The sequence below is a fragment of the Equus caballus genome, chromosome 7 (assembly GCF_041296265.1).
Source record: "Equus caballus isolate H_3958 breed thoroughbred chromosome 7, TB-T2T, whole genome shotgun sequence".
Classification (NCBI taxonomy): Eukaryota; Metazoa; Chordata; class Mammalia; order Perissodactyla; family Equidae; genus Equus; species Equus caballus.
The window spans coordinates 72,822,885-73,867,500 of record NC_091690.1 but is presented as its reverse complement, the minus strand read 5'-3'; the positions used below and the strand labels follow the sequence as shown (position 1 = coordinate 73,867,500).

Here is a 1,044,616-nt window from a genome sequence, read left to right as displayed (position 1 = left end):
GCCCGTGTGCAGACCATCGCCCCTCTGTTCCCTGCTGCTTTCAAGACCTATCTGGAGTCCCCCATCCTGGGGTTCCAGACTCTGGGCGTGCCAGACTAGCCCCCTTCACCTCCACTCCCCACCACAACCTAGGGCCAGGCTCCTCTCTGCCCTGTCCTGAGTTAAAATCTTAACCCCACCGTTTACCAGGAGTGCAGCTTACTTAAACTCTGTAAAAATTGGAGTAATGATGTTTTTACTGGATGGTTGGGAAGATAAAGTGCAAAAGCCCCAGGGACTTTGCACTTGCTGTTTTCTATGCCTACAGTGTTCTTTGTCTTCCCCCCACACCTGACTAAAACCATAAGCTCCATGAGGGCTGAGATTTGATCTGTTTTGTTCACTGCATATTCTCAGCACCTAGCACAGTGCCTGATATAAGCACTCAGTTAATATTGGCTGGATGCAAAAGAAGTAATAGGAATAACCCAGATAATGTGAAATAACTTTGTAAACTGTTTAGAGATGTACAAATAATAATTGCTCCCTCAGACAGTGGTTCCCCACCCACATCCTCTGCCTTACTCTCTGTTAAAAGCCAATATGATAATTGCATCTACCCCAAAATGGGAACTCCTCAAGGGACAGGCATAAAGGCACCCTCCCCAGAGAATGTGTCTCCTGATGACCTACCTGGGGCAGAGGAGCCAGAATATGCTAGAGATGGCTGTGGAGGGGGAGGACCTAGTCCTGCGTCTTGCCCTCCCAGTGCAGTCCCTGGAAAAAGAACGCCTGCTGCTCGGTCAACACCAGCCGGGAGCTGCACAAGGACACCTCCCTCCTGTACAACTTTAACTGGGACCACTGCGGCAAGATGGAGCCCGCCTGCAAGCGCCACTTCATCCAGGACACCTGCCTCTATGAGTGCTCCCCCAACCTGGGGCCCTGGATCCAGCAGGTACGTGTGTCTCCCTCACCCCAGCCCAGCAGGCTGCCTTCCAGCTCAGTTAAGGCTGCACATGCCAACATCCCTGGCTGAGAGGAGCCCTCCCTCCCCACCTCCCATCCAGGTGGACCAGAGCTGGCGCAAAGAGCGTTTCCTGGACGTGCCCCTGTGCAAAGAGGACTGTGAGAGCTGGTGGGAGGCCTGCCGCACCTCCTACACTTGCAAGAGCAACTGGCAGAAGGGCTGGGACTGGACCTCAGGTGGGCATTTGGGAGTGGGGAGATGGAGGCGGGGTTTGGAAAACGGGAGGGGGGGGGCGTTTGAGGATTTGGGGTTGGGTGTGGATTTCTGGGAGTGGCCAGAAATGAGCTTTGGGCCCAGGAGCCGAATGTCTGTGCCCACACTCTCTCCCCCTGCAGGGTCTAACAAGTGTCCAGCTGAGGCCACCTGCCGCACATTTGAGTCCTACTTCCCCACGCCTGCTGCCCTGTGTGAGGAACTCTGGAGTCACTCCTACAAGGTCAGCAACTACAGCCGAGGGAGTGGCCGCTGCATCCAGATGTGGTTCGACCCAGCCCAGGGCAACCCCAACGAGGAGGTGGCGAGGTTCTATGCCATGGCTATGACTGCTGGGGCCATGTCCCATGGGATGGGGCCTCTCCTGCTCAGCCTGGCCCTGATCCTGCAACTCTGGCTCCTTGGCTGAGCCGCTCCCACTGCTGACACATGGACATCTTCCTTGCTTGTACCCAACCTGGTTGACTTTAGCTCAGCCCAGCTCACCTCTTGCAGATGAGGGGGCCTCACCATGCCCTGGTCATTCCTGATCCAAGATGGGTCCTATGGGGTTCCTCTGACAGCCTATTCTAATAGACAGATCCACGTGTGTCTTGTGTCTTGTAAATAATTCAGGAATGATTGGACTGGGGGGACATGCCTCATTGCTTCATCATTCCTGTTGAGAGGCCCAGAGGGACTGGGACTAGCTTGAAGTTCACCAGCAAGTAGGGGTTGGAAGTTGGTCCCTTAGTCTGGGGCTCTTACTTCTCCACCAGGCTTCCCCCTCATGCCAATTTCATCACTTCCCCACCACAGGGGACCAGAGGATTGGTGGAAGGAAGGTGTGCAGAGATTGGTGGATGAGTTATTGGGCTCCTGATGGGAAAGAAAGTTTCTTTCCCCTTCCTTCCCTTACTAGATGTGGGCTGGGGTTGAGATATTGGTGGGGGGATCCCAGTGATGAACACTTGCATTGTTTCCCTTTTATAAATGACAAATAATGCTGCAACGAATAATCTTGTACGTAGTACAAGAATGTTATACTTGAATTCCGGAAGACAGATTGCCGAGTCAAGGAGTATATGGATTTATAATTGTGATAGTTTCAGAGGTGGCTTCAATGCGGCCCCACCAGCAATGCGAGAGTGCGTGTTTCTTCACAGCCTGTCCACACAGGATGGCGTCATACTTTTGATTTTCTGCTAAACTGACATGTGGGAAAAAGGGCATCTCAGTGCAGTTTTCATTTGCCACGTGTCTTATCATAAGAACACAGTTTCTGAGATCTTTCCACATTAATCTATTAAGATCTAGTTCATTCTTTTTTTTTTTAAAGATTGGCACCTGAGCTAACATCTGTTGCCAATCTTTGCTTTCCTTCTTCTTCTCCCCAAAGCCCCCCCGACTATGCAGTTGTATATTCTAGTTGTGCTGTGTGGGACGCCACTTCAGCATGGCCTGATGAGCATTGTCACGTCCGTGCCCAGGATCTGAACCTGCAAAAGCTGGGCTGCCAAAGCGGAGTGTAGGAACTTAACCACTTGGCCACGAGGCCAGCCCCTGTTCATTCTTTTTAATTGTTAAGCAATATTCCAATATATGTTTATTGGATGTATATCACATTTAATACAGTCACCTAACTGATGGATACATGAGGGAGGGAGGTTCATTTATGACCTTGACATTTTTTAAAAGCTTGGGCCAGTTATTTTGTGGAATATCCCTCATTATGGGTCTCTGTTTCCTCATCATTAGATTGAGGTTATGCATTTTGATACGAATATCTCAAAGGCAATACTGCGTCCTTCTTGATGCATCATAACGGGAGGCACGTAGTGTCGGGTTTGTCCATTCCTGAGGATGTTAACTGATCTTTTGGTTAAGATTGGGTCCGCCAGGTTTCACCATTACTTTTTTCCCTTTGTAATTGATAAGGATGCTGTAGGCAGATACTTGAGAACTGTAGATATCCCATTCGTCGTCAAACTCTCACCCACGAGTTTCACTCTCTGATGGAGATTTTTATAAAGTAAAAACAAACAGCAAAAATGTCTTGTTATATGACAGCCCCTCACCAACCCTTTCATGCTTTCCCATGGTATGTGTTGGAAAAACCAAACTTCTTCAGTGCAGTGGAAGGCCCTGCCCCGCTCCCCACTTAGGTCTCCTGTCCAATCATCCCCCTCCACACCCTCATATATGAGCTCCAGTCACACTTTCACTCTAGGGCCTTTACTCCAGCAATTCCCTCTCGGTGTTCCTCGAATGTTCTTTTATCCTCTGCAGGCTGGCTCCTTGTAGCTACTGAGATTTCAATCTACAACTCCCCCCCTAAAATGACTTCTGACCACCCAACCAAAAGAAGTCATCCTGGCACTTTCTTCTCACATCCCTCCAGCGCCCTTGAACACAAATCTATCTACTGAGTTTGTTGTCTGGCTTTTCCCTAACAAAACATACACACCTGAAAACAGGGAATATGTCTATGTCATTTTGTCCCAGATCCCCGGGGCCTGGCTCAGTGTGTGACTCAGAGGAGGTGCTCAGGAAGTTAAGGAATCCATGCACTAATTTTCTCAGCCAGCAGATGCTTTCTGAGCACCCAGTCTGCTGAGCTCGGCCTGCCGACAGCAAGGGAGTTGAGCACGGTCTGGCAGGGCAGACAGACCTGAGAACCAATGACTCTTAGAACAATAAGCTGAGGCTTTGCTACAGGGAAGCACAGAGTGGGGCAGAGTTCTGGGGAAGCCCAGAGAGGTTAGGGAAGGCTTCCAGAGGAGTAATGCTTGCCAAGCAGAAAACGGCAGAAGGAATGGCATTCCGTGGAGAGGGTTTGGCAGGCAATAGAAGTGCACGCAGAATTTCTAGGGGGCTAAGATAGCAGTCAAGAGAGGAAGGGCAGAAAGAGAGGCGGGAGCAAAGCAACAATGGCTCTGCCATCCTCAGGCTGATGCCCTGAGGGCCCCTCACAGAGCTCTCCTTTCTTTGGGAAAGAAGCCAGGCTTGAAATCAGACTCTGATCTGAATCCTGGGCCTTCCTTGCTGCTGGGAACTGCAGTTTCCCCGTGAGGATGGGTGACAAGTGAGTGCATGTGGATGGGCTGGCACTCACAAAAGGCTCCAGTTTCTTCCACATCCACTCCCTGCAGCCCAGAGCCCCCGGCTGTGCAGCTCACCTTCCTGTTATCTTTGTTTGACCATGGGGCAGACTTCAGATTGGGGTCTGCAAGGATCCCAATGGCTAACCTTGCTGGTATTAAGCTTCTGGTACAGGTAGATACTCTCTTGATCAGTTCCCAGGTGGCAGCTTGACCCTGTCCCTTTCTGCTGGCCAGATGGCCCTAGCACCCAGACCCCAGATTCAGAGCAGGGCAGGATGCTCAACAAGGGCAGGGACTCCTCAGGGATCAGAACCCCACCTCCAACTCACCTCCCTGTTGCTGGTTACTACTTCTGAAGCCTCAGGGTACAGGGGCCAAACCTCCCTCCTGCAGTGGAGGGGCCATAAAACCCAGTTAATGATCAGCCCCCAGGGCAGGTGTGGAGGATAAGAGGCAGAGGCAAGTCCTATCTAGAGGAGATTCCACTTTGAGGCATTCCTAGACACCTGGTTCTTCTTCTCCAGTCAGAAGGCTGAGCTGGGCTTGGAAAGCCAGAAAGGAGGTTTGAGGGTTCCAGCGGCCCTCTACCTGCTGAGGTCTTTAGCTGGCTTAACCCTCCCAGGTTGTCACAGGAGTCAGGTAAGGCTCACTCTGAGGGAGAGGGAAACAGGGCACGAGCTGGGGGTCTCCTGGGAAATAATTTCTTTGCAGGCCCTTTAGGACCTTTCTTCTTGGCTGATGCTCCTTCGGAGATGCCTCCTCTGGCTCTGGTCCCCCTCCTGCTCCACGGGCCCAGATCTGTGGCCTTCCCCAGCATATTGGGGCCCCATCTTCCCTAAACTTCCACTGTCGTCCACAGGCTGATGGCTCTCACATCTGCATCCAATCTGAACCCTTCCCCTGGGCTTTTGCCTCTACAGCCAGCTCCCCTTGGGTTGCACATGGCACTTTGACAAAAAGGAGCTCAACATTTCCTCCTGCCCAAATCTGCCCCTCTCCCTTCCCTATCCCCACCAGTGGTACCATCATGGCCTTAGAGGGTGAAAAAAGGAAGGCTTCTGTCCTTGGCTGGCGTGGGAATGGTGGGAGGAGTCTAAATTAGACCAGACTCTTAGATGCTATAGAAAGGATACCTGGGTGGGTGGGTGAGTGAGTGGGGGGTTGGGGGGAACTGGGGCCTTGGAGCAACTGAGGCTCAGGTCATTCCAATGACTGTGATTTTGCAGCTGGAGGTGGCTGATGCCTGGGCCTGATGAGGCTGGAGGAGTTGGTGACTCTCTAAGTTGGGGACATGGGAGCTCCTTGCTCTCTACAGCTGGCAGGGAGCTCAGAAGCCTGTGCTCCAGCCTCTGCTCTGCACTTGGCTCTGTCCGGATTCTGAGTCTCATTCTCCTCACTTGTATAACAGGACAGAGGGGTTGGAAGTGGATCCGATTATTTTAAAGGATCCTGGCAACTCAGGCTGCAAGGTTATATCAGACTTGAGTTTTGAGGAGAAAACGGGCTAAGTGGGGTTCGGGGACTGGCGTCAGGCCTGTTACTATAATCCGCACCCTCTGCCCTCTCCCATGGAGGCCTGGCTGGTGCCCGCGTACAATAATTAACTGCTGAGTGGCCTTCGCCCGATCCCAGGCTCCACTCCTGGGCCACATTCCCGCTGCCTGCCTTCCTGCCGTCTCCTAGGCCACTAAACCGCAGCTGTCCCCTGGCGTAAGGGGAGGTGGACTGTAGAGCAGAGGAGAAGCCTGAGCCAGACAGAGAGCCTCCTTGCCCAGGTAGGCCACTCCCTGCTCCCTATCAGAGGCACACACCCTGTGGTACTCCCAGGGTGTGGTACAGGATTGGCTGAACGGGGAACACTGCTTTGCCTCAAGCACAGAGAATCCAGAAGTGGAGACTGAGGCCCAGAGCAGAGCAGGGGCTGCCAAAGGTGAAACTACAAGTTAGTGTCCATCCCTAACCTAGAAGCCGGCGCTCTGGCCTTTCAGCACAGCACTGAGATCTCAGTGCTTCAGGTCTGGGGCCCTGGGGCAGGGGGTGTGTGTTGAGGGTGATGGTTGTTGCTGGCAGGGGGTGTTCATAGCTGGACCAAGCTCCGAAGCTGAGACTAGGAAGGAGGGGAGGGGAGGGGCTTGCATAATGAGTAGGTCACATGGAGAGGAGCGGGCTTTGGTTCTAGAAAGCAGCCACAGCTAGAAAAACTGATCAACCAGGTGGGAGCCAGAGGACCCTGGGGAATGGCCTTCTAGCCCCCCAGTACTCCTCCAGTTGTTCTCTCCCAGCATTCCACATCAGCTGCCCCCACGAGAGCCTCAGCACAGTGAGGTGCAGGGGACAAAAGCTGAAGGAGCTCCGGACTTCAGGGTCTCAAGTCAGACTTGGGTGGTCCCTGCCGTGGGACTTGGGGCACATCCCTCAAACCATACCACCCTGATTCCTCAATCTGTGCCCAGCTGGCTATCATTTGTTGGGGTTTTCCCCCCTACATTTAATCCTCAGACATAGAAACTAAGCCTCAAGATAATATGAGTCATTTTCTCCTGTCGATGAAAATAATCACAGATGAGCGCTGCAATTGGTTCCCAGCCTAAAGAAAGATGCTTAATCTTTAAGGAGGTGCCAACGTTGGGAGGGGGAGAGAAGTTGCACCTTTATCTAAAGTGCCTTTGCTCTTGCCATAGGGAATCTCTAAAGCAGATATACAATGCATGCTCAACGGCCTCCGTCAGGCCCTTTTGGAAAGACAAGGTCAGGCCAAATTAGGTTTGAACAAAATGGCTTCCTCATGTACTCCAATATATCCTATTACTTGCCATTTTTATTTGTCACTCCCAAGGTCAGGCAGGAGGTGAAGTGTGAGGGCTGGGATCCTGGACCGGCTGATCCGGAACCCTGTTCTCTGATCTGCTAGACCGTAGCCCCAGGAGCCTGATCCGAAGAATCACCTGGCATTCCCTGAGGGTACAGATTTGTCCTGTGCTCTCGGAGCTCAGCGAGTGAGTGGGACAATGGAGGGATGACTGAGTCCTGGGATGAATGAATTAGCAGGCGAGAGAATGAATGAACACTGGAATAAACGAAGTAGCAGAATATTGGGTTGTGGAAGGGTTGGGGGCAAGGAGGAGGAGGGGAACTAGTTGGGAATTCACTTCCAGTTTTCCCTGAGCCCTGCTGGGCGGAGTCAGCCCGGAGGCCACCCAGCTCAGGCCCCATCCAGGAGGTCCAGGCAAGATGCCCGAGTTCTGCAGGCCACGGGGGCAATGTGGAGGCAGAGCAACTTTGTGAGCAGGCAGGGTGCATAAGCTTTAGGAGCCGAGCGTTTTAGGAGAGCAGGCACCTGGTGACCCGCGAGTGGGGTGAAGGACCAGCCACCTCCCAAAGCTCAAGGGTCCGAGGTCAGAGAATTGAGGTGCAATGAAGGCCAAGGGGAGGCCAGTTCTGTGGCAGGGGGCTCAGGATCCTCCCAAGGCCCCATGGGTTGTCTGGCCACCCACACCCACCCCCAGCCCCAAGCCTCTGTGCCCTGTGACATCCCCCAGGTCACAGGGTCTCTGGGAAAGGCCAAATGATGAGGCTGGAAAGGGCTGGAACCAAGGTTTTTTGTTTCTGTTTTTAACATAGGCAGCTTATCTGCAGCTCCAAAACTAAGATACTGTTGTAAGCTTTTGCACCAAATCATTTGGTGTCAAAACCCGCCCTGAAAATTAGTGCGAGGTTATTGTAGTTTTTATTCACCAGTGTCACTATTTCACCACAGAACGTGTGCTTGATCGTTGAGTGCATGTAAATTGTATTACCTTATTTTGTATTACTTTTTATAAAATCTTAAAAATTGTAAACTCTGAAACATTCGTCTCCAAGGATTTTGAACACGGGATTATGGACCCGTGGTCCGGGCTAGTTCCACATTTTGCCCAAACCCCATCCCTTAGTTGTATCACTTGATCCTCACGACCTCCTGGAGGTCAGTGTGGCCCCACCCAAGGGTTGTCTCAGAAGGTGGTGTCTGATCCCAGCCCTCCCTGAGGCCCAGACATGGACGCGTCGGGGTGGGGCGACCCTCCCTGGGCTTCCTCGAGGCCCCACCCACCTAGGGCTGTTCTTCACCTTGAGGTCCCACCTCCACATTCCTTGGTGCCACTGACCACAGCTCTTCCTCAGGGACTGCCATGGCCCTGCCCATGACAACACAGCTGCTGCTCCTTCTGGTGTGGGTGGCTGCCTTGCGGGCAGCCCTGCCCAGGACTGACCTTCTCAATGTCTGCATGGACGCCAAGCATCACAAACAAAAGCCAGGCCCGGAGGACACGCTGCACGAGCAGGTAGGCCAAGGGGTCATCTAGGGTGGGGAGGAGCTGACTTAGGAAGAGGAAAGCAGGAGATAAAAGCGTCAAACCCGTTCCATGGTAGAGGCTGCCTGAGGAGACCTTCAGTTTGCACTGATACGGGCGACTGTTAGTTTAACACATTGTGTGTACCCGGTGTTGTCAGAACCACGCCAACAGCTCAGCTTCTTGGCTGTTGGGTTTCCGTGTTACACAAATCAGGAAGCAGGCCCAGAAATCACGCTGGAGAGACCCACCCCAGGGGGTGACTTTGATTTCAGAGTTTAGACTAGAACTGACCCATCCTAGGATCTGATAGGAGAAAGTACATGGTGCCCCAGTGGTTTCTTTTCTGCCTACACCAAACAGCTCAAAAAATGACTGGATCTTACCAGTCGTGAGGCTGGGTGCAAGGCACCTTGATTCACGCATCTAGCAAACACTTCTGCTGGGGCTCTCCACCCTACTGGATGTGAGGTCTCCTGCCTATGACAATTGTCTTACCACAACCCCTTTAACATCCTGAGCCTATCTAAACACTCAAAAAATCAATTTGATACCATAACTGTAAAAAAAACAAGCAAAAGGAAAGTCATTTGTAATACGCAGTCCAATATGTAAATATTCGTTTTGACCTCATGAGCAGATAATGATCACAGTCCGGTTTGTGCTTGTTTTGAATCAGAGCCCCCAGCTGCCAGTGCAGACTGACAAATGGATACACCTTGGATACTTCCAGCAGCCTTGACTTGAACTTCTTCAGTCTACATTTTTAAAAAAGTGCACATTTTAATATTTTGCTTTTATACTCAATTCTAGGCTGTGGGTTTTCATTCCTTCAACAAGAATGTATTGAGTATTTATGGAATTAGAACTATTCTGGGGGTACAATTTATTTAACTTGGCTTCCTCACCTCCAAGTCTTTGTCACCTTCTCAATGAGGCTTAATCTGACCATTCTAGAAATCTGCAATTCTCCATCCCTTTCCCCGGCTTTATTTTTTTCCAAAGCAATTACCCTGTGAGAAGTGTTCATCGCTGTGCCTCCAGTCCCTAGAGAAGTGCCTGCTTAGAGTGAGTAGGAGCTCAATAAAGATTTGAATTATGAATGTATAAACACCATGCCTCCCCCAAAGAGGAAGCCCCAACAGCAAGTATTTCCCTGAAAGACTGACTACACTGGTGGATGAAGGACTAAAAGAGGAGAGGCTGCCTGTGGGAATATTCTGGCTGTGGCGGGCGTGGCAGTCACTCCCCGCATCTTCCCCACTCAGTGCAGTCCCTGGAAAGAGAATTCCTGCTGCTTCCTCAACACCAGCCAGGAAGCCCATAAGGACATCTCCTACCTGTATGGATTCAACTGGGACCACTGCGGCACAATGGAGGCCGTCTGCAAGCGCCACTTCATCCAGGACACCTGTCTCTACGAGTGCTCCCCCAACCTGGGGCCCTGGATCCAGCAGGTACGCGTGTCCTCCTCTGCACCCCCAACTTTACAGAGGAGCTGAGCTTCCCAGACATCTCCTCAGGCTACCTCTCCGACTCTGGGCCTGATCAGGGCTGCTGAGGATCTTGAACCTGAGCCCTGTTTCTCTATTGACATCTCCCAGGTGGACCAGAGCTGGCGCAAAGAGCGGATCCTGGATGTGCCCCTGTGCAAAGAGGACTGTCAGCGCTGGTGGGAAGATTGTCGCACCTCCTATACCTGCAAGACCAACTGGCACAAGGGCTGGAACTGGACCTCAGGTGGGGGCCGGGGCGGGAGCGGTGGGAGGGATTTGGAGGTAAAGAGGTGGGGGTGTGGAACTGGTGTATGGAGATTCGAGGTTATGGGGCTGGCAGAAGCAGAGATAGTTCCAGGCCCAGTAGCTAAAGATCTTCTGTCCTCCCTACAGGGTTTAACCAGTGCCCAGTGGAAGCTGCCTGCCACCCCTTCGATTTCTACTTCCCCACCCCTGAAGCTCTGTGTAATGAAATCTGGAGTCACTCCTACAAGGTCAGCAACTACAGCCGAGGGAGTGGCCGCTGCATCCAGATGTGGTTCGACCCAGCCCAGGGCAACCCCAATGAGGAGGTGGCGAGGTTCTATGCCGAGGCCATGAATAGGGCTGGGCTCAGTGGGGCCTGCTCTCTCCTGCTCTGCCTGGCCCTAACGCTGCTCTGGCTGCTCAGCTGAGCTCCTTTCACCTTCTGATACCTAGACATCCCTGCCTTGTCTAGCCCCACAGCTCCCAGCTATTTGGTTTCTGCTCCATGGTGGGGCCTCTGACCGACAGTTTGAATAAACCAGACACTCCAGACATGTTGTGTGAATTACTTGGGTGAGAACGGGAGTGTTGACTTTTGCTTCCCAGTTCTCTTTGACTGAGCCAGTTATACTTGATCAACACCCAGCACTGATACTTGCTATGGACTTTCCAGATGCTTAACTGTGCTTGTAACCTAGGACATATTCATAGCTCTCAATTTCATTTTTCACTACAGCTCTAATCCAGAGCCAGGCCCAGGATTTTGTCATTTGAATTGGACCCAAGCCTCCCAGGGTTGACTATTCTGCCCTGTGCTCAGCTCTCCAATAGAAGAGAGGGAAACGGGAATGCCCAGTATGTTCTGAACGGATGCCTGGGAAGAGGTGAAGGGGGCCAGCAAGAGCCGTACCCCACTAAAACCCACAAAGCACTATTTGTCAGACACTGTCCTAAATGCTTTACGGTTATCTTATATTTATGTTATGTTTATTCCTATAGGGTGTAGATACTGTTGTCTGCACTTTATATCCGTGGAAACAGGTGCATAAATTAAGCAACATAGCTAAAGCTTTCACTTGCCTAAGAGCTGGGATTCCAGCCTAGGTAGTCTGGGTCTTGAGAACAAGCTCTTTCCCCTTGCGGAGCAGGTAAATATGTGTACCTTGAAGGCATGATGGATCCCATGCCTGACCAGAGAGGCTGGGCCTCAGCTGGTCTGGCAGAGCTGGGACTGGAACCCAAACCTAGATTCCTAGAACAGGTCCCAAACTCACGATTTGACAAGATTTTAGGCAGTGTTCCCACATTGAGTATAGCGAGTTGCAGTTGCAATAAGCCAGGTGATGTTACAGTAACATCCCTAGTATCTCTCTGGCACAACTAACTTTTATTCCTGTTCAAGCTCCAGTGTTTAAACAGTAGGTTATCAGGGGGATTCTGCCTGTCACCCAGGCACCCGAGTTGATGGAGGCCCCATCTCATCACACACTTCCACGAGACAGGAATAGGGAACCTGGTGAACTCCATACAGGCTCTAAAAACTTCCACCCAACATTTATTTCATTGGCCAAATCACGGCATGACCATGACTAACTTCAAGGAGGCCAGGAAAATACAATCCTAACATGTGCCTGGAAGGAGAGGGGAATCAGAATGTTTGTCAACAGATCTGATGACTACTACAAAGACTTTGTTACGTTACGGTCAGTTTATATTTCTAGCATGGTCATGGTTGCAAATTAAATTTTTTAGTTAGATCCTGGTAAGAAGGAAAACCTTGAACCTATGCAAAGAATTCTGTCAACATGTAAGTGGAGCGATCCGCTGGCCACCATCCTAGTAGTCTTGTGAACAAGGCCAGTTGATGTATCATATCTTCTACAGAACCGGTGCCACCATTTACAAACGTGACTTGTTGACAGATATATTAGAATTACAGTGAAATTTATGATTAGTACCATCTCGATCCAACGTACCTTATCAAAGGCCTATTGTGCTGTTTCTGAATGATTTATAAACATACTTGTCTGAATCCCACTTTCTGCGGTTGTCATCCTCAAGTTCTGAGGAGTCGTTAGCTTGTGGAAAGTCCTAATAATTTTCTATATTAAGATGTCCTAGAGCAGTAATACTGGCATAAGGTTAGCCATATAGGTCAATGGAACAGAACTGAGAGTTCAGAAATGAATCCTTATATTGATACTTAGTTGATTTTTGACAAAGGTGTTAAGACAAGTCACTGGGGAAGGGATAGTCTGTTCAACAAATGAGCTGGGACACCTGATTACCCACAGGCAAAAAGATGAACTTAGACCTTCAACTCATACCATATACAAAATTAACTCAAGATGGATCACAGACTTAAATGTAGCAGCTAAAACAATAAAATTTTTAGAAGAAAACAGGCGACCATCTTCCAGACCCTGTGTTAGGCAAAGATTTCTTAGATTAAAGCTTCCATCCATCATTTATGGATGGAACACAGTCCATCACTGAAAATACTAATAAATTGGATATTATTAAAATTCAGAACTTTTGCACTTCAAATGACACCATTAAGAAAATTAAAAGACAAGTTCAGACTGGAGGACATATTTGCAAAACATATACCTGATAATAAGGATTTTATCCATAATGTACAAAGAATGCTTACAACTCAGTAATAAGAAAACATACAGGGGCTGGCCCCTTGGCCGACTGGTTAAGTTCGTGTGCTCCACTGGGTGGCCCAGGGTTTCGCTTGTTCGGATCCTGGGTGTGGACATGGCACTGCTCATCAAGCCATGCTGAGGCGGTATTCCACATAGCAGGGCCAGAAGGACCTACAACTAGAATATACAACTATGTACTGGGGGCTTTGGGGAGAAGAAGAAGAAAAGAAAAGAAAAAAATGATTGTCAACAGATGTTATCTCAGGTGCCAATGTTTAAAAAAAAAAAGAAAACATACAACCCAATCTAATAATGGGCAAAAGAAATGAACAGACATTTCATCAAAGAAGGTACACAAATGACTAATAAGTACATGAAAAGATGTTCAACATCATTAATCATAAGGAAAATGCAAATTAAAACCACAATAAGATACTATTTCATATCCACTAGAATGGCTATAATAAGACAGACAAGAACACACTTTGGCAAGGATGTGGAGAAATTGGAACCCTCATACATTGCTGATGGAAATGTGAAATGGTACTGCCCTTTGGAAAACAGTGCGGCAATTTATCAAATAGTTAATTGTAGGGGCCGCCCCAGTGGCGCAGTGGTTAAGTTTGCACGTTCCGCTTGGGCGGCCCAGGGTTCACCGGTTCAGATCCTGGGTTTGGACCTGTGCACTGCTTGTCAGGGCCATGCTATGGTAGGCATCCCACATAAAATAGAGGAAGATGGGCATGGATGTTAGCTCAGGGCCAGTTTTCCTCAGCAAAAAGAGGAGGGTTGACGGCAGATGTTAGCTCAGGGCTAATCTTCCTCAAAAAAACCCCCCAAAAACGTTAACTGTAAAACTGTCTTACAACACAGCAATTCCACTTCTAAGTATCTACTCAAGAGAAATGAAAATATACATCCATATGAAGACTCCCATGTGAATATTCATAGCAACATTATTCAAAATAGCCCCAAACTGGTAATAACCTAAATGTCCATCAACTGGTGAATGGACAGAGAAAATGTGTTGTATCCATACAATGGAATATTATTCAGCAATAAAAAGTAACACATGCCCTGTCATGGATAAACCTTAAAAACATTATGCTAAGTGAAACATTATACTAAAGTGAAAGCCCACTTGTATGAAGTCCAGAAAAAGTAAATTTATAGAGACAGAAAGTAGATTAGTGGTTGCCTGGGTCTGGATTTAGGAACAGAGATTAACTATAAATGGGCATGAGCGGGGAGGAAAATGTTCTAAGACTCATTTACGGTGAGGTTGCACCACTTGGCAAAATCATTGTAAACTTTAAGTAGGTAAATTTTATGATATGTAAAATGAATGAATGAATGATTGCCTATAGAATACTCTCCTTTGCAATTGGAGCATATAGGTAATCTGATTCTGATTTTTCTGTGTGTGTGTGTGTGTGTGTGTGTGTGTGAGGAAGATTGGCCCTGAGCCAACATCTGTGCCAATCTTCCTCTATTTTATGTGGGATGCCGCCACAGTGTGGCTTGATAAGCGGTGCTAGGTCTGCACCGGGGATCCAAACCTGCAAACCCCAGGCTGCTGAAGTAGAGCACGTGAACTCAACCATTACACCACTGGGCTGGCCCCTGTGATTCTGATTTTGTGGGGTGTGCCCATGAAGGGGCATATTCTAAGGAATTTAGCATCTGGCTCCATCAAAATCTATCATCTGAGCCAAACTTTGAGTTGGAACAACACGGCAATCAAGGAGGGAGTCTGTTTTGGGTGTAGATGTAGACAACACCAATAGAGATATTTAGGAGAGTGGCCCATTGACCAAAGACGTTTTTAGAGAGAGTGTTTGTTCCAGTTGGCACAAGTATGGTCTACTAAATTGAGGGCTAGAGACCAGAGCCAGGGGAGAGGAAAAGGGCTGCAGCATATGACTAATCAAAAAAAGAACATGAAGCACATTACCAAAAATAGCTACACAATAACCACAATCACAGCTCCTTCATCAACTTCACTCATTCCTTTAAAATTAGTTCTTATTACCTGTTCATGGCCTAGCATCTCCCTCCTTAGAAGTCCTATGCTCCAGGGCAGGAATTTTTCTGGAACTCTCAAGCCTCAGGGCTCTGACAGGTTGAATCATCTAAGTGTTAGTTATGGTGGTGATGTCAGGTCCATGAGTCTATTTTCCTGTCAGTCAATTACAGCAGAGTCTTTAGGAAAACAAAGGAGAGAAGAGGAACTCTTTGTTGACGGGACCAAATGATCTAGTAAACCTATGAATGTCCAATAGCAGAATGAAAGAGAGAAGAATTTTCACTGGGGTGTCATGGAGCAGAGGGTGAAGCTACTGGTGACTGCTGTCTTTCACCGCGTCTCAGGTAACGGCTACTTTGAGGAGAACATTCAGAACCTGGGGAAGGAGATTTTGTCTTCTCCACCAAATTATTTTTGATAATTCCCTTTGTCCTGTTTATTTGCCTGAGCTGTGTGAGTGATACGGACAGTGTATGTATTTAGAAGTCTTGAGGGACATACATTCTATTTTGTAAGATGGACACTAAAATTACTATCAATAATAAAAGGTCATTTTAAACAAAGGCATAAAATCATCTTGGAAATAAATTTGTTGACAGTCATCATTCGCACACTTGCATGTGAATGTGAGTATGCCTTTACTCATTTGGGCGCAGCCGCAATCACTGAAAATTCACAGTTACAAGCATTTACCTTGTATAAAAGTCATCTAGAAAGAATGAGCTCCTCTCTTTGCTGTGACTTCTTCCTCTGCAACGTGGGACGCGATGAACAGGGCAGCTCTTATAATGCTGATAAGCTAATTTTAAAAACATGGAGCATACCAATTATACCTAATTATTTTTAGCATCTCTCCTTGTATCCTTCTTTACTTATGAGTGCCATGCTGTGAGTGAGCAAGTTTTTTGTGTATTCTAGCAGCTGTCTGGGAAGTGTCAAGTTGATTTTGGTGTAAAAGTTGCCTTGATAGTTTTATTCTTCTGAATTTATGGCCTGATCTAGGACAAGGGAAACAGAAAAAAAGTGTTGTCAGGAAACAGCCTTAGTCTTGGTTGTGTTATCAATAAGAAAACTATATTTTATAACAATCTCGTCATTAAGAATTTTAGCTTCTCTAGAATTGAGGATTCCTATTATTTTGTGTTACAACATGACCTGAGAGCATGATATGAATCAGTACAAAGTCAAAAAACTTAGCATGCTTTTTGAGAAGTTAAAGTTCACATTTAGGCTGGGTAAGCATCTACACTCTGCTCTAATGGGAATATACACAGGAAACAAACAAACAAAAAACTTTATTTCTTCATGTTAAAGGTAGACTGTATACTCAAAGGCCATTTTTCTTATGAGCGACCAATATTGATTAAAGCTTTATACTTCTTAAAATAGAAGTAATCGAAGAAGCACTTCTGGAATGGCAGAGTAAGGACATCTGAAAACCCACTCCACAAAAGCAGTAACACTGGCAAAAATTGTCAAAATCAACTTTTCCAGAACTCTGGAAATGATAACCAAAGCTTTCAACAAATCTAAGGAGAATTTGTTCAAGGAAAATGGCTGAATCTCAGTAGGAACAGTGAGCTTTGTGGCATTTTGACTTACTTTTTCCCCCGTCCTCCTCTCCTCAGCTCCATGGTGGCCTCCCAAATCAGTAGTCTCACACCTACAGTAGCTAAGAAAACCAGCGGCCGAGCAGCCACTAGAGGGGGCAGAGTGGGTATGGAACTCCCCCCAAAGCCCTCTCCCTAGAGAATTGTCACTATGTTATCTACCTGGAAGCTCCAATTGAGAGCCCCATTCATAAGGCTAGTCTTTATTTCACCTGACACAGCGCTCACACAATGAGAAACCTTATCCCTAGGAGTTTGTCTAAACCATCAACAGCAAATTTTTGACACCCCAGCTGCCTGAGGCAGGAATACCAGTTGAGGCAAACAACAGGCTGGCCAAAAAACTTAAGAGGAATAGCAGTGAATGAGACGTCAATAGACGGCTTTGAAAATCTCTGACACATTCCTGGAGAACTAGAAATCCACTCACATTTGCAGAACTGAGAGTACACCCAGGAAGTCCCTGAGAAGGCTCTGATCGCTCATCTCTGGTGACCTTGAGCCCCTGCTCAAGCAGGAAGTGAAGGATAAGGCAGAATAACCTGCCAGAGCATTGAAAGCTTGCTTGAACCAACATACAGAGTCCCTTGGCAAAGAGTAGGAGGCTTATTGCTTCAAGGCATTTAAGGAAGTTTCTAATCACGAGCTGACCACTAAACTAACTGGGCAGAAACTTCAGTGACTACCATGACAAAGACAAGAGACTTTACAGAATTAGTCCATGAAAGTCGATAAACAAATAAACAGGGATGGCATTAAGCCCTGGTTGGGGAGATCCGATTTCCAGAGTTGCCACATTATATTATGTGAAATATCCAGTTTTCAACAAAAAATATGAGACGTGCAAAGAAACAAGAAAGTGTGGCCCATACACAGGGGAAAAAAAGCAGTCAATAGAAAGTGTCCCTGAGGAAGCCCAGATGTTGGACCTATTAGACAAAGACTTTAAATCAGCTATTATAACGCCAGCCCAGTGGTGTAGTGGTTAAGTTTGCATGCTCCACTTGGGCAGCCCGGGGTTTGCAGGTTCACATCCCGGGCACGGACCTACACATCACTCATCAAGCCACACTGCGGCTGTATCCCACATACAAAATAGAGGAGATTAGCACAGACGTTTGCTCAGGGACAATCTTCCTGACCGAAAATAAGTAAGTAAGTAAATAAATAAATCAGCTATTATAAATAAGAACTAGAGGAAACTATGTCTAAAGAACTCAAGGAAAATATGAAAATGAAACCTCACCAAAGAGAGAATATTAATAAAGAGATAGAAATTATTTTAAAAATGAAATAGAAATTTGGGGTAGAACATTACAATAATTGAAATTAAAAATTTACTAAAACTTCCTCAACTTGATAAAGAATTCTACAAAAAGAAGCAAGAGCTACCACCATACTTAATGGTGAGAAACTTGAAGCTTTCCCACTAAGATCTGGTACAAGGCAAGGATGTCCACTCACCACTCCTTTTCAACTGTATACTAGAAGTTCTAACTAATGCAATAGGACAGGAAAAGGAAACAAAAGGTATACAGATTGGAAAGAAAGAAAGAAAACTGTCTTTGTTCAGAGACAACATGTTTGTCTATAAAGAAAATCCGAAAGAATTGACCAAAAAACTCCTGGAACTAATAAGTGATTATAGCAAGGTTGAAGGATAAAGGTTAATATAAAAAAGTCAATTCCCTCCCCACATACTAGCAATAAACAAATGGAATTTGAAATTTAAAAAAATATATCATTTATAATAGCATCCAGAAAAATGAAATACTGAGGTATAAATCTAACAAACTGTGTGCAAGATCTATATAAGAAAAACAATAACATTATGATGAATGAAATCAAAGAAGAACTAAATAAGTAGAGAGCTATTTCACGTCCATGGATAGGAAAACTCTACATTGTCATGATGTCAGTTATTCCAACATGATCTAAAGATCCAATGCAGTCTCAATCAAAATCCAGCAAGCTACTTTGTAGATACTGACAAACTGATTCTAAAATTTATATGGAGAAGCAAAAGAATCAGAATAGCCAACAAACTATTGAGAAGAACAAAGTTGGAAGACTGACACTGGCTGACTCCAAGACTTAATATAAAGCTACACGAATCAAGACAGTGTGGTACGGGCAAAAGAACCGACAAATAGACCAATGAAGCAGAATAGAGAGCCTGCAAATCGACCCACATAAATATACCTAACTGATCTTTGACAAAGGAGCAAAGGCCATACAATGGAGCAAAGACAGTCTTTTCAACGAATGTTGCTGGAACAAGTAGACAGCAACAAGCAAAAGGATGAATCTAGACATAGACCTTACACCCTTCACAAAAAGTAACTTAAAATGAATCACAGACCCATATGGATTGCAGATGCAAAACTATAAAACTCCTGTAACGTAAGAGAAAATCTAGGTGATCTTGGGTTTGGTGATGATTTTTAAGATACAAAACTAAAGCATGATACATGAAAGAAAAAATTGATACGCTAGCCTTAATTAAAATTAAAAATTTCTGTCTGTGAAAGATATTGTCAAGAGAATGAAAAGACAAGCCACAGACTTGGAGAAAGTATTTGCAAAACACATATCTGATAAAGGACTGCTATCCAAAATATGCAAAGAACTTTTAAAACTCAATAAGAAAACAACCTGATTTAAAAATGGGCCGAAACTTTAATTAACAGACACCTCACTAAAGAAGATAAACAGATGGCAAATAAGCATATGAAAAGATGCTCCACATCATATATCATCAGGGAAATTGCAAGTTAAAACAATAATGAGATAACACTACACACCTATTAGAATGGCCAGAATCTGGAACACAAACGCTGGAGAGGATGTGGAGTAACAGGAACTTTCATTTATTGCTGGTGGGAATGCAAAATGGTACAGCCACTTTGGACGACAGTTTGGCAGTGTCTTGCAAAACTAAACATACTCTTACCATACAATCCAGCAATCATGCTCCTTAGTATTTAGCCAAATATGTTGAAAACTTATGTCCACACAAAAATCTGCACATGGATATTTATAGAAGCTTTATTTATAACTGCCAAACCTTGGAAGCAACCAAGATATCCTTCAGTAGGTGAATGGATAAATAAAATGTAGTACATCCAGACAATGGAATATTATTTAGCATTAAAAGGAAATGAACTACCAAGCCATGAAAAGACATGGAGGAACCTTAAATGCGTACTACTAAGTGAAGAAGCCAACATGAAAAGGCTACCTACTGTATGATTCCAGCTATATGACATTCTGGAAAAGGCAAAAACTATGGAGATCAGTGGTTGCTAGGGGTTGGGAGGAAGGAAGGACGAATAGGCAGAGCACAGAGTATTTTTAGAGTGAAAATAGTCTGGATGATAGGAATACACGCCATTATACATTTGTCCAAACTTAAAGAATGTGCAACACCAAGAATGAACCCTAATGTAAACTACGGACTTTGGGTGATTAAGATGCATCAGTGTAGGATGTTTATAATGGAGCAAGCTATGCATATGGCAGGGTGGGGTAGGGAGCATATGGAAAATCTCTGTACCTCCCCCTCAATTTTATTGTGAACCTTAAGCTTCTCTAAAAAAATAAAGGTGAATTAAAAAATATTTACTAGATGTGCTCAGCAGCAGATCTGAAGTGGCAGAAGAAAGAATCTACAAACTTGAAGACAGAAAATAGAAATCATCCATTTTTAAATACAAAAAGAATGAAGAAAAATGAACAGAGCCTCAGGGACCTGTGGAAATACCATAAAGCACACTGAAATGTGCACAACAGGACTCCTAGAAGGAGCAGAGAGAGTAAAGGCATAAATAATATTTGGAGAAATCATGGTCAATGCCTCTCAAATTTTGTAAAAAACATTAATCTACACATCTAAGCAGGTCAGTGATGTTCAAGTAAGATAAACTCAAAGAAATTCACATTTAAATATACCAGAGTCAAACTACTGAAAGACAAAGAGAGAATCTTGAAAGCAGCAACACAAAAAAGATTCATTTATAAAGGATCCTCAATAAGATTAACTGCTAGTATCTCATTAGAAACGATGAAGGCCAGGAGGCAGTGGGGTGGCTTACATTGGTCTCCTCTGATCCATGGCGGATACATTCCAAGACCTCCAGTGGATGCCTGAAACCATGGATAGTACTGAACCCTACATTTACTACGTTTTTTTCCTGACTAAGGGGCTAACAGGAGGGTAGCGCATACAGTGTGGATACACTGGACAAAGAGATGATTCATGTCCTGGGCAGGGCAGAGCGGGACAGTTCGAGATTTCATCACACTACTCAGAACAGCACACAATTTAAAACTTACAAATTGGGGCCAGCCCCATGGCCAAGTGGTTAAGTTCACTCACTCTGCTTCTGCAGCCCGGAGTTCACTGGTTCAGATCCTGGGCATGGATCAGTATGGCTCATCAAGCCATACTGAGGCAGTGTCCCACATAGAAGAACTAGAAGAGCCTACAACCAGGATATGCAACTATGTACTGGGATCCCTTGGGGAGAAAAAAAAAGAAGAGGAAAACTGGCAACAGATGTTAGCTCAGGGCCAATCTTCCTCACCAAAAAAATTAAAATTAAAAAACCTTGCTAATTGTTTATTTCTGGAATTTTTTCATTTAATACTTTCGGACTACAGTTGACTGCAGGTAACTGAAACCACAGAAAGAGAAACTGTGGATAAAGGAGGACTACTGTATTCAAAATGCTGAAAGGAAAAGACTGTCAACCTAGAATTTTATAACCAGAAAAACTATCCTTCAAAAATGAAGGAGAAATTAAGATTATGCAAGTAAGTCAAAACTGAGAGAATGTGTCACCAGCAGACTTTCCTTATAAGAAATACTAAAGTTTGTCCTTTGGGCTGAAATGAATGGACACTGACAGTAACTTGAATCCACAGGAAGAAATGAAGAGCACCAATAAAAGTTACCACATAGAAAAATATAAAATATGGTATAAACGTATTTATGTTGTAACTCTTTTCTTATCCTATCTAATGGAAAAAGACAGCTGCATAAAGTAATAATTATAAAACTGTGTTGATATGCTTATAATGTATAAAATGTAATTTGTGTGATGATAATAGTACAAAGCAGTGGAGGAGGAAATGAAGTTATATTGGAGCAAAGTTTTGAACACTCTTGAAACTTAGTTGATATTATCTGAACTAGACTGTTATAAATTGTGATATTAATTGTAATCCCAGAGCAACTACTAAGAAAAAAATCAAAGAATATAGCAAAAGAAACAACAGAGGAATTAAAACAATACACTTGAAAATATCTATTAAACACAAAAATAAGGTAGTGATGGAGGAACAAAAAAGACAAAAGACATATATAAAACAAATAATTATATAATGTCATAAACCAATGTTACCTCAACAAAAAATAAATAAATAATAAACCAAACAAAAACCAAATAAAATTGCAGATGTAAAACCCATAGCATTAGTAATTACATTGTATATAAAAAGATTAAATACTCCAATAAAAAGGCAGAGGTTGGCAGATAAAAAAAATCATTATCCAACTATATGCTGCCTACATTGGCCACACTTTAGATTCATAGACACAAAAAGTTGAACTTAAAAGGATGGAAAAAGATATATCACCCAACAAATAACCAAAGGATATCTGGAGCAGCTATGATGATATCAGACAAAAAGAATTTAAAACAAAAATTGCTAAGAAGCAAAGAAAGGGGGCCATCCCAGTGGTGTAGTGATTAACTTTGCATGCTAAGCTTTGGTGGCCTGAGGTTCACAAGTTTGGATCCTGAGTGTGGACATAGCACTGCTTGTCAAGCCACGCTGTGGTGGCGTCTCACATAAAATAGAGGAAGTTTGGCACAGATGTTAGCTCAGGGACAATCCTCCTTACAAAAACCAAAACCAAACCAAATCAAACCAACAAACAAACAAGAAGCAAAGAAAGGCATCTCACAGTGGTAAAGTGTCAATCCATCAGGAACACATAACAATTACAAACACAAATGCACCAAATAACAGAGTCCCAAAATACACAAAGTAAAAACTGACAGGATTGAAGAGAGAACTACACAATTCAACAGTAACAGTTGGAGATTTCAATACCTCCTACCAATAATGAATAGAATAACTAGGCAGAAGATCAACAGGGAAGACCTAGCAGATACCTATAGAATATGCCAACAAACAACATAAGAATATACATTCTTCTCAAGCGCCTGTGGAACATCATATGTTAGCCAATAAAAAAGGCACGAATACATTTAAAGTAATTGAAATAATACAAAGTATGTTCTCTGACTACAGTGGAATGGAATTGGAAATCAATAAGAGAAAGATTTAGGAAATGCACAAATATATGTAAATTAAACAACAAACTCCTAAATAATCAATGAGTCAAAGAATACATCACAAGAGACATTAGAAAATATTTTAAGATAAATGAAATAAAAATGCAAAATATCAAAACTTATGAGATGTAGCTAAAGCAGTGCTTAGAGGGAAATTTAGGGCCGTAAATGCCCATATTAAAAATAGAAGAGGCCAGCCCCATGGCCTAGTGGTTAAGTTCGGTGCACTCTACTTTGGTGGCCCAGGTTCGGTTCCCAGGCATGGACCTACACCACTTGTCAGTGGCCACGTTTTGGCAGTGACCCACATACAAAATAGAGGAAGACTGGCACAGATGTTAGGAACATTCACCCTGAGCAAAAAAAGGAAGAAAGAAAGATTTTTAAATCAATAATCTAACCTACTATCTTAAAAAAAAGAGAAAAAGAGCAAAATAAACCTAAAGATAGCAGAAAGAAGGAAATAATAAAGACTAAAGCAAAAACAAATGGAATAGAGGATGGTAAAACAAGAGAAAAATCAACAAAACCAAGAGTTGATTCTTTGAGAATATTAACAAACTGATAAACCTTTAGCTAGATTGATCAAGATAAAAAGAGAGAATCAAATTACTAAAATCAGGAATAAAGGAGGAGATGTCACTATTGTCCTTATAGAAATATAAAGCATTGTAGGAGAATACTATGAACAATTGTATGCAAATAAATTAGAAAAAATAAATGAAATAGACAACTTCCTAGAAAGATACAAACTACCAAAGATGACATGAGAAGAAGTAAAAAATCTAAATATACCTATAACAAGTAAAGAGACTGAATTAGTAATTTTAAAACTTCCCACAAAGAAAAGCTCAAGCCCAGATGGCCTTAGTGGTGCATTATATCAAATGTTTAAAGACTAATTAAGGGGGCCAGCCCTGTGGCCAAGTGGTTGAAGCTCTGCGTTCTCCACTTCAGTGGCTCAGGTTTGCAGGTTTGGATCCCAGGCATGGACCTACAGCACTCATCAGCCATGCTGTAGATGCATCCCACATGCAAAGTAGAGGAAGATTGGCACAGATGTTAGCTCAGGGCGAATCTTCCTCACGCACAAAAAAGATTAATTAATACCAATCCTTCACAAACTCTTTCAAAGAAGAGGAGGGAACACTTCCAAACTCATTTTATGAGATCAGTATCACCCTGATACAAAATCTGACAAAGACAAAGATATCAGACAAAGAAAAAACTACAGGCCAATATCTCTACGAATAAAGATACAAATATCCTCAACAAAACACTAGCAAACTGAATCCAGCAACATATAGAAAGGATTATACACCATCACCAAGTATGATTAATGCCAAGAATGAAAGTTGATTTGACATCCAAAAATAAATTGATTTAATATGCCATATTACTAGAATAAAGGACAAAACCCACATAATCATCTCACTTGATGCAGAAACACCATTTGACAAAACCCAAAATGTTTTCACTGTAAAAGCAAAACAAAACAAAACACTGAACAAACTAGGTATAGAAGGGAATTTCCCCAACCTGACACAGGGCATCTATGAAAAACTCACAACTAACATCACGTTCAACATCAAAAGGCTTTCCTCCTAATATCAGGAATAAGACAAGTATATCCATGCTCATCATGTCTATTCAACATAGCACCAAGATTGTAGCTAGGGCTATTAATCAAGGGGAAAAAAGGCATCCAGACTGGAAAGCAAGAAGTAAAACTAATTCTATTCACAGATGATATGACATTGTATACAGCAAATCCTAAGGAATCCACAAAAACATTATAACCACTCATAAATGAGTTCAGCAAGTTCGTAGGATACCAGATCAATGTGCAAAAATCACTTGTACTTCTATACACTAGCAATGAACAATACGAAAATGAATTTAAGAATACAATTGCGGGGCCGGCCCGGTGGCGCAGCGGTTAAGTTTGCACGTTCCGCTTCTTGGCAGCCTTCCTCAGCAAAAAGAGGAGGACTGGCAGTATTTAGCTGGGGACTAATCTTCCTCAAAAAAAAAAAAAAAAAAATACAATTGCATTCATAATAGCATAAAAATAATAAAATACATAGGAATAAATTTAAAAAATGAAGTAAAAGACTTGTACACTGAAAACTACAAAACATCCTCAAAAGAAATTTAAAATCTCAATAAATGGAAAGAATTCCCATGGTCATCAATCAGAAGACTTAATATTGTTAAGAGGGCAATACTCCCCAAATTGATCTACAGATTCAACTCAGTCTTTATCAAAATCCCAGCTGGCTCTTTTGGAGAAATTGACAATCTGGTCCTAAAATCCATATGGACATGCAGGAGACCCATAACAGCCAAAACAATCTCAAAAAACAACAAAATTGGAGGACTCACACTTCCCAATTTCAAAATTTACTACAAAGCTACAATAATCCAGACAGTGTGGTAGTAGCACAAGGATAGATGTATAGATCAATGGAATAGAACCTAGAGTCCGGACTGTTGACAAGAGTGCCAAGACAACTCAATAGGGGGAAGAATAATTTTTTCAAAATATGGTGCTGGGACACAAGTGGATGTTCACAATCAAAAATATAAAATTGGACCCTTATTTTATACCATATACAAAAATTAACTCAAAATGGATCAAAGACCTAGATTTAAGAGCTAAAACTATAGAACTCCTTAAGAAATCACAGGGGAAGAGCTTCCTGACATTGTATTAGGCAATGATTTCTTGGATATGACAGCAAAAGCACAGGCAACAAAAGAAGAAATAGATAAATTGGAATACAACAAAATCAAAAACTTCTGTGCATCAAAGGACAGTTAACAGAGTGAAAAGGCAACCTACAGAATGGGAGGAAATATTTGTAAATCGTATATCTGATAACGGGTTAATCCATAATATATAAGGAACTTCTACAACTCAGCAACAAAAAAACATATAACCTGGTTAAAAAGTGGGCAAACTACTTGAATAGACATTTCTCCAAAGAAGATATACAAATGACCAACAAGCCTATGAAAGATGCTCAACATCATGAATCATTAGGAAAATGCAAACCAAACCACAATGAGATATCACCTCACACCCACTAGGATGGCTTCTATTAAAAAAAAGGCCAGCCCTGGTGGCCTAGTGGTTAAGTTCCGTGTGCTCCACATTGGTGGACGAGGTTCGGTTCCCAGGCACAGACCCACACCACTTATCTATCAGTGGCCATGCTATTGGCGGCAGCTCACATACAAAATAGAGGAAGATTGGCAACAGATGGTAGCAGCTCAGGGCGAATCTTCCTCAGCAAAAAGAGGAGGATTGGCAACAGATGTTAGCTCAGGGTGAATCTTCCTCAGCATACACACAAAAAACCCCCCAAAAAAACCCAAAATCCAGAAAATAACAAATGTTGGCAAGGATGTGGAGAAATTGGAACCCTTGTACACTGTTGATGGGAAGGTAAAATTATACAGCTGCTATGGAAAACAGTATGGCAGTTCCTCAAAAATTAAAAACAGAAGTACCACATGATTCAAGTATTCCACTTCTGGGTATATATCCAAAAGAATTGAAAGCAGGGTCCCGAAGAGGTATTTGTTCTCCCATGTTCATAGCAGCATTCTTCACAATAGCCAAGAGGCAGAAGCCACCCAAGTGTCCATCGATGGATGCACAGATAAATAATACGTGGTATACACATACAAGGGAATATTACTCAGTTATAGAAAGGAATGAAATTCTGACACATGGGTGAATCTTGAGGACATTATGCTAAGTGAAATAAGTCACAAAAAGACAAATACTATATGATCCCACTGATATTCGGTACCTAGAGGAGTTAAATTCATAGAGACAGAAAGAGGAATGATGGTTGCCAGGGGCCAAGGGGAGGAGGAAATGGGGTAATGTTACCTAACAGGAATAGAGTTTCAGTTTTACAGGATGAAAAAGTTCTGGAGACTGGTTGCACAACAAAATGAATATACTCAACATTACTGAACTGTACATGTAAAAATAGTTAAGACAGTAAATTTCTATATAGTGTGTATTTTACCACAATTTTTAAAATGACCATCAAAAATCAGTTAACTACGTTTACAGAAATGCTTGATGGTGAGATATCATCATTTATCAGATTTGAGACAATTTTTCTCTGTAACTCTTGACTTCTGTGCCCACCTGGCTGCTCATAAATTAACCTGATAGCTGTCATTTAAACTTATCAGTATGTGCGAGGCTTTTCCATATATAATTCTCAACAATGTTTCTGGTGAGCAAACTAAAGCTCAGCAAGGTTCAGTGACATTTCCCAAGGCTGTATGAGGAATGGAGCTATCATTGGGTTCCTAAAACCTGGGTTCTTCTCCACAAAGCCTCATGTCCCTCAAGCTAGCTTTATCTTAATAACCACTTGGGGTACCTCAAAAATTCAGATCCCCCTTAGAGATGAGCAATTCTCTAGATTTTGATGAATGTTGAATGTGTGGATCCTGGAATGAGTAAATTAACCAAGAGATAAATGAAAACAGGAGTTGAATAAATTGACAGACTAATGGAGCCTCGGAGAGGGTGGGGTCTGGAAAAGAAGGAAGAACAGGAGGAGAGCCAAGGAGGAGAATTACATTCTGTGCTTACCAGAACTCTTACAGTCTACCCTGCACTGAGGTCAGAGACCGCTGGGGACAGTCCAGGGGCCTGGAGCAGTTGCCAGCCTGGAGAGAGGCCAATCCAGACGCAGCTGCGTGCTCCCAGCAGCAAAGGAGGCTCAGGCAAGACGCCCTAAGGAGGGAGGGGTGACAGGGGCACTGGTGGGTTTGTGTGTAGGGGAGGGGCCTATCTTTCTTTAGAAAGATCACTCTGGCTTCTGTGGGGAAGGTGACGTGAAGGGGAAGAAATTGGAGGAGGGAAGACCTGACCCTAAACAGAGCCAAGGGAATTGAATTCCAGAAAGGTTTTCGGAGGGACCCTTGCAAGGTCTTGTGGATTAACTGCACGTGGGGATGGTGAGGGAGAGGAAGGGGTCTCTGTTCTCAACTTGTAGGTACTTCAGTGACAGAGCCCAAAGGAACAGATCTTTAATAAGTAGGGTTGAGGGGTGAGGAGCAGCCATGAACAGAGAAGGGGGCCGTCACTTTTGCCGGTCCCTCCCATGACTCTAAGTGCTTGTCTGGTTGGCTGCTCCAACATGGGGGATTTTTATGTTATCCCTCAGGCCCAAGGGTCCTTGCATTTGTTTTTTGAGGGGTAAGGTAGCGATCTGGTGCATTAGCCTAGAGAGAGCTGAGGAGGCCAGAGTCACGAAGGGAAATGGCTATTAGAGAACAGGAAATGGCTTTCAGAGAACAGGGAAAGAAAAAGCCTGAGCAAGCAAAGCTGTTAAAAATCACCACTCTCCGCTTCTGTATCATTTAACCAAACACCAGCCTGTGTGTTCTGTCACTTGATTCTCACGCTGCTCTGGAGAACTCAGCGGAGCTGGGTCACTGCCTTCCCCAGGTTAACAGGGGTTCTAAGCTGGCATGGGAGCCCAGGGGATCCGGGATGTAATGGCAGAGCACTTGCTGGACAAGGATGAGGGCACTGTGTATCTCTGGCCCTTTTCCGGGGAGCCGGGCATCGACGTGAACTATTTCATTACTTTTCTCAGGTAAAGTCCAGAAACAGGGAGATCTTAAGCCAAGTCCAGAGAAAAGGTGAGAGCACAGGCATCTCCTCCGACTTGGGAAGACTCCCCCAGCGCCCATCTACTAACCCCAGATCCCTTCTGAGCCCTCCAAGCCTGGGGTGAGGGAGCCCCCTTTGCCAACTTTCTCTGCCTCGGCCTCAGGGAGCCTCAGGACCCCAGCAGAGAAGGAAGAGGGTCTGCCCCATCCTTCACTGAGGAGATGGGGAGACTGAGGCAGGGGGTGAAGCAGTTACCCTGCATGGAGCTCTCTTTCCTCAGGCCTTGGTGTCCCTAACCACAGCTCCCTCTGCAGGGACAGAAAGACATGGCCTGGAAATTGATACCACTTCTGCTGCTTCTGGCCTGGACAGCCTCCACATCCAGCGCCCGGGACAGGACAGACCTGCTCAACGTCTGCATGGACGCCAAGCACCACAAGGCAAAGCCGGGCCCTGAGGACAAGCTGCACGACCAGGTGAGGATGGAACGGGGTTCCAGTTGGGGGCCGGTTCTGACAGGGAAGAGGAAGTCAGGGCAGTGAGGGAAGAGTTGAAGGGTCAGACACCCCCAATCCTTATTGCTGTGGGAGAAGATGAAGGTGGGGGGGAGTGGTGGAGGTGATTTTAGACGTGGCCTCCTCAGAAAAGGATACCAGGTCACCAATAACATGGAACAATCATTTCCTGAGCAGCTACTAGGTGTCATGTGTTTTCTGTATGCGATTTCGTATTTCCAGTGGTCCTTTGATGTAGGTAGATGATACTCTCCTCCACATGACACAGTTGAGGAAACTGAGGCCCAGAGAAGCACATGGACACAGAGGAATGGGACATGACCACCCCTTGTGGTGGGGAAGGGGTAGGACTGGGTGGGTCCTCCAGGGGTTTGGAAGGTGAGAGACCGTGGGGGAGGATCGCTCTTCCTGCCTTCACTCTGTGCAGTCCCATGGAGGGCCGAGGGCAGAAGAGGAGAAGGCCCTTCTGACTGTGATACAGGGTGTGGGAGCTGTCCATTCATACATTCTGTAAAAAGGTACGCCAGTTGGTTGCAACCCTCATAGACTGAATGTCTCCTTTTCATGAAAATATTGTTCAGACTCTCTTTTCTATCCTGGAATGAAATTCAAAGCTAATAGAACCTATATGTGCATTTAATTTAAAAACATCAACATAACTCTCTATCTGTAATACAAAGGAGAAGCAAAAAGAAAGTAATTTATAATAAAATCATATACATTTCAACATGTCAGTTCTCTGGTATGACCACATTAGAAATCATTAGGAAATAGCATGTTTGCTTTATTCACAAAATCACTATGAATGGGGCAGCCACAAATGACGATGGATACAGGTGTAATCGACTGACAATTTAAATGCTATAAGATACTCTAAGCAGTGTTGCCATGGAGGATAGAATTTTCTAAAATAGTGAAGAACTCCAATAAAACAAAACAAAAAACTTAGTACTATCCTCCTTTTCATGGTATTTGCAGTCTTGGAAAACCCATTCTATATTAAAAACTTGCTAAAATTTGGTATGTCTATTGGTAAGATGGAGTTTGATTTAGCTTTAGGAAATCATTAAGTAGGTCTTTCATTTACTTTTTTTTCCTTCTTTTTCTCTCCAAAGCCCCCCCAGTACATAGTTGTATATTTTTGTTGTGGGTCCTTCTAATTGTGGCATGTGGGATGCCGCCTCAGCATGACCTGATGAGCGGTGCCATGTCCACGCCCAAGATTGGAACCATGAAACCCTTGGCCCCTGAAGCGGAGTGCACAAACTTAACCACTTGGCCACGGGGCCAGCCCCTCATTTACTTTTCTCAGCAAACATTTTTGTGGGCCTGCTATGTGTCTGGCACTGACCCAGTACTGGGGACACAGATCCTAATAACTGCTGAGAATAAAGCTCTTCAACATGCAGTATTGCATAGCTTGTTTCTTTTCTCTTTTGCTCAAAATGTCACCTTCCAGTGAGGCTTTTCACAACCACCCTATTTAAAATGTCAACCATCATCCCATACTCCACATTCCCATTCCTGGCTGTAATTTTTTCCATATAGCTGATCATGTCCTGACACACCATATTTTTTCTCTTTTAGTTTCTTACTGTCTGTCTCTCCTGATCAGAATGTAAGTCCCATGAACACATATTTCTGTCTGTTTTGTTCTCTGCTGTAATCTCAGCATCTAGGACAGTGATTGACATAGAATTGGTACTCAATAATTATTTTTTTAATGAATAAACAAATTAAAGAAATTTTTATAAAATGCTAAGGGCTGAATAAATGATGGCTACTGTTCCCCCAAGACAGGGTTTCCTCCTAGGCTCCCACAACCCTCTGTTCACACTGTGGTAATTGAGTCTCTCCCCAGACAGGAGTTCCTGGAGGCCAAGGACAGAGGGGTGCTCACAGCAAGTGTTCCTAGGACAACCTACCTTGGGCAGGAGAGCAAGAACCAAATGGGGGGAGGCTAGAGGTGGCAGAAGGCTGTGGTGGGGGAGGACCTAGTCCTGCGTCTTGCCCTCCCAGTGCAGTCCCTGGAAAAAGAACGCCTGCTGCTCGGTCAACACCAGCCGGGAGCTGCACAAGGACACCTCCCTCCTGTACAACTTTAACTGGGACCACTGCGGCAAGATGGAGCCCGCCTGCAAGCGCCACTTCATCCAGGACACCTGCCTCTATGAGTGCTCCCCCAACCTGGGGCCCTGGATCCAGCAGGTACGCGTGTCTCCCTCACCCCAGCCCAGCAGGCTGCCTTCCAGCTCAGTTAAGGCTGCACATGCCAACATCCCTGGCTGAGAGGAGCCCTCCCTCCCCACCTCCCATCCAGGTGGACCAGAGCTGGCGCAAAGAGCGTTTCCTGGACGTGCCCCTGTGCAAAGAGGACTGTGAGAGCTGGTGGGAGGCCTGCCGCACCTCCTACACTTGCAAGAGCAACTGGCACAAGGGCTGGGACTGGACCTCAGGTGGGGGTTTGGCGGTGGGGAGATGGAGGCGGGGTTTGGAAAACAGGGAGGGGGGGCGTTTGAGGATTTGGGGTTGGGTGTGGATTTCTGGGAGTGGCCAGAAATGAGCTTTGGGCCCAGGGGCTGAATGTCTGCACCCACCCTCTGTCCCCCTGCAGGGTCTAACAAGTGTCCAGCTGAGGCCACCTGCCGCACATTTGAGTCCTACTTCCCCACGCCTGCTGCCCTGTGTGAGGAACTCTGGAGTCACTCCTACAAGGTCAGCAACTACCGCCGAGGGAGTGGCCGCTGCATCCAGATGTGGTTCGACCCGGCCCAGGGCAACCCCAACGAGGAGGTGGCGAGGTTCTATGCCTTGGCCATGACTGCTGGGGCCATGTCCCATGGGATGGGGCCTCTCCTGCTCAGCCTGGCCCTGATGCCGCAGCTCTGGCTCCTTGGCTGAGCCCAGCCCTCCACAGACATCCCCTCTGCCTGTCCCCAGCTTTGATGACCAGGCTAGGCTCAGCTCAGCTCCTAAGCATGCCTTCATCCACTACCCATCCCTCTGTCATCCAGTTCCTGCTCCATGGCGGGGTTCGGGGGTTCTCTGACAGCCAGTTCCAATAAAAAGAACAACACAACCACGTCTGATGAATTATTTTGGTTGTGAGTTTGTGGGTGGGTAGAGGACAGATTCCATAGCTTTTGGATTCCTTCACATTAGAGAAATGAGATCTTGATTTCAGTCTCAGCTCTGCTACTGTGTGTGTGAAAGTGAAATAGTTGCTTGACTGCCCAAACCTTAGTTTCCTCCTTAATCAAATGGGGACAATAATCCTTCCTTCCCTCAGGGTTGTGAAATATAAAGGAGCTGTTGCCTAGAAAGTGTGTGAGCCCAGTGCCTGCACATAATAGTGCTCAGGGATTCTGCTGCTCTGGTAGCCCCAGATGAGCCAGGTCCAGGGCTTCATTATTTCTACTGTACCTCCCCTACCCCCAGCCTTGTCTGCCTGGCTCTGGGCTCAGCTCTGCAGTGGAGAACCTGGGGATGGGAGTCCAGGGAAGGCTCTGGATTGCCGGGGCAGGGGGCGGGGAGCGAAAAAAATTCACACACCATGTGGATTGAAGGGGCAGAGTTGGGGCTCCGGACCCTCAGAGGAGGAAGAGAGCCAATTAGGGAGAGCAGTCTGGGAGGTTCCTGGAAAGGAAGTACTCAAGAGCCTTGAACTGGTCCAGCACTGCTGTGTTGGAGATGCAGCTGGAAGAGGGGTGGGAACTTCTATGGGCTTCCCAGGGGCAGGAGCCCAGCCTCTCCTCTGGCACCTTTGTCCCCTCCTGGCACTGGTAGATGTGCCTATCCTGGAGGGTTGTTCCGTCTTCGCACAGCCCCCAGGAGCTGGGCCTGAGTTGACCTCTGGGTCTCCTGCTTCTCCACTTCCCCTGGGTGAGTCTTTGTCTCCACGTTCGGGAAGGAACACCAAGTGCGTGGGTCATCTTTCCAGGACTAGAACCCAGGTGTGAAGACTCCTAGTCCAGGTCTCTCCTCGTGGCACCGCAGTGCCCATTCATGCCACACTCACCTTTCCTCACACCAAGAGGAGACTGATGGGGGAAGTCAGGTGCAGACTGGAGGACGAGTTATGCGGTTTCTGCAGGGACCTGGAGACACTGTTGGGTGTGTGGAAGGGGCTCTTAGTCATTATATTTATCTAGTCTGGAAGGCCCCACAGAGCCCTCTCCACATCCTAGGCTTTGCTTCAGCTGAGTTAAGCCAATGCATGTTTGAAATAGAGGAAGAAGCTCGCCAGGACTGACCCAGACACAGGTTCAATTCAGCGAAGTGAAAGTTCCCTCCCAGATTAAAGGAGATCCTCCAACAGCAGCCCAGCAGTTGGCAGCAGTGGGAGTAGGGCTGGAGGCCTGCGCCTTTAAGGAGCCAGGGGGGCGGAGGGGCGGGGCAGGAAGCGGACTCCCAGGAGACGCCGCCACCGGCTAGGTCTTTTTTTGGGAAGGGGCGGGCTGGACCCCTCTCTGGGCCCCGCCCCCTTCCCGGCGGTCCAGTCCTGCTCCTCGGCGCGCGCCCGATCCAGGGGGCTCCGGGCTCGGCGTCCCGCCCACAAAGGCTCAAGTTTGTTGACCTGGAGGGAGTAGCTGGGGCGGGGGCGGGTGCTAATAATACCGGTTCGTTCCGCCGCCGCGCTTTACAGTTTACACAGCTGTCACCTTCGTTACTCCTTAATTAATAACAAAAATAGCCGCCGTTCAGGAGCGCCTACTGGATGCCAGGCCCTGTGCCGAGAGCTTTACAAGCACAGTCCCATTGTGCTTAAGCACATAACATTATCCCCATTTTCTGGAGCGGGAAGGCGAGGCTCGGAGAGGTGCGGTGACTTGTCCGAGGTCTCTCGGCCGGTCGGCCGGTCCGGGATCGAGGCGGGGGGCCGGGTGAGGCGAGGCGCGGGTGCAACCCCCGGCTCCACGGAGAGCCGCGGGGGCGGAGCGGCGGGCGGGGCGGAAGGCGAGGGGGGTGCGGCGGCAGAGGATGGCCATCTTAAGTGGCCGCTGAGAGTTCAGGGCTGCTTCCCGGGGGAAGGGGGCACCGGAGCAGCCCAGGAGGTGGGGGTCTGCGCGCAGCGGCCGCGGCTCTGGGGAGAGATCGGGGGCCCGAGGGTTTGAGGGAACTTTCTTCTAGATGGGCAAGGGGAGGCTTGGTCTCGGATTGCTGAACCCCTCAAGGCCCTGGCCTACGAGTATGGGGGATGGTGCCAGGGAACTTGGCCGAGAGGGGGAAGGGCTCTGCCCGGGCTCCGAGGGGCTGCCAGGGACAGTGCGTGGGGGTTCGAGGGCACTGGACCTCGTCTGGGGGTTTGTGGGGGAATCCAATCTCTGTGGAGGGGATACCCCCGTGGCATTTGTCGGGGGCTGGACCCAGTGGAGTTTGGGGGTTCAGGTCTAAGAGGCAACTGGATTTCACGGGAGTTGGAGGTCCGGGTCGCTTGGATGATGAGGAGAGGAATTCGCGGGGGGGGGGGGGGGTTCATCATGGGATCCTTCGTGGATTTGAGGAACTCGATCCTTGCCAGGCTTTAGGGGGGCCAAGTGGAAAGGATTTCTGGTGGAATCAGACATTTATGGGAGTTTGGGGGGGGGTTCATCGTTGCGAGTGTTGAAGGGGGTAAATTCTCCCGGGAGGGGGACGGGATCCCGAAGTCCCGGGGCGCAGGATGGAGAGATTTGGCCTTCGATAGGGGGCGGGGGTGGAGGTTGGGGGCTGGATCACCTCGAGGTGGTGATGGCGGGGCAGGATCACTGTGGGGTTTTGGAGGCCGGTTAATCCTGGAGTTTGGAAGGTCCCGGGCCCTTCGGCAATGCGGAGGACATCATCCCCACGGGGAAGGGGTTGGGGCAGAGGCGGTCCCGGCCGTGGGCCGAGCGGAGGGGGAAGGGGCCGGCCGCCTGCTCTGCGCTCTGCTCCTGCCCCTCCCCCGCCGCCTCTGAACAAACTTTTCTTTCTCTTCAAGTTGAGGCCGGCACTGCAGGCGGCGGCGGCTGCGCGGCGAACGAGGCGGCTTGCGCGGCGGAGCGAGGAGCGCCGATCCCCGGCTCCGTCCGGCCCGTGGATCCTCAGGCCCGCAACCCGGGCTCGGGCCCGGCCCCGGCCCCAGCCTCAGCCCCGAGCGTCCCGGGGCGGATGGCGCGGGGCAGTGGGCACGGGCGGCGCTGAGCCCTGCGCGGGCCATGGCTTCGGCGTGCGGGGCACTGGTCCCGGGGGTCGCCGGGCCGGGGGGCGCCCTGGGCAGCCCAGCCCCCGCCTGGTACCACCGCGACCTGAGCCGCGCTGCCGCAGAGGAGCTGCTGGCCCGGGCAGGCCGCGATGGCAGCTTCCTGGTCCGAGACAGCGAGAGCGTGGCGGGAGCCTTCGCGCTCTGCGTCTTGTGAGTGGGGCTGGGGCTCCCGGCGGGCAGGGACACGGCCCGGGGTTCCTTGAGTGTATGGGGAGGGCCTGGAACAGTGGGACGCCAGCGCCCCCCAGAGTGGGGGCCTTGGCCTTATGCTGGAGCTGAGGAAGGATGGTGGGGGTACTTCCTTCTTGCTGTGTGCCTCGGGGCACTTTCTGGGGCTTTGAGGGCAGAGTATGTGGGGTCCTGCCGCCCAGGGTATCTGTGATGGGGAAAAATGCAGGGAGTCTCTGGCAGACCCCCTCAGCCACCCTCCAGGGAGAAGGGGCCAGAGGGATGAGGATGTACATTCCACGGCTGTGTCCAGTTCTGTTTATATAGCGATTGGGTTTCTAAGTGGGCATTGGGGCCAGAGGGCCCGATGGGGGTGTGTGAGGATGCCCAGCAGCTTCCTTAGGGGGCTTTTCTGTGCCTTCAGGACTGAGGTTGGGGCCCGCCTGGCTGTATATGGCCGGGGCTGGGGGGCAGGGTGGTGTTGAGAAGAAGGGAGTGAGGCTGTATGGGGCCATGTTATTATTTCATGAATCAGTGAGTGCACTGTGCACCCTGGTTCTGCGCTGAGCCCTGGGTATCCCGGCTGCCCTTGCCTTGAGCCTTGGGTGCTGAGTATGGGGCTAGACTTGACAGCTCTGAGTGGGCCTAGTCCTGTGCCTGTACCCATCAGCCGTGTGTGGGGTTGGGTGAGTTGCACTTTCAGTTTTGGAGTCTTCTCCCTGAGCTGTCCCCAGAGCCCTAAGGTCCAGCACTGGGTGGGCTCCTGCAGGCCGCCAGAGTGGGAGATAGTGTGTGGGAAGTAGCAGGGGCTGCTTTCTTTAGGTCTAGCTGTGTACCTCTTTAGCGGGGTGAACCCTCACATCTCCATCCCTGTCCCTTTGCCCTCGATTCTCCTCACATCTTTGGGGGTACATTGGCCTCGGCCAGTGTTTCTCAATTGTGGTTGATTTTACCCCTCAGGGGACATTTGGCAACGTCTGGAGACATTTTTGGTTGTCACAACTGGGATGGTGCTACTGGCATCTGGCTTACTGGCTACTGGGTGGAAGCCAGGGATGCTGCTAAACATCTTACAATGCACAGGACAGTCCCTCACGACAAAGAATTATGTGGTCCAAAATGTCAGTGGTGCTGAGGTTGAGAAACCCCGGCCTAGGCAGTGGACCTGGAAAGGAAGGGGCTCTCTAAGTCTCAGCTTATGCCCCACATCTGAGGCCCAGAAAAGGCGACTAGAGAGGGGACAGTCTAGGCAGATGAATATCCTAGAGTCCTGCCTCCCAGCACCCTCTGAGGCATACCCCCTAATGAGGGAGGGGAGGGAGGCAGGTGCTGGGTCAGCTGTTGAGTGGGAGGGGGACAGCTGGGCCTGTGTCTGGGTGAGGACATTATTGTCCTAAGAGGGAAAAATCCTGGCTCCATTGCCAGGGAGGGGCTGGGTGGGGTGAGGGTCTGTCTGTGTGTAGGGGCTTCAGCTTTACCAGCTGACTGTCGCTGCTCCCTGCATCTCAGGGGCCTGGGGGTGGGGGATCAGAAACCTACTTGCTTACCTGAAAACACACCCACATGTGCACAGGAAACATTTAGGACACACCCCTGCCCAACAGGCGCAGGCAATCCAACCAGCAGGTCAGGATACAGGCCCTGGCCTCTGCCCTGGCTTTAAATTCCAGCTCTGCCTCTTGCTCCATGACCTTAGGCAAATCACTTTTCTTCTTTGAGCCTCAGTTTCCTCTTTTGGAGAATGGGCATAATATCTGCCTCAAACTGTGAGGGTTAAATGAGATTACGTCTGTAGGATGCTGAGTACCTGGCCTGTCACAGAGACAGGGATCAGTTAATGGGAGGTTATTATTCTTATAAACACAGACTCACAGTCCACAAACACACCCAGTCACACACACACACCCATATGACTTGTGCCCAGTTGGTAGCCAGGAGAACCCCCAAAGGGGGCCTACATGAGGGGAGGGGATGGCTCTGTGGCCAAGGTATAGGGTCTCTTCAAATAGGCATTTGGTCCTCTGGTGCCAACACCCCGCTCCTGCCCAACACACACACATGGGCCCAGTGACTCCCTTGGGCCTACCCTGAGGTGCGGCTGCAGAGGGCGTCCTCCACCCCTGAGTGTGGCCTTTGCCAGCCAAGCCTGGCTCAGCTGTCACCTGCTCAGCTGTTGCTGCCATCTGTCAACACCCCTCTTGCCCCTCCTCAGCTTGGGGCTCCAAGAGGCGTGGGTGTCCCATAGGAGGCCCCCTCAGGTCATCTCAATTTTCTGGTGTCTGGGGAAGGGAGGAGAGAGCCCTTGGGTGGTACCCCTACCCTCCCCAGCGAAACTGCCCCTCACACACCTGACTCCAGCAGAGCCGGCCACCAACGTGAACACGGACAGCAGGCACACACGTGTGTTAGGACGCAGCCTATGCGCACACACACAGGTTACCCAGGCTTCTGAGGACTCTCACTCTGGCAGGGACCCAAACTGGTACCACAGCCCAGCGAGGCTGTTTAGACAGCTGTGGAGGCCACAAAAGAACGGCCTGTTGCTTCCCGGGCCCTGTGGCGGATGCGGAGGCTATGTAGGACTGGGTGGAGGGTGAGAGGGGTCTGCTCATTCCTGCTCTGGTTGGTGACACCGGCAGGAAAGAAGTAGACTGGCCCTGTCATTAACCCTGTGCAGCCTGGGCAAATGGATTTAGGGAAACCAAAGTGAAGGGGCTGGGGCAGGAGGAGGGGTGCCTTGGGGCTTAGATCGCAGCCTGGGGGTGACAGGTTCTGACCCACTGCCTTGCTGTCAGGTATCAGAAGCACGTGCACACATATCGAATTCTACCTGATGGAGACGACTTCCTGGCTGTGCAGGTAGGAGCTTGGACCCTCACCTCCGACCTTGATTCCAGCCTGTGGCTTGGGACCAGCTGGCTGACCCTCCTCCCACCCCTGCTGGCCCGCAGACCTCACAGGGTGTGCCTGTGCGCCGCTTCCAGACCCTGGGCGAGCTCATTGGCCTGTATGCCCAGCCCAACCAGGGCCTTGTGTGCGCCCTGCTGCTGCCTGTGGAGCGGGAGCGAGAGCCGGACCTGCCGGATGACCGCGATGCCTCAGGTGCGGCCCGGGGTGCAGTGTGCACATGCCTTCTCTGCCCTCATCCCTGGACACTACTTGCTTTTTCCCATCCCGTCTTCTCAACCCGCATCCTCTAGAGCCCCCTGCCCCAAACCACAATGCCAGGGCCCTTTATCCCCTTCCATGGCATGGCGTGCCCCCGTGCTTCACTGAGGGTGGGATGCTCAAACTGCTGTACCACTGACCCCTGTCCACAGATGGGGAGGATGAGAAGCCCCCGCTGCCCCCGCGCTCTGGTTCCACCAGCATTTCTGCCCCCATGGGGCCCAGCAGCCCCCCGCCAGCCCCTGAGACCCCCACAACTCCAGCTGCTGAGAGGTGAGACCTCCCAACCCCCTCCCCTGAGCAGGAAGTCCCTTTCTCCTCTGAGAACTGTGCCCTCACCAAAGGCGGGGAGACCTTCTAAGCCCTGATGCCACCCCCAGGGACCCCCATTCCGTCTCAGCTCCAGCAGCAGATACCCTGATCCACAGCGCTCTGACTGTCACCTGTACCATCTCCTCTAGGGATGGGGTGGGGGTGCTGGGACAGGATCAGCCGGGCCTGTACTGACTTCTTAACCCCTCCCTGAAGTGCTCCGAATGGGCTGAGCACTGTCTCGCACGAGTACCTGAAGGGTAGCTACGGGCTGGACCTGGAGGCTGTGCGGGGTGGAGCCAGCAACCTGCCCCACCTCACCCGCACTCTCGCCACCTCATGCCGGAGGCTGCACAGGTACCTACCTGGGACATCCAACACCATGCACTGCACCCTTACCTCTCACCTGTCCTCACCTGCTCCCTTGTTGCACAAATGTCCTGACCTCTGACCTCTGGCCCCGAACAGGGAACCAGCTGTTGCCTCCTGACTTTTCCTCACCTGAACCCTTGTATCCTCATGATGGAGGCTGAAGCTACACACTCAGCCCCCCTTCCCTGTACTTGGGTCGGGGTGGGGAGTTCTTCTGACCTGATGTCTCCCCTAGTGAGGTGGACAAGGTTCTGTCGGGCCTGGAGATCCTGTCCAAGGTGTTTGACCAGCAGAGCTCACCCATGGTGACTCGCCTTTTGCAGCAGCAGGTGGGATTCTGGGGAGACCTCTGGGGGGTGGGGGAGGCCTCCTGCCTGGTGGCCTCATGTACAAGCCTCATTCTTTCCCCCCAGCAGACCCCACCACAGACTGGGGAGCAGGAACTAGAGAGCCTGGTGCTGAAGCTGTCAGTGCTGAAGGACTTCCTGTCAGGCATCCAGAAGAAGGTGGTCTGACCCCTGACCCACCAGTCCACTGACCCCAACATCAACCGTGCCCCTCCCAGCTCCAGCCCTCAGCATGTCCCCTAACCTTGCCTGCCCTTGCCCCTGCAGGCCCTGAAGGCCTTGCAGGACATGAGCTCCACCACGCCCCCCGCTCCGCTGCAGCCGTCCATCCGTAAGGCCAAGACCATCCCCGTGCAGGCCTTTGAGGTACGTGGCCGGGGGTGCCAGGTGGGGCCTCATGGGGCAAAGGGTGAATGGAGGTGAACGGGGTGCTGCCTGCCCTCAGGTCTTTTCAGCAGCCTCCCCACCTCCTGGCCTGCAGGTGAAGCTGGATGTGACCCTGGGTGACCTGACCAAGATTGGAAAGTCACAGAAATTCACGCTGAGCGTGGATGTGGAGGGCGGGCGGCTGGTGCTGCTGCGGAGACAGCGGGACTCGCAGGAGGACTGGACAACCTTCACGCACGACCGCAGTGAGCCAGGGCCTGACCTGGGGGTGGGGAGGCAGGGCAGCCCTGGGTCTTGGTATGGGCTGGTGTGATCCATCCATCCTCTAGTCCGTCAGCTCATTAAGTCCCAGCGGGTCCAGAACAAGCTGGGTGTCGTGTTTGAGAAGGAGAAGGACCGGACACAGCGCAAGGACTTCATCTTCGTCAGTGCCCGGGTGAGCAGCGGGTTGGCCTAGGCCATTGGGGGCTTCAGAGAAGGGAGGGAACACAGGATGTAGGCATGTCATCCCTCCTGGCAGGAGTGGGTCTGACAGGGCAGAGAGTATGTATATTGAGAGTGGGGGTGCCTAAGGGTAGATTCAGATATTCAGTCAATGAACATTTATTGAGCCCCTGTTATATGCTTAGGTAGTGGGGATATAGTGGTGAACCAGACAGGCATGACCCTCCCCTCACGGTCCCTGCCACCTAGCAGGATATCCCTGTGGAAGGGGGGTTTCCCTGACTGGCCGCTGTCCCCTTAGAAGCGGGAGGCCTTCTGCCAGCTGTTGCAGCTCATGAAGAACAAGCACTCCAAGCAGGACGAGCCCGACATGATCTCTGTCTTCATAGGCACCTGGAACATGGGTCAGGCCTGGGGTGGGCAGGGGCTGGGGTGGGAGAGAGGAATGGCCCCAGGGCAAGGCCCTGACCATGCCCCATCCCCTCCACCTCCAGGAAGTGTGCCGCCTCCGAAAAATGTGACATCTTGGTTCACGTCAAAGGGTCTAGGGAAGACCCTGGACGAGGTCACGGTGACCATACCCCATGACATCTATGTTTTTGGGACCCAGGAGAACTCGGTGGGCGACCGTGAGTGGCTGGACCTGCTACGCGGGGGCCTCAAGGAGCTCACAGATCTGGATTACCGCCCGGTGAGGAGGGGTCATCTTGTCCAGTCCCGTCTCTGCACACACCAACCCAGACTACCCTGCTTGACCTCATGGGCGACCCTGGAGACTACCACTTGACTGGCTCTCCATCTGGTGCCTGGCCATATCCTTTAGGAGAGCTAACCTGAATCCTTCATGCTTTGGGAGGGTCCCTCAGGAAAAAGGGGTAGCGGGCCTTCCTCTCCTGGGAGTGCCAGAACAGTCTACAGTATGGGCTGGGGGGAATGCAGACAGTGGCCCCAGCCCGGAGCAGGGGTGACCCCACACCCTCTACTCAGATTGCCATGCAGTCATTGTGGAACATCAAGGTGGCTGTGCTCGTCAAGCCTGAGCATGAGAACCGCATCAGCCACGTCAGTACGTCCAGTGTGAAGACTGGCATTGCCAACACCCTGGGTGAGCAGGGCAGGCTGGGTCCCTCTTACCACACCTGCTTCCTTTCCAGTCTAGGGTCTCCCTCTTTTGGGTGGTCTCAGCTTTTCCATATATAGAACCCTTTAAACTTTGTAAAGCATGTTCATATTCTAAATCTCTTCCAGCCCCACCAGGAAGGCAGGGCCAGGATAATTACCTACCTTTCATAGATGAGAAAACTCAGGCCCAGAGTGGTTAAGTGATCTGTCTGAGGTCACTTAGCTAGTAAGTGGTGGAGCCTGGCATAGTGCCCTAGGCTCCTGGTCTCTTGGCCAGTGCTCCCCCAGGATAGATTCCGCTCATCCTTTCAGCTTCACTCTTGGGATCCCCTGTGACCTCCAGGGGCTCTGCTCACACTTGCAGACAGACTGAGGCCATCCAGATGGACCACGTGTGCCCCACGTAGCCCCCCAGGGAACTATGGGGGTGTGTTGTTGGGTGGCGGTGTTATGTGGGTGTGTGTTCAGAGGCCTGCCTGCTTCCTGGCATCTGGGGGGTTAGAGGGATCTTCCCACTGCTGCTTTGACGGGCAGAGGGGAGAGTTGGGAGCCCTCTGAGGGTGACTCAGGCCTTCCTCTCTTGCTTGCCCTGACAGGAAACAAGGGGGCCGTGGGCGTCTCCTTCATGTTCAATGGCACCTCATTTGGCTTTGTGAATTGCCACCTCACCTCGGGAAATGAGAAGACCGCCCGGTGAGGGTCTCTTTGCCCTCATCCCACTTCACCTGAGACCTCTTCCCTTTCCCATATCCCAGTCCATGACCCTCCTACATCTCAGTGCTCAGGGATCCCCTCCTCCTTTATTCCAACTCAAGAGCCCTTTGTCTGTCCTTGACCTTGATCTTGTCCCCAGATCCTTCTTCTCTCCCCAGGGACCCTGATCCCTGCCCTATCCCTGACCCCAGAGACTTCTTACCTTTACACCTGTCATTGACTCCTGACCCTGGGGACCTCCCCCTATGCCCACCATAGGCGGAACCAGAACTACCTGGACATCCTGCGGCTGCTCTCGCTGGGCGACCGGCAGCTCAGTGCCTTTGACATCTCTCTGCGTTTCACTCACCTCTTCTGGTTTGGGGACCTCAACTACCGTCTGGACATGGATATCCAGGTGCAAACAGGGCCTGGTGGGTGGCTGGTACAGAGGCTGGGCTGGGGGCCAGATGGGCTTCCACCTCTGGCCCTGGCTCAGAGGGAAAGTCTCCAACCTTTGTGTCCCCACCCCAGGAGATCCTGAACTACATTAGCAGGAAGGAGTTTGAGCCCCTGCTCAGGGTGGACCAGCTCAACTTGGAGCGGGAAAAGCACAAGGTCTTCCTTCGATTCAGTGAGTGTGGGCCCAGTGGGAGGTCTCGGAGGGCTGGGGTCCTTGTGGTATCCCTGGTGTTCAGGGCCCTGACTCCCTGTCCTCTGCCTTCCCTAGGTGAGGAGGAGATCTCCTTCCCACCCACCTACCGCTACGAGCGGGGTTCCCGGGACACGTATGCCTGGCATAAGCAGAAGCCAACTGGGGTGAGTGAAGAGAACAGGTGGGCCTCGGGAGACCCCCAGGGCTTCACTGAATCCAGTGTGTGTAGGGTCAAGGGTCTGGGCCTCTGCAGTTACTGCTCCAGCTTCTCTGGCCACTCTGAGGCCTTGGGGGTGATCCTGGGTGCTGTGAGGAGCCAGGGAGGGAGGTGGGCACTGGAGCCCAGTGTGGTGGGAGCGTAGGGCCTCATCAGCTCTGGGGTAGGGCTCATCTGAGCAACCCCAGCTATTAGCTCTGACCATGCTCCATCCCCGCCCCAGGTCCGGACCAACGTGCCTTCGTGGTGTGACCGGATTCTCTGGAAATCCTACCCTGAGACCCACATCATCTGCAATTCCTATGGTCAGAGCCTCCTGGACAGGGTGACGGGCAGTCCTGGGTGGTGCTGCCCTGACTCTGCCCCAGCTTTGGGAAGTGGGAGCAGGGAGTAAAGAGCTTGCCCCTGAGCCCCCATTCCTGCCCCCCTCCCCAGGTTGCACTGATGACATCGTCACCAGCGACCACTCTCCCGTGTTTGGGACATTTGAGGTGGGAGTTACCTCTCAGTTCATCTCTAAGAAAGGTGACTATTCTGGATGAGCTTATGGGTCTGGCATACGTCTGGGTGGGCACAGGTGGTGGCCTGGGGATGTGCAGGGGTTTGAACATAGCTAACTGTGTGTGTGTTTGGGTATGTACACGTATGTGCAGGAATGTTTCCGAATAAGTGATGTGTGAGAGTGTCTGTGTGCCTGGGTCATCTTGAGAGGTGCATGTCCGTGTGTGTGTGCGTGTAAGTGTCAACATGTATGTGTCTGCCTGGGCCACGTGTGTACCCCTGAGTGGCAGTGTGGTGGATTGTTGGTGGGCACTCTGGTCCCCAGCCCCTCCTTAGATGGTCTCTCATTCTGTCTGCCCCAAGCCAGGTCTGGGCTTTGGGGTCTCCTTATTGTAGCTTGGGACTGGGGAGGCCCCTCCTGGCCTACCTTCCTGCTCTGCCACAGCCCCTGACTTCCTGTCCCAGGGCTCAGTCTTTCTGTCCTGCTCCTCCTGTCACCCTCTCAGCCCTCCTGTCTGCCTTCCTCCCTTTGCCCCCCCAGGGCTTTCAAAGACTTCGGACCAGGCCTACATCGAGTTTGAGAGCATCGAGGCCATTGTGAAGACGGCCAGCCGCACGAAGTTCTTCATTGAGTTCTACTCCACCTGCCTGGAGGGTCAGAGGCGGGGCCCCAGGACTGGGTGTGGGCCAAGGGGGATGGGAGGCCAGAGGTGCCCAGAACAGTCAGCCCCCTAGTTAGGGGGAAGGGAAACCGGGAGGTGGCACTCAGTTGGGTGTCCCCCACCCCCACCCCAACCCCAGAGTACAAGAAGAGCTTCGAGAATGATGCCCAGAGCAGTGACAACATCAACTTCCTCAAGGTGCAGTGGTCCTCGCGCCAGCTGCCCACGGTAAGGCTGCCGGCAGGGCCTGGGCTCGCGGGTGAGGGCGCAGAGAGATGTGGCAGAGGCGTTTGCGAGCCTGCCTGGGAGTGAGTGTATGTGAGTGTATGTGAGGGGGCTGGGCATGAGTGAGGGTGAGGGCATGTGCTTTATTTGGGGGTGTGGGACCAAGTTACAGTTTGTTCATTCATTCATTCATTCAGTAAATACTTCTTGAGCCTTTGCTAAATGTCAGGTCCTGTGTTGGCCACTGAGGATGCATAAAATTAATTAGTTACAATGCTAAGTGCTATGAAGGCCCATGCAGGGCTGTGTCTTCTACATTAAGGATTTGGGATCTTTCCCTAAGAGTTGAGTGGGAGGGGCTGGCCTGGTGGCTTAGTGGTTAAGTTCACATGTTCTGCTTCAGTGGCCAGGGGTTCACAGGTTTGGATCCTTGGCATGGACCTGGCACCACTTATCAAGCCATGCTGTGGCAGGCCTTCCACATATAAAATAGAGGAAGATGGGCACAGATATTAGCCCAGGGCCAATCTTCCTCAGCAAAAAGGGGAGGATTGGTGGCAGATGTTAGCTCAGGGTTAATCTTCCTCAAAAAAAAAAAAACGTTGAGTGAGAGTGAGCATGGACAAGCCTCAGGGTGGGGGTGTGGTGTCAGGGGCAGGAGGGGGTGGATGAGGCTTTGTTCTTGACTGGGCCACTCCGCTCCCCAGCTCAAGCCGATTCTGGCTGACATTGAGTACCTGCAGGACCAGCACCTCCTGCTCACAGTCAAGTCCATGGACGGCTATGAATCCTATGGTGAGGAGTGAGGGGTGCCAGGGACACAGGAAGCCAGACAGCACCCAAGAAAGGTTTGGTAATCTGCTGGTCCGCCTGTCTGCCCTTCAGGGGAGTGTGTGGTGGCGCTCAAGTCCATGATTGGCAGCACAGCTCAGCAGTTCCTGACCTTCCTGTCCCACCGCGGCGAGGAGACAGGCAACATCCGCGGCTCCATGAAGGTGCGGGTGCCCACAGAGCGCCTGGGCACCCGTGAGCGACTCTACGGTGGGGGCTCCACTGGGAGGAGTGTAGGGCATGAGAGGGGGTGGCGTGGGCAGGTCACAAAGGGGAGGACCGGGGGTGCAGGGAGGGCAAGTTAGAATCTCTTGGAATATTTGGAAGTTCTGCAGCCAGGGCTGGGAGGGGGCCTGCCCTGAGGAATATCTGGGAAGGGGCTGGCAGGCCCAGTGGTGTCTGTGGGATCCAGGAGCCCAGGTCCCCTGTGAGACTCCTTTCCCTTCCTCCCCCAGAGTGGATCAGCATTGATAAGGATGAGGCGGGAGCAAAGAGCAAAGCCCCCTCTGTGTCCCGAGGCAGCCAGGAGCCCAGGTGAGCTGGAGCCGTGTTGGGAGTCAGGTGAAGGGGTTCCTGGGGGCTTTTGGTTGACCCCTACTTCATTTCTCCTCCCGTGTGCACCCTGGCAGGTCAGGGAGCCGCAAGCCAGCCCCTGCAGAGGCCTCCTGCCCGCTGTCCAAATTATTTGAAGAAACAGAGAAACCACCACCAACTGGGAGACCCCCAGCCCCACCTCGAGCTGCTCCCCGGGAGGAGCCCTTGACCCCTAGGTAAGAGAAGGAACCTGTCATACCCCCACTTTACCCATCGCTGTGCTTGGCTTTCAGGGCCAGCCTGGGGATCCTCTGCTGCTTGGGTGCTCTGCCCCCGAAGGGCTGGATGTGCCGGGAACCTGTGCCCGTGGCCACTCTGGCCAGCCAGGCCTCCCTTAGGTGTGGTTCCCTGAGTCAAAGGGAGCACAGTCAGCCTTTCCTCTCAATTCTGCCTTAAAAAATAGAAATAGTTTCTGCAGCAGCTCCCTCCATGTAAACAGACTTAGCCAGAGCCTTCCATCTGGAGAAGGCACTCGCCTCAGCACGCGAGTCCCCTGGGTGCGATGGAACACTGTCCTACAAGATGCCCCACTGGAAATGGCTTTGTGGCCAAGGGAGTTTGGGAAATAGTTCTGGCTACATTCTTTTCTTAGATATTCCCAGTGCACTTCAATATTAGCAAAAGCTCTGGGCCTGTGGACAGGAAGGAAACCGTTTTTCAACTCTGTTGAATATAGTTTCCCAAACTTAATGGGCCAGGAAACTTCTCTTCCACACAATAACTATTAATATCCTGGGGAACTAGTGTTCTGTGCCTCATACTTTGGGAAAGAGGGGCTCGCTTTCTAATTATCTCCAGTTGTCGCTGGAACTGAATGAAGACTCCTCAGTGCTGTGTGGGGCATTTCACTCATCTTCAGCTGTGAGCAGTTACCTCGGTTTTATCCCCAGGCTTGAGTAAACCTAACCTGAATCCCTGAGGAAGATTCCGCAGTAGCTGGGCCTCGATGCCTCTGGAGGCTTTCGAGATCGCGCGGATGGTCGTTCTCATTAAAGGCCTTATTGCCCTGCCTCTGGCACTTGTTTTCACCTTTAAACTCAGGCTTCACAGTTACAGAGAGTCATAAGATCGGAGAATCTTAGCAAGTGAGGCAAGGAAGTTGAGGGGCTATCCGTTCAACTCCCCCATTCCCCGGATTCGAGAGATGAGGACACCGAGGGCCAGAGGGGGAAAGTGATGTGCTTACTTTGCGCAAGTCCAGGACCAGGGGCCCACATCTCCTGACTCCCAGTCCAGTTCTCCTTCCAGCGCACCGACTGCCTGTGCTTTGGGTTTCTGGGTCCTGACTTAGTTATCCCGTTCCCAAACCCAGGTTGAAGCCGGAGGGGGCTCCAGAGCCAGAAGGGGTGGCGGCCCCCCCACCCAAGAACAGCTTCAATAACCCTGCCTACTATGTCCTTGAAGGAGTCCCACACCAGCTGCTGCCCCTGGAGCCACCCTCATCTGCCAGGGCCCCTGTCCCACCTGCCACCAAGAACAAAGTGGCCATCACAGTGCCTGCTCCACAGCTTGGGCGCCACCGGCCCCCCCGTGTGGGAGAGGGGAGCTCATCAGATGAGGAGTCTGGGGGCACACTGCCTCCTCCAGACTTTCCACCCCCACCACTGCCGGACTCAGCCATCTTCCTGCCCCCCAGCCTGGATCCTTTGCCAGGGCCAGTGGTCCGGGGCCGCAGTGGGGGTGAGGCCCGTGCTCCACCACCTCCCAAGGCCCATCCGAGACCCCCACTCCCCCCAGGCCCCTCGCCCACCAGCACTTTCCTGGGGGAGGTAGCCAGTGGGGATGATCGCTCCTGCTCAGTGCTGCAGATGGCCAAGACACTGAGTGAGGTGGACTACGCTCCCGCTGGGTCTGGCCGCTCAGTGCTCCTGCCAGGCCCTCTGGAGCTGCAGCCACCCCGGGGACTGCCCTCGGACTATGGCCGGCCTCTCAGTTTCCCACCACCCCGGATCCGAGAGAGCATCCAGGAGGATCTGGCAGAGGAGGTGTGTGGACCAGGGGTGGCTGGCTGTGTGTACTTGAGGTGTGTGCTTGCCCATGGACTGTGATATCCTTTTACTCCGCCATTCAACACTCAGTGGTGTCCCCTCTGCCCTGCGTTGGGCACTGGGGAGTTGGGGGACACATGAATCAGCCCCAGTCCTTGTCTCCCCCCCCCGCAGAGCATGTGGTAAATGTGGCTGTCGGCAGGTGCTTCTGTGTGTGGGGGCACCCTCAGTGCTCCCCGTGACATACCCTATTCCCTCAGGCTCCATGCCCGCAGGGCGGGCGGGCCGGCGGGCTGGGCGAGGCGGGCATGGGCGCCTGGTTGCGGGCCATCGGCTTGGAGCGCTATGAGGAGGGCCTGGTGCACAATGGCTGGGACGACCTGGAGTTTCTCAGGTGGGGGCGGGGCTGGAGGCGGATGGGGTGGGTCTGGCCCCGGGGGGCAGAACTACGGGCCCCCTCCCACCTCGCCCATTCCCAGCCTCTCTTACCCCTACAGCGACATCACTGAGGAGGATCTGGAGGAGGCTGGGGTGCAGGACCCGGCTCACAAGCGCCTCCTTCTGGACACGCTGCAGCTCAGCAAGTGATGGCCGTGGCTCAGCGAAGCTGTGAACTCAGCGCCCCTACGCCCCGCGAAGACCCAGCCATAGCCCCGGAGTTGAAAAGTTATGAGGGGCAGGGCAGTACCTCTCTGACTATTTATTGGGGATCTGCGTTCCCCACTGCCCAATCATTTGGAATGCCCTAGTTAGGACATCTTGCCCCTCGCCTCTTAGACCCAGGGTTCTGGAGGTCAGTTGCCGTGGTTACCAAGGACCTTGGTTATTCTAGTGCTGTCCTCCCTTTCTGGACCCCTCTTCCCAGCGCCAGGGGTGCCCGTGGGGTCCATTTGGGTGCGTCTGGGCCCCCACTTTCACCGCTGTTTCTGCTGCCCTCCACCGGCTTGAACCACAGCGGGAGGGGCTGAGCTAGGACCTTTCCCCGAGGCTCACTCAGGGGTTGTCCGTCCGGAAATGAAGGAATAGCCCGAGGACTGGGCTGGGTTTATTTAAGCTTCTCTGTGGGTTTAGGGAGGGCGGGCACTTTAATATTATCGGGGCCGGTTAGGGGTTGGGGGGGAGGATCTCTGCCGGAAACGGTTTGCTTAGTTCTGTCTCCTGGTCCACCCCGCCCGGCGCTGGGAATGCGCGGCAGCCGCGGTTCCTCGCTGGTTGCAAGGGGGACCCGGCTCTTGCAGGCAGCCTATCCCCATCCTGGTTACTCAGGATTGCCCGCATGATGTCTTCAATAAATTAAGTTTTATTTGGATTGAGCAAAACTCACCTCAATAAATTACAAGTTTTTCAAAGGAAAAGAACAACAACCAAAAATCAGGAAAGAGGAAACCCCTCTGACCCGGTTCCCTGGCAGCTCCTCCACTCCACACGGGCCTACCCTCTGCACCAGACCCACTGGGAATGGGAGGGGATAAGTGAGGGACAAATTGGCCGTGGTACCCTCAGGCTGCTGATTATCTCAGCGACCACTGGCCTTTGCAAGGGTGGGGTCAGTGCGGATGGGCCTGAGGGGTGGGGCAGCCGACTAGTCACCAAGGTGAGGGGTGACCCAGCCAGCTGCAGAGCCAGGGGAGGGGGCCCAGCTGTTCCTCCTTGAGGACTCATGTTCGAGCACTGTGTTACGGACAGGCATTATTTGATCCCGGTTCCAAAGAAAGCCAAGCTAGAAGGGGCTTCGGGCTCTCCTGGAGGGGGTCCCAATGAAGAGCATCCCACTCTGCCGGGTGGGGGTGCGTGAGGACGATTGTGGCCCTGACCTGGTCTCCAAAGCTGGGGAGGGCACACCTAGGGGTCAGACGCTGCGGGAAGTGGGGAGGGACGGGGACTTCTAGGCAGGCGGCCCGGCTGGGGAGGGACTGTCAGGTCCTCGAGAGGCGGGGGTCGTCTCTGGGGACACGCCTGGAGCCTCCAGAGTCCGGCGGCTAGAAGAGATTGGTCTTAAGGGCGGGGCCGGGCTTCCGGTGGAAGGAGGACAGAACCCCCGAGAAGGGCCCAGGCCCGGGTTCCGCCGGCTGCCAGGCTTTAAGCAGCTCGGCCGCGCCCGCGCCGGGCCCGCCGCCCCCTCCGCCCGCCACGCCGGCCCACAACGGGCCCTTGAGCGGCTGTGGCCCCGGCCCGGGCCCGGGCCCGGAGCCCAGGGCGGCGGGCAGCGGGCTGGGGCTTAGGCGCGGGCTGGCCAGGCTGGGCGCGGGCGGCGGCGGCAGCGACGCGGTGCTGTCGGGCGTGGGGCTGCACGTGGACTCCTTGGAGTCGTCGTCCTCCGACGAGCAGCGCGCCTCGCCCTTTTTGGCGCCCGCCGCGCCCGCCGCACCCTTCGCGCTGGCCGCGCGCTCCTGTTTGCGGAACTTGGCCCGGCGGTTCTGGAACCAGACCTGCGGGCACAAGGGCCGGTCAGCCCGGGGCAGCAGGGCGCGAGGGAGACCTCCGTCCGGAAGGGGCCGGATCAGGATTACTTCCAGCCTTCCGAGCGTTGGCCGCTCGGCCCTCCAGCACTCGGCTCGGTGCCCTTCTCGTCTCTCCGCTACTCTCTCCTCCTCTCCTCCACTTGCCCCTTCCTCCGGGATCTGCTCACCCGCGGTCCTCGCTGCCCCCCAGTGCTCCCGGTCTCCTGGAAGGGACTCCGCCTTTGCTCTCATCACCCAAAGCCCTGCCACCCGATTCCCGCGTACAAGCAACCCCGGGAGTTCCTCCTGGAGTGTCCTCCGGCGGTGGAGAGTGGGTTAGAGCACGAGGGAAACCTTTCGTCCAAGGTCTCCGGTAAAGGCAGGCAGCTGAACGTCTGTACTGGGGATTTGCAAGATAGACAACAGGGTCCGCCCTGGCCCGGCTCTCCTCGGCTCTGCGCCTGCCTCGGCCCGGACTTTCCAGGCTCAGGGGTTTCAGGGCTGCAGCACTGGGGAGGGGACCTGGAGGCGCTGACTGGCTTTCTCCGACTCCTCGGCCTGGCTCAGTCCTGAGGCCTGGGGTTCCCCGTCTACCCACTTATTCTCCCTCCTAGCTTCCCAAGCATCACTCTGCATGCCCCAGCCCTACCTGGGAGACTGAGGGGAAATCGTGGGGCTGAACAGCTCAGTTCTCCCGAGGGCCTCAGGTCTGCCAAGTTCTGGCGCCGCCGCCTCTCCAGGCTCCTCGTCCTTTCCTGCCCGTAGACCCGAGTGCGCCCTGGCCCCTGGTCCTAGCTCTCTGCCTCCAGGTTGTGCCTGCCTGCCCGCCGCCCTGAGGCCCCTCTGTCCCGCGGCCCTCCAGGTGTCCGGCACTACTCTCCCTCCCCCTCCCCGCGCGCACACACTCCCGTACACACACGCGCAAACACGCACCTGCACGCGAGCCTCCGTGAGGTCGATCTTGAGCGCCAGCTCCTCGCGCGTGTATATGTCGGGGTAGTGGGTCTCGGCGAAGACGCGCTCTAGCTCCTTGAGCTGCGCGCTCGTGAACGTGGTGCGGATGCGCCGCTGCTTGCGCTTCTCGTGCAGGCCCGACGGCTCCGGGAAGAACTTGTAGGGCACTAGGGGTGTGTGCGGGAGGGAGGAGCAACGAGGGTGGGGGCGTGAGGCGCCGAGCTCAGCCCGCTGTGTCCTGCCCCTGAGGGGATCACTCACTGTCCCCTGCCCCTGGCCTGGCCCCTCGACTTGGTCCTCTCATCCTCAGATGGACCGTCTTCATTATGGCTCCACAGAGCCGGCAGAGGTGAAGGCGGACGGGGCGCAGGGAGACCTGGGGCCCAAGAACAGCAGCGAGGGAACCAGAATCTGATCCTCGGTCAAGATGCTGACCTGTCCTCAGGCCTCCGCTGTGTTCCCTCCACCTCCCGCCAGACCACGCTGCGCCTCCACAGTCCCCTCGGTTTGTCTCTTCAGTCAGTCTGCCGGCTTGACTTCATGTCCTGCTCTGTCCACTGGAGCCTCGGCTGTCTGTCAGGTCTCATGGGCCTTGGGAGTCTCCCCAGTAACCAGTCCTGGACCTCGGCTGGGCGACTGAGACTCCCCTGCCTGAGTCTACCTTCAGCCCTACGAGGATCTCTGCTGTGTATGGATTTGGCCCTCTCTACCCCACCATCTCTGTCCTCCCCAGGCCTCGATTCCTCAGCCCCATCTCACATCCCATTCTCCTCCAGGTGTGCTCCTCTCTTCTTCCTCATCTCTCTCCATCTGCATCTCTCTTCAACTTTTCCCTTCTGGACCATTCTCTTTGTGCCATTGGGAAGGGTTTTTATTTCTCTCCACCCAGTTTCCTCCATCTTCTCTTTGCCCTTCTTCCCCCTCCCAGGCACCTTTCTCTGTGTTCCAGCTCCCCCAAAGCCAGCCCCACCCCTCCCCCTCCCCCTCCCCATCCCTGTCTCCCATCTACCCCATCCCAGTCCCACTGCCCTATAGAAAATGTTTCTGACGCTAACTCCCCATCTCTGTCTCCAACCCCTGTTTAGGTCTCCATATTCTCCAGGGGTCCTCAATATCCTTCATCTTTGTCCTATCTCCCTACTTCTCTATCTCCCCTAAGCCTTGCTTCCAACACCCCTTCCTAACTTCCTCATCTCTGTTTCTAATCTTCCTTGGTCCCCATCGTCCTTAATTCCTGTCCCCATCAGCTGGTTCTTCTCTCCATCTCCCTAACCCTGGGTCCCCATTTCTTCTTGGAAGACCCCCAGTCTTCCCGTCTCTGCTCACATCTCTCTGTACCTGTCCCCATCTCAGAATTCCATCTCTCTGGGGCCCATCTCCCCATTTCCTGTCTCCATCTCCCCAAGCCTCATGCACATCTAGTCCAGAGTACCTGATCTCTCCATCTCTGGTCCAATTTCCGCCTCCATCTCCCTGGTTCTCATTTCTCCAAATTTAGGTCCCTATCTTACCACCCCTCCCCACCCCTCAGGTGCCAATCTTCTACTTGGGTTCCCCTGTGTTCCCAGGAAGGAAGGAGATAAGGAGATTGGGTGGGGCAGCCTGGACTCTAATTGGAGGGATGGGGATGACTGAGAGGCTCCATGAGGTTGAGGGTTCAGATGGGGACTTGGATCAAGGGGCTGGGGAGGGTCATAGGAACTGCTTCTGGGTTCTGCAGAACTCTAGCTGGGAGAGTATCCGGGGGGAACGGGGAAATGAAAGCGGCTTAATAACCTGGGCACCCTTTTTTTCCAGCTACGGAATGGGTTTCAGTGGTGAAAGAGGGTTTGGGCACCGGTGGATGGGTCCACAACCTGGCAGGAGGGGCCTGATGGTGCTGGTGCTCTAGTAAGGTTCCCATCTGGGCAGCTCAGCTGTCACAGGGGTCCTTGTTCGAGTGGGGCATGAAGTGGGATGGGGATGATAAGGACGGGGGTCTGATTGGACTGAGCCGGGAGCGTCTCCCAAGGACACAGGGGATGGGGAGATTTGGTGGTCAGTCTTTGCAGGTGGGGAGGGGAGGGCCTGGTGAGGGGCCTGAGGCTGGACTGGGGATCTCTTTCCTTGACCCGAAGAGCACGGGATAGGGATATGGCAGCGAGAAAGAGGAATGGGAAGGATGAGCGGGTGGGGCTCAACTCTGCCTAGGGGAACCCCGTCTTACAAGGGGCACTGGGGGGTCCCGCGAGGCGTTGGAGGGTCTGGGGGATGGGCAGGGATGGTGGCGGCTGTGGGGGACAGTGTCACTCACTTGCCGAGTAGGGCAGGGGCTGAGGGTTCCGCAGAATTTGGAGGGAGGGTTGGGCCGGGGCTGGGCTCACCTGCTGAGTAGGGCGCAGGCTGGTGGTCGCGGAGAGCGCCAAGCGCGCAGTTGGAGGAGCCGAGCGCGGGGCAGGGTGGCCCGGCCGCGGGGAAGGCGGGCCGCAGGGGGCTGTATTGGAAGCCGCCGGGCTGGCTGCAGGCGCCGAAGTCGCCGTAGGCGGACGCCTCCATGGCCGCCACGCACGAGTCGTACGAATTGAGGTAGGAGTAGTCCATCGGCCCGGGGGGGCGGGAGCAGGGGCCTGGCCGGGCCGGGTGGAGGTCAGGGTCCTGGGCCGGGTCAGGGTCGGGATGGAGGTTCGAGCGCCAGGCGCCGAGGACCCGAGGCCAGCTCTGAGCGCCCGCTAGTCTGCCCGCCCCGTCGCGGCCGCCCTCCGCCCGGGTGCAACGCAAGTGCAGCCCAGCCCGGCCCGCGCGCCTTTTAACGCGCAGGACCCCGCGGAGGGGGCGGGGCGGGGCGAGCTCAGCGGGGCGGGGCCTGGGCTGCCAGGCCCCGCCCCCACCCACCCCCGACCCCCACTCCAAAGGGTCCCCGCTGCCCTCTTAGGGCTGCGAAGGTGCAGGCGGGGGCTGAGCGCCCCATCCCTAGAGTTCCCACCTGGTCCCAGTTCGAGCAGACCTTCCGTCTCTACGCAACGTGCCAGGCCGGAAGGTCCCGACCCCTTTCCCGGGCCTCCCCACCTGCGGCCTCAAAGAAGGGAGGGGAGACAGGCCCGGCGGCGCTCGTGGGAAGAAGTTAATTCAATTCTCCCTGATAACTGAGTTATTCTGATCCAGCCCCTCGGCCCCGCCCCCAGCGAGGTCCCATGCCTGCGGGGACCACGGAGGCGACCCAGGAGGGGGGATGGAGACCAGGACCAGAAAGAGACGGAGCCTAGGATGGATAAAGAGAGGAGACAGAGACGGAGACAGGGAGAGGAAGGGACAGAAACAGTGATGGAGAAAGGGACAAGAGCGTTTCAAGTACACAGATGGAGACAAGGATGAGACATGGACAAGAGAGATGGATGGAGATGAGGGCAAGAGGGAGAGAGGGACAGCAATGGAGACAACGGTGAAACGTGCAAGAGAAACGCAGGGATGGAGATAGGGACAAGGCAGAGACAGAGGAGACAAGGATGAGAAAGACAGACAGGGGACGGAGCAAGAGAGTGAGACAGACATGGGGGTGAGACATGGACAGAAACAAGGATTGTGATGGAGATCAGGAGAGAGATGAGACGAAACAGGGCAGTGATAGTGAGACAGACACACATGGATGGAAAGTCTCAGAAAGACAAGGCCAGGGATAGACACAGCGGAGGAACAGAGGCTGAGAGGCAGAGAGAAAGAACCTTTGGAAAGCTGCGATCCAGGGTCCACAGCCCGAGTGCCCAAAAGGAGTGTGGTGGAGGCACCTGCGAGGCTGCCAAGGGGGCGGTCACAGGAGCCAAGGTCCCTCTATCCTGACTTGTTCTGAAGGCCACACGACCCTGCCCTGTGCCTTCAGGGCCTGGCCTGCCTCTCCCCTCCCCAAGGTTCCCCAGCTCAGTCCCCCTCCCCAGAGCCACTGGGTGTGACCCTCTGGTCCTCAGCACCCTCGGCACAGAGAGTGTGTGTGATGAATGTCAGGACTGAGGAATAATTGAGTGACCCTTCACTCTCCCTCAGCTTCTCACCTCTCTCCTCCAGAGGCCTTTTCTTTTCCAGGAAAACTACCTGGACTCAGTCTGGACCTGGCCACAGATGCAGCACTCCGCAACTCAGCCACCGGCCTCCACACAGTGGGACAACAGGACTCCACATCCTTTCCAGGAGAACAGAACAGAGAACTCTTCTGCCCTTCAGCTCACCTGAGGTGGATCAGGAGCTTCCTCACCCAGCCCCAAGCCTCCTCCACCCAGATCTTGGCAGGTCCTGCAGATGGGGGAGCGGAGACCCAGCAGGAAGCCAGGGGAGGGGCCCGCCCCTATTACCACCTGAAGTCCTGGGGGGCTGAGAGATGGGCTCCCAGAATACCTGCCCCCAATTTACCAGCACAGTGGGGAGCATGCCCACCCTCAGGTCACCCACTTCCCTGGTCACCCATTGTTTGCTTCACACAAGGACCACCTATCCCCAATTTCTGTAACTACTCCATGCCGGGGGGTTTCTTTGAGATGTTTTCACAAATTACTTTTTAGGTCTAAACTTCTAAAACTGACAGCAGAACTTCTTCAAAAAGTTCTCCCCACTGGTGTGTGAAGTGTGCCTCTTCCCGCTGACATATCCTCAGCAAGGAGCCCGTAGGATCTCAGAATTGGGAAATGGGACAGTACCGCCACTCTCCTTAGTCCTCCCATGGCTCCCCATTGCCCTCAGGTCAAATCCAAGCCCTCACTCTGGCCACATTGTCCTCCGTGCCAGTGCTCCAGCCTGCCTCCTCCCCACCTTGGCTTTCTTTGCAGCCCTGACACATGGATCTTTTAGTTCAGAGCTGTTCTGTCTGGCTGAAATGTTCATTCCAACCCCCCCACCCCCCCACTACCACCACCAACAGACCTGGTTGACTCCTGTTTATGCATCAGGTCTCAACTTGGACATCGCTGCTTCCTGGAAGCCTTCCCTGATACCCCTAGACTAGGGTGGGTGTCCTGTAGTAACTCCTCTCATTTGGTTACTCATATCACCTTGCTGAAGCATTTGCAATGAAGTGGAAGGTCTCAGGGCAGAACTCCGTCCTCTCATTGGTCACCTTCTTCCCAGCCCTACCACCGTGTCTAGCACATCACTCTGCACATGATAGGTCTTCCCATATCTGTTTGTTGAATGAATTAGTGAAGGCTAACCTGAAATCTTTGTGTTGGGCAATCCTGCTCTTGTTTCCCAAGGAGGAGTCCTCACCCCCACTCCCACCCTCCACTCTCTGAAACGGGACCATTCTCCTCTCTTCCTCCCCTCACTCCACAGCGACAGGAGCCTTCCTCCCTCTGGGCCAACCTTCTGCCTAGAAGAAAGTCCTTCCCCATCTGAGGAATTTGCAGGTGGCCAGATCCCTTCCCCAGTGACCAAGATGAAGCAACAGAGCAACTGAAGTTTGCGTGCAGGAACAGGCAGAGATGTGAGGGAGGCCAAGAGGCCCTGTTCCAGTTGTCTCAGAGACCAGGATCCGTCCCAGTCATTTCTATGGTTTGTTCTTGAGCCAATAAATCCCTCTTTCTGCCTAAACGACTTCAAGCTGGGCTTCGGACCATTGCAACCAAGGCTTCTGACCAATACAATCTGTGAATGTTTGACACCTTTACGGACAATCAGTGGTAGTGATGATTAAAGTTTTATTGTAACGTGCACGTTACAGGGTTGGCGGGGCAGGAGCTGGCCTTCCCGTGACTCAGGACTGGGGAGTTTGAGCTTGCTCTCCCTCCAGGCAGCCATTGGCATCTGCTGATTGACGTAGAAGCAGAGACACATTCCAAGAAAACGCTCTGAACCTTGTCCGCTATTGGGCTCAGGTCTTTCAGATGGTGGAGATGGGGAGACTTTGGAGGCCAGGCTGGGCATGTGCGTGCATGTGTGAGTGTGTGTGTGTGTGTGTGTGTGAGAGAGAGGGAGAGATGGGAGTAGGCAAAACGGCTCCTTGAGAACTCACCATAAAAGCAGAAAGAGACAGGCAGAGTGGGCTGGACTCTGCAGGGGCCTCCCACCAGAGAGCTCATCCTGACTGAGCGCGCTCCCCCAAATGCGTGCCCTCCTGGGGGAACTAAAAATGCTCTGGCACGAAACACTGTCACAGCAATGTTGCTGGGAGGCCCCCTGGCTGAGCTTGATGTCTTCACTTCCATGAGTGACGACAGATCCCTAGTGTTGGGTTCCAGCCCTGGCACTGCCACAAACGAGCCGTGTGACTTAGGGGAAGTTACTCAGGCACTCTCTGCCTCAGTGTCCTCACCTGTAAATTGGTTTATTTTAAGGATTAGGTGAATCAAAATATATAAAGTGTTTGAATAGTGCCTGGCACATAGTAAACATGAAATAAATTAACTACCACCACCACCCCTTCTCCCTCTCACCAAGCGACTGAGTCCTGTGGGCCTGACAGAGCCAGACCACACTCTGGCCGGGCTCCCCTGGGCTGTTACACCTGATACCTGGACATGTAATCTAGACACTGACCCCTATCTTTGCACCGCAGCATCACCTCCACCCTCAAGATTTCAGAAGACGTCAGGGCCCTGCAGAGTTGCCCAGCCTGACCCCTTGATTTTTGTAGATCAAGAGACTGAGGCCCAAGGAGGGGTCCTGTGGGAAGAATAAAAGTAAAATCAGTGGGTGTGTATTGGGGTGGGAGGATCCCCACAGAGCGAGCAGCATGCAAAAGGGAACCTGGGGAGGGGGTACAGTGGGGACCATCCTTTTTCTCCTGCTCTGGTCCCAGCTCTGACACTGACTTACTCTGTGAGCCGGGACAATGGGAGAACCATGAGAACGGAACAGGAAGCACCGGTGCCCCGGAGAACAGTTGCTGCCTATGGTCTCTTGGAGAATGGTAGCCTGGGAACGCCCAGGTATCAAAACCTTATTCCCACTTCTCCGAGCAGCCACGGATCTTGCCTCCCCTCAGAACCCAGAGCACGGATCTCCTGGGCTCAGAGTGTGGCCACCGTGCTGATTGATTTATTGATCCAGTGCACTCCTTCTCAGTCCTTCTCTCCTGTGGGGGGAGAGCATGGAGCAGTGGCTCCTCCCTACCATTGAAATGCATCTTCTCATCCTCTGAAGCAATGTCCTCATGGTACAACTCTAATTGGAAACCAAGCTTGATCAGACGTTCAAGTCTAACTTCTAATAAGGGATGGAGCTTCTCTGTCAGTGAAAACTCAACACATTGTCAGGTTCTGCTAAGTGCCCTAGAACTCCCCTCACCCCTGTTTATCTACCAACTCCCTAAGCAGACTTCTTCCAAATTCTATTTTGTCCTGCGATGACTCTCTGGTCCAGGGAGGGTTGGAGGTAAACACATTAACTGTATATTCTCCTAACCTGTCTATCAGAACCTATAGTCTCTCGTTCACCTCTCTGATTTGGGGACAACTCTTGTTGACCGTTATCTTCTTCCCACTAGTACCTTAGGCTCCCCAGTCTCCCACTGATTTTTATTTCCGTTTTTAGCTTTCTAGCATTAGGCCTTTCTGGGGCCCAAAATATTCAGCCCTCAGGGGTCTCTGAAAATTGAGGAAAGATCTTAATCCAGTTATACGAATATTTTTTGAGCATCTGAGCTATGACAGAACTTTGTGGGGCACTAGACACATGGGGTACATTAATCCTGGGTGCTTTCTTTAAGGATCTCCCAATCTAGTGGGCACGTGGGCACATATCTATGGGGAAGCTCTCCTTAGAATGCTTTAGTTGTCTGGGCAAGAGAATGGCACATGAAGTGAGTTGACTCTTTTTAAAAAAAGGGAAGAAAAAAAATATTGATCCTACCAACCACGCCATACGTTGACAAGCTTATCCAAGTTTTTGTGCATGGGAAGGGACCTGCTGAAGGGCTGCCATAGTGGACATCTATGGTGTGGTCAGCCCAGCACAACTCTTCTCTTGGGAACTGTCTCCTCCTCCACATGGCCATCCAGGGAACCATCGTTCTTACATAATCCTTCCCTCAGCCATAATTGGTCCAGGTGTGGGTACCTGTCTGAAGATGGGTCAAGAAAACACTTCCTCATCATTTTTTCTTGTTTGAATTGAGAAACGTGTCATTCTCTTTTGAAGGATGAATACTATAAATATAAAGCTCAGGAAACGTTTGCAGCTGTGTTCCCCATCCTGAGAAGGAAGGTGGTCTGCAGTGAAGAACGAATAAATAAGAAGTTGAGGCAAAAGATACAGAGACTCCTGTTAGAAGGTAAGAGCCTAGTCCCAGTTCCTCCTGAGACATCCTTAGTGTTTTTGCAAATTCATTGTTCAGCCCTTTATTGGATTTTGTTATTCAATAAATCCTTCTTTATGTTTAATCTACTTCAAGTTGGATTTCTGTCACTTCCAAACAAAGGGATTTAGATAATAAATTGGACAAAGGTATGTAGTGATGCAAACAGCAGACCTCAAATATAGAAGAGGCCGTGTTGACGTCGGGTGGGGGGCACTGAGAATGTCCCCGTCTGGGCCTGGCCGAGAACCTGCGTGAACTTGGGAGGGGCTTCTTCCTGGAGCCCCCATAGAGCTACACGGCCCGGCTGACACCCTGAGATCCTGAGCAGGTGAGAATCATTCCAGACACTGACTTACGGAATTGGGAGCTAAGAAATGAATATTGTTTTAAGCTGCTAAGTCTGGCGTTATCTGTTACACAGTGATAGAAAACTACTATAATACTGTAGCTTGCTGAGGCATTCTGTGGCTATGGGTTGGACATACGGATTGTTTCTAGTTTTGGACTATTATGAATAGTGCTGCTATGAACATTTATGTACAGGTCTTTTTTGTGAATATATGTTTTTATTTCTCTTTAAATGGAATTGTTTTGGGTCATAGGGTAGACATCTGTTTAGTTTTATAAGAAACTGCCAGAACTTTTCCCGAAGTAGTTGTGCCATTTTACACGCCCACCAATAATGTATGTGAATTCTGGTTGCTCCACATCCTCTTCAACATCAAATGATGCCAGTCTTTTTAGTTTTATCCATCCTGGTGAGTGTATAGTAGATTTAATTGCTTTTTTCAGTTGGTTGACTGAAACCTGGATCCATTGATGAAGTTAAATGAAATCGAGATGCCAAGAATCCTTGGGTAAAATGTAGAAGAAAGAATGGAAACACTTAGGGAGATGGGAATGCTGATTCGGGTTTATAAGTGTGATTCATCCACCCCCAACTCTGTCCCCTGTGAGGGCCCAGATGACACTCTCTACACCAAAGCATTAAGAAATATATTTGTGAGAGAGTGATGTCATCTTTTGAAAGTGCTGCAGTGACTGGGTTTTGTGGGCTGGGGATGTTGGGGGAAGATGCTACAGATGGAATGGGCTCCCTGATTTTCACGAGCATGAGGGGAGCCCAGGGTTGTAAAAGTAGCCCAGCGGCACTTGGCCGCCAGGGCCAAGCTGGGCGTTGTTCCCAGGATTGGCGCCTATTCTGAGTGGTGGGACCCGCAGGGATCTTTGGCGGTTGATCACTGAGATCATTGAGTCCCTGGGACTCAAGAATGTGGATGGTTCACTAAGGTCCTAACTGATTTGTAAAACCAAAAATCCTCTGGAATTGGTAAACAGGGGGGCAACTTAAGACAACAAGACAGAGAGTTATGGTCTCTCACCCAATTTCCAGGCCTGGGTTAGATCACAGACTCAGAGCCCCTTGAGTGAAATGAAGGCAGGTACACTTAAGGAAGATAGATAAACATCTGTCTATATATTCCTTATACGCTGCCCCAATGGGACCTGGAGTCATTTCCCAGGGTAACTGTTATGGGTTGAATTGTGTCCCCCCAAAAGATATGTTGAAGTCCTTGTCCCAGGTAACTGTGAAATAGATGACCTTATTTGGAAATAAATTCTTTGCAGATGTAATCAAGTTAAGATGAGGTCACACTATGGGGCCGGCCTGGTGGCGCAGCGGTTAAGTTCGCACATTCTGTTTCAGTGGCCTGGGGTTTGCCGGTTCGGATCCTGGTTGTGGACATGGCACCGCTTGGCAAGCCACGCTGTAGCAGGCGTCCCACATATAAAGTGGAGGAAGATGAGCATGGATGTTAGCTCAGGGGGTCTTTCTCAGCAAAAAGATGATTGGTGGCAGATGTTAGCTCAGGGCCAATCTTCCTCAAAATAAATAAATAAATAAAAAGAAGAGGGAAATTTGGACATAGAGACACAGAGCGAACACCATGTGGGGATGGAGGCAGAGGTTGGAGTGATGAAGCTGAAGGCCAAGAAACGCCAACGATTGCTGTTAACCACCAGAAGCTAAGAGAGAGGCAGGGAACAGATTGTCCCTCAGAGTCTCCAGGAGGAGCCAAACCTGCCAACACCTTGACTTTGGACTTTGGTTCTCCAGAACCACGAGAGAATACATTTCTGCTGTTTTACCTGTCCAGTCTGTGGTACTTCCTTACGGCAGTCCTAGGAAACTACAGTCATGCGACACACAATGACGTTTTGGTCAATAATGGACCGCGTATATGATAATGGTCCCATAAAATTATAATGAGCTGAAAAGTTCCTACCACCTAGTGACATGGTTACTGTCTTAATGTGGTAGCGCAATGTGTTACTCAGGTGTCTGTGTGATCCTGGTGTAAACAGACCTACTGCGCTGCCAGTCGTATAAAGGTATAGCACATATAATTATGTACAGTACATCAGACTTGATAATGATAATAAACGACTATGTTACTGGCTTATGTATTTACTGTACTTTTTATTGTCATTTTAGAATGTACTCTTTCTATGTATAAAAAAAAGTTCACTGTAAAACAGTATGGCATGTTACACTGGCAGCAGCCTCATACATCTTGTATTTACTGCCTCTCTCAATTGTATCATTTTCTCTTGTGATTGATTTAATCTCAGTTGTTTTGTTCATCATGGCCCCTAAGCATACAAAATCCACTGCTGATGTTACCAGGAAGAGGCCACATTGAGTGCTTGACCTGGAAACGAAATTAAAAGTCATTAAGGACTACAAAGATGGAAAATCAGCGATGGTTGCTGCTTGCCAGCCTGGCATGTCCCATTCCACCATAGCTATGATCTTGAAGAATGAGAACAAAGTGATGGAAGCTGTTAAAGGATCTGCTTCTTTGAAGGCAACAAGACTAACAAACATTCGAGAAGGGCCTGTATCAGGCATGGAGAAACTTCTAATGACCTGGATTGAAGACCAGACACAGAAGCATGTCCCTCTCAGCACCACGATGGTCACGGCCAAAGCAAAAAATTTGTGTGCGATGTTGAAAGAAAAGGCTGGACCGGACTATGATGTTGATTTCAGTGCTAGCTCTGGTGGTTTAAACAACTCAAGAATCATTATTCATCACATAATGTGAAGGTGAGTGGTGAGTCTGTGAGTGCTGATGTGAGGACAGCTGAAGAATTTTTGGAAACTCTAGATAAGCTGATTGTCGAGAAAAATTACTTGCCAGAGCAAATATTCAATATGGATGAGACCTCCCTATTCTGGAAACGGATGCCTGAAAGGATTTTCATTCATAAGGAGGCCAAGTCAATGCCAAGTTTCAAGGCTTTTAAGGACAGGATAACGGTTTTGCTTGGGGACAATGTTGCAGGCTACAAATGGAAACCCTTTGTGATCTGGCACAGTGAGAACCCCAGGGCCTTCAAGCATGTCAGTTAGCACACACTGCTGGGGTACTACAGGAGCAATGAGAAGTCATGGATGACCAAGCTCCTCTTCCAAGATGCCCTCCTGAATTGCTGTGCCAGCAAAAAGGAGAAGTACTGTTTAGAGAATAACATACTTTTTAAGATTTTGCTTATTGTTGGTAATGCTCTTGGACATCCTCCTTTACTGGTGACCTACATCCCAATATAACAGCAGTGTTTCTCCCTCCAACACCACCTTTCTGCTCCAATCGAGTTATAGCAGCTTTTAAGGTCTACTACCTGAGAGGACCTTTGCCCAGGCTATTGCTGCAACTGAGGAAGACACTGATGCAGTTCTGGAAGGCTTACAACATCTATGACTGCATCTTGAACCTTGCCTGGGCTTGGGGTCACGTCACCAAGGAGTGTATGAATGGCATCTGGAAGAAGACCCTCAAGAGGTTCGTCCATGACTTCAAAGGATTTGCTGAGGATGAGGAGGTTGCAAAAATCAACAAGGCTGTGATTGAGGTGACAAACAACTTTAACCTGGGTGTGCATGAGAATGACATTGAGGAGCTCCCAGAGATGGTGCCTGAGGAACGGACTAATGAGTTGTTGGAACTGGAATAGGAACGCACAGCTGAAGAAGAGGCAAGAGAAAAAGAAACTGCCGGAGAAGAAAAAAGAACCTCCAAGAAAACTCACAGTGAAGGGCTTAGCAGAAGCTCACGCAGACCTCAACAAGCTCTTCGATAAGCTTGAAAACACGGCCCCAACACTGAAAGGCTTTCATTAATAGAGAGGAATATTCATGGTGCGTTATCTGCTTACAAGCAAATCTATGACGAGAAAAAGAAACAAACAAGCCGACCAACATGGACATATTTCCGAAAAGAGTGACACCTCCTCAACAAGAGCCTCAGGCAGGTCCTTCAGGAGGTATCCAGAAGAAGGCACTGCTATCACAGGAGATGACAGCTCCGTGTGTGTTATTGCCCCTGAAGACCTTCAGGGACAAGATGTGGAGGTGGAAGACAGTGATACTGATGATCCTGACCCTGTGTGGGCCTAGGCTAATGTGTGTGCTTGTGTCTTGGTTTTTAACAAAAAAGTTTAAAAAGTAAAAACTTAAAAAACTTTAAATAGAAAAAAGCTTATAGAATAAGGATATAAAAGTATTTTTTTGTACAACTGTCCAACGTGTTTGTGTTTTAAGCTGTGTTATTACAAAAGCGTCAAAAAGTTAAAAAATTAGAGTTTATAAAGTAAAAAAGTTACAGTAATACAATGTTAATTTTTTATTAAAGAAAAATAATTTTTATAAAGCTAGTGTAGCCTAAGTGCACAGCGTTCATAAAGCCTACAGCCGTGTACTGGGATGTCCGAGGACTTCACATTCACTCACCGTTCACTCGCTGACTCCCCCAGAGCAACTTCCAGTCCTGCAAGCTCCATTCATGGTAAATGCTTAACATTGTAAGATGCCTACAGCATTCTGTACAGTGACATGCTGTACGGGTTTGTAGCCCAGGAGCAATAGGCTACGCCATAGAGCCTAGGTGTGCAGTAGGCTGTCCCATCTAGGTTTGTGTAAGTACACCCTATGACGTTCGCACAGCAATGAAATCACCTAATGACCCATTTCTCAGAACAGGTCCTCGTCATTAAGAGATGCGGGACTGAATACAGTAACTGTGCCCTTGGGGGCTGTTGACACTGGCTCCAATGCTAATCTCGCAAGCTGTCGTTGGCACAGTGGTCCACTGCTTCGAGTGGAGGCCTGTGGAGTCAAGTGATAAACTGACTTTTGATTCCAGTCTACCTCAGTCCAGTCTTTAAATTCATTTCCCCATGATTTCTCCAGTTCTGGAGTGTATAGTTAGACTAGGTATAGTCAGCAAGTAGCAGAATACGTGTCTTTTTATCCCTGGAATACAGCTATTATGGTTGAAAGAGCTAAGTGGAAGGCCTAGTGCTTCCTATCAAAATTAGAAACATGAAGCAGTAATAATGCATTGCTTGGGCAAATGTAAGACTAGTGCAACCATCAAAGACCTGAAAATTCAGAGGAGCTGATTCCTGTTTCTTACCGTTTCACTCACCTGGCCGCCACATGCAGAAATCAGAAGGGCCTTGGAGAATGACAGTGGGTTATTGAAAGGTTAAGACATGCAATGACTGCTGTTCCAAATATGGTTTCTTTACTAGAGCAAGACAACAGAGCCTCTGCCATCTTTAACAAAGTTATTAACTGTAAAAGCTTTTTCTCTATTTCAATAAGCAAAGAAGGCCAGACATAGTTTTGTTTAACCCGGCAGGGGCAGGAGTATACCTTCAACATCTTGCTTCAGGACCATGTCAGCTCTCTGCTCTGTGCCGCAATTAGTCCACAGGGACTTGATCATCTTAGCATCCCAGGAGACATCACCTCGGTCCACTATGATTATGATCAAATGCAGATAAAACCTAAATAGCAGGAAGTATCAGGTACTCTGGATGTCTTGGTGAGTTGGTGCTGTCAATGTTTTGGATTTTCGTCATTCTAGTAGGTGTATACAGTAGTTGCATACAAATTTTAGTTATGTCAATATTTAGTTGAACTTTATGTCTGAGTCATTTATGTATCATATATGTATCACGATTAATTTCCTTCTATGAGTTTTTGGTTTTCCTAGAATTAATAATTGCCTTTTCCCCCCATTTGCTTAGTTTTCTAAGTCTCTATCACTATCATTCTCCTAAGGAATTGTGAAACTCTCAGAGACACTCTTTCCCACAGTCAAACATGTCAAGTCTTTTATCAGACGCATTCTTTTGTTCCTTGAGACATCTCCCCGAGAGCTTTCTGGGCTACACTGGATTATTGTTCCCAGTTCTTCCCCTCCTGTAATAGAACTGTACACCCATGCTTTTTGCCACATCTTTGCAGAATCTCCCACTAGAGTAGGGGGAGTGAATTTTCCTGCCACATTGATGTTGAGCTTGGCCCTGTGACTTGCTCTGGCCCGAGAATGTTAATAGGCATGAGAGGAACCGAGGATTTCAATGTGCTTGTGTAACTTGGCTTGCTTCTTGAACTTCTGCAATCTGCCATGAAAAAAACATGCCTTGGGTAGCTGTTGCTTCAAGGGGAATGAGAAAACACGGGGAGACCTGAACCCAAACCTCAGACTAGGGCCAAGCCCAGCTGAGCCCAGCTATGTTGACTGAACCCTAGCCAGTACACAGACCCATGAACATGGAAAATCTTTGTTGTTATATTCCCTGAGATTGTGAGGTTTTCTTTTATTACATTGAAAAACTAGACTAATATACCTCTGTCCTGCTGCACAGTTCTGGACTAGTCCTTGCTCTGCAGAGCTGCTGTCGTGGGATATTCCTTTGCCTCTCTATTGGGCTGGATCCCCTATTTTACTCAGTTCTGTGACTTCCTCTTTCTTGCTTTATTTCTTTGTTTTAATGGAGCGCATCCTCAAGCAGCTTCCTGAGAATGAGTGCATGATAGGAATATCTTTTGAGACTCCACATATCTGAACATGTTTATTGGGCCATCACATTTGATTAATAATTTGGCTAGGTATAGATTTATAAATTGAAAATAATTTCCTCTCAGAATTTGGAGGCATTTCACCACTGTCTTTCAGCTTCCTATGCTGTTTTTGACGGATGTCACTATGATTCCCTGTTCTTTGTATGTGATTTATTTATTTTTCCCTTGGAAGCCTTTAGAATCTTCTTGATGTCCTGAGGGTTCTGATATGATGATATGTCTGGGTGGGAATCTGTTCCCAACCACTGGGCACTTGGTGGGCCTTTTTAGCCTGAAAACTCTTCTCCTTTAGTGATAGGAAAATTGCTTGTGCTATTTATTTGATAATATTCTCTCCCTCACTTAATCTTTTCTTTCTTTTTGAAACTCTTATTAGGTGGATGTTGGGCATCCTTAATTGCTTTTTCTAACTTTTTCTCACACTTTTTTTTGTTCTACTTCTTGAGAGATTTTCTTGTTTATCTTCCAATTATTTTGTGTATTACAAAAAATCAGCTAACAAATCTTAAAATTCCAAGTTTTTTCTGTTCTGTTAATTTTTGTAAAAAGGGTCTTGTTTTTGTTTCATGGCTGTATGTTTCTTTTTTTTCTCTCTCTAGACCCTATAGATTTTTGGGGAAATTTTCCTCTATTTTTTTCTATATTGTTTTTGCTTCTTTGTAGTTTTCTTTTTCTTGGCTGTGTTTTGTCTTTCATGCTCAATCTTTCCTCACATGTCTGGTGACTCTCGTTTCCTCTCATATCTAAGAGTGAGCACCGACAAGTTTGTTGGGAGCTCTCTGCGTGTGAAATGTAGTCTCACTGTACGGTGATTAGATGGGGACTCAGGAATTTTTTCTGAGAATGCAAAATGTTTCATATCTAGATCTTTTCTCTAGGGTCCTTTAGTATCTCTAGAGACAAATCTTTCAAGGTTCTGCCCAGGAAAGGAATGCGCCTGGCTGCCATTTTCCTTGGAGCTACATGGCAGAAGGGGCCAGGGTCTGCTGTAGACTTCTTCTCAATTTCTCTGTTTTGGGCACAGCCCTTATTCCTTTTTTTTTTTTCTGCTGTTCCTGGTGGTCCTGAGCCTGGAGGCTCTCTGGTTGGTATCCTCCACAGCTAATGTGGCAGTCTCCTGTCCCTATGGGGAAGGGGTAATTGGCTGACCAGGATGGAAGAGGAGACCTGGAGTTTTATCGCATTATTAAAATAAACTTTCCAATCACCTCCCCTGTTTTCAGCTCCATGTTTCATCCCACATTCTCGCAGCACCTAGGGCTTCACAGCCCTGAAACTTCCTGGGCCTCTGGGCTATGATTTTGTTTCTTCCCTTTTGACATCCACTCTGTAGCCATTGGGTGTTCAGTTTACTTAGTTCTATTTGTTTTTCTCAGTTTTGCTTTCTCTATTCATTTTTTGTTTCCATTTTTAATAGAGTACAGAAATGAATTAGAAAAGTTTATAATTTCACTGACTAAACTCGAAATAAAAATACATACACTAGGCCAGACGATTCAAAAAAGTAAGATATAGAAAGTAAAGGATAAATGAAAAATCTTCCTCCTTTCTTCCCTGAGGCCCTCTCTCTAAAGGTAACCTTGAGTCGGCTTGGTGGTGCAGTGGTTAAGTTCGCACGTTCCACTTCAGCAGCCCAGCATTCGCCGGTTCGGATCCTGGGTGAGGACATGGCACCGCTTGGCAAGCCATGCTGTGGTAGGCGTCCCACATATAAAGTAGAGGAAGATGGGCACGGATGTTAGCTCAGGGCCAGTCTTCCTCAGCAAAAAGAGGAGGATTGGCAGCAAATGTTAGCTCAGGGCTGATCTTCCTCAAAAAAGAAAGGTAACCCTTGAGAACATTTCCTTGATTTCTCTTAGAGATTAAAAGGAAAACCTACGTGTGTGTGAAAGTGCACAGACACGAAGAGGATAAAACTATACAATATACAGACTAGATTTACCCATAATATTCTGGATGCTATTTCACTATTGGCTCATGCAGATTCATCTTGTTCTTCTTGTTAGCCAATATAGTATTCCATTGTATGGATGCATCACAGTTTATTGTGATGGACATACTGGTTTCGAAACAATATTTCTAGAGCACTAGGCAAACTATAAAGATCCCTCTAGTAAATCCTTTTTGTAGAGAAAACAATTATTTCAGGGCAATGAATACTTATCCATTACCTTTTCAGGTTTGTACACTTGTATTTTAATACATCAACCTTTATAATGATCCCACCTGTAAATGACAGATGGCTACATATACACTTACAGGGGTTTCAGGTGAAATACTCAGTGAGGCAGAGAGCAAAATTATAAGAATCTTTTGGTTGCAAGAAACAGAAATTCCACCTGATGGGAAACTCCAGCTAAAGGAAAAGGAGAGTTGGTTTTAGGGATAATCTGTTGTCTTGCAGGACCTGACAGCAGGTGGGCTTCAGGGAAAAGGAAGACCAGGGACCCAGATACCATTGGAACTCTCTCTGACCTTTAGCTCTGCTCCTCTCTGCACTCTGTTCTTTATTCCTGACAGCAGGTCAGTTTCCTCCACTATTCTGGCCCTCAGAATAGATAACTTGGCTATGGACAGCTCCAGAACTGTACATCTTAGTTAGGCACTCTAAAGAGAGACTTAGCGCTCTTTCTCACTTTTGGTTTCAAAATTTCTGGGAGATAGGGGAGTCTGATTGGCTTAGCTTGGGTCAGGTTGTCACATTAGGACAAATAAAGTGCATCCAGAGAGTAGTGTCATAGTGCACTAACACGGCAGCAGCCTTGAGAGGCAGTGGGATGGTGGGAGGGGCTGGGGCAGAGTGTTGCTATTAGAAAGGAGTGCTGGGCAGACTCTCGCCTAGGGGTCTGCCATTACTGAATCTTCTAACCCTTTGATGGAGACTTCCTGGAAGGGGTAAGATTTCAGTGGTGCCATCATTCAAAGAAAATCTGAGCCCTTGGTGAGGTTTAATAAGGGCCATGCCAAAGGTTCCTTGGGTCACAGAGAAGAGACCCTACCCAAACAAAGATGCCCGTAGCAGTTTGGGGCCCATGGTGCACACCCTTCTCTGGGCCTCGAAAGCTGTGTGATCCTTCTCAGCAAAAATGGAAAGGAGTAGGCATTATTGTTAAAACAAGGCCAGGCCTTGCCTACAGGAAGTGGTAGCTCAGAGTCTTCATTTATGGAGCTCTACATGTCTTTACGTAGATCCAAGTTTCTCTCTGATATCATATTCCATCTTCCTGAAGAACTTTCTTTAACTTTTCTTGTAAGGCAGGCCTGATGGTAATGAATTCTCTCAGCTTGTATTTGTCTGAAAATATTTCACTTTTATTTTTGAAACATTTTCACTGGGTATAGAATGCCAAGTTGACAGTTTCTTCCTCCAGCACTTTAAAGATGTCACTCTACTGTCTTCCACTTTCAGAGTTTCTGATGAGAAGTGTGCTTTGTTCCTCTGTATGTGTCTTTTTTCTCTGGCTGTTTTCAATTTTCTCTTTATCTTTGGTTTTTGGAATTTTGACTACAATGTGTCCAGGCATGTGCAGTAATTTAAAAATATGTAAACAAATTCTTTGATGCTTTAAATGGTGGAGCTTAACCCCCCTCCTCTTAAGTTTCAGATGGACTTAGAGACTCACTTCTTTTTTTTCCAGTTTTTATTTAAATTATTTTTTGTATTGAGTTATAATCGACATACAACAACATTAGATCAGTTTCAGGTTTGCAACATAATGATTCAATGTTTGTATATATTGCAAAATGATCACCATAATAAGTCTAGTTAACATCCATCAGCACACATAGTTAGAATTTTTTTCATTACATCCCCATGACTTATTTTATAAGGGGAAATGTGAACTTTTTGGCCCCCTTCATCCGTTTTGCACCTCCCCCAACCCCCACCTCTGGCAACCATTGAACTGTTCTCTGTGTCTACAGGCTTGGTTGTTTTTTTTTTTAGATTTCACATATAAGTGAGATCATAAAGTATTTGTCTTTTTCTGACTTATTTGACTTAGCATAATGCTCTCAAGTTCCATCTATATTGTTGCAAATGGCAAGACTTCCTTCTTTTTTATGGCTGAATAACATTCTGCTATATATATATTTCACATTTTCTTTTTCCATTCATCCGCTGATGGACACTCAGGTTGTTCCATATCTTGGCTGTTGTTAATAATGCTACAATGAACATGGGTGTGCAGACATCTTTTCAAGTTAGTTTTTTCGTTTTCTTGGGATGAATATCCAGAAGGGGAATTGCTGGAATCATATGGTAGTTCTATTCTTAATTTTTCAGCAACCTCTACACTGTTTTCCATAGGTGGCTCATTTCTAATGAAGAGAATATGGTGCGCCACTTCCGAGACCTACATCATACAGGGCAGTGTTGCTTCTGCCTGACCCCCTCCTAGACTGTTCTGGGGACGCTAACTGCCACATTGTGAAGACGTTAAGCTGGTATGTTTTAGTCATCAGGAAATGATAATTATTTTATATATTTAATTGTCAGAAAAATCCACCTGGATGAGGAGTTACTGTAATGGGAAGAAACTATCAAAGATAAAATTCCAAATCATGAAGTTATCCCATAGAAACCTTTTTGAATGATTTGCTCTTCCAGCAAGCACTTCATAAGCATCTATTCTGTCTGACTACGCCCAGATAAGCCACAGAAATCAAGCAGAGGAAGACCCTAAAACAGTTTCATAATTTTAACACGTTAAAATATGAACTTTGGCTTGTTTGACACAGCTCTATTAGGATGTAGTTCATTTAACTTTTTAAAACTAATAGACTTTATTTTTTAGAGCTTTAGGTTCATAGCAGAATTGAGTGGAAAGTATAGAGAGTTCCCATGCACCAGCACCCTTGCCCTGAAAACCCCCATCATCAACATCAGCGTCAGAGTGGCACATTTGTTACAACTGATGAACCAATATTGATACATCATTATCAACCAAAGTCCATAATGTACATCAGGGTTCACTCTTTGTGTTGCACATTCCACGGGTTTTGACAAATGTATAATGGCATGTACCCACCATTATCTATCATAGAATAGCTGCACTGCCCTAAAAATCCCCTGTGCTTTACCTATTTGTCTCTGCACCCCCTCAAGCTCCTGCCAACCACTGATGTTTTTTAGAGTCTCCGTAGATTTGCCTTTTCCAGAATATTATATTGGAATCATACAGTATGTGGCCTTTTCAGATTGACTTCTTTCAACTCGTAATATGAATTTATGGTTTCTCCATGTCTCTTCGTGGCTGGATAGCTCCTGTCTTTTTAGCACTGAATACTCCTCCATTGTCTGGATGTACCTCGGTTTGCTTATCCATTTGCCTATTGAAGAATATCTTGGTTGTTTCTGAGTTTTGGTAACTATGAATAAAGCTGCTATAAACATTTGTGTGCAGGTTTTTGTGTAGACATAAATTTTCAACACATTTGGGTAAATGCCAACGAGCACGATTGCAGGATTGTATGGTAAAAGTATGTTAGGTTTGTGAGAAACAGTCAGACTGTCTTCCAAAGTGCCTGGGCCATTTTGCATTCCTACCAGCAATGAATGAGAGTTCCTATAGGCCACATCCTCCCCAACGTTGTGTCGTCACTGTTTCGGATTTTGGCCTTTCTAATAGGTGTGTAGTGGTGGCTCATTGTTTTAATTTGCAATTCCCTAATGACGTATGATGTTAAGCATCTTTTCATATGCTTATCTGCCATCTATATATTTTCTTTGGAGAGGTGTCTATTCAGATCTTTTGCCCATTTTGTAATCTGGTTGTTCATTTTCTTATTGTTGAGTTTTAAGAGTTCTTTGTGTATTTTGGATACCAGTCCTTTATCAGACGTGTTTTGCAAGTATTTTCTCCCAGTCTGTGGCTTGTCTTCTCATTCTCTTGACATTTAACTTTGATACATTAAAAAAAATCTTATTTTATAAAGGATTTTTCCTTTTCTTTATTTTATTCAGGTCACTTTGGTTTACAACATTATATAAATTTCAGGTGTACATCATAATATTTCAACTTCTGTATAGACTGCATTGTGTTCACCACCAAAAGTCTAGTTGCCATCCATCACCATAAACTTTTACCCCTTTTGCCCTCTCCCTGTGCCCTTCTCCTCTGGTAACCACCAATCTGTTCTCTGTATCGCTGTGTTTATTTGTTTGTTTATCTTCCATATATGAGTGGAGTCATATGGTAATTGTCTTTCTCCATCTGACTTATTTGACTTAGCATAATACCCTCAAGATCCATCCATGTTGTTGCAAATGGCACGATTTCATCTTTTTTTTTTTAATGGCTGAGTAGTATTCCATTGTATATATATATACACACCATATCTTTGTCCATTCATCCGTTGACGGGCACATAGGTTGCTTCCAAGTCTTGGCTGTTGTGAATAATGCAGCAATGAATATAGTGGTGCATGTAACTTTTTGAATTAGTGTCTTCATGTTCTTTGGATAAACTACCCAGAAGTGGAATAGCTGGATCATATGGTATTCTATTTTTAGTTTTTTGAGAAATCTCCATGCTGCATTCCATAGCGGCTGCACCAGTTTACATTCCCACCAGCAGTGTATGAGGGTTCCCTTTTCTCCACACCCTCTCCAACACTTGTTATTTCTTTTTTAATAGCCATTCTTACAGGTGTAAGGTGATATTCCATTGTAGTTTTGATTTGCATTTCCCTAATAATTAGTGATGGTGAGCATCTTTTCATGTGCCTGTTGGCCATCTGTATATCTCCTTTGAAAAAACATCTGTTCACGTCCTCTGCCTGTTTTTCGATTAGGTTGTTTGTTTTTGTTGTTGAGTTGCCTGAGTTCTTTATATATTTGGGATATTAACCCCTATCAGATATGATTTGCAAATATTCTCTCCCAGTTGGTGGGCTGTCTTTTCGTTTGATTGATGATTTCTTTGCTTTGCAGAAGCTTTTTAGTCTGATGTTGTCCCATTTGTTTATTTTTTCCTTTGTTTCCCTTGCCTGAGGAGGCATGATATTAAAAAAGATCCTACTAAGATCCATGTGGCCATCCGGTTTTCCCAACACCATTTATTGAAGAGACTTTCTTTTCTCCATTTTATGTTCTTGGCTCCTTTGTTGAAAATTAGCTCTCCATAGATGTGTGGGTCTATTTCTGGGCTCTCCATTCTGTTCCATTGACCTGTGTGTCTGTTTTTCTGCCAGTACCATGCTGTTTTTATTACTATAGCTTTGTGGTATATTTTGAAATCAGGAAGTGTGATACCTCCAGCTTTGTTCTTTTTTCTCAGAACTGTAAAGGATTTTTTCTTTAAGCTGAGATATAATTTTTTTGATATAAAAAACTGAGATAATTCACGTCATAAAATTCACCCATTAAAAGTGTACAATTCAGTGGTTGCTTAAAGTCGCGCAGTCATCAGCACTACGTAATTCTAGGTATTTTCATCACCCCTAAAAGAACCCCCCTACTCATTATCAGTCATTCCCAGTCCCTCTTCCCCAAGCCCCTGGCAACCGCTAATCTTCTTTCTGTCTCTACGGATTTGCCTATCTGGATATTTTCATATAAATGGAACCATAATATGTGCTCTTTTGTAACTGGCCTCTTTCATTTAGCATGTTTTCAAGGTTTATCCATGTTGTAGAATGAATCAGTACTTCATTCTTTTTATGACTGAATAATAAACCAACTTTGTTTACCCTTTCATCAGTTTGATGGACACTTGGGTTGTTTCTACTTTTTGGCTTTTTTTTTTTTGAACATTCGTGTAACAAGTGTTTGCGAGTGTACACTTTCGTGTCTCTTAGGTATACACTTAGGAGTGGAATTGCTGGGACATATGGTAACTCTATGTTTAATCTTTTGAGGGACTGCTAGACTCTTTTCCAAAATGGTTGCATCATTTTACATTCCCAATTTCTTCACATCCTCACCAACATTTGTTATTGTCTATCTTTTTGATTACAGCCATTCTAGTGGGTGTGTAAGGATATCTCATTATGGTTTTGATTTGCATTTCCCTGATGGCTAACGATGTTGTGCTTGCTGGCCATTTGTATACCTTCTTTGGAGAAATATCTACTCAGACCCCTTTCCCATTTTTAAATTAGGTTGTCTTTTTATCGTTTAGCAGTAAAAGTTCTTTATTTACTCTGGATATTAGACTGGCCAGAGAGGGATGAGGGTTTTGGAGGAAGAGCAGTTACTGGTGATAAAACTTAGGATGTGACCATAACATAGGTGATTGAGGTGGGCAGGGGTGCAAGACCACTAGAGGAGAAAAGCAGGGTGTTGGATGAGTCATTCATGGGGAGTCGAAGCCACCAAGTATGATAGCATGTGTTGGGGCAGAGAGAGAGTGATATGGGGGCTAAATTCTTCCTTGTATGAGACAGTCATTGAGCGATCAGTAGAGAGGGCAATGACAGAAGAGCTGGAATAGTGAAACTGCTGAGTCAAAAGGAGCTGGGAGGCTGGATGAGAACTAATCATGGAGGAACAGTGGGGGCTCACTTCCTGGGTCTGACAATAAAAGCAGCTTCCGTGTAAGAGGGGAAGCAGCATTTCAGGCAAAAGCCAGAGTAAATGATGTCTTTAGGGGACAGTTAAGGTGAAGAGATGAAGCAAACATTCCAACAAGAAGGTGCTCACAGAGAAGAATTTGCTGATTACAGAAGGGCAGCGCCGAAAGGCACAGTGGAAGGGTTGGGAAGGGGAAGAGGATGTGACGTGGTGGTGGACGATCACTGAGGCTCACACTTCTTGGGATTACTGTAACAAACCTCTGCAACATGGAGGGATCAGATTTGAACAATTTTAGAGGATGGTGGGCAAACACTTCCAGGATTGTGGTCAAGGCTACATTCCTTACTTCTGCAACTGATCATGGCCCTGGGGGTGACACACTGGTGACTTCCCTCCTCCCTTACTCCTTCCATATTCCCCTGTCCTAGGTCAGCTCCTTTGATCACTAGGGTTCTTTGCCCAGTGGGCGACCCAAATCTTTGTTCTTTAAGAATTTGAGTCCGGAGATCTGATCGGTGGTTACCAGGGAAAAGGGGGGGGTGGGGGGAGGGTACGAAGGGGGAAGTGGTGTACCCACAACATGACTAACAAAAATGTACAACTGAAGTCTCACAAGCTTGTAATCTATCATAACATTAATAAAAAAAAAAAAAAAAGGAAAAAAAAAAAAGAAAAGAAAAAAAAAAAAAGAATTTGAGTCCTTAGCGGTCCTAGTCTGTACCACCTGAATCAATTAGGACCACAAGAAGAGAGAAAATTGTTGAAATATAAAAAACATGAAAATAAGTCTGAGGAAATCACCTAGAATGAAGGTTCTTTTTCAAATTCACCTATTCTTTTTGGATACTGTCCTTTCTTGCCTTATGATTCCTAGTCTTCTAATTCTCTGAACATTGTAAACATACTTCTTTTAAATTCAGACTCTTTTACTACAATTCTTGGAGCGCAAATTCTCCCATTTGCTGCATCTGCTGCCTCTTTTTTCCTTCATGGTGGTTTGTTTTCATCTTGACATCCCAGTAACATTTGAGTATTGTGAATTTGGACCACACTCTCACAAACATCAAAAGTATTAGTTTCTTCATAGGCAACTCTTTCTTTCATCCCTGAGTGACGGTAGCCTTTTTTTGTATTTCCCTCTTGATTCCCAGGTCAATGTGTAGTGTTTTTCTAGACTTCACTTCACAAGGAAGTGATCCTTTGAGACTCCTATCTCAACGTTGAAGCCCTAGCCTTCAGCCATTAGGCCTATAAATTGGTCCCAAGTCTCTATGAACTCCTTGACCTCCACTCTCACACACCCTCTGACTTTCGGATTCCCATTCATTTCTGGCACTTTGGGATTTCCCATTTTTAGTTTCAAGCCTAGTTGTGTGTCAAACTTTTTTTTGTCGTTGTTACATATTATTCAATATTTCTATGTTTGAGGTGGGAAGGAGTTTGCCTGGAACTACTCTGTCTGTTGTATATTGGTTAGAAGCCACCCCAAACTATCCCGCATAATGCAATCAAAGGGTGTTTTAAAAATAATTTAGTTTATATCATTGTGAAATTTCAGTTGTACATTATGGTCAGTCACCATATAAATGTACCCCCTCATCCCTTATGCCCACCCCCAACCCCCTTCCCCTCTGGTAAGCACCAATCGGTTCTCTTTGTCCATGTGTTACTTTATTTTCCACATCTGAGTGAAATCATACAGTTTTTCTTTCTCTGTCTGGCATATTTCACTTAATATAATAACCTCAAGGTCCATCCATGTGGTTGCAAATAGGACGATTTTGTCTTCTTTATGGCTGAATAGTATCCCATTGTATATATATACTGCATCTTCTTTATCCAATCATCAGTCCATGGGCACTTGGGTTGCTTCCATGTCTTGGCTATTGTGAATAATGCTGCAAGGAACATAGGGGTGCATGGGTCTCTCTGAATTGTTGATTTCACGTTCTTTGGATAAATACCCAGTACTGGGATAGCTGGGTTGTAAGGTATTTCTATTTTTAATCTTTTGAGAAACCTCCATACTGTTTTCCATAGCGGCTACAGCAGTCTGCATTCCCACCAGCACTGTAGGAGGGTTCCCTTTTCTCCACAACCTCTCCACCATTTGTTATTTTTTGTCTTGGTGACTATAGCCATTCTAATGGGTGTAAGATGATCTCTCAGTGTAGTTTTGATTTGCATTTCCTTGATGATTAGTGATGGTGAACATCTCTTCATGTGCCTGTTGGCATCTGTATATCTTCTCTGGAAAAATGTTCAGATCCTCTGCCCATGTTTTGATCGGGTTGTTTGTTTTGTTGTTGTTGTTTGAATTCTTCATATATTTTGGAGATTAACCCCTTGTCGGATATGTGACTGCAAATATTTTCTCCCAGTTGGCAGGCTTTTTGCTTCACTCCTGGTTTCTCAAAGGGTCTTTTTAAATACAAATGTGCACATTTCATTCTCTTAGCATGGCATTCAAGGCACTATGGAATCAGGAAACTTGCCTCTCGAGTTTCATTTTCCATCACTTTCTCCTCTTCTCCACACCCATATGGTCTCTAAACTGCAGTTACAGGCAGTAACCCTTCGCTTTCTTTTGTCTCATAATTGTATTTCGGGTGTGTGTTGATGGTAGTTAACTTACTCATTCTGTAGTTCACACACTATCAGGATGGGATAGCAGGAACTGAGAGTAGTAACTGTATCTCCTGAGAGCCTAGATCCATAAAACAGTAGCTTCACATGGCTTCACCTCTGCACAACGCAGTGTAACACGACTTTAGTTAATTTTATTAAAAACGTTGTTGAGTCTAATTAGGTTTGCACTGAATTATATATTAAGAATCGACATTTTAATGATATTGTCTTTCTTTCCGAGAATCTGGTATGTCTTTTCATTTGTTAGATTTTGTTTTATGCTCTTAAATATGATTTTTTTGTGAAATTTATTAAGTATTTTATAATTTTGAATAGGTAACAAATTAATGATTCAAAATTTAAAAGTATAAAAATGAAGACAGTGAATTTTCCCTTTCATTGCTATCCCCTCTCTACCCTAGTCCCCTCTCTTCCAGAGGCATTTCAGGTGTACATAAGCAAATATATACACCTATTTGTTGCAATTGTGAATGGAATACTTTTTCTTTCTTATTGTTTCTAGTTGGTTATTGCTAGAATAGAAAAAAGCTATTGATTTTTGCACATTTATCTTTTATTCAGACACCAAATTTCCTTATTAAAGCTAATAGGTTATAGCCTCTTGGATTTCCTAAATATACAGTCATATATCAGCAAAACAAGATAATTTGTTATTTTCCAACATTTATATCAATTATTTAGTTTTCTTGCCTAATTGCTTTCACCGGAATTTTCAAAGCAGTGTTGAACCTTGTCTTATTTCAGACTTTAATATTTACCATGAAAAAGGATGTTTGGTACTGGTTTTCGATGAACAGTTTCTTTTCTTTTTACTTAGAGCTTTAATTTTTCAAATCATACTTAAAGCTGTAAAATCTTATCAAATGCTTTTTCAGCATATACTGATAAAATGTTTTATCTCCCTCATTTAAAAAATTTTACTTTGAAATGATTTTAGACTTACAGAAAAGTTGCAAAAACAATACAAAGAGTTTCTGTATACCCTTCACTCAGATTCCCCAAATTTTAACACTTGACTTTTATTTTTATCATTCTGTGGGTGTATATACATATATATGTATGTGCGTGTGTATATATAGAGTTTCCTGAAACATCTGCAAATTCGCTTTATCTTTAACCTCTAAATACTTCAATGCATATTTTATAAAAACAAGGTCATCCTCTTACATAACATATAAAAATACTATCAAAATAAGAAAATTAACATTAATATTAATCTATAGACATTTAAATAGTCAAGTTCTTGATATACTGGATTATATTAATAAAATTCCTGATACTGAGGCTTGTGTTGCTGAAACCAACCTTACATGATCACAGTGTACAATTCAACTTTATTTGGAACTTCCGCATCTACAGTCACAGCTGGGACCAGGCTATGACACTCTTTTTGCACTTCATCAGGTCTGAGTATGAATCTCATGCTGGCATTTAAAAATCAACTGAGCATCTTTCTATCTTTTCCCATGGTCTGAAGCAGTGTATACAATTAAACATCACAACTCATCTGTTACTTGGGCTGGGTGATGGCTACAGTGGTGGTGGTCACTTTGTGACAATTCATTGAACTGTACACTTGTTATTTGTGCACTTTTCCATACAAATTTCAATTAAAAAGTTTAAATAAAAGGATACAATCTTTTAAAGGATAAAATTTTAAAAACTTTGCAGTTTCTTCTTTGGTAATTTATTGGTCTATTCAAACTACGTCTTGGGTCACTGTGTGCCAGGAAATTATCTATTTGCTGTTTTCAAATTTGTCGCCATAGAGTTCTCCTAAAAATACTTTAAATTCTTCCACATATATAGTAATGTCTGATTTCTCATTCCTAATCTTGTGTTTCTTTGCTCTTTTTTCTTTAATTAGGCTGAGGAGGTTTTATCTACGTTATTAGTGTTTTCAAAGAATCATTTTTCTATTCATCCTTTGTCCTCTTTTTTTTTTTTTTTTTGGTTTCCTACTTTGTTTACTTCGGGTTTTATCTTTATTGGTCCATTTTCTATTTTCTTATCATTTGAACATGGATTTTTTCTAAATTTCTAAAACAATCACTACACATCTTTAAGTTTTCTTTTTGAAAAATACAGGTGTTGGGGCTGGCTTAGTGGCACAGCAGTTAAGTTTGCACGTTCTGCTTTGGCGGCCCGGGGTTCGCCGGTTCAGATCCCAGGTGTGGACCTATGCACTGCCTATCAAGTCATGCTGTGGCAGCATCCCACATATAAGATAGAGGAGGATGGGCACAGATGTTAGCTCAGGGCCAATCTTCCTCAGCAAAAAGAGGAGGATTGGCGGTGGATGTTAGCTCGGGGCTAATCTTCCTCAAAAATTAAAAATAAATAAAATAAAACAAATAAATAATAATTAAAAAATAAAAAACAAGAAAAATACAGATGGTACATTTTCATTTCCAAGTCCAGTCTCATGCATTCCAGGGTACTCAATATACTCAATAAGGTGTCTGGGTCTTACTCTGCCCCGTTTGCTCAGGGGTCCAGTCCTGGCAGGTTCTACTGCCTGGCCACAAGCACATGACAAATAAGCATGTGCTCAGTGAACAAATGATACTGTTCTATCCTAGGACCCACTGTGAAGATCTGTGCTTGCCACAGGGCCCACCCATCCCACCAAGTACCAGGAGCATGCGTCAGGTGCTGGCACTGTGCCAGGTTCTAGGAATAGGACAGTGAGCTGAACAATTGGTATCTGCCCTCCTGGAGCCTACATTCTAGTGACAAAGACAGATACAGAACTAGTAATACAAGCAAGCCGAGTATTGCCTAGCGTGCTATGGAAGTATAAGAGGGGTCCAACATCACCTAGGAGGTCTAGCCAAGAATCCTAAGAAGTGATACTTAAGTTCCTCGAAATCTGAGAGTCTAGCCTGTCCCCTTGCCTCCTCTCAGTAAGGTGGCCACTCTGCTTTCTTGTACAAAAGTTATCTGGTTTTGAGTTACATGCCTGCTGCTCCTGCCACAGTTGAATGAACCAAGGGACTGACAGCCAGGCATAAGACCTTAATCCAGTAGGAATGTCCCATATAGGATGGTCACTGACTGACTCAATTGGACATTTATATTGGACTATATATGAAGTGAAGTCTGAACACTAAAAAGAGTGAAAGGAGAAGAAACAGAGACAGCAGGAGACAAAGAAGTAGAAAAAGAATAGTAAAGTCAAAATAATGGCAGTTACAACCTCGTGGTATTGGATTGGAATTGTCGGTATCAATATGAACTCATGGCTTTTAATAAAATACAGATGGATAGATATAACAATAAATGCAGATGTGTGATGCATGTGTTCATATACATACATATATTTCCCAGCTCTGTGTGCTGAAGAGGCCCGGAAGCAATGACACTCCAGTACCAGTATCCACACCTAGTGCCCAGATCTTGGTTTCTAAGTACCATTCTCGAATAAAAGAAACCAGGAGCTGCTTGGAGAAATGGCTGATGTTAGGGCTGGGACAGGAAAAATGTGAGTGAACTTGGAACATCTTGTGGTGTCAGAAAGTAAGGCACTGCTAAAAAAAAAAAAAATGATGGGGGCAATGTTGAAACAACACAGGAGCCAACCTGAAAGTATTCCCAATGGCCAAACTAGGTCAATATGAGCAATGATATTAACTACATTAGTATCAGATTATAACCCATAGAATAAAACAAATTTCCATTAGTTTATACTGTTATAAATAAATTACTGAATAAGTAAATTGGGGAAAAGAGATAGCTGTTCCTTACAGTAGAATACCAATTAATACAGATGGATAATGAAACCGAAAGTCATCACTAGGCAAATACAACACGAAGACTTGTAAGCAAGGACCATTGAGAGATACTAATATCAGTGGGTAAAATTCTAAGGATAAATAAGACATTTGCACAGCTTTGAAGTATCTCACCATAAGGTTCTTATTAATTTCAAAGGAGAAATCAGTAACTTTACAGCGGAGAAACCTGGCACACACCGCTTCAGCCACGTGATCAAAGTTAACATCTCCCCCGCTAGGTCTGAGGCACTGAGAAGGCATGGCATCACTTCTGGGGTAGTCTTACCAAAACGCAGACCCTCAATCTAATCAGGTGAAAACCGCAGCCAAACCCAAATTGAGGGACATTCAACAAAATAACTGGCCTAGACATTTCAAAAGAGTCAAGGTCATGAAAGGGACAGAAAGATGGAGGAACTGTCACAGGCTGAAGGAGACAAAGGGAGCATGACAACAAACTGCAATGCGGGATCCTGGATTGGCGCCTGGACCAGAGACAGGACATCAGTGGGAAAACTGGCAAAACTGGAATGTCTACAGATTAGTTAGTAGTACTGTATCAATGTTAATTTCCTGGTTTTAATAATTATACTATGGTTTTGTAAGATGTTATTATTAGGAGAAGCTAGGTGAAGGGTATCTGGAACTCTACTATTTTTGCAACTTTCTGTTAAGTCTTAAATTATTTCAAAATAAGAAGTAAAAAAAGAAGAAATAATAAAAAAGAAGAGCAGTCACTGAGGTAGGGAGCAGCAGACTCAGCTCCTTGAGGGACCAGACGGTGACTGCTGGAGCATCTGCTGGAGCCCACGTCCTGACTTCTGACTGCTTGATACCCACCGTGTTGTTATGACATTCCTCCATCACTCACGGGACTTTGATTGCTGCCCCTGTTTTCTGCTTCCTGAAAGAGACTACCTAACACCAAAAGAGGGTTCCACAACGGCCCTGCAGGGGGAGGATAACAGGGTGGTGGTCAATTGTGGCTACTGCAGATGGTGCCAAAGGATGCACCACGCCCGCTGTGCCCTGCTAAGCTGAGGGTGAAACATGGTTGGTCTTCGGAAAACCCTCGGGGGATGGCGTGCAGACCCTGTGCGTAGTGACTAAGACGCAGACTGCACACGGTGCTGTTTATTCCAGGCTAACTTAACTGGGACAGTACAGACAGGGCACAGCCTGATCCCACGACCTCTCCCCCTACAGCTCTCCAACATCTATGTTGTCCGTCTCCTGAAGGAGGCCCCCCAGAGCTGAGCTTGCTTGGTCATCTGGTACTGCTGTTTAGTCCCAGAGTAGAGCAGTCAGCCTTCCTCCTGGAGGTGCCCACGCTGGCCTAGTTCCGAGGCTGGAGAAACATGGTCTAGCCTGACCCCAGCACGAAGGGTGAGGAGGAGCAGTAGCTATGATAGGGCGGTGGAAGGGGGAAGGGTTCTATGGGCCCCTTCCCCTTGGAATTTTAGGGCATGGGCAAGGGGTAGCCACGGCCTAAACTGCAGAACCTCTGTGCCTGGGCCTCTGCACTCTTCGTCCACTGTCCGTGGAGACGTTCTGGGGACTCAGCTGCATGAAGGCCAGCAAAGGGTGGCAGGTCACAGCCTGGTCCCCATCTTCTTCCAGCCAGATCTGTTCTTAGCTGCCATAGTTCTGAGCTTCCAGGGAACATGATAAAGTTCCAGAGACTGTGGGGCTTGGGGATCATGCTGAAGGACAGAGATAAGGGACCTCCGTCCCCTCCCTGCCTTGAAGGGGTGGAGGGCAGTTCCTCTCCTGGAGACTTGTTAGTAGGTTTGGGGCCCACGATGAAGGGGCCAGGGGAGGGCAAAATTCCTGCTTTCGACTTGGGGCTGAGGAGGGGTCCTCCAGGGGCTGTGAGGAGGTAAGAGGCCTTAGGCTGGGTGGAGAAGAGCGAGAGGCATGAAGGGAAGCTAGGTCGGTTCCCATGCCACAGCTGAGGGGCCTTTATTGGATGTTGAGGGCATGGAGAGGCAGGTAAAGTAGATGCTAGAGGGTGTGGCACACCTTCTCAGGGTGTAGTGGTGCCCGGATGTCCAGTTTGCGGGTCTTGCTGTCCTTGTCGATGATCTCCAGCCGCAGCTTGGGTGGACGCTTCTCAGCCTTGGGGGAGGGCAGTTCAGGGCTCTTGAGTAGCTGCTTGTCTGAGTCCTCCACAGTGATGCGCAGAGTACAGCCCCCCGGCAGAAGGTCCTGCTCGTAGGCAGCCGCCAGCTGGTTCACCACACGGCGCTCTACCTGCAGGCAGTAGGTGGAGTGGTCGTCACTGCCAAGGCCGGGGCCAGCTTGTGGCCTGAGCCCAGAGGCCACACTCTGTTACTCATGGACAAGTACTTACTCTGGCTTCAGTTCTCTCATCTGCAAAGGGCTAACAACACAGAACCTGTAGGCCTGTGCTAACGACTCAGTGACGTCAGTTTCTGAGGTTCCCAATTCAGTGCCCCATCCTGGTGGGAGGTCATACTCGGTTACCCTCCAGGACAGGGGTTTTATTGATCAGATTGTGTTTTTGTTCTGAAGGTATGAACAATTCCAGCAGCCAGACTCTAGGGAGACAGGCTGGGAGCCCCAGGACTGGGTCTTGGGGCAACAGGGAGGGACGTGTGGAGGTGCCTCACTTCTCCCAGGCACCTGTGCTCACCTCATGCTTGATGGAGCGGGCGCCATAGTGTACATTGTAGCCGTCGACCAACACGTCTGCCACCTCGCGGTCCCAGAGCAGTGTGATGTTGTGCCTTTGCTTGGCCTGAGACAGGTTAGATAGGAGCATGGCTGCATGTGGCCCAGTGCTTTCCATCTCTCACCACTCTGGCCTGAGGCCTGGGCCTGTGAGAGACTATGGGCTCCCATGGCCACTGGCCCCACACCGCTGTGCTCCACCTTTTGGGAGGGGGTGTTTCAAGCCCAGTGTTCCCTGCTTTCCAGTGGGCAGATGTCCCATCCCCACCCATAGCAGGCCCCACTCTTACCCTCTTGGCCCAGAAGTTCAGTTCTTTGTTGACTAGCTGGATGAGCTCCGAGTGGCAGAAGGGGAGGAAGTAGACGATCTCATTGATTCGTCCCAGAAACTCATCCCTGCGGAAATGAGCCTGCAGGGCCAGGTTAGGGGGCGGTGAGCTCAGCGACCCGGAGTGGGTAAAGGAAATTACTGGACTCCAATGGGGAAGAGTGGGGGGCTTCCATATCTTTAGGATGGCAAAGAGGACCCCCACAACCCAAGGCCCAAGCAAGGACAAAGACCTCTTACTTTTAGGATGGGGCGAATCACATTCTCCTTGAAGTTCTTTGAGATAGTGATCTTGTCATTAATCTGGACGTCCCCTGTGGAGACAGAATCATAAATTGCCCATTCCCCACACCCAGGGAGCTTCGGGAACTGTGCCTGCTCCTGGGCCCCATCCACGAAAAGAGCCCTGGTCCTGCTCCTGATGGTCAGTGTGATCCTGTCAAGGTCTCAGGCTCTCCGGGCCTCAGCCTGGTCTCCTCACCCGAACGGTGAGAGGAAGGGACTGGGTAGTTTTTAGGCCCTTCCAGCTCTCCTGTGCTACAAAGCCTGGAGTTCCTGAGGGTGGGAGATGTGTGAGGGAGGGGAGGGGAGAGGAGAAGAGTCAGGACCAAGGCTTGAGTTCTGACTTGGAAGAAGGGGGTTGGAGGTTCAATCCCAAACAAAAAGGTGACAGACATGGCCTCCTGCCTGATGCTCTCCCTTTCCAGCACTCTCCAGGGCCCACCAACACAGGAAGCCTCTCTAGCTGAAAAAGGTTGTGTCCATCTCTGTATAGTTTCTGATCTGCCATTCCCCTTGTTGTACCAAAGTGTCTCTATCTGTTGAGTGTGCATTTCTTCAGTCCCCTAAGACCCCGGCCTCTTCTTGGCCCCTCGCCCTGGGGTGGCTCTGTCCACTTCTTTGTCTGAAGCCCTTCTGTCACCCGAGAGACTTGGAGCTCTCTTGAGGAAGTGGTGGTAGTCTCTCTGTCTGTCTCCCTCCACTATCTGGTATGGTGCTTGGTGTCTGGTCAGCGCCAGCTAAGGACAAAGACACCTACCAGGACCTTCACCTGGGCCCAGGACCCCAGTGCCATCCTTGTCACCAGATGTACCAGAGGCCTGGTCACTTGCCCAGTTGCCCAGAGGGCTCAGGCCCTGTGCCATACCAAGGTTCTCGGCGATACGGTTATGGCTCATCTCCAAAGCTTCCTGCCTCAGCTGCAGTGCGTGCTGTGCGATCTCATCGCTGGCCACATTGGAGGTCATGATGAAGATGGCATCCTTGCAGTCGATGGTCTTCCCTTTTCCATCAGTCAGCCGGCCCTGGGAAGGAACAGTGACTGCATGGTTAGGGAGCTGTAAGGCTGGGTATCTCTTCCAGGAGGTCTTTCTAGAACCCCTGTGCCTCCCCCTCCCCCTGGCAGAGTCAGCTGTTCTCTCCTCTGGGTTCTCTGAGCACTGTTCTCACACCTTGGCTGCAACTGCTCATCCACTGAGGGGCTCCAGGTGAGACGGCACGTCCTGTTGGGCATCTCTCAGGGCACCCAATCACCCTTGGCATCCAGAATTCAGCCTGATTACACAGGCATCCATCTAACACACTTTCCTGGAGGCCCATTCTGGCCAGGCTCCGTGCTGGGGCACTGGGGACTCATTGAGCCTTCGACACGCTCCCCGTGTACAGGAGTGAGGCCCCGGAAACAAGCAAAGACAATTCAGTGGGTTAGGTGTCATGGTAAATGGAAGCCCTGGTTGCTGCAGGAGTTCAGAGGAGGGTATCCCACAGGGCCACGTGAGGACTAGATAAATGAACTGAAACAGGGACAACCTGTGCATCTTTGGAGCTGTCCTCTGGCCCGACAGAAAGGGCTAGAAAATAAGGCTCCTCTTTTGACCAACTTGAGAAGTTTCCTTGGAATCTTCACCTCTTTCTAGACATAGAAGAAAGCACCTATACTGGAGACAGATGCACCATGGAAAGAGAAAAGGAGCAACAGCAGAGGGAAGAGACAGAAGAATGAGTAAAGTACAGCTGTCTGTGGCCATCCAGTTCAAGGGCAGGGAGCTCCGCCCACTCAGCAAATCCCAAGGCCAGCACTGTACGAGAGCACTCCGCAGTCATTCACAGCAAAAGCGACAATCAGGGCCTCAATGAGAGGAGCAGATGGAATAACAACAGGGACTCTGATGGGGCACGTCCACCTCCACCACAGGTGCCCTACCTACTGCTTTCCGTGCACTAAACGTCACTCCACAAGAACAGAGGCTGGGTCCTCTGGGTTCTCACTGGGTCCTAGAATTGTCTCTGGCACACCGTAGGTGTTCAGTACCTGCTTGCTGAATGGCTGAACCCTCACAACCCCTACAAAGAAACTGAGGCTCAGAGAGGTTAAGTAACTTGTTCAAGGTCTCACAGTTAGAAAACAGTAGAGCTGAGGCTAGAACCATCTGACTCCAGAGCCCATGCCCTTCCCTCTGCACCAGGCCCCTGAGGTTATACCTACAGCGCTGGATAAATAAGGCCTCATGCAACTTTTAAAATAAAATTTTCTCAGAATTCTGCCAAATTCAGTTTGCTTCCTTTGATCCTCACTGGAGAGAAGCAACTGGGACAGGTGTGGGGAGAGGGAGCCCTGCATGGGATTTCCTCTGGGTTGCAGACAAAGCACAGCTCCTGCCAAGCTGCAGACCATGGCTCTGGGTTGGGTCAGTGACCTCAGCCTGTCGGCTCCTGCCTGAGCCCGCCTCGCCGGCACCCAGTCCTCCCCAAGCCTCTCCCTTGCCCTGGCGGTGGGGGCTTGCCTCAGGGTCAGTCCTGGCTTCTAACGCCAGTGCAATGGCAGACCAGCTCTGGCCCTCAGCAGCAAGAGAGGAAGGAATGTTCATTAACTGAGCACCTACTGCATGCTGGGCATGGTGTCAGGTGCTTTTCAGCCTCGCTCAGAGGCTGCTGGCACAGGCCTCTAAGAAAGTGTTAGTTCCAAGGCGGTCTACTCCAAAGTGGCTTCGCGATCCAGGTCCTAGTCGCTCTCTTATCCATGCCTTGGGGCAGGAAGAGGGGAAGGTAAGGGTGCAAGTGGATGTTCCTGAGTTTTGCCATTAGCTGTCCTGCTTACGGGTTACAATATGACAGATTCTACTCAGGCCAATTCTAGTTTTGGGGACCAGGTCTGCATATGTGTGTGATGTGCCCAAGTGTGTGCACATGACACTGTGTTCACAGAGTGCAACCCTGAGAACTGAGCGCACACACTGCTGTACTAGCCAGGGCAATAACCAGCGGCAATTTCATTCTGAGAGATCAAAGCTCTGCTCTTAACTGGGCATGAGGATGGGTCCCAGGTGGGTGAGGGGAGCAGGTGCAGGGTATGACTGACCCAAAGGGTGACTTCCACAGTGCTCCTTCTCCTCAGGGTCTTTGGCAATAAAGATGTGCCTCCAAGAGGGAGCTGTCACTGTCCCACCTCCCAGACAACTGGAGTGCGCACGTCCTGGGTAGGGGGCGAATCTTCACCCCAGGGTTATAGGGGTTGCTTTCCCACTATCTCACGTACGAATCCTTGAAAGGAGGAGAAGAGGGTGGGCTCCCTGGGGGCCAGTCTCTTCCTGGGACTTGGGCCCTGTGCTGTAGGCTCTGAGGTCACCAGCAAAGTGACCAGCATTAGCCCTGCTTGGTGTTTTGGTGAGAGCATTGGGCCTCCTGCTTTTCTGGGTCCAAGCTTGGGAGAGCTGGGCTGGGTGGGAATGAGGGGCTTCCCTCATGCCCCCAGACCGGATTAGGTGCCCTTACAACTTCCCGCTACTTATCCTAGAGCAGGACTCACCATAGTGGGCTCAACTGCTTTTTGCTTCCTGTCTCCCGCACTCACCATGAACACCGAGGCAGGGACCGTGCCTGGTCTGTGTCCCCTCTGCCCCACACGGAACCACATTCTCTCGTTTGCCTCCTGCCTCTCTGGCAATTCCCTCTTTGACTCTCTCCTGAGAGGTCACAAGGCTCTGTTTAGCCCTCTCTTCTCCGCACACCATACTCTCCCTGGCTGAGAGATCTCATCCCTTCCTGCGGCTTCCATCCCCGCTGTGCTGAAGCACCCCTGAACCTCTACTTCCAGTCCAGACTCTCCAACTGACGAGCAGCGTCTTGGACACTGCCATCTGGCTGTCCTTCAGGCATCTCCTTCTCAACAGTTTCAACCCTCAGCTCCTCACCTTCCTTGCCAATCTGCTGCTCGTCCTCCTGAGTTCTCTGCCTCAGTGGATGGCAGAAGTAGCCATCTGGTCACCCAGGCTGAAATCCTGTCACTGGTCATCCTCGGCCCCTCCCTCTCCTCACATTCAATCACCGAGCCCTGCACAGCTGACCTTCTGGTAGCTGTCTCCATCCCGCGGCCCTTGCTTTAGAGCAGGCCTCCCCAGCTCTAGCCTGGATTCTTCAATAGTCTCCTTGCAGCTCCCCTTTCTTCCTTCCAGTCCATTCTCTCACCGCTGCCTACAAGATCTTTATAAAGTGAAAACTTGATCATGTTTCTTTCTCGTTTAAAGTCTTTAAAGGCTCCTTATGATCTACCAAATAAATCCACACTCGTTTGCCCGGCATGTTAACTGGCCCGTCTACCTTACCCACTCACCTCCACCACTCTGTTCTCGCCTTCCCTGCAAGTGGAGCCGAATGAACAGCTATGGTTCCCTGGATAGACCAGGCTGTCTCATGTCCCTGTGCTTCCGCACATTAAGTGTCTGCGGCCGGCCCTCCTCCATTCTGTTCACCTAGCAAATAGTTACTCATCCTTGGAAGGTTTGCTGAATTACTGCTGAATTAGTTAGTCAACAGAGCAGTTCCCCTGCCTCTGTGGGCTCTGGGAATGGCTGGAGTAAGCAAGGTCCCTGTCCTCAAGGAGCATACAAGCATAAATCTGGCTGAGCGATCTGAGATGGCAGCTTTCATCCACAGAGCCAAGAGCATAAATATCAGAAACTGCAGTAGGCTGGCAGGGGCTGTAGGAAGGAGTTATTATCAACTCCCAAAAGGTAGTCAGTGGAGTGACAGCAGCTGGGGAGGGGTGGATGGGCTTACCCGTTAGGGTGGTAAGCATCTTCCAGGTGGGGCTGGTTGCATTTCAGTCAGCAGTTGCCTTCCCTCTGCCTGGGCCAAGGAGGCCATCAGAGGTATGTCTCCAGGGGTGTCAGAGGCCAGACAGGCTGCAGTGCTCACCCTCCCCGAGCTGGGCTCTCTCTTCCTGTGAATTCTTCACCGCATATCTACCTCTCTCTTTCGGGCCTAGCTGCATGGAGTTACTATTTAAGCTGGAGGATCTGTAACTGGACTGCCTGGGTTTGAATCCTGGATTCCTTCTTCCTAGCTGTGTGACCATGGGTGTATTACCTCTCTCACTTTACTTCAGTTTCCCCATCTGTTATAGGGAGGCAGTAATAGTAACTATCTTCATAGGGTTGTTGGGAGGATTAAATAAGTTGATACCTGTAAATTTTTTAGAACAGTGCCTCATACATAAAGTGCAAAAATGTCAACTACTATCGGGCCTCTTTTCCACCCGTCTACTAGGCAGGCAGTTCCCGGAGGCCAGGTTTGAGTCTCGTCCATTGCTTGTACCTGAATCCCACTATGAGGGTGGAACAGAGTGGGAGGTCTCAGAGCACAGGTGTGGGAAACTGAGCATGTGACCTTTGAAGGACTGGCCTGCATCCCTCAGAGAGGAGTCCAGGGACAGGGAGCAGCTGAGGGGCTAGAAGACAGCAACAAAACTGCGGCAGGGGCAGGGATGCTGGGCCAGGCGAGGAAGGTGGGGGCAGCTGTGGGGACATTTGGAGCTGGGCCTTCCTGGCTTGGTACCTGGTGTGCTATTTCGTTCGGGGGAGTCCCTGCCTGCACCTCATCTAGTGCACTTATGACAAGGGAAGCAAAACCCCTTCGTGTTTTCCCAGGGCTGGAGGGGGCTCAATGGAAAAGGGGGCTGGACTCCATCAGCCCACATGCTGGCTAATATAGTCCCTGCACGGGAGCAGAAGAGGAGCCTCATGCTTGGGTCTGCAGGACCCCTGGACAAGACGGAGGGCACCTCCTCCCACGATCAGAAGCTCTCCATCCCCTGCTCACGTAAGGTGGGGTACAGATCTTGGCTCCTCCATATGGTAGCTCTGTGGCCTTGGGCAAGTCATTTATAACCTCTCTGAACCTCAGTCCCTCCATCTGTAAAAATGAGACAGTTTCTACCTTGCTGGGCTATTGTGATGATCAGCGATAACATCTGTAAAGTCTTTAGCACAAGCCCAGTACGTGGAATGTGCTGAGTGAAGGGGAGTTCTGCTCCATTTAAGCTCACTCCACCAGTGGGGGGACTGTCTAGCTTGTGATGAGCCTGGAGTTCACAGAAGAAAAGGGCTCCATGAGCCAGAAAGGTTCCTAGAGCTTATCTTGGATGCAGCCTCCTTGTTTGTCACATGAGCTCCCTGAGGCCTAGAGATGGAGCAGAGCTGGAACTTAAAATTCAGGTCTCTCTCTCTCTCCTGGCGCCTCTGCCCCACTCTGTCTCTCTAGAAGGTAGCTTAGGCAGCAACAAAATTTCAGCTCTTGGCAGTGCTGATCTTCCCTCGAGTGCCCAGCCTGGTCCTGGTCGAGAGGGGGAGAAGCCACATCTGCTAAGGGACTGAATGCACACATCGGGAGCAGCAAGTTGAGGAATGATCAGACAGGCCTCTGGGCCCTTGGTCCCTGCTGTTCACAGCTCCCCATACCTCCAGGTGTCCCCTACTCTATCCCGGCCCAAGCTGACTTTCACCTCATCAAACAGCTGCAGCATGATGGTGAGCACATCTGGATGGGCCTTGTCCACCTCATCAAAGAGCACCACAGCGTTGGGGCACTGCTTCAGCTTCTTGGTCAGCTGGCCACCCTCCTCGTGGCCAATGTAGCCTGGTGGGGACCCGATAAACTTGGCCACCTGGTAGAAGGAAGAAAACATGTGAGGAAGGCCTTTCTATGCTTTCAGTTTCCAATATGGGACATGCACGGGAAGATGGCTTTATACGCAAAGACTGCCTGTCTCAGCGAGGACAGCTGGGCTGTCTCCCGGAGTGGCAGGAATCCTGCCATGATGGGAGAGCAGTTAGATCTTCTCTATGTTTATTCCTCAGAGCAAATCCTATGCAAAACAGATCAGTGACCATGCTGCACACGTATGTCCCCAAAGGACAAATCCCAGGGCTACCAAATTATATCAGGCCCAAATGACAAGTCACATCAAAATACCCAGGCAGAGCCATGTTCACAGACCCCCCAAACCAGGCTCCACCGAGGACTCTCACTCACCTCATGCCGCTCCTGGAACTCAGACATGTCCAGCCTGATGAAGCCCTGTGTGGAAACAAGCAGGAGTCCATTCAGAGGCAGGAAGGCAGAAGGAAGGGTTAAGGAGGAGAGCATCTCACAGGTCCCCTAGGCTTTCAGACCCCACTAACCCAAGGTCTTCTATCCCCTTCTCATGATATATTTTTTTCTGGCTCCTTGTCTCCTTTTCTGTGTATTCCTTCCCCACGCGATTCCCTCATTTGCTACCTTAACAAACCCAAGTCACGTCCCTGCCTTTCTAAGTCTGGCTCAGAATGTCTTTTTTCAGGCTGGGTTCTACTGAGGTGATTATCACATCATCCACCCCGACTCCCCATCCACCCACCCACCCCACATTTCCAGAGGGCATCCTGTGTGTGCTGGGCACTGGAGCTACAATGGTGGACCAGTCCTGGTCTCTGTCCTCGAGGACCCACCCATCGAGTGGGGCAGGCAGACGTGGACAAAGTCAGTCACGATCAGCGTGGACAGTGATGAGATGGAGGGGAGTACCAAACACCCTGACAGCTACGTGCTGTCCTCGACTTGGTGAGTCTGTGTGGGCACATGTCCCTTTGTTTTAGTTTACTTCTTTTTTAAACTAACAAATCTACGTATTCACATGTCTTCATCTAAGAGCTATCCATAATGTAGCCTGCAGCCCCTCCCTGTCCACCGTTAAGCCCAGGGGTGTTTTCCAGGGAAGTGGCCCCTGGGGTGAGGTGATTAGGCCCAGGAAGAGGACATCTTGTAGTGTGGGGTTTGTGAGTTAACACAGGCAGAGTGCCCACTCCTTTCATGAAGAATTTAGCGATTTAGGGGGTTATAAGGGCGTTCGCAGGTGCCCTGTCTCTTGAACCAGACCAGCGTTCCCCACAATCCCCCAGGCTCCTGTCCTACCAGCACATGCTTCCATTCAAGAGAATGCACTCACCGAACATGCTTCTCCTGAGAGCTGGGGGGACGGGGCAGTAACGCTGAGAGTCTTATTATATATGTTATTTTTTATATAAATATATATGTTATAAATATTACATATATATTATACGTCTGAAACCCAGGTCACATTCTAGCTCAGCTGCTGGTCAGAAATTCACTCAGTGACGTACTTCTAGTTTCTTCTCTGTCCTGTCACTCTGCACCCAAGGTACAGGGTGGCAGAAAGAACCATGGGCTGGGAGCCGGGGACTCAGCTTCCAGTCCCAGTTCTGCCACTGTCTGTGTGGCCCTGGGTATGCTATCTCCCCTTTTTTGAGTTGTAGTCTCTTCCTATGTAGCAGGCCCTTGGTTCCTCTCTCTGCCTCACTGGGGGCCTGAGGAGAGGACCTAACCCAAGAGGTGGGAAAGGGCTTGGGGAAATTATTAAGGTGACATGGGGGTGATCACTGCTATCAGAGCACACGGGGCAGGAGCCAGCAAGCACTGCTACAGGGCTCCGGCAGCTCAGCCAAGAGAGAGGCTTCAGGAAAGGTGGGGGGATGGACATGGGGAAGGTGGGAGTGCTGCCCAGAGGGAACAAGGGGCTGGGAGCCACGAGATGGGTGTCTGCTGATGATAGCTGACAGTCCCTGGGGGCCTACAATGTGCCTGGCAATGTTCTAAGGAAACTATAAAGGGCTTAGAACATGTACAAGTCTATGAGGTAAGTACTATTATCATCCCCACCTTACAGATGAGAAAACTGAGTCACAGATTAAAGTAACTTGCTCAAGGTCACCCAAGCTGGGCCATCTGGCTCCAAGCCACTATGCCCTACTGCCTCCTATTTCCCACTCTGTTAATCAGCTGGGATCTTGGCAGTCTTCATCTGAAGGGTTCTGAGCCTGGTGCCCAGCTAGCAATCAAGGTCGCAGGATATGGGGAGTACGGACTGTAGCGCTTACTTACGTCAAGTGACCTGGGTTCTAGTTGTTCTACTGATTTGCTGAGTAACTCTGAACAAGTCTCAGGGCTTGATTTTCTTGGCTGGAATAATTTTTGTTTCACATGATCTTAGCTCAGGGTTATCTAGAAGCAGGGCAGCAATGACAGTAATATCCAACATGCACTGATTGCTCACCACGTGCCATGAATGGTGCTTAGCATTTTATATCATTATCTCATTTAACCTTCCTATCAACCCAATGAGACAGGCACATTAACGAAGCCATTTTACAGTGGAGAAAAGAGATGTAAACAGAGATCACAGCCAACTCCACAGGGTCGTTTAGAGTTGGATGTGAACCCAGGCAGGCGGACTTAGATCCCTGCTTTGATCCCTTCATCACACCACCACTACAACCCCAAGTCTTCAGGGCTCCACCACCCTCCTCCAGGATGAGACCACAGAACACCAGTAAGGCTCCTTCTCAAGGATTATTAACCCTAATAATGGAAGTTAACAAAGCTGCTCAATTTGGGAGAAGTAGTAGAAACTAAAGAGAGAAAAAAAATAAGCTCACAGATCTGACAAAAGAAATTATATAAATGTGCAAACAATGCCTTGTGAGGCAGCCTGGTCTGGAAATGTGACTCTTTACAAATGAGAAAACTAAGGATCAGAGAGCCAGAACTCAAATTCAAGTCACCGACTCCCAGGCCAGTGCTCCTTTCATTTAGGGAGATCTACCGTCACTGGGCCCTGTACACGACACCTCCCTTACATCATTCCCTGGGTCCTATGGCATCAGGTAAATCTGTTAGACAGTAGACAGCTTACAGTCCAGGCCTGGCAGCCGTTTTTCTTTTTTTTTTTGAGGAAGATTAGCCCTGAGCTAACATCTGTGCCCATCTTCCTCTATAGGTGGGACGCCTGCCACAGCACGGCTTGACAAGCAGTGCATAGGTCCGTGCCTGGGATCTGAACCAGCAAACCCCAGGACACTGAAGTGGAGCATGCAGACTTAACTGCTATGCCACCAGGCCGGCCCCCAGGACTGCCAGATTTTGAAGGCAGATCTCAAACTTGCCTGTCACAATGTTTATGCTAAACACAGATTCTGTAATGAGTTGGCCCACAAGGCTGGTACAGGTAGAGTTCTAAAGAAGCACTAACTATGATTTAAAAATAAAATATATAGATGGTTATACTGGGCTTCTCAAGCCTCCATCTCCCTATGTGACATGGGGACAAACTGACAACTTCAATATCTAGCCTCCTATTGCAGCTGAGAACAACGGTATTGAGAGAAGAGTTGAGAGACTGGATTCTGATTTTACTTGTTTCTCTAACAAGTGACCTTAAACGAGCCCCTTAATGCTGTAGGGTCTCAGTTTTCTCATTTGCAAAGTGGGTCCAATTTAGCATCTATGCTATCTTCTTCATAGAATCAGAAAAGATGGTCGATGGGGTTCTGCTGTGGAAAGCACAAGGTGACGAAGTATGAGACAAAGGATCGATTGGGCACTTACTGTGTGCTAGAGCCTGAGCTGGCTTGTTCAGATTATCTCACTTGATGCTCACAACAACCTCAGACACAGGGTTGGAGAGCTTCCCTTTGAGGCAAGAGAGCTGAAACTTGGAGGGTGAAAGCCATCTGCCCAGGGCCAGTAGAAAGCAGAACTGGAACCTGCACAAAGGAATGGCTGGCTCCGGAGCCTTGAGCACCCAGTCCCTGCCTCCAAGGGCTGATGGTGGTCCTTCCGTCTCCCAGGTGAGACGTGTTGAAGGGCGCCATCGTCACGCTTTCAGGACATCCTGCACTGGCGTGAATCTGTCTCTCGTCTAGATGCTCCAACTGAGAAATTACTTGCATCATCAGTCTTTTAACAAGCCCTTCTCCTTTCTATACCAGCACGTCAGCAGATCCTTTCCTCCTCCTTCTACTGTGTATGAAGACATATTAAGACAGCTTGGATAAGGAGATTATAATTTGTAATTAAATATTAACCTTTCTGACAGTATTAAAATTAAACCACTCAGAATTCTTCATCCCTAATCAGGTGGTTCCTGCCCGTAACTGCATCTTCCCTAATAGTCTTGCTAGTTTATGGCCCTTTCCAGAGTGCTAATTGTTTCAATTGCTGCCAACCTGATGAATTGTCTTAAAAACGCTATTTCGGTTGGAGCATATTAGCATGCCACGCGCTGCTTCTTGCCTGCCTGGCTGGCTCTGCTCTGGGTTTGGTTGAGGCAGAGCACAGCTACTGGCAGAGCCAAGGAGGCTTAAGAGCCTTCAGCCAGTTATAAGGCAGAAGGGGGCCAGGGATGCAGCTCAGGAGGACAGAGCCTCAGCTACCTGGTTTCTGTGGCCGTCAGGCTCTCAGGGACAGCTAGGCCAGAAACAGGACAGGAGGTGTCCAGGACTCTGCTGCTGGGGTCATTTGGCTGGCAGAGGCTTGGGAAACTCCTAACTGCCTCAGCTGAGGAGGCTTTCCATAACTAGGCAAGGGCATCTGAGATCGTGGGCAGTCTCCCGTGGTGGACAGTGGGACTTCAGCCTCCACATGGAACGCTGGTAGAAAGAAGAATGTTTGGCTTCAGCTGAAATGTTTCTGCAGTCTCCAAGGACTGCTCTCTCTGACATTTCTCTCTGTGTGAAAGCATTTCCTGTCAGCCCAAAGTCAAACGAGCATGCCTTGGAAAGCCAGAGTCTGAACAAATAGGGCACAGGGACAGCACTTCCCCATGCAGAATTCAGGCTCCAGGTCATGGGGGAAAGAGGACTGTGACCACCCTACAGCTTAAGGCATAAGAAACCATGTTGAAAAGCTCCTGTAGGATGGAGAGAGCAACAAGGCTTCCTCTCTTACAACTTGTTTTCTCCCACAGGCCCCAAGATTCCAAGACACCCTCTAGCAAGGCCTTGAAGGCACTGGACAGTAATGGTATGTTTCTAAAGCTGTTTACCCTCTCCAGACTGAGTTCCTCGGGGCAGGGAGAGTGTCTTAATAACCACCGTATCTTCAGCATCTAGTACAATACCTGGCACAGAGTAGATGCTTGAAAATATTGTATGGATGAATCTCACCGGGTTCTCCTAAGTGCCCCAAGAGTGAGGCAAGGCAAGGATTGTCTTCATATTTCACAGATGAAGAAACCAAGGCACAAAGAGGTTGGATAACTTGCCCAAATTCCTGGAGCAATTGGTGGCCCAGCTGGGGCCAGCACTGAGGCCTGCTTCCCAGGCCAGGGCCTACCTTTCCCATTGGCTATTGCTGAATTCAAGGAGCCTAGGACTTTTAGGGCTGGCAGGAGTGGCAAGGTCTCCATGGCCTACAGATCAGGCCTAGGTCCCAGCTCTTACCTTTTTGGCGTCTTTGTGCATATATTTGGCTGTCTGCTTGGCCAGCTCTGTTTTTCCTAGTAAGAAGGAGAGGAGAGGTGTTGGGTTAGGACCAGATGACTATCTCCTGGAATGAAAGAATATTAGAAATGCATGGACACTGGAAATACTATATTTTATGGTTGGGAATGTTGAGGCTCAGATAGGGTCGGTGACTCTCCCAGTCTCTGAGGGAATTAACGGTGAAGCTGGGACCAGAATCAAAGTCTACACTGCATCTTGATTTTTCTGTGGATAGAGATTGAGGCTTTTTGTCTACAGGAGCATCCTAAGAATAGGCGGTTGACTCTTATAATCCAGAGCCAACTTGTTCTTTCAAGTCCAGCACAAACCTTGCCTCTCGGAAGAGCACCCTGACTTCCTGGCTCACTGCCCTACATCTCACTAGACACCCATGGTCTTGTCATCCAGCCTGGCCCAGGAGCCACAGGCCGAAGAGAGGCAGGGAGGGGATGAAGTGCAGCTCTTCTTAGCTTCATAGCCTCTTTCTGTAACATAAAGAAGGAATGACAACACCAAAGTAGTGGCTCTGAAGTGCCATTTGCTATGATGGTCAAGCCCCTGGAAGTCATTGTCTGGTATAGGAAGTCAAGTTCTACAGTATCATAGTGAGATCATGGTAACCTTTTGGGACTCTACATCTGAAGGAGAGCTAGGCCCAAGAAGATGCTGAGAGGGGAAGAGAAGGAAACACACACATGAAGATCCCCCTCAAGACAATGGTGGGAGGTGGCGGTGCAGGTGGGGCGGTCTGCAAGGGCGGAGAATGAGGGGGTGAGAATGATTCAGATAATCGAGCCTGAGTGGTTAGAAAAATACCCAACCCATTTTATTGTAACCAACTTTGCTATGCACCTAGCACTGTGCTGGCCATCAAGGGCTTTCTTTAGCTTCCTGGAGGGTTATATCCCAGGCTGTACTGAATAAGGTTGGTGTGCTGGGCAGTGGAGGCAGTTCAGCTGTTCCCAAAGGGGAGCCTTGAGGGATGCAGAGTGGCTGGACAAGGCTAATAGGCCCCAAAGGGCCTGGCCCTTCAGGTGAATTAGGCCCTGCACCACAGCTTCCAGAGGGAGGGCCATAATTCCAGCTGTTTCTGATATGTCGGATGACCATCCTGCTGGCTCTGTAGTTTGGAGGCAGTTGTTTTGGGAGCTGGAGTTGAACCAGAGGTGGGTCGGCTGACCCTGGCCCACAGCAGCTGGGGCTGTCAGGTTTGGGCAGGCGCTCCCCCGCTCTCCTTCCCCACTGGCTGATGCGCTCCCATTACCTATTCCAGATGATCCCAAGAAGAGGAAGACCAGAGGGTGTTCTTCGTCGTACCAGCCATTCTCCTTCCTCCTGATCGCTATGGCCAAATACACAAGACGGGAGGACAGGGAGGGAGGCAGATAAATCAATGACACAAAAGGCAGGATAATTATCACTAAGTATACAATATGTTTTACTGCTCTGCGCCCACTCAAAGTCCTCACTACCATTAGTGCTGCCTAATCTGATTAGCTGGCAAGGCCCCTAGAGACACCTAATCAGGTTAGCATGGATTTGGAAAGCTGCCCAGAGCAGATTTCGGATAAAGTTTTCCAGGATGAGCACTCAGCGTTGCCAGGGAAACTGAAAGGCGGGTGGATGGTGAATGGAGGTGAAGGGGGTGGGGGCTGGTGAAGGAGAATTCGAAAGGAACTTTAGCTCTCGGCTAGTTACCCAGCCACTCATCACTGGTAGGAGACTGAGCATGTCTCCTATGCAAATAGGAGAGGCAGAGCTCATGGTAGGCCCCTGGGGATCTGGGGTGTAAGCTCTGGATTCTTTCCCATTTGGGGGAAACCAAGATCTGGTGCCACTGTCTGGAAATACAAACAAATGCCCTTCCTTGAAGCCAATTAACAGTAGTGTGGACACAGAGGGCACAGAAGGGTGAGCCCCTTGGTTACCATCTCCACTAACCATGGCCTCCAATGGGGTGCAGGGTTGGGGGAGTGGGACAGATCTGTACCAGGTTCCCTGGGGGCTCAGCTCTGCTAGGGCGAGACCTGACCTCTCCACTTCAGGAGGAAGTATATAACCAAGGGCTGTGCATTCCACGTGAGGAAATCAAGTGCCCAACTACAGAGTGGGAGAATCAGGCTCAGATGCATCACTCAGGCATAAGAGCAGGGGGTGGAACGAGCAGAACCCCAGGCACAACCGGAAAAATTGCCAACATTTTATTACTCAAGACCCACACAAACATCCTGAGAAGAAAGTATTATTCTCAACTCCACTATACTGAACAGGAAACTGAGGCAAGAGAAAAAGAGACCTGCCCAAGTCACAAAACTCGTAGATGGGAGAGGTGCTTCTCTCTTTAAACTTTTCTTTGTCACATATGGCTGCTGAAAAAAGTGAGCATCAGTTTGGGTTGCATTAGGGAAACATGGCAGTCAGAAGCAGGAAGGGGACAGAGCACTGTGCAATGTCAAGGTCAGTCTGCAGATGGAAGAGCATGTCTGGTCTGGTCCCGAGTGTCAGGAGATGATAAGCAAAGAGATACATTTTAGAGGACAAGGCCTGGAAACCAAGTCAACTGAGAAAGAGCTGACAGTCTTAGGGATGTGTCTGCCAGTCCTGAGGTGCTAAGATCCTAACTGCTATACTGTGTGGTACAACCTGTGTGGTTGGGTTTCAAAGAAGTGGCTTCAGAGGTGAGGGAAGGCTTTTTGGAAGAAGTGGGACTGATGACAGGTCATGGAGGCTGTGCAGGATTTGGAGAGGCAAAAGTGGCCATCATGACAGAGGCAGAGAGACAGGAACGAACAGGAGTAGTGGTGGGTGGGATCAGATTACCAAGGTCTCAAATAGCTGTCTTCAGAGTTCAGGTCCGCACTGTGGTTTCTCATCTCAATCTCTAATGCTGCTGCCTAAAGTATTTTCTCTAGTTCTGGCCTCAGCAGAAACAGATGGAAACTGCAACCTCCTGGACATCAGACTAGCCACTCTGCCTGCCCCGAGAAGCTCCCTGAGAATCCCGAAAGGGGCCTGAGAAAACACTCATCCCACCTCTCCCCTGGGCTACGTCCCAGATCTTCTCTAAACTAACTGGCCCAGTCCTCTGGAAGGCCTGGCTCTAAGGGGAACCCATAGGCCTTAGAGGATCCTGGGGATAAAGAGGGAGAATTCCAAGCCTGGCTGAGAGGGCAGCTCCAGTGTCCAGACAGAAACAGGAGCCCAGGGGTGGGGGTATTTGGGGAGGCTACCAATTATAAAGCGGCAAAGGCTAGACTTTGGCGAACATTGTGTGGATGTGTGTTGGGGCTAGGAAGACAGCGGTCATCTGGAAGGAGTCACATGCTTCCAAAAGTTGGCTGAACTGAGAATCTAGGTTGGGAAGAAGCTGAGCATGAACTGGGTTCAGGCTTCATGGGGCATTTTGGGAGGCAGAAGTGCCCAGGCATCACTTAGACAGGCGGCCTGGGGGGAACAGGGTTTCCCACGTACGTGAGGTTCTGATCTTGACTTCTTTTTCAGGGACGCTTTCCAGCCCACTGAGAGCTGCGCACCGCTGGGCTTTGTGGTTCAACAACCCCATGGAGAATGTGGAATTGGATTATGCCTGGGGCCATCTTTTCCCCTTTCTTTTCTAATAATGCACCTGGGAGAGAGCTCTTTATAATGCCAGGCAGACTCCACGGCACAGCTGTCCCTGGTCAATTCTGCCAGACCCAGGGCATGAGTCTGGGGTGGGCTTGATCTGGGGCCCCAGTAAAACAGGCGAAATGCCAACTATTAAACAATTACAACTCTGGATATTTCTAATAATATCTGAAGAGAAAAACGGCCAAGCAGATGGAGTCCGACAGAATGAAAAATGGAAGCAGCTAGGAAGAACTGGGGAAGGCGGGCCCCAGGGTGTGTAGGTTGGCAGGGGGGCTGAGGACTGAGGCTGGGAGCCTGGAGGGTCCTGTCAGGCCAAGGCAGAGACTGGGACAGAGAGACCCTGAGGGGCCCATGTGGGATGTGGCCACAGGGACTGGTGCTCTCACAGTGGACCAGCAAATGCAGTACCTTACCCGCTGGCATCTCAGTCTCTAGGAACTTCGGCAGACAAACTTCGTTTGAGCCTCCTTATAAACCTACGAGGCAGGCAGGGCAGGGAACTGGATTCCCGTTTTATAGATGAAATATGTATGAAGAAGTTAGGTAACCTGCTCAAGGTCACACAGGTAAATAAATGAACACCCTGGGCTTTACCCCTAGCTCTGGCTCACTCTTGAGCCTGAACTGGTGCTCCAGGAGTTTAGAGAAGGGAGTCGCTCCCCACCACCACAGCACCATACCCTTGCCTCACTTGGAACACCATCCGTCTGTAGTCTTCCAGTCTGGCCTGCTCAGCCATTCTACACCTGGCCTCAGGAGGCCCTGTCCCCTGACTCTCTTGACCTCAGCTCTCTGAGCTCAAGATGGTGTCAGGGGCCCCTGAGCAGGCAGCTCAGCCCCTTTCCTGGCCAGTCCCATGCCTGCAGGCTCCAAGCAGGCTCCACCGCCTCTCCACATGCTGGGCCAGTGCCAGCGCCCTCCTGCCGTGTTCCTTCCCTTACCAGAACGCCTTCTCCTGGCCATGTCTACCACCCGGCCCATCTCAAAACTCATCTATGACAACCTTTTTGCTTAACTCCACCACCCCACATCTATCCCGTTAACTCCCAGGCTGGATTCTCTGGTCCTGTTCACCCATGGGGTGGTGCGCTGGAGAGGGGAGGAGTTACCGGATCTACTTTGGAGTCCTGGCTCTGCCACTTACTAGGGGACTGATATTGAATAAAACACTTATTCCTTTAGAGCCTTGGTTTCTTCATCTATAAAATGGGAATAGTCACACATGCTGAGTCAGCCCCACATGAAGACTGAGTTAATGGTGATGAAAGCATTTTGTAAGTTGCAAAAAGTGGAATAACAGTAAGAGTAAAAATAACAGTAGTCACGGCAGCAGCAGTGGCAGCAGCCATTAGCTTTGGTATTTTACCGATATTTCTTTGATCCTTACGATAATTCTGAGAAGTAGGTATTATCTCCATTTTACAGAGGAGGAGACTCAGGCTCAGAGAGGACCAGTGTAAGGGGTTTCACGTGCCTGTGTCCTCAGGTCCAGCGGGGAAGGTGTGCCCAAATCTGACTGTGTATTCCACGGGAGCAGGTGCCAGCAGTTCTATTTCCTGAGGGACCCCTGGGAATAGCTCAACACTGGTTTAATCCTTGCTGACTAAATGAATTATTTCTTGATCTTTCTGGAATCACAAGGGGAAAGAACAGATGCTTCAACTCCCATTTTACAGAGAAGAGTGAGGCCTGGACCGAAGCATCTCTTAGCGCTCCAAGTGGTTACTACTGCCTTTGGGTGAATAAGGCTTCTATTCTCATCTTAACCCCTCTGCAAGGAGCCTTATCCATTTGCTCAGCAAACAAGCTCTGTGCCACGGGCTGCAGCATGTACAAAGAAGCCTAAAATAAGGTTTGTGCCTTTCAGGTAAATGTTGCTATGAAAATGGTGGGTTCCAAATGGGGTGGGAACACTGTGAGAAGTGTGAAAAGAGCCATTTGTGCCTGACTGACTTTTGTGCCTGAAGGATGAGGGGGAGACTGCCAGGCAGTCCAGGTATGATGGGACATTCCAGAAAGACAGACCCAGCATGTGCAAAACCCAAGCAAGAGGAAAGAGCCGCCGCCTCCTCCCGTCCCGGTCTTTGCCTCTGTCCAGCTCAAGGTTCTGGGGCAGTCTGGCTAGGCTGACTCACCCTTCCTGATAAACTCTAGTGAGGAGATCTGTAAAACCTAACCTAACCTGGAACACGTTTATTCCACGCCTGTGGTATCTCCTAGGGGAACCAGTCCTTCAGAGGGACTCTCATGGCTGAGAGTCATCTGAATGTCTATTAGCAATTTTCTGTTTACAGCTTGTAGGTCCAAGGAGCAAAGCAAGTGCCTGCTGACTGAGGGGACCCTGGGGCCTTGGGTTTGGAGGACGATGAGAGAATAGTTCTCTTCTTAGTCTCTACAGCTTAATCTTTCGGAAGGCAAATTTTGCTACTGAGTGGTTAACATATTAAAAATGCAAAGAACAGCTTTTGCTGAGCCCCCCCATCATGTGTGCGTGCATGTGTGCGTGCACATGCTGTGCTGGGGATCACTGGAGGCAAGAGCAATACCCTTCCAGAAAGCGGCTGAGACGAGAATCTGTGTTGAGGAGAGGCAAATATCAAGGCAGGCTCAGACTTCGTTCACTTGAGTTCAACAACTTTTTACACACCTGTGCTCCTAACCCTGGGGAAACAGAGCTGAATGAGGTAGTTCTTGGCCTTTGGAGGGAGAAAGACATATAAACACACACCCTAAGGTAAGTGCAGGGATAAAAGGTGCCCACAGGAAGCCCAGAGAAAAGGCCCTGCATCCAGGCGGAGGGCTAAGGGAGGCTTCCTGGAGGCCTTGGTCTTGAGGGTCTCAGCAGGCCAGGGGAGGGGCAGGGCAGTCCAGGCAACGAGAACAGCAGGGGCACAGGAGGGACCTAGAGGGGTGAGGTGTGGAGGTTGGACTGCGAGCAGGTTTCTAATTAATCACTGCCATGCACAAATCAGGGGGACCTGGATGTATTTCTTGGATCAGAAACAGGACTCCAGGGGAGGGTCCAGAAAGGTTCAGGGCTTGGGAAGGTTACGTTTTTGGATTAGTCTAAGAGGGAAGTGAAGCCCGAGATAGGACTGTGCGCCCACTGTGCGCCACATGGCGGATGCTGAGATCCTGAGTTCGGGCCAGACCCGGTGTGGAGGAGCAGTCGAGGTGGGAGAGCTTCCCCAAGGGAGTTCACGGGCTTCAGAGTCAACTGGGACCAAGTGCAATGGGGGTCGGGGATAGGCTCCTGGTCAGAGGGAGCTCCAGGGAAGCTTCCAGGTGTGCAAGCTGACCTGCTGTCCAGAGGAGGCTTCTCGAGCAGGTCTGAGGAATGGCCTGTCCACCCAGGGGGTCAAAGGTCAAGTAGTATGGGTGCTGTAATCACTAGTTCGCTACAGTCACATTCCTACTACGCTTGTGAGCTACCAGAGGGCAGGCTCACAGCTTCTCTTCGTTCCTCAGAGCACACCACGGAGATGCACAAGGGGCCGTGCCAAATTAATTAATTCAGCACACTGCACTAAGCACCTACTTCCAGCAGAGTGCTGTGCCAGGAAGCGGGAAAACAAAAACGATACAGTCATGGTCTCTGCCCTCAGAAGTCTACGGTCTATGGCTCCTGAACTGAGTTAGGCTAAGTAAAAACCAGCCAGAGTGTGGGAGATGGGCAGGGCAGGGGTGGGGAAAGCGCCAGAAGAAAAGGAATTCGAAGCAGAGAGGGCAGCACCAACAAATGCAGGCAGGAGATCAACACAGCATATGCAGGGATGCAGAGCAGCTGGTGTGTGCGATGCAAAGTGGGCGGCAGCAGGGAAGGCAGGGTGGCAGCATGGGTGGGCCTCGTATGCCAGGCTAGGGCAGCAAGGGCCACTCAAGGACTTCAAACAGGGCAGTTTTTACATTTTACAAAGCTCTCTCCAGCTGAGGAGAAGTGATCATGGGGGAAGGAAAGGAGGCAGGGAGACAGGGAGACCAGTGAGCAGTGAGGAGGCCACCACGTGGTTCAGATGGGAAAGGCTGAGGTCCTAAGTTGGGCAGTCATATGAGGAACAGAGGGGAGAGGCCAGGTGTGAGACCCATTTAAGAGGCAGAATGATAGAACCTGATACTTGATGGGCTGTTAGGAATGAGGCGGAGGGAGGGGCACCAGTGAATGGCAGTGCCTTTACTGAGACAGGAACACAGGAGGAGGGCAGGTTGGAAGAGGGGGGTGGAGTCTAGTTTTGAAGGTGCTGAAGACATGACTGGTTGTCTTTCTGAGGAGGATGGTGGGTGGGGCATAGAGGTTCTTGACTCCCAGGAGGTCTGCCCACAGGGTAGGCATCCTCCCCCTCCCATGACCAAGAGCAGCTCCGGAGTTTGGAAAGAGAGCCTCACTTTCAATGCCAAGGCTCTGGCTCGTGGTATGGAGGTTGGCCTTGCTTTGACTCCAGTGACCCTAGAAGACCAGAGAGGCCATGGGGCCTGGGCTGTGGGGCTGGTGCTTTATCTCCTCCATTTGTAAGGCAGTAACTGTGCGCCAGCCTTGCTAGAAGCCCTGCAGCTGGGGATCACACTGATAAATTCACTGTATTACTTTGCACAAATCAATATCCCAGCACTTACCAGGGGTTGATGTGACCGAAATTGGTTTCAGCCAATTCGTGAGGGTAATAAATGGCCATTTATCAAATCAATTCATTCTGTGGCACTTCTCCGGCTGCCCATCCTCACGGTACCCCTGGGGTGCCAGGCTCCACCTAGCCAGTCCCTAGCACACATCTGACACTAATCTAGAGGACCCCGGGAGGCCTACCCTCTAGATCCACCTCTTTCTCCTGCCCCTGCTTCAGTCTTGAGGTCCTGAGGCACTGGCTGCTGCCTGCCTACCACAAATTCTGACCCAGAGGGTGCCTCATGCTTCACCTGGCTGGTACCTGAATGTTATCTGACCATGATGAGTGTGATCCCCAGCCACAGGGCTTCTCAGCTAGGTGGGTGCACAGTTACTGCCTTACAAATGGAGGAGAAAATGCACCAACCCCCCAGCCAGGCCCCAACAGCCTCTCTGTCTTTTTTGGGGTCACTGGAGCCACAGCAGGGTCAACCTACATACCACAGGACAAGGAGTGTGGCCTTCCTGATCCAAGACAGGGTTCAGGTGACAGAAGGGAGCTTTGGGTAGAAGGAAGCACTCAGGGCAGACATTCTGATAGCCCCCGGGAGGTGTGGAGCTGAATCATCTACCGCTCTGGGCCAACAGCAAGGAGAGACAAGGTGGGTGGTACAGCAGATGTCAGTGTAGGACCAGGGAAAGAGGCCAGCCTGGGGCTAGGACTAAGGATCAGTCCTGGGTTGAAGAAATAACTGTGGGCCTGACCTACAGAACACAGTGCCCAAGCCTAGGTAAACACCTTGAGGACGGGGACTAGGTATTATTCAGTGCTGTCTGGCACACACTGGAAAAAGCATGTCATTTATACTCAGACAGTCCTGGATTTGGCTCCCCAGTACACAGGTGAGGAAAGTGATCCTCAAAGAAACAGTCATGAGCCTGGGCTGCACAGCTGATAAGTGGCAGACCTACTATTTGAGCCTAGGCTGGACGAATTCTTTCCCTTTCAATGTCCTCCTCTTCCTCCCCCCAACTAGAGCTTCGCATCTTGTGGGCTTGAGAAGCTGGTGAGAAGCAGCAGATCAGAGAGAAGTAGGCAGCTTGCTGGGAAAGTGCTGTGTAAGAAGCAGAGGAAACACTATCATGGCAGCTGCGCTTCTGGCCCAAGTGGACATGAGATTCCAATGGCATCTTGGAGATGCTTTCTGAGGTCTCCACCCAGGTAATGTCTCTCCTGTGGGCAACTCCTTCTCTCTTCAACCCCTGAGAGCTCCCAGGGTCTCTGAGACCTGAGAGGGTCCTGAGACACAGCCTTGGCAAAGAAGTTGTTGCCACCTCCAAGGCAGTGGCTGAGAGTGGATGCCTGTATCCAAACCCAGAAAGGCAGCCTCGTGTGGTTTGGGCCGGAGTAGTGGGGCCTCATGTGTTCAAAAAAGCTTTCCTCGGCGCCTGTGTGTGTCTGCAGGCAGCCTCTGACCTTGAGCTGGCGAGGCAGCTCTGGTCTATGGGCTCCCTTTATCTGTTGATGAGGTCAGGCCCCTGAAGAGGGGCTCAGGGCTGCCACATGAGTCCCACTGGTGTGTGAGGATGATGGAGATCTGGCTGGGCTCTGTGTGTCACAGGGGCGGCTGCCTTCATTTTTCAATTACTTCTCTAATTGGTATTCTAGGGCTGACAATGCTGCCCCAGAATGTCCCAGAGGGGCACCACAATTTCAGCCTGATGTCTCCTTTTATCAGTGAGCAGAACCAGGTGCTGTCTTTGGCAGTCAGTGGACCGCATTTGTTGGGACGAGATGCTTGGAGAGAAGAGGTAAGCAACATGAATGGGACTGAGACACCACAGGGCAGAGGTTTTTAAACTTGAGCTAAGCATTAAAATTGCCTGCAGGGCCTGTTAAAACAGTTTGCTGGGCCCCACGCCCAGAGTTTCTGATTCCATAGGTTTGGGGTAAGGCCTGAGACCTGCACTTCTAACAAGGTCCCAGAGGATGCTGATGCTCCTGGTCCAAAGAACATGCTTTGAGAACCACTGCCTTGGGGAATACACCGGTTGTCTAAGAGGCAGGGGTTCCTCTGCCCTTGCCTCATCTGTGTGAGGTCACCCTCTGGGAGTTATGCATCTGAGTCAGAGAACAAAGGTGAGGCCAGCATTTTGAGCAGAACCCTAGTTTTATACTTCTCTCCAGTGGGGTCTGCATGAGCAGCAGGGTTGTCAGATTAGGGGTGACACCAGAGGGCCATCTGGCTCCCAGGGGTCAAAGTACAGGACATAAGAGCTTCTGGGGTAGAGAAGAAAATTCAAGAATTGTTCAGGATGTCTTCCCTAAAATTGAGCCAACTGCTGGGAGATGAGAGACAGAAGTTCTCATTCTGGCTCAGCTGCTCCATTACTAGGGAGGGACAAGCTCCTGCTCCTCTCTGGCTCTCAGTTTGCCCACCTGAAAGGTGAGGGGTGAGGGTAGTAGACCAGATGAAAGCCAGAGTTAAATTCTAAGCATAAGAAAGCAGCCTTGAGCAATTATTTAAGTGCTCTGGGCCTCAGCTTCTGCACCTGTAAAATGGGGATTTAATAGTACCAACCTCATAGGGTTGCTGTCAGGACTAAATGACACAACATATGCAAAGAGCATACCACAATGCCTGGCACATAGAAAGGACTCAATAAATGTTAAGTTGTAGTATTATTAGCCCCCTCTCTACAATTTGGTGACAGCAGGGTGCACACCTCATTGCAGCAGACAGTAAGCTACTCTGCCCTTGTATGGCACTGGCCAGCCTCTCGCATACTCACCAGCACCCACTGTGGCGATGGCACTTTCCTGGCCAATGATGTGCTCCTTCAGCCGCTGCTCCAGGGGAAAGCGACGCCGCTCCTCAGCCTCCCGCTTGCGCTGCTTCTCCTGGTACTGTGGGGAGAGAGGGAAGGTGGCTCAGGAGTGGTGGGCCCAGTAGGATCCTAGTTTCATCCTATCCTCCCACCCAGGGGAAGAAAACACAGGTCTGGGTCTCCAGGGATCCTGATGCACAGCTCTGGCTCATGACCACTGGAGGCTGGCCCAGTCCTTCCCACTGCCCCCCTGTCCTAGCCCTCACCCTATCTCCTCATCTCAGATGGCCACTGCTCAAGGGTCCTGGCTCACCTGCTAGTCAAATAAGTGCTGCTGGTAGATTAACCTTTGACTCTGGAATCTGAGAGAAGACCTGGGTTCAGATCCCAGCTTTATCACTTACAAGATGTGCTTATCACCTGGAGCAAGTTACTGCACCTGTTTTCTCATCTGTAAATTGGAGATTAAACATGATGATATATATAATGTGCCTAGCATCATGGCTGATATGCAGGAAGTGCTTAATGATACAGGTTCTTTTAGCTTTCCACTTATCCTCTTGAAAACCTTTTTGGTGTGCAAACCAGAGTTGAGAACCCCCTCCACTTCAATGACACTGCATTTCAGTTAAATACAATTATTCAGCAAATGCTGTGTGCCTGGCTCCATGCACGCTATGATGGAAAGGTGGGGCAGGGGCAAGGAGGAGGACGGTGTCCGGCCCCCTGGAAGGTTCTAGTTGATGCTGAGTGCCAGGCATGTGTTTGGCCCTGGGCTTGGTCCACTTCAGAAAAGGCAGGAGGAGGCCTGACCTTGGTCACGCTGTGAGGGAGGAGAGGGGTGGCAGGGCCGGTACGCAAACACTTCTCAGGCGGAATTACCATTTTCCTCATGGTTCCAAAGCATGTGTGCCTATTTCTAGCCCTGTACCTATGACTAAGAAGAAACAAAACAAACTACTTGGAAACCAGTTTGTTGCATGTTTGGGAGTCTATCCTCTAAATCAGTTAGGAGCCCCCTGAGGACAGGCACTGTTTTTATTCACTGCTATTCCCAGCACTGATGCTGGCACAGGAGAGGCATCTGGTGTATGTGTGCAAAAATGAATTGATGACAGATACAAAGAGAGAATTAACAGCTAGACTGAGTGGTGGAGTACCAAGAAGGGAAGGAGACATAAAGTGTGGAACATTTTGGAGGAGGCTTTCTAGGAGACTGGAGGCCTGAAGAAGCTGGAGTTCCAGGGTCGGTGGGAGCTATCTGGAAACCAGGCAGGGAGGGGTGAATGCGTGGGTCTGATGAGAAAGCACTGATGGAGGCTGGTGACGGGGGAAGGAGCAGGTCTTGGAGTGGGACGGAGAGACCTGGGTCTTCAGGAGGCTCCTTTCTCCTAAGACCCCTGTAACACCGACAGCTTTCAAGAAAGTGAGCTGCCAAGGCAAGGCCCTGTCACAAAAGTTGCAGCTGCAGATTGCTCTTGTGGGCAGAGTGGATGAAAAATACCTGCTGTTTGGGCAGTGTTTTCCTGTTACAGGAGTGACCTTGACAGAAGTTACAAAAAATAAATAGCAAACAATCCAATTTTGGCTGTTGCTATCAGTCTGTAACTGAAAGCTCCCATCAGCCTTGGGTTTCATATGGAGCAATAATTCGGCGCCGATCCCAGTGGAGCGACGCTTGCCGGTTGGAATCCAGTGTGTCACTGTGCAGCTCCCTCAGGCGCCACATACATCACCGGGCTCTGACGACTCCAGCCATATATCTGCCGCCTCCTTCTCTTCCCTGCCCACCCGGCCCCTCAGCACTCGGGTCCACTGGGCTGGAAGGCTCTCACGGTGAGAGGCGCACATACCGGCTGGTACAGCACTGGCTAGCAGCCTGGCTGGCTTGCAGTCACGCAGGCCATGGAAAGAGCTTGAAGCAATGGAAGCTGGCCTCCGAGGGTTTGTTGGGTCCATTTTCTTACTTCCCCTAAGTGATGGGTCTCAGAGTATTCCTGCTTCTGGGCTTTTGCTCACACTGCTCCCTCTCCACAAAAGTCTTCTCTAGTCCCATCTACCTCTAAGTGCCCTGCTGATCTCAGCTTAAATACACACTACCTAAGGAGCCTGGTGTAAGGCTCACACCTGCCCAGCCTCTATCTAGAGCACTTATTTAACTGCCTGTTTATCACTCTTTACTTGTGAAGTCCTTAGTGACAATGACTATGTTCTACTCATCTCTATAGCTCCAGCACCCAGCACAGGGCCTGGCTCACAGTTGCCAACTGAATGAGGAAACTACTGTGACTCGCCAGCCACTGGACTTAGCACTTTCCATACAGTGTCTCATTTAATTCTTAGAGTTGTCCCATCTGAAGTTTGGCTCCCCTTCTGGCTCATAATGGGGCAGGCTGTGTGGCAGAAAGAAGAGGCTTTGCTCCAAACAGACCTGAATTCAAACCTTGCCTCATCCCCTTACTAGCTAGCTGACCTAGGGGAAGTTAATTCACCTCCTTGAATTTTAGTTCCTTTATCTTTAACACAGGATAGTGCTCATACCTACCTTGAGGATCCCTGTGGGACGCTGGTGAGGATTAAGTCAGACAATGTAAACAAAGTCCTCGGCAGTCTCTGGCACACGGCAAGTGCGTATGGAGAAGTGACAGTGTGAGGGACTCAAGTGGAGAGCATAGTACCTGGCCCTTGGTAGGCCTTTGCTACAAGTTACTTCCCTTCTCCTTCGCTGCATTTCGATAACTGATTGTTTCACTCAGTTCCTTTTCTTTTTGGTACTGGAACTCCTTTAATGAATTTAGTCTATATGGAGCTCCAGAGATAAAGAGAAGAAGTGCTCTTGTTCAAGCAGAAGACAGGAGCCAAGTGCACCTGGATGTCCCTACTGCCCCAGAAGTGGCTCCTGAGGCTCCTTCCTCTAAGAACTGTACGTCCCTAGGACACAGTCTCAACACCAACCCTCGGGCTCGGAGATGCCTCTACTGCCTGGGGCAGCTCGTCTCTGCTTGTCAGTTTTCCTTACGTGGCAGAGAATTCTGCCTCTAGGTACCTTCCATCTATTGATCTGTGGGGCATCACAGAACACGACCTTTCCTGCCCCCATGTTGATTTGGGTATGACCATTGTGGCCCCCCTAAGTCTCTTCCAGGGGAACATTTCTGCTTCCTATAAGTCTTCTTCAGTGTCATGATTTTACGCTATCTGAGTATTCCTGTTGTTTTCTTGGACAAGGGAAAAGGTGAGTGTTGGGGAAAGGTTACACTATGATCTGGCTGGTTTCTTGGGAGCTTTCTAGATGGTCCTGGGAAAGATTCAACCTATGGCTTAAATCTGAGGACATCCTGATTCTCCCCCAGTCTGGAGCCCCAAATACTTATTCAGAAACACTTCTAAAAATGCATCAGACTTTTTGATAAAAATGTACATGGCACTGGGATTAAACCAGGTAGAAGGTTACTGCTTCATGTTCTATTCCCAATGCTAAGCACAGAGTTTGTATTACAAAACGTGTTGAATGAATGAATGGCTTTTTAAGGTGTGAGCTATGAGCCCAGGCTTGTGAAAAGCTAGTCAGTGGAGGAACCTAGAAAAGGAAAATACTTGGTCTGTATATATTCTATTCGAGGGAGAGGAGAGAGAAGGATGGGAGATGGCACTTGGTAAGGGCTCCATAAATGTAGGCTGCTACTGTTCCTGGCTTTTTGAGGAGATGGGGAGGAAGGCTACAGGGACTGAGGTCAAAGCCCTGCTTTGACAGGGTTCCATTAGAGGAGAAGACAGGGCAGGTGACCCAGTCTGAAGAAACGGAGGGCAGTAGGCAGAGAGGCACTAGGAAGAAGCCACCCAGGAGAGTTGGAGTGGGGGAGTGATCATCTTCTTAATAAAAGCCATGTACAATTAGCTTCTGAAGCCCTTACCTGGAGCTGGCAGTGACCAGCTCCCCATGCTGCATCTTGGCTGGATAATCGTGGCCACTGGTTTCCATCATTCTTGATTTAATATGGCACCCTTCCTGGCTGTGAGTGCATTTACAGGAAAGGGCTGGGAGGCCAAGGCAAAGCCTAGCTGGACTCAATCAGAGGTGGGTGGCTGGGCTGAGTGGCTCTGCACGGGAGGGTTACAGGGAAAAGGGGTATAACAGGCACCTCTCCTGTTGGGCATCCCTTAGGGAACAGGCGGTGTATTCACTGAGAGGGTAGGTGAGGCAGGAGTGGTAGGCAGAATGGGACCCTGGGCAAAAGTGGGATAGGTATGGAGGAGGGAAGAGAAGAAAGGCCAAGCTGTAGTTTGCCTCTTGTGGGAGGTCAGGGCCATGGAGCCCTCTGGCTGCTCACAGACTTCAGATTTGCCCCATCCTCCTGACTCCCTGACTCATTTCAGAGTCAGGGCTTCTACCATGCCCTGAAGCTGGGGATGACAGAGAGGACTGGGTGGGGAGGTCAACAAGGGAACCAACAGGCAACCAGACGAGACTCGGGGGTGGGATGACGGAAAGAACCCTGAGTGGAGGAAATGATGGGGAGGCCTAGGGGATGCAGAGCAGATGGGAGAGGAGAGTGGGGAATGAGAGGGGTACCCAAGTGACTTAAAAGTATTTTGAACTAGCTCATAAAGTGCACATCCCTATATAAGAAAGCTGGGCACAGAGTAGGTGTCAGTCCCCTTAGACTTGGTGCCCACTATGTAAGCATCCCGGATTCCATTCTCTTCTCTTCCCATCCATCCTCCTTTTGCTACCAGAGCAATATTTTTAACATGTAAATCGGATCATGTCACTCCTCTGCAAATAGCTGGGTTGATTCAGAGACAAGATGGGTTAGAGAAGGTTAAGAGGAGCAAGGAGTGGCTAAAGTGAGAAAATGAGTTGTGTTCTTCTCAGTGCATCATATCAGGAAGCACATGATGCTGATTATCCTGTAACTGGTGACATTAACTTTGATCACTTGGTTAAGATGATGTGTGCCAGGTTTCTCCATTATCATTTTTCCCCTTTGTTTCCCCCCGCCTTTTTTTTTGAGGAAGATTAGCCCTGAGCTAACATCTGCTGCCAATCCTCCTCTTTTTGCTGAGGAAGACTGGCCCTGAGCTAACATCCATGCCCAGCTTCCTCTGCTTTATATGTGGGACGCCTACCACAGCATGGCTTGCCAAGCGGTGCAATGACCATACCCAGGATCCGAATCGGCGAACCCTGGGCCGCCAAAGCAGAATGTGCGCACTTAACTGCTGCGCCACCAGGCTGGCCCCAATTTTTTCCCCTTTGTAATCAATAAATATCTTATATGGTGAGACTATGAAACTATGTAAACATCCTGTTACTTCTTAAACTTCCACTCACTAGTTTTAGCATCAATTGATAAGTCTTGCCTGATTTGGGACCAGCTGTCCTGATCCTCACAGCCCTGTGAAGTTCAGAGTATCTCCTCTCACCTTGTACAGAGATGAAGTAAATTAAAGTAAGCTTCCACTTGTAGTAAGTAACAGAGACAGAACACTAACCCTTGCAGTCTGACTCCAGAGCCTGCGCTTTCCAGCCAGAGGATAAGAAAAGACCTGTTCCCTGTCTTCAGGGTGTTCAGTCTCTTTAGAGAGATGAGACTAAAAACATAAATTTTATGTGCCTACTTTTAGCACAGGGATAGCTAATGATTTTATCAAAAATAAACACCAGAGAATGTTCTTGCCAGAAATGCATAACCTGAGCTGAATCATAAGGAAACATTAGGTAACCCCAAATTGAGGGACATTCTACAAAATAACCAGTTTGTACTTGTTAAAATGTCATGGTCATGAAAGACACAAAGACTAAGGAACCGTTCCAGATTAAAGGAGACTAAAGACACGAAAGTGAGTGCAATTTTGGATCCAGAATTTTCTTTTCTTGTAAAGAGAATTATTGGAACAATTGGCAAAATCTGAATAACATCTGTAGATTAGTTAATATCAATATTAATGCCCTGTGGGGCTGGCCTGGTGGCGCAGCAGTTAACTTTGCACGTTCCGATTCTCAGCGGCCCGGCGTTCACCGGTTCGGATTCTGGGTGCGGACATGGCACCTCTTGGCAAGCCATGCTGTGGCAGGCGTCCCACATATAAAGCAGAGGAAGATGGGCATGGATGTTAGCTCAGGGCAAGTCTTCCTCAGCAAAAAGAGGAGGATTGGCAGCAGATGTTAGCTCAGGGCTAATCTTCCTCAAAAAAAAAAAAAAAAATTAAAAAAATAAATAAATAAAGCAATGTGATAAAATGTTAACAATTGGTAATCTGGGTGAATAGTTTATAGGAATTCATTGTACTATTTTTGAAATTATGTAAAAATAAAAGTAAAATAAATCAGGATCATGCTTACCCTTAGGGGATGGGAAGTGACTAGAGGCAGTATGAGGTGGGCTTCTGAGTGGCTGTAATAGTCTATTTCTTGATCAGGTGTGTTTAGTTTGTGAAAATACAGTGAACAGTATACTTAGGATATGTGCACCTTATACAAGTGTATTTCAATAAAAAGCTTTTAATAAGTTAAAAATAAAGAAAAGAGAAAGCAAAAGCCTGTTCCCATAAATCCCAGAGCACTGTCTGGCCCCTAGTAAACCTGCAATGAAGGTCAGACAGTGTCGTCATCCCCACAGGGCTAAGCGCAGCACCAGGCGCGTGTCAAGCGGCACCGGAGATGAGATGCCGCAGGAGCAGGTTGGGCAAGGCGGGGAAGGGCTCTCTCTTCACCCTAAGCCAGGAGGAACACAGCCCTCTCACCCTCCTGTGCACCTCAGCCCTCCTCTCCTGGAGGGCTTCCCTCAGCTCTGATGGGAGCACCCGGGCTTGCAGCCCCGAATGCAGGCCCAGGGGAGCATTGCATCCCCAGCTACCCTGAAGCAAATGAAAAAATATAGAGATAGGAAATGTGCTTGTGATTCTGTCACTGGGATATGCAAATAAAATATATATGATGGGCCTATCTGCCTAATATTCCTGCCAATTCATTCTCTGGGTGTGATTAAAATGAGCAATAAATTCCTTGTGAGTCTCGGTGGAGTGAGGATCCAGGAGTGGAGATGCAGGCTGGCACCAGCACGTCCCCCTCAGCTGAATATTCATCACGGAACAGCTCCCCATATTTTTGTTTTATCTGCCATCATGTGCACAGACATATATTTCTACCTCTCCTTCGTCTCTTAGTTAAGACATGAAAATGGTCTAAGCTTTAAGTATTACACTCTCCATCTAGTGAAATCCTTCAAAGTGAGATCACAGGCCACCTCCTCTACGAAGCCTGCCCTGCTCATTCTGCCTGGAGGTGACCTGAGCTTTCCTGGAGCCCCCACAACTGTGTGTGGACCCCTGATGGGGCACAAGTCAGTCCGCGGGTATCAGAGCTAGGAGCACCTGCCTCTCCCCCATGCTCCCCAAGACAGCCAGCTCAGGGGACAGGCCGGGCCTCACCCACCCTGGATCTTCTCGGGGCCCCAAGGAGGCTTCTGCACACAAGAGACTGCTGAGAGAACCAAGCAAGCCAGCAATGAGAACAGCATTTAGGCCACTTAAGGTGACACAGAATCTTAGATAAGTGACACATTTTAAAAGGCAGAATAAAACTTAAAATTAGGCTTATGGATAATTTTAAAATGTGAAAATCATCAAGAAATAATACTAGATTAAAAAAAGCAGATTCCAAATATTGAACTAGGATCATAACTCAAACACCTTCAGGGCCTGATAGGAAATATGAACGTCTGATAGGCAAGCACATAATACAATGGGGGACCTATGGCTGGAGAGCCCATGCTCCAACCCCTAAAGCATTACATTCACTTTTTTTTTTCCTTAAAGATTGGCACTTGAGCTAACATCTGTTGCCAATCTTTTTTCTTCGTCATCTTCTCCCCAAAGCCCCCCAGTACATAGTTGTATATTCTAGTTACAGATCCTTCTAGTTCTGCTATGTGGGACGCCACCTCAGCACGGCCTGATGAGCGGTGCTAGGTCTGCGCCCAGGATCCAAACTGACAAAACCCTGGGCCACCGAAGTGGAGCATGTGAACTTAACCACTTGGCCACGGGGCTGGCCCCTACATTCACATTTTTTAAAAACTCTGGATTGGCAAAATAAAACATGGCTGCCAGTTTGAGACCCCTGGGTATATACAGTAGGATATTAACCAGGTTACAAAAAGATCATTTATATAAAAATATACACATATGGTCCAGAAAAGGCAAATACAGTGTCATAAGAGGAAATCTCTGATTCATATCCCAATAGTTAGTTATAACAACTTGATTTTCTGTAAATAACCTGCTTTCTTTCCTTCACTTTAGTTTTCCCATCTGTAAAATGAGGGTAATAAGAGCTGCTTCATTTAGGAAAAAACACATATCAGAGGACCTGGCATGGTGCCCAGATGCACTCAATAAAAGGTACCTACTATTATTATAATAGTATTACTATACTATTATTTACATACAGGTAGTAGGGCCAGAGTGTTCCTAACTGAGATTCAGCTCAGTTGACATCTTCTTCAGGAAGCCTGTTTTATCTCCCAGGCAGGATGAGAAGCCACTTCTGGGTTTCCACAGTCCCTGGGCTTCCCTGACACTGATGACTCAGTGGTGTCACTTGCCTGTCTCTTCATCAGACCATGAGCTCCTTGTGTGTTTCACCTATCTGTTTCTTCCCATCTAGCCCAGAGCCTGGCACACATGTGTCATTCATAAATATGTACTGAATTATTTAATTCTCTTCATTTTCCTTTCCTTTGCTTTCTAAATCTTCTATAAGGAGACACATACAAATTTTCTATAATGAGCACACACTTCACTAGAGTGGCAAGTGAAGGTGGAGGAAGCTGAGCTGGGTGGCAGGGGTGCTGGAAAGAGAGAAGGGGGGTAAGATAAGATGAGAGTGGCAGTAACCCATGTCTAGACAACAAGCCGGGAGCTGAGGTCTCAGGCTGGAGCCTCAGCACTCTGCAAGCCTGAGTCACTATGTTATAGACGCAGGGCCTGAACTCACAGAGGAGTAGCTGTTGCTTACTTATTGGCAGAGGGGGACAGAACCCAGGTCTAAAGCAGAGTTCTTCCCATGAAAGGGCTGCACAATTTTGAAGAATTTTGTAGTTTTTTTGCAGCTTAGAGGAAAAAAGCAGAGCAGAAAGAATGGGTGATGAAGTAGATGCTAAGCAACTGAGAAAAAGACAATGCTGTTGACATCCAGGGAGAGCTGAGGGGCAGTTCACATGGGCAGAATCTGATGGGACAGCAGAGCAAGCAGGTGGAGATGCTCAGCAGACAGCTGGACATTCTGAATGGAGGAAGTCCAGACCAGATGAAAAGATCAGGTGCAGAGAGGTGACAACTGAGCAACAGTCTTCCAGTTGACAGGCTACAGAACCTGGGCTGGCTCTAAGTGGTCTTCCAGCCTCTAAAGGCAGCCCCTTGCACTGTGCGATAGTTCTGTTAGGGAGTTCTTCTCTGCAGCTGCCACCCACTAAGCGTGGCTCTGTCCTAGCTTTGCTGCTGAATAAATCTCCTCCCTTCTCACTCACAGCCATTCCTGTGCCTACATGCAGCCTCTTCTCTCCGGGCCAGGTGCCCGGACTGCCTTTGGCTTTTTCTCATAGCACAGTTCCTCTTGCCTCCTTACTGCCCTGGTCTGCATAGATTCTAAGAGCTCCCTGTCTATTCAGAAGGTAGTGTCTGCAACGGCCCTCGGTGGTCCAGAAGGGTCTGACTGGCACAGAGGAATGCAACCACCATTTATTCACCGAGGACATTAGCCTTGTGCTAATGTAGTCAATATCAGTGTGGCCATTTCTTGGGCAGCCAAATTTTGTTAAAGGTTACTCAGCAGCCTTAACCCACCACCAGTGCTGGCACTAAGAGGACTGTTCTCTTGCTTTACATGATTAGACCAGTGCCTGCCCTACGTCATATCACCTGATAAACCATGGGTACTCTCAACCAAGTCCAGCGCTTGCTCACAGAGACGGGACTGAAAGAGATGATGATGGGAGTGCAGTCCCTGAGGGTATCTGAAACATGTCTGGGGATTTCTTTAAGGCCCTCGGGGAAGCTGACTCGACTTCCAGGGCTGCTCCTAGGGGTGGAAAATCTGAACAAAGGGAGGGAACCTCTTGCTCTCTTGGAATTTTTGCTCCTCCTGGTCCCAAGTTCCCCTCAGGATGTGCTGTGAAAGCCAGTCCCCCCTCCTAACTCCTCCCCTTCTCCGGAGGAAACTATTATAAGACAGTTACTAAGAATCTCAGGGAGACAAACTGTATGGTCAATGCTGGTTACCCAATATTTCCAGTTCTCCCCCTTCTAGGCACACGGTAGGATTACTCTTCTCAGCCCCCTTGTGATTGGGTAGGAACATGGGATTAGTTCTGTCCAGTGAGTTGTGAGTGGAAGTTCCCACCTATGTGCTGAGCATTTAACTGCAGATGCAAGATCCTCCAGAGTGTTCTTTTTCCTCTAGAAAGCAACCAGCAACATTCTAGAGGGTGGCTGCCATGCCAGTGGGGTCCCTGAGTGCCTATGACGAGCAGACCTGCAGCATGAGGCAAAAATAAATCTTGGCTGTTTTAAACCACTGAAATTTTGGATTGTTACAACAGCATAAACTAGTTTTCCTGACTGATGCAGAGACAATCGTATACTGAATAAAACTTTAGAAACCATTTAGTGCAATGTTTTCATTTCACAGAGATAAACTCAGTTTCAATGAAGGGAAGTGACAGCCCAAGGTCACCCAGTCAGTGAGTGTTGGGGCTGGAGTCACGACCCATGTCTCGTCTGTCTCAGTCCAGGGACCTAAGTGCTCTCACTCAAGACACAGAGAATATTTGCCACTAGGTGGGACCTGCCACACTAAATCATCTCAAGGCACATCAGCCGATTTGCCAACAAGAGACTCCATGATGCTGGAAAGAGCACAAGACTGAGAGTCAGAAACCAAGTCTTCCAGTTCTAGTCCTTCCACCGAACCTCCTTCATGACCTTGTATTCAAGTCTGTTAGTTTCAGTTGATGCTAACTCACTCTGGGACCAAAGGCAAGCCACATCACACTCCTGGGCTCCAGTTTCCCCAGGAGTAAAACGAGTCAGTTGATTTAGGCTTCAGAGATTTAAAACGTGTCCCCCACAGCAGACAGGAAGCTGCCCAGGAAAGAAGGGACAGGCCAGGCAGGCAGGCTCTGGTCCACCTCTCCTCCAACCAGAACAGCTTTGTTTTCCTCTGACTTATTCGTTTAGGCTTTGGTAAGATTTCCTATCACTGGACTTGATTTCTGAGGTCCCTGCCAGCTCTGAGATTGGTGATTCAAGTTCTCAGGTTTTGCCAAGTAGTTCCAGAGTTATAGCTCAGTGGCTGGGAGAAGAAGGCAGCCTGTTTTTAGGGAGTTCAAAAGTTTGGTTGAGGGGCCAGCCCGTGGCCAAGTGGTTAAGTTCATGCACTCCGCTTCGGCAGCTCAGGGTTTCGCCGGTTTGAATCCTGGGTGCGGACATGGCACCGCTCGTCAGGCCATGCTGAGGCAGCATCCCACTTGCCACAGCTAGAAGGACCCACAACTAAAAATACACAAACTATGTACCCAGGGACTTTCGGGAGAAAAAGGAAAAATAAAATCTTAAAAAAAAAAAAAAGTTTGGTTAAGAAGATCAAATTAAGATAGAGATTTTTTTGGCTGAGACTCTATACCAGGCTCTCTGGAATATACGTGAAAGAGAGGCATCAGGGACTGGTTCTAGATGGAGTGATGATGGGAAAGGATTGCTTGATGAAGCTATAGAATACATGAGGCCTGGGGAAAGAGTACTTGGGCTAAAGATTTTGTGTCACTATCTCCCCTCCTATAAAAAGGAGCTGGAAGGCCCATTACTTCAAAAACGGAATTTGAAGGTTAGTTCTCAGAAGTCAGAAGTGGCCCAGGATTCTTCCTGGTCATGACAGGGGCAACTTGCTATTGTGGATGAGATTGGGGGTTGGATTTGTATTTAAACAGACAATAATCACCTAAGGAGAAGTGGCCTTTGGTGTAGAGCCTGACATAATTCAGTGAGTGAAAGACGAAACGCAGCATGGAGTCCACAGGCCATCCATTTCTCTGAGACTTACCTTGGCCTCAGAAGTCCTTAGGAGCTTCATCACCTCCCCTTCTCGGGCGTAATCCAAGGGTGTGTGTCCCATTTCATTCCTCTGCAGGGGGTTGGCTCCTGGCACAAGGAGAGGAGAAGTAGTCAGAGGCTCTATGAGTCATCACTCGGGCCTCAACCTTCCCCTGGAGGTGCCTTGGGCCCTGATTTCAGTGAGAGGAATTCCCACAAAAATATGGAGGAAGGAAAACCTAAGAGTTTGTAGAACGGGAGGCAAAACATGCGAAGCTACTTTGAGAGGAGAGTTCTTAGTCCTCTTTGACACCGACAGGGTATTAGGGCTCCCACACAGACATGCACTCGTGTAGAAACACACTACCCACACGCTACCACACACACGTAGATGTGCTATATGCACAGAAATACACAAAGCTGAACATGCTAACAAATATACCAAACACATAGATTAATATACCCCAACACCAATGCATTAGTCATTAACAGGCCCAGGTTATCAAACTCATTTGTATAAAGATGAATATTCATTCATAAAAATCACATTAAAGAGTTCCTTTCTAAAGCACAGACTATCCCAAATAACAATGAAAAGACCTTCTTTCTGCTCTCTGCCCCTCTCTCTCCTTTAATGCTCTCTTACTTCTGGCATTTCTTGCCTGCCAGAGTCAGCTAAGTCCTCTGGAAGGGCAGGCCTCACCAAGCTGGCTGTGCTAGCCCCAAGGTTCCATGCCCTCCCCAGCACTAGCTGTTGCTGAGAGCGTGCACATGGGCAGGCATTTCCTTGAAGCATTAGTGCCTGTGATTTGAGGACAAAGAACGTTAAGCATGTCAAAAAGAAGGGGCCTTCTGGGGGTCATGCATCTACCTTCTCTCTTAAGTGCCAGCAGCTGATGAGCCTGCAGAAAGTGTCTACTTGGTGCAAAGGCTTGCCAGTTATGGAGGAAAGGCTACTCTGATTCCCAGGCTGTCAGAATCTCTTTCCCAAAGCCCAGGTCTCAGCACCTCACTCTTCTCTTCAAAAACTGTCCATTCCATTCAATTTGGCAAACCCTGACTGAGTGGGGCCTGGGGACACAGAAAAATCAGATCTAGCCCGGCCCCAAAGGCACTCCTCCTAAGGCAGGAAGACAGAAAGAAAGATAAGAAGAAAGCTGTGCCTTGAACACAGCAGATGATCAAGAACTATGTGTTAAATAGAACATTCCTTGATCTTCTCTCTTGCTAGGGAAGTGTTGCCTAGAAGTAAAGAAGGGTTAAGACTCAGTCCCTGCCATACGGATGCAGTGGACTGGCTGGGGTCACTAAATATGCAGGCAAGGCCGTGTCAGCACAGGGCTTGGCTCAGAGTGGGTGTCCAGCCACCATCTGCTGACGGACAGTAAAAAATCAGTGTTTCTCAATCCCAGGCTGTGGAAACATTTTTTTCATGATATAAAACTATTCCTACTGAAGCTCTCTGCTTCTTAAAGGCCTATAAGCTGTTAACAATAGTAAGCATTTATTAAGCATTTACATGTGGCTGTCTTCCTGGGCTGCAGAGGAAGAGGTGTGGGAGGAGGAGGGGGAAGGGGCCGAGGGCAGGAGGTATGATCCAGGCCAAGGAAACTTATTATCAATAAGAAAAAATTAACACTTTTATACATGATCCTATTTTCCAATAGGAATTTAGTATAAAATATTGATATATATAATTTTTTATTGATATAATTCACATACCATAAAAGTCAACCTTCTAAACTATACAATTCAGTGGTTTTAAATATACTTACAAGGTTGTACAATCATTACCACTATCCAATTCTAGACCATTTTCATCATCTTGAAAAGAAACCCCATAATCATTATCACAGACACGCCCAATCCCCCCAACACTGGCAACCGTTAGTCTACTTTCTGTCCCTACAGATTTGCCTATACTTGACATTTCACAGAAATGGAATCATATAATATGTGGCCTTTTGTGTCTGGCCTCTTTCACTTAGCATAATGTTTTTAAGATTCATCCATGTTGTAGCATGTGTCATTCATGCTACAACATGAAACATCCTACAACATGAAAACAGGAATGTAGCATGTACTTCATTCCTTTTCATGGCTGAATAACATGCCATCCTGTGGATATACCACATTTTGTTTATCCATTCATAAATTGATGGACATTTGGGTTGTTTCCTCGCTTTGGCTATTGTGAACAATGCTGCTATGTACATGTATGTACAAGTCTTTGTGTGGACGTGTGTTTTCAAGTCTCTTGGCTATATTATATACCTAGGAGGTAATCACAACTGCTGCTGGTATTTCCTGACTATGTAACGTGCCAGGCACTGTGCTCTGTACTTTATGTACATTCTATCACTTAATCCTTAAAAGCACCAGAGGGGTAGGAATTAGAATCCCCATGCTATAGACATGAAAACTGGGCTCAGAGAAGTGAAATAACTAGTCTAAGGTCACAAAGCTAGTTATTTGCTTGGACCAGGAGTCAAACCCATCCCCAGGCTTTCTCAACTCCAATTCTTCCCACTCCCACTGGGGCAGCCATGACATATTCCTGCTGAAAAATTCTTCAATGGCTTTTCACTGCTCACAAGATAAAGTGCATTGTCCGTAGTAAGGAGGGTGTCTGCTCTTCCTAACTGGCAGGCAAGTCCTCAGAGGCTCAGTTGGAGGCTCAATCTTTCTTTCAAGTCTATTGGCACTTACTGGGCACTTTCTATCTGTGGAGCCCTGTATGTAGGACAGTGGGGGTTTGGCAAAGTAAATGAATAATTTTCTTCTTTACGTTTCTTGACCACTCACTCTGTAGCAACTGATACCTTGGCCACTTTCTCCTTTGAGGCTTTTTTTTGAAATGTTCTTTTTCTTTCTTAAAGTATGCTTTTTGGTGAGGAAGACTGGCCCTGAGCTAACATCTGTTGCCAATCTTCCTCTTTTTTCCCTCCCCAAAGCCCCAGCACATAGTTGTAGATCCTAGTTGTAGGTCAGCCTAGTTCTTCTATGTGGGATGCCACCTCAGCATGGCTTGATGAGCAGTGTGTAGGTCTGCACCCAGGATCTGAACCTGTGAACCCCGGGTCACGTAAGCAGAGTGCATGAACTTAACCACTCAGCCATGCGGTGGCCCCTCCTTTGAGTTCCATAAAAGCACCTTTTCAGGTTTTCCTCACAGCCTTGTGACCATTCCTTCTCTGTCTCTTCTGCAGGCACCTCTTCCTGTCTTGAAGGTTAGGTGCTACCTAGAGTTCAAGTCCAGGCACAATTCCAGCTGTCCAGAAGCCAATGGGGATGAGAGATGACCAAACAACTACAACGCAGGCCGAGTATGATCAGCGTGCTGAAGGAGGGCGAGACAGACAGCACTGTGGGGGTTCAGGACGAATGAAGTGCACAGGGCTTGTTCACCTGGCCAGGTCTTCCCAGCCCTCCCCTGTTCTCTCTGGTGCTCAGCCCTGAAGGGCTCTGCAAGGTCTGAGGGCCAGTGGCAGACAGCATCCTCCCCCTAAAGCTCCCAGGCCACAGCGAGGGCTGAAAGGGAGCTACAGTTAAGCAGTGGAAAGGCTCTCCTTTCTTAGGCAGCCTCCAGGGGAGCTCTGTCACTAGATATGGGCTGGAGTGGAAGGGGGGTCAGGGAGAGACCTATGGAAAGGAAAGAGGAGCAAAAGGAAGAAGAGAAGAGAAACGGATAAGGAAGAGGGAGAGAAAGGGGAGAGAGAGGGGAGGGAGAGAGGAAGAGAAGGGGAGAGAGGAAGACAGTAGAAGAAAGAACAGAGGGGGTGAGATTAGCTGCTTCAAACAAGTGCTGTCAGTGATCTATATTTGCTTACAGAATGAAAAATGTGTGCCATAAACATTGGCCACTGAGTAATTTCTAGTAGGAGTCGGGTCACTTCTCATAAAGGATGGGATGGGGACAGGTAGGACATCTCTGCACCTGTGCCAGTCAGCACAGGGACGCCTTTTAAAGCACTGCTGGGCCAGGAAGCTCCCAGTCAGACCTCACTCCACCCACTCCTTAGGGGGGAAGCTGGCCGGGCTCCCCAAGGTTCTGGAGCCTCAGGGCAGCACGTTTGTGCCCACTTTAGGAAGGCTGAGGTGGGGGCACCATAGATAATGTCCATCTAATATTAGTCCCCTAGTCCCTACACCCTTGCTCTCTTGCTCTGACTTGACTAATTGCTGTAATAATTGATAGAACCTGACTTCTACAACTGATCGATTTCACCTCCACGACCAACGGCCACAAACCATTACACTCCAATAAATAACCACATTGGGCCTCACCCTCCTGCTCTCTCTGGGGGCATCAGGATGGCCCATGCCCTGGCCTGACCTCCCCTTGCCTCCCACCCAGGGCCCCTTCGGGCCGAGCAGCTGGTCTAGAGGGTCAGGCCTCTGGGAGCAAGTGAGAGGGCCGGACGGAGGTGGGAAGTGCTAATCGCAGGCCATCCGTCACCTCCCACTGCCTGTCTGGGGCTGGGGCCAACACCTGGAGCACCTCAGGCAGTATAGTGCAGGACCCTCCCCTCCTCTCTTTGCTTCAGATTAGTGTGTCCCAGCTTATAATATTTGATAAATAGCAGACTGGCTTCCTGGCAGCAATGCTGTGGCTGCGCCTGCCCGCTACAGCTGTGGAAGGTCACTCATTGGGGAAATATGTTTCTGTCAGTGGTATTGAAAAAAGTTTAGTGGAGTGACAGGCCTCAATTTTTCAAATTTTATTAACTCCATCCTCTTAACCATTTGTCTTGAATTCCTTCAGATTCTGGGGGATCTGTCAATAGGGCTCAGGCCAGGAAAATAGGGTGGAGGTGGGGGTTCATAGGCTGGTCCTGGTTGGTGCTGGTGGCTAGCCTGGGTCTCATCACCCAGGCAGGGTAAGGCATTGGAAATGGTGTTGGTGGGAGAGAAGGCCTGGTCCACTGGGCCCAGGGAGCCCACTGCTGTCTCTGGCACAGCGCCTGCCTTTGATCTGACACAGTCATAGACCTTCCGAGTGGAGAAAGACAGTAACAGTGAGCTCTTCCAGTTCCCTAAGAGACTCCCCTCTACTACATCTCAAACAGACGGTCACCCTGGCTCCCCTGAACGTGCTCAGAACCCAGCCCCAAGCTCATGGTCCTCCAAAGGGTTCCCCCCACTAAACTGAGGGCAGATCCTTTTCACATGAGCCCTAACTTCCCTCTCCAGCCCCACTCCCACCTTGGTCTTCCTGCAAACACCTGCTCATCTTTTAAGATTCGGTTCAGGCTTTTCCTCCAGGAAGGCTTCTTTATTTCTCTCCCACCCAGGGGTTGGTACCATCCCTCACACTCCCACAGGCTGTTCTGCTTCTATCTTACTTCACTGATCATTCTGCGTTAAAACAGTCTGTCTCCATCCAAGGCTGAGAGCTTGTAGAGGTCAGGGCCCATGTCTGATCCACTGCTATATCCTGGCTACCCAGCACAGGGCCTGGCACACAACAGGTGTTCAATAAGATTTCCCAAACGAATGGACTTCTTTCCAGGTGCTATCATCTGAGGCCACACACAACATGGCTGTTCTTCCTGCCCCAGAAGCCCTTGTGACCATGTCCTTTGCTCCTATAGGCCAAGGCCCCTAGTCTCTCTGCTGGTCCTAGATACCTCTCTGCCTGGGTGGCAGATCAGGTCAGGTCAGGCCCCAGCACCCTCTATGCTCTGTGGTGGGAAGTGGTTGGAGAGAGAGGCCCCCTTGCCCTTCCTGGGGAGAGCGGTAAAATTGGGGTTGGGGGTAGGATTCAGACCTTCTCCATGCTGGCACGAAGAGCTCAAAAGCCTGGGGTGGGGTGAGGGAGGAGGCTTGATACTCCCTTCTCCCTCAACACTACTCTGTTTTGGCTCTCGGCTACCTCTGTGAATATCAAAGAAGATAACGCATGTAAGAGGGCTTTAGAAAACACAACAGTAACTGCCCTATCAAACGTGTTAGGTTACCTTATCAATAATACCATCATGCTCACCACTCCCCCCCCCCACCCCCACAGTTCTATCAGCCATACTGGCCTTCTAGTGATCCAGATCTACCACCACTGCAGTCTCCATGACTCACTCCTTCCCCTACATACAGCTGCCTCGCAGCCCTCTAAAAGCACTGGGCCTGGGAGCCGGTAGGCATTACCACTCCCTGGCTGTGTGATCGGGGCCCTTGCTTCACTTCTCTGGTGGTAATGATTGCTGCTCTGCCTACCTCTAGGGGTTTTGTTTGGACTGAATAAGATAAAAAGCTTGCAAATGACAAAAAAAAAGATAGTACAGGCTGCTCAATGTTCTTTGTAATAACTTTTACATTCACTCTTCCTTTCCATTTTTACTGCTAGCTCCTTTACCACCTTCATTCTGATTTTCACTATTTCAACAGTCTGTTTACTATCTTCAATTAGAGGTTTTTATTGAAAATAAGGGAAATCTTTCCCATGATCAGAGATGTCAATGTGGAGCGATCTATTCTTTTTGGTTGCAAGCTCCCCATCATGGAAGAGGTCAGAGAGACAATGACCACATCAGAGAAGCTGTGCACGTGTTGTCCACACTCACCTCCACACTGTAGTCTGAGCCACTCCTCTTGCTTGGAACATCACCCCTTGTCTCCCTGACCATCTAGATCCTACCCCTGTTCTTGGCCCCTCCTCTGGGAAGCCTCCCCCACCCCTCCAGCTCTCAGTGCTATCCATCCCTGGGTTCCTGTTTCCTTCCTCCTCCCTCCCCTTCCTGGGACTCCATTCCCATTTAGTCCTCACAGCCAGTCTGTATGCAGCTCCTCAGGTCAGAGACGGACCAATTCACCTCTGTATTCCCAGAGGCTGAAGGGGAGAGAGAAGAGACTGTCTAGAATGCTGAGGAAGCACAGCAGAACCGGGCACAGCTCTTTCCATAAACCACACCACTGAGCGCTCTAGGCACACGTTCACACAGGTGCACGTGCACTGCAGACACGCCGTCCATAACCACGAACCTCTGCTGAGCGTGGACCATGTGCCACACCCTGTGCCAACCACTTCCATGTATTTAGTTCTTAACAAGGATTTGAGAAAGACAGCAGGAGAGGTATTATTTTTTCCATTTTACAGATGATTTAACTGAGTTTGGCGGGAGAGCAAGGTGAAAGGAGACAGACCAACATTCATTGGGTGTAAGACCTTTATACACAGTAAATTACTCATCACACAAAGACTCTGAAAACAGAGGCTCAGAGAGCTGAAATAATTTGCCCATGGTCACACAGCAGATAAACAGTAAAGCCGGGATTTAAAGCACGGATTTATCATACTGTTCTCTCTTTTGTGTATGTGTGAAATTTTACATAACAAAAAGTTTCGTGCTTTTTTTTTAAAAGAAGCCAGGTCTGATTTTCCACCACACAGTGCTACCTTCCAAAGGCCTGATGACTCAAAAAGAGGGAAAAATCATCTTTCCTCCTCCCTTCCAGTGTGCTCAGATGCTCCAAAGCCAAGTTGGGGGTGCTTCTGGAGGTAGGTCTCAGATAGACAGCTTTGTAGAAAGGGTACGAAATGGGGCTCCTTTTCCTCCCATTCAGGGCTCCCCTGTCTGGGGGCCAGGTGAATGGTGACTCACATTAACTGGCCTCCAGAAGGTCATCTGGAAGTCCTAATCCCCAAAGGACACAGTCATGTGGGACCCTTGTCTACAGGGAGGCGGATTTCTAAAGTTCATGGAACAGAGAGCTATTGCCTTACGGCTGGTCCCAGTCATTCCATCAAAACCCACTGAGCACTGACTTTGGGCCAGGGGCTGGGCACACAGTGGAATCAGACTGGATCTTGAGCTCAGACAGAACCCAGATTGGTGGGAGACAGACAGGGAGAGAAACAATGACAATATAGAGTTGTGTCAGGGGGACGAGGAGAGGAGGATGATGACCCCCGTCCCCTCACTACAAGGGAGCCACAGTGTGTAGTCGGGGAGATGAGAAACCACAGCAGTAGCTGGAGAAGAGAAGGTGCTACACTGAATAAGCACTAAGAAAAAAACGACTGGAGAAGCCTGCGGAAGGGAAGATTAGAGCCCAGGGTCACAGAGACTGTGAGTGGTAGTGAGCTACAACCTAGGTCTTCCAGTCCAGGGCTCTTTCCACCTGCCCTGGGCCCCACCCCCTGAGCTTCCAGTTCCAGCACTGACTGGAAGGACTGGACTACACTGGGCTGTCACTGTTTCTTCAGTGGTGTCAAACTCCCCTTTGCCCACCACTCAGCCCCTATATTCTGCAAAGCCCAGCTCCATTTCCCCTGCCTTGAAGCTCTTCCAGACCACTCCAGACTAAGTGGACCCTTACCCCTTTGAATCCTAGAGACTTATTTGATAAGATACTTTTTTACACATATATGTCTTGTCTCCAGACTCAGATGTATTACTAAAGGGATGCTTTGTGAATGCCTAGAAAAGGAAATGGTGATGATTTCTGGGGACCAGCATGTGTCACAGACACCAAGTCACGCCAGACTAACCTCATTTCCGTTCTTCATCAGGATTACCTGTTTGCTCAATCAGGTGCAGTTAGGGCAAATGTGGACTTCATCAGACATTTGATGGGGTGCCTCAGGACAACACTGAGGACACAATGGAGAAATGTGGGCTGGATGCCAGTACAGTGTAGAGAGTTAATAAGTGAATGGTGGACTAAGAGGACTCAAGGGGGTGGAGCGACTGATAGATCAGAGGTGACCTGGAAGGAAGTTTCCGGTGGCAGCAAATAGGCCTGGTCCTGTCCAGCATGTTTATCCCTGACATGGATATCACAGGGATAGCCTGTTCATCAAATCTGCAGACATCAGATTAGGGTGGGAAGAGCACCAAATACACCTGGTAGAAGATGGACATTAAGAGCTGAAACAAATGAGATGAAAATTAATGGAGATAAATGGGAAGTCATGGGTTTTGGAAGAGAGACAAAGTAGAAAACGTTCTGGGAAGAGTGACTGAGATAGAAACGGGTTTATAAGCCACATTATAATAATGGTTTAAGAAACTCGAGGTTTAGGCTGCAGAAAATCCAGCTCAGGAGAACATGCCAGCATTTTCAGGTATTTGAAGGGCCATCAAGTAGAACAGGGATAAGATTTATTCTACATGAACCCAATAGTAAAATTAAGACCCTTGGAAGCATATTTTGGCTGAATATAAGACATTTCTAACCATCAGAACATTCAAGGATAAAATCTGAGCAGCTTCAGAACAAATGAGTTCCCCAGCACTGGAAGCATTCAAGCACTGAGTGGACAAGTGCATGGTGGGTCTTCTATTTACCCATCGGTTTACAAAAGTTTTGTGAAGATTAATTATAAATTCGTGTTTACTCATTCACTTAAGAGACTTTTTGAGGGCCTTCGGTATATCCGGCACTGAGCACGGTGCTAGCGATACAAAGGCAAATAAGAAGACACTGTCCCTGCTCTCAAGGAGCTCCTGAACTTGCTGGGAGGAGATGGACATGTTTATTTCAGTAGTTTCTTGTGCCTTGATTACAAGCCTCAGCACATGGAAGGCTGGCTTCAGCTTAGGTTAAATCAAACAGTTCCTGCGGAAGAGGCCGGCCCCATGGCCGAGTGGTTAAGTTCACATGCTCCGCTTTGGTGGTCCAGGACTTCACCGGTTCGGATCCTGGGCACGGACATGGCACTGCTCATCAAGCTATGCTGAGGTGGCGTCCCACACAGCAGAAGCAGAAGGACCTACAACTAGAATATACAACTATGTACTGGGGGGCTTTGGGGAGAAGAAGGAAAAAAAAAAAGAATGACAACAGATGTTAGCTCAGGTGCCAATCTTTAAAAAAATAAAAGCTCCTGTGGAAATTCAAACGCTTATTTGGTTACTAAAGGCCATAAATAGTCTAATGAAGGCCAAGTCACTTGCTTAAACCAACTACTGGCTGTGGGAACAGAAGTGTACACTGAAATGCAATTTGTGAATTTTTGCGCATGGTATTTTGCTCTTACAGTCTGGATTTGGTCTTTGGCTGGGACTTGTTTATGTGCCTACACATTGTCTTACAAGTGGCTGTGGTGTCAGGGTGAAGTGATTTAGCCAGCAGGGCTACCCAACTCTCCATTTCTTACCCACCCTATGGGGACTGCTTCAGCACAGACATAAACATGTTCCTGCCGTTACCTTATTGCACTCGTCACAGGGGGAGGCTGGAAGGCTTGATTCAGGGATATGATTGGATTTTAAATCCCAGTCTCACAGGATTTTAATTACTGGTCTGGGGCAGCAGGGATAGGCGCTGGCTGCCTTTGGATGGAGGAGGTCGATACGCCACTCCACAACATATTGAGCCACAATGCCTGCAGACTCTATTGCTCTATTTAATCATCTTTTGCAAAATTTACAGTGGAACAGGAGGGATCAATACGGAATTTATCACATTCTCTTGTAAATATGAGCCAGGAAAGAGTTCCAGGCAGTTTGTTACTGAGTGGGAGGGAACATGTCTGTGTACAGCTGGGCATTAGGAGACGAGACAAAATCCATACTTCTTGGCATAAGCTACCGACACTCAGCCAGTCCCCCTTAAGCCTGAAGGCAATTTCAATGGGAAGAACATGAATTCATTCATTCATTCGATCAACCAATCAACATTCCAGAGCACCTATTTTATGGCAGACCCTGTACAGACTCTGGGAACACAGACTGGAATTCTGCTCTTGAGACCATAATCACAGATACCACAATGGCTCTGTCACTTACTAGTGGTAGAACTTGGGTAAATTACTTAACAGCCTAGTGCCTTTTTGTATGCATATGGAAAATGTAGGTAGTAAGAGTATCAAACTCACAGAGCTATTTTAAGTATTAGATAAAAAGCCTTAGTCGAGAGCTTGGCAAATACTAAGAACTCAATAAATGATAGCTATTGTTATTTTTACTACAGTTACCATTATTACGCATTCCTTCCTACAATGCATCTCACCAGTGGTATATGTGGAGAGATGGGGTGTCGAGCAGGGAGCCAGCCACCTCATCTCTTTAGCAGACATAAGGGAAACTGGGTGGCCTTCCACAGGTTAAAGACCTGGTCAGGACTACTGGCATCAGAATCAGGGGAGCAGAGGGAACAGTGTGTGTGAGGAGACATATGTTCAACTTTGTTTCTTGAAGCTTCAATTGCAATCTTTGAAACAATAAAATAACCTCCTAAAATTGCTGTGGGGGAACAGAATGAGAGGTGATTCACTTCATGTGGGCAAACCAGGGAATGTTACACAGAAGAGACATAAATGCGTTGGCTCTTGAAGGCTATGTAGGAGTTTGACAGGTGGAGAAGTGGGGAAAGGGCATCCCAGGCAGAGAAAAGTGAATGAGCAAAGGTTTGGAGGCAGGAGAGACTCTAGGCTAGGGAGTGAGCAGTTGAGTGGGCCTATGGCAGAGATAGTTCCTGTCTCCCCAGGCCCACTGGGCTGCACGCACCCCCCTGCTAGGCCCACCAAGCTCTGTTCCCAATCCTGAGGCAAACCATCATCCCCAGCCCCTCTTGGAGGCAGAGCGGCAGGAGATGCATGGCGGACTGCAGAGAGACCTGCATGCTGGGTTAGTCATCTGGGCATATCTTCCAGGCATGGGGAATTGCTGAAGGTTTTCAAACAGGGTAGTGACAGGGTTTTGCAGAGTAAAGTCTGGTTTGAAGGGGATCCTAGGTTAGGGAGACCAACAAGAAGGCTGTTTGAATAGTCCAGGTGAGAGTGATAAGTCTGAACCAGGGCAGTGGGGACAGAGGAGAGAGGTTGGACTTGAGAGAAAATTCTAAGAAAGATGAGCTTGGTAGTAAGCGAGGGCAAAGTCATCAGACTTACTTATAATACTTTCTTATCTGGGTGACAAGCAGATGATGATGCCGTTCACCAAACGGAATACAGAAGCAAATCTGAGGAGGGCTGGGTTTGGATACACTAAGTATGAGATGCCTACAGAATAGTAAGCATCAGCATAGCTACTGGAGACATGGTAATGCCTGGTTTGTTCTAAGCCAAATATGTAGGCCGGTCTGGTCAGAAAAGAGGTGGTACCAAAGCACAGAAACGAATATTCAGACACACTTCACACACAGAGCGAGGTGAGGAAGAGGGAAGAAGCAAAAACTCTTGCTAAAGGATTTCTGTTCAATGCAAACCCAAGGTAGGGGTTTTCTAGATGACGGATAATGCTCTGAATAGCATGTGACACAGGCATTGGAACTATGGGGATCCTCAGTTCACTTTCATTTTGGGCAAGTTTGTGGGCTTTTAGGAGACCAGCTCCATTCCCCCTCTCCCCACAATCCAGCACAGACTACTCCCAGAGGTGGCTGCAGGCTCTGTGCCCACAAAGCAGCTGGGAACAATTGTCATGGGGAAGGAAAGGCTCTGGATAAAGCAGAGTTCAAAGTGGACATAATAAGAGCCTGGGTCCCTGGGCTTCTGCACCACCCCCTCCCCCTCCTGCAAATGACAGCTGAGACCAAGGCAGCCGAGCCAGGGGTCTGGGCTGAATTTAGCAGTCATAATTATACTGCTGACGTCTGGGGCAGAGCCACAGTCTCTGCAGAAGGCGGCAGCTTTTGTTCATGCACTAAAAACACATCATCTTCAAACATGCTAATCGCATGTCTGCTTCCATCTAACAATATTGAAGGGAGGCTGAGGAAAGGGCATACAATGCCCACACATCTGGCTAATTCAGTTATGAGGCCAATCAATCTTGATGGGTTGTCTATAAAACACCAACCACCCCAAAGGACTGAGCTGACCAGATGTTTAAGCTTCTGTTGAACAAACGCAGCCTAATGTCCATTGCAGGGAAGCGGGGATATCAAGAGATGGCTTATGCTTCCACTCACATGTCTATTCCCAAAGCTAAGTAAAGCCTTCTGCTTGGATGAGAAGCATCAGTACATTAAGGCAGTGGTTGAGCCAGGCTCACTGGAATGAAGTACACTCAAATATACAGACTTTAACTCAGACCTGAAGGAAGGAGGAGGCCTTACTTACAGTCGGCTTTGAGAACACTTGCAGAAACAGAAACCAGCAAAATAGTTTTGCTAATTGCACTTCCCAGTATGGAGAGAATCAACAGTAGAGGGAGAGTATCTCTAACTATGATATTAAATGCCACAGGCTACAGTTCTGGGCACAGGAACTGTTCATCTGCTGATGTCTGCTTTTCAACCCTCTATCAAGGCTGAAGGAATTACTCACATCCCTCATAAAACTGTTGCTTTTTTTAAAAACCAGGAGCCACTGCCAACAAAGACTCTTCCAGTTAATGCGCCTTCCTTTTTAGCCAACCACAGTCACCAGGCAACAGTCACCAAAAATAAAAGTGGAAGGGGAGTGGGAGATTAGGAGGAAGGAGAGGACAGGGAACAGACTGGTAGTCTACACCAAGAGGACCATTTCGGACCCAGAGCTTCTTGCTGGTAGTAATGACTTCATTTTTCTCAAGAGTGATTTTCCCTAATTAGTTCTAGGGACTTGACCGAGTCTGTCTCAGAGATGAGGCTGCGTGACAAACCCGATGGACGCGTGTGGGTAAAGGAAACCTCTGACTTTTTGGAAAGTGGTGAGAGAGAAGCACAAATTAAAAATGAGGTCTTTGTTGTGATATCCTGTGCCCAGAACACGACCTGGCACTCAGTAGGAGTTTAGTAATTATGACTGACTAAATAACGCTGACTGAAGAATTATGCCTCAGTTATGACGCAGTTGGGTTATGTTCCTTCAATTTCTGTCAGGAGAGAAGAGGCTTCCTAGGGTCCCTGGCAACACTGCTGGACAAAATCACTCACAGAGCTCCGCAGTCTTCTCTCAGCCCGAATGAGCGGGGATGGAGTGGTGCTGGGAGGGAAGGATGTGGACCTCAGAACCACATTCAGCAATCTCTTCCTCCTCTTCCCCATGGCTACAGGAATCCATGCTCTGTAATTAATCCTGCCTCCTTTTGATTCTTTTCCACCTTGATTTCCATGACACTATAGCTATAACTTTCTCTCCTTTGCAGGTTCTGTTCATTCTTCTGTCCCAGGTTATGGGTGACACCCAAGGCTGGGTCCTCAGCCCTTGTCTCTTTCCCTCTCCCATTCTCCTTTAAAAAACAGTTTCAATTGGCACAGTCTAAACCACCCCAGTAGTTCTCAATCCTGGTTGTGTTAGGATTATATGGGAAGTGTTAAACCACATCAATCCAAAGTGGGGGAAAATATTTGTAATATATATCACAGATGAAGGGCTAATATCCCTAACACACAAAGAACTTGCAAAAATCAAGAGAAAAACAAAGACCAAAAGCCCCACAGGAAAAATGGGCAAAAGACAGGAATAGACAATTCACAAAAGGAGATATAAAATGGCTCTTAAACATATGAAATGATATTCAACTTCACTCATCATAAGAGAATCAAACTAAAATTAGACTGAGATACTATATCTCATCTATCAGATTTGCAAAAATCCAAAAACTTGAGAATACACTGTTGGAGAGGCTGTGAGAAAACAGCACTTTCAGACATTGCTAGTGGGAATCCAAAATGGTACAACTTCTATGGAGGAGAAATTCGCAATATCTAACCAGAGGATGTATGCATCTACTCGTTGACCCAGCAATACCACTTCTAGGACTTTACTGTAAAGACATCAACAATCACAAAGTATACATATAAGAGGTTATTAATTGTATCATTATTTGTAATCACAAAATATTGAAAACCTCAATGTCCAAGCATAGGACAAATAGCACATACACAATGGAGTACTATGCAGCTGTGAAAAAGAGTGAGGAAGATCTCTGAACTGAGTGGTTTCCAAGAAATATGGTTAAGTGGAAAAAGCAAACTGCTAAAGAACATATATATAGTATGCCACATTTTGTGTAGGAAGAAAGGGGAAAGAAGAAAACATAAAATATACTTTCTTATACAAAGAAACACAGGAAGGATAAACCAGAAAACAATAAAACCAGTTCTCTACAAGGGGTCAGGGCTCACGGAGGGGAGCAGAAAAAGGTCAAACAGGGTACAAGAGGGAGTTTTACTTCTCTGAGTATATCCTTCTACATAGTTTTTAGAAAAAAATTAATGTTCTACATATTCAAACAACAAAATTAAAACAAGGATAGGTAGGGGAGAAAACCCCTAAAACTGAAAGCAAATTGAAAAAATTAAAACAAACTGTATCTCAAATGAATAAAATAAACACACCGAAGGGGAAAATACCCACGCGAGTAACTTATGAGCCTAGTATTTGACTCTACACCCTTAGCCTTGGGTGGAACAGGGTAAGAACTGCGAACAAATCCCGACCCGAACTCTGTTTAGTGGGTCTGTTTTCTGCAGTGTGCAGGTGAAGCGGGTCTGAAGCTTCTCTAGATGCACTGCAGGATTAAGCAAACGAGTCAATGTATCGGCGCTGTCTGGAGCTGGCATTCTCACTAGGGGGAAGGACATACAAATACGAAGAGTGTGAAGACAAGAAAGAACCCTGTATGGACAGGCTGCAATGGGAGGTACTGGTGTTCAGGATTTCTACAAATATGCATGTGCAGATGCATATATATGTGTATATGTATATTCTGATGGATGTGTATGCATATGTGTAAAGGCCTATATATGTTTCTTGGTTCTCAACAGAAGGGGTAATAAGCAAACCTGGTCCTCAGGTTTCAGTCTAATACAACTGCCCACTAAAAAGTCCTAGGGCTCCTCAGGCAGTAGCAAGGTGGATACAAGATAAGCCTAAAACAGCTTTTTATGCCATAAACTATGGAAATGCTGAAAAAACAAAAGATGACAGTATGCCACACTGGCCAAATCTAAGACAATTTTAACACCAACATAACTAAGGACAGTAATGAATTCTAGAACATTAAAGCAAGAGCATCCATGAGCACAGTTTGACAACAGACGGATAAATGTGGGGGAAGGGGTTCTTGCTTACCATACAATGCCAGGTGCTGACTGGTCAATGTGGAGTGAGCACTGAAGTTGGGAAAGATGTAAAATACTCATTTTGCAACCATCATATAAAGGTTGGTTCAGGAAAGAACCATCAATGGATGCCGAATCGAGGGAAACCGTGATATCTGCATGGGCTTAAAAAGTATCTCCCCACAGACTGCTTATTAATTTCAAGGGAAAAAGTAATAACGACACAGTGGAGAAACTGGACAACACTTGGGTCGGAGATGGGGTGGGAGTAAGACTTTTCACTGAAAATCCTTTTGAATCTTGTACTGTGTGCAAGTATTAACTATTCAAAAACAGAAAGGAAAATAAAACATTTATCCAATATCCCTGAAAGAATAATGGGCCTCAATGATGTCCACGTTCAGATCCCTGGAACCTGGGAATGTGTTACATCACTCGGCCAAGGGGAACTAAGGTTGCTCATCAGCTGACTCTGGGATGGGACGATTACCCCGGATTGTCCAGGTGGGCCCAATGCAATCACAAGGGTCCTTAGAAGTGACAGAGGGAGCAGAAGAGTCAGTGTCAGAGTGAAGAAACGTGAGGAAGACGACTGACCATGGCTGCCTTGAAGATGGAAGGGGGCTGGGAGAAGAGGAATGTGGGCAGCCTCTAGAAGCTGGAAATGGAAAGAAAACAGATTCTCTCCCGTCTCCTAAAAGAATGTAACTCTGCCGACGCCTTGGTTCTAGTCCAGTACGACTCATTTCAGACTATCTCCAGAACTGTAAGATAATAAAACTGGGTTGTTTTGAGCCACGAAATCTGTGATAATTTGTTTACAGCAGCAACGGGGAGGAGACACATGGGAAGTTCCAGGGGTTGCCTCTGAGGAGGAGGACCAGGGATGTGGAAGGGAGGCTTCTTTTTCACTATATATCCTCTGGTACAGCTCGGAATTTTTAGCTTGCGCATTTTAAAAAGTAAAAATCACTATAGTCACTAAACAAACAACAGACAATCACTTTGGGAGCTCTCTATTGACTTCAAAGTTAAGCACAAGTCCTCTGACTATCCCCCAGGCCCTCCAAACTTAAGCCTCGAGACCCACAACCCAGCAGGTGGCCAGTTTCTTCCAGGTCTCTAACTTGCGAGGCTCATTTCTGTTGCTGCCTCACCTGAAAAGCTTTCCTCCTCCCTCCTGCCTGACTGAATCCTACCTGTCCTTTGGGGTCTGCCTCCAGTCCCCCTCCTCCATGAAGCCTTCCACAACACCAACACTGATCTTTCCCCTCCTTGTTCATTACATTTGTTTACTCTGCCCTTTGCCTACACTTAATTCAGGGTCTTAATACCTACCATTCCGCGCTGTTCTCAGTGTGCTGTGTGTGGGGACCTTTTCACCCAACTAGCACTCTACGGGGTGCAGTCTGAAGGAGGGGCCTGTATCTTTTTCTTTTTTCTTTTCTATAATCCCTAGTGCCCATTTATAAATTAACTTATTCAACAAATGTTTGCCGAGCACCTATCATGTGCTAAGGACAGCACAAGGTAATAGGGATAGAAGCACTGTGGATCCAGACCTCCTCCTCAGGGAACGCACTGTGTAACGAAGGAGAGATCTATTAACCACAGAACTACATAGCTACATGTTGTGGTAAGTGCAATAAAGAAAGTACACAGGATGCTTTAACAACATATATCAGAGGAACCTAGAAGAAAGATGCTGGTGGTCAGCTGCAGGAAAATAATTAATAGTTGTTGAATAAATATGAATACTTAGATTTGCAATTAGATAAATCAGAGGGCAATTATTCATTCAGAATCAGAAAACACGAAAGTAGAAGGGAGCTTTGAGATCACAGTCCAACTATCTAATTTTACAGATGGGGAAAATGAGTCTCAGTGATGGGGAGGGGACTTGCTCAAGGTCCCACAGTAAGGTCCAGTTAGTGCCAGGTCACCTGACACCCAGTCGGCACTTCCCACCACACAGGTTCATTACTTCAAAGGGAATCTCTGAAGGATTCCTTAAGTGGCAAGCTCCCTTCTGCGACATTTAAAAGAATCCACTTCCAAAGCGATGTTCAGGAGAGAGTCTGTGGTACAAACCTACAGCATCTTTGCTATGTTCTCGCCGGGACACTGCCAGGCCTCTGCGTAGAGGAAAAGAGCACACAATTCTGGAAGCAAACTCCTTCTGGGTAAGGAACCTTAGTTCTGGTCCATCTGACCCTGGGATGAGGCCTTTGCTGCTATTTGCAGGCCCTCCCCACTGCAGAAAGCTGCAGGGTTGCCCTTTCTCTGTGCAGTCTGCCCAAGAACACATGCTCCGGAGGGGCATGAGTGGGCTGGCAAAGGACAGATGGCCCTGCCTTGGGAAATCTGAATCCCACTCAGCTCTGTTTCCAGGCCCAGTACAGGTGGAGGAGAGCACAGGACTCAGAACAGACCTGGCCCAGCTGATGGTGACCTCTCCATCACCCAGGGGAGCCTTGGCCTCCGGCTGCCGCTGTTGGCGGTGATGAGGTCACGCCGGATACCAGCCAGGCTCTGAAGACTGCTTGGAGCCCATTAAAGCCTTGATGAAATGCGGGTGCCTGGCTGGCAGGTGGCTCTGGAGAGCTTGGGCTCTGGTGACCAGGCGGCTCATCTCTAACTCAACAATGCAGTGACCTATGTCCACAGGGTCTGGGATACAGAAATACCTTTCCCTGGGGGTTAGCAAGGACTGGGTAAGGGCCTGACTAGGCCAAGGGCAGAGGATAGGACTCAGGGTCATTGAGGGCCTCTTTTAGCCCTGACCTACCACGTGGACTGCAATTACACCACTACAGAACCCCTCCAATCCCCACAACGTCCCTGACTGGACTGCTGGGTCCCTTTGGATGACTAATGGCCATCCCTCTCCACAGGATTTTCTCAAGTTAAGTGACAGGCTAACAGCTACTCTTCAGATCTCACCGTATATATCATTTGCTCAGGAAAGACTTCCCTCACCCCCTTCAGACTACATTAGGTCCCCATTATACCCTCATACTACCCTCTACTCTGCCTTAATAATACCTGCCTCAATGGTAATTAGCTAATACTTTTGTCATTATTTGCCTACTGTCTATACTCTGCCAGACTTTAAGCTTCACAAGATGGGGAATGTAATAAACACTCGTTAAAGTAATAACAGAAAAAGACCAGTATGAGAAAGAGAAAGTTTTACAGCTAAGTTTATAACAGTATTCTTTAAATGGAAACTTACACACAACAGATGGGCTCTTCTTATCCACCATCTTAGCTGCGGGGCCTCCTGGCTTCCTGGCCTGCAACTAGTCACCCTTAAAGCCAGAAAAGACTGGCCTGGGAGTGGCAGGGAGGATTTTCTTTCTTTCTTTTCTTTAACAGCTTTATTGGGATATAATTTACACACTATAAAGCCTATAAAGCTCACCTATTTAAAGTATACAATTTGATGATTTTTTAGTATATTTACAGAGTTGTACAACCATCACCATAATCTAATTTTAGGATATTTTCATCATTCCCTAAAAAAAACCCTGTACCCACTAGCAGTCATTCCCCGTCATTCCAAAAGACAACTACTGCCATAGAGGGTTTCCAGCTCTGTGTCCGAACAATATGAGGAAACCTTTAGCGTCCAATCATCTGACATGATCTGTTCACCATACAGATGAAAGAACGTGATGCTAGAGAAGGGCCATGCTCTGCCAAAGGTCCTACAGGGGTGAGATGGGGGCAGAGCTAGGGTGGATCATGGTCCCCAGTGCCTGTACCCTAATGGCAGTGCTTTGACCTCCCTGCCATGCAGTATGACTGTGTGTCCTAAACTGTCTACCTCACTGGACTTTAAGCTACCTGAGGGCAGAGCCTATAGTCTGCACATCTGCCTTCCTCCCTACCCCGGGGTACCATCAGAGCAGGGATGCTTAATGTGCGGTCCATGTACTAGTGCTGGTCTGCGAGCTTTGTTACCAGTCCTCGACAAGCTAAGCACAGCAATGGGGAGTAAGTGTCTGCAAACTTCTATAGTGACTTAGAGAAATACTCTGTCTGTTGAACCTAATGACAAATTTGGACCTGTATTTTGTACGCCTTTTTAATATAGAACTTTTCTAATAATTTATTTTTATTGGATTTTACCAAAGTGTTCATGACAGACTGCAAATTCAAACAACATCAAAAACAGACAGATCTTTCAGAGAAGTTTGAGAAGCACCACCTTAAAGCAACCCACTCCTCACTCCCTTCTGCTTCTCCTCTTCCCTCTCTGTTTGGTAGAATCTTTTGTGCTGGCTCCTCTTATGCTCACACCTGAAATGCAGGTTCTCTCAGATGTGTCCTTGGGCTGCTTTAGCTCTACAACTTTCCCTGGACATCTCACAGACTCAGCCAGCTCCCACCACCTGCAAAAGACTGACAACTCTTAAACCTTCACATCCAACTTAGAGCCCTTTCTCTCCTGGGCTTCAGACCCACTTATCTGACTGCCTCCTACACATCTCTACAAGAGTGTCCCACAGGTTCCTTGGCTGGTCAACAGCTATTTATTAATCACCTACCACATGCCAGCTGTGAAGTTTTTCCTAGGAGCTGTGAATACAGCAGTAAAATAAAGAGAGACAGTCTTTGTGATCACAAGGCTTACATCCTAGTCGGGGAGAGACAGATGATACACATGTAAACAAAGAGACATGATCATTTTAGGGATTGATCAGTTCCATGAAGAAGATAAAACAGGATAATATAATAGGAGGGGACAGGGGGAGCTACTCTTACTAGGGTGGCCAGGGAAGGTCTCTCTGAGGATGGGATGTCTGAGTTGAGACCTGAATGATGAGGCAGTCATCCCAAGGTGGAGAGTATTCCCATCACTGGGACAGGCAGGTACAAAGGCCCTGAGATGGGAAGTCACTTGGTGTGTCTGAGGGACAAAAGAAGGCCAGTGTCACTGGAGAACAGTGAACAAGAGTGGCCACAGATGAGGGCGCAGAGGCAGGCAGAGTCTAGGTTACGTAGGCCTTGCAGGCTCTGGTAAGGAGACTGAATTTCATTTTGGTTTCACTGGGAAGCCAATGGAAGGTTTTAAGTAGGAGAATGACATGATTTATGTTGTAAAAAGATGCCCCTGGCTGTTATTTGGAGGATGGATTTAGGGAGACAAGAGTGAAAATGGTGAGACTTGTCAGAAAGCTGTGGTCATCGTCCAGGAGAACTGGAGCATCGTCCTGAACTGGGACTAGAGTTATGGCAATGGAAATGGCAAAAAGCAGGTGGGTTTAAGATGTACCCTAGAGGGACAGCTGACAGGACTTACTGAAGGACTTGGCAGGGAGTGTTAGGGAAAAAGAATTCAAAGATGGCTCTGAGATTCTTGGCCTGAAAACTAGGTAGATGATGGTATCATTTATTGAGATGGGGAAGACTCAGGGGATGACAATTTTGGGAGAAAAACAGATGTATATTCTGGCCATTGGTGACACTGAGATTGAGAAAAGAATAGGAGCTGGGGAAGTGGATTGGGATAGTGATCATTCTTTTTCAGGACTTTTACCATGAAGGGATGCAGAGAAATGAGGTGCAAGTTGGAGGCAGGTACGGGACCCAAACCAAGGCAAGTTTTTAGTTTGCCTTGATGTTTAAGATGGATGATATCAAAGCATGTTTTCACGCTGATGGGAATGAGCCAGCAGAGGGAGGAAGACAGATAATGCAGAAGAGAGAGGCGGTAACTGTAGGGGTGAGAGGAAACGGGAGCCGGAGCCCAAATGCAGGGTTGGCCTCAGGAACTTCTTCCCCCGTGGAGGAAGGCAGGCAGCACACAGGAGCCAAGATGCGGGTAGGCTGGTGGAAGTGGTGGGAAGATGGGGTCCCTTCTGACTGCGATCTATTTTCTCTATGAGGTGTGAGGTGAGGTCAGTAGCTTGGGAGTTGGGGGAAGAGAGTACTGGAGGTTTGAGGAGAGAGAAGGTACACAAGCGCTGCTTGGCTCAGAATAGGGTAGTGATTTTACTCATGAAGTGTAGTGGGGTGGTTGGCAGTGTTGGGTGACTGAGATTCACAGACACAAATGTGAAGTGAAGTGAGCTCACTGGTGAGCATGTTTTGTGATTTTTTTTCCTCCATCAATATTCAGCAACTCAGATATAAATATGAAATAAAAAGAAATTGGGTTTGGGGACCGGCCCAGTGGCATAGTGGTTAAGTTCACGTGCTCCGCTTCGGCAGCCCAGGATTTGCGGGTTCTGATCCTGTGCATGGGCCTACATGCTGCTCATCAAGCCATGCTGTAGTGGTGTCCCACATACAAAGTGGAGGAAGACTGGCACAGATTTTAGCTCAGGGCCACTCTTCCTCAAGCAAAAAGAGGAAGAATGGCAACAGATGTTAACTCAGGGCCAACCTTCCTCGAAGAAGAAGAGGAAGAGGAAGAAGAAATAATTGGGTTTAAGTAGGGTTAGTGTTTCATCAGGTGAGTAAAAAGAAGGGAAAAAGAAGCAAGGGAATACTTAGAACACCAGACCACGGAATCTAAAGGCAGGAGGGAAGAAGGGAGGGAGGGAGGGAGGGAGGAAGGAAATGTTCAAAACAGTACTGGTCATTCCCCTGTACCTCCATTCCATCTAAACCTCCTTCCAGTATTCCTCACCTTAGTTCGGGTACATACCATCTACTCGGCCATCCAGTCCAGAACCTAGACCTCATCTTGACTACTCCTTCTCTCTCACCATCCGATCCTACTGATTCTACTCCTAAATCTTTCTGGGATCAGTCCTCTTCTCTCCTTTCGCACTGTTTTGGTTTAGACCTCACCTAAACAATTATAATAGCTCTCAAATGAAATATTTTCCCTTTCTGCAATCAGGCCCCTTCTAACCCATTTTTTTCCTATTTTCTTTAACCTTCCTTTCAAGGATAACATACTTATACAGAAAAGTAAAAAAATACACAAGGGTACAGCTCAAAGAATTTTCACAAGGTGGATATACCTGCATAACCAGCCTCTAGATAAAGAAACAGAACATTACACATCCTAGAAGTCCCCTTGTGCCCTCTCCTGGTCACTACCTGCCCCTCGGGGGTAACCACTGTCCTGACTTTTACACCATTGGTTACTTTTGTCTATTTGAAACTTCATATATAAATGCAGTCACACAGTAAGTACTCTTCTATGTTTGGCTTGTGCCCAGAATGTGAGGTGTGTGACATTCATCCATGCTGTTTAACAGAGCAAGAATTTGTTCGTTCATTCATTCATTCAATTTATTATTCTACGGTGTCAACAATCTAAATTTATTTATTCATTCAACTACTAATAAACATTTTTGAAACTTCTAAACCATCTTTCACATTAAACATACATCCGATCCTTCTCTCCCCTAAATCTTAAAGGTTGCCCACTGGAGGATAAAGTCCAATTTCCTTAGCAGAGCTTATGTTACAGGACTTCACTGTTGGCTCCTGCTTTCCCTTCTTGCCTTCTGACCCTCCCATCCATACCCTATCAATTCAGCTCTTCTGAACCACCTGCAATGCACTGAATAAAGCATGTTCCTTCATACTCCATGCCTCTCAACATGCTGTTCCCTCTGCCCTTCTCCCTCATCCACCTGGTAAACTTCGTCCTTTACGACTTGGTGCAAACACCATCTCCCACACCATGCTTTCCCCACCCTCCCCAGAGATTTAAAAGGTTTTTTTCTTTGTGACCCCTCAGCACTTTCTATATATCTCCATTAACACATCAGATAGCAATTCTTTGTTAAAATGTCTGATTTCCTCACTGAACTATGAGTTCCTTAAGGGCAAAGACCACGTCTGGATCATCTTTATTTCCCTGGTGCCTAGGGTGGGGCCTATGACAGGAGAGATGCTCAGTAAGTGTTTGAAAAAGGAATGAAAACACTTGCCCAGAGGTTACATAGGATGTTGGAGCTGGAAAGGGTCCTTGGGATCAGCTACCCCAACTTCTCTTGTTTACTGAGGAGGAGAAAGGATTTGTGGGTGACACAGTCAGAACGTCTCATCTGCAGCCCAGTGCTCTCTCCCCTTCCCTGGGTTGCTGGCAAGAATCAGAGGGTAAAGTTTCCACAGAGGACAGCCTGAGGCAAAGCTGATTCCCTCAACATCTGGCAGTGCAGCCACATGGACAATGAAGTGGAACAAAAAACGGAGCTCCAAGTTTCCAGCCTGACAACAGACTCACAGGCTGTTAAAGGGAGGATGTCGGCACTTGAAAGGCTCTTTGCCTCAGGTGGGGATGGTGGGGAATTTAAGGACTCATTTGAAGATGGCTGGTTAACACTGACATTTGAGACGTGTTCTTTGACAGAGGGGCAAAAAAGAGCCATGAAAGTAGGTAGGGAAGAGGCTAAGGGAAGCTCTGGGGAAGGTGCTATGAGGTTTCATAAAGCCCAAGTGTTTCTGAGGTGATGAACACTGGTAGCTGAAAAGGCAGTGGCACTGTGACTTTAAGGAGAGGGAAGGTAGAGGTGGCTCACACGTGAAGCTCTAAAAAGCTAGCTATATTATGACACTAAGAATGGGTGGGCAAAGACACCACACCTCCAAACAGAAAACCCACAGTGGCTTTGGCAACTTGTCGGTGTGTCCAAACACGTACTAAACTACGTGCGGAGCATTGTGGCAAAGGAGGCAGAGAAAAGTAAGACATGGCCCTGGCCCTCGGTCCATCACAGTCTAGTAGAGGGGACTGGACCCAAATCCCAGGGAACAGGGGAGACTTCAGAAGGGAGGTGGCATTAGAGCTGGGGACTGCCTGGCAGAAAGAATTCCACCAGGCTGAGAAAGTCTTAAGGGAAATGAGAGGCAGAAAGGCCCGCATAAGTAAAAGCACTCAGGTGAGACCCCTGAACGACATTACAGCATAGCTGGATGAGGGCAGCAGTGAGAAAAAAGTGAGGTGAGGGTCGGATGAGAACAACTCTAAAACGAGGTTATAAAGTTAGAATGGGAAGGATTCTTTTTTTAACAAGTGAGCACTGAGTGCTTTTGAAGTTAACAATAACAGATATTATATATGAAGTGCCTACTCCGTAGAACCTACACTTGTGCTAACCCTGACCAAACCTTAGAAGGCAGGTGTCATCACTGCCATGTCCAGATGAGCAGGCAGCAGCTCTGAGCGGTCAGTGGCTTGCCTGGGACACAGCTCTTTAGTGGCAGGGCCGGTATTCAAGTCCCGATGCCAGAGTTCATGCTCTTTCCTGATGGCCTTTCTCAACTCGGGTTTCTCCTTTGGACCACATACAGGAAATTATGTGAGTAATGATTTTCTCAATTCTCCCAAGAATGGTACATAACTTGTACCATTTTAGATGCCTGAGAGAGAAGTTAATTCCTTGTGTAAACAGATGCCTTAGAGCATTAGGGCTCAATTCTCTGGAGGAATCCTGACTGAGAAAGGCTGCCATGATTAGAGATGTATTTTAGGAGGAAGGATCTGGCAGTGGAATCACGTCCTCGGGAGGAAACAGCTGCAAAAGCATCTTACCAGCCCTGGAACTACTGGGGTGAGTCAGCTCCGGGGGCATGAGGGAGGAGGCCGCCCACCTTCCCTGACTACTCCTCTTCCTGTAGTCCTGTCTCTCCCTCTCTCCCTCCCACCTTTTCTTGTACTTGGTAGTGAAGTGCCGAAGCAGAGCGTTCCTGCTCATAAGCCAGTAACACAGGCAGAAGTAGTGTCTTCAGAGATGAAAACCACAGGGGTCTGTGTGCCCACTTTTCTATGGATGTCAGGGTAGAAAACCAGCCCTAGTGGATTCCGAACCCTTCACAGGAATCCCCCTGGCAAACTCCCATTACCTTCCTCTAAGGCTTAAGCACTCCTTCCCCTGGGAAGCTTTCTGTAACCGACTCCACCTCCCTGCTCTGGTATCCCCTCCTCTATGTGCCCAGAGCCCCTTGTCCAGCCCCTGCCAGAGCACCCATCCAGCTGTCGCTGCCTGTCTCTGTATCTGTCTCCTCCAGCGGTCAGAGAGTCTCTCAGGGTCAGGGAAGGTTTGCTTGGGCCGTCTTAGGATGCCCTAAGGTCCACGGTCTCAGAGACGGCAACTGGCTTGCCCAGAGTCACATTACAGAGCTGAGATTTAAACCCAGGTCTGTCTGACTCCCAAGCTGTGTTCCTTTCACTGTGGTACAGGGCCTCCTGAAGATGAAGAAGTGACCTTTCTGTGCTAAGCACCTAGTCTAACACTGTAAGAGTTCAGGGGCGGTGCTCTCACAGTGGACCAGACCACCAAGAGAGGCTTCCTGAGAGCGGGGGGCCTTGCAGAGTCCGAGGATCTGGATGAGAAGAGAGGGAACACGACGGTGTTTTAGGCAGGGTGGGGAAGCTGAGGGCAGAAACAGAATTAAGAAGGCTTCAAGCAGGAGTATAGGTTTCACATGGGGAAGAATGGGATTATAGCTGCAGGGTGAGAGTTTGATTTCTTTACACAATATGGAGCACCTACCACATGCCAGGGGCTTTTACAGACGTTGTCACTAATCCTCGCTCTACCCCTGTGATACTTCCTAGATGTTATTTTACAGACCAAAAAAGTGAGGCTTAAAGACTTAAGGTACTCTGTCCAAGGCAATACAGCTAGTAGGTGGGGGAGCTGGAATTCAAACCCAGGTTGGCCTTACTCTGAAGCCTGAGGTGTCTTTTCTATTACTCCACACTGCCTCCTAAGGGGCCAGACAACTTCCCACATTATCAGACTGATGCTGCTGCCTGGACCTGCTCCCAGCTCTCACATGGGGACTGATGGTCAGAGGGCAGGAGCAGCTGCCCCCTCTAGCTCTAACCCTCTAAGATCTGGGGACCCTAAGTCCCTATGTTCTAAGCAATTTCAAGGACAAGAGTTCTGTGTGGACCTTGTGAGCACAGGCTGGCCAGTGTGTCTAGGCCTGCCCTGGAACTCACAGAGAGCACTCCTCTCTAAGTTGCTGCAGCAAACCCGGTGGCAAATAGAGGCTAAGAAAGCTGGATGGTCAGGAAGGCAGGCCCTCCTGCCTTTCCTGAAACCCTCTGGAGAAGGTCAGCTGAGGTCAGAAGACTCTGGAAATGTTACTGGCAACAGGCCCTAGGACAAGGGAGCAAGATCCTGCCTCTCGGTTGGCTGGTCACACACACAGGCAGACCAAGAGAGGTCAAGGGGGGAGGGAGGTCAGAAGTTGGCAGGCCTGCAGGCCTGGAGTGAGGGCTACTTGTTCAGACTGGGAAGGGAGAAATAAGTGGGTTAATGGTTTTGGCCCTTGAGGCTGGGAGGCTAGAGCAGGGGGTGTAAATGGATGCTGGGTAAAAAGGCAGGTGGGCGAACTGTAAAGGTGGGGGCTAAGGGCATCTGTTCCAAGTCAACAGGCAGAAACCATGCCCCTGGAACGGCTCAAAGGGCCAGCCTTGGCCTGGGGGGGTGAGGGTGTGGGGTGCTTCATAAAAGGCTCATGCCCCTTCATTTCAATGGTGTTCGATCTGGAAGGCTGGGGAGAGGGTCTCTTTTTAGAGTGAATTCTCTGTTTGTTTGGGGGCTCAGGGGAAGCACTGGACAATGGCTGGGGGTATTGATTGATTCTAAGGCATGGCAAAGAGAAGCCCCATGGTGAACACTCCAATTCTTAGCTACAAATGTCTTGCTGGAGAGCTTTCCAAAGGACAAAGTGAGTAGCATCCTGCTTGGGGAAGTTTTCCAAGTGGATTTTTGCTCTGAAAGCATCAGGGATCCCAGGTACTGTCACCAAATGCCCCTCAGAGTGTGCATGCCCCAGACCATGGCACACTCTGGCTGCTCTGGGGCAGGTCCCTTTTAGGCTGGAGGTATGGGCCAGGCCTGGATCTTAGCCAGTGTGGCTGTGGCTGATGGAAGGTGGCAGGATTTGGAGGTTACTGGGAAATCCCACCAACCCAATCACAAGACAAGGACTAGAAGATGATCTGGGCATGTTGGGCAGGGAGGCCAAGGCTCTGGGACTGAAACAACCTTCTTTGAACTGGATTTTTGATTGGGCTGCAGAGGACAGCTGGCAGAAGTTAGAGAGAAGAAAGTCACTGTTCATTTAAAAGAAGATATTTCAACCAGTCAGAGAGGAACTAAAATGGAATGGACTCCCGAAGAAGTAAGGTTCCCTTAGTCCCTGAGAGAGTCAGGAAATGCCAGCCAGCCAGCTGCTGGAGACCAGCTTTTTGCTGGGAGGAGAGGGGGCAGGCGATCACGGTGACCCAGAGGACCTCTGAAAACCCTTGCAGCTCCCAGCTTCTACGGAGAATGACCCTTTACAAGGAGGATCAGCCCCAAGAGGGTCCCTAGCCTCTCAGGAAGTGGTAATGAGGGCATAAACAGGCAGTCATGTGCCACACTCAGGGGCCTGGGAACCACACATCCTGGCAAAACACTTTCCTCCTATCCCCCCTCCCAAGGAGAAGAGGGTATGGGAGGGAAAGTGACTTGGGACATATCTGGCAGCGTGGCAGGTAACTGTACACTAGACCTAGACAGGACCAGACCAGCTTGAGTGTGGGGATGGCAACTATCCCTCCAATTAAATGGACGCTCTCCAAAGGGGGAGTACTCATTGAACAAAGACTGACTAAGTGCCTACTGTGTGCTGGATACTAGGCTAGGTGCTAGGGAGGAGTCAGCCATGGTTCTTACCTTCAGGGAGCTGAGTCAAGTTAGGGGGAAGGCTACTAAACATAAAAACAATTTCAGATTGTGACAAATGCCATGATGGAAAAGAATAGGGTGCCATGACCCAGAGTAATGGAAGGGGCCTAATTTAGCCTCGGATGGAGGTGGGATCAAGGAGGATGTCTTTGAGACTTGGGTTAGTAGAGCACTGAAAGGCCTCCCCCTTGTTCCACTAGCCCTGCTCTGGAGGTCACAGGGGCAGAGGGTGGACATTTCTGGGGAGAGCAACAATAAAGAAAACTCCCAGAGCGTGTGCAGAGAGGCAGGATGGCATGGTGCATCACAACACAAAGAACATATTCTAGCCACATGAGGGCAAATCACATGTGCACAATGCCACTCTCGTGAAGCACAGCCACCCTAGAAGCATTCCCAGCTCTGGGAGGTAACAGGGCTCTGGGGAAGCATGGCATATCCGGAGTGGAAAGGTGGCCAAGTACTCTCTCCTACCAGCACCCCACCCCATGCACCCACACACTTGCCTCCATCAAGCAGCTCCTTGACAGTGCGGTAGTCATCGGCAAGGACAGCGTAGTGCAGGGCTGTGCAGCCCTTGAAGCTGGCGCGGTTGTTCAGCCGGTTGTTGAAGTCATCTTCTCTGGTGATCAGGACTGGGGGAACAGCAACACAAACCCTCCCATTAGCAACAAATGCTGTGAGCCACCAATCTCACCTTCTTTCTCACTAAGGGCATTTTAATTCCCTCCCTCCCTCATCTATCTACTTACTAAACATATAATGGCACCTACTATGTGCCTGGCCATCTGTGCTGGGCAAGAGGAGGTAAAACAGAGGCCACTTAGTTCCAGAGATGTATAGTGACATCTACTACGTGTCAGGATTCATTTGGGGACATAGAAATGAATCAGATACGGTCCCTGACCTAATCTGGCGAAGGAGACAGACAATAAACAGATGTTTACAGTATTATTTGAGATAAATGCTATGTGAGAAGTATAACAGGATGACAGAGAAAGCCAGAGGGGAGCCAAGCTCAGTGTAGACATGAAGAGAGGATCCCAGCAGCCGAGTTTCCAAGGGTGAAGAAGAGTCATCCAGGTGAAGAAGGCGGGTTAAGACACGGTGGGGAGTTGGGGGGGGGGGGGTGGCCAGAGGCTGTTCTCAGCATAACGGAAACAGCTCTCTGCTCTACAATCCAGTGAATAGTTAACATTATTTTCTAAACAAGTTTTTAACTTATAAAAGCTACTAAAATTTTGAAACTACAGAAAAGTACAAAGAAGAAAAGGTATCAATATCTCAGCAACTTGAGAAACTATACACAATGTTTTAGTCTATGTCCTTCTAGTCATATATATGCATGTACATATATATGCTACAAAATTGGAATTTACTATAGTGCAACTTTGTACTTCTTTTTTTTTTTTTTACCCTTAATAAATATACTGTGAACATTTTTTTGAAGGTAAGAACAGGAAGCATTTCATGTGGTCAAACAACCAAAAACCCCCAGGTTCACTCTAGTGCTAATATGTGTGACTCTCTTTCCAATTTAGGTTCCAAAAGAACCTAACGCGAGTTCCATCACTTTTACAGGACCCTCTACGTTGGGTGATCACATATGTCCCTGTTCACCCCGGATAGTCCTGGTTTATGCCTGTTGTCCTGGACAGTCCCAGTTTGGACAATAAATTGGAAGGTTACCCCCATCCTGGGGCCCTCCCTTGAGAATGGAGACCCCACAGAATAATAAGTATCCTGCTTAGGTGATGATGTTTCTTTCCGCCTCATGTAGAAATTATCAGAGTAACTGTCTTATGTTTCCTCCTGAGCTGAGTTCGTTGTGGGTGGAATTTGGGTCCTACCTACCTGTACCCCCTCGCCTCTCCCTCTTTATCCAGTGGGAGCACTGGTATAGGGGTAGAATTCAGTCAAGAGGTAACCTTGCCTAGGTAGTCAAAAGTACCAGCAATTCCTAAAACATTCTTTTCCAAATAGGCTTAGAAGGGAGTCTCTGCCTTTTCCCCTCCTGCAAAACTGGACTTCCTGTTTAAAAGTTCCAAAAGCCAGAAGATGGTCATACCTCTTCCTAATACTAATAGATTTCACTTACTGACCTTCTTCTACTCTGTGTCTGGCATGATCATGTCACACAATTTATTTAATTCTCATTAACTCCTTATATAGTAGGTATTATTATTCCCATTTCATAGATGAGGAAACTGCTGCACAGAGGTCGCACAACTAATAAGTGGCTGAGTGAGGATTAGAACCCAGGTCTAATCTGAGTCCTCACTCTTTCTTTCCATCGTATCATGCTGTCATCCTCATTTTGCAAATGAGGGAATCAGAGCCAAAGCCTGGAGGATCTGGTCCCTGCCTTGGCTCCCACTCCCTCTTCTTTCCCTGCTCAGGTGAAAGGGCAAACATACTTCCTGCGGAACTTACCCTAATGGCCTAAGGGTTGTAACTAGACCTGGATAAGCCAGCTTAGGTGGAAGCATTTCAAATGTTTGGCCAAAATAAAGTTGGTGGAGTGCGTACCTGGAGAAAGGACCATACTTTCTTGCAGTCTACGGAATCAATAGTCCATCAGCTCTTCTGTACCAGACAGGGGGTCTCCAGACTAATGACTGCCCCTCTCCAGACTGGAGTGTTATCTGACCTTTTCTGGAGCAGGGAGAACAGGGAGAAGGCCTCTGAGTAGCCAACAAACAGGTCCCATGTGCAACGGCCTCTGCATTTTCCTCATAAGAGAGTCCTTTAGGATCTAACTCAGAGACTACTAACTCTTAGTTTCACAGTCTTATCCAATCACAGTAGGTGATCTTGTTTCCAGCCCATCGCAGATTAGGAGAAGGAAAGGAGGAGGCTGGGGAGGAGGCTTCAGAATCAAGCAGACTGATTACAATCAAGAGCTGGCCAGGCAGGGAGGGAAAAGAATAGTATAATAAAAAGCTAAAGGGGAATTCACAGAATACAGCACCGCAAAAGCACCTGAGGGCATCACTGAATTGCCACATAGGACATTAACTGCTGGATATAATGATGAACTTGAGGAAAAGTGATAGTTGGCTCAAGAAAGCAGGAAGGGTGTAATTCATTTTACAAAGAAAACACATTGTTCATTCAACAAACAACATTTAATGAGCGCCAATGCATGGTGGCAGCTGTTGGAGATATACTAATAAGACGGCTCTTGACTTTAAGAAGTTAACAGTCTAATGCAAGAATCCGATCACTGAACAAATTATAATAATACTGTTTCACAGGTACAACGATAGAGCTATACACAGGGTGCTTACTATCAAAAGCAGATGAACTCAAGGAACACCACTGGGGTTATTTCGTTCAGGGAAGAACATCAGCAGAGTGCCAGCTAATACAGAACGTCCCTGAGGAGGTCCCTGCTCACCTGAGGTCTTCTCTCTCCTGATCCCCACTCCTAATGCTCTTTCTTGCCTTGTGAGGTTTTGCAAATACTATTGCACTGCCTGGAACATTTCCCTCTCTCCCATGCCTTCAGAGGGCTAACTCCAATTCATTTAGTAGGCCTCTGATCAGAAGTCACTTACTCCAATGATTCTTCCTAAGTTTGAGGTAATTACTGCTCCTATGAGCTCCCCAGCACCTTAGGCATCTCCTAATTACAGTACTTATTACAGTCTATTGCAATCGCCTATTTACTTGACTATATTCGCCACTAACCAAAAGCTCAAGGAGGACAGGAAGTGTGATTGCCTTCTCCACAGCTGTATCCTCAGTATGGTGCCTGGCCATAAATATGTGCTTCACAAATACTTGCTGAGTCAGCAAATAAACACATAATACATAAAGAAGGTCCTAATATTACCTTGTTTTTGGAGGAATAATAATAATAATAATAATGCCAGTCAACAAGTATTTAGTGGAGGCAGTAGAGTGTGGCTGTTAAATAAGTGAGCTCTAGAGCCAGATCACTTGTGTTTGGATCCCAGTCCCGCATTTACTGACTATGTAACCTTGGGTAACTTACCTAACCTCTCTGTGCCAAGTTTCTTTATGTATAAATGGAGATAACAGTACCCTCTTATGGGATGCTGTAAGGATTAAATGGGACACTACGAGTGAAGGGGCTTGGAACAGTGCCTGGCATACAGCATCTCTCACTACACATCAGCTACCATCTTTACTGGATAGTCTTGTGCTTCCAAAACTGTATTTTCTCTGCGAAAAGAGGTTCTACTTGGGGAATCCTGCATACACTTTTCCCCTCCGAAAGGCACAGTTCTGAGTAAGAACCATCTGTTTAATTGGGTGTTACTCAGCAGTTTCTTGTTTGACAGCCTCTTTCCACCTAACCCTTGTTAAAATCCCACAGCTACTGGTGTTCCACAGAACACTCTTTGGAACTGAGCAGTGCATTACAATCGTAAAGCATTTTCATTTACTTAGGTATTTCAGAACAACCCTGTGAGGTGTAAGCTGACGCTCCACATTTTGTAGATGAGGAAATCGCAGCTCAGAGGGTGCCACAGTTGGTCAGTGGTGGAGTCAGGCCCCAGTCCAGCTCAGTTAGGCCCATTTCGTGCTCTTAGCAAGAAGCTCTCTTTTCCACATCACCCAGTTTTAGAACCCCTGTCCCAGAAGATCTTGCTGAAGCCCCCAGATCATTAGATCTCATACTCTTGTTTCCAAAAGAAGTGGCTAACGGTGGAAAGGAGGGGTGGGCAGAGGTACAGCGCAGCTCGCATCCTCACACACTGACCCGCTCTCACTGAGGGAAGGTAAGCAAATTCGAGGAAGAGAAAGTGACTCATCCAAGACTGGCCACCAGCTGGCCACCAGGGTGGTCTTTTGAGGCCCTGTGTTTACAGCTGGTTCTCAGCCAGTGAACCGTCCCCTTCCCAACAAAGACATCTACCAGCCTGTCTCCGGTGCAGGGCGAGACAGGCTCAGCCTCCTGCTTCCTCTCCAAACCAGCCATTCCTGTCTCTTTACCTCTCGGACCACGGGAGAGTGAGAGAGTACCACTTTGTTCTCCTGCTCCCACCTCTGCCTTTTGATATTGCTGAGTCTACGCCTGGGTACCGTGGCAGGTATGGGCCTGATGTATTCTCTGCAGGACTCCCTGGACTCAGCCGTGCCATAGTCAGCAGAGGCGATAGTCCCTGAAGCCCTTCACGTGGCCCTGGCCACTCCCTAGCTCTGCTGAAACTGCAAAAAAATACTGCCTCCCACGCTGAGAAACAGTGACTTAAGGTAAGGGAGTCATACTGTCCTGAATCTTAGCTACGCTACCTACTAAGTTCTTCTATCTGTAAAATAGGTCCAATAAACAATTTGAGGAATATGAAATATTTAAATATTATGAGAATCATATCTGATGATAGTTTTTTTTCAAACATTTACTAATGCTGCTTTCCTCCTTGGGTTAGGCACTAGGGACACAGAAATAAATAAGACACGGCTCCTGTCCTCATATTACTAAGTCTCTTGGGGGAGACTTTGAAAAAAGGTAAATGAGGCAAGATGGGTGGTCTCCAGATAACAAAAGCTTTATTACCACTGTGTTGTGCAGGGAAAGGCACCCTAGCTATGAGTGCCTCTCCCTCAGGCCCAGCCCCTACCCACCATCCCGGGAGCTTGTGCCATCTAACGTCATGGAGTGTCTAGTGGTGCCTTTGCCTTTAAAGATGTGAGCATGTCTCCAGGAGAGGGAACTACTATGACTAACCTGACAAACACGAGAATAAGCCCTTACATTTGTGCAGCATTTTATGGTTTAGAGAGCATTTCAATGCAATTGTTTCCTCACCCCATGGCAACCTGAGACAGATAAGTCGACTACTGTTCTCTCTATTGAACAGAGGAGGTGACAGAGGTAAAGAGGTTGGGTGGCTTGCCCAACTCACACTGCTAATCAGTGGTGGACCAGGCCTCGATTCTGAGTCTGCCTGGCTCTGTCCTCCACACTGCACAGCTTCTGCCAGAGCCCACGGCTCAAGCCTCACATAAGCCAGGGTCAGCTGACCTGGCTTGAAGCTCAGGGCCTAAGCTAAATTCCCATCAAGAGTCCCCCCCGACCCAGGAAGAAGCCTCTGGGTTCTCAGCTTCCTCTCCCACAAAGTGTTGTGCATCTACCACCTCATTAAACCCTCACCACAACCTGAGAGACAGCCATCCTACCGCCAGTCGGCAGGCTGCCTCTTCAGCCTCTGCGGGCGCTGTCGGCTCTGCCCCTTGTGTCTGTCTTCAGCCAGGGGAGGGGAAGGAGGGAGATGCCCTATGATGGGTCACTGTGAGACCATCCTGGGGGAGGGCGAGGCCCTTCATTTCCTTCCACAGCCTGGACGACCGTGCTTCCTCTCCAAATCCTACGGTGCTTTAAAGCCCAATTCTAGGCCTTCTCTTCCGGGAAGTCCTTTCCTTCCAGCTCTGCTCTGATGCCTGTCATGTTGCTTACGTGTACACATTTACCAGTTAATTATTTGTTTTACAACACCTCTTGTAATACTTTCTTTTTTTTTACTGTAGTAACATTGGATTATAACATTATAGAGCTTTCAGATGTACATCGTAATATATTTCGAATTCTGTGTAGATTACATCATGTTCTATAATACTTTCTTGTGTAAAAATTTCTCTTCTGGCTCCCCAACTAGATCCTAGGCTCCTCATGGATGAGAGTAACTAGTTCATAACATTTTTGTATACATTTCATACAGTATCACTTCAGTATTTCATGTAGCTTCAGCAATGAACACATAAGATCTTCCATCCAGCCACCTGCCCACGGGCACACCACCACTGAGCACCTCTGTATAGTAAGTGCTATGAGAGGCATACATGGCCAGAGTCTGATGGCAGCAAAGATGGGGCACATCCTTCGGCTTGGGGAGGAATCTCCCAGAACTGTCCTGAGGATGAGAGGGAGCTTGCCAGGTGGAGAGGGGAAGGGCATTGCAGGAAAGGAAGTGGCGTTTGCATAGGCCAGAGGGTGAAGACGGCATCACCTGCCCACTAACAAACTGGGAGTCCTTCCATGAGCCTGGAATGCCAGGTGGAGCAGTGGGCAGAGATGAGGTTGCCCAGGCAGGCAGGGGCCTGATGCTGAGAGGGTTTGGACTCTATCCTGAAAGCTATGGGCATGCAACGGTTTGTGTTAATGAATTAAGCATGGGAAACAGCAAGAACAACAGACCAAGAGACAAGAGAATTGGGTTCAAAAATGGCTCTTTCACTAACTTGATATGTGTCTCAATCCCTCTGTGCCCCAGATTCCCTATTTTTAAAGTAAAAGAGTTTTTCTGTATCAGTGGTTCTTAAACTTTAGTGGGAACAGAATTATCTGGGTAACTCATAAAAAAAGGTGATTCTTGGACCCCCACTTCAGCAATTTAGATTCAGTAGACAGGGTCTGGGAATAAACAGTTTAAAAAGTCCTTTGTGTTGCTCCTCAGAGAAAACTCTGAGAAGCACTGGACTAGATGGTCTCTGAGGGTCCTTCCCACTCTAAGGTTCTGGTGAAGAACATAAGAAGGATGCAAGGCTGGCCAAACCCACCCCACCTCCACCTGCCTAGTCCTGCTCCAGGGAAGCCAAGGATGACTGGGCACTAGAATACTCTTCCCAAGCCCCATGCCTAGAAAGTTAAAGCAAAGCCCCCAAGACCCCAAGCCTTGGGATGAGATCTCCAACATCTTCCTCACACCCCCGAAAATCCCAGCTGGAATTAGGTTCTTCTATACCATATACTCTAGTCTGTCTCCTTGTTCAGCCACCAAATACTTATTAAGTACTTTCCATGGGCTGGGCCATGGCAACAGAGAATGGGCCCTGCCCTCAAGAGCTTGTAAATGCTACAAATCAAACTAATCTATCCTTTAAAAATATCTCTGAAAGGAAAGAGTTCAGAATTTTGAGTCAGAGAGACCTGGATTCTAATCTTGGTGACTCTGAAAATTAATTCATCTCTCTGGGCCTCTAATTTCTCATTGGTAAAATGAGAACATTAATATCTATGAATAGAGTTGCTATGAAAATCAGAAATGACGTGGTATAGCAAAGAGCACAGGAAATGATCGGCACCTGGGAAATGGTGATTTTTCAAATTAAGATGTCCTCCTCTGTCCTGGAACCTGTAATATATCCACATTCTCTGTTTGACTTTCAGAGGCTTCTCCTGCCTCGTCCTAGTTAATGTCTCCAAACAGACTTTCCACTCCTCCCTTCCCACTAGCAAGAGGAGCCTGGGTGATCCTATCAGGAATCCTCAGTAGGCAGTTCTGTGCATTAGGAAGAGCACAGAGATCAGAGTCAGTCAGACTGGCAAGCAAAACTCACAGTATGACTTCGGTCAAAATACTTAACATCTCTGAGAATCTGTTCTCATCTGCAAAATAGATATCATCACCTACTTCACAAGTTCAATGGCAAACCGAATTAAAAAATGGGCAAAGGATCGGAGTGGATATTTTCCAAAGAAGATATACAAATGGCTAAAGCACATGAAAAGATGCTCAACATCATCAGCCATCAGGGAAATGCAAATCAAAACCACAACGAGATCCCATTTCACATCCACTAGGACGACTAAAGTCAAACAGACAGGCAATGACAATGCTGGTGAGGATGTTGAGAAACTGGAACCCTCACACAGTGTTGGTGGGAGTGTAAGATGGTGCAGCCTCTGTGGAAAACAGTCTGGCTGTTCCTCAAAAGGTTAAACATACTGTTACTATATGACTCAGCAATTCTACTCCTAGGTAACCCAAGAAAATTGAAAACATTGTGTTCATGCAAAAGCTTGTACACAAACATTGATAGCAGCATTACTCATAATAGCCAAAAGTAGAAACAACCCAAATGTCCCTCAACTGATGAATAGATAAACTAAATGTGGCATATCCATTAACGGAAAATTATTCAGCTACGAAACAGGAATGAATGGGGCCGGCCTGGTAGCGCAGCGGTTAAGTTCACATGTTCCATTTCAGCAGCCTGGGGTTTGCCGCTTCGGATCCTGGGTGCGGACATGGCACCGATTGGCAAGCCATGTTGTGGTAGACGTCCCACATATAAAGTAGAGGAAGATGGGCTTGGATGTTAGCTCAGGGCCAGTCTTCCTCAGCAAAAAGAGGAGGATTGGCAGCAGATGTTAGCTCAGGGCTAATCTTCCTCAAAAACAAACAAAAAAAAAGAAGTTAACTTTCCCATGGGAGGGAAAAATATATTCATTAAATACAAAATTAAAAGATTAAATTTAAAAAACAAAAAAAAGGAATCAAGTACTGATTCAGGCTACAATGTGGATGAATCTGAAAACATGCTAAGTGAAAGAAGTCAGTCACAAAAGACCACATATTGTATGATATAAAATGTCCAGAATAGGGGCTTGCCCCGTGGCCGAGTGGTTAAGTTCGAGTGCTCCACTTTGGTGGCCCAGGGTTTCACCTGTTCGGATCCTGGGCGTGGACATGGCACCGCTCATCAGGCCATGCTGAGGCGGCATCCCACATGCCACAACTGGAAGGACCCACAACCAAAAATATACGACTATGTACTGTGGGGGCTTTGGGGAGAAAAAGAAAACAAAAAATCTTTTTTTTTTTTAAAAATGTCCAGAATATGGGGGCTGGCCCCGTGGCTGAGTGGTTAAGTTCACGTGCTCCGCTGCAGGCGGCCCAGTGTTTCGTGAGTTTGAATCCTGGGCGCGGACATGGCACTGCTCATCAAACCATGCTGAGGCAGCGTCCCACATGCCACAACTAGAAGAACCCACAACGAAGAATACACAACTATGTACTGGGGGGCTTTGGGGAGAAAAAGGAAAAAATAAAAAAAAAAAAATCTTTAAAAAAAAAAAAAAATGCCCAGAATAGGCAAATCTATGGAAACAGAAAGTAGATTAGTGGTTGTCCAGGGCTAGTGGGAGTTGAGAGGAAATGGGGAATGACTGATAATGGGTATGGAGTTGCTTTACGGGGTGATGAAAATGTTCTAAAATTGACTGGGGTGATGGCTGCACAACTCTTGTGAAAATACTGTAAGCTACTGAAATATACCTTTAAATGACTGAATTGTACAGTATGTGAATTAAATCTCAATAAAGCTATTATATTAAAAAAGGTATGTAAGGTACTGACCACATTGCCCGGCATGTAGTAAGGACTCAATAAATGCTAACACATTTATCATTGTGCCCCTTCCTCTTCCTACCCATGGCCAGAGTCACCGCTCACACCAGCACAGTAGAATGCGTCATGCTCGTTACAGGGAGCCTGTTTCATACTCAGTGGAGGGTCACAGCTGAGTCCTGAAGGCTAATACCCCTAAAAGTCTTTCTCCAATACTCAGATAGATAAACATACAACTCTTGGAGTACTAAGAAAATAATGGCCTTCGTTTATTAAGTGCTAATGTGCCAGGTACTGTGCTAGGAACTTTACAACTCTTTTCCTCACAGGAACCACACTATGCTGTTATTATTATTATTCCTATTTAATAAATAAAGAAGCTGGGACTTACAGAGGTTATGTAGCTTGTTTCAGGTCACATCCATAGTCAATGACTGAGCTGGTCCATTCAACTCCAAGGCTTGTACTCTCTTCTCCATGTGAGCACACGGCTTCACTATTCTTTCCTTTTATTTATCTACATCTGACCCACCCTTTACAACTCAAACATCCTGATTGTCACTGATGTCCCTTCCCTCTATGCATTCTAGTAATGTCTAGTCTACATCAAATTAGTTAACATTTTCTCTTTTATTTTTGGATGGACATAATTTTACTTTATTATTTTATTGAGGTCATATTGGCTTATAGCATTGTGTAAATTTCAGGTGTACATTATTATATTTCAGAACACAATATATTGCATTCTGTTCACCACCAGTAGTTTAGTTTTTACCTGTCACCATACATATGTGCTCCTTTATCTCTTTCACACTCCCTCCACGCCCTTCTCCTCTGGTAATCATTAATCTGTTCTCTATATCTATGTGTTTGTTTATCTTCCACATATGAGTAAAATCATACAGTATTTGTCTTTCTCTGTCTGACTTATTTCGCTTAGCATAATACCCTAAAGAAGATGTGAGATATACATATATATATATAAAATGGAATACTGCTCAGCCATAAAAAAGGACAAAATCATGCCATCTGTGACAACTCGGATGGGCCTTCAGGGTTAACGTTTTCTTTTACATAGTCTTTTGTGTTCTCAGATTGCTTCATGTGTATACTGTTGAATGTGGCAGGTACTTGATACATATTTCTTCAGTGAATGGATGTTAAGCTAGTCTCCCCAAACGTAAAACAGACTCTGGAAGGACAGACACTGTGTCTCACAAATCTCTTTATTCTTCATACAGAGAATGCCTTCATAGTCATCTAAGCTGGCCTATGGCTGGAGGACCAGATCCCACTTGAAAATGGTTCTTACAGACATGTCCTCTGCCCATGGACTGGAAGGTTTCTCCTTAAGAACAGGACCCTGCTCATCTCATTATATCTTATAGTGAGTATGGGAGCTGGCATGTAGTAGGAGCTCAGAAAAGGTTTGATGAATTAGAAGACTGGATCAGCACTTATTCTACTGGAGACACATCAAGGTCAGCCTTCCCATAGGACCCCAAACCTATCTTCTCTCACGCCCAAGAAAGGGAAGCGGGAGAGCAGGAAGGTTGGCCTGGAACTTTAAGAAGACAGGCTGTTGACCCTGCCTGTGGCCCCAGATAGTCAGTGGGGCATCCTCTCTAGCTCATGACTCCTCCTGTGACGATAGACCCAGGTGGAGCTTTTCAGAGCCCATGTTTCACTCTCACACCGTCAAATTCAAAGAGTCGCGCAAACTCTTAAGAATCTGTGACTCTGTTATCTACAGATCCATCAACACTCCATGTGAACCTCCTCTACTTCCCATCTCCCCTAACCTTCAGAGCAGTGACACGCTCACAGGTATCTGGAGTCCCTTTGATCTGTCCTATAATTACTCGGCACACCCTCTCCCAATCCCCCACCCCTGCCCCCATCCTAACCAAAGCAGTATTCTTTCAGCTCCAGGGATCTGCCAGCCAGGGCTGGCAACAAGAGGAAGGAGGCTGCCCTTTTTGCCTCTCAGCCAGCTCTGCTACTTGGTTGGCCAAACTTGGTCCCTCTGTGCTCCCCATCTCTACACCTGCTTGCCTCTCCTCTGCCTTTTCTTCAAGATGTTAAAAACTCGCAATAAAAAACAAATACAAAATGCTGTAATTAATAGCCAATTCCAAGCCAACCCAGCATCTCTACTAATAAACCTCAACACTTGCAAAAAGAACAATAAATTCTGCCCCTCTCTGGTTCTGAGGTGGTCTCTTTTATACACTCTGTGTGTATGTATGTATGTGGGTAAGTGTGTCTACATATATATTTATTTTCCTTTATTTCCCATCCAGGGAGGGGCAGAATAATGAACTGCGTGCGTCAGGGAAGATGAATCTGAGATACTAGGGAGCAGTGCAGTAAAAAGATTAAAGTGTTATTATTGTTGGGTTTTTTTCCCCCATGGTCCATTGTGACAGCTCGACCGTCATCTGTAAAAAATGTCTCAGCGAGAGATAATCATCGGAAACTCAATAAAGCGTCAGGGGGAGCCTCAGCCCCCATCAATCACTGGGTGCCTGGAAAATTTCAGCCCTCTGTCTCCCTTCCTGCTATCCATATAAATGTCTCTAATATATTTTGTGTGGTGTGTGGGACCCATCCCTGATTTGGAACTTTCGATGAAAAAATATTTATACACAAAATATGTAAATCAGTTAAAAATCACAAGACTAGTTCTTTGCCACCCCATCCCATTTTTTCTTATTTTTATAAATGTATCGAATTTATTCTTTTTAATAAAACATGTCAACCAGTCTATCTCCCTCTCCTAGTCAAATATATATATAGGTTTGGAGGGCTAAAAGGATGGAAACAATTAACCTAACTGACTGATACACTTAATCTTGAAGTTGGCCAAAAGGCCTGATGGACTGACAGTGCACTGTCCATCCTGGTGACTCTATAGTGGTTGACACTGCTGAGAAACGACATGTAGAACCACCGGCCCTGCGGGTGAGACAAGGCTCTGACAACGATGAGGAAGAGGCAGGGACATTATGAAAAATAACAGCCTGCCCAAACAGCTTTTGGCCTGGCAAATTCCCAAGGCTTCCAAAACTTTGAACAAGCCAGAGATTCTGAGCTAAGTGTGGGGCACATATAGGCTGATACGCTTGCTGGGTTCTCTAAGTGCGGGGCACATATAGGCAGATATGCTTGCTGGGTTCTCTAAGTGCGGGGCACATATAGGCTGATATGCTTGCTGGGTTCTCTAAGTGCGGGGCACATATAGGCTGATATGCTTGCTGGGTTCTCTAAGTGTGGGGCACATATAGGCTGATATGCTCTCAGGGGACAGTTTGTTTGTTTGTTTAAGATTGGCACCTAAGCGAACAACTGTTGCCAATCTTCGTTTTTTTCCTTCTCCCCAAAGGCCCCCAGTACATAGTTGTATATTCTAGTTGTGGTCCCTCTGGTTGTGCTATGTGGGACGCCGCCTCAGCATGGCCTGATAAGTAGTGCCATGTCCGCATCTGGGATCTGAACGGGCAAAACTCCAGGCCGCCAAAGCAGAGCATATGAACTTAACCACTTGGGCACAGGGCCGGCCCTGGGAACAGTTTTGCTGGCATTTGGCATCATCTCTCTGCCTCAGTTTCCTTCAGTGCCTACATCATAGAGTTGCTGTGAGCACAGAGTAAGTATCAATAAATGCTACCTGCTGCTGTAGCTGTCATGGTCATCATCTTACCACCTCCCCCGCTTCTCCATCCTGGAAGGAATCAGTTTCTGCAGTACCCTGTCCTCTAGGACCTTCAAAGGCTCTTCTCTGTCTAAAGGATCAAGTCCAAGGGTCTTGATCTGGCCCCAGTCTAACTGCATCTTCACTGCTCATTACTCTCTAAAATGAATCTTCTGCTGTGTGGATGCTTCACCCTAACAAGTTCACTTGCCAGCCTGAAACACCTTTTTTTTCTGTTTCCCACCTCTGTTTTAGACATAACACACCCTCCATCTCTGGTCCCACCCAACTGAACTCACCTGCACGCCCTCCATAAAACCTTCTTATACTCTGAGGCTCAAATACCATTTTAATTTCCTGATGCTTCAGTCAGAGATTCCCTTCGTGAGCTCTGATAATCCTTGTTATCCATTCCTCTGCCTGGACCCTTGTCAAATACTGTCTTGGTCATGTCTTCAAACTTTATTACTATTAATTGCTATTCTTCCTAGCACCTTACGTGTGTATGATGCCTTGTATTTCCTCAAGTAATTTCATAAGTTCTTCAATTTGATCTTCATAACAAGTCTATGGTGTAGGAAGTAATATTCTCTACAAATGAGAAAAACTGCCCAAGGTCACACAGTTAGGTGATGGCTAAGTCATTCCTTGGACTCTGAATAATGTTTGGCTCCTTGTGGATAATAGTTAGCTACCACTGAAAACCATCTGGACGGTTGTGTGAGAGACTCTGAATCAAGTTCTCTAAGAGTATGATAAGGATAATGATGATGATGTAAAAACATGAATTCACATTAATGGAATTCCTTCTATGTTCTAGATTTTAGGCTAAGGATAAATCTACTACCTCTAACTCTCCCAATAACCTTTATTTTACCAATAAAAGGACACAGCCTCTGAGAGGTGCAAAAAATCGTTCCAGGTGTCACAGCTCTGAAGTGTTCCGTACACCCATAATACCATAGCTGAAGCACACAGCCTCTCTAGAGTGAAGCTTAAAGTGGCAAAATCATCTCTCTTCCAGGGAGAAGGTCTAGATGAGTTTTTTTTAAAGCAGTTCAAGCACAAGGCCGTGACTAACACCTGTAACCTAGATGATGCTACTCAAAGACTGGGAGCCTGTTAGAAATGCAAAATCTCAGGTCCTACCCCAGACCCACTGAATCAGAATCTCTGAGGGTGGGGCCCAGGAATCTGTGTTTCGACAAGCTCTCTAGGGGATTCTTATGTCCTTGGGAGCCTCATTACTCCCACCTGAGTGTGTGCTCTCCAAGGGCATACTTTCTCTCTGCAATGCCTGGGCAGCGCTGGGCATGCAGTGGATGCTGGGTGCTTAACTTACACTGAATAGACGAGCTAGGATAAGACTACTCTTTAGCATGTCCTAGGGAGGGGGAAACATATTATAGAGAGCAGTTGCATTACCGCCAGTGGGGACTCCTAGCCATCTCCTGAACTCCAGGGCACTTGTCCACTGGTTTGTGATGTGCCAGCTTGCATCGTCTTGTCCCCCATCTGAAGACACAGAGATGGGGAGATCAGCTGGAGCAGGCCAAGACCTGCAGCCCCTGGAGCTGTGGGAAGGGGGCCACCCAGGCTAGTGGGGTTGGTTCTGGCAGGTCCAGCCTGGCAAGCTAGACCCTCTACCCCCAGAAGGGCCCTATGCCAATCCAACTTCTGCACTACTCATCTTTATTCAGCCACCACTTGGAGCTAAGAACAGAAGCTGATTTATAGCCTGCTCTGGCCATGTTTCTGCCGTGTTTTATTGTTTTAATTGTACATATGAGAGGCACTCAGAGTGCTTGCTTGCATTTCTGACAGCCCCAGACACCCAATGTTCATAACAGTTACTTACAAGCAGCCAGCGGCATCCCCGGCTGGGCGACTTGTTTACTGTTACCACTAATTTATTGCCTCCTCCACCTGAGGATTGGGGCCCACCACCCATCAGCCAGCCACAAGTGGAACTCTCCTGGAGCAGGCCTGGGTAGGGCTCAAGGCACTGAATGGAATGTGGTCAAGATGAGGAATGAGTTGGTAGAGAAGCAGCCATGATCGCCACACTCTCTCCACATGTGTCCTCTCAGTGTGCCTTTGCTCAAGCTGTGTCCCCTGCTTAGAACATCTTTTCTTTTTTCCCCTCCTCTTCAACCTCCAAAGCCCAGCTCAAATCCCACTCCTTCTAAGTACATTACTTGGTCTGATGGTGAGCCTAGAATTTCTAGAACCTTAGAAATCACAGGACCGACAGGGTCCTTGGAGGCCATGTAACCCAATGACCCTGCACAGAATCCCTGATAGCTAGCCAGCCTCTGTGAGTGCCCCTTGAGTGGTGAGTTACTCAGGCTGGTTTCCTGCCTTACACTGAGCCAAAACCCAACTCTGTAGAGAAACTCTTTGTCAAATGTCACCGTGCTTTACAAATGATTATCTCATTATCCTAACAACCCTTTAAAATGGGTACTGTTATCCCAACATTACAGATGAGAAAACTGAAATTCAACAAACTTAAGTCACTTGCTCAAGATCACACAGCTGGTAAGTGACAGAGCTTAGATGAACCATGACTTCCTGGCACTGAAGTATGACCTTTCTCCAGGACACCATTGTGCCTCTGAAGATGCCACTCTGAGGGCTGGAGAGAGTAAACAGAACAGTCAGGGCAATAAGGCTTCTGTGCCAAGCATCTCTCTGTCACCTGCACCACCCAGAAACACCAACCTTGACAAGGGTGGAAGATACTGCATGCAATGTGTCCAGCTGAGCAGGCTTCTTACTAAGGAGCAATGGCCATATGTAAAACAAGAGAAGGGTGTCACTAGGAATTGGGCAACTGATGACAAAGTCTTAGCAAGGAGGGCACAGAAGTTTCTTTCCTCTCTAGGCTGTGCCTTTTCTGAGCAGGCAGAACAGACACAGAGCCTCTCTGGGAGAAAACAAGGCACCTTCTCTGATACCTTTAGTTCTCCTTGCCTGGATCCTCTTTCCTTCTCACACCTTAAATGCCGGTACCCTGAGTGAGGGACTTGTCCTCTCACCCCTCACTTGAACTCCCTTCCTTGGGTAGTTTCCGTCACATCCATTGTTTTAACCACTCAGTAAATGCTGGTGACTCCTAATCCCTATCTCCTGCCAGACTTCTCCAGACCCACATCCACATTCACCCAAATCAGAAACCGAGGTGACACCACAGGCGCCTCTCTTTCCATTAATTCCCACATTCCATTGAATACTCAACCTCCTCCTCATATTTTTCTAACATCTATTTTTCCCATTCCAGAAGATCACTTTTAGGAACCCTCAGAAACTTTAAGTGCATTTTGGGAGAGAGGAGCAGAGCTTCTCACCTAGTTCTCAAAGGAGTCCATTACCCCAAAAAGGTTAAGAACCATTGCCAATCTCTCCCCTCCAATTCATGCCCCATCCTGTCAGAATGGTCCATCTAAACTGCAAATGTAACTTAAACATTCCTCTGCTTAAAATCCTTTAATGGCCTCGAGAAAACAGTGCGAGCCCCCCAGAACTGTCTTACAAGGTCCCTCCCACGTGGAATCCTGCTTTCCTCTCCAGTCTTACTTCTTGCTATTCTCCTCAACACTGTGGCAGATGATTCCACCTGCGGGCACCCACCCCATGTCTCTGCAAGTGCTCCTTCTGCCTGGAAAGTCCATCCCTCTTAGCCTGCCTGGCAATCTCTGACTCATCCTTAAGACCCAGTTCAAAGTCACTTACCCTGTGACACTTGCCAGACAGCAGCCTGCCCTCAGGTAGAGCTCATCACTACCTCGATCAGTGCTGCCTACAGCCTTTGGACATCTACCTCTGCACTGTGGTGCCTTGTTCTCAAGCTCTGTCTTCTTACTTTCCTGGGAGCACTGTCGAGGGGCTAGACCATGTTTATTCATTTTTATATTCCTAGCACCTGGCAGAGTGCCTGACACTCAGTAAATGCATGCTGAATTATAAACAAAACAAACAGGCAATCACAACGGTACAGTTCTTTACAATTCACACGTCACATACTTTATCTCTTGATCTTCACAACAATACCGATAAGGGAGACAAGGGATATATTACTGGGGTTCAGGGAGGTCTTGCCAAGGTCCCAAACTACAACTCATCACCTCCCTTCAGTACTAAGCACAGGCTGAGTCCCACAGAAATATCTATCAGAAATTTAGTGAACTTGATGGACTCTGCCACTGACTCTATGCTCCAATACTGAAGGACTGTCTAACTTTCCTGAGCTTGTGACTTTCATGTGCATTTGCCTAGACAGACTCTGGGCAAGGGGCTTGCACCTCTTGTTCTACTTAACCTCCTCACACATGTCCATAAGTCAGGAAACTTCCTGTGAAAAAGCCAGTCCAATCCAAAGGAGACAGAATCACAGAAGTCTTTCGTTTCTGTCTTCTCCATCAATGAGAAAGGCCCAGAGCAGGGTGCAGTGCCTTGCCTATAGTGGGCAATCAATAACTACTGGTTGAATGGATGAAAGAATGAGGTATCTTTAAATGGAAAAAGAAAAGAAAAATCTGTTCGAGAAAGAGCTAAAGGTTTAGGCTGGTAAGAAGAGGAGAGCCCTGATGTGATTCTAAAGGACTGTTAGTCTCCAGGCCCAGAGTGAGAAAGCAGAGTGCGTGAAGTCAGAGAGCAGAGCACACCCAAGCTGATGCACCGGGGCAAATGGGATGAGCTGCCAGAAAACTGTGGCCGGCAAAGGTAGTCTGGAATTTAAAAAAAAGAAAAAGGTGCAGAGAGAGGTAGATCTTACAAGCTACAGAGCAGTGAGTTTACCAACGATTGCTGACAAAATTCTAGAATGTATTTTTTTAATGGTTCTTAAACACTTACGGGATTACTGGGCACCAGCATGGATTCTCCAAGAACAAGACATGGTCATGCCAGAATAACCTAATATCTTTTTGGGAAATAGTTACTGTGCAAGAAAATAAGATTGCTAAACACGTTTTTACTTTAGCAAGAAGTCTGAGAAAATCTCTTAAAATTTTGTGGACAAGATGGAGAAATACTGGCTAGAAAAGAAGGAAGTTTGATGGATTCACAATTGTGAATATTGACTAATGCTTCAAAATTGTCCTGATCATGTGCTCCAGGGTTCTGTACTTATTAATAGAGTCCTTATAAACATTTAAATCAAAGACTAGCACATAAAGTACCTGATGGCAGGGCTCTTGTCTGTCTAACACACCTGTGCCTTGAACAGTGCCTGCGAGATAGGAATGTGATCAATAAGTTTTTTAAAAATTATTTTTAAATAAATAAATGAATCCATAGGAAACCTATTCATTCAATTTGTAGGTCATACAAAATAAGAAGAGATACTTAATATTTTTATCTTTATTTCACGAGGAATATAATAACCTTTTCCAATATTTTTATTGTCTATCTATCTGTCTGTCATACTGCGGCACACTGTGTTGCTGTGATGCTGAAAGCTATGCCACTGGTATTTCAAATACCAGCAGGGTAACCCATATGGACAGGTTTCAGCAGAGTTTCCAAACTAACACAAACTAAGAAGAAGGACCTAGCCACCCACTTCTGAAAAAACTGGCCACGAAAACCCTATGAATGGCAGTGGAGCATTGTCTGATGTAGCGCTGGAAGGTAAGAAGATGGTGCAAAAAGACCAGTCAGGGTTCTGCTCTGCTGTACACAGGGTTGCTAGGACTTGGAACTGACTCGATGGCACTAACAAATCTACCTACCTACCTACTTAGAATGTAAACTGGCTAACACAAGAGTTAAAAAATTCAGAGGAGGTTGACCAAAAAAAGAAAAAAAAGCAAAAGAAAGGAAGGAAGGAAGAGAGAGAGAGAGGGAGAGAGGGAGGGAAAGAGAGAGGGAAGGAGGGAGGGAGAGAAAAGAATATCTAGAACAGGGTTGGCAAACTACGGCCTATAGGCCAAATCCAGCCTGCTGCCTATTTTTGTAAATAAAGTTTTATTGGAACACATCCATGCACATTCATTTGCGTATTGTTTATGGCTGCTTTGCACTATAATGGCCAAGCTGAGTAGTCACAACTGAGACCAACTGGCCCACAAAGCTTAAAATGTTGACTATCTGGCTCTTTCCAAAAGAGTTTGCTGACCACTGATCTATAACGTTGACTACGAGCACCAACCAGGAGAGAACTATTAGAACACAAAGGTATAAAACATGAATGCAGGGGGTGGGGACTGGTATGACGTGACAGCAGAGGTTGGACTAGATGGCTTCACAGCTCTGAGATTCTGTGGAATCAAAATTGCTTACTGAGCTCCGTAGGGATCCTAAGAGCAGATGAGAAGACACTCAAATAATCCCTTCCCTTCTCCCTGGCCCTGCCCTCTCAGCAAATGCTCCTCCCTCCTTTTTGGTGAAAGCACCAGAACAGAAGACAGAGCTGAGGGTGGCAATGCTGTGTCCGAGTGAGGAGAGGACAGCCCATAAGCAGAGTCCCCACATATCAGGCTGCAAATATAGGGCAAGTTTGGAATTCATGAAATTCTCCTGTTTGAAACATAAAGGGAACATAATCCTCCAGCTCAGTGGGGAATCCAAGGAGGCACAGGACATGGCTTGCACATGGAAGTGTCAGCTGAGGAGGAGAGAAAAGACATATGGGCAGGTGAGAGTTCAAATAACCATAAAAAGGCCAAGATTTAGAGAACATTCAAAAGAGCAGCTGAGGGCAGGTTGCAATTATTGTCAAGGACAGGGAAGGTTCTGTGGAGGATCTAGCCGTAGCAAGGGAGCCTGACAGAAGGAGCAGGCGTAGAGAGGTGGAGAGGCAGGCGGAGGGCACCTCCACACTTCACCTGAGCAGCAACGCTCTGATGCGCTTGGCACTCCCCTCAGGTGCTGACTTGAGAAACCCAGCTCTGCGCTACCATACCCATGTCAGTGTGGCAGCCTCACTGACAGCTCTGAGGGCTGAACCTCCCCTCAGCTGAACCTCCTTCAGGTCACTGCCCTGACCCTCAGGCAGTCAGCAGGGCTGTCTGTCCTCCTGGCATCACTGCCAACTCTAAAGCAGCCACTGCTCAGCTGTCCTGTTGCTGGAAACTGAGGGCGATCCCAGCCTCTGCGAGCAATCCAGGATAATGAGCAGGAGGAGGGCCAATCTGGACAAGAAAACCTCAAATATAAAACACTCATTTCTGTCCGCAGTCAGAGCAACCTGCCCTCTTCTCAACCCCACTTTTGAAGAACTACTCACCAGAGCCAACGCAGACTAACTTGACCAAGTAGCCTCCAAAAGACACACGACCGAGCCCCGGTACAGGTACATACCGCCTTCTTCTTCTGGAGAAGTCCAAGCAACCCCACACACAATAGCTCAGGGAGTCACTGATGACCACCCCACTTTACAAGCACAGACATCAAGGCACAGAGATGGTCTGCTATTTGTCCTGGGTCATACAGTAAGTTCTGGGGCCAGTCCCACAGACAGGATTGTATTTTATTAAGAGGAGGGGGAAAAAGCAATATTCAAAGTAGTGTTGAGGGATCTCTGAGGCTGAGCAAACCAGTGAGGCTGCTTTCTAGTTCTAGGGCAGGGATGGGGCAGGGTAAGTCTGCAGGAAGGAGAGGAAGAACAAATCCACATTCCATGCAGTTGCCTTAATTATTTTATGGAAACCTGCTCCACTGTCCGCTCATCTGAGACTCTACAGGCTGAGGCACTTTCAGGAGAACACCAGCTGAAAGGGTCTCCCAGCCCTCCCCCAATCATGAAACCAGGGCTCTATTTTATTCCCCAAGACTTCTGAAGTGACATAAATTACAGAGCCAGAGGGGACTGTGAAGGGCATCTGTTCTAGGCCTTTTGGCTTATCTGTGAATTCCTAGAGGATAAGGGGCTTGCAGGCTCTCACTGAGGAGCTGGCACAGAGCAAGGCTGCCTGGAAGCCACAGGGAGGAGAGCTCTCAGAATGGCAGGGTAGCCCACGCTTACCTTCCAAAGAATGGATTCCCTGCTCCTTGGCAGTCTTGTAAACACTGCTGAAATCATCCCCAAGGTTTGGGTCAGCACCAGCAGCAAGCAGAACCTGCACCACACTGGAAGAAATCAGAAAGATGACAAGTGTCAAAAGCAGGAAGGGTCCAGGAAGTAGAGACCTGGATTCTGAAGCATGTTTGGGGACTAGATCTGCCTCTGCTCATGCGAGTGGTACAGTGGAAAGAACACGAACTCTGCGAATGTCAAAGACAAGCAGGGGTGGGAAAGCTGGCTCTGAAACTTACTGCCTGAGAGGCTCTAAACAAGTTATTTAACACCTCTCTAAGGCTTGGCCACAACTATAAAATACGAAGTGTTTAGCCAACAATTACTTACAGATGTTTACTATGTTCTAGTCATTGTTCTAGGTGCTAGGGTCTGTGCCCTCACAGAGCTTACTGCCTTCTGGGAAGGATAACAAGTTACCATAAAATTACAGAAAAGTGTGATGGAGAACTACCATATGCAGTGGGAAACCACGGGAGGGGAGCAAGAAAGGCGTCCCAGGGGACGTGGTATTTAAAGTATTGAAGACTTGAAGGCTGAGTAGCCAGATCTGGGATGGTAAAGTGGGAGGACTCAATGCATTTACAATTCCTGGAAGCAAAGAGCACAAGGCTTCACCTGAAGAAGGTAGAGTTGGAGTAGAGAGAGTAAGGGGAAGAACAGTGGGAGAAGAGGTAAGCCACTGAGGGCTTGCTTTAGAGGGGAAATGATATGACAACACGCTTTTCCTCCCCACTTCAAAAGATGAACATACTTAAAAAAATGCAAACCACATTGAAATATTAAGTTAAAAAATGAAAGTCTCCCCTTATCTCCATCTCCTTAATCAAAATTTCAAGAGTAACCACTCTTTATAGTTTGATGTGTTTCCTTCCAAACCTTTGCTATTAGAAGAGTCACTTGAGCGGCTGTGTGAGAATGGACTGGAGGGAGCCAGGACCAGAAGCAGGGGCCTCCACAGGGTTGCTGTGAGGTTGAATTAGGTAAACTTATAAAGCACCGAGCACAGTGCTTCACCCAGGAAGTACTCCCTATATGTTAGTTTCCCTTCTATTATGTAATGTTCGTGCTAATGCTTTCTCCTTTTTTCCTAATAAAAAAAGGTTTGTGTTCACTATAAAAAAATTTAGAAAATATACATAATAAAAAAAAGAAAAATATTTTAGAATATACAACATATTTTCAGTTTTTTCAAGTATGAATATTTTTATTTACAAAAATGAGATCCCACATAAACTCTCTTTAACACACACACCTTCCATGTAGTAAATATTTGTTTGCCACATTGTTTTTAACAACTGCACAGTATTCCACGATAATATTATTCTCTACTTTATTTAGCCAAACTTCAATTGGAAAACAATTAGACTATTTTTAATATTTCATAACACATCTCTGATTATTTCCTTTGGATAACTTCCTAGGAGATAGAGTTCTAGGTGAAACGTTTAAGCACTTTTAAGGGTTTTCATAAACATTACTAAATTGCCTTTAAGAAAGACTGTACCAATTTTCATTTTACCAGCAAAGGAAGTAAGATGAGATTAACTGTTGTCCCTTTCTTTTACCAAAATAGAGAGTTTTTTTCCTTTTTCATAATGTGTTAATCTGGTAAAGAGAAAAAGGAGTTACATTGCTGTTTCAACTTGCATTTCTTCGATTACTTGTGAGGTTGGACTTAAAAAACAGGTTAGCTGTGTTTCTTTTTTCATGAATCACAATAGTCAATTGTGTTTTTCTTCTCATGAATAATGTCCTTTACCCATTTTTCTCTGACTATTTTAATCTTTTGCTTACTGGCCTTGAAAACCGTTAACGCTTTTGAAGGCATAAATGGTAAGCATTCAAAAAATTATTCTAATTATCATAACTATTAAAAAGCCAAACTATAGTTTTAGTTTTTCCCTTTTTTATTAGTTTTTCAATATCTGTAACCAGCAGTGTTGACAGTTTTTCCTGTACCAACTGGTTTGGATTTCATTACCTTCAACAGGCATAGGACCTAGCTCAATTATTTGCTGAAGGGATGAATGAATTTCAAGAACTCCCATGCACACAAACACACAGGCCTCACAGGTAAGTCAAAGAACCAGAATCCATCTCCCACATGGCTGAGGTTTTCTATATCTGATCTAACACGGTCAGGTTAGTCTCCTGTGTCTATTCACCTGACCTAAAAGGATCTTAAGAATTACCTTTCACAGGTAATTTACCCAGGATATGGATTAAGATTCCAAAGAGAAAAAAGAAGGGTCTCCAAGCAGCTAAAATCCATGTCTAAAACTCAGATATTTAATTCATAGCAGAGTCTGTCAAGTTCTCACTTGAAGACTATTTGCTCTTAGCTTACACATAATTTGGATAAGACTGGCGTTAGTCTTCTTTCCCAGAAAATTAAAAGTCAAGAGGGTACAAAAACCCTGTTATAGATAGGTGAACTAACTGAAGGTAGTGAGAAAAAAATATCCCATAGAGAGGTAACGTGAGACAGAGGTTAAGAACACTAGCTTTAAAATCGAGGACAATCCGGGCATCAACATGAATAATGACAGCAATGGATTATAACCATTGAGTAAAATAAGACTCCATGAGTTCATATTGAAAATAAATTGGGGCTGGCCCCGTGGCCGAGTGGTTAAGTTCGTGCGCTCCACTGCAGGCGGCCCAGTGTTTCCTTGGTTCGAATCCTGGGCGCGGACATGGCACTGCTCATCAAACCATGCTGAGGCAGCGTCCCACATGCCACAACTAGAAGGACCCACAATGAAGAATATACAACTATGTACCGGGGGGCTTTGGGGAGAAAAAGGAAAAAATAAAATAAAATCTTAAAAAAAAAAAAAAGAAAAGAAATTAATAAGTCAATGGGGGGAAGGGAAAGCTCTTCCTTAGTGTAGAACGACAACCAATAAATGTAGAAGGAACTTAGATGTAGATGAAATTAGAAAGCCATCACTTTACAATCTCATAATTATCAGGGATAAAGTCTCTATCTAGCTCAAATGGTTGTGTTAATGTATGTAAAGTGCTTAGAACAGTGCCTGACATGTAAGTGCTCAACAAAAGTTCGTTATTATTACTATGTACCCCACCCTCCCGCTGGGCTGTGGGGAAGTCAAGAGAAGTACGGTCATGCACTGCATAATGACGTTTTGATCAATGATGGGCACAACGGTGGTCCTATAAGATTAGAACCATATAGCCTAGGTGTGTAGTAGGCTATATCATACACCAGCAGGCTATGATGTTTGAACGACAAAATTACCTAACAACGTGTTTCTCAGAATGTATCTCCGTCATTAAGCAACAGATGACTGTATGAACTAAGACACTTAAATTGGGAAGACAGTATGATATTTTATAACACACACACAGAGACCTAGGTTCAAGTCAAAGCTCTATCATTTACTAACTGTGATCTTGGACAAGTTACTACACTTCTGAGACTCCATTCCCTTACCAGAATAATGGAGATAATGATGCCTCCCCTGTAGGTTATAAGTATGTAAAACTCCATAGTACCTGCCAGATAGAAGGAGCTCCACAAATATGAGCTCTCTTCCCTTTGTCCGGGTAATCTTAGTGATAGAAACATGAATCTGGGCAGAAGTGGGCACCAGATCTATATGTGACCACCTCCAGGAATCATGTTGGTACAGCCCTGTGTTAAGAAGGCAGTTCTTCTATATTCTGCACAACCTGGCTTGTTTGAAAATCCAAGTGAGGAGGGTTTGTCAATCTAAACTCAAAGGGACATAATTTGGTTAATCCTCAGCTGCTATGTCCAATCACCATTCAATCACACTGCCTCCCATGGCAGGCTGTCCCTCTAGGCAGCTAGTGTCACTAACTGTGCTACCTGGGCCTCTCCAGGTTCGTGAGTATTGATCCCATCTGTCCAATTTGCAGGCTGCAAGACGTGTCCAAACAACCAAGTATGCTGCCCGTGGCCCCAGAGGGCAGACAGTGGTCTGGCAGGATGGTGAGAGGGGAGTGACTAGACTCGGCCCTGGGGCGGCTAACCCAATCAAAGGGAATGGGCAATTCACTTCACAAACTTGGAGGCCAGCAAGGGTAAGCATCCAAGCTAGTGACTCATTCTGCAACCTCGGAGAAGATTCCCTTCACTTTTAATAAAACTCAAAAGGCAGCAGCCCCACAGTGGGGTATAGCTAGGACTAAAGGAATTGTGGCTGCTTTGTGGCCAAGAGTGGCACCAAACACCTTCCCAGATGGCTAGTAGGCTTTTTGTCCAATAGCCATCATGTACTTATAAAGCATCTAACCCAGAGCTCCACAGGAATCAGGCCCTTCCTGGAGAAGCTAGCCCAGATCAGGATAGAGGGCTACCTAAGTATAGTTAGCTTTGGTGATCAAAAAGAACTTTGTGGACCTGTGGGCTGCAGCACGGCAGCAGCAGGGTAGGAGGCTGGCCAGGCTGAGAAAGCTAAGGCAAGGCTGGTGAGAACAGGCTTAGCAGCAGGTAGGCCAGGCCCAAGGAGTGCAAAGAAGCTCATAGCCAAAACAGAAGCAAGGGCTGGAGACCCAGCAGCAGAGATGTGAGGCAGAGAGTCAAAAGCCAGGTCAATGTCAAGGACTAGAGGCTGAGGGAGAACAGCAGATCACCAACCAAGTACGCAGCCAGAAACAAGGGACACAATGGTATCAGAGTTCAAGGCAAGGCAAAAGAAGCAGAAACTAGCAGCAGCAGCGAGGAGACTTTGGAAATGAAGTGATTTCTGCCTCTGTGATGTTTTTTGCTGAAGTAGAAATAAATCCCCAAATTTAGAACTCTATTTGGGAGACCGTGACTTACGGGGAGATGGTAAGTTAGCCCACCTGGCTCACAAGTGGAGTACAGGGTCAGCAGTAAAACCAGAATCTGATGGCACAAAGGGAGGCAGGCACTGCTATTCAAGGTGATCCACCAAAGGACGACTGCAGTGCCCCCTCTGTTCTAGGACTGGCATACTGGCTGCCATTTCATAGTTGGGGTTTAGCTATTACTGCCTTAAATTTGAGTAGCTGGTGCCAAATGGGCTGTGGTGTATGGGCTAGGCCTTCATGGTCTTAACAGCTGGATTAAAGGGAGCAGAGTATACCATTCCACTCCCTTATGTTTCTCTATAACAGAAAACATCCCCAGTCAAAGGAACTACACTGACGACTCCACAGGTTCTCACTGGGCAAAGACTTAGGAATATTAGCAATTCTCCGAGCCAGCTCAGGATTTGGCCTCTGGTGGTCTGGGGAAAGATATGCCTACCAATGCCAATAACAACCTCAAAGGCTAGAGATAATCTCTAGACACCCTATTTCCCTAATTTGGGAATCAGGGGATGTCACTAGCCCAAGAGGATCGGGGTCTGTCCTTTAGTGACTTGGCTCTAGTAGCAGTATTTGCCTTCCTGTGTGCCCATCAGAATCTGTTCTGTTCTTATCTCTACCCAAGTGAGCCGACTCACCAACAAGACTGGGTCTTGTGAACAGTCAAGGTGAGGGTTGTAAGGTGAGCTCTGATCCTAGGCTGAGAGCTGTTTTCTCTTTGCCTTGTTTCTACTGCCTGTTAGTACAAGTATCTGTTTTCTCAAGGGTACAAAGTGTGGCTAAGTAGGAGGAACATAGCATCTAATAACAAGAGCTAACATTTGTATATACTTCCTATGTGCCAGGAGCTGTTTTAAACACTTTACATATACTAATACATTTAATCTTTACAACAACCCTATGAGGCAGGTTACACACAAGAAAACTAAGGCACTGAGGGGTTAAGTAACTTGTCCAAGGTCACTCAACCTACTTTTCAGCTCCTTGCACAGGGCCTGGATCACAGTAAGTAGTCAAGAGATGCTTTCTGAATGAGTGCATGAATAAATAAAGGATGAATAAATGAAATCATTATTTTATTTGGTGGGAAATTGGGAAGAAAGGTGGAAGATGACTGGCTCAGCTCTGCCCAGCCTTCTCCCACCTGAGGATCCAAACTAGGCAGTGGGCAGTTTAGCTGTGGAAAACCTCCATCTTCCTTTCCTGAGCACCAGGCTCTTCTTGCCTTCCACCAGGCAGTTCCCAGACAAAGCTGAGGAAATGGACAGGAGGGTGGTCCCTAAGAGGCAGCTCCGGGGACTCATGGAACTCCCTTTGGAGCCACAGCCCGCATGAGGCACGTTTTAATTTGCTGATCAGGTTGTAATTAGATTAGAGGGGGGAGCATGTGTAGGAAGGCTGGCTCGCACTGACCTTGATGAGCTCCTGCTTTCAGGGCAGTGGGGCGTCACAGTGCACGGAAGGACAGTTACATCGATCGATGTTAAGGCTTTCTGCTCTCAGTGGCCGGAGGGGCTTGGGGTCGTCACATTGTTTAGGAAGAGCGAGGAAACCTGTGGTGTGAGCTGAGGCCTATGTGGGGCCAGGCGCGTGTCAAAGACGGCTGGCGAGCAGCTGGAGTTGGTGAAGCAAGAAGGGCAGTGATCCCAGCTCCAGGTCGTCCCCACACAATGTTGAGCTTCAGGAGGAGCTTCTCCAACTCCTCCTCCCCTCTACCCCCGACATCCAAAGCACAGGGTCACTGTGATGAGTGCCACGGGTCCCAAGGAGAAGACAAAGAGTTGACCTATTCTGAACCCAGTGCACACCTCGATGAAGGGAGGAAGCAAGAGGTCATAGTTGAGGAGGTTTGCTGCAAAGTCACATGAGCTGTGGCTTATTCAGTCTACTGGCTGGTCTATGGGCTGGCCAGGAAAGCAGGGTGGCCTGACCAAAGGCACTGGCATGTGTTAAATCTAGAGATCCTGGGGCACGGGGGCACGAGCTGGGGGTAGAGAGGGCAGGGAGAGCAGTTCTCTTTTTAAAGTCAGCTTCCTTAGGAAACAAACCAAAGATTAGGTAGAAAGCAAGGTACTTGTGTAGAAAATGTGCCCCAGTTTCCTCATTATTATCATTATGAGGATAATAATCTTTTGTTTACTTCTCTCAAAAGGTAAAGGTCAAAAAGCAAAATAAAGCAGCTACACTGCGTTAAGCACTTTACACTTACTATTTCAGAACCTTATAACCACTTGCCATGAGGTACTAGTCCCATTTTATAAATGAGTAAACTGAGGCTCAGCAAAATAACATGAGTTGCCCAAGTGTACACATTAAATAAGCACAGGAACCAAGATTCACATCCAGGTCTGTCTGGGGTCAAACCTGGTGCACGTTCCCCTAAACCACACTGGTTTTGCCCATCTGACCATCCGTTCGTCTGTCTTACCATCCCATAGTTCCTGAGCCTACCGTGTACCAGGGACAGTGATGCTTTCAGATGGTGGTTAAAGTAAAGCAGGTCACAGCAGCCTGCTGGGATAAGAGAGCATCTGATTTAGATGGACAAGGGTCAGAATCAGTGGTAGGCCTAGACAAGGTGAGATCATTTGGGGCAAGGCTCAAGGCAGGCATGGCACATTAGGCAGAGGGCCATAGCATCAAGATCGCCCATCACAGTGTTTCCAGGACAATCCCAATTTCACAGCCTCAGCTTAGTTCTAAATAGACTTTCATGTCTTTAGTCTGTGGTTCATAATATGCAGTCACCAAACCTATGGGCCAGTGTGGTCAAACCGATTGTGGGGTTCTTATCACAGTAGTGGCCCAAACTGGGCTCTCTCTAGGCAAATAATCCATAACAGCATGTTAGGGCTGGTATATCTCGTAGACTTTGGATGAAAATAACAATGAGAAACCCAAAAATATGAATAACAGCAGCAGATACCTACTGCGTACTTACTATGTCCAGGCACCACACCAAGCAGTTTTATGCCCATTTTAATAGTCAAAATCACCCAACACTGAGGTAGGTGCTATTATTATTCCCATTTTGCAGAAGAGGAAACAGAGCTAGTCAGCGGCAGAGCTAGGTTTTAAACTCAGGCCGTCTCATTCCAGAGCCCTTGTTCCTCAGCACCACGTCACACACAACCAGGCCGTGGGCTCCCCCAAGCAGGCACTGTGCCTCACCATCTGTTTTCTCGCACACAGGGCCTAGTACAGGCCAGTATCTATTTGCTGAATCAATTCACTTCTGGGGCCTTAACGCTGCACTGTGGATGCACACAGTGAGTTTTCAGTCAGCTCCTGGGCTTTATTTGCTTGTATTGCTAAATTGGGTCTCCCTCACTCTGAATTTTACAGCTGGTTTTGGTTTTAATTGTAGACTGAAACACTCCACCCTGTTAATTTCTATCACCACAGATTTAACCATTGCTCTAGCCCATTGAGTTCTTTTTTCATGTCCCCAATTCATTCACTCAACATATTGGCTACCTCTTTGAGCTTCATTTAGTCTGCCAATTTGGCTGGCATTTATCAGTAGTCTCAATAGAATCCGTGATGTAACTACAGAATAGGACAGAACCTGTGGCTGACCCCTAGAGTCTGTTCTCCAGTCTCCTGTCCATTCATATATAAACAATGAACCAGGTCATTCACCATTAGTCTGCCTAAACTATTCACCACATCATATTTTATTCACGTGGAAGTCATGACAGACAGCCAAATACCTTGCTGAAACCCAGATACACCTACCATATCTACTGTATACCCCTGACCCACGATCCTGTGGCCCTACTTAAATAAGTAGTTCATAGCACAGAGTGGGTCTGATGTCTTTAAAGAAGAGGTGCACGAGTGGACCCTATCACTCCTAGAATGAGGAACACTCCTAGAAATGGAACACCCTTGCCCAAGCAGCTGAACTGGATGAGCACTGGAGGCTCTCCTGGCCCCAAATGATATTCTCCATGAAGACAGCACTGAACACAGAACCTCAGGACGGAATATAGTGGTGGAGAGGGGGGTACCCTGAGACTGTCACGTTAGGCAAATGAGCTGGCATTGCTTTGCAAGCAGCAGCGTCTTGGGTTGCCTGAGGTCAAGGCATGCTTCAAACTAGAAAACGGGTGCATGCTGGAGTTGGAATATCATTACTACGAAACAGGATTATCTTGAGCAATGATTCCAAATGGGATTAGAAATGACTCTCTGCTACTCAGAGATAATCGGCCACAGCAGCAGTGGTGGGAGAAACGTCAAGCTCGGCACACTCTTCTGGGGGCATGGTGCTGGCATTCTGGGCACCTGGCCAGCACCCTCACCCACCCTGCCTTGCTGGGAAATACTGGGCACTGTCCTGCATCAGGCAGGTGGCCACCTGGGACAAGAGCCAGGCCCACATCAAAGCGCCCTGCTCTGGAGTGCCACGTTCTAGGCCCAGCTTCTTCAATGAAAAGGAGTGGAAAAAGAATCTCCAAAGCTCTCCCATTTCTGAGTCACCTGAGATACTGGTGAGAGACAAGCAATCCCCCCACCTGCATTAAAGATAGGCTTGCCTGCAGGCCATTCACCACCTTCCTCTTGGGGTGACCCACAATCAGCAGCAGCAGTATTAGTAATAATAATAATTAAGGCACTACCACTACAACTATACTATTAACTAGAATAACACAGTCCTGAACAGTTTACATATATTTACACATTTAAACCTCAAAACAGCCTTCTGAGGTAGATCTGCTTATTATCTCCATTTTATGGCTGAGGAAATAATCACAGTTAAGCGAAAGAACTTGCCAAAGTACAGAACTAGTGAGAGGAAGAGCTTGGATTTGAACGCAGGTGGTGTGGCTCTAGAGCTCACGGCTGGACCGCACGCTAGACTGTGGCAGCCTGAGAGGATCAGGGCCCATGATGGCTAAGGCCTTTCTTCACACTCCCTGGTCTCCTGCCCGCTCCTCCTCCTAGCTCTGGCACATCCTTCCCTTCTCACCTTTGTGAGCCTATGCTCACAAGGGTCTGTCTCCTAGAAATGCCATCCTTCTACTCTCCAGTTCTACCAATCAAATCCTGTCCATCTTTCAAGGACCATCTCATGTGAAAGGGCCTCCTTTCATGATCTCCCCTCAAGCACTCTGGGTGGTCTTCTCTGGGGCACTGACCACATTCTGCCTCATTATACAGTTAAAGTGGGACCTGTTTTATCCCTTTTCTGATAGTTAGCTTTTTGAGGACAAGGAGAGTGGTTTGCCAGTTTTTAGATTTCTCAGAATCATCTAGCACACAGTGGGGATCATCAAGAAACCCTGCCTGAGCTGACTTGACTCCTGGTCCAGGTAGCCCGTGGTCCATCCCATGGCCTTGCTCCCTGCCCCTTCCCTCCACAGGCAGTGTAGTCCAGTGGAAAGAATACGGGTTTGGGGCTCAGAGAGACCTGGCTTCAAATCCTGGCTCCCTCTTTCACTGACTGGACAACCTTGTGCATCTCTGAGCTTCCTTTTCCCTATCTATAAAATAGGGATAACAATCCCTCCTTTTAGGATTGTGCTGGGGATTAGAGCCAACATAGGAAGTGCTTGACGTGGGCCGGGCACACAGAAGGCACCCAAACAACCATAGCCATTATCATCACTACAGTCAGGAGACCAAATAGCACAAAGCCCAGCCTCCTCAGGCAGAAGGAGCACCACTCAGCAGCCAGTAGCCAGGCTGAGAATAGGATCGGGACCCTGGGAAGAGGCTGTAGGTCTGTACAGGCTGATGGACCTCCACGTGGTCAGGCCCCCTACAGACCCGCACTGAAACACAGGTGCAGGGTGCTCTGCCTGCTCTGCTCTGGCCAGACAGCAAGGAAGGAAAGCCTCCCAAGGATGCTGCCCCTTGTCCAGCTGCAAGAGCAGCACCGGCTCTTTCCTCTAAGGGCAGCTGTGGAGCTGCTGGGGCCATAAAGGCCTGTAAAACCTCTCCTGCAGGATAGCACCCTGGATTGGGCTGCCAGTTTCTTAAAGATAGGGTTTAATCCCGCGCCCCACCCCCCCCATCCCCGCCCTTAGTAAGGTGGAGGGAAAATAAGCAAATGCTAACAATAAATGACTGCTGCGAGAGGGAATTAAATGGTCTTCAGCCAAGGATGGCGGCATTTTAAAATTAACAAAGCCCAGGTACCACATCCAGGAAGGCCTTGGCAAATGCGTGTTATCCACTCATTAGCTCAGCTCCTCAGGGACCCTGGCCAAGCAGGGAAGGCAGTGCCGGGAAGCAGTCCTTCCGATGCTGATGAAATGTGCTCCGGGAGAAAAGGCAGAAGGAGGGAGGGAGACTCTTGTGGGGAATTTCAAACAGTTCTGCTGGAGCTTCATGCCCTGCCTCACGGTTCTCACCTTCTCTGAGGCAGGGGCTTTCAAAGCAACCAGCAAGCCCAAGTGGACTCAAATCTGAATCTCCCCCTGCACCCGACTCTTTTAGGATCTCTGGTTCCTGAAGCACCACAATGGCCACACTATTTAGGTGGTCTCCCCTCATGGCAGTCCAGGGACAAGGAGCCCAAGAATGATGTGGGATGGGAGGCAGCTCCCAGTCCTGTACCCTGAACTGTCTCCTTGTATAAAGAAGAATCATATGACACTTTGTGAATTTAATAAGCCCACTGTATACCACTTGTAAACTGAATGTATCACAATTCATCAGTAATTATACTTCATGATATCACGAATGGTGTGAACTCACCAATCTTTATTCTCTACTAACAATCAGAATATACAGACTCTAATGTGAGATACCATCAACAATAAGAATTCAAAACATTCCAAGTGACCATTAACAATATGAATTCATTTTGACATTACAAACATGAATTCTCAGTATACCACTGGTCACAATTAATAATGAAAATTAGAGAGGGATGATGGCTTTTTAAAAAGTTTTTTTAAGTCAGCTTATTGCAGTATTATTTACACATAGTAAAATTCATCCTTTTAAGATGTACAATTTGATGAGTTCTGATTGTATAACCACCACCATAAGCAAGATTTAAAGTGTTTCCATCACTCTAAAAGTTCCTTTGGGCCCTTCCTCCTACTCCTAAACCCTAGTAGTCACTAATCTCTGATTTCTGTCCCTATAGTACTGCCTTTTCCAGGCTGTCATATAAATGGAATCATACAGTAGGTAGCTTTTTGTGTCTGACTTTAATTTAGCATAAGGCTTTTATGATTCATCCATGTAGTTGCATGTATGAGTATTTTGTTCTTTTTTTATTGCTGAGTAGTTGTCCACTGTATAAATGTACCATAAACTGTTTGCACATTCACCAGTTGATGAACATTTGGGTGATTTCTACTTTTTCGTAATTATGAATAAAGCTACTATAAATATTTGCATACAGGTGTTTTTGCACATGTATGTTTTTATTTCTCATGGACAAATACCTAGAAGTTGGTATTGCTGGGTTATACAGTAAATGTATGTTTTACCTTTATAAGAAACTGCCAAAATGTTTTCCAAGTGGCTATACCATTATGTGTTCCTATCAGCAATGATGACATTGTCCTGCATCCTTGTCAGCACTTGGTATTGTCAGTTTTTCTAAATTTTAGCCATTGTAACGATATCTCATTGTGATTTTAATTTGCATTTCCCTAAATGACTAATGCTGAGTATCTTTTCATGTGCTTATCTGCCATCCATTTCTTCTTTGGCAAATGTCTGCCCAAATCTTTTGCCCATTTTTAAAAAACTGAGTTTGATTTGTAAAAGGAGTTCTTTACATGTTCTAGGGACTAATCCTTTATCAAATGTGTGCTGACAGCTTCTTTTTTCGAGGAATTTGAAATCATAAGAACCTAAATCATACCATTTTTCTTCCAAATCACTATCACCTGCACGTACAAGCTGATGAAGGGAATAGAAAAGACTTAAACTTTCAATTTATAAATACCTTAGTGCCACTGGATGGAGGGTCAAGCAATACTTGCTACCTGCAAAAACTCATAAGATTATTTTTACCTCAACTATAAGCACCAAACCAACATTAGGCCTGAAGGAAAGCTACATCTGGAGAAATGGCTGTCCTTATAAACAGCTTTTGGCCCCCCAGGCTCTGCACCTCCCAAAGCCCTGTTCTGGTCTGCCAGGCTCCTGGAATGGTCAACAGTCGTCACACTCCATTGCCAGCATTGTCCACTGGGAAAGGTAGGAGGCTCCTAATCCATCCCTCAGTGAAAGAGCAAACAGTGGGGCCTGTGGCTGCTTGGACATCAAAGTTGAGCAAACAGGCCTGGCAGGCCCTGCCTCTCCGCCTACACATCCTGCAAATGCCATCTGAAGGAGCTTCCCCGAGGGGGTCATGACTTTCAGCTTGTCACAGCACACATCAAAGTTTGCACCACACACGAACTGGGTGCATGGGTTCGAATCAAGTCACCCAAGAGCGGATACTCAGGCATTGTGTCCAGTTTTAAGCCTGTGTTTTCCCAAGTAATTAAGCCTTCTTGCTTATGAACTTGTGACTAAGTAAAGCATCACTGAGAGGTTGTAACATCAAAGTGCCTTCCACCGTCTGTCCATGTTTGGTAAAATTGGATTTCTTTCCCTTCTTAAAGAAAAACTAATTGAATTTAGCTGAAGGCTGGGTATATTTGCACGAGCTGGTGAGGGCTAGGCTAAGTCACAGTGATCATTCTGGGACCCTGTGGCTTAGCCTTTAGCTGGGTTGGGTCAGAGTTCAACCCAGAAGGAGGTGCCCAGACTTGGGCTGAACAAGTGCCTGTGGCAGGAGGCTTATGGAGGGCTACGTGTGGAGAAGGGGCCAGCCCCAGGGACTGCTCCTTGAGTCAACACGACACCCAAGCTGTTACTAGGGCTGGCAAAAGGATCGTCCTAGTAGAATGTTGGTAAATCTTGGACAGAACGGCCAATGGAGACAATGGCCATCACATTACTCAAGTCCTTGATGTCAGCAGTCTGAGTAAGCTTCTTAAGGCAAAGGCTGTGACTGCTTATTCTCTGAATCCCCCTGTAGCCTAGGACATCAGCACCCACACAGCATAGTTTTAAAAAATGTTTGCTTTATGCATAAAATGATACTATAAAGGGATGTAAGAATGAAGTTCTTCTCTCCTGAAGAACCAAATTCTCTGTATCCCTTTTTGGCTGTGTTTATCAGGAAACTTCAACCTACTCGATTCCACTAATTACCTGATTTATAATAAGTATAGCATGGTCCCATTTATGTAAAATTAGACACACGCATATATATAGAGAGAGAGAGAGAGAGAGAGAGATACACACACACGATCACTCTCTAGATAGAGGGACTTCAGGTGACTGCTGTTTTCTTCTCTATATTATTTTTACAAAAACAATAAACCTATTTTCGGAAAAGAAAATCTCTGGTTCAATCCTGATAAAATTATCTTTCCTTTTACCAATGTGATTTCTGATCTTGATCCAGTTTTAACTCTCCTGTGTACATCTATGGTTGTATTTTAATTTAAGTCACCTTTTTGGAAATAAAAGGAGGGAATAAATTATAAATTAAGTTCCCGTGCATACTTTTAAAATTTTGTTCTATAGCGCTGTAGTTTCTATTCAAAATTAAATAAAATAGTACTGTCTTTACTATTCAAAATTAAATAATACCTACATACATAAATGAAAGCTTATGAGAAGTTAATCTCCTTAAGGAGAGAGACTATTGTGTTCCATATCCCCTAAGGACTTAACACAAGAAGCAGCGCTCGCCAGAGGCAGTTGAGGGTGAAAGGACTGGGCTGCTCTCAGGATCTCCCTCGAGCCTGTGGACTGCCAACACGCCAAAGGAAGTGAAAGTGCTCTGCTCTCCGCCTGAATCAAGGGGTGCTGCCCCTGCCTTCCACTTCATCCAAACCCAGTTCAAAGGTGGCGGCATTTCAGGCCTGGCCAATATGATTCCAGAAGGGTTTGGTGATTGACAAGATGAGAATCAGTACACTTCTAATACGGAGAACATTATTGGCAGATTGTGCTGGTTGGACGTGATAATCCTTCAAGACTCCCAGGGCACCTCACGGACGAGGCTCGCTGACCCTGGACAACGTTCTCCTGGCCTCCCTTTTACCAGATTCTACTTTTCCTTTGTTCCACTGCACTCCTTACCTTCTAATACATTATGTAGTTTACTTATGCATTATAGTTATTGTTCATTGTCTGCTCCTGCCTCTCTCTCCCCAGGGACCACCACCACCATAGAAATAAGCTCTACGAGGGCAGGAATCTTTGTCTGCCTAGAACAAAAAATTGTGATATGAATAAATAAATCCAACCTGAAAGTGTGCTATTTAACACAGAATAAAAATCTGTCCTCCCTGGGTGCTGGAAGGAAGAGGAGGGCACAAAACGGACACTTAAAAAACCAATCATTAGTCCTAAGAACCAAAGCAAGTAAATATAAGCCAACACTCTCACTTTGCTCAGCGAGCATCACTGATTTGCTAATGGCCATGGATGAAGACAGAGCCATCAGTTACACCGACAACTATTAGATTCAGATGGAAGTGTCCCCAAAGCACACCTACTAGCTATTTGCTCACTGACTGACAGTACTCTCTTAAGTATAGTGTTGTTTCCTATTCAGTCTCAACACTGAAAATATTACACATAGAAGGGCACACACCTCCTCCCTTCTCTCCACCACTGGTTATCTCTTGCCGATGGAGATATGTGCAAGCTGGGAAAGAAGACTGGTGGGTGTGATGGAGGTGGTATGGGGTAGAGGCGGTCGTGGGTGGAGTATCAGTAGTACGGAATAAACACGTGTGTTTGTGTGTAGAGCGGTCTAATGACAGCAGCAAAGAATCGCAACTCACCACTTACAACATGTAGCACATACACTACCTTATTGGAGTCTCACAAGAACACAGCAAGAATCTACTCTGCTGCCAGATTCAGTCCCCTGACACCCTCTGCTTTGATAATAACCTGTCCAAACAGCTCTGACATCACTGATTATACTATACTCTGTTGTCTCCACCCGCCTTTCTTTTCCTCATTAGATCATGAGCTCCCAAGGTCTCTGATTCCCCAATGATTAGCACAGACCCTGGCTCAGAGGAGATATTTACCAAACTTTTTATAGAAATAATTGATTTCAGGTGAAGTAACAAGGTGTCCACAGAATTCTGAAATTCAATTAAGAGTCAGAACAAAGACTGGATTCCAGGTCTCTCAACTGCAAAGCCTATTTATATCAATTTTTCTTTTAAAGACTAAGTGCTTGGAGTTAAAGAGGCAAATAAGGAAACAGAGTATGAAACCAAGTTCACGATAGAGGAGCAGAAAAGAGAGACTATCTCTCAGCCAAGTCTTTCAATCAGTCTGAGGCGGAGCCACCCCTGTATTATAAAATCCATGTTTTGTTGGTTTCCACCACATTTATGACCTTTCCAAAGGTGGCCAGTACTGGCAGGGTAAAGCCTTAAAGATCTGTTTGAAGTGAAAATTACAATTGGTACTTCCAACTATCAATTTCAGTGGCTGCTACTAAAGTACCCAGTCTGCTTTCTTTGAAAGTATCTCTTTTTGCTCTTTTTTAATCAATTATTTTGCACAGTCACAGCTAGAGACTGGGATGGAAAGGCAGCATCCAGCACTAGCCTGGGATCTGGCAGAAGGAGGCAGGAGTGAGACAGGGTAAAACAAACAACCTTTGCAGGCAGCCAGACTAGGTTCAAAATCCTGTCTGTGTGACCTTAGACAAATCACTTTTCTCTCTCTGGGCTTCAATTTTTTCTGCTGCAAAATAAGATAATAATACATATTTTGCTGCTGGTTGAGAGAATTAGAGATAACTCAACACAAAGACTATTTTGATCTTTACACAACAGCTACACCGTAAGGGAATGGGGGAGTGGGTAGGAAACAGCAGGGCCTCCAAGGGGAGGGAAGGAACATCCTCGCCTTCTCTAGCTTCCATCAGAACCTCCAAAGAAACAGCCCAGTGGAGCCCTTGTAGGGGACAGTGACTGCAGACTTCTCAACACGAAGAGATGGTGGATAACAAAGACATCATGAAAACCACACATGTATACTTAACCACTTATGACAGGCTTTCAAACATTTCATTGCGTGGATAATGCAAATGACTTGCCTAAGGTCACAAAGCCAACGAATGATGCAGCTGCAACCCAGAGCTACATCTTCCCTCTCCATAGCTCCTATACTTTCCATTGCACCAGATGTAGACCGTACTTTAGACTGAGTCCATCTTCCTGCCTCTGGAGAAGACAGCAGCGGGGAGGGCAAGGGTGGGAGAGGATTCAGGAATGTGGTCTGCAGAGATCTGGCTAAGGGAGCCCTGTGTGGAAGGAGATCTCTTACCTGTCGTTTCGGCTGATGGCTGCCACCATGAGTGCTGTCCAGCCAAGTCTGTGCCTTGCATTGACATCTGCACCTTCTGACAATAGCCTAGAAAGAGACAAAAGACTATTCTCAATGTACGGCTTATCATTACACGTAAGGGGAGAAGAAATGAGACAGTCAATCCACAGGGAGGCTGGATAAGTTTGGAAATAGAGGCCTTTGAGAACTAAATACCCATCCCAGCTCCTCTCGCCACTCTCCCCAGACCCTAAGCTTCCCCTACCTCTCTCCCTTTTCCCTTAAATGAGTCTGCCCCCTGCTGTTATCCTCCCAGACTCTGAGGAAAGAATGTGGTTGCCCTACCTTAATACCCTGACACTCCCACTCCCTTGATCCAGAATGCTTTCTCTCTGCCTCTTTGCTTATTCTAATCCTATTCTCAGGCTATGAGATACAATCCTAGCTTGAGGACTCCCTCGTGAGAAGGCTTCCTTGACTTAGGCAGTCCACAGATCTCTCTCCCTTCCTTAGAATTAGCAGTGAATGCCCAGTCACACTTCTTATCTAGATAGTTCCCAGTTTACAAAAGGCTCATACTCCTCAAGTTTATCTGTATGGTGGCTGTTTGGAATCTGGAAATCTTTGAACCCAAAGATGGAAAGAATGTTAGAAATGCTAGATTATGTTTCTAGGAGAGTCTACATGAGACTATTTGACTCTAAATGCCAGTGCCTAGCATAGTAGGAGCTCATAGTTGTTGGATAAATTAACAAACACAGGGTTTTAAGTATACCACTAAAAGCCTGACTTCTGGGTCCCGGGAACAGGGGGCCTAAATGTGGGTATGGTGAGAGAGAACCCACCCTTACGGAGTGCCTACTACAAGCAGGAAGTGCCCTCGGAACTTCATGTGCATGCTCTCAGTTACTCTTCACACAAACTTAAGGAGCTGACATTAGCCTCCTCTTTTCATGGATGAGGTAACAGGCTCAGTGAGGGGAAATGACTCACTGAAGGTCACAAAGGTAGATAAGGGGCAAAACGGTGACTGGAACCCAGATGGATAACGGCTGTACAGCCTGAATCCTTCTCACCTCACCACCCTTCCTCTAGACTGAACCTGGCTCCACATAACATAGAAGACAAAAGACTCAACTGACTTCAGCAAATCAATATGATATATGCATGCCCTCTGCTACATTCTGGCATGGGGGTGAGGAGAAGACATGGGTCTACCCCAGAGAAGGACACAATTCAGTTGTGGAGGGAGGACTCAAGACAGTAGGAAATCAAAGCCTGTGGTGTGTGGTTTCCCACCAGAAGTGCTGCAGGAGGCCAAGAAAGGGGGAGCCCGAAAGTCGGGGTGATTCACCAACAAGGCGTGACCTGCTTATAAGGAATGCGTGGAGAGTGTCTGGGCAAACTGGGAGCCTGTCTACTCTTCCGTGTATTCTAGCCAGAAAGGATACTGGCAGAGAATCCAGAAGCTTAGGTTTGAGTCTTAACAACATGCTCGTGCCACAATCTGTAGTAAATGCTCCTCTGGACCACGCCAAATAAAACCTCTGCACTATTGAAGTAAGCAGGTGACTAAGGCTGAGTAGGATGAGAAGCCATATCATGGGCTGTGCTGATGCAGTGGACGAGACAAGTACTGTTAAAGTCCGAGAGGGGACAGACCAGCAAACACATAACTACACATCGGACGAGACCTATGAATGGGGACTGCAGGTTGCAGGTGTACCATCAGGGAACCTAACCCAGTTTTAGCCGCCCAGAGGGCTCCCTGAGGAGGTGATGACAAGGAGTTAGCCAGACTGAAGGGGGAGGAGTGTTCCAGGCAGAGGTAAAGCGTTTCATCCAGAGGAGAAGGCAGCATGGGGCACATGAAGCCCTGAAAGGCTTTGGCATAACTGGGGCAAAAATGTGTGGGGAGAGTGTTGAGAGAGGAGGTTGGGAAATCCTCATCTCTCACCTCTAGTTTGGAGGATTTCTTCTGGTGAAAAGTCCTGGGCGTCTTACCACATACACTTTCAGGCACAAACAATTTTCTATGGCCAAGAATGTTAAAGAGGCTAAGAACCCTGGGGATGAATTTTTCTGTGAGATAAAAATCTTTTTGCACAAAACCTCCCTCCAAATTTACAAACCCGCCCTCATTTAGCACACCAAGTGGTGCAGTGGAGAGATCATGATTCTGAGAGTTAAGAGAGCAGAGTTCTGATCCTAACTGTGATTCTGATCGGATGGCTTCGCTTCTCTGGTCCTCAGTCCAGAAGACTAGAAAATCAGGATGGGCCGAAGCAAATCCCAGAGGTTTCTGAGGGAAAAGACTTGAACTGTGCCTTGAAGAACAGCAACAGTTTAGAGATGAGAGAGGAAGTGCCCGCCAGTCAAGCCAAAAGGCACAGGATACTATTCAGAAGTGGGGAAGGAATGGCAAGGTATATTCAGAGACCATGAAGTAGATCCATCTGGGTGACGGCTCACAGCAGAGAAACAGTTGCCAAGGTAGGCAGGGCCTGCAACAGGGCCTCAAAAGCCAGGCCAGGAGGCCAAGGCAGTGGGCATAAACCAGTTTTGAGCCATGAACTCCTTTGAGAAGATGATCAAAGCCAATGACTCTCTCCAGAAAAGTGCATACGAGTGCACATACTCAAAAAAATTTTTTTTATATACAATGTCCAGAGTTTCCATGTTCACAGGTCCCCATGAATGCAAGAGTGTATCGTAGGTTAAAAACTCAATCTAAAGGCTTGACAAATGCCTGGAACGTGTGCTTCCATCTTGCACTCCTGCATCTAAGGCAGAAATCACGAATCTCTCCCAGCATCTCTTTCCTGTGGAGACCTTGTAAGAGCCTCAGAATCCTCCTCTAACACTGGTTCCAGTCAGCCAGCATAGATCAACTGAAGCTGGCAACAGAGAGGAAACCTTTTTACCATTCCTTAGACTCTCACCATAGGCAGAGGGGTTGTCACTGAAGGTTTTTGGGCAAAAGAAGTTACAAAATTAACCTAATAGTTTAAGGAGGCTGAACTTGAAAGAGGAGAGAGTAGAAAATGAGGACAAGGAGACCAGTTTGCAGATTGCTGTAAGACAGACCACAGGCGATGAGCCAGGGCAGGGGAAGGAGAAAGCAGGGCGTGGCTGGGAGGAACCGGGGACAGCCAGAATCCCTCATGCCTTCAGTGGATCAGTGACCCGTGTTCCCCTGCCTGGGCCCTGAGAATTCTGGAAGCGGCACTGCTCTGGAGGTAGGGCTGAAGACAGAAGATTGAGATGCCTCCTCTTCCTGCCGCTTGAGGGCTGAGGGTAGCATAATAAAGAGAAAAGGATGAATAACGGGCTTTGGAGTAAGTTAGACCTGTATTCAAATTCTGGTTCAGCTAGCTAACTCTGAGCAAATCAATTCTCTGAGTCTTGGTTTTCTCACCTATCAAATTGGGATGATAGTTGCTAATCTGTATGGATGTCAGCCCAGTGCCTGGCATGTAGCAGGGATTCCATACAGAGTGGTTTCTGCCTGCCACAGGTTGGCCAGTACCCAGAGACTCTACGACAGGGTCACACAGAAAGACCTGGGTGATTCAGCCGGGCTGGCTCCAGCCACTTTTTTCATTTATTCAACAAACAGTGCACACACCCATTCTGTGTCCAGCTGCATGCTGGCTACTGATGAGGAGACAAGACGGAGGTCCTTGCTTTCCAGGGCCTGACCCAAGCAGGATTTTTCTTTCTGTTTCTTTATATATAAGTGTGTACATATTTCCGTTCATTACTTTTTTTCGCAAATAACTGTTTTAAGCTATGCTAAGTATACAATAATTCCATTGTTTTTTAATTGCTGCATAATTCTCTATGGCACATCCACCACATTTTTCCTTTTTGCTTTCCCAGGGATACCCACTCAGGAGCCTCCCTCTGCCAGCCACCGAAAGCAATGCTCAGAGAACATCCTCTCACACGTCCCCTTTCAGACCTGTATGTGTATCTCCCTGGGTCACAGAGTTTGCACGTATTTGATTTGACTAAATAGTGCCAGGGTCCTCTCCAGGATAGCTGTGCCATCTACTCTCCTAACAGCAGGACGGGGCTGTTCCTGTGTACCCCTCTCCCTGCCAGCACTTGGCAGTACCAAGTTTCCTAATCACTGCCAGTCCAACAGGTGTGAAGGGATACCACACTACTGTTTTGATTTGCATGCCTCTGATTGCCAACAATTTTGAGCCACTTGTGATATGGGTGTTAACATTTTGGGGTTTCCTTTTTTGTACACTGCAGGGTTTTCTTTTAAGAGGAGGGACTTCTGGGAGAGGGGGCTTCTCCAAACTTGCTATCCTTTCAATAAATAGAGTAGAAAGAGCATAGGGCAGAGCCAGGAGCCCTGGGTTCTAGTTCCACTTCTGCCACCTCCTACTCTAACACCCTCGGGAAGGCATATCATCGCTGTAAGCTTCAGTCTCCTCACAGGTCCACTGGGATCATAACCCCTGCCAGCTTTACAGGGGTTGTAGGAGGCGACCCCGCAATCTGAAGGAAAGAGTTCTACAAACCTGAGGGGTCACTCCTGGGAGGCAAATCTTAGTGTTCTTCAGCGAGACTGCAGCTTTTCAGCCCTGGCCAGCTTCCTGACTGAGCATCATTCTTTGCAGCCTCTTGGGGCTCAGGTGTAATGGAAAAAGCAATGACCCTGGAATCCAAAGGCTGGAGTTCAGATTCTGGCTCTGTCACTTACTAGCTGTAAAATGGGGGATATTGATCCCTATTGTGCAAGGTAATTGTAAGGATTCAAAGAGATACCACATAGTAGAACTCCCTAAGGAGTGGTGACACCTGGTAAATCAAGGAAGGGCCAGAACAAACACTGACACCACCCCAAGGGAATCTAACCACAAACAGCTTTTCCTCTTTCAGCGCCGGCTGGGCTCCTCCCCCTTTCCCCTCTGCAGAGCAGCCCCAAAAGTTAGGATTTTACCAACCCAGGTCTCCTCTACTTCATTTTGTTGCTTTGCAAGTGAATGCCCAGCGGGCAGTCATTTCAAAGTCCTGGGCCAGCTGGGCGGGTGGCTGCCTGCTGAGAGTGGCTGAAAGGGCCTCTGAGGCCTGAGAAAGCCACCCTTGCTCTCCCCTGTGATTTTCACCAACGGACAAAATGCGGCAAGTGAATTAATCTCTTTTAAAAAGAGCAATGCTTGTGACAGAGCACGGTGTCTCCGAAAAGGTTAGGATTCCATCATGCCTGAGATGATGAGTGGAATGCTTAATGCAGCTTGCCACTCTGGGCAGAGCGGCCTGTGTCCGGGGGCTGGGGAGTGGGGGTGGGCACTGCAGGCCTTTCTGGGCTCACTCCAGACTTGTGGAAGGCCCTTTCCTAAGGAACTAAGTCTCCTGCTTGGCAGGGCAGTGGTGGGTGACACTACTTGGAGATGACCCAGGGTAGCAGATAGAGAGGAGAGCACACTAGCAGTCCAGAGTTGAATCCCAGCTCTTGCCCAACCCACAGGCAGCAGAGAGGGGTGGGAAAACAAGCAGGAGAGACCTTGGTTCAAATGCAGGTCCAGCACTTACTGGATGAACAAGTAACTTAGCCTCTCTGACCCTCACATGATCCCCTCATCTGAGCGACAGCTCCTGCTCTCTGAGTCTGTTTCCACATCTGTTAAAAAACCGAGAGGAGGGGCCAGCTGGCTGGCACAGCAGTTAAGTTCGCACGTTCTGCTCAGTGGCCCAGGGTTCGCTGGTTTGGATCCCGGGTGCGGACATGGCACCGCTTGGCATGCCATGCTGTGGTAGGCATCCCACATATAAAGTAGAGGAAGATGGGCACAGATGTTAGCTCAGGGCCAGTCTTCCTCAGCAAAAAGAGGAGGATTGGCAGCAGATGTTAGCTCAGGGCTAATCTTCCTTAAAAAAAAAAAAAAAGGAGAGGAGCCCACCGGCCCTACTCCATATGTCACATCAGGGTACCATGAAGAGACAATGAGACAAAAATACTTGGGTGTACAATAAAGCACCATACAAATGGAAGAGCCTATGCTATTATGATGATGATTTTCCAATTAGTGTCTACACCATTTAAAAGAAGTAACAGAGGGGCCAGCCCCGTGGCCAGGTGGTTAAGTTTGTGCGTTCCACTTCAGTGGCCCAGGGTTTCGTCAGTTTGAATCCTGGGCGCAGACATGGCACCGTTCATCAGGCCACGCTGAGGCAGCATCCCACATGCCACAACTAGAAGGACCCACAACTAAAATATACAACTATGTACTGGGGAGATTTGGGGAGAAAAAGAAAAAAGAAGTAACAGAGCAAGTAAACTTGGATGACCTATGAAAGGTGTACACAGAACTTGGAACCTAAGCGCTCAACATTATCTGTGGATTGAAAAATGAATGGTCTCAAATCCCCAGGCAAAGGGCAGCGGTTGAATAAGGGTTTCCCAGCCCAAGAGCTGAAGATTTCCACAGAAGAGTAACAGACCAAGGGGAAAACCAGGCTGCTCCAATCTGTTGGGGCTCCAGGAGAGTCCTCAAGGCTATGGCCCAAAGGGGCAACAGTGATTACCTCACAGAAGCGGGGATGAGGAGGTCAAACTTTCACTTCCTGCTGTGAATGCATCTGTATTGATTAAAGTTTTGTTGTTGCTTTTTCATAACAATGAACACATTATTACTCTTTTTTTTTAAACAAACTTTCTCAGGGGAATAAACCTCACCATTTCTTCCTCCAAGCAGCCTTCCCTAAGACAGCCTTGACACTGACACAATGCCCTGTGCTAACCTGCATCTACAGTTATCATACAGTTTCCCTGCCTCAGGCCCCTGGAGCCAGCATGGTCCTCTAGAAACAGGGACGTGCCTCCATGTCATGTCTTCACTCTGGAGGGCTCAGGGGCTGAAGGAATGAATGTCCACAGCACTTCTCTACATAAATCTCTCACCAGTACATATGTCTTGTGTTGGAAGTTACCTGTTCTATACTTATGTACTTGTCTTTTTCTTTTTCTCTTTTCTTTTTTGAGGAAGATTAGCCCTGAGCTAACATCTGCTGCCAATCCTCCTCTTTTTGCTGAGGAAGACTGGCCCTGAGCTAACATCTGTGCCCATCTTCCTCTACTTTTTATATGTGGGACACCTACCACAGCATGGCTTGCCAAGCGGTGCCCTGTCCGCACCCGGGATCCAAACCAGCGAACCCTGGGCCACTAAAGCAGAACGTGTGAACTTAACCGCTGCACCACCAGGCCGCCCTGTACTTGTCTTTTCCAAAGAACTTAGGCTCCTGTGAATATGTGGGAGGGTGTAGGCTTCTCTCTCTCAGGGCCGAGGACACTCAGACACAGGCCTGAAGGCTGACGCCATGGATTCCAGTCATGGCTTTCTCAGCAACTAGCTGTGTGACCCTGTATAAATCTGTCTGTCTCTCTGGGCCTCATTTTTCTCTGCAGTAAAATAAGGGAATTGAATTAAATTATTTCTCAAGTCCCTGCCAGTTCTACAATCTTAGGATTTTATATACGTGTAGCATCAAAATTGAGAAGTGGATTCCTACCAGACATGGACATCAGCAAGACTTCCAAAAAAAAGACAACTGCTCAGGCTTGCTGTCTATAGGAGGGAGGGAGTCCCAGACAGGGAAATGGGGCAGTTCTGAGTTATTCTGGCTAACCAGCTCTTCTACTCAGGGGAGGGAGGTACCACTTGATTTTTCTTCCTCCTTCTTTATGACCAATCAATACAAAGCGGCCACTGAACTTCAATTGTGCATTGTTCCAACTGATTTCCGGATCCTTCGCATGAACTGGCCCTCAGCTGCAGCTGGGGAGGGGGCTGCTGGGTGGGGAGCCCTGTCCCACCTGCATCAGAGGCCTGGAAGCAGTGAGCCATGCAGACTCAATCATGATTGCTATCTGGGCAACAGGGCCCTGGCTGGAGCCTCACAGAAGGACCTGTTTACAGTAATAACAGCACCAGGCCCGGCTGTCTGAGCAGAGGCAAGGCGCCTGGGGCTAGAATGCACACACAGCCTCCATCTGCGCCTTATCTACCCAGTCAGCCTGGGCTGGGAGGGGCAGAACAAGGGAGGAAAGGCTGCTCTCAGACCCCAGCCTGGGCCAGCCGACTTTAGGCAGGGTCCTGGTACTCTAACTGCCAAGGCACAAGGCCTTGCTGGCACCTTTTGCATTTGCTACTTGAACTGCGCACTCTCCTTCAAGGCCCAGCTCGGGACCCTTCCTCTAGGAAGCTCTCCAGATGCTCTCACTCCCAGTGAGACGGCATCCCAGCGCTGTCCAACTTGGACGACTCTAAGGGAAGCGCTGGGCAGTGAGAGAGGAAAAGGACGGGCATTTATGCAGCACCTACAACACGTGCAGGCATGCTGTGTAACGTGCCTGCACGCCTCATAACTGGTTATTTCCTACCATAGAAAGTTTAAAAATTTCCAGACATGAAGAATGATCTGCAGGGATCAATCAGTCCAATCCTTCCTTTTATAAATACAGATACAGAGGTTCAGAAAGCATCGGCCTTGAAACACATGAATGCGGATATGAGCCTGCATGTGTCTCTTCCAGGCTGTGTGACTACGGGCAGGTCATGTTAACCTCTCTGAACCTCAGTCATCTTACCTTATCAACCTGCCAGACCTACCTAACAAGGATGTTGAGATGACCAAGGGAAACAATGTAAGTGAAAGCACTTACATTTTCCAAATGTTAATCATCATTATTACAATTGTTATATTTGTTCAAAGGCACACAGTGGAGGAGCTGTATCAGAACCTCAGTGAATACTGCTGGACTAATTGGAATAAAGTCCAATGCTGGGGTGCCCACTCTTTGTCCTATCTCTTATACAGTTTCTAGCAGGAATTTGGCACACATTAAAGTGCACAGATTATTATTATTTTTAAGATTTTATTTTGAAATGATTTCAAACTTACAGAGCAGTTACAAAAACAGCATCAAAAAAATCAGATATATCCTTCATTCAGATATTGCCTCATTACATTTTGCCTCATGTGCTTTACTACTCCTCTCTCTCCCGGACCATGTCAGAGTTAGTTTCATACACTATGCCCCTTTACTCCCAAACACTTTAGTACATATTTCCTAGTACAAGGACATTTTCTTACATAACTAACCACTAATATTCAAATTCAGAACATTTAACATTGACAAAATATTTTTACCTAACATACAGCTCATATTCCAATTTCTTCAATTATCCCAATAATATCCTTTATAGCAATTCCCCCTTGTGATCTAGGTGTGAGCCAGGATGAGTACTAGAATCAAGCATTGCATATGTCTTCTGGTTCCTTTCATCTAAAATAGTTCCTCAGCCTTTCTTTGACTTTCATGATACTGACATTTTTGCAAAGTAAGGCTGGTTTGTTTGCAGAATGTCCTTCAATTTGGACAACAATTCTTTGAGGAACCACTTCCTATTATTCATCTATTCATTCCACAAACTTTTCATGAAACTGGGTATTATAGGACTCTGAGCAGGATAGTGAGGGCACTTTGATGAATTCTGCAGTGTCCTTGCCTTCAAGGCGTTCACTGTTCACTGGACAAAGAGCTAAAATATAAGCAAGGACCCTGGAGGAAGGTGCCATGTGAGGGTAGGTCAGAGCAACAGAACCACAGGGACGACTGCCTGGAGGCAGAGGCGTGAGCTGTGCCAGAAAGGATGTGTAGAAGCACAGATTCCCCTAATGGTCTCCTGGGGTCCTCTATGGGAAACATCTCTGCTTCCCCAAGCAGCGTGTGCCATGGCTGAGACTCAACAAAACATGAAAATCAACAATACAAGGCCAGAAGGAGGAAGGGGTGGCCCAGGGCACCCTCATCTGGGGTACCTCGGCCCAGGGCCATATGTCATGTCTGAGTCAGCAGCTACCTTGGTGACTTGGTGACAAGGAGAGGCCTGCCTAGGCAGTTAGAGTGTGGGATAGGGCCATGGGCGCCACCTACTGGCACCACAACAGGACTCTAGGCTGCTGTAGAGGGCAGCTGGGCAGCTGGCTAGTTGCCAGGAAGCTTGTCACACTATGGCAGTGAAACACAGAAGTGGCTCAAACTTCTCAAATACAGTTTGCACTTGAGCCACCAATGCCAAGCTCCAGAACCCCATGAGATTTTCAGTAAAGAATGGACTGTGCAAAGCCAACCACAGTATCTGGCCCCTTAGATGCGAGGGGGCAAAGGTTTGGCCTTCATTAATTCAGGTTCATTCCAGTAAGAAAACTTAAGTAGCCTCTTTTTCAAGCCAAGCTCTGTGCTGGGCACTGAGGGTACAGAGATGAATCAGACATGGACCTCACCCACAAGAAGCTCCCAGTCTGAACTGGGGGTGGGGAAATGGGACAAGTAAGTACACAAATAAGTCCTGTATCACAGGTACTCTGAAAGCTGTTTAAACAGGGTCCGTGAGCACACAGCATCCTTGGCTCTTCATGTCTTGCAAAGCTCTTGAATGGTGGAGTTCAAAAGAGCTCACATTTCTTGAGCAGCCTACTATGCATCAGGCACTTGACATTTATTAGCTCATCTGATCCTATGATTAGAGAAGGAGCCTGAGTCTTATAGAGGGTAACTGACTTCCTTGGGATTACACGGCCAGTAAGTGTCAGCTTGGGACTGGAGCCCGCGCTCTCTGTTGAACCACACTGCCTTCCAAGGCACATATTCCATCTTCTTCTTCCCTACTTTCCCTCATTTAGCCTGGGGCCAGCACATGACAGGTATCTGATGGGACTAACTGACTGAAAATGATAAAGAAGGAAAAGCTTTAAGTGGAAAGGAGGTTATCTGCGGGATGGAAATAGATTAGCTCTGCTTTCCAGAACCCTTTTCCTTGGAAGAGATCTTCTTCTCCCAGACTCCAGATGAGAAAGGCCCAATGCATCGCTTCTTCTTCATGGTAGTCTCCATACTACCACCACCACTTTCATAGTCACACAGCAATACCAGGCTTTAAAGCAGTCTTGCCTTTAGGTTAAAACAAGCTTGGCAAACAAATCCAATCAAAAGATTAGAGAAGTAGGAAAGCCTGGTTTTCAGTAGGCTGGGCTGTCTGCAAGCTCAACAGAATCTAGGAGTACAATGCAGCTGCCAAGAAAGCTAACGCAAGCTCGGGCCATATTAATAGAATCATAAAATCTCTAACCAAGGGGATCACTGCCCTGCCCCTCATAATAATGGTCATGCCACACTGGAATTCAAGAGGGGTACCAAAAACTTTGTGACCATTTCATTAGAAAATAACTAGGATAGGGAGAAGACTTAAAACCACAATTTAGGGAACCAAGGCTTACCTGGCTTGGAGCTCTCTCTCCTAATATTTAAAGGTCTGGAACAGGAAAAGGGAGCTGTGTAGTCCCAGAGGACAGAACGGGGACCAAGGATTGTAGAGGGGAGTGTAGAGGAGAGTGTAGAGGGAGCTAACTACATAAGGCACCCACCACACGTCAAATGCTATGTCAGATGCTTTCACGCATATTACTTCAGAATTCATCACAAGAGAAAATATTTTTCTAACTACAAAGTGCCTTTGCTTACATTACTCCAACTGCTCAGAATGTCTTTCCACTAAGTTCCTTATATCCAAATATGACCTATCTCCAGGCCCAGACTAAATGCCACCTTGTCAATGAAGCCTTAACTTTTCATACATACTAATTACAATTCTCTTACCAGGATGCAAGTTCCTTGAAAGGTAAAGGTCATCATGATACATCTTTACTCCTCCTCAATGCCGAATGGGGCTTATTGCTCACAATGGGCCTTAGGAATGAATAAATGCCAAAGAACATATACAAATGGCCAATAAGCACATGAAAAGATGCTCAACATCGTTAACCATCAGGGAAATGCAAATCAAAACCACAATAAGATACCACTTAGCACATTCTAAGATGGCTATAATAAAAAAGAGAGACAATAACAAATGCTGGCAAAGATGTGGAGAAATAGGAACCCTCACATTCACTGCTGGTGAGAATGTAAAATAGTGTAGTCACTTTGGATAACAGTCTGGCAGTTCCCCAAAACGTTAAACATAGAGTTACCATATGATCCAGCAGTTCCACTTCTAGGCATCTACCCAAGAGATATGAAAACACACATTCACACAAAAACCTGTACACAAATCTTCACAGCAGCATTATTCATAATAGTCAAAAAGTGAAAACACAAATGTCCATCAACTGATAAATGTATAAATAAAATGTAATATATCCATACAATGAAATATTATTCAGCCTCATAAAGGAATGAAGTACTGAGACATGCTACCACATGGATGAATCTTGAAAACATTATGCTAAGTAAAAGAAGCCAGACACAAAAGGCCACATATTGTATGATTCCATTTATACGAAATGTCCAGATAGGAAAATCCAGAGACAGAAAGTCAATTAGAAGTTGCTAGGGTCTGGGGTGGGGGAAGTGAGGAGTGCCTGCTAACAGGCCTGGGTTTTTTTTTGAGGGAGCAATGATGAAAATGTTCTGGAATTAGACAGTGGCGATGGTTGCATAATCTTATAAATATATTAAAAACCACTAAACTGTATACTTTAAAAGGGTAAATTTTATGGTATGTGAATTATATCTCAAAAAAAAAAATGAATGAATGAATGCTTGATCAGAGTCTGCTTAACCTTAGGGAGGCAGGGAGTGCCTCATACCTAGAGGCACCCAACTGAGGGCTGGATGTTACCCATCAGAGAACCTAAAGAGGGAACCTGAACACTAGAGAGAAGGTGAGGCCCCAGATGAAAGTACCTTGGCTCCTCTCTGACCCACGTAGGGGCTGTAACTGAGCCGGATCGGCCCTGGGAAGAATCCTGCCCTGCCTGTCAGACTCTGAACCCCTGGGAATTCCAGGGGCCTCTCCCAATTGTTTGTGCTTTACACCCTGTCCCTGCTCACTGTCCATCTGCAAAGGCTGGTCAAACACACAGACTTCCTGGGAGGCCTGGGTGCTATCCCTGCAAACAAAAGGTCATTGAGATGGAAGCCTCAGCTCAGCCTCAGAGAGGATTCTTATGCAGCCTTCCTGGGCCTCCCATCCCCATGAATGGAGGATCCTGGAGACCAGTCAGCCTGCCCAGCTGCTGCACCCTCCTGCTGGGCAGCCTCAGGAGAATAAACAGGGTTTCATTCGACCAATCAATCAACTGGCCGGAGTCCATCTGTACTGTGTGCCTCTGAGGGCCCAGTCAGCCTTGTGTGACTAGCCATGGTGGAGGTGTCCTCCACCTTGCTGAGATGGCACAGCCTGGATGCAGAGAGACAGGCATGAAGCAACTGAGGAGGAAGGTGAGGAGGTGAAAACTAAACATGATAGTGTACGGCTCAGGCTTCTGGGCTGCGGGAACTTTGACAAGAAAGATCACCATGGGCTGGAAGAAGCAGTGCACTGCAATGAGAAGAGCACACGCTTTGGACTCACGTGGGCCTCGGTTTAAATTACAGCTCTACTACTTACTAGCTGTGAGACAGTAAGCACTAAATCTGTCTGAGCCTCAAGTTTTCTCATCTGGAAAACAGATATAATCTGTTTTGCAATATCAGAGCAATGAAGGAAGATAACACCCATACAGTATTTAGTACTCTGCCTCACACAGAGTCAGTACTTAATGAACGACACCTATTATTACTAGTGAGGGTGAGCTTTCTGGAAGAGGAAGGGCCTGAGGTGAGCAATGGACCATGAATAGGATCTAGACAGACAGAAGAACAGGGATGGAGCTGGAAGCACTGCAGAGGCTCACAGGTAGGAGTGAGTGAGCTGCAGGTTTGGGACAGGAAGAGTCCAAGTCTGAGTGGAATGGGGGTTCTTGGGAGGGAAGGCCAGGCTTAGCTGGCAGGAGAGCAGGGGGTAAGGACTGTCAGTGAAGAGCAGAGCTGAGGGGACGACAGGCAAGGGGTCTGGATTTGACAGTTTATCTTCAGGAATCTTGTGGACTCCCAGTAAGGAAGACAGAAATGGTTCTCCCTCTAGCTAGACAGCATCTCCCTGAGCCTGGAAGAGCGCTGGAGGAAACTGACCTGGGCAAGCCCCTCTCTGCTTCGGGCCTCACAGCCTCCTCGTCTGTAAAGTGAAGTGGTGGGCCACTTCCAAGTGGGCAACTTTGGGCAAATTACTCAACAAATCCAAATTTCTGTTTCATCCTCTGTGAAACGGGGCTGTATTACTTGCATCAGCTGTGAAAATATAGTGATTAAAGCCTCATGCAAGCCTACCTCAAAAAAAGGCTTTCAATAAACATCAGCCAATATTAGTGATATTAACAGTGTTATGAAAATATTATTTTATACACATATTTTTTTTGGCAGAGGAAGATTCGCCCTCAAACAACATCTGCTGGCAATCTTCTTCTGTTTGCTGAGGAAGATTCACCAAGCTAATATCTATGCCAGTCTTCCTCTATTTTGTATGTGGGTTGCTGCCACAGCATGGCTGCCAAGGAGTGGTGTAGGTCTGTGCCTGGGATCTGAACCCACAGTCCTGGGCCACTGAAGCAGTGGGTGCCAAACCTAACCACTAGGCCATGGGGCTGGCCCCTTTTATTTTATATATTTTATAAAGTTTTACAAGTAATATCTGTAAGATAATATACACAAAAGGTATATCATTAAAGTAACATGCTACACATGAAACAAAATTCTGAATATATACAGGTCCTGAAAAAAGCAGTGGTAAAACTATGCACGATAGGCTGTGTGTGAGTTTAATATTCATTTACCTTGTTCATTAGTCTAGGGGTTCTCTGAGTACCTACAATAAGAGCTTAAGAAAAATGTACAGGGTAAAAATTGAATATCCAGAAAATTCTATCCATTTCCTTAATTTATTTAGCTAATTAGGGGGCAAAAACCTTGTGTAATTAACAACAGTCAGTGACAGTACCTACTATGTACTAAGCATTTGATACGTGCAAGGCACAGCACTAAGTGGTTTTTCTCATTTAATAGTTACAGCAATGGTGTGAGTTAGGTCAATCATCATCCGCTTTGCAGATGAAGACTCTAAGGCTAAAGAGGTTAGGCAGCTTTCCCAAGGTCACTGAGCTAACAAATGACACAGCTGGGAGGCAAACCTTGTCTTCTCAGGCTCCAAAGTCCTTACTACCCTGATTCCTGCCAATGACGTGAAAGCCTCTTAGGCAGACCCACTGATAGCGTCACAAGGAGAGAACCACTGATTGCCTTAGGACGACTCTGGGCCTGCGACCCTTGCTCAGAAGGCAGGAGAGGGAAGCAAGCAGGACATAGAAGAGCCTCAAAGTTCAAAAGTGAGATTTCTGAGAAGACATTTTAAACAGGACAGGGACAGAACAAGAACTGTGAGGCAAGCAGCTAAAGTGAGTCTTGTAAACCTGGTAACATACTAGCTTGACTGTTTTCAATATTCTTGGATTTCTCTCTGTTCCTCAGTTTCCAGGAAAACTCCTTGGGAAAAAAATCCAGCTGGTTCCAGCCATGCTGATAGGATTTGCTTTACAGCCATGACTGAGCTGGGATTTTGGAGAAGCAGCACTGGGCCACAGGAATGGTGGCTGGCAGACAGAGCCTGACAGCTGTCCCTGCTGCGGGGCCCTGGGGGACTGCAGCTCCGTGGCCTACACTGCCTCGGTGGCGGTGGCTGGATCAGTGCCCAAGAACATCCTGGCACACACAAGGTAGGCACTCAGATTGGTTCCTAACCTTTCTCAGCAATCAGAATGGTGGCTCATCATATTAATCTCTTCCCACCCCCGCCCCCGACTCCCTCCCCCTAACACAGCTGCCACTGCTATGAGAATAAAGACAAAGCTCCTGACTCCAGCCTCTAGTGCCCTGCAATGTCTGCTGCTTCCCCAGGCTCCTGGCACCCCGCTCTGACTTGCAGTCCCATCGGTCTTTTTCAGTCCTTCACACTTGCTATTGTTGCTCCTTCCACAGGGTCTTTATAAATAAAAGTTCCTTCTGCCAGGAAAGCTCTTCTCATCCTCCTTCACCTGGGTTAACTCCTCCTCTGTTCCTTCAGAGCTCAAGCTTCCTCTGGGAAGCCTTCCCTGACCAGAGGAAATCTATTCGAGGCACTTAGGATTCTCTGCACTGCTCCTTTGCAGCGTTTGTCACAGTTGTAATTTCACATTTGTGTGATTAATGTCTGACTAGGCTTTAAGCTCCACGAGGTGAGGCCTGTACAAATTTTTGGCTTACCACTGATTCATCAGGGCCTAGCACTGTGCCAGCACATCGTAAGCACTATTTGTTGAATGAGTAAATGATTGAACAATTCCCCATTTAATTTTTTCAAAGGGAAGTCAGTCTTCTTTTTAGAGGTTTAGTATGACTGTAAATAAGTACTAACATTTGCCTAGCTCTTTACCATTTACAAAACACTTATACAATATTCAATAAGTATTAGCTAACTATTTATATGAATAGCGATGAACACTAGAATGATGGTCTGCCACCTCCAAATCTCACAGTATTGTGAGACAAGGACACAGATAATCCATCCCAATAGAGGGTGTTAAGTGCGATCACAGAGGAAATACTGGGTACTATGAGAATCTACAGGTACTTGGAGGGTTAGGCAAGGCTTCCTGGAAGAGGGGACACTGATGACCCAAAGGAGGAGTAATTTTCCAAATGAGAAGGGTTCACCTGCCTGGAACTCTCACGAGATCCTGGGAGGGTGATCAGACAAGTATCAGCAAAGATATTTTACAATTGAGGCCACTGAGGAAGCTAAGGGCCACATAGCCAGGAAGCAGCAGGGCCAACTAGAGGCTGGACTCCTTTTCAGGGACATCCCTTCTCCACCTGAGCCACCTCGGTAGGCCCTGGCTATTCTCTGCTCATGGAATTGGCCAAATGCCTGATTCTGCTGGGCTTCTGGGCAGTTGACCGGCTGCTTCCACAACCACCCATGAAGTTCAAAAAAAGCGGCTAATCCAATCTTCCCCAAGTGCCTTCCATCACCAGGGAGCAATCAAGCAGAGATTCGGTAGGTGACACACCTCAGAAAAGATACTAGGTCCTGGGTCACTCTGCAGAACTGCTTGCCTGGTGAAGGGCCACTTGAGCAAGCATTTCAGTGTGTGATCTGGACCCTTCCTAACGGACTCAGTTTTCTCTGCAGAGCTTAACATTGGGAACTGTAATTCAAAGTTCTCAGTGGGAACCCCATAAACAAGACTTGGAAATTCAGACTCAAAAAGGGAGGTTCTATGACTTATTAAGGGTCACAGAGCCAGTTAGTAACTGGGTCAGAAGTGGAACCCAGGACTCTAAAAATCTTGTATTCTTTCTGTAACATTATGCTGCCTTCCAACATCCTTGCATTCAAAAACCTGTGTGGGTTACATCCTAGCATTCAAAAAATGGCGTGATGATCTTAGGGAGCTCTCACTACAAGCATCAAATTACAACAGTGATGCCAGTTAGGCCCTGACCTTTGGTCTAGGAAAAAGCTTTTGCTGCAATCTGCTGCAAGCCACAAGGATATTTACATATTTACTGGTTAAGAGAGTTGGATGTTTTGGCTGCTCTGATGCCATCATTAATGTCTTCCCATCCAGCCAAAATGATACAACAATCGATAAACAGACAGCCTCTCTGAGGCCCCGAGACAGCCAAATGTATTTACCAGCCAGAGGTTTTGTTAATTAGATAAAGTCCCTGGATCAATGTGCAGAACATTTACCTATGCTGTAGCTAAGCACATTCTGGACACCTTAATCCTGGCACACGGACAGCAAGTGCCTCAAGCCCCAAGGTGGGGCATCCAGGGACAAGAACCAAAGCAAGTCATCAATGCAAAGCTAGAATAAATGTGTTTAGCCCTCAACAAAACCCAACCCTTTCTTCCTTCCTGAACTACAAACCAAATCAGACTTTTTCCAAAGTCATCTAGTAAACAAGTCTGGGCTAGTATGAAGTCTTTTATTTTCTAAAAGCATCAAAACAACACATGAAAACAATCTTTAAACTAATGATTGAGATTTTGTTTGAGAGGCAGCATGGTAGAGCGGGATGAGTCAGAAAGACCCATACATTCAACTGCCTAGTTGACATTTTCACTTGAATATCTCACTGGCATGTTAAATTCACGATGTTCAAAACTGAACTCATGGGGCTGGCCCGGTCATGCAGGGGTTAAGTTCGCATGTTCTGCTTTGGCGGCCCGGGGTTTGCCAGTTCAGATCCTGGGTGCAGACGTGGCACCGCTTGACAAGCCATGCTGTGGTAGGCGTTCCACATACAAAATGAAGGAAGATGGGCACGGATGTTAGCTCAGGGCCAGTCTTCCTCAGCAAAAAGAGGAGGATTGGCAGCAGATGTTAGCTCAGGGCTAATCTTCCTCAAAAAAAAAACAAAAAAAAAAAACCTGAACTCATAATCTTTCCCCCCAAATCCATTCCTCTTCCAGCATCCTCATCTTAGTGAATGGCAATAGCATCTATGCAGTAGATCACACTAGAAAACTGAAATTCATTCTCTTCCCCCTAAACTACCTATCCAATTCTATTCATTCATTCATTTATTGAGTGCATTTATTGAGTGTGTAGTATGTAGCGGGCAGACAGATGGTCTGTCTGACCATCACCAAGTCCTGTCTGGCTTACTTCTTCCATCTCTGCTACTGACGTCTTAGTCCAAATCACCAGCTGCCATCCTCCTCTCCCATCTGGACTACTCCAGTTGCTTTCAACCAGTCTTTCTGCATCCACCATGGCTCTCTATCAATCTGTTCTCCACGGAGCAACCAGTGATCTTTTAAAATTACAGATCTAGATCATGCCACCGTGTCTTGTCTCTTCTCCATGGAACAATCAGAGTGATCTTTTAAAATTACAGATCTAGATCATGTCACCGTGTCTTTGTGTGTGTGTGTGTCTCTCTCACACACTCACACCCAGGCTTAAAATTCTTCAATGGTCGCCCACTGCTCTTCGGATAAAAATAAAAATTATTAGCATGGCTGACAGACCCAGTGTGGTATGGCCCTTGCTTAACTCTCCAATTTCATTTCGTGCCACTCTCCCCATTGGTCTTGAGAGTCCAGTCACATTGGCCTTCTCTCAATTCCTCCATTTCTTCACATCTTTTCTTGACTCAGGGCATTCCACCTACTGTTCCTCTAACTGAACGTTCTTCCACCTTTCTCTTCATCCTGCAGAGTTCACTTCAATCTCACATACTCAGAGGATTTCCCTACTGATACATACCACCTCCACCCCTCCCCTACTCCAGGTTAGATTCCCAACTGTCTTGTACTTCACTCTTTAAAAAGTTTTATTGAGATATAATTCACATAGCACACAGTCCACCCACTAAAAGTACAGCTCGATTGTTTTTAGTAAATTCAGAGTTGTACAATCTTCACTACTAACTCCAGAACATTTTCATCATCCCCAAAAGAAACTGGACCCATTAGCAGTCACTCCCTATTCCTCCCCACCTCAACCTCTCCAATCCCTGGCAATCACTAACCTACTTTCTGTCTCTATGGATTTGTCTATTCTAGACATTTTACATAAATTGAATCATATAATATGTGGTTTTTTGTGTCTGGCTTCTTTCAGTTAGCATAATGCTTTCAAGATTCATTCATGTTGTAGCAGGTCATCAGTACTTCATTCTTTTGTATTGATGAGTAGTATTCCACTGTATGGCTATATCATATTTTTATTTATCCATTCACCAGTTAATGGACTTTGGGGTTGTTTCCCTCTTTGGGCTATTACGAATAATGCTGCTATCAACACCCACGTACAAGTACATTACTGTACACGTTTTCGTTTCTGTGGGGTATATACCCAGGAGACTTGCTGGGTCATAAGGTAACTCTAGGTTTAACATTTTCAAGAAGTGCCGATTGTTTTCCATAGTAGTTACACCATTTCACATCCCCACCAGCACTGTATGAGGGGTCCAGTTTCTCCACATCTTCACCAACACTTGCTTTTATGTCTTTCTGATTCTAGCCATCCTACTGGGTGTGAAGTGGTATCTCATTGTGGTTTTGATTTGCATTTCCCTGAAAATGACTAAGGTTGCGAGTGCCTTTTCATGCGCTTATTGGGCATTTGAGTATCTTCTTTGGAGAAATGTCTATTCAGATCCTTTGTCTATTTTTAAATTGGGCTATCTTTTCATTGTTGAGTTTTAAGAGTTCTTCATATATTCTGGATTGAAATCTCTTATCAGATACCTGACTTGAAAATATTTTTTTCCATTCTGTGGGAGGGCCTTTTCACTTTCTGGGTAGTTTCCTTTGAACACAAAAGTATTTAATTTTGATGAAGCCAAATTTAACTTTTTTCTCCTTTGGTTTCTTGTGTTTTGGAGCCATATCTAAGAAGGCTTTACCTAACCTAAGGTCATGATGATTTACTCTTAGATCTTCTTCCAAGAGTTTTATGGTTTTGGCTCTTACATTTAGGTCTATGATCCATTTTGAGTTAATTTTTGTGTATGGTGTGATGTAGGGATCCAACTGCATTTTTTCGCATGTGGATATCCAGTTGTCCCAGCACCGTTTGTTGAAAAGACGAATTGTACTTCATTTTGAAGTACATAATTATAATTGCCTAATTAATCATCTGGCTCCCAGTTAGACTATAAGTACCATAAGGGCTCTGGCATCACTCTTGTAATTGGATGCTTGTAGTAAGAGCTCCCTAAGATCATCACACCATTTTTTGAATGCTAGGGTGTAACCCACACAGGTTTTTGAAAGCAAGGATGCTGGAAGGCAGCAAAAGGTTACAGAAGGAATATACGATTTTTAGAATCCTAGGTTTCACTTCTGACACAGTTACTAATGGCACATAGACAGCAGTGCTTCAAGCCCCAAGCTGGGACATCCAGGGACAAGAACCAATCTTGTTCCTTACTCTATCTCCAGCACTCAGCCCAATGCCTAGTGCCTAATAAGCACTTATAAATATTGGTTGAATGAATGATTTGTTAATTATAAACACTCTACAACTCTATAGTTTATGGATATCATCATCTCCATGTTACTTAGGTTCACAGAAGGTAGGCAACTTGTGCCTTGTTTCGCTGATTCTTAATTTTTTTTTTTTCAGGGATACATTCACCCTGAGCTAACATCTGTTGCTAATCTTCCTTTTTTTCCCCTCCCCCAAGTCCCAGTACATAGTTGTGTATTCTAGTTGTAGGTCCTTCTAGTTCTCCTATGTGAGCTGCCACCTCAGCATGGCTACTGACAGGTGGTGTAGTTCCATGACCAGGAAGCAAACCTGGGTCGCTGAAGCAGAGTGCGCCAAACTTTAACTACTAGGCCATGAGGGCTGGCTCGCTGGTTCTTAATTTTTGATTCATGTGCTCTCTCCTCACCTGGGAAGGTGGTTAATGAGTTCCTCCAGGGCACCGACTGCTTCTCCTTCCTCACTGTGTTGCCACCAACACAAATTCAACTCAGAGCAAAGCACAGAGGACAGGCAGGACAGATGGCAGACTGAGGGACAAATGGACAATGCCCTCCATGACCAGGTCGCTACCTATCTCCATCCCTCCAGGACTCAAGACTGTGATCTAGCAACACCAAACAGCATCTCACAGCACTGATCACACTGTGTTGCCACGGTCTTCCTCATACTCCTTCATCGAGGGGAGGAATCATGCCTGGTCCGGTGTCCTCTGTGCCAAGCACAGGACACAGAATATGACAAGTGCTCAGTAACTTTTCATCAAATGAACAAATGAATCCTGGAGAGAAAGGGCAGGCAGTCTGAAGTCCAAGATTTATACCATCAGGCTTTCTTCATTGGAGAATGTTCAGGTTGATGAACAACCCCAAGTTAAGCACTCAGCAGACAGGCTCAGCTCCCTGCTGGGAGAGAGGAAATGGGTGGGGGTATTGTCTTTCACTCAAGTTTGCTCTGAAGGAAATGTGATCTCCACCAGGAGGACAGGAGGCCTTACTTCTCCCAGTCCTCAGAGTTCCTCACACGGCTCAGCCTGAGCCTGGACAGATGTGCCTTCAGTCTGCCCTGTGCCCTGGTTTCGGGTGAGTGATTCCTGATTCCAGACGCCAGGCTCGGCTTTAGGCTGCAGCCAGGAGTAGGGCCACCTGCTCATGCAACTGACAGGTGGAACAGGGGACCTCCACTCCCGAAGAACCAGAGTTGAATGTCCTAACAAGCTTTAAGTGCCTTGGGGGAGAAGGAAGGGAATGGGTGCCACATAGGGAGAGAGGAGCAGAGAAGGAAGGAAAGAAGAAGGGACCCAGGTCCCTCTGATATAGCCAATGGGAGTATGGAAATAGGATTCTGCCTGCTTCAGGTATGCTGAAAACTCAGTAAAAAGCAACTCTCCTCAAGTTCCACTGTGGTGGAGAACAGGGTAAGATATGTGGGGAATCAGACCTCGCCTGTGCCCTGGGGAAGCACACAATCCAGTGGTTGAAGGTGAAGGCTAGCTCACAACCTTCTTAATATAAAGAACAGAGGCTGGTGAGTGGCAGATCCTGCCCTGCCCCTAGAGCCAGGCAGGCCCACACCACACCTGGGGGGTTAGCTCCACATAAAACAGGTCAACGATGCCCACACATCAGGGTGGCTGCCCAGAGCTGCTGGCTTGATCATCTCATACTCTGTGAGGATTCCTGATCTGTCCCTGATTCCGTCAGCATGTGAACCTTGCTGGTCTTCCTGTTCATGGACAGACTGCTTCATTCAGCCCTGCTTCTTTCACCGGACCTTCCACTTCTCTTCTAGAAAAGGATTCCTCTCTTGCCACAGGCAGACAGGGCCCTTCCTGGATGAACCTCCTACCCTCCCAGACCAGAAGGGAGGTGCGGGACAAAGCAAGGGGAGACCATGCCCAGCTGGGAGGAGTCAAGGAAGCCTTCATAAGGGCCCTAGTGCTTGCGCTGAGCCTGGAAGGCTGGGAGGAATTAAGCAGAGGGTAATGAGCAGAGAGTACAGAGGGCAGTCTGTGTGGAGGGCACGTGCCCAGGACCCAGAAACTGCAGGTTACAGAGTGTCCTTAAAGAGGAGGATGAAGCACCTCCCCTCTGAGCAGAAGAGCCTCAGGCTGCTGCCCTGCACTATCCAGAGCTCTCCCAAGGCTCTAGGACTGCAGAGGGTAGGGGTCATCAAGGCAGACACACACAGCACAGAGCCTCAGAGAGGGGAAGTGGGAAGAAAGGGAGAGGACAATATTATTCACCAGGTCTGAGTTTTATTCCAAATACTGATATCACTGACCACACTGATCACATACATAATGACCCAACCATATATACACTATGTCTTAAGTTTTTTTTAAAAATTGAGAGCGGGGGGGCTGGCCCCGTGGCCGAAGAATATACAACTTTGTACCAGGGGGCTTTGGGGAGAAAAAGGAAAAAAAAATAAAATCTTTAAAAAAAAAAAAAAAATTGAGAGCGGGACTCTATCCTGCTATAGTCAGGTCTGCTGGGCAGAGCTAACGGCAAGGACACACAGAGAAAGAAATTAAGAGCAGCATGAAGCACTTGTGCAGAGTCTAGGGCACAGAAAGGCTGAATACGGACCTGCTGCAGAAATTCCAAAGTTTCCTTCTAGTGAGGATGGTCAGGCTCACCCCACCCCCACCAACTCTAGGCCTAGTTCTGTTAGCAGGAAGAACTGTAATTGATAGGTTACACATCTGTTTCCTTGAAACCAGAGCCTGGGTCACCCCTGCATCTCCAATGCCCAGCAGAGGCCCACTCATTCATTCATAAGCAGGAACTGTTTGGGGTGAGAAGGAGGGAAGGAAGGAAGGATGTCCTAATTCAGGCCTTCATCGCTTGAATCTTTTTTTTTTAAAGATTGGCACCTGAGCTAACAACTGTTGCCAATCTTCCTTCTTTCTTTTTTTTTCTGCTTTATCTTCCCAAACCCCCCGTACATAGTTGTATATCTCAGATGTAGGTCCTTCTAGTTGTGGCATGAGGGACACCGCCTCAACGTGGCCTGACGAGCAGTGCATGTCTGCGCCCAGGATCCGAACCGGCGAAACCCTGGGCCACCACAGCGGAGCACACGAACTTAACCACTGGCCACAGGGCTGGCCCGCTGAATGCGCCTTATTGAAACAGCCTGTTAACAGACCTGCCTTCAGCCTTTCCCCAGTTCAGTTCATCCTTCAACCTTCTGAATGACCTTAACTGGGTAATTCCCCTGCTCACAAACCTCCCATGTCTCCCCACTGCTTATAGGTTAATTCAAACTCCTTACTGCAGACATTCCAGGCCTTGCTCATTCCAGTTTCTCTCAAACCACCTTCCCTCTTTCCCCACACCCTGCAACCCTGCACCAGCCCCACCTCAGCAGCATCTGCATGTTCACTGGGCCCAGCAGCCAGCAGCAGCTCCTGCACCCTGCCTTTGCTCAGCTTGCTCCCTGATCTTTGCTTCTGGGGGAGTGGGGAGGAGCGCAGTGGGGAGATTGCCAAGCTGAAGGGTAAGGTCTATGCCTTGCTCATCTTTGACTCCCTCACAAGGGATAAAGGGAGATTCTGACTGAGTCATGACTAAGGGAGTTGGGACAAGAGGAGGCAGGGGAAAAGCAGGTCAGAGACTGGGGACACACAAGAAAGGCCCCTCGAGACTCTATCCTCACAGCCAAGAATAAATGTTCTGAGTCATACACACAACATAAATTCAATGACTTTCTGTATGCCGCACACAGGTGTTTAACTGCTATTAAAAAATGTGAATTTGAAAAAGCTAAAATAATCAACACTTGGTGGCTCAAGAGAACAGGGTAAACTCAGCCTGCCCGGGCGATGGAAAGGTGGACTCACAGCACTGCTGCTCTGCAAATGTGCTGCCCACGCTGGGCTGCAGGAGGAAAGCAGCAGCCCGCAGCCCTTAGCAGTTACCAACCGGTGAATCCAGGGTCAGCAAAGGCCTGCACGGAGGGGGCACAGCCTGTTTCTGCCCCCTCGCTCCCTTGTTCTGCAGCAGAAGGAAGTGAGGCTCATCTCCTTCTGGGGGAATGAAGACGCCATGCACAGCCTGCAGTTATAAATGGCTCTTATAACAACAAGCTGACATCTGTGCTTGGTTTTTAAGATGCATCATCACATGTTTATTAAACTATTGCTCCATCATATTTATTTGGCTAAGAAACAACTCCCAGCCCATACTTCCAAAAGTGGTTTATTAAAAACTAAGCCTTGAACATTAATACTCAAAAGCACCCTTGAGAATCAATAGTAATGCTGCAGATCAAATGAAAGGGAATCAAAGCAGTAAGTCTTGGTGGGGCCGTGGCTGCCTTTCTACACTTGCTTATACGTTCAGGCAGCTGAAGTGGGGAAGAACACCAAGGGTGTGTGGCACTGGGTGCAGGGATAGCCATTCCAAACACCTGACTTCCTGTCTAAAATGTGGATGTGGTGGCAGGGAAGGGAGGGTATCCTATGGCGAAGGGCCACAAAGGACAAGATTAGGCCCAGGGGGGCCACTAGTTTCACCAATAATAAAATCTCTGCCCCTCACCAACAGCCCATACTGATGTCCTATGCTGGCCCCCATCTGAGCATCCATCCTGGACACAGACTCTGTCCTGCCCCTGGCACCAGGCTAAGCCCCACACTGAGTCCAACCGCCACCCCAGAACAAGCCTCAAATCCAACCAGCCAGGGGCCAGAAGGGGCCCAGCTGAGCCAGGGAGGCTCAAGAAACACCGTCAGCCCCTGCGCAGGGGCCCACAGGCTGTGCACCCCAGCACTGCAGGAAGGTCTTTCTAGCCCCAGAACACCTGGCAGAAAGGTCTCTTCCAGCTGCCTTCCAAATCCTCAATCCTCTCCATGGGTGCCCACCTGCACCCCATCCAGGCAATAAGCAACAACACGTGGCCAGTGCCATAGAGAAAGAAGAGCAAATTGGAAGATTGAGTGAAGAACCCACAGAATGTGGAGGGACTCCAAACCACGCCCTGCGAAGAACATGACAGTGGAAAGATCCAGGGATGTTTGGGGTCAGAAAAGATATGGGGGCTGACTCTCTACCTTAAAATATCTAAGAGTTGACCTGAGCCACGGAGCCCAGGTGACTCAGTGACTACAGGGAAGTCAAGAGTTCAGCTCCCAGCTTAGCGTGAGGATTTCCTCCAAGGCAGTCATCACCAGAGAAAGGGGCGCACCCCATGGGGCCCTTCCTGTGCGGGAAGGAAGGGCCTGGGGTTCGACACTCACCTGCGGACTTCTTGGACATTGTTGGCGCGAGCAGCTTCCATCAGGGCTGCATCTGAAGAGAGAGGGGGCACTGGTCAGATCCCTGGCCAGGACCTACCCCTCAGGACTGCTTGGAGGGCCCAATAAGACAGCGGAAATGGAAGCACTTCAGAAACATGGGTTTATGGTGATGCCAAGGTATAAAAAGAGAAAGCTAATCATCCCCTGCCCAAGTGGTATCCACTGTTAACAACCTGTCTTCCACATCTTTCTACAGAGAGCCCAAACTCTTAACTCCTCTCATCATCCCGGGATCCAGAAGTGCTAGCACCATGTGGTACCCAGAGTAAACGCTCAGTGTGTGAATCCCTTCACTCTGCATTAGCTATGCAGCCCTGTATAATATGTTTATGTGACCATCACTGCTGTCACTAATCATTCCCCTACCTTGCTCCACTCTCCCAATTACAGTATCTCAGCCCAGTTTTGATTCTCGATGTCACAGGTCACAAACTCAGTGGGACAGACACAATGGGGAGGAGCAGGCTGGGGTGTGAGGCCCTGAGAGAGGAGACAGTCTCAACCAGGAGTCAGGAGACATGGGTCCAACACACCTGCCCCCTAATCACCATGTGCTGGGGCAGCCCTTTTCTGTCTCAACCCAGTTCTCTGACTATAAGGCAGAGGCAATAATCCTTGCCCTGCCAGCTTCACAAAGATGCTGAGATGAAATGACGGTTGAAAAATCTGCAAACTCCCCAGTGCCACGTCCAGCAAAGGCAGACTCAAAACAGAGGGTTCCAATCCCTTAGCAATCACCAGGCCTAGCAGAAAGGCAATGCTAAGTTTGGCCTGGGCAGCCTGCAGGCTATTGGCACCACCTTGTGGCCACAAAGAAAAACTGCCTGACTTAGAAAAAATCTCACACGTCAACAGCAGAGGCACAATTCTTTCAAATATGCAGTCCAATATGAAGTGCTCAGGGAGCACTCTGCGCTCAGCTGGTTCTGAACTCCATTGTTGGGCAGTGGACAGACTCACACCCAACCCTGCCTCAGGGAGCCCTCAGTTCAGCCAAGGGACACCCACTGAAACCTGGAACAGGGTGGAAACAAGAGGATCCAGACGCAGAAAGAACTGAAACATGGTGGAAACAACAGGATCTGGAGGCAGAAAGACCTGGGCTCCAGTCCCAACTCTGCCACTTACTTGCTGTATGACCTGGCCAACTCACCTAACCTCCTGAGCCTCAGTTTCCTTATCTGTACAAGAGGGATAAGATACCCACCTCGTTGTGCATATGCAAACCAGTTCTGTGGTTCAGATATACGCATATGCCTCCTGGCCTAGATTCCAGGGCCAGGTCTTTCTTGGTTATCTTCCTCGACTGTTCTCCAACCACACACCCAGGCATGCTTGGGCGGCCCCAAGCTGGAAGGGGAAGAAGCCTTACTCAGATATTGCTGTAGCCACTCTCCCCTCGCATTTCAGAAACAAGCGGCTTCTGCAAGGTCACAGACTGAGTGACGAATGAGCTGCAATCAAAACCAGGGCCTCCTGGCTCCTAAATCTACTACATTGTATCTACTACACTACACTGAGGGCCTCAGGTCACAACTCCAAGTCAGGGGACAGGTAGCCAGCCAGTCAGAAGGGTTGGAACTGGTCATGGTTGGGGTCATTATCTATTTTGGTAAACAGATCCTGGTCTCCTTGCTGGGGTTCACGGGCCACAAAGTCCAGTCCAGAGTCCCCAAGAACCTCGAAGGCAAGACCTTGGATGCCTTCCCCCAATCCACCTAAACACACTGGCCTCAGGACATTCCTGTTCACCAACTTTCCACGGCTCTCCACTGCCTACAGGAAAAATCCCAAACCCTCCAAACCCCTCTGCCTGACATCCAGATCCCACTCCACCTGCTCTCACCTCATTCCAAAGACCCCACCTGTCCTCCAACCAGGCTGGCCAGCCTGTTAGCCCCGGCATACACCAATGCTGACCTGCGACTCCCTTATCTTCATTCCCTGAAGCCTTTGCATGGAACACAATCCAACTTGAGACACATTTACTGAGACCTACTAAATTCCAGATACTATGGTGGACAAACAATGCGAAGGCATTAGGGAAAGGAGCTGGTATCAACCTGAAAAAGATAAGATGCATTCCCTGCTTTCATGGAGCTCACAGTGTCACTCTCCCTTTCATCTCTTACCCTATCCTTCAGAAGTCAAGTTCAAATTCCCCATCCTCCAGGGGTCTCCAATCTTCCGGGAAGACTTTCCTGACTGTGCTGGGCCTCTAATCCCCCAACAACAATACTCAGATCACTCACTAGACCCACAGGCCTAACTGCCTGCACTGACTCTTTAATTGACTTGTTAATTTAGGAGTTCCACATCTAGCCCAAACCAGGCACTCAGAGTGTATTCAAAAAAATGCTGAAAGTTACAGAACCATAGCTTGCCTAAGCTAGAAGAACCCTTAGTCTCTATTTCAACAGCCTTGTTTTGCAGATAAGGAAACAGAGGGCCCGTGAGGAGGAGTGAGAGTACAAAGTCATAATGGGAGTGAGAGGTAACCAAACAAGACCCCAGGTGCCCTCATTGCCAGTCCACGGCCCTTCCTTTATAGCTGGCCACATCCTGCTGAATAAACAAATGAATGTCACGGGAGTACCCCATCTTGTTCCAAAGTCTCAGAGCACGGAATCTATGAACACCGTATCTGAGTCTCCTCCCTTAGAGCCTGAGTGGCTGGACTCACAGAGGCCAGAAGTCTGGCTCTCTGCCCACTCTCCTAGTCCCTGCTCAGCTCTATGCACCCAGGTGAGATGCCGACCTGCGTCAGCCAGCACCCATGGCTGCTTTGGGTCTCTACTGAGCTAACTTCCTTCCGCCAACTGCCCTACATGGGACAATCATCTCACGTCTGAGACCAGGCACAGCAAATCCCTGGGAGACTGAGAGACAGACCCAAGCTGCTGAACTCCAAGAGAAGTCAGAATAACAGCACTGTAAGAGTACTGAGAAATCACCCTTCACTGAGTACGTGGGGAAACTGAAACCAGAGAGGAGCAAGGCATGAGCAGTGGCAAAGACAGCAGTGAAGCCAAGGTTCTTCTTCCTTTCTTAGGCCACCTCAGGGATGCAACTACTGTAAACCATCTGGTTGTTGCCCTTAAAACAGGCGGCAGTTTCCTGGAGACCTCTTAAAAGAGGAATTGGACCAGGCAGAATATTAGAGCATAAAAGAACCATGCCCTAATTTTAGATGTTTAGTCCCATGCTCCCATTGTACAGACAGACAAAGTGATGACCAAAACAGGGAGGCTGTCCTATGATGGGAAATGATACAATTCAGAGAGGCTGAGCACTCCTGTGCAACACCCTGCCCTGGGACCACATGATGTCTGGGGTCCCTCCAGGACTGAGGCTCTGGCAGTCTAAATCTATAAGCAACTCCCACCCTCCAAAGATATGAAGTCAGGATATTCCTCCCGCCTCTCCCTTCCTCGAACCCAGACTGTTCCGATAATCACCCTTGTTGGATGGGCTCTTGCTGTAACAGTGAACCACCAGCGCCGTGGCCAGGGCCCACATGCCCAGTCCTGCCCTGCTGGGAACACCATTCCAGCTGTCCTGTCCTGGGAGTGTTTCTTCGGGGATAGGAAGGCGTCCCCAGGTGGCGGCTGCGAGGCACTGGGTCTCGGTGCGTCCTCCCTGGCGCCCCCCGGTGGCTGCCCCTCCTCTGGTGAGTAAGGCCGGCGATGTTCCAGGGCGCCCCCCGACGGCCGCCCTCAGCCACTGCGGCTCCCCGCGGCCCCCGGTGGTTACACTCAGGCCGGAGGCACCTCCATGGCTCCGGAGCGATGAGGACCTAAGCAGCTGGAGGAGCCGCGGCGCCAGCGCTGTTCTTCGCAACACCGTGGAACCCAGCATCGTGACAGCTGCTTCGATTACCTCCTGATGCCGGCCCCTGTGCTGGCCACGTCCAACATGGCTGCCGCGGCGCGTTCGAAGACGCCGCGAAAGGGGTGGAATTACGCACTACCTCACGGGAGTGGTAGTCCGCAGCCCTAGATCTTCCCGCAGCTAGCGAACAAATAAACTACACTTCCCAGAAGGGTGTGGAACTCGTGTCACAATGACTGCCGACTTACAGGAGCCCAGGGCATGATGGGAAATGGAGTTCGGGCGGTGGGGGCGTGGTGAAAAGAAAAACCAAGGTGGGGCGTGGCGATTAGAGTTAAAGTTCGAATCCCAGAGCCTCTTTCCAAGTTTAGATAAAATATGCGATGCAATTTCTGACTAGTGTAAGTTAAACAAGGATCTTCAGAAGAGGCTTATTATGAAACTGATACTTATTTCTTTCAGCCTATTTCTCTTTTCAGCCTGGGACAGCTTTTCAAAAAGAAAGATGTCTAGGGTAACCGGTGCACCTGAAATAGGAATTCCTTTTATTTTCTTACACAGACTTCCTTTCTGTGTGACTGAATGTCACACAGCTGACTCCTGGTCTTGCTTTTTCACTTGTGTTATTTTCAAAGTGCTTTCACGTGGGCTGTGTCATCGCATCCTCATGGCAGCTCCGTGCGGGAAGCTGGGCAAGGTCCATTATTCTCGTCTATAGGGAAGGGAATTTAGGCTCACAGGTGAAAAGATTTCCCAATAAATCAATAAATAAAGCTCAGGTCTTCCAACTTCGAGCCCAACACCTGCACCCCCATCTCGCCCCCTGTTTTCCAGACTGAACCCACAGACAGACAAAGCAGGGAGCTCTTCTTTATGCCAGTCTTGTCTCTTATTCCTGCACTTCCTTTAGATCTCTGCTCCAACTTTACATTGCCAGAGCCTTCCCTGACGAGTTATTTTAAAAAGCAGTTTCCCTTCCCCCATCCCTCTCATCCTGCCTAATTTTTCTTCACAGCACTTACCCCTGACATACTAAATATTTATTTGTTTATTGTCTTTCTCCAGTAGAACGTGAGCCCCATAAGACAGAGACCTTGTTTTTTCACTTTTATATCACTAGCACCCAGAACAATGTCTGGAACAAAAAGCCTTGCTCAATAAATATTTGCTCAGTGAAAGGATTACCCCCACCTTATTAACATGGGGGAATGAATATAAGCTTCGGAGTGCAGGCAGACCTGGATTTCAATTTTGACTCTTTCATTTACTACATGTGTGACCTTGGACAAACTCCCTTATCTCTCTGATTGTTAATTTCCTCATTATTATAAAAAATAATAATACCTACCATTAAGATGATTGCTTGTGTTAAATGAGATAATATGTGGACCACCACCATCCCTGGCTCACAGTAGGTCTTCAAGAAATGGCAGCTATCATTGTATTCCCTGCTCTAGGGGTGGTTAGATTCTCTGCTCTTTTTTTTTTTTTTTTTTAAGATTGGTGCTTGAGCTGATATTTGTCGCCAATCTCTCTCTTTTTTTTTTTCCTTCTTCTCCCCAAAGCCCCCAAATACATAGTTTTATATTCTGGTTGTGAGTGCCTCTAGTTGTGCTATGTGGAACACCGCCTCAGCATGGCCTGATGAGTGGTGCCATGTTCGCACCGGGATCCGAACCGGTTAAACCGTGGGCCATGAAAGCAGAGTGCAAGAACTTAACCACTCAGCCACAGGGCTGGCCGCTACTCTTAACTTCTCGAGGGCAGAAGTGGAGTTTCTCATTTCCTCATCCCTTAGTAAGGCACTCAGCAAATAGCTGTTGAATGAAGGAACGAGTATTTTTAAAGTATTCAATAGCCAAAGCATTTTGACCTTCTTATTTTGAGAGATGCCCAGGACACCCTGTGTTGTCATCCACTCCATTCGCTATAGTAGCTTCACCCTCCCTGTATTCTTAGAATACTTCTGCCTCCCAGCTCAGGGTTGGTCACAGCAGGAGGAGCGGTCCCTGAGTTCCCACGACCAGGCGGGTCACAAGACAGAGGGCATCTGCTCGTGCTGAGCTCCAATGGTATTGCTGCAGACACTTCCCAGGGCCCTTTGGTTTACTTAGCACTACATGATTGCAGAGTACCCACTGATTCTCTCAATAATGTTGAGAGAATAATTGAGGGAACAAATAATATCCAGGAGGGGTGCAAGGCAGAGCTGAATCACCATCAGCATTTGGTAGGGAGTACCCAGAGGTTAAATGATCGATGTCTGGCTGAGTGGGAAGTAGTGGGGGAGCATGAGAACATCCACAAGAATCAGGCAGGACTCAGAGGGAATTCTAGGTTTTCAATAACCAATTCAAAAACCTCTGGGTCACATTGCTGACATTTTAAAAGTTCTTCCACTCAGGATGTCTTCCTTTGGGTCTTCGCAGAAAGTACGGATTTATGTCAGGTTCCAGGTACCCTACCTTGGCCCTGAGCATCTGGCTCTTGGGTTGGGGGACAGAGGACTCCAGCTTCATTTAGTTTGTAATGAGGTGACTGGGGATATTGGAGTGGGGTTTAGGAGGAGACAGAAAGTGAGGGATCAGTGCAGTTGCTGTGGTCACCTACCTCTGGAGTAGGGTTGGAGGCCGTTCTACAGGCTTCTGGGGAAAACACTTTTTCTGAAAAACAAAACAAAACAATACAATACCGCACGTTTTTAACAAATAAATAAACAGCAGAGAATGAGAGCTGGGATTTTCATTGTTGAAGAGAGGAGTTATAAATAAGGAAAGAGAGAAAGCTAAAATGAACCTTGTGGTATTGGATTGGAATTAGGGGTATCAGTAAAAAGTCATGGTTTTAAAATATATATACAGATAGATCAATGCAGAAATATAGACGTGTAAGTATGTATGGGTTAGGATATTTCATATACTACTGATCGTCATCGCCTGACAGGGTCTAGAAGCAATGACACTCCAAACACTGGATGCACTTAGGGCCCAGATCTAAACACTATTCTACCATAAACTTAACCAGTTCTCCTGGGAGAAATGGTCGCTTCCAGGACTGGGACAGGGAAAATACAAGAGGAGCCAGGAATATCCTGTGTGCTGGAAAGTAAGGAAAAGCTCAAAACCAGATTCAGTCTTGTCAAAAGAACACAGGAGCCAGTGGGAAGGAGTTCCTCATGACCAAAGCTGGAACAATTAAGCAAAAAATAATGATAGCTTGGAGTTTTTTTGATCCATTGGGTAAAACAAATATCCATTAGGCCATACTGATGTAAATAATCAAATAAATAAATAGCTTAATGGGGGAGAAGTAGGGAAAGAGACAGCTCTTCCTTACAGTAGAAATTGCATTAATAAATGTAGAAGGAAGAGGGAAATAGAGATCGCCATTAGGCAAATACCACAGTAATAAATATTTCAGACGAGATCCACAGGTGATGCTCAAATTAGTGGGTAAAAGTTTGAGGACAAACAGGATTTGTATAGTCCTGAATATCTCCTGTAAGATACTTATCAACTACAAAAACCTGATGGTGGAGAAACCAGGCGGACACCAACTTAACCAAGTGACCAAGGTAAACATCGCCAGGAACAAGACATGTAGACATCATGAAAACCTCGCTCCGATGCACCCAGAAGGACACAATATCATTTTTGTGGCATTCTCACCAAGCATACATAATTTCACTCCAATCATGAGAAAACATCAGACAAACCCAAATTTAGAGGCATTCTACAAATAACTGATCAATATTTATACTAGTTTTCTGTCGCCACATAACAAATCATCATAAATTTAGGAGATTAAAACAACACCCATATCTCACAGTTTCTGTGGGTCAGGAGTCCAGCACATTTTGACTGGGTCTTCTATTCAGAGTCTCACAAGCTGAAATCAAGGTGTTGGCCAGCTATATCTGCATTTGGAGCCTCAACTAGACAAAAGTACATTTCCAAGCTCTGCCAAGTTGTTGGCAGAAATAATTTCCCAGCAGCTGTAGATCTGAGGTCCCCATTGAGTAGCTGGTTGTTGGCAGGCAGGTACCTGTCAGCTCCTAGAAGCTGCTGTCAGGTCTTTGCCATGTGACCACCTTCTTAGACCCTCTTACGTTTGCAATCTTTCTCACTTCAGGAAGGGCCCTGTCATTTTTAAGGGTTCACCTGATTAGGTCAGGCCCGCCAGGTAATCTCTCTTTTGATAAATCAAAGTCAACTGATAAGTAATGTAATCACGAGAGTGATAGCTCATCATATTCACAGATTCTGCTTACACTCAAGGTGTGTACAAGTCATGTACACCCAGAGGTGGGAATCTTAGGGGTCATCTTAGAATTCTGCCTACTACGGTACTCTTCAAAAGTCTCAAGGTCATGAAAAATAAGGAAAGATTAAGGAGCTGCTACAGACTGGAGGAGATTAAGGAGAATTAAAACTAAGTACCTGTGTGATCACAGATAGGATCTTGGGACAGAAAAAGGACATTAGTGGAAAAATAGGTGAATTTCAAATAAATTCTATAGTTTAGTTAATAGTATTGTATAAATGTTGATTTCCTGTTCTTGATCACCGTACTATGGTACATAAGATGTTAACATTGGAAAAGTGAGGTGAGGGATATAAGGGAACTTTTTGTACTGTTTTTGTAGCCTTTCTGTAAGTCTAAAGTTAATTCGAAATAAAAAGTTTTTTTAAAAGGAAATATACTTTAATTTTTCCCTCAGAATCAGTTGGTAGATGGGATAGGTAGGGGAAGTAGAGAAGAAACTGACATGTGTTAAAAATATACTATTCACTTATTTATTAGTCCATCAACCAGATATTTATTGAGCATCTACTGGATACCAGATACCATGTTTGGTGATTTACTGGAGTCAACTCCTTGAGGGTGGGGTCCATATCTTATGCACTTATGTGTCCCAAGCACTTCACACATTGTCTGGCACACAGAAGTCATGTATATTCTTATTTAATTCTGACAATAACTATGAGTGGGAATTTGCACCCCCATTTTACAGATGGAGAAACTGAGATTCAGAGAGATGGAGTGACTTGCACATGTCACACAGCTAATGAGTGATGGCTCTAGGATGCCAGTCCTGGGCTGCATGATTCCAGAGCCTCCTTCCATCACATCATACTGCCTCTTTGTTTTGCATAGGTATTATTCAGTTCAGAGTGTTCTACAGTACTAATTAAAATACAAAATTTCCATGTTTTTTTAAAGGTAAAATTCGTGAGTTCTCAAAGAAATTTCATGCTTGCATGGATGCTGGTGTCTAGAGCCCCAGACCCTCTCACGGTATTCCAGTGGAAATCCTTAAGAAAAAATTTTTTCTAGAAATTATATAGTCGATTAACAGTAGCAAAAGACAAAATTAAAAAATAAGGTATTCCTTCAAATATCAGGAGTGATTGATAAATAGTCCATTCTGGTTAGTCTTCGTGAGTCAAAGATCTTTTTAAACATATTTAGCACTGTACCTCGGAGTTAATGCATAGGGTCTGAAGACATAGATTTCACCTCCTGTGGATCCTACTGGCTACTGCCAAACCACCAGCCTCATGCCCGCTCTCCACAGCTCTTCTTTGGAATAACTGAAATAAACTGATTTACTGGTAATAATAGCAACCAAATTTTATTAAGTATTTACTACGTTCCAGCCACTGTACTGAATAACCTACCCGCAACCATCTATTATTTATATAAAGGCTCAGATAAGTTTCCCCCTTGTTTGCTGGGCGTGTTTTTTCCTGTGATCGCTCTAGTCAGTGAAGGCACAATACCCCGACAGCATGTAAACCACATCTGAGAAATCTTGGAGAAACTTATCTAAGCATTTTACAAGAGTAGAAAAGGTTAATAGCTACTGAATGCTGAGTATTTATTCTGAGTCAGGCGCTGTGCTACTAAGCAGCTCACATGAACAAATTCACTTAATTCCTACATTAATCCTATGTGTTAGACACTATCTGTATTCCCGGGTTAGACTCAGAGCCCAAACTCTTTAGTCGTTACACAGCTTACTTTCCTGAGGAAAGACACTGTGTGTGTGTTGTGTCTATGTGTGTAGGGGTGTGTGTGAAAAATCTTCTGCATTATTTTTTCTCAAATACATTGCACACTTTCCTGTGTTAACAAATAGAAGACAGTGAATATAATTTACTCTTTCCCTGATGATCGAGGTTATTGCTATCGCAACAGATTTTTTCATACCATATTGTAAACCTAGAAATCCTGAGCGCTAACCCAAACCAAGCTCAGAAAATATTTTTGCTGAATAAATCTCTTATATCACCTCCTTTTCTTGTCGTCTATCTCTTTCCATTAGAATCGAAGTGTAACATGTGACCTCTGGGCAGAGTAACACGGCTACTTTTTACACTAAGGATGAGAATTTTGTCTATGATAAATCTGCCATTTTAGGTAAGTGAGGAAAAGACTAATTACTTAGTAAATGGTATTGGGACAACTGGGTGGCCAATTGGAAAAAAAGGAAATTGGATTTCTATCTTGCCCCTTCCACCAAAATAAATGTTTACTGAATGAAGAGATTTATTTATTTATTTTTTTAGATTTTTAAAATTTTTTTCCTTTTTCTCCCCAAAGCCCCCCGGTGCATAGTTGTATATTATTCGTTGTGGGTCCTTCTAGTTGTGGCATGTGGGACGCTGCCTCAGCGTGGTTTGATGAGCAGTGCCATGTCCACGCCCAGAATTCGAACCAAGGAAACTCTGAGCCGCCTGCAGCAGAGCGTGCGAACTTGACCCCTCGGCCGCGGGGCCAGCCCCTGAATGAAAAGATTTAAATGTGAAAAAAGAAACCATAAAATGCTAGAATAAAATATAAAATAACTTTAAAAAATAACTGTAGTAGGGGAGCTTTCTAGGCGTGACACAAAACTCAGAAACCACAATAGAAAAGATTGATATATTTGACTCTACAAAAAAGAGTTCTGATGGAAAAATACCATAAACGGTGAAAAATACAAATGACAATCTGGGGAAAAATATATTTGCACCACAGTGATGAATGGCTAAGTAGTACATACAACTCCTATAAAATATACCACAGACCTACAATACAAGAGATAGACAGACGAGGGAAGGCCTGCTGGCTTATATGCGTCTCTGTGTGGAGTGGAGAGCAGAGCGCCCCAGGGATGAATCAGGAAAAGGGGCCCCCATGCGGTGTGCATGGCTAGGTGCGCACCGTGCAGCAGGATTTCAGCTTTCACTCCGTGAACTGCACATCCAAACTTAGCAGCCTCGAACAAAGGACTTGACCGAATGGCTCATGAGGAAAAAACTGCAAATTATATTTAAACATATGAAAATATGCTCAACACCACCATGCACTATATGCAAAAATGATCTCAAGATGGATTATAAACCTAAATGGTAAAACCAAAACTCTAAAACTTCTAGAAGAACACATAGAGAAAATCTTTGTGAATCTGAGTAAGGAAAAGATTCCTTAGATAAAACGCCAAAAACATGTTCCATAAAAAAAAGATAAATTGGGCTTCAGCACAATTAAGAACTTTTGCTCCTCAAAAGCCACAGTTAAGAGAATGAGCAGACAAGGCACAGAAGCAGAGAAAATATTTGCAAATCATATAGCCAATAAAAGACTTGCACCAGCGTGTAGAAAGAACTCTCAAAACTTAATAAGAAGAAAAGAACCCCAATTTTAAGAGTGGGAACAATATTTGAATAGACACTACACCAAAATGAAATAAGCACGTGAAAAGACCTTCAACATCATTACTCATTAGGAAAATGAAAATTAAAACCCAATGGGGGCTGGCCTGGTGGCGCAGTGGTTAAGTGCACACGTTCCACTTCAGTGGCCCGGGTTTTGCCGGTTTGGATCCCGGGTGCAGACATGGCACCACTTGGCAAGCCATGCTGTGGTAGGCACCCCACATATAAAGTAGAGGAAGATGGGCACAGATGTTAGCTCAGGGCCAGTCTTCCTCAGCAAAAAGAGGAGGATTGGCAGCAGATGTTAGCTCAGGGCTAATCTTCCTCAAAAAAAAAAAAAAAACCAAAAAAACCCCACAATGAATTACCATTACACATCTATTAAAATGTCTAAAATTAAAAAGACTGACTATACCAAATATTGGTGAGAATGTGGAGCAACTGGAATGCTCACACACTGCTGATAGGGCTGTAAAACGGTACAACCACTTTGGAAAACAATGGGACATACACCTATCATCTGATCCAGCCATTCTACTTCTGGATATTTACTAAGAGAAATAGAAACTTATGTCCATACAAAGACTTGTACGTGAATGTTTTATTTGTGATAGTTACAAACCTAAATGTCTAGCGACACAAGAATGGATAAACAAATTGTGGTGTATCCACACAACGTGATACTAAATGATAAACAGGAATGAACAATTGATAGACAAGGACATGGATGAATCTGAAAATAATTATGCTGAGTGAAAGAAGTCAGATTAAAAAAAAGACTGCATACTGTATCATCTCTTTTATATAAGATACAAGAAAACAAAAACTAATCTATAGTAACACAAAGCAGATCAGTGGTTGCACAGGTATGAGAAGGGAGGAAGGGGGGTGGGAGGGAGGAATTGGAAAGGGACACAAGGAAACATTTGAAGGTGATGGATATGTTCATCATCTTGGTTGTGGTGTGGTTATACAGGAGTATATAGGTCAAAATTGATCAAATTTACACTTTAAATATGTGCAGCTTATTGTACATCATTTATACTCCAACAAAGTGTTTTTAAAAACTATAATGAAATATGGCTCACCCATCAGATAGGCAAATATATTTTTAAGTACAGATATAAATGTATATATATAACTGTTTGTGAGAAGTTTGTGAAGAAAAAGACACTCATGTTGGTGGGAGTATAAATGGGTACAAGCTCAATGGAGGGCTAACTGACAATATCTAAATATTGGAATTTAAAATATAGATATACTTGCATATGTGTAAAATGAGGAACGTGTCAGGATATTTGTAGTAGCAAGACAGGAAACAGCCTGAATATCCATCAATAGGAGATTGATTAAATACATTCAGGTACAGCTAAACAGTGGAGTATTATTGTTTTTATTGGGATAATCCTATCTCTTTTAATGTGGAACACTCAAGTATTTTGAGAAAAAAAGGTATTTTAAGAAAAAAGGTATTTTAAGGAAAAAATCAAGGCACAGAATACTTGTTTTGTATATAATCATTGGTGTTATTTGACAATATATATTTTTTCGATATATATGGTTTCAATATACGGTTATATACTTAGGATATCTCTGGAAGGGTAGTAAAAATAGTCACCCTTGGGGTGGGCAAAACGGGGCTGGGGGTAGAGGAGAGAAGGGAGGGAGGGAGTTTATTTCCCACTGCATACACTTTTGAATTTGGCACCATGTGCATACGTTACCTATTCAGTTAAATCAACCAATCTCTATTATTTCTATATGAATATTCTCTTTACATCAATTTCCGGCATCAGATAGTGGGCGTGATTTTAATCGCAGACTGCCGCATTATTTTTTCTCAGGTAGAAACACTGACATCTTGTGGACTTTTGAGGTAATGCTGCTAAATATTATACCAATTTTCACTGTTCCGTTCCACTCCACTCCTTTCCTCTCAACAAATATTTATTGAATGCTTACCTGTGCCTTTTCCCAACCCTTTAAAGCCAACAATGTTTCAATGATATTCAACCTCCTTTACTGAACAGCATACATTACACTTAGGAGTACTGCTCTGACCTGTTGATCAGGTGACTCAGAAGGAAGAGTGTCTGGAACTCTGGCATTCCGTGGTTTCTCTTGGTACTTCTGTGCCTGGTAATAACTGTGAATAACTATGCAGCAAGCATCACCTGGCAAGGTCAAGGCAACAAAGCTGAGACCCTTGAGGGATGGAGGTCTGAGTGATCCTACCAAGCAGGCAAACTAGACGGGGCGAAGCGCTAGAATGAGGGGCGGATAGAGGAGAAAGACAGTATCAATTACCATCTTGGGACAAGTTGCAACCAGTGGGTTGTAGCTTGTTTCAGTAATCCTTCTATAGTAAATCTTTTGTAGAGGTTCCGGCTGGCTACCATCTTTAACAAAATGGATTTAACGTGGGATACAAGGGGATCTCAGTGGTGCAAGGAGCAACTGCACCAGAGCCTGGGATGTCGGGTACCTCATCTCCTTAGCTTCCCTCTGATTTTAGCTGTTGCTGTGACTGACAGTTCTTTGTGACTGCAAACGCATCTTGTGCTGACAGCATTCCCCCTCAAGCAGGAGTCTGCTTGTATCACCACTTGATATTCCATTTGTTGATATTGAATCTCTACCAGAATCCAGTGGCAAGTTAAGATTTGTTTCTCAAATGGGGGATAGCCAGCAGAAAAGGGCATAGTTTTACTTCAAACCCCTATGGGCCTGCACCGTGATTCTCCTATTGGAGTTTTTGGCAGAGGCTCCCGAACAATTTCTCTTTTGCTACAGACACTTCTCATACCATTGGATCTGCTGGGTCTCAGGATCTAAGTGGCAGGGCAGCTTGAGCAACTTAAACTTGCTGCGGAGCCTTGTCTGGCTCTGGGCCCCACTCGAAACTGGTAGCCTTGAGTATTAATTGGTAAATGGGGTGGAGAAACATGCTCCAAGATAGTATATGTTGCTTCCAAAATCCAAACAGGCCTACCAAGCTTTGTGTCCCTTTATTCATAGTGGTCAATGTGAAGCAATCTGTCTCTCATTTTAAAAGCTATATTTCAACACGCCCCAGGCAGTGAGACCCCCTAGAAACTTCATCTATGTGTCAAGTCCTTGAATATTCACAATTCTCCCATCTTCTGGAATGCATATGTTCTACCAAAGTATCTGGATGCTTGCTACTTCCTGCTCAGCAGCTCCAATTAGCATAATGTCATCAATGTAATGGACTAGCATGATGCTCTGTGGGCTATCAAGACGATCGAGGCCCCTCTGGCTGTGTTATGCCGGAAAGCAGGAGGTTGCCATAGCTCTGGGGAAAAATAGTAAAGTCATAACAGCTGTCATGCCACACAAAGGCAGATTGCTTTTGGGCTGAAAAAACATTTTCCAGTTGCCAGGGGTTCTATTGATTTGCTCCAGTAAAGACGCCGCATCCAGGTTGCAATTATAATTGGATTCACTACCTGATTACGTTTATGATAATCCATAGTCATTCTTAAAAATCCATCAAGCTTTTGTATCTACCAAAAGGACAAATTAAATGGGATTGTGGTAGGAATAACTACTCTGCATCTTTCAAGCTTTTTTGGTGGTGCTAATCTTTGCAATTCCCTCAGGAATGAGTTACTATCGTGATGCCGAAGGGGAAGATGGTCTCATCTCCTCAATAGCTAGCACACATAGGTCTAAGCAACTACAAAGTGGTAGAAGTACAATCGTCCCTATCACCATTACTCCCAATGACTCACTTGTAGAATTCATGTTTCCTGTTCCATAATTTGGGGCCCTGACAAGTTCCTATTCCTCTGTGTGTGTGTGTGTGTGTGTGTGTGTGCGCGTGCGCGTGCGTGTGCATGCACGCTCTTCCGCCAGGGGACTGGAGGATGTGGCCATGGTTTGGCTACTCTGGGCTCCTCATGCCGGTGGGCCAGCAGACAATGATGTTTCTACACTGGCAGGCTAGTTGATCCTGATCCGCATGAATAGCAAGGGTTGCTATTTCATAATGGATAAAGAAAGAGTGTGTCTGGAATTCAGGGGATTCACTGGGTTATCTCTCGGTGCTTCTCTGCCCAGTGATAACTCTGAATGGGTAACTGCAGCAACCATGCCCTGACAAGAGCATGGCCAGGGGGCTGAAGGTCTGAATCACCCCACCAGGCAAGTAACCCAGGTCAGCCAAAGTGCTGTCTGAGGGTGAGAGGAGCCTAGAATGGGTGGGAGAGCAGAGCCATGGTGAATATCAGTTCTGGCCCTGGGACCAGCTGTAATAAAGGGATATAACTTGGTTTTATAGCCCTTTATAAGGAGGTGAAACTGGTCACTGGCTTGAAGAATTGGATTTAAACTTCCTCTTTTGGGTAAAAAGTGAGAGCATCATTTTTTCTGACACAAGATCCAGATATAAATGGTTATAAACAGATTTAAATGGTACAATGGATGTATGTACAAGATCCAGTTTATTTCACTCCAGATATGCTCAGCCTGCCTGGCCCTCTCCTCTCTCTGGGACCTAAGCCACTTGCCCTATTTTCTGCCTAGAGTGGCCCCAGGGATGGCTTATTTCATTCCAATGGTCATAGCCCTGGCCACTGTATCTCCCAGCTGTGGTAGCCTCAGCTTCCCATTGGGGTTCAGGACCAAGCATCAGCACAAATTCTATCAAATCACTGCCATAGGAGCCACCGCAGCTCCAGCACTATGTCTGACCTGACCGGACCCTTGGGGGCTCTGGCTTCCCCAGTGACTTGCCAGAGTGGTCAAGTATACAACATGAAGGTCATACGGAATTAGTGTTCCATAGGGAGGATTTGGGTCCATGAGAGACAGAACATGGGAAGGCACCCACAGATAAATGGCTTCCTTTCCCTTCCCCAGTGGATTGTTTTTAGCTGCGGTGGTTCCACGTGGCTTCTCTGGAGGTGTCCTGTGAGCAACTCCATTGAGCATTCTTATGAAGATGGTGACAGCTCAGTAAAGCACCGCCACATAGGTGTTCTCCCGACTTTCCTGTGTGATTACTCCTTTTTTCCTCACTCCTGCTTCTTTCCCAGTAAAGCTTCAGCACATATGCTCTGCCTCAGGCTGGCTCTGTGTTCTAGGAAATCTGGTTTAGGAAAGAGGTGTGGTCAGAGAATGGAATATCTGAAATTGAAATTGTAGTGGGATTGAGGTTATTGTAACAACAAGGTCTACAGTATAACCATGGGAGGGAATGGCTTAGATGGAAAGGACGACAAGTTCACGGAGAAGAGAATATCAAAGAATCTGGAGTCCAGGCACTGGAATAGCCAGCAATGCGGATATGGAAATCCCCAAGAGTGATGTTGGAGTGTTGGAGAGAGTGATCCACGAGCTAAAATCTTCAAAGCATGAGGGATGGGATGGAAATGCCTGCATACAGAAGAGCTGTGGATGGTACAGTCTCTTCACATTGTGGAAGAAAGGGCATTTAGGATTAGCAATGAGGAACAAGGAGAACATGTAACACCTCCAGGCCCAGTGATACAAGGGCTGTAGGAGAGCAAGCAACTACCTCGTGAGAAGATTGCAAAGAAAGTAGTAGCCTTAGACAAGAATGACTTTTCAGAGCAAGAAGATGAAGAGAATAGTCACGAAAGAAAGTGAAGATGCAGAATATTCTACTGATGAATGACCTTGAGCTCCAGAACACAGTGGAAAGCTCTCAGGAGATAAGGAATTATGGCAGATGGGGTCAGAAAAGGCGATGTACAAGCTGAATGGGGATTAGAGCTGGGGAACGTGGATGACTTGAGTGGCCACCTGCACAGGGCTAAAGGGGCTAGTGAGATTCATCCTGGTGGGCCCAAGGCACAGAGTGATGGAGCAGCTGCAGGGGTTCAGGAGAAGGAGTGTGAGCTCTTGCTCAGAGTATGCATGTCTGGGGGAACCACCTGGCCCTGCTGAAGGAGGTGGGGGTGCCGAAGGAGGTGTGGGGTCCTGCAGGTGTGGAGGGTGGATCCCACCCAGCTCTTCTCTCCTGCCCTCTGTGGACAGGGAGGCCTCTAAGACAGCGGAAGTGTCCTCTTAGTTGAGTGGGCACACTAGCCCCTGCCAGCCACAGTGATATAAACACTGGATGTTCTCTGAGATCTTGCAGGGGCGATGTTAGGCCAACCTGTCTGTTTCTTCCGCTGTCCCTTGATTCTGTGTTCTGGCAGGTGACTGTTTTTCTTTGCTTGCACCTGGCATATGTCTACTTCTTTCTAAGACACCATTTAACTTAGACAAACCTTCATATCCTTTTACCTTTCATTCCTTCCCCTATTTTACATAACTCTCTGATTCTTTATCTTCTTATGAAAGGGAGTCTATTTTTAACTTCTTGACATTTCTCTCATAACATACTGTCTCTTTTTCTGTTACTTTGACTCCTTCTTTTACCTTAACTGACTTTGTCCTTTTTTGAGCTTGTTCAGCCTGACACAGCTAGTGCAGACTGTTTCCCCTCCTTCTCTTGGCCAACTTTTCAGAAGGACTTAGTGATCTCTGTACACAATAACCTGAATTTACTGACTTTGTGCATTTTATTTCTATTAATTAACCTTGATAACTTCCCTTCTTCTAATACAGTAGATTTCCTCTCTGCTCAATAATGCCCACCTAGTATTTCTCCAGCTTTTACTTACATTTTTCCATCTACCACAGCGCTTCCCTCAGCTTCTACAAAATTACCTTCACTTTCTACAAATATCCTCCCACCTTCTACAAGCATTCTCTCACCTTTTATAACTATTTCCCATTTTGACTTGTGTCTTTCTAAGATTTTTTCTCCCTAAGCCTACTCCTATAGCTTATATTCTGGAATTTGACCAAAATACCACTGCATGACTCACATAGTTTGGGCTGATCAATATAAAACTTTAAATCAATAACATTGCAAACTAGTGTGCACATTGCCACCACCTTTTAGTCTCCTTTGTGAAATGTTCCCTCTAACTACTTAGGATTATCATGAGCTCACAGTTCCTTTAACAGACTCGACTAGTGCTGATTCACTGGGGTCATTGTTGCCCTCTCGGAGTTCGTGTGGTCAATCTTCGGCCACTCACAGCCCTGTTTTTAGGCTGGCCTTTCTGACCTTGTCAGTTCTGCCCAGGGATCTCTGAATGCAACCTTACCTTCTTAACTGAAGACAGGATGCTCCAGCTCACTTTGGAATGTTTCTCACTTCAAGAGATGGAATCAGTTTTTTCCCCAGAATCTTAGCTCTTCTTCTAGGAGAAAAGTATTAGGGTCAAAATCTGGGAACTAAGGATGCACGTTACCTGATCCACTCCTCAGCCAGAGGAAGGCAGGTTGGTGCTAGAGTTTTCTCAGCCCACTTTGATGCCACAGAAAGAGTTTTCTCTTCCTTTTGAATTTTACCTCCCTTTTTTTGGTAAGGAGTTATTAGTATATCATCTACTTTTACCAAGGTTCCTGTCACTTTTCTCTAATGTGAGATATTACTAATCAACTTCCTCCCTTTTTCCAGCTGATAATTCTTCCATTTTCCCACCAACATTAATGTACAAAATGGTCAAACAAAATCGCATGATTTAATTACAATGGTGTCACTCCAGTTTACAAGTCTCCATTTTATTTTTTCCCTTAACCCTCAGCTGAGGCATCCTTGGGCTCCAAAGTGTGCATGTCCAGACGACCTGACTCATGAGCATCGTTGCATACCAATCACGCAAAAAGAAGAGAAATCCCAGCCTTCCTGTCCAACTTTCACCTCACAGAGAGTACCAAGCGCTTCATAAAGGAGGAATGGAAACAGATACTATTTCTCAAGCTTTCATTTAAACGTCTCCTCAGTTTCCTCCATCTGAACCTTACGATTTAAATCTATTTTCTTCACTTTTATATTTTCCCTTTTTCTTGGTGCTTAAAAAAATTCTTTTTGGTCACTGGGAGTTTTAGAGCTGATCTCCATTTTCTCATAGGTCCTAGGCTCCATCTTTTACGTCCCTTCCTAATCTTCCCAATAGGCTTATAGCATTGTTTTTAGTTCCTTTATTTATTACATTTGTAACTAACGGGCATATTTACTTCTTAAACTCTAAGATGTTTCAGCACCTATAGACTGTGTCGCTTGACCCCAACTTTTAAAGAAGGTGGTGCCCTTGCTCTTCATTTACCTTTGCTTTCACTTTCCATCTCCATTTCTATCACCTTTACTTTTATCTTTATATTGTCAAGGTTAAAAGTATTTACATTATCTTCTTTTGCCACAATACATTCTGTTCAATCACAAAGTTGAAAGTCAATAAGCAAACGTACGAAGTCTATATCAGGGGAGCGTATTTCTGTTGTAACAAGGGAAAACTCAACCCGAACTCATTTACACAAAAAGTGGGTTTATAGGCTCACACAATAGAAAAGTCCCAGAACTGGGCTGGCTACAGGTGTGGCTTGAAGCAGGAGGTCGTAAAATGTCATCAGGACATGGATCGTCTCCATCTTTTGGCTCTGCTTCCCACTGTGGTTGGTTTCATCCTCAGAGAGGCTCTCTCCTCCCTGTGGTTTTGATAGGGCTGCTAACAGCTTCTGGGGCTACCTCATTCCAGGCTTACGTCCAGCAGGAAAAAGTGAAAATCTTTGCCTCAATATTTCCAGCTAAAGTCTTAAGATTCCTTGTGACTGGACATCTTAGGGCACGTGTTGCCTCTTAACCAATAATGTCACTAGCGAGTGCTAGGTATCGGTTAGCTTAAACCTAATTTGTGTGTTCCATGCTTAGACTTGAGGGCAGAGCCCTACCCAGATCAAATGGCTCATTGGAGAAGGGGCTTGAGCTAATTGGGGAATAAATATCATGTAGTGCTTTCTTTCCTTGTAATTTTCCTGTCTCTCCCTCAGCCACCAAATTTCCTTACTCTGAAGCAAAGCCCTTCTCCCCTCCCCTCATGAATATCAATTCTTGTAAACAGACGCCTAGGAGAGAATTTCAGGCCTCACATCCCGAAATTCTGAGTAGGCTTTGCTGAGAGACAGCCAGCTCCTGAGACCCTCCTGGAAAGCATACCAAGAAGAGAAGAGAACTGTAGGACAGATTCATCAGGGAACCATTTGGAAGCATTTTTTTTAGAAATAGAAGAGAACGGTTTTCTAGAAATAAACATGGCTTTCATCACCTCCTTAAGCTTCTCCAAATTCTCAAGGATATCAAATCTCTTAAGTCCGTATCTTCTCCAGCTCCATCCTGCTGGAGTCCCCCGTCCTCCTGCTCGAATCTATTCTAGTTGGGGTTCTCATCCTGGGACCTCCCCTCATTATCTTCCTGGCTTGAACTGCAAGTCTTTATCTTGGATGGTTTACTCACTTATTTAAGAACATTCTCAGTAAGTTCCTTATGGGGGATATGTTGGAGATAAAAGTTCTGATTCCTTGTTTGTCTGAAAATGCTTCTAGTCTACCCTCGCACTCGATAGAAAATTTGGCAGGATACACAATTAAAGATTGAAAACATTTTCCCTCGGAACTCTAAAGGCATTCGTATTACACTGTCTTCCAGCACCTGGACTGTGGACAGGCAGTCCCATGTGAGTCTAATTTTCAACTCTACTTTAGAAGTCTTTTTGTCTTCCATCTTTGAAATCTTTTAGAATCTTCTATTTCTTCATGGAGTTCTGAAATTTCACAATGATTTATCAAAATGTGACTCTTTTTTCATTCACATGCTTGGAATTTGTCTGATGATTTGTGTCCTTTAGCTGTGGTTAATTCCCCTCTATTATCTCTGATAATTTCCCACCCTCTGTTTTATCCGATTGGAATTTCTGTTATTCTAATGTTGCTAATCTTTTTTCTTGTATTTTCTGTCTCTTTATCTTACACTGGTTTATTGAATTGTTTATTTTATCAGTTATATATTTGGTTCCCAGGAGCTCATGCTCGCTTCTTGGTTGTCCTTTTTCATAGCCTCTTGTTCCTGTTTTATCTTGGCTACTGTATTTCATCTTGCAGCCTTTCAAACATCCGGTAATAGTTGGTTGTTTATTTTTAAGAGTGAGCCATAAAGACTGGACTGGGACTGTGAACATGTGCTTGGCTTGTTTATTGGAGGGCTTTGTTCTAGATGGATCTGGTAACCAGCTGGCCAGAGTGCAGACATTAGAGATGCATGATCTAAATAGTTGCTTGAGAGGCAGATGCTTGCTTGCTGGGGTATCTGTGTGGGGGTGGAGTGGGAGAGGATATAAGAAGGGTATGGTGTTCTCTCTATAGAACTTCAATTTATTTACCAGTTTTCGTGTGTAAATCTTCTTTGCTCCTGTGGCTGTTCCTGGTGTTTCTGAGTCTTACAGTTCTCTTGGGGTCTGACTCTACTCACCTTAGTCCTCCACCCCTTTCGCACATTCCAGGCTGCAGCTTCCTGCACCCCGCTTCATCAGTAACCACTTCTCCGCCCCTTCCTTTTTCTTAGAAATGTGTTGAAATTTCTTGTACACTGACATCCCACTCTTGTATTCTCTTTGTTGTGAGTTTATATCTTTTTTTTTTTCTATCACATAATGGGCTCTTAGGTGGAAAAAGACATAAATCGTGTTTTCTATCTTGACTCAGAAGTCAATAGATTATTCTATTGTGTGCAAAGACTAAAAGAAAAAAATATAAAAGGACTCCAACCATTCAGTACCAGCTGGCTTCTTAGAAGAAAACCCTGGGCATGCTTTGCTCCAAGATGGATGTGACTCACCATGGACATGCTGGTAGCGGCTGCTCTGGGCTGCAGCTCAGCTCTGCAGGTCTCCACTTTCCCTGTCCTAGGGAAACCCATAGAAAATGGTTAAGATGAAAGGATCTTCCTAATGGGATGGATGCAACATAAATCACATTGGCCCAAGAATGTTATCCATGCCCAGATGTTTTACTGAACCCTCTCTATTCCACTCCATGCCACTCTTCCATCCCACCCCCACCGCGCCTGAGCATTTCAGTTGAATCTACCTCTCACTGGGCTCTCTTTCCCAAAGCTTTCCCATCAGAAGAGGTGAACTTATCATTCATTGGCTTATTTCTCTTAAGATTTAGTTATGGTCTGATACTCATTTGTCTCAATGATTTAATTTTGCTTAGGGGCACATGTTTAATAACTTAGAATATACTTCTGACTGTATCATATTGATCAATACAAAATGGCTTTTCCCCCTTGATACATTCTGAGCCAAAACATACTCATTATTTAGATCCTGGGCCTTGTCTCTATATCAAGAAAGAGAAAGAAAACATTCCTATATGTAGGATGAAACTGGCTTCGCCTTTTTAAATGCTAACCCACAAGTTTAGATGGCCACAAACAGAACTTTATGAAATATTCTTACTCTAAATAAAGTGGATATTTGCCACAGAGAGCTCCTGTTGTTTACTGCCGTTACTTGTCACATTGTGGGTGCTTGATCCATGTTTGCTGGATCGATGAGTATTGGGTTAGAACTCTTTAAATATCTTTTGCTCAGGTCAGGATTCGTTCTAGAGACTAGAAGAACACTCATTATGCAGGTAGCAGTAAGTACTGTAAGCTGTAGGGAGATGGGGGGTCTAAGAGGCTGAAAAATAGAGGAAAGCTGTTGTTGAATGTTTGGGAAAGGGGAAGGAGTCATCGTTAGAGTTTACCCACCTTTCAGTTCTATCTGGAGCTGACTCTGCTTCTGAATTCATTTAAAAGGTCATTGCACAGGATGTTTATAGAACATTATTTTTAATAGTGGAAAATCAGAAATAGAATGAATGTCTAACACTAGAAAAACAGTCACTGGATAGAATAATAATGTTGTCTTTTTAAAAATAGACTTTATTTTTTAGAACAGTTTTAGATTTACAGAAGAATTGAGAAGACAGTAGAGAGAGTCCCCACATACCCCACACCCGGTTTCCTATATTATTGATATCTTACATCAGTATGGTACATTTGTTACAATTAATGAATCAATTATTATTAACCAGAGTCTATACTTTATTCAGATTTCCTTAGGTTTTTGCCTGATGTCCTTTTCTGTTCCAAAATCCCATCCAGAATACCACATTACATTCAGCTGTCGTGTCACCTTAAGCTCCGTTTGACTGCGGCAGTAGTTATCATGTATTTTCTTAAAACGATGAATATATTAAAAAAAGAATGTATTTATATGTGGGTATAAAGACTAAAAAGAAACACAGGAAAAAAAATACTGTGTTGAGGTGCTAAGGTTATGGTTGAAATTGACATATTTACATTATTGTCTTTTTTTTGATCTGGTTCTAGTGTTGACTGAATGATAAATTCTGAACTCTTGACCTTGACCTCTATTCATCTAATTTTTATACCGTTTTTGACTCACAGATACGCAGCCTACAGATGTTGGCTCCAAGACAGCTGACAGGGACTCTCAAGCAGGCCTCAGCTGAGGTTAGGCGCTCTGAACTGTGAGTAGAATATTTCCTCTGAACTTTTTATCTCTTCCTCCCACCATCATTTTGAGACTGCAGTAAAGTAGGTGCTTGGTGCCTCAAGTTTAGAAAAGAAAGCTTCTTCTCAATTTCTGAGCTTAGAAGTTCGATTCTTTGATAGGCTGAGAGGAGAGATTCCTTCATGTAGTTGGGGAATAAACACAATGTAGTTCTTTATTTCTTTATTTTTGTTTTTTCTCTCCCCCAGGCACCTACCGTTTTCCCCTCCTTCGGCAACAAAGCACTACCCTACCCGCCACGTACAGCTAATTCACGTACCTCACACGCCTGGGCTCTGCTGACACTATCCTGGGATACTCTGCCGCCCAGAAGAATGGAAAGGATGCAGAGAAGAGGGGAGAACGGAGCAACTTTTTAGAATTTAAATGGTTTTGAGGCCATTTTGTAGAAGTAGAAGGCCTTAGAGGCAGAGAGTGGTCAGATGCTCATCAACTTCTTTCCTCTTCTTCCTGGAAGACATCTGGAGTACATGTCCCGACCTCCCTGGCAGGTGGCTTTGGCTATATGACTGAGGTCTAGCTGACGGAATTTAGGCAGAAGTGATATATGCCACTTCTTCAAGGTGTGGCCCATCAATCTTCTCAAGTGAGGAATGTTGGTGAAAAAGAAACAATCATGTTTATCCAGCCCATCTCTTAGCTGCTCAGCATACGTGCCTGTCTTCTCATATAGACAATCCCAAATGCCCCCATGAGCATAATCCACATACCACCTCAAACTCACTAGTGGGTGATGATCCAGTCACATGGAACTTCTGCATCCAGCTCCCAGTCCGGAATCTCTGGGTACAACCTGCATCAGGTCTGGAGATTGTCTCCCATGATCCAACAACTCCTGGACTAAGTAAGGAAGGCCCCCACCGCCCCCCAGCAGTTCCAAGACTTTTAAGTCTGTCACTAGCAACACTTCATTTCTGCTATCAATTTCTGTATCATCAGTCCTCTTGGGCGACAGAAATCCAAGATGTTTGGCAAAGTGAGATAATCCTGAGGCCAAAAGAGAATTAAGTTGGTCTCTGTGGGTGGTGGCATCTACAGCATTTAAATTTGGGATCTGTGAGGCAGCGATAGTCCGCCACACAGTCTGAGAAATACAGAAAGCTAGACTGCTGAGAGAAATGAGTGGCGAGGTCTTGCAGAGTTTATACTTACAGCTTTCAAATTCCCTCCTGAGGTCTGACTGCACTTCCCCCTTGGGTCCTGTGAGACACATCCGCATTTTTATAATAATTTACACCCTCCCTTCCATTTCCTAGTTCTTTTACAGCTTAATTAGTTTGAATTGGTTTTCATAAATTGTAATTAAAGAATCCTAACTAATGTGATGAAGCCAGGTTTAGAAACACAAAAGGAAGGAGGCATCTGGTAACGATGAGAAGGTTTTATCGACTTCTTTGACTCAAAAGAATGGATTCCGAACTCAGATATTCTAAACTCTTTAATGATTTCCAGTTTTCTCTCTATCTGGAAGTGATAATCACCTTGTAGAAATTCCCCTACGGAGAGTTATATAGGAATAATATCTTTAATTGATTGACATTTCAGTGCGTTTAGAGATCCTTGCTAGAAGGAAAATCTTTGTTAACCCCTGAATCAGAGTTTTAGGTTAACAATCCTCACCATTATTCATTCATAACACCCTCATTCTCGTCTCAAAAGGCCACGCTTCTGAATATTAGTTTGGTAGCGCATATAGAATGTATTGATAGGGTGGAAGCTGGACAGAAAGAAACAAATTAGGAAGCAATTGCTACAGTGAAAGGGAAAAATTTTTTCCCAGATCATGACAAAGAAAAAGAGGGAATGAGTTTGGGAGATATGCAGCAATAAATTGACAGAATTTAACAACTGAGGAGGTGTGAGGCCTGAAGGAGAGGTCTGAGCCAATGAGCACACAGCCTCCGTCTGCGCATTTCCACTGTGTTACTGTATCATTGATATTGAGCTACATCACTTTTCACTCTTCATACTGGCAAAAATTAGAAAGCTCATTATTGCTCAGTGTTGTTGGGGATATAGGAGTATAAGGACTCTCATACAGTACCAGTGGCAGAACAGACTGGTGCAACCATTCTGGACCCCAGCCTGGCAGTACTAAGTAAAATTAAGATTACATGTGCCTTATTACCCAATTATTTTCCTCCTGAGCCTGCATCCAAGGGATATTCTCACACTTGTCCAAAGAGACATGTGCAAGAGTGCTCGTTGCATGTTTTTTCTTTAAGAAGTGGTGAATTGGAAGCAATCTATTCACCCGTCAATGAGGGATTGAATAGGTAAAATGTGGGGGATGCACCTAATGGAAGAGTTTGTATCAGTTAGAAGCAACAAACTCAATCCGGCACCATGGCTAGGTCTTAGAACCACAGTACTTCATAAAAAAGAAATAGTGAGCCATAGTACAAAGCCATTTACATAAATTTAAAATACATGTATAGGGGCCAACCCCGTGGCTGAGTGGTTAAGTTTGCACACTCCACCTTGGTGACCCAGGGTTCGCCGGTTTGAATCCTGGGTGTGGACCTACACATGGCTCATCAAGCTATGCTGTGGTGGCATCCCACATAGAAGAGCAAGAATGACCTACAACTAGTATGTACAGCTGTGTACTAAGGCTTTGAGGAGAAGCAAAAAAAAAAAAAGAGAGAAACATCGGCAACAGATGTTAACTCAGGGCCAATCTTCCTCATCCCCAAAAAAATACTGTATATAACATAATACATTTTGCAAGAAACATACAAATAAAAGGATGCACACCAACTAAATTAGAGTGGTTGCCTATTTGAAGAGAAGAATGGGAGTGAGGAATGGGGAAAAAAAGGATTAAATAAGTAAATAAAAGAAGAAGAATCTTCGAGTGCACCAATGATGACAGAACACCACGAACTAAGGAGTATGAGGGACTCAACCCTCTGACCTATGGTGAAAAAAGACTTCCATAAAGGAGGTAAATATCTCATGGATATCACTGAGACTTGAGGAACCCCTCAAGTGGCACTCCTCCTTGGAAGGCATGCTTTGATAAGAAGAAACACATGTGGCAGAAAGGAAGGCAGAGAAGCCTTGCATATCAAGATGTGCTTGACCATGTGAATGTCCAGGAAGCTCAGGTGATGAGCACGATAAGAGTTATTAGGTCAAGATAGAGGAGAGAGGCAGAGAGCATCGTGGGAATAGGATTCAAATTTCCTGACTGAATGAAGGGAATGGATAACACATCCTTGAAATATACCAAAATGGACATATTCATTGGCAAAACCAATTTAAGCTGAGAGGTATTGGAGGTTAAGGAGAGATAGCAATAAGCAAGATGTGGATAATGGAGTGAACCAAAAAATGGCCATCACATTCCTTTTGAAAGTGAAAGCATATTTTTCCTCAAGATTATAAAGGATCAGAGTTCCCAAGGAATTGGGTACCTGCCAGCTCTAACCTGGAGAATTTGTGAAGTCTAGGAATAAGAAACTGGAGTCTAAGGAAAACGGAGTCTTCTTCTAGAAATGAGAATTTAGGGGAAGGTGAGGGAAGAGTTGAGGACTGGCAGGGTGGTAATAGTTGGGAGGGAGTGTGGGAGTGAAGGACTAAATTCTATACTTGGCAAGAAGTATTCCAAGTGGGGAAGTAATATCCCTTTGGAAAGTATAAAATTTAACCATATCACATAATTGTCCCCTGCACCCTGAAGCAGCTCTCCCGGTTACCTGAACCTCAGAGGGTGCCTGTCAACACGGGGAGACCGGGTTCCTCAGGGAAGCTGATGAGCAGGAATAATCCATTCCCACCTTTCTCTCATCTCCCGTTGGAATTTCCCCATGTCAACCACCTCCCTTCTCCTTTAGTCAGATTTTTATTGGAAATAAAAACTGTGCAGTCAAATCATTAAAATAGATGCTCTTGGTGAGGGGTAATTTATAAGGGAGGTCATGGTTATTAGACTTCCCACGTCCATTTAGGCCTTGACGGAACATTCTGTTACACTCCTAACGATTAAGTTTGAGTTCAGCTTGATGGGTATGGGTCTGAAACAGAGCACTCAGAGACTTCGAGACGAGAAAATAATTGAGAACAGGAATCCATCTCACTCGTCTTTGTGATTCCCTGAGCCTAGCCTGGTCACTTAGCTCATAGAAAGTACCTACCGCAGCAGTGCCTGCAGGGTCCATGAGGATTGACCCGGAAGTGCTTCACCCCCTCACACATAAGCTCAGGATTCACGCTACCACCAGAGCAGGGCTGAAAGTACAAGTGGGGTCAAGTTGGCTGTGGAGGGGCTGCCAAAACTAGAAACTAGGAAGGCTTTTCCAGCTTTGGGATGTGGAAGATGGCCAATGATTCCTAACTTTCCAATTTGCTATAGATAAATATCTATGAACAAGACGTTTATAGAAATAGTGAAAAACAAGAAACAGATTTGAATGGGTACTGAAATATTCTGTGGCTGTTAAAAGGATGACCGTAAAAAGTGCATGTGCATATTCATGAATGAGGGGAAAGGAAAAAGAAAATACTGACATTAAAATAGTTTCTGTGATAGAGTGAAGAACCTTTAGGTGAAATTTTAATTTATTTTTATAATGTTGCAAATTGTAACTTTAAATGTTCAAGAGAAACAAGAATCCACTGAACTTTTCACATCGTACCTAGTCAGTGGACAGATATGAACTTGAAAACAGCATGTGGGAGCCCACGTTCAGGACTGCTACTCATTTTAGTTCTCACCACAGGCTCTGAACAGTGGGGTGGACGATTTCCTCTCAATTTTTCATCTCCTTTCCCGATATCATTTTGAAGATAAATAAGATGGGTATTTTGCGTAGCAAGTTTAGGCAGGGATCTTGTTCCACTGCCTTGGAAATTAGGTGGAGAATATTTTCTAGGCCCCCAGGGAGAAGTATCCAGGGACAGTCGCAACCCAGGCAAAATATCACTTTCAATTTCCTGTTTTCCTCTGTCTCTTCTTGAAACTGGTTCCGGACCACCTACTTTCTCCTTTCCTTTAGTGTCAAAACACATCAATTAATACAAATAGATGCTTGGGGAGCTGCTGCCAAGTGTGCACACACTCAATATCTGATCAAGCTCCGCTGGAAAACTCTACTACGCATAAGTCCCGGATAGCTCTAGAGGAAAGGAGTGATCCGAGTAAGCAGGGCTGCCATGGTACTGTTGTCCAGTTCGTGCACTGTCTAAAGATGCCTGGCTGAGGAGGTGAGCAAGAGCGGAAGTTCAGTTCCCACTTCAGACCCCGAGCTGTGCGCACTTGTAGGAGCTACTTCAAAAGGAGTACCATTTTCTTCTTACAAAGATGTCCACTTGCCAAGACCGTGGCACTCAGGGACTGTGTCTGCTCAAAAGAGGGCACTTTTGTCTGACTCATCTACATAGAAGGAACCTTCTTCCATTCATCCAAGGCACATACTCTTAGCAGACTCCCTGAGAGTGGGTTAGAGTTACTCAGAGAAATCTTCTTGGGAGAGAAGGATTTCGAGACAATTCTGGAAAAAGAAAAGAAGATGGTTTTTTGGAGAAAAACTGGGAGTGCACAGACTTATTTAGAGCAGGATGAAGTATGGAAGATGCTCTCGGTGCCCTGCCTATATCTCCTTCAGACTACCCTTTCTGTATCTGATGCATCTCTGTACCTGTACCAGGGCTGTTCCAGAACTGCGGAAAGCTGCCCTGCCACCCAAATTTAGTATTCTGGAAGTGCTGGGAAATTGACACTCCCTGGATCAGCCCTCTGCCAGTGACCATTGAGGCCTGATATAAAATACCCAAGTTGGGGCCAGCCCTGTTGCCGAGTGGTTAAGATCGTGCGCTCTGCTTTGGTGGCCCAGGGTTTTGCTGGTTTGGATCCTGGACACGGACATGGCACCACACAGCAGGCAGTGCTGAGGTGGCGTCCCACACAGCACAACCAAAAGGACCTACAACTAGTATATATAACTATGCACTTGGGGGCTTTGGGGAGAAGAAGAAAAAAAAGATAATAAGATAAAATAAAATATGACAGCTCTCCTATTTCTCTGCTGAGATGATTCTGAGGTATAGTTTATACTCTTTTCCAGAATTTTCTTGTGGAATTAAGCTCCAGTTGGCCTCTGTAGCAGTTGGCTTAGTAACATACCCTTTTCTGGCTGCCTTCTTTACCCTATGTCAATTCCCTAACTTGCCTCCAGGTAACCCCTGCACCTCCCAAATAAACTACCTGTGCTGGACTCTTTCCATCAGCTTCTGAGGGAACCAACACGAAGACATCATTTGCTGGGCTGGAGCAGAGACCGGTCTGGAATTGAGAGGAAAATGGATACATGGGTGGGATGGGGGCAGGGGGCAATTTCTTTAAGGACTTAGAGAGCAGACTGAGAGTTTAGACTTGATTTAGGACACTATTCTTGCACTGGGTGGTATATGAGTGTTTTTCTTACAATTTATTATTTTCACATTTGATGTATTAATTCCTAGGTGTCTACAAATCCTGCATTTTCCATTGAGTGCTGGCTAATAAAATCTTGTCTGAAGTCAGAGACTGCAGCCTTCTTATCTGTTAATTGCCTGTAAGAAGAAACTCCAGAGAGAGAAGTGTTATTAAGGTGTAAGATAGAGATGAAATCAGAGCTATGAAGCTGTTCTCGAGACTTTGTTAGAGAATGATGAAGGCTGAGAATGGTCACGAGGCAACAGCTCTCATGAGAGGATTTGTTATTTGTAGCCATCCTGTTCAATATTTTATAGCCTTTTAAAAAATGACTTTATAAGGTTATCTGAAAAGTCTCCTTAAAAAGATTGGGACTTCAAAATTTCATGTGATTTCCTATGGTAAGAAACCTTGAATCTCTAAGTGCTGCATGGTAATTGGTTGTCATGGGAAACGGCATGACTGTAACTGGGGTCTGTATTCCTAAAGGTATATAAATAGCCAACATCCCTTTGTTCTGCAGAAGAGACTTAAAATTCTATATCTGACTCTTCTCACTTAGGTCGAGAATAAAATTAATAAAGTCAGTGACTCTGGCAGACTCTTTGTCCTAAGATGACACACTTGAGAAATTGAAATTAGAAATTTGGCAAGTCTATCATCTTCTCCCTAACTAGCAGGCTTAGAAACTGGATTATTCTTTCTTAGAGGTAGTTCCCCCTGCCACGCAAGTTCAGAAACCTACTATCATCTTTTATATGTGGACTCTTATTAACCAATCTCACAGAGAATGCCATATTAAAAAAATACAGAATACCCAGTTTGTTAATTCACAATGGAACTCTTTCTGCAGAGGGGACCGGATACTCGTATCTTCTGATCAGAGCACTTTTTTGCCTTGTGGGCAGGCTGCCCAAGGAGTCAAATTATAATCAGAAGTTTGTTTGGTGTGCATGAAATCAAAACAAAGGGAGGGGCCGGCCCCGTGGCCGAGTGGTTAATTTTGCGCGTTCTGCTAAGGCAGCCCAGGGTTTCGCTGGTTCGGATCCTGGGCGCGGACATGGCACCACTTGTCAGGCCATGTTGAGGCGGTGTCTCGCGTGCTACAACTAGAAGGACCCAGAACTAGAATGTACAACTATGTACTGGGGGGATTTGGGGAGAAAAAGCAGAAAGAAAAAAACCAAACAAAGGGAATTTGATGGAGTGGTTAATGGCTTCAGACTAAATTAGAACAACACTCTCATCCTGCTCCCAGGACTAGAATATTTGATGGATTTTTTGGTCCAGAGTCTCCTCTCCCATGGATGATGTTTGGATGGACACTGATAGTGTGATCTTTGTGCTTCTCTTTTTTCTATATTCATACCTACCCAATAAATCCCCTTCTGATGGACACCTTCTTTAGATATTTTTAATACATTGAACCAGTCCAGAAAGGCATGGGTTATGTCTTTCTATGGTTTTACCAGTGGGATAACTGGAGGTTCTTGAGTACCTGAAAACTGAATGCAGATTTTGTGTCTGTGGACATTTTCTCTAGAGAGGCATCATAGCTTTTATCATACACTCAAAGTGATTTGTCATTGAAACAAGGTTAAGAATCAGAGATGTAAATAAAGTGAAATCTTGCTGACCTGGGTACCCACTTCTCCTTGGAACGATTTTCTGTGTTTCTACTCTGATTTGTTATGTGCTGTTTTAAAGTGCTGACTCTTCTGGGGCACTCTTATTTCCCTTATTTCTATGTTTAAGGGGAAGAAAGGGGTCCTCAATGTGGACATGAAAGATTTGATAGAGAGAAATTGGAGGATATTCTACAAAGAGTGATCAATGTGAGCCAACAGAGAAATGTTCTGTCCAACAGGAGTCTAGATGGGTTTTTTAAGAAAAAAAAAATTGCAGTTTACTTTCTGTTATTTTGAAAGTTCTCAAATTGATTTCTCTCTTTTAGTGGTAGGTCAGAATGAGTAGAGACTGTTGCATTAAAGCTGGAAAAGCTGAAAAGCGTATGTGGGACTGGATTCTAAGTGCATTAGGACCAAAGAGGATGAAATGTAAGTTTGAATAGGCATGAAATCATCGATGGGACTTTACTTATGTGGATTCAGGCTATCGTATTTAACTTGAATGCCCACAAGTGGCTTTAATAGCTTACTTGGCTAATTTATTGAAGCCTGGACTCAGTGGTGGCCTAGAGTCAATGAGATTAAGGTGTCAAAGATCCAGAATCTCGGGGAGATGGGAATCTTGAAGTGGACCTAAATGTGCATTTCCTCAGCCACCCCCATCCATAATCCTAGGAAGGTCCAGAGCTGCTCTGTTTACCACAACACAAGCTATTCACAGGTGATGGAAGCACCCTGAAAAGCAATGCCAAACACCACCTTAGAGCTGAACTTTTTGATTTCAGTGGGAATAACTGGATTCTGGATTGGCAGAGGCCAGGTGGTAGCTCTTAACTTCAGAGTCAAAGTGGGTGAATTACCATAATAGGCCACAGAGACAGAAAGGCTACTGAGAGTTTTGACTCAGACATCTGTGGTGGCAGCTAATTGATCTCAGGAAGGAACAGATGGGCAGTCTACTAAGGTGTGGCTTTAGCTATATAATTGGAAAACAAAAGCTGACTCAAGTTGCCACAGTGGCAATTTACTAATATCCAATTATCAGTTTACAGACCTAAAGCCCCTTGATAAAGGGAAGGCTGGGTCCCTTTAAGGAAGGACCCTGTAATGTGACTGTAAGTGTATATTATAAACTTTCCTCTGAGTCTCTCCTAGAAAGACCTGCAGCCAATTATTAAAATGACTATGCATTGGGAGAGAAAATACTCAAACCTTTTGGAAGCTGTCGATACTGGTTCTTAGTTGATGCCAATTAGTAAAGGTACAAAATGCCACCTTGGTCTACTGATCAGCATGAGGGCTTATAGAAGTCATGTAAAGATGTATAAATAGAGTTTTAGCCTTTGTTCATCTGCACAGTGGGTCCAATGATCCAGTTATTTCCCCAGTTCTTGAATATATAATTAAAATAGATATATTTAGTAATTGGCTAAATCTCCCCATTGGTTACCTGACCCACTGCTTTATTGTCTCTAATTCAACCTACCCATGTAGCTTCTGTGGCTTCATGACCAGGATGGTCTGGAGAAGAGATATGTAGATTCTCCTGGAATGGGCACAGAGTGTGAAGGCAGTCATGTTCCAAAAAATGCCCAACCACAAACATTCACTGTAGATGAGTCATTCAATAATAGTCAGGTGGACAAGATGATTGGTCATGTAGATGTCAGCTGACTTCTTTCCTCAGCCACCCCAGTGTTTGCTTAACGGGCCAGGTACAAAGTGGCATGGTGGCAGAGATGGGAGCTATGCACAAGCTTTAACAATAGGGATTTCCCTCACCAAAGCTAATTTGGCTACCATCACTAGTAAGTGCCAACAGCAGATGCCAACATTGAGTGCCCAAGATGGCACCGTTCCTTAGGGAGACCAGCCAGCCAACTAGTGGTAAATTTATTTCATAGGAACCCTTTCTTCACTGAGGGCAGAAAAGAGTCCTTATGGGAATGAATATTTCCAGATTTTCCTTCCTTGCTCCCAATGCTTCTGCCAGAACCACCATTCAAAGATTTACAAAGATTGTGCTATTTACTACCGTGATGTCCCATACAACATTACTTTTGACCAAGATGCTAATTTTATGGTGAAAGAGCTGTGACAATTGGCTTGTACCATGGAATTTACTGGTTTTAAGGTATATGTTATTACTCAGAAACAGCTGGCCTTAAAGAACAGTGGGATGAGCTGCTGAAGGCTCAGTTATTGTGGCAGCAGGAAGATAGCACCCTAATAAGTTGGAGAGACATCCTCCAGGAGCAGGACATGCTTTCAATCAGCAGCCAATACATGATGTTCTTTCCTCCACAGCTGAGACACGCATGAATAGGAAGAAAGATGGTGGAGGTAGGAGTAGTCCCCCTCATGAGTACTTCTAATAAGCCATTTTAAGAATATTTGCTTCTTGTCCCCACAGTCTTGTTCTTGTCAGGTTTAGAAGTCTTAATTCCTAAAGTGAGAAAACACTTCCAACAGGAAACAGAGTCATGGCGGCATACAATTAGAAGCTGGGACTGCTCAGCTGCCATTTTGGTCTCCTCAAGCCACTGAGCCAACAGGCAGACATGATGTACTCTATCGGCTGGGAAAACTAATCCTGACTGTTAAGAGGTATGTGGGTTATTGGATGTTACAGGATATCCAACATTCAGGATGTTTCAGGACGGTCCAAGGAAGCATCAAGGAGAAACTCTAATTTTGAGTCATTGCTGATATATCAATTATTTTATTTTAAATTAACTTGACAATGCAGGGACATATGGTCTAATGTGAAATGCACAGAGGTAGGAAGTCCCTTTTAAACTTTGCTGTGGGGAAGGCCTATGAAAGGTCAATCTAACCTAGGGATAAAAACGGAAAACTCAATCTTTGGCGTGTCACATAGGAAAGATATCAGAAGTGGGGAGGCTCAGCCTGTGATCGTTACCTGAAATGACAAACTTCTGACACAAAAGCAGTTCAGAAACAGTGTCAGAGCAGGGAGAGCTCAAAGATCACAAAGAGGCTTACCATGAACACTCAGTCCTCATCTAACAGGGCCCCTCCACCATTCCCAGGCTCTGAGGTGCCCAGATTTGTCCTAGACAATGTCCAATTGTAGTGGAAAATATGACCACAGATTCAAAGATGGCAGTGTGGTTCTGCTGTTTAGTCAAAGCTCCATGCAGGAAGAAATGGAAAACACGAGGAAGAAGCAGTTCCTTGACTTGCCTTTCTAAGTACGTGGCTTATATCTTCCAAGGAAGAAAATAAAAGGTGAAGCGTTTTCTTTAGATGCACTAAATCATGAAGCAAATTGCACAAAGCAAATGATTACACCATTGAGAAACTTTCTATGGAACTTACTTAAGATCGAAAGCGTCCAGGATGCAGGTGTAGCTGCAAGTGTGGAGTTCTGAATCCTAGAACGGAGGCTGAGCATCACTACCATAGAAAAGATGTGCCAACAGTGCAGCCAGTCTTGATGCCTCGCTCTCCCTGTCTTATGTTTCTTTCTGGTCCTCATTCAACTTGTAGGAAATATGAGTGTTAGACACAACCGTCCACCTCTTGATCCCAACTTGGTGCCAAATAGTACAGGGAATGTTTTCCAGTCCTGGCCCCGCATCCTCCAGACAGCTAGTCTTCCTTCCTATCTCATGGGACAAGAAGAACCCTGGAGTGGAGGCAAAACTAGGGTCTGTTAGCGATGGTGGATCCTAAATAGAAAGAATTTTTGTAAATTGCAAAGCTAAATAAAAGCCACACAATTTAATTCTTCATAGGGAAGTTACTGTGGATTCATTGTACATGTTTCATACATGAGCTCTGTGGCAGGAACGTGGGAAATTTCATGCTGAGCAAGAAGCCCATGCTGTGGGCTCTGTGCATAGACACGGCTGACAACACGTCTGATGATCGGTGTGTGGGCTGTTCTGAACAAACTGAGGAAGAGGCATCCTTGCTGTTAAAAGAAGAACTGGAAGCAAATGAAAATCTTAAAACTGAATGTGAAAGGGCAGAGGAAAAATGAGAAGAAAAAAACCCAGAATAAGCAATTCCGTGATTTCTATGGAAGAGCCCTAGTGACCTATACTGGTACCTTGCAACAGAATGTAGCAGAGCTTTAGGAGAATTCCATCAAAATTCACATAACTTTCAGTTCAAAGCTTTCCATTATTATTTGACAAGAGCTCTTCAGCTTCTCAACGCAGCGAAGTGTTACACAATTTATAGAGGCTCTCACACTGAATTTCATTACAGCAGAAAAGGAAATATACATTTTGGCAATTTGCCTGGCATCTTTTTCGCAACAAACAGCTACTTATCCACCTTCTTTTTTTTCTTTCCTTTTTTTTTTTTTTTTTTGAGGAAGATTATCCCTGAGCTAACATCTGCCGCAAATCCTCCTCTTTCTGCTGAGGAAGACTGGCCCTGAGCTAACATCCATGCCCATCTTCCTCTACTTTATATATGGGACGCCTACCACAGCACGGCTTGAGAAGTGGTGCCATGTCCGCACCCAGGATCCGAACCGGTGAACCCCGGGCCACTGAAGCAGAATGAGCAAACTTAACTGCTGCACCACCGGGCTGACCCCCTTATCCACCTTATTTTAATGGAGAGGGCTCATTTTTTCGACATCAGAACCTTCTTAGGAATTTCTATTAAAGAATATGCTTTTCACAATTAAGCAAGAAAAAGAAATAAAAAAGGATCCAAATTAGAAAGGAAGAAGTAAAACTCTCCATGTTTGTGGATGACATGACTTCGTATATAAAAAACCCTAAAAAATCCACCAGAAAACTATTAGAAATAATCAACAGCTATAGCAAAGTTGCAAGGTACAAAATCAACATACAAAAATCCATTTCATTTCTATACAGTAATAACGAACTAGCAAAAAGAGAAGTTAAGAATACAATCCCATTTACAATCTCAACAAAAAGAATAAAATTCCTGGGAATAAATTTAAACAAGGAGGTGAAAGACCTAGACACTGAAAACTATAAGACGTCATTGAAAGAAATCCAAGAAGACACACAAAAATGGAAAGATATTCCATGCTCATGGATTGGAAGAATAAACATAGTTAAAATGTCCATATTACCTAAAGCAATCTACTGATACAATGCAATCCCAATCAGAATCCCAATGACATTCTTCACAGAAATTGAACAAATAATTCTAAAATTTATGCGGAACAAGAAAAGACTCTGAATAGCCATAGCAATTCTCAGAAAAAAGAATAAAGCTGGAGGTAGGACAATCCCTGACTTCAAAATATACTACAAAGCTATAGTAATCAAAACAGCATATAACTCGCAGAAAAACAGACACACAGATCAATGGAACAGAGTTGAAAGTCAAGAAATAAAACCACACATCTATGGACAGCTAATCTTCGACAAAGGAGCCAAGAACATACAATGGAGAAAGGAAAGTTTCTTTGCCAAATGGTGTTAGGAAAACTGGACAGCCTCGTGCAAAAAAAGGAAAGTAGACCATTATGTTACACCACACACAAAAATTAAATCAAAATGGATTAAAGACTTGAATGTAAGACCTGAAACCATAAAACTCCTAGAAGAAAATATAGGCAGTACACTCTTCGACATCGGTCTCAGTGGTATCTTTTTGAATACCATGTTTACTCAGGCCAGAGAAACAAAAGAAAAAATAAACAAATGGACTACATCAGACTAAAAAGCTTCTCCAAGTCAAAGAAAACCATGAAAAAATCAAAAAGACAACCCACCAACTGGGAGAAAATATTTGCAAATCATATATCCTACAAGGGGTTAATTTCCAAAATACATAAAGAACTCATACAACTCAACAACAAAAAAGCAAACAACCTGGTCAAAACCAGACGTTTTTCCAAAAAGATATACAGATGGCCAACAGGCACGTGAAAAGATGTTCACCATCACTAATTATTAGAGAAATGCAAATCAAAACTACAATGAGATATCACCTCACACTCATCAGCATGGCTATAATTAACAAAACAAGAAATAACAAGTGTTGGAGAGGATGTGGAGAAAAGGGAACCCTCATACACTGGTGGGAATGTAAACTGTTGCAGCCACTGTGGAAAACAGTATGGGGATTTCTCAAAAAACTAAAAATAGAAATACCACATGATCCAGCTATGCCACTACTGGGTATTTTCCAAAGACCACAAAATAAACAATTCAAAGAGACTTATGCATCCCTATGTTCATTGCAGCATTATTCACAATAGCAAACACATGGAAGCAACCCAAGTGCCCATCAACAGATGAATGGATAAAGAAGAGGTGATATGTATATACACAATGGAATACTACTCGGTCATGAAAAATATGATATTGTGCTATCCACAACAACATGGATGGACCTTGAGGATATTATGCTAAGGAAATAAGTCAGACAGAGAAAGAAAAATACTGTATGACTTCACTCATATGTGAAAGATAAACACATGCATAAGGAGAACAGATTAGTGATTATGAGAGGGCAAGGAGGTGGAGGGAGGGCAAAAGGGATAAAGGGGCACATATGTATGGTGATGGATAAAAACTAGACTATAGAACATGATGAAGTCCATACAGAAGCTGAAATATAATAATGTACACCTGAAATTTACAGTGTGACAAGCCAGTATGACCTCAATAAAATACATTTTTTTTTAAAGATTTTATTTTTTCCCTTTTTCTCCCCAAAGCCCCCCGGTACATAGTTGTATATTCTTCATTGCGGGTCCTTCTAGTTGTGGCATGTGGGACGCTGCCTCAGCGTGGTCTGACGAGCAGTGCCATGTCTGCGCCCAGGATTCGAACCAACGAAACACTGGGCCGCCTGCAGCAGAGCGTGCGAACTTAACCACTCGGCCATGGGGCCAGCCCCAAAATACATTTTTTTTAAAAGAGGATGCTTTTCATACATGTGGAGGTGAAGTGCTGATTCTAGGCTACGAGGTGTTTTGGAATGTCAACATTCAAAAAAAGAAATAAAGAAAACTACTATTTAATATTAAACTTAAAAATATTAATTAAAAATATTAACCTTGAATTTTTCTTTTTGATGACAATCATTTCAACTGCTTCTCCAGTGGTTCAGGTGAGTCAGGCTGGGACCGCATTCCAGGTGGGAGTGGTGTGGCCATCATGAAATAGAAGGTGGGTTGCTCCGCTACCAGAAGCCACCAGGGCAGAGAACGATGGGGCCTTCAACCAACTGCTGAAGAGCATTAGGTTCCTCAAAAGACAGGGCTGAGATCCTGGAATACAGAGCAGCTCAGGCAGTTTCTAGTCCCGCCAAGCGCCCAAGCTCCCTGCTGTGCAGAAATGTCAGAAAGATCTCCTGAGCACCAGAGAACACGAGTCATGGAAAATACCAGGATGTGTGGCAGTGGAAAGGGTCAGGGGAGTCAGGAGACCCGGTTCCAGGCAGAATGGCGTGGCTGCTGCAGTAATCCCAGCAAATATCCAGGTGCCTGAAGTCAGGAGGTGGCCGTGGAGGTCAGGGGAGGTTGGGAACTGGTGTTCGCAATGAGGTGTTCTAGGAGAGAGAGTGAAAGCTGGGCGGACTGAGGGGTGTGGTGAGAAAACAGGACAGTGGACCTTGAGATTTCAAAGGGGGAGTAATTTCAAATTCTAATTAGATTCCAGGATATTTCCATGGAAGTGTTCTCTGAAGTTTCTCAAAAAAATAGAAGCATTCTAGAGACATCAGGCCATGCAGAGGTGGGGTCCCACATGCCACAACCAGAAGGACCTACAACTAGAATATACAACTATGTACTGGGGGGCTTTGGGGAGAAGAAGAAGAAAAAGAAAAAGAGGATTGGCAACAGATGTTAGCTCAAGTGCCAATCTTTAAAAAAAAAAAAGGCTTAGAGGTACACGTGTTGTGATCGCAAATATTACAAGTTGAGGAAATAAATGAACTCTAATGTTTCCCCTCTGTGACTTTAGAGAATTCTACTGGCTGTGTTAGTTCCTGGGTTGGGTTTTCTTCAGACTTACCTGGGCCTTGAGCTGTACAGGGTAGTGAAAGCTCATGTGTCAGGCTTTTCACAGCTTGTCTTGGTGCCCTGAATGCCCAGGTAAAACTCTGAGAATCATCCTAGACCAGGGTATTTTGACCTTGGCGCTATTAACATTTTGGGCTGGATAATTCTTTATTCTGGGGGGCTGTTTTGTGCACTGTAGGATATTCGGCAGCATCCTTGGTCTCTACTCACTAGATGCCAGTAGCACACGCCTCTCCCCTAGTTGTGACAAATGTCTCCAGACATTGCCAAATGTCCTCTGTTGGGCCGAATAGCCCGTGGTTGAGATCACTGTCTTAGAGAAATCCATCTCCCTTCCCTACTGTACATCTAAGTGAGCCTAAAGTCACGTTGAACATACCTTCTCGAATTCTCTCTCAAATCCTTTCCTTCTGCTCTGTCCCCAGTGTTCCTAGCCTCCTGAGGAAATGTGCGGGGTTGTTCTCGGGGTTTGGATGGAACCAGGAAGGATAACCCTAGAGCAGGGTATGATCCAAGGCTGAGGCTGCAGTGACTGATGGTGGCCATGGCATGGTGTCCGTGCAGCACGGACTCTGGAACCTAGGAAAGTGCCCAGGGCCAGGACTCTTTGCTCTAGGAAGAACTGGGCAGGACTGGGCCCAGGCCAAGTCAGTAACACTAGGTACTGTCTACCTAGGAGTCCCCACTGTGCACCGGCACTGCAGAAGGTGCTTTACCTACAATAGCAAGCATGGTTAACCTTTCTTGAGCATACTCTATGCCAGACACTGGGTCCTGTGCATTGCGTGGATGATCTCCTTGAATTCTCATGATAATCCCAGGAGAAAGATATATTCATTTATTTATTATCTTGTGTTATAGATTAGAAAACAGATATACAGAGAAGTTAAGGAACTTGAAAAAATTTGCATTTAATTCTTCCCAAAAACCTCAACAAATTCATTTAACTATTGATTTCCTACTATGTGCCAAGCACTCTCGTTGGTATGAGGTGGTATTATCAACCAATATTAGGGAAGAGTAAGCAGATCTCAGAATATGAGGGTTATGAGGGTTATTGTTCAAATTTGCTCAACTTGCCAAGTCAGTATTTTAACTCAGGGCTATCTTTCTGATTCCAGCACCTTCCATTGCATCCACATTAGAACACAGAGAGAGGGACCCCCGGGCTGTGCCTCCTGCTGATCTGTTTGCTCTGCTGGTCTGCTATGCGACAAGACCCTCGCATGCATCTACTGTGCGTCGGGCATTGTGCTGAGCATCCCAAGGTGAACAAGACAGACTTAGACCTTGCTTTCATGGAGCCTGCAGTAGAGAGGCAGAGGGGTGGCAGGGAAGACAGCTGTTCAAAAAACTTATTCCAGAAATCAATGAGTATAATCATGCTGAGTGCTGGAAAGGGGAAGCACAGGACAGGAAGTTGTGAAATTGTTGCAGAGGAAGCCAGCCTTGTGTAGTAAGTCAGGGCAGGCTTTATGGGGAAGGAATATTTAGGTTGACAGTTAAAGACTGAATAGCAGTTAATTGAGCAGTGAGTTGGGGAGAAATTGTCTATCGGAATGAAAAGGCCTGGAGGCTGGGAAAGAACTTGCCCCTAATGGTCAGCAGGGTGAAGGGGAGCAAGCAAGGGATAAATAACCAAATCCTAACTGACAGACGTAACCACAGGTTTTCATGTGTCTCGTTCTAAACCATTTTTAGTTACTTGGACTCTGGAAACAGACAGCCTGGCTTGAATTCTAGCTCCCCTACATATTGATTGTGGGACGCTGGGCAATCCCACCTTCTCTGTGCCTCTGTTTCATCATCTGTAAAATAGGAGCAAAAATTTCCCCTGTGCTTTAAGGCTGTTGTGTAGATTGAGTTAATATATGTAAAGTGCTTAGAAGAGCATCTGTTACGTGACAAGAGCTGTCTATTAGTTAATATTATCATTGTTTAGTTATTATTATTATTATTATGCAGTTGGGTACATAAAAATTTATACCCTACTCTCTTCACTTTACAAGTAAACATCTCTCCATGTCATTAAAACTTCTTCTTCAATGCACACTGTGTACGAGCATGCATGTTTATAAGAGCATGGAGGAAAGATAAATGCCTCCCAGGGTGGTGATGTGGTTACTTTGGAGGGAGAGAGGGGAGGACTTTATCCATTTTTCCTTTATACAACTTTTTACTGCTCCTCCAGGAACAACAAGAACAAGAACAAAAACAGAACAAGTCAACCAAAAAAATTGAATGGAGAGCCCAGAAACAGACAAACACATGTATTATGTGTGGGATTTATGACAAAGGCTCCATTTCAGTTTATCAGAGGTCTTTTAAATAAATGGGTTGATTGAATAAACACGTTGGAAAAAGTGAACCTTGCCTTCTTCTCCACAACACTCAAAAAGTGATTTAGGAGGGATCATAGACTTAAATGTCGAAGCTAAAACAAAGCAATCAAGCTTCTAGAAGAAAATACAGATGAAACAGATTTCTTAAACAGAACATAAAAGATTGATAAATTGGGTTTCATTAAAGTTAAGAACTTCTGTTCATCAAAAGACACCATTAAGAGAGTAAAAAGGCAAAATATGTATTGGGAGAAAATATTTGCAAGACGCATTACTTGACAAAGGAACTATAGAGTATATTTAAAGAATATATATGTGTATATATAAAAATATATGAAACATTAAACAGTTATGAGAAATAACGAACTACTGATACATGAAAAACATTAATCTCAAATACATAATGTTAAGTAAAAGAAGCCAGACGTATAAAAAGTACATAAGATATGATTCCAATTATATGAAATTCAAAAATAGGCAAAACTAATATATAGTGTAGAGATCAGAATAGTGATTATTGTTAGTATAGGAACTGATTGGGAGGTGGCACAGGGACTATTTTGGGATACCAGACATGCTCTATATCTTGATCTCGGTTATAGTTCCACAGGTGTATACATAAGTAAAAATTCACTGAGCTTCAGATTTCTGCACTTTACTGAAGTAGTTATATTTCAATAAAAAATCATTTTAAAGTTCCACACATAAAATTCAATGGAAAATAATCAACTCACCATGAAAAATAATTAACTATACAAAGAAATAATATACCATGGGCAAGAACCAGTGAAATAGCAGCAGAAATAGATTCAGAAGAAATTCCAAAAATGGAATTATCAGAGTTGATACAACAGTATGTTCCAAAAGTTTAAATAAATAACAGAAAATCTTTAAACGTACACGTAGGAAATAAGAAACTATAAATAATTACCAAACAGATTTGAAAAAGAAAAAATACAGTCTTTCTAGAAATAAAATCATAAAATAAATTGAAATTAAAAACTCAATATATTGGACTTCCACTTCTGGGAAGATGAAGTAGATATATTTTCTCTATTCCTTCTGGTAAGCACAACTGAAAACTCTGAAAATTATATATAAAACAAATATAAGACTTTGAAAGATGGAGAGAAAGAATCAGACCAGACAGGACTTTGGGACCTAAGAAATGACACAGTGATGTGTTTCCTACAGCTCCTTTTTGCCTTATCTGTCCCAGAATGGAAGCTGAAGAGGCCAAGAATTTGGAAATGCCAGCAAGTACAGACAAAAAAGAGCCCCAACAAAAGCCTGTCCTTTCTAGCCAAAGGACCAAGAAAGGGACAACATAAAAAGATAGAAAACTATTAAATTATAACTGCTGTACTACAGCCAAACACCAAACGTGGCCCCGTCACCACTGATGCCAGCAAAGGCCAAGCAAGGAGTGGAGACTTCTACCCTCACCTGTAATGAGGCACCCCAACCCCCCTGTGAAGGTGACGGCAAAGAAGACTGAGTAGGGAGCTGGGACTTTCATCCTGTCTGGTGGAAACGGGGCTCCCTCCCCACTGTGATGTCACTACAGACCACATGGGGAGCCTGGACTTCCACTCCTACCCTGCAGTAATGAGGTGCCCTCATAGCCAGCAGAGGCTGGGTGGGAAACTTGCACTCTACCCCTATCTGGCAGTAATGAGGAGATGGCACAAGCCTTCCCCTGCTGGAGCATTGTCACAAAAACAGACAAACAGTTGAAAAAGAAGGTTTAAATACGATCCAGAGTCTCATAACATGATACCCAAATTTCTAGGTTTAAATAGAAAAATCACTTGTCATACTGTATGAGTCAGCTCAGGCTGCCATGACAAAATCCCATAGACTGGGTGGCCTAAACAACAGAAATTTATTCCTTAAAGTTCTGTAGGCTGGGAAGTTCAAGATCAAGTTGCCAAGCAGTTTAACTCCTGGTGGGAGCTCTCTTCCTGTCTTGTAGATGACCACCTTCATGCTGTATTCTCACATAGCCTTTCCTCTGTGCTCACATCAGGGGAGAGAGAGCAAGTTCTCTGAGGTCTCTTCTTATAAGGGCACTAATCTCAGGGGGCCAGGGCCCCACCCTCATGAACTCATCTAATCCTAATTACTTCACAAAGGCCCCATCTCCAAGTACCATCGCATTGGTGGTTAGAACTTCAACACATGAATTTTGGGGAAATACAAACATCCAGTCCATAACACATATCAAGAACCAGGAAGATCTCAAACTGAATGAAAAAGACAATCCATAGATACCAACATTGAGATGACAGAGAAGTTAGAATTATCTGACAAAGATTTTAAAGGAGCCATCATAAAAATGCTTTAATGAGGGGCCAGCCTGGTGGCGCAGCGGTTAAGTTCGCACATTCCTCTTTGGCAGCCCAGGCTTTGCCAGTTCAGATCCCGGGTGCGGGACCTACACACCACTCCTACCTATGCACCGCTTACCAAACCATGCTGTGGCAGGCGTCCCACACATAAAATAGAGGAAGACGGGCACAGATGTTAGCTCAGGGCCAATCTTCCTCAGCAAAAACGAGGAGGATTGGCAGATGTTAGCTCAGGGCTAATCTTCCTCCGAAAAAGAGAAAAAAGAGGAAAAAATGCTTTAAAGAGCAATTATGAACACACTGGAAAAAGGTGAAAAAATAGAATGTTTCAGCAAAGAAATAAAAGATATAGAGAAGAACTAAGTCGAAATTTAAAACTGAAAAGCAGAGTGGTTGAAATAAAAAACACTCAGTGGATGGGCTCAACAGCAGAGTGGAGAGGACAGGGAAAGAAACAGTGAACTGGAAAATAGAGCATCATAAATTACCCAATCTGAAAAACAGTAAGAAAAAGACTGGACTAAAAAACAACATAGCCTCAGAGACCTGTGGGACTGTGGCAAAGAGGTACCATTCGCGTCATAGAGTCCCAGGAGAGGAGAAAGATGGTGGGGAGAAACAGCACTTGAAGCCACAATGACTGAAAATTTCCCAAGTTTGACATGAGATGTAAACCTACAGAGTCAGGAAGCTGAGGAAACATGAAATAGGATAAACCCAAAGAAATCCACACCAAGACACAATAAAGTCAAACTTCTGAAAACTAAACACAAAATCTTGAAAATAGCAGTGACTATCTCTTTGATAGGAAAGAAATGCCATGTTACCCATAGGGGAATACAATTAGAATGACAGCAGATTTCTCTTCAGAAACCGTGGAGGCTGGAAAAAAGTGTCACAACATTTTTCAAGTGCTGAAAGAGAAGAATTGTCAACCCAGAGTTCTATTCCAGTGAAAATATCCTTGGGAATTAAGGAGAAACCAAGACATTCATAGATGCAGGAAAATGACGATAATTTGTCTCCAGCAGACCTACCTAAAGGAATGGCTAAAGGAAATTCTCCAAACGGAAGGGAAACAATAAAAGAAGGAATTTTGTAACATCATAAAGAAAGAAGAAACGTGGTAAGCAAAAATACAGGTGAATAAAGAAAAATTTTCCTTCTCTTCTTGAGTTTTCTAAATTACGTTTGATAGTTGCAGCAAAAATTCTAATACTGTCTGATATGGTCCTAAATGCATACAGAAGAAATATGTAAGATAATTATGTTGTAAATGGGAGAGGGTAAAGGGATGTAATGGGAGGTAACATTTCCACATTTTACTCAAACTAGAAAAGTGATGACACCAGGACATGGTGATAAGTTATACATATACATATGTAGGTAATATCTAGAGCAATTACTAAAAAAGCTATACAAAGATATACACTCAAGAGGCCTGCCTGGTGGCATAGTGGTTAAGTTCAAATGCTCCACTTCTGTAGCCTGTGGTTTCATGGATTTGGATCTCGGGTGTGGACCTATACGCTGCTCATCAAGCCATGCTGTGGCAGTGTGTCACCTACGAAAAATAGAGGAAGATTGGCACAGATGTTAACTCAGTGACAATCTTCCTCAGGCAAAAAGAGGAAGATTGGCAACAGATGTTAGCTCAGGGCCAATCTTCCTTACCAAAAAAAAAAAAAAAAAAAGGAGATAGACACTCAAAAACACTATAGATAAATAAAAATGGAAGCAACCCATAGGAAGGCAGAAAAAAGAAAACAGATATCAAAAACAGAGTGAAAAAACAGGAAACAAGAGATAAAATGGCAGGCTTAAGTCCTAACATACCACTAACTACATCAAATGATTTTAAAATACCAATTGAAAGACAGAAATTGGCAGAATGGGTTAAAAACGATGCTTCAACTATATCCTGTCTATAAAAGAAACTCACTCCAAAAATCACAATATACACAGGTTCAAAGTAAAAGGGTGGAAAAGATTTACCGTGAAAACATTAGTTGAAAAAAGGTAGTAATAACTATACTAATATCAAATAAAGTAGACTTCAGAGCAAAGAAAATTGCCAGAGACAGAGAGGGACAGGGGCATTCTACAACATAACTAATTAAGACTCTTCAAAACTGTCAAGGTAATCAAAAACAAGGACAGTCTGAGAAAGTGCCATGGCCAAAGGAATCCTAAGGATTGCACTGTGGCAACCTGGATGGGATCCCAGAGCGAAAAAGGATTGTTAGGTAAAAATGGGGAAATCAGGATAAACTACAGACTTTAGTTAACAATAATGTTTCAATGTTGGTTCATTACTTGTAACAAATGTATCATACTAACGTACGATTTTCATAATAGGAGAAATTTTGTGCAGAGGGCATATGAGAACTCCACTATCTGCTCAATTTTTCTGTAAATTGAACACTGTTCTAAAGAACAAAATATTAATTTTTTAAAAAGTAACAAGTAATCTTTTGGATATTAAGAAAAATGATGACCAATGTAAAAGTAATCAACAGAAAATGTCAAAATACGATCATTATCTTATTAAATTGAACATCATGTGTCTTAAGACAAAGCAATTATATTCCTAGGTATTTACCAAGATTCTAAGAATGTTTACAGCAACAAAATCCTGGAACTAAACAGATGCCCCGCAACAGGAGAATGGATGTATATTCATGGTATACCAAATCAGAAGACATTTCGAGAGAGGAAAATTACTAGCCTGTTCTATTCATGAATATGAACGCAAAAAAAATCTTAAAATATTAGCAAATCTAATCTAAGAGGGTATAAAAAGCAATCACAGCATTACTCAGTTGAATTTAACTCAGGTATGAAAAGCTAGTTTAATTTGTGGAGAAAATCCACAAATACAAATCATAGTATTAACTGATTAAAACAGAAAAAAACATTATCACGTGAAATGATTCAGAAAAATATTTTGGTAAAAATTCAACTCAATCACAATAAGAACTCATAGAAAATTAAGAATAAAAAAGAAGATCAACAAAATGAAAAGACAACCTATAGAATGGGAAAAAATATTTGCAAACCATATATCTGATAAGGGGTTATACCCAAAATACATAAAGAACTCATACAACTCAATAACAAAAAACCAAATAATCCAATTGAGAAATGGGTAAAGGACCTGAGTAGACATTTTTCCAAAGAAGATATACAAATGGCCAACAGGTACATGAAAAGGTGCTCAACATCACTAATCATTAGGGAAATGCAGAAAACCACAATGAGATATCACCTCACATCTGTTAGAATGGTTAGCATCCGAAAGACAAGGGATAACAAGCACTGGTTAGGATGTGGAGAAAAGGGAACGCCTGTGTACTGTTGATGGGATTGTAAACTGGTACAGCCACCATGGAAAACAGTATGGAGGCTCCTCAAAAAGTTAAAAATAGAACCCCCATATGAGCCAGCAATTCTCTTATAGTAATATATCTGAAGGAAACAAAAACGGTATATTGAATTGATATCTGCATCTCCATGTTCATAGCAGCATTATTTATAATAGCCAAGACATGGAAACAATCCCAGTGTCCATCGACAGATGAATGGATAAGGAAATTGTGGAATACATATGCAATTGAATATTATTCAGCCATAAAAAAGGAGGAAATCCTGCCATTTATGACAACGTGGATCACATGGAGGGCATTATGCTAAACGAAATACGTCAGAGAAAGACAAATATTGTATGATCTTACTTATATGTAGAATCTGAAAACAAAACAAAACAAAGAACAAAAAAACAAACTCACAGAAAAGAGATCAGATTTGTGGTTACCAGAGGAGGCAGGGGGAATGAGATGAAGGTGGTCAAAAGGCATAAACTTCCACGGGGCGTAATGTGCAGCCTGATGACTGCAGGTACCACTGCTGTACGGTGCGTATGGAAATCGTAAGAGAGTAGATCCTGAAGTCCTCATCACAAGGAAAAAAATATTTTCTTTTTTCTTTGTTTTTTTGTATGTGTATGAGATGATGGATGCTAACTAAAATTATTGTGGTAATCATTTCACAATATATGTAAGTCAAATCATTGTGGTGGACACCTAAAACGTATACAGTGCTGGATGTCAATTATATCTCAATAAAACTGGAAAAATAAAGAATAAAAGAGAAAATCTTCAACCTGATAAAGAGTACCTATTTTTTAAAAACATCTAGAGAGACCTCATCCTAGATGGGAAAACTTTGGAAGCATTCCTCTGAAATCAGTAAAAGTACACAAGACCACTTTTATTCAATTTGGTGTTGGAGATTCTAGCCAGTACAATATGACAAAGAAAACAGGATATTAAGATATAAGGACTGGAAAGGAGGACATAAAAATGCCATTATTTGAAAATAAACCCAAATAAATGTACATATATATTGCCAGAAATTTTTATAGCTAGTTATAGATAAAAGATCACCAAAGTCACTTGTAGTTCTATATATCAGCAGCAAACGACTAGCAAATATAATTAAAAATTAAAATAATACAATTGTATCAAAGAGTATCAAGTCTCCAGGAATAAATATACCAGAAGGTCTCCACAACCTCTACAGAGAAGATTGCAAAGATGTCAATTCTCCCCAAATCGATCTGAAAGTTCAGTTTGATCCCAACAAATATCTCAACAGAGTTTTCATGGAACTTGATAAGATGCTTTTTAAATTTCTATGTAAGCCTGGAGGACCAGGATTAACCAGGGCATTTCTGTACCTGAAAGAAGGGAAAGATGGTGCCTGGGGGAGAGACAGAAGGAGGAGAGGACCAAAGATCCACAAAGTGCCCATTCCAATTCACCCAGGGAACTTCTCCTGTCAGCTGACCAAATTAGCAGACTTCTGGGTGGAAACCAAGACAATATTTCCCTTTGTTTTTTCCTTTTTTTAAGGAAGATTAGCCCTGAGCTAACATCCGCCACCAATCCTCCTCTTGTTGCTGAGGAAGATTGGCCCTGAGATAACATCCCTGCCCGTCTCCCTCTATTTTATGTGTGGGACACCTGCCACAGCATGGCTTCATGAGTGGTGCTAGATCGGCACTCCAGATCTGAACCGGTGAACCCCGGGCCAGCAAAACAGAGAGCACTAACTTAACCGCTATGCCACCAGGCTGGTCCCTCATATTCCCTTTGTAGCATGGGAACTCTAAATAATAATTTCACTTTTTCTAAGAATGAAGTTTGGGGAGGAGAGAAAGAGCTCAGAACTGTCATTTCGCCCACAGTTTGGAGCCTACAGCCAAGCCTCAAACCAGCCCACATCCCCTGCTTGTGGTTTCTGTCTGCTGTTTTGGAGCTAAGGTTTGCAGGCTGTCAACAACTTTGCCAAGTGTAGGAGAGAGATAAAGGCTAAGCCTTCAGTATTTATAACAGAACAAGCTTAGAGCATCATAAAAAAGAAAATAATTTAAATTTCACTCATACAGCCAAGCATCCCAACCCAGAAACCATTTTTACTTCCTTATGCTTCTTTTTAGTCTTTATTTCTCTGTATAAGCATATAGTTTTTTGCATAGGCAACATTTTAGAGACTACATAATATTTATCCACTAACTATTCCTCTAGCTTTAGACATTCATGCTGTTCCCGATTTTTTTGACTTTTATAAATAAGGCTCTATAAACATTTTGTGGATTTATTTACTCTATCATTTCAGAACCAAGAACAGAGAGAAGTCTGCGGGGTTTCTAGTAACTGTCTTTTCGATCTTCCAAATACTCAGCAAGAGGTTCTACCTACTTCTCAACCTCTATAAATACAATCTCTCTATTGTTTGCGTAATGTTGTCTGCATAAGAAGTACAACTCCAGTCTCTAGGATGAATCTTGACCATTAAGATGGATGAATTAAGCATCTCCAGCCCAATAGTCATTGACAAAAGAACACTTATGGAGCATCAACCATGTGATGAGCAAAATACTGGAGAGGGCCCCTCCTAGGCAAAGCTAGGAATTAGAGAAGATAGAGAACATTTCCTAAACTTTTGTCTGTGATTGTGTTCATTCAGCTAATGATAGACCCTTATCCCTGAAACTAGGTATTGGGAGAAATAAGCCAAAGATTGATAAGCCACTCTCTTCTGATGGAATAGCTTTGAGAGAGCAAGACCAGAGATAAAGATTCTTCTTCAATGGGTAAGAGTAGTGGGAGTGGAGGGTGGTGAAAAGGAACCGCAAAACATCTGAGTCCTGGTCACGTGCTAGGCCTAACATTACCTCTATCCCATTTGAAGAAGTCACCTTTGGCCCAATCCACCTCCTCTAGCTGTCTCTGGGACAGGGAAGTTGAGGCCCACGCGTCTGAGCCAGGACCAAGAATAGCCATTAACATGTATTGACCCTAGGGAAGAGATGTTTGCATTTGGCCACATCAAAGTAAAATGCAAATAAATAAACCCAGTGCATGTACCCAAAGCTCCCAGATCAGGTTTTTGTGGTCTTATTCTTAAATACAAACAGATGACAAAGATAACCAGACATCTGAAAAAAAGCCTGCAAGATAAAAGAGAATGATCAAGATAAGATAATAACAGGATGCTATTAAAAAAAAAAAAAAGGAACCCCATCAGAAGCCAACAATGACCTATTGGATATAAAAATACTTGCCAAATTTTTAATGAGTTCAATGCAAGAGTAGAAGACAAATTCATATGAATCTCAGGAGGTAGAACAAAGACAAGGAATCATAACATATGAGAGAAGGATAAGAGAAATAGAAGATTAGGGCTGGCCTGGTGGTGCAGTGGTTAAGTTCGCTTGTTCCGCTTTGGTGGCTCAGGGTTCGCTGGTTTGGATCCCAGCCGTGGACCTACGCACCGCTTATCAGGCCATGCTGTGGCAGGTGTACCACATATAAAGTAGAGGAAGATGGGCATGGACGTTAGCTCAGGGCCAGTCTTCCTCAGCAAAAAGAGGAGGATTGGTGGCAAACGTCAGCTCAAGGCTAATCTTCCTCAAAGAAAGAAAGAAAAAGAAATAGAAGATTAATCTAGGAGGTACAACTTCTAATGAAAAAAAAGACTTCTTAAAAGAGAAAACCAAGGGCAAGAAAACATTAAAGAATAAAGATGAGAGATTTTCTTGGATGTTAAAGATCACGTCTCCAGATTAAAAGGGTCCACCAATTTTCCAGAACAAGAAATTAAAAGACCCATATCTAGACATATCATTATGAAGTTGCAGAAACCTAAGAATAAAGAGAAGCTTCTCAAAGCATCTAGAGGGGAGGGAGAGAAGGGGAAAAAGACGCCCTGCAAAGGATGCAAATCAGGTTGGTTTCAGATTCAGAACATTTGTTAAGATTACGGGAAAAGAAAAGAAAACTACATAGTTCCTTCGAAGCTGAGGGGAAATTACTTTTAACCCACAATTTTACATCCAGCCAAACAAAATCAAGTGTGGAGTAGAAGAGAAGCATTTTCAGACATGCAAGGAATTGCATCTCTCACACCTCCTCTATTAGAAAATTGTTTGAGAATATGCTTAAATGAAATAAGTGAATTGTCTAGCCTGGGTTCTCTGAAAGCAGAACTTGAAGCAAAGTTTTGTCAATGAAAATAATCCATAACCAATCTATAAATGAAAATTGGGGTGAATTTATTCTGAGCCAGATCTGAGGACTAGCTTAGCCCAGGGCCTTCCTTCCCACAGGAAGGGAGGGCACCAAAGAAGGGGGATGTACAGAGTGATTACACACCTTCGAAGAGAATGTTTCACATGTGATTGACAAGTCCCTTTTATAGTAGTCACTACATCGCCCTGTCAGCACAGCACAGTGATTGACGGACACAACAGGTAGTAGATCAGCTGTCTTGGGGGACACAGCAGGATGGCTGGTCTGCTGTCTCGAGCTGGGTGGTCACAGGTGAGCTCAGCAGTCAGTTCCTAGCCTAGGGAGGGATGCTTATCCTTAAGGAAAGGCTAATGTGGGGGAAGTTGCGTCTTTATCTCAAGGCCATTTGTTCTTGTTTTGGGGACATAGCAAATGCTTAAAGCAGATATAAAATGCATGCTCAACAGCCACGTCAGGCCCTTTTGGAAAAACAAGGTCAGGCCCAATTAGGTTTATACGGAATGGCTTCCTCATATACTCCAATATATCCTACTGCATTTGTTAGTCAGGTTTATATATAAGTTTATTTGGGAGTGAAATCCCTGGAAAAGAAGTGAGTGACAGAGAGAGTTCAAGAGGGGAAATGTGAAAACCTGGACAAGATGATGTCTGGGCTGCTAAGGAAGTCTGGCAAAATGCCTGGGTCACGCAGGCCCTTATACAAAAGATAACCAAGACTGTGGATGGCATCACCAAGAGCATCCACATCCTAGCTTCAAGAAACAAGCAGTGCTGCGTAATCAAAAGATTTTCACCCACTATCTATTGGAATCCACTGGACGGAATACCCTCAGGATTCAATTCCTGGCTTTTACTTTAATATGACCTTTTATATTGATATCCCTCTTTTTCATTTTAGGCACCCCACTCTCAGCTGCCTGATCTGTAGGATGTTGAAACAACTGACTTTTGTCAGAACTCCCGACGGATGGTTCAACGGGTCCTCTAGGAGCAACATCACCAAGAAAACTCTGAGGACTAATTCACTCACCATCCCCCACTTCAAATGTCTTTTTTCCCTGAGTTGTTAAGGATAGCCTCTCTCAGCCTGTCTTGAACAAGAGAATGGACTGACAAGGCTGATCACACTTTGTGCTTGACTTAACTTTAGGCCAGGTCCTGAATTCAATATGAACTTCCTGCACTGTAACATGTCTGCTTCATCTCAGGCCCACATCCCGTCTCACATGCCTGGCCACCTGTAACATTGGCACCCTCTCCCTTCCCCCCGCACTAGCATTGTTTTTAGCACCCTTCTTCCTCTTTCCATAGTCACCAATCCCCTTTTCCATATACAAAAGTTTTGCTTGCCCACCCCGTCTCTGGGACAGTCTGGCTTAGACTTTGGGCATCTCCTTATTGCAATTGTCCCCTTTAACAAAATCTTTCCTTACTAATGCCTGGACTTGCATTTTTTTCCTCCTTTACATAGCCAGTAGACTTTTGTTCCTTTAATTCAATACCAATCATTAGGGCCACCAAATGGTATGTTTTTGTCTAAAATACCCCTTTGGGATTATAGAATAGTTTTGTAACATTTTGGTGCTACTGTAGGGGAGGAAGACATGTCCTCTACCCACTGTGGGTTCTTCTGGCTGGAGAACGAATTAAATTCACATGAGACAGACTAACAGGAGAAAATTAAACAAAACTTTATAACATGTATACATGGGAGAGGCTCAGGAAAGCTGAGCAACTCACCAAAATGGCTGAAGCCACCACCTTAAATATCATCTTCAGCTAAAGACAAAGGAAGGTGTTGGGGGTGGGGGGAGTCAGTTACAGGAGGTTACCAGACAAGCACAGTAAACAGGAATAAGATTATTATGCAGATTTAAGTCCTTGCCTTCTGCATTGATAAGAGTTTCTAGAGATAAGGTCATCCCTCCTTCCTGGTACAGAGAGGGAGACACCTTTACAGATGGAGATTTCCTTTACAATGTAAATGTTTCCCAACAAAGGGCAAGCAAACTCCACCCCTCAGTGTTGCCTTCCTGTCTGCAGTTTATTGAAAGTAACCAGCCCCAAACGATCCTCATGCCAAAGAGACATATCTTGGGGTGGCCAATTCCAGTCCCCGACACCACTCATGAAGAATAGGTCAGCACCGGGCATTTAAATTTGTAGCACCAAGATTATTAAGTAGATCTAGAGTAAAAGAAAAGTTGGCTTTCTTACTTGTAAGATCTGTGAAAATGATATTGCTACAAATACACACCAGTACAAGGGACTACGCTCTACTTCTCTTCCCAGCTCTATTTCTGTGAAAGTTCAGTTACAAAAGCTAAGTCACAAAAGGTCCCCAAATACTGTTTTGGTGGAGTTCCTTTTCTAGATATGACAAGAGGAGGTTCTAGATTTCTGGCAGCCTGGTCTGTTGTCGTGTTTGCTATCTAAAAAGTTACCTAGTGGCCGAGTCCAGTTACCCAGGAAACCAACTAAGTCATTACTAGGATCTAGAAACAAGAGAAGCTGGATGGTTCCCAAAAGAATTTGTGTACAAAAGTCAAGTTTTATTATGCTTTAGACAGCTTACTAGCAAATTGTAGCCAGGTATTGGACTCATTCTAAGGAGTGAGTAAGGATGAAAAATGATCCTTGGAAGCACTTGCCTCTCCACCCTTCCCCTTCACATAATCCCCCCAAATGGCTCCAATAGTCTGTAAAATCAAATATATGGAGAAAAGATCTAGCAGCAACCCCTGCCTTTTGCAGGATCTACCCGCCAGCCGCAAGATACACACACCAATCTCACGGGGGACACACACAAAGGTCCTGTCTCTCTTCTCGGGACAGGAAGAGGAGGGGTGGGAGAGTCAACTACAGATTGACTAATTCGTAAACTGTCCTACCTCTCTTTCAAATCTTACCTGAAACTGAAAGCATAGCTTCCTCCAAGATAAAAGGGCCGGAGCACTGCCTCCTCGAAAGGCACCGGGACCGAACCACTGAGGATCCACAGGAAGTCAGGTACCTGACAACCCCGAGCTCTGTCCTCTGAAGGGAAGGGGCTCTGAATGTAAGGAACCTGGGAAGGTCCCCCGAGGAGAGACTGGTGTTAGGATGGGGCTGGGAGAAGGTCTGAAGATTGGGGTGATTGCAGCAGTAAGGGCAATGTGTCAAGGGGTGATGTGACACGAGGTCAGTTCTGTGCAAGAAGTATTCCAGGTAGGGAAGTGAGGTCAGATCTGGCAAAACGGAAAACGTCTTGAAGGAAAGACATGCAGTTGATCCATCCCTCTTGAAATTTGAAAACTTAATCTTAGATTGTGCAATTTATCACCCAGGCCCTGGAGGCAGCACTGTTGGTGCCTGTGTCTCACAAAGTCCTTTGTGCAGAAGGGCTCTCCCTCTTTCTATGGTTAGTCAAGCCTAGAGCTTCAGGCCAGAACAGGAATATACTTAATTTCCTCACTTCCCTCCCAACTCCGTGCACACACCAGCTTCTACTTCTCCTTCCAACCAAGAAATCCCCAAAGCGGCCGTGCATGTTAGCTCTCCTGGATCGTGGTAGAAGTTGACAATGTCAAGAGATATTTTGAAGTATTGACTTCAGTTTGAGCCCAGGTTAAAGAAACTTTGAAAAGAATTTTTTATTTTTGTTGTTGAGGAAGATTGTCCCTGAGCTAACATCTGTTCCAGTCTCCCTCTAGTTTGTATGTGGGTCACTGCCACAGTATGGTTGAGGACTGGTGTAGGTCTGCATGGGATCCAAACCTGCAAACCCAGGCTGCCAAAGCAGAGTGTGCCAAACTTAACCACTATGCCACAGGGCCGGCCCCAGAGGAATTTTTTTTAAAGCATTCATGAAAAGACACAGTATTTCTCTAAGGGGAAGTACAATGGTAAGCCCTCTGAAAGGTCTGCTAAAATGTGATCTACTCTCACTGGCACTCTGTGTGACATGCAGCTCTGCCTGTTACCAAGATTCTTTTCTCTACCAGCTCCCTACTGGGGGCCAGAGGTCACATTCACCTCGTCCCTGTGTGCAGGACCCAGGCAGAGCTGGTTACAGGCAATGCTGGTTCGCTGTTCAGGAAGGAGCCTGGACTTCCAGATTCCAATTAGGGATTCATTCAGGCACAGTGGAGGCATCCGCATGCTCACGATGACATGAATGTTCACACCTCCCTTTCATTATCTTATATTTATTTGCAGTTATTTTTGAACTTGGAGATGACATCTCTTCTAGCCATAGCAGTTCAGTTTTTGATCCTAACTCCGTGGAGGATACAACAGGTAATATATACCATCCACTCCCAACTCAATCCTACTGACCTTGCTCTCCCCTTGCGTCTTTGCAACAATGGAGCTCCCACAGCTGAGTCTGTGGTCAAAGCCATTTAGAGATCGTGAATCTGAAAAGATTTTTTAAAATAATATCAGGAAAGAAAACTGAGTCACAAAGCCTAGCTTTTTCTTCTTACACTACTTATAGTATAATAAGACTGTCTTCATACATGTACCACACATGAGTCTTATGACAGGAACATGTCAGATTTCATGCTGAGTAAGAGGTCCATGCTGTGGGCTCTGGGCGGCATTCAGTTCATGCTGTTTCCTCAGTGAATGGATCAAGGGACACTACTCTTTCTTTGCAGGTGACCAGCTGGATATTGTCAACCCAGTCATCTCAGCTGGACATGGCTGACAATGCATTTGATGATCAGTATGAGGGCTGTACTAAAGAAATGGAGAAAAAGGCACCCCAGCTGTTAAAAGAAGAAATGCGAATGAATGGACTTTTAAGGAGTGAATGGGAAAAGGCAGAAGAATACTGGAAGCAAAACATGAAGAAGAGAATAAACTATCCAAAACAATTCAATGATTTCCACGGAACAGCTCTAGTGGCCTATACGGGGGACATTGCAGTAGAATTTAACAGAGCTGTAAGAGAATTCCGTCAAAATTCACTTAACTTTCACTTCAAAGCCTTCCATTATTATTTGACAAGAGCACTTCAGCTTCTCTCTACAACGGAGTGTTACACTGTTTATAGAGGTTCTAAGACCAAGTTTTATCACAGTAAGAGAGGAAGTGTACGTTTTGGGCAATTTACCTCATCATCTTTGGATAGAACTGTAGCTACGAGAGACTATCTTGGAGCAGGTGGGACACTGTTTACCATCAGAACCTGCTCGGGTGTTGATATTCAAGCATTCTCTACGAAACCACATGAAAAGGAGGTGCTAATTCCAGGGTATGAGGTGTATCAGAAAGTCACCGTACAAGGCACAAATGAAAAAAGGAATGAAATTTTACTTGAAAGTCCAAAAAAAATGAAGAGTACCTTCAACTGCTTCCATATTTCCACTGGCAATACAAGAGTGGGAGACAACAACTTCGCCAGGTCAGGTGAGTCTGGGACCGTGTTCCAGGTGGGAGTGGTGTGGCCATGATGAACTAGAAGGTGGGTTGCTCCGCTACCAGAAGCCACCAGGGCAGAGAACGATGGGGCCTTCAACCAACTGCTGAAGAGCATTAGGTTCCTCAAAAGACAGGGCTGAGATCCTGGAATACAGAGCAGCTCAGGCAGTTTCTAGTCCCGCCAAGCGCCCAAGCTCCCTGCTGTGCAGAAATGTCAGAAAGATCTCCTGAGCACCAGAGAACACGAGTCATGGAATATACCAGAATGTGTGGCAGTAGAAAGGGTCAGGGGAGTCAGGAGACCCGGTTCTAGGCAGAATGGCGTGGCCGCTGCAGTAATCCCAGCAAATATCCAGGTGCCTGAAGTCAGGAGGTGGCCGTGGAGGTCAGGGGAGGTTGGGAACTGGTGTTGGCGATGAGGTGTTCTAGGAGAAAGGGCGAAAGCTGGGCAGACTGAGGGGTGTGGTGAGAAAACAGGACAGTGGACCTTGAGATTTCCAGTGTGGCCGGTTTGTAAGTTCTGAGTTGGTTGGAGGACATTTCCATAGAAGTGGTTGGCTAGATTGAAGAGCAGGTGAATAGTATTGGAGCTGAGGAGATCAAAGAACTGCAAGGTTTTGCGGCGTGGCCCACATAGTAAACCACATGCGCAGGGATGACGCCTGGCCTGACGAAGGTTAGAGGTGGTAAAAGCGGAGCACACAAACCTCAGTGAAGGCATATCAGTCAGTAATGGTTGGAAATAGTAATGGAGAGCATCAAGAAAAGCTATTACCTCTCCAGCCACATGATGGGTGAGAGGTTCCATCAGGAGCAACCTCCGCTTTACCCAACCATTCCCAAGGTGTCCTGGCTTTCAGGTTTCCATGCATTTACACCCATCGTTCCTTCTAGCCTGAAGTCTCTTTGACTTCATGTCGCATTCATCCAATCTAAGACACGATCAATTTAGTACAGGAATTGTCTTTCAAGACCTAGCTCAAATATCACTTCAATGCTAAGCCTTCCTTGATACTTTTAGGCAGTTAAACGTCATACCATACTCTGTGTCACTGGTTTGGGGTCAGACCACCTCAGTGGTAATCCAGGCTCTATCGCTACTGGCTCTGTGACTAATTGTCTGAACAATCTATATCTCATTTGCCTCCTTCACAAAATAAGGATACAAATAATAAATACCTCAGTAGTATTTCTGTGAGACTAAAGAAGAGGAGTTCATAACTTATTGCCTGGCACATAGACATTGCTTAACAAATACTGTCTTTTTTCCCAGGGAGAACCTTACCCACGTCTCAGCCATACCCTCACCATCTCTGTGATAATCATTTGTTTACAGTCTGGTGAGCTCTTTAATCCCAGAGACATCGTCTCCCTGTTCCATCTGCACTCGGGGTCTGTCGTTAATGCCTGGCTTGAATCAGGGCTCCCGTACATGTTGTTGAAGAAGATTAAGCTTTGTTGAGATGCCAGAAAGGGATCTGAGTTGTGGGGGAACTGAACATCCAGTAGGTTTCAACCAAATTAGTCTTTATGCTTCCAAAGGGTGCTGGAAACCAGAGAAATGTTTGGTGTAGAAAGAGGACCACAGAGAGTGATGACAGGGGGACTCAGATTTGACAGGAAGGAACTTTGAATTTGGATCGAGTCTGATGAACACAGGGTAGCCAGGTGGACAGTCCAGGCGAGGAGAGCTGTGGCCCTCCATCTCCAGCCCAGCGGTTGACGTTCATCCAGACTCAGGCAGGCTGAGGACCCCAGGTGAGAAAAGACTCCCCCAAGAGTCAGACCTCCAGTTAACACTAGTTAGTGGAGAAAGGAGTATATGTGTTGCTGCAAAAGATGAACTTCCATGAGGTCAGGACCTAGAAACATCTTCCTGGGTGGAGAAAGACAAGCACGGAGGGGCTCCCAGGATGGCCAGGGAGCTACAGGCCCCACGTAGGGAAGGCCTGTCTTACCGAGGCACCTGTAGCTTGGAGCACAGGGGCCTGGGAGGTCTCTCTGGAAGGGACTGAAGGGCTCCTGAAGCCTGAGAGCTCAGTCAGCCAGGTGACTTAAATTCAGAGAGCGAAAGGCGATGTCCTCACAGCCCTCTCTCTCTGGTATTCCTGAGCAGTGCAGGGTCCAACTCTGGCCAGGTACAGGGAGCCCCCAGAGCCCACTCTTTTGGGTTTTGTCCCTAAGGCGAAGCTTGAAATGTTTGGGAGGGCCATGTCTTGAGAAACTCCATGGAGAAACCTTTCCTTCTCTTCTCCCCTCCTGTCCGCAGGAAGGAGAGGAAGCCCTGAGTTCCTTCTGCTGCTTCCTGGCCTCCTCGCCTCGCTGCTCCTCCCTGTGGAGCTGTAACCACCCCTGCCTGGTGCCTGGTTCTGCGTGGGGTTTGTGAAGAGGGGTGTCAGAGGGAGGCAAAAGGGAAGGGAGCTTAATGGCTTGCCAGCACTGGCAGTGTTGGGAAGGGTGCAACATAGATCATTTGGGTGACCTCCATTAGCGCTCATGTCTTCCAAGACATCTGAGGGAGCTACTGGGTCTGTCTGCAAAAGGATGCTCTGTCTTCAAATTTACTGCCTGAGATAAGTCCCTGTTCTTCTTGACACTTTGCTATGATTAAAAAGCCATATTTTTATGCACTGTCAGCAGTAACAGTCTTAAAAATGCAATTTAATTGTGATGTTATAATCTAAAAAAATGAACCGTTTGTAATCACACGTTGCTTTTCCATGGCTAGATATTTCTATGGGTTGTATCACTTGCTCCAAAAATTCTCCCAGGGCATTAGATTTGATGCTGGCATTTTCATAGTTGAGAAAGTTCCTGTATTATCCTTCTCAAGGATGTCCATGCAGTCCTGATCGATTGAGCCAGAAATACAAGAGCTGTCTTAGATAAATCCCTCACGCTAGACCACCCCACCAGAAATCCAAGCAGTTACCAAGCCCTGTCAACCCACTGTAATAATAGCTCCCAGATCTCTTCCTTGCTTCTCACTCCCTCTCAATATCTCCAAGGAAATGGACAGGCACGTTCTGATGTGCAGTTAGCCAGGAAGTCTGGGCCCAGAGCCTGGCGCTCTACTCCCCAAGGGTCAGTTTGGCTAAGAGGCACAGAACTCACCCAGTCTTCACTACCCACTCTCCATCCTGAAGAGTACCCTGCCCTTGGCCTACCAGCTATTGAGACAAACGAGAATGAAATAAGTAAAACCATATAGCAAAATGGCATAATAATAGACAAAAAGATCATCAGAGAGAATAAAGAGTCCAGAAAGAGACCCACGCAAACACAGGCACTCCGGCTACGGCAGGGGTGCCCTCACAAATCCGTGGGGAAAAGGGAAGAGTCAATGAATGGTCATGGGGCAACTTGTTCTCCACATGAAACAAAAATGGAATTGGATTCCTACATTGCACCAAACGCCAAAGTAATCCCAAAGAAACTAAAGACCTAAATGTGAAAATAAACCTCTAAAACTATTCCAAAAAATGCAGGAGAATATTTTTTTTAACCTCAGAGCAGGAAGATATTTCTTAGAAAAAAGAAACAAACAAACAGGAAAACAGGTTTATCCTTGTTCATGCCTAATTCAGGCCACAGTGGGGCTCTGCTTACGGTCACTCAGGAAAGCAGGACGCTGAGGCTCCGTCACAGAACGTGCTTTCACAGTTACCAAGGCAGGAAAAGGGAGTGTGGTGAATGGGTGACGCCATCCCGGATCACATGGCTTCTGCTCCCATTGCACTGATCAGATGAAGCACATGTAACTTCAAAAGGACCTTCGAGGTTCCTGGAAGAAGAAAGGAGGAAAATTTACAATAAGGCCTACGGATTGGGGAAGTACTTCTTAAGACCAAAAAGTACAAACTATAAAAAAAAAATAATAAATTAGACCTAGTAAAGAAAATATGGTTCAAATTTACTGGGTGTAAACTGTGCATCAGGCATTCATTGTTCTAAGCTCTTTACATGTTTACTCGTTCAGCCCTCATAATAACCTATGAGGTAAGTTCTATTGTTTTCCAATTTTCCAATCCAGGAAATGAGAGGTTATGTAACGGACTAGGAAAGAAACAAGGGAAGACGACAAACCAGGGAAAGGTGGTGGGATTCTAAGGATTAGCTGGGGCTTATGCTATTTAAGCAGTGAAAACCCACGCTCCAGATGGGATGGACTGAGGCCAGAGGTCTGCACACAATTGGCTACAAAAAAACCCTATTGTTCTTTGCTAAGGACGGAGTCTTCAGTTAGCATCTGGCACATGGGAGTCATTAAAAGTTCATGATTGTTTATCAGCCTCAGGGAAAGACCCACTTGTGATGAAATAAAGCATTCCGTTTTGATATCTCTTGGGGAAGAGCTTCTGTAACTCAAAGTTTTCCTTTTACACAGCAAGTGAATGAAGTCATGATCAGTGAAACTTCCGAATGGAAAAAGACACAACAAACTTCAAGGGCAGAAGCAGACTGGGAAAGGTTCTCTGCAAGATGTATAACATGTAAAGAACATCTACAAATCAATAAAAAAAAAGACAAACAATAGAAAAATTGGAAAAACAAACGAACAGGCCACTCACCCATGGGAAAAATGAACATTTTTAAATGCTCATTTTATGTAAATTGCAATGGAGATGCAAGTTGAAACAAGGAGATATTACTTCGCCTATAAGATTGGCCACTAGACCTTGTCAAGCTGTTGCTATTTAAGAAACATCTTTTCCTAGCTTTGAATCTGCATGAGATCCCATACCTCTTGCACTTATATTTTCCTTTTCAGTGGACACTGTTTATTTAATATCCTGGAAAGAAAGGTCTTGATGCATCCTTTAAGGTTGCAACTCATGAAGCATTTTATAAGCAATACTATGATATAAACCGTTATCTCCATACTAGTGCAATACTTTGTATATTTTTTTTCAATTCAAGAATCCACAAGTTCAAGAAGTATGTGATTGCCTCTTTTTTTTAAATTTCTGTCGCCAAACATCCATGACCCTTCCATTTTTCCTTTCCAGATAGCAGACCTCATTCTTGTGGGCTTCATCAAAGGTCTCTTTTCCCTTTGCTTTTTTTCCCTTTCCACAATCACAACACTTCTGCGAGTTTCTTTTCTTTCAAGTCATCGTATGTTCACTCACGAGACATATAGAACAGGTCAGCTGCTTGCTGGGGCTGCAGCCCCCTTAGGACACGGCTCTTAGGTGAGGGTGAGCACACTGGGCTTCAGAGCCTCTCCTATGGCTGAAAGACAGGTTTCTCCTCAGTCTGTTCCATAAACGATGACTGGACTTAAACACATCCAAAAATGGCAGAGCCTGATCGCCGAAGCCCAGGATCTGTGTTCAGGCTCCTCTCGGGCATCAGGGGTCTTGACCACTCTGGCTATCCCCTGACTCTTCAGCCCGTCCACTAGTTTCTATTACAATTGCCCAACATCAGGAGGATTCTGGCAAGGTTTACAGACATCTATCTTTCAGAGAGTATGTGCTGAAAGCTTAAAGGGCAAAGGAAAAACAGAAGAAAATCAAGGTGGCAAAGGGGAAAAATAGCCAAGGTTTGGTGGGGGGTGTAGTTGGAGGCTGCTTTATGAAATGGGGTTGTGATATTCTTTTTTTTTAAAGATTTTATTTTTCCTTTTTCTCCCCAAAGTCCCCTGGTACATAGTTGTATATTTTTAGTTGTGGGTCCTTCTAGTTGTGGCATGTGGGATGCCGCCTTAGCATGGCTTGATGAGTCGTGCCATGTCCACGCCCAGGATCCCAACCAGTGAAACCCTGGGCCACTGAAACAGAGCGTGCGAACTTAACCACTCGGCTACGGGGTCGGCCCCAGGGGTCGCGATGTTCTTAAGTGAAGATGCTTGTGGGAGTTTGGCCCGCTTCACGACAAAACTTGCTGGATGTTATGGATTCACTAGCGCTGGCCTACCAAGACAGGTGGGAGAATTCGGAGACGCCTTACGTACTTAGCACTGTCACTGCTTCCCAGGACCACGAGACACAGATAAGGTTTCTTATTTACCTAGGAACAAGGTGGCATTATATTCACAAGGGTCTTATTGTTAGGATGACCTAAGGTCTGGTTACAAATCCTGGTTCAAAAGGCTCCATCAGTGAGGGTCAAGGGGAAGCCCCAGACGGTTGGTTTTGATAGACCTCACCTTTCTCCCTCACACCAACATTCACAGCCTCAGCACCACTTCCTGCCCAGGGGTCAAAAGGACCAATCTCATTTTGCACTTGGCCCCTGTTTCTGAAGCCCAGGTCTTCCAGGTCATCCACATAAGACTCCACACATTCCCGTCTCTAACCCCGTAGCCTTCTCTTCTTTACCTTCTGAAACGCATCCACCATGCCCACTGGAACTCGTGGTCATTTGTTAGTAAAATGCCCCATTTCCTCGTCCTCTTTCTAAATGTTCTCTTCACCTTCTTGCTCTAACTGAAACATGATCTCTCCTGAGGATACTGCAGCTTCATTCTCCCTACTGCTCAGACTCAGAAACTTGGAGTTATCCTTGACTTTTCTCTTTGTCTCCCAGCACACGTCTGGTCCATAGGCAAAACTTGCTGTCTCTACCTTCAAATTATAGGCTGAATTCAACCCAGCCACTTCTCACCACTGCACCACTACCACCGTGGACTAAGCCACCACTGTTTCTCACTTGTAGATAATTAAATTGTTTTTCTCAACCTCCCTCATTGCTCTCCTCACTCTTGGAGGGGTCGGAGAGTTAAAAACTACATTTCCCAGGGGCTGGCCCCGTGGCCGAGTGGTTAAGTTCGTGCGCTCCGCTGCAGGCGGCCCAGTGTTTCGTTGGTTCGAATCCTGGGCGCGGACATGGCATTGCTCATCAGACCACGCTGAGGCAGCGTCCCACATGCCACAACTAGAAGGACCCACAACGAAGAATATACAACTATGTACTGGGGGGCTTTGGGGAGAAAAAGGAAAAAAATAAAAAAATCTTTAAAAAAAAAACAAAAAAAAACTACATTTCCCAGACCCCATTGCAGCTAGGGTCTAGCAATCAGTTCCTGATAATAATCACACACAGAAAATATAGAAGGTGGAAAGTGAGGTGGAGGTCATCTTTTTGCTGCTGTGGCTGCTGACAAGCAAAGGTAGACAGACAGGACTGTTTTGGTGGTCAGATTCTGGGCTCCCTGTGCCTTCCAAGGTCTCTCCACCAGCTTCGTGGGTGTATGGCAATAATTGTAGGAGTAGAATCTGCTTTCTGATAACGGGGTTTCAGTTACATGGTGTGACCTTGAAGTCCAATGCCAGTGGGGACCCCTGACTTCTACTCCTCCAGCCCTTCCAACAATTTTGTAAGCCCCTAATCCCTATATTGACTCTCTTTCTGTGTAAAGTGCCTAGTTTCCTTCACAGAACCCCGACTGGTACAAGCTCCTCACTGAGCTCCCTGCTTCTGCTCTCCTCCACCAGAGTGACTGGGCACACTTAAGTCTAGACGTGTAGTTTCTCTGCTCAAATCCCCGAACAGCTAACAGCCAAAGTCCTTACAACGCCCTAAAAAGGCCATGTCCAATTTGGCACCCCGTAAACCTTTTGATCTCATCTTCCATTACTCTCCTAATTGCTCACTCTGCTCCCACCACACTGACTTCCTTGTAATTTCTGAAACATGGAGGCACACGTTTGCCTCAAGGCCTTGGTTTGTGTTCTTGCTGCCTGGAGCTTACTTCCCCTGGATAGCTGCCTGACTTACAGAGTTCACTTCAGGTCTTCACTCCAATGCCCCCTTCTTGGCGAGCCATGCCAGCCTTATCCATACACACACACATTTTCTGCTTTATGCTTCTCCTTGGCACTTGTCACAATTTAAAATTCTATGCATATATTTTTTTACCCAGTTTCATATCACAACCTGCCTTCTCTACACTCCTGGTCCTTCTTGTCCCTCTCTAAGATTTCTTTTTGCCATAGCGGTTACTACCTGCAAGCATCCTGTATCATTTATTTGTTACTTATTATATTTATTTGTGTATTGCCTGTCTCTTCCTCATCTCTAGAATTTAAGCTCCAAGAGGGCAGGGATCTCTGTAGGTTCACTGCACTGATGTGGCCCAAGCACTTAGAACAATGCCTGGCATGTATGAGGAGCTTAGGAAATCTGTATTGTATAAATGAATTGTCTTCAATCTATGAACTGGAAAACTAAGACGTAGCAGAGGATGCTTCCTCAAGGTACCCAGCCAGAAAGAGGTACATTTGGAGTTATCCACGGCAGGGGGAAGGATTTCATTAATTTTTAATGTTTTATTACGGTGTACCATACATACAGAAAAGTACACAAAGCGTGAATGTACAGCTTGATGAATTTTCACAAAATGATCACGACAGAACATTGCCAGCAATTTAGAAGCCTCTGTGCAGCCCCCTAGTCATTACTTCTCCCAAGGGTAACCACTATTGTAGCTTTCAACACCATACATTCATTTTGCCTGTTTTAGATCTTTATATAGATGCATCACATGGGATGTATTCTTGCGTGTCTGACTTCATCCACTCAAAATGACATGTATGAGACTCATTCACATTGTTGCAGATATCTGTATTTTATTATTTATTTTATTGCTCTACTAAATTCCTTTGTACAGGTAAATAATTTACTTCCCTGTTCTACTATTGATGACATTTTATTCTTTCAAATTTGGCTATTACGAAAAATGCTACTATGAACATTGTTGCACATGTTGTATACATGTGTACACGTTGTTGAACACATCACTCATTTCTGTTGGGTGTGTACCTAGGAGCGGAATGACTGTGACATATAATATATCAGATGGTGGTCAACTTAAGCAGATGCGACCAAACAATATTCCAAAATGGTTCCTTTAGTCCACATCCCAACCAGAAGTGAACAAAGTTCCTATTGCTCCATTTTGTCATCAATACTTGCTGTTGCTGATCTTTTTAATTTGGCCATTCTGGTGGGCTTTGATTTGCATTTCCCTGCTGTTCGTTGAAATCAATCATGTTTTCATGTGCTTATGGATCATTAGGATACTTTCTTTTGTGAAGTGCCATTCATGTCTCCTGCCTGATTTTCTATTGGGCTCCCTGTATTTCTCTTCTTGATACACAGGAGTTCTTTATCTATTCTTTAAAAAAATCCTTTGTTGGCCGTATGTGTTGCAAACGTAGAGGAGGGAGACAATTCCTCTGCCCTCTAGGTCCTTCTGGCTGGCCTAAGAATTAAAGTGACATGAGACAGAAGAACAGGGGAAAACCAAACAAAGCTTTATAACATAGATACATGGGAAGAGCCCAGGAGAGCTGAGGGACTCACCAGAATGACTGAGGTCACCACCTTAAATACCGTCTTCAGCTAAAGATCCAGGATGTTGCAGCTGGGGGGAGGCAGTTGTGAGAGATTACCAGAAAAAGCACAGTAAACAAGAGTAAGGTTGTTACACAGGTTTAAGTCCTTGCCTTCTGCGTTGATAAGAATTTCTAGAGATAAGGTCATCCCCTTCTTCCTGGTACAGAGAGGGAGACACCTTTACATTACCTTAATGTAAATGTCTCTTCCAAAGGGTAACTTCTACGTGATTTTCAGAGCTTCTCCCCTGTCTGCAGTTTCTTTTTTTTTTTAAGATTTTATTTTTCCTTTTTCTCCCCAAACCCCCCCAGTACATAGTTGTATATTTTGATTGTGGGTCCTTCTAGTTGTGGCATGGGGGGCACCACCTCAGCATGGCCTGATGAGTCGTGCCATGTCTGCGTCCAGGATCCGAACCGGTGAAACCCTGGGCCTCCGAAGCAGAGCACATGAACTTAACCACTAGGCCACGGGGCCAGCCCCTGCAATTTCTTAAAAGTAACCAGGCCAAAATAATCCTAATGCCAAGAGATACATCTTGTGGTGGCAAATTCTTCTCCCCTACACAAATATCATTACCCATGCTGTGGCTTACTTTTCCACTCTTTTAATAGGGTTTTTAAAAATGGAAACAGAAATTATTCATTTTAAGGTAGTCCAGTTTATTCAGTCTTTTCTCTTAAGGTTGGTTTTATTGTATCCTGTTTAGGAAAACTTTCTCTACCCAAAGATCAAGAATTTCTCCAATATGATCTTCTAAAAGGCTTTTTGTTTTGTCACACATAGATCACCAACCCACCTGGAATTGATTTTGGTGTGTGATTGAAGGAGGAATCAAATTTTTTTTTTTTTGAGGAAGATTAGCCCTGAGCTAACTGCTGCCAATCCTGCTCTTTTTGCTGAGGAAGACCAGCCCTGAGCCAACATCCATGTCCATCCTCCCCCACTTTATATATATATATATACGGAACGCCTATCATAGCACGGTGTGCCAAGCAGTGCCATGTCTGCACCCCGGATCGGCACCAGCGAACACTGGACCACCAAGAAGTGGAACGTGTGCACTTAACTGCTGTGCCACCAGGCCAGCCCCAGGAATCAAATTTCATCATTTTCCCTCTAGATATCCAATTAACTGCAGGTCACGGTCAGAGTGGAGGACCAGCCTCCTGCTCTGTACCACTGCCAGGAGTTTCTTGAAAGCTGTCATACCCTCCCTGGACCTTCATAAATAAATGACAAGCAATCCAGTATATTAGAGTATATGAGGAAGCCATTTGGGTTAAAACTAATTTGGCCTGATCTTGTTTTTCCAAAAGGGCCTGACATGACCTGTTAAGTATGCATTGTATATCTGCTTTGAGAGTATTTACTATGTCCTGAAGACAAGAATGATGCCCTTAAAGATAGAGTTGTAACTTCCCCCCATATCAGCATGTCTTTAAAGATAAGCATCTCTTCCTGGGAACTAAGGATTAATTACCGACCTGCTGTGCTTACCTTATGGCCACCTACCTGCTGACCACCGAAATGTTGTGCCAGTAATCTCGTGACTATTGTAAAAGGGACATTCCTGTCATACGTCATGTATGCTCTTTGTTCCAAAATGGTATATAGCCACTCTGTACACCCTACATCTTTGGTGTCCTTCCTTCCTTGGAGAAGGAAGGTCCAGGGCTAGTCCTCAGATCTGACTCATAATAAACTCACCCCAATTTTGATTTATAGATTGATTATGGATTATTTGCATCAATAACCTCAAGTGAGAAGCAAGCCATTGGTCCCTGTGTTTAAGAAAAATATGGAGATTCTTAGCAAGAAGCTGATAAGTGGGTGGCATACATTTTCTTATAGTGAGAACACGGCATCTGAAACTGAAAGTCTTGGCACCTGTCAGCCATTTTAGTCCTTAGCAAGCCTTGATAAGGTGCCTTCTAGTGAAGTCCCAGGGACGTCTTCCCTTGATACACCCCACGTGATCGAAGCCAACAGCTTTGCCATTTCCCTGGCTGTGGAGGTCAGTTGATAGATTGCACCTGGAAGGGAAGCTTAGCTGCACATCATTAGTGCTTTCAAATAAGTGACAGTGTCATCTCGCCCACAATGCTCTGCCAGGCAGTGACCATGCGGGAGTAACCAGAAGTTGCACAGGCCTCCCACGGATGGATCACCACAGGAGAGTTCTGGTTCTTGCTTTGCAGTAGATGTCATGCCCATAAGAGCTGTGGGAGGGGCATCTGGCCACTCAAGTCCAGCTTCTGCTTAAACCTGACGATAAAAATGGCAAGCAATAGGATATATTGGAGAATATGAGGAAGCCATTTGGTATAAACCTAATTCGGCCTGACCTTGTCTTTCCAAAAGGGCCTGACCGTGGCTGTTGAGCATGCATTGTATATCTGCTTTAGAGATTCCCTATGGCAAGAACAAAGGCCCTTGAGATAAAGGTGCAACTTCCCTCCCCCTCCCAACGTTGGCATCTCCTTAAGGATTAAGCATCTTTCCTTAGGCTAGAAACTGATTGCTGCGCTCACCTGTGACCACCCAGCTCGAGACAATAGACTTGCCTCCTGCTACGCCCTCTGAGAGAGCAGACCCACTACCTGCTGTGTCCATCAAGCGCTGTGCTGACAGGGCAATCTTGTGACTATTGTGGGAGGGACATTTCAATCATATGTGAAATGTCCTGTATGGGGGTATATAACCACTCTGTATACCACTTCTTTGGTGCCCTTTCTTCCTTTGGGAAGAAAGGCCTCGGGCCATGCTCCTCAGACTTCAGCTCAGAATAAACTCACCCAAATTTTCATTTATAGATTGGTTATGGATTATTTTCATCGACAAACCTTAACCAGTTGATTCTTTCTAGAATCCCACTTTACAATTTCACCACCTTCCCTGATTCCACACAGTTTGAGCCTTAAAGGCATTCATGAATTAATAAGTCTTTACAACTGTTCATAGACAAGGGTCATGCAACTATTTGTAGACAAAAACCAAATCCTTGTAACTTTTTTGCCAACAGGCACTGTATCAATTCTAGCACTTGAGCTTGCTTTAAAAGTACATGTACCAGGGCCAGCCCAGTGGTACAGCGGCTGAGTTCGCACGTTCTGCTTTGGCAGCCCAGGGTTTGCCGGTTCAGATCCCAGGTGTGGACCTATGCACCGCTTGTCAAACCATGCTGTGGCAGGCATCCCACATATAAAGTGCACAATGATGGGCATGGATTTTAGCTCAGGGCTAGTCTTCCTCAGCAAAAAAGAGGAGGATTGGCGGCAGATGTTAGCTCAGCACTAATCTTCCTCAAAAAAAACACGCATATACTTATTAAATTCTATTTATGTGGCCAACACTTCACTTGCATAAAAACAACTGGTATAAAACATACAAAGTCATCCTCCCAAGTGGGGGAGGGGGAGTTGAGTTGCTCTCCTTGTCTTGACAGGTTTCCCCACATTATAGTCTTGAAAAGCATATAGTTCTTATAATACCGTTGAAAAATTCCAAAAACTCTGGTGCATTCCAAACATGCTAATTGTTCCTGGAATTCCCTTTGTGTTTGTGGGTGTCATGCCACGGGTGACATGTACGAAGTAAGAGGGAAACCCTCGGTGCTGACGACCAACCATTTGAGGAACACTGAAGATGGCCTGGATGAAAAGGCACCCTGGTCACTCTTCAGATGAGACAGGAACCAGCCTAAGGAGACAAGACCATCTGCAATGCCCCCAGGACTAACAAGATAAGGCCCTGACAAGATTGGCCCTAAGCAATCGGCAGTCCAGGAGACTCAGATAGAGGCACCAACATCCACATTCCACAGCCTCTGGGCTTTCCCGGGTTTACACATGCGCGCTAACACCCAGGAGTCCACGGAAGGTGACCCTAGCCCCATTAGCACAGTAAAAAGCACGCCCAGGAGTGGAGAGCTAGCATGCTAATGATACAGGCGTGACACGAGGTGGCATGTTGAACGACAGCGCAGGTGCAAGGAAAGCCCCACTTCTACCTGCCCCGACAAGGTGCTCCTCCCCAGCCTTTGCCTACTAAAAGCACCACAATCCCGCTCCCTGATGAGCTGGTCACCTGCCCTTTTCCTTTCCACACCGGCTCCCTTGTGTCTCCCTGTGCACAAGCTAATAAACTTTTACTTTCCTACTCCCGTTGGTTATCTCTCTTGATTTCTATCCTGGGGGACAATAAGAACCAGATGTGCCGGTAACACAAAGGCTGTGAATATAGAGCCTGACCTTGGAGTAGAGCAACTCCTGAGAGAGAGGCTGGAAGATGTCAGCTGATTAAAAATGAGAAGAAGAGCGGCTGACAATAGGAAATGGCTACAGCCTATTCGGTTTTCACGAGAGCAACAATAGTTTATGATAGCCAGAGTACAAGGTGACAGAAGCATCATAAGAAATTTTACTTCCTTCATTAAAGAGGAAATGTTAGGTTTTTCCCACAATTGTCTAAGGTCATGAAATACCGAAACCATGGTGAGAGTCAACACAAATGTGAACAGACTTTCGAGAAATGAGAGCCTTACAGGAAGCTTGGTGGACTACCGGGTGCTAAGCCACATGCATAAACCCCGCAAAAGCCCAGAGGCTGTAATGTGGATCTTGGCGGCCTCTATCTAATTCTCCTAGCCCACCAATTGATTAGGGCCGATCTTTTACTTTTTTTTTTTTTTTTTTTGAGGAAGATTAGCCCTGAGCTAACATCCGCTGCCAATCCTCCTCTTTTTTGTTGAGGAAGACTGGGCCTGAGCTAACATCCGTGCCCATCTTCCTCTACTTTACACGTGGGACGCCTGCCACAGCATGGCTTGCCAAGCGGTGCCATGTCCGCACCCGGGATCCAAACCAGCGAACCCTGGACCACCGAAGTGGAATGTGCGAACTTAACCACTGTGCCACTGGGCCAGCCCTGGTTAGGGCCAATCTTGTCAGGGCCTTATTTTGTTAGGCCCAGGGCCTTGCAGATGGCCTTGTCTCCTTAGGCTGGTTCCTGTCTCAAGAGTACAGATTCAGAGGAGGCAGCAAGTTTGGCTACCAAAGCAGAAAATACAGAAGAAATTTTACCCCCTTGTGTTGAGAACAGACTGCATAACCAAAGACCATTTTTCTTTTCTCTGAACAAGCAGTCACTATTCACGAGGGTTTGTTAAGCATTAACTTTAATACGCTGTAATACGTACACATGAACATCACATCGAACACCTTTTTTCTGCCATCTTACAGTCTCTCAGCCTCACCTACAATTCCAGCCACTTCTGTTTTTTTCGCTTATTAATCTGGCTGGCTCCTGGGGACACACATCTCCTCGGGTGTGCTCTGCCTCTCGCTTCCTGTCTCTAGGCATCTTTACTGCAGAGGCACAGAACGCCTGAGAAAACTCATTTTGCATTCATACCTGTGCAACCCAGAAGTGTGGGGAAGTCAAAATTCCATGGGACAACCCTTAAGCAACAGAGGATAAGCCAGAGGATAAGCCAGAGGATAAAAATGCCTCTCTTTTGTCCAAGCTGGATGATTCTGAGACTCATTCTATAAAGCTTCTCAGAAGGGCCCACAGGTTCAATCCCCAATTGCCGGAAACAGTGATCCACCCCATTACCCATTGTTACGTTGGCTTTGCTCCTTCGCTGTTCCACCCTCCAGGTCCTGCCCTTCCTCTTTCTAAGTTCACTTCCCAAATAAGCCTCCCAAATGCGTAGGGGAGGGAAAAAAACCTTTCCCTCCACCCTGTTAGCTTCAGTGACTGGGGCCTGTGAATTAAACTGATGAAAGACAGATTAATAAGAGAAAAGAACAGAGTTTACTTATGCATATATCACACATACACACAGGAGTACTCAGTCATGAGTAACTCAAAAGAGTGGTTAGAATTTGGGGCTTACGTACCTAACTTAGTAAGTGAAGAGGAGGGGCAGAAAGGGCACTTATGGAAAAACAAATAATTTTCTGGAAAGATAAATGGGCCCTTGGGATAATAGATGGGAGATGTGATAGTCTTATGACAATGTCTGTTTGGATGTAGTGCCAACTTCTAGTCTCTGAGATCGCAGATTTATGACAACCGAGTTCTTTTGGGAGGCTCTGCTTTTAGGCAGGTAAGGGAATCCAGGAACTCAAATGCCTCAGCTCAAAATAGTTCTTATGCCAAAGAGGCATATTTTGGGGCAGCATATCGTGATCCTCTTCAAATACAAGCCCACGTCTTGGGTTAAACACACACTCACATACAGTCATACCAAACAATATGCTTAAACGACAATATCTAGTGTTTTAACCATAACGAATATTATCAGTCACCTTACAAAGCAGTGTTTGTAATACATTGATTACTTTATCCTCAATTTGAATATTTCAAAGACCAAATATGCTTATATATAGGAAATAATACATAGGTTAGAAATCTGCCTGGTGATTACGTGGTAAACACATACTGTATTTTCTCTCTCTCTCTGGATTTTAATGTCTTTAAAAATCTCCAGATAATCAATAGTAACTTATTAATTATATTACATAATATTTCGTCACCTATGATTCAGAATCATCTACCCATTTTAGAAAATATACTAAGTTAACATTAAACAAGCAATCATTGCTGATTATAAGAATTTGTAAGAGAAATATGATAGCAAAACATTATCCACTTTTAAGTGAAAACTGTAGATGCACACAATTTGCAATATTACGTAAGTATTACACGTTTTAGTAGTACAAGAACCAATTTATAAAATATTGGTTCTTTAAAAGAATGAAAGGTAATTGAAAACTCACGTTTACATTTACATGCCCTTAAATATTGGTGTGAGGAACGATAATCAAGAAATTTGAAATTTTCACTTAATTTAGCTTTTGAGGGGGAGATTAAAAAATTAAACTCCAAGTCTTGCAGGAACTAAAATACCACATTTGCTTTTTCATTTCCTACTGTGGTAAAATCAAGGAGAAGACCTGTGGTCATCTTTTAACTGAAATTCACAATATAATTTATTTCATCAAAGACTGTGCCTTGACTGAGACTATTAAGGGACACGTGCATGAGGAGCATTTAATTTCCTTGTGTTTCTTTATTTTTCCATTTTCTGTCTGTTTATTTGAAAGCTTTGCCTGTAAAATTCCTAGTTGACAAAGGCACATTATTGCAAAATACGTGGGAGACAAATAAGGCAGAACTCCACGTGACAAGGGCCGTACGCAGGCAAGAGGAGACGGGCTGTTACTGCCTTCTTTACCCTTTCCTCCCCCAGTTCCAAATCACAAACAGCAGCTGATTTCAAAGCCTCATCTGCCCCTCCCAGCCCCACGCTGGCCGGGAGGGCTTCTGTTACACTTGTTTAAGATTAATTCCGCCACCGAGAAGGATCATACGAAATGCACATTCATATCCAGAACACGTTCTTTCTCCCGAAAGCGAGGATTCTCAGAGACACATTCAGATCAAGAGTCTATGATTTGGGATTCTGGCAAGACTCCTGGTCGAACAAAACCAAGATTCAGAGGCACTCTTCAGGGCGAGGGAAAGGGCTGCTGGGACAGAGGCCGTGGTTGGTCCACGCCATAGAGTGGGCAGTGAGGGTCCTTCTGCCCTTGGAAGGCACCCCCTTGGCCTGTGCCGCAGCAAAAGCCGAGCTAATTAAAGTACCAGATACAGACCCAGCAGAAGCCAACATTGTTGTCTTAGAATTCAAACAACTAAATTGTTCCAGATATTTCCTTACCGAATGATAAAATCAGAAACATTCAGGAGACGACACTGGCTGAAACGTTTGTGTGCAGGAGAGGGCAGAAGGGTTCCCACCCACAGAACAGCTTTGTGTACAGGTTAGAAAACGCTAAGGTGTTCGTTTGAATCAGGGGAATGAAAGGTCCAGCCTTGACCAGACACTTACAAGCTCCTGGGGGTTGTCCCAGCAACGGAGTTTGCTCATTAGCACTCAATAGCCTGTCACTATCCGCTAAGCAGTAGGCACGTGCGGCCAGCGGGGGGCGTGGTGTGCACGTTAACCCTGGCGTTTCTGAACCCAGAGCGTCCCAAGTCTTTCTCGGTGGATCTGCAGCTCACAGGCAGGCCAGTAGCTTGTTTCTCTTGACCTGGGAAAGAGGAGGGCCATCAACATGAAAAAGGGAGGAAATACTCTTGAAGAGACTAAAACTAAAGTTGAAGAGCAGTGTCAGTGATTTTTGCACACATGGTCATTTACTGGTAATATTCTCCAGATAATCAAACAAGGGACAAATTACTTTAGAAAAAGGGAACTCTGGAGAGAAAATGAGGGAGCTGAGGGGTTCCCGGCAGAATTCAAATGAAGACTGTGCTGAATTTCTTTGTCTTCGGTAGGATATAAGCTGGGTGGTGGTGTCACGCGGGAGAGCAGCGAAAGGAAGTCCTATAATTCACAGGCCCCGGGAGGAAGCACCTGGGTCGTGGCTGCACACAGGCCACTTGGCAGGGGGGACCAAGGGCTTCCTTATATTTATTTTACAGAGTAATGGAATTCTCTGAACCTTGATTAGAAGTCTTAGTACTGAGGGTTTCTTAAAACCTTTGTGACTACCAATTTTTGGTCTAGTGTGAATTTGCATATCATTGGGCCTGATCTGCATACCTATTTTGTAACTCAGCAGGAACTAGGAAACCAAACTTAGATTTTCCCGTTTCCCATCCTAGAGCATGTTGAAGAAAGGGCTTAGACTTGAAAACAGGAATAGTTTTAAATTTGTATTAACAGCCCAGCTTATTTTCCAAGGTTATTTACACATATTTTGTTTTATTCTTGTGAGAATATAAAACTTACCTTTTACCCAAAGATTTTAATACTCAACTGAGTAGTTTCAACTTTTCACTTGGAAGTCATTTTTTCTAAGTAGAAAACTGTTAAAAGATTCCTCCTCTTCAAGATCACTTTCTTTAGTCTAGTTAAATGTATTAACATAAATTACAGAGTGCAATTTACAGCTCAAGTCTCCTTGTAAACGTGGTGTTCTGCGATTCGGAAGGTTTTCTTTTGTTTTCCTCTCAGCCTGGAGGGCTTCTCATAAAGAACTAGCACATTTAAAGTATTGGAGGTGTGGCTTGACTTCTTAATTTTTCCCCTTGGGAAGCAATGAATCCCTCTATCTTAGATTTATGTAAGCTTATATCGTTATGTAGGATTTATTTCAGTGGTCTCTTGAAACCAATACAAATAGGAAATTCACTGAGGTTGAGAGACATTATAGAAGGGTTTTCTAGAAATCTACAGAGGAGGCCTAATTCAAAGTATTTTTGCTATCAAATTCATGTCATCTGTGGTGTGTCCACATCAACCTTCTGGAAACAAGCAAACTCAAATATCTACCAGAGTTCCTTTGGGTTCCCTACTCCCAATCCCTCAATTCATGCTAATTCAAACACAGTGCAACTGGATCTTTACAAGGCGAGCAAATCCCTCCCTCAAACCAGAGAAGAAACTGTGAAATTATCCGACAATCTAAAAATTAAGCAGTAGCGTTTTTGTCCAGAGGGAGAAGAAACCGTGCATACGTCCAGAAAATCGCACAGCCGCCCTGAGCTTCCCTGAGCCATCGTACACATAATTATCCTCTAGGGGGCGGTAGATCCCCGTTTCTGGGGGAAAACAACCTTTTCTGGTCCAGAGTTCTGCCTTTCGGAGCCCGTAGAGAAAATTCACTTAGCTGGGCCTTAATTCGAACAGAAAGAAAACACTCCAGCTTCGAAACTGATAAAATCCTAACCCAGAAACTGGAAACATTCATTCCAGGAGACAGAAGCACCAAGGGTCTGCTCTGACTGCTGACAGGCTCACAGATGACACTCCATCTGTATTCTCTGGATTCTTATCTGTGAATGTCTGGCAAAAGCCACGTGGCAGTAATTCACAACAACAGGAGACAGAACCTGCCATTTTCACTTCCCAATGCTCTGTAGATTTTCTTTGCCAGCTGCGACTTGATGCCTTTGTTTCCAACTGGTAGGAAACAGATCTCAGAGACAGGCAGGTACCCCAGCGAGACCTAGATGGGTTGTCATTGCTGGCTTCCCTCTGAAAACAGAGCTTGAGAAAAGGACTTGCCTGGAGGGGAATGATCTGGGAAGTGACCCCAGGGTGCAGGAGTGAGGTAAGGTGTAGGGTGACCAGCCATCCCTGTTTGCTGGTGACTGAGGGGTTCCCCAAGATGCGAGACTTTCATTGCTAAAATCTGGGAAGTCCCAAGCAAACTGGGACGAGTTGGTCACTACAGGACCTGGGCAGCTAGCCCCAGAGAAGGAGGGAAAGCCAGGGCAAGGCTGAACCGATGAGGGGTTGATCCCATGGGAACTTATGAGGTGCATCTCAGACCCAGGGAGCAGTTATCCACCAGTTCTCACCCCCTGTTCATCAAGCGTTGCCCCTTGGAGCGTTAATTGCTCCCACATTCAGGCCTCACATGCGTGAGTGCCTGTGAGTTCCATAGGCATTTCCCTCCCTGGCTTCAGAGAAGCCCTGGGCAGAAAGTGAGAGAAACCCAGTGAGCTGGGGCCTGGCACTGTGGGGTTACCCTCCACAGATCCGGTTGCTGCGGCAACAGCCAGCCTCAAAATTGGGCTGACAGGGTGTGAAGGGGGGCACAAGAAGTGTCCAATACATGAAGATGAATTTTGCCTCCTGTGGTTGGCTCATATTTGAGCTCCACATGGGGTCACCAACCCCTGCTCTTAGCTTCCCATTAGTTTATCAATTTATGTGAGACCAAACTCTTTGTTTGACTATGAAGGTCTACAGACTGGTTGATTTTACCTCATGTATATCAAGGAAGATGCCATGCCAATGATCCCTCTCTGGTGAAGAAGAGAAAATTCACAGGTATTTGTACCTCCCCCAAAACCGAGATGTCACTTTAAATGTCATCGCCAGTGTAAAACAACCAGCCAGAATCACAGACTTTTTAGAGGTTAAGGCGTACTGTCATAAGACCTAGCAACAACCTCTGAAGCCCAGACGTCTTGCCAAACTTTTTGGAAATTGTATTTACAAGGATGACTTATACATACTTTTTATTTCCATAGTTCTTTTCAACTTTCTATTACAGGAAATTTTCAGAATCCCCTGTACCATCAACAACCATCAACTTTGGGCTATTCTTTTTTCCTCTCCCTCCCTTAAGAATACTTGAAGCAGCAAGCAACAGACAAGCTAATTATATGATCTTAAACAAATAAAAGCACTATTTGTCTCAGATAATGTAAAGTCTAGAGATAGGCAGTTCAGGCTGGTGCAAAATCAAATGATATCCTCGAAAATTCAGCCCCTCCTGTTGGTTTGCTCCTCCTTCTTTAGAATGTGGTTATAAGATGGCTGCTAAGCCTCCAGAAATCACATCCTCGTTCCAGGAAGGAAAAATGAGGACAATCAAAAAATGCCCTGGGATAGAAGCTGTGTTCAGCCACTCTTACTCACATCTCTTTGGCAGGGGCAGGTCACAGGGTCTCTCCTTGCAAGGGAGTGTGGGAGGTGAGCAATTTTAGCTGAGGACACAGCCACTCTGAAGTAGATGAGGGTCGTGTTCCTCAGGAAGGAGCAGCCTTGGCCCTTTTACCCACATTTTTCTCTCTGCTCCCAATGCCCTCCCTCCCTTAACCATCCAGGTTATTCCTCTATTTAACAAATATTTATTCAGTATTCACTCCCTGCCAGTCCTGAGCCAGGTCCTGGGGCTCTGAAAGAAATAAAAAGAAGCGTTTGCTCTTAAAGCGGTCCTAGTCTAATCTGCGGCAGGAAGCCAATACATAATAGCTAAACTTGATAAACGCAGAGACACACAAACACATTATTTAAAGGTATAGAAGGAATCCCTTGAAGATATAAAAGTAGAAATGGTTCAAAGGGGTTGTCCCTGGAGACCAGACTGGGACAGGAAGGTATAGACCTGGGTATTCTTGATAACATTATAAGCTCTTCTGTACTGCTTGGCTTTTTTTTTTTTTTTAAAACCATTTACCTACATAACTTTGATAAAATATAAAAATTAATTCTGAAAAATAATACTGCAGTAAATATCTTTGTGCATAAAGAATGGTTGCCATTTGTGGTTCTGTTTTCATGATGTATTCTTAGAATTTCTGCGTGAGAGATTGCAGATACAAATTTGTTTCCAGGAGACGTGCAGGGTTGTTGCAGAGTTTAAAAGGAGTGACGTATGTAAATTACCAAGCACAGAGCAGCGCTCAGTGCACACTAGTTAGAAACAAATAAATCACCCAGCGTTTTGTCTGCATCTCAATCCCTCCCCAACAGCAGCCACAAAGAAGTGCAGCTCTCTGGGTGAGGCTCCTCCGGGTCTTTTGCTGATACGTATGTCTTTAGCATTTATTCTTAGCAAGGAAAAAGTTTCCTGGATGCCCGCCCTCACACACGCACACACACACACACACACGCTCCCCTGTAGAAGTCTTCTCCTCAGGTCTCAGCGGCTAGTAGGGTGACCAATCATCCCAGTTTGCCCAGGACTGACTGGTTTCCTGGGACTCAGCACGGCCGGTGCTGACCCAGGACATTCCTGGGCAACTTGAATGCGTTCATAACTGGGTAGGAATGGACCACAGGACTGTCCGAATCAGTCATTGGATGGGGGAATGGAATTACCAAGATTAGTTTAGAGCAATCATGATTTCCACCCTGAAGCAAGAGAGGGGGTCAGCTTTCCTGAATATGGTACGAGGGACACCCAAACACGACCTCCCTCCTTCCAGTGAGGAAGAGAGGAGAGGCTGTTGGGTAGGCAGTCAACAGGGCTGCCTTCTCTGTAAAATGAGATATAGCGCTAATGCTCTTCTCACGATGCTGCTGTGAGGGTTCGATAGACTATATGACAGCGCCTTACACAGAGAACCAATAACAGCATCTTTTTATTAAGCACTTACTGTGTGCAAAGCACTGTGCTAACGGTGTGACACGCATTGTCACTACATCCATAGAGCATTCTAGGGCACAGGATATAGATCCCATTTTACCGAAGTTCCTGAACATCAAGAGCTGGAGTGATTTGCCCAAGGTCATACAGCTAGTAAGCTGCGGAGCCGAGTCTCAGAGCAAGGCTGTCCGCCACCTCAATGCCAGTCTTAATCTGTCTACCCCACTGCCTCCTAGAGTTGTGCACCAAATGTGATTTCCTTCTCTTTAATCTCCAGCACCTGGCCCAGGGTCAGCAGGTAGCAAGCATTTGTTAAATATTTTTTGAACGAGTAGGTGGTAACAGCTAACGTTCCTGCACCCATTATGGTTTACAGAGAACTTTTACCTAAACTTAGGATTTCCTCCCCCGGATCTAGTCTTCTTCCAGGAATCCTTCTCCCGGCAAATGGCTCTACCATCTACCCAGCTGCACAAATCAGAAAAGTGAGAGTCACCATCAGCCCTTCTCTCTCCCTCCCACACATCATATCCAACCGATCACCAAGGCTGTCTCTCAGATCTGTGCGTTTCTCTCCGTCCTCTGTGACCTTGGTCCACGTCACTGTCACGTTCTCACCTGAACTGAGGAAAGGGCTCCCTAACTGGTGTGCCCGCAGCCTGAACCCATCCCCCAGTCTCTTCTCCATGCTGCAGCCAGAGTGGTCGTCTCAGTTTCTGCCCAGGTCACCTGCCTACTGAAAACCCTCACTGCTCGTTCCCTTGGGGATAAGCCCAACCTCCCCAGCACGGCCTGACCTGCGTGCCTCCCCTGCCTCATCTTACACACAGTCCCGTCTCTCTCTCATGCTCTCCCAGCCAGCCCCCTTTCAGCCTTCCGGAAGCCCCTCCTATTGTTCCCGTCCTCCTGCCCTGGGATCTTCACACATGCTCTTCCCTCCCCTCTTTGCCTAGTTAACTCTCACTCACCTCAGGTCTAAGCCCAGCTCTTCTTCGGGTAAGACCCCCCTGCCCACCACGACCAGGTCAAATCCCCCGTCAGAGCCTCTGGCAGCACCATCGACTTTTCCTCACTGGCCCAGTTGGCACAGTTGCATCTTCACACTCGCTTGTGAGTTTGTTTGGTTAACGTCTGTCCCTACACTAGCCTGTGAGCTTCCTGTCCGGTTTTGTTCATCTCTCTGCAGCCTTTTCAAGGCCAGGGGCAGCACATAGTATGTTTTCAGTAAACGTGTTTAATTAATTAATTAATAACTAGTTGATTGATCAATTAATTAACATTTCACCCAGGTTACTGTGAGCTCCCTGGCGGCACGGCCCCGCCTTAACGTTTCTGCATTCATCCCCAACCCTCCCCACAGCAGCCAGCACAGGGCTGGGCCTGGAGAAGCACGTGACCACCACTCTGAGGGATGGTGACCACGCAGTTAACAGGGATGCAATTGCTTGGCAGAAACCACCTGTGAGGGAAGGAGGCAACCAGGACGGGAAAGGGGAAAGAGCTGAGGACGGATGTGGTCTAAGGCAACCCTGTTACCGCCAAAAGGGGCCTTCTACTCGCTGCAAAGACAAGCCGACAGTCAACAGGCAAGGTGGTAGGAGAGAAAGGGTCTTTTTATTACAGCTCACCAGCAAGGGGGAAGATGGGGAACTAGTGTCCTAGAGAACTGTGTTAAAACTGCACCATTTGAGGGGCTGGCCCCGTGGCCGAGTGGTTAAGTTCACGCGCTCTGCTGCAGGCGGCCCAGTGTTTCGTTGGTTCGAATCCTGAGCGCGGACATGGCACTGCTCGTTAAACCATGCTGAGGCAGCGTCCCACATGCCACAACTAGAAGGACCCACAACAAAGAATATACAACTATGTACTGGGGGGCTTTGGGGAGAAAAAGGAAAAAATAAAATCTTTAAAAAAAAAAACTGCACCATTTGGAAGCAGATATATAGGGCGAATGGGCTGGAAAAGGGGGTCTCAGAATGTTGAGCATCTGGTGGCGTAGCCGTGGAGACTCCAGACCATCCCTTTCTCTTGTCAACAGTGATGGATGCCAGCAGAGGGCTCTTTCCCTGGAGGTCATTACATCCCTGGGAAAACTTAATGAACAAAGTTATCGTCTTTTCAGAATAAGGAGGTCTATGTATAAGCTAAGGCTACGAAAATGCAAAGCATACGTATTTCTCACTAACAGGTGTGTACTTAGCTAGGCTACGTGCAAACTAAGGCATTCCTGACAAGGTGGGGGGGGTGTCTTGTGGATCAGTGTCGTTTATAGTTCTAACGTGGTTCCCCTCTCCAAGATGGCTTCCCTTATGCTAAGCTGTGTTAACCGTGGGCTATATTTATCTGAGCTATTTAGGCAGCTTTAACAACCCTAGCCCTGGCCTGATGGGGAAGGAGGGTCTGGAGCACAAATCATAGATCGCATTGAGGAGTTGTCCACTCTGGGGCAAGGGGGCCAGGTTTTGTGTATATGCTCCAGATGGTCTTGGGCGATTGGGCTGTTCTGCCAACTGAACCCAAGACATCAAAACTGGAAAATAATGATCAGCTCTGTCGCCTCCTCCCTCCAATCCATCTGCGCCCGTGCCTTGAGGGACCTCTCCCCAGCCTCACCCACTGCGTGAGTTTCCTCAGGCTGCCCTAACAAAGAACCACAAACTGAATGACTTCAAACAACAGAAATTTGCTGTCTCACGTTCCCAGAGGCCAGAAGCCCAAAATCACAGTGTCGACAGGCCGTCCTCCCTCTGAAGGCCCCGGAGGAGGATCTCTCCCCGACTCCCTCCTAGCTTCTAGTCGGGGCTGGCAACCCTTGGCACGGGCGGGCTTGTGGCAGCATCACTCCTACGTCTGCCTCCATCTTCACGTGGCCTTCTTCCTGTGTCTCTAGGTCCAAATTTCCTTCTCCTAAAAAGGGCCTCATCTTAACTTCATCTGCAAAGACTCTATTTCTAAATAAGGTCACATTCACAGGCACCAGGGGTTAGGGTTTGAATGTACCTTTTGGGGGACACAACTCAGTACCCTGCCCCAGAATGCCACAGTCACCTCATTCAGACTCTTTAGAACCTGCCCTTTCTGTGTCTGAAGCCAAAGCCTTCTTCTGGGGACTGCTCCTCTGACACCTTTACCAAAAATGAAGCCTGGTCCTCATTCCCAGAAATGCGGCCTGATGAACCCTGTAATTCAGACAGCTGGCAGCTTTGACCTGCCAAAGGCTCTCATGCCTTTTCTCTTTTAATCCTCATAACCACCTCAAGAAGGTTTATTATTTATTATTCCCATCTTATAGATGAGGAAATTGAGGCTCAGGGAAGGTAAGTGCCTTACACATAGTCACACAGCAGGGAAATGGCAGAGCAGAGACTTGATCCAGGTCTGCCTGATGCCAGACACCACACCCTTAACCACTGCGCTCTCCAGCCCAGTTGCTTTTCTTGGTGGGAGAGCTGCCAGCCATCAGAAAGGGCCACGTAAACCTGTCTAGCAGCTTAGAAGAGCGTCATGAAAACAGTGCTCAGAGAATGAGAGAACACAAACTGGGTGCCTGTGTGCGGTCACTAGGAGGACCCAAGAAGGAGTCACAGATCACATGAAGAGATGAAAACGGATGCTTAGGGACAGTTTGGGATGACATTTCTTTTTTTTTTTTTAAGATTTTATTTTTCCTTTTTCTCCCAAAGCCCCCCAGTACATAGTTGTGTATTTTCAGTTGTGGGTCCTTCTAGTTGTGGCATGTGTGATGCCGTTGTGGGTCCTTCTAGTTGTGGCATGTGTGATGCCGCCTCAGCATGGCTTGATGAGCGGTGCCATGTCCGCGCCCAGGATCCGAACCAGGGAAACGCTGGGCCCCCGAAGCAGAGTGCATGAACTTAACCACTTGGGCTCAGGCCCGGCCCCGGGGTGACATTTCTTTAGGAAGGCGTTTTTCACTGGTGATATTTTAAAATTGATTTGGTTGATTCGGTAAAATTGATGCTATAATATAAATTTGGTGATTTTTCTCTATCCTACTTTTCACATGCCCCACTCGTGGTGAGTAGCGCTTGCATCCTGGCGCCTGCTGGGGTCCCAGAAGCCAGTTTGTTTGACTGACGCGCAGCGCCCGTCGCCCAGCAGGATTCCACCGTAAACACGATTTCCTCTGACGGGAGCCCGCCTGCTTGTCATGCAGGCACGGTCTCACTGAGCAGACTGTTTTCCTCAGTGGAAGGAGGTCACTCCTGCACGTCCATGATCACTCCTGAGATGCTCCTCACGATATGCATGCAGCCCAGTCTCCTCAGAGGACTCAGCCACTTAGGTTGAATTCATAATGACTGACATTTCATTTAACCAGTCAATTTTTGCTGGGTGCCTACCCCGTCTTAGGCTCTGTGTTGGGTGCTGAGGATGTAGAAATAAGCCAGACTTAGTCTCTCTCCTCAGGGAGCTCACATTTTATTGGGGGAGACAGACAATTACGACCAATGGGATCAGCGCTTTGAGATAAGCGTCAGTTGAAGTTCACAGCTGTACGTGCCATAATGTACAGAGATGTAAGTAGAAGACAATGAAGCTGAGGGCTGCAGAGCTAAAGGTCAGGGACAACGCAGCCAGCCAAAACGCCCAGCCACACCAGGGGAATTTTCTACTGGGAGAAACATCACTAGCCTGCCACCTGTTGCTTGGCGCCTACGTGAGGGGCTGGCTGTTAGATGCTCCTTCCTGGGTGCCCCTAGGACACCCATACGCCTCCCTCATGGCTGCTTGCCAGGTGACTTCATCTACCTGCATGCAGTCACCGATGCCCATTATGTAGCACCACCTCCACTTCTTACCCGGGACACCTTCTCTATGGGACTCAGGTGACATGGGAAACCCAAGCCTTAGTGAGGATGGGGAATGTCGCTTTAGTTTTCCAGCCTCTGTAACACTAGAAGGCAATCTAGAAGGGATTGGGCCATTGGATGTTTGTATTTGGAATTCAGGAAAGATATATGGACCAGTGAGCTGGGCCAGAGCCCAGAGGGTTCGCCCAGGTGCAAAGACTGGTGAGAATGGTGACCCAGACCAGCTACGAGGGTGCTTCCACTCTGATTCACCACGGAACCAGCACATGAGCTGGCAGAGATAGAGATACTAGTGTGAAGGTCCCTCCCTGATGCCTCCCTACTCCTCACACAGGTGCACTCAGAGCCCACTGGTCAAAGCAGAGAGCAAGAAATCCACCAGGGCAGGGGGACCCTGGCCGCCCGCTGGCTGGTCTTTATTCTGTTGTGCTAGAATCAGCATTCAGGGATCTACTCACTGTGACAAAGGGAATTCCTTTAATGGTAACCCCAAAATCTTATTCTGATATGGAAAAGTTCTAAATGATGAAATACTATACTGCTATGCATTAAAACGTAAGTGTTGACTGAGAGGCAAGACCTAAACTAGGGAGACAGAGAGAAAGTAGTTTTTCCTTCTCAGCAGCCACGAGAGGGTGGGAGTCCTGACTCCAGGTCAGGAGATCTGGTCAGGGACAGATCCCTGGTCACGGACCAGGAGCTGAGGAGGGAGACGCTCTCCTCGACTGAGACTCTCCTCTCCCGAGGAGGACTGCGAGCTTGAACCCCAAGGACGAGAATCTAGTGGTCGATTTAAAATATTTTCCTCACCTTTGCGTCATTCTTTCTTGTTACCCCAGGATTTCAGTAGAATTTTGTAAAACTTTCTTAGCATGCATTGGGAACTATGGGAAATGCACTTGTCTACACTTGCCGAAGATTGAATTGAGAAAAGGAAAATCATCGCAGACTCAACACACATTATGAATCTCAAGCAGGATCCATTCAAAGAAAACCATACCTAAGCACATTGTGATAAAACTGCTGAAAACCAAGAATGAGGAGGAATCTTAAGAGCAGCCAGAGAAAGAGACGCATCACTTTCAAAGGAGCAATGAGAAGACCGAGAGCTGACTTCTCCTCAGAAACAGTGGAAGCCTACAGAGAACAGAACAGCTTCAATCCGTCCTAGCCTGGAATTCGGGAGCTTCACTAAAGGAAATACTAAAAGGGTGTTTTCAGGCAGAAAGGAATGGTCCCAGATAGAAGCCTGAAGAGTTAAATCAACAACAGGAATAGATAAAAAATAGATATTCATACAAGGGAATACTCAAAATGCATACATATATGAGAATATTCACGCGATCCTTGTTTCTAACAGCCAAAATGTTAATATCCAAATGCCTAGCAACATTCATCCATGGAGTACTATACTGCAATGAAAGTTAATAAAACAGACTGACGTTCCCACCGAAGATGGAGTGATAAAGACTAGATTTACTCTCCTGCCTGAAATAACAAGAACAACAATGGACAAAATGTATGAATAAAGGTTGTCGAGGCATTGGCTGTCAGGCCGTGAACGGGATTCCGAGGGGCAGAGGTCACTGCGGTAAGCCCTACGATTGCCTGGACAGAACACAGGGCAGGGAGAGGAACCCGGGTGAAGCCTGGAAGGCTCCCTGAGTTGAGGAGATCGCGTTGGAGTCTGAAGAGGCTAGGTGGCCAGAGTTTACAGGGCGGAGTGCCAGAGATGAGAGAGCTGCAGACAGAGAGAGTTCTGGAGATTTTCAGAGGGTCTCCCTCAAGTGTTCCGCTGAGTGTTGATCAATGCATGCACTGGGGCCCTGAGTCTGCACTTTCTACCAATCAACATGGCTGTTGTGAGCACCTACAATGCACCAAACTCTGAGGAGGGATGTGGGAAACCAGAGCCAAAGCAGGTCTGTTCCTGCCCTTACAGGGCTCCCAGTCCAACTGAGGAGAGAAAGCACGTGCCCCTGACAGACACACAGCGCCCACCTGGAGAGTCTAAGCTAAGAGCCAGAACGGATCAGAAGCAAATGAGAAGAGGAAAGAGGGCCAGCTGCTCTAACCCGCACCCCCCTCCCCTCCCCGACTCCAGCACTCAGCAGATGCAGGGGCATGGTGATATGGGAGAGACAAGCCAGCTCCCCAGGGCTCAGGCTGCAGGATGAGTCCTAGCTGGGCCCTGAGGTTGGTGACTGGAGGAAGCAAGAATTGCTGTCCCTGGGACAGGGCGAGACCCTGGGCCGGGAGATGGAGCTGGTGTGTGATCTCAGAGGTCCCTGCCCTTTCTGGGTCTGTTTCCTCATCTGGCCCCTGGGATGCTCTTTAAGCTCCTTTTGCTCTGAGGGAGGTTTCTGCCAGCTGAGCTCTGGGCCTCAGTTTCCCTTGCCTACAAAGGGACAATAATCCCTGCCCTCCTTGGGAAAGCCTCCCACTTAAGAGATCATTCTTTTCCTCCAGCTATTGCCAAGAGAAGATGAAGCGGCACATGGAGTTTGTGCAGAGGTGGGGGGCAGGCAATGACTGATCGTCCAAGGCAACACGGGGTGAGGCAAGTGCTTTCCTCCAACCCAGCTCCTCGCTTGTATCTCCTCAACGCCCTCACCCCGCTGCACCCCAGGCTCTCTATTAGTTCTCGGATTCCTGTGGTTTCTTCAGGGGATGATTCAGGAACAGGCAGCCATCTTGGCAGGAAGTTGCAAGCCTCACACCTGTGCCGCCGACCTTCAACCTTGATGGTGCACTTCACTTCCTGTGCAGACCCATCTTAGGATGCCCTCCGAGAACAGTCTGGCTGTGCTGTCCATACGCAGATTTCAGTCACACAAACTCCCCAGGAGCACGTGGCCTCCCTCCCAGCACCCGCTCCTGGATCCCAAAGGCCTCCAGAGGGACCCATCCTCCCAGTTTACGGACATGAAAACTGAGAGCAGCGAGGAATCTCAGTGCTCACCCTGCCAGGAGGGTCCACAAGCAGAGGGAGGCTCCAGTGTGTGGTGATAACTCTTGTTTTGTGTCTCAGGAGAGAGAAGCCAGCAGTGTGAGTTTCTGTCAGGTAGGAGGCCTCCCTCCACAATCTTGATCTTCCCCACACCAGCCATGGTACCTGCTCCTCTCCCTTCCCCTTGTTCCCTCCTCAACCCCGGCTCTCCCTTCTCTCCCCAGGTGCTGTCCAGCGTCCAGCCTCGGGTGCAGCGGCTGCCCTATTCCCCTGGGGGCCCAGCTGCTGCTCAGAGCAGACCCCCAGTCCCTTCCCTCCAAGCACCCGGCCCCTCCCAGGAGCCGAGGCCGTGGAAACAGCACCCCCGCCCCCATCCTCTCTCAAGCCGACTGAGCCCTGAGAGGCTGAGCGGTGAGGGTGGGCTGAGGCCTTGGGCACAGCCCCTGCACCCCCGACCTGCTTCCCCATCTATCTGCAATGCCCTCGCCTTCTATTCCTGTCCCTCATCCCAACTTCAGGACCCCCCTGAGTCCCAGCCTCCTCCTCACGCCCCTTCACACTCCAGCTCCATCCTGCTCTGACTCCTCAGCCTCGCAGAGCCCTCTCATAGTTCTTTCGTGCCCAGAAGAGGGGTTCTGCCCACCCCTCATCAGGAGGCTAGTCCTGCCTTCCGAGGGATCCTCCTGCAGAGGGAGGCCACCCAGCATGCAGACACCCCCAGGGGACATGGGGTCTCACTCAGGTAGAACTGAGGGGCCTCAATCCTGTTCAGAGAGCAGCTAAAGAGGCTGGAGTCCCCAAGAAACATTTCCCATTTTCCCTGTGGAGTCTGTATGGAGGGTACCCCGTGTAGACTGTGAAGAGTGTGTCTGTGTGTAAAAGACAATGAGCGTGTGTCTTGTGTGTGCGTGTCTGTGTGAGAACGCATCTGTGTTTGTGAGTATGAGAGGGGCGTGTATAGTGGATGGGAGTGAGGTTAGCCCACACAACACACGCCCCCACACCACACACCCCACACACCCTCTCCGGACCTCTGGGGAGGTAGGGACAGCAAGGGTTGTGCGCCACCTGGTGGCCACGAGCTGCACTACAAGCCGCCATCCTCCACCTGTTTTCTCGCACCCCTCCCAGCCCAGCAACATCGGCACACAGAGCTGATCCCAGATCCTTCTGTGGGGCCCCAACCCACTTGCTCACCACCCCTACCCCCCACGACAGTCCTGTGGAGACAGACAGAGACCCTCCCTCCTGAGTCTCCTTCCTCTAGCCCAGAGAAAGAGTCCTTAGAGGGGAGTCAGGCAAGCGGGGCTCACACCCCAACCTTGGCCGATTACTTAACCTCTCTGAACCTCAGACTACTTGGCTACAGAATAAGGTAATAGTAGCTACCCCACAGGATCATTATGAGGTTTTGTGTAAAATGAAACCATTAAGTTGGGAGGGCGGGGCAGCTACAAGAAGCCATGGAGCCAAGTCTTGCATTCTCTGACCTGTGAGGGCTGTCTGCAGGCTCTGTGCAGAGACACAGCCCTCTCCCCACCCATCACCCCATCCATCCTCCTGCCCATCCTCCCATGATCCTTCCATCCAGCCTCCCACCCGTCCTCCCACCCATCCTCTCATCTATCCTGCTATCCATCCTCCTGCCCATCCTCCCAAGATACTCCCATCCATCCTGCTATCCATCCTCCTGCCCATCCTCCCATGATCCTCCCATCCATCCTGCTATCCATCCTCCTGCCCATCCTCCCATGATCCTCCCATCCATCCTGCTATCCATCCTCCTGCCCATCCTCCCATGATCCTCCCATCCATCCTGCTATCCATCCTCCTGCCCATCCTCCCATGATCCTCCCATCCATCCTGCTATCCATCCTCCTGCCCATCCTCCCATGATCCTCCCATCCATCCTGCTATCCATCCTCCTGCCCATCCTCCCCTGGCAGCCCCAGACACTGCCCCACCCATCTTCTCAGGGAGATCATGTCCTGCCAGAGGCTGCACCAAATACCTGGTTGCAGGTGAGAGTGCTGCTGAGCAGCCACCCAGGGCTATTCACGGGGCCACATGGACCCCACCTTCTGGGCCACCCCCAGTCTTCCCTCTGCCCCCACCCCCATCCAACTGCTCACCAAGTTCTGCCAGTCCAACATGTCTTGAATTCCTGCCCCCCTCACCCGGCCCAGGGCACAGAGCATCAGCCCTAGAATGATCTTTGCCCACCCCCTCCCCTGCAGTCCTCTCTCTGCTCTCCAGCAGGATCTAACACGCATGTCTGAGCCCCTCCCCTACTGAAAAGTCCCCTGACTCCCCACTGCCCGTCCAATAAAGCCCAACTCCACAGCCTGGCATGCAAGGCTCTCTGCGGTCCGGCCTCATCTCCCCACCCACGCCACCCATTCCCGGAGAGCCAGGCCCCCCCCTTCTCTGGGCCTTTGTCCGAGCAGTTCCTTCTACCAGCAGCACCTGGCTGCCTTTGCCGGTGGAAAAACCACACCTGCTTGTCTTCCAACCTCACTGTGGTTCTTCTCAGGGTTATGATCCTGCCGGTTGCCCCATGGCCAAGCTCCCCAAGGGAAGGCTAGAGGCCCTGAGACCATCTGCCCAGAGGAGCACATTCCAAACCATGACAAGCTGTGGGATGGGAGATGCACAGAGGCTTCCTGGTCCCACAGGCAAGGCTGCCCCCCTGGGGGCACTGTGGGTGGTTGCAGGATGACCCTGTCCATCTCCTCCCAGCCCTCTCCTCTTCTCTCCCCTAGAAAAGGAGATCCCAGTGCCCAGCCCGCAACACACCAACCTTTACCGATCTGGAGGAGACGAGCAGGGAGAGGAGCTGGGAGGGGTACAGGTAAGCGAGGGGACAGGGTCTGGAGACTTTGCCAGTCAGAGCCTCCTCGTTGTCCCCAATCTGGAGACAGCCCCTCTCTATCTGTGCAGAGGCAAACACTCGCACAGCCAGGAGAGCAGGGGAGTGACTCCACAGACACAGCTCAGGGCTGCATCTGGTGTAGAGTCAGACTCAGGGGGACCCTTTTGGCAGAACTCAGAAAAACTGCGATTTGGGACTTATGGGGACACAAACAGGTATCCCTAAGGCCAGCAGGAGGTTCAGAGGCCCAGGCCCTCGCTATGTGGGCACTCATGACCTATAGGCCAGCAGACAGGGCCTAGGAGGATCTCCAAGCCACCTCCTCCAGGCAGCCTCCCTGATTGCTTCAACCCCTCAGTTCTCCCTTTCCAGTCCACAATCTCTGTCAGCCAACATGCTCTCACTGCTCCATGCCCAGGCTTCCTCATCTACAACCCACCCCCAAGCCTCCACTATCTGGCCTGGGGGTACCCCAACAGGTCATGACTCCCCCAGAAGAGAGGGTAGGCACTAGGGGTGGGAGCTCCAGTAGCCAAGGAATTCAAAGGGCATTTGCCACCCCCAATTCTGTCTCCCCCACAATCCCATGCACAAAGTCTGCAAAGTGCCCCATGGGGGATGGTTGGTAGAAAGAAATAGATTTATTCTCATGTACAAAGCGGTCAGCCCACAGGACCATATACAACAGTTGCACAGAGTCCTAGAAAAACGCATCTCTCTAAAGGCAACTCAGAATAGGTAAGGCAGGTGGCCCCCCTCCCCCCACCCACAACACGTACAGAACAAAACAGAGAAGGGAGAGGCCAACGGGGGGCTGACCCGAGAGGCCCGGCCCTATGGGGTCTCCTAAGCCCCAGGGCAGGGGTGGATATGGCCTTGAAGAGAGAAGCCCTGCCGGGGCTGAGGCCAGGACCCTCTCTTGCTGCAGGAACAGGGGAGGGGCTCGGGCTAAGGGGTACTCTCAGGGGCCACTGAGGGACTCAGGGTCGGCTCTCTGCCCTAGGGTGGCAGGGACATTCCCCGGCCTCTCCTGCCACTCCACAGAGCTATGGGGACTTTGATCTAAAAGGGGTCTTACAGAACGGATTGCCTCAGCCTTCTGTTTCACCCAGATAGGGAAGGGACTTGCCCACGTCACCCAGCCAGGAGGAAGTGGTGCTGACTCACCTGAGCCTGTCTCTCAGCCCAGGGATCCTTCCTGCTCATCATTCCCATCCTGATTTCTTCCTGAGCCCCCTCTCCCCAGAGCACTGAGCGGCCCCTCTGGCAGCTCCTCATGGGGCCCCTGCATCTCCCCAGGTCCCCATCCCCACCACAAGGAGAGTAGCAGTCCTCGGGGCCCCTGCGGCCCTGGGGTTATTTCTAGTTCTCCAGCAAAGCTAACGACTATTTCTGAGACCCACCCTCTGCTCTCTCCGATGACCTACCTCCTTGCACAAGGATCCTGGAGAGGGGAAAAGGGCACAGACCTGGTGGGGCAGGAATGGGGCCCAGAGAAAACCAGCCGGGCTGCCTCAGAGAGGGAGTGGCTAGGGGAGGACCTGCCAAGGCGTGGTCAGAGGTGCAGAGCAGGGCCCACTGCTCACTGGTCACCCCAGTGCTCTCAGAGGACAAATCACAAAGTCTTGATGAGGCTGAAGTCTTGTTTCCATTATACAGACGAGAAAGCCGAGGCCGGGGAAGGTCAGTCCTTGCCCAGGGTCACACCGGAAGTCCTGGTCTAGAAACCAGGGCCCGTGGCTCTGGTCCCAGTGCATCTGGCCAGGCCAGCGGAGGGCTGTGGGAGGAGGCCCGGGTGGGGAAGGGTCCCGGGAGGGGCTCACTCAGCATCGAGGCTGCAGCAGCCATTGATGGGGCCCCGAGTGCCATCCAGCTGAGGCACCTCGTACTCCTCGTCCAGGAAGTCCAGCGAGTTGTTGCTGGGGAGGCCGCGGATGGTGAACTTGTGGGACACCTTGGTCCAGTGCTCACGGTTAGAGGCCACGCGCTCGTACAGCTCTGCTGCCTTGGGGAACAGGTCCTGCAGCAGCCTGGGTGCATGGGGGCGGGGTTGGAGGTCAGAAGTTAGACTGTGGGCAGCAAGAAAGATTAAGGCCGTACCCCAGGTAGAACTTCCACGAGAGGGTGAGGCACAGGACTGGACGCTCAAGGCCAACACGACAGTCTCTTTTCATAGTGGACCAAGTGAGGGGCCCATTGAGGGGCAAAGCAGGAGACAGCTGTGCCCAGAGGCGGCGAGTGGGGGGCAGGGGTCGATCAGATGGAGCTGGTTCAGGCCAAGCCCAGCGCCTGAGTGCTGTGGTGGCCACAGCCAGCCCCGTCCCAGCCCACCGTCTCTGTGCAGGGTCCCCAGCAGGCCCGTGAGCTCACTCACTTGTAGATGGGCATTGCGATGTGCTCCATGAAGCTGATCTGCAGCTCGGGGATGTAGGCTTTCTCACGGTCCATCATCTCCATTGGCCTGTTGCCCATGGCCTTCTCCTGCGGGCATCGAGTCATCAGGCCCGGCCCTCGTCCTCCTCCATCAGGCACCAGGGTCAGGCTAACGCAGCCCCCTGCCCCCCGCCCCCAGACCAGGAGCCCTCCCCCAACCAGGACACCCTGAGGTTGCTCCCCACATACCAAGTCTCCCTGGGAGAAGAACTCTTTGTAGATCAGCTCCTGAAAGGCCAACACCCTTGTCACATCCCGCCAATGGGATCCATCACCCAAGTCCTCTCACAGCCCAATCCCAAGGGGGCAAACTGAGGCATCCCTCAGCCTCACCTCAGGGCCGGTCCTCACCATCGCCAGCCCGGCAGGGTGGTGGCCCCAGATGGGGAGGAGTGGCTGGGTTCTGGCCCACCCTCCACCAGCCACTGACTTGCTGTGTGACCCCGGCTGAGTCCATGCCCCTTTCTGAGCCTCCCCATTTGTCACCCTGAGGTGGTCTAGCCTTCTGTCTCCCCAGAATACAGCCAGGCTGAGCTCAGCACAGAAAGTCTGCTCAGGCTGCAGGGAGCCACAGAGAGCTGGGCAGAGTGTGCAGCCTGCGCCTTCCCAGAGAGCAGTGGCACTTACTGCGATCTTCCTCGTGGTCTTCCAGCCCTTGGTCTGGTCAGAGAGGTCACAGGAGGTCATAAGGAGGCAGAGGAGGAGGCTGTGGTGCTGCTTGTTGGTTCGGTCATAGCCCACTGTTGAGGAGAGGATGGGGTCAAAGAGAGGGGCCTAGCTTCTTGGCTTCCCCTCTCCGAGGGCAAGGCCCCAGGGCCCACCCCTACCCAGGGCCCACCCCTAAGTGGTCCAGAGAATTCCACACCCTGGATGGCAGCCACAGTGCTGGTGTTGGGTCTGCCTGGTGGGTTGATGGAGGGGGTGGGTCTGAACCTAGGGATGCTCTCCAGGCAAAATCCCCTCTTGGTCCTTCCCCAACCCCGAGGCCCAGGACTAAAGGCAGACACCTTCAGCCATCTTCTGGAGGTCCTTGAAGATGCGGAGGTGGTGAGCCAGGTCCGTGGCCAAGATGATGTCCCGCATCAGGTCCAGCATGCGCTGATAGTCCTGGGCCCAGGCGGGAGGTGGGGAGGGGTAGACGTCACGGCCTCCCACCAGACACCGCACCCCACTCCAGATCCTGAGGACCCTCTGCCCCTTGGCTCCTTCTCCCTTCTTGGGCCAGCTCCCGGCTCCCACTCCCTCACCCCAACCCTCAGCCCCATCACCTTCCGGGAGAAGTGGTCGAAGATGTTGCAACCATGCGTGTTGAGGATGGCGATGGCCTGAGCAAAGTGATGCCTCTGGGGGGAGAAGAGCGATGGAGCCCAGCTGGGCAGGGTGCTCCCCTCACCACAGACCCCAAGAGAGGGAGCAGGCCTGGCCCAGCCCCAGGCCCCAAGCAGAGCAGAGCAGGCAGAAACGGGGAGTCAGGGGTCCCAGGTCCCTCTCTGGGCTGTTTCAACCCTCTGTGTGACCCCTGGCAAGTCCCTGCTGGCTGTGAGGCTCAGATGCCTCAGCTGTCACATGGAGGGACATGACAAGGTATGCTCTGAGGGCCTCTCGAGCTGGAACAATCCTGAAATGACTCCTTGGAGTCCTCGGCACTAATTCATGCAGCCAACATTCATTTGCTGACAAGGAAAGGCAGTGATGAGATGAGGGCAAGGCCCCTGTCTCCTGACGCTGAAGGGCTGTCAGTCGGAGGAGTGGCTAGCCCAGGGCGGGGAGGGCAGAAGCAAGGCTGCCACCAGGCCTCCCAGGAGGGAGTGAGCCCCTCGTCTCTGGGGGTGTACAAGCAGGGGAGGTCTCTGGAAAGGTGTTGCAGGGGGCAGCATGGAACAAGATGTGCTTGGAAGTTTGGCTCCTATTCTGTGCCAAGCCCTGTGACAAGTGCTGGGAACTCAGACATGTCTCAGATTTTGTCCCTGCCCCAAGGAGCCCCCAAGTCCCCATCTGGGGGCAGGCAGGCCCAAACCAAACAACCTAAGGCACAGCTGAGTGCAGTGGGAGTGGAACCTACCCCAGGCTTGGTGGGGAGGGGTTGCTGGGGTGCCCCCAGACATGCAAAGAGAAATGTGCTAAATACAGTCCTCCCTTTGCAAACCCGAGCTTATGCAGAGCCTGCAGCCCGACTCACACCCGCGTGCGCACCCGCACGTGCACCCACACCCCTCCAGGCCCATCCAGGAACAGGAGGCAGACACACCCTGAGGGGGCTGCAGCTCTCAGAGCCTGTCTGGAGGGCGGGGTTTGGGAACGGGAGGAGCTGGGTCACAGTCTGACTTTGCAAGTCACTGGCCTTCAGGGGATGACAGGAATGGGATATTGGGCAGAATGGTGGTACCTCCATGACAGAGCCCTCGGAGCTGTAGAGCGCGGCCAGCACAGATTTCTGGAAAAGCCCAGGAAAACTCTATCACTCCTCACATAGATGCAAGTGCCCACATTAGGCCAAGCGTCCCCTGCTTGCCCCCAGCCCTCACCGCTCCCCCATCTCGAGCCCAGCGCAAGGCCTGGGAGAGCCTCCTAGCTCGAAACTGGCTCCTGGTCTCACCAGCTCCCACCTCTCCTCAGGCTGGAGGGGTGAGACCCCCCGAGACACCTGGGGGGGGGCCCACTGTGAGGAGGGCAGGGTCTCACCGAGGCCACCTGGAAGGAGTTGTTTGTGCCTCTGTGGTCCAGGTCGTGACACATGCAGGAAATAAACAAGGCAAAGATCTCGATGTCCCTGGGTGGGAGACGGAGAGGAGAGGGTCAACCATAGCTCCCTCCCCAGCCTCCAGAGGAGGGATGGCTGGAGGAGGTGTCGAGGAGCTCGGGACACCACGGTCCCCTTCCTGGAAAGAAGCCCAGTGTGGGCTTTGGCAGGCCCTTTACTCCCTGGGAATGCAATGGTGAGCAAGTCCTGCCCAGAAAATGGGGCTATGAACCTTTCCCACCAGGCCACTAAGAGGGTCCCTTGAGGCGGCATGGGTAAAGAGCCTGCCACGCAGGAGGTGCTTCCCGTCCCCGAGAAGGGCACCCCAGCGGTGGCCACAGGGCCAGAATGCAGCCACTCACTCGAGGTAGTTGGTGAGCTCCAGGTTCTTGCAGAGCAGGTAGCAGAAGTGGGAGACAGAGAAGGCGTGCATCCAGTTGTGGTAGGGGGGGTCCCGGTAGCCCTTCTTCACCATCAGACAGAACCTAGGGGAGGGGGTAGGGCAGCAGAGGGGCCTCAGGCTCTCCTCCTCCAGGAAGTCCTCCAGGCTCTGTCCCACCCTGTTCCTTCCCTTTCCTCCTGGTCCCAGTGTCTGGGAATTGCCTCTCACTCACATCCTCCCCATCCCCATAAGACTGCGCCTTCCCGGGTCATCCTCAGAGACCCCTTCCCAGAATGCTGGGGATGCTGGGTGTGAGAGTAGCAGAAAGAAGGAGGCAGGGACCAGGGCTGCCTGTGCTCAAGGGGGGCTGGGGGCACACACCGGGCCAGCGTGGGGCAGTCGATTTTGTAGTTGTTGATGAAATTCATGTCCTGCAACATGCTCAGGATGGCCTGGAGAGGGCAGGAGGGAGGAGGGATTGTCAGTTTCAAGATGGGGCCCCTGCGTTACCCCTTCTTGAAGCCTCCAAAATTTTGCAGGCTTAAAACTTTAGATCTAAACTAGAGAACCATAAAACACTAGAGGCACGAATTCTCAGAACCATGAACTTTTAGAAGCAAGAGATGTAAGAACTCTTGGAACCAAGCTCAAAGAAAACCTAAGAAAAACAGGGAGGGAGGTGGCAACCCTGAGGCCACAAGCCCTGAGCATCGTAAGGGTCGGAGTAGCGCTCGGGGATCATCCAGTCCAGCCCCCAGCCCTGGGCAGGCCCTGTGGGCAAGGCTGGCAGACCACACGCCCACTTCATCTCTGAGGGGGACTCTACAGCCTTTCTGGATGACTCTGTCCTGCCAGGGAGTTCCTGCGCACATCCAACTTAAATCTCCAGCTGCACACCCCACTTCTGCAGTCAAGTGGTTGGGGGGGGGGGTGGGTGCTCAGCTCACCATGGAGGTGTCATCCTCGGGCAGAGAGCGAGGGGTGTAGGTAAAACTGGAAAAGTTGGAGTCAATGGCGGCCACGGGCTGGATCCCGTCATGGAGAAGTTTGGTGTATTCATCATCAGAGACCTAGAGGGGACCAGCCAGGGCATTAGAGATGACTCCACGCCATCCAGGGTCCTCTCCGTCCAATTCCCACCACGGGGAGCGGGGACCCCACCCAGAATGCCATCAGCCGGGCCATCCACTCCATGGACCGTCACTGGGCAGGAGATCACCACTCTCCCCTCCCAGGCCTGCAGCCCACCTACTGTCCCTCCTTGCCTGTGACCACCCTCATTTGTAACAGCCTATCCTCGGCAAAGACAGAGAACACCCCTTCGTGACACCCCCAAACCACGGCAGCCTTTCACTGACTCAAGGATCCCTTCTTTTGGGGGGACCATCCCAGAGTCTTGCCTTAATCCTTCCTACTACAGCTCTGACCCTGTCCACAAAGTCTGGGACCCTTTGATGTGGACACAGGTAAGAGGTAATACTCAAACCAACAATGATCACCACAGTCTAAAGCCCAGGACGGCTTTTCTGGCACGGGGCTGGTCCTGGCATTTGAGGATTGAAGGAGGCGGGGAAGGAACAGGTGGGCTGCGGGGACCCTGGGACCCTGCGAAGGAGCACGGCAGCTCCTCACCTTCATGTGGTACATCATCATCTCGTTGGCCAGGTGGCTGCGATACTGGGCCTCATTCACTTTCTTGTACAGGAGGGACTGGGGGGAGAGAGGGGACGACGGGGCTCAAGCAGGCTGGCTGTGAAATCTCAGCATGCCCAGGGCTGGGACAAAGGGATCAGAGAGAACCCCCCTTGCTGTCCCATGCTGGCCCCAGTGGGAGCCTTTGAGCTCCAGCTCAGAGCAAGGAGCCCCCTCCAACTTGCATCCAGACCTCGCCTTAATCCCCCTCCCAGGGCCTCAGCATCTGATCTGGCACTTTGCACCCCCTCCTGAGCCTGCCCCAGTCTTCAGCAATGGAGCCGGAGGCCCACTGGCAGAGAAAGAGAAGCAAGGAGGAGGGAAAGCATCGGGGACCTAGGGGTTGGATTCCCCAGCAGAGCTGCCAGCTCCAGACAATGAGACCCAACACTTCCCAAAAAGAAGCTGAGCAGGGGCTTGGGTTGAGGTCGCTTCCAGAGACGGGGTAAAAAATGACAACTGGGTTTCCACGTGGTCCTGGGAGGCTAACTGGACAGGACAGGAAATAGCATCCCAATTTTCAGATGGGAAACTGAGGCTAGAGGTGACCAGGGGGTATTGAAGTTTGCACAGCAACCCAGCTGCAGGGCTAAGAGTTCCAGGCCGGGGCACCGACCCATCTGGACAGAGCAAGGAGAGCCACAGCGGAGAGAAGAACAGAGGGTCTTGCACTGCCCCGCCCCTGTCCCCGCTCACATGGGCGATGCTGATGCCGCAGTAAATGGAGAAGGCTGTCGCCAGGTCCTCGTCGAACTTGCTGAACCATGGTCCGTTGATCTTGTTCACCAGCTCGGCCACACCGATGACCTCTGGGGGTCGGAGAGGGGCTAGGACCGGCCGGTGGATGTGTCCGGCGGGGATCGGCCCTCCCACGGTGTCCTCAAAGGACATCCCATGCCTGGGAAACCCCGACCGTTCTGCTCGGGGACGCTAGGGCGGTGCGGAACGGGAGCCGACCCTCCACTCGGCTCCGCCCCATCCCGCCTGGGCCCCGCCCCGGCCTGGCCCCGCCCGCCCCTCCTCCCGGAGCCGCTGGGAGCCCTCACCCTGGTTCTCGTTCTTGATGGGGAAGCAGAGGATGTTGCGCGTACGGAAGCCGGTGCTGTCGTCTACGCCACGGTAGAAAAGCGGGTGCGCGTACGCGTCGGGGATGTTCAGGATCTGGCCCGTGGTTGCCACGTGGCCTGCGATGCCCTGGTCGGCCGGGATGCGGATCTCATAGCTCTGCAGAGGAAGGGATGGAGTAGGGAGGAAGTTAGTGGCCGGCCACAGAGCCCACCAGCGACTGTCTACTCCCCAAGCCCCCTGCGGACCCCCAAGACCAGGCCACACGCTCCCTCAGAGTGGCCCTGCCTCACCTCGTCCTCCACCACGCCCCCATCGAACACCTTGGCCACCAGTTCATTCTGATCCAGCAGGAACACGGAGCAGCTGTGGGGAAATGGCCTTGGTCCACAGGGCCCGGGCCCCCCTCTCCGACTACCCCCCACTTCTCACGACTTTGGGCAAAGCCTGGATTTCTGAGGCCTGGAAGGAGTGATCCGTGGTGAGAGACTCTCCTCAGGGCTGGTGACTCCAGACATTAGTTCATCCCAATGATTTTTTTTTTTTTTTTTTTTGGTAGCACTTACTATGTGCCAGGCACTGTTAGGAGCTGAGGACCCATGGCCAGCAAAGCGGGCCCCACCCCTGCTGACATTCGACGTTACAGTCTAGCGAGGGACACAGGCATGGAATAAAGGGTCACACCAAACGCGACAGGGTCCCACAAGAAGGCAGTAGAGAGGAAAAAAGAGGGAGGAAAGGAGGGGATGAGGACAGAGCCCCCCCCCCCCCCCCGGGGTAGATTCACTCACATCTCAGCATTGCTGAGGTTTCTGGCCTCGGTGATGATCTCCTGGAGCAGGACAGAAACGTCATCTGCAGGGAGGGTGGGGGGAGAAGCGTGGGGGCCAGTGGTGAGACCAGGCTGGAGTGCCCAGGCCAAACCCCCCACTCCTCCCCCGCCAAATCCCAGTGCCCACTCCCACCCCCAGGCAGGGAGGGGGACAGTGCACTCACCCAGGTGAGTGAAGAGGTTCTTTGCCACTTGGAGAAGAGCCTGGAATGCAGAAAATGGAGATCACAGGGGCTCAGGTGACAGGGGCTCCACTCCCTGCCTCCAACAGCCCCAGGGTCTTCTCATTCCTCCCCAAGGGCTCTCTGACAGCCTGGAGACTGGCAGAGTCGAATTATATCATTTGGCTACTCCGTGAAGGAGTGGGAGGAACAGCCCCAGTTAAGATGCACAGGAATCTTGTTCCATATGCATACCCACCTGTGGCTCTCGCCGCCCAAATGTTGCTGCAGTACCCAAATTGAACACTAGAGGGCGATCGCATACAGTGCCTACAGCCGCCGTCCTGAGGAACCACTGACCTCCCCGATGAGAGTCCTCGGGGCCCTAGGTAATCTCTCCCCACGCTCCGTCCACAAAGACACGGGCTTTTCCCTTGTAGATGGCTCTCTGGGGCTGAGAGCTGGGCGACTCCGTCCCTGAGAGAGGTGCAAGGCAGATCACTCACCTGGCACTCACACTTGAGCTTCTGCTCCTTCTGGAAGGCGAGGGTGCTGGTGAGCACGGTGCTGGTGTAGTGGAAGCAGTGCTGGATCACATGCTCGTCCTCGTCCGTGAACCTGGGGGAAGGGGCGGGGCCACTGGAGAGGGAGGACGGCAGACTCCTCTCCCCATTTCTCCTTACTTCCCTTCCTCCAGGAAGCCCCCTCGGATCCACCAGCTGACCCCACTCTCCTCTGCCGGGGCTGCTCCCTGCGCAGGCAGCTCGGACCAGCCCCCTCAGACTGGGGGCTCCCTCAGGGGAGGGCTCTAGTCCTCCTCGGACCAAAAGGTGTTTTCCCCCTCAGACTACTGTTTCCCTGAAGCCAGAGCCATGTCTCCCTCCTCAGACTTCGGATTTACCCAGACTGAGGCTGGGTCTCCTCCCTCAGACTAGAGACTTGCCCCTGCCAGGGTGTTCTGCTCCTCCCCAAGGCCCCTCCAGCCTCGGGGGGGGGGGGCGGGGGGGTTTCAGGCACTGCCCTGTCTTGTCCAGCTCCTGTCACTGTCCTACTCTCCCTGGACTCTGTGGGCCGCGATTTGGTGCCTCCGCAAGCCCTAAGGTGAGTGGGCAGCGCCCGTGGTACTCTCGGAGCCAGCCCTCCTCTGACAAGCACAGCCCCAAATCCTGCTCAGGTCATCACTCCAGCCACCAAATGACTTGTCACCAGGGAGTTTAGTGGGGCTGGCTGGACCAAGCTGGGGGGTGGGAGGGACCTGGGCTGGGGACGTGGGTAAGCCACTCCAGGTGGGGGTCATGGAGTGGGGGGAGGAGCATGCCTCAGAGATCTTCACTATCTCTCTGGCCCCTGATTTCCCTGCCTAGGCCCCTCCCCAGTTTTTGGCTGGCCTCAGTGCTCCCGTCTGCTGGGATATCCCCTACTCGAGCATGCTGTCCAGTGATTTGGGTCTAATCCCAGTCACCGCCACCCTGTGTCTGCCTGCCCACCTTCCTTACATGGCATTCGAGGGCCCCCAGCCTGGTCTTACCCACCTCCCTCCTCTCAGCTATGGGCATCTCTTAGCTTCAGCCACAGGAAGATCCTTATCATGCTGAGAGAACCTCAGGCTCTTTCACACCTTCATGCTTTTCCCCACACTGTTTGCTCTGCCTAGAATACCTTTCCCACCCTCCTCCCTCTAGGCCCTGAAAATAAACCTCCGGTCTTGAAGGCAGGAACCACGCCCAGTGCAGAGCCTCTACAGGGAGATACTGGGAGGTGTTTGCTAAACATCTTAAGTGCACTCTACCTCTGCCCTGGCCACCAGCCCCATCGTATGCCCAGATTCTGGGATCCCTGTTCTCTGGCTTCCAGGCAGCTCCTCTGCAGTCACTGCTGTGAGCTGAGCCCCATCTTGGCTCACACAGTCATTCAGCACTCACTCCCTCAAATATGTGGGACCCAGGGATGTCCTTGCTCTGCTCTGGGCCTCAGGGCTGTCCCCAAGGTCCCATCTCGTTTTCCTTCTGATACTATTTTTTCTCCAGGTCTAAGGCCCTCTCAGAACCAGTCTCACAGCCAGTAGCCATAAGTCACAGCCCCTGCTGACCACCCCACTCACTCTGTACTCCCCTCCCCAAGGGCCTTCTAAGGGTCATCTGGCCAGCACATGGCCGGACACAGTAGATGCTCAACGTGTGTTTACTGAATGGCATCAATGCTCCCATCACTAGGATGCGCAGGAGTTCCCAATGACGTGGATCCCACATGCTCCCTGCTGCAGCGGGTTCTGCCCTCTCCCTGTCTTCATTTCCCTAGGCCCATCCACCTGTCTACAGTGCTCCGTGCTGGCAGGTCCTGCTACTCAGAACTTCGACTCCCAGATCTCTGCCCCACCCCTGCAGACCCCATCCCTGGGCTTCTGACCCCCCTCTAGTCTCAACACCTCCAGTCTCCACTTCCTGCAGAAGTACCCCATGCCTAGTACCCTTCCCATCTGTTACCCTAGGAGAGCCCCGGCCAGCCTCTCAGCTCCATCTCCTGATCTGCATCACCCCACCCAGACTTACAAGTCTCCTTCGAGCTTGTTGAAGGCGCAGGCCAAAGCCACCACCTGATCAGTGGCCCGGCTGATGACAGGGACACAGAGCATGGCCTGCAACTCGCAGCCCAACATGCTTTGCAGCTGTTGCACATCCTCCTGCAAAGGGGAGGCGAGTCAGGGCAGGGAAAAAAGGAGGAGTGTGCGTCCCTCCCCCAGCCCTCCCCCACTCTCTGCAACAGGCAGTGTAAGGGACTCATGCAGGATGGGAGGCGCTATGACATGGCACGGGGCGGGGGGGGGACACTGAGAAAGTCCCCAGGTATTGTCTCCCCCATGCCTAGTCTGCCCTGTCCCAGAGACCCTGGCCTTGGCTCGCCCCTTGCCTCCTCCCCTGGTCCAGCCAGGCCATGGCTTACAGGGGTGAGATCTTTCAGCTGGATAGACTTCTTGTCTTCCACCACCTGGCCCAGGCGTCCTGTCGTCAACTGGGGAGTGAGGGGAGGCTGAGTCAGGACCCACTCTCCCCACGGTCAGGCCATCTCAGACCCCGCCCCTCGCCCCGGAAGCCTGGGAGTGTCCACAACCTCTTTAATCAGTCCAAATGGTGGATGGAGTCAACACTGAGGAGCAGAGTAGGGATGGGGGAGTCTGCTCTTGACCAGAATCCCCCATGGAGGACTTTAGGGTCATCTCTAACTGGGGGAGAGAAAAACAGACTCCAAGGTTCCCACTGATCTCAACAGATTCTAAGAGAGTCAAATCCAGAAATACTCCAACAGAAGTGAACTGGTCCCAAGTAAGCCTTTCTGTAGATTGTAAGAGATTCGTCCTAATGGCTTCTGATAATGAGAAGTCGTGATTTCTCATACCATTTCTAAGTAGATCCTAAGATCCAGACAATTACATCAGATTCCAAGAGATTCTGGCAGGTCCCTGTCCCTCTGGGCAGATCCCAGGAGTGCCTAACCGGCCTTAACCGCGCCTGCAGACTCCAACACAGGGGACAGAGGCAGGACTCACCGGAAAGCTGAGCTCTTCCTCCAGCACTTTATCTCCAATGACCTGACGGCAGAGTTGGGGGCACGGTTAAAGGATGGGCAAGGTTTTTCCCCTTGGAGACCTGGGTCCCTGTCCCGGCCTCACAGTGGACCTGGGCCCTCACCTTACAGGAAAGCTGGAGATTGTCCTCGGACACCAGCAGGAGGCAGCAGCGGGATGCCCGGGTCTCCTGCTGCAGCTGAGAAGGAGGGACACAGCGAAGGGCTGATCGCGGATCTGGGCCCTTCCCCCGACCCCCTCCCAACCCTCTGGGCTCTCTGAGGCTCCTCAGGCAGGTGGAGGAGAGAGGAGAGGTGGGATGTTGCAATTGAACTGAGATGGAGGGCTCACGGGGACGGTGGTCCCTGGAGTAGCACAGCGGGGGCACAAGGACTCACGTATTGGAGGACTTTGAGCTGCAGGGAAGAGGCATCCAGGTCGTAGAGTTCCCCTGCAATGGAGGGGCGCGGGTCAGAGAGGGGGCCCATAGACGCCCCCCGCAAGGGTGGGCCACCTCGGGCTCCACCTCCCGCCCAGCCCATAGGCTGCCCTGCCAATTGCTGCCCCGCCCCGCTCCGCCCCCGGCCGCGCCCTACCCCTCAGGCCCCGCCCACCCCGCCGGGGCCCCGCCCACATCCCAGGTCCTGGCCCGCCCCAAGCGGGTCCTCACCGCAGAGTTGCAGGATCTTCCGGTCCTGGTCCGTGTACGAAATCCCGCCTTCCTGGTCTCCTGCCGCCCCCGCGGGGGGTTTCTGGACGGCTTCGGGGTCCGCGCTGGGCCCGCGCTGCTGCAGGGCCTGCACCCTCCGCAGGGCCACCAGGGTCTGGGGCAGGCCGAGCGGTCAGCGAGCCACTCGCCCCACCTTTGCTGCCGCGGGACCTCGCCTTTGCTCAAGCCATTCCCTCTGCCTGCGGTGCCCATCGCCCCCAGCCCCGTCCCAAACAACTCATCCCTCAGGGCTCCACCCTCCCGTGGGCTCCCACTGCCCCTGGAACGAGTAAGCACAGGGTTTGTCTCTGCCCCTGGCCCCCAGACTCTTCCAAGAAAGAACAGGGTCAGTTTCTCTGTGTCACCAGCACCCACAGGGAGTCTGAGTCCTTGTTAAAGTCACAAAATCATAAAACCTCAGGAAAGAGCCTCAATATCATTATGTAGATAGTCCTTCCTAAGTATTGACAAGGTTTTTGACTCGCCTTATCTCACCAGTACCCTAAGTAGGTCAGTGCTATCCTTAGCCTCATTTTCAGATGTGAAACAGGCTCAGAGAGATTAAGTGACTTGCTCAAGGTTACACAGCCCAATGGTGGTGGACTGGAACCCGGGTCTGTCCAAGTGCTTGGCCAGATCATCTTCCCACCAATTGTGATGAGCGTCTTCAGCAGCCCCCATCCTACCCCAGCCCTACCCCTACTCACATGCTTCTCCACGGCTTGCAGGTTCCACTCATCACTGTCACTCAGCTGGCCACAGTGTACCTGGAGGGATGTGGGAGGGGTCAGCTGTGACTTCCCCTAGCCTGTTGCCTCCGTCAGAGTGCTCTCCCCATGCCCGGCATACGCCTGTGCCCACCAACACATACACACTCCAGTCTGTGGACGGGCCTCAACGATAAGCCCAGCCTTACGACCAAGAAGATGGCTGCAGGAAAATCCCCTCCTCCAGGAAGCCTTCTAGGGCTAATCCAGGGAAGTGGAAATTTTCCAATTTCTGCCTTTTCAGTCCGTGTCCCATCAATAGCACGATCCAGGAGGAAGGGAGGGAAGGGGGTGACCTCGGATCCCTCGCCATCTCCCAGCCCACGGAGCCCTTCCGGCCCTGATTGTGGAGTCAATGGTGTCAGCCTCCACCTCCCAGCTCCATCCTTTCTGAGTTTGGGTTTGAGCTGCCCCTCAGTCTGGGGTACGGAAAGAGACCTGACATTTATGATGCATCTGCTGAACCCAGAGAACTTGGGAGGATGGAGGAATGAATGAGTGAATGAATGAATGGAGTGATAAAGTGCTCTGCCTTACATGTGATTCTCTCCACCCCACAAGGCAAGCTTCCACTTTAGCAGATGAACCAAGGCCGAGAAAGGCTGAGTGACTTGCCCAAGGTCACACAGCAGGAAGTGGTAGAGTTGGGACAGCACTGCTCACTCCCTGCCCTTCTCTGTCCATACCTTCCCCTCTCCAGATCCACTCTCACTGCCACCCCGCGACCCCATGCTGAGTGCTTCATCCTGTCCCTTTTCAACTTCCCTGTGTCAGCCACCAGGGACCACCTCAGCCCATCTTTCATACTCTGTGAAGTTCCTTCCCCACCCCTGCTTGAGAGTTTGGTGAGGAAAATGAAAGAGAGAGAGGCAGGGGTGGCAGTGTGGGGGCCCACCGCAGGCTCCCCACCTGCATCACCAGCTTCCGGCGCCCACGTAGAGCTGCTCACCACCTGTGGGGCTCCCCACAGTGCCTGCACTGGGTCCCCTCCTTCATCCTCCCTCTCCTCTCAGCAGCCCTGCCTGCCTCTGCTCTAGGTCCCCTGCCAGGAGCAGATGGAGAGGAGGAGACCAGCAGGAAGCTCACAGTCTGGCAGGGTGGATTGGAAGGGGGATGCAATTGGGGGTGCAGAACCTCATACCTGAGAAAGTAAGAGAGGGTGGGTGGGTGGGAACCTAAAGGCTGTGGGAGCTCAGAGGGGCAGGGCATCTGGGAGGCTTCCAGAACTTGGTCTGAAACGTGAGGAGGACAAGCAGAGCCTAAAGAAAGGGGCCACTGCGGGCAGGAGGCTGTCTTAGTGGTGCTGGGTAGTAGGTGGCACAGGAGGATGAGGACTGGGCAGGGGTGGGGTCCATGGTGCCACGGGGCAGAAGGGCCTTGAGCACAAGGCTAAGGAATTGGACTTGAGCTTGATTGTACTGGGGGTCTGCGGCAGACTTTAGCATCTGCAGACCATGGTCTACAGGCTGTGGGGTGAATTGGAGGGAGCAAGACTGGAGGCAGGAAGAGCTGGAGGAGGCCTGGGCCAAGAACAGTATTGAAGGTTAAGCTCTAGATGAGGCCGTCTGTGCTCCCAGAGGACAGGGAGTTGAAAGAGGCTGGGGGCATGGCTTATTTGCATGCAGCTTACATAAACATGTTGGTATTTTACTGTTAGTAGATGCGGGAGGACATCCTTCCTGTTCCTTCCAGCTGGACCCATCTCTCAGGAAAAGAGAGGGTTGGGACCCCTCTAGGGCTATGGGGGCAACCAGTTCCTGGGCTGGCAAAACAGCCTGGCCCCAGTACAGAGCTGGGAGACGGAATGAGAGCCTCAGAGGCTGGAGGGAAGGAGGGCGTTGTGGAGTCCCTCTCCTCGCTGGATGTCCCCCCATCCCAGCACACACTCCTGAGCTGCCTCAGCCCATCTCCACCCAGCATGTGCACAAACACACATACACACTCTCATGAAGACCCTCAGCACCCCCCGCATACACTCATACTCTCATACTCACACTCACTCTCCCATGGAGATACGCAGGCATGCACACACATGTGTGCACACACACACACACAGAGTGCAGTCACAGATTCACAGACATCCAGACACCCAGACTCAGTGTCTACACCATCCACACATGCACATTCCTGCCTGTACACAGGACTCTTGAGTTCATATACCCAAAAGCCATCACACACTTCTGGCCCCCCATATGCAAACACACAATCACTGGCACTCACACATGCCTTTTGGCTCACCAACAGGAAGACACACTTGCACCTACTCTTACTTATCTGGAGGCATATCTGGGACCCAGTGGGGACACCTGACAGTGGGCACTGGGGCTGTAGAAAGGGTTGGAAGCCCAGCACAGCCCCCACACCCCTCACCCTCCCCAAGTTCAACATGGCTAATCGCACGAACACCCCATCCCTGTGGAAGGAGCTGGTGTGGGTGGCACAGCTGGGGGAAGAGTGGGCACAAATCATGCATCAAATGCCAGAGCCCAAGGGCCCACTCCTCAAAGGGACTTATTATCCCAGAACTGAAGAACAGAGCCAAAGACTCTTTCCACACAAAGAATCTGCAATCAAGGCTCCCTGAGCAACAAGCTGCAGGGCCCAGAGCTCAGCCAGGCAGCTCTGCACCTGGACGGCACGTTCCTCACAGAGCCCTCCACTGACGGGGGTCTCCATCAGGCCCCAGGATTCCTTGCAGGGCTCCCTGGTTTCCCTGCTAGCACTTTACCATCATTTGCAATTCGATCCTTATTGTGCTGATTTGTTTAATGTCTGTCCCCCACCCCTCCCCGGACTGTATGGTCCGTGACAGCACAGCCTGTCTGGTCTGTCTCGGTCACTGCTATGTTTGCAGCCCCTAGCACGCAGGCCCTGGCAGTGCTCAAGAAATATGTCTTCAGTTGATGGATGGGTGGATGGATGGATGGAGGGATGGATGGAAGGAGGGATGGAGGGATGGATGGAGGGATGGATGGAGGGATGGATGGAGGCATGGATGAGGACCAAGAGCAGACTCAGAGGGGAATGGGGCTCGTTGAGGAAGGAGCTGCTGAGTCAGCCCTCCCAAAAGATCTGCCCTGTGCCTCCCCCTTGACCCTCTGCACCCCCTGCCCTCAGGATCTGGTAGCAGCTGGCAGGTCCAGTGCTGCTGTGCTGCCTCTCAGGGGATGTGAGAGCCTGTGGCCCCGGGAGTCACAGTCCTGACCTGTGAGCTGTGTCTGCCCTGGGGAGAGGAGTCCACTAGAAAAGTGCGTTTCTGCTTGAGCAGGAAGGCACAGGCTTGGAGGAGAGGCAGACCGTGAATAATCCAAATACCTTTCAAGAGCTCTTCCCTGCCCAGGGTATTTGAGGAGGTGAGGGGATGGGTGTCCGGAATTGCTCCTGGCAGCCAAAGCCCCAGGTGGCATCTTGCTCAACAGCATGTACCACCCACACTCAGCCTCTCCAGGATCACACCCCTCCCCCAACACTCCTCCACCGTTCTCCCCACCCTGCCTTTGTTCGTGCTGTTCCCTCTGTCTAGAATATCCTTTCCCTTCTTCTCTGCCTGCTGCCCTCCTGCCCACACCCAGAAGTCCCACTCAAATGCTGTCTCCACTGTGCGGCACCCCTTGCTGCTCCAGCCTCTGCCACCACAGCACCTGCTGGCCACATTTCTTTCATTTGGCCAGTGGTGGTCTGAGGGCATCCCTGCCTTCCCCTAGACGGACAGCTTCTAGAAGGCAGAAGTGGGTCTGACTCTTCTCTCTGCCCCAGCACCCAGCCTGGAGCAGAGCGCCAAGCAGGGTTTTGCTAGGGTGAATTAAATTTAAGAGATCTGACCCCATCCTCCTCCCCGGTACATGCCACACACATACACACAGGCTTTCTCCCCGCAGGAGAAGGTTGGACTTCTGAGCCAACCTGAGCCAAGGTGAAGAGTGGTCATGGCAACCATCCTCCTGCCCACAAGAGGGACAACTTTGCAAAGTCTTCCCCTTGCAGTGGTTGCTTCTCTTCTGACCCAGCCCTCACAGCCCCAACACGAAGTCTTCTTGGGAACCCGGCACCCCCACACTCTTCTCCCTCAACAGAGGTGGGCCACTGAGCCACCACTTCCCACCCCCAGCTGTGCACATAGCCCCTAGCCCTGGTCCTCTTCGAAGCGACCAGCTCTGGCACAGATTGGGACCAAAGAAGGGAGGGAAGCGGCGCCGAGAACTCCGTGCCAACAGCAGATCCGTTCCCTGCGGGAACAGAAGCTGGGGGGTGGGGGAGCAGCTTGCCGGAGAAACCAAGGCGGCCGCGTCTCCCTCAGTCAGGCAGATGGGGCGCCGCGGAGACCAAGCCAAAGATCCCTTCCTTCCTCTCCTCTCCCCGCGGCCGCCCCCCACGCCTACTGCCTCCCCCGCCCGCAGCTCTGAAAAGGTCAGCGCTTCGGAAACCTTTAATTCCGTTTTAATGAGCTCGGGAGGAGCCCCCAGGAGCGCCGAGAGGCTCATTGATCTGTCCGTGCCCCCAGGTCTGCCCCTTATTAGGTGGTGGCCGCCTCGGCAGAAGCAGACCCTCAATAATGGCGATTTGGGGGCGCTAACCCTTCGGTTCCTAGGACGGGACAGAGGTTTTGAAGGCCCACCTCCATCCGGAGAGGAGCCTGGAAGAGCGGCAGAAGCCGCCCCGCAGGGCTCAGCCAGCCCCGCCGGTGGAGCCGAAACCGGCGAGCTCCGCGAGGGGACAGCAGAGGGCAGGGGAGCCGCCGCCGGGGCTCCCGCCCGAAGCCCCCAGGCAGCGCATCCCCCTTCCCCTCCACGACCTGCTCCAGGAAGCCCACCCTGTTACCTGGCGTCTGCCCCAGTCTCAGCCGTGGGCCTGGCTGGGGCTGGAGGCCTCCCCAGGCAGCGGTTCCCGGTGGGTCTCCTCTCCCCAAGCCCCCCAGCTCCAGCCACCCCGATCTCTGACCAGCTTTCCCACAAAGTCTCTATTTGTCAGTGTCATGTCAACCCATCCCTCCTCTGTGTCTCTCAGGCCCTTCCAACCTCACTGCGTTCATGCCCTCTCGGGGGACACTGTCCCCATCCCATCTGGAGGATGCTAAAGAGGAAGCAAGGTCAAAGCTGTGCCAAGGGCTCTCCAGGGGCTGAGAGTGCAAACAGGGCTTGTACGTCCCTCTGAAAGTTGCTGACTGGGCCAGTGATTTAGCCCTGCCCGTTCAAGGTGGGGCAGAGGGCTGGGGTGTGGGACTCCTCCCAGACCCTCATTTCCCCCAATTCCAGCCCAGCTTGCTGCACACATACATGCACACACACACACACACACACACACACACACCCTAGACAGCCTCCACCCATAGCTCCTTCCCCTCTCTCCTCTCCCCTCATCCCACCCACAACAGCTCTTACCAAGATGACAGCTGCCACAGCCCCGGCCTCCTTGTCCACGAGCGGTATGACCAGCACTGAGGGGGAGAGGGCAATGAGGTGGTCCTGCGGGGCCAGTGAGGCTGAGACATACTGAGCCGGGACCCAGCGAGGGAGACAAGACACAGACAGAGAGAGGCCGGGACAGAGACACAGAGACCCAGAGACCCAGAGAGACCAAGAGAGGGGTCCTACCACAGCAACGACCCCTGCATAGAGGGAAAGCCCCTCACTTGACAGCTTTCTTGTGATCCTCCCAGCAACCCTGAGAGGGAGGGAGGCAGGTAAGGCTGAGCACCGTTATTTTACAGATTGGGAAACTAAGGTCCAGAAAGGGGAAGTGACTTGCCCAAGATCACACAGCAAGTCAGGTCTCCTGACTCCCAGTCTTGTGCACTTTCCACATCGAGACAGAGGACAGAGACCTAGAGAGACTGAGACATGAGGCAGAGAGACATGGCGGACAGGGGGCATGGACAGGAAGAGAAAGAAAAACAGAGACAGTGACAGACAGAGCATAGCAACAACTAGAGCCCGCCTAGCAACCGGCACAAGCACGTCACCACTGCGGCCATTGGCCACCGAGCCCTAGTGTGTGCCAGGCCCTCAACATGCGTTAGCTCATTTGCTCCTCCTCGCAATACCCCCTCAACGTAGGTTCTGTTGTCCCCATTTTACAGACATAGAAATCAAGGCTCAGAGGGGTTAGTTGCACAATAGAAAGAGAATTAGACAGAGAGATTGCTAGAGACACAGAGCAAGAGAAAGAAGGTGACAGAGAGATGAAGACGGGGTAGGAGACAGAGGTGATCTGGGGAGCAAGGGCCACGGTCCTCCCCTGCCCCTGTCTGGCTCCCAGCCCTTACCTTGGGTGTCAGGGGCCAGTGGAGCCACCAGCCTGGCCAAGGGTTTCCCCGGGTGGTCCGAGGGGCCGAGTCCATTGCAGCTCAGCCGCTTCCGGGAGATCACAGCCTCTCTGAAAAGAGAACATGATTGCACCTCTCAGCCCCTGGGTCAAAGCAGAGCAGGCCCCAGCCTGGGAACACACAGCAGGCTGGACCTGCACATCTGTGAGGATCTGGACAAGCTGACCTGCTGCAGGGTGGGCTTGAAGAGGGCAAGATAGAAGAGGCGGGGACCCTGATCCCCCATGTAGAGGGGCAGGCAGCCACCGCCTGGCCTCTGCCGCCCCTGCTGGTCGCTATGGGAAGGACACCTCGGGGCCCAGCACAAATACCAAAGAGCAAGTAAAGCAAGTGCTCCAGGCCAGGCGGCCTGGGTAAATCCTGCGGAGGCTGCCACTTGACCTTGGGCAAGTGACCTAACCTCTCTGAGCCTCCCAGGGAGTTGTGGGTGGAGGAGAATGGAAGCCTAACCATCACCATCCTCAGAAAACCACTCTAGAGCAACTTTCGCAACTAGAGCAACTTAGCAACTGCTAAGCACAGGAGGGGCCTCCTGAGACAAACATCATAACTGCCGTTTAAGGGACATCTCCGAGGTGCCCTGCACAGGGTAGGCAACTTACATGGATGAACTCAGAATTCCCAACAATCCTATGAATTAAATAGGATCATCATCTCCGTTTTCAGGGGGAGGAACTAAGGCGCCGAGAGGTTGAGTAACCTGCCCAGCGTCCCATGGCTGATTAGTGGTAGAGCCAGGATTTGAACCCAGGCAGCTGGCACCAGAGCCCACACTCCTAACCAGTGTGGTAGAACCTTCCTGAAGACCTGATGGGGTGTGAGCCATCCAAGAGGAGGCAAAGGGCGTAGGTGTGAGGAGGGGAGAGGAGGGGGGAACTGAGGCAGGGCAGGCCAGTTCCTCTCTGCCTTCACCACACATACCGCCCTTTCCCTGGCCTCTGGCTCTCCCTGCTTAATTAAGCGCCTGATTTTTCACCAAATGTCACTCCCTGATGATTAATTGTCCTGGGTTCCTCATCCCTCATGCTGCCTCCACTTAATTATGTTTGTAGGAACTGTCTGGCCCGGAGAGAAGAGAAGCTTGGGGGGCTGGGACTCAGCATGTGCATGTGGGATCACTAAGGGGGGCCCAGCGAAGGTCAGATGAGGAAAGAGACGAAGTGGTCTGAAAGTCTCCAGCTTAGGAGGTCACAGCCGCCAGAGAAATGGAGGGCCAAGGAGCTTGAGCATCTCAGTCAAGGTCACACAGCATTCTGAACCAGACCCATTTCGCTCCTGGCCCCTTGGTTCAGAATCTGCAGGAACCAGTGGTATCTGCCTGCTTCCAGCCCTCACACCCTGGACCTGTGGGCTCCTGGAGTGCTGGGCTCCAGTTCTGAGCTGTCTCCAACCCCTGCAGGAAGAAAGAGGGATCCAGGGTGGCAGGAGGGCAACGGTAGCCATGTTTCCTGATGACTAAATTGATAAAGGCTGGGCTTCATGGAGGCAGGAGGCCCACCTTGGTGACCCTCAGCCAAACTCCCTCTTGTGGACCCCACCCAGCTACTTGGCCTTGGACAAGCTGGTTATCCGGCAGCCACAAGGTGGCGCTGGTCCCTGCACTGCTGGTCTGCGAGAGTTGCAGCTTCATCCCCCTGGTCCTTCTTGAATCCCCTCTTCCACCCACGGACCACGGCTGCCTTTGCCTCTCTGCCTCCTTCCCCCAGGACCCTGATGAAGGAATCTGCTCTCAGCCTTTCTTCTCTTCTGCACAAAACTCTCGCCTCTGTGCTCATGGCCTCATGACTCACCAGTGTCCACTCTCATGAGCTCCAGACCCCAGATAACCAAAGGCCTCCTGGAGGCCCGCTCTGGGTGTCCCTGAGGTTGCCAAAGGCACCCAGCCCCTATCCTCTCCATCACTACTGCAGAGTGGCACAACATCCACCGGGTCCCTGTGGCTTGTCCACCAACTGTCCTAGCTGCTTCCCTCTTCCTCACCTCCCCATCTGATGGGTAAGTCACCTCCCATGCATCTCTCACACTGTCCCCTGCTCTCCACTCCAAGCCACTGCCACTACCCAGCTCAGACACCTCTCCCCCGAACCCGCAGCAGGCTCTCCCCAGCCTCCTGCCTCCTGTCAGCTCCCTTCAATCCAGCCCCATACCAGAACCAGAGCAAGTTTTCTCAAATACTTATGGGAACATTCCACAGAGTATTTATTCGGGGACCTTCCGGGTCAGGTTCGGTCCTGAGGACCGAGATGAAGACTGACACACAGACCCACACTCGAGTGCAGGGATGAGCGCTCTGACAAAGCGAGGAAGAGTGGGCCTCAGCCCACCCAGGTGCAGGATGGAAGTGGGGTCAGAGAAGGCTTCCTGGAGGAGGAGATGCCTGAAGTGAGTCCTAAAGGATATGCAGAGGTTGTCAGGACAGACAGGAAAGGATGTGCAGGCAGAGGGAACTGCATGTGCCAAGCCTCGGACGAGAGAAAGAATGTGTGTCTGTGGGGCGGTCCAGCTGCCAGGAGGTTGGTGTGGCTGGACAGTGGCGAGCAGGACTGGAGAGGGGCCACGGCCCCAGGGAGCTGGGCTTGGTCCTGAGGGCAGTGGGCGCCCCGGGAGGGACCTGAGCAGGGGAAGCTAGAGCTCAGATTTGATTTCAGGCTGATCATACTGGCTTCTGGGTAAAACTCTCACCAGAGAGGGAGAATCTGAGACCACAGACGGGCTTCAGCGAGGGCCCCATCATCTAGGGGCCCCTGGACAGCAGAGGAGAGGTTGGGTTGGTGCAGGTCAGCCTCGATAGGGCCCAGATCTCCCACCAAGCCTGGGAGCCTCCAAGGGTCCTCAACCCTCAGGAGTCCCCGCATCTTGGCACCTTGCCCTGCAACCTGCTCCCCCTGTGGCCCGGCCACATCTCACAGCCCCAGGCAGGGGCGCACCAGGCCATGCCCATCTCACTCCGCCCCCAAGTGAGCTCTTTTCCTCTGCTGCACCCATCCCAGAACTGCTGTACCCCTGGAGGGATGGAATGGGGACTTCGTCTACTGCCCACACCCACCATGGCTCACCCTTCAACTGGGAGCCCCCGCCCTGCCTCCACTCCCCTCCTGACTTCCCTGCCCCCCTGACCTCCTGCCAGTCAATGGTGTGGGGTGAGGGGACTCCACACCCTGGGGCCAGCTGTCCAGGTGGAAGGCTAATGACCCAGCCTGGGTGCCTGGGTGGCATGGTTTGCCCCAGTGACAATAGAGACAGATGGGTGCAGAGCGGGGAGAGGAACAGGCGTGGACTTTATGACGGCTCCATCCCTTTAACAGCTATTTGCTTAGTGGAAAGAGTAGAAGGAAAGGCTCTCTGTTGGTGTAGTCAATGGCCTGGAAAGAGCTGAGTGTCCAGGTCCCCCTTCTACCTGTCTGAGCCCCTTCTTTGGTGAGGCCCCATCCTCATTACTGAGCCCCTGACCCTCTGAGCCCCACCCCACCCCTCCCAGAGCCTCAGCCTCCTCTGATCATTCATCTTTCTCTTAGAGACAAATTATGATTCAGGCCAGGACCTGGATCCTCCTCTCCCTGTCTCTCTCCCTGAATGTGAGACTCCAGAGATGGGAACAGACTCTTCCCTGTGTCCCTCAAGACAAATCAGAGGGACAGACAGACAGATTCTGCAGTGAGAGGGGACCAGGTCAGATCTGAGGGAGAAGTTTCTCAAGGTTGGGCCCTGGGACCCTCAAACGGTAGGAGAGGGAGACAGCCAGCTGGGGCTGGTGTGGGCGGTGTCTCCGTTGCAGCTGAAAAGCCCCAAATTTTGCTGTACTCAGCAGTGGGTAATCAGAGGCTTTAAGATGGCAGGAGACACAATAAGAAGAGGAAGGCGGTGGGGCTGGGGACTGAAATAGGCTGGGAAATCAAGGGGGGGCACCAACAAGAGGGAGGCGAAGCCTTCCAGGAAACCCCTTCGCTCAGGCAGCCCTCCAGGATTCTCTCCCCTCCAGCCCGAGGCCCCTTGCACCCTGAGAGTTCAGAGCTGGACCAGCCCTCAGACATCACAGTGTCCAATCTTATCATCTCACAGAAGCTTAGACTGAGGCCCAGAGAGCATGCATGGGACGGTGATGGCAGCCATGTTGTCCTGGATCCCAGGTTTCCCAACTCCTAGCCCAGAGTTCTTCTTGTAGATGGACCTACCCCTTGGGGAGGCCACCACAGCCCAGACACTTTTTCTGAAAATTGGATCCTCCTTAACTCCCGGGAGCTATGGAGTAGGTCTCCTAGAGGGCCCCTGGCTGGGCCACATGGGATAAGGGAAATGTGGGCTGGTCCAGATGGAGACAGCAGGGAAGGACTTTGCAAGAGAGGAGAGAGCACAAGCCAGCACAGGAGGCAGGAACCCCAAAACACATTGGGGGGATGCATCTGGGCGTTTGGGAGCCTGTGGAGTGGTAGGCGGCAGTGGCGGGGGTGCTGGGGAGCTGGTGGGCCTCATCACACCCCCTTGGCCCCTCTCCACCCTGCCTCCCCCATCCCGCCCTGAGTCCATCCTCTGCCCCTTCTCCTGGGCCCTTATCTGTCTTTATGATCCGCCTCCACTTCACACCTGCTGCTGTTTGTCAGCCCCGCCAGCCCTCCAGGGTTTCCCCGGAGAAGCATCCCTCCTCGGGCACTGCCAGAACCTCAGGCTCCACGTCAGCCTGGGGAGGGTGCCTCGGCCTCCTGAGGGGGCCAGAGCCACAGAGGTCACCATTGGAGGGACCCTATGTCCAACCCACCCATTTTATAGGAAAAGAGATAACGGCCAGAAGGGAAGTAACTTTCTCAATGTCACCCAGTGAGTAGCTGTGTTGGGACTTGTGGGTGGAGGGCAACCAGCAATCATGGCTCCCACCGCCTGCTGGGCACCAGGCTGAGCCGGGGCATCTGCTGTCTCATTAGGCCAATAGACAGGCCCACTGTTATCTCCATTCTAGAGATAAGAAACCAGGTTTGGAAGGGGACACAGCGAGGCAGGGATGGGGCCGGACTAGAATCCAGGCCTCTCTGACTCCCATTCCAGTGCTCTCCTGTCTTCCTTGTACCAAGCTCTCAGTCCTAGGGGTGGAGGTGGGCTCGCCTCCAGACATGTGGGGGAGTGGGGAGCACAGAGCGCAGATTTCAGAAGAGAGGACTGGCCTGGACCTTCGCCCGCAGTCCTTGCCGGCCTGAATGAACCTTGATCTCTGTGTCCCCTGGGACGCCCCCACTGCCCTACCCATCTTGTCCCCTCACCCGCCTCGCCTCCTTGGCCTCCTGGATTTCTGAGCCCTGTCTCCCAGCAGGCACTTGCCTCCCCATCTCCACTGAACTCTAGGCTAATTGCATTGGAACATTCACTTTTAATTGCTTTTTTTTTTTGGCCCTTCTCCAAAGGCTTTACTGAGCCTGAAGTGGTTGGGGGGCAGGGATACTGACGCAGAAGATTGGAGCCCCCTCAAAGATCCTGGACTGCAGACCTCCCCCCCATCACAGCAGAAAGCCGGAGGGAGCGTTTGCAGGCTGGGGGACAGAGCCAACACTGCAGGATGCTCCCCTCCTGCCTTCTGAGCCCAAGATCCTGCATCCCCCTCCCAGGAAGGCCTTCTCAGGCCACTTTGAGGAGACTTCCTGGATGGGCAAGCTCATATTAAGTGAAGTTCTTGAGAATTAGAATTAGGGGCGGGGGTGCTGGCTCAGAAGAGAAAACGGGAGAGTATAGCATTTTTTCCCAAGATTCCAAAGACCTTCCAGCCCTATCCTGCCATCCTACAGATGGGACAGTAGAGGCCAAAGAGGGGCATGGCTGGCTTGGTTCACATAGTCCTTGGGGAAGAGTTGAAGGGAACAGTGTCACCCACCACCCACCCCTGGGGAAGTCAAACACTTTCTCATCTGACAAGTTCCACTTCCCCTCACTGTCCCCTGAAGGGCCAGGAGCCAGGAGACCGTGTCCCAGGCCTGGCTCTGCCTCACATCAGGTATGTGGCGTTGGACATGGCTCATGATGTCTGCCCATCTGGAAAATAAGGAGGCTGAACTCAGTAGGCTCAGACGTATCAGGGGACCCCAGGGCGCTGAGCCCTGGTTCTGAAAGTCCGTGATTCCAACGTTCTATCACAACGAGAATAAAACCAGACATTTAGCATTCATTACCGTACAGTTTTAAGTCCTTTGCATGTGTTAAACTCATTTAATCCTCCCAAGAACCCTAGGAGAGAGGTACTATGATTATCGCCATGTTACAAACTGCCCCAGATTATATGGCCAGGAAAGGGGGAGCAGGGACGTGAATGCAGGCACTCAGGCTCCAGAACCCACAGCAGGCCGCTGCCTGGGGACAACCTGGTCTCTGATACAGGGTTGACAGCGTGCACCCCTGCGGGTCCAGCATCCCGGGATGCCAAGCGCTGTGTGAACCTCCCAGGCAGCTCTCATGGTTGCTGGAGTTCTCACTGACAAACTGTAGCCCAACATCCTGAGCCTCGGCTCTGAGGAGGCTGCCGCAGCTCAGAAGAGCTCTCTAGGAGAAAACCCACCAGCTGGCACCTTCCCTGCGCTGTCCACGCCCCCAGCACGACGCAAGACAAGACCCTGCTTCTCCCCTCTGTGCTAGAGTCAGGGACCCGGCCAAGGAAGCCGGCTGGCAGGGAGGCTGAGATTGAGGTCGGATGGGGAGGGCAGATCAAGGCTTGGAAGGTGCCCCAGGCCTGAGACCCTTGGCGGTGAGAGGTCAGTGGGGTGGAGGATGGCTTACCGGACTTTTCCCTCCTGGGGCAGCTCGTGGGGCGGGTCCTCACACACCAGCCGGGACTCCGTGTCCAGCAGGTAGGTGTAGACGGTCTCCTAGGACAGAAGGCACTCATGAGACCCTGCGGAGAGGCCTCCCAGCCGCCCAGTGCCAGCCTGCACACGGGCCTGGGGGACAAGCTCACGGAGCTCGGGCAGTGGGCACAGGTGTCATGTCTGTACTCCCTGGGGACTCTAAGAGTAGCCAGCGTGGAAAACTCCCTTACAAACTTAGCACCCCACCCTCTCCTCTTGGAGGGGCCTTGGGCAGGCAGTGATCTGTGACCCTGCCGGCCTTTTTACCTATCACCCCAAGTCCAAGGCACTTGGGGAGAGGGGCTGAAGGGCCGAAGGTCCAGACAAATCCCCCAACACCACCCCGGGATATTTCCCTGCCATGACTCCAGCCTCAGCAAACAATAACTGAGCCTCCAATCAGGGCTGTACTTCAGGAGGGGCCTAGAATGTCCTGGAAGCATCCCTCCTACCTCAGAGACACACCTCTACAAGAAACCACACACCAAGCCGGGAGGGCTGCCTGGAGGAAGCGACCTTAAAGCTATAACTAGAGTGGGACCTAGACACATTCAGAGAGTGGCTGAGGCACAGAAGACTGGCTTCTGGGCCCAGTTGCAGGTCTGTAGGTATAAAGAGCACGGAGCATTTATGGAACTGACAGGGGCAATGGGCACAGGAGGTGGGTTTGGGGTCAGCAGGGGCTGAGCTGGAAGGGCCTGTAAACCGAGCTGGGGGAGGCTGTGGGGGGCTGCTGCCAGGCGAGCGGTGAGCCCGGAGAGACAGGAGCAGATTTGTATTCTGGGATGATCACTCCCCAGAGTGAGATCAGAGCTCTGTTCGAAGCTTGTCAAGTCTTCGACTTATCAACCAGCCCTCTCCGAGGCCCCAGAGCAGTGTCGGCCTCAGGTCCAGGCTGCATCTTGGCAGAAGCAGTGGCCCTCACCGACCCACAGGAGAAAATCCACATTCCTCCCAAGCAGGACTGGCTCCCCTCAGGGATCCACAACCAACTCCCATCCAGCACAGCCTTGCGGAGCGTCTACACCACGCACATCGTGTGTGACAAGGGAGACCCAGATGCCAGTGCTGCCCAGCAGAGCCTGTGCCCCAGGGAGGGGGCCCCCACATGCCCAGCTAAGTATCCTGAGGGCCGCTGTGTTCTTTGTGGGAGGATGGAGGTCTCTCCTCTCTGCTGAGGTATCAGGGAGGGCTTCTGGAGGAGGTGACATTGGAGCTAGGTGTTGAAGGCCCACCCTCAGTGAGTGTGGAGTCCTTCTCAGCAGAAGCAGTTCTCTCTCATGACTGTGAGTCCACAATCCTGCCAGCCACTCTTGCCTTTGGCTGTCCCCAGCCAGCCCCCACCCTCTTCCAACCCGCAGGAGATGTCCCAGTCCCACCTCCAGAGAACCTGAGCCAGGCTGGGTGGGGGTGTGGGCTGAGAACGACAGGGCCTGAGGGCACAGACACAGGCAAAGCCTGGAGCCCCCTTATTCTCCTGGGGGAGGGTCTAGGCAGGAGTTCAGGGATGAAGAAATCAGTGGGAAGAAGGCCCCCTCTCCTCATCTGTATCCAGCCTCCTTGTCATTCGACTCTTTCAGTAGCTGGGAGGGGCCTGAGGGATTTGGCCCAAAGAGGTAAAGGGACCACTGAGCACCAGGGGTCACACAGAGAGTCCTGTCCCGGCAGGGAGAGGGTGGGTAACCTGGGGGTGGAGAGGCTGGGAGGGCGGGTCCCCACTTCGCTTCCAGATGTCCATCTGCCTGCCGCCCCTCACTCTCAGCCCTCTGCGTTAAAATTAGCTGCATTTATTGGAGAGAAGGAGGGAACCGTTTCAGACACATCAGCACCATCTGCATTCGGGGCTGCCCGCCACAATGGGTGCTGATGAGGGAGGCGGGCGCCAGCAGCTCTCCTCTCTGGGGGGTAGGGAGACCCCCTCGCCGATTTCTCCTCCCCTCCCTGGGGGCAGAGCAGACCCCTCCATCTCCCCCTCCCCTCCCTGGGGGCAGAGCAGACCCCTCCATCTCCCCCTCCCCTCCCTGGGGGCAGAGCAGACCCCTCCATCTCCCCCTCCCCTCCCGGGGGGCAGAGCAGACCCCTTCATCTCTCCCTCCCTGGGGGGAGAGCAGACCCCTCCATCTCCCCCTCCCTGGGGGCAGAGCAGACCTCTCCATCTCCCCCTCCCCTCCCTGGGGGCAGAGCAGACCCCTCCATCTCCTCCCCACCCTGGGGGCAGAGCAGACCTGTCATCTCCCCACCCTTCTTTGGGGGGCTGAGCCCCTCCATGCAATCATCCAGTGCTCCCCCAGATCAGGGCTTCCCTAGCTCACAAGTCTCTTGGATGGGCCGAGGTAGACATTTCCATTGTCCCAGGAACCCAGTCACCTGGACCACAGCTGTCTTCCTGCCTCCAGCTTTGGGGACACAGTTAATCCAGGGCAGGCCATCCACGCTGGCACCAGCACCAGGCACCCTGCTTGTGGAGACTTGGCCAGTCACCTCCTCCACCTCCCAGGGCAGCCTCAGTGGCCACAGAGGGGTCTAGGGCAGCCTTGTGGACGGTGACCTGGCAACCTCCCCACCCCTTCCTTTCCAGATGTTTTTCCACCCCAGGCCAGATGTTGCCTCAATCCCATCCTTCTCCAGGAGGATTTATTTTTGGGTGCCAACATACCACCCACTTCCTACCAATTTCACACTCAGTAAAGCTCACTCATTAGCCCTCCTCCTGGGTTCTGAACTTCTAGGAGGTTCTGAGAAGGCAGAGCTGAGGAGAGGGAATGGGGATGCTTAGGTGCCAAGCCCCATTTGTCCCTGTCGTGCTGCGTGACCTTGGGGGAAGCACCCTCCCTCTCTGGGCCTCGGGCAGTTCATCCATCAAGCAGATTCAAACACAATGGGCTCTGGTGAGGTGGAGGGTCACATTCTGAATTAGCCCTATTTCCTGGAGCAGAGGCTGCCTTTGGCTGGCTTCAAGAGTAGAGGAAAGGACATTCCAGGCTATGGGGACTCAGTTTAGGCATCTCCTCCTACAGGAAGCCCTCTCACCCAAACCCTTCACTTCCCCATGAGAGTCCTCTGGGTGGGGACCCTGACTCTTCCTTCCTTTTCAGTCCTGTGTGAGGCACAGCAAAGGGCTGGACGAAGGTTTGGGGGGCGGGGGAAATGAGAGGCAAGGCACCTACCACTCTGGGGAGCACGGCGGAGAGGGCCTCCTTGACAGCCCGTCGAAAGCCCGCAATGTCGATGACGGAGCCCAGGTTCAGCAAAGCATCCTGGAAGAGACGAGAGAGCTGTGAGGCCTTGCCGGGAGGGCCGGGGCAGTCCCATCTGCCCAGGCGCCTGTGAGCACAAACTGCCAGCTGAAGCCACAGCCCAAGGCTCTCAGACACTTGAATCCCAGGATCTCAGCATCCCAGAGTCCAACAAGTCTTAAGGCCCAAGAATGTGCAAGTCTCCTCATTTTACAGATGGGGAAACTGGGGCTCAGAGAAGGGCCAGGGGCTTCGCACAGAACTCACAGGGAGGCAAGAGGTCAAGTCTAGACTAGAGCCCAGGTCTCTTGACCTTTAGCCAAGGACAACTAGCATCACAGGGAAGGCACAAGCTTCCACATTAAAACAAAGCAAAACAAGCAAACCAAAAAGCCCCAGTTGGAATCTGAGCTGCACTATTTATTAGCAGCATGTGCCCTGGTCAAGTGACCCAGCCTCAGTCTTCTATCTGTAAACTGGGGGCGACTGTGGCTAACTCCCCCTCCAGGCTGGCATGAAGGTAAAATGACACTGAGCCCTCAAGTCCTGGCAGAGTACCCACGCAGAGCAGGTGCTCAGCTGAGTGTCCGCTCACTCTGAGTCCCACTCCCTTTCCCCAGGAGGGAGGTTGTCCCATCCAGGCTCATTGTTCAGCCCAGGGAGAGGCTGGTTTGGAGCAGCATGAGTCCAAGGAGAGTCTGAGCCCACCAGGTGGGAGAATAGCTGGGCCAGCCCCTGGCAAGAAGGAGGGGAAGGAGAAGTCAGCCTTGACTGCCCCTCACCCTTCCCATCCCAGGAACAGTCCTCGTCCTTGGAGAGCCGGAACAGAGACAAGAAAGATCCTGCTTCTCGCTCTATTAACTTGGCCAGAGCCACAGGGATCAAAGATAAAGGTAATGGAACAGGGGATCCAAGGCCAAGGCAGGATCGTGACTCATATCGTCCACTCAACCATGCCCTCCAGCTAGCCCTTGGAAGTTTTCTGATGTCTTCCCTGTGGATGGCTGGGTCTGTGTTCAGAAAGCAAAGTGATTAACTGTAGGATGAAGGAGACATGGCTTGGCCCCCATTCATGTGACAATGATATGAAGTTGAGGGTCTCAGTGGACCACAAGCTCAGCATGAGCCCATACTGTAAGTGTGCTAGTAATAAATTAAAATGCTGAAACTACAGTCCCTATTAATAAAGATCTGTTAACCTGAGTAGAGAAGATGACAGTTCCCCCACTTCTATAGGCTGATTAGACTAGCCCCAATGCATTGTGCCCCAGGAGAGGACAAGATGAGACTCATTCAGAGGAGGTGACCCATGTAAGGAGGGAACTGGTAACCAAGTCTTGCATGTGACTAAGACTGGAGAACACGGGGTTGCCTAGCCAAAAGCAGAGCAGACCCAGGGTCTCAGTCTTCAACTCCAATCCCTCAGGCTCTTCTGGGCAGGGAGACTGGACTCTGTGGCCCAAGGGACAGCCTGGAGACCCACAGGATTTCACAGGAGGTTGGCCTTGGCCCGCTGTAATGAAAGACCTTCCTCCAGGCAGAGCCAGGCTACATCTGCAGAGGCCGCCAGGAGAGAGGGAGGAAGTGAGCTCCCCACCCCTGAGGCCGGGATAGGCTAAACGCCCATTTGTCAGAGGCTACAGAGGGGCGCCCTGCAGTGGGGTCCAGGCTTCAGCTCCGGATTTCACCCTTGCTTCTTCTTGGCTTCAGTTTCCGCCTTTACTCCCACTCCCACCCAGTCCCGTGTTCCTGGGACGGGGCCAGCAGTGGGCTTTCTCCCTGAATGCTCCCTTGGCATTGCTTTCCCCAGCCCCAGGTTCCCTGGATCCCTCCCACTGCTCAAGGATGAAGACGCATTTTGGTCATAAGGATGTGTCTTTGCCCTTGGACATGAGAAGCTGCTGATGCCAAACAATACAATCCCAAAATTGGAGCAACTGTCCTTTAACCCTCAGGTGCTCCTCATCACAGTCCCGCCCCCTCCCCACACCCCCAGCGCCACACATACCCGCCACACAGCTACAGACCATCAGGTCCTTGCAGAAACACCCCAGCAGCCTTGAGACCCTTCCAGTACACACGCAGGGTCACATGGGTGCACCTATTTCCTTATGCATTCACAGGGCCAGGGCTCAGAGCCCCTGCACAAAGGCTATTGTGGCCTTTCGAGGTCACTTCTGCGGACTAAAGAGGAAGAGCTGATGCCCCCAAATCCCAAAATAAAGTCTGCCAACTCGGGCTGCTCAGACTGGGGCTCCCAGGGCAGGGATCCAGCAGGTGGTGCTGGTTTAGGTCTGTTCCTGCCTGGAAGCAGGGGGTGGAAAAGCTGAGCCCTGGGGGCCCTGCCCTCTGGTGGAGTTTGACATGCAGGTGCTGTGGATGTTGGAGAATAGGGGCCAAACAGACCGAGTGAGCTCTGACGTAGGGGGAGAAAATTTTCAAAGCCACAGGCTTGGGACAGCTAAGTCTCCCCATTTGACAGATGAGGAAACTGAGGCTCCAAGAGAAGCAGTGTCCCATCTGTGGTCAGCCAGTCAGTCAGGGCAGAGCCAGGTCCAGCACCTAAGTCTCTGGATCTCCAGCCCTTGTCTGCTTCCTGCTCTGCACTTGACCCTGGCTCCCTCCCCAGGGAGGGAGAACGGTCTGTCCTTTGTTCTGATTGGGGTCTCTTCCACCTGCCCTTTACGTGGATTGGGGATGCCCTGACCTGTCCTTTACTGGAATTGGTGGGTGCCGTCTGGCCTTTGTTCTGATTGGTCAGTTTCCTGTGACTCTCCCGGCTAAGGGCAGGATAATGGCGGTGAGGAAGGACAGTAGAGGAACTTGGGGAGAGTTGAGACAGCAGCAGGGAGAGACTTCACGTCCTTAGCCAGAGTGGGCTGGATGCAGACATGGCCAGCAAAGCCCGGGACTCTCACCTGGCATCCTTCTGTCCATCCACCTCCTGGCCCTGCCTTGCCCGCCTGAGGAGTGGGGCGTGTTGGGTGCAGGAACTGCAGCTGGGGGGGGGGGCTGCTTCCTACCTGGCCCTCAGAGGGACCTTCAAGCCTTGGTCAAATGCCACCTCTTCCCAGAATCTTCCCCAGATCTCAAAGCAACCTCACCTCTACTGCAGCAACTCAGGGAGCAGACGGCTCAAATTCCATGAGGTTGAGGCTCAGAGCGCAGAAAGAGAGACTCAGTGGGGAGCAGCTGAGAGTGGAAAGTGGGGAAATTTCCCAGTTGGAGGCACAGGTAGGAAACTAACGAGGCTCAAGTCAAAGGCTAGAGCCCCAAAAATCTTAAAAAGAAGAGGAAAGGAAAAGTACAAACAGCCATACCTGCTCTCATGCACATCTACACGTGTCACACACATGCATATTGCCATGTGCACACCACTGCCCAGCATACATGCACACACCCTCACACAAACATGCACACACTTGGGTAAAAATGCAACCATATATACAAGGCACACACAAATATGCTCTTAGGCATGCACACACACAGACACACATACACACACACACCAGGCTCAGGGTGGGGTGAAGGAGGTCACATTTCCTGCCCTTGCAGCTTTTTGGAACAAACATCAGTATAAATATCAACATAGCAACCTGGCAATTTTTCAGTCCCCAGGGAAGAATTTGCGGTGTCTAGAAAAGAGCAGCAATTTCCAGTCCTATCCCAGATTGACTACAGAAGCCCTGTGCGGCCTGAGCAGGCCCCTTTCCTCTTCTGAGCCTTGGTTTCCTCATTAGTAAAAATGGGTCCTCCCAGCTCTGCAACATATAGGTCAATGGTTTTGTGTTTTAATTCAGTGAGGATGGGTGGATGGATATGTGAATGGACGGATAGATGGATGGATAGATGGATAGATGGGTAGACGGATGGACGGATGTGTAGATAGATGGGTTGATGGATAGATGAGTGGATGGATGGACAAGTGGATAGATGGATGAATGGATGGACGGACAGTTAGCTAGAGCCTTCCTGCTTTCCCCAGCTCCCTCCCTGCAGCTCTGTGACTGGAGGTAGGGCCACTCAGCACCATAGACAGTGCCACTCCCCACGCACTAGTCTCTCACCCCAGGTACCAAGAAAGGGAAGCACGTTGTGAGTCAGGGCTCCTCCGGAGCCACAGTGGGGCTGAGTCAGCATTTCTGCACTCATTTGAGCAGCAGAGAGGGTCTGGACTAAATTACATCTAACTCCTTAATGCCTAGGAATATATGAAGCCAGAGGCCTCACCCTTATCCCTTACGGTGCCACAGCACAGTGACCAATGCCCTTCTTGAGGGTCAATGTCACTGTCACAAGCTGCTCTCCTTTCTTGTCTCCATGTCTTTCTATGTCTTTCCCACCTCGATAAGCCCTCCTATTGCTCCCACGACTGCCTGGAACCTAGAGCCCACCCCTCCCACTCTGAAAGGAAGCCTCACAGAGTCCCTCACTGTGGCCTAGAAGAAGGCAATAACATCCATGCCAACAGTCTAGAACCTCCCAAGACTGAGTTGTGTCACTGGGACTGGCCACACACTGATCCATCCAGCTCTGCCTCAGCTAGGTCCCCTTTGTGACCCAGGGGCGAGACTCTCTCTCTCTGGGCTTTGTGTCCCCTTCCCAAAAGGGGGGTCCTTCAAGACCCCCCAGGGCTTTGGAGCCCCTCTCCCTCTCTAGTCTTCCTTCCTTCCTTTTGGGGCTCTGTCTCTCTGATCTCTCCTCGTGGATCTCTCTCCGTCTCTCCATGTCTCCCTGCATCAACACCCATGTCTGTCACAGGCTGGTCTCCTGTCTTGCCTCCAAAAGGCTCGACGTCTTTTCCCGCCTCCAGAGTCTCTCTCCTCTCAGATGGCTTCTCCCCCAGTCTCTCTCCTGCACACTCCTGCCCCCAACCACTCCTCCCCCAAACCTCCAAGTAGTCAGCTTGAGAACTTGAGGAGAAAGCACCTGACCCAAGATGGGCCCCCACAGCATGGGGGAGCCCAGGAAGGTGGCCATGATGAGAGAAATTGGGGGTGCCAGGGTAGATGCCATCAACACTCTTGCTTCCTGCCTCTCATTCTAGTGGGCAATATACATTCTCTTATCTTCCCAGAGAACGAGGGCTTCAAGAGCAGAGGAGCAAATCTGATGTCTCTGTGCCCAGCATGTGCCTGGCAGTAGGAAGCCTGGCTGCTCCAATGGGCTGACCGGCAGGACTCCTCCAAAGGAGGCCGCTGGGGGCTCAGGCCTGAGAAGCCCCCTTTAGCTGTGCCTCAGACCCTAGCCGGAGCCCCCCAAGCTTGCTCTGTGACTCTCCCAGTCCTCACAGTCTGCCTGGCCCTGCAGATCAGGAGATGGCAAGGAAGCAGGAGAGGCGGCTCCACCGCCCTCGCCTCCTGCTCGCCCACGGCTGCCACCTGCCCAAGGAGCCGCCTCTAACAGACAGTGCGCCTGAAATACTCAGCGAAGAGCTGCCCAGAAAAGCTAAAATCTTGCAGCCCAGTCCTCCCCTCAACAAGGCTGAGCTGGACCAGGGCCAGGAGAACGGAGGAAAGAGGCTTGGTGACCTGGGCCACCTGATCTGAAGGAACTGGCAGGAGAGAGACCCAGGCCACAGTTGCACAAGCTGGAATGTCAGTGCTTTGCTGGAGTGGCGCACGGGGCTCTGGGGAAGGGGAGGCGACTTTCGCAAGCATGCACTGTGGGCTAGAGGCGCCCACCCGTGGTTCTCAAACTGAAATGTGCACCCGAATCCCCTGGAGGGCTTGTTAACATACAGATCGCCAGGCCCCACCCCGAGAGTTTCTGATACAGCAGGTCTGGGATGAGGCCAAGAATCTGCAATTCCAAAGCATTCCCAAATGATGCTGATGCTGCTGGCCCAGGCACCACACTTCGAGACCCAGAGAGTATACTGCCTCTAATCCCACAAACCCTGGGAGGTGCCCGTGTGACCATCCCACTTTACAGAGGAGGAGACTAAGGATCAGAGGGGGGCGCTGCGCTCAGGTGAGGACTGAAGCAAGTTCCTGTCACTTCCGCCACGTGAAGGGGACTCCTCAGGAAAGATCCCAGAGGAGCAGAGAGGCGGAGGTGCTGGGGGGAGGGAGTGAGGTGGGGCAGTGGGGTGACGTGGACCAGGGCAGATGGAAGGGGCCACTTGGAGCTCAGGAGTCCAGTCCCACAGGAAGGCCCTCCCCGCCCCTCCCCACCTCCTCTCCTCCTTTTCTCTTTTTTCCTCCTTCTTTTATACCCGCCCCCTTTCTTTCCCCCTCCTCCTGCCCTTCGCAGACACTGGCTTCAGTTGTTACTCCAACAGGGCCGCGTCTCCAGCCTCGGAGCCACACTGGAGACACGTGCACTGTAGAGTACACCTGAGCCCAGTCTTGGCATCTCCTGCCGCCCATGGCTGTCGCCCTCCTCTCTGATGAGCTCAGCCCCCACACTGGTAGCGCGTCCCTCCGTTTTCACAACCAGCTCCTCCTGGGCCCCTCACCCTTTTGAAGCCACTCTCGGCCTCTCCTCTAGCTCCTGCCTCCTCCGAAATGCCCTCTGGATTATCCCAGGCCCCCCCTGGATCCCTCAAGGGCAGGTTTTGGGGGTGGAGGAAAGGTGGGATGGGGGAAGGAGTTGGGGAGAGAAGGTAGGAGTTGTGTAAACAATCAGCTCTCCGATGGCCTGACTCACTGGGATTCCTCAGTCCCTAGCACAGGGTCTGGGGTCAGGAAAGGAGAGGATAAAGGGACAGCCAGAGTGGGCAGAGGGAGGGAGGCCAGAGGGAGGGAGGCCAGAGCGAGTGTGGGGAGGGGGAAGATGGCCCCAGGAGGCAGACATCAGATCAAGGGGGCCAGGACAGGCTCAGGGCTTCCTCAGCCCCCTCCCCACCCCGGCTGCCTCCTCCACATGGCAGAGCCAGTAGCCACCTGCACCCTCATTATGCACATTCTCCTCAACGCTGCAGGCTTCCTCCCAGGCACATCACCAGCATCCCCCTCATCACCGCTGTCCCGACCATCTTGGTGACCTGATGCCTCTACCGTCCTTGACTCCTGGCCAGGGGCCCACGTGGGCAGAGTCAGGCACAGCAGGCAGTCAGAAGGAGGCAGACGTAAGCTCGCTGTGAGTTAGTCATACCACAGAAGAGAAGCCAGGGCAGGAAGGAAGGGTGAGCTCCCTGTCCCCAGGATGCGCAAGGATGGGGCCCTCCCAGGGAGTCTGGCCCTGGGGAAAGGGCTTGGTGAGCTTGGCTGGGAAGCCGGCTCTGGGTTCCATGACCCTAAATGTCTTCAAATCCTCAGCCTCACCGCCTCACATGGCCTTCATGATGGGTGGGAGCTGGACAAGGCAAGCCCAGGAACCTCTGAGAGGCGGACACTGTGGCCCAGGCAGGAGAGGAGGATGGAGCTGAGTGACCGGCTGGGCCAGTGTCAGAAAAGAGTGCATGTCTCTCAGGAAATGGTGGCCAAAGGAACAACTGGATACATGAATGAATGAATGAATGAATGACCTCCCTTTTCTGGACCTCCCTCCAGGCACATTTTGTTCCTCTCAGGCAATTCCGAGCTCCCCCCCCCCAGGGCTCTTACAGCCCTGCGCACCCCCATCATGGCACAGCATGCGTCCACGTGTCCATGCATCCATGTGCTGCCACTATTTCCCATCTGACTGCCCCATCAGAATGGGAACTCTGAGAGGGCAGAGGTCATGTCCTGTTCCTTCCCAGGTCCCCAGCATCACCCAGCCCAACACAGGTGTTAGGAGGTGTTTGGTGAGCTATAAAATGGTTGGTTGGACTCCTGAGCGTCCGGGCTATTGGGCTGTGAAGCATATGCCATCACCAAACAGAGGGGTGGCCCCCAGGACCCCTGGAAGCCCCCAGGCAGGAAGACAACTGAGACTTCTCAACGTTTCCCAAGTCTGGCACAGTCACTGTCTTAGAGAAGGAGCCTGAGGAATGGGGGTGCCCTGTGCTGAGAGCTTTTGGCAACCTTTCCAAGGCGTCTCCATGGGCCAGGAGGCCCTTTGTACTTCAGGATTAAATCCCGAGGCAGACGGGGCTGGGGACAACATGTCAGGATGGAGGGCTCTTCCCCAAGAGGAGCACTATCGCTCTCACCTTCTCTCATGAGTGAGGTCACCTCCTCCAGGCAGCCTTCCTGGGTGGGTCACTTGTCCTCCTCCCAGGCCTCCTGAGAATTCCCACAGGACAGAGTCTGGGGGCCCTGGACCTCGTGAAGCCCAATCCCCAGCTTGGTGGGAGTAGACTAAGGCCTGGGGAGGCAGGAAAGCTCTTGCCCAGGGCCTCACCTGGGGTTAGGGGACCATGCCACAGCCCAGAGTCCTTCAGGACACACAGACTGCCTCTCTTCTGAGCACCGTTTGTCTTTGGGGCCTTTCCACTTTCCTGCATTGGCCAGCGGATGGGCTGAGCCCCTCTCAGATGTGGGGTGAGGCTGGTGTCTCCTCCAGGCCAGGAGCAGGGCCTCACGTCTCACCCTCTGTGCCAGCCCCAGTGCCCAGAGTGGGAGGTAAATGCTGGACAGCGCTGGCTTGGCACAGGGTTAGTGTGGGCCTGCAGAAGGCAGGAAGGAGGGGCTGATCTGGGGAGGGGCTAGTGGAGTGGAGGGAGATGGGGCCTGGCAGAGCCCATCTCCACTCTCCTCCGGGACAAGGCAGGGAGCAGGACACAGAGCGGCTGCCAGTGCCATTGACACCTGCCTGGGGCTCTCCCTGACTCTGTCCTGAGCTCTCTGTTTCTGCCTCTCAGCCTCCCTGGGTTCTCCATGTCTGTCCCTCTTGCTGTCTGTCTGTTCTTCTCTGGTATGTGATTCTCCCACAGCCTCACTGCTGGGCCCCATGACTGTATTTGGCTCTATCTCGAGGGCCTGGTCCATCTCAGCTGTTGCCCAAATCCCAGGGCGGGGGGAGTAGGAGAAAGAGACTAAGACAGAGACAGAGACCGATTCAGATGCAGAGGGACAGACAAGAGCCAGGAGGGGACCCTGGAGACAGGGGCTGGGGAGGCAGGGCTGGCCAGGGTCATAAAGCCTTCCAGACCCTAAGGGGAAGACCCTGAGGACAAGGCCAGATGGCGGGAGGCGCGGGGGTCCACCCTGTCCCTCTGCGCTGGCTCCTGGCCCCGCTTCCCTCTCCCTCACCCTGCTGGAATGTGTCAGCACTTTTATTGTTCCTAAAAATAGCCCTTCTGTATTGGGGGTCGGAGTGAGGAATCTTCTGGGCAGGGTTCATCTCAGCCATGCCCCGCCTCTGGGCTCCCATCCTCTGTTTCCCAGAGCAGGGGCCTCGTGGAGCTGTCCCCACCCCTACCTGCAGTGCTCTGTTAAAACCTGAATGGGACTGTATCTCTCCCTTACACAAGACTGCCACTGCCCCTGGGGCCCCCAGACAGGCTCTGAGCGCCCAGGCCTGTTAGGGAGCTGTTTGTAAAGCTCTCAGAGCCTCATGACAGGGCCACCGCTGCCCCTGATCACTCCCACCATCCAGGCTTGCATGCTCTAGCCTCTCCCCAACTCTTAGCCTTGCTGCCCCCATTCCTTCATCCCTCCCACCTCCAGGCCTTGGCCCCTCCATTTGTCTCCTGCACCAGGCTCTCCTCTCTTCTCCCCTCCTGTCCTTCTAGGCACAGCCCTGCTCTGCTCTGCTCTGCTCTAGTGCCCTGCCCACGGTGCCATTCACTCCCTGGTCCTGTCCTCCAGTGTCCACGGGACTCTTACCCCTACCTCCCTTCCACTGCTCCCGTCTGCAGGTCAGCAGGGGCTGGGTGCACGGCCCGAGCAGGATGTTGGCCCTGAGATACAGCCTTCTCCAGGGAAGGGGACACTGGTGGGGAGACACTGCAGGCTCTGGGACCCCTACTGGCCCCTCCATCTCCCTTCCCCAGCTCTGGTTTTCTCTTCTGCACCTAGGCCTGGAAGGTCTCTCCATTTCAGTCTCCAGGGGAATGCCCATCCAGTCTCACCTCCTCCCTGCCTCTGTTTTTCAGATGGGGGAACCGAGCCCCAGAGAGAGGAGGTGATGGACCCACGAGCCCACGGGACGCTGGCCATGGGCCTCGGTCATGCTGCATCATTCTGCAGGGTCCCCATCAGCGGGGCTCCAGAGGCAGGGGCGGGCTCCTCACACCACCCCCGCTCCCCACCCTACTCGGGCAGGCAGGCTGCCATCCAAAGTTATTTGCCTTTGGAGGGCCCAGGAAGCCAGAGAACAAACATCCGGAGTCTCTGGAACTTCTCCTACTCTCTCTCCTCACATCCCAAGGATCCAGGAGCCACTGAGTGCACAAGTGCACAAGCACACACACACACACACATACACACACAGCCCAGGGCTGGTTAACATGTGAGCACAGGAGATCTCATGGGACTGTTGTGCCTGTGAATCTGTGCTGATCTTCTAAAAGCCCAAAACCGTACAAAGATGATGATGGCTGCCCCAGCCTTACATCAATTTTGTCTTGGAAATGAAAATTAAAATCACTTTTCTGTGACTTTTTTGATTGCAAAATTCTGGATACGCTCACCAAACCCGAGCTTTTCTCTCACTGTGCGGGGAGCTCCCATGCTGCTGGGGACCCAGGCACCTGTGTGGCCAGCCCATCAGTCATCCACAACGCGTGTCCCTGCAGGCCATCGTGTGACCACGGTAGAATATGTCCCTTGGGTCACTAGGAGAATGTCTGTGTGAAAGTGTGTGATTCTGTCGGAGACCATGTGTGAGAGTGTAAACGTGTCAGCACCCCTGCGTCCATGTCTGTGCATGAGCCATCTGCACATACAGGTGACTGTCACGGCCTGTGTCCGTGTGTGTGAGATTTGGTTGTTGGTGTGTCTGTGAGCTGGGTGTGTGCAGCATGTGCAACTGTCTGAAGGGACTGCAAGGGCCCCGGGGGCTGGTGTCGTCTCGAATGAGTGAATGAGTGTGTGGCTGAGAGTGCAGGCATCTGTGGATGCATGTGGTCCGATTCTCCTCCCCTGTGCACCCCCATCACCTCCTCCATCACCTCTGCCAGATCTGGGCTCACATCCCCACCCTGCCACATGTCACTTGTGTGGCCCTGGACAAGTCTTTTAACCTTCCTGGGCTTGGTTTCCTCGTCTATAGAATAGCGCCTTCTCCCAGAGCTGCCGAGAAGACTAAACGGGAACCTTTGGAGTCCTGCCTGAGCTGGCTCCCAGCAGGGCGTGAGGCCACCTCTGTGCAAGTTACAAAGAGGTGACCCTAACCTCTGGGTACATGCAGCTCTGAGGGGCAAGGGCTGGAAAGGGAGGGAGGCCTGGGGCTCTGCACTGCCCCACTGAGGGTGGAGCCCCTGTGCAAAGAACCATCTGAGGTTAGAGGCAGTGGCCTTGCAGGTGAGCAAGGAGCAGCAGCTCCCTGTCTCCTGCCCCCACTCCAGGTGCGCAGTCTGGGACCAGAAGGTCTCTGACTCTGGAACTGGGGTGGACATCTTCCGGATGATGCTCTGAGGACACCCACCCCCTCCTAACTTCCCCTGGGGCTCTGTCCCCTTGGCCCACCCTCCAGCCCTCCCTCCTCAAAGCCCAAGAGAAGGCCTCACCGAAGCCATGGGGAGGATTGACCAGACCTGGGATGCGGAGACCAGCTAGGCTGCTTGGAGGGTCAGAAACCGCCCACCCAGCTTGACTCATTGTCAGATTGGGAGACTGAGACACGGAGAGGGCCAGGGACCCTCCCAGGGACATGAGGGAACCCAGTTGGTCCAAGTTCCTGTCTCAAGATCTCTGGAGCTGGAGCTGGGGAGACCCAAGCTTTGGACTCTGTTGGCTCCTGAATGGAGCCCAAGGGAGTGGGTGGGGGTCCCAGGAAGCAGGCACTTCCAGACCCATCTCCTCAGTTGTTGGTTTGGACGTCCTACCCATCCCCACCCTCCCCACCCAGGCCAGATCCCCTACTGGTGTGATTAACCGAATTATGAGGTTTTTCTTGAGCAAATTGCATCGGCCTAATTGAATGAGGCTGCAGGAGCCCGGGCTGAAGGCTGACAGCGGGTGAGGACAGCAGGAGCACGGAGAGGACGGTGTGGGAGCAGGTGGGGCACTGATAACGCTGAACAGGGGGAGGTGAAGAGAGGGGCCGCGGGCCTTGGGGAACACGACATCACTCATTCAGTACGGCCTCTCTGCACACACCCATCACACTAGGTGCCTGGGCAGAGGGACGGAGGGGTGGTGCTCCTCAAGAGACCACGGAATATTTGCTCAGGGCCAGGGCACGTAATCCTCCCAGTAGCCCCATTTTATACCAGAGGAAACTGAGGCTCAAGAGAGAAAATGACTCGCTGAACGGCAGAACCAGAGAGGGCTGTTTGACAGCACAGCTCTGGCTCTGACCCGGACCCTGCGCCACCCACCAAAGGGCCCCGTCCTGTCTCCAGGAGGCTGTCCTGGGGAGTTCAGAGAATGGAGGAGGCCTCAAGGCAGCTCACGCTTGGGCCCAGACACCACGTCCAGCCCTGTTGGGTGTTCCTTCTTGTCCACTCTGTGATATCTGTCCCCTCTGATGGCCAGCAGCTGAGGCTAGGGCTGATCCAAAGTGGATCACACACTCCCCACCACCCACAGCACACCCACCATCCCTCTCCCTCCCATGCAGCACCCCACTCTGTGTCACACTCATCACCCCAGGACAACACACAGGGACACAACCACTGTCACCCTCACATGGCATGTCCCACATACTGAGTGACACACAATCATTTCATGGTGTCCACAGTGTCACACATCACTGAGTGTCACAGGGTCACACACAGCGAAACTATCACTCTCACCCTCACTCAGGGTGTCCCACATCCCCAGTGTCACACACCATGTCCCCAATGTCCACAGTGTCACCCACACACAGTGTCATAAACACAGCCCCAGGCTGGCTCTGTGTGCACTGCCACATTTCAGCATCATCCAGGACTTTCCAGCCTTAAAAAAAAACATCTTTGGTGAAATGACATCATGTCTGGGATTTGCTTTAAAATACTTCAGCAAAGCAACCCAAGGAATGGGAGAAAATATTTGCAAATCATATATCTGACAAGGAGTTAATATTCAGAATACATAAAGAACTCCTACAACTCAACAACAACAAAAACAAACAACCTGATTTAAAAATAGGCAAAGGACTTGAATAGACATTTCTATAAAGAAGATATACAAATGGCCAATAAGCACATGAAAAGATGCACGACATCACTAAGCATTAGGGAAATGCAAATCAAAGCCACCATGGGACACCACTTCACACCCATTAGGATGGCTACCACCAAAAAAAAAAAAAAAAAAACGAGAAAATAATAAATGTTGGTGAGAATGTGGAGAAATTGGAAAACCCTGGTACTGTTGGTGGGAATGTAAAATTGTACAGCTACTGTGGAAAACAGTACAGCAGTCCCTCAAAAAATGAAAAAAAAAATTACCACATGATCCAGGAATTCCACTTCTGGGTATATACCCCAAAGAATTGAAAGAAGGGTCTTGAAGTAATATTTGTACCCCTATGTTCATGGTAGCACTATTCACAATAGCCAAAAGGTGGAAGCAACCCAAGTGCCCATCAATGGATGAATGGATAAACAAACTGGGGAATATTATTCAGCCCCAAAAAGGAAGGAAATTCTGACACAAGCTACAATGTGGATGAGCCTTGAGGACATTATGCTAAATGAAATAAGCCCTTCACAAAATGTCAAATACTGCATGATTCCACTTATATCAGGTACCTGGAGTAGTCAAACTCACAGAGACAGAAAGTAGAGTGATGGCTGCCAGGGGCTGTGGGGGAGGGGCAAGTGGGGAGTAACTGTGTAATGAGTATAAGTTTCAGTTTTGCAAGATGAAAAAGTTCTGGAAAATGGTTGCACATCAATGTGAACATACTTAACGTTACTATACACTTAAAAATGGTTAAGATGATATTTTATGTTATGTATATTTTACTACAATTAAAAATTTTTAAATAGATACCTCAGGAAAGAAAAATGAAAAAAAAAAGATGTGAGGGAGAGGGCTAGATGAATTAAATGGGCCCAAATCTTGATAGCTGTTGGATTTGGGTAATGGGTATATGGCAAGTTTATGGTATTATCTTCTCTACTATTGTGTGCTTAAAATATTTCCTAGTAAAACAATGTTACTCTCTCTTGACCTCACGCCTCTTTCTAGCAACTCCACCCTTCTCTGCATCCCTTCACAGCCAAATGTCTCCGGAAGGCTGACCATGCTGTCTTCACCTCTCCCTCACACCCGCCGAGGCCATCTGGCTTCTGGCCCCACCCCGTCAGACGTGGTCCTTGTCAGGCTGACTAGAGCACATGGCCCGGCGCAGCACAATCCCAGTTCCCATCTTACCTGACGGGGCAGTAGTACCCCTCCCCCTTGACCCTCTCCCCTCCCGTGGCTTCTGGCTTCACACTCTGGTGGTCGCCACCTCCCTGGCCTCTCCTCCTCTGTCTCTTTGCTGCTCCTCTTCACCTTCCCAGCCTCTAGACAAGGAGCATGCAGGGCTTGGGGCTCAGTCCTCAGTCCCGCCTCTTCTCTCACTATGCTCTCTCCCTAGGTCATCCCAACCAGGTCTGTGGCTTAATAAACCATCCATGCCTGTTGACTCCCAATAGAGCCCCAGCCTGGCTCTTGCCGCCCACTGGACATCTTCACCTGGATGTTTGACTCATGTCAGAACAGGTCTCTTAACTTCTGCCTCCTTGCCCTTCCCGTCCCACTAACCCTGACCTTCCCCCAGTCTACACCCATCTCAGCAACATCTCCACTGTCCATCGCTTGGTTCTTCAAGCCAGAAACCTGGGCGCCATCCTGTTCCTCCTCTCATTCATCAGCAAGTCCTATCATTTCTGCCTCCCAAATATCTCCAAAGCTTGTCCATTTTTCTCCAACACTTCTACCACCCCTGAGCCCAGCACCGCCATCTCCCGGCTGGGCGGCTGCAGTAGCCTCCAACTTGTCTGCCTGCCTCCCCCCGGTCCCTCCAACTCAGCCCCCACATACATTCTGCAGCCAGAGAAAATTTTCCAGAAATAAAGCCAGAGTTGGTCTATAGATTGAAGGCAAAAGTAATACAGAATGTTCAATACTCAAAATAATAGTTTTATTAGATAGCATTTCCAGTCCCAGAACCCCGCGCCTGCAGAGTGCTGTGCATTATCACCGAGGCGTTAATTCTGAAGTTCCCTTACCCTTGAAACAATGTGATACTAAACGTGAATGAATGGAATAAAAATTTTTATGAGTCAAAAAACTCTCCCCCATAAATTAGACCACATCACTCCCCTGTCTGAACCCATCAGGGTCTTCCCATGACAGCGTCATACTCAGTGTCACATGTTCACATTTCACATTGTCACACAGCACCACACATTCAATGTCAGGCTCAGGGTCACCCAGCAACACAAACTGGTTTTCATGCACTTGATGTCACTCCATGTCACACCCTTGGGTGCACACTCAGCCTCACTATATCCTAGGCTTGGGGCAGCACACGCTCAGTTTCACAATTCAGTTTCAGACACGTGAGCCACAAACTCAGGACCAGAGTGTCTGCCATTCAACCGTGTTTATATATTTGATCCTCATACTGTCACACCCTTAGTGTCACATGTGGTATTACTCAGCATCACACAGTCGATGTCAAACAGTGTCACAGTGTCACATTATCACACTCAGTGGCACATCCACTGTCTCACACAGTCTTCGACAAGTGGTGTCACACACTTAGTATCACTCAGTGTCACACACTTAGCCTCACACTCTGTGACTAACCTATTCTCCACATAGTATCCCATGATTGAGGTCACATACTTGATATCACACAATGTCACAAGCTCAGTGTCACACACTCAGTAGAACACCCACTGCCCCGTAATTGGTGTCTCAGTGTCACCCTTGGCATCACCCTGGGTCCCACGAGCTCCCCCCACCCCCACCCCGCTGGGCACAGGAGCTGCTGCCCCATGTCAAGGCTGTTTCCTGTTGTTGTGCTTGGAGTCCTCAGCCACTGCTTGCTCCTTCAAGGATTTCCTGTTGTCAGGGCCCCAGTCAGGCCTGGCCCAGCCTGGGATACACAGCTCAAAGCCCTAGAGCCGGCCAGTGGGATCCCCGGCCCGCTGCCCCCCTCATTCTGGCTGGGCCCATGGGATTTTCCCCCATTCAGTCAACCTGGACCCCATGTGCCTGGGCTTGTGCTGGCTCCACTGAAGGGAGGTGCCCTCCAGGCCCTGCTCCCCTCCTAGGGTGCCCAGGCCGGGGCTCCCCAGGAGGGGGGCTCCTGGGCAGTCAGGAAGAAGTTGTCTACACTGTCTGAACAGCTTGGGACGAGACCTTAGCTGGTCTATGCGGCTCAGTCCCAAGCTGCTGGGAGCAAGAGAAGGACAGATGGTGGAAGGTGGAAGACAAAGGGTTTGGAGGTCACAGAGTTAGGGAAGTCTTCCCAGAGGAAGCCAGTGGAGAGCTGGGAGATGGGAGGAAGAGGAAGAAAAGGCATCCCAGACGGGGACACCAGACAGTGGCAAAGGCTAGGAGGCAGGAAGCGGGAGGAGACAGGGCTGAGAGGGATGAAGACAGGAACGGGAGAAACGGGAGGTTATGTTGTGGGATTTGGAGAAAAATAGTTGGTTTCCTTCCTATCAGCTCCCTCCTCTCCCCAGACCAGCGTTCAGGTTCTGCCTCCAGCAGGAGCCTCAGGGCACGCCCTTCCTGGCCCTGCCTTGGGGGGCCCCACAGAATGCCCCCCGGTGGCTGCCAAACCCCCTCACCTCCTGCCCCAGACCAGCCCGCAGGAAGGACACGCGGAGGCCAGCGCACGCTCCCCACACGGCCTGGCCTGAGATAAATATTTCCCGGGAAACGGAACTTGTTCTTTCTGTGTTTACAGCCAAGGGCCAGGCAGGGTGGTGGGGGAGGTGCCAGCCAGAGGAAGCTTGTCCTTGGGCCCAGAGTTTCCAGCCCAGCACTGCCTCAGACCTGCTGTGTGCCTCTGAGCCAGTCCCTGCCTCTCTCTGAGCCTCCATTCCAAGCCCTCAAGGGGGCTGGCCCTCCCTGGCCCTTAGCCTGCCCAGAACCCTGGCCCTGCCTCAGCTTGTGTCTTCTCTGGGTGTGAGTCCCTGCTGCTTAATGCCTCCCCCTTCAGACTAGGCTTCTCTGATGGCGGGACCTCTGTCTGCCCATCTCCACCTTGTCCTCTGTCAGTCAGGGGTGTGGACAGATGGACAGACAGAGAGACAGGCTGGGGTGGCAGCTGAGACTGCCTCCCTGGCCCCAGGTCCCTGCATACCCCGGGCCTGTACAGCCCGACAGGTGGGCACGGGCAGATGGCAGGGCCTCAGGGCCCCCATGGATGCCAGATGCTATGGCCAACTTGTTGGCAGCAGCTCCCCCGGGGCCATGGGGCATCATCGAGGCTGCTTGCTCCTGATGTGCAGAATCCAGGAGGAGGCTGGCACATCTGCCAGTTAGGAGCACTCACTCAAGAATTTTTTAAAAAAGCCTGAAAAGCGCTGCTTGGAGCCGCCCTTCCAGCCTCAGCCCAACGCTCCCTACCCAGAAGCCTGGATTCCACTGACACGTCGGGCCTCCTCCCATGGAGACCTGGCCCATCCTGCCCACACACAAGCTGCTCCTGTCCCCTGCAAAGCTTTCTAAGCCCCCATGACGATCTTCCCTTACAGGACCACCCCGGCTCCTGCCCTGCCCATCGCTACCCCACCACACTGGGCCACTGATGCACCACCAGCGGCCTCAGCCTCCCCCCAGACTCTGGGACCAAGCATTCCTCAGCCCAGGACCCAGGGGCAGAGAGGTTGTGAATCTGGGTCCCCAGCACCGGGCCAGCCTCCTGCAGCCCCCTCTGGGGCTGGGTCCTTGTTTCAGGCTCCTCTATCTGCTTGTTCCCAGTCCTGTGCTGGTCCTTGTTGTCCTCTCAGAAGCTGACCACACGGACCTCTCTGACTATCCAGCTGATCTCCGGCCTCATCAGTCAGTGACCTTGGCCCTCCCCATCCTTCAAAGTTCCAAGGCCATCTCCTCCAGGAAGTCTCCAAGACTGCCCCTAATCCAGCAACTTCTCTCTTCTTGGAACTACTCCCGCTCTGTAACAGACATTCTCATTTGATCAAGAAGCATTTATGGAGGATCTACTATATACCAGGTCTATGCCAAGCCCCACGTGGGCCCAGGAGAGACAAAGGAGGCTCAGCCTTGGTTCTTACCCCCAAGGTGTTTACAACAAAAGCACATATAACCACATGAGGTGAGAAGTTACTGAACTGTAAGTTCAGGGCAGCCTGGGGGCTGAGAGTGCCCAGGAAGGAGGGCAGACTGACTTGACTCGAGGTTGAGGGAGCAATCTGAGAGGACTTCCAGAGGAGGTGACATCTACTCCAGGACTTGAAAAGGGAGTAGGTGGAGAAAAAAGAGAAAGGTACTTCAGAGAGGTCAGTGTGAGCAAAGGCAGGGAGGCTGGGAAGAGCTTGCCTCTGGGGGCAAAAGGTAGACATGAGGGGTCCAGCAGGCAGGGCCAGCAACGCTGTGGTCTTTACTTATGCTGTGGGCAGTGATAGACGAGCCAGAGCTGGGCAGCACATTAGGGTGCTTAGTATAGGTACCCTTGCCCTTGTCCACGTCTGCCTCTTCCCCTGCCCCTGCCCTAGCGAGGGCTCCCAAGCCCCCATCGGGGCCCTGAGAGCCAGCACAGAGAAGGCACGGACCCAGTGTGCTCAGTTCACTACTTGAACTGCCTCAGCCCCGACATCCAGGGAGAGTGACGGCCCTGACCCTGAAGGCAGACTCTGGGCTGAGCCCGAAGAGCCCCTCCTCAGGCCAGCGCTGGCACAGGGGCCAGGGAGCCGTCCCAAGAGGGTGTGCTGAACAGACAACCGCTAGGTGGGGATGGTGCCGGCAGCCCTGCTCCGCCGGCTGCCACGCTGCCAGTGCCAGGAGAGCATGCCGTGCCCAGAGAGCCTTCAGGAACCCCAGCCCAGCCCCTCAGTGCACCCTGTCCCACAGGGGCACAGCCTCGGCCCAACTCCAAGGATCTCACCTTGGAGGGAAGCAGGGAGGGTGCCACCTCCCTCCAAGGACCAGCTCTGGGCCAGGCACCTCACATACTGTCTTTGTAAACTTCTCCCAACAGCTCTGCTGCGCTTACGTCCAATCATGATGGAGCTTCTTATCCCCTTTTGACAGGTGAGGAAACTGATGCTCAGGCTGGCTAGGTGACTGGCCCAAGGTCACACCTAGGAAGTGGTGAAGTGGGGACTTGAACTCATGCCAATCCAACCCCACAGTCTGTCCACTAGATGAGGCCATCGTGTCTCCCTCGCCTGCACCCTGACAGGAGGGCTCCTCAGCAGTCTCTCCAGCCCTTCCTCTCTCTCCCTACGGCTGTCTCCATAGTCTGAGCAACACCCTAAAGTCCCTACTCTCTCCAGCCCTGTCCTTTCTGTGTTGGGGAGTCCCCCAGGGTAGCAACCCATCTCTCCCCAACAGGGCTGAGCGTCGGCCTGGGCACTCGGGAGGGGGTGCTCCTGAACCCAGAAATAGAGCAGCCTCTGCCAAGAGGCCAGGCAGACACCTGCCATCTTCGGGTGAGTGTGGGGTTGGGGACAGGACAGAGCTGAGAGCTGAGGGGCTCACAGCCTAAGATCCTCGGTCTGAGGGAGGAGGCAGCAGGACCCAAGCAGGAAAGGCCGAGGGAGAACAGAGGGATGGGAGCAAATGGGGGTCATCCAGCGAAGCGGCCGGTGGGAGGGCAAGGCTTGGGGGCTGGGAAGGAGGGGCAGAACTTGAACTTGCAGGAGCAGGGCCAAGGGCCTAGGCAGAAGAGGCTGTGCACAGAGGCACAGACAAGGAGCCTGGGCCTGGCTCCTTCCCTTGGGGCCCAGCTCCCATTGCCCAGGAGGGTCCCAGCTTCTCCAAAGGCCTCTCCCTCCCAGCTTCCTGGGAGGATGAAAAATCCAGTCTTTCCTGGCAGGTGGCAGTGGCTGCTGAGACACTGCTGGCTCCCAGGAACACCATCTGTCCCAGCTTTGGGGGGAGCCCCCACCCCACGGGAAATGCCATGGCCATAAATAAATTAATAACGACTTTCCAGGCCCCCCTCCTCTCCCTTCCCCAGCTCCCAGCAGTAGGGACCTTCTCAGGGCTTGGCCCTACGTCCCAGCAGTGAGCCCACGCTGAGCCCCCTGGGCACCAGGCCCTGTGTGGGCGTCCTCTTTCCCATCTTACCAGAGGGCAGGGAGAGACGGAGAGTCAGGCACGAGACACATCTGGGCTCCACTCTCAGTTCTGCCCCTGATTCACTTCCTGTGTGATCCCGCTGGACCTCAACTTCCCCAATTGTGAAAGGAGAATAAGAAGAGCCGTGCCTCATACAAGAGGTTGTGAGGACTAAACAGGGGAGTTCCCAGCACAGAGGAGGGGCTAACACAGCAGCAGCCTCCGCTTCCTCTCAGCCAGGCCTGGGCACGAGAGTGGGTTCATGCCAGTCTTGCTGCGTGGTCCAATTTTACACACACCCCTCCTCTGTGCCAATCTTTTCCGTCCCCAGCCCACCCCATCTGCCCCTCAAGGCCCCTCTGAGCACTGAAGATTCCTACGAGGCACCCCAAAGGCACAGTCGGGGACTGGGGATGTCACCCCGCACTCACTGAGGCCTCACTGGGCACCCTCTGGAGGGCGGTGGGAGACTCAGGAATGAAAAGCGCACAGTGCCCTGGTCAAGGAGCTCAGAGTTCAGAGAGGAAGACATACAGAGTCACGTAATGGAGAAAACAGGGCGCTCACGGCACAGACAGCAGAACGCCCAGCATCTGACTGCCAGGGTAGGAGAGCTCAGAGGAGGGAGCGCGAGGGGCAGGGAGGGCTTCCCAGAGGAGGGGAGGCTAGAGCTGAGCCCAGAAGGATTTGGGAAGCTGAGGGGAGAAGAGGCCAGCAGGAGCGGTTCTGGGGAGGCAGAACGGATGAAGGGGGGACGGTGGCCTGGCTGGGGTTATAGAGGGAGCAGAAGGATGGGGAGCACGGAGAATTTTTGAGCAAGTGACAAGTTCAGGTTTGCATGTTAGAAAGATCCTTCTGGCAGCCACACGTGGGATGGGGGCAGCTGAAAGCAGACAGCCAGTGAGCCGTCCAGGGAAAAGATGACCAGTCCCCAGGACAGGCAGCAGGAATGGAGAGGAGGTGAGAAATTCATGAAATACTTAGGGCAGAGAACCAACAGGGAATTGTTGGATGAGGGTGAGGAGAACGAAGGAGGAGTCTCAAACGACTCCCAGGTGGTTTGGGAGGAGGGTGAATCCTCAGTGGGAGGGAACCCCAGGCAGGAATAGGGTGGGGGAGGCAGTCTCCATGTGAGGGGACCCTAGGCTGGAGGGGATGGGGCTAGGATTCGGCTCCAGCCTCCCAGTCCTCCCAGGGGTGGGGGCAATGCTCAGGCTGACCCCCAGCCTGTGCCCCCACGCCCCCAAGCCCACCCACTCCTCCCTCCACTGACTCTCACCTCCAGTTGGGCGTCTCTACTCCCTGGGGGCACTGGCTCCTGTGCAAGGAGGTCCCGGCCAGCTGTAGAGACAAGAAGGCCAGGAGCTGAGGCCAGGCAGGCCTTCTCCCCTGCACCCAGCCTGCCCGCCACCCCAGCCCCAGCAGGCCCCGGCCTGCTGTCTCCCATAGGCAGCCTCCGTCAGAGAGCCTTGTCTGATCACACCCTGCTCTCTCCCCACTCTCCCTTCTTGCTCCCTGCCCTCCGTGGGCACTTCTGGTTCTGGTGTATTCTCTGCCCCTTGCTTGACTCTGAGAACTGAACCGAGCTCTTTCTTTCAGCCTGGGGCTCCTCAGGAGTGGGAACGACCACATTTTTACCCCTTTGAGGCCCCCTCCACTTCTGCTTCTCTCCAGGGAGCTTCACTACTCCTCTCAAAACCTCAGTTTCCCCACCTAAAAAGTGGGATGAGTAATGTCCCACTCACTCAGTCCCTGGGGGGGCCTTGCAGCAGAGGTTGCTGTGAATCCTAAACAAATGTGATCCTATGTGTGAGCCCCCAGCCTCAGCCTGGTGCCCAGTCATCTGGGCTCCAACTGGACCCTCCAGCCTGCGTCCCCTCAGCACCACTTCCAGGGCTCCTCAAATGCTGGCAGACGTATGGGGGACCCGCTCACTGGTTCTCCGGGAGCCGGCCACCCAGGCAGTGTGCAGAACCCCAGCCTCTCTGAGAGGCACTGCCCGCGGCCAGCGGCCCCTCCCCACCCCCACGCGACAGGCAGACCCAGGCATGGGATGGGCACAGGCGCGGGATATTCTGAGCCTGGCTTCATTCCCGTCAGCTGCTGGCCGCCATGCCAGCCTGGCGCGGGCGCAGGGGCTGATTTGATTTGGCAGCTTCGGAAGCATGTGGTGGGGAGGGGGAGGGGAGGGAGATGAGACACCCATCCCTGCTAGGAAATAAACAGCCTCCAGCGCTCAGCAAGCTGGGGGGGTGGGTCTGGGTTCCCTGCCTGGTGCCCCCCTCTTCTCATCCAGGCTCTGGACGCCTTCCCACGACTGCTGGAATCTGTGACTCTCCTTGGGTCACCATAGGGGTGACAGTAGCTGCACCTGGTGTGTGGATGCTTGTGGCGTGGCTGTGGGTGGCTGTCTGGTTGTCCCACATGTCCCTATGTCCTGTGGGGTCTCCCTGCCCGGCTGTGCATGTAGCTGGGCCTGAGTGTCGCAGGATCTCTGGGTCTGTGTGCAGGGCGATAGTCTAGAGGTGGCCATCTCCCACGGTGACAGTGACCACATGGCTGGGGTTCTACAGGGGACTGACTGCAGCCCAGGGTGTGACAAGGTCACCCGTGTGCCTGAGTCCACTGTAGGGCCTGGTGTGCACTGGCTCCGGCCTGTTCCTTCCCTCTGTGCGATGACCCTGCTAACCCAGCGTGTCCGGCAGAGGAAATGACGAGGGCGGAGATAAGCACCTGACCCCAGGGCCCAACCCTTTTGTCCGCAACCCTCAACGGTGGTCCACCCACGGCTGCCCCGGGACGGTCCCTCCCCCTCCTGAGAGGAGGCAGTGCCAGCTTCACTTGATTCTCCAAGTGCCCCTCAGGCCTCTCCTCCTCTCCTGGAGAGCTCCTGCCCTCTGCCCTGGGAGGCGGACAGGATGAGGGGAGTCTCGGCTAGGCCCTCATAGTGCCTCCATAATTCCACCCCGGCCTCAGCATTTACCAGCCTCCTGCCTCCCCCACAGTCAGAGCAGCCCAGCTCACCATTCCAGCGGCCCGGCAATCTACGCCACCCCAGTAATATGCTGCTGGCGTCCTGGGGGCCTCCAGTTGCAGAACTGCTGCTGGAGCATCAGGGGCTCTGGTTCTCTAACCTCTGCCCTGACAGGTCAAGGACGTGAGGTCAGACTGGGACCTAGTCCTAAAGGGTCCACAGGCCAGAGTTATGCCCCAGACACCAGGCAGGAGGTCAGGGTAGGGTGGAGCCAGCTTTGGGGAAGACACAATGTCTCATCTGTCACCGCCTCCCCATTGTCCCACTGTCCTCTGGGGACCACAGGGCTCTCCCCACCCAGCCACAGGAAGCTGAGCCCCTCCTAGAGACAGAAGGAGGGGACAATGAAAGAAGGGCAAGGACTAGGGGGAGACTCACCATGCCTTTGGGGACACAGAGGAGGAACCTAGGCTCAGAGAACTCAGTTATCACAAAGGGGCTAGTGGGATGGAGACAGTCTGTAGAGAGGTCCGGGGGAGCTTCCTGGAGGAGGTGTGTGGTGCCTCACAAAAGAGAACACTATGTTTGAGGACAGTCTTCTAACTATGCAATACAGATTTTCACCTGGGACTTGTATGTAATCATGCATGTACTTGCATGTGCCTGTGTGTCCCTATGTGCACGGGTGTGCACCTCAGCCACAGAGTCCTGAGCTCTGGTCTGTATCCCAAAGGCAGAGTTTGCCCAAGATAGGGGTCAGCCAGGCAGCAGACACAGTGACAGAGAAGGGCATAGTCTGGGCAAAGAAGAGGAAGGACAGACAGCTCAGGGCTGAGGCGAGAAGCCTGTCAAGCCGGTCATAACACAGTCAGTCCTCAAACCCTAGATGCCTGACGCCAAGGGCAGTCTTCTCCTGTGACCCGGGGTCTGCCACAACCTGCTATGCAACTTCAGACAAGACGTTCCCCTCTCTGAGCTTCTTTCTTCATCTGAAGAATAAAAGGGTTGGACCTGATGATCTCCTAGGGCCCTTCCAAGTCTAACAATCTTCTGAGAGAGACTGACACACAGAGACAGCCAGAGACGGAGACTTACAGGGGTGGGGAGAGAGCCCGAGTGGAGGCGGAGATAAGAGTGAGGGATGGGACAGCGGGAAGAAGAGCGGCAGAGTGCAGAGAGAGGAGAACCCCAGGGAGGCCCGCTGTGGGCTGGGCAGCTGGGGAGGGGCTCCCTGCTGGGGACCCGGTCCTCAGGGCCAACACAGGATGTGGTAGACAATGGAGCCTTGTGGATGTCAGGGAGCTGCTGTCGCCAGCCCACCTGCCTTCTGGGCTGTGGGAGGAGAAAGATGGAGGGGTGACAGACAAGGGCTCAGCCCCCCTAACCTGAGTCCTGCCTGCACTCCTGTTCCCTAGGTGTTCCAGGGGAAAGGGGCGAGCTGCAGGCAATGGGGAGCCCCCAGGACTGGGAATCAGGAAGCTGGATTTTAGGCCCTGCTGTGCCGTGTGACCTGGGCCAGCTCCCAGCCTCCATCACCTGATCTGTGAGCCCACCGGGCTGGGACTTGTGCAGTGGTACTGAGCTTCTGAGGGAGCCAGCAGGGCCGGCTCTCTAGAGGGCCGAGATCCTTCTCTCTGGCCTGGATGCTGTCTCCCCAACTGTGGTGTGGGTGCTGACGCACGTGCACAACTCAAGAGGCAGCAAGTTGCTGCACAAATGGGCTGGCCTTGTGCCAGCTGGGCCGTGGGCCCATGCTGCACGGGAGCACCCATCGGTCATCAGCTCCCAGGCTCCCTGCGCTGGGACCCCCCCCCCTTCCTTAGGCCCTTCTCACAGCCACCCCCAGGGCACAAGCAGGGTGCTCCCTCCTCAGCCTGCACTCAAGGAGTGCTGAAGGGTCACCGTCCGATGCCCACACTGTCCTTCTGGCTGCCCTGGCCTCTGCCCTAGTCGGAGGCCCTTTGTACTTGGGGCCCTCACACGCAGGGGTTCATGCACTTCCGTGTCCGTGTCCAGGAAGCGTTCATGTCCTGTTTTCCCCCTCAGGCCCGAGCTGCCCGGGAAGTGGGGGGTGAGCAGGCCTCTCCTTCCTTCACTGTCAACATTCCTGCACAGAGACTCGAGGGGCTGGGAGGAAAGGGCACTCCTCTCTCTGCCATAGCCTGAAATGGTTGAGGAACGGAGGCAGGGGAATGAAGGAAACGACCCCTTAGCCCGCAAGCTTAGGGAGTGGCAGATCTCACACGTGAACACACCCATTCTGCTGTGGCCTGAGAAACAGCCCATTGACCCAGGTTGAGAGGGGCTCGCTCCCCACTAATGCCAGCCCAGCCCCTCCTGCCCTCCCTCACTGGGGGTGGGGGCCACCCACGATCCGAGCTGTCTCCATTGCTTCTTGTTATGTTTTTAATAACTGAACATCAACATTAACAAGGCAGGTGGTTGCAGCTCTTCTCAGCAGCCCCATTTAGAATCATTGAATCATCAAATCATCAAATCCTAGAATCCTGGATTCACAGAATGTCCGCATCTTCAGCTCCTGGCATCTCAGCATCTTAAAGTCACAGAATGTTGGAATCACACCACCATGCACCCACACAGCCCCGGCCGGGAGCTGAGAGCCGTGGCAGGCTCGAACCCCACAAACTGACTCTGATTCTCAGTTACACATCCCTAGAGCTTGAGCTCACACACCCCTGGAGATATTGACCCCCCCCACTTCCTCCTTCCAGGTGAGAAAGGCAGCCCAGAAAACGGCCATGTGCAAGATTACCAGTGGGAGCCAAGCAATGCCCAACCCCGTGATTGCAAAATGGGACCTCAACATTCTGGTGTCCAAGAAATGGGGAAACTTTTACATTCTGAAATATGTTCATGCCTTAGCATCTGAAGGATTGGCTCCAAGACCCCCGCAGATACCAAAACCCCCGGATGCTCAAGTCCTTTATATTAAATAGTGCAGTATTTGCCTATAACCTACCCACACCCTCCCATATACTTTAAATCATCTCTAGATTACTTATAATACCAAATACAATGGAAATGCTATGCAAATCGTTATACTGTATTGTTTAGGGAATAATAACAAGAAAAAAGTCTATACATGTTCAGTACAGACACAACCATTGTCTGCCTTTTGAACCTCGGTTGAATCCAAGGGTGTGGAGCCCGCAGATAGAAAGGGCCAAAGGGCCGATTGCACTGGCATTTATGTCGGTGCCACTGCTCTTTCAGCCCTGCTCACTTGCCTTCACCCTCCCTCCCGGCCCTCCCACACTCTTCCTGCTCCCCCCTCCACCGCCACTGGGCCCTTTAGCCAGCACCTCATCCCTCAGCCCCTCTTCCCTCAGCTTCTGCAACTCCCTCGCCCTTTCCCCTCCTCTAGGTCTGCACCTAGGCCCCCAGATATAGGCAACCACAGACAGGAGGAGTTCGAGGGGCCAAGCCCCTCAGAGTAGGGGACAGGAAAAGCAAAATGCCTGCCACCTGAAGCTACTGGCCAGAGGACAGACTCCCCAGAGGAAGTGCCCTGCACACAAGACTGGAAAGTCCTGGAGCCCCTGGGGGTCCAGCCACACCAGAGGCGGCAGCTTCAAGGGAGCCAAATCCCAAGTGGAGGGACACAGTTCAGGCTTAGAATTGATATTAGAACCACCACTGTATGTTTAGCATTTTCATACATTTACATTTTAACTCACTTTGGAATGTACTCATACATTTTTGGATGTGAATTTTATTAAACATTACTTTTCACAGATTGTTTTAATTTTTTAATTCTGAACACTCTGCCCAGGGCAGACCCTGAGTGCCCACGCTATGAGAAGGATGCAGTGGCTGTAAGCGGCGTTCAGGTCTCCTGGTCTCCATTTAGCCTCAAAGCTCCTGACCTAGAAGGTCTTCCTGAGACCCTGTGGTCCTTAGAGGGCCGTGACACAGGCCCAGGCATCTGCCCTCAAACCCTGCCTTCCTTCACTGCCCACCATCCAGGGTGAGGGGGCATTCTCGCTCTCCCTTCACCTCTACAGCTGACCGGCTCCCTCCTCTACCCCTTGCCCCTCTGTCCCCACCCCTCCATCCTTGGCATTTCCCCCTCCCAGTCTCATCACCCCTTGTCTGGACCACCCTGTGCCAGTCTCTGTACAGCCACCCAGCCTCCTGCCTCACCCCGTCTATGCACTCTCCATCCCGTGGCCCAGGGGTTTCCCTAACAGTCCCTGCACTGCTTTCAACTCTTCCCCTAGTGCCCAGTTCCCTCTGGAAAAAATCCACATTCCTTAACATAGCTTGTAAGTCCTGCATAATCTGGCCCCTGCCAGGCTCACCAGCCTCGACTCTGGACGCTTCACCCCCAGGGTCTCCCCCCCCGGCAATTTTGTCGATTCAGCCACGCTGGCATCCAGGACCCAGCTCCATGGAACCGTGGGACCACGTGTCTTCCTCCCTCTGTCTGTCACCAGCTTCACCATTCTCTCCCTCTCTCTGTCTAGAACTTTCTCCTAGCTCAGCCCTTAGCTCTGAGCTTAGATATGTTTCTTCCTGGAAGCTCTCCAACTTGACCCTCCCTCCCACTCTGGGCTGAATCAGGGGCCCCTGCTCTGTCCCACCATGGCCCCCGAGTTTCTCTCCAGCACTGCCCTCACCATGCAATCTACCAGCATTGATCTTTGTCTGTGCCCCCTCCCCATCCCACCACCTGCCCACCGTCAGCCCTGGAACCTAGGTCTGTCTACCTGCCATGGGTAGATGCACTGCTGCTCAGACTTGGAGTAACATGTGGCAGAACTTTAAGGTCCACACCGTGCTTATCTCCACCCACCCTCTCTGATGGGCACGCAGATGACCTCACTAAATGTCCCCTGATGGAGGCCTGGCAGTACACAGTGAGTGGCATGGACAGGCAGGGCTGTGGTTTCTCAGAGGAAGTGAGAGTCTCTGGGCTGGGATGAGGACTTCCTGGAGGAAGCATCTGGGAAGATCCTCCATGAGTCAGTCCTAAGACAGCAATTGAGGATAGGCCATAGGAAGTCCTCAGCCCAGCCCTATGGCCATCAGAGCAAACCATCAGAAGGGACCAGAGTCTGCAATGAGGGAGATCCAGTGGCCACAGCCCAGGACAGGGCTCCTGGAAGGGTTGACAGTGCATTCAGGGAAAACTTCCTGGAGGAGGGGTTACTTCTGGCTGGTTTGGGGCAGGGAAGTAGGTGGAGATGAATCGGGTTGGAGAAAGTGGTGAGAGACAGAGTTGTAGAAGAGAAAGCTCTACTCCTTCTTGTCCTTTACCCCTGAGAGGAAGGGGAGTTGGGAGGTAGATGGGCAGGAGGAGCAAAGAAGGCGGAGGCGGCATGGAGATAACATCAATGCGGACGCAACAGCATTATGGATGGCTGGGGCTGGCAGGGAGCAGGTCCCCAGCTGTGGCTGGGAAACGTTTCCTGTCTCCTTGCCAGGGGGGTCATTAATAATCGTTTACCCGCCACAGGCAGCACGGAGGCCAGCCAGGAGCAGCATGGTGCTGGGGCCGGAGCCCAGCCTGGCGGTCAGGAGAGCTGTATTCTGGGACCAGCCCTGCCACCTTGCTGTGAAACCTGGACTAGTCACCTGACCTCTCTTGGTCTCTGGTAATGCTGGTAAAAGGAGGGTCTAAAGAGGAGGCTGCCTAAAGTCCCCTCCCTGCTCTGGGCCTCAGTTTCCCTAGATGGTAGCTGGGCTGCCAACCCTACAGGGGTTATAGACATCTGACGATCAAAATGAGCATCCAGACTATGCCAAGCCCAGCTCAGGACACACAGGATGGGCAGACCCAGCCCAGCCTCTGAAGAGCTCGCATTCTGGCGGGAGCCAGACCCCAACACTGTGGTAGGCATACCTGGAGCCTCACAGACCCAGGGGCTCACCAGGCTGGAGGAAACACAGAAGTGGGGGGCATCTGCCAGGGTCTAGGGGCTGACAGTGTGGCTGGGCCGGGAAGACGGGGTTTCTCAGACACCAAAGGTGGGAGCCCCAGGAGGCCTATTTGGTCACTGCTATGACCCCAGCACCAAAAACTGTGGCTGCCCGGTGCATAGTCAGTTCTCGAAAAACGCTTTCAGACAACTGAATGAGTTAATCTGTTAAATGAGACATTTGTGAAAGGAGATTGGAATTTAGAAAGAACTGCCTAAAAGATGATGATGACAATGATGATGATTCCAGCCAAAGACAATCGGGTGGGAAAAGGTGACATGCAAGGTTGAGATGGCTGGAGGCCCAGAGATGGCCAGAAGCCCAGAGATGGCCGTCCGAAGCCAGACAGTATTGCTTGGGAAGGATCAGGCTGCCTTCAAGACCCCTTTTTCCAGTTGGCCCAGAATCTTCCTCAGCTCCAGGCCACATTTCTCCACCCACCCAAGGCCCTACTCAAGCCTTCCAGAGAACATTCTGGAATGTGATGCTGAGGCATCAGCCTCCAGCCCCTTCCCCTGACTGACTCTGATAGTCTCTGTGCCTTCCAACCGTAAGGTGTCCCGGCCTTTCATGCTCTCAAGTACCTGTCGGCAGGCTGCCCACCAAGGTTTCCCCAGAGCTTGCTCTGAGAGTATGACCTGGATCCTCCTACTGACTGGGACCTCCCCCATCAGACCAGAGGGTCCCCAAAGGTATGACCAGGCCTCCTTTTTCAGATAAGGGTCTCTGTGAGGACAGGGATTATTCCCCCCATCAGATACAGGGTCAACAAAAGTGGGACTAGATTGAGGTCTTCCTGGTTGTCTTCCAGCCCAGGGACCCTCCCAGGGGCCACACAGAGAAGGGAAGAGGACAGGCCAGCATGCGGAAGGGGGCCCATGGCTGCTCAGCACCCCGGAGATGATGTGGGCCAGGAAAGGTGCTGGGCCACCTGTGGTTGGCAAACTCACCCCACTCCAGGCACTGCCCAAGCTGCTCTTGCGCCAAGGAGGCGTCCCCGGGGGGGGGGGTGATGACACCCAGGCCTCACTGCCGGCGCCGGGACCCCTCCCCTCTACGGAGCACTGTGAGGTGGTAGTAAACACAGTGACCCTGCGACACGTGCATCCTCTCCCCACCCCACTTCAAATCCCGGCCCCAAACACGAGACAGGCTAAGAGGAAAAGAACAAAGGTTCCCGGACTGCGACATCACTCGCCGCCCGCCTGTCGAGCGCTTGCTCAGCCGGAAACCCAAGACAAAGGCCTTGGTCAGAGTGAGGAGGATGAAGGGCAAAGGGTAGGCAGCCTGGCTTGGGGGGGCCACGTGAGAACGTCACTGGGCATCTCTGGGGACCTAACTGGGAGGGAAGCAAGGACAGGATGGCAGCCAAGCCCTCCCTGCACACACACGTCACTCCGCAAACATTTATGGGACACCTGCTGTATTCCACACACCCCAAACATTACATGCCCCGTTCCTCACCCCACACGCCTTCCGCACACACTCTCCTACCTCCTGCAGCACATTCCACAGCCCTCCTTACCGTGTCACCCCCACACACCCCTAGCTCACTGGACACCCCGCACACACACCCATAAACAGCTCTCAGGGAGAAAAGATCACATAATCCATGTGTCACACCAAAAAGTCACACAGCCCACACACCCACACTTCACATCACACTCACACTCAGCCTCCCACCACGCACCTCACACACCCCACACTCACTTCCCTAACCACAGACAAACACATCCAATTAAATTCAATACACACACCACCCAGACAGAGACACACCCTGCATAGATAATGTGCACACTTAACGTCACACCAAAATGTCACACGTTTGTGGGCACACACAGCCCCTTGGCATAGACAATCCTGCCTGCATACTGCCTCCTCCCCACACCCACTTGGGCACACACACACACACACTCAGTCAACCAGCTGCTTGCCTTGGACCCCTCAGCCCTGGCTGCACTCTTTCCTACCCAGAGTTGCACAAACAGCCACCACACAGACACATGACACTCAAACACCAACACACAGGTCCTAATATATTTCCCAAGCAAGCCCAGGATGTACCACAGTGACTCTAGGCCAGTCACCTAGGCTGCAAACACACTTGGGCACACACAGCCCCCTCCCCCCCCAACCAAGACATCCAATGAAACCCTCATCAGGCCCCTCCAGCGGCTCTTCTTGGCTACACACAACAGCCAATAACATACACAACCACACACAATCCCCCATGCAAGCTGCCCCTACCACAACTCCACCCCACAACGACAGACACACAACCACACACAAAGTTCCCTACACGCACAACAGTCACACCTACAGCCACGGCTTCACACCCACAAGGCATCTCCTGAGCCACACACAGCATGCAATGCCACACACTCACAATCCTCACACTCACCATAAGCCCCCACAAGTCCCCCCAGATAATCCCACTAGTGATGACACACACAATACCACATGACACAACACACATGATCACACACAAGGCACACCCAACACATGCAACCCAGCCCAGCCTACACACACACCCCCCCCAGACTCCCCCAGCTCAGCACACCTCCTGTCACAGGTGACGGACACCAGATTGCAGTCTACACCTCCCCTCCCCCATCCCAGGCCCCTCGCTCTCCCCAGTCAAGACTAGGAGAGCAGGGACGAGGGGTTTATAAGTTATGAACCCCAGTACCCCAGCACATGATCCCCACCCACCTTAGACCCCTGGGCACCACCGAGGGACTGCACACTCCATGTTAGTCCCTTCCACCAGCGCCCAACCATGCCATGCCTGACAACATGGGGGCAGGGGCAGAGTGGGTGGAGGTCCTGGGGACACTGGCCTGGCACTCTGAGCCCACCTCCTCACCACCCAAAAGCAGAGGCAGATACAAGGGGAAGGGATGACCACAGAGAGAGAACCCCAGAACAAAGATAGAGAAATTGGGGGGAGTAAGAGACAGATGGAGAGAGGTGGTCACATGGGCAAAAGAGACCAAATGAGAGAGAAACAGAGGGGCAGAGAGAGAGGACACCCAGAAAGACTCCGAGAAGCCAGAAGAGAACCAGAGAATAAAGTAGGACCAACACACCCGGAGAGAAAAGAGAAGAGAGAGTGAGACCAGCTGGAAAAGACTAGGAGACCTCCTATACAGGAGGGAGGCGGGGAGGGAGGGAAAACGGGAACAGGGTGGGAGGGGGGCCTGCCAAGAAGGAGTGAAACCATCACGAAAGAGGCATTTAGACCCTGGGGTCTGTTGGAGTCAGGACTGAAGTCCAGATGTTTGACTGGGAATCTGGGTGGGGTGCAGATGAGGCTGTGGAGCAGAGGTTCAGGGGCTTAGGGGGAGGCCTCAGCTCTGAGGTGGGCTCCTGGCTGAAAGCTGGGGGTTCAGTTGTTTTGGGTGTGTCTGGAGTCCAATATATATAGTCGGGGTTCAGGGGTTTGGGCAGGGGTCCTCCACTAATCTGGGAGGCAGGGGGTTCCGGGTTTGAACAGAGCTCTCGGTGTGGACTGGGGTCCCGCTGTGGACTGGGAGTTCAGTGCTTGGGATGGAGTCCCGGATCCAAAACGGGTTCAGAGTCTGGGGTGAGGTTTGGAATGTGAGCTGAGGATTCAAGGGCTCCCAGAATGGGTTGCAGTCCCAGCACAGGAGTGGGATTCAGAAGTAGGGTAGGGGTCCCCACCCTGAGGAGGGTTCAGAGGTAGGGCGGACCACGGAGCCGTCGACTGCCTGCTCCGCGGAGGACCCGGCCGGGCGCTCGCCCGACACCCGGTTCTCCTCGTGCCCAGCGCGGGGGGCCCCCCTACCTGCAGGCTGTCGGCGCATGGCTGCGGCGGCGGCGGCTCGTCCGGCTTGAGGAAGACCTGCTGGCCCCGCCTGAGGAATTGGACAACAGCGATGAGGATGTGGTGCAGCACCAGGACCATACTCGCAGCCGCCCGCCCGCCCGCCGGCCCGGCCGCTGCGCTCGGTCAGCGCGTCCGCAATAGCTTCGCCGGGTCCGCACGAGTGTCCGCCCCAGCCCCGCCCCGGCCCGCCCACTCCCCGCCCCCCGACCGCCCCAGCCCCGCCTACCTGCCCGCAACCCTGGACAGCACCTCTCAGCTAGTGCGATCTTCGGACCCCCCCAGACCCCCGCCCCCGCCCCGAGAGCCCCCTACCAGCTCTCACCTCCCTCATCTCTCCGCTCTCAAGATTCTTCCAGCTTCTCCGCTATTAGGATCCCCCGCCAGGGAGCCGGATCTCAGCCCTCGCTCCCTTCTCTTGCCCCTTCGCCACTCCTCTCACTACCTCGCAGGGGGCCTCGCAGAGCCCCCATCCTGTCTGATCACATCCTCTCCCCACCACTTAGAAAGTCCTGGAGCCAGCCAAGGCAGAGCCCCAAGGCCGAGACCAACGCAGTGAAAAGGGGGTCCGGGGTGGGGGGTGGGGGGGGATGGGGGGAAGGAGCCGCTGACTCGATACAAGGAGCCCTGGGCTTGCTCCTCTTCCAGGAAAAAGCGAGAAGTCAGGGAGAATTTTAGAGGTCGCTCCGGGACGGACAGGCCCTGGGAGCAGTAGCAAATCTGTGAAGGAGACACGTGCGCACAGACACACGAGCGCACACGCAGACAGGCGCACCACTCCTGAGCGAGGGGTAGGGGCACCGGGCGCCCAGCGCTGGACAGACACGTCTGCGTTGGCGTCCCCGGAAGCCAGAGAGGGTGCAGGCCCCAGGGCCACACAGTCCACAGTCCCGCGGTGGGACCCGCGCGTCCCGAGCGCAGTTCTCCGCAGAGCGGCCTCTGCGCTCAGGCGCCTGCGGCAGCCGTGACGCTCCCGCGCCCCCTGCTGTCCCATCGCGGAGGCGCAGCCCGGCCCTATTGCCGTCTGCCCGGTTCGGGGGCGGGCGGAGGGTGGAGGGCTCACCGGGGCCTGCTCTCCGCCTGGACCCACTCGGTTCCTAGCTCCGCTTGGCATGAGATCAGCTGGGGCGGTGGGACGTGTCTGGACTTGAGGGTGCGCTTGGGTATCGCCTGGCCTTTGCCAGCGATTTGCTGCATGACCTTGGTCAGATCCTCTGCCCGCATTCTGGGCCTCAGTTTTCCCATCTCCTTCACAGGACTGCCAGGAGAATCAAACCCGATAACGGAGAGAAGGCAGCCAGAGTTCCCTGACAGCCCTCGTTGTGGCCTGACCTGAATCCTTCCCACTGCGCTGTGGACCCCTTTCTCTGCAACTACCCACCCCCCACCTCTTGGAGGGTGACTCAGTGAGCCCCCAGCCTCCCAGCCTCCCCACCTCACTGGGCTGATTCATCTGGGCCCTTTCTCCCTGGGGAGCAATTTCCTCAACGTTGAGTCACTGAGCCCAATCCTGGACACAGTCCAGGCACCTGGCATACAGGCTGGGCAGAGCTCTGGCTGTGCCACCCGCTCAGGGGCAGGCCCTCCATGCCAGTATTTCTCCCACCTCTCTTTCTGAGGTCCAGCTCTGGACATGCTTCTCCCCTGCTCAGACACCTCCAGTGACTCCCTACCGCCAGCACAATAAAGCCCAAGCCCTGAGCCTGACACGCCAGACCCTCTAGAACGGCCCCAACTTGTTTTTCCAGCTTTGACCCTCTTGCTGCCACCGTTCCTTAAATTTATACTTCCTGCTCTACTCAGATGGGTCACTGACTCATTCTCACCTCCAGGCCTTTACCCAGGCTACCCACCCCCACTGCCCTCCAGATCCGGTCAGCCTGCTTATGATTCAGGGGCCAGTCGAAGGCCCACCTCCTCCAGGAGGCCTTCCTGCTACCTTAGTCCTCTGGGTCCCTCTTCTTGCATTTTTCCTAGGAGTCATGTCTAGGTCATGGGGGGAGGTGGGGAGCCTGTCTGTCACTAAGCGATGCAGGCCAAGTCAATGTATTTTACTGAATCTTCAAACTAGGGGCAATATGTCCTACTTAATAACACTGTAGAAAACGCTGCATGGGCTAAGATGTTTAAAGGTTCTAGTGTAGAAAAGGGCCTCCCTTCCCTTTTTTGGCCTCAGTTTCCTGCTCTGGAAAGGGGGTGACCAATGTAAGGGCTATTGTAAGGACTGAGTCTGAGCCCAGTGAACAAAGCTCTTGATAAATCTTGAGAGCAGTCACCAGCTCAGTCCTGGGCTCTGGGTAGCCTAGGTGGGACACAGGTACCCAGGAGGTGTCTGTTACAGCCACTGGCCACAGCTCTTTCTTCTTCAGGGGAGGCCATCTCAGACCCTGTGGTCAAGAGCCAACTCTGGCCTGGCACAGCCACCATCTCCTGGGCTCCCAGCTCTACGCAAGACTTCAACAGCACTCACCTCTTGAGAAGTTATTTCTTAAATCTTACTTGGTCTCTCATACTGCAGCTCAGTGGCTGGGGCCCCAGGTACATGCTCTATGATCCCTCAACTCAGAGAGATTCCTTCTGTGTCAATCCTTCAGATTCAACCATTCCTCAGAGGGTTTGAGTCCTAACTCTGCCAGACACTTGCTGTGTGATTCTGGGCAGGTCACTGCACCTCTCTGGACCTCAATTTTCCCATCTGTGAAATGTTAACACACTAGGGTCAATAAACAAACTTCTTCCTTTGGCAGGATACAGAGCCCTTTCACAAACACTCCGTCATGTAATCCCTGAAATTCTCCAACCAGCCCACTCCCAACCAAGGCTCTTCCCAACCAAGACCTTGCCTGAGCTCTCAGGGCCAGGAAGCGACCCTTCCTCCAAGGTCAGGACTCCTCCACACCCCCCAGCAGGTCCCTGCCCCGACTCTACATTCTGTGATTCTGTGCTGGGTTATCACCCTGGCTCATGTCTGGGACCCCCAAGCCCAGACATTCTTAAATGTTCCCAGGTGATGCTAAATTGCTGCCAGGTTTGAGCTGCATCTTGTCCCTCAACCTCAGGCCCATGGACTCGAGGGTCAGAGCCCTCAGGGCTGGGTGTGTGCATCTGGGGCTGGGGTTCTGTGTCCAGAGGCCTTAACATGTACTGAGCAGTTACCTCGTGCCTCACATTTCATCTTCCCAATGACAGTGTGCAGTAGGATCTATCATTAGCCACATTCTACAGATAAGGAAAACTGAGGCACAGAGACACTAAGTAACTTGCCCACAGTCACACAGCTAGTAAGCAGTGGAGCCAAAATCCAAACCCAAGCCATCTGGCTCCCCTCTGTGCCTGAAATTCATGCTCTGCCTCTTGAGGAATGGCACGTGAGATAAACAGATTTCCCCACCTCTCCTTTTGTCCCCAACAATGCAGTGACTAGGGTCCTATGCTCCCAGTCCCTGAATCCTCTGCCCATCTCCGCCACAACAAAGCCCAGCCCCAGCTGTCCCCCCAGCTCCAGCTCAGGAATGCCTGGTCCAGCCCCTCAGCCACCTCTTGTCATCTCCCCAACTTATGGGCCACTCTAAGCTGCCCAGTGGCCCAGCTACCTCAGACTGGATATTTCAGGAAAAGTGACTCAGCCGAGAGCCTGTCAACCTGTGTACAGGGCCCACTCGACCGACTGACTGACCGCAGGCCCTGTCCAGAAAGCGGCCCTCCCTCCTAATAATGACCGCACCTCCCACTGGCGGCCCATTGTGCTTACAAAGCACTTCCTCCCCAGGACTGGTGGGCAGACTCTTCTCCTCCCCGTCTCTCCATCTCTCACACCTAGCACCAGCAGACCCTCCATAGCCCCCAAATCTGCTCCCATCCCCCGTGACAATGTGTCCTGCTTCCACGAGGCTGTCTGGTGCCTGACAGGCACCTCTCCCATTGCTGCTAACCATGGTCAGACCCCTGGGGCCCAGGTTCAAACCTGAGCCTTGCCCTGACATGCTGGGTGCCCTCAGGCCCTCTCTGGCAAGGACTGCCCAGCAGCCCTGAAGGTTGGCCTGGCTCTCCTCGAGGGCTCAGGCAGCTCAGGTGGAGGGAGGCGGGATCTGGGTGGGCCTAGCTTGGCAGAGGCAGCTCCCCTGGGCAGACGGGCTGCCTGCCTGGGCATGCCCTGCCTAAGGACTGTGAGCAAGGACCAGATCCCAATATAGGAGGCTCCTCAGGAGAGAATGTGTGTGACTCAATCTCTCCATGACCTGGGGTGGAGCCCATGGACTAAAATAGGGCCCCTGCACCCAAGGGGCCCTGCAGAGGGACCATCTAAGGAGCGTCCTGGAGGGAGCTGACATCTCTGTGGCTTCTGCCTCCATTCTGAGCCTGTGCTCAATGCTTTGCCCTGGGGAGGGCATGAGTGTGCACCTGGGCAGGAGTGAGCCACTCTTAGGCAGCTCTGTATGTGTGCTGTATGTGAGGCCCTGCATCCTGGTCTCTGAGCCCGATGTGGGTGAAGGTAGGAGAGGGTATGAGTACAGATGTGTAGGTTTATATCTTTGTGAGGGAGTGTGATACTTCCACGGTATAGCTGAACGTGTGTGTGTGTACACGGATGTGTACATATCTACAGACTACAGGAGCATGCGTGTGTGTGTGCAGACAGGTATGTGTCTGTGTGCAGGTGTATGTATGCACACATCAGGTATGTATGCACAGTTGTGCGTGTGCACAAGTGTCCAAGTATGGTGCACAAATGCATTTACATGTGTATGTGTGTGCAAATGTGTGTGTGTGTGTGTATGACCAAATTCACACTTGACAGAGGTGCTGCCTGTGGCCACTAGCCCAGGTCAGCTCTGAGTGTCCACTGGCTGTGGCCCCAGATGTAGGGGAAAAAACGTGGCTGCAGGTAGATGCTGGGGACAATACGGGTTTTGGCTGAATGGGCAGGGCCTGCTCCCAGAGTCCCAGCAGCAGCTCTGAGTGGGAAAGGGCACAGTGAACTCAGGCTCAGGGGAGAAGGGAAATGGCATGGGTCAGCCACAGGTCTTGTCCATTTCCATAACATTTTCAAGTTATTTGCATACACATTTGTCTCATTGGCAGCAGATGGCTGGCTCCAGGACCCTAGAGGGGGAAGGGAACTCACAGGATTCTGATCAACCTGGGTAGACTAGTCCAGGACCTGCCAATTCACATCAGGCCTGGGGTCCAGAGGACTCAGGCCGTGGCACACCTTAGGCCTTGGTGTCTGCTCTTTATCATCTATACACCACAAGATCCTTCTGCCACACAAGGCTGCCCCAGGCCACACACAGTCAGACACACACTCACTATCTTTCCACAGATACACATATATACTCCCATCACTCCTACATACACACACACACACTCCTATATACACATGGCCCTATACACACACTCACACGGCTCCTACACACAGAGGCACAGGTGGGCGTGCCTGCCCTGGTGCCTCCTTCTCCCGATGCCCAGATTAGCTGGAATAATCTTTTCTTCACCCAAGTCCGATCCTGGCTCACCCCCACCTACATGCCTGGCTCCCCAGTGTCCACAGGATAAAGTTGGAGCCCTGGCCCTGGCTGTTAAGGCCCTTATCCCCCCAATAAAAACTTCCTTTCCTGCCACGTTCACACTCTGCCTTCTGGCCACATTCCTCACTGCCCTCCAATCCTCCAGCCAGCACTTCCCATCACTCCTCTGCGCTTAAGCCAGGCGCTCAGCCTCGTCACTATACTGTCAGCTCCAGGGGACAGGACTCTTTTTTCTGTCTTTTTCATTGTTGTGACCCCAGCATCTAGAAGGACGTTTGACCCAGAAGAATTGTTCAAAAAGATATCTATGGACTATACGGATCCATGGTAGAACTTCCTCCTAGCCTGTCTGTCCCCTTATGTAGGACTTGCCCAACTGTATTTGCTTCCCTGTAGGCCTCCCCATCAGACCCGGTGCTCCTCTGGAAAGAGACTGGATCTGATTCAGCTCTGTGTGTCCACAGCCAGCACAGGGCCAGGCACAGAGAGCAGAAGTGGAGGATGGATCCGGGAGTAGAGCCCAGGGCATAGTGATCCCCTCAATGAGGCCCAGGGATGTCTGGAAGGTGGGGCCACCTGGGCCAATCACAAAAGCCCACCTGTGCCAGGGAAGAGGGCTACCGACCACCTTCCCCCATTTGAGCCCCTTTCTGAAGTCACTCTGACTGGCGATCCAGCCTCTGCTTGCACTCTCAGGGATGGGGAGCTCACTTTCTTCACAGCCAACCCCTTCCCATGTGGGATAGCTCTGCCTGATGCTGACTCCTCCCACAACACCATGCTATCAAACCCTGATCATCCTGGGCCAAGATTCCCATGGAAACTAGGAAGGAAGATGAGCAAAAGGAGAGGCAGATGACACCTTTCTCAGCAGCTCTACCAACCTTTCCAGCTTTGGGCAGAGGTGGGAAAAGGAGGTCTTGGCTCTCAGCCTACCCCAGGGACAGGCAAGTGGGTTCAAGGTGCTCAGCCTCCCCTCACCCCAACCACCATCCTTAGGAGCCTAGGGCAGAGCAGAGAGTGCAGTGCTGAGAAACTCTTCAGCACCCTCCACTGAGCCCCATCCCCTCACTGAACTTCCATCCCCTCACTGAGCCCCATGCCCTCACTGAATTTCCATCCCCTCACTGAGCCCCATCCCCTCACTGAGCTCCATCCCCTAACTGAGCCCCACCACTCCACTGAGCCCCATCCCCTCACTGAGCCCCATCCCCTCACTGAGCTCCATCCCCCCACTGAGCACCATCCCCCCACTAAGCCACTCCTTCTCTCATCCCGCTATGGTCCTACCCACCCCATCTCCTCCCCTCACCAGCAGCGCCTGCCCTCCAGTCTATAGGACCTTGAAGGGCTGCTCTGACTCCAGTCCTGGAGTGCCACAGGGAGATGCTTCCTCCTGAGCCCTGGCAGGCAGCCCAGGTGGATGAAGGAAGGCAGGCCAGTCCTCGGCCAAGGGTGGCTGCCCAGAGTCCCACCTAGCCCGGCCTGGACAGCTGCAGCCCATGAGCTGCCCAGCTTTCCTCCACCAGCTATTCCTGGCCTGGCCCTGCTCCAGAGGTGCCCCAGGCTGTAGTTGGTCACTGACCTCAGCCCCGTATACATGCATACACACACACACACAGGGCTGCTCAGAGCTGAGCCTGTGAGGGACACCAAGGCACAAGAAAGTCGAAGCAACAGGGACCCAAGGCCCCATGCCCTGAAAACTCTCCGCCAACTTAGAAACTGTCATTCAGGGAGGCACCAATCTGTGGCTTTGAGGTTTCAAGAACTCCCAGAGCTTTTGTTCTAAGGAAATCAGAGCCTCTGTTATAAAGTCCCATTATTCAAAGTCTGTGCTTTTTACATTCTATGAACGTGAGAGCCTGGAGTCCTGAAAACAGAGGAGCCCGGGGTTCAAACGTTCTGTTATTCTGACTGCCTGAGATGCCAGGACCACAGGACCCCAACACCAGGGCTTCCATGCCCCTCTGAGCCTGATGGCCTGTGGGCCTGAGTCTCTGAGAATACCAGACAAGGGAGAGGGCGGCACGGCTCCCCTGCACACAGGAGCGGTATTCCGGCCTCCACCTTTTTGCTTACACCATTCTCCATGCCTAGGGCTCCATCGCCCTCCTCTCCGCTAATAAAATCTTAGACAACTTTAAAGGAGAAGGGAGGGGAACGCCAGCAGCGACTACCTTCTAAGTGCCAGGCCCACCCGTTGATTCTCTCATTTAATCCTCCTGATATTATTAGCCCGACTTTACAGTTGATAAAACTGAGGTCCTGGGACATGAGGTCATTTGCCTAAAGTCACACAGCTAGAAATAGTAGAAGTCCAAACCCAGCCCCTTGCAAACCTGTGCCTCCCAGTAGCAGGCTGACTCATGAGAAGACCCCAGAGGGCCTCTCTCTCCGCTCCCTCCTTGGCTTGAGGGCCACACTGGAGGAGCTCCTCCCACCCCAGCAGGTGCCCAAAATCCAGAAGGCAGAGACCATGGCCCTTTCTTCTCTCACCTCCCCAAGCTGGAGGCAGCCTAGCGCCAGCCACATTTCCTATCCTGATTGATCGAAAGGCGCTCGATCTGCAAAGACTCTGTGGTGGGACTGGGAGATGTGGCATTTCGTCTCTAAGCACCCGTCGCTATGGAAGCCAGATGCTGCCAGCCCATGGCCTAGCAACAAGGCCCGGTGTGGTGCGGGGTGGAGGGCATTGTAGGGGCTTCTGAGGCAGCCAGCAAGAGACAGGGAGGGTGGACTACTCTGTTCTCCAGGCTGGAGGGCTGGACCTGCTGCCCTGGCTAGGCTTGCAAGGGGAGGAAGAAGACAGATGGGGTGGGATCAGGCAGGCTCTGAGAGACAGAGACTCAGAGATAATGGCAGAAAGAGACTTGCAGAGACAGACAAAGGGAGCCCAGAGACAGCAAAAGGCAGAGACATCACTGGAGAGAGGGAGATGCAGGAAGGTGGAAGAAGACAGAGCTGGGCAGAGTCGTGGCGCCCACTTAGACAGACAAGTGGCAGGGAGGGACTGACTCCCAGACAGGCCCGACTGCCGGGGAGGGAGATGGTGTGCTGGAGAGCAGGAGGATGCCGCAGGGGAATGACAGAGATGGATGGACGCGTGACAGGAGGAGATAAGCCTGAGGCAGGAGGCAATAGAGAAGCCGATAATAAAGGAAGAGGGACGAGGAACGGAGAGGCAGGCAGAACAACTCGGACTGCGAGGCTGAGCAGACAGCAGCAGGGGCAAGACAGGCCAGTACGAGGCCAAGGGCACCGAGGTCACAGAAGTCCTGAGCTGGCCCAGTCCTGAGCCCTTCCTCTTTGGTCTGCCCATCTGTGGCATGGTGTCACCAGCCTTGTACCAACATCCCACCACCTGGCCTCTTTCCCAGAACACAGAATCATCTAGACACAGACTCTCAGAAAAGAGACTGGTCGGAGGTCCCATGCTTCTTGTACCCCCAGGGACAGGTCTTGCCCAAGAAGGTACCATGAGGCAGGACCTGAAACAGCAGGAAGTCAGGCCTTGGGGATCCCAGGCCAGAGTTCCCTCCCCAGCCTCGCCCGAGTCCGACCACTCCTTGGTTACCCATGGAGGCACTGTCGGTACAGAGAGGCACACCTGTCCCCCGACCAAAGTGAACGAGAAGATGACAGAGCCTAAGATGGGGCCCCTTTACTTCCTTCTTCCTCAACGACAGGTCCTGTGTTGGGGTCCTGGGGATCCAAGGATGGAGCAGACAGCGTCTGGTGGAGAGATGGCCGAGAGCTGTCCCTTTTGGGGCTGTAACTGGGGAAGGCAGGCTCTGGGAAACCCAGAGTGGCCTGGGCCCCTGGGGGCAGGGAAGTGGCAGACATTTGACAGGTGACATCTCATTTAATCCCCACCATAAACAGATGAGAAGACTGAGGCCCCCAAAAGGAAAGTAACTTTGCCCTAACCACCACCAGCCAAACCAGGACTTGAACCCAAGTTGGAGAGCCTGGTGGAGGCCCTTCTGCCAGGGTGGAGGCAGCTGCTCCAAGAAGGGGGGTGATCCAGTCCTGCTCAGGGGCCCTTCCCAGGGGGAGGGTGGGGAGGGTCCTGAGCCCTGCTCTGGTCACCACTCCTCCCAGGACCAGACGTCCCCCTCCCATGTCAGAATGGGTGACAGGGCTTGGCTAAACTCTGCCAGGTGTCAGGTACTAATCTCTCCCTGTCTCTCAGTGCTAACTGTTCCTGGGGTTGTTAACACCGTCAGCAGCACCTGACAGCTGCTCTGGGTGCTCATGTGCCCCTGAAGGTGCCCCATCCACCCCCATCAGCCTCACTCTCTCCAGACTCCTGAGGGAGGAACAAGACAAGGACTAATTAAGTGCCTACTATGTGCCCCTAATGGTGTGAAGCACTTTACCTTCATTATCTCATTAAACTGCCCATGAGGGCTCTGAGGACTCACCCCCGTCTCTTTCAGCCTCTGGCCCCTGGCCTCCCTGCCTGCCCTCCCCCCATATTGCAGCACCCACCCTGGGAGCAGCCTCCAGGGCAGGGTGGCCCCATAGCAGTGGGTGCACATAGGGGCCTGGTAACTGGTAATCTGAGTCTCAGCTGCAGTGCCCGTGGTGGGGACAGTCCGGGAAGCAGGGGGAAGGTGTAGGGTCAGCAGGCGGCAGGCAAAAGGCGAGAGGAAGGGGAAGGGGAGTTAGGGGTCGGGGAGGCAGGGACGGCAGGCTGCTGCACACCAGCCTCGCTCCACATACACACACTGCATGCTGGGCCTGGGCTGCAGGCCAGAAGATCGACTAGCGGCGCCACACTCCCCTGGGCCCTGGTTCCTGGAAGGCGGTGCTGCAGGGATGAGCAATCCACTGACCACCTCCTAGTCTCCTCTTCCCAATGCCTGGAAGCTGCCTCCTCCATGCAGCCTCCGGGCTGATCAGTGTCATTGCCAGGGTGAGAGTCTGGGGGCAATGAACAGTGACCTGTCATCTCTTCCTCAGCCCAGCACTCTCCCCACTCCTTGGGAACCTGGTCCAGGTAGACAGGGGGTGCAAGGGCCTACATGGAGGCTCATGATCATACATACACATGTGTACGTGCGCATGTGTGTGCGTGCATGTGTGTGCATGCATAAGTCAGTCAGTAGAGCAGAGGAGATGCAAATACAAGATGTGAGCCAAACGACCTGGGTTCAAATCCAAGCTCCTCCATTATCTGGATGTGTGAGCCTGTGCAAGTCACTTAACCTCTCTGAGCCTCAGTTTCCTTATCTGTGCAGTGGGGTTACCAACAGTACCCAACTAATAGGGTGAATGAGGTTACACGTGCAGAACTCCGGCACAATGCTTGGCAGACAGTATTTTTTGACACAGAAGAGCCTTTGTTATTGTGACTGTGAGGGTATGTGCATGTTTGTGTGTGCATGTATGCGTAAGTGTGCAAGTATGCATGTGTAGGTACCCTTGGGAGGTCCAGGAGGGATTTTTGGTGCTCCAGTAAGGGAGTGTAGGCTGCTCCCTAACCCTCAACTCCCGTGGAATCTGGGCTGCAGCCGCACTCTCAGTTGGCCTCAGAAAAGGGGGACTTGCTGCACCCCCTGAAAAAACCCACCTGTGCTGGGCGAGGCTGTGTGGGGGAGATGGTTGGCCTAGCGGCCACCCGGCAGAACTGGTGATTAGGAGGTTAACGGCCTAGCATCCGGAAAAGAATGGGAAGGAGGCTGAGCTGTGGGACTATCCATCAAAGCTGGCAGGCCCAGCAATGCTGCACAGCAGGATGGAAGAGCACCAAGGGGACAGCGGTGAGGTGGGGGAAGTGTGGACAAGCTAAGGGCCAGGCAGCCAGGCCCAGCCCAGCACTGACCTTTTCAGTAACCCTGAGTGAGTCACTGTTACCTTGGGACCTCAGTTTCTTCATCAGGACAATGGGGCTAAATGTCTCTTTCTGCCCAGGGAAGTTCCAGCCACAGCAAGCCCAATATCAGGCCCCAGGGCCAGTAAGAGCCCCAGAGAGAGTGTGAGGGGCTCAGAGACGCCCTTACCTCCTACAGGTACCCAACTCAGCCAGAAATCTCTGAGGGTGCAGAGTAAGAGGATATGGCAGGGTGTCTGGACTGGGAGCCCGAAGACCCAAGTTTGAATCAATTTCAGACTCCAATCTCTTGCTGACCTTAGCCAAGCCCCTGACTTCCCAGGTCATTCCCTGGATGCCCTCCCCCACTATCACCACCACACACACTCCCAGCCCATCCCACAGAGGCAGGAAGGGCCATAAGCACAGCCCTTGCCTATACAAATTTCATTCAAACTGAGGGCAAAGTCACGCATGGGCCCTCCCCACCTTTTGGAGGTGGCGGTTACCTGGAAAAATCCTGGCCAGCAAGTCTGGGGCAAGAGGTTCTAGCTGGGGTCTAGCAGGACCCTAGCAGAGCCCAAAGTCTCAGTCTGTCTCTAATGACCTCAGCAAGCTGGATCAAGTCACTTTCCCTCTCTGGGCCTGTCTTCCGGTCCCCAAAATCAAACAAGCAACCACAACAAAGACCTTCAGGAGCTCTTCTTGTCCTGGGGGACAAACTGTCAACTCCTCATTGCAGCCACTCCCTCCCAGTCCTTCCCAGCCTCCACCTTCCTATGCTTCCCACAGTTAGGCTGCACTGGACTTCCATCCAGCCCCCAACCCTCTGTATGTCTCACCTCTGGACTCATGCCTCGTAGGTCACCAGTTCACCTCTGGACCTCTGCCTCTCCACTGAAAAACCTCCTCCTCGTTCAACAGGGCCAGAAGCGGTATCAACCCCTCTGCAGAGCCCCTGGCAGAGCCCCTGGCAGAGCTAAGCCAGACCCCCTTGCAGAGCCAGTAGTGGCCCCCACACATCTCTGGAGCCTAGACCAGGATGTGTCTGTGTCCCCATCAGACTCTGAGCTTGCGAGGGTGAGGGCTGGGCTGGGCCGGATTCCCGGGTAGGGAAAAGGTGGGCAGCCCAGGGCCTCAAACAGGGATGGGGATCAGAGAAAATGGAAGAAGGAGAAGGAGGAGGAAGGGAGGGAGGAATGAAAGAGATAAGAGAGGAGGGAGGGACAGCAACAACTGTCCCCAAGGTCTCTTTGGATCTAACAATCTGAAGGAACTCTAGTCCCCTCCAGAGAGAGCCCCCATGCCCTGGTCCCTGCTCCATCCCCCGCTCACCTCCCCCTCCCTCCCCTTTTGGCCCCAGCTCCTGTCACACACACCAGGACAAAGGCCCAGAGCCAAAGGGGTCTCTGGCCTCTGCCGCTGCACCCTGACTGGAGGCTAGGAACACGCCTGGTCGTCATAGAGATGCTGTGATGCTGTCATCACCAATTCATCGCCCGAGCCCTGGGAGGCCTGCAAGGTGTGAGGAGAGCTGGTCAGAGCTGATCAGAGTGGCCAGTGGGACAAGAGTCCTGGGGCTGTGGGCCTGGGGGAGGGTCAAGGATTAAACTCCATCACCCCAATCCAGCTGTGTCCTCCCCTCAGCCTCCCAATGCCCTGGAAGGAAGGAGGAGCACAGAACTTTCCCTAGGCTGTTCTGTACACCTACTGTGTGCCCAGCTCAGTCCACCTCAGAGGTGGTGGTCAGTGAAGGCCAGGACATGAAGCCTCACACCCCAGCGTCTGTGAGCAGGTGTCCAGGCCCTGCTGTTCCCAGTGGGGCAGGGAGATGTCCCTCCTTAACGTCACAGGGGCTGAGAAGGGGTGGAGGGATGGGGAAGGAGGTGAGCCCATATGTTGTGCCATCTCCAGGCAGGCAGGTGCCAGGTATTCCTAAAAAGTAACTCATTCAATCCTCCCAGAAAACCTACAGGATTGGAATTATTACTCCATTTTACAGATGCCTGGATGTTCTCTCTGCCTAAATCTTCCCAGTCAATCCCATCCCCTCCTCCAGGAAGCCTTTCAAGATGCCTCACCCCACACTCATCCCCACTCCTCTGAACTCCCAGTGATGGTGGATGAGGGTCCTGGTCTCCCCAGTCAGACCGGACTGCTGGTTCCTCCTTCTCCCACCTGGGGTTGCAGAGGGCTCACAGGGCGGACCCTCTCCTCCCAGCTACCCTCCCAGCAACTGGAAGACCACGCCCATTAACACAGTCTGGAGCTGTCCGTGGTCCTGAACCCTCCCAGTGCGGCTTTTGCCTGTTGGAAGTCACCTGTTCCTCAGCCTGGGGGAGAAAGGCCAGACTCCACCTGTGAGGCACCCCTGCCCTCCTCTCACCTAGTTCTTTCATTCACAAAACCTCAAAACAAGGAACCCATTTGGAGCAGGAGAATGGGAATGAAACTAACATGCATTCGCTCAACAACCATTTATTGAACACCTACTACGTGTGGCCCTGTGAATGGAGGTTGGGATACAATAGTGAACAAAACAGATCTATCTCCAGCCCTTTTGGAGATTTTGGTCCTGTAAAGTCAGCACTGGGGTTTGCTTTACACACATTAACCCAGTTGATCCTCACAATATATATGAAGGTGGATATTATTATGCCCATTTTACAGAGAAGGACACTGAAGCTTGGAGTGATAAAAGAATCTGCCCAAGGCCACACAGCTAGTAACCAGTAAAGGTAGGATTGAAACCGGGATGTGTCAGACCCCAAGTCTCATTCTTGCTCCAGTCCTGGGTGGGGAAGGGAGTCACAGACCTAGTCTCTGCCCTCCAAGAGCTTATAATCTAATTTACTTGTCCCAGTTCTCCAGTAAGCACCACTGGCAAGTGCCCCTGGAGTCTGCTCTGAATCCCTCCTGCTGCAGCTCTGACTTGGCCTCTCTTTGTTGGGACTTCAGTGGGGCGGAGGATCAGCTTTCATCTCCTTGCAGACACCTGGGGTGCTCCTATGAGCTCCCAGCCCTTTCTCCACCCCCACCTTGCACAGAGGCCTCCTTCCACAGGAGGGAGTGAGGTGTGTGCTCTAAAAATACCTTAATCCCTCCCTGCTCGCGCTCTAATTAAGCTGAGTGAGTCACTACTTTAAGTAATTTATTGCTAGTTACATAATTGCTTTAATATTTGGTTCTAGAACTGGGGAACAAAAGTGCCCCCCTTCTTTTCAGGGAATTGCTAATCCACAGAGGGGTTTATGGCCCCTGCTGGGGGGAGACAGAGAGAGAAGTGAAATCATCTCGGACAGGCCCCTGCCGAGGTCTGGACCAACGCATGGCCATTTCCACCATGGCCGCAGGGCGCACCTGAGCTGAGGAGGGGCAGGTTTGTGGGCACCAACTCTCTACTCTCTGCCACCCACTCTGGGGATTTCTGAGGTCACCACTGCCAGCTGGCCCAGCCCTCAGACCCAGAGCCTACCCTAAGGAGACCACGGCCTGAGCATCCCTTCCCCAGAGGCCTCATTGCCTCTGCCAGTCCACAGGAATCAAGGCCCAGAGAGGGTGAGCAGTTCCTTGGTGTCTCCCAGCACATCAGAGTCAGCCCCAGTCTATGTGCCCAGGTTGTCAGCTCAAGGAAAACCAAGCACGTCTCTCAGCCCCATAAGAAGTCACCCCCAAAGGGGATTAACTGCAAAAGGCACAAGGGAAGTTCAGGGGGATGATAAAAATATTCTTTTCTTGATTGAAATGGTGTTTATATGACTGTATATAGTTACCAAAACTCATTGAATCATACACTTTAAATCGGTGCTTTTATTGTATGTAAATCATACACCAAATAAAATGGATGTAAAAAAATAAAAATACATTTTAAAAAAGAAGTCACACCCCCACCTTCTGGGTCTCCACAGCATAACAGCTGTGCAGGGTTGACAGCCATGCAGAAACTGAGAGGTGTAAAGAGCCAGCTAGGGAGGACACATAGTAGGTACTCACACAGCAGATGTTTGTTTCACTCCCTTCCAATTAGCAAGGACTCACTAGGCACCTCCTGGGTGCACTTGCACATCCCTGATCTCATCGGCTCTCTCCCAACTCTCACACAGCCCAGAGAGGGAGCGGAACCTCGTGCCAGGTGCATTACACACTTTGTCCCATTGAATCCTTGCAGCAGCGCTAATGAGGTGGACTCTATCATTGTCCCTCAAAAGAGGGAACAAAGGTGGCAGAACTCGCATAGGTCCTGCAACTAAGAGTGGAGAAACTGAGATGTGAACCAGGAGACAGTCCCCAAGGCTCATAATCACTCGCCTCTATCCACCTCTTTCGCCACACTAAGCAGCACAGGTTAGCAAGCCAACGCACAGAGGACGTGTCTCTGACCCCCAGCCTTCAATAATGAGGTTTTCACTAGGCTTAGAAGTAGAGCCTGGGTACATCCAAGCAAGGAAGACAAGTGAGCATGTGTGAGCTCAGAGAGGTGGCAAGAGGCAGGCCTGGCTTTGGGAAGGAGGGAACTGGGTCAGGCAGCAAGCCTGGAAGAAAGACAAAAGAAATCAGACAGAGTCTGAGAAAATGAGGCAGAGGGCATCTGGCCTCTACTCAGGGCATCAGGGCATCAGGCCCTGAGCAGCAAGGGGCCCTCACTGCTATTCTTGACTCACTCCCCCTCAAATTTGTCTCTGCCCAGTTTCTCGGCCCTAATCGGCCATTCACAACCACAGTCACTACTTCACGGGGCACAGGCAAAAAGCCTTTACCCCTAAACTTGTCAAAGACTCGTTGGAAAACACTTAATGATGCCATGTGGCAGGAGACAGCTCTGAGGTCGGGGAGTATAGAAAGGCCACCAAGATCTGAGGAATGATCAGAGTTAGCCAGGTGAAGGGAGGGGGCATCGAGGGGTGTTCCAGGCAAAGAGAACAGCATATGCAACAGCCCAGAGGTAAGAGACACTGCATAGGTCAGGAAGAAAAGGTGGCTCAGTCCGGTTACACAACGTAGTCTGTGTCTACACCGAGTGTGAGTGTTTCTGTGGGTCTGCACCATGCGTGTGCTGAATCCACGTGTGTGTTGCATGTCTGGGTATGTACAGCCTAGGTTGTGTGTACAGGTGTTGAAGTTCATTCTGTTTCTTTTGTTTCTAGGTCAATTTTTAGATTTATCCTGTGTCTGTTTCTCTGTGTATATTGATGTCCGTGTCGTGCGTATGGTGTGTCTGTGTGTGCACTATGGTCTGCTTATTTGCGTGTGGGCTTCTGCCTGTTGAGTTTTTCTGTTTGTGTGTGTTTGTTACACATGCCTGTATGTGTGTGGCTGGGACACTTGGTCCCTTAGCTAAGGCAGCCGGGGCCAGAGAAGCCCAGGGCAGGCGAGGGGGTCAGGGGAGGGGGAAGGCGCTGGAGCTGGACTGCAGGTGCCCAGAGTAGCACCTAATGATTGTCAAGCACTTAGTGGGGCAGACGCTGCACCAAAGATGCTAATTAACACTGATAATGAGTCAGCAGCCTGAGGCCCAGCAGAGGCTGAAAGTGGGTCCCCACTGGCACCCGGCACTCAGATGAGCCGGCTGGGCTGAGGCCCCTAATCCCCCCAGCAACAGGAGGGGGCCATCTCACTGACTCATCTCCCAGGGAGGCTGAAGGCCCAGGCTCTGGACAGGAAGAAGGACTGAGATCAAACTCCAGGATGAAGGTCTTAAAAGAGAGGACTTTGATTAGACTTGGCAGTGGACAGGTCGTAAGTGTTACTAAGAGATGAGGTAGCAGTGACACAGTTCTGCTCTTGGGGGCTATGGTCTGAGGGAGTGGCCTCTGGGTGCCATGGATGGGCGCTCTGGATAGTGGGAGCCACAGGCAGGATGAGGCAGGGAGGGATGCCCCTGGAGGGGGATCTAGAGTTGCCACACAGAGCCTGCCTGGTGGCACAGTGGTTAAGTTTGTGTGCTCTGCTTTGGCAGCCCAGGGTTCGTGGGTTCGGATCCTGGGCACCGACCTAGCACCACTCATCAAGCCATGCTGTGGCAGGCATCCCACATATAAAATAGACGAAGATGGGCACGGATGTTAGCTCAGGGCCAATCTTCCTCAGCAAAAAGAGGAGGATTGGCAGGAGATGTTAGCTCAGGGCTAATCTTCCTCCAATAATAATAATAATGATAATAATAATAGAGTTGCCACACATCCCTGCATTGGTGGGGGGACACTGGGGAACTAGGGCCATAGCTCAGGCAGGTGAGCTGGGAGGTGGGGGCTGTCACTCTTCCCCTAACCTGTCTACACAACTCATGTGTCCTCAGCCACCCCGACGCAGCCTTCTTACCGCTCACCTGGGTCTCCACACCAGCCTCCTCACTGGCACCTCTAACTCACCCTCCACTTGGAGCTTCCTAAACCCAAAGCTAACCATGGCCTGAAAGAGATTCTTCAGCAGCCCCAGTGCTGCCCAGACGGGGAGCTGGATGGTCATGGCAGCAAGTAGCTCCAGCCCAACAATAGACGACTAGGGGCACGTGAGTGCACTCAGAAATCACTGGTGGTGCCTGAGCACGCACCAGGCCTCAGGGAATGTGACAAGGTGGTGTTCAGAGACAGGGCCTGGCTTCTGACTCTAGCTCTGAGACCAACCAGTTGTGTGACCTCAGGCAAGCCGGCACCCTCTCTGGGCTTCAGCTTCCCATCATCCATTTGTCCCTCTAGAACCCCACTCTTTCCTGCTGTGCTCTGTGTCCGGGAGGCTGACTTCCAGTGCTGCTTCACTCGGAGCCCTCGCCCTCTGGCCTCCAGTCGGGTTCTGCCAATGAGGGCAGGAGAGCAGAGTGAGAGAGGGCTCGGGGTATTTACATCCTCACCCACCCCGCTCCTGTGACAGCTGCTGTCAGGCAGCCCCTCATCCACGACCCTGGCTCTAGGATCTGGAGCACCCTCCTTGCCCCTCAGGTCTCTTGGGTGCTAGTCCTCAGTACCCTGACAGGGTCTGTTGGTTCCCTTACCCTGCCCCACCTCCGTAATAGTTGCTTCACCAAACTGCCTTCAGTTAAACCATTTGAGTGGGTCACCTGTTTCCCCTCTACAAAACAAGCCTAGGTCCTTGAAGCCGAGTTGAGGTGATTAAACAAGCTAATTTGAAAAGATCAAGGGCACTCCGTAAACGTTAGTTCTCTCCATTCAGCCCCCAAACCCCACCCCACTTGGAGCTTTGAGATAACTGAATTCTCTGGCATCAGAAGCACGTGATACTGGGCTGCCTGCTTCTCTCCACTCCTACCCCAATTCCTGCCCAGGCCCCAGCACAGGAAGCGTCCAGCCCTGCCCCACCCAGAGCCCACGTCTGAGCCCCCAGCCAGGGGCCTCCCACCCTAGAGTCCCCCACGTCTCAGCACAAAGGAAGCTGCCTGTGTGTCTGTCTGCTGTCTGCTCCCTCCCGGCCAGCGCTGAACCAGCACAGCCGCTGCAGACTGGCCCAGTACTACCCATCGCACCCCCAGCCCCACCAGAGTGTCCTCGCAGGCAGCCCCCTGCTTCCAACCCCAAACCTCCAGGATGACAAAGTTCTCTCCAATTTTCCAGAGAAGGGGATCTCCCTGCTTCCAGCTAGACTGTCTAACTCCACACCCTTCCATGGCCCAGGCCGCCAGGGGGAGTAGTCTGGGGCTCAAACCTCCCCAGGGCTGAGGCGTGTCCTTCTCTGGCCCCTGCATGGCAGTTTCAGCTTGAACAGACTTCAAGAGAGTTTGCACCCCACTTCCCTGCTAGGGCAGGAGTCTCTCCTGCAGCCTCCTTAACCAGGCTGCCCAGCCCCTGCTCACACCTCCCCGGCCCATGGACAGGGAGCTGCTCCATCCCTCCTAGGCAGCCCCTTCCCTCTTGGACTGCACTGCCTCCCTCACACTGAGCCAAGCCGGGCCTGCAGGACGCCCCCACAACCCCAGCGCTGCCTCAGTACCAACAGCCCAAAGAGAGATTATAGGGAAAGCTTCGAATGTTAAAACAGTAGAAACCTAAAAAAGCATCTGATGCAAAGATGAAGAATTGAGGCTTCTAGAGGAGGCCCCTCCCCTGGTCCCACCCACTGCTGGGCTTCTCTCCATGGAGTCTCCCTGCTCCACGGAATGACAGACTTCACAAGTTCCTGGGAGGAGTCTCGAGTCTCGAGTCTCGCAGCAGGCAGCAGCTCTGGCAGAAACCTCAAAGGCAGCATCTGAGGCCCGGGAGGAGCGGGAACGCCCAGGTGCAGGAGGTGGCCTCCTGCCCCAGACTTGGATCTCTACTTCGAGCTCCCCACGTGCTCCAGAGGCTGGAGGCAGCGAGGCCTTTCAGGCCAGACACACTCCTCTCTCTGCTCCAAGCCCTGCCATCTCACCCTAGGTCCTGCTGTGTAACCTTCAGTTAATCACTATCACTCTCTGGGGTTCAGTATTTGCATCTACACAAGAAGACTGGACCGTGAGTCCCTGAAACTCTCTAGTGGGATGCAGGTGTGGCCACTGAGTTCCCAGGGAGAACGGAACCTAGTCACCTCTCAGCCACGTCCAGCATCTCAATCTGATAGCCCAGGATCCTGACTCGCCCAACCTGAGCCTGAAGACAAAGAGGCCCTCACTGACTAAGAGGGGTCCCAGGTTCCCCTGAGGGAAGCTCAGTCCCACACATGATGGTCCCTTCAGCTCATGTCCACACACATCTTGTCTACCTCCAGGCAGGTGGGACCCAGGAGAGAAAGTGTTGAGTGGCCAGACCTTGGGCGTGGCCTTGCTGGGTCAGCAGAACAGGGGTATGTGCCTTCACACACATTCACCCATCCACATTCTCACACTCGAACGTGGACACCCATGTACACAGAGGTGCATACCCACACATTTTACTAGAACATATGTACATAACACTCTGCACATAGGCACACACACACACCAGCCACATTCACATGCACATAACCATTTACTGATAAATCAGGCATAAAAATGGACACTCACATGTTCACAATATGAATATACCTACGCTTTTATACAAACACTGATCCACATACTCTGTCTCAGAACCATATACACACGGGCACAAGTGGAAGCTCACACTGAGGAGTGCGCGCACACACACAAAGAAACACAGATAAGCCAACCACCTTCACCTCCAGCTCAGTATCAAGCAGATCACGATCCAATAGAAAGCCAGATCCCGCTGCACTGTCACTCTAAATCCATTCCCAAATCGAATCCCATCCAAGAACTGGGAGGAGAACATTTCTTCTCTCCTGGCTTAACACCAATTCTCAACCTGGAATCAGGTCTCTGGAGTTGGCTAGGGCCCCTCTTAGCCTCATAACCCAAGGTGCCCAGCCCCTGCCTTCTGTCCCTCGAGCCCAGCTGTTCATCTGCTGAGATGTCTAATCATCCACGTCGTGCCTGGCCTTTGCCATCTGGAACAATAATCCGGGGAAAGAGCAGGAGCTTTGGGGGCAGATGGACCTGTGCATCAGGCCTGGCTCCACCAGTCACTGGCTGAATACCTCTGGGCAAATCATTTCCCCTCTCGGATCCTCTGTTTCTTCATCCAGAAAACTGCAGTCCCTTGGGTTTGTGGTGAGGATTAAATGAGATCATAGATGTGAAAACAGTGTTCTGGAAGCTGTAAACTTCTGTGTGAATGTGTGAAGAGCCATAATTATGGCTTAATCCTTTTATCCCTGCCCCCACCCACACCCCTCAACACACAGCAGGCTGAGGGATCCCCGAGGGAAGGAATGGAGGCTGCTTCACCTCTGTGCCCTGCATATCCCAGCACCCACCAGGGCCTGCCCCCACCAGCCCCAGCAGCAGGGTCCGGATTTGGATCCAAGGAGGCAGGACAACGTGTACTACCGAAATTCACACTGGACTACAACTCCCAGAATGACTCACAGACTGCCAGAAGGGCGTGGCCACAGGCTTAAACCCTTCCTCCTCAAGCCCTTTCCTCCATTGTATTCTCTGGGGATTCATCTCAGACCAGACAGGACAGCCTAGGCAGGAGGTCACATGTCTCTGAGGCCCCTCGGTCCCCCCCACAGAGCATCCACACTTCTCACCATTCCCACTACGACGGCTCCATCTCAAACCTCCTTGTCTCTCCCACACGATGACAGCTTCTGGGCTCCTAGCTCTGGTCTCTCCCCCTCCCGGCCCCCACTGAATCTTTCTAAATGTGTAGGTGAGTGTGGGTGGTTCATAATGGTAGCAGCTAACCTTTACAGGCACCTGCTGCATGCCTGGTGCTAAGCTATCCACTTCCAGATTGTTCACAGTCATCCTGCCAGGAAAGTATTATTATTCCCACTCTGCTATTCACGTGGAGCTCAGAGAAGTTAAGTAAGTTGCCCAGGACCACACAGCAAGAGTAATGGTGCTGAAACTTGAACTATGACTGTCTGCCACCTTCTCTCTTCTATTTTCAAAGCCTTCTCTGAACCCAGGATAGCTATCCAAAGAGTGAGAGCCCAGAGGCCCCTAGGTCCACACATCATATCAGCAACTTCATCATTGGATAGTCCTCCCAGATGTCTGACTTAAGTCCCTTCTGTGCACCAAGCCCTAGTTGCCTTCTGTTTTTCAGGTAGGGCAGTGAGAAGGGTGACTTCAGGGACTTCAAGAAGTGGGTCACATCACTGGGGACCTGGCCTTTCCCAGGGAGCGACAGCTGGGAGATAAATGTGTTGAAAACATCCCTGTTACTAAATATATCAACTTCCCAAGCGGATGGGGGTGCTGACAGGGAGCCTGTGGCCCGCGCCCTGAAGGCCACAATCTTGTGGCTCAGACAAGCTAGGGCACTCAGAGCAGCACACGAGGCTGCTCCGGCTGCTCTGGGGTCTGGGAGGCCAGCATGGAACGGGATGATGTCTCATCCTCCCAGCCAAAGCTGCCGAGCCCAAGCCAGCTGATTTGCATATTACTTTGCATTCATTTGCATGCCAGAAAAAGGGGCCCACATTTTTTAGTCGCGTCCTCTCCTCCATTTCCAGGGCCTCTGTTCACAGTATACCCTACTCTCATGCAAGGAGGGGGCCCTCAGTAGGCCCTGCTGGGGGCACTCAGAGAGACCAAGAGGTTGCAAATTTATGACGATGCCTACACATCAAGGCTGTTAAGGGACACCTTGGCAGCAGAAAGTGCCTCCTATGATCTAACTTCAATTCCCTTGCTCCTCTCCCGCTCGGTCTGTGCCCAGTCCTTCCCCAACGCTTGCACTTCATGCTTAGGCCACTTTGCACTCCTACAGTCCTCACACAAACAAAACCATGCTAGTGCTCACCCCAAGGCCTTTGCACATGGTGGTCCCTCCTCCTAGAGCTGTCCCTCAATTCCGCCTGGAGAAGCGACTCTTCCTTCTGAGGCCAGCCCCAAGGCCCCTCCTCTTAAATGTCTTTCTCTGACCCTGGCAGAGACAGGAAAGGCTTCCCTCCACGTGCTCATTGGCTCTGTCCGTCTCCCCGCAGGGCTGCCATGTTCGGTTGGGCACAACCCAGTGAATGGCAGCTGAGTGCAGGAAGGAAGGAACGCATCCTGACCCTACCCCTGCCTCTGAGCCCCTCCAGTCCCCTCTCCCTGGACGATGTCATTCACCTGCAGGAGGAGCAGGGATGGAGGGTGTCTCTGCCTCCAACTCCCCCTCCTGTCCTGGGAGACTTCCCTCTCAGGCCTAGCTCACTCTCTTGAAGCCAGGAGATTCCATAGCTGCTCCAGGAAGTTCTTCCTATTGTCTATCCTCACTCCCTTTGCAGGTTGCGCCTGCCTCTTTATCATTATTTTTGGAGTGTTTGCGGACTGTCCCATCTCAATTTTACCATCTGTAGGGGGAATAAAGGCTGCTCATCCCTCCCCACTCTTTGCCCAGGATGTGTTCAAACTATTATGCCCCAACCTGGCCCTGCTTAGGAGGAAGGCCAGTGACCCAGGATGGAAGGACAGAGAAATGACACAAGGCCAGGCTGGGTAGCTGGAGTAGCTGGGCCCTGCAGAGGAGCCCAGGGCAGATTTAACCCAAGAGAAGGGCTGCCTAAGAGGGAAGGGATGAGCATCCTGTCCCTGGGGGAATGTAAGCAGGGCTGGATAGATCTGTGGGCAAGCTGCAGAGAAGAGTGAAGCAACTGCTAGAAGGCAGCCCAGATGCTCTTCGTGTCCTCTCCTCCTCGGAGGCTGCATTGAGCCTGGGTGCCCAGCCCTGTGCTGTGAAGGACGAGGAGGTGGCTCCTGCCTTTGAGGAACTCCTTGGCTGGTTAGGTAAGGAGCTCACACACAGGAGATATCATAGGGGAAGGCTGAGTCTGACCCGCACTCTTGATCTTGTACCATCAGGGAGAAAGACGTCAGGGTGGGACATGGGGTCAGAGGGAGGGGGAACCAAGGAGGCCTTCCTACAGGAGGCTTCCTATTCAAAAGCCCTTCACCAGCTCCAGCTCCCTAATCCTATGAGGAAAAGTCCAAGCCCCTTAGCCTGGCACTTGAGACCCTATAGTATCTGGCCCCTTCTGCCTTCTCTTCCTCTTCTCAACACCCTTCTCCCTCCTGCCAACCCCAACTCTTTCTGCCCCTTGAACCCTTGAACATGCCACGCTTTCTCACATCTACCCACCTTTACACACTGCTCTCTCTGCACTGCCCTACCTGGGCAAGTCCTAGCCATCCTTCAAGATCCAGCTCTAACGTCTCTTCCCTCGGAGGCCCTGGCTTGGTGTGGGCTGCCACAGTCCCCAGAGCTCCCTCTGCACAGCACTGTTCACACTGTGGGGCTGTACGTTTGCACTTCTGCCTCCTTCATCAGACTGGGCACTCCCTGAGAGCAGGGTCTGGGTCAGCGTCCACTCTGTGTCCCCAGGGACCAGCCCAGTGGGCACCAAGCAGGCACTGGGGAGTCCTTGCTGAGTAAATGAATGAATAAAGGAATGGATGAATGCAGGAATGGAAGTGTGCAAGGTAGGCCTAAGCAGCAGAAGCCAGAGGAGTGCAGGTGTGAGCTGACAGCAGCACGGCTGAGGGTGAGACTCCCAGTCCATTAAGACTGAAGCAGGGTACTGCCGGGAGCTCTGCCTCCCCCATTTGGCTAGATCCCAGCCAAGCCATCAGTAGCCCCCGGGGACAGGAGGCTGGAGTGGGAAGCAGGAAGAGTGGCAGGAGCTGCTCAGTGGGTAGGGGGAGTGGGGGGTGCAGGGAGCATAAAGGCAGTTAACCCTCCCTGAGCCGGCCCAGCTCAGGCAGGCAAGAGGTCCCGTGCGGGACCTGGGGGAGGAGGAGACTGAGGCTCAGGGCTGATGAAGAGCTTCAGCCCCAATCTCGTAGCCAGAAGAGGGTGACAAAGCCCTAGGCTCAGTTTCCCTGTCTGGGAAGAGATGGCTCCATGATCTCCAGCCCTCTGCACCCTGGCTGGAAACCCCACAGGGGTCTCTCCACTACCTTACTTGCCTGAGCCTTCCAGGAGTTTCCTTCCCGACATCCTGACCCTCTGAGGTCCTCCCACCGCACCCCCCACCCAAGTCCAAGCCTGGGCCACCTCGATGCTCCCTTCCCATCCTCTTTGCCGAGCCCTCCAACCTCTCCCTTCAGAAAGCCCCTGGTCTCGTCTGCCCCTTGGCCCACTTGGCCCAGACCTTACTGATGCCCACATCAGCCTGGCCTCCACGCCCCCATCTCTCTCATCCAGTTCAACCTTGACAGTTCCACCTGAGGCAGCTTTGTAAAACCCATATCTGAGTATGTCCCTCCACTGCCTAAAACCTTCCTGGACTCCCCAGGGCCCTCAGGACAAAGCCCAAGAAGCCTGGAGTTCAGAGTCCTGCAGGATGTGGCTCCTGCCTACCCCTCCAGCCTCCTCACTCCTCCAGGCACATGCCTGATCCCAACCCAGGGCCTTTGCTTATGCTGCACCCACCCCACCCCCCACCTGTTAGCTCGATCCTGGTCTTTACTGCTTAATTATTCTCAAGCTATTTTATGTCTAGGAAGCTTAGGAGGCCCGAGAGGGCAGAGCCATTACTGCCTATTTCTTTTCTGCATCTCCCCACAGGGTGTAGAATGAAATGTCCTGGGCTCACAGAGGTGGTCACACATTCAGCCACCTCCACCCTGCCTCAGTGGGCCACAGTGTCCCAGCTGTGTCCTCAACCACAAGGGAAAGAAAACAGCCACCCACACACTTAGATGAATACACACATATAGACACACACACGCACACACCAGCATCAATACACACACTCACGTACACTAGCACCATGATCACACACCCACGCCAGAACACTTATGTTGACACAGACATCCACAACCACACCCACACATACAGCAACACTAACATTCACACACTAACAAATAAACACACCAAGACGAATGTACATGGAAACAAACATGCTCAATATTGAGTCCCTCTATTTTGCAAACACAGCACACATATTAACATGCATGTCAACATACACACTCAAACTAACACACATACACACTCCACACGCAGATGAACTCTCGCAGTCACACTGGGATGCTCACACACGCTGAACGATGGCTGCACACCCAGCCACCAACTGATCCCTCTACACCCCAGGTGTCCTCTTGCACCCTACACGCACTCACATACACATACCCTCACGCAGCCTGGTACAGACCTGCACCTCCACAGAATTGGAGACACCTGTCACTTGCCTGCCACCTCGGCAGCCCTCAGACAGTGGAGGGGCACTGCCACTGAACCCCCTCCACTCACCTGCACATGCATCCCCGTGCACGTGGGCACACGTGAGGCTGGCCTCATTCCAACCGGCTCCATGGTTCTCTCTGGGACAGGTGCTTTATGGTAAAGTTCCCTAAACCGGCGGCTCTGAATCCCAATCTCAATCCCATACAATCCCACAGAGGGCAGTCTCCCAGACCTCTTCGGCTCCAGGGCCACTCTTATTCATTCATATGCACGTTCCCTCTCTCTCTCTCTCTCTCACACACACACAGGGACACGCCCCGTGGTCCCAAACATCATCCCTATCCAGGGTCCTGAGTCAATCTAACAGCCCTCCTCAGAGCTCCTTGGAACGCTCCCACAGACCTCCCCCACCCCAGCCCCTGAAGGAATGATTCAGATTCATTACAAACCCCTCCCCCAGCTACCAGCCCCCTCTATGGGATCCCAGCCCCATCACCCGCTAGGTTGATGCTAGGCACCCCCACCCTACACAGAGGCCCCCCAGGCTACACTCCAGGCAACCAAGCGCCCAGGAGCAGGATCGATCCTCCCACGTGGCTCAGCTCCACACCAACCCCAGCTCCTTGGAGGGACTCCCAGGACCCTGTCCATGGCATGTCCTGCAGCTGCTCACCCGGACCCCAGCCCCTCGATAGTACTCACGGCTCAGCCGGTCGCGCTGCCGGGTACTGCTGGCTCCTGCAGAGGATGGAGTGGCCGCATGCCTGCCCCATCGCTCCTCATCGTCTGCCTCCCCAGCCAGACTAAGGTGGCACCTCGCCCTGTCCACCCTGCCTGGGGTTCCAGGCAGAGCGCCTGGCCCAGCAGGCACAGGGACCCAGAGCAGCAGCCTGCCCCCAACCCCCTACTCAGCCTGGACTTAACACCCCAATCCAGCCCTGCTACCCCAGCTGCTCCCGCCTCTCCCTCTCCGGCTGCCACTGCCTCTGCCGCTAGGCTGGCTCTGGGAGGAGGTTGGAGCAGGTCTGATAATGCAGAAGGGGGAGGGAGGAGGGAGGAGGAACAGAGAGGCCCAGACAGAGAGGGAGAGAGGGAGGGAGGGGTAGAGAGAGACTGGCTGGGAGAGAGGAAAAGACTCACACACAGAGGGAGAGACTGAGAGAGAAACAGACAGACAGGAAGGGAGAGAGAAACACATGAAGAAGGATAGGAGAGAGGGATCGGAGGCCCATAGAGATCAAGATGGAAACACCAAGAGATCAGAGAGGCATAGGGAAACACACACATACACAGAGGAACAAAGGAAAAAAAAGTGGAGACAAATGGAGACAGAGAGGAGTAGCTGATAGAGGAGCTAACAGAGAGGGTAATGTTCATGGGCTAGGATGGGATCTGCGGATGAGGGGCAGGTGGACGGGACCACAGCCCTCTGTGACCCCAAGAGAGAGTCCCTCAGGGCAGGGGGGACGCTCCTGTGCCCTCCTCAAGTATGGAAGGGCCAGGCCTCCAGGCAGAATTAGCTCCTCTGGGCTCCCTCACTAGGTTTGCATCATGTTCCCAACATGGAGTTGGGTAAACAGGAGGTTCAGGGGGCTTTTGCTGATGGTCTTTGGATTCAGAGCCTTGTCACAGTGTCCACCTCTTGGTGACTCTGTGTAGCTGGGACACTGTGGGAGCTGATGCTGGAGCACAGATTTCTACTAGGAGTTGTGGCCACACAGGCTGCAGCATACTCCACATGGCCTTCACTGTCCACAAGCTACAGACATGGGGGATGGCCTGCGGCACCTCTGCCCTGTCCCCAGAGGGCACTCCTCAGGAAGGAGCCTTAACCCAAAGGAATGGGGGCATACTAGGCAATGGGACAGGTAGGGAGTTGTCTCAGCAGAGCTCCTGTTGGATGTAGGAGAAAAAGCTCCACACTTTCAGGCAGAAGATGGAGGTTCAAGTCCGGGATCCGCCAGTAACATACTCATTCATTCATTCACAAACACCTACCGCTGGCCAACCTCGTCAGATATGACTCAGACTGCTCCTTGCCTTGGAGAAGCACTCAGGGAAGGGGTGGGACTTGCAGTGTGACAGAGGGAAGCACAAGGTCTGTAGTGCCCAGAGGGGGCCCTTGACCCAGTCAGAGGGTAGTGAGCATTTCCAGAAGAGAGGATATCAGCTGGGTCTTTAAAGGCAAGGAGGGGACCCCAGGAGAAGGGGGTGTATCCCAGGCTAGACGAGCTACATGTAACCCTGACCAGTAACCCCACCTCTCTGAGCTGTGGGGGGAATAACTCCTGCCACACACACCAGCTCCAGGCAGAAAGCCCTGAGACTGAGTGGAAATCTGACCCCTGCTGAGGGCATGGGGATGCAGTCGTTGGGGGGTGGACTGGAATGACCGAGCTGGTGCAGGAGGCCTGTCCGGGCTAAGGGCTACAGAAAGCAGTTGTCTCATGGCTTAGCAAGTCTCAGGAAAGAAAATAGGAGGGAGCCTTTCCTTCCCACTGTGGCCCAAGAAGGTAGAATTTTAGATCTCTGGAAGCTCTGGGCAAACTGTTTTCTCAGCCTGACCCATCCCTGGGACTTGCTGCTCCACGCCTGCCGGCTGGGAAGCCATTCTAGGAGCTCAGACAGCCCAGACCCTGGAGACCATGTCCAGTCTTGGCCTCTCACAGCTCCCCTTCATGCCCTGAGGAGCCTGGCAACAAGCAGCTGAGTCAGAGGAATCAAAAGATGGCACCTCCTGGGCGTGCCGAGAACAGGTGCGTGGAGGCCTCACCTGGCCCTCAACCTCCCTTCTGCCCTTCCACTCTGGAAGCCACGGTGGAGACTTCATCTTCAGAAGTCTCCTGGGAATATACTCAAGCAAGTCAGGTGGGAGGGAGGGTCTCCTCCCCATCACAATGCCACACCAGACTCCACAGTTGTCCCAGAAGTAAGAAGTCTACAGGTACCAGGTGCGAGATCCAGGATACTGGGTACTTCAGGACTTAGAGACAGGCAGGTGGAAGTTCAAATCCCAACGCTGCCATGTGTCCTGGGTAAGTTATCTAACCTCTCTGAACTTCCATTTAGTTTTCTCATCTGAAAGATGGGGTCACAAATTCCAAGCTCGAAGAGTTGTGAGGTTTGGGGAACGTCTGTGAAGTTCCCAATAAACAGCATGCTCCTCCCCTCCCCTCCCCTGAAGAGGTTGAATTGATGGGGCTGAGGGAGTAACAGCCCCAAATGTTGGGGTAGTGGCTCCTTTCGGGCAGTGCCGGGAGCGGGTAGGTGCAAAAAGGGAAGAGGGCCCGAGACTCTCCAAGCCTGCTCTTCCCTCCTCCACCTCGAACTGGCCTGCATGCAAGACCAGCCTGTGCAGAAACCAAAGGCCCCGAGCGATTAGGGCGAAGCCCCGCCCCGCCACAGGCCCCGCCCCCGAGCCCTCCCCCACCCGGACGCTCTCCAGGGTGCTGATCTGTGCGTGCCCTGGTCCACCTCCCCGCAGCCAGTCAGCAGACAGTTTTTTGCTAGCTGGGAGCCGGAGGGAGGTTAGATGCCCCTGGGAGGTGGGTGGCTGCCCAAAGCGATGGGAGGATGCAGCTTCTGGGATCCAGCCTCCGCCCTGCGCCCACCGCTTCGCGAGGACTGCAGGCCCCACAGGCTCCAGCTACCTCCTCGTGGCCAAAGAAGGAGGCTTCTTCTCAGCGTCCTCCCCCGCCGCCTCCTCCGAGGCTGTTTCCCTCCCACCTTCCAGACAGCCCCTCCTGTGGCTCATCCTATCTTCATTCCCTCAATATGGGTGTTCCACACAGGAGCACCGGGCCCTGTCTCTCCTCATTCTCCACCCGACCTCCATGGAGTATGCAGCCTTCCCCAAACAGACCAACAACTCCAAGTGCCCCCTGCCGCCTAAACCCCTCTCTGGAGCTCCGGATGTCCAGTCCAGGCTGCCTCCTGGACATCTCCCCTGGGGACATCCCATAGTCTCCTCGCACTCAAATATTCAACATCCATCACATCTTTTGTCTCTATCCAAGGCATCAGCACATTTTTAATTCCCAGTCTGGAAACTTCAAAGTCGCTTTGCCTCTTCCCTCTCCTCCACTCCCTGTGTCAAATCTGTATCGAAGAGCTGTCAACTCCCCCTCCGTAATTCTCTCACATCTGTCCACTCCCTCTGTCCCCCAAGCCCCAGATTTCATCCCCCTCCCCTGGTCATTCTCCAGCCCCCTAATCCAGTTCAACCTCTCTATTCCACCTCCACCCTGCACCTAGCACTAGCTTTCTAAGACATCTATCTGATCATGTAACTCCTCCTCAAAAGCCTCGCATCGCTCCCCAGTGCCCTCAGGATAAAGACCAAGCTCCTCAGCCCAGCAACTGAGGTCTCTTATGACCTGGCCCTGACTGACCTCTCCATCTTCTGCTTCAGATGGAACAGGGTCTGGCCCCTAAGCACATGCCAGTCCTTTCCTCAGTCTGTTTCCCCTCCCAGGCTGACTTCCTTCTCCTCTTCCTTTTGTCTGCCCATCCCCAATCCTGGCCCATCCGTCCTGGCCCAGTTCAGCACACACCCTGCCTCCACCCACAGAGAGGGTAGGCAGGAGGGGGTCACACTGGGTTCTGGGTTAAGCAACCTTTGGCGGCCTCTCCCTTCCCTAACTTGCCATCTGTCCCACTGCCTCATCCCCTTCCTCGGATTCATCCCATTTCTTCTACTGGATCGTGTTTTCCTCAAGGCCAGGCCGAAGTCCTATTCACCTCAGCCCATCCCCAGCCTTAGAGCAGCCTCACCAGGTACCAGTGAGAAATGTTGACAGAGGGGAGTGGGAAGGAAGGAGAGACAAGTGAGTGTGGAAATGAGACAACGCAGAGCCCAGTCCAAGATCACATGGGAGCAAGCCCTCGGTAAGAAGCCACAGGTGGATGTGGGGACACAGGTGGTAGTGGGGAGGGCCTCACACTGACCTGCTCTGTAGGGATCCACTCTCCCCCAGGGGCAGACTGAGGCTGTAGACTGTGAAATAGCTGCAGCTCTCCAAAGGAACGCTGGCAATTGGCGGAACATGGATTTCACGGAGGGTTGGTCTGAAAACCCCTGGGTGACTCCCTGTGGCTGGGGGCCAGGAGGGGCCCACGTCTGGGCCTTTGCAACAGGAGCTCGGGGGTGAGGGCACGGCAGGGGAGTGGGAAGCTCAGAGAGACAACTCGCAGTGGTTCTCCACCTCCTCCTGGGCCAGGAAGCTCCCATCTGTGGCTCCAAGGACAATGGCTGGAGGAGCATGATGTCCTTGGTAAGGGCCTGGCATAGTTCCCTGTGTTCTAAGCACAGACCCATCACACCATGGGGACAAGGCCTTTGCTGACAAAGGAATGAAAGGCCACCACAGCCTCCAGAACAGCTCTAAGGTGGGAGAGCTTCTTCAACATCTCAGGAAAGTGGCTTTGGGGATCCAGGACAGAGGGTTGAGGCATTGTGGGCCTGCTTCAGGTTCCAGGATCAGTCAGAGCTGCCCTATAAGGGAAGAGGCGACCCTACTTGGTGACAGTGAACTTCCCATTAATGCCGGACGGGGATGAAGTGGTGGAACAGACGGCAAGTTCTTGGAAGGGAGAGGCAGCCAGAGCTCAGCCCCTCAGCCCAGAATCCAGTGACCCTTCCTCCTGATACTGCCCCGTGGACGGGGTGGAGGTGCTGAACTGACCCAGGGAGGATGGGCAGATTTGGGCGGGCAGAGAAAAGCAAGAGGAGAAGGAACTCAACCAGACACTTGGAAGTGCCTTCTGCCTAAGGTCAAGGTCATCTCCAGGGATAAGAATCAAGCTGCATAAGATGCGAGAGCCAGTGGAGTCCAATCCCTCACTGTACAGATGGGGAAACTGAGGTCAGAGAGGGCCGAGACTGCCCAGGGCAAACAATGAGAAAAGGGCAAGGATGAGCCTGGGACCAGGGACTCCTGGCCGCTGCACACTCCCTTCCCCCACCCCAGTTTCTCCTATTAGTAATCTTTCACCTCTCTCTCCTCCTCCAGCCAGGGCAGAGGCCCGGGAGAGAAGGCTATGGTTAGAGCTTGGAAGGGATGAGGAATTTGCAGGGATGAGGCAAGGCAGACGTCGCCCCTATGGCTTCAGACTCTGGGGAAGGTTTTGCTCTCCCTGGGTCCCCAGCCCCCTCGCTACCACCACCCTCCAATCCAGCACACCAGGATCCTCCTTGCAGGAGGCCCTGAACCACCCACTCAGCCCTAATCTACCTCGTCCCCCTTAACTCCCTGCACCTGAGGGGGGGCAGGAGGGGGTGTGACTCAGTGGGATAAAGGCAGCTGCTATATTTGAATGATTACATAAACCAGGAGGAAGGCAGCTGCAACGTGACTCCATCAAGGTCGGGAGACAAGTTGAGGCTGGGCCCGGGAGGCAGGGTCTCCTCCCTCCATCCAGAGGCTCCAGCCTGGACTTAGACATGACCCTAAAAGGACCTGGGGCTTGGGAGCTGGTTTCTGCATTGCTGGACTGCAAGGGAGGTCTTCCCTAGGGCTAACCACACCAGGAAGCCTGTGTTCCCTCTCCATCTTCTTAGAAAAATAACCTCCTGGCTTCTAGACGCCCTAAGGCCAGACCTAGACTAAGTCCCAGATGAACTCTCTCCAGAAGGCAGGCAGAACTGAAAACACGGATTGTCACTAATTTAGAAAAGAGTGCCTGCTGGGGAGGGCACTGGGCATGAAGCCTTGGCTCACCCGCACCGTCTGGGAAGGATCTGTGTTCCCTCCCAGCCATGCCACTTATTAATCACCTGACATTAGCCTCAGTTTCTTCACCTATAAAATGGGAGCAGAAAGTATCTTCCTCATAGCTTTGTTCTAAGGATTAAATGAGATGACACGTGCAAAGCCTTAGCCCAGCAGGTGGTGAGTGCTTCATAAGGGGCTTCTCAGCACCATCATTTGCATCATTATTACTACTGCCCACATTAAGGACTGGCTAGAGACGTCCCAGGTGGCTGGATCCCAGCTTGGATTGACTCCTTTGCCCCAGTGACCACCAACCTGGGTGGAAGGTGGGAGACCAGAGAAGAGCACTGAGGTCTGAGAGTCAGCTCAGCCAGAATTGCTGTGTGCCCCTGGGCAAGCCCCTGCCCTCTCTGGTCCCCCGTCTATAAACGAAGCCTCAGGGTCCCCAGCTCTGGAGCTCATGTTTGCCAGAGGATTTCCCCCTACTGGGATTAGTGACTTGTGGCCTTGGGAACAGTGGTACAAGGAGAGCTGGTCAGGGTGGGGGTGTCCTGGGGGTGGTACGAGCTGGAGGCGGGTGTGGCAGCCAGTGCTGGGGACCAGCACTAGACCCACCTCCTCAGGGCCTCTTGGCAGCTCCTCCTGGGAGCTCTGGGGGCCCTCCTGGAGGAGGAAGGCTGTGCCCACCCAGGCTGTGTTGCCATGACGCTGGTCTCCATGGTGCCAGGCACGCAGCCCTCCCCTCACCCAGGAGGAGGAACTGAAAGTGACAGGAACTGAGGAGGCACAGGCCCTCGGGCCCTCTTGGCCTGTCCCTCTGTCTCCATCAGCTCCTGTGATGTCCCGTCGTGAGCCCCTCAGGAGGAAAGGCAGGGAGGAAGCACAGTTTCCACCTCAGTGGGTCAAAAGAGTGACAAAGAGAGGACTCAATGACTGAGGTGGAGGGAGAGACGTACAGGGGTGCAGAGAAGTGGAGAGAGGGAAGGGCTGGGAGGGCTGTGAAGAGAGCCGGAGGGGGCTCGAGGGGGAGATGGGGAAGGCGGGCGGTGGGGAAGCAGAGCAGCTACAGTCACGGAGGGGAAGTGCCTCGCAGGCTGACAAGTGGTGGGAGGCACCGTCCAGCCCCTCTCTTTGGTCTCAGTGTTTTGAGGTGGGTGGTGGTGGGAGGACAGAGTGGAGGAGGAGAAGCAGGAGGGAGGGGGGCAATTTTCCTAGAGAGCTTGACTGTGGAGGCGTCATACACGTGCCGTGCATGCGCACACGTGTGTGGGGGGGGGTGTGTGTGTCTGGAAGTGCAGGCTGAGGTGTGCAGGCATCACGTGTGTGCAGGGCATGAGTGTGTGTGTGTGTGGCATGCATGTGCCTGTGCCACTGTGTCTCCAGGGTGATAAATACAGCAGTTGGAGCTGTAACCAGGGCAGAGAAAGTACGGAAATTTCCACAGGCTGAAAATGGCATAGGAGAGGGGCACGCTAGGGCAGGACCAGAGAACCCTATCCCTGACAGCTCTTCCCTGAGCCAGTCCCTAGCTGGGTGCAAGTGACATGGGCGTGCACGTACACACACACACACACACACACCCCACCTAAGTGCACACAGTACAGTCAGATGGAAGTGCAATCCTGAAGAGCTTCCTGAAGGAAGAGTCATATTGGAGAAGAGGTTGGGAGGTTCTTACCAACCAGCTGAACTTATGCCAGCTGTACTTACGTGTCTATGAGACAGACAGACAGACATTGCCCAGATTAGGGTCTGGGTCACTGAGGTCACAGAGCTGACTATGGGAATAGGAACTATTCCTTTTCTGGTGGGGGAAGACCCAAGGAGCCCATTTAACTGGGATGTGATGATATTTAAGAGGCGGGGGGGGGGGGGGTAGAGGCAAAGACCCCAACACAAGGCGTGGAGGGCAGGCCCCACAGTGCCCGTGGGGCACTAAGCTCAAGCCACACCAGGTGCTCACTGCAGGGTCACAGTAGCTGGCCCAGGCTCATGCCCACCCCCCCACCCCCCCACCCCTCCTGGAGTCTCCCTCTCAGCCCACCTGCAGAAACACTGCTGGCCCTCTCAGCTCACCCCTCCCTCAGGTCTCCTGATCAGGAGCCCACCAGAAGGCTCCTCCTTCCCCCACACGCCTTGCACAGCTGCTCCCAGGGTCTTCAGTTGAGCTCTGCACACAGTGGACACTGAAGAAAGGCTTGTTGAATGAAAATATATTGGGCCTGGAAAGGACTCCGGATGCCATGATGTCTCCCCAGACCTATCTGGGAAGCGGAATATCAAGGGGCAGTGCTAGGTACTTCACCCTCATTAGCTCATTTAGTCCTCCCATTAGTAGGTACCAGGAACATCTCCAAAGTACAGAGGAGAACACCCAGGATCCGAGACCTCAGGAATTTAGCCAAAGCCACACAGCTTGTAGATGGGAGTGGTGGCATCTGTCCAGCTGGGATCCAGACTAGTGCTTTTCCAAAACAGCCAGCTGTGGGCAGGGGGCTTGGAGGCCACCAGAGCAGGGGCTAGGAGAGAAGGTCCAGCTCCAGGCCCCCTCCAATCAGCTCAGGAGGAAGCGGGGAGGCAGGGCCCGTCTTCCCCTCCCCCACCCCATCGATTTCCTGTGGAGCCCAAGGGTCTCCTGAGGCCCAGGGGCCCTCCGTGGCTGCTGGACGCCTTGCAGGGAGGGCAGGTTGAGCAGGAAGGAGGCGAAGAGAGAGAGACAGACATCCCACCCCCTCCTCCCAGCCCCCACTCCCAGCCCAGCCCCTCCCCCACTCTCCCCCCTCAGCCTCCTCTCCATCAGCAACATCCTCATTCCCCAGACTCTGACTTGCCACAGCCTCCTCTCCAGGGCTCCCTGTGGTCCCTGAGATTAGGCCTGGACTTGGGTTGACCCTCAAAGCCCTGTCCTCCACCCCCAATACTTCGACTCGTCCCCACCATGTGTACCTGCCAAGGTTCCAGTCTCCAGGGTCAGCTTGGGGGCACCTCCTCCTCTGGAAGCCCACTCCCTCCCCAAGAGCTGCTCCTCACCCCTCAGCAGGTCCAGCTCTAGGCTCCTCACCCATCCCCCCCACCCCAACCTCAAATAATCTGTGATCAAACGACCAAGGGTACCAAGAGGCCCCATTTCTAGGAATCCTTGTGACACAGACCAGCAGAGCCTCCTGCCCTAATCCAGCCGACACTGTTGTCATTGCTGTAATTCATTAAGGTTGTGCTCTGAAGGCTCCTGTTGGGATGTCATCTCCAATCCCAAGGGAAAGCATTTGAAGGTACCATTAACTCCTGACAGTTCATATCTCCTTCCCCAGGGGACAAATGGGGCCACTTAGAAGAGAGCAGAGTTGGAACCAGGAAGGGAGTGGAGGAGGGAGTCTCCACAGTGAGGCAGTGGAAATGGACCTCAGCCCTGAATCAGGAGAGCTGTGTGACCCTGAGCAAGTCACCTCCCTTCTCTGGGCTTGGTTTTCTTCCTCTCTAGGAGGAGACAGGGCGTAGAGTACTGGTGCTGACCCATAGTAAAGGGTTGCTCTCTCTTCCTCCTGGCTCCTGTAGCCCAGCTGCCCAAAGCGCATTCCTCCACTGTGCTGCCTTCCAGAATATCACCAGCCTGGGGGGCACAGGCAGGGACAGGTCCCACCCCACACTTCAACAGAACAAGGCCTGGGCCAGGACGGCCACACCGGGGCCCTCCACAACCTATTATGAGACCAGCAAAGTTAAGCTGTCTGTGGCTGCCCCCTGGTGGCCCAATGCAGTCACTGCAGCCAGTCCCTGAGCAGAGGCAGTAACATGGGCAGCTTAGCAGGGAGGGAGCTCCAGTCTCACCCACGCTCTTTCTGGGCCTCAGGGCTAGCTGGTCAGTCCAAGGTCAGGTCCAGGGAAGAATTCTAGACCCTGACCCTTTGGACAAGGGTCTTGTCCTGGCTGCAGGTGCATGGTCAGCCTGGCCTGGAGCAGCCCACCTAGGGCAGGATAAGAGTGGGAGACTCAAGGAGCTTAGCTGCAGTGAAACAGGCCACAGAACCAATTCCAACCTGGCATCTACCTCCCTTCCTGAAACACAGGAACAAGGAACCTGGAGTCCAGGTCCCCAAGACCCCCATCCACACCCAGGCCTCCCCCCTGAGCCGGATCACATGAGTCAGAGGTCACGTGACCCACCCTCCCCCTCCTTTGCCCAGCCCCACTGGCGGAGGCTGAGGCTGAGAGGTCAGCCTGTCTGCCCGCTGGGCCCCTGAAGAGAGGACAGTAATGAGGCTCTAGGCAGAGGCGGGAATGTGGTGTCTGGCACTCTCCCAGGGAGTCCCAAATCCTTCTCGGAACAGCTCATTATCTCCCCAACTTGCCAGGGCTTTCTCTTCTTGGAGGAGATGGCCAGGCAGTGCCCAGTGAGGCCGCCTCTGGAGGGGTGTGCACAGGAGCCAAGGGGAACCTGGGGCCCTTCCTCCTAACTGAATAAAGCTCCTGTGACTCTGACCTTGTGCCTCCAGAAGGGCTGATGAGGGGCTGCCCCAAGTCACTCACATGCCACACCCAGGCCCCGGGTCAGACTGCAGCAGGGAGAGGGGCTCCGTCCAGCTGGGGTCTGTCCTGGCTGGGATCAGGACCAGCATTCCCCACCCTGGCTGCACAGGAGCTCAGTGGAGACGGTGTGGAGCGAGGCCGGAGCTCAGCCTGGGACAGGGGAGAGTGTCTGAATGGCTCAGGCCTGGAGAGAGCAGAGCCCAAGTCCCAGCTTCAGGGCACTAGGCACTCACCACTGGGTCTCCTGACCTCCTGTCCCCTGCTATCCCGGGACACCGAAAATCCCTAACCAGTCACAGGCCTCAGTACCACAGGATAAAATATACAGATATATTTATATTATCAAAAGGTCCCCAAAGTGGGGAAGGGGCACTGGGTGGCCTGGGCCCCCCCAGTCAGCCCAGACAGAAGAGGGGCTGACGTCCCCCAAGTCCAGTTCTTGGCCCTGTAGAAACCGACCCAAGAGCTCCCTCCCCACTGCAGCTGAGTGTTCCTTTACAGCATCTGCCTTTTGCCGTTCTGGAGTTTGTGGCAGGGGGGTGGGCTCCCTTCCAGCGGGGGCCCAGGGCCTCGAGCCTCTGTGAGGATGACGGTCCTCCAGAATTCCTGATTAATGCCCATCTCTCCAACCCCTCAAACTCAGGGTAGGTGACCCTGGGGGGGCACAGGCCAGGCCAGGAGGACCGAGCTCCTGAACAGACCAGGTGGGGGGTTCCTCCTCAGGCAGACTCCGCTGCCCCCCATGCCCCAACCAGGGAACCCCGTACTGCAGTCAGGATGTGGGATGTGGGGGTGCGGCTTCCTCATGCGCCTCCTGTGGGCTCACACCAGGCACGCAGGGCATGAGGGTGTCTGAACAGGAAGGCTTCATGGCGGCAGAGTCCCAGAGCCTGGGGCTGGCTCCTGCGCTCAGACGTTTCGGAGGAGCTGTGGGAAGGCACAGAAGCCCAGATTCTATCAGCACTTTGTGAAGGCTCGCAGGGGCCAGGGGCCAGGCAGAGAGGGGGCTCCCGCGAACTGTGTGAACCAAAGGGGCCTGTCAGGACTCCTACTGAAGATGGAGGGATGGGCCATGGGGCACTCAGAGAAGCTGAGTAGAGAGGTGAGTCAGGTGGAAAGCCAGCTCCAGCCATGTCCCCAGCCCCTTGCCCATAGGGATGGAGGGCCACTCACAGAAAGGGGGTCCGAAGCAAAGGCAGCCACACTCCGGCGCATTTCGTTCTCATTGCCGCGCAGGGGAATCAGCGATATGCTGCCCAGCCGCACCTCAGGCACCACCCGGGACACACGTGAGGGCTCCGAGGGCCACACCAGGCCATCGTGCTAGGGAGCAGGGGAGAGGAGGGGCGCTGGGGCCTGGGCTCAGCTTCGACTCGCTCAGACACTCAGCTCTGGGTCCACCCACCCTTTCCAGGAATGTCTCCAGCTCTGATCTGAGGTGACACCCTCAGCTTTGATCCCAGTCGACATGAGAAGCAGCTGCTGTTAGGAGAACATGACTGTATCCCTGGCAAAACACAGCCAGTTATGTTACTTAACAACTCTCATCTCCGGTCCACAAACAGACCGCTTCAAGAATGCAGCACCAAGGAAACAGTCCTGGAGAAACACGTCTGCCTCCTTCCACCAGGAGCCAAGAAAACTACAGAATCCACCCTGTTTCCCTTTAGACCTTGACTACCAGGAAGCTCGGGGCTAAAAGAACTCAGCCCAGAACCCTGGTACAGTTTTGTGTCCCTTCTCCCTAAACAATTCTGAGCTCTCATTTAAAAACCTTTTTTAAAGTCCAACCACCCCTCTGGCCCTGCTCTGGCTCGAAGTCCTCCCCAGCCTGTCCCGCCTAGCCCACTGCAGCAGCCACCGCACAGGCCTCCTCACTGCCAGGCTCGGCCCTTCAGTCCATCCTCCTTGGCATGCTGCCCCCAAATGAGCCTTCTCAGACTCAAACCTGCATGCCACTCTTTCTTGCTTAAAACCCTCCTTTAAAACTGCCGACTAGGTCAAGTTCAGCTTCCTTGGCACGGCCTTCAAGGCTCCTGGAGATTTTGCTCCTGAGCCCCTTCCAGTGCCAAATTCTGGCACTCCTGGCCTCTCCCTTCACACCCTATTGGACAATCTGTAGTTTTCTTGTCATGCCTTTGCATAAACTATTCCCTCTGCCTAGAAGCTGTCCCCCCACTCCCCTTTCTGTTTGGTCCCCAAAGACAGCTCCCAGGACACCCTCTCCCTGCTGCTGTCCCCACCCTCCCCACCAGCTCCATGAGGCAGGGTCCCTAGCTTCCCTTAGTCACCACAGCACTGACCACCCGGGGATGAACAGGCACTCTGGGACTGTTTTCCTCTCCACAGGGGAGCGCCCAAGGGCAGGGCCCTGGGCCCACTGTGTATAGCGTGCCTGGCTCAGGGCTGGACCAGAGTGGGCACTAGGAAGGATTTACTGAGTAAACGAGCAAACAAATTTAAAGCAACTCAAAATCTTGAAGTAACTGGTGGCCTGAAGAATAAAGAAGCAAACACAGCTGTTTTCCATGATGGAGCCTCCCGGGATCCCATGCCACCCCACCCCATCCCTGCCCAGGGTACCTGCACAAAGAGGAAGGTGGCAAACCACTCCCGGAGCTCCATCTGCGTCTCACAGCAGAGGTACCTGCAGGGTAGGACACAGGTCTGGACGCTGCCAAAGGCCCAGTTGAGCGGGGTCATCCTGCCCGTCTCCCCCGCCCAGGGTTTCGGGGTGGGGCACAGATCTGGAAGGTAGGGGGACCCAATCAAGGGGGACATGCTACCATCTCTCCTCAGCCTGGGCCCTCGCTCACCACTGCTGCTTCTCGTGTTTCTCTGTCTCGTGCACCACCGTGAAGCCCCAGCTGCAGAGGAGGAGCGGGTGGGATCACTTGACAGCCCACAGAGGCCTCACAGCCCAGGTGCCCAGGACAGAGCCCAGAAGCCCAGGCCAGAGCCAGGGGCAGAGTTCAGAGCCTTCTCACAGGTACAGCACAACCTGGCCACTGCCTCTTCCCCTCACAGCCCCCACCAACCTCCCAGGCCCTCGGCTCCCCCGCCCCCAACCCCAGGCCAGCCCGAGTCCCCAAGAGACACAAGAGGCACATCCCCAAGAGGCACAGCCAGGGGATGAGAGGGGACAGTCAGGAAACCAAGTCTAGTGACTGCAATTATTAACAATAACAGTGGCTATGCATCACTTTTCAACTTTTAAAACACACAACCACGCTTTGAAACAGGTGTACCATTACTTTCCCCACTTGACAGACGTGGAAGGGAGGCACAGAAAGGTCCCAGAGTGAGTCAGGGACAGGATGTCAATCCAGGCCAGTGGTCCTCCAACAGGGACTCGGGGCTCCCTGGTCGGCTTGTTGGGGCACAGACCCCTGGCCCCACCCCAGAACCCACGGTTCAGCAGGTCTGAGCGGCACCCGAGAATCCGGGTTTCTAAAGTGTTTCCAGGTGACGCTGCTGCTGGTGTGGGGACCACACCCTCAGAAGCCCTGTACTAACCCATCAGGTTCACAGCCCCTCGCTGTGCCTCCCCATGAGTTCTGAGCCCCCACACGCCCCAGCCCCGCTCACCAGGTGGGCGGCCGGAGTTTCTTCTTCACTCCCAAATAGACTTTGAGACTCCTGATGGGCCACTCCTTCTCCGGCCGGTGACTCTGGGGTGGAGGAGGGCAGAGGGAGAGGGCACTCCAGTTAGGGTGGGCACCGGGGCAGTTCTCCCAACTGGGCACCTCCCTCCTCCCTCTTCCAGCCCCCTTCGCATCCCAGCATGGGGAAGCTCCTCCAGGAAGCCTTCCTGGCAAAGCCCTCCCTGCTCACAATCCTGCCCGACGAAGCCCCCCAGGCCTCTCTCTCTGCAGCAGCATCAGACAGTCAACCCTCAGTCCCCGAGGCAGCCGTTGCAGCGGGGCATCCAGAGCAGTGACTCCCAGTGCCTCCCTGCTGCCCGGCCAACTGGAGAACTGACTTGCAGCCTCGGCTGGACCAGATGTCGGTGGAGGGAGAAGTGTGCACATCACGCTCTGACACAAAACTGCCGAGCAAGTGTGAGCGGAGAGCCTCAGCGGCTGTTTCTGTCTGTTTGTCTCAGGTGACTTATTTGTCACCCTTCCCTGCCCCACGGAGGCTCCAGGGTTGACCGTGTGAAAAGAAGGCTTGTAGGTCAGCAGTTACTAGCTCTTTGGTTCCACGAGGGGAAGGCTAATGACTCAAGCTGAAGCAGAATGGCTGTTCGGTAGACCAAAGGAAGAACTTCCCCGTGGTCTAGGTCAGGAAGCGAGAGACTAATGTGCTGGGGAGGGGCGCCAGATCACTGATATGCTCACCTCCGGCCCCGCCTCTGCACATGGGTCTGCGCTTATGGAAAAGAGCAGGCTGGCTCGGAGGCAGGGGGATGGGAGCAATGACCCCCCTGGGAAGAGGCTGGCTGGAGGGTAAGGTAATGAGCCCTCCTCCTGCTCTGAGAGCCACCTGCTCAAAGCCCTGCCCCCACCAGGTACCCCTGGAGCCAGCAGGGGCACTGAGGTGGACGGCAGGGGAGCGGGACTCACTTACAACCGAAACTGGGGGTCAAAGATTGAGCCACTTCTACCCTGTTCCCCACCATCGCTCTCAGCCACCCCCAGGCATGGCTCCTCAGCAGGAAGAAAAAAGGGGACTAGGGCATTGTCAGGGAAGTGGAGAATTTCAGGAACTGGTGGCCTTTCCTGTGAGGTCACAAAAGAAGAGGCTGCCTAAGGATTAGTGGAGACTTCGGTGCTGTCACAGGGGTGTGGTTTAAGAGGAGCTTACTAGGGACCTTTCGCCCTAAACCCCCTAATGACCAAGGCCCTGATGGGAGAGCCCTATATCTCTGACACCTAGCACCTGACCTGACAATGGTCACATGCCCAAGAAGGCCTGGAACAAGCCGGGATGCAGGCATGGGATGATCAGGGCTGTGTCAGGGAGGGAATTGGGGCCTGGGAAGGGAAATCAGGCTGCAGATATGGGAACAAGGTGTGGGGAGAACACAAGGAAAAACCCACATGCAAGCAGGGAAGAAGCCAGGCTGAGAGCACTGAAGAAATCCAACTGTAGGTTGGAAGAAACCAGGTAGAGGGGATGGAAAGACTGAGACAGAGGCTGTAAAAGAAATGAGGCTGCAGGCACAGACGGCACCAGGCTCAGGGCATGGCAGAAGAAAGGGTGGAGGGAAAACTGGGCTGCAGGTACAGAAGGAATCAGGCTGAGGGAATGGAAAGCAGGCTGCGGGTATGAGGGGAAGAGAACTAGAAGCGAGGAGTAAACTGAATCAAGAGTGGAAGGAGCAGGCCTGGGGGTGTGACAGGAATGATGGCTCCAGTCAGAGCGCAGAGAGACCGCAGGAACCGAGCTCAAACCAGGCGGTGGCTCCTCAAGAATCTGGAAAAACAGTCCTCAGGCCTCCGCTTCCCCGGGCCCCAGTATGCATGGCATACGCGCAGCATGCGTATGGCACGTCCAGGGCCGAAACAGGGAGGCTGCGGGGGCTACTAGGGGGCGAGTGGAGAGTCAGTCAGTGTCATCTTCTTTGGTGCCCAAAGACTTATTTCCAATGAAACAGCTCATGTTTCCAGCCTCTCTGAGGGATGAGGTCACTGTCAAAGAAGGAAGTTCAACCCTTGAAGCTCAAAGACCTCTGCTGGAACCAAGATCTTTCTAGAACGTGCCTTTGCCAGGTGCCAATGGGTCTTTAACCACGAGAGACTCCCCAGGACGAGGCTTGGGTGTTCGCATATCCTGAACTGCCAGGGTCTGTCCCAATTTCAAATCTTCTGTCCTGCTGCCTCATAAACCAGCAAACACCAGAATTACCACAGGAGTCAAAACACCCCTCTTCCTGGGGCTTCTGTCAGGCCCGAGGTACCGCAGCCCCTGGGGAGAGCACTGCTCAGGCCGGCCCCGATCAGCCCCTTGCTGCTGAGTCCTTCACTCTTATCCTTCAAGGAGAAAACAGCTGGAGCTCTGATGCTAATCAATCTGGATTTAAGTCAGAGTCTGCCGCCCAGAGATGGCCTTGAGCGAGTCACCTGAAGCCTGCTTTCTGGCCTATGAAACGGGGGTGATGCCCTCCTCACAGGACAGTGGTGAGATTACGTCCCAGTACGTGAAGGGCCCAGCACCAAGCCTGGCTTGACAGACATTAGCTGTCTTTTCCTGATTCTAGCTCTCCTGCCTTCTCCCCTCCATGCCAAGGGATCAGCAGCTGCTTTTCCAACTGCCCCTCGCCCACACTGACGGTCTTGCTCTGCTCCAAGGGGCTAAGCACCCCTAGACAGAGGGGGCCAGGAGCATAACATCCTAGAACCAAGGGGGACTGACTAGAGGGGTGGACAGGCCCAGAAGAAGAATGTGATCAAAGAGAGAGGCAAGGGAGAGAAGAGGAGGCATTCCCCACAAGGGTCAGCAGGAGCCCAGGATGCATTAAGAGAGGTATAATGTGCAAAGAGAAGAAACCAGGGTCCTGCTCTATCTGCTCTGCTCCCTCCATGGCAGTCAGGCCTGTCTGGAGGTCCTCAGGAGATGCAGGGGCAGGAAGGCCTAGAGACACGAGTCGGGCAGCTGTGGGAGCTCAGGCGAGTCCCCTGGGCTTGGAAACATGTTTCCGCTGCCTGTCTCTGCAGGGCATCTATGCTCTACGGCCCCTGAAGCACAGTTGGGACCCACAGGGGCACCTCAGGAGGCAGATTCTCAGCTAAACCAGAGCAAGGCCCTTCTCCAGGCAGAAGTATCCCTCTATGGACAGGGGAGCCCCAAGGGAGGAGTGGATGAGCTTCCCTCTCCCAGAGGTGTGCAAACAAGGGCTGGCAACCCACCAGGGAGGTGGAGAAGGCCCTGCTGTCACAAGCAGGCAACAGGCCACAAGCCCTTGTAGTCCCACCCTGGCCTTTTAGGATCAGGGCAGCAGCAAAGACATTTGGATAGCCCTGCAACTCTCTCCAGGGTTGGACAGAGAGTGGCTCCAGGGGTGACAGGAGATGAGTATCAGAGCTCTAACTCAAACCTAGGGGCCTCCGTCACTGGCTCCACAGCCTCCACACTGAGCCCTTTGGAACATTCTAGAGCATCGCACTGATGCGGGACCCTACCTTGGGGAAAGGACTCTGGGACAGGGTTGGGGATGAAGGGCAGGAGCCTAGACCACAAGCCTTAAGGTAGAGGCCCATTGTCAACTGGCAAGGGGCAGGGAGCCATGCCTGGAGACGGCCAGGAGCCCTGCTTGAGCTCCAGGCTCACTTGGCCCCCAGGCGGTGTAAGGCAGCTAGCAGTCGGCCCACAGCTACTCACGGTCTCAGGGACCCCGCTCCATGGCCTCTGGCTCTGTTTGATAGAGGATCAGGGTTACGGAAGAAGGAGGCTCAGGTCCAGAGCTGGGACAGTGTGTGCAGTGGTGCAAGGTAGGATGTGGCATGTGTGTGCAAAAGATGGCGGCGGGGGGTGGTACCAGAATGGAGTCTGGAGTCTGGTGTGGGAGGACACTTGGCATGTGGACAAAGTGGGCATGGAGTGGGCCAGAAAGAGGTACAACTTGTGAAGTGACAAGACATGGATGGGCCACAACTTGGGGCTGTCACCATGTAGCCTGTTCTTGTGGGTGCTGTGCCAAGGCACAGCTACAGGTGAGACAACATGTGCCTGATGTGATGGCATCTAGGTAGCAGGGCCTAGTGGGGCTCCAGGGCACAGCAAAGTGGCCAGCCAGGGCCACAGCAGGAGGGACTCCAAGAGTCTACAGCTCTCCCCAAGACCCTGTGATGGGTGTGCTCCCATTGGCAGACCCAGGGGAATGTTTGTGCATGGGTGTCTGAGCACGCTCGGGTGCAGCTGCCCATCGCAGGGCAGGACCCAGCAGGGCCACTTACCCGGATCTCCTTGTAGAGCCGCAGGCAGCTGCTGTTGAGGATGAAGTAGCGATCGTGGAAGCCGCCTGAGGGCAGGCCCAGGCCCAGGAGGCTGCGGTCCTCACGGAACTTCATCATGCCGTGCTTGGTGTCGCCCACATGGCTGGCTGGGGGAGGAGAGGAGGGGGCATGGGCTGCACCAACCCCCTGCCCACAGACAAAGACACCCAGGGTAGGGTCCCGGGATGAAGAAAACTGCCCCAACCTCCAAAGAGGCCTGCCCACCTGGCGCCCCTGCCTGAGCTGTTCCTGCCTGGTGCCACCAGGTCCCACCCTGGCTCTGGATGGAGGGACCCATGAGCCTACCCAGCCCTGCAGGCACCACCCACCCAGGTACACCACCCACCCAGGTACACCACCCACCCAGGTACACCACCTACCCAGGTACAACAGCATGGCCTCCATGGACTGGTGCTTCTTCACCACCAGGTAGCTGTCTGTGCCCAGCCCATGTAGGATGGGCAGCACCTTCTCCGCAAAGTGCAAGGGTCGCTCTGGGGAGAGGTCACACCCACTGTCACCAGGGCCATGAGGCCTGCCAGCACTGAGGGCTGGCACACGGACACACATCACCTACATGTCCACCGGCACCATCCACTCCCACCACCTCCTAGTGCCACGACACATCCCCATGACCACCCCTCCCACACTCGAGCTTCAGGCTTCACACCTCTGTCTGGGACCAAAGCTGCTCCAACCCCACACATCCAAAACCAGGCCGGCGACCTCCCCTGTGTGTCCCCATCAGGGAGAACAGACCACCCACCAGGCCACTCAAGCCAGAAAGAAACCCTCCTCCCTCTCACCCTCCCTCCACATGTCAAATCTCTCTGCTTCTTTCCGTCTCCATGGCCGCCACCCTGGCCACGTTACCATCTTCTCCTCGGACTAACACGGTGGCCTTCAAAGAGGTCTCCTGAGTGTGCTCTCATTCCCTTCTCCCCCACCTCTCTCCACCCAGCAGCAAGCAGCAATCTTTTCAAAGTCCCAATCACCAACTGGTCAGTAGCCTTGCATCGCTGTCAGGCCCCACGTGGCCACCTCTGCCTCTATCTCCCACCGTGTCCCACAACCCCCTCAGTGCCCTAAACTCAAGCTCCTTGGAAGGCGGTGTCCTGGCCACCACAGGGCCTTTGCCAGCACAGTTTCCACTCTTCTTCACTGAGTAACCCCTACTCTTCCTTCACCTTCCAGCTCTGGGACTCAGAAGCCAGAGACTCTGTTAAAAGCACTGGTGGCCCCATGGTCCTTTCCCTCCCAGCAGTGAACAGCTGTAGTCATCTGTCTATGGTGTGATAATAGGATTAATGTCTCTATGCCATACCAGATTAACCCCCATGAGGGCAGGGACTGTGTGTCTGGCTCTTCAGCCCAGAGCCTGGACTCAACAAATAATAGTAAAACAAATGAACAGGTACACCCTCCCCCTCCACAGCCACGGCCCTTCACCCTAAAATGCCAGTATCACCCCTTCACCACCACAGCCCCTCACAACAGCACCACAACCACTCTTATCCACACCACCACCCACCCCACTTTTCTTGCGTGTCATCACCACCTGCTACCCCCTTCACCACCACCAGTGTCACCTACAATCCCATTATTAAATTCAGCATCACTACCCCTGCAAGCAACATCACGCTCATTGCACCCGAGAAAGCATCATCATAGCTGACACCAGCTACCCCCTTCACTGTCTCTCCTGCCAGCCACATCACAGCCATCACCTCGACCCCCACGGTGCACCCTCACCACCTCCACTGAGATCACAGCATGACAGCAACATCTATCATCCAAAACCCCTGCCACCACAGTCTCCACACTGCGGGGTGGGGAGGACAGACTGGGGTTGCAGCCCAGACAAGGACAGGGCACACAACACCCTGCACCAATCCCGGCGGTCACCCACCTGTCTCCTCCCTCTCGTTGACCTCGAAGCAGGTCCAATAGTCCTTCTCCCTGATGCCCACATTCCTGCGATCCAAGATCTCCATGGTGAGCTCCTCAGCTGTCATGGAGGCTGGGATCTGCGGTGACCGTGGAGATCAGCTTATCCTATCCCCCACCCCTACTCTGCCACAGCCTTGCTGTGTGGTCCAGGGGCCGAGCCCACCCCTCTCAGGGTCTTCTGGAGTCCTGGGATGCAGGGGGTATCTCTGAGTGGTGGGGGTGTCTCTGATGAGCTGGGTGCGAAGGAAGGGAAGAGACAGGCCTGGCACCAGCCAGAAACAGGTCCCAAACTGGGGTTCCCTTTGGGATGGAAGCCCTGCTCCTCCAGCCATGTGAGCCCGCGCCTGGCCCAGCCTGACTCTTCTGACCCTGTGGCTTCTAGGTCCCTGGCCCCAACCTTGACATGCTGCTCGGTCTCCGCCTTCTTCTCCTCGAGGTACACGGTGCAGATGAAGTCACCGGCATTCTGTGGGGACACAGGGCTCAGCTGGAGGTCTTGGGAGCGGGTGCAGGTGGCTGGCCTGAGCCCCTTGCCCCAGGCCCCATCCTTCACCTGGGTCCCACTGGCAGCACCAGCCACGCGCATCTTCACAATGGCAGTGACCTCCTCCCGCTGCTTCCTCAGCTCCTCCTCATCCACCTGGGAAGGACAGAGGGATAGGGACAGATCATCACTGCCGCCCGGGAGGCTCAGTCCTGCCCTCCACCGCCCACTGGCCGGGCACGCACACTAAACACCACTACGTAGTGGCTGATGAGGTCCTCCACCACGCGGCCGGCCTTGTAGTCCTGCCCATCAGTCTGGAACAGCGTGGGCCCAAACACAATCGCCAGGTTGTGCGTGTTCATCTGGTTCGTGTCTGAGAAGCACTGGACACTGGACAGGGGAGGACAGAGGCTCTGAGTGGAGTTCAGCCCAGAACTTCCCACCTCACCTTCCCATACCTGACAGGCCCATGACTGGCCCCTGGGTGAGGGCAAGGAAGGTCTTGGTCAGAGTGGACCACTGGTTAAGGGGAAGAGGGGACAGTTTTTCTGGCCATGTCTTGGGTCTTGGGGGAGAAAGAGGGCTGGGAAGCTGGGAGACCTGGCCAAGGTCCCCTGGCCCTGAGCTGAAACCTCCTCTCCTCTCCCACTCTGCAGGAAGTCAGGTGGACACAAAGCATCCAAGGTCAGAGCACACCCTAAGTCTACACTCAGCTCCCAGGCCTCCCTGGTTCCCAGGGCGGGCGGTGGCAGGCCTGGGAGTAGCAGAATCTTTTCCATCCCTTCCCGCAGAGCCTTGCGATAGCACCACTCCTCACCAGTACAGGTGGCTGATGAGGGCCTTCACCGTGGCCCGGTTGACTGGGGGCAGATGTGCCAGGAGCTCTCGGTACCTGGAGACTTTCTCCTCCTCATCCTCAACCTCTGGGTGGGGGGAGATAGGGCAGGTCAGGACCCCTCCTGTAACCACCTCCCCTTCCCACCCCTCTGGCTGCTCGGCCTCTCATACTAGGTGACAGCATCCCTGTCCCAGTCCAAGTCAAATCCCACCAGGCACTCAACAAGGATAAAGAATTCTCCACCTCCAAGAGACCCTGGCTCTGTACAGAGTGCCAACAGGAATGAGAAGCAGAGGAAGGAGGGGACTGCAGCCTGTCGGCTGGGACACGAGGTGCGTGATGGGAGAGGAGGGAATCCTGAGTTGGGGGGCAGTGGCCTGGGTCTCCAGCTGCACACGGCTGCAGGACCTACCTGAGGCCTCCAGCCAGGCTAGGCGCTGGGCTCGCGTGAAGAGCCCATCGGGCAGGTCCCGCAGGAAGCGCTTGAGCGCCGAGGAGACGTCGTCCACGCTCTGCTCGCCCTCCTTCAGGCGCACGGAGCGAGCGTCCTGCCGCAGGCTTTCCAGCAGCCGCTGTGTCTTCGACGTCTGCCCGCACTTGCGGTAGATGCCCTCGGAGGTCAGGCCTGGAGGGGGGGTGGGGCTGAGCTGGGGGCAGGGACAATGCCGAGGGGCCTTGCTGGGGGGAGGACGACGCCGGTCAAGGGGACTTGCTACTTTGAAAGGGATCCTGGGAAGGGGGGCAGGAGGTCCAAGTCTCTCTGGGGGGCGGGGCCTGTCCTGGGGGCGGGGCTCACCGCACTGCGTGATGTAGTCCACACAGCGGTACACGATCACCGGGATATCTGAGTCTCCGAGCTGCTGCTCCGACAGCGTGTCCCCTGAGCTGGCCGCTGCTTTCTGAATGGCCCCCAGCCAGCCCGTGAAGTCCAGCCGCCGCTCGCCCTGGATGTACAGCGTCCTGGGCCGGAGACAGTCAGTCACTTGGGGGTTGTCCCTGCCCCACCCCCCCAGGCCTGTCGGACTGCCACAGACTTCTCAGAGCCCCTCAGGGAGGCCAGGGCTCACCTCCTACGCTCCACCAGCACCAGCACCTGGTTCTCGCTGTCGCCTTGGACGGCTGTGGAGGAGCCAGTCGAGGTGAGGCCCAGGCCCTGTTCATGGTCCCCAACCTGCTCCCTCCTGAGGTTCTCTGGGCACACACACCCCCAGGACCCACCCGCCAATACATGGAGTCACTGAGATGCACCCCAAGGGCAGGAGAGGACATGAGAAGGCAGGCTGGCTCCTTCTGGCCAGGCCAGGGTAGAGTTCAGACTTCCGGGGAGGGGCAGGGGGCCTGGGAGCCCAGGATGGGGTGCCCTGGAGGTGGGGGGCCCAGGTCTGGGTCCACGCACAAAGCTCCTGCAGTTTCCGAAGTTGCAGTGGCTCCTCACAAGGCCCTTCTGGGAAGACAGCACGGAGCTCGGAGCCGGTGAGGGAGAACCAGCCCTCCTGGGCCCGCTGTAGGCTCAAGCCAGCTTTGTAGGGTAGGCGCCCAAGGCGCTCAAAATCCCGGGCCAGCAGATCCTCAGCCAGGGGAGGCACACACGCCTGGTGGGGAGGCCAGGGAGAGGGGAGGCGCCCGGGGAGATGCATCAGCCAACAGCACTGCCTACCCAGGACACCCCAGCTCTTTAGCTCGTGGGCACATGCCCATTTCCCACCCAGCTCCTCCTCTATCTTCCCCAGGGCAGAACCCAGCATGATGAACAAACTGGGTATCATGCCCCACTTCATACCCACTCAGACGTGCCCTTCTCTGAAAACCTACCCAGACACCATCAAGGATGTCCCTTCTCTGGGGCCCCATGGTGCACAAGCATTCTTGCCCTCTGTTGTAGCACCGATACATTGTTGGTGCTGTCTAGACCCCATCTGTTCCCCCACCAGCATGGGAGCCACTGAAGAGCCAGGATCCAGACTGGTTCCTCTGGGTCCTCAGGGCTCTGAGGCCTGACCATCAGGAGGTTCACAGACAACTGATCAATGAACAAACAAATAAGAGTCACAGGCCCTCACAACACAGGGGACCCCAGAGGGCACCTGGCTCTAGTCCCCAGGGCAGAGCGCTCCTGCAGTCTCCCTGCCTCCTTCCTCCAGGACAAGGAGGTCACTCCCCCTGGAGCTAGCACTGTCCATCCTACGATGGCTCTGACCGTCATTCATTATTAAACATGTATTGAGCACCCACAGAGTGCAAGGCCCACGGCCTTTCCTCCACACAGTTGAGATAGGTCTCCTGACCTCCCCCACAGGGGCTGCAGATTATGTCAGGCTGTTGGCCCAACAAGTTTGCCCTGTGTCTGCTGCCCTCCATCCAGCCCCTGCTCCATGAGGTGGGGGAGCTGGGATACATGGGATTGGCCAGGAGGTCCTACCCTGGGCCCTGTCAGACTCTCCCCACATCCGCCCACTGACCCAGGCCCACCTTAGCAATGCACTTGACCCACTCATGAGCCAGTTCCGCACTCTCCAGCCCAAACAGGTACAGCCGCTCTCCCTCTGTGTACACCTCAAAGGTGTGCTCAAAGCTGTAGATACACAGGCCAGGGTTCAGGCCCACCCCAGCCCGCCTTGGCCCACCCCCAGCACCACCTGGTGACTGCCCTTCACCTGCCCCACTATGAGGTGGTGCAAAAGCCCTAGGCTGGGGCCTCAGGAAACCTGGTTCAGCCCTAGTACAGCCAGGTTTGCTGTGTGATCCTGGGGAGGGCCTGCCCCTCTCTGGGCCTGTTTCCCTGTCTCCCCAGTGAGGGGTTGGACCTTACAGCAATAACAATCTGTGTTTCTGCCCAGGGGCACTCACCCGTGGGTGTCGGGAGGGGGCACTGCCAGGCACACAATCTCGCTGGCCCGAATCTCCCCATTGGGGGTCACTGCCCGCTCATTCTCATAGTAGCTCAGGACCCCGTCGCTAAGGACACACCAGCGTCGGCTAAACTCTGGGGAGAAGTTGGGCAGGGGAGCCATGAGGGAACGCCCCACCCTCACCTGAATACCACTGCTACATCCTCCCCAGGCCCCCTCCCAGATGACCAGTGTTGTCTTCATTGTAGCTCACAAGCTTCCCCCAAACCCATCCTCCTCCCGGCAGTCCCACCATCCCAGCCCGGACCACACTCTCCCCTGGGCCACTGCAGCGGCCTCTTCATTGGTCTCCCAGCCTTGCTTCTTCCAAGATTCAAACGTGATCTAGCTAAAATCAGACTCTGTCCTTTCTCTGCTCAAAATCGTCCCATGCCCCCCTTTTCCTCAGGACAAAATCTGTGCCCCTCTCAGCCTGGCATTCAAGGCCCTGCCAGATCTGCCCCTGCCCACCTCTCCAGCCACGTCTCCAACCACACGCCCCACACCCCCTGCTTTTGCTCACTCCGTCCCCTCCTCCACGCCCTCCATCCATCCAGGCCAGCCCAAATGCCCCCTTGTACTCTCCCCTCCTTTGCCAGCAGCTCCTATCACTCTATACTCTGCCTCCTCCTATAATGGCTCTGAGGAGATGACAAGATCCCATAAAGAAGCAGAAATGGGAATCTGGACCAGGAAAGGTGGGAGGAAGAAGAGAATGTCAAGGCCATGCAGCCTTGCATAGTTCACAGCACTGAGCTTTACAATGGCTCAGAGCTTCCTGGAACCCAGGGCAAGAAGGATGACTCAGGCAGTTACATAAATGACATTGTCAGGCATAGGGAGGGGGACCAGACAGGGCCCCAGGGGCACTGAGGTGGTGAACAGCACACAGTTCCAAAGAAATCTCTCTGGGAGCTGGAGGGCTTCCTCCAGGAGTGCTGAGGAATGCATGAGCAATGGCCTTAACAGTGTTCCCCTAGCAGACACTGTCTCTCGTCCTGTCTATGAGGACAGGACATTTGCCCTTTTGAGGGCAATGAGTCCTGGAGCCTGCCCCCGAGGCTGGGTTCCCTCCAGGAGCGCCAGCCCTGCCTCAGTCACTTCACCCTGCAGACATCTGCCAAGTGCCCACTGGGTGGAAGGGACTGTTCTAGGTACTGGGGGCTACGGTGGTGACCAGGAGGGGCTCATATTCCAATGGGGTGCAGAGAATCAACAGATATACCTATAAATAGACAAATTACTGTCCGATCCATGGTGTGAAAGTAGTGTAAAAGTAGAGTAAACAGGGTGTGCTATTTTGGATAAAGTGTTCGGGGCTGAAGTCTCTGAGTGATATTTAACAGAGATCTGACTGAAGTGAGGAACTGATCATGCAAATACGTGGGAAAAAGCACTTTGGGGACAGGGAACAGAAGGGCAAAGGCCCTGGTGGGAGTAAACATGCGTGTCTGAGGAGTAACACGGAGGCCAGTAAAGCTGGAGCAGAGTGAGGGACAGGAGAGGGGTTGGCGAGGTGATGGAATGGGCAGCTGACGCGCAGGTCCTTGTGGGATGTGCTAAGGACTGTGGATTTGCTTCAGAGTGGGGAGCAAATAGAAGGCTGAGATGAGAGAGGGTCGGAGCTTTCAGCTTACTCCTCCAACTTCCTACCACCCGCAGGCTCCAGGTACCAGACGCCCAGCACAGGGCCCACCCCAGGAGGGGCTCAACAAAAGCTTCTTCAGTCTACAGGAAACCCTGGCAGTGAATTCCTCTACAGTGCTGTGCCCTACTCCCACCCTAATCAGCCCATTTATTAAGCACCTACTGTGTACCAGAGACGACCTCCAGGAAGCCCTTCAGGGTGACTCTGCCAGAGTGCATTTGACACCATCATGGGTCCACCAGCCTCACCAGCCCTGGCTTCCCTGCCCTGCCACCAAGCCAGAATGCCACGGCCAGGGCAGGGTCTGGCCCGGCACCCACCTTCACGGGTACGGCGGTCCTGCAGCGGCTTGCCGGCTGAAGCAGTCTTGTAGAGGAAGCCACTGTGGCTCACAGTTGGCAGGACAACTGAGTAGTGCTTTTCCAAGGGCTTCATTGAATCTAGCCGAGGTACCTCTTTTGGGAAGGCGGAAAGAATGGTCATGCTCACCATCCAAGGATGTCCCCCCTCACCCCGACTTGGGCTGGGCATCTAAGCTTTCATTCAAGTCACCAGCTCCCTAGACTAGCAGCGTCTCACTGCCACATCCAGAGTTTCCCCTAACCCACTCTGCCCTCTCCCAAGGCCCAGCTCCAGTGCCTCCCCTTCCAGGAAGCCCCCCTGATTCCCCAGCCCAGCCTACACACTCTCCCTGTTGAAGCATAGGGCCAGTACACTAGAATGACGAGGGCCTTGGGTAAACTCACTAACAATCCCCAGAGGGAGGTTCGTCCCAGAAGATGCAAAGCTCAGGAAGCAGCCTGGTTCCAGCCCTTCTCCCTGCGGTCCCAAAGCCCAAGCCAGCTGGGTGGTCTCCTGTGCCTCCCTGGACACCTGGGCTCTGTCCAGCCCAGCACTCCCCACCCACCCGTGGCCCCGAGCCCAGAGCCCTGGCCACAGAGCTCCACCCTCAGTCCTGGGATGTGGCCTCAGAGGCCAGCCCCGGTCCGTGACCAGCAGCACTCACCCCACCATGCCCTCCTTACCCACCCCCAGAGTGGGAGCCAAATGGGACCCAACCCCAGTCTGTGGCAGAGCCCCACCCAGACAGCAGCGGACAGGGCTGCCACGGTGGGTCACCCGCACATGGAGACATGCAACACGACACCCACACAGCAACACAGCACACTCTGCACAAACACAAACCCCAAAGCCGTCAACACCCCCAGGTGCAAGGAAACAGAGACCCACAGCAGCTCAGGGACGCAGAGACACTGGTACACAGACGCCTCTCTGAGGGCCCACACTGCAGGTCAGAGAGGGACCCACAAATACACAGAGAGAGATGCAGAGACACAAAGGGACACATGTATGGAGGAGCAGCCGATGCACAAATGTACACTGACATGCAAACCCAAACATACCCCAAATCACACACACACTGCTGCACCAGGGCCCCCCAAGGAGCTGCAATTACAGCTCAAATGGTATGTAAATCACACCTCCCAGGGTGACCCACAGAGCCCTGTAGACCCCCACCCAGCATCCCCTGCAAAGGGCCCAACCCTGGCAGCAGGGAGGCCCCACCCCTCGAGGCAGACAGTCCCACCGGCTGCTCACCCATGGTCCTGTTGTTCCGAAGGAATTCCATCTGCAGTGTCTGCCCCGCCTGCTCAGCAAGAGCCAGGGGCGTGGGGGCCTCTGGGTCCCCTGAGAAGCAGCTGACCCCAGCCCCGCAGCCCAGGAGCGCCTGGGTCTCAGCCAGGTCCGTGGTAGTGACTGCAGCACACAGGGCCTGGGAGGAGGAAGGGGAGGGTCAGCCCAAGCCAGAGTGAGGGGCCAATGGGAAAGGCGGCATGGAGGCAGAGAGGGAGCACGAGGAAGGAGTCACCCAGGGCTGGGGACCCATCCTCAGGGTGAAAGAGATGGAGGAAGAAAGAGAGGGGAGGAGGAAGAGAAAGGCCAAGCGTGGAGGGTGGGCAGGGGCTGCCCTGCAGAGGCTGGGGGTCCCAGCGGCCTAGGTCTCACCCCTGTGGCAGCCCCAGGACCCTGTCAGCACCAAGCCTGTTCTCTAGAGCCTCTTTGGCTCCCTCTGCCTTGTGGAAGGGCAGAGGGGGTGCTTTGTAGCTAATTCCTCCCACATTTGAATTCCTCACTGCCTGCCCAGTCCTCCCAACCAATGGGAGCTGCCGCCCCTCCTGGCTGGCGGGCTAGACTGGGCTGGGCTGGGGGCTGGACGCCTGGGTTCCTGGGAGGTGGAGGCCTAGCTCCCGCTGGGCTTCTAGCTAGACTGAGCCTGCCTGGGTGGGGCTGCTTGGGGGAGGGGCTGAAGGCTGAACAGAGGTCACAAGTGGCATCCCCCTGCCTCGGAGCAGGCTACCTCCTACTCAGGGTGAGCCAGACCAGGGCCCAGGGCTTGGCTCCCAGCCTGTCGGGGCTTGGGGCCCACATGGGGCCTCATCTTGAGTAGGGTGTGGAAGGGAGTGGGTCGGAGCAGCCAGCTGTTTTTCATGAGCCTGACAGGAAATAGCATCCCCATCAAGTTCACTCCTTTTGGCAGGATTCAGAAGGAGCAGGATGGGGTGCGGGAGACAGAGGAATCAGGAGTGGGGAAGGCAGACAGATGCTGGAGACATGGCCTTGGCCCAAGGGTCAGACCTGGCTCCTTCTTGCTTTGCCCCAACTCTCCCTGTGGCTTAGGCAGGGCCCTTCCGCCCTCTGGGCCTCAGTTTCCCCATATGCCAGCTCATCACTCTGAACTGGTGGAAAAGATGGGCTGAGAGGAATGAGAGGACGGGAAGAAAGGGGGTGGTCTCAAGGGGCCATGACAGTGTAGGGAAAAGCAGGTAGTCTCAAGGGGCCCCAGAGGCCCCGTGCCCTGACCTTGTCCAGCTCCTCCTGGTTGCCAAACAGTGGGTGGTAGCGGCGGTACTTGCCCTCGCGGTATTTGGCCTCCAGGTGGCGCCGCCGGGCGCTAGGGCTGCTGCTGGGCTGCAGGGCCTCACTTGGGGGAACGTTGGCTGCCCAGAAGCGGTTCCCAGCGCCATTGCCCAGCTGTAAGAAGAGCTGAGGGTGTGGGCAAGAGGTTAGAGGGGCAGCCTACGGCCAGGGGTCGGTGCCCGGCACATCTTGGTTTTACAGTTGTCAGCCAGGCCACCAGCCCACTTTCCCATCAGGGAAGCTGAGCGCAGCCCGGCCTACTGGTGGCTGTGGGTGCTCCCCAACAGCCCCAGGCCAGAGCCAGCAGGCAGTCTATGATGGGACAAGAGGCAGGCAGTCTGACAGGTGGATGCCCCATGGCAGGCGCCTGGTTGGGGGCCTTGCTGTTTGCCACCCAGTCCCACATCTGGAACTCTGCGTTCCTGAGGCTATCACAGCTTGGTAGGGAGGGCCCACCCTGTCAGTCAGTGGGTAGGCAAGGATTTGGGAAACATCTCCCATCCTTGACATGCCTCTCTGGGCTCAGGGGAAGAGGAGTGGGTGCAGATTCTGGGGGTCCCAGGGGTCCAGTATTCAGGGGCCTAGTTTATTCATTCTTTCATTCTGCTGATCATTCGTTCCACAGCCACTTCCTGGGTGTCCCCACTGGCCTCTTTGTCAGGTCCTGTGTGGGGTGCTGGGGTCACAGCAGAGAACAAAGCAGAAATAGCCCTTGCCACCACTGACTGATTCTGTGACTTTGGGCAAGTCATTTTCTCTCCCTGGGCCTCAATGTTCTCTTCTGTAAACTGGGGATTCAAACCCTAACTCACAGGGAACATGACACCCAAACTGCTCTGGAGGCTGCAACTTGTCTGAGGCTGTCAGGAAGGCCCTGTGTGGTCGGGGCCTGGGTCCAGCCTGATGTACCTTCTCCCCTGTAATTACCACACGTGGGAGTACCTGGGAACCCCAAGTACACAGGCACAAATGTACATATATGAGTGCGCCCCCAAACGTACATACTCCTACACACTGGCACATGGGAGTACAGATAAAATGAAGCAAGGGTTTGCAGGACACACAGTCTCTGTTGTACATTCTTTTTTTTTTTTTTTTACAACCCTTTAAAACTGTAAAAACATTCTTAGCTCACTGGCCAGTTTGCTGACTTTGCCAAAAATCAACTTTTCCCAAATCCCGAACCACCAGATGATCCCAAAGGTCTCCTCTAGCTCCAGGATGCTGGGGTTGGGGAGATGGGGGAGACGGGGCTGGGAGACCCAGGCAGCGGCTGAGTGGGGCAGACTCCAAATGTAGGTGGCAAGCAGGGGCCTCCCACCTCAATGAGTGTTTCCGTCCACACCTTCCTGTCCATCTTCAAGCTTCGCACCTTGGAGATGCCAGCACCCAGGCCACGGTGCTCCCCTGGAGACAGGGCCAGATTCAGGGTCATCGAGGCCCTCTCCTTCACACGAGCGCTCACTCCGCCACCCACCCAGTGCCCATTCAGGGACAGATGGAGAAGCCACGGGCAGGACCCAGGGGCTAGGCCTGCAGCTCCACCTCCCGCACAGCTCCGGAATCCAGCCACACAGCTCTGCTCCCCACACCACAAGACTGAACCCTGAAATTGTCACCTGGGCTCCTGCAGGAGCCCCTAGCTGGATCCCTATAACCATGTTTGGCCTCCTGCAGGCCACTCTCCACATAAGCCCAGCCAGAAGGGTCTCTTTAAAATGCAAATCCCCTTCAAATCCCTGCATAAGACCCTCCAGTGGATCCCCAGAATCAGATCTAAAGTCCTTACCCACTTCCCCTGCGATCTCATCTCAAACCCCTCTCTCCTCCACTCTCTTCTAACTGTCCATGCTCATTCCTGCCTCAGGGCCTTTGCGCTCACTGTTGTTTCTGCCTGACTCTCTTCCTCCATCTCCCCAGGGCTGCTCCCTCCTGTCATTCAGCTCTCAGCGGACATGTCACCTTCTCCAAGAAGGCTTCCCAGACAAACAACACATTTCTGCCTCGCACCTGTTGTTAGCCAATACCTCTATGGGTTCCCTTGGTTCATGTATGTAGTTTCTGCCTCTCCCCACCAGAATGGAAGCGGCAGGAGAGCAGGAACCTTGACTACCTGTTAGTTAGAGTCTAGCCTCAGTACCTAGAACAAAGCCTGGCACTTAACAAATCTCTGTTGAATGAAAGGAGAGACGGGGGTTGGGGCTGGAAGGAATGCAGCCTTGCTCAGCCACAGGTTCCACAAAGGACCCCTGGAGCAGGGAGGGAGCTGGGGGCACTAGGAGTGCCTGGCTCTGCCTGGCCCTAGTCTTGGCCCCACGTCCGTCTGCAGCCTCCTATGGAGTCCCTCGTCCACTCCAGTCACCCTCACCCCTCCACGAACTGATGCCTCCCTAATCTGGTCTCCACTCGAGCCTTCGCTTTCCTGCACCCAGACCTCACAGCCCAAGGTCTCCTGGACATTTGCCCTGAACATCTCACAGGCTTCAGGGTTTTTCACAGAGCTCAGCAACTTCCCCAGAACGGTTCCTCCCCCTGGGTCTCCACCTCTAGCCGCCCAAAGCTGCCACCTGGGCATTGTCAGCTCCCCTGGGGACCCAATCCCCAGCAGCTAGCACAGCATCTGGTGCATCACAGACCCTCAACAAATGCTGGTTGAATAGATGAATGAATCTTGGGCTCTGCCCTCTTTCTTTCTCATCCTCCTCGTATGATCTGTCTTTGGGACTTGTATGCCGTACATCCTGAATATCTCTCGAATGATCTCCATCACTGCCCCAGACCAGGCTGCCTCCTCTCTCTCATGGATCCTGCAGCAGCCTCCTCACTGGTCTCTTGTCTCACTTCCTCCAACTTAGCTTCCACCCACCAGCCAGAGTCTGACGCACAAATGTGGCCATGTCCCTCCCACCCCTCTCTGGAGGGAACACCAGCTGCTCCCTCTGCAGGCAAAGCCCTGCCTGGCCTGGCCCCTGCCATCCCCTCCTGCCTCACCTCCTTCCGCTCTGCTGATGTGACAGGGGTGCTGAAACCCAAGAGGCCTGGGCTCAAATCCAGACTCATTTACTTGCCAGGTGACCCTGAACGAGCCATTTTGCCTCTCTGTGCCTCAATGTCCCCACCCATGATGTGAGAAGTGGAATCCCTGCCTTGCGATGTGAGGGCTGCAGGTTAGTCATGGTGGGAAAGGCTCGGCGCACAGGTGCAACGTCATAAACAGTGATCTCTGACTACTGTCTTCGCTCTGGCCCCTCCCGCCAGACAAGCCACCTGCCATCCCAGCCCTCCAGCCCTGTCCTGCCTCAGCTTGGTGCCCCACTTGACACACACCTGCACAGCGCTTGCAGATGACGACACAGAGGTTGATGGAGGCCCAGTCAGGCTGGGGAGCCCCACAGTCGGCACAGAACCTGTTGGGGGCCACAGCCCAGATGCGCTCGGCCACCTCCGAGGTAGACAGGGCCTCGGCAATGGCTCCCTGCATGGCCTCCAGCCACTGCTCCTTCTCCAGCTCCGATTCGGCCGAGAAGCTGGGGACACAGGAGTTGGGGGGGCTGCTCAGAGGGATCTGGGGACAGCATGAGGGGCACAGCATGAAGTGGGGAGAAGAAGATATTGAGAGTTCCTAGTCAGAAGAGGGAGGCATCCTGGGTCTGGGGGGGGGGGGGGGGGCGTGGACAAAGGCAAGGACACCACAAACCAGACAGGCACATGGGGGCTGGAGCCCAGAGGGGGCTCCGCTCCCCCAGGGAGTAGAAAAGGCTACTGGGAAGAAATGATGCCTGAGCTAAGATTTGACAGATGAGAAGGGCTTAGCCAGGTGAAGAGGTAGAAGGGCATTCTTGACAGAGAGAACAGCATGTGCAGAGGGGCAGGGTGGCACACAGGGCATTCCAGGACCTGCAGGCAGGATGGGCAGACTGGCAGAGAAGAGGCTGGGAGACAGACAGGCACAAGCCTGTGCCAGGCAGAGGGGGTCAAAGTGCACCCAGAGGACAATGCAGAAGCAATAGAGGGTTTCAGTGGGGAGGAGGGGAGGGTACAGAGATATCTCCCCCTCTGGCTTTTTCTTTTCCTGCTGCCACCGAGTCGCGTGTGTGCATTTAGGATTTGGCTCCACCCATAACCCACCGCCATGGCCCAGGAAAGCACTGCTGCTGCAGAGGTAATGGACGTTAGTACTACTTCCCGAGAGGTGCTGGACACCAGCCTCGTCCACGAAGGCCTAGCACGTGGAAGCTGCTAAGCTGCCAAGGCCTTGGCCAAGCGCCAAGCCCATGTCTGTGTCCTGAATCCAATGCGTGAGCCTGTGTCTGCCGGGCTGGTGAAGGCCCCTGGCGCTGAACACCAGCTCAACCTAATTAAGGCTGATGACAACCAGAAACTAGGGGAACGGATGGGCCTCTGTAAAAGTGACAGAGAAGGAAGACTCGGAAAGTGGCTGGTTGTGGTGGTTAAGGATGACAGCAAAGAATCTCAGGCCAAGGATGTCATTGACGAGTACTCCAAAGGCAAGGAATGAACAAATAAAAACTTGGCTTTCAACAAAAAGAACAAAAAAGACCCCTCTGGTAGGCAGACAGGCAGCCGAAGGGTGAGGATGCGGGCGCCAGGCCAGAGGGCCCACAGGCCGAGGGCAAAATGGTGAGGGGCAGATGGGAGGGACCTGAGGAGGAGAGAGTGATGCAGGCAAGACAGGGGTGGTGAGGAGTTTGCACAGGGGTGAAGAGGAGAGGCAGGGGTGCCCAGGGAGGAGATAGGGGGCCCGGGAGGAACCGTGAGTTGAGGCGGAAGAGGGGAGATGTCCACAAAGTTGTTAGACATGCAGGTCTAGAGCCCAGGAGAAAGACCCGGCTGGAGACAGAGATCTGAGCTAAGGGCAAAGGAGATGAGGACGGAGGCATGAGGATGCAAGCGTCCGCCAAGCAGTTACCACGTACTGTGTAGGATAACAGCTTTACAAAGACTGCCTCATCCTGTTCATAGAGGAGAAAACAGGCGCAGAGAGGCCAAGTGATTCGCCCGGGTCACACAGTGACCCAGCGATAGACTCAGGATGTTATGGAGACGGAATTGTGTTCCCCTAGAATTCATAGGTTGAAGCCCTGACCCCCAGTGTGACTGCATCTGGAGATAGCGCCTAGGGTGATAATTCAGGCTAAATTATGTCCTAAGAGTGGGGCTCTACTCCGACAAGACTCGTTTCTTTATAAAAAGAGGAAGGGACACAAGGCTCTCTCCACGTGTGCACAGAGGAAAGGCACTGTGAGGACACGGAGAGGAGGTGGCCGTCGACAAGCCAGGAAGAAAGGCCTCACCAGAAACTAACCCTGGTGGCACCTTGACCTTGGACTTCCAGCCTCCAGAACTGTGAGAAAATAAACTTCTGTTGTTTAAAGCCCCCGCCTGTGGTATTCTGTCACGGCAGCTGAGCGGACTAATATATAGGATTCGAACCCAGGCCCAGCACAGTGCCTCGGAGGTGGCGGCTGAAGGTGCGGGAGTGGGAAAGCCTCCCCAGGGAGAGGACAGAGGGCAGAGACAGACCATTGAGGGATGGCTGAGGTCAGAGGAAATCAAGATGGTAGAGTCTTGGAGGCTCAAGGAGGCGCACCCAGGACAGGCCCCACGAGACAAGGAGTGAAGAGCATCCTTTGATCTCGAACAAGTATTAATGACAGATGAGCACTTTCGAGGGAGCAGGGCAGGCTGGAGGGGACAGCAGGGTGAGTGGCCGTTGCAGAAAACCGGTATGGGCAACTCTGAGAGCAGTGTGGTGGGGAAGCAGGGACGGTGATGGCCAGAGGGAGGTGGGGTAAAAGGGAGATTTCTTAGAAAGAAGGGATCAGAGCAGGCTAGCAAGTGAAGGAAAAGGACAGCAGGGGTGAGTAGGGCTGGGAAGGGAGGGGAGAGATCCATCCTAGAACAAGGAGCAGCATCCCATATGGCAGGAGAAAATTCTGGGCGGGAGTGAGGATGCAGTTGAGCAACGGGAGGCTCACCTGAAGATGCGGTAGGGGGTGGTGAGGTCGAAGCTGCGCCGGTCTGCTTCCTTCACGTTGCCCACGCTCATGTCGATGAAGGTGATGCCAATGCCCAGGTGGTATTCCTGGCAGGCAGATAGGAAGGGGTGAGGCAAGGCCTGGGGGGTGGGGCTCAAGGCCCAGGGAGGGGACAGACAGGAGGGGAAGGTGGTACCTTAGAGACTAGAAAGTGCCTAGGAGGGAGATAAGGGAGGGCTCAGGAATCTGGGCATGGGAAAATGAACCCGGGCTCAGAGGCCATATAGCAATAGGTAGGTGGTGCAGGAGCCAGGGCAGTGATGGGAGGGTAACATTCAGGGACCAGGCAGGGGACGAGGTCAGAACTAGGGGCAGGAAGGGGGCAGGCAAAGGGCTGAGCTCCGTCAGGTGAAGGGAGAAAGAACAAGGGCAGGGCTGAGGGAGCAGATGAGCATGGGAGGGGCTGAGGGATCGGGTAGGCCTGGGGAAGGGCTGAGGGACCAGGTGGGCAGGGGCAGGGCTGAGGGACCAGGAGGGCAGGGGAGGGGCTGAGGGACCAGGTGGGCAGGGGCAGGGCTGAGGGACCAGGAGGGCAGGGGAGGGGCTGAGGGACCAGGTGGGCAGGGGCAGGGCTGAGGGACCAGGAGGGCATGGGGCAGGGCTGAGGGACCAGGAGGGCAGGGGGCAGGGCTGAGGGACCAGGTGGGCAGGGGGCAGGGCTGAGGGACCAGGTGGGCAGGGGGCAGGGCTGAGGGACCAGGAGGGCATGGGGCAGGGCTGAGGGACCAGGTGGGCAGGGGGCAGGTGGCAGGGCTGAGGGACCACGTAGGCAAGAGAGGGGCTGAGGGACCAGGTGGGCAGGGGGCAGGGGGCAGGGCTGAGGGACCAGGTGGGCAGGGGGCAGGGGGCAGGGCTGAGGGACCAGGTGGGCAGGGGCAGGGCTGAGGGACCAGGTGGGCAGGGGGCAGGGGAAGGGGTGAGGGACCAGGTGGGCAGGGGAGGGGGTGAGGGACCAGGTGGGCAGGGGGCAGGGCTGAGGGACCAGGTAGGCAGGGGGCAGGGGGCAGGGCTGAGGGACCAGGTGGGCAGGGGAAGGGGTGAGGGACCAGGTGGGCAGGGGAGGGGCTGAGGGACCAGGTAGGCAGGGGGCAGGGCTGAGGGACCAGGTAGGCAGGGGGCAGGGCTGAGGGACCAGGTGGGCAGGGGAAGGGGTGAGGGACCAGGTGGGCAGGTGGCAGGGCTGAGGGACCAGGAGGGCAGGGGGCAGGGCTGAGGGACCAGGTGGGCAGGGGGCAGGTGGCAGGGCTGAGGGACCACGTAGGCAAGAGAGGGGCTGAGGGACCAGGTGGGCAGGGGGTAGGGGAAAAGTTGGCAGCCTGGCGATTCCTTCACACCTCCAGATTCTTGTAGAGCTGCACTTTGTCCCCTACCACGGCCACATACAGTTTATTCTTGAAGCCACGTAGCTCCAGGCTGCCAGCGCGGTCAGTTGGCTCTGGGCCTCGAACACCCAATGGGTAAGCGCTCGACAGCCGGGCCCGGGCACGCTGCTCGGCCACCGCCTGCTGCAGGGCCTGCATCCACTCCTTCCGCTCCGCTGCAGGCAAAGGGGAAGGAGGAAGCCCCGCTCAGCCTGGCAAGGAGCCCCCCAAGGGCTCCCAGTTCCAGGCTCCTCAGGCAACACCTCTGTCAGAAAGCCCACCTATCTCTGACTGTCTCAGAGTTCTCTGACTTGGACGAGCTCAGGTTCCAATCCCAGCTGTGCCACTTCGGCTGGGCACGCCATCTGCCTATCCGAGCCTTTTCCCCATAAATGGGAACCTGGGCTTCTGAGGACTCAGTGGGTGTCTCAAGCACAGAGCCGGCCAGGCAGTGCCCCCTTCCCTCCCCCACCTCACAGAGGGTTGACTCCTCTCTGGGTTTGACGTGAGGAGAGCAGATGTACCCTGGTTCTCCTCCCGCCCTTATAAGACTGAACTGCCAGTCTTCTCCCTGCCCAGTCCCCACCATCACTCTCTGCCCGGAAGGCAAAGGTCCGGTTGTTCGTGATCACTTCAAACTTCTGGTCCCCGATGGCAGCCACGTGGGAGATGCAGGCCACAGAGACAAAGCGCTTAGAGTAGGCATCCTGGGAAAGAGAGGAGCTCTAGGGGTTGGGGTGGGGCCCCCAGAGGCCCAGCCCCTCCCTGAACCCTCAGCCTCAGCTGAAATGAAGGCTGCAGCCCTATCTTCCAGAGGGGGTCAGGGACAGCCCCTATGCTGACCCTGACCACAGCCCACAGCCCACAGCTCCCCAACAGGCCAGGAGGACACACATCAAGTAGTCAGACTGGAGCACTGGTGAGGACTCAGCTTCACCCAGGTCCAGTGTTGGGGTTCAGTCTACGACCAGGCTGGAGCACGGGTCACGTCAGGGACCAACATGAAACTCACCTTGTTAGTATCAAAGTATCGCAGGTAATCGGCATCCAGTCTCACCCATCGCTTCTGATAGATATAAGATCTGGAGAGGCAGAGGCAGAGGGATAACAAAGCAAAGGATTGGGGATTAGAGGGGAGGTTCCAGGATTACCCCAGCCCCCTATGGCAGCCACATACAAAGTTAGGAAGAGCCAGGTTGAAGGATCCCAAATGATCACTGAGAAGACAGACTTTACCTACAGCAAGAGTGACCGAAATGAGACTCAGAGTAGGACTTCCCAACTTTAAGGGTAATAAAACATAGGTCTGATGGGGATGATGGGTGGTTACAGTCTGCCTGCAGGGAGACCTGATTAAATAACCTTGGCTCCTCTGGTTTTTGAGTCCATGATACCAGTATACTAGAGTACTGCCCGCTCCATGTCAAGCACCAGCAGGACCCAACAGGCCTCACTCACCCCTGTGGTGGGTTCTTGTCCAGCCAGCCGGCCTTGATGACCGGTGTGACAGGGGTGGGGCCCCCAGGCAGCCCGTCCATGGGGTATGGTGGGAGCTCGGGGATCAGGAGGCTGCTGGGCAAGGATGAGCTCAGGCTGCTGGTGTGCCATCCACCGCTGGGGGGGAGAAGATGGAATGAGGAGGGCTGGGGTGGGGGCTCCTGTGAAGGAGGGCTGAGGAGATGGGGGCTGGGCTTGGGGAAGGAGGACGGCTGGGTGGGAGAACCAGCAAAGAGAAGCGGACACTCACTTGGGGACGCCCTCATAGGCGTGGTCATCCTCATCTTCATCCCCTTGGTCATCCCCAGACAGTTCCTCCCCCTCGCTCAGGAGACTGGCCACACGCACGGCCCGTGGGACTCGGCTCACTGGGGGCTCCTCCTGTCCTCCAAGACCCGCTCAGCGTCATGCTTCCCTTTGAGGCCCAGATCACATCCACGCGGGGGCTGCCACACCCCCCTCTGTCCACTCCATCCCGGACCCACACAACTCAGCACTTCTACTTCTGTTTCCTCACACTCCCCTCCCCCACTGGCAGACTGCAGAGGGACCCAGGGAAACAGGGTCACAGAGACAGAGCAAATCAGTGCAGGCACCAGCCCACATCAGAGACGAAGACAGAAAGACAAAAGGATCGAGAAAAAGACGCAAGGGTGGAAACTGAAGACACAGAGAGAAAGGGTGACATGGGGACACAGAAAGTGAAACAGAAACAGAGGGACAGACACTCCAAGACAGATGTGCTGAAAACACCGAGGGAAGAGGGCACACACAGCCATGCAGATGCAGCTGAAGACTGTAGCTGGAGCCCCAAACCAGAGCCTCCAGACCCCCAGCCAGTGCTCTGGGGCCGTGCCTGACTCCTGACCGCCTGCACGGCAGACAGTGAAGAGGGAAGGGAACTCTCCTGGGAGCCCGCTGCCTTTCTCTACCTGGTGGTCCCAGGGTCTGAAAGGCAGCTGGGCAGCCCGCCCTCCACGCTGACAGGCAGCCAGCCCAAATCCTAACCACCACCCTGCCCCACCTTCTTGGTCATCACGCCAGCTGGGGCCCCTGGCCCCTCCTCCAGGACCTCATCGTAGTCAGAGTCATCTGGGGAGAGATGGGGTAGGGGGAGACTCAGAAGCAAGGAGCTTGGCCTCCCCTCCTGGGCACCTGGGCCTGGCTTCACAAAGGCCACCCTTGACCTGAGAGAGAACCCCACCGCCACCCACGCCTGGCTTTCAAGAGGCAGCACAGGGGACAGGAAGTGCTATTTATATTCTCGGGCCTCATAGGACGGCCCTGGGGGTGGCCAAAGGAGAGGCCAGGCTGCCACAGGAAGGTCTGAACAGGCAGCAAGCTGGGGGGCCACGGGCGGGGACTGTGTCAAAAAGGCTAAAAAACCCAAAGAGAATCAAGGATCAAGAAAGGGGGACAATCCAAGGAAAAGCAAACCATTCAGTCTTGGGAAATACTCCCAGACTTTAAACCATGGGCAACTCAAGAGGTTTGCCACATGCCGGCACCCAGCAGTTAGCAGGTCAGACAGGCTGGTGCTGTCTCCATTTTGAGGATGGAGAGAATGGGCTCACTGTCCAGGGCCACACAGTGGGCGGGTGGCAGGGCCCAGGAGAAAGGGGAGAGCGATGCTCGCAGACTCTCGAGGGCCCCAGTCCCAGGCCACCCACCCAGAACCCCATGCCTGGCTCGGGCACTCACCGAACTCTGGGAGCAGGCGAGGAGGTTTCGGGGGGATCTCCGGGGCGCTGGGAGGTGGAGAAGGGGGGTGGGGAGGCCCCCGGGGGAAGGCGGCTGGGGGCTCCTCAGGCTCTGGCTGGGTAGGGGACGACAGTGGCGGCAGCAGTGATTCCTCCTCCTTGGCGGGAAGGCTGGGAACAGATCAAAAGTTGGGCCCCAAGGGGTGAGCTCAGTACAGCTGAGTCACTGGGCCAGTGTCACCAAGCGACAGGGCCAGGACTCAAACCCACTGAGCCCCCAGCTCACCTGAGCTGCAGCAAAACTCAGACAGGAGCCCTCCTCTCCACACTGCCCTCCTGGCCCCGCTCCCTGGCCCCAAACCCTCCAAGCCTCCCCCAGAGCCCAAAGGCAGCAGGCACCTTCTTTGGCCTGCGTGAGCTGGCCCCACATTGCTGTGACAAACTCACCTGATCCCACCCGACTCCTCTTGCACACAGCTCCTCGTCTCTACTATTAGTCCCCCAGAAACCCTTCCCTGACTCCAAGGCCAGGTTCGGGCCCCTGGGCTCCCACAGCCAGTCTGTCACAGCACGGATCACACTGCTCCCTGCAGGCTGACTGTCTCCCGAAGGGCTTTGGCGTCAGAGATGTGGATTTAAATCTTGCCTCAGTATTAGTTCCTGTGTGTCCTGGCGCAAGCACCTAGCCTCTCTGAACCTCAGTCTCCTCTTCTGTAAAGTGGGGACTACATCACCTACCTAGTGGGGTGGATGGAGGATTAACCAAGACAAGGGTGTCGTATGCCAGCACACAGGATGCACGAAGACCACCAGCTGGAACAAGGCGCCTGCCCCACGCATCCCGCAGGGGCCAGTGAGGAGCATGAGGGTGGGTGGGCAATCTACCCCACAGGTTGTTTTCAGGCTGGTCTACGGCCCCAGTGTTCCTGACAGTGATGGACAGCATATGACCACCACAAGGCAAGAAGGGCTGGGCGTGATCAGGATGCCAGGCCTTGGCTCCTGCTGTTGCCTCCCCCAGGAACACCCGTCTCCCTGGTCTCTGACTGGAGAATGTCTCCTCATCCTTTCTCTCCAAACTCAAGCCCCCCTTCTCTGGAAGTCTTTCCTGACCCCTCCCTCACGCTCCCCCTGCCCACATTCCCCTCTGTTATGAGCTTTAGACAAATTATTCCAAATACACTTTTTAAAAAATATCTCCCTCCTTTGGTCCAGGTGTTGTCCTGACTCCGGTCTGTGTGCTCTCAGGACCTGTGGCTCCTCCCTGTCAGCCCGCACTCCCCTCCTCTCCGTGTGCAGGGAACAATGAACAGAACCCTCCCCTTCTGTGGAGAAGCTACCTGCAGCTGGCTTTCCTACTCTGTTCCCCCAGAAACCTGCTAAAGGCGGGAGGTCAGCCATGCTCCCAGACCACAACGCCTCTGGCGAAAGTGGCCAAAAGTGGCCCGAGTAAGGAGCTGCCCCTGGACTGGGAGAAACTGTGAGTGATCTCTCGACCTGGTGGAGAAGCCAGAGCTTTTGGCTCGGCTGAGTGTGATGGCTTCAGCCTGGGCACATCCCGTGCAGGGACCTGAAACCACACCTGTGGGGTTGTTGGAAGACATGTTGGCTCCTTGGGGCAAGAGGTTTGTAAGCCAGGGTGGCTCCCACACCTGTCCGCTGTGAGTCTCAGTCTGGCCCCCCGAGTTGTCCCCTGGAGGGCCACATAAAATGGCTCCTGGACAGCCATGTGGCTGGTGGCACTGACTGCTCCAAGGACCCCACAGCAGAGGAAGACCTGCCACTGACCTGGTGGCAGCTGCTCCCACCCTATATGCTTCTCAGGGAATCTAGGCCACGTGGGCCTACGGTAGTCCTGAGAGCCCGCATATCCAGCTGGGCTTCAGAATCCCCCCTGGTGGGCGCTGCACCAGGCTGTCTCCCCTCCTTGACCCTGAGTCTCTTTAGGGCGGGGCAGTATCGGACTTGCCTCTTATCCCCACAGCCCAGCACAGGGCTTGGCTGAGTTAGCAACAAGAGCATGTTAAATGGGTGGGTGGAGAGACGGACGGGTGGATGGGTGGATAGGTGGACAGGTGGGTAGGTGGATAGGTTGGCCATTAGGGTTGAGAAGGAAGCAAACGAAAGGGTGAATGATGATGAAGAGACTGTGAGTATCCACAGGCCCGAGGGCACGACCTGAGGTGTTGCCCCCAGGTGGTCAGGTACAACGTCCTTGGACACTTCTCGACAGGCAAAGCACTCTACTACACACAGCCTCGCAGACTCCAAGAGGAAGGGGCCCTTGGGGGCCTGGCCTGTGATCAGCTGAGAGCAGAACTCCAAGCTGTGGGGCCAGGACCAGCCAGACCGACCCAGAGGAGGTGGGGACAGACTCCACCCCTCTACCGACAAGCAGGGCTCAGCGGGCCTGGCTCCCCAACCTGCCCCAGCACTGAGGGCCAGTGCTGCGGGGAAGGTAGTGGCAACAGAGCATCCTTAGAGCCCATGCGAGGGATCTGCCCCTCCTGAGGCCTGCCTCCCCAGCATGTGGGTTCCTTCAGACCTTCTTCACGAGTGTATGCTCGGCACTCCTCAGGGATTCATAAATAAATGAAGACCTGGATTAACTAATTCTCATTAATTCCTTCATTTACTCATCGCTAGGCATCTATAAGATGTGGCTTATTGTTACTCCCACTTTACAGATGAGGAAACTGAGGCACAGAGACATGAAGTAATGTGTCCTTGACCCCTCAGCTGAGGTTTGCACTCAGGTAGTCCAGCACCACAGCCTGCAAGCTCAACCATCGGTGGCAAATGAGGCCACAGCGGGGATCTGAGGGCTACACTGAGGGCTGCCTCCTCACACTGGCCACCCCGACTCAGGATCTAGGCAGCTGTGGAATTGACGTTCGGTCCAAGAGGGAATGTGATCACAGCTCTGACGGCTACTGTGACCACAGAAGGGAGAGAGGAACAGATGCAAAGGACTCCCCTCCCAGTAGAGCATTTGCAGGAAAAGGACTAGGTGCCAATAAGGTGGGAGCAAGGGGGCCCCTCATAGACCTCCAGGCCTTGTTCTAGCCACCTCCTCCAGGAGGCCTCCTGGCTGACCCCTGCCTGCCTACCACAGGGGACCCAGGTCATGCTGAGTCAGGGCCAGGCTCAGAAAAGGAGAAGTAGTGTCATGTAGGAAAACCCCAGGGGAAGGGACAGTGCCCACAGAATGGTCCCACCGAGCCCAAGTTCTGGCCACTCAGCGCCTGGACCTCTAAGAGTGGCCCCAGCTCCAATCTGCAGCTGAGGCCCAGCTGGGATGTTTCCCACCAACCTCTGACCTACGAGACCAGAAGACTGGCCCCAACCCGGAGCCCCAACTCTGAACATGTGCTCCGTAGCCCCACCTCCAAGCCTCTGCTCACACCGCTCCCTCCGCACTGCCCTCTCCCTACCACCCCAGCCCATGGAAAGCCTATTGCACCTCAAAACACGGCTCACTGGCCTGTCCTCCAGGCAGCCTCCAAGATGCCCACACAGAGCTGCTCTCCCCCTGCCCCACCCCTGGCTCCCCGCTCCTTCTGCCCCGTTCTCCTCCAGCCAAGCGACACGTGGACCCTTCTGCTCTCCCCACTATGCCCACAGCAAGACCAGGTACTCCCGGGCAGGGGCTGAGGCACCCCAGCCTGGGTCCTCGGCCTAAGAAGGGCTATGGTACCGGATTAGGGCAGATACACAAGCCAACATTAAATCTAGGAGTTGGGGGCCATGGCAGGGTCCCGAGTCAGGATGAGTAAGAGTACAGTGACCGTCTAATCCACCGTACAAACAAGAATGTTTCTGAAAGTTAAAGAGGCACTATTAACAATGACTTGAGGGCAACAAGTGTAAATAGAGCCAGTCCCGAGCTAAACGTGACATGTGGTCACTCTAGTTAAGAGATGGAGCTTTGGAGCCAGGCAGACCTGGGCTCGAATCCCAGCTCAACTGCTCATCAGCCTGCGACCTCATAGAGCAGGTCCTTTCGCTCCGAGCCCCACTGTCCCCTCTGATCTGCTTCCAGGCTGACTGATAACTCGATAAGGAGAGCCACTCTGCATGTCCTCAGCACAGCTCTCTCACTAAGGCTCTGGCTGAAGGAGGCTCAGGCTCCACAAGCTGAGCCAGGCACCTGCTTCAAAGCCTCCTCCTCCTCCAGGGTGGCCACCGGCTCATCCTCCATATCTTTCTGTCCACATCAATCTCTGGCCAAAGGAACTAGAACTCACCATGAGGGCAGGGGGACCACAAAGTGGGGCAGCCGGAATATCTCAGACTGGCCTTGAACCCATCCCAACACACATTCTAGCCACCCCTGACTGAGCTGCATTCCAGAAAGGCATTCTCTCAGGCCTTTGCATACGCTGTTCCTTTCACCTGGAACTCTTCCCTGTCTGGCCACCTCCTACTCTTCCTTCAAAAGGTCCAAATCACACATCCTCCCCCTCCACTTTGTGCTTTCCCTCACGCCCTAGGCTGGGCTGGGGCCTCCTGGGGACTCCTCCAGCCTTCACACTTCTGATCTCTCAGTCCAGTTATGTCTGTCAATGTTTACTTCACTAAACTGACCTCAGAGGACCAAGGACCCAGGCCAACACCCTGTCCTGGAGTCAGGACCTTCCCACAAAAGTGTCACACAGGCCGGCCTTAGAGGGACCTGGCCAAATCCCCACCCCTGGACTCTCATTCACCAGCGGGGCCGACAGGCGGGGTCAGGCCCAATGATCTGGACATATCCATCTCCGGCCCCTTCCCATAGGGAAAACTTTCCCAGCCGCTCACTTCCTCATTCTTGCCCTGGCCTGGCCCTCAGTCCTACACTTCTTGCTTCCTCCGTGGCTGCCCCAGCCCTTCCTTCACATCATGAGACCCGAAGGTCAGCCCCTCCAGCACTCCCTGCTCTGTTCTGTTTACTTCTGCCCAGGCCGCAGCACAGAAGCCCTCCATGGGGTTTCAGTTGCTTAGATGTGATGTCTGCAGAATGCCTCTCAGCTTTTGCACATGCTGGGAGCCCCCTCAGGCCAATCCCTCTCTGTGCCACAGCATCATCCAACACAGAGAGGGCTTCAGCGAGTGTGTGTTGAATGACTGAATGACCACAACCCTACTCATGTCCTGATCACTAGAGAAGGTCAGCAGCTCACCCACCCCTCCATAGAGCAGCGCCCGATTAACCAGGTATCCACCCTGACAACCAATGCCTCACCCAGCTCTTAGCACTTCTCCGTGAAATAACAACTAGCACTTGCTGAGTACCCACTATGTGCCACGCATTCTGCTGGGGGCCTTTTTTCATTTAATCCCCACAATGACCTGGATCATCAACTCCACTGTGCTCAGGACACGCCTCCTCCTCCAGGAAGTCCACCCAACTGCTCCCTCTTCTAAGCTTACACATACTGTTGGGTCCTTCATGGCACATCTACCACCAGGCCGACACTGAGCTTCCCCACAGGCCAGCCCTGCTGTCGTGGGCAGGAGGAGACAGAGGCCTGGGTCTCCCAGGGCAGCTCTGTGCACTTCCGAGGCCTGGCCCTGTGCCGGCTGGTGAGGGCAGCAGGGGCAGGAAGTTCAGCCCTCAGGGAGCTCAGGACTGTACTGAGCCCCTCTCCCCCATCCCGGGTGCCCAGCCCAGGGCTGGCCCGGCAGGAAGAGAAGGTGCAGGTGTCTGCTGGGCCCTACGGAAAGGTGAGCCAGGGGTGCAGGCCAGGGCCAGGTGCACGGACAGGACCTGGTGAGAGGCACCTCTATGTCCCCAGGGACCTGAGCACACGCTGTTGAGCTCATTAGGGACCCACAGTAATCAGGCAGAGGGGAGGCCAGCCCAGCCCCCCAACAACACAGGCACCCACTGCACCCCAGCCTGGGAAGGAGGAGTGGGAACCACACTGATGAAGTGCCAGCCCTCAGCAGGTCTCCCTGTCACTCTGGACTCAGGGGACAGGCAAGGCAGTCAGCTGGGAGCTTCCCAGAGCCACTGCACCCTGTAACTTGACCCTGAGAGAAAGCACACCTAAGCCTCCTGAGGCGTCCTCAGGGGGGTGGGGGAGCCAGAATGGAGCAGATCAGCACTGGGTCCCTGAAGGGCAGAGATCCCACGGAGGAGCAGTCTGTGCGGCCCAGCAAACAGGCACGGTGGATCCCAGTGGACAGGACAGGGGCTCATGCGGAGATGGAGACCTGGGAACCCAGGGCAGGGGAAGGGAAGAGAGAAAAGGAGAAAAGGAGCAGGGGAAAAACAGAAAACGTGGAGAAAGTGAAAGAAGAGAGAAAATTCTGAGAGCAAAAAAGGGAGTAAGGAGAAAAGCACCACAGAAAACCCAGCCAGAGATGACAGACAGACAGACAGACAGAGATTCCTACCCTCCCAGGCCCTCAGAAGGAGCCCATCTCCTCCTTCCCGCCCCCCTGACAGCCCAGCCCAGGGCTGCCCCTGCTCACCCTCAAGCCGCCCGTGGCTCTGGCCAGGCGGCCCAGCGAGTGCTCCGGCGCTGCGTGCTGCCGCGCAGCCTGTGGCCGACCTGGCTGGGCTCGCAGACAGCCTGGCCCCTGTTCCCGGGGTGTGTCTGAGGACTGTCTGGGTCCAGGTAGGCTCTGCGTGCCTGTGATTCGTGTCCCTGCGTGTCTGTGATCACTTGTCTGCGTGTGTGTTTCTGTGTACAACTGTGGATCTGTCTGGGAGAGAGTGAGTGAGAGTGTGTGTGTGCGTGTGTGTGTGCGTGTCTCTCCCCCTGCATCCAGTTCTGGTCTCCCCTGGCTTCCTGCTCTCCGCCTCCCCCACCCCCTGCAGCCCGGGCCAACACACACTTCCTGAAAACACTGACTGAGAGAGAAAAGTCACCCAGAATCCCCTGGGGCAGACACTTCCTCCCCGCCCCCAGGCCGCCCCCCCACTCCAAGCTGGAATGGGACAAGCCACCCCAGTGCCGTCTAGCAGAGCCTTACAGAGTGGACGCCCAGGAAGCCCTGGCCCTGGCTGGCCCCTCCCCACCCTCACAAGGAGGCTGGGAAAAAGGCTCTTTGAAGAGAGCAAGTTCTGCCCTGACAACAAGTGATCAGCCTTCAGGAAGTCCAGGGATTGGCTGGGCTTCAGGGCAGTCAAGGGTATGGATGGGAGTCCCCACAGTCTGCCTCCAGCTGGCAGCTGCCCGCTCTGGGCAAATACTCTCTCTGCCCCAGGTATTGCCAGGCATCCAGGCATCGGAGAAGGAAACTGAGGCCCACAGCAGTCTGAGAGAGGCTCTGCAGAGTGACCCTGGAAATGATCCCTCTGCCACTCTCGGGGAAGCCGGCTCAGAGGTTCACATCTATGATACGTGGAGCTGAGTAGACTGGGCCCCAGGCCAGAAGGCAGGGTCTGAACACGGGCTTCCCCTCTGCAGGGCTGCGTGACTCTGAGCAAGTTTCTCAGCATCTCTGCACTCATCAGCAAGTTCTCTACTACATGCTTAAATAATGGTGGAGGTGCAGACCCTTTAAGGGGGAAGTGGTGTCCTCCCAGGCCCAGCAGAATGGTGAGCGTGGTTTTAAGAGGCCTCACCCAGCTGCGACAGGAAGGAGGGGACCCAGCCCTCTCTGTGAAGTCCTCTCTCTTTCCAAGATGTCTGGGGCAGCACGGGTTGGTAATGGGAAGGGATCTGGGGTGCTGAGCTCAGGGCCCTTTAACCCTACTGTCCAGTCCAATGTGTGCTGAGGGCACCCAGTGGGTGCTCAGTCAGCATGGGCAGCACATACACTCAGCGCCTGGCAGCAGGGACGCTCCTGCAGCTGCATCTATTCACTCAGACAACGTACACTTTCTGCGGGCCTATTAGGCACCCGGCACTGCTCCAGACGTTGGGGATTCAGCGGTCAACAAAATCCACAAGGATCTCAGCCCTAATGGAGCTGACGTTCTAGTGGGTTCATCTTCTTGGCAGCACAGGCACACACAGGCACACAAACTGGCTCACACCTAAGAGCGCACAAATACACACACCAATTCACATCACCCACAGCACATACTCACAAATGGACTGGGGCTGTTGGAGTCCCCACTGGGCCAGGACATGTGGGCACACGTGTGTGTGCACACAGGCCCTGATGAACAGGCATACACACCACACACATCACCACTGGAACTGCATAAATCCCCACATGGGTGTACATATTAGGATCACACGTCACCTCCCTTAGGACCTGTGCAGACGTGTGAATACACAGACACGCTACTACCCTGACAGCTTGCACAAACACACACAAACTGGCCAGGTGTGCCCTCACATGGAGTCACTCCCTCAAGAGTACACACAGGTACACACAGCAGAGAATCCCAAATTCTGCTGGAGAGCCTGGTGATGGTCTGGAGCCGGACAGAAATGCTCACTCAGTCACCACATGATCTGGTGTAGGAGGCCCTAAAATTGAGAGTGAGAGTCACTAGAGGGTGCAAGAGAGGACAGGAATCTCAGAAAACGGGGACTCCTGTGAGGGGGGCAGGCGCAGGCCAGGCTGAGCAGTCCTCCACTGTGTACCAGGGAGCCTGGGGTCACAGGAAGGGGCTGTGAGGGGACAGGGTAGCTAGTCAGGTTCCAGCCTGGCCCCCACCTGCCTGGCCTTCACCTATTACACACAGATGAGGCTCCATCTGCCACGAGCTTTCCTACCACTGAGCTTTAAAGACTCTGGACACCCCGGGAGCCCAGGGTGATAGGACAGCAGATGCCCACAATCCCAAATGTCAAAGTGGCCAGGACACAGGAGGCCAGGCTGGGCAGCTCACCTTCCACTACGCTCTGCCCTAAGGAATAGTCCCAAACTGTAATGAAGAATTGTCTATAAGTTCTCTCAGCATGGAATGAGTTTTGGGTCCTCTAGCTACAAGGGGCAGACTCCTGACCATGGGAACCTGGCCTCCCCTAGAAGTTGGCCAAGTGGTAAAGTTCAGACTGGGACTCTGAGAGTGGGGGCCAGGACCCTGGGGTGTGGACAGAACCCTTGCTCTAGCCAACAAGTCTCCTGAACTCAGACGTTAGCACCAGGAGGGCCAAGGAGGGCACCTGATGGGGTAATAGGCCCAGAGCAGCTCTTAGTCGGAGTCACAGCTAGCTGGGCCTGCCCCAGATATCCAGTCTCCTGGAACCCAGGCCTCCATTCCCCTACTGGGGGCTTTCGTGAGCTCCTTATGGACAAGGCCCTGCCTCCTGCCTTTGTTCACCCACTCCCACGCCCCTAGAGACAGACAGACAGACAGACACATACACACACACTCTCTCTCTCTCCATCCTGATGATGGAGTCAAAGGAAATAGAAATTACTCCTGCATGCAGGAGAATGGCGACTAGAGGGCGCAATGGCACCAAGAAACTGCCAAGTAGGCTGCAAGACAGGCTCCCGGAGGGACCCCAATACTGCCCCCAAGTTGTGTGAACCTGGAAAGGCACAAACCCTTATTGTGTTTCCACCAATCAAACCTCAAAACACCACAGCCTTGGCTCGGCCTTCAAGGCCCCTTTACTTAATGCCCCTCTCTGGGCAGGGAAAACCTCCAGACCCTCCCACAGGGGCTCCCTGAGCGTTACTTGACATGGATCCAGCCAGTGCTCTCCTCCCTTCTCTGAACCTTAGTTTCTCTGCTTGAAAACAGGACACAAATCCCCCAGAAGGCCTGAGCAGGGAAGAAACGGGATTGTGTAAGCAGGGCACCCAGCATAGTGCACAGCACAGTCATGCACCACATAACGACATTTCGTCAGTGACAGACCACATATGCGACAGCAGTCTCATAAGATTAGCACCATAGAGCCTACGTGTGCAGTAGGCTGGACCATCCGGGTTTGCGTAAGTACACTCTATGATGTTCCCACAACGATGAAATTGCCTAACGACGCCTTTCTCAGAATACACCCCTATGGTTTGACACATGACTGTAGTAAGGACCAGGAGACCTCTCTCTGCACATCCCTCCCTCCTCCAAGAAGCCTTCCCAGATTAGACTGACTTGATCCAAGTTCTACAATAAATCTCCACTATACCCCTGAATACTTATCCAGCCCCAGCTGGGGATGTTCCCTCCCGGCTGGGCACGCCAGCCAATGGCAGGAAGGGCGGGCACACGTGAAGGAGGTTAAAATGGAATGTCCACAGAAGTAGGAGGAAACTCAAGGAGTACTAGGAGCCAGGAGGGGAGAAAAGAGTTCTGAGGAGGAGGAAGGGTGAATAGGATGTGGCCTGAGAAGTGTCCCCAGGAGCTGGTGACATTTGGCAGGAGCAGTGTGAAGGAAGAAGACAGGAGCACAGCAGCAGGCCCTGGGCAGTTTCTGCTCCCCCACAGTGAGCTCATCACCCTGGGCTCCCTGTCCTGGGCTCCCCATCCTGGCTCCCCGTCCTAGGGTCATTTCCGTCCTGGCTCCCCGTCCTGGGCTCCCCGTCCTAGGGTCATTTCCGTCCTGGATTTCCATCCTGGATCCCCATCCTGGGCTCCCCATCCTAGGGTCATTTCTGTCCTGGATCCCTGTCCTGGGCTCCCCATCCTAGGGTCATTTCCATCCTGGATTTCCGTGCTGGTTCCCCGTCCTGGGCTCCTGGTCCTAGGGTCATTTCCGTCCTGGGCTCCCCATCCTAGGCTCATCACCTGAAGCCCCATTTCCTCCAGATGCTACCTCCTGATGCCAGAATGTCCTCCCATCTCCCAGTATCTCACACTCACCAGGCCCCAAACTGAACTCCAGACTTCCTCTCAAACTCACTTCTGTCCCTGGGTCCCCAGATCAGTGATGGTACCACCATCCACCCAAAACGGAAACCTGGATACTGCTGTGTCTCCCCGTGCCTTCTCTGCTCGTGCCCAGGCTATCCCCAAGTCCCATGCACTCTAGGAGCCAGCTCTCGCTCCAGTCTGCCTCCTTCTCTGCAGTCGTGTTAGCACAGCCTACACGGGGGCCTCTCGCCTGGCCCTGTGCCCTCTCACTGGTCTCCCAGCCTCCTCCCCCATCAACCTCACCAGCAGCCAGAGTCATCCTTCTAGCAGTCAGCTTTCAGCCGATCACTCTGCTTAAAACCTTCCTCGCTGCCCCCCTGGCCTTCACAGCATGGCCCACCAGGACCATCTGCAAGCCTCACCAGCATTCAGTAGTCAGCCACACCGTCCGCTCAGAGTGCCCCAGACGGCGCTTTCCAGCTCTGAGCTTTGCATATGCTGTTCCCTCCACCGAGGCACCTTTCTTACCCCAGTGCCAGAGGCCACAAATGCCCCCTCCACCCTCTAGGGTCCTCTGCCATGTTCCTCCCACCCTGGATGGCATCCACTCACCTCACAAGCAGGCGGGAGGACCCAGTGCGGGGGGGCACAGGTGGAATGCTTAGCTCTGCCAAATGCCGCTTGGCGGGCAGTGGGGGCACCACAGGGTCCGGGGCAGCTGTGGACGGTGCGGAGAAGCAGGCAGGTGGAAGGCAGCTCCTCCGGGGTGGGATGGGTGGGGCAGGCAGTAGCCCCTCATCCTCTCCCGCTGTGGGTAGTGGCTCCGGTGGAGTCGTGGGCACAGGCGGTGAGCGGAAGACATGACGCTTCATGGGCACGGGCCGTGGGGTGGAGCGGGGTGCAGGGGCTGGGGGCGTGTGGGCACGGAGCAGGCCAGCCAGGATACGGCGGCGGTGGCCGGGGAGTAGCATGCCCATGTCCACCAGGCGGGCATCACTGAGGCCTTGGCACTCCGTGGCCCACAGCAGTCCGTGCTGCTCAAAGAGCCCAGTGTACTGCTCCAGGTGCAGAGCCCGCAGCCACTCAGCCACTGACAGAGCTGCATCCCCGGCCTCTGCCATGGTTCCTGCCAGCAGAGGCCAGCCAGCAGGACTCTGTCCCAACCTGGAACAGACAGATGGGCACAGGTGAGAGGCATGACCAACCAGGTGTAGCTCCTCAATGAGCAACCCTCTGTGGCTCTCCAATGCCATGCGGTCAAGCTCTGTCCTTGAACTTTCTCCCCTGTGCTTCACGTGCCAGGCAAGGCCAGGTACCGCCAGGTCTCTGAACACACACGCTTTTCCCTCTGCCTGAAACCTGACACTTCCACCCCCACCCTCCATCACACCCCTGTGGCTTCCTAGCAGCCAGCTCACATCTCCTCCAGGAAGCCCTCCAGGACCCCCAGAGTTGGTACCACCCCTAACCCCCATCCACAGCCTCAGCCACTGCTGCGAGGCTGGCAATGGCTGTGTGTGGCACACACACCCTCTACTGCCCTCTGCACAACCCAGGCAAGGGCCTGATTCCTTCTGAGGCACCAGTTCCCAGCTGAGGGCCAGGCCCAGGAGCTTAGCCAGTACACGTGGGACTGCAGGATACCAGGGCTGGACCCCCTGCAGGCCTAGTCTAGGGGCTGAGCCGCACCCCACCTCCATGCCCCTGGAGGAAGCGGAATGCTGGAGGAGGTAAGTCAACCCAGCATCACAAGCTTCTGGGGCTCTGGCCCTGTGAATGAGTCACCCCTCCCACCACCAAGGTGGGAAAGTAGGTAATGTATAAAAGGCCATTCATTCGTTTGTTCATTTGAAAGAGTCTCATACTGGGCCATGGAGACTCAGGTCCTACCCCCATGCTCCAGAGCTCCTGGCCCGGCAAGAGTCAGAAACGGACAACACAGAGAGACAGCGATTCACAGATCAAAAGAGAAAAGTCATCTGATCATCTCCACAGACACTAAAACTCAGTACCCAGCATACTTAAAAACCTTACCAAAATAGAAAAGGACTGATCCTTACTTAAAGTAAAAACCAGCACCACGCTTAATGGGAAAACAATAGAAAAACTTTCATTAAAGTGAGGAATGAGACAAGGATATCCATTTCTTTATGACTACTACTATTATTATTATTATTATTATTATTACTCACATTGCTCTGAAAGTTCTGGAGAACAAAAATAAACAAAAAGGTATAAAAATTAGGAAGGAAGATACAAACTACGAGAATATATGAATATGAATAATATGAATTTCGAGTTGGAAAATCCAAGAAACTCAACTGAGAAACTATTACAAACAATGAAAGAATTTAGTAAGATAGTTGGTTTCAAAATTAATATAACAGAAATCATTATTCATAAGCAACGACCAGGTAGAAACCAGGATGAAAGAACCCATTCACAACAGCAGCACAAAATACAAAAACACCAAGAATAAACTTAACAAGGGATGTGCAAGATCTATACGAAGTCAAATTTGGAGTGTTACTGAGGGGCAGAAAGAAGATCCAGACAAACAGAAAGACATAGCATGCTCCACATCACCAAGATATTAATTCTAAGTTAATTTATAAATATGCACAATCCTATTAAATACACACACAGAATTTTTTTGGGGAGCTAGACAAGCTGATTGGAAATTTCATGTGGAAAAATAAACAGGCAGGAAGAGCGAGGAAAATTCTGAAAGCAGGGGATGGTGGAAAGGAAGGGTAAAGAGTGAGAATCAGCCTCACCACGTTAAAATATATAAAGCCAGATTAATTAAAACAGTCATGCTACCAGCACTTAAACAGAACAGAAAATTAAAAAATAGACCCAAATACATATAAGAATTTGGTATACAACAAAAGTAACTCAAGCTGGTGGGGAAAAGACGGAGTATTAAGTTGTTGGGAGAGCTGTGGAACAATCTAGAAACAAATTAAGTTGGACCCTACCTCACACCTTACAACAGGATAAATTAGAGATGAATCAAAGATTTCATAATAAAAAATAAAACCCTGGAAGGATTTTAAAAATCATCTCAGAGAGGCAAAAGCGTTTTGGAAATGCTACAAACCCAGAAGGATAAAGAAAAGAGTGAGATATTCAACTGTATAAAAATCAAACATTCCTGGGGCTGGCCCCGTGGCCGAGTGGTTAAGTTCGGCTCCGCTGCAGGCGGCCCAGTGTTTCGTTGGTTCGAATCCTGGGTGCGGACATGGCACTGCTCGTCAGACCACGCTGAGGCAGCGTCCCACATACCGCAACTAGAAGAACCCACAGCGAGAAATATACAACTATGTACTGGGGGGATTTGGGGAGAAAAAGGAAAAAATAAAATCTTTAAAAAAAAAAAGAAAAAAATCAAACATTCCTGCATGATAAAAACAACACCATAAGCAAAGCCAAGAGGTAAAGGACAAACCAGGGCATGTCTGCCACTCATATGCCAAACATAGGGCTAATTTTCCTAAAAGTTGAAAAGCACCTAGAAATACAAAACAGATCAATAACCTAACGGAATTATGGGCAAAGGATACGAACAGAGAAGTTCACAGAAAGGGAAATATAAATGGCTCTCAAACATGTGAAAAGGAACTTAACCTCCCACACTAAGCGGTGAGAGGTGAGGCATTCCCCGGCAGCCAGCAGCAGGAGTGCCTCTCAAGGGCAGGGCCACAGCAGCTGGGACAGCCCCAGCGCTTCTGCTCTCCAACCCAGCCACCCTCAGTCACGTCTCCTGCAGTCTTACTGGCACACGCTGGAAATGACCATATAGAAGGTTATGGTTTTAGTGCTGCATATAAAAACAAAAGATTGGAAATAACCACAATATCCATAAATCGGAGAATGGTTAACTAAATTATGGTGTAGTCATACAATAGAATACTGAGCTGCCATAAAAAATGAGAAAACTTCTTACATATTGACATGTTGTCATGTGAGTAAAGAAAGGTGCCGAACAGTATATATAACACTCTGCCTTTTAGGTAGTGAAAAAAAAAACAAAGGGAGAGGAGAGATAGGTACGCATCTACTGGTCACTGCATAAAACATCTCTGAAAATATGCACAGGAGACAAGGTGGGGCTGGTTGCCTCTGAGGAGGAAAACTGAGGGCTGAGGGGACCGGGGGAGCAGAGGCAGTGCCAGATTTCACGGGGCCTGACGCTGACATAATTTGGATGCCCTCCTTACAAAAAATACAAGATTATCATTTTGCAATATATAGAAATATCAAATCATTATGTTGTTCACTCGAAACTAACATAAATGTTATATGTGAATTACATTGCAATAAAAAAATTTTAATTAAAAAAAAAGAGTATCTTACTTTTGTAAAAATTTATAAAAACACAAGACCATGTGTACACACTGCCCGGGCCCCTCTCTGGGCCCGGGAAGGATCCAGAAGCTCAAGTCCATCAGCTTCCTGGAAACCCACCCCTGGTTGGGAGGGACGCACTCCACTCCACAGGTGTTTCTATCACCCAGATTTTGAACTACGTGAATATTTTTTAAAAGGCTCCTGAGGAACAGAAAGGAAGATAAAAACAAACAAAAATACATTCTTGGGTAAGCCGGCTCTCAACATTGTAAAGACATCAGTTCTTCCAGTGTTAAGCTATAAGACAATCCCAGCTGGGGCCAGGCCTGTGTCCCAGTGGTTAAGTTTGCATGCTCTGCTTCGGTGGCCCAGGGTTTTGCAGGTTAGGATCCTGGGTGCGGACATGGCACCGCTCATCAGGCCATGCTGAGGCGGTGCCCCACATGCCACAACTAGAAGGACCCACAACTAAAAATATACAACTATGTACCGGGGGGCTTTGGGGAGAAAAAGGAAAAATAAAATCTTTAAAAAAAAAAAAGACAATCCCAACCAAAATGACCCCCCAGAATTTGTTTAGACAGGCAGATTCTGAAGTTCATAAAAATTAAAGATTTACTGTTAGGTGGAAAAGCAAGGTGCAGAACAGTGTTTTAGGATGTAAACATTGGGGTTAAAGAAAACGTACACACATACATACACACATGCACACATAAACACAGAGTGCCCCCGGGTGGGTTTACAGGAAACTGCCTTTTCCAAGAATTGGCAGCTGGGAGCACAAGAGAGGGAGGGTTACCTTTCACTATATTCTCTGTATCTTTTTAATTTTGGACGAATTTAAAATAAATAAACAAAATCTAAAAGATAACATGATCATCTGGGAATGAGAGAGACCATAACTCACCAGGCTCAGAAGGGAATCAAGTAAGCAGATACACCCCCACCCCAAGCCATGGTCCCCGCCCCGCCCCGTCCCATCCCTCCAAAGCCTCCGAGGAGGCTCTTCACAAGGTCCTGGGCCTCACCCTCTCTCTGCCGCTCAGCCTCAGTTTTCACAATGGAAAATGGGACCTCAGGTCTCACCTCCACCCACCTCAATGTCGGGGCTTAGTCTGCCCCACCCAGCCCAGCTCCGGCCCTCCCACCTCCTGACTCACCTCCTGATTCACCCGCTGGCCTGCCCAGGACCCGGGGTCCTCACAGAGGCAGCAGCTACGCTGAAGAGCTCCTCATCGTGGCCCGAGGTGGAAGCTGCAAGGACAGAGGTGAAGGAGAAAGTCCGTGAGGCAAGGCCACTTTGCGCAGAGGGACGCCAGGAGGAGGAGGGAAGCAGGGAAAGAGGAAGGAGGAGGAGGGGGACGCGGAAGAGGAAGAGAAGGAAGAGGAAGGAAGGGTTCAGGGAGCCTAACAGAAGCCTGTGATGTGGAGGTTAGACAGGAGAAAGGCCTTCCAGTGGGGGTGAGGAGGCAGACAGACAGGACTGCCCAGAGGTGGGGGCCACACAGGTGGTAAAGGGGAGTCAGGACTCCCCATTCTCTGGCCCTTCCCCAGGACCAGTGGCTGGGATTGTAGGGGCCTGGCCACGAAGCTGGATGGCCCCCAGGAATGACACGGGGAGCGGGCAGAGGTAGCTCCATGACTGAGGCAGTCCCCCCACAACACAGAGCCTGTCGGAGAGAGATGAGGGACCCTGAGGAGAAAGGACCCTCTCCACCCAGCCTGAGAGCCATGAGGTGGGCTGAGGGCTGAGCAGGGAACAGAGGCAAGGGCATGAGATCCCAGGGGCCCTGCACCTAAACACGTGTAGGAGCCCAAAGAGCGTGTTTCCAGGCAGGAGGAGAAGGAGCAGGCCATCCCTGAGAGCAGGCCACCAGCCAGCGCAGATGGCCTCAGCTCTGGGCAGGAGTGGGGAGAGATGGGCAGGCCTGGGGCAGGGCCAGCCCATAACAGCTGGGCTCTGCATGATGGCTTTACGGGGGTATTCGTGAACATTTTAAATTTACCTGTTACGTATTTATCTTAGGTAGACTCCACAGTTACTTCTTAGGATAGGACTAAAATAGGTATATGTTTTAAAAGTGAGTATTTTAAAAATAAATTTTAAGTAATTAGTACTTCAGAAAGAATTGGCAAAAAATAGTGGTGCTACTTAAACGGCAAATTTAAAAAACAAACTCTAGACAACACAAATAGTCCTTACTATATGCTAGGTACCTGAGCACCTTTTAAAAACTTATTTAATCCTCACAGCAACCTTATGAGGTACATACCTCATACTTCAAGATGAAGAAACTGAGGCAGAGAGGTTAAGTAACTCGCCCAAAGTCGCACAGCTAGGAAGGGGCAGTTTGAATCGAGCCTAGATCTGCTTTGTCCAATACAGTAACCAGTAACAGCCTCACATGGCTAGCGAACACGCAAGATGTGGGCGCACAATAGGAGGCGCTGCAGAAAACACACACTGGCTTCTGAAGACAATACAAAAAAGCAAGTATATAAAATATCTCAATTTTTTTTCTATTTATTACATAATGAAATTATAATATTTTAGATGCTTGCATGAAACATATTATTAAAATTGATTTCACCTGCTTCTTTTGAACGTGGCTACAGAAACACTTTCAAGCGCACTGTGGCTCACATCACGTTTCTCTTGGACAGTGCAGCTCTAGACTCTCGACCACTCTGCTCTCGTCCTCTCCAAAGCAATCGCGAGCACGAACAGCGGCCACAGGCCAGGCTCTGTTCTAAGGGTTCCACGGCCCCAAACACCCTGCTAGAATGACCAGGGCTAGGAAACAGGAAACCACTTCTGTCCTGGAGGAGGGTCCCGCCCTCTCCTGGGCCTCTCTCAAGTTCCTATTCCTGCACTAAAGGCTTCAGGCCAAGGTCAGACTTGGGGACTCCGCATTGACACCCCTCTAGGACAGATCTGCTGAAGGCCCTGGAAGCATGAGCCAGACCTCAGAGCTGGACCCGCCCTCCAGGCACCTCAGGCTGGTGGAGTGAGACACCACTCAGGCAGCAAAAATAGCCCCTGGGGCCTTCACCAAGCTGGGCTCAGGAAGGCTTCCTGGAGGAGGCAGCTCCTTGAAAAAAGAAGTTTGGAGCAGTGTCCTGCTGAGCCATGCTAGAGCCTGAGGCAAAGAAAGAATGGCAATGCTGAACCTCTTTATTTAAGATTTTGAGAGCCAGCCATAATGGCCTAGTGGTTAAAGTTCGCAGCACTCTGCTTCCGGGGCCCAGATTCAGTTCCCAGGTGCAGAACCACACCAATCATCTGTCAGCAGCCATTCGGTGGCAGCAGTGCACACAGAAGAACTAGAAGGACTTACAACTAGAATATACAACTATGCACGGGGGCTTTGGGGAGGAAACAAAAAATAAGTAAATAAATAATAAAATAAAATTTTGACATTTTGTTTATCTTGAGGAGTTTTTTTCGTTAATTTTGATTTTTCAAAAAATATTGCGGGGCTGGCCCGGTGGCACAGTGGTTAAGTGCACACGTTCTGCTTCAGCGGCCCAGGGTTCGCCAGTTCAGATCCCGGGTGCAGATGTGGCACCACTTGGCAAGCCACGCTGTGGTAGGCATCCCACATATAAAGCAGAGGAAGGTGGGCACGATGTTAGCTCAGGGCCAGTCTTCCTCAGCAAAAAGAGGAGGGTTGGCAGCAGGTGTTAGCTCAGGGCTAATCTTCCTCAAAAAATAAAAAAAAAGATGATAAAAATATATATATATTGCTTAGAGGCCAGTCCAGTGGCGTAGTGGTTAAGTTCGTACACTCCGCTTCAGGAGCCCAGGGTTTGCGGGTTTGGATCCCAGGCACAGACCCGCACACCACTCATCAAGCTATGCTGTGGCTGCATCCCACATACAAAATAGAGGAAGATGGGCACAGGTGTTAGCTCGGTGATAATCCCTCAAGCAAAAAGAGGAGGACTGGCAACAGATGTTAGCTCAGGGCCAATCTTCCTCACCAAAAAAAAAAAAAAAAAAAAAAGGTATAGAGAAAAAGAGCACGCACTTAAAAATATTATTTATCTTGATTACTGAGCTTTTTGGTGTTCCCTCCCATTATATTTTGCATCTGAGGCAAGTGGCTCACTTGCTCCAGGCCAATCCTGGCCCTGATTTGGAGGCTGAAGCCCTTCAGCTGCTATGAGATATCACTCAGTCTCTGCCCCCAGGGAAGCAGGGACCCGGCAGAGGGGAGTGTCATCCTGTTGCAACAGCATGGTCACAAGTTGGGGGATTCCCCTCCTCCACCCCAAGAGCTCAGCTCAGACTTTAGCACCCAACCACTCCACCTGCCCCTGCTTCTCCCATCTCCCCAGAGGGCCTCTCTGCTGTGCCAACTACGGTCCCACCCCTGCTCAAAGCCCTTCCACACTTCCCAGTGCCCTCAAGCCCAGCTCCTCAGCTGCCCCAGTCCTGATGTTTACAGATGAAGAAACGAATACCCACAGGGAGGAAGTGACTTGCCTAAGCTGTCCATGACATACCCCCAGCCCGAGCAAGGCTGGGCCGGCCCACAACTCCCACCATTTCACATTTTACACCAGGCACCAGCCTGGCACATGGAAGCCCCCGAAACTGTCTGCTGACAATGAGTAAATAAACCACATCCTCCCACCTTCAGGTATCGATTCCAGGCTGCTTCCTCCAGAAAGTCCTCCCTGACCACCCACTCAGGCTCCTAGGCCTCGGAGGCTGAGCCACACAGCTCAGCACTGATCTTGCTCTGTCTCTGGTTGTTCCATTTGTGAGGGTCCATCTCCACCCAACCCACAGCCTGCACGCCTTCTTGTCCTCCCTGCCATCCACAGTAGAGCCCAGGACCCGGCTGGGCTCACAAGGGCACTCACTCCAGAGGTAAGTAAGAGTTGTCTGGAATCTCTAATCCTTGCCAGCCAGTCCTTTGTCAGGTCTGGCCTGAGTCCCTCTGGCCGGAGCCAAAGCTTTTGCCCTTCTGTTCTCTAACAACCCTCAAGGGCAGAGTTTAAACCTGACTGCCCCTTCTCTGTTTCAGCCCAGCACCTCCTGCGTGCCATCCCTGCCCATCTGACTAGGGACACCAATTCTGCCAGTCCAGCAGCAAGGAGGTCCAGAGCCTCAGCCAAGGAGAGGCATACTCCCACTTCACTCCCTAAGTGCCCACCACGTGCCCAGCTCCAGCAGATTTCCACCTTGAAGTCGGCTGTCCTCATGACAACCCCAAGGCCTGGGACTTTCACCCTATTTCATGGAGGCTGTGTGAGGTGGGAACTTGCCCAGGTCACTTGCTAGAGCCAAAGGGGCCTTCAGAGGCTGTAACTGCCTCTGTCTGGCGGAGTCAGCGAGGCTTCCAGAGGGCACTCCTGAGCAGGGTCTTGAAGGATAAGTAGGAAGTTGTCCTTCCAGGCAAAGGGAACTGAGTGTGCAAGGCCCAGGGATGGGAAAGGACCTGGCTGATCCAGAGCCGAGGGGATTGGGAAAGGACAGCAGCAACACAGAGAAGTTCAGGACTGGACGGCCCGCCCTCGGTCACCACAGAGCCTGCTGACCCATGTGGGCGTGAGCCTCCTTTTCGTTCCGATCTGCACGAGCGAGTCAGGCCTGGGTCAGAGCAGCCATGAAGGTCCTAACTCCTTCTAGATTCAGCTCAAGAGTCCTCGTGGCCAAGACCCAGCCCCAGATTGCATCCTTAGCTCCCCCTCTGCATAGAGCTGTGCTCGGGTTCAAGCAAAGCCCCAGAGGTGGGAGGAGCAGATGGGGAGGAAGGCAGCCCAGGGGTCCAGACCTGAGGCCTGAGCTTGTCCCCTCTCACCTCCTCCTCTCCTGCACAGACTCCCACCCCAGGCAGGCTGGGCAGGAAACCCGGAGTCCAGACCTCAGGAAACCCCTCAGAGCTCCCCACATAAGAACCAAGGACAGTACACACCCACCCTCGGCCAGGCCCGGGTCCACAAACCACACCACACCCATACCACAAACGTACACCTCACACCACCTCCAGGGACACACACCTCCTGCCCCACACAGCAGCCACACAAACAGCCTTCAGTCCCCACACTGCCTACCAACAACTCGACTGCATACAACTGCTCCCGAGCCTCATGATGTCCAACACCCCCGCCCTCACCCCCCAGCCCAATCACCAAGTGATACCTATGGGCAGGGCCACCTCAGTCTGCCGCCCTCCGGGTGCCACCCTCCTGGGTGTTCGCAGGACTCGGCTAACGCAGGCAAGAGGACTGGAGACACTTCCCTTAGATATGAGGAACTAGGTGGGGGCTGGGTTCCTGGGCCCGAGGGTGAAGAAGCGGCCCCCGCCCCTGTGCAGAAGCCAGCTCCCTCCAGTCCTGCCAGGCAAGGCAGCAGGTGCGGCCCTCGGGCGGGCAGCGGACTGACCGGGGGGCCAAGAAGCCTATTTTCTGTCTCCCAGGGACTTGTGGCCACTGCATGCTAGTCCCAAGGAGGCATACTGGGGTCTTCTGCCCTACTCCAGCCCCAAATCTCTATCCTGTCACTGGCTGTGGCACCAGATTTCTGCCCTGTCCCATCTGTGGCGTGGCCTGTCTTCTGGGGTCCCAGGAATGGTGGGGGCTGACCAGGAGCAACCCTTAGGGCAGTGAGTTCCTCTTCCTTGCCCCAAGGACCTGGGTGCAGAAAGAGCAGCCTCAGCCACCTGCTGGGGAGCCGGGGCCACTGGCAAGTCCCTGGGCTCTAGGCCAGAGCCCCTCCCCAAAAACGCAAGGCAACTCTGGGTTCCAGTCCTGGCTCCATCACTTCTTGCCTGAAGACCTGGGCAAGTCATGTCACATTCTGAGCCTAAGCCTCCCCTTCCACAAAGCAGAGCTGTCATCCAGATGACTGTGACACGTCACCATGTGTGTACTAGAGGCCACGCTCACTCATCTGCTCACTCCTCTACTGCTAAGACAGGCAGTTCCTGTTCCCAGCCCCAAGGCCTTGGCTGCTCCTGACCAGAAGGGCCTTTAGTGCTGGCCTTTTAGCCAGGCCCTAGTCTGGCCCCTCAGCACCCTGGAGGGCTCAATTACTCCAGGCACCAATGAGTATCACACCCTGCCTCCAGCCACATCCCCTGCAGGGCTCCAGACTGGATACCCCGATGTCCCCCGACCTCCTCCTGGATGGCCCCAGGCACCACACATTCCCCATCCAACACTAAGCTCACCAGCTCCCTATCTGGGAAAGCAGGGCTGCCTCTAACCCAGGCTGGGCCTTTGAGCAAATTAGAAAAACGCCTCCTCCTTCAGGCACCCTACAGCAGGGTACACAGCTCAGCAAAGAGGACAGTCTGGGTTTCAGTGCACTCGCTCCCTGCTCTCACCTCCCCACGCCCACCTGGTACCCTTGGGCAGTGCACAAAATGCACATCCTGACCTGGTGAGAGGCAGAATATTTTAACAACCTCCTTGGGGCAGCCCCATCAGCACTGCCCTCATAAAATGTAAAATCCGTTTTATCAAGAACCAAGAGACATTAAAGACTAAGGGACAGTGACATCCCTGACCTCAACTTCAGGCCCAGCCCTCACTCCCACCCCAATCTTGAAAGATGACCACTTTCTACAACCTTCATGTCTGTACTGTTTAAAGTTTTTACAGTTGCTTATCACTTTGATAATTAGAAGAAAAAATGATAAAAGTATTTTAAGTCTATTAGAATTGAGTTTGTCCCAGTTTGTTCCCCAAAACCATCATTAGAAAGCAGCTTTATGATTTTAAATATAACACGCAGAGACTAAGAGAACAATTATAAACGAAACTGCTGATTTCCTGGGCCATCTGGACTGAAGAATGAGAAACTGAGACCCAAACCTCGCTCCCTCGCCACAGTGTCTCACCCTCCCAAACGTCTAAGACACAGCTTATCAAATAAGGTCCCCCTCACCAGGGACCAGGGGGCCCGGAGCAGACTGCGGCCCGTGGACTTTCAAATGGAAAATGGACCGAGGTCCATTAGTAAACACGAGACTCCAGGGTCCCTGTGGCTGTCCTCTAGATAGCATCTAACCCCACCCTAGCCCTGGCCCTCACCCACGTTCCCCCAAACCTCACCAAGGGCCCCCTCATGCCCACGCCCCACCCTGGAGAGGGTCAGACAGGGAGGCAGGTGTGGGGATGAACGTCTGAAGCACCTTACTTGCAAATGAAGAAGCTGCAAGTTTAACGGTTTGGTTTTTAGCCCTTCTCCAAGTATATGACATACTGACGCCCCTCGGCCCTACCGTACCCCTACCTCCAAACGGATCACTCTGGACCACTCCCTCCCTTCCTTATCACCATGTTATTGACCCACTCCCTCCTCTCCATCCCCGCTGCCCCCACCCACCCAGGCCTCCCCAGCCTGCCTGGGCTCCTGGGCCCTGCTCCCTGCCTCTTGCCCTTCCCCACTGCAGCCAGGGCCTCCTCTAGCTACTCCTCCAACCCATCACCAGGCAGAGCTCCCCGCCAGAACCCTGACCCAGACCCACCTTCCCTACCCTACCCCCTCACTCTTTAGGCCTCAGCTTAGGCCCTTCCCACCCTGAAGGGTGACCCAAGCAGCCCCACAGTACCTGTGGAGACCTGGGGCACTCCCACCAGGAGCACACCCACCAGGAGCACACTAGGAAACCTGGGGCACTCCCACCGGGAGCACACCCAACAGGCACACACCAGGAGACCTGGGGCACTCCCACCGGGAGCACACCCAACAGGAGCACACCAGGAGACCCGGGGCACTCCCACTAGGAGCACACTAGGCTCTGGCTTGGTCCCCTGCCCCTCAGTCACAGACATACTTACTGGGCTGGGGACTTCCCAGACAGGGCAGGGCAGGGCAGGGCAGGGTGCGCCTCCCCCCACGGGCAAGGGGGAGCCTGAGGTGCTACAGGGTAACTCCAAGAAGATCCTCCTCTGGGATCACTGCCCCCTATGGGGGGGGAGGGGGGACTCAACACGGTAAATGAGGCAGAAACAGGGCTGACCACAAGGAGGGTGGGAGTGCACAGGGCTGACAACAGACTCCCAGGCAGCAGGAGTAGACAGAACCAGAGTCGCAGACTTGCCCAGGTGACGGAGCCAGGAAGAAAAGGCTACTCGACTCTACCCTCTCTGAGCTGACCAGGAACCTGATGTGCCTGCCTACCCCAGGGGCCTGGGGCTCCTCTGCAGCCCAGGAGAACACAGACCCGGACCCGCCCCCTTTCTAGGTGGATGCAGAAGCCAGAAGATACACGGGCCCCTTGCTGCTGGCACCTGAACGGGTAAGCTGCCCATGTTGGTGGGGTGGAGGTGACCAGACAGGCAGGGCAGAGGCCCGAAGGGAGAGAGGGAGATGGGAGAACCAGCCGCACAGACTAGGGCCCCCAATTTGATGTGTGACCTCAGCCTCCCGCCCATATAATCAGACAGCAGACAAGAAAGACTCCCTGACTCAGCCTCTTTTCCCCAGCTCACAGGGAACATTCTAACCCACTTATCCAACCCAGCCATCCCCGCTTAAAACAGAAGGTCGTGGTTATGGAGTGCTTACCATCTACCAGGCCCTGTGCTAAACATGTTACATGGATTGTTTCATATAATCCTTACAATAACCTAGAAAGTGGATGGCTTCAGACCACTGTACAAATGAGGAAGAAACAGAGCCTCAGAGAAGTTAAGTAAATTGCCCAAGATCACACAGGAGCTAGAATCTGAACCAAGGGCTTCCTGGGACCCTCCCTCCACTCCATGTCTTAAGTGGGGACAGTGCGGGGACAGGCAGGGACCAGGGAGGACACAGGGAGGTCAGGCGGAAGGAGAGGAAGGATGAGCGCAGGCTGAGAAGGGCCTTGAAGACCACGCTAAGGTGCCTGCCCTTACTGTCCAGACAGCAGGAAGCTGTGAAAGGCAGCAGGGTGTTTCAGGGGTGGACCATGGGCAAGAGACAGGCAGCAGACAGGGGTCCTGCTGCTGCAAGGCAGGGGAGTTCAGATGACTTCTCTGAGTCTCAGTGTCATCATCGTATAACGTGGACTATGACCCCTCCACCTTGCAGGCTTGTATGGAACAAATGTAAAAATGTCTTCAAAACAGATCCCAAATCTGACCAGTTCTCGCTCCCCAGTGACTTCTCACCTTCTCAGAGTAAAAGCCAAAGCCAGCACATGCCTCCCAGGCCCATGTGGCCTGTCCCTGCGGCCGGCCGCTGCCACACTGCCGCTATTCCAGCCCACTCCGCGTGCTGCCACCTCTAGGCCAGGCTGGGCACGGGAGCTCCCCTTGCCTGGAGTGCTCCTCCAGACACCTGTATGGCTCACTCCCACGTCCCGCACCTTCTCAAACACAAGGCCTTCTTTCCCTAACCACTCCACCTAAAAAAGTGCCCCATCGGGCTCTTATCCTGTCTCAGTTTCCAGCATCCCACTTATCACCGTGGGACACTGAATGATCTACTCATTTGTTTATTGTCAGGCTCCTCAACTGGAAGGCAGGGGCACTGTCTCATTCACAGCTCCATCCTCAGCGGCTAGAAGTGTCCAGTAAATGCTCGATAAATATGTGTGAGCACGAATGGACATCCACCAAGGCCTGGCTCACCCTGCTCAGGAGCAGGGGACAGGGGCCTGGTAGATGGCTGGGGAGAGGGAGGGCTGCATGAGGCAGGTGTCAAGGTTCAGACCGGAGATCTAGGAGTCACATTTGACTCTGAGGCTCTGTGGCACCCTCCGTGGCTGGGCCTGCCCCTTCTCTCCACCTTGTAGGTTGCCCCAGCCACTTCCTGCTGTGCTGGCCTGATAAACGCTGCTGGGGGGGCCCTCACCCACAGAGGGGAAGTGCTGACTCTCCGACCCCCTCATGCTGCCCATCCCCCAACCACCCCCCAAGCATTCCCCCAGAGCAAGTCAGAAGCACCTCAGACTTCCCAGAGCCTGAGACCAACCACCGCACCCCCTAACTCAAGCCAGGTGCTGCCTTTCCTCTGCCTGCCCACTGCTTCCAAGGCTCCCCCTCATCCAGCGGGGTCCAAGGGCCTCCACCCTGTGGTTCCTGGCCTTACGCCTCCTCTCCGGTCCCATTCCCTCCAGCTCCAGTGCCTGATACTTTGCCTCCGGGACTTTGCTTAAACTGTTCCCTCTCGTGGAACCTCTTTCTCTACCTCACCATTCAAGGTGAAGTGTCACCTGCTCCAGGAAGCCGTCTCTGGCTCCCATGGTCACAGCCATGATCACACCAGGATGTCACTATCTGTGACTGTGTCACATACACACTCTCTCTCTCTCTCACCCCTAGCCGCGGCTGGGTGCTCCCTGAAGGGGAAACCAGGATGTGATTCCTCTGTGTCCCCAGCTACCAGCCCGAAGTCGGCACACAGTGACTATCTACGACTGAATGAACATCTCCCAATGTTACACGTGGCGAGCAAGTAGCCCAGGCAAGTGATGAATGACCAGTCATGGTGCAATTAGTGGCCAAAGCATGGCCAGAACCTGGCCTCCAGCCTCCCAGACCAGGTGCCTCCCTGTCCCCTAGTGCCCGCCCAGTTCCAGCCCTCCCCTCCTGCCCGCCAGAGCCCTGCCTTCTCCAGGCACCCACGGCCCCAATCACCTGCTCCCTAGGCATTTAGAAACCACCTAATCCAGCTCTCCTCCCTCCAGAAGGGGAAGTGAGCCCCAGAGAGGGGAAAGAACCTAACCAGGGCCACACACCGAGGCAGGACCTGGACCCAGGACCCTAGCCTGCATCCCCAACTTCCACCAGCGTGTTCCTTGGAAGACCTGGGAGGGGAAGGTCCCCTCAGGTGATCCCAGAAATACTGCAGTACCCCCACCTCCAAGCAGGCTAGGCCAGCCCTGCACTGAGAGATGTGGATTTTCAGGCCACAGGCAGTAGAGACAGACAAGTGTCCTGGTTCACATCCTGGAACAGAACCACCAAAACCACTAGATGCTCCCTGGATCTTCGGCCTCCTTAGTCTTTGCACGTGCATCTTTCGAGCTAAGAAGGAAACAGGAGAAGGAGGAACAGCCCCGTCTGAGGGGAGAGGTAGGCCTTTAGCTGAGGCTCTCGTACCACTTCACCAAGCAACAGAAGCCTCAACCCAAAGCTGTTCTATTGTCATTTGGCAACCTTTGGGAACAAACGGTCACATTTTACTGCAGACCCACACAGCGGCCCCCCTGGATGCGGGTCCCCACTCAAGTGGGTGAAAGCCTCACCAGCTCACACATCAAGGGGTGCAGTGCCAGGCACCTGCTACCCCAACCCACTGGGACACCGAATGCTGATCACACACACAGAAGGCAAAAGCACAGGTCCTCCAAGGACGTGTCTGGGCCCGCCCTGGAGTGTGGACCCAAAGAGCACACATGTGTGCACACAAGCACACGCATAGTCCCCTCCAGAGGGAGGTGGTCTCACCCAGCCAGGAAGTCTTCCAGGAGGAAGGCCCTCTCCTCATGGGGAGGCATCAGGCCTTCTCCCCACAGGGCAGCTCCCACTCCCATGCCCACAGCCTTCTGAAGGCAGCTGCTGTGTTCACAGGCCCAGACGGGCACTGGAAGGAGCTGGGGGAGGCACTGAAATACTGGAAGGCCCTCAGCCGAGGCCAAGCCGCCCAGCTTCAGGCTCCTGGGCTCAGGTCTCCGTCCACCACTCTGCTGGGGTCCTTGAGCTTGGCTCTGACCCATCAAGGCTGGACCTGGGCCTGCTGAGCCACATCCCATGCCAGCCCCAGGAGGATCTGGTTGGCCCAGCGGTGTGGCTCAGACCTTGCTATGTGACCCAGCCAGTCACCAGCCCTCCCCAGGCCTCCCCTCAACCACATCCTGGTATGCAAGAGGACAATCCCATCACAAGCGAATGAAGAGGAGGCCTGGCCCCTGTCTGTCCCCTCCCCGCCGCCACCAAAATGGCTATCTCTTCTTCTACCACCTAGTCCCTGGCTCTCAGATTTCTCGAATACACAGCTGGCTGTGTATGCTGGGGGTGGTAGTGCAGACAGCACCAGAGCCAGGAGGCCAGCTGGGCCACTGACTCCCCCCAAGCAGCCCCGAGAAACTCTCCAGGCTTTGTCTGTCTGGCACCAGCAGGTCAAGGTGTGGCACAGGGCTCAGCCTCAACTCAGGGTCTACCCAGCCTAATCCGAGGCTTTGCAGGCTCCTGGAACCTAAAATTTCAGAAATTCGGAAGCTGGGAATTGCCCGCACATAAAACCCTAGAATCCTTGCATCCCTGATGCCTAGAATCTCCCTCAGAATCCTAAAATTCCCGCTGCTCAACGTGAGGAGAGGGAGGACGGCAGTGGAGAGGAACAGAGAAGCCTCATCCACCCTGTCTGGCTGGTTCTTGTCCTGACCTGTCCACACCTGGGGGCGGGAGGGGGCCTGAGACGTCCCAGGAGCTGCTACTTCCTGCTCCCTCCCTGAAGCTCCAGGGAAGCTGAGTCCATGGAAGATAAGCGACCAGCATGAGGCGTCTCACTGAAGTGGAGGCAAAGGCCAGACCATGGGTTCCCGACCCCAGGCCTGACTATAGGTAGAGGCCCCCACATTACGGTGGGAAGAAGGGGATGCCCAGGGGCAGGGCAGGGCCCTCTGGGGCAGTAGAGAAGGTGGCAGAGGAGACTCAGCCCCCTGGGGGAGATACGCAGTGGTAGCTCAGCCCTGCTACCGCTCACCATCCTGGGAGCTGACCCACCCCAGCAGTGGCCTGGCCAGGAGGAGGCAGGGCTGGGCCAGGCTCCCCAGGAGCCCTGGGCAGCTGAGAGTCCAGGTGTGACCTCCATCTCCCCGCCTTGGGAATGGGGACAGAGTGGTGGCCATGAGAGGTCCCAATCCTCCTCTCCCTCCCCCTTACCTTCACAATCTTTGCCCTCACAACAGTGGACAAAATGAAGAGGAGCAAGATTTTGCCACATCCCTGGGTGTGGGGGTTGGGGGGAGCTCTCCCTGAATCCTTCTCTGGACCCGTCTGGCCCTGAGCACCACACACTTGACCACAGCTGGTCTCTGCCTCTTGGCCTCTCAGCTCTGGAACCATGTTTCCCAGATTTGTTCATTCAGTCACTGAGACCCAGCTGTACCAGGTCCCAGGCACCTCGAGAGGAATCAGGATCCCAGTTTGATCAGGGAGAAAGACTTGGACCCTGTGACAAGGCGAGTGGGCAGTGTCTGAAGGAAGCTCAGGGCTTCAGAGGCCCAGGAGGCCCTGCCCAGGCAGGAAGGTGGAGCACAGGCCTCAGAGTCCCTGCCTGGGTACCACTCCCAGCTCCCCCTTCCCTTGGCTGAAAGACCCTAGAAAAGTCACATAACTTCTACTGACCTCAGTTTCCTCATCAGCACAACGGTCTGAAAGAACCGCTGTCTTCAAGGAAGCCCAGAGAGAACAGGACAGGACAAGAGCAGTGAGCAGACCCCAGGAGGTGTCCACCCTAGGGCTGGGCCCATGGGGGCTCAGGACCTGACAGCAGTCAGTCCAGTCTGTGAGCAGGATGCCCTTGCAGGCATCCCACCCCCACAGCTGGTCACCAGCAATGTCACCTGACCAGGTGGCCCTCCAGTCCCTGCCTGTCACCCTGACTGGGAGTTCCCAGGGTAGAACAGGGTTTGGATCTCCTCCGTCTGCAGTGCCTCCCAGTGCTCAGGGTTCTCACTGCGAAGCAATAGAAATTCAGACTCTCAGCATCTCTATGTAATGGAAGATCTCAGGCAAATCACTTCACCTCTCTGGGCCTCAGTTTCCTCATCTGTGAAATGGGAACAGTGCCTACCCCATAAGACTACTCTTGAGGATTAAGTGAAATCAGTATATAAAATGCTTAACACAGCGCCTGGCACACAGGAAGCTTCCAAAAAACAGTAGCAACAGCAACTATTATTACTGCTATTAAATAATAATTTTGTTATTGCACTGGTCACTTAATGCCACATCCCCTCCCAGCCACTGTGATTGTCCCAATGGTCGGGGACAAATGTCCTATTTATGGGACAGACTTTTCCCTTCTGAACTATGCTCCAAAGGCGGAGACAGAGAGGAATTCCCCTCGGGAGGAAGGTCATGCAGACGACCAAGCAGGCACTGCCCCCTTCAGGCCATCCCTGACACCTGGGGTCATCAGCCTCCTTGGGCTGGGACTATCCTCCTCAGAGCCCTGGTTGGAATGGACAGGTCTGGGGCCCCGAGAGGGTTGGGGTTACGTGGATAAGATGTCTCCTCTGATCAGGGCTGGGGGTACTGGTGTTGAGTCTGCAGTAGGCCCTGAGCTTTGTGGGGAGTGCACTTGTAGGGGATCTGAGGGCCCCCCATATCCTGCTGCTGTTCAGACCCTCCTGAGGCGACCACCTTTAGCACAGAACCCCTTCCTGAAACTTGAAACACCCCTCTGCGCAGGGCTGAGGAGGGGAAAGCGCCCAGCCTGAGTGAGACCAGAGGAGGGGTGAGAGCGGCCGCCCGGGGACTGGACTCTGCTCCAAAGGGAGGGCCCTTTGTCCGGCTGGCGTGGAGCTCTGCTCGAGGCTGCCTGGGCCACCACCCAGGGGAAAGCCCCTCACTGTGGGGACCCTGGGCTGAGCTCAAGGGGTGAGGTCAGGCTTGGAGAGGGGAACCAGGCCAAAGGAGGCAAACACCTGGGTCCTGATCCTGCCTCTCCCACTTATTTGCTGCAGCCTTGGGCAAGTTACTCAACCTCACTGTGCCTCAGTTTCCTTATCTGTAGAATACTACCTAACTTCTAGGATTTGGGAGAGGACAAAACCAGTTAACAAACATAAAAGTGCCTACAACTGTGCTATGCTCTGGTTGCCGACACTGTCATTCTCCTTGACATTATACTCAGCTCTCTGAGGCTGTTTCTTCCTCTATGTTACTAGAGGTTAGCCTGGTCTCATGGAACGATGGAAAGTTAAATAAAGTGACAAATGTGCAGTATCAGGCATGTGGTAGGTACTCAAATCAAGGAGCACTCCCTCCCTTCCCCCTCCTTTCCCCAAGAGGGTCCAGACTAGGAGTCAGGGTCGGTCCTGACCCCCACCAGTGCTCACTGTATGATCCTGGCCCAATCTCTGGCCCTTGGCCTCAGTCTTCCCATCTGTGAAAAAAGCTTCCGCACCAAGTGGTCTCTGACTGTCCCTGGCCACATCCGTTCCAGCCTCCTCTCACCTCCATTTCCTCCTTCCTTCTCTGTTTCCAACTCACATCCCACTGCACCCCCTCCTGCTACAACAGAACCCTTGGGAGCCGAAAGTGGGGTGGAGGGGACAGCTGGTGGGCAATGGGCACCAGCCCTCAAGCAGCCCAGGGCCCAGCCCAGGCCCCCAAGGGTTAAGATCCAAAGCGAAGGGCAGGGGGCCAGGGTCAGCGCTGGACTGACGGGCCTGGAGCCCAAGGCCTGCATCCCCTCCCCCCACCCTGGGAACAGAGGCTACTTGTTTGGGCATCAGCCGGCTGGCTTTGAGCTTGGCCAAAGGGGAGGGGAGAGGGCCCCGGAGAGTGGAGGGGACTCCCCTCTCTCCAGACGATGCTCTAGGCTTAGTACTAGGCTAGTCCACCACTGGCCCCTAGGACTCTCAGAGGCCCCTTGCCCCTCCGAGCTGACCCCTTCCCCCCAGGTTCTCCCTTTTCTTCACTCAAACACTCACTGCTGGGGACAGGACTTAGACTCAGGCCCAATTTTTGCCCCAGCACGGTCTCTCTTGGAGCATGGGATCAGGACTCATCACTCACCTTGCAGATGGGGAAATGAAGGCTCTGAGGAGTTTGGGGACCTGCAGAGTCACACAGTGTTTGGTGGCTGCACAGGAACTGCCCCAGGCCCCAGCCATCCCCATGGTTCTGCAGGCCCATTCCTTAGAGACCTCCAAGAAGGCCTTTCCTAAGCTGCGCCACCTCACAGGACTGCCAGGCCAGGCAGGAGGAGGCAATAAATAAGCAGCCCACCTCTGAAGTCCCAAAGGACCTAGGAGATTTGCATGGGGAGAAAACTTATAGCGGGGGACACGCAACCTGCACAAGGGCTGAGGCTTGATGTGTGGAAAAGCACAGCTGGAGCCCGAGAGGTGGTGGAGATGAGGCTAGGGCCCAGTGGGGAGGCCTGAATGCCCCAGTGAAGCCTGGGGGTCATCTGGGCCCCCGGTGGCCTCTGCCCACTTTCACTGCACCAGTTGTCTGTCTGGGACAACCCCCTCTTGCCCTACCTCAATGCGCAAGCAGCAAATGGGGAGGCAGGGTCCCCAAGCCAGTGTCTGGACAATCCCAAACCAGCCATGGGACATGGGGATGAGTTCTCTCTACACTCTGCCCCTGCTGCCCCCACCAGCCACACCATCTCCTTACCATGCCTCAAACACACCATGCCAACTCCCGCCTTTGCACAAGCTATACCCTCCTCTGGAGGGTCCTTATCCTTGTGAATTGCCACTTAACTGCTAAAGCCCATTCCAGTCCTCTCCTCCTCCCTCGGCTCCAAGAGTCCCAGTCCCTGATTCCCTCTCAGGACCTGTCTGCACCTGTCTTCAAGACTCTGCTGAGTTCCTTCTACCCTGTAATGAGCTTGCTGGGAGGTCTCCCCCAGCCTGGGCGCTCTCTGCTCTCGCAGGACAGGCATCCTGGTGCCTCTGTCTGGACCCGGCTGCTCAGCACTGCAGTCAAATCCTTTCCTGACTACCTCCACATATCTGTCCCACCCTGCAGCCCTCCCCCCAGCCCAAACCTGGGGATCAGAGAAGGCTCCCCATGACAGGAGCTTTGGGGCGGGGGGAGGGGGGGTGCATATGCCAGAAGCCGCACTGTGATGGTTCCTGACCAGAGTTCCCCAGCACCAAAAACCACTCCGTGCCCCACAGTCTCCACTCCAAGTCTGCTCTCTCCAGTCCCAATAACCCACTCCCGGCGTGACCCCATTCAGTGAACACACACCTCCTTCTTTTTCCAGCAACTGGGCCAGGTAGTGGCTCTTGGGAGGCCATGCCCCCATTTACCGGCGGGGAATTGAGGTGCAGAGGCCGGAAGTAGGCTGCCCAAGGTCGATGGAGCCCCAGGTCCACGGCACAGGTTATAGGAATGTGCAGAGCTGTAAGGGTCTCCGCGCTCAACGGGACAGGACCTTTATTTCACAGGTGGGAGAAGCAAGATGCCCGCGGGCAGGCTGGCTCTGGACCCTGGGAGCCTTCACCGAAGGGCTAACGGCTGGAAGCCCCGTCCCGCCAGGGCGCCCGCCTCCCTACAGTCTCTGACCGGACCGCGCATTCTCAGGAGGCGACCCCCACCCCCGCCACCAGACAGGAGGACAGACAACACGACCCGGGAGAAACGCCCGCGGAAGTTGGCGCCGGGCGCAGAGCCGCCGTGCGGCCTCGGCGTTCCCTTCTGCGGAATGGGGGAACTCCGGGCCACACCTGTGAGGGGCTGCGGGGGGGAGGCCCCGGCAGCCGCACTGACCTGTTCCGAGCGGAGACTCCACGCGGGGACCGGGGTCCCGGCGCCGCCACCGACTCACTCCGTTCCAGCCAACTCGCGGCCGCAGGCCGGGCGCGCCCACCCCGCCGGGCGCTTCCGCCCGCCCCACGTGACGCCCCGGGGGAGGGGGGCGGGGAAGGGGCAGGGACCCGCCCCCCTCCCCGGCCCCGCCCAGTCCCGGTCTGCGAGTCGGCGGGCCCGGGCAGCTCTGGGACAGGTCGATCTGTGTGTCTCCCCTACCCGTCTCGCTGCTCCCAGGTCCGCCTCTGTCTCCTGAGGCTCAAGTCTACCCCCCCATCTCCCACCGCTGCCCGCTGAGTCTCCATCTTTTCCTGAGTCTTCCTGCCTCTTGCCACCTCTGGTGACTCTGCCCCTGGGAGGGATGAGCCATGCAACCCCATCCTCCCCCCAAGGGCCCAGACACCCAGAGCTGTAAGGGGCGCGGTTGGAGGCAGGAGGACCAAGGTCCTTGACCTCCTCCTCCAGGAAGTCCTTCCCTACCTCATTCTCCCTGAATACACCATTTCTCTCCCGGGGCCCCCAACCCCCAGAGGCAGGGTGGTGGGCAAGAGTCCTGCCCAGTCAGAGGGCCCAAGGATTCCTTGGCTGAAGCCTGCACCTTTGCTGGCATAGAGATGGGGAAACACACACACATACACAGGGGGGCCCTGGGGTTTGGCAGGCATTCCTACATCCTATGTCCAGGGCACCTCTGGAGCCAGCCAAGCCAGAGACCTTAACTTCTCTATGCTTCTATTTCTCCAAACGCCCAAAGGAGATATTTGGAAGAACAGCTCTCACCAGGGTGTAGCATGGGGGCTTACTCTGAGATTGGGATTAATTTGAGCACCTACTACATGCTAGGCCCAGTACTGGGCAGCTTACTCCTTTATCTCAATCCTCATACCTCTGCTTAAAGGCAAAAATCACCACCTCAGGATATGAATTAGGAAATGAGGTTCCAAGAAGTCCAGGACTTGCCCAGAGTTACAAAGCCAGTATTGGGTAAACCTGGGATTGGAACCCAAGAAGTGGTGAGTTATAGAACCTCCCGTCTACCCCACACTGGACTTTCACTCTGTCCCTCTAGGAAAGGGGCAACTCCAAGTAGATTGTGTCTTCCTGACAAGGCTAAGGCAAGTCACTTCCCAGAAGGGGAGGGCAGGGCCAGACCTGGGGAGAATTTCCTAGCCCCAAACTCATTGGGGTACAAAAACACTGGAGAAGGGCAGAGCACAGAGGTGTCCCTGGGGCAGCAGAGGGCATCTGCAGGCCGCAGAGAACAGGGGAGGCCCAGGTGTCCCTCTAGACCTCAAGCAGCCAGGTGAACACAGGACTGGCATCTGACCACTGGCAAGGGGGAGGGGGCCCCACCCATTCAGTTAACACAGGCCTGAGGTCTTCCAAATGACCAAGGGAAGGCTCGAATCACGGGGCCTGGTCCCAAATCTGATGACCCTCACCCCAAACCCCAACCTCCCTCCTCCAGAACATGCTGCCCCTATCTCTCAGCTCTGGGACCCACAGCCCTGTGCTCTGAGACCTAGTGTCCTCTCCCCTGCCTGTCTGTGACAATTGATGAGTGTCAGACACCCAGTCCATAGGTTTAACCCAAGGGGTCTTGGGCTGAAGGTCACATGGTAGAACTCTACCCTCTGACCCCTGACCTGGGGCCTCTGTCCAGACCTACTCCTTGTCTTAGAGCAGTGAGAGGTAGCCAAATAGCCTGGGGTGAATGGCAGAATGAAGGCGCAGGAAAGACAGGTAGATGGATGAAGAGCGAACTAATGAAGACACAACGAGAATGGAACACACCATCGACAGAAGGAGGGGTGACAACCCCTCCCCTCCAGCTACACATGGTGAAATGAGGGGATGCCGAAAGGAGCAAAGGCCGGCAATCAACAATAAAATTAACAAAAAGAACTGTAGAATAAGGGGGCCAAGGGTAGAGGTCAGGCCCAGGGCAGGTGGGAAGCAGGCACAGCGATGAGCCAGCTGAGGCTGTGGGATCGTTTATTGGGGCTGTGTCCAGCCGGGCCGCAGCACCAGCCTGGGCCTAAGCCCAGCGTCCCCAGGAGGTGCAGGGGGTAGGGGAGGGGAGAAAGCGCGGAAGGATCCGCCACCCCCGGGCTCCGCCCCGTCTTGTCTCGGGTCCCTGCGGTGGTGCCATGATCAGGTGAGCGAGGTGTCATCGTCGCTACCCTCCCCGCCTGCACCGCTGGAGCGCTCCTCGCGGCTCTCTGCCACCGCGCTCTCATCGATGTTCTCCAGCGAGTCCGCATGCTGTACCGACAGCTCCGACAGCGCCAAGCTCGGCAACGGGCTCTGCTCCGGGTGTAGCCAGGGCTTGAAGTGCGGCTGATGCTTCTGTTTCCACTCAGGGTACTTGACGCACGCTTTGTACATTTTCTTCATGGCCTGCAGACCCAAGGCACAGCCGAGTCAGGGGTGAACGGGGCGCAGGACGAAGTCTTTGCCGCGTCCCCTCCGCCAGCAGCTCAGCCCCCAGCTCCCGGGATCCTGCCTCCAGCCCCAGTTTTATGACTCCGCCCCCTGGCTCCCAGTCTCCATCCCTAACTCCACCCTCTCATCCTGGAACCCTCTCCCCAGCCTCCATACTCCCCAAATCCCAAGGCCGCTCACCTTGGGAGCCAGGAACTGAGAAGATTTGTTCACCACCCACTTGGGTAAGGAGCCTGTGAAGCAGGGAAGAGTAGTAAGGAAACGGGAAGGAGCAGCTTCAGGGAGCCAGCCCCCACCCAACACACATACCAGCTCCCTCCCTCCAGCCCGAGCTTCCAGGGAGGCCACCCTCTTCTCTATGGGGAGGGGGCGGTGTGAGAAAAGTTCAATAAGACTTCATCATCCTCACTCCCTCTTTCTACCTCAGACCAAGGTTCTCAGACTCAACTCTGTCATGTGTCCTCCCCCATCCCGTCCCGTCCCCCCCCCCCCCCCCCCCCCGACCTGCTGAGCCCAGAGGGCTGCATGGAAGAAAACCACAAGTCCTAGGCAACCACAGGCTACATGTGGGTTGAAATCTTGACCCACTAGGCTCCTACCTGCCACCTTCCCTCCACTCACTCTGGCATGCTTTCTCATACCCAGTCCCTCTACCGTGAATGGCCCTGATGCTCAGCCCCTTCTCTGCCTGTCTTTTCAAGCCCCCTGCCCCAGAAAGCCTGGCTGACTACAGAGGCCTCTTGGCTGAGCACCCTAGCCTGGCCTGACCTGGAGTCCACAGCCCTGCTCTCCACCCTGTCTCATACCCAAGTGTCTGCTCTGCCTCTGACACCCAACACACTTGCTCACTGAGGTGCTAGGGAGCCCTGAGCCTGGGCCAGTGAGCCCTCGGTGGGCCTTGGGGCATACCCAGGCAAAGATGCTCTCAGGGTATCTATACAAGGCCTGCGGCAAGTCCCCTGAATGGATGCTCTAGTCGTTCATTCATTCACTCGCTCCACATTCACTCAATGATACCTACCCTGTGCCAGCCCTGGGGACCCAGAGAGGAACTCACTATCAGGGGGCCCAAAAGTGTGCCAAGGCTCTGCTAGAGGGGGATGGGTACGCAGAACAGGGAGCCAGTGACTCCTCTGGGTATCAGGGACAGAAGAGGTGACATCTGAAGCAGCCCTGGGGATGAGTAAGCGAGGAGAGGGGTTTCTAGGCTGAGGGAAAGGGCTGACTAGACAGGGAGGTGGGAACGTGTAAGGTGTGAACAGGGACTGGGAAACCTGGGGAGGGGGCTCAGACTTCACTCTGAGGGCGATGGAGAGTCACAGAGGAATTTTAAGCAGAAGAGAGTCATGAGAAAAATGCCTCTAGTAGCTGGTATGGACAGACAAGGTGGCTGAGTATGGAGAGAAACAAGAGGTTCGGGAGCTATTTGGGAGGTAGAATCAATAAGAATTGGTGAATGGATTTGAGAGCTGAGAAGAGGGAGCCCCAGAGCACCCTCAGGTTCTTGGCATGGGTGACTGGAGGGTGGAGATGCAGGAGAAGAGGCAAGTTAGGAGGGGAGATGGTGAGCTGAGCACTAGACACAGAGAGTCCCAGGTCCCAGAAGACATCCTGAGGGAGACGTCCAGGAGGCCACATGGATCTGGATCTCAGCAGAGAGAGACATGTGGTCAGCTGGCCACAGAAGCCTTGGGAGTGGCTGAGCCCTCCCAAGGGAAAGAGGACTGAAGCCTGGAAAACGCAGGCCTCCAAGATGGACAGAGGATGGGAGCCAGCAAGACAGACAGAGTGGGAGCAGCCAGTGAGCGGGAGCGAGTCAGAGCACAAGGGTGTGGAAGGCTAGGGAGGAGCTCCAAGCTTCGCTGTGGAGCAGCGGCTACCACCTCAGCCCCTGCTTTTCAAACCATTGTAAAGTCTCAAACCTTAGTTTAAATGATGTTTTGGATGGAGATGTCCCCGAAATACAAAACAGTTCCTAACAGAGGTCCTTCTAGCTCCCTAGTAGATCAAGCCCCATCCCCTGTGCTAGAGGGAAGGATCCCATGATAGGCTGCCAGGGCCAAGCCCTCACCTTTGGGGTCCACCTGGGCCAGGTAGGTGATGACGCAGCTCTTGGGCCCCGTGCTCTGGATGAGGTAGCCCGTCTGGATGGACACAGCTCGGACCAAGTCTTTCCGAGGTGGGTATTTCTGGGAATGGAAGGCACAGGGAGGTGAGACTCAGGGCGGGGGCAAAGGAGGTGTCTTTGTGAGGACATACACACACACAGTTCACATTTGCTGGCGTCCACTCCAGGCCAGGCCTGATGCTGGGGTGAGGAGAAGAGGAGGAGTCAGACGAAGTGATCCCTGCCCCTCTTAAGTTTTCCCTGTTCCCCTTCAGAAATACACCAGGCTGGCGTCAGGGGTCAAGAGCACACACATGGGCACTCACACACACACACAGTCCTCCTTGCCCAGGCTAGCGGTACCTGCCTGTCTTCCCTGCCATGGAGATCAAGGCAGCCCAACCTCATGGAGGGCCTGGGGACCCTCCCTCTCACCTCTTGCTCCCCTCTTTCCCAGCCAGCCTGCCCCAGAGCCCAACCAACCAACCAACCACTTGCCCACAGTGATGGCCCACACTGCCCTCTTCTCATCTGCTTGAGAGTCCCAGCAGGGAGAAAGGAGCCACTGTTCTCTTTCTACAGGAAGGACACTGAGGGCCAGAGGGCTTTGTGCCTGGCCTGAAGTCACAGAGAAGTCATGGTGGCAGCTACAGCCCTCTCCCTCAGCTAGCCCTGCCAGCCCATCCCTACTTGGCACCTTCCCCTGCCCACTCAGCAGGGAAGGCAGGTCAACTCACGGGATGCTTGACTGAGTAGTTCATAATGATGTAATCAGTGCCCATGGGGAGCCAGGAGCGGAGGGTGATGACGTCACGGTTCTTCAGGGGCTTTGGACACCTCCCTGTGGAGGGCAAGGGACAGTTCAGCCAGATCACTGGCCTGCCTGCCTGCAAGGGAGGGCGTGGCAGAGGCCAGAGACACAGGGATGCCTAGTTAAGGGACGGCTCCCCCCGATCCAAACAGGTACCCCCCAACCCCCCAGACCATAGTCCCGGAGCTGGAATTAGGAAAGAGACAGAGCAGGACCCCTCCCCTCCTGTCTCTGGCCATCCCTGCTCCTCACAGCCTCACACAGCCTTACCTTGTGGCCTGGCTTGTTTGTATATGTGAATGTGAGTATATGGGAGAACAATAGTGTGTACATGAAAATGTGTGACTGAGAGCATGTGGCTGTGGGTTGCATCCATGACTATGTATGAAGGATTTGTGTGGAATGTGTGTAGGTGAACATGCATATGTGTGTGTGAGTATACGTGTGTGTGCCTGAGGGTCTGGGAGTGGACAGAGATGTCAGGGAGGGCGGCCCTACATCTCAGCACTCAGGTCTCTGAACGGCCCGGCAATGGGAGTGCCCACAAAAAGGGAAGGCAGGAGGAAGAGGCTGGGCTGGAGGCCTGGACGGAGGCAGAGGGCGCTGGGACTAGAGGGCCTGTGCCTGCTCACAAGAGTAATAGCCCACGTCGGCGTTGACTGTCAAGCGGGCGATGTCAAAAGTCTCAATGACATTGCTGTCCCACTTCTTTCGGTATTCGATGTCGTGTAGGACGTCGTAGAGTGTCTCAGCTGGCACATCGCGGCACTCCATCCGGCACTGCAGACAGACACATGGGTTGTCAGCGTCACATAGGACTCAGAGCCATGGCAAGGGACCAGAGGGCGGACAAGCAAAGGGGAGAGGAGGAGGAGGAGGACAGGGAGGAACAGTGGCCTCTGAAGTTAGCACGGGCTCACTTCTTGCCACAAGCCCTGTCCAGCCCTCCCAGAAGCCCCCTGTGCCAGGAGACAGACAGCCCCTGTATCCAGAGCCCATCTCCCCATCTCGGCCCCCACCAGACCTTCCCAGTAGTCCCAGGCTCCTTCAGGAAGCCTTCCTGAGTTACTCAGCCAGACCTCCTGAGCTCCATACCCAAGTCTCTCTATCTGTGCCCTCCCAGACCCCTGCGAGGTCCTCATGGGTGGAGACCCAAGCCTGGAATGAGCACATGTTAAATGAAATGAAAGTGTGAGTGAGCAAACAAATGCCTAAATGGGTTTCTTTCTTTCCTCCATGGTACTTATCACCCGGCCATACCACTTGTCCTCCTTTTTTGTTTCCTTCAACAAATATCTTTGGATTTCTTACTCTTTATTAGCCTTGCCCTCCAAGAGCTTTCCGCCTAGGGGAGAAAACAGCCAAGGATTCCCTTTTTTATTTAATCCTCACAACAACTTTGCCAAACAAGAAATCCAAGGAGGAGCTTGAGACTCAGAGAGGTTAAGTAACTTGCGCAAGGTCACCGAGCTGGTAAGTAGCAGAGCTGGGATTTAACCCAGATCACATGTCTGGAAAGCAAGTGAAAACAGAACCAGGTTTCACTAGGTTTGCACTCAGCAAGACGAAACTCAGTCCATGTCCTTGTTCTGTGATTTTTTTCACCTGAGAGCCCAAACCTCTGGATCAAGTTCCCCTCGGCAAATGGACAAGTTTTCTTGTGTCATATAAAAAGGTCTCCAAGGGCTGGCCCCGTGGCTGAGTGGTTAAGTTTTCGCGCTCCGCTGCAGGCGGCCCAGTGTTTCGTTGGTTCGAATCCTGGGCACGGACATGGCACTGCTCATCAAGCCACATTGAGGCAGCGTCCCACATGCCACAACTAGAAGGACCCACAACAAAGAATATACAACGATGTAAAGGGGGCTTTGGGGAGAAAAAGGAAAAAAATAAAATCTTAAAAAGGTCTCCAGAACTGGGTGTTCAGATGGTGCCAAGGGAACCACACGCATTCCTTTCTACTAGAAGGGGGTACAGGCAGCCATGAGGGAGGCAGCCCCTTACAGTCACACAATCCTGGGTTAGGGCTTGGCACCACAGATGGAAGAAAGGACACATCACCACCTATCGAGTATTCTAGGCACCAGAGAACTCATCGCGCCCTGGACATACTTCACTTTACAGAAGACACAGAGGACAGAGGAAGAAGCTAAGTGTCATCACGAGAACACAACCAGACGAAGTCGGGTGGTGAGCCATTCTGCAGGGCTACTGGTCCAGTCTCTCCTACAGGTCCATGTCATAAAGAAGGGACCTGGCTGGACTAAGAGACTTATAGGATACAACAACCAGATACGAAGTGTGGCCCCGGGTTGCGTCCTAGCTTGGACACAACAGCGATCAAGGACGTATTTGGGACGACTGGGGAAATGTGAATATGGCCTGAGTATTAGATATGGTGAAAACTTACTGAAACAGAATGGCGGAGATTGCCACCTGAACAAAAGCAGACAACGAAATGGAATGCACGGTATAATCTCATTTGTGGGGGGAAATATATGCACAGAAAAAGCTCAGGAAGTACATTCGCTAAGGTGTTAACAGTGGCGATCTCTAAATGATAAAAATATGATGGTTTTATTTTCTTTTTGCTGTCTGGATTTCAAATTTTCTAAAGTGTATAGTACATCCTCTGCAATAATGAAAAAATTTAAATAATAAGGTCCCCCAGAGATACTGAGAGATGCACTCACCACAGGCCAGGTACTAAACCATTACACACACATTATACTGTATATTACAGCATTTTATTCTTACTGCAATGCTCTGAGGTATTAGCCCCATTTTAGAATTAAGAAAACTGAAGTTCAAGGACAGACTCCAGCCTGCAAAGACTCACTGTGTGACCCTGAACAAGTCACCCTCCCTCTCTGCCCTCTGTTTGCTTTTCTGCTCCATGAGGGCTATGACTAGATCCATCTTTAAATGAACAGCCCCCAGTTCCAGCCCTGTGGGGAGCAGGGAAAAGTCAGAGATGAATCTGAGGCCTGTCCTTGAGGCTTCCAGTCGAGGGAGGAGACCAACTTAGAAGTGGACAGGTGCCCAAAACTGCCCAGGGGGCAGAGAGGAGGAGGTCAGCTCTGTGGGGAGGGTGGGGGGTCAGGCTTCACAAAGAAGCTCAGCCTGGAAGGTGAGAACAGAGAGAACAGCCAGGGCTCAGGTGTGGAGGCAGACGAGAGTGTGGCCAGCAGGGAAGTCGACGAGTCCATCTGCTCCAGGGCCTGCATCCACCGTGTGGTGCAGCCTAACTCAAAAGGTCCTGGTTCCAGGGGTTCTTGGAGAAATACATGGGCCCAGGGCTCGGTCACAGTTAGTACGGGATGAACCTGGAACATCTTATTGTGCCAGAAAGCAAGGAAGCACTCACAGAATGACAGGGACCTTTCTCAGCAGACACAGGAGCCAGCCTGAAGGGCTCCCACTGGTTTCGTGACCAGATCGTCAGGGTTTGCTGGGGCTTTCCCAGTTTTAGCATTAAGAATCCCAGGCAAACCAGGACAGTTGGCCACCCTACAAGCTAAAGCTGGGACGACCTGTGTATTAAAATAAATAATGATAGTAACAGATTATATTCCACTGAATAAAATAGGAAACTGATGTATATACAGGTATGAATAAATAAATTGAATGTTTGATGATGAATGGGGTATTTATTTAGTTTCAAAGTAGCTTCCCATCAAAGACTCATTAATTACAAAGGGCAAATGGGTAATTTCATGGTGGAGAAGCCTGGCAGACACCACCTTAATCAAGAGATCAAAGTGAACATCAGTAGTAATGGGACAAGTGACAACCGGGTGCCGTCTGACAGGACTCAGTGAAAAGAATTCAGGCACCACCTATGTGATATTTCTGCAAAGATGCATAACCTAAATCTAATCACAAGGAAAATCAGACAAACCCAACATGAGGGAGAAAATAACTGGCCTCTAAGTGTCAAGGTTATGAAAGTCAAAGAAAGACTCAGGAACTATATTAGACTAAAGAAGACTAATAAAACATGAGTGAGTGAATGAATGAATGAGTGATTAGACAAAGTGATGGGAGGGATGTGATGGTGAGAAAGGGGTTGGAGAAGACAGAGACCAGATCTGGGACCGCCATGAGCATCCAGACAACCTTCTAGTGAGCAGCCATGTGGAGGTCTTGGGGCTGCACCAGACATTCAACACACTCACTCTTCACCCCAAACGTACGAGCTGGAATCCTTCCTGTGCGCAGAATAGAAGGCTGCGGCCCAGAGGATTAAGCAACCTGCCCAAATCAGAGAGCAAGCAAGCAGCAGAGCAGGGATTCAAAACCGGATCTTCCTGCACCCCTAACCATCAAGGAGCACTCAAGTGTGGCTTCTGAGGAAACCAGAACTTCTCTAAATCCAAGTTTGGAAACAGGTTTGGCTGTGCAAGTCCTCACACGTGTCACCCTGGACAGTGAGTGTAGAGAGGGGCAGGGACAACAAAAACATGCTCTGTAGGTTGGAATCCCACCTGAGAATGCCTCCTCCCTCGGGGCCAGGCTCACTGCCCCCAGGGCCCACTGGCACCCATGGCTGGGTGCACACTGAGAAGGGGCCCACCCTGCCAGACACTGCCTGTTCTCCCTCGGGACTCCTGGATCAGGACTGCTGTGGGGCTTCAGAGCCAAAGGCCTCGCTCTGAGACAGCTGGCAGTGGGTGGGCGGAGCACGCAGAGCCACAAGACAGACAGGCACCAGTTAACTGCAAACTCTGCATAACATTTTATCTTTAAGATTAAGAGGGAAACATCATTTCCCCGGCTCATGGCAGACTCTTGGGGAGGAAGGCCAGCAGCAGGGCCCTGTTGGGAGGAGGGCACTGGGAGGACCCTGGCTGCAGCGGTGATGTTGCAGGCAAGGAAACTGAGGCAGGCCGGTGGCTAGAATGGAGAGCATCCTTGTCCTCGGGCATCCTGGTCCCTTGGCGATGGGCCTGGCTTCTGGCCCAGCTCTTTCCAGAGCCCCCAGGAGGCAGCACCACAGCGCCAAGAGGGGTAAATTACATCGGCATTGTTCCTGCCCACAGCTTCAGCCAGCTGCCACACCAGCAAGGTGTAATTCTAAGAGGCTTCAGGAGGGACCAGTGAGGGTAGGGGTGAGTCATCGGAGAACAGCTGGTGGGTGGGCAGGTTACCAGAACCCACAGCCATTAGGCCCCGGGCCTAGTCAGTCACTTGGGCTGGACACCTGGGAGCTCCCCTTGCAAACCAGAACTGAAGGTGGGTGGCAGGTGGGGGTGTGCAGCTGTTGCTCCGCCAAGGAGCCATGCTCGGCTGCAAAGCCCTTGAAGCCTGGTTACAGCAGGAAGTCTGAAATGCAGCCATTTTACAGCTGAGAAAACTGAGGCCCAGAGGGAGTGAGTGACACCAGAGAAACTACAGGCTGTGTCCCCTTGCACCTGCTCTCTCCAAACCCCATGAGGTGGAGCACTGGGATTGCCCAGAAGCCCTGGGACCTGTAAGGCCCCCAGATGCGGGCCCTGAGGGAAGAGGCATTCTCAGGTTGGAGTCTGTGGGAACTGTGGGAACGGAAGGCAATGGAGCCTAAAAGCAGAAGGAGCTGAACAGGGGGGAGAGGGCATTTCAGGCAGAGGGACTGGCGAGTGCAAAGGCCTGGAGGCTTAAATAAATAAGGAGAGAGCAGGGTCCAGTGCCCAGCCATGTCTCACTCTCCCCGTTCCCTCTCTCCAGCCTTGTCCTAGTCTCCTTTGGGAGGCCTTCCCAGTGCTCAGCGTTAGAGAAGGAGGAATCTCCACAGGAGGAGGGAAGTGGTGGGGGGAACCCAGGGAGAGAGTCGACCTGAGACAGGGGAAAAGAAGTCAGGTCCCCTCCATGGGGCTGTGGGGCGGCCTTGAGGGCCAAAGGCCAGGGCAGTAATAAGCAAACTGACAGATGGGTGGACCCAGTCTGGCCCTCACCCCAAGACCTCCCACAGCAGGTCTCCAATATCCTTGCCCGTGGGATATGTGGGGCACACAGATCGTCCCAAAGTCCAAGGGACCTAGGCGATGATCTCTTCCACCACCACTCACCACTCTTCAGGTTACCACTGGGGAAACTGAGGCCCAGAAAAGGGCAAGGGGTTCATCTGGGCTCTGAGACATCCCACGGGCTGTGCTGACTGCTCACCAGGTTGCATTTTAGCAGACAGTATTTTAAAGGAATAACTGTTAGGCAAATCACCCTTTCCCAACAGAACTGTATTCAAATCAGAGGCCACATTCCTGACTGGGGGTGGGGCACTAAGCATCAAATCAATCCCAACCCTGAACTACAGCCACAGCCTCAATAACCGTTACCCTGTGCGCCAAATCACTAATTCATCATCCCACAAAGGAGACAGCAGCACCTGGACTGTGGACCCCACAGGGGCTGAAATTTAGGTCAAACCACCTCTGCCAGTTGTCAAGGGCGCCAAGCTGCATCCTGTGCAGACATCGTCTATTACCCTCCCACCACCCTGATGGGTATCATCATCCCCATTTTACAGATGCAGAAACTGAGGGCCAGAGAGTTACAATGACTGACCAAGGCCACATGGCTAACAATAGTGAAGCAGAGAACCAGAGCCTGGGTGAACCTGACCCCAAAGTGTCAGGACTTTGTGCTGCCTTCATCAAGGGGCAGGACTGGTCCAGCTAAAACAAACACTCCGGGAAGTGGAGGCTGCCGGTAGTTAACTGATGCTGTTAGGCAGCGCTCATTGGATTCAGAGGGCTTGCTGGCCAGGGTGGCAGAGCTCAGAGATTCTTCCTCTTGACCAATTTCCTAACTTGATCCTCAGACTTCCTTGGGCTCAAAGACAGGGCCACGCTTTTCCAAGACCCAGCCCTGGAGCTCTGCACCTGGAAGCCCCCTCGGAGAACCTTTTGGCTGTGGCATGGCCCCACCAGACCCAGCCAGGCCCCACAGACTCACCGTTTACATGGTGTTCTGGGTCAAACAGACCTCTGCCCTGCCATGTCCCGCCTGTGTGGCCTTCGCTTGGGCAAAGGACATCAGCTCTGAGTCCCAGGATACTCATCTGTCAGAGATAACCCTCCTTCTGAGTGGAGCGGTGAGGATTTAATGAGACCTGTACACAAAGCCTCTGCTGCCCCTCCTCCAGCCCCAGGCCCCACAGCTTTCCCTGACTCCTCAGGCCCCGCCCAGCGGAGCCCCTTCCTGCTAATCCCCAAAGGGAAGGACTACAGGGACGAGAAACAAAGCTTAAAAAGACAGAAATGCCCCACGTCCCTCCACAGGGTGGATGGACAGGGAGCGGGTGGGTGGCCCTCCTACCCCAGGGCCCTGACAAATCCGCCTGCTCTACTCTCACAGTCCATAGCCAGGGACTGCCCTCCCCTTGGCAGACCAGGTGCCAAGAGCAGAGATGGGCCTAGGGGCCACACAGCAGATGAGAGGCCCAGCTCTAGAAGCCCCTCTGCCCTGTCTGCTCCCAGTCTCTTCCTAGGGTCCGCTCACAGCCTGCTGGCTCCAGAGCCCCCCACTCTGCCCCTCCCAGAGGCCCCAAGGGCCAGCATCAAGCCAAGCTGATAGAGTACTTGCCCTTGCTTCTGGTTTTTAGGGCCCCTAGAATGGAGACCCCTAAGATCTTCCCCTTGCACCCCCCCCAAATCTCAAGAGCAGCTCAAGGGCACTGACACAAGGGGTCGGGGAAGCGTGGGGGGGTGGGGATGTGAAGGGAGGTCCAATCGGTCCTGCCGTGAGTGGTTGAGGCATTCCTCCCCGAGGTCTGCCTAGAATGGTTTCCCAGGACGTCCCCTAGCTGGCTCCTTTCCTGTTTTGTCTTCAAACTTCAGCCTGGCTCTCCCCTGTCCAGGCAGCCCACCCAGTCCCTAAATTCTTCAGGTTGCGCTGGGGACCTACTCCTCTACCCTCAGTGCCTCCCTCCATCAGCACACGCTGCAACACACCGATGTGCCAGCAGCGCTGTGGCCCCTTAGTTGTCTTGGCATCCCCCGGGCCTGGCACAGTTCCATAAAGAAGTGTTGCCTGAACGGCAGGATGGAAGGTGAGTCAACAAAGAGGCTGTGTCTGTGTGAGCTTCTCTGACTTTGAGAATGCTGGGCCATGGCCGGTGGCCCTCAGTGCTTCTGTGGAATTCAGAAGGAAGAGTCATTGTGAAAACCTCCTGGACTCTTGTAAAAATCTCTATGGCACTTGAGGCTGATTACTACTTCTGCCATCATCCTCTTCTAAAATGGAGTCGAGGGGTAAGGGGTGTCGAGGCAGGTTCGGGGAGATTCCAGGACTTGCTTCAAGATCTTTAATAGTTCTAATAGTTAAAAGTAAATTAAAATTGTACTAAGGTACCAATTTATACTTAGTAAATTAGTGAAAATATATAAAGTACCCACTGCTTGTGAGGATATGGTAAAACTGTTACTAAAAATTGGTTCCACGATTCTGAAAAGCAATTTAGCAAATATTTTCAAAATCATAAAAATGTATCTTTTGGGGCCGGCCCCGTGGCAGAGCCGTTAGGTTTGCGTGCTCTGCTTCAGCGGTCCAGGGTTTCGCCAGTTTGGATCCTTGGTGCAGACATGGCACTGCTCATCAAGCCACACTGAGGCAGCATCCACATTGCACCACCAGAAGGATCTACATCTGGAATATACGACTATGTACTGGGGGGCTTTGGGAAGAAGAAGGAGGAAAAAATAAATTTTAAAAAAGTGAGGAAAAAGTTCTGTTACAATATTCATGACTATATTATTGTATTCGTAATTAGTAACATATGTTTGAGAACAATATATTGGAAATGGAGTGGCTCTAATACTGAGGCAAGATGTGGCCCAGGCAGTTAGGGGCTGTAATGCAAGGGCTGACGGATAATATCAACCAGACTTCTGGGAAAACCTATTAACACAACCATCATCCAAGTCTATGCTCTAACTACAGATGCTGAAGAAGATGAAATTGAAAGTTTTTACGCAAGTATCCAAGAAGAAATTGATCATACACCAAAACAAGACATGCTGATGATTATAGGTGACTGGAATGCACAAGTAGAAAATAAAGCAAAATCAAACGTGGTTGGAAAATTTGGACTAGGGGTCAGAAATGAAGCAGGAGACCAGCTCATGGATTTCTGCGAAGCCAACGATCTGCCCATCGCAATCCATGCTTCAAGCAACTGAAGAGAAGACTGTAGACATGGACATCACCAGACGGCCAACAGAGAAATCAAACAGACTACGTAACTGGAAGCAGGAGGTGGAGAAGCTGTATTCTCTCTGCCAAAACAAAACCAGGAGCAGATTGTGGTCCTGATCACAAACTGTTCATAGCAAATATCAGAGTGGAGCTCAGGAAGAGCACTACAAGAATCGTAGAGCCGAATATAACGTAAACAACATTCCCAACAAATTCCAAGTCCACGTAACAAACAGATTTGCATTGTTAGACTTCGTTGACCAAAAATCAGAAGAACTCTAGACTGAAACCAGAAATATTATTAAGGAAAAACGTGAGAAGACAATGCCTGAAGTAAAAAGAACACTCGAGATGGATGACAGGGGAAAATTATAACTTGTTAAGGACAGGCGAGAAGTAAAAGTAAAAGGTGACAAAAGCAGGGTTTGAATTCTGAATGCAGCTTTGACTATCACTTAGAGATAAAGAGAACCACTCTGATGGCCAATGCGAAGAGATGGAAGACAACAAAAGCAAGGAGAACAAGAGGTCTCTTACAGAAGATTCAAAAAATCAAAGGGAAATTTAAACCTAGACTAGGAATGCAGGACAGCCAACAGGAAGGCACACTATCTGATCAAGGGCAAATAGAGGAAAGTGGAGACAGTCCACTGGAGATCCACGCAGAAAAGATAAAAGGATGACAGACTTCTTTGAAGAAGATTCCTATGAGGAAGAACCCATAATTCTAGAAAGTGAAGTCTTGGAAGCTGCCCTGAAAGTCCTGGGAAGAAATAAGTCAACAGGGTGGGCAGGGGAACGATAGAATTATTTCAAGCCACAGAGACTGAATCTGTCAAAATCCTAACAAGAATACGCCAACAAATATGGCAAACAAAACAGTGATCTACAGACTGGAAATGCTCAATATACACTCAATCCCCAAGAAAGGAGATGCCAAGGAGTACAGTGACTACAGGACCGTTGCTCTAATCTCCCAGGCAAGTCAAGTGATGCTCAAGGTGCTTATACCTTACCTTATATGCTTACCTCATATGGAGCAAGCAACGCCTGAGGTCCAAGCTGGACTTCGAAAAGAAAGAGGCACATGAGATCTAATTGAGATTATTTATTTGTTGTTTACTGGAGTGCACCAAAAACTTTCAGAAGAAGGGTAGTCTATGTTTTATAGACTACAGTGAAGCCTTTGACTGCATGGATCATGAAAAACTATGGGCTGCTCTGGAACAAATGGGTGAGCCTCAGCTCTTGATTGTCCTGATGCGTAACCTGTACTGTGACAAGAAGCCACTGTCAGGACAGAATACAGAGAAGCAGAATGGTCTCCTATAGGCAAAGATGTCAGATAAGGGTGCATTTTATCTCCCTATCGGTTTAATCTGTACACAGAACATACCATACAAAAAGCTGAGCTAGACTCAGATGAAAGAGAAGTGAAAATTGGTGGAAGAAACATCAACAATCTAAGATATGCAGATGACACTATCTTACTGGCAGAAAGCAGCAATGACTTGAAACAACTTCTGACGAAAGTGAAAGAAGAAAGTGCCAAAGCAGGACTGCATCTGCACATATACAAGACAAAAGTCATGACTACAGAAGAACTACACAACTTTAATGTAGACAGTGAAGGCGCCGAAATTGTGAAAGATCCTGGTTACCTTGGGTCAGCCATCGCTTTGAATGGAGACGGAGACTCGCAAGGGCAGCAATGAAAGAATTAGGAAAGATCATCAAGTGGAAGGAAGGGTCCCTAGAGACTAAGGCCAAGATTCCCCACATCCTCATAGTCCCAGTTATATGTACGGGTATGAAATCTGGACAGTGAGGAAGGCTGACAGGGAAAAAATGATTCATTTGAAATACGGTGTTGCAGGAGAGCTCTACGGATACCCTGGACGGCCAGAAAGATGAACAAGCGGGTCTTAGAGCAAATTAAGCCTGAACTATCGCTGGAGGCAAAAATGATAAAACTGAGGCCGTCCTACTTTGGACTCATCAAGAGAAGGCAGGCTTCTTTGGAAAAGATGATAATGTTGGAAAAACTAGAAGGCAGGCAGAAAATAGCAAGACCAAATAGGAGATGGACTGACTCCACAAAGGAAGCCATAGGCATGAATCTACAGAAGCTAGTAAGGCTGTTGAGGACAGGACACTGTGGACATCATTTGTTCATAGGGTCACCAGGAGTCAGAGCTGATCTGATGGCACATAACAACAATTGGAGAACAATCTGGAACACCACCAACAGCAGGGCCTGACTGGGTTAAGAATGACACATCACCTGGATGATTATTGCCCAGCTACTGAGGACTCTGGGCTCCTCCAGAGCAGGTGCAGGGGCTGAGCTGCCTCTGAGCCCTAAGAACCCAGAACAGGCTGGCAGGGAGTAGGTGCTGGAAATGTTTGTGAACTAATAATCCTATAGCAATACGAGAGACTTCTACAGGTGCAATGTGAAATGAACAAAAGAGGATACAAACTTGTCCCTGTGCCGTGGTCTAAACCATGTATAGATTATCTACATCCTTGGATGAGAGCTGGAAGGAACCAAGGATAAGTTTTACTCTGGAATTGAGGCTCTGGGTGATTTATTTTTCTTTTGGATTCTCGTTACTATTGGTACAATACACTTTACGCAAGATATAGAAACCACACATTTTTTCCCTAAGTTTAGAGTGTTGCCTGAATCCCGAGGTCCTCATTCCCTGAACCCGGAAGCCTAGACTCAGCTGAGATGGAGCCTGAGGCTGCCGTGCTGATGCTGTTACCTTGGAAATGCTCCACGTGGTGTGGCCATGTTGGGAGTGGAGCCAGAGGGGACTCAGGGCCCTTCCACCCTTGGGCTGGAGCACAAGCTTGACAACCCTGGGGAGTCGGGGCAGGGACAGAGGGAAGTCGGGGATGTAGATACAGGGAGGGGCACCTAAGTGGAGTCCTAAGGGATGAACAGAAGAGCAGATGGCACCCAGATGCGGAGCAGATGTAAGGAGGAAGAAGCTCCTGGCAGAGATGCTGGCATGAGCCTGGGGCCTGGAAACGGCCAGGACTGGCTGAGGAACAGTGAGGGCAGTTCCACAAGGTAATCTGAGTGAATAAGGATGGAGGCGGGAGGAAATGGAGCTGCCCCTTGGGTACCTCAGACTGTTCATTCATTCATCCATTCAGCAAATGTGAATGGTGTGCCAGCTCCATGCCAGGCTCTGTGCTAGGGGCCTCGCAAATTCCATCCTCTCAATTACGTGGGAGGGAAGATTATGCCCATTTGTAAATGGTGGCTTAGAAAAGTGAAGTGAGGAACCAGCCTGGAACCCAGTGACCCAAAGGCCACCCCTGAGGCCATTCCCTAAGCACTAGGCTCTGCTCTGTGAAGGGCCCAGTGAATCCCAGGTAGGCCAGTGCCCGGCCAGGTAAAGACTGTCCTTGGTGGGGCGGGGGTCGATGCTAGGGACTGGGGCTGTTGGAGCTGGCTCTGTCTGCAGTGAGGGGAGCTGGAAGGACACAGAAAGCACAAGTGGTGTGGTGTGGGCCCAAAGCAGAGTTTCCTTCCTCTCCTTTCGGACTCAGGATTCCCACCTATAAAATGACTAAATAAGCCCTGTGGCCCTCTCTTCTGAAGGGAAGGGGCTCTGGCACCAGATACCCCCAACCCATCTTCTCTCCAAAAGTGGGGCCCCCCGAGACTGTGGCGGAGAGTGGAGGTGCTGTCACACCTCCCCCAGACAGAGCTCCCTGAGCCTGCTCAGGCAGACCAAGCAAGGCCCCTCGGCTGCTCTCCATCCAGGGCTGAGTGACTCATCTCTGCTCTGTCTCCTTCCTCCTTCCCTTCCCCCAGTCTCCAGCAGGCTCCCTGGACCCCCATTCCCACGCCCCAGGCTCCAGAGTGGCAGGCCCCAGCTCTGCAGCAGTAGGGAACATCCTGCTCTGACATCTCAGAAGCTGACCTCCTGGTCTGGACCTCCGCCACTCTGCTCCAGCCCTGGGGGAAGTGGGGAGCCAGACAGAGGAGGGAGAGCAGAGGGCAGAGAGTGAGAAGGCCTGGAAGAAAAGGGAGGGGTGGTGGGAGACCAATGAGACAAGACAGGGGCCAGGGCTGACACACAGACATCAAGACAAAGACAAATTGGATAAACACTTCCCATGGCTTCAGGGACTGCCAGTGGCCTGATGCCCCCAAAGCTCTCTAGTAAGCTCCAGAGTGTGTCAACAGCCTCCCAGGCATCACCCCCTGGACAGCCCACAGGCACAACACTCACCACATCTACCACTGTTGTATTATGCACCCACCAACGCCCACTCCCCTCCGCTCCCCTCCGGTGCCTAGAATCTGGGCAAAGTTGTAGACTCATCTCTCACTCATCCCTGGGATTCTGCTCAGCCATGACCTTCCCAACAGCTCCTCTTCACCACCCCCAAGCAGGCCTCATCATCCTTGTTTGGACCACTGCAAGTGGATCCTTGTCTCTGGTCCCCTGGCTCCCAGGCCAATCTGTCCCCTGCAGCCAGGGAGCTTCCTAAAACCCAGAGATGATGATGGCACTGCCCAGCTTGAAACCCTCTGCTGTCTCTCTGCCTCCAACGTCCCCCTCACTCTGGCTCTGCCTCCGTTCCTTCTCACCCTCAGCCGGCACCCCTGCCCCATGAGCCTACCTCACTGAGATACTCACCAAGATCTTCTCAGCATGCCACCTGCCTCCTGCTGGGTCCCCCAGGTCCCACCCAGACACCACTGCCCCCACTATGCTCTCAGCCACTGGCCTCCCTCACCTGTGTTCTCAAGAAGGGCTGTCACCGTCTCCATCGGTCTCCCTACTAGGCCTTGAGAGCAGGGCTGGGTCTGATCCATCTCCAGTTCCCTAGCACCAGCACAGTGGCTGGCAGAGTGGGTGAGAGGCAGGAGGAGAGGTTTGTTGAACAAATAACTGGGACAGGAAAAACAAAAAAACAGAGGAAAGGGGACAAGTAGAGACACGAAGGCAGAGGCAGTTACTATCGGAGACAGGGATGAAAATACACCCTGAGGGGAGACTCTGAGACCCAGAGAGAGGCCCAGAGGCAGAGACAGGAGGCTGGATGGAGGCAGAGAGGGGAAAACCCGAGGCAAAGCCAGAGCTGAGCAGGGGGCGGGAGGTGCAGGGAGACAGTTGAGGAGACATAATTGGATCAGAGACAACTCTGCTGCAGTGAGGGGGCGTGACTCACACACACAGTAATGCCAGACACAGAAACACACACAGTCTCACACGCAGAGGCACAGACACACAACCTTGGGCGTGTACTAGCATACACACCCAATCCATAGGATTTAATGACCCTTGTCAGGTGCCTGCCCCGGGGCTGTCACTTGGACAGTTTCGGGGGAACCCAGTCCTGCCCCTGAGGGGCTCACAGTCTACCCAAGTAAAGACCATATCACACACACAGTCACCTACAATCCAGCTCCACACGCAGAAGGCCCACACACAGGAGGCCGGACAACCCCCATCACATCATCCTTTCTCATAACACACAACCACCATCTGGTATCTTATTTAGTTACTTGTTTGCTTCTATTTTGCTTGGCTTTCTCTCTCAGGATGTAAACTCGTGACAGCAGGGCCTGATCTGCCTGGTTTGCCACTAAATTCCTGGATATTCTTGGCATATAATATGTGCTCAATAAATACGTGTTGACTGAACAAATGTTGGAGACACACAAGGGAACTCCATCCTCTCTGGTTGTCAGGCCTCTGCCTTAAGACTTACCACCTCCCTGGTCCAGTACCAGGTGCCAGGCAATCTGGAAGGGTCCAAAGACAGAGAGGGGTGGTCCAGGAGATGGTAGAGGGGATCTCAGGGAACCAGGGGTAGATGCAGCTTTGGGCATGAAACCCAAAGGATGAGATGAAATGGCCCAGGCACCACAGGAGAAACCAAAATCAGTACTTACCCCCACTTCCCAAGGTGGGGGGAGGGAAGGGGGGGCGGGGGGGGGGGGCGGGTGTACACGTGCAGGCCTTGTTCACCTGCTCCAAGACAGAAGGATTCTGAGAGACATCAGAGGTAGCAAGTAGCTGCCCTAGGGAGCCAGGCTGAGAGGCAGGGAAGCAATTGTTATGCTAAAGCCCCAGAGAACAAGGCCCACCTGCTCTATGCCACCTGCCTCAGGCTCTCTTTAATGACAGGTATGCCACCTGCCTCAGGCTCTCTTTAATGACAGGTAAGAGGAGCCGTTTTTTGGCATGGGACCCACCACTAAGTTCTGGGCCTGCTACTTTCTTCCACTGTCGGTGTTTCTGAGGCTCCAGGGGCCCCAGAGCATCGAGGCCAGCCCAAGCATGCCAGAGGGGATAAAGTGAGGCATGGGGAAGAACAGAGACACCTCCAGCCTCACACCTGGTCTGAGCAGCTTTCCTCCCACGTGTTGCTGGAGCATGCTCACCTGCCCAGGTCAGGGGCAAAGGTAAGGTGGCAGGGCTGGACTAGGATTTCCAGCCCCATCTATCTTGGTGGCAACCTGGCCCCCAGGCCTGAGACCACTGGCCCCTCAGGAACAGACTGAAGCAGCCTGGCCGAGGTCCCAGATCCCTGAAAAGTGTCAGGCCTCTGGGGTCACTGCCCATGGCCCTGGCTCCAGCCGGCCGGCCAGGCGTGGAGATGCAGCGGAAGAAAGAAAACCCATCTGTCTCCAGGACTCCCTCGTTTCTCTCATCTCCTGAAACTTTAAAGACTCTCGGCTGGAAACTGAGCTGGGGCTCGTTAAAGTTTAAAAGCCAGAGCCTGGGGAGCTGGGCGTGGAGGCACGGAGCCAGCGGGGGGGGGGGGGGGGGGGGGGGGGCGCGCTGAGGGTTCTTCTAGCCCCAGGGGGACACTGACTGGAGGCACCCACCCCACTCCCAGGGGTTCCTGGCCATCAGGGGGCTGCACATCCATACCACCTTACTTCCTGGCCTGCACAACACTTCACAGTTTGCCCACTGCAAAGAGTTACTCTGTAAGTGGCATGTCCCTGCCATTATCCCTCCTAAATCTCTCTGCGTGTGATCCCCTGCTCCACTCCCCACAGCCCCTGCTTTAGTGCAGCCCTCGGTCCTCTGTCCAGACAAATAAATACGGCAGCATCCTACACTCACCTTGTCTAAAACCTGCCCCTGGCACCCCAGGACCTCCAGGACCCATGTCCTAGGGCCTTGGCCCAGCTCTCTAGTCACCTCCAGCCCCCTGCGTTCCACGTCCTACACTCAACTGTCCACAGCTCTCCTAACCACTGCCCTGTTTCCCCCCTCCGGGCCTTTGCATGGCCGTCCTCTGTATGGAATGCTCCCGATGCTATCAAACTGATACTCTGCATTCTCCAGCCAATTCCAAAGGGATCGCCTCAGCATTCCTCTTCTGTAAAGACTTCCCAAGCCCCCATGTCTGGTTCAGAGGCCCCCTGTGGGTATCCAGAGCTCCTGTGACAAGTGTCTGTCCCAGCACCCAACTGGGAGCTCCTTGAGGGCAGAGTCCAGGTTGGATTCCCCACTCTGTCCCCAGTGTCCAGCACAGGCCAGGCACAGAGGTTATCGGTGAGTGTTCACTGAAGGAGCAAATGAATGCATGAAGTCCCCGAAGACAGGCAGGGCACCCCTGCTACCCACATTTGACAGAGAAGGAACCTAGAGCCTAGGCGGGGACAGCAGCCTGCCCGAAGCCACAAGGCCAGGACTCTGGACCCTGTGCTCTCTCCCCTACAGCCACAGGCCAACCCAGGCACCTCCTCCAGGAAGACTTCCCTAAAGCCTCCAGTGACCTCTGACCTTTCCCTTCTCTGAGCTCCCCCACCTGAAGGTCTGGAGGCTGACTACCTGGGGCCATGCTCTCTGGGAGCCTGTTGCCTAAGGATAGTTCTTGAGCTACTTCCTCCAGCTGCCCCCAGGCCAAGAGCTAGAGCCAGCCAGGACAAGGGTCCTCAGGGCCTAACCCTGGAGTCAGGAGCCCCATCGAGGGACCTCTGATGGCACAGACTGACAAGGCCTTAGCTCCCTGTCCTTACTGTGTGTCCAGCAGTGCAGACCCCCCTACCACGGCCTAAGGCCAGGACGGCCTCTACAAACCACCTGCCCAGCAACTTCCTGTAGAGATGGGGAAACTGAGCCCCACAGGTGGCAGAGGCCCAGCCTGAACCTGAACTCACCAAGTCCAAGGCCCTAAAACGAGCTAAACTTCTGCCCCTGCCACCACAGATAAGAAGACTGGGCTCTTGGCCAGCCAGGTCCCCTCCAGGGTGCCCTCCCACAATGACACAGCACAGGGAGACCCAAAGCAGAAGAGAGGGCTAAGTTGTGAGCCACAGGGTCCTGGAGACAGAAGAGCCCAAGGGTGCTAATAAGCAGGCCCAAGGGAGTAGAGAGATATAAGCCTTGGAGTCCCAAGGACCTGGGTTCCGATCCTGCTTCAGCCACCTTCTAGCTGTTTGGCTTTGCACAAGTGAACTCCTGCTCTATGCCTTAGTTTCCGGATCTGTTTGATGGGGTTAATAAGACCTACAGCACAGGACAGTGGCGAAGACAGTGGGAAGACATAAAGAAAACACGTGGCCCTGGCTCTGTCCCCACCTTCCCCATGACCCTTTTGAGTCCTAGGGACTGTGAAGAGTAAGAGGGGCCCTTGGAGACTCCTGAGATGATCCCGAATTTGACAGGAGAGAGAATGAGGCACTGACTGGGGACAGGCCTGAGCACTGGCTTAAGAGCTTGGACACCAGGGGGCCTGTGGTGTGGGAGCAGGTGGACAGTGACACAGGCCAGGGAGGGGCCACAAGAGCTTTCCCCAAAGGGGAAGGGGAGGAGCCCTAGGACAGGAAGTCAGAGGAGACAGGTCCCTACTGCCCAGTTTCCTGTGGCAAGAGGAACCGCAGGTTCTCAGCCACACTCGCCCAAGAGACCTCACCCTCCTGCTTCAGCCGCAGAGCCCCTCGAGGCCCCTGCCTACTTGGCCCACTCCTGCCTCTGTGGTCGACCTGTGAACATCTGCCTCAGCAGGGGGTCACCTGGAATTGTCAGTCTTCTCTCCACCAGTGTCTGGAAACCTCTGAGGACAGGGGCCAGGTCTCCTCCTCTGCCTCTGCCATGGCTGGGCATGCAGCCACACTGGAGAACCTGAGCATGTGAGCATCCAGGGCAGAGCTGGGCAGGCCATGTCATCTCCTGCTTTCTGTACCCCATTCCTCATCCCTCTTCCGTCAGCCCCAGCACAGGCATCGAGTTTAGAGGCTCTTGGAGCCAGGAGAGCCCCACGGCACCGACAGAGACACAGCCCAGAGAGGGGCAGGGTTGCACCCACAGTCACACATACAGCAAAAGGATACCACAGCCAGGCCTGGAACCCAGCCTCTTCCCCAGCCGGCTCTGCTTGAATGACTGACAGATCCCCTGGTTTCCCATTTCTCATACCACTCCAAGGACCCTGGGGAAGCCTGGCCTGGGCATTGAGACTGGGGTTCAGGTTCTAAGCTGCCCTCTACCTTGGACCCAGGATCCATATTCAGTACGTCTGCTTATGGGTCAAGACCCAAGCTCTCAGGAGGTGGTGTCTGCCTCCTTTCCAGTGCCCAGAGCATAGTACAGGCCTGGGGGCAGGCCAGGCTGGAGGCCAGGAGAGAGGGAAAGGGCAGAGGTGGTCTCCCACAGCCCCTTCCCTTTGTCCTGGCTCCAAATGCTGGGCCCAGAGCCACAGAGGCTTCCAGGGACCTCCAGATACAACAGCCGGGAGAAGATTAGTCTGGAGAAGAGAGATGAGGCAAAGGAAACCAATCAGGTAGACAGACAGGTGGAATTCCACCCCTCTGCTAGGATCACGAGCACAGGCAATGTCCAGAGGACAACTGGCTTGCCCAGCTCAGGGGACAGACCCAGAACAGGCTGAGGCAGGATGTGGGGAGGGGACAGAAGCTCAACAAACACCTGTGTCTGAGGCCTCCTGAAGTGACCCAACCATCTCTGGGGACTTTGGCTTCAGACCTGCTGTGTGACCTTGGCAAGCCACTCCCCTTTCTGGGTCTCAGCTTTTGCATTTATCAAAGAAGAATGGGATGATGAGAACAGTGTGTCCTTCAGAGAGTTATTGATGGGGTCAAACGCCATAATGTTGACTAAGATGTGAACCCAAGCGGAGAGGGCAGGGGCTCTGGAGCCAGGCTGGCCTGGTTCCACTCCTGCCTCAGCTTCTGTGTGACCTCAGGCAAGTGACATCACCTCTCTCAGCCTCAGTTTCTTTGTAGCATGGAGACAAGTCTACCACTTCCCAGGACGGGCCTGAGGGTAAATTAAATGATAGAGAGGAACGCTTGGCTCAGAGCAGGGGCTCTTATCAAAACGGGATTCCTGGAATCTTGGGGATCGGGAGCTCAAAGACCTTTGCCCACCTCCCAGAGTCCCACCTGGCTGTGCTGAGAGGATCAGGGAGCTCAGGATGCGCGTAACCAAGAACCCAGCCTCCAACCTAGGCCCCAGCTCTGCTCACTTCCTGTCCCCTACCCTCCCTCCACTGTGGGGAGCAGAACAGAGAGGTCTAGGCTGGGAGACTGGTGATCTGGGTTCCAAGCCTGGGTCTGCTGGAACTTGGCTGTGTGACCCTGGGCTGACCACTGGCCCTCTCTGGACCTCAGTGTCCATACTTGCACCCCAGTGAGGGGGGAGGATGAAACACAGATTTCGAAGGGCCCTTTGGCACCTTCAACCTCTGCTCAGTCTGAGAGGGAGGGAGGGTGGGGGTCCTGGCTGCCAGGGAAGATGTATGCCCTGACCAGTAGCCCACAACACCCTGGTTTTTCCAAGTCTCCTCCACTGGCAAGGAAAGCCACCTGACAGGTCTGATCTGACCACAAGGGGTCTGCTGTGGCAGTATGGACCCAAACCCGCCAACTCCAGTCCTGGACGGGGCTGGGTTTATTCATTAACCAAGCCAGATGCAGGAGGCAGCTCCGCCCTGTTGACACAGAGGGTGGGAGTATGGACTCAGTCAGGACCTTCTCCTTCCCTCCCTTCTGGAAACTACACTTTCCCAGCCCACTGCACAGTGCCAGCCTTCAGCTTTTCCCAGGTCACAGTCAGGAAGACAACCTTGCTCTCACAACAACTTTGTTCACCTTTCACTCAATTTGTTCCTTCCTTCCCTCCTTCACTCAGCCAACATCCCTGCTCTGTCTGTGTTGCATGCTGGGGATGCAAAGAGGGACAGGAACTGCCCCTGCCCTCAGAGGGCACCAAGCTGGGACATACCAGCCGCTCTCCCCTTCCTTGCTCCTCTGGCTCAGACACAGGTCAGGCCCCCCTGAAGCCCCCAGCCCAAGGTCCTCAGGCCTGGGCAGAGAGTCCCAGACGGGGAGGCACACATGGAAACTCAGCGAGAAAGAGACAGTCAGATGGCCAGGGTGCAGATGGAGACTCACAGAGGGGAGAAGGGAAGGCAGAAAGGGCCAGCCAGAAGGCCACGTGGGGACAGATGGACAAAACTGTAAAAGACTACGATAAAGGGAGGCAGAAAGGCACAGGGTCAGAGAGGGAAGGTCAGGCATTTCCGGCCCAGGTGTGAGGCCAAGATGCCCGAGCCACGTCAGAGAGCAGGTCCAGGCAGGAGGGGCTGGGATGGGGGGAGGGCAGGAACGCCGGGTCCAGGGCCCTGCCCCCACTTGCAAAAGCAATACACTCCTCTAAGTGTGAGTTCAGAGTTCCAGAAGGAAAGCAGAAAGGGGAAGGCAAGGGAAACGGAAGGAAGGTGAAGGACACAGCCACCGCCAGGACCCCTGAAGGGAAAACTGCCCTCAACGAAATGTGGCCCTCACAGCAATGCCACATGTATCGGGGCAGCTACTGGGGCCTCTAGACCAGAGTCAATCATCAGCCTCTGCCCCAGCCAGTCCCCCAAGGGAGGTGGGCTCCTGGGGTCCCAAACCCCACGCCTGCCCTGTGGTGGCAGAGAGAGAAAAATCATGGGGCTGTGAGGAGGGGGCTGACGGCTGTGAGGGGGCAGATTGCCTGCGTCTGCCCTGCACCACTGGCCCCCTCCTCCCCCTGCCTGGCCCTGTAAGGCAGGGACATCCAAGCTATGCCTTCAGGATCTGCCAGGGACAACCCTGAGTCCCTGCAGGAGACTCACGGAGCAGCCAGTGAGGGAAGGCGGAAAAGCAGGACATCAGGCAGGAAGGAATCAGGTCCCTGGCACCCAAGGGTGCAGAGAGAGGGAAAGGAGACCCAGCTCAGGCTGAGAGGACCAGGAATCAGGGAGAGATGGGCTCAGTCTCCCACCTGGGATGACTCAAGTCAGGGACCAGGTGAAGGCTTCCGGGCAGAGCGGTCCCTGAGGAAAACCACTCTCCCAGACTGGCCTGGCAGCAGCCCACCTTCCTGGAGCAGGCAGAGGCATGCAGAAGCCTGGGTTCTGGCCGGGTGAGCCAAAGGAAGTCACGCCCCCTCTCCAGGCCTCAGTTGGCCCATCTCTGTGATGGGGGCTTGCCCAGCAAACTGTGCCTCCTGGTTCCTGACAGGAGACTTTCTCCGCGGCGCACAACCAGGTGTCTGTGGCCCTGCGGGAGGACCAGGAAACTCCTTGTCAGAGGCAGCAAGGGCGCAGTGGAGGCTGCACGTGGGGTAGGGCAACCCTACCTTGATCTTGTGCAGGGCCCGATCCATCTCCACAGCCTGCACCCACACAGACACCCCGGCCTTGCTATAGGTCAGGTTCCAGCCCGCTTCGGCCTCACACTCTGACCGGAAGCTGCGGAAGTCCTGGTCGTCGGGCACCTGGACGCTGTCGCGGCCCAGCACTGGCCGAGGCCCTTGGGGCTCTGTTACGGCAGCCGACTTCTCCATGGGGAGGCCCAGGGCCCTGGTCCCAGTCCGGCTCTCCTGGGTCCTCCGCGGCGGCTCCGACAACGTCGACGCGGCTGCAGATGCTGACGCCACCTTCCTGGGACCTGCAAGACCGGTTTGGGGACTGGAGTCAGTGCGTTGGGGGCGCGGGTGGGAGCGTCCCGGGTCCGGAGCAGGTGGAGAGTTGGAAATAGCGGGGGCTGGCCCCCTGGTGAGGACAGACAGGCACAGGGCAGTCACGGGGTCCACCCCCTAAGGATCGACCCCAGCCCTCCTGCGGCCGGAGCGAGGGCTGCGGATGGGGCGCGGGGCCCGCGGGACCGGGGAGGCTGGGCCCCAGGGGGCGGGGGTCCGGCGGGGTCCGCGCCGCGCTGGCTGGACCGCCTCAACTAACTCCCCGGCGGCGCCAGCGCGGGAAGCGCGCGGGGCGGGCAGGGGCGCCGCGGACCGGCCGCTCACCTGTGCCCGCCGCTCGGCCGGGGCCCGCCGGGCCGGGTGCCCGCACAGCCGCCGCCGCTGCCCGGGCGACCGGGGCCGCGCGGGGGCTCGGGGGGAGGAGCCGCGGGTCCCGCCGCCGGCCCCGCCCCGCGCGCCCCCGGCCCCGCCCCGAGCGGCTCCCGTCTCCCGCGCTGGCTCCCACGGGCCGGGCCGGGCTCGGGGCTCCGGGCTCCGGGGTGCGGGCTCCGGGCGCCGCTCGCCCGGCTCAGTGTTTTTCAGGCTGCGGAGGGACCGCTGACTGAGCTCCGAGCCCCGCCCCGCCCCACCCCGCCGGGTCCTAGCGCCCGCCCCGGGAGGGGACCCAGTCCGGGAGGGACCAGTCCTCAGGCGAGGGTTGGGGACGAGGCTGGGAGGGGCCAAGATAGAGCAGGCGAGGAGGTGTCCGAAGAGGGATTCTGGAAGTTAGTTGTGAACCCCTTCCCTCCAGCCCCCTCGCATACTCACAGATACACACCTCAGCAACAATTTACTTACATACAGGCACGCTGGCCCCAGAACAACTCGGAGACACCCCAACACGACACCCCAGAGACCCAAAGATGGGCACACATCCTCCCCACCACAATCAAGAACAACTCAGAGATGCCCACAGCTTGCATCCCCCACCAACCACCAGCCTCAAGGTTCACAGGCTGGCCAGACTTGGGCAAAATCTCCACTCTGGTCTTCCTCCCAGCTGGGAGCTTTAACCAGGCTCCCCTCCAGCCTTGGACTCTGGCCTTCGTCCACCACCCCACCTGAGCACCCATGCATGTGCCCACACACCTCCCATGGACTGGACTAGGCTTTCAAGAGCACCTGGCTCCAGAGCTCTGGGGCTCCCCTGTTGCTCCCCAGGCAGAGCTGGCCAGAGCTCCATAGCTATGGGGGAGATGAGTCCACCAGCACTCCAGTCACCTGTTCCAGCTTGGGAGGCTGCCACCTGCCCCCTAGGTCCTAGTGCCAGCTCTGCCTCCAGCTGCTCTGTCTCAAGTGAGGCCAATAGTTCAACTTCTCTGAGGCCAGGCCAGTATGACTGTGGCAAAGGGCCCGAGGCTGAGCATTCACTAACCTGTGGCTGACCCTTGACCACAGAGGGATGGCGAGGACCCAGAGGTGAGCTCCCCTGGATGGGCAGTAAACAGGGCCCAACAAGTGCCCAACACTTGCCCAGTGTCATACAGTGAGCACATGGCCATTCTCTCCAGAATCTGGGTCTCAGCCTCCTCCCACCCCAGGGTTCCCTCCTCTTCTCTGGCTGCCCCATCCTCTCTGGGCCTTAGTTTCCCATCTGTAGAATGAGGGAATCAGAATGTCTACCCTCCAAGCCTTACCATCCTAGAGCTCTGAGATGGAACAGCTTTTCCTAAAGGCGCTAGAGAGAGATGAAGAGTTGTCACGGTAGGTTCACAAATAGAGGTGTTTTTTCCTGAAGTGCTCAGGGCTCCAAGATGTTTGTGAATCTGGCCCAGTTTTAAAAGTGGTAGGGGTGAGCTGGGAGCCGTGATGGCAACTGAGCCCAAGGGGCCTTCTGCAAAGTAGATCCTGTAAAATGAGTTGCAGGGCCCCATGAGGCCTATGTGATGACCTCAGATCTCCAGGGTGGGGGGCATAGTCAGATAATCACCCCCACCCCTTCTAACACACATTCTTTAGGTGTGCAGGAGTGGGTGGCAGGGGGCTGGTTCTGGGCTCTGGTTCTCTGCTATGTACCTCCACTGCCTCCACCCCAACTCTAGGCAGGTCACTGCCCTTCCCCTGGCCTGGGTGGTTTTATCTGACAGGCTCACACCCAGAGAGGCAAGCAGAGCCTGCTTTGTGAACTGCAGCCTCTGAGGCCTGCCATGAGGGAAAGAGAGGGGAGCACTGGCCTGGTGGCTTCTGTCTTCTTAGGGCCCCAATAACATCTCAGCTGACAGCAGGCACCACGGCAGTAAATCTCTCATGCCCATCACCCAGTCCACAGTAAAAGATACAAGGCTGAAATGACAGCAGGAGGTAGCCATGAAGGCAGACTGACAAAAGGACTTCCCCACCCCCAGAAGGCTGCCAGTCTGAGGGAGACACACAAACAAGGAGGTACAGATGGCAGAAACTACACCATCACTCAAATTCACACACAGATTAACCAAGAATGAATCTTTTGGGCCTTGGGTCAGAAAAGGTGGGTGACCTGGTACCCCTGGGCTTGGATGACCATGCCCTGGGCTCAACCATGGGTCTGAGTTCAGGCCAGGCTAGCTGGCCAGTGAGTGGGCAGAGGGGCATCCCTCTCCATCCTACTCATCATTAATTTGCCCTTGCAATACCCCCAGATCCCCCTGAATTTAGGTATCTCTGGCTCAGGGGTTCATGACAGTCTCTCAAACATGCCCGGATCAAAGCGGGTTCACATCCTGTCTCAAACACCCCTGAGCAGCAGAGAGAAGGGCCTTGTCTGCTCAAGGGCAGAAGAGTGAGCCTAGGAGGGCTGGGAGGGAGGGCCTGCGGGAGGAGTCTGGAGAGGAGTCCTAGGACTCACCACCCCTGCTTCCCACAGCCTGACAGTGCAAAGGGCCTGTGGACCTGGGTTCAAATCTGGGCTACACCATTGTCTAGCAGTATGACCCAGGGCAGGTGATCTGTCCTCTCTGAACCTCAGTTTCCTCATTCCTCACTACTACTTACTCATTGAGAATTACTGCAATGAAAAGAGTTGTACACGTGTCAGTTTCACCCCCAAATAAGTAACTGAAAAATGACTGGAGAGGGGGCAGGGAGGAATACACTGTCCAAAAATGGCAGGCTCCAAAAAAAGTGTTAAGGTTACATCCTGATATGATGGTTGTTAAGATTCTCATGAAAGATTAAACAGCAGAAAAGGCTGGCAAAGCGTGACCCTGCACGGCCCCCTGCAGCCCCCTGCCCCAGCCACAGGGCCCCTCCACAGGAGATGGATCAAGGTGCCTCTCGGGACCCCCAGGGCAGGGCCAGGGTCTGGGTCCCAGCCCCAGAATGGGGCAACACGGAGCCGGAGTCAGAGTGGGTGTGGAAGGTGGGAGTGTGTACCAGGAGAAGGTGCTTAGCAAACTGAGAGGCGTCATGGGAAGGTGAGGAATCAGTGCCCAGGGCGCCGAGCAAGCGCTGGGGCTTACACATGCCCCCCCCCCCTGCCTCCCAAGAGAGCTGCTGAGGCCTTGGGAGGCACGGGGACACCCCTGAATCACACAGTGAGTCAGAGCCCATGTGGGGACCTCTAGCACTTTAGGGCTGTGACTCCTGGAATAGGGACGGGGGTCGTTTGGAGAGATTCACATCAGACTTTGCTCACTGCCCCCCATAGCTGTTGGAACAGGGGTCAGGCCCCCTGCCTGGAGCCACCCATGACCTTGTCCCTCCCCTCAACTCCCTGCAGTATGTCCCCATCAGAACTAAAGACCCTCAGACTAATGAGCCCCTCACTGTGCGGATGGAGAAACAAAGGCCCAGCTAACAGAGACAAAGCAGAGATAAGAACCAAGGTCTCCCGGCTCCTCTCTGGGCCTGCTCCCCATTATATGCTTCCCCTTCCAGTGCCCTGGAGGTGATGTTGGTGCAGTCACCACCCTTTCAGCCTCAAGATTCAGTCCCCGCCCCACCCCCCCACCCCCCCCCGCCCTGGCCCACCCAGTGTCCTGGACCATGAGGGGCCACGGAGTCTTGACTTGCTCCTGAGTGATCCCTCCTACTCACCATTTAGTCAGACAGACGGATCACTCCCTCGATCTCCCCTCTGGGAGATGAGGAGAAGGCCCCCACCTGGCCCCTTCTCCCCCCACACCCTCCTCAGGGGTAACCTGGTCTGCCAGTTTAGGTGGAGGAAATTCCCAGGTTGCCTAGGCGATGAGGCAATGTCCTGGGGGCACTGTTCTAGAAGATTGGGCAGTGACCTATGTGATGTCACCAGGAAGCAGCAGAGAGGTGGTTCCAGAGGCCCCTCTGGAAGGGCGCAGGACAGAGCACTCTGAGGCCCCCAGAACTGGCTTGGCCTTGAGAGGGACGTGTCCTTTACAGTCTGATGGCAGGTGGCAGGGGGCTGTGCATCCCGTCTGGAACCGGATCTAAGTGTTTGCCCAGGGCGGGTCTCCCACCTCTGTTGGGCCTCACTGAGCAAACAGCCCAAACCCTGCCCCAAGGGAGCTGCTAGAGCCTGAGGGAGTCACAGAGAGGCAGAACGAAGTCAGAGTCACCCACATCTTGCTCCTCCTGGTGACAATGTCACAGCCACATACCATCACACTAATGTCCTGTCACAGTCCCACACAGCCACATACCTCCTCAGTCTCATGTGTGTGCCCACTGGCACAGGTACATCTGTGGGCACACCAGGTCACCCAGAGAACCAAGGCAGAGTCGCCAGATAAAACACAACACGCCTAGTGAAATTTGATTTTCCGATAAGCAAAGAATCATTTTTAGGGTGAGTATGTCCAAATATTTGCTGACTCTGGCAACCTTATACCTGAGGCATCGCCATGCCCACATCACAAAGCCTCAAAGGGCCACACAGTTGCACACCGAACTCAGTCCCTTGCCTTCCCTGGGAATGCACAGACAGCACCCTAGTCACAGCTGTCACACACACATACACACACGCACGCACACACACATGCACGTACACGGCCCTACACATCCTCGCTGTGACAAGGCACTGGGCCAGTGAGTCTTCTGTATTCATTTTGTCTGACCTTTACAACAACCTCAGGTAGAAGGTCAGGCAGGGCCCATTAGCCCCATTTGACAGATGAGGAAAATAAGGCCCAGCAAGAAACAGAACCTATTCCTGATGTCCTCGCATGTGGTACCCTGGGCATGGGGCAGAAGGGGTGTGAGAGAAGTCATGTCATACAGGAGCCAGGCTGTGTCGCCCAGCAGGTGCAGCTCTCCAGGCCTCTCAGAGGAGCCTCTCCCCTCAGGAAGAACAATAGCCTAGGGGCTTTGGGGCTGGACCCCTGACCCCTCCTCCCACCATCCAAAGGGGGATCCTGAGTGCTCCCCAGAGACCCCTATGGTCCCAAGAGATAGAAACTGCCCTGAGTCAGGGTGCTGAGGGCCCACCTTTCCGATTAAAAAATAAAAAGAAACCAAAAGAAGGAAGTTGTGGGGGTGGCAGAAAAATGCCCGTCATCCCAGGGCTGGAGTTCTTGCCCTAGTAGAAGGACCAGGAACCTCGTCCTTCCTAAAGATACAGAGATGCCTCCACCCCCACTGCCACCCAGCTGAGCACAGAGCCAAGGGGAGGGCCCAGGCCAGGCACATGGACAGGAGCCTCCGACAGGAAGCTCCAGGGCTTTTGGAAGGCTCTATCGACCCAGCAACCGAACTGGGCTCCTGCAGGCAGCAGTGCCCAGTGCACAGCAGCAGCAGGGGGACCCAGCGTGTAGAAGGGCCATCCGGGCTGGGGCAGTCCCAAAGCAGGGTCCCCATGGTTCTATTCTGAGCCCTGCCCACCTCGGGCAAGGCCCTGCACCTCTCCAGGCCTGTTTTCCTGTCAAAGTGGTGGTGCTCAGCCACCAGGCTGAGGGAGAGGGGTGGGCTCTATCAACTTTGAAGTCCTGCTTTGGGGGAGGGGGCAGTCTGTTGTGAGATTCCTCTCTCCCCAGAGCCTGGGGGCACCCTGGGCAGTAGGACCCTGCAAGGCCCAGAGGGAAGCTCCCAGAGCTGTAGGATACAGCGACTGGAGGATGGGAAGGGAGGACAGGAGAGGAGGCAGGACAGATGGAGTGAAATACCCTGCTCAGCAGTCTAGCATAATGGCTAGGAGCTTAGGCTAGGGAGCCAGGCTGTCTGGGTTAGAGCCTCTTACTGTGTGATCTAGGACAAGTTGCCTAACCTCTCTGTATCTCAGTTCTCCTATTCCTAAAATGGGTAGACTAGTGGATTTACATCACTGTAATGGGGATGAAGTGAGTTCATGCACGTGGAGTGTTTAGCACAGTGCCTGGTGAGCAGCGAGTCCTCAATAAATGCCACAAGTGCTATCAGGTTTTGTCTCCTGAGCCGCCTTACTCCCAGGTCTGGACTTTGTCCCCAAAGCAGAGCCTCTTTCCTACTCTCTGCTCCTCGACCTAGAGGCAGTATCTCCCTCTTCTCCTGACCTGGAGGAAAAGAAACAGCCTGGGATCTCCTGGAGCCTGGAGGATTGAGAATAAAGCAGAGGTGGGTGCTACGACGTCTTGCTCCCCTCCCTCACCCCAATTCCAATCAGACCTGCAAAGGCCTGGATGGGTCCTCTTTGGGAGGCCTTTACTCAATGGCATTAGCTCCTTGCAACCACAGAGCCCCCCCTCAGTGTCTGACAACTGGATGCTAAGACAGCAGCAGGACCCAGGGTGCCTGGCTACACAGACAGTGGGCAGGACAGCACTGAGATGTCTACACTCCAGGGGCTGGGGCCCAGGCCCATGCGAAGGGCTGGTGTGGGGATGTTTGCTAGGGGTTCTGAGAATGGGGCTGAAGACCCTGCCCTGGGTCAGGATTCATTCTGGGGTCAAAATCCACACCTGGAACAGGCCTAGAACAGGCTCAGCTTCCATGGGGCACTGCTGTGCAGGGGATTCCTGCCAACCACTGCCCCTGCCCTGAGGCCTGAGGCCCTGGGTCAGCGGCATCTCCACAGTGCTCCCCGGGGGAGGCTGCCTCCTTCAGCACTTTCTAAATTTAGGGCTTGAGCTCTGTGACTCACTCCTGAATCTACTTTGCTCCCCCCTCCAGGAGTGTGCTCCCACGGTATTTTTATCCTTTGCTGCCTCAGAGTGATTAATAAGGCCCTAGAATCCTGCAGCCATACACACCAAGGAGAGCTCGCCAGTCCACCCCCCAGGTCGGCTCTGGGCTTCTCTCTGACCAGGTCCTGTACACCCTTCCCTTTACCTCTCTACACACCCACTCTACACTGCCACTCCCCAGCCAGAGCCCCCGCAGGTGGCCACAGTGCGGGCTGGCTCCAAGCAGGACTGTGGCAGCGGCAGGAAGGAGAGATAGAGCCCAGCCCTGCCTCCTCCAAATCGGCTGTCAGGCATAGCCCTGGCCTAATATCAGGACACCTGAGTTCTGACCCGGACTGGCTCCCACCTTCCTGTGGGGCTCTTTGTGAGTCCTTGGCCTCTCTGGGCTTCTCTTTCCTCCTCTCTAAATAACGGGTTTGAACCAGACCTCCATTAGGTAGGCTTGGACCAGAGTTCAAACATGGTGGGAAAGGGGTGGGGTATCTGATGTTGGGCCCTGTTGCCCACTCATGCTCCTCTCTGTCTTCGGCTCCTGCTCTGTTCAGGCGACACACAGGCCAAGCCCCTGCTGTCAGCCTTTTTGGACTTCTGCATGACCCCACACCCTGGGTCTGGCTCTAGTCTGACTGTCCAGGGCCGTAGTGGGCAGCTTAGGGCCAGAATCACCTTAACTCAGGACCAGGTTATGGGGAGGGGAACCATGGGCACGTAGTGGTATAAACACTCGAGGCACCTGTTTCCTGCCAGGTCCCCAGTGCCAGAGGAGGAAACGGGGGTGTGGGTGCCCCCTTTGAAGTCCAGAAATGCGGGCTCCCAGGGCATGAGTGGAGGTACCTGGGAGATGCGCAGCCCTCTGCAGCATCTCTGCTCCTGCCTGGCTCTAGGAGAACCCTGTCTCTGGCCAGCCTCAACCTGTGCTTACGAGCAAGAACAGGGGCTAATGTTTACTGAGCGCGTCCCACATGCCTGGTGCTGCTCTATGCACTTCACAGGTCTTAACTCACTTAATTCATAGTTATACCTCGAGACAGCCCTGGATAATACTTACCACCCTCATTCCACAGACAACTGGAGCCTCAGAGAGGGGTAGCGACTTGCCAAGGGTCACTGCATTAAGTCATTGGGAGGGCTGATCAAAACCCAGGTCTGGCTGCAATTCTGGCTTCTGTTTGCTACCCCAAGGTAGCTCTTCTCCCCGTATACATTAGACACTCAGTAAATGTTTGATGAAGATGTTTGATCCACTGCCAAGTAATGGAAAGATCCCTATCCTAGTCCAGGTCTACCCAAACTCCTTTGTGTCCTTTAGAGAGTCTTTTTCCCCCTTTAGCCTCAGTTTCCCCTGCTGAAAACAGAGGTAAGTGAAGGCCCAGAGAATTAGATACTTGGAAGTGGAGAGGTTCCTGGATTTCTATTTCTACAAATACCTGCCTTTCATGACTTGCCTGAGGAGGCCCCATCTGCAGCCAGACCTCAGGGTCTCCCAGCCACTGCCCCCACCTATGCCCAGAACCTCTAAGAGCACTCTAGAGAGAAACAGCTGGGTACAGCCCACTCCAAGGGACAGAGAAAAGCTCACTTCCCTCGCGGGCAGCTGCCTGATCAGTGGGGGCAGGGGGAGGGTGATTGGGGATGGTGTGCCCATGGTGCCACCTGGTTGCTCCACCTGGCTGGGGGTGTGGCTCCTACGGCCTCAACTCAACGTGCATCACTTCCTCTCCTCAGCACCCAGGCCAGCCCAAGTAGCACCTCCAGCTGCCACAGGCCCTATCTGGAGTCACCTGAGCACCCAGCTCCTCCCACGCTCAGGAACAGAGACAGCCCAGTGCCCTCCCTCTCCTTTCCATTCAGGGTGGGTCCCCGCAGCACTACCCCCTTATCTGTCACACCTGGACTCTTTCCCTTACCTGCGCCACTGTCCTGAGAAGCAGGGTCTGTACAGCTCCAGCAACACTGTTCCGTTTCTCCAGGATTCTCCAGATCCTCCTTAGCTTCCTGCCTCTGGTAACCACCTCAACAGGGCAGGGCCCTCTTCCATTAGGCTGAGGTGGGGTAGAAGGATTGGGGACAGGGACTCCCCCAGGCCCTCAGAGTACCCCAAGACACTGATCCTTGGGGTGCCAGGAAGGGCTCCAGGCCCAAAGGTAGGAGGGCTGGGCTTTAGCCCTTGCTCACAGACTGCTGAGACCTGGGGCAAGCCCTGCCCCTCTTGGGGCCCTCAGTTTTGCAATTTGTAGAACGAGGAAATGGGTCCCTCAATCTGCAATCACAAAAGCATAATAATCTTTAGCCCCAGCCAGCCCTGGTGGCCTAGTGGTTCAAGTTTGGCGTCTCTGCTTCGGTGGCCGGGGTTGCTTCCCAGTAGCAGAACCACACCACCTGTCTATCAGTTGCCATGCTGTGGCAGGTGTTCACATAGAAGAACTAGAATGACTTTCCAACTCGGATATACAACCATGCACTCAGACTTTGGGTAGGGAGGGAGGGAGATGATGCTAGATGCTAGATAGATTGATTGATTGATAGACAGAATCTTTTGCCTTTATTGACTGCTTGGGAATTTAGTTTCACTCCTGGATCCCATTTGATCCTCCCAACAACCTATTTCCATTTACAAATGAGAAGGTTTAGGTCCTCAGGGGAACAGAATTACCCAAGGTCACACAGCAAGTTAGAGGCAAGCATGGGCTACAATCTTTGAATCCTGACCCATGCCGAGTCCTTCACACTCTGTGATGCTAGGACTCTGGTTGTGCGACTTTCGCTGCTCCGCTGCCCATTGGTTAAAGGGCTGCTCTGGGGATCACTCTAAGAGACGCAATTACGGGGGTTGAACTTTGCAAACCCTAAGATAGAGGACAACAGAAAGACGACGGCACCGGTACGTTACTCTTTATTACTGTTACCTTGGCTAATGCGCCCTCACGCGTTGGTCCCAAGACGCTCCATTTGCGCAGGCGCTCTGCGGTGTTTACAGAGGCCGCGAGGACCCGCGTTTGCACATGCGCTTTCCGCCAGGGGCTACCGCTGCTCGCGGCGGGACACAGCGCGGAGCTGCCCCGAAGACCTCTGGTGGTTGTGGCCGCTCGGTCACCACGGCTCTCCGAGGCCCCTGTCGGCTCCGCTTCGGTGGAGGCCTCTCCACAGCCCCAGAGCAGCGGAGATCTGAGGGGCGGCAGGAGGAGGTACAGCGCGGTTGCTATCCTCCGCCTCTCCCGGGAGTGCAGCATCTCAGCCACCGCTCCACAGAACCTCGGGGGCCGATTCTGGCGCCCATCACGGCGGACGTGGCGGCCGCAGGGAATTCGACCGGAACGGCCCACGCACTGCCTCCTGGGAGCCTTAGTTCACGACTAGAACCTTTCTAGAGTTGGAAAGCTGTAAAAAACTACATTTCCCAGAAGCACAAGAGGCAGAGTCGCCGAAGAAGGCCTCGAGGCATGTTGGGAGATGGAGTTTGGGGACGGTAGTGGGTTTGCGCAGGCGGGGCGACGCTCGCTGTGAAGCGGTGGAGCCCAGTGCTCTGAGCCTAGGCTCGTGGGTTCGAGGTACGCAGGAGTTACACAGAGGCTGTCATAGGAGGAGAGCAGCGTTGTTAAGGCTGAGTGTCAGAAAGCATACTACTCACTCCTTGGCTGCCCCTCCCCCACGGCTTTCACCCCCATCACTGCTTGGAGACTGCACTCATAGATAGGAGTCACCGTCTACTGGGACTCTCAGTTCTTCTACTGCTGTTAAACAGAACTTTTGCCATGATGGCAACATTATATGCACTGTCCAGTACAGTAGCGACTAGTCTGTGGTTACCGAACACTTGACATGTGGCTAAGTGCAAAAATAAATAATTGAATTTATTTTAAAAATAATTTAAATGTAATTTAATTAATCACTTTTAACTGAATTTAAATAGCCACCTGTGGCTAGTGGCTACCCTAGTGTTGGACGGCGGCTCAGTAAACTAGATCTTGTAGGGGCGTTGGACACCAACAATCGCTCTCCTGCTTTGTGAGACTTACTCTTCACTTTTCTGCCTGCTTACTCACTGTTCTTAGTCTTTGCAGATTCCTCCTCCGTTGTTTGTCCCTTGAGAGACTAAAAATTATTTCGGACTGTAAAAATCTGCCCTGCTATTCATCAGACTAGAATAACAGACACAGATAAAGCCAGCTGCAAAATTAACAGGAAATTATGTTTTTCCCAAGGACAGGCTGCAGCCATAAAATGTCTTAACAACCCACTCCTTTGAGCGACTACTTCTTTCTTACTCACTGAGCAACTTTGTTTTCTAAAAGACTATCAGAGACTTTGCTGTTTGAAATTATGTAAGAAAGAATGATACTCTTGCCTGGAAGATCTGTAATCAAGACAGGGTTTACGACCCAGGTGCAGAGATTCAGATAAGGGATTTCTGAATATTATATGCCACATCTATCTTAACGTTATTGTTTCCAAGAAAACAGGACCCTGGGTCCACTTAGCAGCCCAGACCTGATTTGGTCCCTTTACACACAGCTCTGTTTTGCTTTCAGCCATCAAAACTGTGCTTTATTTAAATTTCACCTAATCTCCACCTCTCTCTTAAATTCTGTAATAACTCTCTTTTCCATTGTTTCTCTGGTGTGTTGTCTTCCTCAGAGTGACGTGTCAATAAACCTGACTTTGCTGGACTGTGGGTTTGTCCCTGGTGGTCTGTGGCTGGTTGTGCTAGGACACCCTGAAATACTGGTGTCCTGCAGCTTCAGTTACAGGCCCTCTCTTCACTCTTTTTGGATGACCTCGTTCATATCCATCCATATTCTGATGACTCCCCAACCTCCAGCTCAGGCCTTTCTCCTGCTTCTGGGACATCTCTTTCTGGTTGACTCGCAGGTTCCTTAAACTTAGTGTGTTCAAAACTGAACTTTATTTTTTTTGGCAACCACTCCTCACTGCTGTGTTGCAAGGAAGAACTAGGCAGTGACCATCTCTGAGCATGAGATGGGTGGGGATGGTCCTCACCTGGGCCTGCTCCCTCTACACCCACTATCCTCAAACTACATCACACTGAGTCAGCATAGTGTCACATAGGTCACATAGGTCAGTATCCTAAAACCTTAGAAAGTTGGGAGGAGTTGGGGAGCAGGTAGGAACGGGGCCTGAATTACTCTGCCCTTGCCTTTTGCCCTTCAACAAAGGGTGGGGCCTCTATTCCATTCCCCACACCCTAACCCAACTCTGAATATTATTCAGTTTCTTAATTTTTGCTCATCTGCTGAGTGAAAAGGACCTTTCATTCATACTTTAACTTGCATTTCACTAGTTGTGCATAGTTTTTTTGTGTGTGTGTGTGGACCATTGGATTTTCTTCTTTTGATAAAAGTCGTCAGCCATTTTCATATTGGGTTTTCTGTTCTTTAGTTGACACTTAAGTTCTTTAGATCTTCTAGATTTTCCTAGTTTGCTGTATCCCACCTGTCTCCTCCTTCTCATCTCTTATGGTCCCCTCCGTTGAAGCCCTTCCAGTCGGGGTCCCCACCCCATCCAGTCCGCAGTCCCTTCTGGTGCCTTGGGAATTTCACCTGCCTTCACTGGGCCTGGTGGCTTTGTCCTTGGGCCAGCTCTGCAGAGGGGCGAGGTGCGGCTGTCTGCTGCTGGGGGGGAGGCTGAGTACCGTGAGAGGAAGCTTCCTCTTCTGCTATGCCTGTTGTCTCTCCAACACGTGTGAAGCCAAACACACTTCAGCATCTTGAGGATTTCGCTTCCCTGTGAAGGATCCTGTTGCCACTTCATCCTAGCTCACCTCCACCACATCTCATCAACCAAAGAAGCTGGTGTTCCTCTTATTTGAATAACTTTGACCGGACTTCTTAACAAATAAAAAGGGGTCATCTTTCCCTTCCCTTCCCATTTCGAAGCATTGTTCACATCAGCTCATATGGAATGATGCTCAGATCACGAGGTTCTCCCCAAGGTGGGGAGAGTTCCCCCCTTCAGTTCCTCCCTTCCCAAACACTTTTTTCCCTCTGAAGCAACAGTCGATAGTGCGTGCATGTGGCGTGTAGAGAAGGTCGGGGCTCCCAGGACCCCGGTAGCTAGAGATAAACTTGCTTCCCTTAAACCCTGAGTGTTTTGATCATGTCACATTTTTAAATCATTTAATTTTTAGTTCTATATTACTTAATTTATAATCTTCGGTGGGCCATTTGTTGTAGACATAAACAACTAATTAAAGAGAAGCATAAAAATAAACCTATGAATTTGCCTCAAGATGATTGTTACCAGATTCTTGCATTTATCTGATCAAAATTCATACATGGCACATTCAGATGTCGCTAAGATTGCAAAGCCCTGGCTGTAAAAAAATTTTTTTTTTCTTTTGAGGAAGATTAGCCCTGAGCTAACTGCTGCCAATCCTCTTTTTGCTGAGGAAGACTGGCCCTGAGCTAACATCCATGCCCATCTTCCTCTACTTTAGATATGGGACACCTACCACAGCATGGTGTGCCAAGCAGTGCCATATCCGCACCCGCCGAAGCGGAATGTGTGAATTTAACTGCTGCGTCACCGGGACAGCCCCTGTAAAAAATTTTTTAAAAGTAGATCTGATGATCATATCCCATTTGGCTTTTCATGCATCAAGAATAACGCCAACCGACTCCCACAGGCATCATTTGTGAAAACTGCTTGCAAACAGCAATCTGAACCTTTTATCTTATCATTAGAGAGAAAACTTAAACATTAGAAACAAAAAGTTAACCTGTTGGATTTTAAGAAGTATTATGAAGTATTACGTCAGACATACATTTCCAACGTTAGGACACTGATCTAGCCCATTCTTTGGATTGCATTGAATTCCATCTTGTGGATGTACCATGATATATGGAACCCTTTGTCCTGTCGTACACTGGAGCGTGTGACACATTGGGTCCCAGGGTGTGTGTGTGTGAGTGTATAATATGGCAACAGTGCCTCCCCAAGAGGTTAGACCTATTTATACTCCCACTAGCAGGAATGTTGGAGTCCATTCCCCGCATCCTAACCAACTCTGAATATTACTCAATTTCTTAATTTTTGCCAAAATCTGATGAGTGAAAAAGGAGCTCTCATTCATACTTTAACTTACATTTCACTAGTTGAGCGTAAGTTTTATTTTTTGTGATCGTTTGATTTTCTTTTTTTGATAAAGGTCATTGCCCATTTTTATATTGGGTGTTCTGTTCTTTAGTTTATTTGTGGAAGTTCTTTAGATCTTCTGGATTTTCCTAATTTGCTATATAAGTTGCAAGTATTTTCGCCCCATCTATTGCCTCTCTTTTCTCTTTGTGTATGGTGTCATTTACTTTCTTTGAGTGAGTTTTTTTGTTGTTGTGGTGGTAAAATATATATAACATAAAAATTGCCCTTTTAACTATTTTTAAGTGTGCGATTCAGTGGCATTAATTACATTCACGATGTTGTGTAACCATCACCACTATTTCCAAAACTATTTCATCATCCCAAACAGAAACTCTGTAAACATTAAGCAATTATTCCCCATTCCCCCCGCCCCTGCCCCAAGTGACCTCTAATCTATTTTCTGTTTCCATGAATTTCCCTATTCATTTCCTAAAGTAAAATCATACAACATTTGTCCTTTTGTGTCTGACTTATTTCACATGGCATATGTTTTCAAGGTTCATACATGTTGTGGCATGTATCAGAATTTCACTCCTTTTTATGGCTGAATAATATTCCATTGTGTGTGGATACCACATTTTGTTTATCCATTCATTTGTTGATAGACCCTTGAGTTGCTTCCACCTTTTGGCTTTTGTGAATAATCTTACTATGAACATGAGTATACAAATATCTGTTTGAGTCCCTGCTTTCGGTTCTTTGGCTGGATACCTAGGAGTGGAATTGCTGGCTCGTGTGGTAGTTCTATATGTAATCTTTTGAGAAACAGTCAAACTGTTCTCCACACCGGCTGCACCATTTTCCATTCCCACCAGCAATGCACAAAGGTTCCAGCATCTCCACGTCCTTGCCAAAGCTTATTTTCTATTAAATTTTGTTTTTATTATAGCCATTCCGGTAGGTGTAAAGTGGTATCTCATTGTGGTTTTGATTTGCATTTCCCTAATGAGTAATGATAATGAGCACCTTCTCACGTGCTTATTGGCCTTTTGTATACCTTCTTTGGAGAAATGTCTATTCCAATCCTTTGTTCATTTTTTGAATTGGGTTGTTTTGCTGTCGAGTTTTAGGGGTTCTTTATAGATTCTGGATACTAGACCCTTATCAGATATCTATTTGCAGATATTTTTCCTATTCTCTAGTTTGTCTTCTCCCTTCCTTGTTAGTCTCCTTTGATGCACAGAAGTTCTTAATTTTCATGAAGTCCAATCTATCTGTTTTCCTTTGTTGTCTGTGCTTTTGGTATCATATCCGTGAAACCATAATCATGAAGATGTCCCCCAATGCTTCTTCCGAGAAGTTTATAGTTTTATTTCTTAACTTTAGGTCTTTGATACATGATGAGTTATGTTTTGTGTATGACGTGAGGTAAGGATCCAACCTTATGCTTTTGCATATGGAAATCCAGTTGTCTCAGCACAATTTGTTGAACAAACTAGTCTTTCCCCATTGAATGGACTTGGCATCCTTGGCCAAAAATCAACTGGCTAGAGATGTATGGGTTTATTTCTGGACCTCAGTTCTATTCTACCGGTAGATATGTGTATACTTATGCCAACACCACAGTGTTTTGACTGCTGTAGCTCCGTAGCACATCTTGAAGTGTGAAGTCCTTCAATTTCATGATTGTTTTGGCTATTCAGGGACCCTTGCAATTCTATGTGAATTTGAGGATTGGCATTTCCATTTCTGCAAGAAAGGCTCTTGGAATTTTGGTAGGGCATGATGTCCTTTATTGTTCAGAAATCTTCTATTTTGATGTGGTTAAATTGTCTATCTTTTCCCTTATGACCGTTGGGTTTTGCATGTTGTTTAGGAAGGTCTTCCCTATCCCAAGATTATAAACTATCTTAATTGTTTCTAATACTTTTTATCATTTTAATGGTTATAAACCATAATATAATATAATCCATCTGGAAATTACTTTTGCATATGGTGTGAAGTAAGGAATCTAGCGATATTTTTTCTTTAAGTGGATAACTGATTGCCCTTACATAAATTATTGAAGACACTCCTGTTTCCCACTTATTTGAAATGTCACCTTCGTGATATATTAAGTTCCTGCATGGGAGGATCTATTTCTAGTTCCTACTCTGTTGTTAATCTTCCCTATTTCTGAACCAACAGCACACCATTTTCATTATAATAGTCTTTTTCCTCATTCTTTAAAAAATTTCTTTCTTGGATATTCTTTTTTTTATATATATACTATTTTTTTTTAAGATTTTATTTTTTCCTTTTTCTCCCCAAAGTCCCCCAGTACATAGTTGTATATTCTTCGTTGTGGGTCCTTCTAGTTGTGGCATGTGGGACGCTACCTCAGCGTGGTCTGATGAGCAGTGCCATGTCCGTGCCCAGGATTCGAACCAACGAAACACTGGGCCGCCTGCAGCCGAGCACGCGAACTTAACCACTCGGCCACGGGGCCAGCCCCCTCTTGGATATTCTTTCTGAGTTTTAGAAACAATTTGTTAAATTCCATAAAAGCGATATCCTATTGGGATTTTGACTGGAATACAATGAATTCATAATTTGTGTAAATTATAATTTTATTTTTAGTCTTCCCAACCCCAAACGTGTCAAATATTTTCCTTCATTCAGGTATTTTTGTATGTCCTTCAGTTAATTTAATTGATCACATTAATATACATTAAATATATAATTGATAAAAACATTCAAATTAATTTATGTCATTCATTTGCAGCTTGCAAATTTTTTCTTGGGTATATTCCTAAGTATATTAGTTTTTATTGCTGTTGTGAATGCCTTCATTCTGACTACATTTTCTAATCGGATATTACTGGGCTATGTGCTAACTATTGAATATATATATTCTAAGTATTACTTATAGAAACTTTCCTACAGCTTCACTAACATAGTTAAGCAGAAATCTATGTACAAGGCTGAACAGTGTAACATAATAAGAGCAAATAATTGGAAGTAGCCTAAATGTTTATCAATAGGAGACATTAAATAAATTATAGTACATCCATACAATGAAATGCTTTGCAGCCTTAAAAGGAATGAAGTAGATCTATATATTCTGATATGGAAAGTTCTCTAAGATATATTGAAAATATATTGTCATATAAAGAAGCAAAGTGTGGAACAGTGTGGAACTGCTACATTTGTGTTTTTACATGTCTGTATATGCATAAATATTTCTGGAAGGATACACACTCAAGTGTTAGTGGTGGTGTTTCTAGAGAAAAAGACTGGGAAATTGGTGTGTGTCAGCAACAATCATGTGTTCACACCCATTGTTCTCTTCCAGGGAACATGGGAAGACTACCTCTCCCAACAGCCTAGTAGATGTAATCTCACCAATGGGAACGTGGGCAGAGGAATGGGAATTCACTTCAGCTCCAAGGCAATTAGGTGTCGGAGTGAATCTTTTCCCCACAGCCTCCACTTTCATCTTCTCTCCCATCAGAGCAGTTGGGATCAAAAAACTGAAATGACAGAGCTGTTAGGTAGAAGCAATTTGGTTCTGAGTCACTGCTGGAGGAGAATACTGTACCAACACTGTCTACCCCATATTGTGATATGAGTGAGAAAGAAACATTCGTTGTGTTAAACCACTGAGATTTGAAGGTTTATTTGGTACCAGATGTGGTGGATTGAAGATGGCCAGACATCCTTTGACACTCCTTTCATTGAAGGCTGGGATCTGTGTCCCCTGTTCTTGAGTCTGGGCTGGACTATGACTGCTTTGGTCAACAGAAAGCAGAGAAAGTGATGCTGTACCAGTTTCTGGGCTCAAGCCTTAAGAGACTAGCAGCTTTCTTACATCAGTTGGCATGCTTGTTTGGGGACTCTCCTTCTCAGAATCCAGCTACCATGCTCTGAGAAACCTAAGCCATGTGGAGGGGCCACGTGTAGGTCCTTTGGTTTCCAGCTGTCATAGACCTTCCAGTCAACAGCCAGCATCTCCTGCCAGCCAGATGGGTGAGCCATCATTAACAACCAGCCCAGCTGTCTTCAGACGACTCTAGCCCAGGCTGTGACTGCAACTACATTAAGAGACTCAAAGTGAGAATCACCCAGCTGAGCTCAGCCAACACTCAGAATCATGAGAGAGATTAAGAAATAGTTGTGTTAAGTAACAGATAAGCCAAAGATCACCGAACAGCCATCCTGTCCTGACCACCGTGAAGATGTGAGGCAAAGAAGCGCACTCTTGTACCATTTGCATTTTTGGCTATGTGCGTGTTATTTATTTTTCAATTAAAAATAGCTGCAGTTTTGAATTCAAAACTTCTATGCACTGGGCCATGAAAATTGTTTTTGCATATTTTTGACACCACAGCAACAGCAATAAATATTTACTGGTCGCCTCCTCAGTTGGCGCCAGGCCTGTCCTAGGTGCAGGAGACAGAGCTGGGGTCAAGGCTGCCTTGGTCGTGGCTCTCCCGAAGCTTCCAGCCCGCTGGGAGAGACGGATCATAAACAACAAAACAAACACAGAAACGTGGTCCTTTCTGGGAGTGAGGATGCTCTGAAAGGAGGAACAGTTAGATATTGTAGACATTGAATGGGATGGAGGCTATTTGAGACTGGGTGAACAGGGAAGATCTTCTGAGAGAAGGGGTAGTGCCAGCCCCTAAAAGTTCTGGAGAATGGGCACCAGGAATAGTGACCAGTTAGGGTGAAGGTGCCCAGGTGGGATCTCAGCGTTGTGAACCGGCTTTCTTCACAGCATGGAAAGAGGTGAAGTCAGAGATGCGGGCAGGAGCCAGGGCAAGTGGGGCCTGGAAGCCATGCTGAGGAGTTTGGGGTGTGCTCTGAACACGCTGCAGAGCCTTTGGTTTTTAAGAAATCACTCTGGCTGCTGGGAGATGCTAACCCCAGCACAAGTTTCAAACTATATTCTAAAGTACATTAGGTCTCTAAATCATGTTTTTATCACTTTTTATATTTATTGGTCATTGAATTATGTTTTTCTCACATAATTAAAGTAAATTAAAGAGCATGTTAAATGTGGAAAAATAGGGGCTGGCCCCGTGGCTGAGTGGTTAAGTTCGCGTGCTCTGCTTCGGTGGCCCAGGGTCTCGCAGGTTCAGATCCTGGGCGCGCACATGGCACTGCTCATCAAGCCATGCTGAGGCGGCATCCCACATGCCACAACTAAAAGGACCCACAACCAAAAATACACAACTATGTACCGGGGGGGCTTTGTGGAGAAAAAGGAAAAATAAAATCTTAAAAGCAAAAAAAAGTGGAAAAATGGACATTTGTCTTTATGTATTATGAATGTTGTCTAAAATTGTATTTTAAGTGAACTTTACAATACAATCTTTCATATTCTAAAGATAGAAGATAAATATTTTTAGTTAGAATCAATCACTCCTTTATCATATACTATTCAAAAATGACAAAATTAGGCCGGCCCCATGCGTGAGTGGTTAAGTTCGCCCGCTCTGCTTTCGTGGCCCAGGGTTCGCCAGTTTGAATCCAGGGTGCGGACATGTCACTGCTCATCAGGGCATGCTGAGGTGGCATCCCACATGCCACAGCTAGAAGGACCCACAACTAAAAATATACAACTATGCACCGGGAGGGCTTTGGGAGAAAAAAGGAAAAATTAAAAAAAAACTTAAAAAAAAAAAGAACAGTGCTACAAATTAAATATGTTTACTAAAAAAATGACAAAATTATTTTAAACTTCCTACGAGTGTTCTGTGAGTCAAAAAAGGGTTAGGAACGCCTGACCCTAACAGGACTCCTCACCTGGGAAAAATACACCTCTGCACCTCAAAGCCAGGAACAGCCCTGTCAACACAGCCTTCCACGCACACAGCCCCAGCTCCCTTGATGATGTCCCCAGGCACATAAGAGCCAGCCAGTCCTAAAGGGAATTCATCACGGGCGCCAAATGGCCCTGGGCCTCCACGGGCACACCTTCTGGTAAATGTTACCACCCACCACCCACTCCTTTCAGCAGACAGACTTGATTGGGCCAGGGCTGAGGTCAGAGAAGTCTTAACTCCCTGCAGGGGCAGAAAGTTCTCCTGGAGGAGGTGACTCAAGTAGAAGCCACGCTGACTAGAGGGGAAGCTGCTCCAAAGGAACAGCTGCAAAGGAAATGAGGGTCAGAGACAACGACATGTGGGGGACTGAGCTCAGATCACTGTGGTTTAGAGCAGGGTATACACTCTCCTGAGGTGTCACTGGCATTTACTGCTTTCCAAGTCCTGTGACCCAGCCCCATTTGCATCTCAACAGACCTGGCACCTCCAGGGCCTGGTGACTCCCCAACATCACCCAAGTTCTCTGCGTTTCCTGGGGATGGACAGGTCTGCATTCCATCACCAAGAGCAGGGCCTGCTGGGGCCTTACACAGTGTCCCCCACGGTGAGGCTGGCCCCAGTCAATCCCTCCTTTCATTCTTCACACTGGCCTGTGTCTGTCGAGGTCTGACCAGGGGTCTTGCTGGAGAAGGTTTTATCACACTTCCTGGGAACCCATGATTCACTGTCAAGTGTACCTGCAAGAGATGCTGCGCCTCCAGAGGCTGCCCAAATAGAGTCAACGGTTGAGCCCTGAGTCAGGGTCCTGGGCTGAGGCCAGCTCAGCCACCCAATCCTGTGCGCTCTCAGGCAAGCTGCGTCTCCCCTCTGGGCCGAGGGTTGGCTAGACGAAATCAGCTGCATCCTTTTACTCTCAGGGACCTAAACTTTCTGCGACTAATTTCTGTCCCTAAACTTTGCTCCCCACAAACCCGAATCGGCCGGCTGTTTTTATGTCATCGAACCTCTGCACCTATTCTTCCCGCTGCCTGGAATCCTTTTCTCTCTCTGGGCCAACGCCTATTTCATCCTTCATGACCCGACCCAAATGCCATCATCTCCAGAAAGCAGGGCCTCTTCCCTTCAGTCCCTTTATCCTCTGTGATTTCTTATCTCGCTGGCACCCCGCGTGTGTCCTGTGTCTGTGTCGCCTCCCCTCAGAGATCTTGAGCGCCTCGAGGGCAGCGTCGGGCGTGTCGAGCTCTCCAGGTCCCCATCTAAGAGCCAGGCCGGGTCGAGATGGGCGCCGCGCGAGCGTCCGTTCTGCAGAAGCGGTCCGGGCGCTGAGGGGTTAAGGAACCGGGTCCCGGAGGCCCCGCCTGCGGAGCGCGCCAACAGGGGTGGGGGAGGACACCCGGATTCTCCGACCTCTATTCCCGCTTATTACCCGGGAGAGCACTAGGAACCCCGTCTTAGGTGAGAACTTTTGGTGGGGTCCGGGTGGTGTAGCCCTTGGCGGCGGCTTCCTCCACATTTGCGTTCCGTTCTCCCCCCGCGAACGCTCTTGGTATAGCCCGTGGATTCCCCGCCGCGGCCCGCCCCCTGACGTCAAGGAGAGTCCCCTCGGGGCCCCGCCCCGGCCCGGCCGCGCCTTCTCCGGCAGGAGGTGCGCGCGGAGGAGGCAGGAGAGCGCGGCCATGGCGGGCCGGGGCGCCCCCGCCGGCCTCGCGGCCCGCTGGAAACGCCACATCGTGCGGCAGCTTCGACAGCGGGACCGCACGCAAAAGGCACTCTTCCTGGAGCTGGTGCCGGCCTGTGAGTGCGCCCCGGGGGGCTTAGGAGATGGCCGTGCAGGGGACGGGGCTCTGGGCGAGGGGAGGTTTGTCTGGCTCCTCCGGCTGGGACCCAAGTGCACCAGCGCCTTCTCGCCTCCGAGGCCTTGGGCCTGCTGGATCCCCTGTCTGTTACGTCCCACCTCCGACTGGCCAGCTTTCCTGCCTCTTCCAATCCAGGCTCTGCCTAGAGACGGAGCTCCCTCCTGGTGCGCCAGGTCTCCTCGCGCCTCGTCGTCTGGCTCTGCCTCCCACGGGCTAGGCTTCCTAGGCACGGGTTCGTCAGCGACTGTTGGTTTTTTAAGGTCTCTTATGCTTCTCCCTCCCAGGCGGTCCCCAGAGTAGAGCCTGGTCAGTCCATTTGTCCCCCTCGCGAGACTGTCCAGAGCAGCTACTTCTAAACTCTGAAATCTCTAGGGAGGAAACTGAGAGTCCCAGGCTTTGCCACTGGATAGGTGATCCTGGCTCAGGGTTTTGGAGCACCTCTGCGCCCAGCCACGCCCGGCCTGGGGGAGAAGCACAGGGATCCAAGCTGCGGGAGGGAGCGGGCTGAGCCCAGGGAAGTCAGACTCTCACAGAGTTGTTTCTAGGCAGCGAAAGCCACGATGAACAGGTGTGCCATCTGTGGGTAGCGCCTCTGCTCATCTGAGATTGTATGTCTGGGCTTGAAAAGCTAACCACAATCCCTCCAGCTCCATCACTCGTCCTAATCTTGGCTGCTGCTTAACCATCCTCTTCCCCACCCCCACTGAATTTGCTGTTCTTGTCCTGGGAGATTTCTCTGCAACCTTCCAGGCTTCTGGTCCTCTCCCTTCAGGGATGTGAGGCCAGTCCCCTGCGTCCAGGCAGTGTCACTTCTCCACTGCTCTGATGGACAATGGAACCATTAGCTTTGAGGGAGGAGTCACCCCCCCGCCCCCGCCCCCCCCCTCCCCCCGGAGCTGCAAATCAGTGGGACTGCAGAGACTCTGGAGGGCTGCAATCAGATACATTGAAGTTCAGTCTTCTCTGTGGTCCTGGGCAGGGCATATCCCTAAGCCTCAGATTTCTCTCTTGTAAATTGGGCAAAATGGCATCTTCTTTAGATTTGCTGGGGGGCCAGCGCAGTGCCCTGGGGGCTGGGGTAGGGTTTTGTGTGAGAACAAAGCCAGCAACATCAGTCGAGGTGACAGGTAGGGGACTGCATGAGGGACCCGAGCTGAGGAGCTAGGCCTGGGCTTGTCACCCCCACTCTACCCTGGAACTGGTGAGAAAAGAGGAAGTGATGGTGACTGTGACGGTGGGTGGGGGTGGAGGGGCTGTGTTCCAGGGTCTGTAGCACAAACTACCAAACTCAAGGAGGTCTGCTGGATAATTGCTCAAGGACTGTCTGTTCCGATCTGGGGAAACTTCCGCCAATCCTGGGGAAGTCAGGATTATTTTTTAGTCCAGAAAGGTAGAGCTCTTAGAGGGGAAGTGACTTGCCAAAGGCCGCAGGCAGGTGGAACTTGTTTGTTTCCTCACTCTCTGGTGCCAGGCCCTGCCCTGGGGCAGCTTTGAATCAATCCTTGGGCTCTCCCTTCCCTCAGCAGGCAGTGCGCGGCCATGTCTTTCCCCAGCACTGGTCCTCCTTCTCTGTGCCTGGGAGAGCCTGGGGGCTAGTGCTGTGAGGCGACTGTGCCAGGGGTGAAGGTCCTGGGAGACTATTGCAAGCACCTGCTGAGCCCAGCCTGCCTGTAGCTCCCCAATTCTGCATCCCTGGGCTCCTGCAGAGAGCCCTTCCAGCAGGAGGTAACTTGGATGCCTGGAGTCTGCTGGAAGGTGTCTGTCTCCACCCCAGGTTCACCCTCTTGCACCCATAGATAACCGTCTTCTAGAGAAGGCTGAGCTGCTGGCCCGGTTCTCAGAGAAGATCCAGCCAGAGCCAAATGATGTCACTCCTGCTTCCCACCAGGGCCTCTGGTGAGTGTGTGTTCATGGTCACAATGGGCTGCCTGTGCCTGGGCCCTGCCCCCATCGCCTATGCTGGGTTCATTCTCTCCCTGGCACCTCATCTACCCCTGGCTGCTGCCCAGGGGAGGGGAGACGCAGCTTCCCTCTTGAAGCTTGAGGCTTCTCCCAGGCCAGCCGCTTAGAATGTCCTTTCTCTCCTACCCTTCTCAGTCCATCTCTGCATTTGTCCCATCTCCTTCCCCTCCCACCCCTACACTCCTGTCTTTTCCCCTCCTCTGTCTTTTTCTGTCTCCCTGTTGCTTACCTGATGCCTAAAGAAGGGTCTTGCTACCTACTCCAAAGAGGGAGTGAAGATGAGAACCAGGAATGGGTTAGGGCTCAGAGTTGGGAGGGGCCTCAAGAAGGGAGCCCAAGGCCTGGGGGAATTCCAGAGCAGGAGTCATGGGCAGCTCCAATTTCTGGAGACTTGCTCTTTCCTCTGCTAGCTTTCTGGCTTCACCTTCCTCAGGAGACAGTTCATGGCTCTGGTTTCAGGCTTTTCATGTGCATCCCCTGGGTGAATGGACGGACAGTGAGCACCCCTTTCTGATTGGTTGACAGGGAGGAGTCGGGGCCTGACTCAGACCAAGTCCCAGGCACTCTGAGGGTGAAGTGGCGAGAGGAGGAGGAGGGGCTCCGGCTGGTCTGTGGAGAGGTAGGCTGGGCAGGGATCTGAGAGAGGATGGGGTGGGGCCAAGATCCAGGACTTTGCGGGGTGTGGGGAACGCAGTCCAAGGGAGCCAGCAAGTGAGGAACATTCCCCAAGGCCAATGCCTTGAGGCTAGAGAGGGGTCAGAGTGCTCTCTATTTTGGCTCTGGCAGCCCAAGATGAGGAAGTGAGGTGAGAGCTCAGGGAGGCGGGTGAGGTGTGCAGGGGCTGGGCAGCTTCTGTTCCTCTTCCAGATGGGCCAGTCTGCGCTGCTCACGACTTGCCCCACCAGGTGGTCTCCCTCCATGGCAGGGTGTGCTACTGCCACCTGACACTGCCCCCCAACCCCATGGTGTCTCTTGGCTTCTGTTTCACCACACTCTCCTGGCTTTCCTCTCCTTGCTGTAGCTGTTGCGTCTGAACTTCCTTCTCTGGCTCCTTTCTGTTTGCTGACTCCCAGACACATCTCTAGCCCGGCCTCTTCTGAGCTCCAGACTCTTTGCTCAGCTGGTTTTTGGACATCACATCTAAAATCGACCCACCATCTCCCCCATAATATGGCCAACACCACATTAAGAGGCGAGTCCCTGTAGGCACTGGGCTGAGCATTATTTCAGCTAACCCTCCACAATTTTATGGTTGCAGAGAAAACTGAGGCTTATTAGAGAGGCGGAGCCAGGATTTGAACTCCCTCCCACACGAATCCACCTTCTGTGATCTCCATTCATTCTTTCAACAAATATTTATTGACAATTGCTACATCCAGGGCACAGGGGATGCAGCAGGGAACAAGACCTGGCCCCACGGAGCTTCCCGTCCACTGGAGGAGACTGATAGCCATGAACACACCCCCAGTTCCAGCGTGCCAAGTCACGTGCCCAATAGTGTGGGGATGGGGCTGTGAACCCAGTGAGAACCTCTCCCTCAGAGTCCCTGTTGGAGTGGCAACGTGACACTTGAGAGGTGACCCTCAAACATCTGAGCCCCCTTCTGGGCTGTGAGAGCCCCAAGACCTGGGATGCCTTTGCTTTGCCTCCACTGTATCCCAGGGGCCTGTCTCCACAGTCCATGCTAATGAATATTTGTAGACTAAGTGAGGAAGAGGTACATCCCCGCCATTGGTCGTCACCGGGCTGGAAATCCAGGGATACCTCTGGCCCTGCCAGCCCTCCATCCTGAGCTAGTCAGCAGCTCATGGATCCTGCCTCCAAATCCTTCCCCTTCTCTGTTTCTTGTCTTATCTGGCCTGGTCCAAGTTCTCCTCATCCTCCCTGGATAACTCCTCCCTGGGCACCCCCGTCCACCACTCAGAGTGATATATTTTAATGAAAATGATCTCCCTTAGAAAAAGGCAAGGAATACACAAATTCCTGCTTATTGTGAACATTTCAAGAGAACAGAAGCCCACAGAGTAAAGAAGGGAAAGCCCCTCCCTTCGCCTCTCCCCATTATCAGTTTGCTGTCTATCTTCCAGAGCCTTACCCTGGCTCCCCAGCGAGTTCTCCTTCCAGCCTCTTGTTGCATTTCCTGCCACTCTCGTGTCTCCACCTCATGGTTCCCTTGTCTGGGATACTTCCACGTACCCCTAGCCTACCCTTTGCTCTCAGCACTCTCTCCCTCCCCGTCACTTCCTGAGACGCACACCAGTCAGTTCCCATTGGATATGCCAGGGCGTGGGGAGTGGCTTTTTCTTTAATTCTCAGTACTGTTTCACATATCACAACAAACATGCCTCATTATTTTTAACTTTTTATTTTGATATAATTATAGATTCATAGCAAGTTGCAAACAGTGCAGAAAGGTCCTGTGTACCCTTCACCCAGTTTCCTCCACTGGTTACAACCTATGTAACTATGGGGAGCACAACCAGGACGCTGGTATTGGTGTGAAGTGTGTATACAGTTGTCCTTTTGTCATGTGTAGATTTGTGTGACCATCAAGATACAGCACTATTTCATCACCACAAAGATCTCCCTCTTGCCACCCCTTTTTGGTCATAACTCATCCCTGTCCCCCAACCATCTCTAACCCCTGGCAACCACTAATCTGTTTTTCATCTCTATTATTTGAATTTTGAAAAGCATCAACTAAAAAACATTGAATAACAAAACATCAAAGAAAGTAAATGACAGGTGAGGGAGCAGAAGTGGAGGTAAGCTTGCTGAGTGGTGAAAGGAATTATAAATCTACTGACTGGGCCAGCTCTGGAAGTAGGTTCCCTGCCAGGGTCCCTCCCAGGCCCACTCATATAGGGTGACGTCTGAGTGTAGGTGGACAGCACCATCTTCGCTCTTCAGTCCATGCCTTACCCAGCCCACGTAAGAAAGAACAAGGAGCAGGTTAGCAACAAGAGCCCGCAGCCTTGGTTATTTCTTCTTGTTCCTCTTGCCCCACTTGTGGGAACTGCTTTGCCTGGGGTCCTTCTCTCCCACTGGCCCCTCAGTTCTAAAAGGTGGGAGTTGAGCTTCCTCTCTGTGGCTTCCCCAGCTCTCGGCTGAAGGACGGTTGAGTGAGGCAGGGGGATAGACGAGATGCCCCTCACTCCCACTCTTGGGCTGGGGGCAGCTCCAGTATTCATTCTGGGCCCTGTGCTCCCCCAGTCCATTCCTGTGTGCCTCTGCTTGCAGCTCCCTGTTGCTCTCTGGAATCTATGCCAGGGGATGGAGAGGTGGGAAACAGACCCCACATCGCTCAAACCCCTCCTGTAGACCAGTCCTTTACTTGGAACATAATGTTAGGTGACCTGGGTTCAAATACCAGCTCTGCTACTTAGCCGTGTGACTTTGGGCAGGACACTTAACCTCTCTGTGTCAATGTCCGCGTCTAGAATGGCAGTACCTACCCTCATGCTGTTGTTACAGGCATTAAACGTGTTAATGTGTGTAGAGTGCTCAGAACAAGGCATGGCACACATAAGTGCTATATAAACATTTGCCATTATTTGAAATATTCCTCATAATAATTCTGCATTACCCCGAGGTAAGCACCAGCATTCCCATTTTACAGGTGAGGAAACAGAGCAGGTTCAGAGAGGTTATATGACTACCCTGGGGTCACAGCGAAACTAAGTGGTGTTGGCAGGACTGAAACTCAGGTGTTGGACCCCAGGGCCTGAGGCCCCTGCATTGTCCCTAAACAGCCAGGCGTCCCTGTGCAGGACCTTAAACCGGGCCGAGCCTCTGCTGTCCTTTCAGTAGGGGCGGGGCGGGGTGGGGGTGGCAGCAGCCCCTGTCCCATCCGCCGGGAGGGGCTGGAGGCACCCGTGCCCACCTGGCCCGCCCGCCGCCCGCAGATGGCCTACCAGGTGGTGGAGAAGAGCGCGGCGCTGGGCGCCCTGGAGGCGGAGCTGGAGCAGCGGCAAAGCAGGTGAGGCTCGGGCCAGCGCACAGGGACCGGGGACGGGGGCACGGAGGACCCCGCGGGGCTCCAGCAGGCCCGAGAGCTTGCCCCGCGTGGGTGCTCTCCGAGGCCGGACCGGCAGGACTCTGAGGACGGGAGGCTGGGTTGGAGACTTGGCTGGGCCGCCTGGCAGGCCACCTGCCCATGGGCAAGTCTGTCCCCGCTCGGAGACCGGCTGCCCCTGAGCGGTGACAGAGGCTCCCCGCCCTCCGCCCCCCAGGCTGGCGGAGCTGGAGGCCCGCGTGGCGCAGCTGCAGGAGGAGCGAACGCAGCAGGCGCAGCGGGTGCACGTTCGGCGCGCGCGGAACGCAGCACAACGGGCGGCCTACGAAGCGCTGCGCGCGCACGCCGGCGTCCAGGAGGCGGCCCTGCGCAGGCTCGAGGAGGAGGCGCGCGAGCTGCTGGAGCGGCTCGTGCAGCACAAGGCGCGTGCCGCCGCCGAGCGCAACCTGCGCAACGAGCGCCGCGAGAGGTGCGCGCGCCGGGCCCGCTCCGCCCCGCCGGGAGCTCTCGAGCGGTCGCGCCCCCTGTGCGGGAGGGGCCCGGCGCCTGCCCCGGGGGAGGGGACCCCCCCCCGCGCCGCGCCCGGCTGTCAGCGGGCTTTTCTTCCCTCAGGGCCAAGCAGGCGCGGGTGTCCCAGGAGCTGAAGAAGGCTGCCAAGCGGCCCGTGAGCATCAGCGAGTAAGAATGGGGATGCGCCCGGACCTGCCCGCCGAGCCTCCGCCCCGCGTGTGCTGGAGCGCCCTGCTCTCCCGCTGCTGCCTCCAGTTCTACCCCGCCCCCTCTCTGCCCGCGCCACCCGTGCACCTGGCAGCACGTGTGCACGACCGCGGTCCCGAGGCTCTCGCGGACACGTGCAGATGTGGTCATAGGAGCCAGCACGGTTGCCTGCCACACGTGCACCCACACGGACCCCTCATCCCTGGGTCTGCACATTTTCCCCATGTTGGACTCTGGGGCACGGACGGGCTGGCCAGTCCCTTGGCCTTCTTGAGCCTCATTCTCTCTCCCAGGAGCCCAAGCATCCTAGGCTATGCTGTCAGGGAGCCGGCCAAGACTCTGGCGCTGGCTGCTGAGCCGGAGTCCCTGGAGAGTGAGGCTGCTGAGAAGTTGAGGAGGCCTTTCAGGTGAGGACGGTCCCAGAGCTCTGAGCTGGCCCTGTCCTGCAGTCTTCCTCTAGGACCTTTGGGAGATTCTGGGGTACAGCTCAGATCTCCCAGAACAGTTCTGATCTCTAGTGCCTGGAGCCACGTTGGGTCAGTGCCACCTCAGGGACCCCAGCCCCTGTCCTCACCCCTTTCTTTCCTTCCCAGGACCAGAGCTCTGGGGGTGGGGTGTCAGGCTGGTGAAAGAGTGTCACCAGGAGGGAAGCTGTGGGCAAGGCTCAGGGCTCAGCTGTCACAGGCATGTGTGTGCGTACACAGGGACATGAGAGCACATGTGTCCAAGCTTGGGCGAGCATACCTGAGTGGTGTGAACTTCTGAGCGTGTGTAGGTGTGAGCTCACAAGGGAGGGACCGGATAGGGGCTTCAGTCCTTGGGCGCCTCTCCCCTCAGGCTCCCTCATCCATCTTGACTTGCCTGGCATTGAGGCTGCCCTCTCCCTGCCCCATTCCCCAGCCTGCAGGCCCACCTTCAGCCTTTCCTTCCAGGGCACTGGTGTCCAGGGAAGGAGCCTGGGGGAGGGGCAGGAGATGCTGGTCCCCAAAGCCCTTGGCAGCCCTGGTGGGCCAAGTCATCCCAGGGCACACCCTCTCCTGGGCATTTTTCAGGTCTCTGCAGATCCAGCTTTTCCTACCCTGAGCCTTATGCTCTCCCATCCTGGGGTATCTTCACCCCTCCCCCACCACAGGCCCACCTCAGCCTCCCAGGAGCTTTTGTTGGGGGCACTTCTGTGGTGAGGCAGTCCTTAGCATCATGGTGGGAACTGGGGAACTTCGTGCCAAATCCCTCTCTGCCTCCACCTTCCTGGGCCTGCTCTGGGTCATCCCACTCTCCTGGTCTTCAAGTTCTTATCCCGGGCTTAAGAGGCGTTGGGCCTTGGGGTCCCTAGCCAAGTGTTAGGATGAGTGACTGCTTTCTGCACACCCACCGGCCAGTCCTTTAGTCCAGCTCTCTTGATTCGGCCCCAGGTCTGCCTCCGCCACCTCCTTGACGCTGTCCCGCTGTGTGGATGTGGTGAAGGGGCTTCTGGAGTAAGTGTGTGTGTGCACCAACACGTGTGTGAAGGGGTCGGGCCCCTTGGAGCCCTGTGTGAGGCTCCCAGAGGCCGGGCTTTGTGTATCCACCTTGGGTCTGTCTGTCTGTATGTTGCCCAGCACTCTGTGTGTGAGTCTCTGCTGCGCCCCAGAGGCAGGAGCTGTCTAGGGGCTGGATAGCCCAGCTACCCTCGGGGCTTTGTCCCTCATCAGTTTCTTTACGGGACCAAGAGCTCCAGCCTGAGGCCGGACAGGAACTGCCACTCAGTTGGGAAACTGAGGCTTAGAAATGTCAGGGACTTCTCCAGGGTCAGAACCAAGCAGTAGCAAGGCCAGGACTGAAACCCCAGCCCCGAGGTTTCCACTGACCCTGCCCTGCCTCTATGTCTGTTTCTCTGCCCCTCCCATGTCCACACTGAGCCCTAGGGTCAGAGGCCGGGTTGGGGAATATGCTTGCTGCCCCTCTGGGCCATGTTCTGCTGCCTTCCATGTCTGCTTCCTGTAGTTGCTGCCTCGGGAGCTTGAGGCCCCCATGTCCGAGGCTTTGCTGAATGCCCTCCTGACACCCCACCCCCAGCTTCAAGAAGAGGAGAGGCCACTCAGTTGGGGGGGCCCCCGAGCAGCGATACCAGAGCATCCCTGTGTGTGTGGCAGCCCGGCTTCCTACCTGGACTCAGGATGTGGTGGTGAGCAGGAGCTGGGCCATATGCATGGGGTACTGAGAGGGGGTTACAAGCCGCAGGGGTGGTCTGCGGAGGCCAGGGAAGCAAGGCCGGGCTCCTTAGTAGGAGCAGGAATTTTCCTTCCACAGCTTGTGGTGGGACCCCCTCAGCATTTTATAATGGGGAGTAGACTGGGGAGGGAGAGACGGGAGGCTGGGAGACCAGGAGGCCAGGCGGGGAAGCACGGGGCGGTGTAGGGGGAGGCTGCTGCAGGGGTCCACGTGGAGGTGGTAAGGCCTGATGTGCACAGGTGCTTGTGAGAGAGAGCCTGTGAGCATGTGCAAAGAGGCGTGCATGAAGGACCAGGGCCACCAGCCTCTCCTTTTCCCCCCAGGATGCCCACCTCTCCGAGGTCAATGCTGTTTGTTTTGGCCCCAACAGCAGCCTCCTGGCCACCGGAGGGGCTGACTCCCTCATCCACCTCTGGAATGTCGTGGGAGGTGAGGGTCCCTCCCCTGCAGGCCAACCCACTGCTTTCTCTCCAGACCCCACCCTCAGCTCGCTCCTTCATGGGTAAAGGTCTTGGGTCTCTTTGTGTTTCCTTGCCTGGAACATTCTTGTGGGCAGTGGCCAGATGACCCCTTAGCAAGGGTTCTGGGTTCCCTGCTCTGAAGAAGGGTGGTGCCCCCCAGCTCCTGGGGTCCAGGCCTGCAGGATGGGGAGGGCTGGCCCAGATGGTCCCTGTTAGGGGAGGTGGGTGTCCCTGATCGTGAAGTGGTACAGGGACAGGCCCTTGAGGAGCAGGTCCCTGCGGTCCACCAGGTCACCTCTTCTGTTATCACTTGAACTCTCGGAACTCAGTTAGGAGACAGACATTAGCTGTCTACCCTGTGCTCTGTAGAGGGGGGTGTGTTGGGGGAGGCCGAGCCAGCTCCTGGAGGCCTCCTAGAGGAGACGAGTCTCCAGCTGGTTGGCCCTGGCTTGCTGTGTGACCTAGGGACAGTCCCTTCTCTCTGGTCCTCTCCAGCCCTGTCTGTAAGATGAGCAGCTGCTCCCTGAGGCCCCCTGCTGGCAGTTCGGGAAGGTGCAGCCTCCAGCCGTGGCCCCCAGAACAGACCCAGCAGTTCTGTCCTCTAATCTGGGAGAGACGGATCTTCCCACTCCTTGTCCCAGCTTTTCCTCTTCATGTTAGTGATCTCATTTCACCTGCCCATTCCCCCGGTCCCCCTAGGTCACCTGAAGGCCCACCAGACCCTTGAAGGAGGTGGCGGCAGCATCACCAGTGTGGACTTCGACCCCTCGGTGAGCGGACTTTGCCCTAGTGGCGTGGGATGCCCACCACTCTCCACCCCCGGCAGGCGGGGGCTCTGGCACCTGAGGGAACATCGTGGGTGTCCTAGATCCAGGCCTTGGAGCTCTTACCCAAATCCTCCCTGGGCCACAAGCTCCTCCGCCTGCCTGCTGCCCTGGGCTGTGGGAAGCTCCGAGGCAGCCCCTGCCCCAGCTCTCCGGCCTGAGGGACGTTGCCTCTGGCTGGGCCCAGGTTCAGGACCTCTCCCTTCCACTCCCGTGTCTCTAGGGCTCCCAGGTATTGGCAGCTACTTACAATCGGGCTGCCCAGCTCTGGAAGGTTGGGGAGGCGCAGTCCAAGGTGAGCCCTGCCTGGGGACGCAGCCTGGGGGTCAGGGGTCATGCCTTGGGACTGGAGGGGGTGTTATGGGGTCTTGGCTGTGCCCTTGATCCATATCTGGGATGGGGAGCAGGAGACACTGTCTGGACACACAGACAAAGTGACAGCTGCCAAATTCAAGCTAACGAGGCACGAGGCGGTGACTGGGAGCCGAGACCGGACAGTGAAGGAGTGGGACCTTGGCCGCGCCTACTGTGAGACCCAGCCCCCGCCCCGCCCTCCGGGACCCTCCCAGGCCGCTGGGAGAGGCTTCAGCTTGTTCTCTGGGAGTGGCTCTGAGATTCGCAGGCATTTGGGGAGAAACCTTCCAAGGGCCTTCCTCTCTGTCCCCCATTGGTGCTTTCTGCCAGTTTCTTGGTGACCTCAGGCTTTGGGCTGGGAGGCAGGGCACCTGGGTTCTAGTTTTGGGAGGACCTCAAAGCCTCAGCTTCCCCATGTGTCCAACCCTTCTCTGAGGCCAGGGCTCTGCTCCTTGGTCCCCAGGCTCCAGGACCATCAATGTCCTTTCCTACTGTAACGATGTAGTGTGTGGGGACCATCTCATCATTAGTGGCCACAATGACCAGAAGATCCGGTTCTGGGACAGCAGGTGACAGGCGCAGGCTGTGGGTGGTGGAGGCGTGGGGCCGGGGTTCCTGGGTTCTCTTTCCTTTCTCTGGCCGTGGAGCCGTGGAGGGTACCTCGGGGAAGTAAGGCTGTGGGGTTGGTGCTCCCAGCTGGTAGCCTTTCTGTGACAGGCTTGGCCCCTTGAAGGCTCAGCTGACCCCAGGGAGCTGTGCCACCTTCCTAGTGGCTCTTCCTCCAATCGCTGGACTCTGCCTGGGCCTTGCCAGCCAAGATGGATTAAATTTTTCCATTTAATTACCATGTTTTAGTTAAAAGGAACAAATGTTTTGGTGGTTCTTCGAACCTGGAGCCCAACACTGAGCTCGAATGGTGTATAAAGCTGGTGCTGGAGGCCGTGCCTGCCTCGGGCCTCCGCTCGCTGGTCTGCAGGCTTGCTGTCTGAAGCCCTTCTCTCTCTTTCACACATTTGAAGACGATTTTCACTGCTTTCTCTCCAGCACTTATTTTAGTGACCTAAAGGTTTCAGGGGCTCCAGGGGCTTCGAGTCAAAGGCTGCCTGAGTTCCTGTTGGAGGGCGCTGGCCGTGGTGGGAGATTTGTCACAGTCAGCCTTGGCCCCAGTGATCTGAGCCCGGGGGCGCCTGTCAGGAGTGGCCCTGTCAGGGTGGGCTGCTCCTCATTCCCGTCTCTGTCTCGGTCCTCAGGGGGCCCCGCTGCACCCAGGTCATCCCTGTGCAAGGCCGGGTCACCTCCCTGAGCCTCAGCCATGACCAGCTGCATCTGCTCAGCTGTTCCCGTGACGACACGCTGAAGGTCATCGACCTGCGTGTCAGCAATATCCGCCAGGTGTTCAGGTACCAGCCTCCAGACCGCTGACCTGTGGCTTTGGCCAGGGCAGCTGGACCTCTCGTCCCCTGTAAAAGGCCCCCCAGGGCCTGTCAGTGGGGGCCCCTCCCTGCAGGCCCTTCTGGACCAGGGCCTGCTGAGGTGCCCGACCCTTTGAGGGAGAGAGGAGGCTCTTGAAGCTCCTGGCTGAGGGCAGGGACTGGCGGCCACCTCCCTTCTGACCCCGACCCTGTCTGTCCTCAGGGCTGAAGGCTTCAAGTGTGGTTCTGACTGGACCAAAGCCGTGTTCAGGTGTGTTTGGGAGAGCACGTGCCTGTGTCCGAGTGCGCCCCATCTGACTGCATCTGTGTTAGGGTGTGTGTGTCTGTGTGTCCTCTGATCTCTCTCTTGTTCTGTGGCCACTGCAGCCCGGACAGATGCTATGCGCTGGCGGGTTCCTGGGATGGAGCCCTTTACATCTGGGATGTGGACACTGGGAAACTGGAGAGTAGCCTTCGAGGACCCCACTGGTGAGCACGGCCGCCACCCGCCCGCCCATCCCAGCCTCAGGGCTAGTGCCACCCCAGCCCAGCTGCTAAGTCGATTCCAGGTTCTGACATGCTTGGGATCGTGGAGTCCCCTGCCCTTGTCCCACACCCTCCACCCCCCGAGCCCTTCACAGTTCACAGAGTGCCCTCCCATGCACATTTGGGTCCATCCTCACCACAGCCCTGTGAGCCCATTTTACAGGTGGGGCTCAGAGAGGGCCTCAAACTGCCCAGGTCCAGGAATGAGGGGCAGAGCCAGGCTGCAGGCCCAGCTCCTGACGCCCCCTGAAGCCTGCCCCTCTCTCTCCTCAGCGCTGCTGTCAACGCCGTGGCCTGGTGCTACTCCGGAACCCACGTGGTGAGCGTGGACCAGGCCAGGAAGGTTGTGCTCTGGCACTAGTGGCACGACCTCCTGCCCGGGCTGGAGCTCTAGTCCGAAGCCTGAAGCTGGAGGACAGCTTCCTACTGCTCCACCGGGCTTCAGGGTGGGGGTGCGGGGGCCTGGGGGGGTGGCCTCAGGGCCTTTAGTGGGGAAGAAGGCCTGGCAGGACCTGGCCTATTTGTTTAAAAACTAAGTGTAGGTTGGAGGGAATTACAGTATTTTTTTTGTTTATCTCTGTCTCCTCAATTTTTCTGCCAAAAATGGAAAAAAAAATTGCATCTAAACTGGTGTTGCCTTTTTACAGCATTCAGGGAACAGAGAGGCCTTTGGGCTGGTGGCTGGAGGAGATCCGGGCTTGGCTCCCTTTCCTCCTCCCACGCGGAGCTGGGGCAGAGCCGGCCCGGCCTCGTGCTGTTCACGTCTGTTTGCGTCTAACGGAGGAGACAGCATGGAGAATGGCCAGAGGCAGCGAAGGCCGCGGCTCTTGGAGCCATGGGAATTTCACCCTTGGTCCAAGCTGGTCCTGAGGCCAAGCCAACACCTTGGGCCTTCCTGCTTCAGGCACCCAGGGTAGACAGAGGCTGAGGAGGGGCCTTGGGAGTTCTGAGGAGGGAGCAGGGGAGGCAGCCAGAGGGGCCCTGGTGGAAAGAGTCCTCACAAACCAGAGAGTGATGTCAAGTACGTGGTACAACAGGGCTGCCTTTGGACTGGGCCACGTTCTTGCTCCAGAGGCAGAGCCCAGAGTGGGTGGGGAATGGCCTGTGTGTGTTGGTCGGGGAGGGCAGCCATGGGCCAGGCCTGGGCCTGGGGCTTCACTTCCATCGGTGTCACATTTAATCTGCACGACGAGCCTCTGGAGTATAAAGCAGACCCTTGGGGGGGGCGGGGCCTGTGTGCCCCACTTCCTTCCCCAACCTGGAGGAGGGGACTAACGTCCCTGACCTCTGGGGGTCTGCCCAGCTGAGATTCAAAGGCTTTACTCTAGAACTCTTTGCCTCTTTCTTTATCACCTTTCAGAGTCTCCAGTGGGGATCTTTGCTAGTCCCAGGGTTTTGGAAACCATTTCTAGGATGGGTGGCCCAGAGCTGAGAGCCTGGACTCTGTAGCCAGTTGGCGTGGGTTGAATCTCAGCTCTGCTATTTAGTAGCTGAATGATTTTGAGCAAGTTACTTACCATCTCTGTGCCTTAGTTTCCTTCTCTGTAAATGGATAACAGCGTCCACCTCAAAGGGCTCAATGCGTTAGGACTTGGAAAGCTCCTGGCACGTGCTGAAGGCTGCAGATGTATTGGTTAAGTACCCAAATCTGCCCTCTGCCAACTCCCAGATCCCTCTCTGCTCTTGGCCCAGCTGTCCCCTGGGTTCTAGGTGACATACCCAGCAGCCTCCTGGGCATCAGCTCCCGACATGAGCTCCTCTCCCCTCACGCCCCATGTCCTCTCAGACCCCAAGGTTGGGGCTGCTGGGTCTAAGTCCCCACCATGCCTGCTGCCCCTGCAGGCCACCTCCTCCTAGACCTGCGCTCTCCCTACCCAGTCCCCTTGCCACGGCCAGAGTGACTTTCTAAGGTGTCCTGGTCACATGTGCACCCCTTTGAAGTTCCCCTGCAGCCTGCAGAGAAACTGTGGCATGAAGTTCAAAGCCTTTGGCTGCGACCCTGCTGCCTCAGCTGCTGCTCCATTTTCTTGCTGCTCTGAGAGTGTCTTACATGTGGTTTTCTCTCTGCCCAGAATGTCCTTCCCTCCCAGGCCCCAACTCAGTTGTGCTTTGGGATCCCTTCACCGAGAGCCCTTTGTCATCTGCCTGCTGGCCAGGGGCCTCCTCCGTCCCTGTGCTCCCGTTTGTGTCTGTGTCCCTCCATTTTCAGTCAGGGAGCTCTTGGAAGAGGCCCGGCTGGGAACAGAGTATTCCCTGGGATCAGGCCTGGCACAGAGAGAGCCTCCGGAAATGTTTATTAAGTGGCTGCATTCTCTGACTCAAGGACCCGGCAAGTCTGACAGTGGAAGACTCTAGGCGTCCAGCATCCTTTAATCGATGTCCCAGGGCCAGGCCCAGCCCTCAGGTCCTGGCTCCCAGTGGCCACCAGGAGTCACCAGCTGCCTAGTTGTCTGCTGAGGCCATTCTCTCCACTCTTGGGATTCATGGCTGGAAATACCAGTGCTTCCGGGAGCCACCACTGCTGAGTGCAGTGTGTGAGGCCCTGTGCTCGGTGCTTTTCATGCAGTATCTTTGTTCCTCCCAACCACCTCGTGATGTAGGTATCTCACAGATGAGAAGATTGAGGTTCAGAGAGGTTGTGATGTGAGATCACACAGCTGGATTATGACTGTATTTTATATATATATATTTTTACAAAATGTCAGGGAATCTGGGCTCCCATTTAGGCAGAGCTGCAGGGCATGCCCCCCGTGCCGCAGTGCTGTGCCCCCTGCCTCTGCTGCTGGGTGGCTGACTGTAACCGAAATCCCTCCCTGCTGCCTCTCCTTCCACCTGCGCCCTGGGCTCCGAGGCCTGAGCCTGGAAGGTTGATGTCCTTTGAAGTGGGGATATGCGGGCCACAGGAGTGAGGTGGACTTGAATCCTGGGAGGTTCTTACCAGCTACACCATTCGGGGCAAGGACCTCAGAGGACTGCAGTGAGGACTGCTTAGAGAACACATGAGGTGCTCGGGAAATGGTTTGACTTGACTCCTGGAACAGCGGCCCCTCTCCTCCCCTCAGCCTTCCCCTCTTAATGGGGCAAATCTGACAGCACAACCTCGGGTGCAGCTGCCTTACCTCTGGGAGCACACGCACACGCGCACTTCAACTTGCTTGGAGGAATGCTTCCTGGAGGAGCAAGTGTGGAAGGCCAGAGATGGGTCAAGGCCTTGCAGGGGTGAGGAAGGCCCACACGGAGGCAGACGGGCTGGCAGAGGCCCAGCAGGGAAGGGCTCGGAGGGGTGGCCGCTGGGAAGGCTGCAGCTCTGGTCTGTGGTCCCCTGCAGCAGAGGGGCCGGGATAGGATAGGACCCTAGGCTTTTAGTTCTCTCCAGGTTTTCAGTACTCAGTACTCAGTGCTCAGGTTTTCAGTGCTCAGGGGCTGCCTGCCTCAGTTTGGTGCCCTAACGTCAAAGCTGGAATGGCCTTCATCCTTGCTGTGCACCCAGAGTGAAGCCCAGAGAGGGGCCAGGCCTTGTGCAGGGTCACACAGCAGAGCAGGGATAAGAACCCAGGCCTGATTCTCTCTTTTCTAAAAACCGGACTCAGGTTCTGCTGAGTGGGGAGTGGGGCTGGCTTGGTCTTCTGGAAGCCCAGTTCTAGGTTCTGCCCCCAGTCGTCTTGCTGAGAGACCTTGGGCAGATCACAGTGTCTTCCAGGGGAAGGAGTTTCCCCATCTGTGAGGCTCTTCCTGCCCCGCTTCTGGGCCTCACCATGGGTGACAGCTCTTCCCCGGGCTGTTCTGCAGGTTGAGTACGGCCTCCTCTGCCCGCCCTGCCCAGTCTCAGGCCTGGTGAGCCTCAGACCGGAGAGGGAGAAACGACAGAAGCCCTTGTTCTGGGCTCCTGCTGCCCCTTGGTCATCTCCCTGTTCTGGGAGACACACCTTGGCCCGAGGCTGCTGTTCCCAGTCCCCTCCACCAGATGTGAGCCCCTCAGTGACAGGGAGGGCATCTGAGTCACTTGTGTCTCCAGTGCCTGGAGCAGTAAGTTTGCTGACTGGACAAAGGGTGGTTGAATAGAGGTGGTCCTGGCCCTTCAGATGTTCGCTGGAGGAATCCTGGCGGCACCGGGTGTGGATCTGTCTGTGAGGTTCAGACATACCACGTCTGGGGTCAGGCTGTCTTCTCTCTGGATGCACATCCCCTGGTCAAAAGTATTTTCAGCTTCTCTGTACATTATCTTATTTGATCCTCGTGGATCTTAGGAAGTTTGTATTGTTTTCTCATTCCCACTTTACAGATGAGGAAACCAAGGCCCAGAAAAGTGAAGGGACAAGCCTAGGGTCACAGCTAATTGAGGTGGCCCAGGGACTTGAATATAGGACTTTTAATCAGACTCTTCCCCTGCCCCTCATAGGAGCAAGTGGGTGACGAGGACACTTGGGTGTTCAGCACACAGTGTGGAAGGGGTGTGAACCCACTTGTGGGTTCATTTCTGTTGTTTCAGGGTAACATTTCAGGAAAATATTCCCAGACCAGAGCTCTCAAGAACAGACCCGGCAGAAGTACTACATTTGTTTTCTTGGCCAGTGGAACCAGGGGGAAGTGGTCCAGGAACAAGACGCTCTTTGGAGTTCGCAGGGCGCTTGGCGGATCAAGCAGTAACAGCAAAGACGGGGAGTCTAGGAGGAAACCTACACTGGTTGTGTCAAGTTACAAGTAGGATTTTGGGGCAAATTACAGTTCTCCCCCTTCTAAACTAAAATTTCTGTAACTTGGTTGTATTTTTGTCATGAAAAACAGCTTCCTAATGAAGAAAATAAATGCAAAGATTCAGAGCAGCCAGATTTTGTCATGAGGCCACTCAGAGAAGGTTAGGCAGTAATTGGCCCCACAACCAAAAGCCGCGGCCCGGCTCCTGGGGCAGCGAGTGGGTAGTGCAGCCCGGGATGTGATCACAGCCTCGTGGAGGGTTTGCTCTGTCTCAGGGGAGAGTCCAGCAGCTTGCACTTTCAATTTCTGGCCATCCCAAGAAGTCTGTGTGTTAGTAAGTCTGTTCTCAAATATCATGTCCTTTTCGTGTGATGTTCTCTGTCTGCATCTAGAAACTGCACTTATCTAGAACATAAGCGTGGATAAGCTCTTTGAAACCATCTCATTCTGTTCCTTTTAAAACTGGGCATGCGGCAGCCTGGGGGAAAGGTTGCATCAAGTGGTGGCAGGGCTAAGGCCAGGTGACCTCCTCCCACTCGCGTCTCGTCTGGCTGGTGGGTGTGGGCTGGGGCGGTGGGTCCCAGAGGACAGGGATCAGCTGGCGTGCTGTGAACCTGCCTTGATTTCATTACAGTTGGTTCCTGTGACGAAGGAGGCCAAAATTTAGCCATGACACTGGGGCGGGGCAATTAGCTTAACTCTGTCCCCTGGTCAGAGACTAAGCCTCCGAGGCCAAGAGCAGTCTCAGATGTGAGCAGCCTTCATTAGCGGGGAAGGCGGAAGATAGAAATGATAGTTAATGTGCACTGACAGCCTCCCATACTTACGGTAAAGCACTTTCACACACGCTCCTTCCCTTGGGCCTCAAGACACCCTGTGTTACTGCGAAGCTGGAAGAGCAGCAAGGACCCCAGTTCTGTAGGGGAGGACGCTGAAGAGGGGAGAGGAGATGGCGGAGAGTGTTTGTGGTGACCCCCCCGTTCTGCACACTTTATATGTCCTTCTTGGATCCACAGCATTATTCTCAGGTTTCCAGTGAGGACACTGGAGCTCACTTCCCACAGCTGTCAAGTGGGCGCCAGGACTGAACTCGGATCTTCTGACTCCAAAGTCCACGTTGTCATCTCCTGTGCGGTTGGTGGGAGTGTCAATGGATACAATCATTCTGGATGCCAATATGGCAAAGTCTAACAAAATTAAATACACATTCATTTCTGACTCTCAAATGACACATTTAGGAATTTACCAAGTATTTTTACTGGAACAAATTTATAAAGAATTATGTACAAAGATATTAATTTCAAAGATATTAATTTTTTTCTTTTTTTTGAGGAAGATTAGCCCTGAGTTAATATCTGCTGCCAATCCTCCTCTTTTTGTTGAGGAAGACTGGCCCTGACACAGCTAACATCTGTGCCCATCTTCCTCTACTTTATATGTGGGACGCCTACCACAGCATGGCTTGCCAAGTGGTGCCATGTCCGCACCTGGGATCCGAACTGGCGGACCCCAGGCTGTTGAAGCAGAACGTGCAAACTTAACCACTGCACCACCAGGCTGGCCCCGAATTTCAACTTTCTAATAGCAAGTGGATGGATACAATCTAAACATCCATTACTCTAGGAATGTTTAAATTATGATATATCCAAACAATGGAATACAATGCAGCCTTTAAAAAGAATGAGGCAAACCTAAATGTAGGATATAATTTCACTTACATACAAAGTCAATCACATATGAGGTTTATGCACACAAAACATCTGGAAGAATACATACTGCACGTGCCCAGCTCTGGAGAGAGGAGCGCTTGGGCTCCCTCCACAAACAGGCTGAGCCTTGGCCCTGGGTGTGGCTGGCTGGCAGCCAGAGGGACTCAGCCTTTAACCGAGAGTCGTCTCTGCCCCTCTGGGACCAGTACAATCTCCTTTGTTTGCTTCATTCCTCCTCAGGGAAGAGGTTTAGGAGGGGGCGGAGGAGCCCAGGATGCCCACTTCCTGGAAGCCACTGGTTACATCCTTGAGGGGACATCAGTGACCCTCCTCTCACCCCTCCAGCTGTAGAATGGGAGTTCCCTGTCCTCATGTGTGTGCCTCTTTTTCTCCCCACTGGGAAAGAACCTTGACAGCAAAGACCGCAACTTATTGATTCCTATCTCTAGCGTCCAGGATATTACCCCTGGCAGGTGGGTGGCATCAGGGACTGTTTGTCCCACAGATGGATTAATTGACCTCCCCCTCTCTGTATCTGTTGTGTGGTTTAAAGGAGGGCCTAGGAGTGTCTTTATAAGAAGTACTGTGTATTTAGAAAAGTCTGTCTACCCCAATCTTTTTGTAAGGAAACTTAGGAAACTTAATTCCATTGTTTTATTATTCAACATTTTATACATAATAAATACAAACTTTGTACAGCCACTGTAAAGAAAGCACGTTTGCACCAGGCGCTCCCTCTGAGCCGCCCTGTGCACTCGGACGCTGGGTTCATGTCCTGGAGGGAGGGGTTCTTTTTAAAAAGGAGGCATATTTTTACAACTTGTTTTTTTAAAATAAAATTAGCAGCTCTTCCAGAAAATATTTTAAAATATAACAAAAGATTTCAAATAACCCTCTGAGAATGTGGAAAACCCAGATTCAAGGACAATTTGGCTAGCTAAAGAGAGAATACAAGACTGGGTGGTAAGAACTGCCTGATTTAAGCACTTTGAAGATTTTTAAAGTGCTTTGAAGATTTTTAACACGTCGGCAAACTTTAAAATCTTAAAAAAACCACCTTTTTAATTTCTTTATTAAACTTAAGAATAAGTTTGATAAACACAAAAAGACCTCAAAAAGATCAACAGGTTAAGAAACGCAAAAAACAAAAACAAAAAGCCCCAAATCACGGAGAAGATTCATCAGTGGGTACTGTCACTGAAGTGATCAAATGACAAACTAAAAATTTCTTCAGCTATGACCTTACTTTTGGTCAAAAATCCCATGGGGACATTTGGCGAGCATTTCAAGTTTTAAAAGATTCTTAGGTGGGATGGAGTTTGCAAAGCATAATACAACTTTTGGATTAAATTCTGAAAATTTGATTTCTTAAAAAAAACTAAACAACTGGCAAACATCCCTTCATCCCTAGGTAATGCGCTCCCTTCTCCCAGAGGCGGTGGAGAAGTGACAGAGGCCTACGCTGGGACACCTGCCCTGTGGGCTTGCTGGCCTGCAGGGAAAGCTCCTTCCAGCTCTCCCTGTGATGCAGAGAACTGGTCTTCTTGTCAATTTGCACGTGTGCAGCATGTACAATCCATAGTCCTTTTTCACAGGAAGCTGGTTTCCTCCATGAGCCATAAGTTCTTCCTTCCGGGGGAATGTCAGGTCAGTGGGACCTGGGAAGCTGCATTTCCTGCAGTGGGCAGCCACTGGTGTGGACTGGCCACCACTTGCCTGTCTGGGCCAATGCACTGGCTAGGGAATAAAATAATGCTAGGGCCTCCCCAGTAGAGAAGCTCAACAAGGCAAGTAGGTGTCCCCAATTTATCTAGACATTCAGATTCTAAGGATACTGGTCAGAAGAGTATATGCTGCAAAAATTAAGATGAAAAATACCCAAATACAAAAAGAATATTAAGTCGGCTCATTTCAGGCCTGGAAGCTCCATTCTGCTTTAGCTGCAGCCTCCTTTCTACTAGTTTATGTGATGGACAAGATTTGGCTACTAGGCCAGCCCCTCCATATTAGCTCCACTAATACTAAATGAATGGCATAAATATTAATACAAAGGACACTGTTATTGTTTTAAACCTGTTAGTTGTGGAAGAGATGTGCATTAATGCAATTGGCGCTAAACTCAGGGCAGTCCACTTTTTTCCAATCAAGTTTCACTTTCTCAGTCTGGGGACTGACTGTGGGGAGGAGCCAGCCTCTCCTGAAGTCCCTCCTTCTGCGTCCTCAGGTAGCCGACACCATCTGATTAGGCTCAATCAGACAAGCAAAAGCCACTTGAAGAAAGATGAGAATCTTTGCCACATCCTTGTGGCCACAGTAATACACTGTGCGAGTGCACGTGATCAGTGTCTCTGTGACTGTGCCGTGAACGAGGCCTGGTCTTGAGTCTTATATAAAAACGGGCCACTGTCAGGCACGAGGGCTGTCCCCTCTCTGCTTCTAGGGCCCACTAGGATTTGTGCTATGATAGGAGAGATGACATAGAAAATGACAACAAAAAAAGGCACAAAATATTCAAACTGTGGGAGGAGTCTACCAGGCCACCCAGTCACATATAATCCTCCTTGTTTTTGCTCTGTTCAAGAGTCATCATCATGCAAAGGTGCCTAAAAAACAAGAGTGGCCAAACTCCCAGCCTGGCCTTGATTGTAGCAGTCATGGGCGGGCAAACCCACCATCACACCAGCGTGATTTCCACATCCTCGATCTTCTCCGCCGGCCTTCGGTGGTTCTGCGTAGGCGGAGGGGGAGCTGCCCGGACCTGAGCAGGGAACAAGTGCATGGATTGTCAGTCAGCTTCCTGAGTCAGTTTCTGTAGCATCCAAACTCCAACCAGTCATTTATCCAAGGACATGACTCCCCAGGGGCCTCAGAAATGCTCTGAGCGTGTGCTTTCAACCTAATTTTCACTATTTCCCACACTGAGCAGGAGTTACTGTTCCGGATGAAATGTGAAACCCACAAATCGGGTTCTTGCCTAGGCTGAAAGCCGCAGGGGTCACTGTCGCCCTGAAAGCCTCGTCCAAAGCAAAGGCCTGGAGCTGGAAGCAAGAGAGAGCAACGTGTGGAGAACTGAAAGCCTGTCAGCACGTCCTGGAAGAAGAGTTGCAGGAGATGAGACTAGAGAGGTGGGCGGGGGGAAGTCAGGAAGGGCTTCGTTAAGCTATGTTAAGAAATGTGAGCTTTCTTCTGTCAGCAAAGAGGAGTCTTTGGTGATTTTAAACAGCGCACCAGATTTGTGAAAAGGTGACTCAGGTAACAGTTTGGAGACAGAGCGGAGGCGAGCAAGAGTGTAGGTGAGAAGACGATTTGGGAGCCTCCTGCAGTCCTCTGGACAGAGCTGATGTCAGCCTGCACAGGGCACCGGCATGGCGGGGTGGAGAAGTGGAAAGGCTGATGGCTGTCCCCGAGGTAAACCTGGCAGGATTTGGTGACAACTATTTGTGGGACCAGGGCCAGGGAGGTATCAAGAGTGATGCCAGAGCACTGGTAGGAAGGGGGCTCCATTCACCGAGACGCAATGTGGGAGAAGGAGCGTGTCTGGAGAGAGGATAATTAACTCGTTTCTGCTGAGCTTTGGGGGTTTAGTAGACACAGACTGAGACATCCTCAAGTCTGGAGCTCAGGGAAGAGACCAGACTGGCAGTTATATGTCTGGGAGCTGCCAGTAAATGAACGGTTCTCAAAGCCGTGGAAGTAGATGAGATTCCACAGGGAGAGTGAGTTCGGTGGCTCCGAGAGAAGCAGCAGCAGAGAGGGACGGGGCAGAGAAGCCTGCAAAGGCCAATGGAAAGAAAGGGCCGGAAAAGCAGAAAGCAAAACAGAAAGGGCGGTAGGACAAATTGGCTCACTTCTCTCCACTCCCGCTCTTACCCTCCAGTCCTCGCTCCCGTCCCTGTGTCTGGACCACTGCTGCAGCCTCCGAGTGGCTCCCCAAGTCCATTCCCCCACCTTCCATCATTCTCCACTTGGCTGCCATAGCAGTGTTTTAAAAATGCAAAACTGGTCATACCACTGTCGTGCTTACAATCTTCCTATCACATTTAGGATAAAGAACCAAGTCCTTGACAAGGCACTCAACACACATCTGCTGAATGAAGCGGCCAAAGGAAGTGGGTGGTCTGAAGAACCTATCAAATGCTGATAAGGGGTCAAGGAAAATAAAGTTGCAAAGTATGCACTGATTAGCATGCAAAGGCATGACCTTGGAGGAGCTGCTTTACAGCGAGAAAGCGAGTGAGGCGAGGGTAGAGGTGATTATTTGTAAGAGTACATTCTCTTTGAGAAGAGAAGCTCTCAAACCTCAAAAAGGCATGAAGTGTATCTTATTATTTCATCTGTGTCACCAAAAGAGGCAAATACAGGCCTGGAAAATAGGTTCTCAATAAATGCTTGCTTAAAAAAACGGTGCTTCTGTTTCACAATTAGACCACTCTGATGCTCACAGAGCTTGTTATAATTTAAATACACGTTCATAGCTCATCTTGTGATCTCACATGGCTCAGTGAGAAAAGAGCCAGTGGTAGACTAGACCTCCCAAGACGTGTTCATTTTTATAGCCGTCCTTTTCAAGAGCTCTTTTTACCTTCCCAAATCCACCTCACCCTCATGTGGTAGAATTAGTAACAACACAGTGGCCACAGGGGAAACATTGCTTTCTTCTTCTTCTTCTTTTTGTTTGCTGAGGAAGATTAGCCCTGAGCTAACATCTGTGCCAATCTTCCTCCACTTTATATGTGGGTCACCACCACAGCACGGCCTATGAGTGGTGTAGGTCCATGCCCGGGATATGAACCTGTGAACCCAGGCTGCCGAAGCAGAGTGTGCCAAACTCAACCACTGTGCCATGGGGCCAGCTCCAGGAAACACTGATTTCTAACTTTCGATTGGAAGAACTAAGCATTCTATAAGCCTGCCAGATAGGAGACTTACAGGTCGCAGTTTGCCATATGAGGTCTCCGGAGTATGCCTTGGTGCCTGTGAGAATCCTGGCGATTCAGCATGGAAGCTGTTTTCTAAGGGAGGGAATGAAAGAAGCTCATTTTATCTGTGTAGCCAAGCAATAAAAATGCTCACGCAGATCTGTCTGCCCTTCAGGTGAACACGTGGATTTCTGAACGAAAATGTATTCAGACCCGTGCCCAGGAAAGCCTCACCGTTGGCGGAAGGAGAGCGCGGGAAGTACTGGGAGCTCCTCTTATCTGGGCTGGGGTACGGGCTGCCGGGAGGCTGGTCGTACAGCGGCAGTGGCGGCAGGGAGCCCGGCGGCTTGGAGGAAGGAGAGATCTGCAGGGGAGAGAGGGGGCAGCGCTCGCCTCAGGAAGGAGACTAGGCGGCTTCTCTGACGACTCCTGACAAATCACTTTTCTTTGGAGCTAAGTTATGACTATTAACTTTTTTGTCAGCCTCATTAGAAGCAAATGAGCCTAGAATATCCACCCCAAACTCCAATTTTCTGCTGCATTTAACTTCTTCCTCTCACGGATCTCTGCATTATACTCTGATTTTAGTTTATCTTAAACAGTTATCAAGTCAAACTATTCTCTAGAGTTCCACTGAAAACATACCAAATCAGACAATTCAGTGAAGGAAAAAAAAGGGGACAAGTTGTATTTTTTTCTGAAGATAAAACATTGGCTTAGTTTCTGATTTCCCTAGGTTTTGTAAATGTCACACTCGCTACGTGGTCACAGTACCACACAACCAAGATGGGCAGACCCATTCCTTATGGTCCTGACCTGCCAGGCCTGCTGTGACAGATCCGAATTAGGAGTCTCCTGTGAAGGAAAGTACGGCTGAGGAGCTAAGCCTGGGGCCACCTGCGTGTCATGGGGCTCTCGCAGGCCTGTGACTTCTCTGAAATGGACTGACGGGACGGGGGCTGGGCACGGGGGCTCTGACAGTGAGGGACAGAAAGAACAACCCAATATTTTTACTACATAAACTAACCACAGAGACAATACACTCCCTCTCCGGTTTCTTTCTTTCTCTCCACCAAACCATTCTTTCGTATGTCACATACACTGTAGCATTTTGGTAAACAATTCAGAGAACAGAATGTGGGGGAACTGAGGTGTAATATGGCCGTTACACAAGAGCCTGAGTGATGGTCTCTGCTTTTCCAAATTCAGTGTTGCAGAAACCTGGCAACTGAGGATTGGAGTGTGAGGGGGAGGCTGAGACGACAGCCCACTTTTGCGTGGGTCAACAGACTCCTTGGGAGTCACTTTCTTTAAACATCTTTTAATTTGACTCTCTCCCGTCATGTACCTGAATCTCTTTCATCCATGGAGTGTCACCATTTTCTGAGGCTGAAAGTTCTTCCACGAGCACCGATGGGAACACTCCAATCAGTCCATTGAACTCCCCTTCCCAGAAGCCATCATCATCCTGGTTTTCTTTGTTCAAGATTCGGATGATTGCTCCCTCAGGAAAAGATAATTCATCATCTGTCTGGCCCTCGTAGTCATAAAGTGCTTTCACGAAACAGACTAGGTAGCAAGAGAGAGAAATACAGTAGGAACATTAACAGCCAGGGTACTTTTGCAACCACCCCTATGCTCAGGTGACAACTAAAAGAACATCATACAGAATAAGAGGAAAGCTGTAATTTCATTACTCACTGAAGATGACCTTCAGGCTTCTACAGTACAAAACAGATGTGACTAAACAAAGGAAAATGCTACAGAATAGGAATAAACTTGTGCCTTTTAACCTACTGAAGGCTGACTCCAGGGTAATACAATCTAGGCCAATTGTGATCAAATAAAGAGTGCCTTGTTTCAGTCTTTACCACTGGCATCTCCGTTGAGGCTGCCTGAAACGAGTTCGGCCTCCGTGGAATTGCTGGATGTGTGTGACCGACTGTCCAAGGCAGCCAAGGACTGCAGCATGCTCAGCAGACTGTTCGAGGTGGGAAACTGGAGGTACTTTTCTGGCACGTAACCCACTTGGCCAACTTTATTTCGAGCCTGAGTAAAAGACATGTGACAAAACAGGTTTGCACACACAATCTAGACAGGGCATAACAAGAACCAAAACAAACTCCTAAAAATGTCACAAGAGGGGGCGATATGAGCAAAGGAATATACCTTTACCCAGTCTTCCATATCTCCATCTTCAATCACTTCTAACACCTCATGCTCCTCAATGGTCAACTCATCTGGTTGAGAAGCCTGCAATGTAGGATGGTCATGGACAAAATTAAAAAGGTTAGATAAAGAGCAGATGTGCGCTGATCATAACAAAAACTGGGGATCAAAATATTGAAATGATTTTGAAAAACGTACTGAACATAAAAAATTTAAGTGTTGTAAAACTATCAAAATGAGGTGAAGTTTTACTTTAAAAAACTAAACAAAATAAAGCCACAACGAAAACTGGAGAAACGGAATCCTCAAGAGGTAATCAGGTCCAGTGAACACAGCACTCTGCTGGAAGTACAGGGCCTGGGTTCCAGCTCCAGCTTATGCATCTATAGGTAAGTTATTCAACTTCTTGATGCCTCCATTTCTTCAAAATGACAATCCTGCCATTCTTAGGAGGATGGGGGAGTCAATGTGGGATGAATAAGCACAGAACCATGATGATTTGGGAAGCAGAGGCGAAGGAGAAATCACTGAATTAGAACTGCCCCAGAGGGCCATCATGGAGGGACATGTTGTGAAAATGCAAAGAACTATGTAGATGGATTGGATGAGAGCTTGAGCAGCGCCTAGAATTGATCTGGAATCATTGTTAAACAGTGGCCAAGAGAAGAAAGTTGTAGGAAAGGAAATGACTGAGATCGGTCAAAGTTTGGATTTATTATGCTCCAACTTAACTGGACACTGGGCTGATCCACTTGGGTGCTTCTGCACAAGCCGCTAACTGTGATGGTTTTAGTATTTCTGACAGCAGGAGTCCACTAGGACCAGCGACTCACATACTGCCCTTGAGACTGTGGAATCCTAGAGCAAACTCTCAGAGTTTGCTGTGTCTCAATCCACAGACGGATTGGAGAGAGAGACCCCGTGGCTTTGTTTCCTGAAGAGACCTGCCTGTCACGTGTACCAGGGAGAGGCCTGCTGGCATCTTCAGGCTCTCTAGTGAACAGTCTTAAAACCATCCCCCAAGTCCCAAGATCAGTGAAAACTATCATCTAAGACCATGTAAGTTTTTCAAATCTCACAGTCTCAAAGTGTAAAACATCGCCAAGTTACACAAGCAAAAATAAGGCAAGAAAATGGGTCACTTTCCTAAGATTCATTTTCCATTTCGTGTGCATTACAACATTTCATCAAACCCAGATTCTGCACGTTGCCATAGCTGTTTGAGATGGAAAAATAGTACTGAAAATGGCTGATCAATCACAGATATACTCCAAGACCAGAATTTTAAGTAAATTACCTCTGATCTCAAAATATGAGGAAAAAAAGTGCATTGATTCTTGATACTTTTCCAGTGGAATTTCTTTGCTAATCTGAAACTATACTATGCCTTGAATACACCAGCAAAAGGCACCTATATAACAAAGACGTTTTTCCTAATTCCATGGCAAGACTTAAAAAGTATCAACGCAACCAGACTTCAATGTGTATGAGAGCAAAGCAGGAGGGATAAGAACACATTTAAATATATTGCTGCCCTTGTAAAAAAAGTCATGGGGGTCCCCACAAGTTGTCCCACATCGTTATATAAGCAGACACTAGCTGGATCATACCATCCCCAAGCCGTGACCAATTCTTCCACTTGACAAGGTCAAGTCCTTTGTTATGGCAGTCAAGATCCTACAGAGTTTGGCCCCATGGTCTCTTGATGCTTTGGCCCCAGCACACTATGCCAAATTCTCTCAAACACACCATGCTCTTCCTTGCCCAGGCTATTCCTTCTTTCCAGCGGGCCTGCTCCCTCTTTCCATCAGGTGAATGGATTTAGATTACTATGGGTTCAAGTCCAGCTTCAGTCTGTTTCTATAGGCAAGTGACCATAAGACCTCTCCGAGCCTCAGTTTTCCTTTTTATTCCTATAAGAATGTAAGCTCTGTGAGGGCAGAGATTTTTGTCTGTGTTATTCAGTGCTATATCCTCGAGCCTAGAAAAGAACACAGCACACTACATGGAAGGTGCTCAAATAATATTTGTTGAGTTAATGGTCGGTTGATAATATCTTCCTTATAGGGTGATCAAAGGGATTACAAACATATATATAGGGTACCAGGCACACAGTACTTTATAAATTGTAGCTAACAATATTACTCATGATTTGAAGCATAGATCCTAGGTTTTCCCAGACACCCACAGTGAGCTGGTTGCTTCATCCTCCTCCTGTTCTTATAAGGCTTTGTGCATCCCTCTAACACTGACCACCATGGCAACTACTTAGTTGCTTGCCCTTGTGGGCTTTCTACTGGAATAACTTACTTAAGGCAGGGAACGTAATTCTTCTCACCCCAAGTAACAACAGTAAGTGGTCAGTAAATGGTCATTAAATACACACAAGGTCTCACAGTGCCTCCTGAAGTCCTAATCTCCAGTGACAGCCAGAACTCCACAGGCAGCCATGCCCTCGATTCCCACCACCATCTCTCCAAATTTCCTGTTTTATTTTAAAACAATATGCTTTTTTCTGATTATAAAAGTACATGTTCATTGTAGAAAAGCTGGAAAATATGCATAATTGAGATTTTAAGGTACATACAATTAGGTTTTTTTTTGACATAACATAGCATTTCTTCTTACATAAAAAACTTTCACTGATGTAATTTTCAATTATCTTGATAATATTACATTCTATGGTTATATTATATATTATGGTTACATTACATGAATGGTTAATTTATTTAAGTATTCCCTTATTGGATTGCCAAGTTTAAGCTATTATAAAGTAGTGCTATGATGAAAGAACACTGTTTCCAAAACGTTTTTCTATATTGTTGGTCATTTCATTAGGACAGATGCTAGAAGGGTCAAGTTATGAGCTGTTTTAAGGCTTTTTGAATCGCATCCTAAAATACAGCTTTTCTTTCTTCTTCCCAGATTAATCTGGGCCTTCTTTGCTGGTCTGGACTAGAGGAATCACTACCAGGCTTAGTCAGTCTCCCTCTATTCTAATCTATCCTCTAGACTAGCTATACCACCACCAGGGTCACCTTAAAAGCCTAATCTGACTTTAGGACATCGGTGGCTGCTCCCAGCCAGGACAAAAGCCAAACCTCAGTCTGGTCTACACGGCTCTTTACTGTCTGACAGCAAACACCTTTACTTCCTGCTGCTCTGTTCCCCACACTCGATGCTCATGCGCCACTGACTTCAACATTTCCTGAACACTCCATTATCTCATCGCTCTGTCTCTGGATCTGCTGCTCTCTTGGCTTAGAAGGCTCTTTCCCTTCCCTACCTTCTGTCTCTAGAAAGATCTTATTGACCTAATTTAAGTGGTGCCTCATCTGTAAAGCTTCTCCCAACCCTCACAGGAAGAATTAGCAGTTTTACCTCTACTCTGTTTTCTAGTTAGTCATTGACACATATTCCATTCTTCAGTTTAATATTCATTCCCCTAGACTACCCATTCCTGGAAGGCAGGGACTGCGTCCCAGTCAATCTCGTACCCTCAAAACTTACCACATATTGGGCACTCCATAAGTGTTTGTTTAATGATTAATGCATTAAATAGATTTTTATAGGCTGGTTTATATAGGGATAGGCTTGCAAAATGCCGATAAAGGGAGTGCTGGATGAATGCGAGCTGTTTATAGCCACTCAGACATGTAGGACCCTCTCCATTTAAGGACTTTAACTTTTTTTTTTTTTTGCTGAGGAGTATTCGCCCTGAATTAATACCTGTTGCCAATCTTCCTTTTCACTTGAGGAAGATTTTCCCTGAGCTAACATCTGTGCCAATCTTCCTCTATTCCGTTTGTGGGTCACTGCCACACCATGGCTGCCAACAAGTGGTGGAGGTCTGAGCCCGGGCACTGAGCCTCAGGTGCTGAAGTGGAGTGCACCGAACTTAGCCACTAGGCCATGGGTCCAGCCCCTAAGGACCTTAAATCTTAATTCTGAAACTTCAAAGTAAATAGAATACATAGAAGTGAGATAGGGAAACATTCTCAACCCTAGTTTTATAATACTCTCTAAGATCTTTCCAAGTATCTCAAAGGTAACTTCAAATTTTCAAAGGACTATCAAAAGAGTTTACAGTGAAAAAAAAAATTCTTCCCCTTTTAGAAAACAGGAAGTATTATTAATTTAAATATATAATGAAAAGATGTTAAACTGAAAAAAGTCTGGGAATCACTGACATTGAGGAGTAAATACCGCCAACTTTTGGCTCTCCAGGGATGGTGCTGGGGGAGTGAGGCTGTCCCATGTATGACTGAAGGTCTCTCCAGACCCTTCCTCTGTTGTGGTCCCTTAAGCACTGGGTCTCCACCAGCATGGGAGCCAGAGGAGGATTCATCTCTTCATAGCTTCCTCATATCATTCATTTATTCAGCCCACAATTATTTCCTGAGGACCTTCTATGTGCCAGGTACTGCCCTAGGTGCTGAAGACACACAGACAAGGATTCTGCCTTCATGGACCTTTAGTGTGGAGTCAGACAAAGAAATACAAAAACAAGTAAGATTAAATTTGACTGGTGATAAGTGCTATATAGTAAAAAAAAAAAAAAAAAAAAAACAAAGAGGGCAAAAGGGCAGTGGGACAGAGTAGTGACTGACGAGTCAGTCAGGGAGACCTGAGGAGGTGCTATTTGAGTTGAGCCTCAATGAAGAGCAGTGGGCAGCTAACCAAGATTTAGGAAAAGACAGTTCTAGGTGGAGGGAGCAGGAAGTGCAAAGCTGTCAAGTCAGGAAAAAGCCTGGTGCTTCTGAGACTGAAAGGCAGCCAGATGGGCTACTGTGTAGACAGTGGGTGGCGGAATGGTCTGACATGAAGCTAGGGAGACTGGCAGGGGCCAGATCAATCTGCACATTATAGACTCTAGCAAATGTTTTTCCCTGTGCGATGGAAAGCTTATGAAGGGTTTTAGGCAGGGCAATAAAATTATCTCCTTTACGTGTTAAAGATAATTCTGGCTGCAGAGTGGAAAATGGACTGTTGGAAGGCAAGTATGAAGAAGGGATACCAATTATAGCCTTTTCCTTTACAGTAGTCAAAGCAATGGCCTAGACCAAGCTGGTGAAAAGCGAGTGGATTCAGAATATGTTTGGAGGTGGACTCAATAGGACTGGCTGATGGACTGGCTGAGTGGACTGAGACAAAGAGAGGAACCAGGGAATTAAAACTCAGTTTACTTCACATGAGTAAAAAGTTATTGTGAAAGCAGGGTAAGGGCGAGAGAGATTAAGAACTATTATACCAAATCAGGTTTGGGAATGCTGCCATCTATTTATCCAGGTCCCTGCTTAACATGGAAATAAGAGGTGGTTATATTAATATTAGGAAAGGTAAAGTTTAAAAAAACTGCTCTGTAAAACAATTTTCTTGCAATATCAGTTTTAAAGGTCATCCTAATGGAGGATCTTAAGGCAAGCAGGCAACTGATAAGGGTAAAAGTTCTATTTACTGAAAATGTACAGGATGCCAGGCACTGTAAGTGCTTTGCTATAGAAGTGTTATCTCATTTAATCTTCAAACTAGCTCAATAATATTATCCCCATAAGTAAGAAAACTGAGGCTCACAGAGACTAAGGGAGCAGTGTGGTCAGATAGCTCCTAAGTGGCAGAGACAGGATTTTAACCCAGACAGTCTGATTCTGACGCTAGAGCCTAGACCCTTCATCATTATGTTACGTTGCCTCTAATACTAACTAGACATCGATTTTATGTTAAGCCCAGTCTGAGAGGCTGAGTTGATACAGTTACGTGTATCTTCAGAGTTTCACAATTTAATATGAGCAATATGTTAGAGAAATACAAACCTTGTAGGAATAAACAACTTTGCAGGTGAGTGGATAATTTCTTAAGGTGCCAGAAGGGCTGGAACTGCTGTCATCAAAAACATCCATGTTGTCTTCAAACTCTTCTCCTTCTTCTCTTTCGGTGTCTGCATTCAGCTAGGAAAAATTAGAAGCCTTTGACTAGCTTGCTTACTAAGAACATGGTTGAAAGCAGAAAAACACACTTAAAATCTGATTGTTTCAAAATGTTAATTTACTTATTCAACTGCACTTGCATTTTTCATGTCATGAAAGGACAGAGATATTTTTCTTTTTAAAACCAAGAGTAAAATGTTTTTCTAATATATAAGAAATATTACTATCCTTTCACTTTTCACTGTTAAATACTGAATAATAAACACCTCTTACCATTTTAAACTGATCATATTGGGAAACATTAAACAGATTTCTAAATGCTACCAAGGATGTGGAGAAACAGGCTCTCATCTACGGCAGGGAGAAACGTAAATTGATACATCCTTTATAAAAAAAAAACCGCCTACTGAAATTAAAAACTAAACATACCACTTGATCTAGCAATTACACTTCTGTGAATCCAGAATGGAGAAATAAAAGCACCAGGACGTAAGACTATAATTCTAGGATGTTTACTGTAACATTGCTGGTAGTGGCAAAAGCCTGGACACAACCTGTACGTCCATCAACTGAGGAAGTTTGAACAAACTATGATGTGTCTGTACTACAGATAAATAACACCTAATAAAAATGAGTTAGGGAACAGAAAGTCCACAAACAAACTCTCGTTATATGGTTAAATGATTTTCGATAAAGGCCCCAAGACCATTCAACAGGGAAAGGACAGTCTTTTCAATAAATGGTACTGGGAAAACTGGATATCTACATATAAAAGCGTGAAGTTAGGCCTTTATCTTATAAAAATTAGCTCAAATGGATTGAAGACCTAAACATAAGAGCTAAAATTATAAAACTCTTAGAAGAAAACATCAGGGAAAAGTTTATGACATTGGATTTGGCAATGATTTCTCGGGTATGACACCAAAAGTATAGGCAATAAAAGAATAGATAAACTGGACTTCATCAAATTAAAAACTTTTGTGCATCAAAGGACAACAGAGTGAAAAGACAATCCACAGAATGGGATAAAATATTTGCAAATCATGTATCTGATAAGGGATTAATATTCAGAATATATAAAGAATGCCTAAAATGCAACAATAACAAAAAACCCAATTCAAAAATAGGCAAAATATTTCTCCAGAGAAGATATACAAATGGCCAATAAGCATATGAAATGATGTTCAACATCACCATCAGTAGGGAAATGCAAATCAAAACCACAACGAGATACTCATTAGAATGGCTATTATCAAAAAACCAGGAAATAACGAGTGTTGGTGAGGATGTGGAGAAGATGGAACACTCGTGTGCTGGTGGTAGGAACGTAAAATGGTGCAGTCACTGTGGAAACCGGTACGGCGGTTCCTCAAAAAATTTAACATAGAATTCCATATGATCCAGTGATTCCAATTCCAGGTATATACCCAGAAGAACTGAAAGATGGGGCAGGAACAGATATTAGTACACCAGTGTTCATAGCAGCCTTATTCACAACAGCCAAATGGTAGGAACAACCTGAGTGTCTGCTGACAGAGGAATGGATGAACAAAATGTGGTATACACATACAATAGAGTATTATTCAGCCTTAAAAAGGAAATAGATTCCGACACATGCTACAATCTGGGTGAACCTTGAGGACATTAATGTTAAGTGAAATAATCCAGTCACAAAAAGATAAATACCGTGTGATTCAACTTTTATGAGGTCCCTAAGCAGTCACGTTCATGGAGACAGTGCAATGTTGGTTGTCAGGGATTAGGGGTTAAGGATTGGGGAGCGATTGTTCAATGGGTACAGAGTTTTACTTTTGCAAGATGGAAGGAGTTCTGGAGATGGATGGTGGTGATGGTTGCACAACAATGTGAATGGACTTAATGCCACTGAACTGTATAGTTAAAAATGGTTTAAATGGTAGATTTTATGTTACATATATTTTGTCACAAAGAAGAGTACAGTCCTTTTTGAAATGTAGGACAAGGAAAATAATTTTTTTTTTTTTAAAAAAGATTTTATTTTTTCCTTTTTCTCCCCAAAGCCCCCCGGTACATAGTTGTGTATTCTTCGTTGTGGGTTCTTCTAGTTGTGGCATGTGGGACGCTGCCTCAGCGTGGTCTGATGAGCAGTGCCATGTCCGCGCCCAGGATTCGAACTAACGAAACACTGGGCCGCCTGCAGCGGAGCGCGCGAACTTAACCACTCGGCCACGGGGCCAGCCCCAAGGAAAATAATTTTTTAACCCAATTTCAATGTATATTACTCTCCATAGTTAAAAGGCATATATTAATTAAAATGGTGTTGAGTATTTATACGAGCATAAATATCTGACAGGAGGAGGCAGAAAAAGAAAGATAAAGCCTGGAGAACAGAGGAGATCACTGACTTGCTTTTTACATACCTCTGTACTACCTGAACTATTAAAATAAGCTAGGTTTTACTTTTTAAACTAAAAATCCAATAAAGAAGAAACAAAATAGGCTCAGAGATTTCTGTTTCTAGCTATATAAGAGCACTTATTTGGCTACTTCTTTCTATGTTCAAACATACAAAGGCACCAATGTTTACACATTAAGGATACAAGGAACAGACAGTCAGAATTGGGCCTCACAGTAGCACGATTAATTTAAATACCAAATACCTACCGTATGTTGAACACTTTGCTAGGCTCTTAGATACAAAACGCAGGACACTGTGCCTGCTTTGTAGAAGGTCATGTCCAGAGTGGAAACTACCACAATTAAATGCTAAGTGCACAGGGGCCTGTGGATATGGAAGAGGCGACTGGAGAAGGTCAGAGATTTCCCGGGATTCAGTGAGTCAAATAGTAGAGGCTGCCTATAGTATTAAGTTCTACCTTTTTTTCCCCCTGCTTTTTTCTCCCCAAATCCCCCCAGTACATAGTTGTAAATTTTAGTTGTGGGTCCTTCTAGTTTTGGCATGTGGGACGCGGCCTCAGTGTGGCCTGACAAGAGATGCCATGTCCACGCCCAGGATCCGAACCAGTGAAACCCTGGGCTGCCCAAGTGGAGTGCATGAACTTAACCACTCGGCCACAGGGCTGGCCCCTAAGTTCTACTTTTTAATGAATTAAAATGATTTCCCTTGAGTAATTATCACTAACGTTTTAAAATCGACTCTTCTTTTAACTGCTATTTCCCTAAATAAAATCTAGAGAACTGTGTGTGTGTGGGGGGGTGTTTCAAAAGAACAAATAGCAAATATTTCCTGTCAAATTTATTGCTTCCATTTCAAAGCCCCTGTAATATTCTCATTTATAATTATTATTAAACATTCTCCACAGCTGAGTGGGGTAATGTGTCTCATCTTACAAATAATTCATCCATGTCAGTCAGGTCAATGACAAAATAGACTCAAATCTTGACCTTTCAAATCATCTCAGGCTTATGATTCTATTGTTTTCCAACAGGGCATTGTGTCATATAAAAGGATCACATACTAGAAATTGCCATAAAACTTACTTTAAACATATTCGTATACAGTCATGTGCTGCTTAACGACATTTTGGTCAACGACAGACCACATATATGGCAGTGGTCCCTTAAGATTAGTGCCATATAGCCTAGATGTATAGTAGGCTATGCCATCTAGGTTTTCTAAGTACACTCTATGATGTTTACACAATGACGAAATCACCTAAGGATGCCTTTCTCAGAAAACAGCCCTGTTAAGTGACGCATGACTGTTTACTTGGAAGACATTGCTTTTATATTCTAGTAAAGGTTATGACACTTAAAAAAACTGTTAGCATTACAAGAAAACAAAACACCCATACATCCATAAAAACTAAAATTAAAGCCAATATGGGTAGAACATGTTTCCAAAAATATATAAGGAATGTTAACATATACTGTACTTTGCCACTAGGAATCAATCCAAAACGTTTCATCTTGGCAACGCTGGTTGATACTAAACATTCCTTTCTTTCTCCTTTATTTTGAGTTCATTTTTTGATTCTCAAGGAAAGGAATGAAAGGTTGCTGTCACAGCAATAGGGGTCACTGCCATATGCTTTTGCAGTCTTCTAGCAGCTTTCCAAATATGTCATCTCAGAATAATTTCTTCCTTTTTCCTCTTTCACCCCCTGTAACTTAATTGTTACAATGTTTTCTTGACCCAGCATTTCTAAAATCACATTCTTCCTCTGTTTCTCAACAACTGCTCTCTGATCCCTTTTACTTCCTGTCACTTGACAGAACTTCAATCAAAACTATTCTTTCTAGCTGTACTAATATTTTTCCTTTTTTAGATGTTATAAAATGCTTACTCTTACTGCCAGGGCAGATAAGAAGAATATTTTTGAGTTGGTTTTAGTAGCTGTCTTCTTGTACTCAGCAAAACAACCTCGAAGGGCTTCACCGACTTTATGGTGCTGTCATGAACTGGAATGCAGTGGGTCCTTGGGTCTGATCGACTTGGGTCTGAACGCTGACTATGCCATGACTTGTTGTGTGACGGTGGGCAAATTTTTAAATTCTCAAATTCAACAACCTCATCTTTATAATCACCTCTTCACAGGGTTATCATAAGGATTAAATGAGGTAATATATTTAAACGCCTAACACATGCTTGATACATTAATAAATCATTACTTTTGTTGTTTTTATGAGGAAAAGAGAATCTAGATAAAGAATCTGGTGATATCCAAAACAGAGGAAGGCAGCTCCTTATAACTGACTAGCAGAACCTCTGAATTCCATCTAGACAGAGATCTGATGAGAGTGAACATCATTTCAAATACAACCCAAGTAGTTATAAAAGATGAAGTTGAAAATATCAGCAAAGTGGATTTCTGCTTCCAGGAAGTATGGAGTATCAGGGACCAGACACAAGTTCCTTCCAGAAATAACTAACAAACTGCTCAAAATAGATGAAAGAACAGATTTTTCCCCTTCTTTTTCTCCCCAAAACCCCTCAGTACATAGTTGTATATTTTAGTTGTGGGTCCTTCTAGTTGTGGCATGTAGGACGCCGCCTCAGCATGGCCTGACGAGTGGTGCCATGTCCACGCCCAGGATCCAAATCAGCGAAACCCTGGGCCACCAAAGCGGAGTGCACAAACTTAACCACTTGGCCATGGGCCGGCCCCGAAAGAAGAGTTTTTAAGACACTGGACATGATGCAATGAAAGACAGTGATCCTTCACTGATGGGAAACAAGCAATTTCTCCAACTTCGTGTTGGAAGAAAGTTTCCAGGCTGAGACAGTTTCCCCTGAGACAAGTTTCCAGGGGAAGAGAACCCAGGCAGAGGACGGTGGTCTCCCTGAATTGAGGATATGGATCTGGGAATTTAGGAAGGCCAAAGTGGCTAGAGTTCAAAGGGCAGGGTATTGCAGCAGAAAGAGATACATAGAGAGAACTCTGGAAATCTGCAGAGGGTCCCCCAAGTCTCCTGCTGAGTACTGATCAGCACATGTATGTGAAGAACTACCTGAAGCTAGGGACAGAACCACTCAAAGGATGAGAGGGAATGATCCTCAGCACTCACACAGGTCTGGGAAGACTTCCTGTTTCCTCTTGACAGAGTGAAAACCTCATAAGGTAGAGGGCATCAGGTAAGAACTCAGAAATCAGTAAGGATATAGAAGAAATGAACAGCCGCTATGAACCAACTTGACTTAATTGACGTTGTTAGAATATAACACCTGACAACAGTACATAAGGAACACTTACCACAAAATAAAGCAAGTCTCAGTAAATTTAAAAGAATTCAAGTATGTTATTTGACCACACTGGAAATAAATTAGAAGTCAAAAATAGAAATATACCTGTAAAATCCCCAAATAGTTGGAAACTCAATAACACTTCTAAACAACACAGGAATCAAAGAAAAAATTAAAAGGCAAATTAGAAAATATTTTGAACTGAATAAAAATGGTAACACAATGTATCAGAATTTGTGCAATGGAGCTAATGCAATATTTAGAGAGAAATATTTAGTACCAAATGCTTATATTGGAAAAGAAGGAAAGTCTTAAACCAACGACTTCGGCTTCTACCTTAAGAAATTAAAAAAGAGAAAATTAAATCCAAATTAATCAGAAGGAAGGAAATAATAAAAACCAGAGCAGTAGTCGATAAAATACAAAAACAACAGGGGAAAAAAAATCAATGAAATCAGAAGCTTGTTCTTTGTGATGATCCATCAAATTGATAAGCCTCTAATAGAATGATCAGGAAAAAAGAAAGGAGATATAACCAATATCAGGAATGAGAGAGGTGATGTCACTACAGATTTGCGAGGTACTCAAAGGATAATAAAGGCATATTATGAACAACTTCATGTCAATAAAGCTGGCAGCTTAGATGGAATAGACAAATTCGTTAGGAGACACAAATGATCAAAGTCAACTCATGAAGAATAACTTGAATAACCCTATAAACACTAAAGAAATTGAGTTTGTTGTTTCAAAACTCCCACAAAGAAAACTCCAGGCTCAGATAACTGCTCTGGTAAAATTTTTTTTTTTTGAGGAAGATTAGCCCTGAGCTAACATCTGCTGCCAATCCTCCGCTTTTTGCTGAGGAAGACTGGCCCTGAGCTAACATCTGTGCCCATCTTCCTCTACTTTATATGTGGGACGCCTACCATAGCACGGCTTGACAAGCAGTGTATAGGTGCGCACCCAGGATCCGAACCGGTGAACCCTGGGCTGCCAAAGTGGAACGTGTAAACTTAACCGCTGCACCACTGGGCCAGCGCCTGCTCTGGCAGATTCTACCAAACATTTAAGGAAGAAAAAAGTCTACACAATTCTACACAAGCTTCCAGAAAACTGTGTAGAAAGGGAGGAGATACTTGTCAAATTATTCTGAGAGAAGCAATATACCAAATCCAGACAAAAATATTACAAGAAAATTGTAGATTAGTGTCTGCCATGAACAGAGATACAAAAATGCCTATCAACATTTTAACAAATCAATTCCAACCAATATATAAAAAGGATGATATATCATGATCCAGGTGGAGTTTTTCAGGAATATGAAGTTAGTTTAACATTTGAAAAATCACCAGTGCAATTCTCCATATTAACAGACTTAAAAAGAAAAATAGGGGCCAGCCCCGTGGCAGAGTGGTTAAGTTCGCACGCTCCAGTTCGGTGGCCCAGGGTTCTGCTGGTTCAGATCCTGGGCGCGGACATGGCACCGCTCATCAGGCCATGCTGAGGCGGCATCACATATGCCACAACTGGAAGGACCCACAACTAAAAATACACAACTATGTACCAGGGGGCTTTGGGGAGAAAAAAGGAAAAATAAAATCTTTAAAAAAAAGGCCCAACTTCCTTTAAAAAAAAAGAAAAAGATTTGACAAGATCCAACATCCATTCCCATCAGCAATCTAAAGAGAAATAGAGAAAACTTCCTCAGTATGATCAAGGGCACCTACAAAAACCCTACTGTTACCGTGATACTTAATGGTGAAAGACAGGCACCTTTCTGCCTAAGTTTGGGAACAAGGCAAGGGCATCTGCCAGCCAGCCCTCACACTTCTATTCAGCATGGTACTGGAGAGTCTAGTTGTTATAGTAAGAGGACAAAAGGAAGCAGAGAAGGAAACAAAAGGCATCTGAATTGGAAAGGAAGAAGTTAAACTGTCCTACATGTAGGTGACATGTCTATATAGAAAATCTACAAAAAAACTAGTACAACTAATAAATGAGTTTAGCAAGGTCGCAGGATGCAAGATCAGTGTACAAAAATCTATTTATTTCTATATACCAGCAATGAACAATTGGAAATCGAAATTAAAAAACCGAATTTACAAAAAAAACTGAAAGAGTTAGTCTGACAAAGGATGTGCAAGATCAATAGAATGAAAAGATGTTCAACATTATTAGGGAAACGTAGATTAAAACTACAATGATACAGCATTACACGTGTATTAGAATGTCTAAAACTAAAAAGACTGACCATACAGATAGTGCTGGCAAGGCTGTGGAACAACTGGAATACTAGTGTGCTACTGATGGAAATGTGAAATGGTACAACCACTTTGGGAAATAATTTGGCAGTTTCTTATACTGGTAAACATACTCTCTATATGAACCAGCCGAAAAGCATGTTCCTAGGAGTTTTACTTGTAATAGTCCAAAACAACCCAAATGCCCATCATCAGGCGAATGGATAAACTGGTACAGCCATTCAATGGACTACTACTCAGTATTTAAAAGAAATGAACTATTGACACATGCAACAACACGGATGATCCTCAAAATAATCATGCTGAGTGAAAGACGAGACAAAAAGAGTACATATTGTATGGTTCTGTTTATGCAAAATTCTAGGAAACGAAAACTAATTTACAGCGACAGAAAGCAGATCAGTGGTTGATTGAGGGGCAGGAACGAGGGATTACAAAGGAGCATGAGGAAATTTTTGGGGGTGATGGATATGTTTCTCATCTTAATTGTGGTGTGAGTTTCACTGGCGTATACATATGTCACAATGAATCAGATCTAAACGTGCAGTCTATCATATGTCAATTATACCTCAGTAAAGCTGTTAAAAAATATCAATAAAGTTTGGGAATGTTAATGACCACTGGTCACGTAGTACTTACAGATACTACAAGACCATTACAGTCGTGTGCTATCTAACGATGTTTCAGTCAATAACCAACTGCATATACAACAGTGGTCCCATAAGATTAATACCATATAACCTAGGTGTGTGGTAGGCTATATCATCTTGGTTTGTGTAAGTACACTCTATGATGTTCGCACAATGATGAAATCACCTAATGACGCATTTCTCAGAAATGTCCCTGTTGTTAAGCGATGCATGACTGTAATTACACTGAAAATATGACATTCAATGAGGATTCAACAGATGCTAAGAAAAAAAGAAGGAAGAAAGGAATGCTCAGCGATTAAAATGAATCATGATAAAAGTTAGAGGAATGAAGGGTCATCCACAGAGTAAGAGAGTTTGCTGAAGAGCAGGGCTTACACATGTGGGTTCAAATCCTAGCTCTCTCCACTTACTAGCTGTGTGACCTTGGGTGAGAGAGTTAATTCTTCCAAGTCCATCTCCTTGTCTGTAAATACATTCAGGATCGTTGTGATCATTAACTGAAATGTATGACTGTGCCTGACGTAGTAGCTGGTACATAATAGATGCTTTATCAATGTGATCTCCTTCCTTTTAGTAGTATTTTAAGCTTACTTGTAGAACTGGAGTAAACTGCTTATCCTGAGGTTCAGATTAAATTTTTGAAAATGTACTATGTATAAGGATCTGTGTCAGGCACTTGTTATTATGGCTATGCAGAAAGTCAAAGGATACCACACAGCTGGAGATACTTCTCTTAGAAGTGAAAATCTCTACATATTTTCAATGCCCAGCTTTGGTCTTGGCCATCAGTGAGACTGGTTCTCTCAATCTGTGGCCACAAACTCAAGAGACATACTCAGCTTGGTATCTCCCAGCACGTGGGAGAGGGTCTCACGAGCAATGCAGGCTCAGTCCATGCTTACTGAACTGAATTAAACTCATCTGACTGGGAATCTGAAATGTCAGTTTCATTAAAAGTGTGGCATTTTGAGTATGGGGTTTAGTCCAGTAAAAAGACCACTGCTCATTTGGAAATACCCTAAATATGAAAGTGACTGAAGATTTTTGCAGTTGTGTTCTTTTATTTTCTACAGTTCACGTTTATCTCATTATAAAAATCCACTGTTTCCTTTCTTTGGGATTAACTTAAACCAACAAATAAATTTTCATGTTTCAAAACCAAAGCCCATTTAACCACAAGGACTATTAGACATTCCTGAGGCAGACAGGAACCAAACTACCATTCTGAAGGTTAAAAATATTTACTCTCCTAGCTTTTCAAACACATTATTCAGCAAAGTCTTCATAATGAGTGGAGTCAGAATTTATCGCTATGCAACTCTGCAAAATGCTCGTGCTCTCAGGGAGGTTGCACAACAAAGCAGATGGCAGGATGCCTTTGTATAGTAGTTGGGGGAAGTGGCTGAAGACAAGGAAGTCATGGAAACACTGTCAGCTATAGTTTGAAAATCTTAGGGAAAAAAGAAGAGAAAGAACAGAAATAAACCAATCTCAAACAAAGGACTATAGATTTTTTGAGCCGGTAATTCCACTTCTAAAAATCAGTATTATAGAAAAACTCCCAAGTATGGAAAACAGATATGTACACATATGTTTTTCAGAGTATTATTTAGAATATCTGGAGGCAATCTAAATATTGAACCTATAAGGGAATAGTTAAGTGAATTATGGCACAACTTCCTGATGGAATATTATATACACACGAAAAGGATGATTATGAAGAACACCCAGCAATATGGAATGTTAGATGGAAAAATATACAAAATTAACTCTATGAACGATAAATATGTTAAAAAAAGAATAATAGAAAGTGCAAGGAAATACATCAAGTTGCTAACAGTGGTGTTATAAGGATGGAGCTACTGGTCATTTCTATTGTACTTTCTAAATTTTTTGTAATCTAGTTACATAGCTTTTTAATTTTAAAATTAATATAATTTCAAAATTAGGTTGTAAACTGGGTGTGGGTTTTTGAGTAAGAGATGGCAGAAAAATAAGAGAAGGGAGGGATGAGTGACAGAAAGGCTGTCTGGGTCACAGGCAGGAACCCAATCATAGAAAGCTGTGTGTAGGCTCTGGTTAACCATCAACTGGATAACTATATATCAGTAGACTGCTCTCCTTTTCAAGAAATGTTGCTATTTTCTGTGATTGTTTTTATTCCCAATCCTATATTCTGTACCACAGCATAATACAGAAGGCAAAGAATTAACAACCAAGTAAGTATAGCTCCTTTCTTATTTTATAAGGTAAATAGACTAAATATTTTAAAAACATTTATCTTCTATAAGGCACTTTACATTGTTAAAGTCTAACGGTAGTATTAACCATATTTCTAGATGGAAGGGAATTCTAAACTTGATGACTAACGTTTTTGTTGGCATCTATACTGGAAGAAATAATTTGGTCCCAGAATGTGTATTTCTGCTTCATGCTCCTAGCCAGCCAGCTGTCACTGTGAAGAGATACAACTCCTCCTAGATTATTTCAGCGCTGCCATTTAAAAGCAGGTTAAATAAATATTGGGACTTCATTAAGCTTTTTGTGCCTACATGTCTCCTTTATTTATATTGTTAGTAGAGCTTCCCCAAAATATATCCCTCAGCTGAAAGTGGGAAAACACAGGCTCCGTAAGACTGACAAGAGGGAAGAGAATGAGACGGGACTGCAAATGCTGCCTTAACAGAGGATGTGACATGTTTCCAGCTGAGCTGACATCTTTGGACAGTTCTCACAAATACCCAGTTTATTCAACCCTTACTACCAGACTGCACGTCTCACTGCCACACACGGTACTGGCCACATCTTCCTTGCTTCCTTCCTTCATACTCAGAAGCCCTTTATCTCCCATTAAAATTCTTCAAGGACTATCTCAAATGACATTTCCTTCGGGGAGCAAACTTCTTTCCTATTTTTTCTAGCTGATATTGAGCTCTTTTGATAGCATTTCACAAAATCATGAGATTTTGGAGTTGGAGGAGATCTTAGAATTATTTAACCTAACTTTCTCCCTGAAACCCAGAGAGAAGTGACTTTTCCCAAGGTGCGTCGATGCGTCAGGAGCAAACAATTCTGAGTTTGCCACACAGCTGTCCAGTCATGCACTGCCATGTATCACGAAGATCTATAAAGTTGTCTGTTCTACTAGCTGGTAAGCTCTTTGAGGAGAGAGACCAAGTCTTGTTCATCTCTGATTTCCCAGGAAGTAGGTACACAGTCAGGCAATAAGTGCCTGCCCAGCTGATTTAGTTAGAAAAGGTGCCAGTCCAAGGAAAATCATGGGTTTGACTGGTTGTCATCAGAGCTGCTGAAGAAGCCAAAAGCCAAGTTTGTGCCTGGAATTTGCTGTTAACATAAATTCTGTATAACAGAATAACCTGAAGAAGATGGGAATTGTGATTTTTAAAAGATGCAATAGGAAGAGATATTCCATGACACAGAGTAATTTTCTTGTATTGAAGACAGGGCAAGTCTCTTCTATCCCCAAAGTCAAGGGGGTGATGTGTGCTTATTTTCTCCAGTTGAATTACCCATTAACAGTGAAATAAAAACAAACCTTCAATAGACTGTTTTCTTTTTTTGAGGAAGATTAGCCTTGAGCTAACATCTGCTGCCAATCCTCTTCTTTTTGCTGAGGAAGACTGGCCTTGAGCTAACATCTGTGCCCATCTTCCTCCACTTTATATGTGGGATGCCTGCCACAGCATGGCTTGCCAAGTGCTGCCATGTCCACACCCGGGATCCGAACCAGTGAACCCCCGGCTGCCGAAGTGGAACGTGCAAACTTAACTGCTGCACCACCAGGCTGGCCCCCAGATTGTTTTTCCTTAAAGTGCAACCCATACATAATCCTTTCTAAATGTGCAAGTGTATTCCCATTAGGAAATCATAATGCTAGCTGAAAAAACTGACAAAATTTCCAGGAATGTGCTTAAATTTTGGTCCATTTCTCTAGCAAGGATGCCTTTTATCTGCAGGGCACAAGAACTGAAGAGGTACTATGGATATAGTGGGAAGTTGGGAGATTATAGGGTTTTAGCTTTTAGTTTGCCACTATTCTATCTATCCATCCATCCATCCATCCATTACTTCGACAGGTATTTATTAAGTACCTATTATGCACCAGGCACTTTGCTGTGTAGAGCAGTGAACCAGGCAGACATGGAAATGAGATTCCAGAGAGGAAGATAGACAATAAAAAAACCCAAAGAAGAAAAGTATAGATTCTAATAAATGCCATAGGAAAAAGGATGAGAGAGAGTAATGGGTGGGGAGGTAGCAGCAGGAATTACTCTAGTCTGACCAGCTAGGCATCACAGATCCATCTATGTAATATCAGGCAAATCACCGAGCTTTTCTGGTACTCAGATCTCCAACATGAAAAATCAAGGTTGAACTGGATGACATCAGAGTGGAAAGAGCCCTGGACTTGAAGTAAGAAAACTTAAGCTTGAGTTCTGGCTTTGTTTGTAAGACCATACCTGCACTGTCTCCCTGAGGAAAGATACTGTGAGCAGAGTGTGAAAGCCCTTGTGAACTGAACAGACTAAGTCACAGAGTAAGAGTGTTCCTTTCCCTTCTTTAAGATCGTTTACAACTCTCTGGATGTTAATTTTCATTTACACTAGAGAAGACCTCTGAGAACTTCAGAAATATTAAATTATAATTTTTATTCTGCTACTTCCAGACAAGACGCATATCTACTTCATGAATAGGGATAATGAGTTTGGCAAATCAGCACTGATAAGCCAACTAGTGGTAATACATTCTTCACTGCACATAAAAAAAAAAAAGCACTATTTTTTTTCTGTACTAAGTTTGACTCAATTAGTGATAGGCTAAAGAAAGAAAAACCCAATCCAGTAGCAAGATCCATGATTTTTGCTTTTAAATTTTGTCTATCAAGTTTGCCTACATAGTAAGAGAATAGCACCCTTCAGTAAAAGTCAGCCCATCATATCCAAGAAGAGACACCTTACCGAGTGTAAAGTGCCATTATTGGTCACTGCAGGAAGGCGGGCCCACCGCTCATTTTCCAGTTCTTCCATTACTTGGTTCATTGCACTCTTTAGCCACGTGTCCACAGAAACACCAATCTGCTTTAGCAGGTCCAGCCGGGCTTCAGCTTTCAACTTAATTATCTAAGAAAACCAAGAAAATGGTCAGAAATCAAGGCATTTTTTTTCTCAAATTGATTGTTTAAATTATTCCTCATTTTAAAAATTAATTAATTTTTTTAAAGGATTTCTCTTTTCCTTCTTCTCCCCAAAGCCCCCCAGTACATAGATGTATATGTTTTTAGTTGTGGGTCCATTTAGTTGTGCTATGTGGGATGCTGCCTCAGCATGGCTTGATGAGTGGTGCCAGATCTGCGCCCAGGATCGGAACCCGTGAAACCCTGGGCTGCCGAAGCAGAGTGCATGAACTTAACCACTCGGCCACGGGCTGGCCCTCCTCATTTATTAATTAGAACAATCTTGACATTCACTAGCAATTCTTCTTTGGCACAGATGTTAACTTTTCACTTGGAGAGAGAGAAAGTGGGGAGGGGAAGGAACAAAGGAACAGGAATGAGGGCCTGCTGACGAAGGCAAACGGCACACTTACATCTTGACAAGCTTGACAAATATAATTTAGGAAGAGGAAGATATTAATGCGCCATAAAGTCTGCCTTCTTTTCCTCTTAATAAAGCTATGCCTCAGAACATCCTAAAATCTAGTATTTTCAATAGCCTTGTAACCACCTCCTGGACTTTTTCTTCTCCTCTATAATCCATCTTTTACAAGTCTGCAAATGATCTCCTCACTCTCCTGGTTAAAAACTACCGTAACTCCTCACTGCCCAGTGAGTAAAGATTTTAAATTAAATTATGATATAGCTGTCAGAAATAGTAGAGGTTAAGAATAAAAAGCTCCTATTCTCCAAGTTCAAGAAAAGGGAAAGACCGCCTGTTGTTTGGCTCTTGTTCCAAGCCATCAGCAAGTAACCACAGAACCAGTTTAACCGGGTCCCAATCAAACAGTAGCTGCTTTGCTCCAATAGCCACGCCTCTACAAGGCAGCCAATCAGTGACAGCCCCATGCTTCTGCAAGGTAGCTAATCAGTGACAGCCATGCTTCTGCAAGGCAGCCAATCAGTGACAGCCCATGTTTCTGCAAGGCAGCCAATCAACCACAGCCTCACTCCAGCAGTCATCAGTAGTCCCGCTTCCACTCCTGCTTCTGACAGTCCACCAATCTCTGTACACCACAGCTAAAAGCGAGCCAATCTTTAAAATATTCCCAGTTTTGAAAATCTGCCAATCCCAGAAATCCACACTTCTCAAAATCCTATATATTAGTTCTGCTTTGTTCAGAGAGGTTGTATTTTGTAAGTACCATTCTCTTTTGTTTAGAAAGTAGTAAATTGAACTTCATTGTTCCACATATTAGAGTGGTGGTCTCCTCCTTCAACATTTGAAGGTTCCAATGAGATAACTTTGAGGACCCTCACTTGACGGCCTTCTCTGGGACTCTTGGACAAATAAGTGTGCTCACTGAGCTCTTCTGGTATGCAATTTGGATCACTCTCTGGATTCTCTGCTGGGGGAGTTGGTATCAAAAAGGATCTCAGCTCTGACTTGTTTCACTGAGCTCTCACTGCTGAATTTATGATTTTTTAAGCATATAGATTAAAAAAATTGAGAACTCATATTACATAAAATTCACCATTTTAATCATTTTAAAGTATATTTCAGGGTTTTGGGTATCATATAGATCTTCATATAAAGTAATTTGAGTTTCTGGCTTGGAGGTATACCATTTGGTAAACAGTATTGCAAAAGTCTACTTATTTTTCTAAAAATTTCTTTTTTTATAACAACTTTATTGAGATAAAGTTCACATACCATAAAATTCAACCATTTAAAATGTATAATTCAATGGTTGATATTATATTCATTCACAGACATATGCAACTATCACCACCGTCAATTTTAGAACATTTTAACCACCTCCAAAAGAAACCCCATATCGTTTAGCTACTGCTCCCATATCCCTTATTCTCTGAAGCCTCACACAACCACTAATCTACTTTCTCTATCTATAGATTTACCTATTCTGAACATTTAATACAAATAGAATCATACAATATGTGGTCTTCGTGACTGCTTGTTTCACTTAGCACAATGTTTTCAAGGTTCATTTATGTTGTAACATGATCAGTATATCATTCCTCTTTATGGCCAGATAACATTCTACTGTATGGATACACCACATTTCATTTATCCATTTGTCAGCTGATAGACAGACATTTGGGTTGGTTCAACTTTTCAGCTAATATGAATTATGTTGCTGTAACATTAGTGTATAAGTTTTTGTGTAGACACGCATTTTCATTTCTCTTGGGTGTATATCCAGCACTGGAATTGCTGGGTCATAAAATAATGCTATGTTTAACCATTTGGGGAAATGCTCGACTGTTTTCCAAAGCAGCTGTCCCATTTGACAATCCCACTGGCAGAGTATAAGGGTTACCATATCTTCACATCCTAGTCAACACTTGTGAATGTCTTTTTGATTCTAGCCAACCTAGTGGGTGTTAAGTGGTATCTCACTGTGGTTTTGATTTGTATTTCCCTGATGTCTAATGATGACAAGCATCTTTTCACGTGCTTATTCATCATTTGTATATCTTCTTTGGAGAAATGTCTATTCAGATCCTTGGCCCATTTTTAAATTGGGTTGTCTTTTTATTGTTCTTTTTAAGAGTTTTTATATATTCTAGATAAAAGTCCCTTATCAGGTACAAGATTTGCAAATATTTTTTCATATCTTGCTGGTTGTCTTTCATTTTCTTAATAGTGTCTTTTGAAGCACAAGCATTTTTAATTTTGATGAAGTCCAATTTATCTATTTTTTTCTACTGTTGCTTGGGCTTTTGTTGTCATATCTAAGAAATTAATCCAAGGTCACCAAGATTTATCCCTTTGGTTTCTTGTAAGAGTTTTACTTTAGCTGTTACATTTAGGTGTTTTGATCATTTTGAGTTAATTTTTGTATACAGTATGAGGTAGGAGTCCAACTTCATTTTTTGCATGTGGACATCCAGTTATCTCAGCACCATTCTAGAAGGCATTTTAAACTAATACAGGCAATGAAATGTTAAAAAAAAAAAAGAGTGAGCCAACAAATCCTTTTCTGGAAATCATAAATGTAAGTCATTTAACTGCTGAAACAGAGAAACAAAGAAAAGAGAGAGAGGAAGAGAGTTGGAGAGATATTAGCATATTCTATTTTCTCAAAAACAAGTAATCTAGTTTTCATAAGATTTATTTTTGTCAGTACTTTACCAAACAACTGATGAGCACGGTATTTGCAAACTTCAATTTTTAGATTGCAGTTCCAGAATAAATATTGCTATCTTTCCTTTAGCATTCCAACTATTTATATTTTAACAACTGCTTAAAAGCAGAATTTTCCAGTGTTTTCAAATGAATTTTGATGATTTGCCAACTGATTAAAATTTTGCACAGCATAGCTCTCTGTAATCTGATGGCATTCCAGATACTACTTGATTATATTAGACTGGCCCTGAGCTAACATCAGTGCCCATCTTCCTCTACTTTATATGTGGGACGCCCACCACAGCATGGCGTGCCAAGCCATGCCAGGTCCGCACCCGGGATCTGAACTGGCGAACCCCAAACCGCCAAAGCGGAACGTGTGCACTTAACCACTGCGCCACCAGGCTGGCCCCATAAAGTCTGTTTTATAGATGAGAAAAATGATTTAACCAAAGTCCTATCAATTGTGGTAAATTGCTATCCCCAATGAATCATGCCTCCTGGTGTCCATGTAGTCCTCTCTCACATTGATTCTGGGTTTGTTCATGTGATTTCTTTTGGCCAATGGGACATATGCCAATTTGATGCAAGCAGAGGTTTGATAAGTGGTATAAGGACTTGACTTCTTGGAATGTGCTTCCACCACCCGAGGCAGCCCAGGTTAGCCTATTTGAGGATGAAAGACCATATGGAAAAAAGGCCCAGCCCTCTAGGCAGACCCTCTAGCTGAATGCATCTCCTTGAGTAATCTTGGGCAAAACCTGCAAAAGAAATGCAAAGTCAACACTCAGAATAGTGAGAGATAATAAATTGTTGTTGTTTTCGCCATCAAGTTGGGTGTTTTTTTTTAAGGCAGTAACAGATTACTGCGTTTGAATAATCTAATCTCCAAATACCTGGGGTTTTCCATGTATCTTTCTGTTAGTGATTTTTAATTTAATTCTGGTGGGTCAGAGAACATGCTCTGCATGATATCAGTTCTTTTAAACTTACTGACATTGCTTTATGGTCCACTATATGGTCATGCTGAATATTCCACATGTTCTTTAAGAGAACATGGACTCTGCTCTTGTGGGGCAGACCGTTCTATAAATACCAATTAGGTAAAGTTGGTTAATAGTGTTGTTTAAGTCTTCTCTATCCTTACTGACTTTCTAGCTCTTTGTTCTATCAATTATTGAAAGAAATGTTGTAACCTCCAACTACCATTGTAGATTTGTCCATTTCTTCTTTCAGTTCAGTCAGTTTTTGCTTCAAGTATTCTGTAGCTCTATTTATTACTTACATACACATCTAGGACTGTTATGTCTCCTTGATAAAGTGACCTTATTTTTTAATCCTTATGAATTATCTCTCAATATTTCAGGTTCTGCAACCTATTTTGTTTGATATTAATATAATCACTCAGTTTTCTAATGATTAATGTTGCTCCCCTGTGGTGAGCAACAGCTGAAATTTCTGCCAAGCTCCCTGAAGTTTCTGCTGCACATGTGTATTCAGGTTTGACCAAGGATTTAGATGATTATTTATCTGCAAATATTAGGGCTCCCTGACATCCATCCTCAAGCCAGTAAAACTGGGGCTCTCTGCTTGAATTACAGTTGTGTGGCCCCTCACAAAGAGCTGTTTAATGTAAATGTCGCCAAGTATAGTCCCATTCCTTCAAGGATCGATTCCTCTCTAGTTTTATATGCTTTGGGTCATTTTCTAGTTCTATCAAGTAGGTATTTTGAATATTTTTACCTCAGATTAATAACTGTTATCAAAAAGAGGATTAGCCCAATATAAGCTAGCCCCTTATTACCAGAAGCAGAAATCCTTGGTAGAGATAAATTCTACATTCAAGGACAATGGCAAAGCTATCTTAAATTTCACTCACTACTTTACTATTAATCATATTTGTATTGTAATTTTGAAACTGTTCAATACATAGTGCAGGATAAAGCAAATAAAATATGATATTATTAGGAACCAAGGTTTTCAATGTAACAGAAAAATGATACAAATATAAAATCAATGAAGGTTAATAAAATCCTTCTAACTTTGGTTTTAATTGGAAATATCAATATGAACTTATGATTAAAAAAAAATTCCTAGCTCTAACAATAAAGAAAGAGCCAAGAAATAAATGACACCCATAACAATAAGCACCTTCTCAGCCCAGAACTTGGTGTCTAGATACTATTCTCTATTAAAAGACATGAGAGTTCCTTGGAGAAATGGCTAATTCTAAGTCTGGGCAGGGAAAAAAACAAGGTGAGCCTATGATAGCTTGTTCTTCTAGAAAGTAAGAAAGTGTTCTAAGACTGATGGGAATAATGTCAAAAGGACACAGAAGAAGGACTCCCACTGGCCAAATTTAGACAATATGAGGCTTAAAAAGCTCAACTGTCATTTAAAATTTGCTAAATGAATAAAAATCCATAATAAATTGAGAATACATAAGGTGGGACTCCATGAGGAGAAGCAAAGAATAACTACTGGGGAAAGGACATCTACCATGGAGCCACGAACCAAAAAACTCCCAGAGTTTGTACATGACTGAAAGGTGCTGCCGTTCCACCCAGGCGGAGCTGAGAAAGCCTGCTGGATACCACGGCACAAGAAGAAAGTGCAGAGAGGAAATGCAACAGTAATGGGGCTAAATCAGCCCTACTGGAAAGGCTAATCCAAACCACCCCAAATAAAGCTGAAAAACGAGCCTCAGAAAGATCAAACTGATCTTTCATTGACCTGGCTGCCAAAACAAAACTCAACAGTCTTTAAAAGAAGAAAGGAGAATCCAGACACTCTATAACCAAATGTTCACAATTTCTAGTATTCAGCAAAAAATTACTAGGTATTTAAATAGCAGAAAAATGTAAGTCACGACCATAGGAAAAATTAGTCAGGAGAGAGAGCCAGAAGTCACAGATATGATGCAATGAGTAGACAAGGACTTTACAGTCACTATTCTAAATATACTTAAGGATTTAAAGGAAAGCGTCAAGATAAATGAGAGTGAACTGGAAGATATAAAGAATCAAACAGAACTTACAGAGCTGAAAATATAATAACTGAAACAAAAATTCACAGGATGGGCTTAAGAGTAGATTATACACTACAGAAGAAAATATCAGTGAACTTGAATACATAGTAATATTAACTCATCAAACTGAGATTAAGATAAAAAATAAGGCTGGATAAAAAAACATGTGGGAGGATTTTTGTACGTGATGTGTAGGACAGTATCAAGTGACCTAATATTCACGTTGTTGGAGTTGAACTAAGCTACATAACAGAAAGCAGATCAGTTGTTGCCTGGTCACAAGAGAACTTTTTGGGAGGATAGAAATATTTTGTATCTTGATTGTGGTAGTGGATATTTAGGAGTATGCATTTGTCAAAGCTCATCAAATTGTTTATTTGAAATGGTTACATTTTATTGTATGTACATTATACCTCAATAGATCTGATTTTTAAAGTTCTATCACATCATAATGATACTTAAGAAAGAGAGAAAAATACCCATTTTCCACCATTGGAGGTAACTAGTACTTGCTAATTGCAATGGGAAAAAAAAAGAAAAAGAACCTTAACAGTGGAAAGATCTGGCAGCACGAACTTAATTAAGTGACTACTCTTAGCATCCTTAATAGTGAGATAACTTGATAAAAATATACTGTGATGAAAAACACAGCATCATCTATAAAGTATTCTTGCCTAAAATACTAACTCCATTCAGGCCTTAGAGTTAACTTCCACTTTACAGAATAGAAATAAACACAAAATCCAGTATTACAAAATACTGAGTTGAATTTAGCATGTTGGGAAATACATATTTACTCTTCGTCTTTTCTGTATGTTTGAAAATTTTCACAAGAGGAATTGAAGAAAGAAGTTAGTCAAGAGGTCTGCCAATATATTATAAGAGTACAGGGAAACCTCACAATAACAGGCCCTGAGGTAATGTAAATTTGGATATAATATACTGGAAATTTTGTTTTTATAGCAGGCTCACTCTAGCATTTCATTAACCTTGCAGTAATAAGACCTCACATTTTAAGGAACTGAAAGTTTTAGACTTCTCTTTTAGAATTATGGCAAGGGTATTACCATTTTTGAGTCATTGAGATATAAGGATAACGTAGTAATTTTGAATTCCTAGTGTACAACAGAACTTTATGAGATGATAATTTAAGAGAAAATGTATCTAGGAAAATGTATTTATATAGACAATCATTGACTTTTTTTGGTTTTATTAATCCACTTGATATCATGTACTTTGGCTTTCAAATGTACATTCAATTCAGATCATAGCATCTTGGAGAAGGAATCACATAGTCCATAGTTCCTCCTGCAGGCCTTAGAGCAAACCTGAGTTATTAAAAATTTCTAGGTATCTTTGACTTCTTACATTAACTTTCTCTTCTTTGTGTTAAATATTTCACTGCCAAAAAAAAAGAGAGGACTGCCCTCAACCCAAATAAAAAGTGCAATTTAAACATATGAAAAATAATTGTGTCCTGGAACAACATAAGTCATGTAAAGCTTCAAAGAAGAAGGCTTTTAAAACTCTTGGTTTCTTTAAAATAGGTATCACATGTCAGATGAAGAATGTGTGTGTGTCTGTATGACAAAAGGCATTTCAAAAAATTCAAATACCCAAATACCAGACTAAGAAGATTGTTATTAGAGTTTAATTTAAGCAGCTATTGCCTCATTTCAATTCTTGAACTAGTCAGGGGCTGCAGACAGTAGCATATCTGGTACAAATATTCTTGTCACAGTCACAGAGATCATATAACAATAGTTTGTTCATCACTATATGTCTAGTGTATTCATCAGTATCTGGCACACAGCAGGTGCTTATTAAGTATCTGTTAAACCAATCAATTAGTGAATTTGCTCCCAAATTAACCAGACAATAATTAATTAATCACTATATAATCTCTACCACTTGGAAAAGCACAGGCCATTTATATTACCGAGTGCCACAAAGGTTTTCATTCTAATTAGCATCACTGAAAGGAAACACAATATAGAAAAGACTGGATAAAGAAGATTAACCAACAAGTGAGGGTAACATTCATGCCAGGAGTTAAAAACCAAACAGGGAGGATATAATGGAATTTTAACTAGCTTTCTCCCTTTTGTACAGGTATTTATAATAAAGTAAATGACTTTTGAAGGGAAAGAGAAAATCCAAGTACACTAGCAGAAGAAAGAAAAAGGGAATCTATGAAACCATTATTATCAATTCCTCTGAAGGTTCTTGTGGTTTAGTCTATCCAAGAATTTCGTTATGACAATCCTGTAAGTACCACCCCAATACTACCCTTATATGTGCCTTTTAATTTTAGCTGGGTTATTCTTTGTATCTGGTAAGTGGAAATCAAGTGAGATATTTTAAGACAGCAGTAGGACTGACTACATTTCACAGATTCTCAAAATTGAGATAATGGATCTGGCATCATGGTTTTTAGCATATTTTGTATTTTTGGTAAGAAAATTATCTTTGAGAATGCAGACTTAAATACTGGTATTAGGAGAGATGAGACATTCTGTTGTGGGAATCTCACTTCATATTTTTAGCTTGAAGCTAACAAACACAGGGAAGGTTAGTACATTCATGGAAATAACAAGTCATTCAGCCTAAATGCATACTTTGTATGACTGATACCTACTACTGCTACTGCTGGGGGTTTGGTGGCTCTAGGGTACCAGACGGTGACACCACAGATGGAGTCTGGAAATGGAAAATACAAGAGAGAACACACCCTTCACAAAACTTCTGAGACTTGTCCTGTTCCACCAGGGCTCTGAAACTGGCTTTACCCAGAGTTTAGAGAAACAAACAACAGGAAAAATTCTTCTACAGAAGCCAATGTTTCTGAAACTAGGCAAGGGCCTGCCAACAGTGCTTGGCCAGCACACTAGCGTAGTGGTTTAGCCATGACCCTGAATTCAGAGAGAAAAAGGCTATTTATTGTACACCCTGCTGTCTTCACTATGGAGGCTGTGAGTCATGTGCCAGGAACAAAGGTGAGCTGGGGTTACTGGGACTTCTCTAGACCAGGCAGACAGCCAGACTTTTCTGGTTCAGATCACTTCCATGGGGTTGTGCCAGAAACATGCTAATATTCCCTATGTTTGCCTATGCTGCCTCTCCCCTCACTCCCCCATGCCACTCCAACCAACCACTGAAATACTTCCTCAAAACCTTTCGAGGCCTGAGGGGGTATTTGAAAATCACTAGTTTAGATTCACTCTCAACCAATGCAAGAATTCCTTATATAAAGTCCCTGACAGATGTTTTCCCAGAATCTTCCTGTGCACTTATAGTGCTATACTATGTCCCAAGGGAGCTTACTCTGACATCGGGCAGAACTGACTGTTAGAAAGCATTTCCCAATACCGAGCTCAAATCTGCCTCCCTACCTTCTTCTTTTGGTTCAAGTTCAGCCTCTTGAGGTTGCATGGCAAAAATCTGTGCTATCCTTTTTCTCTGACTAATCAAATGTTACTTACCTGTCAATACCCATCTTAAGTCCTACCTCTTCTGTGTTACCTGTCTCAACAATTCCTCCCACAGTGATCTCGGTGTCCTCTGGGTTTCTTAAGTATTAAGTATACTTGCGTGGACCACTCCTTGGTACTTACACTTCAGTCTTAGTTATTCTTGCCATTCTTCATGCCTTCCTAACAAGAACATATTCTCCTGGAGGGCTGGCTACTCTCAGTCTTCTTAAATGTCTACTTCCACACCCCTTCACCATCTGCATTGGGTAGATGCTATCCACAAAGCATGTACACATCTCCATGAACTGGTCCTAACCACCATTATTTTACTTACTTTCTACCACATTTCCTTACACAAATCCTCTACACTAATCAAATCCAACTGCCAAACTATATCCTATGTCTTCTTCCTTTGCAAGTAACTTCTTTCTTTCCATCTCAATTTTCCCCCTCTAGGTCAGGGAATATTAGCCTAGGAGACATGAACTTCTGGACATTGTACACAAAATGTATGTTTTTTTTTGTGGGAGAGAGCATTTCACATGTTCATACAACCCTCAAAGGGTCCCCTGACCCCTCAAAACACTAAAATCCACTGTTGTAACTTTTTTTGCCTTGTCTGCTTAACCAAGTCTTCTTTCTTCTTCAAAGATCAGTTTATGCCCTGGATCCAGAGAACCTTCTACATGGGGGAGACTTTTCTAGGCTCTGGACTGAATAAATACCAATTTCTATACCATTAATTTGACTGATTTATTATGTACCTTGTGAAAACTTTAAAATTAATATCTTCATTGTGACAATTCTTTTGTTACTTATTATTTCATGACTGTAAACTCTTCATAGTGGGCTCATGTGTTTTTGTTATGTGTACTACCTATATGAAGCAGATATTCAAAAATAACATCGTGGACACAGATGAAGGTGGTAAATCATCTTCAAATTAATCAGCGTATAGAAACTGAATTATAAAGGTATATATCACAGCAGTGATGTTGTTGGAGCTGGGCAAAATGTCACAATTAGCTACCCCTCACCTCTGCTTTACGAATATTTTCTCTAGCTTCATCTATTTTCTGTTCCACTTCTGCTCGGCTTTGTTCTGATGCTGCAACTCCATGACATTCCAGATCATCTAGAACCTAGTAAAGAAAACAGGAAAATGATGACTTTTTCTTACGTGACTAGAGTATTTAGATACTTTAAAAGACTTCAGTGACAAGTGGCCACGTTCCGTTTATAACCTTTAATTTTTTCATTTATTTATTTAAAAAACCTGTGAAATAATTATGGACTCAAAGGAAGTTGCAAAAGTAGTACAGAGAGAGTCCCTTCTCTCAGCTTCCTCCAGTGGCAACAACTTACATAACCATAGGACAACACAAAAACCAGGAAATTGACATTGGCACAGTTTACAAACTTTACTTGGATTGTACGTTTGTGATATGTACATTTTAATTTTTAAGAATTACATGACTATAAAATATTGCTGCAAAACAACTAATACAAAAGGGCAGAAAGTCTCTGTTATATCTGCACATGCCACCACACGTCCCCCACCCAAAGGTAACCCCTGTCCCATCAGTGTATGTGTAGTTTTCAAACCATTTCTTATGTATTTCCTACATACTTGCATAGTTCTATGTAAAAAAATAACAAAATGAGATCTATCATCTCCACCATATGTCTAAGAAATCTTTTTATGTTTGTACAAAAAGATTGACTTTATTCTCTAATTAATCCATAAATTCAATAGTTTATACTATGTTTTATTTACTCTTACCCTATTGCTATTTGAATATTCAAATTTCTTGATATTATAAATAGCACTGTACAAACAACCTAGTCAATGACTCTTTGAACACATATGGGAATACTTATTTAAGACAAAAACATAGAAGTGGAAATTGTACAGTTTAATTTCAATAGACATTGCCAAATCGCCCTAAAAGGTTTTACGCCTATTCTACTAATAGCATGTGAGAGTACATTTCTCTGTATCTCGTGAATATTGGATACTGTCAGTCTTTGAAATGTTTGCCAATATGATATACAAATAAAGATTATCTCACTGTTTCAATTTTCATTTCTCTGTAAGAGAGCATCATTTCATATGTTGCTGGCCCTCTGTACTTCTACTTTTAAAATGGGCAGTTTGTATCCTCTGTCCATTTTTCTAATTTTTTTGTCTTTTTAAAAATTATTTAAATATATTTATTTTCAGATATTAGTCCTTTTTCTGTTATTTATGTTACAAATATTTCTTCTCATTCTATTCCTTTTCTCTTAACTTTTTAAAGTTCTTTTGTTTTACAGAAATTTTTAGTTTTTATGTGGTCACATGTAGTAATCTTTTCCTTTATGGCTCCCGGATATTGTGTCTTACTTAAGAAGCCATCTGTAATATATCAAAAATATTTTACATTTTTCTAGTTTTTTTTTTTTTAACGTTTTTTGGTGAAGAAGATTGGCCCTGAGCTAACATCTGTTGCCAATCTTCCTCTTCAGCACGGCTTGACAAGCGGTGTGCAGGTCTGTACCCAGGATCCGAACCAACAAACCCTGCGCGGCCGAAGTGGAGTGCACAAACCCAACCACTCGGCCACGGGGCTGGCCCCCATATTTTTCTAGCTTTTAATAATCTTATGTTTAGCTCTTAACTCTTTAATTTCTCTGAAATTTATTTTGTATATGGTGGAAGGGAGGAATCTAACTTTATACTTTTTCCCATATGTCTATTTCACAGACAATTGCTCTAATATCATTTACTGAATAAATCCTTTCCCCAAAGATTTGAAATGCCATTAGTATGCATTATATTATGAAAAATTTAAAACATGCTCAAAAGTAAGGAGACTAGTATGATGAACTCCCATATACTGATCACCAAGATTCAACAGTTAAGATTTTTCCACATTTGTTTTACCTATTCTTTTTTCTTCTTTGCTAAAGCATTTTAAAACAAATTCCAGACATCATGTCATTTCACTTGTACATGCTTCAGAAAAAGCCTCTAAAAATAGAAACTTTAAGAAGAAAATACAACCACAATACCATTATTGGACCTAACAACAATTCCTCGGAGGCCTTAATATGCTGTTCATCATTAAACTTCCCTGCGTGTCTCAGAATGAGTGTTTATGGTTGGTCGGTTTGAAGCAGTATCTAAAGGTTCACATACACACAGATCATTTTCTTTGATATATTAGTTCACTCTTGTAGGATACCACAGTTTTGATTCCTATGGTCACTATTGTATGTTGCAGTACATGCTAAGGCACATAGTCTCATTATTGTTATTCTTGGCTATTCTTATACACTAAAAAAAAAATCGACACATTTTAGAACCAGATTGTCAAGTTCTCTTAGAAATATATTTTAAGTTTCATTGGGATTGCATTAAAATTACATACATTTAATAAATATCCACAGTTTTTGCATCTCTCCAATGACTCATGTCTTCTTTTATATTCTTTGGTAAAAAAAAAAAAAGTCTTCTTATAGGTCATTACATTACATTGGTTGATTCATCAGTATTTTATGGCTGTGGTGAATAATTTTTCCCCAATTGCATTTTACAATTTATTATTTCTAGTTAATAGGAAAACATGATTTTTGTATATAGTCTTGTATCTATTCACCTTACTGAACTCTCATTACTATTAATAGTTTGACAGTTGGGTCTCATGTTTTTGAAGGTAAACAATCACATCATCCAAATATTATGATAGATGTATCTTTTCCTAATATTTAAACACCTTATTTTTCTTTCATTAACACATTGACTGAATCCTCTTACAACAGTGAAAAGCAGTGGTGATGATAGGTACTGTTGTCTTATTTTATTATTATGGTAGGCAGAATGGCCTCCCAAGATGTCCACACACTGATCCCTGGAAGTGTGTATAAATAAGATATAATTTGCAGATACATTAGTGTTATGGACCTTAAGATAGGGAGAGTATCTTGGATTATCTGAGTGGGCCCAATCTAATCACATGACCCCTTAAAGCAGAGAACTTTCTCCAGCTGGAGAGAGATGAGAAATGAGCCAACAGTGAAGTCAGAGAGATGCCAAGCATGAGAAGGATTCCACGCACCATTGCTGGCTCTAAGATGTCCCTCCGCAAAAACCAGAGTGAGTGGCCTTCAGGAGCTAAGGGTAGCCCCCATCTGACAGCCAGGAAGGAAACAGCGACCTCAGTTCTAGACTTATAAGAAACTGGATTCTGATAACAACAGTACCGACACTGCGTGCTGCTAGAGGGCTGAAGGAATTTCCAAGCTAAGTAGATAGCCGAGAGTATACTGTTGAGTCATGAGAAATTACAGAGAAAACATACATAGGATATTTTCCATATGAATAAAATCCAGCTCCTTAAATTGGTTTGACATGTGGCTCAAGCTCAGTGTAGACCCAACAACCTGAATGAGGTTGGGAGCAGATTCTCCTCTATAGCCTAAGACTCTCTCTTCCACTTACCCGTTGTTGGTGAACGATGGTTTTGTGCTCACGTGCCACACGTGTGGCCCATTTCCGAGCCTCCTTGTTTAGACTGTGCTCCTCTGTGGTCCCCGTTTCTGATTCTAACTGTCGGCTCTACAACACAAGAGAGAATGGAGAGAAAAGTATTGTTATCCTTATTGAAATTACTACCATCTTGCAGCTGGACCAGAGGGCCTTCATTTAACAGCACTCAAAACAGGAGGCATATTCCAATACGGTGGGAAGCAATGTCTCATGTCACAGAACATTAGCAGAAGACTAAGAGGACAGTATGAAACCATGAATGACCACAGGTTTTTGCCTTACATTGCTGAATATTAAAGCTGCATCTCTAACACTGTGGACTGATCCATTTTGGAAGTGAAGAAAGCCAGCTAAGCTAAGCAAAGAAGAAAAAAGTATTCATGCCAACCTACTATAACACTAAAACAGCTGCATAGATAAAAATGGAAACAACTCAATAGTTTCAATGAGATTAAAGAAAGAATCATTGGATAGAAGTGAAAAGAACACAATGAAACAATACAATAACAGCAACACAAACTCTCCACCCGCAAAGATGCTGGGTTTAATTTAGTTTCAGGTCCATCACCAACTTACCACCAAACCTCAAACTAGCTTTTAACCTTCCTCTGGGCTTTATTGACATAGGAAAGACAGGCGTGCGAGATCAAATGATCACTAATGGTTTCTTCTAGTCCTAAAATGCTGTCGTTATATTTTACAAAGAACAAACTTAAATAACAGTCATAGTTAACCCCTATTATGCAAGTATTGTAGAAAGTGCTTCACATTAACTTTATAGCAATTTTATGAGTCACACAGCCATTTTATAGAAAAGGAAATGGAGGCTCAGAGAGGTTATGTAAAATTTCCAGTGTCTACTAGATATTAAATGTTACAACTTTTATTACACAAGTCTGATTGCAGAATCAGAGCTCTTAACCACAAACTACTTTAACCTTTCTCTGAACTCTTAAGAACACATGAAAAACAATCTTTATTAAAATAATTAGGAGAGAAAACAATTTCTTAAATATGAATCATCCAAAGAGGATTTTAACACAAAAAGAAGCAAAATTTTAGGGTGGGAAGATCTTAAAAAAATGACTTTTGCAAGATCACATAGCTCAAAATTGGTAGAGTAAGTATAATTTGATAAATTGAACTAAAAACTTAATATTTTTGTTGGGGGGATTATAGGAAAAGTGGAAAAACTTTTACTCTCTGCAGACATTTCAGCTAAAGCTAGATTATATAATGATAAATGAACTGAAATAGAGCAAAAGAATCAAAACCCAAATCTAACCAACTTTACATTTTATATTCTGATTCCCTTCTTTGGGCTATTAGAAATCTGGGAACCAACTTGATTGTTATATTCTGATTTGCAAAAGGATCTAGGCATTTAAATTTATATCTGTCCTTAGAAGGTAGGGTTTAAAATGTTAAACCCTGGACATAGATGCAAACGCAATCTACATTAGCCAGAGGAACCTGACGTACGAAGACAGAGCCCACGTACAGGCTGTTAGGCCAGACAGACCTAGTTTTAATCCTCTATGCCATTTACTAACTTTATGATCTTGGGCAGTTAGTTAATCTGAGTCTTAGTTACATCTGAAAATTAGTGAAAATACCACTTATCTCATTGGGATTATCAGGATAAAATGAGGTCATATTTTAAACATTCTCTTATAGTATCTACATATATTAAGTATCCAATAAATGGTAATCACTAATGTTAAAGACCCAACTGAAAACTACTTGAAACAAAAAATTTTCTCATTATTGTTAATTTTAAAATCCAAATAATTCCCAGGCTCTTGATAGCCCAAAGAATGAATAAAAAATAAGACTGAAAATATAGTGAAAGATCTCAAAAGAGTATGAACTTGTAAGGAGTAGAGTATATGAGAAAGGAGGCAACTGATGGAGAAACAATTTTTATTATCAAGCAACATTTCAGGAACAGGTAGATAGGTCTAAAATGTGTGCTGGCTGCAGACAGGCCATAGCCCAATTTGCCCACACAGGATCTGTACTTTCTTACTGAACATTATCTGTGCTTAAGTACTGGGGAAGTAAAGACAGGGCTTTTTTCTCATTCACTATGGGTTTACCATTACTCAGACAGGAGTGCCCAATGATCAGGACAGACAACAAACGCCACTGAGTGGGAAATGTGATTTGGGATCCTCTGGGTAGGGAATGACACATAACTAAAATTCAAATTAATTTATCTTTTTCATGAATTCTGAAATCAAGCAATTGAAAGACATGCGGAAGCTTCCTATAACACAGGTCTAGACGAACAAGAATTTCACACAAGGCAAACGCAGCCCGGGTGTTAAACACAGAGAAAGGTTCTAACGTCGCCTCCACTACCGAAGATCATACAAATCAGAAATCTGGTGAAGATCATTAGCTTTTAAGGTGGTGGTATTAGCAGTGGTTGATTCCAGCAAAGGAACTGCTAGGAACTGCTTCTTTTTAAAATGTTGGCTAATTTAATCTTCGGTTCACTCTTTTAACATTTTTCCTTTCCCTCTTAAAAAAGTAGTTAAACACATAAAAGAATAGTAACATATAAGCTATTAAACACAATAATTTAAAGAACACTGTTATCTTCTTGAAACAGAATATGAAAATTTACAAATTAAATACCAAACAGCACTGTAGCCCAGCTGTGGAAAAGTTCACTTATTTAACTTATTTTTAAAGAGGCATATATAATAATACAGCAATTCTCAGAATAATAGTAGCACAAAAATAATGCAAATAAATTACAAACTGGAGAGAAATGCTATACAAGGACCTTCCTATAGACACTTAAGTCCAGGATAGGTAGTTTTTCATTTGTCTGTGTCAGTCTGGATGACACAGGGAAGTCAGGGCAACTAAATGAGATTCTTCAGATCTTTGGAAACATTGGATCTTAGAAATCATACAAGTTTTAGTAAAAAAATTTCAGAAGCAGATGGGCCTTTTCCTGGAAAATGAATGTCAGCCTAAACACAAGTCTCTGGTTAGGATAATTGCCCTGTCTTTTGTGTCTACAGACAAATTTCTAGTCCTCCTTCAAATCTCAGTTCAAGTGCTGCGTTCTCTGTGCAATCTTCCCCGACTTTTCCAGACAGACTCAGGGGCTCCTTCACTTTTGACAAACTCCATTATGTTGATTCAGTCACTTGTTTGTCAGGCAGATACCACCTTATACCGTGACTGCTGCGTGAACGTCTCCTGCTCGTCTTCCGGCAATTTGAGGGTCTCAGCGATGCCTTCCTGGCATCCAGCACGTGCCTGATAGTACACAGAGTGTCCTGGGTAAAGGCTGGTTACACAAAGATAACCTGAGGCCCTGATTCTGAAGTGAGGGCCAGGTCTCCAGATACTAGGATGGTGCCTTCAGAGATGACACACCTAATTAGAATCAGTTTCTAACTGATGAAGGAGAGTATTTTGTGTGGGGAAGAAGGAACAGAAGAGAAAGGGAACTAATTTACTGAGTGCCACGCATTTTAACATAGGTTCTCAAAGGTGACATTAGGATCGAGATCTCTCTCCCACTTGTACCATAAAAGGTCTCCTTCTTCACATTTAAATTCCCATGACAAAATCCATTCAAAATGGATGACTGAGGAAGGAAATTTTTTTGAATCTCCAAATTGAGGAATTTTTATAAATTTATTTGTTCCTTAAAAAGTAGCCACTGAAATCTGAAATACATTTATTCCTCAAATACATTCACATTGTATACATATTTACTCTCCATCCTGGCTAATGTACTTTACCTCCTCTCTGGGCCTCAGCTTCCTCACTTAAAAATCAAGACATCTGAAGATGAGATGAAATCTCGGATTCTCACTACTGCTGCAATTAATTTTAAGAGAACAAACAGGCTCACGTCTTGGTTGTTACCACTGGGAATATTGTGTTTCTCTGAGTATGAGAACCAGAAATTATGCTATTCTACTGCTACTGCTCTGAATATCAAATTTCTTCTGAGCATTATCTGAGAGCCTAGCCTAACCCAAGAGCAGGTCCTGTAAAAAGTTTTAAAATATTCTCAAAACATAATTTTAATTTTCTTGGAACTTTAAATTCATGACAAGGTATAACTTTAGGAGGTACTGGAGATGAACAATATAAAAACAAACTGTTTGATGGGAGGTGCAGGATGTCAAATTTCTGAGAGGGTTAGTGGGTATGGATACTCCTGCGGATATCAGATAGCCATGACACAATGTTGAACAGAAAAAAAAGTCTAAATTTATGCCTGTATATTATAAATCTACTTCTGTAAAGTTGTGTGTTCATATCTATGTGAGTATGTACCTGCAGAGAGAGATGCAGAAGGCTATCGACCAAATGTAATCGGTGGTTACCTTTGAATAATGAGAGTCCAGGTGAAAAACCTTCTTTTTATAATTAGAAATCTATAAAGCTATGTTATTTTGAAAAAAAAAAAAGGGTATCACATTGAATATTTAAGCTCTGTGCTAACTGCTTTACATATATTAGTTCTCAAAACCATCCTAATAGAGAATTTCTCAATTTATGGGTGTGGACATCTAGGCTCAGAAAGGGTTTCTCTCCCAAAACCACTTAGCCAGTAAGTGGTGGAGCTGGAGCTTGTAGTGAGATCTCTTTGACTTCAAATTCCTTGCTATCTTTATATGACCATACTGTCTTACTAATTGTTCTATTTAGCCAATGTAATATTGGTAACATAGAGACTGTAAAACTGAAAAAGACTGCTAAAATTACAAATTTCCTTTCAATGAAATTCTGGCACGGCTTTCACTTAGAGGTAAGATATCTTTTGATTTAATTTTGTTTTTAGGGAAAAAAAAGCCAAAGTGTTTCAAGTGAGTTTGAGCAGGCTTTCAGAGCCTAGTAATGTTAAGCTTTTAAAAATTTCCAGTCCTTTTAGAATGCAATATTAAAACATAAGTCTTGAAAAAATTTATAAAGTTATTAAATAACTTTAAAGAACTACACTACAGAAATTAACAGTCCAATATTCTTGAAATATTAGTCTTTATGTCATCTTAACTACTTTGTCCTTAGATATCCTCTAAAGGTATGATTTCAGTTCATTTTAAGGTTAACACAGGGCACAGAAGGTTCAAACAGATATCTGAACCTGTGTGCAGAAGAGCAAAGTGAATAGGGATAGAATAGCTGATTTTCACAGCAGAAACACAATCATTATTTTTCAAGTCTGTAACCAAAATGTAACCATTAGAAAGAGAGCAAAACAGATGGTCACATATGATGAATTGAAACCACTAACAGTAAAACACTAGCATTCCAACCCAACTCCAAAACAAGACAATGTTAGGACTGTCATGCCAATATCATGTGCCAGAAACAATCTTATTAACCCTCGTTCAAGGAATTTGTACTACTTGCATTTTCCAGTTTATTAACAGATAGGAAATGTATTGTGTTAAATATTTGATCCATCTTATTCTTTATGAAATTCAATAATATACTGTTAATTATTTCAAGAAAGTTAATTATTACTTGTTCTCAAAAGGACTTCTTCAAGTAAAAAGCATCTGGATCTTCGTAGGCTATTGTATTCCTAGCACTCATGTTTATACAGGTTCACAATCCTGTGATTTTGAAATTCAAAATGCTCTGAAAATCACAGGGCTTTTTGGGTAAGTTTGGAGACAAAACTCATTTGTGGCAAAATCTGACTTGAACTAAATAGACGTTATTTACAGTTTTTATTTATTTCATTTAGGATAAATATTCAAATGTTTTGCTGCAAAAATTCTGTGTTTAATAATGGGGTGTTTCCCCACACCCTCCTCAGGGTATTATGCAACATATGATACATGGATCACCTTTCTTAACCTGAAAAATTCCGAATTTTGAAATACATCTGGCCGAAGCCTTTTGATAACAGATGGCGGGCCTCTAAGTCACATACTTTAAATATACCACACACCTGGGAGAGGAGTGGAGCAGTATTCCTTATGAGACATAATTTTTATTCCAGCAATGCTTAGATAGCAGCTCTTTCACTTAACAGAGAAGTGGGAACTAATCTGGATAACTGGGTTAGTTATCCATAGTTACAGATAACTAGCCTCTCAGGGGAGTAAACTTGAGGACAATTAGTGTGGCATGAGCTTTTGGATACTTCTGGAAAACTCTGGAAGACTGTGGAAAAGGATATACAATTCCAGTAAGGCTGGCGTGAGGAACTGATGAGAACTCTGAGAAAGGAGCACCCTTCTTTTGTCTTAGCTTAGAACATCAAAGGTAAATCTAAAAGAAAAATATGTCCCTGAGTTATGACATAAAAACAGAACAAAAACCTTGTATCTGGTACCTTTAGACTGTCTAGAGGCATGAGTGAATAGTACAGCCGCATGAGGAGTGTACCTTTATTTTGGTAACTCTTACAGAGACTTTGCTGTAAGAGCTACAATCACAAGTTAGATAAAAAAGTGAAATTCCAGGCTCCTGCAAGTCAATGCATTCCCCAGGCATCCATGGCAAGCTCTGGATACCTCTGGATGGTTAGAGAAGGTACCAGACCAGGAGAAAGACCTATTATAATAGATGGTAGGTTTTCTATGAAAAGCAGATAAGTCCTTTTTGAAAGGCTGAATAACTTAGGACAGCCCGCTTTGAACACCTGACTGTCACCTGTTGACTCTGGAGAGCAACACTCATGTCTATAATCAGAGCCTTCCATTTTTGGTTACTGTGGCCAGTCTATGTGTAGGAGGATGGTACTTATTTACTCAGCAGTAAGATTTTCACAAATTCGCTATCACAATACTTTCATGTTTATGAGCCATTGCTATATGCCATACAAGATTTCCATCAGCACAAAGAGCCACTCATAACAATGAGAAATTTCAGGTAAATTTCCTGCATGGTATATTAACCCTACACACTCTTTTACAGACGAGGGCAATTTTTGCTAAATATTTATTCTTTCCCCAGTTTTATTGAGAAATAATTGTTATATATCATTGTATAAGTTTAAGGTGTACAGCATGATGGTCTAATTTACATATATTATAAATTTTTTTAATTAATGCATAAAATGCCCCACTTAAGTGAAACTTTAACAGCAAAAGTCCTAAATTACAGCAAGTGGTAATTTACTTAACTGTTAGTTTACAGAGAGCAGAATTAAATTTCAAAACTAGTGGTTAAAATAACAGGAAAAGATCATATGTCAGAAATTTAATGTTAGCTTTTTGATATCTGTAAAGATGTTATTATTTGCAGTTCAGAGAAGGTAAAGAGGAAAGGGTCTTTCCATTCCTATCAGGAAATTTGGGGGAAAGGTTTTCTTAAGTTTTTCCTGCCTGTATAGATCATACTTACCTAAGTTTTGTGGATGTGTGTATTTCCCATATTATTTCCCATCCCAGGCTGACCTTGTCCTTTTTCACAGGATGTGAGAAAATGCTCCCTAAGGGCACACATCACCAGTTTTCATAAAGGAAGGGAAGACACACTGAGATGCACGTAGGGCAGAGGTGGTGAAAAGTGCAAGTTATGTACTTATGATAAGAGGAGTAAGAATGGACACTAATTGTTAGCTACTGGCTACTGTTTATTCCACACAGACTGCCTTTTAGGTTTATAACTGCTGAGAGAGAGGCTGATGAGATCTACGTTGTGGAATAAAATAGGAGAGCAGACGTCCCAAGGGACTTTCAGCTGATAAGGGAGTTGAGAGCTGGGGATCATGACTACAAAAGTGTTGCAAGATTTCATAATCTTTGTAATGTCTTCTATATTTGATATTTTGCTATTTCCTGTAGGAATTAGGGACATAACTTAAAAAAATAAAATACATTTGTCTTGTAGAAAGATAGGGAAAAAAAACAAAAGAAAGAAAGGCAGTCAACATTCATTTTATATCTACTATGTGCCAGGCATTGAGTCAAATGCTTAAGTATGTCATTTAATTTTCAAACCCAATTAGGTAGTCATTTTACATATGAGGAAGCTGAATCAGAGAGGTTAAATATACATATAAATACACAAATAAAATAAACACAGTACATGGCACAGCCAGGATATGACTCCAAAGCCAGTGATTTCTCATTGTATAACACCTATATGAATCTCTAACACAAGTATGACCCACGCGATAGCTGAATGACTCTCCAAAATTGAGATTCTAATAGATGTACTTGTCAATTCTCCCTCATAGAATATCCCTTTTTGGGGGGAGGGGAATTTTAGGGTACATTTCGTATCCTTCTCAGAATAACTGTGCATTAAAAACCTTCATTTTAGCAAAGAAAGGTGTACTTTACTCTTTCTAGAAAGGATTTTTGACTTTCTGGTATCATCTGAGAAATGGTATTTGAGGATATAAAAAAACGGCACTTAAGAAATCAATAACTCTATATGGAAAAATAGACAAAGAAATCTTTCAGTATTAACCATGATATAGCTACTAAGTTACTACATCAGACAAAACTTGCCACTGATCAGTGTCACTTGTAACCATCTTATGGTTAATACTAAGATTCCCAATTTAATTCTATGGCTGTACAGAATAGACATAATTGTGGCTTTATAAAACCATTTCGACCAGTTCATTTTGGTATATCATTCTAAAGCATGAGTCAAAATAATCATATATTAACAGAAAAAGAAAAAGGAATTTTGATTCATCAGCAGGTAATAAAAGACAAGCCAAGAAAACAAGAGTGTGATAATTTCAAGGATTAAATTCTGATGGTAACATTGTGACTAAAAGTTTTCAACTGGACACCTTAGACTTTTGTAAGGAAAATATTACGATTTGAAATGGATTATATTAAAAAGTTTTTTTAATTGTAAGACAGTATATGAAAATATTCAGAAGAAAATAAGTTACATTTTATCAAGGTAGTAACTTTAAAAGTCCTATGGCTTTCTTAAATATATCTTACCTAAATCTAGATCAATATTTATTGAATACTCTTTTCTATGTAAGGCAAGGGTATATGCAAAGTATATATAATAAATATCTATCGAGTGAATGAAAACTGAATATGTTAAACCCATAAGCAGTTCAAATTTCTAATTCAAAATGACATTAAGGAACAATACTGTCCTGCAGGGGCACTCCATCTGCAATGGACCTCATCATATGACTGTCCTACTTGAAAACATTCCCATATATAGAAACCTATATATACCATATATAAAAACATTTATATATGGTAGTTCTCCATATAGTACCATATATAAAACTGAAACACAAAATCTGGTTGCAACCCACATTTATGGTGTTACTCAACTTCTCCATCACCATCCCAAGACTACTTGCTATTTCAAGGGTAGGTAATGCATTTTCAAACTTTTCTGGCTCCAACACTTACTGGCTGAGTGACCTTGAGCAAATTTTTTTTTCTCCCGCTGAGGAAGATTCACCCTGAGCTAACAGCCGTGCCAATCTTCCTCTATTTTTTAGTATGTGGGCTGCCAGCACAGCATGGCTGCCAACAGAGTGGTGTAGGTCCATGCCTGGGAACTGAACCCAGGCCACAGACGTGGTGTGTGCTTAACTTAACCACTAGGCCACTCGGGCTGGCCCTTGAGCAAATTTCTTAATCTTAGTTTCCTCAAATTTAAAATGAGGATTAAAAATAGCACCTAGAATATAAAGTCGTTGTGAGGATTAAATGAGTTAATACAGGTAATGCAATTAGAAAAATGTCTAGTATGAAATAAACCTTTACTGAATGTCACCTATTATTTTTATTATTTTCAATTGTTCTTTTCACTTCCTGGCATGTTGTTTTGCAATCACGGCAGAGTAAACTTCAATTCTTCTTTGAGATCTAATCCATAATAAGAAGCCAATCAAGCAGAAAATAGACGAAAGATTTGAGAATAGATATTTTACCAAAGTAAATAAAGTAAACCACTAATAAGCTCATGGAAAGATACTCAACCTCATTAGTCATTAAGTTAATGCAAATCAAAACCACGATGAGAGATTATTTCATACCCACTAGGATGGCTGTAATCAAAGAGACAGACAATAACAAAAGGTTGTGAAGACGTGCAGAAGTGAGAACCCATATACAATGGTGGTGGAAATGTAAAATGGTGCAGCCACTTTGGAAAACAGTTTGGCAGTTCCATAAAAAGCTAAACTAAATTTACCATAGACTCAGCAACTCAAGATAAATGAGAACACATTCATACAAAGACTTGCACATCAATGTTAATAGCAGCATTACTCATAATAGCCAAAAGTGGGTAACAACCTAAATGTCCATCAACTAGTGAAGAGATAAACAAAATGTAATATATTCATACAATGGAATACGACCCAGCAATAAAAAGGCACAAACTATTGATATTTTCTATGACATGAACGAACCTCAAAAACATTATGCTAAGCAAAAGAAGCAAGACATAAGGGACAACATATTGTATGATTCAACTTGTGTGAAATGTCTAGAAAAGGCAAATCTACAGAGAAAGAAAATAGATTAGGGGTTTCCTGGGGTAGCGGACTAGGAATTAACGGTAAATGGACATGAGGGATCTTATTGGGGTCATGAAACTGTTCTAAAACTTATATATGACGATGGTTGCACAATTTGGTAAATTTACTAAAAATCATTGAATAATACACTTGAAAAGATGAGCTATATGATATGTAAATGTGCTTCAATAAAATTGTAAAAGAACTGCACTACATACAGACGCATTAACTGTACCCATCACTGGACAGCAGTAGCATTCTATTCTATACAGCACTTGCCTTATTACATCTTACTTATTTGTATACATGTTTAGTGAGCTCATCTAGTTCAGGGTCTGTAGCCTAACATGGAGTAGGTATCCTCAGTAGCTATCTGAGACATTGGTACAGAGAGTAGGAGCTGAGGTCTGTTGAATTGAAATGTGCTTCAAAATGGGATAGGAACAATAGCAATTTCAGAAATACAACAGAAGATGGTATCGATTAGTCCTTCCTACAAGTCCTATATTCGCCTGGCAGAAACAGTGAGTTGATGGGCACTCACTGGAGCTTTCTACTCCACAACAGGCTTAGTGCTACCACCTCTAAGAGGAAACCAGAAAATCAAATAAACAATGGCTCCATTCTCACAGGGAAGGACAGTACTAATCCATACTGAGCAAAAGTAATTATTTGGGATTTTATTCTTCGTGGGCAGCAAGAATATTAATTTACAACAAATTCTTAATTTACAACAAAATAAAAATTACATGCAAACATATTTTGTAGTTAAAAACATTTTCAAAATGATTATTCTAAAGACTTTTTCAATGGTTGACAATCTGGGATGATTTTTATAAAAGTATAGGCATTTATCTTTTTTCATTAGGAAAAAATTAATTTCTCCCCACGTGCTGAACATTTCTTCTCAGAAGGCAGAGTAGCACGCAGAAAGAACATTAATATTGCAATCATGACTGTAATGTTTCATTAATTCATCTATGACTCTGGACAAGTCTCTTTTGCTTTCTAGGCTTCAGTTTCCCCTTCAATAAAGGCAAGATTAACTCTAAGGTTCTTTCCAGCACTGCTGTTGAGGAAAACTAAGGTGCTTCACACAAGATGAAAAATGAGAAGCTCAATCTTTTCACCATAATCAGGAAAGGAAATCAATTTGTAAGGGAAAATGGAGAGCCCTAGCTTATACATTCCGTGGCCCCTTATACAGGTGTGTATATAAATAAACTATCATCCCAATACCAAGTCCCACCCATTATTAACATGCAAACCCACACACCCCACCCCTCCACCCTTGACCCACACCCCCATATACCTCAGCTATGGTCATTCTCAGAGCACTGACAGGGGAGAGCTCAATATCCACCAGTTGGGCAGCTTTTAAACTCTGCCCAGTAAAGATTGCACAAGGACAGAAAACAGCATAGAGTTAGAACTTTAAGGCAAACAGGGACACACAGCTAAGAACATTTAGCACAGTGTCTAGAAACAGAGGAGGATATAGGGTTGTAGCTGGGCTTTGGACAAGTGAGATGAGAATCACTGTTACTCTGATTTTTCTGAGGAAAATGGGCAAAGATAAAATAGTCTCAAATTAGTCGCAATTTAAGTCTAGATTGGCAAACTTGTCCATATCCTGTATCTTCTGATGCTCTGCTTCATTCCTCCCAGGTTTCAAAGAAGTCAAATTATAGGACAATGTCACTGAGTCATTAAGCAAAACCTGACTGATAAAAAAGGGCACTAATTTAAAGGCAAGGATTATAATCTAGAGGGAAACATTTTGACCTACATTTCTTTACACAGTTGCTAACAGAGCTATTAAAATTTAGTAAGAAAAATAACAAAGATACCTACGGGGAAGCTTTCTATCAAATTGATACCATTAAATTCTGATATCATAAACCCCCCTGGTTTTGATTCTAGGTTTACCAACAGATTTTACCAATATAATCTGACTTCCCTCTTGGCTTGCCCACATTAAGAGAATGTGGTAGCATATCTTGGACATTCTAACATGCTAACACATAGATATGTGCTTTCTCACCTTGCCGAAGTTAAATATATTTTTTATGTTATCAAATTAGCATTTCAGTGCTTTTCTTAAAATTCAAAAATGGCAATAATTTTTCATAGAGTAAACCCAAGCATAAAAATGTATGATTAATGTCTGCTTTTTAAAAACTGCGAACTCAACTTAGCATTTGTGTTAATACTTTAACATTCTAAGAAATCTGAAAGGAATTATAGAGGGACTGTAATTTTTTAATAAAATCAATCAAACTATTTGCATGCACATATTCATTATTCTATTTATTAATTCTATTCTGGTTAAAATTTAACTACTAATTTCTTTGGAAGGATATGTATATAAAGAATTTCATGGATAAAAGTATAATTTATATTTGAATTGAAAATAAAATTTATTTAATATTTTTTCTTCTTTCCTCAGTTCAGTTTTCAGATTTTAGGTAGCTTGTCTTATAATTTAACCCTATTTAGCGGAAAGTTGTTAGCATAAAGATATTGTATGTGTTAGTCATATTTTAGAAAGAAGAAATGTCACAGTTTCTCTGCATCTTCACAGCTTTGTTATAAAATTAATGAGACATATTCAGATTTTTTGTCTGTCTATTCCAAGGATAATAGTCATTTGAGCACAAACGTAGCTTAACAACATTGAAATGAAGATCTGGAATTCCCTTACAGTATCACTGTCACAAGGCTGGAACTGGAAGGGCTGGGGTTTGTGAAACACAGCATTCTCTTGTAAAAACAGCTGAAGATTATAGTCTCGTACCACCTAAAGAGAAAAGAAAATATCCGTAAGTCTTTAAGAAGGTTAAAATGTACAGTGATTACATTTCAAAGTTTAAGATTTATTTTGCTGTTTTCCAAAAATGAGAAATCATCCAACACTATGTGGTCAAAAAGAAATGATAATTATACTTTTTTTTTTTAAATTTTAGATAACAGTTGTTACTCATGTGTCCTATTTTCTCAAGAATCTAAATTTGGAAAGTACTAGTTTAGAAACTAGCCCAGATTTTTGGACTAGACAATATGCAATATTTTCAGACAGCAAGAAGATAGCTATTACACAAAAAGCTATTCTTTTTACTAGGGGGAGGTGCAAACCGGGAAGCACATTAGTCTCTGATATCTCTCCCAGCTCTGAAGTTTCCCAGGCCTCTGAAAGTCTGTTTTATGGAGATTGCCATTCAGTAGGAAGCTGCCAGATAGCCTCACCCATAGCACAAAACAGTATTTTTACAGTATTTCTTAACACCTTTTCTAGAAGTTACATTCTAATTACCATCTTAAAGCATACCATGAAGACAGACTAGAAAGGAAGTTATATAGAAGCAAAATTCTGATACACAAAAAGTAGCAAAACACACAGTACAGAAAGACAGTTACCTGAAAAGAATTCATTGCATTATATACCCTGGGAAAGAATAGAAATCAGCAACATTTGATTGTGCAGAAACTCATTTTCTATTTTGCTACATTGCTTATCCTTGACTTATCTTTCATTTGAGGTGTATTACAGCTCATTAGCACCTCTGCCAGAGGATGGGCAGAAGAAGGAGAAAACCAAGTGTCAAGTAGCTCTGCGGCTCCACCACAGTGCTCCTGGGAGAGCAACTTATTGAGGAGACGGAGAGAGCAGGAGGTGTATTTCGCACTTTGTTTACCACTACAACCCCAGTTCTCTATTGCGCCCCTGCCCTTCCTTCAACAACCATTTATTAAGAGAGCTTACCAGGCCCAGTGTTAAATGCAGGGGAATATATAGATGAATAAAGTTAGTTAGAAACACAGTTAGTGTCTTCAAGGAATTTATAGTCTGGAAATCGGGAGAGCCAAACAGCTTCCACAATTAAAATACACTACAGAAGTATGTGGAGGGTACTAGGAGAGCACAAAAGAGGGTGATGTTTAATCCAGGTGGAAGGGATGGTATGGAGTGAGGAGCGGTAGGGGAAATTTGGTCAGGGGAGGCTGGCTGAATAAACATATTCCAAAGGGGAATGTGTTTTGTTCTTTTCTTGGATTCCAGTTTTAAGCTAGAATAGCTGTGAAAGCTCTTGATACAGCCCTGAGAGCCTCACTAATCACCAGGCAGAAAAAGCTAAGAGGATCATCCTTTAGGTTGCCAAATCTATCCTCTCAAGAACTACACATCTTTTTTCTTTTTTTGGAAGGGGGAAGTTTCAACCTTTACAAAATTTTAACTTTTCATTATGGAAAATTTCAAACACATATAAAAGTAGAGACGACAGAGTAATGAATCCCCATGTGCCCATCACCCAACTCCCAAAAACATCCCCTCGTGGCCAATCTTCTTTCATCTATAAACCCACCTACCCCTTCCACCCCCAATAATATTGAAGCAAGTTACAAACATAGCATTTCATCCATAAATATTATAGTATGATATCTAAAAGACAAGGACTTGTTTAAAAACATATCTATATTAAAATTTACAATAAATACAAAACAATCAGTAAGTGTTCAAATTTCCCTGATTGTTTCATATTTTTTCAAGTTTTTCAAATCAGGATCAAAATAAGGCCCCCACAGTGCAACTGGATGATGTTCCTTAGGTTTCTTTTCGTATACAAGTTGCTTCCTCGATCTCTTTTTTCTCTCCTTCCATTTTATTTGTTGAAGAAACTGGGTTTTTGTTCTGTAGAGTTTCCCACAGTCTGAATTTGGTCGACTGCATCCTGGTAGTATTTAGTTTCCTGTATTTGCTATAAATTGATGCTGATTGCATTCAGGTTTTTGTTGTTTTGTTTTGGCAAGGTGGTGTTTACTTCCATGAGAAGGCGAGACTCCGACTTGCCTCTTTTTATGCTATTAACAGCTGTAGTGGGCTGAATGGTGGCCCCCAAAGACATGCCCATGTCCTAATCCCCAGAACCTAAGAATATGACCTCATTTGGAAAAAGGGCCTTTACAGATGTAATTAAGGATTTTGAGTTAAAGAGACCATTCTGGATTCCCTGGGTGGGCCCTAAATCTAATGATAAGTGTCCTTATAAAAGACACACAGAAGAAAACACAGACAGAAGAGGAGCCAATGGGACCATGGAGGCACAGACTGGAGTGATGTGACCACAAGCCAAAGAACACGTGGAAGAGGCAAGGAGCTGATTCTCCCCTAAAGCCTTTGGCGAGAGCGCAGCCCTGCTGACCCCCCAATTTCTGACTTTTAGCCTCCAGAACTTGGAGGGAATAAATTTCTATTCTTTTAAGTCATCTAGTTTATGGCAATTTGTACAGCAGCCCTAGGAAACTAACAGAATAGGCCTATGATGATAATTGCCTAAATCCATTAGGGGTGGGAAAAACTAGAGATTTTCTCTTTTTTCTATCATTCTACCAAGGAACTCTATCAGTGCCTTTTCATTTACTAGCTAGAATACTTCTGTAAGAGAAACTGTCCAAGTCAATCATTTAGTGCTTTGAGGTACAGTTTGCATAAGGCAGGATAAATGCTTAATTCTTTCCCTTCATTACCTAATTTTCAAATTGAGTTGTTTCCCTAGCAACCACCAAGGAATGACCAGTTATAGCTTTAATAAATTATTATTATGAAGTCATAGATTTAAAAATATTTCATGTGTTTTAATCTACTGCGGTTATTACCATTATTGATGCTAAAATTATCCCATCTTTGGTTAGCAAAATCACATCCTGATTTTTGACATGACTAGTAGTTTTTTTGATAGTTTTTCAGTTTCCTTGCTTTCTATGAGGCATGACTAGCAGTTTTTTTTTTCATAGTTTTTTCAGTTTCCTTGTTTTCTATTATGACAAACTATTTAAGGTTTGTCTTATATATTTCGTGCCCCTGACCTACAATCAATTCTCTTTTCCAAAAAAGCCCTGCTTTTTGTTTTTATAGGCAGGGTAGGAGAAAGGAGAAAACAAAATCTGGACACTAGAGGTACTGGCTAGTCACTGGTCTTCTCCTTCTCAACAATTTATTTTGAAGGAAGTTGCATAGAGGTCCTGCGCACCTCCCAATGTTGGCATCCTGCAAAGTTATCAAAACCAGGAAATCGACACTGGTACAAAGCATAAAGCTTATTTAGATTTCACCAGTTACACACACACTCATTTGGGGTAGGTGTAGAGTCTATGAATTTTATCACATGTGTAGCTTCAGATATCCATCATCACAATCAAGACACTTAACCATCACCCCAAGGCTCCCTTGTGCTACTGTGTAACAGCTACATCCACTCTCCCCACCCCTAACTCCTGGCAACCACTAATCTGTTCTCTACCTCTGTAAATGTTATTTCGTAAATGGTATATAATGGAATCATGCAGTATGTATCTTTTTGAGATTGCCTTTTTTCACTCAGCATAATTCCCTTTAAATTAATCCAAGTTGTTGCATGTATCAACAGTTTGTTCCTTTTCATTGCTCAGTAGTATTCCATGGTAGGGACATACCACAGTTTATTTGATCCTTTACTCACTGAAGGTCATTTAAGCAGTTTCCAATTTTTGGCTACTATGAACACTGGTGTGCAAATTTCTGTGTGAAAATAAATTTTCATCTTCTCTGGGACATATGCCTAATCTCTCTCTCTTTAAAGGCATTACTTTAGTGTATGATTGACAGACAGCAAAGTTTTATTGATATGGTAAGTTTTAACGTATTTATACACCTGTAAAAATGTCACCACAATCAACATAATGAACATATTCCTCACTCTCGAAAGTTTCCTCATCCCCCTTGTAATTCTTCCCTCCAGTCTCTACCTGCTCCCCTCTGTCATTTCTTGTGACAACCGAGATCAGGCCTTAAATCTCATTACTGATGTATCCTTCAGCATCCGGCATAGTGACTTTGCCTAAAGCACCATTCAATAAATAGTTGTTGAAGGACACCTGTGTATCCAATTGCAATACTAGTGATATGAAATTTTCCCATCCATAAGCATTTATTTTTTACATTTACTTAGGTCTTCTTTAATTTCTGTCAGTTATGTTTTGTAGTTGTCAACGTACCAGTCTTTCACCCCCTTGGTTAAATTTATTCCTAGGTATTTTATTCTTCAGATGCCACAGCTCATTCATTGATGGAGTATAGAAACACAACTGACTTTTGTGTTTGATCTTGCAACTTTTGCTGAATTCATTTACTAGCTCTAGTACTTTTTTTGTGGATTCTGTAGAGTTTTCTACATATAATCACGTCACCTGCAAATACAGATAATTTTACTTCTTCCCTTTCAATTTGGACACTTCTATTTCTTCTTCCTGCCTAATTGCTCTGACTAGGACTTACAGTACAATGGTGACCAGCAGTGGTGAAAGTGAGCATCTTGAGATCAGGGGAGAAAGCCTTCAGTCTTTCCCCATGGAGTAGGATACTAGCTGTAGGTTTTTCATAAATGCTCTTTATCATGTTAAGGAAGTTCCCTTTTATCCCTAGTTTGCTGAATGTTTTTTTAATCATAAAAGAGTGTTAAATTTTGTCAAATACTTTTCTTGTGTCTTTTAAGACAATCACGTGGTTTTTCTTTTTATTTTATTGTTTACTTTTTTGGTTAGTCTTCAAGGCATTAAGAATGGCAATACTAGACAATTCAATTTCCAAAGAAATATAGAATAACACTGATATTTCCTGAATTGTTAAAAGAGCTACGTTCTTCATTGGTATTGAGTTTCCTTATGCAGACAGAAAACAAGCACACAGAAAGAAACCATAAAGGCCAGGAGAACTACCTTTGGAGTTACAATCCTACAGAAAGTGTCTATGGCAACATCTGCTTCAGTTACATATACAAAGAATTTCATAAAATATTAAGGAGAAGAGCAAGCTTCATAAATAATTAAAATCAAACAAAAGCTCCTAGGGCTGGCTGTTTTCCTTCAGGGGATGAAAGATAGAGAGAGCACTGTAACATTTACAGTGTGTCAGTAGGGATTACCCCCCAATATCTTTGGCTATGTGGGAAAAAATGGATCCCCCCAACCAAAAGACAAAGTAATAACGCAGTAGAATGAAAACGTAAGGGGTTTCAAATTTCTTTTTGGGTGATCAGATCACTGGGTTGCTTTTAGCGTATAACAAGAGCAGCATAACAAGCTCTTTGTAACAGAAAAGCACATGGCATACAGTTTGTAGCTGTGAGCTCCTCTGGTCCTTGGAACAAAAGGGCACATCTCCCAGCTACACCATTCTTATTAAATTTTTATTATTACCACTTTCAATCTAAATGTAAGAGCATCTCATTTATTCCTCATCCCTGGGGAGGAAGATACTCATATGAGTAAATGCAGAGGAAAATGAAAGCTTATCTGTGTCCAAATCAGTTTATACATTTTTAATTCAATTCTATAAAAATACATAAGCTGAAGAACTAATATAGTATAGCAGTAGAGCACGGAAAACACTATGTGTGAGTGTGTGACTCAGGCAAGCCACATCAACTTCCTGAGTTTTTTCCTCTCTATAAAATAAGCATGATAATACCAGAGGATATGCTAAAAACTTCCAGAAAATTGTTAAGTGTTTTGTGTAAAATATTAGTTATTTTCTAAGCCTATACCTATACCTGTTTTATAAACTAAAAGCGGTGTATCCAACCTAACTTATTCTTGGAAAAAGAGATTTTCAAAAATTTTGTTAGAGGGGAACCTCTCTGATAAAATTAGAATGAATATCATACAATACAATTTCTAATAAAATTAAAAATGAAATATGCTACCCCACTACATACTCCCATTGAATGGAACCTGGAAAAACTCACTTTAAGTAATTCATGGGTTAACAAGGGGGAAAAATGTAGAAACAGCAAAAAAGCCTGACATATCACAGAATGCACTTAAAGTAGAAGGAGAAATTTTTTGCCTTAAATGGATTTACTTGAAATAAGAAAGACTGAAAACATAGGGCCTAACAGAAAAAGTAGCCTGAAAAAGAAGAACATAAATTGTAATAAAGTAAAAGAAATAATGAATATCAAAGCAAAGATTAAGGAAACAGAAAAGAACAACATTGAGAAGTACAGCAAAAGCTTGTCTTGGAAAAGAGTAATAAAATAGACGGGTAACTCTGATCAAAATAAGAGACATTAGAAACAAAAAGGGAGACAATTACGTATGGAGGCAAACAAGTTTATACACAAATTTATGCCATTAAATTTGATAAATGAAATGGACAATTGTCTAATAAAATATGCTACCAAAATGTATTAAAAACAAAACAAAAAACCTGAATGGATCAATAAATATAAATAATTTGGTCACTAGTCAAAAATCAACTATTCCATGAAAGGAATAAAGCCAAGATGCTTTTATAGGCCTTTCCCCACAACATTCTCTTATGGAAAACTTCCAAGATACACACATCAAAATAAAAACAATTGTATAGAAACACCCATATATCCACTACCTAGATTCTTCAATTAACATTTTTCTATATTTGCTTTCACATAACTATCCATCTATCCATCCATCCTTCTTTCTATACATCAATCCTTTTATGTCTTTTATTGGATCCTGGGGGCTAAAAATATAGGAAAATACAAATATGACAGGATTTCAAAGCACCAGACTAGTGATCTTTATATTTCTGTATCAACTTAACATTTTAAATGTTTTTCTAAAAACAGAACTGGAGGTATGGACGGCTGAAAACAAGAACAAGCATATAAGGAGGAGCTCAGAAGCAGGGTCTGTGCCCCTTTTCTCTCCTGTCTTTGGACGCTGTCTTGTGAGATGGACACCCTGATCCCCTTCCAAACTATTTCCTAGGGTATTAGTCAGTTCCCGCTCTCTCTGCCAAAAAAGAGAACTGAACTGGATCTTTTAAAACAGCAGTTATAAAATGAATATATTCTTACAAATGCATGCATTCAGTCAGGAAATATTTACTATGCACTGAATTTACCAGAAGGAAAATAACATTTACTAATCACAGGAACAATTTATCTTCCAAAGGACAGTTTCTCCACTGCAAAAAATTTTAATCTGTCAGATCCTGAAGAAAAGCAACTTCATTTATTTTCTCCGTACACAGTGTGACATGCCAGTAAAGATGATGGATTTCAACAGTTTTGAATGAAAAGATTACTACTAAAGAATGACAGCATAGAAGGTAAGGTTAATTTTTTAAAAACATTATACCATTCATTTTCTTTCGATTATAAAATGCTACTGTCCCCTTTGTACCCCCTTATTACTCTTTGCACTGACACCTGACCTTGTTGTTCCCTCATATGAGTGCCTTCAAAATCTGAGTGGAAGATAAAATTCTTTAAACCATTCTCTCAAAAGCAACGAGCATGACAGTGGACTGGTGTCCTGAGCTAGCCTGTGTCATCACCTCCCTCTTGCCAACTCATCAAGGAGAACAGAACTTTGTTAGAAGGAATACAGTTTCCAGGAAACTTGTCCTTTAAAGCATTCTCCTAATGTCACTGGTACTTTCATTTTGTTTGTATGCAAAAACATTTTAGATTCTAAAATGGATAACATTACATATTGTACTAAGGTAACTTACCTTGCTGGAGGTTTCTAATAAAAACTGGAATGTGTTCTGCACAGCTTGGCATGTCTCTAGCTCAGTCCGGCTGAAGGCTATTAAATAATCCTTGAGGTGATCATACACATTTCCATCAAGAGCCTGTAAAAGAGGAGTAAACAAACACAAAGAAATTATAAGGCTTTGACATATAATATCTATTGCATACAAGGTAAGTTCAGTTTAAAATCTATTAATAATGGACAAAAGATACAGTTTGTTTTGTAAGAGTAAACATATACCTTAAACAATCACCTGGGAAAATGTTGAATCTTTTTAACAAATAGGAACTGAAAAAGGTAAAGGTAACCAATATTGAAAAAAGCTGTCGGAATAGGACAAAACTTGGAGACAAAATGGTTGAATTTTGATCTTTGCTCATCTGCTTATTAGCTGTGTCAACTTCTGTAATCACTTTATAACAGAGTAGGTGTGGGAGTTAAAAACATAGAATAACAAAATAAACTACAACAATAAAAGTTACCATTTTAACTATTTTAAAGAGTACAATTCAGTGGCTTTTAGCACCTTCACAGTGTTGTACAACCATCACTACTATCTAATTCCAGGACATCTGCATCACCCCAAAAAGAAATCTCACACCCATTCAGCACTCATTCCCATTCTTCCTTTGCCCCAGCCTCTGGCAACCATAATTTACTTTCTATCCCTATGGCTTTGCCTCTTCTGGACATTTCATATAAATGGAATCATATAACATGTGGCCTTTTGTGCCTGCCTCTGTTACTTAGCATAATGTTTTCAAGGTTCATCAATATATTAGTACTTTATTTCTTTTTATGGCTGAATAATATTCCATTGTATCAATATACCATATTTTATCTATCCAATCATCAGTTGATGGACATTTGGGTTGTTTCTACTTTGTGGCTATTATGGATAATGCTACTACGAACATTTGTGTTTTTGTTTGAACACCTGTTTCCAATTCTCTTGGGTATATACATAGTAAAGGAATTGCTGGGTTCTATGGTAAGTCTGTGTCTAACCATTTTTCTTTTTTTGGTGAGGAAGGTAGGCCCTGAGCTAACATCCATGCCCATCTTCCTCTACTTTATATGTGAGAAGCCTGCCACAGCATGGCTTGCCAAGCGGTGCCATGTCCGCACCCAGGATCCGAACCAGCAAACCCAGGGCCGCAGAAGCAGAATGTGTGAACTTAACCGCCGCACCACTGGGCTGGCCCCCTTCACTCATCTTTTAATTGGGTTGTTTTACTTTTTGTTGTTGAGTTGTAAGCATTCTTTATATATTTGGATACTATTTATGTATTTGGATATATATATTTTATCAGATATATGATTTTCAAACATATTCTCCCATTTTGTGGGCTTTTTCACTTTCTCAATAGTGTCCTTTGACACAGAAGTTTTTAATTTTGATGAAGTCTAATTTAGCTATGTTTTCTTTTGTTGCTTGTGTTTTGCTGTGATATCTAAGAATTCTAAATGGCGGTTTTACAGTAAAAAGTTCTCCATATATCTCATGTTTGGCTATTCCATTAAATTTTTACTATAAAACTGATTTTTTAGAAATAACAGAGTCTGTCCCCAAAGCATTGAGTAATCAAGCTGCACATTCTGTAGTGCTTTAACCAGCAGATGGCGCCATCAAGTACTTTAAACACGGGCCGTGCAAATTCCTTAAGATTCCTTTCCATTGTAACATGTAGTTATGTAACATCCCCAGAGAGACTGCTGGTGTTAAGTCTGAATAAAAATTCCTCTTAAGACATGTTTTTCATGAACTTGTTAAAAAAGAAACAGGACTTCTTCTGATATGAGATTTTTGCCTTAGAAATGCTTTTGCAGATTGTTGAAACCGTGTGTTTGCAAGAAACCAATGGAGTACTTTATTTAAACACAGCAAATAGCAACATAGGCATCATGAGTATCCCACTCTCTGAGTTTCTGATTCAGTAGATTGGGGGGTGGGGCCTGAGAATTTCTTTTCTTTTCTTTTTTTTTTGAGGAAGATTAGCCCTGAGCTAACTGCTGCCAATCCTCTTTTTGCTGAGGAAGACTGGCCCTAAGCTAACATCATGCCCATCTTCCTCTACTTTATACGTGGGATGCCTACCACAGCATGGCTTTTGCCAAGTGGTGCCATGCCTGCACCCAGGATCTGAACCGGCGAACCCCGGGCTGCCGAAGTGGAACATGCGCACTTAACCGGCCCCTCTATTTTTTATCAACTTGCTGCTGGTCTGGGGACCACACTTTGAGTACCACTAGACTAAAGAGTCATTTTAGCTGATTAGGTTGATTAAGTGCATTTATGTAGACTTAGATCCTGCTGACCCTGTAAAAGTAGCTGGAGGCGGGAAGTCTACCATCCTCAGTAGCCTCAACAGCACCAACATAGCAGGTAGGCAGATCAGCAGCTGTTTTCAACTGACAATCATGCTCTGCTTCAGAATTATTGAGGCAGCATGATACAGCATGGGAAAGAACTTGAGTTTTGAGATAAGCTGGATGTGGGTTAGAATCTCAGAACTCTTACTTACTTCATCATTTTGATGATTTTCTCACTTGTAAACAGGGAGTAGGAAAACCACATACTCCAAGGGACACTGTGAAGATTAAATAAGGTAATGGAAGTGGCACAATGTTAGTCTCCTTTCTTGCCTTGCTTAAAAATCTTCAACGGATTGGCCACATACTGATAATTGTTAAAGCTAGGTAACAAGTACATGTGGGGCATTATACTACTCTTCTTACTTCAGTGTATGCTGGAAATTTTCCATAAAACTGTAAAAAGAAAACTTGAATATCAGAACAGAAAAATAAAGTGATGCCACAAATTTTTTTTTTCCCAATACTTTCCCACTGGCATATTTTGAAAAGTCAAATGGTTACAGTGATATATTTTGAAATGTCAAAATCCTTTAGCTGATATCTAAGGTCCTTTATCATCTGGTCCCAGACTACCTCTCATTAGCGCCACCTCGCATCACTGTCGTCTGCACTGTACTCTACACCCCAACCAGACTGAGCCATTTTGGAAAATGCCATTCACTTAGTCTCTTAGCCTGGAACGTCCTGCCCCCTCTTCTCTCCCAGTCAGACAGTAATAATGATGGCTAACACAGGCAACTAACATTTACTAATGGCTTACCATGTTCCAAATGCTTTACAAAACTGACAACCAGTTCCTCCATAGTGATTCCACAATCTTCTGTATGCTGTATGGGTATTACTACAAGGCATGGATTGAGTCCTAGTCAGGCACAGTGCCTGGCAGACAGCGGATGCTCAAAAATATGTAAAGAATATATAAATGGTTGCTCTACTCTGGAGTTTAACACAGCAACAAATATGCACTGAATGAGTTGGCTGACAGGCAAGTTACACCCAAGACATTCCAGGTAAGAGAGATGTTCTATTAGACATCATGTACCAAACACAGAAAAGGCTTCAGTAACCCAAGGGAGGCTTCATGAAACTACATTAGGTGGGAGGTGGGCCACGTGGTTGGAAGCCTCTTCCAGCAGACAGAGATTAACCTTAAAATATTTCTTTCACCCTATTCAACACCCAGAATCTCCTGAATTTTAATTATCACCTTTGCAGGGGGGCTGTATTCATTAACCTGCACACGTATCAATTTTTCTGGTGGGTAAGAATGAGATAGCTGGAGGCCTTCTGGCCCAGGTGCATTATTGCCAGTGTGCAGAGTTAATGCAGGAGGTATGAAAATTAAGAAATGATTGGAATTCAAAGCACAGGAAGTGGATGATTATCCTATGATTGGCTCCAGCCCCATGCCTCAAGTTAACTGCAGTCGTTTGAACCAGTGATGGTGCCTAGAGATGAAGTTCAAAGCAATTCTGGGTAGAACTGTCTCAATATGGTTTGTGATTAGAACGTAGAATACATAAATATTTATATGGACTTTGACTAAAAAGCCAATAATTAGAAAATAAGTTGTCCCCCCACACAGAAAAAAATACTGGGAACCAAAGAAGAGAGCTTGAAAATGCTTTTTACAAACTCCTGCATCACAGTACTTATCACACAAAGTACTTATCATTGTCTATCATAGCACTTAGTAGCTGTCTCATCTAGATTACTGCAGCAATCTCCTATTGCTCTGCAACCAGCTGTCCCTCCTGCCAACCCATTTCCACACTGCAGTTAGGATGTTTCTAAATTGCATACTGAAACCATTTATATGTACATACATATATATGTCTGATTTCTCCAAGGGACCATCAGTTCCTTGAGAGCAGGCAGCACTTGCTTCTTCCCTTTATCTCTAACCTTAGCAGAGAAAGCCTGCAGTAAATGATCACTGAAATGAACGGAACCAAGAAAGGCGGGAGCTACAAAAGCAGGCCCCAACTGCACGAGAGGGAAGGCACTGAAGAAACATTGAGAGAAAATGAGAGAATCAGGCATTTAATTTATCCTAATTGGGTCAGTCTTACTCCAGTAAAAAATACATAATTATTTAACTTAGATTTTGACCAGACACTATTCCCCTCCTCTGACTTTCACACCTTTGTATCAAACTGCCTCTTAGACCGAACCATTCTCTTCTCCAACTGCTCTTCTGCAGCTGGGAGGAAGTTTCTCAATTGCATATTTTACTTGACTGCTCAACAATGTTCACTGACTACCTGTTACATTTAGGATAAAGAAAAACAAAATAAAATTCATGATTTCGTGACTGTAGGATCTGGACTTAGCTGACCTCTCCAGCTTCTTCACTCATTACTCCTATTCTCCTTCCACAGTACACTGTCCCCCGACGCACATCTTTTGTTTCCTCCAGTATTTCTCTCTTGCCTCTGAGCTTTCACACAGGCTTTCCCTCTTTCTTGACTACTCTCTCCCCTCTCCTTCTTGGTCTGGCTAACTCGTACTCATCCTTAAGATCTTCTCTTAATCATTATCTATTCTGGACCTCCCTCTTGTCTTTTGCTTCATACCTCCGAATCATGAAATATAATCTAGCACTGGTGATGCCTATTTGTCTGTCTCTCCTTTTGGTTTGTTAAGTTCCTTGAAGGGAGGGACCATGTCTGTATGTTTACCACTGTGTCTTCTGTGCTGAGTTACAGGGTTTGCTATACTGGTAGTGCTTAATAAGTATCTGTTCAACAAACAATACACCAATCAGAATTCACATGCTAAAAAAAAAATGAATGAGCCCAACTTGAGTCCCACGACTAAGTAAGCCTGAAGACGTTATGTAGCATTCGTAAAATTCTGTACAAGCTAGAGAAGAAACTAACTTCACAAAACTCTATCTAATGCAGTAGTTTTCAAACCTTTTTAGTAGCGGCATCTTTTTATGTGGACTCTCAGGACATAAAACTTCACACATATTTTCTCTCCCTCTAGTGACAGATCCCGCTCTCTTGGCCACAGGGCTGAACTTGCAGGCCAAGCTGGTATGCAAGACAGAACATCATACCTCTGCCCTTTTGCCCACAGTTACTGGGCAGAGGAGGGCACTTGACCTAAAGTAGGTCAATCCTGGGATGGAAGATGAAAGATGAGTCCAAAATGGCCTATTCATCCCACCAAGTGGCTATTCTTCCCACCAAGTAGAGAAAGCCTATCTGCAATAGGAGGGACTTAAACCAACTCACAAGGAAAAGCAGTGATGGGAAATAGGCAGAATGAAGCTGGGAATAGGGGGCAGAGGAGAGAGACAGAGAATGTCCTTGGATCGGGTGGTTCCTGAGCAGGCACCACCTTGTCCTTTCTGTGATTTGTTTACCTGAGCCAACAAATTCTTGTTTTGCTCAAGAAACACTGAGTCTTTATTATTTGAAATTAAGAGACTCCTTACTAAAGGGTTATGGATGATAACTATAGCTTATATCAGCCCTATTATCTAAATTATTTCTTTTGGTTGCATTATAAGAGAAAAGCTTGATTCATATAGATAATTAATGGCAAGTAATAATAATTCAATAGCTTGCCTTACTATTGCTGGTTCTCTTCAGTCAAACAGATCTAAAAGCTTGAAGTAGACAATTTTTATTTCAAAGTTGAATCATAAATATAATCCAAAAGCTACACGTATTTCTACATGTAGAAATTTTTTAAGACTTAAAAAAAATTTTTCCTTTTTCTCCCCAAAGCCCCTCAGTACATAGTTGTGTATTTTTAGTTGTGGGTGCCTCTAGTTGTGGCATGCGGGACGCTGCCTCAGCGTGGCCTGATGAGCGGTGCCATGTCTGTGCCCAGGATCTGAACTGGCGAAACCCTGGGCCACTGAAGCAGAGTGTGCGAACTTAACCACTCAGCGATGGGGCCGGTCCCGCTACATGTCTTTCTTATAAATTTAAAGTCAGATAACAACTACTTAAAACTCACAATCAATGATATAAGTGTCATAACTGTAAACGTTTGACAAGGGCATGCATGGTGAAGATGCCTCTGAGCCCTATCTAGCATTTATACGAGCAAGGCACAAGATGTTCTCTAAGGACTCTTGCTTATTCAATTTCAAATGAGCAGATGTGCAAAAACTTCAATTCACATAGAGAGCTGTGTGAAGAGCCAAAAATTTCGAATCAGTGATACACCAGAATTCACATATATGCTTAGAAAGGGCAGGAGAAGCATTCTTTCAAGGTTTGTACAAACATGAGTTAATCTGGTAGGATTAGCTCCTTGGTGGTCTCCACTATGCAAAAACTTGGTAGGTAACTCATCCAAATGCACATTTGAGACACAGTCAAACTTTTCTTTTTATTTGATACAAATTGCTAGGGGAAGAAGTCTGTAAAATCTAAAGTGAGAAACCATGAGGCCTTGGTTCAGCCATATGTTCTAATGGTCTAGCAGCGTTTTTGAAAAAAGTGAATTTGAATGCCTTTAAGCAGCCATGTTCTTTTCAGTTACCCATAGACCACACATTCCCTTATATATTACCCCTGCCCTCTATACTCATGTGATCAACTTGATCTCTAAAATCAGTTGAGTTTGGAACCCAAGCTCATAATAGTAAATACTCAAAATAGTAAAAAAAAATTGGGCTATCCTAAACAAATTCAAAAACAGAACTCTAGGATGTTCCACCAAACACTTATTTTACAGGAAACTGTAAATTTCTTGTTTGAACTTGTTTGAGGAAGAAAACTATGATGAATTATGAGTTCAGAGAAAGAAAATGTGTCATTTTTCTAAGCATTTGATGAAATTTCCCCTAAAGCGAGAACTGTAAACAGTAGCCTCCTTATTTAGATCCAGGAAGGGTACAGGTCTTGCAGTCACAGAGTTATGCTGAACTCTCTTCAGTTTCCTTAATGCAGCCTAGAAAAGCAAACTCTTCTTTTTTCAGGAGCAACGGGCATTCTAAAATAGTCTTTGTTCTGGAAAAGTGACGGATATAAATATCAAGATGGTGATAAATATAAGCTATCTTAAAACTGAATCATGAAGTTCTGCAGTCCTCCTTTGCTGATGGAAGAAAACTGATTGCCTGCCTGCATTTGTTTATCTTTCTGAGAAGACTTCAATCTGTACTTAACCAGGATGCAAAGAGAAAAACAGTTTTTACAAATTTAAAGAGATCAAAGCAAGTACTTGGCTGTATTTGTATCATTGTAAATATCTTAACGCATGGTCGAATCTGTCCAATAATAATAAAATAAAAGTAGAAACACATCACCTAATTTTATACTTACAACTTTTATTTAAAAGCACTGAGTTACTTCAGGTTCTGTGAAAAAGAAAACAAAGTTTCTATCTGTGAATTACAAGCCAGGAAAAGAAAATTCACTACTGCCTTTCTATCAAGTGTTGTCCTCTTGAGTTATTTACTAGCATGCATCATCTGTTGTGAGTGTGCTAAATTTTTAGGTTGCAACCCCAAAGCCGCATGGTCCAATAGAAAACCTTAAGCCACAGAAACTTGCATTCAAATCCCAATTCTACCACTCACTAGCAATGTCACTTTGGGAAAACACTGAACCTTCTTGAGCTTTAAATTCCTGATTTGATGGAGTCAAAAGAGTATGGTACTTGTAAAAGATGGTTATTAAAATAACAAAGCTTAACCATTTCTATGTTCTACCCAAGAATTTCATCTATTTTCCTTATAGGACCTATAGTAAGGGATTTTGGTGACGACTTGGTTTTGAGCCTTGATTTTATTATGAACGTAAGCAGTATAACACCTCTAAGCCTCAATTTCCTTGTATAAAGAGATATTAATAGTATCTCCCCATGAGGTCTGTAAAATAGATATTTTCTAGTGTATAATGTTAATTCCCTTGTTTCTTTTCATATATTTTTTGGAGTTGTTTTGTTAGTGGTTGCCTGGGGATTACAATCAAGATCTTAACTTAAACTACGCTCGTTTGGATTAATGCAAACAATTTGAACAGTATACAAAAACATTGCTCCTATACAGCTGTATTCTCTCCCTCCTCTATGCTATTATTGTCATACAAATATATCTTTATACATTATAAACCCATCAACAATGTTTTATAATTATTGCTTTTATAATTATTGCACTGTCTTTTAAATCAGACTTTAAATTAACTACTCCTTTCTCAGAATGGATAACCTCAATCATTTGATCTTTAAGTTCACGGATTCTTTCGTCTGCCAGCCCATCTTTGATGCCGAATGCTTCTAGTGCATTTTTATTTCAGTTATTGTATTTTTCAACTCCAGAATTTCTATTTGCCTCCTTTTTATAATTTCTATCTCTTTGTTGATACTCTCTCTTTGGTTGGGACATTCTTCTCATGCTTTCCTTTAGCTCTTTTTAACATATTAAAAACTAGGTGATATAAAATCTTCGTCTAATAAATTTGATGTATGGGCTTCCATGGGGTCAGTTACTATTGAGTCCTTTTCTTCCTGTGCATGGGCTATACTTTCCTATTTCTTTACATGTCTCCTATTTTTTTTGTTAAAAACTGGACATTTAAAATTATATAATGTGGCAATTCTGGAAATGAAATTCCTCTCTCTCTCCAGGATTTGTTGTTGCTGCTGCTGTTTGTTTACTTAGTGACCATGTTTTATCTCTATGTTCCAGGGAATCCAGAATTTTTCAAGAAGCTTCACAGACTCCACAAATATTTGATTTGAAAGTTTTAATATGCATCAGTTTGACTATTTTTAAAATATATATGAATTTAGTCCCCCAGCCATTCATTATTTTCCATCTCGCCCTACTGCTAAACATTAGTCTTCATTTCCAATAAACCCACCAGAATCAGCAATCAAGTAAAATTATGTGATAAAGGTGACTGGCTTGCCCAGGCAAGCTTAAAGCAGTATACTTCCAGAGACTCAAGCCAATACGCAAGCCAAGATCTACTGGCTTCAGTATACTGCCTTTAGGAAATCTCTTTTGTTTTCAAATATATGTTGTATAGGCAAAAATAATGAGTAGTTTTCCTTAAAGCAGAAGCTGAGGATATAATTACATAATCTTTGCAGTCCATAAATTCTGTGTGGAAATTTAAATTTTTTTGTTTTCATTTTAATAAATAACTTTAAATGACACAACTTGATCCAGGATTATATGGATGATTATCTTTTATTGGAATACTGCTTTGGGATTTCTGTGCTTATGCTTGTGTTTATGATCAATGTGCCAAGTAGCTTTATTCTAATGGTCCTAGGTTAATAAGAATAGATCTTGAACTTAAAATAATCTTAAACTTAAAATGTAAATGACATAGCTGCAACACATGGAGATCAAATGACATCAGTGAATGCTATATTAACAGAGCTGAAAACGGTGGTGAGAGAAAAAAAGCCATTATAGGCATATGGTAGTATAGACAGTGAGAACTCAAAAGAGCCTAGAGACAGTACAATTCACATTCCAAATAGCAATTTAGGTTCAACTAATTATTATCAGCTATCATATTTAATTCTTTTTGCCAATTTGAATTTTATTGATTTTATAGATTTGTCTGTGTTTAAATGAAAATTTTGCTTGGTTTTATACTTGTATAAAAGCTGTAAGTGTAAGTTTTTACCTAGTCTTGTTTGTGCATATTTAAATAACATTTTAATCAAAATAATCTAAGATAGCTCATAGGAATTTTTGCCCACTAAAAAGAAGGTCCTAGATTACTCAAAGGTGAAGTTTCATCACCATCCCTGTTTTCACTCCACCACAGGACTGAAGGGTGTGCCTCCTGCTTAATTAAATAGCAGATTTCTGCTCACCAACGGTACCACCCCAACAGCAGAGATGCTCTTCCTTTGCTGTGGTCCTGATGACCTAGAGGTAGTGATGATGGGCACAGTTACACAGCTAGAAGCAAGGAGAGCTGGAGGGCAAAAAGGCCTGATGGAGGAACCCGAAAGGCTTCTGGGAGAAACTATGGCAGAAGTCCACATCCTTAGGCATGTAAACCAGAAAAACATACATATCAGACAGTAAATAGAACCTCTGCAGACAGACGAAGTTTTGGCATTCCAATTTAGACCTAGAATTTCCCCACATTCATTTTTAGCTTCGTTATTTAAATGACATCTTTTGTGTGCATTTTTGACGTTAAAGTACTTTTTGTTTCTGCTGAGAAAGATTCGCCTTGAGCTAACATCTGTTGCCAATCTTCCTCTTTCTGAATATAGGCCACTGCCACAGCACGGCCACTGACAGACAAGTGGTGTAGGTCCATGTCCAAGAACTGAACCCAGGCCGCTGAAGCGGAGCGCGTCAAACTTAACCGCTAGGCCACCGGGGCTGGCTCAACATTAAAGTATTTAAATGCCAGAAAGTATTTAGCACGAAGAATATAAAGCTTTAGTTTTAGTTGAGGAAGCAATATCCTTGATGTTGGCAATCTTAAAGTTCCGTATTACATTAAAACTTTAAGGAAGAGTTAATATACATTTCTTGGATGTACAGGACAATTAGCAGAAAGGACATAGTCTGATGTCCTTAGATGTTTCCATTGCTCTCTTCTGAACTACAACTGGTGGTTGCACTGAACATGGTCTGACCCTTTCCAGCCTCAAGACAGCTTCTGACAGGAACAATCTTACACATATGGTATACTCCCACGTGACAGCTAAACTTCTTTGCACCTAAATTTTCTATGTGATTTGGAATACTACGACAAAAAGAAACTTGTGATAAGCATAATAATAAAGTAATTATTCAACAGTTCAATTCAATAAAATATTTCTTGAGAACCTACTCTGTGCCAAGAACTACGCTAAGGGTTGAGTCTGTGTTTACGTGTGTATTTGAGTAGATAACCATGAAGAATTTGGCCAAGTGATGAAGACAAGCATGTAATAGGATAATTTCGATTATACAAGGAGCTAGAAGAGAGGCACCTGGACAAACGTGGAGGTTTAAGGAAGACCTTCTGGAGGAAACGATGCCCGAGTGCATCTGAAAGCACTTAAGAATTACATTAGTCACAATTTTTATTAAGAGAATGGTTCAGTTCTTAACTACCGAAATCAATATTTACCAAAGGTCATCTAAGACTAACTTATCATTTTGATTATTTTGGTTTTCCTAATAAATCAATCCAGTAGGTTTTAAAAGTCTTTGGGTTGCACTCTAAATTAGATTGAAGATCATAAATATTTTCTAAAATTATATTAACGATCAGTGTCACAGAAATTTTGGTCTTTACACTTAATAAAAGTTGCTTTTGAGCTAAACATGTAAAGCAGGATCTTTTTAAATTGTAATACAGTAGTCAAATTGTGCTTTTTTGGGTGTATTGTTATTCAGAATATCAAAGCTTTCAAGCACAGAGTCTATGAAAAAAGAATTTGGCTTTTCTTATTAGAAACACTCACAGGTCCACACTGAGTCAATTCCAGCACCAACCTCTGCTGTGCTCAGCAGTATCTGAATCACAGAGAAAACATTAGCCAAGGACACTCAGGAAGGAAGGAAGGAAGGTCAAGAAAGAGAGGATCCATTTCTCAGCAGCAATGATAATAATTCCCCTTCTACCAAAGTTACAACTAAACATTTTTCCCTCACTTAGTAAGATTGTAGTTGTAGAAGACTGTGTCTCAAATAACTTTCTAAGTAATAGATCTAAAATTATAAGAAAAATTAAGTTTCTACTTTCTTATTCCAAAGTTTAACGGTACCTACAATTATGACAATTTTCTTTAAAGAGTTATAGAGGTTTACTCAGATATTAAAAGCTGTCCATTTGGTGAAAACATTCCAATTTCTCTCTGTTAAATTTTGATGTCTTAGAAAACTCCCTGGCTTACAGGAAATCTATGAAGATGGGGGATGGCTCTCTCTGGCAGCAAGCAGTAAAGTTCCATGGGGCTCCTTCCACAACATCTGTGGACTGCTCACAACAGTCTCTGCTGGCAAGAGCCCCTAACGTTTTGTGTGACAGCGCTACAGCCTTCACACAGAAAGTGCAAACAGCGCTAAACTGAAAGGGCATTAATGGCCTAACACAGATGATTCTTGGCTCTAATTTCATTGAAGCAGGACAAATAAATTTTACCCCTAAGTGGGAATCAGCTTTGTCATCATCCTTAGCCTTTTAAACTCATCACTACCAAGATTCTAAAGACTGAAAATCTCACAATACTTAAATGGAATGAGAATTTGTGTGTATACATGCATGTATGTTCACTCTATGCTTACCACAAATGCACCACACTTTCTATACTGAAAGGCCTTTTATAAAGCATGGTAGTATTTCAGTTGATGTGAACAGCTTTGATCAGATATATGCATGTCTCCAAAATTCAGTTTCCAAATATTTTAATATTAAAGGAAATAATATATGTAATGAGGTCAGCACAATGTATGGCAAGTAAGAGTCAATGAATAAGGCTATTTTTATATTTTTATCCTCCTTCAAGGGGACAGAGGCCATGTGGATATTGTTCACTATTGTGTCTCCAGTAAATGGCACATAGAAGGCATCCATAAACCTTCGTTAAATTATGAATGGCTCAAAATAAAAATGTTTGCTAACATACTATATCCTCCATGTCTAAAATAGTATCTAAGAGTATCTAAAATAGTACCTGAATAAATTACACTGGATGTCAGTTTGCTTGGTATAAAACATAGGTTCCAACTCTACTAATGTATCATTATTGTCTTCAGCATTAGCTGTCTTGTTCTTTTAATGATCCATCCTTTTCTTCAACTTGTAGCTGGTCAGAAGAGTTGTTTAAATAACACGAAATGAAAACATTCAACTTATCAGTAAGCAAAAAATTAAAATATTAAATTAACAATATTATACATTCATTCAAATGGTTGCTTATGCAGGTATATTTATTTAATTATAAAACAGTTTTGATAAGGGTGCAAGGAAACAGGTATACTCTCATACACTGCTTTTAGGACTATAAATTGATATAATCTTTCTGGAAAGTAATAAGTCTGTATGGAAAGTATTAAAATCTTTGTTTTTGACCAAGGAATGAACTTTTTAAAAAGTATCCTAAGGAAGTGATCGAGGAAGTGTACAAAGATTTGTATAAAAGAATCTTTACGACAGATTTATAAAAGTAGACAAAAAGGGACAAGAAAATTTACGGCAAATTAATCAAATACTATGTGGTCATTAAAATCACATTTTCAAGTAATATTTAAAGGCAGGACTAGTTCATAATGTATTTTATGTGAAAAAAAGAAAAGTACTTAGTAAACAAAATGACACCAATTTTGAAGCATGTATATGTAATACATGCATAGGAAAGATTAGGAGAATATGCCAAAATGACAATAAGAGTGGTTTATGGCTGCATAGTGGAATTAGAGTTATTTTAATTTTATTTTTGGGTTTCTCTGTATTTTTCAAATTTTCTTTTGGTATTTTGGTAATCAAACAGAGTATGTATCTTTTTTAAAATGAAAGAAAAAGGGTATCGGCTCTACCACAAATATGCTATAGAAGTCTATGCTATTCATTTTATTTTATTTTTACTATTGTCATCCTAGTTGACGGAAGTGGTCTCTTACTGTGGTTTTGATTAGCATTTCCATAATTTCCCTAATGATTAATGATGCTAAGCATCTTTTTATGTGCTTATTGACCATTTATATATCTCTGGAGAAATGTCTATTCAAGCCCTCTGCTCATTTTCTAATTAGGCTAGCCTTTTTGTTGTTGAGTTGTAAGAGTTCATTATACATTCTGGATACTAGATCCTTATCAGATATATGATTTGTAAGTATTTTCTCCAATTCTGTAGGTTGTCTTTTCACTTTCTTGATAGAGTTCTTTGATGCACAAAAGTTTGAATTTTGATGAAGTCTAATTTAGCTATTTTTCTTTTTGTCGTTTGTGCTTTTGTCGTCTCATCTAAGAATCCATTGCTAAATCCAAGGTCCTGAAGATTTGTTCCCATGTTTCCTCTAAGAGTTTTATAGTTTTAGCTCTTACATTTAGGTCTGTGATCCATTTTGAGCTAATTTTGATATACAGTGAGAGGTAAGGGTCCAACTTCTTCCTGCTGCATGTGTATACACAGTTGTCCCAGTGCCATTTGTTGAAAAGACTATTGTATCTCTTGTAGAAAATCACCTAACTATGTATGTATGGTTTTACTTCTGGACTCTCAGTTCTATTCCACTGATCTATATGTCTATCCTTATGTCAGTCCCACAATGTTTTGGATTACTGTGGCTTAGTAGTAAGTTTTGAAATCAGGATTAAAAGATGGGCAGAAGTTCTGAACAGACACTTTTCCAAAGATGATATAGATGGCCAACAGGCACGTGAAAAGATGTTCAATATCACTAATTTATCAGGGAAATGCAAATCAAAACCACAATGAGGGGCCGGTGCCGTGGTGGAGTGGTTAAATTTGTGTGCTCTGCTTTGGGGGTCCAGGGTTTCGCTGGTTTGGATCCTGGGTACGGATTCAGCACTGCTCATCAGGCCACGCTGAGGCGGCATCCTGCATAGCATGACCAGAGGCACTTACAACTAGAATATACAACTATGTAGTGTGGGGCTTTGGAGAGAAGAAGAAAAAAAAAAAAACACAATGAGATACCACCTCACACCATCAGAATGGTTACTATTAAAAAGACAAGAAATAACAAGTGTTGGAGAAGATGTGGAGAAAAGGGAACCCTCATACAGTGCTGGTGGGAATGTAAACTGGTGCAGGCACTATGGAAGACAGTAAGGAGATTCCCCAAAAAATTAAAACTAGGACTACTATATGATCTAGTTATTCTTTATCCAAAGAACATGAAGACATTAATTTGAGAAGATATTATGCATCCCTATGATCACTGCAGCATTATTCACAATAGCCAAGAGGAAACAACCTAAGTGCCTATCAGTGGATGGATGGATGGATAAACAAGATGTGGTATACATACATACACACAGAGGAATACTACCAAACCATAAAAAAGATGAAATCTTGCCATCTCTGGAAACTTTGATGGACTTTGAGGGTTATGCTAAGTGAAATAAGTCAGATGGAGAAAGCCAAATGTATAATTTCACCACTATGTAGAAGATAAAACAACAACAATAACAAACAAACACATAGACACAGAGAATAGATTGGTGGTTACCAGAGGGCAATAGATCGGAAAGTTACCAGGTGGTTGTGGAGGGGGGCAAAAGAGGTAAGGTAAGGGAAAAAAAATAATAGAAAAATGATGAAGGCTATGAATAAGCAATCCACAGCAGAAAAAACAGGAATGATGAAAAACATTCAAGTTCACTAGTGATTAGGGAAATGCAAATAGAAAATACCATTTTATCCTCATCAATTGGCAAAATTAAAATGTCTGCTAATACTATGTACTGAGGAGGATGTGGGAACATGGGAACACCTTAATACTGCTGGAGAGTATACACTGGTACAATCTCTTTGGCAGTACTTCATTAAGGTAGATGTGCATACTCTATGACTCAGTAATTTCACCTCTAGGTGTAGACCCATGTGTATACGAAAACATGTACAAAAATGTCCACAGGAACATTGTTTTAACAGTAAAATATTAGAAACCACTCAAATGTCTTTCAATAGAAGAATACATAAATAAACTGCAGTTTATAAAATGGCATAGAATACAGAAGTTAAAATGAAACAATTACAATTATATATATTTGACTAAATTTCAAAAACATAATGCGTTCATTAAAAATATTAAGTTGCAGAACAAGCACAGGATGATGCCACTGTATACAATTTATTTAAAAGTACACAATATTATATATTATTTATGAATACATAGTTATGTGAATTTTAAAAAATATTGAACACATGATCAGAAAGGAAAGACACTATCTTCAGAATAGTGGCTGTCTCTAGGGTAGAGGGGAACAAGAAAAGCAGGAATGGAACAGGTGAGGGGTACCAGGGGATTTAACTATATCTGTATCTTGATTTCTTTAAAAAATTTATCTGCATCTAACAAAATGTTAAACACTATTTGCTAATTTTAAGTAATGGATACATGAACATTTATAATATATTTTCTTTGTATTTTGCTATCTGTTTGAAATGTTTTATAACGCTTTTTAATGTTGAGGAAATAAGGGATTTGTTCACTATTGAATAGAAGTCCAAGATGCATGAAGGAAAGGTTTGAGAAGGAATGCATTAGTAAGAGACTGAATTAGGACAAAGGCAGCAGAGAACAGTAAGGTGTGTTACAGTATGGGAGAGCACAGACACTCAGGAAGGCTCAAATCTTGGGTGAGAACTTGCAATTCTGTAGGAAATAAATCTAGTTTATGGCTAATTTAGGGGCTTTCAAAAATTCTCTTCTGCTTCTTGGTTTTCCCTAATTTCACTTATCATTAAGGTTTCTACTTTTGATTATGGGAAGGCAGTAGAGGTGAAATTCACACACCTTTGTTAGTTATTAATAGTTTAACCAAAGGGGAGGAAACTGAAGAGAGTTACTGATGAGGTTTATAGATGAACTACAGAATATATTAATTAATTTCCCTTGTCTTTTACACTAATAATTGACTTTGATTTATAATTCTGGGCAGCTGTGTTCTGGTCCACTTTACGCTCATCATTTAAAATATATACCAATCATACTTATTTACAAAATCTGGGGATACTTCATTATGCACATCAATGGAAAAAATGTTAACTGCTGCAGAATGATATTTCGCCCATTGCTTAGCTTTATATACAGTTAAATAATATATAAATTATATTAAAATATGTAATATGAAAACACTACACCTAATAAAATAAAAGATATATAAGTAATACGTGTAAGTTGAAACCAAGTGGTAAGGAGTTGCCAAGGAGTAACTACAGCACAGACTAAAATATGCTTCCAAGGGAAGCATCACAGCTTAGTCATTTCTGAATGGTAGATGGGGCACAGAAGACACAAACGCCAGGCTACTCCAGAGACAGCAACAGAAACTAACGTGGATTTTGAACTGCACATTTTGTATAAAGAAGAGTTAGAACAGAGGAAAGAAAATTTTATGGGGTTGGAGGAATATATGGAAATCATTTTTTTGTGCAAAAATCAGAGATAATCTCACTATCTAGAGATAACCACTTCTAAGTATCTTGATGACTTATGTGAACATATATTTATAAAACAGACTTCAAAAACAAATTTAAGACTATATCTTACATATTATTTAAGATCCACCTTAATCAGTTAATACAGTGTTAACATTTTCCATGTTATTAAATAATCTACAACATAATTTAAAAATGAATTAGAGCATATGACATCATTTGGATATATCATAAATTATCTATTATATTTTATATTATATTGTATTTAATTTATATAAAACCAATGTTACATAATATATTTTATATATTTATTAAACATTTATATTATATTTAAATGTATATTTAAATTACTTAAAATTAATGAATGTTTTATTTTTAAACATTTTAGTTGCTTTCAGTTTTTCATCCTATTGTAATTATCATGCATGTAGACAAATATTTTCCTAGATATCTATTTATATACTTAGAATAAATTCCTAGGATGTAATTGCTGAGGCAAAGAAGGAAAAATAACTTATTTTTATAGTTTTTAGTTTTATAGTTTTAGTTCTTACAACTAGGTCTTAGATTCACTTCGAATTAATTTTTATAAATGGTGTGAGGTAGAAGTCCCTCTTCATTCTTTTGCATGTGGATATTCAGTTGTCTCAGCAACATTTGTTGGAAGACTCTTCTTTCCTTCATTGAATGGTCTTGACACCCTTGTCAAAACTCAAATGACTATGAAGTACTGTCACTAGTTTTTTATATCTCTCTGTTTTTTCCAGCTAAATTGAGATGTAACTGACATATAACATTGTGTAAGTTCAAGGTATACAACGTGTTGACTTGATACACTTACATATTACAATGTAATTACCACCATACCATTAGCTAACACTTCCATCATTACAAAATTGCCATTTCTTTTTTATGGTGAGAACATTTAAGTTCTTCTCTCTTAGCAACTTTCAAGTATGTAACACAGTATTATTAGCTACAATCACCAAGCTGTACATCGGACCCCCATAATTTATTCATCTTATAACTGGAAGTTTGTACCCTTTGACTAATATCTCCCAATTTCTCCCACCCTCCAGGCCATGGTAACCATCATTCTACTCTGTTTCTATGAGTTTGGCTTTTTAGATCCCACATAAGTGATAACATACAGTATTTGCCTTTCTCTGTCTAACTTACTTCACTTAGCATAATGCCTTCAAGGTTCATCCAAATTCTAACAAATGGCAGGATTTCCTTGATTCTCATGGCTGAATAATATTCCATTATATATATATACCACATCTTCTTTATCCATTCATCCACTGACAGATAAGTTGTTTCCATATCCTGGCTACTCTGAATAATGCTGCAATGAACAGGGGAGCACAGGTATCTCTTTGAGATCCTGTTTTCACTTCCTTTGGATATATACTCAAAAGTGGGACTGATGGATCATATGGTATTTCTATTTTCAATTTTTTGAGGAACCTATCTATTGTTTTCTGTGGTGGCTATACCAATTCACATGCCCAACAACAGTTCAGACAGTTCACAGGGGCTCCCTTTTCTCAATACCCTCATCAACACTTGTTATCTCTTGTATTTTTGATGATAGCCATTCTAACGGGTGTGAGGTGATATCTCATTGCGGTTTTGATTTGCATTTCCCTGATTAGTGATGTTGAGCACCTTTTCATATACCTGTTAGCTATTTGTATGTGTACTTTGGGAAAATGTCTATTCAGGTCCTCTGCCCATCTTTTAATTAAAAAAAATTTTTTTCTTTGCTATTGAATTGTATGAGTTCTTTATGTATTTTGGATATTAACCCTTTATCAGATATACAATTGGCAAATATTTTCTCCTATTCCATACGTTGCCTTTTCATTTTGTTGATAGTTTCTATTGCTGTGCAGAAGCTTTTTAGTTTGATATAGTCCCACATGTTTGTCTTTGCTTCTGTTGCTTGTGCTGTTGATGTCATATCCAAAAAATCATTGACAAGACCAACGTGAAGAAGCTTTTTCCCTGTGTCTTCTTGTATGAGTTCCATGTCTTATGTTTAAGTCTTTAATTCATTTTGAGTTAATTTTTGTGAGTAGTATAAGCTAGGGGGGCAATTTCATTCCTCTGCACATAGCTATCTAGTTTTCTCAACACCATTTATTGAAGAGACCATGCTTTCCCCATTGACTATTTTTGGCTCCCTTGTCAAATATTAGTTGACTGTACATGGAAGAGTGTATTTTTATTTTTTAAACTTAATTTATAGCTTTTCCTTAATTATTTTAGGATGTTTTTATTTTTCTTACTGATTTATAATAACACTTTAACTCCCACATTGTCACCTACCTTATCAGACATTTAGAGGCAGCACAGATGGTGGTTGTAGTGGAAACTATTTGTTGTCCACCAAGATCTGTTCTCCCTTCCTTCTGAGCACAAGGTGGGGCTGCACTTCCTAGCTTCCCCTGCAGTTAGGCATGGCCATGTGACTAAGTTCTCTCTAACACAATGTGTGCAGAAGTAATATATGCCACTTTCGGGATTACATCTTAAGAGAACTGTATGTCTTCTCTACGCTCTCTTCCTCTACCTACTGACTAGAACTCAAATGAGTCAATGGCCCAGGTTTGGACCAGCCAGTGAGGAGAGGAGGTGGTGAAGTTATCTTGTTATCTGGGTCCTTGAATAACTTCATGAGGTAGAGCCTACCTATGAACCTTGAACTACTGTATGAGAAATTAACTTGTTTGAGCCATTACATTTTGGGTCTCTCTATTTTAGTTGTTTAGTCCTTATCCTAATTAACACAGAACTAATATCTTGTAGTGGGAGGTTGCATCTCCTAAGCACCTGTATTAAGCAGAGTAGCAAGCGGTGAGGAAAGAGATGCTGCAGACTGGGAAGCTGGTAATACTTGTCATACCACGGCAAAACATCCAGTGGTATTGCTGCCTGTGATAACATGGAAAGCAGACCAGGGTTATAGATTGTGTAGTTCTAGGGCAGTTTCTCAATCTTGGCACTTTGACTTATATGTAAAGCACTTGCTACAAGGCTCGGCACTTAGCTCAATAAATGTAAGCTATTGTTGTTATTATTATTGTATTACACATTTTTAAAATTTGGGATTGGCAAATCTAGCACCATATTCCCAAAGCATCTGCCTTTGCTAGAATACTTTAAAATCTCGTCCTCACATTAAGATCACATAAATCTTCACCCATGTTTTTCTCTATTACATTTATCTTTAACAAATCTATAATTTGGCCTGGTATAACGTAGGGATCAAATTTTTTTTTCTAGAAAGCCTCAACATCATTACCTTTATAATCTGTTATTTTCCCACTGATTTGAAGGCTACTTTTCAGTTTGTTTATAAGCTCTTAATATCTAACTGAAATCAATCATGCTTGCTGAGGAAATGAGGCTAGAGTTCAGTATAGCAGATAAAGTGTTTACTCTATAAAGCTTAGGGAAGATCTAGTTAACAAGAATACTATTAAAAACAGACTCTTTCTTTCACTTAAAAGATAACTTTCTGAATCCACAAGTTGTTGGCACTCTCAACAGGGAAACTTTAGAGCATTTTTATTTTTGGCAAGAACCAAAAAAATCCCTAAATCTTTACAGTATGTCTGCACACGTCTCACCGAATGAAGACACAGGGAGGAGGAGCACTTGCGAGTTTAATGCTTGGAAACTCCCTATGTACTTTCATTTATATTGGTCTTGCTTGGTCACTCAGGTGAAGTAACTCTCTTCTATTTTAATGCCACAAAGATATATAAGATCTGTAAGGGAAAACACTAATCTAATATTAGCCTTCAGTATTTTTAGAGCAAAAACAATTCCATATACTTTTTTGTTTACTTGTATTCATGAATTTTAACTATTCTGGTAAAAAAAATTCGTTAAGATACATGAGAGTTTATTAATGTAGATAAGACATTAAGTTATGCTGATTAGTGGAAAATCAGGGAAAGTGAAAAGAAACGAGTACTTAAAGAACATCTACTATGTGCCAACCACTTATACGTATTTACAATTTATGAAAAGGATACTGTTAGTCCTATTTCCATAGTTGAAGAAACAGGATCTCACAGGTTAGGAAATACAGGACAATGAAAGCCTGTTCCTAGAAGGAGGCTTTCTTGATAAGAATTATCTACTTTTTCTTAAGGTCAATAGTTAACGCTGTCTAGCACCTCAGGCTACCCTGAAGCAAACAGAACTACTCCTCTGCTGGTTCTAATATACTTCAACTTCCAAAAATTTTGCTACTGGAAGTAGAAAGAATAAAAGGAACTTATGAAGTTATTGTTCCAATAGGAAATAAAATAAATATGGTATTAGATATTAAGAAAAATAAACTATGCCAGAAAACACGGGATGCCCAACAGTCTTGGATCAGAAAGAAAGGTTACAATTAGAGAAAAAGAATATTCTTTGAGAAATGCTCTTGAAAGGGTCTGCCCAGCATCAGAAACTAAGGCAGCACATAAACTCCAGATCCTACAAACATGGAGCTGGTGATGGGCACATCTCTTATCAGCTCTATTAACAGGCCCTTTTTCCAAATATCTCTAATCTCTAATTGTTTTCTGAATCATTTACATTCTGAAAATGAACTCTGTCTCTTCAGGCCAAGTGATAGCTTATTTTTGACACTAACTCTCCTTGTAAAACAAGTAAAACATCTATCTTATTTACAGCTATATAAAACAGATATCACTAATCTATCACCCAAATCAATTTCACCCAAAAGAATTTACTAAACATGAATGCACAAAAAAATCATTCAACAAACATTTATCAAGAGTCTACTACTTGTCAGACATTACTCTAGGTGGTGGGGATAATATGTGGAAAGAAAAACAAGACCAAAATCCCTGCTCTTAAATATTATGTCTGGTTGTAATACATACAATAAACATAAAGCAAAGGAATAGAGAGTGAAGAAAAGGATGCTATCTTGGGCAGTCAGGGAAAGTCTCACTGATAAAGTCACATTTGAACAAAGACCTGAATGAAGTGAGGGAGTAGTAATATATGTGGATATCTGGGGATAGGACATAGCTTGCTGAGGAAACAACAAGGGCAAAGGCCCTGAGGTGAGAGTATGACTTTTCTGGAATAGTAAGAAGGTCAATATGGCTGAATTACAGTGAGGTAAAAAGTGGTAGGTGACGTAGGACCTTCATAAGAATTTTGACTTTTAAACTGAGTGAGAAGAGAAACTACCAGTAGGTTATGAGCAAAGGCATGATATAATCTGATTTAGGTTTTAAAAAGATCACATTGGCTATTGCGTGAAGAACAGACATTGAAGGGAGGGGTGTAAGTAGAAAGTGGTTAAGTTTGTGCACTCCACTTCGGTGGCCCAGGGTTTCACTGATTCGGATCCTGGTGTGGCCTTAGCACCACTCATCAGGCCATGCTGAGGTGGCGTCCCACACAGCAGAATGAGAGGGAGCTACAACTAGAACACACAACTGTGTACTGGGGGGAGGAGGGGGGAGGCTTGGGGGAGAAGAAGAAGAAAGATGGGCAACAGATGTTAGTTCAGGTGTCAATCTTTAAAAAAAAAAAAATGGTGGCTTGGTTTAGAATAGTAGCAGTGGAGGTGGGGGAAAATGGTTCTATCTAGAGGTAGAACTGAAGAGATTTACTGATGAGATGGATGTGGCTTTGGAGAGGGGCAAGAAGGACAACAGAAAGGCTTTTGGCTTGAGCAATTGCAAGGATATAGTTGCCATTACTGAGATTGGGAAGACTCAAGAGTAGCAAGTTTGGGAGGGGAAAATAAAAGGCTGAGTAGGTGACCAGGGTGGTCAGAAGATGAGTAATACACAACAAGATTGAGTTTAATTATATAGAGAGAGGATAATGGGAGCCAAATTCCTCACTGTCAAAGAAGGCATTTACATAACAAAGAGAAGGCTAGAAAGAATCCTGAGGTATTGGATTGGAATTGGGCATCTCAATGTGAATTTATGTTTACATACACACATATAGATATAGAAATAGATCTAGCTGTATATGTGTATATATACATACATTTATTTCCTAGCTCTGTTCATGAGAAGGATTAGAAGCAATAACACCCCGAAGCAATGAGCACACCAAGTGCCTAGAATTTAGTTTCTTAATACTATCTTCCACTAAAATGAAATAGGGGTTTCTGAGGAAACAGTTGATTCCAGAATTGGGGCAAGGAAAGTAAATGATAAGCCTGGAACACCTTGCACCAGAAAGAAAACGCTCAGAGAATAATGTAGACACATTTGAAGGACAGAAGTGAGCTTGAAGGGACTCCTATTGATCATGTATGGAGCAATTTAAGCATAATAACAAATAATAAGAGCAACTAATTTCAATCCATTGAATAAAATAGAAATCCATGACCATGATGATACACACAAATGAATAAATAAATAAGTAGAGGCGAATAGAAACTTCTTATGGTGGGGCCGGCCCGGTGGCACAGCGGTTAAGTGCACACGTTCCGCTTCTCGGCGGCCCGGGGTTTGCCCATTCGGATCCCGGGTGTGGACATGCTACTGCTTGGCACGCCATCCTGTGGTAGGTGTCCCACATATAAAGTAGAGGAAGATGGGCACGGATGTTAGCTCAGGGCCAGGCTTCCTCAGCAAAAAGAGGAAGACTGGCAGTAGTTAGCTCAGGGCTAGTCTTCCTCAAAAAAAAAAAAAAAAAAAGAAACTTCTTATGGTTAGAATGACAACTTATAAATGTAGAAGAAATGATGAAATTATTTTACCATTTGGCAATCATCATAAAAGTGATTGATTCAAGAGTGTTTCATCAAAGTATGCTAAGGCTGGTGGGTGGAAATTTGATGGGGAACAGGATATTGGCATATTTTCCCCTCAAATAGTTACCATTGCATAGGAAAGAACGATGACTTTATAGTGGAAAAAACCTAGCAGATACAAAATTGACTAAGTGATTTAGACTAATATCACCAGGCTGACATCATGTGTTTCTAGATATGATGTACTGAGACGAGCACAGCATCACATTTCTGAGGTATTTGTCAAGAATGCATGACCTGAGATTAGACACATAGCAATACTGGACAAGCCCAGCTTGAGGGATAGCCTACTGAAGCAAAGATGTACCTTTTAAAACTGTCAAAGTCATGAAAGACAGGAAAAAACAGAGGAACTTTTCCAGATTGAAGGAGACTAAAGAGACATGACAACTAAATGGAACAAATGATCCTAGTTTGGATCTCATATCAGAAATCAAAAAAATACACTGTTGGAAGAGTTGGTAAAACTTGGACTGTGTCTGTGGATTGGACGGTAGTGCTGTACTGATGCTGATTTCCTGATCCGGATGGTTGTAGGTGTGGATGATGAGGTAGGAGAGTAGCCTTATTTGGGGGATATAAATTCTGGAGCATTTAGAAGTGATGAGGAATTATGTCTGAAGTTTGCTCTCAAATGGATCATAAGAAGAATAATGACAATGGACACACACACATCAAACACATATATACATATATACACATACATGTTAAGTGAGAGGGAGAAAATTAATAAAATGTTTACTGGGGAATCCAGGTAAAAAGGATACATAGGACTTTGTACTGTTCTTACAATTTTTCTGTATGTTTGGAATTATACTAATATAAATTATTTTAAATAACATTTAACATAAAAATAAACCTATTTCTTATTTTTACTGAGTGATAAATGTATATATATATGCATATGTCTATATATGTAAACATCACACATACACACACACACATATATCTTACCATATTTTACCACTTAACTACTTTAAAGTACCCTACTCTAGTCTTAAAGATTTTGGCTTCATTTCACCTGCAAACTTTAGCAATGAATTTTCCCACTATTTTACAAGGGGAAAAGACGGCTTGCTTTAAGTCACCATAGGTAAACCTGTGGAACTAAGGAGGAGAGTGCAAAAGCGGCAAGTTCTAAAACAGCTGCTGGACTTCATGTAAACACTGTGGGACAAAATCTAACAACTGGGTATTCATTATATCAGTATTTTCCCACACTGATCCATCAGTCTCTACTCCAAGCTCACCAATTCTACTTTCTCTTTTTATTAAAACCCCATATTCTGAGAAGGTCTTTTATCTCTTCCTTAAGTTTTATCTATACAGTCATGTGTCACATAATGACGTTTTGGTCAACAAAAAAACCACATATATGACAGTGGTCGGTAAGATTAGTACCATATAGCAAGGTGTGTAGAAGGCTATAGTATCTAGGTTTGTGTAAGTACGCTCTATGTTTACACAACAATGAAATTGCCTAACGATGCATTTCTCAGACATATTCCTATCAATAAGCAACACATAACTGTAATCACTTAAAAGTGACCAGATTTAAGAAAAAAATTATCATCAATTTTAATAAAATCCACCTAAGGAATAATTTTTTTAAGTTGGAAAAACAACAGCAACAAAAATCCAGAATCTTGGTTCAGAATAGGATATTGTAGTCTATCAAAATAACCGACCTATTCCCACCCATGGAAATAAGAGCACTGGAAGTCTCTCAATTACTCTCCTGCTTTGACACACCTAAAGAATACAACACATGCTCATCAGTCATACTTTGTGCGTGTGCACATGTGCCATGCGTCTCTCTACATATTAGAATCTTGAGGGTGGGTGGGTGGGGCGCTAGCCAATTGAGATTTGCAGGCCTAGGTGGTCTCCCAAGTTCTGTCAATACTCCTCACCTATTTCAGAAATTTTAATCCTGGTTTAACTTTTACTCTTTCTGTTCCACTTCATATATTCTGCAGTCTTTGTTCATCACAATGGCTCAGTCCATTCTGAGATTAACATTCCAGACCTTCAATTCAGACCTGCTCCTACAGTCAGCCAGGTGCCACTCAAAAGGACAAGTCTCCACACAGGTGGACCTGGTTTCAACAAACTGCAAAGACAGCCATTTCACAGCACCTGCTCTCAGTAGCTTTCTGTGTGTATACTGACAGGAGCAAGAGAAGTATTTAATACTGCATGTCAGACACTGGTTCAACTGAGATCCAGACAGGATGTGAGGTAAGTTATATGCTGATCAGTAGAGGCAGAACTACAGTTCAAGTTCCTCTAAGTTTCTAAGGTTTCTTGTTTGGGTTTTAGGTTTTTTGGTGTCATCAAGATACCTCAGATATTCCAAGCACTGACCCCAGTCTAAGTTTGAGGAAGACAGTTTCTAAAGCACAGATATATAAAAAGAAACTTACATACTTCAAATGCATATTAATATGAAATATATATGTTTTAATCTACAGCACATATACATTTAAATGGATCCAAAGCAGGTATTTACTAGGTCGGGGGCATCAAATATGGGGCCTATGCGCTGGCATCTGCTCCTCTCACGCCCACAACAGAGACCGCTAATGGTCCCTGGCACTTGGGCCTGGACTCAGGATACTTCTCGGCCCAGCATTCCAAGCAGCCGTTATTAATTTATTTCAACTGGCACATAAACTAAAACCTATTTGCCATCCTCATTTCTTTTAAAGCCACAAAGATTTCTGGTAAAAGAGCATCCATTCGGTAAGCCACCAAAAAGTTCTCTCTGCCTTGAAAATGTTGACAGTAGATGTGGGGGAAAGGTATAGAACAGGGAGAGAGAATAATAAAGAAACAAGGTTTAAAATACACTCTGACAATAAAGATGCAGGTAAAGAAAGGCTGTGATAAAAAGAACTCCCAAGATGTAAGCAGGTTGAGCCAGAACTTTGGGGCTGAGGTTCAGAAAGTAAATTGTGCTTAGGGAGAGAGGCACACCTCTCACTCACCACGCCTTCCTACCTTTGACCTGAAGTACCATTGGTTGGTTGCAAGAGTAAATAGATACATGGTGACCCAGGGATGGGGAGGTACCGTAAGCGTGAGGCCATCTTAGCACTGCTCACATCTAATGCTTTCCATCTTCAAAATGATAACTTTTGACCCTGTTTTTCTTCTTTAATGTTCAGTTAAAAAATGTGGTTTCTGTCATCCCTAATTTTTAGGTGTTCTGTAAGTATATCAAATCCAGGTATTTCCAGGTCATTTTGAATTATATTTCTCTGTATTTAGTGCTATTTTAAATACAGAAAGTATGTGTAGTTCAGAGATACACACTTTTGAGAATTGAATCTGAAATGACTCTATGATAGCAATATTTCCTGCTCACTATTCACCCAAATCTTTCAGAGTAAATTATTAAATATACCACCTAAACAAAATGCAAAGTAAAGATCTCTAAATTTGCTGTAATTTTTGTTCATACTTAACCACTTATCTCAAGAGAATCGCAAGTAGCCAAATATACTTTATGGAATTATGCAACTTAATTTATGAATTGCAATGGTGAGTCCAGTTTATTACTGAGACACAAACATGTCATTTGTCACTTTCCACTCTGCATTTCAATTTGATCTGTAAATACTGTTTCTCCCTAATGAGACTAAGCTCTTTCAAGGAAGAAGCTGTATGTTTCATCTCTGCATCCTTGATAGTATCTAATGCATTTAGATGGTCCTTAATAAGTATTATTGAAACCTAAGAATTCCACTGAAATATTCAATTTCATTTCAGTCTTACAGTTTCTTCTAACTGAAGGCAGTAAAAGGTTATTTAGTATAAGGCAGAAGTTCTCAAGGTGAAATCAAGGGACCGCTGAGGAATCTCTGAGACCCTTTTAGGGGTCTATGAGGTCAAAATTATTTTCATAATAATACTAAGACACTATTTGCCTTTTTCACCCCCCATTCTCTCACAGTATATAATAGACTTTTCCAGATGCTGGATAACACGTGATGATGCAACTGCTCTAACAGCTGATGGAATCTGTACTTGTGTGTTCTTATGTCTTAAAAATTTCTCAGTTTAAATTTCTAATTCAGTAAATTTCTAATTCAGCATACAACAGTATAATCCACATAAACAAAAGCTCCAAGGGCCCTCAATAATTTTTAAGGGTGAAAAGAAGTTCTGAGACCAAAAAGTTTGAGAACTATTGGTATAAGTTATTGATATTCAATGTAAAATAAAAAGCAGGAAAAATTTATAAAATATATTTTATATAAACTAAGAGATGACTACATTTATATTTTGCAATGTTTTTCTTCAACAATTGTCAACTAAGGACATAAACTTTGAGTTTTTCTCTTTACTTTTTTTTTCTAAAAATGTGCTTTAACTATATTAAAAAATGACAGAGAAGTAAGCTTAAGGTGACTTCCTATCAAATTCTAGAGAAGATTATTAAACAGATAGCTTTATAATTAAAAAAGAAGTAATCACCAGGAGCCAGCACGGGTTAAAACAAAAAACACACCAAAATGAGGTCACAATAGACTCTCTTATTTATTTTTTAAAAATCAGAGTTGCTAGATTGTAGAACTTCCAAAAAATTGGAATATACTGATTTTAGCAGGAATTGGTAGAAGTGACTCTAGACGAGAGGTGGTATTGCTCAGCAGTTAAGAGAAAAAGCACTGGAGCCAGACTGGCTGAGTTCAAATTCCAGCTCTTACCACTTACCACCTACCTGTGTGACCTGGGCAAGTTACTCAACCTCTGTCTCACTTACCTCTTCTCTAAAATAGAGATAATAATAGAAGCTACCATAGAGAGTTGGTAGGTTAATGAGAGTAATAAATGATTTAGGTCAGTACCTGGAATGTACTAACTGCTTTATAAGTGCTTTTAATTACTATTATCTTTTTTTCACTGATATATCTCCAATATCCAGAACAATATTAGGCGAATAATAGACATGCAATAAAATTTGAATTAATAAATGAATAATTATCTTTATTAATAACAATGATGACCGGTTTTCCACTTATTGTGTACTTGTTATATGTTGGGCAAAGCAGTAAGCATTTAATATACATTTACCTCATTTAATATTTGCCAAAGCAATTTGGGACACTTAGCAGCCCTATTTTAGAGGAGTTAACTGACAGAAGGTAAATAATTTGCTCAAGGTTGCAAAACTATTAAGTGATGGAGGCAAGTCAAACCAGATTTGCCTTGTTCCAAAACTTCTCTTCTTTAACCATTATGCTATACTTAAATGTGAATAAAATTGAAAAAACTTAGATTAAAAAACTGTGTAATTAACAGGTTCCACAGTTGCTGAATAACAGTGCTAATTAAGAAACAGGAGTAAACTTGGAAGTAGATCTTAGTAACCAAGTAACACAGGGTTCTATCCATTTCAATGATTTTATCTAATCTTGAGAGGAATAAATAGAAGAAAACATTATCAAATTATGGATGATACAAAGATGGAGAGTACGGTCAACATCATGAATGACAGAATCAGAACTCAAGTATATCTTCATAGATTAGAATGACAGAACAGAAATCAAGAGGATTAATTTTAAAGGAATAAATGCAAAAAAAATCAATGGAATGTGTACAGGATAAAGGACAAGTGGTTGATGGTTCTGATTTTACATTCCAACCACACTGATGAGAAGAAGGCACTCTTCTTGCTTTTACACTGGTTCTTCCCTATGCTTAAGATGCCATCATACCTCTTCTTTGAATAGGAAAATCCCACCCATCCATCCTTCAAGTCCCAACATAAATGTCGCCATCTCTGACAAGTCCTTGCTACTCCCTGAGATTGGGTTGGTCATTCCTTCCCCTCTGTGCTCTATCACATTGTGTCCATGTCTCTAAAGGGACACATCTGTCTTTCTCATTCCTAAGGACAAGTGTTGTGTCACTATCTTTTCATCTGGAGTCTAGAACAGTTACTGACATCCAGTAAGCACTCTATAAATATTGACTTTTACCATCACCAACAGCAGAATCTTCCTGTAACTTCTGAATCTATCCTCTCATCCTTTACAAACCATGGCCCACGGTCATGTGGTAATGGCCTTATAGGTATTCCTGCTTTTAGAATCTATCTTTCATACTGCTGCCACAGCAACCTTCCTAACATGTAAATCTGATGATTTCACTCCTTTATTCAAAAGCTTCAAGAGCTCCACACTGCCTACAGAATAGACCTCAATCTTCTTAGCAGGACATATAAATCCAGTCATATGCTCTTCCTATAACCCAGCCCCCATCTCTTGCTGTACTCCTATTGCACACTACACCGTAAAGATAACGAACTACTTATCTCTGTAGTCCAGCATTACTGTTGTCTCTATATTTGGAATGTATTCAATTTGCCTATCTTCCAGGAAAACTGAATTTGACTCAATTCTATAAATATTTACTGAGCACTCTTCTATGAACTAAAACACAATAGTAAACAATATGCAGTTCCTCCTTTCAAGGCCTTACACTCTACCAAGCAAGAAAGAATAAGTTTTAATTCAAAAGCAACTTCTGTGAAGCCTTTCCTGACTTTCCTCCTGTTTCCTCTGGCCTCATTACATTTGTACATACTGCCATTAAGAGCATTTCTTATTGCAAAATAATTGTTTATCTGCCTGCTTAGATCTGCACTGTAAGCTCCATGTAGACAGAGACTGCTTTTTATTTTTGTATCGCTATTACTTAGCACTGTAAATAGATTCATGTATTAATACATTCAACAAACACACATGCTGGGAACAGGCTCCAGGGATACAATTATGAGTAGAAAACAGACACAACTTTGTTTTCATGAAGCTTAAAGTATCGTAGGGGTGGGAGAGGAAGCCAAAGAGACAATGAAACCAAGCATATAGTATAATCAAGTATATAAGTATATACAACCAAGTATATAAACAAATTAAGAGAAATATTATGAAGAAAAGAAACCTGACACTATGAGAACATATAATAAAGGAATCTGATATAGTTTGGGGAAGGTTTCCCTAAAGAAATAGATTTGAACTGGGATGTGAACCATGACTAGTGGTTAAGAAAGTGAATGGGGACAGCGAGGAGAGGGATGGTTTTATGCTGAGAGAAGAACATGTACTAACATGCTTGCACAGGAGAGAGCTAGGTACAACTGAGGAACTGAAAGAGAATCACTCACTGAAGTGCAGAGAGTGAGGTGGAGAGAGACATGAAATGAGGATAAAGAGACAGGCAGATAATCAAAAAAGTAAAACAACCCAAACATCCATCAACTGATGATTGGATAAACAAGATATGGTATATCCATACGATGGAGTATTATTCTGCCATAAAAAAGAATGAAGTGTTAATATATGCTACAACATGGATGAACCTTGAAAACACTATGCTAAGTGAAAGAAGCCGGACACAAATGGCCACATATTACATGATTCCATTTATATGAAATGTCTAGAAGAGGAAAATCCATAGAGATAGAAAGCAGATTAGTGTTGCCAGGAGCTGGTGGGTAGGGAAAACAGGGAGCAATAGCTAATGGGGTACAGGTTTTTTCTTGGGGTGGTGAAAATGTTCTGGAATTATATAGTGGTGGTGGTTGTAAAACCTTGTGAATATACTAAAACCCACTGAATTGTACACTTTAAAATGGTAAATACTATGGTATATGAATTATATCTGAATTTTAAAAAATGACACTGGCAGAGAACAGAGCACATAGGGTCTTTTAAATTATCTTGACTTTCCTCCTATTTCCTCTGGAGGAATAAGAATCAATAAGAAGCCACTGAAGGTTCTAAGTAGGGTACAATTTTAGATGCTCCAAAATTACTTTTTTTTTTTTCATTTCTATATATTTTTTATTATTATTATTATTAATGTTATGATAGATTACAACCTTGTGAGATTTCAGTTGTACATTTTTGTTAGTCATGTTGCGGGTACACCACTTCCCCCTCTGTGCCCTCCCCCCACCCCCCCTTTTCCCTGGTAACCACCGATCAGATCTCCTTTTCAATATACTAATTTCCACCTATGAGTGGAGTCATATAGAGTTCGTCTTTCTCTGACTGGCTTATTTCGCTTAACATAATACCCTCGAGGTCCATCCACGTTGTTGTGAAGGGGCCAATTTTGTCTTTTTTTATGGCTGAGTAGTATTCCATTGTGTATATATACCACATCTTCTTTATCCAATCATCAGTTTCTGGGCATGTAGGCTGGTTCCACGTCTTGGCTATTGTAAATAATGCTGCGATGAACATAGGGGTGCAACAGACTCTTGAGATTTCTGATATCAGGTTCTTAGGATAGATACCCAGTAATGGGATGGCTGGGTCATAGGGTATTTCTATTTTTAACTTTTTGAGAAATCTCCATACTGTTTTCCATAGTGGCTGCACCAGTTTGCATTCCCACCAACAGTGTATGAGGGTTCCTTTTTCTCCACAACCTCTCCAACATTTGTCGCTCTTGGTTTTGGATGTTTTTGCCAATCTAACGGGTGTAAGGTGATATCTTAGTGTAGTTTTGATTTGCATTTCCCTGATGATTAGCGATGATGAACATCTTTTCATGTGTCTATTGGCCATATTCATATCTTCTTTTGAGAAATGTCTGTTCATGTCCTCTGCCCATTTTTTGATCGGGTTGTTTGTTTTTTTGTTGTTAAGCAGTGTGAGTTCTTTGTATATTATGGAGATTAACCCTTTGTCGGATAAGTGGCTTGTAAATATTTTTTCCCAATTAGTGAGCTGTTTTTTTGTTTCAATCCTGTTTTCCCCTGCCTTGAAGAAGCTCTTTAGTCTGATGAAGTCCCATTTGTTTATTCTTTCTATTGTTTCCCTCAACTGAGGAGATATAGTGTCCGAAAAGATTCTTTTGAAACTGATGTCAAAGAGTGTACTGCCTATATTCTCTTCCAAAAGACTTATTGTCTCCGGCCTAATCTTTAGGTCTTTGATCCATTTTGAGTTTATTTTGGTGTGTGGTGAAAAAGACTGGTCAATTTTCAATCTTTTGCATGTGGCTGTCCAGTTTTCCCAGCACCATTTGTTGAAGAGACTTTCTTTTCTCCATTGTAGGCCCTCTGCTCCTTTGTCGAAGATTAGCTGTCCATAGATGTGCGGTTTTATCTCTGGGCTTTCAATTCTGTTCCATTGATCTGTTCCAAAATTACTTTTTGAACAAATAAAAAGACTTCTTGATATCTAATCCAATACTCTTTGTAAAACTGAGGTCTCTCTGTCTTTTGATTTGAAACTATTACTTATAATTCTGCTTCCTAGAAAATACCTTCAGGTGGACCTGAAGCTTTTGTTCAGACAGAGTTACGTCTCTCCAGAGGGTCATCTGTCAGATGTTATTAATCCTGATGTGTCCATCATTGAAAGATAATACATGAGGATCAACCAGGGCCCGGACTGCAACAGGTAGGATTAGAACGACCGTGGCACAGGTAACAGTGAGAGGCCCTGAATGGGGGCCCTTCTTGACAAAGAATATTTATCTCCAACTCTACTGATAGAGGATAAATTTTAATTTCATAAATGAGGTTTTACTCTGATTTCCAAAAGGATAGCACATCAAGATGGAATTCCAGAGGGCCCTACAAACTTGCTACTGTTCTTGGCAGTTATTAAAAGCCATGAACTACTCCATGAGCATGAGCCTACTTACAGAAGTCAAGGTGCTTCTGACCAATCACGTTCACTCCAGAGATCCAGCTGTGCTTCTATGTGCTTGAGTTTCATTCTCTAACCAACACTTCTCCTTGGTAGTTCAATGGTTTTATAATAGTAATCTTAAAAGATATTGCTACAAATTGTAAACAAAACAAAACAAAAACTAAGACCAGCTAGTCTTCCCTTCAAAGATTATTGGGTAATAACATTAAGACCTTCTCCAAGGATTCATCTTACGTGAAAAGTATGGTTTTTATTATACACACACACGTGTGTATACACTCCAATTTTTTTTTTTGAGGAAGATTAGCCCTAAGCTAACATCTGCTGCCAATCTTCCTCTTTTTGCTGAGGAAGACTGGCCCTGAGCTAACATCCGTGCCCATCTTCCTCTACTTTATATGTGGGATGCCTACCACAGTATGGCTTGCCAAGCGTTGCCATGTCTGCACCTGGGATCCGAACTGGTGAACCTCGGGCCGCCAAATTGGAATGCGTGAACTTTACCGCTGCACCACCGGGCCAGTCCCTACACTACTACTTTTTATACAGATTTTCTTCAAGATCAATTTCAAATAGCATACCTGGGGTTATCATTTAGCCTCCCCCTCACTTGTTAAGGCTAAGTTAATACTTGAACTCTCTGGTGCAGAACGTTAAATTCAATTGTAACAGTCTACTTATTCCCTTCAAACACCTTCGTAAGAACGAACTGCATCCCAATGCTTATCATCTTCATTACAGACTTACTCCTTCTTGGATCATGTTAGAGTGATTTCATTTCAGTTAATTTGGCTTTGAGTTATTTATATCTGAAATAAAAATCAGGTTAATGAACTATGCAGAAAAGGTGACTGGCATTTAGGTTTTACCACGTTGTATTGCCAGTTAACTTTTAAGAATGTGTCTGAGAGAGAGAAAGAAACACAGAAAGAGACAGAAAGAAAGAGGCAAAGACCAGTCTTTGTCTTAATTTTTTGAAGGTAGAGTGTTTATGACATTTTTTTTACTTCTTCTTCTGTGCCTTGTACAAAGTGAAAATTCAGGAAAAACTGTCTTCTCTTTCGTCTAATACAGCATAGAATATAAGGAGCTTCACTAATTAAAAAACATTAAAAAGCTCTTTGAAAAGCTGAATCTTAGAATCAAGGAAATACAGTATGCGTTGACTGAGTAACTTAGTAAGTAAGAAAAACAACTAAAATGTCCTGACTGCATCGAAGTCAGAAATTGTAAAGCCATGTCTGGAAATGGAGTTCAGCAAACTCCATAGAATGTTATTTGTGATAAAGAAACACAATTCTTAGGTTTAAATGCTTTACTAAATAAAATTTAAAACCTACACGGTGGTCCCACCAGGTAAAACACCACCAAGTGCACACAAGTGAGACCTGACCTTCATCACAGGACTAGGGCACTGTGCTCAGAGAAGCATCTGTCTGTGGCCAGGGGCCATTTTAAACTGTGACTACGCACTTCTGTGACAGAATACAATCTCTATTACATTTTGTGACTATTATTACATCAGCCTGAGAACCATAGTCAATAGCCACCAGAATACCAGCAAAATGAATACTATTTGCTTTTCAAAATGGTTTGAAAAAGAAAAACAATAGGAGAGGTCTTTTTTTCCCCAAAGATTGGCACCTGAGCTAACAACTGTTGCCAATCTTTTTTTTTTTTTTTTTCTGCTTTTTCTCCCCAAGTCTCCCCAGTACACAGTTGTAGATTTTAGTTGTGGGTCCTTCTAGTTGTGGCATGTGGGATGCTGCCTCAGCATAGCCTGATGAGTGGCGCCATGTCCGCGCCCAGGATCCGAACCAGCGAAACCCCGGGTCCCTGAAGCAGAGTGCACGAAATTAACCACTCGCCACGGAGCCGGCCCCAGAAGGAGAGGTCTTGATAAACGACTGATAAAGAAAACTTGCTAAAGCCAGAAATGGCTAAGAATGTTGAGGATTCTGTCTGTTCACATACTTCCTTCCTTAGCCACAAAGCCAATGGCATCAACGTCCACTACTTCAAGTTTTTAACCAACAATAAATATGTTATAGAACTAGGAAGATTCTCGAAAACTCAAGAGTCTACAATCCTAGTGAATAAAAACAATTCAACATTTCTAATATATGAAAATGACTTTATATACAAATAACCCAAAATAATAAAAATATACTTCATAGAAAACTGCATGAAAAAGCTAAGATAAAAAATATTCAAACATTCACATCCTAACCTGTTTGGTCAAAAAACAAAAAAAAGAGCTACTTTAATGGGATTTTATAATTCTTTCCTCAAGGAAAAGAATTTTTTCAGCTTCATTAAAAAACTCCATTGCTAGCACTCTTAGTAAGTACTCTCACGCCTCTCCCCAAGACAAATGGAACCAGTGGTTTCTGCTATACATCATTTCATTTCCTGCTCATAAAAGTCTGCCCCTGCGAAATCCCATCCTTTGTCACCAGAGCCTGCTGACATCCTACTCCCTACACAAGACCTAAGATGATAATTCCTCTATGAAGAAAGGTCTTCCATGAAGAAAGACCACTGCAACCTCTCCCCCCTCATTCATTCAACACCAATTCTGGGTGCCCGGTATAAAATGGGAATCTCACATTCTATTGACATCTGAAGGCCTATAGCTATTTGTAACACTTGCATTCATAGAAACACATGATTGGAAGAGAGCTAATTATGTACATACAGGGTTGCCTTGAAGATTAAATGAGATAATATGAATGTAAAGTTCAATAAATAATGGCTATTACTATTACATGCTCTTAGATATTAGTTATTTTTGTGGATGTCTTAGTTCTACTTCTAATTTGTAAGGTTCCTGACAGCAAGGATTCACAACGCACTCATCTCACTTCTTTGGTAAAGAGGTATTTACATTTGGTAAAGAAGCACTTAGAATTATTTGCTATACAGAATAAAGAAAACAAAAACGCAGCCTTAAAAATGAATGAAATTCTGACACATACTGTACCATGGATGAACCCCGAAGACAATATGCTAACTGAAATAAAGCAGACGCGAAAGGACAAGTATTGTATGATTCCACTTACATGACGCACATAGAGTAGTCAAATTCATAGAGACAGAAAGTAGAGCGGTGGTTTCCAGGGGGCTGGTGGAGAAGAGGATGGAGAGTCACTGTTTAATGTGTAGAGTTTTAGCTTGGGAAGATAAAAAAGTTCTGGAGATGGATAGCGGTGACGGGTGCATAACACTGTGCATGTACTTAATGCCACTGAACTCTGTACACATAAAAATGGTTAAGATGATAAAATTTGTTATGCATATTTTGCTAGAATAATTTTAAGATCTTAGAACAAGGCAAGGATGTCCACTCTCACCACTTCTATTCAACACTGTATTGATGATCCTAACCAATGTAAATAGCCAAGAAATAAAAGGGCTTATAGATTAGAAAGACAAAAGTAAACTATCTTTATTCAATTTGACATGATCTTGTCATTGAAAATTGTAAAAAGTCCAGAAAAAAGCTACTAGTACTAGGTGAATTTAGGAAGACTGTAGGATACAAGGTCATGTGGCAAACTGTATTTGCAAAAAAATAGGCATAGCAATATTTCTGGTGCCACACGTTTTTCCATAATTTTGCCACCGACCATTAAGAAGTAGAATCTATTCCATCAGGCCCCTTGATCCTGGGTAGAACTGTGTAACTGCTTTGATGAACAGAACGAACAAAAGAGAGACTATACGATCCCTGAGACTGTTTTATAAAAGGCAGTATTGCCTGTGCCTGGCTGGCTTCCCTCTGCTCCTCAGATATTTATTTGCCTTTGAAACCAACCACAACACCGAGAAAGCCCAGGCAACACAGAGAAGCCAAGTGCAGAAGCTCCAGCTGACAGCCTCGGCAAGGTCTCAGCCATTAGGGAGCATCAACCACCAAACTCATATTTGTACACTCTCGGAAGAATTTAGCTCCTACCCTCTGAGCTGCTCTAGCTGATCTGGAGTGATACAGGGACAAGTTATCCCCATTGAGTCCTACCCCAAGTATAGATGCAAGAGCAAAATAAATGCTGTCATTGTTTTAAGCCACTAAACTTTGCAGTAATCTGTTATACAGAGTAACTCAGTAACTGGAACAGGTCAATATGTAAAAGTCAATTGTATTTCTCTATATTAGTAAAAAGAATTGAAAGATGAAATTAAAACATAACAGTTACAGTAACATTGACATACTTGGGAATAAGTTTAACAAAATATATGCAATCCTGCTGAGGAAGGAAGAATACAAAATGATCCCAATGACCCCTGCCCTTGTATAATCTGAATGTGGGTAGAACATATGAATACAATGAGATATCATTCCTGTGGTTATGTTGTATTATATGGCAAAAGGGAGATTATCTGGCGGGCCTAAACTAATCACAAGAGCCCTTTAAATGCACAAAGTTTTCTCTGGTTAGGAGCAAAAGAGAAAGTCAGAGATTGAAAACATGAAAAAGATTCTACGTGCTAGTTTGAAGATGGAGAGTCATGTGGAAAAGACCTGAGAGCAACCTCTAGGAGCTGAGAATGATTCTCAGCCTATGGACAGCAAGAAAAAAAGGACTTAAGTGCTACAACCACCACAATGAACAGGATTCTGCCAACAACATAAATGACCCTGGAAGTGAATTCTCCCGAAGGGGCGCCAGATAAGAACCCAGCCTAGGTGACATCTTGATTTTGGGGCTATGAGATCCTAAATAGAGAATCCAGCTGGGCCCACCAGGACTTGCAACCTACAGAACTATGAGATAATAAACGGGGGTAGTTTAAAGTCTCTAAGTTTGTGTTGATTTGTTACAGGGTGATATAAACTGAATATAACTGCAAAAAGAACAAGAGACAAGTTTTGGGGGATGGAATATTCTAAATATTGATTGTGATCATAAAGGTGATTACATGGGCTCACCCATTTGTCAAAACTCAACCAACTGTATAATTAAAATATATGCATTTTATTGTATATTAATTATACCTTAATAAAGTTGGTTTAAAAAGAGTTGATTTAAGTTTTCTCCTTATACCTCTTGTCATCTTATACACTACTCCCATAAGTAGCTTTATGTATTCTCTGCTTCAATACCCCTCATTTATGGCTGATTCTCCAGGCTAAGACATCCAATTAGGCTCTCAAGCCAGAATATTCAATTGCCTGTTGGACCTGTCCACCGGAGGGTATGAGTAGTAGATTATCATGATCTGATTTACATTTTTAAGAGATTACTTTGAAAAAGTCTAGCATAAAGATCATGTAGGCAAAGCTTAGAATTCTGTAAGAAATTTGCTAGTTGGAAAATTCTGTCTTAGAATAGTTGTTTCCAAATTATACCTCGAGGAGTTCTAGCATGCAGCATAATGCCTCAGGAACCAAGGGAAAGAAGTGGAGGACAAACACAGGTGTGGGGAATGGGGAAACACACAAGGGGAAACAGACTCACAAGCTTTAACCAAACAGCTTCCTTTTTATCTGCTTGTATATAAGGAGTTCATTAGGAGTTTGTAGCAGTTGTTGGACTGCTGAAAATATTTAAAATCACTGCTTTAAAAGTTTGGTAAAACTGGGCAAAAATCCTAATTCTCTCTTCTTCTGTCACCAGGAGGCAACCATACATAACCAAAATAGCAGGGGAAAGGACCCACCACCTTATACTCCAAAGCACTTTAGGGGCTGCTCCAGAGAATTATAAGCTTCTTGTTTCTGGCTCACTGATGGTATGGATCACGTCCATTTGTCTCTGTATGACCAAGTGTCTATCACCTAGAACACCCTCAAATACTTGCTGAGTTTAACAGAACACACAAACCATGTTAAAAGGTATAATAAAAAGTGCCGTAACACAATTGGGCGCTCTTTGGTAAGCCTGCTAATACACATTACTCCTAAGTATATTCCCTTAAGAACTTCTTACACAAGTATGCCAGGAGACATGTATAAGAATGTTGATGGCAGCATTGTTTATAACAGTAAAACAAAAACAAGTGAAACTTCAATTAAGAAGATGGATAAGTAATTTATGACATATACAAAATGAAATACTACATAAAACGATAAAGTTAAAAATCCATATTGATGAATTTCAACAAATAAGTTCAGTGGGAAAAAAAGCAAGTTGCAGAATAATACAGGATATGATACCACCTAAGACAACACTCATATTGTCAGAGTGGTGGTTACAACGTGGTGGATGAGAGGGATGTGTACTGGGAGAAGCCACACAGGAGGCTTCTATTTTACTAGTAGTGTTTCATTTCTGAAGTTGAGTGGTGAGTAAATGGGTATTCATTTCATTACTCTTTGAACGTATTTAAATATTTAGAAAATTTCATATACAATTTTTAAAGTTCTATGCCAAGTGTCAGCAACTAAGTCCTGCAGGCCAAATCCAACCCAACGCTTATTTTCTGTACACACAGTTTTAGTGGACCACAGCCATTTATTTGTTTACGTATTGTCAATGACCCTACTACAACGCCAGAGTCGAGCAGCTGTGATAAAGAAGCCTAAAATATTTACTATTAGGCCCTTTACAGAAAATATTTGCCAACTCCTGTTCTCTTTCAAGGTCTAGGTTGCAAATGAAGGAGCAATTAATTCTGAAATAATACAAATATAATCATGGCTGTAGTTCTTGGGAAAAATGATCAGTAGCATTGAAGATAACCAGAAAAGGAGGATAGGAGGAAAACAAGTAAAAACTAAACAAGCTTTAGAACACTGCTATCCAATAGAACTTTCTGTGATGATGGAAATATTCTATATCTCTATTGTTCAATTTGGTATCCACTAGCCACATGTGGCTTTTTAGCACTTGAAATGTGGCTATTGTGACCGAGGAACAGAATTTAAAATTTTATTTATTTTTAATTATTTTAAATAGTCACATGTACCTACAGAGTACCACATAGACAGTGCAGCTTTAGAGCTTTGGAAGCCAGATTGACAGCAGCTGTCACCTGAAGCCTAGGACAGGGTACCCATTCAAGGGAAATATAGCTACAAAGAGCTGCCTCTAGTTTAGAAAGTTTCAGCCACTGGTGGAAAAGCAAACATATGGATAATTAGAAGGGCGAGCTTACAGACAGATCAGAGGATCATTCAGTGTTAATAAAAGTCAGGCCAAACAATTACTCTTTCCAAGAAATAGGAGGTAAAGAAAGAGGATGTAAAGTAAGAGAAGAAGAGAGCCAAGCTTGAGATTTGGGGACTTCCATGCTAATCTGTTAAGTGAACAAACATTACTACATGAATCAGAAGTACAATTAGAAATAAACACAAGTACAGCTAGAAATAAACAAATGGGGCTACCTCAGACTAGAAAGCTTCTGCAAGGCAAAGGAAACCATGAACAAAATGAAAAGACAACCCACCAACTGGAGAAAATATTTGCAAATTATATATCTGACAAGGGGCTAATTTCCAAAATATATAAAGAACTCATATGACTCAATAACAAAAAAACAAACAACTTGATCAAAAAATGGGCAGAGGATTATGAACAGACATTTTTCCAAAGAAGATATACAGATGGCCAACAAGCACATGAAAAGATGTTCAGCATCACTAATTATTAGGGAAATGCAAATCAATACTACAATGAGATATCACCTTACACCCATCAGAACAACTATAATTAACAAGACAAAAAATAACATGTTGGAGAGGATGTGGAGAAAAGAGAAGCCTCATACACTGCTGGTAGGAATGCAAACTGGCACAGCTACTATGGAAAACAGTATAGAGATTTCTCAAAAAATTAAAAATAGAAATACCTATCCCAGTACTGGGTATTTACCCAAAAACATGAAATCAACAATACAAAAAGATTTATGCCCCACTATGTTCATGGCAGCATTATTCAAGATGCAGAAGCAACCCAAGTGCCCATCAACTGATGAATGGACAAAGAAGATGTGGCATATAGATACAATGGAATTCTACTCAGCTATTAAAAAAGACAAAATTGTCCCATTTGCAACAACATGGATGGACCTTGAGAATGTGATGTTAAGCAAAATAAGCCAGACAGAGAAAGACAAACAATACACGATTTCACTCATATGTGGAAGATAAACAACCACATGGATAAAGAGAACAGATTAGTGGTTACCAGAGGGGAAGAGGGTAGGGGGTGGGGGCAAAAGGAGTAAAGAGGCACCTATGTCTGGTGACAGATAAAAACTAGACTATTTGGGGTGAGCAAGATGCAGTCTATACAAAAACTGATATGTGATAATGTACACCTGAAATTACATGATGTTATAAACCAATATGACCTCAATAAAATAATTTTTTTAAAAAAGTACAATAGCTAGAGAGATGGCAGGAAACCAGAAGAGCTGTGACTTACAATCAAAAAGATAAGAGTTATACAATCATGCATATAAATGAGGAAGACTTTTGGAATGATTAGTGCTTAGCCAGAAAAGCAGTAAAAATAAGGGATTTAGATACCAACAATGACTTCTTCTTCATTTAACCAAAACAAATATCTGTAAAAGATATGCCATATTATCATACTTTCTAGATTTTTGTCACACAGAAAGATGTTTACTTTTTATTCCTTTGCCCAATTATCAGTTAGTCCAGACACGTTTAGCTTCCATTGCAGACTAAATATTTATCTAGAAGTAGGGTCTGAGTATTATTAAGCTTTTCAAGTCTTTCATTATATTGACATTTGTTCCTTTTTCTACTTTGATGCGTTGTACATCGTCCTTCCTCATCCAAACCACTAAGAACATATTCCACAAACTTCTCAAAATAAAAGCATCAGTTTATATACTGTACAAGAATATGCTGCAAAAAAGGAACATTGAGGAACTACCTTGCTTTCTAGCAGACAGCTGAACAGGTTTCTACAGATCTGATGAAATCAGTTATCCAGTTTCCATGGCCTAGCAATAGTTTTTTGTTTTGTTCTGCTTTAGTTTTTAGTTCAAAAAAACCTGCCTGATGATATACAGACAACAGAGTGATATATTCAGTATCTGTTCTAATTGGTACTGGAATAAGGAATACAAAATATTCCTTGGGGAACATGTCTAAATATTTGTATTTAGATACTGAGGTGCTCATATTCTTTAGAAAAATTAGAATAGGGGAGAATTTGCAATTTCAATTGTTAATTTTATTTTACAACTCTCACAAAATTTATGACATTCACAGTATGCTACTGCTTATTATACTAATTTTTACTACCAAGAAGATTGGAATGGTATGTAGAAAAGAACACAGGCTCTGAAGTCACAGAGACCTTGATTTAAGTCTTGGCTATTATACATACTAAGGGAATCTCACTGAGCCTCTGCTTTCTGACCTGTAAAACAAGGATAATGATATTTAGCATGAAAGATGTTATAAAAACTAAATGAAATAATGTGTTTAAATAAATCAAGTAATAATTTCAAAAGTACCTAGACAGAGTACCTAACAATGCTAGACACCTAAATAGTCGCTCCACTCTGACTCCCAAGCATTTAAGTTCTCTTCTACACTATCCCCCTCCTCACACCTAAAAAACAAGATTTATTTAAAATATATTAATAGAATTTCTGTTATCCAAAATAATGATGTATAACATGTATACCAAGCTTCAAAATTAATAAAAACGCTTTTCAGTACCTCATTTGCTCCTTGCAGAAGCCAAAGGAGATAAGATAGTGCAGGATTATCCCCCCCCTTTTTTTTTTTTTTTAAGATTTTATTATTTCCTTTTTCTCCCCAAAGCCCCCGGGTACATAGTTGTATATTCTTCGTTGTGGGTTCTTCTAGTTGTGGCATGTGGGACGCTGCCTCAGCGTGGTCTGATGAGCAGTGCCATGTCCGCGCCCAGGATTCGAACCAACGAAACACTGGCCTGCCTGCAGCGGAGCGCGCGAACTTAACCACTCGGCCACGGGGCCAGCCCCAGGATTATCCCCCTTTTAACAAGAGAAGAGGAACTATGTCCAACAAGCTAGGGTCACATAAAGAGCTAATGGCACTGGTTTTGACAGTAGAGAGACCTGCCAGAGCTGAATCCAGGCTCTGTCATAATTTCCTCATTTGTAAAATGGAAATGATTCATCCTGTGAAGACTGAAAGGAGATTGCTTGTTCACTCATTCATTTGTTCATTTATTCATTAAGTATTAATTTATAAACATTTAACACACATTAGGAATCATACACTGTACTGGGTAGCAAGGATGAAGTCTGAAGTGACAGACATAATCATCCTCACGGAATGTAGAGTTAAGTGAGAGATGAGGCATTTACCATGTAATCACACAGATAGGTGTAAAACTACAACTGTATTAAGAGCGTCAAAGATGAGATACACCATTTTATGAGACCATCAGATTGGGCGGCAGATGTAACCTGGTTAAGGAGGTCATGGAAGTCTCCCTCAGAAAACAACTCCAGAGAAAACATCTGAAGAAGTGATGAAGGGAGCAAAGAGGGGAATTCTGACCAGCCCAAGAGCAGAGATCTAAGGATACTGACATCCGTGTTTCCCCTACAAATGGTCCACCGGATCACCCTTTGATGAAGCTCAAAGTTGACAAGTTCTACCACAGGCTGAAACAGACTCTGCAAGGAGAAGCAAACTTTAAAATTAATTCTATTACTGATGCATCAGAATTGAAAAGAGAAAACATAAAAATCTTCTATAAAAAAAGGGAAGAGTCAGGGAACAAAAAGGAACAATTAGATACTAAAATCATGTTGAAAAAACTAAAAACTTAATAAAAGAGTTGAACCACAGAGTTGAAGTCTCCCAGACAGTAGAGCATAATGACAAAGAAGGAAAATGAGAGAAAAAGGAACAAGACCAGGAGATCCAACAACTTAGTAACAGGAGTTCCAGAAAGAGAAAAAAAAAAGGGAAGAATTAAGCCAAGAATCAAAGGGCTTACTGAGAATATTTCACAAGTTTCTAAAAAGAAAAAAAACTAGATCAGATACAAAGAATCAAGAATCAGGATGGCTGTGGATTCTCAATTCTCAATCTAATCTAATCTGTCACAGGAAACAAGAAGACAGTAGAGCATTAACTTCAACATCGGAATAAGAATGGTTTTCAACCTTTAATTCTATACCCAACTATGAGCACAGAATAATGACATTTTCATAAACATGATATCTCAAAAAACTTAACTCCCATGCCCACTCTCTCAAGAAAGTACTGGAGGATGTATTCCACCAAAGAACAGAGTAAACGAAGAAAACAGAAGACAAATGATACAGAACACTGGAGATTCAACATAGGAGACAGGCAAAGGAAGCTCTCAGAATGACTGCATTGCATCGGACGCAGAGGGCAACGAATCCAGATTAGAGGAGTGTAACACAAAAGACGACATAATGAGCACTGGCATCACTAAGATCCCATCAACTGTTAACCTAAGACTAGAATGCCCAAGAAATATAAGGAGAAAATAGGAAAATCCATTGTTTCGATCCCTGAGAAGGCAGAGGGGATCCAAAGCCGAGGTGAAAAGATCATCTTTAGATACGGAGAACAACTCTGCTATTAAGACTCCTTGGAAGAGTCTTGAACAGAGATAAAGGCAAGGAATGGGTTAATAATGGAGTTTCCTTTTAATGGCTCCTATTTTCTCCGTAAATTAGGAAGAAAGACCACTTGCTAAGTGTGAAAGAGAAGGGGTAAATCTGAAGTTTGAGGAGAAGGGAAAGAGTTGAAAAACTTGTTAAAAATAGTAGGGAAAATTAACCAGGGAAATACAGTAGGATACCTGAGCAGTGCTGAAGGGCCATTTGAGACAAGTTCCACATTAACTTACAATCATGAATCTGCTCTGTTGAAAGATTTTCTTCAGCAGTACTTGGTTACTTAGATGCAGGAACAGAGGAAGAGGTTATCTAGGTTCATCCAGAGCTGGGATTTCATTTCATTTCATTTACAGGCTAGAGTGCTGTTTAAATAATGAACTATGAACTCTACCCAGGATAAGGAAGAAAACGAGAAAGGATAAAATGCCTAAAATGATTAGGACAATGCCAGGGTAATATCAAGCAATCCAAAAAAAAATGATAGCTATGATTATTACTAACCACGGTCCTCTATCAGTAAGTGATTTCATTATTCCAATTTATAATCATTTCTATATAATTCTCTTCCACCAGATTGAGCTCTTTGAGGATCAGGAGCGTGTCTTACTCATCTTTGCTTCTTCCCAAAGCCTAGCCCAATAGCTACCACACTGTAAGTGACTATTAAATGTGTATGATTAAATTAACGAATCAAATCTCCTGCTTCCAAGCTGTTTACATAATTTTTAAAAAAAATTCTAGTTAGGGCATTACAACCTTAACAACAATTCAAAAAACAGACATTTCCAAGAAAGGCACTAAGGGGCCACTGTCAGTTCAATGATAGAAACTTGCTTAGTAATTAACAGCATGCTTGACGGGAGTTTTCCAATACTGCAGACTATAGAATTAGCATAAGGAAGAAAATGAATCAACATACACAACATGAAAATTCAGAATACACTGTCCTATTTTTAAGGGACCAGGGGGACTCCTTCCTCTATTTTTATCATTTTGGTACCCTACAAGATTTCATGAAATGAATAATCTAAAGCATAACCCACCCAATGCTGATCAAATACCTGCATGAGGACTTCAAGGTAAGTTCAAGTACTTCACACATAATCTGAGAGCCGGCCAGGCCCATTAGCTTCCCCTTTGTTTTTGGCAGAGGGCAAACCCCTAAAATAATACCATTATAGCTTTCCTGTTTATCAAAGGCCACAGGATTTCAAGTGAGAGATGTTTTTTGCCTGTGGATTCAATTTAAAAAACATAAAGACTTTATTTTTGCTGCACCTAAACCAACATAATGCTCATTTTAAAGTATTCAAAGGGAAAAATATATACAGTTAACAGCTTTGACTTAATAGTAGAAAGTATATAGGGAATCACAACCTCAAATCAAGCTGTACTAAAAATCTTCTTTACTAAATGGGGTGTTTGAAACTGAGTATATCTATTTCCCTAGAGAAAACATGTTACAATGGGAGGCCAAGTCTCCAGTTGGTCCCTGTAAGTCTGAGGCACTATGTAACACCTAATAAGATACTAAAATGCCTAAACCTCTAGGTCTGACATTTATGGGGAAATGTATACAGAGTTCTCATCTGGGATGTCAAAACAATCCTTTATCTCTCTCACCACCTGCATTCTAACCAGGAGAAGTTGGAACAGGATGGAAGCTAGGACAAGAGGATTTCAGGCAGTGAACAAAAAGGAAAGGAAAAATTTCACAATAGGGTACTTCTTAGTCCAGTTTGACGCTCTCCATCACTCCTATTTTCCCCTGAAGGTCCCAGGAAATGTCCTGTTTCTACTTTCAAGGAAAGAACTTGTAGTTTCTGGACAGAGTTTCTCTCTTTCCTAGAGCCACTGCAGGAAAAAGAATGTCCACTCCTGTTGCCTCCCCATTCTCAACACCTCTGATTTATAAAGCAAGCAACTTGATGAAATCAATGTGTTTGATAGTCATTAAGAACAATATATTTGGGGCTGGGTTGGTGGCACAGAGGTTAAGTTCATGTGCTCCATTTTGGTGGCCCGAAGTTTGCAGGTTTGGATCCCAGGCATGGACCTAGCACTGCTCGTCAAGCCATGCTGTGGTGGCATCCCACATAAAATAGAAGAAGACTGGCACAGATGTTAGCTCAGTGACACTCTTCCTCAAGCAAAAAGAGGAAGACTGGCAACAGATATCAGCTCAGGGCCAATCTTCCTCACAAGAAAAAAAAAACAATACATTTAAGAGAGATGGGTTGAAAATACGAGAAAAACAGAATAACCAAATATTTGGGTCCTTGAGAAGATAGAAGAGACTGAGATACAATTCAAAGCAGAACTTGTCTACCAGCAACAAGGGAAACCTGGCAGCAGGTTAAAAAGGTTTTCTTCTCCTCCACCCTTTTTCCCCTACTTCAGTAAAAGTTAAAGATAAATATACATTAGTGTATAAACAGGGAAAGACCAAGATCGAGTTTGGGCAATAAGAAACTGTAATCTAATCTAGCTACATTTCGGAGTGATACCCAGGGTAGAGATGTTTTCATATAATTATAAGACATTTCCTCTTGTTTTTCCCACAGGCACCTTAAAATCATAAAATGTTAATGTACATGTTTACCTATCAATTAAGGATGAAATTATGAAATTTTAAACATCTAAGCTTTTAAAAAAAATCTTGTTATAACTTATACATTAATAACCACTATAGAGTAAGTATCTGCCACTAGGGAATAATACAATCCTAGTGATTTTGCTCTAAACATTTTCTTACACTGAAAATTAATTCAGAATTACCAAAACAGAGGTTATCCAAACAATATCAAGTATATTCCAATGAAATACCAAGTAGCCTGCTGCCGTTCCTCAGACTCAGGCCCACATACCCAACACTCAACTCACGAGTTGTTTTCGTCTTTAATGAAACAAAATTACCACAGATGTTAAGGCTGGATTACCTTCATAATGTTAACTAAATCTGTTTGATAGTAGCGATCCTGATGTGCATTTGCTGCTGCTAACGTAAGAAGGTAATCATTCCTTGCATGGGTAGCTTTGGAATTACACTCAGATCGCCGAGCTTTTAACTAAAATACAGTAAAAGAAAAAGAAATCAGTAAAAACTGATATTGCACTGCAAACATAGGAGGATACCACTATTAGTTGGCAATTAATAGCTCCTCAACAAGAGTAAAAGTAACCGTGTTGAGAAACATTTATATGCAGATAAAAATTATTCAACACCATTGAGGACTTAAATAAACAGTGACTAGAACTGTTACACACGGTACAAGTGCTTTCAAATACAGTCATGCAAAATGATGTTTCGGTCCACGACGAATTGCATATATGATGGTGGTCCCATAAGATTAGTACCATAGAGCCTAGTATAGTAAGCTATACTATCTAGGTTTGGTAAGTACACTCTATGATGTTGACACAATGACAAAATCGCCTAACAACACATTTCTCAGAACGTGGCTCCGTCATTAAGTGATGCATGACTGTATTTGTTATTTACACTTAAACTTCCAAAGCTTTTTAGAGAACTTCAAAATATTCTGCACACTTTATTCAGATGGGAAAATAAAGGTTTCCACATTAAGTAAATACCTTATCTTCGAAGACATGGGTAAATCTGTTGGAGTTAGAAAATAGTTTTTAAAAAATCAGCACTCCTGATGTGCCAAAGAACTGTATGCTAGGCGGGAGCCTGGCAGCCAAAGGCAGGTCACTAACCTTACTTATCAGGTATTCCACAGCTTGAGGGTCCCACAGAAAAAACTCACTTGCATTTGGCCCAGAATATCTGCTCAGGGTATAAATCCGAATGAAATGGAATTTGTAGAGCTTTCTAAAGCCCGTGGACTGATTCTCTTGGACTAAGAGTTAAAGACAACAGGCTACCTAAGCAGGTAAGGTATAGAAACCCATCTGCGAAGCAATCTTGTGAAGCAAGCAGTGTACAAAGTGGTGACACCTGGGGGAAAAACAACCACGAATTGGGAAGGAAAGTTCTTCTCTAAGTTAGTGACTAAAATGCTTCTCTAAAGTAGGTGGAACCAGTTGACCTCCACCTCAAAAGACCCAATTCTTTTTTTATAAGCTAAAGTTTCTCAATTGTGAAATACAGTTTTCAAAAACTCACCTTTACACTTGCCTTCTGTAAACTGATTCTTGATTGAAAAAGACTAAGTTTAGATCTATAATAAAAATAGAAAAGTATGTTTAATAAAATTATCAGATTATATCACAATAAAATGATTAAATATTATAATTACTAATTTTTTAAAAAAGTGACCCCTTTCCACAACACTATTCTAAAAGAGAACTAAAAAATGGAAAAACAACAGCAATGATTATTTTCCTTTATTTTAATACAGAAAAAATATAATGGTGAAACAAGATATATTGAAATTAATAAAATAACAATATCCTGAGTGACAAAAATACAATTTGACAACACAATATATTGGTATCTCATAATAAATAAGAGTCATCAAACTATAGGTTATTCCCATATCATACAATTACACACACTTTAGTTCCTGCAAGGAAGCTTAAAGAAGCCCAGGGATAACCAACCTATAGAGGCAAAGATGAGCAGGTTTTCAGAGCCATGTGTGACAGGCTAGAACAATGCCAGGAATGCAATCTACAGTATGATATTGACTAGGCTCTAGAAAGTCCTTAATTTCTTTATTTCTCCCATTAAAAGATGTTCTTGTTTGGGTGCCTGACTGTGTGCTGCCTCCTCTCTTAACATAGTATTCCGAACACAGTGAGAGTCCTTGGACTCCCTGCCGTAAATGATTTTGTTCTATTTAATCTTTTCTCATTTTGGTGTCCCTATTTCTTTCAGCATCACAGAGGAACCATAATCTAACAATCAGTAGTAAAAATATGTTGGTTTTACCCAAACAACTAGAGATAACCATAAGGAGAAAGTCAACAAATGCTAGCACTCCCACGACCAGTGATTTCTAAAGCTGCAATGTTTGTCTTGACTGCAGTGTCATGGTGATTGCCATGGGAGAATTCAATGCATGTGCTGGCAGTTATACCATAATATGTAGTAAAGTTGCAGACCACTTGGGATTGAAGACAGAGAAAGCCAGTCTCTGCAGAATAAATGTGAGGAGGAGAGCAAAAGCAGCCTCTCCTCTTTCTAACAAGAGAGAAACATTCAGGGACGTACACATACATACCCCAATCACTTCCCCACTGTTAAAAAAAATTGGGTTCAACACATTCCTGTTATTTTCTACCTGGTCATATTCATATTTCACAGGGTTTTTGTTTTTATTAATCAGAATCTTATTCATATTAATCTAGAAAAGCAAAGACCACAAACTTTAAATTTTGAGACAGGCTGTTCAGGGTTAAGAAAGACTGTTTGGGATACTCTAAATTCTCCTTTTTTTTGTAGTCATTATCCAAATAGTCTGTGTTGCATCTGGATTTTCCAATATAAGGTTTTAAATTTCTGGCTTCTGCTTCATTTGATAACCCTCATATAATTCTTGTGTGGTACTAAAGTAGGTATTAGTAATAGATAGAATAACACAGTTCTTGTCCTCAAAGATTATGACCTAGAACAAATGAGATATGTACAAAAAAATGAACTATACTGCACATTCTTCTTCCTCATTGACCTTCCAAACGTTAATGTTCCTTAGGGTTCCAAACTCAACTTCTCATCTCATTTTATACATGATTTCATCCTGATCACGCTCATCTGATAGGCAACTGGCCCCTAAAAGTGAGATCTTTAGGCCCAAATTCTCCTCTGAGAGTTATATATATGACTCCCTACCAAACATTATTCACCCCACGTGCCAAAGGTTCTTCAGAACCAACATCTCCAAAATGGAACTCACCCTTCTCTTCAAACTGTAACCCTCTTCCTTCTACACTCTCTCCTAACGTGCACATCTCACCATCTGCCAAACCATCCACCAAAACTATATGTAGTCCAGTTTTTACTTCCCCTTCCTGATCTTATTTCTCATCTCTACTTATTCATTCTTCAAGATTCTGTCCTCACAGCACTTCTATAAAGGTTCCCTTTTTCATTAGGCAAAATTAACCTCTCCATTTTCTATGCTTACAAAACAGTGTTTTCACATAACTACTGTAAATAAATTAGTTACTAGGTGAGTGACTTTAGATACTTAACTTCGAGTTTACTGTGAAAAAACAAATCATACAGTTACTTTTACACACATTTGTCTTTAGTTCTAGGCTTTAAACTTCTTGAGGGCGCAAAACTTATCTTACTCACCTCTGTAACCCACAATACCCAATATAAAGTAATTATTCAATAAACATTTAGTGAGTGAATGAAGAGGCATTTCTTACTCTGTAGTTGAATTAATTTTCCAGAAAAGTTACACTCTGAACTAAAATGTCTAATTTGCTGTAGCCCCCTTGAATTTGTGCCATATTAGAAGGCAGATCCTTGTAATCAGCATCTCTGAATTAGATCCTGTCAAATCTATACTTCTCAGGAAAGGCCCACAATTGCCCTCATTTTCACCCTGTGGGCTTCGGCTAAAGTAAGTATTTATATACACTCTACAAATCTGTCAACTCTCTGTTCTAGAATCCCTGAGAATTTTAAAAAACAAGTTCCTCAAAACCACCATGACTGGATATTTCTAATGGAGATCACTTAATCTAGATACTTCACGTCCTAGGGGAAGACAGGTTCATTGACACGATGAAAGTACAGGAAACACTTGGCTGCTCACAAAAATAAAATAATAAAGACAACAAACTAAATTAGGGAAATATTAAATAGGTTTTCCAGTAATATTCAGTACTTTGAGTATTCATTTACCTTCCCTTGGTACGAAATAAACTTTCCAGGAGCCCCTAAATTTTCACAAAATGCTTACATGAGATTGATTAATTTCTTGCAGCTAAAAAACGTATTAGAAAGACAGTCCCCACTCCTTGCTAGTCTGTACAAATGTTCATAGCCTTTCTGATTTCATGACTGGGAGTCCAGACTCCTAGATTTTGCACCAGTAAGCTGACTCGGTGGGAGGTTCAGCTCTCCTCACAGACCTCTTCAGAGCCTCATTCTATAACACAGATTTATTTTTTCTCAAGAACTTTTTATCTTTCCTCAAGTTGTCATTGCAAAAATCTCTACTGCTTGCTTTATCTCTCTTTCTATTACCAAGTGCTAGTTCCTTTTTTCCTAATTGTTCTCAAAATAAAGGATCTGTAATTCACATATAATGAAACAAAAATTCACACACTTGCTAAAGCACAAATTAAAAAAGTATATATATTAGAATGTCATGTAAGAGAAAAACTGTGCCTGGGGCAGGGTTTCCATACTGAGGTCAGCGCTCTTGCTCATGGGATGTGTCCATGGCCCTTCAACAGCATGCTGAGGAGCAGGGATTTCCAGCTACAACTGATTTAGAGTCTAGCATGAGAAAAATGAGGCTCTTAAAGCCTGATATTCAGACACTAGAGCAACTTTAACTAGACTTTTACTAAACTTTCGATACAAAGTCCATCTGTCTTCTTTCCTTTTCAAAATTAAATTTAATGTGAAAACTGATCAAATATTCCCATTTTGCTATCTTAATTTAAATAAAATCAGCCAATATAAAAGAACAATTTGGTCTAAAGTATGTAACATTTATAGGTCAGATGAAAGCAACATAACCTAAGTATGTGTCTATCCCCTGTATTAACAGAAAACAAAGTATTGGCAAAAATAATATTTATTTGCCAAATCATTTTTTCAGAAATTCTAAAACACGTACTTTGCCTCGATGTCAGCTTTCTCTCGTACTGCATGAGCCATCTGTTCAGTCTCAAAGTACTTCTTTTTGCCTTTAGCTAAATCTTTCACTGTCTCTTGTAATTCGGTTTGGATCTTTGTCAACTGGTCCACACACTGTAAAACAAAAAGTGCAATTATTATGATTTTAGTTTTCAGGCTTACAGAAAATGAGTTTGTCCTCAGGTCTGTGCACTATGCCCTTGGGATAGAAATCCAGGAGAAGAATCAGCAGTTTTAGTCCCCTTCAAATTGCAGGTTAAAATCCAATGCACAACAGCTGGTACCCCCAGCTCAAGGAATGATCGCACCGTGTCACAGTCTGCTTAACAATTCTGCTTTGAGAAATAACCTCTGAGAGCTGCTGACCGACAGTAAGGGAGGAAGATCAACAATGAAAATGCCCTCGCTATTGCAGATATCATGGCAATAATGGCAAAAGAATAAAGCAATTCTGTATTTCTTCATAATCTTAATATACGTTATATCTCTCTCTACATGTTTGGGGAACTGATGGTGCAAAGGGTACTGAAGAATTCACCCCAAGGAAAGAAGGAGTGAAATCTGAGAAGTCTCACTTGATACGCCCAAAATGAAGGAGAGAAGCACGAAACCTGGGTACCACATAACAATTGTTACTCAAAACTTCCCCCAACTCATCTCTTGAAACATACGTTCTAGGAGAGGGGACAGACATAATAACTCAAAGAAATGTTTAATCAATAAACTCTTATAACAAATTGGGGCCAAAGTAACACTGCTTCGGGACCCTTCTGGACATCCAAGGGGACTCATTTTTCCCAGTGTGAAACAAACCACGGAACAGTCTCTCTAGCCTGAGCCCAGTTCAGGGCAGCCCCTACTGAGAAACTTGAGCCTGCAATAGCTCTGTCAGCACGTGGTGGAGACTGACAAAAGCTTAGCAAAGCACAGGAGACATCGGTGAGAGACTATCGTTCCAGGCTGAACAGTGTGGAGTAGAGCAAGGACATCAGAAGAGTGAAGATAACACACAAATAAACTTAAACTTAGACACGTGACATACAGGCTAGAGTTTCCCAGAAATTGCTAGGTGTTAAGAAAGGCACTACTTTACAGAAAGTAAAAGATCTGGAAGGCTCCCTATGGGCACATTTATTGAGCACTTCGTAAGTGTTAGGCTGTAAATAAAGGGTTAAAAAAACCCACTCTCTCTTTCTCCTCTGCATGAAAACCGGATCTTGGCTTAACTTTCTAGGTCTGTGTTTCAACAGAAACCTGATGAAGACGCATGTCAACTATATTACTCGGCAACATTGCTTATGAACCCTTATAGGTAAATTGCATCAATTTGGGAGAAACTACAAATGAACTATCAATATCTGATGGAGAAGGCTTGGCTGTGGGCTCCGTGAATACGGTGATTCCTGTATCTGGACAAGTCCCTTGCAGGGACTTGGAAGCTCTGTCTGTAGAGCTGTAACGAAAGATTTTAGTCTCCTTTAGGTCCTGGGGCTACCCCTGCACATGTGAATCTCATTCCCTCGCCCCAGACCTGTCGCCTGGGGGACCAAACAGAACAACTCTGGTTGGCTATTTAGACTGAGACATACACTGGTGGGAGAACCAATTCTACTAATGCTGGATACTGCTCTGCTGGTCAACTGTGTTCTCTGTCATAATGTTCTTCTAAGTAAGCCTCATGGCAGGTGTGGCCTACGATAACCATGAGAGTTTGAATGTTTAGTTACACTTAAGAAAACTCCCTATGGACACAGACACAAGGCACTATGTTTAGTACTTTATGGGTATTATCACATTTAGTTCTCAAAATGACTCTGTGATAAAATATTCATATTATTAGCCCCATTTTAAGATGAAGAAACAGACTTAAAGAAGTTAAATAACTTACCCAAAGTCATATAGTGAGGAAGTGATGGTATCATTTACCATGTAACCCATTATAATGTGTACCCCAGATTTATGATAACCATGTTTTTAAGGTCTCCTTTAGAAATACTTTATCTTAAAATAGTAAGCTTTTTGTGTATGTGTGTGTGAGGAAGATTGGCCCCAAGCTAACATCTGTTGCCAATCTTCTTCTTTTTTTTGCTTCAGGAAGATTGTTGCTAAGCTAACATCTGTGCCAATCTTCCTCTATTTTGTATGTGGGATGCTGCCACAAGATGGCTTGATGAGCGGTATATGGGTCAATGCCCAGGATCTGAACCTGTGAACCCCAGGCCACCAAAGCAGAGTGCATGAACTTAACCACTGTGCCAGCAGGCTGACCCTGAAATTCACGTTTTTAACGTGTACAATTTGGTGGTTTTTAGTATACTCACAAGGTTGTACAATTACCACTATCTATTTCCAGAACGTTTTCATCACCCTAAAGAGAAACTCCATACCCGTTAGCAGTCATTCCCTACTTCCCCCTACCCCTAACCCTTGGCAACCACTAATCTACTTTCTGTCTCTGCGAATTTTGTATTCTGGACATTTCACATACATGGAATTATATTACGTGGCCTTACCCACTTGTTTCACTTAGCATAATGTTTTCAGGGTTCATTTATGTTGTATCATGTATTAATTATTCACTCCTTTTTATGGCTGATTAATCTCTCATTGTATAGATATACTAAAATAGTAAGCTTTCATCTTGCATAAAATTTTTCTTTTCTTTTTTTTTTGAGGAAGATTAGCCCTGAGCTAACTGCTGCCAATCCTCCTCTTTTTGCTGAGGAAGACTGGCCCTGAGCTAACATCCATGCCCATCATCCTCTATTTTATATGTGGGACGCCTACCACAGCATGGCTTTTGCCAAGTGGTGCCATGTCTGCACCTGGGATCCGAACCAGTGAACCCCGGGCCGCCAAAGCAGAACATGCAAACTTAACCGCTGCACCACTGGGCCGGCCCCCTCTCCTTAATTCTTAATAGTACTTATTATACAGAAACCTCTTCTTCTATAATAAATAATACTATGACAACCTGACACTCCCATAGAGAAGTGCTAAACATCCCCATAATGGGACATTTGCAACTGTGAAGAGCTGAGAGAGTGCTCCATGCCTACAATTAGATATTAAAAACCAAAAACTGAGGCATGGTCTGAAAGATACAACTGTGTTTAATGAGAAAATAGGATGGATTATCTAAAAGAGGAGTCAGGTGGAAGGTATCTAAATGTTCATCTAAAACAATGGAGCTTAGCCTCAGAAAAAGCAGTCAACGAAGGGAAGCCTGAGAGTCCTGTGGTGATACATATGCAGTGAAAGGGTCTGCTAATTTGAGTCTTTTGAGAGGAAACTAAACACAGTAGGTCCAAGGTTTTCCTGGGGATTGCAAGCCATGTGGATAGGGTCTCAGTACATCCACACACAGCGAACACCATCTGTACATGAGCATACACACACACACACACACACACGTACACACAGTCACTCCTCCTTACATTCCTACCCTCTGAAGAACAAGACATCTCTCCTTAGTCCTGGGTAAACAAACATCTTATGGAAATTACTTAATTCATTTTCATCTATAAAAGGTTATTAATTAAATTACTTTTCATATGTGCTATAATATCAGATGCATTTTGTGGTAGTTCGTATCTTTAAAAAGAATTTCTCAAAAATTGCGTCAGAAGACTCTGGTTGATTCTCTTCCTACTTGCTTTTTTCCCTTTACATAAGTTTCTGTGATATTGTTTATCAACCAACACTAGAGATAGCCTGTATGCACACTGAAGAGATCACTTGTGATCCTTTCTTCCCTAACATTCAGTAAATCCACAACCAAATGTTTTCCATCACCCAAGTGAACTGCTTCCAGTCAGAGTATCTTGGGTTCTTCTTTAAAGGGAAGTGCTCTGCGCATAGCAAAATACCAAAAATATTTATTAAATAAAACTCATCAAACTTAATTTGCAAAGGAAAAGATTACCTAGGATTTACTTTCCAACTTTTAAAATAAATTTCTTCTGTAGGAATCCAGTTTTCTGGAGTGGACTAAGTTACATACTTAAAAAGAGCTTAATAATGCCTGTGCTAAGAAGAGCCTTGGTGTGATATACGCTCCGCTCTTTCCCAAGAGTTATGAGCACTGAGCAGACACAGAAATAAGTACAAATTTACATTAAGGCTAAGGGATCATGCAAAATGATGGAAAGTTTGGATATTATAATTCAGGATCCTAGTGAAGAAATTAAAAGTATGATTCCTGAGGATGACACAGATACAAGGATAGACAGACTTGCTCATATCTTGAATTCAGGGATAAAAATAAAAGTAACTTGGGCCAATACTTCTAGGTCCCACAAACTAGTAGCTTCTCTGACCCAGTAGTCATGTCCTGGAAATTTATCCTAAGAAAATAACTTAAAAGAAAAAAGTTAACTTTTATTGCAGACTTGGTGGTAATATCTAAAAACAGAGGTATGATTAAATAAAGCAGAATAAATAAAAATTTCATCCAGAAATAAAAAAATAATAAACATAAAGGTTGTATAGAAACACGATCAATTAGGAAATGGAGAGAATGGGAAAATTTCTGTATGCAATTTCTGCCTGAGTCATCAGTTGACTTCTAAAAATGACATGTGTGGGGTGAAATTTCAAGAAATCCTATTAGGGACAGGAGCTGAAAGACTAAGGGAGCTGAGCAGTGATCAGAGAATCAGGGCGGCTACAAGATGCTGAGAAGACAAAGGATGGAGTCCAAGTCTTGTCACAGTAGAAGGGCTTTGGTAAGCACCCCACACTTTCAGGTAAGACCCTAGGAACAAGGACAAAAGTGAAACAGACCAGCCCTAAAAAGCCTAAAACCAGACCCTAATAGGATCAAGGTGATCTGATAGTACTCTGCCTGCCAGAAACCTATACTCTCTTTGGAAATAGAAAACATCTTCCAGAGCCTCTACAATGTTTATCCACAATGTCTAGCATCGTGAGGCATTCTAAAATAGCAGACCCAAATAACCAAAACCCAAGAAAAACAACACACAATAAAAAGAGACTTACAGTAATTCAGATGGTGAAACTATGAAACAGAGATTAGGAGTAACATATTCAAGAAGATAAAGGAAAAACATGGAGAAGTGCACCTCTTCATGGAACCATTTTTAAAAAGTCAAAATTCTAGAACTGAAAAATACATTAAGATTCCAAAGGAAAAAAAATATTCCAAAAGATAAGTTTTAAAAACAGATTAGAAATAGCAGAACAGAGTATTAATGAACTGCAAGATATCAGTGGAAAATATTCAGACTAAAGTACAGAGAGAAAAAAGAGTAGAAATACAGAAAACACAGAAAAAGTACAAAAGGCATATGGACAGAGTCAAAAGGTCTAACAGCATAAAAGTCATAAAGGGGAGGTAAATGGAATTATACTGTTGGAAGATTTTTACATTGTTCATGAGGTGGTAAAATACTAATTCAAGGTAGATTTTAATAAATTTATTTAGAGCAAAGTTTGGAGAACAGTAAAAGTGCATTCAAGGTAAACTGTTCTAAGTCAGGGAGGCATACTGTAATCTCCAAGGTAATTACTAAAAGCATAGTATAAAACTATAAAATTCAAAAGCTAATAACAGAAGAAAAACTGATAATAATAAAATAAGATTGTGCTAATCACCAGGGAAATTCAAATCAAAATCACAATGAGTTATTACCTCACATCTGTTAGGATGGTTATTATCAAAAAACCAAGACAGGGGCTGACCCCATGGCATAGTGGTTAAGTTGAGTGTGCTCCACTTTGGTGGCCTGGGTTCACAGGTTCAGACCTATACCACTCATCAGCCACGCTGTGGTGGCAACCCACATAGAAAGTGGAGGAAGACTGGCACACATGTTAGCTCAGGGCTAATCTTCCTTAATCAAAAAAAAAGAGGAAGATTGGCAATAGATATTAGCTCAGGGATAATCTTCTTCAGCAAAAAACAACCAACCAACCAACCAACCAGAGGACAACAAGCACTGGCAAGGTTGTGGAAAATTCGAATCTTTGTGCAAAATGCAAAACGGTGCAGCTGCTATGGAAAACAGTATGGTGCTTCCTCAAAAAATTAAAAATAGAACTACCATATTATCCAGCAATCCCACTTCTGGCTATGTATCCAAAAGAACTGAAATGAGGATCTAGAAGAGATATTAGCACTCCCATGTTCACTGAAGCACTATTCACAAAAGCCAAAATGTGTGAACAACCAAAATGTCGGTCCACACATGAATGTATAAAAAAGTGTGGCATATATATACAATGGAATATTATAGCCTTAAAAAAGAAGGAAATCCTACAACATACAACAACATGGATGAACCTGGAGGACGTTATGCTAAGTGAAATAAGCCAGTAACAGAAGGACAAATACCACACGATTCCACTTACACCAAGTATCTGAAATACTCAAACCCATGGAAGCAAATAATAGAATTCTGGTTGGCAGGAGGTGGAGGAAGAGAAAAGAGGGAGTTGCTGATCAATAGGTAGAAAACTACAGTTATACAAAATGAGCAAGTTCCAGGGATCTGCTGTACAACATTGTACCTACAGAAATAACAATACTCTATCATACACTTAAAAATCTGTTAACGGGGGAAGATCTTATATTGTATTATCACACTAAAATTAAAAAAAAAAGTAAAGAAAAATATGAGATTAATCCAAAAGAAGGCAAAAGAAAGGGGGAGGGTTGGACAAGAAAAGAAAGAAAATAGATGATTTACTGATCACTTGGTTGTAAAGTTTTGGAAGTACAACTGGAGAAGCCAATTATAGTGGCTATCTGTTGCTTTTGCTAGCTCTTTCTACTCCCCTTGTTTTTTCTTGGGGAATCCATCTCAATTTTCCTTTGGAGAATCATCCTTCCCCATTTTTGGTCCATGTAGTTTGCATGAGGACTGAAAGCCCTGACTCAAGGGGAGGGCTGTGACCCAAGATAAGCCAATGAGCCCCAATTCTGGTACTTCTGTTGAAACTTTTGGGAAAATGAAAAATGTAGCGTTGCTAGCTGTAAGACTTGTAAATCTGGTACTCTGGGGGCCACCATGTGGAGAGAGCTGCTGAAGAACGAAGCTATTGGGGAAAGCAGAGCTAATGGATAGGAAGAAAGACTGAATTCTGATACCATCATTTGAGCACCTGGATCCACTCTTGCCCGGATTCCATCTATGCTGGAATTTTCAGTCATGCAAACTAATACATTCTCTTCTTGGCTTAAGCCAGTTTGAAGTGGGTTTCTGTCATTTGTAATCTTAGAGCCCTGACAGGTATGCCCAATATGTACTTAATGTTTAACAATTGCTTAGATGGAACATAAACACCATTATTATCAGCTATAATATAAAACAAGTTAATTCACAGATATGAGGACTTGTCAATTCTCACCAAATGTTCTTTGGCCAGGAAGGCTAGTTAAATTCAGGTTAGAGACAACAAAAGAAGCACAAAAGGTAAACTCTTTGAAATGACTCTGATACTGAGAAAGTCACAACATTCCAGTAATTCAGTTACATTTCGTGAATGCACTGGCTATGTGAAATGCAGTATTTCCCCCTGGTTGGGAAGTTACACTAGCATTCATTCTCTATTCCTATCTCCTACCCTCTCTCTGCATGCATGGATGGATACACACACACACACACACACACACACAACGTATTTTCTTCCAACTAGAAAGCATTGTTTGGTCAGTGGTCACATAGTTTATTCACCATGTTTGTTTTGAAAGAGGTAATTTTGAGCAAAGATAAGGGCATTCTTATACAAATATGTTAAAACTAAGTGATATTACATGAATGCTTGAAAGAAGTTAAAATTTTATATACACACTATATACATTTAACATACTGATTTCATGCTACTGAAATCATCTTTGGCAAACAAGGAAGAATAAGTTTTTTAGTTTTTGTGTGCAAAAAAGTTCTGAAAATCCAAATGAGTGCTAGAATCAAAACACTGGATGGCTTCTGAAATATTATTTCCTTAAATAATTACTGTAATATTTTATAAAACATTAATACTTCCATTAGAAAAATTTACTGATTAGGCATCATGATAATCTCTATTTTTGTAACTCTATTTCCAAAAAGGACACAATTTAATCATCTACTTTTAAGAGCAAGCTTTTCATAAAAATCACATCTAATAACGATTTTTTTCTATGAATTTTTAATTTCTATATAATCAAAGAAACACACTTGAAAACTTTTACTTTTATATAACCTATAAACTTGACAGAATACCATTTTTGGTAATAAGTTTGCTATAGCTGGTCAAAATGTGTCAACTTCCTTTAAATTATTATACAAAATGGCTGGATTAAGACATTTTTTCAAGACAGTGGGATTAATAACATTCTAACTATTTTAATATACACCAAACTATACCAATATTGTGAAACTAAGTAGATCTATTTACGTAAGCTGAAGAGTGATATTTGTCAGAAGTGTTTACTGAGTTTTCAGAATGTCCACAGTTTCAAATTATACTCACATTTGTCAGTTAACAAAACACAGTTGTTAGAGGGAACACGTTGAAATTTAAAAAATCCTACTAACATGTTGAAATCAGAAAATCCATGTCGAAATCAGAAACATTCATGACCATATAGAAAAGCTCTGTGTTAAATGCAATTTAATATAACCTCACAGATTACAAATGTAGCACTGAGATACTAAAAAGCATATAAGAAAAGAACAAATAGAAACAATACCCTTTTTAGTTGCTGTTCTTTTAAGCTTCTTACTGTCCTTGCAGGCTCAGAAATGAAGTTTTTATAGTTTTCACATATATTGATCCGAGACTGGGCTACCTGCATTGTTCCCTCGAGAAAAGATTTCCAAACAGGATACATGCTCCTAAGTTCAAAGAGGGACAGAAAAGTATTAGGCATGGAAAAGAAAGAAGAAGTTGGCTAACCTTTTGCTCACTGGCTAGCACTGACAAACAGAATGAATATCTTCTTTATAGTTGAAAGTGATTTTGTACTGGTTGATAGGTAGTAATATTTTTAGCGGACATAAACAGAAACACGGCATATACTCTATTCCTCTATAGTTTGGAAAGGGGCTGTTCTGATTCCCTAGCTATTCTTGAGACTGGAGTAAACTGATACAAGGATTACAATTCCAGACAAAGCTAACACTGAAAAAGTTAGTGAATAATTCAGTTTGTCCAGGACTTTCACTTTCTCAAGGTTATCATTATGAATATCAGGTTTCATTATTTCATTAAGATATTTTTCTTATTTTACAGATGAGGAAACTGAAGCTCAGAGAGATTCAGAGAGTTGCTCTAGATCACACAAGAATTTGGCAGTACTGAGATGAAGGTTGGGTACCTCTAAAGTACATTCTCTTTCAACTACATCATAATACTCTCTTACATAAACTGATGTGGCTGGGAATAAAATATGAACAAATGCATATGTGCTTGAGAAGTCTACATGTTTGACAAAAGCAGTCTATGGTATGGTTGCTTTACATCTGTTTCTCTGTTGCAATTAATGCTTAGCCAGCCTCACATTGTAGCTTGGAGTCATTCCAAGCAAGTCCCATCCATCACCTTTGCTTGATAAATGTGCTCAGCAATCTCTTGGTAAAGTCAAAGAATTATTCATCCTTGGCTTTTTGTAGCCAACTTCCTTTTCAAACCTTCTCTTCTACTTTGCTAAATGCCTTAGTCAGTTCTGGTATGCTCCCACACAAGCTATGAACATATTTTATAACTTATCATAACAATGGATGTAAGAAGTGTACTTTATTCTTAAAAATGAGGTACTTGCACTGATAGATTATGATATTTGTCTCCTGGGTCTTCCCTTCTTGTGTCACGCAGATTTTCCATGATAACAGTGTACGAGCCCACATGCTACACAAAATGCTAGCTATGGGTCAATGGATGACAGTGTAAAAACAAGAAAAAAACTGCCTGGGTCCCCATCCCACTTAGAACTAAAAAACCTAGAAATTGTATATTATGATTACATTACACAAATGATTAGTTTGTGTAATGAATTAGTTTGTGTAATATACCAAATGAATCAGTTTAGATAGAAATATTCATGTATTTAAGCAAAGGTATATTAACGTTCCTTTGGAAAAAAGATCCTTTGTGCTGTGCCAGCAAAGAAGCACTGATGGACTTAGGAGCAGCAAAATTAATATGAGATGATGGTTGTTAACTAAACCTATTGTGGCAATTATTTCACAATATATGTAAATCAAACCATTATGCTGCACACCTCAAACTTATATAGTGATATATGTCAATTATTTTTCAATAAAACTGGAAAAAAAGAACAACAGCAAAATTAATGTCTTCTGTGGACTTACTGTATGACAACCGATGGAACCTCGGATATAAGCTCACCACAGGCCCTCCTAAGCAATCTAAATAACCGATTTTCTCAGAGAATGCACTGAGAGAAAAATTCAGTGCTATGCTTTGTAACTATTAACTTACACTTAAAAGACATTTTTAAATCATAATGAAAATGAGAAAGAACTGTTATGAGAATTGTGATCTGAGAGAAGGAAGAAAGGAAAAAAGGAAGGACAGATCCCTTCATCCGTGCTCTCCCCTTAGGTAGCACCCTCCTCCCTTGCCCCTCCATCCAGCTGACGGCTGTTGATCCTTCCAATCTCAGCTTAAATGTAACGTCCTCAGGGAAGTCTTTCATGATCACCCCTAAGCCAACCCACAGACTCAGCTAAGTCCCTCTCTGTTATTTGTACACATGGCTCCAGCACTTTCCTTCAATTATATAACTGTTAATTAATGTCTGTCCCTCTTGCTATAGTGAAAATTTCATGAAGACAGGGGTGTATGTCTTTCTCACTATTGTATTCCAAGGGCCTAGCACATGGCCTAATATTTAGAAAGGTTACAATAAGCATTTGTTGAATGAAAAAAAGAATAAATGGATGAATGTATAAATTATGAGGACTGTACAATAAAAAGAAAAATCCTTTCATTATATAGTCTAAAAAGAGATCTTTAGAGATTAGCAGACCTATAGCAGGCAAACATATCCTCAGCAACTAGGTATCTTGAAAAGCATAGAGTTCAGTTGCCAGTCAGTCAGAAGACCTGGGTTCAAGTGCTGGTTTAACTAATATAATTATGCATAGCACATCTCACTATACTTTCATTTCCTTAACTGGCAAGTGGAAAAATAGCAAAAATACCAGCACGATGTACCTCACAGGGCTATTTTAACAATTAAATGCAAATGCTATAAAAACTCTGGGCACACAGATTCTTTTAAATGAATAAACAATAATAGCAGCAGAACTGTAGCAGAAATGTAAGTACTTCTTGTTAACACAATAGTGGTAGTTCCAAGAGCAGTGGTGTTTTCCATTCCAATTGGGGAAAAATAATAATGGGTAATAGAGTGATTTTTAAAATATTTCTATTTCACTAGGCTTCATATACGTAATTTTGAAGCATAAGGAAAGATATCAAGGTAAGTATGGTATTTTGCTATTCTGCTCAGTTCAAGAAATGAGGCTCAAAATTATAAAAGAAAGGAAGGAAGAACATTCTTTCAAGAATCTATGACGTACTAGGTACTATATCACGTATTTTACATTTATCATATCCTTCAATCCTCATGACAACTTTGTAAGACAGGCATTATCCCCATTTTGCAGATGAGAAAAGTAAAGCTCAGAGAGGTTGTGAAATTCTTCTAAGGCTATTCACTCAGATATAGCACTCCAGTGGTCATAATACACATTTTGTCATTACCAATAACTACCCCTCTGCTCTAATCATCTAATCTCGGACCAACACTGTTGCCACTCACCCCCTCTAGGATTCTGACTCCAACAATTACTCAACCCTATCAGAACCCACAAGCCATTTGATCCTTCCCCCTTCCCACTCTCTCTCACCTCCTCTCAAAATCTCCCTTCTCAGCTCCTTACCCAGCCTAGGTTTCATGGTCCACCTTATAATCACTCCCTTATGTACACACCCTTATTACCCTTGCTCCTCTCTCTTTCCATCATTACGACCTACAAATTCCAACCTTGGTTAAATCCAAAATTCTGTTTACACTATACCAATGTCTGTGCAGCAGAATATTCCTGGAGAAAACCAAAATCATGATACCTGGTCTCACGTTAAATTGATGTCAAATAAATTCTCATAACTCTTTAGAGCTAACCCACAATCCTAATACATTTCCCTAATCCACTTATTCTCTCACTCTTCTAGACAATTATTTCCCACCTTTTCCTCTCATCTCAAACCCTTAATATGACCACACTTTCAGCTGACAATGAAGCTACCAGAAGATAATGTCCATATGCTCCCACCACGTCTACCAATTTCTCTGCCTCTGTACCCATACACTCTGTCATCCCTCCTTTTACTTGGATGAACTACCTGTGCTCTGAAGGCCAATCCCTCACATTTACACTACCTTATATAACCTCCCACTCAAGAATAGCAATCCAGTGCAGGCATACCTCAGAGATATTGCAGGCTCAGTTCCAGACCATCACAATAAAGCAAATATCGCAATAAAGTGAGTCACACGAATGTTTTTGCTTCCCAGTGCATATAAAAGTTATGTGTATACTATATGGTAGTCTATTAAGTGTGAAATAGCATTATGTCTAAAAATGTACATATCTTAATCAAAAAATACTTTATTGCTAAAAAATGCTAATCGTCATCTATGCCTTTAGCGAGCTATATCTTTTTGCTGGTGGAGGGTCTTGCTTTGATGTTAACAGCTGATCAGGATGGTGGTTGTGGAAAGACTGGGGTGGCTGTGGCAAGTTCTTAAAATAAGACAATAACGAAATGTGCTGCATCAATTGATCTTCCTTTCAGGACTGATTTCTCTGTAGCATGCGATGCTGTTTGACAGCATTTTACCCACAGTAGATCTTCTTTCAAAATTGGAGTCATTCCTCTCAAATTCTGCTGCTGACTTAGCAACTAGGCTGATGTAATATTCTAAATCCTTTGTTGTTGCTTCAACAATCTTCACAGCATCTTCACCAGGAGTAAATTCCAACTCAAGAAACAACTTATTTTGCTCATCCACAAAAAAACTTCTCATCTGTTGAAGTTTTATGAGATCTGCAGCACTTCAGTCTCCACTTCTAATTCTAGTTCTCTTGCTATTTCTACCACATCTGCAGTTACTTCCTCCACTGAAGTCTCGAACCCTTCAAAGTCATCCATGAGGGCTGGAATCAACTTCTTCCAAACTCCTGCTAATGTTGGTATTTTTACCTCTTCCCATAAATCACGAGTGTTCTTAACAGCATCTAGAATGGTGAATCCTTTCCAGAAGGTTTTCAACTTACTCTGCCCATATCCATCAGAGTAATCACTGTCTATGGCAGCTATAGCTTTATGAAATGTATTTCTTAAATAATAAGACTTGAAAGTCTTATTTCCTGGTTGTGATGTGTACTATAGTTATGCAAGATATTATTACTGGGGGAACTGGGTGACTCTAAGAATGCTCTTTATATTATTTATTAAAATTGCACATGAATCCACAATTATTTCAAAATAAAAACTAAAGAAAAAAAATTTAACAAACAAAACCATAGATCTTCCCTAGGCCTAGAAACATAGCACCACACACCAGGAAGACTCCAGAAAATGTGATAAGTAAGTTCATAATCTAAGATTAATTTATATAGTAGCTGATAACAAGGAGCAAGTATGGTGTTTAATAAATAAGTGTTCATATATCGCTCTTGATAGCAGGCAGGGAGAACATCCTCAGCCTAGCTAACACAAGTAAAGGCAGGGAGGATGACTAAGTTCAGTCCAGTTGAGGTGTGATAAGAACAGCAATACAACTGCAGCTTGAGATACCCAAGGGTTGGGGAACCAAGGATGAAAGAAGGAGAAATGGCTAGAGATGAAGAGAGAAAAGGAATTTGGGGCCAGGTTTCTTCATGGCTTTGAATATCATTAAAAGAAAAATTAATTTTACCCTACTGGCAAGGAGAAACAATAGAAGATTTTCAAGCAGGGGCGAGACAGTAGGCCTCTTTTACAAAGACATTCACGTGGTTGGTGATATTATAGTAAATGAATTGTGAAGGGGAGAGATCACAGGCAGAGAAGCAACTACTTAACATTCCTAACAGACAGTGAGATCAGGAAGTCAAAGTTGGAGGCAGCTGACATTTTGGTTCCCAAGCTGAGGAGTTAATAAAAACATGATCATTACAGTTTATAGGTAATCTTTAAAGATAGGAATATAGATAAGATTACTTAAAACAGTCACTAGAGGGGCTGGCCCCGTGGCTGAGTGGTTAAGTTCGCGCGCTCCGCTGCAGGCGGCCCAGTGTTTCGTTGGTTCGAATCCTGGGCGCGGAGACGGCACTGCTCATCAAACCACGCTGAGGCAGCGTCCCACATGCCACAACTAGAAGGACCCACAACGAAGAATATACAACTATGTATTGGAGGGCTTTGGGGAGAAAAAGGAAAAAATAAAATCTTTAAAAAAAAAACAGTCACTAGACAGCTGAGGAAACTGAGAAAAACATAGAGAGGACTTGCTATGGTCTGAATGTCTATGTCCCCCCAAAATTCATATATGGAAATCCTAATGCCCAAAGGTGATGGTATTAGGAGATGAGGCTTTCAAGAGGTTATTAGGTCATAAGACACATTAGTGCCCTTATAAAGAGACTCCACAGAGCTCCCAAACCCCTTCCATCATGTGAGGACACAGCCAGAAGTCAAGAAGTCTGCAACTCAGAAGAGGGACTTCACCAGAACCAACCATGCTGGCATCCTGGTCCCAGACTTCTAGCCTCCATAACTGTGAGAAATAAATTTCTGTTATTTATAAGCCATCCCGTCTGTTGTATTTTATTATAGCAGCCTGTACAGATTAAGACGGAACTGAAAACCCATCCCCAAAGATTAAAAGAAAAAGGTCCAAGAGAAAGCAGTGTTATGGAAATCTAGTTTCCATGCATTAAATGGTGCATGTACCATCACACTGGGAAAAATTTTAAAAGACTGATCACATGCCCTGTCTGAAATGTGCAATGTCAAGTCAAACTAGGATAAATGTAAAATATACAGTTTATAAAGAATAATTTACAATGACAACACTGTAAAGGTATAAACCCTTTGACCCAGCATTTCCGTCTCTAAGAATTTATTCTATAGATATACTTTCACAGTGCATGAAGATATAACTATGTGCATTCACGAGTTATCCACTGCAGCACTATTTGCAATAGTAATTAACTAAACAACTACCAACAGAGAAATGGATAACAAAACTACAGTTTATCCATACTATGGCACTAACACAGCCATCAAAAAGAATGGGGGATCTGAACATACTGACATGAAAGGATGTCTAAAATAGACTCCTTAAGTGTATGTGTGGAGGCTGAGGGGGCGGGGGGAGGGGTGTGTGGGGAGTTACAGAAGCCTACATATACAATAATTCTGTACGTTCACGTATACATCACACAGGAAAAAGAGGGAAGAAAAGACCACATGCTTTTAACAGCAGTTATTCTAGGGGAGTAGAAATGTGAATGGAAGAGGCTTGGCAAAGAGGAGGAGGCTGCACTTTATACCCTTTACTCTCTGTTGCACATGCAACAAGTATACACTAGTTGAATAAGAATTTTTAAACTACCAATACAAATACAAAAAAAAGTTAATAGGAAAATTTAAATTGACTAGAACTAAAATAAACTTCCGATAAACAAACAAAAAAATTGACAATTGTCCTTATTACCCTCAATCCTGATCCTACTATTGCCTTTTTTCCACAACGGCACCACCATCCTCTCAGTTGTGTAAGTTAAAACACCTAGAGGTCATTTTATCGTCCTTCCTCTCCCTCTCTCTATGTCATTAGAGGTAAGTAAATATTTATTAGAGTCAGTAAATATTTATCAAGTGTCTTCTATGTTCCAAGAGCTGTTTCAGATACCAAGAAAACTACCTTATAGTTTGATAGTTATAGAAAAGGATTTATAGTTTGTCTCAGAACAAATCCGACAAACACAAAAAACAAAACTCTGCCAAATCAATTGCAAGTCTTCTAGCTTCAGATTCCCCCACAACCTAATTCCTACTACAATTTTCATGGTTCAAATAAGAGATGGCAAGGGGTTAAATTCCTGCAATTCTATCCTTTCCGAATTCCTCTTCACATCCCTCTAATCTACCTTCATTCTAATACTAAAGTGAAGCTGAACATGTCATTCCTCTTGTGGAAATTCTTCAATGCTTCCTTATCTTCTGAATAAAAAAGGAAACTCTGTGACATGTAAAGTCTGCCAGGATGCCTATCTATGTATCACCCACGTCCACCACTCCTCTCACGCTCCAACCCACATACCATACTGAACTGCTCATTCTTACCTAATGTTCATATTTTCTCATGCCTCCATGCCTTTAAGGTGCTGCTTTTGCTTAGAATTCCTTTTGCCCAACCCTGGGAAACTCCTGCACATCCTTTAAGACTCAGCTCTAGAGGCCTGGGTTTTCCTCCACAGAATCAATGCACCTGCATTGCTACCCAATACAGCAACTGTTTATAGTGGCATCTCCTGTAAGCTCCTGAATGACAGGCACCATATTTTCTAGTCTCTCTAATCCTACAGTCTACTATAACACTAGCATGTAGCTGGTATCTCACATCTATTTCATGAATAAAGAATGAATAAGTAAATGACTGAGTGTTTAATAGCTGTGTGACCTTGAGTAAGGCATGTAACCCATGACTTAGTTTCCTAATATGTAAAAAGAAGATAATTATATGTACCTCACAGGGTTGTTTTGATGATCATGGGAGATAGGCTAACATTCTTAGCATAGTATCTGGCATACAGTAAATATTTAGTAAAAGCTGGCTTAACGTACTGTTTAAAATTAGGTTGTAGAAGCCAGAGCAGAGCCTTTTTATCCTTATTTCCTTGGTAACCTGCACCCTGAATTTCAAACGAACTTGCAATATAGCCTATCTATTAGTTGGACTCCTTCTTCACTCTCCAGCAAGCAATCTCTTCCTTGGTCAGGCTTTCCTCATGCCAGCAATGCTGAACATATCACTCTCACTCTCACTGCGAGTTATCTCCTCTCTCTTCCCTCCTTAGATGAACTTTGTAGATACTGGAAAGTCCAAAATAAATCTCTATTTTTGTTTATTTTCCTGTTTTGCTTTATTATTCTATATGGGTCTATTGTTTACATCTATCATGACACCTTCCAAGTTATCAGTCAGTCCTGAAATTGTGAAGAACTCTTAGGGTGTCTTGTAGTATATCCTTCAGTTCTCTAGCTCTGCTAAATTATCTGATGTTGTCAGTCTTCAATCCAGCAACTTGATTTCATATTCAGACTCCAAACAATACACTTCAATATTGAGTTACTAATTACCCTGGATTCTCTGCTGTTGTTTCAAGGGCGTTAGTCTTAACTCCAACCAGAGTGCAAGCTCTGAAATCTAGTCTTTGACTTCTAGTTCCCTCAACACTAAGGACAGTCTTGAGCACAAAAGCCAACAAATACTTCCAAATTAAGCTCATAAAGGACATCAAGTTCTAAACAAAATTACAAATACTTTAAAGATATCTCTAGGTCACTGAAGACACAATTCATATTCCACTGTCATCTATCTTCTTTTAAATTTGTATGTGGTAAACTGACTAGCCAATTTCTGGATACTTTGTTTTACATATGAATATATTTACTTAGAAACTCTTTTCCCCTAGGCTCACAAAATCCCATCTCTCCAAATTTAGAATTTGTTTCAGAAATAAAGAACCAATAATCATGGTAGAAACTATAATCTTGTTTCATTATTATTGCAATAGTGTGTTTCATCTGTAGGTCACTGAGGAAACAATTTGTGTCTCACTGTCATCTACTTTCTTTAAATTCCGTATGTGAATATTAATTAATTAAACAAAATATAATCTTGGCTTATATATGAAAATGATCTATTTCATACAATCTACATATGCTGTGGAACATTAACATTTTGATAATTTTGAAATTATGTCTAAAAACATAGCAAAGGAAAGAAGCAAGTTTTTAAAAAACTGGAATCTATGTTATCTATATGTGACATGGCTCTGAGTGAAACCATTTTTAAAGAAAATGAGCAAGAACTACTTATTAAGTTACCTGTAATCATTCCGATCATCTGTTTTTATTCCAGGCCAATCTCTCTTCAGATACTGACTAGCCAACTTCTGGATACCCTGGTAAAAAAATATATATATATTTTATAAAAGAAGTATTATACCATAAAGGAAGATCTTTTCCTTAAAATATATTACTTAGCAAATCCCATCTTTCTAAATGTAAATTTAATTCAGAAGTAAAGAACCAATGATAAATGGTAGAACATATAACTTGTTTTGGTATTGTCACAGTCTTCTCCTGTCTTCATTTTTAGGAAAAGAGTGAGTATAAAGATGGGAAAATTGAAACAATTAATATGCTTTTCACTCCACCAAACTATTTGACCAGCCATAAAAACAAACTACCTCTGGTATATCACAGGGAACGCAGCAGTCCACCTCCACAGAGCTCTGATTACACAGCTTGACATCTCAATTTCCCACCATTCCTCTATGGTGGCATGTGAGGCATTTCTAAACCCCAGCAACCACACTCTCATATACCAGGAAAGGCAGCAACACAGTTACTTTGGAGCAGACAAATACACATTGGCTTGTAAAATTAGTGAACAAACCTTAGTGCTATTGCATATCAGAAAATTTTAAGACAGATTTTAAGGGTTTTTTTCTTTTTAAATAATATCATGGCACAAATGAAAAAATTAGTTTTACAAAGAAATATACCCACTTATTGTTACGAATACAATATGAACCTGGACAAAACAGAATGTTTATCTATGATAGGTACTGTGGGTATCAGGATTTCAACAGAGAAGACTATTTTACTGGCAAGTGAGGTTGAACTATTCTGAATATAGAACATATTACTTTTAGATGCGAACATATGTGGTCCCCTAATACTGTAACAGGGTCCAATATAATGGATTAGAAATCATTTGGGATACTCATCTCTATAACATGCAATTAAAAAAATTTTTTTTGGTGAGGAAGATTGTTGCTGAGTTAATGGCTGAACCAATCTTCCTCTATTTTGTCTGTGGGATGCCACCACAGCATAGCTTGATGAGCAGTGTGTAGGTCTGTGCCCGGGATCCAAACCAGGAAACCCCAGGCCACTGAAGCGGAGTGCACAAACTTAACCACTATGCCACCAGGCCAGCCCCTATACATCCAACTTCAAAAAGAATAAATAAAATGTTGAGATGAAGAACAACCACATTAGTTAATGGACTGCCTACCTTAAGCACAGCTTGCCCAAGAAGAATCAATGCTGCACTCTATACATGGTACCTTTCTACCAAGGTCTGCTGCCAAATCAATTTGGTTTAATTAAATCCATTGTTGAATGCTTCTGTTTACCATTATTTCGATGAGTCCAAAGGGTAGCAGGAACTGTAGAGAAGCTCTTTTGAACCTCGAATTCTTCCTGAACTTGGCAATAGTTTGCTTTCACTATTTCCAGCTACTGTGTATTCTGAAAACTCACATATGACAGCATGTCCACAATACTTCCACTTACACATCCTGTACTTTGGGGAGCCAACTACTAACGCTTCCCTGAAATAGGTACAGCATTTTCTCACTTCTGTGCCTTGTTCATACTGTTCCTATTTGCATGAAGTATCTTCCTCCCATTCCCATTCCTACCTACTGAGTTCTCACTGCTCCTCCTTTAAACTGATTTTTAAATTTCCTAACACAAAGTATTCAAAAGTATATATAGAAAAATGTGAAAAATTCCACTGCCTAGGTATTTGATGTCATTTTGTTAGAACAGTTTATCATTCTTTCTGCATTTATTAGCTAGAATTCTTTTTTTTAAATTCCTTCTTCCTCTCCCCAAAGCCCTCCAGTACATAGTTGTATATTCTAGTTGTGGGTCCTTCTAGTTGTGGCATGTGGGATGCCGCCTCCGTGTGGCCTGATGAGCGGTGTCATGTCCACATCCAGGGTCCAAACTGGCAAAACCCTGGGCCGCCAAAGCGGAGCGCTCGAACTTAACCACTCGGCCATAGGGCCAGCCCCCTGGAATTCTTTTTTAAAGAACTATCCCCCCTGAACTACTTGGTTATCTTGAGGTACAGTTCTTAGAGGAAAGGCAAGATAAATACTTGATTGTCCAGTATTGGCCCAAAGGTGAACAACGAATTGTTTTTTTTGAGGAAGATTAGCCCTGAGCTAACATCACTGCCAATCCCTCTCTTTATGCTGAGGAAGATTGGCCCCAAGCTAACATCTGTGACCATCTTCCTCTATTTTATCTGTGGGACGCCTACCACAGCATGGCTTGATAAGCAGTGCATAGGTCCACACCTGGGATCCGAAACAGCAAACAACAGGCCACGGAAGTGGAGCTCGCAAACTTAACCACTATGCCGCTGGCCAGCCCCAACAGTATATTTTTAAAGTAACATTATAAACTCATATACTTTGAATAATAGATGTGTTTCAATTCATTGCAATCACTCTTCTTTTGATGCTCCAAGTGTTACACCTGTAGTCAGTGAGAGTCCCTCCAAGTTGGTTCCCTTATTATGACCCCAATAGACTTTGACAGTTTTCGTTTTGTTTTGTTTTACAGTTCCTATTCCAGACCTGTAATAAGCTAGTTTTCCAAGAACTCTGATTACTTTCAGAGAGAAACCATATTGAGAGACCACAGCCCAGGCACTTCCTTAACCTTCTGGTCTTACTTTGCTTCTTTCTCTAAAAGGCCTGTTCTAATCACTGTAATACAAAGTAGCTCACCCTCTCACACCACCCTTCTTATGCATAATCCTTATTACACTGTTACTGTCTGGTTTAAATATATTTTGCCTGTTTACTGACTATAAGCTCCATCAGGTAGGGATCTTGTCATTTGTTTAAATCACTATGTCTCTAGGCTATAGCAGAGGGCCTAGCATTTAGTTCATGCCAATAATATTCACAAACTGCATATACAAATGCCACCTACATTACTCTGTTTCTAATATATAAGACCCAAACTCCTTTTGTGTTTTTGCTACTCTGATTTAGAAATGTTTGGATTAAAATTTCTCTGGTTCCTCATAGTCATAGGCTTAAAGGAAAAAAAAAATTATACCAGATTTCTAAGATTATAACCAACTGGTTTTAATATAACAAATAAGTTTCTTAGTAAAATTACAGTCAGATTTGACCATCTCTACTATCGGAAGAGAACACACATGTGGATACTCCAAAGCAATGAAAACAAAAAATCTCAGAAGTTTATTCTATACTTAGAAGGCGCTATACATTAATTTCTGTGAAGGTTCAAATAAGTCAAGATCCCTGAATTCAAAGAACTCATAACACACAGACAGGAATAAGAAGTAAAAAACATAAAATGAGAGGCAATACATGGGTTACTGCCAAATAAGTGGCAATATGTGATATAAGTACCCAGAAGAGGAAAAGATATCTGACATTTTCTTAACAAATTACATGTAAATGATATGATAGTGACTTTTCCAGTTTAATACTGCTAAAGTGGTTGCAGAACACTTCGTACAGAACATGGGATGTAATATGAAGCTCAGACTATGAGAAGGACTAAGAAGGCAGAATGGCAGCACTTTAAATTTATATAAAACAAATGAATTTAACAAGCATTTCAATACATTTATCTCTCTTAACTCTCCTAGGCCTTGTTATAACTACAGAGAAACTGGACACTAAGAGGACACATAATTTATTTAAGATCACATAACTAGTTAAATTTGAATTAGAATCCCTAGTTATCATTCTAAATCTCTGAAAAAAAATCATTTTAGAGTGAATTTTATCTAATTCTTTAAAAAATTCTGAGATTACTTTTAACTTATCTTTTTTTGTGCATTCTAAGTTACAACAGTAATTTCTAGAGCTCTAAACCACAAAGTTGAACTGTATTAAACTGAATGAGCTCTTCAGAGATGAGATGAGGGATTCATGAAATAGACAAACAGTGAGATCTTTAGATGAAAGACTTTATTCAAGTTGGTTCTCAGAGGCAGGAGTCATGATTTCTGTGTGCTCCATGCAGCTGTTCGAGATCTAATCTGCATGGATGCTCAAGAAATACTCTGCAGCCATTATAGGAAAGATCCTAAATAATTCTATACTTATATTAACTGATTTCCCTTTTAAGTTATGCTTAAAGTTACATCTCATGAATAAAAGGTTTATCTATATAAAAATCTACCACAATTAAGTGGCTAAGGAAAATAAACCTATGGCTGGTGATTTTTTAAAAAGTGTTCTTTCTTCAAAAAATCACTCCCCCAGCCCACAACATTACTCTCGAAAACTGGTGCAGCACTAGATACATAAAATTTATTTATATTTACCTGAGCATCACTGATGTCTCAATGTTGATTTGCTTTCCAATGCAGTTTACTCTGGAACAGTGGTTTCCATAAAAATGTACTATCAAGATACTCTTTGGAACATTCAATAACATCCCATTCCAACTTTTAAAAAAGCCATCAGTGTCTAATGTAAGACTTGCTTTGTCTTACCTCTCAATAACACTCGCTACATTGCGCTAACAAGGGAAGCAACACAAAGAAAGCCACTGTTAGTAGACACTGGGAAGTGGACTGATGGCTTAACCTTCTGCCCATTTGCCACAGCGAGCTGAGCAGGGCTGTGCTCCACGGCTCTGACACAGGTTATTCTGTATCCAGTTCTTCCCCCCAACGCAGAGAGAAACTAGTATTTCAATTTTACTAAGTGTTTGTCATCAGATGTCTCTTCAAAATTACAGGAAACCATGTTATTTAAAAACCATACCTTTTTATCATGAAATTCCTAACACTATGCAAATGACTTTTTAAAATTAAAAAGTCCACTGCATAAATTAGATACTTCTCAAACTGATATAAATTATACAGTGAGTGTCTTTATGATTCTAAAATTACTTTAATGATAATAGAGAACTTCACCTTCACCCTTAAGGAACGTTTTCAAACATTTTTCATTGTTTCGTGTGGTATATAATTGTAGTTAAGGTTAAAAAAAAATAAGCAGTATATTACTTTAAATTACATAATAAATTGCCTTTACTTACTTCACGATGAAATGAAACATTCATTTCATGTTATATATTAAACACTAAAAATATATTTTAGCCTTTACCTTTCAACAAAAATAAAGATTAATTATGTTTAAATTAATTATGTAAGAAAAAACAAGAGCTAATGACATTTTAAAAGACCCATCCTATTTGATTTGAGAACCAAACAATAAAAAATAGATGAAATTTAACACTCATTCATGAAAAAAAAACTCAAGAAACTAGAAGCAGAAGGAAACTTCCTAAACCTAATAAAGGGTATATACAAAAAATCTACTGCTAACACATTTCTTTTTTTTTTTTAAAGATTTTATTTTTTCCTTTTTCTCCCCAAAGCCCCCCGGTACATAGTTGTGTATTCTTCTAGTTGTGGCATGTGGGACGCCGCCTCAGCGTGGTCCAATGAGCAGTGCCATGTCCGCGCCCAGGATTCGAACCAACGAAACACTGGGCCGCCTGCTGCGGAGTGCGCGAACTTAACCACTCGGCCACGGGGCCAGCCCCGCTAACACATTTCTAATGGAGAGTGAATGCTTTCCTCCTGAGACTGGGAACAAGGAAAGGATTTCTTCTCTCACCAGTCCTTTTCAACACTGTACTTGTAGTCCCACCTAATACAGCAAGAAAAAGAAATAAAAGGCATACAGATCGGAAAGGAAGAAATAAAACTATTTTTATTCACAGATGATATGTCTATATAGAAAACCCCAAAGAACCTAAAAAAACTCCCAGAACTAATAATTGAGGCTAGCAAGGTTGCAAAATATAAGGTCAAATATAAAACTCAATTGTTCTCCTATATACCTATAATGAACAATTTTAGAATTCGAAATAAAAGAAAATTCACGATAGCATTGGGGAAAGTACTTAGGTATAAGTCTAACAACTAACTAACTAACATGCAGGAACTATACATGGAAAACTCCAAAATACTGATGAAAGAAATCAAAGAAGCTCTAAATAAATGGAGAGAGATTACACATTAAAGTATTGGAACACTTCCTATTGTTAAGATGTCAATTGTTCTCAATTTGATCCATACATTCATTGCAATCTAAATAAAAATTCCAGAAAGCTTTTTTGTAGATATCAATAGACTGATTTTAAAATATACATGGTAAGGTAAAGGTACTAGAATAGTCAAAACAATTCTGAAAAATAATAACAAAGCCAGAGGATTCACATTATCTGAGCTCAAGGCTACTATACTATAACATTATAGTACTCAAGACGGTGTGCTATTGGCAAAAGAATGGACACACAGATCAATGGAACAGAACAGAGCCCAGAAATAGATCCACACAAATATAGTCAACTGATTCTTCACAAAGGTACAAAGGTAATTAGATGAAGAGAGGATAGTTTGTATCAACAAATGTGCGTAGGAACAACTGGATGACCATATACAAGAAAATGAACCTTAACACATACCACATGACCTATACAAAAATTAACTCAGAATGGTTCACAGACCAAAATGTAAAGCACAAAACCACAAAATATGTAGGTGAACATGAAAGAAAATCTCTTAGACTTTTAGCAGAGAATTTTAACATACAACACTAAAAGTAAGATACATGAAAGAAAAAATAATTGGAATCTATCAGAATTAAACTCATTTGGGAAACACACTATTAAGAGAATGAAAAAACAAGCTGCAGATTAGGAGAAATATCTGAAAGTCACTAATGAAGGACTTGTATCCAGAAGATATAAAGAACTCTTAAAACTCAACAATAAGAAAAAAACCAACCAAACTTTTAAAATGAGCAAAAGATCTGAACAGACACTTTGTCAAGAAGATATAAGGATGGTAAATAAGCATATGAAAAATGCTAAACGTCACTTGTCATTATGAAAATGCAAATTAAAACAACAATGAGACCCTACTACATACCTACTAGAATAGCTAAAATCCAAAAAACTACAATATCAAATGTTAGTGAGGATGCAGAGCAACAGGACACTCCTTCACTGCTGGTGGGAATGCAAAACAGTACGACAACTTTGGAAGACAGTTTGGAAATTTCTTATAAAGTTAAACATAGACTTTCCATATGATTCAGCAATCACACTCCTAGGTATTTAGCCAACTGATTTGAAAACTTATGTCCACACAAAACCCTGCACACAAATGTTTCCAGCAGCTTTATTGATGAAAGTGGAATCAAGATGTCCTTCAATAGGCGAACAGTTAAACAAACTACAGTACATCATTACAAGGGAATACTACTCAGCAATAAAAACTATTAATTCACACAACTTGGATGAATCTTATATGCATTTTGTTATGCAAAATAAATCAAATTTAAAAGTTACATGCCTGTAAAATAAAAGAAAAAATATATACATTGGTCTCTGCCTCCGGTTTCTGATACAGAGCTCATAAAAACCCTTATAAATAAGGGTACTAGGAGAATCTTTTGTTCTAACATTTAGTCTTTGACCCCGGTTCCTAAATCCCTTGCAATTTCCTGAGTGATGGCAGTATCTTTTGTTCTAGTGAGTTGACTCTTGGTGGGCTCCTGGACGAGAGCTGGTCACCAGAAAGAGCAAGCCCTGTTCTTGAAATTTTCAGCCCCACTTCCCATTCTCCAGAGAGGAGAAAGAGGCTAGAAATGGACATAATAACCAATTTGCCTACACGATGAAACCTCCATAAAAATCCCGATAGTATGGGGTTTGGAGAGCTTCCAGGATGCTGGGAGGGTGGCATACCCAGAGAGGGCCTGGAGGCTCCAAGCCCCTTCCCACATACCTTGCCCTATGCATTTCTTCCATCTGACTGCTTCTGAGTTACATGCCCACTTAGAAGACTATTACAGGAGAGGATTCTGGGAAGATGGCAGAGTAGGAGGCACCAAGAATCAATCTCCCAACCTAGACAATACACTCATCAGCAGAATCTGTCTCATATAACTATTTTGGAACTCTGAAGTCTTTTGAAGGCTTGTAACTTTTACGGGAAGGCTTGGATGCCAAACGAAGTTAATTTCTGCACTTAACTCAGCAGTAGTCCCCCCCACTAGCCCTCACCTCCCAGTGCAGTGGCAGGCAGCCATGCACTTATTCCTAGAGCTACTTGCATGCAAGCAGCCTGCAGGAGACAAGATGGGCAATAAGGGCCCCATCCTCCAAATATCAGGGGTCTGTGCTCTGATCACTGATTGTTGCTTCTGATCAAAGAGGTGGAGACACAGAGGCACTTAAACAGAGGTGGGCAACTAGTGCTGCCCCTATTACCTACTGAAAAAAAGTGAATGGAGCAGAAGGAACCTTTGGGATACCATCAAGTGGACCAACATATGTACTGTGGGAGTCCGAGAAGCAGAAGGAATAGAGGAAGAGACAAAGAGATTATATGAAGAAATAATGGTCCAAAACTTCCCAAATTTGACAAAAGATAGGAACATAAATAGCCAAGAAGCTCAATGAATTCCAAGTAGGATGAACTCAGAGACCTATACTGAGAAACATTATAATCAAACTGTCAAAAGCTACAGACAGAGAGAATCTTAAAAGCCACAAGAGAGAAGTGAGTTGCCACATACAAGGGATCTTCAATAAGATTACCAGCAGATTTCTCAACAGAAGCTTGGGAAGACAATGTATCCACATACTCAAAGTGCTAAAAGAAAAAAAAAACCTGTCAACCAAGAATACTATATCCAGCAAAAGTGTCCTTCAAAAATGAGGGAGAAATTAAGATATTCCTGGATAAACAAAAGCTGAGAGAGTTCATGACCACTATACTTCCTCTGCAAGAAATGCTCAAGGGGGTCCTACAGGGTGAAAGACAGACCTTGAAGGGGTATGAAGAAATAAAGGTCTCACTAAAGGTAAATATATGGGCAATTATAAAAGCTAGTATTACTGTAACAGTGGTTTGTAACTCCACTTTTTGTTTTCTACATGATATAAGAGACTAATATATTATTTTTTAAAATTGTTAGTCTAAAAGCTAGTATTATTGTAACTTTGGTTTGTAACTCCACATTTTTTTTTACATAATTTAAGAGAATAACGCATTAAAAAACCAATTTTTAGTTTATGTTTTTGGACATACATTATACGAAGACATGATTCTGCGACATCAATAAAGGAAAAGGATGGAGACGAGCTGTAAAGGAGCAGAGTTTCTGTATGTTTTTGAAGTTAAGTATAAATTCAAATTAGAGAGTTATAACTTTAGAATGTTAAATGTAACCACAAAGAAAATAGCTATATACTATACACAAAAGGAAATAAGAAAGAAATTAAAACATTTCCCTACAAAAACTCAACTAAACACAAAAGAGACAGTAATACAAAATGACAGAAGTAAACACCTCCATATCAGTAATTACTTCAAATGTAAATGGATTAAACTCTCCAATCAAAAGACAGAGATTGGTAGAATAGATTCAAAAACATGATCTAACTATATAATGTCCACAAGAGACTCTTTAGATCCAGAGAAGACTACTGCAGTATTCTGGTTGAGAGGATGATAGTTTGAACTGTGGAGACAGACAGAGCTAGACATTTAGCAGGGAAAACTGACATGATTTGTAATGGTCTAGCTAAGGAAAAGATAAGAAAGAAGGAGACAACAAAGATGACCCTTTGGATTTTGTACAGTGAATTCTTCTCTAGTGTCCAGGAGATATCTACTCTCAAAGCAGTTTTCCATGAAGTTATTCTCTTTCTTTAAGAAAGACCCTCCAATATCTTTCTTTTTCTCAGTTCAGAATAAAAGCACCATCACTATCATAGTGGTTAAAATAGAATCATAAAAACACGTTTACAAAGATGTTTCCCTGGAAAGTTAAGGTTCTAATAAGTGGGAGGTATCATCTGAAGTTAATTTATTGTGCTTACCCAAAACTCATAGTGTTGCCTTTAATATATATAAGAGACATAAAAGTCATCTGCCTAAAACATGCTTAGTTCTCCACTGAATGTTGCTATTATGACAATTTCATAACAGAAAGTACGTATATAAATCCTGTTGGACTTAAACAAAGAGGACATATTAAATGTCCAGTTTATATAATGCTGTTGTTAACATAAGTGTGTGACTTGTAAGTCCGATTAATAAAAGGTATCTTCCCCTTTAGGAGGCACAAAGCCAAATCTACTCAATGTTAAATATTAAATGCCAGGTATTTAATTATTTTCAAGTTTACTTCAACCATTTCCTCCCTCCAGACAGTCTTGTTTTCTCCTATAGAGTTCTTCCATTTATTCCAAAGCAATTTATATGCAAGATTTAATCAAGAGACTAGCCTACTAACTAAAAGGCACTGACTTAGTTTACCTCTACTATTTCAATAGTTTTTATTTCATTTTCCATTTTTCAGTAGATAGTTTAATCAAGAAATGATGGTTAAACTTTTATGAATGTTTTTTATTTCCCCAATATTTTGTGAATTTTTCTTTCCAAATTGCTGGAAGCTACAGTAAGAAAAGTAATATTTTTCACTGTGTGTTAAAGTCATCTTCCAATAAAGATTAATATTATCTGTTGGCAAAAATTGAATTTGGAGGCGTTTATAATATTTAAAACATTATCAATTAGAAATTATAAATTATGGCTTACAGATTTTTAGAGCAAAATGTATATAATTTTGGCTTATTTAGAACATTAAAGAGTCCATAAAAGTCATAAAAATCGTAATTTTTTTCCAATTTTTTATTAAAATTATATTTCAAGGCTTAGAGAGCTACTACCTATTTGTAAGTCTCTCTGACATGCAGGTTTTGGGGGGGAGGATAAGCTAATTGCTGTTGTTTGTAAATAATAAGAAAAATACTATATTAGCATGATTAAACTGCCAACTTGATATCAAAGACAGCTGTAAAAGGAGTTTCTTCTTCAGCAGAAAGTGGAATGTATCATATCGGGAAGCAAATAATAATCTCATGTGCTTGATCCTTAGTTATCTCAAAAAGAGGGGGGAAATCCAGAAGAAATAGCCAAAATGTGACTGAACATTCAAGTCCAATGAGAGCCATTCTTCCTCCATTTCCTTTGTTAGATGGAAAACATATAACTAATCATTAAAGCTAATATTTGAGTGCTTACTATGTACCAGAAGCTTCACATTTGTTAACTAATGTTTAAAATTACCACCTTATGCAGTAGGTGCAACAGAAGAGTTTTAAAAGGCTAAGTAATTTGTATAAGATCACCCAGCTAGTTAAGCCTGGGTTTAAATCTAAGTCTTCTTTCAAAGTTTAAAACACTTTCTAACCACTCAATTCATTCTGATATAACTATACACTAACTCAAATCACGGTATGTTTTGGCTAAGAGCTGTCTATAAGTTCTCTAAAGAACAAGGCTATAAACACCTAGTACAGTTCAGTGATTGCTTAGTAAATAAATGCTGAACTGAATTGTTACCCATTTTGGTGAACAATTTCGGTGAAGACGCACGTTTTTAAATTAATACAGTTTATTTTTAAGGGTAGTTTTAGGTTTACAGAGAAATTGAGCAGAAAGTACAGAGTTCCTACATACTCCCCTACCCCCATAGATTGCTCTGTTATTAACATCTTGCATTGTGATACATTGGTTACAAGTGATGAAGCAATATTGACACATTATTATTAAATAAAGTCTATAGTTTACTTTAGGATTCACTGTTTGTGTTGTACCAGTTCTATGGGTTTTGACAAATGCACAACGTCACGTACCCACCACTGAATTATCATAATAATAGTTTCACTGCCCTAAAACTCCCCTGTGTTCCATCTATTCATCCTCCTCCCACCCAACTCCTGGCAAACACTGATCTTTTTATTGTCTCTATTTTGCCTTTCCGGAATATCATATATTTGGAATCAGACAGTCCTGTAGCCTTTTCAGATTGGCTTCTTTCATTTTGCAATAAGCACTTACGGTTCCTCCATGTCTTTTAGTGGCTTGATAGCTCAGTTCCTTTTATCACTGAATCATATCCCACTATCTAAATATACTACAGTTTGTTTATCCATTCACCTATTGAAGGACATCTTGGTTGCTTCCAAGTTTTGGCAATTATGAACAAAGCTGCTAGACAGATTCACGTACAGGTTTTTGTGTGAACTTAAGTTGTTAACACTCTTGGGCAAATACCAAGGTGTGCAACTGCTTGACTCTACAATAAGACTATGTTTAGCTTCTAGAAGTGGCTGTACCATTTTGCATTCTCATTAGCAATGCATGAGAGTTCCTGTTGCTCCAAATCCTGGTCAGCATTTCGTAGTGTCAGTGTTTGGTATCTCATTGGCAATTCCCTAATGACTTAGGATGTTGAGCATCTTTCATATGCTTATTTGCCATCGGTATTACTTCTTTGCTGAGGTGTCTGTTCAGGTCTTTGGCCTGTTTTTCAACTGGGTCATCTGTTTACTTATTATTGAGTTGTAAGATTTCTTTGTCTAATCTGGATTCGAGTCCTTTATCAGATACATGTTTTGCAAATATTTTCTTCCAGTCTCTGATTTGTCTTTTCATTCTCTTAACAGTGTCTTTTGCAGAAAGGAAGGTTTAAATTTAACATTTGTATTTTTAACATTGATTTCTCACTAACTAGAGTTAAGGAGTCTTTAGTCATTAGGAAACAGATTAGTGAAAAAGAAAAAAACTAAGCCTCTAAGGTTAGTTCTGACAATGAATTAAGTATGAAACTACAGACAGGTGTGTTTGCCTCTAATGCAGTGAAAGGCTTGTGAAAAATTACACATGGCCTAAATTTGGGGAATAATAAACAAAGAACTCTGAATTAAACTCTTCATAAGATGAAAACTGTTTATGCAAACTTGTTTCATAATTTAGCTGTTTTGAAAGTTTCAGTCACCATCATGTTCTCTTAAAATATAATCTATAATGACATTCCATTTCTACCAAAACAATTTTTCATTCCTAATGCTTCTAACAATACCAATAAAGAGAATAATTTTCACAAATTCAATCCAATAAATCTTCGTTACAAAGGAACATGTTATCTTCTGTTTTTGAATGGTCCTTTATCAAGAGAAGGGCTTATCACAGTTATGTACAAAGTGCCATGGGGTAACAGAGAACAAAAACCACTGGATAGATCTGAGAGAGGGGACAAGGAGAGCCAAGAAAAGTTTCACACAAAAAGTGATGTTTGAGCTGGGCCTTGAAGGAAGAAGTATAAAGGATTTCCCGATGACCAAGGAGAGGGGAAAGGATATACAGGACCAATGTGTCAAGTATAAAAGAAGAAAGGAATAGAGGAGTCAGATAATGCTGGGTTTAAATCCTGGTTCCATTACTCTCTAGCAGCACAATGTTAAACAAGTTGTATCTCTTCTCTAATGGTTAATTTCCTCATCTGTAAAATGGATGTAAATTCATGCCTTACAGGGCATGTAAAATTTAGGTAAAGCTATTTTTAATAAGCATTCAGTAAGTGTTATATTACACACTGACATTTAAAAGAGAGAGCTATAATTAGATCTTTATGTGAGAATGATGACCATGGTGCTGATGTGGAGCATTCATTATAAAGAGAAAGAGGAAGCAAGGTGATCCAATTAGCAAGTTATTGCATTGGTCTAAGCAGTGGAAAAAGAAAAGAACTAACAAGTAAGAGGTGCTCCAAAGCAAAACTGACAACTTGGGAACTAATCAGGGAAAGGGAAGAAATTGAAATCAACTGAGTATAGTTAAGGATTTCGTGCTTAATATTGATCATACATTTAAAACTCTAAAAGCTAACCATTTGGATGGCTACTATCAAAAAACTAGAAAATACCAAGTGTTGGTGAGGATGTAGAGAAATTGGAACCCATGTGCACTGTTGGTGGGAATGTAAAATGGCAGAGCCACAATGGGAAACAGTATGGAGGTTTCCCAAGAAATTAAACATAGAATTACCACATGATCTAATCATTCCAGTTCTGGGTAGATATTCAAAAGAATTGAGAGCAGGAACTCAAACAGATATTCATACACCCATATTCATAGCAGCACTATTCACAATGGCCAAAAGGTGGAAGCAATCCAAGTATTCATCAATGGATACATAAAATGTGGTACATACATACAATGGAACATAATTCACCCTTAAAAAGGAAGGAAATTCTGACACAAGCCACAACAAGGATGAATCTTGAGGACATTAGGCTAAGTGAAATAAGCCAGTCACAAAAAGACAATACTGTATGATTCCACTTACATGAGGTAAAATTCATATAGACAGAAAGTAAAATGGTGGTTTCCAGGGGATGAAGGGAGGGAAAAATGGGTACTTGTCGTTTAAAAGATACAGAGTTTTAGCTTTGCAAGACGAAAAAATTCTGGAGATTGATTGTACAACAACGTGAATATACTTAACACTACTGAACTATAAACTTAAAAATGGTCAAGATGGTAAAATTTGTTACATGTATTTTGGCACAATTAAAAATATTGTAAAAAGCTTTTTAATCTAAAAGCACTACACATAAACTAAGGAGAGAGCCTGAGGTTTTCTTTCCATAAAGCATGAATTCAGTCTTTCATACAATTTCATGTATGGCATGCACTAGTCTCTTGCAATATAGTTGTCTTCTCCAATCAAAGATAGCAACACCTAATATAACACAAACACACAAAAAATCAATGATAATATAAATCCTAATACTAAACTACCAAAATGACTGCTTAGTTTATATATGTGTGTGTGTGTGTGTGTGTAAGTAATCACAGCAAATATCTTGGCAAAAGGCAAGATACTTGGAAGATTTGCATTTTTGCTAGGTACTGGAGCAGATTCTAAGAGCAGGTATAAGAAAAGGTCCTGTCCTGTCCTCTAAGAGCTACTGCAATAGGGATACTGTCAATGAAAAAAAGTAAGACCTGAAACTGTCACAAGAATTTACTAAACTCAATTTAACATACATAAATACATCAAAACAAGTGAGTGTCTGGTTTTTGAACCAACCAGGTAAAGCAAAAGGGAAGGATATATATGTCTCCAGAGCCCTAACCACAAGGTAACATTCAAGTATGTTACAAATTCTTGGGCATGATGAAGTCTCTTACACATCTCTCAATTAGAAGTAACCTGGGGGCCCGCCCCGTGGCTGAGTGGTTAAGTTCACTTGCTCCACTTCGGCAGCCCAGGGTTTCGCTAGTTTGGTTCCTGGGCGCAGACATGACACCGCTCATCAAGCCATGCTGAGGTGGTGTCCCACATAGCAGAGCCAGAGGCACTCACAACCAGAATATACACCTATGTACTGGGGGCCTTTGGGGAGAAGAAGAAGAAAAGAAAAGAAAAAAAAAAAAAGATTGGCAACAGATGTTAGCTCAGGTGCCAACCTTTAAAAAAATAAAATAAGAAGTAACTTGAAACAGGACAACTAGAAGATGTTATTGACTGTTAAGGGACTAGTCTTCCACTTTGTTCCAATTTTTGCAAAAGATAATTTCTGGAAGATAATTATAACCTCATCTTACCTATGTCTCTTTCACTCTGTGCTCCATTCACTAAGCACTGTCCTGACGATCTGAACTTTTTAAAGTCAGTGGTCAATCCTTTAATCTATTTAGAAACCTTACTATAAATACAAATCATTCCACATAATGAACAAAGAAAAAGAAATGAATAGTACTAACATTTATACAGGTTGTTACATTTACAAAGTATTTTTATATTATTATATTGTTTGATCTTCACTAAAACTGAATGCAGTACCTATTTTATTAGAATTTGACCAATAAAAGATTATACAAAAAAGTTAAGTGACATGTCCGTCTAGAAAGCAAGACTGCCCATGTGCAGAACTCTAACCCAGGTCTTCTGACCCCAAGGCCACTCCTCCCTCTCTTCTATTTCACACCATTTGTAGGAACTAATGTACCATAGGTAACCAACACATTATCAGGCACGAGCTGGCACAGCAGCCTCGTCTGCCAGAGAAAGCACATTCATCGCTTAGCAGGCACCGTGTTAGATGCTGGGGAAAGAACAGTAATCATTACAGATATCATCAGTGCCCTTCTGGTTCTTATATTCTGTCAGAGATGTATTAAATTAATTAAAATCATCAAGGGGAAATTAGTTAATTAAATTATGGTCATTGATACTCTATGATGTTATGCAGTTGTTAAAGAGAATGTTTTACATGGATAATCTCAAATACTTAATGAAAACACAAGCTGCAGAAAAATAAAATACTGTTATCCTATTTTTGTTGAAAAACACAATATATGGTAAGCATATATGGTCTAGAATACATATGAACCTGGAAGTGGGATTTTTTTAGTTTCTATTCTCTATACCACTGAATCATTCAATATTTTTAAAGCAAATGTACATTACTTTTATAACTGAAAAAACCCCACACAATAAAGAGGAAAAAACTCAAGAAATCACCATTTGGTGTAGACATTTCAATAGGAAATTGGGAACACAAAGCAGAGAGATCTTACTTTAGAGTCAGCGAAGGCTTCCCAAAGGAAATGAAAATTGAAGTCTAAAAAAGACTTGTAACGAGAAGTGGGCGGCAAGCAGGAACAAGGCACCTTCAAGGAAGTAAAAGAACTTCAGTGTGGCTAGTATGGAGATTGTAAAAGGGAGTATGGCTTAAAGGTGAGGCTGGATAAGTAAGCAAGGGCCACAGCACACAGGAGTTATAAATGTGGACTACATCAAGACAATAGGAAGTCACCATTTTTAAGCAGAGGTGACATGATCATATTTAAAGGCGTTTTAACAATCATTCTAGCTGCAGTGTGGAAACATGGACTAAAGAGTAGTTGGACCAACGTCAGGGAAACCAGCAGGAGGATCCTATTCTAGTTCTGTTCAAAAATGATGGACAAAGTATGAAGGTAAAGGCTTTAGAGACATATACGGGGCAGGTTTTAGTGAAAAAAATTCTAGAATTGTGGACTGAAGAGAGAGAAAAAAGTGATCTCCAGGATTTCCACTTCTAAACATACTCTGATCCCACACATCATACCTGTGCTAGCTATAGTACAGATATAGAGGAGTTACAGGGAGCCATACAAGACAGCCTTCACAAGAGCATTTCTCCAACGTGAAGGGTAAAGATGTGAAGCGACTACAAGCACACCCACACTCCCAACCCAGAGTAAGACTGCGTAAACTAAGTACTCAAAATATTGAGTGCTATACAAATTTATACTATGGTTATTGGCAATAGTAAAAAGATCAGGACTTTGAAGTCACCCTTTCAGCTTGAGTACTGCCTTTGCCATGTGTTAGTTGTGTGTATCCTCAGGTAAGTCACCAAACTAACAAGCTTTGGTGGGTAACCCCCTCCAGTTAAAAATTAGCATATTTACCTATCTCATGGTATGACAGTGAGGTTAAATATGATGAGGAACAATGCTTACAATACATAATCACTCAATAATATTATTTGTTTCAAGAAATTTTATCATATAACCATTACACATAAAAATAATGGAAATTTAAGAGATGATTTTAATATTAATAGCAAATATATGGCTTTCTTTTTTAAAAGAGTTGCTTTTCTCCTTCTAAAGTTTTCTTTAACTTCAGGAATGTAGCTTCTATAGTATCAGAAAAGGCCAAAAAAAAAGCAGGCAGGCTTCAGTCATTGTTCTAGTACAATAATACACCATGTGATACATGGTTTTGGAGTCAAACAAATCTAGGTTCAAAGCCCCACTCTTCCACTTAAAAATTATGACAACAAAGTAATTTCATTAACCACTGTGAGCCTTAGTTTTCTCAACTGTACAAAGGGCATAATAATGGAACCTAAACCTAACGATTAGAACAATGCCTAGCATACAGCAAGTACCTGATAAATGGTAACCAGGATTACTAGAGGCATTTCTACCATACAAGAAGTCCTCCTCCAGGCATACTGTGCTCGTTCACAATTATTTTTTGATACATCATTTTGCACTTTTGATCCCAGCCTTCCACTGGTAAAGAATGTTCCCCTTCTCTATATCCACTCAACATTTCTGCCTTCTCTAGATATTCAAATCCCATTGCTTATATCTTTCTACAAACTTAGGTCCCCTAAATGATTATGTGGCATACGGCAGTTAATCATATAAATCAGACAGACCCCTAGTGATACTATGTATTTTATAACTTTTTATGTTTACCTATCTTACTTTGTCAGTTAGATTTCAGGTTCTCAATATAGGAGTCCTAATTTCCTTGTAACTCCACAAAAGCTAACAAATTTGTTATGCACAGAGCATACCCTCAAACATAGTGCATGACTTTAGGAAAAGAAGAGGGCAGTTCTCTAGGATATTCAGAGGACATCCTTCTATACCCAATCTCTGACCAATTCTGCACTCGAGAGTGGGAAAATTGGTTTATGTTATTTTTATGTGAAGTAGCAATGCCCAAATTAGGGAATATTGTAAGAACAAGATTCACCAAGTCAGGTTTATTCCATATACAAGTCTTCCGCTAGATGCAAAAGTAGCTTTCTAGCTGAAATATTAAATACAATACCATCTTTGCTAACACATGGCAAAGGCAGTACTCAAGCTGAAAGGGTGACTTCAAAGTCCTGATCTTTTTACTATTGCCAATAACCATAGTATAAATTTGTATAGCACTCAATATTTTGAGTACTTAGTTTACGCAGTCTTACTCTGGGTTGGGAGTGTGGGTGTGCTTGTAGTCGCTTCACATCTTTACCCTTCACGTTGGAGAAATGCTCTTGTGAAGGCTGTCTTGTATGGCTCCCTGTAACTCTATATCCGTACTAAGAAATTTTGATAACTGATTCTAAAAGGGACCTTAGGTTTATCTAGTTGAACTCTCTTAGATGAAAAAGACTGGGCGCTTGTTCAAGATCTCTCGCTAAGTAACAAGACCAATACACGATAAAAATCATGACATGACTCCCACTTCAAAGTTCTTTCTTTCTTTCTTTTGAGGAAGATTAGTTCTGAGCTAACATCTGCTGCCAATTCTCCTCCTTTTGCTGAGGAAGATTGGCCCTGAGCTAACATCTGTGCCCATCTTCCTCTATTGGATATGTGGGACACCTGCTACAGCATGGCTTGATAAGCAGTGTGTAGGTCCACACCTGGGATCCCCAGGCCCTCAAAGCAGAGTGAGCAAACTTAACCACTGCACCACTGTGCCAGCCCCTACTTCAGTGTTCTTTTTCCAGAACGTATATTTTTTTTTGGTTTGGCTTCTCTAACGACCTCCAGTATTTACAACCTTCTATCAAGTGGTATTAAGTTAGTATATCACAAGCATATCTCCTTACTTCTTTCCAATATCACTTAAGTCTCCATACTAATTTCAGAAACACTGCTTATTTTTATCTGCAACCACTTTCAAAGTTACAATACCCTTCTACTCCAAATGCTGTCTTATCCTCAAAGTCTAGTTCAAGACGAGCTCACTGGGAGGAAGCAATTCCTTTAGCTTGGACTCGATCTCCAGATTCCTCATGAACAGGTCTTACCTTCCTAATGGAGTCTAACTTTCTTTGAGACAAGGGCTACGACTTTGTGCCAAGTACTGTACTATACTGATGAGATAAATGTTTATCATTTGATAAATACTTATTTAGAGAAGATTTACCACATGCCATATTGTACTGGACACCAGAAAGAATAGAGATGATTCTCATGTGGTCTCAGTTCTCAAAAAGCTCAACGGATCTTCAAACGGAAAAAAATATATAAAGGGAAAGCAGAAGTTTGATAAGAGGTACATCAAAAAGAAGGTTTTGTTTGTTAATTTAAAAATAGAAGACAAACTTATAGGCTGAAAGAAGGAGCCAGTGGCAAAAAGAGGGATTGAAAACCAGGAGAAAATGGGTAAGAGTTATAAAAATAAGCTCAACATAACTGGGAAGAGTTAGGGTCAAGATCACACAGATGAAAAGTTGGTTAGAAAGATGAACACTCTGTCAAACAAGGAAGGGAAGATAACAGTATTCAGATGAATTTAAAAGGAGAGGAAGGGTATAAAATTAAAATAATTTACTTTTGTAAGTAGCAAGAGACCTTTCAAAATTTACTAATACAATTTAGAGTAAGATCTCCAAACTTTTTTGATTGTACAATCAATCCATCAGTAAAAAAAATGTTGAGGACATGCCCCTAAAATATGTATATTTAGTTATAAATCATATCCAGATACTTTGTATTTACATATTATATAGGTTATAAAATATAACAAAAGCACAACTTTAAAGGGATGAGACAAATAGGCAATAATTAATTTTTCTTAATGTCTTTCCAATTTGACAGTTTCATGTATAACATATCAATGACTACTATTTCAAGACAGTTACACGTTTAGGATAAAGTTCATCATTATGAAAGTGGCTATAAATCCACTATTTAATGGTCTTCTAGGTAATTACAAGTTATTTTTGGCTTACTTTTTTTCAGTAAATGTTTGGGCTATCATAGTTTTTACATTATAATTAAGCTGAGGAACTTAAGAGAAGTGTCATCTCTGCTCTTTTCTTGGAGTTTGCTTGTGCTTGCACCATTAGAATTATCCTCAATGAGTTTTCGTATTTTCCCCAGTGATATTTTAAAGCTATTTGTATAGTTTGTGAGATAGTTTAATTTAAATTAGAGAATATCAATTGTAAATCTACTTAATCAGATGAAAACTGCTGCAACATTACAACACACAAAGGCAAACAGTGAGGGGCTGTTGAAAATTTCTCCGTGTATAATCAATCATCTTGTACACCCCCAACAGTGTGAACAACCTACTCCAGAGACCAATGATTTAGAACATGGTTTTGGTCTCAGACTTGACATATATTATATATGTGAACTTCAGCAAGTTACTTGATCTTAGCTTCAGTTTCATCATCTGTAGAACAAGGATAATACTTCAGTAAGTGAATGAATAAACTGCAGCACATCCAGACGACAGAATATTATTCAGCACTAAAAAGAAATGAGCTATCAAATCATGAAAAGACATGGAGGAAACAAAGGCATATTACTGTGTGAAAGAAGCTGATGTGAAAGGCCACATACTGTGTGATTCCAACTATGTGACATTCTGGAAAAGGCAAAACTGTGGAGAGAGCAGAAAGATCAGTGGTTTACATGGGTTGGTAGGGAGAAAGGGACAAATAGGTGGGGCACAGAAGATTCTTATGGCAGTGAAACTATTCTGTATGACAGTATAACGCTAGATGCATGTCATTATACATTTATCAAAACCCACAGAACGTACAATACCAAGAGTTAACCCTAATGTAAGCTATGGCCTTTGGAGGATAATGACGTGGCAATGCAGGTTCATCGGCTCTAACAAATGTACCACTCTGGGGTGGGAGGTTGATAGTGAGAGGAGGCTATGCATACGTGGGGGCAGAAGGTATTTGGGAACTCTGTACTTTCTGTTAAAAATTACTGTGGATCTAAAACAGCTAAAAATTAAAGTCTATTAAAAAATAATAATACCATCTATCTCAAAAGATAGATTGTTGCAATAATCAAATGAAATATCATATATAAAGTTCCTGATGTGTATACTATAGGTACTCAATAATGTCTCTTGGCAGTATTCAATCTTTCATCCACTGGATAAATATTTAATAAGAACTAAGATACATGATTACTGCCACAACCACATAAATTTTGCTCAAAAATAACTCTGGGAAGGAATTTTTAAAAAATATTTACTAATTCTCCCTCTATCACCACTCTTATTTAACATAGTACTGGAGGTCCTGGCCAGAGCAACCAGGCAAGAAAAAGGAATAAAAGGAATCAAAATAGAGAGGGAAGAAGTGAAACTCTTGCTGTTTGCAGACGACATGATCTTATATATAGAAAACCCCAAAGAATCCATTGGAAAACTGTTAGAAGTAATCAACTACAGCAAAGTTGCAGGGTATAAAATCAATTTGCATAAATCAGTAGCATTTCTATACTCCAGTAATGAACCAACAGAAAAAGAACTCAAGAACACAATACCATGCACAATCGCAACAAAAAGAATAAAATACCTTGGGGTAAATTTAACTAAGGAAGTGAAGGACCTATATAATGAAAATTACAAGGCCTTTCTGAGAGAACTGGATGACAACATAAGGAGATGGAAAGACATCCCATGTACATGGATTGGAAGAATAAATACAGTTAAAATGTCCGTTCTACCTAAAGCAATCTACAGATTCAACGCCATCCCAATCAGAATCCCAATGACATTCTTTACAGAATTAGAACAAAGAATCCTAAAATTCATATGGGGCAACAAAAGACCCCGAATTTCTAAAGCAATCCTGAGAAAAAAAGAACAAAACGGGAGGCATCACAATCCCTGACTTCAAAACATACTACAAAGCTACAGTAATCAAAACAGCATGGTACTGGTACAAAAACAGGTGCACAGATCAATGGAACAGAATTGAAAGCCCAGAAATAAAACCACACATCTATGGACAGCTTATCTTTGACAAAGGAACTGAGGGCATACAATGGAGAAAAGAAAGTCTTTTCAACAAATGGTGCTGGGAAAACTGGAAAGCCACATGTAAAAGAATGAAAATTGACCATTCTTTTTCACCATTCACCAAAATAAACTCAAAACGGATCAAAGACCTAAAGGTGAGACCTGAAACCATAAGGCTTCTGGAAGAAAACGTAGGCAATACACTCTTTGACATCAGCATTAAAAGGATCTTTACGGACACCATGCCGAAACAATAGACAGAATAAACAAATGGGACTTCATCAGACTAAAGAGCTTCTTCAAGGCAAATGAAAACAGGATTGAAACAAAAAAACAACCCACTAACTGGGAAAAAATATTTGCAAGTCATATATCTGACAAAGGCTTAATATCCATCATATATAAAGAACTCTCGCAACTCAACAACAAAACATCAAACAATCCAATCAAAAAATGGGCTGGAGACATGAACAGACATTTCTCCAAAGAAGATACACTGATGGCCAATAGGCACATGAAAAGATGCTCATCATTGCTGATCTTCAGGGAAATGCAAATCAAAACTACACTAAGATACCACCTTACACCCGTTAGAATGAAAAAAATATCTAAAACTAATAGTAACAAATGTTGGAGAGGTTGCGGAGAAAAAGGAACCCTCATACACTGCTGGTGGGAATGCAAATTGGTGCAGCCACTATGGAAAACAGTATGGAGATTCCTCAAAAAATTAAAAATAGAACTACCATACGATCCAGCCATCCCACTACTGGGTATTTATCCAAAGAGCTTGAAGTCAGCAATCCCAAAAGTCCTATGCACCCCAATGTTCATTGCAGCATTATTTACAATAGCCAAGACATGGAAGCAACCTAAGTGCCCAGCAACAGACGAATAGATAAAGAAGATGTGGTACATATATACAATGGAATACTACTCAGCTGTAAAACAGAACAAAATCATTCCATTTGCAATAACATGGATGGACCTTGAGGGAATTATGTTAAGTTAAATAAGCCAGCGAGAGAAGGATAATCTGTGTATGACTCCACTCATATGAGGAATTTAAAATTACGGCCTAAGAACAGTTTAGTGGATACCAGGGGAAAGGTGGGGTGGGAGGTGGGCACAAAGGGTGAAGTGGTGCACCTACAACACGTATGACAAACATTAATGTACACCTGAAATTTTACAAGATTGTAACCTATCAACTCAATAAAAAAAATAAAAAACAAACAAACAAAAAATATTTACTAATTCATTGACCACTTATTTGATATTGAGACTTTCCTTATATAGTATGATTAAAGAGTATCAATTACAAGTTAATTCTAACATGAAAATTCAATTCAGTTTGTCATTATGTACAAGAAATATCAACATTATATCACATGTAAGTTTCAAAAAAAAACCTGACAATTTTCCCATTACAGGCTGAATATAGATGATTGATACAATTAGTCAACATAGCAATGTGTGCATTATTAGGACAAAAACTTCCTAAATGAGTCATGGGATTAATTATCAAGTAAAATGAATGAAGTAGGACTGGCAAGTATTTCAAGACCTTAGATATTTCTTCTTCCTTTGCTCACTTTAAATGTTTAATTAATTCTTCCACATAAGTGAAATGGACCCCTAGAAAACATTAGACAACACTTAATTTATAATTTATAGAAGGATGAATACAAATCATTTTGAAGTTTCTTTTTAAACTCTCACATCCCTAATTAATATTCATGAGGATAATTTCACAAAAGCAGTTACAAAACTATGCCAGAGAGGGCATGGAAATATATAGTTGTGCCAGTGGAAGAGGCAGGAAATTTATCTCTCCCCAAAATGGAAGATTTAAGTTCAACACAAACATTTCCTAAATAATAGTTTTATAATATTTTAATTAAATTATTCATTACTGAGAAATTACACTGTGGAGAAACAGATAATGTTGCACAAAGGCCGAGTTCATTTGTTCTGGACAGGTGGCCAGTCTGCAGCTCTGTGTCAGCAGCCAAACCCACCCACAATAGCCCTAAAGACGATTATGCAAATGCCAGTCAACCCAGCTATTTTCCCAGGAACAGGAAAAGGGCTTCTAGTAGAAGCTATAATTGTTTCGCAGTCATGTGGAAAAATAAGCCAGTTTTTTTTTTTTTTTTTTTTTTGCTGGAGGCAGAGTGTTTTCATTAAGGGCACTACTACAATATATGTGAGACATATAAACATATACACACATGTCATGAAAAACATGAAGAAACCTTAAATGCCTATTATTAAGTGAAAGAAGCCATGTGAAAAGCTTACGTACTGTATGTATGACTAGGGGTGGGGAGGTGTCAGGGTGTGTGCGTGTGTGTGCGTGTGTGTGTGTGTGTGTGTGTCTCTGTGTTTGAGGTACATATTTATCAAACACCATAGACAGCTTATTCCACCCTCTTGCCCAAGCCCTCCTTGCCAAGCAGCTCTGCCTTCTTCTCAATACCAAGTCTCTCCTCTGCTGGTTACAACTTCCCTTGCCAATAAGATATATAGAGAAATGTATTAACTTTTGACCACTCTATCTTATAAGCACAAGATAAATATTCTCTGGCCAAGCTGAGATAAGCAGCATTCTTACTCCCTATATGTAAAGCATTTTTCTTTTTTATCCAGAGGCATAAGGAAACAGGCTGAAGACAGAAACCCATCAGATTTGAAGTACAACGCTAACAAGGGAACACTGTTCCCTAGCATTTATTGATTAATTCTGTTATCAAAGTTTTTTGGGTTTTGTTTTTGATTTTAAGTAAAGTCAACAGATTCCTTAGTTTGTACATGGCAGTTTTTAAGTTACCTGCTCTGACACCTGATTTTAAAATTCTCTCTAGAATTAAAGTTATTTCAAATATTACTGCTGTTGGATTTTTATTCTACAGGATTCAAATACAGTATTTTCTTTTTCCTTTTTCTCACCTCTCTTGCCCTACTCACTCCTCAATTCCTTCCTCTGTAAGACAAGGGGACATTATCTGTTTTATTTAGTAAAAGGCATAAAATGCTACTCCTTTCTCTATCTACATAGAATTCAACAGTTTCTGGAACACATATGTTATGCTAGAAAAGTTCTTCTGCCCTAAATGCATCTAAGGGAGGATTTTTCTCACATGCTTAGAAACAGAGATTATGATATTCTTCATAAATGTCAAATATATCATTTTAAAATAAGACATTACAAATTTCTAAATGTTTAATTAAGAATATGTGTACTGTCAAAATTAAACCAGCTGTTAGTAGGGGCTAGCCCCATGGTCGAGTGGTTAAGCTCACACACTCTGCTTTGGCGGCCCACGGTTTCTCCAGTTAGGATCCTGGGTGCGGACACGGCACCGCTCATCAGGCCATGCTGAGGCGGCGTCCCATGTAGCACAACCAGAGGCACCTACAACTAGAATATACAACTATGTACTGGGGGGCTTTGGGGAGAAGAAGCAGGGAAAAAAAAAAAAGATTGGCCACAGATATTAGCACAGGTGCCAATCCTTAAAAAAAACAACCCAGCAGTAAGTAGAAAACTTCTTTAACCTCAATAGTGTTATTGATAAGAGACTTAATTAATATAAACTCACTGCCCATGAAAACAAATTAACATTCAAAACTCTTTTTAAAATGATTGAGCACCAGCCCTGACATGATTGTTCCTTCTGGTAAACTCTCACAAAGGACTTTGCTTATGTCTCTTACAGCACTTACCATATTCTTATTTTAATACATTAATTCATTGATTCATTCATTCCTCGATCCTAAATTCAAATAGAAGAGTAAGTCACAGTCTCTATCCTCAAGGAACTGACATTCTAGTGACGGAAGTATCTGACTTTTAAAAAATGTTTTCAATATATTGTGATGTAGGTATAGAGTAGATAAACACACAAGTTGAGTATGGTGGACTATATTTACTGTTCAAAAACATTCTCTACCACCCCAATAGGATGGCTAAAGTAAAAAAAAAAGACAGATAATACCAAGTGTTAGTAACAATATGGAAAAATTGGAACTCTCATATATCACTGGTGAAAATGTAAAATGGTACAGCCACTTTGGAAAATAGTTTGGAAGTTCCTGAAAATGTTAAACATAGAATTATAGCAAATGGTCAGCAATTCCACTCTTAACTGTATACTCAAGAAAAGTGAAAATATACATTTATTGAAAAACTTGTACGCAAATGCTCATGTAGCATTATTCCATAATAGCCCCAAAATGAAAACAACCCAATTGCCCTCAACTGATGAATGGGTAAATAAAGTGTTGTACGTCCACAGGTATAGCCAGTCAATGGGATATTACTTAGCAATACAAAGGAATGAGGTACTGAAACATGCTAAAACATAGATGAACCTTCAAAACAGTAGGCTAGGTAAAAGAAGCCAGTCACAAAAGACCATATATTGTATGATTCCTCTTATATGAAATGTCTGGAATAGGCAAATCCACGGAGACAGAAAGTAAACTGGTGGTTGCCCAGGGCTTGGGAGATTGATGGGAAAATAGAAAGCGACTATCAATGAGTACAAGGTTTCTTTTTGGGGTGATAAAAATGTTCAAAAATTGATTGTGGTGATGGTTACACAACTCTGTGAATATACCAACCACCACTAAATTGTAACTTTAACAGGGTGAATTGTATGGTATGTGAACTGTATCTCAATAAGGCTGTTATCAAAACTATATACACGCGTGTTTCCCCGCCTCTCTAAGGAAGTATTATACTTTCCCATTCCCAGTGACATCAGGGTTGGCCTCTGACTTGCCTTGGATGAAGAAATGTGAGTAGAAATGATGTATATACTTCTTCCAAGCTTTACGAATTAAGACATGGTTTGCCATGCTCTCTTTTTCACTTACAAATATTCCAGATAGAGGTTATTTCATCAGACTGAGTCCCAGAATGAAGATGGCGCAAACAACAGTGTGAGGCTGAGACACAGCCAATCCACAATAGATTAATAAATAAAATATAAACCTTTTGTAAGCGATTAAGATCTTAGGTTTGTTTGCTATCACAGAGTCTTGCCTAAGGAGTATATACTTTTTATATATTATGATAATATGAAGCCATAACAATTAGCAAGATATTTAAAAATATTATTTATTTTATCTCATCTTTTTATTTCAATTTTGTGCATGCTTTTCATATGCATAATGTATTAGTACGGCACGGGCCATTTAAAAAGTTTGGAAACCATCTCCTTGATTACTGAGGACCTCTATCTCATCTATTATTCTATCAGGCTCATGGTGTCACTTGCCCAGTGTTATTCTGTTTCTGACAGTGGTACAGGGTACAGTAGGGGCTTAATAAATACACCTCAAATGAATGAATATGCTTCCAAATGTCAATAAGAATACATTAGGATCAGGTCAGGAATATAAAATTCAAACTAATAGGCTAGTTAGAGAAGTAGCATTAAATAAACCAAGAGGCTAAGCAGTAACCAGGCTGGGCAGAAGCCTACACAAAGGAAAACAATTAATACAGGTTCCCTCCACAGTTTGAACTATAACCAGAATGGCTAAAATTAAAAAGATTAAAAATATCAAGAGTTGTTAAAGATACAGAACAATTAGAATTCCCATATGCTGCTGGTATGGCTAAAATTAAAAAGATTAAAAATATCAAGAGCTGTCAAAGATATGGAACAATTAGAATTCCCATATGCCATTGGTGGGAGTACAAACTGAGCAACAACTATGAAAAACTGTTCAGCCATATCTACTAATGGTAAAGAGATGTAGACCCTATGACCCAGTAATTCCTCTCCTAGGTATACACCCAACTGAAATGTATACAAATTTTCATGTATGGAAATATTCAAAGCAACACTTTTCATAACTGTCAAAAACTGAAATAAGCCAAGTGTCCACCATCAGAAAAATGAAATTTACTTATATTGCACAATGCACATGAATCTCATAAATATAATGTTGACCAAAAGAAGCCAGAACAAAGTGTACTTACTGTATGATTTCATTTATAAATAAGTTAAAAAAAAAAAAAACCTAGCTGTTAGAAGTCAAGATAATAATTACCTTTTGGGAGGGTTAGTGACAGGAATGGGCAAAGAGAGGCTTACTGGGACGCTACAATGTTCTAGTTCCTCATCTGGGTAGTGGTTGACAAAGGGTACGTCAGCTTCACACTAATGACTGTGCACATGTCTGTACGTATGCATATTTCGATAGAAAAAGGTTAAAAAAGGAAACACACTTCTAAATAACCCATTGGTCCAAGGAGATATCACAATAGAAGTCAGAAAATATCTTCAACTGAACAAGAAAATACTACATTAACAAGTCTTATGGAATGCTGTCAATGCCATATGTAGAGAGAAACATATATCCTTAAATATACTTGAAGACAGGAAAGTCTGAAAATCAACAATTTAAGCACTCCTCCCTCCTCCAAAAAGTTAGCCAGAATAGCTGACTAATTCCAAAGAAAACAGAAGAAAGGAAATAAAAGATAAAATCATAAATGAATCAATAGGAAACATATAATGGAGAAGATCAACAAAGCCAAAAGTTAATTCCCTGAAGAGACTAACAAAACTCTGGTGAGACTGTTCAAGAAAAATAAAAATGAGGCATAAATAATCAACATTAGGAATAAAAAAGGAAAAATCATTACAGAAGCCACATATAACACAAAGAAAATACAAAGTTATTATGAGTGCTTATGCCAACTGGTGTATCAGAACAAATTCTAGGGAAAAAAGTTACTTTACCAAAATTTACATGAGAGAAAAAGAGAGAGTCGTCAGTCATACTATCATTAAAAAAAATAAATAAGTAATTTTAAATCTTCCCACAAAGAAAACTCCAGGCCCCAGATGGCTTCACCAAAAAGAACTTGCTAACGATGGAGAAAGAAATAATTCCAATCTTAGAGAAATTCATCAAGAAAGGAAGAGAGGGAAAGATTCTTCAACTTAATTTATGAAGGCTTGATATCAAAATTCAAGAAGAAAAAGTACGAGGAGGAAAATTATAGTCCATTTTCACTCATGAAAAAATATTAACAAATGGAATCCAATAATGTACAAAAAAGGTAAAACATCAAGACCAAATGGGTTTTACCCCAAGAACACAAGCTTGGCTTAGCATTAGAAAAATCAATTAATAATATTTGCCACAAATTAAAAGTAAAAACTCATATAATTGTCTCAATAGATAAAGCAATTGATAAGATCCAACATCCATTCATGAGCAAAATTCCTAGCAAACTAATAGAAAGGAGCACATACCATAACTTGATATATAAAACACTGAAAGCAAGCATCATACTTCATGATGAAAGATTAAAAGGTCTTCCTCTGAGACCAGGAACAAGACAAGGATGCTGCAATTACCACCTTCATCTAACATTGTACCGGAGGCCCTGGACAGTGAGATAAAGCTAGAAAAAGAAATCAAAAGTTAAAGGCAGTCCTCCCTTTGCATGGTTCCAATATGCATAAATTTCAGTTACTACAGTTTAGTTAAATGACTACTCCCCCAACAACATAGTTTGAATTTTAGTTACCATGGCATAGGAAACATGAGTAACTGCATAAAGCAAAGACTTCACTGCTAGCTCTTTGGTCCACAAATCATGGCAAATAACAGAAACGTATCATGATCAGTGACCAATCACATCACTTCTTTCAAAGTGTGTCAGTGACTGATCACTATGTATCTGTTATTCAGTTCACACAGATAGTAAAGATATAACTATGTTGCCTCTTTGTCTTACAGTGATGAAACCACATGACAGTTTACAAAAATGTAAAATCAAAAGAGGGAATTAGCCAACAAAGATGAAAGTGTAGCAGAGAAACAAAAAGTGATAATGCTGGAAGTGAAATTCTAACCAAACACAAATGGAGTTATTGAAGAAAGAGCTGACTGTGGGAATGCTGATAGTCCTGCCGTTTGAGAGATTCTAGATATGCAGTCAGAGGGAGAAAGTGAACATATCAACACAAATAAAGAAAGTGAGTGTGATGAAAAGGACAAAATTATCCCAGCTGAATGCTGCTGACGAAAAAAAAATCACATTAAAGGAACTTTCAGAAACATTTCATGACATTGTAAGTGCAAAGGATAAATGTTGGAAGCTAACCCAAATATAGAAAAGAACGTAACAATTCACCAAGGCATATGACAAGAAAAAGGCAATCACTGATCCTCGGGCAGGGCTTCCAGTTTCTGGTTCCACATTTAAAGACATTTTAAGTCACCACTCCGTTCTAACAAGAAGTAAAAAGCTGAAGAGACTGAAAAACCAACAATTCTTCTTGGATCTGTAAGAGAGAAGAAGACACAGGGGAAACTGCTGCCCCCGAGACTGGAGAGAGAAGACAGGTGAATAAAGGGAGTCACGACTTACCAGTGCAGAGACACAAGAGCGGAAACCTCCTCGGAAACCAGTCAGAGTAGGAAAACATAAATTTCAGTTGACAAATTGCTGGAGGTTCTGTATGGACAACTCAGAGTTAAACACTCCAGGGGGACACAGTCATTGGGGGGACTCCACAATATTGTGATATTTCCTCCCGGAGCTTGACCAGGTTCCCACAGTAAATGTCAGAGAAAAATCCCCTGGTGTTCCCAGGACGGGGAGGGGAAAAGGAACCATTTTGAATATGCCAGAGCACTCTGTCCTTCTTAACAAGGCCTGCCCTCAGGAGGAACCGGCTAACTAAACCTTAACTTGTTGAAGTATTCTCAGGGCCAAACTGTCCTGGGGGAAAGGAAACACCCAATTCCAGTCAGCTCTGCCCTTCCATGTGGAGGAAGGGAAACACCGAACTTCAGTCCACTCTAGCTGATCTTTCCCACCTAAAGGAGGAGGGAAAAAACCGACAAACACGTGTGAACTTCACAGTCCTGGGGCACAGGCTCACTAGAAGACTAAGACCAAATCATAGGACTACAGAGTGCTTCCCCTCCCCCCACACCTCACCAGCACATTACTAAAGGCCCATGTGCAGCAGTTCCTTTTACCCAATCCATCAAGAGAAAAGTATAAGGCATACTAAGAGGCAAAAAACACACGGGAAGAGACAGAGCCAGCATCAGAACCAGACATGGCAGGGATGTTGGAATTATCAAACTGAGAATTTAAAACAACTATGATTAATATGCCATTGGCTCTAATGAATAAAGAAGACACCATGCAAGAACAGATGGGTATTGTAAGCAGAGAGATGGAAATCCTAAGACATAAAAAGAAATGTTAGAGTAAACAACACTGTAAGCAGAAATGAAGAAAGCGTTGATGGCTTACTAGTAGACTGGGCAAGATTGACAAAGGAATCTCTGAGCTTGAGGATATATCAATAGAAACTTTGAAAACCGAAAAGCAAAGAGAACAAAGACTGAAGAAAACAGAACAGAATATCCAAGGACTACGGGATAACTACAAAAGGTGTAGCATATGCATAATGGGAATATCAGAAGGTGAAGAAAGAGAGAAAGGAACAAAAGAAATATTTCAACATAATGACTGAGAATTTCCCCAAATTAATGTCAGAAGCAAATCACAGATCCAGGAAGCTCAGAAAATACCAAGCAGGATAAATGCCAGAAAAACACAATTAGTCATATCATTTTCAAACTACAGAAAATCAAAGATAAAGAAAAAATCCTGAACGAAGCCAGAGGGGGAAAAAAAAACACCTTACCTATAGAGGAGCAAAGATAAGAATTATAACTGACTTCTCTTCAGAAACCATACAAGCAAAAAAAGAGTGGAATGAAATATAGTGTTGAGAGAACAAAGAACACTAATGTAGAATTCTGCAATCTGCAAAATTATCCTTCAAAAGTGAAGGAGAAATAAACACTTTCTCAGACCAGGAAAAGTGGAGGGAATTTGTCGCCAGTAGACCTGCCTTGCAAGAAATGTTAAAAGAAGTCCTTTAGAGAGAAAGAAAATGATATAGGTCAAAACTCAGATCTACATAAAGAAACAAAATCATCAAAGAAGGAATAAATGAAGGTAAATGAAAATTTTTATTTTTCTTATTCTTCACTGATCTAACAGATAACAGTTTGTTCAAAATAATAGCAACCATATCTTCTATTATGTATACTTAGGTATATAATTTACGTATGCTTACATATAAGTGAAATGAATGATGGGAATGGTACAAGGGATGGGAGGGAGGCATTAGGATTATTCTGTCATACGATACACTACCTGCAAAGTGGTAGAGTGCTATTTGAAAGTAGACTTGGATTGGTTGTAAATGCATACAGCAAACTCTAGGGCAACCACTAAAAAAAGTGAAATATATACATATATATAACTGATACTCTAAGAAAGGAGAGAAAATGGAATCACATGAAATACTCAATTAAAACCACAAAAGGCAGGATGAGGGGGTTCCAGATGGCAGCGTAGGAAGAGCCTGAGCTGACCTCCTTCCACAGACACAACAAATACATAGCTACATATGGATCAATTCCCCTGAAAAGAAACTGAGAGCTAGCTAGTACCACAACAAAAGATAAAAAGGACCACATGGAGATAGGTAGGAGAGGCAGAGAAATCCTCTTGCCAAATACCCCACACCCAGGTGGCGGCACACAATAAGGATGGATCTCACCAGGCATTTCTCCCAGAGGAGTGAGGGGCTGGTACTCCAGGTCAGGCAAGCACTCCAGCCCCTGGGATCTGCACTGGAGAGACGAGCCCCCAAAACATCTGACTTAGAAAACAAATGGGGCTGAGAGACAAGGGTCTCAAAGTGCCATAGGAAACTGAGATTGCCCTCTTAAAAGGCTGGCGTTCAGTCTCACTTGTCCTGAGACCCAGTGAAAACGGCAGCAGTTTGAAAAGTTCCAAGATTATATGTGAAGGAGAGTCATTTGTGAATTTAAAAGTATCAGCTAGGGGAATGGGGGACATTGGAAACACTCCCCAGGGATGAGGCACTAATGGACACCATTGTTGTGCTTCTCACCTAACCTGCCAGCACAGGTGGGTGAGTTCAGACGTTAGGCAAGCAGCTGTGGCACTATCCTGCCCCTTGCTGAACCTGGAGAGAGCTGGTGGTTGCAGCACTCCCCCATTCTCTGGCTGGGGCAGGCAGAGAAGAACGGATGTGGCATTCTCCTGCTCCCTACCTAAAATCTATGAGCACAGGTGGCTGTGACTGTAACAAAAGACAAAAAAGGGCATTATATAATGAAAAAGGGGTCAATCCAACAAGAGGATATAACATGTGTAAGTATTTATGCACCCAACATAGGAGCACCTAAACATATAAAGCAAATACTAATAGACATAAAGGGAGAAATGGACAGTAACACAATAATAAAGGGGACTTTAATAACCCACTTACATCGATTTCAAACCCACTTACAAAGGACAGTTCATCCAGACAGAAAATCAATAAGGAAACATCAGCCTTAAATGACCATATGGACTTAACAAATTTACAAAGAACATTCCATCCAAAAACTGCAGAATACACATTCTTTTCAAGTGCACATGGAACATTCTTGAAGACAGATCACGTGTTAGGCCACAAAACAAATCTCAATAAATTTAAGTAGACTGAAACCATATCAAGCATCTTTTCCGACCACAATGGTATGAAACTAGAAATCAATTACAAGAAGAAAACTGGAAAAAGCACAAATACATGGAGTCAAAACAACATGCTACTAAACAACCAATGGGTCAACGAAGAAATAAAAAAATAACTTGAGACAAATGAAAACGGAAACACAACTTTCCCAAATCTATGGGATCCAGTAAAAGCAGTTCTAAGTGGGAAATTCATAATGATACAGACCTACCTCAAGACACAAGAAAAATCTCAAATAAACAATCTAACTTTATACCTAAAGAAACTAGAAAAAGAAAAAGAAACAAATCCCAAAGTTAGAAGAAGAAAGGAAATAATAACTCAGAGCAGAAATAAATGAAACTGTGACTAAAAAAACAATAGAAAAGATCAGTGAAAGTAAGAGCTGGTTCTTTGGTAAGATAAACCAGATTGATAAACCTGTAGCCACATTCATCAAGAAAAAAAAAAAGAGAGAGCTCAAATAAATAAAATCACAAACAAAAGAAGAGAAGTTAAAACTGATACCACAGAAATACAAAGAATCATGAGAAACTATTATGAATGATTATATGCCAACAAATTCAACAACCTAGAAGAAATGGATAAATTCCTAGAAACACACAATCTTCTAAGACTAAATCATGAAAAAATAGAAAATCTGAATAGACCAATTACTATAATGAAATTCAATCAATTTTAAAATTCCCAACAAACAAAAGTCCAGGATCAGATGGCTTTACAGTTGAATTCTACCAAACATTTAAAAAAGAGTTAATACCTAACCTTTTTGAAGAGGAAAGAATGCTTCCAAATTCACTTTACAAGGCCAGCATTACCAAAACCAGACAAAGAAACCATAAAAAAAGAAAATCACAGGCCAATATCCCTGATGAACATAGATGCAAAAATCCTCAAAAACATTAGCAAACAAAATGCAACAATACTAAAAGGATCATACACCATGATCAAGTGGGATTCATCCCAGGATGAAAAGATGGTTCAACATCTGCAAATCAAACAATGCGATACACTGCATTAATAAAACTAAGAATAAAAATCATATGATCATCTCAACAGATGCAGAAAAAGCATGTAACAAAATTCAACATCTATTTATGATAAAAACTCTCAACAAAGTAGGTATAGAGGGAATGAACCTCAACATAAAAATGCCACATACGACAAACCCTTGGCTAACATCATACTCAATGATGAAAGCTGAAAGCTAGCCCTCTAAGAACAAGAACAAGACAAGGATGCCCACTAGCTTCACTTTTATTCAACATAGTATTGGAAGTCCTAGCCACAGCAATTAGGCAAGAAAAATAAATAAAAGGCAACAAAATTGGAAAGGAAGTAAAACTGTCACTATCTGCAGATGACATAATACTATATATAGAAAACCCTAAAGACTCCATCAAAAAAACTATTAGAACTAATAAATGAATTTGGTAAAGTTGCAGGATGCAAAATTAATATACAGAAATCTGCGGCATTTTTATACACTAATAATCTATCAGAAAGAGAAAATAAGAAAATAATCCCATTTACAATAGCATCAAAAAGAATAGAATACCTAGGAATAAATTTAACCAAGGAGGGGAAAGACTGTACTGTGAAAACCATTAAGACATTAATGACAGAAACTGAAGACAATACAAACAAATGGAAAGGCATACTGTGCTCATGGATTGGAAGAATTATTATTATATTTTTTTCTGAGCAAGATTAGCCCCTCGCTAACATCTGCTGCCAATCCTCCTCCTTTTGCTGAGGTCTGGCCCTGAGCTAACATCCGTGCCCATTTTCCTCTATTTTATATGTGGGACGCCTGCCACATATTGCCACTGTACGGCTTGTCAAGTGACACATAGGTCTGTCCCCGGGATCCAAACCAGTGAACCCCGGGCTGCCAAAGAAGAACGTGCAAATTTAACTGCTGTGTCACTGGGCCAGCCCCAGAATTAATCTTTTTAAAATGGTTATACTAGCCAAACCAATCGACAAATTCAATGTAATCCCTATCAAAATGCCAATGGCATTTTTCATAGAACTATAACAAAGAATCCTAAAATTTGTATAGAACCACAAAAGACCCCGAACAGCCAAAGCAATACTGAGAAAGAAAAACAAAGTTAGCAGTATCACACTCCTTGATTTCAAACTATACTACAAAGCTATAGCAATCAAAACAGTATGGTACTGCCAAGAAAACAGACACAGATCAATGGAACAGAACAGAGCGCCCAGAAATAAACCCATGCATATATGGTCATTTAATCTACAACAAAGGAGGTAAGAATATACAATTGAGAAAAGATAGTCTTTTCAATAAACGGTGCTGGGAAAACTGAAGCACTAAACAGCAAAGAATGAAACTGGAGCAGATTCTTACACCATATACAAAATGGAATTCAAAATGGATTAAAGACTTGAATGTAAGACCTGAAACCATAAAACTCCTAGAAGAAAACACAGACAGTATGTGCTTTGACATAAGTCTTAGCAATATTTTTTTTGGAGCTGTCTCCTCAGACAAGGGCAACAGAAACAAAAATAAACAAAGGGAACTACATCAAACTAAAAAGTTTTTGCACAGCGAAGAAAACCATCAACAAAACGAAAAGGCAGCCTACTGAATAAGAGAAGATATTTACAAATCATATATCTGAAAAGGGGTTAATATTCAAAATATATAAAGAACTTACACAACTTAATATCAAAAAACAAAACAACTCAACTAAAAATGGGCAGAGGACCTGAATAGACATTTTGCCAAAAATGTGCCAAAAGGCACATGAAAAGATGGTCAACATCACTAATCATCAGAGAAATGCAGATCAAAACCACCAGGAGAGGGGCTGGGCCTGTGGCCTAGTGGTTGGGTTTGGTGTGCTCTGCTTTCGTGGCCCAGGTTCACGGGTTTGGATCCCAGGTGCGGACCTACATCACTCAACAGCCAGGCTGTGGCAGTGACCCACATACAAAATACAGGAAGACTGGCACAGACGTTAGCTCAGGGCTAATCTTCCTCAAGCCAAAAAAAAAAAACCCAAAAAACCCCACAATGAGATATTGCCTCGCAGCGGTAAAAATGACTATTATCAAAAACACAAAAAATAACAAGTGTTGGCAAGCACATGGAGAAAAGGGAACTCTTGTGCACTGTTGTTGGGAATGTAAACTGATACAGCCACCTTGGAAAACAGTTTGGAGGTTCCTCAAAAAACTAAAAATAGAACTGTCATACAATCTAGCAATTCCATTACTGGGTATTTATCCGAAGAAAACGAAAACACTAATTTGAAAAGATAGATGCATCCCTATGTTCACTGCAGCATTATTTACAACAGCCAAGATATGGAAGTAATCTAAGTGTCTGTTGATAGACGAAAGGATAAAAAAGACGTGGCGCACACACACACGCACGCACACAGGAATATTATTCAGTCATTACAAAGAAGGAAATCTTGCCATTCGTGACAACATGCATGGATCTAGAGGGTATTATGCCAAGTGAAGTAAGTCAGACAGAGAAAGATAGATACCACATGATTTCACTCATATGTGGAAGATCAACACTTAGATGCTAGCACAATTGGGTATCCATATGTGAAAAAGTGAACCTGAACCTCTACCTCACAATATATACTAAATCAATTCCAAATAAATTATGGATCTAAAATACTGTACAGATCTAAATATACTATAAAGCTTTTGGAAGAGGATATTGGAAAATATTTTTTGTTTGATGGAGAATAACCGTAAGGCAAAAGATTAATAAATTCAACTATATTAAAATGAAGACTTTCTGCTTATTAAAAGGCACCTTTGTTTATTAAAAAGTACCATGGGTCTCTTGCATTTATGCACGTCTTGTAAGCAGAGGCAACAACTGCCTTTATTCCAAACAATCTCTTTAAGGACGTCTGTATAACAGACAGCCCTGAAGGATAGAAACAGTATCTTCCTCTGGAGCAAAAGGCAGGTTTGGTTACTGTCCAGTCTAATAAACATAATGGCTCTCTCTAGGACAAAGGTCAGATTTGCTTACCGTCCATTATGAAATACTGAGGTTCCCTAAGCTAGGGGTTCCTCTCCATAACACAATCCACTGCAGCAATTGGCCCTCTTTGCACTGCCCTGTGGAAATTGGGGCTTAGGGAACCAGCACCCAAATGCTGATGCTCTGTCTATTGCTACTGACATGAATAACAAAGTCCTTTGTGTCTGACCCAGGAGTCTTGTTTCTTCTTCCAACATCCAGGAAACTTCTTGGCTAAAGTCTCAGACCTTTCATAACTTTTGACAACCATTCCAAGAGAGAATCAAAGAGAAAAAACCACAATTGACATAGTAAAAGAAGATATTTTAACCCACATTGCCAGTCTTTTACTTCAAATATATACACAACTTCTACAAATCAATAAGAAAAAGAAATACAAATTAAAGGAAAAGGGTTAAATACTTGAAAAGGGTCTTCACAAAAGAGGATATACTGGGGCCGGCCTGGTGGTGCAGCGCTTAAGTGCGCACGTTCCGCTTTGGTGGCCTGGGGTTTGCTGATTCGGATACTGGGTGCAGATGTGGCACCGCTCAGCAAGCCATGCTGTGGTAGGCGTCCCACATATAAAGCAGAGGACGATGGGCATGGATGTTAGCTCAGGGCCAGTCTTCCTCAGCAAAAAGAGGAGGATTGGCAGCAGTTAGCTCAGGGCTGACCTTCCTCAAAAAAAAAAAACATAAAAAAGAGGATATACTCATATAAAAAACATTAAAAAAGGTTTTCAATCTATTAATAATAAGGAAAATGCAAATAAGATACAATTTCATACCCACGAGATTGGCAAATATTTAATCTGACAATATTAAGTTGCTGACAAAGTATGATATGGGAAGTCTCATACACTCCTGGTATAGTGTAATTGCTACAACCACTTTGAGAAATTATCCAGTAAAACTGAAGACACGTTTAAGCTTATCATTCAGCAATTCTACTTCTAATACAAGATATAGAAAAACTCAGGCACACATGCAAGAGGAGACACATACATGAATGATCATAGCAACGTTTTTCATAAAAACCAATAAATGAAAACAACTCAAATGTTTATCAACAGCATATTGTGGTATTTACTATTCAAATACATATACAACAAATATAATTGTGGTATATACACACAATAGGAAACTATACAGCAATGAAAATGAACAAATTATAGCAACATATAATAACATGGCTTGAATCTTATAAATAGGATGATGAGAGATATAAGATTCAAAGAATACATTCAGTGTGATTCCATTTACATAAAGTTCAACAACAGGAATAACTACACTATATTCTTTAAGGATGCATATATAGCTATGAAGAAAAGCAATGATTACCATATGTCAGAACAGTAGTTACTTCTGGGCGCAAGCAAAGAGGGTATAATAAAAAAAGGACACACAAGGAGTTTCCAGGGTACTGGCAATTTTTTATTTCTTTACTTAGATGGCAGTTACATGGGAATTTGCTTCATAATTATGTATTTAGTGCACATTTCTATTTCTTGGATTTTTATTTACGTCTATTGTTTTTCACGATTTATAACAATATCTTACTTTATTTTTTTGTTGAGGAAGATTCCCCTGAGCTAAGATCTGCGCCAATCTTCCTCTATGTTTTGTATGTGGGTGGCCGCCAAAGCATGGCTGACACACAGTATAGGTCTGCACCCAGGATCCAAACCCATGAAACTGGGCCACCAAAGCAAAGCGCAGTGCACTTAACCACTATGTCACAGGGCCACCCTCCAACAAGACCTTATTTTAAATGAGTGGACCACCAAATCATTAGAGTTTAGATGGAATATATAAATTTATGCAACGACATTTATGCTAATACACTAAACAGGAGGAATCCTATTTCCTAATTATGCTATTTTCCCTCTTAGTTTATTCCGTTAGTATACACACGGCAGGTACTCAGTAAGAACTTAATTAACCAGGAATGGAGAGCTCAGAAGATAACTAACATAACAGTACCAAATCACAGGATCACATGAATCACTTAAAAGGATCACCTTATAATAACACTAGAGAAATTTAGGAATGTAGGCTAGTACTATAAACCTTTAAAAACGTGCAGATTAATATTTAACATTTTATCAAGTTTTGCTTCTCTGTATCACAGATTAAATCACTCAAAGACTCTATTCAGTAGTGAACGCACATATTATTAGTCTTCATACACAATTACTCATCACTAGCCACTTCTCTGGGCAATCTGCCAAGTAATATATAATTCAAATTTTCTATTTGCTTAATTGTTCCTTCCTATCTTGGTTACCAGATCCACCAGCCATTTGTGTAATTACAGGAATTAATCAGTTAAATTACATATAACTTTTATTGTTCTCTTAAAACACTGACCCAATGTACACAGTATAAATAAATAAAATAATATTTTCAGGTTAAAAACAAACTATTTCTATATTTCTAAATCAAACATGTGTCAGAGATTGTAGCTTTACCGGTATCCATGTTCTCCTCTTCAAGGCATACAACACACTGATGAGATTTTTCCAGCCTCCTCCTACATTAGGAGTGACCATTTGACTGCGTGTTGGCCAATGGAATGTGAGGAGAAGTAACATGTGCTTTATTCAGGTCAGGCCCATCAAGACCTTCCATGTGCAACCCTCTTCCTCCTTCCTCTTCCGCTAGCTAAATGCAGAGGATCCAGCAGAGGACTTGAGGCCCTAAAGAACTTCGGAGCCTCAAATTAAAGAAGCGTGGATCACCAAATCATCACATGAGGGCCATTCACCAAATTCCTGCACTAAACTGTTAAGTGAATGAGAAATAAACTTTCTGCTAAGCCTCAGAGATTTTGGGTAGTTGGTTAAAGCATCAGCCTACCCTAATGAACACAGGACATTTACCAGGGGGACTCTGTAACTCTTTCTGTTTCCAAATTTGTTACTACTGATACATTCAGGGCCTGTTACAATCACGTTGTCATCTTTGTATGACTCAGACAAAGGGATCATTTTAGCAGATAAATTAGGGAAAAGCACCCCCCAACTCTACAGGAAACAACTTGGCAAGGCAATCATTATTTCTGTGTGAAAAGGGGTCCCTTTCTCCAAGGAACTATGACATAGCATTCAGCTTGATGAGGAAGGCCAGAACTGGATTTCACTTTCCATTTGAACCCTAGCTTAGCAAGGGCACAAACTGTACAAATGTTCTAGAAGGCCCTGGACATACTTCTCTACCATTCCTTTTCCTATAGTAGGAACGTGGTACTCTTAAAGTTTGTATTTATTTATCTATGACATTTTATATAACAACTATAAGTCAATAAAACAGGCACATATTCATTTTTCTGCATATATGCAGGGTAATTTGTTTGGGAAATAACTTTTAAAAATTCTTAAAATAAAACTCTTATTTAAATTTAGGTGGTCAAACGATGCTTTCATTCCAATAAGTTTCAAGAAGAAACCCAGATTGGTTTTCAAAATATAGAAAGTATTTTTTAGTAATTAGTTTTTAATAAGTTTCTCATCCTATTAAGTAAAATCCATTGCAAAGTACAGACGTAATCTTCAGTTATTAATTCAAAAGTACCCCAAGTTTCAGTTTTCCTGACACTTTGTAAAATTAAGGCTAGGGTAACTACTGTGGAGGAGGGTGGAAGGAATCCTATCCTGGCCAAGATATAGATGAGCTATAGTACTGCTTCCTCAAGACAAACAAGTAACTTCTTAGGAATTCAGGTTGCTCATCTGAACAGTAATATAGTTGCAACAGATGTCTCCAACATGCACCCTGTTACAAATTTCCTCAAGTCTAACCCATGGAGATTCAACCAAAGGGATACAATTGTCACGAGAATTAAAATGAGCCTATGAAATGCCTAGCACAGAGACTGGTGCACAGCAGATAGTGAATAAATATTACTTCATTCTTAAGATCAACTGTAAAATTCTATGACTACTGCCTCTATTATTACTGTTGAATTAAGTGAAAAAAAAAAACCTTACCAACAATATTTCCAAATCTTAATTCCAAGATTCTACCAACCTATGATAACAGAATTCAAACTTTCTTTTAGAGATTAAGCACATATGCGTTAGAGAGAGATATTAAAATTAGGCATATGGTGGATAAATACTGTATATGAAACAAACAATGCACATATTATAGACAAAAGTAATTCATTAATATTCTAGTATGCCACATTAAAATATTCTAAAACAAAAGATGGAAAGGAAAGTAAAAAACACCTCTTGCCTGAATTCCTCCAAGAACTTTCGAAGAGTCCCTACAAATTGATTTTACAAAGAAAAACAACCAATAAAAAAACAATGTGAATAGCCAATACAGAAAAAAGGCACTGCAAATAGCTATAAACATGAGAACATGCATAATCACCAGTATTCAGAAAAATTATTCTTAAAATTAGATACTATTTTTGGTCTAGCTTGGCAAAAAAATTAATGACTGGCAACATCCACCCTGTTAAGGATAAGACGTGCCAAGCCCTCTTTTAAAGCATTAGCAGAAATATACATTGCTATAGCATTTTTAAATTTCTATCTATTAGGAAAAAAATTTTTGAATTGCTTTACCTGTTAGTATCTACTAAAATTTTAAATGCAGAAATGCTTTGCTTCAGGGATGCCATTTTCAGAATTATTAAAATAAAGGCACAATTGCAACAAGATGAGGATGTCATTACAGTACAGTTTTCAACAACTTAAATCAATGGGATGCGGCTCAATCAATGTGGATGTTAAATAATTTACATCGACAATATGAACTATGATGCTGCCAATAAAATTGAAATGTTTAAGTATTTACTTCAGAAAAATATCAATGATAAAAATACTATTAAGGAGCCAGCCCGGTGGCACAGCAGTTGTGTGCACTTTCTGCTTGAGTGGCCCAGGGTTCACCGGTTCGGATCCTGGGTACGGACACGGCATCACTTTGCAAGCCATGCTGTGGTAGGCATCCCACATATAAAGTAGAGAAGACGGGCACAGATCTTAGCTCAGGGCCAGTCTTCCTCAGCAAAAAGAGGAGGATTGGCAGCAGATGTTAGCTCAGGGCTGATCTTCCTCAAAAAAAAAAAAAATACTATTAAATATGAAAGACAAGATGTAAAAAAAATTTAAGTATGATCCTACTTTTTAAATAAAGGATTAAACAAACTATATATTAAATGAGCACACATAAAAGGAAAAGATTCAGGCCTAAAATAAGAGGGTGAATTTGAAAAGAAATACAAGAAGGTAAGTGATTTTATTTTATATACCTCTGTATTATTTGAATTATTAAAACCATGATTAATTTTTAAATTCAAAAAATATTCTTATGAAATGGACAGTCAAAATGTCTGATGTATGCCCAAATAATAGGAGAGAAAAGTTGTTAGCTTCACTGTTTTTACTGCATCTTATCCAAGGTTATAAGAAAAGAATACAATCATCCATAATACAAATAGCATGATTTATATCTGAACTTATATTCTGAATAAATGTAACTAGGAGAGGAAACAGAGTACAAGCAATCTTCTTATACTTTGCTTTGGATTCATATTTTCAGATAGAACAAAAAAATACCAGCCATTGACAGTACCTACTCACTGCCAAGAATAATGCAAAAGGAAGTCCTGAAGTAAAGTATTAAACCATGATGTAACATAAAACACATCTATAAAACTGTTCCATGATTTCTAGTGGCAAATATTTATATTCCTTCCTCCAGAAATAGAAATGGAACTCTCTTTTCTTTACACTTGGCATCAATGTGACACCAACAAGTACTTTCTAGGACTATGATTATCAAAATGCCACAAAATGTATTGACTTTATAATGTGCAAAGCACCATATCCCTTAGAATTCACTCAGTATTTGCTAAATGACTGTGTACGCGCATGATGTTCAGCCAACGACTCTGTCATCTCATTTCAGCTTAGCAACAACTATGAGTTATTTATTAACCCCACTATGCAGAGGAGAAAATGGTTTAAATAACTTATTTAGAGTGATTGTGTTAACAAATGGTAGAGCCAGAATCAGAACTCCAATGACTATATACTGCTATTTCTTTATGGAGTACATATAGCCTGTGAAAATATAAGCTATTTCCAAAAGGGTAGCAAGTGAAAGAAATCACAGGAGATGAGGAGGAACAGGAAAACAGAATAGAAAGAGTAGGAAAACCTGACAATGGTAGCAAGTCAAATTGCAAAAATGCAAAGAAATGACCCAAAGTATTTCAGGAATAGGTAGAGCAACAGGATTTATCCTGTTTGACTGCAGTTCCTTTCCTCAGAGAGGATCTCTCACCCCATGCCATGCCATGCCGCTCAGCATATGAGACCCCAAATTTACGTCTGATCTTCCTTTCCCTAGGGTTCACGCTGGTCTCATATTGGCTTAATTTGTTATTTACAGGTAATAGACATTTCAGAGAGAGTTCCCCACAAACAGAATGGCTTGGTTAACTGTGTATGGGTTAGCTGTTGCTGAATTAATGCTGCATAACAAACTCCAAAAATGCCAATGACTTACAACATTAAATGCTGTTTTCTTTCTCACAAATCTCAGGCCGGCTGGAGCATCTCTGCTTCAGATTGGGAGTCAAATTCAGTTCTCCTTCACTAATCTTTCATTCTGGGACCCAGGCTGAAGGAGCACTAGTTACGTGGGGCAAGCTCTTCTTGTAGTAAATGGCAAAAGTACAAGAGAGCTGAAAGAAACTTGCCATACCTCTTAAAGCCTCATCTCAGAAATGGTCTATTGACACTTCCATCCCTATTCTATTGGCCCAAGTAAGCCATAAGACCAAGTCCAAAGTCAGTGAGCAAGGGATGCATTTTAACCCCAAGGGACAGGGTGGGGAAGGACTCCTTACTGAGCAATAATTCAGTGTAGCATAAGCTCTAAGAGAAATTCCCAGAACAATCTCACTTGTGTTGAAAAATGAACATGCAAACATAACAAGATGTTGACCAAGTAACTCATGTGAGTATCAAATTCTCACATGACAAAGAGCTAAGAGGAACAATAAATATGTGGATGACAGAATCAGGACGTAAAAACTTCTCAACATGCTGGCACAATGAGGTCAATTCAATACAATGGAATCTCATAGGAGTAAAGTCCTGCTGTGGATTTAGTATAGGATGGAGAAGATCTGATTTAACGGCAAGATACGTAAAAGATTTAGTAGTCTTGAGTTTAAGCTCAATAAGAGCCACTAATGTGATACAGCTACCTAAAAGGATAAAGCAACTTAGCCTATATTAACAGTAATAATAACATGATTAAGTGGCCAGCACATATGAAGTGCACTGTAAAACTTAAAAAAATAAAAACGTAGAAGAAACAGTCTGCTCTACTCTGAGCCAATCACACCCACAGGATTATTAAATTGGGTTCTGATCTGAGTATCAATATCTGAGGAAGAATGACAGGAAATGAGAGAGACAAAAGGTTTGAAACTGAGTTGCATGGGTCATTCAAGTGTGAACTGAATAAGCTACAGAATTTTAGGACTGAGAAGACTGGGAGCGGGATGCAGACCTGCAGAAAGAGTTAAGAACAAGCAAAAAAGTTGTCTTCAAATTCCTAAAAAACTATCATGTACCCAAGAAGGTTACTTGGAAGGAACATTTCTGCTCACTGTAAATAGGAACTTCCTAACTAGAAGATGAATGCCTTGATACTATCACTGAATTCAGAAAGAGGCTGTAAGACCTCTATGTCAGAGGTTGGCAAATTTTTTCTGTAAAGGGCCAGAGAGTAAATATTTCTGGCTTTGCAGGCCATACAATCTCTGCGTCAACTCTGCCAGTGTGGCAAGAATGCAGCCATGGATAACACGTAAACAAACGGATGTGACTATGACCCAATAAAACTTTACTTACAAAAACAGGTGCCAGGCCAGATGGCTGTAGTTTGCCACCCCTTCTCTATATTAAAAAAGAGAGAATGAATGCAAAGAAGGTTGGGACATATGGCCTTTACAGCACTTCCAGCTCCAAGACTCCCTAAAAAGTCATTAAAACAATTCAGTGATATACAGAAATAGGAGGGAAAAAAGAGACATTTTTATATACGTTGATATATCATACACATATGTTATGTGTACATTTATAAATCACATACAGAAAGAAGATTGTTACTAACATATGTAGAACAGGTCATCCTTATTAAAATAGATATGAGAGAGAGCTACTGAACATGTAAGGCTCTTAAAAAGGTCCCTATTATGAGAGGACATTGGAATAATCATAAAATGGACAGAGGAACCCGGCACCACCATACCGATTTCTCAATATCAGGTGAACAAATAAGACAACATTAACTATGACCGCTGTCCTTAAACAAGCCTTTCCATGTTGACACAGGGAGTCAACAGGAACATCTGCAAATTGCCCACTTAAAGTCCCTTTATATTTGTTGGATATTATATTTCCATACACAGAAATGGGAAGAAATTTGTGCCACTGTATCTCAAAGTAAAAGAAAACTATAATTGGGTTTTACCAAAGGCCCAGAATTTTTACTCTAGGAAAAGTAAAAAAAAAGGTCAGAACATCCCCCGGTGGTTCTCCAGTCCCTAGATCAGGACAAAGGTCCTCCCATTGTTCGTTACAGGTATACAATAAGATAAGTATAGAAATTAAACGTAGAAACAGGATTCTTCCAAGATGGCGCCGTGAGTAGTCCTCTTTGTCTCTCGCCCTTCGAGTCTACAATTATTTGGACACTTATCGCTTGACAAAGGATATCCAGACAGCATCTCAGGACGTCTGAGACACCCACGCGACTATACATCGGAAGGCGGACGGACTTTCCTCCGGGAGGATGTGGAAATAGGTGAAAACTCTCCGACCCCGACGGGCAGCCTAGTACCCGCAAGCGGCTTCCTTCCAACGGACGCCCCCAGAGGATCCACACACATCTAGGGCAGGAGCGAGAACACAACAGAGGAGCGACGGTGGAAACAGGTGACCAGAACCCTACTTAAACCCCCCGCAATTACTCCTAAACGCAGAGGGAAACTTTGGAGTTGCACACCTGAGCCCGCGGGGAGACTCTCTCCCCGCCATTGGCGGGGAGACCCGGCCTGGTGCTCGGGGCGCCCGGAGGGTCCCAGAGAGAGACACGGTGGGCACGGAGGTCTCCCAGCTGCCGTTGCCCGCCCCGTGGGACTAGGGATTGCCGGAGATCTCGGAGAGGACCGGGGCGGGGGATCTTTCAAAGGCGGGTCCGGCGACCCGGTGGGGAAGCGCCGGAGCTCCGCCAGGCAGCAGACAAAACTCTCTGTCTGCCGGTAGCAGAGGGGCCACGCTGAGCATTCAGAGCTCCCGGCAGAGGCCCGGACAGAAGCCCAGAGGGCGGGGCGACCCCCAGCTGCCGTTGCCCGCCCCGTGGGACTAGGGATTGCCGGAGATCTCGGAGAGGACCGGGGCGGGGGAATTTTCAAAGGCCGGATCGGCGACCCGGAGGGGAAGTGCCGGAGCTCCCCCAGGCAGCAGACAAAACTCTCTGTCTGCCGGTAGCAGAGGGGCCACGCTGAGCACTCAGGGCTCCCGGCAGAGGCCCGGACAGAAGCCCAGAGGGCGGGGCGACCCCCAGCTGCCGTTGCCCGCCCCGTGGGACTAGGGATTGCCGGAGATCTCGGAGAGGACCGGGGCGGGGGAACTTTCAAAGGCGGGTCCGGCGATCCGGTGGAGAAGCGCCGGAGCTCCGCCCGGGCAGCAGACAAAACTCTCTGTCTGCCGGTAGCAGAGGGGCCACGCTGAGCATTCAGAGCTCCCGGCAGAGGCCCGGAGAGAAGCCCAGAGGGCGGGGCGACCCCCAGCTGCCGTTGCCCGCCCCGTGGGACTAGGGATTGCCGGAGATCTCGGAGAGGACCGGGGCGGGGGAACTTTCAAAGGCGGGTCCGGCGATCCGGTGGAGAAGCGCCGGAGCTCCGCCCGGGCAGCAGACAAAACTCTCTGTCTGCCGGTAGCAGAGGGGCCACGCTGAGCATTCAGAGCTCCCGGCAGAGGCCCGGAGAGAAGCCCAGAGGGCGGGGCGACCCCCAGCTGCCGTTGCCCGCCCCGTGGGACTAGGGATTGCCGGAGATCTCGGAGAGGACCGGGGCGGGGGAACTTTCAAAGGCGGGTCCGGCGATCCGGTGGAGAAGCGCCGGAGCTCCGCCCGGGCAGCAGACAAAACTCTCTGTCTGCCGGTAGCAGAGGAGCCACGCTGAGCATTCAGAGCTCCCGGCAGAGGCCCGGTGAGAAGCCCAGAGGGCGGGGCGACCCCCAGCTGCCGTTGCCCACCAGGTGAGGCTAGGGATTGCCGGAGATCTCGGAGAGGACTGGGGCTGGAGAGAGTTCCAGAGACCCAGCTTAGTAGCCTAGGGGGAAACCCTACAGGCTCACAGAAGCCTTAGGGAAAGCCTCTGCACAGCACCAGTAGAAGGCACCCAGCCGCCAGCCACAAGGCTGGAAGACCCCAGGGCAAAAGCAGCATAGCTAGGTGTACTAACCACAGACTGTAGAAGATGCCAATAGCTCTCCTGCGACCCATAGAGGACAAGTGAGATTTGGTGGGTGCCGACAGCAACCGAGCGACAAATAAAAGTGATCCCACCCCTGGCCGCTGGAAAAGCCCATAACACCGTTGCAGACCCCAAGGAGAGAGCGCATCTAGGTGGGCAACAACAGTAGGCACCTGCAGTCTGAAGCCCCCCGTGACGGCCCCCACGGCAGAGGAGGGAATCCAAAGGGCCACTGTGGCTACGAAGAGGGGCCCAGGCCCAGTTAGCAACTACGGACAGGGTTCCTGGTTGGTGAAGTATAAACAGCTGCTCCCCCCACCGCAGCAGCTGAAACAAGTGAAAGGAGCAACTAAACTCTATCTCCATGCGGAGGCACAAATCAACATCATCAAGCAATATGAAAAAATACATCAAATCTCCAGAACAGAAAGAAAGTAACAAATACACAGAAAACAATCCCAAAGAAAATGAGATATATAACCTAAATGATGATGACTTCAAAACAGCCATCATTAAAATACTCACTGAGTTAAGAGAGAATTCTGACCGACAACTCAACGAGTTCAGGAGCTATGTCACAAAAGAGTTTGATACGATAAAGAAGAACCAAACAGAAATACTGGAAATGAAGAACACAATAGAGGAGATTAAGAAAAATCTAGATGCTCTGAACAGTAGGGCCGATAATATGGAGGAAAGAATTAGCAATTTGGAAGATGGCAATATAGAATTGTTGCAGGCAGAGGAGGAGAGAGAAGCAAGACTTAAAAGAAATGAAGAAACTCTCCGAGAATTATCAGACACAATTAGGAGATGCAACGTAAGGATTATAGGTATACCAGAGGGAGAAGAGAAGGAGAAAGGGGCAGAAAACCTATTCAAAGAAATAATGGCTGAGAACTTCCCAAATCTGGTGAGGGAGATGGATCTTCAGGTGACAGAAGCCAATAGATCTCCAAACTTTATCAATGCAAGAAGACCAACTCCACGGCATATAGTAGTGAAGCTAGCAAAAGTCAACGACAAGGAGAAAATATTAAGGACAGCCAGGCAAAAGAAACTAACCTACAAAGGAACCCCCATCAGGCTATCAGCAGATTTCTCAGCAGAAACTTTACAGGCTAGAAGAGAGTGGAATGATATATTCAAAAATCTGAAGGACAAAAACCTACAGCCGAGAATTCTCTACCCAGCGAAAATATCCTTCAAATACGATGGAGAAATAAAAACTTTCCCAGATAAACAAAAATTAAGGGAGTTCATTGCCACAAAACCTCCTCTTCAGGAAATCCTCAGGAAAACCCTCATTCCTGAAAAATCCAAAAAAGGAAAGGGACTACAAAACCAAGAGCAGAGGAGATAAGTAGAAGGACAACAACAGAGAGTAGCAGCTCTACATCAGAACAGATTAAACCATGGGACGAGAAACAAAGGAAACTGAAGAAAACCGGAAAACAAGACACAAAATGGTAGTGGTAGGCCACCACATCTCAATAATCACTCTAAATGTAAACGGATTGAACTCCCCAATCAAAAGACACAGAGTGGCAGGATGGATCAAAGAACAAGATCCAACAATATGCTGCCTCCAGGAAACACACCTCAGCCCCAAAGACAAACACAGACTCAGAGTGAAGGGATGGAGAACAATACTCCAAGCTAATAATGAACAAAAGAAAGCAGGTGTCGCTATACTAATATCAGACAAGGTAGATTTCAAAGCAAAACAGATAAAGAAAGACAAAGAGGGACAGTATATAATGATAAAAGGGACTCTCCACCAAGAAGACATAACACTTATAAATACATACGCACCCAACACAGGAGCACCAAAATTTGTAAAGCAACTCTTAATAGAACTAAAAGAAGACATCAACAACAATACAATAATAGTAGGGGACCTCAACACACCATTAACACCAATGGACAGAACATCCAGACAGAAAATCAACAAGGAAATAATAGAATTAAATGAAAAATTAGACCAGATGGACTTAATAGATATATATAGAACACTTCATCCAAAAACAGCAGGTTACACATTCTTCTCAAGTGCACATGGAACATTCTCAAGGATTGACCATATTTTGGGAACCAAAGCAAACATCAATAAATACAAGAGAGTTGAAATAATATCAAGCATCTTTTCTGATCATAACGCTATTAAACTAGAAATCAACTACAAGAAAAAAGCAGAGAAAGGTGCAAAAATGTGGAGACTAAACAACACGCTTCTCAACAAACAATGGATCATTGAAGAAATTAAAGAAGAAATCAAATATTATCTGGAGACAAATGAAAATGAGAACACGACATACCAAATCATTTGGGATGCAGCAAAAGCAGTCCTAAGAGGGAAATTCATCGCAATACAGGCTCACCTCACTAAACAAGAAAAAGCTCACGTAAGCAACCTCAAACGACACCTAACAGAACTAGAAAAAGAAGAACAAACAAGGCCCAGAGTCAGTAGAAGGAGGGAAATAATAAAAATAAGAGCAGAAATAAACGATATTGAAACAAAAAAGACAATAGAAAGGATCAATGAAACAAAGAGTTGGTTCTTCGAAAGAATTAACAAAATTGACAAACCCCTAGCCAGACTCACCAAGAAAAGAAGAGAGAAATCGCAAATTAATAAAATCAGGAATGACAGAGGAGAAATCACAACAGATACCAATGAAATACAAGAGATCATAAGAGAATACTATGAAAAACTATATGCCAACAAATTGAACAACCTGGAAGAAATGGACAAATTCCTAGACTCCTACAATCTCCCCAAACTGAATCAGGAAGAAATGGAGAATCTGAATAGACCAATCACAAGTAAGGAAATAGAAACGGTAATCAAAAACCTCCCCAAAAACAAGAGTCCAGGACCAGACGGCTTCTCTGGAGAATTCTACCAAACATTCAAAGAAGACTTAATACCTATTCTCCTCAAACTGTTCCAGAAAATTGAGAAAGATGGAGAACTCCCTAACACATTCTATGAAGCCAACATCACTCTGATCCCCAAACCTGACAAGGACAACACAAAGAAGGAGAACTACAGGCCGATATCACTGATGAACATAGATGCAAAAATCCTCAACAAAATTTTGGCAAACCGATTACAGCAATACATCAAAAAGATTATACACCATGATCAAGTGGGATTTATACCAGGGACACAGGGATGGTTCAACATCCGCAAGTCAATCAACGTGATACACTACATTAACAAAATGAAAACCAAAAACCACATGATCATCTCAATAGATGCAGAGAAAGCATTCGACAAGATCCAACACCCATTTATGATAAAAACCCTCAGTAAAATGGGTATAGAAGGAAAGTACCTCAACATAATAAAGGCCATATATGATAGACCCACAGCCAACATCATACTCAATGGACAAAAGCTGAAAGCCATCCCTCTGAGGACAGGAACAAGACAAGGGTGCCCACTTTCACCACTCCTATTCAACATAGTTCTGGAGGTGCTGGCCAGAGCAATTCGGCAGGAAAAAGAAATAAAAGGAATCCAAATAGGTAACGAAGAAGTAAAACTCTCGTTGTTTGCAGACGACATGATCTTATACATAGAAAACCCCAAAGAATCCACAGAAAAACTATTAGAAATAATCAACAACTACAGCAAAGTAGCAGGGTATAAAATTAACGTGCATAAATCAGTAGCATTTCTATACACTAACAATAAACTAACAGAAAAAGAACTCAAGAACTCTATCCCATTCACAATAGCAACGAAAAGAATAAAATACCTTGGGATAAACTTAACCAAGGAAGTGAAGGATCTATACAATGAAAACTACAAGACTCTCTTGAAAGAAATAGGCGATGACATAAAGAGATGGAAAGACATCCCTTGCACATGGATCGGAAGAATAAACATAGTTAAAATGTCCATACTACCTAAAGCAATATACAGATTCAATGCTATCCCAATCAGAATCCCAAGAACATTCTTCACAGAAATTGAACAAACAATCCTAAAATTCATATGGGGCAACAAAAGACCGCGAATTGCTAAAGCAATCCTGAGCAAGAAAAACAAAGCCGGCGGAATCACAATCCCCGATTTCGAAACATACTACAAAGCTACAGTGATCAAAACAGCATGGTACTGGTACAAAAACAGGTCCACAGATCAATGGAACAGAATTGAAAGCCCAGAGATAAAACCACACATCTATGGACAGCTAATCTTCGACAAAGGAGCAGAGGGCCTACAATGGAGAAAAGAAAGTCTCTTCAACAAATGGTGCTGGGAAAACTGGACAGCCACATGCAAAAGATTGAAAATTGACCATTCTTTTTCTCCACACACCAAAATAAACTCAAAATGGATCAAAGACCTAAAGATTAGGCCTGAGACAATAAGTCTTTTGGAAGAGAATATAGGCAGTACACTCTTTGACATCAGTTTCAAAAGAATCTTTTCGGACACTGTAACTCCTCAGTTGAGGGAAACAATAGAAAGAATAAACAAATGGGACTTCATCAGACTAAAGAGCTTCTTCAAGGCAAGGGAAAACAGGATTGAAACAAAAAAACAGCTCACTAATTGGGAAAAAATATTTACAAGCCACTTATCCGACAAAGGGTTAATCTCCATAATATACAAAGAACTCACACTGCTTAACAACAAAAAAACAAACAACCCGATCAAAAAATGGGCAGAGGACATGAACAGACATTTCTCAAAAGAAGATATGAATATGGCCAATAGACACATGAAAAGATGTTCATCATCGCTAATCATCAGGGAAATGCAAATCAAAACTACACTAAGATATCACCTTACCCCCGTTAGATTGGCAAAAACATCCAAAACCAAGAACGACAAATGTTGGAGGGGTTGTGGAGAAAGAGGAACCCTCATACACTGTTGGTGGGAATGCAAACTGGTACAGCCACTATGGAAAACAGTATGGAGATTTCTCAAAAAGTTAAAAATAGAAATACCCTATGACCCAGCCATCCCATTACTGGGTATCTATCCTAAGAACCTGATATCAGATATCTCAAGAGTCCGTTGCACCCCTATGTTCATTGCAGCATTATTTACAATAGCCAAGAAGTGGAACCAGCCTACATGCCCAGAAACTAATGATTGGATAAAGAAGATGTGGTATATATACACAATGGAATACTACTCAGCCATAAAAAAAGACGAAATTGGCCCATTCACAACAATGTGGATGGACCTCGAGGGTATTATGTTAAGCGAAATAAGTCAGTCAGAGAAAGACGAACTCTATATGACTCCACTCATAGGTGGAAATTAGTATATTGAGAAGGAGATCTGATTGGTGGTTACCAGGGAAAAGGGGGGGTGGGGGGAGGGTACGGAGGGGGAAGTGGTGTACCCACAACATGACTAACAAAAATGTACAACTGAAATCTCACAAGGTTGTAATCTATCATAACATTAATAAAAAAATAAAAAAAATAAAAAAAAAATAAAAAAAAAAAAATAAAAAAATTGAACAAAGGACGATTTTTAAAATGTAAAAAAAAAAAAAAAAAAAAAAAAAAAAAAAAAAAGAAATTAAACGTAGACACTGAGATATTTTTATGGCAATTTGACATCAGTTTGTCAACTACAATGTAAGAGATAAAACAATCTGAGAAAATGTAAGCATTTATTTCCATAATTTGTCATTTTATAATGATTTAAATTTTTAATCAAGCCTGTAATTTATAATTTAATATTTTTAGTTAAATTAAGGAAGTAAAATGGTATTTTCACCTCTAATTCACAGACAGCAAAAAGCTTACCTGGCCTTCTTTGGCAAGGAAAGACATACCTCCTCTGAATGAGGAAGGCGTAGTAAACTAAATGATAACAATGGAAGTGATTTCAGAAAAAGAAAGACCAAAGAGTTCATACTAATGTTGCCTGTAAGTATATTCGACAGTGAAGTACTAAAACCACAGTGTGTTCTTTGCAGAGATGTACTGGCTATGAAACAATAAAACCATCAAAACCTGTGGCATTTATATATAAAATATAAAGAAATAAGTTCAAAACAAAAAAGTCTATTTGAAAATAAGTATTAAATTACAAAGCCAAGAGAAGAAGATGTTCCTTATTTCACATGTAGACAGGCTTCTTTTACAGCAGCTCTTCAGGATACTAAATCTTAAAAAGCCAGATACGTTGAAATTAGGGGAAAACCCCATCAAAGATGTTTGCTTGGAAATATTCAGTGACTCTGCAACAAAGAACCCATTTCTAATGATACCATAGTCCAATGCATTCAGGAAATGGATAATTACATGAAAAAATAATTCATAGAACACACAAACCTAGCAAAGTGTTTTTACTGAACCTTAATAAATGCAAAGATATGACAATTCCTTTACTAAACATGTGATTTGAATATGATGATGTTGTAAAGGAAGAATTTTTTTTCAGCTTCATTCCCAAACATAACTAACTCTGAATTATATAAATCTATGAAGGATTATGTAGTCAACAAATGTGACTCGGAGTTTAAATTTTGTGTAACAGTATATTCTGATGTTGCAACTGTAATGACAGGAAAATATTCTGGACAGTTACCCAGATTAAGGAGTGTAAATCAACGCACTGCTTCCTTCATCAAGAAACTCTTGCTATGATACAAAAACAAAAAACAAAAAAAAGGTCACCTGTCTAAACAGTATGTTCAGTGACACAGCATAATTGTGAAGTACTTAAAGGCTAATGCAATATGTTAGAGAATTCTCCTCATTAACTGATAATACGGAAAGTGATCATATACTACTGTCACTACATGGTGAGGTTCCATGGTTATCAAGGAGAAATGGTCTGTCGAAAACAAACAATGAAATGAACCCTTAGTGTTTCTGCAAGACAAAAAAAAATTTTGTCCTAATGTTTTAAAGATGTGACTTGGACAGCCAGACTTGTCTTACACATTTGATATTTTTAATGATCTTCATACTTCCATGTAAGGAAAGCATACAAATGTTTCTCAATGGCCAATAAGATCAAAGCAAAAAAGGACGTTAATAGCATGAAAGATCAGTTTCTACAGATACTTACAACATGTTCCATAATTTAACAATCATCTTCAATGAAGTAGGTATGATCAGATACTGCACATTTGTTGAAAGATTATCTCTACACACTTTACAAATCTGATAGAACATTTTCAATCTTTTTCCCATCTAGAAGAGATCCACATACAGGAAATTTATGAATCCAGAGTCCATTTCTTGAATTGAGAGAGAATTTAAATTTAATTATAAGTCTATAGGATAAATTGTTGGAACTGACTGCTAATGAAAGTTTGAAAAATGAATTCAGAAAATAAAAATCACTTGCTCCATCTTGGGAAAAAGTTATAAATGAATATCCTCAGTTTGCTGAAATTTCTTTTAAATCTCTTCTCCAATTATCATCAACATACCTCTGTGAGTCAGTTTCTCTACACTGAATGCTGTTAAAACAGAACATAGGAACAGTTTAGACATACATTATTTCTTGTGAGTAGCACTGTTGTCATTCCAACCCAGATTAGATAAATTTTAAAAAGGTACTTAATAATCATTTTAGCCAATTTTCGTTGTGTTTTATGGTTGATGTAATTGGAGCACTTTCCCACTACAGTTTGCAATACTTTAGGATATGATTGCTGATAGGAGTTTTGAAGACAAATTCTTCCATACCATTAGACATTAGAAGCATTGCAGGCTTTTAAACTATGTAGAAGACCTCAATAGGTTATGAACTGTTTGTAGCCAAGAATTGTATACCATCATTCCTTGTGTCTCATAACTTCTTGAAAGGAAGAACTTCTTGAAAGGAAGAAGTAAATTTATTTGTCACATTAGAATTTTTATTGATACGTACAGTGTTTGTTTAGAGTATGCATACAGGCATTTAATAAATGGGGAGTTAACATTTCACTCAACTTTTTGTTTGGTTAGTATTGTGGAATGACAAAAAATGTTATGACTATAATAGCAACTATCTATATTAATAAGCTAAAAGATACTTTCAAGTAATAAAATTTACAGTGTTTCTAATTCTTTTCTTTTTCCTTATGCATGACTATTCTAATTATATTTATTGAAATGTAATTTATCTGTTTGATCTACAAATTTTAAGCTTGTATTTCATGTCTTTTTAAATTTCATTTTTCCAGTAATTCATTTTTATTGTACTTTACAAGTGTCCAGTGACAAATTATTAGAAAAGAAAAAGTCCTCACAACAGATAATTCAAGAAATACAACTCTAGTGCACAGGTTGGCAAATTAGTCTGCCTTCTGCTTTCTCTAAATGAAGTGTGACTGGAACACAATCACACCTATTTGTTTACCAATTGTCTATGCCTACTTTCACTCTACAACAGCAAAACTGAGTAACTGTGGTAGAGATCATACGGCCCTCAAAGCTTAAAATATCTACTACCTGGTCCTTTGCAAAAAATATTGGCCAGCCCTTGCTCTAGATGGCTGAACATAACGGTTGGGAAGGCCTCTCTATTTTCCTCCCCGAGTCATTCAATAAGCAAAGACATCACTGGAGCTCGGGACCTTAAGATGATTAAACACCCCTACTTGCAGACAGAGGGCCAGAAGAACTGAAGTTTAGAAAGCAAGTATTACCATTGATAGGGAATGAAAGACACATAAACCCCTCTACATGGTCTCTGTCTCTTGGTATCCTAAAATTCTAATTTGTGCATCTAATTTTGATTTAAAAGAGTCAAAATCTGATCCAGAAAGTGGAAGAAACACTAAACTAAGAAAATCCAAAAGAATGTTCAAGCCAGACACATAATAAGAGTTCCATATACAGGCGCATATGTGTGCGTGTGTGCGTGCATGTGCGGAGCAGAGAGAAAAAAATCTTTCTGTAATTTTTATCTAACAGCTGCTATAATTTTTATCTAACTGCACTTTCAACACTTTCAGAAAATGATATCCTACATAGACTTCAAGAAGCAACAATGAAAACAGTAGAAAAGGTCATTTTAGTTTGATGTGCTTTGGATTTTATTTGCTACTTGGAATCCAATCTTAACATAACATGTTAAATCTATAATGTTTCTCTAATTCAATATCCACAGTTCAATTATTTTAAAAGAATAAAATAATTTTTATAAAAACTTATGCCCAGAGCAGGTCACTATATTCTTTTATGGGCTGAAAATGCAAAACCTATTAAAATGGAAGGATATCCTGTTATTCTGAGAACAATGCTTCACTATTACACACCTCTCAAATAATTTCCTATTATGATTTTTTTAAATTCCATTATAATATACAGCAGATATATAATGAATACAAATTCTTGAAAGTTGCTGAAAAGCGTAAGCTGGAATTTGTTTTTAAACTTTCAACTTTAGAACAAGTGCCCAGAATATTTTGAACATTGATATCAATGAGTCAATGAATTAACAAGTATTTGAGTTCTTCCTTTCAAGAAGTTATGAGACACAAGGAATGATGATATACAATTCTTGGCTACAAACAGTTCATAATCTATTGAGGTCTTCTACATAGTTTAAAAGCATGCAATGCTTCTAATGTCTTAATGGTATGGAAGAATTTGTCTTCAAAACTCCTATCAGCAATCATATCCTAAAGTATTGCAAACTGTAGTGGGAAAATGCTCCAATTACACCAGCCATAAAACACAACGAAAATTGGCTAAAATGAGTATTAAGTAGCTTTTTTTAAAAAGCCAAACCAAAAAACAACAAATCTGATTTTGAGCATTAACAATGAGAAGACTTAGTAACAGAATTAACCACAGTGGATTCAGTCCAAAATTAAAATAAAGCACGCAAACAGAGAACAGAAAGTATTAAAACATCAAATCTGAATGAAATAAAAAGGGAAGAAAATAGGTCTTTTAAAAACAAAGCATACTTGAGGTTTTAGAGGGAAGTATCCTAACGTCTGCAATTTATTTTGAAATGCACCAAAAAGAAAATGGATTAATGAATGCCAGGTCAATAAATAGATAGAAGGATATGTGATAAAGTAAGTACATTAAATGTTAATGGTAGACTGTAGGTGGTAGGTATATGGGCATTAACTGTCATATTCTTTCAACTTTCATATATGTTTGGATATATTCATAATAAAAGGGAACAAAATAAAACACTTTAACATCCTTTCAGTATGACATCAGTTGAAGAATTTAGTGAGTACAATATAATTGGCCACAAAAAAAGAATTTGGAATGTCCCCAATTTTATTCACAAGAATAGATTAAATTATTTCAGTTACCAACAAAGAAATACAGAGAACTAGTTAACAGCACACAAAGAATAATGGAAAATTAAATAGAAGAAAGGAGGGGTCACATTAATTTTGCACTAATCATTTTTAAGGAGTCAGAGAAAATATTCTAAAAAGCAGAGAAGGTACTTAGATAACTGGCATTCAGGCTTTTAGAATACTCAGAATTCCAGAACTGTTTCAAACCCAAAAGTCCATGTTCTCTAAAAAAAACTTTGGTAGCAAAGAAATAGTTGCTCTCTCCCTGAAACCTTGGACATAAATTAAAAATTCCCAGTTAGAACCCTGCTCTAAAACACTGTTTCCCATGCTCTTCTTTTCAGTATAGTTCTAATTTCACTGCATGACAATTAGATTTTTTGGATTTTTAGTCTACACACACACACACACACACACACACACACACGGACAAGGTCTTGTTCATCTTAGAATCTCCAGTCATTTATTCTGCTATGAAGTGTCTATCCATGAGAAAGCAAATTCCCATAAGTAAAGACAAATAACAACCCTACATGCTATTATTATTATTATTATCATCATCATCATCATTCTATTTTACAGATTGGTAAACTGATGCAAAGAGTGGTTAACTGCCCAAGGTTACACAGCTAATAAATGGCAGGGGTAGGATTCAAACCATCAGGCCATACTCTCTATTCAGAAAACTCTTATCCTCTAGAGATCCATTTTTAGCAAATAGTCAAGATTTCCATTCTGCAAAACCTAAAAATATTGAAAATGGGCCTCAGTATTTAAGAACTGAGCCAAACAGGACAAAGGAAGCCTCAGTGTTTAAGAATTGGCATACTTTATTCCAACAGTCATTGATACTGAACGCCTTATCCAGCATCTTCTCTGATCATTCATTACTAGTGTGGATTGTTTCTCTCTGCTTTAATCTTGCTGCATATAATTGTGATTTGGAAACTACTTCATTTTGCCTTATACATACTAGAGTCATTTACATATTTGTTTATCCTACTTGATTATAAACCCTTTGAGGATAAGAATCAAGTTTTATGTGTCATTGCATCTACCCTGGAAAACTGATTTAAGAAACCACTTACTTGCTCATGTTATTTAACAATTTGAGTTCCAATGTTTAAGTCACTAAAAAAAATTATTTTGGGGAGCCAGCCCTGACGGCCTAGTGGTTAAGGTTCAGCGCACTCCACTTTGGCAGCCTGGGTTCAGTTCCCAGACGTGGAACTTGTCTGTCAGTAGCCATGCTGAGGCGGCAGCACACAAAGAAGAACTAGAAGGACTCACAACTAGAATATACAACTATGTACTGCAGCTTTGGGAGGGGGAAAAATTATTTAAATAACTGTCCACTAAAAACGAATATTCCTTGGGGCTGGCCTGGTGGCGTAGTGGTTAAGTTCACAGGTTAGGATCCCGGGTGCAGACCTAGACACGACTGCTCATCAAGCTATGCTGTGGGAGCATTGCACATATGAAAAACAGAGAAGAAGGACACAGATGCTAGCTCAGCAACAATCTTCCTCAGGCAAAAACAGGAAGATTGGCAACAGGTGTTAGCTCAGGGCCAATCTTTCTCACCAAAAACAAAACAAAACAAAAATTCCTTGAATCAATGATGTTTCGTTTACACCTATTGGTCTATGAAAACTAAGAGTATAAATCTCTTATATATATAATGCTTTAAAAATTGAAGAAAGGTAAACATCATTAGATGGATATAGGAATTCAATCCTACTACAAAAAATATATCTAAAGTTTTTGCAAACTATTTAAATGTAAACTTCATTAAATGATTAATTGCTGAGAATATAAAGGAGTAATTTATACTACATGAGTTACTTGTGGCTCTCAATTACTGGTCAAAAGACATGTTGGCAGGTTGTAGGGAATGCATCAAAGAGGTGGACAGTCCTACTACAGAACAACTGATTATCAGATACAACAAACAGGAGACTCGTGTGGACTCCTGTGCTTGATTTTAAACGACATAATATACATAGTAAGAGGAAAGATAAAAAGCGATTTCAGATACGAATCCCAAATTCAAACTCACCTGAACTGATGATTGAAAGTGCAGAAGCTTCTCTCACATGGGCAACACTATGAAGCAGTGCTCCAATGAGGAGCACTAGATATGCATTTTTTTAATGATAGATAATGATTCTCCTGGGCAAAACCAGGTGAGCTAGCTTTATTTGTTTATAGGTCTATTTCTCCATTAGACTAAAACTTATTCAAAGACAGTAACTATGTCCTTTTTACTTTTAAGAATGTAATTTAACATAGCAATTAAATTCTATCACAAAGTATCCAATGCTATACTTTTCCTTTTAATATATACACATGAATAAAAATACTTCATTTTGCAGAGACTGCTTCTTCTCTTTCAGATTATATAATATTCTAGAGTACATGCCTTCCTTTATAGTTCTAAAGTTTAAACCACATGTATTATCAAATTATCTACCCATATACACCGTTTTTATCCATTTAAAAAAACTCTTTTATAATATATTTGCAAATGCTTTTTATCTTTCCCAATTAAAATGTTACTTTTCATTACCAATATAAAAATATTTATATCTGAAAAGGAAATAATATAATTTTTATTAATGATATCCTCACTACCTAATAATGCCTGCCACATAGTGGGTCTTAAGTGTTAGCTGAACTACACTGTTAATAAACCCTATTTAGATGGGGGGTTGGATGGAGAAGCTGCATGCTTATGTTTTTGACTCCCGTAACGTTTCAATATTTATTCTGAGATGTTGTAAATCCCCCAAAACATCTATAATCAAACTTAAGTACAAAACGATCCCGTTCAGAACTACGTCATCTCCTTCCACTAAAGATAGATGATACGTTTGATTTTATCTATGACCAGCCATCATAAATGGGATAGAAGATAACCTGCCATTCACACTAGTCTTTATTGGCAGTCACCCCATTTTCTGGGCTCTCTTAAATAAAAATTGTCCACGGAGCATTTGTTCTGAACAGTCTACTTAAAGTTATTAATAAACAAGAATGAATCTTCAATCACTCTGATTCTCTAGACATAATTCTAAAGTTCCTGGAACTTCCATGAGAAATTTCTGGTATTTCCTGGTTTCAACTATTCAACAATCCCAGAGGAATAGAATGACACAATTTGGTTCTAGATTCTGGCCTCTGGCTGAAAATGAGAAATGCAGACAAACACTAAAATTATAAAGAACTCAGAGCTTTTGGAAAAGGTTGGCACATTTAAGGGGCCATTATTTTTTATTTGTCTAGATAATACAAAAGTAAATTGTGAGGTAAAGAAGAAAACCTAAAAACAGCAGCTACTGCCACCAACAGAAACCGACCTCTGTAAATACATAGACAGTGACAGAGGAAAGAAAACACAGGCTTTTAGTCAGACACTAACTTTCAGGCTGTGCGAGAGCTGCCCTTTCTGAACCTCGGCGCCTTCATTTTAAACAGAGAAATAATAGCGAATATCTTACAGTGTTGGTGTAAGAATTTAAATAAAATAATGCTGTCTAGCATATACTTAGTGTTCCAAAAGCTCATGGCTATTACTTTAATTTAGGAGGTAGAAGATCCTTCTTTACAATCACACTATACATGTAACCCCATCAAGAGACTCAAATTAATATTTGAAAAAGAAAATTATGCTTGGTTACTATGTTAGTTTCCCAGCGCTGCCATAACAAAGGACCACAAACTGGGTAGCATAAAACAACAGACATTTATTCTTCCACAGCTCTGGTGACTAGAAGTTCAAAATCAAGGTGTCAGCTGGGCTGGTTCCTTTTTGGAAGCTCTGAAGAAGAATATGCTCTGTGCCTCTCCACCGGCTTCTGGGGGTTGCCAGCAATCCCTGGCATTCCTCAGTTTGTAGATTCTTCACTCCAGTCTCTGCCTCCACCATCAGAGAATTTTTGGCATTCTCCTCTCTGTGCGTCTCTCTGTCTAGATTTCCCTCTTCTCATAAGGACATCAGTCACTGAATTAGCGCCTACTCTAATCCAGTACAACCACATCTTAACTTGATCACATCTGCAAAGACCCTATTTCCAAATAAGGTCACATTCACAGGTTCTGGAGGACATGAATTTTGGGGTGATACTATTTAACTCAGTAAAGTTACAAAATCTTATTTTCAGAGAATAAGCGAATAAAAATTCACCCCCTTAAACTGAAACTTTTGAAAATTATTATAAGCTCTTTGAGAGCAAAGGTCTTATTTTACTTATCTCAGTGTAAACTTTCAAACTTATTATTGATGAGACCACGGTTTTTAGCAAATCTAACAACATATCTAATTTGCATCTTGAGGAAGAAAAGTGGAATCTACACAGGGATATTATTATTGATCTAGCCTGATGTCATAATGCTTCTACTTCTGTGATAAAACTATAAAATAATTAATGATGGTTAACCAAGTCATTCCAGGGAAAAGGTGTTAGATGACCAGATCATAGCCTTAGAGCAGTGAAACTGAGGTGAACACATTCCATGTGAGTACGCAAATAAATCCACATGGACATAGAAAGACAATATTTGAACTACTGGTATTTAATTTTATCAAAAAATAAAGCAGTTAAAGGGTATTAACACTTAAGCACAGATATGCCTTTGGCGCATCCCACCCCACTCCTGACTTGGACGGAGTATCAGATGGTCACATGCCACATATAGTACACAAGGGATTCTGAGGAGGAAAGGATGTTCTACAGCACAGAGGAGTTATCCTAGCATCTTCATTCATGCACTCACTTTCAAAGCATTTAAACATACAGCAGTGTACATGTACCTGGTTGAATCCATTCGTGGATTTAATATTATTTTAATTGACTGACCCTCAAAAAATGGATAGCTGGGCTTTGTAAGATTCCAATTAAAAAAACACAGACTTAAGTAAATACTAATAATTCAAATACATGCAAATGACAGACCTAACACTTCCCAACTATACAAAGAGCTCTTTATCAACAACAATGTAAAATAGACAGAATGACCATCAGATAAAATCTGACAAGAAATTAGACAATTGGAAGTTTATGCCTTGAGATAAAAGCTAATGACAGCAAGAAGCCATCAAAAGATATCAATTGACAATATATTTCAAAATAATATCTATTTCATTCTTTAACTTTGTATGCATATTTCATAATGCACACAATATATTAGTACAGAGCACATCTGTAATTGAAAAATAAACATACACATACATCACTTAATTTTTTGTAGATGTAACAGACAGTCAAAATATGTTTGGAAACCACTACTTGGACAATGCCTAGAGTAGAGAAATAAACTATCCTTCAGGATCACTTAACTCCAAAAGGACAAATACTGTATGATTCCACCTATATGAACATCTAGAACAGGAGAATTCATAAAGACAAAAGTAGACTGGACAATGTCAGGAGGGAAGAAGGAGGAGATATTGTTTAATGAGGAGAGAGTTTCTGTTTGGAGTGATGGAAACATTCTGGGAATATTGGCGATGGTTTCACAGCTTGTGAATGTACATGATGACACTGAACTGTACACTTAAAAATGGTAAATTTTATGTTATATATATTTTACCAAAATTTTTTTAAAACCTAATCACAAGTCCCCCCCTCAAAAGAACACTGAACTCACTCCCTCAGTTCAAATTCAATGCTTACTAGGCAATCTTTTGATCCATGAGCTTGCTTCCTGAGTGCCTTAAAGATAACTATCCTGACCAGATAAGTCTCCTATTGCAAATTAATAGATTAAGTGTCTTGTTAGTTTTACTGGGAGAGTCCTTCTGGATAAACTGATAAAATAGAGTTTCTGGACTTAACAGCCAAGGTATAAACACCCTGTGAAACTATGCCTAAAGTAAACAGATGGTCTCCATCTTTAAAATCTCTTGGATAAAAACAAATTGCTATTTGATTTATACCAGTTGTTTCTCACCAATAGGGAATACGGGCGTTAGTGAAGAACACTGTTCATCCTCAAGGAATGTAGTTTTTTAAAAAATTACTTTTTGTCTCCCCACATCCTAAAAGTCATCGATGTTCACAGCAAAAAACTACTACTTTAGTAGATCTGTCTCTTCAGTTTTGCTAAAATGAATCAATTTTAACACATTTTCAAATGGGACAAATTTCACCTAAAGATTACCATCATTCTCAAAATCTGAAACTGCATTTCTCCATTTGTTCATTCATTAAATAAACATTCACCAAGCATTTAACACATCCCAGAGACTATGCAAAATGGGTGGAGAAGAGGGCTAGAATAAAACAATCAGTGACTGATAGGCACAAAAAAGTACTACTGGAGCGCACTTAGAAGCTATCAAATCCAGACTGAGCAGCAACAGATGAGGTAACAAAATCCTGAAATAGTTTGATACTTGATCTGCATCTTGAAAGACATACTGAAGCTACCCAGGGAAAGGCAGAAGGACCCCTGTAGTGTTTTTATTTTATTATTAAGGATTAAATGAAATACTGTCTTTAAGTGGTTGGCACAGTACCTAGGACACAATATATGGGTTCCAAGCATAAATACTGAGGCCACAAGGAGAAACAAAGCAGAAGTTAGAGAATCACAAGAGAAAAAAGAAAGGTCAGGCGATTCCCCCCATAAGAGAAGCCTAAAGCATTCCACACCAGTATTTCCTTACGATGGCAATTGTGGAGGCTCTCAGGTCACCCGCCTGCTTCCTGCCTTCACAGCCAATAGAGGTGGGCCCTCTCTGGACAACTTTATTATAGAGGGTGTGTGGTAGGTAGGTAGGTAGGAAGGAAGGAAGGAAGAATAAAACGTCTATATGACTGAATATTCACTCTCTCTACATGGCCATCAGGACTATTCCACTTTGCCTCGATTTCCCTTTTATTAGTCACCACATGATATCCAAGACTCTCAGTTTATCTATCATCAACCAAACTCATTTTCAAAGGGTTCCATACATCTCCTAACCTAAATCAGGCTCAGCTCTTAACTCTTTAAATCAGAACTTCCCAAATAATGTATTGCACGACTATGGCTATAAAGAGAACAGGAATTCCTCAGCCCTCAAGGAAGCTAAGAGGGGCCTGAGGCACTGGAGCCTCCAGGACTGCCAATTTTGCATTTTTAAAAGGTTTTGAAACATTTTTTTTAATGTCATAAAATCAGTCAGGCTTATGCCATAGCAACTTGGCATTAATATCTGAAGTTACTACTGCACAAAGGGCTCTGAAAATCAGGCACTATATAGTATACTACTTACACCAATACTCAGTCAAAAATGGACAATCTCAAATGTAACATACTCAGTGTTACCTTAGTATAACTGGATGTCATCACAATTTGCCCATCAATCACCTAAAAATCAAACTCACTAGATTCTTTATTTTAATACTACTAGGACAACACATGATAAAAAGTTATATACATAACTTACATACATAAGGATGCCCACTCTCACCACTTCTATTCAGTGTAGTGCTGGAACTACTAGCAAGAGTAATCAGACAAGAAAAAGAAATAAAAAGCATCCAAGTCAGAAAAGAAGAAGTAAAATTACCTCTGCTTACAGACGACATGATACTATATGTAGAAAATCCTGAAGACTCCACAAAAAGACTGTCAGAATAAATGAATTCGGTAAAATTGCAGGATACAAAAATCAGTTGCTTTTTTTTACACCAACTACAATCTATCCAAAAGGGAAATCAAGAAAACAATCCCATTTACAATAGCATAAAAAAGAATAAAATGAATAAAAAGGAAGTGAAAGATCTCTACACCAAAAGCTACAAAATGCTGATGAAAGAAACTGAAGATACAAATCAATGGAAAGATATTCCATATTCATTGGTTGGAAGAACTAATATTGTTAAAATGTCCATGCTACCCAAAGTGATCTACAGATTCAAGGCAATCCCTATCAAAATTCCAATGATATTTTTCACAGAAATAGAAAAAACAATTCTAAAATTCATATGAAAACAAAAAAGATCCCGAACAGCCAAAGCAGTCTTGAGAAAGAAGAACAAAGGCGGAAGCGTCACACTTCCCGATTTCAAAATATATTACAAAGCTACAGTAATCAAAACAGTATGGTATTCAGCCAGCCCGGTAGTGCAGCGGTTAAGTGCACACGTTCCGCTTCAGCGGCCCGGGGTTCGCCAGTTCGGATCCTGGGTACAGACATGGCACTGCTTGACAGCCATGCTGTGGTAGGCATCCCACATATAAAGTAGAGGAAGATGGGCACGGATGTTAGCTCAGGGTCAGTCTCCCTCAGCAAAAAGAGGAAGATTGGCAGCAAATGTTAGCTCAGGGCTAAACTTCCTCAAAAATAGATAAATACATTAAAAAAAAAAAAACCAGTATGGTATTGACATAAAAGAAGACACATATACTAATGGAACCGAAAAGAGAGCCCAGAAATAAAGCCGCACATATAGTGTCAAGTACTCTTGGAAAAGCTTGCCAAGAATACACAATGGAGAAAAGATAGTTTCGAATTTTCAATAAATGGTGTTAGGAAAACTTGATATCCACATGCAGAACAATGAAATTGGAATCTTATCTTACACCACACACAAAAATCAACTCAGAATAGATTAAAGGCTTAAATATAAGACCTGAAACTGTAAAACTACCAGAAGAATACATAGGGCAAAAGCTCCTTGACATTAGCCTTTCAATGATTTTTTGGATATGACACCAAACACTTAGACAACAAAAGCAAAAATAAATAAGTGGGACTATATCAAATTAAAAAGCTTCTGCACAGTAAAGGAAACACTCAACAAAATAAAAATGCAACCTACAGATTGGGAGAAAATACTGCAAACCATAATATCTGAAAAGGAGTTAATACGAAAAATATATAAGGACCTTACACAACTCAATAGCAAAAAAAACCCAACTGATTAAAAAATGGGCAAAGGACCTGAACACTTTTATATATATATAGCTATAAAATATAAAAATATATATTTTATGTACTTATTTACATTTATAACATATTTCTTTATATGTTTATATATTTATATATAAAATATACAGGTAACTATGAGAAGATGGATATGTTAATTAACTTGACTGTAGTAATCACTTCACTCTGTATATGTATATCAAAACATCATGTTGTACACCTTAAATATAAACTATTTTATTTTTAAAAATAAGTAAATATACCCCATAATAGAAAAGGATATTTCACATGATAAAGTTATTTTCTTCTTTTTAAAATTAATTTCTAGGGTCTTCTTTTAAGGTTAAAAAGTGGTAGGGAAGGCTACAGAAAATATCGTCAGATAATAGCAAGCCATCAACACTGCACTTCAGTGGATGCATAAACTATAAACATAAATGTCAGATATTACCATCCCTAAAAATGAAGCATGCTCCCCAATCCCTGCTCCCCTCTCCAGTTTTGCCTTACACTAGGTTTAGTTTGCTGAAGGTCAACCAATATTTTTCCTCCTCTTTCCATGGTTAAGAGAAGCAAAACTAGCTTTTGGTTGATGAAAATTCAAGTTTTATACATCCTAGTACAAAATGAAGTCTTGACAAACTAACTCATGATGAATCTTATTAAAATCTTTCTATGTGTTTTTTAAACAGCCAATACTTTCAAAATTCTGGAAATCTGATAGCACTGATTCTCTTTCCAAGACAATGAAAACTCACAGCTAAAGAACTGACAACATGTTTACCATACTCTCAAGTAAACCTTGACTAACATGAGAAATCTTAATAAAGTAGCCACTTGTTGTACCAAAACTTTGTTTCTATACACAGAAATCCAACCAAAAGTCAACTGCACCTTATTTAATCCCCTTTGTTTCTATACACAGAAATCCAACGGAAAGTCAACTGTGCCTTACTTAATCCCCTTGGTAAGCACAAAGAAAACAGCTCCAGAATATACATGAAAGGAATTTAAACTACAAATTTCACTACAAAAAAATCAACTGAACACAAAAGAATGCAGGACATGAGGGACAATAAAGTTATAAGGCATATAGAAAACAAAGAGCACAATGATAGAAGTAAGTCCCTCTTTATCAGTAATTACTTAAAAATAAATGGATTAAACTCTCCAATCAAAAGAGAGAGATTGGCAGAATAGATAACACACAATCCAACTATACACTGTCTACAAGAGACTCACTTGAGATCCAAAGACATAAACAGGTTGAAAGTGGAAGGATGGAAAAAGATATTCCATGCAAATAGTAACCAAAAGAGAGCAGAGATGGCTATACTAATATCAAACGAAATAAACTTGAAATCAAAAAAAGTTAAAAGAGACAAAGAAGAATATTATATATTAATTAACATTCCAACACAGTAAGGATATATAGCAGTTATAAACATTTATGTACCTAGCGACAGAATCAAAATATATGGAGCAATAACTGACAGAACTTAAGGGAGAATTAGACAGTTTTATGATAATAGTTGGAGACTTCCAACTATACCCCACTCACAATAATGGATAGAACAACCAGACAGAAGATAAGTAAGGAAACAGAAGACTGAAACAATACAATAAACTAACTAGATCTAACAGACATATACAGGATACTCTACCCATCAACAGAATAGACATTCTTCTCAAGTACACGTGGAATATTTTCCAAGACAAACCATATGTTAGGCCACAAATTAAGTCTCTATAGATTTTAAAAGATAGATACCATACAAAGTATCTTCTCTGACCACAATGGGAAGAAGTTAGAAATCATTTAAAAAAGGAAAACTAGGAAATTCACAAAATTGTATAAATTAAACAGCATACTATTAAACAACTAATGGGTCAAAGAATAAATCCTAAGAGAAATTAGAAAATATTTAGAGATGAATGAAAATGAAAACATAATATACCAAAAATTATGGGACACAGAAAAATGGTGCTAAGGGGAAATGTTACAGCGATAAATGCTTATGTTAAAAAACAAGAAAGATCTCAAATCAACAACCCAACTTTACAATTTAAGAAACTAGAAAAGGAAGAACAAACTAAACTCAAAGCTAGCAGAAAGAAGGAAATAATAAAGATTAGAGCAAAGATACATAAAAAGAGAGAATCAAAGAAACCAAAAGTTGCTTCTTAAAAAGATCAACAGAATTGACAAAACTTAAGCTAGAAAGACTAAGAAAAAAAGAGAGAAGACTCTAATTAGCAAAATCAGAATGAAAGTGGGGACCTTACTACCAGTTCTACAGAAAGAAAAAAGATTATAAGAGAGTACTATGAACAACTGTATGTCAACAAATTGGATAACCTAAATGAAATAAACAAATTTCTAGAATCACAAAATCTACCAAGACTAAATCACAAAGAAACAGAAAGTCTGAATAGACCTTTAACAGTAAGGAGACTGAATTAGCAACCAAAACTCTCCCAACAAAGAAAAGCCCTGGACCTGATGGCTTCATTGGTGAATTCTACCAAACATTTAAAGAGGAACTATAGCCATATGTTGTTTAAAGACAGGGATACATTCTGGGAAGTGCATCATTAGGCGATTTCATCATTGTGCAAACATCACCGAGTGTACTTAAACAAGCCTAGATGGTATAGCCTACTACACAACTAGGGTATATAGTACCAATGTTATGGGACCACCATTACATATGTGGTCCATCGTTGATCAAGACATTGTTAATGTGGTGCATGACTGTAATATCAATCTTTCTCAAACTTTTCCAAAAAATTGAAGAGGAGGCAACACTTCCTAATTCATTCTATGAGGCCAGCATCACCCTGACACCAACGCCAGACAAAGACACCACAAGAAAGAAAACTACAGACCAATATTCCTTAAGAACACTGATGCAAAAATCCTCAAACAAATTCTACTAAACAGAATTTAGCAGCACATTAAAAGGATTACAATCATGACAAAGTAGGATTTATTCCTGGAATGCAATGATGGTTCAACAAACAAAAATCAATCAATGTAATATGCCACATCAACACAAAATGAGGGGGAAAAAAGCACATGATCATCTCAATTGATGCAGAAAAAGTGTTTGACAAAATCCAACATCCTTTCATAAAACATTCAACAAACTAGGAATAGAAGGAATAATACACCTCCACGTAGTAACAGCCATATAGGAAAACTCCACAGTGAACACCATACTCAATGGTGAAAGGTCTTTTCCTCAATGATCAGGAACAAGGCAAAGATGCCTGCTTCTACCACTTCTATTCACCATGGTACTAGAGGTTCTAGCTAGACCAATTAGTCAAGAAAAGTAAATAAAAGGCATCCAAACTGGAAAGGAAGAAATAAAATTATCTCTGTTTGCAAATGATATGATCTTATGTGTAAAAAATTCTAAAGATTCCACAAAAATACTATTAGAACTAAACAAAATATTCCAAACTTTCATATAATGAATGGTCTGTTAATGATGTGGGAGGCAATATCAACAATAATATCCCTACAATAAATGTAGTCCATTTCATCAGGCTATTTCTTATAAGGCTCTTATATGACACAGCTCCTGCCTGTTCCTCAGCTTCATGATCACACCACTCCTTGTATTACTTGGTAACTTTCTGGCACTAACCAACATATATCCCAACCTTCTGAACACACAAACTCATATAATTCAGCCTCTTCACATCCCCAGCACCTAGTTCACGCTAGTCATGAAGCATGTGCTTGATAAATGTCGTTGAATTCTTAAAAGATTGAGATTGAACAAATTATTAAGTGAACAGTGACTCTCTGATGTCTAAACATTACCTCAGTGAAAGCGGTTCTGCTGGGAGCGAAAACAATGTAGTCCAAAAACTCAGAATTCAGTTTGATTCAGAAATAAAACCTAGAACAATTAAATCAGAGGTTGCAAACTGGCACCCATGAGACAGAAAAAGCCTTCCCAAATGTTTTATTTGTCCTACAATACTACAAGAAGTGAGGAATATTAAACAAAAAGTCTACCAATTACTTTACTTCAACACTTCTTGAAGACACAACCCCTTCCATTCTGGATCTGTTCTAACTAGAGAACACCTTTTGTCATCGTGATCTTTCTACTCCTTGTTTCTAGTTCTGCACTTCAGAGTTACACAAAATTAGTCAGATTCAATCCACATACATGCACACAAAATCTATACTGCAGGCTGTTGAACATTTGCAGTCTCTTCAACCATTTTCCCAAATAGCATGATTCCCAAGCGCACTACTATCCTTGGTCATCTCCTTCTGGATGCACTTTAGTTTGCCAATGTCTCTTTCAAAATGTGCCCAGAACTAGATTATTTGAAGAGAAGGGAGTGGAGGGAGCAGAGGACAGAAGACTCTGAGCAAGTTACTTTACTTCACTTGCACATCTATAAAATGAGAATAATAGTAATTACCCCCAAAGGGTTACTGGGGAAATACAAATGAGTTAATGCATGTAAAGTGCTGAGAACAGTGCCTAACACAAAATATCTCAATATATGCTGTTTAACCTATAACATAGAGAAAGTTAAGAGTCCATAACGTAAACTGAAAGTTACATAGAGAGGTTGAGATAGAGGACGTATTAAAAAAAAAATCATGGTTTTTGATCAGTGGTTGGAGCAGGGGGAGCCAAACTCAACTAGTATGACCAGGCAAAGAACAAATGAGTGAAGACATGTGCAAACCAGTATGTCCTGTGAAAAAGGAGGTGGGGGGTTGGAGGGGGGCATGTTATCACAGAAAAAGGTTCAAACTCCATAGCTCTAGTCTGAACTCTCCCCTCTATCTAGTCCCTGTTTTATCCTTGCCTAACACTAAGTTCATTAATACAAATGAAGGATTTGCGGAGGAAAAGAATGGGAGCAGCAAAAGCAATGATTTTCACTCATTCTTTTAAGATGTGTGCTACAGAACAGCCATGACAAGACAAACTTACTAGCAAATCTATGTGCCCAAGAACACTATTATTTACTTGTATCCACCATTTTTTCTTTGAATCGTTTTTAATTTTTTTAACTTTAAAAATCAAACTATATAAGATATTTTGAGAAAAAAATTAGTCTGCTCTTCTCCCCAAAGATATTTTCAATCATTGTTGCAAGCTAAGGAATTCAAAAATAAAGTAAAATAACCTTTAAAAATAAGTATCAACATGAACACTGAAAATAACCCTCAACTTTCTCTCACTATAGTTATTGTTCTATAGGATGGGACTGGCAGAAAGGAAAGCTCCAAGTACAGAATCCACCATTTCAAATAATTTTACCCATACTTCTTTAATAGCAACGGCCAGAAAGCTAATAACTGCATACAGTTAAGTTACATTTCTTAAATTATTTTTTTGTTTGTTTGGTGAGGAAGATTGGCCTTAGCTAACAGCCATTGCCAGGATCTGTTCCTCTTTCGTTTTTTTTGCCTGAGGAAGACTAGCCCTAGAGTTAACATCTATGCCAGTCTTCCTCTACTTTGCAAGTGGGATGGCTCCACAGCATGGCTGATGAGTGGAGTGGGTCCATGCCCCAGATGCAAGCCGGTTTAACCACTTGGCCATGGGGCTGGCCCCTAAACTAAGTTACATTTTAAACTTCTATGCTGATGAAATTTACCAAAAAAAGAATCTCACCAAGTACACATAACACTAACTTCTTGGGTAGTACGCCCAACTCTTCATAAATTTATTTCTTAAAAGAATAAAAATAGCAAAAACTTTAGCTGCGACAGTGGGATAGCACAGGCTATTTGACACGGCGTCTATGTTTTCTCCGTGTTTGTCCCTAGGCAAGGAGCCGCCCTTAAAGTCCACAACCTTTTCCTGCTCTTTCTCTCCAGCCACAGTAACCTTTTGTATCCTCCCTTCACTAGCAGCATTCTGCCAAAGACTACAGGAAGTATATTAATACACAGAACCTGCCTTTAGCAATTTCAGTTTGAGTATTGCAAATGATTTCATCAACACTTCAGTGGTTAGCTAACTGCAGTCAAGAGCCAGACTTGATTTTACCCTCATACTTAACGTTTCACGACTCTTACATGGCTTCTGTGTTTTCAGAGATTCATTTGTTTTGTTTATAAAAATAGATATGCAACACATCTGTTATTTCTGGGGAATTACAAAGTGAATTTTACACACCACGCTTAAAAATAAAATATTAACACTCTTTTAGGAAGTTGAAAGTACCAAGCAATTTGAAAAAGTTCAGGGCTCAAATCCCTTCAAGTGTAAATAAGGTTCTGTGATATTATTTTCTTTCTTTCTTCTAACATTCCACTAAAAACGTATTACAAGTTTCCTTTGCATGTGCTTAAGATATTATTTTTCAAACTGCTGTCATCTGATCAATCCCACTTGAATTATTGTCCTTTATGACACTTTTCAACTGGGATGGGTCATCTGTATGCTATCTAAATCTCACAAATGATACTCAATCTTTCTGGCCAATCAATCCTTTCTATAAAGGATGACAACACACACCACCAGTAATAATTCCACAAAAGTCATTCTTTTCCAATTGACTACAATGCCATATCAGTGGCTCTGAAGAGAAAAAAGTTAATATATTTAATTGGAAGACAACATACAACCATAAAATGTAAGCTCCATAAATGCTAGGACTTTTTTTTTCTCTTTTTTGAACAGTGCCATATCCACAGTACCTAGAAGAGTGCTCAACAAATATTTTCTCAACACACAAAAACTGGTATATCTTAAAATAAACTTCTAATTTTAAAATAGTATTTTATAAAAAATTAAATGTAGTAAATCCTTCCAGAGCATAGATTCTTATTCATCTATGGTCTAACTAAGGAAATATAAACATTCCTAAGACTGAGCTCCCAACAGAGACGAACTACCAGACAAAAATATTAAGAAGGAACCAAAACACAACCACCTTATTTTTAAAGACCATTTTAAGACTGCTAAAATTGACAGAGGAAATAAAAAGTTCAAAGTAGTCATTCATATAAATTGCAGTTTCATTTCATTTTGGAGAATTTAAATAGTCTTAACTATTTTGATGATGTACAAATGACAAATAATAGCCAAAACTATGGAACTTTCCGAAAAGGAAGCTTATATTAGTGTCATTAGACAGTTGGTAACAAAGATGATTCACATACTTTCAATTTAACAAGCAGCAGCCTCTCTAAAGGAAATTCTTGAAATAATGACAAGTGCTCTAATTTTCAGACGATTTTAAAATGTGTGTAAATGTAACAGTTAAGAGTATACAGACTTCTACATTCAAAAAAATTTAATGGCTTAAACTGAAATGTATAATTTAAAATTAAAACAAATTCTCAGATGTTTGATTTTCCTCCAATTATGCCTTCTAAATACTTTAAAGTAATAAAACTTCATTCTTTTTCTTTTTCTTTTGTTTTCTTCTTCTCCTCAAAGTGCCCCCAGTACATAGTTGTATATTCTAGTTGTGAGTGCCTCTGGTTGTGCTGTGTGGGACGCCACCTCAGCATGGCCCGACGAGAGGTGCCACGTCCATGCCTGGGATCTGAACTGGTGAAACTCTGGGCCGCCGAAGCGGAGCATGTGAACTTAACCACTCGGCCATGGCACTGGCCCCAAAACTTTATTTTTTTAGAGCAGCAGGAAAACGTGATATAGCAAAAAATACAGAAATGGTTTGAGACAATTTTGGAAATTGAGAAATGATTGGAATCTACTATCATTGTTATAAATTCAATCAGGCTTGAAAATTGGCAACGTCACTGATGTTGTGTTCTAATCTACCAAATTCGCCAAAACAAACTATAAAATCTCATTAGGCCAACATCATCTATGTAGTATTTTTACTAATATTTAACCTAGATCTAATCATGACGAAAAAACCCAAAAGAATTCCAACTACAAAGTATTCCATAATTCTACAATTTTTCAAAAAGTCAATGTCATGGAAAAATAAAGGTAAAGAAAATAGTCTAAATAAAATCACGAGACATATCTGTTAAATGCAATGTATAAACCTTACTGGATCTTGGAGAAACAGCTATAAAAGATATTTGGGGAATAAATGAGGAAGTCTGAGTATAAATCATATCCTCTACATAATAGATGATATTATAGAATTATTTTTATTATCTGAGTGTGATAATGACATTATAGTTATTCTGGAAAGTGTTCTGAGAAGATGCAAAGTGAAGTATGTAGAAGAGAAGTATCATGATGGATCCAGCTTACTTTCAAAAAGTCTAGCTTAGAAACAATATGTGTAGCTACATATGTAAATGTGGCAAAATGTTAATAATTGGCTAATACAGAGGAAATTAATACCATTCTTCAGTATATTAGTCTTTAAATATTTCTGCAGATTTGAAGTTTTTCCAAATAAAAAGTTAGAGGAAAAATGTCATTAGGTCATTATGTTTCTTCATATGTTTCCTCAAAAAGGTCATTAGGTCAAAATGTTTCTTTATATTTCAATTCAATTCAGTAAAAAATTACAAAACCCAAAGCTAGTTAACACAACGGAAATTTCATTTTGTAAATCTCTTATGGCTCAAAGTAGTAACTGTTCTTGATTCTAGTTATAGATACATTTTAGATAACCTGTATTATAAATAAAATTTGCATAAAGTTAATCCTGTTGTATGGATTTCTATTATAAAATTTGAGTTAAAGTTGTATTTTAAAAGACTTAAAGAGATGGCTTAAAAGATCTGGCACAATAAAAAGGTTAAGTAGTTATCCTAATGAAACAGTAAATGTTCTCGTACTGGGAGAGTTTTTACAGTGCTTTCCCAAAGGCAAGAAGGTCAATTACCATTACCTTACCTCATACTTTTTCCCAGAGAAATGGGACTTAGAATTTCTAATAATACATGCATAGGTCCCCAAATTTAATTCATCACTCTCTTTCTACTAGAGAAATCCATTATCTAACAAAGCTAGGTTACAACAATTTACAGAAATAAGGAAAACTATCTAACACAGTAAAGACCATTTTATGTGTGTACACATAGATTGGGAAGCATTTTCATACTCATTAGTACATGTGGTCTCCAGAACTAGCCTGAGAAGAGAGGAAAAAGTGGTCATCATTCTTCTTTCAAAAATGAAGGAAAAAAACAAAGTTCAGAGAAGCCAAGTAAAAAGAGGTCACAAAGTCAAAGTCAAAAAAAAGGTCAGAGAAGTCACTTCAGCATATATGAGAATTTGGTAGTTGTTCTTTTTGCTTAAGGAGACAACTGCAACTCCTAGACATTCCCAACAACAAACATTTAAGGACCATTTGACTGTTGTCTGAAAATCTTCCACTGATGCTGTCTGCTAAAGTCAAGAAACTTCCTGCATGAAAACTTGGAAAGTGGTATCAGTAAAGAGTAAAAATTCCTGGAGGCAATACTGGGATACTCTGTTAAGAAATGCTGTGGGCTAGTGCCCTGGTGTAATGGTTAAGTTTGGCACACTCTGCTTCAGTTGCTTGGGTTTGCAGGTTAGGATCCCGGGTGTGGACCTACACCACTCATTAGTGGAGGCAACCCAAATACAAAATAGAGGGAGACTGGCACAGATGTTAGCTCAGGGCTTGGGGAAGAAAAATGCTGCGTTACTAATACACTAAGTGGTACAGAGGCGACACATTCGACCCTCCACAGGTTCTGCCTCTGAGGATTCAACCAATCCCGATCAAAAGGCCTAAGATGGTTGCGCCTGTACTGAACATGTACAGACTTTTGTTCTTGTCTTTATTCCCTAAACAATACAGTATAACAACTATTTACATTGTATTAGATATTACAACTAATCTAGAGACAATGTCAAGTATACGGGAGGATGAGTGTAGGTTATTTGCAAATACTATGCCGATTTTTGTAAGGGACTTGAGCATCCGTTAATTTTAGTATCAAAGTGTGGGGGATGGGGTCCTAGAATTAATCGCCCGATACCAAGGGACCACTGTATAGTGTGGAAAACAAGGAAATTAATGGCTCTGATTCTAAAACTTATTCAGAGAAGTCAGTCAAAATATGAAAACATTTTAGAAATACCATACCACTTATTACACTTTTATTTCCTTTTTTAAATATAGCCAAGAGATAGGTGAATTTTAAAATATCACTTCTAATTAATTCTGAAAGAGTTCTTTCATAAACGCAAGCAAGTGATAAAGAAAGCACAGTGTTACACACAGTTTAAATAGAATTTTTTAAAAATAAAACAAAATAGCAAATTTCTCCTAAAAAAATTAAGCCCAAAAATGTTTTAAGTAATACCATCTAACAGCAGCAATAACTCAGGAAACAGACACTCTCATATACTGCTGCTGGGAACATAAATAACTATTTTTTACAGTGCATTCAGTAATACTACTAAAGCCTTGAAAACGTACATATTTTCTGACCCAGAAATTTCACTTATAGGAACTGGCACAAGGAAATAATCAGAGATGAATACAAAACAGTTCAGTATAACATTGCTTATAGTAAAAAAAGTAAAACTAGAAACAACTTAAATACCAATAAAATACTAGTTAAATAAATGGTATACCAAATAAAACAAAACATAATTATCCCAAATTGTAATATGCAGTTATTTCAGTGATGATATAGAAGGAAAGATGTTCATAAAATATTGTAACTAAAGAAAGGATACAGTGAACAAAACAATATATTTATGAATTTTAAATAAAACCACTCAATATATTGAAATTGTATATGTATTCATAGAAAAAACTGTAAAGTTATATTATAGAACATTAATTAATAATCGCAAACTCTATAAGATGGGGGGTGGGACAGATGACTTTTTTCATTCTATGTGATTTCCAAAATCTTCTACAAAAAATATCTTTCACTTTTGTAATATCCATATGAAGGAAACTATGCAGCTCTTTAAAATCATATCAGGGACTTCTAGTATTCTGTGTGCTCAAAGCCTGTTCTTCATAAAATTTTATGAAATCACAGTGAAATAATAAATACAAATATAAAAGCCTCTTAGGAAATTACTGCATGAAATAGTTCGCACACACAAAAAATGGAGTAAACTAATCAAGAAGAAAAATAAGACCCAAGAACTGATGAATCCAACACAAGAAAGAAAGAGAAACATATTCAAATAAGAGCAATACAGCAATCACAGAGAAAAGTCAGGTTGAAACAAGAGGCTACAGGCTCAAGAAAAGAGGTCTCCAACAAAATGGAGGTTTCCATGAACGAGATGGTGTATTTAAAATAGTGGAAACCCTGAGAAAAGTTGAAGAAGAACTAAATAAATAGCTTTGTTCATGGTTTAGAAGACTCAATATTAAGATGTCAATTCTCCCCAAACTGACCTAAAGATTCAAAGCAATCTTAATCAAAATGCCAGCCAGCATGTTCGGGAAATAAACAAACTGATTCTAAAATGTATATGAAAATATAAATGGCCAAGATTAGTGAAGGCTCTTATACTCCAGATATCAGGATTTATTACAAAGTTACAATAATGAAAACAATGTAATATTGGCAAAAAGATTTCAAAAAATACATTAGTGGACTAGAATAAAGTCCATAAATAGACTTAACCATATACAGTTACCTAATTTACCACAAAATATCACTTCAATACAGAGGTAGGGGTAGGGGGATAGACTTTTCAACATATGGTGTGGCCTCAACTGGATTTCCATATAGAAAATGAAATCCTGACCCCAATCCCACACCATACACAAAAGTTTACTTCAAATAGGCCACAGAGCTAAATGTGAAAGATTAAAAAATAAAAATTCCAGGGGCCAGCCCCATGGCCAAGTGCTTGGGTTTGTATGCTCCACTTCAGTGGCCCAGGGTTTCACCGGTTCAGAGCCCAGGTGCGGACCTAGCACCACTCCTCAGGCCATGCTGAGGTGGCGTCCCACATAGCAGAACTAGAAGGAGCTACAACTAGAATATACAACTATGTACTGGGGGGCTTTGGGGAGAAGGAAAAAAAAAAAGGAGGAAGATTGGCAACAGATGTTAGCTCAGGGCCAATCTTTAAAAAAAAAAAAAAATTCCAGAACATTACATAACACCATAGGCAGGCCTTAGGGTAGCAATGAATTCTTGAATAGGACATAAAAAACACTGACTATAAAAGAAAATAAATTAGCTTTCATTAAAATTAAAAACTTGTTTTCATCAAACGAAACTATTACTAGATAAAAAAGCAAGCCACAAAACATGACATTTCTGCATGAGACTGAAGAGATATCTGTAATATATACATCTGACAAAGGATTCAAATCTAGAACATGTAAAGAAACACAATAAATCAATAAGAAAAAGGCTAACAAGAGACTTTAACAAGTATCCCACAGAAGATATCCAAATGCCCCATCAACATATGATAAGTCCAACTTCATTAGTCATCAGGAAAATGCTAATCAAATCAATAATTCGTTACCACTATATACTGAACAGAAAGCTAAAATGAAAACCAGATAAAACCAAGGTTTTAAAGCAACTATAACTCTCATTCACTGCTGGGAGGAGTGTAACTTGGAATAATCACTTTAGAAAACCATTTCATGATATCTTCCAAAGCTGAATAACACATACCCTATGACACATCAAATCCACTCTTTGGGTATACACTCAACAGACCACACTCATCATCACCAAAAGACATATACAAGAATGTTCACAGTGGTACTATTCATCATGATTATAGCCACGATAATAGCTATAATTAGAAAGACAGACAAGAATAAGCATTGGCCAGGACGTGGAAGAACTGGAACCTTCATACATTGTTATTGAAGATGAAAAACTGTACAGCCAGTTTGGAAAACAGTTTGTCCATTTCCTAAAAAGTTAAACATAAACTTACCAAACGACCTGACAATTCTACTCCTGGGTACATACCCAAGAATTATGAAAACTTATGTGCAAATAAAGACTAGTATGTGAATGTCCACAGCAGCATTAGACATAATAGCCAAAAATGGAAACAATCCAAGTATTTATCAATTAGTGAATGAGTAAACAAAATGTAGTATACATCCGCATTATGAAATACTACTCACCAATTAAAAGCAATGAACTACCGATATATGATAAAACATGTACGAACTTCAAAAACATTTGCTAAGTAAAGGAAGCCAGAAAAGACTATATACTACAAGAGTATGTCTTATAACATGTACAGAGAAGGTAATTTATAGAGACATAAAGTTGATGGTTGAATAAAATACCTAGGAATAAACTTAACCACTGAAAACTATAAAACATTGTTGAAAGAAATTGAAGACGACACAAAGAAATGGAAAGATACTCCGTGCTCTTGGATTGGAAGAATTAACATAGTTAAAATGTCCACACTTCCTAAAGCAATCTACAGATTCAATGCAATCCCTATCAAAGTTCCAACAACATTTTTCACAGAAACAAAAAGAAGAATCCTAAAATTTATATGGAACAACAAAAGATCCCAAATAGCCAAAGGAATCCTGAGGAAAAAGAACAAAGCTGGAGGTATCACACTCCAGCTTTATACAATAAAGCTGGAAAAAAAAATTGTATTTATACAAATATATACAAATATATTTGTAGTATATTCAAAATATACTACAAAGCTATAGTAACCAAAACAGCATGGTACTGGCACAAAAACAGACACACAGATCAATGGAACAGAATCAAGAGAACAGAAATAAACCCACACATCTAGGGACAGCTAATTTTCAACAAAGGAGCCAAGAACACACAATGGAGAAAGGAAAGTCTCTTCAATAAATGGTGTTGGGGGCCCCACCCCGTGGCTGAGTGGTTAAAGTCACACATGCTCCACTTCAGCGGTCTGGGTTCACAGGTTCAGATCCTGGGCACAGACCTACTCCACTCATCAACCATGCTGCGGAGGTGTCCCACGTACAAAAAATAGAGGAAGATTGGCACAAATGTTAGCTCACGGCTAATCTTCCTCAAGCAAAAACAGGAGGATTGGCAAGAGATGTTAGTTCAGGAAGAATCTTCCTTAGCAAAAATAAATAAATAAATGGTGTTGGGAAAACTGGACAGCCACATGCAAAAGAATGAAAGTAGACCATTATCTTACATCACACACAAAAATTAACTCAAAATGGATTAAAGACTTGAATGTAAGACTTGAAACCACGAAACTTCGAGAAGAAAACATAGGCAGTACACTTTTCAACTTAATATGCTTTGGTCTTAGCAGCATATTTTCAAGCACCAAGTCTGACTGGGCAAGGGAAACAATAGAAAAAGTAAATAAATGGAACTAGATCAAACTAAAAAGCTTCTGCACAGCAAAGGAAACCACTGACAAAATGAAAAAACAACCTAACAAGTGCGAGAAGATACTTGCAAACCATATATCTGACAAGGGGTTAATATCCAAAATATATAAAGAACTCATACATCTCAACAACAAAAAAAACTAAGAACCTAATTTAAAAAATGGGCAAAAGATCTGAACAGACATTTCTCCAAAGAAGATATACAGATGGCCAAGAGGCACACAAAAATATGTTCAACATCATTAACTATCAGGGAAATGTAAATCAAAACTACAATGAGATCTCACCTCACTCCCGTCAGAATGGCTATAATTAACAAATCAGGAAATAACAAGTGTTGGAGAAGATGGGGAGAGAAAAGAACCCCATACACTGCTGGTGGGAGTGCAAACTGGTGCAGCCACTATGGAAAATGGCATGGAGATTCCTCAAAAGATTAAGAACAGATCTACCATATGATCCAGCTATTCCACTGCTAGTTATTTATCCAAATAACAGGAAAACATGAATACGTAAAGATACATGCACCCCTGTGTTCAGCACAGCATTATTTACAATAGCAAGACTTGGAAGCAACGCAGGTGTTCATCAAGGGAACGAATGGACAAAGAAGATGTCGTATATATACACAATGGAATACTACTCAGCCATAAGAAACAATGAAATCCATCCATTTGTGACAACATGGATGGACCCTGATGGTATTATGCTAAGCAAAATAAGTCAAAAGAAGTTAGTCAAATATCGTACAATCTCCCTCATAAGCAGAAGAAAAACAACAACAAACAATCACATAGAGGGGCTGGCCCAGTGCATGGTGGTTAAGTTCACCTACTTTGTTTCAGCAGCCTGGGATTCACAGGTTCAGATCCTGGGTGCAGACCCAGCACAGCTCATCAAGCCATGCTGTGGCGTCATCCCACATAAAATATAGGAAGACTGGCACGGATGTTAGCTCAGCAACAATCTTACTCAAGCAAAAGGAGGAAGATTGGCAACAGATGTTAGCTCAGGGCCAATCTTCCCCACTTAAAAAAAAGAAAAGAAAAAACCAATCATATAGAGACAGCGATTGGAGTGGTGGTTACCAGAGGGCAAGGTGTGATGGAGCAGGGCCAAAGGGGTGATAACGCACATATGTGTGGTGATGGATTGTAATTAGTCTTTGGGTGGTGAGCATGATGTAGTCTACACAGAAATCATAATATAATGATATACACCTGAAATTTATATAATTTTATAAACCGATGTTACCACAATAAAAAAAATAAAATAAACAACAACAAAAAAGCTGGTGGTTACCTCAGGCAACAGAGATTGACCACAAACAGGTACAGGAAACTCATTGGGTCACTGGAAATGTTCTAAACCTGGACTGTGCTGATGGTTGCATAACTCTATAAATTTACTAAAAATCATTTAATTATACACTAAAAATGGATGAATTTTTAATAATATGTAAATTATGCCTCACAAAAGTATTTTTAAAAAGTAACAAGCAAGGGATAGCAAATGGTGAGCTATAAATGAAACAAGTTTGGTAACATACTGGTAATAGTTGAAGCTGGGTAATGGCTAACAAGAATTCCTCATTCTAATTCCTTCTACTTTCATACACGCTTAAAAACGTTTCATAATAAAAAGTTTTAAAAACTAACACAGGCTGGCCCCGTGGCCAAGTGGTTAAGCTTGCACACTCCGCATCAGCGGCCCAGGGTTTCACCAGTTCAGATCCTGGGCGTGAACATGGCACCACTCATCAGGCCATGCTGAGGTGGTGTCCCACATGCCACAACTAGAAGGACCCACAACTAAAAATATACAACTATGTACTGGGGGGCTTTGGGAAGAAGAAGGAAAAATTAAAAAAAAAATTAAAAATAAATAAATAAGAAAACAAACCACTCAATTTTTAAAATCAGCAAAAGATTTGAACAAACTCTTCACCAAAGAATATATACAGAGAGCAAATTAACATGAAAAATAATGCTTAACATCATTAGCTATTAGGTAAATACAAAATAAAACCAAAATGAATACGACTATAACCTTTTACACTATCTAAAATTGAAAAAACTAATCATAGCCAGTGTTGGAGAGGATGCAGAGCAACTGGTACGCTCAAATACTCCTGGTAGGAATGTAAAATGGTACACCTCTTTAGAAAAGTCTGGCAGTTACTTAAGTTAAAAATGACGTAGTCATTCTATTCCTATGTACTTACCTAGGAGAAATGAAACCATCTGTACACACACAAATGTTTATAGCAGCTTTATTTATAATATCAAAAAATAGAAACGAATGATCATCAACAGATGAATGGATAAATAAATAGTGGTATATCCATACAATGGACTACTATTCAGCAATAAAAAGAAATGAACTACTGATACATACAACAACATAGATATATTGCAAAACAATTATGCTAAATGAATGAAGACAGAGTACACACTGTATGATTCCAATCAGAGAGAATTAAATTAAAATTCTAAAAAATGCAAACTAATCTACAATGATAGACAGTAGATTAGTGGTCGCCTGAGGATGATAGGGAAAAGTGAATCAAGCAGGGGTGAGTGGAAGGGAGGGATTATAATGGGACACGAGGAAACTTTTGGAGGTTACAGACATGTTCACTATCTTCATTGTGATGAGAGTTTCACAGGTATATACATATGCCAAATCTTATCAATTTGTAAGTTGTGCAGTTTACTGTGAGTCAATTATATCTCGATAAGGCTATTGAAAAAAAAGTCAGTATAGTGGAAACTTGTGTGAGAGTGAGGGTGGTAAAGCGAGGGAACAAGAGGGATTTCCAGGGTGGTGTGAATGTTCTGTTTCTTGACCTTGGTACTAGTTATCTCAGTGTGTTCACTTTGAAATTTCACAGAACTGTACACTTAGAATCTGCTCACTTTTCTGTATACATGCTATACTTCAATTTTTTAACAGCTTATTAAAAAGAAAATGAGGTACTATAATACTTTCATCAAAATATCACTCATTTTAGAGATACCAAGTGTTGGCAAAGACGTGCAGCAACTGGAACTCTCGCACATTGCTGCTGAGAGTGCACACTGGCACACTGTGGGAAACCGGTGCATCTACTGAAGTAGAACACACACACATACTCAAAGACTCAGCAATTTTACTCCTAGATCCTAACAGAAATGCATCCATATGTCCATCAAAACACATTCATAAAACTTCTGCTTAGAAGTATTAGTCAAAATCATCCAAAACTGGAAACAACTAAAATTTTAGTAATCAGTAAACTGGAAAAGCAAATTGTGATATATAATTCAGTGGATACTACATCATAATGAAAAAGAATGAACCACTCCTACAAGCCACGACATATAGGAAGCTCAAAAACTTAATGCTGAATGAAGAAATCAGACACAGAAGAGTACATCCTACATGATGCCATTTAATTTAAGTTCAAAAACAGTCAGAAATCCAAAGGTAACAACTATTCTGATAAAAGTCATTACACTGGTTACCACTAGAAGGTATGAGTAATGAATGCATCTGGGGCCCTGGTAATAGGCTAAATCTTAATCTGGGTGTAGTTATATGACTGCGTTCACTCCACAAAAATTATCAAACTCTATACTCAAGATTTGTCCATCTTACTGCATATATGTTATATTTCAATTTAAAAATCTACATCCCAAAACTTCAACTCTACACTGAGCCAGAGAAAGAAAGAAAAAGGAAATAGTTTAAACAGCACAGCTGTTCTCTCTGACCACACCCTATCACCAATGGGGGTATGTCCTCAGACAGGGAATACAATAACAAACCTGAAATTAATCACAACACACTGGCAAATCCATAGAAAGAACATGTCAATTATTTTAGGGGTTTTTCTACTATTGTCGAGAAGTAAAAACACTGTTTGGCAACCAAAGAAGAGCATAGAGATAGCTTTGTCTACATTCTTTAGAAACAAATTGAAAAATCAATTGAGGAAAATATTGAAGAGTAAGAAGAACTGAGAAAAATCAATCTAAAAGGCAAATATGACAAATAAGAGAGTTTGCAAACTGGCTCTCCAAAAATGTGCTCAAGTGATCCAAGAAGAGACACTGGAACATTTAGATTTCTGAATATGATTATTCTGTGAGATTTTGAAACATACATTATCAGGTACCTTATACAGTTTACATACATTATTATATAGACAAAACCAGATATAACCTACTTGAAAGACATTTAAATAAATTTTTCAAAAGTAAATTTGACTGCTCCATAAAACATAATTTCACTGTACTATGTACATACATATATAGACATACATACATATATCTATACATATAAAACATAAATATATGTATGTATTTAACTGAATAAGAGATAGAAGTCTAAAGATATCATTTAGAGTTAGAAAAATAACAAAGGCATTAAAATAGTGCCAAATTATACTAGAAAGAGTAGGCTGGAAAAGAACGGCTTAGAAAGGTAATTTCTCATTTATTATAAGAAGTAATCACGCAGTGTCTAGAGTTGATAAATCAAGAATCTGTTATAAACACATTATTTAAAGATATGGAAATTATCACCAGGAGAACCAAAATAGACATCCACTTTTAATCTTTTTTCTGAGAAAGGAGACTGGAATTGGGGCAGGGGACTGCTACTTTTCATACAATTTAATGTACTATTTTACATTTTTAGTCATGAACTTACCCTATTTGATTATTAAACCTTTAAATCATGTAACAGAAGAATATATCATACAAAAATTAGTATTTTGTATTAAATTTTAAAAGTAGAACATATACTTAGATCCCAATGGAAACAGTCTAGTTAAGGTACTGCATGGAAACATATCTGTAAAGGGTATAATAACTGTCGCCATTTCACAGGTTTATTGAGGGGATTAAACCAGATAACATATGGAAAATAATCAGCAAAGTGCCTGGAACAATATAAACATTCAATAAATGTTAGCTATCATTACTAACATTTATTATATATGTATAGAATAAAGGTTCAAGACTAATATTAGAACTGATGCTATTCATTATGTAAAGTACCTGATATATAATAAGCACTCTAACTAATGACTCAATGAATGAATGAATGAGTCTCTCTAGCTTTCAAGGAACAGATAATTCTCTTCTAATTCTATCAAATAAAGACAGACAGCTACTTGGGTAACTACAACAAAAGTGGAATAAAACTAAAATCAAAACCTGACAAACGACAAAAAAAAATCACACCCCAATTTCATTTTTTATAATAAATATAACAATAGCAGCAATAGTGGTTAACATTTTCAGCATTTCCTGGGTATTAAACATAACTTCTAATGCTCTTCTGTATTCTTAAATTTTGTTACAAATACTACCCTTATAATTTTTGGGGGGGAGGGATCAATTTTAGAATTCTACTCCACAAAGAAAGTAATTGCTTACAAGGGCCAAAATTTCCAAATTACGTTAAACTGTTTTTGTACCAGGAAGGGTCGTTTTAAATCTTACATAGCCATAAAATGACATATCAACATAATTTCTTCCTGGCACATTTAGCTGTCTGGGAGCAAATATGATTCTAATTAAAATAAAAGAAAGAAATGCTTAAATTTCCCTAGAAATAGCACCACACCATCCACTGAGAGCACACCATTCTCTATCAACAGGGACCTAATGAGAAATAAATGCCTGACTGAACAAAAACAACAATTAACCTTTCATAAAACTGCAAAGAATGGGATATATAAGGGAGAATTAATACCTATACTTGTAAAATACATTCTTTATTATTTATACTTGCAAATACTTTTAAAATATTGTAAATATTATCTTTTCCCTGAAGGTTCAAAACCTTCTTTGTAATAAGGTGCAACTTAGCTCCTCATCAGAAGATTCAAATGGAGCAAAAGGGGGATCAAAGTGACAGAGGCAGAAATAAGAAGAAAAGGAGGATGCAGGGACACCAGGCTCCTCTCCGATAATCACATACGCCCATAAGCCAAAGAAGACATACACCCAGGATGGAGTCCTCCATTTCCGAGCTTACCTGCGCATACTCTCTTTCAATAGCAGCCTTCTTCTGACTGAACGTCCTAAAAACAAAAACAAAAGTTCATTACCAAAAGTATAACAATAATTTCATGTAAATTTATCAATACACCCTCAAATACTGCCTGGTAAGCTGTGTTGAGGGAAGAGACAATATTTCATTCATCTTCTGTGCCTAGGATACTGTTAACATCATAGACTCTGGAGACAACCTGCATTCAAATCCTCGCTCTACCACTTACTAACTGTATAACCTTTGTCAAGTCACTAGACTTCTCTGTGCCTCACTTTCCTCCTTGGTTAAATGAAGATACTAACAGTACCCACCCAACAGGGATAGTGTAAAATTTAGTTAATTAAAATACATACAGTGCTCAAAATAATGTCTAACACACAGTAAAAGCTACATAAATGTTAGTCTCTGATATAAGAATGGCTAGTAAATAGCAGGCACTAAAAATGTTTACTGAACTTAACCACCAACATAGAGGGAACTACAGAAAACAAGGTGAAAAATCAAATTTTGATCAGCTTCTCAACATGAAAAACAGTCAAATCATTTCCTTCGTTCCAGTCTTTTACAGGAGTTACAAAACAAAGTACAAGGCCACCACATGCTGTGGTATGATGGGAGCACCCTTTCTAGACATGTGTTATATTTCACAGATTCTAATATAAACGCTTTTCACATTTTAACACATACTGGGATTCAGCTTTCGATGATGATTGGCAGTATTTTCTTCTATATTAATAGTACATGAAACAACAGTGTACCTTACAAACCATAGGCAAAGGCAGAGTCAATGAAATATGATAATACTGACAATTTACTTTCAACAGTCTGAGATTAAAGACTTTTCTGCTATGTGCCAGGTATGTGTGCTTTTAAAAGCACTTCATTAAGGCACAGATATCAGAGCAAAAAGTGAAAATATAAAGAAAAGAGCTGGTAGAGAAAAAAAGGCAATAGGCCAAATCTCACACTTTAACAATTATTTAATCAATTATCAATTTAATCAATTAATCAATTTAATCAATTTATCAATATGACTATTCATTCCTTATATAAGAAATACAACTATTTGAGATCTTACTACATTTGTTTCGAGTGAATAACTATTATTTAGCCTTTAAAAGGAAGGAAATTCTGCCATATGCCACAGCATGGATAAACCTTGAAGACACTATGCTGAGTGAAATAAGTCAGTCACAAAAAGACAAATACTGTAGGATTCTATTTATAGGAGGTACTTAAGAGCTGTCAAAATCATACAGACAGAAAGAAGAATGGCAGTTGCCAGGGGCGGAGGAAGAGATCAGAGGAGTTATTATCTAACAGGTACAGAGGTTCAGTTTTGCAAGACGGAAAGATTCTGGGGATAGATGGTGGTGATGGCTGCACAACAATGTGAATGTACTTAGTACCACTGAACTGCACAGTTAAAAATGGTTAGCATAGTAAATTTTATGCTATGTGTATCTTACCACAATAAAAAAATGGGAAAAAAAGGAAAAAAAGTTGAGCAAGACCCTTTTCCATATGGGGTACTGCACATTATGCATTAAGCATTTAATGTAGTCCTTTAAAATACAATTAATTTATTATCCTTAAGAGAAAACACACAAACTATATATTATATATGCATATATATACACACACACATTGTATATATGCATTTGTACTATATTTTATATATAAATATACCAAAATAGTAACATAAGTTTTCTCTGGATCACGGGATTGCAGGCTTGCAACTTCTTCTTTTGCATTCTCTATTTCCTGATGTTTTAGTAGAAATATGTATTATGTTTTAAAAAAATAAAGTCCTTACGCACACTCATAAACATATGCAGATACATTTTTTACAAGTTGTTTTACTAAAACTGGACTTAGAAATTATTATGACTAGTGCTAGCAAATATGTTATCTCCCTACCCACTGTAAACATTCAGGCAAAAGAAGCTAATTAAAATGAACTAGCTTATACTTTCACCATTAAAAAGTCGAAAACTTACCTATATTATGAAGAAAGTGGTATTTTTAATATTTTATAAAAGATAAACATAAATATTTAAGCTAGTTGTTTAGTGTCCTTTTAAGTTCAGATGTAACTCATTTTGAAATAAGGACATCCAAGTGAAGTCTGTAAGAAAACTGGAACTAACTCTTTTACTCTGAACACGTGTATCACCTAATTTTAAAATTCTCAGTGTAATTTTTAGTTGTTATTAAACAATTACATGTCTCCTAAGTAATTTCTTTTTCTAAAGAAAGAAAACCAACCAAAAATCCAAGATAATAATTACTCAAAATCAACATCATCAATATTAGGAAATCTATCTATTATAATTCACCATAACAAGAGAGCAAAGCAAAAATATCTTCTGACAATCTCCATAGAAGATTAAAAAAGGATTTGCTAAAATTCAACATCTGGGTTCAGTCCACGGTTCACCAGTTTGGGTCCTGGGTGCAGACCTACACACCGTTCATCAAGCCATGCTGTGGTGGCTTCCCACACAGAAGAACTAGAAGGACTTACAACTAGGATACACAACTATGTACTGGGGCTTTGGGGAGAAAAAAGAAGAAAGGAGGAAGATTGGCAACAGATGTTAGCTCAGGGCCAATCTTCCTCACACACACAAAAAAATTCAACATCAGTTTCTCATAAAACCTCTTTAAAAATATTAATGGATGCTATAACTAAACAGATGGACAGGAACAAGTGGTGGCAAGGATGTGGAGAAATTAGAACTTTCATACAGTGCTGGTGGGAATGTAAAATGGTGCAGCTGCTTTGGAAAATAATCAGGGAGTTCCTCAAAAGGTTAAACATGAAGTTACCAGCAGTTCTATTCCTAGGTATACACCCAAGAAAACTTAAAACATGTGTTTACACAAAAACCTGTAAATGAATGTCCATAGCAGCCAAAAATGTGGAATAATAGCCAAAAAGTGGAAACAATGCAAATGTCCATCAACTGATGAATGGATAAACAAAATATGGTATATTCATATGATGGAATATTATTCAATCCCTTAAAAATCATTAAAAAAAACGAGAATGAACTACTGATCCATGCTACAATATGCATGAACCTCAAAAACACTATGCTAAGTGAAAGAAGCCAGACATAAAAGGCCATATATTATATGATTCCATTTATACAAAATGTCTAGAATGGGCAAGTCCATAAAGACGTTAAGTACATTAATGGTTGCCAAGGGTTGGGGAGTTGAGATAAGTTTGCCATTATTCCAAAAGTATTTTTCTTTTAACTAGATAAGTTGATTATAAAGTTCATATGGAAAAATGAACATTTAAGAATAAATTATAAACATTCTGAAAAGAATAGCATTTAAAAAGACCTATACTCATCAGATAGTAAAAATTAATTTTAAAAGCAATAAGTGAAACAGTTTGATAATAGAACATGGGTAAAGAGAGAAACAATGAAACATAGATTAGAAATACATCCAAATACACCTAAAAAAGATGACATTTTGATTCAAAGGGGAAAAGATGGATTATTTAATAAACTGTATTGGGGCAACTTTATAGGAAGATGCAATGTTAAGTAAACAGAAAATTTACAGAATGATGTACATAGTATACTATCTTTTCATATAAAAACGCTTACTTATATATGCTAGATCATGATGATTACAAGATTTACCAATTACAATAGCCCCTCAAATGAAAAACTGTTCTGAGTAAAAATGCCTATTGTGGTCCTCTTAAGAATCACTGTGATAGGGGCTGGCCCAATTAAGTTTGTGCACTCTGCTTCAGTGGTCCAGGGTTTTACTGGTTCAGATCCTGGGCGCGGACATGGCACCGCTCGTCAGGCCACACTGAGGGGGTGTCCCATATGCCACAACTAGAAGGACCCACAACTAAATGATATACAATTATGTACTGGGGGATTTGGGGAGAAAAAGCAGAAAAAGCAAAAAAAGAAGATTGGCAACAGTTGTTAGCGCAGGTGCCAATCTTTAAAAAAAATTAATATATACCTCCATTTAATATAGATACCTGTATACACTCACAAATACCTGAAAAACACACATGGCGGGAAGACACTCAGAGGATATGTGCGAAATTTTTACTGTTAAGGGAAAGGGGCATGGGACTCATTTTATTCTGACTCTATGATTTTTTCAATAATCGTTATTATCTTTATAATCAGAAAATATTAAAGATATAAAAGCACTAATTTTCAATCAACTCACACACATATGAAAAAGTATGTAAATTCCATATCATATAGAAAGGAATAAGAATAAATCCCTACAACAATTAATTCTTTAGTAAAATCTAATATTCTAAATAATTTTCCTAAAACAAATCTGATCAAGCAACTCTCCTGCTGATATTTCTGAAATGACTCCTCATCACTCCTGGAGTAAAAATCTAAATTCCTTTAACATGACAGAAGAGGCTGTTGACTATGAGGACTTGACTGCTAGTGCGGCTTCATCCTGTAAATTCCCCCATTCACACCGCAGGCTCCAGCTAAGTTTCTTAAAAGAACCAGTAGGTTCATGCTTTCACATTCTAGCAAATGTGGTCCTTTCTGCTGGGAATTCCCTCCCCCCATTATTTGGCCTAAGTCTTCCTCATCCTTCAAAACAGGTTAAGCATGACTTCCCCTGAGAAGTCTTCCTGAATTCCATGGTGATTTAGATATCCTTCCTCTGAGATCCTCCAGCATTTTGCAACACAGCACCTACTTCAAGTGTTTCAACTGTCTGTGAATTGACTATGGAGTTCCCTGAGAGCAATGAGTGTGCTTTATATTTATATGTGTAGCACAGTGCCTGAACACTGTAAAAGTTCAATAAATACTTGATGAATGAATGAAGGAATGGACAGAAACCATATAATCAGGTCTCAGACTCTTCATAAGTTTGAATTAAATAGCTCAGTAGGATATCTCCTGGGACGGGCAAAACAAGACCACAATCTACATCCACATGGACCAGTTAGGTTTCTGGACCTTGGTCATAGATTATATCAGTTAACACAACCATATGTGTACATGAGCTTTAAAAACCAAGAAGGTGATGAGTGTGCAGTAAAGGATTAATCTGACTAAAGGGAGGTCTGGCCTTTGCCCTTGGCTTCTGGGAGGTAATCTCTAAATCTTTAGAATGTCATGCCTGATAAGAGTGTTTTTGTTTACCTGGGAACCTTAGACTATGTGAGATAGTCTATGCTAACAATGTGATTTATTGGAGGTGAAGTATCAATAAATATCAGCTCCACCTCTGGAGGGGCTGAAGACTAAGGTCAGCCACGTGGGCAGTAAATCATATCTAAGTGACCAAATACACCTCTTCCCTTGGCTGATTTTAAAATAGCTCCTTTCACTATAATAAACCATAACCTTGGGTGAACTTTCAGTGACTTCTGTGAGTCCTTCTAGCAAATTATTGAATCTGAGGGTGGTCTTGGGAACCCCCAATCTTGCAAGTCATGTCAGAAGTGAGGGTGACCTTAGAGACCTCGAAACTTGTAGCTGGTGTCAGAAGTGAGAGTTGTCTTGAGGACTCCCTAACTCTGCAATTCATCACCGAGATAAGCAAACCACCTAAGAATGTCCAAATTACTAATGGTGGTAGTAGATGGGACATCATTAACTATAATGATGAAGTTAAAAATAAAAATAAACACACCCACCAAAATGGCTAAAATTGAAAAGACTGCTAACTACAAATATCAGCAAGGATACAGAGCAATGAAACTCCAACATTTGGTGGGAATGTAAAATGGTACAACCACTTTGGGAAAAAATGTGGTATTTCTTGCATAACTAAACATACATCTGTCTTAACACACAAATTCTAATACTAGGCATTTACCAAGAGAAATGAAAACATATGTCCACAAAAACACTCAACAAAAATATTTATAACACCTTTATTCATAAATAGCCAAAAATAGCAAACAGTTCAGGTGTCTATCAGTGGGATAATAGGTCAACAAACAGTGATATATTCTTACAATGGGATAAAAGTCAACAATAAAAACAAACGAACTACAAGACAATCACCCAATTTTACTACTCTGAATAAGCTGAACTCTGTTATTTTACAAATGATACTGCTTAAATATAACTAATATTAGGATATAAAAAAATAATTTTTTAGCACGGACAGCAAACTGGGGTAAGGGAACCAGTGCTTATATTATCAGCATACTGACAACTCTTTCACAAAGAAACCTTTATAATTTTGCTCTGCAATACAATGGCTCTTTCTTTTTTGAGGTATTATTACAGTAAATATGGCAACAGCATTAAAATATGTGAGAATACAAACAAATTTTTTTTTTAACAAAGCAGGTAGAATGAACAACTGAAACTATCCAAGTCTGGCAGAGAGGAACTTATCTGGCTCCTGAAAAAAATATTAATTCACCAACAACATTCATTGAGTATCTTCTGAATTTCAGGTACTCTACTAACACGCACGGGGAATACAAAGAGGGATGAGACGCGGACTCTGCTCCAGAGGGATTCATTAGCATAAGGTACAAACAGATGATGCCAAGACTCACAAATGTTATAGTCATAGAATGAAAAGTTGAAAGTGCTCTTATTTCTTATTGATTGGTAACCGTGGGCAAGTTAATTTTCCTGACTGTGCTTCAGTTTCCTATCGATTAAATGGGAATAAAAAGAACACCGACCTCAAGGGTTACTGTGAGGATGAAATGAGTACATATTTGTAAAGCACTTAGAAGACTGGCACATAGCAAATGCTAGAAAAGTATTTGTTAAGTGAGTGAAAATATCACATTCCACAGCTTATGATTATGAAATTTAGTCCAGTTTAAATTTTGACCAAATGAATTAGCAAAGCACTAACCAAAATATACATTTTTAAGTAATTCTGGTCCTAGATGACAGAACCATCAGAATCTCCTTTCTCCTCTCAGAAATTACCCAAAAGGAAGAAAGAGATTAAAAAACTTCAATGCAAACATGATCTCCAATAAAACTATGAAATATATGAAATGTAAGTGGAAGATAGGTCAAAAGAGAGACAATTAAACTGGAGAAAGAGAGTGAATATAAAACATGAGGCTCCAAAACTCAAAGGCCAGGTGGGGGGAGTCAATTTCTTCAAGTGCACTTCTTGAGGTACAGAATCTAAGCCACACTTGCAACGATGAAAACAGGGCACATGGGCTGGCAGAAGGAGCTTTGCCGTTCACAGACTGAAGAAGCAGAGGAGACAGTAGTAAACTAGGAATTACACCAATAAGCTACGCTGGCAGAAATTAGGCTGCTGGTGTGGCAAACAGAGAGTGACACAGCCTGCACTATGAACAGTCCCGCAGCAGCCAATCTTCCTCTGGCTGAGGAAAAATAAAATAAATTCATACACGCAACCCTGGTTGTAAAGAAAACTACTGTAAATTTGGAAGACAGTAGTTACCCTGAGATACCTACTTCTGATATCTTAAAAAGCTGTATAAGAAACACCCTCTTCACTCTAAATAACCAAAAAGGAAGCAGGAACAGAATCTATACAAGTACAAAATTTTAAAAAGAAGAACAAACAGAACAGAAAAACACAGTAGCCAAGGGACACTCATGAGAAAAATGCTGCCACAGAGCAGATGAAATACGTAACCAAATATTTCAAATGGATTTTTAAAACAACTTTTAAAAAATTAATGAAGCAAATACCACTTCCAGAAAGAATTATAGAATGTCAAAGTCATGGAAGAACAGCAGCGGTAAAAGTAGGCATCCTGACTTGTTCCTGCTCTTAGGGGGGAAGCTTTCAGCCTTTCACCACTGAGTGTTACTTATGGGGTTTTATGCGTGCCCTTCACCATATTAAGGAAGTTTCCTTCTATTCCTAGTTGACTGAGTGTTTTTATCATGAAAAGGTGTCGAATTTTTTTCTGCCTCTATTGAGATGAACATGTGTGGTTTTTTCCGTCTTTCTATTAATATGACATATTTCATTCATTAATTTTCTTATGATGAATCTTTGCATTGCCGGGATGAATCTCACTTCATCATAGTGTATAATCTTTCTAATGTGTTGTTGGATTTGGTGTGCTAGTATTTTGCTGAGGTTTTTTTTGTATCACTGTTCATAAGGGATATTGATCTGTAGTTTTCTCGAGGTATCTTTGTCTGACTTTGGTAGCAAGGTAATGAGGACCTCAAAGAATTGTATGATTTATTTGGAATTAAATGTTTCATGTGTTAGGAGTGTTCCCTTCTCTTCTATTTTTTGGAAGACTCTGATAAGGACTGGTGTTACTTCTTTTAACTGTTCTTAAAATTCACCCATGAAGCTGTCTAGTCCTAGACTTGTCTTTATTGGAAGGCTTTTTAATTACTGATTCAACCTCTTTATTTGTTAAGAGAATTTCTGTTTCTTGAATCAGTTTTAGCAATTTGTGTGTTTTTAAGAATTTGTCCATTTCATCTAGGTTATCCAATTTGTTGGAATACAATTGCTCATAGTACTCTCTTACAATCTTTTCTTCAGTAGAACAGGGAGTAATGTCCCCACTTTCATTTCTGATTTTAGCTATGTGCGTCTTCTCTCTTTTTATCTTAGGGTAGCTAAAGTTTTGTCAGTTTGTTGATCTTATCAAAGAAGTGACTTTTGTTTAATTGATTCTATTGTTTTTTTCTCTATTTCGGTTATCTCTGATTTAATCTTTATTGTTTTCTTCCTCCTGCTGGCTTTGGGTTTAGTTGGCTCCTTTTCTAGTTCCTTAGGTGTAAAGTTAAGTTTATTTGAGATCTGTCTTTTTTTTTTAATTTTTTTTCTTTGTTTTCCTTTTTCTCCCAAACCCCCCAGTACATAGTTGCATATTTTTAGTTGTGGGTTTTTCTAGTTGTGGCATGTGGGATGTTGCCTCAGCATGGCTTGATGAGCAGTGTCGTGTCCCTGCCCAGGATTCGAACGGGTGAAACCCTGGGCTGCCGAAGCACAGTGCGCGAACTTAACCACTCGGCCACAAGGCCAGGCCCTCTTTCTTCATTTTTAATGACGCTGTTTAGAGCAATAAATTCCTTGAGTAGTTTCACTACATTCCATAAGTTTTGGTATGTTGTGTTTTTTTGTATTCATTCCTTTCAAAGTATTTTCTAATTTTCCTAGTGAATTCTTTTGAGGCACAAGTTGTTTAAGAGTATGTTGTTTAATTTCCACATATTTGCAAATTTTCCAGTTTTCCTTCTGTTGATTTTTATAGCTTTATTCCATTCTGGTCAGAGAAGATACTTTGTATGATTTTGATCTTTTAAAATTTACTGATAACTTTTATGGCCCAACTAATGATCTATTCTGGAGAATATTCCATGTGCCCTTGAGAAGAATGTATATTCCACTTTGTTGGGTGGAATGTTCTATATACATCTGTGAGGTCTAGTTGGTTTATAGTATGGTCCAGAAACAAACCCAAACTTCTAAGCCCAACTGATTTCCAACAAGGATGCCAATACCATTCAAAGGAGAAAGAACAGTCTCTTCAACAGATGTTGCTAAGACAACTGGATTTCCACACACAAAAAAGTAAACTTGGACTCCTATCTCATTCCATATATAAAACTTAATTCAAAGTGGATCAAAGGCCTAAATGTAACAGCTAAAACTATAAGACTCTTAAAGAAAGCATAAGAATAAATCTTCATGACCTTAGATTTGACAGTGGATTCTTAGATGGAACACCAAAAGCACAATCAACAAAAGAAAAAAAGTACTCCGGACTTCACCAAAATTAAAAATGTTTTTGCCTCAAAGGACATTAGCAAGAATATGATAAGACAACTGAATGAGAGAAATATTTGCAAATCATATATCTGACAAGGGTCTAATATTCAGAATATATAAAGAACACTTACAAATCTACAACAAAGAGACAAATAGTCCAATATAAAAACGGGCAAAAGTATTAAAGAGGCATTTCTCCAAAGAAGATATACAAACGGTCAATAAGCACATGAAGAGATGTTCAACATCATTCGTCATTAGGGAAATGCAAACCAAAGCCACAGTGAGACATCACTTCACACCCACTAGGATGGCTGTAACACAAACTAACAAAAACAACTTGGAAAAAAACAAATACTAGCCAGGATGTGGAGAAATAAGAACCCTCATACCTTGCTGGTGAGAATGTAAAATGGCACACCTGCTGTGGAAAACAGTTTGGTACTTCCTCAAAAAGTTAAACAGAGAATTACTGTATGATGCAACAATTCCACTCCTCAGTATATACTCAAAAGAACTGAAAATAGATGTTAAAACAAAAGCTTAGAGACAAAAATTCATAGCAGCATTATTCACAACAGCCCAAAGTAGAAACAACTCAAATGAACATCAACAGATCAATGGACAAACAAAATGTGGTATATCCATACAGTGGAATATTATTTGGCCATAAAAAGTAATAAACACTTATACACATTTCAATATGGACAAAACTCAAAAACATTAGGCTAAGTGGAAGAAAACAGTCACAAGAGGTGACTGGATTAGAAGGGTTCTCCAGAGAAACAGAAGAAATATGATGTGTATATGTATAAAATAGAGATTTATCTTAAGGAATTGGCTCAGGTGATTATGGAGGTTGGCAAGATTAAAATCTGCAGGGTAGGATAACAGGCTAGAAATCCAGAAAATCTGATACAATTTAAATCAAAGCCCATCAGGCTGGAGACCCAGGAATGAGCCAATGATGCAGTTCAAGTCCAAAGGCTGGCTGCTGCAGAATTCCCTCTGACAGGGGGTAGGCCAATCTTTTGTTCTCTTCAGGCCTTCAACTGATTGAATGAGACCCAACCACATTATGGTGAGCCATCTGCTTTACTCAAATTCTACCAATTTAAATGTTAATCTCATGCAAAAACTCCCTCAGAGAAACATCCAGAGTAATGTTTGATACATATTTGGGCACTGTGGCACAGCCTAGTTGACATATAAAATTAACCATTACAGTCACATACTGTATGATTCCATTTATATGAAATGTCCAACAGAGGCAAATCCATAGAAATAGAAACCAGATTAGTCTTTTCCAGAGTCTTAGGGAAGGAGGTGAAATGGTGAGTGATTCCTTAACTGGTACAGGGTTTCTCCTTGGGGTGATAAAAATGTTCTGGAGGGGGCCAGCCCCATGGCCGAGTGGTTAAGTTCGCGTGCTCTGCTTTGGTGGCCCAGGGTTTCACCGGTTCAAATCCTGGGCATGGACATGGCACTGCTCGTCAAGCCATGCTGAGGCAGCATCCCACATAGCACAACTAGAAGGACTCACAACTAAAAATACACAACTATCTACCAGGGGGATTTGGGAGAAAAAGGAAAAATAAAAAATCTTTAAAAAAAAAAAAGTTCTGGAATTAGTGGTGATAGTTGTACAACATTGTGAATGTACTGGAAGCCACTGAATTGTACACTTTAAAATGGTTAAAATGGTGAAGGTTGGGGCTGGCCCCGTGGCACAGTGGTTAAGTTCACACATTCTGCTTCGGCGGGCCAGGCTTCGCCGGTTCAGATCCCAGGTGCAGACATGGCACCACTTGACACACCATGCTGTGGCAGGCATCCCACATATAAAGTAGAGGAAGATGGGCACGGATGCTAGCTCAGGGCCAGTCTTCCTCAGCAAAAAGAGGAGGATTGGCAGCAAATGTTAGCTCAGGGCTAATCTTCCTCAAAAAAATGAAATAAAATAAAATAAAATAAATAAAAATAAAATGGTGAAGCCTATGTTACGTTAATTTTACTTCAATTTTAATTTTAAAAAGAACTTATCTTTGTTTCCTGTGAATAAGGTGTGGGCCCAAAAGTGAGAGTGTCAGCATATAAACTGTCAGAAACCATTGAATAGGGCCACCTGAAGGGTCAATGGGTCTTGAAAACAGATGCTAAAGGTGAACCAAAGAATTCCTAAGGGCTACAGAAGCAGTGTGAAAACAGCCAGAAAGAAACAGAATATATGGATCAAGGAAGTGCAAGGTCAGCCACGTGAGGTGCAAAGAACCCACAGAAGTGCTCCAAAAATCTGGCAATCTAGATGAAATGGACAAATTCCTTGAAGGACACAAATTACCAAAAACAGAAAACTTCAGAAGCCCTAAAACAATTAAAAAAGTGGAATTTGTAATTAAAAGCTGATCTCTCAAAATACAAAAACAACAACTCCAGGCCCAGATGGCTTCATCTGGTTAATTCTATCAAACATTTAAGAAAGAAATATCATCATATATAAACTATTCCAGAAAGTGGGGAAGAAAGGGAACACTTGCCAATATTGAAGGCAATCTTACCCCTACACCAAAACTTGAAAAGACACCACCACCAAAAAAAAAAAAGCCACCACCACAAACCTACAGCCAATATCCCTTATAAACATAGACATAAAACCATTCACCAAACCTTAGCAAATCAAACCTAGCATTACATAAAAAGGATGAGACATAATGATCAAGGGGGGTTTATCCGAGAAATGCAAGCACGGTTTAACATCCAAAAATTAATCAATCTAACACACTATAGAATAAAGGAGAAAAGCCATATAGTCATTTCCACAGATGCAGAAAAACTATTTGAAAAAATCCAACATCATGAATTTAACCAAGGAGGTGAAAGATCTGAAAACTATAGGACATCAGGGAAAGAAATTGAAGACAACACAAATAAATGGAAAGATATCTCATGTTCATGGATCAAAAGAATTAATATTGTTAAAATGTCCATACTACCCAAAGCCTATAGATACAATACAATCTTCATCAAAATTCTAATTGCATTTTTCAAAAAAATAGGAAAACAATCCTAAAATGCATATGGAAACACAAAAGACTCTGAACAGCCAAAGCAATTCTGAGAAAGAACAAACCTGGAGGCATCACACTTCCTGATTTCAAAGCTACAGTAATCAAAACAGTATGGTACTGTCATAAAAAAAAGACATAGACCAATGGAACAGAATAGAGAGCCCAGAAATAAACCTATGAGTATACTATGGTCAACTAATATTCGACAAGGGAGCCCAGAATACTCAATGGGGAAAAGATAGTCTCTTCAATAAATGGTGTTAGGGAACTGGATAACCACATGCAGAAGAATGAAACTGAAGCCCTACCTTAAACCTCTCACAAAAATTAACTTGAAATGGATTAAAGATTTAAATGCAAGACCTGAAACTGTAAAATTCCTAGAAGGAAACATAGGACAAAAGCTCCTTGACATTGATTTTTGGCAATGATTTTTTGGATATGACACAAAAGCACAAGCAACAAAAGCAAAAATAAACAAGCAAGGCTACATTAAACTAAAACGCTTCTGCAGAGCAAAGGAAACAATCAACAAAATGAAACAGCAACCTATGGAGTGAGAGAAAATATTTGCAAACCATGTATCTTGATAAGGCATTAATATCCAAAATATATAAGAAACTTATACAGCTCAATAACAAAGAAATAGTAATAATCTGATTAAAAATGGGCAGAGGATCAGAAAAGACAGTTTTCAAAAAAAGACACATAAATGACCAACAGGTACATGAAAAGGTGCTCAACTAACATCAAGGAAACGTAAATCAAACCACAATGAGACATTACTTCACAGCTATCAGAAGGGCTATTACCAAAAAGACAAGGACTAAGTGTTAGCCAATGTGGACAAAAGAGAACCCTTGTGCACTGTTGGTGGGAATGTAAAATGGTGTGGCTATTACGGAATAAAGTATGGAGGTTCCTCAAAAAGTTAAAAACAGAACTATAATATGATTCAGTAATCCCACTTCTAGGTATATATCTAAAGGAAATGAAATCACTACCTCGAAGAGATATCTGAACCCTCACCTTTACTGCAGCTTTATTGACAATAGCCAAGACATGGAAACCATCTAAGTGTCCACTGACAGACGAAAGGATAAAGAAAATGCAGTATACACACAGACACAATGGAATATTATCCAACCATAAAGAAGGAAATCCTGTCACTTGCGACAACATAGATGGACCTTGAGGGAAATAAATCAGACAGAGAAAGACAAATACTGTATGATCTCACTTACATGTAGAATCCCAAAAAGCTGAAATCATAGAAACAGAGAGTAGAATAGTGGTTGCCAGGGGCTGGGGGTGGAGGAAATGGAGAGATGTTGGTCAAAGGGAACAAAGTATTTAAAAGGTGAATAAGTTCTGGGGATCTAATGTACAGCATAGTGACTACAGTTAACAATACTGTATTATATATTGAAAGAGAATAGACCTTAAATGTTCTCACCACAAAAAACATAAAATGGTAATTATGTGATGTGATGCATGTGTTAACTCAGGTTATTGGGGTAATCATTTTGCAATATATACATGTACCAAAACATCACATTAAATTTATACAATATTATATGTCAACTGTATCACAACACAGCTGGAACAAAAAAGGAAAGAAACAAAATCCACTACCATGTCTTAAACAGAAACCCTCAAGAAACTAGGAATAAAAAGCAACTTCCTAGACCCAATTGATTAAGGGCATCTGTGAAAAATCGATAGCTAAAATATACGCAATGGTGAAAGGCTCAATGCTTTTGACCAAGGATAGGAATAAAGCAAGGAGATAGAAATCAAGGACGTCCACTGCCACCTCTTCCATTCACTATTGGACTGGAGGCCCTAGAGAGTACAAAAGGGCATGAAAAAGTAATGAGGCATAAAAATTGGAAAAGAAAAAATAAAACTATATTTTCAGATGACATGATCACGTACATTAAAAAAATTAAGGAATCCACAAAAAAGCTACTAAACTAGTAAATAAATTTAGCAAGGTCATATGACATAAGCTAATATTCAATAATAATTTCACTTCCCATCAACAATAAAAAATTAGAAAATAAAATTTTTCAATGTTCCATTTACAACAGCATCCAAAAAAATACTTATGAATAAATTTAACAAGAGATATGGAACACCTCTAAAATGAAAACTACAAAACATTACAAACATAAATTAAGTAAATGAAATAATAAGTAAATGGAACAATATATCATGTTCATGAATTGGAAGACTCAATATAATTAAAATGACACTTCTATCCAAATTATACTATAGAGCCAAAGCAACCCCAATTAAAATCCTAGCAGGCTTTTAGAAGCAACTGACAAGTTAACGACAAAATTTATACTGAAAACAAAAAATGTGGAATAGCTAAAACAACTCTGAAAAAAAAGAACATGATTGGAAGACTTACACTACCTAATTTCAAAACTTATTATACGGCTACAATTAAGATAATGTGTAGGGTATAAGGATAGACATATATCTCAATGAATCAAAAAAAGGTCCACAAAAATACACACAAGCTTGAAACTTTTATTCTTTGAAAGACATAGTTAAGAAAATGATAAGGCAGAAGAGTGATGTCAGCAATAGGGCAGAGTGAGCTGTTCCCTTTCTCCGCCTTCAAACTAGAACTAAACAGACATTCAGCGATCAATGGAGGCTACCCACATAGAACAAGAGGACACCTGAGAGACCCATGCAGCTATAATCTGAAGGTAAATAGACTACCCCAAGGAGGGTGGTGGAGATAGGTGAGCACTCTCTGGCCTCCCAGCAGCCCTGTGAATGCGTGCAACTCTTCCACCAGCTGGAGCACCCACAGCATCACTGCAGCCCCAAGGGTGGGAGTGTGCTTGGCATGACAGCAGGAACAGGTGATGGTAGCGCTGAGCCCCCATGTGATCACTTTCCCCTCCAATGGGAGAGCCAGCAGTGCCACTTGCAGCCCCCAGGGAGTGGCCCAGGCTTGGACCCAATGGGGAGGCCCGCCTACCAAGCACAACAGTTGGTGCAACCTAGGAGGATATGGCAGCAGATCTACATGCCCGGGCAAACGAGCTCCCAGATGCTGCAAATGCCCATGGTACCACTACAGCCCCAAAGAGGAGAGCACGCCTCACTGGCACTGTGGAACCAAGCGATGGCAGCCCTGAAGCCCTGCATGATCACTTTCCCATTCAGTAGTAGAGCCCACAGGGTGGCCTCAATCCCAAGGAGTGGCCCAGACTCAGACCAGCACAGCTGACAGGGACCGCAGCGGGCTCAGAATACACAGCTCCTGCCCACTCCCTAATGGCAGCAGGTGGAATCTGTGACCAGATACTATCATTATGTGAAGGCAAAAATCCACCCCATCAAACAGTATGAAGAAGTATATTAATACTCCAGACCAGAAGGAAAAAGACAAATACTCAGAAATCAATCCTGAAGGTTCAGAAATTTACAATCTAAATGACAGAGAATGTGAAATAGCCATCATTAAAAAACTCAATGAGTTACAAGAGAACTCAGAAGATAGTTAAATGAAATTAGGAATAAAATTAATGAACAGAGGGAATTCTTCAAAAAGGAGATTGAAACTATAAAGAAAAACCAATCAGAAATGTTGGAGATGAAAAACACAATGAATAAGACAAAGAAAAACCTGGAGTCCTTAAATAACAGAGCTGATATTATGGAGGAAAGAATGAGCAATTTAGAGGAGAGAAATGTAGAAATACTTCAGATGGAGGAGGAGTTAGAACTAAGACTAAAAAAACAAAAGAAGAAATTCTCTGAGAAATATCTGACCCAATCAAGAAATGCAACATAAAGATAATAGGTATTCCAGAGGGAGAAGTGAGGGAGAAAGGTGTAGAGATCTTGTTCAAAGAAGTAATAGCTAAGAACTTCCCAAACCTGGGGTAGGAGCTGAAATTACATTAAAAGAAACTAATATAACTCCTAATTACATCAATGTAAAAAGACTTTCTCCTTCTCTAAGTTTTATATGAGTAAAACTGGCAAAAGTCAATGACAAAGAAAAAATATTAAGGGCAGCAAGGCAGAAGAAAATATACTACAAAGGAACCCCTATCAGCTTTCAAGGGATTTCTAGGCAGAAACCCTACAGGCTAGGAAAGAGTGGAATGATATATTCAAAATTCTGAAAGACAAAATCCTTCAGCCAAGAATACTCTATCCATGGGGCTGGCCCAGTGGTGTAGCGGTTAAGTTCGTGTGCTTTGCTTCAGCAGCCCGGGGTTCACAGGTTCTGAACCCAGGCATGGACCTAGCACTGCTTGTCAAGCCACACTGTGACAGGTACCCCACATACAAAATAGAGTAAGACTGGCACAGATATTAGCTCAACAACAATCTTCCTCAAGCAAAAAGAGGAACATTGGCAACAGATGTTAGCTCAGGGCTGATCTTCCTCACAAAAAGAAAAAAGGAATACTCTATCCAGCAAAAATACCCTTCAGATATGATGGAGAAATAAAAACTTTCCCAGATAAACAAAAGCTGAGGGAGTTCATTGCCACAAGACATTCCCTACAAGAAATGATCAAGAAGGCACTGATATCTGAAAAAAAAAAAAAAAAAAGAAAGGGTTTAAAGAGTTTTGAGCAAGAAGATAAATAGGCAAAATCAGAAAATTGCAACTCTCTATTAGAATAGATTAGCAAACTCTCAATTATAACATTAAGATAAAGGGAAGGAAAACATCAAGAATAAATATAATCACTTCATCTTAACCACAAACAGACAACACAAAATGGAATGAGTTGTGACAACAGTAACTTAGATGGGAAAGAGGAAAGGGATGGAACCTGCTTAGACTAAGGAAATAACAGGCTCTCAGAAAATGGACTATCTCATCTACAAGATCTTTTATACAAACCTCATGGTAACAACTAAACAAATAATCAGAACAGAGACACAAATGATAAATAAAGAGAAAACTGAGAAAACCATCATAAAGAACCACCAAACTGAATTGGCAGTCCAAAATACATGGGACGAGAAACAAGGAAAACACAGAACAACCAGAAAACAAGGGATAAAATGGCAGCATTAAGACCTCATATACCAATAATCACTCTAAATGTAAATGGATTGAATCCTCCATCAAAAGACACAGAGTGGCTGGATGGATTAAAAAACAAGACCCAACAATATGCTGCCTCCAGGAAACACATCTTAGCTCTAAAAACAAACGCAGGCTTAGAGTGAAGGGATGGAAGACATACTCCAAGCTAACAGCAAACAAAAGAAAGCAGGTGTTACCATCCTTATATCAGAGAAAGTAGACTTCAAGATAAAAAAGGCAATGAGAGACAAAGAGGGACAGTATATAATGATAAAAGGGACACTCCAACAATGGACATAACACTGTGAATATACATGCACCTAACACAGGAGCATCTAAGTACACAGAGCAACTATTAATTGACCTAAAAGGAGATATTAACAACAACACAATAATAGTAGAGGACCTTAAAACCCCACTTACATCAAAGGGTAGATCATCCAGACAGAAAGTCAAGAAGGAAATAGTGGAACTAAATGAAAAACTAGACCAGGTGGACTTAATAGATATATATAGAACACTCCATCCAAAATCAGCAGAATACACATTCTTCTCAAGTGCACATGGAACATTCTCAAAGACAGACCTTCTGTTGGGAAACAAGATAAGCCTCGATAAATTTAAGAAGATTGAAATCATATCAAGCATCTTTTCTGACCCTAATGCTCTGAAACTAGAAATCAACTACAAGAAAAAAGCTGGGAAAGTGACAAACGTGGAGACTAAACAACATGCTACTTAACAACCAGTGGATCATGGAAGAAATTAAAGGAGAAATCACAAAAATATATGGAGACAAATGAAAATGAAAATACACCATACCAACTCATATGGGATGTAGCAAAAGTGATCCTAAGAGGAAATTCATAGCAATATAGGCCCATCTTAACAAATGAAAAATCTTAAATAAGCAATCTTAAACTACACCTAACAGAACTAGAAAAACAAGAACAAAACCCAAAGTCAGCAGAATGGGGGAAACAATAAAAATTAGAGCAGAAATAAATGAAATGAAAAAAAAAAAAAAAACAGTGGAAAGGATCACTGAAACTAGGAGCTGGTTCTTTGAGAATATAAACAAAATTAACAAACTCTTAGCCAGACTCACTAAGAAAAAAAGAGAAAAGGCTCAAATAAATAAAATTAAAAACGAAAGAGGAGAAATTACAATGGATACCATAGAAATACAAAGGATTATAAGAGAACACTATGAAAAACTATATGCCAACAAATTGGACAATCTAGAAGAAATGGATAAATTCTTAGACTCATAGAACCTCCCAAAACTGAACCAAGAAGAAATAGAGAATCTGAATAGACCAATCACAAGTAAAAAGACTGAAAAGTAATCAAAAACCTCCCCAAAAGATAAAATTCCAGGACCAAATGGATTCTCTGGAGAATTCTACCAAACATTCAAAGAAGACTACTCCAAAAAATTCAAGAAGATGGAACATACTTTACAAGGCCAACATCACCCTGATCCCAAAGCCAGAAAAGGACAATACAAAGCAGGAAAATTACAGGCCAATATTGCAGATGAACATAGACACAAAAATCCTCAACTTAATATTGGCAAACCAAATACAGCAATACACCAAAAGGATCATAAACCATGATCAAGTGGGATTTATACCAGGGACTCAGGGACGGTTCAACATCTGCAAATCAATCAATGTGATACACCACATTAACAAAATGAGAAATAAAAACCACATGATCATCTCAATAGATGCAGAAAAAGCATTTGACAAAATCCAACATCCATTTATGACAAAAAACTCTCAATAAAATGGGTATAGAAGGAAAGTACCTCAACATAATAAAGGCCATATATGACAAACCCACAGCCAACATCATACTCAACGGGGAAAAACTGAAAGCCACCCCTCTGAGAGCAGGAACAAGACAAGGGTGCCCACTCTCACCACTCTTATTCAACATTGCACTGGAGGTTTGGGCCAGAGCAATCAGGCAAGAAAAAGAAATAAAAGGTATCCAAATTGGAAAGGAAGAAGTGAAACTCTTGCTGTTTTCAGATGACATGACTTTATATAGAGAAAACCCTAAAGAACCCATCAGAAAACTATTAGAAATAATCAACAACTACATCAAAGTTACAGGATACAAAATCAACTTACAAAAATCAGTTGCATTTCTATACTCTAATAACAAATTAACAGAAAGAAAACTCAAGAATATAATCCCATTTAGAATCACAACACAAAGAATAAAATATCTAGAAACAAATTTAACCAAGGAGGTGAAAGACCTCTACAATGAAAACTATAAGACATTACTGTAAGAAATCAAGGATGATATAAAGAAATGGGAAGATATTCTAGCAATGGGTTGGAAGAATAAACATGGTTAAAATCCATACTACCTAAAGCAATCTACACATTCAATGCTATCCCAACCAGAATCCCAATGACATTCTTCATGGAAATAGAACCAAGAACCCTAAAACTCATATGGGGCAACAAAAGACCTCAAATAACTAAAGCAATCATGAGAAAAAAAGAACAAAGCTGGAGGCATCACAATCCCTGACGTCAAAATATACTACAAAGCCATAGTGATCAAAACAGCATGGTACTGGTACAAAAACAGACACACAGATCAATGGAACAGAATTGAACGCCCAGAAATAAAACCACACATCTACAGACAGCTAATCTGCGACAAAGAAGCCAAGAACATACAATGAAGAAAGGAAAGTCTCTTCAATAAATGGTGATGAGAAAAACTGGATAGCCACAAGCAAAAGAGTGAAAGTAGACCATTATCTTTCACCATACAGAAAAATTAACTCAAAATAGATTAAAGACGTGAAAGTAAGACATGAAACCATAAAACTCCTAGAAGAAAATATAGGCAGTACACTCCTTGACATCGGTCTTAGAAGGATCTTTTCGAATACCATGTCTACTCGGATAAGAGAAACAAAAGAAAAAATAAATACAGGATTTCATCAGACTAAAGAGCTTCTGCAAGGCAAAAGAAACCATGAACACAATGAAAAGACAACCCACCAACTGGAAGAAAATATTTGCAAATCATATATCAGACAAGGGGTTAATCTCCAAAATATATAAAGAACTCACACAACTCAACAACAACAAAACAAACAAATCAATCAAAAAATGGGCAGACGGGTTGGCCTGGTGGCGTAGTGGTTAAGTTTGTGTGCTCTGCTTCGGTGGCCGGGGGTTTGTGGGTTCAGATCCTGGGTGCGGACCTACACACCGCTCATCAAGCTATGCTGTGGTGACATCCCACATACAAAATAGAAGAAGACTGGCACAGATGTTAGCTCAGGGGCAATCTTCCTCAAGCAAAAAGAGGAAGATTGGCAACAGATGTTTGCTCAGGGCCAATCTTCTTTACCAAAAAAAAAAAAGGCAGAGGATATGAACTGATATTTTTCCAAAGAAGATACACAGATGCCAACAGGCCCATGAAAAGATGTTCAACGTCACTAATCATTAGGGAAATGCAAATCAAAACTACACTAAGATATCACCTTACATCTGTTAGAATGGCTATAATCACCAAGACAAAAAACAACAAATGTTGAAGAGGATGTGGAGAAAAGGGAACCCTCAGACACTGCTGGTAGGAATGCAAACTGGTGCAGTCACTATGGAAAACAGTATGGAGATTTCACAAAAAATTAAAAATAGAAATACCATATGACTCAGTTATCCCACTACTGGGTATTTATCCAAAGAACTTGAAATCAACAATTCAAAGAGACTTATGCATCTCTATGTTCATTGCAGCATTATTCACTACAGCCAAGAAGTGGAAGCAACTCAAGTGCCCACTGACTGATGAATGGATAAAGAAGATGTGGCACATATATACAACGAAATACTACTCAGCCATAAAAAAAGACAAAATCGTCTTATGTGCAACAACAAGGATGGACCTTGAGGGAATTATGTTAAGCAAAATATGCCAGACAGAGAAAGAAACACCATATGATTTCACTCATATGTGGAAGATAAACAAATACATGGACAAAGAGAAGAGACTAGTGGTTACCAGAGGGGAAGAGGGTTGGGGGTGAGCATAAGGGGTAAGGGGGCACAGTTATATGGTTACTGACAAATAATAATGTACAACTGAAATTTCACAATGTTATAAACTATTATGACGCTTAATAAATTTTTTTTAAAAAAAGAAAAGAAATGATAATGCAAGCCACAGTCTACCAGAAAAACATATCTGAAAAAGGGCTTGTGTCGAGAACATATAAAAAACTCTCACAGTTCAACAGAAAGAAGTCAAACAACTCCATTTTTAAATATGGTCAAAAGATTTGAATAGGCCTCTCACCAAAGAAACTATTCAAATGGTCAATAACAATGAAAAGATACTTAACATCACTAGTCATCAGGAAAATGCAAATTAAAATGTGATACCACTAAACACCCGCTAGAATGACTAAAGGTAAGAAAACTAACAACATCAAGCATTTATGAGGATGTGGCACACGTGGAATGCTCATATATTGCTGACAGGAATAACAAATGGTACAGCCACTTTGGAAAATATTTTGGCAGTTTCTTATAAAGTTAACACACATTGATTAAGGGACGCAGCAATCACACTCAGGGATTTATCTAAGAGAAATGAAAATATGACTTCTACACAAATATTATACAAAGACTTGTACACAAATATCACAGCAGACAAAACTGTAAATGGTTTGTAACCATTTCCAAAAAGCATTGCTTCCAAAATCCGGAGACAGTGAAAGGCCCATCAACTAATGAATGAATAGACAAATTGTGGTACACCCTTACTATGGAAAAACTACACGGCAATGAAAAACAGAAATGAAATATTAATATATGCAACTTGTATGAATTTGAAAACAGTGCACTAAAAAACAAATTACACTAAGTATAAGGTGTCAAACACAAATACCTACAGCAGGATTCCATTTACATGAAATTCTAGGAAAGACAACCATAATGGCAGAAAGCAGCTCAGTAGCTATCTGAGGCTGGGGCATCAAAGGGCACAAAGAAACACTTTAGGACGAGGGAAATGTTCCGTGGTTTCCGAGGGAAATTTCCGAGGGAAATCTTGAGTGTGGTGGTGATAACACAATTACATACAATTACTAAAACATTTCAAACTATATATACTTTAAAATGGATAAATTTTACTGTTATAAATTATACCTGAATAAGATTGGGAAAAAATAAAAATAAATAAAGAAATAACAACTACTATCCTTTTAAGCACCACTACTTCCGAAGCTGTAAAAGACTGACATAAAAAAATTTTGGTTTATTGTTTCTGCAAACTACCTGCTTCCATTTTTACGAGATTTGATTAGACTTAGTTTAGGAATCATCTCTTCCATAAATCATGGCCTAAATCCCTATGCTGGACCAAGTATGGATCTTCTGCACTCCCAAAGCACATATGTGTCTTACTGCTAACTACATTGCACTGAAAATATCCGCATTTCTGTCTATCTCTCTTGCACATATTTACATCCTCAAGCATTAAGTTTTATGAATGGCACATAGATGCTCAATTAAATTGAAACAAGTCTATATAAAACCTACAGATAAAATATAGGTAACACAAAATACAGATTAAACCCAAAAGAAGAAAAAGACACCTTTCAAGAAAAAAGTTAAGAAATGCTAAAAAAGGAAAAGGGGCTTGTTAACATCAACATTCTCCAGGTCATTTTAAATGTATGCAAATTTATTTCTGCTATTCATAAAATCTAATTATAAGAAGCCATATTAACTTGATATACTATTCCTCTAAGAATACCAAGAATCAAGCACTTCCTTCTCCAGAGGATTATAAAAGCCTTTAAATTTTTAAAAAGCACTTTTGTATCCTTTACTTTTGCAATATCTGAAACAAGATGTCTAGGGTCCCAGTAAATACTACCAACGCAAATACTAAGACAAAAATGTAAAGAAATCTTTTTTGTTATTAAACCCTTTAACCAGCTCCCAAGGACCTGGTGGTCACACTTCCCCACTGTGCACAGAACTCATCTTAAATGCAGGGGGTAACACAGGCACTAGTAGCCAACAGCATAATTCCAGCCCAGCTCACTTGGCCGGCCAGTTGGCAATAGTGAGAAATACCAGGCACACTTTACACCTGGTATAATTAAATAACACACAAGGTATTACCATTTTATTCTACTTTGCCTAATCAGAAAAGACAGTACAAACTTACTAACGTAAAGCAGGAGAGCTACAGTACTAAATGGTGAAATTTCAAATTATACAATACAGTTTCATTTCATTTCAATAGAATACATTTATTTAGAAGCAGCCTAGCAATGGACTGAACCACAGAGACTGTCATGTAGAAACAACAATAATCACCGTTAGTAAAGCACTTCAAGTTTTTCAAAGTTCTTTCCAATCTTATCCCATCCGCCCTTCACAACAACCCTGTGAAGTAACCAGAAAAGGTTATTTCCATTCCATAAATGAGAAAAGTACAGATCAGAGCAATTAAAAGACACACACAAAATTGCCAATAAGTAGCTCTGGTTAGGTGTAGGAAAGAACTGGGAAAAGAACTTAGAACCAATTTATCTAAGACTTTTTCCATGAGAAAAAATATATTATAAAAATTGGTGATGAAAATGAAGCCAAAAATAAAGAATAAGGACAATAAAACAGATAATAATCAATTTTACACTCACTCTCCCCTTGCTCTGTTGCCTTCCCTTCCACTCTCTACAGTACCCCTGCATATAAGATGCCCCAGAAACTAGCAGGCTCTTTATTTGCCGACCTCGCTTTCCTAGGCAAGACCTCCAAAAGAAAGATACGCTAGGGAAGTGGAAAAAGAACAGGTCAGAAATCAGAAGACCTGAATGTTTCTAATCCTGGCTTTGGGTAAGTATCTTCATCTCTGTGAGCCCCAATTTTACACCTATAAAATTATACCTATCTTACTAGGTTGTTTTAAAGACTAAGTGAAAAAAATGGATATAAAAGCATTTTGGGAAATGTAAAGAACTAATAAGTGTTTATTGTTAGGCTACAAATATGTGGTACAAAAATTCACAATAGGTGTCTTACATAATTGTGATAATAAATTGAAATTATTCTAATTATTTGCAATTTTTACACAATCATACATACAATTAGATGAAAAAAATATTTGTTGAATAAAGGGACTATCGAAGAATTATCAATAATTTTTAAATCTATTAAGTCTGAATGAAAGAAAAACACTATTTCTGGATTCTAATAAATCTGACAAGGTATCTGGTAGAGCAGGGACCTGTAAAGTCAGCTCGTAGAAGCAGGGACTCAGTCTTCACGGGACTCTGTAAAAGCAAATATTTGCATTCAAGGATTTCGAGACTCACTCAGAATCATAAAATCAGAGAACTGACATGAACTTTACAAATCATGTAGACAACACCTTTGGTTCACAGAAAACATAACTGAGGCCAGAAAAAAAGAATTTTACACAATTCTGAAATTTCCCTTAGGGACCTAGTAGGAGTGGAGGGGAAGGACATCAAAAACAAAATGAAGCAAGAGTTTCCTCCAGTCAGGCTCTTAGGTCAGTATTCTCCTTACTGAAGAATCCCTTAAAGCACAACAACAGAAACAGCTCTCAGAAGTTACAGAACCTCCACAGCACTATAAAAGGGTGGCCAGGCAACAGGCACGTGAAAAGATGTTCAACATCACTAATCATCGGGAAATGCAACTCAAAACTACACTAAGATATCACCTTACATCCACTGGAATGGCTATTATCACCAAGACAAAAAAACAACAAATGTTGGAGAGGACGTGGAGAAAAGGGAACCCCCATACACTGCTGGTGGGAATGCAAACTGGCGCAGCCACTGTGGAAAACAAAATGGAGACTTCTCAAAAAATGAAAAATAAAAATACCATACAACCCAGCTATGCCACTACTGGGTATTTATCCAAAGAACTCAAAATCAACAATTCAAAGAGACTTATGCATCCCTATGTTGACTGCAGCATTATTCACAACAGCCAAGAAGTGGAAGCAACCCAAGTGCCCACTGACTGATGAATGGATAAAGAAGATGCAGTATATATATGATGGAATACTACTCGGCCATAAAAAAGACAAAATCGTTCTATTTGCAACAACATGGATGGACCTTGAGGGTATTATGTTAAGCAAAATAAGTCAGACAGAGAAAGACAAACACCACATGATTTCACTCACATGTGGAAGATAAACTAACACACAGACAAATAGAAAAGTTTAATGGTTACCAGAGGGGAAGGGGGTTGGTGGGTGGGCACAAGGGGTGAAGGGGCACATTTATAGGGTGACTGACAAATAATAATGTACAACTGAAATTTCACAATGTTATAAACTATGACAACCTCAATTTAAAAAAAAAGTGGTGGCCAGAATACTACAATTCCAATCATAATACTGCAAAGGAACTTAACATTTTGACAGAAATGGGAGAAGAATCACATCCTGCAGGTTACTAAACACATTTATTTATAAATACATATTGTGGAAAATTCAAAATCTACCCCTGGATATACAGAACTCTGAACTTGTTACAGCCTAGTTCACATCTGTATTACTATTCATTGAAAAATCTGTATTCTTAAAGGTGCTTTGTAATATTTCTCTAAAATTAAAACTCTTTATATTTGAATACACACCTGATTTAAGTCTGAGAAGTTCCCTTTGGTAAATATTTGCTTTACAAATGTTACGTAAAGCTGATAAAGCAAAAATGAAAATGAGAATGAAGCTTACTCATCTGGTATCTCCAGATACTACTTTTAAAAATATAAAAGGAAGCAACATAAACTTAACAGTGACCATCTCTGGATATCAGGATGATAGGGTGATTTTAATTTTCTATAAACAATTTTTCTTTTTGGGGGGGGGGGGTGAGGTGGATTGGCTCTGAGCCAATATCTGTTGCCAATCTTCCTCTTTCTGCTCGAGGAAGATTGTCACTGAACTAACATCTGTGCCAATCTTCCTCTATTTTGTATGTGGGACACCTCCACAGTGTGGCTTGATTAGTAGTGTGTAGGTCTGTGCCCGGAATCTGAACCCACAAACCCAGGGCCGCCAAAGCAGAGCGCACGAACTTAACCACTATGCCACCAGGCTGGTCCCTCTATGAATATTTTTTTAAACATCACAGTACAACTGAAAATACAAACAAACATCCATGTAGTTATCACAAATGTTAATGGTTTGCATCCTTCTTGCTTCACATGTATTTCAGAGAAACATAACTGCACAGACACACAAAGTACCAGCTCTATTATTCTCCCCTCTTCTCTTCTCAGAGGAAATCAGTATCATGTCCTTCCCACTCAAGTGCTTTCACTTTCAGTATACAGGTTATCTATCAATAGTACATAGTATTTTGCCACTAGTCGCAGAGCTCAGCTCTCTCCTCTTTCCCAGCAATTTAGCTCTGGTGCCAAACTTGCATATCCTACTAAGTAAAACTTAGTCCTAGACTTAATTTTACTCAATCTTCTTAAAAGGCAATTATGTATATCCCTTGGGATTGATCAATTGATCTCTCTCTCTCTCTCACACACACACACAGACATACACATACATACATACACCAAGAAGATCAGTCAATTCTGCTTATTTCTCACATATTTATCCCAGAAAGGAGTTCCAGTAAACGCAATTTTCTCCCCCATCTCATATTTCAAGCACTGTTCTATTACACCCCACTTAGCTAGATAGTCCATTACACAGAGTTTTGGAAAGACATCTAAAAAGCAATAAGAGAAGGGCGGGTACAGAAAAGGCTTTCCAGATGGCAGCATTCTAAACATGTAACTGCAATAAAATATTTAAAAAATTAAAAATTGTGATCTTGGACAAATTAGTGAATCTCTCTGGGCTTAGGTTTCCTCACCTATATGAAGTGAGTAATATTACCTACCTCTCGAACTGCTGAGATGATTAAGCATTTTATAAACAGAAAAGCAATCTGTAAAGCTTAAAACAATAAAGTCTTAACAAAGTGTTAATAATTGTTAAGGGCCAAAAAATATCTATATCCTTAGACACTGTTTGTGTGTGTCTGTGTATGTGTGTGTATGTATAAAAACACTCATTGAACCATATCTAAAATAAAATTTTGGAAGCAAATGTTGAACAATGGATTAGTTAAGTACTGGGTAAGTAAATAATAATATACCACTGTAAACAATAGTTATTGTAATTTCTAACAATGGTCTTCAAAGTTTAACATACATGAGAATCACTTAAAAGGGCTTGTTAAATCACAGATTGCTGGGTCCCACACCCAGAGTTTATGATTCAGTAGGTTTAGGATAAAGCCAGAGAAACTGCACTTCTAACAAGTTCCCAATTGGTACTGAAACTACGGATCCAAGGAACACACTCTGAGAATCGGAGAATTATAATTATAAAACCGCTCATCCTTCCTTGTCCCACCAAAAACAAACAAATCAATTTATACATTTATATATATAGTTTTTAAAAATTATATACACATAAAAGAAGGGAGAAAAAAACTAATAACAAGCCAAACCACCACCATCTTATTCATCCAACAGGGCTATGTTAAAAGCAAAATAGGGGCCGGCCCTGTGGCTTAGTGGTTACGTTCACGTGCTCCGCTGCGGCGGCTCAGGGTTTCGCTGGTTCGGATCCTGGGCGCCGACATGGCGCCGCTCATCAGGCCACGCTGAGGCGGCATCTCACGTGCCACAACTAGAAGGACCCACAACTAAAATGTACAACTATGTACTGGGGGAATTTGGGGAGGAAAAAAAAAAAGACTGGCAACAGTTGTTAGCTCAGGTGCCAATCTTTAAAAAAAAAGCAAAATAAACTTTAAAAACTACCGATTATTTCACCAACATTTTCAACCAACAAAGAATCCACTCTCAGTTATTCAAGATTGGTTATCCAATTGATAATTTTCTACATCTTGGAAATTCACCTCTCCTGCAGTATCTCTTAACCAAGGCAATATTTCCTGGAATGCCTAAGGTCAGGAAGAGGATCCGAAATGCATATTAAACAACCTTGGTAACTCCTAAACAGCAGTTCTCACCTTTACTTACAAATGAGAATCACCTGCTATGCTTTAAAAAACACATATGCCTAGGCCTCTCCCCGAATCTACCAACTCTGAATCTTAAGAGAAAGGCCCAAGCATCTCCAATGTTGTGAAGTGCACAGGCAACTCTCACTTTTACAATGCATTGTTGGGACCTACATTTGAATAAGCTATGTTTAATTCTGGGAATTCAAAGTACTTCAAAGACAATGTCATCACACTGTGATGCAATATTCAGGAACTGGAAAAAGCTCCATGATCTTCCTCATCACATAACCATCTTTCCCTCTCACTCCCACTTCCCAGCATCACAGAGGTTGGGGGGCATCTCCTCTCGGACTGATCAAATGCAGTCTAAATAGAGCTGCTTTTTCTCTAGTTACATGTATTGACCAACTGATTTATTTGAATGGGGTATCTTTAAACATCTTTGCCTTTCAGCTCTGGATGCTCTCTAAATAAAAAGAAATAATGTCGTCAGACTGAGTTACCTGAAAAGAGATAATTTTATCGCAAAGAAACTTGAAGTCCAGGTTTGTCGTGAATGGGCCCCAAGATGAAGAGAGTCACAAGAAATCCTCCAATGATTTTTATCATAACATCCTTTAAGTAATATTTAGGTCAATTTAGTAAAAATTCCATGATGATGGAAGATTATTATGTCCTCTCATTTTTCAAAAGTGTTGATATCATGGCACACACACACACACACAAAAAGACCTGAGGAAGGGAAGGTTAAAACTCTCCAACTAAAACTGCATTTTCAGGGGGCCGGCCCAGTGTCGCAGTGGTTAAATGCGCACGCTCCGCTTCGGCAGCCCGGGGTTTGCCAGTTCGGATCCCAGGTGCGGACATGGCAATGCTTGGCATGCCATGCTGTGGTAGGTGTCCCACATATAAAGTAGAGGAAGACGTTAGCTCAGAGCCTGTCTTCCTCAGCAAAAAGAGGACGATTGGTGGCAGATGCTAGCTCAGGGCTAATCTTCCTCAAAAACAAAAACAAAAAGAACCCCTGCATTTTCAAGTAAAAAAATTACTTTCCATTAAGACTTATCAATATTAATCAAGTTGGCAAAATCATCTTGTCAGGAGATCCATAATCAAGTTCACCTTTGAACATCAGGACTTTAAATGTTTTCATTTATGATATATCATATTTAAGACCCAATTTACGATGTCAAGTTTTCTTTGCCAAGAAAAGAGTGGGAGACATTCACTAGTCAGATAATCTTTTATTAAAGTGGAACACACATTCCTTTGAGATCATGGCAGAGAACACATATTAAACATTTTAATCAAATGAAAATCTTTGCTATTTCTATAAGATGCAAATAACATAATTTTTTACTACATTATTTGTCTTTAAACGTCGTTAGTGCAGGATATATCTTATTCTTTATCCTTGAATTACATTGTACATTTAAAAGATACATCATAAATCTTTCAGAGCCTTCTGCCTGGCAGAGTTGCTCACGTAAAATTAAACACTGAGGTCTTTTTCCTTGCTTTCTCCTTCCTTACAATGATACTGACATATAACACTTAGGAAGTTTGAAGACATAAACATTTGTACTAAAATATCAAGACTAGCCCTAGATCAATGACCAAAGATACCACATTAACAAAATAGACCACTGTCAAAGCCATTTAAAAAACTTTAACAAAGTTTTACAATTTGTTATTATTATTCTTCTATATTTGTTTTTTTTAAAAACTAATGGAATTTTGAAAATCTGGTTATCTTCCTGAAAGTAAATTCAGGATTATTATGTCTCCTCAGAAAAATATGTCTCCTCATGCATACAGCTAAACAAAATGTAAGTAATTAGCTAAGAGCAATTTATTTTCTAGGTAAGAAGCATTTCAATAACTTTTGTAAAGTACTGGTTTCAAACACATAAAGAAGAATTTTTTTATTAAAGTGAGCTTACTAACAAATATAAAGTATCATAAGATTATACACATTTCTACCACCCAATATAAGCTGATTCTAAGCTATTTGTGGAGTATATTTTACTTTAGGTACACTGCCAAAAAGTTAAAAATAAACATAATTAGGTGGCCAGAGAAAACACTGCTGCATAGCAAGACTTTAGCTCTATTCAGAAACTTTGTATCCTTCACTCAGTCACCACAAAACTGCCTGGTCTTAACCTATAACAAAAAAAGACAGACAAGGCATTTTTCAACTATGGAAATATTTCAAAATATAACCTAATTATCAGAAAAGCTAAGAGATCCCTACAAGTCCAGTGTCCCACACAATCCTTCAACAATCCTGGATCCGAAAAAACATGAAACTCCAGACGATGGATCTTCTTCCACTCCTCTACTTATCAGCCAGACTGAAAGGGCTGCAAGGCACTGAATCCTACACCTCTTCTATGGTAACTACTCTAAGTAGCAGTTCTTAAAAGAAGATGCTATACTCCATCCACAACGTCTGGACATGGTGGGTACTGAAAATGCTGTGCCTCCAATTATTTAAAATAATCCTGAGTGAAAGACATCTGTCTTCTACTCTCAAGAAAACTGAGTACAGCTATCAAAACCAGGGAAAAAGTGGTGCTATGTTCAATGGATTCCTGCCAAGATCTAACAAAGGCTGAGAAAATATCTATCTAACATAGGTTCTCTCACTGCTTGGAAATACTATGAAAATTTCACTTGATTTCAAAAGCTATATCATACACCTTTAGAGACAGTTTTCAATGAGAGAAAGAACTTAAATTTTAAAGTCAGGCATATACACCCAGGTTCAAATCCAGTTCTTCCATTTCTTAGTTCTCTGATCTTGGGCAAGTCACTTAACCACTCTGAGCCTCAGTCTCCTCATCTATAAAATGAAAATAGTAATAATAATAATAATAATAGAATGCATAGTTGCTGGGAGGCTTTGAGATATAATTAATGTTCAACAAGTGTTGACAAGGATGTAGAGAAATCAGAACCCTCACACATTACTGATAGGAAAGTAAAATGGTGCAATCCCTTTGGAAAACAGACTGGTAATTTCTCAAATAGTTAAACACAGAGTTAACATACTACCCAGCAATTCCACTCCTAGGCATATACCCAAGAGAAATTAAAATACATATAAATGAAAAAATTTGTACACAAATGTTCATAGAACTGTTACTCATAATAGCCAAAAGTGAAACAACCCAAATGTCCATCAACTGATGAATGGATTAATAAAATGTGGTATATCCAAATAACAGAATATTTTTTGGCAATAAAAAGGAGTGAAGTGGGGCCAGCCCATGGCCCAGTGGTTAAGTTCACATGCTCCGTTTTGGCAGCCCAGGGTTTCGCCAGTTCAAATCATGGGCACGGACATGGCACCGCTCATCGGACCTTGCTGAGGCAGCATCCCACATGCCACAACTAGAAGGACCCACAACTGAAAATACACAACTATGCACCAGGGGGCTTTGGGAGAAAAATGAAAAACAAAATCTTTAAAAAAAAAAAAAAAACGGAATGAAGTACTAATAAATGCTACAACATTGGTGAACCGTGAAAACATTATGTCAAGTCAAAGAAGCCAGTCACCACAGACTACATATTGTATAAGTCCATTTATATGAATGTCCAGAACAAGTAAATCTATAGAAAGCAGATTAGTGGTTACCTAGGGCCGAGCAAATGGGGCAAAAGGGGAAGAGTGATGGCTAAGAAAGGCAGGGTTTCTTTTTGTGGTAATGAAAATGTTCTAAAATCGATTGTGGGGATGGATTCACAACTCTGTGAATACACTAAAAGCCACTGAATTATAACAGTTTAAATGAGTGAATTACATGGTATATGAATTATATCTTAACAAAGCTGTTAAAAAATGCCTGTGCTACGGCACACGTACATTTATACATAGAATATCCAAACTCATATACCCAAAAGCAGAGAATTAATTAAGATTAGGTAGATATTAAATACACATAAACACATAATCCTACTTATGTATTTAAAGGCAGTTCCATTTCTAGCCATGATGAAGTAACTGGTACCAGACTAGCCCACCTGGAGTAACATCTATAAAACTGGACAAAATATATGACTCTACTATTTTTAGGTATAAAACAACTGGCAGCACAGGAGGCATGGACCATGTTCGCTCCAGCTTTCCACCTGAAACACTCACTCTCTCAACCACATCACAAGGAAGTGGAGCCTAAGCCAAGCACGATGGTCTCAGTGAACTGAGATCAGAGTTCTGGACTACTGGGATGGTGAGAATTTACAGGACAAGGTAGTGGAGAGGAGGCAACACTGCAAAGGGGCGGCCCTAGAAAACGCATGGGGATTCCCTGAGCATCCTTAGCTGAGTACTGGGCTACACATAAGCCAGGGTGAGATTCCATGCGGCCTAGGAGAGTCAATGCTGCAGGTCTAAAAGCTGGACAGATACCAGAAGCTGCAAACTGCTGGGAGACGTTGGAATTTCAGCTCAGCCAGAGTGGAGACATTGCTGTACGCCCTAGGCATGCAGGCTTTCAGTTGAAACCCCAAAATTCAACACTTTTTAAAGAAAGACAACACAATCGAGACTTCCTATAATGTGTCATCCACAATGTCCAAATAATCAAAAATTACTAGATGTGCAAATAAAATGTGACCCATAGTCAGGGGGAAAAAGCAGTAAATCAAAACAGACCATGAGATGACTCTAATGTTGGAAACATCAGGCAAGAGCTTTGAAATAGCTATTATAAATATGTTCAAGCACTTAAAGGTACAATATCAGAAATGAAAACTTCACTAGATGGGCTTAAAAGCAGATTGAAAACTATAGAAAGACCAATGAATCAGAAAACAGATTAATAGAAATCATCCAATCTGAAGGACACAGATATCAAACAGTTTAACATATGTATAATTGGAGCCCAAAAAGGAAAGCGAATGGAACAGAAAAAAATATTTGAAGAAATAATGGCCCCAAATTTCTCAGGTTTATTGAAAAACATCACCTATGGATCCAAAAAGCTCAGTGAACCTCAAGCAAGATAATTACAAATATACCACATTAGTCACATCACATTCACACTGCGGAACACCAAAGATAAAGAGGAAAAAAAGCTATCAGAGAGAGGGGAAAAAAGCACATTATATAGAAGAGAACAGTATATAAGAAACAGCTAACTTCTCATCAGATAATAGCCAACTTCTCATCAGAAACAATGAAGGCCAGAACACAATGGAGTGACCAACTGTCAACCTAGAATTCTATATCCAGCAAAAATTGTCTTTCAAAAATGTAGGTGAAATAAAGACATTTTCAGATGAGTAAAAGCTAAGAGAACTGTCACCAGCAGAACTGATATAGTATGCTGAAGGAAGTTCTTCAACCCAAAAGGAAACGATACCAGATGGAAACTCAAACCTGTATGTTGGTTTCAGGAAGAAGAGAGTCAAAATTGGTAAATATAAAAGATTTTTTTCCTTCTCTTAATCTCTTTAAAAGATAACTGTGTTTAAAGCAAAACTAACACTGTATTATGAGGCTTATAAAGTAAGCAGCACAATGCCTGGGATGGAGTAACTAGAATTGGACTATTGTAATAAGTATCTTACATGGAGTGGTATAATATTAACTCTAAGTATACAGTGATAAATTAAAGATGCATGGTGTAACACCCAGAACAACCACTTGAAAAAGAGAAATAGGTAAATGCAAGAAAAGAAAAATGGAACACTAAAAACATTCAATCAGCTCAATATAGCTCAGACACACCTCTACAGTAAAACAGACAAAACAATTCCCCCATGGAGAAAGTTGGCTAATAATGCAAAATACATTTCACCACAGAAACAATATTTTAAATGATTACTGATGTAAAATCTTTGGATAAAGTTAGCTAAAATAGAATGAGAAGCTGGGCAGAAATCTAACCACCCAATATGTTTCCTCATTTGGAGACAAAACAATTCCACAAGAAAGAACGGAACACGGTAGTGCATAGAGCCTGTTTCCCCAACTCTGAACTACAACCAGCTGGAGACTAGTCATTTATGAAGAGAAGTCTGTAAATCAAGTATTCTTAAAACTCATACATATTAGAAGTAAACTGTAAAGCCTACTAATGATTAAAATCACTTCACTAAAAACTAATTAAAAGCCAAAAATGACATTTTAGCATCAGCTAATGTAAACTTTTACAATATCTGTTATGTTTAACAGACATGCAATAAAACGTTTACCAGTACTGTATCATTTAATTTTAGTTTTGAAAGTAGGTAATATTCACATAGTTCAAAATTTAAAACATACAGAAAAAAGTATACAATAAAAAGTCTCTGCCTCTTGTCCCCATTCTCCAGCCGCCAATGGGAGAAAAACAAATACCACTAAAATATAACCAAGGGGTATACGCCCTCAATTGTTTCCTGTGGGACCACAGACATGGTAACACTTTTTATAACACCAGAAATAACATTTTCCTTCTGAATTGAGCTTATTTCAAAGTTCACAAAACAGAAAACATCTGGATGACAAGACACTCATACACGAACGCCAAAAAGGAGATCAAATGAAATGTTAAAATAAAGCATCACCAAGGAATACTGCGAGGACACAATAACAAGAAGCAAAAATATCAGCTAAGGTTCTATTAAGTCAGTCCTGACCAACACATGACAGGAAACTCACAGCAATGGAACAAAGGAGGGGGTTACAAGTTTCTCTGCCTAGTTCCCAAATTAGTCACTGAAGAGCCAAAAGCACAAACCAGACTTACAAACTCCTGCTTATGCATCAGATCATTCCTGAAGACTGACACTGACAAAACAGAACGGCATCTGTGGGATTCAAATGAACATCTGAAGGATTTACGAAGAAAAACATCGATTCACCATCAAAGCCCTCCTCAGGTAAAAGGCTTCATACTTTCAAGACTAAATTGCCAATCCTCAATTATTAAGAGGCAAATTATTCAGCTGGGAGTAATTCTAGCCCTTTTTTGTCCTTCCCTGCTTTCAGTTTAGCCACTTTGCTACTCATTAATGCTTTCACCTGAGAAGTAACAGGAGTTCCGCAAAAATACAGCTGCCTGGAGCGCCCTTAGACCACCAGAATACCAAACGTGACAAGACGTTTAACCACTCCTACATTCCTAGGAGGAGAATCCTTAGAGGCCACTGGCCTATTGGCCCAATACCTATGGCAAATATAAAAACCCACTCCTTACTTAATTCACCGAATTCAAAAGGAGTTGTGAGCAGAGAGACAAATGGTTTCCGAGGAGCCCCTTATTCCCAGTCTGCTTGAGACAACTGGTATTCCAGCCATACCTTTCACAATCTAACTCCAACACGTTTTTCACACTTTTATAGGATACAGTAGGAGTAAATTAGAAATGGGTCCCTGTGGCAAACAAGGCAAAACAATAATGTGGCAAAAGCCATATTACTGCCACCAATACCTTATTTCTTGCTGGGAAAGACCACCTCTCCAAGAAGAGAGTCACATTCCAGCCTCCTCTGCAGTTAGGCATGCACGAGCTTACGAAGCAAACTCAGCCAACGAGATACAAGGGAAAGTCTACTGGGATAAGTTCTGGGAGAAACTGTCTTTCCTAGTAGAAGGAAAAGAGGAGGGAAGGAAGGGAGGCAAAATCTGCATAAGGAGAAAATGCCCTTCCCTCCTCTTCTTCCACCTAACGTTGTTGGAGGAGAGTATCACCCTGGAGGTGCAGAAGCCACCCAGCAATCATGAGGAGAATCATTACCAACACACGAGAGATGGACAGTACCCAGGACTGCTGATCCTGGTAAGGAGATCCTTTACTCAAGTATTACCTGAACAGTTTATCTTTGAGGCTCATTACATTTTTTTAATCCACAGGTTACTCTCTAGTGAATGAGTAAGTCACAGACCATAATTTCTGAACTGATGTTCTCAATTACTTAACAAAATTATAGTTCACATGCATTTACTGAGCATCTATTATGCCCCACACACTACACGACAGCTTCCATATGCATTACTTTATTTATCAAAATAATCCCATACAGTATTATAATTATTACCATTTTAGATGAAAAACAAAAAGCTCAGAGAAGTTTAAGTGACTTGTGCCCAAAGTCACACAGTTAATAAGAGATTAAAAACTAGGACTGGTACCCAGGTTGTATGCCTCTAAGCCAGTGTTCATTCCAGTATATCAGTTACCCATCACAGATCACCTTCACCATCTCTCAGACTTACATACCTGGGTGTGGCTAAAAAGACCAAATAAGGGAAAGTGCACACAAAAATTGTTCAACACGTCTATACTTTTTTTTTTTTTTTTTGAGGAAGATTAGCCCTGAGCTAACATCTGTTGCCAATCCTCCTCTTTCTGCTGAGGAAGACTGGCCCTGAGCTAACATCCATGCCCATCTTCCTCTACTTTATAAGTGCAACGCCTGCCACAGCATGGCTTGACAAGCGGTGCCATGTCCGCACCAGGGATCCAAACAGGCAAACCCCGGGCCGCCAAAGCAGAACGTGCAAACTTAACCTCTGCGCCACCAGGCCGGCCCCTTCAACACTTCTATTCTTAAGCTGAGTGGTGGATAAGCTTCATTATTAGTCCGTGGTTCAATCCCATCTGGTTCATGAAAGTATCCTCCGTTCAAGTCTATAAATTGTAAAACTATTTCTGCAGTGGGCTACAACGGCCACCTTGTCCAGAACCAAATCCTCACATTTTAGGAGCAGATAAAGATCTATGAACAAAAGTTTATGAACTCATAAACCATTAATAGCAATAAGAAGGGGCATTATTAAAATCTTGACTCTTCCAATTCAAGTAAGCAGTGGTCTGTGACAAGTTGCATCATCTCGAATTATAATTCCCCATTTCCTCCTCTGCCTAGTTGTATCTCCTATTTTTAGTCTCCCCCTCCATAACTGACCATAATGTGGAAGTATATATTTAAAATTTAAATTCATTTAGTCAGTTAAGTGCCACATTATCTTTTAATTTTAAAATCAAGTAATCTTTTTTTGCCTTTCTATCAACAAAACGTTAAGTATGGTCCTACCTAATCTTTTCCTTGCAGCCCTGTTTTAAAAAATTCTCCCTCTCAATATTTACATCATTTTTAAGTTTTCATTTGAAAGAACACTGGATTGAGAAGCAATAATGATTGCTGAATGAATGAAAAAAGACCTGGGTCCAGTATCTGATCTGCTACTTCCAGTTTTCATCGTATCCAAAACACCACTGATGGCAAGATACATTACTATTTTTTGAAGAAGATGATTAGCCCTGAGCTAACATCTGTGGCCAATCCTCCTCTTTTTGCTGAGGAAGACTGGGCCTGAGCTAACATCCGTGCCCATCTTCCTCCACTTTATATGTAGGACACCTACCATAGCATGGCTTGCCAAGCGGTGCCATGTGCACGCCCAGGATTCTAATCCTGGTGGCGAAACCCTGGGCTGCCCAAGCGGAACATGCATACTTAACCACTGTGCCACCGGGCCAGCCCCAAGATACATTATTTTATGTTCTACTAAGAAAAAAATGCTTCCAACTAAATTGATACAATACCCTGTCACAATTTAAAAAAATTTTTTTTATTACATAGGAGAGATTCCTTTTGGTGAGGAAGATTGGCCCTGGGTTAACATCTGTTGCCAATCTTCCTCGTTTTTTTTTTCTCCCTAAAGCTCCAGTACATAGTTGTATATCCCACTTGTAGGTCATTCTAGTTCTTCTATGTGGGATGCTGCCACAGCATGGCTTGATGAGCGGTGTGTAGGTTCATGCTGAGGATCCAAACCTGTGAACCCTGGGCCGTGAAAGCAGAGCATGCAAACTTTACCACTCAGCCACGGGGCCAGCCTCCCATCACAATTTTTATTTGCACTTATTAAAAGAGTTCTCTTAAACTTAGTCAGATTTTTAGCATATATTTCTCTTATGTATAAATTTTACAAGATAGGGGCCGGCCCCATGGCTGAGTGGTTAAGTTCGCATGCTCCGCTTCAGCAGCCCAGGGTTTTGCCAGTTCAAATCCTGGGCGCGGACATGGCACCGCTCATCAAGCCATGCTGAGGCAGTGTCCCACATGCCACAACTAGAAGGACCCACAACTAAAAGTACATAACTATGTACCGGGGGGCTTTGGGGAGAGAAAAAGGAAAAATAAAATCTTTTTAAAAAAAAAACAGTTTTAAATTTTACAAGATAAATGAAATAAACTGGTGCATAAACTGGCCACATTCAGAGTCAAACTGTTCTGAATCACTTTTTTAAATCAGTCATTGACACCCATGTTTCTCCACACAATATTCTCTGTGCCATCAAAAGCCCGGGTGATCCAACAACTTTGTTCCAACCATTATCTCTGGGATTTTCTTCCGAGCCTGCTGACACCTATTCGGCAAGTTCTATACAGAAAGAGACAATGACAACTGCATCACAGCCAAAAGCAATGCTAAGATGTATCTGGATTTCAGAAATGTAAGAATCTAAAAAAATGTGCTTCTTAGAATTAATGAAACACAGTAACTTCCTTTGTTACCTTGAATAAGACAAAAGTCTTCCCAGGCTGTAGCCAAAATTTCCACTAATAATAGTAGCTGCCTATACCGAATACCCCCCATGCTCAGTACTTCACATATGTCATTTAACTTTTACAGAAAATCAAAAGGTAAGCATTAACCTTGTTTCACATGCATGAAATATGAGGTTCAGAGAACCTTAGTAATTTATCCAAGATCACTCAGCTAATAAGTGGCAGAGCTGGGTTTCAATCTCTGTTCTACCTTCAAAGTCTTTATTCTTTCCACCACTTCAGTGGTTCTCAAAATTTAGTGCACATAAAAATCACCTCAGGTGATTCTTCCACAGAGTGGGGAAAATATTGCAAATACTGCATATACCTGCAAATCACATAGCTGATAAGGTGTATGTATAAAGAGCTCTTACAATTCAATAAGAAAGTCAAATAACCCAATTAAAAAATAGGCAAAAGATCTGAATAGACATTTCTCCAAAAAAGATATATAAATGGCCAATAAGCACATGAAAAAATGCTCAACATCATAAGCTATTAGAGAAATGCAAATCAAAGCCACAATATGCTACCACTTCACACCTAGAATGGCTATAATGAAGGAGACAGAAATAACAAGCGTTGGCAAGGACATGGAGAAACCAGAACCTTCATACATTATTGCTAGTGGGAATATAAAATGGCGTGGCCACTTTGGAAAAAAGTTCCTCAAAAAGTTAAACACAGAGTTACCAATGACCCAGCAATTCCATTACTAAATATATACCCAAGATAAATGAAAATATATGTCCACACAAAAATTTGTACACGAATGTTCAAAGGAGCATTATTCACAATAGCCAAAACGTCCATCAACTGATGAATGGATTAATAAAATGGGGTATACCCATACAAGGGAATATTATTCGGCAATAAAAAGGAATGAAGTATTGATGCTATAACATGGACGAAACCTGCAAACATTCTGCTAAGTAAAAGTCAGTCACAAAAGACCACATATTGTATGATTCTATTTACATAGATTCCATTTCTGTAGAGAGAGAAAGTAATTGCTTCAGGCTGGAGAAGGTGATGGGAAGTGACTACTAATAGAGTTTCTTTCGGGGAGACAAAAATGTTCTAAAGTTGAACTGTGGTGATGGTTGTACAACCCTATGAATATACTAAAAACTTTAAATGGGTTAATTGTGTGGTACGTGAATTACATCTCAATAAACCTGTTTTTAAAAAACCCTCTGGACCAAACTACCTCTAAGGTTCCTTTCTAGACATAACAGTCTCTGAGACAATGAAAAAAGTCTCAGAGCACCCATAAACAGACTTCAGAACCCAATCCGCAGTGACTCCCACGAACCTACAGTTTGTGTAGGTTTACACAGTACAGCAATTCCTCACTTGAGGTCGCCAGACCTCCAGGTGTCTACAAAGGAAGGACAGGTGCTTCTTGAGCCAGTTTCAATTTTTCAGAACATCTGTAAGAAACCACACACTCAGCCTTCTCAGAGGGCAAGTTTTAGGTACCTGTGCCTTTGGCTGGACTCACATTAGTAGTTTTAAACTACTTATTCAAAGCGGACTGACAGCTCGATGTACAAAAAGTAAAAAATAAGAAAACAAATTACCAGTTAAAATGTACTTTTTGAGAGGCAAAATGTTTCCAAAAAATGAGACCCATGATGAGTTCCTTGATTAAAAGCTTAGGAAATACAGATACAAGGGAAAGTAGACTAGTCTAGAAATTAGGAGAAACAGCTTAGAGTTCTCCCCAGTATAATTCGCTTCATCTCATTGTGCCTCAGTTTCCAATCTTCATCTACAATATCAACAAATGTGGGACTGCCAGGTGGTGTAGAGGTTAAGTTTGTGGGCTCCACTTCAGCACCCTGGGGTTCACAAGTTCGTCTCCTGGGTGCAGACATACACACTGCTCATCAAGCCATCATGTGGCACCATCCATATACAAAATAGAGGAAGAGGGGGCAGGCCCTATGGCCAAGTGGTTAAAATTCCATGCGCTCTGCTTCCACAGCCCAGGTCCACAGGTTCAGATCCCGGGCGCAGACCTACTCCACTCATCAGCCATCTGTGAAGGCATCCCACATACGAAATAGAGGAAGACTGGCACAGATGTTAGCTCAGGGCTGATCTTCCTGAAGCAAAAAAAAAAAGAGGAGGATTGGCAACGGATGTTAGGTCAGGGCAAATCTTCCTCACAAAAAAAAAAAATAGAGGAAGACTGGCACAGATGTTAGTGAGGGCCAATCTTCCTCAGCCCCAAAAAAGAGACATGAACAGCAATCCACAGAAAAGAAAATGTTAAAAATCCACAAATGTGATAGTATCGATCTGACTCTAAAATTCTATGATTTTTTCCATATTATATAATGACCTCCTAAAAATGTCTGCTAAGAAGGTAGTTCTTTATATTCTGGGTCCCTGCAAAGAACTTTCTTTACTGACTCTACTTCGCACATCATTAGAATAAACAATACTAAATATACAACACTAATAAACGATACATAGGATGTTGTATAGAAACCTACTTATAAGTGGTCTTAGAAAGCAAAGAGAGGGATTGGCCCCATGGCCTAGGGCTTAAGTTCAGCACACTCTGCTTCAGCGGCCCTGGTTCGCAGGTTCGAATCCCAGGCACAGACCTACACCACTTATGAGCCCTGCTGTGACGGCAACCCATGTATAAAGTGGAGGGAGGAAGACTGGCATAGATGTTAGCCAAGGGCTAACCTTCCTCAGAAGAAAAAAAAAAAAAGGGAGGAAAAAAATAATAATAATAAACTAAAAAGAAAGTAAAGTATGCTTGTCTACTGCTGACAGCAAAAGTCAACAGGAAATGCTTAAGTAGAAAATCTCCCCAAGGCATGGAGTGTCCTTGATTAAGAACAAATGAGTTATCTTTCCTTCTCATACTTTATTTCCAACACACCAGCTTCCAAATGCATCCCTGGAACAAATGAACTGAAGAAGGGGAGGAGAGCAAAGGAAAAAAGCTGCATCATAATTGGTCTCCTCCCTTCAAAATTCCAGAAGATGAGAAGGGGGGAGGGGAACTAGCTATGACCCAGCATAAAATTCTTCTATTTACAGCTTACTGCATCGTGGTGTTTTGTTTTGTTTTGGTTTTACTTTTTTTAAAGTCACAAAAACTTTCCTCCACCTACTAGTAATTTCTTTATATTAAAAATAAAAAGCTATTTGCACTTTTTTGAGTGAATTCATACTAACTTAAACTGAGCGTAACACTGGTTGGGGGGAGCCATTGGTGAGAAAGAGTGATATTTGTGGGGTTTTGGAGAAGAGAATGGTGGGAGCCTCAAAAAGGGAAAAGCAGGCAAGATCCTTTGCAACACAGTATCTATGAAAAGCCAAGTTCAGAGATTTCTAATGAATTTTCAAAAGGTCATTCCACTGCTAGGACAGACCAGAAAAGCCAAACCACCTCCCTCCTCAAGGAACTAAAGTTATCATGAATACCAAGAGTAGGCAATTTTCAACTTCCAATTCAATATTATCATTTAAAAAAAAAAAGCAAATCAGAAACCTATAAACTCAGGTTTTAGGAGGTAATATAACACTCTGTTCACACCTATATAGAAGGGATTCATTACATTAATTTAATATAAAAGAAGAACCCATTGACTCCTTTAACAGTAAAAAACCCATTAATCCTTGGAGCCCCAACAATCTCTGCATTTATGTATAACGTATAAATAAAGACATACTCTACATCAAATGGCACAGTACATTTTAAAATGAGCCTATGAATCAAAGTACGTAACACAAGCTCAACACACCCCTGATCTAAAGACACACTACAGCCCCCTCCAAACAGAGCTTATAAAATATGTCAGCTAAAAACAAATAAGGTGCATGGAAATATAACCAATCACATTAATTTAACAATTCTGCTAGCCTAAACAAAGGGTACAAAGACACAAAAATGAATAAGACTTAGCCACTGATTTCAAGGAATTCACATGAGGGGGGAAGCCAGAAGCATGTGCAAATTCAAAATTCTCCGAGATCACAGAGAACAACAAACTCGCCAACTTAGTGGTAACCAGAATTTGTCAGGTGAAAAGGTAAGAGGAAGGGTACCAAGAGGTAGACAAGAGCACAAACAAAGGCAAGATGTAGAGAGCACGATTAGCTAACCAGAAGTCCTGAGTGGCCAGGGCAGGGGGAAGAAAGAGGAAGGATGCATGGGCATGAAATGGTAGTAATTAAGCCAGCAAAGGAAGCTTGCAGCTAGGTTGCAGAAGGCTGTATATGCTATGACAAGGTGTTTGGTCTTTACCCAGAAGGCCACAGAGAATCTGATATACAATAATGTTTTTAGAAAGCTAACTGGTGACAACGTAGAAGACAGAGTTAAAAGGAGAGACTGGGAGGTGGAATACTGCAATAATTATGATATCACTGCAATACTGCAAGTGAAATGCGATGGTGTCAGCAATAATACAAACAACTAAACAACAGTAGCAGGAGCAACAACCTATATCAACTTAGCAGTGATTGTGTGCCACATCTTGCATGCACTGTCATTTGATCCACACAACCTTTATGAACAAAAGCCACGACTGCCTCATTTTACAAAAGAGAAAACTTAAGTTTAGAAAGGTTAAGTCATTTTCCAGAAGTCAGCACAGCTAGGAGGTGACAGAGCCTGGACACAAACTCATGATTATTTGCCTTGAATGTCCATATACTTGACCATAAGCCCTTGCACCAAGGTACAGGCAATAGGGGAAAAAGAGAAAAGAAAGCAAACAAGAAGTTTTTAGAAGATATAATCAACAGGACTTAATGACCACTGATCACCCATTCCCCACAGAGGGTCTTCGCTTACACACTAATTTTGGCTTCTTAAACTGCTTCTGAAAATTTATTATACTTTCTTCAGCTAGAGATTTCTACTAAAACACCTTAATTCACTTAATAAACATTTAAAACTAAATTTTTAACCATACGAAGAGTTTTGGGTATCTTGCACAGGAATTAAGACTAAAAATTTCCCTGTGGCCACAAGAAAAACAAAAAGAAACAAATACAGAATTAGAGTACTTTTCAGTAAGAAAACAATGATCTTGGTATATCCAAGTTTGGGTGAGACTAGATTTATATGCCTGGTTAGAAACCCTAAAAAGATAGGTATACGGTAGAAATAGTCATAAGTAGTACCTAAATTAAATGGGGGGGGGCGGGAAAGGAACTCTTTAAATTAAAATCTTTGGGCTACAAACAATTCAGCTATCCAAACACATATAATTTTATTATAATAACATATAGTTAATATTTTTCATAAAACCTACATGAGGTTGTACACCACAGGAAAAAAGAGGCAACTGATGAGGCTCACAGACCTAATTCCAATTTGAAAAATGTATTACTAAAGGGAGATAAGTAAGACTTGCAGCCACTCTGTTTCAACATGCAAATCATCTTCTATCCTTTACAAAAACATGTTTGTTGAACTGTCAGTTTGTTACAGGACTGTTCAATAAAATAAGTGGTGTTTCTTTCAATAAAATGAGTCATGCTTCCCTCTATGAAGATAGTGATTTTCACAATGCAAGCAAAATATTTTACCTATTAAATTCAAAGTTATCTTGATTATGAATACAGGTAACTTTAATGCTAAAGATAAAATATGATAAACACTTTTCCCACTAAACGTAACGTTTAAAGACAAAGTTATATTTGTCACATTCAAAAAAACAGTGCTAGTATATAATCATCTAAGGTTGACTGGCTCACCACCAGATATTAACCATTAACCACAGGCGTCAGTTTAGAAATCTGTGTGAAATCCTTAAGGTCATTTACTGTTACGATTCAGTGGAAAGATTATTTAAATAAGAATTTCTACTTCAAGGATTATAGTTTGATAAAGGCCCTTGTCTTTTCATAATAGTATATGTACATTATAGGTTCCGCCACTAAAGGGAAAAAAGTTTGTACTGTGTTAGTTCCAGTTATAATTTCTAGCTGAGTCAAAGCTCAGAACTGCCTTAAAGCAGGAAATCAAAAAGGAAATTCCATCACCAGTTCCCGGAGCTTGTTAACTCAAGGGTTCTTCGAAACAGACATACAGAAGTTCCCAAACTACTTACTATAGCCTTACCTCATATCTTCAAGCAAATCACATTCTGCCTGATGTTTGGCTTGAAGTTTTGTCATCTGCTCAACTTGAATGTTTTTCAGTTCTTGTGTAACTTTCACCTAAAATACACCATATATTTATGAAGGCCTTACTGCAACTCTAACAACAAAAAATTTTACTTAAGGAAAATACTTAAACTTGTCAGAATGTATACCTCTGGCTCCCCTCTCCCCTGAAGACCACGACTTCATTATTAGCCACCGAGTTTTGTTTACCGAAGATACTTAATGAAACATCTAGCCAAATAATCTGAAACAGAGGCTAAATGAAAGCACAGGAGTATAAAAATTACAGATTAAAGAGGTGCAAAATAAACTGCTAGTCATTCCATTTTACACACAAGCTCAATACACATCTAGGTGTTCTTAGTTTTAAAAGTCTGTCTTCTATCTCTTCCCCAAAAAAGACTCAAAGACATTAACACCAGGAGAGGTGAGCAGCGTGTAGATGGCAGAAGGGAGCATAAGAATGCCTAATATCTAATGACCGAAATTTACACAATCACGAAATTATATGCATGAATCGACTACATAAATTATTCCATAACGGCTGCGAGAAAGCACACTGTCTCAGGATGATGCCCTCGACTCGCTGACAGCGCATCAAATCACAATCTCTTTCTCACAAAGGAGAAAGCAAAAGTGACCTTCCAGCATATGCGGTGTCTTTAAGCCACCCCAGCGAGCCGGTCCCCGTGGCGGCTCCGCTTCAAACAGCTAGAACAGCAAATGCAAGCTGGCCAGTGCCTCGCCCGCCAGGCCCGGACCCCAAGGTTCCAGGTTCCAGAGGGGCCTGGAATCCCCGCCGCCGGAGCCGGGCTTCCCAGACGGGTGGGAGGTACTTGGGCGAAAGAAAAAAAGACACACTTAGCTGGAGAACCGGATTAAGAAAGAAAAGAGAGGAAACAGGAGTGACTTAGGCATTCAGTAAATGCCTGCCCACGAGGGGAGGACAGAACAGCGTCCTGCACCCAGCGCCCGGAGTAGACACTCAGTCACCATCTGCAGGATTAAAAAGACAAGGACGCAGCCTCAGCCCCTGGGAAAGCTGGGGAAGCGGGCAGTGAAACAGTTCTCGAAGGGCGCAGCAGGGCAGCTGCTGACAAGGCCAGAGCACCCGTCACTCCCACCGCAAGCCCAGATCGCGGTGCACACGCCACGCACTGCCGGGTTCTCGCTCTCCTGGGGCGGCAGTACCACCGCTCCCTAGCCCCCAAGCCGGAGGGGCGGGGCAGGAGTGGAGGGAGAAAGGCAGGTCCGGTCAATGCTTAATTTCTTGTTTTCCCCTGGGGTGAAGGGCGGTGACTATCCCAACTTCTTTTCGGCCGCCCCGTGGGAAAAGCAGGCCAAACCATACGGTTAGGCTTGAAACAAATTCCCGACAAATTTGCAAATGGGTGAGGGTGAACAAGTAGCTGGAGGGCTCAAATCTGGAGCAGACTAAACAATCACACGAGCACAAGGCTCTGCAAAGCTGCAGGGGCTCCCCCGCCTCCCCTCGGTGCAGCCCCGAGAATGCACTTTGCAGCGAGCAGCACTGCCATGCGCGCGCGCACACACACACTTGCACGCCCGAAACTCTTGTGAAACGTCTGGGGGTCTCCAGTGCGGTGGAGCACACGAGCCGCGGCCGCCCCTCCGTCGGAAGGGTACCTCACACTCGCGCCTGCCCGCCTGGAGCCAGCGGCAACTCAGTGACAAGCGCGAGGCGACAGCAGTCACGGCCCCTTGCGGAAAAGGAGAAGGGGCGCGGCGGTCGCCCCGGCCGCGTTCCTTGTATGCACCCCCCCAAAACCCCAAGGCCCCCCCAGCTACACCCTCACCTTCCTCGGCGGCGGCTGCATGATGCTGAAGGAACATCAATCCTGCCCCGACGGCGGCTTGAGCTAGGACGAGGAGGAGGAGGGCCGAGAGGAGCGGGCGGCCCAGCGAGCGGGCGTGTGTGAAAGGAGAGCCTGGGAACGAGGACTCGCCCCCGAGGGAGCAAGGCCGGCGGGCGGCAGGAGGACCCGGGTCGGAGGGCGAGTGTGAAGAGAAGGAGGCGGAGCGCCGGGAAGGCCTGGGGCTCGGGCGGCCCGGGGGGTGTGTGAGGGAAGGAGGCGGAGCCCGCGAGGGGGCGGGGGCCCGGGAGCGGGGGCGCAGGGTCTCCGCGCTAGCCGAGTGGCTCGCGAGGAGCAGCCGCGTCGTCCGGCTCCCCGCCGCCGCCGCCGCAGCCGCGGGCTCCGCGGCTCCTCGCAGACGCGGCCCCCCCGCCCCCGACCCAGGCAGCCCGGCCCTCGCTGGGCCCAACGCCCCCGCTCGGCCCCCGGAGGAGGAAGGCGGCGCCGCGCTCTCCGCTTCGGCCCCTCAGCTCAGGCCGCGGGAATTTCCGGCCCTACCGCGCGGCGCAGCGCCCCGCTCCGGCGGCGGAAGGCACAGCTCAGACCCGAGCCGGGTTCCAGGGGCCGAGCCAGGCAGCGGGAGGGAGCACGGCCGCGGCGCGGGGCTCCGGATCCCGGCGCGGGGCGGGGGGAACTAACGGATCGGTCGGCAAATGGGAGGGGTAGAAACGCCAGCGGAGCACCAAGATCCCCCCGTTCTCTCCGAGAGTGGCACGTTCCAAACGCCTCCTGTCCTCCCTCCCCCACACGGAGAGCCAGCCGGGGGCTTCCCGCGCGCTTTCCCGCCCGCCTGCTGCGGCGCGCGCCTCCCGTCGGGGACGCGCACGTGGGCGGGACAGGGCTCTGCGCCGACGCACGCGCACAAGCCGCCCACGCCTCCTGCCGGCTTTTGCAGCTGTAATGTTCGAGTGCGTGCGTGCGTGCGTGTGTGTGTGTGTGTGTGGGGGGGGCGACGATCGAAGACAAGTTTCTCAATGGGGAGGGGGGCAGCATGCCTATGGCAGTAGGAGAGTTCCGGTTTTTGCTTCTTCTCTGTCCTCCAACACCCCTCTCTCATGAGCGCATGAGCCGGCCAGACAGACATGCATAGAGGGGGGCGAGCATGGACAAGTCCTTTCGCAGCCGGCCGCAGGTGCCTGACTGTTGCAGGGACTGGGGCGGGGTCTAGTTGTCCTTCAAAGAAAAAAAACGGCTCTCTGCTACAGGGCATTCAAGTCGAAGAGCACGGACTGCTGGAAGGGAACCGTGAGATCCTTGAGGCCAGAGCCCGCATTTCACAGATGAGGAGGCAAGTGCCCATAGAAGAGTGGAGACATTCTGAAGGTCACACAACAGGACTAGAATCTCTGGGTCACAAAGTGTTCTATGCGTTATAAAGAAACAGGTGCAGATGATTACCATAAGGAAAAGTAGAGGAGGCAGCACAACAATGGAGGAAGCCCTTGTCTGGGAGTCAGGACCCCTGGGTGCCAGTCTGCTCTGCCCGCCCCTGACTAGCTGGGTGAGCTCGGGCTTCCTCATCTGCCAATAAGGATGCTCATCCAGGCAGCCTCCCTCACCACGTTCCTGCGCTATCCAGACCGTTGCGGGGTAGAGGGGGAGGGGGGGCGGCGCGAGTATCAGCCTCCCTTGGAGCCTCCCTTGGAGTCCTTGGAAAAATGAAAATACTTCTTCGGAACCCACAGAGCTGTATGGAGGGTGAACTCGATCTCCCCACAGTTTTATCAGACCTTGGGGTCCCAGACACCTGTTCTGGCAAGTGCGGTCAGGCAAAACAGGAAAATGAGTGAGGCCTGGAAAGACCCAAGTAACTAGCACAAGGCCACCATGGCCAGAAACTGGGAAGATTGAACTTGAACCCAGGTTGTTTACATTGAGTTAGCCTAGATTCTTGTACAGGAAGGTGATAGAATCGGAGGTATGCTTCAATCAGATTAATCTAGAGCTGTGTGTGAACCAGGAGGCCAGGCTTGCTATTTCTGATTTCCTTGAAGCCATTCAAAAGTCAGCCCTCACCAGAGTCCACAGTTACTTTCAGAGAAGGCCTGGGGCAAGGGTACAGGGGAGTTGAGGCCCAACTCCCTGACAGCTGTGGGCCAGCAGCTAGAGCTCAGACGGGAGGTAGCCAGGCTGGGCTCCATCCAGTCTCAGCTCCACTACCAATTCATTGTGAGGCCTTGAGCCGGTCAGTTCACCTCTTTCAGCTTTTATTTCCTTTCTTGTAAAATGGGGCTATAATACCAGCCTTGCAGACTTGTTGTGTTAAATAGAATTTCTCCTAGCACAAGGCCTGGCACCATAGGCAGTGCTCAATAAATGCTCACTGATTCATCAGTCATCTGAAAAAATATTTGCTAAGGTCCTGCTTTGTGCCAAGCCTTGTGCCAGACACTAGGGATACAGGAGTGAGCAAGGCAGAATCAGCTGAGGGCTTCACCAAGGCTGAGTTCCAGATCAACCATTCCATGAATGACACTGGGCTACTGGGGGAGGGATAACACCGTGGTTGCCTAGAGGCGGTGTCCTGCACATTGAAGATGCTTAACAAAGATTTGCTGAATCTTAGTCCTGGGTGCGACTAGTCTGGCCCAGAGATTATCTTCCCTCTGGAAGTGTTCGCTTGGGGTATAAAGGTGCTGGGTGTTGGGAGAGGGGATCCAGCCTCTACTGTTGATCTGCTGGGACTTCTCTGGGCCTTGGTCTTCAACTGCAGAATAAGGTAAGTGAGCGAGCCTGGAACTTAGTAGACTCTTCAGAGATGAAGTCAGACCCTGGGACTTTATTTCATGGGTTTAGGAGGGCATCTTCCACCTGTTTTGCCATTATTCTGAAAGCAGGAATGGCATTGATTTTCTGGAGTGATTTTCTTTGGCGGTGTTATAAAAAGCTAAGGGGCAACACCAGATGTGCTTACTGGCTAACTGCTTTTTCAAAAATGTGGTTTTTTTAAAAAAAAATGTGTTTAATATTTACTAAGTGCTTTTCCAAACCCCAAACTTTCATATTACTTTTCTGACTTAATCTTCACCATAATCCTGTGAGGGAGTATTATTTTCTTCATTTTACAGATGAGGAAATGGGGGCTCAGAGAAGATAAGTGACTTGTCCTGAGGTGATAAATTTGGGACCAGAACCAGTTCTCCCATTTGCCTCTATGAAGAATGTTTGAAGCAATTGGAAGAGTTCACCCAGGAAAAGAGCAGACTCAGGAGGACGCAATCCATATGTCCCAAACTCCACAGGGATTGGGAAAGGGATTTCTGTGACTTATGTAAGCCTGACTTAAAATGTACACCTTTGGTTACTCACACAACTCAACAACAAAGAATCAAACAACCCGATCAAAAAAATGGGCAGGAGACATGAACAGACATTTCTCCAAAGAAGATGTACGGGTGGCCAATAGACACATGAAAAGATGCTCATCATCACTAATCATCAGGGAAATGCAAATCGAAACTACATTAAGATTTCACCTTACACCTGTTAGAATAGCAAAAATAACCAAAACAAAAAGTGACAAATGTTGGAGAGATTGTGGAGAAAAAGGAACCCTCATACACTGTTGGTGGGAATGCAAACTGGTGCAGCTGCTATGTAAAACAGTATGGAGATTTCTCAAAAAATTAAAAATAGAAATACCATATGACCCAGCCATCCCACTACTGGGTATCTATCGAAAGAACTTGAAATCAGCAATTCCAGAAGTCCCATGCACCCCTATGTTCATTGCAGCGTTATTTACAATAGCCAAGACATGGAAGCAACCTAAGTGCCCATCAGCTGATGATTGGATAAAGAAGATATGGTGTATATATACACAATGGAATACTACTCAGCCATAAAAAAGGATAAAATCGTCCCATTCACAAAAACGTGGATGGACCTTGAGGGTATTATGTTAAGTGAAATAAGCCAGATAGAGAAAGACGAACTCTGTATGACTCCACTCATAGGTGGAAGTTAAACATGTAGACAAAGAGAACAGATTAGTAGTTACCAGGGGAAAGGGAGGGTGCACACAAAGGGTGAAGTGGTGCACCTACAACATGACTGACAATAATGTACAACTGAAACTTCACAAGGTTGTAAACTATCATAATCTTAATAAAAAGTAAAAAAAAAAAAAAAAATGCACGTCTTTGAACTAGGCTGGGAACTTCTAGAGCCTTGCTTCTGCAATGCAGGCAAGCACTGCATCCCCAGTAAGATCTCTTCAGATTCTTTGAGGGAAATGCCACAGAGCTCTCCCGTGACTGCAGAGCAGCATGCACTGTGGCCCCAGAGACAGAACTGGGACAGGTCTCAGCTGCATCTAAGGAAGGAGTTTTTCCAGGCAGAGCAGCCCCTAGAGGGGATGAGCTCCTCCATCCCTAGGGTTGTGCAAGCAGGTGCTGGCTCCCTTCCATCATGGAGGCCGCAGGTGGGATTCTCACCCTGGGAAGGAATTAATATTAAGCTACTATTTATTTTGCCTCTTCCATATTTCAGGCATTGAACTAAGCAGGTTATTTACATTGTTTCTAACCCTCACAACAACCCTTCATGATATATATGACCCCATTTCACAAACTTCACAGACTGAGCTTAGAAATGAAATGACCTGCCCAAGGTCACACAGCTAGGACAGGAGAGCCAAGCCTGGCTCCCTCTGGCTCTGAAGCTGTACTCTTCCTCCAGTGTGCATTGGCTGTGCAGTCTCCCAGAAGAAATATTGTGTTAAGTTTAAGTCAGAACCAGGGTTGAAAGCTGGCCTGGAGCAGGTGTATGAGTGGGCATTGGAAGATAAGCTATTCCAATATTCCATAGGGCTCCCAGGAGAAACTCCAGAGAGGCAAAGTGTGCAGCAGCCCTTGAGCATGGTTAGAATGTGAACAGCACCCCACCCTCACCCCACCCTAGTCCAGAGTGGGCACCTAGGACAGCTTGGCACTCCATCCAAGGCCCTTTGCAGAGAAGGTGGCCACCATCCCATCTGCCCATACTGCACCAAGGCACTTCCCTACCCTTGCTGCTGCTGGGGTTCACAGCCCGCTCTGCTCCCTTTCCTGCTCTGTCATTATCTCTACTCACATTGGTACAGGCTGCTCAGGAGTACCTGTTAGCCCATCCAGACGCCAGCTCTTCCTTGCCTGAGCCCCAGCAAACCTAGCTAGGGATGCTGCTGTAGATATTGCAGTCTGTGGACCCCACCCCCATTCACCTCCCTTCTACCCCGGTCACCTCTCCCCCTCCTCCTCCACCCTGTAAACACATACTGGCTTTCGCTCCTGCCTGAGCTGGTCCCCTCAGCACAGCCCTCTGGTCAGTCTCGTGTAGGAATGTGCCTGTCTCCCCCACAAATCCGCTCTCAAGACAGAGAATCACAGCCTGCTGGACTGAGGACGATCAGTGGCTACCAGAAGAGGCAAGGGCTCTCCCTAGGATCCAGTTTGTGACTGTGGATTCCATCCAGCGTCACTCAAGAAGCCCCTTATTCTGAGCTCAGTTGCACGCAGGTCTCTGGGGTGAGGCCCAGGCCCTCCACGCCAGGAGCTCCTGATCTCAACACATAGACCAAAGGTCACAACAGTGAGTCCAGAATGTGCTGGGCCACGGGAGTCATAGGGATCCAGATTCCGCCTGTGGTAGCAGGGGTCTAAGGCCAGAGGTGAGTCTCTGAGAGGCAGACACTGGGTCAGGGAATTATCTGGTCAGCCAGTACCCCTGCCAGGGAGTGTTACAACTTGGAGCGAGGGTGAGGGGATAGCCAGTCCCCGGGCTATAGTAGGAGCTGGCAGTCACATGGCTTTGACATCAGGAGGCGGGAGATCAAGGTTCTAGGCCTATCTTTGCCTGGCACTTGCTGAGTGTGACCTTTGGCACATCACAAATTCTGTCCTGTCTTCTTCCTGGGAGGGCGGTACAGGTTAAGTGAAATCACAGGTACGTGATCTGTAAAGGGCTGAGGAGCTATATAAACAAGTGGCTGCCCATCCTGGGATGCATCAGGGGAGGCTGAGTGACTTGCCTGTGTGGGACCTGCCAAGGCCTCTCCCACTGGGAGCTGCACTGTGGTTACAACTCCGTGAAACTAGGCCCAGACGGATGGGTAAAACAGTCAAGTTTGGGTGGAGGGGGTCTGGGATCAGGCAAACCTGGATTAGATGTCCAATTCCTCCTCTGCCTAGCTTTGGGTTCTTGACTGAGTCCTGAAATCTCTTTTCAACAAGTTCCCGAGTCCATAAAAGGGGAATAATGATTTTTCGCAGGATTGTGGTGGGAATGAAGTGGGAATGTTTATACACATACCTGCAACTGTGCTGGCCCACAAATGTGAGTTTCCTTTGGGCATGTGTTTCCTTCAGTTTCCCTTCATTTTGTTCTGGTTTTGTTTGTAAATTAAAAAAATAATAATGAAACACACAAAAAAGAGGAATTCCCGTGGGAGGAGGTTGAGCCCAACAACAGTCCTGGTTTTTGCCCCTGACTCAGCGTGAGGACTTGGGAAGTACCTGCTCTTCTTCAGACTTCATTTCCTCATCTGTAACACCGGGGCTTCCATCAGAGAGTTTGTCCAAAGCCCAGCCTGGAAGGCATGGGATACTACCCAATTGTGAGCTCCTTCCACGGAGAGGCCCCTCCAGGCTGAGCTGAGGGATGGGGGTGAGGCAGGGACCAGGGGAGGGAGATGGAGTTGTAGGGGAGGGACAGCAGGCTGGGGAGGTGGCTGCTCTGTCACCACTGTGCGCTGGCCTGTGAATGGAGCAGGCCCTCTCAGCTTAGGAAGCCTGCTGCCTATTTTCCCACAGCCTGCCCAGTTGATGCCAAAACAAAACACACTTGCTTGCTCCCTGCTGGAGGGCAGCAGGCCAAAATGAGTGTCCTGGAGGGCTGGCAGATGCCCTGGCATCCTGACTCTACTCCCTGGGCACCCGGCCTTCACCTGTCTGCAGCACATCCACATACCCATGTCCTGTGGTCTGGGTGAGCTGAGCACCACCTTCCGTGGATGGTGGCCCAGTGTGTGGAGAGGAGCTTGCCCAGGACCTGCACTCCCCCTCCCCTTCTCATTTGCAGCTCTCCTCAACGGACCCCTCCCACACCTAAATCAGCCTGTGTTCCCAGTCCAGCATGGCCCCAATATGTAATCTAATTCTCGCCATGCTGCTGTGGGCAGAGCGCGTGGCATCGGAATACTGGGAGCTGCTGTCAGTTGCTGTGGGAGGGAATTCCCTGGCTCAGGAAATCTCTTCCTGCGGAAGGGAGCAGGTGGTAAGTCTCCCCGAAGAGACAGACAACGCCAACGCTGTGGGCGGAGCCAATGCTGGGTAAGACGCATCAAATCCACCACCCCCGCCTTCTCTCTGATGCTTGTCTACACTGGGCACAGTAATGATAATAGCTCATACTTTATAATAGTTACTGTGTGTCAGCACTGCACAGAAATAATTAATTCTCACAACAACTTTGAGGTGGTTACTATTATTAGCCCCATTTTATCCTAAGGTCAGGAAGCCAAGAAATGGCAAACTGAGATTTGTACCCAATTAATGAGGCTCCAGGGTCTGTGCTGCTAACTACTATGCAAATCTGCTACCAGAAGATGCTATCTCCCATAAAACCCAGGTCCAAACTTGGAATGGCAAGATGCTTGCCCTAGTATTCTAGAATCCAGGCATTTTCCCAGATTTGCCTGAGCTGAGAATCACCTAGGGGTCCTTGTTTAAAACACAGGGCCCTCAGCCCCACCCTGAGGATTCAGTAAGTGTGGTGTTGGGAAAGAGGCAGTGCCTGACACGTGGAAATTGCCTCCAAAATATTTGTTAAATGAATGAATGCCCCTGCCTTCTCTGAACCTCTGCCCATCTCTAAAATGGAGTATGGAGCTGGCCTGGTGGCACAGCAGTTAAGTTCACATGTTCTGCTTCGTTGACCCCCAGTTCACTGGTTCAGATCCTGAGTGCGGACCTACGCACCGCTTGTCAAGCCATGCTGTGGCTGGTGTCCCACATATAAAGTAGAGGAAGCTGAGCACAGATGTTAGCTCAGGGCCAATCTTCTTCAGCAAAAAAAGAGGAGGGCTGGTGGCAAATGTTAGCTCAGGGCTAATCTTCCTCAAAAAAAACCCCAAAATTATGCTTGCTTCAGCATCACATATACTAAAATTGGAATGATAGAAAAGATTAGTGTGGCCCCTGTGCAAGGATGACACATAAAATGGGGTCACGTTCCCCACCCTGCCCTACCTCTAAGTGTGGCTGTGTGTTGAGCCGGTATGTGTATCTGCACCAGTTTTGCTTGGGTGTAAGGAGTTGTTTACAAGCACACCCAGCTGGCTCCTAAGAATAGCTATAATAATAATAGCTAACATGTCTTGCATGCTTATGGAAGACCAGGCACAGCTCTGAGGAATTTGATGGTGTTAACCAATTGATTCTCACAACACTCAATTATCCTGACTTTAAGGATGGGGAAACTGAGGCTCAACAAGATTAAGTAACTTGCCTGTGATCACACAATTAGTGAGAAGGAGGATCTGAACCCAGATGGTCCTACTCCAGTGTCCAGATAGAGTTAACCACTCTATCATAGTTTCTGGACTCTCCCAGCCCCTCCTCTCGAGAACTGAGCTACCACAGTTTAATTGAGCAAATGGTTACTGCACCTATAGTGGTCAGGGAGGGGAGAATGGAAAATTGAATTAACAGGAGTTCTCCATATAGATGGAGAGACAAGATCTAGAATTCCCTCACTATCATTTGAGCCTGACTAAGAAACTCTAAAGCAGAGAATCAACGTGCTGTGGGAGTTCCTCGTCAGAGAGGCTGCCTCTGTCTAAAAGAGGGGACCCCAGAAGGCTCACTGGACATGGGCCTTGATGCATAGGAGGTGGACATTCCCAGGAGAGGGAGAATGAGAGCAAAAACCGCAGGCTGGTTGGGCCTGGGCCGTGTTTGGAACAGTCTGAGTAGTGAACCCTGGGAAAGGAGCCTATAAAGGTAGACTGTGGCCTGGGTGTCCCCCTTGATGTCTGGTCTAAATTTTAGAAAGTGATGCTCCTTTACGGTGTTTATCACCTTCTGTAATAGGCATATGTACCGCCTATCTCATCCCCGTAGATCTCTGGGAAGAGATCTTGTTTGTCACTGTATCCCCAGCACCTAGAACAAGGCATGGCACCCAGCAGGCAAGCTAGTTGGATGGGTCTGAAGGTCTGAAGTCCCAGAGGTTTCCTAGCAATGGAACATTCACTGTGGGCTGCCAGGTCACAGACTAGAAGGCCCAGGACAGCATCCTAAGGGAGGGTGTACCTGAGGACCTATATAGGCCTGTCATCTGTTTGTTTTCAGCCCTCTGTCCTCACACTCTGCACTGGGCCTGTGACCTCACTGCTGCTCCTCCCAGGGCAGGCTTGTGAGTACACAGGCCATAAACGAGAGGATGGACAGGTCTGAAGGACAAGGCTCCTTGGGCTGGGTCACACTAACTCCAGTGCCTATGTATTTCCTCCCCACACACTGGGCACTCAGCCTGGGGCTTGGGTCTAGTTCTAAGTTAGACTGACCGGCTGAATTTTGCCCCTGCTGCTTTCTAGCTATTTGGCTTTAACTGCATACACTGGATACTACATACCTCTCCAATGTCATCTCACGCTGGCTCTGTGACCCTGGGCCCAGTTCTCACTCTCTCTGGGCCTCAGTCAGTGTACATGTTGGGGTGATTACCCTTGAGGCCCACGTGGCTCTGTCATTCTCTAGTTCTGTAACCATCAAGACCAGACAGTGCTTTCTAGATGGTAGCAAAATGAATGTACAAGTGAAGCTTGGTCTTTGCTCTCTGCGGCAGCTAGAAAAACCTCTAACTCAGCACTCATCACAGAGAAATGACTAAGGCCATAGGTATCATGCAGATATTCCATCTAGGTGACAGTTCTTTCAGGCATACCTAGAGATGGTTAATCCCCATTTGTACTCCCAGCCAGACCCTCGGCCATGCACTGGACCTCAGGAGGCTTGCCCCAGTGGGCTGCGTCATCAGGCCCCCTTGCCAACTGGCTTCTACTTGGGTTTGGACAATGAGAAACAACAGGAGACTGGAGGAAGTGAGAAGAGAGAGGTTGGGCTATTTCTCCCTCTGCTCTCTCCACGCTTCGGTGCCTTCCCCACTCTCTCCTTGATCCGATTCCTGCCAGGCAGCCCTACCTCTCACTGGGCTCCAGTAACGCGATTCCTGCCCCTCCTTCAGCCATAGTCTCTGCACACTTCAGTGCAGCAGTCCTTTCATTATGTCTCTTCATTTGAACCATTAGAGGCGATTGCTTCCTGCTGGCCTCCTGACTATTACAGGACCCTCCACCTGGATCTGCCTCTTCAGCTCCCTCAGGTCAAGACTTTCCCCCAGAACAAAGAACCAACCAGCCTGGCCAGTGAACAGCCCTCCCATGCACCTGCTCTAGGACAGATGTGTGCAGTGTGGCTTCTTTGGGGGCCCCAGGGTCTGATTCTGACTGTCACTCCTACTGAACTCTTGTGGGAAGACTCAGATGAGGCAGGGGCATCTGCAGCAAGGTAACAGTGACTGGCATGGGGAACCAAGACCACAGAACAAGACATGCCTCAAGGCAGAGCATGGTCACACCACCGCTTGGGCAGGGTGGGCAGTAGGGTGAGAAGCCAGGAACCAGCAATGCTCAGAGCAGGCTACCTGGAGGGCTGGGCAGGGCCTGGCCAGGAACCAGAGCTGGAAAGGGAGAGAGGGGAGGGAGGGAAAGCATATCTTCGCAGAGAGTTGAGCAAAGGCTTGGCAGAAGGAAGTGGGATCCCCGAGGGCAGGAGAGAGGGGCAGGGACTTGGTGGGGCACACAGTGGTCAGCGGCAGGCTGCCCCTTGTCATCCCTCAGGACATGGCCTCTCAACCTGCCTCAGCCTGGAACAGGGCTCCCGCATTCCCTCACAAGCTATCTCATCTCCCTCAGGGTTGGGCTGCCAGTCACCCCAACCCTTTCACTTCCCTTCCTAACCGCACCTGCCCAGACCACAGGCATAGCAGGGCCCAGGTTTCAGTTCTCATTTCCGCCGCACCTCTGTAGGCTCCTGAAAAGTTTCAATTTCTTGACAGGGGTCGGGCCTGATACTGACGTTGGTACCTTCAATCTTCTGTCACCACCTCCTTGCCGTCATTCCTGCCTCTCCCCCTACTCCCTCTCTCCTATCCTCTGCCTCCTAGCAGCCAGAGCAAACCTTCTAATATGCTGTTTTGACCATGCTCTCCTCTGCTCAAGACCCTTCCATGGCTGCCTCTGCCCTACAAATTAAGCCCAACTTCTTAACAAGACATTCAAGGCCCTTTACCACATGACTCCAGCTGGCTTTTCTGAACTTCTCCTTCAATCTCACCATTGTAGGTGCCTTTTATTCCAAACACAACATATATATGCACTTTTCCAGAACTCATCAAGTTCTTTTAGCAACTTCACACTTCTGAATATGCTATTCCCTCTGCCTTCAGCCTTTCCTCCTTTTCTCTGCCTGATAAACTCATATTCACCCTTCAAACCTCAGCCCCAAACCCCTGCTTCTGTAAAACTTTCCCTCCCCACCCAGGTCAGGATTAATCGTCCTGCCTCTGGGTCTCTATAACCTTGTTCAGATCTTGATGACAGCACTAAGCTGACTAGACTTCTACTAAGTTATATCTTTTTCTGAACTGCTCTTCCTTCCAAGACTCCAGCCCAGCTGGATTGTTCTTTAGCTACATGACCTTGGGCAAGTCACTTAACCTTCTCTGGAGTTGTTGCTGATCCCCCAGGCTGGATTAGATCTGTCGAGATTTTTCAGCACCTGTGCATACATTGATAGTCATGATTATCCCATGATTCTGTAACTATCTCCCATCAGGCTATGGGTCCCTTGCCAGCAGGATAACAGGCTAGCCTCCTTGTGACCAAATTGTCTCTCCATCCCCCCCTTTCCAGAAATCCTTATGGTATGGATAAATTTAATCCAAACTCAGTTTTTGCAAGTGGGGAAACGGGGCCCAAAGAAGCACAGAGATTTGCCCAAGGTCATGAACCAGCTGAGGGGCTTTTTTCTCTGCCCTCCCCCAAGTCTTTGGGCCAGCCTACTCTCCAGGGACGACCCCAGCCTGGGCCAGGGCTCTGGACCAGAGAGCAGGCCTGCACCAGCCCTCACCTGTAGCTGTCCCATGGGTTTTCGGGGTGGAAGCTGCCAGACAGTTTTACTTCCCTCCTGGCTGCCGAGCGCTGAGAGCAACTGTCAGACCTCAGGCACTTCCGTTTCACTCAGAGCCAGGCTTCCTTTTCACCCCTTCCGTAGGCAGCAAGCAGACCGGGGGCCACAGCCTCTGTGCCAGCTCGTGGAGAGTTTTGTTTCTCTTTGGGGGGCCTAGCCTAGGATTGGTGGTGGACTCCCCGTAATGACAGTCTCCACCCTTTGGGATTTGTGGCAGGAAGCCTGATAACCCAAAACCCCAGGAAATTGGAGTCTTGACCTTGATGAAACCTCATTTGACCTATATAGTTGGGGAGTGAAAGGCCTCGCATGAGGAAACTCCTGCAGAATCATAAACCCCCAGAGCCAATGACGGAACCTGTTCATTTCACAGATGGGGAGACTGGGGCCCCAAAAGGGATTTTCCCAGAGTAGAAATGCAGTGATGTACCCAGGGGCATTTATTTGTAGGGAAGCCTGACCCTCAACTAAATGGTCCTAATCTGTGTTGCTCTTACATGCTTTGGCCTGTGTAATATTGTTTTGTTTTTCTGCCTCCCTTTTCCTGGCCCATCAGGGGCCCCTTCTCCCTGCTGCCTTGGTGAGCGCCTGCCTGCAACAGCAACTTCTCATCCCCAACGTGGCTGACAATTAACCTTTAAACTGCTTACAACCAGATGGCCGAGGGCGTAAAACTAATGTGTAAAATACAGATAAACGGGCTCAGGTCAAGGGCTTGAGGAACGCCTCTGGGATATCCGGGAGCCTTTTATGCTTAGAGTCTGGTCTCTGCAGCCTTCCCTCAGCAGAGAGAAAAGTCCAGGCTCAAAGGTGGGGCTTGGCACTATATCCTCACTGCTCTTTGTCAGTCCTCACTGGCTCACACGTAACCCACACATGCTTGGAGGAGGCCTCTGGAAGGAAGACAACAGCTTGCCCCTCTGCTTCTCTCACTTAGGTAACTTATCATCCCCAAGGCTGGGAGGGGCACTAAAGATTAGGCAGTTCAACCCCAAGTCAGAGTCAGAAGTCATTTCCTTCATCTGTCCTTTCTCTCCACAACCTTTATTGGACTCACACCACATCCAGGGCTTGGTGCTATGAGATCCAACAGGGTCTTGTCTTCAGGAAACTCACCACCCGAGGTGGGAGACAGACATGGAGAGAGACGCTGCAGTGGAGTGCATCATGCGCCCCGAGGAGGGAGAGACCAGGTTTCTCAGGGACAGAGATGCTCCCCTAGAAGGATGAATTTACCAAACGGAGAAGTGGAGGAACGGCTCCAAGCAGTTCTCTATCCTCCGACCTCCGAGCCCACCCTGTCAAGCAGGTGCCTGCTAGATCAGACTCCTGGACTTCTGCACAACCCTTTGCCCTTCCCCCAGGCTTTATTTACTCACTTTCTTGGTCAACAAACTTCCCATGCACTTCATCTGTGAACACTCTGTCCTGGGCCCTGGGGACTCCTGGCCTTGAGGCGCCCCCCGCCTGGTGGGGGATAGATGCATAGAGAGATAATGACCACACAGTGTGGACATGGTGTGAGGGAGGGAAGGACAGCAATGGAGAGCCAGCAAGGCACTTGAGCTATTCTGGGGGGTCAGGGAAGACTTTCTGCAAGAGGAGAGTTATGACCTGAAATCTGAGATGCAGAATCCCCTTTGATCCTCCGAACATTCCTGGAAGGTAGGTCTCATTATCTCCATTGGAGTGGTGATAAAACTGAGGCCCAAAAGAGGTCAATGTCTCACCTAAGGTCACACGGTTAGTAAGTAGGCAGATAGGGGGTGCATTCACCCCTGGCACCCAGCAGTGGAGTCCGAGGGTGGCACCACTGGAAGAGCTGGGCCCAGGGGGCTGGGACCAGAGGTAGGATGTTCAGTGGCACAGAGGGAGGAGCAGAAGCTGAGAGCTTGGAGCTGGGTGGAACCAGCAGGACATGCCATTCCCCCCCTACACAGAAGACCGGAGGAAGGGACAAGGAATACCAAACAGGGCATCTGTTCATGGCTTTAAGACAGCAGAGCTGGCTTGGTCCTTGGACACCATCTCATCTAGCCCCCATTAAACTGAAGCTCATCCAGGGCAATTTATGAGGACACACAGCGTCACAGTGGTTGGCCAGGCACTAGAATCAGAGGCTCTGTCCCCAGCCCAGGGCTCCATGCACAGCCCCAGCTGCCACTATATCATTTAATCGAAACTACATTCACTGGCACAGACTCTGGGTTGGACACTCCTCCAAGCATCATGGGAACCATGGGGATCCTCCCCTTCGCTGCTGTGGGGAGCTTACAGCTGGGGTGGGCAAGTCAGATCCGTCTCACAGACCTGGCCCCTCCAGGCAGCATATGGGGAGTGGGGCAGCAACAGGCATGAACAAAGTGCTGGGGAGTGGGGTGGGGAGGACATCAGTGTCCCTGTTGCCCTGGGCAAGTCCTTGGACCTCAGCTCTCCCATATGTCCCAAGCAGAGACTGGAGCTAACAATCTCCGAGGTCCCTCGGTTCAGGCAGTCAGGCCTCTACACTTGCTTGCCTTGCAAAGGTTGGGAGGTAGGGCTGGGCCAAGCTTCCTGTAGGCTGGTTGGTGGGAGACAGAGGAAGTGGCTTGAGCTGCTTGAACCACCCTTGCTGCCTATGTCAGGGCTGACCCATTAGCAGCAGGGAAATCACAGACTCAGCCTTCAGACATCTGGGAGGTGTTGGGCAGCCAGGGTATTTTTAGAAGGCCAGAGGCAGACATGCCCGGAATCCTGGGCGTGGCTGAGCCAAAGAGGCTGGGAGGCCGGCAGAGGGTGAATCAAAAGAGGTGGTCCCAGCCCTGGTTCTTACTTCACCAAGGTCAGCTGGCCTTCCCTTTCTCCAGAGACCAGTGCTCAGGCCTGTTGTGTGCAAGCTCTGGCTTCTCTGGCCGCTGATCTGCTTCCTTCACATACTGAGCCGTTACAGGGCCTCAGGGAGAAGATGTGTGTCCCCGGCTCTCGATCCCCATTGATTCCTTCCACTAGCTCTTCAGGTGCTTTCTCTGGCCCAGATGAGATGCTGGGCCCTAGGGATATAGAATAGAAAGGAGGCAACCCTGGAGGGGCTGAGATCTGTTGGGAGAGGGGGCACGGAAGATGGGAACACAGCGATAACACCCCAAGACCACTTTGGGAAAGCCTGAGGCCACTTTGGGAGAGGAGGACATGAGGGCCTGAGGGAGCTAGGAAGGGGCCTGTTGGTTTCCCAGGCCACAGGACCACGTGATTATCTGTGGCCAAAAATGTAAGCTGCCAGGGCGGGTACCATGGCATAGTGGTTAAATTTGCTGTGCTCCACTTTGGAGGCCCAGATTTGCAGGTTCAGATCCTGGGTGCAAACCTGCACCAGTTGTCAGCCATGCTATGGTGACAACCCACATACAAAATGGAGGAAGATTGGCACAGATGTTAGCTCAGGGTGAATCTTCCTCAAGCAAAAAAAGAGGAGGATTGGCAACAGATGTTAGCTCAGGGCTAATCTTCCTCGGCAAAAAAAAAAAAAGAAAAAAAAAAGTAAGCTGCCAGCTCGGAGGCAAGCTCAGGATTATAACTGAAGGGTGATTATCAGTCTTTTCTAGAGCCACGCCTTTTCCTCTTACATTATTTCTGAAAGATGATATCTCAGAATTGGAGTAAAGGGTAAGACAATCTTTTCAGTTCTTGACCTTTCACCTACCAGAAAAAGTGCCCAGTTTGCAGTGGCAGCTCTAACAAATGGATGCCCCTGCTTTCTTCTCCCGACCCCATCCCCGTGAATCCCTCCAGGCAAGTCCACTCCATGGTATTATAGACGAAGACCCAAGACCCAGAAAGGGGCATGTCCAGCTCAGGACTAAGGAAGGACTCTGACCTCTGTCTGGAACCTGCGGATTCCCACGTGGTCAAAACCACGAGACAGGCACTCCCGGCCCACCCGTCACAAGGAGACGGCTGGGGCATGGGGTGGACAGAGGGCAGGAGTCCAGCCCCACACTGTGCCCCATCACCACTGACTCTGCAGCTTAGATTTGGCCTGTCCCTTCCTCCTCCCCAGGATGGTCTAGTCTTTCAGCCCGGTGCTTCTCAAACTGGGCTCCTCAGTTTCCTGAGGGTTTCCAGCCTTAGTCTGTAAGTTCTCTACCTGAATTTTTAAATGTTGTAGCTTCTCTTTGATGAGAATCTAAGTAAATTAATATGAGCATATTCTGGCTTGGTAGGAATGCAGAGCATCCTACAGAAGAGGCGGCTCTGAGTGTTGGCGCCCATGTCTGGGTTTATCAACAAACTGGTTCCAAAGAATCTCTTAAAGTGATGACACTGAACTTCAGTGTGGTATCTCAAGCTGACTTATCAAGTTTGAAACTCACTGCTCCAGCCAAAATGCTTATTTTCTTCCTGCAGGATCCTGGGCAGAGAAAGAACACTCTCAGTTGGGGTTAGAAGGCCTGAGTTCTAATTTTGTTTCTGCTCCCAGCTGACGGTTGAGCCTTGGAAAACTCCCTACCTGGGTCTGGGTCTGCGTCTGGGCTTCTTCATTTGTAAAATACTGACTTCGGGTCAGACAATCCCCTGCCTGTTCTGGCTCTCACAGGATTCCAAACTGTGATGAGCGACCTCTACCCCCACACGCCATCCCAACCCCATCTCTGAGGCCAATGGGGCACCGGGCTGCTGGTGGAGACACAGGCAGAGAAGTAGAGCCTCCAGGAGGGCGGGTGACAGAGATAAAGGAGGCAGCCTAAGGGAGGTTGGAGGTCATCAGGAAGAAAGCCTCCAGGACAAAGAGAGCACCTGCAGCCAGCCAGGCTGTCAGCGGGAGACCCACCCGAAGGCCTAGAGGCTCCTCCCAGGGTGGTGGGATTCCATATCCTGGGCACCTGGGAGGTCAGGGAGCCTAGCTAGCCCTCACTGGTAGGGGATTCCCCTCTGAGATTCCCCAACAAGTCATCCCCCATCTCACTCCGCCCATCCCCCCCCCCCAGGGACCTAGAGCCACCCTCTTGTATAGGCCCACCAGATCCCAGCTCACTCTGAGGACCCGCTGTGGACAACCTTCCACCAACATGCATCCCTTGGTCCTGCCCAACTCCCACAGATTGCATAGATCTCAAGTTAGGAGTCCCCTCTGTCAGGAAGCCCTCCCATCTCCCCCACCCCAGGCAGCGTCAGGGCCTCTATGAGCCTCTGTTCCTGCCACGGATCCACTGTAATTGTTTTCTGTCCATCTCTCCCTCCAGACTCCCTGCTGCCTGGGTTAATTCAGACACTGTGAAGATGACAGTCTCTTGATGCTAAGAGCTTTTTAACTCATCAAAACTTTCCTGAAGTCAGCTCTGTGCCGGGCACTGCTTTGTGACGAGCTGTGCTAGAGGTTGACTCTGGCCCTCAGGCCTTCTTCATCAGAACTGCTCTAGTGTCAACTTGCTGTTTGCCCACCGGGGCTGGGAATGGGCTTCTGTGAGCCCTCTCTCTCTTTGCTGGGAAAAGATTTGAAGCTCTTGGCCAGGGAATTTCAGGCCTGGAAAAGCAGCTGGAGTAGCAGGAAGTGCATCCCATAGGCCCCTCCTGACTTTGGGATGCCTGCCCTCCAGATCAATGTTCCAGCGCCTGGGGCAGGCTTTGCCTGCTGGTGACAGTTTGCGGACTGAATAAACTAATCTGGGCACCCCACCGTCTGACCCATCAATTTGTCCTGTCTTGTCATCCTATACCTGAAGGGGTCTCCTGGGCTAGAGAAGTGAGTGGGGGACTGCCAGACGGAGGAGAGGGCAGAATGGAGGCAGGGAGTCCTGGGGAGAGAGTGTGGGTAGGGAAATGCTTGGGGGTAGGTGGGGTGGTCCCCACCACACCTGGGTGGAGGTGGCTGCCTCTTCACCTGGGTGTGGGATCATCCTAGCTTTCAGTGACTTGTTCCCCACCTTGGCCCAGCTGAAGAGGCTTCAGAGCCCAGAGGTCATAGGTCATCACCTCCCAGAGAAACCCTGCCCAGCCCCAAGATGGCCTGTCCTCAGCACCCCAGCCCACTGAGCGGAGAGAACACTGGGCTGTGAGTCAGGAAAGTGTGTGGTTTGGGCAGATGACACCTCCCCTCTGGGCCTCAGTTTTCCCAGGTGTACAATGAAGAGATGGACTCTGTAAACCCCCAGGGGCCCCTCCAGTCAGGACAGAGTGTGTGCAGGATGCAGGGGAAGAAACTGCTCCTGTGTGGGGGGTGCTGGCTGGGTGCTCCCATATCTCCCATCCCATGTAATCTCATAGCCACAGAGTGAGAAAGAAATATCCCTCCCCACGTACAGCTGGTGGCACTGGGGGCACAGGCTGCCTTGGCCCCTTCAGGAATCACACCTGTGAGCTGAGGTGGGGCTACCAGATTTTTGCTCTAGGAAAGAAGGATGGCCTGCAGATGTTTTGTTTTGTGGTAAAATATATATAAGATAAAATTTACCATTTTAACCATTTTCATGTGTACAATTCAGCGGCATTAAGTACATTCACAACGTTGTGCAACCATCACCACCATCCACTTCCAGAACTTTTCCATCCCAAACAGAGTCTGTACTCATCACACAGTAACAGTAACTCCCCTTTTCTCTCCTCCCAGCCCCTTGTGCCCTCTTATTCGACTTTCTGTCTCTATGAATTTGCCTATTCTCGGTACCTCATATAAGTGGAATCGTCCAATATTTGCCCTTTTTTCTCTGGCTTATTTCACTTAGCATGATGTTTTCAAGCTTCATCCATGTTGTAGCATGTATCAGAACTCCAATCTTTTTAAGGCTGAATAATATTCCATCATATAGGTACAGTACATTTTGTTTATCCATTCATCTGCTGATGGACAATTGGGTTCTTTCCACCTTTTAGCTATTGTGAATAATGCTGCTATGAACATGGGTGTACAAGTATCAGTTTGAGTCTCTGCTTTCACTTCTTTGGGATACATACCTAGAAGTGAAATTGTTGGATCATATGGTAATTCCATATTTTACTTTTTGAGGAACCATCAAACTTTTTCACAGTGGCTGCAGCATTTTACCCTCCCACCAGCCATGCACAAGGGTTCCAATTTCTCTATATCCTCTCCAATAGCTGTTATTTTTCTTTTTATTATTTTATAATAATAGTCATTCTGGTGACTGTGAAGTGGTATCTCACTGTGGTTGGCCTGGATTTTTTTTTTTTCTTAACATATTTTAGCTGCAGAGTCCTTTTATCAAAGGAAATTTAGGGGCCGGTCTGGTGGCACAGCGGTTAAGTTCGCACGTTCCACTTCAGCGGCCTGGGGTTCACTGGTTGGGATCCAGGGGGCGGACATGGCACGGCTTGGCACGCCATGTTGTGGCAAGCGTCCCACATAGAAAGTAGAGGAAGATGGGCATGGATGTTAGCTCAGGGCCAGTCTTCCTCAGCAAAAAAGGGGAGGATTGGCCGCAGATGTTAGCTCAGGGCTAATCTTCCTCAAAAAAAAAAAAAAAAATTTAGGCTACAGAAAATCTGCATGAGGAGCTAGCAGTGGTGAACTGGAGGTGAGAGGGGCTGGTAAGATGTATGTCGGGTGCCCTTGTGTGAACACCCTTCCTGTCGGGACCCCACAGCACCCCTGAGATCTTTCTGAGGAACCTGGTGGCACAGCGTAAAACGTTCCTGGCTCCTGGTCACTGAAGTCACTTCCCTTCTGGGGCACTAGCTGGAGGAAGCCGAGTGTAACAGTGGCAGGAAGCGTCTTGTTCTTCGTCCTTGGGAGAGGACTTCGCCAGCCACCCTGGAGGAGGCCTCTCTGTTTTGGCAGTCCCACTTCAGGTTATCAGATGTAAAGAGGCCCTGGCAGAACAAAATAGGACGCTGTGTGGGCTGACAAAGGCTACTTCTCCCAAGGTCCGATTGGGTGCAGAGCCAGCGAGGAAGGCAACGCACTTGCAGGGGACGAGGAGCTTCCAGGGTGCAAAAGAAGAAGGCCCCGGGCCTTCCCTTGTGAGGTTCCAAATTATTCAATTCTCCCCGGAGAAAACCACCCCCAACAAACTCCACTGGTCAGTGGGAAAGGACCCCTGGTCCCCCAAGGGGAGCTCACAGGTGTGGGAAAGGGGCCTGCACTGGGGACCAGGCTCAACTCTGTGGCCCAAGGCCTAAAGTCTCCTTTGGACTTTCCTTCTGGAGAAAATTGCCTGACCTGAGGAGTGTGAATAAGAGCTGGGACTTTGGAGTCCTGTGTTTGTGGCTCCTGGGGCTCTGAGCAGCGAGGAGAGCAAGGCTGGTGTGCAACAGCGACTTCTGCTGAAATGAGCGAGTCCCCGAGGGTTTTGAGTAGACCTATGAGGTGAGAGAGGAGGCCTCCAGAGGGGCAGATTGAAGTTTCTATTGATAAGATCTTGTGGGAGCTCAAGCAATTAGTGGGGAAGAAATGTGACTATAATTTGTATGCCAGGCCGCTGGAGTGACCACACCAGTTGCATGTAGTTCTCAAGTTCTTTGCTTCTCCAGCTCCCAGAGGTGGGGCAGGGTGAGGGGTACCAGGCAAATGTATTATCCCTTTCTGTACCCAGGCACTCTTTCAAGACAGCCCTGGAGAATGGCAGGGCAAGTCTCTGGGCCTCTTTCCACATGTCAGTGCCCTGTGAATCCTTCTCAGGTACACTTCAAAATCTTCCCAGCTTCTCCTCATCCTCAGGATTCCACTATGCCCCCTTGCCCAGGTCTGTAGCCCAGGACAGCACTCAAGTACTCAGGTTATTTCCTGATCCCTCCCTCTATCGAGACTTACACAGGGGCCAGCCCTGTGGCCGAGTGGTTAAGTTCGCATGTTCCGCTTCGGCAGCCCAGGGTTTCACTGGTTTGGCTCCTGGACACGGACACGGCACTGCTCACCACGCCATGCTGAGGTGGCGTCCCACATGCCACAACTAGAAGGACCCACAAGTAAAAATACACGACTATGTACCAGGGGCTTTGGGGAGAAAAAGAAAAAATAAAATCTTTAAAAAAAAAAAAAAAGACTTATGCAGCCTGTGCCCAGTGTGCCCAGTTCCCTCTGAACTTCATTAGGGACTCTGAGCTCCGCTGACAGACCAAATTGACCTAAGGATTGATGGCAGTAGTCGGTTAATCTAGCCAATAAGAGCTTTATATACATCCCTTCCCTGATTCCATTCACGTTTTTCCAGGGATCTTACTTCCTCCCAAACACAACAATCTGAACAATAGGTTGTTGGAATGTACCACCTCGATAGTCTTTTAATCCTGTTGTGCAAAGAAGGTATGATTCTACTGGCAGAATTTTAGGCACCTTGAAAAGATGTTTGGGAAGATATTTTCTTGCCAAATAGGCATCCTCTGCTAACCCACAGAGAAGACAGCATTTTCTGCCTACACGTGAGGGGGCCCAGATAAGGCCCAGGGCTCTGGGCCAAACAAGCCTAGTCCCAGCTGTGACCTTCAGCTCCACTCCCCTGGCCAAGATGCTAAATTCAGGTCGCGCATCGGTCCCGAAGCAGGTTAGACCCGTCACCGTGGGCACGTGCCTGGGCAACCAAATTTGCCTAAGATAAAATTCTGATTATGCAAAAGGTGTCTTTAGCCTGCAATGTTTTCCATACCCAGCACACAAATGAGAACATTTCTTCTTGACTACACTTGAAAGGAAAAGAAAGACAAACAGGATAAAGAGCAAGATAAGAGAATAGAGCAGGAACCAAGGAACTGAATCCTATCAGCCATCCAACCTTCATTCCACCAGCCTGCTCATCTACACCCCATTTTACTAATCCATTCTTGCAATCAACCAATCAATCTTCATTCAACTAATACGCAAAGGAGCCAGTCTTCATTCAATCAAACATCTTGTATTTATTGGAGAACCAGTTAATTTCACTCATTCATTCACTTTCTTTAAGAAATCAACCTTCATTCAACCAACAAAGTACTAAGTAGTCATTCAATCTTCATTCACCCAACTAAGTATTCTAAATATCAAAGCTCAGGGCTGGAGGAGACCTCAAAGGCCATCCAGTTCAGTCAATTCAATCTTGTAGGAATCCTCTCCATTGCAACCTTGCCAGATAGACACCCAGGCTTTGTTGAATACCTCTAACAATGGAGAGCTCACTATCTTCAAAGGCAGCCTGGACTGCTATGGGACAGCTCTGGCTGTGAAAAAATATTTTTTGGTCCCCTTGCAATGTTCGTTTCTGCCTCTGGTGCTGCATATCAGGCAACCAAGAACAACTTGTCTCCTGTGCTGGGAGAGACTGTCAGCAGGTAAAGATGGAGATTATGTCCTCTGGGCTCTCTCCTTCCCTCACCTGACCCTTGTGGGCGATGTCCCCTCTTTGTTCTGGTCTCTCTCTCATGGTCAGGCAGCCTCACTCGGTCCAGGGCTCTCTCCTGGTTGGGGATTGGAATGGGAGGCAACCTTCCAGGTAATATGTGACCAGCTCTAAGCTAAGGGGATAGTCACCTCCAGTTCTGAACAGACCAAGCCCCTGAGTGTTTGTCATGCTGCCATTTTGCTGAAGGGTTCTCCCGTCACCTGGTCCACATGCCCTCTACCTCCCTTCGCTACAGTTGGGCATCCTAAGGGCAGCTGGTCTGTGAACTTGCTGGAGACCTCAGAGATGGCCTGACCCACAGGTCTACCCAAATGGGGGCAACAAGGATTAGGTGGGCCAGCCATTCCTCCTCTGAGATCTGAGGAGGGAGCTAAGCCATTGGAAGCAGGACATGAGGCAGGAAGACAGAGAGGGCAGTGGGTAGGTCAGGACAGGCAGTGAGAGAGCAGAGGCCGAGGGAAGGAAGTGAGCCACCACATCAGCCAGGCTATGGGAGCAAGGGGCTACAAACTGACCAATTTAAGCAGAAAAATCATTTCTGAAAAGGACTCTAGGTAACTTGCAGAAACTGATCTCTAGTTAGAGGATGATTCAGTAGCAGGATATATATTTAATTCTAAAGAATTACGGCACACGACAGGAAAAAAAATTTTGGTTGAGAAAATTTAAAGCTTCTCTTCCCCCGTGCCTTCTAAGGAAGGTCCATCCGTCCGGGTAGCGTGGGAGATTGGATTTTGCTGAGAACAAAATCTGGTTCAGGGTGATGGCTTTCCTACAGAGATCACAGCCTCAAGTCAGGGGTAAGGAAGAGAAGCCCAGAGCTAAGTGTGCTGCAAAAAAGAGGGGGGCAAGAGAAGTGGGAGCAGGGAGACCCCCGAGAGGAGAGAGGCCTGGCGTTGCTTGAGGGGAGAGAGAACTGCGTGGGCTGTCCGATGCAAACCCTACTCCACCTCTAGAGGGAAATCTTCAATACTCCATTTCTCACCAGGGCCTTGAGGTGAAGATTGACTTTGGGGTAATTAAGAGAAGTACTGAGTCTTGCTCCTTGGGAGGGGTGTGAGTGGAGGCTGTGGTGGGAGGGCAGACACACCCGGACAGCATTTTGGGGACTTGCCCAGAGTTTTTGATGATAATTTCAATTCTCAGCTGAATCTGGGCTTCAATCATTACCCTAAATAAAGCCCCAAATGTACAACATAGTAGCTACAGTTAACAATACTGTATCGTGCACTTCAAATTTTGTTAAGAGGGTAAATCTCGTGTTAAACGTTCTTACCACAATTAAAAAAAAAAAAAGCCAGGGGGCCAGCCTGTGTCTGAGTGGTTAAAGTTCTGTGCACCCCACTCTGCGGCCCTGGGTCACAGGTTCGGATCCTGGGTGTGGACCTCCTCCACTCACCAGCCATGTGGCAGCAACCACATACGAAATAGAGGAAGATTGGCACAGATGTTAACTCAGGGCTAGTCTTCCTCAAGCAGCAAAATGAGGACGATTGGCAGAGATGTTAGCTCAGAGTGAATCTTCCTCACTCAAAAAACAAACAAAAAAAGAGCCAGACACTCCCCCTCCCTCACTATCGCTGCCAAAGTGCCAGTGCAGGCTGATCTAGCTCAAGCCGAGATGGCCTTGGAGTATTGTCTCAATGCCAGAGGGAAGTTGTGGCTGTGAGGTTAGCATTCTGGTCTGAGCAAGAATGGATTTTTCAGGGGATATGAATCAGGATCCCTTTGGGCGCAAGTAATGGAAATTCCTCTTGAATGTGTTAAGAAAATAAAACAAACAAAACCCAAATCATAAAAGGGGAGGGCAGAATTATTGGCCCACATAAATGTAAAACTCAGGAGTATACTAACTTCAGGAATGGCTAGATCCAGGCACACAAGTCAAGTCACCAGGAGTTTGTCTCCATCTCACCAGTTTGCCTTCCTCTATGTTGGCTTCTCTCTTAAATTACTCTCCTCAAGTGGTGGCAAAATGGCCCCCGAGAACCCCGTCATTAGCCCTACTGGAAAGATCTTACCTTCCCAGTAGTTCTGAGGACAGTTCCAGGACTGAGTCTCATGGGACTAACTGGGTTACTTCCTCAACCCTGGTATTGGGAGGGTGGGGTCAGCCACACAGGAACTCCTTGAACTGAGAGCACAGGCAGGAAATTCTCCCAAAAGAAATTAAGGTACTAATAGCAGAAACGGGAATGGCAAGACAGCAGTCAGTGGAAAATGGAGACACACACCCTGTGAAGTGAAGTGAGCTCAGGAGACTGATGTCAAAAAAAAATCCCCAGGGGCCAGCCCCACGGTGCAGTGGTTAAGTTCACATGTTCTGCTTTGGTGGCCCAGGGTTCGCCAGTTCAGATCCCGGGTGCGGACGTGGCACCGCTTGGCAAGCCATGCTGTGGTAGGCGTCCCACATATAAAGTAGGGGAAGATGGGCACAGATGTTAGCTCAGGGCCAGTCTTCCTCAGCAAAAGAGGGGAGGATTGGCCACAGATGTTAGTTCAGGTCAAATCTTCCTCAAAAAATAAAACGAAATAAAATAAGCTTTAAAAACAAACAAACAAACAAAAAACCCCCAAACTTTCTTGTATGACCCCACGGCTGGAAATTTATGTTAAATCCAGCCTCAAATGATACATGATTTATTAAGAAACTAGAGCGTCTCCAGGAAGGGGTGAGGTGGACTAGGGCAGATACCCTTGGCCAATTTGGGCCCCCACTCCTTCCCCTGTTAGCCTTATCTTCAGAGACAGGATTTGCTGTCGTGGAGCTGCTGTCGTGGAGCTGGCTACCAGGAGGGCCCTGAAACCTCTGGTCAAGGCCACAAGCTACAAGAAAGGAGCAACGTTTGCAGGGAGGGCAGCCCCAGGGACAAGAGAGGAGGATGTCAAACTGTGGTAAGAGCTTCCCACTGAAATGTCACGGGCTGGTGGTGGGAGAGGAGGAGAGAAGCGGCAAAAGCAAGAGGTTTTTAGGCTCCGGCAGTAGGAATACAACATGAATTCAAAGTCGCAAATCAATGCCTTCATCTCTGTGCAAGAATGACCAGTGCCACTTACAGGCAAACACAGTGATAAGGGGGGTCCCAGGGTTCACATGACGCAGAGACAACAGGAAGGAAACAAGCGCTCCGCATCCAGGTTAAGACTGAAGAGACCTGTGCTATGAACCATGAGCCACAGGACAAGATGTGCTTGACCACAGCTTGAGAATCCGGCCCTGCTAGAACAGATAACCATGGGTGCACCTGATAGGGAGGCCTTACTGAGGAAGGCCGAGTTCCCTGGAGACTGGATGCCCCATGCTGGATATCTTCAGCCCTCTGCTCTTCCCCACCCTGCCTTCTGCCCAAGGAAGCTGACGCGTAGAAGCGTAATTGACAGGAGTCCTGTGCTTCTGGCTTCAGGTTGGATTTGGCCGAAGGAGAGTCCCAGCTGGAGAGCTGAGGAAGGGAGGAGAGCGAGGTCAGGGGATTGATTCCCTTGTCCCCCTTCTTGTGGCAGTGACTTGGGCTGGCTCTGTCCCTCAGCTTAAGGTCACTCCTCCTCTCAGGGGCTGACTCCACGTAACTCTTTCTCATTCCAGGTCCGTAAACGCTCCCCTCCCCGACTTGGCCATTCGGGCCTAGAAGTGGTGACAGCTCTGCTGCTACTAGCTCCAGATTATTGCACTTGAGGTTCCCCTACACTTTGTAAATAGTCTCTTTATAAATAACACCTTCTTCTATTTTCAGCTGAGTGGGCCATCTGTTTCTTGTTGGGATCCTAAATGATACTGGCCCTGAAATTCTCCCTGTTAACTGCTTGGAGGAGGAAGAGGGGGCGGTGGCGGTGGTGGGGGGGGGGGGGCAGTCCTCAGGACTAAGAAAGAGCAGCGGGGCTCTGGTGGCGGGAGCTGGGACCAGCTGGGGAGGTGGAAGGGATGCAGATCCCTCAGCCTCCTGAGTCTGAGTCCCTGGCAGGAGACATGGGGCTGGGACAGGCAGGGGACCAACGACTAATAGAAAGTTCTTCAGAGCCAGCCTGAAGCTACATTAAAGGCCTGGGTATCTTCTTTTCCACCGGGGAGAGTAGTGCCTAGGAGGATTGGCACTTGCTGGCACCTACAGTGTCCCTGTACTTGCTGGATAGATTGAAGGACAAACAGGAACGCCAAGGACTCACGAGTTTGAAACATTCCAGCATTTACTTTCAGGGTGACCAACAAGGCCATCTTGAGGCAGATGTACCTCTGAGGATTGTGCCTCTCAGTAAATGAATTATTTTTTTCCCTTTACAGGAGATGGGGAGCTCAGAGCTGAGGCAGCCAGGGGCCTACCTAGTGCTGGGAGCAGGGGTGAGGGGGCGGGCAGAGTGTCAAAGATAGGGGGACAGGGCTTGTCTCTAAGGGCAGAGGAAGTGAGAGAGAGGATCCAGGCTGAAAATTCCACCAGCTCTCCAGGCCCCTTATAATGCTAACGCTTCCACATTTCAACCAACAGTGGCTCTAAACATCCGGTGTTTCTCTTCCCCATCACAGCTAAGTGCGCCTACATGGGGGCAGGGGAGGGAAGGTAGGGGCGTCCAAGAGGCTTCCCTGAAGAGTCGGGGGGTGCCTGCAGAGGAGGGGAGCTTCTCCCGCTGGATGTTCACTGAGCTCGAACCCTGCAAGCTCAGCCTGGTGCTGCTGCTGGAGTTAGTGTGGTGAGAAACGGGGCTGCGGGAGGAGGACCTGGGCCATGTTCCCGTGAGACTGGGGCTGTCTGAGAACACAGATGGTGGACGAAGAGCTCTGAAGGTAGGAGGCCCATGGAAGGGCCTATGTCAGCAAGCTTGTCAGGACCAGGACACGGTGGGCCTGGGAGGAAAATGGGACTACCCCTCCCACTTCCTCATACTTCCCATGGCTCCATGTGAAAGAGCGTGAGGGCTAGAAGAGGCGCAGGACCCAGAGGGCCAGCCAGCAGCCTCTGGGCCAAGCAGTGGGGCCCCCGACTTGGAGGAGGGGCTGGCGACAGACAGATGGTTGGAACAAAGGAAGGCCAGGCAGCCCCTATCTGTGGGAGTCCTTGGCAATGAGGGGGCCAAGGTAGAGCTGAACAGCACCCAAGAGACCACAGATGTCCCCTCTGTGGAGACCACCACATCGCAGAGGCCATCGAGGCAGACAGAACCAGAGTAAGGCCAGGGATCCTCTCCGCTACAGAGTGAAGCCAGGCTGGCAGGAGATCTTACCAGGCTTCCTCCTCACCCCCAGGAACTAGTGGGCAAAAAGAGAAAAGAGAAGCCCAGTATGTCAGAAAAGAGAGCAGAATATGTCATTGGCATACCGTGGTCCATCCCCACGCAAAGCCCTCTAGTCACACTTCTAGCCTGGGTGGGTAGCAAGACGGCTATGAATTGTACAGGAGATTGAAGTTTCAAACTGGACTGGTCTAAGTTTAGATAACTGAATGAGACCAGAAAGTTATAAAAACTCTACACCTATGATGTTCAAAAAGAGGAAACAGTAAAGGGAGTGACTAAGGAGAAAAAAGGACCCAGAATTGCTTCATGTGTCTACCTCAACAGTTGAAACTCATCAACAACCAGTTGCAGTAACAAAGTGGCCATGGGCCTCCCATCTCTGCAGGGCGGCCCGGCATCCCACCAACGTGAGCAAAAGAGAGCATCCAAGAACCAGGAGGCCTGAGGTCTTGAGATTCACTCTGATTGGACCATCTTGGGTGACAGGCCACTCCTGAACCAATCACTGTGGCCCAGAGATGGAATATGCCGATTGGTCAAGCTTAGGTCATAGTTCCCCCTCTGGAACTGGCTTCTCTGGAACCACAGGGTTCCCAAAAGGGATGTGGGAATGCAGGGAGGGGAAATATTGTGTTGGGGATTTTCCCCATTCACTCTTCCGAGAGCATAAAGTTTCTGCCCCAGGAGGAGAGCGGAACTAAAACTAAAATTTCCAGCGTTTTATAATTCCCAGAATAATAGCCATTAGCATAGTTAAAGACAATGTTAAAGAGTACATAGGAGTGGCCTGGCAGAACTAAATACCCCTGCAGTAGGAAAGAGGAGAGAAGGACAGACAGGAGGTGGGCAAGAGCTCCTGACAGGGAGTCTGGGGGCCTGAAGGCTGGGATGGGAATCACGAAGGGACAAAAGGAGTGGGCTGCCTCAGGGAGAGAAGGGTCATCTGATGGGGATTTTCTGAAGTGAAACGGTAAATGTGCAGGAAGCTCTCCAGTTTCCTGTATGAAGCCATGAGTTAAAAAGTCAGTTTCTCCTGGTGTAGACCCCGGTGGGGAGATATGATGACAAAATGCAAGGTGGTACCCTGAATTGGATCCTGGAACAAAAGAGGACATTACCGGAAAAACCAGTGAAATCCAATGAAAGTCTGGAGTGGGGTTAATAGTAATTACCAATGTCAATTTCCTAGTTGTGTGAAATGTATCATAGGCATGTAAGATATTAACAGTGGGGGAAACTGGATAAGGGCTATAGGGGAACTCTCCATATTATCTTTGCAACTATAAATCTCAAATTATTCCAAAATAAAGTTTATTTTTTAAAAAGTCAGTTTCTTGCGCTATAGATTCACTTTTACTGTGTGGAGGAGCACCATGTCTGGGATTATGCATATAAATAAACATTCCTCTGCCTCTAGGTATCGTGGCATCACTGGTACAGAGCGGGGGCAGTGGAAAGAGGCGAGTACCAGCTCTGGGATCCTGTGAACTGGGCAGAGTGGGTGAGATGGAATCCACGATGCACTTAGCAGACTGCAGGTACCCAGCGGAGGTTGGCAGGCTTCACACTGCCCACACCTGAAGAGCCCTCTCATTTGACATCCCAAATCCCCGGGCCACTCGTCGCTGTGCCTGGAGGTTGAGGTGATTTTTCAGCTGCATAGTGAAGCTTTTCCACAGGGCGAGACCCCCGGCCCCAGGCCCTTGCCTCTTTGGTACAGGTAAGCCATGCCTCACCCCCTGCCACATGTGTGGACAACGAGCTGACTGTGCTGGGTTCTGACCTGACTAATCTCATTTAATCCTTACATCAACCTGGAAGGGTAGGGATCACTGTCCCCACTTTACAGATGGGGAAACTGAGGCTGCCGGGGCTAGTATTTGCTTTCCCTCAGGGCAGCCTCCTGAGACAGATGAGACAAACAGCACCAATAACTCTGGGGCCAGGTGAGCTGATAAGCAGAAAAAACTGGGAGTGCGGGGGGAACTCGGAGAGGGAAGGTCGCCTCTGTGTCCCACAGTCAGCGGACTTTGGAGCCAGGAGGGTTTCCAGGGAGAAGGGGACGAAGAGAGCATCCAAGAGGAGGAAATAGTGAGAGGCCTGGCACTGAGATGGAATACCTAGAATTCTGCAGCTCACAGGCAGTCTGCCTGGGTGGGCTGGAGCCCAGGAGCCACGTGGAGAGTGGGTGGGACCATAAGCAGAGGGATTGGTGGGATCACTCCATGGGTCCTACGCCACTTCAGGATCTGCCCCGAGGCTAACATTAGCATTCCATCATTTGTAGCTAAGGACTGCCCACTCCAAGGCCTTTTTGTTTCTCTTGGAAGGAGTTCCCTGCTAGGGCCTTAATGGGTCAGTGCATAGATGGGAGAAATGATTTAGTATCTATTTTGCGCCCAACCCTAAAATGGGCCATGGGGATCAAGATGACTCGATCCCCATTCTCTAGGAGCACTCAGGCTGAGGAGTATGCTGACTGCAATGTAGTGTGGTCAGCTCGTCCATGAGAAACAGGGCCCAGGACTGAGGGTACCCAGAGGAGGCCCCAGACTCTGCTTGGCAGGGGGCGGGGATTCCCTGGCCAGACCTTACCAACCTGGTGGCAGGGCAGCCAACACGGTCAGCAGTCCCCGTGGGAAAGAGAATCTCGTGTTCTTCCTCTGGCTGCCTCTCTAGTAGGAGAATCAGATCAAGGAAGTGGCGGGGCCCTGCCAGAGGCCTGGCAGGGTGGACCAGGCCTCCCGACCCGGCAGCCCCCTTTCTGCAGGAAGACAGTACCTGGGCATGGCCCATGGTGACACTGAGCAGGGGCCTGGCTCCCTGCTGATGAGATTGCCTCTCACTCTGTCCCAGGTGACCTCTGGAGCCCACACAATGGATGTGATGCTGTGAACTTGCTGTTCGCCAGCTGTCTGGAATCAGACCAACCCAGCAGGCCTATTCTCACCTCACATGCTAGGACTCGTGACACTGAAGTGCAGGACTCTCTCAAGTGCTCTGGCAACTTCTCCAAGGACATGCAAAGTGCCACAGTCCTCTGGGCCTATAGCCTGACCTGAAGCATGCGTTTCTGCAGAGCTTCACGGAAAGGGCATCTCTGATGATGGGAATGCAGCAGTGTGACTGTGTGCTCATAAAGTATGGGCCATCACAGGGTCTTTCCTCAAGCATCCTTTCTATTCTTGTGAGATGAGTAGGGTGGGGTCAAGATGATCCCCTACTGGAGGAAACCCCGTGATTTCAGGGAAGAAGGGCCTAGAGAGACCTGGAGGTGCATGGGACTCTGAGCACTGAGAAGGGAACAGAGGGGTAGGAGTCTCAGTAGTTCTCAGGGTCTTAGATGAGACGTGGAAGGAAAGACCACGAGGCTGGATACAGAGTGGATTCTGCCATGGAGAACACGGGACCTGCGGTTATTGCTACAGGTGAGTGGACAGACAGGGGCGCCCACGGCCCGGGGGCCTGCCTGGGCCTAGCTCTGACTCTGTGGGGACCACTGGATCCTGGATCATCGGAGCCACAGGGGCTAGAGAGCCCATGGCATCCAACCCATTACACTGAAAGGAAGACCGAGGTCTGGAGGAGAAAAGGGCATGTCCTGGGTCACCTGGTGTATCAAGGTAGGGTCCAGTCTCCAACCAGGGTCCAGAGCCTTTCCCGTCCAGGCACAGGCAGGTCAAATGCAGCAGACAGTGCTCTATCTGGGGCTGGGGACAGGGAAGGGCCTCTAGAGAGACCATGTGGTGCCCCTGCTTTATTTCTCAGATAATGAAATGAGTGTCGGAGAGGGGCAGGGACTCGCCTGTGGTCAGACAGCCAGTGAGCTACAAAATTCACCCACAAGACCCAGGTGTCCTGACCCCCAGCCCAGGTCTTCTCACTGCAACAATGTCTCCCAAGGAGAGGAAAGGGCAAGGAGAAAGTAGCTCACGTTGCTGAGTATCTATTATGTACCAGGTCCTTGACACATGTTCTTTCTTACTGGAAAGAACCTTGGAAGCAGACATTCTTATCCATGTTTAACAAATCAGAGAACAGATGTTCAGAGAGGCAAACCAGCTTGCCCAAGGCCACACAGCTGGTAGGTGGCAGTGCAGGTCTGTCCACTTCCAAAGCCCATGCTCCTGTCCTCACCCAGGCTGGGCTGGGCTTGGCACCCAGGGCTGATCATGCAAGGAAGTGAGGGGAGGGGAAGCCAGAGGCAAACTCCAGGCACTGCCCAGGCTCCCAGTTGCCCAGTTGTACCAGTGACAAAATCAACAGAAATGACCTTGTGGGGCTGGCCCGCGGCTGGGTGGTTAAGTTCACGTGCTCTGCTTCCGGGCCCGGGATTCACTGGTTTGGATCCTGGGCTCGGACATGGCAGTGCTCATCAGGCCATGCTGAGGCGGCGTCCCACATGCTACAACCAGAGGGACCTACAACTAGAGTATACAACCAGTTGTCCTGGGGAGCTCTGGGGAGAAGAAGAAGAAAAAAAGAACAAGATTGGCAACAGATGTTAGCTCAGGTGCCAATCTTTTAAAAATAAATAAATAAATAAAAATAAAAATAAATGACCTTGGGACAGCGGGACCTGGCCTTCTGCCGACAGGTTTTTCTTAAAGGTATGTTGATCCACACCCTGCAACAAAGCCACACAAAACAAACAGAGCTGATGGCTTAGCCTCTGGTGTTGCTGAGATGCTCACTACCAAGTGGCTTCGGGCCGAGGCACCATGGGCCTCAGAAGCTCAGATTCTTAGGTTGGTTTGGGAACTTAGAGTCTCTCACAGCCTAACCTGGAGGGGCCTGAGGGGCTTCCGGTCCACCCCACCAGGAGAGGAATCCTCTTGACAGACTTCCGGCCCGGGCTCCTCCAACCCTGCCCTTGCACCCTCCCTGACTGTCTCTAGAAGCAGCCCCTTCTGCTGAGGTACTGCCTTTCTCTCTCTGAGCTGAGACTAGCCTCCTGGGACATCCCTGTAGTCTCCTTTGGGGCCCAAAGTCAGTTGCCCTATGTCCCCAGCTGGCCCTATTAAGCTGGAAGGACATCGACTCTGCATATTCTTTGCTCTGGATCTGAAACTACCTGGGTAGGGGCATCAGTGCCAAAGCCATTCCTGAGAAATGGACACGAAGCGACAGAGATGAGCTGATGGATCACCTCCCACATTCTAGGCTTTATACCTCCACTAATGCATCCAGACATCAAATCCACCTTTGTGCTGGCCACATCCCACTGTGTTCCTATCATCTCAGACCCCAAGCCTTTTTAAATTTGATCCAAGTACAGGATCTTGCATTTCTTTTTTAATTTCCATCTTGTAAATATTAGCAATTCACAGAGGTACAATGCTTTACAGTTTACATACAGCCCCTTCACATACCTCATCTCCTTTCATGCTTAGGACAGTTTACTGGACCCTACAGAGATGGCTAAGGTGAAGTGTCCCCTGGGGAGCCTGGTCATGGTAGGGGTCCCAGCAACAGCTGCTGATTTGAACACGAGCATTAGATGAGCACGATCCTGTGCTCCAAGGAAGGATGGATACAAGATGATGGGAGCCCAGAGAAGGGGAAACTGTGTGCAGCCCACTGGGGTGTCCAGAAGGACTCAGAGGGAGCTCAGAGCCTCAGGCTGGGCTCCAGGAGCAAGTGGGATCGGGAGTCCGCAGAAGGAGGCTGAATTAGTGAAGTCTGTCTGGTTTGGGTGGAATCCTTCCCGAGGCAGAGGGTGGGCCACATGCTTTTGAAGGTCTCCCCCACCAGTGTTTGGGTCCCCTCAAATGAGCATCACCAACCTTCCTTCCCTCTCACGGGCAGAGGAGGAAGAGAAGGCTCAGCCGGGACTAGAGCCGAGGTCTCTCAGATGGGCTCCCCAGCCAGGGATCCGCATCAGATCGGAACCAGGCCGGCCCAGCAGTCTGTCCTGAGCTCTTTAGCTGGCTCGGGGAGGAGAAGACCTGCCCCTGCCCTCTTGAGGCTCCTGTCTGGTTGGAAAGATGGCCTTTCTCACTTTGTGTGAGGTCATTTAGGCAAATGGATTCCAGGAAGGCCGGTGGTGGAAATTCCGGCACTGGCGACAAGCCTGCGGGCATCACTCCTGAGCTGGACTGGGATCCCATCTAATGCTCCCGTCTCTGGGCCTAGAATGGGACTGGCTGCAGATCAGAAAGCGGGGCCCGCCCCAGCCCAGGGGCCAGGCTTGCGGGTGGGTCCAAGCTAAACCTTTACACAAGGGTCCATTGTGGTTTCTCGGCCTGGCCCTGGGCTCCGCCAGCCCTTCCGGCTCCCGGAAAATGCTTCCTGTCTGGCAGCTCCCGGAGCAGCTTGTCCTTGGCCAAGGCGCGGGCCCCACACCCAGGCCTCTCTCTCCCAGTGGGGATGCTGGACTCCTGCAGCTCAGAGCTCTCGGGTCCAGCCCCCCTTTCACAGCCAGGGTCCCTGAGGCTCAGGGGGGTGGGTACAGGCCAGAGCAGCATGCCAGGACCGGAACTAGGACCAGAACCCAGCACTCTGGGCATTTTTTCAGCTCTCACTCCCCACAGGAGGCAGTAGGGTGTGGACTCAGAGAGGGGAGGAGGCTGTCCCAGCCGACTGTGTCAGAGTCTGGGTGAAATGACTGGTGCCCAGGTGGCTGCTTGCCCTCTCTAGACCTCTCAGGAGATCCGGGCCCTCTTGGTTCAGCTGTGTGGCCTTGCAAGGATCACAGTTCCTCTGCATCTGGGGGTTGGGGACATCCCCACAGTCAATCTAGCCCTCACATCCTGAGCTTTTAAATCAGGCACAGATGCGCCTGGAGATGGGATGAGGAAAAGAAGCTCTGGAATTTGGGGGTTTGACAATTCCGCACCATCTCTGTGTGCCAGGCTGCACCACAGCCAGAAGCCCTGGGGCCTGGGCTCCCAGCCTTTGCCTGGGCTGACAGCGCCACCTGGGGCCCAATCTGTGGGACACGAGTCCCACTGGGGATGCCACTGCCAGCCTTCACTGGCTGGAGGACCTCTGTGCCACCCTGTGGTAGGCGCTGGAATAAAGGAGGGATTCTGGCCCCAGAGAGGAGGGGACAAGGCCCACTGAGAGTGGCCGCTGGGAAGCGGGGGACCGTGACAGCAGAGACTCCAGGGCAGAGGAGGGGCCCTGAGCACCACGAGGCCATGGAGGGCAGCAATAACCATCACCACAGCTCTCGCTGACATCCTCTGGGCCAGATCCTGGGCCAGGCCCTGGTGCCTGGGAAGGAGTCGATCATGATCTATGGAGGGTGGGTGGAGGTGGGAGCCCAGGCCCGACATTTGGAACTGGGTCTTGGAGAATGATAGTAATTTGCCTTGTGAACCAAAGGTGTTCCAGGCTCAGGGACCAGCCTGTGCAAAGGCGTGGAGGAGTGAGTTTCTGTGTGTAAGCTTGACGGTGACAGGAGCGAGAGGGGAGAGGAAGTGCCAGAAGATGAGGTCAGAGAGGTGACAGCCCCAGGTACCTGTGGCTGCCACGGCTTCTCTGCAATTCCCGGACCCCCACACCCACCTCCTGCTTTGATCCCGGGATGCTGGCAGGTACAGAGGCCCTGCCTCAAACTCTAACCCCAAACCCTCTGGGCCAGGTTACCCTGCGGGGGTCCTGATTCTTGGAGCCTCCCTTCTTCCCCAAGGCCAAGGGCCAGGTCAGCCTGCCCGTAGGCTGATCCTAGGGCACACAGTCCTCTGGCCTCCAGGGACCCCCGGAACAGCTCTTGGGCCCAGAGAAGGATCTCCAAGCAGTTACTCAACTCTGGTCTCAGGTTCCTGGACTGTAAAATGGGCATAATAATAGTGCCTACCTCACGGGGATGCGGTGAGGATTAAACGAGAAAATGCACATCAAGCCACTCCTTAGCACCTTGCTGGCTTGGGTTGAAGCCAGGTAAAGAGGCTTGTCCCCATTGCCCCTCCCTTTGGGCACATCCCTTCCAGAAGGGGAAGGTCGAGGGCTCCAGATCATGTCTACCCCCCTGCCTTTCTACTTCCCTGAGACCAGAGAGGCTCAACCGTGTGTCCAGCAGGGCGATATGCTTATTGTGTTTCTCTCCATGTTTTTTTGTTTGTTTTTGGTGAGGAAGATTGGCCCTGAGCTAACATCTGTGCCAATCTTCCTCTACTTTGTGTATGGGTCACCACCACAGCCTGGTTTGATGAGCCTGCCCCTCCCAGAAAGATACGATAGCCCTTAAATGGGAGCTGGGAGAAGGAGCCTGTGTTCTCAGTTTCGCCTTCCTACAGTGGAGCGTCCATCATGCTGAGCTGTGGCGGCAGCGAAAGAGTGAGTCATGGCTCTGATGCTGTAGACTCTTACTGTTCTTACCAAGATTTAGCAGATTTTCTTCATTTGCTGTATGCCTTTAGGACAATCTTCAGGGTGTGTGTATGTAAATTGTTGAACAATTATGGTTGTTCCACTGGGGGAGGGTCTGCAGTGCTCCCTAAACCACCATTCCAGAAGTTTCACTAGCTCATTCTTTTTTATTGCTGAGTAGTATTCCCTTGCATGGATGTACCACAATTTGTTTATCCATTTACCCATTGATGCACATTTGGGGTGTTTCCAGTTTGGGGGTATTACAAATAAAGCTGCTTTGAATATCTGCGTACAACGCTTTGGACATATGCTTTCCTTTCTCTTTAGTAAATACTTACAAGTGGAATGGCTGGGTTACACAGTAGTTTTATGCTTAACGTATAAAGAAATTGCTAAACTGTTATTCAAAGTGGTTGTGCCATATTACATTCCCACCAACAGTGTATGAGAGGTCTATTTGCCTCATATCCTCACCAACACAGTATGGTCGATCTTTTTAAATTTTAGTCATTCTAATAGACGTGTAGTGACATTTCACTGTGGTTTTAATTTGCATTTCCCTAATGACTAATGATGTGTTTGAACATCTCGCATCTATGTTCATGAGAGATACTGGTCTGTACTTTTCTTTTCTTGTAATGTCTTTGTGTGGTTTTGGTATTAAGGTAATGCTGGCCTCATAGAATAAATTAGGAAGTATAGTCCTTCTGCTTCTGTCCTCTGAAAGACATTGTGGAGACTTGGTATAATTTCTTCCTTAAATGTTTGGCAGAATTCACCAGTGAACCTATCTGGGCCTGATGCCTTCTGTTTTGAAAGGTTATTAATTATTGATTCAATTTCTTTAATAGATATAGTGCTATTTAGATTGTCTATTCTTTTTTTTTTTAAAGATTTTTTTTTCCTTTTTCTCCCCAAAGCCCCCCAGTACATAGTTGTATATTCTTCGTTGTGGGTCCTTCTAGTTGTGGCATGTGGGACTCTGCCTCAGCGTGGTTTGATGAGCAGTGCCATGTCCACGCCCAGGATTCGAACCAACGAAACACTGGGCCACCTGCAGCAGAGCACACGAACTTAACCACTCGGCCACAGGGCCAGCCCCTGTCTATTTCTTCTTGTGTGAGTTTTTGCAGATTGTGTCTTTCAAGGAATTGGTCCATTTCATCTAAGTGACCAAATCTGTGGGCCTAGCTGTTCGTAATATTCTTTTATTATCCTTTTAATGTCCATAGGCTCTGCAGTGATGCCTCCACTTTCATTTCCGATATTAGTAATTTATGTCCTCTCTTTTTTCTTTCTTTTTTTCTTTTTTTTAAAGATTGGCACCTGAGCTAATTTCTGTTGCCAATCTTCTTCTTTTTTTTTTTCCCCTTCTTCTTCTCCCCAAAGTCGTCCCTCCACCCACCACCAAGAATGCAGTTGTATATTCCAGTCGTAGGTCTTTCTGGTTGTGTTATGTGGATGCAGCCTCAGCGTGGCCTGACGAGTGGTGCTGTGTCCACACCCAGGATCTGAACCAGCAAAACCCTGGGCCCCTGACACAGAGTGAGGGAACTTAACCACTTGGCCATGGGGCCCTTCCTCTTTTTTTCTAGATTAGCCTGGCTAGAAGCATATCAATTTTATTGATCTTTTCAAAGAATAAGCTTTTGGTTTCATTGATTTTCTGTTTCAAATCTCATTGATTTCTGCTCGAAGTCTTCTTATTTCTTTTCTTCCGCTTCCTTTGGATTTAACTTGCTCTTCTTTTTCCAGTTTCCTAAAGTGAAAACTTGGATTATTGATGTCAGATCTTTCTTCTTTTCTAAGATATGCAATCAATGCTATAAATTTCCCTCTAAGCATTGTTTTCACTGTATCCCACAAATTTTTTTTTTGAGGAAGATTAGCTCTGAGCTAACTGCTGCCAATCCTCCTCTTTTTGCTGAGGAAGATTGGCCCTGAGCTAACATTCATGCCCATCCTCCTCTACTGTATATGTGGGATGCCTACCACAGCATGGCGTGCCAAGCGTTGCCGTGTCTGCACCCGGGATCCGAACCGGTGAACCCTGGGCTGCTGAAGTGGAACATGTGTACTTCCACTGCGCCACCAGGCCGGCCCCTATCCCACAAATTTTAATAAGTTGTGTTTTCATTTTTATTCAGTTCAAGATATTTTGAGGTTTCTTCTTTAACCCATGTAAAATTTAGGAGTGTGTTACTTAATCTCCACGTATTTTGGGATTTTCCAATTATCTTTCCATCGTTGATTTCTAGTTTAATTCCACTGTGGTCTGAGAGCAGACAAGGTATGGTTTCTGTTCTTTTAAATTTGTTAAGGTGTGTTTTATGGCCCGCAATGTGGTCTATCTTGGTGAATGTTCCATGTGAGCTTGTAAAGAATGTGTGTTCTGCTATTGTTGGATGAAGTAGTCTATAGATGTCTATCATATCCAGTTGATTGATAGTGTTGCTGCATGGGTGTGGGGTGTTGAAGTCTCTAAATGTGATAGTGGATTCATCTATTTCTCCCTTTACTTATACTAGTTTTTGCATTTGAACATCTTTCTATGTGCTTATTTGCCATCTATATAAGTTAGTGGTGAAATATCTATTCAAATATTTTGCCCACTTTTTGGGGATGGGTTGTTTTCTTACTATAGTTTTGAGAGTTCTTTATACTATATATATATGTATATAGATATACATATTTTTTTTTTTTGTCTTTTATAGTTGTTCTGGACACAACTCCTTTCTTGGCAATGTGACTTGCAGTAGTTTTTCCCAGGTGATGGTTTATCTTTTCATTCTCCTAACAGTACCTTTCAAAGAGCGGAAGTTCTTAATTTTGATGAAGTCCAACTTATCAGTATTTTTCATTTATGGATCATGTTTCTGGTATTATATCTATTAATTCTTTGCCTAACTCAAGGTTGCAAAGATTTTGTTTCTTTCTTTGGTATTCCTCCCACTTTTTGGTTCACGTTGTATATATGGTTTTGTATCTTTCCTTTTTTCCCAAAAACTTTTCTTTAAATTTCAAATCTACAGAAAATCTGAAAGAGTAACACCATGAACAACCGCATACCCTTCACCTACAGTGCGTCAAATGTTAACATTTCGCCACGTTTGCTTTATCTCCCTGGATACTTTTTCCCCCAGAAACATTTGACAATAAGTCACAGAATTTTGTAACACCGACTTTTTGCAAAGTCTAAGCAAGCTGTCCTGGAAATGTACTTTAAAAAGCAGCAACAGCAGCGTGTGCCATTTACGACGGTGACAAAGGCAGCACTTGCCCAGCGTGGAGGGCTTGGAAAAAACAGAGGAGTACAGAAGAAAATAAAACTGCTTCCTCCCTTTATTCCAACTCCATGATCCCAGGAGGGGCACTTGCCTGAGAGGCGGCTGGGGAGGACACACAGGGCTCAGGTGCAAATCCTTGATTCCCACGGCTGCCCCAGTCCTGGGGCCACTTCCTGCAGATGAGGCCTCTGAGCTGGGAGGCCCGAATTGCCCTATGTGACCTTGAGCCAGTTCTGCCCTCTCTGGGCTTAGCTAGTAAAAGTAGATAGTGTGGCTGCTTGGCGTCCCTCCAGGAGACTGTATCTTCCCTGTGGTAACTCCTCTGCTGAGAAAGGGCTTGGCACCCCTCCCTCCAACACCCCTCCCCCTCCCCTGGTCCAGCCTGGCCTTTAACCCTTTGCCTCTTGCTGAGGACTCAGGATCCCAGCTGCTTTTGCCTGGAATGTCAGCCCCCTCCTCAACCAACCCTCCCTCCTTCAAGTCCTAGCTAAGCATCCCTCCCCTAAACCTCCCTCCACATCATCCCATCTTTCAAGTCAGCCTTGCCTCTCCCTCTTTCCTTGCGGCATCACTCACCTGTTGTGGACCAGGCCTGTGCTGGCGGCTGTTTCACACTCAACGCTCGTGACACCCCTCAAAGGAGATTATCATGGCCACTTCGCAATTTAGGAAACTCATCCTCAGCACACTGGGCAAGGTCAGTCACCCTGAATTAGGGCAGAACCAGGCTTGCTCAGGCCACTGCCTCTGCCTGTAGAGCATTGGAGCACTTGTCTGCACTTCCAGCCTACTGTGCGCACAGAGGTGAGGCCTGTGTCTGGTGTATCTGGGATCCACCCCTCTGCCCCCTATCTCCATGAGAAAATCTGCCTCTTGCTTCAGAGTCCAACCAGCTGCAGGGTTGCCTCCTCCATGAAGCGTTCCTTAATTCCCGCTGAGAGTGATGTTCCTTTTCTGTACACCCCCAAATCCTGGAATCAGTGGTCTCGCTCTTCTACCTCTCCCATCCCAAATCAGACACTGCCCCCCCACACCAAGGGCAGAAGGTCCTGCACACTGGCACTTGATCAGCTTCATTCAATACATTTTTAATACTTTATTTTAATTTAATTGCATTATCTACCTTTCTAACACTTATTGTTTTTTCTTTTATCTTCTTTTATAATATTGGATTTTTTTCCCCGATCAATGCTTGTTCACATTGTCAAAAATTTAGGAAAGAATAAAAACCACCCAAAATTATCCACAGATAGCCATTTTAACATTTTGGTATATTATTTTTTTAGTCTGATTTCTGTAGACATTTATTTTATAGAGTTGAGATCACACTGTATAAACAGTTCTAAACTTGCTTTTTAAAAATCTAACATTACACCAAAGACATTTTCCATGACATTAAAAATTACATGTCACACCCACTAGGACGGCTAGAATATAAAAAAGACATAAACAATAAATGTGGCAAAGACGTGGAAAAATTTAAACCCTTGTACAGTGCATGTGATTATGTAAAATGGTATAGTCTCTTTGGAAAACTGTCAGCTCCTTAAATAGTTAAGCACTGAGTTATCATATGACCCAGTATTTTCACTCATAGGTACGTATTCAAGAGAAATGAAAACACATATCCACACAAAAACTTGTACATGAAGGTTCATAGCAGCATCTTTCATCATAGCCAAAAAATTGAAATAACCCAAATGTCCATGAGCTAATGAATGGATAAATAAAATGTGGACTATCCATACAATGGAATATTATCCAGCCATAAAAGGAATGTAGTACCAACACATGCCACAACATAGATGAACCTTGAAAAAGTTATGCCAAGTGAAAAAAGTCAGACACAGAAGACCACATATTATATGATTCCATTTTCATTAAATGTCCAGAATAGGCAACTGTATAGAGACAGAAAGATCCATGGGCTGGGTTGGGGAGAAGAGGGGTTTGAGAGCAAATGAGGAGTGACTACTAACGGGTTTGGGGTTTTGTTGGGGGACGATGAAAATGTTCTGAAGTTGATCATAGTAATGGTTGCAAAGCTTTGTGAATATACTAAAAACCATTGAATTGTACACTTTAAGTGGGTAAATTGTCTGTTTTGTGAATTATGTATTAATAAAGCTGTTATGATTAAAAACAGAAGAACTCCATGGCAGCATTTTTAGAGTCTCTAGACAGTATTCCTTTGCACAGCTGCATAATTTGTTTAGATTCCTATTGTTGGACCTTTATGTTTTCTATTAATTCCTTTGTTTCAAATCATTTCAAATACACACAAAAATGAACTGAACAGTATCATGAACCCCTGTGCCCATCACCCACTTCAACAATGACCAACACAATTTTTGCTTTTACGGGCATGAACGTTCTTGTCCATAAATCTTTGTCCACATTCCACACTGTTTCCTTTCGTTTATACTGAATTTAACAATTCAAACCACTTCCTCAAACCCTCACGATGCCCTCCCAACACGCCTGAGGAACGTGATGGATCAGACTCCGGCCCGCTCTTGGGAGCCTCCCAGTCTGGTGGAGGAGGCAGATATTAGATTAAGTGACCAGTAGGGGTAGGGGCTGTATCACTGGAGAGGGTCCTGGTCCTCTTACCCAGGAAGGGCGCCTCCACACCCTGGAATCATTCTACCCAGGGAGCGGGTTTCCCAAACCTCCCTCCAGCCCTGTCTTTCTTCCCTTCTGCCACAAGGGGGCGCCAGAGCCAGAGTCTTTCACAGAGTCTTCTGGAAGCTCTCCCATCAGCAGGGTGGCTGGGTGGCTAGGGTGGCTGGACTCTGGGCCCCTTCTCCTGGTCACCCCAGCCTGGTGATGGTCCTCTCTTGGCCTTAGGATCCTCATGTGGAAAATGAAGGAGGTGAATGGAGTTGAGCCATCTAGACCCACCAGTGCTGTAATCTGGGCTCCCTCCTTTAGCCAGCTCTCATCAGCAGTATGTCCCGGGCTTCATTCCCCAGCACCTGCTTCTGGGTGGTCCAGGGGATCCATCTGAGTACTCCTCCACTCTGGGTCCCAGAAGAGACTAATGCCCACTAAGACAGCTTCCCGCTTGTTACAGAGGCCTACAGGAGGCAGCTCATTACCCTAGGAGTGACCCAGGCAGCAAACTTGCTGGCAACACACAGCAGGTGGGTAAGAGGTCTGCCTACTGATGCCTCACAGCTACCCACACTGGGAGCCACCCAGGTGTGTCAGTGTCAGGGACACCCCAGCTCTAGACACCCCAGGAACCAACCCAGTGGAGGTTATGGTTGTGGGTAGAGAAAGAGAAAGTAAGTCACCAGAGAAAGGCCTGGCTTGCTGCTGGCTGGCCCAGCCCAGAGGAGGTCTGGCCCCCAGTGGGCGCGGTCTCTGGAGGACCATGAAGGCTGATGTGTCTGGCATAGCTAAAGGCTGAGACAAGGGACAGGTGTTTGCTTCCTGAGACAGCTTCTCTTGAATTGGGGAGTCTCCAGCCTTGCTGTCTCGGCCAGCATGAGAGGCAGTGAGCCTGTCTCTGAGCTCTGTCTGTGTGTCTGTCTCTCCTTGGGGTGCCCTCTCAGCTGTGACCCCAACACCACCCCATTGGCCTTGCCCCTGCTCGTCCCTGGCCCTTCCCAGGATGCCTCCTCTTAACCCAGTGAGCCAGCAGGAAACAGCCAGGTCAGAAGCCACTCCTCAGATGACCAAGCAATTCAGTCACACGGGGCAGGAAGGGCCAGCTCACACAACCTGAGCACCTACTGTGTGTCAGGCTGGTCCTGGGCAAGCCACATGATATGTGTTATCATATCTCTTTCTTACAGTAGCAGCCTAATGAGGCAGCTATCATATACTCATTCGCAGAGGAGGAAGTTGAAACTTGGCCTTACACTGTGAGAATGCAATCCTGGGCTGGTCTGACTCACACCTGTGTCTCCCTCCTTCTCTCCACCTGCTCTCTGCACACACTCTGAATTGTTGTGCACACCTCCCACCTCACCTCATCCTTGCTGCTGCCTTGCTCCTGCACCCAGCCATGCCCACCCAGTTGCACAGATGCTCCCAAGCTCATATGCACCAAGGTGGGTGCACTGATAGACACGTGTGCACACGCATAGCCCAACCCTGACTGACCGCCCTGGCTGTCACTTAGCGGTGTGACCTTGAGCAAGTCACTTAACCTCTGTAAGTCTCAATTTTCTCATCTCCTTGGAGCTATTATGAGAATTAAATACAATATTGTATGTAACATTGTTAGTACCTTGCCTGGACGTTGTGGTTAACAAAGTTTAGCTATTTTTAACATTTTAGCGACTTTCATTATTTTTGTACACATTGTGTCTTTGTACAGCCTCTATACATGTAACAAGCTACCCACAGTATAGGCAAGGCCACAAGGATTTCCCTGCACACCTACACACCCATACCCACATAGGAACCCACAATGAAACAGTCAGCCACCCACTATATCATGCGTGTAGGTGCCCCTGCCAGGCTCTACTGGGGTTGGGGCCGGGAATACCTGTGGAACAGAGACAGGGAGCCTGGCCTTGGAGTCCACCCAGGCTGGCTGGGAAGTAAGATTCATGATCAAAGTGTGGTCTGCAGACCAATCTGGGACCTTGTTAGAATCTTGAAGAATCTCACACCCACCCCAGACCTTCTGAATCAGAATCTGCATTTTAATAAGATCCTCAGAGCCCACAGGTGGAGAAGAGCAAAGTCGGAGGGGCTGCTATCCCTGAGTGGGAGGGACTGGCCTTGGGTCTGTCGCTGGTGTCTCCAGCCTACTCCAGGCAGGCCAATGTACCTCCTGGCTCCTCCTCTGGGCTCAAGAGTTGGCGCTAAGTTGTGAGGTTATCCAACTCAGCTTTGAGAGGACAGGGTGGCCCCCTCAACCCTGTTCTAGAAGAATATAAATAGCCAGGTCTCTCTCAGTTCCCTCCCAGGGCTCTGATGGACTGGGGGCTGGGAGCCACATCAGGGCTCATGTGGCAGAGGGCCCTGCCCTTCAGCCCCCCTCCTAGAAGGTGTCCATGCTCATTTGTGACTCTCCCCACCCAGCCTCAGGGTGGAGTCACTGCCAGAGCTCTGCCTGATCTCTCCCGCCTTGGGTGATGTGTGGGCTCAGTCCTTTGGGGCCATGGGAGCCTGAGGCCTGGGCCAGTGCCGCCTCCCTTTCCCTGGTTAGAGCTAATTTTAGGGCTGCCTTGACAGCTGCTTCAGCTCAGCCTAGGTTAGTTTCCAGCTGCTCAGTGTTGGGGTCAGTTGGGGTCCGTTGGGGAGTGGGCAAGGCCAGCCCCAGCTTTGGCTGCAACAGATGAAACCAGAATCCCTACCCCCTGGGCACTGTCCCCACTGCCTGGAGAGTCCCCCCTCAGTGCTGCAGGATGGGATGGGAACTGGTCCTGCTCTCAGCCTGGCATAGCTTCTGCAGACAGACAAACCCAATCCTGCAGAAACCTGGAAGTCGCAGACGTCAGAGAGCTCAGGACTTGAAGACCCTCTAGCTCAGCACCTTGCCTGCAGGAGGGAAAGGGCAGAGGGGCCAAGGTCTTGGCCAGAGTCACAGAGCAGGTGATGGCAGAGCTGGGGCAGGAGCCCAGGCCTCCTGGTACCCAGCCAGGTTCCATGCCCTGTGCCCCAAGGCGGGGTGAAAATGCAGAGGGGCCAGCATCTAAAGGAGGCCATGGAAGTCAAGGCTGGGCTTCAACGCCCTCCTGCCTGGAGGGTGGCGAGAGGGGACCTTCTCAAGGTACCTTCCTGGTGCCAACCCAACGCTGATGCCAACATACATCTTGAGCCCCCATGCTGTGCTCAGCTATCAAGAATTCAGGAGCATGGGGCCGGCCCCATGGCCAAGTCATTAAGTTTGTGTGCTCTGCTTCAGCGGCCCAGGGTTTCATTGGTTAGAATCCTGGGCGTAGACATGGCACCACTTGGCAAGCCATGCTGTGGCAGGTGTCCCACATATAAAGTAGAGGAAGATGGGCACGGATATTAGCTCAGGGCCAGTCTTCCTCGGCAAAAAAAAAAACAAAAAACAAAAAAAAGAGGAGGATTGGCAGCAGTCAGCTCAGGGCTAATCTTCCTCAAAAAAAAAAAAAAGAAAAAAAGAATTCAGGAGCATGGGGCCGGCCCCGTGGCCAAGTGGTTAAGTTAGCGTGCTCTGCTTCGGCAGCCCAGAGTTTTGCCAGTTTGAATCCTGGGCATGGACATGGCACCGCTCATCAAACCATGCTGAGTTGGCATCCCACATGCCACAACTGGAAGGACCCACAACTAAAAATACACAACTGTGTACCGGGGGCCTTTGGGAGGAAAAACAAAAATCAAATCTTTAAAAAAAAAAAAGAATTCAGGAGCAGATGGCTCCTGGGATAACTGATAGAAGGAGGATTTTAGCCTCTGAGGACAAAGGGATGGAGTCTGTGCCCTGTCGCCAGCGTTCTGGTCCTTGATTTCCTCCCTGATGAGTTGGATGTGGGGATACATACTCACAGACTGGGTGGGAGGGACAGAGGAGATGAATGGGGGCTGGGCAGAGCACTGGGAACTCTGGAGCGTGCTGTGCGCACAGGGCTACCAGCTGGCTTGGGACCCAGGCTCCCTCCCATGAGGAACCCAGAGACTGAGAGTTTCCCACAGTCTTCACCTCCACTGCCTCCATCCCCACCCTGTTCCCCACCCAGTGATACTGCAGAAGGAAAGAGGAACAGTCTTCAGGCTGACCTGGGTGAGAGGGAAGGGAGATGAAGCAGGGTCACAGGGGAAAGCTGTGGTTCTCCTCCTCTCCCCCGCCTAAAGTCTTTGCTCCCTCTGTTCCCTCGGTTCCAGTCTGCTGTCATGCCCTGCTCCTTATTTTCTCCTTCCAAATCCTCCCCAGCTCCCTAGCCCCTCTTCCTTCTTCCCAACTCCCCTGGGCTCCCTTACCCTGGCCCGCTGTGCCCTGGCCCCCGTGGTTCCTGCTCTCGTGTCTGCCAGTGGGAGAGTGGAGGAACCGGCCTGCACACTGGGCTTTGCTGCACAAGGATGGTACCCAACAAATATTTAACGGCCCACCTCAAATCCTTTTTGAAACAAGGCTGTGTGTACATGAATAAATAGATAAACATTGACTGACTCTAAGAACACACACGTGCACCCTGGGAAAAGCCTTGTTTATCTATCCTTCCTAGACAACAAGTTGATTCCCACCATGGACCCTCCAGATGATTGAAGGCAGAGGAATCTAAGGATTAGGGAGGTGGGAGGCATTCCAGGTGGAGCGAATGCCTCGAGCCAAGGCTGGGAGCTGGAGAATGCTCAGCAGTCAGTGGACAGCAGGGTGAGATGAGCTGTTGAGGCTGCCAGGGTCCAGATCATGAAGGGCCTTGAATGCCAGGCCAAGGAGCTGACTTTGTTCTGAGGGCAACGGGGAGCCATGGAAGGGTTTTGAGCAAGAGAATGAAGAGGTTGGATTTGTTGCCTGTACCATTCCTCTCCGGCTGCTGCATAGAGCCCGGATTGAAGGCAGAGAGAGTGGTTCAGGTGAGAGATGAAGTAGGAACAGAGGTGAGGCTGATGAAGGTGCAAAGTGGACAAGCCCCAGGCCATCACAGAGGGATGGCCAGGACTTAGTGAAGGATTGGATGAGGGCAGGGAGGGAGTGAGACGAGGCTCCGTGATTCTCAGGTTCCTGGCCCGGGTGACCAGCTGGCTGGAGGTGCCCTCGCTGCAGCAGAGAGAGGAGGAGGTCTGGGGAAAGATGTTGAGCTCGGCTTTGGTCATACCAGGGAGATGGAATGACTGCAGATGGAGATGTCTAGATTAGTCAGAGGACTGGGGCCAGGCAAGTCTGGACAGATCCTCTGTGAGCCACATCCTCTGGATGACTCTAAAGTGTCTCAAGTGCCCCCAGGACAGTCCCTTAGGCCCTATGGTCCCCAAGACAACAGGACCTGGAATTGGGCCCCAGGAAAGGACAGAGAATAGGGTCAGCAAAGGGCCTGACCAGGATGGAAGGGAGGGTCTGTGGCCTAAGGATAAAGGACACCCCCAGGGTAGGGCAGGAGTGGCTGGCACAGAGGTCTGGGATGAAGAGGCAGCAGGAAGAAGCCAAAGTGGGGCCGAAGTGGTAGGTCTTAGAGGTGTCAGCCCAAAGCCATCATTGTACAGACAGGCAGAGCCCGGCCTAGTAAGGGGTGGGGATGGGCCAGGCCACATGGCAAGGCAGAAAAGGTCATCAACTCCTGGCTCAGTGCTGTCCCCTGGGCCACACTGACTGGGAGTGGTCAGCTCAGTCTGACTCTGGGATTAAGTTCCCTGGCCAGGCAGGCCCAGGTGTTGTGGGCTTGTCTGGTCCAGACGGGCATGCTGAGGCAGACGGGTGAGAGCCTGACCCCTCACCAAGCAGCACCCCTAAACCCACTGTCAGTCCATCCCAGCCCTGTGCTGTTATTTTCGCGGTCCCAGGACCCAGGCAGGGCTTTAAAGCAGTCAGAGGAGGGAACCAGAGACCCAGACCTGGGGAGCTCACAGCCCAGCACAGTACCTGTCCCACTCCTTGCCTCAGTTTCCCCACTGGGAGTTGAGTTGACTCGTCTCCGAGGGCCCCTCCTGGCCTGGCTATTAGAAGGGCCTGAGAGGGAGGCAATGAGCTTTCTGGAAGGCCAGCCTCTCCCGTGAGGTCCAGCCGCACCCACCACTCCTGCACTTGAGAGCCTCCCTCAGCCCCACCCACTGGGTTCCTCCGGGCAGGGAGCCCAGCAGGAGCGGAGGAGCCCGGGGCCTTGGGGCCTTGGCACTGTTCTAGATCTAGCCCGGCAGGTGGGGGTGACTCACCTGGGGGCCAGGATCAGGGAAACTGTGGGGTGGGGGGTGGTCTGGGAGGGTGTCAGAGCCAGAACCTGGAGACTCCCTGCCTCATCTAGTCCTGGAGGGCCCTGTCCTTTCTTACGCAGCACCCCCGACCCCCGGGGGCCTTCTGTTCTCCAGGAGGCCCAAGCTGCAGTCCAGGAGTTATGAGGGGCCCAAGGGTTTGCCAGGGCCTGTGCCCTCTTGGCCTCTGTGTCCTAGTCCACATGTGCGGGGAGGCATGGGGTTAGGTAATCCTCAGTGTCCCCGCCAGCTCTAAATTCCCGCTTTGCTGAGTATACTGCAGGAGGCCCAGGACCTCTCTGATGGTTCCCTGGAGGCTCCAGGCAGGGGTGAGTGGCAGACTCTGAAATGAGGGGTGGGGAAAGTGTTGCCATGTGTAACAGAGGAAAATACAGGATGCTCTGGTAAATTTGAACTTCAGATAAGCAACAAATAATTTTTTACTATAAGCATGTCCCAAATATTATTTATGCTAAAGAATTATTCATTATTTGTGTGAAATTTAAATTTAACTGGATGTCTTGTGTTTTATCTCACAGCTGTAGGTGGGGAAAGTGTTTGGAGCTGGGCCTTCAGCAAAGGAGGGTCCTAGCCTCTCAGATGACGAGGGCTCTGGCCACGTACCTTGCTGTACTCCAGGTCCCTTATCTATGGACTCCTGGATGGTTTGTTGGAAGTAGGGGGCCGAGGGAGGGAGAAGCCAGGATCGGGAGAAACCAAGAGCTGTGTAGAGAGGTGGAGAGGCCCAGGGCCCAAGAGGCAGCATGGGAACTCCTGCTGCCTCCCATCCAGCTGACCTCACCACCGCTCCTCCATCAAGGTTGGTGGGCGCCCCCTAACCCCAAATCTCCTGCACGACCGGACTCATGCCTTCCTCCACACCCTTGCTCTGCTCCTGCCCACTTCCCATCTGTTCAAACACTAGCCACTGCAGGAACCCTCCATAGCTATTCTTTAGCATCCGGACTGCCTCCTCTGAGTTCCCACAGTGCTGTCAGACTGTGTCACAGAGCCACTCAATCAGCTGAGTGCCCTATATACAGCAGGCTCTGTAGCAGGCACCAGACACACACCCGTGATCAGGTCGGACACAGCCCCTGCCTCCATGGAGCTCACCGTCTAGTGGAGAGACAGACACACAAACGGTCACAAAACGGGGAGACAATTGCCTTTCACAGGGACTGACGAGTCCATGCGACTAGAGGCTTCCAGCCCACGTTGTTTTATTCAGGCCCCACCACAGAGCAGCCTTCAGTCAATGCTACTGGAAGAAATGAAGGTGCTGAGGGAGAACAGAGGACAGAGGGCCTCCCTGGAGACCTTCCCCATGAAAGGTGGAAGACGGGCCTTCTAGACAGAGGGAAGAGCACAGCGAGGGCCTGGTGCCTGCAGTGAACAAACAGCGAGAGGGGTGTGGCTGGCGTGGAGGAGGATCTGTGCCCATGAGGCTGAGAGGTCACCATGCAAAGAGCCTAACTGGGCAGCTCCGGCAAGTGCTGTGGACCCGTGACCTGCGGAGTCTCGGCATCATGGCGTGCTGTTGTGCAGAGTGGCCTGTCCTGCAAGATTCCATATTTCCAGAGGGCAGCGGCTGGGTCTTCCTCGTCTCTCATGCCCTCTAGGACGGGGTTGAGAACCCAGCAGAGCAGATGGATTGATAGAGAGCTGAGGGGTGGATGTGGCTGCGCCCGGCTGGCCCGGAGGACCAGTCACAGGGCACCGTTCTCTTCCGTCGGAGCATCGGAGGTTGCTGGGGCAATTGTAGTAGGTGATCACAGTCACTCAGCAACGTGAGCAAAGGGGAGTGGCTCTGCCCTATGTGGAGCCCCCTCTGCCTTTCTGCATCTGTTTGCCAGGTCTCCTTCACAGCCACGGTCTGAGACAGTGCAGTGACAGTGACAGGCCGTGTCTACCTACCCATCACCAAGCCCCGACTGAATGAGCAGGGCCCCCACAGACACCACCTCCAATGTCTGGATTACAGAAGAAGAAACCGAGGCTCAGGGAGTTTGGGTGATGTGCCCAGGAGGTTTGGGTGCTAGGAGTTTAGGGTTTAGTCTAAGCCAGGATTTTAACCCAACTTTGTCAAACACTGAGGCTCAAGCATCTGTTACACTGAGCTGCCCTTATCTTTTTGAGTAACCTCCAAAATGTTGCTTATTTTCAGCGCTCAGAAACTCACTCCAGCTTCATCCAGTTGTGATCTTTGCTACTTACGTTGTGGATGCCATCAAGGCTGCTGCTTGTCTGTGAACTCTGCAGCGGCCTTTGCCCAGAAGCAGTAAACTGTGGAAGAAGGGAGGGAAGCAGAAGGCAGGGGTGAGGCTGGCTCCTCCTGGGTTTCACTGGCACTTTCTCTCGGCGCCCCACCCTTCCTCTAGGCTGCAGCCCTGCCCTGCAATGAGTCATGCAGCTCCCCAGCTCTGCTGGGACTCTGGGCCCTGGGCACACATGCAGCCTTCCTCCTCTGCGGCCCAGGCTCACGCCATCCCCTGAGTCACCCTGGAAGTGCTCTGCTCCCACAGGGTGTCCAACGGCCACAGTCTGGGCCCACCGCTGGACAAGATTCTTTGTGGGTTTGTCGTGCGCCATGTCTCCCCTGCTGGACTGTGAGGGCCTTGAAGACAGGGACCTTTCATTTTCTCATTTGTGTGTTTAATGAGCACCTACTGTGTGCCAGGCACAGTGCTGGGTGCCAGGGTACAACTTGGGCTGATATGCCCTGAGACTTCCGACTGTTCCACCACCCTGGCTTCCCCAGGTTGTACCACCTGCGCCTCCTCACTGTCCTTCGACTAAAGGGCTAATATCTGGAGCTCAGGCCACATCGACCCATGTCTTGGACCTCCTGGACGACCCTGGCCTCTCCGGGTGTGTGCCTGGTACAGCACAAGCCCTCACTGGGGTGGATGTGGGGCAGTTTTAATGACGACTCGTCGATGATGGCCCTGGAAAACTAAAGTACTGTTGGGTGCAGACGCGCATGAGATCTCGAGAGCCGTCCTGCAGCAGCCTCCTCCCCAGGAACCCTCAGAGTCAAGTTTGGTTGTGGGTAAACCCTTTGCTGCCCCTTCCTTTTCTCCCCCGGCTCTAAGATCCAGCCAGTCCTCTCTCTTTACTCTGGTTTCTGTATCACTAATGGATTTGTGACCTTGGTGGCAAGTGCCACTTCTCTGGAGCCTGTGGACTTATCAGCTCCATCCAAGAACCTTGACAGGATCCTGAGACCAGGTATTGTGCTAAGCACGTCACATGAATTATTGCTTCTCATCTCCTCCAACAATCCTAGAAGAGACATTATTATCATAATGTTTATTTTACAGGTGTGGAAACTGAGGGTCACAGGATTTAAGTAAATCAGTAAGTGATGGAGTCAGGATTCATGTCTAGGGTTGTCTATTCCAAACATTCCTCTTAACCTTGGCACTGCCCTACCCTGCATCTGTATTTGAGAAAGACCTCGGGCCAGCCCCAGCGGCCTGGTGATTCAATTCGGCACACTCTGCTTCTGCGGCCCAGGTTCGGTTCCTGGGCATGGACCCACACCACTTGTCCCTTGGTGGCCATGCTGTGGCAGAGGCTCACATACAAAGAGAGGAAGGTTGGGAACAGATGTTAGCTCAGGAAAAAAAAAATCAGATAAAAACAAGGGAAAGACCTCTGTCAAAGGCATCCATGATATCTTCATGTACCAAACAGAGGAATGTTCTCTTCCTCAGCAGAGACGGAAATGACCCCTCGTTAGTGGGCGGGAGCATCTGTGAATGTCATGTTGGATTAAGGTATCATTCTACTGTTGGCTCAGAGCCTGGCCGTCAGGCCTCCAGACTGCACCCGCGGGAAGGCAGTGTGATGTCTCATCTAAAGTTCTTCCTGGTGCCAGTCCCCTGGGGAGGACGTGCGGTCCAGGGCCTGGAGAGAACTGCAGTGGGGTCCTGGGCTACGGAAGAGACACTCTGACTCTCTTAGTCTGGATTTTTAAAGGTACTGGTGTCTACAAGGCAGGAGGAGGCGGTCAGGGGCCTGCACAGTGGGGGTGCGGTCAGGTAAGGCCTTATTTTTCTCCCTGGTGTCGATTAGCACCTGGAGAACCAGGTGACACCTAGTACGCCAAACTGCACTCTGTTCATTTCCTCGTCGTCATGTTTGTCTGAACAGCCTTGTTACAGCCCCTGTAAGGATTTTAAAAGGATGCATTTTTCAGCTAATATTTTAAAATAAATAAGCGTTTTGAAAGAATACTTTTGGGGCCTGCCCGGTGGCGCAGCGGTTAAGTTCACATGTTTCGCTTCGGCGGCCCGGGGTTTGCCGGTTCAGATCCTGGATGCAGACATGGCACCACTTGACAGGCCATGCTGTGGTAGGCGTCCCACATATATAGCAAAGGAAGATGGGCACGGATGTTAGCTCAGGGCCAGTCTTCCTCAGCAAAAAAGAGGAGGATTGGCAGCAGATGTTAGCTCAGGGCTAATCTTCCTCAAAAAACTAAATAAATAAAAAATAAAAGAATACTTTTATGTTGACAGAAACGTTGCAAAGATAGTACAGAGGAGTCTTGTATGCCCCACCCAGCTTCCTCTATGGTAACACCTTATATTTGTCACAACTAATGAACCAATATTGATACATTATTACTAACTAACTAGAGTCCATAGTTTATTTGGATTTCCTAAGCTTTCACTCAGTGTCCTTTTTCTGTCCAGGATACCACGTCACATTTAGTCACCATGACTCCCTCCCCTCTTTCGGATCTGGGACGGTTGCCTGGACTTTCCTTGTTTTTGCTCACCCCGACAGTTTTGAGAAGCATTGGTTAGGTATTTCGTAGACTGTCTCTCGATGTGTTTTTTTCTGATGTTTTTCTCATGATTAGACTGGAGTTGTGAGTTCTTGGGAGTAGGACCACCGAGGTAAAGGGCTGTCCTCACCACGTCAGCTCAAGGGTACGTACTATGAACAGGACCTATCACTGGTGACGTTGACCTTGAGCACGTGGCAAAGGTTAGGTTCGCAGGTTTCTCCCCTGCAAAGTTACTGATGCCTCTGTGTTGTCCCAGCTCAGATCACTAAGACAAGAGGGGCAGCACCCCTGGAAGTCTGCCTGGTGGTAACCACAGTACCCAGTGAGAGAACCACAGTGTGGAAGGTGAATCTCAGAGGGTAGCCGCCTTGCAGCTTCAAAGACTTTAGGCTCTCCCGGCTTCAGCAGGGAGCAGGTCTCATTCATCTCTTTGTCCCTAACACCCAGCACAAGGCTGTCTGTTGAAGGCACTGGACTTTTTTCATTTGCAGAGCCCTTTTTTTTTTTTTTTTGAGGAAGATTAGCCCTAAGCTAACATCCACCACCGATTCTTCTCTTTTTGCTGAGCTATCATCCATGCCCATCTTCCTCTATTTCATATGTGAGATGCCTGCTACAGCATGGCTTGATAAGTGGTGTGTAGGTCCACACCTGGGATCCAAACTGGTGAATCCTGGGCCACCGAAGTGGAGCAGGAAACTTAACTGCGGTGCCACTGGGCTGGCCCTGCAGAGGCTATTTTTTTTTTTTCTAATAGAAGTAAAATTCACTTACTGTGAAATTAACCGCTTAAAAGTGCACAATTTAGAGGCATTTATACATTCACAGTGTTGTGCAACCCCTCCCTCTGACTAGTTCCAAAACATTTTCTTCACCTCAAAAGAAAACCCCATACCCATTGCAGAGTCACTCCCTATTCCCCTCTCCCCTCAGCCCCTGAACCTACTCTGGATGTTTCATATGAACAGAATCGTATAATATGTGACCTTTGCTATCAGGCTGCTTTCACTCAGCATTATGTTTTTGAGGTTCATCTGCATTGTGGCATGTAGCAGAACTCCATTCCTTTTTATGGCTGAGTAATATTCCATTGTATGGATATGTCACAGTTTGTTATCCACTCATCCGCTGATGGACATTTGGGTTGTTTCCACCCTTGGGCTATTGTGAATAGTGCTGCTGTGAACATTCATGTATAAGTATTTGTCTTAGTGCCCGTTTGGAATTCTTTTGTGTGTAGACCTATGCATGATTGGATTTTTAAAGAAGGTGATATTTCTTCACAGGTTTCTCACAAGCAGATTAAATTTATGCAGTGGCTCTGGTTATGGGTCAGGGCCTGTGGAAAGGGGGTCTCTCACTTGGGCCCAGTTCAGGTTATCATCTTATCAATAGGTTGGATAAAGGCATGGCACACATGTATCAAATTTACCCATGACAAGAAGCCAAGGGGGCCGGCCCGGTGGCACAGTGGTTAAGTTCGAATATTCCGCTTCTCAGCGGCCCAGGGTTGGTCGGTTCGAATCCCGGGTGTGCACATGGCACCACTTGGCAAGCCATGCTGTGGCAGGCGTCCCACATATAAAGTGGAGGAAGATGGGCATGGATGTTACCTCAGGGATAATCTCCCTCAAATAAATAAATAAGTAAATAAAAGATTCTAAAAAAAAGAGCTAAAATTCACAATGCAAGTATATAAAGAGAGCAAAATATCAAGTCTTGCAGCGGGTTTCTTCAAATGATTGTCCAAGGACAGGAAGTGGGAGAACTGGTTTACCAACAACGATGCTAAAAGGAGCTCAGAGTTTGAGCTGACCACAAGCTCTACATGAGCCAAGGCAATGGCTACCAAATAAGCAAATGCAAATGCAGGCTGCACTAACAGAGGCATAGTGTCCAGAAGAGAGAAGGTGATTGCCCTACTCTGCTCCACACTCAATCAGATGCACATGAGGCTCTGAGGCCTCTCTGACATTCTGGGGTATACTCTGGGTCCAGAGAAGGTGACTGGACTATAGAGGCTTAAACATCGGGTCACATGACAAGTGGGCAGAGGACACAAAAGGAGGCAGGGTGGCTGGAGCAGAGTCTTTGTTGGCCAGGGTCTGCAGGACTGGTCCCCGGGGAAGCAGGCTTTTTTCCTACAGGGAGTGAGCTCCCTTCCTTTCAGGGTTGAGTGTACAGAACGAGCAGGGGAAGATCCAGAAGGATATCGGTGAGTCCGGGTGACTCAGGGGATCAGGGGACTGTCCTGGGGATTTTCAACTCTGAGAAACGGATTTATCCCTAAATCCCGAGGGGGAGAGGCGGGGCAGAGAGAGGAACCTCCGAACCCCTGTGGTGTTGATTTTATCTCCTCCTCTTCCTTCCCCTCCTTCCTCACCTCCTCTCCTCTTGCTCTCCTCCTCCTCCCTCTCCTGTTTCCTCCAGACTGGCACACAGCACCATCCTGTTCTGGCAAGAGGAGTAAATCCTAACACAAATTGAGGACTTTTGTGAGAATGACGGGCTGAAATCAACAGGGTGGATTTAACTGGCTAGGTTGTAAAAACCCAGGAAAAAGCTTGTGCTGTTGTGGTGAATGGAAAAAAGCAGAGTACGCAGTCATGTATACTTTATGACTGGGTTAAAATGCATAGAACACGATGATAGAAAAACACCAAAATCTTAACATCAGTTACCTGCGTGGATCAGAACTGCCAGAATTTTTTATTTTGTGCTTGCTATTTTTCTGTATTTTCCCAAATGTTCCATAATGAAGAGGCATTATTTCTATAGTCAAGAAAAACAAACACCCAACCCTTTGTTGTGGACGAGTTGAACTGGAATAGATGTGGGGTGCCGTGGAAGCAGGGCCTGCAGTTTCCGCCTGACCACTTCCTGCCCTCGGCTGGCTGTGTGGCAAACCCCCTACCCCCACCCCAGCTCCCAGTGGTTCTTATGGTCCCCTGTTCCCAGCAAGCACTTGGGAAACTTGAGCAAACACATGACGTCTTGCTTGAAGAGCCATACAAATAAGTGATCCTACAGTGGGAAGGAGAGCCCAGCTCACTCTCAGGTAGAAAGGACCCGAAGGGCGGGGAGACCACAGGTTGGGCGCGGCCAATGGCGCTGAGCCATCGCCAGGTTGGAGCAGGTTCTCGGATCCCAGTGGTGCTGCCGTCGCCCCTCAGCCTGGACGCACTGCACGTTGGTAGTGAACGTGAGCTGCCAGTGCAGGGGTCTGGAGGAGCCAGGGGCGGTGTACGCAGCTCATGAGGTCTCCAGACATAGCCAGGTGAGAGCCGCGATCCACGGAGCGCTCCCCCACTGCTGCGCTGGGCTGAGCCTGTACACACACATTCAATCCACACATTGGGCCCACCAGCTCAGCATCACAACCCCATTTTACCTACAAGAAAACAGGCTCAGAAAGACTAGGCAGCGAGTCACACGGCGAGGACACAGGAGAGCTGCTCTGAATGACCCTTGCACATGCATCAAGATAGTCTCAGCACTTGGCTTCCTGCTTCGTGCAATGGCCTGTCCCTTGGCCTTTGTGGCCCTGATGTGGCCCCACAGATGGTTTGCTTCTTGCATGTGATGACCTTTGTGGCCTTGGAGAGGGGACCTCCTGCTCACTTCTTCATCCGCAAGGATGGCAAGGGCTGGAGGCGACAGTTGCAGAGACCCCCCACCCCCACCCAAGCCCAGGCTCTGGTGGGCTGTTCTGGGCCCTGAGGGGCAAGTGTGGTCTCTGTGGCCTTGAAGATAGAGAGGAGACCCTCAGGGAAGTCACAGAAGGCAAGGCTCAGGTCCCAGGTTTCGGGAAGCTCCTGTGGCCAAAAGCATTGTGATCAGGGCCTGGACAGCACAGTCGGGACTCTTCAAAAGGGCAGCTGGAGGACACAACCCCCGAGGGCCTTTCTATCCTTCAGATTCTAAGATTCTGAAGTTCCAAGACTCTCAGATACTGACGGGGGCGAGGGGGGGCAGGGTAGTGGGTTGGTGCCTTCTCCGACTTGGTCACATGCTTTCAGAGCCTTAGCCCACCCACTCAGGGTCGTAACCACAGGCATCCCAGCCACATGCCAAGAATGGGACTGGTGTTTCTGTGGCTCTTGGTTGGTCTTTTCCTGAGGGTGGAAGAGACCAGCCTCTGGGGGTCAAGGCACAGCTTTCTCTGAACTGACCCAAGAAACATTTTCCATCACATGCTGGGGGGAAGGCTTGTGTGGGCTGGGCACTGAGCACAGAGAGGTGATCACTCAGTCCTGCCCTCGGGTGATGACAGGCAGACCCACAGCGGGGGGCTCCATGTTAAGGCAGAGGGGCACGTAGGGGATGCAGGAGCCAGAGGAAAGGCCCATAACTCTGGGGACATGTACCAGGCACTTTGCAGGGCTGGTTCTTTCCTCCCTTGGGTTCCAGGAAGACTTCCAGCAACCTGTGGGATCCACGCCGGTGGCCTCAGAACAGCCAGGGATGTGCTGAGTCTGCCGCTGCCTGTGCCCCAAATACACTGAGTCATGGCAGCCCAGCTCTGGGAGCTTGACATCAAGAGAGTCACAGCTGCCTCATGTGGCCCGTTGGGTAACTGAGAAGAGGCTGGCAGTTTGTCGGCATTGAGTAACTACTGGGCTTCCTGAAATTTCAAGTTTCTTTCTAGACCACTCCCCACCTTCCTCTTTTAGGGTCAGGCTGGGGGCTGGGGAGTATCCTCATGCCCACATTCATTTATCTATTCATTCAATAGTCACTTGCTCACCACCTCCCCTTCTCCTGCCTGTCCTGGGCTGGGGGTACTCAGAGAGGCAGCCATGGGGTTCTGCCCTCCTGGGTCCCTGGCTCAGGTAATGGCACCACCATCTAATCCTGCAGCCGAGGCAGAAATCTGGGCATCAGCCTGGCCTCCTCCCTCACGTCCCCACTTCTGTTTTCCTGTATGTCTTATACTTCCCCATCACTCACTTGTCATCTTCTAGACACCTTCCCCTTCTAGACTCAATGAAAGCAGGCAGTGTGTCTTGTTTCCTGCTGTATTCCTGACACCCAGCACAGTGCCTGGCACTTAGTAGGTACTCATTAAACATTGTGGAATGAGGGGCCGGCCCTGCGGCTGAGTAGTTAAGTTCGTGCGCTCTGATGCAGACGCCCAGGGTTTCGCTGGTTCGGATCCTGGGCACGGACATGGCACCACTCGTTAGGCCACACTGAGGCGTACTGGGGGGATTTGGAGAGAAAAAGCAGAAAGAAAAACAAAAGAAGAAGATTAGTAACAGTTGTTAGCTCAGGTACCAATCTTTACAAAAAAACAACCAAAACACATTGTTGAATGAATTAGTAAGTCCCTTTAATTCCATTTCCTTAATATTCCTTGGATCCATCCCCCCTCCCCTACCCCAGCCACAGCCTTTGTTCAGATCTCATCCTCCATCGGAACGATTGAGCAGCCTCCTGATGGCACTGCATGCCTCGTCTCCCTATTCAATTTATTTTCCACACTACAGCCCGAGTTCTCATTCTAAAGAGCCCATCTGCCCTCCTCAGAACCCTTCCTGGCTCCCCATCACTCACAAGAACAAGTCCACACTTCTAGGATGAAAAAAAAGTAATAGCAGGGGGCTGGCCCATGGCGTAGCGGTTAAGTTTGTGCTCTCTGCTTCAGCAACCCGGCGCTCGTGGGTTTGGATCCAGGTGCAGAGGTGGCACTGATCATCAAGCCATGCTGTGGCGGCATCCTCCATAAAATAGAGGAAGACTGTCACAGATCTTAGCTCAGTGACACTCTTCTTCAGGCAAAAAAAGAGGAAGATTGGCAACAGATGTTAGCTCAGAGCTAATCTTCCTCACCAAAAAAAAAAAAAAAAAGTGATAGCAGCTATGACTGATCAGCCCACTCTCCACTCCCTGGGAAAATGACCAGGAAGATACACAAAACTACAAAAACTGGCAGTGATACTATATGAACTAAAGACAAGAGAAGATCACAAGGCAAAATGCAAGGGAGGGATGGTAGTAACTAGGTGGTAGATGTGAACAGATAGAGAAACACGTCCCTATATGACACACCACCTGCTCCTCCCTCTGAAACAGAACAGCGTGTGTCACACTGTGTCATTAACTGACCATGTGCCACCCTTTACTTCAAGCTCCTAAAGGACGAGGACCATACTGAATTTATCTTGGTGTCTCTGGCACCTAGCACAGGACTTGGCACATAGTAGGCACTCAATAAATATTTGTTGAATGAATGAATCAGAGGATTAAGTGAATTATGCAGAACCAGGGGTTCCAAAGTACATGAGACTGACTCATCCCCACTGCCTACTCTTCTCTCGGGGACCCAGGGGCTGTACTGACCGGGTGGACCTTTGGCCACTCCCCAACCAAACAGGATTATCTTCAAAGCCAGTCAGAGTGGTTGAGGGCACGGATTTTTGGGGCCAGAAAGCCTAGGCAGAGTCCTGGCTCCACCAGTCATTAGCTGTGTGAGCTTGGGCAAGTAATCTAACCTCTCTGTGCCTCACCTTGTCATCTGTAAAATAGGGGTAGTAACAGTGCCAATCTTAGAGGGTGCTTGTGAGAACTAAATTTGAGTGCGTGTGTGTAAATTTAGTGTATATATATTTAGTGCATATATATACACACATACACATATGTAAATAATTTTACATATATATATGCTATCCTATATATGATACTATACGTATATATAATGAATGGGATATAACATACATACAGTGCTGTTTAAGTGGCAGCTATTATTAATGATGATGTGGATGACAATTCCCTACTCCACCTCATGAGCTTGGCCCTTTCTGTTTCTACACCATCTGTCTAATGGTGGAATTAAGACTTCGCCATTATTAAGCAATGCAGCATAACATTGAGAGCGTCAGGAGGGGGTGACTGGCCTGGCCTTCTTTCTGCCTGGTCAAGAGAGAGTGACCCCAAAACAATCAACATGGGACCTGAGCAAAGATCCTAGACCCAAGGAAGAAGAAAATTGTTCTAAAGATTCAGATGGAGAGCTTATTATCTATGCAACGATTTTCTATAAGAAACAATAAAAGTCAAAAGTCATCTGTTCGATATTCTCAAAACAAACACACGCACCAAGAAGCTTTGAGAGAGGGGTTGTTTGTTGGGTGCCTCCCAAGTGGCAAAGGCTGTAAATAGGTAGTTCACAGAAATGGAAATGCAAATGGCTCTCGAACACAGGAAAAGACGCTTGTCCCACTCATCAGAGAAATGCAAATCAAAACGACCGGCAAGATGTGACTTTTCACCTATCAGATTGGTAGAAATCACAGTGTGGTATCACAGGAATGTGAGGCCCTTGTGAAATCCATGTTGGGGATTTTAAATCCTTGAGGGGACTTTGCTTTGAAGAATTGGCCCCTGCCTCACCTTCAGCAATGGTGTTCAACTGAGATTCTGCCACTCCAGCTCCAGGGGTGGCCTGGACTGGTTGAAGCCTGCTAAATTTCTCATCATCCAGAGGCGATTATCGAAAATTGCTGGGTGACCTTAGCCGAGCTACTTAGGCACTCTGAGCTCTGTTTCCTCATCTGTAAAGAGCAGATGGTAGTGGAGACTTGCAGAAAGCAAGTCAGCACAATGTTTATCACATACAGTGGTCCCCTCTTACTCTTATCCACAGTCTCACTTTCTATGGGTACCCAAGGTCAAACACGGTCTGAAAATATTAAATGGAAAATTCCAGAAACAAACAATTCATAAGTTTTAAATTGCACACAGTTCTGATTAGCGAGATGAATCTCTTTCTGTCCCACTCCATCCCGCCAGGAGCGTGAATCAACCCTTTGTCCAGTGTATCCACACGGTATACACTCCCTGCCCATTAGTCGCCTGCTAGCCCTCCCTGTTATTCGATCGACTGTTGAGGTATTGCACTGCTTGTATTAAAGCAGCTCTTATTTTTCTTAATAATGGCCCCAAAGCACTAGAGTAGTGATACCAGCAGGTCAGATATGCCAAAGAGAAACTGTGAAGTGCTTCCTTTAAGTGAAAAGGTGAAAGTTCTCGACTTAATAAGGAAAGAAAAAAATTGTATGCTGAGGTTGCTAAGATCTACAGTAACTTTTATTACAGTATATTGTTATAATTGTTCTATTTTATAATTAATTATTACTGTTAATCTCTTACTGTGCCTAATTTATAAATTAAACTTTATCACAGGTATATATGTATAGGAAAAAACATAGCATGTGTAAGGTTTGGTACTATTCTGTTTCAGGCATCCGCTGGGGGTCTTGGAACGTACCCCGAGGATAAGGGGGTCAATAAGTGTACTCAATAAGTGACACCTTTTATTGTCTTTGACAAACGAATACATATGCATTTAGATACGTGTACTTGACTAATCTAATGGCTTTATACAATTACAAACTAGAGCTGCACTTTCTAAATCATAATAGAAGATAAAAACAAGAAAAACCTAGAATGTATAGCAAAGGACAAAAAAACAAAGCAGGAAGGAAGCACAAAAATAAAGTAAAACAAGACTATGTCAGTTAGGAAATAGACGTAAGTAAACTAAGCTATGCTATTGAAGGCAAAGATTCTCACATTCTCACATTTAAAAAGAAAATTCAGGGGCCGGCCCCGTGGCCGAGGGGTTAAGTTCGTGCACTCCACTTCGGTGGCCCAGGGTTTCGACAATTTGAATCCTGAGCATGGACACGGCACCGCTCATCAGACCATGCTGAGGCGCTGTCCCACATGCCACAACTAGAAGGACCCACAGCTAAAAATACACAAGTATGTACCGGGGGGCTTTGGGAGAAAAAAGAAAAATAAAATCTTTAAAAAACAAAACAAAAAAATCCACCAAAATTCAGCTCGACTATATGCTGCTTATCAGAAATACTTAAAATAACACAGAATGTCCAAATGTATTAAAGATGTGCATGTAAAAAACGAGATATAAGAGTATTGAAAGAAAACATGGGAAGAGATCTTGGAGTAGGAAAGGTCTTTCTAATTACGGCTCAAAATTCAGAAGCCATAGAGAGCAGATTGATAAATTCAACCACAGAAAAACAAAAACTTCTACCATTAAAAAAAAGAAAAGCCTAAGTAAAGTCAAAAGACAAATGGTAAACTAGGAAAAATCTTTTTAATTCAGGTAACCAACAGAGGGTTAGATAGTCTTCCTAAAATATAAAAAGCTAATAGGAATCAATAAGCCCAACGACCTAATAGAAAAATGGCTAAAGGATATGATAGAAAAGGAAATGCAAACAGATCTTAAATGGCTCTCTGGTTATGAAAAGATAGGCTCAAAATAAGAGAAATGCAAATTCAAACTACACTGAGACATGATTTTTCACCGGTCGGGTTGGCAAAACTCCCAAAGTTTGCTCTCAGTGTTGGCGAAGCTGTGGGGAAACAGTTCTCTCACCGAGTGCCGACGGGAGGGTTGATCGGTACAGCCCCAAAGACGGGCAATTGGGCAGCAGTTATAAAATTTACAAATGCACAGTCCTTCAGATCTAGTGATAATATTTCTGTGCAATCTCCTACATGAACAAAACGTATGTACACAGTTATTCACGGCAGCATTGTTTGTACTAGCAAAAAACTGGAAATAATGAAAACGTCCAACAGAGGATTAGTTAAATACACTATAGTACACCTACACAATGTGGTGCTGTGCAACCCTAAAAGAATGAGGAAGCTTCCAACTTACCAGTTTGGAAAAATCCCCAAGATACAATTAAGTGATAAAAAGCAAGGTCATGTGTATTGTATGCTACGTTTTTGTGTTTAAAAGAAAAAAGCAGAAATATTTGCATTTGCACAAAGAAGGATACACAGGAAACTAATAAAATCACCTGTGGGAGGTCAGAATTGGCCACCCCAAAATGGGTCGCTTTGGCTTGATTATTTTTAAGGACAGGAGACTCTGAAAGAAACTTTGACCTTCCCCCTAACTGCCTAAAAGAATTTAAGATAGAAGGCCTGGCCCCAGGACAGGCCATCACCATAAATAACTCTGGGTATCAGTAGACTGGGAGGGTCCTCGCTAAGCCCACTCTTATCAAAGTTCTGTCTCTAGGGTCATGTTGTCTGTAATCCGCCCAGCAAACACTTGTTTACCAAATATTCGCTTTTCCATCTCCATGTAAATTGCCTTCCTCTCCTTTGAAGTCCCAAACCACCACCCCAACATCCTCCTTTGTCTTTAGCTAAAGATGGTATTTAAGGTGGCGGCTCTGGCCATTTTGGCGAGTTACTCAGTTTTCCTGGGTTTCTCCCACATATACATGTTATTAAACTTTGTTTGATTTTCTCCTGTTATTCTGTCTCATGTCCATTTAACTCTTGGGCCAACCAAAATGACCTAGAGGGCAGAGGAACTGTCTTCCTCTCCTACACACCCTCCAGCTTAGGGGTGAAGGGAGGAGTAGGAACTGCGTAGATGAACAATGGAGGATAAAGGGAGATTCTTCTCTGTATATCTTTTTTTCCTATATTTTTAATTTTTGAAACATGTAAATATATTACTCATTCCAATTTTTAAGTAAAAAAGTTAATGACACAGAAAATTTACATAAAAAACACAGACAAAGCTATGTTAAGTAAGTGCAAAATAGAGGGTGGTAACAGTGATATAAGAAATAACAGGGGCCGGCCCCATGGCCAAATGGTTAAGTTCACGCACTCCGCTTCAGTGGCCCAAGATTTCCCTGGTTCAGATCCCGGGCAAGGACATGGCACCACTCATCAGGCCATGCTGAGGGTGGCATCCCACATAGCACAACCAGAAGGACTTACAACTAAAAAATATGCAACTATGTACTGGGAGGATTTGGGGAGAGAAGGCAGAAAAAAAAAGATTGGCAACAGTTGTTAGCTCAGGTGCCAATCTTTAAAAAAATAATAATAATAATAAAAACTGAGCCAGCCCTGATGGCTTAGTGGTTAAAACTCAGCACTCTCACTGCTTTGGTGGCCTGGGTTCCCTTCCTAGGTGCAGAACCACACCACCCGTGTGTCAGTTGCCATGCTATGGTGGCAGCTCACATAGAAGAACTGGAAGGACTTACAACTAGGATACACAACCATGCACTGGGGCTTTGGGGAGGAAGGAAAATAAATAAATAAATAAAAGTAAAAATTGCTCCTAAAAGCATTGAATGTGACAAAAGGTGGCTTTTTGCGTGTGTGTGTCTGTGTGAAAAAGACTGGCACTGAGCTAACACCTGTTGCCAATCTTGCTCTTTTTTTTCTTTCCTCCCCAAAGCCCCAGAACATAGCTGTATATCCTAGTTGTATATCCTAGCGGTGTGTAAGTCTACATCCAGGATCTGAACCACTGAACCCTGGGCCACTGAAGCAGAGTGTGGAAACTTAACCACTACACCACCAAGCCGGCCCCAAGAGGTGGATATTTTTATTTATTAAAAATATATAATCCATTGAATAATATTGAATAATAGAGCATCAAAACAGATGAAATACAAATAGAAGTTGATATAAACAAAAAAGTAGTAAGAGAGACATCATTATCAGCCTAATAGGTTATATAGACTAAAAATAAGTATGGATATACATTATTTTAAAATATATGTGTGTATGCATGTATATAGTACAACTAGACTAATAAATATCAAAAGATAGATCCCATAAAAAGAGAACACACATCTCCTTTTAAAAAATTCATGGAACACATAAAAATTAAATTGTAAAAAATAAAATATACACAAACCACAGACTTTAGTTAAACCAATGTTCCCTACATACCTGCAATAAAAGTAGAAATTCATAACGCAAGTTTGAACAATTAAAAGAAACAACACCAAAACCTAAATATTCCCATGAAAAGACTTTTGATTAGGTGAAAGAGAAATTAAAAATTCAACTACCAACTATTTATAAAATAATGATAAAGAAAACTTTACATATCAAAACATACATAATGCAGCCAAAGCTGAATTCAGAGGGAAATCATAGCCTTAAAAGCTTAACATTATTTAAAAGGAATGACAATAAACAAAATAAGCATCCACTTTAATAAGTTTGTAGAAAAAGAACAGAAAAGCTACCCCAAGGTAACTAAGAAGAAGAAAATAATAAACATAAAAGCAGAAATGAATTACTTAGTAAACTATGGAACTGAGAAATAAATTCAAGTGCTTCTTAAACAAGCAGACAAAAAAAATCCATAGTATGGCAGATAAAACCCACCCTGACTTGGCCCTTTTGGTTTATCTATCCCGTGACACAGCCCCCTTGCATGCTCAACTCCTGCCTATGGACCCCTTGCTATCTGAACTCAGAAATCAAATAGATTGAGTCAGACAAAATTTTTGAGAGAAGGCTGACATTGCCAGTTCTCAGCTCTCGTTCTTTGCTTTCCACTGTCATCCACTAATGACGTCTTCCTGCCCTTTGAGGCCCAGCTCAAATGCCCCCTCCACCAGGCAGGCTTTGCGGATCCAAACTACAGCTCAAGTCAGAGTGGGATAAGCACTGCAGGAGACTGGGTGAGTCCAACCTTTACGGCAGAGTGGAGGTTAAATCCAACTATGGGGATGGAAGAAGGCTGCCTGGTGGAGGGGGCATTTGAGCCGGTTCCTGAAGGAGAAAGAGGAGTTCACCCGGCAACGGGAAGGGGAAAGAGCACCTCCAGGAAGAAGGAAGAGCAAACACATTTGTGTGCGAGAAAGGACCCTGTGATTTGGAGAATAGTGGGACATCCCCATATGACTGGGGTGTGGATGGGGATTGGGGACAGATGAGTGTGAAAAGGTCAACGGGGCAGGTCACAAAGGGCCTGAATGACACACTGAGGGGCTTATGCTTCCTCCTCCTATGGGTGATGGAGGGTGGCTGGAAGCTTCCGAGTCAGAGTGTGAAGTCGGGACCGTCAGATGGTGAGTTGCCTGAGCCCCACTCTCTCTGAGGTGGGGGAAAGTAGGGTGGCCAGTGTTATGAGAGAGGAGTCCTTAGGCTGGCAGGCTGCCCAGGAGAAGCTGGAGAGAGGTGGGGTGGGCAGCTGGGGCTCCGGAGGCCTGGGGCTGGGGTAAGGGGCCCAGACCTGAGTCTGTTTCTCCTCCTTGACCCATTTGCTGGTTTCTGCATGCCACCCCACTCCTCCCCATCACAACCAGGGAGGGGCTGGGAGGCAGCTCCTGGCACCTCCAGCAGTCACCATGCGGCTTTTCTATCCACCCATTTGGCCCAGCCCCCGCAGGGGCCTCTGTGGTCAGGTCTTTGTGTCTGCACAGTGGCCCTCTTTGTCCTGAGTAGCCCCCCTGCACCACCCCACTCCTGCCCTTCTCTCTCGCCTGTGTTACAAAAAGCACCAGCTTTGTAGAGAGACAAGCTAGGGCTCTGATCTTGGCTTCCCCCTTTGAGTCTGCGTGAGCCTGAGGAATTCGTTTTGCTTTCTGAGCCTTAGTTTTTGGTCCATGAAAAGGAGCTGTGTGAGGAATCCAATTCCTAGCAAGAACTGGTCTGCTACCCAGTGCTGAGACCTAAATAACAAGTGATGTCTACGGGGACTCCTACCGAAGCCTCATGCTCTTCACGGGACCTCCTACTGACATCTCTAACCTCATCCTCATCACTGCCCGGACAGGTGGCTCTCATCCTCCCATCTGACAGAGGAGGAAACCAAGGCCTGAGGGCAGGGCTGTCTTCATGGGCATGTGACCTGCACAGTTACATAGGGCCCCATGCTTCCAAGGGCCCTGCACTTGATTTAATGCTCTGCTATCCCATCTCGAAATTCTTATTAGTTTTTGAACATTTTCGTTTCACCCTGGGTCCCACAAACTATGCAGCTGGACTTGCTGGTGGGGAGGTGGAACAGAGGCTTGCCCAGGCCTAGACCAGGCTTCCTGTCTCCTGGCTGCCTCCCTGGGTGCCTGCACCCTGGCACGCTAAGAGCCAGAGCTTCTAGGCTGCATTTGGCATCAGAGGCCTGGCCCCTGCCCGGGTAACCTGAGGAGGATGGTTCCCAATTGGTGAGGGAGGCAGGATGGTCCAGGCCAACACAGAAGTCCAGAGAGCAAGCAAGACAAGGCTGCTGGAGCAGGCCCAGCCCTGTGTAACCGGAGCCGCAGTGTGGGTCCCCACGCTACGGCTCAGTCATCACTCCGGGAACTCAGCAGGGCCTTCCTTTCCAGCAAGTCACAGCTCCAGGGCCAGAGGACCCACGCAGACTCACTGCATGATTTTGAACATTCGATTCCCCTTTCCGAGCGTCAGTTTCCCCATTTGTAAAATGGTCTTGATAACACCTACCTCCCAGGGTTCTGGTGAAGATTAGAGACACTTTCACACAATGACTAGCCCAAAGAAGGTAGTCACTAACTAGAGTTCTTAATTCATTTGCTCAGAAATATTCATGGAGGCTGACCAGGTGACAGGGACACTGCTAGGTGCTGGGCATTTAACCGTGAACAGGATGGACCCTAGCCCTGCCCTCAGAGAGATCCCCATTAGAGGGGGTGCAGACATCGATGCTGAAGTGCTGGGCCCTCACTCACCTCCTGCTTGGCACCTGCTGCTTCCTCGCCCTGCAATGCCCCTTCATGCTTCTCTGCCCTTGGCCCTTCTCCATATTGCAAGTCTCTTTCCTCTGCTCCTCAGGCCTCACTGAGTTGCCTGTTGTGGTAGCTCAGACCCTATGTGTCTCCCGGATGCAGTTTTTCTTTGGTTGTGAAGTAAGGGAGCTGGACCGGAGCAGGAGCAGGACGCTGGGCTGGCCCTCCAGTTGGCTGGAGGCTGAGGCAGAGCCTTTGGTCTTCATCTTGGAATCTTCATCAAAGGAATTTTTTCCTGGGGCCTAAACAGCAGTTACAGTGGAGGTCGTTAGGGAGAGGAGAGAGGAGGGGTTGGCCAGGGCCTCCATTGCCCAGGAGGACTTCCCCACACTGGGACCCCAAGGCTTGGACTCCATAAGTAAAGGCCATAGGGATCCCTAGCCCCCTAGAAGCTACATGGACCAGCCAGGACAATAGGCAGAGGAGGCTGGACAAGGGACTTTGTGTCTCCCGGGTGGAGGTCCCTGGGGACTGCAGAGGCAGCTCAGCCACACAAGGGTGTGTGTCCATCTGCTCCCAGTCCTGGCAGGGCTGCAGCCAGCATCCTGCCTGGCCCCAGGCAACTGATGTGGAGCCCAGCAGGACCCAAGGCCCCCAGGGCCCTGAGCAAGCTCCTCGGCCACAGAAACAGGTCTCCTTTGCACTTGTCCAGACACTGACTGTCCAAAGTCCTGGATGAACGGACACTGCTTGGCAGGAGGGTGTGATTGCCTCTATTTTATATAACAGGAGGCCTGAGAGGGACTGGAACTGGGTCAAAGTCTCCCAGAGTGAGTGCTGAAGCTGAGCCAGAACCTACTCTCCTGACTGATGCCTAGAGCAGAATGAGAGAGGGGGCATTCATCCACTCATACATTCAACAAGCACTGAGCAACTCTGGGACCTCTGGGACCACAGTAGGAAGAGGGCAGACCTGGTCTTTGTTCTCCTGGAGCTCACAATCTAGGAAAGGCACAGAGAGAGGCTCCCTGACCCTTGAAGGCCATCAGAGGGGAGTTGACAGCAGAGAAGGGAGTGATGTGTGTGGCTAGTGTAGTCTGAGAAAACAGCTCAAGGGAACCAGCTCAAGACGAGGGTCTAAAAGAGCCGGGTGTTCAGGAAATTTCTAGTGACTCTTTCCGGCTAAGATTAAGCAAGGGGAGCATAGCGGAGGCTCCCCCCGCCCCCCATCCCTTTCCAGAGCTGGAAACAAGCACGACCCTGAACGCCTGGATTTCCATCCTAGGCCAATGGGGAGCACCCCCCGACCCCCTACCCCAGGGTCTCAAGTAACGGAGGCGAGTTCTCAGCGTGGTCCTCTGAGTAGGTTCCTGGGAGAAGAGGGCGTGGGTTCTGGAAACGTCTCGCGGCAGCAGAGACAGGAGTCACACAGGCACCAGACAAACTGCAAAACTTTAGCGTCTCTGAAAATCTCTCCTCATCTCCTGGGAGGGAGGTGGGTGGCCTCCGTCCCGCCAGGCGGTAGGACAGTCGCCCCCAGCCCCTCCGCGGGCAGCGCCAGGGCGGACGCGCTGACCCCGCGGCCGTGTCTCTCGCCCGAGTCCTAGCGAGGGTGGCCTGGTGTCTGTCGCGGCCGGAGCGGGGCGGTGCCAGGGTCCGTCCAGGGTCCGCCCCGCCCCAGGTCTGACCCACGGGTCAGGAGCTAGGCGCGGCGGGCGGGGCTCCAGGCACGTGGGTCCCGCGGCCGCGGCCCAGCGAACGCACGAGCGCCCCGCGGAGGTGAGAGGCGGGCCGCCTGGAGGGGCCCGGAGGCGGGGAGAGGCCAGCGGGCGCGGCCCGGGACCGCGGCGGTACCGGCGCGGCGCTGGGCGGCAGAGAGCCGCGCGCGGGGGTCAGTCCGACCGGGGCCGTTCCCGAGCGGCGGGGGAGCGCGTGGCACCGTGGGCGCGCTCGGTCTCCGGGGGAGCGCGGATCGGGGGAGCGCGCGCGGATGCCCCGGTGAGTGCGCGCGCCCCTGCGGCGCCGGTGGCTGAACCTGAGGATCTTGTTTGTGTGTGTGCGCTCTGGTGTGCGCGCCCCGCGGCGGGGGACAGGGGAACCCTGGGGGCCCGCTGCGCCCCTTCACTCTGATTGTCGGTAAGACTTGAGGGGCTGGGGCAGTGGCCTGTTAGGACAGTTAAGCTTCTTTCAGGGGACTTTTAATCTGGCAGGCGGTGCTGTAGGAACGGTCTGGAGAAAATCGATGCCCTCCCTCCCCTCCCCAACTAGGGCTGCCAGGGGCAGGCTTGGGGCCCTCCAGGAGGCAGCCCCAAGGGCCAGGCCCTGCTGCGAACTAGCACTGCCAGTTTGGGGTCTGTGGGGCTGGTGGCGGCTCTTCCTTTCAGCATGGCATCCCCAGCTTCCCTCGGCTCACCGCCTGAGTGCCTGGTTTGTTTTGGATCTAGGCTAGAATAATGGGGAGCTTTTGAGGGCCAGTGTGGGGCCCTGGTGAAGTCTCAGTTATCTGTGGGTGGGAGTGGCTGGGAAGGGAGATTCTTTGAGCAAACAGGGCCCACAAAAGCTCTCTGGAGACTCAGAGACCTATATTCCAATCCTGCCTTGGCTGCTGCGTGACCCTGGGCAGGGAACATCCCTTCTCTGAGCCTCAGTGACTTCATCTGTAAAAGGAGGGTAAGAATGACGTGGAACTTGAGGGCTATTGAGGAGGTGCTGTGTGGGTCATGTTTAGTACCACTGTCCTCTTGGGCAGGCTCACAGCTTGGGGGTGAGGGTGGAGTCAGTCCCTGGAGGGAGCTTTCTGAAACCCAAATCCCAACGTTCTCTTCCCTGGGCTAAACTTCCACAGGACCAACCCCGAACCTCTTAGCCTGGGACTCAAGGCTTCCAAGAACTGGTCCTTGCCAACCCCTCCAGGCACCTCTCCCGCCTGACTCTTCATCCTCTGGTAACTGCATGTAGTCTGCTGCACACACTAGGCAGTTTCTTGCTTCTGCCCATTGCATAGTCAATGCTCACTGCCTGAAATGCCCTCCTACTCTCGTCTTCCTCTGCTAGAAAACTACCCAGCCTTGGGACCCAGCTCAGATGTCCCCTCCTCGGGGAAGCCTTCCTTGATCCCCTAGCTGGGTTGGAGCCTCTTCCGGGCTCTGGAAGTCCCAGTGCTGACAGCATGGTCCTACCTTGGACTGTCATGGTCTCTGTCTGCCTCCTCCTTCCCAACCCCTAGATCGGAGGCTCCCTGGAGGGCAGGAACTGGGTCTCACTCACCTCTGTGTTGCCAGCACCCTATTCAGGGCTTTGCTGAACTGAAAGAGCAGCAGCAGCCCATATCCCCTGCCCCCTGTCCGCAACTTCCCCAATGAAGGCCTATCTGTAATGGAGCTCCATGTTATTACAAAGGAGGGGAAACTGGAACCAGATCATCTGACCGAGTGGCACAGGTTGTCAAAACAGTGTGTCCTGGGACACCACAGGACCCCGACTGTGCAGGCTGAAAACTTGGGTTTTATCCAGAAGGCAATAGGGAGCCGTGGAAGGTTTGTGAGCAGGGGAGATTCATGCAGAGCAGGTTTCAGAAAGATGTCTCTGGCTGCAGGGCAGAGAATGAAATGAGTAGTGCTCAGTGCGCGGAGGGCAGGGCATTTGTGATATTGACCCCAGAACCATCCAGGCGTTGTTTAAATTCTGAGCCCTTTCCTCCTTGGCCAAACATTTCCCTGAGCCCTCAGATGCTTCTGCTGAGGAATTTGGGGACACTTAGGACTCTCCTTCCCCTAGTCGGAGCCTGGAGACCTATGATTGATCTCATCTCAGCTCTGCCCCCAACTTGCTGGGTGACCTCAGGGCAGTTCCTGCCCTGCCACCATCTAAAAGGAGACCAGAACCAGTAAGGTCCCATGTTGAGAGTGTGTGCATGGGGAGGCCCTGGCATGGAAGGCTTGTCACTCTCCTGTTCCTCCTATGTTGGGCTGTCCTGGGGTCTGGCCAGAGGGGTTGGTGGATCATAGTAGGCGACCTTCATAAATGGCTGCCAAGCTTGAGCTGCAGGGTGAGGCATGGCCCCTCCACTCCTGTCCTCTTTCTGCCCAGTGTGCACAGGGCTCTGAGGCTTCTGGATCCCCAAGGACCAGCTGAAAGAGTGCGAGAACATCACCAAGGCCTCCTGGGTGACTCCGTGAGTGCTTTGATTTGGCTTCTTTCCTGGCTGTAGCCCTTAGAGAGGCCACTGTGCCCCTGGAGGTGTCCGTTTTGCCGTCTGTAAGTTGGGCATGGTGATCCTCGACTCTTCAAATGCGAGGTTGCTCTGAGGCTTCTTAAGATAGTGGCCCGGGAGGGGCTTTGTAAGTTGTCAAGGGCAGTGCACAGCGGAGAAGGGTGATACTCCTAGATTTGAAGGCATTTGGAAGACTATGCCAGAACACGGGTACAATAGCATGCGATCCTGCTCGTTGCTGGAATTTTAACTGTTGACTGCCTTCCTCTCTCCATACCCCTCTTCAGAGACGGCTTACTAGTAACAATTTATAGACGTCCCTCATTTTATCCTCCACCGACCCTGTGAGGGAGGCTCAGAGAGTAGCTTGCCCAAGGTCACGTAGCCGAGGTAATGGCTGGGACTCCTGCCTACCTGCCCCAGCTTATCCTTCCCCGTTCAAGACAGAAGCCCCATCTGAGTAAGGCCTAGTCTTCTAGCTTTCAGGCTGAAGGACGTTTGAATCCTGCCCTGAAAACCTGTCTTTAGGTCTTGCCTGTGGCCTGATTACCCAGCTGCTGATAAGATATTGCCTCCTCAGGCTGCCCACAGGGCCAGGGCAGCCTCGCTGATCTGGTGAGAGGAGATGGAGGTGCCCCTGGTGAAATCTTTCCTCTCCCCGAACTGCCTTCTGTGGGCCTGTCTAGTGCACCCCTTGGCCCACACCTCCTTCTTGGGCTGCCTTTGTGTCCTCAGGGCTGGCCTCTTTTAGCCACTGGGCCCTGACTGGGGGGAGGCTGGCAGTGGGGGCCCTCCCTGACCTCTCTACCCATCGTAGAGGTCAGTTGCAGGACTAGGCCAGGCCAGGCCTGCGTTCTCTCTTTGTCCACATCACCCAGCACGGGTTGGGCACAGAGCAGGTGCCACTGAGTTCTTGGGAAATGAATAACCCGGTGAAAGTGGGCGTAGCGTGAAAGAGGAGCGCCTGCTCCACGGAGAGCTACAGTTGGCTCTTGAGCCAGGAGTTCCTCCACTCCTCTGTCACACCATCCCCTGGGCCTGAGTCATTTCTGGGCCAGGGTGAATAGCTGGAGTCCCTGCTGGGAGGGTGGGCAGCCTGGGCCTTCCTGGGCAGCTGCTTCTTCCTTGGCCCTCTACCCAGTGACAGGGACACTGCCTGGGCACTAGGGCGTGGGAGGAGGGCCTCCTTCAGGCTTCTTGGGGCACATGTGACCCTCTCTTCTCCCCCTGCCTCGGGGGAAGCTCCTGGTGTTGCTGTGGCTTCCCAGTGAGCGCCTGGCTTCCCCAGCCCCAGCTTGTGGGAGGAGGAATCTTGCTGTGGCTGGGCTGCGGGCTGGCAAGGATGCTTCCCACCTCACAGGGAATCTGGGGCCAAGGGACCAGCTCCTCTCACTGGACCATTGTGTGTGTAGTCTCCTCCTTGGTCTCCCTCCCTTTAGACTCCCCCATCCTATCCACCTTCCACCTGGCACTATCTTCGTAAAGGACAGCTCTAACCATGTCCTTCTCTGCTTAAAGTCCCACAGCTGGGAATGGCAGAACTGGGATTTCCCACCTGCCTAGCTCCCTCCCCTGCCCCTTGATGGTGTTCTGGGTCCAGGTCCTCTGTTTTCCCTCACAGCACCCCAGGCCCAGCAGAGGCAGGCTCTCCATTGTCCTTAGGATAGAGGCCAGGCTCCTCAACTTGGTATTCAAGCCTTTTCATTTGAGTCCCTTGGGCCACCACACATTCTGTGCCACCTAACCCTCCACACCAGCGTCACATGTCCCCCTAGCCTTCCCCCGACAGGCCACACCATCATACCACTGAGCCTTTGCACGTGCTTCTCCTTCTGCCTTCAATGCCCTCCTACCTTTTTTATCCACCTGATAAACTCCAAATCATCCATCAAGTCCCAGCTCAAATGACTCCTCCAGGAAGTGCTCCCCGACCACCTCCCAGGCCGGTTAGGGGTTCCTCTGGGCTCCATGGGCCTGAGCTTCCGTTGGTCATGGCTTAATCACCCAAGTGGACTTGGTCCATGTCTGTCTTTCTCCCCATCCAGACTGGAGCTCCTCAAGGGCCTGACTGAGTCTGATCTGAGTCTGGGTTTGAGGATCCCTCTGAGGTTGGCACATGGGGGCGTAGACAAGTGTTTGCCGACGTTGTGGCTCCTGGGAAAGTGATTTATGACTGTGTTACTCTGAGAGTCCAGACTCCTGTGGTTCTGAGACTCTCAAAGCCAATGGCTGTCAGAAGCAACAAGTGACAGAACTGGAGAAACACTGAGCATCAGTCCCAGAACCAGAGACTCGTGGAACTGGATTGTCGGAACCAGTGGAATCAGAACCCAGAAGCACTGAGTGGGACAGCTCAGAATCAGACTCACTGGATCCTAGTCTACACTTTTGTCCCTTTTTCTACCCAAGCTGGACCCTTCCAGCTTCTCTTCAGACCTGATCACAGCCCCTTCCAGGACCTTCCCTCACTGCTCTGACCATGACCCCTGCCCCTCTGCTGGGTCACCCACGAGGGCCCCTTCCGAGAAGTGTCCCGGTGTCTCTCTGCCATGACAGGCGGGCACAGCCCTCACATGGGGACAGGCCGTGATTTGCTGGCTCCGTGGAGCACCCACTTGCCCCCTTGTCTTACTCATTTTTCATGAGCTGTCTGGTGTAGCAATGATTCTCCCTGTTTGACCAGCGAAGAACTTGAGGCTCAGAGGGGAGAGCTGACTTGACCAAGATTGCACAGCATGGGTGGTTCCGAGTTGGAGCCCAAACCCAGGGTTCTTTCCTCTTGAGTCTGGCTGGAGGCGTTTGGGTGTGATGGGTCAGAGAGGAGTCCAGGGCACTGTGGTTCTGAACTGGTTCTGTAGCTTTGTGCCGGGCTGCACTGGGCCGTGCCGGCTCAGAGGTAGGACAGGCAGTTTGAGGTGCTGCCCTGGAGTTGGGGAGGGGTTGCTCAACCCCACGCTGAGAATAATTAGAACACCAGACCTTGAGTAAGGCCCTTCCTCTCAAGGAGTCTCGGGCTCCTGATCTGTAAGGTGGGAGGACCAGCCTGGCTGATCTGAGATCTGCACACTCAGATGCTTTCCCGGTGAGTGGCCTCCCCAGCCAGGATCCGGAGAGCTCCCAAGAGGGAGAGAGCCTCTGAAAGGGGCTACAGAGCCCACGGGCCTCCTGGAGCAGGCTGCAGAGGATTCACATTGCAACAGCACTTGCTGATAATATCTGAGGTCACCCCCTCAGCTGTTTTCTCAGGCCAGACCCAGTGTTTGTGGTGCAGAAAGCACACCAGGCAAGGCTGGGAGGCTTCTGGCCGTCAGCCCCGTGGCGGACATTTGGGAGGAAGCAGAGGATGACTTCCAAGATCCTTCCTGTCCTCCTACCCAGCCTTTCCCTCCACATTACTCAAGCCATAGGGATGACTGACAGCTCCCCAAACATGCTTTGTGAGCTGTCTTCCTGGTTTTTGCTCACTCTGCTCCTCTTCTCTCTCTACCCGCCTGACTCCTACCCATCTTCCAAAATGCAGGTGTCCTGTCCTCCAGGAAGCCTTCCCTGACTACCTCCCTGTTCCCAGTAGGGGTCCTCTTGGCTCCTTCAGCCCTGGTGACCCTACTTCCTTCAGTCCTGATCACCCTGAGTTGTCATCGCCTATTTCTGGATCTCCTCCCATCCCCCCACTGCCCCCCTTCTCAGTGAGCTCCTTGAGATCATGGAAGGGTCTGACCCACCTCGGAGTCCCCAAGTGCCCTCCCCAGGGACAGACATAGATATAGCAACCTCTGTAAAGGGTGAGTGACTGAAGAGTGTGGTGGTGGCGTCAAATTCCTGCTGGGGGTCCCTGGACTGCCCTCCCTTCTGAGGATGGCCTTCAGTGTGAGAAACTTGACCTGTGGTCAGTCTGGCTGTGAGCTTGCTACTCTGCCCATAATTCCAGTGGGTTTCCCGCCCCTCTTGTCTTCCCAGATAGCCCTGTCCTCGCTGCCTTCTCTACTTCCAGAAATCGCATCTCTTTTCATCATTTCATAAAATGAGTCTAAATGATCTCCTTTAGCTAACTCAGTAATCTTATGGGGCAGGTACTCTCCTTAGACTGAGAGAAAATTGGGACTCAAGTTGTGGAGCTGAGGCTTGTCCATTCATTCCCACAGCTGGCAATGGCAGAACTGGGATTTCTCACCTGCCCAGCGCACTCCCCTGCGCCTCGATGGAAGGTCCAGGCCTTCTGTTTTTCCTCAGCATCCCACCCCCAGCAGAGGCAGGCAGGGGTTTCGAGAATGGTGACAGGTCACTCTCCCCTGCCAGGCTGGACAGGGCCAGCCAGGTGGGTAGGCGAGTGGGCCGTACATTTGAGAGCCACCCTTGTGGGGAACCTGGAATGTCATCCAGACACCGTGGAACTTCTGCAGCTGGCCTGGGAACTGCCCCGGTCCCTCCTCCTGGCTTTGGGCTCGCTAGGCTGGGGCCACAGGGAGAAAGACCCAGTGTGGGGCAGAGGCAGAGCCAGGTCAAGGGGGCAGGTGGTCTGCTGGGCTCTGCCCTTGACTCACCGGTTACCTTGGGTGAGACCTTGGGCTACCCTTTCTGGCCTTAGTTGTTTTACCCAGGAGATGGGTACAGTAACCATCATGGCCGCTCCTCACTGGGGAAGTACCAGGAAGATGGATGCTGGGCCCTGCCAGTAGGCTGTTCCCTCTCGTGGAGAACTGCCCAGACAGGCAGAGCCATGGAGCTCAAGGAGGGCTGATCAGGGAGCTTCCTGGAGGAGAGGATCTGGGCTTTGGAAGGTAGGAGGTAGTGGTCAGGGGCTTAGCTCCTGAAGTCAGACAGACCAGGGCTGCTGTGCCATCCAGCTTTGTGACCCTGGAGAGGTTATTTAGCCTGTTTGAGCGTCTCAGGATTAAAGGAGAAGAGGTCTGTGAAGCCCCCTGACATGGAACTTGACACAGAGAAAGCACTCAACTCTTGTTGTGTGTTAGAAGATAAGGAAGGGTATTCCTAAGCAAAGATATGACAATGGGACTGCTTTTGCTGTGCTTGAGACAGGAAGATGAGGGTGGAGGCAGAGAGATGAGTTGTCTGGAGGTGGGGCAGGGACCAGTCAGCACCTTGAGTGCGAGGCTCAGGAGCTTGGACGTAGCCTGAGGGCAATAGGGAGCCATGGAAGGTTTTGAACTCCACAGTGTGTGGTCAGATTTGTGTTTTAGGAAGACTTGTGACTGCAGGATGAAAGATGGACGGGAAGGGTAGGGTGGAGACAAGCAAACCATTGAGGAGGCTGGTGCAGTGGTCTGGAGGAGAAACACAGGCGTAAGGCCACGGGCTGGGAGCAGTGGCATGTCTGAGCCTCTTCACTCAGGGTCAGCTGACAGGACTTGGGGAGTGATGGGTTTCACGTGTGTGGGAAAGGGAGCGGTTGTCATGGATCTATTGGAAGTTTGAAACCTGGAAGGATGGGTGGTGAAGATGGGTCTTAGAAATCAGAGAGCAGCTTGGAGGAAGTGCCGTGCTCCACCTTATCTGTTGGGTGAAGGCATCTCCTAAGGAGGACAAGACACGGTGTGACCCTGAGTGGAGCGGAGTGAAAAGGTGAACTTCTTTCACCTTGCCGCTAGACTCTAGAGCAGACTGGCAAATAGCTACCAGCTGCTGGCCCATGTCAGCCTGAGGCTCCTGGGGCAAGGGACACCAGGAAAACAGTGGCCCAGGGGCATTTTCCGGCGCCCCCACCCCCTGCCCTGTTCCCACAGCCCCCCAGCTCCTGTCCCCACTTTCCCCCACACTTGCACCGCACTACCAGCTTGGGGACCTGGCCTGGACTGTCTCAGCCCCCATGCCCCCATTGTTGGGAAATGAAGCAGATGGGAAAAGGAAGGGGGTGTTCTTGTTCCCCTGTGATGTGTCTAAGGTTCTGGTGGATGCTGGGGCCCGCCCACACAGAGGGGTCCCTCCACCAGGTAACTGTCCCCTCACTGAGGGGCTCTCAGGCAAGACAAAAGCCAGGGCCAGAATTCGGAAGGCCTGGTTTCTGATCTTGGCTCTGTCCCTGACTTACTATGAGGCCTTGGGCCTCAGTTTCCCCCTCTGTCAAATGAGAATGTGGTGCAAGTGATTTCTTTTTTTTTTTTTAAGATTTTATTTTATTTTCTTTCTTTTGCCCAAAGCCCCCCAGTACACAGTTGTATATTTTAGTTGTGGGTCCTTCTAGTTGTGGCATGTGGCACGCCGCGTCAGCATAGCTTGTTGAGCGGTGCCATGTCTGCGCCCAGCATGCGAACAGATGAAACCCTGGGCTGCCAAAATGGGGCATGCGAACTTAACCACTTGGCCACGGGGCCGGCCCCAGGTGCAGGTGATTTCTAAAGGCTCTCCCAGGCCCTGACTGTCTAGCATTGTGTGTGTGTGCACTGTGTGTACATCTGAGTGTGACTGTGTGTCTGGATGTCCAGGAGTGTCCATGCCTGTGTGTGTTCATGTGTGTTTACAGCACCCATGGAGGAATGACTGGATGCGGGAGTAGGGAGGAAGGATATTCCAGATAGAGACCTAACTTGAGCAAAACCGTGTTGGCTGAACTACTGTCAAGTCTATGCTGGGCAAGGAGGGTACTGACTGTTTCCTGCTGTGGGGCTGAGGCACGGACGGGAACTGAGGGAGGCGGCACTGGTGTCTTGGCTCAGCTCCACGGGATCTCCCCCCGCAGAGCCACGCTTCTGTGCAAGGGGGTGCCCAGGGAAGGAGGCTCAGAACAGCCATCCCTGGAGAGTGTGAGCTGAGGGTGGATGGCTGGGGATGTGGATGGGCAGAGGGCACTCCTACTGGGACGAGCACCCTAGGTCACCTCTCTGCCTCTTTTGGGCCAAGGTCAGAGCGGAGGAGGTTGGAGCAGGTGAGGCCCTGGGAGGGCGAGGCCTGGCTGACTTCCCATGATGTCCCATGATGACTTCCCACGCTGTCTCTGCTTCCCTGTGTCTCAGGAGCCCGTGGCACTGCCTGCCCTGAGAAAGGCTGGAAGCTGGGCGCGGCCCCAGGCAGGGGGCCTGTTTTTCCTGTTGCCTGCAGAGTTCCCTGCAGCCTGGTCCAGGCGTGTGCATTCATGAGTGAGGAACCTGAGCAAGTGCTGAGCATCCTGACAGCGAAAGCAGAGGCTTGTCAGGTACGGGTGTGGAAGGGCAGGGTCCACCGGTGGGGAGGCTCGGGCAGGCGCACATGTGCATGTGTGTACACCGAACCCAGGTTAGATCAAGGGGATCCCTGCCCTGCTCCCTCATCCCAGGCTGTGATGAATTCAGATGTTGGAGCCAGAGGGCCCTGGGTGTCAAGCCCAGTTTTTCCAATTGCTGGCAGTGTGACCTTGAGCAAATAGCCTAACCTCTATGACTGTATGTACTGAGGGCTGAAGGTAGGGGATGAAATGAAGATGCTGCATGGAAGCTGCTCAGCCCAGGCGTGGCCCTTACACAGTGAGGGTGGGGGCGCTCCAGGATTAGGAGCTCCTGACCCACACTGACCCATGATCTGAGCCAGAGATGGGTGAGATAAAAGAATGTGGCTGGCTCAGACAGCTGATCGGCTCCAGAATGCCTGGGTCTAATTCCCCTCCTCCTGGTGTTTCCCTGGCCTGTCCAGAGAAGGGCAGGGCACTTCAAAGAGAGACAGTCCAGGGCCTGTCTAGGGCAGGAGCAGGTCTCTCAGGTGGGCTGGGTTGACCCCTGGCCATCTAGGGTCAGCAGCCGAGAAATCTTTAAGGGTCATTGCCCTCTGGGAGGCCCTCAGAGGAATCAGGGAAAGAAGAGCCACCGTCATAAAGCTTAGCCTCCTCTGGGCTCCAGTAGCCTCTTGTGCATGCTTCATTCATTCATTCATTCATTCATTCTCTCATTCATGTCATACCTGCCTTGGATCAGGCCTCTTGCTGGATGATAGGGACAGAGAAAAGAATCAGATGGACCCGGCCCTCTGGGAGCACCTGGAATAAATTGGGGTAGAGGGTGGAAGGACAAATTACCAACAGGGTGTGAGGAATGCCCGGGGGGTGGACCAGGAGAGCTTCAGAGATGAGGTGACATTTGAGAAGAGCCTTGGGGATGGGCAGGATAGAGTGCAGTGTAGGTGGGTTCTGGACAGGCTTTCCAGGCAGAAGAAACAGCTCGCACATGAGGCAGGGAAGCCTGGCAGGGCACTTTACGTGGCTCACATCTCCCTCCAGATCAGGAGCTCTACGGGGCAGGGCCAGCCAGAACCGGCACAGAGGGACTGGTGAGTGATGGTGGACAAAGTTAGGTGGGAGCTGGTCTCCAGGGAGCTGGGGGTGGGGCCCCAGGGGCATCAGGGTCAGGAAAGCCAGAGGAGGGGGTGCTGAGGGAGAGGGCTGGGGACTTGGCTGTCTCCATAAGCTGGGCAGGGGGGCCAGGAAAGAGGTACTCAGAGGTTGGTGGACGAGCCCGTGGAGGGAGAGGGCAGGTAGATCCTCCTGGTCGGGGCCACAGCGATGGAGTCCCCAGCTGGCCTGGGAGGGTGGAGTCCGGGATCTCAAAAGAGGTGGGAAGGGCAGCTCCTTTGGCTCATGAGAGACTTGGGGAAGTCTCCACCAGTTTCATCAGTGTCAGAAATTCCAGTTAGTGATTAGCAAGAAACTCTTTGAGGAGAGCAATGAGATGTGGACTATGAAGGGAGGATGAGGGCCCCGCCCCCGACTCTGAGGAGAGGCCTCGGCCCTGGGGCAGGAGCAGAGCAGCAGTGTGGAGGCGGGACTGGGTGTGTGTGCCCGCAGCATGGAGCAGGGACAGGGCCACCCTCTCTGTCTCCAGTGGGGCAGAGGACCTCCTGGGGGAAGTTTTAGGGCCACAGTTCTCCAAGGCTGGAGGAGTCAGCCCCTGGGAGGTCTGAGCCTTCCCTGGGACGGCAGGAAATGCCTGATGTCACCCGGCATTCTATGGCAGAGCTGGACACTCCAAGCTGGTGTCTGGGGGGGAATGTGGCCCCTCCACATCTCCTCAGTCTCACCCTCGGGCCTCTACACTCCTCCTGCAGCTTCTGTGAGCGGGCAATGCCCAGCCCACCTCCCAAAGCACCAGATCTAATGGTCCCAGCCTTCACCCATCCCACATCCCGTGACACCCCTGCAGGGCACCCCACACTTACCATGTCTGACACTGAATTCCCCCCTCCCCCACCTGCTCCTCTTCCCCACCCCTGAGCCGGGCATCCTGGCCACCTCCCTCTCCTGCCCCTCCTCCATCCAGACTCCCTCCCCAACAGCCCTCAGATCTCTCCCCTCTCAGGTCCCCAGGCCCCAGATTGGGCCTTAAGGTCACTCCCCTGGCCCACCACACTCACCTGCTCCACGGTCTCCAGTCAAGACCTTCTGTCACTCCTCCACGGTGGCCTGAGAGAGTTTCCCAAGGATTTCAGGAAAAGGCCACATCTGAGCGGAGCCCTGAAGCTAGCGCCACAGTGTACCTGCTGTGTGCCAGGCCCCGCTCCAGACATTTTACACAAATTACCCACCTAATGCTCCCGGCAGTCCTATGATGTCGGCTCCATTGATCGCCTCCCTTTACAGGGGAGGACACAAAGGCGTCTGGCTCCGGAGGCCAGGTTCTTCTTTATCACTGCAGTTTGCTGCGCTGCGGGATAAAGAGTTGTAGTTTCAACAGGTAGAGCTGAGGAGCCTGAATGGATTCCAGGCTGAAGGAGCAAGATGAACTAAGTCTGGGAGGGGAACAGTGTTGGGCACATTCAGGAGACTGCAGGTCACAGGAGCTGGGTTGCAAAAACCTCCAGTGCCTGACCGAGGAGCTGGTTTTCTCCTGAGAGCAGGCAGGGGCCAGGGAGGGCTCCAAGCAGGCGAGTCAGGGACTGGAGTCAGGGAGGCTGACGCAGCGGCTCCAGCAGCAAGGGTAGAGATGACGCTGGGCTGCATATGCAGGGGTGGGATGCAGGAAGTGCCTTAATGCTGAGTCTTGAGTCATGGCCCCGAGCAAGGGGGTCCCAGCAGCTTGGCCCTGCCAGAGCCCCCCCTACCTGCCTGCTCTCAACTTGGCACCACGTAAGCTTCTCCCTCCTCACCCCGGGCCTGTGCTGGCTCCTTGGGGAGGAACCGTGTCCATGGGAGGGAGCTCACGAGTGCACGCTCCCTTCCTCCTGTTGTACCTTTGCTGACAACAGGAGACAGGGAAGATCTGGGGTGGGGGGTGAGGTCTGGGGAAAGAAGGGGGCTGTGTTCCTCAGCCCCCCCTAAATCTCAACCTCACGGGCCCTGAACTGCTGAGAGGCCAGGTAGGGCAGGAAGCTCAGGGTCTAAGGAAGAGGACGTTGCCGGCTCTGCAGAATCTCCAAGTCCCAGCCTCTCAGGACCCCAGGTTCCAGAATGAGGGGAATTGTACAGCCCCAGATTCTCAGGGTGGGGAGCACTACACATTGTCTGCCCTCTCAGACACACCCACACACAGGACATGACCCCTTCTGCAGACTCTGTTAGGGAGCCGCTTGCATACTCCCGTAAGCAGGGAGTTCACTACCTACCTCCTGTGGCCCCTTAGATTGTGGGACAGACCTGAACAGGAATTGCAGCCCATCCTCAGCTGTGTGACCTTGGCCAAATTGCTTGAATGATCTGTGTCTCAGCATCTTTATCAGAAAACTGGGCACAATACCCTGGCTCCCAGGAGCATCTTGTAAGGATGGAGTGAAGTAACATTTATAAAGCACACATAGGAGCGGGGTTTGAAAAATGTCAGCTCCCCCGCCCCTTCACACTGTTAGTAAGTTAGTCTTTGTGTTTGTCCCAAACCTGCCTACCTGGGACTTCAGCTAGGATTTCCGCCTTCCTTCTGGGGTCTTTGGGCACATCTTTGCCCTCCAGACTGGGATATCTGTCCCCTGCGTCCCAGCTGAGAGAGAGCTCTCATTGGTCACATTGGTGGGGGTGGGGAGAGGTGGACGGTGAACAGCCCGTCCCCCTGGTGCTGTCTGCTGGGCAGTGAGGCCCCACGGGTGTGCTATACGCCCAGTAGGGACAAGGTAGGGGAACGTCAGGATGGTGACGCTGTGTGAAGAGAAGCTGGGTGGGCCTGCAGAAGCTGAATTTGCCCCACAAAAGAAGCTCCCCTCCGCCCTCACTCCCACCTCCTCCCCAGACTTCCCCGGAACCTTCAGTGGGGTCACAGTCCCATCTAGTAGCCTCACAGGCCGGGGAGCAGGACTGCTCTTTACAGATGCAGGAAGTGCCAGTATATAGAAGTCTCTAAAAACTACTTGCTGAGGGGCGAGCCCCTGTGGCCAAGTGGTTAAATTCGTGCGCTCCGCTGCAGGTGGCCCAGTGTTTCGTCGGTTCGAATCCTGGGCGCAGGCATGGCACTGCTCTTCAAGCCATGCTGAGGCGGTGTCCCACATGCCACAACTAGAAGGACCCACAACTAAGAATATACAACTATGTACCGGGGGCTTTGGGGAAAAAAAGGAAAAAAAATTTTTCAAATTAATTAAAACTACTCACTGAGCGAATGAATTAGTGGCTGAAGAGGGAGACCCTTGGAAATACTCCCTCAAATGCCAAAATACCAGGCACAGGGCCAGAGCCTCCCCAGAGAGCAGACAGATGAGCCAAAGGACAGAACTTTCTAATGCCTCCAGGAAGGTGTGGGCTGCCCGCTGGCCAGAAACGCCTCAGCAGGCGGTGGGCACTGGCGTACAGTGGAGCCTCATCAACCATGAAGGCCCCTTTCCATGAATCTGACATGCTCCTTCCCTGGGACAACCCAGATCCTCAGGTTGTAGAGCTCAGAAACCTGGATCTGTGACTCCATGCTCCTGAGGTTCTAGAACAGGGTGGCCAAGCTTTGTTTTTGTAAAAGACCAGATGGTGAGTATTTTAGGCTTTCCAGAACATACGGTCTTTATCACAACTATTCAATTGTTCGTAAACGAATGGGTCAGGCTGTGTTCCAATAAAGCTTTATTTACAAACACAGCCTGGTGAGCTGGATCTGGCCCTCAGGGTGTTCTTAAGTTTTAAAATTGTATGATCCTGATCTTCATGGATCTCCTGCATTGTCAAGGTTCCAGGGTTCCAAGGTTCTGGGTCCTTTGGGTCTAAGGAGAGAGCCAGTCAGATGGCATTGAAGGCCTTGAGTGTGGTTGGGCAGATCTCAACCAAGGGACTCTGGGCACTTGGGGTCCCTTGTGACCCTGGTCAGGGAGGTGTGTCAGGCCTCCCCATTGAGCCCCCAGCCGTGACCCTGACGACTCTTCTCCCCACCCTCCCTTCCCTGCAGGGCGATGGCCACAGGCCTGGGCCTCTGGAATGGCACCAAGAATGGCACCTGGGATGGGGATGAGCTGGGCTACAAGTGCCGCTTCAACGAGAACTTCAAGTACGTGCTGCTGCCCGTGTCCTACGGCGTGGTGTGCGTGCTGGGGCTCTGTCTGAACGCCGTGGCACTCTACATCTTCCTGTGCCGCCTCAAGACCTGGAACGCCTCCACCACGTACATGTTCCACCTGGCCGTATCGGACACCCTGTACGCGGCCTCCCTGCCGCTGCTGGTCTATTACTACTCCGGCGGCGACCACTGGCCCTTCAGCACGGTGCTCTGCAAGCTGGTGCGCTTCCTCTTCTACACCAACCTGTACGGCAGCATCCTCTTCCTCACGTGCATCAGCGTGCACCGGTGCCTGGGCGTCTTACGCCCACTCCTCTCGCTGCGCTGGGGCCGGTCCCACTATGCCCGCCGGGTGGCAGCCGCCGTGTGGGTGCTGGTGCTGGCCTGCCAGGCACCCGTTCTCTACTTCGTCACCACCAGCACACGCGGTGGCCGCATTACCTGCCATGACACCTCGGCCCCCGAGCTCTTCAGCCACTTCGTGGCCTACAGCTCTGTCATGATGGGCCTGCTCTTCCTGGTGCCCTTTGCCGTCATCCTGGTTTGTTATGTGCTCATGGCCCGGCGGCTGCTGAAGCCAGCCTATGGGACCACGGGAGGCCTGCCGCGGGCCAAGCGCAAGTCGGTGCGCACCATTGCGGTGGTCCTGGCTGTCTTCGCCCTCTGCTTCCTGCCTTTCCACGTCACCCGCACCCTCTACTACTCCTTCCGCTCTCTGGACCTCAGCTGCCACACCCTCAACGCCATCAACATGGCTTACAAGATCACCCGGCCGCTGGCCAGCGCCAACAGTTGCCTTGACCCTGTGCTCTACTTCCTGGCTGGGCAGAGGCTCGTGCGCTTTGCTCGTGATGCCAAGCCACCCACAGACCCCATCCCCGCTGCCCAGGCTCACCGCAGGCTGGGCCTGCGCAGGTCTAACATAACTGACATCAAGAGGATAGAAAATGCGTTGGCCAGCAGTGAGGACTCTAGGCAGACAGAGTCCACGCCTGCTGGTAGTATGAACACTAAGGACATCCAGCTGTAGGACCTGAACCCCTCGGGCCTGAGCAGGTTTATAGGGGGGTGCCATAGGCACTAGGACTTGTTCAAATGGGACGGTCTCCCCAGATATGGACCAGCATGACTCATGCTGGATGGTCAAGGGAGCCGCGACCCCAATGCTCTGTCATTTGGGAGGGACTCAGGACATTCTCTATGGTCCCCAGAGCTCAATGGTCCCCACGGCCCCCAGTCACCCGTTGTATGTGTAAGTTGGGGAATAAGGTTTCAAGAAAGGGAAGCGTTCAGGACCAGTGCCGCCCCTGGCCTGACTCCCACATGAATAGCTGGCCATGCATGCCAAGGTACTTAGGCTGGAGCCCAGCTTAATCAAGTCAAATGGAGAAACAGGCTCAGAGAGGAAAGTGACTTACCAAGGTCACGCAGCCAAGTCTGGGCCTGAGCTCCCTGAGTGGGGAGTCACAGGTTAACCAGAAGACCCTGGTAAGGAGTCAGGGCTGAGCCAGAGGTCCTCGCAGGGCATCTGGGGCAGGTCTGGTTGCCACAGTGGACTCATCTCCAAAGAGAACGCCCAGTCCAAGAGATGAACGTCTGGAAATTGAGGTCACATGCCTGTCTGGAGGCTCCCCTAGTCTGGGAGCCAGTTTGAGGGTGTAACTTATAGTAAAGGTCTTGTTACCTGTTAGCTGTGCCCTATTGTGTGTGTGGAAGATGCAGATACAGCCCAGGAACCTCTCATCCCTCCACCCACACACACACTAGGGTCCTTTCCTCACTTCTTCTCTTCTGCCACCTGCCTTCCCACTGGCGGACTCAGTGGTGGTCTCACACTGGACATCCCCTCTCCAGACCCCAGGTCCTCCCCCACTTTAAAGCCAACTGACTTCGGTGCCTGGCTCTGCTGGGCACAGAGAGGAGTCAGGTGGGGTCCCCAGTCCTTGGGATCCCCCAGTTTAGGACTTAACGGTGATGACCAGTCACGTGCTGGTAAATGTGGAACCATTTAACTGGCTCTCCAGGGGGTGGGAGATCCCCTTATTTGTAGCATTGCCAGTTGGCGTGGTGCAAATATTCCTACCCTGGCCAATTCAGACTACCAAAGTGATAGCAACCTCCTTGCACAATTCCTGCAAGTTTCACAGTTTGCTCTTGCAGGCAGGTGTGAGTTGCCCCAGCACAGCCCTGGAGAATGCCGTGTTTGGGGCTGCAGACCAGGGGGTCAGGGAAGGCTTCCCGTGCTGGGGAGACTCCTGAGCTGTAGCTTCTGAGAAAATCAGTTCATCAGAGAAGCACATCCAGGTGCAGAGTGCATCCTGGGCAGGTGGGCAGGAACTGAAAGTCGGCTGGGCAGCTGGGCAGCTGGGCAGCTGGGCAGCTGGGCCCCGGGCTCGAGGCAGGAATGAGGCTGGGGCTGGGTCCCAAGGAGGCGCAGTCAGGGCGCCCTCCTTGCCCTGACCATGAGGTTTCCTTTGCACTGGGGGTAAGTGTGGGAGAGACTCATTCCTTTTCTTGTCCAGTCCTCTCCCTCCTGGGAAAGGCCAGCTACATGGCATAATGGTTGGCACTCAGGCTAAGTCAAGGCTTAGTACAAGGGAGATGGGACTCACCTGTGACAGGTTCTGGGTCCAGCCAGGACCACTCTGGAGATCTGTGGAGCTCAGCTGGACAGGGCCCGGCCCTGGCCTTTGAGGAGGGATGGGGCAAGGCCAAGAGGCCTCACTCTTAAACTCAAGGAGAAGAACTCACTCCCTTTCCCTCTGGGAGAGCCCTTGTCCTATGGGCATACATTGTCTGAGAGAAGGTCCTTCCTTCCCCATCCCACTTTCACCTGCCTCCTATGACTTCTCCACTCTTCCCACTCTGCCTTCTCAGAATGGGGCACCCCCGTGGGTTGCTCTATTTAAAGTCTAGCTCCACAGCTCCCTCATGTGACACAAACCCATCACAAGACTTGCCTAGAGTAGTGTGAGATGTTCACCTTCAACATTCTAGGTTGTATACTTCTGTTAATGTAACCAGAGTCCCTATGAGCTTTTCTCGTGACTACCTCTACAGACTGCCCTTAAGCCTTTCCTGTAGGCCAGAGCCTATCTCTTTCCTACCAGCTGCTGCTCAGGCTGAACCCCATCCCCATTTATAGGGAGCCCTTACCCAGGTGAGATGCTCTGCTGGCCAGGAATGTGAATGCTGAGCTCTGACCCCCTCAGCCCTGCTTAGACCCAGGGGCAGGGAGTACATCATGACTTTGGCGGCATTTGAGTATATATCTGTGGTTGAGGATGGGACTATGGCCACCACGGGTCCAGATTCCCCTAGTCCCATTCCTGTCACGTCCTGCCCACCTAACCCTCCAGCAGCTGCCCTGGAGACCCCGAGAAGCCAGGGCCCCACAGTACATGGAGACAGCCCGATGACCTAGCCCTGGGAAGCCCTCCTTGAACCAGCTGCCTGCAGATTTCTAAGGATGTAGGACCCAGGGGACAGGAGGGGCTTGCTCACCATCTAATCCTGTGGCAGGCACTGGTGGGGGTGGGGAATGGACACCCTAAGGGAACCAGGGACAGGCCCGGGGTCCCACCTCTGGACCCCAGTCGGACTGGCTGGCTCCTTGGTGTGGACATCTGGCCTTGCTCTCAGTGTCAGGCCACCTGCCTGCTGGGTGAGCTTCCTGACCCTGCTGCCGTGTGCTATTTTGAGCCCAAGTGGAACAGGATTTTCCACTCCAGGCCCCAGACTATTGTCCAGCAGTGACGTTGGGGGACCTGTCTGCTCTCAAAATATCTCCTCTTACTCTCCAGGCCTCCCTGCCCCCTTCCCACCTCCCCACCTCCTCACGCTGACATCACTTCCTGGGGCTGACTCCTGAAGGCCACTCTGAAAGGGCACAGCCACCTGACAGGGACCCCAGGGATTAGGTAGCCCAGCTCGACTCAAGGCCAGAGAGGGGCGTGGCTTTGCCAAGGTCACTCAGCAGGTCAGCGTGGTGCCTGGATGTGCACCAGGGGCTCAGACAGTCCTGGCTGCTCTGCTCCCTTTAGTGCAGGTTGGTGCCGTCACCCCTACAGAGCCATGGAGCTGAGGCCAGGGACACGGGGCAGGGGGCTGGAGGGGAGAGTAGATGCCTGCAGCTGTTCTCAGTGAGCTCCATGCAATGAGGACGGGGCTCTGGCACATAGGGGTCTCTGTCCTGGGTGGCAGGTGGCCCAGAGCCTGGGAGGGAGGGGGTAATCCCAGAAGACATTCCTACTCTTACCCTCCAAAGCTAGGAAAGAGCTGGACAACAGGCTCCCCAGACACAGTTGTTCCAGGTCAGGCCACCAAAGCTACCCCTCTGTCACCCCCCATGTCATGGCAGCTTTAGACTGACCTGTTTAGACTCAGGCACGTAAGGAAGGGGACTCACGTATTAACCCAGGTCCCAGGCACCGTGCGGGACCTTCACATTGGTCATGTCATTGTTTCTTCACCACAACCATGTGAAATAGACATTATCATCCCCATTTAGCAGATGAGGAGATGGGCTCTGAGGGGGGAGGACTTGCTCCAGGTTATACAGGCTGTAAGTGGATGAGTCGGGATTGAGTCTGGATCCCTCTGATGCTCAGATTAGTTCCCTCTCCAGTACCCACGCCACTTGCAACCCCTGCGGGGCAGGAGAGGCTGTCAGGGGCCGTTCCTGTGATTCAAGATGAGAGACGTGTATCGAGGACGGATCGGGCTAAGAGCACAGGTTCTACGCCCAGACCACCTGGGTTTGAATGTCGTCTCCGCTTCTTCCAGCTGTGGCACGTGGGGCAAATTACTTAGTCTTGCAGCGGCTCAGTTTCCTCCTCTCTGGAGGAGATGCTCCGTCCCACATAGAGCGCTGGGCGCCTGCGTTAATGCTCATGAAGCACGTAGAACGGCGCCTGGCACGTGGTAAGCATTTATGCACCAGGCACTGTGCCAAGCGATGTGGGCGGCAAACCAGCTGGACCCTGCCCTCATGGAGTTGGCATAATTTAATATGTAACCACATTAGGATAAGTGCTTGGAAGGAAAGGACAGCGTGTCATGTCAGTGGACAAGAGGGCATTGTCTGTGGCCAAGGCTTCCCCAGGGGTTGGGAGGAGGGAAGCAGGTCCACCCTGGGATAAGGTGTGGGACCACCCTCTGCCCTGCCCGGCGCTGGGTGACTTTCAGGCACACGGGGCTGTGCGTGTTTACAGGACCTTCCCCAGGCTCCTGGCTGTGGAAGGGCAGCAAGGAGAAGGGACAGTGGGGGCAGGGGAGGGAGGAGGATGCCCTTGACACCAAGCTTCCAGAGCCAGTCCCTGTGGGCTCGAGAGCTCCCCCACCCATCGCAGCAGGTGTAGCCTTTCTCCCTGGCTGGTGGGGCCTGCCACCAGGTGCCGCAGCCACTCTCCGTTTCAGCCAAGAACCCAGAGACCCAGGGTGGGAGGACTGGCCTGGAGCTGGACAAGAGCAGGCAGCGAATGGGCAGCTTTTGCTGTGTGACCTGAGGCCACCTGCCTGCCCTTTCTGGGCCACTCTCTGGAGCCTGGAAACCTTGTCTCCCACATTCTAGTTGTCCCTACCTCAATCAGGGCATCAGCTGCCTAGAGCTTCATCGAAGGCCCAACTAATAGCTGCTCCCCCAGGCATTCCCAAGCCCCCCAGGCTCTCAGTTCTGAGGACTAGAGTGGAGGCAGGACTAAAATGGGGGCATCAAGTGATCATCTCTCCATTGGCACCACACAGTGCCTTGGAGTAAAGCCAGCTCACTGTCCAGTGCTCCTTCTTCCTGTGGGGTGGATAGTGGAGCTGGGCCAGGAGAGGCTGGGCTGCAGGGTGCGGACTCTGCTTGCCTTCCTTCCCAAGGGGCATGTGCTTGGGGGCGGGGGGCGCCGGGTAAGAGGAACAAACCCCAGAAGCAGAACCCTCATCCTCCTCTGCCCCACTGCACCGTGTGACTCGATGAATCTCCTCCCCTCTCTGGGTCTCAGTTTCCCCGTCTGCCGTGGGCTTGGCTCTGCCCAGCCACTCTTGGTCCAGTAGGGGCTTCTGGGGCTTGCCTCTCTCTTGGCTCCAGCTTAGCCAGGTGTCCTGTCTCAGCCCTGTCCCAGCCAGAACAATGGGTCAGGCCTGGTCAGGCACTCCTTGGCCCCAAACCCAGTCCCTAGGGGCTCTACCCGCCACCCTGGACTATTTTCAGCCCTTGGAGATGGAGTCAGAAAAGGATTTTCCATTCCCAGCACAATGGCTGCCCTGGACCATTGTCCAGCAGTGACCAGGGATCCACCTGCCCCAAAATATCTCCCCTACCCCAACCCTCTGGGCCTCCCTGCCCTGCTCCTCCCCTCCCCACCTTGACATCACTTTCTGGGGCTGTCAACTCCTGAAGGCCACTGTGAAACAGCAGATGAGTCCCCTGGGAGACACAACCAGTTGGAATCAGCTTTCCTTCCTGGCAGGGACCCCAGGGGTTGCTTGGCTACTTAGAGGGACTGGAGGCCCAGAGAGGGCTGTGCCTTGCCCAAGGTCACACAGCAGTCAGCATGGAGACTAAATGTGAGGCTATGGCTCTCTGGCTGCTCCTGCTGCCTCAACTGCCTTCATTAGCACAAGTCTGTGCCTCCTGAGAGCCAGTGCTCACCTTGGAAGGGCCCGGGGTGGGCATCCTCGGAGGAAGCCTAAGTGACACAGTGGAGGGGGTATATCTCCAGCTCTGACCTCGGAGCCCCCTGTTCAGTCCTGTTTTACCAGCTGTGGCTTTAGCCTGCACTGAACTGAGAGTACCGAGTGGCAGCTCTGGGGAAAGGAGGGGCTGGGGGACACAGGGCAGCTGAGGCAGGAGGAGGGCTCCGGCCCGCTTCCGCCACCCCAGCTCTGTGACCACAAGCTCCGTTCCTTCATCTGTAAAATGGACCTGACAATACCCCTCTCCCCAGTGTACCGAGCAGCACAAATGCAGTCAGGCGCCAACACGCCGCTGTTTTCTTTTCCTCGCATCGATGCTCCCTACTCAGTGAGGGCTAATTCCCCTGTCCCATCCCTAACCTGCATGTTTGGCAAACTCCAAAACTTTGAGTCACAAATCAAGTTCAGTCCAGTTTAAAATTCCAACCCCCAACTTAATCTGCTGCTCACTCCCCCTCATCCTCAGTGTGGGGAGGGCCCTCCTCACCCCTACGAGGCGTCCCCCTCTCCTCTGGGTGCCAGGAAGGTGGGGGGACAGGGACCGGCCGACCCTCCCCAGTACCACTGTGGCCCTCTCCTGCTATCCTTGCTTCTCTGGCCATGACAACAAGGCCAGCAGCGCCCTCTGCGTGGAGCCCTCCCAATGCCAGCCCGCACCTTTGCAAGAGTCTCTTCATTCAACTCTCCCAAAGTTACCCAGTTGGGGGTAATCTGGGGGTAAGATGTGCCCCATCTTTCCTGCCGAGACTCTAAGTGGTACACCCCAGTCTCCCCGAGTGATTTCCCCAGAGCACCCCTCCCCTGGCCTGGGGGTGGGAAAGCCCTCGTCCCCCCTTCTCTCCCTCCCACTAGGTTGAGAGCTCACCACTGCAGAGATGTCTTCACGCCCGCTGAATGCCGTGTGCAGCTTGTCAGGTCAGAGCAGAGGATGGTAAGCTCTGAGAAGGTGGCTGACCCCACTTGTTTTCAGGTTTCTTTAGAAAGTAGGGTATTTTACCCCTGTGTATCCTCAGATTTATGTCCTGGAGCCAAATTCCAAATCAGCAGCCACATGAGAAGTCTCACCTCACTGGGGGATTAAACTGTTAGACTGGCCTTTGTGACCAAAGCAATTGCTAAATGTGGAGGAGGGAATTAAAAGCCTGCTGCATAGGTCATGGCGCAGTCTGTGCTAATGTGTGCGCGTGTGCGTGTGCGTACGTGTATGTTGAGTGGTCACATCTGTGTTGGAGGGAGAATGCTCAGGGGGAGGGGCAGTCCCAGGAGGTACCCTGTAGATCCCTGGAGACAGAAGGGCCCCAGGTGAGTGGCCAGCCTGTCGGAGGCAGAGAGGCGCCAGGAGGTCAGACTAAACCGGGAGATGGAAGCAGACAGGCTTGGGGATGGCAGGAGATGGGGAGTGGAGAGGGGATCCACCTGCCAGCTCTGTGGACCCCTTTCCTTCCCTCCCTCTCCTTCCTTCCTCCCTTTGCCTCATCTCCCCTCCCTCCCCACTCCTCATTTTCCTTCCCTTTTTGCCCCCGGTTCCCAGAATTCCTGGCCAAGGAGAGCAAACGGGGCAGTTCAGAGCTTCAGACTCCTTCCTCCATTCTTGACGCTGGCCCAGCTCCCTTCCCGTCCCGGGCTTAGTCTGAGGTGGGTCCCAGATTCACAGACACTGCCCTGCCGCCCCCTGGTGGCCAGAGTTGGCTGCAGAAGCAGGAATGGGGACTGGAGTCCAGAAACTTCGCCTGTAGAATGACGAGAAGAAAATGATCCTGCTGGCAGCCACGTTGTCGGGGGAGGGTGTGAGGTGAGGGAAGGACTAGGAACTGAAGCTGTGAACACAGTTTGCAAAATATGCTCTGACTTGCAAAACAAGTAAGAGTGCCTGACCAAGCCGTGACGTCCAGCTCACACTATCTGAGCTCACACTTGTAAACACACGTGTATTTAGACCAGCATGTTCCAAGAGAAGACCACTAACAAACTGATCGACAGTAACACTCTGCCAGGACGCTCGTGCTCTCAACCTACGATCGCTGACTGTTCTTGCAATTCCCTGCTTTGCAAGTTCTGACCAATCTCTGCCAAAGACCATCCTCTGACTAACTCACAACCCTATGAGCATGCTCCCCGAACTCCCCGCTTTGGAGACACCCCAGGGATCCCCTGATGTGAAGTCTTTGCTGCAGCAACTGTTAAGCCCGGCCTTGCTGGCCTTGTGCATTCCTAGTGGTGTGGGCTGACGGGCATTGACAGGAGTCTGCTGCCTTGTCCTGAGTGAGAAAGGAGAGCAGGTAATGTTTCAGCTCTCCATTCCAGCCTGCCCACCCTCATTGCTCCCAGGGACTGCCCCACCAGAGCCCACAGCCCCTGGCTGACCCAGCATGGTGTGCTCTGGCACAAGGACAGAGCTCCACACTCTGGGCTATTTTATTCCCTAAGAGGACTGCACATGTCCAGCCACCGGCTTTGTAAAGGCAAGACTTAGGGGCAGACACAGCTGCGCCATCCTCAGGGCACTGCCCCTCCCAGGCCCAATTGTCCCAGCTTGGGGCTTCAAAGCTGACTTGGCCTCTCTGATTCTGCCGGGAGGGGTTCCCTGAGCACAGCCCCATGATGTCCTCTGGCCTTGGGTGTCCCTTTGACTTCCTGCTTATCTTCAAGGAGGCTCCAGATAGGATCCCCCACCTTCACCGGCTGCCAGGAAGACACCCAAGCCCTGGGTCTGAGGACACAGGGGAGTGTTGGGGAGAGGGGCTGGAGAGGCCCTCCCCCCCCGGGCTTGCAGCTCAGGGGCTGGATTCCAGGCCCTGAGGGCGAGCCCTTCCCTCGAGTCGGGGAGCTCTTCTGAAGGGAAGCCAGACTCTTTTCCTCTCTCTGAGGGTAAGGCCTCTGAAAAGGTCTATCCCCCCAAAAAAGAGTCCCCTCTGCACCTCCCTACTACCCCAATGTCATTTGCACCCTCTCTCCCACCTCCAAGGATGGAGAGATCACCCCCTCCTGGGCAACCCCTTTCCCTGTGGGAGGCTGAGCCCCCCTCACAGGAGCCCTGTCTCCCCAGCTCGGCCTCCGGGCCAGACAGCATATCTGCCCCTCAGCCCAGGGCAGCCTGGGAGGGTATGACCACAGCACTGAGTTGCCCTTCTCCAGGCTGGCACCCCCGGCTCCCTCCCTTGCCCCAGTCCAGTGCCTTCACCTCTACCAGAGACCTTGCCCTCTGTATGACCCTAGAAGTCCTGGCCTCCTCACAAGGCAGCCTCCAGAACTAGACTCCATCCCCTGGGAGGCCTGACCAACCTCAGCCGGTCCTCCCGGCAGCCCCCGTGACTGCACCTGGGCAGCAGCTAGGGTTCAGCCACCGCCCACGAGATGCCTGTAATTTGCATCCTACCAGCACATCAATGGGTAGAATCCATCTGACTCTCGGTCATATGGAAGCGGACGTCCCGCTGATGGGCCTTGGGGTGGATTGGGAAGCTCAAATGTGAGAGGGGAGTCTCAGCCAGCCCTCCAGGCACCCCCCTCCACTGTGTCCTCACTCCAGACCTGCACACCTCATACCCGAGCTTCTGCTCCTCCCAAACCCGGATGCCCTCATTTGTGAGGCATAGAAGGCACAGAAACCTTGGAGTCAGACAGACGTCCACTTGAATCTCAGCTCTGCCACTCATGAATCGGATGACTTGGGCACCTCATCATAAAATGAGGGATCATCATACTCACTTCATTTTTTTTTTTCTTTTTGGGGGAAGATTAGTCCTGAGCTAACATCTGCCGCCAATCCTCCTCTTTTTGCTGAGGAAGACTGGCCTTGAGCTAACATCCGTGCCTATCTTCCTCTACTTTATACATAGACGCCTACCACAGCATGGCTTGCCAGCTGAAGTGGAATGTGCAAACTTAACCACTGAGCCACTGGGCCGGACCCTCACTTCATCTGTACTGTCTGTAGAATATTTTATTCTCCTGCTAGAATGAAAGCTCCCAGAGGACAGGGGTCTCAATTTTGGTCACTACTTCATCCCCTGTGTCCAGAACAGGGCCTGGCACGTAGTCAGTGTGCAACTAGGACATGTTCAATGAATGAACGAGGTTCGTGGTGAGGAATAAACGAGATAAACTGTGTAAACTATTTTGCAGAATATCCAGGACCAGTGGATACTCATTATGTGCTAATTCATTTCCTTTGCAATGCAAGTCAAATTAATCTCTTCATGTAAGTTTCACGAGGGCCATTGGAGGCAGGAAGCTTATTAGCATTATTGATTCATTCGTTCATTTATGCAACAAAGAGTTATCAGGAGCCGACTCTGTGCCAGTTACCCTTCTAGGTACTTGGAAATCATCAGTGAAGAAGGAAACAGACCCTTCCCTTGTGAAGCTCACATTCTAGTGGGGTGGGAAAGGCAAAAAGCAACAGACATAAAAGATGTAAATCGCATGGTGTGTTGGAGGCAACACATGCTGGAGGGAAAACAGCAGAGCAGGAGGAAGGACCGGGAGGGCAGAGAGGCTGCCATATTAAATAGGGTGGTCAGGGGAAGCCTCGGGAAAGGCTGAAAAGAGGCCATTTAAGCCGACTTGAAGGAGATGTGGGAGCCAGCAGAGGCACTCTCTGTGGGGAGAGCCTTCCGGAGAGAAGGAACACTAAGTGCAAAGGGCTGGCCGCCCTGTAAGGAGGCCGGTGGCTGGGGTGCAGATGTGGAGTGGAGGCCAGAGATGCCAGGAATCTGGTAGGACACTGAGTGAGGTGGAGAGCCGTGGCAGAGATACAGTCTGACTTGCATTCTAGAAGATTAGTCTGGCTGCTGTGGCGTGAATAAACCACAGGGGGACAAGGAGAGGAGCAGCCAGAGCAGGATGGAGCTAATGCAGGAATCCGGGAGAGAGAGCGTGGGGATTAGGACCAGATGCTAGCAATGGAGGTGATGAGAAATCGACCCATGCCAGATGCATTTTGAAGGAAGAGCCAATAGGATTCCTGACAGTTTTTTCCTGCAAGCTTTGGCAGGCAGTGAAACTGAGACCCAAAGAAGGTCTGGGGAGGTGCCACCCAGCTGGGCAGAGGAGGCGGAGGCGTGGAGGAAGGGGCAGGGCTGTTGGGCAGGTCCCCAGGTCTAGGGCATGTCTGGGAGAGGAGAGGGCAGAGCAGGAGGCAGGATCCTGCTGCAGCGGGTCATAGACTGGCCCCAGGGCCGATGGGCGTTGATTTGATCAATGGCCTTTTCCTCTTCCCCTGAATTGCCCTTTGATGGCTTTTTAATTGGGTCCATTTGTTCCAAGACCATGGGCTGAGCTGAGCAGATGCCAGAGTGTTTGCCTGTTATTAAGTAGATTAGGAAATGGTCCTGTCTCGAGCTGCCACAAAAGGCCAAGCAGCTGCCATCGTCTCTGAGGAGTAACCGCAGTCCTGGTGTACAGTGGGACCCATACCGGGCATCTGGCCTGGCCCTGCGCCGCTCTGGCTGCAGTGTCGTTGCCCTGCCTTGCTCACCTGGTAAGTGTCTCCTCCTCCTCCAGGACTCACTTCAAAATCCCCTCCTCCAAGAAGCCTTGCTGGTCACCATCCCTGCCTTCTGCTCTGCTTATCTCCCTGGGCAGAGAATCCACACATGTGTGGGGGAGGGGTCGCTCGCTGGAGGGCCCGCCTCCAACAGAGAACTCGGTCCATGCTGGGGTTGTCAGGGAAGAGGGACACCAAGAAGCACTGATCACAATCCCACTTAAGTAAAAAAAACTGTTCCATTTCCCCTGTTTCCTCCTCACAGAGGAGCTGGGCTCAAAAGGGTGGGTGGGGGGAGGCAGCGAGAGGAGAGGAAAAAGTGTTAAATTCCTATAATGGAAAGGAGATGGAAATGCAAACTCGACTGGAGAAAAAGAAAACTGTTTCATGGCAGTAATAAATTCAGACTGTTTAAAAAACGAGTTACTTCCATTTTAGGCATTATCTGCTGATTTCCTGTATGAAAGATGAGGATTTAGTTCTCTTGCCTCATCCTCCTGTTGCAATTTTTGGATAAAGCAATATTCAGTGCTTACTGTTTTTTTCTTTTTTTGGTGAGGAAGATTGGCCCTGAGCTAACATCCTTGCCCATCTTCCTTTATTTTATATGTGGGACGCCTGCCCCAGCATAGCTTGATAGGTGGTACATAGGTCCTCACCTGAGATCTGAACCGGGAAACACTGGGCCACCAAAGCAGACTGCAAACTTAACTGGCTATGCCACAAGGCTGGCCCCTCAGTGCTTATATTTTTATGACTTTGAAAGTATTGCTCGCAGTAATATCTTATAGCGTTCTATGATTACGTTTTCTTTCTTCATAAGTTTTTGTTTTTCCTTGAGATAATAATTGCCCTGCTGTTCATCTCTAAGAAGGACATATTCTAAGGACAAAGAGAATTATAAAGAAATCTTAAGCAGTGTTTGCACTCATATCACGGGTGGCTACTGAGCACTTGAAATGTGGCTCATCTGAAGAGAGACATATCGAAAGTGTAAAATACACACTGGATTTGGAAGACTTGGCACCAAAAGAGGTTGTAAAACGTCTCGTTAACTTTGCATATTGGTTACATGTCAAAATGGTAATACTTTGGATATTTGGGTTAAATAAAATATATTACTAAAATTACCTTCATTTATGTCTGATTCCTTTTTTAATGTGGTTACTTGAAAATTTTAAATTACGTCTGGGCCTTGCGCTATATTTCTATTGAACAGGTGTAGGCAGTGATCATCAATGGCTGCCAGGAGGTGAAACGCTCTCCTCATATCTGGATGCACTGACCGATATTAACAGCACAAAAAAGACAGACAACCAGATATTGTGTGTTGCTGATGCAAAAGGAAGCACACATCACCATCTTTAGTTTATTGGTGTTTTTTCATGGCGGGATTTTGTTCTTGGCTATATTCCTTCTATACGTGGAGGAATGGTCAGTCTTTTCTTCAAATAGATTCTCTCCATCGCTTCCTTCATAGGCAATCTTGGCTCCTTCTTTGCGTTCTCATCTCCTGCACACCTCGCAGGCAGGTTTCACTAAGAGTAGTTGTTTACACACTAGACGCTTTTTCCTTCCTGTTTGGCATCCTTTGTCTCCGTTCCTTTCCAAATCCTGGACATATATGAGTCCATAAGTCACCTGGAGAAAAGTTGAACACCGCGGCCTGCTGATCTAAATCCGGCAGTGCCAGGTCCCTCTGGAAGGGTCTCTTTCTTGTTAGTTCTGCTACCGGAAGAGGCCGCAGGATTCCAATGAATGCCTCCCCACCAACCTGGGTAAGCAGCTCAAGGTGGACCCAAACCCTCCTGGTCTTGATCTCTTATCCCGGCTACCCTTGCTTTTGTTGCTCTGGCCTTTCTTGTCTGCTTCTAAGAGCTGCAGCATCTAAGAGCTTCTGCCACATCTTCAAGTGGTGGCAGGGGGAGGTATTTCCACACCGACCAAGCTCCCTGGTGAGTAAGGACGTTTGTGGCCCTCTCCAGAGGACAGAAGGAAGTCAGGGCTTTTTCCTTTGAGAGGTGAATCACATCCCCTTATTCTCAAACTTTGGGGAAGAAAAATAACCATAAAGAACAATTCTATTGTTTATTTTGTGATAATTTCCAATTAAGTGCAGCATTACTCTGTCAGTATTTTTCCGATCTGCAAATTGCCAGAAGCCAAAGTGAGTGTCGTGTATATCAATACGATAAAACACTCGATAATGAAGAGAACATGTGACACCACCACCATTTTGGCATCATTAATGCCAAAAAAAAAGCATCAATACAGGATGATTAGAGGACTAGATATGCACCCAGGACCTCAGTTAGGGTAGAGAGTGGTTGATGGTATAAAAGTTGTATGCAATATTATCGAAAATCACATCTAATATTCTGAAAAACAACATTTAGTTCTCACTGTGAATTTTGTCATTTGTCATTTAAAACCACTGCACAGGGGCTGGCCCCGTGGCCTAGTGGTTAAGTTCACACACTTCACTTCGGCAGCCCAGGGTTTTGCTGGTTCGAAACCTGGGCGCAGACATGCACCGCTCATCAGGCCACGCTGAGGCGGCGTCCCACATGCCACAACCAGAAGGACCCACAACTAAAAATACACAACTCTGTACCGGGGGGCTTTGGGAGGAAAAGGAAAAATAAATAAATAAAACCACTGCACATAAAATTGGATAAATAATTCATCTGCTTTTTAATTTTACAGTGATGTTTAACAGGGAAAAATCAGCTGAATACTGACAATAATGAACCGTATTCTAGAAAAGGTGCGTGGGTCTACTTAAACTCCCCCTCGCCAATCAGACCATCAGCATCATTGTTTCCTCTCCCTCCTTCCTGTTTTCAAAGCTTCTGCTCCTCTTAGTGTATATGGCAGACATATAGGGAGTTCGAGAAATATCAGTTGAATTGGAAGATCTTGTTCCATTATTTAAATAAAACACTTCAATAGTTAGAGAAACGTTTTGATGATTTACTCTGTGCTAGGCACGGTGCTGAGAGTTTTACATACGTTGCCGCAGCTAAGCCTCAAACCACGGAGGAGGACAGGATTCTAATGCCCCTCGTTGTGAGTGACTGGCCCTCTGGGAGGCGAAGGTGTGGGCTTTGCTTTACCTTTTCTGTTGTTTCTGTTATCGGGCCCCTGGGCGTCCATTCAGCTCCTTTCCTTCCCGATTGGGTGACCTTGGACAAGACCATTGACCTCTCTGAGCCTCAGTTTCCTCCTCTGAAAAATGTAACTAATCATCTGTTTTACATAAGGCTTAAGAAGATTAATGTGTTAATTTATGCAAAATGACTTAGAAAAACGGTAAATCCCTATATAAATTTTTGTTATAAAAATTTTCAGTTTTTCTCAATAGTGGGATGCTATCAACCCGTGTTTGGAGCAACTTTATTAAATATGACATCTTGATTTAAGAAAGTGGTGTGTTCCATTTTTATTTAATTTTCAACTAAATAATGCATTCAAACAAAAAAAATATTGAAAGGTAAACAGTGAGTAGTCTCCCTCATTGATTCTATTAAGTAACCACCATTCATGGTTTCTTCTTTATCTTTCTAGATAATCATATGCATATACAAGCCCTAAAAGTTGTGTTCTTTTCCTCTTCCTTTATACACAAAAGGCTGCATACTTGCACACGTATTTCTAGCTTTCTTCTGCAGATTTCTTGAAAGTCTTGCCACACCAATACACAAAAAGCTTACTTGTTCTGTTTACAGCCATAATTTGTTTTTTCCTGCTTTATCTCCCCAAATCCCCCAGGTACATAGTTGTATATCTTAGTTGCAGGTCCTTCTAGTTGTTGCATGTGGGACACTGCCTCAATGTGGCCTGACGAGCAGTGCCATGTCCACACCCAGGATCCAAACCAGCGAAACCCTGGGCCACCACAGTGGAGCATGTGAACTTAACCACTCGGCCATGGGGCCAGCCCCTACCGTCATAATTTTTTTTTTTTTTTTTTTTTGCTGAGGAAGATTATCCCTCAGCTGACATCTGTGCCAATCTTCCTCCACTTTATGTGTGGGTTGCCACCACAGCATGGCTGACGCGTGGTGTAGGTCCATGCTCAGGATCTGCACCTGTGCACCCAGGCCACTGAAGTGGAGCGTGCCAAACTTAACCACTACACTATGGGACTGGCCCTACAGCCATAATTTATTTAACCAGTTCCATATGACTAGGCATTAAGGTCATTTCCAATCCTTGGATATTGATTTGTTGATTTCTTAAAGAGCTGAAATGAACAAAAACGCCATCACTGTCTTCATTATGAATTTTAACTATTTAACCAAACCATCATGCCTGGCTGTACCTCGGATTCAACTTCTGATTTAAAAAGGACAGGGATCTGTTGGAACCAAGTGGAGGATTTGCCCCCTGATCTCAAGGTTCACTCTCATGCAGTTTGGCTTCTCCCCACATGTTGATGTAGAAGCAGCAGGCAGTGTGGCAGAGGCCAGTGTGGCTCCCGAGGTAGCAGCAGACTTCCATGGACTGTCACCTCCTTGACCGCAGGCACCATGCTCCTTTTAATGCATGTTAACTTCTGGATCAGGAGCAGCTCTGGTGGGCAAGGGTCAGGTAGGAGGGAGCTGGGCTGAAAAGAGAAAGGCTGAAATCTTGTCTCAGAAGTCCTGAGTTCTATTTCTGACCAACACTTCCTACATGTGTAAAGTAAAGCAAGTTATGTGGTCTCCCTGAGCCTCAGTTTCCCCATCTGTAAAGTAGGAATAATCAGAGTATCTACTCAGACTCCACGTGCAAATGAAGCATGATAATGTCTGTAAAACACTTAGCACAATGCTGGCTCATAGCACACATGAAATAAAGGGTAGCATGTCTTATTAGTAGAGCTTGGAGGAATGAATAGGACTCACTAAGTAGATAACGAAAGGAACAGCATTCCAAGACGGGGAACAGCATGTATAAATAGCAGGATTTATGAAGTATGAACTCTCAGAGCCAGCCACGAGAGGGAGGCAGCGCCGGGATTGCCAACCCAATTTTGTACTTGAGGAAACTGAGACCCAGAAAGGGGCAATGACTCAGCCACACCTCCCACCAGTGTACATGGAGGCAGGAGAGGAAGTCGGAGCCCTGAGGAGGAGCTACCAGGACAGAAACTCCTGGGTCATGAATTTGTGAATTAACACTTGGTTGGGCAGCTGGAATGCGGCAGGAATGTGAAAGGGAGAACTTCCAGGAAGCGGTGCCCCTGTGCAGGCATGAGAGGGCTGTGGCTGCTTGACTGACAGAGCCAATGGGGGCCACGTGGGGCTCCTATGCATCAGGAAAGGAGTTGGGGGTCCTGGGGCCTTGGCTGGGGCTGCAAGTGCAGCACTGGCCCTGAGAGCAGGCTGCAGGCATATCAAGGCAGGGGGCTGACTGGGGCGAGGGAAGTCTCAGGAGTCATTGGAAACACAGGACACGGCTCGTCCAGCTCTGGGTCTCCCTGCACACCTGTCAGCTGCTAAGGCTTCCGAGGCTGTAGGCCGAGGCTGGGCGAGGAGGAGAAGGGAGAGGAAGACGAGGAAGAAGGTTTGCTGCCAGACACAGTTTAATGGAGGGTTCCTTGAGTTCTCCTGGGGCGAGGGAGCATGGGGCCTGGCTCCTGGGCCCAGCTCTGAGCCTGCAGCCCTCGGCTTCCCTTGTCCCGGAGGATCTCTTCTTCCTTCCTTCAACTGATGGCTTCATCCTAAATAAACCCTCTTCTCAGTCTTCTCTCTCCCCTTAAGCAACCTCACCCACCCTACGGCCTAGAAAACCAAACATTAAGCTGGTAAGTCCCAAATCTGTGTCTCCAGCCCACTGCCAATGCTGGGTGATGGATTTTGATTTTATTAAAGAGGCTCAAAATTTCTCTGCCTTGATGTGGGCACACGGATCAAAGCACGAGGCTAAGCTAATCAGAGCAGGTGTTTCCAGGGGCTGGAACACAGTTCCCATGGAAATTGGATGAGGTTCTGCATACCCAGGAGGGCCAGGGGACAGTGGATGGACCAGGCAAGAAAGGCTCAGGGCTGAGAGGAGGACACTGGGGAGCACTCAGGGCCGCCAAGCCAAACCCCCACTCCCCAACTCCAACACAGGTTTCCCTCCTCTGCCCACCTTGGAGGATTGGGGCTCAGCCCACCGGGAGTCAATGGGGCTCCTCTCCCCCTGTGGCAGATGCTGTAGCACTTACTATTTCTTACACGCCTGCAGCTACTCACTGAGGGTACCTGGCACTCTGCTGGGGGCTTTCTCTGGCCATTTGGAACACACTTGGCCAGAAGAGCCAGAAAATTTGGGGACCAGCCTTTAATCAATGACAGCTGGAGTTGGTGTGTAAACGCTCCAGATTCCTTGCTGCTGGTGCGGGACATCTCTGAGGCAGGTCTGTGCTGCCTCCCATAGGTTCCCCATGGGACTGACCCACAGTGATAATCTGCTCCTTGACCACCCTGCGTTGCCTTCCTTCTTTCCCCTGTCTCACTTCCCCACCCTCCTACTGATGCTTCCCAGGATCATCTCAGAAATCAGCTACTTGCACTCGAACCCTTGCCTCAGGCTCAGCTTCTGGGGAAACTCAAACCAAGATACCCTCTTTGTCTTGCTGACATTTGCTTCCAATCTGCCTGAGTCCTGCTGATTCTACCTCCTAAAAAAACCCACAATCCACCTTCTCATCAGCTCCTTATTTATCACCCCTCTTCCATCCCCATTGCCATGGCCACTGGCCTGGACTGTTGGCCAAGCCTCCTCACTGGTCCCCTGCCACCTCTTCTGCCCCTCTGCACAGCAGCCAGGACAAGCGATCTTTCTAAGGCACAGTTCTGATTATGTCTCTTCCTGCTTAAACCCATCCACGGCTCCCATCGCCCTTAGGATAAACCAAGCTTTCCAGCCTGGCTTTCATGGCCCAGCAAGACCTGGCCCGTGTCCCTCTGCAGCCTTGTCTTGCCCTCCTTCTCCTTCCCCTGAGCTTTCTGGTAAAACCAGGCTCCACAAGGGTCCCAGAACCAGCCATGCTCTCTCTCCCCTCTAGGCCCTTGCAAGCTGCCCCTCTCCCAGGAGCACCCTCCCCCAATTCCACCCAGGTAACTCTAGTTGTTCTTGAACACTCTGCTTGGACACACTTCTCTCTGACTTCCTGGGTGCTGCCTCCTCTCAGGCTGGGCCAGGGGCCCCTCTGGACTCTATGCCTCAGTGCGTGTCTCTGTGTCCCAAAGCCCAGCACATCGCTGTTTATCCTCTCTCCACACCAGACACTTCTCAAGGGCACAAGCCATGACAATTCATCTTCGTATCCCCAGTGCCCTGCCTGTGCCTGGGCACACAGCAAGGGACAGAGAACAAATGAATGATAACGATGACTCTAAATCCCCAGAGAAACCTGAATCCATTCCTTGATTTAGATATTTACAGAGCACTGAGCCGGGTGCGGGGACATCAGGCTGGCGAACCCCAGACACAGCACCGGCTCTGGAAGAATTTCTCTGCTGGTGGGGGAGATACGGAGAGAGACAACATCAGGTTGGAGAGATCCGGTGTATCAGAGGCTCAGAGGAGGCCCTGGGCCCTGTCCAATGGGGAAGGGACGGAGAAGGCCTCTGAGACAAGCTCCTCCTCTCCGTGCTGGCCGCTCACCTGCCATCTCTGCAGAGCAGGCAGGGGAGTTGGGGAGTCAGGATAGAAACAGGGTCTATCAGGGTGTCCCCTACCTTCTCATCTCCTCCTTCCCTTCAAAGGGGACCTCTACCCTATTGGTCATTGCCATCTGTGTCTTTATACATGAGTGTAGTACTATTTTGCGTGTTTTAAAACTTTATGTCCATAGTATCACACTATGTGTGTCCTTCTATACACTTCTCTTATCAGTTACACTCTGCTTGCAAGATTTAGCTTTGTTGCTGTGCGTTGCTCTAGGTCATTCACTTTCTCTGCTGTGTAGTATTCCACGATATGAATATACAGCCGTCCTTTGTGATCAGAACATAGCCCATTCCGAATAGCAAATTTGTAGAGAGTGAAAGCACATATTACAGAATTTTAGCTGGGAAAAATAATATGTTCTCAGCTCATCCAAAAACTTCAACTAATTTCCCCCCAAAGATCATTAAAATTCTTTAAAACTGGTAATGATCACCAAGGATTCCTGCACCGTATAAGGCTGGGCTGTCCGATACGGTATCTACTAGCCTCATGAGGCTACTTAAGTTTAAATGTAAATTCATTTTTTTTTAAGATTTTATTTATTTTATTTTTTTCATTTCTCCTTCTCCTCCCTAAAGCCCCCCCCCCACCCAGTACATAGTTGCATATTTTAGTTGTGAGTCCTTCTAGTTGTGGCATGTGGGATGCCGCTTCAGCATGGGTTGATGAGTGGTGCCATGTCTGCACTCAGGATCTGAACTAGTGAAACCCTGGGCCACCAAAGCAGAGCGCGTGAACTTAACCACTCGGCCACAGGGCCGGCCCCTGTAAATTCTTTTTTCTTTTTTTTTTTTTTGAGGAAGATTATCCCTGAGCTAACATCTGCTGCCAATCTTCTTCTTCTTTTTGCTGAGGAAGACTGGCCCTGAGCTAACATCCATGCCCATCTTCCTCTATTTTATATGTGGGATGCCTACCACAGCATGGCTTGCCAAGCGATGCCATGTCCGCACCTGGGATCCGAACCGGTGAACCCCGGGCCGCCGAAGCAGAACGTGCAAACTTAACTGCTGCACCACCGGGCCGGCCCCTAAATTCATTTTTAAAAATTAAAGGAAAGATTCAGGTCCTCAGTTGCACTAGCCACATTTCAAGTGCTCAATAGCCACCCATGGCTGGAGGCTACCACATCAGACAGCAGCTATAGAATGCTTCAATCAGTACAGAGTTCTAAAGCATTTAAAACACTGATTACTTCATTATCTAACACTGAGTGAGCTCTTTTTGTCTGTTTTCTCACACACAGAACAGTTCCCGTGTGTGATGGAGGAGGACGTGAGCCTGGCCCAGCTTCCATCCTTCACGCGTCCAGCCCTCTCAATGAGCTTCATTACTTCCACAGCTTCTTCTAATGCACGGGCTTTTCTAAACCCCTCAGGCTCACCTACTTTCTTCTCAGCATTTCCCACTTTCTTAGAAGACATCTTCACTTAATAATGAGGGGGAAATGATAATCATTATGCACCAAATGAGTTTAAGCAACTTGAGCATGAGGAGCAACCCAGCCTATCGGGAGAACAGCTGAGTGAGGACGGCCGCTCACTCCATCTCCTCTGCCCCAGACTGGTGCTGGTGAGCACCTGCCAGTTCGCTATATGTCAGGTTTTCTACCAGCAAAATTTCTCCAAGTCATTCTAACAAATATGGGGAGACCGAGAGTTCAGATAGCAAGCGGCACCTGAATGAAAATGTATTTTCCATTCTCTTACGGATGGATATTTAGATTGTTCTCAATGTTTTTCTTTAGATACAGGGCTGTGATGTACATCTTTATACACCTGCAAGTTTCTCCTGGTTGTATACATTTGGGGTCAATGGCTCAGTCTTAGGAATTCATAACTGTTTGTTGAATGCATCTTTAACCACTAGATGTTGACAAATTGTCCTTCGACTTGGTTGAGTTCAATTTCTAGACCCACCAGCAGTGCATAAAAGTTCCCATCTCTCCACACCCTCAACAAAGTTGGTATTATCAAACTCTTTAATTTTTGCTAACCTGAGGTGTGTGAAATGCTACTTCACTGTGGTTCTAATAGAAATTTCTCTGGTGGATAGTGAGATTGAACATATTTTCCTATGTGTGTTGGCCACACTTACCTTATCTTCTGTGAAATGCTTGCTTATGTCTTTTGCTCAGTTTTCTATTAGGTTGTTTGGCTTTTTCTTATAGGTATGTAGGAGATATGCATATATGCTGAATAACAATCCTTTGTCTGTTATATGTGTTACAATCATCTTCTCTCAGTCTGTGGTCTGTCTTTGCACTTTTTTTAGTGTTTTGGATTAACAGAACTTTAAAAGTTTTATTATGCTTGAGTTTACCAGTTTTTTCCTTTATGATTTTTTCTTTTTTGCTGTTTTTGTTTTTGTTTAAGAAATCCTTCCTCATCCTGGCACACAGTAGGAATTCAGTAAATGTTTGTCGAATACAAGCTGTGACGGGAGCCAGAAGGAGAGGCTGGCTCCTGCCTGAGTGCTTCAACTGTTGGGCTGAGGTGACAGGGCCTGATGGTGTCGTCAGGGAGATGAGGACACGGGGGAGACTATTGTAGAGAAGCGGGCACTTCAGTCATGGAAGGGGAGATGCCCAGGCAGCAGTAGGTCTGGGGTGCAGGAGAAAGGCAGGGCTGGAGGTGGGGACTGTGAGTGTCTAGCACACAGGGGTGATCTAAGGAGAGCCACTGGCCCCCTCCATGGACAATGTGCAGGGTGAACAGAGAAGAGGGTGGGACAGAGCCCTGGGAGGAGTCAGGGAAGCAGGAGAAGCAGGAAGGGTGCTGTGGGGGCCACACGGGGGGAGTGCTTGACTGCGTCCATGGAGTGACTTCCTATGTAATTCTGCAGAGGCACGGAGGTCACTGGGTCCTTGGAGGGGCCGTCTGGGGGTGCTCTGGGGGCAGAGACTAAATAAATAGACAGAGGACTACCGAGGAAGCAGCTCCTCCACCGTTGGCTGCAAAGGGAAGAGAGGGGGCACACCTGGAGGGGGTGGCTCCAAAGCAGGATGAGGGGAGACACTGGAGCATGCTCACAGGCTGCAGGGAAGGAGGCCAGGAGAGGGCGGGGTGCCCGAGGGCACGGGGACCTGGCTGCAGAAGCAGAGAGCAGCTCTGGCCACGGCTGGGGCCTTCACTGTAGCTGAAAGAAGAGCCACCTTTTGGGGGGGTGGGGGGTGGGGGTGTTGCTGAGCAGAGGTTGGGGCAGGAACTTCAGTGAGCCCCCTCCAACGAGCCTGGCCTTGGTCCTGATGTTTGCCCAGCTCACGTGAGAGCCAGTGAGCATTCGGTGAGTGAATTTTCTTGGTGAGTCAGATAGAGGTGGGGCCAGCAGCTAGGATTGTGGTATCAGTGAGTTAGGGCTTGTAGAGAGGGAAGAGAGAGATAGAAGGGCCACCACGAAGGGAGAGCAGAGAGCTGTCCTGGGTCAGGGTTTCTGGGGGCCCAAGTCCCTTAAGTCACAGGGAAGCCCCTTCTCCCCGCAGGGGCTGGCAGCAACCCTCCCCACCTTGAACCAGACAAGGCTTTGCCTCAAGACCCCTTCAGTCAGTGAGAGATGGCCACAACCACAGCCCAAGACACCAAACACCCCTGGGTCTGTCCTCAGATCTCCATCCCGCGCCCTCTCCCTGGGCCAGCCACCATCATCTCTTCCCAGACTAGGGACAGCCTCCTAGCTGGCCTCTTGCCGCCACCTTGCCCCTCCCACCCATTCTGAATTCTCCATCCAGCAGCCGCAGACATTGATTAAAATGAGATTTGATTATGTCACTCTGCTGCTCTAAACGCTCTAGTGACTCCTGCGGCCCGTCAGACAAAGGTCAAACTCCTGACCGTCGCCACAAGGTCCTGCTGGGCTGGCGGCTGCTGCTCCTCCAGCCCTATCTCTGACCAGCCCTCCCGGCTGTGGGGCAGCCCCTGCTCTGACTGTGCCTCATTTCCGGACGTGCCAAGCCCCTCCATGCCTCCAGCCCTCGGCCTGCGGTCTCCTCTGCCTGGGACTCCCTCCCCTCCCCTTCACCTGGTTGAACCCAACTCCTCACTCCGGTCTCAGCTTAAATGGCACTTCCTCTGAGAAGTCTTCCCAAATCTCTAGTTTAAACTAGAAGTCTCCCTGCCAGTGTAATCTCTCATCTAGCCCTTTGCTTTTCCTTCCCGGCTCTTCCACAGAGTGTAATTATGTATCAATTCGCGTGACTATTTGTTTCACATCAATTTCCAACCAGTTTATAAACTCCATGAGGCAGCGCTATCTGGACATCTTGTTCACAGGCATCCTCCGAGCTTAGAACAGAACATGGCACATAGTAGGACGTCAATAACTGTCGAATAAGAGCTGCCGTGGTGGCCGAGAGGGGAGGCTGGCTTGTCCGGGGGCTACAGGTGAGGGAAGGTTTCAGGGAGGAGGACAGGTGCTCCCTCCCTGAAGGAGGCCGCTGCCCATGGGCGATGTTAGGAGGTAAGAGAGGGAAGGAGAGTGACAGTCAAGAGGAATGTTGACACTGATGAGCCCCAGCTATGTGCTAGGTGCTGTCCTATTACACGACCCTGACACTCGCCATCCCCAGCATCACTCCCCGCTCCAGCTTTAGTGTGATGTCCCACGAGCTGGCTGACCTGAGGTAAAACAATCCCCCTGACCCTCAGTTTCTTAATCTGTAAAATGGGTTTGCAATGCCAAGCTCCTGGGATTGTTATGAGGATCAGGGAGCAACGTATGGAGTGGAAAGCGCCACCCACCCACGCTGTAGGGGTACGCGGGCTCTAGAGTCAGACTGCCTGGGTTCAGATCTCAGGTCTGCCACTTACCAGCTGTGTGACCTTGGGCAACTCACTTCATCTCTCTGTGCCTCAGTTTTCCTACCTGTTAAATGGGGTTAAGAATACCTCCGGAATTGCTATGGTGATTAAATGAGGTAATAGATTGAAACATCTAGCACATGCCTGGCACATAGTAGGGGCTCAAAAAATAACATTATTATCCCTCCTTCTTCACCACCAGCCCAAAACTGTAGAATGTCAGAGGCAAAGACGGCAGGAATCACCACTTAAGCCCTCCCCCTCAAAAAGGGAAACCGAGGCCAGGAAAAGGTAGGAGGGTGAGGGAATCTGGGCTGGAGCCCAGGGGTCCCGGGTCCCAATCCAGAGTGCCGTCCCACTGTGGCCTCTTCCAGATTCTGACGGTGGCTCCAACCCGGTCTTGGCGGGGCGGGACTCTAACGCGGGTGCGGAGGCCGCCCGACCACACCCCCTCCCCGCCCCTCTGCTCTCATGGCGCGGGGCGCCAGGGACGCTCGGAGCTGGAGGAGCAGCCGCCGACCCCACAGCCCCTCGGTTCGCGGGTTCACCTCCCAGTGCCAGCAGAGCCCAGCGAGCGCAGTCCAGGTCTGGCGCCAGCTGCTGCGCCGCCCAGGTGAGGGCTGTGCGGGGCGGGAGACCAAGAGGCAGGAGGTGCCAGGGATCCGGGTACAGGGTAGGCCTGCCACTCCAGGCTCACATCGCTGCCCGGCTGGGGTTCCCGGGGATGGGGTTCCCGCGATGCTGTGTGTGAGTGCACACATGCAATGTGAGTAGTGTGTAAGAGATTAGTGTGGGGAACGTGTGTGCGCTGGTTGCATGCAGTGTGTGGCGTGTGCATGGTGTGTTAAGTGTGATCAACCGATTGTGGTGTGTGTCCACATGCAAGAAGTGTGTGTGGTACCTATTTATAGCTGTGGGTGATGGTGCCAGAGTAAACCAGGGGTTCCGTGGGTATGCCCATGGTGTGTGCACCCTTAGTGTCAAGAGCTGTGGCACGATGGTGTATACATGCATGTCGAACGTGTTCTATGTGTGGCACACCCATGGCCCCCTGTGGTGTGCTAAGCCAGCTGATGGAAGGTGAGAAGCATTTGTGCAGTCGTCCCCACTGACAGAATATTTTCAATGACCCCAGGTGGTTCAGACTTTTCCACCCAGCACCCCTAAGGGCTTGGGAGAGTGAAAGCTTACCCGGGATACCTGAGTGGAGGAAGTGCAGCTAGTCCCATGCTCACACACAAACACACACACACATACACATGAGAAGTTTCTTTGAAGTCTCATTTTTTAATCTCCAACATTCATTCGGATTTTGCATTTCTCTCTATAATATTTCTGCATTTGTTTTAACGTAAAAATATCGTTCTGCCAAGTTACCATCGGTGAGCTGACTCCAGGCTTGGCGATGAGCTGGGTTTATCCTTCGGTGGGAGCCCTCCGGCACCCGTCGAGTAGGCATCACCTGCCTGTCGTCCAAACTGAGATGGCAGGACTTAGACCTCCCGGGGAGGTGTGTTAGTATGTGGTGTGTGCTGTGCTTGCATGTGTGAGCACAGTTGTGCGGTGGGAAGCTGGAGTTGTGTATAGCCATGTGTACCGTGTGTGAAGCAAGATGTCACAGTGGTGTGGGGGTGTGTCCTGCATGGGGGTCAGGACTGTGGCCCACCCCACTGTGGCGGGGTCCGTCTTGGTCACTTCTAGAGCAGAGGAGCTGGGCTTCTGGAGAGGAGTCCTGACCATCAGTGAGGCTCTCGTCTTTTCCCCATTGGCTGGGCAGGAAGAGGCTGCCCGGCCCCAGGGGACCATGGGCAAGGGGGTTACCAGAGCAGGCCACCACCTGGAACTGTCAAGGTGGTTGTGTAATCCAGGCTTGTTTTAAATCCCAGCTTTGGAACTCTCTACATGTAGGGCTTTGAGCAAAACCTCTCCGTGCCTCAGTTTCTTTCTTTGTAGATGGCGATGTTAAGAGTATTTACCTCGTCAGGTTGTGAGGACTGACTGAGTTCCTGGATATAAAGTGCTGGCACAGTCTCCAGCACAGAAAACCCTTTAACTTCTGGGGATAAAACGATGATGTTAGTGATGGAGCCCCCACATGAAGGGGTCCCTCCCTGCCCCGGAGAACCCTCAGTTCCCACAGAGCTGGGGATTCCCCGTGAGCTGGGCAGGTGGGAATCTGAGAGCCTCCCATGTAAGTATGTCTGGGGGACCCATTCCTGTGCCCAGGCTCTGTCACTGTTGAGCTGTCAGTGACTCTGGCTTCTGGGAAGATGATGCCGAGTCTCCAGAAGGCCTGGGATGGAGCGTGGGGGAGAGGCTGGGGGAGGGGCGCAGGGGCAGCCATGGGACTCGGACTGAGGCTTCTTCCTCGTGACAAACACTGGAGGAACCGAAAAATGCTGGCCTGAGCCCTCAAGTGTGCGTGTGTGTGTGTTTGGGGACTGGCGAGGCGGGGGCAGGGGTGCCCTCTGCCTGGCACGAGGAAAGTCAAGAAGGGCAGGATTGGGGTGTTTGGTCCCCCAGCTAAGGCAGGCCCTGGGAGCTGGAGGGAGGCCGCGAGGTCAGAGTTAGAGCAGGTGGGTGAGGAGACCCCCTCAGGCTGGGTTTCATTTTGAGGGGTAAACATTTGTGCTGGCAAACACGAGCCTTGTTTCTGATGACTTTGGGGCAGTTTAGAGAAGGTGCCCAGAGGCCTCAGAGGAGGAGGGAACATAAAAGGCAATGTCGCGAGCTGTGGAAACATAGAGGGCACCTAAATATATCCACAGTGGTGGCAGGGTGCCGTGATGGGCTGGTGGCAAGGCTCAGGCTGGGGCAGAGGCACACAACCGTCCCCACGGTCCCCAGGCAGAGAGTGGGTTGGTTCCAGAGGCCCTGAGCGCTGCTCCAGGAGGTCTGGAGGATGCAGCCCTGCTGGGCAGCGGGAGGTCTGGACCAGCCCTGACCGGCTGGGTGACAAGGCCAGCTCTCTCCTCTCAGCTGTCAAGGAGGTGGGACCGAGTGATGCTGGTGCCATTTCTGTCCTCAATTTCCTTCACTGCACAATTCCAGCTATAACTGTTTGTGATTCTACAGCCCTAACCCTAAGAGTCTGTCATCTCAACTCAAACATCCTAAAAGTCTGTAATCCAAACTCCAACTTTCTATACTCCAGCTGTAACATTCCCTGTTTCCAGCTCGAGTGTTCAAGGATTCTGACCCCGGCTGTGGCAGTCGGACACTTTCAAGCTTATAAACCTCCAGGGAGGATATACCAGAGGTCGCTTCTGCAGAATTATTTGAGAAGCCCCAAGAAGGATCCCTCCACAGCCAGCCACGGCCATTGGGGCCGCTCCTCTGGGGTGAGGGAAGGTCCCTGGTAGGATGGCCATGTGCTCCCTGGGATGGGTGACAGCGAACCCAGAGGCCCCTCCTCATCAGGGCAATGGAGGTGCTAGCAGCACCTCCTGGCTGTGAGGGGAGGGTGGCCCAGGATGGAGGATGGTTTGGATCCCGGGTTATTGTCATTCCCCTCAGGATGAGGGAACTATGGGATCACCGGGTTCCTGAAGGGGACAGAAAGAAGAAGAAGGAAGAGAAAGAAATGGGGCTGAGGTTACCCCAAAGGCAAACCTCATTTTGTCTTTGAGCACCTTAGGTTGTAGAAAAGACTCCTGTGGTGTTAGCAAGAAGGGCGCCATTAATGCACAGCTGCGTTTGAACCCAGTGTGGGCTGGGAGTGGCCAATCCGGGCTTCGGCAGTGCGACTTTGGACAAGCCACTTTCCCTCTCCAGACCTCACTTTCCTCACCTGGCAAACTGGCACACAGGACTAAAACTCCCTGCTCTCTCTCACCTACCACTGCGACATCAGCGCGGTCGTGGAATACGTGGTCCTTGGACCATCTATAAACATCAGTTGAATGAGTGAGGAGTGAACAAATGAATGAGCAGGTGAAGAGATGTGAAAAGGCACCAGGGTGGTGATCTTCCCTCCCCTCCTGCCTCTCAGCCTCAGCCCGCACGTGAGAAGTTGGTCTCAGAACTAGAAGAAGTGAGGGGCTGGTGCTTTGGAAGAACCCAGGGTTGGTAGGGAGTCTAAGAGATTGGGTCGGGGGGATCTCCCTGGTGTCAGCCCTTGCCTGCAGCATTGCCAGCCCTGCCTTGAGCCCTGGGCGGCACGCCTGCTGATTCACAATGCTCTCCATGGTTATTTCCCGGGATCGCCCCCTAGCCCCGGAGATGATGATGGAAGGAAGGAACTGTAGCCTCAGGGGCAGCAGTTCCAGAGGCGGGGGTGGTAAGCAGGAACCCCCAAGAGGTTGGTGAAAGAGCGGAGGCCAGAAGTGTCCCGAGCCCCCAGGCCACATGACACAGGGTGAGGGTGGGAGTGGCCCCATCTGAGCAGGCGTTGGCAGGAGTGAATGGGGGGCAGGGAGCACACTTCTGCCAGGCACCTGCTGTCTGAGGGACGGTGCCCAGTCCTTACCTGTGTGCTCTCTGTCCTTCAGCCACCCTGGCAGGAGGGAGCGGTTTGGGTAAAGCCTAGGCTTCTTCCTCGTTTCTGCTTCTTCCTCACTTCCCCTATTCAGTTATCAAGCCCCATTGAAGCTGCCTCTCAAGTATCTCTCCATTGGTCCCTTTGTCTCCATCCCTGTGACTCTGGCCCAGCTCTAGAATCCTCACAGCTTCCCCTGTCTCCAGCCCCAGTCTCCCCCAGCCCCACCCCTCTTCAATTTATTTTTAATTTTTGGTGAGGAAGATTAGCACAGATGTTATCTCAGGGACAGATTGTCCCTGGGCTCAGATTATCCCTGAGCTAACATCTATGCCAACCTTCCTCTATTTTTTGTATACAGGATGCCACCACAGAGTGACTTCATGAGCAATATGTAGGTCCACACCCGGGATCTGGGCCGACAAACCCCTCCGGGCTGCCGGAGGGTAGCATGCGAACTTAACCACTACGCCACTGGGCCGGCCCTGCCCCCCTTTTTACTTTGGCTGCCGGGAAGCTTAGTCACCATCTTAATCTAGATTTTTGCCACTATTTTTTCTGTCCTGCCTCAAATAGCATCATGTGGTGTATGTGGCTATCTATCTGAGCTCCTTATGGACAGAGCTGTAAATTCTAAAGCAGTCAATAAATAAAGTCTGGTATTTCCTAGGTTCTTATGAGGAGGTCCACCAGCTCTTTGGATTTTTCTCTTTTCTTTATTACCACAGCAACTCCCACCCAGACATGGAGACACTGCTGCTGAGTGGGGCGGTCTATTAGTTCAAAGCATTGTGTTCAAATCCTGGCTCTGCTACTGCTATATGAGCCTTGGGCAAGTTACTTAACCACTCAGTTGCTCATTTTCCCATCTGCAATATGGGGGTAATAATGGTACCTGCCTTATATGGGTGTGTGAGGATTAAATGAGATGGTGTAAGCACTGATAAGTACTATGTGTTTGCCAGCGTAGTTACTACCTGAATGGGCCTTAGCCATCCTGAGAGGGCCAGCAGGAGGAGGGGCTGGCTCTGTATGGAATGTTCTGTGTCAGCTTCTCAAAGGTCAGTGTGCGCGTGAATCCCCAGGATCTGATTCAGTAGATGGAGGTGGGGCCTCGGAGTGCACTCCTGGCTCTCGGGCGATACCAATGCTCCTGAGCAAATTGGCACTTCAGTCTGTGCCATGAGGACTTAGTTTGGGCTGTGGCTGGGATCTATGGAAGAGATTCAGAGGGGAGTGGAGGAGCCTGGGACTGGTACCCTGCCCACCCCATCCTGAAGCTCTGAGGAGGCCGGCCTCTGAGCTGAGTCTGAGACAAGATGCTCTCCTTCACCACTAGGTCACCAGCCCTCAGAAGAGCTCAATAATTGTAGATGGAATGAGTGAATGAACCAAAAATCTAGTGGTGAGGGCTCCAAGTGGATGGCTGTGCTCCCTCTGCCTGGGAATGGCCCTGTCCCCTCTAGGACTCCCCTTTCCCACATTCTGCCCTTTGAGATCCCAAATCCAGTGATTAATTAGCCTGAAGCCTCACTTTGAGCTGGTGACAAATAGGCTGGTGGCTGGCCGGGGAGGTCAGGGGCCACACTCCTGAGGGGACCTTTGCTACTTTCTCTGAGCATTCTGGCCAGGGCTAGTGTGAGATGGCTGGAGAGGGCGAACCGGACAAACCGTCTGTGACCTTGGGAACCCCTTGGCCTCTCTGGGAGGGAGCCGAGGAAGGGCCTCAGCGTCCCAGGACTCAGCTCCTCTCCCTCCGTCTCTTTGCTGGTTCTGAAAGTTCTTTGTATGAGACTTGCTGCTGAGCTGAGGAAGAGCCCTACGTATGCCGGGCCACATGTGGATGCACATTTATGTGGGAGCGTGTGTGCATTACAGGGGTGGTGTGCTCCAGGGTGAGGCTGGTGCCTGTGTGGGGACCTGTGTATGCACGTGTGTTTCTGTGTAGGTTATATGGAGCTGCGTTGGGGTCTAGGTGTGCTGTGCGTGCACCAGTACAGAATGCACCCACGGGCACATGCTCCTTCCTCCTCTGCAGGTCTCCGTGGCCCCTCTGTGCTTTCCAATGATGGTTGACAGCAGACCCCAGACTCTGGACAGAACGAGGTGCCCAGGTTGCAGAGAAGGAAAGCTGAGGCACAGCCAGAGGGACCAGCCTCCCCCTGTCTGAGGGATCACCACATATGCTGCCTGCAAGCCTGATGGGGGGCAACGCCCCGTCAGGATCTGATCTGAATTCCAGAGGGACCAAGCCTCCTCCCTTAGACTGGGGCCAGGCAGTCTCCTGTTTCAGACAGAGGGCTAAGGGTAGTGTTTCCTTCCTGGCTCCCAGAAGCAGCAGGGAGCCAATAGCAGCGGCCTTGGTTACCCGGGATGTGTGGGAGACCATTCTGCCGGCCAGCGGCTCTTCACAGGCCAGAGACCCTTCTCAGCCCTTGACTCACGTGGGCAGGCATAGCTCCATTCTACAGCTGGGGAAACCAAGGTTCAGGAAGGGGCGAGACCCACCAATGGAGTGGCCAATGCTGTTCTGTGAGCCCAGCCCAGGGCCAGGAGGGGGCACCCTGAGACCCAGCTGGCAGGGGCTGCTTGGGGTGAGGCTTCCGGAAGTGGGGTTCTAAAGTCAGCCTGGCGTAAGGTTGGCGAGCATCATCCAACAAGGACACGTAAGTGTAAACTGTAAAGTGCTCGACTGTTGTACAGGGGCCCAGGGGTTCCTGCTGGTGACTGAGGGCAGTCGGGTGGCTGTGGAGGGGTCAGTGCCCACAGGCAGCAGAGGGTCTGAGGACCCCTGGAGGCAGGGCTTCGGCCTTGGGCACCCCCTGCCCCAGGAGCCTGCACCCAGGGCTGCGCTGGGAGAGCCCGAACATGAGCTAATCCTCTAAGCCTTCCTCCTTCTCTTGGGTAACTGCTTTTGTTCCTGGGGAAAATCGAGAGCCCTCAGTGACGGGAACCCCACAAATCTCCTGCGACATCTGCGCAGCCTGGGATCGTGGCAAGGACTGCCAAGCCTGGGAAAACGAGGCCTGTGGACTGGGGGTTGACAGGCTGCCTAGGAGTGGGCACGTGTGTGCTTGTGTGTGCACCACATGCAGAGACACAGGCACACATGTATGTGAACAAACATGCACACTCCAGGGCCACTCACACGGACACACACATGTGCCATACATGCATTGGGCAATTCCAAACACGTGTGAGTACACGTGCATCTTCTCCAGGTCAGGTCCACATGTGGCTGTCACCCCCTCCCTGCCCCATGTAGACATGCATGTACTCAATGTTCATGTAGTTCCGTCCTCTCCCAGCTGAGGCCCTGAGGTGGGGGTGGGTGGCCCTCCCAGTTACCTAGGGGCCTACGCCTCTCCCCCCGAGAACAAGCTTTCCCAGGCCTCCAGCCCTGTCCCTTCCATCTCTCCCCCCTTACCTCCTCACCACAAGGACAGAGGAGGGGCCCTTCCTGTCAGCTGCCTGCCTGCTGGTTGGGAGCAGAAGTGGTTTTGTCTTTTCTAAAGAAGTGAGTCTGAGGGGTTTCCCCTTCTTTCTCATCAAGGGTCAAGGGTCTGCTCTGGGGCTGCCCAGGGCCCCGCAAGTGTGAGGAGGCTGATTTTCAGACGAGCGGGGATGTTGAGCAGATAACAACCCCTGTCATCTAGGTAGCGCCCCAAAGTTTGCAAACTACCTTCTTGCCAGTGTCTTGCTCATTCTTTATGACAGCCCCAAGATATAGGTGCCTTCATTTCCTCCATTTGACAGACGAGGGAACCCAAGCCCAGAGAGAGTTGGGACCTGCCGGAGGTCACACAGCAAGTTGAGGCAGAATGGACCAAAACTCTAGTCTCCTGAGCTTGAGCTAGGGGGAAGTGGTTTCAGCCTCCTGTGGCTTAGAGAGTGACAATTTGGTCTGTCAGAGCTGAGAGGATGGGGCAGGCTGGTACTACCAGGTGGGCCCAATGGAGGAGCACCTCACACTACCAAGAGCTGGCTGAGGACACAGGCAGCCCCATCACAGGCCTCGGCTCTGCTGTGAGGCTTAGCCATTAGTCTGTCCATGTGGACATGCCAGAGGAGAGAGCAGGAGGGGGAACAAGGACACCCTTGCTGTGTGACCCAGGCAGGTCCCTGCCCCTCTCTGGGCCCAGCGCCCTCTCTCCACGATGGGATATGGGTTTGGTGGGAGGATGTGCTCCCTCTCCGAGCCTGCCCAGGGCTCCCTCAGGGCTGAGAGTGGAAGAGGCTCTGGATGCTCCATGCTGAAGCCCTGGTGGTCCTGAGCTGCAGCCTGTGCCCAGGGAGCCCTGGCCTGCTGCTGAGACCCACCGAGGCAGGGCCTGCACAGAGTGGGGGCTCAGAGCCGGGGGACTCCTCCAGGCTGGGCAGGCTTCTCCAGAGAGAGGCAGTAAGTCGTGTGAGAAGAGGACCCAGGGAATCCAGACGGTGTCTGTCCAGCCCGTCTGCATCTGCGACGGCAGCCCCCGGATCTCTGCCCCTCCCATCCCTTGCTCTCTGTAGCTCTTCTTAAGAAATGACCTGCTCTGTTTACTCATTAACTAAAATAAACTATTCTTCCTGCTAGAATGCAGCTGCTACCAGGGCAAGGACTTTGTTTGTGCTCTCAAGGGCCTTGAACGTTACCTGCACAGAGTAGGTACCCAGCGAGGACTTGTGAAAGAGGGAGGAAGGGGAGGAAGACTTCTCTTACCGATGGGGAGGGGCTGGCTGAGGCCCACCATTGGCCGGAGGCAGAGCCCCCCTGGCTGCCTTCTCCTCATGGAGCCCAAGCTCAAGGAGGATTGAGCTGGAGAAGGGGATGGCGGCCCAGGCTCAGCCTCTTCCCCCCAAATCACCCTCAATCTGAAGAGCCCTCCTCAGTCCCATGGAGAGGCGGTGGCATCTGGACCTATGGAGCCAGAGCCACAGACAGCAGAGCTCAGGGTCTCAGCCTCACTTAATGGACCTTCCAGGCACTGCTGAGAAAAGTAGGTTAATTGTCCCCCGTGGCAGCAATGAGCAGGGCCAGGACTCTCTCCAGATTTGAGAAAGGCCAGGAGAGGGCTGGGGGTGGGTAGAGAGGAGGAGGAGAAAAATGGTTACTGATGGGTGTCTGCCCTGTGCCAAGCCCTGGTCCTTAAATGTTATCTCATGGAATCTTCCCAACAGCCCTCAGGGCTAAATGGACACCCATCCTGAGGGTGAGCACACTCAGAGGGCGAAGGGACCGCGCCCAGCTGGGGAGGCTGCGGCAGCCTTGGTGTTAGGGAGTTGGGCTCGAATGTTCTGGGGATTTGGGTCTCAGAGCTGCGACCTGTGGGTTCTGTGCTGCGGCGAGTTACTTCCCTTCCTTGGATTTCTTGGTTTCCTCATCTGCTGCCTCCGGGGACTTCTATGAGACATGCACGTGACTATTTGTGGCACAGGAACTGACTAGCAGTGGGGGCTGCTCTGGGAGTCAGAATTTGCTCCATGCTTCGTGGAGGGAACAACGTGGAGCTCGCTGACTCCTGGGTGAGTGTTCTGCGTCAACGCCCTGAGGGTGCTGAGCCCCCTACCTCCACTTGTAGCTTCTCACACAGTCCACTTGTAGCCACTGCGGCTCGTCACAGGCTGGAGAGGGAGCGGGGGCAGCCTTGGGAGGTCCTCCTCCCTTCCTCGGCCTGGTTGTGCCTGCAGCCTGGAGGCTGTGCAGCATGGAGGGCGGAGGAGATGGAGACATGGGGACTGGGCTGGGCCATGGCGGAGGAGTGGAATAGTGGAGGCAGGATTGGGACCTCCAATGGCCTGGGTTTCAGTCCGGAGTGGCACAGGACACTTTCCCTCTGGGCCTCAATTTCTTACTCTGTAAAATGGGGTAACGATGACCTCCCTCTGAGTATTTGAAAACTATTAAGTGTTGTATGCTGGCAAGGTCCCTCGGGGAGGAGGCTGGGCCCTGTGCCTCAGAGCCCCCCAGGAGCCTGGGGTGGGGAGGGGCCCGGAAGGACTAGGTGACCAGATGGAGTCCACAGAGGAGGCCCTTGGCTGCGGGCACTCTTGCCTCTGCCATCCCAGCTAAATCTCAAGACAGCCTAGAGCTGACTGCCTGTGACCCGTGGGAAAGTGAGTCCGTAGTCCGGGTGTGACTTGCTAAAGGGGAGTGAAGCGCGGTGGATGGGTGTATCGCAGGGAGTTGGGTTAAAAGTTTTCTGGGGTTTCTGTTGCCATTCAACCCCCACTGACACCACCACGGGGCAAAAAACCGAGACAGCACAGCCGTGGGATGGGCCCTGGCCTCTTGAAGATGTCTGCCAGCTCTAGAATGGGTCCTAAGGCGATGCGGGACAGTCTCTCCACCCCTCGGCATCAAATGAGATGATAAATGAGAAGGTTCTTTGCAAACTACAAAGTGCTGTGCCTCCAATGGTGCGTCTGCACGTGTGTGCAAGCTCTCAGGTGTGTGTGCATGAGTGAGAATGTGCAGTTTGTGAGTGTGTGTGCACACGTGTGTGCAATGTGTGTGTGTGTGCACATTCCCCGGGCCTGGCTGGGTGGGGTAAGTCTGCCCTGCCCACGGCTCCCTGTCTGGCTGGGGCTTTTCTCCTCTAAACTTCTCACAATCTTTTTTCGTGTTTCCTCTCTGTTTCTTAGTTTACCAGAAAAGGAGCGGGCTGTGATCCCTCCGGAAACTTAGCAATTGTCTCTGAGCCTGCCGACCCCTGTCCCCTCCCGCCCGCCCTCGCCTCATCCTGTGGCTGTCCCTGGAGGCCTGGCCCCCGGCACTCCCAGCATGGCCAGGTCTGCAGGCTGGCAGCTTGCCTGGCCCTCTGTGCGGCCCACTTGCCACCCGCTTTTCCCTCCAAGGCTCTGCGCTGGCTGCCTTCACATCATTGTCCCATTGACTCTTCAGAGCATCCTGGCGCTCCCCAGAGATGCTCTTATTATTCCCATTTTACGGGCAAGGAAATGCAGGCTCAGTGAGCAGAAATGGCTTCCCCAGAGTTACCCAACCAACTAGTGGCAGTGCTGAGGTTTCAAGTCCTACCTAACTCCAAAAACTTTATTCTTTTTTTTTTTAAGATTGGCCCTCAGCTAACGTCTGTTGCCAATCTTCTTTTTTGTCTCCCTTCTTCTCCCCAAAGCCCCCCAGTACATAACTGTATATTCTAGTTGTAGGTCCTTCTGGTTATGCTATTTGGGATGCCGCCTCAGCGTGGCCTGATGAGCGGTGCCATGTCTGAGCCCAGAATCCGAACCGGTGAAACCCTGGGCCTCCGAAGCAGAGCGCGTGAACTTAACCACTCGGCCACAGTGCTGGCCCCACCAAAAACTTTATTCTTAATGGTTGTGGCCTACCTAGTGGGTGTTTGCTGGCTGGTTGGCTGAATGAATAAATGAATGAAAGAACAAATGAATAAATCACTCGGTCAGTATTGAGCTGAAGGAGAAGGTGAGGCGATCATAACAATGGCCATTATTTATTGAGCACCTCCTATGTGCTAAGGGCTTCAAGTGCAGCCAAGGTTATTGTCATCCCCATATTGCAGTTGAGGAGGCTGAGTCAGAGAAGTTACAGCATCTTGTCCAGGGTGGGACCTGAGACCCTAATTTGTCCTCCCTAGAGGAGGGGTGAGTTGGCTGAGCCTGGTGGCATGTGTGTACTGCAGCAGACACCAGCCAGGACTCTCAGGAAGCTGTGTCTGTGGGGCCCTATCCAAAGACACCCGACCCCTACCCCTCCTGTCCTGGGGCCATTTCCCCATTTGTCTCTGAACTGGGTTTATGTTTCAGTCTGGGGTGGGGATCTGCTGGCCCAGCTCAGACTCTTCCTCTCTGATTGTTGGCATATCTAGCAAGGGCCAATGGCCTGGCCTGGGTATGTTCAGGTGTCCTCCTGTTCCCCCTGGCCTGGGCTCAGCCCTGTCGTTAGCAGCTCCCATGGGAGGGCAGGCCTGTGCAAGATGCAATCGTGGGTCTGTAGAGTTGGCCTGGGCTGGGTCAGTGGCGTCTGTGCGTAGCCCTGTGCCAGATGCCGGGGATCCCTGGGCAAGTATACCCAGCCTTCTGCTTAGTACTCATGGGCTGGGTGCTGAGGCCTGGATGGCTTAAGTCTGTAGCAGTGGGGGCAGAGCCTGGCACCCTGACTCCTGTGCAGCACTTGTTTTCGTGGCCTGGGTCAGAGCAGGGCTGTTCTGTGGCCCCGGGAGTGGGCTGACCCGTGGTGTCAGCTCGAAGGAATGACATTGTCCTTATCAAGCCAGTGGGGTGAGAACCAGCCACTCAGGTCAGCCCAAAGTTCCCCAAGTGCTTTCTCTTGGGGGGTGGCAGTCTGCACAGGGAAAAGCAGTCAGAGGTTGCTACCAGAGCTGGGTTTGAATCCAGGCACCAGCATTTGCTGGCTGTGTGATCTCAGACGAGTTATTCAACTTCCTGGAATCTCCGTTTCCCACTTGTAAAATGGACTAACAGAACCTCCCTGACCAGCTCGAGGAGAGGACAAAATAAGATAATGCATATGACATTGCTTGTAGGTTCTTCGGAAGTTTTAGTTCACGTCCTTCCTCACGCTGAGAGCCCTTCATCTGAGGGAAGAGATATTCCTTTAGGCAGCTGCTGGTCTGATGGTTGAGGAAGGAGACAAGACGTTAGAATGAACCCTACGGATTCACACACACTCGACATTGTCATGCACTGTCTCATTTCTCATGTCACAAAGGGCAAATAGGGACGCAGAGAGGCTGATGTTTGAGGCAGCATGAAATGCCTCTGTTGTGAAAAGCTGCTGGAATAAAGCAGACAATAGATTAAAATCTAAACGGTCGGCAGCCTAGGTCTCCTGACCAAGCTGGAAAGCTCCCTGGCAGACGCCCAGACTCAACGAGATTCACTGAGGACCTGCTTTGTGCCCGGCCCACCTCAACGCTGTGTTATAGATTTATCTTTACAATAACAGCAACGACCACGAAAGGTTAATACTGCCATCACCCATGTTTAGTAAGTGGGGAAGCTGAGACTCAGAGTGTTACATAACTTGCTCAAGGTCAGACAGCTAATCGAGCAGAGCGGGGATTCAAACCCAGGACGGTCTGGCCCTGAAACCCAGGGCTCTCCCACTGCCTGGGCTACTTGTTCCACAAAAGATGTCAGCCCTCAGATCAGAAATGCGACAAATAAAATGGTAAAACATGAATAACAACATAAAAAAGGAATAATTAGGGAAACGTAAATCAAAATTGCAATGTAGGGGGCCACCCCCGTGGCCGAGGGGTTAAGTTCGCATGCTCCCGCTTTGGCGGCCCAGGGTTTCGCCGGTTCGGATCCTGGGCACGGACATGGCGTCGCTCATCAGGCCATGCTGAGGCAGCGTCCCACATGCCACAACTAGAAGGACCCACAACTAAAATATACAACTATGTGCTGGGCGGACTTGGGGAGAAGAAAAAGAAGAAGAAAAAACAAAGATTGGCAACAGTTATTAGTTCAGGTGCCAATCTTGGGGAAAAGAAAATCGCAATGTAATACCACTTTACGCCCACTAGGATGGCTCTAATGATGGGGGATAACGAGCGTTGGCAAGGGTGTGGAGAAACTGGAACCTTCATCCATTGCTGGTGGCAATGTAAAATGGTGCAGCCGTTTTGGAAAACAGTTTGGCGGTTCCTCAAAAAGTTAAACCTGGAGTTTCCATATGACCCGGCAGTTCCACTCTTAGGTATTGAAAGCATAACCAAGAAATTGAAAGCATCCATCCACAGAAAAACTTGTACACAAACGTTCATAGCAGTGCCATTCATAATAGCCGAGAAGTGAAAACAACTCAAATGTCCATCAACTGATGAAGAGATAAAAAAACATGGCATATCCATACAATGGAATATTATTAAGCCTTAAAAATCAAATTCTGATCCATGCTACGAAATGCACGGAGCTTGGAGACATTATGCTAAGTGAAATAAGCCAGAAACAAAACGGCACATATTATAGATTCCATTTATATGAAATGTCCAGAATAGGCAAATCCACAGATACAGAAAGTAGATAAGTAGTTTCCGCGGCATGGAGGGAGAGAGGAAAGAGGAGTGACTGCTAATGGATACAGGGTTTCTTTTGTGGTAGAAAGAAATGTTCTAAAATTAGATAGTGGTGATGGTTGCACAATCTTGTAAATATACTAAAAACCACTGAATTGTACTCTTTGAAAGGATGAATTTTGTGGTAGGTGAATTACATCTTAATTAAAAACAAAACAAAACAGAAGAAGGAATATACAAATTACACAGACTAACATTGATCCTAATGTAGAGGAACAGAGAAACTTGACTACGAGCTTCCTGGCAGCTGGAGCAAAAAGGGAGAAGCCGCCTCCCAGAGGAGGAGAGTGCCAGTTCCTTTAAGGAAACCGGCTCTTCAGGGGCTTAGCTCTAGGGCAAGATTCCCACTAGCCTGAGCTGGCTGACTTTCATAATGAATTGTCAAATACACAAGTTTCCTATATCTCCCACCTGAGATTCTGATGCAAGTAGTACGAAAGCCTGTGAAAGGGCTGGGATGTCACCACACCCACAAGCTCACAAGTTAGCCTCCTACAGCTTCATGGATGCCAGCAGAAGACATAAGACCCCTGGGGAGAGACAAAGAACTTTCTGCACAGCAGTAGTAGTAGGCAAAATATCAGTATTAGCACTGCCTCCTCAAGTCCCAGCCCCCAAGGCTATGCAAAGAAGGCCAGATCATACCTGCACACACCATGGGTTATATTACAAGAAAGGGACCTGGACTTGAGGCAACTGGAGTCTTTTATAACAGGCAGTGGGCCTGCCAGACCCCTGCCCCAGGGGAAGAAATCATCTTTGTGAGACTAGACAGTCAGCAAACCTGCCTTTTGCTCCGGAGGGCGACACTATCACTATCTTTCAAAGCAGTTTGCTGTGCAGATATCCCTGAAAAGATGATCTGGAACAAGGGCGGTCTGTGTGTGCTTGCAAGACACACAGAAATCTAGACACACATGGAGAATTATATCCTGACACATAGATGTAATGATCAGGGCTGTTTTTGTTTGTTTTTTATTGTGGTGAAATATACATAACATAAAATGAGCTGCTTTTACTCACAACACTTCTGACACCGAATGTGTGGGTTTTTTTCTTCCTGACACCAACCAAGTCTGACACCACCTCTGAGAGTTAGCACAGACCCCAGAGGTTAAGGGCTCAGTCTCGCCAGCCTGCCTCCCCAATGCAGGTGCCAGTCACAAGCCCCAGGCCTCCTGTTCTTCCAACCGACTGGCTATAAATTGGGACTTCCCATGACGCCCTCCTCAAGTTCGATAATTTGCTAGAAAGGCTCACAGAACTCAGGAAAGCACTTTTTTGGGGTGTTTTTTTTTTAACTATTACTAGATTATTATAAAGGGTATAACTCAGGAAGAGCCAGATGGAGGAGATGCACAGGGCAAGGGATGGGGGAAGGGGCGAGGAGCTTCCATGCCCTCTCTGGGTGCACCATCCTCCCAGCACCTCCATGTGTTCACCAACCCGGAAGCTCTCCAAGCCCTGTTGGTCAGGGTTTTATGGAGGCTTCATTACGTAGGCATGACTGATTATGACCATTGGAGACTGAGTTCAAGCCCAAGCCCCCTCTCCTCCCTGGAGGTCAGGGGGTGGGCCTGAAAGTTCCAAGCTTCTAGTCAAGGTTGTTCTTTCTGGCAACCAGCCTCCATCCTAAAGTCATCTAGGGGCCTGCTAAGAGTCAACTCATTAAAACAAAAGATGCTCCTGTCACTCAGGAAGCTCCAGGGGATTTGGGAGCCAGCGGCAAAGACAAAATGCATATTTCTTACACCATACATAAAAATTACCATTTTAACCCTTTCCGAGTGTACAGTTCAGTGGCATTAAGTACATTCACATTGTCGTGCAACCATCACCACTTTCCATCTCCAGAACCTTTTTGCCATCCCAGACTGAAGCTATGTCCCATTAAACAGTGACTCCCCGTTTCTCCCTCCCCTGCCCCGATAACCCCTGTTCTACTTTCTGTCTCTAGGAATTTGACTATTCTAGGTACCTCACAGAAGTAGAGTCATACGGTCTTCCTCCTTTTGAGACTGGCTTCCTTCACTTAGCATGTTGTCAAGGTTCATCCACGTTGCAGTGTGTGTTAGAATTTGCTTCCTTTTTAAGGCTGAATAATATTCCATTGTGTGTATGTACCACATTTTGTTTATCCATTCATCCGTTGATGGCCATTTAAGTTGTTTCTACCTTTTGACTATTGTGAATAATGCTGCTATGAACACTAGTGTATAAATATCTGTTTGAGTCCTTGCTTTCAATTCTTTTCACCTACAAGTGAAATATTACTGGATTTTATGGTAATTTTATGTTTATTTTTTGGAGGAACTGCCATATTGTTTTTCACAGCAGCTGCAGCATTTTACATTCCCACCAGCAGTGCACAAGCGTTCTCATAACTCCACAACCTCACCAACACTTGCTTCCTGGTTTTTTGATAATAGCTATCCCACTGCTGTGAGGTGGTATCTCATTGTGGTTTTGATTTGCATTTCCCTAATGATTAGTGATGTTGAGCATCTTTTCATGTGCTTATCGGCCATTTGGATATCTTTGGAGAAATGTCTATTTAAGTCTTTTGCCAGTTTTTGAATTGGGTTGTTTGGGGGGTTTTTTGTTGAAATGTGGGAGTTCTTCATATGTTCTGGATATTAATCCCTTATCAAATATGTGATTTACAAATAGTTTCTCCCATTCTGTGGGTTGCCTTTTCACTCAGTTGATAGTGTCCTTTGATGCACAAAAGTTTTAAATTTTAATTAAATCTAATTTCTCTATTTTTTCTTTTGTTATCTGTGTCATATCGGTCAGGACTAATTTGATTGCAAGTGACAAATGCAACTAATTTAGGCAAGAAGATATTAGTTAATGTAAAGAAAAAGTTGAAGATAGACCTACATCAGACATGGCTGGATGCAGCAGTTACAACGATGCCATCAGCACACACTCTTTTTGTACCCTTTCTCGTGACTTTCTACTGGCTTCCTACATTCTCATCCAAGTTCTTTTATGGCCCTCATAGCTAATAATCCTGGAGGAAAAGGGAGAGAAACTTTCATGCTGGTTTCACCAAAATTCCTGGAGCAAGCTCTGATTGGTCCCCCCTGAACCAATCACTGGCAAGAGGTCTGGATGGATGCTCTGACTGATCAGCTCTGGGTCAGGTGTCCACCTCGAATGAACAAGATTACCGTAGAATGAGGGAGGGGACTCCCCATAGCGAGAGATGCTTGATAGGCAAACATTCCTCCTCAGAAGGGGTCTGGGACTCTGAGGGACATTTGGGGTCAGAGGCTCTCCTTGAAAGGACATCCCTCATCTCAGACTTCCCATGGGGGGCTCTGGGAGAAGTAGAGGGAATCCATTTAGTTGGTCCATGAAGACTTCCTGGAAGAGGCAGCATTTATGGAGCCCTGTGACCAATGGGAGAGTGAACCCAGGCGAGCCGGGTCCCAGGCAGGTTGGGCAGAGCAATGGAGGGGATGGATTTCTCTGCCACCTGAGAGCGTCCCCACACCAGCCCTAGTGTATCATAGGAGCTGAGAATGTGGAGTCTGGAATATAGTCCAGGAGCCATTCCTTCTATCTGTGCCACCTTGGGCAAGTCGGGTCACCTCTCTGTGCCTTGGTTTCCCAACTTGAGGTATAAAATGGAGATGACACCAGTCTTATCTCACAGGGTCATTATGGGGATTAAATGGAATAATGTATATCTGGTACACAGTAAGGGCTCAAAATCATATCATTGTTGGTCTTTGTTTGGGCCTCTTTTCCAACCACATTTGCTAGTACACTGACATCTCCAGCTATGCTCACCATCCTTCAGTGTGCCTCATCCCTCTGCCCTTGCTGTTCCCTCTGCCTGAAATGCTCTTTGCCTCCATGTACACTTGGCCATTTCGTTGCTGCCTCCTCCATGGAGCCTTCCCTGACTGCCGATCCCTCCCTCCCTGCCTGAGCTTCCACAGGACTCTGGAGCACTGATGTCTGCCTTGGATTAGGGGTCTTCATGTCCCTTGTCTACACTGAGCTCCAGATGGCAGGACCTGGGTCTCCTCACAGAGGAAGTATGCCAGCTGCAGATGTGGGGAGATGGTGATCCAGGGAAGGAAACGGCACTGAGCCAGTGGCAAAGGAGAGCACAGCTGGTCCCAGGAACTGAAACTGGCTCAGGGCCTGCTGGTGGCGTGCAAGGAGCAGGAGTGAGTGATGAGAATAGAGAAGGCAGCTGCTGGGTTTGCCTGTATCCTCAGGCACTGGGAAGCCATAAAACACTTAGGCAGGGATTTCTGCTGAGCAAAGCATCCCCTCTGGCTGCAGAAAGGGGATGAATTGGCTGGGGAGATGGGAGACAGAGAGCACGAAGTGGCTGCAGTCTAGGTTGAGTCAGAGACCACAGGATGAGAGAAGGGGAACAGTCTGACAGATATAAGGATGCAGAAGAAACAGGGCTTGGTGATTGATTTAAAGTGGGGCCTCAGCTTTGCCACCAGGAAAATGGCAATGAGTAGGCCCTGCCCCCTGGCCTCTGCAGGTCAGACTGGAGGAGAGCAGGCACCTGGCACCATAACTCTATCTCCCATGCAGTCCCATGTGCTCCCCCCGTCCATCTCCATCCTGGGTAGGGTCCAGGTCAAGCACAAGGCCAGACACTGAGGGGCTGGGTCTCATCTGCAAGCTCCAGGGACCAGAGCCAGGCCTCCCCACCAAAGCCACCTTGGGAAAGCTCACCATGGGACTGAGGACAGGGGCACAGCCTGGCTGAGCTGTGCTGATGAGATCATCCAGCTCCCTCAGACAGGGTGGGGTCTGGGTTGCTTGGCCGGAGAAGAGACCAGACCAGACCCACAGCTCCCTGGAGCAGATGGCACATGGTTCCTTCCTGTTTTGTCCTCCTCAGCCATGGCTTGCAGAGACACAGGCTGGTATGGAAGGGGAGCGCGCCCTGGGAATGGTGCTCAGCACAGGGGCTGTGCCAGGGCCAGACACTGGTGCCATCGGAGCTCCACCCCTCACCAGCTGATCCTCAGGAATCATGAGTCGAGCTGCCCAATGGCAGGGCCAGGACTAGGACCCAGATATTCTGTCTCCCACCCCTGACAGCCATCCCAAGGCCCAGGGAGATGTGTTTATCCCAGGAGCCGAATGCTTCTCTTCTCTGGGCCTCAGTTTCCTCAGCTGCAAAATGAGTGTGAAGAAGGAGAAGAGAGAGCTCAGGAAGCCCTAAGGTCTTCCATCCACCACTGAAGTGGGGATGGCCCACATGGGCCTGGCAGTTGGAGTGAGTCATCCTTCTGGACCCCTCAAGGCCCCATCTACCAAATCCATGCCCTTGCTTCCCCGGAGAGGAGAGCCAGACTGGAGCAGCAGGCTTGGGAAAGGGGTACAGGGGTGGGAGGCACCCCATCGACTCACTACAGGGGTATCGGCTGTCCTCTTGCCTGCTCTGGGCCTCGGATTCCCGTCTGTGACCTGAGGACTGGAGTAGGGCCTCTCTGAGACCCACCCCCACCCCCCCCCCCCCCCGACACCATCTGTCTTTCTAGCACTCCGACTGTCCGGGCTTGTGGAAGGGTGTGTAGAAGAGAGGCAGGGGGCTGCTGTGGGCCTGGCATTCAAGGCCTCTGATTTGGCCCTACTACCAGTGGGCCCTGGAGCCTCTCTGTCTGAGGGCCAGGGGCCCACTTCAGGCCCTATTTTCTCTGACCTGGGCTCTAACCATATCCAATCAATGCTCCATCCAGCAGAGCAAGGAACTTCCTAAATCTCAAATTTGATCACACTTCTGCCCTGCTTTACAAACCAGCAGGGCTCCTTGGCTGGCACCCACAATGCAGAGGTCAAATTTGGAGCCTGGCATTTGAGGCCTGTCGGGACCCGGCTCTGATGACCCCTCAGCCTCGCCTCCTGCAAACACAAACACTTGCTGACACCCCATGCCCTCACACCTCTGGCAGGTCGTCTGCAGGGAACACCCTCCCTTCCTTGTCCACACTCCACCGCCTCCAGGGAGCCTTCCTTGATACCCCAAGCAAGGATAGGGGCCTCCTCTGTCTTCCCAGAGACCCCTTCATCTGTCTTTCCCACCAGCTGGGCGTCCTCAAGGACAGGGACCAGAGCCCAATGAAATCCTTGCACATGGTAAGGCTCCCTGCAAATGCATGTCAAATGAATGAATGAATGAGTAAGTGAGTGAATAAGCAAAGACTACAAGTGCGGCCACTTCTCAGCTGGTCTGTGATAAAATTATGAGCAATAATAGAAGCCCACTGAGTGAACACCTGCTTCCACCAGATACTGGGTTAGGTGTTCTAGATCTGTTGCTTCATTTGAGCCCCAACAGTGCTGCGGGGTGGGTGTTATTATCTCTATTTTATAGTTAAGAACACTGAGGCTCAGAGAGGTTAAGTCACTGCTCCTAAGCTGCAGAGCCAGGACAGAAACCAGGTCTGCCAGGTGCAAACTCTGCAGAGGGAACAGTGACGGGTGGCAGAGGGGTATGGATGCCAGGAATGGGCATTTGGATCTAACTGACCTGGACCCTACCTGGGGGTAAGGATGAGTTGGGGGGAGTGTATGGGACTAAATGGGAGAATTAGGATTAACGGGGCTGGAAGAACTCTGGGTTTTCCGGGGAGCTCTGGGGAGAGACCCATTCTGGAGTGGATCCTCATATTGTGTATGACCAGGGGTGATGCCAGGGGGCAGCTTGGGGAGTTGTGCCCCCTGCCCTCACCTGCTGCGTGATCCACAGCCCCTCCTGTTCTGTAATACAATCGATGTCTTCTCATACCTACATCGTGAGCTATGCAAAGGTATCAGTTCCCTCATCTACACCCTCCAGAATCCCCCAGTCCCCACCTAAATAGATGTTCTGGAGGTGCCATTGCCCTCCCTGAGTCCCACCTCACCTTCCTGGCAGAGTCCAGGCCCTTTCCTGGAAGCCACAGAGGCGGTTCCCCTCCCCCAGCCTTGCAGCAGCCTCAGCAGTGCGGGGGTGGGGAGGGGTGCAGGGAAGGCATGTCAAACAGAAATCACCTCTGAGTGGCCTGTTTTTTCCCCAAGGCCTGTTATGTCAGGGTCACTGCTGAGATTTCCTTGCGATGGAGCTCAGCCGGTCACTTGCTCCCATGGTCCCATCTCACCAGCCTCATCTAGAAAGACAGGGTGCCCACTGCTCTTCCCTGAGCTGGGCCCAAGGGCTCCCTGTGCTGCCAGGGGCTAGACTGTAGGAGTGTGAGAAATGGGGCCAGGGAGGGAGGAAGTGGAGGCAGAGCAATAGGACTATTCCAGAAGCTTGACAGTGAAGGGAGGAAGAGCCACAGTTGGAGAGGAGGTTTTGCTAAGATGGGAGAGGTGAGGATGAGAGTGCTGTGGGCTGAGGGAGGGGAAGGAGCCAGCAAAGCGGGGTTGGGGCAGTGGCGGGGGCGGGGGGGGGGGGTGTATCAGCACAGGAGGAGGTGGCCTGGGGTCCAGGTGGCCCGTGGGGGAATGAGGAGAGAGGGGAAGACAGGGTTTATTGAGGTGGCCAGGAAGTTGAAGGAGGCCCCTCTGAAGGACTCTCTGTTCTGAGGGAGGAGTTGGGGGTCATGGGGGTTGACGGTGTAGGGCTGACAAGAAAGATCAGGCAAAGGCTTAGGAAGAGAGGGGAGAGAGGCTGCTCCAGCACAGGCAGAAGGTTGGGGACCCAGCCAAGTGGGGCAGCGACCGGGTCTCTGGGGCTCTAGTGCCCTTGGCTGAGTCACACCCTTCAGCCACACTCAGCTCCGCAGTGCAGGACAGAGCAGTCTGGTGGTGCTGGAATGAATGAAGGATATGAACACACTAGCTGTGTTCACAGGAATCCTGGGTCCTGGGGTGGAGGTCCAGGCTGGCAAGGGAAAGGAAAGAGGGAAGGAAGATGCTGGCCCAGGGTGCTGGGGACCTCCAAATCAGAGGTCCCGGTGTAGAGGGAGTGGTGGTGTGCAGGCTGGGAGGCTGGGCGGCTCTGGGAGGAGGGCAGCATGGAGCAGTGTAGGGGGTTGCGGGAGATGCAGATCTGCGAGGCGAGAGGGCCAGGGAAGACCTCAGAAAGGGCAGGAGGGAGCAGCAGGCAGTCCAGGCCACCAGGCCACATCCTGTTCACCCTTCTCAGCCGAGACATTCACAGCTTGAATCTCACCCACAGCCAGATAGAGGCAGCCTCCTGGGGGGCTTTTGGGGGATCTCTCTCAGCTCCTGATGCCCAGTAAACACATATGGTAAGTGCAAACTACAGCTTAGATACACACATAGCCTCAAGGGGAGTCCCCTAAGCCCCTAGTCAGGTTTCTGCCCCCAAGCCCTCTTTGTGTAGACATTCTTGAGCCACCCCTAGAATTTCATCCATCTGTCCATCCATCCATCCATTCATTCATTCAACAAATATTTATTGAGTACCTACTATGTGCCAGGTGCTGTCGGAGGCACTGGAGGTGCAGTAGTGAATAAAACATGAAACTCTGCCCTGGTGGAGTTCGTGTTCTTGTGCGAGAGATGAACACTAGCAGACAAATAAATAAATAGTGTTAAGAGATGAGAAATGCTAGGGAGAAACACAACAAAGCAGGAGAGTAGGAAGCACGTGTGTCAGGGGTGGGAGGTGGCGATTTTAGCTAGAGTGGTGGGGGAAGGCCTCCTCGAGAAGGTGCCATTTGAGTGACTGCCTGAAGGAGGTGAGGTCTGTCCTGTGTTCACACACACTGAACACACAACAATGCGCTCCATGGCAGGAGCCTCCTGTGTCACTGCTGACCTCCCGCACGACACTCTGAGCCAGGCAGAACCCCTGACTTTGCTCTCCTCCTCCCAGGCCTGGAGCTTGGGGGCAGCCAAGCTCTGTGACCCCAGAGGCAGGCCAGACTGGGGAAGGGAAGCAGTGACTAGGAGCAAATGTCAGGGCTTGGTGCGACAAAGCACATCTCCAGTGAGCTTTCTTAAGGAGGAAAGCAGTGGCCTGGGAGAGAAGGAGTGAGCTCCCTGTCATGGGGAGTGTGCAAGCAGGGGGCAGACAAGCCCTGTCAAAGCGACTTCAGGGAGCCTCCTTCTCTGAGCGGTAGGGGAGAGCTCTGGGTCAGAGGCTTCTAAGCCTCTTTGGCCCTGAGGATCCAGAACTCAGAGCCCTGTCACTGACTGCTGGGCTCTGGGGTCCATTTGGGTGTCTTGTCTCTACCAGGTGGGCTCAGGTGCTGGGAATGGTCAAAGCAGGACCAAGACAGGGGGCTGCCTTTCATGGGAGGTGAGGGGTTCTCTGAGGCTTCCTTCATACCCAAACCTTGTTTGTGAGAGCTGTAGTCAAATTGCCTACTTTTGGGGCTTCATTGTCTGTCTGTGAAACAGGCAGGACCATAACCCACAAAAAACACTCAAGCAGGGTTGGCGATCTGCCCTTCCTGAGGAGTCAGAGGCCGGGGGACCCAGGCAGGCTCAGAGGTGCTATTCCTGCAGCCATTGCCTTCCCCCGACAAGTCTCCGTCGTCGGCCAAGACAAAGATTATAAAAATTTTTATTGAGCCAGGCAGCACCAAGGACAGAGCCCTGTGGCTCATCTTTGCAGACTGGGTCCATTCAGTTGACATTTCCCGGTGCCTCTTGGAAGCTGGAGCCTGTGCTGGTCTCTGAGGCCCCAAAGGCAAAGCGGACCTTGTCCCCAATTCCTAACAAAGTTAGAGAAGGGAAGGAGTCTGGCTGACACTGGCCCTTGGGCTGGTCTTCTTTTCTGCCCTGACTCCCCACCCCTGTTTCTTTGTCCTGCCTCAGGCCGGTTGGCGTGGTGGATTTACAGTGCCCTTGGGCAAGTTCCTTTGTGTGGCCTCAGTTTTCCCATAGGGAAATGTCACCTCTCTTCCTGAGCACAGACTTTATCATGAGCCAGATCTGCGTTCTAGTCCTGGCTCACCACTGACTCACTGGGTCACCTCGGGCAAATCGCCAGCCTTCTCGAAGCCTTTCCTCGTCTGTAAAATGGGGCTAATACAACCCACTCCACAGGCTGTTGTCAGCACAAAGGAGATCCTACAGCAAAAGCACGTAGCTCATCGCGGGGCACCTGCTGAGTAGCCAAGAAACTGTCGCAGTGAAGGAGCTCAGGGAAATGAGGCTCAGGGAGGTGAAGTGACCTCCCCAGGGCCACCCAGCAAGTGGAAGATGAATCTAGCACTGGAACCTGGGTCCCAGCTTTCCAGAGTCCTGCCCAGGAGCTCCCAAGAGGACATACGGGTTACTTTGGGAGCTGATGGAGGAGGTCTCCTCATGGGAAATGAATTGGGGCCTTCCCTGGCTGCCCCTGTGGGGGTCAGACTCAACCTGACAATCCCTCAGTCCCCACCCGCCCCTCTGCTGGTGGTCTCCAGGTACATGGCCAGTCCCAGCCTCTCCTGCAGGGATGTTAGGGTTCCGGGGCCAAAGCTGTGAACACGGGCTGTGGAGAGAGGAGAGGGGAGGCCTGGGCGTGCAGGACTACAGGCAGGACTCCTGATTTCAAGTGACAGAATCCTAGGTCAAATGGACTGAGGCGGGAAGGGAATTTATCAGCTCACACCGCGAGAAAGTCCAGTGGGAGGTAAAGCTTTAGGCACAGCTGGATCCAGGCACTCAACGGTGTTCTCAGGAACCTGTGTGTTCCCATCTCTCAACTCTGCCATCCTTTGGCTTTATTTAGCACAGTCTCCCTGCTAGTGGTAGTATCTGCAGTGCCTTGGACAGTGGCTGCACATAGTTCACCTGGCTCCAGCAGCTCAGGCTCACTTCACACCAGCTTTGCAAACCCAGCGAGAACCCATCTCCTTCCCACTGTTCCGGCCAAAGCTCCAGCATTGACTCTGAGCACCCCATGAAGGTTGCCCAGCCACCCCTGAGGCGGTGATGAGGCCTGAGGAGCCCACTCTTCCCCACTGGCAGGCCCAGGTCACAGGCCCACCACTCCCAGATCCTCAAGACTCCAGGAGAGGAAGGAGGGCACCCCACAAAGGGAAAACAGGAGGCGGGGCCATCATCAGGAGACGGGGGCTGGGAGCTGGGCAGGAAGAAACTACAGGGGAGCAGAACAATGACTGTCTGCAGGGCAGGCCAGACAGCTGGACCTGGACCATCTCTTCCCAGCAGACTGGAGCCTGGTTATCTGGAGGATGGGCGGGTCCTGAAGGCACCAGAGAAGGCTGCCAGCCGACAGCACTCCTTGCAGCTAACCAGTAGGTTCTTTTCTAAAGGGAGATCCAAGTGGCACACCTCCGCAGGGAGATTTAAAAGAAGAAATGGGACAGCCTGGGGGTCCAGGCAAGGAAGAGAGACCCTCCCACACCAGCTCCAGGGGAAGAGGGTTTTTTGGAAGGTACTGGGATCTCCCAGAGCCCTGGTGGGAGGTGCTGCGGCCCCGCAAGCATAGACTTGGAAAGCCGAGCCGCGCAGACTCCCCCTCTGCTGTCCCGGCCGCCCCGTTGCTACTGCTCTCCGGGCCCCTGTGCTCTCTCCCCCAGTTCCTGAGCCCCGAGGCTGCCCTGTGACCTCTCAGACCTGTGCCCACCAGGGCCACTGTGGCCTCCGACCTCTTCATTTACGTTCCTAAGATAGAGCCTCTTGTGGACTTTGCCAGGCCTCAGCCTCCTCCCCTGTGAAGTGGAGATGGTCACTGGGCAGAGTGAATGAGACACGGCCCGCACAGGATTTCTGCACAGTGCTTCGTGCACCGTCAATGCCCAATAAAAACCTCTGTCCAGGCTCTGATGGGGATTATGTGGCTCAGTGAAGGGTTGCAGGGGCCTGGGGCACGGGAGAGGTGAGGAGACGCAAGTTCCCTCTTTGCTCGGGCCCATAGAGGCCGGGGAGAAACTAAAAGAAGCAGCCTCTACCCCCGAATTCCCTCCCCCCACACCGGGCTACAGCTTCCCCTTCCTCGCACTCCGAACAGCTGTTTCAGTTCCAGGTTCGATTCCTGTTGAGCAGGAGGGAAGAAGGGGAAGTGGGAAAAGAGAAGAGAAATCAGGTCCCCTGCCCTCCCTGTGCCTCCCTCCTGCCAGGTTGGCCTGCTTCTGTGGGCAGCCTGATCCCACAGGTGAGACCAAATCTCCTCCAGGAGGGTTGGCTCTGCCCCCTGCCTGCTGTCCTCTGGGGGCCAGGGAGGCACTGGCATCAGGAACCTGGCCTCAGGCTGGCCCGAGGTGGGCTCAGGGCCACCCCTGTGCCCCAGGTTAGATGCTGCCTGGGATCAGGATGGGTTTGTGACTGGAGCACAGAAGGTGTAAGGACTCTGTAAGGTAGGCACCATGACTAGCCCTGTTTATGGGGAGGAGACTCAGGCTCAGAGAGGTACATGGCTCACCCCAGGTCACACAGCAAGTTGGTGATGGATCCCAGCCTGTTTGACTCCTCAGGGGAAGGAAGCTGGGTCTTGACCCTGTCATCCTGTAACCGTGCTGTTAAGCTCACAGGCCAGGGGCCAGCAAGGGGGTTTCCAGGCCTTGTTTCCCAGCAGGCAGGCAGGCCAGCCAAGGTTGAAAAGCTTCTTCCCACATCCAGCCTGGTCTGGGCTGGTTCCTGGCTTGCTGGCAGGTGGTGACTCAGGCTTCCAGCTCCTGCCTCTGGCCGTGAGGCCTCCTCATCCCTTCCAGATATGAGGGGCTCGGGGCGGGGGTGGGTGTGGGCTGGGGGAGCTGCGGAGTCATCTAAAGGGGTGACCTGAGACCATAGGGTCTTGGCAGCCCAAGGACCTTCAACCCTTGTCAGTTCTTCCTTACATCTAAACTGAATTGCTTCTGCCACAGGCATAAACAGACTCCATGTTTCATCACCTGAACTGAAAAAAGGAAACCGGCAGAAGTTGTCCGCTCGTTGGGTGAGGGACTTCCGTTTTTATGCTGATGGTGTACCTGGAGTGGAGATGGGCAGTGGATGTCTGGTGACAGGGCAACACTCCTGGGCCTCTACTTCAGACAGATAGGGCTCAGTATGGGCCCTGTCACCCTGCCAGCGCTCCCAGTGTCTCCTGGGAGCCACATTGACCAGGCGAGGATCTGAGAACAAAGGTTGGAGCTTATCTGGGGATGATGCATATGAGAGAGGCTGGTGGAGTGGGTCAGGAGGAACAGAGGCTGAGAACCCATTCCTGGGGTTGCTCAGCACCGGTCCCAGAGGGGAGGCCTCTGCAGGGAGGCTGCCCTGCCTGACGGTGCGAGGCTGGCCATCCTGGGCAGTGTGCTGGCGCCATCTCATGGCCAAAGGCTGTCAGTGCCAGGAAGAAGCGCTCCCTGGGAATTCCCCGGCTTGAGCATCTAGGCATGCATTTGGGGGTAACAAGGGTAGAACGAGGGGGTCATAGAGTCAGACAGATCATGCTGAAATGCCACCTGGCTGACACCCCCAGGAAGCCCTTGGAGCTGCTCCCATTGTTGGGACAGACACCCTGGTGGAGGTGACCAGAGGAGGTCATTCTGGGAACCCAACAGAGGCCTGGCTGCTGGACTGAAGGCCAGGCCTCTTTGCCCTCCTGGGGCCCAGCACAGCTCAACTCAGACCAGAAGGTCCACTCTCACAGCTGGTACAAGCGACCTCCTGGCACAAACCTGAATAAGCAGTAGGTGCTCAATCCATGCACAAGGGACCACGTGTTTACCAGCAGTTAAAACCTGAATTTTCTCAGTTTGGTCCAAACTTTTGGCCCCGACTTGCTTGCCTGTAAAATGGGTTTGGGGGTGAGGCCTTACAGGGTAAAAAGGGTCCTTCTTCCCTCCAGCAGTTCATGCTCACAACAAGCTGGTGGCCAGTATGATCACATTCTACCAAAGGAGCTCAGAGAGGGGAAGGGGCTCGTCCAGAGTCACACAGTGAGTGGTGGCCAAGGCAGAACAGGAAGCTGGGCCTCCACTCCCAGGGCAGTGTTCCTTCCCTGCACTCCCTGCCCCCTGCCCTCGTTGCCTCAGCTGCTCCAAATCAAAGCCCACCTCCTCCAGGTCACCCTCCCAAATGCTGCCTCCACACTGGAGCTGGCCTTCTAGGGACAGTGAGGAGCTCCAGCTCCTCCTCTGGGCGTCCTAACAGCTCTGAGTGTGCTTTGGTGGTGAGGAGGGGCCGGTGGAGGGTTTGGCACAGGCAGGGAGAGTCTCACCCAGGTGAGTTCTCAGAGATGTCACATCTATGCCCACAACCCATGCCCGTCACTCCCAGTGAGCTCTTGGCCTGCCATGTGGAAGGGGACAGTGACTGCTAAGTGGGGGAATGTGGGAGGATCTGATGGCATATAGTAGATGCTCAAGAAAAGCATGAGGAGAGAAGGAAGAGAGGGAAGGAGGGAGGGAGAAGGTGGTTGAATATGCGAACACATCACACGGAGGATGGACATGTCGACGGATGACTCTTGAACGAATGAAGAAAGGAGGAGTGGGTGACTGGGAAGATGGCCCTGGGTGTTACAGCTAGAGGAGACCCATTTGACAGATGACAAGACTGAGAGAGGGCTGCGGAGAAAGCAAGCTGCTGGGTCTGTGGGGCTGGCCTTTGACCAGCAGCCTCTGGTCGGAGTCTCTCTCCACCCCCTCACTACCCTCTTTCCTCAGCTGGGGTTGGAGAGGGTTCCAGGAAGACCTTTCCTCCGCCTCCTTGCTCCTTTAGGCTCAGTTTCCGCCAGGCCTCGGTGTTGGGGGTGGCAGGGAAGGGGTGGCCCCCGCAGGGGCTATTTCAGTCAGTGACGGCCCTGCCGGGAAAGAGGAAGCTGCCCAGCCCGTGGGAGTGTTGCAGCCTGGGCTGAGGGCAGGAGGGTGGGGAGCCCGGTGTCTGGCTTCCCCTTGCCCCTACACACGTGGTGCTACCAAGGCGCTTTGGGGACAGGAGGCTGCATGTGAGTATTGGTGCATCTGGGGCCATGGGCCAGTGGGGGGTGGGGTGGGGGGTCTGGACACAAGGTAGTGTGACTTTGGGCAGGCAGGCTGGATCCAGCACTGACCTAAAGGAAGTCCACAGGGTCGGGGGGCCCAGAGGAAGGGCCTCTGCCCAGATGGGGAATCAGAAAGGGAAGAAGCAAGATGGGGTCTGGAGCTTGATGGACACTTAGGGTTTTGATGAGCGGAGATGGCTGAATGGCACTTTGTGTGAAGGGAACAGCAAAGATGAGGAGGCCAAGTCTGCCTCTCTGGCTGTGAATGGCTATGTGGCAGTCTTGCTGTTTGGGGACAGTGTAGCAAGAGAGGTCAGGGCAGATTGGAGGGACCTGGGGTACTTCAGATGAGCCTGGAGGGCTCGGCAGGGAGCTCGAATGTCAGGGCAGGGGTTTGAGCTTTTCCCCAAAGGGCAGAGGGACACAGGGAAGGATGTAGTCAGAGCCACCTGTGAGAAAGCCCCCCACCACGGGCAGAATAGCTGGAGGCCAAGGAGAGGCTGGGGTCTGAGCTGGTCCAGATGTGAGCGCTGGAGGGAGTCAATGTCAGCTGCTGCAGGGAGGCAGTGGGGGCCAAGCTAGCCCTCCCTCGGGACCAGGTCCTGCCAGGAACTGGGAGAACAGCTCACCCCTCCGAGGTCCTCAGAAGGCAGAGTGGATGAGGGAGCCAGGGTGACGGCCAGGCCTGCCTTTTCTGGAGTGGATCTGAAGGTGGGCCCTGATCCCCTTGTGCAGCCCCTGCCTCCTTCCAAGAGGACCAGTCTCACCAGGGAGTGGAGTCTCCAGTCACTTAAGGCAGAGGGCTCTCTCCTGGGGTGGTGTCTGAGGGCGACAGGCTTCCCAGAAGAGAGTTCGGGGGCACAGCACCGTCCCTTTTACCCGACTCCTCCCCTCACCATTCCCCTCTGTCCTAGCAGCCTGCTCTCCTCTCAGCCCCTGCCTGCTCTGCCTTCCTCCCACCTGGGACACCCCCGGGGTCCTCACCTCTCTCCACCCAGGGAAATCCTCCTCAACCATCAGAGTCTTGCTCCATCCTTCATCCTCCTTGAGAAGTTTCTTCTATCTTATGGCTCATACTGGTCTCCCCACTCAGACTAGCATATGTGTGTGTATATATATGTATGAGTACATCTGTGTACGTATGTACCCATCTACATCCACACCCGTATCCTGTGTCATGCATCCAGCAGGCAGCAAGTACCCATTAAATGCCTGGCATGTGAAAACAAGAGAATGAATGAATGCATGAATGGAAGAACAGCCCGAACAAGTGAATGAAGAGATGAGAAAAGGAACTTTCTCTTGCCTGTACTACTTTTGGCTTTCTGGCTACAATGGGGGACCGCCCTGCGTCCTCCTCTGGCCTGCCCGCCCCCATCATGCCTAGCTGGTGAGCTGGCCTCCAGCACTCCCAGCAATGGGCCAAAGCCCCGCAAAGAACCTTTGACAACTAAAGGCGATGCAGGGGTGGGGATGAGGGGGGCGGGGGGGGGGGGGGGCTGGGAGGCAGACTAGAGAATCCAAACACCATCATTTTGCAGTTGCCCAGAATCTGGGTAAAGCATTTTCATCAAAATCCAATTTTAAGTTGGGAGAAATCAGTTTGGGGAGTTCTGCTTTGCTCTACTATAACTTTTTAAACTCTTATAACTTTACTTAGCAGGTATATTGACATTAAGAACAGCCAACACTTGCCCTGTGCTGGGCACTGATCCTCACAACAATCCTTTAGGCAGGGACTATGTTACCCCATTTTATAGGTGGGGAAACTGAGGCACGGAGGTGCAGTAACGAGCCTAAGCCACACAGCTTACATGTGACAGAGCTGGGATTTGAAACTGGGCATCTGGACCAGAGCCCATATACGCGGCCTCAACCCTCTATCTCCCTCATTGCATTTGCAGGACTTCATATTTTTTCTGGGCCTCAGTTTCTTGCATCTGTAAAATGGGGACGGGGGGAGCATTTGACTCGCTATCTCAAAGGCTCTGCCTTACAGGTCCATCGGCTTTAAGTTGTGAATTCTCTCTGGACCCCAGTGAATGTGGAAATGCCAGTTTGGAGGTGAGCGTCAAGAAGTCAGATTTATCCTTTAAGGCATTTGTGCTGCTGACTCCCCGCAAAACTCAGCCCAAAGTGATGAGTGGAAGGACAAGGTGTAGGATGCAATGGCATGGCATTGCATTTATTAAGCACCTACTGCATGTCAGGCCTATGATGCATTTTACTGATTAGGACACAGGCCCAGAAAAGGCAAGTGACATGCCCTGGTTTGAACAGCATGGAAGAAGGGGAGCCAGGATTTGAACCAGGCCTGCCTAGCTCTGAAGCTGGGCTTGTAACCTCTACGTTCCATGTCTGTGGGCTACACTAGGTTTCAGGCGACTGGATTCTAGTTCTAGCTCTGCCTCTAACTCACTGAGTAACACTGAGCGATCAATGCCCCGCACTGCGTCTGTATTTCTCTCTCACAGCTGTTGTCAGGCCTGGTCCCTCGGCCATTTCCTTCCAGGAGGCTGTTTTCACTCTAGCCACCAGAGGGCGCTGTGGCTTCAGTGGCTTTGCCTAACCAGCCTCTGCAGCCTCAAGAAAAGAGGAAGGAGGCTCAGAGAACTCCTGAATCACCTCCTTCCCCCATTTGACAGATAGGAAGACTGCAGCCAAAAGGACCATGGCTTTGGAAGGCGGAGTCCAGGCTGAGGAGGTGGGTGCTGTCCTTGGTCAGCTCACGGTGTGTGGACATTTTGTTCCTGTTGATCCGTTCAGTTACCAGGGCCCTCTCTGCCCTGGACCCCGGGTTGTCAGACACAGTGAGGCACCAGGCCTGCCACTTCCCCTCATGAGGCTCCTGGTCTGTGGGGAGGGACAGACTGGCAGGTCCACATGACCACAATCTCCAAACTCCAGAGAGCCCGAGGGAAGCTCTGCACAGCGTGATTTAGTGCCTCTGACCTCATGACATCCTAAGGGGGTGTATTATTCCCCCATTTTCAGATGGGGAAACTGAGATTCAGAGAAGGTATATCACTCGCCCAAAGTCACATAGTCAGGAAGTAGCAGAGTTGGGATTCAAACCAGCCCATCAATCTCTACTTACAGAGGAGACATTTGACTAAGGTTTTGAAGGATGAATAGAAGTTCACCAAGAAGGCTAGTGGGAAATGAATATTAGAGAAAGAAAGTGAATTGATTTCTCCCAAGCTTGAGCTTTATTGTATTTTAGGTTTCCTTGCAGTGAGGGCTGTCTGGGGCCTCCTTGAAGTGGTATCAGAAATAGTTCAGGTGGGAAGATCAAGGGGCAGAGAGGGGACAGGGGCCTACCAGGTGGGCAGTGAGTCTGGTCACTGACAGGCTATGTGTTGCTTCCTCAGCCTCTCTGGACGTAGGAAGCCCGGTCAGGCAGCCATGGAGTGGAACAACGGCACAAGCCCAGCTCCGGGCTCACCGCCCACCACCTGTGTCTACCGAGAGAACTTCAAGCGACTGCTGCTGCCACCTGTGTACTCAGTGGTGCTGGCGGCTGGCCTGCCGCTGAACGCCTGTGTCATTGCCCAGATTTGCATGTCCCGTCGGGCCCTGACCCGCACAGCCGTGTACACACTGAACCTGGCCCTGGCTGACCTGCTGTATGCCTGCTCCCTGCCCCTGCTCATCTACAACTACGCCCACAGTGACCACTGGCCCTTTGGTGACCTCGCCTGCCGCCTCGTCCGTTTCCTCTTCTACGCCAACCTGCACGGCAGCATCCTCTTCCTCACGTGCATCAGCTTCCAGCGCTACCTGGGCATCTGCCACCCTCTGGCCACCTGGCACAAGCATGGGGGCCGCCGGGCCGCCTGGCTAGTGTGTGGGGCTGTGTGGCTGGCTGTGATGATCCAGTGCTTGCCCACAGCCCTCTTTGCTGCCACAGGCATCCAACGCAACCGCACCGTCTGCTACGACCTGAGCCCTCCCGCCCTGGCCACCTGCTACCTGCCCTATGGCATAGCCCTCACGGTCATCGGCTTCCTGCTGCCCTTTGCCTCCCTGCTGGCCTGCTACTGTCGCCTGGCCCACCGTCTGTGCCGCCAGGATGGCCCGGCAGAGCCCGTGGCCCGGGAGCGGCGTGGCAAGGCCGCCCGCATGGCTGTGGTGGTGACAGCCGTCTTCGCCATCAGTTTCCTGCCTTTCCATGTCACCAAGACAGCCTACCTGGCGGTGCGCTCTACACCTGGCATCCCCTGCCCCATTCTGGAGGCCTTTGCAGCCGCCTACAAAGTCACGCGGCCCTTTGCCAGTGCCAACAGCGTGCTGGATCCCATCCTCTTCTACTTCACCCAGAATAAGTTCCGCCAGCGGCCACACGAGCTGCTACAGAAACTCACAGCCAAGTGGCAGCGGCGGGGTCGCTGAGCCCAGCGGGGCAGGATACCTGGGACCTGGGCAGCCGTCATGTTTGACATTGTGGCTGGGGTACCAGAAGCCCCACCAACCCCAAACTATGCAGAGAATTAGAGCTTAGCTCAGGGGGGCAGGGATTGAGGTCCCCCAGAGACCCCAAAATTTCACCAACAATTATTTATTGAGACGTTTCTCTGGACCAGGCCCTGTGGGCACAGAGAGAGACAGGCCTGGGCCTAGCTCTCCAGAAGGTCCCAGTCAGCCATGGAGAGTTGGGGAAGCCACGTTAAGCTGCTCACAAAAATATAGTGTGACATGTACTGTCATTGAGGAGTATGCTACATGCTTTGGAGTCACCAATGAAGGAAGTGAGGGAAGATGGGAGAGGGAAGTGAGAGCTTCTGGGAAGGGGCATTTGAGGTGGGTTTTGAGGGATCAATAGGAGCTCTCGAGGGTGTGATGTTCCATTCACTCAGCAAACTTTTAGTGACTCCTTGTGCTTGGGCCTGGGTTGGTTCTGGGGCCCCAGAAGAACCAGCCCCAGACCTGCCCCATATAGGCTCCCAACTACTGTAGGTACAGACACTGACACAGTGATGTCAGGGCTGTGACAGAGGGAAGCATGGATGGGGGGGAAGGGTGCCCAGAGGATGCCCATGACCCAGTCCAAGAAGTCAGGGAAGCCCTCTTTGAGGAGGAAACATCTGAACCAGATGTTGACAGCTGAGTGGGAGCTCCACAAACAGAAGTGGGGAGCACTTTCATGCAGCCTGGACCAGCTCTGTGCTAGGCTGTGCCCTGTGGCAGATAGGCAGAGAGCTGGGATGGAGGGCACGTGGCCTCATGTGTGTGAAAGCTGAGAAAATAAGGGCTGTCCCGTGGCCACCCTCCAGACAATGGCAAGAACGGGCCAGATGCTTCAGGCTGTGGGGGCTCATCAGAGGGAGAAATCAGGGAGCACTTCTTAGAAGAGGTGGGGCTGGAGCTGGGGAGGAATCCAAAGGGCAGAGAGGAGGAGGTTGCTCCTGGTGGAAGGCACTGTGTGTACAAAACCTAGAGAGGCGATGCTCTGAGCCTGGCTGTAAAGCACAGTGAGTTTCAATTAAGCCCCAGGGGTTGGGTAGGTGAAGGGGGTCACAAGAAACGAAGCTGAGTGGGAGCGGAGCATTCAATGCCTGGAAGAGCTCCAGACCCCACCTCTCCACCACCTACCTCTTCAAACAGGCCTATTTTAGGCTCAGGGTGTCCACGGTGCCTGGGACACCTCCGCCAGGCCCCCCAAGTGAGGGGGAATAACCCTTCAACATTGCTTCATTCTTAAAGGAGAAGTCAGCAGCTTGAGGAGACACAGGGCCACCCCCAGGGCCACCAGGAGGTCTCTCCGTGGAGGTCTTGTGGCCAGGAGCCTGCAGACTGGCCTCATGACAGACTGCTCCTGCTGGGTTCCACCGCTGCTGGCTCAGCGCCGTCGTTCGGGCCTGTGGGTCCCTGGAAGGCTGCCTGGAGGCCATCTCATATGGGGGCATCTCAGACACGGGCCTGAGCCTTACAATCCTTGGAAAGGCATCTTCCCTGAGGCGCCCCCAAGGAGGCAGCACGGGGGAATCATAGCATGCAAGTCCTCTGCCCCTGCTTTCCTGGGCGCCTCTCCTTTCAGCTGCCTCTGCAGCTCCTCTTCCTCTCTGCTGTTTTCCCTCAGCTCCCCCTACCCCACTCCCGCCCCCCTGCCCCGTGCCCCCTCACTTCTCCTGCAGGCCTTATTCCCTCCTCCCTCCCAGGTCTCAGCTTTCCTCCTGCAGAACAATCTGGTCTGCCCTTGGCTGTTGATACACCACACAGACCCCTGCAGGACAGAACCGGCCACAGCAAAGAGTCTTCCTTCTTAGAAGGTAGAAGGGGGAGAGGGAAGGGCAGAGGGACGTGGCAGGGAGGGAGAGGACGGCATAACTCACTCAGTATTTTTCCCTTAGCCCTGCCCAGTCCCCAAGGCTGGTGGGCACTGGAGGCGTGCAGAGAGTGCTGCAGGGTTAAACTCCATAGTAACGTCAGAGCTGTGCTTGCAGCCGGTGCAGGCAGTGGGGAACCAGGCCCAACCCATCTTGGGAATCATTCCAAGTGCCCTTGCTGGGGGGGCTGACACTTCGGACAGAAGGAACTTTGATTCTTTGAGTCACAGTAAGATAGATGTATGGGGACGTCAGAGGACAGAGACGAGCTCTCATTCCCCATCTGACGTCATGCCACTCCAGGCAGTACAGCTCTCCCCACCCTCCATCTCGTCCTGAGTCTGAGAGCAGACTCTTCAGTTGCTGGTCCTGGGGGACTGGGCCAACGGGAGCGGGAGGCAGAGGGCGTCTGCCCAGAGCCCTGGCTGAGCCCTGTAGAGGGTCCCAGACGACTGTCCCAGCAGATTGATGAGAACTGTGACCTCTTGGTTACTTTTCCAAGAGTGGAAATTGTGGGCCATAGGTAAATCACATTCCCAGCTTCCCTTCGCGAGGCAGAAGAGCACAAGGGTCCAGGCTCCAGAGCCCATCGCCCAGGTGTGGATCCCGGCTCCACCACTTACTAGGTGTCTTACTCTGGGCAAGTTACTTAACCTCTTGGTACCTTAATTTCCCCAACTGTGAAATGGGAACAATAAAGACACCTATCTTGTAAAGTTGTTGTGAGGATTCAGTTAATTAACAGGTGCAGAGCACTCAGAACAGCGCCTGGAACCCAGCAAGCGTCCCATGAGTGTTCCCGTTGTGATGGTTTTGCCTTTTGTGCACACAAGGGCCTCTGGGGTCTCTCTGGGAACAGGCACAGGAGGTTTCTAAACAAGAGGCTTTGAGCAGGTGGTGGCAAAGGTTTCTCTTTCTCCTTCAGTTGGGAGGCAGCCAGTCTTTTAAGACAAAAAACTCAGCACGCTTTTTTGAGAACAAGGGCCATAATCCACGACCTTCATCTGCTCCTATAAGGAAAACCCATTTATTACGTGCCAGGACCAGGGACTCCAAGTACCATTTGGAGGGCTTGAATTCCCCCTTCCCTTCTCTCTCCTTTTGTTTCTTTCCTCCTTCTCATCCCCCCTTCTCCCTCCTCACTTTAACCCAGCGCACACTCGGTGATGGCGCAGGGCTGGGGGCTGACCCTGGGGATGTCTGCTTGCAGGATGGGAGACAGAGGGACACAGACAGGGGTGTGGAGGTGGAGGGTGGTGAGGGTCCGAGGCAATTCTTCCGTGGGTTGGGGAAGACTTCCTGGGGGAGGGAAGAGCATAGGCAAAGGCATGGAGGTTGCTGGAGGAAGGAGGAGAATGCTGTGGCCTGAGATGAGGCTGGAGAGTTAGCAGGGCTAGAGGGGGAAAGGCCTGGTTCCAGCCCGGAGAAGCACTGGGGAGCCACAACAATGACAGCAGTGGCCAGTGGCTGGGCTCTGTGGGTTCTAGGCACCATGCAATGTGCTGTACACTCGTCTTCTCACTTAATCCTTATAATATCTCCTATTACAGATGGGGAAACTGAGGCCCAGATGAGGGAACTGACCTCCCAAGATCACATAGCCTTTCTCTAACCCAGATACCAGATCCCTCCTGCCTCACCCTCCCTCCCCTTTCTTTTCCTCACCTGCCTTCCAAGTACCCATCTGTCTGGTCCAGTCCAGTAACTGGGGACCCCTAGGAAGTTGTGACAGACAGCTAAGTGCCAACTACAATATCAGTTCTCTTTTAGTTGGGCACATGACCTCCTAGGATGAAAACTTCAGCCTCTCTGGCAGCAGGTGTGGCCAGGTAACCTACTCCTGGCCAGTGGGATATAAGCAAAGTACCATAGCGTGGTTTACTTTGGGGACAGGGGATGACTTTATGAGGTAGGTATCCTTTGCCTCCCTCCCTTCTTGTTGCTTACAATGGGGACATCACAGCTGGAGCATCACCTTGGACCATGAGAAGCAGCTTGGGGCTCTGACCATTCCAGTTTGGGACCACCTAAATCCAGACTTTAGCAGGAAAGAGAAATAAATGTCTGTCTTTTTTAAGCCACTAGTTTTCTGGGCCTTTGTTACCCACAGCCAAAAAGAATCCCTTTACTTAGGTTCCATCCCGAGATGGTGGACCTAGGTGGAGGCCAGGCAGTGTCCTGGCCTGGGGTGGAGGCCAGGGTCCAGCCTGGGGGTGAGGCTTCTACCTGGGTAGGAGCTAGGAGTCAACAGGGTCTGGAGACACCCAGGAAGTCTTCTTGGAAAAGTTACAAAGCCGAAGGAGTGGTCATCCCGCTTTTGGCTTGAGGCTGAGGAGGTGGATGGGCTTCCTGAGGGAGGGAAGGAGAAGAAGGGAGGGCCTGGGAGGAGTCCTGGGAACTCCAACATTAGAGGGCTGGGGAGGAGGAGGAGCCAGAGAGGTGGAGGTGAACCACAGTGACATGATGGGGCAGTGGAGTTGAGTGAGCGAGGGAGGGGCTGGAGGGGAGAAAGTGGAGGTGATGGGTGGAGAAGTAAAGAGAAGGGAAGGTTCCAAGGGAGGCCAGGCCCAGGGAAGGCACTTCTAGGACAGGAGACCTGTGTGTGTTGGCTGCTGGTGCTAGAGGTCAGGGAGCCAGGCGGGCAGGGCCAAGCATCGGGGAGCCAGAGTTAGGAACTAGGGCTTGTCTGGGGGAGATCTCCATTCCAAGCAGGAAAAGCCCAGGGGCCTTGGCTCTGTCCTAGCAATGGATGCAGCTGCCTCCTCCCTCCCTCATTGATTTGTTCAACAAACATTCTCTGTGCTCCTTGGAGATGGCGCTGGGAACACACAGAGGCAGCTCAGACCCAGCCCTAACCTCAGGAAGAATCCAGAGGGCTGGGGGTGCAGACAAGGAAAAAGACAGTTCATCCAGGAAGCAACCTTAATTGAGCACCTACTGTAGCCAGGTATCTTGTGGGTCCCTGCCCTCAGGGAGCTCCTGGTCTGATGGAGGAGAATGGCAATAATGAAACAAACATGGACACGCCTTGATCATTACAGCTCGGCAGGGAGAGAACAAAAGAACTTTAAGAGGACCAGGGGGCAAGGAAGGTCTCACTGGGGAGACAATTAGCTCATGGGATGGTTTGGGGCTGAGAGATGCTGGGAGCCAGGGGGGCCCTGACCCAGCTTGAGGGGCAGAGAAGGTTTCTTAGCCGATGCCCAATGGCCTCAGAAGGTATCAGCTCAGGGCAGAAGGGCTGCTACTGACTGTGACTTTGAACAAGCCCTGTCACTTCTCTGAACCTCTGTTCCCTTACCTGTACAAGAGTAATAAAACCATCAGTCCCCCCTAAGCCACCCAGGCACTGAGCAAGGAAAAGCAAGGGCAGAATTTTCATAAAGTAGAAAAAACATTATAACCCAATAGAAGAATGGGCAAGAGGCACAAGCAGGCACTTCACACAAAAGAAATACAGATAATCAAAAAACATACAGGAGATATTCGATCTTAGCTTGACAACACCTCCCGATGTCGAGCAGTTGCCCCAGCATTTCTGCGCATGCGCACCTGAAGTCATGCGCACCGCTCAGAGCAGCCTGATCGCAAGAGCAAACACCTGGAAACACGAAATGTCTGTCCACGAGAGAGCGGATGAACGTACTGTGCTGTACACACACGCAGCCAGAATGCACAATACTGACAGGCAACAATATGGGTACATCTTAGCAGTATAATATTAAGTACAAAGAAATCCCCGCAATTGTATATAGGAAGATGCTCTTTTTGTTGGGGGGGGGGGGGCTACATCATGTAGAACAATGCAAAGGTCATAGTTGTTTTGTTTTTCAGCGGGAGCCAATTAAATAACTGGTGAGAATGCGTCATGAACAAAAGGTTATGAATAGTCCAATTCTGTGCACTTGAGGTCTAATTATATAGGAAAGGGGACAATTTCAGATCATTTCTTCTTCTTCTCCTTCTTTTGTGGGGAAGATTGGCGCTGAGCTAACATCTGTGCCAATCTTCCTCTATTTATATGGGATGCCGCCACAGTGTGGCTTGATGAGCAGTGCCACATCTGTGCCTGGATCTGAACCTATGAACCCCGGGGCCACGGAAGCAGAGTGCCTGAACATAACCACTCCGCCACCGGGGCAGCCCTAGGTCATTTCTATTTGACTTTGGAATGGAGTCAGGAGCTGGATTCCCCCTAAGACAGCTCCTTCCTGGAGCTCATTGCTTCTTGGAGTCCTCTCACTCCTCATCTTTCTCCCTGTTAAGTACCTGAGGCCCATATCTGGCCATGACTGTGACCACCACAACCTCCTCATCTTGATTTCCTGAAGAGATTCTACAGCCCGGATCTTGCTGGGTCACCAGGACTCACTGGGTAGATGGGTTATTGATTTCATTCCCCTTTCATAAGTGGGGAGCCTGAGGCCCAAAGGAAGAGAGCTGAGGGTCACAGGGCACATCTGTGAGGGTGTGGGCCTGGCTCTAGACTTCCAGCACACTGCTCCTCTCTCCACCCTGGTGCCCAGTGCTCCCAGCTTCCTCCTCGATGAGTCTTCTGAGGGCTAAAACACCTAGGTGCCCTCTATGCCTAGAAGATGACTTTGTCTCATCCCAAATCAGAAGGCACTGGGAGTGGGAGGACTCCTGAGATGCTGGAAGCAGCCAAGCCACTCTCTCTGATTGGGGTGGGCTCCCCATTGGGGGGAGGCCCAGTCTAATTCCTTAAACACCCTCCCTCCCCACCAAGAGGATTCTTGATCCAAAGGCCTCAGCCAGCCCACACCAAGGCCAAGCTACAGGATGCTGGGAGCCTGTGACCTGAGTCTCTGCTCCTCTCTGTCAGTTTGCCCATTTCTGCTAGGGGAATAAGAACCTTGATCCCAGAAGCGACGTCAAGACAGAATATGACAGGATGTGAAAGAACGTGGAAAACTGCAAATGTCAGACGGCGGGGGCCATCATTATTGAAGGAGAGCAGTGGCTCCTGGGATGAGGGTCCCCCCACCATACCAAAAATTCCCCAAAAGAGTAGAAAGAAAACACTCTAGAGGAGATGAGTTTGACTTTAAATAAAGTCAGAGAGAGGCATCCTTGGGGAAACCTGCCACTCTTCAGACAAGGCAGCTGAGGCCCAGCGAAGTGTGGCCAAGGTCACACAGCAAGGCGAGGGCAGAGAAGCACCAGCCCAGGCAGGCCTCCTTTCGTTGCTATCAATTTCCCAGTGAAGAGGGAGAGATGTGCTGACCCCTTTGAGGCAGAGCTGAGACAAAGTTGAGGTGACGGAGTTATAGCAAGCTGTTCTCAACTTAAAGAGGAAGAGCTTTCTCCCTACAGCGATTTCCCACAACCCCGGGGAAGCAGCAAGCAGGGCACAGGATCCTGGCTGAGTCCTCCCTCTCTCCTGGGGTAGCGAGGCAACCCCTGAGGGTATACCATCCTGCCCTACGCCCATCTCTGCCCCTCTGGTCTGGACCAGAGCCTCCTGCTCACAGGGCCTCTCAGCCCAGTCAGGCCCAGCCACAGTCCTCTTGGGCAAGGGGAGCATGAGTCAGACCAGGCTATCCTTTGTTCCTGGAGAGTGAGCCCAGGCCCAAGAAGGAGGCGGTGGCTGCTGGGGGCACAAAGGAGAGACAACCCCCTTCTTCATCAGGGATCTGGGACCAGGGAAGGCCTTCTGGAGGAGCGTGGTGTTTGAAGCTCCTGAAATCTGAATATGAGTCATGGCAGGAGCTGCCATTTCCTGACTTTGACACTGATCAGTTATTTCTCCTTCATGACTCGTAAAGGGGCAATAATATGTACCTCCAAGGGTGGTTGGAGGATTAAATAAAATAAACGAAATAATACCCATACATCCATGGCACTCCATAAATATTTCCCATTCGTTCATTCAGATGTAGAGGAGCTGTCCTGCCTTGAAGCTGGGCCCGGTGGGGGGTGAGGGGTGAGAGGGGATGAATGGGACCTAGCAGAGGCAGGTGGGGGTGGGGAAGGCCCCAGCATCCGGTACAATGCGACTGGGGCAGAGGCGAGGAGGAGCTCCAGGGCTGGATCAGCTTGAAGCAGGAGAAGCGACCCACACCCTCCATGTCGGCAGGATGGAGCGGCCGCAGGCAGGAGTGTAGGTTTGGCAGTGGCAAATCGAGGGCGTTCCCGTCGAGCTCCTTTTGTATGTGAGGCCGAAGGAGGGGCAATGTGCTTTGCGAAGGGATCAGGTTTAAAGCGGTTCCTGAAGGGACTAGGAAACGACTGAACGGAAGTAAAGCAAGTGAAGTCTTCCCAACCCTCCCGTTTTTTGGCGGTGAGTGCTGCTTTACCTGTCCAGGGCTCCGCGGGGGGGGGGGGGGGGGGGGGGGGGGGGTGTGAATCCGGCCGGTAGAGGGCGCCAGAGCCGAGAGCCCCGGAGCGCAGGGGAAGGGGAGGCGGGGCGCAAGGCGGAGCATCCAGGAGAGGGGCAGCCGAGACGGCTGGGGCAGGTGGAGGGGTGTGGCTAGGGCGGGCAGCTGGAAACCAGGGGGTGGGCAGGGGCGTGGTGACGGGGAGGTGGGGCTTCGAGAGCGGCGTGGGAAGGGTTGGGGGACGGCCCGAGCTGGACAGGCCGCTGGGGTGGAGGGGAGGGGTGCTTGGGGGCGCGAGGGGCGGGACTGGGTCGCAATTACGGAGATTGGCTGCGGAGGGCAGGGTAAGGGGAGTGGCCTGGGCGGAGTGAAGGAGCAGGGCGGGGAGTGGGAGAAGCCCTGGAAGACCAGCTGCGCCCCCTGCTCCCTCTGGCGGCGATTACCGCCCCCTTGCTTGCTGGGAGAGTTTCTGTGTCAACCTGAGTGTCAGTGTGTAAAAGTTTGTGGGTCCGAGTTGCCATGTTGGGGTCCCTTGGGCAGGAGGTGTTTGCTTGCGAAAGCGGCTGAACCGCAGTGGGTGCGCCGCCCTGACTGTATGTCCGCGGAGCTGGCCACACTCAAAGCTTGCGTGTGTCGGAGCAAGTCCTCGGGGGGCAGCTCGGCCCGCTGGGCTCCCGAGGGGCTCATCTGGAAGGTCGCTTCGGTCTGCATGTGCTCCAGCAGCCTTGTTTCTCCTTCGGCTCCTCCCCCAAACTCTCGATTCCCAGCCTCGCGCGCTCCCGGAGCCCACCCCCTCTTTTGGGCGCGAGGCTCCGCCCCCCGCCCCCTTTCCTCTGCCACAAAGTTTATTTGCAACAAAAGGGAGAGAGGAGCAAGCAGCCAAGAGGGAGGGAGCTGGAGCCGGAGCGGGAGCGCGAGGGGAGGCAGGCAGGCCGGCTGGCGGGCGCAGAGCCGAGGAACGGAGTGCTGGGATCTTGCCCGGACCGAGCTGGGCCGCGATGCTCCGGGTCGTACCGGCCGAGGCGGGGGCCGGGCCTGGGGGTCGGCGCTGAGGCGGGAGGGGCTGCGCGGGATGGAGCCGATGCAGCCGGTGGCTGCAGAAACTTGAGCCGCTGCAGATAAATCTCTGCTCCGGTCTCTGCGCTCTCTCCCGGCAAACCCCCCTCGCGCTGAGGCTGCAGGACCCAGGCCTTCGGACCCCGGCTGCTGCGCTCCTTCGGGGCGGGGGCTTAGGGGGGGTTGGCCGCGGCTCCCCGAGGCCAGCCCCCCCGGAGTGAGTGCAGCCACTATGGCGGACGGGGCGCCCCGGCCCCCACTCTATCGCAGCGTCTCATTCAAGCTGCTGGAGCGCTGGAGCGGCGGGCCTGGGCCGAGGGAGGGGGCCACGGACGCCCCCGGGCTGCGGCGCCGCGCCTCGTGCCGGCCGGCGGCGACTGTCCCGGGCCAGCCCTCCCGGCGCGTGTCCAAGCTGGCGTCGGGGCCCCCAGCCGCCCCCGCGCAGCCGCGCCCGCTCCGCAGCCTCTCGCCGTCGGTGCGCCAGCTCTCTCGGCGCTTCGACGCGCCGCGTCTGGATAACGACTTCGCTGCGGCCCGGGACGGGGGCATCTCCCTGGGGGCCGCCGAAGAAGCGGCGGAGGGCGCCGCGCGCGGAGCTTGGCCCAGTGTCACCGAGATGCGCAAGCTCTTCGGTGGCCCTGGCTCCAGGCGGCCCAGTGCCGAGTCTGAGGCCTCGGGGACGCCTAGCCCCGACGGTGCTGCATGGGAGCCTCCCGCTCCAGAGCCCCGGCAGCCACCGACGCCACCTCCTCGGACGTGCTTCCCCCTGGCGGGCTTGCGTTCGGCGCGGCCGCTGCCCGGCCCAGGGACCGAGGGGAGGAGGCGGCGGCAGCAGCAGCAACTGGAGCGGGCGCAGCGTCCGGCGGATGGTTTACATTCTTGGCATAGCTTCTCCCAACCGCAGGCCGGGGCCCGGGCCTCCTGCTCCTCCTCCTCCTGCATCGCCTCCTCCTATCCTGTCAGCCGCAGCCGGGCTGCCAGCTCCAGCGAGGAGGAAGAGGAGGGCCCGCCGCCGCCGCCCGGGGCGCAGAGTCCGGCCTACCACGGCGGCCACTCCTCGGGCAGTGACGAGGACCAAGACGGTGAGGGCAGACACCGCTGGGGAGGGAGGCCGGGGCGCAGGCTTGGAAGCTCCCTCTCGGATAAGGACTGTAGGTCGGACAGTTATGGGTTAAATCTGGGCATCATGGACTTGGCAGGGAGAACCGGGAGCCCGGATCCCCCAACGTCTCCAAGAGCCCCTAGTGAGGAAGGACCCCGGGAGTGGGGTACTGGCTCCCCTCCCTGTGTACCAGGTCCCCAGGAGGGAGTTCGACCCTTGTCCGACACTGTTGGGGGAGCTTTCCGCGTGGCCAAGGTGAGCTTTCCCGCGTACCTGGCCAGCCCAGCAGGCTCCCGTGGTAGCAGCCGCTATTCCAGCACCGAGACCCTCAAGGATGAGGACCTGTGGGCTGGCCGCGGCTCTGGGGGCTGGGGCGTGTATCGCTCCCCTAGCTTTGGAGCCGGGGAAGGACTCCTAAGGCCCCAGGCACGAACCCGCCTTAAGGGACCTGTGGGCACCTCGAGGGCCTTGAGGGATGGAGGATTGGAATTGGACAAGAACCGGCAGCGGAAGTCCCTGTCGAATCCAGATATCGCCTCGGAGACCCTAACGCTGCTCAGTTTCCTGCGCTCAGACCTTTCAGAGCTGAAGGTCCGAAAGCCTGGTGGGCGTCTTGTGGACCCTGGGAGTGGTCCCTTAGATGGCAGAGACTCACCGTCTCCAGGTGGCCCAGTGGGGCAACTTGGGCCCATGCCCGCCCCAGCCCCAGCATCACCTGGCACCCGCCCCACACTCAAGGACTTGACTGCCACCCTACGCAGGGCAAAGTCTTTCACTTGCTCTGAGAAGCCCATGGCCCGCCGCCTACCCCGAACCAGTGCCCTGAAGCCCAGCTCCTCCGAGCTCCTGCTGGCAGGCACAGGTGCCGAGGAGGACCCATTGCCCCTCGTTGTTCAGGATCAGTATGTGCAAGAGGCCCGGCAGGTTTTTGAGAAGATCCAGCGCATGGGTGCCCAGCAGGATGAGGGAAGCGACGCCCTCCCTGGAAGCCCTGACTGGGCAGGAGATATGAGCCGAGGGCAACGGTCCCAGGAGGAGCTCTCGGGCCCTGAGTCCAGCCTGACAGATGAGGGCATTGGGACAGACCCTGAGCCTCCTGTTTCAGCCTTTTGCAGCCTGGGTACCACAGGGGTGTGGCGACCTCTTTCCTCCCCCTTGGCTCAAACCAACCACCATGGCTCTGGGGCTGAAGACAGTCTAGGAGGGTGGGCCCTGGTGTCCCCTGATGCCCCTCCCACACCAGGTGCCCTCCGCCGGAGACGCAAAGTCCCACCTTCAGGCCCTGGTGGGGCTGAACTGAGCAATGGTGAGGCAGGTGAGGCCTACCGGTCTCTGAGTGACCCAATTCCACAGCGCCACCGGGCTGCCACCTCTGAGGAGCCCTCTGGGTTCTCCATGGATAGCAACCTCCTGGGCTCACTTAGCCCCAAGACAGGACTTCCAGCAGCCCCAGCTGTGGATGAAGGTTTGACCAGTGGCCACAGTGACTGGTCTGTGGGCAGTGAAGAGAGCAAGGGATACCAGGAGGTTATTCAGAGCATCGTTCAGGGGCCTGGTGCCCTGGGGTGTGTGGTGGACGACAGGATTGCGGGCAAAGCCCCCAAGAAGAAATCTCTGAGTGACCCCAGCCGCCGTGGGGAGCTAGCTGGGCCTGGATTTGAGGGCCCTGGAGGGGAGCCCATCCGAGAGGTCGAGCCTGTGCTGCCTCCATCCAGCAGTGAGCCCATCCTTGCAGAGCGGAGGGCAGAACCAGAAGAGCCCAGTCCTGCCAGGGGCCGGGCACAGTCTGAGGTGGCCCTACCTGAGGCCCCGCCTGCCTCCTCCACTGCCCACCGTGACTTCCACCTTGACCCTAAACTGGCTGACATTCTGTCCCCACGGCTTAGCCGCCGTGGTTCCAAGAAGCGCCCGGCCCGGAGCAGTCATCAGGAGCTACAGAGAGAGAAGGGAAATCAGGACCAGAATGGCAGCCTGTCTCAGGCCCGACCCTCCTCCAAACACGTTCGCCATGCCAGTGTGCCCGCCACCTTCATGCCTATCATGGTGCCTGAACTGCCGACTTCCCATGGCCCCCGTGTAGCTATGCCAGAGCACATGGGGTTCCCTGCCCGAGCCCACCCAACACTGCAGGCACCCTCACTCGAGGACGTCACTAAGCAGTACATGCTGACCCTCCACTCTGGCGAGGTCCCTGCTCCAGCACCAGTGGATATGCCCTGCTTGACTCCGGTTGCACCGCCCTCTGCTGAGGCCAAGCCCCCTGAGGCAGTCCGCACTCCGGATGAGCCTGCTCCAGCCAGCAAGTGCTGCAGCAAGCCACAGGTGGTGAGTCCTTTATGGGGGGCCCTTCGGACTGGGGCTGGAGGAGGGCCACGGGCGCTGACTTCCGCAGGAGCCCTTTGAGTGTGCTCACTGGGCAGGTGCCCAGGTCTGAGGTTGCTGCTCCTATCCTGCAAGTGCATAGGCAGTCTTAAGAGTGTTCACGACACAGGGCTCCTGTCTACCCAGGCTCCACAAGCTTCAGGTTTCTGCTGGTGCTAATGTCACAGGTTCTTGTTGGCTCCAAGGTGTTCTGGATGATAATTACAAAGGGTTCTGATCTAGTCCTTTAGATGGTTCTCAGGGACTGCTGGTTTTAGAGATTCCTCTCTGGTTCTTTGTTATAAATACACAAGGAGGTGTGAGAGTGATGGAACTTTCTCAAGCTTTGCTGCCCCTGTTGGCTCCTTGTAGGATGTTTGGACTCAGGGGCCCACAGCTGACATGGGTTTGCCCTTCTGCATGTGGCTTTCTTGTGCAGATCAAGATGTAGGGTTGTCCCTGGGCCTGGGAGAATTGGAGAAGTACAGGCATTACTTTATGGAGTAGCAGAAAGGACTTCAAAAAGTACATTAATGGCACTGGTCTACTCTGTGACTCAATCTCCCCATTTGTAAAATCAGGGGGCTTGTAGACAAGGTGGTACCTGTGTCTCCATCTGGCTGGTGCTGTGCAGATTTGGAGGGAGTCCATGGGTTGGAGTTGGGGCCCTCGTGGGGCCTGAGGTCTGCTAGAGCCTTTTACGATTAGAATGGGGGCTTGAAAGGGAGGGCAGGGTCAGGAAGGGGGTTGAAGCCCAGCAGCCAGGGGCCTTGAGAGGTTGGGAGTGCCTCTGGCCGCATAGGGAGGGCTGTCTCTGTGGGTCAGGGTGGGGATGCTGGCTTCTCCCTACCCCAACCCCTTCCTGGTGACTCTGAGATGCTTCCCCCTTCCTCTGCCAGACCCCTGGCCCTGAGGACTTGCTCTCCCTGAAGCCTGCACTTCTGCCTTCTGGCTTCAGCTATCACTGGAGTTTGGCTCTGGGTTCAGATGGGTTCCAGGCAGTGTGGTGCCCTGGCATCCTGGTCGGAAGCTAGATTCTAGGCTCTGGGTTCTGGGCCTAGCGTGGGGATGGCCCGGCGTTATTTCAGCCATGGCCTGCATCCCCACTGCGTTCCCCGCCTGTGGAAGGAGGCTGGAAACCCTAAACCCTGGACGAATTTGGCCACTCCCCGTTCCCAGCACTCTCACGGCCCCTCTGAACTCTATCTCTCTTTGTTTCTCTCTCCTTGTCTCTAGTTCCCCCTGGTCCTGGCTTTCCTGTCTCATGGAGGCTGCAGAGAGTCAGCAGGCCGGAAGTGGGGAGGGGAAATTGTGGCTCTGTCCTTCCTTCTGAGGGCCTGGTAGGGCAGTTCAGGTGCCCCCAACTCCAGGGCCAGTTGTCTGTAGAACATGGGGGTGGGGGAGGGGGAGAGCAAGGGCAGCTCCTGCCAGGCCCCCTCCCCAGCTGCCTTTCCCATATAATTATCTTCTCTGGGAGCCTTGAATGGTAAATTAGGGGAAAGGGCAAGGGTGAACCAAGGGCCTCAGGGAGACTATGGGGGCTTGCTCCTAAGAAGAGTCATTGAGACCCAGAGACAAGGTGGGAGTTTTTGCAGAATTGGTCCCTGGTCTGCCTCCCCTCACATTCTCCCCTTGTCCCACCTGTCCTCAGGGAGAAGCTTAGGGTCCCCCCAGGCCCTCCAGAGGGCTATGAGGGGGGACATCTCTGCCCAGAACACAGGCTTCTCCCTGTCCTCAGTGGACACTCTCTCTGGCCTCCCAGCCTTTGCCCACTCCAGTCCTCCCACCTTCCCAGGCCCAGCTGATGTCCCCTCTGACCCCTTAGAGGAGAGAACTGATGAGTCTGTCATTAGCGGAGCAGGCTTTGAGCCTTGCTCCAGATCTGTGTGTGGTCTAGGATCAGTCATATGCCTGCTCCATGCCTCACTTTCCCCTTCTGTAAAATGGGAGTAATGGCCTCTGCCTGGCGGGCTCTTGTGTGATGAGTGGGTGGTGTGATCACTCCCTCCCTGGGGGCAGGAGAAAGGGAAAAAACAGGCTCCACTGCCCTAGCTGCTTCTCAGTGACCAGCGCTGGCCCCTCCTCCCTGCCCCTTACTGGTTTCTCAGCACAGGGCCGGGCACTCAGGTCCTGGTGGACTTGCATCCACTCAAAAGAAGTGCACTGTCTCCTAATTCCCCACCCCCTCATAAAGGCTGGAAGTTCTCCCATCTGCTAGCCCTAATCCGTCCTGCTGTCCCCTTCCTTCTGGCTCCAGGAAAATGGGGAGCAGCTGTCCACCCCCTCTTGCTGGCCTCCGTGGAGGAGACAATGTTCCCTTGTTTCAGGTCTGGGGCTCCAGTCATGCTCCCTGGGCTGTGGGTGGAGATGGTTTGCTGTGGGCTCCAGAATAAGAAGGGAAGAGAAGAGGCTGTCACGCTTTGCTGATGAGGCAGAAACCAGTGTGAATCCAGCCAAGGGCTGACAGGAGCAGCCCTGGGGGCAGAGCAGGCCCCTGACCTGACCCTGGGCTGTGGGAGTCCCTCAATCCGTATTTTATTTGCCCTCCAGATGGTGTTGCCCCCATTCTTGGGAGCAGAAAGCCCGGGTCCCAGGCCTGGCACAGCCTCTGACTCACTCTGAGACCCGGACAGAGTCATCCTGGGTCTCAGTTTTCCCATCTGTACAGTGGGACGTTAGATTGCCTGGACTTAGAGGGTCCAAGGAAGGATAGCCTGCAGCGTGGTCAAGGGAAACAGGAGGCATCAGGATGTGTCTGGAAGAGAGAGAAAGGCAGCTGTTTGTAACAGCTGTAAGAACTGCAAAGCCCAGGGAACGAGGGATAACTCATGGTCACTTTATTCTGTGAACACCTGCTTGCGTATGTGCTGGGGGAGCAGGCCGAGCTCTCAGAGCCTCCCAGCCCTGCCGCCCCCACGCCCCTTGTCATTGCCACCTAGGCCCACAGTAGCCTGGAGGATCAGCGACTCTTCACTCTGGGGCTTCCCTGACCCCGGCCTTAAAGTACAGAGTCTTCTAGTCCAACCTTCTGCCCTCAGGTGCCTGATACGCATTTGACACATGTGACAACTGTAGCCCGGAAACAGGAAGTAACTTGTGTCTCAGAATCATGGGTGAATTTTAGCCTATTGGAAGAGCAGTGGCAAACATTTATTAAGTGCTTACTATATGCCAGACACTCTGAATGTTTCATTCTTCAAATGTGAAAGCTGTGGGAATCTTACAGTGCGGAATTCTTAGAATTGCAGGCTTAGATTCCCACTGGATCCGAGAATGTCACTGTCCTAGAGGCGAAGGGGCCCATGGATCCCTGTTTCTCAGTGGGATGGGCCTGCCATCTGAGTAGGAGGGCAGGGTCAGGGGACAGTTGGGGGACTTCACCTGCACACACCCAACAGCCTGAACACCTTCATGGTGGTTGTTTAATTCAATGTGACCTGGGGTTAGGGTGGGAAAAACTTTGAGACTCAGAAAGGAGAATTCTGGGTCTGAGGTCGCACAGTAAAGCAGGGCAGAGCCAGGCCCAAGCGTCAGAACCTTGGCCTTGTCCCCACCCCCTGTCCCCAGCAGACATGGCCCCCCACCCCCTGCTTGTCTGGCCAGCTCCCTGCCTTGCTGAGAAACGCCTGGCTGCAGCTCTTCGTCACCTTTCTTCCCTCTGTCTCCCCTTGGCAGGGACCCAGGGGGGTGGGGGTTCTCTCCTTTCCCTCCTTGGCTCTTTGCTATGATTTTTCCATGGAAACTGGTTCTGGGAGGGGAGGCAATTAGGACATTTGGAATTCTGAGCGGTACCAAATATCTATAATTAAATGTCTTGTCACCCAGCAGGAGGAGGGTGGGGAGGAGGAGGACAGGCAGAGGGCTGTCCTTTTCCTCTGTTTATTCCATACCCCCCCTTCCTAAGGGTTTTGGGCTATTGGGGGGAGTGTGGCGGAGGAATAGGTCCCCCGCCACCCTGTGGGGAAGAGTTGGGGGATGGACCAGAGTCGAATCTGACATTTTCCAGCCCCACGTTTCCAGGACCAGCTGGGTTTCAGAGGCTGTGAGGCTGCTAATCCTGTCCCCAGCCGTCCCCCGCCCCCCCCCCCCCAGTGTAGAGACTTGCCCCTCCTGCCTCCCTCTCTCCCTCCCTCCCTCCCATCTGTGATCTCTCAGGCTACACATGCCTCCCTGCCTTGGGGTGGAGGTACCCCCAGCCTGCCTGGGGAGCAGAAACACTCAGAGGTCCAGAATGTAGAAGCAGCCTGGAAGGGTGTTGTAGGATGTGGAGGGAATGGCCCAGGGGGCTGGCAGGAGAGGCTTCCTGGAGGAGGCTCTGCCTGGAGCTTGGCCTTGAAAACTGGAAGAGTTTGAATTGAATAGCCAGAGAGGGAGGGGTTCTGGGAGGAGTGCACAGCAGGAGTAGAGGCCAGGAGGTGGGAAAGAACATGGCAGACTGTGTGCAGTAGGAGTTTGTTTCAGAGACTTGGGTGACCCTTGATAGGGCAATGCATTCATTCATTTAACGAATACTTACTGGGCCCCTAGACACGCATCAAACACTCTTCTAGGCCCTGGGGTAGAGCAGCAAACAAAACAAAGGCCTGGCCTCATGGAGCTTCCAGTCTAGTGGGGAGACCTGTCTGTAAATGGATCCATTATGTGTCAGGGAGAGGTAGAGGCTGGGGAGCAAAAGACAGCAGGATGAGGGAGCAGAGAATGACTATTTTAGATCCAGAGGTCTGGGAAGGCTTCTCTGAGGAGGTGAGATTGGAGCAGAGGCCTGGAGGAAGTGAGAGAGCATGTCAGGTGGCCCTCTGAGGGGAAGAACATTCTGGGCAGAGAGGAACAGGGAGATTGACAAAGCTCCCAGGGTGGCCTGGGGCTGTAGGCTGCGCTGGTCACCCCCTGCAGACATACATTGGCTTGGCTCAAAGGCTAGGAGGGTAGAGCTGCCACGGGGCCCCAGTGAGGCAGGTGACAGTGCCTTATCCCACTGGTGCCTCCTCTGCAGCCACCATGACACCCTCAGCTCCAGCTTGCATCTCTCCTGGGACAGAGAGCTCAGGCCACCCCAAGGCACCCCGTCCCCCATGTCTGGTCCTCCAGCTAGGTGGGCATCCCAATATACCATTGAAGAAGCAGCCCAGAGTGGGCAGAGGTTGCCCAAGGCCCTCTGGCTGAACTATGGGATTTGGCCCCAGGTGTCCTGACTCCCAGGCCTTACATTGGCCCCACAGAGTTCCCACTGAGCAGAGTTGGCAGGGATGGTGGTGGTAGGGCGGGGGAAGGGGAGCCCATGTTTCCCAGAAAGGCTCGCAGCCCTGGCGAACTTATTGGGAAATGTGCCCAGGCAGCCTGGCGCCTTGCTGGCAGGCCCTGAAATGGGGGCCCCAGGTCCCCTGGGAAGCAAGAGCCTATTGGAGCCGATGCCCCCACCAGGGGAGTTGATCCCCCGTGTCCCCCCTCCCCTACTTCCCACCCCAGGCCTCTGGGATATTCTAGGGGTGGCCAGAGGCAGAGGAAGACTGCCAGGCTGCCGGGCTCTGAGCCGTGAGGGAGCCCCAGCCCCTGACATGTAGGGTATCTGAGCCCCTCTAGCAGCTGTGGGCTGACCAGGAAAGACCGGGGGTAGCTCACAGAGGTCTGCACTAGGGGTCAGGAGACCTGGCTTCTGGCCTTAGACTACCCATTTTCCTGCTGTGTGGCCTTAAATAAGTCCTTTCCCTTCTCAGAGCCACAGATTCCTCCATGCTCTTGGGCACCAGGATAAAGCCTCCTCCCAGGCCTTTTGGGAGAGACAGCAGCTATCCTGAGTAGGAGCCCGACTTGTGGACTGAAGTGCTGGCAGGTGGGGGCTCACAGCCCCGTGAGGCTGCTGAGGAGACTGAGGCTCAGAGTGGAGCCGGGACTCACCCAGGTCTGGCCCCCTCGGCCCTTTCCCCCGCCAGCTGCTGCTCTAGGCTCCCCAACACACAGGTGGGGCCTCTCCCCACACTTGTGGCAGGCTGTGGGGCTCACTCTGCGGCCTGTTCCCAGAAGTGGTGATGCTGCTGCTGCCGGGATGTTAAAACGTCCTCTGAGCTTGGGGAAGTCACGGGGCCCAGACTCCCAGGCAGGGAGAGAGTGAGGGGAGTCTAGAGAGGCCCCTGCGGTGGGAGGGATATGAGCTGATTCCAAGGTCTAGACTGGCAGATGGATGGTGTAGCTGTTGCCTATTGCTGTGGGAGCAAAAGACTACACATTTGGTGGCTTAAAACAATACAAATATTATCTTACAGTTCTGGAGGTTAGAAGGATGGGTTTCACTGGGCTAAAATGAAGGCATTGACAGGGCCGCATTCCTTCTAGAGGCTTCAAGGGAAAACCTGTTTCCTTGCCTTTTCCAGCTTCTTGTGGCTGCTGGCACTTCTTGGTTCATGGCCCCTTCCTCCATCTTCAAAGCCAGCAGCATAGCGTCTTCAAATCTTTCTCGCTCTGGTCCAAACCTTCTGCCTCCGTCTTATAAGGACTCTTGTGATTGCTTCGGGCCCACTTCCATCATCCGGGATGATCTCCCATCTCAAAATCCTTAGTCACATCTGCAAAGTCCCTTTGGCCACGTAAGATAACATATTCACAGTTTCCAGGGATGTGGACATCTTTGGGGGCCATTATTCTGCCTACTACAGGTAGGCAGAGGGGCCGGGCTATCAGCTTCTGAGGTCCAGAGCCCCTGGTGGGTGCTGGTCATGGGGCAGAGCCTGTGAACTCAGGCCCACTGCATTTATGCTGTGTTCATTTCTTTCTATGGTCATTTGTCCTTTGTCATTCATTCATTCAGCAGTCAATTGTTGAGCCCCTTGATGGGCAGTGGGAACACACAAAGAAAGCATGGACACCATTCCTGCTTGCTAGGAGCTTTCCACAAGGGTCTTAGCCCCCTGAGATTGGTGGGGTCCAGAGGGTGGCTGAGCCCTGGCCTGGTGGGAGAGGGACAGAAGTGCCGATGGACCCCTTGTGGACGGGCTTGTCTTCTAGAGTGGCTGGTCCTGGGTTTGCTGACTAAAAATTGGGTTGAAGCAGCCCCCAGGAATGGCAGTTGGCAGGGGAGTTTAGAGCCAGGGCAAAGAGGTGGGGGTCTATGGAGGGGTGGGAGTCCCATCTGTGCCGGGCTGTCCCAGGTGGACCTCAGGGGCAGATGGAGGGGAGCTCCTTATCCCCAAGTGCCAGGAGCTCCATGTTGGGGATTGGTGACCTTGGTGCTCTGGGACCAGAGGACCTATCACATCCCCTCATGCCCTGAGAGACCAAGGTGCTTCCCAGAAGATGGCACATGGAGGGTAGGGAGCACACTCCAGCCCCCTTCTCCCCTCACACTGGCTTTGGGACCCAGGACGAGGCTTTACAGACTCCTCTGCATTGCCCCCTCACTCGACCAAGGATTATTGTTAAGGTAAATGAAAGCCAAGAGGGCTTGGTGCATAGCAAATGCTCAGGAAATGTTAGTCGCCCCCCCACCCATGACTGAGATGCTGAGATGTTAGGATTCTAAGATTCTAAGAGACATTGACTCCAAGATGCTCAGATTCTTGGCCTCTCTTTCCAGCCATGAAGCAGAGGACAAAGCTCTGAACAGGAGGAGAGGTGGGGTTCTGGCCACACCTTGGTGGGGTCAGTGGCCCTGCAGCCTGAACCTTTGGAGGGGGTTGGAGGGAGAGGGGCTGGCAGTTGGCTGAAGCCAAGTGCCCACTGTCCTTGCTCCCCTCTCCAGCTCCCCGTCTCCTTTTGCTACCATCGACCCCAACCTGGGAGGCAGAGCAGATCCAAAGTCCTCTCTGGCTCAAAGCCGCAGACGCATTGGAACTGGCTGTGAAGCTGGGCTCAGAGACCCTCAAGCCACGGAGTGTGAGGGTCTGTGTGCCTGATGGGCTTTGAGGTCAGACTGATAAAGGTTAACATCTCAGACTTGATTCTGACTCACTTGCTGGGTGATATCTAACAAGTCATTGCACCTCAGCTCTGAGTCTCCGTTTCTTGCTCTGTGAAATGAGGACACTAAGGAGTTCTTATGAGGGACAAAGAGATAATGTTTGTGGAGTCCTCAGCCCATGACTGCAGGTCTAGAAGCTCTCAGAAATGTGACCACTTTAAAGTATGTGCTTTTGAGATTGCCAGTTCAGAGTGTAGAATCTCGTGGTTTCAAGATCAAGGATTCTGAGTTTTTTTCCAGGAGTCCTACCTCATAGCTCAATTTTGTTTGTGCATTTGAGATTATTCCTTCTTGGTGCTGAGATTCTGGGGCTGGGGAGAGGCAGGGCAGGTCCTGGGCTGGTGGGAGGGCAGTGGGGGGCCTGTGATGGAGGGGGACTGTGATGGAGGGGGCCTGGCTGAGGGAGCAAGTGCCAGGTTGGTGTCTGTTTCCTGTTTATTGGTTCCCAGGGGGTGAGCAGGCCCTGCTCCGGAGCAGCATGGAGCAAGAGGGAGGGAGGCCCGGGGTCCTGGCCGCCAGCCAGCCCCACAGCCTGGCCTCCTGGGACCGTTGAGACCCCTCCCCCCGAGCCCCCTTGGACAAACATCCAGTCCTTTCCCAGGCCAGAGCACTGGAGGTCAAGGAGCAGATGTGGAAGGGAAGGGGTGGAAGGACGGGAAGGGACCCCCTCCCCCGCCAAACTACTACTCACTCCATCTTTTTTGGCTGCCTTTGTCACTGAGATCTGACACTCCTGGTTCCTCACTGTCCCTCTCTATCTCTCCCTGATTGGTGGTGAGACATCCAACTTCTTGGCAGGCCAGGAGGCAGGAGGAGGCCTTCAATGCCAGGATGCTCCACCTGGAAGGACCCTTAGAAACCAACCATATCTTTTAACCACCCCTCACCCCTGCCTTATTCCAGGGCAAAACAGGCCCAGCGAAGGGAGGGGTCTTGCTCAAGGCCACGCTACAGTGGAGCAGGCCCAGCGATCTGCCCCGTGCACCTTGCCAGTGCTCCATCCCCACCCTTGGACTGCTGGGTATAAGGGGCCACTGGGAGTTCTTGAGGGGGAGGTGGCATGAGTCACTTGGCATTTTAGGGAATTGGGCTGAGACAGGCAGGAAAGAGAAGCCTCGCTATGTATCTGAGGCCAAGAGGGCAGGGAGGTCTCTGACCAGACTACACAAGGAGAGGCTCTGTTTGCAGGAGCCAGGTTGAAGGCCTTGAGTGCCGAGTTAAACAGCCTGGGCTTTGTCCTGTGGGCAGTGGGGAGCCACGGAAGATTAGGAGCTGAGGAGGAGCAATGGCAGAGGGGCACATTAGAAAGCATCCTCTGCTTGTGGGGTAATGATTGGACCAGAGGGAGCAGGGAGGTGAGAAGCCTGAGCTGAGGGGAGCAGGTGATGTGGAGATGGAGAGAAAAGGACTCACTAGTGAGATAATTTGGAGATGAAATCTGAGGATTTACATTTAGGCTCAGGGGCCCTATTAGAAACTGAGGTTGGGGGAGTGGGGCCCACGTCCCTTCCTTGAGTTAGAGAATTAGGCAGTGGGACAGGATGCAGGGTCATCTGAGTCATCCCCCTGCCTCAGGGCAGAACTTTCCTCTGCATTTCTGGAAGGGTGAGGGGGCTCTGAGCCAGCTCGGGTCCCTGCCTCTGTGCCCCGTATGCTTCTTGTCTAACTTCAGTCCCTCCTGCTCCAGCGGAAGTACCCTGTTCTCAACGGGGTTGCCAGAGAACAGGAGAGCTCCAGGCTACACCCCCAATCCACCCTTTTGGGAGCGGCCTGGGTAGGGAGCATGTAGGGGAGAGAAGGAGCAGGCTTGTGCTGCCTTGCTGGCCATGACCCCAGACAAGTCACTCGGCCTCAGTCTCCTCATCTGTGAAGTGAGAGTCCCAGATGTGGCAGAGCCCAGGAGAGCTCTGGACTGCACAGGCTCGCAGGAGCCGTGGGTGGAATGATGCTAGGTGGACAGGCAGGAAGCCCTGCTAACAGTGCTCACAGTGAGTCCTTTAGTCAGAGGAGTATCCTTCTGATATTTGTACCATAGACCCCGAGACAAGTGCTGTTCTGTGGCCCTGCAGCCCTGGAGGCCTTCCTGGAGGAGAGGTGGGCAGGGGCTATAGGGAGAGGAGTTACTCAGATTTGGGGCCTGATCTGAGTCTCAGTTTCCTCCTCAGATGCCTAAGTACCCTTCCAGCTCCTTGCAGTGCCCGTGCCCAAGCTCTCCTCTCCCCTCCTGCTGGACCAGAGCTTCCAGGCTTATCCCCAAGGCCAGTGGGGGCGTTGCCTGGGGCGGGTGAGGAATTTCCGAGGGAACAGCTAAATTCAGCAGCGGCTAAAAATAGTCCTGGCCCCAGGGCTGGAGGAGGAGGAGGAGAAGGGCCAGGCCAGCCACTCACCCTGCCTGCCCTACCTCTTCACCTGGATCCATGGCCTTCTCCCTCCTCCACATCTTCATTCTGCTCACTCCCACCAGGCCTTTCCCTCACTGGGGGCTGCTGGCTTTCTCCTCTCCTCCCTCCTCTGTCCTTCGCCCTGCCGTCCTCCCTTGGTCTCACTCCTTCTGTCTGTTTCCTCTCACCCTCTATGTCTCCCTGCCTCTGACAGAGCCAGACAGAGGTGCCTGGCCGGGACCAGGACTTTGGAAGAGGGCTGTGTATAGGGCGGTGTGCCCTCGGCATCCCAGCCCAGGTGTCAGGAACCCCCGCCCCCCAGGGTTCACAGCTATTGCAGCCCTTCTCTGCTTGGGCGTGGGGGATGGACCTCAAAGGCTCTGGAGTGTGGAGATGTGGGTGGGGCCTCCAGTTCACCCTGTGACCCAATGCTTGGTTCTGGTCCGGTGGCCCCACTCATGCCAGGCCCTCCTGTTCCTGGCACACGGTGGGGCATCAAAACACACTTATCAAATAAATACTGTGGAGGGGGTGGGGAAGGCAGGAGAAGGACAGCTGGGCCCTGCCCTTGAGGGGGTTCCCAGGCAGCCCTGAGCTCTTCTTACCGCCCATGCCCAGCCCTGTGTCGGCTCTGCCCTGGAGACCACAGGCCTGAGCACCAAGGCACTGGGAGCTGCCATGTGGGCTAAGGGTACTGTCCTAAGCCAGTACCAGTTGGGGGCGGGGGTGGATCTGGACCCTGAGGCTCAGGGAGGGAGACATGCCGAGCTCAGAATACAAACCCCGAAGGAGAGAGGTGGTGTTTGGACCCAGGCCGGCCTCACTCCAAGGCTGCAGGAGTGAGTCTTGTCTGATGCAGAGGTCAGGGAGGAAGCTGAGGGAAAGTCTCAGGAGGTCTAGTCCACAGTACCTGACTGCATACGGCGCGGGTCGGGGGTAGAAAGTCACAAGTAGTGGTAGCGGAGCTTATAAAGCTCTTCCCGTGTGCCAGGCCCTGGTCTGAGCACTTTCCATGTAATTCACTCATTTAATCCATTTAATCATAAGGGGAGGTCCTCTTATCTCTGGTTCACAGATGAGGACCTGGGGCACAGTGTGGTGAAGCGGTTGCCCAGGTTAGGAAAGCTAACTAAATGGTGGGGTTGGAGCTCAAACCCAGAGAGTCTGGTTCCAGAATCCGGGAACGTTACTCAGGTCCCTGGCTTTCAGGACTGCCTGGGTAGGGGTGGTGTGGTCAGCAAGGTGGGCATGTGGGAGGGAGTGGATTTTGCTTTGGACACAGGGAGCCCACTGGGTTCACAGTCTGCAGTCCTAGACCCAGGAACTAGCACACAGTAGGTGCGCAGGAAATACCATTTGAATGGCTCAGTTGAATTTGAGTGGCCCTGGGGAGTGAGAAAAGGTGATGGGCTGGCAGAGGGAATGAGTCGGGGGCCCAGGGTCCTTTCTCGTGGTGCTGGAGAGCAGCTGAGGTCAGTGCTGGGCTCCCTGCTGGTGGAGGAAGCTCTGGCCCAGGAGGGTGGAAGGGTGCTGAGATGAGCCATAGGCAGGGGAAGGAGGGCTGGGGGGCAGGCCAGGCGGTGCTGGCGCGTCCTGCCTGCAGTATCTGGAAAGCAGATCTCTTGGGCCATGGCCGGCGTGACTCAAATGGAGACAAAAAAACCTTCCATATTTGGACAAAGAGCCCAGAGAAGCCCGGACCCGCAGCCAGCCCAGGCTGCCTCCCCCACCCACGGCCTCCTGCCCTGTCTCCCTCCGGGCCCCTAGCCTTGAGCCCTGTCCCACGAGTTTAACTCCTGGGCCTCGGGCAGCACGGTGGCCCCCTCTCCTCAGTCATCAGGCCACCTTCCGTCAGGCCAGGCCTGGGCCACCGGTGCTGGGAAAGAACAGCCAGCGTTGGGCCCTGAGCTCAGGCTAGAGACGCAGAGGAGCCCTGGCAGAGCCCACAGGCTGGAGAGGGATATACACCGAAACCAGCCATTCCCCTGCCGTGGGGTAAGCTGACTGTAGACCCCCACCCATCCCAACATGGGCAGAGCCCGAGGTGCACAACACATAGGCATGTGTACACGCACGCACGCGCGTGCACACACACACACACACACTCCTTTCCAATCTGCAGCAGACTTCTATTCCCACAAAGACATCTGTGCAGATATTGCAAGTGAGGACCTAGTCTGAGAAGCCCTCATAGCTTCTCTGGAGCAAGCTTTGATGACCGTGAAGTTGGAGTAGATAGGGGCAGCCAGATGTCAACTTAACATGTAATGTATGTATGCATTATCCACCTGGGGAGAGGTGAACAGAGCAGTTCATCCCTGCACTGAACCCCCCAGGACCCAACATGGGGCTAGGCTGGGCACTGGATGCTGGAACCAGGTGAATGGGGAGAGTCTCAGCCCCCTCTGCCTGGAGCAGGACCTCACTTCCCAGGGAAAGCCCGGCGATCTGCCTGAGGACCGGGTGCTGGTTGTCACTGGTGGAGTAACTGAGTTGACTGCATAGCTTCTCTTAGCTCTTCTAATTAGCCCTGGGTAATTAACTCTGGAATCTGCCTGGGTAATGGGTTTGGAGAGCCCAGAGTAACCTTTAAATTCAATTCCTCTGCCATCCACTGGTGCCTATATGTGCAGGGGTTCCTGCCCCAGGGACCCCCATCTGAGAAGAGAGGATCGGAAGGCCAAGGAGGATGAGGGCGAGAGAGGTTAACTAGGGCCTTGAAGGACCAGCAGGGCCTTGGCAGGCAGAAAGGGGGCCAGGCCCTTCAGGCAGAGAGAAGCGAGAAAGTGAGGCTGTGATGGAAAAGCCCCAATGTCTCTGAAGTACCATGAAAGCTCCCTGGTTCTGGAGAAGTTGGGTGGGTCCTGGGGAGTCTGGAAGGTCAGGCCTCAAAGTCTGGATTTGATCCTGGGGCAGTAATTTTCAAGCTTTTAAAAATAGTGGAACCATTTCCTCTAGAGGAATCTTGACACAGAGCTATAAAACAGGCCAACCTGGAACCTTGTTGACTTAAGTGAAGGTGGGGGCATGTCTGCCCCGTGACCGCGTCTCCCCCACGTACTTCCACGGAGCCCCCGGACTCAGGCCGAGAATCCCCGTTTGGAGCAGAGGAGCCCCGGCAGAGAGATTTATAGCAGACCAAGCCTCTCCCCTCAGCTTCTCCCCAGAAGTTCAGCCCAGCCAGGCTTCCTGGGCAGGGACAAAGCCTGCTGGGGACCAGGCTTCTAGAAGGAGCCAGGCTGATGGAGCACCCCGTCTGCCCTTGGGGCTCCCACGAGCAGGTGATGCCCCCGACCCGGGGCCTCTAGAGCTGGGCTGGGCCCCACTTGATCAGGAGGATGACCCGTCGGAGCAGTGGGAAGACCCTGACTGCCGCCGGCTATGCCTGGGAAGATGCAGGCCCTCTGAGGAAGGTAGGAGCTGGCAGCCAGCCATGCTCCCGGAGCAGGCACACGGTCTGGCCCACCTCGGTCACTGACCAGGTCAGGTGAAAGCATGTTCTCTAGAGGCCCAGGAATCCCCTGGCTCCTCCTGGGTGACGTAATTTAGGTTAGAATCAGGAAGACTTGCCCTGAGTTTAGAGTGAGTGAAAGGCAGTGTGAACAAGGGTTGGCAGGAGAAGGCCTGAGCTCGGAGCCTGGCGGGGCCAACGCCCAGGACCCAGGCTTTGCCCACCTCCCCCACCAGCCTACCTGGCCCGCCACACAGCCTAGCTTCCCACTTCTTTGGCCACTGAAAACATAGGATGAGTAGGAAATTGCCAAGCATAAAGACGGGAGGGTGCACCCGGCGGAGAGACCAGCACGTGCCGAGGCCTGGGTGTAAGAATGATGGGCTGGAAGGACTGCTGTGGGTAGAGGATGATGCAGTCAGAGTGTGATACGGAGGGAAACTTGACTCTGGTGGGTCAGCAAGGACCAGGTCACCCAGGGTGTCGGGGGTCAGCCTGAGTGCTCGCATTTGATCCTACATCCAGCTGAGTTGGTGTAATGGTTAGAACAGACTGGAGCCAGATGGCTTAGGTTCAAATCCTGCTCTTCCTCTTAGCTGTGTGACCATGAGCAAGTACTTCATCCCTCCGTGGCTCAGTTTATGCACCTGTCAAATGGGGATGATAATGATGGCACCTATTATAGGGTTTTTGTGAGGATTAAATGTGATAATGCCTGTGGTGGCTGGGCTGGACCAGTGACCTCTGGGGATCCGTGGGAAATTATAAAGCAAATTGGAAGGGGAGGGAGGCTGGTGGCCTGGACTGGCTGAGGAGAGGGTCCCAGAGATGGAGAGAGTTGGATGGGTCATGGAGAACAGCCTAGAGCATCATCTTTGGGAGCAGAGGGATAAGCTGAGTTCCCCGAGGGAAGCTCAGAATTTCCCCCCAGGCAGCTGCTGTAGGAAAGGAGCCAAGGGTCTGTGCAGAGGGGGACGGGATTCTGTGGGCCTGGGGCTCTGCTGGATTCTCACTGGCAGAAATCCCCACCCTGCTGTGAGGTTCCCGTGGCTGACCATATTTACAGACATTATCTGTGGCCAGAGAAGGGCAGGATTGCAAGTCACCCAGTGAGTTCTACCCTGGGGCCTTCCTCCAGGGGGGAACTCATGTCCAAGTTCTGGCTGAGCCAAAGGTCAGCCCTGAGGTCGCCCAACCTAAGGAGGGGATGTGGGGTGGCCTGTGAAGGAGGAATCTGACAATTCCCTGCAGAAAGGCTGGAGTGCCAGGCCTCTCTGACTGCAGGGTGGGCAAGGAGAGCATCCTCGAGGAGACCAGTTAGGAAGTTGATGGAGAAAGCAAAGGCTCCAAGCTCAGGGTCCTCGAGCAGCCCCCCATTCTTTCATTGGGTCTTCATTCCCTGGGAGCCCCCCTGGCACCTGGTCCTGTATGTAGACAAGGAACACAGGGCAGTACCCAGACACACACAGATAGGGACACCAGGGGTGATCAGGGTAGGACAGATGCCCAGAGGATGGGGCAGCCTCGGGGGTCCCCACCCAGGAGGGAGTGTGCAGAAGGGACGGGTCCTGAGGAAGCGGCTGGGAAGGAAGAGCGGGGCTGCAAAGGCTGCTCTGAGCTGAGACGTGAGCCTGCCGCAGGCTCAGGGGCCAACTGTGAGGTGAAGTCTTAAAAAATTCCATCTATATAGTTAATATTTTGAATAGATAATATATATTCATGGGGTTAAGAAAAATCAAAAAGGGTAGAAAGTCTTCCCACCGGCTGCCTAGTGCTAGTTCTGTATGCAAATACCAGCAAACACACTCTGTCCCCACTTCCTCCCCCGACGGCGGCCCACTGTCCGGTGCCCTCCACTTACGTGGCGCAGCCCTTGCCTCATCAGCGCGTTGAGAGCGTCCATATTCTTTCTTGTGCTGCGAGCTGTCCCGTTGCACCGATTACCAAACTGTATTTAACCACTTATTAAAGGATATTTAGGTTATTTTCAGTCTTTTGCTCTTACAAATAGTGCTGCAGAGAACAAAGGGTGTATGTGATTCTAATTTTGATGCTGTCCACAGGAGTCAGAGGCCTGCTTCCCCACAGCCTCACCCACCAAGTCAGACCTTCAGATATTTTCCCAAACTGATAGCTGAAATGGTATCTCAAGTGTATTTTAATTCGCATTTACCTTACAATGAGTAAGGCTGAACGTCTTTCCACATGTCCCCAGACGTTTGGATTCTCTTTTCTGTGAACTGTTCATATTCTTTGCCTATTTTTCTGTTGGATTGTTGGCCTTTTGTTTTATCAATTTCTAGGAACCTTCAAAATATGAGGGAGGTTCGTCCTTTGTCTGGGTTATGAGTTGCAGATATTTTTTCCTGATTCGTCACTTGACTCTTGACTTTGTTTATGGTGTATTTTTGCCATGCAGAAGGTTTTATTTTTATGTGGGCTAATTTATCAAGCTTTTATTTTATGGCTTCTGGATTTGGAGTCATGGTTAGAAAGGCCGTTCCCACTCCAAGATTATAAAGCAATTTTCCCCTGGTATTTTATGCTTTCTTGTTTTCTTTTGTACTTAAATCTTTGATCCATTTGGAATTTATCCTGGTGTGTAGTGTGAGTTATGGCTTCCCCTCTATTTTTTTCCCAGATGGCTGGCATTTTAAGCCAAGGAGTGACTTGGTCAGAGCTGGAGTATCTCTCTGGGGTGGGTGTGAGGAAGTGAGGAAGTGGGGGAGCAAGGCTGTGGCTGTTGAGGGTCAATGGCAGAGGAGTGAGGCGGGCTTCGGGGGGCATCAGTATAACTTGATGGACAGCTGGAGATGGGCACAGGATGGTGGCATGGCATTCCCAAATCCTCATATGTGCTGTGCGATTTTGGACAAGTCCTGTCTCCTCTCTGGGCCTAGAGTATCATAGCTGAAGGGGCCCTGGAGATGACCCCAGTCTCAGGGCTGACTGTGAGGGAGGAGGCAGCCAGAAAGAGGGGGCTGTCCTGAAGGTCAGGGCACAAAGGATGGCTAAGGATTTACTGCCTACTCGGGCTTGGCCAAAGCGGGGGTGGGGGGGGGGGTGCGGCTAGCAGCAGAATTCGCTGTGTTTCTGGAGTGGGGGGGAGGGAAGACGGAGAGGGGCGGGCACCTGTTTAAAAATACCCGCTGCAGCCTGGCACTGCAGACGGTGGTGGGGGCAGGCCCTGTGGATCCAGGATCCGGGAATGCCAGGGGTTGCCGGGGGCAGGCACATCATCTGTTGTCTCAGGACTGTGGGCCCAGCGCAGCCATATCTGTTCTTGGAGGTCCTCTTCCCTGCACCAGGAATCAGGCATCTGTCCACTCCAGGAGAGAAACGGGGAAGCCAGAACAGACAGGCCACACCCCCAGGGTATAGTCCTGGTACTGCCCTGGACTTGCTGTGCGACCTGGGGCGAATCCCTGCCCTCTGGGGTCCTATCCATCAAAGGGGGCAACTGGTCTTGCTCTGGTTGCTTCCCCCCACCTCCAGCCCTCACAGTTTGGATTAGGGCTGGAAAGAGAGATCTTGAGGTCCACGTTTCTTCCCCCTTTACAGATGGGGAAACTGAGGCCATGAGGGTACCCTGCCCTTCCTTTGCTTTTCTTGGCTTTCCTGGGCCTCTGGACCCTCCTCCCTGCCCCCAGCATGGTCTGTACCAACTCCCATCCCCACTCCTGGGCCCCACTGGTCAAATTCCAGAGCTGCCATTGCCATGGCAACAGCCAGCTCACAGGGCCCCTCCTCTGGGAAGTTCTCCACCAGGCCTGAGTTCTCCACCAGGCCGTTGTCCAGGGAGGAGGCGGAGACCTCTCCGCCCTAGGGGACTGGAGGGGTTGGGGGTGGGGTAGGGAGGAGGTCAGACCCAGCTGGTTTCTTATTTGTTTTCCAAAGGAGCTACCAGCAAATGCTACTCTGTTATCCCAGAGACAGTGGGAGGGTCAGAGGTAGTCACCTGGGTTGGGAACAGGAGACCCACCCAGAGAGCCTCTCCCAACTGGCACCTGGAGAGCCACCCATAGAAGGGTCTAAGACCAGAGGATGTAGAATGGGAGATGGAAGATCCTTCCTAAGGTCACCACCATCCAATGCTAATGCTGCCCAGGGACTGAGGGGCCCAGCCCAGCCTTGGCTTTCTGCCAAGCAGAGCCGCCCCATAGTTGAAGGAGCTATCATGAACCATTGGAGGGGTGAGCTCCTCAGCTCTGGGGGTATGCAAGCAAGGGCTCCCAGGGGATGCCTGCCCTGGAAGGGGGCTGGTCCAGTCCATCTCTGAGATGACCTGCCTTCTAAGGTTGTCTGGTTATTCATAACAGCCAATATTTATTGAGAGCTCTTTGTTCCACACTGTGCTCAATAAACCCTTTATATTCTCTATTACATAGATGAAGAAACTGAGGTACAAATATGGGCTTCCCAGAGGGCGAGGCAGCCATCAGTGCAGGGTGGTATCTGGCTTTGCCCTCCTTTTCCCCAGGGCCCCTCCCACTGTTCACATTCTGGTGTGTGGTGCATTTGCTTCCAGCTTGTCTCCTGGCGTGTATATGTATTTCATGATGTTGAGATGGTGTGTATCCTTCTTGCTTCTTTCATTTAATATTACACCCAACATTTCTCCTTGGCATTTGAAAGAACTCCGTAAGAGCATGATTCACTTGGCCCTGTGGTCAGTTCCCACTGTGAAGAAGGCGGCCTCGGCTGCTCTCCGGGTTTCTCCCTGGGGCGGGACGGCACCCTCTCTCCTGCACTGTGGGATGAACATGGAAATCCTGACTCCTCAGCCCTCTGGGGCATGAATCCTGTCCACTGTGAGGCCGGGAGCCAGGCCCTAGCTCCCCTGTGCCCATGAGTCCTCCAGTGTAAAGCAGGGTCATAGGGCACACTCAGGAGGGTTGTCGAGGTTAAAATAAATACCTGTGAGCAGCACAGAGGAGCCCCTCAAGAGAGATTAACTCCTCTTGTCTCATTACTCTCTTCCTGTCCTCAGGCACAGCGATTGACCCCAAGCCCCACAGCAGGTCAGTGGCAAAGGGTGGATTTGAGCCCCAGCCCCAGCACCTCTTAGTCTTGAGAACCTGAGCAGGTTATGGCTCCTCTCTGTGCCTTGATTTCCCCACTGAGTTGCTGTGAGGATCTGATGAGATTAGGCCCTGCAAGCGTTCTGTAAACTGGGAAGTGCTGGGTGGTACCCCTTATTGTCAGTGTCACCACAGCAAGCCTAGAGAGACTCAGGTTTCCAGGCTGCAACTCCAGAAGCCCCAGGTGCTCAGAGAAGGTGGGGAGCCAGCAGATCTGGGCTATCAGGACAGCTTCCTGGAAGTGGTGGCCCTGGTCCTTGGGCCTGAGGAGAGTGGAGCCTAGACCTGCTCAGGCTGGCCTCTAGCTGTGAATCTTGTGCATCACATGTGTGGGGCACACACACACACACCCCCTCACGTACACACACAGGTGACTGTGGCCGCCTAGGCATTAGGGCTGGTCACTAGTTGCTGACACAGTGCAGCAAGTGACCCCTTCTGCCAGGATGGCCCAGGCCCAGTGACAGCCCCCTGGAGGCTGGGGTGCGGGAGTCATTGAGCAGGGCATGCTCACTGTCCCTGGGCATCTTGACCACCCTACGTTTGTGTAGTGTGATGGGAGGGAGTCCTCTGGGCTCTGGGTTGGGCCAGGATCACCAGAGCTCACTCCAGGGCCAGAGTGACTGACTGATGGATGGAACTTGCTTCCCTCCTGGGAGTGCCCCCTGGATCCTGGGGTAGGGTAGGGGCAGTGGGGTATAATTCACAGTGCCCCCCAGCTGGTTGGGCCCCTTTGGACAAGCTAGAGTAGAAGAGCTCCAGGGGCCAGGTTCTAGCCTCAGCTGACTGCCCACTGCCCTGGGGTCACGAGATACTTTCCTCTCTGGGCCTCAGTGCCGGTATATAAAATGGAAGGAGTGGTCCCTCCTCTGGCTCCCTCCTTCACGAGAGGATTGAACATGGACATTCTAAACGTGCTGTGCCTCTTCATTACACTGATACGTGCTTTCATGCATCCACCAATTCACAAGTAGGTACTAAACACCTGCTACGGCCGGCCGGGCTCCATTCTAGGCATGGATGCTGACGTTTGTGAGCTCCGAGGGGAGCACCTCTGCCTTGTCCAGCAGCATCCAGACCAGAACAGAGGTCAGCTTAGCAGGTTGGTAGGAGCTGGTAACACCTCAAGCTTCCCAGAGCCTTTGGTGGCTGAGTAGAATTTCTGGCCCTGTGGTAAGTGGAGAAGATGGCTTCTGGCCGCGAGGCTATGAGAGCCCCCTGGATTATATCTTCTGCTCAGGCCCGCCCTGCCCCCTCCTCCTTGCCTCTCAGCCTGGGGGCTCTGGCCTGAGGCTGGCCTGGCCTTTCCCAGGGTGCCTGGCCCACAGCCCAGTGAGTCATCTTCCGCTCTAGAGGCAGGACACCCCATCCCACCCCGACAACACACACAAATGGAGCCCTCCCTCCTCCCCCCCATTTGTGCCTGGGTCCAAGGGAGGGAGGGAATAGGAGGGGCTGGAAACAGTCACTGGATAATTTCCGTTCCCACGATCCCTCACCCTGCCTCCCAGCCTGCTGGAGAACTGGGTGGAGGCGAGGGAAGGGAGCCCCCTTTGCAGAGCACCTACTGTGCAGGAGGCGTTCACCCTCATTTTTCAAGTGAGGACACTGAGGCTGAAGGGAAAGGATGTCTGTAACAGCTAGAAGGTGGTGGTGCCGGGCCCAAACCATAGGGGCCCAATTCCCTGTGCAGTGTTCTATGCTGAGCCAGTTTTGGACATTTTGAATAAAAAATTTTCAGAGTTAGGAGGGGAGGGGTCTGGGAGCTGACCTCATCCACAGGTTCTGAGCCAGAGCTGGAACCACGGGCCAGACCACTGTTGTGGGCAGAAGGGTGCACAGGGGTGCTTGGGTGCGTTTCCTGGGACCTAGGGTTGCCAGATTTAGCAAATCCCACTCTAAAGCTTCATCAGATTCCCAGTGGTATCCCTCTGTCATTGTGTGGTTGTGTGGTCCCCCTGCCTGCCCCCCAATGAGGCAACCTGCCCCCTCAGACTCAGATGTGGAGCCCAGATCTTCTGGGTTTCTCTGTTTCTCTGCCTATAAAATGGGGATGATGGTCCCATTAGGACTGACCCGCTTGGGCCCTGAAGATGAGTAAATTCAGAGCTTACTAGCTTTTTCACATCTGTTGGGGGTCTGTCTGTCCACCTACCCCCTCCCCCCCACCTCCTGCTTCCGGCCATAATCCATGATGTTAAGAAACTCTTCCTTCCCAGGCTGGAAGGTCCAGCTGTATCTTCTTGAAATTAAGGCACAGGGAGCGGGGGAAGGGCAGGGGCACAGAAGAAGAAAGGGAAAAAACCCATATGAAAAAAGACGAGTTAAATTCAAACCACATGTACCACAGCTCCTGCCATGCGGGCATTTGCTGCCACCTGTGGGCTTCTGGAGGAAGTGCAGCTCCTGGAGCCCCAACTTCCTCACTAAAGCCAGAAGGCTGGATCCGGGCATGAGTCCCGGCAGAGAAAGTTCAGGCAGTCCATCCCCCATCTCTGGGCGTGACCTCACTTACCCACCTCCCTCAGGGAGCTGGTGGGGAACTTAGAGTCCACCTGCACTCTCATTTGTTTACAGAGGGGGAAACTGAATCCCAGAGTGGGGAGCAACTTGATTAAAGCCACAGAGCAAGTCAGTCAATCCACAGATATGTATTGTGCACCTGCTGTGTGTCAGGGACACAGCTGTGAACGTGAAGAGACTTGGTCTCTGCCTTTATGGACCTTACCGAGTAGGGGAGGTGGGGGTAGAGCAGACACAGAGACCTTCCTCCTATTTCCATCTCTCTATTTCTAGTCATCCGGGGGAGAGAATACAGCCTGCCACCGCCTAATTCAGGGTGCTCTGGGCTTGGCTGGACTCCTCATTTGTGTGCCATGTAACCCTGGTGAAGTCACTCAGGCCTCTCTGAGATGCTGATTACTTGGGGTCCACTCCGATTTGCCACCTCAGACTTCATACCCTCAGGCAAGTTGCTTCACTTCTTGGAGCCTTTGTTTCCTCATCTGTCAAATGGCGATGATAGTGAGACATAACTGAGAGAACTGGTGTGAGGATTAGATGAGATAAGACAAGAGAAACAGCACCTCACTAAACGTGAGCTGGCAGTGAAACCTGGGGAGTGCACCCCATTCCCGGAGGCTGGGGGTGCCCAGAGTACAGTGGGTCAGGGTGTCTCTCCTGAGCCGAGAGGTGGCCAGCACCGTTCATCGGCTGGAAGTTGGGCCTGAGCCTGGCATAGGGAGTGAGAGCTGCCACCTCGATCCTCCTTTTGACCATCAGGGAGTTTCTGGAAGGGATGGTGAGATTTTCTATTGCTGCTGAGGTTGGGGTCCCAGTCGGACCCCTCTGGGCCAAAAGATGAAATCTGTGCAGAAATCGTCCCTTGCCTCACTTCCCCGTCAGGACATTAAGGACCCTGGATAAGGATCTTAGCCCAGCTCTGCCGCTCACTGGCTCCGTGACCATGGGTTCTTCACCTCTCTGGGCCTCGGTTTCCTCGGCTAGGAAGTTCTCACTCAGAGTCTTTCATGCAGCTGCAGTCAGACGGTGGCTGGGCTGGAATGGCCTTGAAGGCATCCTCACTCACGGATCTGGCGGTTTGTGCTGGCATTTGGGCGGGCCCTCATCTGGGCTGTCAGCTGGAACACCCTACACATGCCTCCACACGTGGCCTGGGCTTCCTCACAACGCGGCGGCCGGGTTTCAAGAACGAGTGACCCAGGAGAGCAAGGTGGAAGCACATGGCATTTGTAAGGCCTAGCTTTGGATGTCACCTAGAATCCCCTCTGCTGTACTCTCAGGCAAGTTTCCATCCAGTTTTAAGGCGAGGGGACATAAACCTCATCACTCCATGGGAAGAATGTCAGTACCTCACTGAAAGAAGAGCATGTGGCATGGAAAATATTGTCTTTGAAAACTGCAGCCTGCCACACCTGCCTGGTGTGAGGATGAGGATAAAATGAGACAGTGATGCCAAGTAGTTAGCTCATGCCTGATACATAGTGAGTGCTCAGTAAACCACAGCTATAGCGATTTTTGATTATTATTGAAGGGGCCCCTTCGCTTTCCACCTATTCCACAAAACCACATGGAGCATCACCCACAGATGGGCTGTGCCATCACACGGCCACAGAACACCACTGACAGGGGCATGCACAGACGCAGGGATGAGCCCACACAGATGGGATGCACATCGTGTCACTCATAGTCCCACCTCCAGGTGCACACAGGCAGTGGCCCTGTGGCAGGAAGGTCCTGAGGCCCCTTAGGCTCTTGATCTGCCCTCCCCATTCCCAAAGCACATTGCCCAGAATTCCCCCCGGAGCAGCCAGTCCTGAGGGAGCCCTGTGGCTTGGACGCTGCTCTTGCAGCTGCTTGTGAGGCCTGGGAACTCTGTAGAGCCTTGAGAGGCTCCTCCTTCCAGAAGGGAGGGTCTGCAGGGAACAGGCCATGACGTGGGAAGGCAGGGGGAGGAGACGAATGATGGGAAGAAGAGGGAAGGGGTCTCAGACGGGAACAGAAGGAGACTGAGGCCCCAGGAGGGGAAATGTCTTGCTCAAGGTCCCATCACCGATAGGTGGCAGAGCCAGGACTTGAACCCGAGCTGTCTGGCTCCAGAGTCTGCCCTCTTAATCTCCATATCAAGAAGTCCCTCTTTTGGAACTTTCATCTCATTGATGAACCTGAGGACCGGAGGAGGGCAGCAGCCATCAGTGAAATGGACAGCCCATTAGGTTGGGAACAGCCAGTGCTAACTCCATGCCCAGGGACGTCGGTGGGGTTAGGCACGTCAGTCCGTCTGGGCCATTAGCCAGGGCTCAGTTCCCAGGAAAGAGGATTCTCCGTGATCCCAGCGTTGCCTGTGGGTGGCATTTTGTTTTCCACCAAAACTGTCTTGGGTCAGGAGAACCTGTTCATGTCACTGTCTCGGTGCAGATGAGGCTGGAGAAAGGCAACTCAGGCAACCAGTGTGCGGGGGGCTGTGGGGGGTGGCAGAGGGCCCTCCTCCCAGCGGAGGTGGTGGCGTTAAGAACATGGGCCCTGGACACAGCCACTGGGCTCCACCCCTTACTGGTTAGGTGACCTCTCTCAGCCTCAGTTACCTCGTTTGCAAAAGGGGAGAGTAACAGTAACAGAGCCCTTGATGCAGCGTGGCTGTGGGGATTAAAGGAGCCAGGGCTTGGAAAGCAATGCTGGGCTGCCAGGCACCTGAAAAGTGTTCAAACCGCGTTAGTGATGGTGAGGATGCTGAGATTATGGAGTTCCCCGGGTTCCAGTTAGGGCAGCTCTCGGGCCCAGACCCTCTCCTGGCAAATATTTATATACAGCTGTACAGATGTGAAAGGCTGGGGACCCTTCCCACCCCGCAGGAGCCTGAGGAGACCCGCTGCCCCAGACCCTGCCTTTCTCCTTCACAGCCTGCATTGCGCTATCATTTCTTTTCAGTTCCTCCACAGACTGTCGTGCCCAGCAGGACACGGTTCTCTTTTCTTGCCTTTAAACCCAGCATAGTGCTTAGGACCTGGTAGGTCCTCAGTAAATATGATTTGAACTAATCAACAGCTGAATAAAAACTCCATAAACTGCTCATCCACTGAGCCATGTATCTGTGCATCCGTTCACATATTCATTTGTTGATTCACTGCTCTGTTCATCTGTCCATTTATTATTTATTCCTCTATCATCATTCCATCCTTTCAGCCTTCCATTTATTCAGCCGTTACTCATTATCCATCCATATGTCCTTTCTCATCACTGGTCCCCCAGTTGGCCCAGCACCAGCTGCAGAGCCAGGTGGCCCCCAGTGGGCAGTGCCCAGATGCAGGAGGTCTTGGTGGGGCTCAGAGTGGGAGTGTGTCCAGAGCATTCGGCTTCCCTCAGTGAAGGGGACGTGATCAGCAGACTGGCTAGAGGTGGGGCGGGTTAGTTCTTCTCCAGGGCTGGCCGAAGAGTGATCCCACCAGCTGGGGGGCCCAGGCTGCCTCTCCTGGGGTGGGGTGGGGACCTTGAGGAACGGATCCCCTTTGCCCCTCCCTATCCCTCACCTTCCCCTGACTAAGGTGGGGGAGCTGCTTGGCGGGGGGAGGGTGGTGGGTGTGTGGCGGGTGTGGGGTATGGAGAGGAGTGCTGGGCCGGCCTTTGCCAACCACTTCGTACACTTAACAAAAACTATTCTGAGCCAGACCCACTGCAAACAACTGCAGACACCCCAAAGGAAAAGAGAAAGCAGCACCTAACACGGGAGCTCAGAGGAGCAGCCACAGAACCGGACCTGCACAGGGGAGCCCCCAGCACACAGGGTGCCCCAGCCCCCACCCCAGCTGACCTCACCCTGAGGCGCTCCGACCCCTGTGATATAAGGGTGTTCCTGGACACCCTGATCCAGCAGCTGTGTTCTCCTCTTCCTTCTCTCAGCTTCCTTTCATTTCCCCACCCCCACCAGCCCGTGTGTCACCATGGCAACAGGCTTGATCTAATTAGCTGTCCTTAATGAAGGAGCAGCAGCAAGCAGTTCCTTTGGCACCAAGTCATGCCCCCTTCTTCAGGGCGGGGCCCTCTGGCGAACTCACCCTTCTGGGCATCCACATGCCTCTGGATCTCTTGACCTCAGGACTTTGTTCAAATTCTGCCTCCTCCAGGAAGCCCTCCCTGAATACCCCCTATCCCTCAGGCAGAGGTGACTCTGTCTGCTGAGCCCTGTGAGTGTTGTCTGGGAGCTCCGGGATGCCAGCCAGGGTGGATTCATCTCTGCAGAGCCCGGTCCTGCTGGAGCTAGTGAGGGAATGGATGTACCTCACTAACAAGCCCAAGCTATGCACCGCCTCCCAACTACTCAGAGGAAATGAGGCCCCAGGTCATGTAGCTGGAGAGAGGGTCAGATGGGGGAGGAGGTGTCCTGAGAGAAAGCCAAATGTGGGTTCAGTAGCTACAGTGATCCAGCACTGGGCCAGGGGTGGGGCCCGCAGACCACCGGCCCTCTTGCTAGTGTGGGATTATCTTCGGGACCTGGTTATTTGGACTGGACCGCGGGGTGTGTCCAGCCTCCTTGCTCAAACCATCATTCAGTCAACTGGTATGGCTATTTCAAACCCTCCCCCCACACGTCCAGCCCTGAGAGCAGGAGCAGGCCCCACCCCAGGAAAGCCCACAGTCCATCCCATTGGGAGGGTAAGAGGTAGATGGACTCACTGGATTTCTTTTTCCAAACTGGATGCAGGAGAGGGCTTGGGCCCTCCTGGAGGACCCTCACTTCCGCTTCCCAGGGGCAGAGGGGCTGGACAAGGACCTGTTGCCTGGGACTGGATGTGGTGGCCAGGCAGGGTCTAGGCCTGGAAGGCTCCGTGCTGCCAGCGTGCAGATTGCTGGGCCCCACCCCAGTGTTTCAGCTCATTGTGGGGCAGGGGGGGTGCTGAGAATGTGCATTTCTAACACATTCCCAGGAGGCACTGATGCTCTTGGTCCAGGGACCACACTCTGTGAGCCACTGCTGCAGAGGAACCAGAAGGGGCGTTCACGTGGAGCACGCCCTCACACCTCCATTCATGCTTTCATTCAGCAAACTGACTCAACAGTACTCTGGGCCAGGCCCTCGGGGGACCCAGGGGAGACAGACGGGTTCACCGATTATTCTCTCATGCAGCACAAACTTAGTGAGTACCTATTGGGCATCAGGCCCTGCCCCCTAGGGCAGCCACCGGCAGCATCTCTGCCTCCTGTCTGTGTTGAGCTCACTGCCTGGGGACCTGCTGCCAGGTGGGGGTCACACCAGTTTTCTCTTGCTGCTCTCCTGGAATTCTCTGTGTCTGTTTTCATTATTGGCTGCTTGGGGATTGTCTGTTGGGGAGTTAAAATTTTAATGTTGGATATTTCGGACTCTCTGAGGAGGCCAGTGCTGCCAGGGCTCATGCCCTGCCCTCTCAGGAGAGGATGAGGAATAATTAAGGCTCTTGGGTGGGGGTGGAGGGTGGGGGTGTGGACTCACCTGGTTAAGGGCTGAACAGGGGAAGGGAGGCAGTGGGGCAGAGCAGGGCAGGAGCTGCAAGGCCAGCGGGAGGGGTTGGTCCTCTGCCATGGGGCTGCCAGGGAGAGTTCGGGAGCAGGGAACTGCCCGGGTCAGTTCGCCTCTCAGTGGTGACTGCTTGGCATGTGGGGAGAAGGGAGGAGGACGAGTTACTGGGGGTTTGTTTATTAGCTAGCATCTATGTGCAGAGTGCTGTGGCTTACAAAAGGGACACGGACTCTGCCCTCAGGGAACCCACAGTCTCCTGGGAGGAGATGGGCATCGATCTAGCCATTGTTCAAATGTTTAATTACAAACTGTGATACCTGGTTAAGAGAAACCGAGAATCTTTGAGAGCACAGAGCAGGTGCATCTGACCTAATCTGAGGATCAGGGAGGGCTTCCTGGAGGAGGTGATGTTTGCACTAAGACTAGTCTTAAAGGAAAAGAAAGCACTCCTAGGAGAGAGAAAAGGCATGGGCCAACGCCAAGGCAGGAGAGAGCCTGGTCTGCTTCTAGGAGTTAAAACAGAAGTGGTTGGGGCGTATCAAGCAAGGAGGAGAGAGGGGTGGATGGCCGGGACAGGCTTGGGTGATGGGAATCGCTAGTCTCCACTTACAGGAAACCCAGGGGAAAGCAGGCTTTGGGGAGGGAGTCAGTTGGGGGTTTGGTGAGTGTGGAAGCCAGTAGCATTAACAGCCAGGGCCCAGGCACAGCAGAGGGGCCCCCACTCAGCTGCAGGGTGCAGCAGAGGCCCCTGGTGGAGGGTGGGAGCTGGTTCCTCCTGATCAAGAGGGTCTGGGATAGGTTCTGGCATCACCTGGGATTTGAGGACCAGGTCCTGAAGATGCCGCGTGGAAACGTCCTGCAGCGCCGGCTGGTGGGGTGTGTGTGTAAATGCCGGAGCCCCTCCCCATGGGCGTGGTGGGGTGGGGTGGAGACGGATAGGACTGGAACCCTCTAGGACAGTCTCAAGTACAGGACACAGGTCAACTGGGTGGGGTGGGAATAGAGATGACTCAGGGTGGGCCCTTTCCCTGGTAGCCCCCTCCATCAGGCCCAAGTGATCTGCCACCCATACCGGAGGACAGTGTCAGTTTCCAGGGGTGTGTGTGCGTGTGCGACCATCCCTAAATCTGTGTGCCTGTTTGTGCCCTGTTGTAGTTGTGTGAACACGGGAACACGTGTCGCTGTGTGCAGCACTGGGGCGGGTTCATGTGTGTCGGGGTTCAGATCTGTATGCGACCATGTTGGTGTGCGCGCACCTGGCTCTGACCCACGCGTGTATATGAGCAAGGCCGGGGGCAGGTTTCCATGTATACGGGCCTTTTCTAAGTATGTGCATGCCCCTGTGTGTGCCTCCGTGGATACAGGTGTGGAAAAAAGTGCGTGTCGCCGAGTGCACTCGCCTTTGTCCCCGGTGTGTGCCAACTTGTGTCCTCAGAGGGGGCTGGGTTCGGGAACGGACGCCGCTGCGGGAGGAGAGGCGGGGCGCGGTCTGGCCACCGTGCGGGCGAGGGGGATGTGGGGCCGCGCGGGTTGGCGGGGTGCGCGTGGAGGGGGCTGGCGCGAGGGCGGGGACTCCCCTGTCCTCCCCCCGCCCCCGCCCGCCCGGTCCGCTGTGCGCACTCGCTGAGCGGAGGCGGCAACAGCGCCACCGCCGGCCGGGCTGTCGCCGTCAGATCGACGCTGACTGACACCGCGACCGCCGCCGCAGCCAGGCTGAGCCCCTGGAGGGAGCGACTGTGGGAGGGAGGGGGCCTGCCAACCCCCGCCGCCCCGGCGCCTCCGCCCCGGCGGCGGGCCGGCCGCATGCTGCAGATGGTGAAGACCCTGGCCCAGTTCACCATCGCGCTGGAAGACATGCGCGATCTGGGACCGGCCGCCGCCTCCGGGGAGCCCACCCGGGGCAGTGGCGCTGACGCTGAGGAGCCCGGGGAGGCCCAGGTACGGGGAGGGGGAGGGGCTACCAGGAACCTGGGCCTAGAACTCAGCACCCGCCCCCCACCCCGGACTGGGGGAGACGTGGACAGATGCTGGGATGCAGGACCGGGACCCCGGGTCAGGCACACCAGCAGCCTGGCCGCGGGGCTGGGGGCTCAGTGACCAGTGATGGGGGATTGAAGGTGTGTGAGGAGCCCAGGCAGGAGTGGTGTGGCTGGCAGGGCGCAGAGGTTTGGTGCCACCAGGATGCAAGCTTGGGATGGCAGGAGGGCTGGCAAGCTCAGCCGGGGTGGGAGGCCTCCACGCTGATACCCTGCCTTGGCAAGGCCTAGTGGCACTTAGCACATGATATGGGTCACTGTGGAGGCAAAGGCTGTCACCGGGGGGTCTCATGGGTCCACAGGCTCAGGAAGGGCAGGTTTTCCAGGCTGTCCTTGGGCCTGAGGCGGTGCCCAGGTATGTATGTGCTGGGGGGGTAGGAGCTAGCCACTTTTACCTCCCCCCTTGCCATTCTCTCCCTGCCACTGGAGCTGCTGGGCCTTGGGGGTGTCATGCTGTGGTGGCAACAGTGGCGTCCCCATTCCTGGCTCAGTGTGTGTTCCCCTGCAAGGGAGGGGGAGGGTCTCAGGGGCTGTTTCCAGGCCTTTGTGCGCCTCTCTGGGCCTGGGCTCTGATTGTTCCGCTCTCCTGGGCTCCGGCGCCTCCCTCCACCTCCTCAAGTCTCTGGGCTGAAGGCCCTGGTTCTCAGCTGGGGAACTGGGCTGCATTTTTTGTCTCTTTGCAAGAGTCTGGCTTTTATGGCTGCTCTCTGTGTACGGCGTCTCTGTCTCCATGCCGTGTATATAGGGGTCTCAGGCTTGGAGTCATGATGTCCCACTCATACTGGTAGGAGAGGCCCCTCTGCCTAGCTGCTGTGTCCCTTTGGCCCCCTCCCGCTTCAGTGCCCCATGCAGTGAAGGTCTGGGATGGGGCTGTTGAGGGGTGAGGGGCTCTGGGGGGTGCCTGGGTCTGTAGGGCTGTCCTGCCTGTAACAGGTGGGCCTGCTGATCTGGATGACAGCTGCATTGCCCGCCTCCTGCTTCCCCTGGGCCCCCCACCCCCACATACTCTCACACCCGTGGCTGGAAACGTGCAGAAGGGCGCTCCATGCAGTGACAAGGAGCTGGCCTTGTTTTCCCTGCCTCTACCTGACAGCTGAGTGACAGCCCACTCTGCTTTTAAGCAGGGGAGAGGCTGGGAAAGGCGGGTTTTGCAAGTCAGCCTCCCTGCGTGAGTTACCCCAGCCCTCCGCCCCATCAGGCCCAGCACCAGCCCTGCCCCCCTCAGGAGGCCTCCCTGCCGGTGATCCTCACTGCTGGGCCTGGCCAGGCTGGGCCGGGGGCGTGTGGCTGTGCTGCCTAGGGCTGGGCCCAGCCTGGTCCTACTCTTGGGGAGCTCCCTGTGCCACAGGGAGACCAACGTAGATAACAGCCTCGCTGAGGTTCGGGAAGAATGGACATTAAAGACCCAGCTGCTCTGCTCCCCATCTCCTTGCTTTCACAGTACCAGGAGGGAGGAATTGTTCGTTCCATTTCGTAGAGGAGAATGTGGAAACTCAGGGCGGTTAGGTGATCCCCAAAATCACACAGCTGGTGAGGGCTGAGCCGGGGACCCTGAGGCCCACAGCTCGCCGGTCAGTCTGGAAGAGAACTCCAGATGCTTGGGCCCTAAGACCTCAGCAGGAGGTGGCTGAAGAGACTCTGGTCCTCACTCTGCCGGTCACTGGCTGTGTGATCTTGGGCAAGTCAAGCCACCTCTCTGATTTGACTTCCTCACCTGTAAAGTGGAGATGACAATGCTTATGTCCCAGAGCTGTGAGTGTGAGGCTGAAATGAGGCCATGTCTGTGAAGTGCTGGGACATCCCTGGGGGACAAGGGGAGGACTGGGCATCTGGGCCTTTCCTTGGGAGGCCCTTCTGCCCTTGATGCTCTGCCAACCTCTCTGTCTTGGGTGGGCCCAGCCTTCGCTACCTCCTACTGGCAGCTCCCCTGGTTTTTTAAAGGCCTCAGAAGCACTGAGGAGAGATGGTCTGGCTGTAGCTGGGGGCTCTGAGGCAGGGCCAGTGCCTTTCATCTGTCAGAGCTCAGGGCTGGCGGGGGTGGGGCAAGCCAGCCTCTTCCCCTCCCCCAGGGGGTGTCATTCATACCCCTCAACTCTGAGTTCCTGGCATAAGAGCCCACTTTTCTGAGTGTGCCTTGTTGTAAGACAGGTTTGGGGACAGCCCTGAGCCCTGAGTCCCTGGGTCAAAGGGACGGGGACCTGAGGTGAGCATACCACGAGCAGAGGGGTGAGCAGTGGGCGGGACAGACTCAGGGCTCAGTCCACTTGGCAGACGTAGACCCTGGGCGCAGCAGTGACCAGGGCAGCTCCACTGGCTGAGTCTCTATCCTGAGGAGCTCCTAGGGGTGGGAACCAGAGGGACGCTACAGACATGGACACCCACCCTGGCATTGCCATCTGCACAGAGTGTCCACTTGGACCAGGACCAGGATGGCTGGAGTCCGAGAGACAGTCCAGATAGATGCTCTGGCCAAGTTGAGGCCTGGGAGGGAGATTGGAGAGGGGAGAATAAGCCCCAGAGATCTGGGGCCCGGAGGAGTTAGGGCCCTTGCTCAGGACCACTCCAGGGGCTTGGAGGAGACCTGGAGTGGAGTCCCTGCCCAGGAAGGGAAGCTATTGGAGCTGGTGCCATCTGGGAAGGCTTCCTGGAGGAGGAGTGGGCTAGAGGCATAGGAACTGGTGGCTAAGGGCAGTAGGTAAGCTGAGTCCCAGGGAATTGAACACAGAGGGTGCACATCCAGGCTGGCTTCCAGCAAAGCCTTCCCACAGAACAGAGGCTGCCCGGTCAGGGATGTGCATCCTGTCCCTGGGGTGTGGGGTGCAGAGTCTGGGCGACCCCTTAGAGACTCTATAATGCAGATCATCAGAGCCTCAGGATCGAGGGGTCAGTGCCTGGGTCCCCTTTTCCCCATTCTTAAAATGAGAAGAATAATAGTATCTGCCTCACAGGGTGCTCAGAGGATGCAATAGTATATAATGCTCACAACAGCACCTGGCGCACAGTAGGGCTCAGTTACCCTTTCTCAATGAGAGAACTGGGATCCAGCCTTGTCTGAGAATATCTGAACCCTGCCCCTGTCCAACTGTGTGACCTTGGGCACTGAATTCACCTCTCTGGGTGAAGCAGGAAGTGATAGCTTCTACTCTCAGGGCTAGTGTGAAGCCCAACAAGGTGGAGTCTGACCCCAGAACGCTGAGCCTGAAGTTAGGATTTTCAGATTAGGCAGCTGGAGTCAGGGATGGCCTGGAGCATCGTCCTTTGCAAATGTGAGAGGTTATTGATTCTTCCGAGTCCTTTTCAGGAGCCTACCAGGAGCCAAGAAGTAAACAGGGGCTCTCCAGATCTGCCAACAGCCATGGGGGTGGTGGTGGAGGAGCGAGGGGCACACTCAAGGGCGGGCGTTTGAGATGCAGGGGGAGCACGTGAGCTGATACCTGGCAGCGTGGATGTCCAGGGTGCTTTGGGGGAACAGCCAGCAGCCCCGGGTCGTGGGAGGGCAGGCCTTGAAGGCCAGGGAGAGGGTGCGGATGGACTCTCTGGGCCCCTGTGACTGCAGGCGGCGGGGTCTGAGGGGAACAAGGCACTGCTCACCTCTGCCTTCTCTCCCCCCAAGGACATGCGGAAGCACGTGACCATGACCTTACTGGACACGGAGCAGTCATACGTGGAGTCGCTGCGCACCCTGATGCAGGTGAGGCTCCCAGATGGCCCGGGCCCCTGAGAGTAGCCATTCTGAGTTTAGAGGCTGTCAGACATGTGGAAACAAATGCATTTCATGGACAGGGGACCAAGGCCAGAGAGGGGAGAGGAGTGATTCTGGGACACACCGCCCCTCCATGGAGAACCCCCCAGGTGACTGCCCCAGAGGAGGAAGGACCCTCCAGGGCAGGAGAGAATGAGGAGGGACCTTAACGAGGCCAGACCAGGCCACCCCTGCGCAACTGCCCCTCCCTCCACTGTCCTTCCACCTCCCCCTGGCAGCCCTGGGTCTGACCTTAGATCCGTGACGCCCCTCTGGGATACCCCCTCCGTTTCATTCATTGACTGGGAAAATGTTTGTGGGATGGAATTAAACGTTGAGCCCCTGCTGCATCCAGGCCTTGAACCAGGGGCAGGAAACACGGGGATGAATAAGAGAGACGACCCCCTGCCACAGGAGCCCTCAGTCCTGTCGGGGACATAGTTGAGCATGTGAGCACTCTTGAAGCATCGAGGGGGCGCCTGTGAGGCGTGGAGTCAGGCAATTTTCCCTGGAGGAGGTGTGGCTTCCTCCTGACCTGTCTTCTCAGCCTCCAGAATAGCATGTGCAAAGTGCTGTAAGGAGAGGCCTGGCACATTCGGAGGTCCATGTGACCAGCATGGAGTGCAAGGGGTTGGTCCTATAGTGACGCTGAGGAAGCCAGCAGGGGCCACAGTGGAGGGGCCTTGATACCAGGGGGAGGGTTTGGACTCTCTCGAGGGCCCTGGAGAGTCGGCGAAAGGCTTTGAGCAGGGACGGTGTGTCGCCTGCCTCACACTTTACAACATCTGTTTGACTGCTAGGAAGGTGGGTAGCAGAAGAGGAGACGAAGGCCACTGAGGTCGGGTGAGAGGAGAAGGCAGGACCAGGGCGGAGGCTGCAGGGAAGGAGGGTTGGGGACAGACATTTAGGAGGTGGACTGGTCAGGCCAGGCATGATGACTGGTTGGCTGTCAGGGGCAAAGTGGGGAAGCCTAGGATGATCCTGGGCTCCTGGCCTGGGTGCCCAAGGCATTAGAGGAGCCCCACCTGGGAAAGGTGGGGTGAGACGGTGAGTTCCGGTTCAGATGTGTGGGTCTGGGAAAGCCCAGGATCTGGGATGCACATGGGCTCTAGGGCCCAGGATGGAGAGCATGGACCTGAGCTGAAGTGGGGCCTGGCAGTCGCGGTTAAGGACGGGTTTGCTCAAGCCACCTGGGCAGAGTGAGAGCGAAGGGGAGAAGGCAGAGCCCTGGAAACATTCAGAGCATTCGTTCATTCACTCCACAAATCTGCAACGAGCACCTTCTGCGTGCCAGGCCTGTTCTCCGTGGGGTTCAGCAGCGAGCGTGAGTGATGAGGCCGTGTCTCCTGGAACTCACAGTCTGTGGCACAGACTGACGGTAGCTCGTCACACAGACCTTACGTGAGGCCAAAGGTGATGCAAAAGGGCACAGAGAACACATACTTAAAACAGAATATTGTTCATTCTTAAAAAGGAAGGAGATTCTGACACATGCTACAACATGGATGAACTTTGAGGATGCTATGCGAAGAGAAATAAGCCAGTCACAAAGGACAAATGCTGTATGATTCCACTTTTGTGAGGAACCTGGAGCAGTGAAATTCATAGAGACGGGAAGTAGAGTGGGGCTGCCAGGGGCTGGGGGAGGGCGAAACGGGGAGTTTGTGTTTAATGGGGACAAAGTTTCATTCGGGGAAGTTGAAAAAGTTCTGGAGAGGGATGGAAGTACAACGTGAACATACTTAATGTGATTATACTGAGCTTTACACTTAAAAATGATTAAATTGGCAAATTTTATGGTATATATATATTTTAGCACAAAAAATACACTGCTTTTATATATTTAAAGAAAGTGTGCAGAGAGATGAGGACACAGAATGGGGGCCTGCTCTGGTGGGGGGTCGGGGAGGGCATCTCTGAAGTTGGGGTGTTTCGCTGAGACCTGAAGGGTAGGTAGGAGCTGAGGAGCGAGCAGGCTCCGAAGGACTCGTTCCAGGCAGAGGGCACGGCGGGGACGAAGGCTGGGAGGCGGGAGGGAACCGAGGGCAGTTAGGGTGGAGAGGCGGCCAGTGTGGCTGCTGGGCACGGAGCTGCCTTTATTGTGAGCACAAGGAAGGCATAGGAGGGACACAGCTGAAATTCTATCTTCAGGAGATGCCCCTGGCTGCCAGGCAGGAGGCATAGACTTGCAGGGGTGTGGGGGGGTCCTTTGTTGTCCCCTGGGTGGGAGTCGAAGGCATTGGGATCGGAAAGTCTAGGGTTTGAGCCACTTGCCTCCCTGCTGGGTGATGCTAGCCTAACCACCTCACTTCTCGGAGCTGCGGTGTTTTTTTCCGCAGTGTAGCTCATCACACCTATCTCCAGAGTTAAGATGAAAAGGTGGTAAGGCTGCCCATGCGTGGGTCCCAGGCGGAGGCTGGCGCAGGGCTACACACATGGAGGCTTTGCGGGACCTGCAGTGGGACAGCTAAGGGAGGATGGTGCTGAGGAAGCCAAACTGAGACTATTGGGTGGAGAGGGGTGGAGGCGGGCAGGAGGGTGTCAGCTGAGCCCAAGGACTGTCAGCCCTGGTGTGTCGAGAGAAGCGAGGTTCAGCCCAGGGGTCAGGAGCACGGCTCTGGAGCCAGGCCGCCGGTGTTCAAAGTTGGCTCTACCTCTCGATCAGCTGTGTGACCTGGAGCAAGTTACATAACCAGTCTCTGCTTCACTGTCCTCCTCTGGAGGGTGGGAAGGGTAATAGTACCTGTTTTGAGTGCAGCTTCCAAGAGAGGTGCGTGTAGGATTCAGCGTACCGCCTGGCGGCTCTGCATGCGTGCTTGTATGTGCGTCTGTAAAATCACATTTAATCTTTGCCTTAACCTTGTGAGGTAGATCTTGTAATCTCGCTCTTTAGGTGAGGAAATGAAGGCTCAGAGAGGTTAAGAAACCTGCCCAGGGCCATCCGTCTGTTAAGTGGTGTCCTAACCCATTCAGGCTGCTATAACAAAAATGCCGTAGACTGGGTGCCTTAAACAAACAGAAATTTATTTCTCATAGTCGGAGGCTGCAAAGCCCAAGATCAAGGCCCTGGCAGATGTGCTGTCTGGTGAGGCCCCACCTCCTGGTTCGTAGGCAGCTGTCTTCTCTCTGTTTCCTCACATGGCAGAAGAGCGGAGGAAGGTCTCTGGGACCTCTTCAGTAAAGGCACAAATCCCGCTCCCGAAGGCTCCACCCTCATGACCTATTCACCTCCCAAACGCCCCACCTCCAGATAACACCACAGTGGGGACTAGGTTTCAGCATGTGAATTTTGGGAGCACACCAACATTCCGTCTGTAGCAAGTGCTAATACTAAGAGCTGGCATTTATTGAGTGCTTAATATGTGCGCTTTACACAAATTAATTTGTGTACACCTCACTATAACCCCCATTTTACAGATGAATAAACTGAGACGGAGAAGTGAAGCAACTTGTTCAAGTCACCGAGCTAGGAAGTGCCGTAGCCTGGGTTGAGTCCCTGTCTCTCTGACTCTAGGGTGCTCCCTCTCATCCCCTAGTCTACACTGCCTCAAGCACAGGTGGTGTTCCAACTGAGATTGGACTCCACCGCCCTGGTGTTCCTTGCAGTGACCGCTGCCACCCACATTGGTACTGTTTCTGCAGGCCAGGAGTTTAAAACGAAGGAAGAAGTTAAATATCAAGGTTAACAGCCAGAAGGAGGTGGGATTTGAACCCAGGTCCTCAGTGTCACCCTCACCCTCCCTTTGAGTCCTTCTTCAGCCCCCAGATTCCCTCACTTACTGCCTCCTAACATCCTGTATAATAATTTCGTTATCCACAGTTCCTCTTTTCTGCCACCCTCCACTGAAACATCACCTCCATGCACAGGACTTTTGTCGGCCCGTAGCAGCCCGTGCAAAAAGGCAGACACGCAGTAGTTGCTCAGTGAGTGTGTGGCAAGTGGACGCGGGTTCTGTGTCGGGTTCTCAGCTGCTATTTGCTCCTCCCTCCCGCTGTGTGCCTGCTCCTGGGTGGGGCGCAGGGCCCACGTGAGCCCATCAGCTCCGGCTGCTTGCTGGGCAGCAGAGCCTGGCCCCGATGAGGCGCTGGCGGACCAGCCTGGCCGTGAGAGGAGGCGGCCTGCCTGTCTCCTCACCGTCACCCTCTGGCCTTTCCAGAATTACCATCCAGGCGAGAGGATTCTGTTGAGCTTTACTTTGTCAAGCTTGTTTTACAAAACAAGTCAAATTTTGAAATGTTTAATATAAATGTTACCCCATTGCTTATACTTTTTCAATCAGCCTTCTTTCTTTGGCCTGTGGTTACAGTTCGGGCCCATAGATGGTGCCATCTCCACGAGGGCGCCAGCTGCTGAGCTGGGCTGTTCCTGCTCAGGAAACACCACTGAATGCAGATTTGAGGTGAAAATTAGGAATTTTAGTCACAGACTGACCAGCAGATCTGAAAACTGTTAAAACAATGTTCAGATAGTGTCACTAAAAGCCTCCACTAACATCCCATAAGGCTTCCCAATGCCCCTCTCTGTTTTATTTTCCCCACAGCCATTATCACCTTTTGACTCACCATGGGAATCCCACGTGTAATTGATTCTAAGGCAGGTTCTTCACTTTTAACGTCTCTGAAATCAAGGTTGATCCTATAACTGAATGCATATCATCGTTTAATTGGCAGCACATGTTTTTCTTAAAGAGAAGTGTAAATAATGATACATCTTAGATTTGGTAAAATTTGGTTTATTTTTTCTTCCTTTATTTTATTTGTGTGTTTCGTTTGACTAGGTTGTAAGCTCTGTCAGGTCAGGGATTTTGGTTTTTCTTGTTCACAGCTGTCTCCTGGTTCTTGAACAATGCCTGGCACATAGTGAGTGTTCGAGAAAATATTTGCGGAATTGGGGGGTGGGGTCTTCCAGGGAGCCCAGTCTTTTTGCTGTTCTCACTCGAAGCTCTGTTCATGCATCCAACAAACCTTTGCTGAGCCCCCTCCCTCCCATCTTGTGCAGGCCCTGGGCTGTGCAGTGAGGGGCGTGGGGATAGGTCTTCTCATCTCCCTCCTAGAGCTCCAAGTCTGAGGAGGGAGATCCAGGAGGCAGGGCCACTGCGCTGCAGGCCCGGGTGACTTCGTGTGTACCTATGCCAGTGGGTTGGGGTGCTGTCTCTCTGAGGGCCTGCACTGACCCCATGGGTCCCCCAGGGCTACATGCAGCCACTGAAGCAGCCGGAGAACTCCTTGCTCTGTGACCCGTCGCTGGTGGACGAGATTTTCGACCAGATCCCGGAGCTCCTGGAGCACCACGAGCAGTTCCTGGAGCAGGTGCGGCACTGCGTGCAGACCTGGCATGCCCAGCAGAAGGTGGGAGACCTGCTCGTCCAGTCGGTGAGTGGCCATGCTGCCCACTGCTGCAGCCCCTGCAAGCTCCGGCCCCTCCTGGAAGGGGCTGGATGCTGCCATGGACTTCCCCACCCCACCCCACCTGGACACTGACTCTGATCCCCGATCTGACCCCAGAACTTGACCAGACACGCACTGACCCCAGCCACTGAGTTGACCTGAACCTAGACACTGCCCAAGCCCAGAGTTTGGCTGGACTCTGGCGTGGACCCCAACCCTAACCAGACACTGACTCTGATCCTGGACCCAGCCCCAGGTGCTGGCACTGACCTGACCCTAGTCCTGAGCTGACCCTGATGCTGACCTAGACCGCAAATGGATGCTGGTACTGACCTCAACCCCTGCCTTAACTTGAATCTCAGCAGTTGCCCTGATCCTGACCCTAGACTTGGGCTTGTTGTTGACGCTGGCCTCATCTTGACCAGCTCTTTTCTCCACCAGGCATTTTAGTCATAGCTAACTATTTGTTACTTATTATGTGCTAGGCATTATTCTAAAAATAGTAGTACCCCCTTATCCACGGGGGATATGTTCCAAGACCCCCAGCGGGTGCCTGAAATCACAGAGAGTACTGAACCCTATGCAGGCATACCTCGGAGCTTTTGCGGGTTGGGTTCCAGACCACTGCAATAAAGCAAATATGTACATACCTTAATTAAAAAATACTTTATTGTTAAAAAATGCTAACCATCCTCTGAGCCTTCAGCGAGTTGTAGTCTTTTTGCTGGTGGAGAGTCTCATGTCGATGTTGATGGCTGCTGACTGATCAGGGCGGTGGTTGCTGGGGTTGGAGGGCCTGTGGCAATTTCTTAAATTAAGACAATAGTGAAGTTTGCCGCATTGGTTGACTCTTCCTTTTACGATCGATTTCTCTGCATATGATGCTGTTTGATAGCATTTTACCTGTCGTGGAAATTCTTTCAAAATTGGAGTCAGTCGTCTCAAACCCTGCGGTTACTTCCTCCACTGAAGTCGCGAACCCCTCATAGTCATCCAGGAGAGCTGGAATCAGCTTCTTCCAAACTCCTGCTAATGCTGTATTTTGACCTCTTCCTGTGAATCACGAATATTCTTCATGGCATCTAGACTAGTGAATCCTTTCCAGAAGGTTTTCAGTTTACTTTGCCCATATCCACCAGAGGAATCGCTATCTATGGCAGCTATAGCCTTACAAAATGTATTTCTTAAATAATACGTCTTGAAAGTTGAGTTTACTCCTTGATCCATGGGCTGAAGAATGGATATTGTGTTAGTAGGCATGAAAACAACATTAATCTAAGGTATATCTCCATCAGAGCTCTTGGGTGACCAGGTGCTTTGTCAATGAGCAGTAATATATATATATATATATATATATATATATATATATATATATACACATACACAAATACATATATAAATATATATATATACACATAATTTTTTTTTTGAGGAAGATTCATCCTGAGCTAACATCCGCTCTCAAGCTTCCTTTTTTTTTGGTACGTGACCCACCCCCACAGCATGGCCACTGACAGATGAGTGGTGTAGGTCCCTGCCTGGGAACTGAACCTGGGCTGCCAAAGCAGCGTGCACTGAACTTAACAACTAGGCCACCAGGGCTGGCCCTGAGCGGTAATATTTTGAATGGAATCTTTTTTTCTGAGCAGTAGGTCTTAACAGTGGGCTAATATTCAGTAAACCATGTTGTAAAAAGATGTGCTGTCATCCAGGCTTTGTTGTTCCAATTATAGAGCACAGGCAGAGTAGGTTTAGCGTAATTCTTAAGGGCCCTAGGATTTTCAGAATGTTGTATGAGCACTGGCTTCAACTTAAGGTCACCAGCTATGTTAGCCCCTAACAAGAGAGTCGGCCTGTCCTTTGCAGCTTTGAAGCCAGGCGTTGACTTCTCTCTAGCTATGAAAGTCATTGGTGGCATCTTCTTCCAATATACAGCTGTGTCATCTACACTGAAAATCCATTGTTCAGTGTAGCCGCCTTCACTGATGATCTCAGCTAGATCTTCTGGATAACCTGCTGCAGCTTCTACATCAGCACTCGCTGCTTCACTCTGTACTTTTACGTTATGGAGATGGCTTCTTTCCTCGAACCTCAGGAACCAACCTCTGTTAGCTTCAAACTTTTCTCCTCCAGCTTCCTCTCCTCTCTCAGCCTTCGTAGAACTGAAGAGAGTTAGGGCCTTGATAAAGTTCGCTATCTGATATGGGCGCCATTCGTGGTGCCCCAAAACAATTACAGTAGTAACATCAAAGGTCACTGATCACAGATCACCGTACAAATGTAATAATAATGAAAAGGTTTGAAATACTGTGAGAATTTCCAAAATGTGACACAGAGACACGAAGTGAGCAAATGCTATTGGAAAAATGGTGCCAATAGACTTACTTGACGCAGGGTTGCTACAAACCTTCAATTTGTAAAAAATAAAATATCTGCAATGCACAGTAAAGTGAAGCACAGTAAAATGAGATATGCCTGTATATACTGTGTTTTTCCTATAATACATCCTTCTAATAAAGATTAATTTATAAATAAGGCACAGTAAGACATTAACAACAGTAACTATAATAAAGTTGGTTTGGGGCCATTATTAAATATTGAACACAAGCACTGTGATACCCCAACAGTCGATCTGATAACTGAGATGGCTACTGAGTGACCAATGGGCAGGTAGCATGTACAGCCTAGATATGCTGGACAAAGGGACATGTCTAGGACATGTCTGGATGGAGCAGAATGTTGCGAGATTTCATCACGCTAATCAGAATGGCTCACAATTTAAAACTTATGATTGTTTATTTCTGGAATTTTCCACTTAATATTTTCGGACCATGGTTGACCTTGGGTAACTGAAAACAGAGAAAGTGAAACTGAGGATAAGAGGGGACTACTGTACACTGTGTATATCAGCAACTCCAAGGAGGAAGGTGCGATTATTCCCAAGTTTGAAGTTGATAGCTCTGCTGCGTGGAGAGATGAAGTACCTTGATCAAAGTCACGGTTGGTGAGTGGTGGAGGATTCAACCCCGAGAAACTGGTTCCACTGCCCACGCTCTCCCCCACCCCGTACTCCCTTTCACTACAGGTGAGACCTCCACCTGGGAGTTTTTCAAGACCCTACGATAGTGATTGGGACCTTAGAAAAAGTGTTGGTTTCCAAATTTTTTAAAAAACTGCAAAAATAAAACTAATAAACATTTAATTAAATGTCTGTCAAACATAACATGACATTTCTTTAATTGTTAAATTTAGTCTTCATTTACATAATTTAATTACACTTGAAAAAATTTCAGTTACATTTTATTTTGCCAGAATTCCCAAAAATGCATGATGATGACTGATAAATCATAGCCAAGTGCAAACTAAATGGTTACTCAGAGCCAAATAATTTCAAAAGCAAAACTGTAAAACTTCTTCCAAAAATTTTACTAGCAAAAGAAAATCGTATCTATTTTTATGGGATGTGGGTGTGTTTTCACGTGTTTGTGATGTTGTGGGGTGGGCCTTGGGCCTAAGAAGGTCTTTGAAGGTCCCTACTGACCTGGAAACTGATATGACAAGAGCTTTGGCCTGGTGGTGATGGGACCCCAGCCTGAGTGCCGACATCTGCAGCCTGTCATCACCCTCTGTGTCACTACGCTCCTGCCCCTGCCAGGAACTTGAGGCTGACCATAGACTGCAGCAGAAGCCCTGGCCCCCGGGAGGGGTCAGCATAGAGTGCTCTGTCCCAGAATCTGGGCAGTTGAGTGGGAGTTTTTTCCTCCCCAAGCTGCTTCAGCCTCTGGCCTTTGGCACAGCCGGTACAGGGGGGCAGGGGGTGGGGATGGGGGGGACAATTAGCACCTTAGAGACATAGGGGCTTGGAGGCCCAGAGGGACCCAGAAACACCACCACAGGTCACCTAGTCCATCCGTGGTGCAGCTGAGACAAGAACCGGGGTGTCCCACCTCCCAGCCAGGGCTTCTGACCAAGAACCTCCACATTTAGCTCAGGTGTCAGCTGGCTAGCAGGTATCAGCCACCAGCTGTGTCCTTTGCCCTGAGTGGGGCTTTACTGGGCTGGATGGGAACAGCTATCTCCTTGCAGAGGAAGACTTGTCCTGGGGAATCAGGGGAGGCCAGGGGCCAGGTGTAGTTCCAGGCAGAGCCCTAGTCAAGGCAGGGAGCACTTCCTGGAGGAGGCAGACTGGAGCCCAGCCCTGAAGGCAGGTGAGATTTGGATAGGGAAAGGGCATTCCTGGTGGAGGCAGTTACAGGAGCAAAGGGCAAGCAGCTGGAATGTGTCTGTGTCCCTCAGAGGACAGTGAGGAGGGAGACGTGCCTGGCTGGACATGGTGGGTTGGAGACTGAGATGGAAATGCCAAGTTGGAAGTGAGAGAACCTGTCCTGAGCTCACAGGACATGTCCAGGCACGTGTCCATACATGTACACAGATAAGATACACGTGTATGTATGCATGTGCACATGTACACACTTAATCACACAGTGACACATACAACATGCACGCGGGAGCATGTGCCTGACCCCTCAGAGACGGTATCATTTCTAGTTGGAAGGAAAAGACGTTGGCTCGTGAATCAGTAGAAACCAGGACAGAGTGAGGTGGATAAAGGACACCTTCAGGGTCCCCAACCTGCCTCTTCACCCACAGTTCTCCAAGGATGTGCTGGTCAACATCTATTCTGCCTACGTTGATAACTTTCTCAACGCAAAGGACGCCGTGCGTGTGGCTAAGGAGGCGAGGCCTGCCTTTCTCAAGTTCCTGGAGGTACTGTGGGCTTGGGCAGGAAGATGGAGGCCGCCCTCACCTCGGGCCAGCTTTGGGGGCCCCAGGAGCTCCCAGCCTGGGCACTACAGCCCTAGCCTGTGGGCCAGCCTCTGCCCTTGGCCTGAGCTGGAGGGGCTTGCTGGGGGTCCATCCTTGGACCTGCCTTTCTTTGCGTGTCATTCCTCACCTGGGTACCCGTCCACCCTGTTTTGGGTTTCAGCAAAGCATGCGTGAGAACAAAGAGAAGCAGGCACTCTCTGACCTCATGATCAAGCCCGTGCAGCGGATCCCACGCTATGAGCTTCTGGTGAAGGTGGGCCTGGGCCTGGGTGGGCAGGTGGGCAAGGCCTGGGGGCATGCGGGGATGCAGGGGGCTCAGTCCCCTGCCTGGTCGAGCCCGGCATGAGGGTCCCCAGAGGTCAGGTAGGAAAGGAAGTCCTCTCTGGTGTTGACCCGTAGTCCCGCATCTCCAGCATTCAGTGTGGGGCCCGAGGACCTGGAAGGGGCAGCTAAGTAGGCAGGTCTGGTCCCCATTCCCACCCCAGGACCTCCTGAAGCACACGCCTGAGGACCACCCGGACCACCCCCTCCTGCTGGACGCGCAGCGGAACATCAAACAGGTGGCTGAGCGCATCAACAAGGGCGTGCGGAGCGCCGAGGAGGCAGAGCGGCACGCGCGCGTGCTGCAGGAGATTGAGTCCCACATCGAGGGCATGGAGGATGTGCGTGCCACCCCACCCTGCCCCACTCACACCTGTGTCCACATCTGTGGTCACCTGGAATCGTGGCCGTGTCCACATCCACAGCGGTGTCTGCAGCGTGTTTGCATCTGTGTCTGCCAGCATCTCCACCTGTCTCTATCTACATCCCTGTCCTCTTCCATGTCTGTCTCTGGCGGTGTGTCCATTGCCTGATGGTACAGCGTCGGGAGGGTGGATGGGACGTTGCTTCCACTGGCCTGGCCCATGGAGTGGGGCCAAGGGGTCACCAGGGTCGGGGAAGGGGATGGGGATTAGTCCTCAAGACGCTTTGTCCCTCCTGCCCCACAGCTCCAGGCCCCTCTGCGGCGGTTCCTGAGGCAGGAGATGGTCATTGAAGTGGTATGAAGTGTCCTGTTGTCTGCCCACCTGTCCCTACCCCCTACTTTGTTCACACTTCTGTTCATACCTGCTGCCCTCGGTTCTCCCTGCTCTTCCACTCCAGCGGGAGCCCTGGGTCAAGTCCCAACTTTGCCTCTGCCTCTGGGCAGTTAGGGAAGAGCCCTCACCCTTTCCTGGGCCTGGCTGTCCCCTTGGGCACTGTGGGCAGGAAGATGGGCCTCTGGGCCTGAATCCTACCTCTGGCCCCACAGAAGGCAATTGGTGGCAAGAAGGACCGGTCCCTCTTCCTGTTCACGGACCTCATCGTCTGCACCACCCTGAAGCGGAAGTCAGGCTCCCTGCGGCGCAGCTCCATGAGCCTGTGAGTGGCCGGGGCAGGGCTGGGGGGCTTGGGCAGTGGGGAACAGTTGTCCCACCCTAGGCCCCACTCCCCTGCCCTGGCCAGAGCACCCCCTTGGCTCCCCACAGATATACAGCAGCCAGCGTCATCGACACGGCCAGCAAGTACAAGCTGCTGTGGAAGCTGCCGCTGGAAGATGCAGACATCATCAAAGGTGGGGCTGGCTCAGGCCTGCCCGGGGGTTCTGGGTGTTGGGGGTCTTCCTCTGAGAAGCCCTTCTGGAGGTTTGAGCTGTGGCCAGGCTGGCTGCCCATCCATCTGCTTTTCTGCTTCGGGGCCTCACTTTCCCATCCAGTATAAGGAGGTTGGCATGCGGGCTCTAGTTGGCATCCACAGAGCCAGACCAGGACCTGTCCGTGCAGATCACCTTCTGACTGGGCAGAGACCTAACGTAGGCTGGCAGGTGGGCTGCGCTGGGGTGGTTCAGGGAGCGCAGACATACCTGTAATTAACCACTGATTCACTGCACAAACTCACTTAAGCGCCTCATATTAGATGATGGTGCACTGTTCTGGACCAGTGGTTTTGTGCACAGAGAATAGAGACTCCCTCAAGTCAGTCTAGCAAAAGGCTGGTTGGAAAGATCCGTGCCGTGTGGGGCTGAGACTGTCAGGAGCTGAGGCGGCTTTAAGAAGCCGGTCCTCCTGCTCCTCTCTGTCTCAGTCTCTCTCTCACTGTGCGTCGGCCGGTTCTCCTCCCTGCTCTCAGCTTTCTCTGCCTCCTTGTAACTCCTGTGATCCATCGTGGCCTTTTCTGCATTGTGGCCTTTCCCCCTCAGCTTGCGGCCCTAGCTGTTCCAGGATTCACAGTCCACCTTCCTGAGTGGGGAGGTTGGTCTGGGATGGAGGTGTGGGCACCTCTGGGCCGGCAGGCAGTTCAGGCCGATACTGTGACCTCAAGCTCACCTGGGGTGGTCCCAGGGTAAGGAAGAGGCTAGCTCAGCCCCTAGGTAACCAGGCCAGCCCCACAAGGGCCCCTATGTAGGAACACAAGCTGATTATTGGCCCAGTTCATCTCTTCTCACTAGAGAACAGGCTCGCTGATAAAATGTCTGCCTTTAATTCAAGTGTCCAGTCCTGGTCTAATCAGCTCCGGCCAGGAGTGGGGCTGGGTCATACGGAAGAAAATGTGGCTGCCCAGGTGGTGAGGGTTGGCGGGGGGACAGTTGCCCTCAGAGGAGTGGGAGATATCCCCAGCCCTGGCGTGTCTGTACACTCCACTGCTACTTACTCTGCCCATTTGGAGTCCAGAGCGTACACCCCCAGCCAGGCAGCGCGGGATGTGTGGGATGCTGAGCTGGCCTGCAGGGCCAGCTACTTGGCAGTGGTCAGGTATGGGATAGGACCACAGAAATCCAGGGCGTCAGCTCATTGCTTCCTCCATTGTGGGGGAATTCAGTCCCTTGGTCAGCAGATTTGCCTGCCTGAGGCTCTCCCTGCCCAGCCGACTCCCCCGTGGGAGGCTGCACCACCGCAGCAGGCCAGTGTCAGCTGGAGCCTGCATAACGTGCAGAGCCGTCTGCTGTTTATTCTTTGTGCTCTTCCAGGGATTTCTCCAGGGGCCCCACACCCTGTGCCAGGTAGCTCTGATTCAGGCCCAGGCCCCCACTCTCGGGCCTGGGGTTTCTCTGCGAGCTGCCTCTTAACTTTGTTCCTGGGGACTTGGGGTTTACGAGCTCTCGGTTTGTCAGGACACTTCCCATGTCCAGCTGCAGGTTGTGTGCTGGGGGGAGGAGTGTCTGTCCAGGCTTGACCTTGTCTGTCCATGGCCTTCCTCTATCCCCACTAGGAGCGTCCCAAGCCACGAATCGGGAGAACATCCAGAAGGCCATCAGCCGCCTAGACGAGGACCTGACCACCCTGGGCCAAATGAGCAAGCTCTCTGAGAGTCTTGGCTTCCCCCACCAGGTCTGCACCCTCTGCCTGAACCACGGGGCGTGGGTGTAGGGGTTCCCTGACCCTATCTGAGGGAGAAATAATAGCCTTATCATTTGTCGAAGGGAAAGGAACATCCCTGTCACTTATCTGAGGGGGAGAATACAGCTTCATCCCATCTGAGAGAAGTAATGTGTTCCAGGCCTGAGGGTGGAGACAGCTCCATCCCCAGCTGAAGGAGGGGAGAGGGCCCATCTTGTCTGTGGGGGGAATCCAGGCTCCCTCCTGGCCTAAAGGGGGAGAAAGTCCCATGTTCTGTCTGAGGGGAGAGGCAGGTCCCCACACTGCATCCCCAGGGCAGGAGCAGGCCGTGGGGAGATGTTAGGGCCTGAGGCCTGGGCCCTCCTCCCCACAGAGCCTGGACGACGCGCTGCGGGACCTCTCGGCGGCCATGCACCGGGACCTGTCAGAGAAGCAGGCGCTGTGCTATGCGCTTTCCTTCCCCCCTACCAAGCTGGAGCTGTGCACCACAAGGCCCGAGGGCACTGACTCCTTCATCTTCGAGTTCCCCCACCCGGATGCCCGCCTTGGCTTTGAGCAGGCCTTTGATGAGGCCAAGAGGAAGCTGGGTAAGCCAGACTCCTACCTCCCAGAACCGCCAGGCAGTGGACGGTGGGCAGCACCTTGAGGCTGTCTGAGATATCAGGCGCCAGAAATGCCTGGACTGCCGTAGCCTGTGCTCCAGTCCTTGCTGGTGGGAGGTGGACTAAGACTTCTTCAGTGAAACAGAGGACTTCCCCAGGGCCTCCCTGGCAGGGAGGGGATTCCATGGATAAGGTCATCTTAGGTCAAGGGCACCATTTGCACCATCGTGGGAGCAGATGGCCAGGACTCCCCCACCCACGCACACATTCTGAGCAGGCCTGGATCAGGGAAAGTTGTTGATCAGGGTCCATGGCTTAGAAGATCCCTCGAGACTTCTGGGTCTACCTCCCGCATTGTACAGATGGGAAAATTGAGCCCAGGGACAAACAGAGCGTAACCTACAGCCACCTCATTCTCCCACAAGAGGCCCTAAGGGGCAGGGAAGGAAGAGAAGTGGGCAAGGTCAGGACCAGGGTGAGGTGGATGCTAAGCAGTGTGTGTCTGTCCATCTCCATTACAGCATCCAGCAAAAGCTGTCTAGACCCTGAGTTCCTGAAGGCCATCCCCATCATGAAAACACGCAGTGGCATGCAGGTGTGTGCGCCTGGGTCATGTGGGTGCACATATTCAAAGCCACAAGTATTCATGTGTTTTTGTTTTGTGTACAACATTATGTACATGTCTTGAACATTGCAGTTGCTCCCTGTGTCTTCGAATGTGCAGCTCTCTGCACATGCACATGGACGCTGCATATGTGTCACATGCATATGGGTATATTCACGCATGTCTGTATCTGTGCACGTGAACAAAGGATGTACGCTTGATGGAAGGTGTCTAATTTATGTCTTGAAGCTGCATACATACGGACAAACGTTACCATTTTCACATTTGTTCCATATATATACACATAATCGTGTTCAGGGTGTATGTATGTTTACATGCATGAATGAATGATACCTATATCACAGGTATGCATGCTTCTGATATGTAAAGAGTGTCATGTGTGCTGTGTGTTATGTATACACTTTTGCAGAGGGGTGTATTGGGGATCCATACACACCCATGCAGGCCTGCCTCCCTCCCTCCATTCTGCCGCTGGGCCTGGAGAGTACTGGGGAGCTGGCAGCAAATCCTCCGTTGACCTTCCCCTGTCCACTGGCGCCCTCCGCAGTTCTCGTGCGCGGCTCCGACCCTGAGTAGCTGCCCCGAGCCCACACCGGAGGTGTGGGTGTGCAACAGCGATGGCTACGTGGGCCAGGTGTGCCTGCTGAGCCTGCGCGCCGAGCCCGACGTGGAGGCCTGCATCGCTGTCTGCTCCGCCCGCATCCTCTGCATCGGGGCGGTGCCCGGCCTGCAGCGCCGCTGCCACCGGTGAGGCCCGAGCGCGCCACTGAGTCTCCGCGGGCTGCACACGCTGAGGCCGCCCTAAACTGCTTGAGGGTGGAGCGAGGTGGATGTGGGCGGGGCTTGGTGGGCGTGCCGGCGAGTGGGGCGGAGCCTTGGCTCCTAGAGGCTCTCACCCTGACCCTTTCCACTCCCAGGGAGCGGCCTCCGTCGCTGAGGAGCCCCCAGGAGACGGCACCCGAGCCTACCGGGCCGGAACTGGACGTCGAGGCTGCCGACGAGGAAGCGGCAACGCTGGCAGAGCCGGGGCCCCAGCCCTGCCTGCATATCTCCATTGCGGGCTCCGGCCTGGAGATGGCGCCTGGTCCCGCCGAGGGTGACCCCCGTCCGGAATTGGTGCCCTTTGACAGCGACTCGGACGATGAGTCTTCGCCCAGCCCCTCGGGGACCCTGCAGAGCCAGGCCAGCCGGTCCACCATCTCCTCCAGCTTTGGGAGTGAGTGCCTAACTTGGGGCTGTCAGGCATGGTGGACTGCTCAGAGGTGGGGGCAGCCCAGTAGGTACTGATGCGTGAGGAGGACCAGTGTAGGCAAAGGCATGGAATCAAGTCTCAGGATGTTAACACACACAGCAGTGGGGACTGGCAAGGCAGGCAGGGGCTGTGACACTGAGGACCCAAAGGGCAGTGGGACCATCAGACTGGATCCCAAAGTCCCTGGACTGCCCAGTCAAGGAAGAGGGAGTAGGAGGCGGAGTGGTTGGCTCCTCTGTGGTATGGCGGTGGATTGGAGGGGGCCAGGCCAGGACTAAAGCCTGTAGCACTAAGTTGTCAGTAAACAAGGTGACAAGGCTGAGCTGATGCAGAGTGGAGCGCAGCTGTGGAAAGCCTTCAGGTGGGACATGGCCAGGAGGGATGCACTGAGGGGAGTCTGAGGCCTAGAAAGATAATCAGATCTCAGGCCTGGCAGAGGGGCACAGAAATAGAGACCTTTGTCTCCCTCAGATGAAGAGACCCCGAGCTCCAAGGAGGCCACGGCGGAGACCACCAGCTCAGAGGAGGAGCAGGAGCCTGGCTTCCTGCCACTGTCTGGCTCCTTTGGGCCTGGCGGTCCCTGTGGCACCAGCCCAATGGATGGGAGAGCCCTTCGCCGCTCTAGCCGTGGCTCCTTCACCCGGGGCAGCCTTGAGGACCTGCTGAGCGTTGACCCTGAGGCCTACCAGAGCTCCGTTTGGCTGGGCACTGAGGACGGCTGGTAGGGCCAGGGAGTGGCTGGGGTCAGAGTGCCAGAACTCTGAGCTCCCTGCTTTGGAGATTGTGTGGTGTCTTGGAGCGGAAGCAGGCGGGCTTTGGGTCAGACCCCAGGGGTCCTGCTAGCCAGAACTGCCTGTATGTCTGAAGCCCACAGGGAGGCTGTGGGACCTTGGGCAGGCGCCTGGCGTGGAGGAGATGGTGGTGGAGGGCAAGAGGTGGAGGGATGACCCCAGGGACTGGGGTGCCCAAGCATTTGTCACAGGTGCACACCCCCGATCCACAGCGTCCACGTGTACCAGTCCTCGGACAGCATCCGTGATCGCAGGAACAGCATGAAGCTCCAGCATGCAGCCTCCGTGACCTGCATCCTGTAAGCACCCCAGGTGGCCCTACTAGTCCAGACCCTTCTCAGCCACATATGCAGGCCTCCTTCTGTTCATCCAGGTTCCCTGCTCTACTGGCCTCCTCCTTTCTGTGGAGGCTGGAGGCCAGAGGCCTGGTCCTAGGCTCGCCGTGCCTCGGGCAAGTCACTACCCCTTCCTGGACTCATGCTCCCCCTACCTGGAGAGGTGGTCTCTCGGGAACCATGGCCATTCTGTCTGTGATTCTCTTGACCCAGGTGACCTGCTTTGGCCTCCTGAAATCTCTAACCTCTGGCTCCATTTCTTGCCTGCCTAGGTATCTGGATAACCAGGTGTTTGTATCTCTAGCCAATGGAGAACTTGTGGTCTACCAAAGAGAAGCAGGTGAGTGGCCAGCCCTCCCCCAGCCCCAGGAGCCCCTTGCTGATAGTGGAGCTCTCTCCTGAGCAAAGCTGGGCCTTGAGGACACGAGTCTAGAAATGTGGCTTTGGGCAACTCCCAGGCCCTCTCTGGGCCTTCATGTCCTTGTTTATAAGTGGGGTTGTTTGCATCTCACTTCAGGGGAGGGTGAGGCTCAAATGCAATACTGGACTGAATTTGCATTATTTTCTTTACCCCACTCCCACTCCAGGCCGTTTCTGGGACCCCCAGAACTTCAAATCGGTGACCCTGGGTGCTCAGGGGAGCCCCATCACCAAGATGGTGTCTGTGGGTGGGCGGCTATGGTGTGGCTGCCAGAACCGAGTCCTTGTCCTGAGCCCTGACACACTGCAGCTGGAGGTAGTGGGGCAGGAGGGGGATAGTAAGGGGTCAGAATTCCTGACTTTTGGGTGAGCCAGCCCCATGGGAGAGGAAGATGAGACTGTGGGGGCCATAAAAAAGCACACATCTGTCCAGGGAGAGGCCAATGATTGGTCTTAAAACCCTTCAATCTTTGGAATTCTCCTATCATTAAGTCACTCAAGTTTCATGGGGAAAGTGCACCTATTCATTTTAATTTCTGAAGATTAAGTGGGGAGGCTCCAGTGAAACCACACTTTGAAAGATTAATCATCTAGACCAAGGAACAAGGCTGCCTTTGCTGTCAGTCCAGGTGGGCTTTCTGGAGAGGTTTGGTGTGAGTTGTAAAAGGGAGGGATGGGCACCGATGAAGCACAAGGCAGGCCTGGCAGTCACCCGTCTGCTCTCTTCTTGCCCCGTCCCCCACCAGCACACGTTCTACGTGGGGCAGGATTCCAGCCGCAGTGTGGCCTGCATGGTGGACTCCAGTCTGGGCGTGTGGGTGACACTGAAAGGTAGTGCCCACGTGTGTCTCTACCATCCAGACACCTTTGAGCAGCTGGCAGAGGTAGACGTCACACCTCCCGTGCACAGGATGCTGGCAGGTACTGACCTCAGTCTACCACTGTGCCCTCCCTTGAAGCCTTTCTGCCCCATCCTTGAGGAGGCTGAGCCAGCGCCAGGATTCGGCCCCAGCTCTGGTCTGTCTCCCGCCCCAGGCTCAGACGCCATCATCCGGCAGCACAAGGCCGCGTGCCTGAGGATCACAGCGCTGCTGGTGTGTGAAGAGCTGCTGTGGGTGGGCACCAGTGCCGGCGTCGTGCTCACCATGCCCACCTCGCCCAGCACTGTCAGCTGCCCACGGGCGCCCCTCAGCCCTGCTGGCCTAGGCCAGGGACACACTGGCCACGTCCGCTTCTTGGCTGCAGTCCAGCTGCCAGATGGCTTCAACCTGCTCTGCCCAACCCCACCACCTCCCCCAGACACAGGTGGGTCTGCACATCCTGCCCCAACCCAGGGATCCTGGACTCTTGGTTCAGGGCTCCCACTATCCTGCCAGAAGAGGTTTACGAGGGAGGAAAAGTGTGATACAGAGGTGAAAGTGGCATATGGTACAGGAAGTAGGCTATGGAAACCCCAAAATGAAATCTACTAAGATACGGGGGGGGGGGGGTGGGGGGGTGGGGGGTGTGTGTGTGTGTGTGTGTAAAGTTCTGTCCAGAGAAGTGTCATGGGAGACAGGAAGTGAACTATAAGCTATGAATTAGAACATGGCACAGGAGGGGATATGTACAACAGGTAATAAAACAGGACTAGAAATGATGTACAGGGCAGGAAGTGGAGTCAAGTAAGCAATGTGCAGTGCAGGAATTAGAAATAGCACCAGAGAGCAGAACATAGAATGGCAGATGGGACAGGAAATGGACTGTGAGAATTAGAAAGTGAAACATAATTAGGCAGCGATGTGCATCAAGGAGGTCGCTATTAGCAGTCTTGCTTTGGCAGGGCAGGAAACCATATTCCCAAGAGGAGCTGGCTGTGGGAATCGGGAAGTAGGGAGGCCTCCGTCAGGAGCTGTCTGGGTCCGCAGAAGACTTAAGCTACTTACCTGGGAAAGGGCTGTTGGAAGCAGGAAATGAGTATGAGGAGGACAGTGTGTGTGCAGTAATCAAGAGAGAGAGAAATGGTGTGGCCCTGGGAGGATGTGTCACTCCTGACTAGAAAGTATGGACGGGAGGTAAGAAGTGGTCTGACTGCCAGGAAGTGGTCATTTCTTTGCAAATAGGAAGTTCTTGGCTAACAGGAAGTGGGATCTCCCACAGGAAGCGGGCATGTCTTTCTTCCTGTCTTCTGGGGTACAGGACAGTGTGGCCACTAGTCACCCCCCGGGCTAATGGATCCTCCCCTCTGTCCCCCAGTCCCCGAGAGGCTGCCATCACTTGAGCACCGGGACTCCCCTCGGCACCGAGGACCCGCCTCAGCCAGGCCTAAAATGCTGGTTATCAGTGGAGGTGATGGCTATGAGGACTTCCGACTCAGCAGTGGGGGTGGCGGCAGCAGCGAGACCGTGGGCCGAGATGACAGCACAAACCACCTCCTCCTATGGAGGGTGTGACCCTGTCCGCTAGGGCCCAGGACTCACCCGCCCGCCTGCCCTCAGCCTGCTTGCCTCTCCCTAGTCCACACGCAGACTCTGACCAGGAGTGTCTGCCCAGGGGCACCCCTGTGCCTGCATGGGCTCCCTCCCATCCTCGCAGAAGCATTCCTGATGGAACACCTGCTGGCCAGTGGGCCAAGGCCTTTCCCGACCCTCTGGCTGCTTGGGTGCGCCCAGTCATGATGGGGGTGGGGTGGGGGGCATGCGGGCTGCCCAGGTCTTCTGCCCCTGGAGCTTCAACCAAAGACACGGCCGGGCCTGGACCCTACAGGGCTGGGGGGGGCCATGTGCAATATTTGGAGGGTTTTCTGGGGGCAGTGGGAGGGCTGGGGGACAGAATCCTTTCCCGTGTACAGTATTTATGTTCCTTTTTAGATGTGTCCCTTCCCAAGCACTTATTTATGCAATGACCTGAGGCAGGGGGTGATGTGAGGAAATGACAGAAGGACAAACACCCTATTCCTGCCCTGGGACCCTAACCAAGCCTTCCTGGAGGGACCATTCCCCCATTACATACATGCGCACACGCACGCACACACATACACACACACTCTGCATGTTCAGGGCACCACAACACCGCCTCCCAACATACACTTTCCATGGCCTTGTCGTGATCGGGCTGCCCTCCAGTATCCAGAGCCAAGGACCAAGTCCCCTCAGTCAGTCATCCAGAACAAGATGATGACTGGGGGGTGTGACTCCCATCTGGAGGGCCTCCCCAGGCGTTGGCCTTTCCTGGCTTGTTGGCAGTGCCTTTAGTGGTGTCCGAGTTTGGGAACACTGATGGGGCCTTGGACAGGGCTCTCTCCGGGCCTGAGCAGGGAAAAGGGCCCTCGCTCTCCTCAAAGTTGCCCCCTAGCCACCAGCCCCTGTGTCTCATGCACTGGCACATATGGTCGCCTTGAGAGGGTGGACCTAGCAGCCCCCTCACTCTGACCACTGAATCCCTCTCTTCATACCCCTCCTGCCAGGGGCAGCCCCTCCAGGAAGGATGCCCAAAGCTGAGGGGCTGGACATGGCCTCTTCAACTGGGAACCACTTGAGGGCAGCCTCTCCCCTGCCCCCTGGACTTCAGGGGCCAGTCTGCCCCCCAGCCCCCTCGCTGCTTCAGCTACAGCTCCAAAGGTCTGGTTTCAGATGGGATTTGTTTGGTTCTGTTTTTGTTTGGGGTGGGTGGGTCATTGTGGTCTTAGATTATGTTTCTCTTGCTACCAAACAGTCATGTATTAACTTTCCCTGGATGATGAAGTTTAAAGAGTCAATAAATAGAAATACCAAATGACTCCTCCCATCCGCGGCCGCAGTGGCATCCTGCCAGTGACCTCAGGGCTCCCCAGCCGCATGGGCCTCCTGACACCCACTTACTTGGGCAGAAGGGAGGGCTGAGAGCCCCAGAAGGGCGCTGGGATGGCAAGGCTGCCTCTGACTTGCTGAGTTATCTTGCGCGGGTCATCGCCCTTGTCTGGGCTGCAGTTTCCTCATCAGGAAAACAAGGGGTTCTGCAGATCCACTGCTTTGTAACCAAGGCCTCGGTTAGAATCCCTTGGAGAGCACGTGGAAATATAAAGCATAAGACATAAATTTATAGCCATAGAAACACACATTCCCAGGCTCCCCTCAGCTTCTGGGTCAGTGGGTCTGTGATGGGGCTGGGGAATCGGAAGCTGACACGTACTGCAAGTGGAAAACCGGGCAACTGGTGAGCCTGCCCACGGCTCCTCCGTGAGAGTGCTCTCTCTCCAGCAAAACGCCATCGAGGCTGGGGAACCCGAAAGGCCGAGGGGAGCAGGGGTAGAACCCAAGTCTGTCTGATTTTGGGTCCAAAGAGGTGTGTCATTAAGTCAGACACGGAAGGCAAAGGTCAGCAACTTGAGGCCATGCTTCGCTGGGCAGACAGCCCTTCCCACCGGGGTCCACCTGCAGGACTCAAGACGATGACTTCTAGCAAAGGGCGGATCATGCCTCAGCTCTGCTGAACATACGTGTATACGTTTTCCAACACGAATGATTGAGACTTCACAAAAAGCCCTTGCTAAAGAGGAGTGCAGGCAAACTGGCATGCACACTTATCGGTGGTCTGCTGGGCCCTCCGTGCCGTACGACATGCATGGCACATCTCCCTGCAGCATCGCTTTACTGGGAAGACCTGGGGAGGAGGGGATTCTATTAAACATAGATTTCCAAATAGAAAGCAATGTTCTTGTGGAATTTATGATGAAACAGAGCATTAGAAGGAGCACAGGCCTTGAAGCTGAACAGAAGTCTTGACTTTGTCGCTAACTAGCTAAGTGTCTTTGGATGAGCCGTATCCCCTGTCTCCATTTCCTCATCTGTAAAATGGGGCTGATAATCCTTTGCCCACAAGGCTGTTGCTTGCTGGGCACAGGTCTTTGGATTGCAAGGAAGAGATTCGTTCTTCCCTGAAATAAAAGGGGGGCTCATTAGTGGAGACGTGAACTGGCAGTAAGTAGCTGTCAGCACACAGGCCCAGATCTTGGAGCTCCGTCTCAGGACCCCTGGCCTCTCTACTTTGAGTCCCTGGTTCATCCCTCCCCGCCAGACAGCTGCTGTTCTAACTGCTTCACACCTCCTGCTGCCTCAAGGCCTCTGCCCGCTTTGTCTCGGGGCCCTGGACAGACTGTAGTTTCAGCACCATATACCCACGGCGGGTCCTCAGCGTCTTCCCAGCTCAAGTGCTTCAGTAGGAATGGGCCTGGTCCCGCCCACTGTGACCTCGGGGGCCTCGTCCCGAGGCATGGCTGCCATGGACAGGTGCGCAGCCCTGAGCCAGTCAGCTGTGGGTGGGGAGGTCCTGGGATGAATGGTTGTCAGGCCCCAGGCCCAGGGGAGACTCCTGGAAGGATCGGCTCCTCTAAAGCAGTGGTCCTCAACCTCGGCTGCACATTCGAATGCCCTGAGGAGCCCAGGCCACATGCCAGGCCAATTCAATCAGAATTCTGAGAGGGGGGCCCAGGTGTCGGTATTTTTTTAGAAAACTTTTTATTGACGTGCAACGTTTGTACAGAAAAGTACACCAGTCATTAGAGTGCAGCCCGATGAATTTTCATAAAGTGAACACATCCAGATCAAGAAACATTTCATCACCCCAAAAGCAGGTCCCCATAAGCCCCCTCCCGGTCTACCCTCCAAGGCTAATCACCACCCGGGCTCCCGACATCAGGACTTAGTTTTGCCAGCTGAGGGGGAGAAGCACTCTTTAAAGGGTATGGCCATGGCCACTGGGGTGGGAGGAAGTGGGGCTGGGGTTTGGCATGAAGAGGAAACAGCTTGAGCCAAAGCAGGAGGGGTGGGGGAGCCTGGAGCGAGGGGCCATGGTATAGGCCCAGCTGGAGCAGAGGGGAAAGAAGAGAAGGCAGCGAAGCCGGAATGTGAGCTCCATGAGGGGGACTTTTGTTCTTTGCTCCGTCCCCAGGCTGCGTGCAGTGCCTGACACACACTGGGCGCTCAGTAAACTTTTGTTGATTTAATTCTGGAGAATTCAGTTGGGATCCACCTCCGGGTCTTGAATGTCAGAGAACAATAAGCCCAGCTCCCGTTTACTGAGGGTGTGCTGCATGGATCATCTCGTTTAATCCTCACAATAGTCCTGGGAGGTTGGTACCATCGTTATCCTCTTTTTCAGATGAGGAAACCGAGGTTCAGAGAGGTGAAATGCCTTCCTCAAGGTCACCTGCCTCCTAAGCTGTAGAGCCTGAATTCACATGCGATCTGTCTGCTCAGGTCTCTGCCTCATGGAGGGGAGGAAGGGCAGCCACATGGGGTGGCTGGAGGACAGGAGACAGAGCCTGAGTAGCCAGAGCCACATCAGTCACTCATGAGGTATCTGGCTCGTGTTCCTCAGACCAGGCCTGGGCAGAGTGTCCTGACCTCAGAGGATGGGAGAGAGTCAGGGCCAAAAGCCATCTCTTCTCCAGAAGGATTCTCCAGGTGGTCCCTTGGGCTAGGGACAGAGAGCAGGGTTTGGCTAGGCATCTACCTCATGGGGAAGATGAACCACAGGGAGGGACAGGGACTTACCTAAGGTCAGACAGCAAGGCAGCATTGAGGCCAGGAGTGAGTGTAGAGGAGAGCCCAGGTGGGAAGGTTTCCTGTGGTCAGAAAATTCAGAGAATAGCCTTAGAACCCAGAAAGCACAGAGCTCGATTAGCTGATCTCCAGGGACCCTGTCACACACCTGGAATTGGAGTCAGCACTTGTCTGTATGGCCAGAGGGCTTGGCCAAGGGAGCAGCAAGTAGGGCTAAGGCCTTGGCTTAGACCTGGGCAGCACCTTGGGAGGGGATGGGGGACCCAGGGGTCTAAACTCAAGCCTCAGCCCTGACCTCCCTCACTGTGAGACCCTAGGCAAGTGTTTGCCCTCTCTAGACATAGGTGACCTCCGAAAGCCCTTCACAGCTTCCGCATGCCTGCCAAACACCAAGTGTCTCTTCTGTCCTTAAGCCACAGGCCAAGTTGCAGGAAATGGCAAGGGGAAGTGCTATTTTGGGCCCGTTATGGCCCATGAAGAGCCCTGCCTGGCAAAGGCAAGTGAATGGGCATCCCCAGCCAGGTCAGGGGTAGACTGCGGGGCTGAACTGGGGAGGGGGACCGCGAACAGGCTCTGGGGACAAGTAAGGGCAGAGCCCTTGCCAGCTGTGGGGAGGACACGGGGCAAACACGGAAGGTGGGGGAAGGGAGGGAACAGAAGGGGGTTCCCAAGCCCAGTGGCCTATAGGAGCTGGTGCTCCCCACATGGGGTCTCAGCAGATTCTCACAACACCCTGCATGGGTGAGCTTTTATTCAGAGAGGTAAAGTCATTTGCTTAAGGCTACACAGCCCGGCAATGGCAGCACTGGGAGTTGACCGCCATCTGTGTGACACCAAAGCCCAACCCCAGTGGGATTCCAGACTCAGGCCAGGGTCCGGACCTAAATGTGGACTGAACCTAGCCCTCAAGCCCAGTCAGTCCCAGCTCAGCTCCTGCTCCATCCCACCCAGGCTGAACCCCACCCTGGACTCTTCATTCCAGTTACTCCTTAGATCAAGCCCACCCTCCCCCTGGAGCTAAGGCACAAACACAGGAGGGCAGCCCACCTTCCGAGGGGTAGAACTTGGCCAGCTGGGGGTTGGCAAAGCACAGAGCGTTGGTGTTTGAGCCCTGGACATACCTCCCGCTTTAGACTTCCATGTTGCAATTCAAGTGCAGCCAGCAGAGGGCGCCACCACTTCTGGTCCACAACCCCAGAGACTGACCTGTGCTCAGATTCCCTGCAAACCACCAGAAGCCCTGCCTCTGATCCCGTGGTGCAGCATCCCCACCCCAGGCAGGGCCTCAGTGGAACATGGAGCCCCTGCCTCTGCCTCTGGATCACCATCATAGCTCATCCCAGCTTACTGGGGCCTTGTGCTGTGCCAGCTAGCATGAGGTGCAGGCCTTCTCTGGGCTCATTTCACTGGCTGCACTATGAGAGGTTCAACCAGATGGTCTCTGAGGTCCCTGAGCTCAGACGTAATGCTAAGATTCTGTGGGTCCATCTGAGATGCCAGGAGTTCTAAAAACCTGAGATTCTGAGAGTCCTTTGTTCTTCAGCCTGTGGTTCTCCAAGCCCCATAAAAAGCCAACCTAAATCTCTCCTGTGGCCTCTACACCTCCTTCCCTGTCTCCTCACTGTAGCAGCTAGATGCTCCCAGACTCTTGGGCAGAGTCCCACCTGCAGCTCACTGTGGTTCGGGAGTCAGAGCCAGCAGTAAGTAATAATTAGGTTCCCTCTCAACCTGAGGGGGTGGGGGTGAGATGTGGGCAGACTGTGGCTCCAGGAGACCTGACTCTGTGGAGCTGCAGCCTGAGGGCCCAGAGTTGCCACCTAGAGCCCTCAGAACCACAGGAGGGACGGCCTCAGCCCCTCCATCCCTGACCTTTTCTCCTTGTTCAGGTGGCTGCTGCCCACCCTGACCACGCGGCCAGGTCAGGCAGATCACTTCCCACAGAGAATGAGAATGACCTTCGGGCAACAAGTGTGGCAGCCGAATTATCAGATGGGGAAACTGAGTCGAGGGAGGGATTTAACCAAAGCCTCACAGAGAGCTAGTAGTAGAAATAGGCCTGAACCCTCTGTAGGATGTCTGATTAATAGCGGGTGCTCCTTGACCAAAAAGCAGATCCCCATTTAGTCTCTTGAGTGGCATGTGAAATGCCACTATTCGAACTCCTGAACTTGGAAGTGAGGTATAGAAGGTCCTCATACAAAGAAAATAGTTGCAGGAATAGAGGGCATCCTGGGCTGCTCTGGCCCCCTCACCAGGTCCCCAGCATGGATCCTCTCTTGGCACCCTCTGTGGGCTCGGATGTGGGATATGTGACTGCCGACGAAAATAATCCATAACCAATCTATAAATGAAAATTTGGGTGAGTTTATTCTGAGCTGAAATCTGAGGACCATGGCCCAGGGCCTTTCTTCCCGAAGGAAGAAAGGGCACCAAAGAAGTGGGGTGCACAGAGTGGTTATATACCCCCAAACAGGACGTTTCACATATGATTGAAATGTCCCTCCCACAATAGTCACAAGATTGCCTTATCGGCACAGCGCTTGATGTACAGAGCAGGTGGTGGGTCTGCTCTCTCGGAGGGAGCAGCAGGAGGCAAGTCTATTGTCTTGAGCTGGGTGGTCTCAGGTGAGCGCAGCAATCAGTTTCTAGCCTAAGGAAAGATGCTTAATCCTTAAGGGAATGCCAACGTTGGGAGGGAGAGGGAAGTTGCACCTTTATCTCAAGGGCCTTTGCTCTTGCCATGGGGAATCTCTAAAGCAGATATACAATGTGTGCTCACTGGCCTCCGTCAGGCCCTTTTGGAAAGACAAGGACAGGCTGAATTAGGTTTACACAAAATGGCTTCCTCATATACTCCAATATATCCTATTACTTGCCATTTTTATTTGTCATGACCCTGGGATCACGCCAGCAGGCCTGGAGGTCTTCACTGCTGTACAAGGGGACTGGGGCTAGGATCCCGACACCAGTGACCTTAAGTCCTTTCTGCCCTTCCCTCACAACCTGGGCATGGCCCAGAGAAATGGAAACTCTTCCCCGGCCCCCTCCCTCTGCAGGTGTCCAGTTCTCCTCCTGGAATCTCTTGGACCCTGGGGAACTGACCTTCCCCCCCGCTCACCCCACGGCTCAGATTCTATGACTCAGTTTGTTTAGAATTCTCTACTCCCCCTCCACAATCTATCCTCAACAGACTTATTTACCTTCCTCCACCTCTGTCATGGGCTGTGATTATCCTGACGGCAGCCAGGCCTCTCTCCCAGCACGAGGCCCTCCCTTCTGTCTGCATCTTCCAGCCTTGCTGTCCTGGGAGGGCCACCTGGGGTCCCCTGAATGGTACTGAGTGGGAAATTCAGGCTGCTGGGCTGCTGTCTCCAGTTTGGCCCACCATACCGCACAACTGTAGGGGGCACGATTCACAGAGCTGGGAATACAATGTGAATAGTGTCCCAGAGTCCCTAGTCACTGCCCTGCTGGGCACCCTGATGGGTGGCATTGGGAACTGGCAGGGTAGGAAAGCTGGTGGTAGAGAAGGGAGAGCAGTGTGTCACCTGTCCTGCTGGAAGGAGGGACGAACCATCCAGGCAGAGAGGGGTGGGGAAGGGAGTGGAGACAGGAAAGGCCTCCTGGAGGAAGATTTGGGCTGGGACCTGAGGAATGTGCAGGAGCCCACCAAGTGGGCATCCTTTGTAGATTCACTTCCATCGGGCCTTTTCTCACCAACCAGGTGGGGGTTTTTGGGGGCAGGCCAGGGCCTCATCGACGAGGTAAAGTGAGCTGCTTCCCTGGCTGCCAATTTCCAGGAGGAAAACGAGACCCAGGCAGGGGCAGCGGTGGCCCCATTCTCACCGGCAACGGTGACAGGACCCGGAGTGGCATCCAAGTCTCCAGTCTATCTTGCATCGCGCAACCCCTCCTTTCTTGGTTTGGAGCGCGGAAGGGGCTGATTCAAGAAGAGGCCTCCCAGGCTCGGCCGCGGTGCCCCGCGCAGCCCCCTGCAGTTCCCGGGGGGCTCGAGAGATGGCGACACAGAGCAGCGCTGCCCGGCGGGAGAGCGCGAGCCCCTCGGCGGCCTCACGGGTGGGGGAGGGGGGCGCGAGCTCCGACACTGACGTTGGGGGCGGGGCCGGCGGCCGTGACGCGCGGGGGCGGGGCTGCGCGCCTTCGTGGCCCGGCCGGCGATTCATTCAAAAGGCGCGCAGCCTGCGCGGCCGCCGGTGCGCTCGCCGGGCCGGGCTCGGGCGCCGCGTCGTTCCGGAGCTGGGCTGCTGGACCTGCCGCGGGGCGGCCAGGTAAGGAGGGCGCGCCGAGCCCCAGGCCGGGATCCGCTGCTCGCGGCCAGGCCCGGAGGGATGGGGCCCCGAGTGGCGCCCCCTGCCTCCCCGCGTCTCTGAGGAAGTCGGCCTGCGCGGCGGATGCCGCAGCCCCGGCCCCGCGCCCCCCCGCGCCCGCGTCCTGTCCGGCGCCGTCCGCGCCGCGGCCCCGCCCGTCCCGGAGCCCCCTGCCCCGGCCCCGCGCGTCCTCGGGCCGCGACTCCAGGCCGGGCCGCGCGCGGTGGGGAAGCAGCGGCGGGACTTGCCGGTGGAGGAGCCGGCGGGCCCAGGAGACGCCTCCGGCCCGGGAAACTTGGACCGAGACCATGACGGGGTGCGGGACCGGCCGGGGCGGGGGGGTCCTGAACGGTGACAGCCCGTGACTGTGGGTGACACGGCGCGTGAGGCGGCCCAGCCCGGGCGAACGTGGGGCCGGGACACTGGGTGGTGACGCCGGGCCGAGCGGGAGACACAGACGGGCTCTGTGTGTCTGTGACAGGCAGAGTGTGTGCGTGTGATTGTGTGTGAGAGAGAGACCCCGGGTCACTGCGGGTTGCGGTGACCCCAGCCCACTGTAAGAGGACCCGGGTCACTGGGGTCACTGAGTGTGTGTGACCAGAGCAGGGCCAGGGCCACTCGTTAATGTGAGTGTGAAACGGGAGAGGAACCCCAAGTTCCTCTGTGAAAACCAGCCCCTGAATCACTGGGGCCATCGTGTGTGTGGGGTCAAGTACCGTGTGTGCGTGCGTGCGTGCGTGTGCGTTTGTGTGTCTGCTCCTCAAGGCAATGAGTGAGAGATGGAAGGAGGGGGAACCTCAAACACCTGCCAGCAGATAAGGTGCGGGGCAGGGAAGGAGAGGGCCAGGGGATAGGGGTCTCTCCAAGACTGTCCCCAAGAAGGCCCCACTTAGGAGCTCAGTTTAGTGAGGGGGTGGACCTTGAGTGACTTGCCCTAGCAGAGGGACATGGGGGCCAAGGCTGGGTGGCATCTGATAGGTAGGGTGACACCTCTGGCAGCAGCTGAGGGGCCCTGAGGTAGCCTCAGGCTCCACCTCCCAAAAACACACACACACACTTTCTCTCTCTCTGAGGTCCAGATACCTGGCACATTTCTGCCCCCTGGTAACCTGTATTCTCACTGGGCCCAGGCACCATCTTGCTCTCAGACCTGCCCCCACTGGGCCTCAGTCTCCCCATCTGCACACTGAGGTGTTGGGCTGTGAACCGGACTGTGAATCATCACTTTGGGATCCTCTATTGTTTTTGGGTCAACGGCTTCTGTTCTCCCCTCCCTCCCTTCGGGCAGAAAGACTGCAGTGGGGGATGCAGGCAGACTGTCTGCTGGGGACACAGTGGCCCAGGGGCTGCACCCGGTGCTGGTGACAGCGTTGGAAGCACAGCTCCTTGCACCAAGCCCAAAATTCTGATCCATAGACACTGACTTCTCTGGCCCAGGTCTCCTTTCTTTAGTTCCTTGCATAGGGAGAGGGGGCATGGACCTGTTCCCCATGAGTGGGCTTTCATCTGGGAGGCTGAGTTCTTGCTGCTGGAGAGCTGGAGCAGGGCCCCTTCACCTCTGGGCTAGACCCCCTTGAGGCTCCCATGCCCACAGGAGGGTCTGTGGGATTCATGCAGGGTGGAATGGAAATCAGGCTCCCTAGCCCAGGAGGGGTGCAGGGGCACCTGCTGAAGGATCTGGAAGTTCTGTCCTCTGCTGTCATCCTCTGAAAATGTTGACTGCTTTCTAGTGCGGACGAGGGTCGGGGGACAGTGCCAGGCACTGTGCTGAACACTTTATGGAGTGCTCTTGTTGACTCCTCACAGTGGTTGAGATGTGGTGACTGTTTTTCAGAAGGAAACGGAGGCTCAGAGAAGCAAAGTGACTTGCTCAAGGTCACAAAGAGTCAGGACGGTGCCAGGACTGGCATTCAGGTCTTCTGCCCCTGAAGCTGTGAGACGGAGAGGGCCACCCACCTTCCCAATGTCTGCTTGAGGCTTCTCTGAGCTTGCGTCTCTCAAACCCGGGCTGGCAGGCATGGTCTGGCCAGCGTGCCATTGTGAGTTCTGAGTGTGGTGTGTGTTTGCACACGTCTGAAACATTGGGGGCAGGTGGGTGACACGGTCTTCCTGTTTCACCTCCTTGTCCTCCCTCCCCTCACTTCTCACCCCTAGCCAGAGGTCACCAGAAAGGCCTATCTCCTGCCTTGTAGAGCCTGTAGCTGGCCGTGGGAGCGTCCACATAGCTCTGAAGAGTGTCTGGAGTCTGCAGCACAGCCCAGGCTCCAAGGGTGGCGAGAATAAGTGAGAGTCCCAGTTGACCTTCACCATAGCTGAGGGGCCCTGTGCCCCCTCTTTGGAGTTGCTCTAGGGGCAATTTCCCAAATCCTGCCATGTGCTGTGGTGGGGAGCAGGCTGCGAGAGACCTTGAGCCTATGCCCCCCCCCTCAGGGACCTCAGTCTCCCCATTCTTCCCAGAGGCTCCTGCTAGCTCTGAGCACTGCTGCTGTTTGGACGAGAGCTGGAGCTAGGGACTGGGGTATCCCTCTGTCCTCTCTGGAATGACTGGAGCGATGCTCTTTGGGGCTGGTCAGAATAGCTGTCTTGGTCTCCTGGGGCTGAGCCTGAGTTATTTCCATCCCCAACAAAGAGGTGGAAATAGCTTAGGCCTGGGAGTGGGGGGAGAGGGGAAGGGTTACCCTCCTTTTCTGGTCCCAGCCCCAGTGGAGGACCCCCCAGCCCCACCCTGTGCTCTGCCCAAGCCAAACCTTTCTGGTAATGTAGGCCTCCTGGGATGGCAGGGATCACAGTGGGGCCAGGCTGGGTTCCACTTGTGACCTGTGTGATAGTTGCTGGAGGGAGGTGCCTGTGTCTGGCCAGGGAGGGGAGACTTTGAGGGGCAGTTAGCACCGGCCCCTGCTCATACGGTCAGCCCATTTTACAGAAGGAGAGACTGAGGTTCTGAGAAGTGCAGGGACTTACCCGAGGCCCCCAGAACTCTGATATTCTGGCTCTCAGCCTCCAGACAGGCTGGCACTTCTGTCCTGCCACACGTTCCCCAGAGGACTGGACGTGGCCCAGGACTGGAAGCAGGCCCGAGACACACCTTCACAAAATTAGGGCTGCCTCTTTTGTTCTGGCACTGGCCTTGCTGTCCTTGCCCAGACTCCTGTACTGGCCTCTCTGCCTCCGTTTGCAGTTTCTTCACACTCTGCCAGAGTGACCTCTCTAAGGTAACTTTTTGCCTACAGTGAATAGTCCAAACTCCTCATCCTAGCATTGAGGCCCTTATGAGCTTTACATCTTCATCCTCACCTCTCGCTCCCAGATGCCTGGTTCTACTTGGCCTTTGCTTTTGCTGTCCCCTCTTTCTAGAACCTTCCTGGCCATTCAGGATACAGCTCCAGTCACCCCTCTCCCAGGAATCCCTCCCCAGCCCAATGTGAGTCCCTCTTCATTGTTGTGGTCCACCTGCTGGGTGTCCCCCCTCACCTCTGGGAACAGGCGCAGGTATGGGGCACCCATGGGCCCTGCATGCCCAGCTGGGTGGGGCTGGCCTGGCCGGCAGCCTGCCCCCTCCCACTGCCATATCTGTGCTGGCCAGCCCTCTTCCCGAGGAAGGGCATCCACTGTAGGCTGAGGGCCTGCTGTGTGCTGGGATGCATAGGGAGGTTTGCACTCAGGGTCTCTGACGCTCCTGAATGTGTGCTGGGGGTTGGGGGTGAAGACTCAAGGCCACCCCGTGGGGAGGGGTGAGTTTGGTGCTGCCCTGGGCCCTCCTCAGGCAAGGCCCTCCTTCTGGGCCCGCAGAAGAAAGCGCTGAGGCTCTGCCATGTGCTAGTCCCTGGGCTCAGGTCTCCTCTCAGCCGCACTGACAGGGAATCCCCTTCCTTCCCGAGCTGCTCAATGGGGAGCCAAGACTCAGAGAGCAGAGGGGACGCATCCTAGTTTGAGTCACACAGCCACCTTCTGGCACTCAAGCTCTCTCCCAGCCCCCAACCCTGTCTCCAGGTAGAGGCAAGGGTCGTCTGACAATTCTGGCATCAGTTGCCAAGGACAGACCAGGCTGGCTACCTGCAGGGGGAGAAGGAAGTGCCGGTGGGGCTGTTCAGTGCCTTGCCTGGCTGGGCAAGGCCAGACTCCCTCCATTACGAGGCCACCCGGTCTGCCAGGTAGGCCAGAGCGGGAGGGGTTTTGCCTGAGAGCAGCCGGCAGGGCCACTCCGGCCCTGCTCCCACTCAGGATTAGAGGCTGGGATGTGGTCTCTGGCAAAGCTTAGTGCCCACTCTGTGCTGAGCCCCTGGGTGCCTGGGCCTAACTGGGGCCGGGGTGGCAGGGAAGACAGGAGGGAACCACTGCTGTGTCCCTACTGTGTGCCCAGCCCTGGGATTAGGACCCAAGGCTCTTACATCTTCAGCCTCATGTCCACAGGGTCTGCAGTCCCCTCCAGGTATAGGGAGGGAAAAGAGGTCCTAGAGAGGGGAAGGGACTTTCAAGACTCTAGTGTCACTGGGGTCCTAACCCAGGTCTGTCAGTCTGGAAGGCCAGAGCTCTTTCCTGGGCCACCCTGGGAAAGATGAGAGCTCTATAAATAAACAGCCCATGTGGCTGTGAGTGTGTGCCCTGGCTTTTTGGCACAGACAGAGAGGGATGGAGGGGCCTCTGCAGCCAACTAAAGGGAGTGTCTGAGTGTGTGTGTGGAGAGAGGAGGAGGCCCTAAGCTTGGACCTGCTCACCCTCACCATGAGAAGGGGCAGTCAGCACAGGGAGGGGCCTGGCCGTCCACAGTGTCTGGCCCTGCTGTGTGCCCAGCCTCCTGCATGCCACCGCCTGCCTCCCTCCTTCCCTCGAGGGAGACCACAAACAGTGATGGCTGAAGGGGCCCGGAGAGGGGAGGGTCCAACCTGACAGGGAGACTGGGAAGGCTTCCTGCAGGAGGCAGCGCCCGGGCTGTGGCCTGATTGTAAGAAGAGCCACTGTTCGCCTACGAACCCTGGATCCTCCAGCCTCACCAGGAGGTCAGCTGAACAGGCACAATTACCCCAATTATGGAGGAGGAAAGAGGCCCAGGGACGTGGGGCTGGGTCCTGACTGCTCAGCAGCCCTCTGTGTTCCTGACTGTGGCTTCAGCTGTTGTGGGAGTAGGTGGACACCGGCCTCTAAGGGGCTGGGAAATGGGCACCCAGAGTCCTCCCCGAGAGGCCAAGGCTCCTCCGCCCGTGCTGCTGGGACCGACATTGGGTTCCCCAAAGCACTGAACCACTAGGCGACCTTGGCTGGATGCTGCTCGATCTGAGGGCTCCTCCTCTGGGCCTTGTGGGCCGTGGTGGGAACTGTACTCAGGAGAGGACCCCCCAGCACCACTTACAGTGGCTCCGCTTCTCCCCTTCACATCCCCAGAGGCAGGGGCCAGAACCCCCGTTTTCAGAGGAGGACCCTGAAGCTCAGGGAGGGTGAGTAACTTGCCCACGGTCACAGAACCACTAAGTGGTGAGCCAGAGCTCAAACCTCGCCGTGACTACTCCGGAGCCCAGCCTCCCGCCTCTTGCTGACCCCAGTCCTCAAGCTCTGTTGGTTAGGGCCTGAGCTGAGATTTTTGGGGAATGGAGGTCTCTTTCCCCAGCACCCCAATTCTGTAGGAGTTGGAGAACGGAGCAGGCTGGGGCTGTGATCTCCTCTCATTCTCTCTCAAAGCTTCGCCCAAGTCGGCCACGTTGGGGTGATGGGGCAGGGCCTGTGCTGAGCAGACTCTGGGCCGCCCTGGCACATTAGTGATGGGGACCAGAGAGCAGCCCGGGCGGGAGGCATAGGTGGCTTCTTGGAGGAGGAGGCAGCAGTAGCATGAGCGGGGTGTGCAGTGGGCGTCCTCCAGCCTCCCTGCAGGAAGCCCGTGGTGCCCAGCGGTTGGGTGCTGGGCTGAGCAGAGCATGCAGGAGCAGTGGGGGTGCCAGGTTTGTGGTGGTGAGGGCAGGGGCTGCTGCCCCTACTCCGGCAGGGCAAACCTTGTCTCCTTTGAGACCACGTTGTTACAGGGTACTACTTAGCCTCTTTGTGCCTCAGCTTCCTCATCCGTGATGCCTGGAGGCCTGTCTTTGAGGCCAGCGGAGGGAGTGAGGCACGCAGTAAATGGTTAGTGAGGGGGTGTTGGGGAGCCCCAGCTCTGCCCCAGAGACGACTGTCTGGTTTGGGCACCCCCTCCGCAGCCCCAGACTCAGCCCAGGGAAGAGGCAGGGATTGTACCACACCCAGACGGCGAGGAGTTGGGTGGGCCTCGTCTGGCCACCTCAGCCCTTTTCTTAGCCTCAAGGGCCAATTAGCCCCCTCAGCCCCACCTGCCCACCTCACCCCCTGAACCTCTGAAGCCCAGGCCCTGTGGCAGCAGGAGGTCTGAGGGGCAGAACTGTGCCCGGCCCCTGGGGATGGGCCAGGGAGCAGCCGCTGCCTGGTGGGCTACCATGTAGGATTAGGGGTCTGCACGTGTGGAGTCCTCACCCCAGGCTTGTGACCTGGGAGACCGTGGCTGCCCAAGGCTGGGGTGGGGGTAGGAATGGGGGCGCTCTTCTCTCCGAGTGGCCCTGAGGCAGCCTCTGCATATCTCTGGGCCCCCAGTCAGCAGCCCTAGGGAGCTGGGCTCCACCCTGGGATCTCCTCTTCTTCCCCTGGGAATTCCCAGCCTTCCCCAGGCTTCTGCTTCTCGCAGGTCCCAGTGCCTTTTCCCGCCAGAGCTGGCACAGACTAGGGCATGTGCTGTGTGATAGCCCCTTGGCTGAACCATGTACTGTGTGCCGCTCGCTGCCCAGCCTCTTCCATTAGGTTGGCAAACACTGGGAGAACATCTGCTCTATGCCAGGCCTCGGGCTGGGCTCCAGGGTAGGCGGGCCCAGAAGTGAGATGGGAAGCAGAGTCAGACAGATCTGGGCTTCATCCCTGCTTCACCACTTACTGGCTGTGTGACCCCTGTGGCCTCAGTTTACCCGGGTGTGAAACAGATACTCACCTCTCCTGTGAGGAGTGGAGGCAACCCAGGCGGAGGGCCTGGCCCAAGGGAAGGAGGGCAGAGGAGGGAAGGGAGGCAGTGCCTGGCTGCCCTCCCTGCCGCCCACTGTGGGCACTGCCCTACTTCAGCCCCAGTTGCCAGGGAACCACTGGGTTCCTCACTAACCTGGATTTCTCTATTGACTGGTGGCCTTTGTCTTCCTGTCTCGGGTGCGGCCACCGCCGAGGGAGGCCTGTGTCCAGCTGTGTTTCCAGGCAACCCGGCCTCTGGAGGCTGCAGGGAGGTCCACAGGCCCTAGAGCCTCTGGCTGGGGAGACAGAAGTACCTGCCTCCCACCTCTGCCCCAGTCCCACCTCACCTGGCCGGCAGCCTGGCAAGCCCTCTGAGACACAAATTGTTCCATCCTCTCCCTCCCCTGCTAACCCTTCAGGGCTCCTGCAGGCCCTGGGGGCAGTGCCAGCTTCTCAGCTGGCAGTCGAGGCTTGGCGTGACCTGGCCTTTGTCCACCAACCTTCCCAGACCCCTCTCCCTTCCTGCACGCTCCCGCCTCCCAGATTCTTACCGTGGCCAATCGGGCACCTCCTGGGTACCAGGCTCTGTGCCAGACATTGTAAATAAACAAAAGAGAATCGTATTTTACCTCACACCTGCCTTTCAAGTGTGTCATCCCCCTCCACAGTTTATACATGCGGAAACTGAGGCACAGTGAATACTTAACTGAGGGCTTATTCTGTGCCAGGCCCTGTGCTGAGTATTTAACGTGTATTCCCTCCTCTTACTCTCACAACAGCCCCCTCTGTAGGGGGGTCCACAGCCACAGAGCCGGTGAAGAGCAGAGCAGGCTGGTTCTCCCCAGGAAGCCCAGGGCGAATCCCCTGCCTAACACCCCCCCCGCCCCCCCCAGGCTCCTTAACCATCAGCCTGCTGTCAGGCCCTCTCAACCTTGGCAAAAGCCGGACCCTCTCCTGAGAGTGCCTTTTTTGATCCCTGCCCTCCTCCGCACCGTTCAGCACATACCTACCCACATCCAGAGGCAGCACATGGGGAAGGGGCTGGGTAGACAGGATGGTCATGTGCCATTAATGCAGAAGGGGAGGTGGTGGTTAGGGGCTTCCAGGAGGCAATGACTTTGATCTGAGCTCTGAAGGAAGAGGAGGTGTTGGCAGGTGATGGCAGGGGTTTCTGGGCAAAGGAGCAGCAGGTACCAGTGCACGGATGAGAGAGGCAAGTGTAGGGGATCAAAAGAAGCTCAGAGTGGCTGGAGTTTGGGGTGGCAGGGGCCAGATCTCGGCGTCAAGACACCTGGGCTGCAGGTGGAGCTGAACTGGAGGCCAGGGGGCAGGGGGTAGGCATGGGGCTCTGCAAGACCTTTGGGATTCAATGGAGCTTCAGTGGCCACCACACAGGCCAGAGTGAGGCTGGAGAGTGAGTGCGGGCAGGGGAGGGCCCAGGCTGGGCCCGGGTGACCCCGCTGAGCTTCAGTTCTGGGAAAGGGGAAGCTGCTGAGCCCGGGCCACAGCTTCCTCTTTGTCTGAGGCCTCTAGGGCTGCACCTCCCCAGGGCTCCACTGCCTCCAGCTTGGGGCCCTGGTCATGGCTTGGCTAGTTGGCTTTCTTCCAGGGAATTTCTGTTCTGATTGTTTGGGCATTTTTTGGAGGGTGGGAGTGGGCTGTAAGGAAGCCTCCCCCCGCTCTCCCATCCCGCCATGAGCCTCCTGTTCCAGACACTGGCGGGGGCGGGTTTGTGGTGAATGAGACAGACATCCCTGCCTTCGCTGCTGTCTGGTTGGGGGGCAACGAGTACACAAGTAAGCAAACACTTAATTATAAAGCTGGGCGCGGGGGGCGGAGGGAAAGAAGGGGTGATGGGGAAGAAGTCCCACGACCTGCTTTTGGCTCGTTGCCTCATTTAAACCTCCCAACAACCTTGCCTTGGGAGGGAAACATCCCCATCTTGCAGGTGAGGTAACTGAGACCCGGCCAGGTGAAGCAGGGGCTCAGGGCCCACAGGGAGTGGTGTCAATGGGGCCTGGCCCCAGGCTGGGAGACTTCGGGAAGCAGTGGCCTCTAAGCTAACTTCCTTCTCTGCCTGGGCCCTGTGGGGTGGTTCTCCTCTGCCAGGAGCACCGGGGCGGGAGAGGAGGCTCCTGGCTGTGGGCTGAGGATGCTACCCTCCTCCAGGCCTTAGTCTGCCCATCTTTGACAGCCCTCCCTCCTCCAGGAAGCCCTCCGGGAGGTTCTGGGCTGTGGAAGGTCACTGACTGCCCGGCCTTCAGGACAAGGCAGAGGGGTAGGGATGGGGCCTTCACAGATCCCCAGCCAGCCAAGGGGCTTCGAGCTGAGCTTGCTTTTCCATCAGGGTTCTGGGGCTCAGGGCTTAGATGCTGGAGGCCTGGTGGGGAAGGGGGTTCAGGGGCGGGGGTTCACAGCAGCAGTTGTGTCCACGTGTGTGTGCAGGGTTCTGGGCGGCTGGCCATTGGCTGCCTGACCGGGCAGGTCTGTCGGGGGCTCAGTCGGGCCTGGGGAAGCAGCTGTAAGCAGAGACTCGGGCGGCCAGACTGGGGTAAGTGCCGGTTTGGGGTAATTAGAAGGCACATAATTAGAAGGCGTCAGGGCGCTTGGCGGCAGTGTCTGTGAATGGGCCTGAGTGGGCCCTCATTGGCTTCGGGTCGGGCCTTTGGACCCCCATTTTCTCCCTGGAAGTCTCGAGATCACAGCTCGCGTCTGTCTGGAGGTGAGCATCTGCACAGCCCCTCCCTGTGGGCTCAGGTCACCCAGCAGGTGCTGGGCAGGGCCGGGGTGGGACTCGGCCCATCCCCTCTGTGGCTGTAGTTAGCCCCGCCCCAGCCCTCTGGGCCCACCCCAGGGACATGGAGGGGTGCTGCGTCTGGGGACTGGGCAGGGCTGCGGGGCCAGCCTGAGGCCTTGGGGCTCATGGTCAAGTCTAGGGGTGAGATCCTGTGAAGAACGGGGGAGGGAGCATGGGGAGGTGGACTTGAGTGGGAGCTGGGCCTGGGCAGGGGGAAGGGACACTTTGGGGTAGGAATGAGAAAAGAAGACTTGTGACCAAGTTAGAAGAGGGACAGGTAGGGGTGTGGATCAGAGGATGCCATCTGTTGGGTGCTGACGGCCAGGGTGTGACCTTCACTCTACTCTGTGGCCCGAACTTCTCCTGTCCCAGGTTTTCCCCTGAGCTGGCCTTGGGCCAAGAGCTGCTGCCAATGACCTGGAGAGTCCCGAGGATGGTGTGACCACTGCCCCTCCCCTCCCCTGTGGTGTAATTCAAACCCCTGGCCCGCCAAGGTCTGTGCCAGGCCAGGCCGCCTAGTGCGGGCGGATCGGTTTCCTCGGGCTTCTTTTCCAGGTGGGAAGTCTGGGCCACCTGTAGGCTGAGGGGCTCTCGTGTGACCTGGGGTTTCTGGGGCAGCGCTTCTCCTCCCAGGCTTGGCATCAGACAACTCGGGGCTCCAGGCAGGGTCCCCTCAACCTGCTGGGGCCCTGGGCCATGGCTTGGCTCTCTGAGGCCACCCCTCAGGAGTCTGTGGCTGAGGCCCGACAAACATGGCTTCCCTCACCCTCGGGAGCCTGAAGCCGGGCCTCCTGGAAGCACGCATCGAACTCCCTCGGTTGGCCTCAGTCCCTTTTGTTGTCTGATTCAAATCCCTCCTGCTGTTCCAAACTTGTCTACTGGCTGGAGACTTTTCTCCAGAGGAGGCCCCACTTTGAGCCTGGGGCTCAGCCTCGGGCCAGTGCCCATCACTCTCTGCCCTCACCCTGCCTTCTTTTGATTCTTGGCACTTCCCACTGTCTGTGGGGGGACACTCACTGTTCATCTGTTGGCCATTGGTCTCCCCTAGGGTGTGAGCTCCCCAAGGACAGGGACAGTGTGTGTCTTGTTCATACTATTTCCTGTGCTGAGGGCAGTGCCCAGCACACAGTAGGTGCCCGAAAGAGGATGGAAGGCTGAGTGCTGGCTGCCACGACTCCCCCTACCCCTTGGCCCCGGGTCTGCTCATGGCCCGAGAGATGCAGTCAGCAACATGCCAGCCCTCTGTGGAGAAGTTGGCCCAGCATGGACAGTGGGACACATGGGAGGACCAGGACTGTCATGGGGTGGGGGTGGGGGAACACGTGGGAGGACCAGGACTGTCATGAGGTGGGGGTGGGGAGACACGCAGGAGCTTTCGGGGCCAGACTCAGCTTTGGAGGAAGGGAAGTCTAGAGAAGATTCCAGAAAGAGAGGCTTTTGTGTTGGACTTTGAAGGGTAAGGGAAAGGGCCTTCCTTGGAGCAGACATAGCAAGAGTGAAGGCAGAGAAGCAGAGGCCCGGCATGCTCCTGGGCCTGCAGGGAGTTCTGAGTGGCCGGAGCCTGAGAGCTGGTGAGGCCGGGTGTGGGGAGACTGCCAGCCCTCTCACTGCCCCACCCCCAGGGCTGCAGCTTGGGATTTTCTGCCTCCCAGCCTCCCCTGCCCACGCCCCAGGGCACTTTGCTGTTTCTGGAAGGAAAAGGAAGCCTTTTGTCCTCCAGGAAGGCCCCCAAGCCTGGCAGGGCCCTCTGCCCCAATCCAGCTTGTGCTGCCCTGGAAGGCTGGTCCCAGACAGGACACCCCCTTGCAGGCTGTTGGGGTGGGGGCAGTGAGGGTAGGCCAGGCCGCCCCACACTCTGTCCAGCAACACCTGTGAATTCCCTGTCCCGTCCTGTCCTGGAAGCAGTGCTGGGCGGGCAGCAGTGCCTGCCTGTTCCCGCTACCCGCTGAGCCTGCCCTCCATCTGCCCCAGGCTGGGGACCCCCCGGGGCCTGAGGATGAAGCTGAGCCCGCTGCACTGGCCGCTGTCCTGCCTCCTGGTGGTGAGTTGGGGATGGGATGGTGGGGAAGCCAGAAGAGCCGAGTCCTGAGCCCTGCACCCCAGCCCTTGAGGGGTGGAGTGCAGATGTTGCTCAGGAACTCCAGGCCAGGACAGGGTGCTGGGGTTGGTCACTTAGCTCTTCTTTTGAAGAACCCAGGCCGTCTGACCCCAGGAAGCACCTCCTGGCCTCTGCCTCTCCTGGTGCGGGAGGCCTCTCAGCCCTTGGCAGGTGCTGGGAGCCAGGTCCAGGGCCTAAAGAGGTCCCTAGCCTCCTGTGTGACATTTCGTCTGCCCTCCAGGGCAGCTGGCTCTACTCTGCCTGCTATCCCCAAGAAGGAGCCAAATCAGAGGACCAGGGTGTGGGCGGAGGGGTCTCCCCACAGCAGGAGAGATTATGGGCAGGCAACTGTACCTGGAATGGGAAGCAGAGGGAGCTCCCGGTGGAACAGGCTGTGGGACATGAATTGAGAAGATGCTTCCCTTGGGATGTGTCATGCCCTGTGTGAGTGTGAGGGGTGTGAGGAGGCTGGCCTTGTGTCAAGGGGTGGGTCACGGAGGAGGATGTGGTCCCAGAGACTCAGCTGAGGGCCCAGAATAGGAAGCACCAGCTGCAGACGTGGCCCCAGGGATGATGAACCGAGGCTGGTTACTGGCATGCCCAGCTGTGGTGGGGGCCAAGGCAGCAGGAAGGGGGGCGGAACTTGAGAGAGGAATTCGGAAGCATTTCCTCCTCACCATCCTGGTTAGCTAGAAGGGGTGTGACTCAGAGACCTAAGGGCTTGAGATCCTGATCTGGCCTGTCTGGGGCTTTCCAGCATTTTCTAGAAGTAGATGTGGTCTCTCCCTACCTAGGCAGTGGTGGTGCAGCAGGTCTGGGACAGGCAGGTTCTCCTTGCAGCATGAGGGATAGAGCTTAGAGAGTCTCCCTGAAGCCTGGGGGTGGCTCTGTGCAGTCAGCAGTCCCCGCCCATGGGGCATCACAAAGTTGGTGGTGGATAGATGGCCTCAAAGATGCCACGTCCAGTGCTTTCTGCTCTCTCAGTGTGTCCTGCCTGCTGTTCTTTCAGCTGCTGCCCTGGCCTCTGGCCACTCCAACATCAGTGACCCCTTGGCAGTGCCCGCCCGGGGAGGAGCCCAACCTGGTGAGCTTGGCTTGCCCGTCTGCCCTGCCCTGGGAAGACTGTTGAGGGCCCGGGGTGGAGTCCCCAGGCCTGGCTTCCCAGGGGCCTCAGGCCTGGCTGCTGGCTTTGTTCTCACCCCTTCCCTCCCACAGGACCTGGAGCAGGGCACACTATGCAGGTCCTGTCCCCTGGGCACCTTCTCAGCCTCGTGGGGCTCTAGCCCATGCCAGCCCCACTCCCACTGCAGCCCTCGAGGGAGGCTGGAGGCCCAGGCAGGCACGGCGACTCGAGACACACTATGTGGAGACTGCCAGCCTGGGTGAGCCACGGGGTGGGGCATGGGGGCTCATGGCAGGGTGACCAGGACTTTGGATCCTGGGGTCCAAGCCTCACCCACCCCTCAGATGACCCCTGAGATGGGCCTCAGTCTTCCCATCTGCGAAATGGAATGGGTCGGGACCAGTGAGGGTGCCCGGTAGGAAGGAGTCCAGCCTCCCTTAAGGATAGTTTTGGGGCCTCATGACGTCTTCCCTCCCTGTAGGTGGTTCGCCCCCTCAGAGGTGCCCCGCGTTCCCTGTCAGCCGTGCTCTTGGACACCCCTGGGTACTCACAGCTGTCATGGTGAGTGGCAGATGGGGCTAGGACTGGTTGGGGGGTGTGTGGGAGGGGCTCTGGCAAGCTTGAGCCCAGGGGCCCCTGCAGTGTCCATCCAGGAGAGTGGGGTCCTCATTCCCTCAGCCCGGGGCGGGGGCATGCAGCCAGAGTGTGTCCAGCAGGATGTGGTCAGTTGCTCCTCTGGCTGTGTCTGCCCATCTCACTTCTGAGTGGCAGAGACCATCCAGCAGTGGCAGCCACAGCTGGGGGCCTGGGAGCCTCACATCCTGACCAGTCTCCTGTCCTCACCCCCTCTAAGAGACCCATCAGATGAGTGTGAGCACACGCTCGCACATTCACACACACGCTCCTCTCACCTGTAGAGTCAGTCACCTTCTGAGGCAACTACCCCCGGGACCAGGTCCTGGGGAGGCAGGACCCAGTGTCCCCGTGCCCAGGCACGTGCACAGGTGCCATCTGTTCACCCCTCTGACCCAGCAGGCGGGGTGGACAAGGGCTGAGAGTCCTGAGGTCTGAGGACCGAGATCTGAGGATGTCTTGCTCAGGCTGACTGACCAGATGGCCACACAGGAGGAGGGGCTGGCTTTTGCTTCCCCAACATGGTGGGGAGTGGGCAGCTCTGGCCATGTCAGTACCCCCTACACACACACACACACCCCCGCCCTGACTCGGGCCCTGGGTCTTTCTGCCTCTGTCTTTCCTCCATGCTTCCATCCTCCGTGGTGCTCAGAGCGGAGGCAGCGGGCCCGACGTGGCGTGGAGATGGCAGCAGGGGCTGGCGGCACTGGGGAGAGGCGGCAGCCAGACAACAGCACACGCGCAGGCAGCCCTGAGGAGACGGCTGCCCAGTACGCGGTTATTGCCATCGTACCTGTCTTCTGTCTCATGGGGCTGCTGGGCATCCTGGTGTGTAACCTGCTCAAGCGGAAGGGCTACCACTGCACAGCCCACAAGGAGGTCGGGCCTGGCTCTGGAGGTGGAGGCAGCGGTGAGGCCTGGGTCTGGGTGGGGAGGCCAGAAGGCACGGGCTGCCCAGCCCAGCTCAGCCTGGGGGCTGCCTGAGGGAACCAACTTGGCCTGAAGGGTCTGACAGGGAAAGGCCTGCAGAGGACTAATCAGGAGGTCTTCCTGGAGGTGCTACACGTGGGCTGCAGAGGAGACACTGCAGACTGACAAAGTGGAAGGAAGGGAGAGGTGGCCCAAGGTGGCGACGGGGGCAGAGCAGGGGTCAAGTGGCTTCAGCAGGATTCCCACCCACAGTTCAGACCCCTCAGGGGCTAAGCTTGGTGTGTGGTTCAAGGGTTGGACTGCCTTCTCAGTACTCAAGGTGACCTCTGACCTCTGGCCTGAAGGGCTGGCAGGGCAGCTGTTCTGGGCAGGCACCACAAGAGGCTCAGGTTTCGGCTCCAGGCTGTGGTTTGAGTTACGAGTCCTGGAACCAGAGGGAGAGACAGGTTCCTCCCACCCCTACCCTAGGGCCCTGAGCCCCTTTCTTCTCCCCCTCACACTGTGCCCCTAAGGCCAGGAGGGCAGGCGCCCCACATGCTCACACACTGCTCACAGAGCCTGTGGCCAAGTCAAGATGGAAATGGCGCCTCCCTTGCCAGCGTCCCAGCTGCCTGGGGCTGGCCAGAGCCCTTCCCAACTCCTGACACTGCAGTCTGGACGGGCAGGAAGGGGACAGCTTTGGGCAGGCAGGAAAGTGGCAGCTTAGGCCATTTCACCTCAGGTCACACTTGTCTTCTTAGCCTAGGACTTCCTTTACCTGCTGGCTGCTGCCTGGGCACAAGTCCTAGGAGCTGTTTGCTGCCGGCCCAGCACTGATCATCACACGGCCCATTCTCAAGCCCTTCAGGTCTGGGCCCTAAGCTGACCAAGGGCCCTCAGTTAGTTACATAGACAGGGCGGTGTGCAGGGAGGTGATAAGCCTGGAATGGCAGAATTTGCTGGAGTTGTTGGGGGTTCTGGGCAGAGGCAGCCCATGGATCCCTGAGGCTGAGGAGTGGAGGGGGCAGGCCCCAGAAGAGGCTGACCCCCATCCCACACATTCACTCTGCAGGGACTGGAGTTCAGGTGGCCCTGAAACTGCTAGGACCTGGGGTTGTTGGTTTCCTGAGGGAGCAGTGACACTGAGTAGTGAGGGTGACACTGGGCTTCTCAGAATCAGAGCTGAGGCCTGGAGTGTCGCAGGTGCATAAACACTGAGGCTTGTAGCCCAACTCTTAGGAAAGCCTGAGGTGCCCTCTGCCGCCATATCCTGGGGTAGCTCAAGAGTGTAGCTCCCCCACTTTCCCAGGATCATGGTCCTTTTCTCTTCGCCAGGGATCAACCCTGCCTACCGGGCTGAGGACGCTAATGAGGACACCATCGGGGTCCTGGTGCGCCTGATCACAGAGAAGAAAGGTGAGGGGAAGGTCTGACCCCATCCCTGTTCCCAGGAGAGGAGGATCTCCCAGAACCTGTGAGGCAGCTGCAGGGGTCAGAGTCCCGCCCTGCTCTGCCCCTCCTGCTGGGACACCGCTGGCCAGCCTGGCCCTCTCTGACCAGTGTGGCTGCTGCTGCTGCCCTTTCCCCCTGTTCTTGCCTGATGAGGGGTGGAGGAAAAGGCACATGGCCAGGCTGGGGAGGGGATGGTGGGTAGGTAGGGGGATTTGTGCTGGGCGGGGTGTCGGGGCGGTGCCCCTCACGGCCCAGGGCCGGGTTCTGACTACAGCTGCCCACAGAGAACGCGGCGGCCCTGGAGGAGCTCCTGAAGGAGTATCACAACAAACAGCTGGTGCAGACCAGCCACAGGCCTGTGCCCAGGTGAGTGGGCAGGTGGACAAGGAGGGCCCTAAACCATGGGTAATCAGCTTGCCTCCCAGTGGGACTCACCACTTGGGTATGTTTCCTCTCCCATCACCCGGATTCCCCTTCACCACCTCCTGGGGTCTCTTGGCCCTGGGCCTGGCCTGCCCTAGTGACCACTCCCACCTGTCCCCTTTGCAGGCTGCCACCGGGCCGCCCCAACATGCCGCACATCTGCCCGCATCGCCACCACCTCCACACCGTGCAGGGCCTGGCCTCAATCTCTGGCCCCTGCTGCTCCCGTTGTAGCCAGAAGAAGTGGCCTGAGGTGCTCCTGTCCCCTGAGGCCGCAGCTGCCACCACTCCCACTCCCAAACTCCTGCCCAACCCAGCCAGGACCCCCAAGGCTGGGGCCAAGGCAGGACGCCAGGGCGAGATCACCATCTTGTCTGTGGGCAGGTGAGGTGGGCAGAGACACAGCAGGGTCAGGGAGAGACATGACAGCCAGGGGAAGGCAAGGCCCTCGGGTGAGCCCTGAACACCCTGTTCAGTGATGACCCCACCCTTTCCAGCCTCTGTGGGAGTGGCCAGGGAGAAGTCAGGTCTTCCCAGCTATGCTGTGTTGCACTTAAGCCTGGGCCCCCCGGGCAGGGTCCTGGCCCCCATCATACCTGGGGCTCCTCAGGCCAAAGGCCTGTCCACTTGCAACCTAGGATTGGGGGGTGTTGGGGGCTCATCTGTGGGTGGGAGGGTGTGGGAAGGGCTCAGGCTCTGATCCATGAACTTGCTGAGTGATCCTGGCAGGTGCTGTCTTCTCTACTCCTGGGGTTCCCCCTCTAATGGGGGGTTGATTGCACCACCTCTTCTCCCAGGTTCCGTGTGGCCCGAATTCCTGAGCAGCGGACAAGTTCAGCAGCCTCTGAGGTGAAGACCATCACGGAGGCTGGGCCATCAGGGGGTGATCTCCCCAACTCCCCGCAGCCTGGCCTCCCCACTGAGCAGCGAGCATTGCTGGGAAGTGGTGGAAGCCACACTAAGTGGCTGAAGTCCCCAGCAGAGAACAAGGCTGAGGTGAGGCCCAGAAGGGGAAGGTGTCTGTTCGTACCTGGGCCAACCCTCACTGTATGGGGCAGAGGTAGAGGTTCAGGGGTCCCTGGGCCACTTTCTTGGAGCCCAGAAGCCCCGACTCAGCTCCAACCCCTCACCCCTGTCCCCCAGGAGAACCGCTATGTGGTCCGGCTAAGTGAGAGCAACCTGGTCATCTGAGGGGCTGTCTCATCTGAGGACACTGCAGCCCTGCCCTGGGAGGTTCCGAAGGCTTCCTGGAGGAGGTGGAGCTGCAGCTGGGCCTGTTAGGATCAAGCAGCTATGGCCCAGCCGACGAAACAGCAAAGGCCAAGGCCTGGAGGTGGGAATGTCCGCCCCAGTGAGGAGGCAGGCCGGCCAGTGAGTGCTGTGTGCAGGAGCAGGTTGAGAGCCCGTCCCCTTTCCCTGCCACCCAGTTCCTTCCCTGCAGGATGCCCCTGACCCTGTACCCTGCCCTAGCCAGATCCTAGGAGCTCACGGTATCCTCTGTACCACCAGGGGGCTAGGCCTTAGCGATGGGGAGGGGCACCCTGCCTGGCCCGCCTGGCCCCAAGCCTTGGTAATTAGTGGTCCCCTGCCTCTGTACAGGGCCCTAGAGCACATGTACCTCCCCCTCCTCTTCCAGCAGGTCCTGTACAGGGAAGGGGCAACAAAAAGCCATGGGCTGGGAGGCTGAGTTCCTGGGTTCTAATCCTGGGCAAGTCCCTGGTTATCACTGGGTCCCAATTTTTCTGTGAAGTGGGGAGAGAACGACATCTCAGTGCCAGGGCTCCTTGGGTCCCTTGCAGTCTCTGGGCTGGGTTGTGTGTGGGGAGGGCTTGCCTCCTTGCCACCACTCCCATTAGTAGCTTTATCTGGCTCATTTTTGCTGCTTCCAGGGCCTCCACCTCCAAGGCCCCTATGGGGCTGCCTATCCACGGCTCTGTCTACAGAAGTGGCTTAATGCATGTGCCTGCCCCCGACCCTGCTGTTTTTATTGAAATTGAAAAAACAGACTTGACCTGGGCAGGGCTGTGGGACAGAGCCCCAGCCTGCCCAGCCACCCCCAGGATCTGAGGAGCCTTGGGGGAGAGGGGTGTGTGATGGAGCTGGAGAGGCACCTCTGGCCTCGGTGGTTTTTGTGTCCCTGTGGTGTTGGTGCGTCTGTCTCCCAGCCTGGGCAGTGCAGGCAACTGCCCAGCCCCCATCTCCACTCAGCAACCTGGTTATTTATGTGGGGCCGTGCAGGCACGGGCCCCACTGCCATCCCCATTTTATTTATTGGAACTTTGCTGTTGTCCTATCCTTGCGTCTCTATCCCCATCCAGTTGTTGAATAATAAAAGGTGGGAAAGTGGTGTCATGAGGAGCTTCTTTTCCCTGTGCCTCTTCCCAGGTCATCTCTCCATTTGCCAAATAGGTCTTAGCTCTGTGTCGGGCACCATATGTGGGACGGGCCATCCCTCCCCTTGCAGTACCTGCTCTTGGGCAGGTGAGCACCGGGCAGCAAGTGAAATGGGGCCGAAAGAGGCTGTACCTCATCTGGTTCTCACTGAGGCCCCTAGAGGCAGTGCTGTGCAACGGAAATAGAGTATGCGCCACGTAATTTAAAATTTTCTAATAGCCACATTTAAAAAAGAGAAACAGGTGGACTTAATTTTAACCCAGCATATCTAAAATATTTTCATTTCAACATAAAATCAGTGTAAAAATTATGAATGAGCCATTCATTTTTTGCTATGAAGCCTGGTGTGCATTTTACACTTAAAGCACATCTTAATATGAGTTAGCATATTTCAAGGGCTCAATAGCCCCATGTGGCTAGTGGCTCCTGTATTGGACAGCACAGCTCTAAAGGAAGTGGAAGATGGAAGGGGTAGGTAAGACATTTTGGGGCTGGAGAAGGTGGGAAGGGGAAATGTGCTCCACAGAGGGAACAGCATGTGCAAAGGCCAGACATCAACCAAACTATGAGGAGCTGGAGAAGCTGGAACTAGAGGGTGACTGAGGTGTGGAGACTGGGGAGAGGGTAGGCAGCAGAAGGCAGCCACATGGGCCCTCGGAAGCCATGTCATATGCCAAGGAGCCTCTAAAGCATTTGGGGAGGGGAAAAGCATGATTGGTCAGCTTGCTCTTGGCCACAGTATGGGGAGTGGAGGAGCTGTGGGAGCAGAGGTTCCACAAGGAAGCTGATGCAGCCATCCAGGCAAAAGATGGTGGAGGCTAGGCTACATGGGTGTGGTGGAGAGAAACAGGGACCCAAGAGATTCCTAGGACAGAACCACTAGGGTTTGGTAATGGGATGTGGGTCAAGGGATTAGGGACAGCTGGGCCAGTAGGGTGGGTAAATAGGAGGAGCAGTCCTGAGGGTACCCGTGATACAGCCCCATGGGATGTCCTAAGGTGTCTTGATGTGAAGGCCTGGAGCACTCAAGAAACAGACCTGGGCTATGGGACTATCTAGAAGTACTCAGGTGGGCCTTTGCACCAGGACTGGACTGGAGGGAACATGTTTCAGGGACAGGGCTCAGGGCAGACCCCTGGGCTACTCCAGGGGCACTGCCAAGGAGGTGGGAAGGAAACCAAGACAGCACAGTGTCCGGGAAGCCACGGAAGGACGAGTGTGTGGGGAGCAGTGTGGGTCACAAAGCCAGGCATTGCTGCAGGGTCAGAACTGGAGCATCCCCTGCTTAGTGGACACAGGGACGTGGGAGGTGCAGGACCAGGATTGAGCTCCCTGTGGAAGCCAGACTGTGCCAGGTGACAGCTGGTGGGGCCTTACACTCCAGGGAGAGAGAGTTTTTAGTTAATTCCAGGTTCTGTTTGTGTTTGGTATTTTTTTTAAGATGGAATGGGGGTGAGGCGGGAGACACTTAAACACGAATGGGAAAGAAGCCCAAGGAGAGGCTGAAGAACCAGAAAATGACGCTTGATGGAACCTGGGGAGGTGTGGAAAGCGACAGCCTGTGGGAGTCCCAGGCTTGCTGCAGCTGGGAGAGGGTGGCAGTCATGATGGGACAGCAGGAGGCCCAGCTTCACGGAAGCCATGGTAGGGCCTGGCCGAGTAGCTGCAGAGAAAACACCTGCCCTGAGAGGAAGCTGAGCAGACGTGCCTTGACATTCAACCTCTCCCTGCCTGTCACCTTTCTAGGGTACAAGCTTCTCTCTCGGTGGCTTCTCAGGTGAGCAGGAGAGGGAGGGTACCTCTGAGGACCCAGGAGACAAACCTTCACCTGCTCCAGGAGAGGGGAAGGAAGGACACAGAAGCTGGGCATTAGGAAGAGTTTTCTGGAACACCAAAGGTTGCCAAAGTCTAGAACAAGGTGTCTGTTGTAGGGGACTAGGGGGCATCACCAGTGCACCCAAGGATGTCCTCCCTGGGGCTGCCAGGGTGCACTAGTGTCCCTATTTGCTGGCTGTTCAGTTGCATCTGAGAGTTTGCCTTTTCAAACTTGGCTGTCCTCAGCCATCCACTTGGATGACACAACGGGATGAGGAGACAGTGCCCAGGTGGGTGGGGTGGGAGCCTGAGCCCCTCCCATTCTGGCCTCCTTTCCCAGGGAAGGGTGGACTGTGGTCTCCAGATGCTCTCATCTGGGGTGAGGCACATACAGATGCCAGCCAGGGTGGTGACCGAGGCTGGGTCTGGGCTTCCCAGGCTGGGTAAGGGGCATCCCCATCTCCGTGCTGGGCCCTGGGGTAATAAGTACTGCCCCTCCTCCCTGCTCCTGCCCCATTTCCTGCTTGCTGGAAGGTAAGAGAAAGGTAAGGCTCTGGCCTCAGTTGCTTCACCTGTCCCTTGGGGATGTTGAGGCCAGTTCCCAAAAGTGTGGGATGAGGAGCTGAGGGATCATGCAGGGGTGCGTCTGATGCCCTTGGCTTTCAAGGCCCCCACCTTCACCTAGAAGCTTCCGTGGCTTGTCCCAGGCTTGCCCGCTCTAAATGCTGGCAGTCTTGTCAGCTCGTGAGTTCAGGGTGGGCCCAGCTGCTGGCAGGGGTGGGAGCTGGAAGACAGGGTGGGGCCCTGGGCTGACACCCGAGGAGAATTCTGAGCTTGACCTCTCCTCACTCCACCCACAGCCCCTCCCCCACAGGCCAGAATGGTGGGTGCTGGGGCTCAGGTCTGTTGCCTCCCTGCCTGCTCCTGGTCCTTTGCCCTGCCACTGTGACCTGGAGCTGAGTCCTGGGGAAAATCCCTTTCCTGTCCTGAAGACACTGCTGTGACACAGCCCAGCAGTCCCTGTGGCCAGAGGTGCCTTCCCCTCCCACACCTGACAGCTTCCCACTGCACCACAGAACGAGATCCATGTTAGGTGAGGACGGCAGGGAGAACTGAGGAGGGTGCTAGGGGGGCACAGGGTGCAGTGTGGTGAAAAGGGCTGGGGAGTTAGGAGTCCTGGGTTTTAATTACAGCTCTAGGTGAGCCGGGTCACTGAGGTGGGCCTCAGTTTTCTCTCCAGTGGAGGAGATTGAATACTTGGAGGCTGGGAGAGCATGGACTGTAGGGACCAGGCGGTGGGAGGGAATGGTACCCACAATGACCAGACAGAACTTCAGGCCTGGACTAGGGCAGTGGCTTTGCCCAGAGGGGAGACAGATATTTAGGATGTAAAACTGACAGCACTTGATGACCAACTGGATGGAGACCACATGACCTCCCTCGACTGTTGTTCAAACCACCAAGCTCTTCCCTTGGTTCCCCACCTGACAAATTTACCCTTTGGGAAAGCTCGGGGATTGCCTCCTCCAGGGTGGGCAGGAGAATGTGGGACTCGGTACCTCAGCTTTGGAGCCAGACCAATTGT

The 1,044,616-nt window shown here is 48.2% G+C and overlaps 15 protein-coding genes, 6 long non-coding RNA genes, 1 other non-coding gene and 2 pseudogenes across 89 annotated transcripts in view; 12 read left to right on the top strand and 12 right to left on the bottom strand.

The window, feature by feature from the left end:
• Window positions 1-1,811, top strand: part of FOLR3 (folate receptor gamma) — a 4,044-nt gene extending 2,233 nt beyond the window's left edge. The window contains exons 3-5 of the mRNA XM_001499257.6: window positions 749-937; window positions 1,050-1,185; window positions 1,345-1,811. Of these exons, the coding sequence (XP_001499307.1) occupies window positions 749-937; window positions 1,050-1,185; window positions 1,345-1,631 (612 nt within the window). The 3' untranslated portion in view covers window positions 1,632-1,811. The remainder of the gene's footprint in view (window positions 1-748; window positions 938-1,049; window positions 1,186-1,344) is intronic.
• A 2,926-nt stretch (window positions 1,812-4,737) lies between these two features.
• Window positions 4,738-10,930, top strand: FOLR1 (folate receptor alpha). 4 transcript variants are annotated; one of them, XM_070274479.1, is made up of 7 exons: window positions 4,741-4,944; window positions 5,880-6,080; window positions 7,142-7,301; window positions 8,467-8,627; window positions 9,905-10,093; window positions 10,241-10,376; window positions 10,526-10,930. In XM_070274479.1, exons 4-7 carry the CDS (start codon window positions 8,475-8,477, stop codon window positions 10,804-10,806), a joined length of 759 nt encoding a protein of 252 aa, XP_070130580.1. In that variant the 5' UTR covers window positions 4,741-4,944; window positions 5,880-6,080; window positions 7,142-7,301; window positions 8,467-8,474; the 3' UTR covers window positions 10,807-10,930. The 4 variants fall into 4 exon arrangements, with proteins under 4 accessions (XP_005612113.1, XP_070130580.1, XP_070130582.1 ...); XM_005612056.4 differs by lacking the exon at window positions 5,880-6,080 and having other exon boundaries at window positions 4,738-4,944; XM_070274480.1 differs by lacking the exon at window positions 4,741-4,944 and having other exon boundaries at window positions 5,950-6,247.
• A 976-nt stretch (window positions 10,931-11,906) lies between these two features.
• LOC106783412 (uncharacterized) lies at window positions 11,907-16,729 on the bottom strand. The gene is made up of 4 exons (XR_011441076.1): window positions 16,658-16,729; window positions 15,749-16,053; window positions 15,062-15,231; window positions 11,907-13,233 (listed from the first exon to the last, which is right to left on the bottom strand). It is a non-coding gene; the product is annotated as an uncharacterized lncRNA (long non-coding RNA).
• Window positions 16,730-27,584: 10,855 nt separating this feature from the next.
• Window positions 27,585-32,280, top strand: LOC100066065 (folate receptor beta). Of its 9 annotated transcripts, none has more exons than XM_005612053.4 (6): window positions 27,600-27,791; window positions 28,670-28,715; window positions 29,001-29,162; window positions 31,221-31,409; window positions 31,522-31,657; window positions 31,816-32,280. In XM_005612053.4, exons 3-6 carry the CDS (start codon window positions 29,013-29,015, stop codon window positions 32,100-32,102), a joined length of 762 nt encoding a protein of 253 aa, XP_005612110.1. In that variant the 5' UTR covers window positions 27,600-27,791; window positions 28,670-28,715; window positions 29,001-29,012; the 3' UTR covers window positions 32,103-32,280. The 9 variants fall into 9 exon arrangements, with proteins under 9 accessions (XP_070130575.1, XP_005612110.1, XP_070130574.1 ...); XM_070274473.1 differs by having other exon boundaries at window positions 27,652-27,791; window positions 28,967-29,162; XM_005612054.4 differs by lacking the exon at window positions 27,600-27,791 and adding an exon at window positions 27,804-27,996.
• Window positions 32,281-33,598: 1,318 nt separating this feature from the next.
• On the top strand, window positions 33,599-49,419 carry INPPL1 (inositol polyphosphate phosphatase like 1). 5 transcript variants are annotated; one of them, XM_070274469.1, is made up of 29 exons: window positions 33,599-33,767; window positions 35,161-35,574; window positions 38,388-38,451; window positions 38,544-38,694; window positions 38,913-39,033; window positions 39,289-39,429; window positions 39,680-39,773; window positions 39,861-39,950; window positions 40,059-40,157; window positions 40,273-40,423; window positions 40,508-40,614; window positions 40,924-41,026; window positions 41,117-41,313; window positions 41,610-41,727; window positions 42,341-42,437; window positions 42,717-42,855; window positions 42,972-43,071; window positions 43,168-43,256; window positions 43,533-43,614; window positions 43,745-43,834; window positions 44,352-44,465; window positions 44,612-44,700; window positions 45,405-45,492; window positions 45,583-45,738; window positions 45,984-46,062; window positions 46,158-46,298; window positions 47,435-48,107; window positions 48,371-48,504; window positions 48,608-49,419. In XM_070274469.1, the coding sequence occupies exons 2-29, from the start codon at window positions 35,378-35,380 to the stop codon at window positions 48,696-48,698; spliced, it is 3,795 nt and encodes a 1,264-aa protein (XP_070130570.1). In that variant the 5' UTR covers window positions 33,599-33,767; window positions 35,161-35,377; the 3' UTR covers window positions 48,699-49,419. The 5 variants fall into 5 exon arrangements, with proteins under 5 accessions (XP_070130570.1, XP_070130569.1, XP_014597313.2 ...); XM_070274468.1 differs by lacking the exon at window positions 33,599-33,767 and adding an exon at window positions 34,138-34,255; XM_014741827.3 differs by lacking the exon at window positions 33,599-33,767 and having other exon boundaries at window positions 35,165-35,574; window positions 39,858-39,950.
• On the bottom strand, window positions 49,391-54,243 carry PHOX2A (paired like homeobox 2A). Of its 2 annotated transcripts, none has more exons than XM_001499157.6 (3): window positions 53,869-54,243; window positions 51,485-51,672; window positions 49,391-50,539 (listed from the first exon to the last, which is right to left on the bottom strand). In XM_001499157.6, the coding sequence occupies exons 1-3, from the start codon at window positions 54,083-54,085 to the stop codon at window positions 50,090-50,092; spliced, it is 855 nt and encodes a 284-aa protein (XP_001499207.1). In that variant the 5' UTR covers window positions 54,086-54,243; the 3' UTR covers window positions 49,391-50,089. The 2 variants fall into 2 exon arrangements, with proteins under 2 accessions (XP_001499207.1, XP_070130573.1); XM_070274472.1 differs by having other exon boundaries at window positions 49,395-50,589; window positions 51,469-51,672.
• A 28,521-nt stretch (window positions 54,244-82,764) lies between these two features.
• On the bottom strand, window positions 82,765-218,677 carry CLPB (ClpB family mitochondrial disaggregase). 2 transcript variants are annotated; one of them, XM_001917473.6, is made up of 17 exons: window positions 217,697-218,342; window positions 214,179-214,230; window positions 187,988-188,074; window positions 170,774-170,877; window positions 164,230-164,319; window positions 149,514-149,642; window positions 120,423-120,520; window positions 108,284-108,398; window positions 98,525-98,602; window positions 97,219-97,274; window positions 91,976-92,020; window positions 91,446-91,607; window positions 85,815-85,971; window positions 84,908-84,981; window positions 84,630-84,749; window positions 84,302-84,406; window positions 82,765-83,898 (listed from the first exon to the last, which is right to left on the bottom strand). In XM_001917473.6, exons 1-17 carry the CDS (start codon window positions 218,094-218,096, stop codon window positions 83,650-83,652), a joined length of 2,121 nt encoding a protein of 706 aa, XP_001917508.1. In that variant the 5' UTR covers window positions 218,097-218,342; the 3' UTR covers window positions 82,765-83,649. The 2 variants fall into 2 exon arrangements, with proteins under 2 accessions (XP_001917508.1, XP_003365425.1); XM_003365377.5 differs by lacking the exon at window positions 164,230-164,319 and having other exon boundaries at window positions 217,697-218,677.
• Window positions 218,678-230,757: 12,080 nt separating this feature from the next.
• LOC111774343 (uncharacterized) lies at window positions 230,758-275,706 on the bottom strand. The gene is made up of 4 exons (XR_011441074.1): window positions 275,582-275,706; window positions 236,487-236,553; window positions 232,921-233,016; window positions 230,758-230,885 (listed from the first exon to the last, which is right to left on the bottom strand). It is a non-coding gene; the product is annotated as an uncharacterized lncRNA (long non-coding RNA).
• LOC138925190 (uncharacterized) lies at window positions 242,779-247,828 on the bottom strand. Its single transcript, XR_011441075.1, has 3 exons — window positions 247,769-247,828; window positions 244,445-244,522; window positions 242,779-243,731 (listed from the first exon to the last, which is right to left on the bottom strand). It is a non-coding gene; the product is annotated as an uncharacterized lncRNA (long non-coding RNA).
• LOC100629820 (T-cell ecto-ADP-ribosyltransferase 2) lies at window positions 269,400-282,252 on the top strand. 2 transcript variants are annotated; one of them, XR_011441073.1, is made up of 4 exons: window positions 269,400-269,575; window positions 270,764-270,844; window positions 271,207-271,960; window positions 282,104-282,252. It is a non-coding gene; the product is annotated as a T-cell ecto-ADP-ribosyltransferase 2 (long non-coding RNA). The 2 variants fall into 2 exon arrangements; XR_290631.4 differs by lacking the exon at window positions 282,104-282,252 and adding an exon at window positions 274,242-274,680.
• A 23,243-nt stretch (window positions 282,253-305,495) lies between these two features.
• PDE2A (phosphodiesterase 2A) lies at window positions 305,496-395,738 on the bottom strand. Of its 3 annotated transcripts, none has more exons than XM_014741834.3 (32): window positions 395,269-395,738; window positions 368,537-368,606; window positions 357,091-357,152; window positions 335,524-335,613; window positions 332,289-332,377; window positions 325,479-325,588; window positions 324,595-324,650; window positions 319,157-319,216; window positions 318,411-318,564; window positions 318,139-318,191; window positions 317,865-317,939; window positions 317,723-317,764; window positions 317,119-317,187; window positions 316,728-316,858; window positions 314,685-314,796; window positions 314,182-314,221; window positions 313,977-314,040; window positions 313,479-313,551; window positions 313,167-313,344; window positions 312,817-312,929; window positions 312,061-312,138; window positions 311,376-311,498; window positions 310,810-310,880; window positions 310,409-310,531; window positions 309,989-310,076; window positions 309,693-309,740; window positions 308,575-308,649; window positions 308,314-308,413; window positions 307,934-308,046; window positions 307,496-307,534; window positions 307,248-307,354; window positions 305,496-306,903 (listed from the first exon to the last, which is right to left on the bottom strand). In XM_014741834.3, the coding sequence occupies exons 2-32, from the start codon at window positions 368,553-368,555 to the stop codon at window positions 306,693-306,695; spliced, it is 2,766 nt and encodes a 921-aa protein (XP_014597320.1). In that variant the 5' UTR covers window positions 368,556-368,606; window positions 395,269-395,738; the 3' UTR covers window positions 305,496-306,692. The 3 variants fall into 3 exon arrangements, with proteins under 3 accessions (XP_014597320.1, XP_070130568.1, XP_001499110.1); XM_070274467.1 differs by lacking the exon at window positions 395,269-395,738 and adding an exon at window positions 368,901-369,518; XM_001499060.7 differs by lacking the exon at window positions 357,091-357,152 and having other exon boundaries at window positions 395,269-395,733.
• Window positions 341,865-341,927, bottom strand: MIR139 (microRNA mir-139). The gene has a single exon (NR_032864.1). It is a non-coding gene; the product is annotated as a microRNA mir-139 (primary transcript).
• A 10,384-nt stretch (window positions 395,739-406,122) lies between the features above and the next one.
• Window positions 406,123-468,694, bottom strand: ARAP1 (ArfGAP with RhoGAP domain, ankyrin repeat and PH domain 1). 13 transcript variants are annotated; one of them, XM_023645801.2, is made up of 35 exons: window positions 468,551-468,687; window positions 451,300-451,393; window positions 446,399-446,950; window positions 435,092-435,261; window positions 434,415-434,482; window positions 433,641-433,771; window positions 433,352-433,507; window positions 432,906-432,975; window positions 432,480-432,600; window positions 431,867-432,069; window positions 430,473-430,579; window positions 427,801-428,000; window positions 425,795-425,880; window positions 424,417-424,599; window positions 423,154-423,328; window positions 421,875-422,009; window positions 419,866-420,001; window positions 419,488-419,590; window positions 418,415-418,610; window positions 418,086-418,137; window positions 417,815-417,978; window positions 417,431-417,643; window positions 416,998-417,103; window positions 416,423-416,570; window positions 416,247-416,333; window positions 416,091-416,159; window positions 415,653-415,770; window positions 414,124-414,237; window positions 413,705-413,850; window positions 413,130-413,162; window positions 409,395-409,477; window positions 408,623-408,673; window positions 408,390-408,453; window positions 406,980-407,129; window positions 406,123-406,733 (listed from the first exon to the last, which is right to left on the bottom strand). In XM_023645801.2, the coding sequence occupies exons 3-35, from the start codon at window positions 446,905-446,907 to the stop codon at window positions 406,716-406,718; spliced, it is 4,365 nt and encodes a 1,454-aa protein (XP_023501569.1). In that variant the 5' UTR covers window positions 446,908-446,950; window positions 451,300-451,393; window positions 468,551-468,687; the 3' UTR covers window positions 406,123-406,715. The 13 variants fall into 13 exon arrangements, with proteins under 13 accessions (XP_023501569.1, XP_023501570.1, XP_070130531.1 ...); XM_023645802.2 differs by lacking the exon at window positions 468,551-468,687 and adding an exon at window positions 456,294-456,403; XM_070274430.1 differs by lacking the exons at window positions 446,399-446,950; window positions 451,300-451,393; window positions 468,551-468,687 and adding exons at window positions 435,538-435,828; window positions 441,122-441,288; window positions 441,550-441,887.
• LOC138925187 (small ribosomal subunit protein eS12-like) lies at window positions 428,606-428,992 on the top strand (annotated as a pseudogene).
• Window positions 468,695-470,567: 1,873 nt separating the features above from the next.
• STARD10 (StAR related lipid transfer domain containing 10) lies at window positions 470,568-506,678 on the bottom strand. 4 transcript variants are annotated; one of them, XM_070274460.1, is made up of 8 exons: window positions 498,302-498,410; window positions 497,765-497,975; window positions 495,747-496,057; window positions 474,585-474,732; window positions 473,879-473,982; window positions 473,106-473,223; window positions 471,215-471,267; window positions 470,568-470,989 (listed from the first exon to the last, which is right to left on the bottom strand). In XM_070274460.1, exons 3-8 carry the CDS (start codon window positions 495,951-495,953, stop codon window positions 470,744-470,746), a joined length of 876 nt encoding a protein of 291 aa, XP_070130561.1. In that variant the 5' UTR covers window positions 495,954-496,057; window positions 497,765-497,975; window positions 498,302-498,410; the 3' UTR covers window positions 470,568-470,743. The 4 variants fall into 4 exon arrangements, with proteins under 4 accessions (XP_070130561.1, XP_070130562.1, XP_023501576.1 ...); XM_070274461.1 differs by lacking the exons at window positions 497,765-497,975; window positions 498,302-498,410 and adding an exon at window positions 506,083-506,678; XM_023645808.2 differs by lacking the exons at window positions 497,765-497,975; window positions 498,302-498,410 and adding an exon at window positions 500,142-500,609.
• Window positions 506,679-517,675: 10,997 nt separating this feature from the next.
• ATG16L2 (autophagy related 16 like 2) lies at window positions 517,676-531,013 on the top strand. 3 transcript variants are annotated; one of them, XM_023645798.2, is made up of 18 exons: window positions 517,678-517,875; window positions 519,734-519,833; window positions 520,425-520,518; window positions 523,805-523,878; window positions 524,132-524,383; window positions 524,527-524,592; window positions 524,925-525,038; window positions 526,044-526,106; window positions 526,687-526,795; window positions 527,166-527,271; window positions 528,003-528,073; window positions 528,351-528,422; window positions 528,535-528,655; window positions 528,945-529,050; window positions 529,732-529,881; window positions 530,117-530,164; window positions 530,281-530,382; window positions 530,713-531,013. In XM_023645798.2, exons 1-18 carry the CDS (start codon window positions 517,758-517,760, stop codon window positions 530,798-530,800), a joined length of 1,854 nt encoding a protein of 617 aa, XP_023501566.1. In that variant the 5' UTR covers window positions 517,678-517,757; the 3' UTR covers window positions 530,801-531,013. The 3 variants fall into 3 exon arrangements, with proteins under 3 accessions (XP_070130544.1, XP_023501566.1, XP_070130543.1); XM_070274443.1 differs by lacking the exon at window positions 520,425-520,518 and having other exon boundaries at window positions 517,676-517,875; XM_070274442.1 differs by lacking the exon at window positions 526,044-526,106.
• Window positions 531,014-537,483: 6,470 nt separating this feature from the next.
• On the bottom strand, window positions 537,484-818,211 carry FCHSD2 (FCH and double SH3 domains 2). 9 transcript variants are annotated; one of them, XM_070274436.1, is made up of 22 exons: window positions 804,703-805,235; window positions 804,211-804,317; window positions 804,018-804,115; window positions 758,359-758,404; window positions 670,289-670,365; window positions 660,846-660,990; window positions 652,128-652,261; window positions 648,488-648,542; window positions 647,298-647,426; window positions 598,805-598,927; window positions 590,975-591,070; window positions 589,583-589,654; window positions 577,764-577,880; window positions 574,318-574,422; window positions 563,435-563,596; window positions 549,745-549,879; window positions 543,932-544,015; window positions 543,634-543,811; window positions 543,111-543,331; window positions 541,997-542,126; window positions 541,773-541,855; window positions 537,484-539,601 (listed from the first exon to the last, which is right to left on the bottom strand). In XM_070274436.1, the coding sequence occupies exons 3-22, from the start codon at window positions 804,071-804,073 to the stop codon at window positions 539,518-539,520; spliced, it is 2,232 nt and encodes a 743-aa protein (XP_070130537.1). In that variant the 5' UTR covers window positions 804,074-804,115; window positions 804,211-804,317; window positions 804,703-805,235; the 3' UTR covers window positions 537,484-539,517. The 9 variants fall into 9 exon arrangements, with proteins under 9 accessions (XP_070130537.1, XP_023501561.1, XP_023501560.1 ...); XM_023645793.2 differs by lacking the exons at window positions 804,211-804,317; window positions 804,703-805,235 and adding an exon at window positions 818,109-818,185; XM_023645792.2 differs by lacking the exons at window positions 804,211-804,317; window positions 804,703-805,235 and adding an exon at window positions 805,879-806,306.
• LOC111774507 (U6 spliceosomal RNA) lies at window positions 814,057-814,157 on the top strand (annotated as a pseudogene).
• A 38,373-nt stretch (window positions 818,212-856,584) lies between the features above and the next one.
• Window positions 856,585-891,727, top strand: P2RY2 (purinergic receptor P2Y2). 14 transcript variants are annotated; one of them, XM_005611911.4, is made up of 5 exons: window positions 875,291-875,583; window positions 876,293-876,391; window positions 877,537-877,621; window positions 884,629-884,807; window positions 889,930-891,727. In XM_005611911.4, the coding sequence occupies exon 5, from the start codon at window positions 889,934-889,936 to the stop codon at window positions 891,065-891,067; it is 1,134 nt and encodes a 377-aa protein (XP_005611968.1). In that variant the 5' UTR covers window positions 875,291-875,583; window positions 876,293-876,391; window positions 877,537-877,621; window positions 884,629-884,807; window positions 889,930-889,933; the 3' UTR covers window positions 891,068-891,727. The 14 variants fall into 14 exon arrangements, with proteins under 14 accessions (XP_023499930.1, XP_023499929.1, XP_005611971.1 ...); XM_070272165.1 differs by having other exon boundaries at window positions 875,297-875,445; XM_070272166.1 differs by lacking the exon at window positions 876,293-876,391 and having other exon boundaries at window positions 875,272-875,445.
• LOC138925037 (uncharacterized) lies at window positions 861,621-875,132 on the bottom strand. Of its 3 annotated transcripts, XR_011440688.1 has the most exons (5): window positions 874,763-875,132; window positions 873,451-873,749; window positions 863,894-864,145; window positions 863,311-863,428; window positions 861,621-862,758 (listed from the first exon to the last, which is right to left on the bottom strand). It is a non-coding gene; the product is annotated as an uncharacterized lncRNA (long non-coding RNA). The 3 variants fall into 3 exon arrangements; XR_011440687.1 differs by lacking the exon at window positions 863,311-863,428; XR_011440686.1 differs by lacking the exons at window positions 863,311-863,428; window positions 874,763-875,132 and having other exon boundaries at window positions 873,451-874,063.
• A 32,826-nt stretch (window positions 891,728-924,553) lies between the features above and the next one.
• Window positions 924,554-952,522, top strand: P2RY6 (pyrimidinergic receptor P2Y6). Of its 7 annotated transcripts, none has more exons than XM_023645791.2 (4): window positions 924,598-924,694; window positions 946,119-946,183; window positions 946,765-946,823; window positions 947,491-948,825. In XM_023645791.2, exon 4 carries the CDS (start codon window positions 947,525-947,527, stop codon window positions 948,509-948,511), a length of 987 nt encoding a protein of 328 aa, XP_023501559.1. In that variant the 5' UTR covers window positions 924,598-924,694; window positions 946,119-946,183; window positions 946,765-946,823; window positions 947,491-947,524; the 3' UTR covers window positions 948,512-948,825. The 7 variants fall into 7 exon arrangements, with proteins under 7 accessions (XP_070130545.1, XP_023501556.1, XP_023501559.1 ...); XM_070274446.1 differs by lacking the exon at window positions 924,598-924,694 and adding an exon at window positions 943,869-944,083; XM_023645790.2 differs by lacking the exon at window positions 924,598-924,694 and adding an exon at window positions 943,951-944,083 and having other exon boundaries at window positions 946,594-946,823; window positions 947,491-952,522.
• Window positions 952,523-957,906: 5,384 nt separating this feature from the next.
• Window positions 957,907-1,015,307, top strand: ARHGEF17 (Rho guanine nucleotide exchange factor 17). The gene is made up of 21 exons (XM_023645767.2): window positions 957,907-961,266; window positions 993,827-993,904; window positions 999,146-999,328; window positions 1,003,994-1,004,110; window positions 1,004,331-1,004,423; window positions 1,004,656-1,004,832; window positions 1,005,160-1,005,210; window positions 1,005,462-1,005,571; window positions 1,005,679-1,005,764; window positions 1,007,399-1,007,517; window positions 1,007,900-1,008,113; window positions 1,008,650-1,008,723; window positions 1,009,301-1,009,500; window positions 1,009,671-1,009,969; window positions 1,010,477-1,010,726; window positions 1,011,009-1,011,095; window positions 1,011,404-1,011,471; window positions 1,011,719-1,011,867; window positions 1,012,298-1,012,472; window positions 1,012,587-1,012,856; window positions 1,013,787-1,015,307. Exons 1-21 carry the CDS (start codon window positions 958,072-958,074, stop codon window positions 1,013,981-1,013,983), a joined length of 6,192 nt encoding a protein of 2,063 aa, XP_023501535.1. The 5' UTR covers window positions 957,907-958,071; the 3' UTR covers window positions 1,013,984-1,015,307.
• Window positions 1,015,308-1,016,313: 1,006 nt separating this feature from the next.
• Window positions 1,016,314-1,022,047, bottom strand: LOC111774341 (uncharacterized). The gene is made up of 3 exons (XR_011441069.1): window positions 1,021,919-1,022,047; window positions 1,018,064-1,018,134; window positions 1,016,314-1,016,445 (listed from the first exon to the last, which is right to left on the bottom strand). It is a non-coding gene; the product is annotated as an uncharacterized lncRNA (long non-coding RNA).
• A 156-nt stretch (window positions 1,022,048-1,022,203) lies between these two features.
• On the top strand, window positions 1,022,204-1,041,169 carry RELT (RELT TNF receptor). Of its 2 annotated transcripts, none has more exons than XM_023645769.2 (11): window positions 1,022,204-1,022,361; window positions 1,034,156-1,034,225; window positions 1,035,292-1,035,366; window positions 1,035,498-1,035,664; window positions 1,035,887-1,035,966; window positions 1,036,691-1,036,948; window positions 1,038,283-1,038,363; window positions 1,038,684-1,038,765; window positions 1,038,949-1,039,206; window positions 1,039,620-1,039,818; window positions 1,039,966-1,041,169. In XM_023645769.2, exons 2-11 carry the CDS (start codon window positions 1,034,181-1,034,183, stop codon window positions 1,040,011-1,040,013), a joined length of 1,293 nt encoding a protein of 430 aa, XP_023501537.1. In that variant the 5' UTR covers window positions 1,022,204-1,022,361; window positions 1,034,156-1,034,180; the 3' UTR covers window positions 1,040,014-1,041,169. The 2 variants fall into 2 exon arrangements, with proteins under 2 accessions (XP_023501537.1, XP_023501536.1); XM_023645768.2 differs by having other exon boundaries at window positions 1,022,241-1,022,361; window positions 1,034,090-1,034,225.
• The last annotated feature ends 3,447 nt before the right edge of the window (window positions 1,041,170-1,044,616 follow it).

Excerpts from the sequence above, each read along its gene's own strand:
- ARAP1 (XM_023645801.2), bottom strand. The coding sequence starts at position 446,907 with ATGGCAGAGGCCGGGGATGCAGCTCTGTCAGTGGCTGAGTGGCTGCGG. Across the intron at positions 430,580-431,866 it reads AGCTCTACAAGAATCTGGAG|GAATACCACCTGGGCATTGG; the intron begins GTGTGAAGGAAT and ends TCTGCCTGCCAG. Across the intron at positions 414,238-415,652 it reads CAACGAGAGGGAGGAGACAG|AGCGACCCTTGCACTTTGCG; the intron begins GTGGGTGACCGC and ends ACCTCTCCCCAG.
- CLPB (XM_001917473.6), bottom strand. The coding sequence starts at position 218,096 with ATGCTGGGTTCCACGGTGTTGCGAAGAACAGCGCTGGCGCCGCGGCTC. Across the intron at positions 188,075-214,178 it reads AATGTCCAAGAAGTCCGCAG|GCTATTGTCAGAAGGTGCAG; the intron begins GTGAGTGTCGAA and ends GTCTCTTTCTAG. Across the intron at positions 98,603-108,283 it reads CATCGCCACAGTGGGTGCTG|CGATCAGGAGGAAGGAGAAT; the intron begins GTGAGTATGCGA and ends ATTTGGCCATAG.
- RELT (XM_023645769.2), top strand. The coding sequence starts at position 1,034,181 with ATGAAGCTGAGCCCGCTGCACTGGCCGCTGTCCTGCCTCCTGGTG. Across the intron at positions 1,036,949-1,038,282 it reads CTCTGGAGGTGGAGGCAGCG|GGATCAACCCTGCCTACCGG; the intron begins GTGAGGCCTGGG and ends TCTCTTCGCCAG. Across the intron at positions 1,038,766-1,038,948 it reads AGCCACAGGCCTGTGCCCAG|GCTGCCACCGGGCCGCCCCA; the intron begins GTGAGTGGGCAG and ends TCCCCTTTGCAG.
- PDE2A (XM_001499060.7), bottom strand. The coding sequence starts at position 395,339 with ATGGGGCAGGCATGCGGCCACTCCATCCTCTGCAGGAGCCAGCAGTAC. Across the intron at positions 319,217-324,594 it reads CTGTGGCAGCTGTCATCTTG|GTACACTGTGGCCAGCTGAG; the intron begins GTAAGAGCTGTT and ends ACATCCCTCCAG. Across the intron at positions 313,552-313,976 it reads AACCTCAGCAATGCTGAGAT|CTGCTCCGTGTTCCTGCTGG; the intron begins GTGAGTGAATCT and ends ATTTCCCCACAG.
- LOC100066065 (XM_070274474.1), top strand. The coding sequence starts at position 29,013 with ATGGCCTGGAAATTGATACCACTTCTGCTGCTTCTGGCCTGGACAGCC. Across the intron at positions 31,410-31,521 it reads TGGGGCCCTGGATCCAGCAG|GTGGACCAGAGCTGGCGCAA; the intron begins GTACGCGTGTCT and ends CCTCCCATCCAG. Across the intron at positions 31,658-31,815 it reads GGGCTGGGACTGGACCTCAG|GGTCTAACAAGTGTCCAGCT; the intron begins GTGGGGGTTTGG and ends GTCCCCCTGCAG.
- FOLR1 (XM_005612056.4), top strand. The coding sequence starts at position 8,475 with ATGGCCCTGCCCATGACAACACAGCTGCTGCTCCTTCTGGTGTGGGTG. Across the intron at positions 10,094-10,240 it reads TGGGGCCCTGGATCCAGCAG|GTGGACCAGAGCTGGCGCAA; the intron begins GTACGCGTGTCC and ends GACATCTCCCAG. Across the intron at positions 10,377-10,525 it reads GGGCTGGAACTGGACCTCAG|GGTTTAACCAGTGCCCAGTG; the intron begins GTGGGGGCCGGG and ends TCCTCCCTACAG.
- STARD10 (XM_070274461.1), bottom strand. The coding sequence starts at position 495,953 with ATGGAGAAGTCGGCTGCCGTAACAGAGCCCCAAGGGCCTCGGCCAGTG. Across the intron at positions 471,268-473,105 it reads GGCCCAGGTGGACCCCAAAG|GCTCCTTACCCAAGTGGGTG; the intron begins GTGAGGGCTTGG and ends CCTGCTTCACAG. Across the intron at positions 470,990-471,214 it reads CTCAGTTCCTGGCTCCCAAG|GCCATGAAGAAAATGTACAA; the intron begins GTGAGCGGCCTT and ends TTGGGTCTGCAG.
- PHOX2A (XM_070274472.1), bottom strand. The coding sequence starts at position 54,085 with ATGGACTACTCCTACCTCAATTCGTACGACTCGTGCGTGGCGGCCATG. Across the intron at positions 51,673-53,868 it reads GCCTGCGCCCTACTCAGCAG|TGCCCTACAAGTTCTTCCCG; the intron begins GTGAGCCCAGCC and ends ACACACCCCTAG. Across the intron at positions 50,590-51,468 it reads GCAGGTGCGTGTTTGCGCGT|GTCTCCCTCGCGCCCTGCTG; the intron begins GTGTGTACGGGA and ends TTCCGGACGGAG.
- P2RY6 (XM_023645787.2), top strand. The coding sequence starts at position 946,067 with ATGGGGACGGGGGGAGCATTTGACTCGCTATCTCAAAGGCTCTGCCTT. Across the intron at positions 946,184-946,764 it reads GTGGAAATGCCAGTTTGGAG|ATAGGAAGACTGCAGCCAAA; the intron begins GTGAGCGTCAAG and ends CCCATTTGACAG. Across the intron at positions 946,824-947,490 it reads GCGGAGTCCAGGCTGAGGAG|CCTCTCTGGACGTAGGAAGC; the intron begins GTGGGTGCTGTC and ends TTGCTTCCTCAG.
- ARHGEF17 (XM_023645767.2), top strand. The coding sequence starts at position 958,072 with ATGGCGGACGGGGCGCCCCGGCCCCCACTCTATCGCAGCGTCTCATTC. Across the intron at positions 1,004,424-1,004,655 it reads GCTATGAGCTTCTGGTGAAG|GACCTCCTGAAGCACACGCC; the intron begins GTGGGCCTGGGC and ends TTCCCACCCCAG. Across the intron at positions 1,012,473-1,012,586 it reads CGTGCACAGGATGCTGGCAG|GCTCAGACGCCATCATCCGG; the intron begins GTACTGACCTCA and ends CTCCCGCCCCAG.
- FCHSD2 (XM_023645792.2), bottom strand. The coding sequence starts at position 805,899 with ATGCAGCCGCCGCCGAGGAAG. Across the intron at positions 670,366-758,358 it reads TTGAAAGAGAGTATGCGCAG|GGTATCCAGAAGTTGGCTAG; the intron begins GTAAGCTCGGAA and ends TTTTTTTACCAG. Across the intron at positions 589,655-590,974 it reads AGCCTTGTGACAGTGATACT|AGTTTAAAAGCTGCCCAACT; the intron begins GTAAGGGAATTC and ends TTTACTGGGCAG.
- ATG16L2 (XM_023645798.2), top strand. The coding sequence starts at position 517,758 with ATGGCGGGCCGGGGCGCCCCCGCCGGCCTCGCGGCCCGCTGGAAACGC. Across the intron at positions 517,876-519,733 it reads CCTGGAGCTGGTGCCGGCCT|ATAACCGTCTTCTAGAGAAG; the intron begins GTGAGTGCGCCC and ends TTGCACCCATAG. Across the intron at positions 519,834-520,424 it reads GCTTCCCACCAGGGCCTCTG|GGAGGAGTCGGGGCCTGACT; the intron begins GTGAGTGTGTGT and ends ATTGGTTGACAG.
- INPPL1 (XM_014741827.3), top strand. The coding sequence starts at position 35,378 with ATGGCTTCGGCGTGCGGGGCACTGGTCCCGGGGGTCGCCGGGCCGGGG. Across the intron at positions 38,452-38,543 it reads ACGACTTCCTGGCTGTGCAG|ACCTCACAGGGTGTGCCTGT; the intron begins GTAGGAGCTTGG and ends GCTGGCCCGCAG. Across the intron at positions 42,856-42,971 it reads GTCTGGACATGGATATCCAG|GAGATCCTGAACTACATTAG; the intron begins GTGCAAACAGGG and ends TCCCCACCCCAG.